This window comes from Schistocerca serialis, chromosome 6, assembly GCF_023864345.2.
Source record: "Schistocerca serialis cubense isolate TAMUIC-IGC-003099 chromosome 6, iqSchSeri2.2, whole genome shotgun sequence".
NCBI classification, from domain to species: Eukaryota; Metazoa; Arthropoda; class Insecta; order Orthoptera; family Acrididae; genus Schistocerca; species Schistocerca serialis.
The window spans coordinates 555046162-556199594 of NC_064643.1; the positions used below are offsets into that span (position 1 = coordinate 555046162).

Genomic DNA, 1153433 nt, shown 5'->3' on the forward strand with positions numbered 1-1153433 from the left:
AATGCAGACATCTACTTAATGACAAAATTTGCCACCATTGCTGTTATTGTTCGATGCTTTTCTTATGAGGTACACTTTAGATGCTTGCCACATCAAAGTGTTATTTTAGGCATGATGAGAGAAACAGAGACGTGAGAAAGTGGGTTTGCTTCCCCCGTGTACATTACAAGCTTATTAGAAGTTGGCTCAGTGAATTTTTGTATACTGTGTTAAATGTAAAATTTGAAAGAAAGCTCGGGCACTACAGTTTCACCTCATACCCTGTATCACTGCTGCCAATCTCTTACAATCTAGTGTGTGGTGCGAAATATATTTGTCAGTAGCCTGTGTAGTTTTTACAGCTGTATTGTGTCAGATTTGAATACAAAAATCTTTAAAATGTGCTGTTGCAAAACCCTTTTTATATTCCCATGTGACATTTGTGCCATAGCACATCTGCATGAAAAGTATATTTTCAGCACTTCACCAAATGGTTTCACCCCGATCTATACTCCCATCATTGAAGAGCCACTCCCCCTTCCATAGGTCCAGCAGGCAATCTCATTTTACATGTGTTAGTGCGGTGTGGTGGGTGCGCTGGCTATTGGGTGACTTAACAAGTCGCCAGCCAATAAAAGGTTGATGATTGATAGTGGTGCTGAATACAGTATGCTGAAAAAAAAAAAAAAAAAAAAAGAGAGAGAGAGAGAGAGAGAGAGAGAGAGAGAGAGAGAGAGAGAGAGAGAGAGAGAGAGAGAGAGACCTATAAACTTCACAAGAAAAGGTGTCAGCTGGACCCCTTTGTCGCATATTGGCTTGGTCCGGAACAATTGACATCAATTTTTGTTTTTGTTTTTCCAATTGCTGTTGCAACCTAGCAGTAGTTGTATCATAGTTGCATGGTGAAGCTAAACATTGCAAGTTGTGTTGGCAACACTGATCATGGGTCACATCACCATTCCCTCTCTTACGTCTCCACTCTCCGGAACAGCTTAAAATATTCACTCAACTCTGCCACCACCCATGGGGCAAACCATCTGTCTTTCATGCCCCTTACAACTCATTCAGTCACATCAAATATCAATAGGAAGAAAATGGGACGAAGTCAAGCTAGACATTGAGTAAGAACTTAGAATCAAGGTAAGCCTTACTAGGAAGAAATGTAAAATTGGGGAATATTTAACATTGACCTTATGGGTTTTTCACAAGGGCTACGAATTTATGGTGTAGAATCGTGAAAAATGTAAAATTGAAGTTGCACTGTACTTATTTTTAAACTGATATGCATCTGGCCATATTGTAACTACTTGACTTATTATTGTTTAACTACTGTTGCTGCTTTTGTGCATCTTGACTTTAAAATTGCAAAATGTGGGAAGAGAGATATTTTTTTCGTACTACAGTTAAAAAGCTAGTTCTGATGGACCACTCGAACTTCATTCCGCAAATGTTATGCATCTGTTGGCATGGTGTCAAGTCAAAATCATCTAATTATCCCACTGCTTCTCAGATATAGCCAAATATGTTTACATATCACAAAAAAATAGAACAGAAGGTGTATGTAGTCCCACTTGGGCATTTTTCAAACTAGAAAAAAAAAAATTTCTTCTTCAGCCATTGCCACCTAATTATAAAAATCTGCCAATATGAAATTTTTCTATTTTCTATCTACTGTATTTACCTGAGTGTGAGACACCCCTGAATATAAGACTACCCCTATTTTTTTAAAATATTCTGACTAATCAAAGTTACAAACTGTTTTATTAATATAAAGTATATGCCTGAAATGTTAGCATTATGTCTAATCTAAACTTACACCATGTCGATTACCTACCTTTTGATAATACAGGGAGAAATAATATAAACAGAAGAAACTGTTTAATTAATTTTTATCTTCACTAGCTTTTTTGCTTCCTAAGCCTATCATCTGGGGTATTACTACAATTGTGAAATTTATGTCTTTGTTGTCACAAATATTTGGCTGTTCTTTCTGAATACATTGGGATTCCTGAGGTTGTGGATATAGGAGGGCCTGAGAACACAGCTGCCTTCCCCCCCCCCCCTGCCCCCCCCACCCCCCCCCCCCCCCCCCACCCACCCCAAATACATTTCGGATTTCACTTCTATACTGTCGAGAGAATGTTACAATGTTTCTGGCTTCCAGACATAATGTCTGCCTGCTGCTGTCTCATTGGCTGTATAGAACAGCAGCTGATATGTCTCCTTTGGTCAGAATTGACAACATTGCTGAAGGGAACATGTTAAGTACACCACTGACACCTATCTTGACTTTCACCAGCTTCTGCAGAAATATGTACTATTGCTGTGTATTTGTCCAGCTTTAAAGTCAATTCAAATGGATTTGGGCAAATTGCATTTTAAATGTGGTGCATGTTCATAAAAAGCCAAAGTATGGTTGGCACTATAACGAAATCTGCTGTCTGCTCACCACTCCCCTCCCCACCCATCGTAGTTCTCAGCCAAGCTGGTATCACTGTTGCCCCTCCAGCTCTTGTGTAGTGCTGTGCCTCAGCATCTGTTAAACACGGACTGCAATATGTGCTAGAGTGCAGATCATAGATAACACCACCAACTAATACATAAAGAAAAGGCTATGATCACAGTTCAGTTCAATCTTGAATCAGGTGTGGTGGCACAATGGTTAGCACATGGAACTCGCATTCGAGAGGACGACGGTTCAAACCCGCATCCAGACATCCTGATTTAGGTTTCCCTTGGTTTCCCTAAATCGATTCAGGCAAATGCCGGGATGGTTCCTTCGAAAGGGCATGGCCAACTTCCCTCCCCATACTTCCCTAATCGGATGGGACCAATGACCTTGGCTGTTTGGTTCCCTCCCTTAAGCCAACCAATCAGTCAATCAATCCAGTTCTCAAACTTTCGCTCGTCCCCCAATCTACTGACATTTGTTAGAACTATTGCCATGATGGATTGTGCCGCTGTAATTTATTCTCATCATAATAGTTGTAGTTAGTATAAACACGATCTATTTCATTTGTTAGTCATTATACTGAAGAGCCAAAGAAACTGCTACCACCTGCCTGATACCGTGTAGGGCCCCCACGAGCATGCAGAAGTGCTGCAACACAACATAGCTTGAACTCAACTAATGTCTGAAACAGTGCTGGAGGGAAATAACACCAGGGATCCTGCCGGCCTGTCCATAAATCTGTAAGAGTATAGAGTACTGAACAGTATGTTTCAAGGTATCCCAGGTATGCTCAATAATGTTCATGTCAGGTGGGGGGGGGGGGGGGGGGGGAGGTGTTGTGGCCAGTGTAAGTGTTTAAAGAGAGAAGTGTTCCTGGAGCCATGCTGTAGCAATTCTGTATGTGTGAGGTGTCAAATTGTCCTGTTGGAGTTGCCCAAGTCCGTTGGAATGCACAGTGGACATGAATGGATGCAAGTGATCAGATAGGGTGCTTACATATGTGTCACCCATCAGTCGTATCTAGACATATCAGGGGTCCCATATCACTCCAACTGCACGTGCCCCACACCATTACAGAGCATCCACCAACTTGAACAGTCCCCTGCTGATGTGCAGGGTCCATGGATTCATGAGGTGACAGGCCCAGGCAGGCATAAAGCTTTATGTCATGTAGTTATCAAGGGTACACGAGTGGGCCTTTGGCTCCAAAAGCCCATATCAATGATGTTTCGTTGAATGGTTCTTGAGCTGATGCTTGTTGATGGCCCAGCACTGAAATCTACAGCAATTTGCAGATGGGTTGCACTTCTGTCACATTGAATGATTGTTTTCAGTCCTGTTCTTGCAGGATCTTTATCCGGCCTCAGCCATGTCAGAGATGTTGATGTTTTACTGAATTCCTGATATTCAGTGTACACTTGTGAAATGATCATATGGAAAAATCCCCACTTCGTCATTACCTGGGAGATGCTGTGTCACATCGCTCAATTGCCAATTATGAGACCACATGCAAACTCTCTTAAATCTTAATAATGGGCAATTGTAGCAACAGTAATCAATCTAACAACTGTGCCAGACGCTTGGTGTCTTACATAGGCATTGCTGACCGCAGCACGTATTCTGTCTGTTTACATTTCTCTGTATTTGAATACGCATGCCTATACCAGTTTCTTCGGCACTTCAGTGGAGTTTTTCTTCTTGTTTCATTTGAATGTCACCATCATGTTCTAAAACTGATTAAATCAGGTAATGTTTTTACCCAGTATTCTAATACTTAAACAGTGACCAAATTTTGCATTTGTAATCCACTTAGTAAATCATTAAAATTTCTCATAACCAAATAAAATATTGACCTGGGTTGAGAATCAAGTAATGTTCTTTGAAGGACAACTTTTCGCTTTTGAATGCTGCTGTTGTTTTTCTAGTTGTTATCATTGTTGTGGTCTTCAGTCCAAAAACTGGTTTGATGCAGCTCCCCGTGCTACTCCTTGCTGTGCAGGCCTTTTCATCTCTGAGTAACTGCTGCGACCTACATCCTTCTGAATTTGCGTACTGTATTCATCTGTCAGCCTCCCTCTACAACTTTCAACCCCCACGTTTCCCTCCAGTGCTAAATTGGTGATCCCGTGATGCCTTAGAATGTTTCCTACCAACCAGTCCCTTCTTGTCAGGTTGTGCCATGAATTTCCCTTCTCCCCATTTCTATTCAGCACCACCTGGTTAGTGACGTGATCTACCCATGTGATCTCCAGCATTCTTCTGTAGCACCACATTTCAAAAGCTTCTATTCTATTCTTGTCTAAACTGTTTATTGTCCATGTTTCAATTCCATACATGGCTACACTCTGTAGAAATAGTTTCAGGAAGCACTTTCTGACACTTAAATCTATACTTGGTTTTGACAAATTTCTCTTCCGAGACAATTTTATTGCCATTACGAATCTACATTTTATATCCTCCCTACTTCGACCATCACCAGTTATTTTGCTTCGCAAATAGTAAGGTTCGTCTGATATTGTGTGTGTCTCATTTCCTAACCTAATTTCCTCAGCATCACCTGATCTAATTCACCTACCTTCCATTATCTACATTTTGCTTTTGTTGTTGTTCATCTTATATCCTCGTTTCATTGTCCATTCCATTCTACTGCTCTTCCAAGTCCTTTGCTGTATCTGACAGAATTACAATGTCATCAGCAAACCTCAAAGTTTTTATTTCTTCTCCATAGATTTTAATTCGTACTCCAGATTTTTCTTTTGTTTTCTTTACTGATTAATCAACATACAGGTTGAATAACATCGGGTATACGCTACAGCCGTTTCTCACTCCCTTCTCAACCACTGCTTCTCTTTCATGCCCCTCGACTCTGCCATCTGGTTTCTGTACAAATTGTAAACAACCTTTCGCTCCCTGTATTTTACCCCTGCCTCCTTCAGAATTTTAAAGAGAATATTCCAGTCAACATTATCAAAAGCTTTCTCTAAGTCGACGAATGCTATAAACGTAGGTTTGCATTTCCTTAGCCTATCTTCTATGAGAAGTCGTAGGGTCAGTAATGCCTCCCGTGTTTGTACATTCTCTTGAATCCAGACTGATCTTCCTCGAGGTCTGCTTCTAGCGGTTTTTCCATTCTTCTTCTGTAAAGAATTCGTATTAGTACTTTGCAACCATGAATTATGAAACTGATAATTTGTTAATTTTCACATCTGTCAGCACCTGCTTTCTTTGGAATTGGAATCATTATATGCTTCTTTGAGTCTCAGGGTATTTCGCCTGTCTCATACATCTTCCTCACCAGATCGAAGAGTTTTGTCATGGCTGGCTCTCCCAAGGCTATCAGTTGCTCTAACGGAATGTTGTCTACTCCTGGGGCCTTGTTTCGACTTGGTTCTTTCAGTGCTCTCCCAAATTCTTCATGCAGTATCTTATCTCCCTTTTCATCTACATCTATGTCCTCTTACATTTCCATAATATAGCCCTCAACTACAGCTCCCATGTATACACCTTCTATATGATCCTTCCACCTTTCTGCTTTCTCTTCTTTGCTTAGGACTGGTTTTCCATGTGAGCTCTTGATATTCATACAGGTGGCTCTTTTTTCTCCAAAGGTCTCTTTAATTTTCCTGTAGGCAGAATCTGTATTATCCCTAGTGACATGTTTCTACATCCTTACATTTGTTCTCTAGCCATTCCTGCATAGTCATTTTGCGCATCCTGTCAATCTCATTTTTTAGACATTTGTACTTCCTTTCGCCTGCTTCATTTATTGCATTTTTATATTTTCTCCTTTTGATGATTACATTCAATATTTCTATACTGTTAACCAAGGATTTCTACTAGCCCTTGTCTTTTTACCTATTTGACCATTCCTTTCCCCTGTTATTGTCAATTGTTCCCTAATGCTCCCTCTGCAATTCTCTACTACATCTGGTTCTTTCAGTTTATCCAGGTCCCATCTCCTTAAAATACTGCCTTTTTGCATTTTCTTCAGTTTTAATCTACAGTTCATAACCAATAGATTGTGGTCAGAGTCCACATCTGCCCTTGGAAATTTGTTACAATTTGACCAATCCATTTCCCTTTTTTAAATTTTCTAACCCACGTGCCTGATTAAGGAATCTGACATTCCATGCTCTGATCCATCAAATGCCAGTTTTTCATTCTCCTGGTAACGACAGCCTCCTGAGTAGTACCTGCCAAGAGATCCAATTGGGGGACTGTTTTCTCTCTGGAATATTTGACCCAAGAGGATGCCATCATTTAACCATACAGTAGAGCTGCATGCCCTTGGGAAAAATTACGGCTGCTTTCAGCGATTCACAGTACCAGCAAAGCAAGGCTGTTTTGGTTGATATTATAAGACCAGATCAGTCTGTCATCCAGACTGCTGCCCAGCAACTACTGGGCTGCTGCCCCTCTTCAGGAACCACACATTTGTGTGGCCTGTCAACAAATACCCCTCCATTGTGGTTGCACCTACAGTACGGCTATCTGTATCACTGAGGCACGCAAGCTTCTCCACCAGTGGCAAGGTCCATGGCTCATAGGGGGGGCTTTCGAATGTTACCTTCACTTAAGAAACAGCATTACTTTTTGTATAAGGTATCCATACATGTGTGCAAACTTTCATTACAAACCTGTTTAAATACAAGAGTGTATAGAACGATAGAATATAATGTTATGTCCCCTTGTGCATCACAAAATTGTCAAATTTTATTCAGAGCAATAGACTGTTGTGGAGGCTAGTTCATAGTTTCTTATATATTCCTTGCCCTAGTGCCACAAGTCAAATGTCATGTGATCGTTTGAGCAAGGTTGATACTGTATTGAGCGCTTCAGCGTATCAGAAATCTTGAGGCTGTTCAAGTGTGAGTATCGTTTGCCCGACCTAATCTTGGAACTCTTCAAAATAAAGCTGCACATAATCTCAATATAGCCAAAGCTTCAACTCTAAATGTAAGATAATCTGTACATCAATCTATTAAACAATGTAAAAATGTTGACCTTGGCAGCAGTAATTTAATGTGAGAGTATAAGATGACCTTGTATTTTTCAATTAACAATTTTGGTAAAAACATAAAAAATCTGTGCAATTGCAAAGTAAATAATAAAATATAGACGAAACGTCTCTTTTGTAAATGAGAGGATGAGAATGTTTATTGTTCAGTTTGTGGTGCAAAATTTCGCATTGTGACTCATAACTGATAACTGTCTATTGGTGAAAACAGTTACAGGTGTGGAGAAGCTACTATGGTAAACAACCAATGTTTAGGTTAATGAATTGCATGATTGAATGCTTTCAAACTAAAATCAGTTACTACAAATGTAATTGTATGATTTACTATAGAACAAGTAACTAACAATATTAAAGAAGCACAATTTTGTTCAGTAATTATCAGTTCTCACAGACATTTAGATTCCAGTCCAGTTACTTAACTTGTTGTTCGCCCACATTGAAGGTATCATAGGTTGTACGATGATATTATGCCACCATCTTGAGCCCAAAACTTCTAACATTTGTTCTGGTAATGAGAGCTGTATGCTCAATAATGTTTGTAATCTCCAAATAAATTATAAATATCTCTGTAAGACTGAAAATAAATCAGGTTCTGAATTTTAATCACTTGCCCTGGATGTATTTGTACAATGTTTTGAAAAAGTCTCAATTTTGCTGAAAAGTAACATAAGAATTCTGTCGACTTGTTTCAATTTCACAGAAGTGGATGTTCCTGTTAACACTGTACAGCCAGTCAGCAGTAGTAGGAGACAACTATGTGGTGGTAGCAAACCAGCTGTTGAACGGATGCTGGAATTTGGACGAGAACTGTACAACATGAGTCTGCATCTTCGGCAAGAGCAAGGCCGTAGTGAGGCCAACAAGAAGATGTTACAAGTAAGTTAATAGGCTAATCTTCAAATTATTTATGTCGGAAATGGGTTCCAAATCAGGATTGAAGCAAGAAATATTTCCTAGGTTGTTTGTGGAATTTCGGGCTACATTTTCTGTTCTAGAAATTTAAAAAAAAAGAAAAAGAAAAAGAGAGAGAGAGAGAGAGAGAGAGAGAGAGGAACAAATTACATACATATGTATTAAAACTTCATACTTTTAAATTTTTGAGAGACCACATTTTGTGACCCCAATTCGGTGAACAACAATGTGATGCATTTCATTCATATGAAAATGTATATCTTGAGCATTGTATTTGACTTTGTTGAAAACAACTTCCCGACAGCAGTTTACCATAGTTATGTTTAAATTAAGGTATCTTCTCGTGTTACTAGGTGAGTGACATTTCAAAAACTTTCCCACTCATCATCTTCAGGCAAAGCATTGGTGGATGCATGTCCAGTTCATTCCTTTATAGCCACAGGACTACAGACTCCTCTGCTGAGTGCCCAATGGGAAGGTCAGTTATTTGTTTCCAGAAGAAATGTCGGAGCATTCCGAACATGTTTTTGCTAATGCTGCTCACCATGTGGAGCTCAATTGGAAAATGCAATCCCTGTTAATAAGACTATTGTGTGCTCTTATTTACACTGCCTCTTTGATGACCAAATCTCAAAACCCACTGGTGCGACACGGCACAACACCTCCATCTGTTCAAAATCAAATGTGTCGTTCATTGATGCCGTGCTTTGCTGTAGCAGACTTGTCAGGTAGGCCAAGGCAAAACAGTCTCCACATGCTCTGAACAGCACTACAAGATGCACCATTGTATCTGGCCTATGTACTGCCTTCCACATGTGTAACTGATGCAGTAGGAACCAGGTGCTTATAACCCTAGTTAATTTTTGACTGACCCAAGCATATTCTTGATTTTAACCATTGAGCAGAAAATGGCTTTTATGTTGTGCTTCTCCATTACCTTACCATCATGGCTGTGAGTGACCCTGCATACAGAAGGCATTCCCAAGTGCTTGGTTTCTTCTTCTGGATTGTTTTCTTTCTTCTTCGTGCTTGGTGGGAGAAACATTTTGTGGACAAACCGTAACTCGGCATGTGGATTTTTCTTGTTGTGTGTGGATCGCATTCTTTGTGTTTGGATTGAGAGTATAGATCCGAGTTGAACTGCATGGTAACAGCTGTTGGTGTTTAGGTACGGGTCCATGTGGATCTTATTCTTGTAGAAGGAATGCCCTAGCATGCCCATCAGGCTTCTCCTTCACGAGATTGTGTAGTAACGGTAGGCATCTGTTTTCTTCCACCTTCTTAGTAACCTGACATTGTCGTATGTGATTTTTTTTTTTCAGAATTTATGTGACACGTCCCTCTGGATCATACAAATCTATGATCACTCACGCTGCCCTCTTTGCATGCATGCATGCAATATCTCCTGTTTGTACTGTTTAATATGAATCCCACACACTTGAGCGATTGTCTAGGATGGGCCAACGGGTATTCTGTGAAATAATCTCCTTTGTAAAATAATTGTATTTCCCCAGTATCCAGCGGCCACATGATTTACCTATAACTGAACCTATGTGCTAATTCCTATTTAATATCCTCACAAACCATTATACGCAGTTATTTGTAGCAATTGACTGACTGCAGTGATATTGTAGACCTACAGTTTTCTGTTTTTGTGTTTTGTAACATAGATATTTCAAACAGACTGCCAATCTTAAAGCCACTTAAGAGTTGTACCGGGTTCTGACTGGACATTTGTTCAGCTTTGCAGGTAGTATGTCTTTATAGATGACTGTGTCATCTGAAAATGTCTGAAGCTACTAATAATATTGTCAGCCAGGTTATTAATATACAACATGAACAGTTATGGTCCCAATTCACTTTCCCAGGACATACACGAAGCTACCTCTTCACCAATTGATGCTGTTCATTCAAGGTAAGGTGCTGCTTCGCCCTAACAAGAAATCCTCAACCCAGTCATAAAGACCATTTGATTTCCAATGTGACCATTCTTTCATTAATAAACAGTGGAGTGATATAGAGTCAAATGCTTTTTGCAAGTTAAAGAACACTGTAGCCCTAATTTCCTTCATCCATGGTTTTCAGTGAGAAAATAATGAACCGGATTTCAGGAGGGTGAGGTTTTGATATCCATGCTGCCAGGTGTGGAGGAGGTTATTTTATTTGCATACCTCATTATGTTGGAGCTCAGAATACATACACTCTAAGACAAAACAAATGATGCACCACAAAGGAATTATGTGAATGGATCAAAATCAGTAGATGTGACGTACATGCACAGACAAACAAATGATTACAATTTCAGAAAAATAGGATAGTTGTTTAAGAGAAAGAGCTTTACAAATTAACCAAGTCAGTAACGTGTTGGTCCACCTCTGGCCCTTATGCAAGCAATTATTTGTCTTGGCATGATTGATCTAGTTGTTGGATATCCTCCTGAGAGATATGGTGTCAAAAATCTGCTCAATTCACATATTACATCTTCAAAATCCCAAGCTGGTTGCAATGCCCTGCCCATAGTGCTCCAGATGCTCTCAGTTGGGGGTAGATCTGGCAATCTTGCTGGTCAAAGTAGGGTGCAGTATCTTGCTGAAAAGTAAGCCAAGGATGGCTTGCCATGAAGGGCAACAAAATGCGTCATAGAATATTGTCCATGAAGAGCTGTGCTGTAAGGATGCCATGGATGACACACAAAGGTCTCGTGCTATGAAAAGAACCGCCAGCCACCAATGCCACCACGGACCATCACTCCTCGTCGGCAGGTAACAGTCAGGTTTGTATCCCACCAGTGTTCCCACTGCTATTTGGGGCATTTCCAGACATATTTTTGGTCTTGTATCTCATTAACTGGAGTAGAATTGTCTTTTGTGATTCCTACCTTGAACTAAGCCCCAATGACCAGTGAAGAAGTGCCCAGAGATGATTTGAACAGCAGTGGGTTACCAACCTGACTGTCACTTGCCATACAGCCCCTGAACCAGGATTGATGGTTTGGAGTGCCATATCAGTGCATAGCAACACCCCTGTGGTTGTCACCCACGCCACCTTGACAGTACGGCAGTATGTTGTTGATAACGTATGCCCTGTTTTGTTGCCCTTCGTGGCCAGGCACCCTGGTCTTACATTTCAGCAAGATAATCCCCGATGAACATGGCTAGTATTTCTACTCATTGTCTTCATATTTGCCGACCCATACCTTGCCCAGGAAGGTTGCTGGATCTTTCCCAACTGAGAACACGTGAAGCACTATTGGGAAAGCCCTTCAAGCAGCTCGAGATTTTGATGATCTTAACATGCCAACTGAACAGAATTTGGCATAGTATGCCTCAGGAGGACATAAAACTACTCTGTCTATTGATGACAAGCCAGGAAGTTCTTTTTCTTGAATAAATCATTTATTTTTTTCTCATATTGTAATCATTTAGTTGTCAGTACATGTACACCACATCTAGCAATTTCCATCCCATTCGGATAATTACTTAGTAGTACATATTGTTTTTATTTATTTTTCATAGAGTATACTAAGAGTTCACAGGAGACTAATGTCAGTGATATTAGGCATTCCTTCTTGTTGACTGGTGTGTCAGACATGTTCCCAGTTTACAAGCATATAAGTAATGGAAACAATACTGACAGAGGGGAGCTTCGGTATATGTTTTCCAGTGGCCGATTTCTCCTCCTGCCTAACCACCAAATATTACCTAAATTTGTGAACTGTTATTGCTGCAGTTACATTAATTTTAGTCAGTAACCAGCATTCAATATTGTACTTACTGATGACTTGGTGTACATACCTCACCAACTGTCCTACAGCTGACTTACTTGCTCGTAAAGTGATACACAATCTGCAGGTTGGAGTCGTACATCAATTCTGCTGGGTCCCTCAAATTTTGATGATGTGATAAATTAGAAAGGCATATGAGGGACTGGGAAAAGGGGGGGGGGGAGGTAAGGAAGGCATGACTGTATAATATTGCAATTATAATACTGCAGAAAAGTTCACCTATTGCCATGGAACAGTCACCCAGAAATCAAATGCCCAATATATATCTCCCTTTCCTCCCTTCCCCTCCCCTCCCCCTCACCTAACAATTAATTTGAGTGTACACTCAAAATTTTCATTTCCTTCAACAGATGACAAAGTTGCAGCAGTGATTCAAAGTGGACTCCATTAGTGAAGTATGTTACAAGCAGTGTGTCATCGAATTTGTCACTGTGAGATAGAAACTGTGGAGAATATTCACAAACATTTATGTGAAGTCTATGAAGCATCTGCAGTTGACATAGTTCATCAGAGCTCCATGATTTGCAGCAAGCAAGGAGACAATTCTCGGCATTCACACCAAACATGTTGCAGTGTGCTGATGTTCTGATTCGTGAGGTTTGACACTTTACAATTGTTCAGTTGGTACTGCTGCTGTCAATCAGCAAATGAAGTCTGGATGGAATTATCCACACTCTTGGATGCCCATATATGTGCAAGCTAGGTCCCTTTCTTTCTTACAGTTGAATACAAATCTTACCAAAAAAAGGTTTGTTCTGAGTTGCTGCAATGATTTGAAGCTGATGATAAGTCTTCTTGTCCCGGATTGTGACAGGTAATGGAACCTAGGTTCATCACTTTGAGTCTGAAGCAAAAAAGCAACCAATGGGATTGAGTCATTCTCCCTCTCAATATAAGAAAATATAAGTAATTGAAAGCATCTGCGCCCGTGAATAAGATCACGATGACTATATTTTAGGACTGTGAGGGTGTGATTCTGATTGATGTGATGCTAAGAGGCAGTACTACTATTTGGATGCATTCGTGAACACATTAACCAGTTTCAAGAAGCATTTCCTGCAACTTTGGTGCCATAACAACCCAGGGGATGTTTAAAGCCAACACAATAATGCTCATCCCCACACAAGTTAGGGGCTTGTGAACACATCACAAAATGGGGTTTGGCAGAGTTACTCCCTCCACCTTACATCCTACATCAAGCTCCTCAGACTTCCACTTGTTTGTGCCACTAAATGATAGTATTTGAGGAAGACACATTGAGGGTGATGAGGAGGTGATTTGTGTAGTGAAGAAATGGCTTTCTGACCAGAACAAGGACTGATACGGGCAGGGTATACAAGCCATTATCTCACTACAGCACGCCCATAGACATGGAAGGAGATTTTGTGGGAAAATAGCATTTCATAGGTGTAATTTTCATTGTGTATAGTAAATAATTGTTGAAGAAAGACTTGTGGAGCATTACATTCTGAGTGACTCTTGTACAATGGTACAAACAGAGCTTATCATAAATTTTGATTACATATTTTCACCAAGTTTATGAATAGCAGTAGCACGTACTCCTTATTTGTGTACGTATATGTTCTTTTCTATATTAAAATGTAATGCTACCTAAAGTTGCTATGTTAAATTTTTAAGTATGGATTTGCAAAATGATCGAAGAAAGAAAGTAACATGTTGGAAATGATCTCCATGAATTCTGTGGTGTTACAGTGTGTATTGTTTTAGTATTAACAACTGCAAATATAAAAGATAGGCTTATAATACTGTTTTCTCATTTTTCATATTATGGTATTTGTTACTAAATGAAGACCTTTCCTAGAAGTCACCTAATTTTAATTGGAGAAATGGAAGAAAAGAAATTATTATGGATCCAGTTAACAATGATGGGCAGAAATGCAAAGTGTCATAGTGTCAGTGAATATGATGTAGCTAGACTCTGTACACATGATTCTTGTTTCTCATGCAAAATAGTTTGCTGTTACTTGTATGCACAGCACTTTACAATAGACTGAGCCTGACAGTTCCTTGAAGAAACTGTATATGTAAAATACAACTTATTTTGTTTGCTTATGTAAATGCAGTGTGATACTCATATAACACAAACAGTGAAAATATTAGTACTAGTGGTGCCAAATGCAACAGAGGTGATGCAAGTGACATTCAGGAATGTATGTCTGTTGAATGATCCCTAATGATTGACAAATCATGTGACTAGTTGCATTTGCCATGGTACAGCTTTTCACCGTTTGTCTTGTTATGTGCTATACACTTCTGTGTGGTTACATATTCCTTCCATTGTGGAGGTTGTGACAGTTACTATAATTTGTTTAAAGTCTGAATTGTTTTTCTACCATATTTTCCCAGTATGTCAATGTAAAGCTTAAAATTTTAAATATCAGTCTTTTGTAGCATGCATTCATTAGCGGTGATATTTAGAATTAATAATTAATGTTCAGTTCTTATTAACAAAATATTTAAAATGTGCCTCTCACTGCCTTAGTATTATCAAGCAAAGTGCCATGATGATGAAATTGTTGCAGGATGCCTTTAGCCTTCTTGCATATTCAAATCCATGGAATAGCCCTGTTGGCTGGCAGTTGGATCCTGTTCAGAGGGAGACTGTATGTTCTCTCCTTAACTCTGCAATTCTAGGTAAGATAGTATAACCAGAAACTGGTTTGTTAAGGTTCTCCATTTTACATATACTCAGGTATTTATCTAATTCAAAATGAAAGCCACAATGACTGGCAATATTTTAGATGGAAAAAGAGTGCCTGCTTACTACCTGCTTAAATGTGAACATCTTGATACAGGGTTAACAAAACCTCAAATAAAAAAAAATATACATTTTAATGTACGGTACAGAACTTCTACTTAAGAAGTTTCAAAAACAGTACAGGAGAGCTGAGCAGGAAAAGTGTCAAATGTACAGATATGAAAGGGGGGAAAAAAAAGTCACGCTAAACATTTAATGAGGAAAGACAGGAGATGCAGGAAAGCTCATGGAAATTGGAAGGTAATTATAAGCCATTTCCAGTGTGTATTTCACCTCATAATCTAGGGTTTGAAGCGACTTTTCAGTCCTTTGAATGTACTTTCCAATTCGAAAGTTACTTCCAATTCTCTGCGTCCTTTGCCTCATATGAACCAAGGTTTGTAACCACATCACTTTCTGCACGATATCTCAACACACTACTCTCTCTTCATGTATGTTGTTGCTCTGTACCTTTGGAATTATTTACAAGATCCAAATGCCAGAGGTCCACTTGTCTTATAAATTTGTGCTTTTGTCTGCACACCCTCCAATTCTTTCTCTCCTAGCAGCAGGTAGCTGAGAGCTCACACTTGCTTTGAAACTTAAGCATCTGTAATAATAAATAACATTGTAGAAATTGCATAGTTTCTTCCAAAGAATTGATCAATATAAAGTTCTCGGATTTTCTGGTGAGTGAGGTTGTGAAAACCTTTGCCGGATGATGATGGCAGTGAGAGTAATTGAAACGTCATGTGTATTTGGCAACCTCACCCAGCCAGCAACTTCAGAAATATGTATTAGAATTGATTTCTAATTACCAACAGGTATTTTGTTTCATGACATCATCAGTATTCCATGTAATGAACACCCCACCCTGTAACATATTGTAGGCACCTTGTTTTAATATGCAATTATTAAATTATCTCATTTGTATGCCATTTGCTGTGAGACCATCACGGGGCTTAGAACCAGATGCCTGCATAAGAGTCGTAGTACGGATGGCAGTGTGTCAAAGGTATTTTGAACTGTGGAACCATGGCCATTGTTTATTTGCTCTCTGGTGACAGATTTGCTCAGCTATTTGATTAATATTAGAAGTTAGGATATGTGTTCCCTGTGATTTCACTAAATCAGCATTGGAATTGCAGTATCATTTTGTGTATTTCTTACAATTCTCTCTGAGTGGGATACTTAGTCATATTACTTTAATGAAAAGAGGTATTATGGTAACTGTTATAAGTAACATTGTCACGCACACAGATATTCATTGTTTCCATTTGCTAGAAAAATTGTCAAAGGATATGATGAATTTGTGTGGGTGTAGTGTGCCAATATCTGTCTTTCCTTCCCAAGGAGGGACCAGTAGTTCTAAAAGCTAGGATTATTTTCTCTCTCTCTCTCTCTCTCTCTCTCTCTCTCTCTCTCTCTCTCTGTGTGTGTGTGTGTGTGTGTGTGTGTGTGTGTGTGTGTGTGTGTGTGTGTGTGTGTGTGTGTGTTGTGTCAGCAGTGATCAACTTTTGTATCCTCTTCAGGGTTATAATATCTATTCTTGGGATTACATGGCTTAAAATCCTATAAAGTGCTCTTTTGTTCATGATCTTTACTTTATTATGGACCACAGTCATCCAGAAGATATGAAAGTGCAATATATCATCTCTCAGTTCATATTACACAGAAATCTGCATGTACATGTCATCTGTGTATATAAATCGGATGTCTTGTCACAAAATGACAAGGATGTGTGATTTATATACTGGGTGTTCGGAAATTCCCATTACAAACTTCTAGGACTTGGAGAGAAGAGTGAGTACATAGTATTTTGAGTAGGAACCCATGTCCATTCTACAGTGATTTCAAGTCGAATGTTTAACTTGTCCACTTCTACTTGAGGAACTGATTTAAGCATGCCGCAGTACAATTAATATGTAACAGTTCGAAAGGAAAAATAATGAAATGTTCATTTATCACTTAAGCACATTTGTTTGTATTAACACTTAAACTTTATGTGTTTACATTATTCCCAAACATAAAAGAACCCAGCATACTGTACGTACAGAACAGTACAGATGTATTAAAACAGCTGCTCAATGTGGCGACCACAGCGTTGTTACAGACATCGTATTTGTGAAGCATTTTCTGGTACATACCCTCTATCTCCTTGGTGTCTCCTCAATTTCTAGTGCTGTGGCCAGAACTCGTGCCAACAGATTTTCCTCTGTCTCTACAGGAGTTTTGTAAATTAACATTGCATACAAGCCCACAATAATATCCATAGGAGCTAAATCCAGTGATAATGGCGGCAACGCGGTTGGAGCACTTCAGCCTATCCATCTTCCACAATACTGTATGTTAAGATGCCTCAAAACTGCATGTATTTAGTGGCATAGCATCCAGGAATGAGTCCAATACATTTATTTTAGGAAGATCAAGTATGCAGGACCAGTTAGCTTAAGTGGAAGGTGGTATGGCCCAATCACGTGACCATCCAGTATACCTACTCACAGGTTAGTACCGAACTTGTACTGAAATTCCTGAACAGGCCTGGCTGTTTTGCAAATTCAGAACACAGCCCCTAGTGAACTCACTTTCATCTGTGAACAGAAATAATCTGGAAACAGGGATGTGACAATGCAACAGTGTAGGAACCATTCACAGTAGGTAACACATTGTGGAAAATCTGTGGACCCACAGCGTGGACCCTTTGTAAGTGGTAAAGGTGTTCTCCCACAGAATGTCCTGGGTGGTATTGTGGCTAATACCCACTGCACATGCAATTGTTTTAAGTACTCATTGAAGGGTTCTCTTCAACCTGATGCAGTACATCTTCAAATTCGAGTATGTGCCATGGAGCACCAGCCGTGCCTCATGATGAAAATACCTGTTTCTCAGAGCCACTGTGTAATGTGGGCAAAGAGTTGGTGTGATGCTGTGCTATATTGCAGAAAACGTTTGTAACAGAGCCGACTAGCAGCTTTTCCGTTAATCTAACCCTTGCCATACACAAGGAGCACGTCTGTATGTTCCAAAATCGTGTACTGAACCTTGTTTACTGTATCGGAGACATACAGGCATTGAGTAGGTCTTGCAGCAAGGTGGACATTAAGTGACATCAGGTGTCCGTCTGACATAGTACACTTCATCCTGCCTACCCTATTGCGTACCAGGTCAAGCAACTCTGAGACTTTTTTCTCTTTCCCACAACAGATGTGGATGTATTACATATCTCAGCTAAAATCTTCATAGAATGGAAATAGTAAATTTCTGGACATGGGTTTGTATTCAAAATATTATGTACTTGCTCCCCTGTCCTAATCTTAAAAATTTGTAATAGGAATTTCTGAACACCATGTATATAGATACCAAATAATGTATATATGTTGGTGACGGGTATATGCAGATTTGTGCTTGAAATTTTCTCAAGGATGAAGTATTACACTCGAAACAGGCTCCAAAGCTGAAATAGCAATAGTTGACTTACTAAACATGATTACTGTCAAATAGTGAACATATTGTCATTATGGGGGATAGGTAAGGGAAGTTCCCTTTTTTGTTTCATGCTTGAACTTCTCCTCTCATTTGTTCCCATTGGGAACATTCGTGTACACACATACATACACAATGCTTACCTCATGCCCTGCATTATGCTAGCATTTGAGAATGTAATATTTGTCCATACTGCCTAACAAATGAGATAACTGTCATTCTATATTTACTCAAATTTCATGGTCCCATCCCAGATTTTCAAGAAACATTGGAGTAAAACATTCTGCCTTGTTTCCACTTCCATTCATTTGTCAAAAAATTCACGTCAGCATGAGATTGTGGCTCTTCGGCTGCTTTCTCTGCCATAACGACCCTTCATATGCTGTGGAAAGAACTGGTATCTGGTAAGCAGAATGAATGTCTGTTAATATATGAAACAGTTATTTTCAAGAACTGTTATTCATGTGCCTATCCAATGATAATATTTTAGAAGTGTTCTTGTTCATCAGTCTGTAATATGACTTTTGCTGGCAGGTACAGTTGCCATTCGTAGTAAGTGGAATACTTTGTGAAAAGTGTGGTAAATAGAAAGTGACACTCACATGTAGACATTATCACACAATCACCCCCATACTTAGATACTTAGACTTGTCTTCTTTGCTAGCAGAATCACAAGGAGATGTAAAATCTGCTGATGTAAATTTTACATGATGTATTGCTACTCACTATATAGCGGAAATGCCGAGTCGCAGTTAGGCACAATAAAAGGACAGTCAAGAAAGTAAGTGTGTGTGTGTGTGTGTGTGTGTGTGTGTGTGTGTGTGTGTGTGTGTGTTTGGGGGGGGGGGGGGGGGTGTAATTTAGAAGAAGGCCTTTCTGCCCAAAAGCTTATTTGTTTGACGGTCTTTTTTTTGTACCCATCTGCAACTCGGTATCTCCACTGTACAGTGGGAAGCAATCTGTTCTTTTCTCAGCATTGTCATTATTCCATTCTGGATTTTCCATTCTTTAATATGATGTATTATGTACAAGTACCACATTAATCTTAATGGTTTTGTGTTGCTTTTCAGAATCGAGCAATCTTCCTCGTCGGCCACCACTGGAAGTAGCATTGGCACATGCACGTGAGCTCGTTCGCCTTATGTCGAGGTCTGGACTCGGATCCTGTGCTTTCGCCAATGTGGATGACCTGTTGCGTCATTGATCTCCTTGTCATTTGCACTGTTGTTTTTAGTCCTGCCCTTCAAACTTCCCCTCCATGTGTGGAGAAGCTGCCATGGCAGCTGTATGTGCTACAGTTGTTAGGAATTTAGTGCCACAACTAGGGTGTTGTTTTACTATGCTAGTGAGAAGTGGATCAGCAAGCATTTTATTGGTTTCTAATGTATGTGTGTCTCTAATGAAGAACTATTGTCAGATTAAGTTGGAAGATTTTTTTTTTCTTTTTGTATGATGTAAGAATCACTGGCATCTGTTTATTTTCGTGGTCTTGAAAAGCTTGTGTCAGAACCTATCAGTTGAAGAAAGTGGTTTAGAAATGGATTGAATGTCAGAGAATCTTTGACTGAATTCATGTTTAATTATTTTCTTCGCTCATCTGAATTGTCTCACTTGTGGACAATCCTTTGGACATATTTTACCAAAAATTAAATTTTGCAAATGTTGAACATGTTGATGCGTAACAGTGAAGTTCGTATAAAATTTGAACTTCGTGTGTCTTACAGTGCTTGTAAGATATTTTTACAACAGCTTTGCTCCTACCTGAATTAAATATGGATGTTGTATCTGGAAGCTCAAGAAGATAACCAAGGAAGATAATTCACCAAAATGTATAGTGATCATGATCCTGCACTGCACCCTTTTGTGGGCCCTGTTACTGAGCTGGTACGATTGGCTTTGTGGTTGTTAAGGAGTAACATTGTGACATTTTAGTGCAATATGGATAAAAATCTTTCTTCAGCTTGGTAATGTCTGTTGTGTAGTTAGACGAAGGGTGCTGTGCATGTACACAGTTTTCCGAAGATGTTGATTGTTTCCAAATATCAGGTTTCCCTCAGTGGAACATATTGGGCTGTTCCTTTGATATTCTGCACGAGAACTGTAGATAGTGGAAGAACTGGAGCCATCATGGTGGGGACTACTACATATTTTTAAATGTGTGTTTCAAGAGCTGTGTTGAACATTTTCTATATTTTGTTACGTGTGATTATTGAAGTTGTGTCTGCTATTGAATTGTCATTGTAAACATTTGAAAAAGAATCATCTTTTTTTGATTTGGTACTTTGATAAAGAAATTTTTAAGGTAAATATTAAAAATAGTACAACTTTATTTTATAATTCATCAGTGATTCATTAAATTCTTTCCTTTTTATGTTGTTGTTATATGTGTGTGCGCATGAATGGATCTAAACATTCTCCATTTTTATAGTGGTAACTTACAGAAATATTTAAGAAGTGATTCTTTTGCCATGATGTACAGTTGGATCATTAAAAAAAACTACACTGAAACTCTGTTTTTCTACGAATCTGTGACAACTTAAAGTTTATTATTCATTCTAAATCAGACTATGTCATCTCATAAAAGTGCAAAGTAAGACATAGTGAAGCAATAGTGGCTATATTTTTGAATATGTGATACTCCTAGGGTTTGCTGATTGTGACAAAGCTGATTACATAATGAGTGTATGCAGAAGTTTTGCAGTTCCTTTACCACAACAAGTTTGACGTGAGTGAGTATTCACAATTTAGAAGAAATGTTTGTGTGCATTGACCATGAAATCCTTATAAGGTGTTACTGAATAAACAATGCTGCAAATGCTGTATTTGTTATAGAGCAGCTAGTGTTATAACAAAGTTGGCCTCACTCTATAGTTTCAAATCTTTGCACACATTGGCATCCAAATATAGGAATAAATGAGCTGCTTCAAGTCTTGGCATGATATATCTATAATTACACATTTTATCAGAATTTTAGTAATTCATTGATATGCCAAAAAATTTTGATTTGTAAATGGTTGTTCTGCTAATGATGGAGAGAAATTTAAACCAAAACACACAGAGAAAAGGTAGAAAATGTACTCTGGGCATAAGGTTTTTGTGGTTAAATTTCAAAATAAGAAAAATGATTGTGTGCTGTCAGTAACATGTCACAGAGCTATGATAAGAACAGAAATGAATGTCTTTTCCAGTCTGCCTCAAAGCTGAAGTTCTGGTTTTGTTTGTAGTTTTCTCAATCCTAATCTTCACCATGAATCCTTGGCTTATTAGTGATTGGAATTGATATTAAGAAAGATAATATAAACAGTAACAGTATACAGCTTGCCCAATTAGGTATTGATCACAGATTATTCACCTGTCAATAATGCGGTTTCTGTGATATGCCTATTGTCTTGTTTCATATTACTCATGCATTTTTACCAGGCTCACTAATTTTCATTAAAAAGGCATACAACAGATTTAGATAAAAGCTCCAGGCAGCAGTGGTTAAGCATTAAGCCTGTGTGTCCCAGTGATATACTTTAGCTAAAGGAAAAAAAAAGAAACAAATTCGTCAACCACTATGTCGTCTTGTTTAATGGACCTGCATCTCACCACAAGAGAAAGTATCTGCTCCTTTTAAAGTTTTAATTAAGAAGGAACACAATGATTAATACACTGTGTATCACTGTCATTAACCATTGTACTTTTCATTTAATTTCTGCAGATTCCAGTACTGGCATTGGATGGTTTAGTAATGAGTTCTTAAATAAATATGCACTATTTAGATGTGATTTCTTCAGCTTTTAATGCTGAGTATAGGTTTCCAGTAGGAACTGTCATACATTATGTAGAGTATGCTTTTAAAATAAGTAATGCACTGAGGAAAATGCAAATGCTGTTGGTAAAGTCACATGACTTGGAACTGGACTGAAATGCAGAACATGAGCTACATTCTAGAAAAATGAGACTTTCTTTTACTTTGTGATACAATAATAAAAATGAAACCAAATAAAATGTTAAAAAAATACTTACCATTTGGTTTTGTAATAACAATAACATTGAAATAGGAATACACAAAGTTAAAAGAAATAAGAAAAATCTGCAACATATAAATTTTTCTTGACCATGGTTCTTCACCATGTTTGATTTTGCTGTTTTCATATTAATGTTTTTGATCACACCTTGGAGAATAGTGTTTAGTTCATCAACTACATTACATATGGAGTTGTATTCAGAACAATGGTTTAAAACCCTGCCTGCCAGTACAATTTTGTTCTGTTTTCCATAAATTGAATAAGGCAAATGTCAGAATGGTTTCTTTGAATAGACAAGAGATTTCCTGCATCCTTAAATGTAAGAAATAAAGTTAGTTCAAGAGTATTGAAAAGTAAAGAACTAATAAACTCAAAAGACCTACTTGAAAACCAAATGGGGTACAGTTCTGTTTGAGTTACTATACACTTGCCTACCTCCAAGGTAAGAACCACATCACCCAGTGGTTAGGATTAAGGTTAAAAGAGGATCTAGACCTCCGAGCTACTTGACAGTTTTCACATATTCAAAGTATTATAAGGTGTGAACACACACACACACACACACACACACACACACACACACACACACACACACACGTACACACGTGAACCATTTGTAACACAAAGAATATTGAGTCTATATTCAGTTCCTTGCCAAGTTCTTTGTAACATTTCCTCTGTTATTGTTGCAATCACATTAGTGATATGATGTTGCAACATAGAAATGTTGTCCACTTTGGTCGCATACACCTGGTCCTTCATGAATCCCCACATGAATAAATTGAACGGCTTAATGTTGGGTGAACATGGTGGCCAGGCAATGGGTCCTCTGTGTCCGATCCAACGACTGGGAAATTTCCTATCCAGGAACTTGCGAACAGCTGTTGACCAATCCGGCGGAGCTCCATCTTGTTGAAAAGTGATGTTGGGTTGCAAGTCTTGTATTTGAGTGTATACAAACTGCTCCAACATGTCCAGATACACTGACCCATTCACTGTTTGTTCTGCAAAGAAGAATGGTCCAACAATCCTGTCATGCATTAGCCCACACCAGAAGTTTAGTTTAAGGCTATCACGAACATGTTCAATGACAATGTGTGGATTTTGCGACTCCCAAATCTGAGCATTATGCCTATTAACCCTTCCTGATAGAGGGAAGGTTGCCTCGTCTGAGAATAAACATCTTTCCAGGAAGCTGGCATCCATATCAATACGCTGCTGCATATCCACAGCAAATTGTTGTTGGTGTGGTTTGTCATATGGTGTCAATGTTGCAGAATTTGCTCTTTGTAAGCACACATACGAAGACACTGATGAACTAATATACACAATGCACTGTTGATTGAGGTACATCAAGTTACCTAGATGCTTGACGAATTGACTTACGTGGGCTTCTGAGAAACATTTGTCTGATGCCCTCCACTGTCTCTTCTGAAACTCCATAACATGCACTGCGAGAATGTTTCAGAACACTTCCTGTTGCCAGAAACATCCTATAACATTCCTTAATTTTTTTGACGTCAGGTAGATCACATTCATACACATGAAGATATTTTCTTTGCACAGTAATCGGAGATTTTGTTTCTGCAAACCTTGCTACTGCTTGCACGCACTGCTGTGGAATTGCCATTTTCACTTCATGCTGTGGCTGTTTTGCGTATCATCAACATGGACAAATGCCATGAATATGGATGATATGATACTCTGTGGTATTCTGCGGTTTGAATTCACTCTGATATTTAGCAGTTGCATTGATTTGATTTTGTAAATGTTACTGACAATATTATACACATGTATAATGCAATATTCATACTACAACTTCTCCCGGATAATTATTTTGTTTAAATTGCACAAGAATCCCACCTGACGTAGTGTAATAATGTTGACTGTAAGTTGTGTTCATATCACTAAAATTACAGATCGTACATCAGAGCTTTTATAATTTTTGTCTTTGATGGATTTAATTATTCTTAGCAAATTGATCATGAAAAGGAACCACATAATACTACCCGCACACAACACTGACGTATGCTACCAGAAATACTTTTCTCCGTGATTCGTGCGTAGTTTAATTTTGGCCTCATATATCAGCAATCAAATCTTGTTCAACAATAAATACCATCAGCACTGTTCTTAGAAGATGCAGTCTGATTCAGTTAATTTTTTTTTTAATAGAGTTCGGTACCACCGGTGCACATTTATTTCTTACACATCGGAATATTGTTCGCAGTTTCAAGTAATTTAAATTTGCCGCTGAGATAAAAGTTAAGATGGCGGCCAACAAAAGATAGAGGATTTCTTTTTTATCTAAGATTTTCCTTTGCTCAATAAATGATCAATCATTTAAATTGATGCCACCAAAAAAAATTATTAATACTGTTTTGCAAATTAGTTCAACACAAACCCTTGATATTTCGACCAGAATTACAGACAAAGTTGCTATATAATTGCAACTAACAATGGTTGCACTTCTTGCAGCTATGATAAAACAAGTAATACGAAATTATAATTAAAAGAGGAAGTGATTTTTCAATAATTAATCATATATAGTTTTAACACATTTGGCTCTATTTGTTTTTTACCAGCAAATGAACATAAAACTACAATAATTTTATGTTAAATGTTTTTCATTCAACAGACCTCAAATCGATTCGCGTCTCGCGTCAGCGAGGTACATCAGAAGAAGACGACAAAAGGGTACAAAACAAAAGAAAAGAATGACATACATTAACAAAGAATGTGAGACAAATATTGTGTCTGTTTTACATAATTACCATCTGTTTAAGAAATAATTACATAATTGAATGAATATTATTGAGTTACGTAATTTTCCACACGTTTGTGTTTCACTCGTAATAAAAATATATATATATATATCGTGGATGTTGTAATGCGACCATGCTGCACTCTGGCGACAATACTTGACACTTCTGATGCAGGAATATAAATTCTTTGAAGTGCTCTATAATGTGGTGCATATTTCATTGTCGTATCTACTGTGGTTTTTCTCTCCTGGGTCTTTGAAATCAGGGAGGTTTGAGTGGGACACCCTTGTATTCTGTGCAAGGAATTTTTGTAAATGAAATGTTCTGAGATGACCTAAACTTCATTGGTGAAAATTGTTACCATTCCAAGAACTTACTTTAATAGCTTACTTATTGCCTGTGTAAGAAAGATTTGAATAATAATTTTCAGTCTCATTGGGTACTTGAACCCTAAAATCTTTTTAGCCACTTCCAGGTCAGTTTTAACTACTGTTTCTCCGTGCATGAATATTTGGTGGAATCAGAAGTCACCATAAACTTTATTTCATGTTTTGTGTACTCTTCTTTGTTGTGACTCTGAAAATGCATAAATGATTATTTGTACATACAAATTGCTTGGCCAGCTTCACAGAGGGGCCACTACACATTCTGATAACAGCACATACATGTGTGAATTTTAGTTCTGTGATCATGTTGATGGCTCAGTATTGAGCTGCTTGATTCGGGAGAATGGTGTGCTTGGAGTTTTTATTTTAACCTTACTTTAACCTTATCTGCAATATAAACTGTTAGCATTCAAGTTAAATATGAATTGGCTTATGCTGTACTTAACAATTTTTTCCACTTTTCTCTCATTCAGTTTTACAACCACAATGTGTCAGTTGCAGCTGACTACTAAAAGGCTGCCAAAAATGAGTAAAAAAAAATTTGTTTTAAGTTGACATCTGACTAACCATTTGTATAGGTTTTAATAATTCATATCACAATTTCAACCAACAGAACTTGAAATGGGTTACAGTATTTTGAATTTCAGACTGTCTGTAACTATTGTGTCTTATCTTTCGACAATTAACTGACAAGGCCTAAGATACTTCAGAAAAGGCTCACCAAGCTACTAAGCATTCTTAACTGCCTCAGCAGCCATATGTCAGATAAGTTTACTGCAAATTTTGCAAAGCATTTGTTAGAGCCATTGTTTACAGTGGCAGTGTACTTGTGGATTAAAAAGCATGTCCTCTCTCAAGGTGCTAAACACTCTATGACTGGTGATAAGTGCCATTTGGATTGATGCCGATTCTTAGCTGTACGTTTTAACGAAATCGTCGTAATGAATGGAATTGATTTGAAATTTCGTTAAAGAAGAATAATAAATTTTATCTTTTGCTTTTAAGTTAATTTTCTTTCGTGCGAACTTTGTTGTAGAACCACTCTCTTATTTTCGTGTGGTAATAAAAATTTTTACTTACTTAATTATTACGTACATTTAAAGGAAAAATAATATTTACGTGAACTCATATGAACTGGTTAAGAATATTAGGTTGAGAATTGAGTCCTTTAAATCATTCGGCCTTGGCATACACTTTCCAGATGCAGTGGGTTTTTTGTTAAATATTTTTACTGAATTTTATCCCGGCACTAGCCATAGAACACAAGATTACCTCTATTAGCAGAAAATGTTTTAATTATTGCCAAGCCGACATTTATCACTGATCAAACCTACTTCATTACACATTTAAGATATTTTGAAAGAACCAAACTGTTTAAATTTCAATGTTAACTAACATTAGCTATCCGCCTACGAATGCACAAACGTATAATTAATTCAAATTTTATCAGCCACAGGATCACTGAAAAAGAAGAACAATTTCTTAATTCACTATTGATTTTTATGCATCTGTTCCCGATTTACGGGTTTGATAATTTTTTAAATATTTTGCCGCTGCTATTGTTGGTCGCGGCACAGCCCAGCAACACCGCTAAAAAAAAATGCTGAAAAATTCTTAAAGAAATTTTATAGATGACGTGGGCAAGCTAATTTACATAAATAATTCACACTTTTGATAAACTCTAATATATTTAGATCAAACAACAATACAACTCACATTAATTCGTAACGCATCGTCTAATGGCGGCTAAGTCCAGACAGAGACAAAAGAAGTCTACCCATTCGTAAAAAACTCTTTCACAGTGTCCTACCGCAATGACTTCTGAACAGAGAAGACCAAAGAATACATAATGCATTGTGCTTAAATAGTATTGCTGACTATTAACATTTCTTTGCAAATTGACGATATTATTCTCTTCTGACATTTTATATATCTATGCTATCGCAAATACTGACACATTTTACAATCACATAATAAATACAGAAAAATTCCTATCCTAAATACAGAGAAATATTACAACCAAAAAATATAAGGAGAATAACAAATGTCTTTTACACCACATTCAGTAATATTTTTGTTCAATAATTACGATATATACAACTTGCCCAGAGCGGCGTATATGGTACAAATAAACTCTTTTTTTTTTTAATATAACGTGAGTTTGCCAGGGAACGTTACAACATTGATCCATGCAAACTACTTTGGATATGGTAAGCCAAAGATACGATAGAAGATCACCTAGATGATCTCAAACTAAATTGAAGCTTTATAGAATACAAAAAGACTTTACTCCAGGTTACATGTTTTCAATGAATTTTCTCAGATTTTTGATGATGTACCATGTTTGTATTGTTATATACCCCCCATTAACTGGATGATAAAGTTGCTGAAAGGTTCAAAGAAAACTTGAGTCTCATTTGAAACAGGTACATCTCTGATACAAATTGTAGTAGGTGGTGATTTCAGTCTACTCTTCATGTTGTTGTTGTGGTCTTCAGTCCTGAGACTGGTTTGATGCAGCTCTCCATGCTACTATATCCTGTGCAAGCTACTTCATCTCCCAGTACCTTCTACAACCTACATCCTTCTGAATCTGTTTAGTGTATTCATCTCTTGGTCTCCCTCTACGATTTTTACCCTCTACGCTGCCCTCCAATACTAAATTGGTGATCCCTTGATGCCTCAGAACATGTCCTACCAACTGATCCCTTCTTCTAATCAAGTTGTACCACAAACTTCTCTTCTCCCCAATCCTATTCAATACCTCCTCATTAGTTATGTGATCTACCCATCTGATCGTCAGCATTCTTCTGTAGTACCACATTTTGAAAGCTTCTATTCTCTTCTTGTCCAAACTATTTATCGTCCATGTTTCACTTCCATACATGGCTACACTCCATACTAATACTTGCAGAAACGACTTCCTGACACTTAAATCTATACTCTATGTTAACAAATTTCTCTTCTTCAGAAACTCTTTCCTTGCCATTGCCAGTCTACATTTTATATCTTCTCTACTTCGACCTTCATCAGTTATTTTGCTCTCCAAATAGCAAAACTCTTTTACTACTTTAAGTGTCTCATTTCCTAATCTAATTCCATCAGCATCACCCGACTTAATTCGGCTACATTCCATATCCTTGTTTTGCTTTTGTTGATGTTCATCTTATATCCTCCTTTCAAGACACTGTCCGTTCCGTTCAACTGCTCTTCCAAGTCCTTTGCTGTCTCTGACAGAATTACAATGTCAACAGTGAACCACAAAGTTTTTATTTCTTCTCCATGGATTTTAATACCTACTCCGAATTTTTCTTTTGTTTCCTTCACTGCTTGCTCCATATACAGATTGAATAACATCATGGACAGGCTACAACCCTGTCTCACTCCCTTCCCAACCACTGCTTCCCTTATGTGTCCCTCTACTCTTATAACTGCTATCTGGTTTCTGTACAAATTGTAAATAGCCTTTCGCTCCCTATATTTTACCCTTCCCCCTTCAGAATTTGAAAGAGAGTATTCCAGTCAACATTGTCAAAAACTTTCTCTAAGTCTACAAATGCTAGAAATGTAGGTTTGCCTTTCCTTACTCTAGCTTCTAAGGTAAGTCGTAGGGTCAGTATTGCCTCACGTGTTCCAATATTTCTACGGAATTGAAACTGATCTTCCCCGAGGTCGGCTTCTACTAGTTTTTCCATTTTCCTGTAAGGAATTCGTGTTTCATATGTTGGCAAAAGTACGTGTTTGAAGCAGGTGGTAGGCTTTAAAACATCATCTGAAATCTTGCTAAATGCTTTCCCCAAAAATTATTTTGAAAAATTGATTAAGGTGCTAACTCCAAGTATAAATGGTTTGTGAAAACATATTGATCCCTTAACTCTGAGCAAATAAGGAGCATCATGACAGATACAGGGATTAATGACAACAAGGTTGATGTAGTGAGACTGAAAACCATAACGTCTAGATCCACCAAAAATAAACACAACATATATCTATTTGAAAAGGCAGATAAAAAATTTGCTTGGCATCTTCCTAAGAGACACGCCCACTTCTTCCAAACTGTGTAACCATAGACCAGATGTGGTTTAAATTCAAAGAAATAGCACTGATGGCAATTGAGAGATTTATACCAAATAAATTAAGAGATGGAACTGATACCATCCTCCCCCACAAAGTAGGTAAAAAAAAAATATGCAAGGTTGGTTATATTTTACAGAAGCTTAAAATTTAGTGCATACTTCAATGCAAGGTGATTTTAATAGTCTCCACAATGAAACACTGCTGCCCTGAAATCTGGCAGGTAATCAAAAGAGATTCTGGTTGTATATAAAACACATCAGCAGCAAGACACAACCAGTTCCTTCTTGCACAATGACAGGACCAGTAAAACGTGGTTTTCCAAAATTACATCACCAACAATGACAAAGTAAATCTTCAAGAATTCAAATTGAGAACAGCTGCCAACATAACTACCTTTCGATATTCTCAGTGTAATGAAGCAGTTTAATAAGTTGACTGCCATGTGACCACTGGCGACCACAGCAGAACTGCTTGCCTGATTGTGTGTGCCTAGTCTGGCCTTGTGGTGAAATATCCATCAGTAAGCATGTGGCAGGCAATGTGTTAAATCAGTTCATAAAGGAAGATCTTCCAGTCAAACCTATACCAGTTAGATTACTTTCAAATTATATTGATATAATTGCTCCATACTTAGCAATCATATAAAACTGCTCGCTTTATAAAAGATTGTACCTAAAGACTGAAAAGTTGCCCAGGTCACACCAGTACTCAAGAAAGGAAATAGAAGTAATCCACTGAATTACTGGCCCATATAACTGGTGTCGATTTGCAGTAGGATTTTGAACATATACTGTATTCAGAGATTATGAATACCTTGAAGAAAATGATCTATTGACAAAGTCAGCAGAGATTCAGAAAATAATGCTTGTGTGCAATCCAAGTAGCTCTTTATTCTCATGAAGAAATGAGTGTATTGGCAGGTGATCTCTGACTGAATCCATATCTGTAGAAGGCTTTTGATACCATTCCTCATGAGGGCCATCTAATCAAATTGCATGCTTAATTGTGTGGCTGGATTCATGATTTCCTGTTCAAAAAATCACAGTTTGTAGTAACTGACAGAAAGTCATAACGTAAGACAGAAGTGATCTCTAGCATTCCCCAAGGAAGCATTATAGGTCGTCTGCTGTTCATCTCTCTTAGGTTGTTAGCAGTTGATGTCACCATTTAACATCTAGTAAAGTCATCAGAAGATCAAAACCAGTGGCAAAAAGAATTACACTAGATACCTGTATGGTGCAAGAAGTGGTAATTGACGATAAATAATAAAAAGTACGAGATAATTCACGTGAGTGTGGATCCATTAAATTTTGGTTACGTGATAAATCACACAAATCTAAAGGCTGTAAATTGAACTAAATACCTAGGGATTACAATTACTAATAACTTAAACTGGGACGAGCATGTAGATAATGATGTGAGTAAGGTGAACCAAAGGTGTCATTTTATCAGCAGAACACTTAGAAGATGCAACAAATCCACTAAAGCATCTGCGTAAACTAGGCTTGGCTGTCCTCTGATAGAGCGTTGCTGTGTGGCACGTGACCCTTACCATATAGGATTAATGGAGGATATCGAAAAGTTCAAAGAAGAGCAGCTTGTTTTGTACTATCACAAAACAGAGGAGAGAATGTCATGGATGACATGTGAGCTGGGATGGCAATCATTAAATATCTATCAAGCCTCAAATACCTCACCAATTGTGTTTCCCTTCCTGTCCCTCTCCAGCTTTCTAAACAGCCACAACACCAACCACTGTTCCTCTCTATCAAACCAAGCTTGACCAACCTTCGTAATATCACCCAGCCTTCACTAATGCCTCACAAAGCAATGATCACAAGAACCAGCCACTACAGTACAATGTTCTCAACCTCTTATTTTCAATCAGTTTTTCTTTCTCATCCCATCCTGTAAGTCTCCCGGGTTTCTGGATGACTTTACGAAACTCTCCCCATTTCCTAAACCCCACCAGCCCTTTTCCTTCATCCTTCCCTTTCAACCCTTCTGCCAGAAGAAGGAGCCACTGGCTCTGCTAGCTTGTGCATTTCCTTAGTCTTTATATATTTTTGTGTATGTTCTGTTGCCGCTTGGTGAGTAGATTTTTTATTTGTCCAATTAGTAATCAGCTTGTGGTGTTGCAGTTCTTCTTATTTCTATGCCTGGTATGAAATTTTGTTGAAGAATTCTGGCTTATGCAAGATACGTTTGGAGTTATGCTTTACCCAGACATGTTTCAGCACTTTTAGTGCCATCTTCAGTGGGTTACTTTATTTCCTGTCTGTAAAAATGTTATTACATATTAACATTTAGAGAAAACATTTGGTACAAAATATTTACATCTGTGAATGAAGTGATAGTTGTCAAATATTATACATGGTTTATTTACAGTTCACAGTTGAGATATTGATTACTGGACTGATGAATTTCGTGTTGTTTATTACAATATGTCAGGAGTTCTGTTTTTATAGCTTATTTGGAAAAAGAATGGATGTAAGCATTAGTTTATGTAGCTTACAGGAAGCTGTTGACTGTTTATATTGGTAGCTGTAAGTCTGCTATACAGTCTACAACTTGACATTTGCAAAGAGCAAAACATAATATTTATTTTTGTTTGTTACGCATTTCCAAATGAAAAATGAGTATGTATCACGTTATTGTTAAATTTACTTATGGCTTTGATGTTGTGGTGTTTGCCTTGTTTGTTTGTGGTATGGTAACATGCAGATTTCTACCACTTTTGTCATTTCACATGCATTTTCTCCGATGTTTCAAACTTACGCAGACTGAGTGAGGCACACAGATTTGAATATGTGTGTGTGTGTGTGTGTGTGTGTGTGTGTGTGTGTGTGTGTGTGTGTGTGTGCGTGCAAGTTCAAAAATTGCCTGTGAAATGACAAAAGTGGTAGAAATTGGCACATTACCACACCACAAACGAAAGAGACAAACACCACAACATCAAAGCCATAAGTAAAATGCAAAATAATACGATAAATACTCATTTTTCGTTTGGAAATGTGTAACGAACAAAAGTAAAAATCACTTACTGCTCTTCGCAGATGACAAGTTATAGATTGTACAGCAGACCTACAACTACCAACATAAACATTCAATATCTTCATGTAAGATACGTAAAGTAATGCACACATCCACCTTTTTTCCAAATAAGCTATAAAACCAGAACTCCAGACATACTGTAATAAAATACATACATTGTACCAGGCCAGTAATACATATCATATATCAACTTTGAACTGGAAACAAATCATGTATAATATTAGGCAACAATCACTTCATTCACAGACGTAAATATTTTGTACCACATGTTTTCTCTAAATGTTAATATTTAATAACATTTTACAGAAACAAAATAAAGTAACCCACTGAAGATAGCACAAAAAGTGTTGAAATATGTCTGGGTAAAATAGAACTCCAAAGATGCCTTGCATAAGGCAGACTTCCTCATCCAACTGTCCAGTCATATTTTCAAAAACTGATAATTTTGGTCACACACACACACACAAACCATTTCAGGTCATACGGAACTTTGCTGCTACAGTGAAGACACGTGTATGGAACCAGTTGATAGATAGGTTGTATTGATAAGTACTGTTTTGGGCTACAAAATGTGACCACCCTGTGGGAATGACCGGCACCTTCTTCTTTATAATTGACAATACAGCTTTGACCACATTGTTGTTTTAACTGTAGAGCAGTCCAATAGGTGTTGTATATGTCATGACTAGGGCTAGGATTTTTATGACCTAATATAGGCCAAAAAATATGCTGTTATGATTAAAAAATTACGAAAATATACACAATAACATAAAAATATGACCTAACAGTATTTAAATGTGGTAAAATTCTTATTGTAAAATAAATTAGTCTATCAGATCATGATAATGGACTATTTAATTAAGAAAAAAATGCACTTGAGAAACAAGCTCAACTATGGAATTTGATGATGTAGTATACTTTTTAGTTTCACTTCTGCTATCTGCTTTACTATTTGCACCTCCGATTGCTCCAAAGCAGTTACTGTGGCAGGAATAAATCCAAAATTTGTGAAAGCTTGCCTGAAATTTCAGGATTAGACATTAATTCTTGGGCCAGTTGAACTGAAGTGGCTTCACTGCTATCGAATGACTGTCTGCTTGTGTCTGTGTATGTGCGGATGGATATGTGTGTGTGTGCGAGTGTATACCTGTCCTTTTTTCCCCCTAAGGTGGGTCTTTCCGCTCCCGGGATTGGAATGACTCCTTACCCTCTCCCTTAAAACCCACATCCTTTCGTCTTTCCCTCTCCTTCCCTCTTTCCTGATGAAGCAACCATTGGTTGCGAAAGCTAGAATTTTGTGTTTGTTTGTGTTTCTATCGACCTGCCAGCACTTTCGTATGGTAAGTCACATCATCTTTGTTTTTAAATATATTTTTCCTGCGTGGAATGTTTCCCTATTATATTCATGTATTTAAGGTTTTAATTTGACTCACCCTCATAGTGAAACGAGAGACGTGACAACCATCCACAGAACAAGACAACATCTCTATTGAACTAAATGGAAGGGCTATAAATGCATTTATTAATCATTTCATAAATATAGTAGGAAGCATAGGAACAAACAGTTAAAGAGCAAAATCACAGCAGTATGGCGAAATTGTAACTTTCATGAAATTCAGTTGTATGAAAGTATCACCAACTTCTCCTTCTGGGATTAAGAAAATTCTACATTCTCTCAAAAATAGAAGCTTATCTTGTTTTGGTGGTGTTTCCATTAGAACACTACAAATTTGTTCCCTGTTATAAGCCCAGTCTTATCTGAAATACGTAATTCATCACTAACTCAGACCATTTTTCCGTAGAGACTGAAATATGTCATTGTCAAACCCCTCTTTAAGAAAGGTAATAAGTGAGATGTCAATAACTACACACCTGTTTCACTGCTGACACCACTCTCCAAAAATTTTGAGATGATGATGTATTCTAGAATCGTTTCTTATGTTAGAAGCAGTAGTAATCTTAGCAAATCAGAGTTTGGATTTCTAAAGGGTTATTCTACTGAGAATGCCATTTACACATTCACGCACCAGATAATAATAAAATAACTGAATAATAAAATAGCTCTGGTTGGTATCTGCTCTGACCTCTCTAAGGCACTTGACTGTGTGAATCACAGTATTCTCATAGATAAATTGATATCTTATCTAACCCAAAGAATGCAGAGAGTTGTACTAGTAATTCAAGAAATACAGCCCATAGACATAACTCTGGCTGAGCACTAATAACGTTTGGGGTTCCCCAAGGTTCAGTCTTAGGACCACAGTTGTTTCTCATGTAAACGATCTTTCATCTAGTATACAAGAAGCAGAATTAGTTCTTTTCGCAGATGACACTAGTACTATAATCAATCCGAACATATGTACAGAAACAGAAGAAAATGTCAACAAAGTTCTTAAAAGTATCATTGACTGCTTTTCTGCGAATAGTCTTCACCCTCAATTTTGAAATGACACAACGTTTTCAGTTCTGCAGATGTAGAGGTACTACACCAATGATAAGTGTAACTCATGGCGAGGAAATAGTAAATAGGGTGGAAACTTCAAAATTCTTAGAGGTCGATACTGATGAGATTTTAGATTGGGGGGGGGGGGGGGGGATAAAAATAAATCGGAAGTCCTAAAACAACTTAGTTCAGCCACATCTGCACTTAGAATCATTGCAAATTGGTAAGTTGACATATTTTCATTCGATGATGTCATATGGAATAATGTTCTAGGGTAACTCACCTGCAAGGAAGGAAATCTTTATTGCGCAAAAATGTTCTGTAAGAATAATATATGGTGCTCACCCACCATCAGTTTGTAGACATCTGCTTAAGGAGTTCAGCATTCTGACTTCTGCTTCACAGTATATTTAAATAATGGAAAATCCAGGATGGAATGTAACTATTATGAGAAGGAAATTGGCTGCATGTGCATGAGTTGTTATGAGAAGGAAAGTTGTTGCCTCTCTCTCTCTCTCTCTCTCTCTCTCTCTCTCTGTCTCTCTCTCTCTCTCTCTCTCTCTCTCTCTCTCTCTCTCTCTCTCTCTCCCTCCCTCTCTCTCTGTGTGTGTGTGTGTGTGTGTGTGTGTCTATTGTTGACAAAGGCAAGTAACCAAAAGATTTAGTTGTGAAAGTGTTTTTGTTGTGTCTATCTGCAACTCAGCATCTCTGCTGTACAGCGAGTAGCAACTTTCCTTCTCATAATATCACAGTATATTTATTCCTCATGGAGTGTGTTGTAAAAAATCCACTACAGTTCAAAAGGAATGATAAGGTATATAATTACAATACCAATATTAAAGGCAAAATTGCAGAAAAAGTCAATGCAAAAGATATATGTTATGATGGAGAATTTTGCAAACAGTGTAAAGATTTTGATAAAAGAAGAAATTGTGAGTACAAGACAAAAGACGCCAAATCCACAGCAAAGACCCAACGCCACAAAGAGGGAAACTGAAAATAAGTTTCACATGAAAGAAGACGAAACACCTACAACACATGACATGACACAATAACAACAAACAGAAATGAATATAAATGAAGAACAATGGACTGAAGTTGTAGAAAAGAGAGACGACCAGCTAAGCAACATGAGACACTGACTGGTTTTGGACCATGAGATGCAAATCTACAAGCTGCAGACACGATGGGCTAGCTTATGTAGGACGGCTCAAATCTGAGAAACACAGGATTTAGTAAAGCATTTCCTCAATAAGAAAGGAATCAAAGAAACTGTGAAGAGCTGGGAAACAACAATAATATGAAATCCCTTAAAGTAGGCACTCCCTTTCACAACGTAGAGTTGGTGAATAAAGCTGAATTCTTGCCAGCAGGAATCATTGTCAGATGCTTTCGTTTTCCCTTCTATAAGACACAAGAGCACTGCCCAAAAAATGCAAAGACCTAGGAGCAGTAGGAACCTTAAAAGATCCTCATGTGGAATGTAGGTCTAACAAGTGCAATGAACATAGCTCCAAGAGACTTTCCGCAGGGATCTGACACAACAATCCTAACAAAAACATTTTTAACTGAAAAGTGGCCACACCCAGAATTTTACTGCAATCATCTCCATGCAAAACAAGGCAAGAGAAGAAGACCCAGTGGAGCAATCAATGACTGTCTTCATGAAACTGGAATTAACACCAACAATAAAATGGTTCGACACAGAGTGTTACAGGCTAAGAAAAAATGTACTTGAAGTCTACATCAACTATAACAGTGCACAGAGCACACTACACTCCTCAGGACATACACTGAAAAACAATATAGCTATAAGAAAGCTCTAAAAGAAAAGAAGAGTAAAGGGAGATCAACTCTGACTGCAATAGAACTTCTGCTGAAGAGCGTATGGGAAACCCTTGAGGACGGAGGAAAGTCATGCCTGGTATTTATGGGCTTCACAAAAGTCTTTGATTTTATAAACAGAAAATTAGTGACAAAAAAACTAGAGCAAACCATAAGAGAAAACAACACATGGACATGAATCATAAGCACAATATTGTGATGGGACAAAATAAGGATTTCTGACAAACTCTCCCTGTCAGAGCCAATACTCCAATCAAATGGAATACTTCAGGAAGACCCATTGAGTTCTCTGTTATTTATCCTAATCTCATATGCATGTGCAGATGATGTAATAGGCACAAAGGACATTGCAAAGTTATAGCAAGCAATAAACAATATGGAATATTGGTGCATCAAACATGACTTCGAAATAAATGTGGCAGAAACAGGAATAATGGTGCTCCAAAATGGAGAAAGAGCACTGCACCAGACGAGGTCTTCATACAGGAGAGAAAATTGAAAATTATACCAGACTTCAAGTACCTCGGGGTCACAATAAACAATGCAAAATGTTTCACAGGACATGTAACAGAGAAAGCAATGCAAGCAATAATGGCAATTCATAAAATAGAATACATTAAATAAAAGAAAATATATAAATGTTCAGAATGTAACCTTATGCACAAATTAATTTGCTATGTCAGTGTAAACTGACTTGTTCCACATCATTATGCTGTATCGTGCAAAATGAGCCACAGAACATGTAGCTAACCAACTTCTGTATGTAGTGTATTTATAATCAGACTGCAATCAATTTTTGTACATGAATGTCACTGAACAATTCCATTACAAAATATTACTCTCTTTATCAACAATTATCATATCTATGTGGCCTGAAAAAATTTCCTTGCTTTCATGGCATGCATTATGTAATATCATTAGGACAATACTTACAGATTGTTAGTATGGATAAGATTTCATCTTTTATTTAAAAAACTCTTCCATTAAATTCAAGTGCTGACTGTGAGTCTACAATGTACCAGGTTTGACCCATCTTTTAGAAAGACACAAAAAAGCTTCCAGTGACAACACTCATGAGTTTCCCTCTTCAAATATCTTTTAACTAGAAAAAGATTTTTAGTAAATATATTTTGTTAAATGGAATACTTGATATCAGTCATAAAATATTACTTCTGCTTTCAAAGAAAATATCATTTATATCTAAATATTCACATTGGGTTACAACTCATTATTTATGGAAGAAATGTCATACTGATTGGCAAAAGAAACAAGAGAAAAGTATAATTCAGATACTGCAACAAGAGAAGCATGATGATTGGAAATACGTGGATGGAAAAAAAAGACACAAAGCTGATACTGTTGGAGAAGTTTGGCTGAAATTGTTCTCATCAACAGAAAAAGGATAGCAACAATGATAAGGCAAAAGGGTAAAAATATGAAAGGAGAGGGTTCAAAAATACAGCTCAGTAACATCCAATGGAAACCATCCATCAATAAAAATTCACAACGCAGACTGGGAGAATGGGCAACTGTGCATAGGTTAACTCCGTATGCTTCCAGAGAAAATATAACAATGAACATAAGTATGTTTATTCATACATAGAAAAAACATGAATGTAGGACTTGACATATACAATGATGAATGCTCAGCAAATGATTCTGAGACTGGAATAAAAAACTGATTCAATATGTACCATCTTGCAAACATACTTGAATTTATTTATTTATTTATTTTTAACTAAGACTGGCAGATAATAAAATAATTCACAAGACAAAAAATGTATACATCTAAATCATTATTCTTTCCAATGGAAGAGAGACAGAGTGGATAGAAGGAGATAACACTGATAGAGTGAGAGGATTAGCACAGGAAATGAGGAACAAACAGTGCTACAACAGCCTGAGGCTTTGTGCTTAGTGATCGAATAATATACTAATGAATGTATATTCCTTTGAGTCATTCGTTTACGTCCTTATACAAAGTTGACACATTGCAGACAGAATAATGAAAATATTAGTAATTACATCTGTGTTCATAAATCTGACAGTTTGTAAATGTATATTTCAATATTTGATTAATACAGGGAAGTGTTAAATTCTTTTTTCAATGAAGACCTTCTTCTTTCAACTTCAAATTCCTAAGAATCATCTCTACCCTTGTGCTTGTATTGTTTCAGAGAAATAATATTCCTAAAGCAAAGAAGTCTCCCCGATTTCAGATAAATCTAGGAATGTAGATTTTCCAAAATTTCAAATTGAATGAAGTATATTTCGAAAAACTTTATTAGTTCAGCAGATAGAATTCTAGAGTTTTCATTTAACTAGTATATAAACTCCAATTTAAACATTGTTGTAGTTTTGACTGTACCATCTTTTTCATATTTAGCCCAGACAGTGAAGACTGAAAAAGGTCAAACAGGGGGAAAAAGCTCGTGTAGTTGAAAATTTTTGTACAGTTGTAGAAGAGAAGGCGATTAACAACATAATAAAAATGAATGGGAGTATCGAGGAACCACTACATTCAATAAAACTAAACTTTTATGGAGATACAAAAACATCCCATCTCCAACAGTTATGCTGAATTTCCATTTTACTTCTTACTTTTTTGTTAAAACGAATGTAGGGGGAAGAATGCCAGTGCACTGTAGACAATCTTGATACATTTTCTTGGCATTAAACTAAAATCTAAGCAATGAACACATGGGCTTTCTCATATATTATAATAAAAAAGCATCATTCATTACTTAACTCATACTTTATAGCTAATAAGCACAAAAATACAAAAAATTCCTATTTTTCATTGTATTTTGCATTATACTCCACATATGGTTAATTCTTTCACACTTGTTGGCCAGTTGTATATGTCAGAGTAGAAATTATGGATGATTTCTTCTTTTGGTAGGAATGGTAGAAATCACCTGAGGGCATGCATTTTCTTTCCATTTCTAGACATGTGGTCTCGATAAGCCTGAGTTACTGGGCTTGGTGGAATTACGCATGTATCTGACAGTTGATATGTGTGCTCTTTTGGTCCATCAGTGAATGGCCTATCTTTAACAATACCAAGACGTTCATGTGAATAGCAGGATTGCATGAAATGTGTTACATGAAAGTGCTGCTTGTTATTTCTTTGTGTAGTCCTTCCTTGAGTTTCAATGGGAATAGCATTCTTTTGGCAGAAATTTGGCCACCATTCCTTAAAATTTAGCATCTCTTCTGTTTCTGTATTTTCACTTTAAAATTTGTCTCTTTGATGGACTCTGTTATCAGTTATGCACGTTTTTTGAGAAAATATATCCTATCCACCTTTCTGATTTTCCTTTTTACCATGCTGAAATCTCTTATCACAGAAGATAAGAATGGCCTCTTACTGAAAAGTACTGGCGATGAATTAAACTCTTTCATATGTCGCAAGCACTGAGGCATTTAGCGTTATATAATTGAAAACAAATGAACAGACTTTGTGAGGGCCTTTTCATGTTATTCCTTCATGATAAGAGGTAGAACCTTGCTCTTCACCTACATAAGAGATGAACATTTAAGGCATTTATCAAAAGCTAATGCAAATAAAACATGTCTTGTATCTGAGGCAACTGCAAGTGCTGTATAAAATCAAACGAGGGGCCTGCAGTGGCAGAATAGTTTGTTTTCTCTTTAACTGCTTGTAATTTCCTGAAGATTTTATCAGCACATCTCTTGTGCACTATTAACCCAGTTATTGCTGCCCTTCTAGCAACATCATTCAGTGATGGTCTTTTGATTTTTACATCGAGCTCTTCACATGCGCAGCACATGCCCACTTGTGGTTGACCAAATTTTAAGTTAATGTCCATAGAGAATTTTCAAATAAAATTGATTGTCAACATTGCTGGCAACTTAAAATTTTGAGAGGCTCCATATTTATTTGTTTATTTGTTGGTCCAAGAATCAGTTTCATACATTGTTTGTACATGTGATACAGGACAGTGGTGGACCTAGTTAGTTTACAATACAGTAGTCATTTTGACTACATTGTTGACATAATAAAAATGCATAAAACCCGGTCCACACGCAACGATCTGTCTGCGCAGACATCGGCGCAGATGTCTGTACATGCAAAAGATCGCTGCAAATGTGGTGTGTTCACACGACACAAACCCCAATCTACCACTCGCCCGCCATCTGTCGGTGTAGAAAAGAAATATCAGTGGCAAGCGACTACGCTCCCCGTAAACGTCAAAAATTCAATTCAGTTATTTTGAAATACAGAAATGGAGGAAGTTCTGTTGTGGTCTGTGTTCGCAACTTGTGTTGCAAAAACATTCAGACCAACCGCAGGAAACAGAGAAAGCGGTCAAAATAGTGTAGACAGTGGCTGCTAAAGCGAAAGCAGTTTTCTCACGTACATTTACTGCGAGAGTTGCTGGGCGAACATGTTTTGTTTTACATTACCTCGTGTTCCATTTCCTGGCACATTGACACTCCAATTTCATTTTCAATTCTGCTCCTGCTTGGTCTTGGCGTTTCTAGATCACTAAGAAAGCCAAGCAGATCAAAATACCGTAACGTTGGCTGGTATACTTCATCTACTCTTACACCAGATCTTCTAGATTTCTGAACTTTGGATAACTCTTTTCGGTAAACAGTTCGCTGATAGACTTAATTTACTCGACTTCCCTTCATGAACTCATCCTTCAGGACAGCGTAAATAGCTTCACATGTGTTGGGTATTATTTTACTCAACGCTTGTTTCGATATTGCAGTTGAAAATTCAAAATCCTTGTAGCTCCTTCCTGTTGCTAGGAATCTTAATGTTACCACCAGCCGTTCATGAGGAGAAATTGCCCTTCTCATACAAGTATTTTTTCTCATAATATGAGGGGTTACAAGCTTTAAGAGATAATTATAAGTTTCGACATCCATCCGCAAATAATTTCGCCAGTTCGCAACGAATTTATTTATTTATTTTTTATTACCGTTTCTCTGTTTGCCGAGGCGTCAACTGCCCGCAATTTTTCAATTGGAGCATTGTCTGCTGCTGTCTTTTTGTCTCGGTCACTATATTCTTTACTTTTAATCTTCCACAAACTTTTTTTTTGTTTGTTTTTTTTTATTGTATTTCAATTCCCCATCGGGGCGGGCTGGCAGCAGCATATGCGCTGCTCTTCAGCCGAAAGACATAGAACAAACAATAGAAGACAGTGAAAAATGTACAAAGGAGAGAATATGGTGAACATAGATATAAAAAAGGGGAACATCATGGAAGGCAATAGGCAAAAAAAGGGGCGACTGCAAAATGGAGATGAAAAACTGTGAAAAAGTAGTGTCTTCCACAAACATCGGTGGTATCTATATATTTCAATGACTTCACTTACAAACTCTCGAGAACACCGACGAGTATCAGCCATTTTAATGCCCTGTGCGCACAAATACAAATACTAGACTGAGCAAACAGCTGTTTCGCGCCAGATTTGGGGCGATCTCCTGTCCACACGCTCCAACTTGTCTGCGCAGATGTGGTTTGAACCCACAGATTTGAGAGATTTCGCTCAAACCTCCAACTCCAACTTCCAGGTTTGCACACACCTCAGGTTGGTGCAAATCTTCTGTCCACACGCAACGATCTGTCTGCGCAAATGTGATGTGCGCAGACAGATCGTTGCGTGTAGACGGGCCTTAATAAAGTAGGTTGGTGCACTACATTGCTTCTACATGTGATAATAGCTATTATTAAGTGAGGTGACATGATAAGCACAATGTAAAAAATATTACGAATTGACAGTTTACGAAATTTGGTAAATGAGGTTTACTTATTATGATGTTCCATAAACTCAGGCAAAGAATAGAAGCAGTGGTCAAGCAAGAACTGTTTTAACTTTATTTTAAATGCGTTTAATGTTGGTATGCATTTTAGGTAACAAGGCATATGGTTATGTAACATAGCTCCAGAATGATACACTCCTCTTTTGCATAAGTTTGTATTTACTTTGTTCCTGTGTAGGTTTATCTTCTGTCTAGTTTCTGATGTATGTATATCATAATTGTGTTTGAAAGATGCTCCCTTTTGTGAAAATTAGTATTTCGTATATATACAAGCAAGGCAGTGGCAACATTTTCAGAGTTTTAAAAAGGGGTTTACAGGAATCCTTATATTTAGCTTTTTTATCACCATGATAATCTTTTTCTGTATTTTAAATGTTATTCTGTACATAAGTAGCGACTGTATACTGCAATGATACGTTGTCAGCACTGATGAGCAACTTGTATTTTGAGCATATGCTAGTGTATCAGTCTCTTATTTAAATTGTTTAAGTGTACCTCCCACTTCAGATCTGCCTGAACATGTACACGTAGAAATTTTGTATGACTCACCTTCAACACATTTTTTCCTTTGATAGTGAAAACAGGGTTTGCTGGATGGAGGTTTTGTGTGGTATGAAAGTTAACTGCCACAGTTTTTTCAGAATTTATGATGAGCCTATTGGTCTTGAACCAGTGTGTTAAGGTTAACTGTTACTGGAGCCTCCTGCATATTTTCCTCGTTCTGTGATTTAATTAGAATATTAGTGTCATTTGCAAACAGTACAGTGGTTCCCTCATGTATTTTACTAGCCAAGTCATTTACATTCAGCAGAAATAGAACAGGTCCTAGAACTGACCCTTGTGGAACTCCATACTTGATTTATCTGCTCATCTTTTGTGCATGTGGGATTTATCTTTAGTTTATGTTATACAATGGCTGCATAACAACACAGAAAATGCCAGAACACGTGAGATTTCTCTATATCATGATTGACCTATATGTTTAAGTACAAATCATAGCTGAATCAATTTTGTCAAAAAATGGATATATGAGGTTTCACAATATTCCCATCCAAATATTAAATTGTGTGTACCACATCTAATTATAGCTGAATTAAACTATAAATTAGGTAATGGGGTGGAAGTTGGACACCAGATTGTGATCATAGACTTCCGTCCTTCATAGGCCTGCAAACGCAAGAGCAAGCAGATAAGTGCCCTCACTCTCTACCCCACTACATCATATAAAGCAATTACAGGGTGTTTCACAAACTTCTACTGATTCTTCCACTGCTCCCCTTACGAATCAGTGGTGACACAGCGCACACACACACACACACACACACACACACACACACACACACACACACACACACACCTAGGGTGTTTATTAACCGGAATACGGGTATGAGTTACTAATAATACAAGCACATATGAACAGATTCTATGTAAATCTCTGCACACCATTTTACATCACTAGAGGGAAGATTAATTATTAGTAATCCTGTACCACAGCTATAGTGTTCTTCTGGGAAAGGTGACTGCCCCCACCACAAATGTAACTCACTTTTCAATTTATGGAGAGATGACAAGTCCCCAACATTTCATGTCCAGTTCTCTTATGTGAGTAGACAAAACTTCATTGAGCTTGTATGTATAAATAGTGGAGTTATTTTGAGCTTATTAACCAAGTACTCATATGCAGTTGTTATGTGAGGTTTAAGGAGAATGCATTCCTATAAACAATGACTAAGATGTGGCCAATATTGCCACCAATGCTGGGCCAATACACATGCTGGCGAGCCAAAACTTTCATACGGGATATACCCCAGTGCCTGCGGTGTAGCAAACTGAGCACCTGAAGCCACAAATCCGGAGGGATGACCACCTGATGGGCATCTGACTCCATGGCCAACAGAAGGACCTCATCGACGATGGAGAGCCTGTGGAATACGTGGCGCCAGGCTCTGAAATCGGACTGCATCTGACGAGTAAAATAGGAGGGCCACCCATGGACCACATAGTGGAGAATTTGCTGCAAGATAGGGTCTTGGTGGGTAGTCGCCCCAATGTGAGGAGCCATAGGAGGTAGACCGTCCAGCACACCCCGGTGGTCGAAATCAATATGAAAGCAGAGGACCTCCTGTTGGTCAAAGGTAGGATTGGGGCCTGCTGGAAGATGTGACAAAGTGTATGCATTAGCATGGTGGGTGGTGATCTTATACTGGATGGTGTAAGTGTAATTTCATAAAAACATTGCCCAGCACTGGAGACGTTGAGCCATCCACTCTGGAAGGTGAGAATGGGGTCCGAAAAGCATAACCAAGGGTTTATGGTCAATCAGGAGGGTGAACTTTGCCCCAAAGAGATAGGTGTGAAATTTCTGGATGGCGAACATGATCACCAGGGCCTCCTTTTCAATCTGGGAGTAGTTTCGTTGTGCTGGGGTCAACGTCTTAGAGGCATAAGCGATGGGCTGTTTGGAGCCATCAGCATCCCAGTGCACGAGGATGGCTCCAGTGCCATATGCCAATGCATCAGCCACCACAACCAAGGGGCAGTCCAGAGAGAAGGGAGTAAGGCAAGGGGCAGACTTCAGAATTGCCTTTAAATGGAGGAAAGCCGGGTCACAGACAGGAAGGGGCCTGGCCCGGAAAAAGTGAGGTGATGTGCACCTGAAAATCGGAAGCACATTCAAGATCCATTGCATACAACGAGACAAAAGTGAAGCACAGGTCGTCCAAGTCCTGAAAAGAAACAGCCGTGGAAACGACCTTAACTTTGTCGGAAATTGATTAACCAAAAAGTTGAAATGCATCCAGGCCAAAAATATTCAAAGCCTACGGATGGTCGGCGACAAAGACAGTAAGGAGCTGGGGAACATGCTTGTACGTCGCCTGGACAACGAACTGCCCACGAATGGGAATGGAACCATCTCCGTATGCGACCAAAGGGCGAGAGGGAAGTGACAACTCGGGAGAGCCCAGCCGGGTATATGTCGCAATATTAATCAGGAAGACGGTGGCCCCAGTGTCGACCTGAAAACTGGCATCCTCAGTGAAAAGGTGGAGCGTGAGGAAAAGCTTTCACACTGAGAGGTCATCCTGTGGCATGACCGATTGCAGAGCATGGACAGTATCTTGAGGTCCAGAAGGGGCAGGACTGGAGTGAGTCGAACGACTACGACAAACCAATCGGAGGTGGCCCTCCCTGTTACACAGTGTGCACTTTTTCCAGCAGTGGGGACAATCAGCTCGAGAATGTGCACTTCAGCGCCACAGTATGGACCTAAGGATCGAGAGCCAGCTGAACCACCACATCCCGGATCAGGGAGTCTGCATACGAAGCGTTACACTGCTGATTGGTGCATGTAAAATTGCATTGACGGCTGAGACCCTGCAGGTCCGTGTCCCTGGAACGATACGATTGACCAGGCTGTTTATGGTACTGGTGGAACTCCAGCTGAGAGGCAACCACATGGTAGTGTTGGGAATAATAGTTTGTCAGCAAAAGGCATATCTCCTGGAAAGAGAGAGCCACAGGATTGGGCAACGGTGCCAACTTGCGGAGAAGAAAGAACATGTCTAGGTAGGTCCAAGACAAAAACAATGACAGCTGCAAGAAGTCGTCTGTGACTTGAAAAGCCGTGAAACATTGTTTCAGCTGATGTAAGTAGGTCTCTCAGTCCTCTTTAGCGTCATTAAAGGGTTGGAATGACTGCAGACGTGGGAAAGCATCAGACACTCGAGGACCAGGAAGCTGTTGTGGTAACACGTCCCGGGCATCAACTTTGTCCAATAGTAACTGCAGCGACTGTTGTAGGATGTCTAACTGGAGCTGCTGCTGCTGCATCAGCTGCCGCTGTTGCTCCAGAAGACAGGCCAACTTCGCTTCCATGCTAACAACTACCACCGTTTACCTCATCACCAAAAAGCGTGGCGGGACCAAACAAAGAGCGGCTTGCGAACAAACAAATGAACGAAATGGACGGACATGAAACAACGATGGATGATCAAGAGAGACCTCACAACAACAACATGCAAGAAGCAACAGGGCAACAGAGACAACCAAACGAACCCAAGATGTCCACTAGTAATGAAAACAAAGAATGGTAAACACGTCTTTTGTCGAGGCAATATGTCAAGACGCACACTACGATTGGACTCACTGGATGAGCGAGAGGCAGGCGCTTAAATACACGATCGGGGGCGCCGCTATTCGCTGCTGGGACCACGTTTTCCACTGTGGTGCCCTCACACTAAATGCGGGCCAGGAGGCGTGCACTGCCACGGCTTACGGCACGATGGTGCAGAGACCTCTAGGGCTCTTCGACGTCCATGACGTCTGGTGCGGATTCAAATTCCACGGCGCGCGGTACCAGACTAGTGTTGAACAAACCTGATGAAGTTCTCTTGTTAAATCTAAATTTGACATATTCTGAATACGAGGTTGGTTTTTTAAGTAAGGGCCGTTTTTATTTTTTAAAAAAGATACAAATACTTTTCCAAACAAAACTTTTATTTTCTGATTCTACACACTTTTACCTATTTTTCTACATAGTTGCCTTGTTTATTTAAGCACTTGTCATACCGTACAACAAAGTTTTTAATTCCCTCTTCAAAGAATTCGGCCGCCTGCTCTGACAGCCAAGAGTTCACGGCCGCTTTCACTTCATCGTCACCATTGAAGCGCTACCCGCCAAGATGGTGTTTCAGGTACCGGAAAAGGTGAAAATCGCTAGGAACAAGGTCGGGGCTGTATGGTGCATGGTCCAAAACTTCCCAGCCAAAAGAATCAATCAAATCCCGAGTCTTTTGAGAGGTGTGAGGCCTAGCGTTATCGTGCAGGTGCAAAACTCCTTTTGTCAGCATGCCACGCCTTTTGTTTTGAATTGCTCTGCGGAGCTTCTTTAGAGTTGCACAGTAGGCATCTGAGTTGATTGTCGTTCCTCTTGGCATAAAGTCCACTAGCAAAACACCGCGCCGGTCCCAGAACATAGTTGCCATAATCTTGCACTTTGACAGCGTCTGTTTGGCTTTGACCTTGACGGGTGAGGTTGTGTGTCGCCATTCCATCGATTGTCGCTTGCTTTCAGGAGTGATATGGGATACCCATGTTTCATCTCCAGTGACAATTTGACTCAACATGTCATCCCCTTCTTCCTCGTAATGAATCAAAAAGTCTAATGAAGTGGCAAATCTCTTCCCTTTGTGGTCCTCTGTGAGGAGTCTGGGTACCCACCGAGAACACAGTTTCTTAAAGTTTAGGTTTTCAGACATAATTTTGTACAAAACCTATCTTGAAACTTGTGGAAATTCCAAACAAAGCGTGGAAATTGTGAATCTTCTGTCCTCACGAATCTTTGTTTCGACTGCAGCCACCAAATCATCAGTGATCACAGAAGGCCGGCCTGAGCATTCTTCGTCATGGACGTTTTGATGGCGAGTTTTAAAGTCTCTAACCCATTGATGCACTTTACCTTCACTCATTGCATTCAGGCCGTAAACTTCTGTTAACTGACGATGAATTTCTGCAGCTGATAGGCTTCTCGCGGTCAAAAAACGTATCACTGACCATATCTCACACGCGGCGGGCGATTCAATAATCGTAAACATTATAAAGTAGCACAGATGCGTACACGTCAGCTACAGAGCTGCAACTTGCAGCAGTGTGAACGGGAAGGATGCCGGCAAGTGGCACGGTGGCTTGTTGCGGCATCCGCGCGAACTATTACTTAAAAAGCAACCCTCGTATTTTTCAGTTCATGTAAAAGTTCATCAAAGTTGGAATGGTATGTTGCTCTGTTCAAAAATTTATTCAGATATTTAGAAACCAAAAGTAACCTCACTCCTCTATCTCTTTTTGAAACAATTACACGGGGATTATTACGCTGCACAATCCAATTAAAGGGTCACATTTTCAAAATTCTGTAACTGACTTACATTATTATGTGTAAGTTCAAAATTTGGATCAAAGATGCCTATGGCTCCCCGCTGTAATGGTGCAAAAGTGTGGCACCCTGCGATGACACCCTTGGGCTCAACGTCACTTCAGACAGCAAGGTATTAACAGATGCACAAAAAAAAAGGACAGAGTGAAGAAGCTCATGTGACATGTAAGGTAGGTTAATGATGTCACACTGGCACCGAATTTCACTACAATTCTGTCCAGTGCCACCATGAAGGTGTCACACAATGGAATGGTAATCACTCTCCTGCTTACCCACATTTCACCCTTTCTTTTGAAGCCGCTGCAATGGAGGTCAAAATGGTGGCACCCAATGTTGAAATACCATGGTTTTATGGGTGTCCTGGAAAAGATTTGATACAAACTGCCACTCAGAATTGATACAAAATTGTTCCGGCATAACATCAAGTGCCGGCACATTGGCCTAGAACATAACAGCAGTGAAGGCTGTGAGACGATGCCAGCCAATAGTATGCTGATTAGGTCTGCATCATGACAGGAGCGTCCCCTTAGATGAAGAGAATGTAAGCGCAGCTGCAGCTAGCCAAGGGTGCACTAGAAGAGCCGCACTAGAAGATGAGCCATGTTCTAAACAATTTAGCCATGACTTTGTGTTCTATGTTAATTGCTTGCACGGAAATTGTATATATCAAAGGACATTGATTATTTGCATGTCGCCAATTGCTTATGACACCTCTTTATAAAAAGGCAAAGTCAAGTATTGTCAATTTAATTTAGTGTAATAAACTCCATTAATAAGATCTGCTTGAATGTTGTCTAGCTATCCAAGAAAACAGCTTCCTAGGCACCCTATATTAGACGAGTGGGCGGGACATCACATTGTCAACGACTTATAAGAACCCAGTGCCTGGCAGCCTTGAAACTTTCTTTTGTGTTTTGTGGGCACCTTCATTCTCTCTTCTTTACTTTGCAGGGGCGTTAACTTGCTTTCGCTGTCTCTTTTGCTAATCAGTGTTTTCAGGTGAGCATTGCAGAAATTTTCTTTGCTTTTGTACTTATTTTTCTTGCTTGCCTTGTCTGTTTCTTGTAGTTGTCTCTTCCAACATGCTCACCCCACCTATCTCACCCCTGCTCAGGTGTCATAGCTGCCAGCATTAGATGCACAGCTAATGCAGATGTTTCAGTTCCAGACTCAGCAAATATCTACACACGGTGCAGCAGTTACTGGCCAACACTGCGTGCCTGATGGAACAAACACCACCCACAGCTATACCACCTTTTTGCCAGTTTTGTGAACAAGAAGAGGAATGGCTCGAGTGGTTGCAACAGTCTGAAGCCCACATCATTGCTCACAACATTCTAGGTACTGTGAAAAGTTATTACTTTCTCTAAATGGTAGGAAGTATAGTGTTCTGGCTCATAAACAAACTTTTCCCTAACGCCACTCCAAGTGAACTTTCGTTTGAACAGGTTGTAGATTTGCTAACTCACTATTATGACCAACAAGTGAATGTGGTAGCAGCTAGGTATCAATTCTTTAATTGTAAAAAAAAAAACAGTCAGAACAAACTTATTGTGAGTGGGTAACAGGTTTGCCGGGTATGATGAGGAAACGCAAATTCAGATGTGCCTGTGCTGTTTTATATTCAGATGTTATGTTGCGTGATGTGATCATGTACAGCCCAATTGATGTCAAACTCAGAGTACAGATGTTGAAACAGGTAGTGCAAATACTGGATCAGTACAATTCAGGTGCCGATAAATTTGAGCAGCCTCGCACTCGCCACACCACATAAACAACCCTCCATGCCGCGTAAGCAGCTCACTAAACAGGCAGCTACACAGGAAAACAGAATTAAGTCTTGCCTTCACTGTTGTTCACAACACAAACGCCAAGATTGCCCCTTCCGACAAGCTCAGTGTTACGCTTGTGGTAGGAAAGGACATGTACAATCTGTATGTTTGCAACAGAACAAACATAAGCATTTGGCCCACTCACAAAAATCTAGTCACAAGGCCCATGTCATTAATACAATATATTCAAAGTCTGCAACAGGCAGCGTGCAGTTTCTTCAGTGATATGTGAGTCCAACAAACTTTTTGTTCATTTACTTATTTGTGGGAAACATGGGCAATTTCAGTTTGACACAGGTGCCTCTGTCACATTGCCAAATCGTCACACATCTGAACTGTTAGGTTCCACATGCCTGTCTAAAACTAGCATGCAGCTGATGGCTTATAATCCAAAAGACATTCCTGTTCTCAGAAAATGTATTTTGCCTGCCATGTATCACTCACATACAAGAACAGTGGCTTTTACAGTGCTACAATCACGCGATTGTGACAACATAGTTGGTCTTGATTTGTTTGGCTGTAATATTCAGGACAATGGATTGTCAATGTCTGCATTCCATGCAAAAGACAGTGTGGCTAGCTTGCTAAAAGAATTCCCAGAACCCTTTTCTGAAGGTTTAGGCAAGGCTAACAATTTTGTTGCACATATTACTCTGAATGACAATATGCTCAACCAAAATTTGGCCAAGCCAGAGCTTTTCCCATTGCTACTGAACTCAAAGAATTGTAAGAAATAGAAGCTAGTCAATGGGCAAGTCCACTGGTTTTGCTCCCCAAACCTTAAGGTCGCGCATTCACCTCTGTGTTGATTTTAAGTCTATGGTCAACCTACAGACTCTGATTGATACTTATCCATTGCTACGCCCAGAGGATCTCATGGACAGATTAGGTGCAAGAGACTACTTTTCAAAACCTGATTTGTGCAACGCATGTCTTCAAATACGGCTAGATGAAGAATCTCAAAAAGTGTGTGTCATGAATACACATTTTAGCTTGTTTAAGTATTATCATTTGTCTTTTGGGAGTGCCTTCACACCTGCCATTTTCCAATGGTATTTGGAACAGCTGACTGCAAAAGTACCAAACTGTTCAAACTATTTGGATGATGTGATTCTTCAGTTTCTCCCCGGCGTATTTGTTGCTCGAACAGTCCACGCGTGTACTGCCGGTTTATAGTGTCCAACGGGCACAATATTTCGGCGATCAGACATGTCGCCATCGTCAGGTGCGCTGACGAACTGAGCTCCTGAGGGCGGGCGGCCGATTTAAATCCCCTCCCCCCGTGGGCCGCTCTCTTCACCATCCATGCCCACGCGCCGGCGGTCGCGAAGATGTGGGCGTCGGAATCTGTCGTAGCGTCGATGTGCTTGCTACGTCCACCCTGGTCACCAGTTCGTACTTCTTGCTGAGAGCTTCTTATTTACATTCAATGCTGGGTCCCAAGCCTTGCTGAGATTATAGCTGCAATCTCGGTTGATAAGATCTTCCCTGGTGAAAATTTAGATAGCCTCCTTTATAACACTGTCCCAATATTTAGAGGTCTGAGCCAGGATCTTGGTATGCTCATAATCCATCTCGTGTTTCTCGGACAAACAGTGCTCTGCTACCACCGACTTATTTGGATATTTCAGCCGAATGTGCCTTTGATGTTCTCAGCAGTGATCTTCAATGGTGCGTTCTGTTTGTCCAATATAAGTCTTCCCACACTCACAGGGAATTTGGTATATGCCGGCCTTTCTCAAATCAAAGTCATCTTTCACACTTTCCAGTAATGCCCATGTTTTATTGGGCAGGCAAAAGACGGTTTGAACTCGGTGTTTCTTTAATATACAGCCGATTTTCCCCGATAGTGCGCCATTGTACGGAATAAAGGCAGTGGCTATCTCTTCTTCCGTGACTTCATCCGTCTCCACAGGTTGTGCTGTGGTGGTGGGATGGGGAGCGTGTCTAATCTGCCATTCCGAGTACCCGTTTTTTCCGGAACACGGTTTTGAGGTGTTCCAATTCCTGGGGCAGATTCTCTGCGTCGGAGATGCTGCATGCCCTGTGTACTAGTGTTTTTAGTACTCCATTCCTCTGAGAAGGGTGGTGGCAGCTGTCTGCATGCAGGTACAGGTCAGTGTGCGTTTTCTTCCTGTACACACTGTGGCTCAGGGTACCATCAGCTCTTCTCTTGACCATGATGTCCAGGAATCGTAATCTTCCTTCTGCTTCGGTCTCCATAGTGAATTTGATGTTTGGATGTATGGAGTTTATGTGTGTAAGGAAATCCAGGAGCTTGTCCCTACCATGGGGCCAGAGGACAAATGTGTCATCGACATAACGAAAGAAACAAGTAGGTTTCCAATTGGATGACGCCAAGGCTTCCTCCTCAAAGTACTCCATGTACAAATTCGCGACCACTGGCGAGAGTGGGCTGCCCATTGTGACTCCACCCATTTCCTCATAGTATTCGCCATTAACCAGAAAATACGTTGAGGTCAAGACATGCCTAAAGAGTTCGGTGGTCTTTTCGTCAAATTTCTGCCCAATAAGCTCGACTGGCTCTCGTAGAGGCACCCTGGTGAATAGTGAAACCACGTCGAAGCTCACTAGGATATCAGTGTCTTTCAGTCTGAAGTTGTTGAGACGTTTCACGAAATCCACGGAATTACGGATATGGTGAGGGCATTTACCTACATAGGGGCTAAGTAATTCAGCCAGATATTATGCCAGCAAGTAAGTAGGTGCCCTATGTTGCTGACAATCAGTTGCATAGGTACCCCACTCAACCAGGATTGTGGCTACAATCTCAGCAAGGCTTGGGACCCGGCATTGAATGTAATTAAGAAGACTCTCAGCAAGAAGTACGAACTGGCGACCAGGGCAGGCATAGGAAGCACATTGACGCTATGACGGAGTCCGACACCCACGTCTTCGCGACCGCCGGCACACGGATGCAGATGGCGAAGAGAGCGGCCCACGGGGGAGGGGATTTAAATTGGCCGCCTGCCCTCAGGAGCTCAGTTCGTCAGCGCACCTGACGATGGCGACATGTCTGATCGCCGAAATACTGTGTCCGTTGGACACTATGAATCGGCAGTATACCTGTGGACTGTTTGAGTATTTGGATGATATTGCCATAGCAGGTCGTACACCTGAACTTATTGCAAATTTGCATGCTTTGTTTTGTTATTATCTGATGCAGGATTAAAGTGTAGACTGGACAAGTGTGATTTTTTCAGACCTGAGTTGTAGTATCCTGGTCACATCATAAACAGTCAGGGTGTATATCCTCTTCAGTTGCATTTGTTAGCCATATGAGATTTGCCAGCTCTTAGCAATGTCACAGAAATGGTATCAGTTTTAGGGAAAAAGAACTATTATATTTGGCTCATACTGAATGCTGCATAACTCGCAGCTTCTTTGCATCATTTGCATCGCAAAAATGGCCCCTTTCTTTGGACAGATGAGTGCCAAGTAGCTTTTCAATAACTGAAAGATGCATTGCTCAGTGATTGATACTTAGTTCACTTTGATCCTGACAAACCAGTTGTATTGCATTTTGACATGTCCTCTTACAGAACCAGTGCAGTGCTTTCACACATTTTTGGTGATAAAGACAGGCCTATTGCTTTTGCAGAAGAAGTGTTGTCTAAAGCTCAGTGTAACTATTCGCAGATTGAGAAAGAAGCTTTTGTTGTGTATGGTGTCACCATATTCCACCACTATTTGTATGGCAGAAAATTCTGCTTGATAACAGATCACAAGCCTTTGCAGTTCTCGTTTCATCCAATGAAACCGGTTCCAGTATGAACTGCCCAGCAATTGCAAAGATGGTCTTTGTTGTTGTCTCAATACTGGTACGAGATTGTGTATTGTCCAACAGCTCAACATGGTAGTGCGGATGCACTTTCACGTCTTCTGATTGGCCCTGATACAGACTTTGACACTTCTGCAGCATCTTGTTGTCACATCAATGCTCAGGATTCAGAATTGCTTCAATCTTTTACGTTGAATGCACTGAACAATAGGAAAATTGCACAGGCCACAGAATCTGATTCAAATTTGAACATTTTGCTAAAATACATTCGCACATCTTGGCCTTGATTTTTGGATAGCATAAAGAACTGTGTAGTGCAGTGACACTTTGCATGTTGGCATAGCCTTGCTGTACATAACGGAGTGATTCTTGTTCAAAATGACAGTGGACAGTCACATGTGTTGATCCCTAAAGCTTTGTGAAAAGAAGTGTTGCAGTTACTTCACCAAGGACACTGGGGGATTGTTCGTAGAAACAGTTGGCATGTACTTTGCTGGATACGGACACCCAAATAGAACAGATGTCACAGTGTCACACATTTGTGGAAAATCAGTCCTCTCCACCACAAAAATTCTCTGCTTGGCCTAAGTCGCAATCACAATGGAAACGTATGCACATAGACTGTGCCAGACCTTTTTGAAACACTTGTCGGTTGATTGTGGTTGACTCGTATAGCAAGTTTCCTTTTGTTATTCCAGTGAGCTTGACAACATCACATAGCGCAATTCAGGTGTTGTCCTCTTTTTTTGCCTTGAAGGTTTACCTGAAGTCATAGTGATGAACAATGGACTTCAGTTCTGTGAATGAAATGGCATATGGCATCTAACTAGTGCACCATTCCATCCACAGTCAAATGGTGAAGCAGGACTGTTCGCACCCACGAGATGGACCATCACAGGTGGAACTGCTTCATGGCCACTGCCAACGGACATTGCTCCACTCTCTTCAGCATCCAGCACCAAAGGAAGACCACAGGTATCACTTGTGCCACATGGTATTGTCTTTTATGGAGTTTTTAGCAGCAGCAGATGGCGGGCGCGAGGCGAGATCGCCCATCGACTTGGTGCTTGCATGTATCTCATTACAGGTCCAGATGGGATGCAGCGCCAACATCACAATCACCTTCGCCACTGTCATGTGCATGATGATTTTTCTGTGTCTTTTCCCCCAGATTCATGGATCCCGAGGACAGCGCGGCCACAGAGCCGCCAGAGGGTGTCATCATGACACCTCAGGATGACCCCTTGGAGACGGAGCCTTCACCTCCTCCACCTCCTCTCATCCTACCAATGGAGCTGGATCTGCCCACACCACAGCAGCCGATGCTTTCTTCATCTTGTTATTGGCCTCTGGAGGTGGACACATACCCTTCTGGTTGTTTTCTGGGGGACGCTTCCACTAGAGCGAAGGGCGGATGGCAGGGTACGATTGGAAGCTTGATGTCCCCTGCAGCCACAGCTTCCGGTCCAGCACAGCATCCACCCTCCAGCCCCCCCCCCCCCCCCCCCCCCCACTGTTGTCGCACTCCCTATATGATAACGGTCCATCACTTTGGGGGTGAGGAATGTTCCGGCATAACATCAACTGCTGGCACTTCGGCCTGGAACGTAACAGCAGAGAAGGCTGTGAGACAACGTCAGCCAATAGTATGCTGACCAGGACTGCACCAAGACAGGAGTGGCCCCTGGATAGAGAGAATATAAGTGCCGCTGCAGCTAGTTGTGGGTGCACTAGAAGAGTCACACTAGAAGATGAGCCATGATCCAAATGATTTAGCTGTGACTTGTGTTCTATATTAATTGCTACCATAGAAATTGTATATATTGAAGGACATTGATTATTTGCATGTCACCAATAGCTTGTGGCACTTCTTTGTAAAAAGGAAAGTTAAGTATTGTCAATTTAATTTAGTGTAATAAGCTCCATTAATAAGATTTGCTTTAATGTTGTCTAGCTATCCAAGTAAACAGCTTCTTAGGCACCCTATATTAGACAAGTGGGCAGGAAACCACAAAAAAGGCTTCAGCAGGTGGCATTAAGGGCATCAGTGAAATCACGCCTTTCCTTGGGCCATTGATTCACATACATTTCGTGGTTCAAAATGACATTTCTCAGTGTGATGAACAATAGGACGACATCCGTGTCAATCTTTGACACTTCTGACACCCCTCGACATTCCGACTCCTTTGTAAGGGCACTGTGGGGCCACATCTCCACTGAATGTGATTGCACCACTTTGTAGTGCAACACAACTGCAATTTTTGCTCTTGTGTACAGGTTCAAACCACTGGGACCATTCAAAATCATTTGACAAAATTTGAACCTGATCTTAAGTAGCAAAGGGTCTTTATGCTTTTCAGCCCTCCTGTTTCACATCTTCCTGTGATGTGATAGTGGAGCTGTGCAACATTGACACACTTATGAATAAAATGGCAAAGGCTCCATCTAAGATTCTCCAGTTCAGCAGCACCCGCTAGCATTTATTGAGTGTTCTAAAAATGTTCCATTGCAGAGAAAACGTATGAAGCAGTTCTAGATGCCTGCAGATAGGCAACTGTCATCAGAGAAGTATCGAGTGATTGCCTGCCTGGAGCCACGCAGTTTTGACCTCCATCATGGAGTCATCAAAGTTGGACAGAATTCTGGTGAAATCTGGTGCCAGTGTGATGGCATTAACCTACCTTACATGTTACATGAACTTCTGAGCTCTGTCCCTTTTTTTCACATCTGTTAACACCTTGCTGTCTGAAGTGTCATTGAGCCTGAGGGTGATATCGCAGAATGCCACACTTTTGCACCATTACAGTGGAGGGCTGTAGGCATCTTTGATCCAAATTTCAAACTTATACATTGTAATGGGAGTCAATTATGGGGTTTTGAAAAACTGTTGCTTTAATTGTGTTGCCCAGTGACTGTCCACTATCATTTTGAACAAGAATCACTCCGTTATGTACAGCAAGGCTATGCCAACATGCAAAGTATCAGTGCACTACAATGTTCAAATTTGAATCAGCTTCTGTGGCCTGTGCAATTTTCCTATTGTTCAGTCTATTCAGCATAAAAGATTGAAGCAATTCAGAATCCTGAGCATTGATGTGACAACAAGATGCTGCAGAAGTGTCAAAATTTTCTGCCATACAAATAGTGGTGGAATATGGTGACACCATACACAACAGCAAAAGCTTCTTTCTCAATCTGTGAATAGTTACACTGAGCTTTAGACAACACTTCCGCTGCAAAAGCAATAGGCCTGTTTTTATCACCAAAAATGTGTGAAAGCACTGCACCGATTCTGTAAGAGGAAGTGTCAAAAAGCAATACAACTGGTTTGTCAGGATCAAATTGAACTAAGCATCAATCACTGAGCAATGCATCTTTAAGTTATTGAAAAGCTACTTGGCACTCATCTGTCCAAAGAAAAGGGCCTTTTTTGCGATGCAAACAATGCAAAGGAGCTGCGAGTTATGCAGCATTCAGTATGAGCCAAATATAATAGTTGTTTTCCCCTAAAACTGACACCATTTCTGTGAGATTGCGAGGAACTGGCAAGTCTCATATGGCTAACAAATGCGACTGAAGAGGATGTACACCTTGACTGTTTATGACGTGACCAGGATACTACAACTCAGGTTTGAAAAAATCACACTTCTCTCAATAATGACACACACTTCCATTTTCTGCAACTCCTCAATGGCAGCTCATTTGGCTATAGGTACTGCACTCTGTTTTATGAAAAATGGCTGATGTGGTTTTAAGTGTAATGTGTACTAGTATTCATTTCTGGTGTATCCCTTTCTACAAGTCCTCACACTTTCGAAAATTTTATTCTTATAATTTTATCTTTATAAGTTACGTTTGATTAATAAAATTGGTACAAAGACATTCCCCACTTGGTGCTGTTGCAGAGCTTTTGTTCTCTCCGGTCACTCACCTTTCCTATTGAAGTCATCCCCACAACAAAGTCCTCACTGAGATCATATATAATTAAACATCCATGTGCCTATAAAGCACTTGCTTTCCCATGAACCAATCTGTCATTCAATAAACAGGCTACAACTTTCATCACTTTTATCAGAAATAACATCATGTAATATGTCATCAATTTCTTTAAAACTATGAGCTCCAGATTTACTACTATTTTTATTTTCTTTCTTTGTATGACACATTTTCATTACACTAACACAAACATCATGTATGGATCTGATATTCTATCATTATTACCATTTTCATTAATAATCTATTAACCTAACTACTCTCTTTTGTTTGACACTGCTCTTCTCTATGGTACTTACCTTTGAGTTGTTCAATAATAATGTATTTAATCTCATGCCAATAATCTGGATACAAAGTCACACACTGATAATCATTTCACTGGAGTTCTCATCTTTACTGGTAACACCACTATTTAGCCACAAATCATAAATAAATAATTCACCTTTTCCCATTTTGGCAGGTAACCTGTCTTCACTGACTAGTTTGGTAACTGAAATATTTTTGTCATCTACACATAGTCTTTCACAAGAAATCAAATCACTGTTATTTACCTGTAAGGTGTGGCTGCTCAAATTGATACATGACCAAACTGGCTGTAATTATTTGTCAAAACTGGCAGCACTAGTGCCTTCTCAAGTAGCTCCCATTGCCTGAATACTGTGTGCTTCACTACAGATATGACTGGTCTGTTGTGGAGATATGCGCTGACTACTCAGTTTGACGCATGCGCCTGTTCACATTTTGTTTCAACAATGCATGTCTTTGGTTATCAACATAACTTAGTAAGTAGTACAAATCTAATTTAGAATGTAAAATGCACTTATTTTCTTTTTGGGACATTTATTCTACTGTTACAGCTTTCTGAATACCAACAATCAAATTGATACACTGTGCCTGATTGCATTATTTTATAGGAATTTTTGCTGGGATGTATTAGATCATGGCAGGCTACAGCAAGATGTATAGCCTCAACACAAATCATGCTGAAGAAATCCGAAAGATGTTTTTCAAAGAGGATGGTAATGAGATTCAAGAGGATTTTGAAGATGAAGTAGACACAGATTGTGATGACATAGTTGAAGTTCTGCAGAAAAATTCATAAACAGAAGAAGATGAATGTGACTTTGATGAAATACTTAACAGAAATCACCATTACTGTATTGTAAGGAAGAAAGGGACAAAATGGAATAAAGTTCCACCATCTCAGAGTGTACATTTCATGGCCAACAATATTATTCAAAAGCTACCTGGGCCTGTAGGTGTGGTGAAGGCAGCTACAATGCCTTTTGAATGCTGGAATTGATTCATAGTTGATGACATTTGGTCTATAATAGTTTTGCATACAAATCAGTATACTGAAAGCCCTCATTGGTCTCTTATTTTTAGCTGGTTTAATAAAAATAACAGACAAAGCTTAGAGGATCTGTGGTGAACTGAAGCAGACGGTACCAAAAAAATTTGCCTTATAATGTACATAAAACATTTCAAATTCATTTTGTGGCACCTTAGATTTGACAATCGTCTTACTCGTAATGAAAGGAGACAATTAGACAAGATAGCAGCAGTTTAGAAAATATTTTATACATTTGTGCAGAACTGCCAGAAATCCCACGCCCTCAGTTTCTTGGACCACGACCTCACATCCCAAAAGGTTTAACAGCAGCTAAGATATATGCTGTTGTGAATTCCCAAGTATCTTACCTACATAATTTTGAAATATATGGTGGGCTGCAATGAGGATTACACCACATAAACAATAAACCTTGAGATGTTACTCTGCAACTGTCTACACCCACTTATCAGTCAGGTGGAAATGTGATGACAGACAACTGGTTTATTAGTACTAGCTTGACAGAAGAGTTAGAAAGAAAAAATCTTTATTTTGCTTGGATGATGAAGAAAAGCAAGTGTGAGAGTCCAGTGGAATTTGCTACCAATAAAGGAAGGGCTGTCTACAGTTCATTTTTTGGCTCGAAGAAAGGCTGCACTCCAGTTTCCTATATTTCTAAAAATGGGAAGTGTGTGATTCTGCCATTAGTTTTGCATGAAGATAAAACAATAGAAGCTGACACTGGAGATAAACAGAAGCCATCCTTTGTAACATATTATAATAGCACTGAAGGTGGAGTCGACACTATGGATAAGTTGACTGCTTCATACAGTGTTACAAGAAATGAATGCCATTTGCTCATGGTTATATTGTTTACAATGATGAACATAAGTAGAATCAATGCACAAGTAATTTATTATGGCAGCAATGAGATTAGTATCAGAAGAAAAGGATTCCTGAAACAGCTATATCAAGCACTATTTCTACTTCTCTTGGTTCGAAGAAGCTTGGCCACCTCAGCACTTCACAGGGATCTTCAAGTGAAGCTAAAACTTTATAAGGCAATGTGTGTAGAAGGGGCAAAAAATGAAAGCAGTAATTGAGAAAAATGAATTGTAGCTTTTTGCTCTGACTGTGGTAAAATTCCTGATATGTTACCATTGTCCAAAAGTGATTGTAAAACAATTGAATGAGTAACATTATCTTTGTTGTTGGGCTCTAATGTTATCTTTGCCTTTTTGTAAAGATATTTGTCATTTATAATGAGTTCCATTAGTGAAATTTAATAAAGAAGCAAGTTAAAAAGTAAAGTTACCATTTATTACCACACTCCAACATTGACAATAACAAAACTGAATGACTAATATTTCTATTGTTGTTATGCACTCATGTCTTCTTGATCTTTCTTTAAAGATATTTTCTATTTATAATGTGTTTTGATAATGAAATTTAATAAATAAACATGTGAATAAGTGATGTGATCAATCTGATACACTGCACTCAATCTTGTTGTGAAAAAAACCATACTTGACAGAAGGTTAATATTACTCAGTTCTATAATAACATCTTTGGACATCTCCACAACATGTTTAAAATCACTAATATCTTCAACCATTCCCAGTGTTTCTAATTCCTCCTTAAAACAAACAAAATACTTCTCTTTTTCATCATATACTGTTAAATCACCATAACCATCACTCTTCCGAGGATCACAAACATCAGCAACATGTCCTTCCCTACTCTCTCAATATTACTTGTACACCCAATTACATACATTTAAATAATTTTCAATTAACAAAGTGTTCACATCTTTCTTACCTGGATCCTTCATCAGATTTTCAGCTGCTACATCATCATACGAATCAGTTACCTGCTTATTTTCTGACAAATGACAAGTCTCTACCCGATCATAAAATCCTATTAAGTTAATTACTTCTTCATTCTCTTTGCCAATGCCTTCGTGTTCATTTTCTTTACCTGCTTCATCAGTTTCAAAGACTGATATACTTCTTTTTCAACAGACATTATATTGATAGAACAGTACACATCCTTAAAATAATTACTAACTACTTCACATGAATGTTTGTGTTGTGCATTTTACTCTTGCTCCATTCATTATGTATGTATGTATGTATGTATGTATGTATTATACCATTTGTGGCTTCAATCTTGTGGACTGACAATGGAGTGCATGCGAGTTTCTTTAAATATTTTTTCAATTTTCTGAATAGTTATGTCTTGTCTCCTTCTGTCATTGTGTCCATTCCAACTTCTATTTCTAGTGCCAAAGTCTCCAGTCCCACTTCTGTTCTAACCATTTCCCAACTGTAACTTGGAGGAAAATTATTATCCTTATAGTTATTGTAGTCCCTTGAATAAAAGTTGGTGCCATTGTAATTATTGTGTTCACTTCTGTGGTGATTAGAATTTCCCCAATTGTGATTACCTTCCCCTTGCATATGACTGTGATTGTTGTAATGTTGTCTGCCCATTTTTTTCCATAATTATATTTTCCATAATTCTATCTAGCTGGAATTTTTTATAAACTTAATTTTCATGCGTTCACTGACATTAGCTCCACAGTTGTCTTTTCAATGTTGTAAAAATTGAGTTGGGTGCAAACTACCCTGAATTGAAATTTTTTTTCATTGGAGTGTTACATCACGTAATACCAGCATTACTGGCAAGGTTTCTATTAATTGCATCATTACTAAGCTCATAAAATTTCTTGGTAATTAAAGAAATACTACATACGTTAACAGCAGTATCTAAATTATCTTTTAAAATGTTCCTGACCTGAGGCCACAAATTGAAATGGCCCTCCTCTCTAACACTGAATAAACAAACAGAAAAATAAAATTCAAAGCAAGTGTACTTTTTTAGCTTACTTTGCTAAGTATCTACGTCTACATCTATACACTGCAAATGACTGTGAGATGCATGGCAGAGGGTATGTCCCACTGTCCCAGTTACTAGGGTTTCTTCCTGTTCCTGTATGGAGCACAGGAAGAATGATTTTTTTAATGCCTCTGTGTATGCACTAATTAATCATATCCTCACAATCATTGTGTGAGCAATATGTAGAGGGTTGTTGTATATCCCTAGAGTAATCATTTAAAGCCAGTTCTTGAAACTATGTTAACAGACTTTCTCGAGATAGTTCACATCTGTCTTCAAGTGTCTGCCATTTCGATTCCTTCAGCATCTCTGTGATGCTCTCCCCTGGTTTAATCAAACCTTTGACCATTTGTGCTGCCCTTCTCTGTATATGTTCAATATCCCCTGTTAGTCATATCTGGTATGAATCACACACACTTGAGCAATATTCTAGGATGGGTCGCATGAGTCATTTATAAGCAGTCTCTTTAGTAGACTGATTGCACTTCCCCGGTATTCTACCAATAAAACGAAGTATACCACCTACTTTACCCATGACTGAACATATGTATCATTAGATTTCATATCCCTACAAGTGTTACACCCAGGTATTTGTATGAGTTGGCCAGTTACAACAGTGACTCACTGATATTATAGTCATTATTATTATTATTATTATTATTTTCAATTATTCCCATTTAAGAGAGCGTTTGAACTTGAATTCCTTTATGATGATTGTTTGTGTTTTTTCTGAGCCCAAATTTTCTTCATGTGTTCACTGTGTTGTTTCTTTCGCTCCGCTGTCCATTTGCATCCTGGTCTCTTCTGTGTTGTGGTGTCAAATTTATGATTTTTGATGATGTTCCTGAATTCAGTTCTGTTTTCTGCATCGTTTACTGTTATTTGTGCTTGTCTGAGGTCCTCTTCAACTTCTTTTATCCATTTTGTTTTTCCCCTGCCTGAGTTGATGACTTTAAGAATTCGCTTTGAAATTCTGTTTTCATTCATCCTGTGGATATGTCCGTAGAACTGCATTCTTCTTTTCCTTACTGTATCTGTAATCTTGTCTGTGTATTTATATAATTCTGATGTTGGTCTCTTCTTCCAGATTCCTTGCTCTTGTATCGGGCCAAAAATTTTCCTGAGAATTTTCCTTTCTTGTTTCTCTATTTCTTTGATTCTAGTTTGCCCACCTATTTGTGTTGTTTCAGATGCATACAGTGCCTCCGGAAGTACGACAGTGTTGTAGTGCCTCAATTTTGCGTTAGTGGATATGGACTTTTTGTTATAATAGTTCCACGTGAGTTTATATGCTTTCTGTAATTTTTTTATTCTTTCCTCATTGGCCTTTAGGTTGATCCCTGATGGCTGAATGATTTCTCCCAGGTATTTAAAATGTGGTACTTGTATGATTTTCCCATGGGTTGTCACAATAGGCAATTTGTCTTGTGGCACTCTTTCTATGTACTGGGTTTTCTCATATGAGATTTGCAGGCCAGTTCTTTGTGCAATTTCGTGTAACTTCTCTATGGCGTTAGTGGCTTCTTTTCTATTATTTGTGAGGATTGCAAGGTCATCTGCAAAAGCTAAACACTTCACATTATAGTTATTATTATATATATATAGATATTATAGTCATAGACTACTACAATTTTTCATTTTGAGAAGTCCACAGTTTTATATTTTGGGAACATTTAAAACAAGTTGACAGACTAATGTGGACAATAGCTGCAACTAGGAAGGAGGGGGTAGATTACAACATCTGAGTTTTGAATTTACACAGTCATACTCAGTCTATGAGTTATGATGATGACATACATGAAACACGCATACAGCATGCTAATAAATTTTGCAGCATGACAGCTAATGTCAGTCTTTGACAGCTCACTTGAAGATGTCTAGCAGCTGACAGATGAAACATTGGGAATGGTGCTAAATGTAATGCTCTCCTGAAACAACATTGATTATTGAGTTCACTAGAAAAATTTTTAAGGCTCAAAAGTATCAGCTTACCTGCGAAGTTACTAGGTTACATTTATCTGGTGTAAGCACAAAAGGCATAAAGCAATATAGAGATAGTTTATTTTTAATACAGTGGACAGAATTAAGTGTCTATGATTTGATTGTCATTTGTTAATGTATACCTTGACACATACTACATCCGTGAAGGTTCTTATTTTTATGGGATCTACAGAACATATTGAATGAATGAATGAATGAATTAGGTATAATGTTCAACTCTTCATTTATCTGCCTATCTGCAGATCAATATATGCACTTGTTGAATGGATAAAACTGAGGGTTTTAGATATGGGAGTGTATTATCATTGGGTTGCTCTGAAACGAATTTGGGTAATGCTGTTATCCTTGCAGTACTTGGTAACCTACATTAGTGACTTCATATTAATATTGATCAACTATGAGTAATTAATCTTTGTGCAGAATACAGAGAAATGCAAATGCAAATAATTTTAAGTATGAGGAAGGTACAAGAATGTGTAATGTGACTTTTGATACACTAATTGTCTGGTGCTGAAATTTCATAAGGACACTTATTATCACAGATCTGTAAATTTATACCCTGGAATTTTTTCTTAATCATTTTAGGTGATACTAACGTTTTTTGTTATGTGAAGTTCATCTCTCTGTCACATAAAGTTTTTCACAAAGTAATGATGAAGATCCAGAAAATTCCTACAAAATGTGGTATATGCAGTGCTGTCCCCCTGCATGTTTTGCCACCATGTTTACATATATGTTTTGTGGGCCAGCTATGGGCCCTGCCTCACCTAGGAGGTTATTTGGGCACTAACTTACATCTGCACAGTCACATGTACATCTGATACTGTTCATGTATCCTTCCGCAGGTGCACACTTAAATCCATGCTCTGTCCAGGGAGAGTCAGTTACATTCCGAGCCCCGAGCAAGCAACAGCCACTTCAAGTCTCTGCTACAAGTCTCTGCTATGGACCATGCCTGCCACTGCCACTTTCACTGCCCATTAAAATGCCAATTCACCATCATTGTGAGCTAGGTGCTATGCTGTGCTTCCACCAGCTGCTCTGAGAGCACCACTCCGTAGTATTTGTTGTGACTGCCCATGAGCTCACTTGCCTCATGGGACTGTGTCATTATGGCACCTTGCTGCCCACTAATTGACTGCCTACAAACCTCCAGTCTTATCAGTAGGTTGCCTACAAGCTCCTAGTCTTGCAGGATCATCTCATCTCAGCACTTACTACTCATCAGCAGACTGCCTACAACTTCCCAGCCTCATTGGGCTGTGTCACAATAAATCTTCTCTGTTACTCAAGACAGCATGGTTCTCAAGTTGTTTAACATTATTCTCAGAAGTTGTTTAGTTTGGATCTTTCAATGAACAGTTATTGCAAAGTGTATGTTTCATTTCAGCGAGTCTCACTCCTCTGAAAAAGAGTACTTAAAAAGTATTGTAAAATAAGGCACTTCTAACATTACAATGAAGTGTTACTTTCTTCAGGACTAAAAATAAATCTTAATGTCTGTTTTCGTCCCTCCCCAAATCCTTGTTCCATTTTCTTCTATACACTGCCTGACGATGGTCCCTGAGCAGTATCCAGCAGTGGTCAGCTATCATGCTGACATCCTGTCAGTCCTGGTATTTATGTTCCATTTCTTTCATGTCTTGATGGAACCTTTCTCCCTGTTTCTCAATCATAGCACCTAGATTTTCTGGAAAAAGCTGATATGGGGGTCCAGAAAGTGTAGCGTCAAGCATAATGAGGTGTCCAATACTTTGAAGTTGACCTGCATGTTTCTTACTATATTCTGGTAATAAAGATCTTTGCAACTGTCAAGAAACTTGCTGACAACTTGTTTGAAGGATATCCAAGATTACTTTAAAATTAATTGATGTTGTCTTCAAATATTTCATCTCTCATTAACTTACATATGTTATAAGTATTTGTGTTTTGCACAACTGTCTCATTTGCATAGGATACAGGGGTACTTGACACAGTCACTCTGTCCACCAAGGATCACAAAGAATAAGATGAGCATCCCTGCCTAATTGAATACCCAGTTCTTGTCAGAATTAAATAATGTTGGGTGTCACCAATATTCAAATCATTGGATGGGTAACAACCTGTGTACACCACGTGCAGTTGGAAGCTTTCCTTTTGCCTTTATAGCAAGGGGAAGCAGGTATGGAGGCATAAGGCCCTGAGCTCAGTCTCTGTGCCAATGTCCTGGATTAAATTCCAAAGCGGTAAGAGAATTATGATTCATTACAATCAAGTATTAAATCATTCATGGTTTGGTCTGCCCAAAGACATATGTTATTAATCACTCATTTGGCAAATTATCTGATTACTTAGGATCAAAGTAACAATGTTCATTGGGGATAAGCTTACCTGAGAAATATTCAGCATACATTGTTAGTGTACATAAATAAGTTTTGTCCTATGATACTCTCAGTGCCACCATTTAAATATTAAGATGGCTATAGCACATGACTAACAGCTGCTTAATGTATGTGGAAGTGCACCAGCTTCCATCAAAGCATGATTCCTGTTAATTTTGTACCATTTTGAAGTCTTTGTAAATCAGTAATAAATTCTTTTAATGCAGCTCTCAAATTGTTGATGCTTTGTAAAGTTAATGAAAATTATCTTATTGGGAAAGTAATGTGCTTTCCATTTGCACATATAACTGTTTTATCTAGACCAACATTATGAAAGTAATGACAATTTCATTATATTTATGTTTGCACAAAACATTTTCACATTATGACAAATATTCAGGTCTTTCCTGCTAACTGGGGAAGTCAGTGTTGTATAGGGACATGCCCCTCTACCATTACTTTTCCTCAATGGAGGTAGTTGATACCAAAATTAATTATAAATTTTTAAACAGGTTAATATTATCTCAACTGTTTTTCGAAAAGAACTACATATGATTTTGTACATGATGTATTATATTTCAGGCTAAAACATATAAAAAGAAATTACTTTATTTTCCATTGTTACAATCAATATGTGCTGGCTTTGAATATACAGTTAAAATAACTTTACATACACAAACCCATTGCACTTATCTGCACTTAAAAGATACACTTAAACACACAATTTTTTTACTTTGTGAGGGAAAAATGCCATTGTGTGCAAAGAACAGAAAAACCATTCCAGTTAGATGGCTGAACCTGCCTTTGGAGTCTCCCAGCCCACCATGTCATATGACTTTACTTTTTTATGTAGAGTATTTTCAGATCCTCACAAATGGTCCACTCATGATCTTGTAATTAAGCTTGTGTAGAATAAAGGCTAAAGCATCACACTTCTCTTTCAAATGTACTGAGTATCCAACAGGTATGGTAGCACATTTCTTTCTGTAGAGTATGACCGCTTTGACACTTATTTTTGAATAATTAATGATGAGTCTTAGTCTTTCATGTCATGCTAATTTCTAAGCATTTGCTTCAAATCAGGAACATCAGATCAATATGCAAGATCATGCATCATCATAATAAAGGTAAGGAAAGACATATTTTTTCTCTTTCTGAACCAAGAGAAATAAGTTCCAAAAGCCAACATGTTCTTCTCCTGCAGCCTAGAGGCTAAAGCTGTGCAGCATCTTTTAAGAGTGACAGGTCTCTGGTCAAACCATTCAGTTGGGACTATGAAAACGATTGTGGCTCAAGGCAGTCCTTGATTTCACAGTCTTCATCAGGACTTGTGTGTGTCTTGTTCCCTGAAAGTGGGAGCACATCATCAAGACTATTAGAAAGCAACAGTACAGGAATATTAGATCCACAAGGCACAAGATGCAACAAAGATTCACTGTTCAGACAACAGATTTCCTTTTTGGTTTTAAAGTTGTCTCCCTGCACGTTATAGGAACAAATGTAACAGTCATCACTGTGATTTTAAGATTCCCTCAAGACTATCGGCCCAGCAAAAAATGGAAAGATTTCACCTTGTGCTTAGATCACAAGTGGAGTACTTCCTCACAACTTGAACACTCTCAATATGGGGCCCATGACTATTTCTGATCACCAGCTTCTATGGTAAAGTATGCAAAATACACTTCTTTGCCAAAGTCTGAGATTGTCTGCTGAATGAAATCCTGCCCCCTCAGAAAACCTTTATGTATATTTATTTCTGAGTTTCTTAGACAATTCTGAGAAAATAAAGTAGCATAAGTACAGTTCAGAAATTGAAAGTAATTCTAGAAAACTACAAGCAGCACTTAACAACAGGTGCTTTTCAGTTGTTTGCTTGCAGGGCTGCACTAATGGATGTGCTTGTAGGCTGACCAGCTATAGACAGCATGCCACACCAGTAGAGATGCTCATATACATACTGATGACATGTGCTGCCAACAACAAATCCAACATGGTTCTTGAGTCAACAGGTAGAACCAGGAAATTACAGGAAGTAAACAATAATAAAACATTGTAATCTACCCCTCCCTCACATCTTTTGTTGATTGTCACTGACTTCATAATTAACTCTTTCATTAAGCTTAAAGAGGAGTAAGATTTACAATAAACTCTTTACTTATCTTCTTTTCTCATAGTTGGCTCCATTCATTCACACATTTTAACCCCTCCATCGACCCGTTTTTTAGCTCTGAAACTTGATTACTAAGTTGGTCCATTTGATCTTTGACACTGTCCATCTTACTACTGTTTTCAGTTCTTATTTCAGTTAACTGATCATTAACTGCGCTAAATTTGCTATTGTTATCTGTCTTCATTTCCTCTAGTTTTGCCAAATTAACTGCAAAATATCAGTTTTTACTGTTTCTTTGCTGACTACAATTTCATTCAGTTCAAACATGTCCTGATTGGGTCCTGCAGCTTTCACTTCTACATCACTACTACCCTTGTCTCTCTTCATTTTGTTAACAAACACACAAGTCTACAAACAAATTAATTTCACATATAGTTTGTTCTTATCTTTCCTTTTTTATGTCTCTGGTTGAAGTTGTAAAGTCTTCATTCATTCAATCCAGTCCATCATTGTTGGTAGTACATCATCACTGTTGTTGTAATTTACTTTTTTGGGTAGATCTCAGTCTTCTTTCTTCACTTGATTGGAAATCCATTCATACATAAATTGCAAATGACACAAATCATTCTCCCTTCTTCTTCTGCAACAGACAAAATTTCATTATCAATCATTTGATCCCGGATAACGCCGCCACTTGTAATCTACCCCTCCCTCATATCTTCTGTTGATTGAGACTGACTTCATAATTAACTCCTTTAATAAGCTTTGAGAGGAGTAAGTTATACAATAAACTTATCTTTTTTCCTCATAGTTGGCTCCAGTTCTTCATGTCTAGGGGCTGATTCTTGAAACTGAAATTTTTGACATTATAGGTTGTCATGCTTCCAATTGATGCAATAACTTCTGAAGAATTGCCTGGGCAGTAATATCTGCTTTTATGTTGATTTTATTCTCTCACCTTTTCTATATCACACTGTCTTTACAATTTCAACTTCAACAAAACCAAAAATTACATTGTTATTGCCAAAAATAAAATAATGTCCAATCACATCAGAAGCATGCCCACTATTAATCCACTGTATGGTACTAACACTATTCCAAAGAGTTTACAAATTTTCTTGACAAATGACTTTCTATAAATTTCTATACCATTATTATATAAATAAATCCAGGAATAAATTTAATAATTAGAATCAATTTGCATAATTAATAACAGAAATTTTAAGTGTGCTGAATATTTTGTAATTTCAAATGTTTTTTAAAAGAAAAGTTATTTTAACTGTATGTTCAAAGCCAGCACATATTGATTGTAACAATGGAAAATAAAGTAATTTCTTTTTATATGTTTTAGCCTGAAATATAATACATCATGTACAAAATCATGTGTAGTTCTTTTCGAAAAACAGTTGAGATAATATTAACCTGTTTAAAAATTTATAATTAATTTTGGTATCAACTACCTCCATTGAGGAAAAGTAATGGTAGAGGGGCATGTCCCTATACAACACTGACTTCCCCAGTTAGCAGGAAAGACCTGAATATTTGTCATAATGTGAAAATGTTTTGTGCAAACATAAATATAATGAAATTGTCATTACTTTCATAATGTTGGTCTAGATAAAACAGTTATATGTGCAAATGGAAAGCACATTACTTTCCCAATAAGATAATTTTCATTAACTTTACAAAGCATCAACAATTTGAGAGCTGCATTAAAAGAATTTATTACTGATTTACAAAGACTTCAAAATGGTACAAAATTAACAGGAATCATGCTTTGATGGAAGCTGGTGCACTTCCACATACATTAAACAGCTGTTAGTCATGTGCTATAGCCATCTTAATATTTAAATGGTGGCACTGAGAGTATCATAGGACAAAACTTATTTATGTACACTAACAATGTATGCTGAATATTTCTCAGGTAAGCTTATCCCCAATGAACATTGCTACTTTGATCCTAAGTAATCAGATAATTTGCCAAATGAGTGATTAATAACATATGTCTTTGGGCAGACCAAACCATGAATGTTTAATACTTGATTGTAATGATTCATAATTGTCTTACCACTTGCTTTTACTAAATGAATTCTTTCTTTACTTTAGATGAATTGCCTTGAAAGATAGCTCTTTAAGGTAATAAGAAGTGAAAGTATACAAAACAAGCCAAAGTGAGATTCTTGATTAATTTATCTCCAGCTAATTTAGGGAAATGAGTTTTACACATTCTGTTTTATTTAGTGTATCATCAATCATGTCTGTTTCCAGTACCAGCAATTAAGTGTTATTTTTACAAAATTGTGCAATATGTTTCTTCTTATGAGACAGAATTGGTGACCAGTAGTTACCTACAAGAGGTGAAATAGTTATTACTGCTGATAGGCCTATATAAAAGTGCAAACACTATTTTAGCGTCTGGAATTATTAGTGCCTTCTTTGGAAAGAGGAAGTTACGGACTGGAAAAGGTTAAAAGAGAAAGGCAGATCATTCAGACCCCAAACTGAGAGAGACCTACCTGCGAGGATGAGACGAGACAAAGATGAAGGGGGAGCATATTAAACTTTTGTAGTCCTATTGTCATCAGTTGCATATAATAATACGGTATGTTGATAATTATTACTTTGAGACCAAAAACAAACAAACACAACACATCCAACATATCCAAAATGCAGGAAAACTCACAAGCCCCAAACCCACTAATATACATAACACGCATACACAGTGATAACCCCACACAGGAAAGAAGTACATGGTTCACTATGACTTGCACATGTCATTTAACACACAGATGGGAAAACATAGCAGAAACTCCAAATAGCATGTAAATGTTATTGTCATATAACCACTCTCCCACAAGCCGTGCATTATGAACAGGTGCTCGATCATGTTGAAAGATGCAATCACCATCCCCGAATTTCTATTCAACAGTGGGAAGCAAAAAAGTGCTTAAAACATCAATGTAGGCCTGTGCGGTAACAGTGCCATGCAAAACATTAAGGGGTGCAAGGCTCCTCCATGAAAACATGACCACACCATAACACCAATGCCTCCAAATTTTACTGTTGGCACTACACATGCTGGCAGATGACGTTTACCGGGCATTCACCGTACCCACATCCTTCCATCAAATCACCACATTGTGTACCATGGTTCATCGCTCCAAACAACATTTTTCCACTGTTCAATCATCCAATGTTTACACTCCTTGCACCAAGTGAGATGTTGTTTGGCATTTACCAGCATGACGTGTGGTTTATGAGCAGCCGCTCAACCCTGAAATCAAACTTTTCTCACCTCCTGGCTAACTATCATAGTACTTACAGTGGATCCTGATGCAGTTTGGAATTTCTGTGTAATGGTCTGGATAGATGTCTGCCTATTACACCTTACCATCCTCTCCAACTGTTGACGGTCTCTGTCACTCAACAGACTAGGTCAGCCTGTACGCTTTTGTGCTGTACGTGTCCCTTTGTATTTCCACTTCACTATCACATCATAAACAGTGGACCTAGAGATCTTTAGGAGTTTGGAAATCTCACATTTCGTGGAGTGCCACATTCTGCTCTCTCACAATGTCTAATGACTACAGAGGTCGCTGATAAATGGAGTACCTTGCAGTAGGCGGCAGCACAATGCACCTAATATGACAAACATATATTTTTTGGGGTGTTTGGGTACTTTTGATCACATAGTGTAAGTCTTTTGGGCAATATGCTATGAGTCATTGATTGATTGCAAAGATAGCTTAACAATAATCCTATCATATGATATTGCAGTGCCTGTGTTATTCAGAAATACAATGCAGTGTTCCTTTGGATACACACACATGTCTAAAAGAACAAGCACTGCAGCAACTACAGCTGAAAATTTTTGCTGGACTGGGGCTCAAACCTAGATTTCCTGCTTATTGTAAGTGGCCACCTTACCAGTGGGCTGTCACAGTTTGATTCATGGCCAGACTCAAACTTCCGTATGTCATCAACCACGTGTCTACTACCTACAGTCAGACACCCATTATGTCCTTGCACATCTGAAGGAACATTGCATCATACTTCTGAGCAATACAGGCAATGCAATATTGTATTTATCCAGCAACACTGAGCAAGTGAATTTCAATTAAAATGTCTCATCGGTAATGGGATAGGCAAAATGGATGCACAAGTGCAGGTTGCAGACACATGGTTGACGTCTTATGGAAATTAAGTCTCGCCGTGAAGCATGTGTGGATAGCCTAATTGTAAAGTGATCAGACGGGATAAGTGGGAAATTCACGTTCAAGTGCATTATTCCATTTTACAGCTTATGGTTGTCCACATTTGCAATTGAGAATACATTGAATGTATTTGGTAATAACTGTAATAATCACAGTGCCTTTTTGATTGGACATGCACACATGTCCAAAGGAAAACTGCATTGTATTTCTGAATAACACAGGCACTGCAATATTGTATCTGTCCATCAACAATGGCCAAGTGACATTGAATTAAAATATCTCCCCTGTACTGGTATATACAGGGTGATTATAATTAAATTCAAAACAATGTAGAAATAACACCACTGGTCGGAATGATGTCAAATGCAACAGAATATTATTGGAGAAGGGGGAAAATGTATGGCAGAAGAAAAAAAAAGTAGAGTGCAACTTGATCAATAGATGGCACCGTGTGTGTCAGAATACGTAAATGAAAACACCTGTCATGCACATGACCCACTGATGTTTGTACAAACACGCTTGCTATATGGCTTTTCCTCCTTTCATGTCTGTGACATTCACCATGACTATCTCAATGCAGGATTGTGCTCTGCTTGTAAAGCTGTAGTACAAGAATGATGACTGTGCACATGTCGCTCTGCAGAAGTTCCGGACACTAAAGGGTTTGAAAAAGGCATTGGTCCATTGACCGCCGTAAGTCTGGAGAAAATGATTCAGAAATTCGAAAAGATGGGTTCTTTTGGCGTGCAACCTGATAGAGGGAGGAAACAAATTGCTTCGATGTCAGTGAAAGCAGTAGCCACAGCAGTCCAGGAGGTATGCAAACATGTAGTGCATGGAGAATTGCCCGAACACTGGACATAACCGTGAGCACGGTGCATAAAATCCTATGAAACATCCTTCTTTGCTATCCATTCAAAATCACCCATGTGCACGAGTTGCTTCCTGTTGACCTATTAGAAAGAGAGACATTTGTTTTAGAGTTTCTTGCTCACATGGAAGTGGACAGTAATTGTCCGTGGAAGATTTTGTGGACAGACAAAGCCCACTTCCATCTGACAGGATATGTCAATACACAGAATTGTTGAGTATGGGAAATGGAAAATCCACACTCACATAAACCAGTACCACTTCATCCTGAAAAGGTGACTGTGTGGTGCGGGCTTACAGCATCACTTATCATAGAGCCATATTTTTTCGAAGAGACAGATGCTTCCTGTCCTGTTGCCTGTACCATCACTGGTAAGCACCATGAGTGTCTTTTGCGCAACCAAGTCATTCCAGCTCTCCAACAGCATGGACATGTCGATGGGAACATTTTTATGCAAGATGGCACTTATCTGCATATTGCAAATCCAGTTATGCAGCTGTTAGAATTATCAGCCACCACTGCCCTACAGCCTGGCCATCCCAATTACGTGATATTAATCCATCTAACTTCTGGCTGTGGGGCTATCAGAAAGATGTTGTGTGCCAGTGTTCTGATTGCAAATGTAGCTGCGTTGAAGGCACTCATTGCGCAACAAATTCTGAACGTGACCCTGGAAACACTTCACTCAGTTGTGGAACATGCTGTTTTCAAATTACAACTTGTGGCAGAAAATGGTGGACGGCATATTGTACATGTTTTGCGCCAGTCACATAGAAATTAATAATCCAATTTGATTCTGATTGATGCTTTTTATGTGGGTTTTGGCCTCAGGACAATTAAAAACTGATTTTTCCCACCCGATGTGATATGACCTTGCCGTGGTGGATAGGCTTACATAACTAGCAGTATCACACCTGTACACCCACGCACACTGAGTAGTACAGTTTGTTTAACATCAAACATACACCCTAGGCATTGTTGTATGATTCATTTGTCATTTGTAGTCAACCACTATTAAATTATGATGCTTACAGCACCATCTATTGCTAAATCTTCTAACTATTTATTTTTCTTCTACCATAGGTTTTCCCCCTTCTCTGATTATATTACATTGCAATTTGGCATCATTCTGACCAGTGGCATTATTTCTAGAGTGGTTTAGAAGCTTAACTTTAATTATACCAGAGAAGGAAAGTTGCTACTCACCATATAACAGAGATGCTGAGTTGCGATAGGCACAATAAAAAGATTCACACAATTAAAGTTTCCGGCCATTAAGGCCTTTGTCAGCAGTAGACCTACATACATACATGCACAAACACGCACTCACATAAACGCAACTTGCACACACATCTGCAGTCTCAGAGAGCTGAGACCACACTGCGAACAGCAGCACCAGTGCATGATGGGAGTAGCGACTGGGTGGGAGTAAGGAGGAGGCTGGGGCAGGGAGGGGGAGGGATAGTATGGTGGGAATGGCGGACAGTCAAGTGTTGCACTTTAGACGGAGGGCAGGAGGGAAGGTGCGGAAGGGGGAGGGGGTTATGACTGTTTACAGCCTGTGTCATATGGATCCTTCCCACCAACACCAGCTTTTCTGAATTGCGCAGGTGGGAACTTTCACTTCAACCCATCCTGCATCCCTGTAACCCTCCTGGCCTCAACCTTCATTAGGCACTGTCCTCACTCATCCAGCCCCTCCCTGTTCCCATTCCAGCACTACACAGCCGTCATTTCACCGCCACACCCAGCCTTTTAATTTTTTATTTCTCTCCTTTCCGCTACTTACCCCCCCCCCCCCCCCCCCCCCACCGTCCCCTCCTCTCCGCACCTTCTCTCCTGCCCTCCATCTAAATTGCAACACTTCACTGTCCACCACTTCCACTATACTATCCCTCCCCTTCCCCGCCCCAGCCTCCTCCTTACCCCCACCCAGTCGCCACACCCATCATGCACTGGTGCTGCTGTTCGCAGTGTGGTTTCAGCTATCTGAGACTGCAGATGTGTGTGCAAGTTGCGTTTATGTGTGTGTGTGTGTGTGTGTGTGTGTGTGTGTGTGTGTGTGTGTGTGTGTGTGTGTGTGCTACTGCTGACAAAGGCCTTAATGGCCAAAAGTTTTAATTGTGTGAATCTTTTTATTGTGCCTATCGCGACTCAGCATCTCTGCTATATGGTGAGTAGCAACTTTCCTTCTCTGGTATTGTTACATTCCATCCTGAATTTTCCAATATTTGATTTTTAACTTTAATTATAACCACCCTGGATGTATGAATGTATGAGTGCAGTCTGTAGACACATGACTGATGACATACAGAAGTTTGTCTGGCCAAGAGTTGATCTCGCATAGCCTAATAGTAAGGCAACTGCTCACGATCAGTGGGAAGCCCAGGTTTTCAACCCCTCATCCAGCACAAATTTTCACTGTCATCATTCCATTGTACAGATGATGATTCTCCATATTCACAACTGTGAGTACATTTAATGTAATCCTATCAAGTCAGTACAAGATTTTAATATTCTGCTTGAACATTATGAAGTACCTCGAAGAAAGCGATTTACTGACATATAGTCAGCACGGATTCAGAAGATATCGTTCTTGTGAAACACAACTAGCTCTTTATGCTCATGAAGTAATGAGTGCTATCGACAGAGGATGTCAAATCGACTTCATATTTTTAGATTTTCAGAAGGCTTTCAACACCGTTCCTCACAAGCGTCTTCTAACCAGACTGCATCCCTATGGAATATCGCCTCCGTTGTGTGATGGGATTGATGATTCCCTGTCAGAAAGGTCACAGTTCGTAGTAATAGGAAAGTCATTGAGTAAAACAGAAGTAATATCTGGCGTTCCCCAAGGAAGTGTTATAGGCCCTCTATTGTTCCTGATCTATATTAACGACACAGGAGACAATCTGAGTAGCCATCTTAGATTGTCTGCAGATGATGCTGTCATTTACCATCTTGTAAAGTCATCAGATGATCAAAACGACTTGCAAAATGATTTAGATAAGATATCTGTATGGTGCAAAAAGTGGCAATTGACACTGAATGAGGAAAAATATGAAGTCATTCACATGAGTGTTAAAAGAAATCAGCTAAATTTTGATTACGCGACAAGTCACACAAATCTGAAGGCTGTAAATTCAACTAAATACTTCAGGATTACAATTACAAATAACCTAAATTGGAACGATCACATAGATAATATTGTGGGTAGAGCAAATCAAAGACTGCGATCCATTGGCAGAACACTTAGAAGGCGCAACAGGTCTGCTAAAGAGAGTGCTTACACCAAGCTTGTCTGCCCTATTCTGGAGTATTGCTGTGCGGTGTGGGATCCGCATCAGATGGGACTGACAGATGACATCGAAAAAGTACAAAGAAGGGCAGCTCATTTCATATTATCGCAAAATAGAGGAGATAGTGTCACAGACATGATACGTGAATTGGAGTGGCAATAATTAAAACAAAGACATTTTTCATTGCAATGGGATTTTTCATGAAATTTCACTCACCAGTTTTCTCCTCCGATTGTGGAAACATTCGGTTGATCCTGTGGTAAAATACTTTTCTTCTACAATCTGTACCTAAGTGGTCAATACTTTATTGTTAACATTTTCCTGACAAAAAAAGTAAAGTACCAAGAAGACAAAAGCAAAACGAGGATAATGAAATGTAGTCGAATTAAGTCGGGTGATGCTGAGGGAATTAGATTAGGAAATGAGACACTTTAAGTAGTAAAGGAGTTTTGCTATTTGGGGAGCAAAATAACTGATGGTGGTCAAAGTAGAGAGGATATAAAATGTAGACTGGTAATGGCAAGAAAAGCGTTTCTGAAGAAGAGAAATTTGTTAACATCGAGTATAGATTCAAGGGTCAGGAAGTCGTTTCTGAAAGTATTTGTATGGAGTGTAGCCATGTATGGAAGTGAAACATGGACGATAAGTAGTTTGGACAAGAAGAGAATAGAAGCTTTCGAAATGTGGTGTTACAGAAGAATGCTGAAGATTAGATGGGTAGATCACATAACTAATGAGGAGGTATTGAATAGAATTGGGGAGAAGAGGAGTTTGTGGCACAACTTGACAAGAAGAAGGGACCGGTTGGTAGGACATGTTCTGAGGCATCAAGGGATCACAAATTTAGCATTGGAGGGCAGTGTGGAGGGTAAAAATCATAGAGGGAGACCAAGAGATGAATACACTAAGCAGATTCAGAAGGACCTAGGTTGCAGTAAGTACGTGGAGATGAAGAAGCTTCCACAGGATAGAGTAGCATGGAGAGCTGCATCAAACCAGTCTCAGGACTGAAGACCACAACAACAACAACCAAGAAGACAGTTAGATGTCAATGTATCTTTGTATTCATACATACAATTAACGAGTATATGTAAGGGGCATGAACAGCATCAGATGATGAGTGCTCACTGTAAAGGACATGGAGGTGCTGTGTACTCTTGTGAGACAGTGTTATCAGTGGCTGACAGTGTTGGAAAGGGACCTCATTGTGGGTCTCCATTTGACCAGCTGCTTGAATTGTGCATTATCCACATTAGTGGGATATTTGGATGTGACAGTGGCTCAACATTGGACTGCATGCCAACATGAAGGCAGGCACACTCATTGTCAAGGTTCCAGTTGACAACATCTGACCATCACATGGGAGGATCACCATATTGTGCACAAAGAAAACTGTAACTTCTCCATATCTGTACCTGTGAGCACTAGTAATGAACTTCCTGCAACATTCTGTGTTATCCTGCACTAGTGGTCAGAGACTGGCAAACTAGGGGATTACTATCCCATGTGTAGACACTGTTAACACCAAGCACAAATGGCTGTGTTTGTAGTGGTGCTGTGACTGATAAGTTGGGATGCTGATGAATGGCATCAAATAGTGTTCAGCAACGAATTGTGGTTCTGTACTAGCCTCCATGGCCAACATTGGTGATTGTGGCGGCAATGTGGGGAGAGGCCCATTCTTCCCATGTCCAACCATTACTTAGTCAAAGTTGCTAAGATTGTGGAGTCACATGAACTTACAGCAGCAGTAGCAGAGGCTATAGTGACCAACAATTGGCAGGTGCAAAGTTAGACATGTATGGTAAACAGCACTTGGCAACCTGTGGGGTATGCTGGTGTCCTCACTCTCTGCTGAGCCACTGTGCTGATGTTGTTCATAATATGAGGGCAGTGACATTACAGTGCTTTCAATCTTCGTTCATGTCAGGCTCAGTGGGTTTGACTCACAGCACACTAATACTTGCTGAAAAAAATTTCTGGGGTCTTGGCGTCACTCTTCTGCCACACCTGTTTCTGCTCAGTGGGCATATTGGCAGTCCTGCCCAGTTGTCACTAGGTGTATATTTGATGGGACTACCCACACATGGATGCCATGTGTGTGGTATGCCTCATGGTAAGCTATTTGGCAATGGTTTGTGACAGTTATCAAGCCATGGGATGGTTATTAGAGGCCTCAGTGTTTTCTCACAACCTGGAGGCTGCCCTCAACACCCCACAATCATTGCCCCAGCATAACTCTGCTTACATTGGTAGTGGATGAGTGACCAATTGAGTTTCAGGTAGCCGTGGGAGCAATTGTCAGCCTAATTAACTTAGATACAAACTGCCCTGCGCTGCAGTGGCTACTACAAAAAATTTTGTCTTATAGTAATCCACATATTTCTTTGATGGCTCGAGTCTCCACCTCTGCACATTACAAGAATGTGGGATGGTTACTTACATTGATAGGGGTTAATTCACTGTTGGTGCAAAATATTTTTGAGTTAGATCCTTTTTCTGTTTATGGTTTCCAGATAGTTGACAAAGTACATTTATTATCTTATGAGAGGCCCCTTTCAAGACTTGGACTCTTTGCTATGGTTGTATGATCAGCTGTTTGAGAATAGCCAAGTCAGGCAGAAAATTTCAAGGTGCACTTTTCTTTAAGCCAAAAGCAATACTTAAATTGTGTCATCCCTGTCCCATTTCCTCTGCAATGTGTGACAAGGCCATGGCTGAGCTTTAGCATTAGCAGGACATTGGCATTGTTTTTGTTATGTCATTGAATCAGTGGGCCACCCCTTTGATGGTGATTCAGGAACCAAATGGCACTGTACACCTGTGTGGAAATTTGAAATAGACAATCAAGATTTAGTGTGTCACAGACTCATTCCCAATTCCTTGGCTGGAGGAGCTGTTGGTGAACTTGTCAGGGTGCCAGTATTTTTCATGCATTGACTTGTGTGATGCATATGTGTAGCCACTGTTAGATGCCACCTCGTGAAGCTTTTAGTGGTCAAGATTAATCACATACCATTTGCAATTTCACGTGTATCATAAATTTGTTAACAAAATTTGGAGCAGTTGATTCAGGACATTCCCCTGTGTTAAAATACCTCAGTGACATATGGGTCACAGGCTCCATGCAATAGGAGCATTTATCAAAGCTGCAGGTGGTTTTCCAATGCCTTCTGGTGAACTGCCTTCTTTGAAAACTGAAAAAAATTAGCTTTTTCCCCAGAGGTAAATTTTTTGGCACATATGCATAGCAAACAAGGCCTTGTCATTACAGAATAGCATGTCAATACCAAGTCAACCTGCTAGTGCCCAAGATCGTGAAGGAACTCCAGCCCTTTCTGGGCTAAGTTTGTTCCCCAGGCCATGTGTGTCTCCCATTCTCTTAACCAGCTTTGCCAAAATTTTGTCAAATTTGTGTGGTCTGTGAGCTTTCAATGGGATTTTTAGTCTCTCTGGTCTTAGTTTGGCTTCCTTTACACGGGGTAAACAGTTAACTGCTAATGAGACCCACTAGTTATTGGTGTGGTGACATCAAATCAGAAGCCAGATGGCAGCAAGTAGCTCATCACTTACATGTCCATGGTGATTGTTGTAGCACAATATAACTGCTTGAAGATGGTAAAAAGGGGCACTGACTGTCACTCTCACCATTAAAATATTTCTTTTTTTTGTTTTGTTTTTTGTATGAAACAAAGTTTCTACTCATTACTCATCAAAAGCCTCTGATACCCTTATTTGACCCTTGTTCTAGATACCAGATGGGCCCGCCCACTGGTTGCAGAACTGGGCCCTCTTTCTCAGTAATTATTGCTATGAAATTGAGGTGGCTGTATCGCAGAAATGTGCAAACAGCAGAACTGTGGTCACAGCTGACACAAGCAAACAGTGCTGGGCATTTGCCAGCAGGCACGTGCAGGTTTACCATTATGCCAAATTTTGAAAATGTCTTGCGCAAGACAAATCAGGTGGTTGGTGCGAGCTGGATGATGCAATGCGACACATGCCTCCAATCTTTCTCACCATGGACCATGTGGTTTGGTTAATGTGACTCCCCACAAATCTGTACACAAAGTTTTGGTCATTTGTTCATTTTGCGGTGTCTTTCATACATCCACAAAACATATGTTGCTCCAGTGGTCACGCTGGAAACCGACCATTTGGAGACATGATCTTCGTTTCACGTGATTCATATGGTTGTGCAACGTGATTATCATCGGAGTGTGTGCCCTCCAGCATTGGTGAATCAGCCAGACCACCAGTGCAATACACCAGTCCCGACATTAAAGATAAGGTTTTGGTTATAACATGTTCCAAGGTATGGATAAATAAATGTATGTCAATGACAAAACAGCTCTCATCAGTTCCCATCATATTCCTGTCACCAAGCGTCTTCCTTGGGGAGAGTGCGTGAGTGTAGCAGTAAGCCAGTACACTCCACATTCTGACCATCACCTCCCTCTTGTTGCCCAAAGTTGATTTATTAATTTCTGAAGTAAGTTAGTAATTTGGGTGGCTGGTCACAGACTTGCCATGCTGAGATAGTGATACACTGCAGTGATGACAGTGATGGTCAAATTTAAATTACCAGTTTTATTAATAATACTCATCTTTTTCATTGCTCTTCTTTGTAGTGATGTGAAGGCTCAATATTCATTTCCTTTCTTTGGTTCAACTTTTTATGATCATCTAGAGAATGACTGGGTTGCTTCTTCGAAAATTATGTGAAAACTGGTGGACTTTCCGGGGAATTACACATATATATTCAGTCATTTCGCTTCACAATACAAATCAATAAAACACAAATAACTTGTTCTCCATCCTCACACTTCAAAATTGTACAACCAACTGAATAAATAAGGAAGATTAACTTCCAACAACATGCAGCTAAGAAATTATTGTCATACATCAATCTATTAATGCAAAATCACCTTCGGGACATATGTGTCATTCATAAAATATAAATAATTGTTTGCCATTTTTGAGAAGTCCATACTCATCATTGAAATTACATTGAGTGTTTATAAAAGTTGACATTTAAACATTTTTCATACCTATGTAGTAGTGGATATTTGGTTTTTATGTTTTCATTATGGTATTGAGTGTTTCATATGATCTAAGATTGGGTAGTACATTTATCTCACCATGACTGGATTTATTACAATGTCAGGACTGTAGGCAGTGATAACACATGTCCTCCCTTCACTGGTGATTCCAACATGATCTGAAGCTAAGGCACGGTGAGGAACGTTCGTTGGTATGAGCGATATGGAACTGTGAGTGGATTGGATATATCCTTCTTTGTCTGTGTGTGTATGTGTGATTTGCTTGTGAACCTTCTAGTATTTTTTGTGACTTTTTTTGTCAAGTGTTGTGTTATTTCCATTGTGTGCTTTGCTCTTGTATTAAAACTTGTATTTAAAACAAGATGGTGGATTTAGAAGAAGTACAAAACTCTATGGAAGACCTGCTTCAGTGCAGCCAAGGGCTGGAGAGTGAGTTACAGGTGCAGTTTGCATGCACAGACTCCGCACACCCACAGATACAAGGTGACACACGGGAGACGGATGGTTTTTAATGAAATAGTACTCAGCCAACTTTAAAATTAATGCATGTTTATTTACACAACATCAAAGCTAACTTTAAAATTAATGCATGTTTATTTACACAACATCAAAGCTCATTATTTGCCATTGTAGTTCACAAAGTTATTTGTAAAAAATAATGTCATCAAGGTGATGTCCATCATTTCGAATGCAGGACTCAAGTCTGTTCTCACAAACCTAAAATCTCTGCAGGGACAGCAGCAATTTCTTGAATGTTTGCATTCTTTGACTCATCCAAATTTTGTGGTTTGTGTCTATAGACACAGTTCTTAAGGTACCCCCCACAGAAAAAAGTCATTGACAAGTCAGGAGACCTGGGAGGCCAAGGAACATTGCCAAAATGTGAGATAATTGGGCCAGGAAACACGTGTCTAAGAACTGTCATTGAAGTGTTCGCGGAGTGTGATGTTGCCCCATCCTGCTGGAACCAAACGCGTTTTAAAGGGATTCGTCGTCTTCTTAGTTCTGGTTTCAAGAATGTTTCAAGCATACGAATGTAACGAACCGAATTAACAGTAACTGTGGCCCCGTTCTCTTAAAAAAAAAATAAGGTTCAATGATGACAACAGAGCCAAGAGCACAACAGACTGTTATTTTTCTGAGTGTAGAGGATGCTAGTGGATAAGGTGTGGATGCTCTGGAGTCCAGTAACATAGGTTTTGCTTATTCACGGTCCCGTTTAAATGAAAATGAGCTTCATCGCACATCAATAAAATTTCATTTTCATTCGATCCCAAAATCACTTGCATTCTGTAAGCAAAGTCTTCTCATACAGCAAAATCATTTTCCTTAAGTTGTTGGACAATGAGCATTTTTAGGGATGGAATTTTAATTCTTTATGCAAAATTCATCTAACTGATTCACAATTGATTTGTAACTCACTAGCATGACATCTAGCTGACCATCCTGGCCTTCTGACTACCCGCTTGCCTTACTCTTCTAACATCTTCTGGTGTCGTTACTCTGCGTCTCGGGCCAGGATGCTTCTTATCTAGTATGTTTCCACTTGATCGGAAGTTTTCCACCCATATGAGGATTGTGTTATGGCTCGGAACAGCTCCATGTCAACCGACATTAAACCGCGCATGAAACAATCGCTGCATAGCAATAATGGACTCACTTTTCACGAAACTGTCATAGACAAACACTCGACGTTGCAAGTCCCACTGCTCCATTGTGACTGAGTAAATGAAATGGCATCTTGTGTGGATCAGAACTATCCCCACCACGACCACCTCCCACTACCGTGCCCTCAGTACTACACAGTTCAAAATCGTCTGTCTCCCATGTGTCACCCTGTAGCTAAGGAAAATGTCAGCACGCTAAGCCCCACCACACCAGTGCCTCCTACTGTTGCTGGATAAGTGGCAAGCACTGGACAGTTGTTAGTCAGGCTGCCTCCCTTTTGGCCTCAAGACCTAGTCATATGGTTCAACCAAGTGGAGGTAGTCTTCATAAGTAACAATGTAACCTGCAATCTTGCAAAATTTGGGCACATAGTGAGCCAGCTTGACCAAAACTATACAGCCAAAGTATGGGAGATAATCGCCACCCTGCTGCTGCATTCCTCTTATAAATGACTGAAGGAAGAACTGATCCATCAGATCTTGTTGTTTGAGGAACAATGAGTGCACCAATTGCTGCACCAAGAGGAATGTAGTGGCAGTAGGCCTGCTCAGTTCCTGTGCCACTTGTGGAGTGTCACGCAATCCAACATGGTACCAGACTCACTGTTACACACTATCTGGGTGTGCAGCAACCCCACTCAGGTGAAGGTGGTAATATCAGCTCAGAGTTACAGCTGGATGGAGCTGCGAACTTGGCCAACTAGGTGCACAATGTACTGATGACAGCACCTAGCACTCTGGCCGTAACAGCTTATGACTCCGTTCCCCCATCTCCATGTTGGCTCATACTTGGACAAACAGGTGGCAGCTCTCACCACACAGGTCAACTGGTTGGCACATTCACAGGCAGAGGGCAGCAGGCACCATAGCAGCAGCTGAGCCAGCCACCACAAAACCAGCTCACAGAACTGCCAATGCAGCTCCAACCATTCTAACAGTACTCCAGTAACAGCAGAGCAGCTGCCGAGTGACTTCTGGTACCGCGCACACTTCAAAACAACAAAGTGTCATCCTCCCTGCGTGCACCAAAATGCCAACTGCAACCAGACCTAGATGCACCCACCTGCAATTCAGTATCCAGGTGTCTCTTCATAACAGAGTGGATGGGCAGTGTAGGGTACTTCATTGACATGGATTCAGACCTCTTGATATTCCCCCATTCTAAGCTAAGAGACCACAAGCAGACAGAGACACACACTCTCTCTCTGCAGTGAACAGTTCATCCATTAAAACTTATGGCACAAGCAACTGCAATTAGATCTCGGACTATGCCACACATTCTCATGGACACTTACTACGGCCGACATCAATGAACTGATCCTGGGGGATGGACTTTCGCAATCACTACAGGCTGCTAGCTGACACCACAAACAGTCAGTTCACTGATGCAACAGCAAATTTAAAGACAGCAGGATAGTGCCAGAGGTTTTTTTTCTACAGCATAAAACCTGTGAAGTGTCCTGGACCCTATATTGACATTCTGGAAAAATTTCCTGAACTCAGCCACCCAGCTAGCACACTGCAGGACATCAAATATTCAACAGTGCACCACATAATAGCTATGCCTGGTCCACCCACATTGTGCCACCCACATTGACTTGCAGCTGGAAGATCCATGTTAGCAAAGGATGAGCTCAATGCCATGCTGTGGCAAGCTGTTGTTTGGTCATCAATCAGCCCATGGCCATTTGCACTGCATTTAGTTCCAAAAATGAAAATTGTGGCGCCCATGTGGGGACTATTGCACCTTTTATTCATGAAGTGTACCAGATCAATATTTAATGTTGCACCTTCAAGATTTTAGCCACACCTTGGCAGGCCATGTGATATTTAGTAGGATTGACTGTGAAAAGGCATACAAACAAATTCCAGTGGCACCCAAAGACATTCAGAAACCGGCTACCGTTACACCGTTTGGGCTTTTCGAAAGTATGTTTATGATGTTCAGTCTTTGGAATGCTTCCCAGACTTGGCAACAGTTCCTGGATGGCATCTTGTGAGGCTTGCCATGTTGTTTCGTTTATGTCGATAACATCCTGGTGTTCACAAAGTCATCCGAGCTCCACTGCCACCACCTAACAACCGTCTTTCAGCGCCTGAGTGAAGCCAAAATCATTATCAACCCTGTGAAGTGCACATCCAGTGTGACAGAAATAGAGTTCCTTGGTCACTTAATCATTCCCACTGGATCAAAGCCACTGTCACAGAAAGTACAAGCGATTCTGAAGATGCTGTACCTGCAGACGCACAATTACACTGTTACCTCACCGTGTTGAACTTTTATCGCCGCCATCTGCTCAACGCTGTCGCCGTGCAAGAACCTATGACTAAAGCACTACATGGTTGAACTTCAAAAGAGAAGACTCCTGTGTAGTGGACAGATGCCCTGGAGCAGAGCTTCATGGAGTCAAATTAGAATCTTGCAGAAGCGATTCTCCTCACACACCCTGTACATGACATGGACTTAGCCATAGTGGTGGATGAAGCCTGACCACCATCAGCATGGCACTACAGCAGCATGTTGGTGGGAGCTGGCAGCTGTTTGGTTTTTTCTTGAAGAAGCTATCAGAATCACAACACTGTTGGAGCACTTACGACTGGGAGTTGTCTGTGGCATAAGCAACAATGAAATACTTCTGCCCACTGGTAGAAGCCTGACAATTTGTCATTTTCACTGACCGTAAGCCAATAAGGTCAAAAAGCATGAGCCCACAAGGGTGCCCAATGGACAAAGCAGTTTATACCCAACACCTACTTTGCTTTTTTTGATAACATACTACAATAACCACTTAATGCCTCGCTTATGTCGCATGCTGTTTGATGCCAGATGGTAGCTTGTGGTTTTGTGTAATCGGACACCACTCAGTCTGATGATATGCGTGAACAATGCACAGTCAAACTGGCGGCTGCAGTCTGTTGTCATGTGACTGTGGCATCTGACGCTTGCCACCTATGTATCGACAAAGGAGGTGATGGTAGTCTCATTGGTGATGTCCATGATGGGTGTCATCTCTGGCCAACGAGTGAAGTGGTCCACTATAGTTAGTGAACACCACTTGCGTTGGGAGAGAGGGAATGGGTCGACAAGGCCCACGTGGACATGTGAAAATTGGTGTGTCATATCAGGAAAGGTGCCCACAGGTGTGTGTGTGTGTGTGTGTGTGTGTGTGTGTGTGTGTGTGTGTGTGTGTCTGTGTGCCTTCTGACTTTGGCATGCAGTGCAAGTGCTTTTCCATTCAAGGCAGTACTTCTGAAGCCTGGACCAGATATAATGTGCAGACACAAGTGGTTGCATTTGTGTTGGTGCCAGGCTGTGATAGTCCATGGATTCGATCAAAGGCTCTGTGCCAGGATGTCTCTGGAAGGAACAGTCTCTGTGTATTGGTGGAAATGTCACACCAGAACTTCCTTGTAGAGTCAACGACAGGCACTAGTTCCAGTTACACACTGCTAGAGCTGTCATGGTGAAAACTGTGCAGTTATTCATCACTCTCCTGTACTTGGGCGACATTCTCAAAGTTTCACAAGCTGCAACATGTCCTTAGACTGTGAAATAGGGCTCGTGCAGGTATAGCTCCCATGACTACTGATGCAGAGCTGATGGAGTTTGTGCAGACATCCTCCTTCCCCCAGTCACCAATGGAGAAGGCCTCAAGCCCACCAGAGCCAGTGGACCAACTGTTACCATAGCCTCCTCAATCTTCTGACCCTCTGGCAGAGCCAGCTGGATCAACATTTTTCCCTATAGTGGTTGACCAGTTGCCAGGAAATGTCACACCATCTCTAGATTTGCTTAGGAGACCATGTCGCAAACCTAGCCATTTTTGCCCTGTGTGGCTCCTTCAGGAGGGAAGGATTTAGTATTCTCACCAGCAGATATTGAAACAGATGCAGATGAGTTGGCACAGGTATCTCATCATAAAAGTGCGAGACACTACCTCAGAGGGTGTGTGTGAGGCATTGCACGGGCAGAGCCACTGACCCAGGTGTTTACCTTCCGGTGGCAATAGGCATGACCCAGCAGATCTTACAAGAGTATCAGCTACCTCATATCTGGCCTTCACTTTGTGCCATGATCTGTTTTTCTATGTGCTTACTTACTCATTTGCTCATGCTGGTCACACTGCATTTGCTCCGTGCTCATCTGTAGATTGACTCACATGTTGAGTTACATTTCCTCTTGTTAGTTTCAGCTCCACAGGCTTGTAAATGAGCTATCTTTGGCTAGTATAGTAATATTTCGTGCCAACAGTGGTGTTATTGCTGCAGATACAAAAGATTGTTTATTATCGGCAGTAATTTTTTCTACCACAGTGAGGAAGTAGCGGTTTCAGTGTGTCATCGTTTCAGTCACACCTATTAACTGGAAACTCAGTTTCATTTGCCTCATTGTTTTTATTTATTAGTTGTTTCATTATAGTCCAGACTGTTTTTTCTTCATCCTTGGAGGCAGATTGGAGGCTGCGTAGCATTTTTGGTAAGGCGTCTGTAACTCTTGGTAGCCACTTTGCCAATGAATTATGTAGAAATTTCTTATCCTGGCACAAGGTACTTTATTACCACGTGTTATCCATCCACTGTCCTTGGTTGTCTTTAATTTCACCCTGACAGGACTTCAAAGTGCTGAAGGAATATAATTGAGAAAAAGTTCATTTTCATCAATACTGTCTCTTTTGAAAATACTTTCCAAAGGTTCTTCTTGTAAGTTATCTGTAAACACTATGTCTGACTGATAAGTGGTGTTTCCTTTAGCCGCTTTTTTCGGTTGTGACGTGAACTTAAATGTTTGTTATGTTTTATTGTCATGATTTGATCATGTAGTCAGATAAATCATTTACTATCATTTTTACATCCAGTCTCTGAAGCTATTGGGCTCTTGTCAATTGAAAAATTTTCTACAGTTCTTGTTGGGAACTTTACTGAGGAAAATAATTCAAAGCTGGACATCAGTAACTCTTAAATGTCATCAGTATGAAAGTATAATATCTAAGATAATTGAGTATTGTATGCAACAACAGTTTAGCCAGTATTTTGAACACAATAACGTACTCAGTTCTGCACAATATGTCTTAAGATCTGGCCTCTCTGCTATTAAAGCAGTTGAAGACATTATAGTAGACGTGTACAGCTGCTTTAATAATAAGACAGTTAGTTTTGCAATACTACTTGAACTGAGTAAAGCCTTCAGCATAGCTTCCCTTGACATACTAATTAAAAAGCTGCTCCACTATGGAATAAGAAAGAATGCTCTTGACTTACTGCAGTCTTACATAAGAGACAGGAAGCAGCTTGTATGTGCACACATTCAAAAATCCAATTTTCTATCAGTCACAATAGGAGTACTTTGGAAATCAGTTCTTGGTCTCTTTTTTATTGGTTATACATATGAATTATCTGCCCACAATACTGTCTTGTGAAACAGTGATCTGTGCAGATGATACTACACTAGTTGCACAATATACCAGCCAGGAGGAGCTACAACTTAATGCAGCAACAGCAATAGGCATATGTAATACATGGTTTAAAGGCAAGACATTGGAGGTAAATGATAAAAGAACTGAAGATATATTGGTCAGCTTAAAAACATCAGTTAAATCTGTATGGTGTGCTGTAACCTGTTAATCTGGCATAGTGATGTGTAACCCTATGTCTACCAAACTGCTCCAAGCAAATGCCAGAATGGTTCCTTTGAAAGGACATGGATGAGTTCCTTCCCCATTCTTGACACAATCCAGGCTTGTGCTCCATCTCTAATGACCTTGATGTCATTTGGTTGTTAAACATAATATTCCTGTCCTATGTCTACCTTTCTGACGATGCTCGTGAACAATTAAAACAATATAATGATTTAATAAATAGGAGAATGCAACTCTCATGTGGTATTTTCATGTATTTTGCATGTGGTGAGTCATATCCAAGGACAATGCTTGTCTTTGATGTGAGACAACAATTGCAGTAACTTTGCAAGAGGAAGTACCTTTGGGGCATTAGGCTGGTATTACACTATCAAATTTCTTTGTCAAAGATGTGATCAAATATTCCGTCAAATATATTTGACAAAGATCTTTGATGTAGCGCTAGAAGGGGTATTACACTGTCATCATATTTTTCGTCAACGTTCAAGATGGCTGACAACAACAACTTGGTATTAAACGCAGCAGTTGCATGTACCACAACTGCACTGTGTGCACATGCGGAAGAGAAGCGGGGGGGAAAAAAAGGAAACATACCTGGGTGAAGCCGTGGGTTTTATGATGACATGATAAAAGCATTCAACAAAACTTGTTACATGAGCTTATAGTGGAGGACGTCAAGTCGTACATCAATTACTTAAGAATGGATGAGCATAATTTCTGTATGTGCTCAGTGAAGTGTATCCTCATACCACAAAGCACAATATTCACTTAAGAACTGCTACATCTGCAGAAGACAGGCTCACTGTAACACTCCGATTCCTTGCTACAGGAGAGGGTTAGGTTAGGTTAGGTCAGATCAGGTCTCCAATCTTCTTAATCTATTTTCGTATTAAGGGTGGCTCACGTTGTAAAGCACCTCATCAGCTTCATACATCTCTATTAATTTTGTAGTCATCGGCACAGACCAATTGTATTTACCGGCAATGTTTATAAAAACACTACAGATGACAGAACGCTACAGCGATGCTAGTGCTCCATGTGGTAACATGTCACATTGCAGTGAACAGAAGACAAGCGACTTCTTTGATCAAATCTACAGCGAGGCCCTTGATTTGATCAAATATTGGACGACATTTGACAAAGTTCCCTATTACACCATCAAATATCTTTGACAAAGATTTTTGACAAAGAAATTTGATAGTGTAATACCGGCCTTAGTGCATGCTCCATGGATCGTCATTTCAGGTCAGAGTAGTGTGTAGAACCTGGAGTGTGAGCCACAGATGACAATGTTAAATCAAATGAAGGGAACAAAATAACATTTGAAACATATTCATTCTCTTGGAATTGTCAAATAGACTTCTTCACTCTTGTGTTAGATCTGGAGAGAATAGAAACTAAATATCCATGCATTAAGAAAGTTTTACTGAGAAGAGTTAACTGTGGTGTTCTCAAAGAATATATGGAAAATGTCTCTGCAGAAACTCTTTGTGTTTATTTTGAAGAACTGGATATTCTATTAAGCAACATGAATTCCTGTAATATTCCTGATTGTAGCATCCAAAGGAGAAGTCCACAAAACTTACACAGCCATGGTCAAGTACTACAGCTGAGCCATATGATGTTCAACAACTATTGCTCTGCTGTACATCAAAACTACGAGAAAAATAATAACTGAGGTACTCAATGTACAGAAACATCCTGGAGCCAGGACCCAGCACAATTACTGACAGATAAGACACAAACTGATGCATGATGATGGTGATAATAATAATAATAATAATAATAATAATAATAATAATAATAAAATGGAATTATTCAAGAAGATCTAAGATTTGTATTCAGAAATTTATTGGAAAATATGGCTTTCATCCTAGACAACAGAGTAAACAACAGAACATCAAGAAGAAGTACATATCTAAGTACACACACTGAATGTGAAACATTAAAAGGAAATATTTTGCTGATGAGTGACAACTATAGCTACTCATTAAAGATAAATTGCAGAAGATTATTAAGTCCATGAGGTGGAAGACTGGTGGCTGACAATACTAAGAACAATGACTTTATTCAGTGGATCCCAGTGACTGTGCAGTAACTAGCAGTATCGATGGCAGTTGTTCAAGAACATATAACAGTCTGGCCACACTGAGCACAGTGATATGGCTAGTTGTCATCATCTCAACATAGCAAGCTGTTAAGCTAAGTATGGTGAGCTGCGCCAAAGCCAAATTAATGGAAACCTTTTATATGAAAGTTCAGTGTAGTTGAAGCTGATTTGCTTTTATAAAAAGTTTCCAATGAACTCAGCAACACTTTGACAAACCAGGCTGGGGAAAAGTTGTCGTGAACTTGTTGCTGTTCTAATTGTATGTCAGTGCTGGCTAGAAGAATGGAGGAGCATCTTAAAGAATTTTTGATCAGCTTTAGTTAATGAGTGAGGCAGTTTTCCCTAATAGATATAGCTGATGATATGATAAGTAAAACCAATGGCAACTTAAGGCTTAAGGTGCTAAACTAAATGGAAAGATAGATCCACTAGATATCACTGATGTTGACTTAAAAGCAGACATAAAGACTCAGGGTGATGTATCAAATGCAATCATAGACCCTCATGGTGCAAAAGTTGATCTAGCTGTTGCTGAGACACATACACTCCATTTACATGGGGCTTCCAAAACTGGATTTCATAACCTAATTTCCAGATATTGCTTCTGGGTGGTCATATAAACATTTCAAAATCAATTCAGGAAATCTGCTTCTAGTTGCTGGTTTTCCAATTCCGCAATCATTTTTTGCGTCTGTTTTGAAATCTGCTTGGATTATCAAGTTACATCTTCTTTTCAGAATATTCGGTTAATATGAATTTATTGTGCAGTGAAGGAGAAGCAGAAATATTAGACTGGGCATGACGCTATCTACTTGCAATATTTAATTGAAGACAGTGACAGATTTACATATAGGCCCACTAGGAATTTTACGGGGGTCCGGCAATTTTTGCTCTGTACTCATTTTACCTTTAACATTTTAAAATAACTGCACTTACAAACGACGAAATTTGTTAATATTGTTAAACAACTTGCTAGTTTAAATAGGCCTTAGGAACGAAATTCGACAATACAAGCTCGGAAATATACATAGTTTACTTGGTGACTGAATGGAAATTTAACATTGGGTTTCTGTCTCGTATCATCTTCATGATTGTTCAAAATATTCTTAAGTAAGCTGTGATTCGAGAATGTTGTTGGCTTCTACCTAAACCTACCATATTTTCCCAGTGAAAATACCGAGATCCCTGAGAAGCTGTGATAAACTAATCAGCAGTTCCTTAAATACTGTAACATGTGTGGGCCTCAGTATGTAAAACCCGACTCTACTTAAATTTCTTGTAGAAATTATGCGGAAGTATCGCGTCAACCCTCCATTACTGTACCGGTAATTAATGTGAAAACTCTGTGGTCTTCAGTATCTGAGCTTTGATTTAATGACACTAGTTTAACAAAACATGTTGATACTGTGAATGTTTTAAACACATTTACACGAAGAGAACATAAGCAGAATATCTAATAATGTGTGAAATACAATTCATAACAGTTTAAAAATTTTGTTTATTTACTTAGCTACTTTTTTCTTTTTCTTTTTTAAAAAAAGAAGGAACCAACTACCAACTTTTGTTTGTCTCTTTATTGCGCCGCAGCCTACACGATATCAAAGTTCCCACTCTGTGCAAATGAATAGTACGTGGCATTGCAAATTTTATATTAAAATTCTTAACTAAGCTTTTTTTTTCTTCGAGGAACGGTTATTTTTATTTTATGCTGGCACAAAAGTTGCATTTGCGTGTAGGCTTAACAGCAGTGCTCACACAACTGACAACACACATCAACTGCCAACAATACTACATAAACTTTGTAGTCTGTCTTCTCTGCCCACAGAAACCGCTAAAATGTTACAAAAGTAATTGGGATAAGAGTCGATCCAGCACACCTCACTGCAAGAAATTGCAAAAATTATTTGCTTTTTAAATTAGAAAAACAGTGTCAAGAATATTCAGAACATATTTGCGCCTCGGCTAAAATTCCGGCTATGCGGGAAACAGAAGCCAAAAAAGGGACTGTCCCGTTTTCTTTATGAGACAAATTCCTGCCGGCAGGTGTGCTTTTATTGTTGACTGACAACAGAGAAACTGACAACAATTAAAGTAAATTATTCTGCATTGTCGTTCTCTCATAGCACAGTTACGTCGAGTAATCTGAGATGGTCAGTTCATCGCTCCGTGTTTAAAGGAAAGATCTTTGTGCTCGTGTGCCGGGTTTAAAGTAAGAAGCTTTGTGCACATGTCTGGCGTAGCATGATTGGAACTGAATACAGACTTTCTTTCCTTCCTTTTACAATTTTTTTCTTTTGTTTTGACTGTTGGTTGACAATTTTGTAAGTGCCTTAACACGAATGACCGTAAAAAATGCAAACGGGCAAAATTAAGTGGGGTGGCATTTCAGAAATTATCAAAGGAAAGGTGAGAACGAGAAGCCGATGTTCTAAAAACGCTTGGAAGAGTGGAAAAACTTTTCGCAAAAAATGTTGCTGGTTCGACTTCGAGTCCAAGTAGTACGGATGATATTTCTGGCAGAGCAGCTTTTGTAAAGGAAGTAAATACAGACAAAACAAAAGTTAAGCATAAAGGAAAGCAAATTGTTCTGGTTTCAAGTTTCACAAAAAACTTAAGTGTCGAGCCAGACATTGCAAAAAGAAATAACCTCGTTAGTGACGGTCCTAAAGAATGGTGTGTCAATGAATCAACAATCGAAATTTTCTTACAACGTGACATTAATCAAAATTGTAACGGTGATTTTTCTAATTCAAGAAGATCAATAGGGAACAAAACCAGATATTTGAACAAAAATGTATCTTACAGTAAACTTTTAAATGGTGAATCAACTTTGCATGATTTTCTAGTTTACTCCTGTAGCACCGGTGCTTTTTTTGTGCCCCATATAAATTGTTCGAAGGACTGGAAAAATATCTCTAATATTTTATCTCATCATGAGAATTCACTTGAACACAAAAATTCTGAGTTATCACTCTTAACAAGAAAAAAAGTCACTTGGAATAAATCTACATGGATACTCTGCAATTCACATTTAAGTACCTGGCGGAGGGTTCATCGAACCACCTTCACAGTTCTCTATTATTCCAATCTCGTATAGCGCGCGGAAAGAACGAACACCTGTGTCTTCCCGTACGAGCTCTGATTTCCCTTATTTTATCGTGGTGATCGCGTCTCCCTATGTAGGTCGGTGTCAACAAAATATTTTCGCTTTCGAAGGAGAAAGTTGGTGATTGTAATTTCGTGAAAATATTCTGTCGCAAAACACATTATCAAAAACACATTGGTCAGCAAGAGAGGAAGCGTGTGAAAGTCCATATGAAAACTGAGAGGGCTTTATCAATGCCCTCACACATATTGCCAATAATACGTCTGAAAAACCACTTGTGCGTAATGAGGCTTCAGTTTTATTGAATCAACTCAGCAGACTAGAAACAGTATTCATGATGACAGTTTGGAAGGGCATACTCCAGAGATTTAATAGTGTAAATCTGAAATTGCAAAGTGTAAATATTGATACTAAAATAGTGCATGAACTATATGAATCACTTGTAGGATTGGCCAGCTGGTGTGGCCGAGCGGTTCTAGGCGCTTCAGTCAGGAACCGCGTGACCTCTACGGTCGCAGGTTCGGATCCTGCCTTGGGCATGGATGTGTGTGCTGTCCTTAGGTTAGTTAGGTTTAAGTAGTTCTAAATTCTAGGGGACTGATGACCTCACATGTTACGTCCCATACTGCTCAGAGCAATTTAAACTTGTAGGATTTATTGCATCTATTCGTGGCATCTTCAACTATTATGAAAATAAATCTATGGAGTTTGTGACTGATATAGACTGTGAATGCACCTATAAAAGATCACGAAAACGCAAACTTCATAATGAGAAAAAGCGGAGTCTGAAGAAGTTTTTCTGACTGGAAAAATTTAGAGTTGAAACGTTTCTCCCAGTACTCTACAACTTGTATGCCGAATTAGTGAGGAGGAAGGAAAGCTATAGAACACTGGTGGACTCCTTCATAGTTTTCAGTAACCTTAAGAACTGTTCACCTGACGATATTGCTGAATGTGCAGCAAAACTCGAAGCGCCATATGACACAGATTTAGAGCCTTACTTCCCTAGTGAATGTGTACATTTCGTGGAACGTTTGAAATCTTCTGAGAGTAGTGGTATACCAGTCGAAATGAGTAAATTTTTACGAAAAGAGAAATTACAGTCCGTGTTTCCGAATGTTGATAATGCTCTTAGAATATTTCTATGTATGAGACTTACAAAATGTTCAGCAGAACACTCGTTTTCGGCTCTTAAAAGACTAAAATCGTACCAGTACCTATGTTCTACGTTGTCTGAGGAGAGGTTGAACGACATGCCCATTCTTCACATCGAAGCAGACCTCCTAACTGATAACTGCCTGAACTATGAAGATATGATCAACGACTTTTCTGCCGCCAAAGCCAGACGCAAACTTTGCTGACTGGTGAGGTTGTTTACTTATTCATACCGGTAGACTATTAGTTTTAAAAATTTAAGATTGTTATGTGATTTTTATTATAACTTAGAGTACATTCATTGGATTTACAAACTACATATTAATTGTTTATTTTGCAATTGCCGATGGCAGAAGGCGGAACTAAACCTCATTTACGTGCAGACGTGACCGAAGGCGCCCGATAATATTAAACAATACCCGGAATGACCCAGGCCGCTCGGCGCTGTACAGTCAAGTCATACCCATACTGTGGTATATTACAACTGATGCGTATTCTTGGCGTCTGCTGAAATGTATAGTTATCGCGGAAATACACGTTATCGGAGAGTACACTCAAATGAAAAAGTGTTAACAATGTAGTTCAGTTCTGTAGATAAATACGTAAAAGCTTTGCTAATACCGTTAGAAAGAGCTATGGTGAGAGCAGTAGCTGTAGTACAAAACTGTTCAGCCCGTACATGGATTAAAGGTATTGTGTACATTTATTATGCAGCATGTAGCTACACAGACCGTAATGCTTTACACGTTAACTATTAAATTACAAAACAAATTTGATTTTTCCACACTAGTCTGTAAAATTATGTAATAGCAAATCCAGTTCTGTATTTGTTCGTCTGTATTTAGTTATTAGTTCGTGCACCGAAATCTCTTATTTCATTTTCATTTCTTACACTTACTTATAGATTCACGTATTAATACCAAATGTATTTGTTTTACCTGCTACACATTCAAGTTATTAGATCGTAAAACGACAGTTCAATTTCGAACGCATCTCTGTAAAAGTACGTATTGATTTCTAATACGTATGTCAGGTTCGCTTCAATTTTTAAATTGTAACACAACTTTTTATTTTCATTTTCAACGGTATCGTGTAAAAGAACGGGTCATTCCATGTAAATGCAGCGCACCTCTCAACCTGACCCCTCAGATTTCTTTCAAATTTGGTGCATTCAGTGACCCAGATAAGAGATGCCAAAATACACTACTGGCCATTAAAATTGCTACACCACGAAGATGACATGCTACAATCGCGAAATTTAACCGAGAGGAAGGAGATGCTCTGATATGCAAATGACTAGCTTTTCAGAGCATTCACACAAGGTTGGCACCGGTGGCAACACCTACAACGTGCTGACATGAGGAAAGTTTCCAACCGATTTCTCATACACAAACAGCAGTTGACCTGCGTTGCCTGGTGAAACGTTGTTGTGACGCCTCGTGTAAGGAGGAGAAATGCGTACCATCATGTTTCCGACTCTGATAAAGGTCGGATTGTAGCCTATCGTGATTGCAGTTTATCGTATCGCAACATTGCTGCTCGCGTTGGTCGAGATCCGATGATTGTTAGTAGAATATGGAATCGGTGGGTTCAGGAGGGTAATACGGAACACTGTGCTGGATCCCAACGGCCTCGTATCACTAGCAGTTGAGATGTCAGGCATCTCATCCGCATGGCTGTAACGAATCGTGCAGCCACGTCTCGATCCCTGAGTCAACAGATGGGGATGTTTACAAGACAACAACCATCTGCCCGAACAGTTCGACGACGTTTGCAGCAGCATGGGCTATCAGCTCGGAGACCATGGCTGCGGTTACCGTTGACGCTGCATCACAGACAGGAGCGCCTGCGATGGTGTACTCAATGATGAACCTGGGTGCACGAAAGGCAAAACGTCATTTTTTCGGATGAATGCAGGTTCTCTTTACAGCATCATGATGGTTGCATCCGTGTTTGATGAGATCGCGGTGAACGCACATTGGAAGTGTGTATTCATCATCGCCATACCGGTGTATCACCCGGCGTGATGGTATGGGGTGCCATTGGTTACACGTCTCGGTCACCTCTTGTTCGCTTTGACGGCACTTTGAACAATGGACGTTACATTTCAGATGTGTTACAACCCGTGGCTCTACCCTTCATTCGATCCCTGCGAAACCCTACATTTCAGCAGGATAATGCACGACTGCATATTGCAGGGGCTGTACGGGCCTTTCTGGATACAGAAAATGTTCGACTGCTACCCTGGCCAGCACGTTCTCCAGATCTCTCACCAACTGAAAACGTCTGGGCAATGGTGGCCGAGCAACTGGCTCGTCACAATACACCAGTCGCTACTCTTGATGAATGGTGGTATCGTGTTGAAGCTGCAAGGGTAGCAGTACTTGTACATGCCATCCAAGCTTTGTTTGACTCTTTGCCCAGGCATATTATGGCCAGAGGTGGTTGTTCTGGGTACTGATTTCTCAGGATCGATGCACCCAAATTGCGTGAAAATGTAATCACATCTCAGTTCTAGTATAATATGCAGATGTGTATTACAACTGTGAAGAAAGTTACAGGTTTGGAAAGTTTGGAATTTGTGCTGAATTTACTTGCATATGTCACCATATAAATGACTATAATTCTGGTTCTTATTCAGTTACAGCAATGAAAATGGTACCATTGGAAAGCTAACAAATATACCTTTACATTGATACACCATATGGCAGGTTTCTGAGACTTTTCATACTAAAGGTATTGACCGTGTCAATTTTTTTGAAAAAAAAATACATTTAATAGCTCCAGTATGTTACAATAAATATGGCAAATATCAAAATGGCACACCAAAGGCATCATGCACAAAAAATTATTTTGTCAACTTAAGTACACCATCAACATGAAGTAAGCAGCTATGTACCCAGTTTTTTCTGTAACACCAGCCAGTAGCAGTTACTTTTATTCAGACCTGTTCTTTAATATTTCTAGCTGTGGACAGCCAATGAGAGACACTTTTATTTCAACCAATCAACATTAGCCTGTTTTAATGAACAGCCAATCAGAGAGATTTTTATTTCAACCAATCAACATTAGCCTGTTTTAGTGAACAGTCAACCAGAGAGACTCTTATTTCAACTAGTCACCATTAGTCCACTGACCTTTATATATTATGTAAATTTTGTTTTGTACATTTTATGGCTGTGGCTTGTTTAACAAAGTGCAGTGTAAATGTGTTGTAAAGTAATATTTAGTAAAAAATGAATTTCAAGTCAAAATTGTATTGTTGCAATCCGTTTAGGGAACAAGGTCATGCAAGAGTGCAGAAGAATTTAAGGAATGTTCAGGAGTGTATGATAAACAAATATCCTAATGTATTGTTAGGCAGAAAAATTTGCAGTAAATGTCGAAAAAAAAAATTTGCAAAACCCAACAATCACTGCAGATGTTACCTCAGTTGTGCCAGGTTCTTCCAGAGAAGATTTAAGTGAAGATGAAGAAGCATCAGATCTGGACTCGATGCTTTAAATAGTAGCCTTCAGTATTTAGGTGAATCTCTTATGAAGATAAAGGGGCTTCAGAGTGAGAAAAAGTACCCAAAGCGAAAACTGAAAAAAATAGCCTCTGTGTTGGAGCATACTTATGTGGCACAACTGGAAAAAAGAGGGGGGAAATGGAGAAAGTGAAGTTATCACCCAGCTGAAAGATAAGCTTCACAATTCAGACCGTATGTGTGACAAAACACAAATTCTAACTGTACTTCCAATGAGTTGGAATATAAGGAAAACGACGAAACAATTTTCTGCTTCAGATTACATGGTACAGAGAGCAAAACAGTTAGTAGCAGAACATAGTATATTAGTGAGCCTAAATCCAAAGCCAGGTAAGACAATATATCAGAAAACTGTTCAGTGTGTGCATGATTTTTACTGTGATCATGATGTGAGCCTTATGATGCCAGGAAGAAAAGACTTTGTGTCTGTGAAAGAAATGGAATTACAGTACATAAACAAAAGCAGCTAGTGTTGCACAACCTTAAGGAACTGTATGCATATTTCAAAGATAAATACCTAGATATAAATATTGGATTCTCCAAATTTTGTGAGTTGCGGCCAAAGCACTGTGTTCTTGCCAATGCCATTGGAACCCATGCTGTTTGTGTGTGTGTCTTGCACCAGAATTTCGAGTTAATGATTGGAGGTTGAAAACTTAAAGCACTAACAAAGAGTGAAGAATACACATTACCATCATACAAGCACTGTGTAGCATTTGTTACATGAAATCCTGCACTACCAGCATGTTTCTTATGTTCATGCCCATATGGTGCAGGCGTGACAAGACTAACTGATTAGCTGTATGGTCTGTTTGGTAATAACTGCATTGACAAAATTGCATATAAGTGTCGGCTAACTACAGACAGGGTAGTTCTAGAGGCTATAACAAAGTCAACAGATGATCTCATTTAGGTGTTTGCATCGAGATTACAACAGCTCCTACCGCACTCATTTATTCCCAGCAGCAGTCACATTTCTGTAAAATCACCAAAGAAGGTCTCACAGTAAATGAGTTTCTTGTTCTTTGTGACATTGTAGAAAATTACTCCTTCACCATTCAGGATGAGGTACAAGGATTCCACTGGAATAGCTCGCAGGCTACAACTCAGCCATTTGTAGCTTACTACAGAGACTCAAGCACTAATGAAATAGGACGTGTATCATACATGGAAATATCTGACTGCCTTCAGCATGATACAATGTGTGTTTATTCTTTCGAGACAAATTTCATCAATTTCTTAAAATGTCAGTTTTAAAATCCAAAGCACATTTATTACTTTTCAGATGGATGTGCTGCCCAATATAAAAACATAAGAACTTCATGAATCTGTCCTACCATCAAGAAGATTTTGATGTTACAGCAGAATGACATTTTTTTTGCTACAGCACATGGTAAAGGGGTAGCAAGGACTGTAAAGAGATTAGCAAGACTTGCCAGCCTCAAGCAACCTTACAAAAATCATATTTTGACATCACAACAGTTGTTTGAGTGGTGCAAGAAAAATATTCCTTCATGTGTCTTCCATTATACATCGGTTTCCCTTCATAATGAAGATAAGGCCAAGCTGAAACAACATTCCAAAAATACAAGGACAATTCCAGGTACCCATAAGCTTCATTATGTAATACCTGTTAACAAAGATTTAGTAAAGGCAAAGACATATTCTGCTTCTTTAGTGAGTAGAGAAGAGTCAGTGATTGCTATGATGAATGAAATGCTGTTAAAAAATATACATGGATTTGTTGCCTGTATGTATGACAGTCATTGGTGGGTTGCATATGTCTTACAAACATGTGAAGAAACAGATGAAGTAAAGGTCAACATCTTGCATCCACATGGACCATCTCTGTCATTTGTGTTTCCTGCCAAACCAGATACCTGTGTTATCAGAAAATGTAACATTATCACAAGAGTGGATCCAATGACACCAACTGGAGGGACATACAATTTCCCTGCATCAGATCCGGCGAACATTAACAATTTAGTTGGAGAACTGTGAGGAGAGATCAAATAACTTTTCATTGCCTTTTAATTACAACTGTAATGTAAATAATTCATAATACCACTATAATAATGTAAACCATATTTTTGTACAATATTAGTTATGGATTGTACTTTATTATATTTTATGTTTCATATATGTGTGTTGCCTTCTTCATTTGGTAGTGTATTGATGCTGACGAAATAATTTTTTGTGCCATCTTGATATTTACCATATTTGTAGTAACAAACTGGAGCAATTAAGTATACTTTTTTCAAAAAAATTGAAAATGTGGTATTTTGAGATATTCAGGGTCAAAAGTCAAGGTCAATAACGTTTAGTATGAAAATTCTCAGAATGTAGCACATCAATGTAAAGGTCTATTCGTTAGCTGTCCAATGGTACCATTTTCATTGGTGTAACTGAATTAGAACCAGAATTACAGTCATTTATGTTTAGACATGCGCATGTAAATTTTGCACTAATTCCAAACTTTACAGACCTTTTACTTTCTTCACAGTTGTAACACGCACCTATAAATTGGTATTTTTCCATCTCTTATCTGGGTCATTGAATGCACCAAATTTGAAAGACATCTGAGATGGTCAGGTTGAAAATGTTACTTCACTGCGTTGAATTGACATGGAATGACCCGAACATATTAAAAGTGAATACATAAAAAAAAATTGGTTGTCTCCTACACGCTCTGCTGAAGTTTTAGGCCATAAAAGACAAGTTATTTTACTTGTGTTCGTTTCTGTTGTCTTTCAACAGAACAATGTATTAATACAATGTAGTTTTATGTTTGTTTTATCTGCTGTCGTACACCAAGTACAGTTCAGGAACCATATTACATTTTGATTGAGTGCGACTAGACCGCTGACGTGTCCTTCAGAACAACGAATAACAGAGTATGGAAACAGCTCACAGTGCTCCCACGCAAAAACAGCAATTGTTAAGTGACTGGGTAATAGTTATTATTTAAAACATGTTTTTTTTGGGGGGGGGGGGGGGCATATAGTATGGTGTGCCTAGCGGAGCAAAATTTTTAAATCCGCCACTGACTGAAAAGAAATGACGATTGTGTTGACTGAGTCAGAAACTGGAACAGTTGTTTTCCAGATGCCATATTTAACTGGGCTAGCAAATCTGTTTCAGACCTTAACATGTAAACACAACAGCAAAAAATGATTTCTGAAATTTGTTTCTCATCTTTTGGAAGATGTCACATGCAAATGTAGTGATGCTAAGTTAGATATGTCTAATAGCACAGTAGTGACTCACGTCAAGAAAAACTAGAAATAAGTAGAAAGTTCTTACAATTATAATCAACCATCATAAATATAAAATGGGGGATTTGTATTCTGACACAGGTGAACAGTATGATTTCATTATAAATCCAGTAAAAGAGTATTCTGTCAAGTTAAATACAGATTCGAAACTGATTTTCTACCGTGGTGTCAGACTTGAGATTTCACAGCAGAACACAAATTCAGACGAAATAGAAAATTTGCTTTCCATTTTAATAACATCACAGGAATACAGTAATGATTTATCTTGACAAAAGATTCAACCAGGTATTGAGTTATCTTTTGACATGCCTCTTTCGTCAGGTACCACAGTTGAACAATCTGTCTGGAAGAGACATTGTAAATTTAGTACAGAGTTATTACTGAATTGGCAAAACAAATATATAAATGATTTTTTGTAACAGTTCAGAACTAAATGCAATCAATATGGTTATCCATTTTGGAATTACTGGTGAAAAGAAAAGAACAAGATTCAGTTGCACTTTTAAGTTAAAGCTGTAGGCAAAAATAATGATGAATTTAAATATTTTTGTAGAATCAAGAATAAATGAAATGGAGGAAGAATGAATGAAACAGAAGGCAGGTGGCCTCAGGGCTGTATTAAGTAAAGGATGTAGGTAGGTTGACTTCTGTGTCCAGAGACTGTTATTGGTATAAACTGTTCAATGTTACTGGCACAAAGTGGCTATAGTTAATATGATGTGACCTCAGGGCATTCACATTCTTTGTGAATTTTGTATAGTGGCTCCTATAAGGACCCTAGTTGATTGCTGTATTTCTTCACATTTCATTTTATATAAAAGTCTTCCTCTTCTACTATCCCTATGTGCTTCAAACTACACTTCCTTGTACTATCCTTAACTGTAGTATTATGGAAATTTGATCACTGGATGTACACTAAAATCTGTCATTTTCCATGTGAGTAATATTATAACATTTAACTTAAATTGAGCAAACATTTTCTTTTGTTAACAGTTCTACTGCTGCCAATCAATAGATAAGACAAGCATCTTACTGTCATCTTTTGGACAATGTTTGTTCACTTAATGATGACTAGCAGCAAAAGGCTCTTCCCACACAGCTATTATAATGTTTCTGAACTATAATAGAGCCACTCAAGACATTACTCCTTGTTTGTACTTTCTAAAAAAGTTTCATATCATTATTTATACCCTCTTAAAAGAAATGCATATCATTACTATACAATATGGAGAATTTTACATTGTATTTTAAATAAGTCCTTAAGTTATATGTGTATCCAGTAATGTATTATAGTGTGTACTACAGCATAAGGTCATTTTTCAGATGTTAGCAACACCATACTGATGAGAGAAAGATTAAGAATGTGCAAGGTATGGTACTTGAATCAGAACATCCATATTACTAGGCGGATGACCCAGAACCTAGAACCTGGTACCAATGCCTGTGTAATGTCTCCCAGGGGCAATAAAAATGTTATTTTTTTATATTTTGTGTGATTATTGACCGAATTTAAAAATTTGAATGCTATCATAACATATTCACTAAGAGATAGAAGCATATTTTAAAAGTATTATGCAGTAAGACAGATACAGTTAGACACTGTGTGTTTGTCTTCAGGCAGCATGACAGGTGACTCAGAAATACCCATATTTTATTCATTCATTATTTGAGACTGATAACACTTAGTGATATCCAACAACTTTATACATAATTTCAAAGCTTTCCAACAACCTTTATACATAATTTCAAAACTTTTTCTCACTGACACCCCCACAAAATGGTGAAAGGATCAGACATGACATTTTAAATTATTACTACCAACTCCATTCACAACAAAGTTTGCAGACAGTATCTTCATATACCACTGAATGTAAATGCAAAATTACATTATTGTATGACATCTTGTTCAGGAGATATGATGTCACAAATATTGAGAAGTATGAAAATCTTGGTTTTGCTTAAAATGGAGTACAAGACTATTCACCCAGTGTTTTATAATGTGAGCACTTAGAGAATTTCAACAAAATTCAAGTATACCTTCAAACCTTTTCTAAACTTTTTCTGACTTACTAGCTTAATGTCAAATATTTAACACGTTAACTCATTTTTAAGACACTTGAACAGCCTCCATGCCAACATAAAATTTACATGGAAGTAGAAAAGAACAAGATGTGCTGGTTACAAGGGATGGTGAAAACCTGGAACACTGCCTGTATCGAATTATAACACACATGGATCAGTACGTGCAGAGACTGTCAAATCACCATCTGAGCCAGAAAAGAGTCATGATTAATACACTTGTAATGTGAGAAAGATGAATATGTGAGCTACAGCACCTCATATGTGTGATGCAACACCTGGAAAGTGTTCTGAGGAGCAGTGGTTACTCCTCCAGTTACATAGGAAGTGTAACAGAGTTGAACAGTCAGAGAATTGACACATAGGAAAAAGAAATGTCAGGTATTGTCTTTCTGCCATACATTCCCAGAGTTACAGACTAAATCAGCTGCATATTGTGCAAACATGGCATAAAGGCTATTTATAAACTGACAAAGAAGATCAAAGAGTGTCTCAGATCAACAAAGGAGAAAAGGGACCCACTTGCAATGTTGGGAATATACTACACACTATGCACATGCGGAAAAGCTTTTGATGGAAATACTGGATGGCCAGTCAATACCAGTAGCACAGAACTCAAATGGCATTGCAGGTAGGGGCAGGTGGAAAAATTTACTGTGGCAGAGCATGCGCTGTGTGAAGCCGACCACATTTGTTGATACGGAAGTTCTGGCTGTAGAGAAGAGCTATCAGAGCCACTTGTTTATAGTAGCTGTATAAATACACAAACATGGGAATAACTTCAACAACAAAGAAGATTATAGATTCCTGTGCTGCAACGAACTACTGTTGCAGGTAGCAAGAGGAGAACTGCAATGGAAATGACCACAGAAAAGCCCTTGGATGTTGATGCACCAGCTACACATAATCTGTGGCTGTGGGATTGACTCTGCTCCATCATTAGCAATGGAGGGTGAAGCTTCGACAATTCCAGCCACTCATAAAATCATCGAACATCAGCCGAAGAACCCGAGACAGAAGCCAACATACTGTTTGTCAACCTGATATAAGTTTTATAATGAATAATTAAGTGGTATTAAAACCTAACTACAAAAAGATACTTTTACGTCATGTATAACAATTACTGGATAAGGTAGTGTAAAAATATAAACGTAAGATAAACCAGGCAACCAGGTGCATCCTTATTGTAAAGTAGGAACAAGTTTGTCTCAAAATTATGAAGATAGAGAGTAAATAGAGGTATGAACAGGAAGTTGCACTCTGATGTTAGTAGTTCTCAAATAAACAGGATAGGTGTGGAAGGAAGACCTACACCTGTGTTGAGGAAGTGAGAACTTATAGATAGGGGCACCTTATCTGTGAAATATGAAGAATTGAATATGGTAGGTCTTTCTGAGGAAATCTGTGTTATAAATGGTTTCTACAGAGTAAGAATATCAAAATTTTGAGGTTTAGTCCTATGTTGTTTGAAATAGAAACTTATCTTTATATAAGTGTGGCGTAGAGCGCCATAAAAATCGATATTTGTTCTGTGCGTTAAGTGTGCTATCTTTGAGGAGAGGGCTTTGGAGAGCATGTTGGACGCTAACGGCAGTTAGCCTCCGGACTTGTATCTGTGTAGACGCTAAGTGTGAATAAATCTGTATATGAGAGAATTCTAGTTGTTTACCTACAACTATACCATATTCCCTTACTGGTGACTCCGTTTTTGTGTAATACGCATCCGAGTTACCGCCTGAAGATTATTTATGCGCCTATCGCGATCGCGAGGGCCTTTGTTCAGCTCCAGACAATGGCCTTTCAGCATTCACCACCATCCGGATTCCAGCAACATCTCTCCAGCACTCCTGCCGTCGTAGTGGACATGCCGCAAGAATCTTCGGAATCCTTTAGCCAGAACATGCAGTGGAATTCATCGAGTGCTGCCAGTTTCTTCCAACCGCCAACGGTCGTGGACTCTGGCTTTGTTAGCCTGGACCTTCCCACGTGTTCTCCGCAGAGTGTTGTTCGGAACATTTCTACTCCTGTGTCGAACACACAATTCAATACAGTTTGTGGCGTCGAGCGAGGTTTTGCTACTTTGGAAAATCCAGTAGTAAATTCAAACTCGAATCAGTTCCCGCCACGTGTGTATCCTTCTGCGCCGGCTAGTCAACAGGTGTTCAACGCTCGCCAAACAGCAAATTTCACACCGAGTGTGCATCCTAGTGGACGTGTGTGGGATCCTTGTGTTGCTTCTAATCAGGTCAACAATTCTGTGCTGGATAGTAATTACTCTGACATCTACAACCAGCCCCACCACTCACGGTCGAGTGAATACTGTGTGCATAACGGACATTCACCGGCATACTTAAGCACTTGTGGCTTCTCTCCGAGCTACCACGTCAATGAGAATGCACATTTTGACTACGATCCTCACACCGTTTGAGTGTCCGTCGCTTCTCAGCCCCCCCCCCGGCGTCAAGTGAATTTCACGATCCCCGCATTACGGGACGCCAATAATCCGGACTCGCAATCTTCTGCATGCTCTACTTCCGTCCGAAGTAATAGGCGCATCTCCGCAGAGACTGCAGTGCCGAATCTGCCGAAATTACCAGACTTCAAAACCGCTCACCAGGAGTTCTGGTTTAACCTGGTTGAGCAAACATTCAATGTCTGTGCTTTGGACGACGACGCACGCTTCGCCTGCCTCATGAACCATCTTCACGACCGCATTGATTTAATTTATGATCTGGTCGAAGCACCCCCCCCTAGCAGGGAAGTATGCTGTGGCGGAACAAATGATACTGGAGCGCGTCTCTAAAACCAGGAGAGGAAATGTGCGACAGCTCATCTACGAAGAGCGTCTCGGCGACAGGTCTCCGTCCCAGCTGTGGCGGTGCATCCGTCTCCTCGTCGATGAGCAAGTTATGCCTGATGACATGCTCGCAGAAATCTGGACTGAAAAGCTGCCTTTGCCTGTCCAGACTGCAATCTCTGCGTATGAAGATAGGCCAGTAAATGACGTTTACGCGCCGCCGACAGAGCATACTCCGCCTGGCAACGTGAGCTCCGTGCACTGCATTCTGGATGTGACCGCGCGAAGACGCTTTCTGACGCCATGCCCTTGTCTGGTGCTGCTGATAACAAGTTTTTTAAACTAGCCGCCCTGCCTGCACCTTCAACTCCTCGCAATGACAGTGCATTGGCCTCTGTGGAAGACTCTGGGGCACATACTCTGTCACCTAGCAACTACCCACAAGGGCACAGGCCCGCCCAACCTTACTGTTTCTTCCACGCGAGATTCGGGGAACAAGGTCGCAAATGCCAGTCACCGTGTTCTTACCCAAGCTCCAACTGCAGGTAGGCTATGGTGCCACCTCCTGCGATGTAAACAACGGGCACCATCCCACGTTGCACTCCGTTTTGGACAATAACAGTAAGTGTGGTCGAGTCTATGTTCGCGATTTACGATCAGGTGTATGTTTTCTGGTAGACACTGGCGCAGACGTCTCTTTGCTGCCGGTTCGCCTAGCAACCAATAAAGTGCAACCACGCAAAACAGTACTTCGTGCAGTGAACTTGTCTACCCTACAGTGTTCGGGTTCCACTTTGTATACAGTGAAACTTTCGCCAGAGTGCAAGCTGGAGTGGACGTTTCTAGTGTCAACAATTGAAGAACCTATTCTCGGAATTGATTTCCTCAAGCACTATCAGTTGTCACTAGATTTTGTGCAAAATACTGTGTTTTACCCCTCCCTTAACAAACATATTCCTTTCGCTTCGCCGAGTGACAGTTCGGGTAACACCAAACATGTGTGCTGTGCTAATAAGTGTGTAAACCTATCCTTGGAGCTGCGATCTTGGACAAACAAGTGGCTAGTGGAGTGCGCCAAGTCTTCTAAGCTGCGGATGGAACGTATGGAAATGCTGCTGCATCTCCGCGACACACCACGAGTTGGCCTCCACACAACAACGTCTCGCGGCACTACAAGCAGACGACTCGTCAGCTACAGACAAGGTCAGTCCATGCCAATCTGGTGTTCCCGCGCCCTCGCACGTTAACGACAATGTTGTGAACTCTGTAAACTGTGTCAGCACCCCCTTTTGTAATGATAGGGTATGCCCGAGTGCTCATGCTCCTTGCATTAACTTGCCAAGCTTGTGGCAATGAACTACGGCCATCTGCTGTCCGGCCACGCCCACTCGTGCCTACAGCGCTCGTAGCGGCACGGCCCGCTACCAAGAACCAGTGTACCAACCTCGCCCATGTTAACACGTGTGCGGCCTTTACGCAGCCTACGAGCGGGTGGCACACCTGTACTTCCGTGCCCTCAGCGCCACAGCTTGGCCCGTCCGCCACTGCCTGCTCCGCTTCACGGACATCTGACTATCGTGCCGCGCCACGTATTGCAGTAGTCACTAACGGCACAGTTCATCGGTTACGTCTAACCGATGGGCTGCCCATATCGCAACGTCCACACCACCTCAAGCCGGAATTGATGAAAATTGCAAAAGAACAATTGGACGATCTGTTACAAAAGGGAATAATTGAACCTTCTTCCGGTTGCTGGGCTAGTCCTATACTGTTTGACCAAAAGAAAGACCGTACTTGGCGTATGGTTGGAGACTATAGGCGTTTAAATGCCCGCACCATCATTGATAAATATCCGGTCCCACACGTCGCAGACTTCAATCATGCGCTCACAGGTGCAAAGTACTTCTCTGTTTTGGACTGTAAGCATGCATTTCATCAGATTCCTATGGCTCCGGAGGACATTGAAAAGACTGCCATAACCACTCCCTTTGGGCTGTTCCAATACAAATTTATGCCATTTGGGTTGAAAAATGCATCCCAGATGTGGCAGCGTTTCATCAATCTAACTTTATCCCATCTAGACTTTTGTTTAGTATATATGGACAACATATTGGTTTTTGCTTCTACTTTAGAACAGAGTGAGGAGCGTGTTCAAGTTGTGACAGATATTTTAGCAGCCGCTGGTATTGAACTGAACAATAAAAAGACTCAATTGCACCAGTCAACCGTCACATTCCTAAGTTATGTTGTGTCATCGGACGGTCTGACACCACCACAGGACAAGATCAAGCTTGTTCTCGAGATGCTACGTCCTCAGACCTACAGGGAATTACGCAGGTTCATCGGAACAGTTAATTATTACCGGAAACATTTGCCAGCCGCTTCTGCGGTGCAGGCTCTTCTCACAGATGCTCTCGCTGGCCTGCAAACTTCTGCTACCCGCCAGGTACCATGGACACTAGACATGGACAAGGCATTTAATGAACTCAAACAGCTGTTGGCCTCCGCTGTCACTATTGCTCACCCACGGGCGGACGCCACGATGTTTATCACTACTGACGCTAGTGACAATGCTATCGGCGCAGTACTGAGTCAGACATACAACGATGTTACGACCCCCCTGCAGTTTTTCTCAAAAAAGCTAAACAACACGCAGAAGAAATACTCAGCATTCGACAGAGAACTACTTGCAGTTTACGAGGCCATAAGACACTTCAGAACTGATGTTGAGGGACGAGATTTCTATGTGCTCACTGATCACAAGCCATTGGTTCCTGCCATAAAAAATCCTGCGGCTGATCTGCCCCCATGACGCTTTCGTCACATCGATTACATCTTGCAATTTACAAATGACATTCGCTACATCCGGGGAGCGGACAATGTGGTCGCTGATTTTCTCTCGCGTGTTGGTGCTGTCACAACCTTAATTGACTTAACGGACCTACCTCGGTTGCAATCGGCAGACCCCAATACCATGCAGTTAATTTCAGACCACAGCTCCTCTCTCCAACCGGTACACTCTACTTTCCCTGGCATATCTGACTTAGTGAGGTGTGATGAATCGACTGGTACGTTGCGGCCATTCATTCCTAAGCCCCTTCAACGCCAGGTCTTTGACAAACTACACACATTAGCACACCCTGGTGTCAAAGCCTCCACCTGTCTGGTAGCTGAACGGTTTGTCTAGAGAAACATGCGCCGTGACTGTCAGTCTTGGGCAAGGGCATGCATGGTGTGTCAACAGAACAAAGTTTCCAGGCACACTTCTCCACCCCTTGGCTGTTTTGCCCAACCTCTAGGCCTGTTTCACCATGTTCATGTCGACCTCGTAGGCCCTTTGCCCCCCTCCGAGGGTTTCCATTACTTGTTTACAGCTATTGACAGGATGACTCGGTGGGCTGAGGCTGTGCCTATTCAGAACATTATCTCTGAGACAGCAAGTCGAGCATTCTTAGATTCGTGGATCTCTAGATTTGGCTCACCTGTTTACCTCACCACTGACCAGGGGCGACAATTCGAGTCTCCAGTTTTCTCTGACTTATGTAAAATGTGTGGTATTGTCAAAATTCATACTTCTGCATACCACCCCCAAAGCAATGGGCTTGTCGAGCGATGGCATCGCACCCTGAAGTCTGCCCTGCGTTGCCATGACTCACTATGGACAGAGGCACTGCCCTTCGTGCTTCTTGGCCTTCGTGCGAAGTTCAAGGAAGACCTCAAGGGGTCCGTAGCCGAGTTTGTATATGGCCAACCTCTGGTTTTGCCTGGAGAATTAGTCATTCTGACCCCACTTCCACGGCCCTCTGAACTCCCTTCACTTCTCGAAAGGGTGCGCTTGCACTGCAGCACAATTCAGCCTCCACCTCCGGCTGCTCATACGCCTCCGCGCGTGTACGTACCGTGCACGCTAGACTCTTGTGAGTACGTGTTTCTCAGAGACGACTCAGTCAAAGCCCCGCTTCAGTCGCCCTACACAGGTCCTTGCAAGGTCGTCAAACGCTCTGAGAATGACATGGATCTCCTTATAAAAGACTCTGTAACCACGGTCTCACTCAACCGAGTGAAACCAGCTTTCATTGAGCCTCAGGTGAACCTCCGTGATTCTGCCCCTATTTCTCCCACTCCTGCTTCGAGCGGCCATCCATCTTCCCACACCATGCATTTGGGTATTGATTTTCCACAGCGTGTTTCTCTGCCGAGCACTGCTCCTTCTCCGCGTTCATCTAATTCGAGTGGCCAATCTTTTCGGGGCTTCACTCCTCACAGCCCTCGCAGTCGAACTGCCAACCACTCGGATTCTACCATTGTGTTACAATCTTCGTGTGACAGCTCTTTGTCACGCCGTTCAACCCACGCTGGCTCCTCATTGCCTTTGGTCACGCTCCCACGTCTGTCAGCTGATCGCCCGAGGTTGTCTCCTGCACAGTCTAGAGCACCTGCCACCCCCCTCTTAGCAGATGCTTCCCCCTGCCATGGCTTTCCCACACCTCCCTGCCTCCCTACCATTGCTCGTACAGGTGCCATCCAAGAATTCACAACACATGTGCACCCTGATGACATACATAAATTATCTGTTGTTGTAGATGGCGATACAGTGTGTGTGTGGTACTCACGTGTGACAATATTGAGGAAGGAAGTGCAGAATCTCGTGTGGTGCGCCGCTTTAAATTGAGCAGAAGTGCTGCGTGTGGCAATTTGCATGCCTTTGTTAGGCCTTCTGGCAAGGTGATTCTCCGCCTGCCAGCTGATGAAGTGCTACACCTTCACTCCAGGACGGGACGTCATCTTCAGCCGCCGGCGTCGCTTGCTGACTTCACCGTCGACGTACCGGGCTTCACCCCCCGGTCTCCTACCAGTCGACCACTTCCGCCTGACGCACAAGAACTGTGCGTTACTTTCCTAACTTCTCACCCCCTCCCATTCACAAGGACGTACTCCATACTGTGCGAGGGGGGGGGGGGGGGGGGGGGGGGGGCTATGTGGCGTAGAGCGCCATAAAAATCGATATTTGTTCTGTGCGTAAGTGTGCTATCTTTGAGGAGAGGGCTTTGGAGAGCATGTTGGACGCTAACGGCAGTTAGCCTCCGGACTTGTATCCGTGTAGACGCTAAGTGTGAATAAATCTGTATATGAGAGAATTCTAGTTGTTTACCTACAACTATACCATATTCCCTCATAAGTATCTTTATATAAGTAAAGTCTCGTCCACCAGAGGACATGCGAGAATTCGGCTGTGACCTCTCCCGGCGGAACAACAACAACAACAACTCAGGCAGCATGGGCATGCCTAGCAGACAGTTCCCGGTCTACACTATGTGAAGTGCGACGGAAAACCTGAATCGTATTACTACACAATTGGCGACGAGTAGGGTCGTTCTTTCGCGTGTTGCGTCGTTGCTCCGGTTTTGCAGCTTATCCACAGCATGGAGGATTTAGTGCGGGTTTTGGTTGAGCAGCAGACGAAGCTCATGGCAACCATGAAACAAGTGCTTCCGGTGTTGCTCTCCACGCAGTCTGCTCCAGCGCCGTTCTCTCCTCCCTTTCCCCCGTATGACGAGACGGCGGAGGATTGGGATGCATATGAACATCGCCTTCTGCAGCATTTCCAGCGTTTCATGTTGCCGATGCGGAGGTATGTCGTGCTCTTTCCTTGTCTTGGATATCTCCCTCGCTGTATCAAGTTTTGCGGCAGCTAGCGCCGTTGCAGGAACCCTCGTCCTTGTCTTTGGACGCATTGTGTTCATTGCTGTCTTCATATTATCGCCGCCGCACGCATGTTGTGGCGGCTAGGGTCGAGTTCTATCAATGCAAGAAACAGCCCCATCAGTCTTACCGGGCGTGGGCCGCTACCCTGCACGGTCTTAGTCGCAAGTGTCATTTTGTCACGGAGCAGTCGCGAGAGTCGTATGCCCACGTTATGGTGCGTGACGTCATTGTTCGTTCGGCCCCTGAAAGGGAGGTCCGGCAACGGCCCTGCAGTTGGAAGACCCTTCCCTTGAGGAAGTCCTGTCCATTGCTCAATCGTATGAAGTCTCTCACGCCGCCGGTCAACAGTTGGAAGTGTGGTGCGACGTCGCGGCGGTTCAGGGCGTCGCGGCCGCGTCCACTGCGTCCGGGATGGACGGCGTGCGAGCGGTACAATCCGGCCGTTACGGCCGCTCCCGCACGGCGCGTAAACAGAGTTCCGGCCGCCGGCCCCTGTTACCGTCCTGTGCGTCGTGCTATATACATCATGATCGGTCGGAGTGCCCCCAGCGTTGGGCCGTTTGTCGGAAATGTAATAAAAAAGGACACATTGCTAAAGTTTGCCGCTCAGCCTCAAAAGAATCGAAGGAAGCAGTTACAAAGGACATGGACGTTGACATTCAGGAAGTTTTATCGGGCCAGGCTCCCAACGCATCGCCACACAAACTCTTTATTGAGGTGTCGGTTCGGTCGCGCCGATTACAACTGTAAGTAGATACGGGCGCGGCTGTTTCCTTGTTGAATACACAATCTTACTCCGACCTTAGGTCGCCCCCGTTGGCGCCAGTTTACCGGCGTCTCCGCGGTTATGGTAAACAGTTCATTCCCCTACTGGGTCAATTCACTACCGACGTTACTTGCAAATCAGTCACTCGGCCTCTTTCTTTTATTGTCAGTGATGCGAGCTCCGCTAACCTATTTGGATTGGATGCCTTTCAAGCTTTGGGTTTTTCTATGGCCGACACCATACAGTTGGTCTCCGATGATGTTCCCTATCAGTCATTGGAATCTTTGATCTCTGACTTTAAGGATATCTTTGAGGAGGGCCTGGGGCTTGTTTCAGACTTTGAAGCTCATTTAACGTTGCAGGCGTTGACTCGCCCGCGTTTTCTACGTGTGAGGCAGATCCTCTTGGCTCTCCGCCCACAGGTAAAAGCAGAGCTAGACCGGCTGCAAGCCCTCGGGGTCGTTCTTCCCATTTCTTCTAGTGAGTGGGCTTCGCCCTCGTTATTGTCTGGAAACCCTCGGGAAAATTACGTCTTTGTGACGATTTCAAGGCCACCATTAATTCCCAATTGGTGGTGGACACCTATCCCTTGCCACATTCTGATGAATTTTTCTCTGCCGTGGCGGAAGGCCAATATTTTTCGAAGATCGATCTTTCGGAGGCTTATCAGATACCACTTGATGAGAACTCCAAACGGCTGGCGGTCGTAAACACCCCATTTGGCCTTTACCAATACCAGTGGTTGGCCTTCGGAATATCTAGTGCCCCGGCGATATTCCAGTGTTATCTTGAGCACGTCACATCAACAATCCCTCTTTCTATTAATTACCTGGACGACATAATTGTCACAGGCCGCAGCACGAAGGAACACTTGCACAACCTTCGAACCCTCTTTTTCAAATTCATGTCCAGGGCCTGCGTTGCAACCTGCGTAAGTCGAACTTCTTCCAACCGTCCATTGAGGATGTGGGCTACACCATCCCTTGGCACAGCGTCCAGCCACTAAGAAGTCTGGTCCAAGGTATCGTTGACCTTCCGCAGCCTGCTTCGCTGAAGGAGTTACAAGCTTTTTTAGGCAAGATTGCCTATTACCACCGGTTCATTCCCAGGGCTTCCACCATAGCTCGCCCCCTGAACTGCCATCTGTGCAAGGGTGTTCCTTTTGATTGGTCGCCGGCATGCGAGCGAGTGTTCACCTTGTTGAAGGGCCTCCTCACGTCAGTGCCTTGTTTGGCTACTTTTGACCCCAATAAGCCGTTGGTCCTAGCTACAGATGCTTCGCAGTATGGGGTTGGGGGTGGTCCTGGCCCATCACAACGCGGACGGCTCCAAGCAACCACTGGCGTTTGCGTCTAAAACATAGTAATTTACACAATGCACAGACCAGTTTGCCGACACCGAAAAGTGTCAAAGGCTTTAGGTCGAAGATTATGCAGTACGTTTGTAACAACTAACGTGCATTCAATGTGCTTGTGTCGCAGTTGTTTACATTTCTAACAGATCACTGGAAAATATTACGAATAGTGACTTGAGAAGCGTTACTTTCAAAGTAAATTTCCACGCAAGATGATGTATGTTATGTGTGAGAATGCGCAGTGAATTTCTTAAATCACAGGGCGTTATAACTCTCATTCAAAACGTACCGGTAACACTTGAGGATCAGCCATTTGAAAAATTTCGGGCCCAGAAGATAAAGCCATTTATGCCACTATTTAAAATTTTACCGCACATTTGTATTTGATATGACTTAACATGTAACACACGTTAAAAAAAGACCGAGCTTCAAGTTAGTTTTCATATTTAACGTTGTTCTTTCATAGACAAAAAATTATGCAATCGATGGCAAAAAGTATAATTGACCTTCAAAAAAAGTGAATAATATGTTACTGGGCAATGTCACAAGTCTCTTCATGCCAGAGCACTTCGACTTTTCTGTAGTATAGAAAAGACGATGTGTTCTGGCATGCACAGCAATACCAGTTCGCTTCTATTCTACTTTTTTGCCGGTGAATTGGATCTTCGTCTCCGAACAGCTCTAACGTTCGCTACTACTTCTTTCTAACTAATCCTATAAATGGACAACAGATGGCAGCACCAGTCACGCGACAGGTAGCGGGACATCCGTACCTTGCTCTCGTACGAAATTAGTCCAGTTTTAGAGCGAAAACCTGTGTCAAGTGCAGCTACTGTATTCCCCACTCTAAAATTTGCTTTCAGTAAGGACAAGTATGTCTTTTACCTCTTCCATTCCTCATTTTTCTGATTTTATTATTTTTTATTTAAATACAAAAGCTTGCTGTTTAATCGTTGTTAAAGATCTTTAATTACTGTCTTTCGTTTTAGAATAATAAGATTTTTTCCGTAAAATATTTTGTGCATTTTTACAGTCCTTTCTTTTTGGATTTTCGTGTTGCTAAATTTTAGCTCCGGTCTTTATTTTAATACTTAATTTCTTAAATTAGGTTTATTTTTCAAATATTTTTTAATCACGAAAGTTATTGTTTGAAATGTATATTTAAACATCTGTGGGAGTTAGCACTTTAAAATAAATAACGCTATCATATTCATTTGTTTTAAAAACATTTTATTAAAGAAACATTTTAATTATTATTAGACAATACAACAAATAAAACAAATAATTTAGAAGGAAGTACCATGTTTAACAACAAATACTGTAATTTAGGAATTGACCTTGGAGAATAACTCACTTGGAGCTGTCTGCGAGAGCATTGATTCGTTCTGTAATAGATTCTCGCTCTATCTGAGCGTTTTGAATGGTCCCCTCAAGTTTTGCCTTCTTCTATTTAAGCTGTCTTATTTCTGCGTCAACAATCTTCCTTTTAGTCAGATGATCCTTTTTCCTGGATGACTCGTCGTTTTGATTTTTGAGGTCTTCAGCATATCGATCTCGTGAGTTTCTTACAGAGTGTATAAGGGACTTTGTTATAGGCACTCCTTGGACTCCGCCGTGTGTCTTGACGGCGTCGTACACCAGTCTTCTGCTCACTACAGATTGTTCCCTCATATTCTCGAAGAGGCACTCTTTGTTCACCGAGAATCCTCGCTCCGCAGCTGCTTGACCGTGTGACAAAGTGAGCGCGATTTCCAATGCCTTCTGCAGCCCGTGGCACGTTGCATTCTGGTTCTTGAGACATTTCATCCAGAACTCATCCAGCCATTGCTCCTTTTTGTTGAATGTTTCGAATTTTGTTTTGCAGTTCTTCTTTACAACAGAAGCGTATTGCGCTTCTGCTTTATCGGCACATACACCGTTCATCCAATTGCTCTCCACCAAAATCTGTAGAAAGGAATGAAATCGTTTGGGACTAGCCTCACTGCACGCTATTGTGGGATCAAAGCAGCTTACAGCTTTTGTCAACCTAAAGTGTAAGGGAGATTTCTACATTAACTTTGACACAAGCTTGATCATTCCTCTTCTGCATTCGCTCTAGAACTTAGCGATTTCAAGGGCTGTGAGAGACCTGCACTTTCTGAATTCATTCTTGACGGTGAACCCAATCTTGACGTGGTTCACACCCAAAAGATTGAATTCTTTGTCCAAATTAACTGACGGCGAGATCTTCGTCGGCTGGTCAAATCGTGTCATCGTTGTCTCCATTATCTCTGTCAAAGCAGAGTGGAGGAACGGTGCTAGCGGCCAATCGGATTGGAAATCCTTTAGGAAAGGTGTCAAGTCTCCAGCAAGACTCCTGAAAAAGGCAATTTTCGCACCAATTAGCTTGTCCTTGAGGTGATCCTCCACTACTCTGTAGCTAGAACATTTTGGTTTGTTTTTTTCTTCCAGTTTTCCAACAAATATTCGCAGAAACGGAAGCATTACTACAGCTCGCTCAGCAACTTCCACATTCTCCAGCCATTGGAGCGTGCAAAACTTTAAGGGAAACAGTTTCGATTCCGTTGTCGAAATATACAGAGCTCTTCTGGCAGAGACACCCTTAAAAAGATTGTACAAGGCACGTAAAAACTGAATTATCATCCACTGTGTTTCTTGAATTGTGGACTTGAAGGCGCCGTCAACAAAGTGAAGCCCACACGTTCCAATTTCCAGTAAAACGGTGTCTACTCCTTCAATTTCTTTCAAAAAATTTTTAAGTTCCCTTAAGAACGCGAAGTTGACGTTAGGGCAGTGCATTGATACTTGTAAAAGTTTTTTCATTGCTTCGCCGGGAATTTCTTTCTTGAAGGATTCGAGTAGATTTAGCTGCCGTCGAACTGCCTAGAAAAGCTGATGCGTAGTAACGGGTGCACTCTAGATTTTTTTACATGTCCCAATAACGCACTAAAATGTCCATCTGGATTCTTTTGCACACCTTGTTCAAGGATTCGTCAAAACAAACAACAATCCTTGATGCGTTTACGAGGTCAGATTTAATTTCAGACTCAAAGAAGGGAGCTAGTCCATATTGCACGATATAACCGATTTTCTCCTTTTGTAAACGCATGCTCTTGGCCACTTCACTGTCGGGGAACATTGCGGGGGAAAGCAACACGTCGTTCGCAGAACTACGCAGTGACTTGTGTGAAATGATGCACTCCAAACACCACAGTATTTCCACCTTTGTTACTTCGTCCTTTATTGCCATCCGATCAATTCCTCTCAGTTTATCCACGGGTTTTGACATTGCAGTGACATCCTTCTGCAGAGGCGCAACAACTCCAGCGGCCAACGCCACTGTTGTTGACCCAGCTGAATCCGCAGATGTGGTAGTGGAAGTAGAATCTGTCTGCTGGGTTGAAGTGGTCGCTGCCAGTCGGGTGTAGACATACAAACTTGCTGTGCTTCTGATGGCAGTTGCTTTCGTGACGTGCTTCTTGGATTTTGTCATGTGACTTGTAAGAGCCGATCTTCCCATAGTACGGATGTTAATGAGGGTCCCTGGACATAATCCACATTTAGCACTATAAAGGTCTGTAGGTACTTTCACCAACCAGTCCTTGAATGCTGGATCTGAAAGCCAGCTATCTTGAAAACCAATCGACATGGCGCAGTCGCAGTGGTTGTTGGTGGGCAACCTTTATTGGAGAAAGAAGAACGGTGGATGTAAATAAGGCTGCGCCATAATGAAATATGACACAATGAGTGTTACCTACCTTGTCAGTTTATAAAATTTTGCCCCGCACGTGCGCAGAACTGAATTCAACAGGTGAGCCGAGCACACTGACTACTGACAGACTGTGTGATTTGAAAATCGAACGAGGCACGTTTGACAACACTGTCTCTGCCAAGCAACAATCGGCGTTAATTACGATATTATTAGTAGCGCTGCGTTTGTTGACCCTTTAAGAAACTATGAATGACAAGACATATCAACCAGTCTTCCTCCAGTAACCTGTTGCAAGTTTCTAGCTAATTTTACATGTTTAGTACAGCACCTCAATTATAAAGACGAAAGATATTTAGGCCACCGCGCTCATCAACCAAAGTTCTAGCTTATTCCTTACCATGAGGCTTCTCCTCTCTCTCTCTCTCTCTCTCTCTCTCTCTCTCTCTCTCTCTCTCTCTCTCTGTCGGCTGCTATTGGTTGCTTGCTCTCGTCTCCCATCCACGATTACTAAGTTATGAAGTCTGCCGGTTACGAACGACCTGGCCTCCCAGTTACTTTACAGCTGAGGCGCTCTACTGTGTGTAAAATTTCGGAAGTGCTTCAGGACTTGGTGGACCTTCTGTTGTACATACACCGATTTTAATTTAAAGTCTAGATTCTGTAGCAGCGAACATGTTGATTTACTTGTAGAGGAATGATTTACCCGCTTAATTTTAAAATATGAGTTTACTTGACATCCAGTACATTGATAATGTCGTTTTTTATGTATCCCTCCGTACCTAGAAACGTAATAAACCCTGTTCAGCTGTTATTGTTGTCTTCACGTTATGTTTTCTTGCTGTTCTGTGACGTACTTGCAAGCCCCATCTCCATATTTTTCTGCTAATCAAGTCCGCAGTAAAGGAAACACTCTGGATGATAATTCAGTTTGTACATGCCCTGTAAAACCTATTTAAGAATTTCCATTCCAGACTAGCTCTGTATATTTGGACCATTGAATCGGAACGTTTGTCCTTGAAGATTTGTGTGATCCGATGGCTGGAGAACTTTGATGTTGCAGAGTGCACTCTAGTAACTGCTTCTGTATTTGCCAATATTTGTTGCAAAGATAGAGCACAAAAATAACCCGAAACGTGCTAGCTGCACGATAGTCTATGATCATCTGAAGAACATGCTACTCGGCTCAATAAACTCGTATTTCAAGACTCTTGCTCCAGACTTTTCTTGGCTCTGAGCACTATGGGACTTAACAACTATGGTCATCAGTCCCCTAGAACTTAGAACTACTTAAACCTAACTAACCTAAGGACATCACACAACACCCAGCCATCACGAGGCAGAGAAAATCCCTGACCCCGCTGGGAATCGAACCCGGGAACCCGGGCGTGGGAAGCGAGAACGCTACCGCACGACCACGAGATGCAGGCAGACTTTTCTTCTTTAATTATTGACCAACTTACGTAATGTTTTCTTTACTACTTATTTGCCAGCTAGTATTTTCCTGTAATACTGTCTCGACGTTTTCTTTTCTCTTTACATATACCAAGTTACAGTTTTTGGCATTGAATGTATAAACGGCAATTGTTTTATTTGTATTTAATCACGGTAACAGCGGCTGTATTATTACGGCGTTTCATGGTATTGGGATTTTGAACAGGCATGTAACGATGTTAGCTACTGAAAGCGATGGCTCGTCTTTCGTGTGATAGATTGCTGGCTTGGTCATCTCACCTCGCCTCCTCAGCTCGCAGCGATGTCTCTTCCCACTTCATCCAGTCATTGGATCACTTTGCATTGACCAGCTGACGCTATGGTGACTCCTATTCTGTCCCATCCTTCATTGCCACTCCAGTCCGTCAGGCAGAACGCAGAATGCTCTCAATTATAAAATATACTTTTTTGCGTCTTTGCCTTGTTCTTTCTATCTAGATGGAGGTGGCGACAAGCTCTTGTTTCATGGTCATGTATTAGGCTGTTTGTGTTGTACATGTTGAGATTTTTCTTAACGAACATTATGTTCTGAAAGATACTCACAAGAAACAGTTAGAATTCCTAGCTTTCTAAATAATTCTAGACAGTGGGCCCTGTTGTTGCTTTTTGTTATTATCCTTATGGCTCTTTTTTGTACTTTGAACACAGTTTGTTTGTTACTGGCACTTGTTCCCAAAACATGATCCCATAGCTGAGGACTGAGTGTAGATATCCGTAATATGTTATTTTAAGACAGGTATTATTGCATACCGGTGCAACGATTCTAAGAGCATAGCATGCTGTGGATAATTTCTTTGCCAAAATGTTGACATGGTTTGTCCATTTCAGTTGGTTGTCTACATTCATCCCTAAGAATTTGGTACTTGTTACACATTCTAATTCATTATTATTAACTTTTATTCTAGTGGCATTGTGTTTTTTGTTCAATTGGAAGTTAATATAGTTAGTTTTCTTTACATTTAGGGTTACTTTATTTTTTAATGACCAGTTGTGGATATCATTGAGAGCCTCGTTTGCTCTTTCTGACAGTTGTGTTAGATTTTCACCTGTTATTACTATGTTGCTGTCATCAGCAAAAAGTATTTTTTCGCCATGTCTGATACTTTGTGGGAAGTCGTTAATGTATATAAGAAACAATATTGGGCCTAATACACTTCCCTGTGGGACGCCTTTATTCACATTTTCTGGGTCAGATGGGTGTTTTATAAGGGAATTGTTTGAAACTTGTGATATCTCAACTCGTTGTTGTACAGTATATTCAGAGTTTCGAATAAAAACAATGTAAAAGTTGATGCATCACTCGTCGAGAAAACATGACACCGACTACAGCTAAGTATAAACTTCACTTTGTAATGGTTCTCCTAAATCGCTGCAGCTATGATCACGAAATAAAAACTAGTGTTATTGGAAAACGGCTTATGGAAAGTTTAGGGGTTTTATACTTCCGAGCGCTTTAGGAAACGAAATCCAGCGAAAAACAACGCGTTTTGGAAAGATCTTCGATTCGCATCGGCATTTGGATTGCATGTTTGCGTAATACGAAAGTATATGTATGAAACACATCAAATACAGCAGTTTAGTTTCCAAAGCATTCTTAGGTTCCTGCCTAACCACGCCCTTCGAGAAAAAGCAGCAAAACATTGTTAATGCCCAATATTATATGTGAAAGTTCAGCTTTTCGTGAAGATATAGTGTACTTACATTACTTTAACCCATTAACCTTTCGTCTTTGTATGGTCGTGCTACTTAACAATGATGCTGCTAGTGGTTGAGTACGTAACATGTATTATGCACTGATCGAGGCCCACGAGAAAGACAGGCCGCGGCGCGTACGTCACGAAGAACGACCCGAGCTCGCCTTGTTCCCGCAACTCAGCGGGCAAAATGCGTATTTAAATCTGTTAACTCGCAACCGGGCGCGTGCATACTAACGAGAATTTCGTCTTGTACTGGAATCCGTTATTATGAAATCTTACTGATTACTGTTCATACAACAAAATTTAAAATAAATTCCCAATAGAAATGGTATAACCGCTCGTTTACAGCATTTAGTCTCTTCTTCGTAACAGTTCTCCTTTCATAGAAGATGTGGTGCCTTACGCAACTGATAATCATTTTGGTATGATTTTAATTGCCAAATTAGAGCCTGTTAGTAGGCCTACGGACTTCCTATCATTGTAGGACTAATAATAGTGGATTCCAATAGTCGATGCAATTCTCGTTCGTACATACACATTTAGTTACGTTAACCGGTGTAGAAACGCACTTTGCTGAGTTGATCGAGCTCGGCCCACGTTCGTAACGTACGCACTGTGGCCTGTCTTTCTCATAGGCCTCGTGCTCTGAATAACTGCCGTCATTCGCTAGCGAGATCATGTGACATGAGCTCTGACTGGCTGACAAATGTGCATCACTCAACGCAATCTCTATTTTAAAGCTTCGGAAGCTACAGTGCTGTAACTTGTGGAATTTGTGTATATACTTTCGCAATACGAAAATAAAATCTGTCTGTATTGTCTCGCATCAAACATATTTCCAAACGCATTGTTTTTCCTGTTTCCTTAAGTGCTGGGACGTCCTCAGCCGGTATAAGACCTTCACTATTCAAAGGACTGATAGGTTTTACAGCCCGAGGGAAAGTATAGTGTTGCTTAACACGGATGTCTTTTCACCCGCTTTATACGTAACTTCATCCAGGAAAAATTGCATTTTCACCCGCTTTATATGTAATTTCATCCGGGAGAAATTGTGTTTTTAACCGGGAAATCCGGGAAAAATCCTAGAATTTTTTTTTCTTTTCCACGTAGACACCCTGTCCTGATATCGGACAATGGACCTCAGTTTATTTCGCAGACCTTCCACGATTTTTGTAGGCGCTTTGGTATTCGGCACGTTTGCTCTCCCCCCTTTCATCCACAATCGAATGGGGAAGCCGAGCGCATGGTTCGCACATTTAAGACGCAGATGAAAAAGAATGTGCACGAATTTCCTGCGGAGGAGGCGTTGACGTTTTTCCCCACGGCATATCGGACCACACCGATGGGTGAACGCAGCCCCACAGAGCTCCTTCACGGGCGCCAACCTAGGACTCTGCTGCACCTCCTCCGGCCTGGTCCTCGCCAGTCTTCGCAAAACAGGATACCCGGCTTTCCACCGGGTATGTCGGTCTGGGCACGTGGGTTTGGACGCAATCCACATTGGATACCAGCGGTGGTGCTGCACCGCTATGGCCGCCGGCTCTATACCTTGCAGGCGGGGGACTGGGAGGTACATCGTCACCAAAATCAGCTACGTCCACGTTTGGGCACCCACCCTCCGACCCCTCGGGCACCAGCTTCCCCACTGCCGGCAACTGTGTTGTTTTCTCATGGGACGCTACCCCCCCCCCCCCCCCCCCCTCCCACCTGTGACTCTGCCACACTGCAATGGTTCTCAGCCTTGGCGGCCTCCAGTAGCTCCAGCACCGGCATCGCCATCGTTTGAGATGCCCCGGCGAGAGCCGGACCCCCTCGCAGGCCCGGTTTCTCAGGAGGTTGGTTCACCTGTGGTCGTCCCTTCCCCATCGTCCCCGCCACTGGGTCTTGCCCCCTCCCGAGGTGGACCGGGATCCGGAGTTCGACAGCCTGTCACCTGTTCTGTCCCGGACTCTGGTGGTGGGATGACGGGGGCCTCTGCATGTGGGTAACTTCCAACCGTATTCGAAGGTTCCGGCTTGAGGGTTGGCAGATCCCCCGACTCCAGCCTTCCAATGGACGTGGAGGTCATCGCTACTGCACGACGCTCCACCTTCTGACGCAGTGGATCACAGTGGCTTCACTCTCCAAAGGAGGAGGAGTGCAGTAGCCACCAGAAAGATCATGGGAGGCGCACATTGGCACGGCACGTCACGGACGGTAGTTGCTGCAAATAAAGCCCCGTCCACCAGAGCGCAGAATTCAGCCGCGACCTCTGTCGGCGGAACAAGAACAACAACAGCTCAGGCAGCACAGGCCGTGCCCAGTTCAGTTCACATCGGGAATGCTTAGCAGACAGTTCCCGGTCTACACTATGTGAAGTGTGACAGAAAACGTGAATCGTGTTACTACAGTATCGACCCGCATTATCACATGCTCTACAGGGCAGCCTACACATCAGACCCCTCGTGGGCATTGGGGTAGGCAACCCACGATATGTAGATGTATTGCCTTCTCTGGCATACGCCGATCCATTCCCATCCTTCCGCAGACAACAAATTGTCATTTCTGAAGTGATGACTATTGGTACATCACAGCAAGTGCACTACATGGGTTCCAATTATACACCATGAGTGTGTCCCATGTTATGATATCATCAAATGTATGCCAGACTCTTAGAACAGGTATGTACCACTGTACTCATACAGTGTGAAATATCTACATGTTTCAATCCCCATTATACTTGCGCACAATTGCTACATTCATTATGTGTTTGGCAAGGACAACTTAGTACACTGTGCAATTAGGTTGAACGGTATCGATATGTCCCAACATCTGACTTGGACATGCTTCACAATTTCTCTGCCACAACACACTTGACACACACAGGTACCACATGCCAAGATGAAATCACGTCCCTTTAGGTCAAGTATGCCCTGTGCCAAATGAAAAAATGTTACATGCGCACGAATCTCCCAAGGACATGGAATGATGTCATGCACAGATGCAATCAGTTTCAGCAACACACAGAGCATTACAAAGCAGAGCATATGAATGTACGTGTAGAAACTCCTCCAAGGCCTCTGAACCAAAGTGGGCCAAATCTGACACACAAACTCCTTTCCCCTGTGACAAAGCAAGCTGAGATATTTTTCTTCCCCTCTTGTTTTGCAATCTGCCTCCTTAAAATCCATTTTTTCACTTTTAACTAATTACCGTTCATATAAATGAGCATAATCTGCATTTTGGTAAAAGAGAAAGATTGGCCCTCAGTTTTAAAGAATATAACACCAAGTCGAAATTTGTGGTTTGTTTTACGTATGTAATTGATTTTATAATTTATTATGATTATTAGTAGTTAATATCTTTTGTTATAGGGTGGAATCAGTAATTGTTTTGTAACTTAAATTTTATTGTTGACTTATAAACAAATATAAATTCTATAATAATTATAAACATTTGGAGGAACAGCTAATAGTATTCTTGAAGGATCTGTTTAGCTCTATTTGAAAACATGTTAGCAAAGCCAGCCCTTAATTAATTCCAAAGTAATTACCAGTTTTGTCAAAAGTATTGTCTGTATAACTATATCTGTTAATTTAATGATCTAAACAAATAATATGGCTTAACCCCTGTAGTAGAAGAAACTGTTAAAAAGACGGAATTTTTCTATATATGCTGTTAACTAATTCAATTAAGTGTCAATTGTAATTTCTGTAAATTAAACATCAAACAATGTGTAGTTTCAGTACCTATTGTGAAGACATATAAGGGACTGATTTTTGGTCCCAAGGCAGTCAGTGCACAGCTGAGTTTTAGACAAGAAACCTGTGTTGGTTAGAACAACAATGCATCAACTTAACTGTGAAATAAGTGTAACACATTTAGGCTGTGTGTTAAAATAATGACAGTGTCTGTTCAACACGTACCGCAAGATTCTACAAGACTTTTGAACTGTGTGGTCAGGTTTTTACTGCTCATAGATATTCAACAGTAAACTATTGTAGCAGTATGCTGATGTATGCCTGCAAACTATTAATGAGGCTTATCGAAAGTTAAACAGTAGTGCACTGGCCATATAACTGTGTATTATTTGGGGGTTGTCAACAGTGAAAGTAAAGAACTGTGAAACGCAAGTGATAAGGCAGGTGAATGTCACATATGGTGCCCTTTCAGGTTAGGAATATTGTATGTGGGCACAATAAACTAGGACTCGTGAACTTTGAATAGTGACCTCAAGAACAAACAAAGGAAGTGCAACAGCCAATCAGCACATGGGTTTCATGGCCACAGTAGGGCAGCAGTCAATCAGTGAGCGGGTTCTATGTAAGTAGCTACTGAGTGTACGAGCAGCCAGTCAGCACAGCCAACTGAAATAAACAAGATGCCCTGCCAAGAAAATTACAAGTTTCAGTAGCTGCACAGATGACAGAATCGAGATAACAACTGCAGCAGCAGCAGGAGGCGAGTGAATAAGAATAAGGTAATTTCATAGCAAAAGCCGTTTTATATTAAGTGATACATAATGAGTGGCTTTAATGAACATGACAATGTCATGGAGGAGAGTGGACAACAGGGGAGTGATATGCTTGAAAACAAAGGTGTAGAGGTTAAGTTTTTAAATGAACATAAAGATTTAATGGCGAATGGTTCTGTAGATGACAGTAGCTATAAATCAGGAATGAATGTAACTTTGAATGATGGGAATGAAAGTCCAATTGTAGATGGAATTATAAAAGCATCATATACATTGGTAATGTGAGCGAAGTGGACGAAAACAGTACCAAAGTGGATGAGATCGTTAAGGTTAAGGAGGAGGAATCTAGTAGTGAAAGTTAGCAAGGGCAAAAGTTTATGGCAGACAGAAAAGTGGAAGTGATGTTAAGGCAAATTATGAGCAGTATGTGTACGAGTGAAGACATTAGTAGGGTGTAAAATAGTATGAAAGAAGACATTAGAACTATTAAAACTGACATGACTAGCTTAAAAGATGAACTGAAGAAAGAAATTTAAAAAGGAAATTAAGGTAGTTTGCTCTAGTCTTTCAGAATTAAATAAGAAGTTTGAGGCAGTTGGGAAAGATTGTGATGAAAAGATAAAGAAAGTAGTACAGTATACCAATGAGAAGATAACAGTAATGAGTAATACATGTGTAGCAGAGAGAAAGAAACTTTGTAATGACTATAGTAGGGAGGTGGAGGCTTCCATAAAACTGTAAAAATGAAGTCAAAGCTGCCAGGAAATTTTGTGCTGGAAACAAGATTAAACTTGAGAACCAAATCGATCAGATTAAAAATGATTTAGAAACAGAGCTAGAAACAAAGTGTGCAGGAGTGGTAGAGTAAAAGCTGGTAAAAGTAAATAAAAATGAAGATTCAAAATTGGCTGAAATGGAGAAAAAGATGGAAGAGGTACAAAATCTAAAATATAGTGCAAGTAGTGTCCCAAACAGTCCTTCATTTGTTAGTTGTAAGAAATTTAATAATTTTGAACCATATGGGGAAGTACATCCACTGGATTTCATTAGAGAATTTAATGATTTGCCTGAAATATGGAATGACAAAGAGAAAAGTCATTTGTGAGAGGTTTTTTGAAAGGGGATACTTATGGATGGGCATCTCAGGTAGCTGATAGTTGTACCTTTTGCATACCTTTGAGAAAGCATTTTTAGATAAATATTGGTCCAAAGAGAAGCAGCAGAGAATTTTGAGTAAATTTTGGGGAGGAGAGAGATTTGACTCTAGGAAGGGTACTGTGAAATGTTTGTCAGGTTTGGATAAACAGACTGAAATATTTGGACAAAGAGCTAGGTAGTGGATAAATAATTATGAGTTTAGAAACTAAGTTACCTCAGAAAGTTAGAGAATTGCTTGTACCTACCCCTAGGGGTAATATTAGTGATTTCTTGAATTATGTTGATAAAGTGGAGAAGATGAAGCACTCAGTGGAAGATCGTAGCTAAGGAATTTTGATAACAATGATCCATCAGGGAGAGAATTTCAGGTAAACAGGATGAACAGGCCTAATTGTTGTAGAAATTCGAAGGACGGTTGGGTGGAGGATAGCCAGAATGGGCACGGAAATGGTAGAAAATCCAGTAAAAAAGAAAAAAAAAAAAGGAGGAGATGACTTTACTTCTGGATCAGACCAGATATGCTCCAGTTTTGGCTTGCAATAGAGCGGGTATTGATGAAGAGCCTTGTGTATATAAATGTGCTGTAATAACAGGTAAGGGTAATGTAAATGATAATAGTAAGATGAGCGTAATTTCTAATTCTAGTGAGATATTGAATGATGGTGTTGCTAGCAATGTTTATCCCATAAAAGGAGAGGAGAAACTTACTATACGGTGCATTGAACCAGAAGTAAGACCTACAGAACAAGTAGGGGATTCAACATTCTGTGTTGGATTCATTATGTGGTGATAATGCTTGCCCCAGCTGCTTGTCTCACTTTTCATGTTTCCTGAGACAGTCAATTTCTTTTCCTATCCTATAAGTGAATCAGACATTCCATCTTTGGCTTACATGTGACTTTATACAGCAGGATACTTTAGCATAGAAATATTTTAGAGAAGATTTCTCTAGTGTTAGCTGTATATATTATGTTGTGTTAGTGATAAGTAATGGAAGTTAAAGAATTTCTGTCAAACAAAGAGGTAAGGTAAATAGAAAATGAAAGGTGTCAGCCTGTGTGGAGGAAAAGGTGCAGATTATCTAAAAAATATAATTAACATCTGAAGTAATCAGCTCACTGGTGCAGCAGCAGAGGCAATATGCAGTATAAACCATGTTGAATACTATGCATTAACATTAATTGTGGTATAATTGGAGTGTTTGTGTCCAATGCCATCAGTATATTGAAATAACTACCTACCTATTGAAGTGTCTCATGGTACAGCCTTTTCTAACATTAAGGAATTACAACTTTAAACATAGTTGCCTGGAGTAATGTGTGGAAAGAATAAGGAAGAGTTGTTTGTATATCACCCTTCAGGCTAGAATCTCAGGCAATTTTATGGAATACAGTGAAATAATAGTTTTTCTAAGTGATAATTTGGCCTGATCAGACTGAGACTTAAGGTTGCCTTAGCATAAAGAGCTGTTACTGAGGAGTGTTTTTCAGTAGAATCAATTCTGCATTGGATAAACAGAGCAGGTGTTTATTTATTAAATAATGAAGTAATAATGAAATAATAAAATAATGAATAATGTTAGGGTCTTAATACTTAGGGTGCCTACAAAGATACTGTGACTTACCAAACGGAAAAGCACTGGTAGATAGACACAATAAAAAACACACAAACACACACACACAAATTTAAAGCTTTTGCAACCCAAGGTTACTTCATCAGGAAAGAGGGAAGGAGAGGGAAAGACAAAAGGATGTGGGTTTTAAGGGAGAAGTTAAGGAGTCATTCCAATCCTGGGAGCAGAAAGACTTACCTTAGGGGGAAAAAAGTACAGGTATGTGCGTGCGCGCACACACTCGCTCGCGCGCTCGCACACATCCAGACACAGGCAGACATATGTAAATGCAAAGAGGTTGGGCAGAGATGTCAGTCGAGGCAGAAGTACAGAGGCAAAGATGTTGTTGAATGACAGGTGATGTACGAGGGGCAGCAACTTGAAATTAGCAGAGGTTGAGGCCTGGTGGGTAATGGGAAGAGAGAATATATTGAAGGGCAAGTTCCCATCTCCAGAGTTCTGATAGGTTGGTGTCAGTGGGAAGTATCCAGATAACCCGGATGGTGTAACACTGTGCCAAGATGTGCTGGCCATGCACCAAGCCATGTTTAGCCACAGGGTGATCCTCATTACCAACAAACACTGTCTGTACCAAACTCTGGGTTGGCAGGCTTGGGTAACCAAGAAGGCTTCCTCTAAGTGACCCATGAATACGTTGGCGTATGATGGGGCCATCCTGGTACCCATGGTTGTTCCCTTTAATTGTTGGTATGTCTGGCCTTCAAAAGTGAAGAAGTTGTGAATGTACTCCACTAGTTAACTAGGTATGAAAGGTGAATAAAATAATGGAGCTGACAGACATGATTAATGAAAAAGATGACTGTATACAAACAAATGTGGCGCAACTGTATTGTTGATCTAATTTTGAACTAGGCAACATTGGGTATTGTTTATATGGTGCAATTCATGACACTGCTGCTGGGAATGAGAGATTAACAGAAAGAGCAATATTTACAAGTCGTATAACACTGCATTATTGGATCTATAGGTTATCTGAAAACTTCATTTGTGTTCTGAGGATTTATGAGCTTAAAGTGGTACATCTACATCTACATCTACATTTATACTCCACAAGCCACCCAATGGTGTGTGGCGGAGGGCACTTTACGTGCCACTGTCATTACCTCCCTTTCCTGTTCCAGTCGCGTATGGTTTGCAGGAAGAACGACTGTCTGAAAGCCTCCATGCGCGCTCTAATCACTCTATTTTTACATTCGTGATCTCCTCGGGAGGTATAGGTAGGGGGAAGCAATATATTTGATACCTCATCCAGAAACGCACCCTCTCGAAACCTGGACAGCAAGCTACACCGCGATGCAGAGCACCTCTCTTGCAGAGTCTGGCACTGGAGTTTGTTAAACATCTCCGTAACGCTATCACGGTTACCAAATAACCCTGTGACGAAATGCGCCGCTCTTCTTTGGATCTTCTCTATCTCCTCTGTCAACCCGATCTGGTATGGATCCCACACTGATGAGCAATACTCAAGTATAGGTCGAACGAGTGTTTTGTAAGCCACCTCGTTTGTTGATGGACTACATTTTCTAAGCACTCTCCCAATGAATCTCAACCTGGTACCCGCCTTCCCAACAATTAGTTTTATATGATCATCCCACTTCAAATTGTTCCGCACGCATACTCCCAGATATTTTACAGAAGTAACTGCTACCAGTGTTTGTTCCGCTATCATATAATCATACAATAAAGGATCCTTCTTTCTATGTATTCGCAATACATTACATTTGTCTATGTTAAGGGTCAGTTGCCACTCCCTGCACCAAGTGCCTATCTGGTGCAGATCTTCCTGCATTTCGCTACAATTTTCTAATGCTGCAACTTCTCTGTATACTACAGCATCATCCGCGAAAAGCTGCATGGAACTTCCGACACTGTCTACTAAGTCATTTATATATATTGTGAAAAGCAACGGTCCCATAACACTCCCCTGTGGCATGCCAGAGGTTACTTTAACGTCTGTAGATGTCTCTCCATTGATAACAACATGCTGTGTTCTGTTTGCTAAAAACTCTTCAATCCAGCCACACAGCTGGTCTGATATTCTGTAGGCTCTTACTTTGTTTATCAGGCGACAGTGCAGAACTGTATTGAACGCCTTCCGGAAGTCAAGAAAAATAGCATCTACCTGGGAGCCTGTATCTAATATTTTCTGGGTATCATGAACAAATAAAGCGAGCTGGGTCTCACACGATTCCTGTTTCCGGAATCCATGTTGATTCCTACATAGTAGATTCTGGGTTTCCAAAAACATCATGATACTCGAGCAAAAAACATGTTCTAAAATTCTACAACAGATCGACATCAGAGATATAGGTCTATAGTTTGCGCATCTGCTCGACGACCCTTCTTGAAGACTGGGACTACCTGTGCTCTTTTCCAATCATTTGGAACCTTCCGTTCCTCTAGAGACTTGCGGTACACGGCTGTTAGAAGGGGGGCAAGTTCTTTCGCGTACTCTGTGTGGAATCGAATTGGTATCCCGTCAGGTCCAGTGGACTTTCCTCTGTTGAGTGATTCCAGTTGCTTTTCTATTCCTTGGACACTTATTTCGATGTCAGCCATTTTTTCGTTTGTGCGAGGATTTAGAGAAGGAACTGCAGTGCGGTCTTCCTCTGTGAAACAGCTTTGGAAAAAGGTGTTTAGTATTTCAGCTTTACGTGTGTCATCCTCTGTTTCAATGCCATCATCATCCCGGAGTGTCTGGATATGCTGTTTCCAGCCACTTACGGAGTTAACGTAAGACCAGAACTTCCTAGGATTTTCTGTCAAGTCGGTACATAGAATTTTACTTTCGAATTCACTGAACACTTCACACATAGCCCTCCTTACGCTAACTTTGACATCGTTTAGCTTCTGTTTGTCTGAGAGGTTTTGGCTGTGTTTAAACTTGGAGTGAAGCTCTCTTTGCTTTCACAGTAGTTTCCTAACTTTGTTGTTGTACCACGGTGGGTTTTTCCCATTCCTCACAGTTTTACTCAGCACGTACCTGTCTAAAACGCATTTTACGATTGCCTTGAACTTTTTCCATAAACACTCAACATTGTCAGTGTTGGAACAGAAATTTTCATTTTGATCTGTTAGGTAGTCTGAAATCTGCCTTCTATTACTCTTGCTAAACAGATAAACCTTCCTCCCTTTTTTTATATTCCTATTAACTTCCATATTCAGGGATGCTGCAACGGCCTTATGATCACTGATTCCCTGTTCTGCACATACAGAGTCAAAAAGTTCGGATCTGTTTATTATCAGTAGGTCCAAGATGTTATCTCCACCAGTTGGTTCTCTGTTTAATTGCTCGAGGTAATTTTCGGATAGTGCACTCAGTATAATGTCACTCGATGCTCTGTCCCTACCACCCGTCCTAAACATCTGGGTGTCCCAGTCTATATCTGGTAAATTGAAATCTCCACCTAAGACTATAACATGCTGAGAAAATTTATGTGAAATGTATTCCAAATTTTCTCTCAGTTGTTCTGCCACTAATGCTGCTGAGGTGGGAGGTCAGTAAAAGGAGCCAATTATTAACCTAGCTCAGTTGTTGAGTGTAACCTCCACCCATAATAATTCACAGGAACTATCCACTTCTACTTCACTACAGGATAAACTACTACTAACAGTGACGAACACTCCACCACCGGTTGCATGCAATCTATCGTTTCTAAATACCGTCTGTACCTTTGTAAAAATTTCGGCAGAATTTATCTCTGGCTTCAGCCAGCTTTCTGTACCTGTAACGATTTCAGCTTTGGTGCTTTCTATCAGCGCTTGAAGTTCCGGTACTTTACCAACACAGCTTTGACAGTTTACAATTACAATACCGATTGCTGCTTGGTCCCCGCATGTCCTGACTTTGCCCCGCACCCGTTGAGGCTGTTGCCCTTTCTGTACTTGCCCAAGGCCATCTAACCTAAAAAACTGCCCAGCCCACGCCACACAACCCCTGCTACCCGTGTAGCCGCTTGGTGCGTGTAGTTACTAGAACAAAGAAAAGTAATTTTGATGATTAACTGATAACTTGTGCTAGACTGATGTGAATATTCTGACAGGGCAACTGTTTGGTACCATTTTGTGATTTTGTGAGGATTTAATTTTCTGGTTGAATGAGATAGTACTCATGGTTGAGTGGAGAAGTAGGGCAATGATTTGGTTCAAATTTCCGTCCCCTTAATTTTGATTTGAGTAATAATTAAGTTATGTGATGGTGACTCTATTCTTTTTTTTTAATGTAATGGTCAATAAATGTATGCTACTGCACCTCTTGAGTTTTTGCTATTTTACAAATGGGAAAGAAACAAAAGTCTTTAAAGTTTAAACAGTTTCTGACAGAGTTATGACTTAGAGTAATGTTTTGTAGTGTAATGTGCACTTGATTTTAAATTTTTGCTAGTCACCAGATTTTGTACTATAGTCAACTTTAGTGCTAATTATTGTAATGTTATGAGATCTATGTAATGTATTTATTTATGAAGTAATGACCATTATTTGCCATTAGTGTTAAACATTTTTCCCTTATATTTAGAAATAAAAGTGAGTGTACTAAAGTGGGGTATTTTGCCTAATTTTTTCATATACTGTGGCAGAGGAGAACCACCTCAAAGGGAACTGATCACAGGGCATTTCCTTACTGTCACTTGGAATTGTTGAAGGTGTGGACAACTTGGTGAGAGAGTGCGTTAAAGCTCATTAAAAGAGTGAAAGTGCTTGTGAAAAATACTAGAGATTGAGCAAGTGAAATTTTCTGTCTAAAAAGTGAACTGCAATGTGCAGCATAATTTAATTTATTGAAACCAATGAGGGTTTATTATCTGAAGCAAGACAGGAAATTAGAGGAAACATTCATGTGCTGTACCAGATGCATAAGCAAGCCACTAACCAAGGGGTAGAACAGAGCATGAACAGAGGTCATATCTGAAATGCAAAAAATTCTACAAAGCTGAACTACTTCTGGCAAAAAAGCAAGAAGTGGAAAACTATATAGAAAGGGCTCCCAATAAATGCAAGGCAATGTAGCAAATAATAAAACAAGAAAATACACAAAAATGCACAGAAACAGCTCTGCTTGAACCTGAGCAATCAAATAAGTACTTTTTAAACTCAGTTGAAGAAATAAGTAACAGTATTAAAGCAACAAATTCATCTGCAATGGACCTTGTTGGAACACCACTGCCTGTTAATCTGGTATTTCAATGGAGGGCTGTCACACCTGCTGATGTTATAAAAGCTGTATCCAAATTTTCAGGTTCCGCAAATATGGACTGTTATTGGTTCTCCAATAACATAATTAAAATGACAATACATTCAATTGCTAAACCATTAGCTCTTATTTCTAATAAATGTGTAGAATTTGGAGCTTTTCCGGATGAAATTACAGTATCAAAAGTTGTCCCAGTTTTTAAAAAAGGGGACAAACATTTTCCCATTTTACAGACCAGTCTCCATTGTTCCAATATTCTCAAAGATATTTGAGGCACTGATACACACACAAATAAGCAGCTTCTTTGAAAAACACAATATTCTTTGTAGCAATCAGTTTGGTTTCTGCAAGGATAAAAACACAACTGAGGCCATCTTGGAAATCATTGACCAAACCTTAACAGCTTTTGGAAACAGTAACATGGTATCACTGCTATTATGTGACCTAACCAAAGCTTTTGATTGCATTCCTGTTGATGCACTACTGGGGAAACTAGAGTTTTATGGGGTGAGAGGGAGAACTTAAGCTCTGATAAATTCTTATAATTCTTATTTAAGTAAACAAAAACAATTTGTTACAGTCAGAAATTTAAATTCTTCCATAATGGAAATCAGCACAGGTGTACCACAAGGGTCTATCCTTAGACCCTTCTTCTTCATTGTAGCTATTAATGATTTACCTAAAAACGTGGCCCACTCAGTTGTGTGTTATGCTGATGATACAACACTACTTACCACACATCAGAACATTTCAGATGTGAATAGCCTAACAAAAGAAACACTTGATAAGGCCGTGGACTGGTTTGCAGCCAATAAGCTCCCATGCAAGCCTGATAAAACCCAACAACTTCTAAAGGGAATATCAAATGAAGTAGGCAATAAGTCGGTAAAACTCTTAGGTGTTCACATGGACTCAAAACTCTATTGGGAGGAACATGTCAATCACATGTCAAAAAAATATCTCGGGTGGCATAGCTTATCTTGAAACTAAGGGAGGTAGTGAGCTTGGAGCACCTTATGGTGACATACTTTGGGCTATTCCAGTCACATATTTCATTTGGTCTGAATATATGGGGCACTCCCCTCACATCAAGAACATCTTAAAAAAAAAAAAAAAAAAAAGTCTTATGCACAATATGTAAAAGAGGTCATGGGGAGCACTGTCGTCCATTTTTTTCCAGACTCAGAATACTCACAATTATAAATTTATACACCTGTGTTTGTACTCTATATTAAAAATAATATTTCAGAATTTATTGCATGAACACAACACCAGGGCTAAGGGTAATTTAGACATACCACGCCACAGATTAGCAAGAATAGGAAGTTCCCACAAAGTAAACCCACTCAAAATGTTCAATAAACTGCCAATTCATGTTCAGTGTATGGACATAATTTTTTTTATATTAGGTGGTACAGCTGGGTGTCACATCATCCATTTTGTGACATTAAACAATTGTTTGAGATGTCTGAGGATTTAAAAGTTGTCTTTAGATAAACATATTATTGTGTGCTGTGGTTAATTGTGTGTAATTACATAGTGTATACAATAAACAATACAATACCATATTAAATTAGATTACAGTATAGCTTATTGCATTAACTTTTAGAAGCTATTGTGGTGTAATTTGGTACACTGCTTAAAATGTATTCTATAATGCACTGACGCTAGTTTATTTTATTATTCTGTATGTACTAGTACATCCTGTATAAGGAATCCAATGTTATTGTAAAATGATCTATGGTGAATAAAATTCTTGATTATTGTATCAAGTGATATGTATCTCAGAATGTAATCTTTGCTTACCCAAAACGGACATCGCTTGTGATGAAGATGTCTAATTTTTATTAAAAGTATAGCTTGTGCATATTTTGTGCCATTATGCAATACACTCTATGTAAATATTTTATATGGGGATTTTCATATGGTCCATTCACATAAGTATAAATTTGAAAAAAACATATGTACTGTAGTTTTGATAAGATTTTGTATGTAATATTTTTTTGTGTGTAGATTGTTAAACCCAATTTCTGGGGTCACTGAATTGCCCAGTTAGCTATTTGCAGTATCTGTCTGGTCAATCCACTGAAAGGGTTGATGTGACGTAGAAAGCTGGGATATTTTTAGTTCCCCTTTTGTTTTGCCATCTGCCTCCTTAAAATTCATTTTTTCACATTTAACTAATTATCATTAACATATGTGAGTATAATCTGCATTTTCATTTAAGAGAAAGGCTGGCCCTCAGTTTTAAAGACTATAGCACCTGGTCTAATTTTGTGCTTAGTTTTATGTATGTAGTTGATTTTCTAATTTACTTTGACAATTGCGAGTTAATATCTTTCGTTTTAGGGTGAAATCAGTAATTGTTTCATAACTTAAATTTTATTGTTGACTAATAAACATATATAAATTCTATAATAATTATAAACTTTTGGAACAACTAATAGTATTCTTAAAGGATCTTTTTGGCTCTATTCGAAAACATGTTAGCAAAGCCAGCCCGTAATTAATTCCAAAGTAATTACCAAAGTACTGTTTGTATAACTATATCTGTTAATTTAATGATTTGAAAAAACTAATACAGCTGAACCCTTGTAGCAGAAGAAGCTGTTAAAAAGACGGAATTTTTCTATATATGCTGTTAACACATTCAATTAAGTTTCATTTGTAATTTCTGTAAATTAATCATCAAACAATGTGTAGTTTCAGTACCTATTATTGTGAGGATATATAAGGGCCCAATTTTTGACCCCAAGACAGTCTGACCATGGCTGAGTTTTCGACAAGAAACATGTTGGTTAGAACAACAACAATGCTTCAACTTTCCATCTACATCATACGCCGCAATGGTGTGTGGCGGAGGGTACTTAACTGTGAAATAAGTGTAACACAATTAGGCCATGTGTTAAAACAATGACAGTGTCTATTCAGTACATACTGTAATATTCTGCAAGACTTGTGGACTGTGTAGTTAGGTTTTCACTGCTCATAAATATTTAATGGTGAACTATTGTAGCAGTATGCTAATATATGCTTGAAATTATTAATGAGGCTTATCGAAAGTTAAACAATAATGTGCTGGCCATATAACTACGTATTATTTGGGAGTTGTGAATAGTGAAAATAAAGAACTGTGAAACACAACTGTGCACCTGTTGGATACATTATTTGCTGTAGTCAGTGTTGAAATTCTACCCCCCATTTTTCAGACAGTATCACAATGCAGTACGCTGACACCGAGGACCATCAATGAAGAAATAAATTTGGTGAATGTCACAGCCCGGGAGGACCAACATAGGGGGGGCTTATAACACTATCTCCAATATTTACGGAAATACAGACATGCGTGTTTTTAAGCCCCTGCCATATAGGCTCCCTGCATGACAGGTGTGTTGTGTGGGAATAGTATTGACGTACCTCATTGACCAGCATTGCAGGGCAGCCTACATATTGGGGGCAAGAAATGCTTTTCCATCCCTCAACGTGTAGACTGCCTGACTCAATAGGAAGTTTGTGTTGGGGTAATATTGGCCTGTTTTATTTGCCTGCTCTGCATGACTTCTTTTGCAGGGGCTGCATATGCAGATAGACCCGCCAGGGGGAAGGATGAGATGGACAGGAGGAGATGGAAGGGGGAGGGACAGGAAAGGATGGCTAATGAGGGAAGAGGCGGGAGGGGATGGGTAAGGAGAGAGGAACCAGGAGGTATATACAGAGATGGAGGGGGTAGGAGGAGATGGGCAGAGAGAGAAGGGTGGAGGACATGTACAGAGAGAAGGGAGAATGAGATGGGCAGAGGGAGGGGAGAGGAGGAGATGGACCAAGAGAGGCATGCATTGTATGTATGAAACACATGCATATAGGTGAAGCTGTAGGGAAAAGTGAGTTCTTCTAAACCCCTGCATTGACTTCAACCAAATATGGCACAGAAACAGCAGGTCTCAAATTGCTAGCTGCAATGGGAGTGAAGATATGGTTTTTTTTTTTTTTTTTAGCTACTGGTGTGTAGGCTCCTGCACGACAGATCTGTTGTGTAGGAACAATATCAGCCTGCCAAATCAACCTGCTTTGCAGGGCAACCACCATGTCAGGGGCAAGAAATGGTTTTGTGTTTGAGTAGTATCACCCGGTCTTATCGACCTCCCTTGCATGACGGTTTGTATGTCAGGGGAAAATAAATGCTTTTCTATCCTCTGATTCAGTGTCTGCCCTGCATGACAGATGTGTTGTGGGAATAGTATCAGCACGCTTTGCTGAACTGTATTGTAGGGGTTACACATACCCATGTTTGTAGTTGGGAGAAGGTTTTGATGGATAGAGGAGGGAACGGAAAGAGAGAGGGGTAGAAGGATATTGTCAGAGAGAGCAGATGGAGGAAATGGACAGAGAGAGAGGAAGGAGTAGCTGAAGAGCCAGAGGGAGTGGGCAGGAGGAGATAGGCAGATAGAGGTTGCAAGATAATTGGCATAGATAAAGACATTTGTGTTGATAATTCAATAAGTACTCATTTTTGAAGACAGATGTCAATACTAATAAATGTGCCACCATTTGTTACGTGACAATAAAATAAAAATGACTCTGATTCATAGATTAGTTTGCTTTTGACAGCCACACTCAGGAAGCTGTACTATGTACCGTTTCTCTTTGTTGAGAAGGAAAAAGTGCAGTGTTGTTCACTGAGAGTGTTTTTGCTTTTGGATTGAAAAACATGAGAGATAAAAGTTAAATTGATACTTTTTGTGACAACCACTGATCTTCGATGACAAGACACAGTTATTGGTTTAACAAATGTAATGTCGTCAAACATCTGCTGAAGAGGAGTTCCCAGGACACCCGGCGGACCTAGTTAGGCAAGTAATCATTGAAAAAATCCATGATGTGCTTCAACTAATCATAGAATTAAAGAGTGTGGATAGTGTACCAGTAGTTGAGTTATGGCGCAAGTAGTTGGTAGTTACCTGTGTTGACATGAGATCTTGTGAAGTATATGTCAAGAAATTGTAATCCAGACTGTGAAACTAAACTGAAATGTGACATGAAGAAAATAAAGATGAAGGTTAGAAATTCAATATGCATTGTCAGCAACCAAGCTCATAACACCTACTCAACAATGACAATGAATAATATGAGCCATAATTTCGATGGAGATCTACAAGAACTAGGTAAGTATTATTTTAGTTATTTAAGTGTTATTACGAACTTCCTTCTCACTAAAATGGATGCACACACTTAGTGATAGAATCCTTAAAACTGTCCAGGAGAACAATTGATGACTTTTAACAGTAACAGAGGTAAGGCGTGTGAGGCCATATCTGACCCAATGATAATGAAAATTAATATATTACACGATTAGCTGACAATGACAAAATAGTCTGCTCAATGGATACCACAATTACAAGTTGAGCTCTCAAGTTTCAAGCTGTTTTTGGAGTAATTTGAGTGAGAACTGGACTTTTTGGTTCCAGTTGTTACCATCAGTGATTATCACACTAAACAGATTAGGCAGTAGCAACAGTTTGTTAAAAAGATGCAGCAAAAAAGCAGGGAAATGCGAATGCCACCAGCATTATTATTAAACCTGGCACTATTTTAAAACTGTTTAGCTGCATGGATGTTTTGCCAACACTATACAAAAGTGTGACAAAAAACTTTTTATTTGTGAAAGTACTCATGTATCCAACCACAGACATGAACTGGCATGACATCATGAATGAAAAAAAAAGGTAGCAGTCGTAGAAAAAATGGAGGGGGGAGTAGGAAAAAGGATGAACTATATGGATGAGAAAAGTTGAAAGAGAACAGAAGTGTAAATGGAGGAGTGGAGGTCAGCATTAATAATGATCAATCTTTATGAAGTAAAATCAAGAGGATGTGGTGAAAAAAATTTAGTGATGGTTAATCACCATGTAACTCCATTCTATGAATGTGTAGAACATATTATACAATATGATGCTATAATTTCCAGTGCATATACTCCATCCGTACCCATTTCTTCTGTGAGGAGATATGACAATTCATAATTTTTTACACCAATGAAAAAGGTCATTCAATTTATCAGTACTCCAAGACAAAGTTGGCATTAGTGTTCACAGCCCAAAATATCCAGAAGTTAGTGTTGCAGCATTATAGTAAATATTCAGCTTTCTTCGTCTGTTTTTATTGTTAATTCTTAAGATAATAGTACTTGGATGCACAGGATGTGTGCAGGCAAAGGAAGAGCTGGCTCCAGTTTGTGAACTTTGGGTATGGTCAGCAACTGCCAGACTGCTACCTTGGATTGTCGTGGTGGCAGAGAACTGACATGTCATGTGGGACACCACAGTTGTTGTTTCTGTTGATCTGCTACTGAGGCACATTGCAGCTTGCCTGATGCAGGGGATCCTCTCTCAATGAAAGGCGAGTAGCAGGTTTTAACATATTCACATTACTCAAGGCAGAGTGTCAATATCGATGCTGGCAGTCTGGCCTCGCCCATTATCTCTGGGGATGGACAGGAGGCCCATCCTTCAGCAGGATCTGTGCAGGCACACAGGACAGGGTTTTCTGTGCAGGCACACAGGACAGGGTTTGTCAATTATTGGGAGCTACAATGTTAGGCATGTTATGGAGCCCCACAGTGGAATACTGTCCAGGGCTGGAAAGATGTTCAATGTGCACTCAGTATGACTGTCATGGGGCCTCATCCAAAATGGGGAGAAGGCCTTGCCTGGGGCTATCGAGTGGGCAGGGTGCAGTCATCCTGAATTTGTGGCTCAATTTGGTACCAATAAAGTATGTTGCTTGGGGTCTGTGGGTGTCCTCAGTTCACACAGGCAACTGGCAGAAGTGGTAAAGACTGCTGGCCTTGCTCACAGGTTGCAACAGAACTGCCAGTTTGCAGTATTGTACCTGGAATTGATCAGTGTCCTTTGGTCTGGAGCTGAGCGGAAGTTCTCAATATCAGGCTCTGTCAGTTCTGTGATAGTCTTGGTTGCAGATTTCTGGACCTTCTTTATAGGGTGGAGGATTGTAGGACTCCCCTAAGTAGGTCAATGGTGTACTACACAAAGGAATTAGCTATTTGTTTCATGGAGGGCACATGAGATTTTTTTAGACTAGGCAGTAGTTTGAGGTCCTCTGAGGAATGCTCACCAGTTGCTATGCAGAGAGCAAAATCAGACCAAGTACAAAGTAAAGACACCTCAACTGTCAAAATTTTAAAAGTAAATTGTCAAAGTATTCATAAAATAGTTCCTGAATTTGCTCTCTCCAGGAAAGTTGTGGCGCTCAAATTATTCTCAGAACTTAGAGCTGGCTGAAACATAAAGTATAAAATATTTAACAAGGCATGAATCATGTACTGAAAAGACAGATTAGACAGCATACAAGGGGGAGTATTCTTTGCAATCAACAGAAATATTGTGTATATTGAGGTCAAAATTGAGTCTAACTTTTATGTTACCTGGCCACGAGTAACACACCTAGGTGAACTCAAGTTAACTATTGCATATTTTTACTGCCCACCTGATTCCAAAGTAAAAGTTCTAGAAACGTTAAAAAAAAGTCCATGTTTGGCAGCACGCAAATACCAAGACCATGCAATATTTTAGTCCGATCCACGAATTTTTTCAGTTAGCACAAGTCGAGGCACTGATGAAGATTGTGTTGTTGACAATTCCATCCAACAGTTGTGGGACATGTTCACATGCCTTCTGCTTCAGGAAAGTATATATGCTGCAAATTATGTCTCTCCCTTGCTTAAGTGGAATGTATCACTTACCACCACCATCAACCACAACAATTAGCAACAAATGGAATAAAAATTCACTAAACAATTCACTGCAATCACATTTAATGCTCCCATTACCTAAGGCATTCAGAGCAGAGCATTCAGAACCCTACTGGATGCTCATTGGCTGTTGGAGAATGTGCAACGTAGGTTTGCAGAACAAGCCTAAACTCAGCCACCAATGCTCATGAGTCCAGCTGTAGTTGAAGGCTACTTGAACATACTGAGCATAGAGTGGGACGTCTTCAGATTCATTGCATGTGGTACAGACCAACAGTCTTGTGAAGTATCTTTGAACACATGTTCTGAAAACTGTCTTGAGCAATTATTTCAATAACCCACACACAATGGAAATATTTTAGGCCTTGTAGCTACAACTAGGCCTGTCCTTATTATCTTTGTCAGTATAGAGACATAAATTAGTGACCATGATGTCATCTCAGTGGCAATAGTTACTAAAGTTAATAAATCAAGCATGATGGTTCGAAGAGGATTTGTGCTAAAAAGAGCAGATAAGCAGTTGTTAGCATCCCACTTGGATAATGAATGGACATCATTTATTTAGTCCTAGTATGATGGACATAGAGGAATTATGGCAAAGTTTAAAATGACTGTAAATCACATCTTGGAGAAGTAGGTGTTGAGTAAGTGAATTAAGGAGAGAGAATACCACTGAAGTTTAATAACAAAGTTTGGAAAATGCTGAAGAAGCAGGGACTGTGGCACTGCCGATTCAAAAAAGAACAAACAAATGACAACAGGTAAAAGATAGTAGAAGCTCCTGTGTCTGTAAGAAAACTGATGTGAAAAACGTGCAACAACTTCCACCATCCCACTTTAACAAAAGGTCTTGGCAAGAACTCTGGAAAATGCTGTCCTACATAAAATCATTGAGTTGAAGGCTTCTATCTATCTACTCATTGACCAGACTGGTACGCCAATAGAAGATAGAGAAGGAAAGCTGATATTTTAAATTTTGATTGAATGACTCACTCACACAGGAATATTGTAACAACATACCATCACTTGACCGATGTAGAGACCTCCATATGGAGGACATAGTAAGAGGGCATCCCTGGCATAGAGAAGCAATTGAAAGAATTGGTAACAAGTAAGTCAACAGGTTCAGTCGGAATCCCAATTCAGTTTTACAGAGAGTGGTCTGTGGCATTGGCCTCTTACTTAGCTTACATTTATCATGAATCTCTTGCCCAGAACAAAGTCTCATGCAGGTGTCTCCTGTATATAAGAAGAATAAAAGAATGGACCCACAAAATTTCAGACCAATATTCTTAGCTTCAGTTTGCTGCATACTTCTTTAACATATTCTGAATCTGAATATAATAAATTGAGATAAAGAAGATTCAGCAGTGATTTATAAAGCATTGTTCAGCTTGCACTTTTCTCACATAGTACCCTGTGGCCATGAATGAAGGGCAAAAGGTATCTTCCATATGACTAGATTTATGGAAAGAATTTGACCTGGTGTCCTATTGCAGACTGTAACCAAAGGTCCAAGCATACCGATTAGATTCCCAGATATGTAAGTGGCTCAAAGACCTCTTAAGTAATAGAACCAAGTATGTTGTCCTCAATGGTGAGTGCTCATCACAGACAAGGGTATTGTCAGAAGTACTCCAGGAAAGGGCCATTTGTAGTATCTATATACATAAATGATCTGATGGACAGGGTGAGCAGCAATCTGTGGCTGTTTGCTGATGATGCTGTGGTGTGCGGGAAGGTGTCATTGTTGAGTGATTGTAGGAGAATACAAGATGACTTAAATGAAATTTCTTGTTGTGATGAATGGTATCTTGGTCTAAATGTAAGTTAATGCAGATGAGTGCAAAAACAACCCTATAATTTTTTAATATAGCTGGTGTAGCTAGGCATAACATTGTGAAGTGATATGAAATGGAACAGACAGATAAGGACAGTAATAGGGAAGGCAAATGCTCAACTTCGGTGTATTGGAAGAATTTTAACCCATTCATGAAAACTGCTTGAGTATTTGGGATCCTCATCAGGTCAGTTTAAAGAAAGACATTGAATGTGGTTCATGGTGTGGGTTCCTGTAGTCATGTCCTAGTCCATGAACCATGGGTAACGTATGAGTGGCCAAGTAAGTGGTCCCGACAGTCGGGATACCAGTTACTTTGGAATAAGGCTGGGCATCTCGGACATATTCTGAGTCGTGGTCACCTTTGTGCTCATACTGCAAAGACTACCAAATCCACCGGTTAGTCCATCAGCCGTTAGGGGTAAAACCCAATGGGACTCGGGGCAAGTAAGGCTAGCAACCTGCTTCCCTGGTACTTTAAATATGATGCTGGCAACAATCAGAGCAAAATGCCTCGGACCTTTGGAGGTGACGGAGTCCCACCTCTAACTGACAAACCAGGGACTCCTAAGATACGACTTGGCAAACAAATGGTAATGAGATGGGGAGCTATTAATATCAATGGGGGCTACTCTGCGAAGAAGGTAGAGCTGGCAGAGGCTGCAAGTAAGATGGGGCTGGACGTTTTAGCTGTTAGTGACATTCGGGTAAGGGGTGAGAAAGAAGAGGTAGTGGGAGAATACAAGGTCTAACTGTCAGGAGTCACAGCAGGAATAGCACAATGGGGTGTAGGGCTTTACATCAGGAAAGAAATGGAACCCAGCGTAGTTGCAATAAGGTATGTAAACGAACGACTGATGTGGATAGATTTGACAGTGTCTAGCAAAAAAATTAGGATTGTGTCAGTATATTCGCATTGTGAAGGGACAGATCAAGATAAGATGGATAGTTTTTATGAGGCACTCAGTGATGTAGTTGTTAGAGTAAAGGACAAGGACAGTGTTCTGCTCATGGGTGATTTTAACGCCAGGATTGGAAATCGAACAGAAGGGTATGAAAAGGTTATAGGTAAATTTGGAGAGGATATGGAGGCCGACAGGAACGGGAAACAACTCTTGGATTTCTGTGCCAGTATGGGCTTAGTAATCACAAACTCCTTTTTTAAACAAGAACATTCACCGGTATACTTGCAAAGTAATATTTCAGAGCTAGATCAGAAATGTAAGGACTATGGTATGAAGATTAGCATCTCCAAAACGAAAGTAATGTCAGGTTATCCAAGAGACTCATGGATTCAGCAGTAGAGGGTAGGAGGAGTCAGGGCAGACCAAGGAGAAGATACCTGGATTCGGTTAAGAATGATTTTGAAGTAATAGGTTTAACATCAGAAGAGGCACCAATGTTAGCACTGAATAGGGGATCATGGAGGAACTGTATAAGGGGGACTATTCTCCAGACTGAAGGCTGAAAGACATAATCAGTCTTAAATGATGATGATGATGATGATGATGATGATGATGATTGAAGCAATTCAGAGGCAAGCTGCTAGAATTGTAACCAGTCGGTTCAATCAACGTGGCAGTATTATGGAGATGCTAAATGAATTCAAATGAGAATCTGTGGCATATAAGATGGCATTCTTTCATAAAACACTATTGAGAAAATTTAGAGAACCAGCATTTGAAGTTCACTATAGAACGATTCTACTGCCGCTATACGTACATGCATACATACACAGATACATACAAGTGGTGGCTTGCAGAGTACTTCTGTAGATGTACATACAGAATAATATAACCTAGTGACACACCTCAGCTTGGCATGGTATCTATGGCCAGATGGCTTGTCTGGACTCGGTAATTTGTTTAAGGGTTGCTGCATAGAGTTATGATTAAAATTCAGAGAACAACATTAGATAACTGAATATGAAATCCAAATTCTAGTACTGATCCTAGTTGTATAGAAAATCAACCAAATCTGCTGCATTTAGCCTTCAGAATAAGCCCTTAAAAGCTTTTAAACCAATTTTTAAGACATTGTCTATAATCTACTTACTTCTACACTGAATAAAAAAAATATTTTATTTACATTTTAATTGTGATAGAGTTGATATTTTCTATGCATTTAAAATATTCCTTTGTATACTATATGGAATAAAATGAAAACAAGGCAGATGGAAAAAAAGTAAACTGTTCATTATTTCAAAAGTTATCACCATAACTTTTGATATATTTATCCCACTGTGAGACAATATGATGATTGCCTTCATGGAAAAATGTTTGTGGTTGCCTATGGAACTACAACTGTACCCATGCCTTCACCTCTTTGTCAGAAGCAAAACAACAGCCACAAATGTATTTCTTCAGGAATTCAAAAATACCGAAATCGCATGGGAAGAGATACGGACTGTATGGAGGATGGGTAAGGCTTTCCCAGTGAAACTTTTCAGAATTGTCAAAACAAACTTGGCAACATATTGGCCAAAGGGAAGAAATTCGTTGCACATTACGATGACAAAGTATGTCCTTCCAGATGAAACCATATATCTGAATCCCACACAAAACTGAAAACAATGTCAGCAACAGAAGAAGAAAACATTATATTAACACTGAAAAACAAAAAGACACCCACTATCTATAATAATGAAGCAGTCTTTTGAACATATATGTTTCCCAGACATGGTGAAGTATGCCGAAGTAAAACTGCTGTTCAAAAAAGGATTAAGAGAGGATATGGGAAATTATCTTCCCATCGCTCTCTTCCAGTCCTGTTGCTGTCCAGATTCAAAATTTTATCAAAAAATGAGAGATTATTTAAAAAATAAGTTTGGCTTCCAGCATGGAAAAAGTACTATAGATACAATTAACAAGTTTGTTGGCAAGATTGGCACACCCATTAAGAATAAAGTTGCAGGGATCTATTGTGACATCACATAAGACTTTCACTCAGAAAATCATGCACTTCTTATCCAAAAACTTGACAGGTATGGAATTAGGGGTAGTGTTCTACGTTGACTTATTTCATAACTGTGCAATAGAAAACAAAGCTTCATTGCCCCTGCAAATGTTGCAAGTTATTCTTCAAAAAATGGAAGACAGTAGCACAAGGCGTCACTGAAGTTTCTATCCTAGGACTTATTTTTCTTCTACTTTACATTAATGACCTACCAGTCAAAATAAAGTCTTATCAGTTTTATTTGCAGCTGATACATCTGTATTAATTGAGAATCATTGGTCAGAAAATGTTCCTGTCTGCATCATCAATGCAATAAATCTTTTAGAAACATGGTTTCAGCTCAATGGATTAACCCTGAATCCCAAAAACCGTCATAGTTTCTGCCAGAACAATGACAAATGTGGGTCACCACTGTAGAATCTCTGTTTTCAACTCACAGAATCATCAATGATACAGCAAAATATTCCACATGACTGTGTAATATTGGACAACATGTTTCTATCATCAGTGACATAACCCTGTCACCACCTGTGTTTTGCAGGTTTGTAATGGCTAAAGCAGCCTTATTGCAAAAGTAACACAAATCACTTAAACAACATATCCACTAGACATTTTTCTCAGACCAGCTGAGTCAACAACTCCTTCACAGTTTTGGCACAATCTGCAAACCATTGTGAATCCAGAATTAATACCAGACTATCAGTGTTTAAATTATAAAATTGTAGATGCCAGAACACACCTCTTTAAACATACAATACCCCTCCCCAAAGCCTAAAAAAAGACATTTGTGCACCACCCCCAACACACACACACGCGCACACACACACAAAACTCACATAATTCCCCTACTCATTGCATCACATGGGTCACCCATTGTCATGTTCACTGGTACTGGTAATAGCAACAAATTATAGTAATGTTGTGACTTAATGCATGTGTACTACTTTAAATCTCCAGAGCTGACTTGTTCCAATGGATTAAAAGAAATTTCCAGGGAGCACAATGATGCGGCATACTTACTGAGCAAGACCAAACACATCTGATGAATCATGATGTGCCCTCCGCAGTTAAGTGCCTCCCAGCTATTCAAATGCAGTGTGTTCAGCTGATAATAATGGACCAGCCAATGCCACACAATACTCAGACAGCATGTTGGTGCTGGTTCCAAATGTATGCGAGCACCCAAATGCCACTCATAATCTCCAAAAGATGTCAGAGGACATGAAATTAAGAATGTACATCAAGGCACTATTTATGGAAATCAAATTAGTCTGCTTCATGCATCCACCCACAATGGCTGTCTCTACATGCTCGACATGAGCACTAACTGTCATTTTCTGGTTGACTCGGGCTTCTGAGATAAGCATGAACCCAAGCAAAGCTGTCAATCCTCACCTTCAGAGCCCTTGCTGAGGCTCAGGGCTGTGAAGCAGAGTCCTTAATGTCTTTGGTCCATGAATGTCAACAGTTGAAATACTCACTAGCCAAACAGCTGACTGTGACAAATCAGTTGTAAGCAGACCCCAGAATAGGTTGTCTAGCATTATAGGATGAAAATTAGTTGATGCATGAGACTTTGTGCAACTGGTGAAGCAAACTGGCTGAAGCAAACATCACAAAGATCTGTTCAGTTCCAACATTAATCACCATTCATCTCCCGATTCCAATCTTGTGGGCTTAATGGAAATCATGGAGAACTTACAAAATGGGATACACAACTTCAAAGATAGTACCAAGGGTGATAAGGAACTCAAATACTTGGATGAGTAGCTTATGTAAACTCTATTGGACTTGGGTGCAGTAGATACTAGAGGCAAAAAGGAAATGCAGTGTTTATGCAGAGAAGAAGTAAACACAATCCACAAAGGTGTCAAACAACTGGAATCATTAATGGTGATGCCAACTCTTCTTCATACCAATATTCTTCCAACATTAATGGAACACTTACAGATTAATGACAATGAACTCAGTGACATAATCCCCCGTGTGAGTGTGATTAGGGTTCTCAAATCCATACCACCCATGGAATTATAGGCGATACTGTGCACAGTATAGACAATACCAAAGGACAACCCATTTTTCACAAAGCATCCTAAATTACAGGGCACAAAAAGTGCAATAGACAGGTTACTAAAAAAGGGAATAGTATGTCCTTCCAATAGTCCATGTGCTTCCCCAATACACTTAGTCCTGAAGAAAGATGATTTGCATAGGATCTGAGTGGATTCCAGAGCACTGGCTGCATGGACTATACCTGATAAATATCCCATCCTAAACATACTGGACTTCTCTCATTTGTTAGCGGGTGCCTCAATCATTAGACTGCAAAAAAGCTTATTTATACATACATATGGCTAAACAGTCCATTTCAAAGATGGCTATAATTATGCCTTTTGGGTTGTTGAAGCTTTTGTACACGCAAACATGGCAGCACTTTATTGATTTTGTTCTTGGCAAACTTCCCTTGTGTTTACTTTACCTGAATGATGGGTTAATGTTTTCCACTTCATCTCAACAGCATGGGGAGCACTTCTGGGAGGACTTCACTACACTGAACAAATTAGGCTGTGGTGAACGAAGACAAATGTAACCTACGAGGGTGGTTCCATAAGTACCTGGCATGACCGAGAGATGGCAGTTGTTGTTGAAAAATGTCTCTGGATTAGAAAGTATATGATCTATGAAGCATATGTTTCAAGTCTGAAGACGCCACATTGTTTAGTATTTGTTTGGCAGCCATTAATAGTGAATGTTGTGAGTGAACTTGTGAAAATGGAGAAAATTGGTCATCGTTATGTGCTACAATTTTTTTTTCTTTTCTCTGCTTTGGGAGAGCCCGCTTCTTTGTTGGCAACAGTAAAATATTGGGTAGCTGAGTTTAAACAAGGCTGTATGAGCTGCCAAGACAAGCATCACAGTGGTTGACCAAATGAGGTGATGGCTCCAGAAATGGTGAAGTAAATCCACAAAGCGGTACTGGATGATCATTGACTGAAAGTGCACAAGCTAGCAGATGTAGTAGCCATTTCGAACAGTGTGGTACCTTGCACATTACCTGTAAATTTTGACATGTGAAAACTGTGTGCAAGGTTTGTGCTGCATTTGCTCACATCAAGCAAAAAGAGTTTTTGTGAAGATGTTTCAATTGAGTGTTTAGCGAAGTTTTGCAGCATCAAAGCTGATTTTTTGCTCTGTCTCTTAACCATGGATGAGACATGGGTCCACCACTTCACTCCCAAGACAAAAGAACAATCAAAACAATGGACACAAATTGGAGAATCGATTCCAAAGAAGGCAAAGACTGTTTCATCTGCAGACAAGATCATGGCATCAGTTTTTTGGGATGTGTGTGGGATGATTTTCATTCACTGCATTGAAAAAGGAGAAACTATCAATGGCGAGTATTATGTGAACTTATTGCAACTTCTGAGAAATTGAGAAAAAATGTCCGCATTTGGCCAAGAAGAAAGTGTTGTTTCTTCAGGACAATGCACCAGCTCACAAGTCCATTATTGCAATGGACAAAGTTAATGAATTTAAGTTTGAGTTGCTACCTCATGCACCATATTTGCCAGATTTAGCCCCCTTGGATTATTTTCTGTCCCCAAACTTGAAAAAATAGCTCAGTGGTCGAAGATTTTCAACAAATGAAGACATGGTGTCAGCAGTTAATGACTAGTTTGAGGAGTTGGACAGTTCTCATTATAAAAAGGCCATTGAACTGGTTGAACACTGCTGGGAAAAGTGTATAGAGCTGAAAGGAGATTATGTTGAAAAATTAATACATTTTTTTTTCCAAAATTTTTGTGTTTCCTTTGTTGGGTCGGGTACTTATGGGATCACCCTCATATATCAGCAATCAGTGACATTTTTGGCATGTTCAGCATCACAGGCTGGGAGCAGACTAATGGAAGAGAGAAGCAAGCTAATAAAATAGATGCCTCAGCCTACCACATTCCAAGAACTCAGAAAGTTATTCAGGATTATTAATTTTTACAGGTGACATATCCTGCAGTCTGCTAGAATCCAGGTGTCCTTAACCAATGCTTTGGCTGGCCAAAATACTAAGGGGAAACAGCGTTTACAACAGACAATGGAAATTCTACCTGCTTTCAAGCTCATTAAACAGTGTTTGCAAAGTACCATTACCCTGGCCTACCCCTCACCAAAGGCGCATTAATCCATTATGGTGGACACAAGTGAGACCAGTATAGGTGCAGTTTTGGAACAGACTGTTGACAGAATTCAACAACCTCTGTGGTTTTTTTCATGTAGGCTGACTGAGACACAACGGTTATGGTCAGCTTATGATTGTGAATTGTTGGTCCTATGTGAAGCAGCAAAATATTTCGGAGATGATATAGAGGGCTGCCCCCTCACAGTCTTTACAGAATGTCATTCATTAGTTGATGCAACACATAATCCAAGTTGGAGCAGTTCTCCCCATCGTTCCAGACACTTGGGCTACATTGCACAATTTGCTACCAATATCCATCACGTGAACTGAGCAGACAACATGGTCACAGATTACCTTTCACACATACAGGCTCATAGCACATTGACTGATTTTAGGAAAGTTGCTAAAGAGCAGGAACAGTTAACAGCATTCTTGGAGGAAAACAGCACTGGATTACAGCTGGAACACATTCAGATTCCTAACACTAACTTTTGTCTGTAGTGTGATACCTTTCAGGACAGACCACACCCTTCAGTTCTGGTCAAATTCTGCAAGTCCATCTTCAACAGTCTGCACAACCTATCACATCCAGCTATTCACCTCACCAGAAAATATATAGCCAAAGGCTTTGTTTGGCCAGATGTACAGACTGATTGCGGAAAGTGGACACGTGCCTGTCTTGCCTGCTTACACAACAAGACAGGCACTAGTCCACTGCATTGGCTTTTGTTAATATGCCGAGTGCTCATTCTGGATGCCTGTCATCTACTGCTACTGTTCTACAGTACAGTCTACCACCCACAAAGAGTCTACTGCATTGGCTTTTGCTAACATGTGGATTGCTCATTTTGGATGCCTGTTGTCAACTGCTACTGTTCCACACTACAGTCTACCAACCACAAAGCAACAGTTTTGTTGAACAGTGGCACTTAATGGTGATACAGATGTGTCATGTCCCACTCTGGATTGAAGCGTTACTGTCGATTCTAGCCAAAATATTGTATGGTGAATGCTTGACACTTCCTGCAGATTTCCTTCCGCCTTCATCGCCACTGGTGGCCTCAGAGTTACCATCATTAGAGGCCAAGGTTGGACATTATACAGCTCATGTTCATGCATTACCTCCCACATTCACAGCATATGGCAGATTGTCATGCAGAAGGAGTTCAATAACTGTACCTATGTCGTACTCTGTGATGGTACCAAATGAGTGGTCTTTCAACAAGGTTATTTTGCTCCTACAATGTGTTCTGCCATGGGCATCAATTTCTCTCTGTGTTGCTTAACGGCAGAACAACAATGGTCTTCACTCAGCACCTCATGTCAGCTTGGATGTTGTGGAAACAGGAAGAGGAAGATGATCTGTCACCATTACTGGAAGAATCCACATCAACATTCACCTCAGCTGAAATTAGTCTTCATTCCAACTGCTCTTACTTCAGTGAGGAATCCAATGTCCTGCCACTATCACCATCACCACATAACAACAACAGTGAACCTCTTCATTCTTGCTACCACCAGACACTCTATCATCTCCCCTTTTCTGCAAGAGTAAGTTTAGAATTAGCACCACTTCAACCTACTCTATCTCCTGTACTAGAGAGGGAGGAGAGGGGCACAGTTGATGACATAAAATAGTCAGGTCAATATGAACAAGTTAAATCAAACATTTAAAACATTATACAAGTGTATAGTGTATAATAAGTCACGGATGCAAAATACTAACGTGAATTCTTTACAGACAAATGGAAAAACTGGTAGAAGCTGACCTCGGGGAAGATCGGTTTGGATTCCGTGGAAATGTTGGAACACGTGAGGCAATACTGACCCTATAACTTATCTTAGAAGCTAGATTAAGGAAAGGATAACCTACATTTCTAGCATTTGTAGACTTAGAGAAAGCTTTTGACACTGTTGACTGGAATACCCTCTTTCAAACTCTGAAGTTGGCAGGGGTAAAATACAGGGAGCGAAAGGCTATTTACAATTTGTACAGAAACCAGATGGCAGTTATAAGAGTTGAGGGGCATGAAAGGGAAGCAGTGGTTGGGAAGGGAGTGAGACAGGGATGTAGCCTATTCCCAATGTTATTCAATCTGTATATTGAGCAAGCAGTAAAGGAAACAAAAGAAAAATTCGGAGTAGGTATTAAAATGCATGGAGAAGAAATAAAAACTTCGAGGTTTGCCAATGACATTGTAATTCTGTCAGAGACAGCAAAGGACTTGGAAGAGCAGTTGAATGGAATGGACAGTGTCATGAAAGGAGGATATAAGATGAACATCAACAAAAGCAAAACGAGGATAACGGAATGTAGTCGAATTAAGTCGGGTGATGCTGAGGGAATTAGATTAGGAAATGAGACACTTAAAGTAGTAAAGGAGTTTTGCTATCTGGGGAGCAAAATAACTGATGATGGTCGAAGTAGAGAGGATATAACATGTAGATTGGCAATGGCAAGGAAAGCGTTTCTGAAGAAGAGAAATTTGTTAACATTGAATATAGATTTAAGTATCAGGAAGTCGTTTCTGAAAGTATTTGTATGGAGTGTAGCCATGTATGGAAGTGAAACATGGACAATAACTAGTTTGGACAAGAAGAGAATAGAAGCTTTTGAAATGTGGTGCTACAGAAGAATGCTGAAGATTAGATGGGTAGATCATATAACTAATGAGGAGGTATTGAATAGAACTGGGGAGAAGAGAAGTTTGTGGCACAACTTGACTAGAGGAAGGGATAGGTTGGTAGGACATGTTCTGAGGCATCAAGGGATCACCAATTTAGTATTGGAGTGCAGCGTAGAGGGTGAAAATTGTAGAGGGAGACCAAGAGATGAATACACTAAACAGATTCAGAAGGATGTAGGTTGCAGTAGGTACTGGGAGATGAAGAAGCTTGCACAGGATAGAGTAGCATGGAGAGCTGCATCAAACCAGTCTCAGGACTGAAGACCACAACAACAACAACAACAACATGTGTAATGTCTTTCTCTTCTATCTTGTCTTTGTCGAGTGTGGTGTGTACTTACTGTGTTAATACCTGTTTAATTTTTACAGTAATAATTTATTGGTGTAACAATTATTGTTATTATACTGTAAATTTTTGACATGTCTCCTTTACACAAAACAAATGAATTTCAAATTTAAACAATGTTATGAATAAACCAATTCCTGTAATTATTCAGAAACTCTTGTCTTTTGCAAATAATTACAATAAAAAAATTAAATTATTGGAAATTTTAGAGATTTATTTATAACAATAATGGAAATTCCTGGATGGAAAAATATGTATAAAATATGGGCCTATAGGGGAATGGTCCGTAGCACACAGACATGCATAATAGGAAACAGTTAACGTTAGCTTTTGAGCTCTTGCATTTTCTCTAGAAGATGTTCACATGTTCATACACAGAATCACACTGACACCCAAATTCACATACCTGCTGCCATGGTGAGACTGACTGTTGATTATCAATTTCAGTTGCCAGGGCAGACAAAGATCTGGAGGGTGTGGAGAAGGATACATGAGGTGAGAAGAGGGTAGCAGGATAGTGCAGCAGGTCTTTTGACAGGTGGCTCAGTGGCTGCACAACAATATGGAAGGAGTTCTGAGGGCAGAGCATATAATTAGTGAATGGAGGGGAGGAAAGAAGAGGAAGGTGGAGATGAGGAGGGAGATGGAGGGGGGAGAGAGAAAGGGAGAAGGGTTGAAAAGGAAAGAGTGAGGGAAATGGAGGAGAGGGGGAGACAGGAAAAGTGGGGGGAGGGGGGATGGTGAGAGTAGCAGGAGAAAGCAGCATGCATTCCAGATGATAAAGGAGTTGCATGGACAGAAGAGAGAAGGGAGAGGTAGGGTAAGTTAGCATAAAACAGGTTAGTGGAGGCCCAGGCCGGGACACTCTGGAGAGACAATTCCCACCTGAACCTCTCCACTTCAGAGGGACCAGTGCTGGAAGGGAGCATCCAAATGACTTGCACAGTGAAGCAACTATTGAAGTCTTTTATGTTGTGGTGCACAGTATGTTTAGTAACTGGATGGTCCTGACTTCCCCCACTTTTCCTGTCTCCCCCTCTCCTCCATTTCCCTCACTCTTTCCTTTTCAACCCTTCTCCCTTTCTCTCTCCCCCCTCCATCTCCCTCCTCATCTCCACCTTCCTCTTCTTTCCTCCCCTCCAGCTTCTCTGAACCATACAGGTGGGATCCACCCCCAACCCCCCTTCCCACCCCAGCACATTCTGCATTCTCAAGTTCCCATGGCTCTAACCTCTGCCCAACACCTTCCCCCTGCCCGCGCCATTCATCACCTCCGCTTTGCTCCCCCTCTTCTCCTGTTGCCTCACCTTTTATCTTTTATATGGGCATTCTCTCTCTCTCTCTCTCTCTCTCTCTCTCTCTCTCTCTCTCTCTCTCTCTCTGTCCCCCTTCTTCCCTCCCTCTCCCTCTTCACTGCTTCCTAATTTGTGCCTTCTTTTCTTTCCTTCCATACCTTCAACCCCCCTCCCCCTCTCTATTTCTTATATGTGTTAAATGTTTTCTATTATATGTTTCTGTGCACCACACACCAATGCTCTATAGGTGGGGATTTATTCATTCATTCATCCAATGCATTCCGTTAATTACATTATGAAGGTGAGCCTTTAAGGATGTAGAATACATAAGTTATATGTTAACAGGAAGAAACAGTCCCTGCAAGCTACTTCTGTAAAGTGCCCTAAAACACATTATGGGTGCTAGTAATCTACTCATAATGATAATTGTGGGTGTGGACATATATCACTTTAGTTTCAAAGAAGGATTCTGGTAATTAGTTGTGCAAGTAACCTCTTACCTATGTGATTGTTCCACTCTTTTGAATGAGTCCTGAAGCTCTGCATTTATCTGGCCAACCAAATGCTTCACCCACAGTTTGTTATACAGGTCAAGGAGTGACACAACATTCACATTAGTGTGAGGAGCATTCCCCACATGTGCCTGATGTCATCTTTGTGTGGCTGAGATTATGGTATCAACTGGTCCTCTCACTTCCACTAATGACTACATGATTTTCCTTACCAATGCCTTTCCCCATGGAGCCCAATGCACAGTCAACATTGTTGTGACAGTGCCACGACATTTAACAGTGCCGCCACGACAGTACGCGCAAACGGCGATAGAGGCGCTCCGCAAATCAGCCGAGCGCGGGAGCGCCACCTAGCTACGAACGGCGCCAGCCGCATGTCACGGCACGGCAGTCGAATAAGAGATACTGAGTTGTTATCATGTAACGAGCTATTGTTTCTAAGTGAGTGTGTTTGAATATCCACGCAATTATCGGTGATTAAAGGTTATAACACTTTTTGGCGATGAGGATGGGATATTTTCACTGCGATGTGGATTTGTGTGTTCATGACGGGGCAGACATGGAACAGCTTATGCAAGCGCTCATTGAACAACAAACACAGCTGACGGCTGCTATTCAGGCACAACAAACACAACTGACGGCTGCTATTCAGGTGTTGTCAACGTCGTTTACTCATCGTCTGTCTTCCTCTTCTCCGCCTCCATTCCCTCCTTACGACAAGGCCGCTGAAGATTGGGAGGATTATGAGAAGCATTTGCGGCAACATTTCTTGGCTTTTGGCGTTGTCGACGCTCCTATGTGTAAATCGTTATTTCTATCTTGGATTTCCCCACGGATCTATCAGATGCTATCTCAGTTAGCCCCTCTGCGGGAACCTGCCTCCCTGTCCTTCCAAGAAATGTGTGACTTATTGTCTAACTATTACCGAAAAAACACCCACGTCATTGCTGCCCGCGTGGCGTTCTACCGGTGTCGTAAACAATCCCATCAATCTTACCGGGCTTGGGCGGCGGAACTACACGGTCTGAGTAGGAAATGTCAGTTTGTCACGGACACTCATCATGAGTCTTATGCTGATTCAATGGTTAGGGATGCTATTCTACAGCTTGCTCCTGATAAAGAAGTTCGGCAACGTGCCCTACAACTGCCAAACCCGTCGTTGTCGGAAGTTCTAAGCATCGCTCAATCCTTTGAAGTGTCTCACGCTGCTGGCACGCAAATAGACGCATGGTGTGATGTAGGCGCTGTACAGTCAACTTTCGACACGGACAATTTGCCTGTTTCACAGGAGAACGAAGATGTGGTGGTGGTTCACTCGCGTAAACAACATCGCGTTGGGCCGCAACGCTCGCAGCAAAAACAGCAACCACAGAAGCAGGTTCGTTCCACACTTCCTTCTTGTCCACGTTGTTTCGTACAGCATGACAGGACTGCATGTCCAAAATGTTGGGCCACGTGTAATTCATGTAGGAAAAAAGGCCACATTGCTTCTGTGTGTCAGTCCCCTAAAGTTCCTGTCGATGAGGACGAGGCATCGGACATGGATGTTAACTGTGTGCTTTCTCAAACAAATAAGTTGTTTGTTACTGTTCGTGTTCTGGATAAAGACATTCGCATGCAAGTGGACACTAGCTCTGCAGTAACTCTCATTAATTCTCGCACGTATTTGGAGTTGGGCTCCCCTCCCTTGACTCCAGTTACGCGAAATCTGAGAACTTATAATAAACAGAAGATTCCTATCATTCACCAGTTTGATGCTTCCACTGCCTACAAGTCTGTTGTTAGGCCCCTCACGTTTTATGTGGTGGATCATGCGGGCACTGAAAACCTGTTCGGTTATGATGCTTTCCGGTTGTTCGGGTTCTCCATTGATGATGATGTGCACCTCATATCTGAGGATATTCCGTATCAACAGCTGGATGAATTGTGTTCTGAATTTTCGTCCTTGTTCTCTGCTGGTCTGGGTCGTGCCAAGGATTTTGAAGCCCACATTACTCTTAAACCTACAGCTCGCCCTAAGTTTTTCCGGGCACGCCATATTCCGGTGGCGTTGCGTGCACCTGTCAAGGCTGAGATAGACAGGTTAACAGCTTCAGGGATTCTCCTTCCCGTTACCTCCAGCGAATGGGCATCACCAATCGTGGTGGTTTCTAAACCAAACGGGAGTCTGCGATTGTGTGGTGATTTTAAAGTCACTGTCAACGCTCAGAGCCTCATTGACACTTATCCTCTTCCCCGTCCTGAGGAGTTATTTGCCAAGCTCGCTGGGGGCCAGTTCTTTTCCAAACTTGACTTATCGGATGCTTCTTCCAAGGAATTTCTCGTCATCAACACTCCTTGTGGGTTGTATCAGTACCAGCGGTTACCATTTGGTGTCGCTAGCGCACCAGCCATTTTTCAGCGGTTTTTGGAACAGCTCGCAGCTTCCGTTCCCGGCTGCATAAACTATCTGGATGACATTGTTGTCACGGGGGCCTCCACTGGGGAACACCTTCGCAATTTGCGTTCACTGTTTCGGGTTTTGCATGCGACTGGGTTGAGGTGCAATCTGGACAAGTCACAGTTCTTCCAACCCTCCATTGTGTATCTTGGTTTCCACTTGTCCCGTGAGGTATACGTCCTCTACGTCAGCACGTTGTGGCCATTAAAGCTCTACCCCGGCCGTCTACGGTCAAAGAACTTCAGGCGTTTCTAGGCAAGATTGCTTATCATCACAAATTCATTCCATCCACGGCGGCGGTAGATCATCCTCTGCATCAGCTGTTATGCAAAAACGTCCCTTTCTGTTGGTCCGACGAGTGTGAGCAGGCTTTTGTCCACCTGAAGGCTCATTTGCAGTCAGCGCCTTGTCTTGTCACATTCCGTCCGGGTCAGCACTTGGTTCTGGCAACTGACGCATCGCAGTATGGCCTAGGGGCTGTTCTTGCCCATCGGTGTGAGGATGGGTCGGAACGACCCATCGCCTATGCTTCCAAGACCCTCAACGGTGTGCAACGGCGTTACTCTCAAATTGAAAAGGAGGCGCTCGCTATCATTTATGCTCTAAAAAAGTTCAGCGTTTTTTTGTATGGTTCTAAGTTTCACCTCATCACCGACCACAAGCCGCTGGTCTCTCTGTTCAGCCCATCGGCGTCGCTTCCGGATAAGGCAGCTCACCATCTGCAACATTGGGCCTTATACTTGTCTCGTTTTCACTATGAGATTCACTATCGCCCCACGGCCCAGCACGCCAACGCTGACGCATTGTCGTGATTGCCGATGGGCCCCGACTCGGTTTTCGATCGTGATGATGAGGAAGAATGTCGTGTGGTCGAGGGTTTTCCACTTACAGGTTCGCAGGTCGCGTCGGCTACTGCGAGGGAGCCGGTCCTGCGTCAGGTGATCGGTTTTGTTCAATGGGGTTGGCCGGACAGGACCAAGGGCCAGGCTTCAGACGCCCTTCGCAACTATCATGCCTTGCACCTTTGTCTGGCTGTTTGTGATGGTGTTGTTCTTCTAGTCACGGATGGCGCATCTCCACGGGTCATGGTGCCAGCCTCTCTTCACAAAGATGTTCTCAAACTGTTGCATTAAGGCCATTGGGGTATTTCTCGGACTAAGTCCCTGGCCCACAGGCACGTTTATTTGCCCGGTATTGATTCGCACATCGCCCACATGGTTGCTGCGTGTGGTCCGTGTGCTCAACAACTGGCTGCACTTCGTACAATGCCCTCTCCGTGGCCTGATCCGGCGCAGCCATGGGAACGGGTGCACGCTGACTTTGCCAGCCCCTTCCTCAGTACTTATTGGCTACTGTTGATTGATGCCTTCTCAAAGTTTCCGTTTGTTGTTCGATGTCCGTCGCCCACCACTGTGGTGATGACGCTGGCTTTGTCCAAAATCTTTGCGCTAGAAGGTCTTCCATCCACGATCGTCACGGACAATGGCCCTCAGTGCTCTTCGCAGGCCTTCCGTGGTTTTTGTACTGGACAAGGGATTCATCATGTTACAGCACCGCCCTTCCATCCGCAATCGAATGGGGAGGTCGAGCGTCTTGTCCGCACTTTCAAAAGCCAGATGAAAAAATTCCTTAGTGATTTTTCCACAGATGACGCTCTGCTGCAATTTCTGAGTTCTTATTGTTTCATGCCTCTGGGTGATCGCAGCCCTGGTGAACTCTTGCATGGCCGCCAACTGCGCACTCTACTGCACCTGCTTCACCCTGTCAGGCCTTGTGCTGTGTCCCCTAGTGCGGGAAAATACTTCGTGGGCGCCGACGTGTGGGCACGAGGGTATGGATCTCGCCCTAAATGGATTCCAGGGGTGGTCAAGGCTCTTCGCGGCCGCCAGCTTTGTGAAATACGTACGGACAACGGCATGGTTGTTTGCCATTACGACCAGATGCGCCCACGAGTGGTGGCCACGCCGGTGCCACCGCCCCTTCCTTCACCTCCTCCAGCCCGAGAAGCCAGTCCTGTCGCTGCTACCGATCTACCGTACGTGTTGATGCAGCCGACGTTGCTACCGTTTCCGCGGACGCCGGCACCGGCCCCAGTCACAACGCCGCCTTCTCCGGGACCCGTCTTGCTGGAGCACACCCCCAGGTCCACGACGCCTATGGATGCTGCTCCGGAGTTTTCACCCATCATCTTGTTCAGGAGGCACGTTCCACGCACGAGCTTCCATCCTGGACATTTTCGACCATACTCTCGTGTCTCTCCGCGGGATCTTCTTGGGGCCTCACAAGAGGCCACGGATGTCTCTGCACTGTCCATGTCTCCAAGGAAGTGAGTGGTTTTTTTCTTCAAGGGGGGAAAAGTGTTGTGACAGTGCCACGACATTTAACAGTGCCGCCACGACAGTACGCGCAAACGGCGATAGAGGTGCTCCGCAACTCGGCTGAGCGCGGGAGCGCCATCTAGCTACGAACGGCGCCGGCCGCATGTCACAGCACGGCAGTTGAATAAGAGATACTGAGTTGTTATCATGTAACAAGCTATTGTTTCTAAGTGAGTGTGTTTGAATATCCATGCAATTACTGGTGATTAAAGGTTATAACAAACATTTCTGCGTGATGCCCTGTGCTTAAAATTTCTAGTTACCTGGTGTTCACCATTCAGGAAGTTCTGTAGGACTTCAGACACCCCTGTCCCATGGCTGCTTCCTTGTAGAAGGATCACCTGGGTCTTTTAAGCATCTATGTACTGCTAGTCTTCACTTCCCCTTTTTCTCTGTCTTGTCAGTGTTCCTAAATTCCTTGGATTGTCTGCACACTTTAGTACAGTCTCCAAAGCAGTGAAGCTAGATTAAAGCTATCAGATGTGCACCATCTTTTGAAATTTTGAACATATTTAACGTCCATAGCAATAACTTTCACACAAAATCATTTGAATTCTTCAAGTGTACCAAAACTGTTCAAGTGTACCACAATTGTTCAAATATACCACAACTGTTCAAGTGTACCAAAAACAGGTCATTTATTAATTTCCACATTTGATTTTGGTTAGCATCCAACTAATGAAGAACTCATCCTGTGAGGCTTCAGCTGCCAGAGACTACAGTAATGTGGGTATCAGCTACTTTATGCATCTTTAATTAATCAACATCAAGTATCATCCTGAGCATTTCTTCAATGTTTTCAGCTGCAGTTGCAGTTTTGTTTGGAACATTCCCCATTCATTCATCCACATTTTGTGTTCTGTAAATCCCATCATTGAGGAGAGCTTTCAGGGATGAGTAATGAGTCAGGTTACACATTAACAGACAGAATGAGCCATTGAAAACTGTTTCCAGTAGCACCAATCTGCTACTGCATATTTCATCTATGCATGAACATGTGATTATTTGTCAAAGAATGTAACTATGTATGAAGGATTAGTAAAGAGTCCTATGAAATTAGGAACATAAGCAAGAATTTGAGTTCCACAGTGTCCAGACTGAAGATTTTCCCACAAATTACCCAATCCTAAACAAAGAGTTCAAGAAATAATGCATCAAAGGACAGGCATTAGTAGAAATTTGTGTGTCTATAACAACTTCCACTGACGTATCTTAGCAAAAGCTCTTGCCTAGAACTTCAGAAAATTCTGGCCCTACATAAAATCACTAAACAGGTTGGAGGCTTCTGTCCAGTCACTTGTTGACAAGTCTGGCAAAAGGAAAGCTGAAGTTTCAAATTTCATGCTTAAGAACTCATTCATGCAGGAGGTTCAAATAAACATACAGTCATTTAACCATTGCACCGACTCCCATATGGGACACATAGTAATAGCCATCCCTGGCATAGAGAAGTGACTGAAAGAATTGAAAACAAATAAGTCACCATGTCTGGATGGAATCTCAATTCAGTTTTATAGAGAGTATTCTACAGCACTGATCCCTTACTTAGCCTACCTTTATTGTTAATTTCTTGCACAACATAAAGTCCCAAGTGAATGGAAAACAATTCAGGTGACTTCTATATACAAGAAGGGTAAAAGAATGGACCAACAAATATCACTGATGAATATCCTTAACATTGGTATTCTGCAGAATTCTTAAATGTATTCTGAGTTCGAATACAATAAAATTCCTTGAGATAGGGAAGCTTCTGCCCACATATCAGCATGGATTTAGAAAGTATCACCCAAAAACTCAGGTTGCCCTTTCCTCATAAGTTATCTGCAAACAACTGAAAAAGGCAAAGAGTCAGATTCCATTTTGCTAGAATTCCGGAAAGTATTTTACATGGTGCCCCACTGCAGACTATTAATGAACTTCTGAACATAGAGATTAGGCTCCCAGATAAGTGAGTGGCTCAATGACTTCTTATTTAATAGAACCCACTATGTTGTCATTGATGGTGGGTGTTCATCAGAGACAAGGGTAATCAGGAGTCCCCTAGATAATTTTGATAGGTCCACTCTTATTCTCTGTTTACATAAATGATCTGACAGAAAGGGTGAGCAGCAACCTGCTGCTGTTTTGTGATGATGCTGTTAAGTATGAGAAAGCATCATCATTGAGTAACTATCAATCATAGCACATTGGAAGCTTCTCTATCTGTTATGTTTTTTACTCCTATGAATAACTAACTTTTTTCCATCTGTTTCCATTGTAGTTGCACACGTAATAAGTAATATGGACATAAATGTTTCACAATGTTACTCAGATAGTGTTCCAGTTAAATTTATAGTTCAGTTGGTTACATTTATCTTCCTGAATCCAATGATGCAATTACTTTCAGTAGAAGCTCAGTTAATTAAAAATTACAGCTAACTGAAATTTTGACTACAATAAGTAAATAGGAAACTTTTTGAGCTAATAGACACAATGCGAAGTGCTGTTACCATTCATTCTGTGGTGTCACCGCCAGACACCACACTTGCTAGGTGGTAGCCTTTAAATCGGCCGCGGTCCGGTAGTATACGTCAGACCCGCATGTCGCCACTATCAGTGATTGCAGACCGAGGGCCGCCACACGGCAGGTCTAGAGAGACGTCCTAGCACTCACCCGAGTTGTACAGCCGCCTTTGCTAGCAACGGTTCACTGACAAATTACACTCTCATTTGCCGAGACGATAGTTAGCATAGCCTTCAGCTATGTCATTTGCTACGACCTAGCAAGGCGCCATTATCAATTGCTATTTATCTTGTGAAGCATGTACCGTCAGACCGATGTTCACCAGTTGTGGATTAAAGTTAAGTATTCCAGCAGCTATGTACGTTATTGGCTATATTAATTACCTTGTCCAGTTCCAGACCTCACGCCAGCCTGTGTGATCTTAAACACGTGCCTTTCGGCTTCACCTCCTAGTGGCTTGGCTGTCTTGCCAAGTCACAACACATTCAAAAATAGATATTTCACTGTTTTTGTGCACATACTTTAAATTACTTGAAACTAATTAACTTCTGAGGTAACTGACATTGAAAGTTCAGGATTTCATAATTTTGATTTTCTAATTTTCCCTTAATGCTTACAAGATTCTGAACTTTAACACTGTGCTTTTGCTACAATATTTTTTCTTCTTCTGACTCCTGTCACTAGCCACTGGTCTGACACCTGTCACTAGTAAATTTGGAATATTTTAGAATTATCAGAGATTATTTTCAAGACACGGCACTCATTAAGCAAGTGGTTTTCAACAACAGAATCACAATCATATTGCATATACTTTTATAATTAACTAACCTCCAAAATTTTTCACAAACCAGATAACTGTAAGGTCTTATATTCTGTACAAAAAAAAGCGAAATCTAATCTACCCAATTTTCGAAACGTTAAGTAGTTTCATAATTTACATCACCCTCTTAGGCCTGTCTAAATAGCCACCTCTCCCCCAAAATCACAGTCTGCCATTATAATTAACTTGAACAATATCTATGTATCTAAAAGTCTGCAAATGGCAAGCAGTAATGTAAAATCATTATGTCAGTTTGTTTTAGAATGCAGCTTCAGGTATGAAACATGTAACACCTACATTGAAAGAAGTTGTGACCAGAAATCACAGGTTAACTACGTAGATCTGTATGGGAAGGTTTACCATAGCCATTCTGGTAGAGACAGTGTTAGTTAGTGACAATATTTTTTCACTGTGCAATCATATTTAATTGCGGTGTTTTTTTCTCCACCCTAAAAACTGTATGTTATTCTGGTGAAATTATTAAGCCACTCAATGTTGCGTTTGTTTTTGTGGTATTAAGTTGATAGTCTTTTGCCACACTAACTATTGTTTATTACTTTGTCAAGGGATGTTTACTGCACAAAAACATGACAGCAATAACATTACCAAAGTGCAGATGTAATTTTCCCTTACCTGCATACAACAGAGAATAGTGAAACCTGAAATGGCCATCATTCCCAAATACGTGACAAGTGGAAATAAAAGTGACTATTTCCAACATTATATACTGCATGTGCCACATTGTTTGAACTATCATTTTTGTCATTGATAGTCTCCAGCCAGTTACAATGATCTACAGAAGTGCCAGCAACCAAGAGCACCAAAGCAAGTAAAGTGAATTAGCTACTGTTACTATAGGTTATCTGTCTTGAGCTGACTGCAGTCTAATTAAAAAGAATTACACCAGACACATGTCTCACTTTTATTTACAAAGCATCTTCCATGGTTATTGATGTTTCTTTACATAATCTGCTCCTTCCCTTGTTGCTAGCAGTGGTTGGTGTCAACAGGCCTCATTTCACATCCACACTTGGCAGTTTTTGGCATTCTGCAAATTTTTCTTGCACTGCACTATTTACAATTGACTTTCTTAACTGTTTTTCATTCTGCACTGCCACAGAATTGGATTGCAGTCAGCTGAAGATGGTTAACCTATAGTAACAGATGTTAACAGTTGCTGCGGAAGATGGGCATGCAAACAAACATCTTACGAATTAGCTACATTTGGTGCCCTGCTGGGTGAGTGGTTGTTCCACCCTGGTGCAAATGCCAAGAACTCATTATTTTTAGAGATATTGTGTGGTGAAGTAAATGTTGAACAGGGAAATATTTACGTACTGCTGTAAAGTGACTGCTGAGCAGTGGAATGTATGAATGTATGACACAAACAAAATAGAATTGCATGTAGACTGTTAATTTTTGGAACAGTACAACATTTAGTGTTTGAAGTATGAAAAGAAATGGCTGCCACTGTAGAAACAAAACTTTGACTAATGGGATAATATGACTGCATAATTTCATCTCTGACACTGTCTTAGACAGCAGCCAATCAGCTCACAAGCTCAGCTGATGTCACACCCTGGAGCACAGCAGACAATAGGTAATCAGCATGGAGCAGATTTGTACATAAAGAGCACAGTGAGCTGAGTCAACACAGGCAGATGAGCGAGTTTTTAGTGGATGGCAGTATTAACAGCAGCAACATGTAAGTAAAAAAAAAACACAAGGTAAAGTGTTCCTGTTACTGAGTGTGATCAACTAATTTATCAAATTTAGTGATGAACAGGAAAATTATGAAGTGTTTAATTGTGAGGAACAGGTAGTAAACACAATTAAGATTTGTTGATGCACAGGATGTATGTACAGAAAGTGAACCTGGTGATGACAGTGGGGTAGAATTAGAAGATTCAACTTTTTATGATGAAAATATAATGAGTCAAACAATAGATGAAATGGCTTGGGCATCTCTAACAGAATTTGTAAATGCAGAAATGGTGAGAGAGATACAGGAATAGAATGATGAAATTGGTGGAAGAATTGTTTTCCTATGTGCATGGTTTAGGAGTAAAAACAGGCAGCTGCAGTTAAAACAATGCTTCTAAAATCTAGCAGGGAATGGCAGAGCTACTTAGAAACATGTATGGCTACCTGACTGTAGCACCAGGCCAGCACGAGCTATTACCGGTTGGAGATGGGTGTAAGCTATTACCTACTTCCTCAACAACCTGTGATACAAGACATATCAGGTACTAAGTTGAAAATAACAGATTTTTTGGTATATAATGAATAATTAAGGGGTGTAAAGGGAAATGCAGGGAAATGTCACACAGAAAATGGAACTCACATTGACCTAGCACTGGAGTTGGATCACTGGCAAGTGGTTGTAATAAGCGCTGAACTCAATTTTGGTCAGGTGGACCATACTGTACTGCTGCTGCAGTCAGGCAGTCTGTTAGTGGATGTAACTCACATCAAAGTTGTGCTGCAGTCGGGTGGACTGGGCAATGTAGTAGCTTGTAGCTCCCATTACCGTGAGATCTCTAATGATATTTAGTTACCTAACATTGTTCTCTAAGTTCTGAATCATAATTCTACACAGTGGCCCATAAACAAAATTACTCTTACAGCAGACAAGTCATCTTGCTGTGGATGTTTGCCTGCTACTCACGCGAAGTGAATGAAAGATTTTTACTTTGCTGGTATACAGACAGCTGATAAGTTTTGTGTACAAAGCTCCATAAATGCTTAATTTGAAGTATCAGATAAGAACAGCAGCTAAGTAACATACACAAAGGTGAACAGGCTTTTTCTTCAGGGTAGCTGTTTTTCTCCTGCACATACAGGTGGTGCACGAAATGTGTTACCGATTGTTTCTTTCACAATTTATGATGCACATTAGATATCCCACTGGGATCTCTACAGCAGTACCAGCAGAGCTTGGAAAAACAAATAGTTACAAAATGATGTGTAATTCACGATACTGCTGCTAGGAGACTAGTAAGCAGCAATGGCTGACAATGGAAGACTGATGACACAGCAACGATTGGCAATTGTGTTACTTTTTCATGAAACGAAAAGCCTTGTTGTGACTCAGAGGCATTTTCGACAACAGTTTAACACACGATGCGTCCATTGCAAGAAGACCATCCACAGGTTGTGCAATAAATTTGTACAGGAAGGAACAGTATTGGAAGCGAAGCGACCTTGGCCTAAGCCTGTTTGCTTGCCGGAGAATATTGAAGCGGTACGAGTTGCTGTACAGAGAAGTCCCACAAAATCGTATAGAAAGGCAGCAGTGCAACTGGGAATATCCAGAAGCTCTGTTCAACGCATTCTTAAAAGTGAGCTCCATATGTACCCATACAAGATGACCTGTGCACAGAAGCTCACTGAAGAACACAAGCAGCAGAGACTACTGTTTGCTCAGTGGGCAGAGGATAGGGAAGAAACTCTCAACAATGTTTGGTTTTCAGATGAGGCACATTTTCATTTAGACTGTGTGGTTAACAAACAAAATGTACGCTTTTGGGCCACTGAAAACCCACATGTGCTTCATGAATGACAACATTATGCTCCCAGGGTTACAGCGTGGGCAGAAATTTCCAGTCACAGACTTACTGGACCCTTCTTCTTTGAAGAAACTGCGAACAGCGAGTGTTATTTGAGCATACTTCACAATAGCTTCATTCCACAGCTTCTTGCTACTGCCTTACCCTTCAACACGCAGTGGTTCATGCAAGATGGAGTAAGACCACTTACTGCAAACACTGTGTTGGAGTTTTTACGCGAGCATTTCGATATGCGGATCATGTCACTCAGGTTTCCAGGTCACTTCAATGATGGACAAAATTGGCCCACCAATAGTCCAGACCTCAATCCATGTGACTTTTTTCTTTGGGGGTACCTAAAGGAAAAAAATTTCCCAAAACGTCCACGTGATTTAAGCTTGCAGTGAAATTATGGAAGACATGTGGCGTAGGGTAATCACTAACTTTAGTGTTTGTTTGAAGGAAGTTAGGAAACAAAATGGTGGACATATTGAGCATGTGCTGAGTTAGAACAAATCTCCATGGACGGCTCTTCATTGTAGTATATGTTCCTTTCAGACTGTATTGACAATAAAGTTTATATTCAAAAACAAAATGGTAACACATTTCGTGCGCCACCCTGTATACAAAGGGACTATAGAAAGTCAAGTTACATGTTATTGTGGCAGGCTAAGTAACATTTATTGAATTCTGCACTACACTTGAAAGTGATACACTTCCATGACACTATTTTTCAACATAGTCACCAAGTCTCTGTAAACAAAATGCAAAACATTCTACCAATCATTCACCTTCTCGACAATAGAAATCCAGTTCTTGTTCATGGAGCCATTCAAGAACTGCTATGTGAACATCCTCACCATCAGAAAGTTTCTTTCCCCAGATGTTCTTGCTCGATTGCCTGGACATTGATCTCTGTGGCTAATATCAATGGTCTTGCTTCCTTACTAGCATGACCCACATTTGTGCAACCTTCATCAAATTGTTGGTACCATGTCATTACGGCTAGATGCAACATTGCATTTGGTCCATGTAAAATCAGAATTGCATGGTGAACCTGTGTGCAATTTAGAAATTGTCGGTACCATTTCATTAATGGATGGATGCAACATTGCATTTGGTCCATGTACAACTAGAAGTTTCATTTAGATGTTTTGCCCACAAGAATCACACTGTCCTTTGCACCTCATCTTTGGTATACATTTCCTGTCACTATATCATTTCACTCTCACACTGTGTGATCCACCTGTCATCCATAACACAGCAGAACTGTGGTTGCAATAAAAGCAGAACATGTACTCTCTTCTGCCTGTAAACAGTAATTTCCAAATTTATCAGTATTAACAGATTGGTAAACATACAAAAGTAGCTTTCAGCAACTGCTTCTGCTTGTTAATTTATAACTTGACTCATTCCACATCCCTGAAGGTTCTCCTTCACAATGGGATTTATGAAACATAGTAAGTGCATGAACGAACAAATGACTGATTGAATGAACAATAAGTGTTATTGTGTGCCACAACCGTGACAACTGTTATTTTCTCAGTTGTAAACAATGGACCCACATCACATTATCTTCAAGACAAGTATGACCATAGTGAATGTAGCTGCTGTATTCATGGCCAATAAAACAGAAAAAGTAAACATCAACTAAACATTCCCAAACTAGGGATGAAAAAAAAAAATGGAATTCAATTGACATCCACACTATCTCTGTGTCCAGCTAAAATGGTGGAGAACTGCTCACTTCTAAGCTGGGAGGTTCCAGTCTACTCTCTGTTGCACTCTGCTTACCATTCTTTTTGTTCTATCTTTATTTTCATCTGAGGCCCTCATTATATCAATTTCATTTCCACTTTCATTCTGAAACATTTCTGCACTCATCATCAGCATCATCATCATCATCATCATCATCATCTTGGACAGTTTCCAGCCTCTGGCCCGGTCTGTGTAGGACATTGGAACATAGGCCTCTCCATTGTCTTCTGTCTTGCCACCATCTCTCCGCCTTCACCTTGGTCCAATCTTCTCCTTTCTTCTGGACGCATTCCTCTACTCCTTTCAGCCATCTGTCTCTCGGTCTTCCTCTTGGTCTCTTTCCTTCCAGTTTCATCTTGTGTATCTTCCTGGGTATCCTCTTCTCCTCCATTCTCTCAATGTGTCCATACCATCTCAGTCTTGATTTCTCTATCTCCTCCTGTAATGGTTCCACCTTCAATAACTCTCTGATCCTCTCATTTCTTAATCTGTCTATCTTTGTCACTCCAATACTGTTTCCATCTCACTAGCTTGTACTTTGCTTTTCTCTCTTCATTTCATAACCCAGGTTTCTGATGCATATGTCAGGATCAGGACATAGTATGACTGGTATATAACCTTTTTACTGATTTGGGGTACATCCTTGCTCCATATCAGGCTTTTGACACTCTTCCGAAATGCTTCTGCATCTCTCCTCCGCTCGTTTATTTCTCATTGTTTTTTCAATCTTCCTGTTTCAGGCTGATGGAAAAAATGACAGAGAAATAAATGAGTGGGGGAGAAAAACATTTCTGCACTCATAAACTACATAAAGTTGTGTCATTGCTATTTGAGCCTCTACACTTTTCTATAAGTGACATTTCTTCATTTCTTGTGATTTTATTAGTGAGTCTGGACTGAAAAGTATGGTAGTGATGTCGAAATGGTTGAAGAGAGAAGGAATCTGTCAAGGAAAAGATAGAAACAGGTGCTTGTGTATCAAGGTCAAATTACAAGGATGCAAATGGAAATTTACGGTACTGAATTTGAAGGTTTATGGTAGCATTACAGAATACACAAAGAATAATTCAATTGGTCCTAACTTCTTAACTTAAAGTACGTAAGGACAACCATATTTTCTTTAAGTTTCATTCTTATATTTACTTTAGAATAGAGTGAGTGAGTGAGTGAGTGAGTGAGAGAGAGAGAGAGAGAGAGAGAGAGAGAGAGAGAGAGAGAGGGAGAGGGTGAGGTGGCAGAGGCCACACTGTATATAAATTTGATTGATGACAGATTCAGTTAAAATACACAATCAATTTGCAAGTGCACCACATAATTTTCCAGTCCAAATTTCTTGGGAGAAAAAAAATAAAATACTGTTGTTTGTTCAGTTCAGTGTGACTGTTTTACCTTGACAAACAAAACTGTTCATTGTTGTAGCTCATGTGGATATCTGCAGATTATGCTGTAACAAAACCCTTTGTCCCACAGTCAATTTAAAGAGGCTTTGATTACCCTCCTACCAGGAGGTGATAATAAATGCACTTGGCTCACTGGCCAGGTGTAAGCTTTTTAATTGGATGTCGCTTTGGTAACTTTCTTGTACCTAACATACCCCACTTGTCCAGCTGTCGTAAGGGGACCTACAGCTTAGCATGGAATCTGAACCACGTGTCTTTCCTGGTGACTCCTCACATTGCTGACAGGTGAAGAAGCTTAGATTAAAGGCAAATTGAAAATTTTCATGATCTGGCTGGGATTCGATGCCATGACCTCTCACTTTCCAAGCATGCGGTTTACTGATACACCACCAAGCCTGACTACGAGGTGGTTACTTGTGAGCATACCTCTCCCATCCCTCCAGCAGGAAGTGCACAGCCATGTCACATACCCTATTTGATTCCAAAGCATGAGTCAGAATCATGCAAAGCCTAAGCCCCAAGGTGCAAACACTGCATACACTAGAAAAAAAGTTAAGATGAAACTAGGAAGTTTCTGAAAGTGAAGATAATGTTATAACATAATGAATAAATTACCTTCCTTCTTTTATAAACTTCCTCTTTTCAACACCTTGCAATGTATAATTCCGATAAGAAAGTGTTGTAAGTCATGCGTAATCTCTGAGTTAACAAAGAAGATACCAGAGCCAGTTTAATACTGATTCAGATGCATCTAATTGGTAATCTGCAGACTCATGTAATCTAATGTAGTGGTACTTAAAATTGTGTGAGATATGGTTTAAAATCAAGCTGAATATGATCACCCAAACCAATTCAAGGTTCAGATTTAGTATTACATACTGCTACATTAAAGCTACATTGATAATATTGATACATGGTTGAAATTATTCAGATGACTGGTGATAGAACAGTGTTTCCTGTAGGTATTCTGGTCTTTTTTCCCACTTAATGTCCACTGAAATTGGTGAAAATACAATTCAAGTAAGCCATATGCTCTGGCTGCTACTGCTGTATAATCCAGATTGCTCATTCTGTATGTGTGCAAAATTTCCCACTTGCTGAAAATACTTTATGTAATCTTTAACCTGTGGCTGTGAGTGTTTAATAAAGAAGCTTTTATAGCGGAATAGTCATCAAAATAATAAAATATCAACCATTACAATGGAACCACACTTTTGCTGATTCAAAAATTCATTGAATTTTACAATAGTATGTTAAAATTGCCACAACTTTTTGGAAATATGGAAAAATAATGATTATATTCATTTATCAATGAAATTATTTTAATTTTGTTATTTGCCTGCCATAATTCGTTGTATTTCTAATGAGTTCCAGCAGTACAGAACTGTACACAACATTGTTACCTGATGGTAATTTTATGCTTGGATGCCATTTCAAACAAACCTGCAGTGTGCTTAATGCTTGTGGATGGTTCTATTAAATCAACAACGGAAACCCATTTTACTCTTTCAGCTTTTATTCATATGCTACCCCACGAAGCATGTACTCATAAATGTACTTTACACAAACTGAATTTTATTAAAAAGTGTGTAGCAAAAATCTATTTTCTGTATGGTGTTCTGTTACATATGTGCCATGAGATCATGTTACAGACTAAACTCTCATATCTGCTCCCAACTTAGATGGAATCAGAATACAAATGAGTGGAAACAGTGACTAATTTTAAATAATTTTGCACTGCAGGAACAGTGTTCCACTTTCAGACACTCATTTTTAGAGAATACCAAACCATTAAAAAACATTCCATCAAACATGTTGCACCCAGATCAACACTTTTTCTCTGAACATACTATGAGTTTTCCACAAGACATGTTCAGTAAATGATGAAAGCTATTCATACTTACTGTCACTGAAAAATTAAAGTGGGTTAATATTGAAAATAGTGTCTTCTTTCTATCAGTGAATAGAATTCTTACAAGGCAAATTAAAATTATTGCAAATCAGAACTATATTAAATGTTAAATTTATTAACTAAATATTTCTTAAGATTATTAATCCAGTAATCATTTAGAACATACATACCTATAAATACATCTTATATGCACCAGTATTATATGATGTCATAAACAAATTAAAATGAAACCTGAAATCCATATCCTTCATTTTATAAAATATAACTCTGTAGATAAAACAATAGAATATGGACACAAATTTCCACTGAATGAATATTTTCTGTTCTGTCATGTATGTGTAATCACTGACGAAAAATAGAGTCTATTAATCACTTCAAATTAAACATAACTCTCATGAACTACCTCACCATTTATACATCTTTTTTTATTTCATTTCCACTTAGATGTGTCTCATGTTTCCTAGCAAAAACTGACAAACACCTATCTTCACACAATTCAAATGTAAATTCTTGAGTTTGTATGAAGGACTGAGAAAATATTCTTTCACAGAAATCATATAGGTGCATTTAGAAAAACATTAACACAAAAAATATAAAAAGAAGTAACTGGGTGACAAAAAGTTAAGCCAAACATAAAAATAAGAACTTCCAACTAAAAAGAAATGACTAAGAACAGTAAGTGCAGAAAACAATGGTGAATAGGAAACTATGCTGGATTAAATGTCATTATTTGCCACATAATTTGAACTAATTTCAGAATATTGGCTGTGCTTAATATGCATGATAACAGGGTCATCTGTATTGAAGAACACTATTTTGGTGCATGATGAACAGGAGGATGTGCCAGCAGCAAGAAATATGATGAAGAAATGTTGAACAGTAGAGGAAAGCCATTGGAATCATGATCACTTAGTTATGCAAGAATTTCTGTATTGTCACAAGATCTTAACTATGTATTATTTTTATTCTCATCAAAATGAATAAATGGAACCTGCAAATACAAACTCCTGCTGTCACAATGATCATCTTTAATGCTGACAGAAGCTTTTTCAGTCCACTTTTTGGGACTCATAACTACAAAGATACTACCATTTCTTTGTCCAGTAAATCAAAAGTGTCCATCATGTACAAAGTTCTGGTCTAAAAGATTATAACATGCAAACAATAACAGGCACCAGCATTCCACATCATAATGCAGACTGCAGGTGATGATGAATGAAAGATGTTACAAAAGAAATTTCACTCTATGAAATGTCAGTAAACATAACAACATCTGCAACCAGTACAAAATTAACTGCTTCTCTGATTTCTTGTTAAATCTGCAGGAAGCTCATGAAATTATAAATTTCATTTGGTTTTTAATTTAGTCTTTGGTACAACACAAAACTACAGCAAAATGACTAACCATAAATGAAGAAGCAAACAATTGTGACAATGAAGAAATTTATGAAAGGTGATATCCATGGAAATAATTATCTACAATTATTACATTCCTTTTCTGAATCTGAACTCATGTTTCACTCCTCTTCCATTTACAACATGGAAACATATTTGGCAATTAATATAGAATTTCTTCTAAGTTTTTAGAAAAAAACTGCACAAACTTTTCTGTTATGTGCAATAAACTGGCAGGCATGACAAACCTCATTTAAAATATGGATGGGATGATGTATTGTGGCAGTCACACAGCAAATGTCTCACACAATTATTTTTGGTAATTCACAAATATGATTTCTGGATATGACACTATGTGTTAGATGCTGCCTTAAAACTGAAATGGTTAGAAGAGTAAAGCAAATAACATTAATGCCAACAACAAAATTTAGAGAAGAGAAACATGATTTTGTTTTATTTTGCACTTCAAGGGTGATTCAAAGCATCTTGTGATGTTAAGAACAAATGAACAAATATTTAGCAAGTGAATGATATATCATAAATGGTGAATGAATGATAATGGCAATAAAAATGAAATACCAAGAAACTATACATAATCACAGACATGATGATCCTTGGGAAGGTGTATATATTTATATATATATTTATATCTTACTCAAAATGCATTTCATATTTCATAATACACACATTTCTAAGGGTGGTCCCATTCCCACCTTCATCAAACAAGACAGAAAGGTACACATAAACAGTCCACTGATCCAATGTCCACTGATTCACTGACAATGTCAATGTGGTAACCTACCACAATATTAAGAACATATTAGGTCCTGAAATATACTGGAGAAAAACATTGACAACCAAACTCCATTTTTGTTGATTGGTGGCAGTTTCCACTGTCAATCATGTTGTGAGACCTGAGCTGGTAAGTGTGGCCTCTGATATGTAATGGCCAATCCCGGAGATTTGCAATGTTTTGTTGCCCAGTTTCTATGGAAAGAGCTCACTCTGAGAACAATTCTACATCAAACTGCTTCTTATTCTTCACAGAGAAACACACAAATCCTCTAGCTTTAATAAATTTATATGTATGTGAGCCTACTAGTTGAACATGAACATATTACCATAGTAATAATTATTTTCAATAATATTATTTATTGTTATTTATTATTTATCCCAACTAAGCAACAATGTTATAACTGCATTTACCATTATATACAGTATTCCACAGTATTACTTAATAATATTTGGTATATGTGATCAAATCAAGATATCAAATTTCTTTTTGTACGACCCAAAAAATTTGACTTTCAAAGAGATTTATGATTCCCTCCCCCCTTTTAATCATCAGTGCACATAGTACCATATATTGCGCATAGTTGAAATTCACATTAACAGCACAATTATGGGACTCAGCAGATATATTGTAGGCACTTCTCTGTTACAGTAGCATCAATCACAAATTTTAAGATCCACATGAAAGCATAATTTTTCATGCTGGTCATATAACAATTCTTTTGTTTTTTTATTTTGGTTGTAAAATAAATACAAAAAATGATTATCTTCCTTTGATCACAATGAAGCAAATATTTTTCCACACTGATCAGGAATACATCTGTATATAATATTTAGTCTGTTTATTTAAAAATTCGACTGTACAGGGCCATGGGATGAAGACACATTTTAGCGAATGAGAAATTGCCAACGCACAAAGCAGAAGTTCTTATGAAACACTGATTCTTTGTCCACTTTGGACTACACAATTCACCCATCTCTACTCTCACTTTTCGCCAAGTAACAGGTGATGACAATATCACACAGGAATTAGTAAACAAATAAATTATGGAAGCTTCACGAAGAAACGATTTGCAAAAAATTGAGAAATAAAATCATAAGGTGAATTCAACACTACTGACTAGATTCACAATAACAAATGACTTAGGTATTCATAAAAGTTACACAATACACAAATGTTCCCTATTTCTGCTGTTTGCTTGTGAAATGTGCAACAGAATGTAATAGGATCTGCACTTGACTACCTCTGGGAATGTCTTGACTAGGTCTGCTACTATAAATGCAAGTAACACTTGGACAAAGGTCTCCAAGGTTCACTCTTCAGCACCTGTTCTTCCTTTTCAATTTCTTTATGTATATACCATATATATATTAGTAATATTCAAATGTGTGTGTGTATGTGTGTGTGTATTTGTGTCCGTGTGCATATATCATCTCTATTTATACTTTAGAAATCATTCATTTTCAACACTTACATAATAAAATAAATGAAAAAGTTATAAATAACAAATTAAGTCTATAGACAGAACTACACAGTACCTATACTGACTCATCAGCACATTTCCAAAAGCTAAAATATTTCAGTATCAAGTGAGTCATATCATTTCTTATTTGCCAACAAAGTTGTATTTCCAAAATTTACATCCAACTTAGTTATGGGAAAGCATTTAACATTACAGAATTGATTTCCCTCCTGTGTGTCTTATTCCTAAACAGTTATCAGCAGTGATGTTTCGTCATCATATGTGTAGTCCTAATAACTTCTGTACACATCATTACAACTTCAGATAACATTTAATTTTTCCACAGAAAATTGCAAATATTTTTCTTCATGGAGAGGATACTTAGGAAAGCGGACTGTGCAACACCTGAAGCAGCTCAAGTTGTGTGCAGCCAGTAAGGCAAGGCAAATATAAAAACAATATGATGCACTTATGTGCTAAAACTTAAACAAGTATGTACTACTCATTTACAAAATGTGTGATAATAGATTTAAATGAACACGTGTTGGCACTTTGATGTCCCTGCGATCGACCCAATTGTTATTTTTTTGTTTGTTTTCATATTTTCTGGTGTGATAAATAAGAGTTGATGAGCAATAATGAAAAAGAGACTAACATGCACTACAGTAGATAATGTAAAACAAGATATTGGTGGAGCGAGTTTACATTAAAACATTTATACTTTTAAATGTACAATTCATCCTCTCTTGCTTTTAGAAGTGTCGTCTCTGTGATAAGGAATAGCCTCCTGTCTGTTGCCGGGCGGAGTGTCTCTACGATCACCCACCACATATTAACAAACACAATGGAACAGAAACGGAATGCACACATCGTCTGCAGTGTAGATGACAGTGCCGCTCAGTAAAGGCCACACCCGCGGAGATTGTTAGCGATGATGACATCGGTGACTGCGTCAAACACAAACTGAATGTTGTTGGTGTCAGTGGCACATGTCATGTGGCAGTAGATTTCTTTTGTGGTGGATTTGTTTTTCGCCTCAAATTGAGCTTGGATGTAAGCTGCTGCTTCACCGTACTCCTGTGCTCCTGAAACATATGCACGAGAACCAGAGTGAAGAATTGGATTCATATTACTTATATCAAAATCTAATACTTGTGCTGAGTAATTATCATAACAAGTTAAACTCAAAATGTGAATTTTAGTATCTGGCAGACAGATGTTAATTCTGTAATAAGTTTTATAAAACGGTAGCTGAAATCAATCTAGCAGTGGCCCAAACAACGTGAAAATAAAAAGGAATTGTAATGTTCTCTTAATTCCTTTCTTGCATTGGTACACCTTATCCATTTATTTATCATCAATAGCAAATACAACACTCAAGTGCAAAATTATTTCTTAATTATTAAATGTAATTTACATACATTAACTTCAAAATGTGAGGCATTGACAGAATCTATCACTATATAAAATGTAGGGTGTAGGGCACAATTTCTTATTATATGCCCCATTAGCTCACTGTATTGTTGTATGTGCACTTTATTGCTTTGACACATTTCTTTTCCGAATCACTGAAAATTTTATATACAATTACTGCAAATTGCTTGTACAAGTTGCGATTTTTGTGTTCTTAGTCATTAGTTGTCTGTCTTGTCCTGGCACTGCTTACCAGTGTCATGTTGGTATACATGTCTTCTTATTTTGTGAGAAATTAGGATGATACTTTTTTTTAATTTACCAGAAAGATAAGTAAAGTTTATGACTGTACACAACTTTCACAATTTCTGAGATAGAGGACAAAAATCATCATGAGTTGAGATGGGATGAGGCAACACTAAATATAAGTTCAACAGTGGGAGGTCTCCACACAGAAAATTCAACTGGGTGTAGAGAGAATGGAGAAAAACTTAAAAGGAATTGTAAGAGTAAATTGTTATGTGTCAATGTTTATTGAATCACTAGATTGGAAGTTAAGAACATTTAAATCGTATGAGCATGTGGTTAGTAGAGACCAATTCCCTAATTTCAGAGAAGTGAAATTATTTTTCTAGAAAGTTTAAAGAAGTTCAGGTAGAAGCTAATCAAAATTTTGTGGGAGGGAGTACTGTAAGAGAAGCTGCAGCAGATGATGCCCATCACTAATTCACACGGTAATAACAAATGTGAATTAAATTCGGTCACAAAAAAAGTTAGCATGTCTCAGTAGTACATGGGGGGGGGGGGGGGGGGGGGGGTGAGAAGAAGGATGGAAGATTAGTTTTAATGTCCTGTCGACGTCAAGGTTGTAAATGATGGAGCACTAGCTCATATTGTTTCAAGGATGGAGATGGAAATTGGTTGTGTCCTTTCAAAGGAACCATTCCAGCATTTGCCTGGAGTGACTTAGGGAAATCATGGAAAAGCTAAATCTGGATGGTTGGATGTGGATTTGACAGTTGTCCTCATGAAAGCAAGTCTACTGTGCTGTGTTGCTTGATGTACAAAATGCAGTAAATGCTAATGAGCAAAAGATGAATGATAGTGTAAAAGAATCAAAAATTGTACTTGTCAGGTTTATAAGATCTGTGCACAAATTAATGCTGCACAAAACTGCAAGATTAAGGTGATATTACAGGAAGTCATTATGATGTAAGATTAAAGTAATAAACATAAAGCAGTTGATAACTCATAGGTCGCAAAATTATGAGGCACATAAATGAAGTAAAAAGTATGGACACAAAGGTTTCAAATCTGTGATAGAGGAATTAAAATTGTGTGTCAGGGGATGCACAGCAGCAATTTCATGTATAATATAAAATCAGACATAAATTACAAGGTTCCCAGATCAAACCACAGGCTGACAAAATTTTGTATATGACTAAATAGATAATTAATTAGATGTAGATGTGATGTCAGAAAGTTTTAATGTTTCATGTTAATAGAAACTACTGAAAATAATAATGAAATTGCCAGATAAACTCATATCAGAAGTAACATTGGTACCAGAATTTGCTTATGGAAATAGCTATAGGTCAAGAACAGGTTTTGATTGACTTGGAGGTCACAGCACATATGTACAGTTGTGTAGCTATGTTTGTGGTACTTGGAAAAAGTTGGAAGTTCTGATTGGCAGTGGAAATACAGGGTGAGCACAAAGTCTTGATCTGATTATAAAAAATTATAACAGGATAACTGTTTGACATAAGAAGTTACATTTGATGCCATTACATAGGTTGTTGTTACTAGATGTTGTGACCAATAGATGGTGCTAGTTCTCCACCACATTGATGCCGTCTGTTAGGTCACGTTAGTTGCTGGCGAAATGGCATCGAAGCAGGAGAAAGTGCAGCGTGTGCTTTGGTTTCATGAAACGAAATCACCCATCAGTGTTCAACATAAACTTTGGGCTTCTTATGGATGCAGCCCTCCTGACGTTAAATCAATAAAGCGATGGTATACAATGTTTAACGAAATAGGCAGTGTTGAAGATCATCCTCGAAGTGGCAGGCCTCGTGCGAGTGATGCAACTGTTGATCATGTTCAGCAATCATTTCAGTGGAGTCCATCTAAATCAACTTATCAAGCATCACATGAACTTCAAATACCGCAAGCAAGTGTGATGAAGATTCTTCATGAAAGGCTTAGGTTGCATGCTTACAAAGTGCAAAGTGTGCAGGCCTTGGAAACGAATGATTTGCTGACACATGCTGAATGGGCAACTGAGATTCTCAACAGGATTGATTGCACTAATGATTCCTTAAATTGCATATGCTTTACCGATGAATCCACCTTTCATGTCAGTGGAATGGTAAATAGGCATAATGTCTGTATATGAGGTTCAGAGTCTCCACATGCTACTGTACAACTACAGCGAGACAGCAAAATAGTGAATTTTAGGTGTGGCCTCATGCATAACAAGGTTTATGGACCATTTTTATTTGAAGAAAAATCTATTACAGCTAACATTTACTTAGACGTTTTGCAACACTTCATTGCCCCACAGTTAGAAGAATATCAACCATGGATAATTTTCCAGCAAGATGGAGCACCTCTCCACTGGGCTTTGATAGTGTGTAATTTCCTGGATGAAACATTCCCAGATCATTGGATTGGAAGGAACTGTCCGACACCCTGGCCACCCCGCTCTCCAGACATTATGCCCCTTGACTTTTTTTTCTGGGGCTATATCAAGGACAGAGTCTTCGTCACACCAGTTGCTGACATGGACGAACTGAAGGCTAGGATACAATAGGATACAAACTGCTGTGGGTACTGTGACAGAACACATGTTACGAAACACCTGGTGGGAAGTGGTATACCGTGTCGACATTCTCCGAGCTACCAAGGGAGCACATGTCGAAGTTTACTAACGTAAGTGGTCTTAAAAAAAAGACTTCGTGCTTACCCTGTATATGAAAAACAAAATTGGTGGTAAGTTAAAAAAGATAATAGTTGCAGTCTGTTTAAAAATGCAATAAAAACTGTAAATGAATGAGGCAAATTAATATGATGGGAAAATTTTACTGCTAAGAGATGTTGCCCGTTTTTAACAGATTAAAAATTACAAACACATTCTTTCAGAAAAAGGGACATTCATAAATTTACAGAGTCAGCAAGGGGATACAGGTCTACCATAGATCGTATAATAATCAATAACAAACTAGAGGGGGTAGTAAGAAGGACCAAACTTTTTAGAGGATACTATGTGAGGTCTGGTCATTTTATAGTAATATTCCTAGTAGACATATTCACAATATGGAAGCAGAATAGTAAGATACCCAAAGAAAAAACAAATGAAGTTTACAGAGTACACTGATGGGAAAAAAATCACATCTAGGAGGAGTTGTGCAACACAAATGAAAGTTTGTAGACATGTTTCCACTTCTGAAAGATGATGTCTATTAAAATTTCATGTCAAAAAACAAAGATGATGTGACTTACCAAACAAAAGCGCTGGCAGGTTGATGGACACACAAACAAACACAAACATACACACAAAATTCAAGCTTTTGCAACCAACGGTTGCTTCATCAGGAAAGAGGGAAGGAGAGGGAAATACGAAAGGATGTGGGTTTTAAGGGAGAGGGTAAGGAGACATTCCAATCCTGGGAGCAGAAAGGCTTACCTTAGGGGGAAAAAAGGACAGGTATACACTTGCACACACACACATATCCATCCGCACATACACAGACACAATCAGACATTTGTAAAGGCATGATTTCACATTTGCAATGGCTTATCTTGGGCTTACATTAAAACCTGTGGTCTTGCAATGTTAATCATTTAAATATCTTACCTCGAGAAATGTATTCACGAAATTTCCTTATTCTACATTAATTATTTTTTGGTTTTGCAATCTTTTTCTGTCAGTGTATATGTGCTTCAAAGGCAAAGTCGGAAATCTGTGTCAAGGAAGACTAAAGAGATATCTGCAGAAACAAATATTATGGAAAAGAGTCCTCAAAATCTTGACATCCGAACTTGAAATAAGCATAAAGCTCAAACATAATGATTACCTCAATTATCCTAACAACCTGAGATGATGTCCGTGGAAGACTAGCAGCAGGCAATAAGACAGTTAAAATGCTTAATGAAGCAGACAGGGAAACAATACAGATGAATAACAACAATAGCACTGGGTTGAACATTACAAATCTCTTTGGTATACAGATGACAAGATAAAAACTAAGAAAATGGAATACACTGGTTTATGAAGTGTGGCATAGGAGAGGTGAAGGAGGCTATGACTGCATTGAAAAACAGAAAAGCTGGCCGCTGAGGCCGAGTGGTTCTAGGCGCTTCAGTCTGGAACTGCGCGACCACTACGGTCACAGGTTTGAATCCTACCTCCGGCATGGATGTGTGTGCTGTCCTTAAGGAAGTTATATTTAAGTAGTTCTAAGTTCTAGGGGACTGATGACCTCAGATGTTAAGTCCCGTAGTGCTCAGAGCCATTTGAACCATTTTTTGAAAAACAGAAAAGCTACAGGCATGGACGGCATCAACGATGAACTCCTAAAAATATGGTTGACTCTTTCTCTATCCGAGACTGTTAAATCTGTTCATTATGTGTTGAAAATAAGTGTCATGGCAACAAGCAGAAGTTGTATCTCTGTTTAAAAAGGAGATAGAAGTAACAGCCAGAATTTTAGAGGAATTAACTTACTGGACACGGCATATAATGCTTATATTAGGATCCAGAATATCAAATTACAAATAATATCAGAGTGCTGATTAAGTGAAGTGCAAATGAGTTTCCACAGAGAATGATTGACAACAGATGCAGTAGTTGTGATGAAAGAACATCATTGAAAGATATACAGTATTTAATTGAGTGACTCACTTAGCATTTGTTGAGCAGAAAAGGTTCTTTGATAAAGTTAATACAGAAAAACTGTGGAACATAATGAAGAAAAGCAGTTATCCTCTTTATCAGATATGCACCTTAAGAAGTTTATACAAAAACACAACAATTACATTAGATACAAATGGAGAGCTAGGAGCACCTTTCAATACTAAGAGAGAAGTCAGACAAGGACACAGCATTCCTCTTTTATAGTGTGTGATCCCATAAGAACAAAAATAATTGGGGATATGTAGTAGCAGAACAAGCCAGCATTTTAATTATCTAGGGCAGGGTAGTCAACCTTTTTTAGCTACTGCCACTTTTGTATGTCTGTTAGCAGTAAAATTTTCTAAGTGCCCACTGGTTCCACAGCTCTGGTAATTTAAAAAGTAGGGAAGTACCTATATTTTATAAAATGTATACAGCAGAAATTCTGCAAGTTAAGGCATATAACAGAGATATACAGAAGAAGGAAGCAAAATTTGGAAAAATGGTGGGAACAATGAACTGGTACTTTAGAATCACATAAGATATTAAAAAAAATAAAAAAATAAAAAAAACATGGCAATGCTAGGAAAGACTTAACATGTTCAATACAAGAAATAAAACTGAAGATAACAGAAGAAAATGGAGTGAACATACTGACAGAGTGAACAATAACACACTACAGTACAAAGTCATAAATTTTAATCGAGTAGATCAAAAAAGTCTGGGAAGGTATAGGATGACATGGGCACTGCAAAGTCAAATGCCTAACACTGCAAAGAATTTTACTGTAGTAACCCACTGGAACACAGGAGTAGCTAGAGATACTGTTCTGAGCACATGCGTAGGGGGAAGGGGGTCACATCCCCCTCCCATTAAAAGATTGTGACCACTGACCCCCAACCCCTGCCAGGACTGTACCCTGGACCCACGACACAGCTAATGTTTGTGAGGTACGACAGTTTAATAATGATGAAGTATTGACTGGAGGGGGGGGGGGGGGGGGGCAGGGGGGGTAATAGATGAGGAGGATTAATAGCCAGATAGCTTTGAAACAAAAGTGCCATCTTTGGTTAGTGGAGACTTATTAGGTGCTGAAGTGAGTTTCTGAGGTACTGCATTTGCATCAGTTTGTTGGCAAACGCCATTGAGAAGTACCAACAGACACCGTGAATATGCACTGCAGAATTATATGGCAGCGAGAATGAACTGCAGTCATTGAAAAGTACCAATAGGCATTGAGAACACAAAAAGGGAAGCATATACTACTGAGACTGCATTGCAATAACTTAGTGCCCAAATGTAAGTCAAGAGAAAACTGAGAGAAGAGTCCCAAAGATCTGCATGAGTTATGTGTCATAGCAGCAGATGTCAGTTCAGTACTGACAGGGTCAAAGAAAAATGATGAAAACCTCATGGACCAAAAATAAAAAAGCTTGTGAGAAGATGCCAGAAAAAGCTGATAGGTGAATGACACACACAGGAAAAAATATTGAGAGTGAGAGCTGACACTCTTCTGAAAATCACAAATTATCTGACAGAAAAAGAAAAGAAATGGTTGAGTAGTTTGTACTGTATAATGAGCCATGTTTCCTTGAAGCCACTATTACATCAAACACATTTGTGCAAGAAGTTGCAAGAAAAATAAAAGGATTCAGTGCAAGAAATATGAGGGGTTATTTCTAAGCATAAACGCCTATTTTAATGAATGGGAGACCAATTTTCTGTACTGAGAGAGCAGTGTTGAAGCTTATACTAATTTCTTATCTAATGGGATGACTGTGGGACATCTTATTTTATAAAAGCGATGGATGAACATGTCGTAAGTTGATGAATGCAATGTGACAAAGAAAATTTATGCATAATGAAAAGTGGAAGGGTTTATCACAGGCAAAATGGATTCATAAAGAATTAAAAAAAAGTAAAAAGTTCAAAAAATATTGTGGGCACAGAAACAGCCATTTTGATAAGCTGAAAGAAGTGAAAGTACTGTATTAGCAATATTACTTGTGCATACCAGCAAGAAAGAATGATTATGTTATTTATTTTATTTCCTCTATAATGTGCTCTGTTATTTATATTTCCATTGTGCAGTGGTACCTTTAATTAAGTGTATATACACTGACCAGTCATGTAATGTGATCATCTGTCAAAGCTCAAATAACTATCTTTTTCAGCATGGACCACTGCAAGACATGCTGGAAGAGAGTTAGTGAGGTTCTCACAGGGAAGTGGAGCCACGCTAATTCCAGTACCTCGGTCAGCTGCGCTATGTTTCTCTGTTGAGAATCCATGGCATGAACAGCCCAATTGAAGTAGTCCCACAGATTCTCGAAGGGTTTAAATCTGGGTTGTTTGGTGGTCAGGGAAGTAGAGTAAACTCATCCTAGAGCTATTTGAATCATGCACATACACTGTGAGCTGTGTGACACATTGCATTGTCCTGCTGGTAGATGCCATCGTGCTGAGGAAAAATAAACTGCATGCACGGGTGGATGCGGTCTCCCAGGATAGATGCATAATTGTGTTGGCTCATTGTGCCTTCCTGAATGACAAAATTTAGCAGGGAATGCCACATGAACATTCCAATGACAATCCCTCCTCCGGCTGGATCCTTTGCTTTCAGACGTTTCATGCAGTATATGCCAATGGCTGTCTATCAAATGGACCATAAAATGTGATTCAACTGAAAAAGCTACCTGTCACCAATCAATGGGCGTCCAGTTTAGGTATTGGTATGCAAATTCCATTCTTCATCATTGATGAACAGCAATTAGTATGGGTGCATGAAACAGACACATGCCTGTATGCAGCAATATTTGCTGAATGATTACTAAGGAGAAACTGTTGGTAGCCCCTTGGTGCACTTGGACAGTCAGCTGCTCAACAGCTACACATCTATTCACTCAACCACATCTCAGCGGCTGTCGTTCAACCCTGTCACCTACAGCCTTGGTGCATCACAGTTGCCTGGGCACCGGTGTTGGACAGTGCCATCCTGCCATGCACATTATACTTTAACCACAGTGGCTTGTGAACAGTTTGCAAACTTAGTCACTTTGAAAATGCTTCCACCCTTGGTCTGGAAGCCAATGATCATACCCTTTTGGATATCAGATAAATCATTCCATTTCCACATTACTGATTATGACCGCACTGTTTTTCGTGTCCCCTGACACATTTTATGTACCCTCCACTGCTAGTATTGCCATCTTCCATGCCATTGGTTATTGCACATTAACACTTAATATAGAAAGTGGTCACTTTAATGTGACTGGACCATATATGTGTGTGAGGTGAAAATGCTGCCAAAAACAAATTTGAATAATTCCACTATGATTTTGTTGTATGTGGAGCAACAGAAAAAAATAAGGTGATCTATACACTTTCCACAAATGTATAATTTCATGAAAGGGTACCCTACATCTATTTCTAAACATGTTGTGTACTCATATGTGCATAATTTTCATAAGTTAACTGGGTAATCAGTTTTTGTATTATTGTCTGTGTAAACACACAGTTTTGTTTCACACTCTTATTCACATGGGTGGATAAGACAATGAACACACTAAAAAATCTAATGTTAGGAAGATACTAATCAGTACTTATGTTGTAAATAACTTATAGTCAATTTGGGACAAATTAAGTGCAAAAATAGGTAAATGATGGTAATATGTGTGGATACTGTAAGGCAATATGAAGTTTATTTTCAGACTGATGTAATAAAATTTTGGTGTAGTAAATAAAGTATGATGTAAGTCAACAGCTGTGTAGTGTGTCGCTCAGGGTTCACAGACGAAATACTGAGAAAGTTACTGCTGCAGGGGGGCCTCCAAGTGCAACTGTAGCATCTGGGCAGTCCAGGCACGGAACCAGTGTGTGTCTTTGCCTCTAGGTCAAAGCAAAATTTGCACAGTAAACAGACTAGAAAAACAGACATGACAAATGGATGACTAAACAAAACATGGAGTTTTGAGAGCATCAACAAATTAAACATTTATCAAGATAATGCAGGAATGGTTTTAGAGAGGAACATTCTTGGCAAGTATGAGTTTGATTTAGTGTAGAAAAAGAAGGTGTCATGCAGCTGTAATTTGATTGGTGAGGTGAACATTTAGAACTGGGCAGTGAGAAGTATGAACATTCCCATAGCAAATTTTGAAGACTAATAGAAAGGAGACACTCCTAGTATAGAACTCTTCACTGCTACAGCTCATGTGACGGAGATATGGCATATGGCTTTGACCATGTTTTTAAGTGATTACAATCAGTAGGAGAGTCACTGCCTCTTAACGCCAGAGGCCAGTCACCATTTGTGGAGGCTCCTTTCCTTCCAGGATACAGCATTCACATCATGCCAATGACCAGCACTGTGTACAAACTAATCAATGACAAGCAATACAGTTCTACAATCACCTGTCGGTATCACATTTGTCTCAAGCACTAAACAAAATCATAGGAAAGTGACACTAAGGAATTTAATAATACTATGACCATGATATTGTTTCCTTCTTGGATGGTAGTGTGTGATGGAGAAATATTTATTGTGCCAGAAACAGTTTTGTAAAAGGGTAATTGCAATTAAACACTTAAAATATTGTGTGAAAGTAAAAGCAATGTCCTGTATTTATATTATTGCAACTGCCACGCTTCATCCTTTTATTTGTTTTTAATTGTAAATGCTCACTCAAGGTTAAAAATTATTTCAAAATTAATAATTTTAATTTACTTCAGTTAATTTCAGAAAGTGGGACCTTAACAAAATCCACCACTACAACATATTGTATCCATCTAGGCAGTGACAAGCTTATTTTGTACATTAAATATACCAGGATTATGTATACTTCACATTTAAATTAAATATTTGAAAGATTTCCACTGTAGACACTCTTGTAAGACAAACACAATAGTAAATTATTGTTACTGTCACACTTATTAAAGTGACACATTAACAAAATATTGATAAGCCCAGTAGTAACTACACTGCTAGGCTGATTTTTATTTATTTAATTTATCTTTTTAGCACCCATATTATCAGATTCAGGATACTGGACATGTCAAATTACAAAACATTTTATAATGTTATATACTCACATCATGTACAAAAAACTTATCATTCTTATCAACCCATCTTTGTAATCAAAACATTATTCTACTTAATTAGATTATAAAATTATATAAGTACATACAGATAAAATAAAAGATAGAATTTTGATCAATTTTACTATAACTATTAAATACTAGTACTTTAGTTAAATAGGCATAGTAACATATAGCACAACAGTTTGGCCATAAGTAGATACATACATTGATGAATGAAGTTTAGTTTTATCTGGGAATACTTTAATAATTATGAATTTTTGTTTACAGAGATTATGATGCAGACCTTCAGATTTGAGTAAAATTCCAGGTATTCATTAATGCTGTAGAAGCTGTTGTTTATTAGTAGATTTTTTAATGTATTAATTTTTTATGTTATCAGGCAAAACACTGTACAGAATTTTTGATTTGTAAACAACACTGGCCTGATGTATTGATTTTCTGTGCACATCCCTATGATAGTCATCCCTGTTCCTTGTTTTGATAATTGTGGATCTCAATATTAAAAAAAGATGAAATTTTACATATTTTAATGAAGCAGATACTTTAAATATAAATATAGATGGTATAAGGCCATGATTTTTAATTCCTTAAAAATACATATATGTGATTCTCTGTAAGTAGCATCACTTATTAATCTTACAGATTTCTTTTGAAGTTTAAAAGACTGTTTTGCAAAAGATGTGTTTCCCCAGAATACTATACCATACCTCAGTAAACTATGCATGTATGCATAATAAGCAATTAACACTGTTTTGGTACTGTAGCAATCTTTAAGCATTCTTAATGTGTAACTGCACTTGCTCAATTTTTTGTTAAGCATTTCTACATGTTTTTTTTCCATCTGAGATGCTCATCCACCCATAATCCTAAAAATGTTATGTGATCGTTTTCCTGAATTTGGCTATTCAATAATGTGAATTTTACATTGATCCTATTTTTTCCTTATATGGTTGAAGGTCATCCATACAGTTTTCTAGTCGTTGACAACCAGACAGTTATCTTTAAACCAATTTTCAGTCACTTCTGTTTTGTCAATTTTTTTGCTGCATCTCTTAATCATTCTTCCCTTTTATACAGAAGCTGGTATCATCAGCAAATAATATAGTATCAGCTGTTGAAAATTGTTGTGGTAGGTCATCAATAAAAACCAAGAACAACAATGGTCCCAATACCGAGCCCTGAGGCACCCAATAATTAACTGTTTTATATTCAGAATGGTATACATCACCATCCCAAGAAATTGGCACTCTTTGTTTCTTATTAGTTAAATATGACTTGAACCTCTTGTAGGAAACACCACGGGCACCATAATTATATAGTTTTGACAGTAGTAGATTATGATTTTTAAGATAAGTCACATTGGAAAGGTCCTAAAACAACCCACAGATCAGTTCCATGTCCTCAATAGCTTTGTAAACAAGTATTAGGCAAGTGAAAAGAGTCGTTTGCATTGATTTGCCTTTTCTGAAACCACTCTGTGCATTTATAAAATTTTTATTTTTGTTTAGGAAGTCTAGCAATCTATCATGCATTATTTTTTCAATTATTTTCGAAAATACATGCAATAATGATAGTCTGAAATTTTTAATGTCAAACTTGTCACCACTTTTATAAACTGGTATTATTATTGACTGCTTAAGTTTACTTGGAAACACACTAGTTTCAAGGGAGCCATTGATTACATCTACAAGTTGAGAGACAACATTATCAGTACTATATTTAATAATTTTGTCAGGGATACCATCAAATCCACAGGTGATTTTACTCTGATAGCCTTTTGTATGTCTTCGGGTGTTATGGGATAAAGGCATGTCCTTTCATTTATTGGAGTTTGGATTATATTTACTTGTGATCGGATTTTGGGCTACATTAATGTAATAACCATTAAATATATTAGTTATTAGAAGTGGATCATCAACAATATCATTTCTGTGTTTTATAGTGATTTTATTACTTGCATTTGCATGTTTGCCTGTATGATTATTAATAAGTTTCCACACTGATCTAATTTTATTGTTCCCCTTTCTGATATATGAATCATCATGCTTATTTTTGTAGCTTTTTCCTATAACACTTTACATATGGTTTCATGTAGTATTTTGTTTTGCACACTTATATAGCATTCTAAGACTTTCTGATGACTCTTTGATTTCACTTGTTTCCCCTGAATTTGATTTTTTGTTTATTTTTGTTCTCTTCAGAGGGACTGAATACCACAGCAGTATTTATAATTTGACAAGAACTTGTTGAATTTTATATCTACAGAACTAATGGTTTCCATGTTCCAGTTTGCACTTTTTAACATGAGATTAAAGACCCTAATGCTGTCATCATTAATTAATCTTCTCTCAATCATCTCTTGTTGTCACTATTCTCATGATATTTCTTCAAAGTCAATTTAATTGCTTGATGATCAGAGAAACCTGTATCAAATACCTCATTCATAGTCACATTTTGATTTGTCAATGAATATTTGGTCAACAGTACTTTCACTTTTGCTGCCATACATATGTCCATATTGTATGTTTTTAGTGGATTAACCAGTTTCTGCCCTTTTTTATAGTTGTCCTTTACATTAACATTGAAATCCCCAAGCATAATTATGTATTTTTACTGACTATTTGGTCAGTTCAGAAGATTTTCCAGACTTTCTGAGAACAATTGAAAATTGTTGGATGGTGACCTATATATAATGCAATTATAATTTTACTTTCTGTTAGTTCACATAAACCATATTCAAAATCTTTTTCCATATATCAGACATTTTTAAACCTAATTTACTTTGATTTAATATCTGGTCTTATAGACACATGTTCCACCCCCTCTGTATGTTTTCCCTTCAAAAGCTGCTGATCAACAGGCAGTCTGTAATCCCAGCTGCACATTTTTGTATTTCTTGCAGCCCGTGTTCAGTTACACACAAGACTGAAATCTCCTTCAGGACCTCTAGCTCATATAACTTACTGGTTAAGCCCTCTGCTCTATGATATAAGAGAGTTCAAGAATTATTCAGTTCTATGAGAGGTATATTTCCTGCCTGGAAAATTCTCTGAAGAGTAGACTGTAGCCTTCTTTTCATTTCTGTCTTGATTTTCACCTCCTGGGAGTTTGTGCAGTAGATTGGACCATAAAAAATCATTCATGTGTTGTTTGGATGTTGTCCTTTCCCTGGTGGTTCATCGTGATCAGCTGTTTTTGTTTTCTGTCCACTCTGGTAGAGCTTCATCCTCAGTCTTTTTACATAGTTACATGGTTTTTGTGCTGCTTCCTTGTCATTTGTTCATTCCACAGAAGGTGTACTGACTGTTAACTTTTAGGTTTCTTCTTCTGTCATTTTCTCATACTGTATGCACTGTGGTGATATTGTCTTCTGTGCTGCTTCCTTGTCACTTGTGCGTTCCATAGAATGCATATTAACCATCAATTTTTTGGTTTTGTCTTCTGTTATTTTTCCATATTGTCAGTATTGTAACCAATAACATATGAACAAAATTTTGAAAATAGATTCACTATTTTTAAGTTTATAGGCTCTGTGGGAAGTGAATTGAATATTTTTATGTCAGTATAACTAGAACCTCTTTGTACTTATGACAGGGTTTTTAATTTCTAGTGGATAGTATCATGTTTCTAATGTCCATCATGTGGATTTTTATGTTACTTTCATAGACAGTAGAGTTCTTATAATGAAGCATACTGGGCAAAATGTGTGTTAGGAAGTAATGGTAAGCATTCCCAGAAGTCTAAACCAGGTTCTTGCACTCAAGTTCTTGCACTCAGCAAATAACACAATCAATCTTTTCTACACAATGACAATTTTTGGTCCAGGAAAAGTGTCAGAAAAATCTTCTGCTTCAACTATTTTTAGCATAGTAATTATTTAAAACAATCCAAATACTTGGTAGTCACCATGCTTTTGTGTGTGTATGTAACATGCACTGTTAAATCACTCTTATTTCAGCATGGCAATCTTCTTCCATGGATTAAACAATAACATACCATTATAAAGACTTAGCAGATCATACAAATGATAAAAAGTTTAAATACATTCAATTTTTCTCAAACTATACAGCTTTCAGCAATATTTTCATTATTTTACTCTTCTTTATGTTGAGGAACATAGGATTTGTTGTTATAATTACAAAATGGATGGCTGTTGTAATGAAAGACAAATTCTACAACTAACTTTCAGTGAATGAAACTGTGCAAGTATCGGATCATCTTTTCTTGTCTTCTGTACAAAAAAACCACCTACTGTTTCTTTTTTTTTCTTTCACTCCACTTTCTTCAACAATAAACTCAATGCAGTGTTATTTGTTGCCATTTTTAGGCTCTTTCACGTTAATATGTTGCATTATGAGGACTGTAGTGTCATTTTATCAGTTCATCCCCAAATTCCGCTGGATTTCTATACTGCAACGGTATCCCACTACAATGCCAGTATAATGGTAGCATGCACCATCTTGCTACAGAACATATCATGTGGGAATTTGAAAGACTTTGTTATCAGAATGTCACTTGTGTCATCTTCCGTGATTGTAAACAGCGCATTGCATTGTTAGCTACAACAGGCTCACTTAGTTGGTGCTGCACATTTTAACAATTTGGACCAATATAAAATCACCCTGCAGTGTTCTTCTTTGGCACGTAAGTGTAGAAGTGTGCACAGAATCAGCTAAGTGAAACATCTGTGCAATATGCACGTATTTCTACATAAAAGCTGACTTCGGAATTTTCCTTTGTGTCAGACCACATGTAAATGATTCGTGTGTGCCAACTTGAAGTGCTAGATTCCCATATTTTTACTGGCCAATTCACTTCTTTATAATACTTCATTGACTGTACCAATATCCGTTTGTATTGAGACATATTGTGAAATATCCAACATCTGTGAGTGTCGCGATAAACTCATATTTTCATCATCAATTACAGGCATAAACTGAATTGTGCTCTTAAAATGTTTGAAAACAGTAGACCTATCCTTGTTCAAAACAGCTATTCTCTAAGTTCACTGTACAGTTATCGGTATGTGGAAAATATGTTATTTTGGAGTATTTTCGGATGCTTAAAAAACTTTATTTTCTTAAGTTACTGGTAAGAGTGTTTTGGATATGTAATTTATTTCATAGCAAATCAGCGGTTGTGGTTCACAGTCTGCCAAAAATCTCAACACCACTGAATTTCATTATATATCAATGCCAATAAATGTACGTTTTTGAGAATTTTCAGAAGCTACCATTGTTCTCTGCATAATCTATGCACAATTTGTAGTAAATCAGTGTTTGTGATTTAGTTACTGTGGCAGGTATTCTAACTAACATATTGTGTTACATGTAGTTTTACCTTAAAGTGGCGTAGCCCTAAATATTATCTGCATTTATCATAAATTAACTGTTTTCAAGTTTGCTAACAACTATAATCAACCTCAAAATGTTTTAGGAAACCAATAATTTTTACCACAGCTTTTTGCGTTGCCTTAATAGAAATCTCACTTACTGTATTTGCTCCAAACCTTATAGGGAATTAGCAACTTTTTAGCTGAACAGATTATTAAGATAAGCAGTGGGATTTATTTAAAGCTATTTGTTCACTGCCTTGTAATGCAGCCAACTGTGAATGGTGTTCTTGAATGTGGGATGAACTGGTTGAAATTTGTAAGGAGCTGGAAATCACCCTGACTACTGTCAAATGATTGGCAGCTGCTATGAATCAATGTCAGTAAATGATGGTATCCCATAAGAAAATGGCAGCAAGGAACAGGAAAGGACATCAGGTGCACTCAGTATGTATATCTGGGGCCCTTATTCAAAATGTTGAAGAAGCTTTGCAGTCATTGAGGGAACAGGGTGCAACCAACTGCTGATTTTGGCTCACACTGTAACAAATGATCCCTGTTGTCTGGGCTACGAGGTCATACTTGGGTCATTCCAGTGGCTGGAAAAATAGGTTGAGAAGACTAGCCTTGTGTATGGAGTTTTAATGAAGCTCACAGTTTGCAGCATGTTCCCCAGAACTGATCATGGACCTTTGGTTCTGAGTCGAGTTTGTAGGACTGAACCAGAGACTTGGAAGGTTCTGTGACAAGCTAGGCTGCGACTTCCTGGACTTGCACCATAGTGTTGAGAACTGTAGGGCTCCCTAGATGGGTAACATGTGCACTACACATCAGAGGTTGCTGCTCAGGTAGCTAGATTTGTGTGTGGTGCACACAAAGTTTTTAAAGATTATGTGATGCTCCATCCAATCCAGCTAACATTAGATGTAAGAAACACAGAAATGTCAATAGTGTCGAGAAACAGCTGAAATCATTGAAACTGAACAAAGCTCCACGCCCTGATGGAATCCGTCAGATTCTGTACTGAATTTGTGGCTGAGTTAGCCTCTCTTTTAACTATAAAGTGTTGTAGATCTCTCAAACAAAAAACTGTGCTCAGTACTTTTAAAAAAGCACGTCATACCCATTTACAGAAAGGGTAGTAGAAGTGACCTACAAAACTACTGTCCAATTTCCTTGACACTGATCTTTTGCACAATCTTAGAGTAGATTCTGAGCTCTAACATAATGAGGTATCTTGAACAAAATGATCTCCTCAATGCCAACCAGCAAGGATTCCAAAAACATCGATTATGTGAAACCCAGCTCGCACTGTTCTCATATGACATACTGAAAGTTTTGGATCAAGGCAGTCATGTTGGTGCAGTATTTCTTGATTTCTGAAAAGAATTTGACTCAGTACCACACCTATGCTTATTGTTAAAAGTATGATCCTATGAGGTAGCAAGTGAAATTTGTGACTGGATTGAGGACTTTTTGGTAGGGAGGATGCAGCATTTGTTGTGGATGGAGAACCATCATTAGATATAAAAGTAACTTCAGTTGTGCCCCAAGGAAGTGTGTCGGGACCCTTGCTGTTAATGTTGCATAATAGTGACCTTGCAGACAGTATTAATATTAACATTAGGCTGTTTGCAGATGACACAATTATCTATACTGAAATACTTTCAGAAAGAAGCTGTAGAAATATTCAGTCAGCTGTTAAGGTTGCTGAGTGATACAAAGATTGGCAACTTGCTCTCAATGTTCACAAATATAAAACAGTGCACTTCACAAGACGAAAAAATGTAGTGTCCTGTGACTATAACATCAATGAGTCACTGTTGGAATCAGCCAGCTCATACAATACCTGGGTGTAACACTCTGTAGGGATATGAAATGTTATGATCATATAGGCTCAGTTGTAGGTAAAGCAGGTGGTAGACACCAGCTTATTGGCACAATGTGGGGGAAGTGCAATCTGTCTACAAAGGAGATTGTTACAAATCACTTGTGCAACCTACCCTAGAATATTGCTCAAGTGCGTGGGACCCGAACCAAATAGGACTGACAGAGAATATTGAACGTATACACAGAAGGGCAGCACATATGATCACAAGTTTGTTTAATCCATTGGAAAGTGTCACAGGGATACTGAAGGAACTGAGCTGGCAGACTGTTGAAGAAAGTCTATTAACGACATTTCAAGAACTGGCTTTAAATCATGACTCTAGGAATATAGAAAATTTCCCTATGTATCACTCACATGGGGATCGTGGGGATAAGATTAGAATAATTACTGCACGCACAGAGGTATTCAAACAATAATTCTTCCTGCACTCCATATGTAAATGGAACACAAAGAAAACCTAAGAAATGGTACAATGAGATGTACCCTCTGTCATGCACCTCATGATACTGTGCAGAGTATAGATCTAGATGTAGACATCTAGGAGGTACAGGAATGATATCCTCCAACCTATTACTTACAAATCTGTGTGCTGGCTCTTTTCAAACATGAGCAACAGCAATGAACCACATACAGGTCACCTGATGGACAACTTCCTGCATGGTGAGGAGGGTATCACTAGAATGCCATAGGCACTGTGCTCACCAGACATGAAATCTGTCGAACATGTCTGAGATTTGTTTAGATGAGGTAGAGAAAATAGGCCAGTGCCACTAAGAACTGTTCAAAAGCTGAAGACTGCTTTCCTTAACAACTGTCAGTTTCGTTCTCAGGAATTTCTCAGTACTCACTGACTCATGCAAGACTGGTATCCTATGATCACAGTTTTAAAGAACAGTAATTATGACTGTTTTATCTATTCCTGAGCTATTCAACTGGTGCATGTATATTGCCCTCTTACATCTTGAGCCTTACAGACAATAATTATACAACACCTATATCAGCATATTCTAATTCATCTGACAGTAGATGCAATGCACTGCATTGAACAATTGTCTTTAGATAATTAGTTATGCTTCATCTGATATTCTAATTATTTTGGCCAGTGTCCTTTAACAAGACTACAATATTTAAATTTAAGATAAAAATTATATCTTTCAAGAGGAAAAGCAATCCTGAGTAGGAGAATGTTACTGGTATGAGTCTCACAATTATGATGGAGATATTAGGTAAGAGTTATTGTAACTCTGACTGATAGTGCACAGAAAACAGTAAATGGTGAAACATGTAGAAAATGAGATGAGAAAAATAAGGAAACATGTCTGGAATTTTTCGTAATTATCTAGAACAGTGTCATCCACTGATAAAAATCCTTTAACAGAGGAATTATCTAAAGGTCTAGGTCAAACTGAGGGGATCCATTGCAGACATAATTTTATAATGAAAAACAACAAAGTAAATGTACAATAGAACATATTAGGTATAAATTCTTTAAGAAAAATGTGCATAAGGATTAGAAATTCTGTCAATGTAAAATCATTTTAAGTGGAACATAAGCTTTAATAGTACAAGGACCAGAAAGGAAATCACGAGTATCTTTTCAAAGGAACAAACATGGAATTCACCTTAATCACGTTATGGGAGCCACAGACAACCTAAATCTGGATGGTCAGCTGTGTGGATCTGAAAGACACTTCCTCTTGAAAGTGAATCTAGTGCCATTCATTCCATTTATTCATTGATTCAGCATAACAACTGTGCTCTCTTGTTTAGTTTCAAGTAATAAGCAACTGGATCTTAGAAATAGTTAACTCTGAAGCTTTGAGTGCTAATTAATTTATTCACAAGCAACCTTACAAAAGGCCAAAGGAAATACAGAGATTCATAAACATGTTAGCAAATTGTACAGAATTTATTGAAAAGTGAAAAACAAGGAAAAGAAATACAAGAATATTGTCTGACATTTTTAGTGTACCCTATTTACCTTCTTAAAGTTGAAAAACAAACAAACTGTGTTTTTATTCTAGTAATATTTATTTATTTCAAACCAGTTTTTCACCAATGAGCTGCAAACTGGTTTGAAATACATGATTATTAGTAGAACAAAAAAAAAAGTTTGTTTTTCAACTTTACATATGAAATTGTTCTGCTAAGAAGTGACAGAAAGAGTGGTAAGTTTACTGTTTACTTGGCACATTATTACCACATAACTGCTGTAGTTTCTGTTATATAAAATAAAGATTAAGTGCACTTCTGCTTAACTTACCAGCATATTCAGGGAAGCATATCGTCAAAGGAGACTTCTTTATCTTTTCCTCAAAAAGATCTTTTTTGTTCAGGAATAGGATGATTGATGTATCGGTAAACCATTTGTTGTTACAGATAGAATCAAAAAGTTTTAAACTTTCCTGCATACGGTTCTGTAACAAAAATGATAATTTATTCACAAACAAATTTACACATAATAAAAAAATACAGTGTTTCATAAACACGAAAGTAAACTGCAGAAAATATATTCCAAGATGAAAAATGTTTGCGAGAAGATATAAACTGTAATATTAATATTAAATCTGCTGAGTTGTCAGTTAAATGTTGCAAAAGAATGACAGATGAATGAATGAAGATGTTATCAGTGGCAAATAGTACTTATTCTGATGAAACTGTGCTAACATGATATTTTGAGGGAGAAGTACCAAATGGCTAGGTCACACACACAACACCATGTCTATGATACAACACTGCACACGATATATGCTAAATTCGTGAAATTTTTTTTATCTACCATACTGTTTTGTGCATTTCTACTGTGATTTTCTTACAAAGTATGTGATAAGGTTGTAATGTTGCAAATCTGGATTGTATATTGTTTCAAAAGACAGCACGTTAACATACATACTATTGGCACACACTATTATCACCATATCCTTCATGTGACATCTGATAACATATTTAAAATAATCAAAGAATGGAAACTTGAGGCAGGAGTATCAAAAATGTAGGAATATAGCAGAGATGAGGAGGAGGCTAAGGTGGGGATGGGGAGGGATACTATGGTGGGGGTGGTGGACAGAAGTGTTGTAGGTTAGGTGGAGGGCAGAGGAGAGGTGGGTCGGTGGGGGGGTGAGGGGGGTGGGTGGGTGGGGGGGGGGGGGGAAGTAGCGGAAAAGGAGAGAATGGAATGACGACTGTGTAGTGATGGAATGGGAAGGAATGGGAACAGGGAAGGGGCTGGATGGGTGAAAACAGTGACTAATGAAGGTTGAGGCCACGAAGGTTATGGGAACGTAGGATGTATTGCAGGGAAAGTTCCCACCTGCACAATTCAGAACTGCTGGTGTTGGTGGGAAGGATCCATATGGCACAGGCTGTGAAGCAGTCATTGAAATGAAGGATATCACATTTGGCAGTGTGTTCAACAACAGGGTGGTCCACTTGTTTCTTGGCCACAGTTTGTTGGTGGCCATTCATGTGGACAGACAGCTTGTTGGTTGTCATGCCTACATAGAGTGCAGCACAGTGGTTGCAGCTTAGCTTGCAGACCAAGTGATTGATGGGATAGGTATACCAAGTGATTGATGGGATAGGGATGTTAGTGACTGGATTGGAGTAGGTGGTGGTGGGAGGATGTATGGGGCAGGACTTGGATGTAGGTCTATTATAGGGGTATGAGCCATGAAGTAGGTCCTTGCTCCTTCCACCTGTGTCAATACAGAAAAGTTTCCTTACCCCTAGCCAGATCCTAGTCTCACATACTGTTCCTGTGTTGTTGCTTGGCTCAAGGAATCCCTCCTAATGGGCTTACCATCAAATTACCCATCTCTGGCTGCCATCCCTTCTTCCACAATGACCTCCATCTGTTCAGATTCTGCCAATCCTTAGCCCTTACCAACATAGCCCTGCAAATCCATATCACCAAAGCCCAAAACCTCCTTGCAGTACCTTCACTCCATCCACAAAGTTCTCCCACTATGCAATCCCAAATTCCTGGAACCCATAACACACACTGACACTCTTGCTCTGCAGGAACTTGAGCAACATGCACAATGCCACCTCAAAAAGCTCTCCATTTTTCTCACTTCCTAGTCATGCCTTGGAGAACTGCTGTCCACCACCTCTACAACAACCTCCAAACCTCCCCCACATCCCCATGTAGCTGACAAACCCTGTCTCGCAGACTTACTACAGTCTCGCAGACTTACTACACATATCCCACCCTCCAAAACTGCCTCCCACCACCACAAAGAATCCAGAACCTAAACAGACCTGCAACACAGTCATGAACTTCTCCTCCAGAAGCCTTAGCCCCACAGAAATTTCAGTCCTTCCCAAAGGTGTCACCTTTTGCTCCACTCCCAAATTCAATCATGCAGGGCTTGTTAAAGACCTTCTCCCTTTCTCCCGATCCCTATAGTGGAAATACCTTTTCGCCACCAACACTACCAATCAGACTCAACCAAAGACCAATATTGAACTTTACCTTACTCTGTTCACTCCTCCATCCAACTGTGATCCACCCTCACTGCCCCTAAACCACCTCCAGTTAACTTCCAGAATTTCTTAACCTCGAACCTTGCCTCACCATCATTCCCCAAATCCCTCAACATGCAAACTAACCTTACATCTGCAGAAAGAACCACAGTCCATTATCTAAAAACTGATCTTGTCAGTTGGAAAGCTTGTCAATTGGAAAGCCTACATAGCATGTAACACAGTGGTTGCAGCTTAGCTTGTAGACCACATGACTGATTTCGCAGGTAGCCCTGCCTTTGATGGGATAGGAATGTTAGTGACTGGACTGGAGGAGGTGGTGGTGGGAGGATGTACAGGACAGGTCTTGTATCTAGGTCTATTACAGGGTTATGAGCCATGAGGTAAGGGAATGGGAGCAGGGGTTGTGTAAGAATGGACAAGTATATTGTGTAAGTTTGGTGGACGTCAGAGTACCACTGTGGGAGGAGTGAGAAGGATAGTGGACAGGACATTTCTCATTTCAGGGCACGGCGAGAGGTAATTGAAACCCTGGCAGAAAATGCAATTCAGTTACTCCAACCTGCGAGATACTGTGTTACGAGGGGAATGCTCCTCTGTGGCCAGACGGTGGGACTTTATACAGTTGTTCCAAATATGATATCAGGGACAAAGCAGACGAGTGGAATCGGGCCGTATGCGAATCCGGGTTCATCGATGATTTGTATCTTGTCTTGAAATCTTCAGCCGAATTGCTGCGAGAAGAAGGTGAAAATCGTCTCTCGACTGCGCAAAACCTCTGATACCCACTTTTTTCTGTGTTTATACCTATTTCATAACCAACAGCATGCTCGTCATACAAAAATTGTGTGCTTCTGATCTCCATCAGACTGTACGGATTATGTTAAACAATTTTACAACAGCAACGTTTTGGCACCCAAAACAAAACACATCATATTCTTTCTCTTCCTGTCACTCCAGTGTAAATGCTTATTCGCAGGTTAAAGTTATTGGTAGTGAGGACAAGCGAACCCCTTGCGCATTGCTTGCTAATGTGCTTTCTCTTGTGTTCGCTTCAGTTTACTGGCGACTTCGCATTTTGCCCCATTACCGTGACAACCGCTACTCTGTTCGGTCACCAACAATGGATCGATTACCCAAACCTCGTTGGACCAGCGAACCAAGAGTGCGATGTCGAACAACTTCAGCAACACGAAGGTAAGAAAAAGTACAGGGTTATTACAAATGATTGAAGCGATTTCACAGCTCTACAATAACTTTATTATTTGAGATATTTTCACAATGCTTTGCACACACATACAAAAAATCAAAAAGTTTTTTTAGGCATTCACAAATGTTCGATATGTGCCCCTTTAGTGATTCGGCAGACATCAAGCCGATAATCAAGTTCCTCCCACACTCGGCGCAGCATGTCCCCATCAATGAGTTCGAAAGCATCGTTGATGCGAGCTCGCAGTTCTGGCACGTTTCTTGGTAGAGGAGGTTTAAACACTGAATCTTTCACATAACCCCACAGAAAGAAATCGCATGGGGTTAAGTCAGAAGAGCATGGAGGCCATGACATGAATTGCTGATCATGATCTCCACCACGACCAATCCATCGGTTTTCTAATCTGCTGTTTAAGAAATGCCGAACATCATGATGGAAGTGCGGTGGAGCACCATCCTGTTGAAAGATGAAGTCGGCGCTGTCGGTCTCCAGTTGTGGCATGAGCCAATTTTCCAGCATGTCCAGATACACGTGTCCTGTAAAGTTTTTTTTGCAGAAGAAAAAGGGGCCGTAAACTTTAAACCGTGAGATTGCACAAAACACGTTAACTTTTAGTGAATTGCGAATTTGCTGCACGAATGCATGAGGATTCTCTACCGCCCAGATTCGCACATTGTGTCTGTTCACTTCACCATTAAGAAAAAATGTTGCTTCATCACTGAAAACAAGTTTCGCACTGAACGCATCCTCTTCCATGAGCTGTTGCAACCGCACCGAAAATTCAAAGCGTTTGACTTTGTCATCGGTTGTCAGGGCTTGTAGCAATTGTAAACGGTAAGGCTTCTGCTTTAGCCTTTTCCGTAAGATTTTCCAAACCGTTGGCTGTGGTACGTTTAGCTCCCTGATTGCTTTATTTGTCGACTTCCGCGGGCTATGCGTGAAACTTGCCCACACGCGTTCAACCGTTTCTTCACTCACTGCAGGCCGACCCGTTGATTTCCCCTTACAGAGGCATCCAGAAGCTTTAAACTGCGCATACCATCGCCGAATGGAGTTAGCAGTTGGTGGATCTTTGTTGAACTTCGTCCTGAAGTGCCGTTGCACTGTTATGACTGACTAATGTGAGTGCATTTCAAGCACGACATACGCTTTCTCGGCTCCTGTCGCCATTTTGTCTCACTGCGCTCTCGAGCACTCTGGCGACAGAAACCTGAAGTGCGGCTTCAGCCGAACAAAACTTTATGAGTTTTTCTACGTATCTGTAGTGTGTCGTGACCATATGTCAATGAATGGAGCTACAGTGAATTTATGAAATCGCTTCAATCATTTGTAATAGCCCTGTACTTCACGCTCAAGCTACGCAAACATTTTCACCGACAGACTGACCAACAATGATCCTACGCACAGCGACCGAAACTCGTCTGTCACACAGCGCAGTCTTCGGCTTCCTGGCGGAAGGTACCAATGAGCGGTAGGGGGGGGGAGGGGGGGGGGACGTGTTCTCTATGGCTTCCGCTATGGTTTTTTTTACAAATGTTCAAAGAATGAACATGGGTCCACTGGGCGAACGACTACAGTCTGAACATCAGAAAACTAAAAGCTAAACTCTTCCCGAACAGGCCATGAAGGCCCAACGGTACCGACCGGCCGCCGTGTCATCCTCAGACGACTCGCGTCATTGGATGCTGATATGGAGGAGCATGTGGTCAGCACACCACTCTCCCGGCGGTATGTCAGTTTCCGAGACCCGAGCCGCTACTTCTCAATCAAGTAGCTCCTCAGTTTGCCTCACAACTGCTGAGAGCACCCCGCTTGCCAACAGGGCTCGACAGACCGGATGGTCACCCATCCAAGTGCTAGCCCAGCCCTACAGCGATTAACTTCGGTGATCTGACGGGAACCGGTGTTACCACTGCGGCAAGGCGAACATCAGAAAGGCGAATTTAATTTCTAGAAGTTTCAGTTTATGGCGGGGAAAATACCATCACTGCTACAAACTGATGAGAAAACCGAAGTTAAACGAATTCCTTATAGCACTCATGTGGATGACTTCACACTTTTCGTTATTTAGGGTCAACTGCCACTTTTCGCACCATTCAGATATCCTTTCTAAATCGTTTTGCAATTTGTTTTCATCTTCTGATGAATTTATTAGTTGATAAACGACAGCGTCGTCTGCAAACAACCAAAGACGGCTGCTCAGATTGTCTCCCAAATCGTTTATATAGATAAGGAACAGCAAAAGGCCTATAATACTACCTTGGGGAACGCCAGAAATCACTTCTGTTATACTCGATGACTTTCCGTCAATTACTACGAACTGTGACATCTCTGACAGGAAATCACAAATCCAATTACATAACTGAGACGATAATCCATAAGCACGCAATTTCACTACGTGCCGCTTGTGTGGTACAGTGTCAAAAGCCTTCCGGAAATCCAGAAATACGGTATCGATCTCAAATCCTTGTCAATAGCACTCAACACTTCATGTGAGTAAAAAGCTAGTTGTGTTTCACAGGAACGATGTTTTCTTAACCCATGTTGACTGTGTGTCAATAGGCCGTTTTCTTCGAGGTAATTCATAATGTTCGAACACAATATACACTCCTGGAAATTGAAATAAGAACACCGTGAATTCATTGTCCCAGGAAGGGGAAACTTTATTGACACATTCCTGGGGTCAGATACATCACATGATCACACTGACAGAACCACAGGCACATAGACACAGGCAACAGAGCATGCACAATGTCGTCACTAGTACAGTGTATATCCACCTTTCGCAGCAATGCAGGCTGCTATTCTCCCGTGGAGACGATCGTAGAGATGCTGGATGTAGTCCTGTGGAACGGCTTGCCATGCCATTTCCACCTGGCGCCTCAGTTGGACCAGCGTTCGTGCTGGACGTGCAGACCGCGTGAGACGACGCTTCATCCAGTCCCAAACATGCTCAATGGGGGACAGATCCAGAGATCTTGCTGGCCAGGGTAGTTGACTTACACCTTCTAGAGCATGTTGGGTGGCACGGGATACATGCGGACGTGCATTGTCCTGTTGGAACAGCAAGTTCCCTTGCCGGTCTAGGAATGGTAGAACGATGGGTTCGATGACGGTTTGGATGTACCGTGCACTATTCAGTGTCCCCTCGACGATCACCAGTGGTGTACGGCCAGTGTAGGAGATCGCTCCCCACACCATGATGCCGGGTGTTGGCCCTGTGTGCCTCGGTCGTATGCAGTCCTGATTGTGGCGCTCACCTGCACGGCGCCAAACACGCATACGACCATCATTGGCACCAAGGCAGAAGCGACTCTCATCGCTGAAGACGACACGTCTCCATTCGTCCCTCCATTCACGCCTGTCGCGACACCACTGGAGGCGGGCTGCACGATGTTGGGGCGTGAGCGGAAGACGGCCTAACGGTGTGCGGGACCGTAGCCCAGCTTCATGGAGACGGTTTCGAATGATCCTCGCCGATACCCCAGGAGCAACAGTGTCCCTAATTTGCTGGGAAGTGGCGGTGCGGTCCCCTACGGCACTGCGTAGGATCCTACGGTCTTGGCGTGCATCCGTGCGTCGCTGCGGTCCGGTCCCAGGTCGACGGGCACGTGCACCTTCCGCCGACCACTGGCGACAACATCGATGTACTGTGGAGACCTCACGCCCCACGTGTTGAGCAATTCGGCGGTACGTCCACCCGGCCTCCCGCATGCCCACTATACGCCCTCGCTCAAGGTCCGTCAACTGCACATACGGTTCACGTCCACACTGTCGCGGCATGCTACCAGTGTTAAAGACTGCGATGGAGCTCCGTATGCCACGGCAAAGTGGCTGACACTGTCGGCGGCGGTGCACAAATGCTGCACAGCTAGCGCCATTCGACGGCCAACACCGCGGTTCCTGGTGTGTCCGCTGTGCCGTGCGTGTGATCATTGCTTGTACAGCCCTCTCGCAGTGTCCGGAGCAAGTATGGTGGGTCTGACACACCGCAGTCATTGTGTTCTTTTTTCCATTTCCAGGAGTGTATGTTAATATATCATATCAGAAACGCCTTCGTTCGGCTGACGACACCGTACCTTTTGTCTCGAGTATAGATTGGTTGGTTGGTTTTGGAGAAGGAGACCAGACAGCGAGGTCATTGGTCTCATCGGATTAGGGAAGGACGGGGAAGGAAGTCGGCCGTGCCCTTTGAAAGGAACCATCCCGGCATTTGCCTGGAGCGATTTAGGGAAATCACGGAAAACCTAAACCAGGATGGCCGGACGCGGGATTGAACCGTCGTCCTCCCGAATGCGAGTCCAGTGTCTAACCACTGCGCCACCTCGCTCGGTCTCGAGTATAGATAAACTTCTGCAAGCAGACTTGCAAATCAGTTACAATAAGGTTAAAATAATGTGTAACTAACATACCGAAAGGTAATAAAACAAATTAACAATACCTTCTTAGAACCTGTGGATGAGTTTCTGTATTTAGGGAAGTCGAAGACACTGACTGGATAGAGAGTAACTGTGAGCTCAGTTGCTATTAGTTTTTAAACCACTATTTATTAACTAAGTTACAAAGTTTCCGACAAGACCAAACACGAAAGTTTACAATAAGTCTGTATTACCAGTTTTGATTTAACACAGGGAAACTCTTGAGTATTTTTTTTTCTCTCTAAGAAGCGTGAAAACTTTTCAAAACTCGAGGGTTGCTTGTGTAGTAATGGAGTGGTGCTTCTTGGGGATTAGAGTAGAAAAGATAAAAAATATGAGGCAAGTGATTTTCACTGTAACGAAAATTAAATCTACGTGGACGGGAGCTGTAGCAAGGGTGATCTCTGGTGGAACGTATTAGACATACGACAATTACAGGACGAAGATCTGATAGAAAATGGATAGATGGCAGCTGAAAAAGATGCAAGACGAACATGGATGCTTATAGTTGAAGATCTGAGGCATGGTTAAATTCGATAACATGGAGAATAATAAGTTTCGTGTTTGTGGGTTGCAGTTCTACATAAACGAGGGCGTTATGAAAAGTAATGCCACCGAATTTTTTATGTGAAAAATAGAATTATTAAAAATATAAGCTTTCATTATTTAATACTAGCAGAAGCCCATGAGTTTGTCCAGAACTTTAACAGTATTGATGAAGTTACCTTTTGAAACTTCCTAGCAGATTAAAACTGTGTGCTGGACCAGGGCTCGAACCTGGGACCTCTGCTTCTCGCGAGCAACCGCTCTGATACCAACTGAGCTATCTCTTTCCATTAGGTAAATTTCGAATCATATGTTGTGCTGAAATACAATGAATTACAATGCTGTATGTACCCTACATGATCAAAAGTATCTCGACACTCCTAAATAATGCGGAATTGACCACTAGATGCCACTAGAGGCCAGTATAAAAGGAGGAGTGGAGCATGGTGGTGTCGGTATTGGCGTGCTAAGAGCAGAATAGGTGGGTCAGGATAGGTCAATGACTTCGAAACTGGGCTAGTCGCGGGATGTCACCTGTATAATAGTGTCGGAAGTTCCGTGCGGCTTTTCGCGGATGATGCTGTAGTATACAGATAAGTTGCAGTATTAGAAAATTGCAGCGAAATGCAGGAAGATCTGCAGCGGATAGGCACTTGGTGCATGGAGTGGCAACTGACCCTTAACATAGACAAATGTAATGTATTGCGAATACATAGAAAAAAGGATCCTTTATTGTATGATTATATGGTAGCGGAACAAACACTGGTAGCAGTTATTTCCATAAAATATCTGGGAGTATGCGTACGGAACGATTTGAAATGGAATGATCATATAAAATTAATTGTTGGTAAGGTGGGTGCCAGGTTGAGATTCATTGGGAGAGTCCTTAGAAAATGTAGTCCATCAACAAAGGAGGTGGCTTACAAAACACTCGTTCGACCTATACTTGAGTATTGCTCATCAGTGTGGGATCCGTACCAGGTCGGGTTGACGGAGGAGATAGAGAAGATCCAAAGAAGAGCGGCGCGTTTCGTCACAGGGTTATTTGGTAAGTGTGATACCGTTACGGAGATGTTTAGCAAACTCAAGTAGCAGACTCTGCAAGCGAGGCGCTCTGCATCGCTGTGTAGCTTGCTGTGCAGGCTTCGAGAGGGTGCGTTTCTGGATGGGGTATCGAATATATTGCTTCCCCCTACTTACACCTCCCGGGGAGATCACGAATGTAAAATTAGAGAGATTCGAGCGCGCACGGAGGCTTTCCAGCAGTCGTTCTTCCCGCGAACCATACGCGACTGGAACAGGAAAGGGAGGTAATGACAGTGGCACGTAAAGTGCCCTCCGCCACACACCACTGGGTGGCTTGCGGAGTATAAATGTAGATGTAGATGTATGTGTATAAAAAAAATCCGTCAGACATTTCAACCTTTCTAAAGCTGCCCAGGTCGACTGTTGGTGGTGTGATATATGAAGGAAGCTAATAGAAGACCAGGCAGACCTCATGTACCAACGGACAAAGATCGTCGAGCACTGGAGAGGGTGATTGTGAGAAACTTCGAAGTTGCCATAAGCAATCCACCCAGCCATTCATCACCAGATATTCAGACACTTCTTTGAAATGTGCTTAGCAGAGTACAAGGCGTCATAAATGCGAAAGATGGATACATCACATATTAATGTCCATTAGTAGACCAGATACTTTTTTTCAGATAGTGTACACCAGTTGCTGCTGCCTTTAACGAAGCGATAACGGAACGTTCACTAGACAGCTAAAGTATCTTTTGCTCGGTCTGTCCAAGAACTGGGGTTGTAAACGTACAACAAAAATGACGAGACGGAATGCCCATCAGTCACAAACAGTACTCACCGTGGTTTCGTCTTCGTGGAGCACCTGGTCGTACTCGGACATGGCCACGCAGAAGATGATCGCCGTCACGTCCTCGAAACAGTGTATCCACTTCTTTCGCTCCGAACGCTGCCCGCCTACGTCGAACAGTCTGCAAACAGCAATCCACAGTCTCTCAATACTTGCTCAGTTACAGTGGTCTTTACATCATTTCTATTCGTTCGAAAAAACTACACGAAAGTAGAGCCTGTCAATGCGCGTTCACACTTCCACACCACACGTAGTAGTGATGGGGAGCTCGTGAATGAGTCATTCAAATGAACGCTTCACTCCTGTGAAGTGTGAACTAACCATTCCATTTCAATGAACTGGTACTTCAAACTCTTCACAGATAGCACAAAAATGGTTCAAATGGCTCTGAGCACTATGGGACTTAACATCTATGGTCATCAGTCCCCTAGAACTGAGAACTACTTAAACCTAACTAACGTAAGGACAGCACACAACACCCAGCCATCACGAGGCAGAGAAAATCCCTGACCCCGCCGGGAATCGAACCCGGGCGTGGGAAGCGAGAACGCTACCGCACGACCACACTCCACACTTTTTTCTAGTTCACTCACTCTCTTCCCCTCTCCCTCACCCACGTCACTCCTCCTCCCATCACTTCACTCCTCCCTGTCCTGCCTGTCGACGAATCACGCGGTGTTAGTGGGGAACGATAGGTTAAGACTGGTGGAGGAGCTGAGGGGTGAGGAGAAGGCAGCGTCAGCTGCTACCTGCAGTGCTGACATCATTACCCGTGACTATTTGTGCAGTTAAACTTCGCGTCTACGGGTAGCCTACCGTTGGCAGCGCTTGAAGACAAATGAATATTAAAGATACAAACGAAGTGGCTATCTGTGTGAGCACGCACAGCAAACATGAAAATAAAAGGTTTGTTAATAACACTGAAAGAGGGATTTTACCTGAAATCGTGCCAGTGACTACAGGTGACAGTTTACGTTTTGAATCTAGTGGGTTATTATTGTCAACAAAAATAAAATCTACAGGAAAACTTCTGAATAATTATTTAACGTAGGTATATAGACTTTGTGACAGTGTTAAACATACTCATTCTATTTTGGATTAAATTTTAAAAGGAACATAAAATTGGACTGCATTTCGTTGGTAGCCCTATTTTTCAGTTCATGAATACAACAAATAATGTTTCATTTGGCAGATAAAGACTTTTTTGGGCGCTTCATGAGAAAATGTCGAGCAAGATTAAATGTAGTACCTTCTTTATATGTGACAGCCTTCTCTATTTATCTTTCCTTTGTCCCCCTTTTTTTTCTTTATTGTCATTTTGAAACCTGTATACAGGCAGGCCTGCAGCAGCATACTACGCCGCTCTTTGGCCGCTGAGAAACACAAAAGATAGAAATGAAGACAATTAGAGAAAAAAGATGGTGGACATATAAACGGAGCCAAACACTTTTTAAAATACAAGGTGCCGTTCACGGGCGTAAAGTCCAAGATAAAATTGTTCAGACACTTGGACACAGATAGAAACGCCCTTTGTCCACTTCGACCTTGCTGTATTTAAGATAACTCAGACGCTGTAACAGCGTAAAACGTTGCGTGCACGTTACTCCATAGTTCTGCCATCTGTTGGTAAAACTGTGAAGTATTACGAAGCTTTATTGTACGAGCGAGGCGAAGCGAGCGTAGCAGCGGCTGAGCGGCGAACTGGGCAACTTCGCTAGGCTTCCGTACTTCACGAATGAACTACTTCATTTGAACGCTTCACGGCAAAGAGTGAAATGAATGAAGTAGTTCACGGGAGTGAACGAGTTCGACCCACCTCTAACACGTAGACCTGGAATGTTTGCGTATGCGGTTGCGTTTGTGCAGTCAGATGGGGCTGTGTGGATGACAAAAATGTACGTGTTCGTTTACTTCCGCTAAAATCCGATATTACACTATCATACTTCTTTGTCGAAGTCGATGTGTCAAATATTTATGCCAAAGAAATTTGATGGTGTAATAGGAAACTTTGTCAATTTCGCCTGTCGTCAAATAAATACGCCGTAGATTTGATCATTAAAAGTCGTTCGTCTTCAGCTCGCTGCAATGTGAAAGGCAGCCGTGTGGAGCGCTGGCGTCGCTACATCTATTTGACTTCTCCGTAAACATGCCTTCAAAATTGGTGCCTTATTTTGACTCTTTTTGTTTTTTTGTTTTAATAAACTTGCTTCGACTACGGGAGAGGGAGGGGGGGGGGGGGAGGTGGTGAGCAAGGGGCACAGTGCATGCTATTAATTGCGTGTTGATGGGCATGTGGATTACGCTGCAGGTGACATATGTCCACAATCAGAGCTACAACCGTCCACCTCTACATCTGGAAACATCCACGCAGCTTTGCAGCAAGACGGAATAGAGCATGTGGTCACACTTTGAAATAAGAAATTCTTTCCTAGCTTTGCATTCTATTTTGTCTATTTTTGAACTCTGGATCCACAAGTTAAAAAGCGCTTCATTTGTTTCGTACTCTTTATTAATTTTGTAGTTGTTGGAACACAGATTCCATTAATTAAACTATTCAAAAATAAAAATAGTTCTCATTGCCCATATAGTGTACTAAACATTTGATTACCTTTACATATTCTACCTTCACAGCTTTAGAAATCACTTCACACTTTTATGGAATTATTTTGGTTAAGGTGCAATGTGATATTCGAGCGCTGTGTTGTAAACAGTCGGCCGCTGTGGCCGAGCGGTTGTAGGCGCTTCAGTCCGGAACCGCGCGATTGCTACGCTCGCAGGTTCGAATCCTGCCTCGGGCATGGATGTGTGTGATGTCTATAGACATCGACACCATGTCGTAATATATCCAATTGTAAGCAGCGGACATAGTAGTTCCGAAAGCGAGAACATACATGTCCAGACGTCAAGTTTCAAAATACGAGCGTCATTCGGTTCAAATGGCTCTAAGCACTCTGGGACTTAACACCTGAGGTCGTCAGTCCCCTAGACGTAGAACTACTGAAATCTAACTAACCTAAGGACATCACACACATCCATGCCCGAGGCTGGATTCCAACCTGCGACCGCAACAGCCGCGTGGTTCGGGACTGAAGCGCCTACAACCGCTCGGCCACCGCGGCCCGTCATTCGGAAAGAACGTTTTTTACTACAGAAATTTTTATTTCATGTAATTAAACAAAACTGTATTTTACGCACAATTAGTTACCCAAACTACTTTTCTACTTTAATCCTGTCCAAACTTAGGCACTTGTGCCATTTTACCAGGTTTTCCATGCCTTCTGCATACATAGTTGCCGCTAAGTTGTTCAACCACTGATTTACGGCTTCTTTAAGCTCATCATCACTTCCGTAGCGTTGTCCATTTAAAAAATCTTTCAATTTGGCGAAAAGTAATAATCCCATTTTCCACTAAAAGTGATAAAGCATGTCTTGTCACTCTCGCTGCACGCGGACGTGAATTATTGTGAAGGAGGATGACGCCACCGGTTACCATTCCGCGTCCCTTGTTTATAATGGTGTGACGAAGTCATTGAAGCGTCTCGATTGGTTCAAATGGCTCTGAGCACTATGGGACTCAACTGCTGTGGTCATAAGTCCCCTAGAACTTAGAACTACTTAAACCTAACTAACCTAAGGACATCACACACATCCATGCCCGAGGCAGGATTCGAACCTGCGACCGTAGCGGTCGTGCGGTTCCAGACTGTACTGCCTTTAACCGCTCGGCCACTCCGACCGGCGAAGCGTCTCGCAGTAGGCCGCAGTAGACCTCTAAGCATGTAGTCGATGAGCAGAACACTCTTACGATCCGAAAACACCGTAGCCAATAATCTTTCTGATGCTCAAAATTTGTTTTGCTTTTTTCGGTTTCGTTGGGATTGTGAATGGTGCCATTCCATTGATTGGCGCTTTGTTTCCGGTGTGAAATGTGATCTCCAAGTCTCATCACTAGTGACAATGTGATTGAAAAATACGTCACCGTCATTTTCATAGTGACTGAGAAATATCAGCGCAGCTTCCATTCGTTTGGTTTTGTGTTCTTCTGACGAAATTCGAGGAAAACACCTGTCACAAACTATTTTATATCCCAAACCTACAAAAAAATGGTTCAAATGGCTCTGAGCACTATGGGACTTAACATCTGAGATCATCAGTCCCCTAGAACTTAGAACTACCTAACTAATCTAAGGATCACACACATCCATGCCCGAGGCAGGATTCGAACCTGAGACCTTAGCGGTGTGTAGCCGGCCGGAGTGGCCGAGCATTTCTAGGCGCTACAGTCTGGAACCGCGCTGCTACTACGGTCGCAGGTTCGAATCCTGCCTCGGGCATGGATGTGTGTGATGTTCTTAGGTTAGTTAGGTTTAAGTAGGGGACTGATGACCTCAAAAGTTAAGTCCCATAGTGCTCAGAGCCATTTGATTTGAACCTTAGCGGTCGCGCGGTTCCAGACTGAAGCGCCTAGACAGCTCGGCCACACCGGCCGGCTCTTCCTTATTTCCCAGTCGCTAAATGATGTGCTGCTTTTTCCAGTATATTGTGCAAATGTAATTAAACTAAATATCCCGCATCCCCGCTAATGCAAATGCGTAATAACAAACTTCGATCCTGTGAAGGCAAGGAGCAAAACAAGGTTATATGGTCATAAGGGCGGAAATGCGTTCCAAGGGAGGTACACCCACTTGAAAGTGGAGACAGAAAAGTCTTTCAATAGTAACCATGCTATCAACGCCAGGCAGGCGGCCCACCTGCAAGGGATACGCCAGACGACTGTATCCATGTCATGCGCCACTATCCGTACCACGCGCAATGCGTGTGGGTTTTATTACCTACGGACTCGTCTCCACGGCGATAATTTTGCGGCTGGTTCGTCGCACAGGTCACCACAGTCTTGACCTTTGTGTTATCCATCCTACTCAGAGAAGAGGCTATTTCTACCAGGGACAGAATCGTCGACCTTCACAGTACCCACATGTAGTCTACGGGGACTCCCCATGGTGTGGTGCCAGCGAAACATGAGCTCTGTTCAGCTGCTTTGTGTGGGCGGGGGTCATTGGCGAACGTCTCGTGGGACCAGCCTTCCTTCCACAGCACGTCACAGGCGAGGCTTGTCCGCACTACCTGCGGGTGGCCGTGACTCCCCTACTGCAAAACATGCCTTTGGTAGTACGACTGGTAATGTGGTTACTAGGTGATGGTGGCACTGTTCAGTGCTCCCTTGAGTGTGGAGCTTAAACACTAGTGCAGGCAAGACACTCCCATTTGCCCAGTGTGTTCTCATGTGTCCTTACAGTCACTGGAAAAAAAAAACTGATGATTTCTCAAACTGGGGAACAATCAAGAATAGGGTGCCGCAAGGTTCGGTCTTGGGTTCTCCGCTGTTCTTAATATATATTAATGGCTTGACATTCTATATTCACGAAGGTGCAAAACTGGTACTTTTTGCCGATGATACAAGTATAGCTATCACACCCAACAGACAAGAATTAACTGGTGAAATTGTAAACGATGTTTTTCAGGAAATCATTAAGTGGTCCTCTGCAAATGGGCTCACATTAAACTTTGACAAAACACAGTATATACAGTTCCACACAGTAAATGAAATGACACAATCAATAGACCTCGATCAGAAATCGGTAGCTAAGGTAGAGTATTCAAAATTTCTAGGTGTATGCATTGATGAGGGGTTGAACTGGAAAAAACACACTGAAGATCTGGTGAAACGTTTGAGTTCAGCTACTTATGCTATTAGGGTCATTGCAAATTTTGGCGATATGCATCTCAGTAAATTAGCTTACCACGCCTATTTTCATTCTCTGCTTTCGTATGGCGTCATATTCTGGGGTAACTCATCATTAAGTAAAAGAATGTTCATTGCACAAAAGCGTGTAATCAGAATAATTGCTGGAGCTCATCCAAGATCATCCTGCAGACACTTATTTAAAGAGCTAGAGATCTTCACTGTAGCCTCACTATATATATATATATATATATATATATATATATATATATGAAATTTGTTATTAACAATCCGAACGAATTCAAAAGTAATAGCAGTGTACATGGCTACAACACTAAGAGAAATGATGATCTTCACTACTCACTGTTAAATCTAACTTTGGCTCAGAAGGGAGTAAATTATGCTGCCACAAAAGTCTTTGGTCAATTACCTAATATCATCAAAAGTCTGACAGATAGCCATATAGCATTTAAAAGGAAATTAAAAGAATTTCTTAATGGCAACTCCTTCTACTCGTTAGATGAATTTTTGGATATAGTAAGTGGGTAATTTCCCCAAACCCCACAAAAAAATTAAAAATATTAAGTGTCATGCAATATTTTGTGTAATGTAATATCTTGTATAGACACCTTTTATTAACCTGACACGTTCCACATCATTACGAATTGTTGTATTCATGATCTATGGAACAAGTACTAGTCTAATCTAATCTAATCTGAAACCTACACTGTCAAAGGTCTTTTATCCCCACCTTCAAGAGGGTGTTCGTCCTTTGGTATGCACTTCCGGCCACATGTTCATATGATGTTTTCAGCTCGTTATCCTCCAGCGACAGTGCCCTGCAGTTTGTCTCCAATAAACAAAACCATGCAGTACATAGTGTTCAATATAGCAGAGTCGTATTCGTGTAATCGAATATCCTTAAAGACGAGAAATGAATTGTAACCTGATGCGTTTATGTTCAAAAGATATTGATTAAGAGTATATCTGCATGCTTGGCAGGTATCTCCTGATGATTTGCACCGACTGCAGTTGTTTCGAGTTTCTTAGCGGATTTCAAACTCATTTTAATACAATCAAAACCAGGCACGATTTTTACACTCTGGACATCCTTTTGTCCTTTTCCTATCGTCGTTTCTATGCTTCACGTGCACCTCCATTAGTGGTATCCGTAGAACACGATGGTTTTTGCTTCTTCAGTACTGGTACAGTGCAAAAATGGTTCAAATGGCTCTAAGCACTATGGGGCTTAACATCTGAGGTCATCTGTCCCCTAGACTTAGATCAACTTAAACTAACTAACCTAAGGACATCACACACATCCATGCCCGAGGCAGGATTCGAGCCGGCGACACTATTGATTTGTTATGAACTATCTTCTCTTTCGTATGCAGGTAATGTAAAGCAATCCAAAAAGTTTCCTTGCTTTTGTGAACTTCCTTATAACCTACTAATTTTAACATTTTCTTGAGTTTATATACGGCCATATCAATTACTGCGAAAAGGAGCTACGTTTTTCCATTTCAATCTAGTAAGCACAAAAGTATATCTGTGCTTTCTGTGAAATTGAAGTCCGAAACAAAGAACTGAAAAGATTTTCGTCAGATATGCTTAACTTTCAGACATTTATAGAGTCGTAACATAATCAAAGTTTGGTTAATATTTCACCTACCTCATAAATAGCTGAAGTTCTAAAGACACTATGAGAGAATGGAAATGGTAAACATTGTCTCACATGCCTGAAACGTATAACTAACCATCCTAAAATGAGCACTTGTTTTTCATAACATTACTCCCTCTCAGCATCATTTGTAAAACGAAACAGGGATATTCCGAGAGTATACTTTTTAATGCTGCTATAATTATAACGCAACAATAGCCTCCGAAATACAGCTTCCTTTGAACGTGCATCCGTACACACAACACACGATCGTTTCTCAGTGTGTTCATGCAGGCTAGCCGCTTGGCAGCGCTGCAGTACCCAGGTTTCGCGACAACTGGGTTCTGATACGGCTGCCGACTAACAAGGGGGCTGTGCCTACTGATCATCACCGTTTTCGTCAAAATTTATGTTACATGCACCGCTTGGCCAGAAATAAAAGTGACAGAAGTGGGATCTGCACACGGTCACGCGTTTAGAAGAAAAGCATTTTTGGCGCAGGCCGGGCGAGGCAGAGCTATTTATGCTAACCTAGGCAGCGTTTGGCCAGCGAAAAGACTTCGGAATAGTAACCCAGGGCTTAGGGGTCGAGTTACTATGTGGGAACTTCATTGTTTTAATTTTTTACGTCACTTACATTGCAAATAAACCAAAATAACGCTCCGTATATTATATTTACTAGTATTTACATAACTGTTATACTTAGCCTATGCAGACGACATCTGTTTACTCTCTAGGTCGGAAGAGGAGTTGGAGCAAATGACCAAAGCACTAAAGGAGGCTGCTAGCAAATTTGGGCTAAACATAAGATAGAGTACCTCGTTATGACGCGAGATCATTGTCAGACTGCTGGTCATCTACAATCACTGCAGGTTGGGGACCAGTCCTACAAGAGAGTGCATGAATTTAAATACCTAGGGACACTTTTCACTGAGAACTCGTCGTGTGAAGCAGAGATCAATGCTAGAATACAATCAGGAAACCGATCTTACCACAGCCTAGCACAACTGCTTCGGTCCAGATATTTCTCCAGACAGTTCAAGATTCGACTGTACAAAACCGAGATCGAGCCTGTTGTTCTATATGGATGCGAGACTTTGAGTATCCGGAAACAGGACTTTCATAAGCTCCTCGTTTTTGAGAGAAAAGTGCTTCGGAAAAGCGTCGGTCCGGTTCTTGATGCAGATACAGGGGAATGGAGGATCAGATACAACCAAGAGCTTGAGGAACTATACCAGTGGCCCAACATAGCAGGAACTGTCAAAGCCAAACGAATGCAGTGGGCCAGCCACGGGGCCCGGATAGAGGATCACAGATGGCCTTGGAAGCTCCTGGATTTCACACCTACAGGAAAGAGACCGCCAGGGAGACCCAAGAAGCGTTGGAGGGATGGACTCCATGAAGACTTAAACCAACTGTCAATAGATGTGGACGGATCGCGGATAGCAGCAATGGACAGAATACAGTGGAGGAGGAAACTTGTAGAAGTGTGCGGTCCACTGGGCCTGATCACGAAGCAGTAGTAGTACTTATATAAAGGCATGAAAGCTTCAGCAAAGGAAAATTTGGGAATTGCAAATAAATTAACAGGAAGGAATTACAAGGGGTACACGAGAATTTCGTGTATAAAATTAGATTCTTTCGTTATTTGACAGTTGATGGTTTACACGCGCTGGGTTGATATACGTCGTAAAAACAAGGGAAGCTATTGTAAACGTGCAACTCCAGAAGGCTGCTGGAAGGTCAGATTGACGAAGTCCTGTCCGCTTTAATTACTATACCTTTTTGAAACGTTATCGCAGACACAGTAACTACAATCCTTTCTTGGAAATTATTAGCAATCCCCAGATCTCTTTTGTCTTTTCTTTTAATGCCATTGGTGGAGGTATTAACAAATACAATGTACGGAGAATTATTTCGTTTTTTTTTGCAGTGTAAATAGAATAAAAACTTAAAATAAAAATACTTTCCCTATAGCCAATCGACTCGAGGACTCACGGATTACTGTTCTATCCTTTTTCCGCTGAACCAACCGCTGCCTGGTAAATTCGCTACCATTAATGGCTCATGCCTCTTCCAAACAATGACAAAAGCGCTATTTTTGTTAAACACTTTGCCTTCTGGAACTCCAACTTCTGTCACTTTTATTTCTGGCCAAGCCCTGCATATATCATAAATCTGGTCTAAATCGGTAGTAAGGAGGCGTGGTCCCCTTTTAAGACTGTCTTAGCAACCCTTGTAAGATTAGATGAATTTTATCCACAGTGGATGCTTTAAACTCCGTGACTGTTCCTTTATAGGGTGTAGAAAAATTCCCGCTACCAGTCACAGTAAAAGGTTATTTATTTGTCACATGACCTGTTTCGGGCTTGCGCCCGGCCTCAGGCGTTTATACATTCAAGTACATGTTTATATCGCTGGAGATCACTGTATAAACACAAAAAATTATTTGCTGGTGACTAAACAGATACATGTGGGGCAATTGTAAGATTGTCTCGGCAGTTCGATTTCTATCGGTAGACCTACTACGATCAGCCTCCGGACCGAGTATCTTGTTACAGTGAAACAGCCCCTGTTTACCGTTGCCAACTTTCCTTCCGTTCGGTCTGATACGTTAGTTAAGTCCCCGTCATCTCGCTTGCTTTTGTCTGAACGACACGGAGAGACATTTGGAGGGAACCGTACAGTCTCCTCACATTTGGCCAAATTTCTTCCATTCCGCACATTTGTATCTCGGGTTGTATTGACTGCATGTGTCGACTGTGGACAGCCAGCGGTGCTGTGCGCCGCCGCGGTTCTGGCTTAATTTGGCGCACCGGCGGCGCGTAGATCGCAATCTGCAGTGGGAGTCGATCGGCCGCCTGCCTTATCTGCTCGCCACATCTGCTGCTTGTTAGGCGAGCTCACCAGACTCCCGGCCCACACACAAACCATCTGGTCGCCGGTCCCACGGCGCCTCTAGGAACTCCGCCGTATGTCTTCAGCTTCCACGTCTGTCTCATGCAGCTATGTCATTACTGTGCGTCACTTTTAAATGTGCCGACGGCCTTAGCTCATTGAATACACCGATTCCTGTCAGATCGACGAAGTTATGCAATGTCGGGCGTGGCCGGTACTTGGATGGGAAGCCGCCCGGTTACGCCACGTGCTGTTGACTGCTTTCCCTTTGCATTTCTGGCAAATGGGAGTAGGTGTATGGTGTGAAGTTCCTGATCAACAGACTTTGCACCAATGTCCCGGGATAAATTCCAAACTTCTAAATAAATTCCAAACCTCTACGTCTGTCCTATCTGTCACCTCTACGTCTGTCCTATCTGTCCGTGGGATGGTTCAAAAATGGCTGCTGACGATTACAGTTTACAGTCACAGACAGGAAATACACTCCTGGAAATGGAAAAAAGAACACATTGACACCGGTGTGTCAGACCCACCATACGTGCTCCGGACACTGCGAGAGGGCTGTACAAGCAATGATCACACGCACGGCACAGCGGACACACCAGGAACCGCGGTGTTGGCCGTCGAATGGCGCTAGCTGCGCAGCATTTGTGCAGCGCCGCCGTCAGTGTCAGCCAGTTTGCCGTGGCATACGGAGCTCCATCGCAGTCTTTAACACTGGTAGCATGCCGCGACAGCGTGGACGTGAACCGTATGTGCAGCTGACGGACTTTGAGCGAGGGCGTATAGTGGGCATACGGGAGGCCGGGTGGACGTACCGCCGAATTGCTCAACACGTGGGGCGTGAGGTCTCCACAGTACATCGATGTTGTCGCCAGTGGTCGGCGGAAGGTGCACGTGCCCGTCGACCTGGGACCGGACCGCAGCGACGCACGGATGCACGCCAAGACCGCAGGATCCTACGCAGTGCCGTAGGGGACCGCACCGCCACTTCCCAGCAAATTAGGGACACTGTTGGTCCTGGGGTATCGGCGAGGACCATTCGCAACCGTCTCCATGAAGCTGGGCTACGGTCCCGGACACCGTTAGGCCGTCTTCCGCTCACGACCCAACAACGTGCAGCCCGCCTCCAGTGGTGTCGCGACAGGCGTGAATGGAGGGACGAATGGAGACGTGTCGTCTTCAGCGATGAGAGTCGCTTCTGCCTTGGTGCCAATGATGGTCGTATGCGTGTTTGGCGCCGTGCAGGTGAGCGCCACAATCAGGACTGCATACGACCGAGGCACACAGGGCCAACACCCGGCATCATGGTGTGGGGAGCGATCTCCTACACTGGCCGTACACCACTGGTGATCGTCGAGGGGACACTGAATAGTGCACGGTACATCCAAACCGTCATCGAACCCATCGTTCTACCATTCCTAGACCGGCAAGGGAACTTGCTGTTCCAACAGGACAATGCGCGCCCGCATGTATCCCGTGCCACCCAACGTGCTCTAGAAGGTGTAAGTCAACTACCCTGGCCAGCGAGATCTCCGGATCTGTCCCCCATTGAGCATGTTTGAGACTGGATGAAGCGTCGTCTCACACGGTCTGCACGTCCAGCACGAACGCTGGTCCAACTGAGGCGCCAGGTGGAAATGGCATGGCAAGCCGTTCTACAGGACTACATCCAGCATCTCTACGATCGTCTCCATGGGAGAATAGCAGCCTGCATTGCTGCGAAAGGTGGATATACACTGTACTAGTGCCGACATTGTGCATGCTCTGTTGCCTGTGTCTATGTGCCTGTGGTTCTGTCAGTGTGATCATGTGATGTATCTGACCCCAGGAATGTGTCAATAAAGTTTCCCCTTCCTGGGACAATGAATTCACGGTGTTCTTATTTCAATTTCCAGGAGTGTATTATGTTGATATTTGAAGTGCAAAAGATTTCACTGTCAATTTCTGGAAAATATACCGTGAACAAGTCAGAATTTTTTATATGACGTACACTGTTAAGGTCTTCTGGCTAATAAGCACAAGAACCATCGATAGATTTTGGAACTGAAGAAATTGCGCTGATTTTTAAAATAACTAATGGCTCGAGTTACCATATTACCAAAACAATGAAAATATATTTAATAAAGGTAATTGTCATAAATCCAGTTATCTGTTTCATGCCTTCTGCGAGCCAAGAAAATAATTCGTTGTTGGCGGTAGTATACTTTGGTTTTATTGGTGTAAACGCCCGTGACATCAACAATAAATGTAACTTACGGCTATTTCTAACAGTCTATGGATGTGTATTGAAATGTCCCTTCACTTTAGCGTTACAACAGAGATGTGGTAGTCGTTTTTGTCGTCATTCGCCTAGATGAGAGTAGAAAACCAACTATAAATCAAACACAGACTTGTTCGCCGAAGCGTCCCGGAACTACCTGGGATGAACCAAGTCAACTCTTTCCTCCCCAGATTAGCAGCATAGCGAGGAGATGTGATGACCTGTTGCCACACAGAAGGTTGGTGATGCTGGATATAAATGGAAAGGGATACTAATGTAACTGATGACAAATTCTAATGTAGATATTTGAAAACTGCGAAGAATTTTTAGTCGTCAGAATCGGTGGTAGACCAGGCTCGTTTGGTCCAGTTTTCATGTAAGGTGCATCACATGCTCCTTGACCGATGGGCGTTCTACAAAGCACTTTAGATGAAGTTTCTACATTTTTATAAAAGTTTTTGTACGATAATGTTTCACAGAGAGCATACCATAGTCTGAGCTTACTTAAGTCCTGCCACATCTTACCTGCGCAGTGAAAATTGTTTCCATTTGCTGTGACGTTTGTAGCCAATACTTGTCAATGAGAACGAATGTGTTACGATTACACCTAAACTAGCTCGTCACCTTGGCTTGAATGTCGGTTACATTGTGAAAGCGTTCACCCTTCATGAGAATTTCTGCACTTTCTCGTTTTGTGATAGGCTCGCCAACCGATATGATTTTTTCAAAAATAAAAATGGTTCAAATGGCTCTAAGCACTATGGGACTTAACATCTGAGGTCATCAGTCCCCTAGACTACTTAAATCTAACTAACCTAAGGAAATCACACACATCCATGCCCGAGGCAGGATTCGACCCTGCGACCGTAGCAGCAGCGCGGTTCCGGACTGAAGCGCCTAGAACCACTCGGCCACAGCGGCCGGCCTCCGTGGGATGGGGACGTTAAGCTGGGAGGCCCCTTTGGTGCTATTAGAGAGGAGTGGACTATGTGCCGGCAGCGTGTTTCACGCTCTCCCTTCTATCATCGTCATACAACGCAAACATGGCACAACAACACACCACACACTCGTTACAGTCATCTACAATTACCAGATACGCGTAACACGCGACTCTCACATCGCGAAGGAGAGTTCCCAGTGTGTGGGAAGGAAAGGAGAAACAATTTCAATTAGACGGCTGAACCTGCTTCTCAATGTCTCCCAGACAACTGTGCCATACGACTTTACTTTCAGTTTTTTTTTCAAATTTTTTCAGCTACTAAACGACAGTCCGGTTGAAGACCAAGCAAATAACCGATCGCCCTTAACCCTCAGGTGGTATTACGACGGCATGCTGATAAGTAATGCCTCCGAATTTCTTCATGAAAACTCTTACAGCTTTTTAAATAAAATAAACTTTATTACCATCCTACATCTTTATTTTTGATGTCTACACATTTATTTCTCAACATAGTCACCCGACGAAGACATTTCTCCCAACGAGAGACTTGTTTGTTGACACCGCCGCTGTAGGATGTTATATGAATGCGTGGTGTCTGTTCTTTTGGACATGTCCGAAAGAACAGACATCACGCATTCATACAATTGATTCGCCTCGGTGGGCAATGGATCCACCACATGCAGTACGGATGCACGATTACGTCCAACCTCCTGTGGGAATCTCGAAGCAGAGAGCATGGAGGATATGGACAGTCGCTACGTGGGAAAGTGGGTCGGCCGAGAGGTCACGCAGTTGTGTCCCGGGTGGTGCAGAGGTTAACGCAACTGCGTAGTAAGCAGGAGACCCCGGGTTCGAATTAAAGTCTTGCACACATTTTCATTCGTCGCCGCTGATGCCGCGCTAAGTCTTGAACAGCTGTATCAATAATGGCTTCCCTTTTCTTTCCTTTCTTTCCTCCCCTGGCGGTCAACGGCTCGAAGAAACCATTCCCTGGTATTCAACGTCAGTCACATTCGGTGATGGTACTAACAAATCTCTCCTCTATCCTATCATCTTTTTATATTCTTCTCAAAAAACAACAAAATTTTATTTATATTTCAACCTTAAATTATTGTTATTTTGAAAAGTGTCATTTTTTTTGTAAATGTTGTAGATAAAACAAAAGAAAATAAAACTGTAAAAAGATGAAAACCGAAAATTGTAAGATGTACGACCTGTTTTAAACATCTGGTAACAAGTCTATAATTTGGCAATAAATAAATAAATAAAATAAAATTCTCCCTCCACCTTCTTCAATTTACATAACTGTAGAATGTGTGACTTTGTTGACGGAGCCACAACCTTACCCTCTGATTGCAAAGCTTCATCACTACCAAAGTGAAATCCTCGAAGTTCTTTTAAGTTTTGAAAACGGATGGAGATCGGATGGAGCCAAGTTGAGTTTAGCACCAACATTTGCTTCATTGCATTCACGAACAACTTACCTTGCACATTATTAATGCCAATACAATCATCATCGTTTACAACTTTCATTCTTGTGTGGATTTCGATTGCATGCATGTTACTACGATTAGAAACTTGATTACAGCACGCTTGTTCTCACGCACAGACATAATTGCGTTACAAACCACCATGATACTCGCTGCAATTTGAAGCCCTCTAGAGGCAGAGGGTTGCAACTTAAGTTTGCGAAGCGTTAAAGTCGACTGACTAATATGCATGACATGTAATACATTGGACATACTCGAGAGAACAGACACCACCGAGATATATGCAATCGTGCTCATAAACTGAGGCTAATTGCAGAATGTGGTGCCACACAACGTGGCACTACACAAAACTGACGCTAATAGCATAGGCACATAGGGAACACAAACGACACAGATCTGTAATTATACGGTATTGGTGATAAGTTGAGAAAACAGTCCCGAAACACATGTGCTACGAAACGCCACTGTTTCCTGGGCATGTACCCCGACATCAGTATGGGATATGATCACCATGCACACGTACACAGGCCGCACAACGGGTTGACATACTCTGGATCAGGTGGTCGAGCAGCTGCTGGGGTATAGCCTCCCATTCTTGCACCAGTGCCTGTAGGAGCTCCTGAAGTGTCGTTGGGGTGCAGCGATACGTCGACCGAGAGCATCCCAGACGTGTTCGGTGGGGTTTAGGTCTGGAGAACAGGCAGGCCACTCCATTTGCCTGATATCTTCTGTTTCAAGGTACTCCCCCACGACGGCAGCTCAGTGGGGCCGTGCGTTATTGTCCAACAGGAGGAAGGTGAGACCCACTGCACCCCTGAAAAGGCGGACATACTGGTGCAAAATGACGTCCCGATACACCTGACCTGTTTCAGTTCCTCCGTCAAAGACATGCAGGGGTGTATGTGCACCAATCATAATCCCACCCCAAACCATCAAACCACGACCTCCGTACAGGTCCCTTTCAAGGACATTAAGTGGTTGGTATCTGGTTCCTGGTTCACACCAGATGAAAACCCGACGAGAATCACAGTTCAGACTATACCTGGACTCGTCCGTGAACATAACCTGGAACAACTGTTCCAATGACCATGTACTGTGTTCTTGACAACAGGCTTCACGGACTCTCCTGTGATCAGGGGTCAGTGGAATGCACCTTCCAGGTCTCCGGGCGAATAAACTATGTCTGTTCAGTCGTCTGTAGACTGTGTGTCTGGAGACACCTGTTCCAGTGGCTGCGGTAAGGTCCCGAGCAAGGCTACCTGCAGTACTCCGTGGCCGTCTGCGTGCACTGACGGTGAGATATCGGTCTTCTTGTAGTTTGTACACTGTTGACGTCCCGTACTGTAGCACCTGGACAAGTTTCCTGTCTGCTGGAATCGTTGCCACAATCTTGAGAGCACACTTTGTGGCTACGACCTGCAGTGTCTGATCAGCCTCCAGACGTCCTAGTATTCTACCCCTCATAACGTCATGAATACGTGTTCTTTGAGCCATTTTGAACACACAGTCACCATTAGCACGTCTGTAAACGTCTGCACACTTATTCGCTGCAACGTACTCTGACATGCACCAACACACCTCTGCGTATGTGGACTGCTGCCAGCGCCACCGTGCGACGACCGCAGGTCAAATGTACCACATGGTCATATCCCGAGGTGATTTAAAGCCGCAAACCGCCCACCAGAGCGTTGTTTCACCAAGTATCAGCATTATCCTTATTTTATGAGCATGAATGTAGAAGAAAAGTTCCAGTGATTATATGTCCGGAAGCCAATACCTGTTGAAATGATAATCTGTCCTCTCATTGCCATCTCTCTGTTACGTAGCAGTAGACGCTATAGGCAGAAGTGGTTAGCAAGTATCGTGACACATCCTTCACCCCTTCGTCGTAGTGATTTATGCACTATTTCAAATAAATCTGGTCCATCTGGATTGCGCCACATGCATTAGTTACACGGTTCTGTAACATCCGCACGTTGCCGACGGTTTGGACACTGTTGCCTTTAAATGGCCCCTTAGCCAGAAATCCAAACGACTGAGAGCCCCTGTGAACGGGAGGCCATGCTGCCGGACCTCCCACAACAGTCCATCGCCCATGAAACGTTGCGGTTATATAGTGCCGCACAACCAGTAGAAAGTGGGATGGTGCACCGTAGCACATTAACCACAGTTGTTATCTGCCTGCAAGGTTAACGTCCTCCAGTAGCGCTGGTAATTAACGCGCAGAAACCGGCTATATAGAGCACGTTTTAATCTGGTAAAGTGTGTAGTCATGAGTTAGTCATCTACACGGATAGTTGTTTGTTTGTTTTGTTTTAGGGCGCAAAAACAACTAGGCCCATACGCGCCCAGTACACCGATAGTGAAACAATGTTGATGCTTCACCTCCATGACCAGTGGAAGATTTGCATCTGCCCACACCTGCGCACTGTGGTAATTTACTATGGCATATCTTGTTAATCCTGCCTACACAACCTAGCACTACACATTATTCGTCACAAGTCTATATCTCTAAGGGCTTTGAAATCATCATAGGAATTTTTCTTCTAGTTTTGACCAATACTAGCTCCTGCAGAAGTAAGTGACACTTTCTTTGTACCCTGTACAAGAGAAACTATCGTGATAAGCTTGAGCATATTTGAGTCTTCCATGGTGATTCTCGTATTTTAATTGCTGTCTGTGCTCTGGTGCTCAGTGTAGCCCAATTTTAACATTTTTTGACTTCCTGCTGCTGTGGGTAGATGGTATGGTGAGGAAAGTGCGGAAAACTGTATCCGATATTTAGACTGATGGCGTCCTGTACTGGACGAATGCTCGTGGTACTCACGGCAATTCATTTTTGAGGCAATTCGGTGCGTGATGATGATACTACAAGGTGTTTCACAATGTTTTGACTATTTCAAGCCGCCTGTAGTGGCCGCACGGTTTGAGGCGCCATGTCACGGATTGCGCAGCCCCTTCCACCGGAGGTTCGAGTCCTCCCTCGGACATGGGTATGTGTGTTGGTCTTAGCATAAGTTAGTTTGAGTTAGTTTAAGTAGTGTGGAAGTCTAGAGACCGATGACGTCAACATTTAAGTCCCTTAGGAATTCATATACATTTGAACATTTGAAGGAACACCGCGAAGGAATTATCCGAATGGGACGGAAATCGGGAAATGTGATGTACGTATATAGACAAACAAATGAGCAAAATTTGAGAAAAACAGGATGATTTATTCAAGAGAGAGAGAGCTTAAGAAATTGAGCAAATTAATAACGCATTGGTCCACTTCAGACTCTCATGCAAGCAATTATTGATTCACAAGCTGCGACATTGTCGCGAATAAAACAGTGACCCGTATATACAATAAGTTTCGAATAACATACAAACTAATCGAGAAACATAGTTGAACATTTTACACAAGGTACAATATTTATTCAAGTTTACTTACGAAGTACTACATACGACAAATGACGACCAATCGCGATTTCACAATACTCGAGGCGTTTCACCCAGTTTTTGAAAACATCTTTCGTAACTGCTGGAGGAATTCTGGAAATTTCATAGTGAAAATAATTTAACTATTGGAAGCTTCTCGGCCGGTCGGAGTTCACTTTCACCTTCAAATAACCTCATAGGGAAGTCTAGCACGGTTAAATCAGGCGAGCGAGGCGGCCATTCGACACAAGAGCGTTTGGATGATAATGGGAAATTCCTCGGTACTCATTTTGACAGGAGGCTGAGGGACTTGGTGTGGTTCTGGAGGGGCTGTAACGAGGAAAAGTCTGGACCCCTGAGCAGCACTGAACGTGGGACCTGCAGAGCCAAAGTCTACTGTTTTATCCGCGAGACCATTACGGCCACAATGAAAATGTTACGGGAATAAGTTAAACAATAGCTCAAAAAAATTGCACATGGCTGTCCTACATACAATCGGCTTCTTCAAAATACACTCTGAAACAAAAAAGGACGCACCGCGAAGGAATTATCCGAATGGGACGGAAATCGGGAAATGTGATGTACATATACAGGGTGTTACAAAAAGGTACGGCCAAACTTTCAGGAAACATTCCTCACACACAAATAAAGAAAAGATGTTATATGGAAATGTGTCCGGAAACGCGTAATTTCCACGTTAGAGCTCATTTTAGTTTCGTCAGTATGTACTGTACTTCCTCGATTCACCGCCAGTTGGCCCAATTGAAGGAAGGTAATGTTGACTTCGGTGCTTTTGTTGTCATGCGACTCATTGCTCTACAGTACTAGCATCAAGCACATCAGTACGTAGCATCAACAGGTTAGTGTTCATCACGAACGTGGTTTTGCAGTCAGTGCAATGTTTACAAATGCGGAGTTGGCAGATGCCCACTTAATGTATGGATTAGCACGGGGCAATAGCCGTGGCGCGGTACGTTTGTATCGAGACAGATTTCCAGAACGAAGGTGTCCCGGCAGGAAGACGTTCGAAGCAATTGATCGGCGTCTTAGGGAGCACGGAACATTCCAGCCTATGACTCGCGACTGGGGAAGACCTAGAACGACGAGGACACCTGCAATGGACGAGGCAATTCTTCGTGCAGTTGACGATAACCCTAATGTCAGCGTCAGAGAAGTTGCCGCTGTACAAGGTAACGTTGACCACGTCACTGTATGGAGAGTGCTACGGGAGAACCAGTTGTTTCCGTACCATGTACATCGTGTGCAGGCACTATCAGCAACTGATTGGCCTCCACGAGTACACTTCTGCGAATGGTTGATCCAACAATGTGTCAATCCTCATTTCAGTGCAAATGTTCTCTTTACGGATGAGGTTACATTCCAACGTGATCAAATTGTACATTTTCACAATCAACATGTGTGGGCTGACAAGAATCCGCACGCAATTGTGCAATCACGTCATCCACAGAGATTTTCTGTGAACGTTTGGGCAGGCATTGTTGGTGATGTCTTGATTGGGCCCCATGTTCTTCCACTTACGCTCAATGGAGCACGTTATCATGATTTCATACGGGATACTCTACCTGTGCTGCTAGAACATGTGCCTTTACAATTACGACACAACATGTGGTTCATGCACGATGGAGCTCCTGCACATGTCAGTCGAAGTGTTCGTACGCTTCTCAACAACAGATTCGGTGACCGATGGATTGGTAGAGGCGGACCAATTCCATGGCCTCCACGCTCTCCTGACCTCAACCATCTTGACTTTCATTTATGGGGGCATTTGAAAGCTCTTGTCTACGCAACCCCGGTACCAAATGTAGAGACTCTTCGTGCTCGTATTGTGGACGGCTGTGATACAATACGCCATTCTCCAGGGCTGCATCAGCGCATCAGGGATTCCATGCGACGGAGGGTGGATGCATGTATCCTCGCTAACGGAGCACATTTTGAACATTTCCTGTAACAAAGTGTTTGAAGTCACGCTGGTACTTTCTGTTGCTGTGTGTTTCCATTCCATAATCAATGTGATTTGAAGAGAAGTAATAAAATGAGCTCTAACATGGAAAGTAAGCGTTTCCGGACACATAACATATTTTCTTTCTTTATGTGTGAGGAATGTTTCCTGAAAGATTGGCTGTACCTTTTTGTAACACCCTGTATAGACAAACAAATGAGCACAATTTGAGAAAAACAGGATGATTTATTCAAGAGAGAGAGAGCTTAAGAAATTGAGCAAATCAATAACGCATTGGTCCACTTCAGACTCTCATGCAAGCAATTATTGATTCACAAGCTGCGACATTGTAGCGAATAAAACAGTGACCCGTATATACAATAAGTTTCCTTTAATTTACGTCTATGGTCTCAAACTTTTTGTTAACAGATTGGTTTCGGTCTATAATGACCATCATCAGATTTGTTTCATAAAAACAAAGTCCTAATGTACTGCAGCCATAGTGTTTTTATAAAACAGATCTGATGATGGTAATCTGTTGACAAAAAGTTTGTAACCATAGACGTAAATTGCAGGAAACTTACTGTTATTGATTGATAGAGTTGTTGGAAGTCCTCCTGACGGATTCGTGCAACATTCAGCTCAGTTCGCGAGTCAGATCGTCAAAATCCCGAGATGGTTAGAGAGCTCTGCCAGAAGTGCTCCAAACGTTCTTAGTTGGGGAACTTGCTAGCCAAGGTACGGTTTAGAAAGCACGAAGACAAGCATTAAAGATTCTGACCGTGTACGGGTGGGCGTTATCTTGAGAAATGTAAACTCAGGATGGCTTGCCATGAAGGGCAGCAAAACGGGGCGTAGAATATCGTCGACGTAGCGTTATGTTGAAAGGGTGCTGCAGTTGACAATCAAAGGAGTCTTGGCATGAAAAGGAATGACACTCCAAACCGTCACTCCCCGTTGTCGGGCCATATGGCGAGCGACAGTTAGGTTGGTATCCCACCGCTGTACGGACAGTCGTAGACACATCTTCAGCCTGGAATCTGCTTGATTGGTATCGAATTGTCTTTAGTGATGAGTCCTGCTTCGACGTCTCATTTTGTTGCTCTCCACGCCAAGCCAACCTAGGCTCACATTTCAGAAAGACAAGATTTCAGAAAGATAAGATTAAAACTGAAGAAACTGCGAAAAGGTGGGAATTTAAGGAGATGGGACCTGGATAAACTGAAAGAACCAGAGGTTGTACACAGTTTCAGGGAGAGCATAAGGGAACAATTGACAGGAATGGGGGAAAGAAATACAGTAGAAGAAGAATGGGTAGCTTTGAGGAATGAAATAGTGAAGGCAGCAGAGGATCAAGTAGGTAAAAAGACGAGGGCTAGTAGAAATCCTTGCGTAACAGAACAGATACTGAATTTAATTTATGAAAGGAGAAAATACAAAAGTGCAGTAAGTGAAGCAGGTAAAAAGGAATACAAACATCTCAAAAATGAGATCGACAGGAAGTGCAAAATAGCTAAGCAGGGATGGCTCGAAAACAAATGTAAAGATGTAGAGGCTTATCTCACGAGGGGTAAGATAGATACTGCCTACAGGAAAATTAAAGAGACCTTTGGAGAAAAGAGAACCACTTGCATGAATATCAAGAACTCGGATGGAAACCCAGTTCTAAGCAAAGAAGGGAAAGTAGAAAGGTGGAAGGAGTATATAGAGGTCTATACAGGGGAGATGTTCTTGAGGACAATATCATGGAAATGGAAGAGGATGTAGATGAAGATGAAATGGGAGATATGATACTGCGTGAAGAGTTTGACAGAGCAGTGAAAGACCTAAGTCGAAAGAAGGCCCCGGGAGTAGACAACATTCCATTAGAACTACTGACAGCCTTGGGAGAGCCAGTCCTGACAAAACTCTACCATCTGGTGAGCAAGATGTACGAGACAGGCGAAATTCCCTCAGATTTAAAGAAGAATATAATAATTCCAATTCCAAAGAAACAAGGTGTTGACAGATGTGAAAATTACCGAACTATCAGTTTAATAAGTCACAGCTGCAAGATACTAACACGAATTCTTCACAGACGAATGGAAAAACTGGTAGAAGCCGACCTCGGGGAAGATCAGTTTGGATTCCGTAGAAATGTTGGAACACGTGAGGCAATACTGACCCTACGACTTATCTTAGAAAATAGATTAAGAAAAGGCAAACTTACGTTTCTAGCATTTGTAGACTTAGAGAAAGCTTTTGACAATGTTGATTGGAATACTCTCTTTCAAATTCTGAAGGTGGCAGGGGTAAAATACAGGGAGCGAAAGGCTATTTACAATTTGTACAGAAAGCAGATGGCAGTTATAAGAGTCGAGGGGTATGAAAGGGAAGCAGTGGTTGGGAAGGGAGTGAGACAGGGTTGTAGCCTCTCCCCGATGCTATTGAATCTGTATATTGAGCAAGCAGTAACGGAAACAAAAGAAAAGATCGGAGTAGGTATTAAAATCCATGGAGAAGAAATAAAAACTTTGAGGTTCGCCGATGACATTGTAATTCTGTCAGAGACAGCAAAGGGCTTGGTAGAGCAGTTGAACGGAATGGACAGTGTCTTGAAAGTAGGATATAAGATGAACATCAACAAAAGCAAAACAAGGATAATGGAATGTAGTCGAATTCAGTCGGGTGATGCTGAGGGAATTAGATTAGGAAATGAGACACTTAAAGTAGTAAAGGAGTTTTGCTATTTGGGGAGCAAAATAACTGATGACGGTCGGAGTAGAGAGGATATAAAATGTAGACTGGCAATGGCAAGGAAAGCGTTTCTGAAGAAGAGAAATTTGTTAACATCGAGTATTGATTTAAGTGTCAGGAAGTCGTTTCTGAAAGTATTTGTATGGAGTGTAGCCATGTATGGAAGTGAATAGTTTAGACAAGAAGAGAATAGAAGCTTTCGAAATGTGGTGCTACAGAAGAATGCTGAAGATTAGATGGGTAGATCACATAACTAATGAGGAGGTATTGAATAGAATTGGGGAGAAGAGGAGTTTGTGGCACAACTTGACTAGAAGAAGGGATCGGTTGGTAGGACATGTTCTGAGGCATCAAGGGATCACCAATATAGTATTGGAGGGCAGCGTGGAGGGTAAAAATCATAGAGGGAGACCAAGAGATGAGTACACTAAGCAGAATCAGAAGGATGTAGGTTGCAGTAGGTACTGGGAGATGAAGAAGCTTGCACAGGATAGAGTAGCATGGAGAGCTGCATCAAACCAGTCTCAGGACTGAAGACCACAACAACAACAACAACAACAACAACACCCCCCTCTCCCGACACGGCGAGAGTTTCTACTGCTTGTCTACGCGCTTGCCAAATAATACCTTGGCCAGTAAGGTAGCCGGATCTCGGGCAGGGTCCTCCAAACAGTTCAGGATTTTGACTGTCTAACACTAACGACCCAACTGGACAAAATTTTGCACGATGTCCCTCAGGAAGGCATCCAAAAACACTGTCAACCAATACCAAGCCGAATAACTTATTGCATAAGGGCCAGACGTGGACCAAGACGTTATTGACTTGCTCAATTTGTGAAGCTCTTTCTCTTGAATAAATCATCCAGTTTTTCTGAAACTGTTTTTCAGCACATCGCATGCACTGATTTCCATCCCATCCGGATAATTCCTTCGTGGTGAGTCTTTTTTTTTGTCTTAGAGCGTATAAACATAGAGACCAGATGCCAGAGAGGCCCTCAGATTATTCTGTGAAGGAAAGGGCTGGAACGAGGTTCCCTTGGCTTCGTAAGGCCAACTGAAAAAAAAAACAAGCCACATAATATTGTTATCTGCGAATGAAGAATTAATGGAAGCCGAAGATTTGTAACCAGGAGCCAGAGAAGACGCAGGGAACTGCAGGTGTGGAAACTAGCAGTAAAAAAAAAAAAAAAAATCGGATACAGAAGTATCTACTTGGAATAAACTATTGTGAACTTACTTGAAGTTGAGGTTTTTGAAGGAGAAGTGCACCTCGACGATGCCCGTGGTCTTAACTCGTGTCCTGAGGATATCCTGTTCCGTTGGTTGGTAGTCCTTGGCGCCCAGCCGGTCCAGGTCATCCAGGAAGCTGCGAACAGAACGGAGACACTCTGTAAAAGCGCCGACTACATTGCCACTACAAACGTGCATCCCACATCACAGTCAGAGGAAGTAATCCATCAAAGTTCCGTGTAAAAGGAAGATCATGACAGTTTAATGTCCAATCGATAACGATGTCATTAGAGATGGAGAGGATGGGAAAGGAGAAAAAGTAAGCGTCAAAAGAACCATCCTCGAATGTCCCTCTAGGAATCTAGGAAAACCTTTGTCTGGATGAGCAGATGGGGAAATGAACCGCAGATGAAATGAGTCCCTGTGCTTCCGAATGGAAATCCAGAGTCTCACCAATGCTGTGCCAACTCGCTCGGTAAAGGCCAATATTTTTATAACTGTAGGACCAGGGTTATTTAGGCTGCAGCAGTACGGACGGGGGAGAGGAAGGTGCATGTATTACAAACGTTTAAAATAAACTCATGCTCATAAAATAAGGATAATTGCAGAATGTGCTGCCACACAACGTGGCACTACACAAAATTGGCGCTAATAACATAGGCACATGGGGAACACACACGACACAGATCTGTAAGTCCACGGTATTGGTGATAAGTTGAGAAAACCGTCACGAAACACATGTGCTACAAAACGCCACTGTTACCTGCACATGTACCCCAACATCAATAAGGGATATGATCACCATGCACATGTACACAGGCTGCACAACGGGTTGGCATACTCTGGATCAGGTGGTCAGGCAGTTGCTGGGGTATAGCCTCCCATTCTTGCACCAGTGCCTGTCGGAGATCCTGAAGTGTCCTAGGGGTTTGAGGCGTGCAGCGATACGACGACCGAGAGCATCCCAGACGTGCTCGTTGGGGTTTAGGTCTGGAAAATAGGCAGCCAATCCATTCGCCTGATATCTTCTGTTTCAAGGTACCCCTCCACGACGGCAGCTTGGTGGGGCCGTGCGTTTCATCCATCAGAAGGAAGGTGGGACCTACTGCACCCCTGAAAAGGCGGACACACCGGTGCAAAATGACGTCCCGATACACCTGACCTGTTTCAGTTCCTCTGTCGAAGACATGCAGGGGTGTACTTGCACCAATCATAATCCCACCCCACACCATCAAACCACGACCTCCATACAGGGTCCTTTCAAGGACAGTAAGGGGTTGGTATCTGGTTCCTGGTTCATGCCAGATGAAAACCCGGCGAGAATCACTGTTCACACTATACCTGGACTCGTCCGTGAACATAACCCGGGACAACTGTTCCAATGATCATGTACTGTGTTGTTGACACCAGGCTTTACGGGCTCTCCTGTGACCAGGGGTCAGTGGACTGCACCTTGCAGGTCTCTGGGCTAATAAACCAGTCGTCTGTAGACTGTGTGTCTGGAGACAACTGTTCCAGTGGCTGCGGTAAGGTTCCGAGCAAGGCTACCTGCAGTACTACTGGCCGTCTGCGGGCACTGATGGTGAGATATCGGTCTTTTTGTGGTGTTGTACACTGTGGATGTCCCGTACTGTAGCGCCTGGATACGTTTCCTGTCTGCTGGATTTGTTGCCATAATCCTGAGATCACACTTCGTGGCACATGGAGGGCCCGTGCTACGACCTGCTATGTTTGACCAGTCTCCAGTCGCCCAAGTATTCTACCCCTCATAACGTCATCAATGTGTGTTCTTTGAGCCATTTTAAACACACAGTCACCATTAGCACGTCTGAAAACGTCTGCACACTTACTCGCTGCACCGTACTCCGACATGCACCAACACAGCTCTGCGCATGTGGACTGCTGCCAGCGACACCGTGCGACGACCGCAGGTCAAATGCACCGCATGGTCATACCCCGAGGTGATTTAACCCGCAAAGCGCCCACCAGAGCCTTGTTTCACCATGTATTAGCATTATCCTTGATTTATAAGCATGAGTGTCATAAGCTTTCTTCATGGATACACTTCTACATGTGCTCCGTTTCTTGCACATAGAACGTCTGGGTGATGCTCTATTTCTCTGTATTTGTCAACATCTCTTCCATCACCACCTCTACAGCATTGCCGGCCGGAGTGGCCGTGCGGTTCTAGGCGCTACAGTCTGGAGCCGAGCGACCGCTACGGTCGCAGGTTCAAGTCCTGCCTCGGGCATGGATGTGTGTGATGCCCTTAGGTTAGTTAGGTTTAATTAGTTCTAAGTTCTAGGCGACTGATGACCTCAGAAGTTAAGTCGCGTAGTGCTCAGAGCCATTTGAACCAATCTACAGCATCTCTTATTGGTGCCATAAGATGTTGCCCAACATGAGCTCATGAGCCTAACACTTTACTCTCAACGCAACACCACAAAAATGTCAAGAGCGCTTATATCTGGCGAACGGAGTGATAATGATATTGGACCATCTCTACTGATCCATCTGTCACGAAAGCTTTCACCCAAGAACTGGCGAACAAATAACCATTAGTGTGGCTGTAAGCCTTCTTGTGCTACCACTAAACTCGATTGAAACGAGGGTCGTTCCACAAGTCATGGAACTATGGTGTATCGTGCGGGCGTGTGGCATCACCGTAATCGCAGTAAATACATTCGAAAGCCCATGTCAATCATTACCGAAATCAACTGACAGATTTCGACCTCATGCGAGGGTGGCTCGGTACCAGCGCCTGAAACAGTGAGTGATGTTGTCTGTGCTAGAGGAGGGGTCCTTCCCCACCCACTCCACTCACCAGATCTCATTCCACAACCGAGGAAACCATTCCGTGGAAGGCGCTTTGCAAACAGAGCGAATGTCCTCAAGACATTTCGGCGACAAGTGGAACACACTGACTGCAACGCCAATGGCATTCAGTGGCCTTCTGCACCGTTCGCAACGCTATGTATATGTACTGGGGGACTATTTTGAAGAACAGTAGTTGACTTTGTTTCATCTCTGTTCCATTTCTATTTGTACACAATAAATTTACTCAGAGTTCCAATGCGTGTGTTTCATTTCAACCTTTGCCGTGACCTCCTATTCTAGTACCCTATTTTATGTTGGCATTCAGATACACACTGCCATGCCGGCTCAATGAACATCGTGGAATTCTCGTGTTGTCGCATTTTCGCACGATATATCATAGTTGTCAAGACTTATGGTATAACTCACATAATCGTGTTGTGCATTAAGCCATATCCCCTTCACTTTCAGGCTGTCCCTTATCTGCTGTACCGTGGATTCTCCGACCCTCAGATATGGACATTTTGCTCGCTTCATAGGAAAAACTTTGTTAAGGTTTGTCTGCAACGATTCATTCCAGAATTGTCCTAGCAAATTGAACACGTCTGGGCCGATCACCTGGCTGCAAAGTTTGCGCAACTTGCATTTTGTGCTGCGTTCCCAGGCAGTCGCCTTACCATTTGGTTGACGACATATGGAAGTTTGGGTCTCGCGATAAGCGGGACATCCGGGTTCGAGTCCCGGTCCGGCACAAATTTTCATTGTCGTCATTCCATTCTACAGCTGATGGGTGTTATTGAGCTGTTGCAACACGTTCCAAACATTATCGGCCTTCTTGGAAAAATACAGCAAATATCAATTACAGACTGACGAACTTCACAAGGAGTGTTCCCGCACCTTGTTGCTGATTTTGTGCAGATATTACGCTGATCAGCCATAACATTATGACCACTGGCCGCGGCAATGTTGGATGCCGCCTTGTGACGTTGCAGTCACGTCACGCGGTAGCAAAAGTATGTAAGCGGAGCAGACACGGACGGAGGATCAACCTAGGGAAGATACGGGCTGCAAATGGAGAAATCCATTGAGATAATAGAGTTTGACAAAGGACAGATTACTATTACGCAGAGCCTGTGAACGACTATCTCGAAAACGGCGAGGCTGGTCGAATGTTCACGTGCTACTGTCGTGAGCATTTGCAGAAAGAGGTAGAAGGAAAGTGAAACTACCACTAGGCGCTAAATGGTCGGACGTACACGACTCTTCACAGAACGTGGGGTTCGGAGGCTTGTGTGCTCTGTAACGTAGGATAGATGGTGATCTGTGGCATCACTATCAAAAGAGCACAATGCTGGTGGACGCACAAGTATTTCGGAGCACACCGTTCATTGTACACTCCTGGAAATTGAAATAAGAACACCGTGAATTCATTGTCCCAGGAAGGGGAAACTTTATTGACACATTCCTGGGGTCAGATACATCACATGATCACACTGACAGAACCACAGGCACATAGACACAGGCAACAGAGCATGCACAATGTCGGCACTAGTACAGTGTATATCCACCTTTCGCAGCAATGCAGGCTGCTATTCTCCCATGGAGACGATCGTAGAGATGCTGGATGTAGTCCTGTGGAACGGCTTGCCATGCCATTTCCACCTGGCGCCTCAGTTGGACCAGCGTTCGTGCTGGACGTGCAGACCGCGTGAGACGACGCTTCATCCAGTCCCAAACATGCTCAATGGGGGACAGATCCGGAGATCTTGCTGGCCAGGGTAGTTGACTTACACCTTCTAGAGCACGTTGGGTGGCACGGGATACATGCGGACGTGCATTGTCCTGTTGGAACAGCAAGTTTCCTTGCCGGTCTACGAATGGTAGAACGATGGGTTCGATGACGGTTTGGATGTACAGTGCACTATTCAGTGTCCCCTCGACGATCACCAGTGGTGTACGGCCAGTGTAGGAGATCGCTCCCCACACCATGATGCCGGGTGTTGGCCCTGTGTGCCTCGGTCGTATGCAGTCCTGATTGTGGCGCTCACCTGCACGGCGCCAAACACGCATACGACCATCATTGGCACCAAGGCAGAAGCGACTCTCATCGCTGAAGACGACACGTCTCCATTCGTCCCTCCATTCACGCCTGTCGCGACACCACTGGAGGCGGGCTGAACGATGTTGGGGCGTGAGCGGAAGACGGCCTAACGGTGTGCGGGACCGTAGCCCAGCTTCATGGAGACGGTTGCGAATGGTCCTCGCCGATACCCCAGGACCAACAGTGTCCCTAATTTGCTGAGAAGTGGCGGTGCGGTCCCCTACGGCACTGCGTAGGATCCTACGGTCTTGGCGTGCATCCGTGCGTCGCTGCGGTCCGGTCCCAGGTCGACGGACACGTGCACCTTCCACCGACCACTGGCGACAACATCGATGTACTGTGGAGACCTCACGCCCCACGTGTTGAGCAATTCGGCGGTACATCCACCCGGCCTCCCGCATGCCCACTATACGCCCTCGCTCAAAGTCCGTCAACTGCACATACGGTTCACGTCCACGCTGTCGCGGCATGCTACCAGTGTTAAAGACTGCGATGGAGCTCCGTATGCCACGGCAAACTGGCTGACACTGACGGCGGCGGTGCACAAATGCTACGCAGCTAGCGCCATTCGACGGCCAACACCGCGGTTCCTGGTGTGTCCGCTGTGCCGTGCGTGTGATCATTGCTTGTACAGCCCTCTCGCAGTGTCCGGAGCAAGTATGGTGGGTCTGACACACCGGTGTCAATGTGTTCTTTTTTCCATTTCCAGGAGTGTACATTGTTGAACATGGAGCTCCGCAGCAGACCACTCCGACACGTTCACGTGTTGACCCAACGACATCGTCAATTGCAATGGGCACGAGACCTTCGTTATTCGACTGTCGATCAACTGAAACGTGTCGGCTCTTCGTGTGAATCATATTTCCGCAACACTAAGTCGATGGTCGTCTCCACAAACGCCGTCATGGAGGTGAACGGCGGCTCGAAACGTGCAGCGCGCCACGGACGCTGGCTGGTGGGAGCAGTCTTATGCTATGGGAGGCATTCTCCTGCGCTTAAATGGGACCTATGGTAGTAATCGAAGACACGCTGACGGCTGAGAACCATCTGCATCCCTTCATGCTTGATGTCTTCCCCAGCGACGATGTCATTTTTCAGCGCTGTAACTGTTCGTGTCTCGGAGCCAGAATCATGCTGCAGTGGTTTGAGGAGTTTTGTAGTGGACTCACGTTGATGTCTCAGAGATTAAATTCGCCTCATGTGAATCCTTTGGATGACATCTGGGTCGATATCGGGCGACATCATCGCGTACGCAAATCAGCGGCTCGTTATTTACGCGAATTACATGGACCGTGCGTAGACATCTAATGCCACAAACCTATCAACAAACTGTCGGATCCCTCATACGAAGTATCAGCGATTCATTCAAAAGACGGACAAGCAAGCTATTAAGCAGTTGGTCATAATGTTTTGGCTCATCACTAGAACTTAGAACTACTTAAACCTAACAAACCGAAGGACATCACACACATCCATGCCCGAGGCAAGATTCGAACCTGCGACCGTAGCGGTCACGCGGTTCCAGACTGTTGCGCCTAGAACCGCTCGGTCACCCCGGCCGGCATTTATTTTTTATTTAATTTTTTTTCACGACATTAGGAACTGCCCGTCTGGTCATTGAAATGTTTGTTCTCTTTCTGTAGTCTTGGCAGTTGTCATACTATACATACAGAATATGAGTTACGTGGTAAGAATACGTTACCGTCGGAAGTAAAAGTGATAAATAGTGAGAGCATGCGAGATACCAAATAGACGTCTCACAGAAATGAAGACAATAAATGTCCGGGTGTGAACTGTTACAACAAAGGATTTGAAGACTCAAAACTTCCAAAACGGAACGCAACTTTAAAAACGTTTTGACAGAGCACAGAGAAATTGTGTAATTGTGAAACTGTAGCGTTCATTTGTTGTAGCTTACGTGACAATCTATTATGGTCTCATCATTTCCTTGGGAGTGATCTCATTCACATTCATACGAACACCTGAATCGGGCAAGGAGGCACATCTCCCTTACTTACCAGGCGTACAGATTAGATGCGTCGATAAGAAAAAGAAAAGAGAAAGCAGAATTATCGTTTGGCATCGATGGCCGGGAGGCCCCATCCGCGGAAGTTCGGCCGCAGAGTTGCAAGTTTTATTTCAGGTGACGCCACATTGGGCAACTTACGTGTCGGAGATGATGAAGACAACATAGCACCCAGTACATGAGCGGAGAAACTCTACAACCCCGCCGGGAATCTAATCCGGGCCCGCTGCATGATGGGTAAACATGTTACCTCTCAGCTAAGCAGGCGGACGCTTTGATAAGAGATTCGTATCATATGACACGTCTATTGTCACTAATGCTGTGTATGACACACCAGACGTGTTTTCTGGTGGAGGATTCGATTGACCTGTCGCTTTGTCATCAAACGTTTGCGAAAGCCACTTCCTTTCGGGTGCTAATAGAGTAGTTGTGCAAAATCAACTGTCGTTATAGGTCCCTTCCTTAACCTCGCTGTTCCAAATGGACGTTACACCACGACAGAGGCAAAATATCTGAATACCGTGAACATTGGAAAAGAACGAAAAAATTGGCTCGAGGTAGGTTTGAGCACGGTTTGCCCGCTTGGCAGTCAAACTTCGTGACCATTTATCCACGACGCCTTTGCTGTTTGAGGCTGCAATATATTGCGGTTCTTGGCCTTGGACCGTTCACTGTTTCTATTTTGCTTTTTTTTTCACAGTTCAGTGCACATTCTTCCTGTTTTTATGCTTCATCTGTGTTCAGTTTTTGACGGGCTGTCCACTCTGCTCTCATACCACTAGATCTACGGGGGTGCGATGGGCAGGTTGCCTTGTCAGCTGTCTATCCGCCATGGTCGTGGCACCACTCTCTGTTGCTGTTTTGGTGTTAGCGGCACCCTACGTCTGGCTGCCAATAGTCTCCGGTCAGTGGTGCGGGAAAAACAATATTCGACAGTTCTAACCCGCGTCCGGCCATCCTGATTTAGGTTTTCCGTGAGTTGCCTAAATCGCTTCAGGCAGTTGCCGGAATGGCTCCTTTGAAAAGAGCACGGCCGACTTCCTTCCCTACCCTGTTCTAAACCGATGAGACCGATGATCTCGCTGTTTGGTCCCCTCCACCAAATCAACCAAACAAAACAATATTTTAGCGAGCCATTAATTATTCTCTGATGGCAGTCGGAGATGTCTAGGTGTGCGATGTGTTTAGTGCACAACACAGCGATCCTCTCTTGTTGTGGTCAATCTGGTCGACTGGAACCTTGACGAGGAGTATACACGTGCCCTCACGTTGCCATAAAGTCCAACATTGGGCAACTCTCACATCCGAATGCCGCACAAATCTGGATGTTGTAAGGTTCGACAAGCCGCCTAAATGGAGACCCACAATAAAGCCCCTTTAAAACTCTGTCAGATGTCGATGATGCTGTGTCACATGAGTACGGGCATTTGTGTGTCCTTCCCTCCGATAACTCAGCATCTGACTCTGTTCACACCCCTTGCTCACCCTACCAGTTCTGGTAACAACATGAAACACGAACAATACTAATCCACTCTGGTACCTGTTCTACTTCTCACAGAGATTTACAACTCTAAGCATTTACATATTCGCCGATGGTTTACATGTGTACGAAGTTACATTGACATCCGACCATGTCTTTTGGATCTTCATGTTTGTTGTCAGGTTCAAAAATGGTTCAAATGGCTCTGAGCACTATGGGACTGAACATCTGGGGTCATCAGTCCCCTAGACTTAGAGCTACTTAAACCTAACTAACTTAAGGACATCACATACAGTCATGCCCGAGGCCGGATTCGAAGCTGCAGCCGTAACAGCAGTGTGGTTCCGGACTGAAGCGCCTAGAACTGCTCGGTTACAACGGCCGGCTCTTGTAAGGCACTGTAGGTATATTGACGTAAGATATACACCATTTCAACCTCATGAATCTGCCAGTTGATGACACACTGTTCAAACTAGTTTCAGAACAACCAAGATATTGACAGTTTTGTGGTGATTATACATAAAGATGTCTTTTGTGAAAGCTGTGAGGCACAACTTACAGAAATATTTTTCGATGAAATGTATACGTTATTAGTCCGCCCCGTTCAGCGCGACAGACTGACAATCCTCAGGACCCGGGTTCGATTCCCGGCTGGGTCGGAGATAGTCTCCGCTCAGGGACTGGGTGTTGTGTTGTCCTAATCATCATCACTTCATCCCCATCGATGCGCAAATCGCCGATGTGGCGTCACCTCGAAGGACTTGCACCCGGCGAACGATCTACCCGCGGGAGGCCCTAGTCACACGATATTCCCCCTTTTTTTTTAAATGCGCTGTAAAGAAGGAAAATGAAACTCTACAACGCTGTTATGCAGCCCGCCCGGTTAGCTATGCAGTCTAACGCACTGCTTTCTGGGCGGGGAGGCGTGCCGGTCCCCGGCACGGATCCCTCAGGCGGATTAGTGTCGAGGTCCGGTGTGTCGGCCAGTCTGTGGGTGGTTTTTAAGACGATTTTCCATCTGCCTCGGCGAATGCGGGCTGGTTCCCGTTATTCCGCCTCAGTTACACTGTGTCGGCGATTGCTGCACAGACACTTTCTCCACGTACGCGTACACCATAATTACTCTACCACGCAAACATTTCGGTTTACACTCGTCTGATGTGGAGGGGAAGGGGGGGGGGGTCCACTGGGGGCCGAACCGCACAATAACCCTGGGTTCGGTGTGGCAGCGGTGGGGTAAGTGGACTGCTGTAGCCCATTGTTGGGTTGTGAACCACTGAGGGCTACTGCGGGGACGAAGACTCTCCGTTGTTTCTAGGTCCCCAGGCTAGTTAGGTTTAAGTAGTTCTAAGCTCTAGCGGACTGTGACCACCAATGTTAAGTCTCATAGTGCTCAGAGCCTTTGTTTTTCTTTTTTTTACTTAGCTTCCTCAGGCGGTCAATTTTATCTCCAGAACACCAAGAATTTTCTAAGTTTTATTTGTCTATAAAAAGGCAAGTACAATAAATTAACTATTCTTATTTCTCTAATTGTCATTGTGAAGGGTAAATACAGCATGTGCATAAGACTTAGATACGTGTCAGTCATGCGAACAAAATTTTTAGCTTATCAAGAAAGTTTAAAAAAATTAGTTCCTCCGAAAACAGATTTGGAATACTGCACATTTAGCCATTGCGACGAATTAACAACTTTCGAACAGTAAACAGAATAACTAGAATAAAAGAATATTTATCACCAATGTGAAGTTATTTAAGATGAAATGGTCTTTGTACTTTTCGGTCAACTTCACCCTAGCGGTCAACTTTACCACATCTGAAGATATTCTTTGTATGCTTAAGCGACACTCTGTAATAATGCATGTATAAATGATGAAAAAATTTTTGTGAATCATTATAAACAGTTACTGAATGCAGCTGGTATATAATTGTTCTACTTTGATACAGACGGCCCGAGTGTGGTCAAATTGTGATCGAAATCCATTGTCAAAATAACAAGTACTGGTGTGTGTTTCGTTGTGCAATTTCGAATTTTATCAAAGCTGTTCAACAGCGCCTACACAAAACACAGGGTGTATGAGATAGAATCATTCTATTAAAAAAAACAAAACAACTATTATGTTATTTGAGATTTGTGCGTGAACAACGTACTGTTGGAAAGAGCAAACTCTCGAGTTTTGCATGGTTCCCGCTAGATAGCAGCAGGGTGCGCCCACTTCAGTTTTAGTAAAAATGGTGTCGGGACAACAGAAAGCGTTTTGTGTTCTACGTTTTGCGCAGTACGGGTCAGTAATAACAGTTCAGAGTGACTTTCGTACTAGGTATGGTCTGGATACTCCAACAGCACTGAGCATTAGACGATGGTATCTACATCTACATCCATACTCCGCAAGCCACCTGACGGTGTGTGGCGGAGGGTACCTTGAATACCTCTATCAGTTCTCCCTTCTATTCCAGTCTCGTATGGTTCCTGGAAAGAAGGATTGTCGGTATGCCTCTGTGTGGGCTCTGATCTCTCAGGTTTTATCCTCATGGTCTCTTCACGAGATATACGTAGGAGGGAGCAATATACTACTTGACTCCTCGGTGAAGGTATGTTCTCAAAACTTCAACAAAAGCCCGTACCGAGCTACTGAGCGTTTTTCCTGTAAAGTCTTCCACTGGAGTTTATCTTCATCTCCGTAACGCTTTCACAATTTCTAAATGATCCGGTAACGAAGCGCGCTGCTCTCCGTTGGATCTTCTCTATCTCTTCTATCAATCCTATCTGGTACGGATCCCACACTGCTGAGCGGTATTCAAGCAGTAGGCGAACAAGCGTACTGTAACCTACTTCCTTTGTTTTCGGATTGCATTTCCTTAGGATTCTTCCAATGAATCTCAGTCTGGCATGTCCGCAGCTCGTGGTCGTGCGGTAGCGTTCTCGCTTCCCACGCCCGGGTTCCCGGGTTCGATTCCCGGCGGGGCAGGGATTTTCTCTGCCTCGTGATGACTGGGTGTTGTGTGCTGTCCTTAGGTTAGTTAGGTTTAAGTAGTTCTAAGTTCTAGGGGACTGATGACGATAGATGTTAAGTCCCATAGTGCTCAGAGCCATTTGAACCTTTTCAGTCTGGCATCTGCTTTACCGACGATCAACTTTATATGATCATTCCATTTTAAATCACTCCTAATGCGTACTCCCAAATACAATACAACATTTTTATGCTCTCATATATTCAATGGACATAGTATAATTTTCAGATATGGATAGTTAAAGTAAAATAAAAAAAAATAAAACTCTTACCAACTCGAATGTTGGTTTGAACGACACGGTAAGTCACTAGGCGTGGTCCTATTGGAGGCAGTACGGCCTTGCCTTCCACCGATCTTTGAACTGTCTAATACAGACAATTATAGCGGACCTTCAGTGTGCAATGGGCTACTAACCACGGTGCAGCGTGGTATTTCGTGGCTTAAACAAAGATTAGCAGAGGGGAAGGACACAATAAATAACAGGAAAGAATCCTTGCAGCCAATGAAGTGTCGAACCACGAACCCTTTGATTTATAGTCTGACATTTACTTACACAGCTGGCGCAACGGAAAAGTAAATCAAATTACTCTGGGAATACGGCAAGCCGGTGGTTTCTAGAAAAATGGTAGTTCAGTTACTTAGGTCCGATGCAGAAGAGATTTACCATCGCGAGCTGGCACCGTCGTTTCCTTGCGCGTTTTAGCAGTACATGTTGAGTCACGTGTACTATGGCAGTGACGCAGCAGCAGCGCCAAACGCCACGAAGCAACAGTCATTATCGGAGAATAGGGTATTTGTTTCCTGGAAGTCGTCTTAAATGGTTAATTGCGTCATTTTATGCTCAAATCATGTTCTTTCCTTATGAATTTCAGTATTTTGAAAAAAAAATGAATTGAAATTTAAATAATTTGAAAGCCCTCTAAAACACTCAATTTGAACGATGAGATGTCTGTGACGTTACTGGCTAGACGCTGCTCCTAGTGTCGTAAAGCACATGCACCGTGAAGTCTTGTTTTGGAATTTACATCTCGGAAAATGTGTTATAAAGGGTGTGTAGTACCATATTGTACACAAATACATCTATAAAACATCCTGAATAAGTGTTTCCGAGTTTTTCAAAGAATGGGAAGATGCGAAAAATGTGATTACAACTCGTTCGTACAGATCCAGATGAGATAGTGGTCATTACGTGTGTTTATTTGTGTGAGGATCATGTTGATGTAAGTAGACAAGCGTTACGAACACATTGTCGCTTGTAGCGCCTAACAGGTAGCGTGCTGAACTTCTAACGCAATTTTCTCTAGAGCGATCCTCATTCGCAACAAGTGTTTTTTTTTCTTCCCGATCTCTTTGCTTAATACTACTGTCTTTTTAAGTGTAATTTTTTGGCAATAAATTATTATTTGGTAATAAAATTATGTAACAGCTTTAAATTATATATCATATTAAATATTAATACCTATTTTCATTTATTATCTTCATTTTACATCTGATCAATTTGAGATGAATGACAATGATGGTATTAAGAAACTGTATTTCATGCTTCACATAGCTCTTATTCTGGAGAACTTAAGAAACAATTTAACAATTTCACAATTTCCGACAAGATTATTCTTCCCATACAAATGGTTGAAGACAGTAATTTCCCGCTTCCATCTGTCTCCATTGCCCCTTTTGTAAAGCTGTATGATTCCGACAAAGACAAAAACTGAACATACTTGGAACTCATCAGGAAATGTAACAAGACCAGGGCATTATGATAAAACGAAAGTTTGTCCTGTGTTAGCACTTAAAAAGGGTTTCAGCAGAAGTATGCAGTAGAACAACAGATATGTCAAAGCTCTGCTGTGCCAACTGCTTATTTTAGAGACGTAATTTTGCGGTGGTTTAAATTACTCACCTGTAGGAACAGAAAAACTGTAATGTGTAAAGCTGTTGAAGGCAAACACGATGATGCCCTGTAGTTCCCCCACAACTGTTATTAATTTATTGCGCTGTCTCAATATTTGAAAATAGAGAAAAGAGGTACCTGGACAACACCAGAAGCTGTGGCAATAACCACGTCAATTAACAATCAGAATTATCTTTCGAATGAAAAAGTTTCAGCTGCATTTTATTATGCAGGTTTTCACAAGCTGCCCTAGGAAACCTTTCCAGCACGAAGCAAGCAAATAATCATTTCCAGATTCCCTCATCTCTAAGACAATTCTGCGACTTACTGCTGTGGCACAGTACTTTCGTCCCAGTTGCCATGCAATCCAGCTTTCATGTTTCTTATTTCCGGAACATGAAAATTTGGTTTGTTTTTGAGGAACGAAGAGACCATCGCATCAACTCTCAGAAGGTTTCCACAGTCAGCTTTCACAAAGTTTCTTTCCATTGTTACTTGAAAGCTGTAAATGCGTCTCCCATTACTAAATAACTAAACTGCTCGCAGAAAACACTTCTATAACACACGTATAGCTTCGTCTTACTCCTAGCCTGTGACGTCACCATAGCTGCAGCCAGTAACAGAGCGTTTTCCGTCGTGTTAGCAAATCTTGGCATTTAATAAATTTTTAAGCTTTTGTGGCAATTTTGACCGAAAATGAATCTAGGAGAATTGTCTGTTGAGCAACGCACACATGTTCACAACCCTAGCAGCGGCCGCCGTCAGCCTGCCATGGATGCAGTCGGTTTTGATGTGGAATTTTTTATTGAAGAGGCCACGAATTACCCTGAAATATGAGGATTATCTCGAAGGGATAAGGTTAAGAAGAGACACACACTGTTTCAAATGTATGAAAGTTCTGCATGAGTTTTGCTGTGAAACATGATCAAGAGAGAAAGGATATAGGCAATTATCGCTGTTAAACTATTTATTTTTTAGCGGTGGTGTTTTTGCTCGAATATGGCCATTCAAAACGTAAATAATTTACTCCCTAGCCAGAGACCTTCATCTAAATCTACAAATATTCAGTGAATAAAAACAGCTTAAAATATATTCTACTATTTTAGTCGATTCAGTATAATCTTTCCTTTATTATATAGTCCGCCCCGATAGCTGAGTGGTGCCGGCACGGTAGCTCAGCGTGTTCGGTCAGAGGGTTTAGCTACCTTCTGTAATAAAAAAACTGAGTGAACGGATCAACGAACAACCAGAACGAGTGTCATCGGACGTCCGCAACGAACAAAGTCAACGAAAAAAAAAGTGGTCAACGCGGCGGTGTGTCACGCCAAGGGGCCCGGGTTCGATTCCCGGCTGGGTCGGAGATTTTCTCTTGTCCTCATTATCATTTCATCATCAGTGGAAGGCAACGGGAAACCACCACTGGAATCACTTCCCTAGACGCTCATGCGGTGGACCTCTCTGACGAGGCTGCCTCCAGGACAAGACCTACCGTAAGGCAGATCACAAAGTTTTTCCTTTATTATATAGCAGCCACGCTTCGTGCTTCCTTCTGCCTCCGTCTACTGTTTTGCCTTACCGTCTAGTACAGCTTTACGATTATCTCTGCCGTGTAGGCGTGTGTGTACTGAAACGATTTCTGTCACAGCGAGCACTCGCCGCTGTCACTCTTGCGCATTCAGTCTTGCGTATTTCGCGGAATATTGGCGGCGCTCGCAGTGAGGTATGAGGAACGCAAGTGTTGTGTCAACAGCCGACTGTGAGTACAAGTGATATAGCAGCAGACCGACCGTGCTTCGTAACAATGAGTGTGACAAATTATGCCAAAACTTGATGTAAACAAAACCACAAAATGAGCATTTCATTCGGGAACCGGCAGCTGTAATCCTGAAAAGTCGCAAAATATTCGCCATAACATGGGAAATAATTTGGAAGTCCATCATATACATCCGAAATCACTACCTGAACTTTCAAGTAACTGCCTTCTTCGGTGGGCAACACATATGAAATGTACACTGTGTCCTGTGGCTCGTCCTATATCTGCCGATAAATTCATCCACTTTTTACATTATCCTTCTCTGCGATCTGCCATTCTTTGACCTTTCATAGTAGGCATTTCTTCGTAACATATCTACCAGCCACCATGTTTTCCTGGTTCTTATAATTCTTTGTAGTCTTCTTCCTTCTTGTGTTTTTTAAATTGTTTCTTCGTTCCTCATTCAGTCTATTACACTGTTAACATATTTTTCTCCACTTTCCAAAACTCTCGGCAGAAGGCGCTTTGGCAACAATGCTGACGTCAAACAAGCCGTTCAACGCTTCTTCCGTATGCAACGCCCTGATTTTTTTTCTGGAAGGCTTTTTGAAGCTTATAAAACGGTGTGACAAATGTCTCAGTGTACTTGGAAATTATGTAGAAAAATAAAAATATGACTCATCTTTAATGTCTCATTCTCTTTTTTACCTTTTACACTTAATGTCTCATTCTCTTTTTTTTCCTTTCACACACAACTTTGACCACAGTCGACTATTTTGCAACTCCCCCACGTAGAATCCAGCAAACTGTCCTCTACGGCGAGTGTTCATCAGAGACAAGGGTATGTCAGGGGTGCCCCAAGAAAGTGCGATGGGCCCGCTCGTATTATCTGTGTACATGTATGATATGATGGACAGGATGGACAGAAATCTGTGGCTGTTTGGTAAAAATGCCGTGTCATACGGGAAGATGTCGCCGTTGAGTGTCTGTAGGAGGATCCAAGGTGGCTTAGACAAAATTTCTAGTTGGTGTGAGGAATGGTAGCTTGCTCTAAATATAGTAAAATGCAAGTTAATACAGATGAGTAGGGGAAAAAATTCCGTATTGTTCAACCGCAGTATTAGTAGTGTTCTGCTTGATACAGTCAAGTCGATTAAATATCTGGGCGTAACGTTGCAGAGCGATATGAAATGGAACGGGCATTTAAAGACTGTAGTAGCGAAGAGGAACGGTCGATTGCGACTTATTGGATAGATTTTAGGAAAGTGTGGTCGATCTGTCAAGGAGACGGCATGCTGATCGCTAGCGTGACCCATTCTTGAGTGTTGCTCGAGTATTTGGGATCCCCACCAGGTCGAGTTACAGGAAGACATCGAAGGAATTCCGAGGCGGGCTGCTAGATTTGTTACAGGTGGGCTCAATTAACACGCGAGTATTACAGAGATATTTCTTGAACTCAAATGGGAATCCCGGAGAGAAGACGACGTTCTTTTCGCTAAACACCATTGAGTAAGTTTAAGGAACCGGCATTTGAACCTGACTGCAGAACGATTCTACTGTCACCAACGTACATTTCGCGTAAGAGCTACGGTAAATAAATGTCGTGTGACTAGGGCGTCCCGTCGGGTAGACCGTTCGCCGGGTGCAAGTCTTTCGATTTCATGCAACTTCGGCGACTTGCGCGTCGACGGGGATGAAATGACCATGATTAGGACAACACAACTCCCAGTCCCTGATCGGAGAAAATTTCCTACCCAGCCGGGAATCGAACCCAGGCCTTTAGGATTGACATTCTGTTGCGCTGACCACTCAGTTATCGGGAGCGGACAGAGCTACGGTGATAAGATAAATTACGATTCGTAAGAGGGCATATAGACAGTCGATTTTCCCTTGCTCTATTAGCGAGTGGAACTGGAGAGGAAATCACGCATCTTGCGATGGCTTGCGATGTATCTATGTAGATGTAGACGTTTGTACGTTGCCCTCCGTAGATGAGTGGTCAGTGCGGCTGACTTCCATACGAGAGGCCCAAGGTTTGATTCCTTGTACTGTCAGGGATTTTTCCTTGGTGAGAGGACTTTTACGGGATGCACTCAGCCTCGTGATTCCGACTGAGGAGCTCCCTGACCGAATAGTAGCGGCGCCCCGGTCTCCTAACCCGGCAACGGCTGGGAGAGGGGTGTACTGACACCATATCCCTTCATACCGCATCTCGATGACTGCATTGGTGTAGGATGATACGGCGACCGGTCGAGCGGCCTGTAGCCAGAACAGCGGCGCTTTCTAATTATTTCTATGAGTTGGCTGTCCCAACTGTGACCCGTTAATATCGTTGTCGTTGCATATTGCTTCTCTGCATTTTTTGACGCGCACAATTTTACACTTTTGTACGTGTAAAGCAAACTGCCGATTTTTTTCACCAGTCTGAAATCTTATCATGATCTATCTGAATATTGTTGCACCTTTTTTCAGAAGTTACCTGGTTACAAATGGCTGCATCAATGTGAAAAGTCTGCCAGGTCATTAATATACAACTTGAATAGCAGTCCCAATGCACTTCCCTGAAGTTACTTCAACTTCTGCGTCCTCCCTAGGGTGCACAGTGTATGGGTCAGCGAGGCAGTCTCATTTGCGGATCCTTAACGCTGTCCACCATGCAGGGATTCGACTGGCCACGGGTGCTTAACGGACCAGCCCCATACCAGCCTGTGTGCTGAGGTTGGGGAACCGCCACTTACCATCCGGCGGCAGCTCCTGCTGGTGCGTCAGGCTTGTAAGTTTCTTGCAGCTCCGACCTCGCCTGCTCACCATAATGTTGCTCATTCGCCTCTGGACCGCCTTTTTTCCACCGTCCCCGGGCTACGTTGCCGTTTGGGATCCGTGTGCAACGTCTGCTAGAGTCTCTCGGTGTGGAGTCTGTACGACCCCAAATCCAGGGTTTTAACCGCCTGCCACCCTAGTTACTGGAGAGGCCCAGAGTGATTTTAGATTTGGTGCGGTACAGGAAAGATAGCACTCCTGCTTCCGTTTTTAATCGGGTCTTCTCTGCCGTTTTATCTGAGCACCACGACCATGTAGCTGTTTTTACGGATGGGTCTAAGCAGGGTGACTCTGTTGGTTGCCCTGTCGTCTTCCCGGATCGTGTCCTCAAGGTCAGACTGCCTCCTGAATTTACCATCTTTGATGCAGAATTACACTCCTGGAAATTGAAATAAGAACACCGTGAATTCATTGTCCCAGGAAGGGGAAACTTTATTGACACATTCCTGGGGTCAGATACATCACATGATCACACTGACAGAACCACAGGCACATAGACACAGGCAACAGAGCATGCACAATGTCGGCACTAGTACAGTGTATATCCACCTTTCGCACCAATGCAGGCTGCTATTCTCCCATGGAGACGATCGTAGAGATGCTGGATGTAGTCCTGTGGAACGGCTTGCCATGCCATTTCCACCTGGCGCCTCAGTTGGACCAGCGTTCGTGCTGGACGTACAGACCGCGTGAGACGACGCTTCATCCAGTCCCAAACATGCTCAATGGGGGACAGATCCGGAGATCTTGCTGGCCAGGGTAGTTGACTTACACCTTCTAGAGCACGTTGGGTGGCACGGGATACATGCGGACGTGCATTGTCCTGTTGGAACAGCAAGTTCCCTTGCCGGTCTAGGAATGGTTGAACGATGGGTTCGATGACGGTTTGGATGTACCGTGCACTATTCAGTGTCCCCTCGACGATCACCAGTGGTGTACGGCCAGTGTAGGAGATCGCTCCCCACACCATGATGCCGGGTGTTGGCCCTGTGCGCCTCGGTCGTATGCAGTCCTGATTGTGGCGGTCACCTGCACGGCGCCAAACTCGCATACGACCATCATTGGCACCAAGGCAGAAGCGACTCTCATCGCTGAAGACGACATGTCTCCATTCGTCTCTCCATTCACGCCTGTCGCGACACCACTGGAGGTGGGCTGCACGATGTTGGGGCGTGAGCGGAAGACGACCTAACGGTGTGCGGGACCGTAGCCCAGCTTCATGGAGACGGTTGCGAATGGTCCTCGCCGATACCCCAGGAGCAACAGTGTCCCTAATTTGCTGGGAAGTGGCGGTGCGGTCCCCTACGGCACTGCGTAGGATCCTACGGTCTTGGCGTGCATCCGTGCGTCGCTGCTGTCCGGTCCCAGGTCGACGGGCACGTGCACCTTCCGCCGACCACTGGCGACAACATCGATGTACTGTGGAGACCTCACGCCCCACGTGTTGAGCAATTCGGCGGTACGTCCACCCGGCCTCCCGCATGCCCACTATACGCCCTCGCTCAAAGTCCGTCAACTGCTCATACGGTTCACGTCCACGCTGTCGCGGCATGCTACCAGTGTTAAAGACTGCGATGGAGCTCCGTATGCCACGGCAAACTGGCTGACACTGACGGCGGCGGTGCACAAATGCTGCGCAGCTAGCGCCATTCGACGGCCAACACCGCGGTTCCTGGTGTGTCCGCTGTGCCGTGCGTGTGATCATTGCTTGTACAGCCCTCTCGCAGTGTCCGGAGCAAGTATGGTGGGTCTGACACACCGGTGTCAATGTGTTCTTTTTTCCATTTCCAGGAGTGTATATGCCATCTTGCGGGCGCTGGAGCAGATCTTGCCTCCTCATTGGTTTTAATGCATGTGAGAGTGCCTGTGCGATAGTCATTGTGTGGTAGTTTCGTGTGGATGCGTGTGCGACAGTTTTCGTTCTTATCCATCTTTGTTTTCTGTTCAGATTCTTTGAGCGTCCTTTAGTCTCTCCAGCGTTTGTACCCAGCAGATAAAGGAACCCAGACTATCCACGGCACCCTCCTCCAACTACAGCGACTGGTAAGCAGGTGTCTTTCTGCTGGGTACCAAGGCACGCGGGAATTCTGGGGAATGAAAGGGCTGATCGAGCAGCCAAGGAGGCGTGTCGTGACCGTCAGGTCTTTCAGTGTGTTATCCCACTGCATGCCCTTACCTCTCTGTTGAGGTATAAAGTCCTGTGTCGATGGGAACATGAGTGCCTAGAAGTGACCGACAACAAGCTCCGTGTGATCAAGCCCACAACTCGGCCGTGGCGTACTTCCTTCCAGCCACGTCGACGGGACGAGGTCATCCTTACTCGTCTTCGCATCGGCCACAGCCCTATGACGCATGGATGTTTACTCCGTCGAGAGGACCCTCCGATGTGTGGTGCTTGTGGCGTGCAGATCACGGTGCACCACCTTTTATTGGACTGCATTTTATTTGCTGACCAGCGGACTGCAGCGGATTTGCCGGCGGATCTGCAGTCTATTTTATGCAATGCTCAAATGAATGTGGTTCGGGTTTTACAGTTCTGTGAATTGCCCCAAATTTTTAACAAGATTTTGGGGAGATATTTTTAATGTGTCAACGGGGTGGCTGGCTCACCCAAATTTTTTCGTAAGTGGTCAGCCAGTCTCATTTCCCTGTGCTGTTCTTTTAGCTCTTTTGTGGTTTGTTTTCCCTCTTTTAGTTTCTTGATTAGCTATCTTGCCTCCTCATTGGTTTTAATGCATGTGAGAGTGCCTGTGCGATAGTCATTGTGTGGTAGTTTCGTGTGGATGCGTGTACGACAGTTTTCGTTCTTATCCATCTTTGTTTTCATCGATGTCAGGGCGCTGATAACCTCGCCGTTGGGCGCCTATACGTTCCCAAAGCGCGCACACACACACTTTCTTATCCCGTGCAGTCTCTGAATGGATTAAGATGGAGGAAGCATGCTGTGAAGCATATCTTCCGCAACACACTTCTTTGCGGCTTGGGAGGATAAACAGTAGCGCAAAAACGTGCTGGCTGCTGGTGCGTCTGTTCTAGACTCACGCCATTGGCTACGAGCAGTGGCGAAGCTTTCCACTCTCCGTATGCCCGCTCGAACAACTATTGGCAGCCGTTGGAAGCGAAACTGCTGTCTGTTCAAAGCCCGCGCGCTGGACTAGGGCGGCCACTCGCCTGTGACGTCAGGCGCAAGCGTGCTAGCCCGCAGCGCAGCGAGGAAGCGCGGTCGATACGGCGCCGACCACACCCGCGTGACGTCACAAGATGGCGGGCGCCGTCGCTGGAGCAGGCAGCGACGTCCGATGAGGTTGGGACCGGACGAAAGGCGACGAAAGTGCGAGGGGGGGGGGGGGGAGGAGGAAGGGGAGGGGAGTGGGCAATGCAGGAAGCTGAGGCGGTCGGAGAAATGGATCTCGCTGGATGAATGTTGCAGAACACAATAACGGGATTGCGCGTTCTCTCCGACCGCTCTTCATGACGCCTGTCTCTGCCCATAAATTCCCTGCAAAGCTTATTTCAGTGCGACTGAGCCCGCGGAGAGAGAGGGGAGGCCAGAAAAGAACTGTGTGACACACCGCACGCTGCTGGTTTTCGTAGCGCAGTTTATTTTGGAGGGCGGACATCAAAAGGAACCTGTTACGTTGCTAACCCGTGCAGACACGGCGCTAGAATCAAACAGCACGGAGCGAACTTTCTCAGCCTACTGCGCCATTGCAGAATGTAATGCCTATTCTTCGACGTTCGCAGTTAAGCATACTTTCAGTTCAAAGTATTCCCTATAAATTGGCCTTGAAGCAAAGTTCGTAACACACTGAATTTTATTACATTAATGACTTCTAGGTTATGAGCGTCTGTATGCAACTGAGCAAAGGGGATACTTGTCTTACAAGAAACGTTTCACTTTAGTTTATTATCATCCGTGTGTTGAAATTCAAACTCACTTCCAATTTATATATTTTGCTTGTGTAATGTAAGTTACAAGCAGTTATGAGCTAAGTCCCTTTAGGTTAATATATGTTTTAATACTTATTTTGATTTTGTGTGTGTGTGTGTGTGTGTGTGTGTGTTGAAATTGCTCTACATGTGCTCCTGCTGTTCTGCTGGTGACACTGTCGTTTTTGTTGTAGCATTAATTTTTTTTTTTTCGGTACAGGAGACGAACTTCACTCTGTTTTTCCACAGTGTTAACCTTTTTAGTTTTATGTAGTGCTGCCAGCTGTTGAATCGATTTTATGATGTAGGTGGTCAAAGGTTAAGTCTGTGTGAGATTATGACCTATATATTAGATTGGCGCGTAAGTTCGTAGCGATTTTGCTTTGTATGTTGGTATTCCTGTTCATATGGCTATATTTATCGACATTCATTTTTATTTCTAATACATTGTTGCTAAGCAGAAAGGTGGAAGGAGTATATAGAGTGTCTATACAAGGGCGATGTACTTCAGGGCAATACTACGGAAAAGGAAGAGGATGTAGCTGAAGATGAAATTGGAGATATGATACTGCGTGAAGAGTTTGACAGAGCACTGAGATACCTAAGTCGAAACAAGGCACCGGGAGTAGACAACATTCCATTAGAACTACTGACAGCCTTGGGAGTGCCAGTCCTGACAAAACTCTACCATCTGGTGAGCAAAATGTACGACACAGGCGAAATACCCTCAGACTTCAAGAAGTATATAATAATTCCAATCCCAAAGAAAGCAGGTGTTGACAGATGTGAAAATGACCGAACTATCAGTTTAATAAGTCACGGCTGCGAAATACTAACGCGAATTCTTTACAGATGAATGGAAAAGCTGGTAGAAGCCGACCTCGGGGAAGATCAGTTTGGATTCCGTAGAAATATTGGAACACGTGAGGCAATACTGACCCTACGACTTATCTTAGAAGCTAGATTAAGAAAAGGCAAACCTAAGTTTCTAGCATTTGTAGACTTAGAGAAAGCTTTTGACAATGTTGACTGGAATACTCTCTTCCAAATTCTGAAGGTGGCAGGGATAAAATACAGGGAGCGAAAGGCTATTTACAATTAGTACAGAAACCAAATGGCAGTTATAAGAGTCGAGGCGCATGAAAGGGAAGCAGTGGTTGGGAAGGGAGTGATACAGGGTTGTAGCCTCTACCCGATGTTATTCAATCTGTATATTGAGCAAGCAGTTTGATTAAACAGAGAGGTGACAGTAGCAGAGGTAACCAGAAACATTTGCTCCATGCATGGGGATATTGCTGTTAGACAGAGCCGGCTCTGAGCACTATGGGACTTAACATCTGAGGTCATCAGTCCCCTAGAACTTAGAACTACTTAAACCTAACTAACCTAAGAACATCACACACATCCATGCCCGAGACAGGATTCGAACCTGCGACCGTAGCGGTCGCGCGGTTCCAGACTGTAGCGCCTAGAACCCCTCGGCCACTCCGGCCGGCTCTCCAACAGTTCATTGTTTTCGCGCGACGCACTGTTATGCGGCATTTGGTAACAAAATACCGCTCTGCAATGACAGGCTGTGGATTGCTAATAGGTAACAACCATAACGCCACTTAAATGCATTAGATCTACTACTGGTCCTACAATGGCTATTGGAAATCAGTGTTTCTTAGAGACGGGAACAACCGAATGAAAACAGTCGATACCACTGGTTGCTGGAAAACAACTCATTTGGTTGTAGTTTTACGTGTCGGTTAAATTATTCATTCATTCTTTTTAGTGAAAACAGTCTAGAGGAATAACCGAATGAAAACAATAGAAGCCAGCCGCGGGTGGCCGAGCGGTTCTAGGCGCTTCAGCCCGGAACCATGTGGCAGCTACGGTCGCAGATTCGAATCCTGCCTCTGACATGGATGTGTGTGATGTTCTTAAGTTAGTTAGGTTTAAGTATTTCTAAGTCCAGGGGACCGATGACCTCAGATGTTAAGTCCCATAGTGCTCAGAGCCATTTGAAAACAATAGATCAATGGATTGTAGTTTTACGTATCAGATGTATTATTATTCATTCACTTCCTTCAAGTGAAACCAGTCTGTGCGAGGAACAGAATTAAAACAAGCGACACAGTCCGTTGCAGTTTTTCACACTGACTGAATTATTAAGTCTTTTTTCGAATGAAACCAGTCTGTAGTTTTCCTGTCGGTTGAATCTTGTATTTATTCTTTCAAATGAAAACACTCTGTAGTGTTTTAGCTGACTTGACTACCCATCCACAGTTCAGAATTAAACAAGCTTGTAGTATTTTCACTGGTTGAATTAAAACGGTGGTGTGCATACCCTAGAGGTACTCCTAACCCCGGGGGTACGCCGATGTTACAGCAAGCATTACTCATATTCATTTAATAACGTACTGAAGAGAGTAATTATTCTTTTCATAATTTAAATCTGATTAATATACTACTGCGTATTAAGCTGTTCCAGATGCAATTCATACGTAACTAATGAAACAAATGTATCAAAAAATGGTTCAAATAGCTCTGAGCACTATGGGACTTAACAGCTGTGGTCATCAGTCCCCTAGAACTTAGAACTACTTAAACCTAACTAACCTAAGGACATCACACACATCCATGCCCGAGGCAGGATTCGAACCTCCGACCGTAGCAGTCGCGCGGTTCCGGACTGCGCGCCTAGAACCGCGAGACCACCGCGGCCGGCAAACAAATGTATCGTTCGGGTCGAAGTTAGCACAAAAGTTCTCTAGGAGCATGAGTAGTAGAAAGAAACATTGGCAGATTTTAGCCACTGTTTACATTCTGTGTTTCTGAAAAGTTGTGAGAATTAAACATCAAATTTATTTAATTACGTACTGAATAGATTAATTATTCTTTTCATCATTTAAAACTAATTAGTATACTGCTCTCTATTAAGCTGTTCCAGATGCAATTCATACGTAACTAATGAAACAGATGTATCGTTCGGGTCGAAGTTAGCATAAAAGTTCTCTTGGAGCATGAATGGAAGAAAGAAACGTTGGCAAATTTTGGCGACTGTTTACATTCTGTTTCACTGAAAAGTTGTGAGAAATAAATATCCAATTCATTTAATTACGTACTGAATAGATTAATTATTCTTTTCAGCATTTAAATCTGATTAATATACTGCTGTCTATTAAGATGTTTCAGATGCAATTCATACGTAACTAATGAAACAGATGTATCGTTCAGGTCGAAGTTAGCACAAAAGTTCTCTAGGAGCATGAACAGTAGAAATAAACATTGGCAAATTTTTAGAGTTGTTTACATTCTGTTTTACTGAAAAGGTGTGAGAATTAAATATCATTGAATCCAGCCCTCAAACACTTTTTCAGGCATTTGTTTGTGTGGGAGGTAAATCTGTTGCACAGAAAATTATATTACCGACTATGTACGCCCAAATCATAGTCGTGCAAACAAACATGTTTACATTTTACAGGCTTTGAGAAGTAGCGGCGATAGTATTTCGCGGGTATGAAGTACTAGTAAAGGAAACAAAAGAAAAATTTGGAGTAGGAATTAAAATCCATGGAGACGAAATAAAAACTTTGAGGTTTGCTGATGACATTGGAATTCTGTCAGAGACAGCAAAGGACCTGGAAGAGCAGTTCAACGAAATGGACAGTGTCTTGAAAGGAGGATATAAGACGAACTACAACAAAAGCAAAACGAGGATAATGGAATGTAGTCTAATAAAATCAGGTGATGCTAAGGAAATTAGATTAGGAAATGAGACACTTAAAGTAGATGAGTTCTGATATTTGGGGAGCAAAATAACTGATGATTGTCGAAGTAGACAGGATATAAAATGTAGACTAACAATGGCAAGAAAAACGTTTCTGAAGAAGAGAAATTTGTTAACATTTAAGTATAGATTTAAGTGTCAGGAAGTCGTTTCTGAAAGTATTTGTGTGGAGTGTAGCCGTGTATGGAAGTGAAACGTGGACGATAAATAGTTTAGACAAGAAGAGAATAGAAGCTTTCGAAATGTGGTGCTACAGAAGATTGCTGAAGATTAGATGGGTAGATCACGTAACTAATGAGGAGGTACTGAATAGAACCGGGGAGAAAAGGAATTTGTGGCACAACTTGACTAGAAGAAGGGAACGGTTAGTAGAACACGTTCTGCGACATCAAGGGATCACCAATTTAGTGATGGAGGGAAGCGTGGAGGGTAAAAATCGTAGAGGGAGACCGAGAGATGAATACACTAAGCAGATTCAGAGGGATGAAAGTTGCAGAAGTTACTCGGAGATGAAGAAGCTTGGAGAGCTGCAGCACACCAGTCTCTGGACTGAAGACCACAACAACAACATGAAGTACTATTCACATGTATACAAGGTGGTCAGAAACAGTCTGAAAATCTTGTAAGGGTATTGCAGGGCAGGTTGTGCTGAGAAATAACTGTTAAAAAATTCAATACGTTGCGCCGTTTCTGACATAATTAGCACTGAAGTTAGCCAATTAGGCCGTCGCTCTCTCAGATTCAAGCGGCCTGCCAGAAACGGTGTTGCCAAACGTGTTCCTTGTTTGCTTCCGTAACAGAAATTGGACACTGGACGGCAGTAAGCATCGAAAACGAATAATGGTTGAGCAGTCTCGTGCGCCATGATCTATGCCTGACCGCTATAGATTTCAATCCGGCTCGCACTATACCCCGTCCAGGATGGATTTTCGGACTATTTCTGAGATCATTCATCAAAAGCATTTTTGGGCAAATATTTTAAAAATAGTTGCTAATACTGTTTGTGGATGGTATCACGCTAAATTTCAAACAATCGAATGACCTGCCTGTGGTCAAAAATAGCGAAGTTACTTCATTGCTTGTCGACCAACAGTTCATTGCTACATTATGTTTTTCTATCCCGTCTTCTGTTGAGATTAGCAAATAATTCTTACCCGTTATTGACGTATTAGAACAGTGCAACCGTTGAAACTGAAGGTAATTTATAGTGAATTAGCTGCGACTATTTGCCTTTATAGGCGCTTATTTTTCCTTGATGATGCTTCAAGATGCCTGGCATCCCATCGTCAGATGTTTACATTTATTTACATGTTATGAACACTGCTTAGTAACTAATGGCGATGCAGAGTTATACAACGGAAGTTTTTATGACAGTTGTAAAATATTGTAAGTATAGAAACAATGTTCACGACGCGTTACTAAATGTAAACATCTGTAGATTGGTTGAATATAAAATTAATGTACTCTCAAAAACGCGTGTTCTGAAATATAATCTTTTGGGGTGGCGTAACAGGAAACGGGAGTCATTCATGTGTTGCGTTGTTGTTGTTGTGGTCTTCAGTCCTGAGACTGGTTTGATGCAGCTCTCCATGCTACTCTATCCTGTGCAAGCATCTTCATCTCCCAGTAACTACTGCAACCTACATCCTTCTGAATCTGTTTAGTGTATTTATCTCTTGGTCTCCTTCTACGATTTTTACCCTCCTCGCTTCCCTCCAATACTAAATTGGTTATCCCTTGATGCCTCAGAATATGTTCTACCAACCGATCCCTTCTTCTAGTCAAGTTGTGCCACAGATGTGGTGGCAAAGGCAGCAAATAAACACAACGTTAGTACCGCATAGTCTTAAGCGGTTCCTTGACGATCAGTAACATTGTACAATTATGATGTTCAATATTACTTTAAGTTCTCCCTAGACTGCGCAATAAAGGCGCGCAATGATGTTGTACAATATTACTGAGAGTGCGGCTATAGATTTGTAGAGCTCAATGCGTTGCAATAAAAATGTTCTCTTTCTTGTTTTGCGGAGCTCCATATAGTTGACAACACCAAGTTCTGAATGCAAATGTCCTCAGAGAGTGTAGAAGGCGGGACACTGTTGCGTTAGTTTAGTTGTGGTCTTCAGTCCTGAGACTGGTTTGATGCAGCTCTCCATGCTACTCTATCCTGTGCAAGCTTTTTCATCTCCTAGTACCTACTGCAACCTACATCCTTCTGAATCTGCTTAGTGTATTCCTCTCTTGGTCTCCCTCTACGATTTTTACCCTCCACGCTGCCCTCCAATACTAAATTTGTGATCCCTTGATGCCTCAGAACATGTCCTACCAACCGATCCCTTCTTCTGGTCAAGTTGTGCCACAAACTTCTCTTCTCCCCAATCCTATTCAATACTTCCTCATTAGTTATGTGATCTACCCATCTAATCTTCAGCATTCTTCTGTAGCACCACATTTCGAAAGCTTCTATTCTCTTCTTGTCCAAACTATTTATTGTCCATGTTTCACTTCCATACATGGCTACACTCCATACGAATACTTTCAGAAATGACTTCTTGACACTTAAATCAATACTGGATGTTAACAAATTTCTCTTCTTCAGAAACGATTTCCTTGCCATTGCCAGCCGACATTTTATATCCTCTCTACTTCGACCATCATCAGTTATTTTGCTCCCCAAATAGCAAAACTCCTTTACTACTTTAAGTGCCTCATTTCCTAATCTAATTCCCTCAGCATCACCCGACTTAATTAGACTACATTCCATTATCCTTGTTTTGCTTTTGTTGATGTTCATCTTATATCCTCCTTTCAAGACACTGTCCATTCCATTCAACTGCTCTTCCAAGTCCTTTGCTGTCTCTGACAGAATTACAATGTCATCGGCGAACCTCAAAGTTTTTATTTCTTCTCCATGAATTTTAATACCTACCCCGAATTTTTCTTTTGTTTCCTTTACTGCTTGCTCAATGTACAGATTGAACAACATCGGGGAGAGGCTACAACCCTGTCTTACTCCCTTCCCAACCACTGCTTCCCTTTCATGTCCCTCGACTCTTATAACTGCCATCTGGTTTCTGTACAAATTGTAAATAGCCTTTCGCTCCCTGTATTTTACCCCTGCCACCTTCAGAATTTGAAAGAGAGTATTCCAGTCAACATTGTCAAAAGCTTTCTCTAAGTCTACAAATGCTAGAAACGTAGGTTTGCCTTTCCTTAATCTATCTTCTAAGATAAGTCGTAAGGTCAGTATTGCTTCACGTGTTCCAGTGTTTCTACGGAATCCAAACTGATCTTCCCCGAGGTTGGCTTCTACAAGTTTTTCCATTCGTCTGTAAAGAATTTGTGTTAGTATTTTGCAGCTGTGACTTATTAAGCTGATAGTTCGGTAATTTTCACATCTGTCAACACCTGCTTTCTTTGGGATTGGAATTATTATATTCTTCTTGAAGTCTGAGGGTATTTCGCCTGTTTCATACATCTTGCTCACCAGATGGTAGAGTTTTGTCAGGACTGGCTCTCCCACGGCCGTCAGTAGTTCCAATGGAATATTGTCTACTCCGGGGGCCTTGTTTCGACTCAGGTCTTTCAGTGCTCTGTCAAACTCTTCACGGAGTATCGTATCTCCCATTTCATCTTCATCTACATCCTCTTCCATTTCCATAATATTGTCCTCAAGTACATCCCCCTTGTATAGACCCTGTATATACTCCTTCCACCTTTCTGCTTTCCCTTCTTTGCTTAGAACTGGGTTTCCATCAGAGCTCTTGATACTCATACAAGCCGTTCTCTTATCTCCAAAGGTCTCTTTAATTTTCCTGTAGGCGGTATCTATCTTACCCCTAGTGAGATAGGCCTCTACATCCTTACATTTGTCCTCTAGCCATCCTTGCTTAGCCATTTTGCACTTCCTGTCGATCTCATTTTTGAGACATTTGTATTCCTTTTTGCCTGTTTCACTTACTGCATTTTTATATTTTCTCCTTTCATCAATTAAATTCAATATTTCTTCTGTTACCCAAGGATTTCTACTAGCCCTCGTCTTTTTACCTACTTGATCCTCTGCTGCCTTCACTACTTCATCCCTCAAAGCTACCCATTCTTCTTCTACTGTATTTCTTTCCCCCATTCCTGTTAATCGTTCCCTTATGTGCTCTCTGAAACTCTGTACAACCTCTGGTTTAATCAGTTTGTCCAGGTCCCATCTCCTTAATTTGCCACCTTTTTGCAGTTTCTTCAGTTTTAATCTACAGTTCATATCAATAGATTGTGGTCAGAGTCCACATCTGCCCCTGGAAATGTCTTACAATTTAAAACCTGGTTCCTAAATCTCTGTCTTACCATTATATAATCTATTTGATACCTTTTAGTATCTCCAGGGTTCTTCCATGTATACAACCTTCTTTCATGATTCTTAAACCAAGTGTTAGTTATGATTATGTTGTGCTCTGTGCAAAATTCTACCAGGCGGCTTCCTCTTTCATTTCTGTCCCCCAATCCATATTCACCTACTATGTTTCCTTCTCTCCCTTTTCCTACACTTGAATTCCAGTCACCCATGACTATTAAATTTTCGTCTCCCTTCACAATCTGAATAATTTCTTTTATTTCATCATACATTTCTTCAATTTCTTCGTCATCTGCAGAGCTAGTTGGCATATAAACTTGTACTACTGTAGTAGGTGTGGGCTTCGTATCTATCTTGGTCACAATAATGCGTTCACTATGCTGTTTGTAGTAGCTTACCCGCATTCCTATTTTCCTATTCATTATTAAACCTACTCCTGCATTACCCCTATTTGATTTTGTGTTTATAACCCTGTAGTCACCTGACCAGAAGTCTTGTTCCTCCTGCCACCGAACTTCACTAATTCCCATTATATCTAACTTCAACCTATCCATTTCCCTTTTTAAATTTTCTAACCTACCTGCCCGATTAAGGGATCTGACATTCCACGCTCCGATCCGTAGAACGCCAGTTTTCTTTCTCCTGATAATCACATCCTCTTGAGTAGTCCCCGCCCGGAGATCCGAATGGGGGACTATTTTACCTCCGGAATATTTTACCCAAGAGGACGCCATCATCATGTAATCATACAGTAAAGCTGCATGCCCTCGGGAAAAATTACGGCTGTAGTTTCCCCTTGCTTTCAGCCGTTCGCAGTACCAGCACAGCAAGGCCGTTTTGGTTATTGTTACAAGGCCAGATCAGTCAATCATCCAGACTGTTGCCCTTGCAACTACTGAAAAGGCTGCTGCCCCTCTTCAGGAACCACACGTTTGTCTGGCCTCTCAACAGATACCCCTCCGTTGTGGTTGCACCTACGGTACGGCTATCTGTATCGCTGAGGCACGCAAGCCTCCCCACCAACGGCAAGGTCCATGGTTCATGGGGGGACTGTTGCGTTATCTAGTATATATTAACGAACGTCTCGGACGCTGTAGTTTTGAGTTTATATGGTAGGAGCGCTGCTGTCGCATCACGTGACGCAGCGGCCCACGAGCTGTGATTAAGTATGTGTGAATGAGGCCTGCGAGCCGTCAAAGATTGCTAATTCCTTATCTACGCTATGAGAACAACTGACACTAATTGTATGTGGCGGGAGGCTTGAATTTGCGCGTGCAACGACCTGACTGGCTGACTTACGTGCGAATTAAATCGGAAATGGCGCAACGTAACGATTTTTTCCTGATTATTTCTCAGCACAAACTACACTGTAACAACATTACAAGCTTTTCAGAGTGTTTCTATTCAGCGTTTTTACATTGGTACTTCAATTTCGCAGTTAAGCCTGACAAACCCAAAACCATGTTCGCATCCCTCCTGATCTCTGAAGTAATGTTACGTCGCCCGTACTGCTGCCGCTGCTCAGGAGAGTAGGAGCGGCGGAGAGGAGCCGCGTGTAATTCGCCTGTTATAAACAGCAGACGTTCGCTACCTCCTACGTCCACCCATTCACCTGGTCCATCAGAGGCTTGCTGCGCTCTCATCTGCAGGACGGGCACGCGAGTTGCCTGAGGAGGAGAAGTGGGGTAGGGTGGTAGGAGGGAGAGGGGCGTTAATGTAAGTTCCGCTCTTACGAAGCAGTTCTCAGCACAACAGTTGGTGTCCACATCTCTCACGGAATAGAATAATGATGGTCTGCTAAGAGCTCCTTCTTGTGAAACACGTAAAATGACGTTTTCCCGTAACAAACTAATATCATAATATTAATAAGTGAAGATCGAAAACTGAAGTAACGATTGTATTACTCATACAAAGGGGCCCGAGGTTCGAGTGCTCCATCGGGCATGGGAATGTGTGTTGTTCTTAGCATAAGTTAATTTAAGTAGGGTGTAAGTCTAGGGACCGATGACCTCAGCAGTTTGGTCCCTTAGAAATTAACGCCGGCCGGAGTGGCCGAGCGGTAGTCCGCAGCTCGTGGTCGTGCGGTAGCGTTCTCGCTTCCCACGCCCGGGTTCCCGGGTTCGATTCCCGGCGGGGTCAGGGATTTTCTCTGCCTCGTGATGACTGGGTGTTGTGTGATGTCCTTAGGTTGGTTAGGTTTAAGTAGTTCTAAGTTCTAGGTGACAGATGACCATAGATGTTAAGTCCCATAGTGCTCAGAGCCATTTGAACCAGATCTCTCACCAATTTAAAACGTGTATGCCGGCACGATAGCTCAGCGTGTTCGGTCAGAGGGTTATGTGCTCTCTGTAATTAAAAAAACTGAGTTACTCGATTAAAAACGAACTTCAATGGATGTTTTACGACGTCCGCCCTGAGCAGATGCAACGATCAAAAGCGAACAAAATGAGATTAAAAAAAAAAAAGCGGTTAAAGGCGCTACAGTCTGGAACCGCACGACCGCTACGGTCACAGGTTCGAATCCTGCCTCGGGGATGGATGTGTGTGATGTCCTTAGCTTAGTTAGGTTTAAGTAGTTCTAAGTTCTAGGAGACTTATGGCCACAGCAGTTGAGTCCCATAGTGCTCAGAGCCATTTGAACCATTTTTTTTAGAAATTCACACATATTTGGACATTTTATACAAAAGGGCCAATGAAACCTAAATTCGAAAGCTACTTTGATACACATGTTCACAAAAAGGTCGTGTGTGTACGTAACCATCAAGAGAAGCAAAAGGAAATAGACTTCCACATACGAGAAAAGTTTTCGTGTGCCTCTCACACTACTACCAAATTCCACGCCGCGTACAAAAGTAACAATGATTCTTGAAATCACGTTCTAGGGACGTCCATGTTTAAATGTTGCAGATGGTTCATTTGCTGTAACACACGCATACCGGACAGCTATAATGTCACAACTGCTAACTCGTTGATTTCAACAGGGGAAAAGAAAACACGGTAGTCCGAAGCCTTTGGGTCGAAAACACAGACTATAATAACGTTGTTTATTGGTGTCGTGTATTTTTTGTGCTTAATGGGCCCCCTTGAAAGTCAATAATATTTCACAATTTTTCCTGAAGCGCAATAATATTGAACGTCTAGGGGTGAGTTTAGAGGTTGCGCAATACTATTGAGAACACCATAAACTTTTCAAATATTTTGCGCTGCCCAGCAATATTTTGCCCTCTGTGGGCAGTACTAACAATATCCTTGACAGTGTCCCGCCTTTTATACTCTCTGAGGAGATTTGTATTCACAGTGTGGTGTTGTCAACTATATGGAGCTTGTGCAGTTTAAAATCCGCAAAAGGAGAAGAGAGAGCATGATGATGATGAAATCCCACATACTCCGATGAGCATAGGGGACGATGCGGGAGATCCGCACCTCTTACTAGGCAAGGTCCTAGGGTAAGTGGTTTGGCGTTGCCTTCCTGCGACCGGACTGGGGATCAATAATGATGTTGAAGACGACACAACAACACCCAGTCAACACGAGGCAAGAAAAATCCCAGACCCCGCCGGGAATCGAACCCGGGACCCCACGCGCGGGAAGCGAGAACGCTAGCGCAAGACCACGAGCTACGGGGGAATGAGATAGCACAGAGCTGTACAAATCGATGCCCGCACTCTTAGTAATATTTTACAACATTATTGCGCGGCTTAATTGCTCAGTCTAGGGAGAACTTTAGTAATATTGTACAACATAATTGTACAATGTTACAGCTCGTCAAGAGACCGCTTAAGGCTGTGTTCATTTGCTGCCGTTGCCACCACATCTGAAGTAAATTCCTAATTTAAGTTTCCTCCTTTTGAATAGCTATGACGTTCCGTATTGTAAAGGAACTATGTTTGTTTCAGGCTATGCCTCGAAGAAGAACACTAATGGGTCGGGCTGAAAGATAAAGAACTAGAGGCACATAATTTCTGCGAAAGTTCGAAATGTGCGATGCACGTAATTCCAAATAATTTTGAGATTTTTAATTGCTGTCTGATGGCTTTACTGTGCAGATTTTTTTAATGCAGAACGTTTCGCATCTGAGGTTACTTCACGTAATGCAACAGCGTTCACATTGTGTTGTTACGAGGGACACGTTAATTTGCTGTTGCTAACACAAAATTAATTTTTCAACGCGCTTAATCGAGGACTCACTTCAAATGGTCGAACAAGTAAAGAGAAATTAAAGAAACATTTCGGTAATATTCACAGCTACAATGCAGCATAAACACAATTGGTCGAATTTCGACTGCAGACGATACTAGTTTTTAGAACTATACTTTTTATTCACCTCTCTTTGCAATAAGGTACGTTATTTGTCTCTAAAAAGAGCTGGCAATCCTGGTCACGTTTCACGTATAACAGAGAAGGTTGAAAACAGCTATGTAAGTGTATTCACTTAAACCCAGAGACGGAGTGAAAACATCCATGTAACTGATGTAACCGACAGCAGTGTGTCAGTCGATTTTCTCACATGAAGTGAAACTACTGAAACCCGAACACTGAGTGAAATCATTTAGTTGACGAGGCAGCAGATTTAGTTCGACTGAGTTGTTTCATTCGACTGAAAACCTACTGAAAGAAAAAAACAGTCGACTGGCCGATCGGTTGTTGAAACCGGTCGGTTGTCCCACACTAACGTTGCTCGACAGCAACGTTCTCAGTTGAAATATATTATTTTACAGGTCGGACAACCGCAGCCTTTGTCGCACATGGTGAATAAAACCTTCCGCACTGGCTGTTGAAATACTTTTTTAAAAAGGCACGACCGGTTTCGTATCAGTGGGGATGCATCTCCAGTTGATTACTTCCTTTATATTTTTATGACTGTTTAAAAAAAGTTGCTTTAAACTTATCACCTGAAGATGTATCTCCACCAATGCGAAACCGGTCGTAACTTTTTAATACGAGGATGAGTCAAATGAAAACCTTAAATCTGTAATAACAAATCGAAATTTCCCGCCGTTGGCCTGTAGGTAGCAGCATAGTGCAGATGCACACACACCGTCGAAGTATCGGTATAAAGATCACTGCCCCACTTGCAACTTGCACTAGGGAAGAACAGCGTTCTGTCATTCGGTTTTTGCGTAATGAAGATATCAAACCTATTGAAATTCATCGACGAATGAAGGTTCAGTACGGTGGTGCATGTTTGTCACAGCAGCAAGTCTACGAATGGAGTAGGAAGTTCGCAAATGGTGTGACTTCAGTGGTAGATGCCCCTCGCCCAGGTCAGGCACAACGAGTTGTGACTCCACAGAACACTGCAGCAGTTGAAGCCATAGTAAAGGAAACAAGCCGGCCGTGGTGGCCGTGCGGTTCTAGGCGCTGCAGTCCGGAACCGCGGGACTGCTACGGTCGCAGGTTCGAATCCTGCCTCGGGCATGGATGTGTGTGATGTCCTTAGGTTAGTTAGGTTTAAGTAGTTCTAATTTCTAGGGGACTGATGACCTAAGATGTTAAGTCCCATAGTGCTCAGAGCCATTTGAACCATAGCAAAGGAAACCTGCCGAGTGACACTGAATGACATTGCATCATGTTTACAGATTAGTCATGGTTCAGCACACCACATTGTGCATGATGTGCTCCAGTTTCACTTAGTGTCTGCAAGATGGGTGCCACGGCAGTTGACTCCTGAAATGAGAGAACGACTTGTTGATGCTTGTGAAGAATTTCTTCGGCGCTTTGAACAAGAAGCTGATGGCTTCCTTGCAAGAATCGTTACTGGAAACGAAACCTGGGTTCAGTTCCACCAACCGGAAACTGAGAGAGCGAGCAAGGAATGGCGCCATTCCTCATCACCAAAACCAAAGAAGTTCCGAACAGAATCATCAGCAGGGAAGGTTATGCTGACTCTCTTTTGGGACGAAAAAGGCGTCATTTTGGAGCATTACATGCCTAGAAGGACCACTGTCATCAGTGCATCACACACAGATCTGCTAAAAAATCATCTGCGGCCTGCATTCAAATCAAAGCGACGTGGATTGCTGTCAGCAGGTGTCCTTTTGCAACATGACAGTGCAAGGCCCCACACTGCCCGTACAACAGTTGAAACAATTACAGACCTGCATTTTGAGTGTCTTCCTTATCCACCATACTCACCAGACCTTGCCCCAAGTGATTTCCATATGTTTGGACCACTCAAAGACGCAATGGGAGGAAAGAAGTTCCGTTCTGATGAAGAGGTACACCACGCGGTGCATGAGTGGTTGCGCGGACTAGCAAAAGAATTTTTTCTAAATGAACTTATGCACTTTGTAAGCGCTGGAGGACTTGCATTGAGCGTGGGGGAGATTATGTTGAAAAGTGATACAGCTTTGTACCACTTCTGCACAATAATGATATTAAAAAAAAAAATTAAGGTTTTCATTTGACTCACGCTCATAAAAGTATTTTAACAACCAGTGCATAAGGTTTTTTAGTCACTATGTTCTCAATTAAGATTTAAGTTACTTCGGGTTTATTATGCAACAAAATAAAAAAAACACATACAAACATCAGTCTTCATTGCAACCCAACATCATTTAGAAGTTGCTAATGTCAGATTCCCTAAAGACATCTGCCAGACGACGATAACTCACACACGTCTGTTCCGTTAGGAAAACTCAGCACAACTGCCTTTGACTGCAGCGGTTCTACTTAAAAACACCACGATCTACGTCGTCATTTGACATTTTAAACAACATTATAATCGACTGAAACCCAAATTCTTTCTTTCTTTCGCTTACGCCATAGTCCCGCAGCGATCGCAGGGTCGGCGTGGTTACAACGGATTTGGCAGTGTTAGTGTTAGGGATGGCCCCCCAGGACGGAATCAGTGTACCCTAACTGTCTGCGTCTACTGTAAATCGTGACACAGTGTGGACGTGTTTCAAATGTCTGCGACGCGTGTAACTGAGGCGGAACGTGGGGACCAGCCCGGTATTCACCTAGCGGGATGTGGAAAACCGCCTAAAAACCACATCCAGGCTAGCCAGCACACCGGCCCTCGTCGTTAATCCGCCGGGCGGATTCGATCCGGGCCGGCGCGCCTACCCGAGTCCAGGACGCAGCGCGTTAGGGCACTCGGCTACCCTGGCGGGTACTGAAACCCAGATTCTAACATAAATAAATAGACAGCAATATTAAATAGTATCCTTCACAGAATGCCAATACTTTCGGTATGAAATGACAATTTGCAAGTATTTGATTGATCCTGATTTGCACTAAGATGACAATAGGGGAGACATTCAAAACTCTAAAATTAAATTCAGCAAAATAATTTGCTGATGCCTTGTCATTCACATGCAATGCATGGGACACTAAAAGAAGTATGTGGGTTTTGCTACTTGGGTAGCAATGACGACTGAATAAGATTAGTACAGCCTTTTAGAGGTTTCCAATTCACTCAAGATCTATTGTTGCAAGAGAGCATACGAAGTACACGAAATGATTACATTTGCATATCAACAGCACACGCGGTTCAGAGATTCCAAGTATCGACCCATGCTGAAACAACCATATTAGTGCGTGGTGCAGCCTCCGCGGGCGGCAGTGCAAGCGCTGACTCTGGTTTCCATTTCATATGTTACGTCATGCCTGTTCAGCCCGTTCACTTAGTTCTGCAAGAGTTGTTGGCTGACGAGCCGTTCGAGTCACTTCTGGCGCCATCAAGTCCCACACGTGCTCGACTGGAGACAAGCAGGCCAGGGAAGTTGCTGCGCGTCAAGTTTCAGGGGCAGTGTGTGGGTGAGCATCCTGCTGGAAAACAACATATCGCCTTCCTGTTGCAGGAACGGCAAAAGTACGGGTGTAACAACATTCTGCATGTACCACGCCTGGTTAGCGTCCCCTCCATAGAGGATTGTAGCTTATCGCATCCCGGACCATAAGGGCTGGGATGGGACTAGTGCGTCTTGAACGAAAGCAATCTACAGTCACGCTCATAAAAAAAGGATAATTGCAGAATGTGGTGCCACACAACCTGGCACTACACAAACCTGGTGCTTATAGCATAGACGCATAGGGAACACACACGACACAGTTGTGTAAGTCCACGGTATTGGTGATAAGTCGGGAAAACCGTCCCGAAACACATGTGCTACAAAACGCCACTGTTTCCTGGGCATGTACCCCGACATCAATATGGCAGCTGATCACCATGCACTCATATACAGGCCGCACAATGGGTTGGCATACTCTGGATCAGGTTGTCGAGCAGCTGCTAGGGTATAGCCTCCCAATCTTGCACCAGTTCCTGTCGAAGCTCCTGATGTGTCGCAGAGGTCGGAAGACGTGCAGCGATACGTATACCGAGAGCTCGATAGGGTTTAGGTCTGGGGAACAGTCAGGCCACTCCATTCGCCTGATATCTTCCGTTTCAAGGTGTCCCTCCACGATGGCAGCTCCGTGGGGCCGTGCGTTATCTTCCATCACGAGCGCTTACCGCTGCGCCACGACGCTGTAGAAAATTATTAATCGTAGATAGTATTTCACCGCAACGGTTTCTTTTAACTGTCGATTTTCTCGACAACGGCTGAGAAGTGCATCTTGGTGCTTTGCCACATCACACCTCTGGCCATGAGCTTTTATTATGCGCAGTATGAATCGAATCTGAATTTCACACTTGGCGGCATCCCCTTGTCAGTTGGCTGTAGGAAGCACAGGTGCGTCTCTGGGGCATGTTGCCTGCTTGCACTGAGCCTTCTGGCTGTGGGCATTTCGTATTAGAGGGTTGACACAGATGGCGCTAGCTGTTGGCGAAAACATTGAAACAATCAGTACATCTACTATCCCCCAGGAGGCACATGCCGTCACCAGATCAAAATCGACGTTGTCTATCCAGGTGCACTATTTTTTTTTTTCGTCCCACATACGTCTCGGGAAATGGCAGTGACGAAAAAATCAGTGAAATTTGATCTTTTACAGATGTTTATCGACAGTCGCTCACCTAGCGCTCCATTCGCAAGCGGAACAGATAATGTGGAAAATGGTAGTAGTACAACTGTACACACCGTAACATGACTTGCGAAGTATGGATGAAAATGTATTGTGATGCTGTCTTACAGTAAAGTTAGCATAATTTAGCCTCTGCACAAAACATGTAACTAGACGTTTATACTGAATTCCTCCCGCACAGGCCATGAAGGCCCAAAAGTACCGACTGGCCGCCGTGTCATCCTCAGCCCACAGGCGTCACTGGATGCTGATATGGAGGGGCATGTGGTCAGCACACCGCTCTCCCGGCCGTATGTCAGTTTCCGAGACCGGAGCCGCTACTTCTCAATCAAGTAGCTCCTCAGTTTGCCTCACAAGGGTTGAGTGCACCCCGCTTGCCAACAGCGCTCGGCAGACCGGATGGTCACCCATCCAAGTGCTAGCCCAACCCGACAGCGCTCAATTTCGGTGATCTGACGGGAACCGGTGTTGCCACTGCGGCAAGTCCGTTCTCTTTATATTCAATTAGCTAGCAGGAGTTCATACTAGTGAATGTGTTTAAAGTGTCTGGTATGAAACAAATCAGAAAATTACTAGGAAAATGATGTATTGTGAGAACTATGTGTCATGTTGTAAGTCGAGTTTTAAATTAAATTCTATGTCGATTTAGGCTTTGAATCAAAGACATAATGGAATCACCCAGTAATTGACATTACGTTCGTACATTCAGTATATCCTTTATGCATGAGTGCCAGCAGATAGTTGTAAATATATCACAACCTCCAGAGAACACTTGTCCGCCAAGAGCCTGGCGTTACGGCCAGCCATTCTGGACGGTCTAATCTACCGTATAGGAGCAGTTCTGCATCATGTATGCCGTGGGAAAACATTACACGCCGTATTGACGTTCTGTGTACTACCAGCTGAGGGATACCACTCACGGTGAGTGCTACCTATAGCAGCTTTTACGGTGCTCCTCTTATTCGTATTGCTGTGTCACGTGTCTCAATGTTTCCCGGACAACTTCCAGTGCAGGCATAACCGATCTGTCTCGTGCAATGTCGGCTGAATAAAATATTTCATGCCCCCTTAAGATAGGCAGCCCAACTTAGCAGGTGTAATAGAGAGCCAGTAAGCTGCAATAAATGGTGGTTTTCAAATAACATTTATCATGGTTTCGATGGATTTAAACCCGTATTTAACAGATGGACAACAAACTTCACATTACTAATCAGTCAGTGAAGCTATCTCCAAAGGACATGGTTCGGCAACGGTCTGTACGTCCATATGTAAGAGCTGAGGCCCCTAGAATTACGAGCAAATTAAATTGGAAAGACCACATAGATAATATTGTGGGGAAAGCGAAATAAAGACTGCGCTTTGTTGCCAGAACACTTACAAGATGTGACAAACCCACTAAAGAGACAGCCTACATTACACTTGTCCGTCCTCTGCTGGAATATTTTTGCGCGGTGTGGGATCCTTACCAGGTAGGATTGACGGAGGACATCGAAAAAGTGCAAAGAAGGGCAGCTCGTTCCGTTTTATACCGCAATAGAGGTGAGAGTGTCACTGATATGATACGCGAGCTGGGGTCAATGAAACAAAGGCGGTTTTCTTTGCGGCGAGATCTATTTACGAAATTTCAATCACCAACTTTCTCTTCCGAATGCGAAAATATTTCGTTGACACCCGCCTACGTAGAGAGGAATGATCATCATAATAAAATAAGAGAAATCAGAGCTCAAACGGAAAGAGTTAGGTGTTCCTTTTTCCCACGTGCCATTCGAGGGTGGAATGGTAGAGAAGTAGCATGAAAATGGTTCGATGAACCCTCTGCCAGGCACTTAAGTGTGAGTTGCAGAGTGACCATGTAGATGTAGATGTAGAATAGAGGGCTTGTCACATCGGTAAACAAATCCCTTAAAATAATAGACTATGTTAATAGCTACATTCCGATTCTAGGGGCCTTAGCTTTTCCATATAGACTTACAGACTACGGCCGATACAGGTCGTATGGAGATAGCTTTGCTGAATGATGCTAATGTGATGTTTGTTGTCCTATTGAGGAAGGCGGGTTTAAATCGGCGAAAACATGGTAAAGGTTATTTGAAAATCATCATTTATTGGAATGGGTGGCTGTCTGATGCTCCTGCTGTTCTGTAACCGTTGCCGTAATGTAGCCGTGTTCAAAATGCTGCAGCCCAACTTAACGTCATCTACACCTGTGGTTATGAGGTACATTGGGTTGCCTGTCTTAAGGCCCATGAAATATTTTCCGGTCCAGTTTTGTTGTGCCTTCTCTGTGTCAAATCTGTACTCGGAAAACCGCCGAATGGTGTATGACGAAGGGTATATACTGTACCAATATGATTTCCTTCATTTCACATTTCATTCGCAGGTGGCATTCAGGAAAAGGAACTGTCTGTCCTGCTGCAAGAGCTCGAATTTCTCTAATTTTAGTGTTCCGATCGTGCGTGAGTGGGAGGAAGGATAACCAAATGTTAAAACTAGTAACAGCGTATACGAAAAATTAACATTTAAAAGAACTTATCAAATACAAAAATCAGTTGCCCAAGGCAAGAAAGTACGAGCTCTGTTCAGAAAATTCCAGAACTTCGTCCACAAAATTTTTCTACTCTTTCTTTTTACTTGTTGCGCATGGTCTCCTTCGAAATACTCTCCTCCACAACTGATAACACCACCCCCAAAGCCGTTTCCACTTGCGAATTTTCTTTTATCTCGTATATCGTTGCAAATCTTCGTCCTTTGAATGGAATTTTCAACTTTGGAAATAAAAAGAAGTCCGCAGGGGCCAGGTCTGGAGATTACGAAAGATGAGGCAGCACGGTGACTCCGTTTTTCGTGCAATAGTGACGCACCAACGGGGATGAATGTGTGGGTGCATTATCGTGATGCAAGAGTCATGAATTGTCTCTCCACATTTCAGGCCGTTTTCTTCTCACATCTTCTCGCAGGCATCGCAACATGTTCCAATAGTACCATCGATTAACAGTTTGTCCCTAAGGCACTAATTCGTGATGAACTAATACTTCAAAGTCAAAGAAAACTATCAGCGTGTCTTTGACATTTGACCTGACCTGACAAGCTTTTTTTGGTCTTCGTGAACCTTTCTCGACACATTGTGAAGATTGAACCTTACTCTCATCATCGTAACCGTAGAACTACATCTGATCATCATTTATGATTTTCTTAAGGAAAATCTCGTTCTCGTTTGCGGAACAGACTGCGAGGTGAAGGTCTTTCAAAATGTTCAAATGTGTGTGAATTCCTAAGGGGACAAACTGCTGAGGTCATCGGTCCCTAGACTTACACACTGCTTAAACTAACTTATCCTAAGAACAACACACACACATGCTAATGCCCGAGGGAGGACTCGAACCTCCGGCGGGAGGGGCCGCGCACTCCGTGACATGGCGCCTCAAACCGCACGGCCACTCCGTTCGGCGAGGGTCTTTCTCGGCTTGACTCACGAGCCGTGGGACGAACTTAACGGCAACACATTCCAAGATGCTGTATTAGTATTTCATGACATGAAAGACGGTAGATAACGAAGAGCGTCCTGAACGATGGTCATCTTTAACTCCCGTGCAGCAATTTTTAAACTGTGTAAACCATTCGAAACACCGAGTACGGCTTAAGCACTCATCACCGTAGGCTTCCCGCATCATTTGTTGCGACTCTGTAAAGCTTATCGTGAATTTCACGCAAAAATTTAATGTAGACGCGTTGCTCCTGTAACTCTGCCATCTCAAAATTCGCAAACTGAGCGACACAACGTTCTACTCAATACAGCACGGAACAATAACTAACAGACATATAACAATGAAACTTCCGGCAGTTGCACATTAATTACAGGCGTGTGCAGGGATGGTAACAGCATCCCACTGTCGCGAAATTACGAATGTTTCGGGATTTTCTGAACAGACCTCGTACTAACGAACACACATCACTGTGCAACAAAACCCTCTTTGCCGCAAAAGAAGAACTATGTTAAAACCTCCTTCACCTCTCCCCTCCCAAACTGCACATGGTAAATTATCTTTCCCACACTGCAGACTATTCACTCTGCCCCCCCCCCCCCCCCAATCTCTCTCTCTCTCTCTCTCTCTCTCTCTCTCTCTCACTCACACACACACACACACACACACACACACACACACACACACACACACACACACACACACACACATCCAAAAATCTCAAAGGTCAACAACACTTTAAGTAGCGCGCCAAACCCCAAGCAAACACTACACGAAACAGATGAACACCACACAGACATTACAGCGCGGGAATGGCGGCAAAAACTCTGTACTTGGCTGATAAGTTATACAAAATGCATGTGCAACGGCAACAACAAAAGAAATAAATCTGACAACACGACACTAGCAAGTGAAAAAAGCACAACATCAAAACCCGCAAGTAACACGCTAAATAACGTGATATATAGAGATTCCTGGTCGGAAAGAAAGAATAAACAGAAATATAAATAACATTTCATTGTTTGTAGATGATTAGCTGTCTGCACGGTAGACTGAAAGCTACCAGCATACACATTCTCTAGTGTCATGTGGAATATGTAAATAAATGTATACATCCGCGTTATTCCCAAATTTAAGATGAAACCAAAATCTTTAAACAAATCGTAAACGAACAACATACAATATCTGAACTCAGTGACGTATGTCTTAACCTTGTACTATATGAAAACCAATGTAAAATGTTTGGTACTTAATGATGTCTCATTTTGGAAATGTAAACACTTTTCAGTTAAAAGTTCATTAACCTAAACAAGAAATTAACACGAAAAAATTATTTTTCAGAAAGAAAATAAACACACATCCCAATGAAGATAGCACATGAAGTGCTGAAATATGTCTGGGTGGAAAAAAAACCTATAAAACGGTGTCTTGCATATAGCGAAATTTCTTCTTCAGTTTTTCTTAGCAAGCATACGAAGAACAGTTACAATATCCAAAACGAGATCAAATGTATAAGAATTGTTGATGACATGGATTAGTAAGTGAAAAGATGAGGCAGTTAACAATCTGTTAAAATAACTGAACACCAGCCATGAGAAATATAGAATGACGATAAATGTGAAGAATACTGAGGAAACAGTTTTTATAAGGCAATCAAGAACGATAAAAGTGAAATATCTGTGATGAGGTAGTGGAACAACGTACCAAGCGTGCGACATAACCAGTAACGTGATATGTAATCAAGAAGTAAACCAAGGATAGCTACACAGGAAAGCAGGCCTTCTCGGCTAATTCCACTGATGAAATCTGATCAGCAGATCAGCTTGTATTGGTCAAAGACCAATGATGGCTATGGACACCTGGCGTCTATGGCATTTGTTGCGAGGATGGCAGGCAGTACATTGGCGATTCTCAGCGGTTCATCTCGCAGTGCTCTTCATCACATTGAGGAACGTTTGCCTCGGACATACCGACAATTCTGCAGTAGCATAGCACAACATCAATGAAGGACACATGGTTGGTTCTAAACAAAGGCACTGTGCCAAGCAGACGGTTTCGGGGGTTCGGTCATGAAAGAGGCAATGGAAATACGAGTACATGACCACATTGTCAACTGGAATAGCAGTTTCCAGCTGAGCTCTGCATAGGATGTGGCGTTACCAAAAATACGTCAGGAGCACTCTAATGTGTAAGCAGGTGAAACAGAAGTCGGAATAGACAGGCAGTAACAGGACTCGACACCCAGAGCCTCCTCCAACTACTCAGGAGTGCCCCCACGACTGGCTGCAACATCCATTTGGGAGGCACACAGTAGTGGGACAAAGTATGTATGAGCACAGTTTGCTAGTGTGGGTTGCCTATATCAGGGGCAGGTACGCCCTCAGGGGCAAACCTGTTAAGTGCTTTTCCATGTCAGGCTATTGTTCTCCTTTGATTGACAGGTAGCTAACCTATTGTTCTGTTAAGTGCTTTTCCACATCACTGCACTTAATCTATTGTTCCCCCGCCCCAAACCCTTCCCCTCCCCCAACACTCTCCCCCTTACTGCTACCGGTACACTTTCAGGTCTGAGTTAACCTATTGTTCTGTTAAGTGCTTTTCCATGCCACACTCATTTCCCTTTGATTGACAGGCACTTAACCTATTGTTGTCCCAACCCCATCCCCTCCCACCTCCCCCTCACCCCTCGCTATTACAGCTACACTTTCAGGTCTGAGTTATTGGAATAGGCCCCCCTCTCACTCTTATCAATTTGACTGACTGATTGACTACTTAATTAAACTTACCCTATTGTCCCCCACCCCCTCCCCCTTACTCCTTCCCCATCCCCCTCCACCCCTCGCTGCTACAGGTACACTTTCAGGTCTCTGTTATTTGAATAGGCCCCTCTCTCACTCTTATCAATTTGATTGACTACTTAATTAAATTTATCAATAGTTAACATCTTTGATGGGGAGGGCAGGGCCAGGGAGGGGGGAGAAGGAGGGGGAAGGGGTAGGGGTGGGGCAACAATAGGTCAAGTGCCTGTCAATCACAGGAGAAGAAAAGGCTGACATGGAAAAGCACTTAACAGGTTTGCCCCTGAGGGCATATCTGGCCCTGATGTAGGCAAACCGCACTAACAAACTGTGCTCGTACGTACCCACTACTCATAGCGTAGCAAAGTCGTTTTAAGTGCATACGAGTACAACATTTCAGGGAGCAATCCAAATCACAAACGTAAATCAGGCAAGATCAAAACTCTACTGTCAGTGACGCTTAACTAAAGGCTTCAGATATTTGCGGGAGACTGGCTAGCAAGAGCCGGGCTGCGATATTTACCTGCATTACTAAGTCAGTGGCCGGAGCCAAGTGATGTGCTTGCTGCTGCTGCTGCTGCGGCGGCGGCTACTCGCGTGGGGGCAAGCTGCAGCAGTAGTATGTAGCCCGAGTGCCTCTGGCGTGTACTCATTATTGAACACGGGCTAGGCGGGAAATCCGAATCGCCGTAGAATATAAAAGGTTGTTGCGCTGTACGATGCCAAAATATGGTAACTGGGCCACATGATGGTAAGGTTCTGCAGAAAGTGTCATCACTTCTGTCTCTAAGCTGGTCGTAGGTTGTGTTCCAAAAATGAACAGCATACAGACAGAAGTGATGACACTTTCTGCTGGACCTGACCATCATTTTGCAGGACAATGCTCAAGCATGTAGAGTGCAAGCTATTACTGATTTGTTTGACTGGTGGGAATGCTAAGTGCTTTACCACCCACTGCACTCCCCTGACTTAAGCCCTCGTGAGTTCAGTTCGATTTCTAAACTGAAGGAAACACTTGACGGCATTCGCTTGAGAACTGCTACAAATCCGTTGGGGAATAGACCGCGCCGCTCGAACTGTCAACACAATTGGCACTGCTAAGAGTTTCCTACGACTTATACATCGACGGCAACGGGTTATACACAATGCTGGTGACTGCTTTGAGGATTAGTAAAACTTTTAAGCACATATCTATTTTGTATGAGCTGTAAATAAATAGTTGCCACTATTAAAGTTCCAACCCTCGTATATGAATGGTTATGTATATAATCTCCAAGCACTTGTCTTTCTCTCTGGACCAAACAGAAGATCAGCTTCCCAACTGCCTCACTTTCAAAACTTTCATTATGCGTAGGCAACCCCATTTTCTGTCAGAGAACACTCCCAGGTGGAGTGAAGATACGTATTTACGAGTCGAATTATGATATAAAGTAAATAAACAGTGCAATATTATTAGTATGTACGACGTTACTGTACAATTCATAAAAATTAATGTGAAAAAGTCGTGGGAAACCTCCCATTACCGAGTCGGACCTCCTTTTTCCCGGTATCGTGCAGCAACTCGACGTGGCGTGGACTCAACAAGTTGTTGGAAGTCCCCTGCAGAAATGTTGAGCCTTGCTGCTTCTACAGCCGACCACAATTGCTAACGTGTTGCAGGCGCAGGATTTTGTGCACAAACCGACCCCTCGAATATGTACCGTACTGTTGGATTGGATTCATGTTGGGCAATCTGGGTGGGCAAATCATTCGGTCGAATTGTCCAGAATGCTCTTCAAGTCAATCGTGAGCGATTGTGACCCGATGACATGGCGTACAGCCATCTATAAAAATTTCATCGTCGTTTGGGCACATGAAGTCCACGAATAGCTGCAAGCGGTGTCCAAGTAGACGAACACAATCACTTACAGTCAATGATCGGTTCAATTGGACCAGAGGACACAGTCCATTCCATTCCAGCTCACACCATTATGGAGCTACCACCAGCTTGCTCACAAGGGAACCTCCCCATCGCACCCCCCTCAGATTAAGTTATAAGTTGGCACAGTGGATAGGCCTTGATAAACTGAACACAGATCAATTGAGAAAACAGGAAGAAGTTGTGTGGAAATGTGAAAAAATAAACAAAATATACAAACTGAGTAGTCTATGGGCCACATAAGCAATATCATGGAGAACGTGAGCTCAGGAGCGCCGTGGTCCGGTGGTAGCGCGAGCAGCTGCTGAACGAGAGGGCCTTGGTTCAAGTCTTCCCTCGAGTGAAAATTTTACTTTCTTTATTTTTGCATAGTTATTATCTGTCCGTTCGTTCATTGACGTCTCTGTTCGCTGTAATAAGTTTAGTTTCTGTGTTTTGCGACCGCATAGCAAAACCGTGCGATTAGTAGTGCCTCTCCAATGGGAACCGAAAACATTTGATCGCAAGGTCATAGGTCAACCGATTCCTCCACAGGAAAACATATCTGATATATTCAGTACGACACTGGTGACGGCATGTGCGTCACATGACAGGAATATGTTGTCGACCCACCAAACTTGTACACTTGGCGAATGGGTAAAAAGATTCTTCTACCTTGCCCGATTTAGGTTTTCTTGTGGATGTGATAATCACTCCCAAAAAAGTGATGAAAACATAAGAGTTTGTCACATAAACTGAAAATAAAAAGTTAAAATTTTCACTCGATGGAGGATTTGAACCAAGGACCTTTCCTTCCGCAACTGCCCACGTTACCACGAGACCACGGCTCTCCTGCGTTCTGAGTCCCCATCATACTGCATATGTCGCCCATGGACTTCTCAGTTTGTATATTTTGCTTATTTTTTCACAGTTCCACACAACTTCTTCCTGTTTTCTCAATTGATCTGTGTTCAGTTTTCTAAGGCCTATCCAGTGTGCCAACTTATAACTAAATCTGAGGGGGGTGCGATGGGGAGGTTCCCTTGTCAGTATCTTGTTGACAATATGGGTCCATGGCTTCGTGGGGTGTGCGCCACGCTCGAACCCTACCATCAACTCTTACCAACTGAAATCGGGACTCACCTGAACAGGTCACAGGTTTTCAGTCGTATAGGGTCCAACCGATACGGTCACGAGCCCAGGAGAGGCGCTGCAGGCGATGTCGTCCTGTTAGCAGAGGCGCTCGCATCGGTCGTCTGTTGCCACAGCCCATTAACGCCAAATTTCGCTGAACTGCCCTAACAGATACTTCCGTCGTACGTCGTCCCACATTGATTTCTGTGGTTATTTCACGCACTGTTGCTCGTCTGCAAACACCACTTTTCTCGGTCGTTAAGTCAAGGCTGTTGACCACTGCGTTGTCCGTGGTGAGAGATAATGCCTGAATTTTGGAATTATCAGCGCACTTTTGTCACAATGGATCTCGGAATATTGAATCCCATAACGTTTACGGAATGGCATATCCCATGCATCTAGCTCCAACTACCATTCTGCGTCAAAAATTTGTTAATTCTGTTGGGCAGCCATGATCACGTCGGAAATCTTTTCACATTAATCACCTGTGTACAAATGACAGTTCCGCCAATGCACTGCCCTTTTATATCTTGAGTACACAATACTGCCGCCATCTGCATGTGTGCATATCGCTGTCCCGTGACTTTTGTCACCTCGGTGTATTAACTACAGAAAAAAATCTGGGTATGTCCATCGGTATTAATGTACGTTCAACGGAGCCATAGAATTCCAAAGACAGCTACTGGACGGCTAGCACAGTGCAGTATTTAAAAAGAAACTATAGCTACGAAAATCTTATCCATATATTAATAATAAGCGACACGGCATATATATGTATGGTTTAACAGTGGAAAGCTCAAAAATGGTTCAAATGGCTCTGAGCACTATGGGACTTAACATCTATCGTCATCAGTCCCCGAGAACTTAGAACTACTTAAACCTAACTAACCTAAGGACATCACACAACACCCAGTCATTACGAGGGAGAGAAAATACCTGACCCCGCCGGGAATCGAACCCGGGAACCCGGGCGCGGGAAGCGAGAACGCTACCGCACGACCACGAGCTGCGGACAAGAGTGGAAAGCCATTGCACTACTGCTAACTGCCACAACACGATATTTATACAAATAAACCATGCAATGTTATTTGCTTGTCGTGATACTATAAGACTCGTAAATAACTATGGAAAAAACAAGGTGGAGCATCTCTACACAACGCTATAAACAATTACTACAACTCATTTCTTTCTTTCTTTCTTTCTTTCGCTTACGCTATAGTTCCGCAGAGATCGGAGTTACAACGGATTTGGCAATGTTAGTGTTAGGGATGGCCGGATGCCCTTCCTGCCGCCACCCCGTACCCCCCAGGACGGAATCAGTGTACCCAAACTGTCTGCGGCTAGTGTAAATCGTGAAATAGTGGGGAAGTGTTGCAAATGTCTGCGACGCGTGTAACTGAGGGGGAACGTGGGGACCAGCCCGGTATTCACCTAGCAGGATGTGGAAAACCGCCTAAAAACCACATCCAGGCTGGCTGCCAAATTGGCCCTCGTCGGTAATCCGCCGTGCGGATTCGATCTGGGCCGGCGCTCGTACCCGAGTCCAGGAGGCAGCGCATTCTCTCGGTTACCCTGGCGAGTAATTACTACAGCTCATTACTTTAAGAAAATATGATGGTGAACTATTCCTGGTATTCCTTATTTAACAGCAAATACCCACTTGCTAAGTATCGATGATATATTATCCCTGCGTTATTGATAAACGTCACAGTGTTAATAAACAGTGCCATAAGCAATTCTAAAACACTGCGATAAGTAAAATTAATGCCGCGTGCAAAATGTTGCTGCTCATGCGCCGCTCACCGACAACCCGCAGTTCGCGTGAATCTCTCAGTAGCACGGCGGTGTGTGGAGGATCCCCAGGAAGGAAGGGCTGGCTCGAATACAGAGCGCTTGCATCTCTCTTGAGAAACACAACTGTCTGTAGTTTGAGGATATATGAGGCATTTAGGTTCAAAATGGCTCTGAGCACTATGCGACATAACTTCTGAGGTCATCAGTCGTCTAGAACTTAGAACTAATTAAACCTAACTAACCTAAGGACATCACACACATCCATCCCCTAGGCAGGATTCGAACCTGCGACCGTAGCGGTCGCTCGGTTCCAGACTGTAGCGCCTAGAACCGCACGGCCACTCCGGCCGGCAAGAGGCATTTAGGTCCGTCGTCAAGTAACGCCCTACTCATTGGCTCCAAATAACCGTGGAAAACTTCCTACACGTCGGAGATTTACCGCCCTGTATGTCATTCGCAGTAACGATCGAATTCTTCACGCCACCTCGGAACGCACACGTGGATCCTCCAGTTAATTTCATCACTTGCTAGAGACGCCACACGATAATACTACCCATGTCTCAGTTAATGGGCCTTAGGGTGCCCTCTGTGTTTGCATCTGCTTGCCGTGTTGATGCTTACTGCAGCGCGAAGCGGCGTGCGCAGTACTAAGACATTCTAAAAATTTTGTAATAATGTCATTCTAAATATCTAGAATAATTCTAGTAGCGACATACTACTAATGGTAGCACTGTTCTGCCACACTGCAATAATTTATTAAGTCGATTATACTGAGAAAAAACGCTCTGAGACATTAGCTATGACAATTACACAGTAACTGGTCATGTTGATAGCCTGACCATTATGATGGGATCATTAAATGTGCGTTTTGTTTACGTATGCTGTGGTAAACTGCGATCGCTGTATCACAAGACAGGTCTACACAATGTTTCCTGTGAAGAAGGAAAACGAAAAAATAATAAAAATGTTGTTGTCAACCTGTGCGGTTTGAAAGAATAACAATGTTGTCAAACTGTACGGTTTGTAAGGTTCCTGACCGCACTTGGTAGCAGTAAATCTTTCGTTGCTTGCGGAAATGCTGTAACAGACTCCTTATTATCTTAGTAGAGCACTTTCCCAAGAGCAATAACCTAATGCTAGACTTATTACCGTTATGTTCGATCAACCAGCAAAGATTACTTGAACACAAATTGGACAATGCTCTTTCCGTGGAAACACTATTGAGAATTTACATCCGTAGCCAACATTAATTTCACGTAAGATAAGGGAAAAATGAGAATCGGTATAGAGGCATATAGACAGTCGTCTCTTTGTCCCCTCGCTCTATTTTTGGGAGTGGTACAAGGTACCATTCGCTGATTTGTGGAGTATGTGTGAGCATCAAAAAATTAGATCCAGCGCTCCAGGTGGAATAAAAGACAGTGAAAAGACAATTAACCAACCACAGGACAAGATTTCACACAAATAAATCCTATATTATTAGTGTGTGACGTCACACTAAAACGTAGAAATGACCGGAAGAAAAGTAGGAAGAATAAACACGTTTCAGCCAACGTCCATTCTACTACACTGAAGGCGAAGCACAAATCAGCTAATATAAGAGTCAATTTCAGAACCTTACACTGCTGAGAGAGTGAGTCTGTAGAGAGGATACTTCTAAAGCTTCTTTTCGTTCTCTTCTAAAGTGGTAAATGTGGCATTTCGTTTGGAAGGCTGGTCATGGAGGCTCAGTTCGAAGCGGGACTCATCACTGAAGAAAATTCTACCCCAGTCAATGAGACTGAACACCGAAGACGTGTCTGCAGACGCCCTGGACAGCGGTGGTATACCGTCCCGCCACATGGCCCAACAACCAGGGGTGATGGTGTGGGGTGGCATTTCTTTTCGTAGCAGGACCCCTTCGGTTGTTACCCGTGACACCGATTACAGGATAGCGGTATATCTACGGTATTCTACACCCCGTTCTGTTGCCCTTCATGGCAAACGATTCTGGGCTTACATTTCAGCAAGATAATGCCCGCCCGCACACGGCGATAGTTCTCCTGCTTGTCTTCATACCTGCCAAACCCTACCTTGGCTAGCAAGGTCAAAATCCGTCTCGCCAGTTGAGAAAGTTTGGGCCCTCCAACAACCAGCTCGGGATTACAATCTAACGCGCCAGTTGGTACGATATCCCTCAAGAGAACATTCAATAGCTCTTATCGATGAATGCCGAGCGGAAGGGCCAGAGATGGACCAACGTGCTGTTAACTTGCTCCGTTTGTGAAGCTCTTTTTTCTTGAATGAATCATTCAATTTTTCTTAAATTGTAATATTTGTTCGTCTGTACATTTACATCACATCTGCCTATTTCCATCCAATTCGGATAATTCCTTCGGTGTGAGTCTTTTTTTTCCTTAGAGTATATAATACTCAGAGATGGCGAAAGAATGGAATAGCGGTTAAAAGGTATGAACACTGTCTTAAAAGGAGGCTAAAACATGAATACCCCCAAAAGCAAAACAAAGGTAATGGATAGTTTTCTTCTTCTTTTTCCTGTCTTTTATCCCGTATCTTCACGGTGTCACATGTCTGGCATTGTTTGAGCCCTCCAGGGACGAAATTGGTGAACGCAACTTTCCGTGTCTTGTGTTACCCCTATGTGAAAGTGTCCCAACATGTCCTAAAACCCACATCTAAAAATTATAACAAACAATAAATAGAAGCGGGAATCAGAACGACATTCAGAGTGTCATATTCACTCAACAAATTACTGTCATCCAAGTCTTTTTTCAAGAGGAATCTAAATAACGACATATAAAACTATGAGATCAGTGTTACTATATGGGGCAGAAACATGGAGAACTACGTATATACAGAGAACGATAAAAGTTTTTGAAAATAAATCCTGCAGAAGATATTTAGATCAATTTGTGGAGGAGGAGAATGGCGCTGAAGAAAAAAATGGTTCAAATGGCTCTAAGCACTATGGGACTTGACATCTGAGGTCATCAGTCCCCTACACTTAGAACTACTTAAACCTAACTAACCTAAGGACATCACACACATCCATGTCCGAGGCAGGATTCGAACCTTCGACCGTAGCAGCAGCGCGGTTCCGAAGTAAAGTGACTAGAACCGCACGGCCAAAGCGGACGGCGCGATGAAGAAAGAAGAGGGAGCTTATGGAGATATACGTAATAATGAACCAGATGTTGCCGAAGCCAAGACAAAGGGACTGAGGTGGGCCAGCCACATCTTTAGGGGAGAGGAAGGATCAAGGCTGAGGGAAGTGTCACAGAATAAAACTGAAGGACAAAGACCTTTAGGCAGATGGAAAATAAGATGAAAAGACCAGGAGGCCGAGGATCTACATATGCTGGGAGCAAGGGAAGGAAGAAGATGTCAAGGACAGAACGTTGTAGATTACGCTACTTAGTGAGGCCAAAAACCGACTGCGGTTTGTGGCGCCTGTAGAATGGGTAATAGTAAGTTAGGAAGTCTTTCCTGAAGGCATCTGTCGAGAGAGAGCAGCCTTGTACGGAAGTTAAACGCCGACAGCAAGTCGGACAAGAAGGGAACAGAAGTTCTGAAATGTAGTGCTACAGAAGAGTATTGAAGATCAGATGGGTAGATCGAATAACTGATGAAGTACTGAATCTAACCGTGGAGAAAAGAAATTTATAGAACAACCTGGATAAAGATCGGTTGATAGGACATATCTTGAGGCATCAAGTAATTTTCAGTTTGGTAACGGAAAGAAGTGTGTGTGGGGGGGGGGGGGGGGGCGGCGCTTGTAGAGAGGGACAAAGGTTGGAGTGCTGTAACAACTTCAAAACGATGTAGGTTGCACTACCTGTGCGGAGATGAACAGGCTTGAACTACACGGACTAGCATGGAGAGTGTGTAACACATAAACAGCTAGCTCTCAATATCATACCTTTTATTTTTTTCCTCGTTATGAATTTCTATGAATGTTTTCTTTTCCTCATTAGTAATAAGAAATTTGTGAATTGCCGCAGAAGACGGCAAAGCTAGGCATTTAAAATTATCTTTGTAACAAAAGAACAATGTGCGTAGAATATTCAATTTTTTTAACAACTTTTGTTTCAATCTCGCTTGAGAGTATTTATGTTTTAGATCTCGCACAAAAAGGACGTGTAATTTTTACTCTTTCGTCAACAGTATGTGTAGTACATGATATGCGTGATAAAAATGCAAGAAAGTTCATGTATTTAGAGTTATCATAGACGCAAGATTATTTGTATTATTACGCCAATATTCGTTGCGCCTGCAGTAATAAGAAGAGGCAATAATTTCTTCCATCCTGCAAGACATCTTAAAATACGTATGTGCTAAACATCAAGATTTAATGGATGTGCCGTATGATCGGCAACCACAGAAAATTAGAGGTAAATTAACTATGTCAGCGTAACTTAATAGTGACTTCTATTAAATATATGTGTGTGTAATAATCGAACACCAAGTTTGCTGCAAAGTACGATTTGTGTGACTTCAGTATTGGTACGTTTGCATTGTATTTTTCTTACGTTGCCACCAAGACTGTTCATGGCACCAATTTAGTTTCAACAAGAATTCATGCTCTAATTCCAGTACTGCAAGTAGTAATTATCTCTCATTACGTAAATTTCATGCCGATTCCTACTCTTTGCGTTAGCTGTTGGGCTGCCTCCTTGCACGGTTATTTCAAAATCGATCAACGGACCTAACACAAGAGCCGCTTCAATCTCCAGACTGATGACGACAACAACAAAAACAACAACAAAATTTGTTGTTTTGTGGAACTAGAATATCATTTCACTTGTGGGCACGAGTACAAATTGGATCTTCTATTGCTGTTGCCCAGTGAACTTGTTTCTGCAGTAAAGTCTTCCTGTAGAACTCCCTCTCGGTAAATACAGGAGACAGGTATGAGTGATGACGCTTTTAGGGCACGGTTTCTGTAGACGTTAGTCAAGTTTTTTTCACTTGCGTAGAAACGCTCGGAGACGCAACAGTCGATAAAAAGAGAGGAAAAAACGGTCGCCCTATAGGTCCTGCCCTTCTTTAGACCGAATCAATCACTCTCGAGATCGCCTTTGACAGGCGCGGAGTTAGAATGAGAGTTCCGGGGCTTTAAGTTTCATTCCGCGCAATGCAGGTAATGTAATATGGAGAACATGAGCAGAGCATTCACTATCGGTCACTTTCTTAAGAAATCGGATTCTGCATGTCGATACTGCCGTTGACGCCATAATTTTGTGAATGTAAGAGGTATTACGTAGATGATGGTACAAACCTCACCAGGCCTCTTTAATACATACATAGCTGCAGTCATTCTGGACTGGCAAAATTCTCAGACAAATAATTTTAATGTCGAGAATGTGACGTTAAGTACCCTTTTAGTTGCAGACAACCAGGGTATTTTAGCTGTTCATGAGAGAAACGCAGTTAGCAGTGAGTCAACAAAAAAATTACATTTTAACCAGAACATTTCTTTAACAAAAACCAAAATAATTGGCTTCCAATGTTTGAGAAGTAATAAAGTGTAGATAATCTTATCAGTATTCAATTCATAGAGTAGGCGTACAGCCTGATCCGTCTTCACGAACGCCGTTTGTTCCTAGGTCGTTCTACATGTCTTTCTTATTGGACTATAATTGATTACTTGTTAAACTAATCTGTGTTCCCTCATTATTATAATTTTTTGTTTCCTTTTTATGCATCCTTCCTCTGTATTTCATTTAAACAATTTATATATAAGTTGTGCTCTTATGATATTGTTTTGTATTAGGTTCCTGAAGGTACGTCCTTCAAATTTCCTTAAAAGTTTCGTTTCAGCCTACCATATTCTACTATCGTCTGTCTTAGTTAATGTCCTAATTCACTGCCATATGTTAGGATATGGGTAGCCATTACTTCTTAAAAATTTAGCTCTGTGCCGTTCTCTGTCTTTTCATCCTGTTAAATTAACTTAATTTATTAGTTACGTCGTTGTCAGATTCACAGCTAGTATTGCAGTCTGACAGCTGAAAATGTGGCACCTGTTCTAATTGGTAGTTCATCTAGTATTATTTTGGAGCGTACTGGAAATTTACCTTTTGATGGTGCTATAAGCTTCATCGGTACTATTATATGATTGTATATTTCATCTTGGTGATGTATTACAAACTGCAGGTCCTTTTTTCTGAGTTCTGAATAATTATTTGGTCTTTGGCAAGGAGCTGCTTGTATGTCTAGAAGATGTGGAAAATTCTGAAGTGATAGATGCTGTGTATCTCTCTGAACACCATGTAAGCACAGCGATAAAGAAGTTAAGTATCAATGATTATACGGGGTGTTCAAAAAGTCTCTCTGCAGTGCCGTATGATTGTTAGCCGCGCGTGCCGTATGCCACAGTGAATATACCGAAATGAAACTCAGTGAAATAGAAGTTACTAATTTATTGAATATTCATTTTACTTACAAATTATCACATTAAATGTTGAAAGTGTACCTCCTGTTGCTGAATACACAATTCAATTCGTCTAATCATGTTTCCAAACACAAGCTGTAACCTTTCTTCTGTAACAGAAGCAGTGAAAGTGGATATTGCAGTTTTCAATTCATCGATGGATTCTGGACGGTTTTTATAGACAGTTGCTTTCGCTGCACCCCAGAAGAAAAAGTCAGGTGGTGTTAGGTCAGGCGATCGTGGAGGCCAAAGTCCCTGTGAAATTATGCGATCACCAAAAACATCAGCAAGCAGTGACATTGAGACGCGAGCTGTATGCGCGGTTGCACCATCTTGTTGAAATTAACCGTCAGTATTTCACTTAACACAAGTTCTCCTATGAATGGGTACCGAATATCACTGCAGTATCGTTGTGCGTTTATCGTTTCGTTGAAAAATATGGGACCCACGATCCGACGTCTAGAAATTGCGATCCAAACTCCTATTTGCACAGAATGAAGTGGTGCCTCATGAATACACAATGGATTTGCAGTACTCCACATACGAGAATTTTGCGAGTTCATGTACCCGGATAAATCAAACCTCGCCTCATCAGTGATAAACGTTTCATTAAGAATATCTCTTCCATTTTATCGAAAGAAATTTTTGAACCATTGACACTAATGCAGTCTCTTGCCATAATCAGTATTTTTCAGTTCTTGCACGACTGTCACTTTGTATGGGAAAAGTTCTAATATTTCTCTTACAGCTGTATGGGCCGTTCCGACACTAACATACATTTCCTGAGCGAGTTTTCTTACTGACTTGTTCGGACTCATTGACATTTTATCGGAAATATCGAGTAGTTTATCCTCAGACAAGACGCTAGGACGACCACTTCTCGGTGCATCTGTCACTGAATCCGTACTTCGAAATTTGTTAATCAAATCTCGTACAGTATCGCGATGTTGGAGTTTTGTCTCCGGGAAAACTGAATTAAGTGGTTGACGAACTGAAACTGTGTATTTACCGCCAGCTTTGAACATTTGTTCGACTAAAAACACACGTTCTTCAATGATTAGCATTTTTACAGTGACAAGAACGAAACAAACAAACAAACAAACAAAGGAACTAAACTTAAACGTTCACGTCAACACGTGACAACACACACCAACGATACTACTGACGCTGGCTGAGATAAACGAAACAGTGGAATGTTGGGGAGAGTCCACTTGAAGGGAAGTAACCCAGGCAGGCGAACAATCATACGGCACGCGTGGCTAACAATCATACGGCACTGCGAGAGACGTTTCGAACACCCAGAATATTAGTATCGTTTTCGTGTAGACTGAACATCCAAGAACGAGGATTTGCAACATATATAAAAGTTGGGCGTAAAGTCAAAAAAATTGAAATACGCGGTTTTTTGTGTAGATCAGAACTTAGAAGTATGTGTTTGTGAGTTGTTATGCAGTATAGTTCTTTTCTAATTGTAAGCCTAGACATACCCTACACGAAACTTACAGCTTTTTTTGAGTCATCAGTCTTCTGACTGGTTTGATGCGGCCCGCAACGAATTCCTCTCCTGCATCAACCTCTTCACCACCGAGTAGCACATGCAACCTACGTCCTCAATTATTTGCTGGATGTATTCCACTCTCTGTCTTCCTCTACTATTTTCACCCTCTACAGCTTCCTCTAGTACCATGTAAGTTATTCCGTAATGTCTTAGCAATTGTCCTACCATCCTGTCCCTGCTTCTTCTTCTTCTTCTTCTTCTTCTTCTTCTCCTTCTCAGTGTTCTCCATATATTCCTTTCTTCTCCGATTTTGCGGAGAACCTCTTCATTCCTTTTTCATCAATCAACCTAATTTTCAGTATACTTCTGTAGCACCACATATCACATGCTTCGATTCCCTTCTTTTCTGGTTTTCCCACAGTCCATGTTTCACTACCATACAGTGCCGTACACTCTCAGAAATTTATTTCCCAAATTAAGGTCTGCGTTTGCCGCGCGGAATGGTCGCGCGGTTTGAGGCGTCCTGTCACGGGCTGTGAGGCCGCTCCCGCCGGAGGTTCGAGTCCTCCCTCGGGCATGGGTGTGTATGTTGTTCTTAGCGTAAGTTAGTTTATCTTAGTTTAAGTCGTGTGTAAGTCAGCTTTACTGTATGATTAAATGATGATGGCGTCCTCTTGGGTAAAATATTCCGGAGGTAAAATAGTCCCCCATTCGGATCTCCGGGCGGGGACTACTCAAGAGGATGTCGTTATCAGGAGAAAGAAAACTGGCGTTCTACGGATCGGAGCGTGGAATGTCAGGTCCCTTAATCGGGCAGGTAGGTTAGAAAATTTGAAAAGGGAAATGGATAGGTTAAAGTTAGATATAGTGGGAATTAGTGAAGTTCGGTGGCAGGAGGAACAAGACTTCTGGTCAGGTGACTACAGGGTTATAAACACAAAGTCAAATAGGGGTAATGCAGGAGTAGGTTTAATAATGAATAGGAAAATAGGAACGCGGGTAAGCTACTACAAACAGCTTAGTGAACGCATTATTGTGGCCAAGATAGATACGAAGCCCACACCTACTACAGTAGTACAAGTTTATATGCCAACTAGCTCTGCAGATGATGAAGAAATTGAAGAAATGTATGATGAAATAAAAGAAATTATTCAGATAGTGAAGGGAGACGAAAATTTAATAGTCATGGGTGACTGGAATTCGAGTGTAGGAAAAGGGAGAGAAGGAAATGTAGTAGGTGAACATGGATTGGGGCTAAGAAATGAAAGAGGAAGCCGTCTGGTAGAATTTTGCACAGAGCACAACTTAATCATAGCTAACACTTGGTTTAAGAATCATGATAGAAGGTTGTATACATGGAAGAACCCTGGAGATACTAAAAGGTATCAGATAGATTATATAATGGTAAGACAGAGATTTAGGAACCAGGTTTTAAATTTTAAGACATTTCCAGGGGCAGATGCGGACTCTGACCACAATCTATTGGTTATGACCTGTAGATTAAAACTGAAGAAACTGCAAAAAGGTGGGAATTTAAGGAGATGGGACCTGGATAAACTGAAAGAACCAGAGGTTGTACAGAGTTTCAGGGAGAGCATAAGGGAACAATTGACAGGAATGGGGGAAATAAATACAGTAGAAGAAGAATGGGTAGCTTTGAGGGATGAAGTAGTGAAGGCAGCAGAGGATCAAGTAGGTAAAAAGACGAGGGCTAGTAGAAATCCTTGGGTAACAGAAGAAATATTGAATTTAATTGATGAAAGGAGAAAATATAAAAATGCAGTAAATGAAGCAGGCAAAAAGGAATACAAACGTCTCAAAAATGAGATCGACAGGAAGTGCAAAATGGCTAAGCAGGGATGGCTAGAGGACAAATGTAAGGATGTAGAGGCTTATCTCACTAGGGGTAAGATAGATACTGCCTACAGGAAAATTAAAGAGACCTTTGGAGATAAGAGAACCACTTGTATGAACATCAAGAGCTCTGATGGAAACCCAGTTCTAAGCAAAGAAGGGAAAGCAGAAAGGTGGAAGGAGTATATAGAGGGTCTATACAAGGGCGATGTACTTGAGGACCATATTATGGAAATGGAAGAGGATGTAGATGAAGATGAAATGGGAGATACGATACTGCGTGAAGAGTTTGACAGAGCACTGAAAGACCTGAGTCGAAACAAGGCCCCCGGAGTAGACAACATTCCATTGGAACTACTGACCGCCTTGGGAGAGCCAGTCCTGACAAAACTCGACCATCTGGTGAGCAAGATGTATGAAACAGGCGAAATACCCTCAGACTTCAAGAAGAATATAATAATTCCAATCCCAAAGAAAGCAGGTGTTGACAGATGTGAGAATTACCGAACAATCAGTTTAATAAGTCACAGCTGCAAATTACTAACACGAATTCTTTACAGAAGAATGGAAAAACTAGTAGAAGCCGACCTCGGGGAAGATCAGTTCGGATTCCGTAGAAATACTGGAACACGTGAGGCAATACTGACCTTACGACTTATCTTAGAAGAAAGATTAAGGAAAGGCAAACCTACGTTTCTAGCATTTGTAGACTTAGAGAAAGCTTTTGACAATGTTGACTGGAATACTCTCTTTCAAATTCTAAAGGTGGCAGGGGTAAAATACAGGGAGCGAAAGGCTATTTACAATTTGTACAGAAACCAGATGGCAGTTATAAGAGTCGAGGGACATGAAAGGGAAGCAGTGGTTGGGAAGGGAGTAAGACAGGGTTGTAGCCTCTCCCCGATGTTATTCAATCTGTATATTGAGCAAGCAGTAAAGGAAACAAAAGAAAAATTCGGAGTAGGTATTAAAATCCATGGAGAAGAAATAAAAACTTCGAGGTTTGCCAATGACATTGTAATTCTGTCAGAGACAGCAAAGGACTTGGAAGAGCAGTTGAATGGAATGGACAGTGTCATGAAAGGAGGATATAAGATGAACATCAACAAAAGCAAAACGAGGATAACGGAATGTAGTCGAATTAAGTCGGGTGATGCTGAGGGAATTAGATTAGGAAATGAGACACTTAAAGTAGTAAAGGAGTTTTGCTATCTGGGGAGCAAAATAACTGATGATGGTCGAAGTAGAGAGGATATAAAATGTAGACTGGCAATGGCAAGGAAAGCGTTTCTGAAGAAGAGAAATTTGTTAACTTCGAGTATAGATTTAAGTGTGAGGAAGTCATTTCTGAAAGTATTTGTATGGAGTGTAGCCATGTTGGAAGTGAAACATGGACGGTAAATATTTTGGACAAGAAGAGAATAGAAGCTTTCGAAATGTGGTGCTACAGAAGAATGCTGAAGATTAGATGGGTAGATCACATAACTAATGAGGAGGTACTGAATAGGATTGGGGAGAAGAGGAGTTTGTGACACAACTTGACCAGAAGAAGGGATCGGTTGGTAGGACATGTTCTGAGGCATCAAGGGTTCACCAATTTAGTATTGGAGGGCAGCGTGGAGGGTAAAAATCGTAGGGGGAGACCAAGAGATGAATACACTAAGCAGATTCAGAAGGATATAGGTTGCAGTAGGTACTGGGAGATGAAGAAGTTTGCACAGGATAGAATAGCATGGAGAGCTGCATCAAACCAGTCTCAGGACTGAAGACCACAACAACAACAACAACAACAACAAGTCTAGGGACCGATGACCTCAGCAGTTTGGTCCCTTAGGAATTCACACACATTTGAACACATTTTTAAGGTCTGCGTTTGATGCTAGTAGACATCTCTTGGTCAGAAATCTCCTTTTTGCCAGCGCTAGTCTGCTTTTCATGTCCTCTTTGCTCTGTCCGTCATGGTTTATTTTGCTACCTACGTAATAGAATTCGTTCAAGTCACCTATTCCGTGATCACCAATCCTGATGTTAAGTTCTTCGCTGTTCTCATTTCTGTTACTCCTCATTGTTTTCGTCTTTCCTCGATTGTCCCCAATCTGTACTCTGTACTCATTAGACTATTCATTCCATTACGCAGATCCATCTCAAAAATTATCGCCATAAATGGTCAATAGATTTATTCCAATATGAGACAAGATAGATCATGCCTTCATGGAAAAATGTCCGCGGTTGCCTGGGGAATCATTTTTGTACTCAGGCGTGCACCTCTTCGTCCGTAGAAAATCGACGGCCACGAATATCTTTCTTCAGGGCTTCAAAATATGGAAATGGCATGGGGAGATATCGGGACTGTATGGAGGATGTATAAAGGCTTCCCAGCATACTCGAACGACGCTAACAACATGTGAGCGGTCTCTGGAGGTGTCGTGGTTGTCGACATCCTTCGGATGAAGAACTACACGTCTCGGTACAATCTTGCTTCCTTTGGCAACCGCAAACTTCTTTCCATGAAGGCATTGACCGTTTTGTCTCGCAGTGGGATAAATGTATTAAAAGTTAAGGCGATTAAATTTGAAATAATAAAAGGTTTTTTGCTTTTTTCCATATGTATGGTTTTAATTTGACAGATTAATTACTGAGCTACCTCTAAAACAAGAAAAAACAGTAGTCTGTGGTGCTTTGGGTGTATATTTCTTAAAAGATTCTGAGTGGAAAAATAATCTGGAATCATTATTTGACTGTTTTAACCTTTTTCTAACTTGTGAGCAGCAAAATAGCAGGGTCCTGACTGGTAACATTTTATTGACAGTGCTCAGGCTGAAACAATTAACGTGTGCTCAATTGTTCTACATCTACATATATACTCCGCTAGCCACGAAGCGGCGACGGCCAAATGTACCGGTCAGGAATCTTGCGGCTCTTCTTTGGACCTTCTCAATCTCTTGAATGAGACCCAACTGGTAAGGGTCCCATACAGACGAACAATACTCCTAGACTGGACGAACTAAAGTATTGTAAGCAATTTCCTTTGTAGAAGGACAGCATCGCTTCAGGATTCTACCAATAAACCGCAATCTAGAGTTCGTCTTGCCCGTTACTTGTGTAATCTGATAATTCCATTTGAGATCATTTCGAATAGTCACACCCAGATAGTTGACGGATGTTACCACTTCCAAAGACTGGGCATTTATTTTGTACTCGTACATTAATGGGGATTTTTGCCTTGTTATACGCAGCAGGTTATACTTACTAATATTGAGAGATAACTGCGAGTTATCACATCACGCATTTATTTTCTGCAAATCCTCATTGATTAGTTCATAACTTTCGTGTGATACGCCGCTGTCAATACCATCAACCAGGTCGTTTGTGTAAATCGTAATAAGCAGCGGACCTATTACGCTGCCCTGAGGCATACCTGAAGTTACGCTTGTTTCTGTTGAAGTCACCTCATTCAGGATGACATACTGCTCTCTGTCTGTTAGAAAACTTTCTGTCCAGCCGCATATGTCATTGGATAGACCGTAAGCGCGCACTTTTTGGAGCAAGCGACAGTGCGGAACTGAGTCGAACGCCTTTCGGAAGTCGAGAAATATGGCATCAACCTGGGAGCTGGTATCTAGAGCCTGTTGTACATCATGCACAAAGAGGGCCAACTGTGTCTCGCATGACCGCTGTTCCCTAAAACCGTGCTGGTTTCTGCAGATGAGCTTCTCAGAGTCTAGAAAGATCATTATGTCTGTAACACAAAATATGCTCCATGATTCTACAACAAATCGCCGTCAGTGAAATTGGCCGGTAATCATATATTAACGGACTATCTGATCCGACGCACATCTAATAGAAATAAACACTGTATTATCTTACAGCAATCAGGCATGTTCATAGAAAGCAGTGTAACTGAAGGTCCCCTTTCGGCGGTCGGATAACTGGGGTGGGTTAGGGACACTCAAGTGGTCTAAGTGGTGTCCAATTGAAAGAATCGCGCCCGGGAATTGAACCACATCAAATAATAATTAGTATCTAAAGGTGCAACTAAGATTTTACGGAACCTTGAGGGCGTGGGTGCTACTCGCACTTGTCCGGCTTTTTAATGTGGATAAAAATGCACAATAACATCGAACAGCGAAACGGAGAGCTCTGGAAATGAGAGGATATTTGGCGAAAGGAATGGCCTGGCCGTTATCCAGATTTAAATTCCATCGAGCCCGTTTGGAGCAGTTGTCAACCGCGGAACGAAACACCCGTCCTTAGCAATCTTATGAACAGCATGGTTGATCGCTGCACAGTTTGCATTGCCGTGCGTGCTGATCACACACCCTATTAAGAAACATGTCCCACCTTTTGTAATGTACAGGCGACCATCATGACTCGCGGTGACTTTCAATAAAAGTGTCGGTTCAAGTAATAAAGAATACAGCAGTCAGTCGCAGATGATTGTTTTGGATATCTAGATTTCAGTCGCCGTGCGGCCATCTTCAATGCAGTAAAGGCCAGTTAAAACATTGAACTTGTACATGCACATAGTCCCAATTGGACTTTTCATGACACGGGGTGAAAGCGCGGTCTCAACATCTGACATGAATAGTCCAGTTGGGACTGCGCATATGCAAGTGGTTTCAATATTTTAACTTCCCTTTAATGCACTGAAGATGGCCGCACAGTGACTAAAATCTTGATATCCAATAAACACAATTTGCGACTGATCACCGTACCCTTTACTACTTGAAATTAATCCAGTCCCCGGGCACAACTGTTTCGCTGAGTGTCATTTCTGTTCGTCTGACTGCGTATTTCTTTCGGTTACCTTCTGTAAGATCAGTTTGGATTCCGTAGTAATGTTGGAACACGTGAAGCAATACTGACCCTACGACTTATCTTAGAAAACAGATCAAGGAAAGGCAAACCTACGTTTCTAGCATTTGTGGACTTAGAGAAAGCTTTTGACAATATTGACTGGAATACTCTCATTCAAATTCTGAAGGTGGCAGGGGTAAAATACAGGGAGCGAAAGGCTATTTACAATTTTTACAGAAACCAGATGGCAGTTATAAGAGTCGAGGGGCATGAAAGGGAAGCAGTGGTTGGGAAGTGAGTGAGACAGGGTTGTAGCGTATCCCTGATGTTATTCAATCTGTATATTGAGCAAGCAGTAAAGGAAACAAAAGAAAAATTAGGAGTAGGAATTAAAATCCATGGAGAAGAAATAAAAACTTTGAGGTTCGCCGATGACATTGTAAATCTGTCAGAGACAGCAAAGGACTTGGAAGAGCAGTTGAAAGGAATGGACAGTACCTTGAAAGGAGGATATAAGATGAACATCAACAAAAGCAAAACGAGGATAATGGAATGCAGCCGAATTAAATCAGATAATGCTGCGGGAATTAGATTAGGAAATGAGACGCTTAAAGTAGTAAAGGAGTTTTGCTATTTGGGGAGCAAAATAACTGATGACGGTCGGAGTAGAGAGGATATAAAATGTAGACTGGCAATGGCAAGGAAAGCGTTTCTGGAGAAGAGAAATTTGTTAACATCGAGTATAGATTTAAGCGTCAGAAAGTCGTTTCTGAAAGTATTTGTATGGAGTGTAGCCATGTATGGAAGTGAAACATGGACGATAAATAGTTTGGACAAAAAGAGAATAGAAGCTTTCGAAATGTGGTGCTACAGAAGAATGCTGAAGATTAGATGGGTAGATCACATTACTAATGAGGAGTTATTGAATAGGATTGGGGAGAAGAGAAGTTTGTGACACAACTTGACTAGAAGAAGGGATCGGTTCGTAGGACATATTCTGAGGCATCAAGGGATCACCAATTTAGTATTGGAAGGCAGCGTGGAGCCTAAAAATCGTAGAGGGAGACCAAGAGATGAATACACTAACCAGATTCATAAGGATGTAGGTTGCAGTAGGTACTGGGAGATGAAGGTGCTTGCACAGGATAGAGTAGCATGGAGAGCTGCATCAAACAAGTCTCTGGACTGAAGACCAGAACAACAACAAACCTTCTGTACTATGGTGCAGCAGTTCTTTTCGTGTGGGGCCCAAGTTTCATCGAGCTTTGTTATGTGGCAGTGACAAATCTTGCGGAAGCTACTTTCGTCCTTAAGTTTTGCACGCTAGGCAGTCTACGCCATGCGAACGTCATAAGGCGTCCATGTCTGGTGCACCGCGTGACGTCACGGAGTGCCCTATGACTCACCAGGGTAGCCTGCAGTGGGCAGCGTTCCACGGACACGCGAGCTCATAGCGCACGTTTGGTCCCCCACCAATAGCACGGCGTGCCGCAGGGTTGCGGCCTGATTCGCAGCGCTGCTGACTGCTCCGGCATCTCAAGTGACGCTGCTGACTTTGCCGACGATTAAAGCCGGTACTACACGACACACGTAACATGTACGAGTCAGGTCTGCAAGGCCTGCTAAGATTTTAGCAGACGGTTTATCCGCCTCGGAAAAATGAGGGCCTTTCTTTTCTGCCGTTGATCCGCGCATGCCCTGTACAGGTGTAATTCATGCGCATGCACTGAACGCAGCATTTCGAGCGGGCTTTCTGCTTGTTATTTTTTTCACCTGTGGCGGACGAGAAATACGTGTGCTGTTGAGGACTGTTGTGACTATTGTGCGAGATATTCTACACATTTTTCAGTCCGTAATTATTTATACATGCAATTATAAAAGAAATGAAAATTCTCTTTTTTTTCTATTGCCATTGAGGGAAGCTGTATCTTGTTGTAGAATGGAATCGAACAACGAAAGTATATGTGTCCTTTTTAAGGCAGACATCAAAGAAAAGCGTCTATACGTTCATGTACCTCATGTTCATAAATTAAGGATAATTGCAGAATGTGGTGCCCCACAACATGGCTAATAGCATAGGCACATAGGGAACACATACGACACAGGTCTGTAAGTCCACGGTATTGGTGATAAGTTGAGAAAACAGTCCCGAAACGCATGTGCTACAAAACGCCACTGTTTCCTCCACTTGTACCCCGACTTAAATACGGGATATGATCAACATACACAAGTACACAGGCCCACAACGTGTTGGCATACTATGGATCAGGTGGTCGAGCAGCTGCTCGGGTATAACCTCCCATTCTTGCATCAGTGCCTGTCGGAGCTCCTGATGTGTCCTAGGGGTTTGAAGACGTGCAGCGATACGTCGACCTAGAGCATCCCAGACGTGCTCGACGGGGTTTAGGTCTGGAGAACAGGCAGGCCACTCCATTCGCCTGATATCTTCTGTTTCAAGGTACTCCTCCATGATGGCAGTTTGTTGAGACCGTGTGTTATCATCCATCAGGAGGAAGGTGGGACCCTCTGCACCCCTGAAAAGGCGGACATACTGGCGCAAAATGATGTCCCGATACACCTGACCTGTTACAGTTCCTCTGTCAAAGACATTCAGGGGTGTACGTGCACCAATCATAATCCCAACCCACACCGTCAAACCACGACCTCCATACAGGTCCCTTTCAAGGACATTAAGGGGTTGGTATCTAGTTCCTGGTTCGAGCCAGATGTAAACCCGGCGAGAATCACTGTTCAGACTACACCTGGACTCATCCGTGAACATAACGTGGGACCACTGTTTCAATGACCACGTACTGTGTTCTTGACACCCGGCTTTACGGGCTCTCCTGTGACCAGGGGTCAGTGGAATGCACCTTGCAGATCTCCGGGCGAATAAACCGTGTATGTTCAGTCATCTGTAGACTGTGTGTCTGGAGACAACTGTTCCAGTGACTGCGGTAAGGTCCCGAGCAATGCTACCTGCAGTACTCCGTGGCCGTCTGCGGGCACTGATGGTGAGATATCGGTCTTCTTGTGGTGTTGTACACTGTGGACGTCCCGTACTGTAGCCCCTGGACATGTTTTCTGTCTGCTGGAACCGTTGCCGTAATCTTGAGATCACACTTTGTGGCACACGACCTTCTGTGCTTGACCAGCCTCCAGTCGCCCTGGTATTCTACCCCTCATAACGTCATCAATAAGTGTTCTTTGAGCCATTTTCAACACACAGTCACCATTAGCGCGTCTGAAAACGTCTGCACACTTACTCGCTGCACCGTACTCTGACATGCACCATCACACCTCTGCGTATGTGAACTGCTGCCTGCGCCACCGTGCGACGACCGCAGCTCAAATGCACCGCATGGTCATACCCCGAGGTGATTTAAACCCGCAAACAACCCACCAGAGCGATGTTTTACCATGTATCAGCATTATCCTTAACTTATGAGCATGAGTATAGATACGCTGAAACTTAATGAAATGTTTAATTCTGTGTTTATATGTTTTACACATATGTACACGTAATTTTACCGTCGATATGTGTACATATCACCTTAACTGGCGAAAGTACCGCACGTGTTTGATTTGACTGCATGTTTTGTATTAGTTCAGAGTACCAGGAAGGGTAGTGTTCAGAGCAGGTGGTTCGATGAACCCTCTGCCACGCACTCAAGTGTGATTTGCACAGTATCCATAAAGACTTGCGCTCGCACTGATTTGAAATAGATTCCCTCATCAATGTGTCACTTGCGCGAATCCCGTCATGTACAGTAGCTTGTCATGACACATCCATTGTGGCGAAGTTCATATATTCCTATGGATCTTCGAGCCGCAACTCCTTCATTAACAGTGAGTGTATGTTCGTGCCTTCACCCGTTCTTCCCAGCCGGGGTCGAACCCAATTCCTACTCCTGGCATTACGTCGTCGCTCTGCCCTCTTCCTAACGACTACGACGGCCACTGTCATGACAAGTGCTGCGTAGATAATTGCATCCTCCATGTCCAAAATACTGTGAAACGTATACATAGATATTCATTTGCGTCAGCCTGACATAAAACGAACACTTTAACCCATAACTCTGTATAATAACTGCACAAGAGAACAATAACTGCTTAACAGATACGAACCTAGAACTCCCAGCGGTTTTAATATGAGGAAATAGCAGCAATAAAAAAAAGATCAATTTTCTCAGTCAACGATCTAAACAAGCCTGCTGTTCCGAGGCGGTGGTGCAGACTTGCATACGATTGGTGTGTCGTGTAATATCGGCACATGGGACGTGTTTCTGATAATAAAGCACGCAAAAACATGATATCCATCGTGGTTGTTGTACTTTTAGAAAAGAGCTAGTACATTCACAAGGAACGTGTTCCCATCGTGATCAAGGTCTATGCAGGCCGTAACAAACCTGTGTGGCCAAACTTTCAGGAAATATTCTTCACACGTACAGGAAGAAAATGTGTCCGGAAACACTTTATTCCCACGTTATAGCTCAATTTCTACAACTCTTCAACACATTGATCGTTTACGAAGTCTCATCCGTGAACAGAAAATTTGCACTTAAGTTAGGGTTGACGAGTTGTTGAATGAACCATTTGCAGAAATGTACCCGTCTTGGAAAATCCGCTGATTGCGCCTGCACACACTGTGCGTGATAAGTATACAGCAGGTTCTCCGTTGCACTCTCCGGACAGTCAAGTGGTCAACATCACTCAACACGCTGAGACCAGAGTCGTCATCAACTACACGAAGAATTCCTCCAGCTGAAGTCCTTCTAAGCCTCCCCACGTTCTGAAAATATCTGCCGATGCTAGCATAGAGCGCTACGATCAATACAGGGTGTCCCACTCAAACCTCCCTGATTTCAAGGACGCAGGAGAGAAAAACCACAGTAGATACGACGGTGAAAAATGCACCACATTGTAGAGCATCTCAAAGAATTTATATTCCCGTGTCAGAAGTGCCAAGTATCGTCGCCAGAGTGGAGCATGGTCGCATGAAGTGAAAACGGCGACTCCACAGCAGCGCGCGCAAGCAGTAGTGTGATTTGCAGAAACAAAGTCGCTGATTACTGTGCAAAGAAATTATTATCGCATGTATGTATGTGATCCACCTGATGTGAAAACAATTAAGGAATGGTACAGGAAGTTTCTGGCAACAGGAAGTGTTCTGAAACATTCTGGCTGTACACGTTACGGAGTTTCAGAAGAGACAGTGGAGGACATCAGACAAACGTTTCTCAGAAGTCCACGTAAGTCAATTCGTCAAGCATCTAGGCAACCTGATGTACCTCGATCAACATTTCATCGTGTAGTTCACCAGCGTCTTCGTATGTGTTCTTACAAAGTGCAAATTCTGCAACATCTTACGCCGAACGACAAACCACGCCGACAACAATTTCCTGCGGATGTGCTGCAGCGTATTGATATGATTGCCAGCTTCCTGGAAAGATGTTTATTCTCAGAAGAGGCAACCTTTCATCTATCAGGAAGGGTTAATAGGCATAATGTTCGGATTTGGGGTTTGCAAAATCCGCACGTTGTCATTGAACATGTTCGTGATTGCCCTAAACTAAACGTCTAGTACTGGCTAAGGCACAACAGGATTGTTGGGCCCTTCTTCTTTGCAGAACAAACAGTGAATGGGTCAGTGTATCTGGACATGTTGGAGCAGTTTGTGTACCCTCAGATAGAAGATTTGCAACCCAACATCATTTTTCAACAAGATGGAGCTCCGCCGCATTGGTCAAAGCCTGTTCGCAAGCTCCTGGATAGGAAATTTCCCAATCGTTGGATCGGACGCGGAGGACCCATTGCCTGGCCACCACGTTCACCTGACATTACGCCGCTTGATTTCTTCTTGTGAGGATTCCTGAAAGGCCGCGTGTATGCGACCAAAGTGGACGATATTCCTACGTCGCGGCATTGTATCACTAATGCGATTGCAACAATAACAGAGGAAATGTTCCAAAGAACTTGGCAAGAAATTGAATATAGACTCGATATTCTTAGTCCTACAAATTGTTCACATGTAGAGGTGTATTGACGATACACAAATAAATTCTTTGGGATGCTCTACAATGTGGTGCATTTTTCATTGTGTTTTTTTTCCTGGATCTTTGAACCCAGGGAGGTTTGAGTGGGACACCCTGTACTATCTGCTAATTCGTACAGCAAATGTGCATCTGTCAACACCGCATTTGAGTACACTTACGCTACAGTGTACCAGAAACCAAGTGCGTGATGGACACTTGAAGAGTCAACGATACGTGCTTGATGCTACAGGAGCTATGAAGTGAGTCACACGCCAACGCTAACTTCGTTCCATTGGAACACGAAACACTGTCGGTGAACCTAAGAATTAAAACTTACTGCACAGTCTAACCAAACATAACCAAGAGGATATTCGGTACAGCTCATGTAAGAACTCGTTTCATATAATGCTCATACGTTGTGTTTCTGAATGTTCCTCATGATTAAAGCGACAATGAAGAGAAGTAGAGTATGAGCTGTAACATGGAAATAAAGCGTTATCGGACCCATGTCAATAAAACACATGTTATTCTTCTATGTGCGAGGAACGTTTCCTGAAAGGTTGGCCATACCGTTTTGTCTCGTTCCATAATCCTAAGGGCACTGTTAATAGATCACGTCTCCTATTCAGTAGCAGGATTTTTAGAACGTGTGAAATACAAAAGACTGGGAACAAAAAAGTGCAAAAATCTCCAGTGCAAGTAGTGTAAGCTCTTTAGTAGGTAACGCCAAAAAATAATTTATTTACTATAATATTGTTGTTAAATTTCCTATCCTTTGAGCGTGCGCGCGGATGTGTGTGTATGTGTGTGTGTGTGTGTGTGTGTGTGTGTGTGTGTGTGTGTGTGTGTGTGTGTGTGTGTGCGCATGTTCGTGCACGTTATTTATAAAGGAATGATGTATCCCACAATCTTGAAATAAAAGTAACTAAATACTGAACCGTGAGAAAATCAGACAGACAATCAGAGAGTGATCTTGCAGTTCATTGGTCTGTTTTTCACGGCGCAGCCCACGAAATCGACCGAACCCACTGCTGAACATGTTTTCAACATACACGTACATTAATTCAGCAATGAACAGCAATCAAAATCAAATTAGCTAAGGAGAGCTATGCGAATGCTAATGCAAGGTTGTACATTGTTTCGTCACTTATATATGAACTGTCAAAGAACACTCTCGTCACGTTATAACGTAGTTTGTATGTCTCTACTATTTTGTTTTTCCTTGCACTTACATAATCTTAGCTACTGAGCTTTAACATAACCTATTATTAATCATAGGCTGGTCCCGGCGGAGGTTCGAGTCCTCCCTCGGGCATGGGTGTGTGTGTGTGTGTGTTCGTCCTTAGGATAATTTAGGTTAAGTAGTGTGTAAGCTTAAGGACTGATGACCTTAGCAGTTAAGTCCCATAAGACTTCACACACATACGTTTTTATTAATCATACGTCACTAAGAAACCATACGTAAAGCCTCTTAAACTTAAGAAATGAGGCGCAACACGGTCGACAGAAGATCTGCGGGTACGCTATCTTTTATCCGCTGACAGGGGAATGGTAGTTGACAGGAGAATTAATTCTATGTAATTCTTCTCCTCTTCGTCCTAATCAGTTTAGTGCTAACTAACAAACTCGAACGGCTTATTTACAAACCCCACTCATTTAAAACAACTCACTTCCAGCAAATCGATATTTATGTGGGCTAGCATAGGCGGTAGAGGACTAACATGTATTAATGACAGCAAAAATTGGTTTTCGATTTTCGTTATCTACAAATTGTGACGCATGTAAACACAGGATTATTTTGCGACCAGTGTATATACAGCGTATGCAGGAAGAGTGCAAAGGCGCGGGTGGATAAAGAGTCAGAGGCAGCTGTTCGTGGCGGTGAAAAGTTCCGAGGCAAACTGCGGGAACTCTAGCGCAGTGGGAGGAAACTAAATGGAAGGTGCACTGTTTCGGATTCATCGGGAAGCGCGGCAGCAGGGAGAAACCGCCACGTCGATTTCCCTGCGCTTCGCAATCGAATAAACGGCGGTGCAGGGCAGAGCCGGAACTGGATTTTCTGAACGTGAAATGGGCGGCTGCCTCCTCCTCTCCGGCCGCCGCCACCGCCGCCGCCGTCTAACTCACTTGGCCAGGACGCGTCACAACAAACGGGGCCCGAACCAGGTTACCGCGCCGGTAGCTGAAAAGAACTGCGCCACCTCGTGTCAGCACAGAATTTTGCAAGGTTTTGAAACACTGGCCAGATATTTCAGAGGCACATATAGTGAACTTGCATTTTTATCCGTTATTTTCATTCCCATGATCGAAGGCGCCTGGCAGTGACTGGCTTTCCACTCTCCAACTTACCTATCTTACACATGCGCGCGCACACACACACACACACACACACACACACACACACACACACACAATATATACAGAGGGGTCCTAAAAATGTATCCACTGTTTAAAAGTCCATAACTTGCCAACTAATTGACGGAGTTCTCATTTTTGATGAAAGTGTAGCTTAAAGTCCAACTTAAAGATATCACGTAGGTGTTCGAAATGGTCACCATTAACATCCACATCTTCATCTTACTGGTAGACATTCGTCGAGATACACCCTAACACGATTTTGGTAGTGGGCTGGGGCACCATTTCGTTGAAAGTAAACCCTTCCGTCTCCATACAAATCTCGGATGGCAGGTAAAATAGATGTCTGAAGCTTCTGAAGGTACACCTCACCGGTAACTGTGCTGGTGGAAGATGGATCGGCCATAGAGGTGCTGTGGAGTATCCACCACGTACCCCAGACCTAACTCCTCTGGCAGGCCAGTGTGGCCGTTCGGTTCTAGGCGCGTCAGTCTGGAACCGCGTGACCGCTACGGTCGCAGGTTCCAATCCTGCCTTGGGCATGGATGTGTGTGATGTCCTTAGGTTAGTTAGGTTTAAGGAGTTCTAAGTTCTAGGGGACTGATGACCACAGATGTTGAGTCCCATAGTGCTCAGAGCCATTTGTACTATTTGAACCTAACTCCTCTGGACTTTTGCCTGTGAGGAACACTAAAGGACGTCGTTTATCGACAAAAGCCACTCACATTGGATGAATTTCGAGAATCCATCGTACATTCGTGTGCAAATGTCCAACTGAACACGTTGTAGTCAGTAGTTCGTGCTGCAGTTCGGCGGCATCGTTTGTGTGTGGATGTTAATGGTGACCATTTCGAACACCTACAGTGATATCTTTAAGTTGAACTTTAAGCTACACTTTCACCAAAAATGAGACAATTCCGTCAATTAGTTTGCCAGTTATGACTTTTAAACAGTGGATACATTTTTTTGGACCTCTCTCTCTCTCTGTATATATATATGCGTGAATGTCCGGCATCTCCTCCTACACCATTCGATCGATTTTAATGAGACTTGCTACACACAATGATTGCTGTATGAGAATCAGGACTGCGTGTGTTAAAACCTGCTATCTCTCTTAGAAGCAGAGGTGTGGGCAGATGGGCAGAAAGTGTTTTCTGTACCTGACATGTGGATTGCCGTGCACAAGTTTGTTGTGCAGGTAGTATTGGTATGGCTTTCAGGTGCTAGATGTGTGGATGGTTATGGCTGAGAAGAGTTAGAGAGGGGGGGAGGAGATGGATAGTGAAATAGGGGTAAGGATGAGGTGGACAGAGAAAGAGGGAGGTGGAGACTGACAGACATGGGGAGGAAATGATGGATAGAGAGGGAAAGAGAGAGAAGGGGATGGATGGAGAAGGTGTGGAGGACGACGAGATGGACAGAGAGTGAGGCAAGGAAGGGCGGACAGAAACAGGGGAGGAGCGGATGGACTGAGAGAGGAGAGAGGATGGGGAGATGCAGGAGGCAGGTGAAAGATGTAGAGGAGTAGTGGAAAGTGGGAAAGGAAGATGGGAGAGGATGGCCAGGGTTGGGTTGGGTTGTTTGGGGAAGGAGACCAGATCATCGGTCTCATTGGATTAGGGAAGGATGGGGAAGGTAGTCAGCTGTGCCCTTTCAGAGGAACCATCCTGGCATTTGCCTGGAGCGATTTAGGGAAATCATGGAAAACCTAGTGGCCGAGCGGTTCTAGGCGCTACAGTCTGGAACCGCGCGACCACTACGGACGCAGGTTCGAATCCTGCCTCGCTCATGGCTGTGTGTGATGTCCTTCGGTTAGTTAGGTTTAGGTAGTTCTAAGTTCTAGGGGAGTGATGACCTCAGAAGTTAAGTCCCATAGTGCTCAGAGCCATTTCAACGGAAAACCTAAATCAGGATGGCTGGACGCGGGATTGAACCGTAGTCCTCCCGAATGCGAGTCCAGTGTGTAACCACTGCACCACCTCGCTCGGTGAGATGGTCAGGAAGAGGGTGCAGGAAGTGGTAAGAGGAGGAAGATATGGTCGGAGAGAGGGCAGAGGAGATGGACAAGGAAATGGGAGAGGGATAGAGAGAGTGGGGAGTAGTAGATGGACTGTTAGAGGTGGGAAGGTGAGGTGAACAGAAAGAGACAGGAATGAAGAGGTGGAAACAGAGAGGGGGAGGAGGACCTGCGTGCAGTATCTGGGTCTCTTCCTAAACCACTGGATCAGTTTTACCCAAACAAGGTACATATATCACTAACTACCTGGAAAGAAGCACTGCTGGCTTAAGAACTACCAGGAGAGAGGTAGGAGTGAAAAAGGCCTTGGACAGAAGTACAACTCAGGAATGTCTGGAGCAATTTCAACAATTTTCTTATACACATGACTCATTATTTGTATTATTTGTGAAATTATTACTGTAAAATTACTGTTGGTGTAATTTAATCTCACCACTCGCAGGAGTCGGGGGAGGGGAGGGATGAGAAAGACTGAAATGTTAAAAGTTTGATAATGACAGATCTGATTACACAACCACAGTCACTCGTGGAAGTTCTGATGTTTTTTTTTTACCATCACAGGCGCTGGGGTGGGGAAACAGTGACATTGACATGCCATTCTATCTCTGTAACGTGTACGGCATTTTCCGTCAAACTTGGCACATTTATTACTTGCTGTCTGGCTGAAGGTGGATGCTGAAAACGGATCCCATAAAACTATAACTCATGAACACCAGGAGGAATTTCAACAAAATTTTCTGCATATGTAACTCATTATTTAAAACTTCCTGGCAGATTAAAACTGTGTGCCCGACCGAGACTCGAACTCGGGACCTTTGCCTTTCGCGGGCAAGTGCTCTACCATCTGAGCTATCGAAGCACGACTCACGCCAGGTACTCACAGCTTTACTTCTGCCAGTATCTCGTCTCCTACATTCCAAACTTTACAGAAGCTCTCCTGCGAACCATGCAGAACTAGCACTCCCGAAAGAAAGGATATGGCAGAGACATGGCTTAGCCACAGCCTGGGGGATGTTTCCAGAATGAGATTTTTACTCTGTAAAGTTTGGAATGTAGGAGACGAGACACTGGCAGAAGTAAAGCTGTGAGTACCGGGCGTGAGTCGTGCTTCGGTAGCTCAGATGGTAGAGCACTTGCCCGCGAAAGGCAAAGGTCCCGAGTTCGAGTCTCGGTCGGCACACAGTTTTAATCTGCCAGGAAGTTTCATATCAGCGCACACTCCGCTGCAGAGTGAAAATCTCATTCTGGAAACTCATTATTTGTTTAAAAATGCTGTGAATGTAAGAAACCCCTACTGAGGTAAGGGTGGTGATGAGAAGGTATGAAACGTAAAAATATCTGAAAATATGTTGGTATTCCTTTCCAGTATTTGAGAGACTTCGAATATTTCAAAAGTACTTGTCTGTTAGTTGTGATTTGTACAGAGTCAGTCAGGTCACGCGAATGAGCACTGCAGCGAGCAAGTAATTTTGTTAGCATATTTTGGGGACAAAGGTCATGGCACGTGGCTCAGTATCACAGATACACTTAAAGACCTGCCTGTAGGCGGATGGTACAAAACAGCGGAGAGCCAGTTGCCAGCTACCGTTCTTTTACTCGAAACGACAACCTTCTCCCATTGTCCGCATGCCTCAAACGAAACAGAAATCTATCGGTCAGATTCAACGGTAAGGAAAAAATGCAAAACTATTGTGAAAAAATGAATGAAATTGTCAAAGACACCATCGAATTCAGGCTATGCAGCATCGAATCACAACAATGTGGTATTATGAATATGAAGGTGAAGTTGAATGTGAACGTCCCTTACAAGGAATGGCGGAAAGAGCGAGCACATCGTGGGCTAAATACGTATGAAGTATGTTAAATGTATGTGACATATACATTGCTCCACAAAACTAAAGGACGAGAAATAAACTGAAGAGCCAAAGAAACTGGTATAACTGCCTAATATCGAGTAGGCCCCCCGCGAGCACGCAGAAGTGCCGCAGCATGCCGTGGCATGGACTCGACTAATGTCTGCTGTAGTGCTGGAGGGAACTGACACCATGAAACCTGCAGGGCTGTCCATATATGCGTAAGAATACGAGGGTGTGGAGATCTCTTCTGAACAGCACGTTGCAATGCATCCCAGATAAGCTCAATAATGTTCATGTCTGTGGAGTTTGGTGGCCAGCGGAAGCGTTTAAGCTCAGAAGAGAGTTCCTGAAGCCATTGTGTAGCAATTCTGGACGTCTAGGGTGTCGCACTGTCCTGCTGGGATTGCCCAAGTCCGTCGGAATGCTCAATGGACATGAATGGATACAGGTGATCAGACAGGATTCTTACGTACGTGCCTCCTGTCAGAGTCGTATCTAGACGTATCAGGGGTCCCATATGACTCCAACTGCACACCCACACCATTACAGAGTCTCCACCATTTTGACAGTTCCCTGCTGACATGTGGCATCCATGGATTCATGAGCTTGTCTCCATACCCGTACAAGTTCATCTGGTCCATACAATTTGAAACGAGACTCGTCCGACCAGGCAACATGTTTCCAGTCACAACAGTCCGATGTCGGTGTTGACGGGCCCAGGCGAGGCGTAAAGCTTGTGTAGAGCAGTCATCAAAACGGTTCAAATGGCTCCAAGCACTATGGGACTGAACATCTGAGGTCATCGGTCCCCTAGACTTAGAACTGCTTAAACCTAACTAACCTACAGACATCACACACATACATGCCCGAGGCAGGATTCAAACCTGCGACCGTAACAGCAGCGCGGTTCCGGACTGAAGCGCCTAGAACCGCTCGGTCACAACGGCCGGCGAGCAGTCATCAACGTTACACGAGTGGGCCTTCGGCTCCAAAAGCCCATATCGATGACGTTTCGTTAAATGGTTGGCACGCTGACACTTGTTGATGGGCCCAACATTGAAATCTGCAGCAATTTGCGGAAGAGCCGCATTTCTGTCACATTGAACGATTCTCTCCAGTTATCACCGGTTCCGTTCTTGCATTATCTTCTTCCGGCCGCAACGGAAACTCACTTAATTCTTGATAAGCTGTGATGACAGCAGCAGTAACCGATGTAACAAGTGCGCCAGACACCTGTGGTGTTGTGTAGGCGTTGCCGACCGTAGCGCCGGATTCTGCCAGTTTACATCTCTGTATTTGAATACGCATACACATACCAGTTTCTTTGGAGCTTCAGTGTAGTCCGTAACGTGTTAACTACTCAGTGGAAATGAATGAAAGTGCGGGAGCATGTTGAAACAGGTCTCTCAGTCGTGCACAGAAAACTGCGACGTCACGGAACACAAGGTACCGATTGTCGGGCAAGGAGACCATTCCCATGCAGTCGTCGTGACAATGTCAACTACAGCAGCAGAAAGCCATTACATTGTGCAAAAGGCAAGAAGGGACCCACGACAAACATCCCGTGCAATTGCGACGACATTTAACGGGAAAAAATTTGTGGTAAGGACTATGGGACCAAACAGCTGAGGTCATCGGTCCCTAGGCTTACACACTAATTAAATTTATTTACACTAAGGACAACAGTTACAGCCATGCCCGAGGGAGGTCTCGAACCTCCGATGGGGGCCATTTAACAGCAGTGCACCGTTTCCAGTGGTGGCAATGGCGTAGGACAGGGATTGGACCAAGGAGGAGTGGGGTGGTGTGCTCGAATGAGAGCATATTGTCAGATTAGTGATACTTGACGCCTACTGGTGTGGCGAGAAATGGGAAAACGTAATGCAACCAGGAACAGTGACTAACCTGATCTTTCTGGAAGTCAAGTTGTTACGGTATGGAGTGGCATAAATGGTTCAAATGGCTCTGAGCACTATGGGACTTAACATCTACGGTCATCAGTCCCCTAGAACTTAGAACTACTTAAACCTAACTAACCTAAGGACATCACACAACACCCAGTCATCACGAGGCAGAGAAAATCCCTGACCCCGCCGGGAATCGAACCCAGGAACCCGGGCGAGGGAAGCGAGAACGCTACCGCACGACCACGAGCTGCAGACTGGAGTGGCATAATATTGCATGAGCGTGATGACCTCTAAATCTTTGAACACTGTACAGTCAATACTCAACGTTGTTGTGACACTGTACCCCTCTCCCATGAGCTTTTCATAGGTGCATTCCACCCTGACCTGATTTTTATGTATGATAGTGTGCGACCGTATCGATCAGCGTAGGTGACGGAGCTGTTCGATAGAGAGGTTATTCGGCGAATGTACTGGCCTACCCGTCCTCCCAATGAAATCCCACTGAGTACGTGTCGGATGCGTCAGGTGGACATATTGCAGGGCGCCCACATGCTCGAAAGACCATCAAGAAGCTGTCAACCGCGCTAGTGGAGGAATGGGAGGCCCTATTGCAAGCACGCCTTATCAACTTGTGGACAGCATGGCTACACGCTGCAGAACAAGTATTGCCTTTCTTGTTGATCACACACCTTATTAACAAACATGGCACTAATGTCCAGGCCGGCCGGAGTGGCCGTGCGGTTCTGAGCGCTACAGTCTGGAGCCGAGCGGCCGCTACTGTCACAGGTTCGAATCCTGCCTCGGGCATGGATGTGTGTGATGTCCTTAGGTTAGTGAGGTTTAATTAGTTCTAAGTTCTAGGCGACTGATGACCTCAGAAGTTAAGTCGCATAGTGCTCAGAGCCATTTGAACTAATGTCCAGGTGATCATCTTAAATCGTGCTGATCTCAGCGTAATTACCGCATTTAAATAAACGTAATTTCTGTCGTCTCACTTGGTATATCATCAGTTACCTTTTGTACTATACTGGAGCAGTTCATTCTATGTATGGTTGAAGTTTCATCGAGCTATGTTACTTGGCAGTGACACATCACGACTACGGCAGTCCACTTCACCCCTCCGCCGCCCCACACCGAACCCAGGGTTATTGTGCGGTTCGGCCCCCGGACTGAAGCGCCTAGAACCGCTCAGCCACCGCGGCCGGCTATTCGCCATCTGTACGATCGACTGGATGCCAGAGTCAGTGCGTGCATTGCCGCCAGTGGAGGCTGCACCACATACTAATATGGATGTTTCACCTTGGGTCGATTCCTGGTACCTCAGAATCGCTAGTAATGTTGATGTGTAAATGCAATCATTTCATGCACTCCATAGGCACTGTTGCAACAATAAATCTTTAGTGAATTGGAAATCTCTGAAAGGGAGGACTAACTAACATTTTTTTTTTTTTTTTTTTTTTTTTAGCAGTTTACCTACATGGTCTTGCGGTAGAGTTCTCGCTTCTCGCGCACGGGGTCCCGGGTTCGAATCCCGGCGGGGGTCAGGGAGTTTCCCTGCCTCGAGATGACTGGGTGTTGTTGTGTCATCATGATCATTCATCCCCATTACGGTCGGAGGAAGGCAATGGCAAACCACCTCCGCTAGTACCTTACCTAGTCGGCGGTGCGGGTCTCCAGCACCCCAGCATTGTTCCCTACGCTCCTCGGAGTATGGGACCTCATCATCATCTAGAGTAATAGGAGATTATCATACACATGTAACCATAAAAACTTGGCGGCAACTTCAATTTATAATAGGTATCCATACTTCGGAGCTCTTTTTTTTATCTTTTCAAACATCGCCGAAGTAAGCAAGCAAGATAACCCGCCTCCAGGTGACGGGTAGCTAGCTGCAGTAGGAAGAACAGATGCCAGCGTGAGATTGACTGGGGACGGTGACCGGGCTGTGAGTGGCGACGTGTGCGCCTGTTGCGACCCCGGCACGCTGGGAGGCGCTTCCAGGCCGTCCCGTCGGCGTCGCCGTCGTCCGGAGATCGATGCGCGCCGCGGCCGCCTTATCTGGCGACTGATAGCGGCCCACGCCTACGTCACCGCACGCCCCCGCGTCCTAGCGCCCACTCGCCCTCCTGCCTTTGTCCTGCACCCGCTCTGTACAATATGTGACTCACCTAGTCACCTCAGAGGGTACCGGGTCGTGCCCACCACCATAAACCCCGTCGCCGGTGATTCGGCACCGGCAGTGTGCCTGCAGCGTACGGCGTTGCTCTCCTCCTCCAGTACTTGCTGTGCTCGCCACTTCTGTTGCACTAAATTACGAGTCAAAAAGTGAAGACCTCCCTCAAAGAACGTTGCATATCATTATTTCGTAATTTTTCAGTAAATAAAAAAGATTGTTGTTTTCCTTAGTTGTATTTATTTATACAGGACAGGAAGGAGGTCAGCATCGGTCGTAATGTGATCTATCTTTTTTATTGCTTTGCAGATCTAGATTTCAACAGCTGTCATCAATGTAATAAATAAATAAAAGTAATACAAGGATCAGACATAGAAACAACACATTGATCAAACGCCATGTCACAGTTGTTCACAATTACAGTTCCACAGCCTGCCGGATTGGCCGTGCGGTTCTAGGCGCTACAGTCTGGAGCCGAGCTACGGTGGCAGGTTCGAATCCTGCCTCGGGCATGGATGTGTGTGATGTCCTTAGGTTAGTTAGATTTAATTAGTTTTAAGTTCTAGGCCGATGTTATTCAATCTGTATATTGAGCAAGCAGTGAAGGAAACAAAAGAAAAATTCGCAGTAGGTATTAAAATTCATGGAGAAGAAATAAAAACTTTGAGGTTCGCCGATGACATTGTAATTCTGTCAGAGACAGCAAAGGACTTGGAAGAGCAGTTGAACGGAATGGACAGTGTCTAGAAAGGAGGATATAAGATGAACATCAACAAAAGCAAAACGAGGATAATGGAATGTAGTCAAATTAAATCGGGTGATGCTGAGGGGATTAGATTAGGAAATGAGACACTTAAAGTAGTAAAGGAGTTTTGCTATTTGGGGAGCAAAATAACTGATGATGGTCGAAGTAGAGAGGATATAAAATGTAGACTGGCAATGGCAAGGAAAGCGTTTCTGAAGAAGAGAAATTTGTTAACATCGAGTATAGATTTAAGTGTCAGGAAGTCGTTTCTGAAAGTATTTGTATGGAGTGTAGCCATGTATGGAAGTGAAACATGGACGATAACCAGTTTGGACAAGAAGAGAATAGAAGCTTTCGAAATGTGGTGCTACAGAAGAATGCTGAAGATAAGGTGGGTAGATCACGTAACTAATGAGGAGTTATTGAATAGGATTGGGGAGAAGAGAAGTTTGTGGCACAACTTGACTAGAAGAAGGGATCGGTTGGTAGGACATGTTTTGAGGCATCAAGAGATCACAAATTTAGCATTGGATGGCAGCGTGGAGGGTAAAAATCGTAGAGGGAGACCAAGAGATCAATACACTAAGCAGATTCAGAAGGATGTAGGTGGCAGTAGGTACTGGGAGATGAAGAAGCTTGGACAGGATAGAGTAGCATGGAGAGCTGCATCAAACCAGTCTCAGGACTGAAGACCACACAACAACAACAAATTCTAGGTGACTGATAAATGTCGTGTGACGAGAGCCTCCCGTCGGGTAGACCGTTCGCCTGGTGCAGGTCTTTCTATTTGACGCCACTTCGGCGACCTGCGCGTCGATGGGGATGAAATGATGATGATTAGAACAACACAGCACCCAGTCCCTGAGCGGAGAAAATCTCCGACCCAGCCGGGAATCGAACCCGGGCCCTTAGGATTGACAGTCTGTCGCGCTGACCACTCAACTGCCGGGGGCGGACTAGGCGATCGATGACCTCTTAACTATATGAAGATGGTATCTGTTCTTTCGACCATGTCCGAAAGAACAGATACCATCTTCTTCTGTGCGGATGCACATGCATTGCCCGAACTCTTACGGGACTCGGTAAGATTGTCTGCCGCGACTAATGAGTGTAATAGGCAGGGGAACTACGAATGTAGTGTGTGGACATTAAGTTGGGAATGTGGGTCTCACGGGGAGCGTGCACGGGATAAATCCCAGCAGTCGTTCTATCCTCTGTGCCCTCGGTGGCTCAGGTGGATTGATTTAATTATCATTTCACTTCTGCCTGCATGGTAGCTCAACGTGTTCGGTCAAAGAGCTGGTTGGCCTCTGTTATAAAAAAATGAGTGGAAGAATCAAGAAACGAACTTGAACAGATGTCACGTGACGTTCACAACGACGAAACACAACGCTCAACACCGAAGAAAATGAAAAAAAAAGATGGATAGAGCGTCTGCCATGTAAGCAGGAGATCCCGGGTTCGAGTCCCGGTCGGGGCACACATTTTCAACTGTCCCCGTTGATGTATATGAACGCCTGCCGACAGCTTAAGGTATTGATTTAATTATCATTTCACTTATCATGAAGAATATCGGAATATTTGTTTCCATAAAACTATTTGAATTCTCTTTATTTTTATGTATTACTAATTAGCTTAACCCATTCTTTTACAAATGAGCAATAAATAGAGGGCGTTGGCTATCCTGTCTGACACAGACAGACGTTAGCAGTACAGATCTGTAAACAGCGGCCTCAGTCGGACTAATGCCAGCTCGCGTTCGCGTTCTTGCTTCCAGAGCACGGGCTCCCGGGTTCGATTCCCGACGGGGTCGGGGATTTTCATCTGCCTCGAGATGACTGGGTGTTAGTGTTGTCCTCATCATTTCATCATCATTCATGCAAGTAGCGAGATTGGACTGAGCAAAGATTGGGAATTTGTACGGGCGCAGATAACCGCGCAGTTCAAAAATTGCTCTGAGCACTATGGGACTTAACATCTATGGTCATCAGCCCCTAGAACTTAGAACTACTTGAACCTAACTAACCTAAGGACATCACACAACACCCAGTCATCACGAGGCAGAGAAAATCCCTGACCCCGCCGGGAATCGAAGCCGGGAACCCGAGCGCGGGAAGCGAGAACGCGACCGCGCGACCACGAGCTGCGGACAACCGCGCAGTTGAGCGTCCCACAATCCAAACATCATCTGACTAATGCTTGTACATAACCGATTAGATGAAAATATGTGACATTATAATTACGTTCAGTCTACATGAATACTTATAACGGTATGTAACTATGGAATTGCAACTGAATACAACTGTGACATCACGTTTGATCAGTATGCACTTTCTATGTTTGATTCTAGTATTACTTTTTATTTACAGCATTTTTGAAATGGCTCTGAGCACTATGGGACTCAACTGCTGTGGTCATAAGTCCCCTAGAACTTAGAACTACTTAAACCTAACCAACCTAAGGACAGCGCACAACACCCAGCCATCACGAGGCAGAGAAAATCCCTAACCCCGCCGGGAATCGAACCCGGGAACCCGGGCGTGGAAAGCAAGAACGCTACCGCACGACCACGAGATGCGGGCTATTTACAGCATTGATGATAGCTCCACTGTCAATTGAAATCTAGATTTGCAATGCAATAAAAAAGACAGATCGCATTACGAGCGATGCTGATCTTTCTGTACTGGATTACATCACGCTCATGCGGCACACTCATTCACGTGGAATGGAACAAAATTTATTTACGCATTTTGTCACGCATTATCAAGCGATACAGCAAGTATTATAGAACAGCTACATGTAGTTAGCATACTTTAGAATATTTAGAAAGTTACGTAGCTTCCTATGTAAGAAAGTTGCATATTCTGTAAAAGTACTCGTACATTGTGGAATAGCACAGTTTATAAACAAAAATATAATTTTGTTTGACAATGGCAAAAATAATAGCAACAGAATATATTATCTGACGTACTGAAATAATAAACTATATTTATTTAATTAACTTCCAAACCTAAAAAATAGTTGCAAAGAGGGCAAGAAACAATGAGAAAGAAAAAATCAAACAGAGGAAAAATAAACTGAACTATCCACTCAGAAAGTAACTTCAAACAATACCCACTGTATTGTACATCAAACTATTTAGACATATCTAACAAGTGCTTCATTTTTTCTGCGGATATATGAAGAAGCTCATTATACAATAAAGGAATTTGGCACTGACGGAGGATATCGAAAAAGTTCAAAGAACGGGAGCTCGTTTTGTATTATCGCGAAATAGGGAGAGAGTGTCACCGGTAAGATAAGCAAGATGGGGTGGCAATCTTTAAAACAAAGGCGTTTTTTATTGCGGTGAGATCTTTTCACGCAATTTCGATCTCCAACGTTCTCCTCCGACTGCGAAAACATTTTGTTGGCTCCCATCTACACCGGGAGAAATGATCATTGCAATTAAATAAGTGAAATCGGAGTATGCAGGGAAGAATTTAAGTGCTCGTTTTACCTGCGCGCTGTTAGAGAGCGGAATGGTAAAGCAATAATGTGAAAGCGACTCTATGAACCCTCTACCAGGCACTTAATTATGAATCATAGAGTATTGATGTAGATACCGATGCAGGAAACCTCATAACAGTTGTAAGGATGTTAACCTGAGGCTGATTTTTCTCTTTTGTTTTTAGCAGAGGATGCCGTACCCAAGGGCGAATGACATTATGACTGAAACGCAGACACTCTGAATTTGCATCATCTGGATTGATATTCAATTGTGTAACTAGTAATTTTAAAATTCGGTGCACACTTCCCAATTCCTTCAGAACATTGACACCAACAAGCCCATTCTGGATCATTTCCTTTATTGTGAAAGACGTCCTTAAGCAACTTTTAGATATTACACACTTCCATTGACAGGTAATCACGACATCCATTATTCTTCTTTTTTCCGATTAATGGAAATAGTACAGTCCCAGGGCAGAAAGTTGTGTCCCGAAACAATAAAATTTTCCTCTAGTGTTAAGAGCATCCTGTCAGAAGAAGGTAGTTGTTTGAAATGTGTCATTGTCCCGTCTGACCAACGCCCAGACGAAACAAATTATTCCAGTGTACAGTTTTTACGTTATTGTAATATACAACGCTTCCCAATAGCCTACAAGCAGTGAACAGTAAAGAAAAACAGTCCTATGTTAATTTAGATAAAGACTATCTTTAAGTAGCATTTTTCTGTGTACTTAAAAACCAAATGATGATCAAAACACGATCGAAACGCATTGCAATATGTTAAATTAAACATAAAGTAAATAAATTTGTCTGGTAGCAGAACATACAAATAGTTATTCTCTACGATTAAGTCACTACAGTCATCATTCCACCAAGAATATTTCCGTTTCTTTTTAAGAGGAATAGTTTTTTTTTTTTTTTTTTTTTTTTTTTGTAATGTCGTCTTGAAGTTGCTTCCAACATTTAGGTACGCTTTTTTCAAAAAGCATTTTGAAATCATTTTTCGTAGACAACCTCTGAGTGTCAAACTTTCGGGTTGTTATCTAAATATTGAACTGATCTTGAATTTAATGATAGATAGTGGTCTGAATCTGTAAGTTTCTGCAGGAGGGAAGATGGGAGGGGAGGGTATTGAGAGGGCCGAGAATTGCAGAGGCGATATGTGGGGAACCTACAAAAGTTTACGTTGTCGTGGCTTATAGTGAAGAGCAGACAAAAAGCAGAGACTTTGCTAGAGACGAGACAACACCAGACGAGGAAATTAGACGCTATTCAAGTAATTATCTGCGCACGGCACCAACGATTAAAGAAGGTCTTTTGAAGCGTACACCCTCTGTCAACAGGCGTCTAACAAGCGTATTTAAACCACTCTGATGCCGCATCGCTGCTAAAGCTTGTAACGCTGGCGCTATTGATACCCTTGCCAGCGACAGGCACAGCGTCTCACAGGCAAAGCTGCGGTTTTGCTGACCTCCTAGAACATTCTGTGCGTTCGGCGTGCTCAAATGCAGCCGATGTAATACTATAAAAGTTATCGACGGAATAGGGTCCTGATAGTTTCAGATAGTATCATAGAGGACATTAATATCAACTGAAACACTATTGTCAACTTGATTTTTCTTCGTAACATGATCCGTTTACGGTAAACGATCTGATAGCACGGGATTGTCCCGTGCTATTGACCTAGTAGGTAGTGTCGGAAGTTCCATGCGGCTTTTCGCGGATGATGCTGTAGTATACAGATAAGTTGCAGCATTAGAAAATTGTAGCGAAATGCAGGAAGATCTGCAGCGGATAGGCACTTGGTGCAGGGAGTGGCAACTGACCCTTAACTTAGACAAATGTAATGTATTGCGAATACATAGAAAGAAGGATCCTTTATTGTATGATTATATGATAGCGGAACAAACACTGGTAGCAGTTACTTCTGTAAAATATCTGGGAGTATGCGTGCGGAACGATTTGAAGTGGAATGATCATATAAAATTAATTGTTGGTAAGGCGGGTACCAGGTTGAGATTCATTGGGAGAGTGCTTAGAAAATGTAGTCCATCAACAAAGGAGGTGGCTTACAAAACACTCGTTCGACCTATACTTGAGTATTGCTCATCAGTGTGGGATCCGTACCAGATCGGTTTGACGGAGGAGATAGAGAAGATCCAAAGAAGAGCGGCGCGTTTCGTCACAGGGTTGTTTGGTAACCGTGATAGCGTTACGGAGATGTTTAATAAACTCAAGTGGCAGACTCTGCAAGAGAGGCGCTCTGCATCGCGGTGTAGCTTGCTCGCCAGGTTTCGAGAGGGTGCGTTTCTGGATGAGGTATCGAATATATTGCTTCCCCCTACTTATACCTCCCGAGGAGATCACGAATGTAAAATTAAAGAGATTAGAGCGGGCACGGAGGCTTTCCGGCAGTCGTTCTTCCCGCGAACCATACGCGACTGGAACAGGAAAGGGAGGTAATGACAGTGGCACGTAAAGTGCCCTCCGCCACACACCGTTGGGTGGCTTGCGGAGTATAAATGTAGATGTAGATGTTTGCTTCACTTGTCATTTCGCTTGTTTTTTGCAAACTCAAACGTGAAAAAAATGACAAACAAACATATTAATACGGATATTAAAGGTTCGAAGTGTAATCCCAACTGTGTAAAAACTCTTCGATCAGTTAGCGGTAACCAGTTAATCGATGTAATTTCGTCGCGTTTCTTCATCGGCGAAAAACAGGCCAACTATAGGCAACTTTGAGCCAAATTTGAAACTCGTGCGTCGCAATGGGAAACAGTTACGGAGGTTCGAAAAAGTGATCCTTTAATTCCGGCTTGACAGTACGTCATACGATCTACTTTGCGGGCGTTCTTCCATTGTATTCATTTTAACCCATATATTTCGTGTGTATCGGCCAATTCTTTATCAGTAAACCTATCCATAAAACTCCGTATCATTGACAATGTACAACTAACATTGCCAGATAAAGAAACCCGACATAGAACCGAGCAGTACTGAAAGCAGTTTTGAGGGTGAAAAGTACAACGGGCATTACAGACTTTAACACAGCAAATACTGTGAGTGGATGGAGCAAGTTCGTTTCCATACAAGACTTAACAGTGCATATCGTAGGTAGTTACATCGTAGGTAGTTACACTGTTGTGCGGATATTTTCAGTGAAATACGGATGAAAAGGTAAACGAGGGTACGAAATCAAAGAAAATACAATTTCCCTGTAACAAGGAACAGGAAGGCCACGATTCCATTGTACGAAAATACTGAGAAAATATCCCTGAACAACACTGAAATGTTGTCGGTGGAGTTCGATTCACCCTAGAACATTACACTATCTGATCAAAAATATCGCGATACGCCAATGAAATACGGAACTGAACAATAGATGTTACGAGAGGTGGTTACAGTGTAAAACGAGGCGGGGAATTTTGTGTAGTCAGTACAGAAACAGTAACGACAGAATGGATCAGTCAGGCGAGCTCAGTAACTTCGAACGTGGACTAGTCGCTGGACGACACCTGAGTAACAAATCCATCATGGGACATTTCAGCGCATCTAAAGCTACCCAAGTAGACTGTTGGTGTTGTGGTTGTGAAGTGGAAAGACGCTGTACTCTGTCAGTCTGATGGAAGAGTTAGGGCTGGGCGAATGCCTAGATATCACTACCCAAGATCTTGTTTTGCGCCATGCCAACAGTGAATTACGGAGGGGGTGGTGTTACCGTATGGAGATGGTTTACGTTATTAGGGTGTAGTCGCCAAATTGCGATTAACGAAACGCTAAATGCGGAAGAACATCAATACGTTTACAGCATTGAGTACTGGGTACTGCAGAGAGAAATTTAAGGAAACGATGATAGTTTGTATCAGCATGATAATGCACGCTGTCATGAAGCACCATCTGTAAGGCAATGGTTTGTGGATAGTAGCATTCCTGAAATAGGCTAGCCTACCCAGAATTCCGACCTCAACCCAATGGAACACCTTTCGAGAGTGTTCCAAGACTTGAAACGCCAGCTCGTGCAAGCACTCGTTCTACCGAACCTTCACTATTGTGATGTAACTCAACAAGGCATGAGTAGTGAAAACAAAAGACGGTTAGAACTAGCCATGAATGCCTGTATGCGTTACACCTGCAACAGTCGCCGATATGATCATGTTAATGCTTCATACTCCCAGGTAGGGTGGCTGCGGCAAGACAAACTGCGTGACTACCACACTCTATGTCTACTTCACCGACTCCTCGTCGCGTAGCACCCCAGTACCTTGCTTCAGAGATTAAACACCTTTCATGCCATCATAATCGACACACGAGGTCACTGTTACACTACTGGCCATTAAAATTGCTACACCAAGAAGAAATGCAGATGATAAACGGGGATTCGTTGGACAAATATACTATACTAAAACTGACATGAGATTACATTTTCACGCAATTTGGGTGCATAGATCCTGAGAAATCAGTACCCAGAACAACCGCCTCTGGCCGTAATAACGGCCTTGATACGCCTGCGCATTGAGTCATTGAGTCCCCACGCAGCTTCAACACTATACCACAGTTCATCAAGAGTAGTGACTGGCATACTGTGACGAGCCAGTTGCTCGGCCACCATTGACCAGACGTTTTCAGTTGGTGAGACATCTGGACAATGTGCTGGCCAGGGCAGCAGTCGAACATTTTCTGTATTCAGAAAGCCCCGTACAGGACCTGCAACATGCGGTCGTGCATTATCCTGCTGAAATGTAGGGTTTCGCAGAGATCGAATGAAGGGTAGAGCCACGAGTCGTAACACATCTGAAATGTAACGTCATCTGTTCAAAGTGCCGTAAATGCGAACAAGAGGTGACCGAGACGTGTAACCAATGGCAGCCCATACCATCACGTCGGGTGATACTCCAGTATGGCGATGACGAATACACGCTTCCAATGTGCGTTCACCACAGTGTCGCCAAACACGGATGTGACTATCATGATGCTGTAAACAGAATCTGGATTCATCCGAAAAATGACGTTTTGCCATCCGTGCACCCAGGTTCGTCGTTGAGTACACCATCGCAGGCGCTCCTGTCTGCTACGATGCAGCGTCAAGGGTAACCGCAGCCATGGTGTCCGAGCTGATAGACCATGCTGCTGCAAACGTCGTCGAACTGTTCGTGCAGATGGTTGTTGTCTTGCAAATGTCTCCATCTGTTGACTCAGGGATCGAGACGTGGCTGCACGATCCGTTACAGCCATGCGAATATAATGCCTGTCATCTCGACTGCTAGTGATACGAGGCCGTTGGGATCCAGCACGGCGTTCCGTATTACCCTCCTGAACCCACCGATTCCATATTCTGCCAACAGTTATTGGATCTCGACCAACGCGAGCAGCAATGCCGCGATACGATAAACCGCAATCGCGATAGGCTACAATCCGACCTTTATCAAAGTCGGAAACGTGATGGTACGCATTTCTCCTCCTTACACGAGGCATCACAACAACGTTTCACCAGGCAACGCTGGTCAACTGCTGTTTGAGTATGAGAAATCGGTTGGAAAAGTTCCTCATGTCAGCACGTTGTAGGTGTCGCCACCGGTGCCAACCTCGTTTGAATGCCCTGAAAAGCTAATCATTTGCATATCACAGCATCTTCTTCCTGTCGGTTAAATTTCGCGTCTATAGAACGTCATCTTCGTGGTGTAGCAATTTTAATGGTCAGTAGTGTATTTGGTATCCTAACTGTGCCCACTCACAAAACAAAATATTTTCAAACTCCTTCTCAGTTTCTGCTGTCCGCCTCTGGAACAAACTGCCCTTATCTTGCGCAAAATTCGATCCTCTGCTGCTTTTAAGAAGAAGTTGAAACATTTCCTACTATCATCCTCATAACGTTTTTCACAAAATTAATGTACAATGCCAAGATAGTGTCTCCCATCTTTCTCCTTTCTCTTCTTCCTCTTCATCTATCTCTATTAGCCATGCAATCTTCTTTTCCTTTATATTTCGTTAATTATGTTTCATCATGTCTTTATTCTTCTCCTCCCTTCACCATCAGCCTCCCTCATACTCCCTGCTGCTAGCAGTCCTATCTAAAAACTGTCTCTTTCATAATGTCTAATTATAGCAGTACTTATCGTCTACAAATATAAACTGTCCATGTATGTATTTTTCCAAGTGTGCATTTGTAATAGTTTATTTCACTTTTTGTAACAGACGCAGTTTAACATGCCTACTAAAAGATATGAAAGTAAAATAAGTAGAATGCCTGGTTAGATGTAAGAGAGGGCCTGATGGCCGTAATCTTGCCAGGTTAGCCGGCCGCTGTGGTAGAGCGGCTCTAGGCGCTTCATTCCGGAACCGCGCTGCTGCTACGGTCGCAGGTTCGAATCCTGCCTTAGGTTAGTTAGGTTTAAGTAGTTCTATGTCTAGGGGACTGATGATCTCAGATGTTAAGCCCATAGTGCTTAGAGTCATTTGAACCATTTTGCGAGGTTAAATAAATCAATAAATAAATAAATAAAAAATAAATTAGAGCGTCGACTTCTCTCCACACCCCAACATCCAACGTCAGTACCTCGTCTGGTTTGGGCTCTTGAGGAAAAACGGGCTGCCATTCCTTCGCAGACATTTGGGACATCCCATTGACAGCGTCCCCAGCAGTGTTCAAGCCATGATAAAGCGAAGGTGGACACTAACAGGTGTCCGGATACCTCTGACCAGATAGTGTACTACAAACAGTTTCAGCCTATGAACTGAAGGCGCAAACCAGTGAGATTATTGAACACTTTCATTTTTGGCCGCTTATTTGGGAAGTTATTTAAGTTGAATAAAATATGAGGAGGGTGGGGGCACTCAAAAGAAACCGAACAAATTTTTTGATGGACAGAGCTTTTGTAGTACCGCGTTTTGCCTCTAGGAGCGCAAAGGGCGAACGAACATTTCAGAGTCAGCAAACCGAGTGATGTCGCCGAAGGACGTTATGACTTGTTTCGGCAGAGTTTATGGTGACAGATGTTTTATATAATTGTCGTTTCTGCAACAGCAGATTTTCATGAAAAGCGTGCGGCGTTGAAATTCTGCTTTTTGCTCCGAAAAAGTGGAACAAAAACTCTTCAAATGTTAAAAACGGCGTACAAGGACGATGCTATGAGGAAAACTCAAGTGTTTGAGTGCTTTTACCGTTCCAAAAATAGCGAACTGTCAGTTGATGACAAACCACCTCCTGCTCGTGCTTCCAAGGCCCGAACACATGAAAATACTGAAAACATCCTTGCAATCATCAACGAAGAATGATGACGGACCACTGAAGAAAGCGCGGAGCTGTCGGAACTGACTTATTTTAGTGCAGAGAATTGTGACAGAAGATTTGGGAATGAAAAGGGTGGTTGCCAAATTCTTGCTAAGACTGCTGACTGCTGAACAGAAAGTAGGTTGCGTTCTTTTCAGAAATTATCACAGGGGACGAAACGTGGTGCTATGCCTTCGACCCTGAATGTAGGCAACAATTAGGCTACTGGTAAACTACAGGTTCGCATCGTCCCAAGAAAGCTCGTTAGGTCAAATCAGATATTAAAACAATTCTGATTTGTTTTTTTTTTTTCGATGTGCGAGGAATCGTCCATTCACAGTGCGTTCTGCAGGATCAGACAGTTAATCAGGCTTATTACACTACTGGCCATTATGATTGCTACACCACGAAGATGATGATTGCTACACCACAATGATGATGATTGCTACACCACGAAGATGATGATTGCTACACCACGAAGATGATGATTGCTACACCACGAAGATGACATGCTACAGACGCGAAATTTAACCGACAGGAAGAAGATGCTGTGATATGCAAATTATTAGCTTTTCAGAGTATGCGCACAAGGTTGGCGAGATCCAATGATTGTTAGCAGAATATGGAATCGGTGGATTAATGAGGGTAATGTGGAACGCCGTGCTGGATCCCAACGGCCTCGTATCACTAGCAGTCGAGATGACAGGCATTATATTCGCATGGCTGTAACGGATCGTGCAGCCACGTCTCGATCCCTGAGTCAACAGATGGAGACGTTTGCAAGACAACAATCATCTGCACGAACAGTTCGACGACGTTTGCAGCAGCATGGACTATCAGCTCGGAGACCATGGCTGCGGTTACGCTTGACGCTGCATCACAGATAGGAGCGCCTGCGATGGTGTACTCAACGACGAACCTGGGTGCACGTATGGTAAAACGTCATTTTGTCGGATGAATCCAGGTTCTGTTTACAGCATCATGATGGTCGCATCCGTGTTTGGCGACATCGCGGTGAACGCACATTGGAAGTGTGCATTCGTCATCGCCATACTGGCGTATCTCCCGGCGTGATGGTATGGGGTGCCATTGGTTACACGTCTCGGTCACCTCTTGTTAGCATTGACGGCACTTTGAACAATGGACGTTACATTTCAGATGTGTTACGACCCGTGGCTTACCCTTGATTCGATCCCTGCGAAACCTTACATTTCAGCAGGATAATAAACGACCGCATGTTGCAGGTCCTGTACGGGCGTTTCTGGATACAGAAAATGTTCGACTGCTGCTCTGGTCGGCACATTCTTCAGATCTCTCACCAATTGAAAACGTCTGGTTAATGATGGCCGAGCAACTGGCTCGTCACAATACGCCACTCACTACTCTTGATGAACTGTGGTATCGTGTTGAAGCTGCATGGGCAGCTGTACCTGTACTCGCCATCCAAGCTCTGTTTGACTCCATGCGCAGGCTTATCTAGGCTGTTATTACGGCCAGAGGTGGTTGTTCTGGGTACTGATTTCTCAGGATCTATGCACCCACATTGCTTGACAATGTAATCACATGTCAGTTCTAGTATAATATATTTGTCCAATGAATCCCCGTTTATCATCTGCATTTCTTTTTGGTGTAGCAATTTTAATGGCCAGTAGTGTATTTGGAAGTTTTGAAAAGATTGCGTCACAGACTGCGGCGGAAGCGGTCTTGATTTTGGCAGTCGGTTGATTGGTTTTTCTGTTAAGACAATGCCTTTGCTTACACATCCGTGTTTGCACGACAATTCTTGAACAAAATTGGTGTGAGCCCTGTTCCCCATCCCCCATACTCACCCGACCCTGCATCGTGCGACTTTTGATTCCTAGAATGAAAAGAGACATGGAAGGAAATAAAAAAAGCGTTTTGCTGACGTTGCTGAGGTGAAGAAACAAAACGACGGTGGCGGGATCAGGCATCACAAAAGATCAATTTAAACATTTTTCTTTAAATGGAATAAAAGATTAGACGAAATTTTCACTTGCCAAAAAAATACGTTTGCTTCTGGTTGCAATACGTTATTTTTCCATGGACGTAAATTTCAACCTCTTTTTTAGAAAAATATAGTTGCTCATGGCAATGTTAAAAAATCGCTTTCATCTTGTAATGTCTCTTGCATCGGTCTCTCCGCGATATTTTCAGAAATTTTATAAATTATATAATTCAGTACATATCTCGAAATATCTCTTCTTATCTTACCGATTCCTAAACTTTAATATACGATGATTATTAATGCAAACTAGTTTCAAGCTCTATTATTCCTTGGAGCGTGCATTTACTCCATGGAATAGCTTCTCTGCTATCTATGTTTTCTCTTATGAAAAGAATGATTCAGATCTTGCCGATTAGCCGTGAAAGAACGAAGATCTATATGTATGTATTGTTGAGCTAGTCGCCATCTTGATGAAATTCTGTATGACAAGGAATTTAATACATGAACTAAACTAAAGAAAGTGTGTTCGCGTATTATTTAACTGATTATTATTGACAGTGTCTGCTTAATACGCTGTGTTGCATGCGATCAGTGGGGAACGTCTGATTTACACTGGACGAACCTGCCGTTTTGTACGCTCAAGATATCCAGTTTATTACTTTCAATAAATGGGCTAACACAGTCTTACCAGCAGATCTCCGGTCTTCCACGTGTGATCGCCGAAAGTTAATAATTATTACAAATGTTTTCAGGAGATCGACTGACAATTTTCGTCGCGCCGAGACTTCGAAATTGCTTCACTGCCATATGGAATTTAAGTTAAGCTGCCGGCCGCGGTGGTCTAGCGGTTCTAGGCGCTCAGTCCGGAACCGCGCGACTGCTACGGTCGCAGGTTCGAATCCTGCGTCGGGCATGGATGTGTGTGATGTCCTTAGGTTAGTTAGGTTTAAGTAGTTCTAAGTTCTAGGGGACTTATGACCACAGATGTTAAGTCCCATAGTGCTCAGAGCCATTTTTTAAGTTAAGCTCAATTTAATCAGTACTGAACTGTGTGAATGTGATAAGCCTGCTTTGTGAATGAAAATTCCCTTAATATACGCATGTTTTTTACTATCCTGATCAGTGAAGCTAAATCAGGCCGGTGTGAGAGAGGTTTTTAAATTTCAGACCCCACAAAAAAAAAATTAAAATCTTTTAATGATTTCAATTCTTTGCACTTTCTTCTCGTCATTCATTAAACCATAAATCGTACAGTAAAAATCTATACAGTTCTATAGTAAACCTTAAATGCTGTGTTATACGCTTTTAATTCGAAAATTACTCTAAAATTCTACTTTTTTGAGTTAGTTATCACTCAATATTCCTTGGTAGAGCCCGCACCGTAATTCGAGCCTACAGATCTATAGACCCCTGCATGTGGTATCATCAGGCGATGGGGTACTATCCGCTAGCTGGTAGGTGCCCCAAATTCAGTTGTCCGTGAGCATACTTTTTTTAATGCTCTTGCAATCACTGACATAGAATATATGTGGTTATACGACGCCGCGATACGTGTGTGGCTCACTGGCAACAAAACCGTGCCAACTGCGCACGAAAACACTTCTTCCCACTTTCTGCTGCCAAACAGTCGCGGAGCAAATTAGCGACGCGAGGCAGCGGGGAGGTTGAAGGTTCCCACAGGGAGGAGCGGCGCCAGCGAAACTCTAACGCAATTTTAATGTCTGAGAAATGAATGGGCAAGTCAAGCCTTTCTTAAAAAGGAAGCTCCAAGTCGTTCTTGCGAGGGGGGGGGGGGGGGGCGCTGAGTGGGCGGTGGCACAGGAGTGAGGGGCGGGGAAGGGGAGGGAGGTGGTGGGAAGAGGGGGAGACCACTCCAGAAGAGCGGCAAGGCTTTAATTAAGCCAGGTCTGCCTACCTCTGCACTCTCCAGAGCAGCCAACTAGCGGCGTGGGGCCGATGCCCAATAAGCGTCACCGCCGCTAGCCCAGAAACCGGAGTAATTGCAGATTTATTAGCTCCGCTCAGGGGCCTGCAAGTCCACCCCTGCTCTCCGTTGTCTCCTCTGGCCGTCTTCCGCTGCAGCCCCGCTGATATGTAATTAGTAATGAACAACGGGTTTAAGGGGGCCTGCAGCTGTCGGCCGACTCACCCCTGGCCATTCATGCTCCTAGAACGGGGGCGGCACCACCCCCGATTCGGCTGCACATGTACCCAAGTACAGGATGCTCCACGAGTCACACACTTTTGCGGGCGTTCGGAAGGAAAGGGTGCTTCACAATGCGAAATCTATTGATATGCGCCGCCCGACGAAAATAGTGAAGCTCCTAGAACACAGAATTGCAATTCTGTGTGTTGGTAGAACCGCCAGCACAGAGAATTAGTGGTGTTCACGTTTAGTGTTACTGCCGTAACTGGTGGGCAGAGATCAGAAACGGAGGGAATACGAGTCTAATGTTGCGGGTTGCATACTTCACAAAGCAAGGCGCCGCTGTTACATCGGTGCTGTTGGGCTTCCTGGGTTCCCGCTGCAGTTTAGCGAGTAGGACCAACACCGACTCAAAGGAAGGCCTCGGCGCTTGTTGGTGACGTCATGTCAGCTAGGCACGGCGAACGCCAGGTCTGTTGCAGGCAGAAACGCCTGGGCGTGCTTATCACTAAAAATCTCTTATTTTTGGAGAAAATGTTTGGTATTGTTTTGGATTCTGCAGTTTCATTTACATGAAAGATTTTCTTACTACCGTAAAGCTACAAATGAAGATCATAGTTCTGTATTACTGAATCCTGTCGAAACAAACGTAGATCAATATAAGAAGGTGCTTTACCCCATTGCAAGCTTCGGAAATTTTACATTCAACTAACTACATTTACTTGATCCATTTTGTTATCGAAACTTAACCCAACCCCCTTACAATGAACTCGTTTCTTTTATTTATTTATTTATTTATTTATTTTCATTTGACATCGTCACTGGAAATGTGAACTAATTTACATGTGTAAATGTCCAACTGTTGCCAATCATTAGATTACAGTCGTTTTCAACGAAAGGAATTCTAAACATGAAACAAAATAGCTTCATACGTCGAAAATACTGCTGAGCTTAAACTTTTTTAAACATGCACATTAGAAAAGATAAATCTTGCAACTGAAAGGAGAAACTTTATGAGACAAAAAAAAATTATTTGATAAAACAAGTATCTCTCTTTTACCTCTTCTTCTGTCCCCCACCCCCTCCCCCAACGTGTACAATCGCAAGATATTTCATTAACATTCAGTGCTCCTCACCCCATAGTCAACCAGGATACCTAAAGAAGACAACCAATATGTTCACAGTTTCTTGTAAAAGCAACCCAGTACAAACGTAAGTTCCTCAGATTTACAAATAAGGTAAAGAAGCACGAATTCTGTTGCTGCTGGACCATGAAGTTGTTTTTGTATGTCAATCCTTAAAACAGGTGGAAATTTAAGTTCAAGAGTACACTATTTGTTAAGAAGTGAGCCGGCCGCGGTGGTCTCGCGGTTCTAGGCGCGCAGTCCGGAACCGTGGGACTGCTACGGTCGCAGGTTCGAATCCTGCCTAGGGCGTGGATGTGTGTGATGTCCTTAGGTTAGTTAGGTTCTAGGGGACTGGTAACCACAGCAGTTGAGTCCCATAGTGCTCAGAGCCATTTTGTTAAGAAGTGTAATGAATTGCACAATTAATTGATTGCAGGAATCTCTCAGAACAATGTGTGTTGGTCAACTACCGCCAGGAGTTTCACATTTTCCCGTGTCAGAGAGGGAGACACCACCATTATGAGTATGCCTGCAACAGACCTGGCGTTGGCCGTGCCTAGCTGACGTGACGTCACGAACAAGCGCCGAGGCCTTCCTGTGAGTCGGTGATGGTAGGACGCGTCGGAGAACTGTGGCGCTGCGATCGCTTCATAATCGTCGATTCGTTTTCTCTTACTGGGGCGTGTAGGCGTGTAAGGTTAGTCGTGACTTACTGTTAGTACACGATCTTGCGACTACTGACAAGGCGAAATGACCGATTGTCGGAATCAGATGACCTTCAACGAACCTGTGAAGGGTGTAAGACGAAAACTAACTGATGCAAAGTACACAACTGCAAATATATTCTATTAGCGAAGGGATGGTACAGGATAACAATTACTGAACTATATGAGAAAACGTAAATTACTTCCTCTCAGAGTATGCTGATTACTTCCTCTCAGAGTAAGCTGATAAAATAGCTCCATATTTAGTAATTATGTACAACCACATGCTCTCAGAAAGATCCGTACCAATAGACTGGAAAATTGCTCAAGCCACCAGTACCCAAAAAGGGCAGTAGGAGTAATCCGCTGAATTACAGGCCTATATCAGTAATCTCGATATGCAGTAGGGTTTTGGAACATATACTGTATGCGAACATTATGAAGTACCTCGAAGAAAACGATTTATTGACACATAGTCAGCACGATTCAGAAAATATCGTTCTTGTGAAACACAACTAGCTCTTTATACTTATGAAGTTCAAATGGTTCAAATGGCTCTGAGCACTATGGGACTTAACATCTGAGGTCATCAGTTCCCTAGAACTACTTGAACCTAGCTAACCTAAGGACATCACACACATCCATGCCTGAGGCAGGATTCCAACCTGCGACCGTAGCGGACACGCGGTTCCAGACTGAAGCGCCTAGAACCGCACGGCCACACCGCCCAGCACTCATGAAGTAACAAGTGCTATCGACAGGGGATGTCAAATTGATTCCATATTTTTACATTTCCAGAAGGCTTTAGACACCGTTCCTCACAAGCGTCTTCTAACCAAACTGCGTGCCTATGGAGTATTACCTCAGTTGTGCGACTGGATTCGTGATTTCCTATCAGAAAGGCCACAGTTCGTAGTAATAGACGGAACGTCGTCGAGTAAAACAGAAGTAACATCCAGCGTTCCCCAATGAAGTGTCATAGGCCCTCTAGTGTTCCTGATCTATATAACGACGTAGGAGACAATCTGAGTAGCCCCATTAGATTGTTTGCAGATGATGCTGTCACTTACGGTCTTGTAAACTCATCAGATGATCAATAAGACTTGCAAAATGATTTAAATAAGATATCTGTATGGTGCGAAAAGTGGCAATTGACCCTGAATAAAGAAAAGTGTGAAGTTGTTCACATGAGTACTAAAAGAAATCAGTTAAATTTGGATTACGCGATAAGTCACACAAATCTGAAGGCTGTAAATTCAACTAAATACTTAGGGATTACAATTACAAGTAACCTAAATTGGAACGATCACATAGATAATATTGTGGGTAGAGCAAACCAAAGACTGTGATTCATTGGCAGAACACTTAGAAGGTGCAACAGGTCTACTAGGCTGCTTACACCACGCTTGTCCGTCCTATTCTGGAGTATTGCTGTGCGGTGTGGGATCTGCATCAGGCGGGACTGACGGATGACATCGAAAAAGTACAAAGAAGGGCAGCTCGTTTTGTATTATCGCGGAATAGGGGAGATAGTGTCACAGACATGATACGTGAATTGGAGTGGCAATCATTAAAACAAAGGCGTTTTTCGTTGCGACGGGATCTTCTAATGAAATTTCAATCACCAGTTTTCTCCTCCGATTGCGAAAACATTCTGTTGGCACCCACCTACATAGGGAGAAATCATCACGATAAAATATGAGAAGGTGGTTCATAACCCTCTGCCAGGCACTTTATTGTGAATAGCAGAGTAATCACGTAGATGTAGACTTATAAACTACGGCGTGCACACACCTTATTCGACATGTAAACCTCACTACAGTTATTCAGATTTAGGTTATGGCATGGTAAATATGCCTGCCATCCTTGGCGATGATGTGGCGCAGACGAATAGCGAAATTCTGCGTTAACCGGTGAAGTGTCGGACCATCGATGCTGTCGATGACCTCCTGATTGGCTACTCTCAGCTCAGCAACGGTTTTGGGGCTATTGTCTTACACCTTGTCTTTAATACAGCCGCACAAAAAGTAGTCGCATGTATTCAGATCCGGAGAATATGGCGGCCAATCGAGGCCCATGCCAGTGGCGTCTGGGTACCCCAGAGCCAGAATGTCGTCCCCGGAGTACTCCTCCAGGACAACAAACACTCTCCTGCTTCGATGGGGTCGATCTCCGACTTGCATGAACCACACCTAGTCGAAATCAGGGTCGCTGTGGATAATGGGGATGATCATCTTCCAAAACCTTCACGTAACGTTCTATAGTCACCGTGCCATCAAGGAATATCGCACCGATTACTGGACACTGCACACCAAACAGTCACCCGTTGAGGGTGAAGAGACTTCTCGATCGCTAAATGCGGATTCTCAGTCCCCCAAATGAGCCAACTTTGTGTATTAACGAACCTATCCAAATGAAAGTGGGCTTCGTCGCTAAACCAGACCATACTAATTCCCATCAAGCCCCGCGGCCAACCGTGCAGTCTGAACGTCCTAACGCAAACCGTTGAGAAGTTTTGACGATTTCATTTCATACAGTTCAATAATTGTCACCCTGTATCTGGAATATACTCGTATTTCATGCCAAAGCCATTCAGACGAAAAAGATACAAATTCCGTCCAACGCAAACAAAATGTTTGTATTCTTATTTATTCCATCATAATGACGAGTAAACGTATGTGCTGCATCAAAGGAAAACTGGTTGCGGAGCAACATAAGTGTTTTGTCCCTGCGACAAAAAAGCGCGATATTTCTGTATTAATTTGCTCACGGCTGCGTGGTTTGCCGCAAAATTACTGCCAACGCGTGAAGTCTTCAGCAATGTTAACGACGTTTCTTCCCGAATGAGATTCACACGAAGAAATGTCACTGTGGCAAACGTGCCTTCGTGCGGTGCTCGTGGTGTTCGAAATTGCTATGTTTCGAACGTTTATACCGTGGGTATCATCGAAAGGAAAGCAACAAATCTTCCTGTACAATAAATATCAGAATGAAATATAACAATATGAAACTGCATTAGACTGAAATATAAGAATATGAGAATTTAAAAAGATTGTAGCCCCTGAAAATACCATACACACGTATTACATATAATAGGTGTATGACACTTGCCGGCCACGGTGGCCGAGCGGTTCTAGGCGCTTTAGTCCGGAAACGCCCGACCGCTTTTGTCGCAGGTTCGAATCCTGCCTCGGGCATGGATGTGTGTGATGTCTTTAGGTTAGTTAGGTTTACCTAGTTCTAAGTTCTAGGGGACTGATGACCTCAGATGTTAAGTCCCATAGTGCTCAGAGCCATTTGAACCGTTTTGTATGCCACTTGTTGTCAAATTAGTTGTAATGTTACGCTTGATATAACGCCCTTGTATCCCCTAACTTTATTAGAAACATTCGTGTACTAACTCTCTGCGGACAGGGGTAGATTGATGAGACATGAATAAATAAATAAAAAATAACAGTAATCGGGTTTCCAACACGGGGCGGAAAATTGAAAGGCTGTTACGTTAGCCAATGTGTCACCATTTCGGCTGAGACTGTTGCGCGCTGTAAGGCATCTAAATTACGCCGAAAACTTTCACCGTCGTTTTCTCAGAAACGTTCGATTATCTGCTGATAAACCGAGAAACGTGTTCGCTTATTTTGGCTCCTCTTCCACTGAGCCAAGTTTCTGGGAAATCAGATTATGGCACTTGCCGTGTTCTCCGCGTAAGTCGTGTTGTATCTCCTACAGGCCCTCAACGACGACACCTTCCCGTACGCCGGCCGGTGTGGCCGAGCGGTTCTAGGCGCTTCAGTCTGGAACAGCGCGACCGCTACGGTCGGAGGTTCGAATCCTGCCTGGGCCATGGATATGTGTGATGTCCTTACGTTAGTCAGATTTAAGTAATTCTAAGTTCTAGGGGACTGATGACCTCAGATGTTAAGTCCCATAGTGCTCAGAGACATTTGAACCATTTGAACCTTTCCGTACACCGAAGCATCATCAGTAAACAACCGCAGATTGCTGTCCACCGTGTCAGACAGGTCCTTTATGTACACTGAGGTGACAAAAGACGTGAAGGGACTGACGTTTAGTCCCATAATTCCCCTCAATCAATCCAAAGACATGGGATAGCGTTATGCACATATACATATGGCCATAGTAACACGTACACAAGGTATAAAAGGGCAGTGCATTGGCAGGGCTCTCATTTGTACTCAGGTGATTCACGTTAAAAGATTTCCGGCGTGATTGTGGCCGCACGACGGGAGCTAACAGACTTTGAACGCGGTATGGAGGTTGCAGCTAGAAGCATGGGGCATTCCACTTCGGAAATCGTGAGGGAATTCAATATTCCGAGATCCACACCATCGAGAGTGTGCCGAGAATAACAAATTTCAGTCATTAGCTCTCACCAAGGACAAAACAGCAGTGTTTGCGTAGTTGCATAGTTAGCACTGTGCAAACTGGTGGTGGACCCATAATGGTGTGGGCTGTGTGTATGGAACTTACGGCTCTGGTCCAAATGAATTTATCACTGACTGGAAATGGCAATGTTGGGCTACTCGGAGACCATCTGCAACTATAAAGGGACTTCATTTTTATGGATGACAATGTGCCATGTCACCTGGCCACAATTATTCGCATTTGGTTTGAGAAACATTTAAGCGAATAATTTGGCCACCCAGATAGGCCGACGTGAAATGAATCGAACATTTATGGAACACAGCCGAGAGGTAAGTTCGTGCACAAAATCCTGCACCGAAAACACTTTCACAATTATTTATTTATTTATTGATTTATTTAACCTGGCAAGACTAGGGCCATCAGGCCCTCTCTTACATCTAACCAGGCATTCTACTTATTTTAGATTCATATGTTTTAGTAGGCATGTTTAACTACATCTAGTACAAAAAGTGAAGTAAACAATTACAAAGGCACACCTGGAAAAATACATACATGTAGAGTTTATATTCGTAGATCATAAGTATTGTTATAATTAGACATTATTGAAGAGACAGATTTTAGATAGGAGTGCTAGCAGCAGGGAGTATGAGGGAGACTGATAGTGAAGGGAGGAGAAGAATAGAGACATGATGAAACATAATTAAGGAAATATAAAGGAAAAGAAGATTGCGTGGCTAATAGAGATAGATGAAGAGGAAGCCATCTCAGGAGCAAGATAGGAGACGCTAGCTTTGCTATTTGGCAGATGAGAGGATTGGCCTTGTACATTGATTTTGTGGAGAACGTTATGAGGATGATAGCAGGAAATGCTTCAACGTCTTCTTAAAAGCAGCAGGGGATTGAATTTTGCGAAAGGTAAGGGGCAGTTTGTTCCAGAGGCGGACAGCGGCAACTGAGAAGGAGTTTGTAAAAGTTTTTGTTTTGTGAGTGGGTACAGTTAGGGTACCAAATAACAGTGACCTCGTGTTTCGATTATGATGGCGTGAAAGGTGTTTAATCTCTGAAGCAAGGTACTGGGGTGCTTGCGCGACGAGGAGTCGGTGAAGTAGACATGGAGTGTGGTAGTCACGCAATTTGTCCGGCCGCAGCCACCCTAGCTCGGAGTATGAAGCACTAACATGATCATATCGGCGAATGTTGCAGGTGTAACGCACACAGGCATTCATGGTTAGTTCTAGCCGTCTTTTGTTTTCACTACTCATGCCTTGTTGAATTACATCACAATAGTGGAGGTTTGGTAGAACGAGTGCTTGCACGAGCTGGCGTTTCAAGTCCTGTGGAAATATGTTCCGAAACTTTTTGAGAGCATAGAGATAATCAGACGTCTTCCGGCACACTGAGACTGTATTCTCCGCCCAGTTGAGATGCTCATCCAAAGTTACACCCAAGTTCTTAAGTGTTTTCTGATATGGTATTGGAGTACCGTCGAGCAGAATAGGAGGCAGCTGTTCGCGGAAATCTGAACTTATTAATTTCTGATGGTCTATTAAGATTACTTGCGTCTTTTTTGCATTTAGTTTAAGCCCCATGATTTTCGCCCATGTCACTACTGAAGACAGATCATCATTCATCTGAGCGACTGCAGTGTTTATATCTTCAGGCCTGAAGCTTAGGTAGAGCTGGAGGTCGTTGGCATAGAAATGATATTTATAGGAGGACAGAACCGACGAAATATCGTTGGCATATAAAGAAAACAAAATTGGTCCTAAGACTGATCCTTGTGGCACTCCCATGGATACATGTTTCCAGGAACATTTTTCATTTACGCAGACAACACATTGCTGTCTGTCTTTTAAGTAGCTTTCGAACCAAATATGGACGGCTATAGAGGCAGGGTAGCTCAATATTTCTGCAGGGGGATTACCAACGACTTGTTGAGTCCATGCCACGTCGAATTGCTGCACTACACCGGGAAAAGTATATTCGATACCATATTAGCAGATATGTACATGACTTTCGTCATCTCAGTATGTATAGAAAATAGTGGCGAGCCCATCACATTTCCCTGGCGAGCTCCTGACGATACTCTTGTCTCCAACGAACTCTCGCCGTCGACGACAACGTACTGGGTTCTATTACCGTCGATGACAACATACTGCGTTCTATTACTTATAAAGGCTTCGAGCCAGTCACATGTCCGGGAACGTGTTCCATATGCGCGTGCCTTCGCCAACAGTCTGCATTGGGGCACAGTGAGGAACTTGTCACCATTGCAATGGTGTTTTCTTCGATACGTGGAAATGCAGGTGGCAGCCACGAATAATGTCTGCTGGAATTCTCCTTGCTTCCAGCGAACGTGGCAGATATGTACACCGAACCAAGTTTAGCTTCACTGCTGCTGTAGCGTGTGCGAACGACGGAAATAGCACTGCGCCAGGCTAGCTGCATAGGGAGGAGTATTTGCATGGATGTAGCGGGACAATTTGCCGCACGCGATTCGGCTAGGCGGTTCGGTATGACGCCGCGATTACTGGAAATCGCCAATCCCGGTTCTCCGCTTAACTGATGCCCGCCGCCCGGGGCCACACGCAATAATTACGGTGCAGCTATGCGAACTGATGTGCGCTTCCAAAACAGCCCGTCCGCTAATGACAAACGCGTGATACGCGGACTCTTTCATCGTCTGCACAATCTAGTCGGCGTGCAAAGCTGGTCTTAAGCGAATCCGTTAACTCCGCCACGTCCCGGCAGCCAATCAGCATTCTGCCTACTGCAAAGTTACGGAGTTGAGGAATACGAGGCGATGTGCAGTGCTGTTAACTGTTTGTTGTACAGAGTGCATCGTAATGAATAATAATAGCAACTGACTGTAAATAATGAAAAATGTGAGGTTATCCACATGAGTGTCAACGGGAGGTTTACTGTCTTTTGGTTCAAAAAATCGATTTTTTAAAATTGCATTTTTGGATCCAGAAAAGTGATTAGGATCCATCCCTGAAATGGTTTTTCCGAATACGGAACGGAAATGTTTGTTATTCGCGGTCGAACAAAAAAATGCACCTGCCTGAAATCGGCCTTTTCCACGCACCAGTTTTTTTTCTTTCGGAGGACGAGTTACTGTAGCGGTGCTTGGAAGGAAACACACTAAATTCAAATGAAAGTTTGAACGCGTGTGTTTGGAAGTTAGCCCCCCCAAGCATTTGCATTCTGGTGCGAAGACTGTGGAGATAGCGACTTTCCTGGTAGTGAGCAGCTTCAACAAAGGGTATTCAGCAATTCTGAAGACCGTGACAACGATGGTCGTCACCCTAGGACTCTATTCGACGCGGTTCGCCAAGCATTCGGACGACCACCGGATTCAAGCGGCCGGAAACCTCTTGTCACCGGCCGTACGAGCGGCTCTGGAGCAGCGCAGGATGGCCCAGATCGAGCAGAACGCCCTCTATGAGGAAGAGAGACTAGTTTATGGACCCGGAATAGCAGATTGAACGTACGTTGCATAATATTGCATTTATATGTCAAAATTTCAAACGCGTTTTCTCAAAATGATGTTTCTTTTATCGCGCGGTATGGTAACTTCAAATCTACTGAAACAATTGGCATGATTCTTTGTTTCCAACGAAGCTAACTAAATTTTCAAAGAGTTGTACCACTTTTATTCCGATCCATCAACTATAAATATTTTTACTTGGCCGACGAAGTCGAAAAATCGATGAAAAAACCCCATTTCTTCAAATGGCCGCCATTTTGTTTCCTAAGGTCCAAATAACTTAAGCGAGGTACAACTCCTAAAGAATCTTATATACTTCAGTAACGTCAACTCAATTTCCATTTCAGACGAGCCGGCTGACCTGTGACATACCCCGCGTGGAGGTTGTTTCGTTCCGACGGCATTTCCGCGTTTGATATTCGACATTTCCGGTCGAAAAAATTCCAGTTTTTGAAGGAAATATCAATAAATATTTTCACCAAATTTGACATTGATATCTATAACACATCCCGAGAAAAATATTCTCAAAGAACATGCTTTTTTCGGGCCGAAGATAGTAAACCTCCCCTTAAATCCGTTAAACTTCAGTTACACAATAATTCAGTTAAATCTAAAGGCCGTAAATTTGACTAAATACCTGGGAATTGCTATTACGAACAACTTAAATTGGAAAAAATACAAAGAAAATAATGTCGGGAAAGCGAACCAAAGACTGCGTTTTATTGACAGAATGCTTAAAAGATGCAGCAGATCTGCTAAAGAGACTACCTACACTATGATTGTCCGTCCTCTTTTAGAATACTACTGCGCGGTGTGGGATCCTTACCAGAGAGGATTAATGGAGTACAACGAAAAAGTTCAAAGAAGTGCAGCAAGTTTTGTACTATCGAAAAACAGGGGAGAGAGCGTCACGGACATGATACAGGATTTGGGGTGGACTTCATTAAAACAAAGGCGTTTTTCGTTGCGGCGGGATCTTCTCACAGAATTTCAATCACCAACTTTCTCTTCCGAATCCAAAATATCTTGTTTTCGCCCACCTAAATAAGGAGAAATGATCATCATAATAAAAAAAAGGGAAATCAGAGCTCGCACGGAAAGATATAGATGTTCTTTTTTTCTGCGCACTGTTCGAGACGGAAATAATAGAGAATTAGTGTGAAAGTGGTTAAATGAGCGCACAGCCAACAGAATGTGATGTGCAGAGTAGACATATATATGTAGGCACAGAATAGTGAAAATTGAATGGATGGAAGTATAAAATTTCGCCCGTCGGTACTTTTTGTGATGTATCCAAGGCATTCGATTGTGTAGATCACGTTACTCTATTAGAAAAATTTCAGTTCTATGGAAATGATGGCTTTACAAACAACTGGTTTAAATTATACTTAATAAAAAAAACTCAAAAAGGTAGTGCTGAGCAACTGAAACAATTTGGGAACAGAGAATCAGTGGGGACAAACAAATCAGGACTCGAGTCCTACAGCCAATATTGGAACCACTTCCATACCTCATACGAATGACTTTCCACTAAGCATTCATTGGTCAGAATTGATACTTTTTGCAGATGATACTGCTAGTGCTAATATAGGTTTAAGGAGAGTACACATTTAATGTCCTATTCACCCCTCCCCCACGACGGAAACAGTATACGCATCTGTTTGCGTCTAGAGGAAATTCTGTGTGCAAGTAGAGGCACACCGGCTTTCGCCACTAATAAACCGAGCGGATTCGAAGAGGGCCAGAGCGCGTCCCAGTATTCCCGAAACGAAAGCTTTATCGCGCACAGCTACACTATGTGATCAAAAGTATTCGGACACCCCCAAAAACATACGTTTTCCATATTAGATGGATTGTGCTGCCACTTGATGCCAGGTACTCCACATCAGCGACCCCAGTTGTCATTAGACATCGTGAGAGAGCAGAATGGGGCGCTCTGCGAAACTCACGACTTCGAATGTGGTCAGGTGACTGGGTGTCACTCCTGTGAAACGTCTGTACGCAAGATTTCCACACTACTAAACATCCCTAGGTCCACTGTTTCCGACGTGATAGTGAAGTGGAAACGTGAAGGGACACGTACAGCACTAAAGCGTACAGGCCGACCTCGTCTATTGACTGGCAGAGACCGCCGACACTTGAAGAGGGTCCCAATGTGTAATAGGCAGACATCTATCCAGACCATCACACAGAAATTTCAAACTGCATCAGGATCCGCTGCAAGTTCTATGACAGTTAGGCGGGAGGTGAGAAAACTTGGATGTCATGGTCGAGCGGCTGCTGGTAAGCCACACATCACGCCGGTAAATGCCAAACGACGCCTCGCTTGGTGTAAGGAGCGTGAACATTGGACGATTGGACAGTGGAAAAACGTTGTGTGGAGTGATGAATCACGGTACATAATGCGGCGATCCGATGGCAGAGTGTGGGTATGGCGAATGCCCGGGGAACGTCATCTGCAAGCGTGTGTAGTGCCAACAGTAAAATTCGGAGGCGGTGGTGTTATGGTGTGGTCGTGTTTTTCGTGGAGGGGGCTTGCACCCTTTGTAGTTTTGCGTGGCAGTACCACATCACAGGCTTACATTGATGTTTTAAGCGCCTTCTTGCTTCCCACTGTTGAACAGCAGTTCGGGGATGGTGCTGCATCTTTCAACACGATCGAGCACCTGTTCATAACGCACGGCTTGTGGCGGAGTGGTTACACGACAATAACGTCCCTGTGATGGACTCGCCTGCACAGAGTCCTGACTTGAATCCTACAGAACACCTTTGTGATGTTTTGGAACGCCGACTTCTTGCCAGGTCTCACCGACCGACATCGATACCTCTCCTCAGTCCAGCACTCCGTGGAGAATGGGCTGCCATTCCCCAAGAAACCTTCCAGCACGTGATTGAACGTATGCCCTGCGAGAGTGTAGGCTGTCATCAAGGGTAAGAGTGGGCCAACACCATATTGAATTCCAGCATTACCGATGGAGGGCACCACGAACTTGTAAGTCATTTTCAGCCAGGTGTCCGGACACTTTTGATCGCATAGTGTATGCGGGCGGGTACAGTCGATAATAGTACTACAATAAATCCGTTTAGAGAGAAACCAAAGGACGGAACTGTTAACAGTATTGTTCAGACAACTGTTAAATGGTTATCCGAAAATGGACTATTCTTTAATTTTGAGAAAGGACATTATGTTAAATTCTTTACATCAAGTACACTGACGTAACAAAAGTATGGGATAGCGATATATACAGGGCTATTACAAATGATTGAAGCGATTTCATAAATTCACTGTAGCTCCATTCATTGACATATGGTCACGACACACTACAGATACGTAGAAAAACTCATAAAGTTTTGTTCGGCTGAAGCCGCACTTCAGGTTTCTGCTGCCAGAGCGCTCGAGAGCGCAGTGAGACGAAATGGCGACAGGAGCCGAGAAAGCGTATGTCGTGCTTGAAATGCACTCACATCAGTCAGTCATAACAGTGCAACGACACTTCAGGACGAAGTTCAACAAAGATTCACCAACTGATAACTCCATTCGGCGATGGTATGCGCAGTTTAAAGCTTCTGGATGCCTCTGTAAGGGGAAATCAGCGGGTCGGCCTGCAGTGAGCGAAGAAACGGTTGAACGCGTGCGGGCAAGTTTCACGCGTAGCCCGCGGAAGTCGACGAATAAAGCAAGCAGGGAGCTAAACGTGCCACAGCCGACGGTTTGGAAAATCTCACGGAAAAGGCTAAAGCAGAAGCCTTACCGTTTACAATTGCTACAAGCCCTGACACCCGACGACAAAGTCAAACGCTTTCAATTTTCGGCGCGGTTGCAACAGCTCATGGAAGAGGATGCGTTCAGTGCGAAACTTGTTTTCAGTGACGAAGCAACATTTTTTCTTAATGGTGAAGTGAACAGACACAAGGTGCGAATCTGGGCGGTAGAGAATCCTCACGCATTCGTGCAGCAAATTCGCAATTCACCAAAAGTTAACTTGTTTTGTGCAATCTCACGGTTTAAAGTTTACGGCCCCTTTTTCTTCTGCGAGAAAAAAAACGTTACAGGACACGTGTATCTGGACATGCTGGAAAATTGGCTCATGCCACAACTGGAGGCCGACAGCGCCGACTTCTTCTTTCAACAGGATGGTGCTCCACCGCACTTCCATCATGATGTTCGGCATTTCTTAAACAGGAGATTGGAAAACCAATGGATCGGTCGTGGTGGAGATCATGATCAGCAATTCATGTCATGGCCTCCTCGCTCTCCCGACTTAACCCCATGCGATTTCTTTCTGTGGGGTTATGTGAAAGATTCAGTGTTTAAACCTCCTCTACCAAGAAACGTGCCAGAACTGCGAGCTCGCATCAACGATGCTTTCGAACTCATTGATGGGTACATGCTGCGCTGAGTGTGGGAGGAACTTGATGATCGGCTTGATGTCTGCCGAATCACTAAAGGGGCACATATTGAACATTTGTGAATGCCTAAAAAAACTTTTTGAGTTTTTGTATGTGTGTGCAAAGCATTGTGAAAATATCTCAAATAATAAAGTTATTGTAGAGCTGTGAAATCGCTTCAATCATTTGTAATAACCCTGTACTTATACAGATGGCGGAAGTATTGCATGCACAAAGTACAAAAGGGCAGTGCATTGGCGGAGCTTTCATTTGTACTCAGCTGATTCATGTGAAAATGTTTCCGATGTCATTATGGCCGCATGGCGGGAATAAACGTACTTTAAACACGGAATGGTTGTTGGAGCTAGATGCATGGGACGTTCCATTTCGGAAATTTTTAGGAAATTCAACATTACGAGGTCCACAGTGTCAAGAGTGTGCCGACAATGCCAAACTTCACGCATTACCTCTCACCACGGACAACGCAGTGGCCGACGGCCTTCACTCAACGACCGAGAGCAGCGGCGTTTGCTTACAGTTGTCAGTGCTAACAGACAAGCAACGCTGCGTGAAATAACGGCAGAAATCAGTGCGGAACGTACGACGAACGTATCCTTAAAGACAGAGCGGCGAAGTTTGGCGTTAATGGACCATGGCAGCAGACAGCCGAAGCGAGTGCCTTTGGTAACGGCACGCCATTGCCTGCAGCACCTCTCCTGCACTCGTGACCACATCGGATGGACGCTAGACGTATGGAAAACCCCATGGACCCAAGTTATCAACAAGTTACTGTGCACGCTAGTGAAAGCTCGATAATGGTGTGCGCTGTGTTTACATGGAATGTATTCAACCGAATCGATTATTGACTGGAAATAGTTATGTTTGGCTACTGGGAGAAAATATGCAGCCAAACAGTAACGGAATTTTTATGGATGACGATACCCATGTCACCGGGCCACAGCTATTCGCGATTGGTTTGAAGGACATTCTGGACAATTCAGGCGAATGATTTGGTTGCCCAGATCGCCGGGCATGAAACCCATCGAACATTTATGGGACATAATCGAGAGGTCAATTCGTGCAGAAAATCCTGTCCCGGCAACACTTTCTCAATTATGGACGGCTACAGAGGCAACATGGCTCAATATTTCTGCAGGAGACTTGCAACGACTTGTTGAGTCCATGTCACGTCGAGATGCTGCACTGCAATATATTGATTATTCTCTGCTACTGTAGTGTTATCTTGAAGCTGTGAGCAAGCCGGACAGGCGCTCCAAGGTGCGGAAGCAGAGACGATGCTGAAGGCAGACGAAACTAGGAGAGATATTGTTACATGAAGTAAAACGTAAGGGGAGAGCCTTGCGAAAATGCAGACGCCCCCAGACGCGGTCCCAGGGTGCTAGTTACCCTTCAAGAAATTAACATGTAACTTCATATGTCGTCTAGATGCTGTGGTAGGTTGCAGAACTTTGTAACCAACAGACACGTATTAGCGATAAAGCCAGCTTGATACCAGCCCTGAGAAGAGCAATGTCAGTAGGTTACAAGGCTTAGAAAGAGAGCGAAAACGCCAAAGAACTGTTGCCCTAGCAGTTCCTACTCCGGGGAGCCCGAGGAGAGGGACTAAATGACGTATAACAATAATGTTGCAAGCCTTATTTGGCAGAGCAATAACGTTTAGCTTTCAGCTGAATAATGTTGATACCATATACGGACTTAGATAGTGCAACTGCATTAACATCCCCGCTTAGGAGCAGTAGAGGGGACCTAACTAAACTGTGATTGGCAGGCGCCTGCAATAGACCTGCGGGATTGGCTGGGTGGCTTAAGTGGGAAAAACAGTGCCCTTACGCGACTCTTTAAAACCCCTAGATTCCGCATTTTGGCGAAGTTCTCAGTCTGGGCGCCGAATCCGCGTCCGTCGACTCCAGCCTCGGTCTAGCTCCGCGTAAGTCTGCTCCCTCACTTGGAGAACCTCAGTGAACAGTGTCACATGCAGTATGTTTTGTTTGACAACTAAGTTGTTGCCTTAAGACGCTGCTAGTGTTTGCTACTGTGGTTAGCATCTACTTCTGGGATTTCTGCACTGGCTTCTGTTGTAATAGGGTTATTCATGCTTTTTCTAACCCTAGAACTAGCCTCCAGTGTATTAGTTAGTCCTGTCTGGAATAAACAACTATTTCAAATACCTGTTTGTCCAAGAGTCTCCACAACTACTTCCCTACCAAGTCTCACCACCTGTATTTCTAGTAAATGCCTGTTCCAGTGTTGGCTCAGATACAAGAAAACAATCAAATGCCTTCACTGTGAATTGTCCTTCTGCCTTCTGCTCTGTACCGCTCGGGAGCGCAGACTGACCTGTAACCCCTTTTCTCCCTCTCCCACCTATGTCAGGACACGACCGAGCGAGGTGGCGCAGTGGTTAGACACTGGACTCGCATTCGGGAGGACGACGGTTCAATCCCGCGTCCGGCCATCCTGATTTAGGTTTTCCGTGATTTCCCTAAATCGCTCCAAGCAAATGCCGGGATGGTTCCTTTCAAAGGGCACGGCCGACTTCATTCCCCGTCCTTCCCTAATTCGATGAGACCGATGACCTCGCTGTCTGGTCTCCTTCCCCAAAACAACCAACCAAGACACGACAGCACTACGCCGGGCGAAAGACGGTTCGACACGATATTAGGAGGTATCCTGCCACGTTCACCACCTCAGTGTAGAACCCTATGAACAGATGATGCAGCACCTGAACAGCGTCAGTAACGCAGTATTGATGAAGAAGAAACATACTACTGAGCAGCTGAAACATTACGTGCAGGTAGTCTCGGAAACAAACGAATCCACCTCGCAACGTATTTTGCTTATCTCCACACAGTAACGCGGTGTGGTCAACCAACGTCGCTCCACCGGAAAGAGGGAAAGAGACTGTACATCATCACAGCATCACAAGCTGCCAATCAGAAAGAGGAAACAGCCTTCCCCCCCACCGTCCCACGAGAGTTGCGTGGCGTCACCACCCCCGCCCCGCCTGCGTTTGGGATGCGGCCGTGTGGGACAACAGTGGCAGTTCCTTTCTGCTCACTGTCACGACAGAGGACCTACTTCCGCCTCCAGCGGACAGTCGTTCTAACATCGCGAGTATCAGCCTCTAACTTCCAGAATTTTAAGAGGCGTCAACGGACTTGTGTATATAGTAAATGAAATAGACATGTAGAGTTCGTTTTTCTACAGACTTGTGGTTTCACGCAACTCAGAGTTTTCAGTTGCCTTCTGTATTTGAACTCAAGAAACTGAATTGCATACATAATTCTCCGTGTGAACATTAAGCTAAAGCCGGGCAGAGCGAAAAACGTAAGCGTCTTTTTTGTTCAAGTAATGTGTTATGTGTGTAGACTAATCGTTTTATTGACCGTCCTCTTTGGCCACATACGTTTTCGAAAGTAGAACACATGTCTTACAGAATAATTTTCTGGGGTACCTCATCACTAGAAAAAAGTATTGATCGCACAAAAGCGAGTTGTTAGAATAATATGTGGTGTTCATCCGCAGTCATCTTGAAAGAACGCCTTCAAGGAGTTGGACAGTGTAGCTTTACCTTCACAGTATGCACAAGGTGTCCCAAACAAAAAAAAAAAAACAACAATATCGGCAACGCTTAGTACGTTGTGCGAGAAAGCAAACTGTTCGGTTTTCAAGAAGAAACCCGTGTCTGGAAACGCACAGCTTGGGCGCTGGAGAGCATCGAAGTCTGATAACGTACGGTTGCAATGGTTTTTTCAGATTCGTTTTGGAGTCTGAATACCGAAGGTATAGAACCCTTTATCCTTCTGTGTAGCGCGAAAGGACGACCTGAGCCTAATTAAACTGCTGCACATGCGCTACATTCCTCCACACAGCCCTCGTGCGCAGACGTTGTGTGTTCAAAAAATGGTTCAAATGGCTCTGAGCACTATGGGACTTAACATCTGAGGTCATCAGTCCCCTAGAACCCAGAACTACTTAAACCTAACTGACCTAAGGACATCACACACATCCATGCTCGAGGCAGGATTCGAACCTGCGACTGTAGCGGTCGCGCGGTTCCAGACTGAAGCTCCTACGTGATGGCTGGGTGTTGTGTGCTGTCCTTAGGTTAGTTAGATTTAAGTAGTTCTAAGTTCTAGGGGACTGATGCCCATAGATATTAAGTCCCATAGTGCTCAGAGCCATTTTTTTGAAGCTCCTAGAACCGCTCGGCCACACCGGCCGGCGGGAGTTTCTAATACTTGTCTTCACGCGCACACAGAGGCAGTTTCTATTGCTTGCCAAACCCTACGTTGGCCAGCAAGATTGCCGAATCTCTTCGCAGTAAAGATCATCTGGAGCATTATGGACAAGGCCCTCCAACCAGCTCGGGGTTTTGACGATCTAATGCGCCAACTGGCCAGTATTTGGCACGACATGCCCCAGGAGGACTTCCAGCAACTCCATCAATCAGTTCCAAGCCATATAACTGATTACATGGAAGCCAGAGGTGGAATGATGCGTTATTGACTTGCTCAATTTGTGGCGCTCTTTTTCCTGAATAAATCATCAATTTTTGTGAAACTGTAATAAATTGTTTGTCTGTACAAGGACATCTCTGAGCCGTGCTGCGGCTTGCGTTGGTGCTGTTGTAGGTTTCCGTCCTCTGTTGGAGGCCACCCTGTGTCGTTTAGTTGACATGGTTGCGGTTGTTTGTATTCTTCTTGTGTTGACTGGCGCCAATTGGTTTCGCAAGCGTTACCTATCTGCTAGTGGCAGCAGCGGCGTTATCGATATTTAGTAACTGTGGCCTTATCTTTGGGGTGACGTCGTTGTTCTTCCGGGTCGTGTGAGTGAGCAGCTCGGTTGGGAACTCTGGAGGAGCCAAGAGGGCAGTGCGTGAACACGCCGGGACCGCTGGCGGCATGCATGCACTGCTGGATGGAAGGGCTGTGGCCGCGAGGGCACACGACCTAGTCGTCATCCGGATCCGACAAGCTTTAAGTTGAGTGGATTTTAATCCAGGCAGTGAAACCTCCACCACTGTGAGATCTCGCGATTCTCCAGTGACTTGGGTTCGTGTTGCTGCTCGCAGTGTCACCGAGACGAAGAGCAGCAAGTGGAGTGTTTGGGGAAGGCGGATCTAATTAGCTTTCCTCGACTTCTTGTTACTAATTGCTGCATTTTATGTGTTACTATTTGCGAAGTTCAGCCAGCGGTATTTTTTCTGCCTGGTGGCCGCTAACGCCCCACTGACCTGCCCTGGAGGTTAGTAAATGCAGTGGACGTTTCCTCGCCTTGCCGCAGCTGTCCGGTAAGGCGTGTAGTTTTGACAGTTTCCTTGATTTGTAGGTCGGTTGGTGTTTCTTCTACTCTGGTAGAAGTGGTTGCTTTCTCCTTTCGGACGCTCTAAACGCAGCATTCTGAGTACGTAGTGCTGACCACCGGTTCCGGCTTTGGCGTGTTGTTCCATCGTTGAATTGGTTATGGAACCTTAGGTACCTTCGGTATATTGTCATTAGTCATTCGTTAGACTGCCACTAGTCCGAGTTACCATCTTGTGAAGTGAATGCAACTCTTAGCTGCCTTTCTCATCGCTCGCGAAAGTGTTTGGCCTGACCTACTCAGAGGTAGATTCCTGGAGCACCGTCTGTGACTAGCCCTTGTGTTTTATTATTGTTTTACTATTTTATTGTTGTATTACCAAGTTACCACCATTTGTCTCACCATTTTGGTGATCAGTTGCAAGGTCTTTTCAATTAACCTTGTTATTATCTTTGCTGTTTTATTGTGTTTCTAAATTTTTTAAATATAATTGCCATTCTTGGCGTTACAGCAAATTCAAACGATTGTGCTACCAAGTTTACTATTATTTTGTCTCACCTGTTTGGTGATCAGTTGGCTGTCTTTTAAATTAACTTCTGTTATTGCCTTGATTTTGACAATATGTTTGTTAAAATTGTTTAATAATTGCCATTCCTGGTGTTAAAGGCCTTCAAGCCGTGACTGTCGCTACTTGACTTAAAATTTTAATGTGGCAATTACATTTTAGCAGTAACCTTTAATACCTTGGAGATTTGTTTTCAATATTTTAATAACTGTAGTCTGTAAGTTGCAACAAGTTAAACAATTCTTAATTTACTGCCCTTAAGGCTTTCAGCCGTGAAACAATTCTTAATTTATTGCCATTAAGGCCTTCAGCCGCGAGTGTCGTTACTTGTCTTAAAATTTTAATTTTGCAGTTGTATTTTTGCAGCGAGCTTTAAGACCTAGGTCACTTGTCTTTTATATTTTAATAACTGTAATTGTAAGTTGCAGCAAGTTTAATCAATTCTTAATTTATTACCATTAAGGCCTTCAGCCGTGAAACAATTCTTAAATTATTGCCATTATTTTAATTTGTTGTTGATTTTAAATAAATTGTGTGTGATTAAAAGAAAGGCCAACCAATAGTAACTGATTACGGCCCCGTCCACAATCGTAACCGGATCCTGCCTTCCTTGACCACCAGGTCTCAATCCCATCTACAAATTTCCGTCCCAATTGGATAATTCCTCCATGTGCGTCCTGTTTTTCATTTAATTTTATTTATTTATTAGAGTGTATGTGTACCCCAACGGTTTGCGAACAGTGTTTTTCATGTGAAAGTGAGAGAACGTTTCCTAAATGTGTAATTGAGGCGGGATTTCAGTACCAGCTCGACATTCAGTGAGTGGAATGTGGGAAACCGCCTGGACGCCACATCCAGATCGGCCAGCATACCGACCCTCATCCTTAATCAAAAATGGTTCAAATGGCACTGAGAACTATGGGACTTAACATCTGAGGTCATCAGTCCCCTAGACTTAGAACTACTTAAACCTAACTAACCTAAGGACAGCACACACATTCATGCCCGAGGCAGGATTCGAACCTGCGACCGTAGCAGCATCGCGGTTCCGGAGTGAAGCGCCTAGAACCGCTCGGCCACAACGGCCGGCGTCCTTAATCCCCCGGATGGATTCGATCCGAGGCCGGCACTTCTCCCCGTCCGGGAAACGGTGGCTTAAGGCGCACGCCTATCTGGGCGGGTACCGCAGCAGAACTGTCTCAACTTACTTCCCGGTGTCCCTACGCAACATGGTCCACTTTACTGTATGTGCTCAGATATGTGGATGGGATGTATAAGCATGTAACGCATAGTCATCGCAGGGATTATGGAGTAGAAAGAGACGGCTGGGAATGTTGGAGGACATTAAAACGGACAAGTTACAAGCAACTTAAGGATGAGCCACAGGGCAAGGGTGATCGGAAAACTACCTATCGACACCTGTAAAGATACTACTGAAACCACATTGGCTTACTAGAAACAAGATGAAGTACTTGTCTTCAATGCCACCTTGGAATACTTATATTTACATTCTGTCGTTTTTTCCCCCTCGAGTTAAGAAAGATTGTAAATGCTGAGTGTTTCACAAATACACTTGCTCCTTTAGTTCTCTCTTACCTTTTGTTTCTTTCAGCGAAATCGTCACACGCTTGGGAGCTAACCTGCTTATCTGAGTTGGCGCTCCCTGGGGTACATACTTCATGGTGTGAAAAACTTTCAGCAGTATCGTCTAAAGCGAAGTGAACCTCCAACTACTACCACCGCTGCATTTACTCAGCGACAAAAGAGACTCTTTGTAGGTTCAGAATGAGCGTTCCAGGTCGACCTTAAACTTCTCCGTAGTGACGAGGCTGCTATTATTTCCGACTTCATAGGAAGGCGGAAATCATTTGCGTCGACACTGAATATAAATGGGTCAACCGGCTTTTAGTAACCATGGGTGGTAACGCAGTTCTTGGTACATGAAAATTAAACGACATTTCTCTGTAATAAGCGGGCTTTTGTAATATAAGACATTGTTAGATTTGCTTAGGGCAGGCATTGATTGATTACCGCAGAGAAGGAGTAAATATGAACGAGTGGAGATGCACTGAAGGTCAACGTTAGCACGAATTCAGTCCCACTGCGTGCGAGAAAGCCAATCTCTCTCTCTCTCTCTCTCTCTCTCTCTCTCTCTCTCTTTCGTGCGTATATACCCATACGCAGTACAGAAATTAAAACCATAATAGCTATGTTGCCAGAGGTGTTTTGTAAGGAAACGAGACTTTTCTGCAGCAGTATGGACAACGTTATTGAGGAAAAGACTGATGAAGTATTTTGTATGGAGTGTCCTCCTCTATGGTGCTGAAGCATGAACAAGAAGTAAGAAGCGATGAATGGAAAACAGAAATAAGTTGGATGAATAAGGTGAAATATGAATAAGTACTGAGACAATTAACGAAACGAAGGGGAAGAAATTGTATTGGACGTATTAAGAAAGAACGAGGCTTATAAAAATGTAGAACTATATGTGGAGCGAAGAGATGACAGAGAAAGATTTTTCAGATCGTGGACGATGTGTTGGACGCCAGCACATAGAACACCATTAAGAAGAAAGCGATGGACCTGCAGAAATGGAGACACAAAGGACATAACAAAGCAGAAAACAAGATGATGATGATAAGTAATCCATGACCTGTAAGAATATCTTAGGCGTGTTCTATGAAAGCTGATGAAAAATCTATAAATGTTACATTATGAGAAGGTAGGGTAATACAATAAGAGCCTATTTACTATGTTCAGCAAAGCGGTGCGAGCTACAAGAATGGGGTGGTGCGATTTCTGTGGCAATGCGACAGTGCTTTTGTAATCCAGCAGAACTACCCTTGATGGCAGTGTTGCTTTCTTTATATATGTCGAGGAGCATAACAAATCGATTGCTACCTTAGCATTTTCTCACAGTAATAATATACCCGTTTAACCAGATGGTGTTAGTAAAAATTCTATACGTGGAAACCGAGATAACAGAAATGCAAGATATAACACAAAACATTCTCTTTTTATGTCTCTATGGTACTGATAATTTTTTTCCAGAAAACTGCAGCCAATTGTAATTATAGTGAGCGAAGTTCAGACTTTACTTGTGAATTTTAATGTTAAATACTACACTTCATATACGTGGAAATAGAGATAGTTAATGATGTTTAGCGCCTTTAGTTTGTTATTCAGATTCATAAGGAGGACACTATATACAGTCCAATTACTGAAATTTACTATGACTGAAGCAAAAAGAGTCAGCTCAGAGAGAACTATTTTCAAATACTCTCGCAGAGGTAAATGAGTATGAGCTGTCGTTGATGAAATAGTGTGCATCCTTCATAAGAGAAGTATTACTGCACAATAATTACTCAATCCACATTGAGTAAATTCTTTCTTACCTACCTGATTTACATTTTGTGGCGGAATTTATCCCAACAATATGTTCCATAGACAGGCCCTATAACTGGGTCTTTCTGCTTACCAGTTAAACTGTTTGAAATAGCAGCTTCGGGGTGATTTTTAAATTACGATCAAAATATTGTAAAACAACAGTTCTTCAATATTAATGTGCATTTCTGCGTGTGTTAGATACTTAGTCCTTGAAGAGGTAATTCAAGACGAATTGGTGAATAACTTTACACCATTTTTTGAGGACGCCGCAATAGAATAGCGGCAATAATAAGTGAAATATTTTTCATTTGTTGAAAAATTTGTACTGAATTACGACAACAAACCCTTTAATCTTTTCAAGTGTACTTTTCGTGAATGATATTCGAGATAACTCACCATGAGTGGATGATATGAATAGCTCTACAAATAAGATACAAGTTTGTTTGTGAAAACATGGCTACATGTTGTCCATTTGTATAACCTTTATTCTTTGTTCTAATTTTAACCCACAACAAAAGTTGATAAATGTATACTAATCACATACATGTAATCTACTTATAAATCTTCTAAGTATCAGGGTGAGTTGCAAGTAGAATTGATTTCAGTTTGTTTATTCATTTGTCAGCCCATTTATTCACAAGTGATGTCGTCAAATATTTTTTCGGCTGCATACTTTGCTACTTTCTATGCAAGAGTAAGGTTAAGTGAATAATGGAGTTTATTTTCGTTCCTAGTGCTATATTTATGAGTGCTACTGCTTTTTTCGAATAGTGCTTGATGCTTCACAACAGATTTAATACTAGATTAAATGCAATATGAGGCTGTTTTATTATTCTAAATTTTGAAACAGTTAACAATACGAAATTCGATTATGTACAGCAGATATTATAGTTACAGCACATTTCTGTATTACGAATACTGTATGTCTTTGTGTAGAATTTCCTTAGGAAATTATTCCATGTGACGTCAGTGAAAGGTGGTATGCAAAGTAAGCTAATTTTTTGATGCTTTCATAACAAAAATCTGCAAGTACAAGTAGAGCAAACGTTGGCGAACTCAAGCACTTGAGGAAATCTTTAATATGTGATTTCCAGTTCAAGTTATCATCAACATGTACATTCAGGAATTCTATGTACATCCAGGAATTCTGAAGAATCTGTTTTAATTATTTCCTTTCCCCATGCTGTATTGTTGTTGATAATGGTATATTATTTCTTCTTAGTAAGTGTTAGGTGGAAAGTAATTTATATATAGCAGGCACAGAATTGAACACTGTGGAGCGCCTGTAGTACTTTGTTCCCATTCCGAACAAGATTCATTATGGGAGCCGTATGAGCTATCTAAAGTGACGCCTTGATTCAAATCACTTAAATCTGATATGGGCCACTTACTCATTATACCTCGAGTGCTGACATGAAAGTAGGATACGTACAAATCGAGAGCGAGAAGATAAACACACGGTTCTGAAAAAGTGCTACACCATTTTAAGAGCTCTTCGGCTGCTATTGCCCCGTTACGCAGAGAAACGTTCTCCCCTCGTCCCGAAACTGAAACCGTTTGATCTTTTCCCCCCTACCAGCTAGGCACATTTAGGTAGTTGTGGTCTTCAAAAGCCCTTTTATGTCTTCCGCTAAATGCGGGCGCGTAGTGGCGTCCTGAAAGCTAACAAACGCGTCAAGAGACCGCTTGCAGGCGGAGATCAATAGTTCCGTGTTCACGTTTGTCGTGGGCAACACACTGAGCAACTTTACGCCTTTATACTGTCTCTGCGTGTACACCTGTATTCCGTAGGCCAACTCATAGCGTGTGTACCTTGCAAACATTAGATGCAGGTGAACAGGTAGATTCAGTCTTCGTAGATTTTCGAATTTATTCAACATTGAACCACATCGTTCCTCACTAATCAGTATTCAAGCCGTCCATAAAAGAAAGTCCCAGTTATAAACTTTAATACGAGGTGCATTCAAGTTCTAAGGCCTCCGATTTTTTTTTCTAATTAACTACTCACCCGAAATCGATGAAACTGGCGTTACTTCTCGACATAATCGCCCTGCAGACGTACACATTTTTCACAACGCTGACGCCATGATTCCATGGCAGCGGCGAAGGCTTCTTTAGGAGTCTGTTTTGACCACTGGAAAATCGCTGAGGCAATAGAAGCACGGCTGGTGAATGTGCAGCCACGGAGAGTGTCTTTCATTGTTGGAAAAAGCCAAAAGTCACTAGGAGCCAGGTCAGGTGAGTAGGGAGCATGAGGAATCGCTTCAAAGTTGTTATCACAAAGAAACTGTTGCGTAACGTTAGCTCGATATGCGGGTGCGTTGTCTTGGTGAAACAGCACACACGCAGCCCTTCCAGGACGTTTTTGTTGCAGTGCAGGAAGGAATTTGTTCTTCAAAACATTTTCGTAGGATGCACCTGTTACCGTAGTGCCCTTTGGAACGCAATGGGTAAGGATTACGCCCTCGCTATCCCAGAACATGGACACCATCATTTTTTCAGCACTGGCGGTTACCCGAAATTTTTTTGGTGGCGGTGAATCTGTGTGCTTCCATTGAGCTGACTGGCGCTTTGTTTCTGGATTGAAAAATGGCATCCACGACTCATCCATTGTCACAACCGACGAAAAGAAAGTCCCATTCGTGCTGTCGTTGCGCGTCAACATTGCTTGGCAACATGCCACACGGGCAGCCCTGTGGTCGTCCGTCAGCATTCGTGGCACCCACCTGGATGACACTTTTCGCATTTTCAGGTCGTCGTGCAGGACTGTGTGCACAGAACCCACAGAAATGCCAACTCTGGAGGCGATCTGTTCAACAGTCATTCGGCGATCCCCCAAAACAATTCTCTCCACTTCCTCGATCATGTCGTCAGACCGGCTTGTGCGAGCCCGAGGTTGTTTCGGCTTGTTGTCACACGATGTTCTGCCTTCATTAAACTGTCGCACCCACGAACGCACTTTCGACACATCCATAACTCCATCACCACATGTCTCCTTCAACTGTCGATGAATTTCAATTGGTTTCACACCACGCAAAATTCAGAAAACGAATGATTGCACGCTGATCAAGTAAGGAAAACGTCGCCATTTTAAGTGTTTAAAAGAGTTCTCATTCTCGCCGATGGCGGTAAAATTCCATCTGCCGTACGGTGCTGCGATCTCTGGGACGTATTGACAATGAACGTGGCATCATTTGAAAACAATGCGCATGTTTCTATCTCTTTCCAGTCCGGAGAAAAAAAATCGGAGGCCTTAGAACTTGAATGCACCTCGTACTATCAGCTGTAAGTGTTATAGTGTGTTGGTTCAATATCACAAAGGATAACTCAAATAATTTTGGATAAGCGCATCCGTGAAAACTGCTTTGTTGTTTTCCTGCTTGCAGCTCCACATACGCAAAATGGCGAGTCCTGAGCGTAAAGCGCTTTGAGTTCTGCAGCGCGGCATCTGGTGTCCGCCTCCCGCCCGCGACTGCGCCGTGCCTTCGTGGGGAAGGCGTTGATGCGGGCGCGGAGGGCGTAAAGTGCGTTTCGTTAAAATTTTAACTGTGATCCCCGATGTTGCAAAAACATCCGACGATGATGTAATCAGTTCAAATTGCCCGGGTATATGTGGAATGGGAAAAGCATGAGACAATCAAAAGTGTTTAAAGAGGAAGCTGACCGTCTCAGAGCACATTACATTCGTGCACCTAAGAGCTCTGTATGAAAACCAAGTCTTGAACTTCAGTTGCCAATGACGACAGTGTGGAAGATTTTAAGAAAAAGTTTACACATGTTGGATTAATTCAGAGAAGAGATATTCGAATAAGACTGTGCGACCATTATGTTGCCACCGTCATATATATCGCCGAGGGATCGTGAGAACATGATATAAGAGATAAGGGCCCGCACAGAGGCACATAGACAGGCATTTTTCCTCACTTAATATGCAAATGCATAGAAAATAGAATCTGTAATTTTGGTACGATTCACCGTCCGCGATGCACTTTACAGTGTGTTAAAGACTGCATATGTAAATATGAAGAGATAGATAGTGCATCATTATTTCTCCTCTTACTCCATTTTCGGGTAATGTTATGTGGGGGCAACTGTCGATTTATCATCGTATCTCTAATTTTACGGTCTTGTCTCGTAGTCGATATATGGGAGGATGTAGTGTGTTACTTGACTAGTATTGGAACGTAACCTCTCTGAACAATTCGTGAGAACCGTTACCTTTACGTTGGCCACTGGCTCTCGACTTGAAAGTTGGTGTTATTGTAGTTGTGGTTGTTGTAGCAGTCGTCAGTCCCGAACATTGGTTTGATGCAGCTCTACAAGCCATTTCACCTCTGCATAACTACTAGACATTACAGACATCTGAACCTAAGTACAACATTCAATCTTTGGCATAACTCTACAACCTTTACCACCCATCTCCACGTTAACGATTTCTTGAAGTCACATTTCAAAAGTTTGTATTCCGTTCTTGTGTGTACCGTTTTACACTTTTTTCATTTCTATACAAGGCTACATCGCAGACATCTACATCTACATGGATACTCTGCAAATCACATTTAACTGCCTGGCAGAGTTCATCGAGTCACCTTCATAATTCTCTATTATTCATATCTCGTATAGATCTCGGAAAGAATGAACATCTATATCTTTCCGTACGAGCTGTGATTTCCCTTATTTTATAGTGGTGGCCGTTCCTCCGTATGTAGGTCTGTGTCAACAAATATTTGGGCATTCGGAGGAGAAAGTTGGTGATTTGAATTTCGTGAGAAGATTCCGTCGCAACTAAAAATGCCTTTCTTTTAATAATGTTCAGCCCAAATCCTGTATCAATTCTGTGACACTCTCTCCCATATTTAGCAATAATACAAAACGTACTGCCTTTCTTTGAACTTTAGCGATGGACTCTGTCAGTCCTATCTGGTAAGGATCTCACACCGCGCAGCAGTATTCTAAGAGGGCGGACAAGTGTAGTGTAGGCAGTCTCCTTAGAAGGTCTGTTACATTTTCTAAGTGTTCTGCCAATAAAACGCAGTCTTTGGTTAGCCTTCCCCACAACATTTTCTATGTGTTCCTTCCAATGTAAGATGTTCGTAATTGTAATACCTATGTATTTAGTTGAATTTACGGCTTTTAGATTAGACTGATTTATCGTGTAACCGAAGTTTAACGAGTTCCTTTTAGCACTCACGTGGATGACCTCACATTTTTCGTAATTTAGGGTCAACTGCCACTTTTCGCACCATTCAGATATCTTTTCTAAATCGTTTTGAAGTTTGTTTTGATCTTCTGATGACAGACAAATAATTTTAGAAAGGATTTCCTAACGGATTAGCTTACAGCCTATTTTAAGACGTTTCTCACTTGGTGGTTGGCTTTTCGTGTTAGTGCCAATCAACATACTGTGCGGGTTTCCAATCACATCCAATGACCTTTCTTGTGTTGACAGATTTTAAATGAGTGGAAAGAGGAACCCAGTATTTCATCGTTCTTTCAGTCTTCCTCCATTTCGGTATTATAATGTTCACTGAGCGAGAGAATAGACGATTTAAATTCATAATTAACTTTACATAAAACCAAATATATTTCGATTTTTTTTTTGTTCGATGGACAGAATTTTACTTTCTGAATGTGCTGTATTTGCAATCATCACCTATTCACCTGTAATTCCTTGAGATACGTGAATACTGCAGAGTAACCAATTAAAACTTCGGCGTAAGGAACGCTGATGACTAGCCCACAGAATTGGTTCATGAGCTTAAGTGAGAGGACTGCAGCGAAATTCTAGGCTGCGGTTATTGTCCTGCTCGTACAGCGCTTTTGCTTCGCGGGTAGCCTGAACACGTAGGCGAATCCAACAGAACCTGTTTCGTGTTGAAAGCCACTATTAAGGTGTGTAAACCCCTACTTCTCTTACTCTGAATGTGCCGTCACTCCTGATTAGACAATCAAAGAGCCGAACCACGCATCCAGTGGTCGCTAGTACCGTTTCGATACAGGTCTCTACACTACTGTGTCCTGCGCGAGTCTGCTCATCTCCGCGTGACGGCTGTAACATACATCCACTTCAACCTCTGTTCAAGCCTTACCCTTTCTACCCTACTGCCTTGCCCCATACACTTCACTCCATTACCAAATTATTTGTTACTCGACGCCTCATAAAAGCACGTATGATCCTGTCCGTCATCTGCGAGTGGCGTTCAATAAGTAATGCAACATACAATGAAGGCTTTCACGACCGGATGTTTCAGCTGCCGAGAATTCTTCCGGGTTGTATGGCCGTGGTCCATGGAACTGTTTAATCCCTGACGTTTCGTCCAAAGCTACGTTGGAGATCTTCGGAGGTGCTCTTGGTTGTGCTGAGTCTTGCTGACTGACGAGTCTGACGTCGAAGAACGGCCTAAATACCGTGGAGTGGGCGTGGTCTGGATTTCACGTGATAGCAGGAATAAACCTTGTCAAGGATAAAATATAGCTATCGACCATAGTACGTCAAAGACAGAAACTTCTCATTGATTCTGTAGCGCCACTGTCCATACATCGCTGAGTTTTACAGCTTCTTCTTTTCTGTTAAAATTATCCCCATGTTTATATATTTCGATGGCTTTGGACGAAACTTCAGGGATAGAAGAGTTCCATGGACCACGGCCATACAACCCGGAAAAATTCTCGACAGTAATGTAGCACTTTCGTTTTCTGAAAATAGGTTGATTTTATTCAGGATTGCAATACACCATATTATTCCGCAATCCTTTGGCTACAAAACGCTACTTTTAAACATAATCCCCGTTCAGTTGGACAGCCTTACGCCACCTTACTGGGAGGTGAGTTTTACAGCTTCTTCTTTTCTGTTAAAATTATCCCCATGTTTATATATTTCGATGGCTTTGGACGAAACTTCAGGGATAGAAGAGTTCCATGGACCACGGCCATACAACCCGGAAAAATTCTCGACAGTAATGTAGCACTTTTGTTTTCTGAAAATAGGTTGATTTTATTCAGGATTGCAATACACCATATTATTCCGCAATCCTTTGGCTACAAAACGCTACTTTTAAACATAATCCCCGTTCAGTTGGACAGCCTTACGCCACCTTACTGGGAGGGTCCGTTTGTTCGTGTGGTAGCACTCCACTGCTCGACGTCGGAGCGAATGTCTTGCCGCATCAATATCTTCCCCATCATTCACATGCTGCTTCCCATGGATCACGTTCTTCATTGGGCCGGACAGACGGAAATTGGAATGTGCGAGATCCTGGCTGTAGGGTGGATTTTCTGTGGAATAATGCCTACTCGTGTAATATAGAGTGCCTAGGAAGGTGCTTTCTCGGATAGCTAGACAAGATACAACGAAATCATATTTATGGAGTTTCATACAGTAATTGAATTAACAATACTTGGCTTTGATGTACTATGACGTGTCGCAAGCAGTTGGCGACACGCAAATAATCGTTGCCCTTCAATGCATACAATTTCCATGTAAGCAATTAATAACAGATCACACAACTCACGGCTCGTATTCTAGTCCGGTCTTCTAGTGCGGTTCTTCTAGTGCGGCCGGGGCTCTATCTCTGCTCTCTGGTATGGAGAACCTCCCCTGAGGTGGTCTACAACATCGGAGTCTGTTGTCAACTGACATTTACTCCACGAATATAAGATAAAATTGACTGGGATTAAAAGGGTTAGCTAAAACTTGTCTGAGCTCGACAGGATAAAATACAGTGGGTGCTAGGAAACTAGCGGCGCGAGGAAGAGGAATGTTTGTTCTTCTTTTTCTGCTTAACTCTCGGAATAGCAGCGATTGTGCGCTGCCAGTCATAGTCGGTAAAAATAGGGAAGCGGTTTATAAGGTCCAGGTCCCTCTTGGGAACGACGGCGGTTAGATTTGCAATTGCCCATTCGAAATCATAAGTCTTATGGGGTAGAGGATGTTTAGGAACATTGGAGTCGGTAAAAGGGTACGGGGTATTGTGATACGCGTACGTCCTGTCACGCAATGATTTTGCGACCATCTTCAGCAGTCCCGGCGCAGTCATTTCTGTCTCTGCAGGCGGCCTATTGACTACCTCTTCTGTGTCTTGTTCTTGAATGGGCGCAGCAGTTGTGACTTCATCACCCAGAAGCGGCTGTTCCGCCTTGTCCTCGGGAAAGCGGGCGGGCGTTTCGGTGCCTTTGGCCACGTCGTCCCGTGTTGCTGGTGGAGCTGGCTCGGAATCTTGTTTCCGCAGGCCCTCCCCTTTCGAGGAGGGGGCAGACATCTCATTCGCCACCTCCGTGGGCACCCCCACAGCGCCCTGCGTTACCGCAGGAGCCGGGAGAGCGTCCGTCTGCGTGGCGATGGTGGCAGTCGTAACTTCTCGCCCCTTGGCCCTTGGAGGCCAGCAACTCGCGGAGCTGCGCGAGCTGGAGGCGTACCTCGTCCACCTCGGCCCGAAGTGCAGCCCTCTCCCCTGCCATGGCAGTTTTGAGAGGGGCAACTGTGTTGGCGACAGCATCATCGAACTTGTGAATGCTGTTGGGTTGCAGCAGCACGGCCCTCCACTCACGCCAGCAGAAATGCTAGTGGCATGATGCGCGGGCGGAGAGTTTACCGCGTCTTGGTCCACTGCCACCTCTTCTTGCGCGGTAATTCGCCGTTGGTGTGTGTGCCGCTCCTTCCCGCGGCCACAGCTCTTGAGGTAACTGCAGCCACAGTGGTTGGCGGCGTGTGAACCGCCGCAGTTACATGTAGCAGCGGCTTCCCTGGGCTTCGTGCACTCGTGTGTGAGGTGCGACTTTGCACACCTCAACAAGCGAGTACTCCTGTGCAGTCCGCGGCGAAGTGCCACAGCTTCTGACAGCGGAAGGACAGTACAGGTTTGTTTTTCTTCTGCTTGCTGTCCAGCCCGAACGCTTGGCCAGGAGGCTAACGATCGCGGCCGAGGCTAGGCGGCGCGTCGCTTTTATTCCCTTCGTGTAGAGGCCGCTGCTGTCGTGGTGACGTCCTAGTCAGCTTGCTATTGGCTGGTGTCGGCTCACAGCCCTCTCTGCTGTATCGTTCTTGATCTTCGTACCGGCGCTTGTCGCTACGCCGGAAGAAGAAGAGCCCGATGAAGTTTTGTGAGCTCCTCTTTGCTGTGCAGACTTGTGTGAGGCCTTGCGTTGTCCTGGAGAAGGGGAAGTTAGTTTGCTTTTTGAGGGGACGAACAAGCTGAAGTCGTTTCTGAGGGTAGCACAATACACTTCAGCGTTGATCGTTGCACCATTATGGAGGACATCAAACAGAACAACCCCTTCAGAGTCCCAGAAGACCGCTGCCATGACTTTACCGGCTTTTTCTTTGGAGTAGAGGTATAGAGGCGACACTCCATGGATTGTCGTTTTCTTTCCGGTTCGAAGTGATGAAGCCACGTTTCATCGTCTGTGACGATGATCAGTCTCTTAATGGAAGGTAGTTTCGCACAGATGCTCTTTCGTTGCTGTTTATGGTCTTCTGTTAGCGGCTGAGGAACCCAGCGGACACAAACTTTTGAGTACCCCATCTGGTGGACGAGTGTATCACCATTACCAACAGAGACGTCCAGTTGTGCAGCGAGGTGTTTGATTGTGATCCGTCGATCACCACGAATGAGACTGTCCGCACGTTCCAACACTGCAGGCGTCACAGCTGTGTGCGGCTGGCCAGCGCGCGGCAGATCGGACAGGTTTGCGCGACCTCATCGCGGTGATGACGGACTCACTGTGGTTTGTTCACTGTCAGATCGCCGTAGGCATTCTGCAAGTGTCTATGAACATTTGCGATGCTCTGGTTTTCCGCCACGGGAACTCATTACAGCTTTCTGCTTGGAACGCACCTCCGTTACAGACGGTATTTTGAAGGCTATGCATTGCGCCGACATGTATTGGAACTTCATGAAACTATAGAGGCTGAAGCGGGAATATTCCACGGTGTCCCACAACAAATAGCGCATTCTTTCAACCGAAATTGGCAGAGAAAAAAGGGTTCAAATGGCTCTGAGCACTATGGGACTTAATTTCTAGAACTTAGAACTACTTAAACCTAACTAACCTAAGGACATCACACACATCCATGCCCGAGGCAGGATTCGAACCTGCGACCGTAGCGGTCGCGCGGATCCAGACTGTAGCGCCTAGAACCGCTCGGCCACTCCGACCGGCTGCACAGAGGTGCTGAAACATGTTTGGATTACAAGAAAAAATACTGTTTTTCATAAAGGCGGAACCTATATCCAATAATTTTAACGACAAACATGGAAGAGATACAAGAGGTCCAAATCCAAAAGATGAATATTCCACTTTATTCATGCAGAAAGTTTGCGCACACCTGCAGTACGGCGAGAAGATCCTCGCTACCACGATAATGATGACAGGAGAATTTGTCTGTGTGGTGTCATCGCAAGACACCACTCGTGCGCTGGCCGTTAAAAGCCCGCCAGCGAGAACGTGAGCATCTGCGGACCCCGAAGGGTGGCGGCAGCATGGCTGTATACGCAAATCAGACGCCACAGCTCCCCTCTCATGGAAGACTATACCATTACCAGCACCTTATCCGGTGCCGATGATAGAGCTTGGGGCCAGTTAGTCTGCGCAGATTGTCTCCTCATTTCGATAGTTCAGCTCCACGGGACAGCGGCTGCCGACATTATAATTAGTTAGGTTAGCGAGAACCAGCGCAGCTAGAAAGATACGAGGGCTATTCGGTGCGTAAGGAACGATTGGTCGCAAAATGGACACCACAGTGAAAATCAAAACTGTTTTATTTGCGACGATTAGCTACACCTTCCAGCTACGTCTCTACACAGTCGCCGCTCAGACTTAGACACCTGTCGTAGCATTGTACCAACTTTTCAATTCCCTCGTTATAGAAGACAGTCGCCAGTGCTTTTCGACAATTTTCTACTCTGGACTGCAGTTCGTTGTCTGTGTCAAAATATTGTCTTCATAGCCAGCAGTTCATGTGAGCAGAGGTGAACCTCAGGGGTAGCCAATTACAGGTTGTACTGTGGGTGATCAAACACTTCCCATTGAAAACGCTGCAGGAGCATCAATTTTCGTAGAGAACGAACTGCATGACAGTTATGTTATGTGGATTGCATAGCTTCAGGCGAAATCTTTCGCCACGCCCTCATACTTGGCGGAGACGTTAATTTCTAGCCATCTTTACGTTCTCACTGTGAGCTCAGAACTGAAAAGAGCGACATGATGCGATCGACGGGCGTACTAGACACAGTGCCCAACGGATCTGTGCAAAGCTTCGTCAGATTTTCACAGTATTTTCCATTTCGCGACCAATCGTTCCTTACTTTCCGAATAACCCTCGTAATTAACTGTTGAGTTGGCAAAGACTTTATTCAGAGATTGGAGATGCTTGTTATGTTCTCCATGACTGCGTCTCAGAAGACAAGTAAATTTGTTTGATTATTCAATTATAGCACTGTCTGTTTATATTCTGTAGCGTGCGTTGCTACCTTGGTCTGACTCCTGCTTCCTAGTCTACGATTTACTATAGCGACCACCCGAAATAGAACAATCTGGAGGTAAACAATTGCTTATCCGGGAGTAGGGGGAGAAGCGACAGTTAGAGAAAGACTAACCCAAGAGTTACAAGGAGGCAAATAATAGTGGCACCAGGAGCCCCTTTCGTAACACATCACGAGCTGGCTAGCTGACGATGGGTGTACAGTTTTAGAAACTCAACAGGCTGTGGACGCTGAGCAGGAAGTACTCTGCGAAGACAGGTACGCCGTACGCCAGAGATGGCGGCTGACAACATCTTTGAAAAGTCGCCTCCTACGTGGCCCGTCTGATGCGAAGACAGGTACGCCGTACGCCAGAGATGGCAGCTGACAACATCTTTGAAAAGTCGCCTCCTACGTGGCCCGTCTGATGCGAAGACAGGTACGCCGTACGCCAGAGATGGCGGCTGACAACATCTTTGAAAAGTCGCCTCCTACGTGGCCCGTCTGATGCGAAGACAGGTACGCCGTACGCCAGAGATGGCGGCTGACAACATCTTTGAAAAGTCGCCTCCTACGTGGCCCGTCTGATGCGAAGACAGGTACGCCGTACGCCAGAGATGGCGGCTGACAACATCTTTGAAAAGTCGCCTCCTACGTGGCCCGTCTGATGCGAAGACAGGTACGCCGTACGCCAGAGATGGCGGCTGACAACATCTTTGAAAAGTCGCCTCCTACGTGGCCCGTCTGATGCGAAGACAGGTACGCCGTACGCCAGAGATGGCGGCTGACAACATCTTTGAAAAGTCGCCTCCTACGTGGCCCGTCTGATGCGAAGACAGGTACGCCGTACGCCAGAGATGGCGGCTGACAACATCTTTGAAAAGTCGCCTCCTACGTGGCCCGTCTGATGCGAAGACAGGTACGCCGTACGCCAGAGATGGCGGCTGACAACATCTTTGAAAAGTCGCCTCCTACGTGGCCCGTCTGATGCGAAGACAGGTACGCCGTACGCCAGAGATGGCGGCTGACAACATCTTTGAAAAGTCGCCTCCTACGTGGCCCGTCTGATGCGAAGACAGGTACGCCGTACGCCAGAGATGGCGGCTGACAACATCTTTGAAAAGTCGCCTCCTACGTGGCCCGTCTGAGACGTGCAGTCCACTGCGCAGCCAGCCGCCTTAATTGGCGGTTGCTTTAATTACAGCCAAACGCGGCGGACACCGGCCCCTTCCCCAGTGAGGTCTCTTGTTCGCACTGTTGCCACTATCGAGATAAATGGAAAGAATTCATGAAAAGAGTAATTCCTGTTGAGGTCGATAACAACACTCATATCCAACCAATTCAGAGTGCTGGTCCAGTGTCTACGCGTAGACACGTTCAGAGTACCAGGTAGAAGGACTGGTGGCGAGCGTAAACACATTCAGGGCACATAGGGACAGGTACAAAGGCGCGAGCGTTAACACGTTGAGAGCAGTTAAAGGGCTAGAGATCAGAGCTGAGGGTGTTTCTGACTTGATTCAAATAACTCTACGTAATGCCATCAAACAGACCTTACGACGTTAATAATTCCTTGTGCCTCGCCACATTCATTGCTTATTTGCTTTGATTTTCCTCTCTTGCCACAGCCACACACCGACCCAGAAGGCCATAAACAATCATGAAGAACTGCTTATCACGCTACGATGAGTCACTAGGCAACTTAAAACCAGTAATGGAAAAACAAGAATTATGTTGTTGTTTTTTTGGTATTCAGTCCGAAGACAGGTTTGATGAAGCTATCCACGCTAATCTATCTACGCGCTCGTCACTTCATCTCTGTATAACTACTACAACCCACGTCCATTTGAAACTGTTTACTGTCCACATCTTTGTCTCCCCCAACCTCCACATTTCCCTCCGGTACTAAATTGGTGATCCCTTGAAGTCTCAGAATGTGTCCTGTCAACCGATACCTTCTTTTAGTCAAGTTGTGCCACAAATTTTTCTCTCCAAAATTATTCAGTACCTCTTCAGTTGTTACGCGATCTACCCATCTAATCTTCAGACCACATTGCAAAAGCTTCTCGTCTTTTCTTATCTCAACCGTTCCTCGATCACATTTCACTTCCGTATAAGAGACTTCCAATGAAATTTCGGGAGTATCGTCTCAGCCGAGCGATTGGATTCATGATTTCCTGTCAGAAAGGACACAGTGCGTAGTAACCGACGTAAAATGAAAGAGTAAAATGGAACTGATATCTGGCGTTCCCCGAGTAAGTGTTAAAGACCATGTGTTGTGCGTAATCTACACTCCTGGAAATTGAAATAAGAACACCGTGAATTCATTGTCCCAGGAAGGGGAAACTTTATTGACACATTCCTGGGGTCAGATACATCACATGATCACACTGACAGAACCACAGGCACATAGACACAGGCAACAGAGCATGCACAATGTCGGCACTAGTACAGTGTACATCCACCTTTCGCAGCAGTGCAGGCTGCTATTCTCCCATGGAGACGATCGTAGAGATGCTGGATGTAGTCCTGTGGAACGGCTTGCCATGCCATTTCCACCTGGCGCCTCAGTTGGACCAGCGTTCGTGCTGGACGTGCAGACCGCGTGAGACGACGCTTCATCCAGTCCCAAACATGCTCAATGGGGGACAGATCCGGAGATCTTGCTGGGCAGGGTAGTTGACTTACACCTTCTAGAGCACGTTGGGTGGCACGGGATACATGCGGACGTGCATTGTCCTGTTGGAACAGCAAGTTCCCTTGCCGGTCTAGGAATGGTAGAACGATGGGTTCGATGACGGTTTGGATGTACCGTGCACTATTCAGTGTCCCCTCGACGATCACCAGTGGTGTACGGCCAGTGTAGGAGATCGCTCCCCACACCATGATGCCGGGTGTTGGCTCTGTGTGCCTCGGTCGTATGCAGTCCTGATTGTGGCGCTCACCTGCACGGCGCCAAACACCCATACGACCATCATTGGCACCAAGGCAGAAGCGACTCTCATCGCTGAAGACGACACGTCTCCATTCGTCCCTCCATTCACGCCTGTCGCGACACCACTGGAGGCGGGCTGCACGATGTTGGGGCGTGAGCGGAAGACGGCCTAACGGTGTGCGGGACCGTAGCCCAGCGTCATGGAGATGGTTGCGAATGATCCTCGCCGATACGCCAGGAGCAACAGTGTCCCTAATTTGCTGGGAAGTGGCGGTGCGGTCCCCTACGGCACTGCGTAGGATCCTACGGTCTTGGCGTGCATCCGTGCGTCGCTGCGGTCCGGTCCCAGGTCGAAGGGCACGTGCACCTTCCGCCGACCACTGGCGACAACATCGATGTACTGTGGAGACCTCACGCCCCACGTGTTGAGCAATTCGGCGGTACGTCCACCCGGCCTCCCGCATGCCCACTATACGCCCTCGCTCAAAGTCCGTCAACTGCACATACGGTTCAAGTCCACGCTGTCGCGGCATGCTACCAGTGTTAAAGACTGCGATGGAGCTCCGTATGCCACGGCAAACTGGCTGACACTGACGGCGGCGGTGCACAAATGCTGCGCAGCTAGCGCCATTCGACGGCCAACACCGCGGTTCCTGGTGTGTCCGCTGTGCCGTGCGTGTGATCATTGCTTGTACAGCCCTCTCGCAGTGTCCGGAGCAAGTATGGTGGGTCTGACACACCGGTGTCAATGTGTTCTTTTTTCCATTTCCAGGAGTGTATATAAGCGATATAACAGACAAACTGGGTAGTCCTCAGATTGTTTGCACCAGAAGTTGTCATTTACAGTCTAATAACGTCATCAGGAGAACAAAACAATTACAAAATGATTTAGATAAGATCTCCGGCTGGCGCGAGAAATGGCAATTGACTCTAAATAAGAAAAAGTGTGAGGTCGTCCATGTGAGTGCTAAAAGGAATCCGTTAAATTTCGGATACACGATAAATTACACAAATCAATTAAACCAAACACCAAGAAATTACAATTAAAAACAACCTATATTAGAATGATAATATGGATAATATTGTGCTGATACCGAAGCAAAGAAAGCTTTTTATTGCCAGAACACAAAAAAGATGCAACACGTCTCTAAAGAGATTGCCTTCACTACTCTTGTCAGTCATCTGCTAGAGTATTGGGGGGCTTTATGGGATCATTACGAGACAAGATTAAGGGAGGACATCGGAAAAGCCCAAAGAACGACAGCTGGTTTTGTATTATCGCGAAATAGGGGAGACAGTGTCACGAATAAGATAAGCAAGATTGAATGGAAATCGTTAAAACAAAGGCGTTTTTCACTGCGGCGATAGATTATGTAATTTCGATCAACAACTTTCTCCACTGAATAAGAAAATATTTTATTGTTGCCAGCCTACATAGCGAGAAATGATCATCGTAACGAAAGTAAAGAAATCAGAGCGCGCACAGAAAAATTTGAGTGTTCATTTCTCCCACGCGCTGTTAGTGGAACGGTAGAGAAAGAGTCTGAAGGTGGTTCGAAGAACACTCCAGCAGTCACGTGTAAATTGAAGAGTAGTCATGCAAGTGTAGATGTGTTCCTGACAAATGCCTTCAGAAACGACTTCCTAACACTTAAATTTATATTCGGTGTTAGAAAATTTATCTTCTAAAGAAACACTTTTCTTGCCATTGCCTGCCTACATTTTATATCCTCTGTTCTTCGGCCATCATTAGTGATTTTACTGCACAAATAGCAAACTTCATCTACTACTTCTACTGTCTCATTACGTTACTCCCTCAGAATCGCCTGATTTCACTTCATATCGTAACCCTTGCTTTGGGTTTTTAATGTTCATCTTTTATCCTCCTTTCAAGACGCTATCTATTCCGCTCAGTTGCGCTTCTAAGTCCTTTGCTGTCTCTGACAGAATTACAATGTCTCTGGCAAAAGTCAAGGTTCTTATTTTTTCATTTCTTTGGCTTCCTTTACTGCTTGCTCAGTGTGTGTAGATTGAATAACATAAGGGATAGGCTACAGCCCTATCTTCCTCCCTTGTCAATCATTGCTTTACTTTCACGCCCCTCGACACTTACAACTGCCAGCTGGTTTGTGTACAAGTTGTATATAACTTTTCGCTCCCTGTTTTTTACTCTTTACTTCAGCATTTTAAAGCGTGTATTCCAGTCAGCATTGTCACAAACTTTATGTAAGTACACGAAAGCTACGAGGACGTGCTGAAGAGTGAAGCCTCAAAATTCTTATGTGAAAACGCTAAAAGCTTTTTAAATAGCCTACAACAAACGTTATTAACATTATATTTATTCTTCATGTATAAATGTTTATTTCTCAACAAACTCACCCTGGTGACGATCACATTTCTCTGAACGAGAGACCAGCTTCTTGATACCATCTCTGTAGAATATTTGATTTTGTTGACAGTGCCACAACCTAATCTGTGCTTCCATTGCTTCATCACTATCAAGTGAAGTCTTCGATGTTGTTCTTTAAGTTTTAGAAACGACGAAAATCGGATGGGATCAAGTCGGGACTGTATCCGAGATTAACGATGACGTGAACCAAAGGGTAGATGTTGCACCTCTTGTGTGTGGTCCTGGAACTGCCATGCTGACGTAGAGGGTGCTCCATATGTGGACGAACTCTTCGAATTTGAAACTCGATTACAGCATGCTGTTTCTCACACACCGGCATAGTTACGTTACACACCGCCATTTTACAGGTTACAATTTGGAGCCCTCTAGCGCCAGCGGGCTGCAAATACACTGACGGCAAGAAGCATAAGAAAAAAAAAATTAGGGTACTAAAATTTCGGGAAGTCATTTGTCTAGGTAATATAGTTAATGATTGACATAGCAAGATCACAGGTTAATCTAACCGCGAGATACGCCATTGCAAATGTGAAATACTAATACATTAATAACCGGTGAAACCTCTAGAATGTTAATGCAAGCATGCAAACGTGATGCATTGTGTTATACAGGTGCCGGATGTCAGTTTGTGGGATAGAGTTGCAATCCTGTTGCACTTGGCTAGCCAATACATGGACGGTTAATGTGTTTGTGGATGACTCTAGAGTTATCGTCCGACGATGTCCCATATGTGCTCGATGATGATAATGATGATGTTTGGTTTGTGGGCCGCTCAACTGCGCGGTTATCAGCGCCCGTACGAAGTCCCAACCTTTGCTCAGTCCAATCTCGCCACTTTCATGAATGATGATGAAATGATGAGGACAACACAAACACCCCGTCATCTCGAGGCAGCTGAAAATCCGTGACCCCGCCGGGAATCGAACCCGGGACCCCGTACTCTGGAAGCTTGAACGCTACCACGAGACCACTAGCAGCGCCCGTGCAAATTCCAAACCTTTGCTCAGTCCTGCCTCGCCACTTTCATGAATGATAATGAAATGATGAGGGCAATACAAACACCCAGAAGTAGGTAAAAATCCCTGACCCCTCCGGGAATCGATCCCGGGACCTCGTGCTCGGGAAGCAATAACGCGACTGCGAGACCACGAGGTGCGGACCAAATGTGCTCGATTGGAGGCATATATGATGATCGATCAGGCCAAAGCAATGTGTCGACATTCTCACAGAGCACGCTAGGACACAACAGCTGTTTGTTGGCAAGCTTTATCCTAATGGAAAATACCGTCAGGAATGCTTTTCATGAATGGCACCAGAAATGGTCTAATCACAAGGCTGACGTACAAATTTGCAGTCAGGGTACGTGGGATAACCACGAGACTGCTCTTGCTGTCATACATAATCACACACCAGACCATACCTCCACATGTAGGTTCAAATGGTTCTGAGCACTACGGGACTTAACTTCTGAGATCATCAGTCCCCTAGAACTTAGAACTACTGAAACCTAACTAACCTAAGGACATCACACACACCCAGGCCCGAGGCAGGATTCGAACTTGCGACCGTAGCGGTCGCGCGGTTCCAGACTGTAGCGCCTAGAACCGCTCGGCCACCCCGGCCGGCCCAGATGTGGGTTCAGTGTGTCTAGCACGCAGACAACCATCACTGCGACCGAGGCGGAAACAATTTTCATCAGAAAACGCAACAGACCTCCATCCTGCCCTCCAGTGAGCACTCGCTTAACGATACTGAAGTCGCAAACGGCAGTGGTTTGGTGTCAATGAAACGCACGCCACAGGGCGTCTGGGTCGTAGCAGTCCTTGACATAACCGATTTGTAACAGTTCGTTGTGTCACTGTGGTACCAAAAGCGGCTCAAATTGCTGCTGCAAATGCAGTACGATGCGCTAGTGCCATAAACCGAACACGATGGTCTTTCCTCTGAGTAGGGCCACGTGGCCACGTCTTCTTGCAACAGTACATTCTCGTGACCACCGCTGCGAGCAATCATGTGCATTGGCTACATTCCTACAAAGTGTTTCCGCAATATTCCTGACGAGACATACAGCTTCTCGTTGCCTTATTACACGGCCTCGTTCAAACTCGGTGAGGTGTTGATAACGGCGTCTTTGCTGCCTTAAAGGCATTCTTGACTAGCATCAACTAACCATGTCCAGTCTCAAAGGAAACTAACGCTCACGACCGTTACAGCGTGTGTTTAAAGCACAACTGATTCGCATCCTCGTAGTGGCGCGAAATTTGAATAGACATCATCTTCCGGATCTAATGCACCCCTACCAACTTTCGTTTATGTCGCACATCTGCTTCGTTGTGTTGCGATATTTTTCCATCAATATACAAAGGGGTCCAAAAAAATGTATCCACTATTTAAAAGTCCATAACTTGCAAACTAATTGACGAAGTTGTCTCACTTTTGGTGAAAGTGTAGTTTAAAGTCCAACTTAAAGATATCATTCTAGGGGTTGGAAATGGCTACCATTAACATCCACACACAAACGATGCCACCGAACTGCAGCTCGAACTACTGACTGCAACGTGTTCAGTTGGATATTTGCACATGAATGTACGATGGATTCGCGAAGTTCATCCAATGTGCGTGGCGTTTGTCGATAAACGACGTCCTTTAGTGTTCCCCATAGGTAAAAGTCCAGAGGAGCAAGGTCTGGGGAACGTGGTGGATACTCCACAGCACCTCTACGACCTATCCATCTTCCTGGTAGATTTTCGTCGAGATACGCGCTAACACGATTTTGGTAGTAGGCTGGGGCACCATCTTGTTGAAAGTAAACTCTTCCGTCCCCATACAAGTCTCGGATGGCAGGTTGGTTCAAATGGCTCTGAGCACTATGGGACTTAACATCTGTGGTCATCAGTCCCCTAGAAATTAGAACTACTTAAACCTAAATAACCTAAGGACTTCACACAAATCCGTGCCCGAGGCAGGATTCGAACCAGCAGCGCGGTTCCGGACTGAAGCGCCTAGAACCGCTAGGCCATAGCGGCCGGCCCGGATGGCAGGTAAAATGGACGTATGAAGCTTCTTAAGGTACACCTCACCTGTAACTGTGCCGTCAAAGAAGAATGGCCCAATCAAGCCCCGGTAAGACAACCCACACCACACATTTACTCCTGGCAAATTCACGGCTTTGTCTACATGGACGTTCGGATTTTCGGAGGTCCAGTACTCCATTCTACGATCTGGGTCGTCCTCGTTCATTGCGTGTAGCAATCGTGGGATGTAGCACTTCCACTTTGCTGTCTTCAAAATTCGCCGAACACTTGAGCGACTCACTCCAGTTTCACGGGCACACTGTCTCACAGACTTCTGTGGTGAGCGAGTGAATTATTGTAACACACGACGGGAGTTTGCTGGACTTGTTACTGTTACAGGTCGTCCAGATCGTTTTTTGTGTATATCTTTAACACAGCCTTCGGCTTCAAATTTGTCTCGAATGCGACGAATCGTTAAACGTGTCAGTGACTCTGTTTGATACTCATTTCGCCATTGTCGTTGAACCTCATTAATATTTTCGTACTTAAAATACCACTTCAAAACTGACTTCCTTCAATCGAATGTAAGCCTCGCGCCAGTCATGTTTACTCGAGTAACTAGGAACAAAACACCATCTGGCGACTGTCATCTGACAAGACAAAACAACGCAATACAACGTTTGTGTGGCGATTGCCGGAACTACAAACTATTACACTACCAAAGATGAGACAACTCCATCAGTTAGTTTGCCAGTTATGGACTTTTAAATAGTGGATACATTTTTTGGACCCCTCTGTATGTAGGTGTGAAGAATAATGATACAGAACGTTAAGAACCCTTGTGTCATTTAAAAATCTGTGAGGCTTTTCTCCACAAAAAAGTCTGAGGCATTACTTTTCAGCACACCCTCGTATAAACATAAGTTTCTTTTCTTTAACCTGTCTTCTACGATAACTCGTAGGAGCTGTGTTGTATCGTGTGCTCAAACATTTCTGCGAAACGCAAACTGTTCTTCCCCGAGGTCTTCTGCCAATTTTTCCATTCTTCATGTAAGTGGCGTCAGTATCTTGCAACGATGACTCATAGTTCGTTGATATATCATCAGAATGTGTCTGCTTGCACTTATCTCGGAAAAACTCTTATTATTCTTGTGACAATAGTAGCGACCCCAATGACCACACTTACTTTCGGTGTTGGAAATAACTGTGTTAGACGCTGCGGCCCACGGAGATGAATTTTAATAGGAACTCTGAGACATTTTTTTAAGACATGGGTTATCACGCCTCCATTCCAATAAAAAGTGAGCCCAGAATGAGATTTTCATTCTGCAGCGGAGTGTGCGCTGATATGAAACTTCCTGGCAGATTAAAACTGTGTGCCGGACCGAGACTCGAACTCGGGACCTTTGCCTTTCGCGGGCAAGTGCTCTACCACCTGAGCTACCCAAGAACGACTCATGACCTGTCATCACAGCTTTAATTCCGCCAGTACCTAGTCTCCTACCTTCCAAACTTTACAGAAGCTCTCCTGCGTGCCTTGCAGAACTAGCACTCCTGGAAGAAAGGATATTGCGGAGACATGGCTTAGCCACAGCCTGGGGGATGTGTCCAGAATGAGATTTTCACTCTGCAGCGGAGAGTGCGCTGATATGAAACTTCCTGGCAGATTAAAACTGTGTGCCGGACCGAGACTCGAACTCGGGACCTTTGCCTTTCGCGGGCAAGTGCTCTACCAACTGAGCTACCCAAGCACGACTCACGACCCGTCCTCACAGCTTCAATTCTGCCAGTACCTCGTCTCCTACCTTCCAAAAAGGCAAAGGTCCCGAGTTCGAGTCTCGGTCCGGCACACAGTTTTGATCTGCCAGGAAGTTTCAAAAAGTGAGCCGTCGAGTGCGGACTCTTGGGATTTACTATCGTCGATATCCAATGCAATCCTCAATAAACCACTTGACGTAGTGAACAACTTACGGAGTCAGCATATTCAGATGTAGTGATGTATATCAGTAGGAATATTCCACTCTTTTTGCAAGGCACTGTTGTGTCGTCCGAACAAGACACAGGCAGCGCAAAAGCACCACAGACGCAAAGGCGCGAGCTGGTGCAAGTGCCACAGAGACTCGCCACTTGCGCGAGTTCCAACATCGCCACGACCGACGCTGACGATGAAGACATCGACTTAGCCTCGGCCAACTGCCGGCCGCGTACAATCCGCCAATGACCGGACGACAACGGACAGAAGAGCAGCTCTCGCCCATTAGGTTATACAGGGTGTTACAAAAAGGTACGGCCAAACTTTCAGGAAACATTCCTCACACACAAATAAAGAAAATATGTTATGTGGTCATGTGTCCGGAAACGCTTAATTTCCATGTTAGAGCTCATTTTAGTTTCGTCAGTATGTACCGTACGTCCCCGATTCACTGCCAGTTGGGTGGGCTGACGAGAATCCGCACGCAATTTTGCAATCACGTCATCAACACAGATTTTCTGTGAACATTTGGGCGGGCATGGATGGTGATGTCTTGATTGGGCCCCATGTTCTTCCACCTACGCTCAATGGAGCACGTTATCATGATTTCATACGGGATACTCTACCTGTGCTGCTAGAACATGTGCCTTTACAAGTACGACACAACATGTGGTTCATGCACGATGGAGCTCCTGCACATTTCAGTCGAAGTGTTTGTACGCTTCTCAACAACAGATTCGGTGACCGATGGATTGGTAGAGGCGGACCAATTCCATGGCCTCCACGCTCTCCTGACCTCAACCCTCTTGGCTTTCATTTATGGCGGCATTTGTAAGCTCTTGTGTACACAACCCCGGTTCCAAATGTAGAGACTCTTCGTGCTCGTACTGTGGACGGCTGTGATACAATACGCCATTCTCCAGGGCTGTATCAGCGCATCAGGGATTCCATGCGACGGAGGGTGGATGCATGTATCCTCGCTAACGGAGGACATTTTGAACATTTCCTGTAACAAAGTGTTCGAAGTCACGCTGGTACGTTCTGTTGCTGTGTGTTTCCATTCCATGATTAATTTGATTTGAAGAGAAGTAATAAAATGAGCTCTAACATGGAAAGTAAGCGTTTCCGGACACATGTCCACATAACATATTTTATTTCTTTGTGTGTGGGGAATGTTTCCTGAAAGTTTGGCCGTACCTTTTTGTAACACCCTGTAGATCATCGTCCAGGGCTGTCTTAGACAGGCAACGTCGTTTAGTGAACCCTTCGTAGTGAACTGACAATTGTTGTAATTGCATTTGCTGTGTACTGTGAAATTTACCTACGAGTATTTGCACTTAGCCATTGAGGGCCTTTTTTGTTAAATTACATGCAGTGTTGCAGACTTCATTATTCAACAAGTCACAAAGAAAAGTCAACAAGTCACAAAGAAAAGAAAACCTTTTTAAGCCGTTTGTGTGTCTTTGCTACTAACTTGCTGGAGTGTTGTAGAACCTTCGTTCTCCTACCCTGTTACCCGACACTGGAGCGTAGCTGTGTAATAGTGGCAGTGAGAAATTGTCTTAGTGGTGTACTGCATCAGAAGGCATTCCACGCACTCGCAGACTCGGCCTACCGTAAAAACAGTGGCAAATCGGCCTCCACAGCAGTAGTGACGAGGCCTTTACAAAAGGCAACAGGATACAGGATTCGTAAGCAAAGTGAGCAAGTGTTGTCTGTTGTTGTATTGGAAGTGCTGGGCCGCACAGTGACAGCGGCCAGCTCCGACCACTGGAAACGGAAGAGAGCGACGGGGTACTCACTATTTGGCCGAATCGTTGAGCTGGTATTCGTTGGAGCGACCGAAGCACTCCTGTACACCCGAGTCCGCCCACAGGCGTTTCATCGCCGCCAGCAGCTCTTCGGAGAAGGGCTCCGTGTCCTCCATGCGCTGGATCACGTCGAAGACCATCTTGGCGTCCGTCTGCCAACAAACACAAAGCAAACAGTGTCACTCTCTATCACGTCAAACACATCATAATAATACAATACTACTCGCATTGAAATTTAGGAAGTAACGGGGTAAAATAAAGGGAGCGAAAGGTTGTCTACAAATTGTACAGAAATCATGCTCCAGTTATGAGAATTGAAGGACATGAGAGGAGAGCAGTGGTTGAAAAGGGTATGAGAAGAGGTTCCATCTTTGCCCTGCCAGGGCAATAAAGGAAACCAAGGAGAAATTTGGAAAGGGAACTGAAGCTCAGAGAGAATAAATACAGGGTGGGGCAAATAAAATTGGCCCAGACGAGTGGATACGGTTGTACGTGAATTTGTGGCAGCATTAACGGAGGAGGAAAAGACCTAAAATACTTCCAACAGGATGGAGCAACTGCCCATACAACCGGTCGAACCTTGTAGCACATTTACCGGTCTTCACGCCTGACAGAATTTTTGGCTGGGATCAGTCTAGTCGCGGCCCAATTTGGCCACCCAGGTCACCTGATCTGTCAGGTGTGATTATTTTGTGCAAGCAGTTCTCCAGTCTAAGGTGTATCGCAACAACCCTCATAGTCTTCAAGAACATTTCGGATAAGACTGCAGCAGTTCCAGCAATCCAGCTTCGATCTGCCTTCAGAAACTTGCTGAGCAAGGTCCAGAAGTGCCAAGAATGAATGGTGGTCACTTTCAACATCTGCCGAGCGGCGGTCTAAGGCGCTGCAGTCATGGACTGTGCGGCTGTTCCCGGCGGAGGTTCGAGTCCTCCCTCGGGCATGGGTGTGTGTGTGTTTGTCCTTAGGATAATTTAGGTTAAGGAATGTGTAAGCTTAGGGACTGATGACCTTAGCAGCTAAGTCCCATACGATTTCACAGACATTTGAACATTTTTTTGATAAAAAGGAATTCATTAACACTGAATGTATGTCTTAGAAAGTCTTCTCTGAAGGTCAAGCGGAACTGCATTGTTCCAGAGACCTTAAAAGTCTGAAACATCTATGGTTTACGTATGCAGACTGAACCGACGAATGAAAATTTGTACCAAGGTTGGTATTCGAAAACAGGTCTCTTGCTCGCTAGACAGATGCGCTAACCACGGCGCCACCCTGGCTTTGCCCAACTGCATGGACTATCCTAGCGCCTTCCGTAGCCCATGCAGTTGTGCAAAGCCAGGATGGCGTCGTGGTTAGCGCATCTGTCTAGCGAGCAAGAGACCTGTTTTCGAATACCAACCTTGGTACAAATTTTCATTCGTCGGTTCAGTCTGCATATGTACATCATTTTCTGAAGAAATTTGGAGTGCAGCCTTGTAGGCCAGTGAAACGTGGACGATAAGCAGTTCACATAAGAAGACGATAGAAGCTTAAGAAATGTGGCGCAGCGGAACTATATTGAAAATTAGATGATTAGATCGAATAACCAATAACGAGGTACTGAATTCGAACTGGGGAGAAAAGAAGTTTATGGCACAAATCGACTGAAAAATGAGATAGGCTCATGGGACACATCCCGACACTTGAAAGAATAGCCAATTTGGTAATGAAGGGAGGGTTTACTAAGTATGAATACAGTAAGTACCGGGCGAGGTGGCGCAGTGGCTAGCACACTGCACTCGCATTCGGGAGGACGACGGTTCAATCCCGTGTCCGTCCATCCTGATTTAGGTTTTCATTGATTTCCCTGAATCGCTCCAGGCAAATGCCGGGATGGTTCCTTTGGAAGGGTACGTCCGACTTCCTTCCCCGTCCTTCCCTAATCCGATGAGACCGATGACCTCACTGTTTGGTCTCCTTCCCCAAACAACCCCCAACCCAATCCAACCCCACCCAATACAGTAAGCAGATTCAAATGTGAAGGTTGCAGTAATTATGCTGAGACAAGAAGACTTGCAAGAGACCGACTTCTGGGGAATGCCTGCACTATACCAGTCCTCTGACTGAAGACCACCAAAATGACACCATTATGCAGTTCCAGTACAGACATATTTTTGGCGACATTTACTGGACAAAACAGGACCTGAAAAGGAATGGAAAGGAAGAAAGGGAAATTTTCTCGAAGTACAGCAGCCAGCGCGTTTCTCCTAGGGCTCAATTTCTGGTTATTTTTAAGATCTGTTTCTGTCATGTATCCCTTCCTTCACCTTCGGCAAAATATTGTTAACCTCAAGAAAATGCCAAGCTGCGATATGGTTTGAGATCTACGTTAAACAGCATGTTCCCCAAAATTGGCAAGGTTAGTATTTTTATGGAGCTTCTCGAACAAAACGTATTAAGTAATGCGTAAATAAAACCATCTCTTTGGATGCGCTCCATAGATGACACATTTTGTGTATGCTGACACAACAGGGAAGAGTTACAGAAATGCCACGATTTTCAGAACGAACATTCATCCTAAAGTCGGTTTCAGCGTGGAGCTGGAGAGTGAGGTCGGCATCTCCATTTTAGGTGTGTTCATCTACGGAAGACATGACCGGCACAGAGTTTATAGGAATCCTACCATCACATACAGGTACCTAGACGCCGCTTTAGCAACACCACTCAGCCCGTAAACAAATTGCTCTGAACACTGTCTTAGAGTGCATTTAGCATCAGTGATAGTAACAGTTTGCAATCAGAACGAGATTTCCTTACGGAAACATTGATGGCCAACGGCTATAATGCGCTTTTCACAAAAAGGGCTTACAAACAATGCGAAAATAATAATAATAATAATAATAATAATAATAATAATAATAATAATAACAAACCTGACATCATACTCACCAATAAAAAGAAGAAATTAACACAACTAATCGAAATATCCATACCTAATACAACGAATATACAAAAGAAAACAAGAGAAAAAATTGAAAAATACATCCAACTGGCTGAGGAATTCAAGGACATGTGGCATCAGGATAAAGTTGACATTATACCAATTATACTATCAACTACAGGAGTCATACCACACAATATCCACCAGTACATCAATGCAATACAGCTACATCCAAACTTATATATACAACTACAGAAATCCGTAATTATTGATACATTTTCAATTACCCGAAAGTTCCTAAATGCAATATAACATATATCATACAGTTAAAAGGAAGTCACGCTTGATCAAGGTCCGCGTCACTTTCCATTTTTGACCAGACATAACGTCTGAGAAAAGAAAGAAACAATAATAATGATACAATAATAATAATACAAACAAGAAGAACGAAGTGTCTCTTGTATATTGTCAGATTACCGTTCGTGACTAGAATAAACAACCACATACGCAAAATCCTTTGGAAGATGGATTTAGGGACTACATTTTCCATCCGTCATAATATAAAAGAAATGATCTTGATCATGTTGAACACATCAGCTGATGTTAATGATTAATGACAACCACCTCAACTGTAATATTATACATTTGTTATATTACGAGTGGTTTCGTTCGTTGAACATCTTCAGGTTGCCGATTACATAGGATAACTAGACCATTTATGTCATGACTGCAGCACAGATCGGAAACCTGAAGATGTTCAAAGAACGAAACCACTCGTAATATAACAAATGTATAATACTACCCGTCATAACATAATAAATATATAATAACGCGTCTGAGTTGGTTTTCATTAGTCACTACCAATATGAAAGATTTTTTCCGACAAATAACGGACATGCCTAGACACCTTCACACTGCAGGAGCATATGAAGTGTCGTGTGATTGTGACAAATGTATGTATAAGCGAAACTGGAAGCACAGCAAAAGAACGCTTTAACGATAACTAACGCGACACATGTTTCAGACAAAAGGTAAAATCAGTGTTGGCGGAGCTCCAAGAAGAATGTGAGCAGGTTATGGATTTTAAGAATGTACGCGTGTAAGCAAGAACAAGTAAAATTTACAGAAGAAACGTCTGTGAAGCATTCGAAATATCAAAGAATAAGTACAGTTTCGATAGAGATGACAGTTACAGGCTTCCGTCTTCGTGGCTAACTGTTATCACCAAAATAAACACTTATTCGCGGAGAGCGAGGAACATAAACAGCTATCGGGCAACAACCAAGACGACCCAACAGCAACAGTTTGGATTTCCTGTCTCTGTCAGTATCTCAACTCAGTATTTACCAATGACGACGACCCGCTAGCAGCAACCTGACGATTTTTACCTGGTAATAATTCCATTTCTCCGATAAAGCGCGGAAAAATAGGGATTTATAAGTGAACGCGACAAGGTCTTTCGACAGTGTTCAGTCATGCAAGGGCAAATGTGCAATAGTGAAGAAGATACACCAGAGAGTTGGCGCTCGAGCAGTGCAGAAGTTCTGATGCCGCAGAAGTTTATCTCATCAATTACAACGGCAACGGAAGCCTGCAGACTTAATTATACGCACTTAGCTTACGGCCATGCTTCTACGGAGCACCACCATACGCCTATTACAAACGCTTCACACGGTCTGACACTAAAAACTCTCACAATACGCTTGCGTCTTCCGCTGCCTGAGGCGTGGAATGTTTTTCTAGGCACAGTGCGGTACACTCCTGAACACATATAATGAAAGGGGTGTTTTTTTATAATTTGGCAACTGTATATTATAGAATTATACGAGAACTACCTTCTGACACCTCTTATAATTCAATATAAATTTTGTGCTGTTGTAACTGAGAAAAATTTAAGCTTTTAAGAAAAGATTATTTTTCATGCAACTCAGTATTTATCGCGCCATATTTCCTACACTGTGTATTTAACAACAACATAATTTTGTAGTTTCCTTCAGTAGTATATATTGATAGTGTCAGAAAATTTTGTAGTTAATTGACTCAATAATAGTGAAGTAACTAATTTAATTCTCACGTCTGACAAGGAACTTATGCCACAACTATACCCAAAATATAGTAAGCGACAAACTTTTTCATTTGCATTTTTTGTGGAAAGGGGGGGGGGAGCGACACAAAGTTTCGGAAAGGTTTGAAATTATTGTTACAGTTTGTTGGAAGATTATGTGGTTCATTGGCGTGATGTAAGTTCCGGCGCGCTGCAAGGAAAATTTTTCTATAATAGACGCGGCTCAGTTCGGCGCGACTGAGTAGTGGAGGCAGCAGTACTCGATCTGAAACTCTACTGATTTTGACGTTCCCAAAGTAGATGGAAGTTAGGAAAGAGAAGGAAGACTGTGTGCCAGCCGGTGTGGCCGTGCGATTCTAGGCGCTTCAGTCTGGAACCGCGTGACCGCTACTGTCGCAGGTTCGAATCCTGCCTCGGGCATGGATGTGTGTGATGTCCTTAGGTTAGTTAGGTTTAAGTAGTCCTAAGTTCTAGGGGACTGATGATTACAGATGTTAAGTTCCATAGTGCTCACAGCCACTTGAGCCATTTTGAAGACTGTGTATTATTGGGAAGAGTACTCAGGAAGCGCAAAGCAGTCAGACAAATTTTCTTGCATCGTGAAGAAGAAAGAGAGTATAACATTTTAGTAACAAAGCATTTGTTACACGTGCGGTCAAATTTAAGGCATTTTTCAGATTCAAATTCAACCATTGTCTTCTTCCGTTAGCTGAAGACAAACTGAGAAGTCATTTCTGTAACCTAAAGGCGAAACTATTTACACTATCAGGTAAACTGTGTTACATAGAGGTAAGTTTATCACTGATAAGTAACGTTAATGTAAATTGTCAGGCGACGTGTCTTAGTTCAAATGGTTCTGAGCACTATGGGACTTAACTTCTGAGGTCATCAGTCCCCTAGAACTTAGAAATACTTAAACCTAACTAACCTAAGGACATCACACACATCCATGCCCGAGGCAGGATTCGGACCTGCGACCGTAGCGGTCACGCAGTTCCAGACTGTAGCGCCTAGAACCGCACGGCCACTCCGGCCGGTGACGTGACTTAGTATCGATTGTTATACGAGGGCCGTTCAGAAAGTAACCTCCGGTTGATTTAAAAAAATACACCAAGTTAAATAAAAATATTTTAATATATACATCTTACAACTACATCTTTGCACTATTTTTCTACATAGTCTCCATAGCGATTGAGGCACTTATCGTATCTCTTCACAAGCTTTGAAATTCCTTCTGCATAAAAATCACCCGCTTGTGCCTGGAGCCAGCCTGTGACCGCATCTTTGAGCTCTTCGTCGTCATCAAACCGCTGTGACCCGAGCCATTTCTTCAAATGCATGAAGAGGTGATAATCACTTGGCGCCAGGTCTGGGCTGTAAGGTGGATGGTTGATAACGTCCCACTTGAAGGACTCAAGAAGGGCCGTTGTTCTGCGAGCAGAGTGAGGACGGGCGTTATCGTGCAAAAAAACGATACCGGAAGTCAGCATACCACGGCGTTTGTTCTGTATAGCCCGTCGTAACTTTTTTATTGTTTCACAGTACACGTCTTGATTAATGGTCGTACCACGTTCCATGAATTCAACCAATAACACCCCTTTGGCATCCCAAAACACCGTTGCCATCAGTTTTCTGGCAGAAAAATCTTGCGAGGCTTTTCTTGGTTTGGTAGGCGAATTTGAATGTGCCCACATCTTTGATTGTTCTTTTGTCTCAGGGTTCACGTACTTAATCCAGGTTTCGTCACCGGTCACGATTCTGTTTAACAATGGTTCTCCTTCGTCCTCATAACGTGACAGAAAGTCTAATGCAGAGGTCATTCTTTGAGTTTTGTGGTGGTCGGTAAGAATTTTGGGCACCCATCGTGCACAGAACTTACGGTAACCCAATCTTGCTGTCACTATCTCGTACAAGAGAGTCTTAGAAATCTGTGGAAAACCAGTAGACAACTCCGACAATGAGAAACGTCGATTTTCACGAACTTTTGCATCAACTGTCTGAACGAGTTCGTCAGTCACCAATGATGGTCTACCACTCCTCTCTTCATCATGAACGTTTTCTCGTCCACTTTTAAATAAACGTACCCATTCACGGACAACTTCTTCAGTCATAACTCTTGGTCCGTACACGGCACAAAGCTCACGATGAATAGCTGCTGCAGAATATCCTTTGGCTGTAAAAAACCTTATGACAGCACGCACTTCACATTTGGCGGGGTTTTCTATTGCAGCACACATTTCAAACTGCCACAAAAACTAAACTAGCGCAGGTACGACGTTCACCCGACCACGGCTTGATGCCGACTGACCTGTTGAGTGCGTGAACGCACAGATGGCGTCGCTACTCCCCCCACAACCCGCACTCGTATATCGGTTGGACCATTATTCCAGTAGAATAAATATTGATTTGCCGAACTGCTGCTACATATAACGGAAGTGTTGATCTTATTGGATCGCATCGGATTGTTTTTCTTCCACACAAATTAAAATGTACCGGGTGGTTATGCTCAAACTTTCCCTGTTTGACACTTCTAACACGGAAACTAATTATCTTAGAGTACCAAACTCGGTAGCATTAATCTCAAGGACATGGGGAAAAGAAATAATGCAGATTCAATTCAATCGAAAGCTTTTAATGAGCTCTTAGGGCACATCATACCATTGCATACCGGTACCATTACTGCTACCAAAAGGGGCTCAATATGGTGCCCAGCAGTGCCCAGAATACCCTGAAAGCGCAGAATTGTATTCTTCACACCAGAACGAAACATGTCTGTAGGTTTGCTACCTCTCTTGATACGCCACTCTTCAGGTCAGCACATGTGTGTATGTTCCCATGGTAAACCCTGTGCTTTAGGTAGCCCCACAACCAGAAATCACAGGGAGTGAGATAAAGCGGTCGTGCCGGCCAAGCATTTGGAAACGATTGTCTGATAATTCGATCGTTTCCAAATAACTTTCGGAGAAGAAGGTGAAATTCACGAGCGATGTGCGAAGGGGCCTCATCTTGCATGACAACTGTAGAGTTCAATGCGTCTCTCTCCTGTAGGGCGGGTATGACATGCTGGTGACGCATATTGCAGTAACCCTGATCAGTTACACTGTACGTCTTTGGTCCTTGAGCACCAACCTGTTCAATAAAGAATGGGCCAATGTTGAACGTAGCCGTGAAACCACACATATACAGTGGCACGTTCACCATACAGAGGAACTTCATACGCAGTGACTGGAGGTGAAGCGGTGAAGATCCCCACACTCGGAAATTTTGTGTGTTCTCCTCACCCGTAAGAGGAAAATGAGCTTCTTCTGTCCATATAATGGTCCAGGGCCAGCCCTCGTCAACTTCAATCCTTGCGAAAAAGTGGAGAGTGAAGTCAACACGCCGTTGTGCGTCCTGTGGTGCAAGCTGCTGTACGATATGGATCTTGTACGGATATGATTTCAGATTGGTTCGTAGCACCTTCCGTACAGAGGTCCACGGGATGTTCAACTGTCCCGACAGCACACGCACCGCCTAACGATTGGGAATTGAACGCAGCGCTGTCTGCCATAGCAATAGCCATTTCATCAAACACCTGTGGTGCAACTGTTCATCGGCCTCATCCCGGAATGACGCCCAGTTCTCCAGTTGATTCGACCTTCTTCATCACGCTCCGTACAGCAGGTGGAGAAAGAGAAACCTTCCACAGTACTTTGAGCCGGCGATATTCTCGAAGTGCAGCTGCAGCATTACGGTTGTTTTGATAATAGAGCTTCACCAATAATGCCCTGCTCCTTTTATCGGAGCTCATGTGGACGTGTCGACAAGTGCACTGTGACTGGTCAGGTGTGTGAGACTAGGAATCACGATGACTAATCACGGCATCTGGTGGCCACAGTTGGAAATGTGATGCATGGAAATCATGCACCCCATACTCTGGACGTTAATGCTACCAAGTGTGGTACTCGTACAGTAATTACTTTCTGTGTTATAACGTGTAAAATAGGGAGAGTTTACGTGTAGTTTTTACTGTTTCCTATGGCAGGGAATGCGACTGAGAATGGGACAAAAATATTGATTCTGTAGTTAGAGTGAATATGTTTCAGCAGAAAGAAAGTAAATAATTCTACATGACATAATACAGAATGCATGTTTCACTTTTTGTAGGTAGGGAAGTCTTCAGTAGTGAAGTTATTGTCGTAGTACGTACGGCCTTGCTAACTGTCAACACTGGAGATAGGAGCAGGAAGGCAAGATGACGATGCGCTGCCGTAGTTTTCTTACCGAAACGTCGAGATACTGGCATATCGTTCATCTCTCCGGTTTATAGTTTCCAAGTCAATCACGATATTGGAAATTTGTTTTTTTGCTTCGCATATAAGATAAAATGGATTTGTAGAACAAATAAGCTTCGTCCTCAATTTCAGTACACTACTGAGAAATAACCCGTAAGATATTTGGTTATTCTTTGTTACAGATTAATAAATAAACAATATGTGCTTCACAGTCAGTATTTATTCATGCCGTATTCTTATTAACACTGCTCCAAAATTCAAAGACTTTTAATATACCCGAATTGTCCAAGTCGTCGACCTCGTCAACTAACGATCACGATTTATTTCAAAGTAGCTGCAGTCAGTACAGCAGTTAGCAGGTTCAAAGAAAGTGAGATCGACCCTTATTATCCCCTTGTGTTTAATGAGTATAATTTTGCTGCAAGGAAAACTGCACGGTCCTCTGTTGTAACAAAATTCTCCTACTCGGGTTGCAGCACCTAAAGGCTAAACCACAGAAACTCCAAATGAGTCTTCTAATGAACGTGAGCTAGAGCAAAATGCATAACCAGGACATTCAACAGATACTGCTTCCATTAAGCTAGACATTTTCGATGTGAAGAGATTTTCTAAGAAGGGCCATATGTAAAATATTTTCGCACCGAGAATTCTGTACAAGCTAGTCATTTATGTACACATTTATTTATGTAGACAGTTCATCCATTGCAGAAATCGAGAATCTCGACGATATTTGGCTGCTATCGATATCGATACTAGCAAGATATCGGTTCCGGGAATTCCAAGACGGTATCAAAACATCTAGAGTAGTTTCTGGGACTAGCCCAGACATACAAAAGGAAGCGAGCAGCGGACTTCAGTTCATATATTATGTAGAGTGACAAGATTTAACAAAATATTTTTATTTATTTACAAAAACAAGACTACAACTTATATTTTATGTTTGCATCCAGTAATATTTCTCTAGTATGCTTTTGACGGATTATAAATTTATTGTAAGTTGTAATGGCTAAAATATTTTTTTATGATGTAATTACAATTTAACTCTTTCGGATATTTTTTATTTCCTAATACTGTGAACCCTAATTCCTGCCAAATTTCATGATTCACAGTCGACAGAAAGTACCATATAGTTTTTGATGCGTGAGTTTCCGAGTGTCAAAATATGTGCCATAAATGCCCATATCTCATAATTACATTGACGTAGAAGTATAATTTTTTTACACTTCCAACCGACCATGGACCTTAATATGTGACCTAGTTGTCAACGTCATACGGCAACCGTTCCTGAGAGTAACGGTCTTAACAGATGGAGAAACAGATGGATAAAAAATGACAAAAATATTTTTTTCTTGTGATATAATTACAATTTAAAATTTTCGGATTTTTTCCTTTACTTTCTTTACGAAACGTTACTTCTTGCCAAATTTCATGAGCCCAGGTCGACGGGAAGTACCTTGTAGGTTTTGATGAGTGAGTATGCGAGTATCAAAATGGTTCAAATGGCTCTAAGCACTATGGGACTTAACATCTGACGTCATCAGTCCCGTAGACTTAGAACTACTTAAACCTAACTAACCTAAGGACATCACACACATCCATGACCCAGGCAGGATTAGAGCCTGCGTCCGTAGCAGCAGCGCGGTTCCGGACTGAAGCGCCTAGAACCGCTCGGCTAGAGTATCAAAATGTCTGACATAAATGGCCGTGTCTGTTGACTAAATTCACTTTGAATCTTAAATCTTTTACACCGCCAATGGACGATAGACCTTAATATGTGACATAAATTTCATCTTGATACGCCCACCTATTCCAGAGACGGACGGACATACAGACGGAAAAAGTAAAAAGAAAATATTTTTATGTGATATAATAAGAAATTGATAATTTTTGGGATTTTTCCTGTACTTGTACTGTGAAACCCTGTTTTTTAAAATTTCATAATTCTATGACAACGGTAAGTACCCTATAGGTTTTAATGAGTGAATTTGCGAGTAGTAAAATACGTCACATAAAGGGCCATATCTCTTAACTGCTTTTACTTACAAGGGAAACTCCCCATCGCACCCCTCTCACATCATCGCACCCCTCTCAGATTTAGTGGTAAAATGGGCCAGTGGATAGCGCGTGAGCAACTGAACACAGATCAAGCTTGACAACAGGAAGAAGCTCTACTGAACTGTGAAAAAAGAAGCAAAATAGAAACAATGTACTGTCCAAGTTCAAAATGCGCAACATCGACCGAACTGCAAGGACGACGGCGTCGTAGTTGTGTGGTGACGACGTTGGACTGCAAAGCGGGTGACCCGAGTGCTCCATTTTTTCACAAAATTATGAACTTTCCGTTAGGTCGTTTACGTGTCCGTTCTGCTTCTGTTGTCTTGGCAACTGTCGTACTATACATTGGTCATAGAATATGAGTCGTGTGGTAAGAATACATTACCGTCGCAAGTAAATGGGATGAAATAGTGAGAACAGGCGAGAGGCCGCATGGACCTCTCACGGAAATGAAAACAACCAATAAACGAGTGTGAATCATGTTACAACAAAGGAATTCGAGAGTCAAAACTTCCAGAACGGAACGCAAAAGTAATACATAGCATGTTGTACTTCTGTGGAACAAATAGGAGGTGCATACGTCCGGAGGTCCCCTCCTTACACCTCGCTGTTGGATACGAGCTCTACACCACGACAGAGACACAAATCTGAATACAAGGAACACACACATCAATGACTGGAGCGACAGTTCATAATTTTGGGGAAAAACAACACGGGTCTCCCCTTTCGAAGTCAAACGCCATGACCACATAACCACGACGCCGCGGCTATTGAAGTTTGCTCGATGTTACACGCGCCGAGCTTAGACCGTTCCCCGTTTCGATTTTGCTTCTTCTTTCACAGTTCGGTACATCTTCTTTCTGTGTTCATGCTTGATCTATGCTCAGTTTTTGACGGGCTGTCCACAGGGTCATCTTCCTACAAAATCTGAGACAGGTGCGATGGAGTTTTTCTTGTTAGAAGCTTACATTTTTTGCACTGCCCAGGGACCATAGACCGTAGTATTTGATATAAATTTCAGCTTGATACGCCTATCCCGCCCCGATAAAACGCGACTTTAAAAATCGGACGGACAGACAACAGACATATAGACAACAAAGCGATTTTATAATGGTTCCGTTGTTGCCTACTGAGGCACCGAACTCTAAAAATATGAAGAGTCACTGTACGCAAAGTGCAGGGGTTTTAATAAGCTCTTCTGTGAAGATTATGAAGCACACAACGTGGAACAACATTTAGAAAAATAACGAAATATCTCTAAAAAAAAGTTGTGGTGCGATGTCCTGCAAGTGACGCCCCAAAGAGAAGACTGAATGTGGTGTTGCAAATTCTACACATGTTGGGATCAAGACTGCTCCAACTTTTAAACAGGAAAATTTAATAATAAAAAGTCTGATATAGAGTTATATCAATTAACGAAAAGTTTCGCAGCCTGTGGGGCGTGCGCTCCTAGTAGGTCGTGGTAACGTAAATTGTGGAGGGGGGGGGGGGGGGGGTGGGGAGGAGGCGAGATTATTGAAAAGAAGAAAATATGAATTAAAAAAGAGATTTAAATACTGAGAGGAAAGCAAAATACGTTCTGACGCAATAAACAGTTAAAATTCACATTTTCACTGATATAATGCACCTATAAATGGAACTATATCAACACTGCACGGCGAATTTAAGCCGACGGCTTGCTAGAAGATATTAGTGTTGACTTAACATTCATTGAAACATTCACATGTCGTCCGTTGTAGTTCTTATGAATGTGCATTACAATACTGTGAAAGCAGGCAGCATGCAAACACAGTTCTCACCTCCTGTACAAATAAAATAAATCTTGACACTCGACAGGTTGCCGAATCGTGTTCTTTGTCACAATCAGTTTCAAGGGAATTGCTCCGGCCTCTAGAGAACAAGCTCCATCCTTCGTACACCGCCCAGGAAACCAACCAATACACGACGTTTGTGGTTATAAAAAAGTGAAAGTGACACACAGAAGTCAGAATCGCGTCGAAGTCTTGTGTTTCACAACTAACTGCGTGCTATAAACAGCTACAAGTAATTACCACATTTCAAGATGTATGTCTCAGTAACGTGTATTCACAAACTCACGTTATTTGCGTGTGCAGTTTTCACCACTGCAGCTGATCGGTACGAGGCGCGCACGCCCTTTGAAAGGGGGCTGTCCTGTTTGCCATGACGATTTTCAGGAAGTTTTGACCACATATGTAAATGTGAGAATTTGATAAATGTACTAAACTTCTGTAATATTATATTCTTTGGTCAGAGAGGTTACTTCATTTTGAAGAGAGTATCAACGTCTGTGTTATTCAGTCAGGCTATATACTTGGTTTTAAAAGGGATGGAAGCTGACCTGCCTTGTTGTGGATGCAGCATTATTTAAAAAGGAATTTTGTAAAGAATAGATTTTAAGGAAAGTTATTGATGCGACTGTATTAGTGGAAGAATGATAAAACCAGCTGTTAAGGTAATCCAATTTCTTTATATACGGTATATTTGTAACTGTGTAGTTTCTTACTGTTGAACATTGTGTATGGTTAAAGTTTGCTGTGGAAATTTAATAATAAGCACATGGACTTGTCCGAGAGTTGAAATAAGTGTCAAGGAAGGCAATTATACACAACAGAGTTCTTAAGAAGTATTTTGCTAATTTATCTGGGCGTGAGAACTATGAAAACTGTCTTTGTCCTCATTTATTAGTTGTTAAGATTAGTTCCCCGTTTTCATTTACTTTCATGACTGTGTTTACGTTCTCATATTGCACGTTGCGAGATGTTGACTGAGAAGCATTTTTGTGAAAATTGGAAAATTTTTGGAAATTTGTGGTAAGGTCATCTAACTTAAACTAAATTACGCTAAGGACAACACACACATCCATGCCCGAGGGAGGACTCGAACCTCCGACGGGAGAAGCCGCGCGGACCGTGACAAGACGCCCGAGACCGCGCGGCTACCACACGGCCGTGAAAATTGGTACGATACCGTCTTTCACTGCAAATCTCAAGTACGGCGAATAAATTTGGTTTTTGGACAGTCACATCAATATTCCTAATAGCAACAGGATGCAGAGCAGACGAGCGTTCCGTGCGCACAGGTATGCCAATAAATTTAATCACCTTCAGGGTTTATGCCTTCTGTAAGGCACAGTGATTGTCAGTGTTTTTGTGAAAGTATCAGTACCAGTTCTGAGGTTTTATACCAGTAAAAGTTTTCAGTCAAGTGCTATGTTGTGTGAATTTTCAAGCAGTTTTATCAGAAAGTCAGATGCATTAATTTTTACGTTCGTTTGCTCTGTAATTATAATAAGTTTTGGTACAGTAATTGTTTGCAAGACTAGAGATAAAGATTAGCAATATTCAAGGCCAGCGTTTTAATCTGAGTCATTTGTTTTGCAATCATGTAGTACATGGAAATTTCATTGCAAACGAATCACTTTCTCGCAGGCGAATAGTTTCATTTGCCGGCTAGTGTGGATTTCGCATCGTATAGCGTGAGCTTCACATACTTCCGTCCAAAATTTAATTTTAACACAGTTCTGTTGCGCTGCCCTGAGATTTACGTATTTCGATATCAAAATACATTTCTCAGATGCCAAGCTGACGCTTACAAACACGAGTTTAAAGTATAACAAGAAATTTTCATCCTAAGTTGTTAGCACTGGAAGGCAAAGAAGAAAACATTCCCTCCAACTCACCCCCCCCCCCCCCCCACACACACACACACACATGTCCTCGCACTACGAAACTGCCGTGCAATGTTCGTTCTGTACCCGCTCTCTCCTGAGGTATTTGTTCAGTTATTGCGCACTACCTATTAGACAGAGAGTGGGTGATCGATACCTGTTTTGTCAGTGTAGCGGATCGGTGTTGCGAAACAGCAATAAACTTACTTATTCTTGGTAATTTTTAATGTTTGTAACATTGTAGCTTTAGCGTCAAAATACTCAGAATACATATAGTTTAGACATTGTTGTTGTATTGGGGGGGGGGGGGGGGGGGAGGAGATAAAAGTTACGGTTGGAAGTTGGGTCACGGATGCTGAAAGTCTGGGAAACGATGAATTAAAGTATTGTCGTAGAATTTCTCTTTTGGATCACCTTTCATTAAGTGGCAAAATAATTTTGATTGTATTAAAATAGAAGTTGATATCACTTTGTATAATAAAAGTTAACTTTATTAGAACGCGCAGAAAAAAAACAAATTATCTCCGAAATGTAATTTATTAAAAATAGTCAACTGCTAACATCGTCAACTTGCCCCAATATCTCCTACCTATTGGTCGTGTGTAAGATTGTATTTTTTGTATGCGTCTTTCATTCATTACTCATGATAGTTGAGCGGGTTGTTGAAGAACTTCGATCTTTTCCGCCCAATATCCTAGTAAGCTGGGAGCTGTGCAGAGGGGTTCCTATTGGAAATAATTACAAGCATATTACCAGTACTGGGATTCGCCAGATCATGAACGGAAACCTCACGGCAACCTTGATCGGAACCGGGGTATTACACCTATTTTAATTTATTTACAGGGATAGTACTGTCCGTTAACAAATCGTCGTATTTGTATACGAGGGTGAGTCGATAAATAAGTCGCAAACGCCGGGTTAATGATCTGCAGTCAGACCAAGCTAGCAGGTGTAGCTGACTAGAACAATGCGATTTTTTTTGCTAGCGGAAGGACTGTCCACAGAGCGTGTCCATGGGGAAATTCATTCCACAGGTGCTGAGAATGCATTTTATGGAAATTTCTGTTCATGTGACACATGAATTCAGCGAAGGACAAGAAAGTCACAAACAAGGAGCGTCCTGACCGCCATGGTTATCCAGTGATGGCATATTGTTTCCACGTCTAGGGGTATTTCGCTACCCCCCACGACACATTGGTCGTGTGCGCTGCAGCAGTATAAGGAACCAAATAAACTTGCCGGCCGCGGTGGCCGTGCGGTTCTAGGCACTTCAGTCCGGAACCGTGTGACTGCTACGGTCGCAGGTTCGAATCTTGCCTCGGGCATGGATGTGTGTGATGTCCCTAGGTTATTTAGGTTTAAGTAGTTCTAAGTTCTAGGGTACTGATGACCTCAGATGTTGAGTCCCATAGTGCTCAGAGCCATTTGAACCAAATAAACTTGTTATATCCCGAGAGGTCACGCTTTAGATGCGAACGCCGTAGTCTTTTAACACTTTGTCGGACGATGAGATAAGTGTTTATGTTTACAAGGGGAGTATTTTGAAAAGGAAAATAAATTGCAGGCTGGAACACGCGGTTCTGATATCTCTATCCCTGTTTGCTACTTACTCACCCTCGTATGTTATGTATGTATTTCTGTGTAAGAAAAAATATGTACGTATGTGAGTATGGGTGGGATGAAGTATGTGTATTTTGTGTATGTCTGTTTTGGATGGAGCAAAGCACTTCGGGCTGAGCACAGCTTCCATAAGCTGTGGGATGACTGCGCAATCGCCGGCCGCGGTGGCCGAGTGGTTCTAGGCGCTTCAGTCCGGAACCGTGCGACTGCTACGTTCGCAGGTTCGAATCCTGCCTCGGGCATGGATGTGTGTGATGTCCTTAGGTTGGTTAGATTTAAGTAGTTCTAAGTTCTAGGGGACTGATGACCTCAGATGTTAAGTCCCATAGTGCTCAGAGCCATTTTTGAACTGCGCAATCCAAACAAGAAAGGGGACTGACGGGTAAGTACTATTGCGTATCTGAAACTCTGTATGAGTATTACGTAACACACTACTTCATAAAGCAATAATAACTGCAGACGTAAATTACCATGTTATCTGATACAAACAACTGGAATAGCCTAGTTTTGTGCGTATGTAAATCACTGTTCTTTCGAAATTGGGATGGGTTATTTATCACGAATTTCATTAGTTAAAATGCCCAGCTCCTTTAAGAGGTTCCTACGTGATGTCTATGGATGAACTCCACATATTTTTCTTACTGCTAGCTTTTGGACAGTCAGTGCTTTCTTTCTAAATGCTGGGTTACTCCAGAAAATTATTCCATATGACATTACTGAGTGGAAATGTGCATAATATGTGAGGAGGTTGATACGTTTTTTTTCCCCAAGATTAGGAGTTACAAAGAGCAACTTAATTGTTTGATAAGCTCTGTAATATGCGCCTTTCAGTTCAAGTTTTCATCAATTTCAGCCAAATTCTGGAGCATTCTACCTTACTTACTGAATCCTGCTTATGTACTACATCAGTTGTTAGTATGACTATTTGGTGTACAGAACTGAACGTAGTGTACTTTTTTTCAAAACTTAGAGACAGTCAATTTTCAGAGAACTACTGAATAAGTCTTTGGAAAATTTCATTTACCAGCTCTTCTGTTACTTTCGCTTTAATGGGGTTTATTATAATACTAGTATCGTCTGCAAAAATTACAGATTTGGCTTCTTAAATGTTAAGTGGAAGGTAATTCACATATATAAGGAATAGGAGTGGACCGAAAACTGAACCCTGTGTGGCACGTTTTGTGATTTCACCCCAGTAATTAAAAGTTTCTACCTTTCCGACTTTATCTGAATTACTCAGCAGAACCTCTTGCATTCTATTTGTCAAGTACGCTTCAAACGAGCGGTAAGTAAAGCCAATCCTTTCCGTATATATAAAATTATCGTGTCACAGTGTAGTTGCCGTACTCCTCCGAAACGGCTCGATCGATTCTGATGAAATTTTACATGTATATTCGGTAGGTCTGAGAATGGGTTGTAATCTATTCTTCATACCCCTAAGTGATAAGGGTGGTTCACCCGAAAATTTTTTTCAATATTTTTTTCTACAGAACATTTTATTTTTATTTTTTTATGATGTGGCATTACAAAATACACGCTTCTACCACCAACCCCTATTTTTAATAGCGATTTTAGTAATTTAATAATTTTCAACCCCGGTCGATAACTGATCAATTATCACTTGATCAGTTATCCCCTCCAGGTGTCTACCGGTGATGGTCTTACACTATTCGATAGATAGGTAATTGAAGAAAACGTACCAAAAGCAACGACTCGAATATCCCTCTTTGAATCGACGTTACTAGACCGAGAAGTTTAACTAGGTAGCACGCGTCATTCGCCAAACCGACATTTAGGTCTAGCGCACACGCATCGATTTTTATCGTACGGAAATATATCGTACGATCAAATTCTTTTAGTGGAACAAAGAAGTTCCTATGCTCTCCTTTGTTCCTCTAAAAGAATGTAATCGTACAATATTTTTACGTACGATAAAAATCGTTGCATGTGCGCTTGGCCTTATTTATAATTCTGGCGAACACGTCTCGACACGAAATTGCCGCTCTGTTTGTATCTCATGGACGAGCCGTGTATCGGCTGCAATTGTTAAATTCGCGCGATCTACCGTAGAAAAGCTAGAACTAGTAGTGGCTGATGCTGCAGGACTTCCCCTAAGCCTTTTCTCAATCCTACACAGTTTTTGGCCATTATTATTGTTTGTGTCAACAGCTCCTGCCAAAAACGGCTATTGTGTTACACGTATACATTGTGTTACACGTATACATTATTCTTATAGACTAGAGATAATTTATACGGCAAAACAACGTTTGCCGGATCAGCTATAACATACAAGGAGTCCGCAGCTCGTGGTCGTGCGGTAGCGTCCTCGCTTCCCACGCCCGGGTTTCCGGGTTAGATACCCGGCGGGGTCAGGGATTTTCTCTGCCTCGTGATGACTGGGTGTTGTGTGATGTCCTTAGGTTAGTTAGGTTTAAGTAGTTCTAAGTTCTAGGCGACTGATGACCATAGATGTTAAGTCCCATAGTGCTCAGAGCCATTTGAACCATATAAGGATTTTCAGACGCGGAACGAAGTTCGCCGGGTATATTTAGTAATTCCATAAAACTTGAGCTTTTCTAATAGTATATCATGGTCTACATAATCAAAGGTCTGGGAGAGATCACAAAGAATACCAAGTGACAATACATAATTTTTTAGGGTTGTATTATTTGATGAATGAATGTATAAATAGCATACTCAGTCGAGCAATCTTTCTGGAATCCAAACTGCGATTGCTAAGTAAGTTGTGGTACATTTCGCAAGGACTGCACCATGTGCAATCATTAGAAACGAAACGTCACCAAAAATCCTGTGATCTTGCTGCCCCGCGCGGCCTGTGACGAACTCTTGGCGATGCCACCGATTGTGACAACACTGGAGTTAGGCTTTGTGTCGCTGCAAGCAAACGGGTCCGAAAGGGTGCCCTATGTGTGTGTGGGTGGGTGTGTGGGTGTGGAGAGAGAGCGAGAGCGGGGAAACTGATGCAGGATGTGCCTTGTTACGGCACCAAACCGTAGCGTCCCGCGGACAGGCAGCTCCAAGCCGACACGTACACAAGTCTGTTCCTGCTGTTAACATGTTCTCCTGCTTTCCGCTCGTAACTTTGAGCACTGAAGAATCACCGAAGCTCTCGTACCTGATACGTGGGCATTTTTTTATACTGGGCGTAACAAAATTCCATTTATGGTTTGAGGAGAGGATCCCTACACCAAAACAAGAAAAAAGTGTCTAGTAAACAAGGCCTCTAAAAGGCATGTCCTAAGAGCTATGAGCATTTTTTCATCTTCGATATTGTGAAACGCATCCATTCTGCTGCCAGTTCGCTTTCCATATTGTTGGAGGAGGTAGTATGGAAAAAAAGGTAGCCTAGCAAACATGGACTCCAAGTGCATTCATGAGCACTTGGCCATCTTCGCTACGGTGAAACACATCTCCTGTATTGAACAAGTGCTCGTAGCTCAATATATTTTTTTGGTTTGGCCCATATTATTTCCTCCAAAAATTTAGAAAGCAAAGAGTTTGCAGTAGAAGAGCTGTGTTTTATAGTATCTAAGACGAACAAACATCACAGCTCTTGCTGGCTGCAGTTTTTAGTCTGAAGTCTTGTTTGATTTGGCTCTCCATGCTACACTATCCTGTGCAAGCCTCTCCAGCTCCAAATAACTAAAGAAGCTTCTGATTTGCTAACTGTATTCATCTTTTGCTCTCACTCTACAATTTTTACCCCCCACGCTTCCCTCCAGTACTAAATTGGTGATCCTTTGATGTCTCAGAATGTGTCCCACCAACCAATTCCCTCTTCTAGTCAGGTTGTACCACAAACTTCTTTTCTCCCCAGTTCTATTCAGTACCTCCTCATCAGTTGCGTGATCTACCCATCTAATCTTCAGCATTCTTCTGTAGCACCACACTGCACAAGCTTCTATTCTATTCTTGTCTAAATTGTTAATCGTCCATGATTCACTTTTATACATGGCTACACTCCACATAAATACTTTCAGGAGAGACTTGCTGACAATTAAATCTTTATTCGAAATTAACAACTTTATCTTCTTCGTAGCACTTAAGGTATCCATTTTAGAGCCCACGCTTACTAGGATTTTTTCTTGTTTTGGGGTAAGAAACCTGTCCTCAAAGCGTAAAGGGAAGTTAGTTACACTCTGCATACTGCAAGTCCGAGAATTAGAACGAATAGGGAAAGGCCAGTTAGCATCAGAGCCTTTATTCGAAATTGTAATATTTTCTGAAAGTTATACTGGAATGACAAACTGCCTATTGGCTTCTGTCTCGGGTTCTTCGGCCGACGTTCATCTAATGATTTTTCTGACGTTTCGCCAGCACGAGTGGCTGGCATTGTCAAAGCTTCACCCTCCATTGCCGGTGGTGAACTGGAGCCGAGCTCGCGGCCGCAGACTATATGTACCTGGCGCGCCAACGTCCGAGGGCTTCTCCGCGGTCATTTCCGGTGCGGTTCTCCTCTTGCTACCTGCGACGGTCGTTCGCTGCAGTACGGGAAGCCAGGATCCGTTTACCTTAAGGCTTTCCTCTTTCTTGTTGAAACTGTTCGCGTGTTTTTGGATTTCTACAGCTTCTCTGAACAAGCGCGTGTGATAGTGCTTCTCTACAGCCAGAATTTCCATGTCGGCGTATTTTATTACGTGGTCGGTCTCATTCAGTGCGTGCTCTGCCACGGCCGATTTCTCCACCTGCCCCAACCTGCAATGTCGCTTATGCTCTTTGATCCTGGTGTTAATTGATCGTCCAGTCATTCCGACATAAACTTTTCCACATGTGCATGGTATACGGTATATTCCCGACATTGCAAGTGGGTCTCTTTTCTCCTTCGCCGATCTAAGACACTCTTTGATCTTCCTTGTCGGTTTGAAAATCTTCTTTACGCCATGTTTGCGCAATATACGGCCGATTCTGTCCGTCACTCTGGGAATGTATGGCAGAAAGGCCGTACCCGACATTTCTTTTTCTGGTTCCTTACTTCGCCGAGTGTTTGGCTCTGTTACACTTCTAATGTAATTTGTGGAGTACCCATTGCTCCTCAGAACAGTTTCCAGGTGTTGCATTTCTCGTTTGAGGTGTTGCGGCTCACATATTCGTCCTGCTCTCGTTACGAGCGTACTAATCATGCCTCTTTTCTGGCTCGGGTGGTGGTTTGACAGTTTGTGCAGGTATCGGTCCGTGTGTGTCGGTTTTCGATACACGCTGCGTCCCAGGTTTTCGCCGTCCCTTGTGACCAGCACATCTAGAAATGGCAGTTTCTTGTCTTTTTCTACTTCCATGGTAAATGTTATGTTGGCATGGAGGCTGTTCAAGTGCCTTAGAAAGTCACCGAGCTATTCTTCACCATGGCTCCACACCACGAAAGTATCATCGACGTACCTGTACCACACCTTAGGTTTGCAAGTCGCCGAGTCCAGTGCCTTGCAAACCTAAGGTGTGGTACAGGTACGTCGATGATACTTTCGTGGTGTGGAGCTATGGTGAAGATCAGCTCGGTGACTTCCTAAGGCACTTGAACAGCCTCCATGCCAACATAACATTTACCATGGAAGTAGAAAAAGACAAGAAACTGCCATTTCTAGATGTGCTGGTCACAAGGGACGGCGAAAACCTGGGACACAGCGTGTATCGAAAACCGACACACACGGACCGATACCTGCACAAACTGTCAAACCACCACCCGAGCCAGAAAAGAGGCATGATTAGTACGCTCGTAACGAGAGCAGGACGAATATGTGAGCCGCAACACCTCAAACGAGAAATGCAACACCTGGAAACTGTTCTGAGGAGCAATGGGTACTCCACAAATTACATTAGAAGTGTAACAGAGCCAAACACTCGGCGAAGTAAGGAACCAGAAAAAGAAATGTCGGGTACGGCCTTTCTGCCATACATTCCCAGAGTGACGGACAGAATCGGCCGTATATTGCGCAAACATGGCGTAAAGACGATTTTCAAACCGACAAGGAAGATCAAAGAGTGTCTAAGATCGGCGAAGGAGAAAAGAGACCCACTTGCAATGTCGGGAATATACCGTATATGTCGGGAATATACCGTATACCATGCACATGCGGAAAAGTTTATGTCGGAATGACTGGACGATCTATTAACACCAGAATCAAAGAGCATAAGCGACATTGCAGGTTGGGGCAGGTGGAGAAATCGGCCGTGGCAGAGCACGCACTGAATGAGACCGACCACATAATAAAATTCGCCGACACGGAAGTTCTGGCTGTAGAGAAGCACTATCACACGCGCTTGTTTAGAGAAGCTGTAGAAATCCAAAAACACGCGAACAGTTTCAACAAGAAAGAGGAAAGCCTTAAGCTAAACGGATCCTGGCTTCCCGTACTGCAGCGAACGACCGTCGCAGGTAGCAAGAGGAGAACCGCACCGGAAACGACCGCGGAGAAGCCCTCGGACGTTGGCGCGCCAGGTACATATAGTCTGCGGCCGCGAGCTCGGCTCCAGTTCACCACCGGCAATGGAGGGTGAAGCTTTGACAATGCCAGCCACTCGTGCTGGCGAAACGTCAGAAAAATCATTAGATGAACGTCGGCCGAAGAACCCGAGACAGAAGCCAATAGGCAGTTTGTCAACAAGTGGCCACGAAAGCCTTAACAATTTTATACTGGAATATTTTTCACACTCAACAATACTATGATACGTTACTAAATCGACAATAAAAGTGCCGGCCGCTGTGGCCGAGACGTTCTAGGCGCTTCAGTCTGGAACCACGCGACCGCTACGGTCGCAGGTTTGAATCCTGCCTAGGGCATGGATGTGTGTGATGTCCTTAGGTTAGCTAGGATTAAGTAGTTCTAAGTTCTAGGGGACTGATGACCTCAGCTGTTAAGTCCTATAGTGCTCAGAGCCATTTGAACATTTGAACCATTTTGATTATAAAAGTGTGTCATTATATTATACGTTCGTTGGTTTTTTAAATACTTTTTGATCCTTTGTATTACGGTTGTTTAAATTTTTAGACGGTTGTATCGGACATGAAATTCCAAAGTGTAAAAGTGTCACTTTTGTTGAAACAATGTTTTACTTCGATCACGAATGGTTATAAACTCGAATTTGTCGACTAGCTTACATAATCCGTCACTTGTTCCTTGCTGAAACCTGCTATTCGCTGAAAATTCGTGGATTCAACTGTTCTTAAACTTACGTCTTCTTGTCCTTTCATAAAACCATAGCAATAGTCTTTAGTCTCTTTCATCTTTCTCTTATTGAGTCGATGCTTTACACTCTGCATATTCGTGCACTAGATTCAAAAACTCGTCTTTACGCATGTCCTCAAAATTTTTATCATTGTCGAACAATTTCCTAAAACAGCTTTCACGGAAAACTCGGCCATTTCCTGTTAAGCTTTAAGTCTATCAGCTAATGTAATTCTTGGAACTGAATATTTCTCGCTTGCTACTCTGGCTGTCAATTCAAAAAGTGTGAATTTTTCTACGTCTTCTTCCATGTTATTTTCATCCCATTTAAGCTCTGATTTCTCCAGTTACAGAAAAAACGGTAAATCTCTAAGTTTTTTTGCATATCTGTTTTGTCCGATACAACCTGAAATTGCTTTGTCCGATACAACTCACACATACCATTGTTAATAACTGGGCTAAAGATTATTGCAACAGTACATTATATAATCATATCAGTTGCATCTAAAGTTGCAATAAAAATGTACCACTACTTACTTTCAAACACGGCACAAAACTCCAAACTCAAGTTCGGGCGCCGAACTAGGAACAGGTAACTTGTTGCCACTCCGACATGCACAACTGTTTTGATTGCGAATTATGTGAATAGTATTGTTCCTCCATAGCTGACACGGCAGCGCCGCGACAGGTGCTGCCACTAGCGCCAGAGTTTAGAAACAACTCTTGTCCGATACAATCCACTGTGCCATAGTACACGAGCTTTCCCTACTCCGTCCACATACACCCACCCATCCGTCCCCCCCCCCCCCCCTCCGTCTCCCCCCCTCCCCCACCACACACACACACACAAACACACACACACACACACACACACACACACACACACACACGAATTTTTGATTTTGCCTGGGAGGACGTGCAAGACTGTCCAGAAATGCATTAGAAATAGATTCAATCCTTGGTTCCCATCAAGGCTTTCGCAAGTTTTCCTTGATCATCAGGTAAATGCTCGAACTGAAAAGACCCTTCCAATTATTCCCAATTGATAATCCGTCTACCTTACTCTCAATCTACTAGGATATTTATTAGAAAGGAGAAAAAGAAGTTCTTACAGAGACTGGGAGTTTGGCTTGGGTAACACACAGACCAGTTCGTAATTTTTTAAATTACAAATTTCAGATCAGGTCATACAAGTCGTATCATTACTGGTTTCGACTTATCAACAAGTCATCATCACATAAACTGAATACGTTACATATTGACTTGTCAACTGAAAGAACCGAAATAGGTGTTCACACTGCTGCTAAGCAACAACATCATGATCTGGGTCTGCATGTCGTCTGCGACTGTCGGAGGAAACGACACTGATTAATCACAATATTAGTGTAGAGGAAATTGCAGCCTGCTGCGTAAAGTTAATATTCTGTTGTTCGTCGTCTTGGCAACCAACTACAGAGAAGTATTTAAACCGAGACTGGCCTCCGTAGATGGTACTCAGCGACAGTCAAAATCGAAAAGAAGAACAAAACGTAAGAATCATAAGACTATTACATAAACATTTCTGATTATTTTGACAGGGCTATCTAATTATTCACTGGCTCTTCCTTTCCTTTACTGTAGCGATCATATTTGTGTTACTAATAACTACATCTACATCTACATGGTTACTCTGCAATTCACACTTAAGTGCCTGACAGAGGGTTCATTGAACCATTTTCATACTACGTCTCTACCATTTCGCTCTTGAATGGCGCGTGGGAAAAAGGAACACCTAAATCTTTCCGTTAGAGCTCTGATTTCTCTTATTTTATTATGATGATCATTTCTCCCTACGTAGGTGTGAGTCAACAAAATATTTATGCATTCGGAAGAGAAAGTTGGTGACTGAAATTACGTAAATAGATCTCGCCGCAAAGAAAACCGCCTTTGTTTCAGTGACTCCCACCCCAACTCGCGTATCATATCAGTGACACTCTCACCCCTATGCGCGATAACACGAAACGTGCTGCCCTTCTTTGCACATTTTCGATGTCCTCCGTCAACCCTACCTGGTAAGGATCCCATATCGCTCAGCAATATGCCAGCAGAGGACGGACAAGTGCAATGTAGGCTTTCTCTTTAGTGGGTTTGTCGCATCTTCAAAGTGTTCTGCCAACAAAGCGCAGTCTTTGTTTCGCGTTCGCCACAATGTTATCTATGTGGTCTTTCCAATTTAAGTTGCTCGTAATTGTAATTCCTAGGTATTTAGTCGAACTGACAGCCCTTAGGTTTGTGCGATTTATCGTATACCCAAAATTTATCGGATTTCTTTTAGTACCCATGTGAATGACCTCGCACTTCTCTTTGTTTAGTGCCAATTGCCACTTTTCGCGCCACACAGAAATTCTCTCTAGATCATTTTGTAATTGGAATTGACCGCCTGATGATTTTACTAGACGGTAAATTACAGTGTCATCTCCAAACAATCTAAGGGGGCTGCTCAGATTATCACCCAGATCATTTATGTAAATGAGGAACGGCAAAGGGCCTATGACACTACCTTGCGGAACGCCAGATATCACTTCTGTTCTACTCGATGATTTATCGTCTATCACTACGAACTGTGACCTCTCTGAGAGGAAATCACGAATCCAGTCACATAACTGAGACGATACTCCATATGCACGCAATTTGATTAATAGTCGCTTGTGAGGAACGGTATCAAAAGCCTCTTGCTAATGCTGTGAGACCAAGCCCTGAGATTTTTAATTTTTGCCTCGCCTCCAGACCAGAGTGCGTCGTGTCAGCTAACAAAAATAAATGCCTATTTCTGTACTTTCTATTGTGTGGCTTTGGTCAGCAACACGAATAGAATTAAAAAAAAAATATTATACCTCCTTTCATTTACAGCGAATAGTTTTCGGCTTTTAAATCGATCCTTTAACAGAAATATGCAACGCTGAAAGATAATTAATTTTTCTTTCTATTGTTTGCTAGTGAAGTTGAAAAATATCACTTTCATATAAACAAACAAATAAATAAAGAAAGAAAATGAAAGAAAACTCTACATCTAGGCTGTGAACTGCCACGGTGAAACATGCAATTCTGTCTTTATTTCATACAGAAACATCTCGAAAGTGCGGTAAATGAGGCATTAAAGATACAGAGTGGAACAACAATTTTTCTGTTACAGTCATTTTTTTATTTATTTCCACAACGAGTTGGAAAGTTTAAATCATCAGGTTGTTATAAGTATGTGTGTGCATTAATACTGTATGTGTGTGTTGGTCTACCACTTTGGAGTAACCAGTCGCACTTTCTCCAGTGGTTATAGACTGTCAGTCTTGTTACGTCAGATACACCGTCGCACTTTATTTACAAAGTGTTTTTTTTAAATGGTGTTTCTCTACTCAATGTGCGATGTGGACTCACAAATGGGTGGCCATAGAGTATTCTTCCAATCTGACACCTCTGAAGTTCAACATCAAATGCAACAGAAGCGTTTCTTGACAGCTTTTGTTTAATCATCCTATGCAATGCAACCAACGTTTCGTCCATGGACACCACCGCCTTCTTCCTCTATGGTGTCATTTTGCATTCTCAACCAAGGGCAACCGTGCCTGGGGGCAAGGGGGGCGGGCACACTCCCCCACCCGCCCCATCTCTTAAGGGAGGAAAAAATGTAGTGTAGTCAATGTTTTTAGTACAAGAAAATGATTTAAAGGTCGGTATTAGGCAGGTATTTAACAAGACCGGAACTGGAACTTTTTTATCACTACGAGGGTCTTGAAAAGTCCGTGCAAAAATAAAAACTACTTACGTGTTTGGGGTAAACCTTTTTTATTTCTCAACATAGCCTCCTTTTAGACTTATACACTTCGTCCAAGGCTGTTCTAATTTGTTGATCCCTTCCGAATTATAGGAACTGCCCAAGTATGCAAAATAACTATTAGTTGCTGCAATCACCTCCTAGTTTGAATGAAATCTTTGTCCCGCCAGCGATTTCTTCACATTGGAGAACAAATAGTAGTCCGAGGGAGCCAAGTCTGGAGAATGGGGGGGGGGGGGGGGGGGAGATGTGAAACGAGTTGGAATTCTATTTCCATTAATTTTGCGGCCAGAACTGCTGAGGTGTGTGCTGGCGCATTGTCGTGATGGAAAATGACTTTTTTGCAGTCCAATCGCCGGCGTTTTTCTTGTAGCTCACTCTTCAAACGGTCCAATAACGATGAATAATATTCACCAGTAATAGTTTTACCCTTTTCCAGATAGTCGATGAGGATTCCGTTTTGGTTAAGAGTGAACAATCGCGGGACCCATCTTGCGGATAGCTTTCTCACGTCCAAATGTTTATGCAAAATATTATGTACCCGTTCACTTGGGATGCCCACAGCACTAGCAACCTCACGCACGACTTATAAACTGTTCTAAGCGAAGGTGCAGAGTCACCGTAATGTTTATCAAGCTTCTATTTAGTCTCCTGAGGCGTTTTGCCTTTCATAAAGTAATTTTTAATCACCACCCGAAATTCTGTTTCGTCCATTTTTTGACAATCAATCGACTTCCTTGATTCACACGAATACCAAACACAAAGAAATTGACCAATGTCGCTGAAACTTGGTGTACGTTGTTTCCAAAGATGCTACTAACTAAACATGACCTTGATACGCGCTGGTGGTGCCATCTCTCGGATTTTGCACAGGAATTTCAAACGCCTCTAGTACTTACAAGTCGCAATTTGTCTTCCAAAATATTAAAAATTCCATACCCCAGGTATTTCGCCCCCCTCCCCCCCCCCCCTACAAACCATGGATGGGCGCCCTTGCTTTCAAGAAACGTGGGGGGAGGGGGGCAGGGGAGGGGAAGAGTTCACGGAGGTGGACAACTCGGTGTCAGCTTATTAATTGATACCGTGCCTCGTGGATGGCGGATGGCTGAATTTAAATTTAACGACTGTCATGGTCGATTGTTACCATTATTACTTCAGGGCTATTTAACAGCGTACAGTTATTCTACTTGTGACAAAGAAATGAGGTCCAGATGAACCGGAGTTAAGGATTGATGAGGACCAAACGTACAAGGTTCCATTGTAGTTGTGACGGTAACGTTTCTACGAAGTAAATGATAATTAATTGAAACCCTCAGCTGCCGACAGGTGTTGTTGATATACCTCGATGGGGACAGCTGAAAATGTGTGCCCCCACTGAGACTCGAACCCGGGATCTCATGCTTACATGGCAGACGCTCTATCCATCTGAGCCACAGAGGACGCAGATGAATAAGGTGACTGCAGGGACTTATCCCTTGCACGCTTCCCGTGAGACCCACATTCCCAACTGTCCACAATCTACATACTTAATATTCCTAATGGATATTTGCCCATGCACGATGTGTTGTCTCCAATCTAACTAAAATTTATAAGTACTACTAAAAAATAGAATGGAATAAACATTTTTTCCAAACGTGGTTAAGAAAGAATAGTAATGGATAAATGCGGCATACGCGCCCTTGTTCCCAGTGATTTGTGGCAATTACACTGCTCAACCAGAACATTATGACCACCTGCCTAACAGCCGGCGTGTCCATCTTTGGCACGGATAACAGCGGCGACGCGTCCTGCTATGGAAGAAGTGAGGCGTTGGTAAGTTACTGGATGGAGTTGGCACCGCATCTGCACACACATGTCACTTAATTCCCGTAAATTCTGGGGAGAGGGTCGATGAGCTCTGACGCCACATTCAGTCAAATCCCATATGTATTCGATTGGGTTCAGACCTGGCAGTTGGGAGCCAGCACATCAATTGAAACTCGCCACTGTGTTCCTCGAACCAAACACTCCATCACACTCCAGGCCTTGTAATACGGCGCATTATCTTGCTGAAAAATGCCATTGCCGTCAGGAAACATGATCGTCATGAAGGGGTGTGCGTGGTCTGCAACCAGTGCACGATGATCCTTGGACGTCATGGTGCCTTGCACGAGCTCCGTTGAAGCCATGGATGCCCACCCACGTGAATGTTCCCCATAGCAGTAGGGAGCCGCCGTCCGTTTGTCTACGTTCCGCAGTGCAGGCGTAAGGAGCTGTTTCCCTGGAAGACGAGGAATTCGCGTCCTCCCATCGGCATGATGAAGATGATATCGGGACTGATCAGCCCATGCAATGCTCTGCCACTGCACCACCGTCCAGTGCCGATGGTCACGTGTCCATTTCAGTCGTAGTTGCTGATGTCGTGGTGTTAACGTTGATACAGGGTGTTTCAAAAATGACCGGTATATTTGAAACGGCAATAAAAACTAAACGAGCAGCGATAGAAATACACCGTTTGTTGCAATATGCTTGGGACAACAGTACATTTTCAGGCGGACAAACTTTCGAAATTACAGTAGTTACAATTTTCAACAACAGATGGCGCTGCAAGTGATGTGAAAGATATAGAAGACAACGCAGTCTGTGGGTGCGCCATTCTGTATGTCGTCTTTCTGCTGTAAGCGTGTGCTGTTCATAACGTGCAAGTGTGCTGTAGACAACATGGTTTATTCCTTAGAACAGAGGATTTTTCTGGTGTTGGAATTCCACCGCCTAGAACACAGTGTTGTTGCAACAAGACGAAGTTTTCAACGGAGGTTTAATGTAACCAAAGGACCGAAAAGCGATGCAATAAAGGATCTGTTTGAAAAATTTCAACGGACTGAGAACGTGACAGATGAACGTGCTGGAAAGGTAGGGCGACCACGTACGGCAACCACAGAGGGCAACGCGCAGCTAGTGCAGCAGGTGATCCAACAGCGGCCTTGGGTTTCCGTTCGCCGTGTTGCAGCTGCAGTCCAAATGACGCCAACGTCCACGTATCGTCTCATGCGCCAGAGCTTACACCTCTATCCGTACAAAATTCAAATGCGGCAACCCCTCAGCGCCGCTACCATCGCTGCACGAGAGACATTCGCTAACGATATAGTGCACAGGATTGATGACGGCGATATGCATGTGGGCAGCATTTGGTTTACTGACGAAGCTTATTTTTACCTGGACGGCTTCGTCAATAAACAGAACTGGCGCATATGGGGAACCGAAAAGCCCCATGTTGCAGTCCCATCGTCCCTGCATCCTCAAAAAGTACTGGTCTGGGCCGCCATTTCTTCCAAAGGAATCATTGGCCCATTTTTCAGATCCGAAACGATTACTGCATCACGCTATCTGGACATTCTTCGTGAATTTGTGGCGGTACAAACTGCCTTAGACGACACTGCGAACACCTCATGGTTTATGCAAGATGGTGCCCGGCCACATCGCACGGCCGACGTCTTTAATTTCCTGAATGAATATTTCGATGATCGTGTGATTGCTTTGGGCTATCCGAAACATACAGGAGGCGGCGTGGATTGGCCTCCCTATTCGCCAGACATGAACCCCTGTGACTTTTTTCTGTGGGGAACTTGAAAGACCAGGTGTACCGCCAGAATCCAGAAACAATTGAACAGCTGAAGCAGTACATCTCATCTGCATGTGAAGCCATTCCGCCAGACACGTTGTCAAAGGTTTCGGGTAATTTCATTCAGAGACTACGCCATATTATTGCTACGCATGGTGGATATGTGGAAAATATCGTACTATAGAGTTTCCCAGACCGCAGCGCCATCTGTTGTTGAAAATTGTAACTACTGTAATTTCGAAAGTTTGTCCGCCTGAAAATGTACTGTTGTCCCAAGCATATTGCAACAAACGGTGTATTTCTATCGCTGCTCGTTTAGTTTTTATTGCCGTTTCAAATATACCGATCATTTTTGAAACACCCTGTATGTGCAAGGGTCGTCGGTTGTGGAGGCCCACCGTAAGGAGTGTTCGGTGCACAATTTGTTCAGACACACGTTTGCCCTGCCCAGCCTTGAAGTCCCATATTAGTTCCACCACAGTTCGCCGCCTGTCCTGTTTTACTAATCTAGCGAGCCTACGACGTCCGACATCTGTAATCAGGGTCGCCCGCCCAAACCCACGACGTCTGGACGTGGTTTCACCTTGGTTTCGCCACGTGCTGAAGACACTCACCACAGTACTACTCGAACCCCCTACAAGTCGCGCAGTATCCAAAATGCTCGCACCGAGCCTCCGGTCATCACAATCTGACCTCGGTCAAAATCATATACATCGGGCGCCTTCCCCATTCCACACACCGTCAGCACGCTCACACAGTGTGTGGTCTGACTAGCAGTCATTCCTCATCAGCTGACACTGCTTTCGCCTGGGGGGGGGGGGGGGGTTATGTCGATAGTAGATCGGTAGTCAACTGTTCTGACTGATCAGTGTAAATCCAGTCTGGTGGTAAGTTTGTAAGTACTGAATGAAAACAAATGCTAAATCCTTCTTTTTTTTTGTTTACACGTGAGAATATTCCTCTCACTTTACACCGCTGTGGCATTAAACTGTGTAACATTAAGTGCCTCTCGAACAGAAACATTTTTGTGTTTCATTATTTGGAAATTTTTGTATTTGTACTTCATAAAGACAGAGGAAAATATAAAAAAAAATATGTCCTTGCAGAATGTTATCGAAAGTTTATGTTTACCTACGTCGATGTTTCCGATCACTACCGGAGATGTAGTCATGTTCATGGTCCCCAACAGGTAATTACTGATCGCTAAGGGATTCAGTATGCTAACCACTTTCTCGTGAAACAGGAGCTTCTCGGCATTGCATTACACGTGCCTGCATGCGGTTCCAGTGCTCTGTTAACACGACGGACACGAATGGTCTTTAATCAGTCGCCAGGTATGCCATATTCATAAGCTGTAGGACATGTAAGCGTAGCCGTGTGACGTCGTGGGACAGTTGTGTATGTTTAACAGCACACCCTGACCCCGTTTGGCTGCTGACTTAATGTTTTCTGAACTGAGCCTCACAGGTTTACGCGGGTATTCTAAATATACACAGCGCTCAACATCTTCCAGTGGTGTACAAAACAACAAAGAATGATATGGCTCTACTCCAGGAAATGGTCTATAAACAAAGATATCGTCAGCAGGAATTTTGTTTAATTTATCTATTATTCACATTTCTTTAGTAAAGGAAACAACTGAGAATTCATTGATAAGATACGGAAACGATGAGCTGATGATCTTTTATTGATGTATGCAGTTTTGAGTCTTGGGATGATGGAGGTGCTGTGGACTCCAGGTAACTTTTTTTGGATGCAGATAGGGTTGGAGACCAAATGATACGGAAAAGAAACTATGTGGGGTTAGTACTGAGATGAATCAAAAGACGAAATGTAGATGTTCGGAGGCGGTGAGGATTCTGTATTTTATGGACTATAAGCCGCACTTTTTTCTTCGAAAAATTGCCTCCAAAATTCAGATGCGTCTTATACTCGAAATTAATATAAAAATCTCCAATGTTTAATTTAAAATCCCCGTCAGTCTTAAAAATATATTCCATGCCGCAGGAAACCTATCTCTATCTGGCAATACTGAGTTCAACTGGTAGCAGCAGTACACCGATGCGACGAACATGAGTTTCGGGGATTCACAAACTTGCTAACACAGTCTCCCTCCCGCCCCGCCATCACAAATGTTCAAATGTGTGTGGATTCCTAAGGGACCAAACTGCTGACGTCATCGGTCCCTAGATTTACACACTACTTAAAGTAACTTACGCTAAGAACAGCACACACACTCATGCCCGAGGGAGGACTCGAATCTTCGGCGGGAGTGCCTCGCAGTCCGTGACGTGACGCCTTGACCACGCAGCCACTCCGCGCGGCCCTCCATCACAAATCCAGAACACTGTCTAGTCTGTGATGCGTCACTGCAGTCTACGGTGCCAGTGGCCTTGAACTGAAAGTGACTTTTGCTATCGATAACAGTACAATATTTTTGTTAGGAGCTAGTTTCGCAATGGAAAAAAATAAAAGGTGTTCATATGCTGCTAGCTATAAATAGAAAGTAATAATATGTGAAGAACAGCAAGGAAACAGGGCATCTTAGCGACATTTCAGCCCTCCACCAACAGAAGAAACAAGTCGAGGTTGGCGGGCTTCTAAAGAAGAACTGAAAAAGTGGAGACCAAATGCGCTGACTGAATGCAAAATGGCCAAACCTATAAGATTACGTGATGAAATGGATTCAAGGGACACCGTCGAAATGGCACTGCAATTAGTATAAAATGATTGAAATACACGATCGTAAGCTAGCGCTACACTGGAACTTAACAGACTTTAAGGGTGGAGTTGGTTGGTGCTACAGATCTATGAAGCGTCCTGGACTTAGCATTCGAACCAAAACTAAAATATCTCAGGAAATGCCACAAGAGTATGAAGAGAAAATATTATCTTTCCATCGCTATATTATTCAACATCGAAAGAAAACCAGTGTGCAACTAAGCCAAATAGCGAATATGAACGAAACTCCTCTGCCATTTGATGTGTCGAGTAACAGAACTGTTGCCACGAAAGGTGCTAAAAACTGCAACTATGAAAACAAGTGGATGTGAAAAAAATCACTACACTGTTGTCCTTTCATGTTATACTGGCGGTATTAAACTTAATCTAATGATCATTTTCAAGCGCAAGACAATGCTAAAATCTTCTGAAATATCGCTGGGTGTTGTTCACGTACATGACAATGGTTGGAAGGACGAGGCTGGTATGAAATTATGGATTAACGGTGTAGGAGAGAAGGAAAGGTTCTTTATTGAAGAAGAGTTCTCTTCTTGTGCTAAATCAGTTTAGCAGTAATTTAAAAATTGTTTGAAAGAGAAACTGAGACACGGAAATACAGAGCTAGCCGTTTTTCCGGAAGTGCTTACTACACAACTGCAACCTTTTGACGTCTCGATAAAAACACCATTTAAAGTGTATATGAGAAAACAACAGGACAAATGGATGATGGATGAAACCCAAGATGAATTCACACCAAAGAGAGCTACGCCCTACAATCAAAAAAGCGTGTCAGTGGATAAAACAGTCGTGGTGTAGAGGGAAGACGTTGTTGTTAAATCTTCCAAGATGTGCGGCCTAAGTAACTATCTTGATGGACGAGAAGACCGTCTTATTTATGAAGGGGACAACGATGACGACGAAGAGGAAGAAGAAAGTTCGTCCTCGTCTCACCACCACCCCAACAGGATATGGCTGGCTCTTACCCCCACAGTATCTCTTTCTAGATAATAAGTGACATGTGTACCAAATCTGGTGGAAACCGATCCAATGGTTCAGGGGCTTTTTACCCGCGACTTTGCCCACGTACCGACGGGTCAACTATATTTCACATATATTTAACATATCGGACACATATTTTCACACATATTTTACCTGTGCCTTCAGCGAATTTCGTTCTGCAGTTTCATTTTCACGCAACTCAATGTTTGCGACGTAATGTTTCCTGCACTATGATGTGAGATCGTGCTTGCTAAACTCTACCTTGGCAAGGGAGGTTGCCGGATCTCTACCCAACTGAGAACGTCTGCACTATTATGGGCAGGGCCCTCCAAACAGCTCGGGAATTTGACGATCTAACTCGCATTTCTCAGGAGGACATCCGACAATTCCATGAATAAATGCTGAGCCAAATAATTGCTTGCATAAGAGAGGGTGGACCAACGCGTTATTGACTTCCTCAATTTGTGAAGCTCTCTCTTTCTATCTTGAATAAATTATCCAATTTTTCTGAAATTTTAGTGATTTGTTTGTCTGTACACGTATACAACATCTACAGATTTCCGTCCCATTCAGATAATTACTTCGAGGTGCGTCATTTTTTTTCGTCTTCGAGTGTAATTGAATAAAATGATTTCGTTCCAAATGAAAGTTGTCAGTAATTCATGCTATCTCGTATTAAGAATAGACAATGAATCATTTCAGACCCCAACAGAACCAAAGGGCGTGCAACAGCAGTACAAATTGCTCTCTCGTCTAAGCGCGGGTAGATGTGACGTGTTATTACGCGCACAGCACTAAAGGTGCTATTTCTGGTCTATTTGTTCAGGTGACAGCGAGCTGCCTGCTGGATGCAAACAAGTCACCTTCAGGGAGTCGGTCGGTAGGTATGATCAACACAAGGTTACGTCTGGTCTCTACTTCTCCGTCACGTATCGGCAATACGCCCCAGCCGGCTGATCATCTTTTGCCGTCTGATTAAAGACAGTCGTTTAAAAACATTGTGGTAAATCCTATTAGTCTCTTCTCTAAATGACACTGGTCTGCAAAACATAAAGACAAAAGTAACTTTGGCATGGTGTGTCACTGACAAGTAACATAGCTTATTGAGACATGGACCACACATAGAAAGAACTGCTACAGTACAATAAAATACAGTACTGAAGGTAACTACAACAAATGCGCAATATTTTGTTTTGTACACATGGCTCGAGGATGGTCAGATTGTGGCCGAAACCGACTGTAAATATAAACATAAGTACAGCTGCGTATTGCGTCCTGTAGGTGTTTCTGAACTCGACGTATTTAAGTAAGGGCATTGGTGTCTGCTTACACTTCCACGTTCTCAGTTATCCTGGAACTTATCTCAGATTATATGATATTTTGAGGGAGTGAAAATTCTTCGGCTTGATGCTGAAAGAGTTCCTCACATGAAAAATGAACTTATTTATCGACTTCGTCCCCTATTATGTCAATGCACATTGTCCAACGTTTCTTCCGTAAATCATTTTTATCTTTGAAATGTCTGAGAGATATTGATCTCCCTACCAACCAGCACTAATTTCTCCGAATTCCACAGGCAGGAATTGCTCTCCAACGTGCCATCAGATTCTGCCGTCTCCCTTCGTGTTGCCCATTTAGGTATGAACGACGTCTGAAAATATATCGTCCAGATATCCACCGGTGAGAAAAAAGTCATGGGATACCTCCTAATGCCGTATCGGTCCTCCACTTGCACGGCGTAATGGAGCAACTCGACGAGGCATGGACTCAATAAGTCGTCGGAAGTCCTCTGCAGAAATACTGAGACTTGCTGGCTCTATAACCGTTCATATATGCGAATGTGTTGCCACTACAGGATTCTGTGCACGAACATCTCTATCGTGTCCCATAAATTTCAGATGAGATTCATGTCAGGCGATGTGGGTGGCCAAATCATTCGCTCGAACTGCCCAAAATGTTCTTCAGACCAATGGCAAACAATTGTGGTCGAGTGACGTATCGCATTGTCATCTTGAAAAGTTCCATCATTGTTTGGGAACATGGAGTCCATGAACGGCTACAGGTGGTCTCAAAGTAACCGAACATAACCATTCACAGTCAGCGAGAGGTTCAGTTTGGCCAGGCGACCCAATCCAGTTGACGTAAACAAAGCCCACACCATTATGGAGCCACCATCAGCTTGTGCAGTGCCCTGTTAGCACCGCTTCCTGGGGTCTCCGCCACACTCGAACCGTACCAAAAGCTCTTACCAACTGAAATCTGGACTCATCTGTCCAGGCCACGATTTTTCAGTGGTCTAGAGTCCAACGGACATGGTCACGGGCCCAGGAGGTGCGCTGCAGGAGAAGTTGTGCTGTTAGCACAGGCACTCGCGTCGGTCGTCTGCTGTCATAGCCCATTAGCTCCAGATTACGCCGCACTCTCCCAAGGGATACGTTCGTCGTTCAAATGGTTCAAATGGCTCTGAGCACTATGGGACTTAACATCTGAGGTCACTAGTCCCCTAGAACTGAGAACTACTTAAACCTAACTAACCTAAGGACATCACACACATCCATGCCCGAGGCAGGATTCGAACCTGCGACCGTAGCGGTCGCGCGGTTCCAAACTGAAGCGCCTAGAACCGTTCGGCCACTCCGGCCGGCCGTTCGTCGTTCACCCAACACTGATTTCAGCAGTTACTTCACGCACTGTTGCTTGTCTGTTGGCACTGACAACTCTACGCGAACGCTGCTGCTTTCGGTCGTTAAGTGAATGCCGTCGGCCAATGTATTGTCCATCATGAGAGGTAATCCCTGAAATGTGGTATTCTCAGCACATTCTTGACACTGTGGATCTCGGAGTATTGAATTCCCTAAAGGTTTCTTAAATAGAATGTCCCATGCGTCTAGCTTCGATTGCCATTCCACGTTCAAAATCTGTTAATTCCCGTCGTGGGGCCCTAATCACGTCGGAAACCTTTTCACATGAATCACCTGAACACGACAGCTCCGCCAATGCCCTGCCCTTTTATGCTTGTGTATGCGTTACTACCGCTATCTGTATATGTGCAGATCGCTATCCCGTGACTTCAGCTATTACAGCGTAAAGTAACTCGTTTGAAAACCTGGAATCAACACTAAATGAAGATCTAGCTACACTGAAAAAATACTATGACACATGGCATCTAAAAATCAATGTGACAAAATCATAAGCACAGTCATGCATCTAAACAACAAGGAAGCGAGAAGGGAACTGCGCCTGGTTGTAAATGGTAAATCTGTCAGCCACGAGAATTTCCCAAAATATCTCGGTGTTAAGCTAGATCGCAGCATGACTTTCAGACAACACCTAACTGAGACTGCCCAAAAGCTAAAGACGAGAAATAAGCTGCTCAACAGACTGGCAGGCATCACTCGGGGTTGTGATGCTGCCACTCTACGAACTGCTGCACTGGCACTGGTGTATAAAGCTGCAGAATACTGTGCTCCAGTCTGGAGCAGAAGCCCACACGCCAAAAAGGTTGATGTACAACTAAATGACACTCTGAGAACCGTCACCGGCACTCTCAGGCCAACCCCCGTTGAGTGGCTTCCGGTGCTGGCAAACGTCGCTCCTGCTTCCATACGTAAAGAGAAAGCAACCCAGGACATAGTAGAAAAAACTGAAGCAAACCCAAGGCTACCCATACATGGGAGGACCCTCGAGACCCAAGCCCAGGGAACCTATCGTCTGGAGCAGAACATTGGGCACCGATGGTCTCGATGCTGAATGGAAGAATTCATGGCAGGGTCTGAGAAGAGGCGTCGTGAAAAACCATCACCTAATCCACGACTCAACCAAAAGGGCTGAAGGCTTCAATATCAACAGGAAACACTGGTCGGCTCTAAACAGGTTTCGCACGGGAGTTGGACTACGCAGACAGCAAACAACCAAATGGGGCTATACAGACGATTCGTGTTGTGACTGTCCCGAGGTACAAACAATGGACCATCTTCTGGTCTGTAACAGTCATGGTTTCAGAGACGGCTCTCTGATGTTGCTCCACAACTTAACGGACAATGTCAGGAAATGGCTCCATAATATTAATGTTACTGTGTAATTAAATGTCTTCAATTTATGTGATTTTTGTTCCATTTAATGTAATAATGTAGTTTCCCTGAGATAATTGTAATATAATAACTGATATAATTTGTTTCCACATCGTAAGTTCCAAACGTTTATTGTGATTCATATTAATCTTATCTGTTCTTTGTAAAATGTATCTGGCAGATCGAACGAGAAATAAATGTAACCTCAGGGTATGATTCTTTCTACCAGGAATCGAACTGACTGCCATAGTGTCAACAGCCACCACACTAACGTGCGCTAGAGACTTCATCTACGGAGGCGTTTTATAGTAGGGAATCAAAGATAACTGTTGAGCGATTACAAGCGTAGAATCACCCAGCTGAACGGCTGCTTACAGCAACTTAGCAGACCCAAGACGGCTTAGCAGAATTTCCTGCGCCTCGAGGCAAGCAACAGTGCCTTCTGAACTGCACATGCGCTGTAGGAACGGAGGCAGTCAGCAGCCGTAACGAAGTTTGGCGCGGAGATGCGCCGGCTGTGAATTTCCGGCGCCGCCACGGCGGCGCTGCCGTCGGCGGCAGCCCCTTCCCTCCTGCGAGTTACCGCGGTCCGCCAATCGTGCGACTTCCTTCCTGTCTGTGACTCCTCCTTTTGCCCCTTACGGTAACATCCCTCGTCTCGTCTCAGCAAGCTGTTTCTTCTCTTTAAACTTTTACACTGTTGCTGAAGAACCCATCACACAGCTCATTTAACTACTTTTCGAAAGGTATTGTCTGTAGATGGGTATTTAATTCGTTACACATTATATCTCACTTTTTCGATCTACAGATCTACTGGTGCATTAAATCCAGCATGCCGTTGTCGTTGTCATGAAACTGCTGTGAGTCATGCGGGATGGACTGTTAGCTATTTTTTTATGTTTTATTGCTACATTGTATTTTTGACTGCGTTTCCTTTGTTACTTGTTCACTGTTCTACATGTTACACATTTGACAACACGATTCCAAGATCATTTCCCTGCATTTTGCAGTTACTTGGACACTGATGTGTTTAGCAAAACCTTTTACTAACTGTGCAAGAAATCTAACGAAGAACTCTGCGGTATTCGAGGTGAGACAATAAAGCAATGAGACTGATTTTCTTTGCAAGATGTGGCAACCCTGTAGGCTTGTGTAAGCACAATATCTTTGACCTTCTAGTCCAAGTGGCACATCGATGCAACTGCTCAGTCGTGAGTTATGCTGTAATAAGTTAACACGTGTTTATGTCTCTCGTCATGGAAATGGAACCTCATACTATTGCGCAACAGTATGCCATTTCTTTTTGCGTTGAATTGGGTTAAAATACGGCGACAACTTACGGTAAGCTTCAGAAGGCTTTTGGAGGGGAGGTTATGTCAAGAGCTCAAGTTTTTCGTTTGCATAAAATGTTTAGCAAAGGCAGAACGAATGTTTAAGATGGAGACCGCAGTGGACGACCATCAACCTCACAGACGGATGTCAACTTCGCCAGGGTGCATGATCTCGTACGATCTGATCGAAGATTATCTGTGAAAATGATTGCAGAAGAACTGAACATCAATCGAGGAACGGTTCGTCTAATAATAACTGAAGATCTTGGTATGAGAAAGATTTGTGCAAAAATGGTCCACGAAAATCTCACACCACAACAGCGAGAAACACGGGAAAATGTGGCAGCTGATATGTTAGAGCAAACAGAAATCAATCCAGAATTGTTGAGCCATGTTATCACTAGTGATGAAAGTTGGATTTTTCAGTACGATCCAGAGACAAAACGCCAAAGTTTGCAATGGTGCTCAAAGGGATCAACCAGACCAAAAAAAGCTCGCATGTCAAAGTCAAAAGTGAAATGCATGCTTATGTGCTTCTTTGATTCCAAGGGAATTGTTCATAAAGAGTGGGTGTGTCCTGGACAAACAGTTAACCAATATTACTACAAAGAAATTTTAGAAACACTTCCTAAAAGAGTTCTTCGTGTCCGCGCCAACATTGCTAATAACTGGATTCTGCAACACGATAATGCGCCATCCCGTACTGCTCTGTCAGTACAGCAGTTTTTAACCTCAAAACAAATTTTAGTACTACCACAACCACCTTATTCACCAGGTATCGCTCCGTGCGACTTTTTTCTATTTCCAAGAGTCAAAACGGTGGTCAAGGGACACAATTTCCCGCACGGGATTAGCCGAGCGGTCTAAGGCGCTGCAGTCATGGACTGTGCGGCTGGTCCCGGCGGAGGTTCGAGTCCTCGCATGGGTGTGTGTGTTTGTCGTTAGTATAATTTAGGTTAAGTAGTGTGTAAGCTTAGGGGAAAAAATGGCTCTGAGCACTACGGGACTTATCTGCTAAGGTCATCAGTCCCCTAGAACTTAGAACTGCTTAAACCTAACGTAAGGACATCACACACATCCATGCCCGAGGCAGGATTCGAACCTGCGACCGTAGTGGTCGCGCGGTTCCAGACTTTAGCGCTAGAACCGCTCGGCCACTCCGGCCGGCTAAGCTTAGCAGTTAAGTCCCATAAGATTTCACACACATTTGAACATTTTTTGGACACCATTCTCAAACAACACAAGCTGTGACGAGGGTCGTGGAGGATATTACAGAAGATGAGTTCCAGAAATGTTACCATCAATGGCAGAAGCGCTGGAAAAAGTGTGTGCAATCAGAAGGGAACTACTTTGAAGGAGACAAGACTAAACTTGACTAAAACGGTAAGCAACATTTTTTTTCACATCAGTCTATTACTTTATTGTCGCAGCTCGTAAGTTAACAAGTGATACTTCTTCATCTATTGTGAAAAAATTTGTTTCCGTTCAGTGTTTCCAAGTTTTGTGAAGATAACGAGAAAAATGGTCGTGGGAAACATTTACAAAGTGCTTTCCATTGACATAGCTTTAATTTAAAACGTTTATTATAATATTCAACCACCAAATACCCTGACGAAAAAGAAATTGAAACAGCAAAAAAATAATTGATTTGGGGTAAAGAATTTGCAGTAATATCAGAAATTGAGTCCGCCTTGATGAAAAACACCTGTTATTCGTTTATTTCTTTACTCTCCCAAACTAGTTTCGGCGACAAATATCAGCATCATCACTGTGTTTTTTAAATCTAAAACATGCAGAAAATAGCAAGGTTAAACAAACACAGTAGCACATTATTACATTTTTACTATTCGTTTTTTGAAATATGGTTTTCTATGGATACTTCCACACTACCTTATTTATTTTACGTTACAGCATGTTTTAAGAATTATTGCCGTTGTTTGCGGCATATTTTCTGTACGCCTTTTTCTGTTGCCGTTTTCTACTCACCGAACATCATGTCATCTGCAACCGTGTGAGCGGCTGTTAGTAAACAAAATACTAAAAGGTGAACTTCATATGTCAGAAATATATACTTGGGGCTGTGGTAGTGTTGTGGAATCCAGTTATTTGGTGTGTACTGAGCTGTTACTTAGCTATTCGTGTTCTCATGTTCGTTGGATGGTATGTAGCTACTTTTATACACAGAGAAACAAAACTTTCGCTCTTTGTTTCTGATCCAGAATATTACGCCATCTTGAGGTAATACCTTTGTAGCTATTTTACTGATTAACATTGCAACATCACAGGTTAACGTAAACGCGAGATAAGCCACTGCAAATGTTAAATGCTGGTATATCAATAACCACTGTAACTACCAGAATCTTGAACGCAAAAATGCCAACGTGCATGTATTTTGTTGTACAGGTGCCAGATATCGGTTTCTGCGATGGAATTTTTTGCCCGTTGCGCTTGGTGGGGCAATACAGGCGCAGTTATTGGGGGTTGTGGATGACGCTGGAGTTGTCCGATGATGTCCCATATATGCTCGATTAGAGGTAACTCTTCCGATGGAGCAGGGTACAACACGTCGACACTTAGTAGAGCATGTTGGGCTGCAACAGTGGTATGTGGGTGACCGCTACCTTTTTCGGAAACACCCCTGGAATGGCAGGACAGTAGGTCGAATCACCAGACTGACGCAAATTTGTGGTCAGGGTGCGTGGAAAAACCACGAGAGCGCTCATACGAAATTGCGCCCAGGACCACAACTCCAAGTGTAGCTCCAGTGCATCTAGCATGGAGACAGGTTGGTTGCAAGCCCTCAACTGGCCTCCTTCTAACCAACACATGGCCATCAGTGGCACCGACGCAGAATCAGCTTTCATCAGAAAACACAACAGACCTCCGATGAGCTCTCGCTTGACGTTGCTGAAGTCGCAATTGGATTGGGCATTGGGTTGTTTGGGGGAAGAGACCAAACAGCGAGGTCATCCGTCTCATCGGATTAGGAAAGGAAGTCGGCCGTGCCCTTTCAAAGGAACCATCCCCGCACTTGCCTGGAGCGATTTAGAGAAATCGCGGAAAACCTAAATCAGAATGGCCAGACGCGGGATTGAACCGTCGTCCTCCCGAATACGAGTCCAGTGTGCTAGCCACTACGGGTGAGCCGGGGTCAGTGGAATGCACGCTACAGGGCGCTGTTCTTGCAGTAACCGATTTGTAACAGTTCATTGTGCCACTGTGGTGCCAACTACTGCTCAGATTACTGTTGCAGATGCAATACGATGCGCCACAGCCATACACCGAACATGACGGTCTTCCCTCCCGGTAGTACCACGTGGTTGCCCGGAGACCGATCTTCTTGCGACCGTACGTTCTTGTGACCACCGCCAGATTAGATTAAATTAGATTAGACTAGATTAGTTTTTCGTTCCATAGATCCGTGCTGAGGAGATCCTCGAGGACGTGGAACATGTCAAACTGTTTTTCTTTTTTTAAAGCTGAAATAACAATACTAATAGTATCAATATATACAATACATCATTTGTTTCTATTAAAAAATTCGTCAGTGGAGTAGATGGAGTTGGCCACTAGTAAATCTTTCAGGCTCCTTTTAAACTGATCTTTATTTGCAACTAAATTTTTTATGTTTGCTGGCAAATTATTCAAAAATGGTTCAAATGGCTCTGAGCACTATAGGACTTAACTTCTAAGGTCATCAGTCCCCTAGAACTTAGAATTACTTAAACCTAACTAACCTAAGGACATCACACACATCCATGCCCGAGGCAGGATTCGAACCAGCGACCGTAGCAGTCGCGCGGTTCCGGACTGAAGCGCCTAGAGCCGCTCGGCCACCGCGGCCGGCAGCAAATTATTGAAGATGAGTCTTCCTGAGTAGTGGACCCCTTTTTGAACTAAAGTACGTGCTTTTAAGTCCTTGTGCAGATCATTTCTGTTCCTGGTATTGTATGTATGAACTGAGCTGTTTGTTGGAAAAAGAGATATATTATTTAGGACAAATTTCATTAAGTAGTAAATATACTGAGAGGCAGTAGTTAGTATACCCAGTTCTTTGAAGAGGTTTCTACAGGACGTCCTTGAATTTACTCCATAAATTATACGTATTACACGCTTTTGGACTCTGAAAACTTTTGTTTTACTTGAAGAGTTATCCCAAAATATTATACCATATGACATTATGGAATGAAAGTAAGCAAAGTATGCAAGCTTTTTCATTTTTATGTTGCCTATGTTGCCTATGCCAGCAGTCGTGAACAGCTGCTAAATTCCTAACAGGTCTTTCTGTAATATCGCAGAAGCAACATCCAGATTCTCGCAAACGTATTACGCGACCTCGTTGAAACTCATGGAGCTGTTGATAATGGCATCTTTGTCCTCCTGAAGGCATCCTTGATAATCATCAACTCATCACATCCAGTCTCAAAGATAACGAACGCTCACGAGCGTGTATTTAAAACAAACCTGATTTGCATCCTCATAGTGGCGCTAAAAGCGCCACTCTTATGCGACTGGCGCTTAATTTGAATACACATCATCTTCCAGATGTAAAAATACGCCTACCAACTTTTGTTTATGTCGCAGAAGTCCTTCTTGGTGTTGCGATTTTTTCCGTCAGTGTATATTTTAATTGTTAGGAATACCCGACATTATGACATAGTGGGTAATTAAAGAAAAGTGATATAATATCAGAAATATTAAAGTTATTACTTGTAGTATGATGCGGTTTCTACACAAATGCACAGAGGGATATTTATTCTTTTTTTCAACGATGAAATAATGGAGAGAAAGAGCGATACTGAAAGAAGTGCACAAAAACAAACGGCAGTAGTAAAGATAGCCAAACTGAAAGACTTAACTGCAATTTGATTGTGTCCAGTATTACTTCCCTGTGGTAGGTCACACCATCCTACCTTGCGATCGTGATTTTGGTCGCATTGAACGGTATGCAAGTAACAGACGTCCAATAGTGTACACTCCAGATGAATGAACAAAAGTAATAAAATCTGCGAGTCCAAAACACCTCATTGTAACTAAAATGGAAAGAGACGACTTCAGAAGTTTGGAAAGCCGGAAGACATTGATCTCAAAACGTACAGAATCCACGTCTGGAGATCCCCACCATTTCAGTGAAGTTACTCAATTTAAGTTTGAGCCTGAAGATCCCTTCAAGCTAAGTGTAAAGCACTCTTATTCATACATAGGAGCTTTCATGTCAGTGGATATTCGTGTCAAAAAGAAAGGAAAGCTAGTTGAACCAAATCCATATCAGCTGCCAATAAAGTACAGAAAGCCACTACCAATTAACCAGAAAAAAATTGATGATGTACTGTCTCTTATGCCATACATACCTGCAGAAAATCAAGATTTCTTTCAGTCATGTACTGGAAATAACGTGTACAATGATGAGGTAGAGGAACTTCCTTGATGTAACTATATCAATGAAAAAGTAATTTATACATATCAGATACCTGATATGTATATATTAATGTGTAAAAATTATATATTCTGCTTGCTGTGTAACAGTAGTTAAAATAAACCCTTACAAATTCATACTTGATGTTTTAAAAAATTTTGGGAGATATAGTCATAAGCCACCGTTGACTACATCTTAATTAGAATCATTCTAAAGTTAATATTTTATAGCATGTAGAGAGTTGACTATTTAACAACATGCTTCGCAAGTATTAAGCAAGTGTTTGCAGTAGAAATAAGGTTTATATTTTGTATTAAACATTTTCAGACCTCCGTGGAACTTTAAACTCGCTGTATCTCAAAACTAGTTCGATGTGGCTTATGACTATATCTCTCCGACCCCTTCAATTAGTTTCTTTTTGGATTTCATTAGATTCATTTTCATTATTTCAAATTCAGAATTTCTCTAAGGTCAAAGTTTTGTGCCTCGATACTGTTTACAAGCGCAATACAGGGCCAACCAACAGTCACTACTGCTTAGCAGTTGAATATGATATCTTATGCCGTACGTTACAAAATGGTTCAAATGGCTCTAAGCACTATGGTACTTAACATCTGAGGTCATCCGTCCCCTAGACTTAGAACGACGTAAACCTAACTAACCTAAGGACATCACACACATCCGTGCCCGAGGCAGGATTCGAACCTGCGACCGTAGCAGCCGCGTGGTTCCGGACTGAAGCGCCTAGAACTGCTAATCGCACGTTACACGAGGAGAAAGTTTTTGAAAGAGAATCTTCAGTATTTCACACATAGATGAATTACATAGAAGGCTTCCAAATTTATTTACAAGATTGGCAATGAGAATGACGTGCGTTAGACTTACTTTCAATATTTATATAATTTACGATGGTTGTGACATTTCCTTCTTCTCTGTAGTTTCTGTGCGTAGGCCACACAAGCTAGAAATGATTTTAGGTTGACATCAATTTGGGGGAAGCGAGCTTTGCCAGTAATAACACCTGCCAGGGTAGCCGAGAGCGCTAATGTGCTGCTTCCTGGACTTGGGTAGGCGAGCCGGCCCCGGATCGAATCCGCCCACCGGATTAACGACGAGGGCCGGTGTGCCGGCCAGCCTGGATGTGGTTTTTAGGCGGTTTTCCACATCCCGTTAGGTGAATACCGGGCTGGTCCTCACGTCCCGCCTCAGTTACACGACTCACAGACATTTGAAACACATCCGCACTTTTCCATGATTTACACTGGACGCAGACAGATGGGGTACTCTGATTCTGTTCCATGGGGTACGGGGTGGCGGCAGGAAGAGCATCCAGCCACCCCTTCACATTAACGTGCCAAATCCGATTTAACCACGCAAAATGCGGGACAAAGGCGCAAGTGATAGCTTTGCCAGTAGTACGTCGCAAGTAGTGGTGGACAGATCTGTGTGTCCTACTTCTGAAACAGCCCATTCCGTGGTCCACTGCCTGAAATGTTTTGTAATCTGCTGAAATGTCAACACTTCCCATCTCCGCACGGTTGCCACTCCGCAGGGCTACAACAAACTGGGCGCCTATGAACGGTAACACTGTGGCCAGGACGGAGGAAGGAGCTTATCTGTGTGTGCGTGTCGTGCCTCACTTGCCTGGGGATTCCCCCGCACGCGCCGCCGTGGCCGGAGATTGGCGGCTGCCGCCGGCGACGGCCGCCCATTGGCGCTAATTGGGCGCGCTCGGCTTTTGTCTCCGCAGCGGGGCGCAGCGCAGACAGCGGCGACGGCGTGATGCCGTGCCTGGCGCGTGAAAGCGGATCGAGCGCACTACAGCATCGCTAAATTTTCAAGGCGCAGTTGAAAGGTGAGCCATAATCCGGTTACGGTGCAAGTGCTACTGTATGATTAACGGATGCTTACAGCGTTAATACGTAATTACGCATGTTTGTCACCGCACTTTGTTCGTCTAAGTTTAACACAGTAGTAAATATTGCGCTATGTGATGTATGCATACGCAGACCGAAGCGACGAATGAAAATCTGTACCAAGGCTGGGATTCGAACCCAGGTATCCTGCTCACTAGGCAGAAGCGATAACCACTACACGACTCTGGCACAATGGCTGTGCTCAATTACACGGATTACCCTCCCCTAATTAAAGTTAGAGCACATCTCCAATGATGTTCGATTTTAGGGGGAGCACCAAGTGGCTGAGGTGCAGGGATGGCGGTTATCACTGAAACAAGCAGTTCTTTTCGTCTCTGGTTTAATCTGATTGTTAAATGCGCTCAAAATAACCTATTTTCGGAATTTTACTTCCAGAAATAAACGCGGGCTCTCAACAAATATTAAAAAATTCTAATGAAGGTGAAGAAGTGGGAGCCGCGTGGGATTAGCCGAGCGGTCTGAGGCGCCGCTACAGTCATGGACTGTGGGGCTGGTCATGGCGGAGGTTCGAGTCCTCCCTCAGGCATGGGTGTGTGCGTTTGTCCTTAGGATAATTTAGGTTAAGTAGTGTGTAAGCTTAGGGACTGATGACCTTAGCGGTTAAGTCCCATATGATTTCACACACATTTGAACATTTTGAAGAAGTGGGAGATAACGATAGATACTGCATTGCCAGAAATCGGTCTCATTGTCTCCAGCAGAAAAAGCGAAAATTAAATAAACAGGCAACAGTGAAGGCGAAAGATCACAAGTTGACGACTTCCCTGCATTGTCACTTTTGTATGGTATCAGTTTTTCACCCTGCAGCAAGCGCGAAATGAAGGGGTCAGTTATTGTCGCAAGTTTATAGGACGTCAATAAAATTGTAAGTACATCAATCAAATTAACCTTCTTTCCCAAGGAACACTGCGGATGTTTTCTCCTTCGTATGATGTCGCAAGTTTGTTGTGCCGCCTCCTGCTTTTAATCTTTTCAACCAATGCAGCATTGTACTTCACTGCCACTGCACTTCATAAAGTACTTCCGAACTAAGGATGGTACCATTCTACAATATAGTTGATGTCTGAGGATGACAGCGAGAAACTACTATAGAGACCAGGTGGAGTTAAGTCTTTGACACTGCAACCACATGCGGACCATCTAATAGGCCACTCCATATAGCAAAAGGTACGTTATTGCCTCTGGTGTAGGTGTGATATATTTAAACTTTCGTTGAGGCATTTGGTTCTCACCTTTGTCTACGATAGTGACAGAAGCTGAGGGAATGAATTAAAATTTGTGCTACAGCCGAGTCTTGAGCCCGGGTCGCCTTGCTTACTAGGCAGCTAGGCAGTTGTGGTAGCCATTACACCACCACAGCATTATAGCTAACAATGCTGCATGGACTGCCCAAGTCCAATGCCCTCCCTAACAAACTTCATTTCAAGTTTTCAGCTTATTTTCCCGTACTTAGATCGTCAGAATTGCCGGGGCTCTCCGCTATTGAATAGAACCCCAGTGTTGGACATAATAGGGAAATGCCTGTATCTCAGTTGTAGGTGATCTATAGATCAGATATAATTAAATAAGATGCCCAATTCTAGGGTGCTATTCCAATACCGGAGAGCCTCGGAAATAGTGACAATCTATGTAGGGTAAAATAAGCTGAAGAGATGAATTTTAATCATTTCTTCAGCTTCTATCATTATCGTAGATAAAGATGAGACTCAAATGTATCGACGAAACTTTAATTATATCAGATCTATAGATCAACTACGCCTGAGGTACCTTCAGGATTTCTCTATTACTTCCAACGCTGGGGTGCTATTCCAATACCACAGTGCCTCAGCAGTAGCGACAATCTAAAAGGGGAAAATAAGCAGAAGACATGAATTGCAGTTTATGTTAGGGAGAGCAATGGACTAGGGTAGTCTATGCAACTGTATTAGCTATACTTGTAAGCATGTATCGAGTAGCGCTGATATCGATTGTGATGACAGCGCTATGGTCGCTTCTTCTTTTTTTTCGCGCCAGAACGAGCGAGAGAGTCATGTGGAAGTGTTTAACCGTGTGCTTGGTGTGAAGATGTTAAGGAATCAAGCTAAGAGAACAAGTAAATTTTGTGACTATAAAGGTGTTTGATGCTGTGTAATCATTCGTGTACCTCATTAGACGTAATCCGCGGTTCGCGAAGTCAAAAACCACGAGAACAATCGCGAGAACATGATTAGATGCCGCGAGCATCTCATCCGCGCCGGCAAATGAAACTTGGATTACCTATATTGCCACGAACGCCGCATCTGGATTGCAGTGTGGGATGATGTATTGTGGTGTAGTGTTGCTGTATTTATCAGAGTTCAAATGGTTCAAATGGCTCTGAGCACTATGGTACTTAACTTCTGAGGTCATCAGTCCCCTAGAACTTAGAACTACTTAAACCTAACTAACCTAAGGACATCACACCCATCCATGCCCGAGGCAGGATTCGAACCTGAGACCGTAGCGGTCGCGCGGTTCCAGACTGCAGCGCCTAGAACCGCTCGGCCACTCCGGCCGGCTTTTATCAGTGTATCAACATATCTGTTACTTTGTGAAGCGTGTAACTATGCAGCCCTCCCTGTATAATGCAAGTGTTAAAAAATACATCAATGGATTATACTAGGCTGAAACATAAATTTCGGTAATTGGCTCTCCTTTATTCCCCTTTTTAGATATCGTTTATTACAGCAATACTCAAGCTGCTGCTCCTAGACTGCAAGGGGAGAAGCGAATGACGTTTGGATTTACGAGGTGAGTGGGTAGGAATACCAAATACAGACGAAACAATAGCCCCACCCTCCCACATTCGCTTACATACTGCTGCGGCGGTGTAATGGCTAGCACATTTGCTTAGTAAGCAATGAGACCTGAGTTCAAGCCGGCGTGGTAGCTCAGCGTGATCAGTCAGAGGGTTAGTTGTCTTCTGTAACAAGAAAACTGAATGAATGGAACACTGATGAACTTGAATGGGTGTCACGGGACGTTAGCCCCAAACAAATGCAATGAACAATAATGAACGACATGAGACCAAAAAGCAATGGAAATTTTACGAATAAGCATTACTATTAAAAAAAAATAAGTTTCATTTAAAAACCAAAACTTTTAGCACAGCTACTATGGCAAATTGATATGGCGATTTTTTATCTAGTTATCACTAATCTAAAAAAAACCTGTTATAACCGAGATGAAAGAAATATAAAAACGTACCGATTATTCAGAACTAAAATACCGGTATCAGTTTTAACTGATCAGATTTATGCAAAATCACTGTTTGACTACCGCATGTGCCTAGTGAGCAAGGGACGCATGTTCGAATACCAGCCTTAGCACAGATTTTCTTTTGTCACTTCAGTCTGCATATATACATCATAGATGTTCGAGACTTGAAAAGGTCTTTGGAACCATATAGTTTTTATTTGATTAAAGCAACTATGTCGGGTTTCAGGCACGATCCCACATTTCATTCGATGCTGAGGTAATATTCCAATACAGTTGGAGAACCTCTGCTGTTCAAGTTTGAGGCGAATGCCAAGTGGACTGTGGTGTGAATTGGAATTTAGATTGAGGAGAGAGGCATGCCATGGCAGTTCGTGAAATTGTGGAAAGCCACTGTGTCATGGTGGTGTAGAGGTCAGCGCATCTGCCTAATAAGCAGGAGACCTTGGTTCAAATCGCGGTCGTGGTACAAATTTCCGTTCATCTGTTCAGCCTTAATGCATATGTCATAGAAATTTGGGACTTGAAAAGGTCTCTGGAAACTTATACAGGGTAGTTTCATTTGATTGCCTTACATATTCATCCGCGTTTGTTGATACCTCAATGGAAGATCCTTAAGGTGGGCAATCTGGTTGCAGTACAGGGGAATATCGCGATATGGCGTGCAATATTGCTGCTGCAGGCAGTTGCCAACATATTGCCAATGGTGGCGAGTATTTCGTATGGCCAGGTCATACCTACCTCCGCTCACTCTCAGCTTTTCTTCCTCTTTCTCACATGGACAGCAATGCTGTCTCAGTTCACGCGAACCTTATTTCGTTTCAGCTTCAAAGTTTGTGTACGTGCGTACGGGGACTCGATTTGCTTGTTGTCTACAGGTAATTCGAAGTGGAAAAAGAATTAACCATGCATTCCATAAAGGTGATACGTACATGTGTTATGGAGCACAGAAAGTAATATGTACAAACATCGAAATTGTAAATGGACATTATTGCTGGTACCGTAATGGTAGATACGCACAATGCGCCGTAACTTAATTCTGCATAGGTTCTTGAGGTGTCTTACAAGCCGGCCGCGGTGCCCGAGCGGTTCTAGGCGCTTCAGTCCGGAGCCGTGCGACTACTACGGTCGCAGGTTCGAATCCTGCCTCGGGCTGGGATGTGTGTGATGTCCTTCGGTCAGTTAGGTTTAAGTAGTTCTAAGTTCTAGGGGACTGACGACCTCAGATGTTAAGTCCCATAGTGCTTAGAGCCATTTGAACAATTTTTTGTCTTAAAATTTTTGAGGACTTCAGAATGTTCTTGCATTCACAGCGACTTGAAAACTGGCGTTTTTTTTTATTACCATGTTTGTATAAATTACTTTTTACGGCCCATAACTCTGGTCGCAAATGTGTCGTTTTTGTGAAATTAATACTTATCTCACTGTACTGGTGAACATCACTGAAATATTACCATAAACATGTTATTGTTATTCCAAACTACTTTGAGGTTTTTGAATTCTTCTACCAGAGCGTTATAAATGGCTTGAGGATATCAATGAGAAGTGCACTGTAAGGAGGTACGTAAAACTTCTGTGTGAATCGTCGTCAATCAAAACTAGTAGGGTGATAGCCAGTGTAGCTCCAACTGGCGTTTACTCTGAGACGATACGATACGCGATCTGACACCTTGCAATAAACGTCGCGCGACGCCATGCTTTTCGTTGCGACACTCGTGTTCCCCTGGCATGACACGATATGCGATGGGCCTACCCTTACGAGAATGAACAATACAGCACGAATCACTTTTCTCTTTCAATTCCTCAACATACTGCTAGAAATTGAAATAAAGGGCACCGAGGATGAAAAAATGCGGCTTTGAGAAACTTGAACTCTATTGCCACTCTTGGCAGTATGTACTTGTGCGCATCGACTGATGTATAATGATGTTTACACTGAATGAAGTCAGTGGTAGCTCACAGCAGCACATTCGAAATTTGCGGACACATGTTTACCGGAACGTTTCTGCTTCTGTCAGCGTACACTTTCCCCCCTGTCAGTTCTCGCTGTTAATTACGATACACGCTATAAAGGACGTTATTGCTCCGCACTATAATTCGTTCATTGTGATTTCAATCGTAATGGAAACAAAAGGCCATTCAGCATGCTCAGCGTTTGCTGGTCAGGGGCAATACACCTATACGAGATGTTGCAATATCACTGGAAATGGGGTTCACTAGTGTATCAGCTATTTCGTTGTCAGTCTTGCACGCGGGGCCAATTTAAGGTGCAAGCGACACAAGCCACCGCTTGAAATGACAATTCGCTTGCGCGAATGACACAGTGAGCACACTAAAGCATTAAAAGTCTTATCTGTTTTGCCAGTCACCGCGTGAAATGCTTACACACCCGGATAGCCGTCACCACGCCGCTTCCAGTATTCGGGGAGGCGCGCCGGTCTACATCTACAACTAATCGATATTCTGCAAATGACGCTTAAGTGTCTGCAAAAGGTTCTTCGGGCCACCTTCATGATAATTCTCTATTTTTTCACTCTCGAACAGTTTGCGGAAAAAAATGGACACCTGTATCTTTCTGTGCGAGCTCTGATTTCCCTTATTTTACTACGATGAGCTTTTCTCCCTATGTAGGTCAGCTTCAACAAAATATTTTCGCATTCGGAGTAGAAAGTTGGTGATCGAAATTTCGTGAAAAGATCCTGCCGCAATGAGAAATAATGTCCATCCCAAATCCTGTATCATCTCCGTTACACTCTCTCCCATATTTCTGGATAATACAAAACGTGCTGCTCTGATTTTAATTTTCTCGATGTACACCGTTAATCCTATCTGGTAAGGATCCCTCACACCGTGCAGCAGTACTCCAAAAGAGGATGGACAAGTGTAGTACAGGCAGTCTCTCTAATGATGAACTTTAATTGTAAATAATTAGTTATCTATGTAACCTACAAAATGTGTATTTGAATTGTTTGGGTAACTTGGCTCCTTGGAACGTTAATTGATAATAATCAGTTACCTATGTAACTAAAATGCGAATCACGACAACGTTTGTTATAAATGATCTACCAATAAAACGCAATCTTTGGTTCGCCTTTCGCACAACATTATCTGTGTGTTATTTCCAATTTAACTTGTTCGTAACTATTATTCCTAGGTATTTAGTCGAATTTAAGGCATTTAGATTTGACTGATTTATCGTGTAACCGAAATTGAACTGATGCGTTTTAGCGCTCATGCGAGTGACCTCACACTTTTCAGTTTTTAGAGCCATCAGCCAATTTTCGCACCATACAGATATATGCTCTAAATCGTTTTGCAAATTGTTTTGATCTTCTGATGACTTTACTAGACGATAAATGGCAGCGTGATCTGCAAATAACCTAAGACGGCTGCTCATATTGTCTCCTAAATCGTTTATGTTCATAAAGAAAAGCAGAGGGCTTATAACACTACCTTCGGGAACGCTAGAAATCATTTCTGTTTTACTCGATGACTACGAACTAGGACTTCTCTGACAGGAAATCACGAATGCGGTCGCATAACTGAGACGATATTACATAAGCACGCAATTTGATTGTGAGGTACGGTGTCAAGAGCCTTCTGGAAATCTAGAAATACGGAATCAATTTGAAATTCCATGTTGATGGCACTCAGCACTTCGTGTAAGTAAAGAACTAGTTGTGTTTCACAAGAACGATGTTTTCTAAATCCGTATTGACCGTGTCCGACCGGCGGATTAACGACGAGGGCCGCTGTGCTGGCCAGCCAGGGTGTTGATTTTAGGCGGTTTCCCACACCCTACTAAGTGAATGCCGGGGTCGCATTCACGTCTCGCCTCAGTAACTCCATTCGCATTAGAAACGGCAAACGGGAAAGAGGTGGCGATACGAATGGCACCCGCCCCTCCCCCCCCCCCCCTCTACCACTAACAGTGCCAAATTCGGTAATTAACCTCCCGACCCCGTGAAGATATGGCATTAATTCCAGGAAAAAGAAGACCGTCTGAAGTGTTTCACTCGTGTAGTTCTTGTTTCCAGTGTTACTGCACAGTCCCTATCTCTGTCCCGCTACTCGTGCTCTTCTGATATTGTCATTGTATGCCCTATAAAAATCTAGGAACCAACTGCGTGTTCTGTTGTGAAGCAGAGGAGCAGAAAAACCATTGAAAGGGAGAAAGGAAGAGATGGTTGGTAATGTGTTCCGGACGTTTTTAGAAGCAAATCCTTCGCTACGAAAAAGGTAAATTTGCAGAAATAACACCTTGATTTAGTTGAGTTTTTGTGTCGATTGTACAGTACTAGCTGGTAAAATTGAAAGGCCAAGACCGAGAGATGTGATCAAAAAGAAACTCTACCAATTACGAACATGACGCTACAAAAACACTGCTCGCCAGAACTTATAACCACCGCCCTCCTATCTATATAAAGCCGTCCAGTCGATATCAGCGTTACCTGGAGAGAAATGACTGCTAGTCAGACAAACGCAAGGTGACAAAAACTGCCCTTTTGGCTTCTGTCTCGGGTTCTTCGGCCGACGTTCATCTAATGATTTTTCTGACGTTTCGCCAGCACGAGTGGCTGGCATTGTCAAAGCTTCAGCCTCCATTGCCGGTGGTGAACTGGAGCCGAGCTCTCGGCCGCATACTATATGTACCTGGCGCGCCGACGTCCGAGGGCTTCTCCTCGGTCATTTCTGGTGCGGTTCTCCTCTTGCTATCTGCGACGGTCGTTCGCTGCAGTGCGGGAAGCCAGGATCCTTTTACCTTAAGGTTTTCCTCTTTCTTGTTGAAACTGTTCGCGTGTTTTTGTATTTCTACAGCTTCTCTAAACAAGCGCGTGTGATAGTGCTTCTCTACAGCCAGAACTTCCGTGTCGGTAAATTTTATTACGTGGTCCGTCTCTCTCAGTGCGTGCTCTGCCACCGCCGATTTCTCCACCTGCCCCAACCTGCAATGTCGCTTATGTTCTTTAATCCTGGTGTTGACTGATCGTCCACTCATTCCGACATAAACTTTTCCGCACGTGCATGGTATGCGGTATATTCCCGACATTGCAAGTGGGTCCCTTTTCTCCTTTGCCGATCTAAGACACTCTTTGATCTTCCTTGTCGGTTTGAAAATCGTCTTTACGCCGTGTTTGCGCAAACTACGGCCGATTCTGTCCGTCACTCTGGGAATGTATATCAGAAAGGCCGTACATGACATTTCTTTTTCTGATTCCTTACTTGCCGCGTGTTTGGCACTGTTACACTTCTAATATAACTTGTGGAGTACCCATTGCTACTCAGAACACTTTACAGGTGTTGCATTTCGCGTCTGAGGTGCTGGGCTCACATTTCATCCTGCACGCGTTACGAGCGTATTTATCATGCCTCTTTTCTGGCTCGGGTGGTGGTTTGATAGTTTGTGCAGGTATCGGTCAGTGTGTGTCGGTTTTCTATACACCCTGTGTCCCAGGTTTTCGCCATCCTTTGTGAGCAGCACATCTAGAAATGATATTTTTTTGTCCTTTTCTATTTCCATGGTAAATTTTATGTTGGCATGGAGGATGTTCAAGTGTCGTAGGAAGTCACCGAGCTGTTCTTCACCATAGCTCCACACAACGAAAGTATCATCGACGTACCTGTACCACACCTTAGGTTTGCAAGTCGCCAAGTCCAGTGCCTGTGCTTCGAATTGTTGCATGAAGAAGTTGGCCACCACTGGGCTAAGAGGACTACCCATGGCAACGCCTTCCAGCTGTTCGTGGAAATCGCCATACCACTTGAAATACACTCCTGGAAATTGAAATAAGAACACCGTGAATTCATTGTCCCAGGAAGGGGAAACTTTATTGACACATTCCTGGGGTCAGATACATCACATGATCACACTGACAAAACCTCAGGCACATAGACACAGGCAACAGAGCATGCACAATGTCGGCACTAGTACAGTGTATATCCACCTTTCGCAGCAATGCAGGCTGCTATTCTCCCACGGAGACGATCGTAGAGATGCTGGATGTAGTCCTGTAGAACGGCTTGCCATGCCATTTCCACCTGGCGCCTCAGTTGGACCAGCGTTCGTGCTGGACGTGCAGACCGCGAGAGACGACGCTTCATCCAGTCCCAAACATGCTCAATGGGGGACAGATCCGGAGATCTTGCTGGCCAGGGTAGTTGACTTACACCTTCTAGGGCACGTTGGGTGGCACGGGATACATGCGGACGTGCATTGTCCTGTTGGAACAGCAAGTTCCCTTGCCGGTCTAGGAATGGTAGAACGATGGGTTCGATGACGGTTTGGATGTACCGTGCACTATTCAGTGTCCCCTCGACGATCACCAGTGGTGTACGGCCAGTGTAGGAGATCGCTCCCCACACCATGATGCCGGGTGTTGGCCCTGTGTGCCTCGGTCGTATGCAGTCCTGATTGTGGCGCTCACCTGCACGGCGCCAAACACGCATACGACCATCATTGGCACCAAGGCAGAAGCGACTCTCATCGCTGAAGACGACACGTCTCCATTCGTCCCTCCATTCACGCCTGTCGCGACACCACTGGAGGCGGGCTACACGATGTTGGGGCGTGAGCGGAAGACGGCCTAACGGTGTGCGGGACCGTAACCCAGCTTCATGGAGACGGTTGCGAATGGTCCTCGCCGATACCCCAGGAGCAACAGTGTCCTTAATTTGCTGGGAAGTGGCGGTGCGGTCCCCTACGGCACTGCGTAGGATCCTACGGTCTTGGCGTGCATCCGTGCGTCGCTGCGGTCCGGTCCCAGGTCGACGGGCACGTGCACCTTCCGCCGACCACTGGCGACAACATCGATGTACTGTGGAGACCTCACGCCCCACGTGTTGAGCAATTCGGCGGTACGTCCACCCGGCCTCCCGCATGCCCACTATACGCCCTCGCTCAAAGTCCGTCAACTGCACATACGGTTCACGTCCACGTTGTCGCGGCATGCTACCAGTGTTAAAGACTGCGATGGAGCTCCGTATGCCACGGCAAACTGGCTGACACTGACGGCGGCGGTGCACAAATGCTGCGCAGCTAGCGCCATTCGACGGCCAACACCGCGGTTCCTGGTGTGTCCGCTGTGCCGTGCGTGTGATCATTGCTTGTACAGCCCTCTCGCAGTGTCCGGAGCAAGTATGGTGGGTCTGACACACCGGTGTCAATGTGTTCTTTTTTCCATTTCCAGGAGTGTAGCTCGTGGTGAGACAGGCATGTAAGAGCTTTGTGATGTCTTGCGGGAAAATGGAACCGATGTGCTCCAGAGCGTCACTGAGTGGCACTTTCGTAAACAGAGAAACGTCAGTAAAATCATTATATGAACGTCGGCCAAAGAACCCGATACAGAAGCTAATATGCAGTTTGTCAACAAATGGCCACGAAAGCCTTACCAATTTTGTAAACGCAGGGTGCATGTAGTATGAGTTAATGTGGTGTTCGTGTGTAGAATGGGGAAAGCATTCGACCTATCTTAGTTTAACCGAGACCAGACTGTGATGGTCTGGAGGCTCGGCAGACTGGTAAAACAGGACAGGCGGCGAATTTGGCGGAACTAACATCAGACTTTAATGCTGAGTGGAGTACAAATATGTCTGAACATACAGTGCACCGAACATCGTAACGATGGGTGTCCGCAGCCGACGACCCACGCATGCGCCAATGCTAACATCGCGACATCGGCAACCACAATCAAATGGCAAGTGACCATCGCCATTGGTCGTTGGGGCAGTGGCAGAGCCTTGCATGGTCCGATGAATCTAGATACCTTCTTCAGCATGCCTGCCGATAGGAGGGTGCGAATCAGTCGTCTTTCTTGACACCTGTACTTCGGGGCAAAGACAAGCTGGTGATGGCTCCATTATGCTCTGGGGAACATTCACGGGGGCACCCTCGGGTCCAAGGCAGCTTGTGCAAAACACTATGAGGGCCAAGCAGTATCGTACACAGGTAGCAGACCACGTGCACCCGTTCATAACTATCATATTTCCCGATGGCAGTGGCATTTCTCAAAAAGATAATGCGCCATGTCACAAGGCCATAAATGTGATGGAGTGGTTCGAGGAACTCAGCTGCGAGTTCCAGTTGATGTGCTGGCCAACCAACTCTCCAGTTCTGAAACGGTTAGACACATCTGGGATGTGATAAAGTGGCGTCAGAGCTCATCGCCGCCTCCCCGGAATTTACGGGAATTAGATGTCTTGTTTGGTGCCAGCTCCCTCCAGCGACCTACTAAGGCCTCATTGCTTCCATAAAACGACGCGTCGCCGCTATTATCCGTGCCAAAGGTGGACATACTGGCCATTAGATAGGTGGTCATAATGTTCTGGTTGATCAGCGTGTGGTTAGCATTGTAGTCCTGACTACGCACTGTGACTGTGGAAATTCAGTAGCATCACCACGTGCTGCAGTCAGAGCCGCATAGACGACTTGGCGTGGAATCAGAGAGCGCCAGAATGTGCTGCTGTGGAATACTCTGCCAAGCAGTTTGTAGGAGCCCACATAGTACAACTGTGGCTGCAGAGGGACCTGAATGAACAAGTTGCCGCCTGACCATGTCCCACCCATTTTCGATGGGCCGTATGTCAAGCGAATGGGCAGGCCAGGGAAACAGTGATACCTGTCGTTCTTCGAAGAAAGCTCGCACATTTCTCGCTACATGCAGCCGGAGGTAGTCCTGCTGGAATATAGCTCGTGACACGGCCCGCAGGAGGGGCAGTATCTCGTGCTCTATAGCGGTACCTGTTCAGATGGCCCTCAAGACGTAGGAGGCGAGGTCGTGTGTTATAGGCAATAGTGTCCCAAACCATCACACTTGGCCATTGTCCGCTATGCTGCTCACAATACAGTCTGCCCGATACCATCCACCACGGCAGCAGCAAACGTGTATGCGGCCGTCCGTGCAGAACAAGTTGAAATGCGACTCGTCTGAAAACATTACACTTTGCCAATCGGCACGTCATTGTCGGCGTTACTGTCGACGCAGAGATGGGTTCTGGTCAGTGGAAGTCGACGCAGAGGTGGGTTCTGGTCAGTGGAAGTCGACTCTGAGGTGGGTTCTCGTCAGTGGAAGTCGACTCAGAGGTGGGTTCTCGTCGTGGAAGTCGACGCAGAGGTGGGTTCTCGTCAGTGGAAGTCGACGCAGAGGTGGGTTCTGGTCAGTGGAACTTGACGCAGAGGTGGGTTCTGGTCAGTGGAACTTGACGCAGAGGTGGGTTCTGGTCAGTGGAACTCGACACAGAGGTGGGTTCTAGTCAGTGGAAGTCGACGCAAAGGCGTGTCTGCCACCAATCCAGTGCGCCGAAGACGCCATCGGTCAATCGATGCAGGCTTGTTACCACCCGTTGCAGTGCTCCAATGTCTCACCAACACTGTGGAGAAAGCTGTTCTGTCCGTTACGCCCAAGCAGACAAGATGGCTGTCATCTCGCACTGTGGTCAGATTATGTCTTTCAGTACCCTGTCGGCGCCAGGTGCGACCCTCTTCTCTCCACTTGTCCCATATATGCCACACTGTTAAAGCAGCGCGCCTGGAACGAGTCGCAGTGTCACATAACGACAGACCTTTCTCCTGGAAACCAATCTTTCTGTCCCATCCGAAAGCACTCACATGCCGATATTCCACCCTGTGATGTCGGCAAGGCATAGAGGCACTTCGTTCAACGTTTCAACTTCGTATGACGGCTCCACACCGACTGGTGTTGCTTAACGCTGACATGTCCAGTCACACAAAAGATGGCGCAGTTGAGTCTATGTGCACAGCACCTCTCTGCCATTTAAATCTCTTATTATGGTTCCGCCGTTCTACGCGTTCTCTTATCACGGCATGTTGCAGACTATTTCTTCTGAGTGTTTGAATTTTTACAAACAGTGCAGGTGAGAGTCATATATGCTAGGAAAATATGACGATTTTGTGAAAAGTGATGTGCAGTTGATGGTGCACACGTGGGAATTGGATCGCTCCATGGATGCTGCGTTGACCGGCTCCTGGTGACTGTAGTATACTCATGCTCCTAAATTAAGGATAACTGCAGAATGTGGTGCCACACAACGTGGCACTACACAAAACTGGCGCTAATAGCATAGTCACATAGGGAACACACACGACACAGATCTGTATGTCCATGGTATTGGTGATAAGTTGAGAAAACCGTCCCGAAACACATGTGCTACAAAACGCCACTGTTTCCTGCGGATGTCCCCCAACATCAGTATGGGATATGATCACCATGCACACGTACACTGGCTGCACAATGGGTTGGCATACTCTGGATCAGGTGGTCGAGTAGCTGCTGGGGAGTAGCCTCCCATTCTTGCACCAGTGCCTGTCGGAGCTGCTGAAGTGTAGAAGGGGTTTGGAGACGTGCAGCGATACGTCGACTGAGAGCATCCCAGACGTGCTCAATGGGGTTTAGGTCTGGAGAACAGGCAGGCCACTCCATTCGCCTGATATCTTCTTTTTCAAGGCACTCCTCCACGATGGCAGCTCGGTGGGGCCGTGCGTTATCATCCATCAGGAGGAAGGTAGGACCCACTGCACCACTGAAAAGGCGGACATAGAGGTGCAAAATGAAGTCCCGATCACCTGACTTGTTACAGTTCCTCTGTCAATGACATGCAGGGGTTTACGTGGGCCAATCATAATCCCAACCTACAATATCAAACCACGACCTCCATACGGGTCCCTTTCAAGGATATTAAGGGGTTGGTATCTGGTTCCTGGTTCACGCCAGATGAAAACCCGGAGAGAATCAGTGTTCAGACTATACCTGGACTCGTCTGTGAACATAACCTGGGACCACTGTTCCAATGATCATGTACTGTGTTCTTGACACCAGGCTTTACGGGCTCTCCTGTGACCAGGAGTCAATGGAATGCACCTTGCAGGTCTCCGGGCGAATAAACCATGCCTGTTCAGTCGTGTGTAGGCTGTGTGTCTGGAGATAACTGTTCCAGTGGCTGCGGTAAGGTCCCGAGCAAGGCTACCTGCAGTACTCAGTGGTCGTCTGCGGGCACTGATGGTGAGATATCTGTCTTCTTGTGTTGTTGTACACTGTGGACATCCCGTACTGTAGCGCCTGGACACGTTTCCTGTCTGCCGGAATCGTTGCTATAATCTTGAGATCACACTTTGTGGCACACGGAGGGCCTGTGCTACTATCTGCTGTGTTTGACCACCCTCCAGTCGCCCTAGTATTCTACCCCTCATAACGTCATCAATATGTGTTCTCTGAGCCATTTTCAACACACAGTCACCATTAGCACGTCTGAAAACGTCTGCACACTTACTCGCTGCACCATACTCTGACATGCACCAACACACTTCTGCGTATGTGGAATGCTGCCAGCGCCACCGTGCGACGACCGCAGTCAAATGCACCGCATTGTCATATCCCGAGGTGATTTAAACCCGCTAACCGCCCACCAAAGCGTAGTTTCATCATGTATCAGCATTATCCTTAATTTATGAGCATGAGTGTAGATGACACTCCATTTGTGAACTGAATTCCTCGAATTGTGATATGCAAGAAATTGAGAAATTGCTAGACGACTGACTGAAAGTATTGTCTTCCTTGGCCTCAGTATTTGGTTATGTCGACACTGCGCATGTAGATTGCACATACATCAAACAGATAAAATATAAGGGGTAGTCCCATGAAAAAGAGACAGATGGTGAAAAGAAAATAAACTGTTTATAATTTCAAAAATAATTACCATAACTTTTAAGACATTTATCCATCTGTGAGATACGACGGGCAGTGCCTTCATGGAGAAATGTTTGCGTTTGCATACAGAACCATGATTGTACCCAGCCGTGCACTTCTTCGCCCGAAGCAAATCGACGGCCCACATGTAGCCAACTTTGTTTCGACTACGCTGCAGAGGTTTCGCCGTCACACATTCTCCATACAGTCCCTATCTCTTCCCATGAAATTTCCATACTTTCGGAGCCCCGAAGAAAGACGTTCGCTGCCGTCGATTTGCATCGGACGAAGAGGCGCACACCTGGGTACAATCATGGTTCCGTCCGCAACCGCAAACATTTTTCTATGAAGTTACTGACTTTTGTGTGTCACAGTGGAATAAATGTATTAAAAGTTACGGCTATTTTTTTGAAATAAGAAACAGTTTTCTTACTTTTTTTGATCCGTATCGTTTTCATTTGACTGACGCTTAAGTTGCGGCAGATTTTTCTGCCACACGTTTCCCCTCGTCGGAGGAAGGCAATGGCAAACCACCTCCACTAAGACCTTGCCTAATACGGCGGTGCGGGTTTCCCGCTTCATCTCTTACGCTCCTCGGAGTATGGGACATCATCATCTTTGCTTTGGAATTTGAGCTGTGTTTACTTGTGATGAAAGGTAACGGAAAAAGAAAACACGAAGGCTGCCATGAGTAAATCAGTATCTAAATAATAGAAATGCCCCATCAACAGATCTACTAAAGAGACTGTCTACACTACGCTTGTCCGTACTGTTTTGGAGTACCGCTTCAAATGGTTCAAATGGCTCTGAGCACTATTGGACTTAACATCTGAGGTCACCAGTCCCCTAGAACTTAGGACTACTTAAACCTAACTAACCTAAGGACATCACACACATCCATGCCCGAGGCAGTATTCGAACGTGCGACCGTAGCGGTCACGCGGTTCCAGACTGAAGCGCCTAGAACCGCAGGGCCACACCGGTCGGCAGTACTGCTTCGCGGTGTGGGATCCTTACAAGATAGGATTAACGGAGTACATAGAGAAAGTTCAGAAGAGGGTAGCACTTTTTTAATCATCCAGAAACAGGGAAGAGGGTGGCACGGACGTTGTACAGGATTTGGGGTGCATATCATTATAATAAAGGCGTTTCTCGTTGCGTCGGGATCTTCTCACGAAATTTCAATCACTAACTTTCTCCTCCGAATGGGAAAATATTTTGTTGACACTGACCTCCATAGGGAGGAACGACCATCATGATAAAATAAGGGAAATGAGAGCTCGCACGGAAAGATACAGATGTTCGCTCTTTACGCGTGCTGTTCGAGAGTGGAGCAATACAGAATTATTGTGAAGGTGGTTCGATGAACCCTCTGCCAGGCACTGAAGTGTGATTTGCAGAGTATCATTGTAGACGCACATGTAGATGTAGAACAGAAAACAGTAATTTTTATTTGCGAATTACAAACTATTTGGATTTTCTACTTGAGGAAAATCAGAGCTATTTCTAGTTTAAGATACTGTTAAGCGTGGTGCACTTTCTGCAGCCATAAGGATGGCGATAACATTCCGTTATCTGTCAACCAAATACTCATGTACCGGTTTGACCTATACTGCATTAAAAAAGTATATAAGTGATTGTTCTGAAACTGCACAATACTTAAGAGATGTTCTTAGTGATTATCTGAAGGTTACTAAGCTTTCAACACGTCATTTGTATTTTATTTTATGAAAAGATTGTTTATATTACTTAACTAAAAATAATATAATTAAACTTTCATTGAGGCATCTGAGTGCCATTTTTCACTACAATAATGTTAGAAGCTGAAGAAATTAATTAAAATTTGTGCCACGACCGGGGCTTGAGACCCGGGTACAAGTACCTGCCGTGACACAAATTTTAATTAATCTCTTCAGTTTCTATCATTAAAAAGTAATTCTAAACAACTTCAGGAACGTCATAGAAACCCGAATCCAATTGACAAGAAGAATTGACGCCGGTGAAAGTGTACGCTGACAGAAGCAAAAACGTTCCGGTAAACATGTGTCCGCAAACAAGCCGTTTGCGAGATAACTACGAGCCGCGACTGACCTCATTCATCGTAAACATCATTATACTTTAGTCGATGCGCACAAGGAACCGACCACGCTGTGATGTTTACGAAACTGAGTATTGCCGATCGGAGGAGCTGTAATGAAACAATACACACAGGGTCGAACAGTGCACAGTCGGGGCTAAGGCTCCTATAACCTGAGCTGAACTGTCCGCCAAGTCTTCATTCATACTTGTTTAAATATGAGTCACGATGCGAGTGGTGATTTATAATTAAATGTATTGAAGAATTCGTCAAAATATGAGTGGCTGTTCGGCTGTAAATTGCACTAACCATTGAAAAAATGGTTTTCGCATGTCTAGATTTCCATGCGATCCCGAACGAAGAAAACGATGGTCCATAAACTGATACAGAGACAACCGGGAATCATGACCTGGTGCTCAGTAGTATATTGCAAGTATATGTTAATGAAAGCATTTATAAACATGAAACCCTTTGTATACAAGTACGTTTCTTCCCCAGGTCGAAAACTCTAATGAAGTAGTTTGTCTCAAAATTTTTAGATTCCTGAGATATTTTTTGTAACTGTCACTTGATTATTTACACGACGTTATCACTAACGCACATACACAAACTGAATAGTACTTAACCCCGTTTCGTATATGAGTACGGTAGAATGAGTGATAATTAAGATATTTTTATAGCCTATCGGTCTCTATGATGGAACCTGCACAAGTAATATAACCTTCAAAGAATAAAGTTTTGACCGTAACTCAACAAGCAACAAAGTTTTTGTCTTATTTTTATGTTAATGGCAAAGACATTTAATAAAAACCTGAATTCCAGATACATAAAATTTACAGTTGGTGTTGGAGGAGAGGGATTAACCAGACTTCACTGCAAGGCAAGAACTAGTTTAATCTCATGAACAAAAAATGAAATAATATGTCATTTTGGGTAATAAGCCTATAGGAACATACTTCTAGAGTTGAGTTCATGCATGTTAGAATTCCTACTCTGTACAATAACACGTCCGCATTTCTTAAAACAGTTACTTATTATCAAAAAATAAACACCACTTTTGCAAGTGCTTTTATACGGGCAGAAACTAGTAAATAGGTCATGTTGTTACTGCATATAACTCATTACCTTTAAAATTTACAAACTACGACGCAAGTTCCGAGCCTATATTTTTGTAGCCGTGTAATATTACATTTAAATGTTTCTGTTATTTAAAAAGGGCGCTCTAAGTATATTTATACACATTAATTACTGCACGGTACCCTTCGTACATGCAGTATCAAATATTTTGTAACAAATATTGTATAAACTTGAGCGAATACGTTAATCACCCACAAAGTAAACGTTGCCAAATCCTCAGAATTGTGTGAACGTGGCGGACGAATCGGTCTGTTATATAGGAGCTCTAGTCGTAGCAGTGACGTCACTTGTCTGAACAGTGCCAGGTACAATTACAATGGATCGTTACAGCAACGAAAACTACGCAGACATGCTTTTCATATACGGAAAGGCTGACATAAATGCATCGGAAACCGCACGTTACCAGCGACGAAAATACCGTGATCGTAGATATTCGGAAGTCATAGATTTACAAGGATCCATCAGCATCTAAGACAACAGGGTAGCTCGGCACGTGGTAGGGCAACAGACAGACCTGCGCGCCTTGAACCCTTAGTGGGTGATACGGATGTGGAAGCAGTATAGCTCTCTCTAAGAACTCTGACGAGGGAAACTGGTGCACAAGTGACTATACTAATCTACACCAGTGTGCGGAGAATTTTATGTCATAGTTCACTGTATCTGCTCCATCTTTAACGAGATCATTATGAAAGGGACTTCGGTCCTAGAGCGATTTTTCACAAGCGCATACACGACTTAAAAGTAACATTTTATCAACCGACGTAGCGGGATTCACACGCGATGGTATTTCTAATTTTCGTGATACACACTTTCGGATAGACATAAAGCCACAAACTGTTCATCAGTCAACACGTCAGCAACGTTGCTCATGTGTGATTATGGATGCCGGATGAGCGATTGACCGACCACGCATTCCTCCAAGCAAACTGAACGGGCTGTTTGAGCATGCTGCGCTTGCGCTACGTTGTGGTATGTGGTACATGCATGATGGGGCCCACCACCTTCTGCTGATAATGTACGACATCAGAATCACCAGCACGGTCCAGAATGGATAGGACGAGCAAGGTCTATGCTTATTTCACCAGCGCATTTTATTTCTCGACTTTCGAATGGCGTTCGTCTCAGTTCCGCACTGTCGCTTGCTACAAAAAGTGCGCGCTTGCGGTGTATCCAATGACATATGAGGCTGGATAGAAAGTTTTCTAACAGATAGGGAGCAGTATGTCGTCCTGAACGGGGTAACTTCAACAGAAACAGGAGTAACTTCAGGTGTGCCCCAGGGCAGCGTAATAGGTCCTCTGCTTTTTACGATTTACATAAACGAACTGGTTGATGGTATTGACAGCGGCATTAGACTATTTGCCGATGATGCTGTAGTCTGCAGGAAAGTAGTATCCACGAAAGTTGTGAGCAAATCAATGAGGATTTGCAGAAAATAAATGCGTGGTGTAATAACTGGCAGTTATCTCTCAATTTTAGTAAATGTAACCTACTGCGTATAACAAGGCGAAAATCCCCATTAATGTACGAGTACAAAGTAAATGCCCAGTCTTTGGCAGCAGTAACATCCGTCAAGTATCTGGGTGTGACTATCCGAAATGGTCTCAAATGGGATGATCAGATTACACAAGTAGCGGGCAAGGTGAACTCTAGATTGCGGTTTATTGGTAAAATCCTGAAGCGATGCAGTCCTTCAACAAAGGAAATTGCTTACAATACGTTAGTTCGTCCAGTCTTAGAGTATTGTTCGTCTGTATGGGACCCTTACCAGTTGGGTCTGATTCAAGAGATTGAGAAGGTCCAAAGAAGAGCGGCAAGATTCGTGACTGGTACATTTAGCCATTGCGAGAGCGTTACAGATCTCATAGAAAGTTTGAAGTGGGACACACTTGCAGATAGACGGCGCGCTGAACAGAAGGGGCTGCTCAATAAATTCCGAAATCCGATCTTCACCGAGGATGCAGAGCATATATTATTACTACTAACTTTCAAATCACGTAATGATCATCATTCAAAGATAAGGGAAATAAGAGCTCGTACTGAGGCGTTCAGACAGTCGTTTTTCCCTCGTGCGATCTGCGAGTGGAACAAAGAGGGGGGGGGGGGATATGACTTTGGCGCGAATTGTGCCCTCTGTCACACACCGCTTGGTGGCTAGCGGAGTATATATGTAGATGTAGATCGTCCAATATCCCATATTTTCTACAGCTGAAAGACTTATTCGCGCTATCGTCACCTCTTTCCCTGTCTGGTACACTGTCTAAATCTACCAGGAAGTTTAAATCGGAGCACACTCCAGTGCGAAGAGGAAATTCACTCTGGTAACGATCAGTATACGATGGACGTTCATGATGTAAAGCAACACATTTTTTATGAAAGCAGTTTGGTTTCATTCAGGATTGCAGAACACCGTATTATTCCCCTTATTTTTCAACACAATCTCCATTCAGGACGACGGCCTTACACCACACCTTACTGGTATCATGCCAGCATGATACCACTCTACTGGTCGACGTCAGAGCCAACGTCTTGTTGTATGAATAACATCCCCATAATCCAAGTGCTGTTCGTAAAGCGCAAGCGATACCGCACAGATGGTCTTTATTGCTCTTTATGGTCTTCTGTTACCGGCTAGGAACTCAGCGGGCACACATCTTTGAGTATTCCAACTGGTGGAGGAGTGTATTGGCACTACCAACACAGATGTCCAGATGAGCAGTGAGGCGTTTGATTGTAATCCGGCTATCACCTCGAATGAGAGTGTCCGCACGTCCAGCACTTCAGGAGTCACAGTTGCGTGTGGCCGACCATCATGCGGGAGATGGGACAGGTTTCTGTCGTCTCGTCGCGATGATGACAGACGCCACGCTCAACGTCTCACCGTGCTTTTTTTCAGTGATATGTATCCGTAGACATTCTACAAGAGCCTATGAATATCTCTGACGCTCTGGTTTTCGGCCAAAAGAAACTCAATGACAGCTCTCTGCCTGGAAGGCACCTCCGTTACAGACGGCACTTTGAAGGCTACGAATAGTGCCGCCTTCTATCGGAACTTCATAAAACTGCAGGGGCTAAAGTGGCAATATTCCATGATGTCTCACAACCGACATTTGGAGAGAAAAAATATATTGCATTACCTATTGAATGCTCGTGGAGCAAAAAAAAAACACGTAACCTGTAACCTGTATGTCTTATGGTTAATTCTGAACGTGGTTCGACGATTCACAGCCGAAATACAACAAGATGACAACTGGTTATGGCTGCATTCCGAAACTTCATTGGTCAATAAATAACAATTGTACACTACTGGCCATTAAAATTGCTACACCAAGAAGAAATGCAGATGATAAACGGGTATTCATTGGACAAATATACACTCCTGGAAATGGAAAAAAGAACACATTGACACCGGTGTGTCAGACCCACCATACTTGCTCCGGACACTGCGAGAGGGCTGTACAAGCAATGATCATACGCACGGCACAGCGGACACACCAGGAACCGCGGTGTTGGCCGTCGAATGCCGCTAGCTGCGCAGCATTTGTGCACCGCCGCCGTCAGTGTCAGCCAGTTTGCCGTGGCATACGGAGCTCCATCGCAGTCTTTAACACTGGTAGCATGCCGCGACAACGTGGACGTGAACCGTATGTGCAGTTGACGGACTTTGAGCGAGGGCGTATAGTGGGCATGCGGGAGGCCGAGTGGACGTACCGCCGAATTGCTCAACACGTGGGGCGTGAGGTCTCCACAGTACATCGATGTTGTCGCCAGTGGTCGGCGGAAGGTGCACGTGCCCGCCGACCTGGGACCGGACCGCAGCGACGCACGGATGCACGCCAAGACCGTAGGATCCTACGCAGTGCCGTAGGGGACCGCACCGCCACTTCCCAGCAAATTAGGGACACTGTTGCTCCTGGGGTATCGGCGAGGACCATTCGCAACCGTCTCCATGAAGCTGGGCTACGGTCCCGCACACCGTTAGGCCGTCTTCCGCTCACGCCCCAACATCGTGCAGCCCGCCTCCAGTGGTGTCGCGACAGGCGTGAATGGAGGGACGAATGGAGACGTGTCGTCTTCAGCGATGAGAGTCGCTTCTGCCTTGGTGCCAATGATGGTCGTATGCGTGTTTGGCGCCGTGCAGGTGAGCGCCACAATCAGGACTGCATACGACCGAGGCACACAGGGCCAACACCCGGCATCATGGTGTGGGGAGCGATCTCCTACACTGGCCGTACACCACTGGTGATCGTCGAGGGGACACTGAATAGTGCACGGTACATCCAAACCGTCGTCGAACCCATCGTTCTACCATTCCTAGACCGGCAAGGGAACTTGCTGTTCCAACAGGACAATGCACGTCCGCATGTATCCCGTGCCACCCAACGTGCTCTAGAAGGTGTAAGTCAACTACCCTGGCCAGCAAGATCTCCGGATCTGTCCCCCATTGAGCATGTTTGGGACTGGATGAAGCGTCGTCTCAGGCGGTCTGCACGTCCAGCACGAACGCTGGTCCAACTGAGGCGCCAGGTGGAAATGGCATGGCAAGCCGTTCCACAGGACTACATCCAGCATCTCTACGATCGTCTCCATGGGAGAATAGCAGCCTGCATTGCTGCGAAAGGTGGATATACACTGTACTAGTGCCGACATTGTGCATGCTCTGTTGCCTGTGTCTATGTGCCTGTGGTTCTGTCAGTGTGATCATGTGATGTATCTGACCCCAGGAATGTAACAATAAAGTTTCCCCTTCCTGGGACAATGAATTCACGGTGTTCTTATTTCAATTTCCAGGAGTGTATTATATTAGAACTAACATATGATTACATTTTGACGCAATTTTGATTCTGAGAAATCAGTACCCAGAACAACAACCTCTGGCCGTAATAACGGCTTTGATACGCCTAGGCATTTAGGGAAACAGAGCTTGGATGGCGTGTACAGGTACAGCTCCCCAAGCAGCTTCAACACTATACCACAGTTCATCAAGAGTAGTGACTGGCGTATTGTGACGAGCCAGTTGCTCGGCCACCATTGACCAGCTGTTTTCAATTGCTGAGAGATCTGGAGAATGTGCTGGCCTGGGCAGCAGTCGAACATTTTCTGTATCCAGAAAGGTCCGTACAGGAACTGCAACATGCGGTCGTTCATTATCCTGCTGAAATGTAGGGTTTCGCAGGGATCGAATGAAGGGTAGAGCCACGAGTCGTAACACTTCTGAAATGTAACGTCCACTGTTCAACGTGCCGTCAGTGCGAACAAGAGGTGACCGAGACGTGTAACCAATGGCACCCCTTACCATCACCCCGGGTGATACGCCAGTATGGTGGTGACCAGTACACGCTTCCAATGTGCGTACACCGCGATGGCGCCAAACACGGATGCGACCATCATGATGCTGTAAAAAGAATCGGGATTCATCCGAAAAAATGACGTTTTGCCATTCGTGCACCCAGGTTAGTCGTTGAGTACACCATCGCAGGCGCTCCTGTCTGTGATTCAGCGTCAAGGGTAACCGCAGCCATGGTCTCCGAGCTGATAGTTCATGCTGCTGCAAACGTCGTCGAACTGTTCGTGTAGATGGTTGTCGTCTTGCAAACGTCGCCGTATGTTGACTCAGGGATCGAGACGTGGCTGCACGATCCGTTACAACCATGCGGATAAGATGCCTGTCATCTCGACTGCTAGTGATACGAGGCCGTTGGGACGCAGCACGGCGTTCCGTATTACCCCCCTGAACCCATCGATTCCATATTCTGCTAACAGTCATTGGATCTCGACCAACGCGAGCAGCAATGTCGCTATACGATAAACTACAATAGCGATAGGCTACAATCCGACCTTTATAAAAGTCGGAAACGTGATGGTACGCATTTCTCCTGCGTACACGAGGCATCACAACAACGTTTCACCAGGCAACGCCGGGCAACTGCTGTTTGTGTATGAGTAATCGGTTTGAAACTTTCCTCATGTCAGCTCGTTGTAGGTGTCGCCACCGGCGCCAACTTTGTGTGAATGCTCTGAAAAGCTAATCATTTGCATATCACAGCATCTTCTTCCTCTCAGTTAAATTTCGCGTCTTAGCACGTCATCTTCATGGTGTAGCAATTGTAATGACAAGTAGTGTATATAAACGACATTTTAAAGAAAAGACGTATTGGAATAATCTCAAAACAGATGCACCATCCACCAGGAGTGTCATTACGTGCTCAGTGACTGTTCAACTGATTCGAGCGTATATCAATAAGCGTAAGCACCATAGGTCTGGTGGCAACTGGAGTAATACGAGCAGCAATAGGTCTAATAATGAATAAACAATTAGAATTGCAGTTGGGCTTCTATGAACAGTATACTGAAAGCATTATCTTAGCCAAAATAGACACGAATCCACCACTCGAATCAGTTACAAAAAAGGCATATTTACCGCGGAGAGCTGGTAATAAATATTCGTTACTGAACCAGCAGTTTCGGCCCAAGAACCATCATCAAGTCTGTAAAACATTCACATCATCCAAGGCGATATAAAACTAATGGCATAAAAAAACATAATCCATGAATTCGTCAGCGTTTCCAAACAGCAATATGAATTACATCGTCAGTCACAAAAAAGTGCCAAACAGTGCAGCCCTTCATATTGTATAAGCAGTCAGCATAAGCGTCACAAACAGAGTCACTCTACATACTGCAGTATTGAGGAATTTATGTATTTTATTGTTTAACGCAATATATTGTCAGGACGAACAAATGTTTAGAGTTTCGTATAGCTTCCAACTCAAAGTTGCACCGCGAATAGACTACTGAAGAGGAACGTCGTGGATGTCAAAGAAAGTCGCTTGATGATTTAGTACGAAAATAATTCAACAGGTAACTGCAAACACACTAAATACACTTGGTTTGGCGTTCCATCAGAACGTCAGTTCACTAACAGTATCTGTGGCAACTCTAGAAACTGATGATTTTGAACGCTAATACACTCACGCAATCAAGTACAAACCTTATACTGGGCCGTTTATTTTGAGAGCAGTGTAACTCCATTTTTAGTCTTTACTTTTGCCGCCTATAACACGATTCTCTGCGAACGGCAAATGAGATTGGGCGGCACGACCTTCAACCTTCAATGCTTCCCAATTATGCTAACAGAAATACACTATCGGATGAGGTATTACCTATCAGTTAGGCGCAACGAGCAACTCAGAGTACAGTTATTTTGTGTGACCCTTCAACAAGAGAGTGCTCTAAACAAATGAGATATCACATAATTTGTGGTTAATTTAGTCTAACTTTTTGTTTTATGTATTATCCCGTTTTTTAAAATGCACTTACGCCACATTCGAAATAAAAGGTCACTATATTAAAACAGTTGAATACAACCGCCGTCCCACGACGAGAAACACGAAGTATGAATAAGTGCACCGCCCCAAGGCGAGAAAAAACATTTATCAGCGCCGGCGTGAACGTTTTAAATACAAGTACAAGTACTGTCATTAATCATCTGTTCATACAGACATCACAACAACAGGTCATCAGGTAATTACTGTGTCACAGCTTAGGGTTGCCGAGGGTGACAGCAATGTGAAACAAAACAGTTGACACAGAGTGTTCCGAATAATGCCTACCTTTAACGATCGTTACTTGGGGGCAGCAGGGTAACATATTGTGCGCTTATTACAGCTGGCTAGTCTGCTGGTGGCGCATAAGATACCAATTTGTGTAGGTGCCTAGTTAATAACACAATCGGTACATTTGTGGTTCAAATGGCTCTAAGCACTATGGGACTTAACTTCTGAGGTCATCAGTCCCCTAGAACTTAGAACTACTTAAACCTAACTAACCTACGGACATCACACACATCCATGCCCGAGGCAGGATTCGAACCTGCGACCGTAGCGGTCGCGCGGTTCCAGACTGAAGCGCCTAGAACCGCTCGGCCACAGCGGCAGGCTCGCTGCTCTACCCCTCGGTCCTCTCGAACATGATTATTTTCTGTAGGTTTTCTCCATCTCTTCTCACAATATTGGCAAAGAACTGGAGAATTTTTTGGCTGACTCGAGAAAAAAAGGTGTCTGGAGATACCGATTTGCTCAATAGCGGACACACTTGATCCTCTTTCGTTCCATTTTATGCGCAGCTACCTGCGCCAGCACTAGTGCTAAAATGATTCAATACGCTGCTTGTCTCTGGCCTTTATGATCCACGCTTCGCAACCGTAAAAGAAGACTGAAAACACGAGTGTTTCAAAAAGTTGGATCTTTGTGGTATTCATTATTGATTTGTTCTGCCAAATCTTGGTAAGCTTCGTAGTCACGCAAAGGTGATACCGAACGTACAAAAAGGAGGGCAGTACGATTCGCCACGGAGAGCGTCAAGGAGATGCTGAAAAATCGGAAATGGCAGACGCTTGAAGATAGACGCAAACTATATCGCGAAAGCCTAATTATAAAGTTTCAGGAAACGGCAGTAAATGAGGAATCTAGGAATATACAACAGCTCGCTACGTATTGTCCTTGTACGGATCAAGATGAGACGAACTACAGCCGGCGCAGAGGCGTACAAGTAATCATTCGTCCCCCGCTCCATACGCGAACGCAACGAGAAGAAGTCCTAATACCTGCTACAACGGGAAATACTCTCTGCCATCAACGGTGGTTTAGACAGTATACATGCATATAGCGCGGTTTAGTGTCGCACTATATGCGTCGGCTGGAAAATGTCATGGGCGCTGGACACGTGACCAGGCCTTCTTTGTACAATAATTTATAAATTTCTGTCTGGGACCTTTACAGAGCGGGATTAACGGAAAAAATACAACAGATGCGAAGGAGCTGATCCGTTCGTCATCAGTTTGCAGAGTCAGTGTCACCAACATGCTGAACGGACCTTAATGGGAAAAATACGAAAATGGCGCAGTCCCTCGCAGGAAACCTAGACCCCCACTCCCCACTCCCCCCCCCCCCCCCCCTCACCACCACCTATGTTGTAAGAGCCCACTAGCCCGCGCAACTGTAGTGTATAACTTACTGACAACTTACAATGAAGTGACAAAAGCCATGGGACATCTATACGCACATATACAAGTGGAGATAGTAATGCGTGCATGAGGCATAAAAGGGCAGTGCATTGGCGGAGCTGTCATTTGTACTCGAGTGATTCATATGATTATGGCTGCACGACGAGAATTAACAGACTTTGAACTTGCCAAGTCGGCAAGACTCAGCACAACCAAGAGCACCTCCGAAGATGTCCAACGTAGCTTTGGACGAAACGTCAGGGGTAGAAGAGTTCCATGGACCATGGCCATACGAGGTGCATTCAAGTTCTAAGGCCTCCGATTTTTTTTCTAATTAACTACTCACCCGAAATCGATGAAACTGGCGTTACTTCTCGACGTAATCGCCCTGCAGACGCACACATTTTTCACAACGCTGACGCCATGATTCCATGGCAGCGGCGAAGGCTTCTTTAGGAGTCTGTTTTAACCACTGGAAAATCGCTGAGGCAATAGCAGCACGGCTGGTGAATGTGCGGCCATGGAGATTGTCTTTCGTTGTTGGAAAAAGCCAAAAGTCACTAGGAGCCAGGTCAGATGAGTAGGGAGCATGAGGAATCACTTCAAAGTTGTTATCACGAAGAAACTGTTGCGTAACGTTAGCTCGATGTGCGGGTGCGTTGTCTTGGTGAAACAGCACACGCACAGCCCTTCCCGGACGTTTTTGTTGCAGTGCAGGTAGGAATTTGTTCTTCAAAACATTTTCGTAGGATGCACCTGTTACCGTAGTGCCCTTTGGAACGCAATGGGTAAGGGTTACGCCTTCGCTGTCCCAGAACATGGACACCATCATTTTTCCAGCGCTGGCGGTTACCCGAAATTTTTTTGGTGGCGGTGAATCTGTGTGCTTCCATTAAGCTGACTGGCGCTTTGTTTCTGAATTGAAAAATGGCATCCACGTCTCATCCATTGTCACAACCGACGAAAAGAAAGTACCATTTGTGCTGTCGTTGGACGTCAACATTGCTTGGCAACATGCCACACGGGCAGCCATGTGGTCGTCCGTCAGCATTCGTGGCACCCACCTGGATGACACTTTTCGCATTTTCAGGTCGTCATGCAGGATTGTGTGCACAGAACCCACAGAAATGCCAACTCTGGAGGCGATCTGTTCAACAGTCATTCGGCGATCCCCCAAAACAATTCTCTCCACTTTCTCGATCATGTCGTCAGACCGGCTCGTGCGAGCCCGAGGTTGTTTCGTTTTGTTGTCACGTGATGTTCTGCCTTCATTGAACTGTCGCACCCATGAATGCACTTTCGACACATGCATAACTCCATCGCCACATGTCTCCTTCAACTTTCGATGAATTTCAATTGGTTTCACACCACGAAAATTCAGAAAACGTATGATTGCACGCTGTTCAAGTAAGGAAAACGTCGCCATTTTAAGTATTTAAAACAGTTCTCATTCTCGCCACTGGTGGTAAAATTCCATCTGCCGTACGGTGCTGCCATCTCTGGGCCATATTGACAATGAACGCGGCCTCATTTTAAAACAAGGCGCATGTTTCTATCTCTTTGCAGTCCGGAGAAAAAAAATCGGAGGCCTTAGAACCTGAATGCACCTCGTACAACCCGGAAGAATTCTCTTCTTGCAGACAGTTCAAAGCGGGTCATGCTGCGAGTTGTCGGGGCTAGCAGTGTATTTGACACTAAATTCTTCTAGAATCTTCATATGTAATCGACCCTGCAAGTGGAGTAGAAAAGAGTTTGGCACCTCCAATAATTTAATTTCATAAATAATTTAAATAAAGGAAAGTTTCATTAACGTAGTGAGAAATGATTGGGTTGCTCTACCGATTAACAGAATGAAAGTTCTGTCCAAAATAACAATATGATTTATTATGACTAAACTCAAAATAATAAACAAAACACATGAAACATTTACAATAAATCAAATTGGATCAAATTGGACACTCAAATAAATGCTGTGAAGGTGAAGTTGTCCCTAAACTAGATTGTGACATTTATGACGAAGTGGTATGTGGAGCCAATTCCTTGCAACTCAAATCTTAAGAGAAACACACAGCCAACCCAACATTAATTGCTGCTACAGTAGTGAGAACTCAGACAATGAACACCCAAGACAGAACAAAGTTAGAAAAGACGAACACGCGCGCTCTGCTGAGCTCTGATTATCACCTAGCAAAATTGCCTGCTTTGCTGGTGCTGCGGACGTACATTACCAAGCTGTCTTATTAACTGCAAGGACACGATCTGGCGTACCGGAGGCGATGGCTGGTTGCTTCGACGTCCCGTCGTGGTGATGTTAAATGTCGCAAGTATAGCCCGAAACAAATTATCCTGGTCTGGTTGTTCCAGACTAAAGACTTCCTAGCAATACAAATGCGCCTCTGAGGGAGACGAAGAAGGTTCGCCACACAATCACTGACGGTACAGAGATTGATTTTAACAAGCGAAGTCACACAGTAACTCCGATACAGTCAACTTTGGCCAAAGCTGCTCAAGACATACAACATAGGCCGCTTGTACGTAGGACGCTCAATTGCCAACTCTACTCGGAAAGTTACGTTGAAGTCGAAACTCCAGCAACTTTGTCAAACAGTTACAATTAAATAGAAGTATATTAGACAGCCAACGGAAGGCAGGCCATTCAGAGCAACGAGAGCTCAGTTTTGTAACCTACTCCGACCGAAAGGCGAGAGCCGACTCTCTCAAGAGCACCCGTACAAACCGAACACAGAACATTCCCGCCCCCACGACAGTGGCCATGGTTAAACGTTCCAATCAGCAACTCGAAAACCGGCGGAAAATTCTACTCTATTGCCGAAGCACTACCATTCCACCAATGGAGATTCTTGGCGCCAATTTTGCTACGTCACGGAGCTATGCCCTGAGCAAGCCAATCACAGTTACAACTTTGCAGAAAACGCGGGAATTTGCCCGCCAAGACTGCCTGGGAACCGAAGTCATTCCCACGCCTCGCTGGTAGCCTGCCAGAAACGGTTTTCACTGCGTTTCTGAGAAGTAACGGAATCTCTAGCCCAGCCGCCCCTTCTGGCGCATCTGGGCGTGTCGCTCCCGCTCTTATGACAATGTCGGCTTCTGGAAAGCATCCACTCGACTCCCTCACACCCGTCGGCTTAACCCTTTCAAGCTCAGCGGAACTCGCCTGTCACCGGACCACCCGGGTGACGAGAGACGCTGCGTGGAAAGTCCGCGTGTGATGGAATAGCAACTTTTCACCGTATGCAATTAGAAAGGAAAATCGAATTACTCAGAGTAAGATAGAAATATGAGAGGGGGCTTCTGCCACATCTCAATGCCATGTGCGGACAAGCATTATCCTGTCGAAAAGTAGCACCACGGTACTGTTGCAAGAGAGGTAGAACATGACGATGCATGGAGTACCCTCGTGCTGTCAAGAGTGCTCTCAATCGCTACCAGCCTTGACCTGAAGTCATACCCGATAGCTCTTCAGAATATAATGACACAAATAATACTGGAATGCCTCTCGGAAGCGTTGGGAGAACTGGGTTTCTCCCCATATCACCAACTTACCTGCTGACGATGGTCATCCAGAGTAGTGCAGAACCACGATGCGACGCCAATAATTAGCAGTCCATGATCCCCGGTCATTGTGTCAACTCCAAGCCGTTTGTCTTATGGTGTTAACGTCAGCTTATGCATGCAACTGTAATATCCTAGTCTGGCTGCTGCTGATCTCCGACTGATGGTGCTGGAAGACACAGAATGTTGGAGGGACTCTGTTACTTGTACTACGATGGCAGGCGCAATCCTAAAAAGGGTTACAATGTGCTTGGCAAATAATACGTCGATCCTCGCTCGTGGTGGTAAGATTTGGTAAACCAGAACCTTGAAGACGAGTACTGCTGCCTTCACGTTCCAATGCAACCCAATATCAAGCCAGTGTCACATCCGAATGCCCCAAAAATCTGGATAGTGCGCGATTCGACCAGCGAGCCAAATGGAGACATACAATGTGGACTTTTCCAAACCCCTCCAGCTGCTGATAACGCTAAATCACATGATAAGTGACATATATCCGTGTCCTTCACTGTAATCACTGAAGATTTGATGATGTTACATACCTTATGTACGCTACCAGCCTAGGTAACAACAGACAGAATTGCAGCTGTTATCGTTTACATGCCTGCCGATAGTGTGTAAGTATACGAAATTATACTAACATCCGATGATGTCTTCTGTGTGCTTCACTCTCCTTATCACGCAGTGTATATCACTCGTTACAAAATCTTACAAACTAAAATGCAAATTGTTTCGAAGGCTATATATTTTTCGCGGTCGTCGAAGAATGAATGATTACCATGCCGAATTGCCAGGCCACAGCCATCGGTTTTCTGACGACATGCTCCATCAACGCTAAATGTCGCTAAACTCATCCCTCATCCGTCACTGCTTTAATGTGGATGCTAATTGACGCACTGTCACTTGTCTGCTGGGATGGGCGACTTCGCTCAGACGTCAGCGCCGGCCACCATTAAGCAGACGTGGATGCACTGTCCGTTGTCCATGCAAGGGGCTACAAAGACGACGCTGGAAGCGGAGCAAAGGTGCCTTCGAAAATACTCCCCTGGACCTCTTCTCAAGCTGCGTGCCGATGAATTATGAACTTGCAAACACCTGCCCAAATCAAACTTGTGCTTGTGCCTTTTTCCCGCAATGACGCAGGGTCGGCATGGTTAACCAAATTTGGCAAGGTTAATTGAAGGGGTGGCCGGATGCCCTTCCTGCCGCCACCCCGTACCCCCTGGGACAGAATTAGTGTACCCCAACTGTCTGTGTCTAGTGTAATCCATGGAATAGTGCAAATGTGTTCAGATGTCTGCGAGCCGTGTAACTGAGGCGAGACGTGGGGACCAGCCCGGTATTCACGAAGTGGGATGTGAAAAACCGCCTAAAAACCACATTAATGCTGGCCGGCACACTGGCCTCTGTCGTTAAGCCGCCGGGCGGATTCGATCCGGGGCCATCGCGCCTACCTGAGTCCAGAAAGCAGCGCATTAGTGCATTAGCGCTCTCCCTGCCCAAATCAAACTGTCCCATGAAAATCCATCCAACTACGCACATTTAGACAAGGTAAAGCCGTCATCAAATCGAAGGTTGATTTCAACACCACAGTCCTTTACTCGGCACTGTTCTGTTGGAGCTGGTATAACGTTGCCTTCGTACGCCTCCTAAATTGAATTGCTCGATGTGCTACAGAGGGACTTACAGATCAATGTTGATTACGAACCACGATCCAACTCATTTTTCCCATACGAACCACGATCCAGCTCGGCATTTTTCACATTAATAAACGTTGCCAGACGTGAAATAAGAGAAATCATAATTCTAGGTTTGACCGAGAATCGAATCGGAGACTTTGCATCCGTAGTCTAGCACTCAACCACATTTTTATATAAGAAGGGTCTTCAATAAGTAATTCAAGACTTTTCTTTCTGAAACCAGGTAGGTTTTATTCATGATTTCGATACACCATATTATTCCACATTGTTTTGCTGTAAAACGCTATTTGCCAACATAATGCCCGTTCAGTGCGACAGCCTTACGCCACCTTACTGGGAGGGCCTGTATGAATGACTGGTCGAAAGTCAGAGTGAAGTTCTCGCTGCATCAGTATCCTACCCGTCAACCACACTGCTTCCTACATTGGAAGTCGGAAGGTGCGAGATACGGGCTTTAGGGAGGATCAGGAAAGACAACGGCCTTGCCGAAGTGGTAACAACGGTTCCCGTCAGATCACCGAAGTTAAGCGCTGTCGGGCTGGGCACTTGGATGGGTAACCATCCGGTCTGCCGAGCGCTGTTGGCAAGCGAGGTGCACTCAGCCCCTGTGAGGCTAACTGTGGAGCTATCTGATTGAGAAGTAGCGGCTCCAGTCTCGTAAGCTGACATTCTGCCGGGAGATCGGTGTGCTGACCACATGCCCCTCCATATCTGCATCGCCAATTTGCTGATGACGACACGGCGACCTATCGGCACCGTTGGGCCTTCATGGCCTGTTCGGACGGTGTTGAGTTTAGCTTAGGGAGGATGAGGAAGAACAGTCCAAAGAAGTTTTGTGAGCTCCTCTCAGGTGCGAAAACTTATCTGAGGCCTTGTTTCGTCATGGAGAAGGAGATGTTTGTTTACATTTTCGTTGCGAGGAACACGACGTTTCTTCAATTTCCCGAGGGTAGCACAATACACTTCAGAGTTGATCGCTGCACCATAAGGAAGGACATCAAACAGATTAGCCCCTTCAGAGACCAAGAAGACCGTTGCCGAAACTTTACCGCTTGAGGGTGCGGCTTTCAATTTTTTTTTCCGAGGAGAGGTAATGTGGCGCCACTCCAAGCATTGCCGTTTTTTTCGGTTGGATTCTGGAAGGATTTCAAAACAAAATTGTCACGATCTGTCTCGTAATGCGCAAGCAATTCCGCACAGATGCTGCTTCGTTGCTCATTGTGGTCCACTGTTATGCGGCAATGAACCAAGTGGGTATATACCTTTGAGTACCCCAACTAGTGCACCAGTATGTCGACACCACCAACAGAGACGCTCAGTTGTGCAGAGAGGTGTTTGACTGTCATCCACCAATCACCTCGAGTGAGAGTGTCCGCATGTTCCAGCACTGCAGGAGTCACAGTTGTGTGCGGTCAGTCGGCATGCGGGAGATCGGACAGATCTGCGCGACCTCGTCGGGATCCATCGATCAACTCGAGTGAGAGTGTCCGCACGTTCCAGCACTGCAGGAGTCACAGCTGTGTGCGGTCAGTCGGCATGCGGGAGATCGGACAGATCTGCGCGACCTCGTCAGGATCCATCGATCATCTCGAGTGAGAGTGTCCGCATGTTCCAGCACTGCAGGAGTCACAGCTGTGTGCGGTCAGTCGGCATGCGGGAGATCGGACAGATCTGCGCGACCTCGTCGGGATCCATCGATCAACTCGAGTGAGAGTGTCCTCACGTTCCAGCACTGCAGGAGTCACAGCTGTATGCGGTCAGTCGGCATGCGGGAGATTGGACAGATCTGCGCGACCTTGTCGGGATCGATCGATCAACTCGAGTGAGAGTGTCCACACGTTCCAGCACTGCAGGAGTCACAGCTGTGTGTGGTCAATCGGCAGGCGAGAGATCGGACAGATCTGCACGACCTCGTCAGGATCCATCGATCAACTCGAGTGAGAGTGTCCGGACGTTCCAGCACTGCAGCAGTCACAGCTGTGTGCAGTTAATCGGCATGCGGGAGATCGGACAGATCTTCGCGACCTCGTCGGGATCCATCGATCAACTCGAGTGAGAGTGTCCACACGTTCCAGCACTGCAGGAGTCACAGCTGTGTGCGGTCAATCGGCATGCGGGAGATCGGACAGATCTGCGCGACCTCGTCGGGATCCATCGATCAACTCGAGTGAGAGTGTCCGCACGTTCCAGCACTGCAGGAGTCACAGCTGTGTGCGGTTAATCGGCATGTGGGAGATCGGACAGATCTGCGCGACCTCGTCAGGATCCATCGATCAACTCGAGTGAGAGTGTCCGCATGTTCCAGCACTGCAGGAGTCACAGCTGTGTGCGGTCAGTCGGCATGCGGGAGATCGGACAAATCTGCGCGACCTCGTCGGGATCCATCTATCAACTCGAGTGAGAGTGTCCACACGTTCCAGCACTGCAGGAGTCACAGCTGTATGCGGTCAGTCGGCATGCGGGAGATTGGACAGATCTGCGCGACCTCGTCGGGATCGATCGATCAACTCGAGTGAGAGTGTCCACACTTCCAGCACTGCAGGAGTCACAGCTGAGTGTGGTCAATCGGCATGCGGGAGATCGGACAGATCTGCGCGACCTCGTCAGGATCCATCGATCAACTTGAGTAAGAGTGTCCGGACGTTCCAGCACTGCAGGAGTCACAGCTGTGTGCGGTTAATCGGCATGCGGGAGATCGGACAGATCTGCGCGACCTCGTCGGGATCCATCGATCAACTCGAGTGAGAGTGTCCACACGTTCCAGCACTGCAGGAGTCACAGCTGTGTGTGGTCAATCGGCATGCGGGAGATCGGACAGATCTGCGCGACCTCGTCAGGATCCATCGATCAACTCGAGTGAGAGTGTCCGGACGTTCCAGCACTGCAGGAGTCACAGCTGTGTGCGGTCAATCGGCATGCGGGAGATGGACAGATCTGCGCGACCTCGTCAGGATCCATCGATCAACTCGAGTGAGAGTGTCCGGACGTTCCAGCACTGCAGGAGTCACAGCTGTGTGCGGTCAGTCGGCATGCGGGAGATTGGACAGATCTGCGCGACCTCGTTGGGATCCATCGATCAACTCGAGTGAGAGTATCCACACGTTCCAGCACTGCAGGAGTCACAGCTGTATGCGGTCAGTCGGCATGCGGGAGATTGGACAGATCTGTGCGACCTCGTCGGGATCCATCGATCAACTCGAGTGAGGGAGTCCACACGTTCCAGCACTGCAGGAGTCACAGCTGTGTGTGGTTAATCGGCATGCGAGAGATCGGACAGATCTGCGCGACCTCGTCGAGATCCATCGATCAACTCGAGTGAGAGTGTCCACACGTTCCAGCACTGCAGGAGTCTCAGCTGTATGCGGTCAGTCGGCATGCGGGAGATTGGACAGATTTGCGCGACCTCGTCGGGATCCATCGATCAACTCGAGTGAGAGTGTCCACACGTTCCAGCACTGCAGGAGACACAGCTGTGTGCGGTCAATCGGCATGCGGGAGATCGGACAGATCTGCGCGACCTCGTCAGGATCCATCGATCAACTCGAGTGAGAGTGTCCGGACGTTCCAGCACTGCAGGAGTCACAGCTGTGTGTGGTCAATCGGCATGCGGGAGATCGGACAGATCTGCGCGACCTCGTCGGGATCCATTGATCAACTCGAGTGAGAGTGTCCATACGTTCCAGCACTGCAGGAGTCACAGCTGTGTGCGGTCAATCGGCATGCGGGAGATCGGACAGATCTGCGCGACCTCGTCAGGATCCATCGATCAACTCGAGTGAGAGTGTCCACACGTTCCAGCACTGCAGGAGTCACAGCTGTATGCGGTCAGTCGGCATGCGGGAGATTGGACAGATCTGCGCGACCTCGTCGGGATCCATCGATCAACTCGAGTGAGAGTGTCCACACGTTCCAGCACTGCAGGAGTCACAGCTGTGTGTGGTCAATCGGCATGCGGGAGATCGGACAGATCTGCGCGACCTCGTCAGGATCCATCGATCAACTCGAGTGAGAGTGTCCGCATGTTCCAGCACTGCAGGAGTCACAGCTGTGTGCGGTCAGTCGGCATGCGGGAGATCGGACAGATCTGCGCGACCTCGTTGGGATCCATCGATCAACTCGAGTGAGAGTGTCCCGACGTTCCAGCACTGCAGGAGTCACAGCTGTGTGCGGTCAGTCGGCATGCGGGAGATCGGACAGATCTGCGCGACCTCGTCGGGATCCATCGATCAACTCGAGTGAGAGTGTCCACACGTTCCAGCACTGCAGGAGTCACAGCTGTGTGCGGTCAATCGGCATGCGGGAGATCGGACAGATCTGCGCGACCTCGTCAGGATCCATCGATCAACTCGAGTGAGAGTGTCCGGACGTTCCAGCACTGCAGGAGTCACAGCTGTGTGCGGTCAATCGGCATGCGGGAGATCGGACAGATCTGCGCGACCTCGTCAGGATCCATCGATCAACTCGAGTGAGAGTGTCCACACGTTCCAGCACTGCAGGAGTCACAGCTGTGTGCGGTTAATCGGCATGAGGGGGATCGGACAGATCTGCGCAACCTCGTCGGGATCCATCGATCAACTCGAGTGAGAGTGTCCACACGTTCCAGCACTGCAGGAGTCACAGCTGTGTGCGGTCAGTCGGCATGCGGGAGATCGGACAGATCTGCGCGACCTCGTTGGGATCCATCTATCAACTCGAGTGAGAGTGTCCGGACGTTCCAGCACTGCAGGAGTCACAGCTGTGTGCGGTTAATCGGCATGCGAGAGATCGGACAGATCTGCGCGACCTCGTCGAGATCCATCGATCAACTCGAGTGAGAGTGTCCACACGTTCCAGCACTGCAGGAGTCACAGCTGTATGCGGTCAGTCGGCATGCGGGAGATTGGACAGATTTGCGCGACGTCGTCGGGATCCATCGATCAACTCGAGTGAGAGTGTCCACACGTTCCAGCACTGCAGGAGTCACAGCTGTGTGCGGTCAATCGGCATGAGGGGGATCGGACAGATCTGCGCGACCTCGTCAGGATCCATCGATCAACTCGAGTGAGAGTGTCCACACGTTCCAGCACTGCAGGAGTCACAGCTGTGTGCGGTTAATCGGCATGAGGGGGATCGGACAGATCTGCGCAACCTCGTCGGGATCCATCGATCAACTCGAGTGAGAGTGTCCACACGTTCCAGCACTGCAGGAGTCACAGCTGTGTGCGGTCAGTCGGCATGCGGGAGATCGGACAGATCTGCGCGACCTCGTTGGGATAATGACAGATGCCTCGCCGAGTGACTCAACGTGCTTTATTTCACAGCCATGTCTCCGTAGACATTCTGCAAGCGCCTGTGAAAATCTGCGATGCTTTGGTTTTGCGCAAAGGGAACTCAATGTCAGCTTTGCATGGAACGCACCTCCGTTACAGATGCCATTTTGATGGCTACGTACAGCGCCGCCACTTATCTGAACTTCATGACACCTTAGGGGCCGAAGCGAGAATACTGGGCGAGAGCAAAACGTGTTGCATTACTTATTGAATGCCCCTCGTATTTTCTGACCTCCAAACTCCCCTTGTAGTATCGCCTTCGCTCGTTGCCTTTTCCGCGTGGTTTCCTCTCCATTATTTTTCCATACTACACCACTGGCCATTAAAATTGCTACACCACGAACATAACGTGCTACAGACGCGAAATTTAACCGACAGGAAGAAGATGCTGTGATATTCATATGATAAGCTTTTCAGAGCACTCACACAAGGATGGCGCCGGTGGCGACACCTACAACGTGCTGACATGAGGAAAGTTTCCAACCGATCTCTCATACCCAAACAGCAGTTGACCGGCGTTGCCCGGTGAAACGTTGTGGTGATGCCTCGTGTAAGCAGGAGAAATGCGTACCATCACGTTTCCGACTTTGATAAATGTCGGATTGTAGCATATCGCGATTGCGGTTTATCGTATCGCGACATTGCTGCTCGCGTTGGTCGAGATCCAATGACTGTTAGCAGAATATGGAATCGGTGGGTTCAGGAGCGTAATACGGAACGCCGAGCTGCATCCCAACGGCTTCGTATCACTAGCAGTCGAGATGACAGGCATCTTATCTGCATGGCTGTAATGGACCGTGCAGCCAGGTCTCGATCCCAGAGTCAACAGATGGGGACGTTTGCGAGACAACAACCATCTGCACGAACAGTTCGACGACGTTTGCAGCAGCATGGACTATCACTCGGAGACCATGGCTGCGGTTACCCCTGACGCTGCATCACAGACAGGAGCGCCTCCGATGGTGTACTCAACGACGAACCTGGGTGCGCGAATGGCAAAACTTCATTTTTTTCGGATGAATCCAGGTTCTGTTTACAGCATCATGATAGTCGCATCCATGTTTGGCGACATCGCGGTGAACGCACATTGGAAGCGTGTATTCGTCATCGCCATGCTGGCGTATCACCCAGCGTGATGGTAAGGGGTGCCATTGGTTACACGTCTCGGTCACTTCTTGTTCGCACTGACGGCACCTTGAACAGTGGACGCTACATTTCAAATGTGTTACGACCCGTGGCTCTACCCTTCATTCGATCCCTGCATAACCCTACATTTCAGCAGGATAATGCACGACCGCATGTTGCAGTTCCTGTACGGGCCTTTCTGGATACAGAAAATGTTCGATTGCTGCGCTGGCCAGCACGTTCTCCAGATCTCACACCAACTGAAAACGTCTGGTCAATGGTGGCCGAGCAACTGGCTCGTCACAATACGCCAGTCACTACTCTTGATGAACTGTGGTATCGTGTTGAAGCTGCACGGGCAGCTGTACCTGTACGCGCCATCCAAGCTCTGTTTGACTCAATGCCCAGGCGTATCAAGGCCGTTATTACGGCCAGAGGTGGTTATGAGTACTGATTTCTCAGGATCTATGCACCCAAACTGAGTGAAAATGTAATCACATGTCAGTTCTAGTATAATACATTTGTCCAATGAATACCCGTTTACCATCTGCATTTCTTCTTGGTGTAGCAATTTTAATGGCCAATAGTGTAAGAAAAATAAAGACTGCTTTCTTCCGCAAATAAACTTAACAATGTCTTTCATATAACAGAATTTTAGTACATCAGAAATTAATGTTTTCCCGCCATGAAATAATTTTATACATATTTTAAAAACTAACACAGTCCCTTTCAAAAATGAAACCTTTCCTTTCTATATGAAACGGAAAATAAAGTTCTATTTTGTGTTTTATTCCTAGGGTTACAAAAATGTGAAAGAAATTGACAGAAAGAAAATATCAGTTCATCCGCTTAAAGTTTAAAGCGATTTCTTTTATCTCCACTTATCTCTTGTTGACCGTGCGGGGTAGCCGTGCGGTCTGGGCGTCTTGCACGGTTCGCGCGGCTACCCGCGTCGGAGGTTCGAGTTCTCCGTCGGGCATGGGTGTATGTGTGTGTTGTCCTTAGTGTAAGTTAGTTTAAGGTAGATCAAGTAGTGCATATGCCTAGGGACCGATGATCCCAGCTGTTTGGCCCCATAGTCCTTACCATAAATTTCCAAAAATTTGTCTATCGTCTTCGTTTTGTTATTCTTTTTTCTTTTTATTTCATTGTAAAAATTATGACTTTATGTTGTCCTTAGAAAATCTGTATAACTTTCATTGTAATTTTTCTGCTTTGTTTTGTGATTATCAGTTGTAGGATGTATCCAATAACCTTGCTTTCTTTTAAAATACAATGTATTGTCTGTACTTTTATTCAGTGAACAGCATTTTTCTTGACGTCTAGGTTCGGTATTTCGTCAGGGTTGTGCAAATCCGATGGTTTTACAGCGTTTTCAGAAGTTCTGTTGACGCAGGCACTTTTCTGTCTGGAAATGCTCCAAATGTCTTCGACTTTTTTTACACGAGAGTGTGTTCCTCGCTGTCATTTTAGTTGCAGATGGGACATCTTGGTGATAATACTAATTTTATCTTGTGTACCTTAGAATTTGTAGGTATTTTTTTGTTGACTGACGTGTATCATGCCGGTGGGAGGTCTCGATTATGGATATCTGTTCAAATTGCTGGCCAGTAGTTATGTGAGAACTTCAGATAAACAGCATTCTTGTTCTTACTTTTCATGAATTTTCTGTATACTTCTCACGCGCTTTCTTTTCCGGGATTCTGAGTTGGATGTAGGTGCATTCGATTGGGAAGTTAGTTGGTATGTGTGGTACACTCATTGGAGCGTTAAAACTGCATGGGGCTATTCCATTTAAAAAGTGTGTCATTGGCTATTTGGTGTGATTTTGTCTTATTATTCAGACGCCATTCTGGAGGCGCTGCAGTAAGTGAAAAAAAAAATCTTTTTACCTTCGAAAGACGCGTTTTCACCATCAAAACATATTACAAATCTAGGGAAAGTATTTGGAGAAACTTCGCATACAGTAAACAAATTTCGTTCGCGGAAACGTACCCGATTCGTCGAAGATATAAGTAATAGAAAAATTTGAGGAATGTGGTTTAGATGCCGATGTTAAGACACCAAAGTGACGTCATACTGGCCACTCTGCTGGAAATATTGCCTGAGCAAATGGGAGTGCACCCCAAAGACCTCGAACCTCGCTTCGCCGTCGCTCACAATAACTCAACATTTCGAGGAGTACCATGCCGCGAATTTTGACGAAGGCTCCTCATCGACGCCCTTACAAGGTTTAATTGTCGCAACATCTGGCGACCGACCATTCGCCGATTGCGTCTTGGAAGACCAAATTGTGAGTTTTGCAACGAATGTCAGCCATACGGACCAGGCGCTTTTGCAATTGGACAGGTACGTCACAAATCATAACTTTACTGTTTTGCAAAAGACTAAGTTTCTTTGGCCGTAAATGGAGGCTATGCACCTTTCTAGCAAGACAGCACCACCTGCCGTACCACGCGAATCATGCGCATTGATTGCCGGAGAAATTTCCCGCTCGTATCAACTCTCGCCATGGAGGCCAGAATCTGCCTCCAAGATTTTGCGAAAAGACACTGTGTGAAAGTTTCCTGGGGTGTTGGCCGGCAGCGGTGGCCGAGCGATTCTAGGCGCTTCAGTCCGGAACCGCGCCACTGCTACGGTCGCAGGTTTGAATCCTGCCTCGGGCATGGATGTGTGTGATGTTCTTAGGTTAGTTAGGTTTGAGTAGTTCTAAGTTCTAGGGGACTGGTGACCTCAGATGTTGAGTCCCATAGTGCTCAGAGCCATTTGAGCCTGTGGTGTTACGTGCAGTCACGAACAGAGAACGGTTCCTGCGTTACGTGACTAAATTTTACGCATCATTGCGGAAACGTTGTAAAAAGCATTACAGTTTGCCAACAAATTTTTGGTAGACATTCAACCACACTGTATACTGTTGAGTCTAAAATAAATGTATTTCGCATGTCCAAAGAACTACATTTAACGTGGCCACCTGTCAAAACCCTGAATATGGTCCCCAAAGATAGATGGCCTACTTGTGTTTATCCATTGTGCCTTCCACAGTGATGAGATCACCCAGGTAATGCCACTAAAACATTTCTCAGACAATAGCGCTCCCCTCTCCCTTTCGACGATTGTTGCGGGGTGTTTGCTTTCGGACGTTTCACACTGTACATGCCAACGGTCATCTGTCCGATGGAGGATAAAACGTGATTCATATGAAAAGGCCACCTGTCGCCACTCACAGTGCGTTTAGTTGGGTACTGGTGTGCAAATTCCAGCCGATTAACAGCACTCAGCATGGATGCGTAAGCCAGGCGCCTGCTTCAGAGGTCCGTAGGCAACGACGCTCAATGGTTCATCTGGGCGGTCGCTCACTGGACAGTTGCACCGACCGTTCACCCGCACACATCTCCGCAACCGTCGGTCACCCCTGTCTTGGCACATCACAGTTGCCTCGGCGCCATTTTGTCATGTTCGACGTAGTTTAAACACAGTCGCAAGCAAACAGTTTACAAACTTTGCCGTTTCGGAAATGGTTCCACCTTTGGCCTGAAAGCCAGTGATCGTCCCCTTTTGGACGTCAGATAAATCGCTACATTACGGCATCGATTGCACTGTTTTCCGACACGCTTTTATATCCGACACTGCTAGTGCTGCCATCTACCAACTGCGAGTGGGTATTCCACGCTGACGTCGATCAAAGGCGGTAGTCACGTTAATGTGGCTGGACCGTGTCATATGTTGTATTCACAAACTCAAAAAATGGTTCAAATGGCTCTAAGAACTATGGGACTTAACATCTGAGGTCATCAGTCCCCTAGAACTTAGAACTACAGGGTTATTACAAATGATTGAAGCGATTTCACAGCTCTATAATAACTTTATTATTTGAGATATTTTCACAATGCTTGGCACACACATACAAAAACTCAAAAAGTTTTTTTAGGCATTCACAAATGTTCGATATGTGCCCCTTTAGTGATTCGACAGACATCAAGCCGATAATCAAGTTCCTCCCACACTCGGCGCAGCATGTCCCCATCAATGAGTTCGAAAACATCGTTGATGCGAGCTCGCAGTTCTGGCACGTATCTTGGTAGAGGAGGTTTAAACACTGAATCTTTCACTTAACCCAACAGAAAGAAATCGAATGGGGTTAAGTAGGGAGAGCGTGGAGGCCATGACATGAATTGCTGATCATGATCTCCACCACGACCGATCCATCGGTTTTCCAATCTCCTGTTTAAGAAATGCCGAACATCATGATGGAAGTGCGGTGGAGCACCATCCTGTTGAAAGATGAAGTCGGCGCTGTCGGTCTCCAGTTGTGGCATGAGCCAATTTTCCAGCATGTCCAGATACACGTGTCCTGTAACGTTTTTTTCGCAGAAGAAAAAGGGGCCGTAAACTTTAAAGCGTGAGATTGCACAAAACACGTTAACTTTTGGTGAACTGCGAATTTGCTGCACGAATGCGCGAGGATTCTCTACCGCCCAGATTCGCACATTGTGTCTGTTCACTTCACCATTAAGAAAAAATGTTGCTTCATCACTGAAAACAGGTTTTGCACTGAACGCATCCTCTTCCATGAGCTGTTGCAACCGCACCAAAAATTCAAAGCGTTTGACTTTGTCATCGGGTGTCAGGGCTTGTAGCAATTGTAAACGGTAAGGCTTCTGCTTTAGCCTTATCCGTAAGATTTTCAAAACCGTCGGCTGTGGTACGTTTAGCTCCCTGCTTGCTTTATTCGTCGACTTCCGCGGGCTACGCGTGAAACTTGCCCGCACGCGTTCAACCGTTTCTTCCCTCACTGCAGGCCGACCCGTTGATTTCCACTTACACAGGCATCCAGAAGCTTTAAACTGCGCATACCATCGCCGAATGGAGTTAGCAGTTGGTGGATCTTTGTTGAACTTCGTCCTGAAGTGTCGTTGCACTGTTATGACTGACTGATGTGGGTGCATTTCAAGCACGACATACGCTTTCTCGGCTCCTGTCGCCATTTTGTCTCACTGCGCTCTCGAGCGCTATGGCGGCAGAAACCTGAAGTGCGGCTTCAGCCGAACAAAACTTTATGAGTTTTTCTACGTATCTGTAGTGTGTCGTGACCATATGTCAATGAATGGAGCTACAGTGAATTTATGAAATCGCTTCAATCATTTGTAATAGCCCTGTACTTAAACCTAACTAACCAAAGGGCATCACACACATCCATGCCGAGGCAGGATTCGAACCTGCGACCGTAGCGGTCGCGCGGTTCCAGACTGAAGCGCCTAGAACCGCTCGGCCACACCGGCCGGCGGCATAGGTAATTCTGTTTCGTCATGTACATAGATGGCCAGGGAATCATAAATGTAAGTACGTATATCCGAAAGAACAGACACAATATATGTACAGCAGTAACAAAAAAACTCGATCCATACGACCAGGCGACACGTTTCCATTGATCCATGGACCGAAGTGGCTGATCACGTACCTACTCTAGTCGTAATTGACGATCTATATGGGTCAAAAAGGGAGCACGTAGGTGCTGCTGCATATCCCGACATTCAACAATGTGCTGTGAACGGTGAGCCCCGCGGCACGTCTGCCAGCACTACCATTATACAGCATTTGTCGTCAGGTCACTTCCTATCTTGTTTAACAGAGCTGGCAACTCTCCAACCTTTACGTTCTGTCATAAGGCGTGGATTTCCGGCACCATGTCGCCTACTCGTGGAGTCACTGACTTTCAGCCTCTTTCCGCAGATGCTCACGAGTGTAGCATCGGAACAACAGACCAATTTCCCCGACTGAGTGCAATATCATTAAACAGTTGATGGTTCAAATGGTTCAAATGGCTGTGAGCACTATGGGACTTAACTTCTGAGTTCATTAGTCCCCTAGAACTTAGAACTACTTAAACCTAACTGACCTAAGGACATCACACACATCCATGACCGAGACAGGATTCGAATCTGCGACCGTAGCGGTCGCGCGGTTCCAGACTGAAGCGCCTAGAACCGCTCGGCCACACCGGCCGGCCAAACAGTTGACTCCATGATTAGGTATAGCTTTTAGAACTGGCACAAAAACATCTTCTATAAAGTCTTCTTTTATAACTTCTAAGCTTTTTGGCGTCGATGCTGAGAAAATTAGAATAGTATACGAGAAACTTAATGTAATAGATGAGTTTTGCTATTTGGGCAGCAAAATAACTGATGGTGACGGACACTACGCTTGTCCGCCCTCTTTTAGAATACTGCTGCGCGGTGTGGGATACTTACCAGATAGAACTGACGGAGTACATCGAAAAAGTTCAAAGAAAGGCAGCACGTTTTGTATTATCGCGAAATATGGGAGAGAGTGTCACAGAAATGATACCGGATTTGGGCTGGAAATCATTAAAAGAAAGGCGTTTTTCGTTGCGACGGAAACTTCTCACGAAATTCCAATTATCAACTTTCTCCTCCGAATGCGAAAATATTTTGTTGACCCTGACCTACACAGGGCGGAACGATCACCACGATAAAATAAGGGAAATCAGAGCTCGTACGGAAAGGTATAGGTGTTCATTCTTTCCGCGCGCTATACGAGATTGGAATAATAGAGAATTGTGAAGGTGGTTCGATGAACCCTCTGCCAGGCACTTAACTGTGATTTGCAGAGGATCCATGTAGATGTAGATTAGAGAGTATATAAAATGCAGGCCAACAATGGCAAGAAAAGGGTTTCTGAAGAAAAGAAATTTGTTAACATCGAATATAAGTTTAAGTATTAGTCTTTTCTGTAGGTATTATTTGTGTGAAGTGTAGCCATGTATGGAAATGAAACATAGACGATAAACAGTTTAGAGGAGAACAGAAGCTTTTGAAACGTGGTGTTTAGTTACTACACCATTGAAACTACAAACTAGTGTAACTAGTCGCATTGATTACATATTCTACAACGCGCTTCGGGGATTTATTCCTCCATCAACAGGCACATTTATGCCAATAAGGCACTGATGTTTTGTATGTACCACGTTTGTGTAACCTAGCTGATACTAAAATAGTTTTTTGTGTTCTGCTTCGAGACAGCACCAGAGACTATCCACGTACATTGTTAACTGACAAAAATCACCTGACGGTGGAAACGCAAAGTGGCGACGATAATAAATGTGACTGGTGCCAGTTATTTGAATTTTCGGGTGCTATACTCAGCTGTCACGGTGAAGCCTAATCTAAAATGTTCCCCTACAACTTTGAATAAAAGAATTTGATTTCTACGCTTGTTATTGCCGTCGTAAGAATTTCGGGCAGCCTACCTATGTAGGCGAACCCAAGAGCGGCACAAAAGAATGGCCCTAATTTCTAACGCGAATTTCACTCAGTTGCGCATATAAATACGTGCAGATTACACACACACACACACACACACACACACACACACACACACACACACGTACAGATGTAAGTGGTGTAGTGTACAACAGAGAATTAATCACAAATCCCCTCATCCCCCTGATTGTTTAAACAATCGAACTCCCAAATATAAAACAGTTTCTAACATCTGATTAGTTAACAAATAATGTGCTATATATTTGACGTCAAGCATTAAAAACGTCTATGACTGAAGGTTTTAGATTCCAACGCGAAAAACAACAGAAAAACATGACAAAATGTAACATAGTAACATATTGTAACTATCACATAATATATTTGCTATATGCATACAGAGAAACGTCTATCACGGGTCACTGAAGATGCTTCACAAATAACGAAAAGCGTACGACAATAAACAAACTGCCTTCAATTAGTTGCATAGACGGAACATACGTCTATGAATTTTTAAGTTTTGTTTACAATCTCCACAGAATCCATCGACTGATGCCGCCGCCATCTGCACATACATGACTACCCCATAACTCACGCTGGTGTGTTTAGCAGATGGTTCTATGCACTACTTTCAAGCTATTTCTCGATTGCCGCACTCTTGAAATACACGTGAACAGCTAAATTTTTCTGTGCAAGCTCTGTTTGCTCTTATTTTAGCACGATAGTCATTCGTTCCTATACCGATGGGAGTCAACAAAATATTTTGGCATTTAGAGTATAAATATGATGAATGAAATTTCTTGAAAAGATCCCGCCGCAACGAGAAGTATTCCAATGATTGCCACGTCAACTTGCATATCATAACCATGACGCTATGTTCTCTATTTCGCTATAATACAAAACTAGATGACCTTCTTTGAACTTTTTCGATGTTCTCAGTCAATCATATCGGGTAAGAATACCATACCGCGCAGCGGCATTCCAGAAGAGGACGGAAAAGGGCCGTAAAGGCAGTATGTAGTACATATGTTGCATCTTCTAAGTCTTCCGCCAGTAAAACTCAGCCTGCTTATCTCATGCACAAGATTTTCTCTGCTACGGTTCCAATTTACATTGTTCGTAAATGTAATTCGCAGATATTTAGCTGACATCATTTTATCCATTGCTGTCTGTGTTTCTTTCGTGACTGTATTGCTTTCGTAAAATAAAGAACAATCGCCTTTAGTCACAACTGTGATATTATTTCAATACACGATGCATTTCGAGCCCTGGGGGTTCATCTTCAGGTTCTTTGACAGTCTACATCTTTTTTCTCAAATTTAGGTTAATTCTGCTCCTGGTAAGATTACACTGGTACAACTAAATGGGACAGAGTGAATGTGAATTTACAAAACTAAGACAAATCGAAAAATAAATTACTGTTCCAAAGGTGGAAACGTGATTTTGAATTGCAATATGAGGAGACATGTTTATGTACATATGACTATATACACCTTCCCTTATCCAACACTTTTGTAAACACAAAGCCGGCCGCGGTGGTCTCGCGGTTCTAGGCGCTTCAGTCCGGAACCGCGTGACTGCTACGGTCGCAGGTTCGAATCCTGCCTCGGGCATGGATGTGTGTGATGTTCTTAGGTTAGTCAGGTTTAAGTAGTTCTAGGTTCTAGGGGACTGATGACCTAAGATGTTAAATCCCATAGTGCTCAGAGCCATTTGAACCATTTGTAAACACAAATCAAAACAAGTCAAAGAATTTGAAATGTAAAGACGCTGAATTTCTGTAAATACACAGGTGCTATTATTTCGAAGAAGGTACAAAGCTATTATTTTAATAGTTACACTTCGATATCATGTGGCAGATGTGATAATATGTTATCAAATGGTTGCACTATTCATTCAACATGTTTTCAGAAGGTTTTTCTTCGTTTAACGTTATTTATAATTGTCAATAAAACTTTTTAGGGTATGTGACACCACTGTCAATATATGAAATTCTCTGACATTCCGGTCACTGTTGCAACTGGCCTCCCTCAGGGCGTTTTGCTTACAGTAGTCAAAACTTACTGATGAGGGTCATTTGCAGCAAGTGGTCAAAATATGGGAACTTTTTATGTATTAACAGTGTGGTCACATACCCTGAAAAGCTGTATTGACATTGACAACGGCCGCGAAACGTATGCTTGCAGTTATTTCTAATTATTCGAGTAGAACAAGTTTTTTTTTAGTTTTTTTAGCCTGGTTTTCTGTGCGGAGTACAGGTAGTTGTGGATGTCACTTGGTCTGCAGAGTACCCACTACGTTGTGATTTATCTACTCCACTGTGTTCCATAACTGTGATGTTTGTGTTTACTGTGTGAAGCAGTGGAGTAGAAGCTTGTTGTGTGTAGAAAAGGATATTTTAATAATGGTGGTTCTAAATAAATTAGCAATTTTCCTTGATGCTGAAAAATCAACTGTCAAACTAGCGAGCAAAATACAGGCCAACATCCTTAATAGAAGTACTGCAGGAATAACAACTGAATCAACAGATAACTACGCAAGTATACCCTATTTAGGCAAAGTATCACAAAAAACTGCTATCTTATTTAGAAACGCCAATATTAAAATATCCTTTTCCGCAAACAACAGACTTGGACACCACTTACCTCACACAGTAACCACAAAGACCCCAGTAACAGAATACAATGGAATGTACAAAGTCCAATGTAACAGTTGCCGTGCATATTAGATGGGTGAAACAGGAAGAACATTCCATACACGTTACTGCTTTGACAAATCCACAATAGCTAACCACATGTACCTTAATGTGCACAGACTAAGTGACATCCACAATAATCTAACTGTTGTTCTCACAGAAAACCACAGTGAAAACTTGATCTACTAAAACAATTAGAAATAATATTATACAAAAAAACTCTTCTGAAAACATCTTCAATGAACAAAAAGAGATTAGCTGCCGCAGATTTTCAGTAACTTCAAAAGTTTATTATTTCACAAATATTTGTTTTGTAAATGATTTGTATGTATAATTAATAATATAACAGCTTCGTATCTTCTTTTAAACAATAACATCTGTGGACTTATAAAGATGCAGCGACTTTACAATTGAAATTCTTTGACTTGTTTTGACGTGTGTTTTCAAATGTGCAGTATAATGGAAAGTGTATATACTCGTATGTACATAAACATGACTACTCATATTGTACTTCAAAAACATGTATCCATTAATGCAAACCTAAGCTATTTTTCGTTTGTCTTACTGTCGTAAAATTATATTTGCAATGAACCACTTTCTAATATACCAATGTAATGTTACCAGGACCAGAACTGACCTAAATTTGGAAAAAAAAGATGTAGACTGTCATAGCATCTAAAGATGAGATCCCAGGACTCCAAATGCATCGTGCATTGAATAAAATGACGATTGTGATTGAAGACGATTGTTCCATATTTAGTTGAATAGTCAACCTTTAAATTTATGTTACTTATCGAGTAACCGAAATATAACAATCTTTTTAGTGCTTATTTGAAGGACCTCACACTTTTTATTGTTCAGAGTCTATTGCCACTTTTCGCACCTTGCATATATCTTATGTAAATCAGTTTGTGATTCGTTTTCATCTTATGAAGACTTGATTAGACGGTAAACGACGACATCATTGGCAAACAATCGAAGAGGGCTGATCAGACTGTCTCTTAACTTATCTATATAGTTTAAAAACAATAAAAAATGTTCAAATCTGTGTGAAATCTTATGGGACTTACCTGCTAAGGTCATCAGTCGCTAAGCTTACACACTACTTAACCTAAATTATCCTAAGGACAAACACACACACCCATGCCCGAGGGAGGACTCGAACCTCCGCCGGGACCAGCCGCACAGTCCATGACTGCAGCGCCTAAGACCGCTCGGCAAATCCCGCGTGGCTGAAAAACAACAGAGACAGTATAACGCTTCCTTGGCGAACCCTAGGTATTAATTTCACTAGTAACTTCCTATTGCTACAAACTGTGACTGTTCTGACACAATATCACGAATGCAATCGCGCAATTGAGACGGTAGTCCATAAGCACTCAATCTGATACGAATCTGCTTGTTGAAGAACTGTGCCAAAAGCCTTCTGGAAATTAGAAATAAGCTTAAGATAATCTGCCCATTGCACTCATTACTTCGTGCGAATAAACAGCCATTTGTATTTCATAAGAACGACACTTTCTGAATACGTGCTAGTCGATGTGTCAATAAATCGTTCTCTTCGGGGCATTTCGTAGTGTTAGAATGCAGTATACGTTCCATATTCCTACTACAAATCGATGTGAATGATATGAGTCTATAATTTAGAGGATTAATTACATTCTCTTTCCTGAGTTTTGGTGTGACCTGTGCAATTTCCCATTGTTTAGGTAGTCGAGCGAGAATTTGAATATGATGGAGCTGTTTCACCATAATCTGAAGGAACGTAATTTTTATACAGTCAGGGGCCGAAGGACATGTTTATTAAGCATTGCTTTTAATAATTTAATACGGTTGTATATTGGTTATTGGAGATGGAGCTCAGGCTTTAATTGAACAAGAATTGAGTAGGAAATAGTCTGCTGTCACTCCGAAAAAAATCATTTCGGCTTCAGCTTGAAGCGATTTGCGGAAACCAAGGAAAACAAAATTCAGGATGAGAGAAAAGAGGTTAGAATCCTGCTGCTTCTAAATTATTGTCCAAAATATTGTCTACTGCAATAGATATCAAACTGTGAAATTTCAGCTAGACAGCAGTACACGTGAAATTTAAGCATTGGTTAACTACCTCGAGTGGCACTGGGAAACGGGAAATGATGCTACGCTGACGTAACACCTTGGTGGTAACTATTGGCGTATTGACGGAATTTGAGTGGCTGCTGATTGCACTCGGGCGAGTTTTGTGGCGCAGCAGAACCGTGTTTTACGGTACATCCACGCGTCGTCTCTTTCCTCGTGCGCTAGCCCCCACGAACGGAAACCAAAGCGCATGCTTCAAAATTGGATGGTCGCATGAAATAAACGCCTGTGTGCTACAGTGTACATATGTTGCCGAAATGTTTCTGCTGTTGAATGTCACACAAAAAATGAACAGGACTTATTTGGAGGAAATTTAATGTAGTTAAATTTTGCGCTGGGCCATGTTTTCGCTGGAAGGCACACTTTCCGTAGTATTCGAGAAAAAAGTACAGAAATGACCTTCAAGCTCCCCTCTACCCCCCCACACTCATCCTCACCGTCAGGATTCTAGTACGTTGTTCGTGGCACTGTCTTCTTTCACTGTACAAAAATTTCCGATTGCAGAAACTACTCCCGATATTCAACATTTTTTGCTCTCTATTGATTGGGCTGTTACTCCACCAGCATAGTTTTCCATTTCGTTAAAATCATCATTTCAAACATGCGGGTAATGAAAGAAAAAGACTTTTGAACACGTTACGCTAAAACTAATTACGTTAACAATTCGGCCCAAACTTAACTCTTGCAAAGACAGTAATCTCGAAGTCAGAAGACCTGACGAATACAACGATGTAATTGTTTATTATATGCTGTTGAAATTCAGAAAGCTGTTAGGTAAAACACAAATGTCAATTTTACAATTCGTAGGTGCTCCATTAAGACGGTCACGTAATAAGGCCAGTCAGTGAAGACCGAAAGAGGTCAAATATGGGAAATAATTCGAGTAGTAGGAAATTTTTATATTGTGGAAGGAGGGAGTGGCGCGAATGACATGCTAGAAGCCCTGAGTGGTGAGTGATGAGCTTGGGCGTGGACGTGCGTTTGAAGGTCACTTCTGTACGTTTTTCTTGAATAACTCGAAAACTACGACCTTTGCGTCAACGTATCCCAGTACAATCTTTAACTACTTTACATTTCCTACAAAAAAAGGTCCCCTTCATGTTTTCTGTAGGACTAAGTTTGCGCTTAGCGAGGGAGAGAATACGAAAATCTCGCTCGTAGTTTTTTAAGGAAATATGTGACATTCAGAGTTGCATGAAGCAACATCGGCGGGGGCACCTTAAACATCTTGTATATGCGAAGATTTCATGCCTAATAGGTGCTGGTGGATGCTGCTTTGAAGAGATGTTATAAGAGTAACTTCGTGTGTAAGTTATCCACATAAATAAAATTATTCCAAAAGTGTATCTAATTCGAAAATAAACAACATATTGAACGAGAAATGTGCGGCACAGATATATTAATTGCAGTAGTTCCTTGAAAGAAGTCACTTTTCTGCATGAGGCTATAATTTATTGGAAATGAAAACTTTATATCATTTACTTTGTGATTAGCTAATTTCATCACCAGAGCTCCAGAGAAGCAATTCTGACACTGGGATTAATAAAGGAAGCAAGACATGAAAAATAATCAAGACATATTCATAGGATTTGTCAACATGGAAAAAGCGTTCGACAATGTAATATGGTGCAAGGTGTCCGAATTTCTAAGAAAAATAGGAATAAGCTATAGGGCAATACGGATAATACAAATGTGAACAAGAATCAAGAGGCAACAGTAAGAATGGAAGACAAAGAACGAAGTTCTGGGACTAAAAAGATTAGCGACTTCCTTCGGACAATAATCATTATTAAAATTATTTGTTAATTAATGGGACTGGTTTAGGCTATAATATCAGAGACGACAAAAGCAATTGTCAACGGTTGTTGAGACTTAAGGGGATTTCCTGACGATTATTCTCACGGCCTGTAACTGCTTGAAAGAGGGTGGCAGTGTGTAACGGTGTCATGGTAGGACTTCTATCACCATCAACATACCAATTGTTTCCTTTCCATTTATAAACTTTGACTCAGATGTTTTCGAGCCGAGGTTTTCTACACCGCTATTTCAGACAGATACATTTACAACCCTTCATCATCTTAGAAACTTTTTATCACCATCACGGATATAACTTGTGTGTCCACGTATTCAGCAAAGCTGTATCAGGGTGAACGAAAGACATTTGAACCTAATTTCACTCGTGAGTCAACTGATTAAATAACAAGATGACTCATGACCGAAGGTGCATTCCTTACGATCAGGAAGTCACTAAGACCTCAAATATGCAACTATGGGTGCCTGTAATATTACATTATTGTTTGTAAACCTCATCTGTAAGAACTGCTATAGTATCTTATATTTTAATATCTTCATCAAACAGTTATTATACATGGTGCAGTCACATTAACGTGACCACCTGTCGAAAGCCTGAATGAATGCGTTTTGCAGAGGCGGATAGCTGCGAGACGTGCAGGAAAAGAGTCAGTGAGGTTGTGGAAGGTACCGACAGGGATGTGGAGGTATGCCGACTCCAGTGGCGTGGCCAGCAGCGCTACGTTTCTCCGTTCAGGGTCAAGGAATGAACAGTCCATTCGAGGTGGTCCCACAGATTCTCGACTTGGTTTAAATCCGGGGAGTTTGGAAGTACGGTAAATTCATTTTCGTGTTCCGCTGTTTTCTCAGGATCTATGCACCCAAATTGCGTGAAAATGTAATCACATATCAGTTCTAGTATAATATATTTGTCCAATGAATACCTGTTTATCATCTGCATTTCTTCTTGGTGTAGCAATTTCAATGGCCAGTTGTGTATTTTTGGTCCTGTAGTATCGATGTTTTGTTTCTTTGAGTTACCAAAGTTGCTCTCTTAGACCTCGAGTAGGTGGGTTCTCACGGTAAAACGCAAAGTTCTGCATACGAATGATTCATAGCACGGGATGAGTGATTTATATTCTAAGCACATTTTCGTCTGGTTCTGAGCGTTCAGGGTCACGCACTTCTCTCGTCAGTCGTGTGACGTACTTGTAACAAACAGTTGAACGGTTTATTACTTCAGCCGACGTGTCACTGCCAGGATTCACGTCAACTGTCAGCAATGAGATCAGCAGCGGTGTAAGAGCGCGCGAGGAAGTCGGCCTCGAAGGCAGCAGGCGGCACCTGCGCAGGGGGGTCGAGTGTCAGGGAGAGGAGGTGGCGAGGTGAGGAGGAAGACCTGCCGAGCCTGCCGGGCTCCCCGCTGGGGTTAAGCGACACTTGTTGGCCGGCGCCACAGGTTAGCCGCCGCTAATCCGCACCCGGCTCCAGGGAGCCGAGGCGACGCCAGCCGAGAACGCGCCGGCGGCGACACTTCGTCTGGTGGTGAGCTAGCGCTGGTACACCACGTTCACCCGTTTCCGTAAACCGATTTCCTACACCGCGCCTCAGTGGTCATGTTAACACTCCAACATTAACAACTTCACTGTCGGCCTCATTCATAGTCGCAGTTATACATGTTACTTACACTACCGGCCATTAAAATTGCTACACCAAGAAGAAATGCAGATGATAAACGGTTATTCATTGCACAAATATACTATACTAGAACTGACATGTGATTACATTTTCACGCAATTTGGGTGATTACATCCTGAGAAATCAGTACCCAGAACAACAACCTCTGGCCGTAATAACGGCCTTGATACGCCTGGGCAATGAGTCAAACAGAGCTTGGATGGCGTGCACAGGTACAGCTGCCCATGCAGCTTCAACACGATACCACAGTTCATCAAGAGTAGTGACTGGCGTATTGTGACGAGCCAGTTGCTCGGGCACCATTGAGCAGCTCTTTTCAATTGGTGAGAGATCTGGAGAATGTGCTGGCCAGGGCAGCAGTCGAACATTTTCTGTATACAGAAAGGCCCGTGCAGGACCTGCAACATGCGGTCGTGCATTATCCTTGTTGTGGACTCGCAAGACAGCCAATCCACAGTGACGGGTAGCCGAAAGGCACGCGTTTAAGCTCACGCAGGCTGGCGTGAGGTCTGGAACAGGTAAAGTAATTATACTAGCAAAAGAAGGTACGTAGCTTCTGAAATACTTAACTTTAATCCATAATTGGTGAACATCGGTCTGACGGTACATGCATCACAAGATAAATAGCAAATGATAATGGCGCCTTGCTAGGTCGTAGCAAATGACGTAGCTGAAGGCTATGCTAACTATCGTCTCGGCTAATGAGAGCGCAATTTGTCAGTGAACCGTCGCTAGCAAAGTCGGCTGTACAACTGGGGCGAGTGCTAGGAAGTCTCTCTAGCCCTGCCGTGTGGCGGCGCTCGGTCTGCAATCACTGATAGTGGGGACACGCGGGTCCGACGTATACTAGCGGACCGAGGCCGATTTAAAGGCTACCACCTAGCAAGTGTGGTGTCTGGCGGTGATACCACAAGCCTGCTGAAATGTAGGGTTTCGCAGGGATCGAATGAAGGGTAGAGCCACGGGTCGTAACACATCTGAAATGTAACGTCCACTGTTCACAGTGCCGTCAGTGCGAACAAGAGGTGACCGAGTCGTGTAACCAATGGCACCCCATACCATCACGCCGGGTGATACGCCAGTATGACGATGACGAATACACGCTTCCAGTGTGCGTTCACCGCGATGTCGCCAAACACCAATGCGACCATCATGATTCTGTAGACAGAACCTGGATTCATCCGAAAAAATGACGTTTTGCCATTCGTGCACCCAGGTTCGTCGTTGAGTACACCATCGCAGGCGCTCCTGTCTGTGATGCAGTGTCAAGAGTAACCGCAGCCATGGTCTCCGAGCTGATAGTCCATGCTGCTGTAAACATCGTAGAACTGTTCGTGCAGATGGTTGTTGTTTTTCAAACGTCCCCATCTGTTGACTCTGGGATCGAGACGTGGCTGCACGATCCGTTACAGCCATGCGGATAAGATGCTTGTCATCCCGGCTGCTAGTAATACGAGGCCGTTGGGATCCAGCACGGCGTTCCGTTTTACCCTCCTGAACCCAGCGATTCCATATTCTGCTAACAGTCTTTGGATCTCGACCAACGCGAGCAGCAGTGTCGCGATACGATAAACCGCAATCGCGATAGGCTACAATCCGACCTTTATCAAAGTCGGAAACGTGATGGTACGCATTTCTCCTCCTTACACGAGGCATCACAACAACGTTTCACCAGGCAACGCCGGTCAACTGCTGTTTGTGTATGAGAAATCGGTTGGAAACTTTCCTCATGTCAGCACGTTGTAGGTGTCGCCATCGGCGCCAATCTTGTGTGAATGCTCTGAAAAGCTAATCATTTGCATATCACAGCATCTTCTTCCTGTCAGTTAAATTTCGCGTCTGTAGCACGTCATCTTCGTGGCGTAGCAATTTTAATGGCCAGTAGTGTAGGTTATATACCATCTTTCCGGCTATAGTAATAGTCTTGTTAATACCAAACGTCATCATCATTATCAGTTATCTGCTATATTAGCAGGTCCTTTGCCTCTCTATTTTCTGTGACCCATTGCTTCCTTCTTAAGGCTGCTGTATGTTGTACCGTCCATCCAGTATGTGAAATCTTTTCTTTCCTCGCTTCCTTTTCCCTTGTACATAACCTCCTAAACCTGTTTTTATCAGTCCATCATTCTTTCTTAAAATATGCCCAATCCAATTTCTTTTTCTTCTTTTTATTACATCTAGTAACTGTCTTTCCTCTCCCACTCTTCTCAGTACCTCTTCATTTTTTACTCTCGCCATGTCCACATCTAAAAAGCCTCCAGCCTTTCTCTGTCTTTCTTCCTCAAAGTCCACGTTTGAGCCCCATACAGAAGAACACTCCATACAAGTCATTTTGTAAGTCTCTTCCTGAGTTCTCTGTCAAGATCGCTGCAGAAAATTCTCCTTTTCTTATAAAATGCCACTTTTGCCATTGCTATCCTTGTTTTAATTTCTGTGGTGCACTACCAGTCGGTGTCTATCCTGTTTCCAAGATAGTTAAAATTTTGAACCTGTTCTAATATTTCTCCATTCAGTATAATTTTTATTTCTTTATTTCCTCAAAGTGCGAATACTTTTGTTTTCTTTGCGTTAATTTGTATTCCATACTTTTTTCCGTTAGCTTCAATGGTGTCCACCAAAGCCTGTAATTCCTTTTTCCCTGTGGCTAAAAGGACCATGTCATCAGCAAACCTCAAACACCCTACTCTTCTTCCTCCAGTTTCTACTCCTTTGTCATCTAATGAACGTTGGTCAATCATATTTTCCAAGTAGAGGTTGAAAAGGGTATGTGATACACAGCATCCTTGTCTTACTCCTTATCCTAGTCCGATACAGTTTGTACTTTCTCCTCTCTCATTAACTGAGGCTTTTTGATTAAGATATACTGAGTTTACAGTCTTCTGCTTTTCCAGTCCACTGTCTTTTCCCTCATTACAGTCGCCAAACCTCATTGTCAAATGCCTTTTCTAGATCGATGAAGCACATAAATAGGTCTCTTCCTTTTTCAATAAACCTTTCTCCCAAGATTCGTAGGACGTGTTTAGCTTTATTTCAAAGCCTCTACACTGGTCAGTGTAGCAAATATGATTTCTCTTACAATTAGTACCAGTAAAAAGTATTAAATTACTATTATTACATTCATTTGTTTCCAACTTCACCCCTAATGTTCTTACTAACATAGGTGTCCGATTATAGCACAATAAACCTCACTGACAGAAAATATACTCTCGAGGGAGAAGAAACGACGCACCACGAAAGAGCTATGCAACTTGGCCACAAATTGATATTCATACAGGTATCGACGGAAGATTCAAAACTTTAATTGCAAACACATGCAACTTGGGGAATTCAGGTGGACTTCCTTACATCAGGTTTGCAGCGGAGGCCTGAGAACGGCAGCTGAGTTTAACTTTCAAAAGTATCTTGAAGCACCTTTTAGCGAGACGTTATTTATGCGAATTTTTTTAACAACTGAATCCTTCAGAACCATGTGCAAGTGACGTGTTTTTTTCTTAAAATTTTAGACGTTGAACCGACGGAAAATTTTGAGGATGAGGAAAGGAGCATCGTCTCCCCTGTGTTATGACTGGAGGAGCCGTCTGACACCACTGAAAAATTAGTCCTGTTGGTTGGTCCGCCAGCCCCCACGAAGTCTTATCGCTCTATGTGCACAGAGGCGAGGCAGGTTGGAATAAGTACAGTTAGCCAGTCGCAGAAGAGTCGCTGAGCTGGTCTTTGGTGAGTATGGTGTACCGCTCTTGTGTGTACATAGACACATAGACGGTGATTTTGGATGGGGGTTAGCTCAGATTATTGGAGTTAAGAACTTTCTGCAATCTTAAGGTCATAATGTCAGAAGCATTATGGGGCAGAACTTGTTCTCGCTCGGTCACGATTTACTACATGAATCATGGTTTCAACTAAGTTACACGTCCCCTCCCACTGCAAAAAGAAACCAGTTCTGACAACTCAACTTTTGCTAGAAAGTGGTGAATATAAGCCTCGGTTATTCTGTGACTGAGTTTTTGCATATGTGCGACCATGTTTCGTCCTTGACCCTGCCCATTCCTCAGTGAATAATGATGATTAATACAATTAGCTTGTACGGAACCGTAGTGTTAGGATTTAATACGTGTTTCATGTTAAATGAAGTTCAAGAGTAAGCTCCACTTTGTGAATAAATGTCCTTCAAGTATCAATTCAGTTCGTTAAACTTGCCCCAGCACGCCGGCCTTCCCCTTGCGATCACTGACATCATGTAATCTGTAAGACAAAGACACTAGGAAGGATTTAGAAAAGTTAAATCCCTCATCATTCGAACTGAAATCCGGAGTTAGATATCCGCTATGCGTTTTTCTTTTGCTTGAATCTAGAGTTAAATTCAGTAAATATAAAAATATATTCGGGGTAGGAAATGAAAGAGGAAGTCGTCTGGTAGAATTTTGCACAGAGTATAACTTAATCATAGCTAACAGTTGGATCAAGAATCATAAAAGAAGGTTGTATACATGGAAGAAGCCTGGAGATACTAGAAGGTATCAGATAGAATATATAATGGTAAGACAGAGATTTAAGAACCAGGTTTTAAATTGTAAGACATTTCCAGGGGCAGATGTGGACTCTGACCACAATCTATTGGTTATAACTGTAGATTAATACTGAAGACACTGCAAACAGGTGGGAATTCAAGGAGATGAAACCTGGATAAACTGACTAAACCAGAGGTTGTACAGAGGGTCAGGGAGAGCATAAGGGAACAATTGACAGGAATGGGGGAAAGAAGCACAGTAGAAGAAGAATGGGTAGCACTGAGGGATGAAGTAGTGAAGGCAGCAGAGGATCAAGTAGGTAAAAAGACGAGGGCTAGTAGAAATCCTTGGGTAACAGGAGAAAGATTGAATTTAATTGATGAAAGGAGAAAATATAAAAACCCAGTCAATGAAGCAGGCAAAAAGGAATACAAACGTCTCAAAAATGAGAGTGAGAGGAAGTGCAAAATGGCTAAGCAGGGATGGCTAGAGGACAAATGTAAGGATGTAGAGGCTTATCTCACTAGGGGTAAGATAGATACTGTCTACAGGAAAATTAAAGAGACCTTTGGAGAGAAGAGAACCACTTGTATGAATATCAAAAGCTCAGATGGAAACCCAGTTCTAAGCAAAGAAGGGAAAGCAGAAAGGTGGAAGGAGTATATAGAGGGTCTATACAAGGGCAATGTACTTGAGGACAATATAATGGAAATGGAAGAGGATGTAGATGAAGATGAAGTGGGAGATACGATACTGCGTGAATAGTTTGACAGAGCACTGAAAGACCTGAGTCGAAGCAAGGCCCCGGGAGTAGACAACATTCCATTGGAGCTACTGACGGCCTTGGGATCACAAATTTAGCATTGGAGGGCAGCGTGGAGGGTAAAATCGTAGAGGGAGACCAAGAGATGAATGCACCAAGCAGATTCAGAAGGATGTAGGATGCAGTAGGTACTGGGAGATGAAGAAGCTTGCACAGGAAAGGGTAGTATGGAGAGCTGTGTCAAACCAGTCTCAGGACTGAAGACCACAACAACAACAATATAAAGTGGCATAGCTACCTGAGCGTCATCTGTGTCTGTCCTTTAACAGGGAATGCTCACAGCTAGAAGGCTCAGTGTGGTGCAAAAATGTGAAGCAAGCAGGCAACCATGCCATGAGGACACACTCGTGTACCTACAGCCAACTGTGCGAGTTTGAAAGGTGTCAAAGTGTGGCCTTCCGATTGGCAGAATGGTCCTTGTTGTTCAACACATCACCTTCCTCTTGCAACAACGGCAAAAAATGGATCTAACAACAGAATAATGTTCGGCCACCCACTGGCAGTGCGTTCAACACTGCTCGTGAGACTCAACGTGCTCAACAAGACGTGCAGCAATTTCCCTGGTCAACACGATCTCGAGACTTCTCTTCCATCGAGCACGTGTCGGATATGATGTGACAAGGACTGACTAGTGCGATACGTCAACCAACAACACTTACAGAACTAAATGAACAGATCGAGCAGGCGTGGAACAATGTATCCCAGGGCAGTATTCAGCATCCGTACTATCCACTGGATGCCAGAGTCAGCGCCTGCATTGCCGTCCTTGGAGGGTACACCACGTACTAATACGGGTGTTCGGCATGGATCGATACCTGGCACCTCAGAACCGCTTGTGTTGTTGATCTGTAAGTGTAATCATTTCAGAAATGGTTCAAATGGATCTAAGCACTATGGGACTTAACGTCTTAGGCCATCAGTCCCCTAGAACTTGGAACTACTTAAACCTAACTAACCTAAGGCCATCACACAACACCCAGCCATCACGAGGCAGAGAAAATCCCTGACCCAGCCGGGAATCGAACCCGGGAACCCGGGCGTGGCATGTAATCATTTCACGTACTCCATATGCACTATTGCAACAATAAATTTTGAGTGAACCGGAAACCTCTAAAAGAGTGTACTAATTTTTTGCTCTCTAACGTATTTTCTGTGCAACGGCCTTGCCGTAGTGGATGCACCGGTTCCCGTGAGATCACTGAAGTTAAGCGCTGCCGCGCATGGTCGGCACTTGGATGGGTGACCATCCAGGCCGCCATGCGCTGTTGCAATTTTTCGGGGTGCACTCAGCCTCGTGAAGCCAATTGAGGAGCTACTCGACCGAATAGTAGCGGCTTCGGTCAAGAATACCATCATAACGACCAGGAGAGCGGTGTGCTGACCCCACGCCCCTCCTATCCGCATCCTCCACCGAGGATGACACGGCGTGCTTTTTTTTCTAATTTATTTTCTAGGACTTCAGACGATTTGGCACTCGGGGCGGAGCAAAGAATGTCAAGCAGTATTTAGCGCAAAAGGAACCTCGTGGCTCTGAAAAGTAGCTGTTATAAGACATAAGATCGTACCACCAAACAATCAACCATCAATCTTTAGACGTTGTGGTTAAGCAAGCAACAGTGGGGGTCTATTAACATTCTCATGTGCTTATGAACAGCTCCCATCATTCCCCCATCCCTCCTCCCCCATTTTTACAAATGCTTAAACTTAAAGATTCTTTATCATTTTTAAAAGATTTTAAATTTTTTTAAAAAATCACGTCACATTACCCTAACGAATAAAGCTACAAAAGCTGCCAAGTTGCTATCCCTTTCGCAAATACAGATACAATCGTACGCTATTTTATCATTGTGTAGATAGTCACTTGGTATATGGGAAATGAGACTTTCTGGGCGAATGTTATTACGTAAATCTTTTCGGGTTATCAGACGATTCGTGACGTCGTGTTGTGGCAACGTTTTGACGAGTTTTCTGTCCGTTATCTTCAGGCGAAGTGTGGAGTTCATGTCTGGTTCGTTTCTTTATAGACGCTGGACCGAAAACTCTTCTGCCGAGACCCCAACATGTGGACCATCCGCGAGCCTCTGGGAGAATTGTCACAGCAGGTGATGGGGGTTCCTCTGACGGGATGGAGGTGGTCCGGGCGTTGAATGCTGGAGCTGCCTGTCTAGTTTTCTCGGTGCGTGCACTGCTTTCACATCAGAGCATTTCTGACGTATTTTTGTTAACGTCTCACTCCACACGTGGCTCAGCTGGAAACTAGTGTCCCAGTGGACAAGATCGCCATATACACTCCTGGAAATTGAAATAAGAACACCGTGAATTCATTGTCCCAGGAAGGGGAAACTTTATTGACACATTCCTGGGGTCAGATACATCACATGGTCACACTGACAGAACCACAGGCACATAGACACAGGCAACAGAGCATGCACAATGTCGGCACTAGTACAGTGTATATCCACCTTTCGCAGCAATGCAGGCTGCTATTCTCCCATGGAGACGATCGTAGAGATGCTGGATGTAGTCCTGTGGAACGGCTTGCCATGCCATTTCCACCTGGCGCCTCAGTTGGACCAGCGTTCGTGCTGGACGTGCAGACCGCCTGAGACGACGCTTCATCCAGTCCCAAACATGCTCAATGGGGGACAGATCCGGAGATCTTGCTGGCCAGGGTAGTTGACTTACACCTTCTAGAGCACGTTGGGTGGCACGGGATACATGCGGACGTGCATTGTCCTGTTGGAACAGCATGTTCCCTTGCCGGTCTAGGAATGGTAGAACGATGGGTTCGATGACGGTTTGGATGTACCGTGCACTATTCAGTGTCCCCTCGACGATCACCAGTGGTGTACGGCCAGTGTAGGAGATCGCTCCCCACACCATGATGCCGCGTGTTGGCCCTGCGTGCCTCGGTCGTATGCAGTCCTGATTGTGGCGCTCACCTGCACGGCGCCAAACACGCATACGACCATCATTGGCACCAAGGCAGAAGCGACTCTCATCGCTGAAGACGACACGTCTCCATTCGTCCCTCCATTCACGCCTGTCGCGACACCACTGGAGGCGGGCTGCACGATGTTGGGGCGTGAGCGGAAGACGGCCTAACGGTGTGCGGGACCGTAGCCCAGCTTCATGGAGACGGTTGCGAATGGTCCTCGCCGATACCCCAGGAGCAACAGTGTCCCTAATTTGCTGGGAAGTGGCGGTGCGGTCCCCTACGGCACTGCGTAGGATCCTACGGTCTTGGCGTGCATCCGTGCGTCGCTGCGGTCCGGTCCCAGGTCGACGGGCACGTGCACCTTCCGCCGACCACTGGCGACAACATCGATGTACTGTGGAGACCTCACGCCCCACGTGTTGAGCAATTCGGCGGTACGTCCACCCGGCCTCCCGCATGCCCACTATACGCCCTCGCTCAAAGTCCGTCAACTGCACATACGGTTCACGTCCACGCTGTCGCGGCATGCTACCAGTGTTAAAGACTGCGATGGAGCTCCGTATGCCACGGCAAACTGGCTGACACTGACGGCGGCGGTGCACAAATGCTGCGCAGCTAGCGCCATTCGACGGCCAACACCGCGGTTCCTGGTGTGTCCGCTGTGCCGTGCGTGTGGTCATTGCTTGTACAGCCCTCTCGCAGTGTCCGGAGCAAGTATGGTGGGTCTGACACACCGGTGTCAATGTGTTCTTTTTTCCATTTCCAGGAGTGTATTTCCACTGGCTCTTTGATGACAACCCAGAACACCTTGGCGCGGTACAGCACGTTTGTCTTGTCAAAAACAAACCTGAGTTCTTCGTTGAAGCTGTGCTCTGCCGGTACAGATGTGTTGGTTTGTCTGAGACGAAGGCCCCTCACCTATTCTCAACAGCGCTGCGAGATGCATTTGCAGCTAGACATATTTTATAGTAGCTTTTATAGTATATGTATCTCCTCTTTTTACCTAATGGCAAACTGAAGATGATCACTGTTGTCCTAAACCAGTTAAGGCAGCGTGAAATGCTCATATTGTGTTGTATAAAATATAAAAAACAAAAGCACATAGTCAATTTCCATGAACAGTTTGTCATATTTTCCCGATAATATTATTTAAAAGAAAAATTTACACAAACTGATAAACTGACAACAGTTGTTCAAATTGGCGTCCCTCAGTTTCTCTGCATGCATGACATCGTCCCACAAAGTTGTGTTGCACCCACTCGTATAACATAGGCGCTGTCCGAAAAGTGTCACATCAGGGAGAGTTCTTGGTAGTAGGTACTCTTTAGTCTAGTCGTGTGTCACGTACACAAGACGTTTTATGTGATACCAAAAGAGATATCAAGTGGGGCAGATGAATGTAATGAAACACGACCTCATTATCCACCTATCAGCAAACGTCTGGCGCCAATGTTCGCTAGTATGATACGCAAAGTGGTCCTTCGTGCTGGTTCCACATAAATGCTTGGATCTCATGAGCGATATCCTCCAAAAAAATGGCGACTGTCTCTTCTACAGAAACAGAAAACTGTTGCAGTTAAGCAGGAGGGGAAGCAGTTATCTGTCTATTACTCAAACCCTAGAGGTCTTCGCGGATAAAAAAAATGCTAAGCGCATATCTTTTGTAGGCACCTGCGGATATTAAAAATTTGTGTATTACATTAATCCATTCAGCACGCCTGAGTTCTGACGATAGGCTTGCGCTTCGTCTAAATTTTTGTCGGATATCGTAATTTATTTTCCATTAATTAAGTACGTAAAAGCCATTCATAACCACATTTTAATACTACTTAGCCTGTCATATTCTTGATGCGTTTCCTAAGTTACAGGAACTGACGTATTTACCGAAACATGTTTCCATTTTTTATGCAGATCATTACCACAACATTGGGGAGTCGAATGAAGTCGTTACCAACAGTTTTATATTGCATACAGTCAAATGTTTCTAATGTAGTTCGTAATGAAATGTATGTTAATTCATCACAACATTACATTACATTAACTTGCAACACTTCTCTATGTGATAAACGTTGCAATATACATTCTTGTAAATGTATTTAAGAAAAATATGAGAAACTGATTGGTTTTATACCGTAAAATATACGCTGGTGTACAAAACTTAAAGACGAAAGAAACTTTCTGTTGTGGCTTGGCAAGACAGCCACGCCACTATGAGGAAGCCGAAAGGCACGCGTTGAAGCTCACGCAGGCTGGCATGAGGTCTGGAACAGGACAAGGACTTTATAGTAGCAAAGAACGTACGTAGCTGCTGGAATACTTAACTTTAATCCACAACTGGTGAAAATCGCTCTTGACGGTACATGTTTTACAGCATCAATAGTAACTGCTAATGGCGCCTTGCTAGGTCGTAGCAAATGACGTAGCTGAAGGCTATGCTAACTATCGTCTCGGCAAATGAGAGCGTAATTTGTCAGTGATCCATCGCTAGCAAAGTCGGCTGTACAACTGGGGCGAGTGCTAGGAAGACTCTCTAGACCTGCCGTGTGGCGGCGCTCGGTCTGCAATCACTGATAGTGGCGACACGCGGTCCGACGTATACTAAAGCCCGTCTCACACGGAGCAAGATTCGCTGTAAGTTTCCTTGCTGGCTCGCGCGGCGGCTACCTTGCGGGCTCCGTCGTCTGCTAGCGGGCTACCTTGCTGGGAACCTTTTAAGATTTCCAGGATAGGTCCAGCGCTATTTTTCTTGCAAGGTTCCCTGCGTGCTACCTGCGTTGGCCAATCATGAGGCGTTTCGTTTGTGACGTCAGACGCGGAAAGCTTGGGCGGGAAGCCTTTGTTGATAGTTGCGTTTCTGCTGTTGTGAGGTGCGGTAGGAAGTTCTTATAATTATTAAATAATGGCACCGCAGTGGTCCAAGGAAGCGATTGAAACATTGATATGTACTTATAGGGCAGAACAGTGTCTGTACGTCGTGAAAAGCGCAAACTATTATAATAAACACTTGCGTGCAGAGACACTAGAAAGAGTTGCAAATACTAATACATCCATTCATATGAAATTTGGAAATGATGTACGATCTTCTATCCTATAAAATAAAGTCGTATATAACAGTCATTATTGGTATATTTATAAAATCAAACAGTAATGAAATGGTGATACTTTTCAAACAAAAGTAGGTGTTATGCGAATTAACCTCAACTCTTTATGAAGCATGGAGAGCACACCTTTTTCCAGCGTTTCTCCTCTTAATACAGTTTTTCGTCCATTCTTTCTTTCTTCTTCTCTCATTAGCATGCATTTCTGCATCGTTTAGCACCAAAACAGCTAATAACGCCAGTTTGCTCTGAACATCTGTACCTGAAGCAGCCATCTTCGTCCGATACAACATGCAGCCGATCACAACACAACTAGCTGCCGATCTTGCACCGTGGGAGAGCTTCGGCATGGAAGATAGCCGGCTCCTTCCCTGCAAGCCGGCAGGCATGCACGCCATCTCGCCAACTTGCGGCGTACCTTGCTCCGTGTGAGACGGGCTTAACGGAGCGCGGCCGATTTAAAGGCTACCACCTAGCAAGTGTGGTGTCTGGCGGTGACACCACACTTTCGCTTGATGTGTCAATTTCAAGTAACATAACTCAATGAAACTTGGACCATGCATAGAAACAACTCCAAAAGTACTCTACAGAACATAACTGAAAGAAATACGCTATGAGGCCACAGAAATGACACTTTTATTCAAAGGCAATAATTAAATGACATCCCGCGATTAGCGATGCTCTCCTGAACTTCACAAAAGGTGAAACATGATTCTTAACATGGAGTATGTATGTTCTACAATTTGCTCCTACGCTGGCCACAAGGCTGGTACTAAGTTCCTGTGACAGGGCGTTGCATTTCTCCAAATGCACCAATGACCACCCCCGCACTTGTCAGCCGCGCTGGTGGAGCAACTGAAAGCCCTACCACATCAACTTGTGGCCAGCGTGAAAGCACATTGCAGAGTATGCATTGCCGTTCTTGGTGATCACACACGTACTAACAACTATGTACTGCCGTTTGTAATGTCCAGCGGACCGTCAGAAAACGCGGTCACTACCGTGCAATTATTATCTTTGAATAAGTTTCACTACTGTTGGTCTCTCTGCGTATTTGTTTCAGTTACCTTCTGTACAATACGGCAACAGTTCTTTCTATGTATGGTCCTAGTTTCACCGATGTATGTTGCTTGGCGGGACACATCAAACGAAAGTTATTTTCGTTCTTAAGTTCAGTACACCAGTGACTTTTGTAGAAGGATGTGCGTACCACCTTCTTCTGTATAAGCTGTTTACATTACCTTACACAAGCTGAATATCCCCGTAGTGTTTGTGTCATAAAACGAGAAAGTATTGAGCTAAATGCTGCAGTGTCAGGTCCGTCATTTCGAACTTGTCGTAAACCCAAATGACAGCAAGATAACAGACAACAGTACCAGCTCAGCTACCGAGGAACAATGCTATCACAGGTGAGGCACGTCAGGTGTTCCGTAGCGGCAGTTTACGTCGCAACACGCAAAGTGGAAGGCGGAAGGCTTGTGAAGCGACTCACCTCCCTCTCGTTGTTGCAGAAGCTGATGCCGAGGTTGGGCATCGCCCGCAGGATGGCGACGAGCGACTGGATCGTGTTGCTGTAGACGACGGGCCGGTACTGCTTGAAGTCTTCCGCCGTGAAGCCGCTCTCGTGGATGATCCTGCGCACAAGGGGGCAACAGTAAGCTCAGGTTACGTACACTAGAGTTGGAAAAAAGTAGCTGAATATACGGTTATTCAGAATTCACTGTTATCCTAACGTAAGAGCATTCTGTCGCCAACATATACAGGGTTATTACAAATGATTGAAGCGATTTCACAGCTATACAATAACTTTATTATTTGAGATATTTTCACAATGCTTTGCACACACATACAAAAACTTTAAAAGTTTTTTTAGGCATTCACAAATGTTCGATATGTGCCCCTTTAGTGATTCGACAGACATCAAGCCGATAATCAAGTTCCTCCCACACTCGGCGGAGCATGTCCCCATCAATGAGTTCGAAAGCATCGTTGATGCGAGCTCGCAGTTCTGGCACGTTTCTTGGTAGAGGAGGTTTAAACACTGAATGTTTCACATAACCCCACAGAAAGAAATCGCATGGGGTTAAGTCGGGAGAGTGTGGAGACCATGACATGAATTGTTGATCATGATCTCCACCACGACCGATCCATCGGTTTTCCAATCTCCTGTTTAAGAAATGCTTCTGCTTTAGCCTTTTCCGTAAGATTTTCCAAACCGTCGGCTGTGGCACGTTTAGCTCCCTGCTTGCTTTATTCGTCGACTTCCGCGGCTGCGCGTGAAACTTGCCCGCACGCGTTCAACCGTTTCTTCGCTCACTCCAGGCCGACCCGTTGATTTCCCCTTACAGAGGCATCCAGAAGCTTTAAACTGCGCATACCATCGCCGAATGGAGTTAGCAGTTGGTGGATCTTTGTTGAACTTCGTCCTGAAGTGTCGTTGCACTGTTATGACTGACTGATGTGAGTGCATTTCAAGCACGACATACGCTTTCTCGGCTCCTGTCGCCATTTTGTCTCACTGCGCTCTCGAGCGCTCTGGCAGCAGAAACCTGAATTGCGGCTTCAGCCGAACAAAACTTTATGAGTTTTTCTACGTATCTGTAGTGTGTCGTGACCATATGTCAATGAATGGAGCTACAGTGAATTTATGAAATCGCTTCAATCATTTGTAATAGCCCTGTACTGTTCGTCTAACAAGTTCCAAGGCTGATTTTATTCCCGGTGTATAAGTGATGTCTGCGCATTAACTGCGTTGACAGCTTAACCTATCAACTATAAACAACAGGTATGCATTCGACCTGTCAGTTGTGAGCAGGCTGTGTTAAGTAGTGGACTGGAAGCCATAGTGTGTCAAGGTTGTTCTGTCACAAATCACAACGGACCAACATCTCCAAATCAGTTGTTTAAGACACTCTCCACAATGTGTTGAAGAAGAGAAGAGTGTGCGTCCCGTACACCTAGACTCATGAACAACAACGACACAAGGACACCTGCCGCGACATGAGTGAAATACAAAATGCGGACAATTGTTTTCTGGAAAAAATCATCACGGGTGACGAGAATATGTGTTATTAACACGAACCTACCACAAAACGACAAAGTGCAGAAATTCACTTGAAGGGTCAACGGGGACAGTTGAATAATGTGTACCCCGATCGGGACTCGAAGCCGGGATCTCCTGCTTATAATTTCATAGAGACAGTTAAAGTCTAATGATGGCCTTGTAGGCGGAAAACCGGTTAACTGAATAAATTAATACTGTAAAACATACGAAATACAGTACTTTTCATTTATTATTGTGCTGTTCAAACACGAAAGGACGGAAGAATCAGTTAAGTCACAGATTTGTTTCACTCACCGGGGAGTGTCACTGATATGTTGAAAAACCTGAGCTAGCAGAACCTTAAACATCTCACGAAAACCTGCTTCAAAAACGGTAAGTATAACCTACAGAAATTCCTAATGTCCCTACGTTTCGCTCCTGTTGAGGCCAACGATATTAGACTAATTATGGTAAGCACAGAAACATTGTTCTCACGCTCTATACGTGAATAGAAAGAAACCCTGACATATTGTACCACATTAAATACTCCCAGTCATGGACTTCAAAATGCTTTGCTGAGTAAGTATATAGGGGCGTCCAATAGGTAATGCAACACATTTTTCCCCTGGTAGTTTCGGTTGTAAAAATTCGGAATTTGTTGTGAGAGCTCGCGGAGTATTCCCGCTTCAGCCCCTATAGTACCATGAAGTTCCGATAGGTCGCAGCATTATACGTAGCCTTAAGAATGGCGTCATATCGGAGGAGCGTTCCAAGCAGAGCACTGGCACTGCTTTTCTTTTGGCAGATAACCAGAGTATCGCAGATATTCATAGGAGGTTTCAGAATGTCTACGGAGACCTGGCAGCGAACAAAAGCACGGTGAGTCGTTGTTCGAAGCCTCTGACATCATCACAAATGGCTCTGAGCACTATGGGACTTAACTACTGTGGTCATCAGTCCCCTAAAACTTAGAACTACTTAAACCTAACTAACCTAAGGACATCACACACATCCATGCCCGAGGCAGGATTCGAACCTGCGACCGTAGCGGTCACGCAGTTCCAGACTGTAGCGCCTATAACCGCACGGCCACTCCGGCCGGCTGACATCACCACAGCTAGGTCGCGTAAACCTGTCCGATCTCCAGCGTGGCAGCCGGTCACACAGCTATGACTCCTGCATTCTTGGAACCTGCGGACTCTTTCATTCGAGGTGATCGACGGAGCATAATCAAACACCTCGCTGCACAACTGGACTTCCCTGTCGATATTGGTGACGTCAGAGAGGAGCGTGGACGGTGCTTCCTGCAGCAGGGTTCTCACATTTTGTGACTTTCATCTGTCTGGCCCAATGAAGATTGCATTCCGCGGGAGTCAGTAGGTGGATGACGGGCAGGTTATTGATTTAGCAAGACGTACCATTAGAGTGGTACCATGTGGGCATACACACCCTCCCAATAAGGTGGCTTAAGGCCATCGCATTGAACGGAGCTTACGTTGCGAAATAATGTTTTGTAGCCCAAAGAGTGGGAAACAATATGGTGTATTGGAATCCTGAACGAAACCTATCTACTTTCGGAAAAAAGTGTTGCATTACTTATTGGGCGCCCCTCGTATATACAGTCATTTCTCGTTACAATCTCTTCGTTTCACATACTGGTCATGACAATTTCTTCGTTGGTTTTGGATAGCAGAAGTGGAAGAGGGTTGAGGTGTTACAAGCTTTAAGCTTAAGAAAACTTATTACGTATAACAGTGTAGAAAATAGCGCTGTGGGCACCCTATATAGAACAGGCAGTGATTTATTGAAGGGCACTGGCTACCAGTCGCGTGACCAGATTGCATGTTTGCCTTCGCCGTTCAGATTCCTCGTTATCATTTTATTCGATTCTGCTTAGTCAACAAGCGGAGAGATCGGATCATATCTGTTCATCACACGAACATTTCTTTGTAAGAGCACGAAATGAAATGTAGCCCATTTGTTATTCCTCTTGCTGAAGCTGCGTTTATCTTGCATACTACACGGAATTATAATCTTCTTCCGTGTTATTAACTGAATTGGATTCACAAAAGTGAAACAAAGGGGCGAAATCAGTGAAGATGTAATGGCACAAGCCGGCCGTTGTGGCCGACCGGTTCTAGGCGCTACAGTCTGGAACAGCGCGACCGCTACTGTCGCAGGTTCGAATCCTGCCTCGGGCATGGCTGTGTGTGATGTCCTTAGGTTAGTTAGGTTTAAGTAGTCTTAAGTTCTAGGGGACTGATGACCTCAGATGTTAATTCCCATAGTGTTCAGAGCCACTTGAACCATCTGTAATGGCACTGAATGATATCAGCGATATCCGTTGAGAAATGTTCACAACCGCCATATAACACACACGACTCGCATTCGGGAGGACGACGGTTCAAACCCGCCTCCGGCGATCCTCATATAGGTTTTCCGTGATTTCCCTAAATTGCTTCAGGCAAATGGTGGGATGGTTCCTTTGGAAGGACACGGCCGACTTCCTTCCCTAATCCGATGAGCCAGATGACCTCGCTGTTTAATCTCCTCCCCGAATCAACCAACTAATCGCAATGTAATGAACATGTCGTGAGGAATTTATATTTCTTCCAAGACAGAATAGCCGCGATCACTCGTCGAGTCCATTTTCTAGTATTTCCGTTCCCACTCACCCTGGCCAGAGCATCTGGTAGCACTGTTCGGGTACCGTAGATGGAAGCATGAGAAATGTGGACGTCTGACTCAAGTTGGAAGAGGTAGTTATATAGTCTAAAGGCTAGAGGTCTCCGCGGATGAGCCGCGCGGGGTAGCCCGTCTTTAAGGCCGGTTCCCACTAGAGCGCGGCAGCGCGGCGTGCGGCAACGGCAGCGGCAAGCGTTTTCCGCGTTGACGCGGCGGCTCGCGGAATTGGCGTTCCCACCTGGAAGCGGCAGACGCTAGCGGTAGCCAATGACGGACAGCCACTGAGGTACGGGCTGGGACCCACCGAAACGACCGGTGTGTTTGAATAACGATATCTTACACCTACATGAAGGAAAGACGAAGTTGGGTGAAGACATACCAATTTTTCATTTTCTGTACAATGTACTCTTTCACATATTTCATTATTCATGTTTTCTCATTTCAACATAAACAGATGTCATGACTACCGTTCATGATTGTTCACTATCCCCTAACATATTGAAACAATGTACGATAAAAGAGATTATTCAGATAGTTAAGCAAGACAAAAATTTAAAATTTGATACGGTAGCAGGTACAGGAAAGCACTAAAAACACAAAGGCTTGGGGGAAGGGATGAAAGTGGAAGCCACCTGATAGAATTTAGCACAGAGCACAATGTAATCATCGCCAGCACCTTGCTTAAGAATCATGAAAGAATAATACGTACTTGGAACAAAGTTTTCGAAACCAGATTTTAAATTATAAGATATTTCCTGGTGCAGACGCAAACCTACAATAATTTATTGGTTACGAGCTGCGGTTTACAACTAAAGACACAGTAAACGGTAGCAAATTAAGGAAATGGAACTTGAATAAGTCAAGACCCACAGTTTTTCGATAATCTTAAAGTTACCGTAATGCAACAACTGACTGAAGCAGAGAAAGGAATCCGCTAGAATACGAATGGATATCTTTGAGAGAAAAAGTGGTGAATGCAGCAGAGTATGTGAATGGGAAGAAGGTACAGTAGAAATCGTTAGATAAAACGTGATATATTAAATTTGACACGAGGGAAATATATAAAAATGCAGCAAATAAAGTAGGCCATGGGAAATAGAAATGTCTAAACATGACGTTGACAGAAAGTCCAAAATTGCAACGCGATTTTGCACTTGGAAAACAGGGGAATGAAAATGAGAAAGAACAAAGAAAACTTTGCTCAAAGGAGAAGCAACTGCCAAGGACTCATCTGGCAAGCCAGAACTAAGCAAATAAGAGAAGGCTAGAAAGTGGAAGGAATATGTAGAGCGGAGAGGGGGAGGGGTTGTACAAACTAACATAAGCACAATGTTAGATTCCTGTGAAATGTCTGAACACGCAAGGTAATACTGATCCTACCACTTAGTTAAGTAGACACACTGAAGAACTGCGAAACTGTGTTTATAGCATTTGCATGTTTAGAGAAAGATTTTGACAATCTTAATTAAAACATTCTTTGAAGCTCTAAAACATAGGGCCACAAGATTATCTACAACTTGTACAGAAACGAAACTGCATTTCTAAGACTTTAATGACTTGCAAGGGAAGCAGTAATTGAGAAGGCAGAAGTAGAGAGGATATAAAATGAAGACTGTGAATAGCAACAAAAGCGTTCTGAAAAAGAAACTTTGTTCACATCGAATATAAATTCTAATGATTGGGTACAATTTTACAAAGGTATTTGTGTGGAGTGCAGCCTTGTATGTAAGTGAAACGTGGGCTATGAACAGTTCTGTCAAGAAGACAATGGACGCTTTCAAAACGTGGTGATCAATAAGAATGCTGAAGATTAGATATGAGGATCGTGTAACTAAAGAAGAGGAACGGAATTAGAGCAGGAAGAGGAAGAGGAAATTACGGCACAACTTTGACTACAAGAGGGGTACGTTGACAGGACATATTATGAGGCGTCAAAGAGTGAGGACAAAGGGGTTGGGTGATAGTATTCTGATAATAATCATCTGTTGAAATGCTATTCTGCTGTTTTATCGATTAATGTAAGCAGTGAATTTACTATTCCATGCACTTCTCCACGAAACATTTAAACCAGAACTGAAATCAGCTGAACACCAAATCTTTCAACCACTGTCTGACAACTACTGCATTCTCTTTCAACTTTCTATAACTATCACTGGCTAGACACACACACATAAAGATATGAGAAGGACAGAAATAAACAAACATTAGTTTTCAGCATATAATTCTTTAAATTGGCAACATGCACATAAACAAACCAAACTGGAAGGGACATGAGGTGAACACACTGTAGTTATGACTTCAAATCAGTGTTTTCAGTAAAATGTCTACAGCAAGTGACAGAAGAAAAAAGAGCGAACATGAAAATGTGCTTATGTTCCATAATCTAAGTTTTAGTTCAACCTCCAGCATGTGACCAGGTGAGGGGAAACGCAGATGTCCGCCAAAAACTCGATTCACTGTAAGTAATCAGTTGTTGTTGTTGTGGTCTTCAGTCCTGAGACTGGTTTGATGCAGCTCTCCATGCTACTCTATCCTGTGCAAGCTTCTTCATCTCTCAGTACCTACTGCAGCCTACATCCTTCTGAATCTGCTTAGTGTATTCATCTCTTGGTCTCCCTCTACGATTTTTACCCTCCACGCTGCCCTCCAATGCTAAATTTGTGATCCCTTGATGCCTCAAAACATGTCCTACCAACCGATCCCTTCTTCTAGTCAAGTTGTGCCACAAGCTCCTCTTCTCCCCAATTCTATTCAATACCTCCTCATTAGTTTTGTGATCTACCCATCTAATCTTCAGCATTCTTCAGTAGCACCACATTTCGAAAGCTTCTATTCTCTTCTTGTCCAAACTATTTATCGTCCACGTTTCACTTCCATACATGGCTACACTCCATACAAGTACTTTCAGAAACGACTTCCTGACATTTAAATCTATACTCGATGTTAACAAATTTTTCTTCTTCAGAAACGCTTTCCTTGCCATTGCCAGTCTACTTTTATATCCTCTCTACTTCGACCATCGTCAGTTATTTTGCTCCCCAAATAGCAAAACTCCTTTACTACCTTAAGTGTCTCATTTCCTAATCTAATTCCATCAGCATCACCCGACTTAATTCGACTACATTCCATTATCCTCGATTTGCTTTTGTTGATGTTCATCTTATATCCTCCTTTCAAGACACTGTCCATTCCGTTCAGAGTAATCAGTTATTCACGTAAAAAAAGATGTGAACTGTTTTATAATCTGCAAGTATCACATATCAAAACAAAACTGAATCATTCTAGATTCCACCGAAGATGCCTTAAAGTAAAAGGCGAAACGCGTCTTGAACCAATAAAGTACACTGGATAAAGAAAAAAACGTTTGTTACTTCCAAAGGAAATAATCAATAGCTGTAGGTAATTAGCAAATTACATCTTATGACATACCAGCAAATTAGTTTCGGTTTAACTTCTCATTCGACATGCTATTAATGCCATTTAAAAAAATTCATCTATCCCTTCTGAAAAACTGTAGTTACTTTCATATCTCGGTATATAAACAGATTTAGAATATTTATCATGCGACGAAATACATGACTTTTCACAAGTTATCGTTTGCAAAAAAAACACATTTCGATTTCTTGAACCGTTTACGAAATTTGCGGCTGATACAACCACATGGTTTACGACGAGCAGGACGAAGTACCGGTCGCGTCGCGAGCAACCCGCGAGCGGTGACGGCACAGCCCGTCCGCCGACTTATCAGTCAATATCTCGAGAACGGTGATAGCTATCGATCTGCTCTCAGCTTTAAAAACAATTTCGATATGTTGACTAAATTTCATACGCAATAATGTATTACCTAAAATGAACTGCACGCAAAGTCCACGCAATGCGTTTTTACCTCTGCACACTCATTAAAATTTCGTGTAAAGGTTTACGTAAATGCGATACAGCAAGTAACCACGACGAATAACGAAAAGAAATTCGGTCCTTTATCGAGAGAAGATATCAGGCTGTAACATGCCCAAGAATCAAATTTTTCTACCGAATAGTTTCCTTGGAATCGGATGATAAGTATTTCATAGCTGCCGCCGCGTCCGCGCCAGCGGTTCGGCGAAAGTTCGTGTGGCCCGGGAGTCCGTACCTGACGTCACGCTCAGCGCGTTCTGTGATTGGCGGCGCGCACCTGGAGCGCGGCACGCGGCAGCGGAAGCGGTTCGACATGGTCAAACCGCGACGCAGAGCCCGCCGCGCCTTGCCGCTGACGCCATTTCCATGGCAACCACGCCGCTGACGCGCCGTTTTGACGCGCGGCAGCCCTAGTGGGAACCGGCCTTCTTAAGGCGTCTGGTCACGGTCCGCGCGTCTCCCCCCGTCGGAGGTTCGAGTCATCCCTCGGGCATGGGTGTGTGTGTTGTCCATAGTGTAAGTTAGTTTAATTTAGATTAAGTAGTGTGTAGGCTTAGGGACCGATGACCTCAGCAGTTTGGTCTCATAAGACCTTACCGGAAATTTCCAATTTTCTCCGCGGATGAACATATACTTAGCTCTACTTATACAGCTATGTACTTAAAAATCTGCAGTTCACACTTCAGTGTTTGAAAGCTTGGGTCCATTGAACCATTTTCAGGATATTTCCTTACAGTTCCACTTTCGAACAGGACAAGGAAAAAATGAACATACAAATCTTTTCGTGCGAGATCTGATTTCTCTTATAACAATGGCAATTTCTCCCCATATAGGTGGGAGACAACAAAATATTTTCGCATTAGGAAGAGAAATTTCGCGAAAAGATCTCGCTGCAACGACAAATCGTCTTTGTTTCAACGACTTCTATCTCAACTCGCTTATCATATCTGTGAACTACTCTTCTTTGAACTTGTACGATGGTCTCCGCCGGACCTATTTGGTAACGATCTCATACGGCACAGTAATACTCCACAAGACAGAAAAACGTAGGCCTACTGTAGGCAGTATATTTCGTGAATTTGTTAAATCTTATCCTACAATAAAAAACCTAGTTTTTGGTTCCCTTCCCAACAACATTTTGTACTTGATGATTCCAATTTGAGTTGTTCTTAATGGTAATTCCTAAGTATTCAGTTGAATCTACAATCTTTAAATTTGTCGTGTAGCCGAAATTTAACGGATTTTTTTAATATTCATGTCGAGGACGTTACACTTTGTATTGTTAAGTGTCAATTGCAACTTTCCGCACCATGCAGTCGTCTGGTGTTAAATCATTCTTCAATTCGTTTTGATCTTTTAACGTCTTTACTGCGAACTGTCTAAGAAGGCTGCTCAAATTATCTCCTAAATCACTTATACAGGTTAAGAACAACAGAGGGACTATAACACTGCCTTGTGGAACCTCAAATATTACTTTTGTTTCATTAGATGCCTTACCATCATTTACTACGTAATGTAACCTTTCTGACAGGAAATCACGAATCCAGTCACACAATTGAGCGATACTCTACAGGCATACAATCTGATTAGAAGTTGCTTGTGAGGAGTGGTGCCAAAGCCTTCTGTAAATACTGCGTGATCAAAAAGTCAGTATAAACTTGAAAACTGAATAAATCACGGAATAATGTAGATAGAGAGGTACAAATTGACACACATGCTTGGAATGATATGGGGTTTTATTAGAACCGAAAAAATACAAAAGTTGAAAAAAATGTCCGACAGATGGCGCTTCGTCTGATCAGAATAGCAATAATTAGCGTAACAAAGTAAGACAAAGCAAAGATATTTTCTTTACAGGAAATGCTCAATATGTCCACCATCATTCCTCAACAATAGCTGTAGTCGAGGAATAATGTTGTGAACAGCACTGTAAAGCATCCTGCAAAACATCGTACGTTCCAGCAGGTGTTTATCAGACACGCTGGGGATGATGCGATTCTGTAACATATCGACGTACCTCTCACCCGTCACGGTAGCATTTACAAAACCAGAATCACGTATTTTCTCGAAGAAAAAAGGCCCGATAACGGTAGATGTGGTAAAACCAACCCATACCGTGACTTTCTCGTCGTGCAATGGAGTTTCGACGACAGTTCTAGGATTTTGGGTAGCCCAAATTCTGCAGCTGTGGGCGTTGACAGACCCTCGGAGCGTGAAATGAGCTTCGTCGGTCCACAATACATTACTCAACCAATCGTCATCATCCGCCATCTTTTGAAACGCCCACACCGCAAATGCCCTCCGTTTCAATCAATCGCCAGGTAACAGTTCATGATGGAGATAGATTTTGTACGGATAGCATCGGAGGGTACGCCTCAGTGCCAACCAAACAGTAGTGCATGGAATGCCGGTGCGACGTGCGACTGCACGAGCGCTGACTTCCCGGTGTATAGACGAACCCGCTACAGTCTCCATTTCTTCCTGAACTGTCTCAGCAGCATTACGCCTTGTGCTCGGTCGGCCACTATGGGGTCTATCGTCTAATGGCTTCGAACTTCGAAATCATTCTCGCCACAGCTGCATTGGTCAACGAACCTTTAACCGTTCGAATCCCCTTCCTATGGCGATAGGATCGTAACGCTGAACTAGCACATTCCCCATTCTGATAATACCGCTTCACTAAAAGCGGCTTTTCAGGTAACGTCAACATGCTGCGAATGCTGGCACATGTGATTCTCTCTCTCATTACAGCTTCTTTTATACACGATTGTCATGCGCAGTCACTGATGTTTTGCTGTCCAGCGCCATCTGTCGGACATTTTGTGAACTTTTTTTGTTCTAATAAAACCCCATGTCATTCCAAGCATGTGTGTCAATTTTTACCTCTCTATCTACATTATTCCGTGGTTTATTAAAGTTTCAAATTTATACTGACTTTTTCATCACCCGGTATAAAACCACAGAAGTAATCTGAGATCCCATGTCGATAATACTGCTTACTTTATGCGAGGAAAGAGATAGTTGTATTTCTTAAGAACGATATTTTCCGAATCAGTGCCGGTTATGTGCCAATTAATCGTTTTCTTCCAATTATTTCATAATGTTGGCCACGTAGTATGCACTCTAAAATCGTACTACCAACTGCTGCCAAGAATATGGATCTGTAATTCAACGATTACTTCTATTTCCTTTCTTGTGCGTTGGTCTGACCTGTGCAACTTTCCAGTCTATATGTACGGATCTATGGTCGAGGGAGTGGTTGTGTATGATTATTAAAAATGGAGGGAGCTGTTTAATCAGTAGACTTCGAGAGAAGTTCGCGTCAGCAGCATTGTTTACGCTACATGTGTGCGCTCGGAGGTGCCAAAGAATAGACACTTCCAGGCACAGACCTACGCTACAAGACACGGCAGACATGCCACTTACGATTTATTCTGGCATTCAGACCACTTATGATTTATTCTGGCATTCAGACGCTTTGGTTAATTAATTCTGGAAGAATTAACTTTATTGAGAGATTTAAGCTGCTTAGCTACATCGAGGGTATTTACCAAACTATGGTGGCAGCTGTTCTTGATTGGAATTCTTGAAATTTTACTGCATCTTCTTTGGTAAAGGAGTTTAGGTAAACAGTGTTCAGTAATTCCGCTTTAGCAGCTCTGTTGTCGGTGACATTATGATTACTGTAACGCAGCGAAGGTATTAATCGTGTCTTACCGCTTGTCTACTTTACATACGATCAGCATCTCTCTGGATTTTCGCCTGATTCCGAGACAGAGTCTCGTTGTTGAAACTTTAAAAAGCATCTCGCATTGAAATTACTGCTTAAAACTAAAAGGCCAGCGGCAGTGCTACGATTGTAGACTATTTTTGCACTACAAGCGCTCGAAAACAATGAATGATATTGTTATAGTCGTGCCTAAATACCGCTACTTTGGATTGAATGTGAAGTTCCCTCCACACAGACTGCTTTACGTCTGAAGCATTCCTCTTTCCATTTACATTAACAGAGATCAGCTGTGTAATATTCGAAAGCTGCCACATAGTGATATGATAGCTTTTCTAGGACACTCCATCCACTGGAATCTTCGCTTCACTGTCTCACACATGTTTGTAACACCAAAAACGTTCAGTGTAAGATCAGTGATGCAATTAACGTTTCTCTTAAAAAGATTTTCGAGCACAAAAAAAAGGCTCTGAGGACTATGGGACTTAACTGCTGTGGTCATCAGTCCCCTAGAACTTAGAACTACTTAAACCTAACTAACCTAAGGACATCACACACATCCATGCCCGAGGCAGGATTCGAACTTGCGACCGTGGCGGTCGCGCGGTTCCAGACTATAGCGCCTACAACCGCTCGGCCACTCCGGCCGGCTTTTGCGAGCACACAATGCAAAGCTTATTACAGTGAGAAGTTCAACGCGTTAACATGATTTAACCTTACGGTGAATTAACGTTCATTTGATAACGGAACTATATGAGTAATATTTAACATTATGCAAGACGTGACAAGAACTTTTGAAGCGATTTCATTTGAGTTCCCAGTGTTGAAGAAATAATCCGTAGAAAATTTCAGAAAATCCGTTTCAGGAATTACGATAGAAAGATGCAACTTACAAGAACGTATCAAGAATATGGCTCGCTTTATTGAGTTAAAATGAGGTCATGAACGGCCTCTACGTTATTAGTTTGTTGTTGTTCTTGTTGTTGCGTTCTTGAGGCCAAAGTCTAATGTGACGCACATCTCAACGTTTCTCTATCATGTTCAGTCTTCTTCATCTCTCCGTAACTATTGCAGCCTATATCCATCTGAAACTACCTCCTGTCCGGAACCGCGCTGCTGCTACGGTCGCAGGTTCGAATCCTGTCTCGGGCATGGATGTGTGTGATGTCCTTAGGTTAGTTAGGTTTAAGTAGTTCTAAGTCTAGGGGACTGATGACCTCAGATGTTAAGTCCCATAGTGCTTAGAGCCATTTGAACCATTTCCTGTTCTGGAGCTTTAGTCTCTCTCTACAATGTTTACCCACATTTTTAGGAGGTTTCTTTTTATTACTTTTTTTCTTTAGATGTATGCGTAAATACACACTCAAGGGAAAAAAAGGGACGCACCACGAAAGACTTAACGGATATCGGTAGATGTAATTAATGTACATGTACAGGAAACAAATAATAACAGTTTCAGAAAAATTGGATGGTTTATTCAAGAGAAAGAGCTTAACAAACTGAGCAGATCAATAACGTGTTGGTTCACCTTAGACCCTTATAAGCAGTTATTCGGCTTGGCACTGACAGAGTTCTTGGATGTTCTCCTGAGGGATATCGTGCCAAATTCTCTCCAATTGCCGGCCGGTGTGGCCGAGCGGTTCTAGGCGCTTCAGTATTGGAACCGCGCGACCGCTATGGTCGCAGGTTCGAATCCTGCCTCGGGCATGGATGTGTGTGATGTCCTTAGGCTAGTTAGGTTTCAGTAGTTCTAAGTTCTAGGGGACTGATGACCTTAGATGTTAAGTCCCATAGTGCTCAGAGCCATTTGAACCATTCTCTCCAATTGGCGCGTTAGATCTTTAAAACCCCGAGCAGGTTGGAGGGCTCTGACCATAATGCTCCTAATGTTCTCAATTGGGGAGAGGTTCGGCGACCTTGCTGGACAAGACGGGGTTTGGCAAGCACGTAGAGAAGCGACAGATACTCTCGCCGTGTGCGCGCGGGCATTATCTTGCCGAAATGTAAGCTCAGAATGACTTGCTATGATTGGCAGCGAAAAAGGGTGTAAAATATCGTCGTCGTGCCGCTGTGCTGTAAGGGTACAGTGGATGACAACCAAAGGTGTCTTGCCACGAAAAGATGTGTCACTCCAGACCATCACTCGTGACTTTGGGGCCGTATAACGGCCGACAGTCAAGTTGGTATCCCACAGCTGTCCAGGACGTCTCCAGACTTGAGTTCGCTGGTCATCGTAGCTAAGTTCGAAGCGGGAGTCATGACTGACGACAGTTCTACTCCTGCCAGCGAGATTCCAGGCCGAATGTGCCCGACACCACTGAAAACGGGCTCGTTAGTGTAAAAGAGGTCAATGGCAGTCGACGCAACCTCTGCGTTGAGCTCAGGCCCCCTTTCTGTGAGCTGCATATTAATGGCCCTTGTGGTCACTGAAGCAGCAGTTGCACGGCTTCTTTGAGCCCAACTAAACGTCCTGTCTCAAATGCTGACATCTACGTATGCTGTTCGCGCACCTCTCTGCGAGACATAGTTACTGTAAAACTGAATACACGAATCAAATTCGCAAAGATTTTATGCTGTTGTAAGCATATTGTCATATCGCTGGCTTGGTTACGGAGTATCTTTGCGAGCGGCTGCACTTTTTGCAGAGTCGAGCAGGGGACACGGAGCTGTTATGTCGTGCTGTCGGTAGCTCTACTTGTACAGGGCATTGTTATGGAAGTTGAAAGGTGGCTACACTGAGCCACTGCGCCAGAGATTGCGCCAAAGAGTATTATTCAGCCGCCTCCACTGGCAGTGCTTGGGGAGAACTCGTAGTAGTCAGTGCTTGTTGAGAACTCGTAGCAGAGAGTGCTTGCTGAGATGTCGTAGTGAAGAGTGCTTGTCGAGATGTGGCAGTACTCAGTTCTTGTTGAGATGTGGTAGTAGCGACTCGGTATGGTGATACATTGTAATGATTAGAGTGCTTTTCATCAATATAAATGAAGGTAAAAAAAATTTTCTTTTCTCTCTCATTATTTCAGTGTCCTGAATAATGCGTCATTACAGGTTCAGTCAACAAAGCATCTGGCGTGTGTTCTTGTATTAGAGTGTAATTCTGGTTTTCTTGCGCAATTATAGTATTTCTAATTTTTTTTATCACGTCAGTATAAATGGTATTTAAAATTTCTTGTCTTGTTGAAGAAGAACCGTGCCAGATGTGTACGTTGAGTCACACTCCCACACACAGAACAATTACACTTGTGCTTTGGTTTCGTAGGTTTTATAGTTGCTGGGGACTTAATTAATTAATTGTGTTAACAGGAAATTTTCATTTCACTCTTTGTTGTTGTTCTATGCAGTCAGATTGCGTACTAATACTAGTCAGGGCCAACCGTTTACGAAACAGCGTAATCGGACATACAGCTACCAAAAGTATTTTCATTGTATTTAATTAAGCCCCCATGCAAAGTTCAAGTGTTGCTACAAGTGCTATAGTAATGAGATATGGAAGTTGTTTCAGTGAAAATCGCGCAAAGTAGTAATTAAATATGAGCAGTGCCACCGATAATGTTTTTGAGAGTATCCGCCAGTTTGCGGGTCGTACCATACATCGGTAATCCGTGGCGTGTTCGGCCTCCTGGAATGAACTAATGTGAATCAGTAAAAAAATAGTTGCCACAAATGAGTTCACTCAAGCGCAAGTGTGTCCTTGCGAGTGTGAGAACGTGCGTTCGGTCATCGCGTTCCGAATCATTAACAATCAGCCGCACCGCGACGGTTAAGCGCACGCTCGTACAAGTGAGAACTGAGAACCGAAAATTTTACTTTATGAACAGTGTTATACGGGGTGTTCAGAAATCTCTCCGCAGTGCCGTATGATTGTTAGCCGCGCGTGCCGTATGCCGCAGTGAATACACCTAAATGAAACTCAGTGAAATACAAGTTATTTACTTACTGAATATTCATTTTTACTTACAAATTTTCACATTAACAGTTGAAAGTGTCCTCCCTGTTGTTGAATACACACTTCAATTCGACTAATCGTGTTTCCAAACACAAACTGTAACATTTCTTCTGCAACAGAAGGAGTGAAAGTGGATATTGCAGTTTTTAATTCATCGATGGATTTTGGACGGTTTTTCTGGACTGTTGCTTTCGTTGCACCCCAGAAGAAAAAGTCAGGTGGTGTTAGGTCAGGCGGTCGTGAAGGCCAAAGTCCCTGTGAAATTATGCGATCACCAAAAACATCGGCCGCGCGGGGTTAGCCGAGCGGTCTAGGGCGCTACAGTCATGGACTGAGCGGCTGGCCCCGGCGGAGGTTCGAGTACTCCCTCGGGCATGGGTGTGTCTGTTTGTCCTTAGAAAAATTTAGGTTAAGTAGTGTGTAAGCTTAGGGACTGATGACCTTAGCAGTTAAGTCCCATAAGATTTCACACACACACACACACACACACACACACACACACACACAAACACACACACACACCAAATACATCAGCAAGCAGTGATATTGAAACACGAGCTGTATGCGCGGTTGCACCATCTTGTTGAAAATAACCGTTCAGTATTTCACTTAACACAAGTTCTCCTATGAATGAGTACAGAATATGTTACGGGAGTCCACTTGAAGGGAAGTAACCCAGGCAGGCGAACAATCATAACGGCATGCCCAGCTAACAATCATACGGCACTGCGGAGAGACTTTTTTAACGCCCCGTATTGTTACCAGTGTAAAGGAGGACTGGTACCAGATATCTGTGTATGCGAGACGAGCGTAAGAACTTTTCGTTCGATCATTCGGCTTCCTCATCATCAACAATCACCCGCGTCGCGTCGGTTACGCGTACGCTCGTCCAAGTGATATTGTGGACCGGTAATCATCAAGAATGTTAATTGGGATACACACTCATGACTTAGAATGTAAACAGCGCAACCTGCGATTTTCTTATCGTCTCAGAATATAGTTGTTCATACCAGACGTAGGACAGTGTTGTGTTTAATGTTGAGTGGCTCCCCTAAATCGGCTTGCAGATTTAGAAACATAATTTCAGGCAAGCCAGCAGCAGTGTGGAGCAGAACAATACGACGGCCATGGGAGTATCAGGTACGTGGTGTGTACAGGGTGCACAGTCAGAAGCGAGATTCTAGTTTAAGGGACCCCAGCCATTAGTACCCCCAGGAGTTTTACACCCTAGTATCGATATGTCCCCTGATTACTGTCCTTGCCAGCTGCGCGGTGAAATTGCGTCGCAGCGCCACACTTCTATCCATCGGCCGCCAAAATTTTGCGTTTCCGTCGATACCTGCATGAATACCAATCTGTGACAATTTTCAATAATACTTCACGGTGTATCGGTTTTTCCTCTTAGAGTGTACTTGCATAGATCTCTGAATTTGTTATTGCACTTTCAGTCTGATATTTTGATCAACGTTGTATCTTTCCACATTTTCCCAGTTTATGTGCGTCCTTATCTGTGAAACCGTTAAGAAGAATAAGGTAACGGTAAACACGTGAAGGCACTATCGGCCTGATTGCAAGTAGAGTGCAGCGTCTCTATACGCCGCGGTGCTAGGCGGGGGAGAGAGGTGGCCCATCACCCTGACCGCCTTTTACTCCTGGGAAAGATCCCCGGCACTCAGTTTGATAGCAGGCTGAGTGGACCTGGCGCCGTCGTGAAGGGGTGCTCCTATCCGGGATTGAACACAGGACCTCCAAAAGTAGAGCGAGGTGTTCTGCCCACTAGAACACCACAGACCCGACATCAAGATCAACAAAACGTTGTAACGCCGCTTCCTTTGGACGCAAAGATGAAAATATAAAAATAGCACCCAAAACCCAATACAAGCCCCAAACCCAAGATCCAAATTTCATTAAAAAAAAAAAACCAAATTCCCACTGTGATAGCATGACTTGAGTAGTAGCAAGTATAGTGAAGAAAAACAATGTAAAAAGAAATAGAAAAGAAATCCAGTATAAAGTAACTTACTATTTTTGCAAAAGGAAGTAAAATAGAATCCCTTTTGTATCAAACTAAAGTAAAAGTAGATCGCAAAGTAGTGTACTTATAGATCACGGAGCAGAACAAGTGGCTTCAAGGAATACTCCTAGTGAGTACTCTTTGAGGACACCGCGGAATACAGAAGATAGAGTTATACATTGTTAATGTGCTTCTAGAGCTTGCTTGATCGTGTCGTAACTTAAAAAAAATGGTTCAAATGGCTCTGAGCACTATGGGACTTAACATCTATGGTGATCAGTCCCCTAGAACTTAGAACTACTTAAACCTAACTAACCTAAGGACATCACACACATCCATGCCCGAGGCAGGATTCGAACCTGCGACAGTAGCAGTCGCGCGGTTCCGTACTGAGCGCCTAGAACCGTTAGACCACCGCGGCCGGCGTGTCGTAACTTAACTTGTGCTCTTGTACGTACGCGATACGAGATTGTTTCTACATTTTGGAGATTTGCGATCTGCTAGAAATCATTAAGCTTGAAATAGGTAGACCAGCAACTCTGAGTATACCATTAAGTAAAGTCAAGATAGGAAAAGAATCGAAATTTGTCTTAAATTGATTATTATCAATGGAAGACTGCACTTTGTCCCAAAGTGATAGACTGTTAGTAATTTAACGAAAAAGGAAGAGAATATTTGTATCGAATTGTGAGAAAGTACTTAGATTTTGTTAAAGCAACTGGTGAAATCTGAATCTTATGGCAAACTCTTTGACTGAAATTTACATAACTAATTCCACCCAGCTTACAATGATAGGAGGAGCTTACACTATACTAAACCAGCATAAGGTGAATTTACCGTGTTTGACATTTATTTCAAACCAAATAATACTTCGTGGTTACGAAACACGAAACATTTTATCAGTGTAACGATACAGATTAATAATATATATATATATATTACTACTGGCCATTAAAATTGCTACACCAAGAAGAAATGCAGATGATAAACGGGTATTCATTGGACAAATATATTATACTAGAACTGGCATGTGGTTACATTTTCACGCAATTTGGGTGCATAGGATCCCGAGAAATCAGTACCCAGAACAACAACCTCTGGCCGTAATAACGGCCTTGATGCCTGGGCATTGAGTCACACAGAGATTGGATGGCGTGCACAGGTACAGCTGCCCATGCAGCTTCAACACGATACCACAGTTCATCAAGAGTAGTAACTGGCGTATTGTGACGAGCTAATTGCTCAGCCACCATCGACCAGACGTTTTCAGTTGGTGAGAGATCTGGAGAATGTGCTGTCCAGGGCAGCAGTCGAACATTTTCTGTATCCAGAAAGGCCCTACATGAACTGCAACACGCTGTCGTGAATTATCCTGCTGAAATGTAGGGTTTCCCAGGGGTCGAATGAAGGGTAGAGCCATGGGTCGTAACGCATCTGAAATGTAACCTCCACTGTTCAAAATGCCGTCAATGCGAACAAGAGGTGACCGAGACGTGTAACCAATGGCACCCCAAACCATCACGCCGCGTGATACGCCAGTATGGCGATGACGAATACACGCTCCCAATGTGCGTTCATCGCGATGTCGCCAAACACGGATGCGACCATCATGATGCTGTAAACAGAATCTCCATTCATCCGAAAAAATGACGTTTTGCCATTCGTGCACCCAGGTTCGTCGTTAAGTACACCATCGCAAGCGCTCCTGTCTGTGATGCAGCGTGGTCTCCGAGCTGATAGTTCATGGTGCTGCAAACGTCGTCGAACTGTTCGTGCAGATGGTTGTTGTCTTCAAACATCCCCATCTGTTGACTCAGGGGCCGCGACGTGGCTGCACGATTCGTTACAGCCATGCGGATAAGATGCCTGTCATCTCGACTGCTAGTGATACGAGGCCGTTGGGAACCAGCACGGCGTTCCGTATTACCCTTCTGAACCCACCGGTTCCATATTCTGCTAACAGTCTTTGGATCTCGACCAACGCGAGCAGCAATGTCGCGATACGATAAACCGCAATCGCGATAGGCTACAATCCGACCTTTATCAAAGTCGGAAACGTGATGGTACCCATTTCTCCTCCTTACACGAGGCATCAAAACAACGTTTCACCAGGTAACGCCTGTCAACTGCTGTTTGTGTATGATAAATCAGTTGGAAACTTTCCTCTTGTCTGCACGTTGTAGGTGTCGCCACCGGCGCCAACCTTGTGTGGATGCTCTGAAAAGCTAATCATTTGCATATCACAGCATCTTCTTCCTGTCGGTTAAATTTCGCGTCTGTAGCACCTCATCATCGTGGTGTAGCAGTTTTAATGGCCAGTAGTGTGTATATATATATATATATATATATATATATATATATATATATATATATATATATATATATTATATATATATATATAAAGTAGAACGGAAAATACTTAGGAAAATATTTGGCGCAACTAACAACAATGGAATATGGATCAAGAAACCTACAGAGGAACTGTACAAACATACGGAGACAATCACAGAAAAGATTAGAAAACGCAGACTACAATTCTATGGACACCTATACAGAATGCCATCACACAGGCTGACCAAACAGATCTTTGACTGGGAAACCACTAGAAACAACAAATGGGTGGCAGAGGTAGAAAACGACCTGAACCAGCTCAACATAACAGCAGACACAATAAACGACAGAATAAAGTTCAGAAACATCATTAAGAAAAGTAAACTACATGATATACAATGCGACAAACGAACAGGCATAAAATGGACCGAAGAACGCAAGCAAGATCACAGCCAGAAGATGAAAGAAATATGGGCAACCAAAAAGGCAATCAAGATGAAGCCGAAGACACAAAGCCGACAAGAAGCATGGACAGAGGACCGGAAACAGAAACACAGCGAGCGAATGAGGGAAGTTTGGGCAGCAAGGAAGGCAGCAAAAGGAACTGGCCATGTAGTTTAGTCCAAATGCGCTCTTTAAGGGCAAAACACCAATAATAATAATAGTAATATATATATATATATATATTACTATTATATATATATATATATATTTATATTTATATTCTTTGCCACTCTAAAAAAGTTATCGTACTGATTCAGACTATTTAGCTTACGAAAACTGAAAACGAGGAACTATTGCTGTATATAGACTGTAACCATGATTAGTGCAATAATAGCATTTTGTATGCATCTACGTGTAGCCGTGCTCGTACACGTCGGGGAGCATATGATTATTTGAGCTGGCCGGTACAATTAATACACACTGCGTGAATGTAGTGCAGCAGGACAGACTTCGTTTGTAACGTTCGTCACCCCTCAGTATACAGACATTCTACCGCTAGCTGGTCGGAGCACGAACTTCATCAACAAACATTTTCAATAAAACGAGCAGTTACAAACGAACGGAGTGATATTATGTGTATAAGCTGCCATATTCATAAATATGGCGCTTTTTCTAGGTAACTATCTTTCTGTTGATTTACATTCGCGAGATCGTGTTCTCCTTTCGTGGTGGTATTGAAGTGCGCCTTTTTTTACATAGATAAACACTAGACAATAGCTTAAAAAGCAGGGAACTACATTACTGTCTGTAAATATTGTAACACCATTAGGACCAGATCAAAAAAGTTGCCCACCGACCGTATCCCTCAAATATTCGACGGGCATGTCAGGTAAATGTGAAGGACAGGGTGGCAGTGGTACCTGTCGTTCTTCAAAAAAGTCTTGCAAAATCTTCACCACATTTGGCTGGCTATTGTTCTGGTGAATTATGATGTGTGAAGCTGGATACAGGAGGGACAGTGCCTCAAGTCTCCGAGACCTCCCTGATGTAGCGATCGCTGTTCAAATTGCCCTCAATATGTAGGAGGCGACATTACACATCATAGCAAATGGCGCCCCAAACCATCATACTTGGTGTTTGTCCGTTATTCCCTTCAACAGCCCAGTCTGTTCACTTGCGTTCATCACGGTAGCGTCTTACATGCGCGCAGCCATCACTGCAGGACACATAGGAGTGGGATTCCTCCGAAAACAATACATTTTGCCACTCAGCACATTAGTAACGGCGTTCACCTGCCTTTTAAGTCTGAGGCGTTGGTGGTTTCTAGGTACACGAAGCTGATGCAATAGCATGTGCGCTAGAGATTAGAAATGGAGCGAGTACGAGTCTAATGCTGCGGGTTGCATACTTCATAAATCAAGGTGCCACAGCTACATCGCTGCTAACGGGCTTCCTTCGTTGACACTGTAGTTCTGCTACATCTACATTTATACTCCGCAAGCCACCCAACGGTGTGTGGCGGAGGGCACTTTACGTGCCACTGTCATTACCTCCCTTTCCTGTTCTAGTCGCGTATGGTTCGCGGGAAGAACGACTGTCTGAAAGCCTCCGTGCGCGCTCTAATCTCTCTAATTTTACATTCGTGATCTCCTCGGGAGGTATAAGTAGGGGGAAGCAATATATTCGATACCTCATCCAGAAACGCACCCTCTCGAAACCTGGCGAGCAAGCTACACCGCGATGCAGAGCTCCTCTCTTGCAGAGTCTGCCACTTGAGTTTGTTAAACATCTCCGTAACGCTATCACGCTTACCAAATAACCCTGTGACGAAACGCGCCGCTTTTCTTTGGATCTTCTCTATCTCCTCCGTCAACCCGATCTGGTACGGATCCCACACTGATGAGCAATACTCAAGTATAGGTCGAACGAGTGTTTTGTAAGCCACCTCCTTTGTTGATGGACTACATTTTCTAAGGACTCTCCCAATGAATCTCAACCTGGTACCCACCTTACCAACAATTAATTTTATATGATCATTCCACTTCAAATCGTTCCGCACGCATACTCCCAGATATTTTACAGAAGTAACTGCTACCAGTGTTTGTTCCGCTATCATATAATCATACAATAAAGGATCCTTATTTCTATGTATTCGCAATACATTACATTTGTCTATGTTAAGGGTCAGTTGCCACTCCCTGCACCAAGTGCCTATCCGCTGCAGATCTTCCTGCATTTCGCTACAATTTTCTAATGCTGCAACTTCTCTGTATACTACAGCATCATCCGCGAAAAGCCGCATGGGACTTCCGACACTATCTACTAGGTCATTTATATATATTGTTAAAAGCAATGGTCCCATAACACTCCCCTGTGGCACGCCAGAGGTTACTTTAACGTCTGTAGACGTCTCTCCATTGATAACAACATGCTGTGTTCTGTTTGCTAAAAACTCTTCAATCCAGCCACACAGCTGGTCTGATATTCCGTAGGCTCTTACTTTGTTTATCAGGCGACAGTGCGGAACTGTATCGAACGCCTTCCTGAAGTCAAGAAAAATAGCATCTATCTGGGAGCCTGTATCTAATATTTTCTGGGTCTCATGAACAAATAAAGCGAGTTGGGTCTCACACGATCGCTGTTTCCGGAATCCATGTTGATTCCTACATAGTAGATTCTGGGTTTCCAAAAACGACATGATACTCGAGCAAAAAACATGTTCTAAAATTCTACAACAGATCGACGTCAGAGATATAGGTCTATAGTTTGCGCATCTGCTCGACGACCCTTCTTAAAGACTGGGACTACCTGTGCCCTTTTCCAATCATTTGGAACCTTCCGTTCCTCTAGAGACTTGCGGTACACGGCTGTTAGAAGGGGGGCAAGTTCTTTCGCGTACTCTGTGTAGAATCGAATTGGTATCCAGTCAGGTCCAGTCGACATTCCTCTGTTGAGTGATTCCAGTTGCTTTTCTATTCCTTGGACACTTATTTCGATGTCAGCCATTTTTTAGTTTATGCGAGGATTTAGGGAAGGAACTGCAGTGAGGCCTTCCTCTGTGAAACAGCTTTGGAAAAAGGTGTTTAGTATTTCAGCTTTACGCGTGTCATTCTCTGTTTCAATACCATCATCATCCCGGAGTGTCTGGATATGCTGTTTCGAGCCACTTACTGATTTAACGTAAGACCAGAATTTCCTAGGATTTTCTGTCAAGTCGGTACATAGAATTTTACTTTCGAATTCACTGAACGCTTCACGCATAGCCCTCCTTACGCTAACTTTGACATCGTTTAGCTTCTGTTTGTCTGAGAGGTTTTGGCTGCGTTTACACTTGGAGTGAAGCTCTTTTTGCTTTCGCAGTAGTTTCCTAACTTTGTTGTTGTACCACGGTGGGTTTTTCCCGTCCCTCACAGTTTTACTCGGCACGTACCTGTCTAAAACGCTAGTGCGACAAGTACGAGAAGTGTGTTGCTATAGTCGCTTCGTACTTTTCGACTTCTCTCTTACTGAAGCATGCAAGAGTGTAAGGCTACTCGCAACTTAGTACAGAAATTAAGTGCACGATTTTGCTGTTGTAAAATAGCACTGACTGATTGTCGGGATCAGATGACCCTTAACAAAGTTGTGTGACTCAGGAGGGTGTAAGACGAAATTTAACTGATGCACAGCACACAATTGCAAATGCCTTCCATTACAGGAGTAATGGAATAATTTTTACGCTACAGCCCACGCCTCAGGCGAAGCACACACAAATTTTGTCCAATGAAAACAAACTTACGCTCATTCTTATTTAATCCACACCCATCATGAGAAAACATATGTGCTGCATCAAACTAAAACTGGGTGAAGAGCAATGTCACTGTTATATCCCTGTCACAAAAAAGCTTTATTGGCTAACAGGGAGTTGTGTGGCTTATCATTCAGTTCCACAATTTATTTTAATAATTAATCACGATTTAGAGACTGTACTTCATCACATGTCATGTTTTATGTTACTGTCGTTTCACACTCGGTAACGTCTCCAAAGTGTGTGTATGTCACCGTAAAAGTTACACATTCTCTGAGTAGATATTAAAGATTAAAATAAATTTACAGTAGTCTTCGAAAGAGTTTTATATATATGTATATATCTATGTATAGACAGAACAATATCCACTGATAATCAGTCAGTCGTTTCATCGGTAGATAACTTACTTCCGTGTGCCCCTGGTATCTGAGTGGTCAGCGCGACTGAATGTCATACCTAACGGCCCGGATTCGATTCCCGGATGGGTCGGAGATTTTCTCCGCTCAGGGACTGAGTGTTGTGTTGTCCTAATCATCATCATTTCATCCCCATCCACACGCAAGTTGCCGAAGTGGCGTTAAATCGAAAGACTTGCACTCGGCGAACGGTCTACCCGACGGGAGGCCCTAGTCACACGACATGTACATCTTACTTACTTCTGTTAATTAGACAGCTCGGACATTTTGTGACATTTAAGCTTACACCTGGGAATGGCTATAAAGCCGAAATCATTCTTGTGTGAAATAAATGAATAGTACTGTACAGTTTAATGGCGGAAATTTCTTTGAGAACGGTTTGTGTATGTTGCGGGAATGCTGAGAATCCGTGGTTATACTTTCGATTTCGTGTACTCGCTCTCCTTTCTGAGTGAGTCGAGTGCAGTTGTACTCGGCACCAGACTCAGGTGACGAGTGGGCTGCGGCAGAGACTCACGAGCCGAACCTGCGGGCATGTGGAGACGCCGAGTTCGGAGGTGACGTCACAGGACTCGCTGGGGAATTTAAAACGAGTATATCGACCTCATTTCTGGTCTCTAATGTGCGCCATCGGTCCTGTCCTCAGCAGTAGCGTCGACGTTCACATTTATTGCAATGCCCAACGCCCAGCCAACACTGTGGACGAAGCTGTTCTGTCGGTTACGGCAATGCGGGCAAAATAGGGATCAGTGTGCAGAGAACTGGAAGACAGTATGTTGCTTGATATTTTATTTTAGTGTAGAAGCTTATCTCGACTTTATTGCCTTCACCAGTACATGTTCTGACGTTCTTGATGGACATATGTCAACTTTGAGTAAACGATTATTGCTATCTGTAGTTGTTGGTTGTAATATTTTTTCAGCAATGTTTTAAAGTTGTTCGATAATTTGCAGTTGCAATTATATCAACATACGTTTATTACTATCTGACAGTTGTTTGACAGCTAGTTATTTACTCAAAGATATTTTCTTGAATTTACACAACTGACAGAAAGTAAAAAACGTATTATAATATGCGTGCAACAGCAATTTATTGAGCAACTTTAAAACATTGCTGAGAAACAACTACAGACAGCAATAATCATTTACTCGAAGTTGACATATGTCACAAGCTCCCTGTGAGCTATAAATGGTCACCACAAAAGCTGCCACCACAGTCAGTTATTCCTGAGGAAGAAGACGGAGGATTTAATGGGAAGCTCCAGATTTTATCCAGATATAACACAAGCACGTCAAGATTATTTTGTAGAATGATAATGAATTGCATTTAGTGCTGTATTGACTGAAAAATATACAAGGTGTTTCAGGAAGAATGGTCAGTATTCAGGGATATGACAAGAATTATCATTCGAAACAAATAAGTCAAGTAAACATGGGCTCTAAACCGCGTACCTTAAGAGCTATGAGCAATTCTTAATCTTCGATACTGTGAAACAAATCTCTTGTATTGCAAGCTCTTTGCTTTCCGTATTATGGGAAGTGGTAATATGGACCAAAACAAGGAAAAAATTGTCTAATAAACATAAATTAAGATGTGCATCAAATGCACATCTTAAGGGCTATGTGCACTTGTTCATCGTCGCTACTTTCAAACACAACTCTTCTAATGAACATGAAACAATGTTTATTTCAACAGTATCGATGACCGAGTGTTGTCCTCTCTTCTACAGTTTCGCGATGAGTATCCCATGGAAAAATTCTGCGTTACAAGGTGACGACTGCCATTTTCACAGTGCTGTATGCTTACGTTACTGGTCTGATGAATGCTCAGGAAACATATAGCACCTCGACTGGCCCTCTATATCATCAAATCTTAATTCCACAGAAAATTCCTAGGAATACTGTGAACAACAGGTAAAATGTAGCAGCCCATATCCTTGCAACGGCATCTGGTTATCAACAATGAGGGCTTCAATTGGATTTGACGTACCACAGAATTATAAGTAAGTGCAGCTATACACAGAGGTCCAGAGTGGGCTATAATTATCGTTTGGCAGCGAAACTTGGTAGATATTCTAATGCTTTAATGAGCAACCGATTTATGGTGAAAAAACATAGCTCTAGTTTTGGCCACTAGGTGGAAATCCGGCGCTGTGAATGCAAGAAAGACTTTTCCTTATATAACGGATTGGGAATGGGATGTGGGCAGAAAAGATCAAACAAGTGAGAAAGGTATGATGTTGATTTCATTATTAACTACCTCTTTCACAGTTTTTTCGATATGAGCACTGGAGACGTCGATGAGATACTGTACAGTGCCAGATTTGCACCTGGTGGCCAAAATTGGAATTAGTTTCTTTCCAGCGTAAATCTGTTCTACTTTAACGCGTTAGCATAGGCCTTTTAACCAAGTTTTGCTGCCATATGATAATTACAGCTCACACTGGACCTACAGGAGTAACTGCATTTTAATTATAGTCACCTGCTACCTGAAGAGCCAACGGACTTGCCACAGTGGTAACACCGGTTCCCGTCAGATCACCCAAGTTAAGCACTGTCGGGCTTGGCTAGCACTTGGATGGGGTGATCGGCCGGATTTGTCGAGTGCTGATGACAAGCGGGGTGCACTCAGCCCTTGTGAGGCCAACTGACGAGCTACTTGATTGAGAAGTAGCGGCTCCGATCACGAAAACTTCAAACGGCCGGGAGAGGGGTGCGCTGATCAAATGCCTCTCCATATCCGAATCCAGCGACGCCTATCGGCTAAAGATGACACGGCGGTCGGTACGTACCGATGGGCCCTTCTGTGGCCCCTTTTCGGATGGAGAGACACACACACACACACACACACACACACACACACACACACACACACACACAGAGAGAGAGAGAGAGAGAGAGAGAGAGAGAGAGAGAGAGAGAGAGAGAGAGAGAGAGGGAGGGAGGGAGGGAGGGAGGGAGGGAGGGAGGGAGGGGGGAGAGAGGGAGGGAAAGGTGAGAGAGGGAGGGAGGAGGGAGAGAGGGGACGGAGGGGGGGAGAGAGGGAGGGAGGGGGGAGAGATGGAGGGAGGGAGGGGGGGAGAAAGGTAGGGAGGGAGGGGGGAGAGAGGGAGGGGGGAGGGAGGGAGGGGGGGAGGGAGGGAGGGGAGAGGGAGGGAGGGAGGGAGAGAGGGGGGGTACCTGAAGAAACGTCTGTAACTGAAGCTACTATCAAAGTTAAAAGTCGTGTTTGTGTAGTGTTTCTGGGGGTGACTAACTTCTTGTGCCAAGCACTTACGTTGTCTGTCTTTTTCCCAGTATCGAAATGTGAGGGCAATTCAGACACGAAATTAACATCACGGAGAAAATCTGATAAAGGTTTGGTAGTGTTTCTTGTATGCCCATCTATCGTTTCACGTCGCACTTTCAGTTCTAAGCGCACAATGAGCACGTTAAGATGCCTAGAGCAATAGTGTGTCTTGCCAAGTCTGACATGCCTGCTGAGGGGTTCCGCCTGATTTCATGCAACCCACATGGCGTAACTGCCATGCGTTTTGTTCATCATCACAATTCTGATCTGCACACTACAGGTGTAATGCAGACGCTCCTGTAGTGTTTCCGATGGGAAGTGTTTGGTCACCCACCACATACGCCGAACTTGGCTCACTCTGGTTTTTATCTCTTCGCCCACATGAACCGCTGGCTATGAGGACAGCATTTCGGCACAGACAACGAGCTGCAGACCAGCGTAGTGAATTGGCGGACTTCACAGGCGGCTGCCTTCTATAATGAGAGCATTAGACAGTTGGTACCACGCTATGACAAGTGTTTTAGTCGGAGCGGTGAGTACATAGGGAAGTAGCTGGAACGTACAGCTAAATTTACACATAAAACATTTTTATTTTAACTGTGCGTTCCATTCGGCGACTGATAGGAAGTAACAATAAAAAAAATAAAGCCATCACAGTACTAGTTTCCTTGTTGCAAAGAACAGCACTGAAGTACAGCAGTTATTAATTACTATGTTTCATTATCAATAATAGCACTGATTGGGTAATTGTCATTAATTTAATTATTGGTGCTGACACATGTGAATATTATTGAATTAACAATTTAATGAGTCGTGGCTAAAAAAATACAATCATGAATTAACTAATGAAGGATGGACCGATTGGTAGAAGCCAACCTGAGAGAAGATAAATCTGGATTACCGGGAAATGTAGAATAGTATGAAGCAATACTGGCCCGATGACTTGTCCTAGAACAGAAGCAAACTCATATTTATAAAATTTGCAGATTTAGAAAGTGCTTTTGACAACATTGACTGGAATACATTCCATAACTGTTGAAGTTATCAGGGGTGAATTACAGGGAGCGAAGGGTTATCTACAAATTGTACAGAAACTAGACAGCAGTTATAAGAGCAGAAGGACATGAGAGGGAAGCACGGAAAGAGACATGGTTCTAGCCCAGCCCTGAACTCTTCTGTCTGTAGATTGTACAAATACTAAAGGAAATCAAGGAACAATTTCGATAGTGAATTAATGTAAAGTGAGAAAAAGTATAAAACCTTTGAAGTTTGTCGATGAATAATTTTGTCCGAGATGGAAAAGGATTTCCAAGAGCAGTTGAACGAAATGGATAGTGTCTTGAAAAGACGTTATAATATGAACATCAGCAAAATTAAAGTAGTAGAATTAAATCAGGGAATTTGATGTGGATATGAGACATTGACAATAGTAAACTAATCTTGCTATTTGACCAGTAATACAAGTGACAACAGTGGATTAAAGACGATACAAAATGCAGACAGGCAATAACAAGAAAGATTTCCAGAAGAAAAAAAGTTAGTCCGCGTCGGACATAGGTTGAAGTATTTGTCTGGAGTGTAGCCAAACATGGAAGTGAAACGTGGATAACAAACAACACAGATAATGAGAGAATAGGAGGTTTTTATACGTGGCGCGCCAGGCGACTGCTGACGATTAGATTGGTAGATCGAGCAACCAACGAAGGCATACTTAATCGAATTGGAGATTAAGAGCATTAGAGTAGTGTTGATTGATTAAAACAATGGATAGGCTAGTGTAGGTATGTACATGGTGGTTATAAGTATACTTTCGCTATTTGAGAGGGCTCCCATGACAATCGAGTGATCGTACAGCAATGAACTATGTGGAAAGATTTGTGAGGTCATGCGGAAGAGAAATAACGAATAAACCTTTGAAATAAACACATTTTAATTTCCACGTGAGAGGGTAACATATGTTAATTGCGTTCCACGTTAACGTTCAGTGTTACAAACGTCGTTCACTGAGACGACCATACGCATCCACGACAGCCTGGAACCGCAATAGAGATTCCTCCACTGCTCTCGAAACATTTCAGGTGGGATGTTGGTTACCACCCCTCACCATGCCTGCAAAGTGTGTTAGTGTCCTGTTGATAAACTCTATCCTTCAGGTAACTCCACAGCCAGAAATCACACGGGTTCAGATCTGATGATCCAGGTGGCCACACAGTTTGGAACGAACGGCCAGTGATTAGGTTTTCTCCAAACGTGTTACAGAGTAAGCGAATGACCTCACGAGCAATGTGAGATGGAACTCCACCGTCCATCAAAATAGTTTAGTCCGAAGCGCGTCTCTCCCATATATCACATGTCGACGAAGCAGGTCACAGAAATGTGTGCCGTTCACACAGCATGTCCTTCATCCATGGGATCCATGTTCCAGAAAGAAAAATGGACCAACCATGAACTGTGCCGTAAAGCCACACCATACAGTGACGTGTTCACTATGCAGGAGAACTTCATGAGCTTCCGTTCGCAATGATAATCCCCAAACGTGACAATTGTGAATGTTCACCACCCCTGTGAGCGTAAAGTGTTCTGCAGTAATCCACAAAATATTCTAAGGCCACATGTTGGTTCCAATGGCTCTGGGCACTATGAAACTTAACTTCTGAGGTCATCAGTTCCCTATAACTTAGAACTACTTAAACCTAACTAACCTAAAGACATCACACACATCCATGCCCGAGGCAGGATTCGAACCTGCGACCGTAGCGGTCGCGCGGTTCCTGACTGTAGCGCCTAGACTCGCTCGGCCACCCTGGCCGGCCTAAGGCCACATGTCCTCAGCTTCAGTCTACTCGAATGTCTGCGTCACGTGTCAAGCAAGAGATGGTGAGTAATATGAACTTTTTACGGATACCATTTCACAATTGCTCACACCACTTCTTGATCGGTGGACTACAGAATATTCAGCTGTCGTCACACACCTCGTGCACTGCTTGAAAATCGTACATTGCGTCCAGTAATCTCATCCATGGCAACGGTCTTTCTTTTTCTTTATTGTTATTTCAAACCTTTACACAAGGTAGGCCGGCAGCGGCCTATCCACGCCGCTCTTCGGCCACAGAAAAAACATACAAGAAACATAAAGACATAAAAACAGATGTACATGTAGGATAAAAACAGGAGACAGATAAATGAAAAAGAAATGAAGTCGTTCACAGAAGGTGCTGGTCACACCGGGAAGTTCAGCTCAGTGCACAAACGTAGACAGATGGTTGACCACGTGAACGTAGGAGCACTGAGGAAGGAACACCGTCGCACTGAGGCGAAGAGAAACACTAACACAATGATGGCGATCTTCGGCACACTATAAACACATTATCTATTATAATTATCCGGGCTGTTATGCCGTGGTCGGTTGATGAATTTTGTCTCAATTCCCAACGTTTCGTCTCCGACTGCGGGAGACATCTTCAAGGGGGTCCGTAGGTCGATGGAAGGTCCAACACACCCACTGGCCCGCTGCTGACTGCCGCTAAATTCCGTGTCCGCACGCCCACGCGCCGCGGTGTGACGTCACGTGTTTTGAAAACGCCAGTGCAATTGGCCACTGTCCGTCGCCGTCGATCGCCGTTGCCATCACCCAGTAGTGGACGGGTGGTACACATCTTCTTTAACACCGGCATCCATATCCCGTTTAATTTCACGCCCTCCTCCTTCCGGTTGAAATTATTTGGGTGTTTAGCGATTTCGATTGCCTCCCTGTAGAGCCTTTCGTAGTATCAGCTTGTGGCCGCTAGTACTTTCGTCTCCTCGAAACGAATATATTGCGGTTCTCTGGCTGGAAAGCATGCTCCGCAACAGCTGATCGTTCCGTTTCTCCTCTTCTACAATTTCCCTTGTGCTCTTCCAAACGTTTAGAAACAGTTCTTTTAGTGGTACCCACATAAACATCACCACAGCTGCATGGGATCCTATACACTCCAGCTTTTTCCAAAGGTTTGCGAGCGTCCTTAGCAGGCTTAAGGTATTCCTGTATCTTCCTGGTGGGCTTGTAAATTACGGTAATATTCCGCTTCGTCAAGATCCTCCCTATTGAAAAGGGGGGACCTGCCACAGTGAAATACGGGGCGAAGGGGGGGGGGGGAAGGATGCCAGGGAGGGAGAGGGGAGAGGGTATGGAGGGGTGTGAAAGCCTGGGAGGGGGGAGGAGAGGGAGAGAGGTGGGAGGAAGTGAGGAGGGAGAGAAGGGAAAGATGGTGCCCTGTAGGAAAAACACAGGAGGAGGAAGGGGAAGGGTAGGAGGGGTAGATGGTGGGGAAGAGGGCATCGTCCGGGAGGGGAAGTTGGCCGACGCCACCTTGGGCAAGGGTATGGAGAGCAGGTGGGATGCAGGTGTACAGGTGCGACAGCGGACAGGGGTGGGAAAGGGTGGGAGAGACAAATGGGTGAGGGGGATCAATTTTACAGGAGGTGTAAAGGAACTGTATCCGTTCAAGGAAGGGGAGGAGGTGTGGGAAAGGAATTAAGTCCTAGAGGATCTGCGTGGGGGATGGGACGCGGATGCGATAGGCGAGGCGGAGCGCATGGCGTTCCAGGATTTGAAGGGACTTGTAGAAGGTAGGATGGGCGGAGATCCAGGCGGGATGGGCATAACAGAGGATGGGGCAGATGAGCATGGCAATGGTAAATTCTTCAACAATTTATAGAGCAATTGACCGTCGACCTTTCCCAGGAGCAATTCCCAATCCGCCAGTTGATTTGAAGTTCCGAATCATGTTATTCAACTCGCGAAGGACATGCAACCCACATGACTATCATGCGTTTCGTTCATCATCACAGTTCTCATCCGCACATTACAGGTGTATTGCAGACTCTCCTGTAGCGTTTCCGATGGGAAGTATTTGGTCACTGTTTTGATAAAACAGCTTTACAGTTAAAGTCCTGTGCACCTTCTCCAAAGCCATGTTAGCTGTTTGCAAATGTAATTCGCTTGTGTTTTACCCATTCCTCGCCATACCAGTAACGACGTCTAATAGCAACTTAATGACACTAACACTACCAACTACGCTAATCATGCGGCGCACAGTCTGAACATCATTGCTATAAAGTTGTGTATCTATATGGTAAATAGTTTTCCGTCTATATTGGCTCAAGCCGCGAAAGTTAAACTATAACCACCTTGTAGATAAGAAAAGACTTGCGCAAGGGAGACTGCCGTGGAGACGTGCACCACACCGGTTTTCGGAGGGAGGACCACACCAATTACACAAATATTTTAATCCAGAGTATCGTCGTACATGACACACCAACTTCCACTGATCTACACACGGCCCGTCGTGTACACAATCACCTCTCAAACAGATATCTTCGGGTGCTTTGACCATTAACACACGAGCTGTTAAATACGGTTTGTAGAGTTGTTTCCTATCCACTGTGGCGACGTAGAAAGGAAATGCTCGAATATTTACAGCCACTGTTAAGACAATAGACTGGAGAAGACTAATTATTTTGATTATGACACGGTAAACTGGGCGACAGTGGCGTCTATATTTAATCCGCGGACCACCCGGACCCCGTCTCCTCTCTCTCTCTCTATCTCTCTCTCTCTCTCTCTCTCTCTGCCTGCGCGCAGGGCTGCCAACTGCGCTCCTACCGGATTAATGTCCACCCCGCCTGACGTTCGGACACGATAATCGAATTGCAGAGCGGAAAAACGCTGTTGATTACAGACCATTTACGAGTATTAAAAAGCGGGCAAATAAAAATCCCCTACCCGGCTCTGTGATGAATTTGAATTCTGTTTACTGGCACAAAATACAACGCAGCAGTTGCCATCCAATTATTTACGCCCTTGATTGTGTTCTGACTTTCGCCTGGAGCGCGGGAAATACCTTCGTTTCGTCTAGTATTTCAAGTGGTCTGTAACGTCAACGATACAATTCTCGAAACACGGTAAAAATATATTATAAAGATTTTTATGTAGTAGTACCAAAGATTTTCGCTTCCACTGTCTCCTCTCTTTACTGCTCCCACTACTTCTATCTCCATCGATCTCTCTTTCTTTTTTACGCCGTGTCTCTCACTGACAATCAATACCTCCTCTTTATTTAGCTCCCACTGCTATTCTCTTCATCCACCTCTCTTTGTCTTTCACTGTCACTTTCTCTCTCCCACCACCACCCTCTCTCTCTCTCTCTCTCTCTCTCTCTCTCTCTCTCTCTCTCTCTCTCTTCTCCTTCTCTCCCACTGACACTCACCATCTCTCTTCCACCGTCACCATCTCTCTGCTGCTCTTTCAGCACAAAAAAAGGGACGAATATGTTCGCAGGCCAAAATATTTGGTGAAGAAGTCGGAATGAGGATTGAGGCAGCTGGTTCCCCACTCTTCTGCCAGAGTACTTTAAAGAGGAACGTATTCCCCTTTTTTCTGCTCCGGTAGGGGATTTCTACCACTGGTTCCCTTATTTTCCATGATACAGCAAGTTGCGTTGCTTGTATAAAACAAATGGAAGACCGCGTAGAGGAAGATCAGAAGGGAGATATTATACTGCGTGAAGAATTTGACAAAGCGCTGAATGACTTAAGGCGAAACAGAGCCCCAGGAGTAGACGACATTCCGTTAGAACTACTGATAGCCTTGGGAGAGCCAGCCATAACAAAACCCTTCCATCTGGTGAGGAAGGTGTGCCAGACAGGTGAAATACCCTCAGACTTCAAGAAGAATATAATAATCCCAGTACCAAAGAAACCAGAAGCTGACAGGTGTGAAAATTACCGAACTATCAGTTTAATAATTCACAGCTGCAAAATACTAACATGACTCATTTACAGAAGAATGGAAAAACTCGTAGAAGCCGACCTCGAGGAAGATCAGTTTGGATTCCAGAGAAATGTAGGAACAAGCGAGACAATTCTGACCCTACGACTACTCATAGAAGATAGGTTAAGGAAAGGCAAACCTACGTTTATAACTTTTGTTGAATTAGAGAAAGCTTTTGACAGTGGTGACTGGAATACCCTTTTTCAAATTCTAAAGGTGGCAGGGGTAAAACACAGAGCGCAAAGGGCTATTTACAATTTGTACAGAAACCAGAGGGCAGTTATATGAGTCGGGGGGCATGAAAGGGAAGCAGTGGTTGGGAAGGGAGTCAGACAGGGTTGTAGCCTATCCACGATGTTGTTCAATCTGTATATTGAGCAAGCAGTAAAGGCAACAAAAGAAAAATTCGAAGAAGGAATTGAAGTCCAGGGAGAAGAAATAAAAACATTGAGGTTTGCTGACGAAATGGCAATTTTGGCAGAGGCATCAAAGGAATTGGAAGAGCAGTTGAACGAAATGGACATAATCTGGAAAGGACGATATAAGATGAACATCAATAAAAGCAAAACGAGGATAATGGAATGTAGTCGAATTAAATAGGGTGATGATGAGGGAATTAGATTAGGAAGTGAGACACTTAAAATAGTAAATGAGTGTGGGTATTTGTGAAGCAAAATAACTGATGGTGGTCGAAGTAGCGAGGATAGAAAATGCAGACTGGTAATGGCAAGAAAAGTGTTTCTGAAGAAGAGAAATTTGTTAACGTCGAGTATACGTTTAAATGTCAGGAAGTCTTTTCTGAAAGTATTTGTCTGGACTGTAGCCATGTATGACAGTGAAACATGGCCGATAAACAGTTTAGACAAGAAGAGAATAGAAGCTTTTGAAATATGGTGCTGCAGAAGAAAGCTGAGTAGAACACGTAGCTAATGAGGAGGTAGTGAATAGAATTGGGGAGAAGAGAAATTTGTAGTATAACCTGATCAAACGAAGGGATCAGTTGGTAGGATACATTTTGAGACCACAAGAGATCACCAATTTAGTACTGGAGAGAAGCGCGTGGGGTAAAAATCGTAGAGTGAGATCAAGAGATCAATACAATAAGCAGGGATGTAGGTGCCGTAGTTACTCGGAGATGAAGAGGCTTGCACAGGATAGAGTAGCATGGAGAGCTGCATCAAACCAGTCTTCGGACTGAAGACCACAACAGCAACAAGACAGTATAATTTTTACAGTTTATTTATATAGTTCAACATATTTCTTTAGTTCGAAACACATAAATAACACACAAGTATGCATAATATAAGGTTAAAACAATATCTTTTGCTTTAATTTTTTTTCAGGATACTTTGCTCTTCGATCGCAATTCATCGAAAATGTGTTGCTGATGATTTGTACCTTAAATGAGTAAATGTTAGTAATAATATTTTACTGAATTTGCAGTCCTCCCAGTATGACATAATTTTTGGGATTCATTTTAAGTTCTTTTCCGGTAAATTAAGCCATTTTTAGCCGACTTTTTGTCACTGTAATACCACTTTGGACATATTTGTGTAGGCGTAAAGTGCTCATTGTACAGTGCCAGCGCGTCATTTAGTTTTATTGGTGAAAAAATGCTGACGAAAAACATAGACTGACGACCTCAGAGTCCTTGCAATGTCCCTAGAACCCTTGTCATGCGCCACTAGGTCAGTTAAAACTACATTTAAGCGTCAGACCGGATATTACATACGGACTTTACGAGCATAAGTACGGTAACTTTCAGCCTCTGAATCTCGGAAAAGGCTAATTATATCAAAAAAATGTTTCACGATTCCCCGAAAAACTCATCTTACGAACAAAATATAAAAATCCGCCATGAACACAAAATGTTGAAGCGGCCAACCCCACAATTGGTACTATTCGTACCCATATACAATCGTTTATCGGAGTTTTCTAAGGAACTGCCCATGAACAAATGGTGCTTTTACTAACCCGCCTAAGATCCATCCTACACCCCACCTAACGCAAAACAACCAACGAATTTGCTCAATTTTTCTTGGCTGGAGGAAGTGTGTAATATTTTAAATTTTTATCCTATACCGCAGGATAGCTACAGCATTCCAGTTCTTCCAATAAGTAAACAAATGAACGCTAGGCTAAGGCCTATCCGAAAGACTTAATCCCTTATCTCTGTGATCAATGGAACCAGAGATATGACAGCCTGAAAAATCGCCTTTTCGAAAGTAATCGCCATAACTGTTAATACATCTATCCCACTGTGAGAGAAGCCGGTAATGCCCACCCACATGTTCCCAAGGTTGTTTCTAATACTCTGCAGAACTTTCTCTGGTGAACCCCTACACTTCTTCCGTACCGTCCCGATCATCTCTCCCCAAGCGATTTTCAAATTTTTGGAGCCCTGGAGTCAGATTTTGGAGCCGTGGGAAAAGACATTTGGGTCCGTCGATTTGCTTCAGACCAAGAGGTGCACGTCTGAGTATAATCATGGTTCGGTAGACAACTGCAAACACTGTTCTATAATAGCATTGATTGTCTTGTCTCACAAACGGATAAATGCATGAACAGTTGCGGCGATTACTTTCGAAATAGTAACAAGTTTACTTACATTTTTCGATATATGTCTTGTTTTCATTTGATGTCCCCTTACACTGCAGCAAAATCTGTGAATGTTTATATTAAATTTAACATTATCCATATTTTGCAGTTGTGGACGTGACTGCATTCAGTACCAAGGAAGTATAAACTAATAACACTTCGGTCAAAATTATTTCGTGTTTTATTGAGTCACACGATGCATTTCGGACCCTGTGAGCCCATCGTCAGGTGCAAATCGTCTTAATACACTATTTGCTTCTGCATTTGAATAGATTAATGTGAAATGTATGTGTGAGAAGGTGAGATGTTAGGTTTTGCATTCCGCGAATCATATGACGGAAATGTGATGAGAAACAACGAAAAACAGTGAGAAGCTTACTAAAAAATAAAGGAAGAACGTTTTTAACGTTTTAATGTCAGCAGACGGTAGTTAATCCAGTCTGCCCTCACCCGTCACTTCCAATCAAGGCGCACACTTCTCACTACACATATGTAGCTGAAAATGAGATGACGTTCATTATCTAATGTCCAAGTTCGGAGCTTCAAATAAATTTACATACGCATTGAAAAAAATTTACAATCTTTAAAATTAGTAAAATAACTATGTTTAGCGACATACGTATGTCTGTTCATTTAATATGAATTCAGGCTTTTATGTTTTGTGGAGGTTAGAGCAACAGAATTATACCTCGATAAAACCATAGCCATAGTTATTTTCCTAATTTTAAAGATGTATTTTAAATTTATTTCCTTGCATATGTCTATTTTAAGCTCAGATCTCTGAAACTAAATGATAAACTTCATCTTTGGTCACCTCACGTTAAACTATATCTGTGAAGTATTTTGAAATGTACTAACAAGTGTCCACCTTGAGTGGTGTGATGCGTTATTACAGACGGGATAAACCCTTGTCTGCTGGCATTAAAAAATCAAAATGTTCTTCTTCGATTTTTCGGTAAGTTTTTCATTGTTTCTCATCACATTTTCCTTCTTTTGACTCGCGAAATACAAAACCTAACGTCTAACTTTCTCAGGACAGGAACGTACATTTCACATCGCCTCAATTAAGAGTAGAAGTGAATAATGTATTCAGAGGATTTGCACCTGACGGTGGAGCCACAAGGTCCGAAATGCATAGTGTGATCCAGTAACATACGAAAAAATTGTGACGGAAGGCTATATTGTTCATACTTCCAGTAGAAGTTAAACGTTTTTAGATTGACATAGTTGCTTTATGAAGAAGTCATACCTCGAAATATGTTGCAGGAATGAAATAATTTAAGAAAGGCAACAAAGAATTATAGCTGGTGGCCGTCTTTGTAAGAGCTTTTTTGTAAGTTGTTAACAAACGGTCACTATCGAGCAACAGCCAATACGATTTTTATTCTAGGGTTCCCTACCCCCTCCCAGATGTTGCTACAAATGTTTGGAAACACCTTGTATTGGTGTCTTGGTTTCTATTGTCTCTTATATACACTTCAGTCTTGTGTGCAATGTAACTTCCTCCCTAATTTTTGTATCTGAAAATAACAATTACTCGACTACTCTGAAAGACTTGAGAGCTTGCATGGGAAAGGACCATACTGATTGTAAAATACAGTGTACTTTTGCAGCAATACAAAGAAAAGTAAAGTACATGCACGATCGCAGAAAAGTAATTGCAAAGTTATTTGCGCAATGGAAAGTGTAACGTATGTGTCAACAAAAATATCATATTAAAACGAAATGCACTTTCACGATTCCAGTCTTTTCGTCTACGGGGTGCGACAATAAAGTAATGAGACTGATGTGACAAAAAATGTTGCTTACCGTTTTAGTCAAGTTTAGCGTTGTCTCCTTCAAAGTAGTTCCCTTCTGATTGCACACACTTTTTCGAGCGCTTCTGCCATTGATGGTAACATTTCTGGAACTCATCTTCTGTAATATCCTACAAGACCCTCGTCACAGCTTTTTGGACATCTTGTGTTGTTTGAAAATGGTGTCCCTTGACCGCCGTTTGACTCTTGGAAAGAGAAAAAAGTCGCACGGAGCGATATCTGGTGAATAAGGTGGCTATGGTAGTACTGAAATTTGTTTTGAGGTTTAAAATTGCTGTACTGACAGAGCAGTATGGGATGGGACATTATTGTGATGCAGAATCCAATTATCAGCAATATTAGCACGGACACGAAGAACTCTTTTACGAAGTCATTCTACAATTTCTTTGTAGTAATATTGGTTCACTGTTTGTCCAGGAGGCACCCACTCTTTATGAACAATTCCCTTGGAATCAAAGAAGCACACAAGTATGCATTTCACTTTTGACTTTGACATGCGAGCTTTTTTAGGTCTGGGTGATCCCTTTGAGCACCATTGCGAACTTTGGCGTTTTGTCTCTGGATCGTACTGAAAAAACCAACTTTCATCACCAGTGATAACATGGCTCAACAGTTCTGGATTGATTTCCGTTTGATCTAAGAGACCGGCTGCCACATTTTTCCGTGTTTCTCGTTGTTGTGGTGTGAAATTTTTCGCGACCATTTATGTACCAATCTTTCTCATACCAAGATCTTCAGTTATTATTAGACGAACCGTTTCTCGATTGATGTTCAGTTCTTCTGCAATCATTTTAACAATAATCTTCGATCAGGTCGTACGAGTTCACGCACCTTGGCCAAGTTGACATCCGTCCGTGAGGTTGATGGTCGTCCACAGCGGTCTCCATCTTCAACATTCGTTCTACCTTCGCTAAACATTTTATGCCAACGAAAAACTTGAGCTCTTGACATAACCTCCTCTCCAAAAGCCTTCTGAAGCTTACCGTAAGTTGTCGTCGCGTTCTCACCCAATTTAACGCAAAAAGAAATGTCATACCGTTGCGCAATATTATGCGGTTCCATTTCCGTGATGAGATACACAAACATGTGTTAACTTATTACAGCGCAACTCACGACTGAGCAGTTGCATCGATGTGCCGCTTGGACTAGAAGCAACTTATAGACCAAGGTCAAAGATATTGTGCCTAAGCCTGCAGGGGTGACACATCTTGCACAGAAAATCAGTCTCATTACTTTATTGTTGCACCTCGTATAGCTGTAGGATCATTTAGGCAAGACCCTGCAGGTATCTCAGCCACGACTTTCACATTTCTCACTGGGGCAAGGGGAGTTCTGTCGTAACTCAGAACTGTCATAAATACGAGGGGCGTTCAATAAGTAATAGAACACTTTTTTTTCGGCGTATTTCTGTTGAAAATATACGGAATTTGTTGTGGGGCATCCTGGGATATTACCGCTTCAGCACCTATAGTTTATGAAGTTGCTATTGGTGGCGGCGCTATAGGTAGTTTTCAAAATGGCGTCTGTAATGGATGTGCATTCCAAGCACACAACTGTCACTGAGTTTCTTTTGGTGGAAAGCCAGCGCATCGCAAATATTCGTAGTCGCTTGTACAATGCCTACGGAGACCTTTCAGTGATCAAAAGCACGATGAGCCGTGGGGTGAGGCGTCTGTCATCATCGCACGAGGTCGCGCAAACTTGTCCAATCTCCCACTTGCCCGGCGACCAGCCTCAAGGAACTGTAGAAACAGCTTCAACGTGTTCGACGCCACAAACATGCAAACAAGCTTCTCCTTCCCTATTTTTTTTAATCGTATGGCTAGGGCGCCCCATCGGGCAAACCGTTCGCCGGGTACCGGTCTTTCAAGTTGACGCCACTTTGGCGACCTACAGTCGATGATGATGATGATGATGACAGCATAACACCCAGTCCGTGGGCGGAGAAGATTTCCCGACGCAGCCGGGAATCGAACCCGGGCCCAGAGGATTGACAATCCGTCACGCTGACCATTCAGCTACCGGGGGCGGACTCCTTCCCCATGATAATGCAATACATAATATAAATGTGCGCATCTGAGAGGAATCTTCCTCGTCATCCACCATAAAGCCCAGATCTCGTACCTTCCGACTTCCATCTGTTTGGGAAAGTGACGTATAAACTCCGTGCGAAGCAAAACGTGGATCATAGGGAGGTTTATTGATGCAGCAAAACGTTGACTCCGACGTCCACCAGCAGAGTGGCATATCACATTTAAATGCCTGGTACCATAAGGGCATAGAGGCCTTCCCAATAAGATGACGTAAGCCCGTAACATTAAACGGAGATTATGTTGAGAAACAGGGTTTTGTAGCCAAAAGAGTGGGGAATAATATGGAGTATTGGAATCCTGAATGAAACCAACCTGCTTTCATAAAAAAGTGTTGCATTACTTACTGAACGCCCGTCGTATTTTAGCAAAAGACGACGCGGCTCAGATGATTTTTACTACCGCTTGCACGTAAGTTCACCAAATGGATGGCACACTTAAAAATCTACTATGGTTGCAATGGAGCACTGCACAGTGTGTGCAACGGGTACTACGCAGTCATGCGACGTTCCAGTGCTGACTTAAGTAATGGCATGGGCGTTCACAGGACTGAACGCATTCGTTCTTTGTCTGACGAGCACTCAGGCAGTCTGTCGTACGAGACACACCCAGTATATTTCAATGAAGGTATAGTAATTTCATTCAGTGCACTATACATTCAGCTGCTTCCAGAATATTATAGGCCTTTACTAATACTACTGGAGCTTTACGGAGCAAAACAGACTTCAGCAACGTACTATAAAAGTTATTCGTAACCGTTACCAGAACTAAGCTACAGAATTGAACATGGAAGAACTGAAATCAATGTGATGGTATGACTGGAGTATTATACAGAATATTTGCAGAGAGAGAATATGTAAAACAGAGTAAATAATTCTAGGATATAAAATGCAGACAGGTAATAGTATAAAGATTTTCTGAGCTCGAGAACTATCTTAACATGTAATATAAACTTATGAGTTATGGAGTTTTTTCCGTAAGTATTTGTGTGGAATGGAGGCTTATATTGAAATAAAACGCAGACGACAAAAAAAGGTTCAAATGGCTCTGAGCACTATGGGACTTAACTGCTGTGGTCATCAGTCCCCTAGAACTTAGAACTACTTAAACCTAACTAACCTAAGGACATCACACACATCCATGCCCGAGGCAGGATTCGAACCTGCGACCGCAGCGGTCGCGCGGTTCCAGACTGTAGCGCCTATAACCCCGGCCGGCCGTAGACGACACACAGTACAGACAAGATGACAATAGTAAATGGTGCAACAGAATAATGCTGAAGATTAGAGGGCTGGATCAGGCAACTAATAAAATGGGACTGAATCGGATCACAAAGAAAAAGGCCTTATGACAGTACTTGGCTAACACAGTAGGGCACATACTGAGGCGTAAGGAAATGGTTAATCCCATAATGGAGAGGAGCGTACAGAGGGAGGTACTAAATTTACAGAGGTAGACTAAGTCGTGATTATACTAAGCACGCTCATTTGTATGTAGGCTGTAACAGTTGTGTAGAGACGAAGAAACTTGCACAGGATAATCCGGCGTGAAGAGCTGCATCAAGAATCAAATCAGTCTTCTCACTGAAGACAGCAACAGAGATAAAGGACTTTTTTTTACTTGTTCTAACGGATTCTACTTTGGCTGTAACAATGTTGCGACTGTTATGCTGGCTTGTGGTATCAAGCTGATACAAAATTACCCCACCAGAAAGTACTCTAAGCTATTGGCCCCTTACTTAGTTTGTATTTATCGCGAATCGGTTGCCCAGCGAAAAGTCCCAAGCGACTGGAAAAAAGCGCAGGTGTCTCCTGTACATAAGAACTATAAAAGAACGGACCCTCAAAATTACAAACAAATATCTATAACATCGGTTTGCTGAAGAACTTTCGAACACATTCTGATTTCGAATATAATAAATTTCCTTGTGATGGAAAAGTTTTTGTCCGAAAATCAGTACGCATTTAAAAAGCATCGCTCGTGCGAAATACAGCTAGCTCTTTTCTCAAATAATGTCCTACAAAACACGGATTAAGGGAACAAGCAGGTTTCATATTTCTAGATTTCTGGAAAGCATTTCACACGGTAGCCCACTGCAGACTGTTACCGAAGGTACGAGCATATGGATTAGGTCCCCAGATATATAAGTGGCTCGAATATTTTTAAAGTATTACAACCCAGCGCGTTGTCCTCGTCGGTGACTGTTCATCAGAGGCGTGTGATAGGACCACTCTTAATCTCTATATACATAAGTGATCTGACGGCCACGGTGAGCATCAATTTACGGTTGTTTGCTGATGACGTTGTGGTGTAGGGTAAGGTGTTGTCGATTACAGACTATAGAGTATACATGATGATTTAGACAAGATTTACACTGTAGTCGGTCTGATGAATGGCCGCTTGCTCTAAAAAAATAAAAAAAACATCGATTGAATACCTAGGCGTATCGTTGCAATGCGACACGAAATGAAATGAGCACGTCAGTTTGGTGGCAGCGAAGGCGAATGCTCGGCTTCGTTTTACTGGGAGAATTTTGGAAAGGAGACGCCTTAAATAACGCTAGTGCAACCCCTTCATGAGGACTGTTGGAGTGTTTGGGATCCACACCAATCGAATTAAAGGAAGACATCGAAGCAGTTCAGAGGCGTGCTACCAGATTTGTTACCGGCTGGTTCGACCAACAAGGGAGTTTTACGGAGATGCTTCGTAAACTCAAGTGGGAATCCCAGGATGGAAGATGCCACCCTTTCTCACGAGACACTATTGCGGAAATTTAGTGAATCGGTATATGAGGCCGACTGCAGAACGATTCTACATTCCGGGTAATGACCACGAACACAAGATGGGAGAAATTAAGGCCCGTATGCAGGCTTTTAGACGGTAGTTTTTCCTTCGTTCACTTTGTGTGCAGAACAGGAAATCACTGGTAGTGGTACGTAGTACCCTCTGTTATGCACCGCACGGTGGCCTGGCGAAATATATATGCACATGTAAATATAAACCGAACTGACGCCACGGCAGCAGCCTAAGTGCCAATTTCGCTGTTTGTTTTCTCAAGTAGCCTCTCACTTGTACTCACGAAACTGAGTGAAACCCGTCCCAGACCTTTTCATGACGAAAAAATCTTGGTAGTCAACGGGAATCGACGCTGGACATGAACAGCAGTAGCGAGAGGCACTACGAGTGCGAAAAGATTTATCGTCGTTTGGCACTCGACGCTACAGAATGGAACGTGAAATCAGTCCACAATGCATTTCAGATGAGGACGTTCACACCGGGCGTCAACGGAACGGGAGCGGATAGGACGGAATGGAATGGAACGTAAAGTCAGCATCAACTATTCTTACGAAGAAAGCTTTGACGTTGTTGAGGGAACAGTGGTATCGTTTGATAACAACTGAAGTGTTCCTAATCTGGTCCAGCTCACGCATTTCACAGTAGAGGATTTTATGTTTCCGTTTATTCTTAATATTTTATTATTGTTTAGTATAACGCGAAGGTTGCACGAGGACTTACCTATGAGCTTTCTTGCACAAAAGAGGCCAAGTACATGAAAGCGGAAAATTATTTAGAATTTGTAATACCCGGAATAAGAGAAAGTCTACTCTGTACACACTAAGAACATTGTTGTTGTTGTGGTCTTCAGTCCTGAGACTGGTTTGATGCAGCTCTCCATGCTACTCTATCCTGTGCAAGCTTCTTCATCTCCCAGTACCTACTGCAACCTACATCTTTCTGAATCTGCTTAGTGTATTGATCTCTTGGTCTCCCTCTACGATTTTTACCCTCCACGCTGCCCTCCAATGCTAAATTTGTGATCCCTTGATGCCTCAAAACATGTCCTACCAACCGATCCCTTCTTCTAGTCAAGTTGTGCCACAAACTTCTCTTCTCCCCAATCCTATTCAATACCTCCTCATTAGTTACGTGATCTACCCACCTTATCTTCAGCATTCTTCTGTAGCACCACATTTCGAAAGCTTCTATTCTCTTCTTGTCCAAACTGGTTATCGTCCATGTTTCACTTCCATACATGGCTACACTCCATACAAATACTTTCAGAACTAAGAACATAAGTAGATTAAATAATTTTCATTAGAAGTACCGTTGCTTAATACGGAAAAAAACAGCTCAATTGAAGGAGAAAAATACCGTTTTTTACCTCTGATTGGTTTGTTATTAGAAACTTTGGCTGCTGTCAGTGTTGACTTTCTTTTATTTATTTCTTGCAAGAAGCCCTTCGGGAAGCAGTTCCTATCCTTCAGTGCTTTTTCCGTTTACTACGGAGATTGTGTGTGACATTTTCGATCTCTGAGTTGCTGCATTATTGTGTTGCTTTTACTGTAGTGCTGTAACATGGTGATCGACACCAGCAAAATTTTTTAACAGCAAACCAATCCCAAACTATTTCTAATTGATGGAATATTTTTTTACCTTATTTGTCTCTTTGTAAAGAAAACAAGACACAGAGAATAAAGTAAAAATTCGCTATCCGTTATCTTCTACATGTGTTTATGTGTAAAGGAATACGTATGTATTTTCCCATTCAAGTTCGCCTGCATAGCTGAGTGGTCTCCATGCGGAGGATCCGGGTTCCGTTCCCGGTCCTGCCACGGATTTTTCCTTGGTGGTTGGACTGGTACGAAGCAAACTCAGCCTAGTAAGGCCAACTGAGAAGCTACTCGACCGAATAGTAATGACTCGAAGGCCAAGAAACCGACAATGACCGGGAGAGCGTTGCGCTGACCACATTCCCTTCCATATCATACCTAATGAGGCAATTGGCAGAGGATGACACGTCGGTCGGTCGGGCCCGATTGGTCCGTGTAGGCCAGAACGCGATACTTTACCAGCCCGCATCTCGTGGTCGTGCGGTAGCGTTCTCGCTTCCCACGCCCGGGTTCCCGGGTTCGATTCCCGGCGGGGTCAGGGATTTCCTCTGCCTCGTGATGGCTGGGTGTTGTGTGCTGTCCTTAGGTTAGTTAGGTTTAAGTAGTTCTAAGTTCTAGGGGACTTATGACCACAGCAGTTGAGTCCCATAGTGCTAAGAGCCATTTGAACCAACCGATACTTTACCTTTATTTTCTCGATCAAACAAATGCTGACTTTTGAAATGTTTGGACGGCACTTTGCCTACTGCTTCACTTCAGAGTCGTATGGAAAATTCATCACAAATTTTTCTATGATCATCTGCGAACTCAGTCACTGCTAGTTTGTTAATTCTGATACTCAAATAAAAAAAGCTTTCTCCGCGCTAGCCAAATCCTACCTTGGCCAAATAGGCCGCCGGACCTATCTCCAGTTGCGAACGTGTGGAGCATTGTGGGCAGGGCTCTGCAACCAAGTCCGAATTATGACGATCCTATGCGCCAGTCGGGCTGAATTTGGAGCGATGTCCCTCAGGAGGCCATCGAACAACTCTATGAATCAATGCCAAGTCGAATAACTACTTGCATAAGGACCAGTGGTGGATCAAGACTTGCTCAATTTGTGAAGCTCTTTCTCTTGACTAAATCATTAATTTTTTTCTGAAATTGTAATCATGTGTCCGTCTGTGCTTGTACATTACATCTACCCATTTACATCCTCTTCGAATAATTCCTTCGTGGTACGTCAATTCTTTTCTTTTCTTTTTGTCTTGGAGTGTATAATCTGACGTTTTGTATTGAGGACGCTACATCTCTTCAGCACTATCACTGCTGAGTACTGATGCAACTGGTATGAGGTTTTGCTGGCGTTCCGTTTAGTGTGAACACATCTTCATCTGATGCTGACTCTGCCATCCGCTCCATTCCGCTGACATCCAGTAGAACAGACCTCTATCGGATTAATAGAACTCCCTTAGTATTATCACGCAACCAAAGCGTGACGGTTCCGTTAGGTGTGGGACGCCAGATGATAAGTTTTGTATCTGGTGACCTTCTGTCGAAAACGCGAAATCAGTACCGAGCCATAATCTCCTATGATAATAGGTACACCTGACGAACATATGTTCATCAAAACACAAGTCTTAGCTTCACAAATGTTAATTCCTTCGGTGATAATGGACACAAAACTGCACCCGATTTACTGCTCTGAAAAGGATCGCATTCCTTTCTGATCGAATAGTTGAATGAGCCAGAGCAGATGTGGCTCGTTCACAGGTACATCAGACAGGGCCGTACAGGTAGTCTCCAGACAAAGGCGCAGGCACAAAGGGGCTGTAGAAATTGACAGAAAAAAGGAAGAAAAATGGTTTAAGAGTTCATTGGGGAAGGTACGCGATTTAACCTCTACCTCGAAGTTCTGCCTACGAGAGGAAGCCTCCCTCTCGTCCCACGACTGTAAACTAATGCTGTTATCACAGCGTCATTTGTACGACATCATTTTTGAATGCATATGCGCTTTCTTTCACGTGTTTTAACCAAGTATTATACATATTTATGCGATCGGGAATGCTCAGTAGCAGCCAGGCTACATGTACATTTAACAATTAAGCGTCAGCAAGGAGCATTAGTGATGAAATCATAGGAGGCAATGTTGTGCAGCCTTAGTAGGGACAAGATCCGACTATTCGGGAGTAGGATCTTACAATCTGAGTCAGTGTTCCGAGACAAACTTCCGTAACAATGTCCGCAAACATGACGTCAGATCCACCCATTTGCTGAAAGTTTATACATATATAGGAAACGAGAGAAGTGTCCTTATTGGCTGAGGGAGAAAGGGAGTCTCATTTGTCCTTCGGGAAGACAGGACGACTGAATCGCATGGTCGAGTAACCGGGACAGCTCTAAAAGAACGGTCGCGAGTGCATATCTCAGCTGTTAAACAGTATATAAAGTGAAGTTATCAGTTATCAGAACGCCACGTGTCGTGGGCAGTGTCTACCATAATGTAAAGTCAGAAAACTGTGTTAATGTGTGTAAAGGGTCGAAAATTACGGCGTAGTCCAGAGCCGCCATATTGCAAATGGTGATTCTGTGACGTGTGTGACAAAGCAGTTTCTGTATTAAAACAAGTATACTACAAATGTTGTTGACAATTAACAACTGGCATCCCTAAACACTCCACTTCAGCAGGATCACCACCCACATGGAACCTGGCGACTGAGCGCTACTACTGTGCTACGAGGGATTTACCGAAGCAGCAAGACACCAAGTTAATGATACCGCCCAGAGAAGAACTTCCTTCTCGTTACAATGCCAATGAGGGTGTTGTAATTTGTCCAAGTATTAGCATAAAGAAACGAATACTACCGAACAGACGTCTATCACTAACATTATGCACGTAGCAGCTACTGTTGCCAGATCCAGCTTGATGAAAATTGACGACTGGTGGTTAATATTAGTTTCCCTGACATCTATGACTCAGAAGAACATCTTTAGAAAACCTGTAATATATACGAGAAGTAAAGGGATGTTTATAAAGAAACATAAGCACAGTAAGCAACTGTAAGCTTTGAGTTTCTTTGAGTACTAATGAAACTTTAAAACGTGAGAGAAGACGACGTTTACGTTTGTCAGTGTAGTTACGTAATATAACTGACTAGTACGCAGTTTCATTCACTCTGTTTGTGTTTACTGTGTTTCGAAACAGACGCACTCGTGTTCTATAAATTAACGAGTCCTATTTCCACCGACTAAAAGAACTGGAAAGTTCGGCAGGTGTTCTGTGCACATATCTAAAATCCATCTGCCTCCCGCGTTTTGTTTCTTTACAAACCACAACACGAAAGGAGCAAGTAGGTGGCTACGAAGGGCATTCACCGTCGTGGTGGAGCGGAAGTACTAATTGGCGCGCCGAGAGAACTCGTCGCCAGTCAGTGGGCGAGAATGGGAGGGAAGTTGAAACACCGTTCACAAAATAGAGGCGTGGCGATAATAACACAACAGTCGAAGTCACTTATAATTCGGGCATCCACTGAGGCGACACTTTAGTCCATCAGCTGACCGCAACATTCTGGCGTACTGCGTTGTAAATTTCTCGTTTACCGTCGTGTCTAGAAATTCATTCCAGAACTTTCATTTACTAACTACTTGTGAAGTGAATATTCGAATTTTTAGTAGTGCCCGAAATTCGGGACAATTGTCGGGAGTCCCATGTAAGGCTTATGGGGGACGGATCGTGATACTCAGAAAAAAACGGGACATCCCGCGAAAATCTGGACATCTGGCAACAATAGTGGCAACAGTCCGCTTGGTTCACACAGCTGCCGCCTACAGAGTTCGCTCATATTCAGCGGTGGAGTTCTTGCTGCTACTTCGCTGCGTTCAGCGGGCAGGTGCTGAAGAAACCATCTAATGTGACCGGAGGCCTCCGATTTATATGCCGACTGAGGACTGGAGCGAGACACCGGTGGTGGAAGAAGCAACAACGGTAGAAGCGATATTTAACTACCCTCTTCTAGCCAGTACTTTTGTTGCTCGTTTCGTACGACCTGCTATGTAAATAAAAAGACAGTTAAAGAATAAGTCCTCTTTGGCTGACCGATAATATTATGGGTGTTGTTAGCCGTTGCGCCTATACACAACTAAACTTGATCATCCGTTTTCTTATACAGTAAAGCTTGATCAAAGCGGAACGTGTATATTCGGAAATTGGCCAAACCGTACAAATATTTAAATCCCAATGCATTCAATACACCTTTACGCTATTTTTTTCTGCAAAGTGGAACGTGACTAACGCGGAAAGGGAAAGTAAATTTCAAGACTTAACTAATAACACAGGGTGTTTCTAAAATTTATTGATAAGAACATACACTGACCCGAAAATAAGGCAACAAAAGGAAACTTTGCAAGGTTGCGTTTATTTTGCCACAAAATAGTATAAACAGGTGATAGCAAAGTAGAAACAATGTAAAGAACACAGGACGGCAACAACTGCAACATGCATAACAGTAGACAAAAATGTTCTTCGTTTTTTCCAACTTAACGGATTTGCACACACATCCCGACAGCGTGCTCAGTATGGGGTGTGACCGCCTCAGGCAGCAATATAGGCCTGACAACGAAGGGACATGCTGTGAATGACGTCATCAGTCTCATGTTGAGGCGGTAACGCTGATTCTTCCTGCAGAGCTGCTTGCAGTCTTGGAGAGTGGTTGGTGGATGCTGACATGAGATCAAGCCGTCTCCCTAGTGCATCCCAGAAATGCTCTATCCCATGCATACCAGACGTGCTTTATGGGATTCAAATCGGGATAGCGAGCAGGCCACGCCATGAGCGCAATATCTTCCGTTTCCAAGAAAACATCAGCGACCCGTGCTCTATGAGGTCGAGCATTATAGTCCAGCAGTACGACGTCTGGGCCCACAGCACCTCGCAACAACCGAAAATGTGGTCCCAGGATCCCGTCACGGTACGTGATACCAGTTAAACCTTGCCGATTCACCTGTACAATTTCGTGAAGAGGGGTTCGAGTGGCAAAAGATAATACACACACCATTAGGGATCCTCCTCGATCTTGGTCCCTCTCCTCAATGTTTGGGTCCTGAAATCGTGTTCCACGTTTCCTCCAGATGCGAATCCTTCGAGAAACAATCTCCAGACTAAATCAGGACGCACCTGTGAAAACAACATTAGCCTACTGTTCGACTGTCCAGGTGGTATGTTGATGGCTCCACTCTAGACGTTCCCTTCTGTGAAGACGCGTCTGAGGTAAACATACAGTATATCTCAGACAGTAAAGGCTTCTCTGCCGAAGCCTTCTGTACACCGTTTGCCTCGTTACAACACGTTCAGTGGATGCTCCGAGCCCAGATGTTGGTTGCCGTGCAGTAATACGGCAATAATGTCGTGCCCTTACAGCCAAATAACAGTCTTCTCTTCTGAAGTCACTCATGGTCGGCCCTGCCCTGGTCTTCGGAGTACAGTTTCGGACTCTAACAACTGTCGTCACATCCGTGAACTAACGGAACGGTTCACATGAAGCCATCGGACCAAAACAGTTTGCGACTGTCCTGCTGCCATTCTTTCTATGGCCCTCCACCCAGAGAGTCTGGTAGGCACTTCTCTGTGCTATACTGCACCGTCTGTGACTGCATACTGATGTGAAGGTCGATGGCAGCATGTCATGACCTCACATAAATGCAGGATGCTTTCGATCGGTACCCCAGTGGCATTATAGAGGCTAGCACGAGTGGGGTGGTTGTAGGCCCTGGAACATTCTATAATAATTAGTACTGAAATACTTTAGTAAATAACTTTTACTTAACTTTGTCCTGCTACTGCACTCCTGTAACATAATTAATAACAAATATCTTTCCTGAATACAAATGACTCATTGATGAACATTAAGTGGATTATACAACAAGCAAGATAACAAAATTGTGGTATTACGTGCGTAATACGTGCCCGAACTAGAGCCTGCAAACCTAACAAGCTGAAGGCTGTTCTAATCTGACTTCGCTCACGACCTGTAGCTGACTCGACCGGTGCGATCTGCAAGTCTCTGTCCGTGCCATACGGCGGCGCTGCAAGCGCCAGCGTGTCCACAGAGGCTCCAAGTGCTGGACCGCTATCGATTATCGCAACCTCAGGCGTGGTTCAGGTGGCTCTGAGCACTATGGGACTTAACTTCTGAGGTCATCAGTCCCCTAGAGCTTAGAACTAATTAAACCTAACTAACCTAAGGACATCACACACATCCATGCCCGAGGCTCTAGCTTGGTGTCTAACGTTGACATCACACATACACATCAATTGTTGATGAAAGGCTACCCAGAAAAAAAACTACCTCTTCTCATAGGCGCCCTGACGTCATCGCTGGCATGGTTGTCCGTTGACCGGTATGCCATCTTCCATGTAGAACGCGGTCGTACAGACATCTGTTGACGGTTTGTATGATTATATCATGAATTAGATACGGAACGGGGAAGTAGCGGTTTGTTGCTTTAATTCTGGACACCAGTGTACAACAAACATGGGATGAATTGCAAAATACTCAGAACACGTTAAGATTTTAGCTATGCTATTACAAACGCTTGATGTGTCCACCAGTGCAGCACGATAGCTAAATTCGTCATAAACTTTAAACAATATATCTGCTTTTACAGAAGCTAGGACGGCTGTTATTCTGTTCACTTCTTCTGTGTGACATATCCCCACTAAAAAACTGGCGATCTTGGAGGCTAAGAATACAGGGCAGTTCTGTACGACCTATCCATCGTTGAGGCAGAGTGCCACTGAGAAACTGTCGTACGTCGTTGTGCCAGTGTGATGGAGCCCCAACCTGTTGGAAAATGAAGTCATCGGAGATCTCCTGAAGTTGAGGGAAAAGCCGATTCTGCAGCATTTGAAAAATGGTTCAAATTGCTCTAACCACTATGGGACTTAACATCTGTGGTCATCAGTCCCCTAGACTTAGAACTACTTAAACCTAACTAACCTAAGGGCATCACACACATCCATGCCCGAGGCAGGATTCGAATCTGCGACCGTAGCAGACGCGGCTCCGGACTGAAGCGCCTAGAACCGCTCGACCACAGCGGCCGGCAGCATTAGAAGATAGCTCATTCCAGTCAATGTGTTTTCCACAAAAAAGAAGGACCGTACACTTTTTCACGAGAAATGGCACAAAAAACGTTGACTTCAGGTGCGTCTCTTTCGTGCTCAGTAATGTCCTGAGCATTCTGGAGTCCCCATATGCGCAATTTATGCCGGTTTACTTTACCGCTGACATGAAATGTTGCTTCATCACTGAAAATTAACCGCGGTAATAACGTATCGTTTTCCACGTACTCTAGCAGAGCACTGCTGAATTCAACCCGTTTACTTTTTATGAGCATCCCGAAGAGGTTCAACTAATTGCAATCTGTATGATTTATAGACCGAAGGACGCCTTAGCACTCGCCAGACAGTCCTATGAGGCACTGTCGGTTCTCTACTTGCACAGCGAGTAGACTTTCGTGGACTCCGCTCCAAAGCTGTCGAATTCTTTCCACCAGGTCATCAGAAGTGCGAGGCCGAGCTGGACCTTAATGTTTGCACAAACACCCTGTCTCTTCAGACTGGCGATACCAGCGACGAATGTTTTTGGGTGCAGGCGGATCAATGCCAAAATGCCGTAGAAAAGTAACTGAATCGAAATCACTAGTATACAACACGCCTTCTGTTGAACGGACTCCATCTTTCTCCTGTCTGACTGCAGGCTGAGAAGACGCATTGACTGGCATCTAACGGTGATTTTCTGAAACTCTAGGCCATGTCCATTCAACCAATACACATTCCCCTGCCGACAAGTCTCATGTTTCGTAATTGTTATCGTTCAAAACCAAGTTATTCTCCTTGAAGCGTCCTGTACATAGTACATCGCGGGAAAAAGTTTCTACAGTACTATTGCATTAAAATATACGTTGGTTATTCACTTTTAACAGGAAGATTGTGCAGCCATGACAATGCTGTTACGTGAAAGAGGTGCTTGTTGTTCCGTTAACCAATGTTTTTACACGGCAAGGTCAAGTATTCCAAAGAAAGACACTATCTACATCATTTTCTGCCAGTTTCAGTTGGCTTGTACCATTTTAAGTGGCAACATGATGTCGAACAAGAAGTGTGGGTTGCTAACACAACCGAGGCTGAGTTGGACAGACAAATTCTCTGTGCATGAAATAATATTGCGTTTCAAATGTTGTGAAATATAAAATTATGAAGCCTTAAGAAATAAGTATAAAATCGGGATGAGTGGATGAACAGGAACGGTCAAATGAAAAAAAGGCGAAGAAGATAGGAAATGAAATTAGCTAGGTAGTGTGGGAATGGTTCTTAAGTGCGCGGGGAAATAACTTACCTTTGTCTGGGCCCAGGTTGCAGGATGAGACGTTGAAAGTCGCTAAAGAGCTTGGGAGTACGGAGTTTAGGGCACCTATAGGGTAGCTGGACAGTTTCAGAGCTACACACAACATCGTGTGAAATGAAGTGTGTGAGGAAGCTGAGGATGTGCGAAGACAACATTGCACAATCTAACTGCGAATTATGCCCCGGAAGTCGTGTTCAGTGCTGATGAAACTGGTCTGTCTTATGGCTCACTGCCTTCAAAATCTCCAGCAATCCGAAGTGAAAAAGACATCGGGGGAAAATTGACCAAGGAAAGAAAGAGTCGCTACACTGCTGTGCGGAAACGTTAGGTGAAATGGAGAAGCCATTCATGAGTGTAAAGGCGGAAAAAGACGGTTGCTTAAAAACAAAGACGTCAGTAACCTTCCAGTCACATGGAGAGTCATTAAAAGGACGTGAATGGCGAGTTGTCGTATGGATGAGTGCTTGGTTTTGAAAGAAGGAAATCGCCAAGTTCTCCTTCCCCTAGGTCTAGACAATGCAACCTTCCACACGAAAGTCAAGTTATGAAACACGGAACTGCCTTTGATCCCGCCAGGATCAACCACTCTCTCGCAAGTCGTGGACCAGGACATTATTAACACATCCAAGTCCCGCTATAGGCGATTATTGATGGAGTCTCTCAGAATTAGTGTTGAAAATTAATAATCACAACCACAGTAAAACTCAATCAAAACGGAATCGCATGAGACTAAAATAATTTTCCAAGGTGTAAAAGTTTGCGGATTGCATAAAAGACAACAGGCTACATCAAATTTGTCAATTACAATGAGCAACAATATAAATTTGTAAGTATCCATGTGCCTACATAGCTTTAAATTTCCGTTCTACTTACACATTATTCCTACTTTTGTTTTTTCACTACATATCAAGGAGTGAAAACCTGTTTTCTATTCAAAACTGTTTACTTCACGCAATTTTTTCCGCTATAAGTGCATCTGGTCTTGCACGGCCAGTTTTTGTCATGGATGCAATAAACTGAATTGGCTTAGCAGTAATGGAGATGAAGCCCAAAACTCAACAAGTGCATCAATTAAGCAGAGTTTGGAGGTGATGAAGGAGACAGGTCTGTACTCATCGAAGCTGAAGAAAATGCACCGGCAATTGCTGAATTAATTGAAATGTAAAACATTTCACGTAGTCCAGATGAACTCATTCGAAGAGATGTATTTCTGTCAACTCACACCAGTTTTATTTCGGCAACAGATGTAATAGGTATCAGCAACACAGAAGATGAGGAGGAAACTAAGGAGGAAGACGAGAAGCAAAATGCTGTCCCTAGAAAACTTAATAAACATGAAGCTATTGCATCCATAAACAATGTTATATACAGGGCTATTACAAATGATTGAAGCGATTTCATAAATTCACTGTAGCTCCATTCATTGACATATGGTCACGACACACTACAGATACGTAGAAAAACTCATAAAGTTTTGTTCGGCTGAAGCCGCACTTCAGGTTTCTGCCGCCAGAGCGCTCGAGAGCGCAGTGAGACAAAATGGCGGCCGAGAAAGCGTATGTCGTGCTTGAAATGCACTCACATCAGTCAGTCATAACAGTGCAACGACACTTCAGGACGAAGTTCAACAAAGATCCACCAACTGCTAACTCCATTCGGCGATGCTATGCGCAGTTTAAAGCTTCTGGATGCCTCTGTAAGGGGAAATCAACGGGTCGGCCTGCAGTGAGCGAAGAAACGGTTGAACGCGTGCGGGCAAGTTTCACGCGTAGCCCGCGGAAGTCGTTGAATAAAGCAAGCAGGGAGCTAAACGTACCACAGCCGACGGTTTGGAAAATCTTACGGAAAAGGCTAAAGCAGAAGCCTTACCGTTTACAATTGCTACAAGCCCTGACACCCGATGGAAAACCGATGGATCGGTCGTGGTGGAGATCATGATCAGCAATTCATGTCATGGTCTCCACGCTCTCCCAACTTAACCCCATGCGATTTCTTTCTGTGGGGTTATGTGAAAGATCCAGTGTTTAAACCTCCTCTACCAAGAAACGTGCCAGAACTGCGAGCTCGCATCAACGATGCTTTCGAACTCATTGATGGGGACATGCTGCGCCGAGTGTGGGAGGAACTTGATTATCGGCTTGCTGTCTGCCGAATCATTAAAGGGGCACATATCGAACATTTGTGAATGCCTAAAAAACGTTTTGAGTTTTTGTATGTGTGTGCAAAGCATTGTGAAAATATCTGAAATAATAAAGTTATTGTAGAGCTGTGAAATCGCTTCAATCATTTGTAATAACCCTGTAGTATGCTGCACACCTAAGGTGTTGTAACAATAGTATAGCGCAAAAAATTGCGTAAAGTAAACAGTTTTGAATAGAAAACAGGTTTTCACTCCTTGATATGTAGTGAAAAAACAAAAGTAGGAATAATGTGTAAGTAGAACGGAAATTTAAAGCTATGTAGGCACATGGATACTTACAAATTTATATTGTTGCTCATTGTAATTGACAAATTTGATGTAGCCTGTTGTCTTTTATGCAATCCGCAAACTTTTACAACTTGGAAAATTATTTTAGTCTCATGCGATTCCGTTTTGATTGAGTTTTACTGTGGTTGTGATTATTAATTTTTGCACTATTATTAATTAATGTGGAGCAAATAAAATCTGTTTTTTATTATACGCCATACTAAAGGGTAATGTACAGCAGCTGCCACAGCAATAAGATACAGATTTTATTTACTTTCGAAGGTTTACGCAATTTGTATTTTACTTAATCCACTGTGTGCAATATTTTCATAGTGTAGTCGATTTAAGTAATATTTTGCAATAGTGCTTCATTTGTATTAAACAGATTACAAAATTATGACAATAACGTCGGAAAAATTTAACAGAAAAGCAATTTGACGAGGGTAAAGGGGAAAGAGGACGGAACTGTGGTAGTTCGACTCTGTATGACTAAGATTACAAGTTGTAACTATGGTCTAAAACACAAACTTACACAATATTTTAAAAATGTATCTTATTTTCCAGTGTCTGTTGCATATTTTTAAAGTGTGGCTAATTTCCATCTCCCTGGATCACCTTCAGATGTACGTAGTGAATAAAACCGTCTAGATCGCTATTAAAATTATTCGTTATTTATTACGCCGTTTCGGCTACCGCCATTATCAGATATCAAAAAGCTCAGCACTTGCAGAACAGCGTTCAGTGTCTGTATTAAAACCTATGATACTAAATCTTGTTCTGCAAGTTCTAAGCTTGTTTATATCTGATGATGGCAGTACCCGAAGCGACGTAATAAATAAATAAAAATTTTGACTCATATCTAGACGGTTCTATTCACCAAATATTTACAATGATCGCGGAATGATGCAGAAATACATTTCCTTTATTAATCTAAGCACTTGCGTCAGCAACGCCATCGTGTTTGTAACGGGACTACACATCAGAATACTGAATAGAATATGATACGTAGTTCCGATACAGACACGACGCGATTCTTACGCAACTACATAATCCTGAGGATGAATTAGGGAGCTCTAAACCAGTCATACAAAAAAAATGTGCCTCTGATAAGGAAACATCACCAACTCTACCACATATTTTACTTGTAAGGTATCGGCCACAGCAGTCGACCCCTAAGCGAAAATTTGGGCCATAATTCTGATAATACACAGTTATGACCTTCTGGATGTACAGTTCGAAACTTCTCACGCGCATCGGATGTTTATCACTCGCTTCACATCGCTGCAGTTCCTTAAAGCCCGAGCGCGAAGTTTAGCACACATGAGTGACAACTAGAGTCGTCCTATTCGCGGGATGTTGAAGGCGAGGGAAGAGGAGGTGGACATCTGCCCAGCGTGTTTCGAAATCTTGTTCGAAAAAACATGCTACGCGAAAACTAGTAAGTAAGATAAGTATGTATCATTTCAACTTCGCAACATTATACTTTCAGTATTATTTTAAAATTATTCTCGTGCTATTCTGCCGCTATACATACGCCTCAAAATCAAAGTTAATATACCCAAATAACTGACAAATAATTATGAAACTAAGTTCATGATTTTCAGTTTACAATTTAATCATAAAAATCATGTTGAAGAACAGCGCATCTCCTGCAAATGTAGTTCACTTTAGCAGTGCCAGCTTTAAAATCCAAAGAAAAAAACGCGCCACAGGGATCTTAATAACTGAACAGTATTGCGCTACTTCTTTAATCACATGCCACTTCATTTTATTCATTTATACTGCGTTTGTGAATCGCAACATACATATTTTCAAAGCAAAGAGATCTCTGCCACCAGCTACAGGTTAGAAACTGCGCTTTTTGCTACGATACACAAAGCGTGTTTCCAATGTCAAAACAGAATGTCCACTGTACAGTATTCGCGCTCGGGCATTAGGCGGTTGCAGTGGGCGGGGTGGAGGGGTGGGGCCCAAGTGAAAAACATCCGATGCGCGTGAAAACTTAAAAGCTCCACTTTCAGAACGTCATGACTTCGTACTATCAGAATAATGGACCAAATTTTAGCGCGGGGTGGATTTCTGTGACTGGCGTATGGAAAGTGTACTTTTCTCTCCTTAAAATATGAGGTCGAACTGGTGATATTTCCTTGTGAGACTGGAAATTATAGAAATATAATCTTTTTAATATCAATATAGTTGCTGAATTCTCTCGTGACGCTATAGTGGCAAATTTATAATGCGAAAATCTTTAGAAGTCTGAGGTGTGGACAGCAAGCAATGGAGAGCTGCAGCCACAACTGTGTACATGTGACTTGAAGTTAACAATAAGAGACAAATTAAAATGCAGTTTTCCAGAGAAATACATGAACATATTCTACACCTCAACAGATTATAATACCACTGCCCGTTGCAGCAATGCCGTAGCTTGTCATTCTCGGAATCTGCTACCCTAGCCCGTGTAATTCACGTTCATCTCTCACAGACACACATTAATGAAGTTTCGAATTAAAATATTTACTTTAGGATAACAGAACATTGCGCTATGAAGCAATATTGTGTCAGCATTAGATTGTTAACGAACGTGACTCGTTAGCCGTTTTAATTAATCAACAGGTAGAAGAGCGTGTTTTTTTCCCTTTTCATTTGCACTGGATTATGAAGTGGAGTTTCAGCTATTCATGAAGCACTCATTATAAACGAAATTACGTAATGCATTTTTTATTACTGCTGTCCCCGCACGACCCTATGTCGCACGCTGCTAGGAGCCGTGGGCGAGAGTTACGAAAAAAAGTGTCTCGTCACAGCCGCCATACACTCAAGCGTCAAATAAACTAGTACAGGCATGCGTATTCAAATACAGAGATATGTAAACAGGCAGAATACGGCGCAGCGGTTGGCAACGCCTTTATAAGACAACATGCGTCAGGCGCAGTTGTTAGTTCGGTTACTGCTGCTGCAATGGCGGTTATCAAAATTTAAGTGAGTTTGAGCTTGGTGTTATAGTCGGCGCACGAGCGATGGGACGCAAGCATCTTCGAGGTAGGGATGAAGGGGGGATTTTCCCGCACGAACACTCACGAGTGTTCCGTGAATATCTGGAATCCGGTAAAACATCAAATCTTCGACATCGCTGCGCCCGGAAAAAGATCCTGAGAGACCGGGACCATCGACGACAGAAGAGGATCGTTCAACGTGACAGAAGCGCAACCCTTCCGCAAATTGCTGCAGATTTCAATGCTGGGCCATCAACGAGTGTCAGCGTGCGAACCATTCAACGAAACATCACCGATACGGGCTTTCGGAGCCGAAGGCCCACTCGTGTACCCTTGATGACTGCACTGCACAAAGCTCTACGCCTCGCTTGGGCCCGTCAACAATGACATTGGACTGTTGATGACTGAAAACATGTTGTCTTCTCGGACGAGTCTCGTTTCAAATTGTATGGAGACAACCTCATGAATCCATGGACCCTGGATGTCAGCAATGGACTGTGCAAGCTGGTGGGGGCTCTGTGACGGCGTGGGGCGTGTGCAGCTGTAGTGGTACGTCGAAATACGCCTCTGACAGGTGACACATACGTAAGCATCCTGTCTGATATATATCCATTCACGTCCATTGCGTATTCCGACGGACTTGGGCAATTCCAGCACGACAATGCAACACCCCCACACGTCCAAAATTGCTACAGAATGGCTCCAGGAACACTCTTCTGGGTTGAAACCTTCCGCTGGCCACCAAACTGCCCAGACATGAACATTATTGAGCACATCTTGGATGCCTTGAAACCTGCTGTTCAGAAGAGATCTCCACCCCCTCGTACTCTTACGGATTTATGGACAGCCCTGCTGGATTCATGGGGTCAGTTCCCTTCAGCACTGCGTCAGACATTAGTCGAGTCCATGCCACGTCGTGGTTCGGCACTTCTGCGTACTCGCGGGGACCTACACGACATTGGGCAGGTGTACAGTTTCTTTGGCTCTTTAGTGTATGTCTTGTACGCTACTGGAAATGAAGGAATAGCTTTATATTTTCAAATCGGAAGACAGTGGAACATTTGGACAATTGAGCAGAGTTCTCATACCCAGAATGAATTTTCAGTCGGCAGTGGAGTGTGCGCTGATCTGAAACTTCATAGCAGGTTAAGATTATGTTGCCGAAGGGGACTCGAAGCTGGGAACTTTGACTTTGACCTTTGGCAGGTAAGCGTTTTAGCTATTTTTTTGTCTTCTTTCTTCTGATGTGTTTCTTCGTCTTTTTTGTCTGTCAGTTATTTTGTGTGGATGTTCAAGTTTCACCGATGAGAACTTCGCTCAGTATTTTTTTATTTTTATTCGTTTTTTATTTTATTTTTTATTACAAAGGATGACCAATTACCTGGCCGAACACGCTGAGCTACCGTGCCGGCATTATAGAGTCATCTAGGCAGGTCGATCGACCCTTTCTCACAGATTCACTTCTGCCAGTACCTCTTAGTAGGAGATAATGCCTCCTTGCTGCTTGTTTCATTACTTAAGATTTTAAAAATTAATTCCGTGCTTAGTGTAATAATTTGAAGCATGTGTTGGTGGTGGTTAGATCAGAATCAACCTTTGTGCAACGTTGTAATGCATTCTATTTCAGCAAATAAAAGATTTTAGTTATAAAGGAAAATGAAGATAGTTCAGTCGATAGAGAGCTTTCCCGATGCGGCACGCACTTTTAATGCACCAGTTTGTTGATAATTTTTTTCATCTGTTCGATGGTACTATGGCAAGGGTCCTTCCTCTGGGTACTGGAGCAGTGTAAAGATCACACATAAATGGTCCGATCTCAGATTATTGCCCCACTTTGGAAATCACATTATTGTCTAAAATGCTTTCACATAAATCCAAAAATACAACTTTCCAGTTACTCCGTAATCAATTTAACTTCGAATGACGAAGGTCAATTTGTATCATGGCTAATCAGTCCCGTTTCAGTTCCTCACACAAATGGAACGACGGAAAAAGGGCTATCCATATTATGCATCCGTATGGGTCCTAATTCCTCTTATCTTGTCTTCGCGGTCCTTTTGTGAAACGTACGTTGCTGGCAGCAGAAACATTCTGCGGTCAGCCACAGATACTGCTTTTCTAAAATTTCACAGTAATGTTTCACAGAAAGAACGTCGCCTTGCTGCCTGGATTCCCGTCTCAGTTCACGAAGCATTTTCGTAATACTCGCCAGTTGATACATACCTACAAGTGACTTACTAGCTGGAGGCTCTGAACTGCTTCGATTTATTCCTTTAGTCAGGCCTGGTGATGATGATATTTGGTTTGTGGGCCGTTGAATCCTCCCAATAAACTGAAGTCGAACATTCACCATCCCTTTTATCGATCTTACGTTCTCGTCTCATGTCATACCGCTCATATTTAATATATATCGCAATTATTGAAACAACGTGATTGTGCCAAGCAGCACGCTACTAATAAAGTATTCGGGCATACAGAATCGTTTTTCTTACTCAGTTTATCTGTCGCTGTGTTGACCACGCGGTTTATGTCGCGTCGATGTGAGGGACGCCCACTGACATAAGGATCACAATGTGACGCTATGTGGACATAGCGAATGCTATACGAACGAAATACAGCTGTGTGTGTTATGGCGTCAGTGAAAGTGGGAGGAGATGGTCTAATGGTCTGGGGTGGACATTTGGAGCGAGACTCGGCACATTGTCTTTCAGTGATGGGAAAGTGAATGGTCACCCACGATATTCTGCGGTCCGTGGAAACAGGCCAACAGAGAGATGGTATACGAGCTATGGGTAAAAATAACGGGGCTCATACTGTCACAGATTAAGAAAGCATGCGTCAAAGATGAACGACGAGTAGCTGTGAAATGTGAAGCCTCCTCAGTCGAAAGCAGCATCTTTGGTGCCTGTAGAGAAATCAGTGTAGCTGTGGCTTTCGTTTGTATAAGAGCGACTATTTTCTTTTGCCGGGAAAATTGTAAGTATAATACCAGAGGAACGAATTGTCGTGAAGTTTTACAAGAAGCTTAGAAAAACTCCCAGTGAAACTTATTTTTTACTAAAAGAAGTGTATGGCGAAGTCTGTTTATCGCGTATGCAAGTTTTTGAATGATTCGTTTCCGAGATGGCCGAGAAGACATGGAAGATAACTTACGGCCAGGACGCCCTTCAACACCAAAAACGGTTGAAAATATAGTAAAAGTAGGTAATTTAATTCGATCTAGAAACAGTAGGAAAGAATGCGTAAGGCAAATATTACATAACCAGTTTGACACGAGAAAAGTGTTTGCGGAACTGATTGCGAAAATTCTCACAATCGAATAAAAAGAAGCTCGTGAAAATGTCTGTACTGGCATATTGAATGCCACTGAAAATTATCCTAATTTCTTGGAAAGAGTGGTAACATGTGGTGAATTTTGGTGTTACAGTTATGATCCAGAAACTAAGCACCAATTCATGCATTGGAAGGGCCCAACATCACCGAGATCGTAAAAAGCCCGAATGAGCAGATCAAGATTCAAAGTGAATATGATGGTTTTTAAAGATATTCATGGGTTCCTGAAGGTCAAACTATTAATCAACATTACTGCCTTTAGCTTCTTGCCCAACTCCGCCAAAAAATAAGAAAAAACGACCCGAACTGTGGAAGAACGAGTAATGCGATCTGCATCATGACAACGCACGGGCTCATGAGGCATTGTCTGTTAAGAGGTTTGTTGCGAAGTACAGTATGCCAGTGTTAGATGAACCACCTTATTCGCCTTGCCTAACACAATTTGACTTTTTTTATTCGCCTAGGTCAAATTTAAATAAAAAAAGAACAAATTCTCATTTCCTTGAAGCAATGAAATAAAAGCGGCACGCATAATCAAGGAACTCATAGAGGAAGATTTCGAGCACTGTATCCATCAATGAAAAATTCGTGTGGAGTGTTGTAGATGTAGAGGAGGGGAGTATATTGAGGGTGACAATAACTAAATATGTATGTTTTCGAAACAAAATATTTTACAGTCCGGTTTTTGTACAGCCATACCTCGTATTCCTGTATACACAGAGAAACTGCGAAGTGTAAAGGTAGGCTTTCGCGGCCGTTGTCACTGTTAATAAAATTCTGTAGGGTATGTGACAACATTGTAAATATAAAATTGTCTTACGTTACGGCCATTGTTGCAAATGGCCTTGCTCAACGTGTTTGGCTTACTGATATACATCCTTATTGACAATACGGTCACATACTCTGAAGAATTTTATTAACGTACTGAATGGATTCACAAATATACTGAGTAGCGAGAAGTCAGCCTATATGGTCCGTTTGCCTCCGTGCAGCCCTGGTAAAAATGAACTCCTGAAAACTCTCATTTTAATTAGTAGGGGGCAATCGCCCTCTCTGGCCCTTGCAAAGGCGGTGTGACGTCTGTTCGTCTCAGACACTTGTGGTCACCCTGTGCTACGGTTTGCGAGCGTGGAAACACTGTGTCTCCGATGCCAAATATCCACTCTAGACACCGTTGACTTCGGAAACGTCAACTGCTGTGTTTGCAATCTCCAATATGGTATTACCCTTGCATCTTATATCGACTATTCCCCTCTCCTCCCCGCCCCCCCCCCCTTCCCCACCACATTCAAAACCTTTTAACTCGCAATGTGCTGCCAATACACATGTGCCTCTTAAAAACAGCTCAGATACCGTGTCTACACTTGCGCCATACGCAGTATCCAACCGAAATAGTCTGGCACAATAAGAGCTACATCTTCAAATGGATCAACCCTTCCCAAGACTTCAGCCCCTCAGTTTATGAAACTGGTTCGAATACTTTTTGTGTAACTTTTTGTTACTGTTCAATAGGCCCTAGTATCTGCAAAATTATCTCCATGTACGACACAAAGTTCAGGAGATATCCCGTCATTAACGATGACGCTGTTGTGTATGAGAAATTGAGGTGGCGCCGTTGAGTGAGTGTTAAGGATATTCTACATCTACATCTACATCCATACTCCTCAAGCCACCTAACGGTGTGTGGCGGAGGGTACCTTGAGTACCTCTATCGGTTCTCCGTTCTATTCCAGTCTCGTATTGTTCGTGGAAAGAAGGATTGTCGGTATGCCTCTGTGTGGGCTCTAATCTCTATGATTTTATCCTCATGGTCTCTTCGCGAGATATACGTAGGAGGGAGCAATATACTGCTTGACTCTTCGGTGAAGGTATGTTCTCGAAACTTTGACAAAAGCCCGTACCGAGCTACTGAGCGCCTCTCTTGCAAAGTCTTCCACTGGAGTTTATCTATCATCTCCATAACGCTTTCGCGATTACTAAATGATCCTGTAACGAAGTGCGCTGCTCTCCGTTGGATCTTCTCTATATCTTCTATCAACCCTATCTGGTACGGATCCCACACTGCTGAGCAGTATTCAAGCAGTGGGCGAACAAGCGTACTGTAACCTACTTCCTTTGTTTTCGGATTGCATTTCCTTAGGATTCTTCAAATGAATCTCAGTCTGGCATCTGTTTTACCGACGATCAACATTATATGATCATTCCATTTTAAATCACTCCTAATGCGTACTCCCAGATAATTTATGGTATTAACTGCTTCCAGTTGCTGACCTGCTATTTTGTAGCTAAATGATAAAGGATCTATCTTTCTGTGTATTCGCAACACATTACACTTGTCTACATTGAGATTCAATTGCCATTCTCTGCACCATGCGTCAATTCGCTGCAGATCCTCCTGCATTTCAGTACAATTTTCCATTGTTACAACCTCTCGATACACCACAGCATCATCTGCAAAAAGCCTCAGTGAACTTCCGATGTCATCCACAAGGTCATTTATGTATATTGTGAATACCAACGGTCCTATGACACTCCCCTGCGGCACACCTGAAATCACTCTTACTTCGGAAGACTTCTCTCCATTGAGAATGACATGCTGCGTCCTGTTATCTAGGAATTCTTCAATCCAATCACACAATTGGTCTGATAGGCCCATATGCTCTTACTTTGTTCATTAAACGACTGTGGGGAACTGTATCGAACGCCTTGCGGAAGTCAAGAGACACGGCGTCTACCTGTGAACCCGTGTCTATGGCCCTCTGAGTCTCGTGGAAGAATAGCGCAAGCTGGGTTTCATATGACCGTCTTTTTCGAAACCCATGCTGATTCCTTCAGGATGGGAATGAATTTCTGCTTGGAGAATGAATGACAACCTACTTTAAATGTGAGTAAATATAACTCAATGCGGGTGGGTAATGCCCACATTAATGGTATGCTGCTTGAATTACAAGTGTGCCTTGCGGACTCGCCCTCTTCGATTTATCCCTATATGAGAATTTAATGATTGTACGCGGACGCCTTCCGGTGTATTAATAACTGGCTAAAATGCTGACCCGGTCACCCAAAACCAGTTGATGGGTGCCTATGTAACACCTTTTAACGAGTACATAAGGACAGCATTTAAAAAATTTTCAAATCGGCCATTAATTATGTGAAATGTGGAAAATCAGATATTGGTTGCTTCCACGGACCACAAATATCTAATTTTCCCTATTTGATACAGTTACTTGCCGAACTGAAAAATTTAAAGTACCGTCCTAACGTACTCATTAATAGGTATGATCTCATTCTTCAAACTGTTTACGCATCTCGAAGCAGCATAACTCACGGCGCGCGAATTACCCAGACTATATTCATCCGGTATATGAGAATGAGAGCACATAGCGATTTCCAATACACTTTACCCATAATTCCAACCCTTTTTCAAACACTTTCTCGCTGACACCCGCCACAAAAATATGAAAGGAAAAATGTTTATTGCTACCTACATTTTCACAGTTAATACAGTAAAACTTCAGCATCAGGTATGACGCTTTAATTTATTGCGTCCTTACTACTATAATTGCAACAAAATTTGCAGGAAGGATCCACATACACCACAATCTACGAGGCCGTACTGGAAAGTAGTGCCTCCGTATTTTTTATTCTGGTCTGAATATCAGTTGAGGTACTACGTGTCATTTACACTACTGACCATTAAATTGCTACACCAAGAAGAAATGCAGATGATAAGCGGGTATTTATTGGACAAATATATTATGCTAGAACTGACGTGTTTACATTTTCACGCAATTTGAGTGCATAGATCTTGTGAAATCAGTACCCAGAACAACCACCTCTGGCCGTAATAACGGCCTTGATACGCCTGGGCAATGAGTGAAACAGAGCTTGGATGGCGTTACTGGTACAGCTGCCCATGCAGCTTCAACACGATACCACAGTTCATCAAGAGTAGTGACTGGCGTATTGTGACGAGCCAGTTGATCGGCCACCATTGACTAGACGTTATCAATTGGTGACAGATCTGGAGAATGTGCTGGCAGGGCAGCAGTTGAACATTTTCTGTATGCGGAAAGGCCCGTACAGGACCTGCAACATGCGGTAGTGCATTATCCTGCTGAAATGTAGGGTTTCGCAAGGATCGAATGAAGGGTAGAGCCACGGGTCGTAACACATCTAAAATGTAACGTCCACTGTTCAAAGTGCCGTCAATGCGAGCAAGAGGTGACCGAGACGTGTAACCAATGGCACCCCATACCATCACGCCGGGTGATACGCAAGTATGGCGAAGACGAATACACGCTTCCAATGTCCTTTCACCACGATGTCGCCAAACACGGATGTGACCATCATGATGCTTCAAACAGAACCTGGATTCATCCGAAAAAATGACGTTTTGCCATTCGTGCACCCAGGTTCGTCGTTGAGTACACCATCGCAGGCGCTCCTGTCTGTGATGCAGCGTCGAGGGTAACCGCAGCCATGGTCTCCGAGCTGATAGTCCATGCTGCTGCAAACGTCGTCGAACTGTTCGTGCAGATGGTTGTTGTCTTGCAAATGTCCCCATCTGTTGACTCAGGGATCGAGACGTGGCTGCACGATCCGTTACAGCCATGTGGATAAGACGCCTGTTATCTCGACTGCTGGTGATACGAAGCCGTTGGGATCCAGCACGGCGTTCCGTATTACCCTCCTGAACCCACCGATTCTGCTAACACTCATTGGATCTCGACCAACGCAAGCAGCAATGTCGCGATACGATAAACCGCAATCGCGATAGGCTACAATCCGACCTTTATCAAAGCCGGAAACGTGATGGTACACATTTCTCCTCCTTACACGAGGCATCACAACAACGTTTCACCAGGCAACGCCGGTCAACTGCTGTTTGTGTATGAGAAATCGGTCGGAAACCTTCCTCATGTCAGCACGGTGTAGGTGTCGCCACAGGCGCCAACCTTGTGTGAATGCTCTGAAAAGCTGATCGTTTGCATACCACAGCATCTTCTTCCTGTCGGTTAAATTTCGCGTGTGTAGCACGTCATCTTCGTGGTGTAGCAATTTTAATGGCCAGTAGTGCATACTACTCGGTCGACCTCCCCGCTTGGCTGATTCGAACTGCAACCTCCTGTCGCTAGGGGGCTCCAAATTGTAGCTTGTAACATGGCGGTGCGTAACGTAACTATGTCGGTGCGTGAGAACAGCGTGCTGTAATCGAGTTTCTAACCGCAAAAAACATGCCTTAAACTGAAATCTGTAGCTGAATGGTGATTGTCGACATCAGTAACGTGCGACGTTGGGTTGTTCGTAACCAAGAAAACGTGGAGCTAACTTCAACGTGCGTGGCAGAGCTCGAAGTGTTCGACCGTATATGGAGACCGACGAGACTCATTTGAATAGAGTTGATGAACTCATCAGAAAAATTTGTTGGATAACTCAGACGCAGCTCTCTTGAAACTGTAGCATGTCACTAAAGCGTGTAAAGGCCATCATTGCAGAACTGCGGTACAGAAACCTGTGTGAACGGTGGGTGCCTCGAATGGCGACTGCTGACATGAAGCGGAGGAGATAGCCCATCTGTAAAAATTTCTTTTGCTTTTTGAGCGTGAGGGTGATGAATTCCTTTCCTTAACAACACTGTGACAGGTGATAAAAGCTGGGTTCACCATTTTGACTCCGAAACGTGCCACCCAGTTGTTTCCAAAGTTTAAGGGATATCTTCGAGGATTTTACTTTGATAATGATGAAGCAGAGGTGAGGTTATGGCTCCGTCATCAAAGTCAGACATCCTACACTGATGGTATAAACAGATGGATTCCTTAACAACATTGTGACAGGTGATAAAAGCTGGGTTCACCATTTTGACTCCGAAAAGTGCCTCCAATTGTTTTCAAAGATTAAGGAACATCCTCGAGGATTTTACTTTGATAGTGATGAAGCAGAGGTGAGGTTGTGGCTCCGTCATCAAAGTCAAACGTCCTACACTGATGGTATAAACAAACTGGTCTCTCGTTGGGAGAAATGTGTTCGTCGCCCGGGTGACAATGTTGAAAAATAAATAATTAGATATGGACAATAATGTGTAGATTGTTTGATAAAGTTTGTTTTACTTAAAAAGCCTTAAGAGTTTTTACATAAAAAATTCAGAGGCATTAATGTTCAATAAGCCCTTGTATCTGCAAAATTATCTACATGTACGACACAAAATTCAGGAGATATCCCGTCATTAACAGTGAGACGCGTGAAAAATTAGTTTTTCTCAAAGTTGCTTTTATAAATGGGAGTTCATATTTTTCAGGAGCCTGGGAGGGGGTTTACTGTTCAATTTCCTACAGCAGCACGACGCAATTCACAAAAAAATCTTCTATGGACGTTAGAAGTTTTCCGAACGCTGTTGATTAACAAATACTGAATCACAATTTTTTAATGAAAATAATATCGTTATATTTTTAACTATAGGTCATGTGAAAATAAATTATAATTTGATACAGACATAAGAAAAGCCTTTTTGTAAATGAAAAAATTATGTGCATCAAGAATACTGTTCAGTCCCTAGAAGTAAAAAAATAGTATTTTATTTTCTATTTTATGTTTCACATTTTTTTTTAATGTATTGTGAGTACCTGCACTTTAATGTGACTATTTATTAAAAGTAGAAAGCCGTTCTTTCATTAAAAATCATAATTCAATATTTGTTAAGTAATACTTCGAATTGTTGGTAATAATATTGTCAGCTACATTGGACTATATCGCATCACGTAAAGCTATTATGTTTCCAAGCAGATCTCCTTCTTTTAATCGTGGATCCTTTTTCTTTCTTCAGTCAACTTTGTCCCTGGTCAGGTGGTTTTCATTATCTGGCCGAACTTCCCAGTTGCTAAATTTTCTCTCTGTATGAGTTTCTGCTGAAAGTGTCTGATGGACTTATTTGAGTCTTTTATAAATAGTTTCTGGCCGGATGCATCCAGCATATGGTTATTAGTCGTTCTAGCAATTTTTTGAGTGATTGTTGCTGTACAGCCATAAAATTGCGATCGTAATTTTATGATACATTTTTGGTTGTTTTTCAGATGCGTAAGCTGTATCCATTGGCTAATAAATGTGGAATTGAAATAAAAGTAAAAACAGTATACTGCTAGCAACCTCCGAACGAGCAACTTTACCATTAAAACCTCACTACGTTGTACATTCGGCGACTGCCGAATAAGTTGATAAGCAAAAAATGTTTTGTACCTAAAAACGCTCGGAAATCTTCAAATCGATACTATCCACGACCAAAAAGTCATATAAGAGTGACGGAAATCAAGGTGGCCAGCCTGCAAGGTCTCCTTCTCAGGCACGTTGATTAAATACCAAGGAGCAACGTTGACAAACCTCATTAAATAGTACGAGCACGTATGGTCAGTTTATTTCACGTTCCTAGTTTTCCAGAAAGCGTTTGACTTGGTGCCCCACTGCAGGACGTTAACGAAGGTCCAAGTAAATGAAAGGTTCTCAGATGCGAAAGTGGCTGAAGACTTCTTAAGTATTAGAACCCAATACGTTATCCTGAGAAGGATATCATTAGGAGCGCCCCAAGAAATTGGTATTAGACTGCTCTTGTCATCTATATACATAAACAGTGCAACAGAGAGAGCAGACAGAAATCTGGGAATGTCTGCTTATGCTGTAGTGTACGGGGAAGTGTCGTTGTTGAGTGACTATGGGAGGCTTCAGGACTTTCTGGGCAGAATTTATATTCGATGTGATGAATGACAGCTCGCACTAAATGCAGTAAAATGTAAGCAATCGCAGGTTGCGATGTGTGCCCATTTATTTTGCCATCACTGAAGCCTAATGTCCCGAGTCCCATTCCAAATATCAATCCCAGACCATCACATTCCCTAATCATTATTTCCATAGCCATAACACACTCTGCCATATTTCTTTTCTCTACCATTCGCTATGTCCGCACAGAGTGTCACATTATGGTCCTTATTCATGCCGATGTCTTTCTCGGTTTGGGGCGGCTCACGTATGCATGCTTTCCTTCATCTGGTGAGACAGCTTCCCCAGTTTCTCGCCATGGGGTTGTAGTCGTATTCAAACGCCCTAAGCTACTATTTTAATATATTCGCCTTTTATTTTGAAAGTGGCATAGCTCCGCTCCTTTAAAAGAACAAGAGATGAAACAAAGAAATTTTGTAGTAAATTGATCGTAAATTATTTTATATCTTATTTGTTCAGAAAGCTCTCTCGTGGAAGGTTCACACAATATTATATTCACAGCTGTTCCTTGCGCCTGGTTGATAGGTAATACATCACACGATACAATATTGCGGGTAGCATAATTGATTGTGTCGAGCGTGGGCCATTGGTGGTACACGCTGGCGTGAACAAGTTAAGTCACTGAGCGTTCTCCACATCGACGGGACAAAAACCGCGCGGTGGAAACCACGGCGGATAAAACAGCCTCTGTCTCATCTGATATGTGGCGTATTTAGTCTTTGCGCGGGCTACTGTGCATGTGTGGTACTCAGGCGGTCCAACGTTTTTGTCCACCGTGAGCCCAGTTCTCAGCGGGCTGCGTTTTTCCACGCCTCTCCGGCTGAATCGCGTGCAACGAAGGGTGTACAGGCGATTTAGAGAATATTATTCGGTTAAAAAATTGATTATTTCTCACCTTCCTACTTCAATTCGCTACTCGATAACGAGCGAGACATCTTATTGATCACGTTTATTATGATGACTTATTTGCATTGAAGATTGTAGTCACAAGGTCATTTACGCCAGGTAACTTTAGATCTTACAGTGCTGCTCAAAGAAATATAGTTAATATCATTTTTAAAGCTGTAAATGGAGCTAGGTCTATATCAAGCCAAAACTAAATAGATTTCATGTAGTACAGCTGTGATCAAAGTCGCAGAGACAAAACGTGGCACGTCCAGCGGTGTATTTATTTCTAGGACCGGTATTTCATTTTGTTGTCTTCATTGTGAAAGCTTTATTCATAAAACAACTTCTAGTGACAGTTGCACCTAATTGTATGTTAACATCAATTTAGGTAAGGGGTAAGTACAGACGAGTTTAATAGCATTCAACACATACTGACAGATTTGCTACAAGATGTTCCACTTGCAAATCGGTTGTCATTGTGTATACATCAAAGTTCTTCATCTTACAAAATGTTTTTTCGTTTCAGATTTTGTTGTCCAAATCCATAGCACCAATAAGAAAATTTTGAAAATATCGTCGAATCGGATTAAAAAATTAGAAGTGTTTTTGCTTGGCTGCTCTGTTTGAACACCTAACTGAACTCTAAAAACAGACTACCTACTGGATGAGCTGGGACGTCACTAGAGTAATAGAAAGCCCGGTAGTTCACAATGCTTGAGAGAGAACAATAATATATAATTTGTGGCTCTGCCTCGCAGGAAACTTCTATGTTTCCATCTGCGCCGAACCATATATCCCACATTTACATTTTATGGATAAGAGCCAATAAAATGCCTTTCATTCGGTTTTTTATCTACCTATACACATTTCGGAACGAATAGTCACAAAGGCTCAGTCGTAAGTATAGCAGGTGGGAGACTTCGCTGCTTTGGTGAAATACTAGGGAAACGCAGCCAGTGTACAAAAGATATAGCTTGAAAAACGCTCGTGCGGCAAATTTTAGAATACTGTTCAAGTTTATGGGACTCGTAGCAAATAGGATTAACAGGGCGTTGTGAAACGTATACAAGGAAGGTCGTTTTGTTTGACCCATAAGAGAGCGTCGCAGAGATGATGAAGAAACTGAACTGGCAGACACCTGATGATACAGGGGTTGGACAACAATACCTGCAGGTTTGGACATGAAATCAGATGATAGCCAAGCCTCAAGGTTGAACTGTTGTATTTGACCACAAACAGCACCTCTGTGATGTCCTCAATACGTGTTGCAAGTGTCCGCCGTGGTAAGAACAGTGTACTGTGTATTTGTGAGTGCATTATTTCGGAATTGAGTGAATTGTAACGTGGGCAAATTCCTGGTGCTCGTATGATTGATGCTTCCGTAACCGAGGTAGCCGAAGTGTTCGGAGTTTCAAGAGGCACCATGTCGAAGATTTATACCGCATACAGGGAAACTGGAAAAACATCACCCGCTAAACCACAACGAAATCGTATTTTAAGTGATCGTGACAAGAAGGCATTGATGAGGAATGTGACGAAAAATACGAGGACAGCGGTTGCAGAAATGAAAGTTGCAGGAGAAAACCCTGTCGACACCAAATGGGAACTCCATAAGCAGGTCATTGCAGTTGAGCTGGAATTTCGAAATAACACATCAACGATGCAGGAAAATGTGATGCCATGGCCATAAAACGTGGAGTATGGAGTAATGGAAGAAAGTCATTTTGTCGGGAGAGTTTTGTTTCATACCGTTCACAATTTCTGGCAGAGTTTACGTCCCGATAGTGAAACATTGGGGGGGGGGGGGGGGGGTTCGGTGATGATTTGGCCCTCCAAGAGCCCCACGGTTACTCTGCAAGATCGCATTATTTCCATGGACTGTGTGACCATATTGGGTGAACAGGTCCATCCCATGGTACAATGTTTCTTTTCCGAAGGTGAAGCTGTATTCCATGGCGAAAGGGTCGCTATTCATACAGCTCGCATCGTCCAGGACCGGTTTTTGTGAGCACGAGGACGAACTGTCGCATCTCCCCTGCCCAGCACGGTCACCAAGTGATCGATATCCACCTCAGTTATGGTTCACCATATTGCAGGAAGAGTGCTCTAAACTTTCCTTGAAAGCCACACAGGACCTGTATTTATCCATTCCGGGACGCCTGGAAGCTGTTTTGAATGCCAACAGCTTCCTACACCATATCGGGCATGGTAATATGTTGTGTTTCTGTTTTTCCACATTTTTCTCCACTCCCTGTAGATGCAAACTGTTCTGAGGAAGCCTACTTACAAAGTTTTCAAGAACCAGATTTAAATAATGCATCTAGGAATACAATAGAAGGCCCTCTATATCGTGAGAACAAGATTAAATTAGTTACACCACACACGGAGGCATTTTGACACTCACTTTTCCTACGCTTCCTACGTAAATGGAACGGCAAAAAAACCCTAATAACTGGCGCAGTGGCACTTACCATCTGCGATGCACTTCCCATTGATTTAAAGAGTAAGCATATGGATGTGAGTGTAGAATACTCTGTCGGGCTTCACAAAACACACGTATTTTGCGAAAATCAGGTATTTATAAATTTAAAGAGCGATGTCGTTTTCACAAGGCTGTTAGTTTAAACAAATACTTTGTTAAGCATTGTTAGCTAGTTTCGTGCATGTGCTCATTCTCAAGCACACGATGGGTGTGGCTACACTGACATCGTGTGCAGTTTAACACAGAAACTACGCGTCAGGCACAGTTACGCATGGCATGCGGTTTCTACACTCCTGGAAATGGAAAAAAGAACACATTGACACCGGTGTGTCAGACCCACCATACTTGCTCCGGACACTGCGAGAGGGCTGTACAAGCAATGATCACACGCACGGCACAGCGGACACACCAGGAACCGCGGTGTTGGCCGTCGAATGGCGCTAGCTGCGCAGCATTTGTGCACCGCCGCCGTCAGTGTCAGCCAGTTTGCCGTGGCATACGGAGCTCCATCGCAGTCTTTAACACTGGTAGCATGCCGCGACAGCGTGGACGTGAACCGTATGTGCAGTTGACGGACTTTGAGCGAGGGCGTATAGTGGGCATGCGGGAGGCCGGGTGGACGTACCGCCGAATTGCTCAACACGTGGGGCGTGAGGTCTCCACAGTACATCGATGTTGTCGCCAGTGGTCGGCGGAAGGTGCACGTGCCCGTCGACCTGGAACCGGACCGCAGCGATGCACGGATGCACGCCAAGACCGTAGGATCCTACGCAGTGCCGTAGGGGACCGCACCGCCACTTCCCAGCAAATTAGGGACACTGTTGCTCCTGGGGTATCGGCGAGGACCATTCGCAACCGTCTCCATGAAGCTGGGCTACGGTCCCGCACACCGTTAGGCCGTCTTCCGCTCACGCCCCAACATCGTGCAGCCCGCCTCCAGTGGTGTCGCGACAGGCGTGAATGGAGGGACGAATGGAGACGTGTCGTCTTCAGCGATGAGAGTCGCTTCTGCCTTGGTGCCAATGATGGTCGTATGCGTGTTTGGCGCCGTGCAGGTAAGCGCCACAATCAGGACTGCATACGACCGAGGCACACAGGGCCAACACCCGGCATCATGGTGTGGGGAGCGATCTCCTACACTGGCCGTACACCACTGGTGATTGTCGAGGGGACACTGAATAGTGCACGGTACATCCAAACCGTCATCGAACGCATCGTTCTACCATTCCTAGACCGGCAAGGGAACTTGCTGTTCCAACAGGACAATGCACGTCCGCATGTATCCCGTGCCACCCAACGTGCTCTAGAAGGTGTAAGTCAACTACCCTGGCCAGCAAGATCTCCGGATCTGTCCCCCATTGAGCATGTTTGGGACTGGATGATGCGTCGTCTCACGCGGTCTGCACGTCCAGCACGAACGCCGGTCCAACTGAGGCGCCAGGTGGAAATGGCATGGCAAGCCGTTCCACAGGACTGCATCCAGCATCTCTACGATCGTCTCCATGGGAGAATAGCAGTATGCATTGCTGCGAAAGGTGGATATACACTGTACTAGTGCCGATAATGTGCATGCTCTGTTGCCTGTGTCTATGTGCCTGTGGTTCTGTCAGTGTGATCATGTGATGTATCTGACCCCAGGAATGTGTCAATAAAGTTTCCCCTTCCTGGGACAATGAATTCACGGTGTTCTTATTTCAATTTCCAGGAGTGTATTTTATACTACTTACGAGATTGATGTACCTACATACGTCGTGCGCTTGAGAACGAACGAGTAAGTACACGAAACTAGCTAACAGTGCTTAACAAAGCACTCGTTTAAACTCAAAGCTGCGGTGCTCACCCAAAGATGTTTCGGTCTGAAATGCTTATATGCAAAAGAACACCGAAATACAACAGTTCGCCTACTTCTATTTACAAAATATATATTTTCCAGTCTCGTGTGCCACGTGAAGCCATTATGGATTGTGCAGCCAAAAATAAATTAGGAGACGAAATACATGTAAAAATTAAAGAATAATGGAAATATGAAAAGAAAATTGCTCCTTCGATGTATAACAACGTTGTGCAAAGCCTTCTGCTAAGTTTATACTGGGTGGGCATAAAATATTTCCCTTATTACAATAAATTATTTCTAAAGAGCTACGTCGCACACAGTTATGCAGTTTGTTACAAATGATAGTTTAATCCATGAAGATTTTATAGATATACATCTACATGTGTTGTGACAAAATAGTGTTCCTTTTCACCCTCTCTTCTTACAGGTACCGTAATTCAGGGGTGATGCTGTCACAACGCCATCTATGCAAGAGAAAGCGCAATGTGTTTTGTGGTTTCATGAAGCACGGTCGCCTATCACAGTTCAACGACAGTTCCGAAGTGTCTGTTGTCTAGATCTGCTAGATGGGGAAAACATCAAAAGGTGGCAAGAAAAGTTTAAAGAGAAGCAATTTGGTGGCATGGCAAGAAGTGGTAGACCTGGCGTGAGTGAAGAAACGCTGATACCGTGCGTACTGCATTTCAACGCAGTCAGCTGAAATCGCGTCGTAGAGGTTCCAGAAAAGCAGGCATACTCAAGAGCACTGTGTTGTAGATTTCACACAAACAGCTGCGTTTTCATGTACACAACGCGCAACTCTTTCAGGCTTTGCACACAGATGATCGGCCCAGACGTGCTAAGTTTGTTGGGAACATGCAGTAACGAATCAATGCGAATAAAGAATGTTTCTGCTATGAAGCGACTTTTGATGTCTCCGGAAAGTAAACAGGCGCAATGTCCGGATCTGGGGGTCGGAGTACCCACATATAGTGGTACAACAGATAAGGCTAATTCCGAAAGTGAAGGTGTGGTGACGCCACAGCTAGAGGTATACTACGGTTACAAAGAAGTTGCATGCATGATCTCTCAGTTTTTAGTGGCACAACTTAAGAGGCAACTTCGGTCATTCCTCAAAAAGTTCAGCTTGGTTGTACTCAGTTGCGCCACTTTCCTCCACCACTGCTCCCAGTTGGTGTGTCCGATGACTGGTTTGATGGAGCTCTCCATGTTACTGTATCGTGTGCAAGCCTCTTCATCTCCGAATAAATACTGCAACGTACATCTCTCCGAATATGCTTACTGTTTCATCTCTTGGTCTCCCTCTACTATTTTTATCCCCCACACTTTCCTGCAGTACAAAATTGGTGATCACTTGATGTCTCACAATGTGTCCCATTGTTTACATGTATGGGCTGGAAATTTGTGTCAAGTACTAAGGAATCCAGTTGCACCGATCTATACATAATAGAAGCTTCTTTTGGTCAAGTTGTGCCACAAATTTCCTGTCTCCCCAATTCTGTTCAGTACTTCCTCATTAGTTACGTGATCGAACCATATAATCTTCAGCATTCTTCTGCAGCACCACATCTCGAAAGCTTATATTCTCTTTTTAACTAAACTGTTTATCGGACATGTTTCACTAGCATACATGGCTACATTCCAGACAAATACCTTGGGAAAAGGTTTCCTAACACTTAAATCTACATTCGATGTTAATAAATTTCTCCTTCTTTCCTTGTCATTGCCAATCTACATTTTACATCCTCTCTTCTTCGGCCATCATCAGCTATTTTGTTGCCCAAATAGCATAACTCCTCTACTACTTTAAGTGTCTCGTTCCCTAATCTAACTCCCTTAGCAGCGACTTATTTAATTTGTCTACATTCCATTATCCTTGTTTTGCTTTTGTTGATGTTCATCTTATATCCTTCTTTCAAGGCACTGTCCATACCGTTCAATTGCTTTTCCAGGTTCTTTGCTGTCTCTGACAGAATTACAGTGTCGTCGGCAAACCTCAAAGTTCTTATTTCTTCTCTCTCAATTTTAATCCTATTTGATTTCCTTTACTGCTTGCTTAGCGTACAGATTGAATAACATTGGGTATTCACTACAACTATTTCTCACCCTACAACTATTTCTCACCCGCTTTTCAGCCACTGTCTCCTTTTCATGCCCATCAACTCTTATAGCTGCCGTCTAGTTTCTGTACAACATGTAAGTAGGCTTTCGCTCCTTGTATTTTACCCCTGTTCCCTGGTGACAGTATTTCGAAACACAAGCTTTCTGTCGCAATTACCGTGGAATAATTGTTGTACTGCATTTCATTTCAGTGTGCTTTCACTTTACTGCTGAAAAAAGAGAAAACAGTGGTCGGTATGTACATTTCCGCAGTTTCTGGAATTACAATCGCAGCAACTTATGTTTGGTTTCCTGCAGCAGTGTGTGTGTGTGTGTGTGTGTGTGTGTGTGTGTGTGTGTGTGTGTGTGTGCAAGAAATGTAAACCAAAGAAGTATACCACAATTTTCATGATTTGTGAGACCAAGCATTGTATAAATTGTGGATTATATGTAGGAAATAGCTCCCAAGTGTGATGTGACAGCTGGTAAACTAAAATCTAGTTTCCAGAATGAGATTTTCAATCTGCAGCGGAGTGTGCGCTGATATGAAACATCCTGGCAGATTAAAACTGTGTGCCGGACCGAGACTCGAACTCGGGTCCTTTGCCTTTCGCGGGCAAGTAAAGCTGTGAGGAGGGGGCGTGAGTCGTGCTTGGGTAGCTCAGTTGGTAGAGCACTTGCCCGCGAAAGGCAAAGGTCCCGAGTTCGAGTCTCGGTCCGGTACACAGTTTCAATCTGCCAGGAAGTTTCGTTTAAAAACTAGTTATTCGAAATGCCTATATCAACGAATACCATAAGACTCTAAACTCTTGAAAGAGTAGCGGGTATGCAGATGATATTTACATGCCAGCTGTTATTTCGTTTACCAGCGTAGATAGCATGATTTTCCCACGTGTTATTTCTTTTTTAAATATGTTTCTGGCCCCCGATTTGTCCTGTGCGAAATCTACTTTCAGATGCAAAATTTGCGTTTCGTCTTCCTTGTGACTCTTGACACAGCTCTAATGCCATAAGCTACACTATAAGATTCATACCCGCCCACACAATTTCAACTGACGTCATACTGAAAGATTCGCAACTGCACACTGCGTCCTGTGTGTGACGCCACTAATGAAAGCCACAAGTTGTGTCTCCACATTAGTTGCGTGTGAATGGAGCTTTAAGCTACCACTTCGAGCAATCCACATAGTTGTATCCAGCATAGTTTGTTGCAGGATTCTCGAACATATTCTCAGTTCGAATATAATGAATTCCCTTGAGACGGAGAAGTTGCTGTCCATGCATCAGCACGGCTTTAGAAAGCATCGCCCCTGCGAAACACAACCGTTTTTTCACATGATATCTTGCGAACCATGCATGAAGGGTATCAGACGGATGCCATATTCCTTGACTTCCGGAAAGCGTTTGACTCGGTGCCCCACTGCAGACTCCTAAATAAGGTACGAGCATATGGGATTGGTTCCCAGGTATGTACCTGTAAGTGGCTCGAAGACTTCTTAAGTAATAGAACCCAGTACGTTGTCCTCGATGGTGAGTGTTCATCAAAGGTGAGGGTATCATCTGGAGTGCCCCAGGGAAGTGTGGTAGGTCCGCTGTTGTTTTCTACCTAAATAAACGACCTTTTGGATAGGGTGGATAGCAATGTGCGGCTGTTTGCTGATGATGCTGTGGTGTACGGGAAGGTGTCGTCGTTGAGTGACTGTAGGAGGATACAAGATGACTTGGACAAGATTTGTGATTGGTGTAAAGAATGGCAACTAACGCTAAATACAGATAAATGTAAATGAATGCAGATGAATATGAAAAATAATCCTGTAATTTTTGAATACTCCATTAGCAGTGTAGCGCTTGACACTGTCTCGTCGATTAAATATTTGGGCGTAACATTGCAGAGCGATATGAAGTGGGACAAGCATGTAATGGCAGTTGTGGGGAAGGCGGATAGTCGTCTTCGGTTCATTGGTAGAATTTTGGGAAGATGTGGTTCATCTGTAAAGGATACCGCTTATAAAACACTAATACGACCTGTTCTTGAGTACTGCTCGAGGGAGGACATAGAAGCAATTCAGAGGCGGGCTGCTACATTTGTTACTGGTAGGTTTGATCTTCACGCGAGTGTTACGGAAATGCTTCAGGAACTCAGGTGGGAGTCTCTAGAGGAAAGGAGGCGTTCTTTTCGTGAATCGCTACTGAGGAAATTTAGAGAACCAGCATTTGAGGCTGACTGCAGTACAATTTCACTGCCGCCAACTTATATTTCGCGGAAAGACCACAAAGATAAGAGATTAGGGCTCGTACAGAGGCATATGGGCAGTCGTTTTTCCCTCGTTCTATTTGGGAGTGGAAAAGGGAGAGAAGATGCTAGTTGTGGAACGAAGTACCCTCCGCGATGCACCGTATGGTGGATTGCGGAGTATGTATGTAGATGTAGATATAAATTTTTATAATCAGGGGAAAACATAAAATTCGTCCTGCACAAAGCAACAGCTGCAGAATGAGCTCATAAACGCGTACCATGTTTGATACAGGCATCCAGAGACATCTCGGCAACCAGATACTTCTCGCCACACACTGTTGGTTAAAGCGGAGGAAACCAATGAAGGCGAATCAACAGAGTGACTTGTCCGACTTCCTGAGGACGGAGCATCGTGTCTCAAAGTCATTTCTGCGCATTAAGAGAGAGGGAAACGCGGAGCTTTCCTTGTTTTGCCTCGTTTTCGTGCTAATGGCAGCCCGCAGCGCCACCGCCAGACGCGGCGTGACTCAGACAGCGGTGACACACAGGCGGCACGCACCACGCAGACCGCTTACTGCGTGGGACCAGCTGCCAGCCTACTCGTTGCTCTCATTAACGTTCTCCTCCGCGCTGCTGCAGCTGCTACGCCCCCACAACGATGCTTTCTGACTTCCACGGCTGGAGTCACCACACACCACTACCTCCGCTGCTTTCCACTATTGCTGTCACTAGCAGTATATCATACCGCCTTAAAAACACATATGCGGACAAAACAGTCTAGATCACTTTTTTTTTAATTTGGTTTTTGCAGAATCAGAAAAGCCTCAGATCCAGAATAAAGAAAACAGAAGCATTAATTATTCCCTGTCATCTGAGATACGATGCGTGGCCGGCCGCAGTGGCCGAGCGGTTCTAGGCGCTTCAATCTGGAACCGCGCGACCGCTACGGTCGCAGGTTCGAATCCTGCCTCGGGCATGGATGTGTGTGATGTCCTTAGGCTAATTAGGTTTAAGTAGTTCTAAGTTCTAGGGGACTGATGACCTCAGAAGTTAAGTCCCATAGTGCTCAGAGCCATTTGAACCATTTGAACACTATGTGTGTTCTAAAATTTCCGAGGAATTTTGGTTTTTTGGAAATAATTTTATTAATTGTTCTATATCCACGTAATCCCTTGAAACTAGACCCCATTAGCCATTATGCTGCTAACACCATCGTTTCTTCCAATCCCTAAATTTCTAAAACTCCACTTTTTCGATAGCTTGCAGCCCGCTCAGAAATGCTTTCTTAATCTCGTATGTTTCTTTACTTGATCCATTAGAAATGGTTGGAGAAGGCCTGTGATTGTAAAAAAAATTCCCACAAGTGCGTTTTCTCTGTGCTGTGCCATTTCCTTCTAATGTTTTCGACATGTGAGGTGCTACACTGTTCTGTAGCCTTTGGTTCAAATGGCTCTGAGCACTATGGGACTTAACATCTATGGTCATCAGTCCCCTAGAACTTAGAACTACTTAAACCTAACTAACCTAAGGACATCACACACATCCATGCCCAAGGCAGGATTCGAACCTGCGACCGTAGCAGTCTCGCGGTTCCGGACTGAGCGCCTAGAACCGCTCGGCCACCGCAGCCGGCTTGTAGCCTTTACTGTAATGTATAAAACCGTGCATTTTTTAAATTAGTGGTCGATCTTTATATGGAGTTATTGGCGAAATTGGAAATAACTTCTTACCGATTTCTTGGGGTACAATTATGCAGAGACTCACACATATTAACACTCACACAATTTTCTGTGCACTGTACATGATGAAATAAGTAGACGTAACAAGTCAACAATCAAAAAGAAATTGGAAAGTCAATCAATGAATGTCTTAAGATACTTCAACAATAGACTTAAGGCCAGGTTCTCATTTAAAATTGACGAAAATTGGATTTTTAATTACATTTTTTGACAGGTATACGTGTCTAGAATGTTGGGACGAAAAGGTTGTTTAATCTTGTATTACAAAAGTTTCTAAAGTCCTTTGTTCGAAGCAGCGTTGCGGCCGGCATGGGACGCTCTCAGCTCAGGTAGAAAACTTGTCGAGGCGCACGTTCACAAAATGATTTATATTGCAGTAAGCAAGCGAACATATTCGCCGAAAAAGCTGGCGAACAACGTGTGCAGTCTGCCGAACACAATGTATCCAGCTCAGCCATATCGACCTTTTTCGCCAAGAAGAACGAGGGAATTGCTCTCCAGGAACAATTCGAGTTAAAACAAGGGTTGGTGTACGGTCCTGGAATTGCAGGCTAAATTGAACTAACAAAAATATATTTTTTGGTCAAATTTTGGTGAAAATGGGTCATAACATAATTTTTGGTTTGCCATATTGGATTAGCCATTTTGAACTTCGAAAATCTAACTTCATAACTGTATCAGCAGTGTCAAAAAATATAATAACATGCAGTTTTTATGCAAATTGAACTAATAATGGCTATAAAGGTTTTCCGTAAGCTTTAAACAGTTTCTTCTTCAGAGACGATTTTTCAGAAGTACATGCAGCATAAAATAAAGGTTCAGCGTATTAACTTCTGCCTTTGACCTCCGAAAAGTAAACAGTTTTTTTGGGAGCTTGTACCTATAACATGTGGAATTTGCGAATATTAACCACTTTTTGTACATCCATGAACAGTGAAAGAAACTCATAAAAATCGAACTCAAAGTTAGAGTTAGCACCATATCGTTAAATTTAAGGTTATTTTATTTTGGTTAGGTACAAGCTCACATAAATTTAATGTAGTATCGACTGATATTATTCGTTTTTGATTCCAGATAACCGCTGAGGGCCTACACTGCACACAGTCTGCGTACCTTAAACCCTCGATCAAACCGTAATTACGGGTGCCATATTATGAGTTTTTAAGTTTATGAGCGTATACTACTACGGCAGCAATGTTATTTTAAAGCGCCCTTTCTCGTGTTTACGCGACTGTGGTTACGTACGCAAATGACAGATGTACATTTCTATACACCCACAAAGGGCAACGGTATAAATTTAGGAGTATAATAGTACACAGCCGAAATCAGCTAACTCTTGTGTAAATGACAGTGATTTTATGGAAGCCAGGCATGAAAACAGACTCGTCCTCCCACGAGGTTTGTGTTTATTTCTCCACTCTCCGTTATGGAGCTGAGGGCACGTTTGCACGAGGTTGCCCACGTTGCATCTGGTGCTTCAAACGAGGGCGGGAAACATGGCATCACGGCTGCCGTGCCGATGACGTCATGAGTCGCAGCAGCACCTAACACCCTACTTAACTCTAATTCATTACGAGCAGTGAAAAGCGCCGTCTTATGTCGCTTGGCTAAGCACTCATTCAGTGGGAAGCGCCGTTGAATACTTGTCATCCGTTTCTGCTACGTGCGCGTCCAGCGAACGTCTTCGCGTCCTTTTTATCCACGAGTCACGGAGCTTCATGACCGCAGGACTTGTGGTTTGCTGTTTCCTTACACTGAATGAAGCGGACGTGCTTCATACACTTCCCCTCTTTTTGTGTAGCAAGAGAAGCTCTAACGTAGTCGGCATTTCCCAGTACACACTCACCACAGGACAACTAGGTGGTGCATTACGTCCACAATGAAATACCAAAGCACGTAAGACGAAAATTACAGTCTTTCAAGGAGGATACGAACTACTGTCCAAAACTGTAACTAACCAAGTAATTGATCAGATGTCACAAATTAAATATATGGGTTGTGACACGAGTTATAATTCTGATAACGATAGAGACAATAGCTGCATAAATTTCAGTATGTATATAGGACAATAAGCAGAACGCTTGAGTACGAAAGCCGAAAAAACACAAAAATAAAATTATAAAAGTATTGTGACATCTTTAATGTTGTAAGGTAGTGATAGTAGGATAAATGAAAGAATAATGAGAGCAAGTACAAGCAGAAGAGACGAGATTGATGAGAAGAATAAAGGGCTCACAAGAAGAGACTTAATGTAGAGTAAATGCGTTCTAAATGAGTTGAAGGTATTTGGTATTAATGACGAAATAACTGAATGTAGAGGAAGGTGGAAACAATCTGCATAGGATGAGAGATAATGGACAACCCAGGAAGGTCTTGAAGTAGGTAGGTACTTCAGAAAGTATATTACGCGTGTCGTCCCACGGTAAGACCATTGCACAAGAATGGCACTTTGTCAGAAGAGAGTACATGTTGCAGGTTTCGTGCAAACACAGTTTCGTTGCAGTACGGTTTACAGGTGCACCACAGTGAGCGAGTGAAAGTCCACGACAGCTGGAGACATACTCCAACAACATCGAAGCACGCGGCAGACTAACGTGTACACTGCAGATAGAGTCACCGTGAAATTCTGGCGGCACCTGGCTCAAATACAGTCTTGCGTCCGGTCATAATGGAATCGTGCCAACAATATGACAAAGGCCACACAGGCGTGAGTAATGCTGATCAGGTTTTCGAGATCTTGCTTTACGTGATTTCCATATTTTCGCCAAGCTGACGACCATCTGGGGAGAAAGAGATTTTCCTGCGATGACGACGTTTACACAGCGATTGCCGAATGGCTCCGAGACAGAGGAGCCGATTTCTATTACCGAGGTATTCAACCACTGATAGAACGTTCTGACCGTTGTTTACGGAGGCTTAGTGACTATGTTTAAAATAGTGGAAATTAGTGATAAGATCTTATGGGACGAAACTGCTGAGGTCATCATTCCCTAAGCTTACACACTACTTAATCCAACTTAAACTAACTTACGCTAAGAATAACACACACACCCATGCTCGAGGAAGAACCCGAACCTCCAACGGGGGGAGCCGAGCGAACCGTGACAAGACCCCAAAGACCACGCGGCTACTCCGCACGGCGAAAAATGATGCCATGTATCTGTGTCATTCTGAAGTGTAGTGTAGCGTTCAATAAAAGTTACTTGGCCAGCCATAATAATGTGTAACTTACTTTTTGAAGTCCTTTCATACAACCCCAAAAGAACCACAGACGTAAGTAGATCAAACAAACTTTTTCAACAAACATTTGTCAACACGGAACAAGCAGGTGGCTTCTCCGTGTATGTAAAACGATGACTTAACAAAAGACCCTACTGCCTCTCCCTTTTGATTTCCATTTTCTGCCGTATGCAAAAGTTACAGTGACCAAGGTAACGTTCGCCATTTTCGAATCGTGATAGTTTAAGAAATATCCACAGCAAGAACTTAGTTGACTACGGGACTAGATAGGGCAGCGAACACCCAAGTCTGCGCCAGTGTCCAGAGTTAAATCTGGTGAAGATTTGCGCTGTGTTATAATGTGGGAGGAGTATTAACGGTAGAAATTATAAAGAATGACGAGGAAAAAGATCTGTCAGATAAACACTTCAGGAAACGTATAGGAAAAATTGATTAGTGTAAGTGAATAAATTTAGCTCTATTAATTAAATTCGTCGCCAACTTGTACATATCATGGAATCCGGCAGTTTCTGTAATTAAATCACAAAGACAGCTCTCCGTCACACATCGATATACCGTGTGGATCGATTGCGCAGTCATAGATTTAATTTACATGCATATTTTACACCTCTTTGCCGCCTAACAACCTCTCTGGCGCCTTGTGTATCTTTGGCCGCATACACAGTGGTTCGGTACTCGAGTTTAAAAGGACGGAGCAAGTGCTGGAGCGTTAGTTACCTCGGCTCACTCTGAAGATGGTTGTCTGGACGGATTCCAGCCGAAATATTAGAAGAAGATGCTGAATTTATGCGGCTGCACGCCCGAAATTTTATGCAACAACTGAAAAATCAGTCTGAAGTTTACACAGTCTTCCGACTTCTGTCTGAACAGCTACTCCCGTCAGCCACTGCTCCGAGAGTTTATTTACAGTGAACAATTAGTACGAGGAGCTTTCATGTTACAACACGTCCGATATATTTTCTCGCAAACTAATCACACAAAAAAAAAGGTTGAAATGCCTCTGAGCACTATGGGACTTAACATCTGAGGTCATCAGTCCCCTAGAACTTAGAACTTACTTAAACCTAACTAACCTAAGGACATCACACACATCTGTGCCCGAGGCAGGATTCGAACCTGCGACCGTAGCGGTCGCGCGGTTCCGGACTGAAGCGCCTAAAACCGCTTGGCCACCGCGACCGGCAAAACTAATCACATGAAAAATGTGAAATTTGTGTCCTCCTCGAGGTAATCATACCACAGTCGTACACATTTTTCACAGTGGCGACATCTTCATTCCATGGCCGCTGCGAATGCTTCTTTAGGTGTCTATTTCACCACTGAAAAATCGCATCCATGTCTCACCCATTGTCACAATCGATGAAAAGAAAGTCCCATTCGTGCTGTCATCACTTGTCAACATTGCCTGGTAAAATGCCACGTGTGCAGCCGTGTGGTCGTCCGTCAACATGCATGATGATGATGATGCTGATTGGTTTGTGGGGCGCTCAACTTTGCGGTTATCAGCGCCCATACAAATTCACAACCTTTTCTCAACCCAGTCTCGCCACTTTCATGAATGATGATGAAATGATGAGGAAAACACAAACACCCAGTCACATCGAGGCAGATGAAAATCCCTGACCCCGCCGAGAATCGAACCCGGGACCCCGTGCTCGGGAAGCGAGAACGCGACCGCGAGACCACGAGCTGCGGACTCAACATCCCTGGCAGCCACCTGGTGGACACTTTTCGCTATTTTAAGTATCCAAGGATTGTCCTCATTGTCGCCGTTGCCTCTAGTTTTGTGTGATCACAACGAGTGCATCCGTGTTTTAACCCACCCGCAGTTTTCTATCTGCTTCCAGCCTTGAGAAAAAAAAATCAGAAGCGTTATAGCTTGAATGCACATCATACTTGTTGTATCAGATCAAGGGATACACAGTGGCGAAAGAGGTCATGAACAAATCATACTCACAGTCAAGTCACCATAATGAAACACAATATTACACAATGACGACTCTTGTGTCAGGTCTGCTGGGCACAGTGTCATTTGATCGCCAAAGTTGGAAGCGAGAAGATCCACATATTAGCAGAGGTAGAATTTCAGCGACCTCCACCCATTCAACACTTGCGAGAGGGGAAGCCAAGAAAAAGTTGGTGCACTGTTCTGGGATTGAGGATGGTACAAAAATGGTATTTTGCTTTATTGTATGCAACGGGAAATAACAATTTCAAATCGAATTTCATGACTTAAACAGAAAATTAGTTTTCTGACATAAACACAGCTTAACGATTGACAGTCCTCTATGGTAGTTAGAAACTGTTATAAAAATGTATTCTCTTTTATCTTATCTGCACGGAAAACGTGTGTTTTAAGACGTCATCGTAAACACTCCACTTGTCCAACAGTACGTATACGAGCTAATACAGAGATTACTTGGCGCAGAAACTTCGCAGCAGAATATATACTTTGTAGTACTCCCTTTTCCTGTAGTAACGAGACTTATAAAACTCATTCTACTGCCTCAGCACACTTTGATTAAAAGACTGGATGACTGATTTGGAAAATCAAATTACCCTGAATATTACTGCAGTGTCGAAGATCTCCATATTGACTGACAATACATACCTGTGAGAATTTGTTACGCGTCCGGCGGAGAGGCGCAATCGATTAGATCCCTGTGTTTTTTGTGTCACTGATTGGTGGAACTCAGATGTTTGTTGATGGCGTACCTCCTGACTGCTGTCGCTGCTTCGTGCTCTTACCGCATTTAACAGTTTTGCTGATTCAGATCGGACACAGTCGTGTTGTTCGCCAGTCTCCTCATCTCAGACTGATGCTAAGCAACGGACTACACAGCTGCAGTCCTCCTGTATTGTTGAGAATTGTGTCATGTTACGCTATGTTCATGTTATTTCTAAGAGGATATCCGTAAATAATAACGTCACAATTAAGGAAACCATCCAGTGATAATAATAGGTGGGTCGTAATTAGGCTGAGGCGACCGGGGCATTGCCTCCGAGAATAGAGGGATCTGGGAAGAAAAATAAATAGGAGAAAGATAAGAAAAATATGAAATGAGAAGTAAATGTGGAGAAATTAATAAAATCAATGAAAAGAATCTTCCGCTATATTGAAGTAATCAATGATTGTTTTCAAAATCATTCTGACGTAAATATATGCGAATCATTTGCATTTGCATTAGTATTTGAACATCAGTTAAATGAATCTATCGACCGAAAGGGGTTAACTGTGAGGAAATGCTCCCGCGAAGGACATGAAGGAGCATTCGTCGTGAATAGCGTACACAATAGTGTACAGAGTTAACGAGCAAACATCATACAAAAACTTCGTCCGTAGTAGGTCACGATCTGTGTGCTGAAAAGAGAAGACACAAGTAACGAAAGTTAATTACAGCTGAACGCTAATGTTGAGCAAATGTGTTGCCCTCTCTCAGCCTCATCTTTCTGTACTGTCCTCTGCTAACTTCTACACTGTAATAATCATCATGTGTGTTATACACTGCCGGAAAACAACCACACACACACACACACACACACACACACACACACACACACACACACAACACCCTCTAGGTATATTACAGTAAACGGTGCCCAACCAGAGCATCAATACAAAGTAAAACACCTCGTCTTCTCGCGGCAACGCAAGAGTGTTTCCTCGCATGCAAACGATCATAAAGGTGCCGAATGCCATCTTGCGAGAGACTGTCCGAAGCGTGTTGCACCTTTTGTTGCAGTTCCGCAAAGGTTCTCGCAGGGCGTTGAGAACGAGAGAGATCTGGTTATCTTGCTGGCCAGGACAGCTGTTGTACTCCACAAAGAGTACGTTGCGTCGAAGCAGCCTTACGTGGCCGTGCAAAGTCCTGCCGAAAAAGCACAGCACCATCTAGTCGAAGAAATGGCTGTCGCACGGGGATAACAACCTGAGCAGTGTAGCGGCCTCTGGTTACCTTACCCTGCAGAAATACCAAACGTGACCTCAAGTTGTAACTAATGGCCCCCACGCCATAAAATCTGGAATGATATCTGTGTGTTGTGGGCGAATGAAGTGTGGAACAGGCAGCTCGCCAGCTCTGCAACATACATGTGTACCTCCCTCACTCGCAAACAGACAGAATCTATTCTCATGACTGAAGATAAGACAGTGCCATTCCACTCTCCAGTTAACTTTTTCACGACACCAGAGTAGCCATGCTTGGCGATGTTGTGGTGTCAGTGGTAGTGTGGCCAGAGGCACACGTCATCTCAATCTTGCTGCAAGCAGACGGTTTCCAGCGGTCCCTGATAACACAGCAGGTGTAACATGTGCCCGGATTTCGTCACTGGAAAATGTTCAGTAGGCAACCGCTGCTCGCTCAGTGCGTCGAACTTGAGATGCGTCTTGCGTCTGTACTTACTTGGTCTACATATGTGGGAATGATCCACAGACCACTACTGAGAGCGGTGTCCAACTTGTGGAGCAATCCGTTGATACGTCCACAAAGTTTCCCGCAGGCCCACAATGTGACCCCGTTCACATGGCTGAAGATGTTCAACAGGAATAAGTGCTCGTCGGTGGGGCATGGTTGGCCCCTAGAATGAATATTGCTGATACTGTTCTCTTCTAAACTAAGCCCAGTTACTGCCTGCAGAGTCAAAATAGAGGCTGCACAGACAGGTTTCCTGAGCGCCATCTTATCACCAATTACCATTAAAAATGAATAACTAACACTACAGTCCCTCAGTATACACCTATTACACACTGGTATCACTGAACACAGTCCTTGAGGTTGTTGCATTTTTTCTGGCAGTGTATAGGTATGTCTAATTTATAATATGTAGTCTGATCGCTCAATAATATCCGTTAATCTTTGTTCTGTCAGTTGCTGAAGAAAAAAAACGAAAAAAATCTCCTTAAAATATGTCCTATAGCGCTTAGAATGAAAGATTTCTTCTGTTGTTAACATGTTGCTAGTCCTACACATTTTCTTTGCCTAGTTTAGATCTTTGCTTAATGTAAATGAATGGTATCTTAGCTTGGTGGGTGCTCTTTGCATTTTAGACAAAAATAACGAATGTAAAGCACATATCTGACACTGAAATTGAGATGAAGAATATTATGAAGTGTTTCAGATCGACATCCTTTGGTACATATGTAAGTGTATACAACTCTTTCATCTTGTACCTAATGGAATGCAAACACATTAGCACGTTTTGTTAGCGAAACAAGATACGAGGTACGACAACAAAGTATGAGACTGATGTGAAAAAAATGTTGCTTACCGTTTTAGTCAAGTTTAGTGTTGTCTCCTTCAAAGAAGTTCACTTCTGTTTGGACACACTTTTTCCAGCGCTTCTGCCATTGATGGTAACATTTCTGGAACTCATCTTCTGTAATATCCTCCAAGGCCCTCGTCACAGCTATTTAGACATCTTGTGTTGTGTGAAAATGGTGTCCCTTGACCGCCGATTTGACTCTTGGAAATAGAAAAACGTCGCACAGAGTGATATCTGGTGAATAAGGTGGCTGTGGTAGTACTGAAATTAGTTTTGAGGTTAAAAATTTCTGTACTGACAGAGTAGTATGGGATGGCGCATTATCGTGATCTTTATCATACAAAGACCTTCAGTTATTATTAGACGAACCGTTTCTCGATTAATTTTCAGCTCTTCTGCAATCATTTTCAGGGATAATCTTCGACCAGATCATAAGAGTTCATGCACCCTGGCCAAGTTGACATCCGTCCGTGAGGTTGATGGTCGTCCACTGCGGTCTTCATCTTCAACATTCGTTCTGCCTTCACTAAACATTTTATGCCAACGAAAAACTTGAGCACTTTACATAACCTCCTCTCCAAAAGCCTTCTGAAGCTTACTGTAAGTTGTCGTCGCGTTTTCACCCAATTTAACGCAAAAAGAAATGACATACCGTTGCGCAATATTATGCGGTTCCATTTCTGTGATGAGAGACATAAACACGTGTTAACTTATTACAGCACAACTCACGACTGAGCAGTTGCATCGATGTGCTGCTTGGACAAGAAGCAGCTTATAGGCCAAGGTCAAAGATATTGTGCCTACGCAAGCCTGCAGGGTTGCCACATCTTGCAAATAAAATGTCTCATTACTTTATTGTCGCATCTCGTACACTGATTAGCCAGAACATTATGACAATCGACCTACTATCGATGTAAACACGACCAAGCGATAGCAGTGGCACCTGGTGAGGAATGACTGCTAATCAGACATACGCACAGTGCATGTAGTATCAGTGAGCATGCTAGCCATGTGTAGAATGGGGAAGGCGCGCGATCTATCAAAGTTTGACCGAGAGCAGATTGTGATGGCCCGAAGGCTCGGCACGAGCATTTCGGTAACTGCACGACTTGTCGGCTGTTCGAGAAGTGCTGTGGTGAGTGTCTTCAACACGTAGCGAAACCAAAGTGAAACCACCCCCACACGTCGTGAGATTGGGCGGTCACCCATCATTACAGATGCCGGATGTCGTAGGCTGGGCAGACTGGTAAGACAGGACTGGTGGCGAACTGTGGTGGTACTAACATCGGACTTTAATGCTGAGCAGAGTACAAGTGTGTTCGAACATACAGTGCACCGAACACTCCTAACGATGGGCCTTCGCAGCCGACGACCCATGCATGTGCCAATGTTAACACCACGACATCGGCAACTACGACTGAAATGAGCATATGGACGCCAGAGCAGTGGCAGAGCGTTGAATGGTCTGATGAACCCGATGCCTTCTTTAGCTTGCCGATGGGTGGGCTCGTCCCAGGGGAACATCTCCTTCACACCTGTACTACAGGACGGAGACAAGCTGATGGTGGTTCCATTATGCTCTGGGGAACATTCAGGTGGGCATCCATGGGCTCAGTGGGGCTCTTGCAAGACACCATGACGGCCAAGGAGTACCTTCATGACGATCATATTTCCCTATGACAGTGTCATTTTTCAACAACATAATGCGCCGTGTCCCAAGGCCAAGAGTGTGATGAAGTGGTTCAAGAAACACAGTGGCGAGTTCCAGTTGATGTGCTGGCGCCCCAACTAACCAGATCTGATGTGATTTGGTTCAAAAATGGTTCAAAATGCTCTGAGCACTATGGGACTTAACATCTGAGGTCATCAGTCCCCTAGAACTTAGAACTACTTAAACCTAACTAACCTAAGGACATCACACACATCCATGCCCGAGGCAGGATTCGAACCTGCGACCGTAGTGGTCGCTCGGTTCAAGACTGAAGCGCCTAGAACCGCTCGGCCACTCTGATGTGATTTAACGTGGCGTCAGAGCTCATTGCCTCCCTCCCCGGAATTTGTTGGAATTAGGTGGCCTTTGTGTGCAGATGTGGTGCCAAACTCCCTCCAACGACCTACCAAGGCCTCATTGCTTCCATGCCACGACGCGTCGCCGCTGTTATCCGTGACAAAGGTGGATATACCGGCTATTAGATAGGTGGTCATAAAGATATTATCTGATCAGTGTATAAAGTCACTCTAAATATTCAAATGCTATTGTGGAGAGTAGGAGAGGGCGACGTGCTGCTGACGAAAACATTGATAATCAGTCCCCTAGATATAGAGCCGCTTAAACCTAACTAACCTAAGGACATCACACACACCCATGCCCGAGGCAGGATTCGAACCTGCGACCGTAGCGGTCACGCGGTTCCAGACTGAAGCGCCTAGAACCGCACGGCCACAACGGGCCGGTAGATCAAAATCAATCCGAGTAATTTGGAATATAAATACTAGTGACTTACCCAGAATAGAGTTTAAAATGCCTGCGAGAGAAAAACATGTGGGTAACGAATCGTTTTAATGAGCATCGTAGTGGTGCTTCGAATCACGTGAAACTCTCGTTACTCTGTAGTACACAGAATTAAGAACCAGAACATTGTGACCACCTTGTCAATAGCGCGTTAGACCACTTTCGGAACGCAGCAATAGACCAGCGATTCTGCGTGGCATGGATTAGACAAATCCTTGATAGGTTCCCGCGGGTACGTGGTACCAAGTTTCTACGCACACGTGATGCTATTCTCGTAAGCTACAGTCGAGTGGTTTGCGAGCATGGAGTTGCATCCGATAGCGTCTGACAAATGTCTCATCGGATTCAGATCAAGCGATCTGGCTGCCAAGACGTAACATAGCACCGACAGTTATCGAAATGCCATCGCCGGAGTGGCCGAGCGGTTCTAGGCGCTACAATCCGGAACCGCGCGACCGCCACCGTCGCAGGTTCGAATCCTGCCTCGGGCATGGATATGTGTGATGTCCTTAGGTTAGTTAGGTTTAAGTAGTTCTAAGTTCTAGGGGACTGATGACCACAGCAGTTAAGTCCCATAGTGCTCAGAGCCATTTGAACCATTTTTGGATACATCAAGCATGAAGGGATGCAGGTGGACCGCAATAATGTTCACGTGTTGCGCAGCTGTTAAAGTGTCTTCGATTACTACCATAGGTCCTACGGAAGCACAAGTCAATGTCGCCCACAGCATTATACAGCCCCCACCGGTCCACATCGACGGTGCGGTGGATATTTCGAGGACCGTTCACTCGACTGGCGGCATAACCGGACAAAACCATCGACCTGGTCTTTTATTATAACGATCATTTCTCCCTACGTAGGATGGTGTCAACAAAATATTTTCGCATTCAGAAGAGAAAGTTGGTGATTGAAATTTCGTAAATAGATCTCGCCGCGAAGAAAACCGCCTTTGTTTCAGTGACTGCCACCCCAACTCGCGTATCATATCAGTGACACTCTCACCCCTATTGCGTGATAACACGAAACGAGCTGGCCTTCTTTGCACTTTTTCGATGTCCTCCGTCAGTCCTACGTGGTAAGGGTCCCATACCGCGCAGCAATATTCCAGCAGAGGACGGACAAGTGTAATGTAGGCTGTCTCTTTAGTGGGTTTGTGTGTTCTGCCAACAGAGCGCAGTCTTTGTTTCGCCTTCCCCACAGTATTATCTATGTGGTCTTTCCAGTTTAAGTTGCTCGTAATTGTAATTCCTAGGTATTTAGTCGAATTGACAGCCATTAGATTTGTGCGATTTATCGTATACCCAAAATTTATCGGATTTCTTTTAGTACCCATGGGGATGACCTCGCACTTTTCTTTGTTTAGTGCCAATTGCCACTTTTTGCACCATACAGAAATTCTATCTAGATAATTTTGTAATTGGTATTGATCATCTGATGATTTTACTAGACGGTAAATTACAGCGTCATCTGCAACACTCTAAGGGGGCTGCTCTGATTATCACCTAGATCATTTATGTAAATCAGGAACAGCAGAGGGCCTATGACTCTACCTAGCGGAACGCCAGATATCACTTCTGTTCTAATCGATGATTTACCGTCTATCACTACGAACTGTGACCTCTCTGAGAGGAAATCACGAATCTAGTCACACAACTGAGACGATAGTCCATATGCACGCAATTTGATTAATAGTCGCTTGTGAGGAACTGTATCAAAAGCCTTCTGGAATTGTAGGAATATGGAATCGATCTGAGATCCCTTGTCGACAGCACTCATTACTTCATGGGAATAAAGAGCTAGCTGCGTTGCAGAGAACGATATTTTCTGAATTCGTGTTGGTTATGTATCAATAACTCATTTTCTTCAAGGTGATTCATAATGTTCGAGTACAGTATATGCACCAAAATCCTACTGCAAATTGAGGTCAGTGATATGGGTCTGTAATTCAATGGGTTACTCCTGATTCCTTTCTTGAATATTGATGTGACCTGTACTACTTTCCAGTCTTTAGGAGCAGACCTTTCCTCAAGTGAGCGGTTGTACATGATCGTTAAGATAGGCGATATTGTGTCTGCATACTCTGAAAGGAACCTGATTGGTATACCATCTGGACTGGAAGACTTGCCTTTCTTAAGTGATTTGAGTTGTTTCGCAACACCTAAGATATCTACTTTTATGTCACTCACGCTAACAACTGTTCTGGTTTCGAATTCTGGAATACTTACTTCGTCTTCTTTCGTGAAGGAATTACAGAAAACTATTTAGTAACTCCGCTTTAGTGGCACCATCATGGGTAACATTTCCATCGGTATCGCGCAGAGACGGTATTGACTGTTTTTTGCCACTGGTGTACTTTACATACGACCAGAACCTCTTTGGGTTTTCTACCGTATTTTGAGACAATGTTTCATTGTGGAAACTATTAAAAGCATCTCGCATTGACGTCCGCACTAAATTTCGAGCTCCCGTGGAAATTAGCCAAGAAAAGCTATTCGTCCGACCAGGCAACACGTGTCAACTGACGCACGGCCCAATCTCGATGATCACCTGCTCACTACAAGCCCACGTGAGCATATCGTTAGGTCAAGTTGGAGTCACCTGGTGCAGAGCCCCGTGTTCAGTGCTGAACAGTGAGCTCCGAAACGCTTGTGCCTGCTCTAACATTATACTCTGTCGTCAGACCTGCAATAGATAGCCGCCTACCCTTCATTACGGAGCGGGCAAACTTCCGACCTCTACATTCTGTGGTGAGGCGTGGACGTCCAGCACCTGGTAGCCTGCTCCTGCTGACAACAGCAGCACGCGAAGAGGTGCTTTGCCATTTACGAGACGCTCGTTGCCTAACGTCGGGCCGTAACAATATGTTGTTTGCTTAAGTCGCTTACGTCGATGGATTTCCTCGTTTATAGCCCGTATCGTCGTTTGAATGATCCCCCATTTGTCTCGGCTCCGATTAAATTATTCCTTATCACGTCACGGGCCCGATATGCCACCAGGCAGCAAGTAATATAGCGGTGAGCAGTGGTGATAATGTTTAAGCTCATCAGCGTACACAGGTGTCCAACGTTAGAGCAACAAACAGCTATTTCCCCGTTCTGTGTGTAATTCACGATATAATCATACAAACTGCCAACAGATGTCTGTACTATCAAGTTCTGCATGGAAGGTGGAATTTCGGTCAACGGACAACCACGCCGACGATGACGTCAGGGCCCCTGTCAAATGGGGTAGTGTTTGCCGGTCAGTCCCTCTTCTACAACTGCTGCGTACACAGTCACAGACGGTGCAGTATGACACAGAGAAGGTGCCTACCAGACTCTCTGCAGAGGTGGGCCATGGGAAGAATGACCGCAAACTGCTGAGGCGCGATGGCTCAATGTGAATCATTCTGCTGTTTCTCGAATGTGGCGACAGTTCGTAGAGACCGAAACTGTGTCCCGAAGACCAGGGTAGGGCGGGGTGTAACCTACTGCGTATACCAAGGCGAAAATCCCCATTAATGTACGAGTACAAAATAAACGCCCAGTCTTTGGAAGCGGTAACATCCGTCATGTATCTGGGCGTGACTATTCGAAATGATCTCACGTGGAATGATCAGATTACACAAGTAATAGAAATCTAGATTGCGGTTTATTGGTAGAATCCTGAAGCGATGCAGTCCTTCAACAAAGGAAATTGCTTAAGAGTATTGTTCGTCTGTATGGTATCCTTACCAGTTGGGTCTGGTTCAAGAGATTGAGATGGTCCAAAGAAGAGCGGCAAGTATCGTGACTGGTACATTTAGCCATCGCGAGAGCGTTACAAATCTCATAGAAAGTTTGAACTGGGACACACTTGCAGATAGACGACGCGCTAAACGGAAGGGGCTGCTCACTAAATTCCGAAATCCGATCTTCGCCGAGGATGTAGAGCATATATTATTACCATCAACCTTCCAATCGCGCACCATTCAAATATAAGGGAAATTAGAGCTCGTACTTAGGCGTTCAGGCAGTCGTTTTTCCCTCGTGCGATCCGCGAGTGGAACAGAGGGGGGAAATATGACTTTGGCGCGAATTGTGGCTTCCGCCACACACCGCTTGGTGGCTAGCGGAGTATATACGTAGATGTAGATGTACCATCTGTGTCATCAGAAAGAGAGGACCATTGTCTGGCTGTAAGGGAACGACCGTACCGCTTTAGTACTGCACGGCAACTGGCATCTGACCACGCAGCATCCACTGGACGTGTTGTAGCGAGTCAAACGGTGCTCAAAAGATTTCGGCAGAGTGGCCTTTATAGTTGGAGACGACCTGCGTGTGTAACTCTGACGCGTCTTCACAAAACGGAGCGTCTGGAGCGAAGCTGTCAGCATGCCACCTGGACGGTCGAACGTTGGGCCACAGATGAGTCCCGATCTGGTCTGGAGAGTGATTGTCGATAACGGATTCGCATCTGGAAGGAACGCGGAACTCGATATCGGGACCCAAACACTATGGAAAGAGATGGATATCAAGGAGGATCCCTAATGGTGAGGGCAGGGATTATGTTAAAGACACGAACAGCTCTTCACGGAATTACAGGGTGAATCGGCAAGGTTTAACGGCAGTCAGGCATCGTGAAGAAATCTTGGGACCTCATGTGCGGTTGTGGCGAGGTGCTGTGGGCCCAGATTTCGTATTGATGGACAATAATGGTCAACCTCATACAGCAAGGATGGTTGAAGTTTTCTTGGAAGCGGAAGATATTGCACCCATGGCTTGGCCTTCTCTCTCTCCCGATTTTAATCTCATAAAGCACGTCTGGTGTGCATAGGATTACGGATTGCATCCGCCAGCTTCCACAAACACTCTCCAAGACTTGCGAGTAGCTCTGCAGGAGGAACGGCCGTTATTGCCTCAAGATCAGATTGATGACATCATTCACAGCATGCCCAGTCGTTGTCATGTCTGTACTGCTGCCAGAGGTAGCCACACCCACACTGAGCACATTAACCATTTGTCAGAATGCGTGTGCAAATCTGTTAAGTTGGAAATACGAAGAACAGATTTTACTACGGTTATGCAAAATGGTTCAAATGGCCCTGAGCACTATGGGACTCAACTTCTGAGGTCATTAGTCGCCTAGAACTTAGAACTAGTTAAACCTAACTAACCTAAGGACATCACAAACATCCATGCCAGAGGCAGGATTCGAACCTGCGACCGTAGCGGTCTTGCGGTTCCAGACTGCAGCGCCTTTAACCGTTATGCATGTTGCAGCTGTTTACGTTCTGTATTCTTTAACTGTTTCTACTTTGCTATCACCCATATATACAGTTTTGTGGCCAACTAACCTCAACTTTCCAAATTTCCGTTTGTTGCTTTAATTTTGGACACCGGTGTATATAGGGTGAAGCACAAAGGCCAGTTACACAAAATACATCGAGTTACGTGTAAAACGTATTGGAGATATTTGGGGGTGGTTTGTCTCAGCTGCTTCACCTGCAACTACATCTACATACACCATACCCCGCAAGCCACATAATGGCGTGTCACGGAGGGTACTTTAAGTACCACTAACTGAGCCCTCATGACATTTCAATAGTAAATCTCTCCGTCATGCACAATGCCTTTCTTGTAACGTCTGCCAACATACTTTGCGTTGAGTATCTCCACAAAGCTCTCGCGCTGGCTAGACTATAGCGTGACGAAACGCACCGCTCTTGGTTGGATCTTCTCTATCTCTTCTGCCAGCTGGTAGTGATACCAGATAGATGAAGAATACTCAAGAATCAGTCGAACAAGGCGAGGATAAGATAGAAACTGGCATTAACTGACTTGGGGAAACACAGGAAAAAAAGTCTGGATTTGAATCATGATCGTTCCGAACGTGAACGCAGTGCGCTTGGGCCTTCGACATCTCGCCAAGTGAAGCGCGTACCATAAAAGGGCCTACTTATCTGAAGAACCATCAAGGGATCCACCAAGCTTAACGTCGCCATCAGACAGACGGATAACCATAAAAAATGTCGTACGGCTTGACTCCATGAGACGTAGGGGAGAGGTTTGGTGTTTATAGGAGGTGACTGGCGATCGGGAGCTACCTCCCCTCTTTCCGCCAGCCTTGTTCCAGCTAGCAGTGGAAGGAAGGTTGCAGCTCAATGAGTCGTCGGCGTTCAAGTCGTTAAATACCAAGTACAAGCATGAATGGACAGAGATGGGGCAGCAAAATGGCTCTAGCCATTATGGAAGAACCAGCTTAGCATTTGCTTTCAGTGATGTAGGCTACGATTAATTCCACTCAGTGAAAAATCATTGACTTAATGACGATTACAATGCATTGAACTTTTACCATTAATGTCAGGAGACCGACGAATTGTACAGTTTGTCGGACCAGATTCATGATCGGACGCGTTGGGCCGGCCGAAGTGGCCGTGCGGTTAAAGGCGCTGCAGTCTGGAACCGCGCAACCGCTACGGTCGCAGGTTCGAATCCTGCCTCGGGCATGGATGTTTGTGATGTCCTTAGGTTAGTTAGGTTTAACTAGTTCTAAGTTCTAGGGGACTAATGACCTCAGCAGTTGAGTCCCATAGTGCTCAGAGCCATTTGAACCATTTGAACGCGTTGGGCCCCGTGCAGTGTGTAGGTTACCTGTCCCATCAAATAATTGGACTCTCGAAGATCTACTGACGAAGCCGATCGTTCCGACAGCCCAACTCTTCGCTCTGTTAGTCGGTGCGCGTATGTAGCGGATGTTGGGGCGGAACAAGATAGCGGGTGCATGGACGATGGGATTCAAACAAAGTATCTTGGCATCTAGCATTAAAAATAATTGTGCATTTGTCAAAATGAAATTAAAATATTTCCTTATTGTTAACGATTTTTTTGAAGATTCCATAATCCTTGGTCTAAATTGTTCATGAAACAACTTTGTCTTGTTTCGAGACGGTATTCCTAATAATTTTAACATTTCTACAGCAGTTTCACAAAATGACTTATCCCATCTGCCCCGCAGATAGGGCAGAACGGGAAATATGCAAGAATTTCTTTAAAATTTTTAAAAGTTCCTAATGTACAGTTTTCAGTGATTTTCAAGTAAGGTACGTTAGGTCACACTACAATATGACTTTTTTCACCTTTAGGAAGTGTTTTCTTGCGCTCCTTTTTTTTTTAAAAAATGGAACTCGTGCAACATGAAGTATTCCGATGGATTTACATTTTCCTGGAACCTTGTACCATTATTATAAATTTAGTTCAGCCCCAAGTTTCACTACGAAGCAGAATAGCAAAGTGATTAAGAGCTAGAAAACTGTGTAGGCCAGAGTGAGAATCACTGATCAAACCTTTGTATCAGCCACTGTTACAGTGGCCTTCTTCTGGGTCTCCTGGTGTATTTGATTGTCCTGATGCATTATGTTTTGTTATGACTGCTCTACTGAGCACGACATTACGTCACAATATTATTATTGTCTCTTATGGCGGAAGGAGTATGAAACTTTACTGTAGATGGTTTCCTGTGCTGGAGAGAGTGGGCATCTGCTGTTGTCTGTTGCCTCTCATAGCGTGTGCCTTGATTGGTTGCAGACTGCAGGCGTATACAAGCTGGACTATTAGTGTGGAGAAATATACACCGGCAAAACAAGCAGGCCAACAGCAACGCGTATACGGCAGCACGAAGAATACATTCGACTTGCGCAACACAACAAATCTGCAGTGGCCGAACACCAGAAAGACTTTGGCAAGAAAATAAAATTCAGCGCAACCTGCGTACTTCCCAAGGAGGTAGGAATATTGAACCACAAGATCAGAGAGGCCACTGAAATACTAAAACAGCGTAACAACATAAATAGAGAGGACAGTCCTAGGCTTGCACCGTACTGGATGAGTTATCAAGCCGCAGAAAACAACACGAGACGTGCGCGTTGCCGGCGAGCGTGAGGAAAACAAGAGCACATACCCCATTCGCCGATTTCTACGAGTCGTGGCACATACGAATAGGGGGGGGGGGGGGGGGGGGGGCGGGATGTGAAGAAAGTTGAAATCCTATTTACATTAGTTTTGCGACCACAACTGTTGAGGTGTGTGCTGCTGCATTGTCGTGATGGAACAGGACTGATGATGTGTGTGAAATCTTATGGGACTTAACTGCTAAGGTCATCAGTCACTAAGCTTACACACTACTTAACGTAAATTATCCTAAGGACAAAACCACATATCCATGCCCGAGGGAGGACTCGAACCTCCGCCGGGACCAGCCGGACAGTCCAAGAATGCAGCGCCTCAGATCGCTCGGCTAATCCCGCGCGGCCGGAACAGGACTTTTTTGTAGTCCAATCGCCGGCGTTTTTCTTGGAGCTCGGTTTTCAAACGGTCCAATAACGATGAACAATAAGTACCTGTAATAGTTTTACCCATTTCCAGATTGTCGATGAGGATTATCCCTTGCGAATCCCAAAAGACAGTCGCCATAACCTTTCCGGCCGAAGGACTGGTCTTCGCCTTTTTTAGTGCAGATTCTCTCTTGGTAACCCATTGTTTAGATGGTTGTTTGGTCTCAGGAGTATAGTAATGTATCGATGTTTCATTCACAGTGACGAAACGACGCTTGAAGTCCTGCGGATTCTTCCTGAACAGCTGAAAACCATCCTTGCAACATTTCACACAATTCTGTTTTTGGTCAAGCGTGAGCAATCGCAGAACCCATCTTGCGGATAGCTTTCTCATGTACAACGTTTAATGCAAAATATTATGTGCCCGTTCATTCGAGACGCCCACAGCACTAGCAGTCTCAACTCTTCTGTCATCCACCACCATATCATTGATTTTATCAATGATTTCTGGAGTCGTAACCTCAACAGGGCGTCCAGAAAGTTCAGCATCACTTGTGTCAATATGGCCACTTCGAAAATTTTGAAACCACTTATAAACTGTTCTAATCGAAGGTGCAGAGCCTCCGTAATGTTTATCAAACTTCTCTTCGACTTTCTTCATTCAGACGAATGCCAAACACAAAGAAAGAGACCAATATGGCTGAAACTTGGTGTGCGTTCTTTCCAAAGATGCTAACTAAACATGACATCGATACGCGCCGGCGGTGCCATCTCTCGGACTTTGCACGGAGTTTTCAATCGCCCCGCGTACTGTAAGAAGCAAAAGACAACAAGAGGTCCCACTCCCTTCTCTACACAATCCTGTTACAATGAAGTTTACCGCCACAAAAGACTAACTTTTTAAAATTGTAATTTCAAGTCAGTAGTGCAGTGATGACAACGTACAGGGCGTTCCGAATCTATTCGTTCAAATTAACTCACGAGGCAGAGAACATCGAAACAAATGTACTTAGTTATGGTACATATGGTGTTGATGGCAATTTCTGACGCAATGGACGATAATAAACAGAGGGTAGCTTAGCTTGCCAGTTAGAGTAGTGGCGTTCAGGGGTACTGACCGTCGTGTCCATTCGAAGATTCCTGCTATATCTGCAGTTGTTTCACCAGCGACGGAAATTCTAGTGACGACGTCTTGTTCTGTTTGCACAGCGGTTTCATACTCCACCTGCTTCATTGCTCCCTCCCCCCCCCTCCCCCTCCCCAGCGGAGAAATCTAGACACGTGAGGTCAGGTGACCTGGGCGGCTAGGACACAACACAAGACCCACCGATTCCCGAAGGTGGCTCTCAGATGATCCCTCACAGCAGTGCTGACATGGGCTGGCGCCTTATCGCGCTGAAAATACATCCTTTGTCTAACATTCAGAGATACACCCTCCAGCAGTTCTGGTAACACATGTTCCATCAAGATGATATATCTCCAACCGATGAGGTGCAATGGACTAGTTTGTGAACGTTTGTTTCACATACAACTTTAAGCGCTATATCTACTTGCAGTAAATGGTCTCGCCTATCTGATGTTTGATGAAGTCCGAAACGCGTCGTATGAGCAATAAAGTCATTCCTCGCCTGATGACTGATTTTTACGGTCGCAGTCCAGACGGCCTGAATGGAGAACTGCTGATTATTATAATAATGAATGCCTACCTGCTGCATGATTCTTTATGTCACATTTATATTGTTGTTGTTGTGGTCTTCAGTCCTGAGACTGGTTTGATGCAGTTCTCCATGCTAATCTGTCCTGTGCAAATCTGCAGAGCTAGTTGGCATGTAAACTAGTATTACTGTAGTAGGCATGGGCTTCGTTTCTATCTTGGCCACTATAATACGTTCACTATGCTGTTTGTAGTAGCTTACCCACACACCTATTTTTTTATTCATTATTAAACCTACTCCTGCATTACCCCTATTTGATTTTGTATTTATAACCCTGTATTCACCTGACCAGAAGTCTTGTTCCTCCTGCCACCGAACTTCACTAATTTCCACTATAACTTTAACCTATCCATTTCCCTTTTTAAATTTTCTAACCTACCTGCCCGATTAAGGGATCTGACATTTCACGCTCCGATTCGTAGAACGCCAGTTTTCTTTCTCCTGATAACGACGTCCTCCTGAGTAGTCCCCGCCCGGAGATCCGAATGGGGGACTATTTTACCTCCGGAATATTTTACCCAAGAGGACGCCATCATCATTTAACCACACAGTAAAGCTGCATGCCCTCGGGAAAAATTACGGCTGTAGTTTCCCCTTGCTTTCAGCCGTTCGCAGTACCAGCACAGCAAGGCTGTTTTGGTTAGGGTTACAAGGCCAGATCAGTCAATCATCCAGACTGTTGCCCCTGCAACTACTGAAAAGGCTGCTGCCCCTCTTCAGGAACCACACGTTTGTCTGGCCTCTCAACAGATACCCCTCCGTTGTGGTTGCACCTACGGTACGGCTATTTGCATCGTTGAGGCACGCAAGCCTCCCCACCAACGGCAAAGTCCATGGTTCATGGGGGGAGGACATTTATATTATTGAGATTAAAACATTCCCGAAAATCCTTGGTCTAAATTGTTCACTAAACAACTTTGTCTTGTATCGAGACGGTATTCCTAATAATTTTAACATTTCTGGGACCCGTATCTTGCCAGTATCAGCGTCGATAACAGACAAAAATGTCGAGATTCTAGATTCCGGGAATAGCTGAACTGGGTATGTATGTAATTAAATTTTTACGGAACCTTCAGTACGGGACTCCTACTAGCACCCAGCCGATTTTTTAATTTCCGGATTATCCAGATTTTCTATAATCTGAACGACTTACGGCTTCCGCCGTGTTTCAATCACACACTCGAAACGTATTGGCAGAATCACGTCGTCTGTACGACGTCAACATGTAGGGGGTGGACTACTGTGGTACGAATTGTACTGCGGCTCGGTGTCCGTTCGCCTCGGCTGTCGCTACCTGTCGTCCCTTGCGGCGCATTTTCCGCATCCGGTGGGCGACGTCGTCGGCGTGACCTTTGAGGCAGCCAGTCAAAGGCAGCGGTTCGCCGCATAAATTATTACTCGGTGGCAAGGCACAAACTTTACGTCCGTGCCGCCGCCACCGCCGCCCTCAAAGGACTCACAAAAAGGAGGCCGCCTTTATGGAGAAATACTGCTTTGATGCGGGGATGAAGTTTCTCTCCTAGGGAGCGGCAGAGAAGGGGCCCAAGATTCCCGCAGTTCTACAAACCGGATTACCTACATGTCGCAGACGCGCTGGGGCGACACAGATTGGCATAACAATTGAACACGGATTAGCGCATTTCATACGTGTTCCGATTTTTATCCATCTATTAGCCTTAAAGACAGTCTCTTGACTGTGGTAGATTTCAATAACGTTTTCCTTATCATCTTGTTGGGGTTGGAAACTGCTGTTCCTAAAACTCTGCCTTTTGTGAAACACAATTTTTGTTCTACCTAAACGTATTTCTGACACCTGTGTCTCATCTTCAGTGAGTTCAGTTTCATTCCTGTAAAATATTATACAACGCTTTTGTTAGATTTTCGCCGGCTGGGGTGGCAGAGCGGTTCTAGGCGCTACAGTTTGGAACCGCGTGACCGCTACGGTCGCAGGTTCGAATGCTGCCTCGGGCATGGATGTGTGTGATGTCCTTAGGTTAGTTAGGTTTAAGTAGTTCTAAGTTCTAGGGGACTGATGACCTCAGATGTTAAGTCCCATAGTGCTCAGAGCCATTTTTTTGTTAGATTTTCGATTTTAAACATGAAAACTATAATACACACAGTTTCATTTTGTTGTGAGTTCTCATCTTAAACTGCATTAATTTTAAAGATGGAATTGTAACAACAACGCTGATTCGGTAATTGTTGAAGAGACTCTGATTGCTCGTCAGCATCATACATATTATTTCTCAAGTCAACATCCCTTTTTCGCAACATATACTAACCGCACAGGGATGATGTATGGTTTATTTAACCGGCTTCTGACAATGCATACCGATTTTACGCTATAACTTGCTAGTTATGGCAAATTTTAACATAAGAGACTCTTTATTATCACAAGAAAAAGGGTATCATGGATGCCCGGCTTCATACCTATATTGTTAACTTACTAATCACGAATGAAAGGCTTCTTTTTCATATTATCTTGTTACTAATGCCATTTACTTTGTTTTAAAGTGTTTCTTAAATGGATAATTTGCATACAGCATTGACACAGATAATAACCGTGATCATTGCATTTCGTCGGTCAATGTACGGATGGGTTTTTATAGATGACGCTGGAGTTGTCGTCGGATGATGTCCCAAATGTGCCCGAATGGAAACAGATCTGGTGATCCAGCAAGCCAAGGCGACATGTCGACTCTCTGTAGAACATGTTGGGTTACAACAGCGAAATGTGGGCGAACGTTGTCCTGCTGGAAAAGCCCCCCTGGGGTGCTGTTCATGAATGGCAGCACACAAGGTTGAATCACCAGAGTGAGGTACAAATTTGGAGTCAGGGTGTGTGGGATAACCGAGAAAGTGCTCCTACCGTCATAAGAATCCGCACCCCAGACCACAGCTGCAGGTAGGGGAGCTCGGGGCAGAAAGGGGTAGCAGGGCACAATGGGAAATTGCTCTTTTCTAGACTGGAAAGTGTTGCATCCTGTTGTATGGGGTGTAACTATTTATCCAAATGGAAGGGAAGTGAGGGTAGCCATTCTCATTTAGTCTGAAGTGCGAGATCTAAGTGAATTGTTGTCCGTCACGTTACTGCTTGCGTTGTTCTAACGTTTGGTGAATTTCAACGCCAGGTAAGCTGTTAACTGTTAATTGTATACCCTAAAATGACACATTCCCTTAAAGTGCATGGCATTTGTTACACTTTAGTTATTTAATGCGTTTAAATACGTCAGTTATTACACTCCATAAGAGTTGTTAAGTTCAAAAGTGCTCTTGGGGCGGAACGGGACGGGGCAGAATGGGATAGTGTCCCGTTCTGCCCCGTCATATTTTGATGAAGTAGAAAGCAAACCCAGCCTGGATGTTCATGGATGCCAGACTCTCCCAACCAGCTATGTTCGCCGAACAACTCAGCTTTCCAGATATCGCCCGAGGTTTTCATTCCAATCCCACTACTCTGTCAAAACACACGGCGGACTACAAGACGAAAAGGAAAAACCGTCGTATTAACAGATTCTCCTTTTAAGAAGGAACTGCAGAATGCTGTCGCACGTAAAGTAGGCCTACAGAAAGGAGGAGGGTGCACAAATATAGACAATGTCAGGACAGGGACGTCAGGTGCAATGCAACTTAAGGCAAAAATATCAAACTGCACCCCCAAAAAAACCAAAACAGAGGACATCAAAGACCTTAAGAAAAACCAAAAGAAGAAGATGATGGACGAGAGAGAATCAGAGAGAGAGGATGCCAAGTGTCTCTACTGTGGGGACTTCTACTCCGTGAGGGCTGGCTCGCATGCCAGAGTGGGCGCACAATTCATGTGCTGCTATAGACAGTGGAGATGAAGAGGAAATACTGATTTGTGACTATTGTCGGAAGGGCTAGTAGTTAGTGGTTTGGTGGTTATTAAGCAGTGTACATTTTTCAGAATGACATTAAAATATTTTCTTATTTTGAAGAATGACTTTTTAATTGTTTAAATTACAAAATGGTTCTGAGCACTATGGGGCTTAACTTCTGAGGTCATCAGTCCCCTAGAACTTACAACTACTTAAACCTAACTAACCTAAGGACATCACACACATCCATACCCGAGGCAGGATTCGAACCTGCGATCGTAGCGGTCGCGCGGGTCCAGATTGTAGCGCCTAGAACCGCACGGCCACTCCGGCCGGCCGTTTAAATTACACATTCCTTAGTCTGAATTGCCTGTTATACAACATTTTGTCATAGTTTAATACGATATTCGTAATTCAAATTCAACGTTTATGCAACAATTTAACAAAAAATACCCTTATCCCATTCTGCCCCGTGGGTGGGGCGGAACGGGAAATATGCAAGGCTTTCTTTGAAAAGTTGTAAAAAATGCATAATGTATTGTTTTAAGTGATTTTAAAATAAGGTACATTAGGTTACACTGCAAGGTGTTTTTTTATCACTTGAAGAAGTGTTTCCTTGTGTTCCCTTATTTTATAGAAATTGTTAAACATTAAGTATCCCGTTCGCCCCGAGTTCCCCTTATAGGTCCAGTGTGTCTAGCATGCAGACAGGTTGGTTACAGGCCCTCAACTGGCCTCTTCTACTAACCAACGTACGGCCATCACTGGCACCGACGCAGAGCCAGCTTTCATCAGAAAACACAACAGCCCTCCACCCTGCTCTCCATTGAGCTCTCACTCGAGACCACAGAAGTCGCAAATGGCGGTGGTTTGGGGTCAGTGGAATGCACGCTACAGGGCCTCTGGCTCGGAGCTTTCCTTGAAGTAACAGATTTGTAACAGTTCGTTGTGTCACTGTGGTGCCAACTGCTGCTTAAAATGCTTCTGCGAATGCAGTATGATGCGCCAGAGCCACATGCCGGTACTGCCATGTGGCCGTCCGGAGCCCAGTCTTCTTGCGACCATACATTCTGGTGACCACCGCTGTCAGCGTTCATGTACAGTGGCTACTTTCCTGCCAAGGCTTTCTGCAGTATTGCAGAAGGGACATCCAGCTTCTTGTAGCCCTATTACACGTCCTAGTTAAAACTCAGTGAGGTGTTGATAAGGGCGTCTTCGCCGCCTTAAAGGCATTCTAGACCAATATCAACCTACCACGTCCAGTCCCAAAGGTAACCAATGCCCACAACCGCTAGCGTGTATTTAAAGCAAACCCGATTTCCATCCTCTTAGTGGCGCTACTAACGCCTCTTATGCGACAGGCGTGAAATCTGAATAGACATTATGTTTCAGATGTACAAACACACATATCAACTTTCGTTTATGTCGCACATCTCCTTCTTGGTTTTGCGATTTTTTTTTCGTTGGTGTATTTGATAGAAGCCTTGTATCTTCACTAGCCAGCCCGTTACAATATTACGTTTGGGATGTCATTAAGGACAAAGAATTGCTTTGAAGAATTGTAATTTAGAGGGAATTTTCCTGGAATGCGACGCAAAACCGCACAAAATGCGATACAAAAATACTACATTTACGGCAGATAGAGGTTGATTAAACTGTTACCTAATACTGAAGAGAATGAAACAGTAAGAACCACAGAAGTGTATTCTCGGGTTCTTCGGCAGACATTTGTTTAACGACTTTACTGATGTTCCGCAAGCATGAGTGGCTGGCATTTTCAAAGGTTCACCCTCCATTTCTGAGGGCGGACTAAAGTAGAACACGCAGCCAGAGATTAACAGAAGTACTGTCCGACACACACAGTAAGATGGATTGCCGATTATAGATACAGATGAAGAAAGATATAGAATGAGACACTTGTGGTGGACATTTGACAACGCATCTTGAGACTTGTCTACGTACGCTCTGTAGCCAAGAGTTAGATTCCCTATTGATAGCCTGACCATAGCTGTCGTGTGGCAACACCAAGACATGTCGGAGTGAGAGGAAATAATGTTGCGGAACACAGTCTACAGCTGACAATGGTTCAGTACTTATACAAACGTGTCTACGCTGCGTCTCTACTCAAATGACCCAAATGATTGCCGACGCATACAGGAGATGAGACCAGTGCTTGTTACAACAGACAGAAGCGTCTGTAGTCCTCTACACCTGCAAATCACACAATCATTGCCATCATCATCATAATCATCATTGTCATTACACATTTCATATCCAATGCTAGACAAAGGCCTCATCTTGACATTTCCATGTAATGCTGTCTCCAGCAAAAAGCATTCATGCCGCTTCCATATGTTTTCTAATGTCATCTACCCACTTTCCACTAGGTCGTTTCTGTCTTTTCCTATCTTTGGAACGTAGCCAATAAATTCCTTACTGCCTCTTACATCTATAGGCCTGATTACAATCACACCTACTCCCATTTCATTTATAATGAAGTCGTAACTATGTCTTCCTCACATATCTTTTCCCTGACAAAAGTGTTTTTGTTTTATCGTCTTCCCTAGTAATACCTAACACGTACGAGGGATATTCATAAATTTTTAGCTGTCAGCTTGAAAAAATAAAATCATATAATTAATTTTTTGTTCCATAACCTTCTGTTATACAGATGACAATTAAAACTTTATCACTACTCGTTTATCTCCATTGCTTACTTATCATTCGAAAAACTTCGTGGCATGCGTGAATAAACGTAACAGGTGAAATGTGTTCTTGTTTAAATCGTGACAGATGCAGTCGCGAGCTTTCGGAAACATCGTTTATGGTGGATGAAATTAAATCGGAGGAAAACAAAGCTATTGTGTCTGGAGTAGGTGTTTCGCTGTTTTCTAGCAAACGATCCATCATATAACCATCCTAAGAATTGAAGGACAACACGAAATTTTAAAACAGGTACTACGTTCGTCTCATCGTCAGCTGAACAGAGGAAATCATCACGCAGGATATGAGAATATTAACTAATTAAGTTAAAATGTAGACCCTTCTTCGCAACGATGAAGAATGTCTTACGAGCGACTTCATAAACGTTTGCAAAATGTTTTCCTCAGTTCCAGTCTCAGGGAAATGCAAAAGAATCTAGTGAGTTGTTGTTGATGCATTTAAAAAACAGTTGATAACTATACAAAGTAGTACACTGTGTTAATACTCACTTCATTTGTTTCACTATCGTACTCTTGCCCGATTCGCCAGCACCTGGAACAGGTAAAAACAAGAACTGTCAGAAAACCATATTTGGGTAGACGGAAGTTGTTGCGACAGCGTTTGTTAACCCAGTACTCTCATTACAGCAGCACAGAAAGACATCTGAATAACGAGAAAGGGAAGACGGAAGATTATCGTTTACTATGCGCCGTCTACGAGGTCACTAGATACGGAACATGGAACTAAGGCTGGACATGGCCGAGGAAGGAAATCAATTACGTCCTTTTCAAAGGAACCATACCAGAATTCGCCTTAAGGATTTAGGGGAACCACGAAAAAACCTCAATCAAGATTGCCAGATGAGGATTTACAATCGAGTCATCACGTCTTCTTATGTCTCAGTATATGGATTGATTTCAGCGTTTTGACGGCAGTGAAGTGCTGAAAACTGCATTTCGGCACAGGCTGAAGTCCCAAACGAAGAAGTTTTCTGCCGGGAGTTTGAAGAAAGCTGCTTCTATAGCCCCAAAAGTACTCGGAGAGCAAACGGTGACGACGTAGAGAAATGATCAGGAATTGTACGTGCTACATTTCATAACAATTATTTTGTGCGTGTGCTTTGTCATGTTTGCTCTCCAGTTTGAAATTACTGTTCTCATACACACTGTGCATTTGCCCACTCCAATAATGCAATCATTATAAATCTTGCTTGTGTTGTTATTGCGAATTTAAATGCTTATACCATTCATTTATGCGCACTTTAACATTACTGGCAACAAGAGTTTCGTAGCATATAATGAATTCTCAAGTAAATGCATCTCCAAAAATTAAATTAAATTAAAAACAATGAGGAACGTTTTCTGTATATGTGCTTATTCTCAGCTGCCATCAAAGCTACAACTTTTTCCATCATTTTCGCTACTAGCTATGCTCATTGCCAAACGCCACCTATACGTCACCAGGCTGTCAGAAATATATAAACGGAGCTAAGACTTCTGTGTTGGGGTAGATGGATTGGCTTACTTTCTTGTGTCTTGGTTTCTAATGTGTCAATATAGAAATAGATTATTTATCGTCAGTGTGTCGTATTATGATGATGGTATATAATTTCACGGGGCCATCAAGCAGCACGTTAAGTCTTGTTACATTTGGCAGTGAACTTTGATTTCTTTGAAGCCCAGATTTCCTTTGTTCTTTGTGAGTGCGCTTGCTTGCGCTCTTCCATCCAAGAGGTACGGCGTCTTCTTTTCGGTTGCTCGTCTCGTGCAGCGCATTCGTCACTGTCTTCTTGTGGAGGAGGCCCCTGCCACAGGGGTCTTTTGGTTTGATTTGTAGGGGCTAGATGTCGTCTTTGGCATTTTTAAACCTTGGGAATGCGGTTTTGGGGTCTGAACAAGAAATTGGAAGACCTTCCCATCCATTCTTCCATGGTTTTATAGACTCTGTATTTAATTTGATCTATTTTGCCACAGACTTCCTTGTTGGATCTTTTTCGGTAGAAGCCATTCTTTTAAGTGGACCCCACGATTGGTCTAATTATTCTGTTCTCTTTTACCTTTAGGTCTTCGAGGAGGCCTTTCTTTGAATTAAGGGAAAGGGCTTCGGCTACATTCCTAACTACTGGCCTCAGGAACGTTTCCTAGCGAAGTATGTTTTTGTTTTATGAAAGGATTTTTTGCTGTAGATCGTGCGCGGGTAATTGTCAGCCTTCTATAACAATAGTTCTCTCTTCCATATACCTGTCCGCAGCTCTCTCTTGTCAACACCTCCCCCCCCCCCCCCCCCCTGCAGTTTTCAATTGCCCTTGTCGTATAGTCCTCTAGTGCAAGTATACTCTTTCTTGTAACAGCTGTTGTCACCGTCATTTTCAATCTTATTCTCTTTCATTATCCCTTCTGTTTCTGATGATACTAAACACGGATCCAAATGTGCTAAGCTAATTGTTATTGTTATTCTTTATATCCTTTATTATTATTATAGTGGTTGTTATAATTAATGGTTCTTATTATTTTATGCACATATGATACAGTTCAAGTACTTGGGAAGCTTGCTGATTAAGGATGCTCACTGCACAAATGAAATTCGAGCAAGAATCGCCATGACCAAAGCCGCGCTCAACAAGGACCAGAAAGCTTAGGTTGGATTAAGGAAGAATTTGTTGAATAATTTGGAACAGAGACGGGGACCATGAGAAAAATGGAGAAAAAATTCCTGAAAAATTAAAACGTGGTACTGGAGAAGAACAAAGATCTAGGGGAGAGGATGGTGTGAGAAAAGTAGGAGGGAAGAGAACTATTCTGAATACAGTACTTCAGAGAAGGTCAGCTGCATAGGACACATAATTAGACATGAGAGGCTCACCATGACGTCATCGAAGGGAAGATGAAAGGAGCTGCAGGACGAGGAAAGATGAGATGAAAGATGCGAGGAGATACAGCAGCTTGAAGGATGAAGCTGAAGACAGGGATCATTGGCGTCAGAAATTCTCCGTACGAAGTCACGGACCTGCCATTAGGCCGAACACAATATAATAATATGTATGATAGTAAGTGTATGTGCATGCTTCATTTCTGGTGGTGCGGCGTAAGAGAGGGACCTAAGGCCCTAATTCAGTCAGGTTAAATAAACAGTAAATAAATAAATATTATTTTCACTTGTAATAGATACCCTACCTAGCGCTAAAGCAGTCAGGTGCATATACACTCCTGGAAATTGAAATAAGAACACCGTGAATTCATTGTCCCAGGAAGGGGAAACTTTATTGACACATTCCTGGGGTCAGATACATCACATGATCACACTGACAGAACCATAGACACATAGACACAGGCAACAGAGCATGCACAATGTCGGCACTAGTACAGTGTATATCCACCTTTCGCAGCAGTGCAGGCTGCTATTCTCCCATGGAGACGATCGTAGAGATGCTGGATGTAGTCCTGTGGAACGGCTTGCCATGCCATTTCCACCTGGCGCCTCAGTTGGACCAGCGTTCGTGCTGGACGTGCAGACCGCGTGAGACGACGCTTCATCCAGTCCCAAACATGCTCAATGGGGGACAGATCCGGAGATCTTGCTGGCCACGTTGGGTGGCACGGGATACATGCGGACGTGCATTGTCCTGTTGGAACAGCAAGTTCCCTTGCCGGTCTAGGAATGGTAGAACGATGGGTTCGATGACGGTTTGGATGTACCGTGCACTATTCAGTGTCCCCTCGACGATCACCAGTGGTGTACGGCCAGTGTAGGAGATCGCTCCCCACACCATGATGCCGGGTGTTGGCCCTGTGTGCCTCGGTCGTATGCAGTCCTGATTGTGGCGCTCACCTGCACGGCGCCAAACACGCATACGACCATCATTGGCACCAAGGCGGAAGCGACTCTCATCGCTGAAGACGACACGTCTCCATTCGTCCCTCCATTCACGCCTGTCGCGACACCACTGGAGGCGGGCTGCACGATGTTGGGGCGTGAGCGGAAGACGGCCTAACGGTGTGCGGGACCGTAGCCCAGCTTCATGGAGACGGTTGCGAATGGTCCTCGCCGATACCCCAGGAGCAACAGTGTCCCTAATTTGCTGGGAAGTGGCGGTGCGGTCCCCTACGGCACTGCGTAGGATCCTACGGTCTTGGCGTGCATCCGTGCGTCGCTGCGGTCCGGTCCCAGGTCGACGGGCACGTGCACCTTCCGCCGACCACTGGCGACAACATCGATGTACTGTGGAGACCTCACGCCCCACGTGTTGAGCAATTCGGCGGTACGTCCACCCGGCCTCCCGCATGCCCACTATACGCCCTCGCTCAAAGTCCGTCAACTGCACATACGGTTCACGTCCACGCTGTCGCGGCGTGCTACCAGTGTTAGAGACTGCGATGGAGCTCCGTATGCCACGGCAAACTGGCTGACACTTACGGCGGCGGTGCACAAATGCTGCGCAGCTAGCGCCATTCGACGGCCAACACCGCGGTTCCTGGTGTGTCCGCTGTGCCGTGCGTGTGATCATTGCTTGTACAGCCCTCTCGCAGTGTCCGGAGCAAGTATGGTGGGTCTGACACACCGGTGTCAATGTGTTCTTTTTACCATTTCCAGGAGTGTATAATACTGCAGTATAGTAAAATCATACAAACTCATGAATGTTACTGAATACTGAAGGTAAGGATTTGTATGCACAATGACCCTATAAACGCAGCCATATAACGTTAATTAATGCTGGCTAATCCACATCGAAAATATAGTACCACTCATATATTTTGAGTCTGATCTTATAGCCTTACCGCGCTAATGAAATGAAGTATGCATAAATGACGTCATACACATCATTGGAGCCATTACGACTACCGAGCGAGGTGGCGCAGTGGTCAGCACACTGGATTCGCATTCGGGAGGACGACGGTTCAAACCCACACCCGGCCATCCTGGTTTAGGTTCCCTACATCGCTTCAGGCAAATGCCGGTATGGTTCCTTTGAAAGGGCACGGTCGAATTCTTTCCCAATCCTTCCCTAATCCGATGGAACCGATGACCTCGCTGTTTGGTCCTCTCCGCCAGATCAACCAGTCATCCATTACGACCGTAATGACAATTAAATGGCTATGGGTGAGAAATGTAGCTATGTGAATGGTTGGTAGACGACAAAAGAAGTTCTTGAATGGATTACAAGACACAAGAAAACATCGAGACGACAACCTAAAGGAAGGTGGGTGGATGACAAGGGAAACATGTACGACAACATTGTCGCGTACATATGACAGCCATAATGCATGTTGGAGTTTGGTGATGGCCTTTCCGCGGCAGTGTGTGTCAAACAGCTGGTGATGATGACAATAATATGATGAAATCTATAAATATACTATACACCGTGAAATCTATATACGAGAGATGGAACTTAAATAGTGGCAACTACTTATACACAACTGATATGAAAGAGTTACATGTTTGTACCTGTTACTGTCCTTCGTAGTAGTCACCAGCGTTGTGTAGAACCCGTTGCCAGCGATATGGAAGGCGTAGTATACCGTTAGCAGAGCATGTTCTGTTGATGGAGCGAATGGAGCGTTTTACTGCCTGTCGAATCTCCGGAACAGTTCTGAAGCGAATGCCACGAAGCCAAAACTGAAACGCCAATCGAACGAATGGTGTCATTATAAGTCGCCGCGGAAGTCGAAAGTGCGTCAGAGTCCCAGTATGGTGAAAGTTGTGGTGATTCTCGTGTACGACTGTGATGGCGTTATCCTAACGCATAATGTTCCGCCACGGCAGACCATCAATGCACAGTATTACTGTTCGTTTTTGGATCACCACCTGCGACCAGCTTTGCGAAAAAAGCGGCAACACTTTCTTCGCAACCCACCCATCATTTTGCACGACAATACGCGGGTGCATACAGCGCAAGCTGTGGCTGCTCTGTTCGGTCGATGGGACTAGGAAGTACTGTACCATCCACCGTACTCCCCGGGCTTAAGTCCTTGTGACTTTGATTTGATTGCGAAGATGAAGGAACCACTCCGTGGAATTCGCTTGAGAACTGTTCCAGAGATTCTACAGGCAGTAGACCGCTCCATTCGCACCATCAACAGAACAGGCTCTGCTAACGGTATACTACGCCTTCCATATCGCTGGCAACGGGTTCTACACAACGCTGGTGACTACTTTGCAGGACAGTAACAGGTGCAAACATGTAACTCTTTTGTATCGGTTGTGAATAAATTAGGTTCCAACCCTCGTATTTTTCTTTTTGTCAGGCAGTGTAACAAACTGAGAATGGGGACCTAAAATTAGAAATCTTAAAATATCAGTCCAGGTAAGTTATCAGCAGCAGGTTTTCTCAGGCCTTGTGCACTGTACCGAGGTGAGAAGGAAGGAAAGCACGCCTTCTCTTGTGCGAATGTTTTGTCTGCGCTCTGTACCATACAAGCGGCGTTATCTTATCTCCCGGAGCTGGTGTGAACACACGCGCTTAGTTACCGACACGGCAGTGAAAGTTTGTTCTCGCCCTTGGCATACGAAACGTGCAGAACGACGACGAGAGAATGTGATCCATGCCGTGTCCCGCGCTAGGAATAGTACACACGAAATAATTATGGTCACAACATTTTCTGCGCTTGGAATCGCTGCTAGCTACGATTTTGTTCAGCCATGTTTTCTCTAAGATAGCAAGATTTTATCTGTGTCTAATACTTCTGCTTCACGTACGCTACGTGATCAAAGATATGTAATGCGTAATTGAGCATTAGATGTTACGAGAGGCGGATTCGTAAAAAAAAAACCAAAAAAAAGGGGTGGGGGGGCAAGTGCGAGTAGAACTCACGCTGTGAGTGTTCCACACAAACTTAATTACGCATATATCCACTGCGGGAATCAAGACTCTCTACTATTTTGGCCTGCTATCGCCAAACCTTGACATCTGAGTCTCAACTTTATCTGCGATAATACCGGAGATCCTTGGCGCTAGTGACGTTTTAAGAATGGGAAAATAAGCTGAAGATGCGAACGGAAGTTTGTTTTAGGGAGAGAATGGACTAGGCTAGTCCGTACAGCTGTATTACTGACACTGCTATAATGGCCGGACTAAACATGCCTGACATTAACCGAAAGTGTACTGCGTTACATTTTAAACGAATCACCCATTTGTTGGACAAGGAACCTCTCAGCGTAACCAGTTGGCTCTTCCGAACCTTACAATCCACCGATATGCATCCACCCATTGATGTAGGTAAAATACATTACAAACTACGACATGTCAAGCAGTTTTTTCTCGAAGTAAGCTATATTGATGGACATTATTTCACGCAGGATTTACCGACGACGCACCTGTTATTAAAAAGATGGACATCTCCAATAGTCCGGAATCCCATTGAACTTAAATACCCGAGTGTTCATTGGAAGGCAGTTTGGGACAACATAAGTTTAACCGTCCACACTGCTGAAGTGGCGTCCACATGGTATAAAGTGGTAAACGATGTTATACCCACTAATGAAAAGTTGCATAGAATCGGTTTAAGTGACAGTGATAAATGCGTCTGGTCGACACCTTACGCCATCGCTTCACTTATGGCGGTCATCTCATTAACTGGAAATGGGTACAGCAGAGGCTGGGCCTGATTACCCGCAGCAGCCCAGCCAGCCACTGCACCGACATCCTGCTCTGGCCGGACGCGAAACATTTTCCCGCTACCAAGAACAACACCGTGATGTGGATGTTAGGACAGTTTGTGACATATATCATCATCCACAATAGTGAAGATAATCTCATTAGTTTCGAGGTTTACATGAGAACGGCACGCTGGAAGATGAAACGTTACCCAAATTTCAGGAAGATGTTTGCTAACATGTTAAGACATAATTTTTGAAAAACAAGGCGTAGGGTAATTCTCGATGCCGGTAAGGACACAAATCACATACAAGACTATGTAGCGAACAAAATACACAACGAATAAGGGGTTATACCAGTTCCTAGGACTACTACCGACTTCTCAATGGTGTTATTAACTTCATTATGACGTTTTCATTAATTTCTGTTTCTGTGCATCTCTTGTTATCCGTTTGTGTGCTCCAAATGACTGAGTTTGGACGGTTATAATCAAATGACAGAACTGTCATTCCAGTTAAGACAATCAATTATATATATGTTTGCGTTTCGGTTCTATGTCTCTGTCTGGACTGAAGAGGCTATTGTCAGTTTACTATTTATGTTCTATTTTGTAAGCTTACAAATGGCACTATATTGAAATGTGTTCTTCAGTCTATTGTAGGATACAATTCGTGGTGAATCAGTTCCAGCACTTCAATATTTTGTTTTTGTGCTTATGTACATGTATGGTTGTTTTAATAAAGGAAAAAAGGTAAAAAAAAAATAAAAAAATGACGTAATGGCTAGCACAGGTGACTAGTAAACAAAGAGACCCGGGTTCAAGTCCTGGCAAGACACGAATTTTAATTCATCATTTCTTAATTTTAAGTTTGAAGTCGGATAACGAATGACAAAAGAAATACTTTTTCGTGTGATATAATTATAAATTTGCAATTTTCGGATTTTTTCCCCTTTACTTGTACTGTAAAACCTTGTTTCTTGTCAAATATCATAATTCTAGGTCAACGGGAAGTGTCTTACGGGTCTTGACGAGTGAGTTTGCGAGTGTCAAAATATGTGGCATAAGTGGCAGTATCTTTTGATTGTGATGACTTAGAAGCTTGCATTTATTACAACGCCAAGAGACTATATACCTTAGTACGAAACATAAATTTCCACATGACACAATATCCGTTCCTGAGGAAAATGGATCTTAATAGATGGACGGACAGACAGATGGATGGACAGCAAATGACAATTTTTTTTCATATGATGTAATTACAAATTCACAGTTTTCTTATTTTTTCCTGTAGCTTTACTGTGAAATACTGCTTCTTGCCAAATTTCATGGTTCTATATGTTTTGATGAATGAGTTTTCGATTATCATAATATGGACATAAATGACCGTATCTTTTGATTGCATTGACTGAGAAGCTTCAGATTTTTGCACCACCAGGGAACGTAGACCTCAGTAAGTGACATAAATTTCAACGTGTTACACCTAGCCGTTCGTAAGAAAAGATTCTTTTTTCAGTCAGAGAAACAGACAGACAGACGTGCGGATGCACAACAAAACGTTCCGTTTTTACCGACTGAGGCACGGAAGTTTAAAAGTATTATGTTGTCAGTCGAGACGGAGTAACAGCAGAATGAGTCAGTCAGAAAAGCTCAGTGACTTCAGGCGTACACTACTCAGTGGATGTCACCTGAGTAACATATCCATGTGGGACATTTCAACCTGTCAAAAGCTGCCCACATCAGATGTTGGTGATGTAATTGTGAAGTGTAAAAGCGCAGGAAGAACGATAACTAAACCAAGACCAGCCAGCCTTCATATACTGACTGGCAAGGTTCGACGAGCTTTGCGAAGGGCGGTTGTAAAAAAAATGGTATAAAATAAGCTGAATTCTAAAGTGCCACCAGCTGTCCATCCAGCACAGTGACTGTGCGTAGGGCTTAAAATGAATGGGGAACAATGATCGAACAACTCTTCATAACGAACACATTACTGTAGTCGCGGATAAGCGACTCTTGAGGTGAGCTGAAGAGCGACTCCACAGGGTACTGGATGACTGGCCGCGAATGGTATGGAGTGATGCCTGTGGCGTCAAAATGGCAAGGTTTGGGTTTGGTGAATGCCTGGAGAACTTTACCCGTCATCATGCACAGCACCAGCGGTGAAATGGGAAGAAATTAGTGTTAGGGTACGTGAGAGTTTTTCGTGCGTATTGTACTTGAGAACGCTACACGCGGAACTTTGTGTACACATTCTACAACATTGTGCACTACGTACAGTAGAGGCACTCTTTGGAGGCGAAGATTGTTTGTAACAGCATGACAATGAACCCTGTCATAAAATACCATCTGTGAGGCAATGGTTTGTGGACAATAACACTCCTGAAATGGACTTGCCTGTCCAGAGTTCCGGTAGTGGAACAGATTTGGGACGAGAGAACGTTGATTTCGCTCCAGAACCCAGAGTCCATCGTCAATTCTTTCTCTGGTCTTGGCTTTTGAGGATGAATGGGCTATCCTTCATAGAGATTCAGACGCCTCACTGACAGTGTCCCAAGCAGAGATCACACCCCATATTAATGTAAGCTAACAGGTGTCCGGATACTTTAGATCGGGCAGTGTATAGCAAGTTTTTATTTGTGCGTGTCCAGTCTTCAGACTGTTTTTGTATTATGTGTATGTGGGTTCAAATGGTTCAAATGGCTCTGAGCACTATGGGACTTAACATCTGAGGTCATAAGTCCCCTAGACTTAGAACTACTAAAACCTAACTAACCTAAGGACATCACACACACCCATGCCCGAGGCAGGATTCGAACCTGCGACCGTACGGCATTTGCATTACATTGTAGTTTCAACATTTCTAAACAGCTTTTAATGACATAATTTTACGTCATTACAGTTTAATTACTTTCATCTACTTTTTCGTCGGGTTTCACAGTCGATAAGAAGTTGCTAAAAGCAGAAACCATGGATCCACCGAGGCTGTACACTTTTATCGAAATAAGAAAAAAAAAATTAACATGCACTACAGACCTGTTTCGTACTTTTAAGCCCTTGTCAAATGGAATCAGGGAATAACTTCCGTCGTACTAGAGGGATCTGTTGAGGGTGCAAGGGCCGCTTTGAAATGTAGATTATATGAATGCGCGGTGTCTGTTCTTTCGGACACCTCCGAAAGAACATGCGTTCATATAATTGATTCGCCTCGATGGGCAACGAATCTTCTTCAGTGCGGATGCACAATTACGTCCGACCTCCTGCGGGAATATCTGAGTAGCGAGCATGGACGGCTTGGTCAGTGACGGCGGATAGTGGCGTTCAGTGGAAGTGTCGAACGGCCGAGAGTCGTGTGGAGAGAGTCGGCGCGATGGCGATAAACACTGTGTCCGGGTGGAGCCGTGGTTAACGCACCAGCCTAGTAAGCAGGAGATATCAGGTTCGAATACCGGTCTGGCACACATTTTTACTTGTCGCCACCGATTCCGCGTAATGTCCAAATGTAGCTCACATCAATAATCCCTTCCCTTTTCTTTCCTTTCTCCCTCCTCAACCTTCAATTTACATGTGTTAAGATGAAGAGGTCGGCACAAGTGAGGGCCGTATCGAACCAGTCAGACAACATATAACCCAAATAAATAAATAAGTAAAATTAAATGTGCTAATTTACAGATGGGAGTCAACATCAAAATGGCTCTGAGCACTATGGGACTTAACATCGATGGTCATCAGTCCCCTAGAACTTAGAACTACTTAAACCTAACTAACCTAAGGACAGCACACAACACCCAGCCATCACGAGGCAGAGAAAATCCCTGACCCCGCCGGGAATCGAACCCGGGAACCCGGGCGTGGGAAGCGAGAACACTACCGCACGACCACGAGATGCGGGCAGGAGTCAACATCATTTCTATGCTGACTATGCTTTTATTTCGGCATACGTACGCGTCAAAAGGCATTTAGGCGCACTTACGTTGGTTGACATGTGCATCAAGAAATAATGTCTACATTGACAGAGTAGAATATTGGCATCGTGTGTGTTACAAACGAATTATAACGCGTTACTAAAGACGTGTGCGTCGCGGAGTGCTGTCCACGTTGACAGACTATGAGCCGGGGTGACGCAGTGGTTAGCACACTAGAATCGCATTCTGGAGGACGACTGTTCAAACCCACGTCCGACCACCCAGATTTAGATTTTCCGTGATTTCCCTAAATTGTTCCGGGTAACTGCCGGTATGGCTCCTTTGAAGGGGCACGGCCGATTTCCTTCCCCATCCTTGACACAATCCGAGCTTTTGCTCCGTCTCTAATGACCTCGACGTCGACAGGATGTTAAACCCAGTGTCAGTTCCTTCCTTCTAGACTGTAACATTAACAACCTTATGTGTAATAACAGTTTGTAATACACACGACTGCGAATGATATCGGCTGTCAGTGTAGACATTATCTCTTGACGCTGATGTCCACCAACCTACGTGTGTTAAGGGGTCTGCTGTGACGAAATAAAGACTGCGCAGTACACAAACGTTTTTGACGCTTAACAAGAACAAGTTGACAGTGCCTTAAAAGTATGAAACATACCTATAGTTTTTTAGTATTTTTTTATTTTGGAAAAAGTTTACATCCCTGATTTTCTTACTCATCAACCCGTTCATTTCATTTCAGTGAAACTAACCGAAATAAACGCATGTATTAACTATCGTGACAAACTTGAAATGCATAAGACAGGAGACTGGCGCAATACTCATACGGCAGAAGTGTGAGACATTCTTTTCAAACGAAACGATACGCGTCGTAGATTAGAAAGTCATCTCCCACCCAAATGTGATGAAACATGACGCTTCCGAGAAGGCCATTAAACAGGCCATAAAACGTGCCACTTCGCGGTAGCATATCTTTTACACTTACGACAACTCTGCGATAAGCGCCTTACATAATCTTACGGAAGGAAACTTCTGCACAGCAAACATTTGTGCAAAGTATCGGCAGACAGGCGCATGTGTAACTGGCTCAAGCGAAACTACGCGTGTTTCTAGCTTGGAAGTATCTTACTGTGTTATTCGGCACTAGACTCAAAAGAACAAGGCGATAAATAATTCTGCCTTGCCTATAGTCTCATAACTCCCAAGCACTCAGCCTCACTTCGACAGGAATGACGAGGTCCAAGTAATCAACAGACGTGCTATTAGGGAGATCCGGGTTTACGTCCCGTCGATGCCGACGTCATTAGATTTAGGGAAATCATAGGAAACGTAAATCTGAATGGTCGGACGGCTATCTGAACCGCTGATATCCCCAGAGGAATCCACTGTCTTACCACTATGCCAGGTGGAACGGTGTACGAAGGAAGGAAGGCAGGGTAGACTTAACGGTGTTCCAGGAGTAACCACTGACGCTGCAGGCAAGGTACACTACTGGCCATTAAAATTGCTACACCACGAAGATGACGTGCTACAGACGCGAAATTTAACCGTCAGGAAGAAGATCCTGTGATATGCAAATGATGAGGTTTTCAGAGCATTTACACAAGGTTGGCGCCGGTGGCGACACCTACAACGTGTTGACATGAGGAAAGTTTCCAACCGATTTCTCATACACAAACAGCAGTTGACAGGCGTTGCCTGGTGAACCGTAGTTGTGATGCCTCGTGTAAGGAGGAGAAATGCGTACCATCACGTTTCCGACTTTGATAAAGGTCGGATTGTAGCCTATCGCGATTGCGGTTTATCGTATCGCGACATTGCTGCTCGTGTTGGTCGAGATCCAATAACTGTTAGCAGAATATGAAATCGTTGAGTTCAGGAGGGTAATACGGATCGCCGTGCTGTATGTCAACGGCCTCGTATCACTAGCAGTCGAGATACCAGGCATCTTATCCGCATGGCTGTAACGGATCGTGCAGCCACGTCTCGATCCCCGAGTCAACAGATGTGGACATTTGCAAGACAACAACCATCTGCACGAACAGTTCGACGACGTTTGCAGCAGCATGGACTATCAGCTCGGAGACCATGGCTGCGGTTACCCTTGACGCTGCATCACAGACAGGAACGAATGCGACGGTGTACTGTACGACGAACCTGGGTGCACGAATGGCAAAACGTCATTTTTTCGGAAGAATCCAGGTTCTGTTCACAGCATCATGATGGTCGCATCGGTGTTTGGCGACATCGGGGTGAACGCACACTGGAACCGTGTGTTCGTCATTGTGATACTGGCGTATCACCCGGCGTGATGGTATGGGGTGCCACTGGTTACAAGTCTCGGTCACCACTTGTTCGCATTGACGGCACTTTGAACAGTGGACGTTACATTTCGTATGTGTTACGACCCGTGGCTCTACCCTTCATTCGATCCCTGCGAAACTCTACAGGATAATGCACGACCGCATGTTGCAGGTCCTGTACGGGCCTTTCTGTGTACAGAAAATGTTCGACTGCTGCCCTCCCCAGCACATTTTCCAGATCTCTCACCAATTGAAAACGTCTGGTCAATGGTGGCCGAGCAACTGGCTCGTCACAATACGCCAGTCACTACTCTTGATGAACTGTGGTATCGTGTTGAAGCTGCATGGGCAGCTGTACCTGTACACGCCGTCCAAGCTCTGTTTGACTCAATGCCCAGGCGTATAAAGGCCGTTGTTACGGCCAGAGTTGGTTGTTCTGGGTACTGATTTCTCAGGATCTATGCACCCAAACTGCGTGAAAATGTAATCACATGTCAGTTCTAGTATAATATATTTGTCCAATGAATACTCGTTTATCATCTGCATTTCTGCTTGGTGTAGCAATTTTAATGGCCAGTAGTGTAAAACCAAACAAACTTCCAAAATTATTTGGGTAGTTAGTGACAGAGGTGCGCATTCAACACTTTTCTGTTTTTCCCTTCTATTTTTCTGGTACATGACAACGAAAAGTGTACCCAATACACCTAGGATCATATTTTACATGATGGCATAAGTTCAATATTGCTTGTGTGATATATTAAATTCATATTTAACAGAACGTCACAAAGGAAGAAAATGGATCTTTGTCCCAGGCCTGGGCTAACACTCTACCGTTATGCAGCAAAATTCCACAAAAAAAAAAAAAAAATCATTACTGCTATAACAGACTGAAAGAGAATTACACTATGTGTCAGGTACTACCATAATTAATTTGTAAAACGTTTTGCTATATCAAAATCATCACTATCATCACAATCATCATCATCATCATCATCATCATTATTAGCTCCATCATAGTGATCATATTAAACATGACAACATGGGACTAACATTTCTCTAATTTTAACACAAGGAGACACATTGCATCATTATTATTATTATTATTATTATTAAGCCCCTTCTTGCCCGCTGCAGTTTTCCCGATACGGTCTGTATTCTTCTTTCGTCTTCATTATGGACTCGATGGGGCAGAAAGTTATATTTAGATTGCAAAGTTTCCAAGTTGCTGAAAAAAGTTCAATTTGTGCTTTATTAAACCCCATTATCCTCCCGTTACTGATTTTCTGCGGATGCCTCAAACTTAAATTATGACGAGCGATGAATGAGTGAGCCCAGTCTTCCCTTGCCACTTGGGCATCTGTATTAAACTCCCCAATGATGCCACTCCATAGCCCGCTTTTATTCTTTTACGTAATCTGGACTCATTACATCTAAGTCTTTTAGCTGTATTTATAACGGAAGATCCAGTTTCTATTAGCTTCTTAGCCTTCTTCGACAGCCAGGAACACATTGACACGATATGTTACTAGCTGTAGATGTGGACTTTGCTTCTCATGAAAACTATTGTACAAAATTACTATTGCAAGAAAGTTGTACTACTCTGGTGCCCTCAGAAGAGCAAATTACTTTTGTTCGAATTATGGTATAATTTTTCTGCCGTTTATGCTGGCTTAGCTTGATAATGGCCATTTGACCAAAACTAGTAGCGAAGCGAACTGTGCAAAATAAAGAACAAGCTGAAGGTTAACCTTGAATTTTATCAATTATTTGGCGGCTGACTATCCCCACCTGCAAACATGCATATATTAAGTAACTGCTCGCGCAGTCATTCTCAGTCTTATGTTTCATCGCTAGAAACAAATCAGCTGTGATTGGCTGACAGAAACAAACCCATCAGGCGCCATGCTGAATTGTGTGTTGTGAAGCTAATGTGCCGTGTTTGGTGCTTCACATATTAAAACTTGCTTTCTACGAAATTATGCTATTTCAATACAGCGGCGCATGTCAGATCTCTTAAAAACGCATCGTTGTTGGTACGGCTGATGGCGTAAATAAAAAAGGGTCTATTGCATTGTTAGCTCTTGACAGTTCACCAGCGAATAATTTTCCGAACGCGTGACCAGCTCAGTAGCTGTGGCCAGAGCTGTGGGAAAATGCCTTCCCCGCCTTTCTCCACTGAGCTCACAGGCATCAAAGAATCAGCGCTTCCGGAAGAACGCGACCGCAAGTAGATAAGCCGCTTCCGACACGAGCTGGTGACGTAAGACGTCGGCGCAGGGACCAGCGTCTCTCTGACCAATCCGCGGGAAGATGAACGAAAACTGCTGCGTCGTGTCACTCTTCAGTTCGGAGGACGCCAGGAATATATCCACTTCCGCTCTTCACTATTCAACGACAGCGCTAAACGATTACAAGGATTTAGTTCATTTATACAGTCTGACTTGCACGTTATGATTTACTGACAACCGATTTCAAATAAAACATTACGTTATCAAGGTTCCTACTAAGATCCCAAGTCTGAGGTTGCTGTCAACGTTCAGATTCTACATGCAACCTAAAAAATAGATGTGGTAAAATATTTACAAATTTTAATGGCGCTATCGCTTCCTCAGAGGTTCTACGAAGAGTCTACAAAGATTTTGCAAAGAGTTCAAAAAGAATTTATACGAGTGTCATTTGAAAAGTCCTTTACACTGTGGATGCATGATCGTTTCGGTGGCATGATCAGGTTGAAATTCGTGCCATTTGTGAGCGAGACTTTAGGCGTGATTGTCGCACATACACTCCCGGAAATTGAAATAAGAACACCGTGAATTCATTGTCCCAGGAACGGGAAACTTTATTGACACATTCCTGGGGTCAGATACATCACATGATCACACTGACAGATCCACAGACACATAGACACAGGCAACAGAGCATGCACAATGTCGGCACTAGTACAGTGTATATCCACCTTTCGCAGCAATGCAAGCTGCTATTCTCCCATGGAGACGATCGCAGAGATGCTGGATGTAGTCCTGTGGAACGGTTTGCCATGCCATTTCCACCTGGCGCCTCAGTTGGACCAGCGTTCGTGCTGGACGTGCAGACCGCGTGACACGACGCTTCATCCAGTCCCAAACATGCTCAATGGGGGACAGATCCGGAGATCTTGCTGGCCAGGGTAGTTGACTTACACCTTCTAGAGCACGTTGGGTGGCACGGGATACATGCGGACGTGCATTGTCCTGTTGGAACAGCAAGTTCCCTTGCCGGTCTAGGAATGGTAGAACGATGGGTTCGATGACGGTTTGGATGTACCGTGCACTATTCAGTGTCCCCTCGACGATCACCAGTGGTGTACGGCCAGTGTAGGAGATCGCTCCCCACACCATGATGCAGGGTGTTGGCCCTGTGTGCCTCGGTCGTATGCAGTCCTGATTGTGGCGCTCACCTGCACGGCGCCAAACACGCATACGACCATCATTGGCACCAAGGCAGAAGCGACTCTCATCGCTGAAGACGACACGTCTCCATTCGTCCCTCCATTCACGCCTGTCGCGACACCACTGGAGGCGGGCTGCACTATGTTGGGGCGTGAGCGGAAGACGGCCTAACGGTGTGCGGGACCGTAGCCCAGCTTCATGGAGACGGTTGCGAATGGTCCTCGCCGATACCCCAGGAGCAACAGTGTCCCTAATTTGCTGGGAAGTGGCGGTGCGGTCCCCTACGGCACTGCGTAGGATCCTACGGTCTTGGCGTGCATCCGTGCGTCGCTGCGGTCCGGTCCCAGGTCGACGGGCACGTGCACCTTCCGCCGACCACTGGCGACAACATCGAGTACTGTGGAGACCTCACGCCCCACGTGTTGAGCAATTCGGCGGTACGTCCACCCGGCCTCCCGCATGCCCACTATACGCCCTCGCTCAAAGTCCGTCAACTGCACATACGGTTCACGTCCACGCTGTCGCGGCATGCTACCAGTGTTAAAGACTGCGATGGAGCTCCGTATGCCACGGCAAACTGGCTGACACTTACGGCGGCGGTGCACAAATGCTGCGCAGCTAGCGCCATTCGACGGCCAACACCGCGGTTCCTGGTGTGTCCGCTGTGCCGTGCGTGTGATGATTGCTTGTACAGCCCTCTCGCAGTGTCCGGAGCAAGTATGGTGCGTCTGACACACCGGTGTCAATATGTTCTTTTTTCCATTTCCAGGAGTGTAGATGTGGTAAAATATTTACAATTTTTAATGGCGCTATCGCTTCCTCAGATATTCTACGAAGAGTCTACAAAGGTTTTGCAAAGAGTTCAAAAATAATTTATACGAGTGTCATTTGAAAAGTCCTGTACACTGTGATTGCATGATCGTTTCGGTGGCATGATCAGGTTGAAATTCATGCCATTTGTGAGCGAGACTTTAGGCGTGATTGTCGCACATATGTTTGTTGGTTCACATGGCTGTGTCGTGAGTAATCCTGTTTTAAAATGGAAGCTGAAAGGCAGTCACGTTTGATTACAAATAGTGACTAGCATTCCTACATCAAGATCGAATCCCTACATGGAAAGAACCCAATGAAAATTTACAACGCTTTGACAGAGGTGTGTAAGAATAGTGTAGAGATTACACCTCTCAGGTTATTATTGCTAATGACATTTTGAGAGTGGAGCGACGAAAAACATGCGTGGAAATTGCATATGAAGCCAGGAGGTCTGTCACTCCAGTTTACGGAATCATAACTGGAAAGCTAAAGATGAGAAAACTTGCAGGCAGATGGGTTCCGCACGTTCTTAGTGAAGAGCAGAAAGCAAGTCGCAAGAGAATCGCAGAAGAATAGCTTCAGCGTTATCAAACAAAAGGAGAACAGTTTCTGGAAGGGATTGTTGCACTCGATGGAGCCTGGATACGAGATTTTGATCCAGGACTGAAGTCTCAGTTGTCAAAATGGATGAATTCGTGAAGCTTCCAGTGAGGTTGCCCGAGTAGTCAGACAGCTCAACAATGATGGTGCCATGTCTGGAATACAGAACTTGTCAAAACGTTGGGAAGCTGTCATAAGCAAGAACTGAGGTTAATGTAAAATATTTTCTTCAATTCTATCTTACAGTGTGCATAACTTTTGAAATGACCCTCGTATTATATTCTGTTACACCCACGAGGGAACCTTACGGACTGACTTTCTTTGATTTTCTGCATACTTCCAGTTTTTGACCCCTCATGAACCATGGATCTTGCCGCGAGGGGGTGGCTTGCATGCCTCAGCGACACAGATAGCCTTACAGTAGGTGCGGAGGAGTATCCGTTAGGCCAGTGAAACGTGTGGTTCCTGAACAGTGGCAGCAGTCTCTTCATCAGTTGCAAGGACAACAGTCTGGATAACAGACTTTTCAAACTTAATAACATCAACCATCGTGGCCTTGATGCGCTGACACTGCGAACAGCTGAAAGCAAGGGGAAACTACAACCGTTACTTTAGCCGGCAGTATGCAGCTCTACTATATAGTTAAATGATAATGGCATCCTCTAGGGTAAAATATTCCGGAGGTAAAATAGTCCCCCATTCGGACCCCCAGGCGGGGCTACTCAGGAGGACGTTGTCGTCAGTAAAAGCAAAACTGGCGTTCTGGGGATACAAGCATGAAATGTCACATCCCTTAATCGAGTAGGAAGTTGGAAAATTTAAGAAGAAAAATGGATAGGTTGAAGTTTGGTACCCTGATGAAGAGGAAAACTGGTCAGGTAACTAAAGGGTTATAGATACGAAATCAAATAGGAGATGAGCCCAGGGTAAGTTAAAAGAACCAGCGTTTGTTGAGGGTTTCTGAAGGAGCATTAGGTAACGGTTTGACTGAAATAGAGGAAAAGAATACAGAATAACACGAACTGATAGCTTTGAGAGATGAAATAATGAAGGCAGCTGATAACGCTTAGAAAAAATCTTTGGATATCACAGAAGGTACTGAATTTCACTGATGAAAGGAGAAGATAAAAAAATCAGCAAATGAAGGAGGCGAAAGAGAATACAAACGCCTAAAAATGAGACTGACAGAAAGTGCAAAATTGCTAAGCAGGAATGCCTAGAGAACAAACGTGGGGATATAGAAGCATATATAACTAAGAGGGAGGCAGAAACTGGCTACTGGATGATTAAAGAGACGTTTGGAGAAAAGAAAAGCAGCTGTATGAATATTAAGAGCTGAGAGGGAAAACCAGTACTAAGCAAAAAAGGGAAAGCTTAAAGGTGGAAGACGTATGTAGAGGGTCTATACAAGAGAAAATGATCTGGAAGGCAATATTACAGAAAGGGAAGAGGACGTAGATGACGGTGGGACAATAGATAAGATACTCCGAAAAGAATTTGACAGAGCAGTGAAAGACGTAAGTCGAAACAAAGCCCTTGGAGTAGACGACGTTCCCTCAGAACTACTGGTGTTCTTGAGAGAGCCATCCATAGCAAATCTATTCCATCTGGTGTGCAAGATATATGAGACAGGTGAAATATCCTCAGATTTCAAGAAGTCCAGTTACAAAGAAAGTAAGTGCTGACAGGCCTGAATATTACCGAATTATCTGTTGAATATGTCGTGGTCGCAAAATACTAACACGAATTATTTACGGAAAAAATGGACAAACTGGTAGAAGCCGACCTCGGAGAAGATCAGTTTGGATTTCAGAGAAATGTAGGAACACGTGAGGCAATACTAACGATACAACTTATCTTAGAAGATGGTGTACCTGACCCGTTAGTCGGAGTTTACATATTTGATACACGTAATACACAGTTAATTTCACTTGTTTAAAATACAAATGTAACCATATACTACATACAACTTATATGAAAGCAAACTTTGTCCACGACGTTTCTCTCTTAACTCCGTTCTCGTGAACTTGTGGATTACACATATCCTGCTGATTTTCAATTTTTATCACTACTGCATGGGGCTTATGTACAACGAACGGTGTATTAAACTACACGATGGGCGATTCCAAACTGAATTTTCCAGAGCATGCTTTAGTCTCTAATTGTCATGCAATAGATTGTCTGGAACTGGAGTATTTGCCTGTACGACGTACGTGTTACAGTAACTGCTGAAACATAACGTGCCGATACCAAGAGTTCGTCATTGGTTATGAGCGTTCACTTCGCTTCTACCTGTAATTGCTGAAATTTGATAATTTTATAGTTATTTGTCATACTGTCTACCTCTGTCCTGTATCACGTCCCTCTCTTTGGACTTCCGAAAACGTGGCGGAGGGTTATTCAATTTGCTTCACTCTCGTCGGGGTGTTGCCTCTCCACGGTATTCTGTCTCTCTGGTCACAAATGCACCTGACATTCTAAGTCCTTGACAGTAGCGAGAACCCGACTTTAGATTTATCTGCCTCATAATAGAAAATAAGAGAATCGCATTTCTATCTTCGGAAACAGTAAATGACCTATCCAAAAACAACAATGATGTTTATCCTTGTTTTTGAGTTCCATTACAGCTAAGTTCCCTCATTTCTCATTAACCGTGTCCCATATCCAAAATTTCTATCTGGGAGGGGCTACCTGAAGCTTTATCTTAATGCTCGCTATGTCACAATAGTCATGATTACATCAGCATTACTTTTTTCGTGACTCGTTATGTTCAGCTGAGAAGCGCGTTGTTTCTGTTTAAAGCAGCGAATTTGCTCCTAGCTTTCATTGAAATTGTTTTGGCCAGTGAGTCATCACAGACCCTAAATGTGACCGTAATATTGTAATCGTATATTCTTGAAATACGAGTATAAGAGAGTATCGTCCGCAGCCCGTGGTCGTGCGGTAGCGTTCTCGCTTCCCGCGCCCGGGTTCCCGGGTTCGATTCCCGGCGGGGTCAGGGATTTTCTCTGCCTCGTGATGACTGGATGTTGTGTGATGTTCTTAGGTTAGTTAGGTTTAAGTAGTTCTAAGTTCTAGGGGACTGATGAGCATAGCAGTTAAGTCCCATAGTGCTCAGAGCCATTTGAACCATTTTGAGAGTATGTCAGTGTGCTGATATAGTGCTTGAGGTTTTCTTTACACCCAAATTCCATTCAGGCAGACTGGATCTTAAAGTTTTCTTAGTATTTTTATTTTTTCCTGTTCTGTGTTTTTACAGACCAATGTCCTTAATATCGATTTCCTGTAGGATTTTTGAAAATATTCTCAGTTCGAATATAATAAATTTCTTTGAGACAGTAAATATCCTCTCCACAAGTCAGCACGGATGTAGAAACCATCGCTCGTGCAAACTCAGCTTGCCCTTTCCTCACATGCTATCCTACAAACTATAGTTGGAGGATGAGAGGTGATTCCACATTCCCAGATTTCCAGAAAGTGTTTGAAAAGATGCGCTGCTGCAGACTGTTAACGAAGGTACGTTCCCAGATACTTGAGTGGCTCGAAGACTCTTAATTAATAGAACTTAGTACGTTGTCCTCGACGGCGAGTGTTCATCAGACACGAGCGTATCGCCAGGAGTGTCCCAGGGAAGTGCGACAGGACCGCTCGTATTCTCTATATACGTAAATGATCTGACGAACATGACGAGGAGAAAACTGTTGATGACGTTGTACTGTGTGGTAAGGTGTTGTCGTTGAGTTTCTGTAGGAGGATACAAGATGTCTTGGACAGAGTTTCCATTTGGTGTGTGACGAATGGCAGCCTGATCTAAACCTAGAAAAATGTAAGTTAATGCAGGTGAGTAGAAAAAAACGATCCTGTAACTTCGAATACAGCTTAGCTGTGTGTTTATTAACACAGTCACGCCATTAAATATCTAGGAGTAACGTTGCAAAGCGATATAAAATGGAACACGCACGTGGTAAGGAGGACAGCAGGGAAGGCGAATGGTCGATTTCGGTTTATTGGCAGAATTTTAGGAAAGTGTGGGGCGGGTCATCTGTAACATAGAACAGCAGAGTATACAGGACACTAGTGCGACACATTTTTGAATAATGTTCGAGCGTTTGGGATCCCTAACAGGTCGGATTAGGGGAAGACATGGAGGCAGTGCAGAGGCAGGCCACTAGACAGGTTACTGGTAGGTTCTAAGAGCACTCAAGTTTTACAGATTTACTTTGTGAACTCAAGTTGGATTCCATGGGGGAAGAGGAGGGAGGGGGGGGGGGAGAAGGGAGGGGGAGAGAAGACGACGTTCTTTTCGCGTGGCACTATTAGAAGAATTTAGAGAACTGGCATTTGAGGCTGACTGCAGAACTATTCTAATGACGCCGACATAATATTGCGTAAGGATCGCGAAGACAAGATAAGAGAAATTATGGGCTCGCATGGAGGCATGCAGTCAGTCGTTTTTCAGCCGCTCCAGTTGCAAGTCGAACAGCAAAGGAAATAACTAGTAGTGGTGCAAGGTACCCTCCGACATGCACCACAAGGTGGCTTGCGAAGTATGTATGTAGATGTAGATGTCAGCAGCATGACGGCCTACGCCACTAAGTACTGATGGATCTGCACCCGACCCGTATACCAACCAGTATTTGTTTCTGAAAATGTATATGCAACATTTTTTACCAGCAACAATCTCTGTAAATCATGACGCTCTTTCCTTAAATCCGCTGTATAAGAAGCTACTATAGATCCCAAAAGTCGATCATCTGAGAATGACGACGGCCCTCATAACCCCGAATATCTGCTCGTTGAACACCGTGAGAACGTTATGAAAGGGTTGTATGTGGTGTCTGCTATTTCGGACACGTCCAAATGAACAGACACCATTTTAATCCTGCAGACACTGTGTATGAAGACACAAAGGAATTAATGACATTAGCTGCGAGTGGGCATTCATTTAAAACAATGGGGAAAGTTGAAAATTTGTGCCACATGAAGATTCGAAACCGGGTCTCCTGCTTATTAGGCACATGCGCTGAACACTGCGTAAACCTGAACGGACTACCGTGGCACGCCTCCTGTCAGACCCAAATTCTCAACTTATCCACACACTATTAATGTAGTGCCCCTTGCCCATTGTTCTCGCGGAATTTCGCCGATTCCCGTAAGAGTTCGGGCGTGGTGTGCATCCGCACTTAAGTGATAATTGGCTTTCGGACATGACTGAAAGAACAGACGCCATTTTGATCCTGCAGCCACTAGGAATCAAGAAATAAAGGAATTAATGATATTAGCTTCAGTGGACATTGATTTAAATCAGTTGGGGAAGTTGAAAACTGGTGCCAGACTGGGATTTGAACCCGTATGTCCCGGTTGCTAGACATCCGTCATTAATTCCTTTGTCCCTTGATTCATAGTGGCTGGGGCATCAAAATGGTGTCTGTTATTTCAGAGATGTCCGGTAGAGCAGCCACCACATATACAATTAAGGCGTGGACAGGCAATGATCATTCAGTGAGTAATGGGGGTAATGGGCAAGGGCCACTACATCAGCAGTGTGTGGATAAGTTGAGAATTTGGGTCTGACGAGGGTTGTGGGGCGGCAGGTGGAATTATTTACTGTTGTATTTTTGTTTGAATGTTGTAACACTTCCCTACGTTCCAGGGCATCCGAGGCTGTTTGTAGCAATGATACCGACGCGACGCGACTCCCGACACAGGTGGCGTGCTATTCAGCGTCTGGAGAGAACTGGGGCCTTGCTTCCTCGCGCAGCGTTCTTATATCTAAAGCCGCGGGGTGCGGACGGCTAAGGGAACGCCTGATCAAATCGGCTCTCCCGACTAGCCGCTGGGCTAGTAATGCACCACTTTAAGTTACCTAATAAATCATAGCTTCTCTTGCTGATGGCCGATGAAGCTCTTAATTTAAATGTGTATTCAGCACGCAGGTAAGTATTGATAATAAAATTTTGACGTGGTTAAGTTAAATATTTTGGGCGAGAGAATTAATTTAATTACACTGCACGCAGTAGACGAGCTCTGAACTGGCCCTTTGGAAATACGCTATCGCTATAGTTTTATAGGTATTCAAATGAAACTTTTCACATCTTCATAGTTATAGCGGATCTCCAACCTACTTAAATATAAACATCCTAGCCTTATTTATTAGCCTACTTAATCTATCTTGCTTCCTTAACTTTTGAGACGAAAACCAGAAAATCATGAATTTCCACAAAAATTTTAATTTGTGAAATCCAAAGTACTGTTTTTATTAAATAATTATGAAAAATGAATCTAATTATAAATTTTTAACACTCTAGCTCTTTTCTGTTGCGCCAATGATTTTTACAGAAAAACGTCCAAATTTCGAAAATGGCTAAGTTATCGAACTGATATTCAACACATATTAATTTAGTATTATTCCTGACATGCTAGAACCGTTTCAGGTTATTTGCTTGATTTTTAAAGTATTGCGCAACATTTATGACGTCAGAGCTAGTTACAGCGGACTAGGCTGGCACACAATGGAAAGACTGATGTGAATTTACTACAGCGTGAGTAGGCTGCTTCCCTACAGGGTGCATGCTAGGATAGCCCATGCACTTGCAAAGACAACTGCATCCAGGTGGCGCAGTGGTCAGCGTATTTGCCTAATAAGCAGAGGAGACCCTGGTTCGAATGCTTGTCCAGCACAGATTTTCAATTTTCGCTATTGATTTACATCAGTGCCCACTGGAAGCTAAAGTCATTAATTCCTTTGTGCCTTGGTTCAAATGGCTCTGAGCACTATGGGACTTGACATCTGAGGTCATCAGTCCCCTAGAACTTAGAACTACTTAAACCTAACTAACCTAAGGACATCACACACATCCATGCCCGAGGCAGGATTCGAACCTGCGACCGTAGCGGCCGCGCGGTGCCAGACTGAAGCGCCTAGCCACCGCGGCCTGTCTCTTTGTGCCTTGATTCATAGTGGCTGCATTGTGTATGTTCTTTCAGATGTGTGTGAAAGAACAGACCACGTATATAATTAAGGTGACGATTTCCAATAACCACTTCAGTGCAGATGCACCCTGCGCTCGAACTCCGACAGGAATCGGCGAAATGCCATGGGTAATGAGGATAATGGGCAAAGGTCAATACATCAGTAGTGTGTGGATAAGTTGAGAATGTGTGTCTGACTGCAGGCGTGCTAAGGTAGTTTGTGCAGTTGCCATGACACTGTTGCCGTGGTCAGTGCACCTGCCTAGTAACCAGGAGACCTGGGTTCGAATCCTGGTCTGTCAAACATTTTCGACTCCTCCCAATGATTTACATCAGTGCCTGCTGGCAGCTCATGTCATTCATTGCTTTGTGTCTTATAAAAGAGACATTCTACCCGAATTTTTTTTTTCAAAAATTGAAGATTTTTGGCTTGAAGGTAATTAGGAATTAATAACAGCATGCAAAATTTCTACAGGCGTTGTCCATTAGAGATTCAAGGCCGTCGCAGTGGTGGTGACGCGCGAGGGGTGGTCAGTACCCGCGTGGGCTGTACCACAAAAAATAGAGAACTGTTGTCAAAGAGGCGGCGCTATGCGCAGGGCGGCCCGCGTCACACACACACACATGCGCGCGCGAGCAGACTGGGACGCTTTTAGCTCGAGTCCTGCCCGTGTGATCGGTCGCTCGGACCGCCCAGCTCTCGCACTGCTTGCTTTATGAATACCGCAGCCCGCCACAGGCGGCGTCGCCCACTAGCAGCTCTGATGGCCGCTGGGTATTCTGAAAGTCAGCCCGTGGGTCTCGCGTCTCGGCTCTTATAGAGCAGCTAAATGCGCTCTCTGACCAGAAGTACTCGAACACCTCCTATGTGTAAGGCGTAATTCCACCACGCTACGTCGAGAGAGGCGGAAAGGCCAGTACAAAAAGAGGAGGGGATAATTGTGTTATCAGGAGAGAAGCAGTAGTCTAATAGCAAAATGGATCGGCCAAGAGCGCTAAATGACTTCTAAAGTGGACTTGGAATTTGATTTAATCCGAGTAATAAGTCCACCAGGGACATCTGAGCCCTTCCACAGCTATCCACGTCGAATGTTGGTAATGTGACTGTGAAGTGGAAATGCGAGGGAATTACCACACTTTAAGTGAGACCAGGCATATCTCACGTACAGACGGGCGGGCACCGTCGAGCACTACGCAGGTTGGTTGTAAAATACTGGTTAGGTGCGAGTAAGACTAGCCCACTGCGAGTTCCGTACAAACTTAATTATGTATATACACTGTTCATCCATCCCGTGAATCGAGAATTTTTGGCTATTATTGACACTAATAATGACAAGATATCGCTCCTGGGAATTCTACGTCTTCCGAGAATGTTTTAATTTTAATTTTGAAGTCGGATAACAAATGGAAGCCGGCCGCGGTGGTCTAGCGGTTCAGGCGCTCAGTCCGGAACCGCGGGACTGCTACGGTCGCAGGTTCGAATCCTGCCTCGGGCATGGATGTGTGTGATGTCCTTAGGTTAGTTAGGTTTAAGTAGTTCTAAGTTCTAGGGGACTGATGACCACAGATGTTAAGTCCCATAGTGCTCAGAGCCATTTGAACCATTTTTGAACAAATGGAAAAATAAGTATTTTTTCGGGTAATACAATTACTAATAAACAAGAATGAGATTTTCACTCTGCAGCGGAGTGTCCGCTGATATGAAACTTCCTGGCAGATTAAAATTGTGTGCCTTTCTTTCAGGAGTGCTAGTTCTGCAAGGTTCGCAGGAGAGCTTCTGTAAAGTTTGGAAGGTAGGAGACGAGATACTGGCAGAAGTACAGCTGTGAGGACCGGGCGTGAGTCGTGCTTCGGTGGCTCAGATGGTAGAGCACTTGCCCGCGAAAGGCAAAGGTCCCCAGTTCGGGCACACAGTTTTAATCTGCCAAAAAGATACTAATAAACAATTTTATGATTTTTTTCCTTTACTTGCTCTGTGAAGCCTTGGTTCCTGTCAAATTTCATGATTCTACGTTGACGGGAAGTACCCTATAGAGTTTGATGAGTGAGTTTGCGAGTGTCAAAATATGACACATAAATGGTCGTATCTTCTAATCGCACTGATTTCGAAGTTTTAATTTTTTATGCTGTCGAGAGCGACAGACTTCAGTACACCAAATAAATTTTAACTTGATACCTCTACTCGTTCCTGAGGAAAAGGGGTCTGAACTGATAGACAGCCGGTCAGAGAGGTAACAAAGGGTAAAAGAAATGTTCTTTCTTATGATAAATTAATAATTTTCAGATTTTTTTTTCCTTTATGCAATTTTGTCATATGATGACATGGTTGCATACCGTGGCTGTTATTTCAAGACAAATGTTGATGGTGTTGAGACAGCAAATAGTAAACTTATTTAAAAAGAAAAATATCATAATCAGCTTTTCCACAAATAATAAATTATAACAAAAAGTAATCCATGGTGTAAATACCTCCAAGAGGGCCTACCATAAATCAGGAATATACAAACTCAAATGCGATACACGCCCAAAATTTTACATTGGACAGACAGGCAGAACTTTTGAAATTAGATACAAAGAACACATGGATGCTTTAAGGCTTGGCAACTTGAACAAATCTGCGTTTGCAGCCCATATTGCTGAAAAACACCATTCAGTGAGAAAATTTGAGAAGAACTTACAAATTTTACGTCTAGCAGAAAAAGGAGCCATTATGAATATATTAGAAGAAATAGAAATATACACTCAAAAAAAACAGCAACCCAGACTATATCCTTAATGAACAAACCGAGTTAGCTAACACCCCTTTCCTGAAAAATTTCCAAAAACTATTTTCCACCCTCCAAAGCAAATAATATTCCTACGCCTATCTGCAGATCAAGTAGCAAATTTATATGTTACTATAATTCTCATGATGCTAAATGTAAATAAATAATGTACTGTTTTACCTAAAAGAAATGGAACAACTTTATAATTAATGTAACAGTATCTGCTCAAAAACTCACAAAATCAATGTCTCTCTGTACTAGTGTAAAAGGCGTTTCAGTTGCATAAGTGAATATTTGATCTTTTTCCAAACATAGGACATCTTCAAATGTTACGATATATCATAGCATCTTTGACACTCATATGTTTGTAAGCACTTTGTATGTATCAAAACATGTCGTGAGTGGTAGAAATCTTTTCTGTGACAAATCTAAAGTGTTCAGTGAGAAAAATTATCGTGTGCAACGATAAGAATGTAGAGGAAATGTATTCACATCTGTTGGACGAGTGTTATGAAAACAAACTCTCCAAACCGACATTACACGTAAGTCATATCCAATGAAAAATCTGTAACGCAACCATCTGTGTGGCGTGCTTATAATTATGTATTATTTATATTTTAGGACAACTAATCCGTAAAAAACCCACCACATGGTGTAAGGAAAGCATGTAAACCGCCTGAAGATGAATAATAACGATTCTAAACCGGTAACAGTACCCTAAGACGTGGCATGAGCCCCCTCTCATATTTCTATGGCTGGCTCTGAGCACTATGGGACTCAACTTCTGAGGTCATTAGTCCCCTAGAACTTAGAACTAGTTAAACCTAACTAACCTAAGGACATCACAAACAACCATGCCCGAGGCAGGATTCGAACCTGCGACCGTAGCGGTCTTGCGGTTCCAGACTGCAGCGCCTTCAACCGCACGGCCACTTCGGCCGGCTCATATTTCTATCTAACGATTCTCCTCTCTAATTGCATGCGATGGAAAGTTGCTATTCCTTCACACGCGGACTTCCCACGCAGCGTCTCTCGTCACCCGGGTGGTCCGGTGACAGGCGGGCTCTTCTGATTTTGAAAGGGTGTGAGGGAGTCGAGTGAATGCTTTCCAGACGTCGACATTGTCAAAAGACACGCCCGGAGGAGCCTGAAGTAGCGGCTGGGCTAGAGGTTCCGTTCCTCCCAGAAACTTAGCGAAAACACTTTCTGGCGGGCTACCAGCGAGGCGTGGGAATGACTTGTGTACCCAGGCAGTTGTGGCGGGAAAATTCCCGCGCTTTCTGCAAAATAGTAACTGTGATTGGCTTGCTCAGGGCATAGCTCCGTGACGTAGCAAAATCAGCGCAGAAATTGGCGCCAAGAATCTCCATTGGTGGAATGGTAGTGCTCCGGCAATGGAGTGGAATTTTCCGCCGGTTTTCGAGTTGCTGATTGGAACGTTTAACCACGGCCACTGTCGTGGGGGGGGGGAATGTTGTGTGTTCGGCCTGTACGGGTGTTCTATGTAGTCGGCTCTCGCCTTTCGGTCGAGGACGTCGAAGCAACCAGCCATCGCCTCCGGTACGCCAGATCGTGTTCTGGCAGTTAAGAAGACAGTTTGGTAATGTATGTCCGCAGCACCGGCAGACAGGGATTTTCCTAGGTGATAATCAGAGCTCAGCAGAGCGCGCCTGTTCGTCTTTTTCTAACTTTGTTCTGTCTTGGGTAGCAGCAATTAATGTTGGGTTGGCTATGTGTTTTCTCTTAAGATTTGAGTTGCAAGGAATTGGCTCCACATACCACTTCTTCATAATCCTCACAATCTAGTTTAGGGACAACTTCACATTCACAGCGTTTGTTTGAGTATCCAATTTGAGCCAATTTGATGTATTCTAAATGTTTCATGTGTTTTTGTTTATTATTTTGTGTTTAGTCTTAATAAATCATATTGTTATTTTGGACAGAACTTTCATTGTGTTAATCGGTAGAGCAACCCTATCATTCCTCACTATGTTAATGAAGCCTTCGTTTATTTAACTTATTTATCAAATTAAATTATTGCAGGTGCCAAACTCTCTTCTACTCCACTGGCAGGGTTGATTAGAGTCAGTTCGCATATTTTTTTTAATCCTTGTGCAACAGCAAAAGTCGGAATTAGAATAGGGGGGGCTTAGAGCATCATTTACATATGTAGATTCTAGAAGAATTTAGTGTTAAATACACTGCTAGCCCCGGCACCTCGCAACCCTTTGAATAAAGCAACTGAAAGTAAATTTGTGGCTGGTTGCCGTCCCAACACCATCAACATTTTTTTCCTTTAGTTGTACCTTGAAACTTTGCTTATTGCCAAATGTCATGATTCTAGGTTGGTGGGAAGCACCCTATAAGTTTTGATGAGTGAGTTTGCGAGTATCAAAATAGGTGACATATAAAGCCATGTCTTTTGATTGCATTGTTATAGAAGTTTCAGCTTTTTATACCGCCAAGGGATAGTGCATGTGAATATGTGACAAATTTCAACTTGATACATCTACCCTTTCCTGAGAAAATCTGCTTTTTAAAGTCGGACAGAGAGATCGACAGACGGACAACCAAGTGACCGTATAAGGGTTCCATTTTCACCGACTGAGGTACGGAACCCTAAAAAACACATGAAACCAGCAGAAGGAATCATTAGTAAGTTCGAAGACGCTACCAGCAGTCCAGCTAGATCAATGACACTGCGCAGGGAGCTAAAAAGAAGGGGTACAATGGTCGGGCAGCTCCTGGTAGGCCACACATTTCTGTAGTGAATGCAAACAGATGCTGGAGATGCCGTAAAGAGCGACGGCAGTTGGCAATGGATGGCGGGAAACGATAGAAACGAGTGATTTGGAGCCATGAATCGCGCTTTATGCTTTGGCCATCCAATGGAAGAGTTAGAGTTTGAGGAATGTATGGAGAACGTTACTTGCCATCGTGTGCCAATAGCGAATTACAGAGGATGTGTTACGGTATAAGGGTGCTTTACGTGATTGCGGTGTGGCTGTTCTAAGTGCTTACCGTGTAGCCCCTAACTGCGCTTAACAAAACGTTAAATGAGGAAGAATATGAACACATTTTATAGCATTGTGTTCTGCGTACATAAAGCAGCCTCTGTCAGACAATGGTGAGTGGAGAGCACCATTACTGAAATGGGCTGTCTTGCCCAGTGTCCCGACCTGAACGCAATGGAACACCTTTGGGATGAGTTAAAAAGCCACGGGATCACTCCAAACGTAGCTGTTTGTTCGTGTTGACGTAATTCACTTGTCTGGCTGTTGCTAGTCACAGACCAGTGTTGCGGGATGACACAGACGTTACAGGTAATCCAATTACTTGTTGTCGAATGACATGCCAGATGTAAAGCTGTTACCATGTGCTTGATGCACAATAAGATGATCCTCCCATGTGCTCAGACGTGGTCGAATGGTTCAAATGGCTCTGAGCACTATGGGACTTGACATCTGAGGTCATCACATCCATGCCCGAGGCAGGATTCGAACCTGCGACCGTAGCAGTGGCGCGGTTCCGGACTGAAATGCCTAGAACCGCTTGGCCACCGCGGCCGGCGACGTGGTCGACCAGAACATCTGTTGCGAGTATGTGTGCCCTCACGTCCCCATGCAACCCAACATCGGTCCACTGACACATCCGAATCCCCGACAGCTCTGGATATTCCGACCGACCAAGAGCTACAACGCAGCCCATCTAAACTCTGACAACTCTGCCTCACACGAGTACACGGGTACACGGCATCTCCGTGTCCTTCACACTCATCACTCTAAACATCTGACGCTGTTTATGTCTCTTATATTCAACCTCCTATGTACAATTTCCGAAGGGATCGTGAGGACAAGATTAGATTAATTACAGCAGGCATGAAAGTGTTTAAGAAATCGTTCTTCCCGTACGCCATGCGTGAATGGGACACGAAGAAGTCCTAATAGCTGGTACAATGGAGTGTATCCTGTCCATACACTTCAAGTGGTTTGCAGATTATAGATGTAGAGGTAGATATATCCTACAATACGAAGAACAAAAATGCGCTCTGGTGGACGTTCCACATATCACACTGAATTGCAACTCTTGATTATTTATATACCAGCCGATAATTTGTATGTGTGCGAAGTTATCTTTGTAGAGCGCAGAATTTTCTCTAGCCTGCTACAAGCTGTGCAGTAGGAAAGACTGCCAGTCTGTCCAGTCTTTCCAAAAAGAGAGACTGTCATAATAAAAGCCGGCCGCAGTGGCCGAGCGGTTCTAGGCGCTTCAGTCCGGAACCGCGCGACTGCTACGGTCGCAGGTTCGAATCCTGAATCGGGCATGGATGTGTGTGATGTCCTTCGGGTAGTTATGTTTAAGTAGTTCTAAGTTCTAGGGGACTGATGACCTTAGATGTTAAGTCCCATAGTGCTCAGAGCCATTTGAACCATTTGCTCATAATAAAATACCTTATACTGTACTTTTCACACGGTTGATTCAAACTACATGCAAAATTACGAATCATTTGATGTGTAGCAAAGGTCGATCCGACTAATATTTAGAAAGTCAATGAAGCCAGTATTAAATTAATCCATGTCAAACTAATTTCCCCCTGCTGTCAGATATTACCATAGCATCGCCTAACCAGAGGACCATTTTCTCGTGGGAGCGGGACCATTTTCCGAGTCCTGGTTTCATTACTCCAAGTAATATGCAATACGGCGAACAGCCACAAAGTCTGTTCGATCCGTCACACTGAGTTCCAAACCACAGCTTCTTGGTGGCCGAGGGACACCAGTATGTCCTAAGCTTTACGCCAGACTGCCGCCACTACACGGAACCGGCTTGGAATCGCGAGACTAGGCCTTTCTGGCCGGTTCTGAGTCCTGGTTTCATTACTCCAAGTAATATGCAATACGGCGAACAGCCACAAAGTCTGTTCGATCCGTCACACTGAGTTCCAAACCACAGCTTCTTGGTGGCCGAGGGACACCAGTATGTCCTAAGCTTTACGCCAGACTGCCGCCACTCCACGGAACCGGCTTGGATTCGCGAGACCAGGCGTTTCTGGCCGGAACAGAACTTAACCGTCACAGTGCTTAGGTCGGCTACGGGCTCCTCTGTCTGCCGGCCGACGCTTACTGGGTTCCCGATATTCTCGGTAACAGAACTGACGCGACAGGCTCTCTCGTCTACAGTTTCTTGGAGTGGGTCCTTGAACGTCCGCAGCGCAGAAGCTGCCGCCATTTGTATGCCTTTGTGCTTACTTCCTATTCTCAGTAGCAGCTACGGACCGTACAGCTACGGTTAGTACTGTTTCACATTAAACTCAACGCAACCGCAATCTCTTCGGTCGTGAACCGTCAGGAATGCAACGGTTTGCATACCGATTGGTAGGTGCGACAAAATTAACCATGCTTGCGCCATAGTATTTTGTATGCCTCTAGCTGGGCTTCAGCCGCCCTTTCTCTCTCTCTCTCTCTCTCTCTCTCTATCTATCTCTGTCTGATCAAGGGCTGAGCTAAAAGAATGCTCGTTTATATTGCATAATTTTTCTCTTCGCTTGTCCTGCAGCAGTACGTTTTCTGTCAGGTTACAACACCCTCAGTGGCATTGTAGCGAGAAGGAAGTATTTCTCTGGGCGGTATCACCGACCTGGTGTCTTGCTGCTTCGGTAAGTCCCTCGTCGCACAGTAGTAGCGCTCAGTCGCCAGGTTCCATGTAGGTGATGATCCTGCTGAAGTGGAGTGTTTAGGGATGCCAGTTGTTCATTGTTAGCAACGTTTGTTCTATACTTGTTTTAATACAGAAATTGCTTTGTCACACACGTCACAGAATCAGAATTTGCAATATGGCGGCTCTGGGCTACGCCGTTATATTCGACACTTTAATTTCTAGCACCTCTATCACCACGTTCATTCTTTTAAAAGACAGCCAACTGAAACCTCAATATCTACACATCGACCTCTGACAGTGTTTTCTGGGTGCTTCATTTCTTTTGTTGTTGTTGTTGTTGTTGTTGTTGTGGTCTTCAGTCCTGAGACTGGTTTGATGCAGCTCTCCATGCTACTCTATCCTGTGCAAGCTTTCTCATCTCCCAGTACCTACTGCAACCTACATCCTTCTGAATCTGCTTAGTGTATTCATCTCTTGGTCTCCCTCTACGATTTTTACCCTCCACGCTGCCCTCCAATACTAAATTGGTGATCCCTTGATGCCTCAGAACATGTCCTACCAACCGGTCCCTTCTTCTAATCAAGTTGTACCACAAACTTCTCTTCTCCCCAATCCTATTCAATACCTCCTCATTAGTTACGTGATCTACCCATCTAATCTTCAGCATTCTTCTGTAGCACCACATTTCGAAAGCTTCTATTCTCTTCTTGTCCAAACTATTTATCGTCCATGTTTCACTTCCATACATGGCTACACTCCATACAAATACTTTCAGAAATGACTTCCTGACACTTAAATCTATACTCGATGTTAACAAATTTCTCTTCTTCAGAAACGCTTTCCTTGCCATTGCCAGTCTACATTTTATATCCTCTCTACTTCGACCATCATCAGTTATTTTGCTCCCCAAATAGCAAAACTCCTTTACTACTTTAAGTGTCTCATTTCCTAATCTAATTCCCTCAGCATCTCGCGACTTAATTAGATTACATTCCATTATCCTTGTTTTGCTTTTGTTGATGTTCATCTTATATCCTCCTTTCAAGACACTGTCCATTCCATTCAACTGCTCTTCCAAGTCCTTTGCTGTCTCTGACAGAATTACAATTTCATCGGCGAACCTCCAAGTTTTTATTTCTTCTCCATGAATTTTAATACCTACTCCAAATTTTTCTTTTGTTTCCTTTACTGCTTGCTCAATATACAGATTGAACAACAACGGGGAGAGGCTACAACCCTGTCTTACTCCCTTCCCAACCACTGCTTCCCTTTCATGCCCCTCGACTCTTATAACTGCCATCTGGTTTGTGTACAAATTGTAAATAGCCTTTCGCTCCCTGTATTTTACCCCTGCCACCTTTAGAATTTGAAAGAGAGTATTCCAGTCAACATTGTCAAAAGCTTTCTCTAAGTCTACAAATGCTAGAAACGTAGGTATCCAAATTGATCTTCCCCGAGGTCGGCTTCTACTAGTTTTTCCATTCGTCTGTAAAGAATTCGTGTTAGTATTTTGCAGCTGTGACTTATTAAACTGCTTCATTTCTTTTGTCAGGCAGTGTATATGTGGGAGCGGGAGACAGTAACAGACTGCGATCCCTCCTACCCCCAGAAGCGAGTCCTGGATCGGAGCCAGGTGCGGCTCACCTCAGGTGGCGGCTCCTCTGGCTGTAAAATAGCAGCTTCCAGGCGAGCTACGGCAGCAGGCAGAAGGCCACACCCCCGCCGGCGCCCTGGGGACCTCCCCCACTGTCCGCCGACCGCAGAGCCCCTTATGGTTTCGGCTCAGCTTGTTATCGGAGCCCGCTGCTGCCCTCGCGTGTCATGAATAATAAACGCCGCCCTGACAAATCACTGCCCTGTCAGTTGCTGGCTGTCAGAGCGTCCCAGTTGCTCTTCTGCGAAAAACAGCTTGCTGGCGTGTGTCCAGAAGACTGCATCTTCATCCACATCCCACTCCGCGAGCACATTTGCAGTGTGTAGAGCGGCGTACTGCTGGTACGAGTAAAATATCTGCTGTTTTTCTGTTCCTTCAATGGTGCTCGGCAAGACGGATTCTCGGTAACCCAAATGAGCTATAATGACAGATGCCGGTATTTCAATAAACTTTAATCGCCAACAAAAATTTTTATTCACTATTTACAACAGATACCAACGCTGGTATAATTTTTCCAATCCTGCCACTGCAGAAATTACGTACTTTTGAGGTGAATAACTCGTCGAGACATGTTCTGAGCGCATTTTCATCCGGAAAGGAAGCTCCTTGAAGGCTGTTCGATAGAGGGTCGAGAAGGTGAAAATCTCAGCGCATAAGATCAGGTGAATAAGGTGGACGTGGAATGACCTCCAAACCCAATTCCTGTATAGTGATTTTCTCTCCAGTTTCAACATCTTGTTCATAGGGAACCAGAAACTTTATTAAATTCCTTAAAGCGGTTATTAACGATTCTGTCAACAGTTGCAGTATTTATACTAGCCGACTAGTTTCCAACCTTACAGGTTCATATTCAAGCGTGCTCTACTGAGGCTACAAAAAGCAGTAAATGATTGTCAGTGAACAATGAATACATAAGTGGTATTACAATATAAGTTCAGATTAACAGAAATTACTTATTTGAATACAAACACATCTGCATTGACAATGCCTGATCTTAACACTCTGCCGTCCGGCGACACCACAGTGGGGTCGTGCGTGAAACAGCGGTCAACGGCCGGCGACACCACAGTCGTGTCGTGTGCTTAGTATCGCGCAGTGGCCGCCGACAGCACGTTAGTATCTTTTGCATTGTGTTGGTGTTTCGTTTAGGTAACAATAAGATACACATGTCAACAAGTTTTTTCTTTTCATAAATACTTGTGCCCTTTTATCAAGGCAGACGAAAGATACGATACGATTATTTACGATGAATACGCGGAGCAAAACTTGGAGGTCGCCACTACATCACGTACGTCTCATCATGATCAGGTTGACAGACTTTCCGGTCACATAAAACAACACCAACTTACAGGCCTACGTATTTCCGAAACGAATAAACGAAAACGAAGAAACTGCCATATATGTTCCAAAAACAAAACAAAAAAAGAACAACAAACTTAATGTGCAAGTATTGTGGAGTTGCGTTACATCTTGGTGACTGTTTAACTTCATATCATATGAAAGAGAAATAGTAAGTACCAAAATAAACAAATCTATGAAACAAACAAATTTTGTATTTATTTACGTATATACAGGGTGTTACAAAAAGGTACGGCCAAACTTTCAGGAAACATTCCTCACAGACAAATAAAGAAAAGATGTTATGTGGAAATATGTCCGGAAACGCTTAATTTCCATGTTAGAGCACATTTTAGTTTCGTCAGTATGTACTGTACTTCCTCGATTCACCGCCATGATTTCATACGGGATACTCTACCTGTGCTGCTAGAACATGTGCCTTTACAAATACGACACAACATGTGGTTCATGCACGATGGAGCCCAGCACATTTCAGTCGAAGTGTTCTCAACAACAGATTCGGTGACCGATGGATTGGTAGAGGCGGACCAATTCCATGGCCTCCACGCTTTCCTAACCCCAACCCTCTTGACATTCATTTATGGGGGCATTTGAAAGCTCTTGTCTACGCATCCCCGGTACCAAATGTAGAGAATCTTCGTGATCGTATTGTGGACGGCTGTGATACAATACGCCATTCTCCAGGGCTGCATCAGCGCATCAGGGATTCCATGCGACGGAGGGTTGATGCATGTATCCTCGCTAACGGAGGACGTTTTGAACATTTCCTGTAATAAAGTGTTTGAAGTCACGCTGGTACGTTCTGTTGCTGTGTGTTTCCATTCCATGATTAATGTGATTTGAAGAGAAGTAATAAAATGAGCTCTAACATGGAAAGTAAGCGTTTCCGGACACATGTCCACATAACATATTTTCTTTCTTTGGGTGTGAGGAATGTTTCCTGAAATTTTTGCCGTACCTTTTTGTAACACCCTGTATATCTTCGAAATTTCATGAAAGTAGGAGAACAGGGTTGAGAACTTGTGAGAATGATGAGATTAGTAAAACGTAACAATTTGTAATATCCAGATAATGTCAAGAACGGTCGGCGACAAGCCAAGTAATCCGAATTAGCGCTGCCGGCGCCAAACGAATAAATTTATACGAGACGCGCGGACGGCAAAGTGTTAATAATAAACACCGAAGTGGCAACACGTGCTTATAAATGCTTGCACAATGAATGCCACAATTTACACTTGCCTCTTACCTAGTCAAAATCAAACCGGAGGTCAAGAAGGCCGGCCAGTGTGGCCGAGCGGTTCTAGGCGCTTCAGTCCAGAACCGCGCTGCTGCTACGGTCGCAGGTTCGAATCCTGCCTCGGGCATGGATGTATGTGATGTCCTTAGGTTAGTTAGGTTTAAGTAGTTCTAAGTTCTAGGCGACTGATGACCTCAGAAGTTAAGTCCCATAGTGCTCAGAGCCATTTGAACCATATTTATTTATTTTTTTTTTTTTTTTGAAGGTCAACATAGCCAATAGAACCAGGAAAGCGCACGTCCCCAACCAAAGGGCGTGTCGCGTCTTAAATGTGGATGCGTATGAGCACCTTTATTAAATCTTACATCAATACATTGAATGACAATAACACATGAACAAGTAGTATTATATTAATAGAAATACTATTGCAGCGAGTACTCGTATCATACTTGAACACAAGATAAGCATTTCTTGTTCAAGTATGCGTCCACAGCCAATAGAGGCATCGAACTAAGAAAGGGGCTGTGTCGCAGCGCCATTATTAACCAGTCACATTTAATATAAAAGGCAATGTCCTGACTGACTGTTTCATCATTGCCTAACCCAAACCGTTAAGGATAGGAACTTGAAATTTTCAAAACGTGTGGATCTTATGTTGTAGGTGTCGTTTAGGAAGGGACATTTCGAAATTCCAACCCGAAGCGGGTTAAATAGGGGATGAAGAGTTTCATTTGAAGACTATTAAGGCAATTTTGAAGCTAGACCTACGAAAGTTGGTATTTAGTTCCTAGGTCAGGAATAAACAAATCCATGTTTCATCATTTTTGGAAATTAGCCCTATGGGGGTAAAATAATGGCTGGAAGCTTTTCTTGAAAATATATCATTATTAAAGAACTACTGAAGTATTTTTAAAGCTATATCTATGGACACTGGTAGTTGGCTTATCGGTTACAAATAAAATCAAATACGCCTTTCAGTGTTTTTGGAAGATCAACCTCTAAGGGGATGAAATAGGGGATGAGATTTTTATGAAAATATTTTGTTATGAAAGTATTTTTAAAGCTAACTCTATGAAAATTTAAATTTGGTTTCTCAGTTTGGAATAAGAAAATACGTGTTTCACTGTTTTTGTAAATTCAACCCCTTTGGGGGTGAAAATAGGATGAAAGTTTTTATGGAAATATTTCATTGTTTAAGCATTTTTGAAGCTACATCTTTGAAAATTTGTATTTGTCTTTCCGTTAGGAATAAAACCTACGCATGTTACTGCTTTTGGAAATTCAATCCCTAAGGGAAGGGGGCTGGAGGGATTTGGCGTCTCGGTTAGAGATGAAAAAATACGTATTTAAATGTTTTTGGGAATTCAATCCCTAAGGGAGTGAATTCAATGACTCATCATCGCCCAGCCCAAACCGCTAAGGATAGAAACTTGAAGTTTGGAGAGGGTGTGGATTTTATCCTGCAGGCATCGTTTAAGAAGTTATTGTCCGAAATTCCACTCCTAAAGGGGTGAATATGGGATGAAGGACTTTTCAAAAGTATGTCGCTATGAAGGGAATTTTGAAGCCAGAACTCGAAAACTGGTATTTGGTTTCTTATTCAGAAAATAAAAAAATACATGTTTGAGCATTTTTGGAAATTCAACCACAAAGGAGGTAAAGCAGTGGGTGAAAGTTTTATTTTGAAAATAAATAATTACTGAAGAACTCCTTAAGGATTTTTGAGGCTGCATCATCACAATTGATATTTGACTTCTCGGACAGAAATAAAAAAAATACGTGTTTCAGTGTTTCCGGAAATTCAACCCCTAAGGGAGTGCAATATTCGATGAACATTTTTAAGAAAATATTTCGTTACATTAAAAAAATTTGAAACTAAATTTATGAAAATTGGTATTTCATTTCTGGGTTAGATATTAAGGTACATTTGTTAGTTTATGAAAGTTGCTAAGGAAATATCTCCACATGAACGCAAAACACCATGTTTATATGGACTTCATTAGTGTAAAAAGCTTAGAAGGCGTCACAATTTTTGAAGAACATAAAATTCGAGTAAATAAAAAAAAATCTCTGCAGTTTACGCGAGCGAAGCAGCGAGCGCTAAGCTAGTTTAATACGAAGTACAGTGAATCATACTGTATCATATTTGTTGCTTCATTTCAAATTTTGCGTTATACATACAGATAGTTTCCTTCCAAAGGTCTACATACATATATGGTTTACATATATAAAACATTTAAAAACAATACATATCGTTTGTTTAGCGAACACTTTTTGTAAAAGACTGTTACGGAGTCCAATTGAAACAGCGTATCATTGTCAGAATCATTACGACATCTCGTCATGCCCGACCACCTTGAAATCGCATTGTCCTGTACTCAAGTGTGTATCCGTTCAGGCGAGCCCTGTTGTGAATCACAGAGGACGAATACTGAAATACGGGTACTCAAGCATTTTAAATAACTCCAAACAATTTTGCGTCACTGATCATGCATTCTGCATGGAAATGGCTGCTCATGCAGGTCGCAAAATGGGAACGACGATGCAAATACGATGAAGCTTTGCACAGATGTGTTGGGCAGTGTCTCTAGTATGTCCGTCGACGGCGTCACATAGCTTTTTGCATGTAAAGTTGCTTTGAAAATAGTATCTCGCGCCAAGAACGGGTGCCTACCGAGAGATTTCGCCTGATTTCATACAACGTACGTGTCATGCATATCATACGTGTCATGCAGTTCTCGGTCACACATTGCAGGAACAATGAAGACGCTCCTACAGCGTTTACGTTGGAAAGTTTTTTCATCACCCACCATACATCCCGGACTTGGCTCCCTCTGATTTTCATCTGTGCTCACATACGGAGTGGTTATAATTAAAGTTTCCCTATTTAACACGTTGTAAGACGGAAACTAATTACCGTACGAGTACCAGACTTTGTAGCATTAATCCCTAGAGTATGGAGTGCATGATTTCCATGCGTCACAGCGCCACAGTCCAGTTCCATCTACGGGCACCAGGTGCCGTGATCAATCATCGTGATTAACAGTGTCACACCCCGATCAGTCGCAGTGCACTTGTTGACGTGTCAACATGAGCTTGGACAAAAGGAGCAGGGCGTTATTGGTGAAGCTCTATTATCAGAACAACAGTTACGCTGCAACTGCACTTCGAGAATATCGCCGGCTGAAAGCGTTACGGAAGGGTCCCCTTTCTCCACTTGCTTTGCGGAGTACAATGAAGACGTTAGAATCAACTAGAGAACGGGGTATCGCTCTGAGAAGAGGCCGACGACCGATTGCACTACAGATGACTGATGAAATCGCTGCTGCTATGGCAGACAACGCTACGCGCAATTCTCTATCGTCAGGCAGTGCTCGTGCTGTGTCATGACAGTTGAATATCCCGTGGTCCACAGTATGGAAGGTTCTTCGAACCATTCTCAAATGGAATCCTTACAAGATCCATATCACACGGCAGCTTGCATCACAGGACGCGCAACGACGTGTTGACTTCTCTCTCCACTTCCTCGCAAGTACTGAAGTTGACGAGGGCTGTCCCTGGACCATCCTATGGACAGATGAAGCTCATTTTTCTTGACGGGTGAGGTGAACACACGGAACTGCCGAGTGTGGGGACCTTCACCTCCAGTCACTGTGCACGAAGCGCCTCTGTATGGTGAACGTGTCACCGTATGGTGTGGCTTCACGGCTACGTTCAACATTGGCCCATTCCTTTTTGAACAGGTTGGCACTCAGTGACCAAAGACGTGCAGTGTGACTGGCCAGCGTTACTGCGATATGCTTCGCCAGCGTGTCATACCCGCCCTACGGTAGAGAGACGTACTGAACTCAACAGTTTTCAGGAGAGATGGGGCCCCACGTCACATTGCTCGTGAAGTTCACCTCCTTCTCCTAAACACATTTGGAAACGATCGAATTATCAGCCGATTGTTTCCAAATGCTTGGCCAGCACGATCGCCTGATCTCACTCCTTGTGATTTTTGGTTGCGGGGCTACCTGAAAGACAGGATTTATCAGGGGAACATTCACACATGTGCTGACCTGACGTGCAGCATATCAAGAGAGGTAGCCAGCATACCTACAGACATGCTTCCTTCTGCTGTGCAGAATGCAATCCTGCGCTTTCAGACTTTTCTGGACACTGATGGACGCCATATTGAGCCCCTTTTGAAGCATTAATGGTGCCGGTACGTAATGGTATGATATACCGCAGCAGCACATTAAAAATGTTTCAAATGAATTGATTCTGCATTATTTCTCTTCCGCGTGTCGACATTAATGCTACCAAGTTTGGTCCTCGTACGGTAATTAGTTTCTGTGTTATAACGTGCTAAATACGGAAAGTATATTATACCTACCGGGTACATGAACCGCTGGCTATGATGGCAACATCTGAGCACTGACGACGAGCTGGGGTCCAGCGTAGATAAATGGCGGAAAGCTTAGGCGATTGCCTTCACTGACGATGGTTCTGCAGACTTTGCACAACGCTACGAGAATGTCTAAGCCGTATCGACGACTATGTGGAGAAGTAACTGTAAGATATTGCAAACTGTTACAAATAAAACATTTTTGATTTTCACTGTGGTTCCCATTTCGCGACGGATCGGCCCTAACTTTCCGAGTAGACCTCGTGTATTTATTTATTATTTACTTATGTCATTAACGGTACAGAGTAATCCACCGCCTTGAAATGTAAGGTGGGTCAGATGCTTCTGAATCTAATAGCAAAAACTTCTCATTGTTACAATCTTATTGGTATACAGTTGTTAATGCTTTTTTTTAATAAAGTAAAGAACATAATATATAAAGATTTCTCTGAGGTTACAGCGAATTGAATGCTTAACAACTGTTAAAATGGTTCCATATAATTTATTACTACTTAGTTGATGAGAATTAATTTATGTAATGCAAATGTCAAAGAAAAAGAAAAAAGAAAATGTAACACAATGAGCGTGAACTCCACCACTGCCGGTCCCGAGTCCGGGGCCTCATTTCGCAAGTGATGAGGAAGGAGGAGGGGGAGGAGTAACACCTCGTTAAAAAAACCTGGGTCCATCTGGCTTCGGATGGTAGCACCCTGTAAGGGCCCCTGCCTAGGGTTACCAGGTGAAACCTGGTCAACGGTCTCAAAGGCGGAAGAGGAAGTTCAGATTCCCAACGGCGGAGAGAGCGGAAGAATTACCTCCAGGACTCACAATCTTGGTTGTACATTTTGTGGCCTTTGGGCCACACCCAAAATAACTTTCATCAATCATGGAAGTGTGTGATGTAAACTATTTTACCCCAGGTGGACGATCCACCGTACGCCAGTACGTCAGCAGACATTCGGATTCTGGGGAGTCCGCAACATTGCACAAAGACAAGTCGGAGTGTCTTGGAATCTCATCCAAATTTCAATATAGCCAATCAACGTACCTAGCAACTTTCAATGCAAACTCATTGTTGAAAACCGGAAAACTAAAACATCTAACAGGTACGCTAAAGAACCACAACATACTCATAACAGCCATTCAAGAAACACGATGCATGGATACAGATACCCTCGATTCCGAAGGTTTTAGGATATACAAAGGGAAAATGGGACCGAGAGTAATGAAAAATGTACCACATCTTGGTACAGCCTTTATAATCAACAAACAAATCTTGAACTCAATAGTTGGCTTTGATTCCCAATCAGAAAGAATCTCAAGTCTTACATTCACAAGCACAAACAAAATCTACACAATTATCAATGCACATGCCCCTATAAACGAGGATAACAGGAAAAACAAAGAAAAAGTGGAGGCCTTTTGGAATCATCTAGATGACATTATTCAGAAAATTCCAGATAAAAACATCATCATTCTTCTTGGAGATTTTAATGCACAGATTGGTAAAGAAAAAAGATATAAGAAAATAGTTGGAAACTATCCTGCACACAAGAGAACAAACAGAAATGGTGTGAGACTAATAGAACTTTGCCAAGCACACAATTTAATTCTTAAATCCACAGCTTTCAAGAAACTACCACGAAGACAAAAGACATGGGTATCCCCAAATCCTAGCCTTGGGGAATTTCAACTTGATCATGTGGCAATTAAGAAGATTTCTAGCAAAGAAATCATGAACGTTAGGGTACTCAGCGGTGCAAACTTGGATTCAAACCATTACCTTTCTAAAATTAAGTTCAAAGTCATCCCAAACAGGAAACGCAGCATGAAACAAATTAAGGGTCGGAAGTATAGCACAGAAAAGATATTAAAATCAGATGAATTCACAAAAGCAACAGAAACCATTCAGACACAAAGCTGGGAGGATATCAAGGAAAACCTCATTACTACAGCTGAACGGATAGCACCTAACAAAAAAAGTAAAAAACATGCCTGGTGGTCGCTGGAATGTGATGCCCTCATTGAAACAAGAAAACAGGCATGGCAAAATTGGCAATCACAGAAAACAGAAGAAAGTAGACTGAATTTCATTACAGTTAGAAAACTGGTAGGTACAAATATAAAAAGGATTAAGAAGACACATGAAAACAAAACTCTCCTCCAAATTGATGAAGAATTTGCTAAAAACAACACAAGGAGCTTTTACAGAACTTTCAAACAAAGGTTATCACGATACAAAGCACCCACCCTCCAATTTCGAGATGTAAATAGGACCATCGCTCGCAACAACACGGAAAACTGCAAAATACTAGCAGGCTACTTTGAGAAACTCTTGAATTGTGGACCCATCCTTGAAAAATTTGAATCCATTCCTAACAACCGTGAGAAGCCGGATTCAGAACCACCGACGACTGAAGAACTACAGAAGGTCCTCTCAGAACTTAAAAACAACAAGGCGTCCGGAGAAAATCAAATAGTGGCCGAACTATGGAAAAAGGCTGACAAAAATGCAGTTACATCCCTAAAGTGTGTTTTCGATCAAATCTGGAAAGAAGAAGAGATCCCCACAGAATGGAGAACAGCTCTCATCCACCCTATCCACAAGAAAGGTTTGAAGACAGACCCCAACAATTACAGAGGAATATCACTGCTGGATATAACGTACAAGATTCTTTCTAAAGTCCTTTTGAACAGGGCAGAGCCGCAATTGGATCCGCAAATCGGGGAATACCAGGGAGGTTTTAGAAAGGGTAGATCATGTTCGGAACAAATACTAAACCTCAAAAACATTATGGCATACCAAAAATCAAGGGCAAAGACATACCTAATCTCCTTCATTGATTTCAAAAAAGCATATGATTCGATTGATAGAGAATCTCTGTTATCAGTCCTGGAAGAAATGGGTTTGGATAAGAAAACAACTAATATTATAAAAGCGACCCTTACAAATACATTTTTGAAAGTTAAATTTATGGGCGAACTATCGGAACCCTTTAAAATAAAAACGGGAGTGCGACAGGGCGATGGGCTCTCACCGTTGCTGTTCAATTGTGCTCTTGAGAAAGTAGTCAGAAAATGGAACACAAATATTAAGAGTGGTATAAGACTGGGTTGCAAAAAGAAGAACCTTAAAGTAAATTGCATTGCTTTTGCAGATGATATGGCCCTGTTTGCTGAAACAATGGAAGAAGCACGGGAGCAAATCCTTGAACTAAAGAAACAAGCAGCTAAAATTGGTCTTCACATCTCCTCTGAAAAAACTAAGATATTGACAAACATCAAGCACTCATGTAAATACCTCAAAGTTCAAGAACAGAAGATTGAAATAGTAAAAGAATTCAAATATCTCGGAGAATGGATTACTTGGAATGCTGGGGAAAGCAAAGCAATGGAATCCAGAAAAAATAAACTTGAATTGGCCTTCCAACTAACGAAAAATACATACAACAAAAAATCCCTTTCATGGGGGTCCAAAATTACACATTACAAGACAGTGATTAAGCCAGAAGCACTGTATGCAGCAGAAACACTTAACATGAATTTCAAAGGCCAAATGGAGAAACTTGAGGTAAAGGAAAGAAAAATTTTAAGAAAAATCATTGGGCCAAAATTTCAAGACAATAAGATTATATACATCAAAAATGAAACTCTCTACAAGAAAATTGAAAAACTTTCAGATTCTAAGCGAAAAAGGAGAATAAATTTTTATGGTCATCTTCTCAGAATGAATTCCAACAGATTAACTAAACAAATCTTTGACTTCTTCCGTAACCGAAAAACGAAGCCCAACTGGTTTAAAGAAACTGAGAAAGACCTAGTGGAATTAAATATTTCAGAAAATTCACTTATTGATCGAACTGCTAAATTAATTACTAAAGATGAAAACATAAGGTTCCAAGACAAATCCACACAAAAGTCCAAATCCTTCATCTCGGAAGAAGAGAGGAGAAGAAGATCAGAAAGAATGAAGAAATACTGGGCCCTAAGAAAAGAACAACGCACAAAGAAATGATTGATCCAGCGTACCCCAAAGAGGGTGAAACGAAAGAAGAAGAAGACAATGAGCGTGGTGAAAATAATTTGTAGTATGTAGAGGGAAGTGATATGCTGTATTTGGATGTGTAATACAGTCTAAGTAGCATGTTGGTTAATAATGGCCTATTTCTACCTATTTCAGACGAAAAGGTCTTTGTACAACCTCGAGATATTCTCATCTGAAATGGTTTGTGCTAATGTATGTTTACACAGGTTATACAATAACTGACTGAGCATTTCATACATGGAATACATGAATTTTAGCTTTTCATGAGAAATACACTTATGTTTGTAACTTGTTAGTAGAAATAGAATATAGTTCATTGCTACCTGAATGCATTATTCCCTAAATAACTTAATGCATTTGTGATATATAAAATTCATTGATTGCAGCTTTGAATAGAGAAGAGAATATACTTCTGTCTGCACACAATAAGACGAGCAATACATTACTGATTGTGTAGAGTATACTTTAAACACTATGCAGAATGTCATTGGTGAGGAGTAGTCTCGGAATAAAAGTTCTTAGAGCCTTCTCCTCCCAAGCAACATTACCTTATTACTACAGTCTTAGTATGTGGTGCCGGTGTTTAGTTGTTTTATGATTGTTGTGTTGTTTGTGACTGTGTTGTGACATGCAATGCCATGCATTGTTGGTTTTCGTACCTTACATGTTGATCACTTCTGAGTCGTGTTCACTTAGTGTTCCTTCCTCGGTTTCGGAATCTGTGTTCGTGTTTGTGTCCTCCCGTGTGGTTTGTTGTGTTGCTTGTGGTTGTCTACGTCTCCTTCCATACGGGTTTCGGCGCTTGTATTCTTCGCGCAGTGTCCTATACAATATCGGCTACGCTATTTATTGTGTTCCAGTCATCGGGATTACGTATTATTCTGGCGATGTCACTGTCGTTCTACATCTACATCTACATTTATGCGCCGCAAGCCACCCAACGGTTGTGGCGGAGGGCACTTTACGTGCCACTGTCGTTACCTCCATTTCCTGTTCCAGTCGCGTATGGTTCGAGGGAAGAACGACTGCTGGAAAGCCTCCGTGCGCGTTCGAATCTCTCTAATTTTACACTCGTGATCTCCTCGGGAGGTATAAGCTTACCAAATAACCCTGTGACGAAACGCGCCGCTCTTCTTCGGATCTTCTCTATCTCCTCTGTCAACCCGACCTGGTACGGATCCCACACTGATGAGCAATACTCAAGTATAGGTCGAACGAGTGTTTTGTGAGCCACCACCTTTGTTGATGGACTACATTTTCTAAGGACTGTCCCAATGAATCTCATCCTGGCACCCGCCTTACCAACAATTAATTTTATATGATCATTCCACTTCAAATCGTTCTGCACGCATACTCCCAGATATTTTACAGAAGTAACTGCTACCAGTGTTTGTTCCGCTATAATATAATCATACAATAAAGGATCCTTCTTTCTATGTATTCTCAATAGATTACATTTGTCTATGTTAAGCGTCAGTTGTCAGTCCCTGCACCAAGTGCCTATCCGCTGCAGATCTGCCTGCATTTCGCTGCAATTTTCTAATGCTGCAACTTCTCTGTATACTACAGCATCATCCGCGAAAAGCCGCATGGCTGTATAGGTCTCATTTGTGCTTGCGTGTTGCACAGCAGTGTGACATGTTCTGGTGTCTCAGTTTCTCCGTATAACGTAAAGTTCTTAGTCAACGTAGACAAATCGAAACGAAGCGAAACTACAATATCATGCTCAGTAAATGGACAAACGAAACGCAGGCAGGTAGCCATACTGCCAAACATGGCATGTTACTCATCGGATTGCGTGGGAATGCCAAGCGACGAGCGATCGATCACTACGATCTGCGATTTGCCCACAGGCGTGCGATCTCCGGACAGATCGCTCGACGAGCGATGATCTAGAGATGGGTAGTTCGCGAACGAACGGGTGCAAAGGAACGGTTCGCCAATATGAACGAAAGGACCGAGGAACGAATTCCAATGAACGTTAGGTTCATAGTTCACTTCGGTCGCGGCGACCTACTTATAGTTCCTGGGAACGAGGAATGATCGGTTCATAGTTCACTTCGGTCGCGGCGGTCTACTTATAGTTCCTGCGAACGGGGAACGATCGGTTCACTAGTTCACTTCGGTCGCGGCGGTCCCTTCGGCAGCTCTCGTTCCAGCCTCGGTCGCGTGCTCGTCTCAGTCTCGGTCTCCCTCGGCCGCACTCGTCGTTCTTCTCATGACCAACTGTCTCAGTTCCACTGCCGACTGCTCCTAGTTAGCTCAGTATCCAGTTGTTCGTTTTGTTCACTGCGCTCGCCTATTTTACATGTGTTCCAAACTGCTCTTGCACTTGGTTCTGGCTATTCAGCGTCCACGACCGGTAATCAAAAAGTATTTTATAGTTACGTAAATTACGTAAAAATTACGTTGTATGTAATAGGTACATCTTTTCAGGTAACAAAAGGTCATATCAGCTCACTTCATTATATCGATGAACAGCAGAAGACATACTTATATCAAGGCAAGTTTTTTTTGTTATTCATATATTTTTTTGGTTTCATCGACTTGGTTTAGCAGCTAACTTTTAATAATTTGCTTCATTTTTAGTGCAAGAAAATTCATAGATTGCCATAAAATCATATATACTTATTATCTCAAAAATGTTTGTTCAGAAGGAGCTTTCAAACCAAAAACTTTATTACTGCGAACTTAATTATTGTTGTTATTGCTGCATTAACGTTAATAATGCAACATAAAATCCTAATTTTTACTAAGCGTGTGCGGAAGTATGAGAAAACCACATTTTATTTTATGCTTCCAAAAAAGTCTCTACTTCGCCTACGAACTCAGAGACAATGTGAAGTATATATAGGGTGTAAACGATTATTGTTTACAACATAGCATAGCTATGTAGTGGAAGTCGAAACGAAGAGTTTTATATAAGACACTTGTGGTCTATTAAGTTGGGAAACAGCCGCCAACAGGTTTACGAGACTACATGAGCTATAGCCCATGCGCGTTGCGTAAGATTTTCATGTTCTCTTCTCTAGCTCTCTACACATCGTCATCGATTGTTTCGCAATTGTTGCTTGCATCAGCTTGTTATTTCTTCACTGCCTAATTATGTCGGAAGTTCCATGCGGCTTTTCGTGGATGATGCTGTAGTATACAGAGAAGTTGCAGCATTAGAAAATTGTAGCGAAATGCAGGAAGATCTGCAGCGGATAGGCACTTGGTGCAGGGAGTGGCAACTGACCCTTAACATAGACAAATGTAATGTATTGCGAATACATAGAAACAAGGATCCTTTATTGTATGATTATATGATAGCGGAACCATCACTGGTAGCAGTTACTTCTGTAAAATATCTGGGAGTATACGTGCGAAACGATTTGAAGTGGAATGATCATATAAAATTAAATGTTGGTAAGGCGGGTACCAGGTTGAGATTCATTGGGAGAGTCCCTAGAAAATGTAGTCCATCAACAAGGGAGGTGGCTTACAAAACACTCGTTCGACCTATACTTGAGTATGGCTCATCAGTGTGGGATCCGTACCAGATCGGGTTGACGGAGGAGATAGAGAAGATCCAAAGCAGAGCGGCGCGTTTCGTCACAGGGTTATTTGGTAACCGTGATAGCGTTACGGAGATGTTTAATAAACTCAAGTGGTAGACTCTGCAAGAGAGGCGCTCTGCATCGCGGTGTAGCTTCCTCGCCAGGTTTCGAGAGGTTGCGGTTCTGGATGAGGTATCGAATATATTGCTTCCCCCTACTTATACCTCCCGAGCAGATCATGAATGTAAAATTAGAGAGATTCGAGCGTACACGGAGGCTTTCAGACAGTCGTTCTTCCCTCGAACCATACGCGACTGGAAGAGAAAAGGGAGGTAATGACAGTGGCACGTAAAGTGCCCTCCGCCACACACCGTTGGGTGGCTTGCGGAGTATAAATGTAAATGTAGATGTAGATGTACACGTTTGTCTGTTTGTTGTATCTGCTCGTAACGGGCAACACATCATCCGTAATTGGCGAGCAGTCCGTACTCGGGGCCGGTTTTCCGTGCGCCACCCTGTATTATTTCCCTGCGATCAGCCACACAAGGCTACGGCTGGCTAAACGAGAGGTTCTGCAGAATCACAGAAATTACTTCTAAAACTGTGTAAGAATTCTGTAACGAATAAAAACTCTATACTCCAGGGGGGAGGCAAGTGCCCCCTCTCGGTGCCCTCCATCCTTCAGTCACCTACACTACTAGTTTTCAGTTTTTCATAAGAGCCATATACCATGAACGGTGAACGAGTAAAAATGAACGGTTCCCAAAAAAGAACGATCAGCTGTGAACTAGTTCCCAACGATGAACGAGTTTTCCCATCTCTAGACTGATCGCTGCGATCCGTCACTCGCGTGTGGGGCCCTCGAGAGGTAGATAGCGGCAAGCCGAGGCTGGCAGCTGAACAGCGTAGGGAGACAGATGGGCCGGCACGCGTGTGTGGTGGGCGCCGCGACTGGCGCGGAACTGGCGGTTACCGGCGCCGGGAATCGATCGCGGACTGGCGCGCCAGTCACGCGATTCTCCGCGCTGCAGGCCGGGCTGGCGTGGCGTCGGCGCGCCGCGTGACTCACGGCGACACGCCAACACGCGCTGCAGCCCGGCAGGCCGGCGCCGCGGCGGCAGGGGAGCGCGCTGCAAGTCCGCCGGCCGGTGCTGCACTCGTCTGCAACGCGCGAACCACTGACAGGGGAAGCGTACGTCTAAATTCCCTTTTACACGATGGATTTCCTTGTCTCAGTTCAATACTCGAAATTTTACTGCAGCGCCCCGGGCGTTTTATTCACGTACTGAGTCTCATCTGTTTCGAGAGGTCATTTCCGTTTACATGTCGGCACCAATACTGCCTGTTGTTGATAATACTTCCGGGTTATATGGCCGTGGTCCATGGAATACTTCTATAATCTACCTCTGACACCCATTGTTAGTGCGATTGATTCCCCTACTTATCAAATATCTAGGTATCTAGCTACTCTTCTACAACCATACATTGGTAAGACTGATTATTATGTGAGGGATCACGTTATGGTCGTGCGGTAGCGTTCTCGCTTCCCGCGCCCGGGTTCCCGGGTTCGATTCCCGGCGGGGTCAGGGATTTTCTCTGCCTCGTGATGACTGGGTGTTGTGTGATGTCCTTAGGTTAGTTAGGTTTAAGTAGTTCTAAGTTCTATGGGACTGATGACCATAGATGTTAAGTCCCATAGTGCTTAGAGCCATTTTGAACCATAAAGTGTTTCGGAAGAACACACATACTGATAGGTACTTACATAAGAACTCCAATCATCACCCACAACAAGAAAGAGGTGTAATCAAAAGTTTAGTGGACAGGACAAAACGGGATTTGCACTTCGGAACATCTGGATACGAAACTGAATCATCTGAAACAGGCCTTCGAAAAGAATGGGTACTCAAACAAAGAAATTAATATAGACTTTTAAGAACTAATTACAGCAGGCCAAAGGACAAGGATGGACACAACAATGGAAGAACACGGTGTCTTTACCTATCATTAGTAAGTTACAGATCGAATCGGCAAAATTTTGATGAAACATTAAGTGAAACCGGTATTCAAACCTACCAGAAAAATAGGACAAGTACTTCGTTCTGTTAAAGATAGAAGGCCACCATTATCATCTAGCGGTGTGTATAAAATTCCATGTACCTGTGGCAAGGTCTATACTGGTACTACGAAAAGAAGTGTGAATACGAGGGTAAAGGAGCATAAAAGTCTTTGCCGACTGGGTAAAATAGATAAATCGGCCGTTGCGGAACATGCACTTCAGTCCGGTGACCATGTAGTTAAGTTTTCTGAAACTACAGTTTTAAGTGCTACCACGAACTATTATCCACGACTGTATAGGGAGGCTACTGAAATTTATAAACATGAAGACAATTTTAATAGAAAAGAAGAGGCCTTGAAATTAAGCGAGATATGGACAGTGGCGTTACAGAATCGATAAGTGATTTTTATCTATGACGGACTATTATCGATAGTTACATTTTATCTTTGACTAGTTTTCTCTCTGCTACTATGTGCAAGCTAGACCACGCCCACTTTCCTCAGTATTTAGGCCGCTCTCCGACGCCCGACTCGTCAATCGGCGGGACTCAACAGGACCAGCCATATCTGAGGATGTCCAACGTAGTATTGGACGAAACGTTAGGAATAGAAGTATTCCATGGACCACGGCCATATAACCCGGAAGAATTATCAACATCAGTTGATTCATTGAATGAATACTGCCTGTGTTGTGAGAGCAGGCCGGCCGCAGTAGCCCAGCGGTTCTAGACGCTTCAGTCTGGAACCGCGCGACTGCCACGGTCGCAGGTTCGAATCCTGCCTCGGGTATGGATGTGTGTGATCTACTTAGGTTAGTTAGGCTTAAGTAGTTCTAAGTTCTATGTGGCTGACGACCTCAAATGTTAAGTCCCATAGTGCTCAGAGCCGTTTGAACCATTTTGTGAGAGGTCTGGTGGGCGGTCTGGCATTTTAATAGTAAAATTGAGATTATGATGGAGTATCTTTTTTACGAAAAAAAAACAGCGCTGTTCACAAGAGACCTCAACCCCTTCTTAATATTACGCATTTATGGACAGCCCTGCTGGATTCTTGGTTTCAATACCTTCCAGCATTGTATCAGACATGACTTGAATCCAAAACGGCGGATTTCAAGATGGCGGCCATGAATGACATTCGCTCCAAAAGTTGCGGTCCCACGTCAAACCTTTGTTCCCACCATCACATTTCAATTTTCCCTTTAATCTTCCAACTTATGAAGGTGTCCAAGGACTTTTGACTCGCCCTTTGTTATACACTAAAGAGCCGAAGAAACTTTTATACCTGCCTAATACAGTGTAGGGTCCTCTCCAAGGACGCAGAAGTGCCGCACCACAATGTGGCATTAACTCGACTGATGCCTGAAATAGTGCTGGAAGGAATTGACACCATGAATCTAGCAGAGCTGTCCATAAATCCGTGAGATTAAGAAGGGGCTGACGTCTCTTGTGAACAGCACGTTGCAAGGCATCCCAGATATGCTCAAAAATGTTCATGTCAGGGGATTTAGATGGTCAGCGGAAGTGTTTAAACTGAGAAGAGAGTTCCTGGAGCCACTCTGTAGCTATTCTGGACGAGTGAGGGGTCGCATTATCCTGCTGGAATTGCTTAAGTCCATCGAAATGCACAATGGCCACGAAAGCATGCATACATATATGGATATGGCGTCTGTTCTTCCGGACATGTCCGAACGGGGACAGGCGAAAATGTGTACCCCGACCGGGACTCAAACCCGGGATTTCCTGCTTACATGGCAAACGCTCTATTCATCTGAGCCACCGAGGGCACAGAGGATAGTACGACTGCAGGGACTATCTCACGCACGCCTCCCGTGAGACCCACATTGTCACCTTGTATGTCCACACACTACATTCGTAGTGTCCCACCCCAACACGCTCATTACTCGTGGAAGACATTCTTACCAAGTCCCGTAAGAGTGCGAGTAATATGTGTGCATCCGCACTGAAGAAGAAGGTCATGGCCAGTATTGCCAGAACTATATACTTATATGGACATGTCCGAAAGAACAAACATCATATCCATATAAGTATATAGTATTTCTCTCAATATAAATCTCACGTCTGCATCAGTCAAGTGTGAAGGCATCCGGTACGTGCCTCGTTTCTTAATGATTTTGTTGCACAAAATCGATATATTATCGACTGAACCGTCGATCTAGGTCTACCGACTACTTCAGCAATCTCGAATAAGATTTGCATTCATTATGTAAGCGCAGAATAAGTTTCCTTTCGATGAGCGTTGTCTCACTACCCTTACGGCCCATGGCGCTAATTGCACTGCATCGGCGCCCCTTTCAGAACCACAACAGGCGATAGAGTGGGGCCGCGCACGGTTGACTCTAGTGTGTGTGTGTGCCGTCAGTCGGCGTTGTAGTTTAATAACTGCGCGCAGAGTTTCGGCACGTTCAGATGGTGGACGGATACTTTATGAACTAGGTCTTGTATTACATTTTCTATTTAGTTAAAATTTCTGTCTATTTGGATGTACACTACTGGCCATTAAAATTTGTACACCAAGAAGAAATGCAGATGATAAACGGGTATTCATTGGACAAATATATTATACCAGAAATGACATGTGATAACATTTTCACGCAATTTGGGTGAATAGATCCTGAGAAATCAGTACCCAGAACAACCAGGTCTGGCCGTAATAACGGCCTTGATACGCCTGGGCATTGAGTCAAACAGAGCTTGGATGGCGAGTACAGGTACAGCTGCCCGTGCAGCTTCAACACGATACCACAGTTCATACAGAGTAGTGAGTGGCGTATTGTGACGAGCCAGTTGCTCGGCCACCATTGACCAGACGTTTTCAGTTGGTGAGAGACCTGGAGAATGTACTGCCCAGGGCAGCAGTCGAACATTTTCTGTATCCAGAAAGGCCATTCGTGCACCCAGGTTCGTCGTTGAGTACACTATTGCAGGCGCTCCTGTCTGTGATGCAGCGTCAAGGTTAACTGCAGCCATGGGCTCCGAGCTGATACTCCATGCTGCTGCAAACGTCGTGCCGTGCGGTTCTAAGCGCTTCAGTTTGGAACCGCGTGACCCTGCGGTCGCAGGTTCGAATCCTGCCTCGGGCATGGATGTGTGTGATGTCCTTAGGTTAGTTAGGTTTAAGTAGTTCTAAGTTCTAGGGGACTGATCACCTCAGATGTTGAGCCCCACAGTGCTTAGAGCCATTTTTTTTTTGCAAACGTCGTCGAACTGTTCGTGCAGATGGTTGTTGTCTTGCAAACGTCCCGATCTGTTGACTCAGGGATCGGGACGTGGCTGCACGATCCGTTACAGCCATGTGGATAAGATGGCTGTCATCTCGACTGCTAGTGATACGAGGCCGTTGGGATCCAGCATGGCGTTCCGTATTACCCTCCTGAACGCACCGATTCCATATTCTGCTAACAGCCATTGGATCTCGGCCAACGCGAACAGCAATGTCGCGATACGATAAACCGCAATCACGATAGGCTACAATCCGACCTTTATCAAAGTCGGAAACGTAATGGTACACATTTCTCCTCCTTACATGAGGCATCACAACAGCGTTTCACCCGGCAACGCCGGTCAACTGCTGTTTGTGTATGAGCAATCGATTGGAAACTTCTCATGTCAGCACGTTATAGGTGTCGCCACCGACGCCAACCTTGTGTGAATACTCTGATAAACTAATCATTTGCATATCACAGCATCTTCTTCCTGTCGGTTAAATTTCGCGTCTGTAGCACGTCATCTTCGTGGTGTAGCAATTTTAATGGCCAGTAGTGTATTTCCTTCCTTGCTTTTCGTCAAAAATGACTAACCGAGACACTTCTTACATGACTTGCTCTTTAGATTTTGTATACATTTCTTTTCGGGGTACAGAGAATTTGTTTTCCAAAAGATATGCAGCTAGACGAATACTTTTCGGACTCACTGTATGTTTAATGCTCCTACATGTCGCCGTGCGTTATGTCCTCTGTATCGGTGCTGGAGGAGTCCGTAGTGCTGGACTCCTCATCGGAACTAACCCGGTCGTCTCTCTGACGTCTGCTACGATGCCTGTAAGATTTCATTTGTTTATAGACGGTGTGTTCCGTCTTGGAGATGAGTTCTCGGCCAGGCGGAGAAGGCCGAGTGGTGTGACGTCGCCAGCGCTGTTGTCTGCCGGCGAGTAATCAACGCGGCCGGCCCTGGCGTCATGCGGCGGATCTGCTCCTGTGCGTGCGTCATCGCCGCCACGCACTGCTCACTTGTACTGCTTGGGTGACGCGCGAGGCCGAGCCGCCTCAGCACACCCGCTGCTCGTCGGTCCAAACACGCCATCCGTTCAACTTGTGAATGGCCACCACTAGCCTGTAACGCATCATGCGCGGCCTATAGCTCACACAGAACAGGGTTCCAGGAATCATAAGCAATGCTCCGCGATACACACGCAGCATGGTGGAATTCCGCCACGAGACGTTCTTGAAAGTTTTCAAGAAACACCAATAACCCCAGGGAAATATGGTAGGTCCGCTGTTGTTTTCTATCTACAAAATAAATGGCTCTCAGCACAATGGGTCTTATAATCTGTGGTCATCAGTCCCCTAGAACTTAGAACTACTTAAACCTAACTAACCTAAGGACATCACACACATCCATGCCCGAGGCAGGATTCGAACCTGCGACCGTAGCAGTCGCGCGGCTCCGGACTGAGCGCCTTCTGTCTACATAAATGATCTTTTGGATAGGGTGTGTAATGTCTCTTGCAGCGGTCTCTCCGCGATATTTTCAGAAATTTTATAAATTATATAACTCAGTACACATCTCGAAATATCTCTTCGTATCTTACCGATCCCTAACCTTTAATATACGATGATTATCAATGCAAAGTAGTTTCAAGCCCAATTATTCCTTGGAGCGCCCATTTATTCCATGGAATAGCTTCTCTGCTATATGTTTTCTCTTACGAAAAGAATGAAGAATGCTTGCCGATTAGCCGTGAAAGGAGGAGGATGTATATGTATGTATTGTTGAGCTAGTCGCCATCTTGATGAGATTCTGTATGAGAAGGAATTTAATACATGAACTAAACTAAAGTTAGTGCGTTCGCGTATTATTTAACTGATTATTATTGACAGTGTCTGTTTACTACGCTGTGTTGCACGGGATCAGTGGGGAACGTCTGATTTACACTGGACGAACCTGCCGTTTCGTATGCTCAAGATATCCAGTTACTTCAAATAAACAGGCTAACACGGTCTTACCAGCAGATCTCCGATCTTCCCCACGTGATCACCGAAAGTTAGTAATTATTACAAATGTTTTCAGGAGATCGACTGACAATTTTCGTCGCACCGAGACTTCGAAATTCCTTCACTGCCTTATGGAATTTAAGTTAAGCTCAATTTAATCAGGATAGAACAGTATTGAACTGTGTGAATGTGATAAGCCTGCTTTGTGAATGAAAATTCCCTTAACATACGCATGTTTTTACTATCCTGATCAGTGAAGCTACATCAGACCGGTGTGAGAGAGGTTTTTTTTAAATTTTAGAATACCACAAAAAAAAATTAAAGGCGGAGAGCAGTGTGCGGCTGTTTACTGATGATGCTGTGGTGTACGGGAAGGTATCGTCGTTGAATGAACTGTAGGAGGATACAAGATGACTTGGACACGATTTGTGATTGGTGTAAAGAATGGCAGCTAACTCTAAATATAGATAAATGTAAATTAATGCAGATGAATAGGATAAAGAATCCCGTAATGTTTGAATACTCCATTAGTAGTGTAGTGCTTGACACAGTCACGTCGATTAAATATTTGGGCGTAACATTGCACAGCGCCATGAAGCGGGACAAGCATGTAATGGCAGTTGTGGGGAAGGCGCATAGTCGTCTTCGGTTCATTGGTAGAATTTTGGGAAGATGTGGTTCATCTGTAAAGGAGACCGCTTATAAAACACTAATACTACCTAGTCTTGAGTACTGCTCGAGCGTTTGGAAACCCTATCAGGTCGGATAAAAGGAGGACATAGAAGCAATTCAGAGGCGGGCTGCTAGATTTGTTACTGGTAGGTTTGATCATCACACCAGTGTTCCGGAAATGCTTCAGGAACTCGGGTGGGAGTCTCTAGGGGAAACGAGGCGTTCTTTTCGTGAATCGCTACTGAGGAAATTTAGAGAACCAGCATTTGAGGCTGACTGCAGTACAATTTTACTGCCGCCAACTTACATTTCGCGGAAAGACTACAAAGATAAGAGAGATTAGGGCTCGTACGGAGGCATGTAGGCAGTCATTTTTCCCTCGTTCTGTTTGGGAGTGGAATAGGGAGAGAAGATGCTAGCTGTGGTACGAGGTACCCTCCGCCACGCACCGTATTGTGGATTGCGGAGTATGTATGTAGATGTAGATGTAGAATAATCCATCCGCCGTGAATATGGTGAATTATGATCAAAACCGTAGATTGAAACATAACAGATGATAAACGTTATTTGTAGGGAAAACTGAAACCCCCGTGGCTAATTCAAACTCAAAAAACGTGGACAGCACGCCTCTCTACTCCAGAAAAAATGACTGATTTTGCCAGCTAAACGTACAGGGCGTTTTAAAAAAGTGTCACATATTTCTGCAGGAAGTGGTATTGGTAAAAACTGGAAAAAAGTTTCCTATAATGATATGGGCCATTCTGTGGTCTGAGTCCCATCTGTGTATTACGTTAAAGTAGACAATATAGACAATGCTAACACGTCCTTCAGCCCTTCTTCGCAGTGTACTATGCACTCTTCCAAATACAACCGGCTTCATTCGGATTGCATCACATGCATTGGTCGCGCGCTCCTGCAACGTCTGCATATTGCCAATGGGCATCACACCCAGTTTTCTCTTCCGATTGCGAAAACATTCTGTTGGCACCCACCTGCATAGGGAGAAATGATCATCACGATAAAATAAGAGAAATCAGGGCTCGCACGGAGAAATTTAAGTGCTCGTTTTTCCCGTGTGCCGTTCGAGAGTGGAACGGTAGAGAGACAGCATGAGGGTGGTTCATTGAACCCTCTGCCAGGCACTTTATTGTGAATAGCAGAGTAATCACGTAGATATAGATGTAGACGTAGATGGTTTGGAACTACGGCAATGCCGTTAAATGTCTCCTTGCTCAGAAATCTAGCAGATTCAGGTCCGGTGGACTAGGAAGCCACGTTATCGCACTTCCGCGACCAATCCATCACCCACGAAACGTTGCGGCGAGGTATTGTCGCACAATCCGTAGGAAGTTGGGTAGTGCCTCGTCGTGCATAAGCACAGTCGTTGTCTTTCGGCAATGGTAACACCGTCCAATAGCGCCGATAAATCATTGCGCAGAAATCAGTGAGCCTTAATGTGTCGCGTACCAGTTTGTCACCATTAATTCTTGTCCATACAACGGTATTGAAGCAATCCTGATAAATCACCTCCATATTTGCTCGAGGACTGGTACCCGCCCACACATGCATCTTGCAGTAATTTCCTGTGCCACCTCTTGTGAATCCAGGATACACTGCCGAATACTACACATTACTAGTCACTAGTAAAACGGTTCATATCTCAACAGGTACTGGTTACCAACATATCATTATAGGAACTTTTGGTTTGTTTATGAATAACTTTTGTGGTACCAGTCACGATTTTCTCTAATTTCTATTTTACACGACGCATTTCGGGAATGATTCACATTTTAAGTGCGTTTTTCTCTGTGTACCATGCCATGCTTTCGTAACGTTTTTGATGTGTGAGGTTCTGCTTTGTTCTGTTTACTTTACTGCAATATATAAAAACTCGGCAGTTTTTAGTTGATTGTCGATCTTTGGTTAGTTTGCGAAATTTGGAAGAACTTGTTCTCATAGTTATCTTATGATTCATTTGGGAAGAGTCTCACACATGTTAAACATCACACACAATTTTCTGTCCACAGTACAACGAGAATAACAAACTTACATAAACAAACACTTAACAAAAATGTTTTTAGATGTAGTCAACAGAGATAATGTCATAAGTTTTCCACGATGTATGATATGCTTCCTTGAAGAAGGTATTTATCTTACCAATGTATACAGTATATCTATTTACAATGGTGCTTATTTCCATGTTTTACTACGAAGCATCTGAAAAAATTCAACGGTCAAATTTCAGGTTTTTCTTTTGTATTTTATCTTCACAATTTTTGTAATGGTATGGTACACAGAGGAAAAACGCTCGTGAAAATGGGAATCATTTTCCGAAACGCCTCGTGCAAAATATAAACAAAAGAAAATTGTGACTGGTAGCATAAAAGTTATTTATAAACTAACCCATTGTTTTCATAAACTAACCCATTGTTTTCACAATAGCAGACTTTCGCATCCCATTTCTAATGGATCATATCAGATAGGCACTTTTTTCCTAATTTTGACCAATACCGCCTCCTGTAGGAATGTGTGACACATTTTTTACAAACACCCACTATACATCCTACCACTAGGCTGATACAGGGAACGTGACAGTATGCAAATTATCGACGGAGATCTAACATCTGTCTACATCGATGAGGCGATTATAAAACGGAACTGAGCCCTAACGTGTCCGATATGTTAGGATCTAGACCGCTGCGGTTGACCCAAAAGACACCGTCGGTGCCTAACAAATGTCTATTAACCCACCAACGCAGTCTAGAGACTGTCGCGGAGGCTTTTTTTATTTTTTCTCGCGGAATGCCGTGGCACTGTTCTCCCTCCGCCCTTATTGCCCTTCTTCAAACGTTTCTTTATCTTATATCTTCGATGAGACTATATTAATGGCTGAAAACAGACAAATGTGCAACACGTTCTCGTTCTGAATTTTTAGTGTTTTAGTGAGATTTCGTGGTGATGTTATAAACTTTCAGGGATGATGGAGAAGGGTAATGTAGCAGTTTGAGGTAAGAGACTCTAGTCCGGAAAAGAGCGAGTCGAAAGGTAAAGCGAAAATCTACTCAAGTTCCAGCTTAGCCTCTCACAGCGTTCGAACTAAAAGCGCCAACTTCGGAACCCTGGCACTGTTCTCCCTCCCTTATTGCCACTCTTCAAACGGTTCGCTGAATACTTCCCAATACCGTCAGATATCTTCCCCTCTTGATGGACCGGTAAAGGCACACGTAACTTGATGTCGGACAGCAATAATGAATACCATTTACTCGCAGAAGTTTCTCAAGCTGCTACATTTTAAACAGTTGTTCAAAACGGCGTGCCGCAACGTCAACGCTGGCATGGCATGGTCGCACAAAGTTTTGTCGTACCCGTTACAATATCACCGGCAACGTTCCAACAGTGGCACATGCAGCTACAATTCTTGCCAGGTGATACTCTTCGTATTCGACAGGCGTCTCGTACACAGAACTTTTCACGTGACCTCACAAGAAGAAATCAAGCGGGGTGAAATAAGGTGAAAACGCTGTCCATGAAATAGGGCATCCTTTCTTCCAGACGTCCTAGTCTTGCAAGGTTCGCAGGAGGGCTTCAGTGAAGTTTGGAAGGTAGGAGACGAGGTACTGGTGGAAGTAAAGTTGTGAGGAAGGGTCATGGGTCGTTTCTCGTCGAGACAGAAGATTTGCATAATACATTCTGTTCCTTGTATTTTCATTAACGTGATGCAAAGTAATTTATTTAAAATTCAAGCATTTTTTGTGGCGGAATAATGGTTGGGCAAGATTTCTTAGTTAAAATTCTCTTGTTCAGAAGAAATAAGAAATGTATGTCACATTTCGGCTACGGTCCACACTATTTATATGCCTCAGCCAAAATAAAGGCAAGTAAATTCAGATAACCTGTATTCGAGTATTCACACCTCTTCTGGCTGCAACGTAATTCAGCAGAACTAGTTTCGTGGATTAAGCAGTAGCCTTGTCACGGATGAAACAAGACAAATGTCTTGCCTAGTAGCAGTCGTATCGAATGGATGAAATTTGTGAAGCGCGGTCGTAATTGTAAAAGCTTTTGAATAAAAACATGGCGAGGTCTTGAAATATATTTACGTTTCCTACAGCATTTTGAAATTACCATTTGATGGAAGTTTGCAAACAAAATTCCGAAGCTTTTAATATTTTTGAAAACAAGTCAAATAGTTTTGTTCACTTTTTTCTGCGTAAAATGATATACACTACTGGCCATTAAAATTGCTACACCACGAAGATGACGTGCTACAGACGCGACATTTAATCGACAGGAAGAAGATGCTGTGATATGCAAATGATTAGCTTTTCGGAGCATTCGCACAAGGTTGGCGCCAGTGGCGACACCTACAACGTGCTGACATGAGGAACGTTTCCAACCGATTTCTCATACACAAACAGCAGTTGACCGGCGTTGCCTGTTGAAACGTTGTTGTCATGCCTCGTGTAAGGAGGAGAAATGCGTACCATCACGTTTCCGACTTTCATAAAGGTCGGATTGTAGCCTATCGCGATTGCGGTTTATCGTATCGCGACATTGCTGCTCGCGTTGGTCGAGATCCAATGACTGTTAGCAGAATATGGAATCGGTTGGTTCAGGAGGGTAATACGGAACGCCGTGCTGGATCCCAACGGCCTCGTATTACTAGCAATCGAGATGACAGGCATCTTATCCGCATGGCTGTAACGGATCGTACAGCCACGTCTCGAGCCCTGAGTCAACAGATGAGGACGATTGCAAGACAACAACCATCTCCACGAACAGTTCGACGACGTTTACAGCAGCATGGACTTTCAGCCCGGAGACCTTAGCTGCGGTTACCCTTGACGCTGCATCACAGACAGGAGCGCCTGCAATGGTGTACTCAACGACGAACCTGGGTGCACGAATCGCAAAACGTAATTTTTTCAGATGAATCCAGGTTATGTTTACAGCATCAGGATGGTCGCATCCGTGTTTGGCGACATCGCGGGGAACGCACATTGGAAGCGTGTATTCGTCATCGCCATAATGGCGTATCACCAGGCGTGAATGATATGGGGTGCCATTGGTTACACGTCTCGGTCGCTTCTTGTTCGCATTGACGCCACTTTGAACAGTGGACGTTACATTTCAGATGTGTTACGGCCCGTGGCTCTACCCTTCATTCAATCCCTGCGAAATCCTACATTTCAGCAAGATAATGCACGACCGCATGTTGCAGGTCCTGTACGGGCCTTTCTGGATACAGAAAATGTTCGACTGCTGCCCTGGCCAGCACATTCTCCAGATCTCTCACCAACTGAAAACGTCTGGTCAATGGTGGCCGAGCACATGGCTCGTCACAATACGCCAGTCACTACTCTTGATGAACTGTGGTGTCGTGTTGAAGCTGCATGGGCAGCTGTACCTGTACACGCCATCCAAGCTGTTTGACTCAATGCCCAGGCGTATCAAGGCTGTTATTACGGACAGAGTTGATTGTTCTGGATACTGATTTCTCAGGATCTAAGCACCCAAATTGCGTGAAAATGTAATCACATGTCAGTTCTAGTATAATATATTTGTCCAATGAATACCCGTTTATTTTCTACATTCTTCTTGGTGTAGTAATTTTAATGGCCAGTAGTGTTTAAGTCATCTCTCTATGAACTTTAGAAGTATTTTATTTTTAGCGGTATGAGTTTTTCACTCTGCAGCGGAGTGTGTGCTGATATGAAACTTCCTGGCAGATTAAAACTGTGTGCCGGACCGAGACTCGAACTCGGGATACCGTGGTGAACACAACATGACATACTGCACTGTTGAACGACAGAGCGAGCAAAAGCAAAATGTAATGATTGGTTACAATATGCGATCTCGACCCCTGCGTATTGAGTGCAGTGTGAATAGGAACCGCTATATCGGAGAAGTTTTAGAGGCTGAGTCACTGCCCCTCCTGCTGGCAGCGACACATGCCGTATTTCAACAGGACGATGGCCGGCCAGAAGTGGCGAGGAATTTTCAAGCAGTCTTCAAAGAACGACAGGTACCACTGCTCCACTGTCCCGTACGTTCGCCTGACATGTCACCCCTGGAACATGTATGGTATTTAGACTGTCGGCAACTTGTTCGTTCTGGTCCTCCTGCAACAACTTTCGACGCCTACAAACTGCATGGCATGATGTTCCACAGTAGCATATCCAGGCCCTCATGATTCCACGCCGCGATGTCTAGAGGCTTTGACTACAGTCCGTGGTGGCTTCACCCAATGCTGATTTATCACGGTCGGAGTGTATGTATCGCTATGTAAATCATATCATTTGTGTATTGTCATACCCCCAGTCTAGAGAATAAATTTCATTGCAATTATCGCCTCCCTCTTCATGTTGCTGTTTTGACAAATGCACTGTAGAAGGCTGTCACGCACATCGTTTCTCCGGATGCTCTGGCCGGAAGTCTGCAGGCAGGCAGTGTTTGGTGGACCTGCCCGGCGTTCGACCCCTGCTGTGTTTGGTGAGTGGACAGCTGGGAGCGGGCGGTTGCTCCGCCCCCGCAGATCAAAGCCCAGTGCCGGCGTAGGTGGCGTGGGCGGGGGCGGGGGCCGAGGTACGGGGGCGGCTGCCGGGGCTGCCTGGTCTGGCGAATGCAAATCGTGCACTAGGCCGCGCTTTGACAGGTTCGCCCCCCACCGGGATTAACGTCTGCCCGAGAGGAGCCAAAACGGAGCGCCCGACCTAAGAGAAACGCCAGAGGCACCCATCCTGAGAAGAGAGGCAATCATTTGCGACCGCGTAGCAGAACGTAAGCACCCCCTGGTAACAGCTGGACTGATAATACAGGTCGGAAATACAAGGAGTGTTCATTCATAAAATTCATAAAAAATAGTTATTCGCACAAATAATCAAAAATTTTCAAAATAGCACCCTCTTGCGTCGATACACTTCTGGAGGCGGTGTTTCCATGCCTGGAAGGCATCCTGGAATGCCTTTTCCGGAATGTCCTTCAGAGCTGATGTAACATGCGCCTGGATGCTTTCAATCGTGTCCCAATGTTTTCCTTTCGTCACTCCTTTTAACCGAGGAAACAAAAAAAAGTCAGCGGGAGCGAGGTCAGGACCGTAGGGAGGCTGGGAAACCAATGGAGTCTTGGTCCTGGCCAGGAAGTCGTTGACAATGAAGGCGCTGTGACTCGGCGCGTTGTCGTGGTGAACTTTCCACGTGTCCTTGATGTCGCTTCGGCAGCGCGAGACACTCCTTTTCAGTCTTTTCAGCACTTCCAAGTAGAAAGCTGAGTTCACTGTAGTCCCAGTAGGTACGAATTCGTGGTGGACAATGCCTCTGACGTCAAAGAAGACAATGAGCACGGTTTTGATCCTGGACTTGCTCATGCGTGCCTTCTTGGGACGGGGCAACGATGGGGTGTGCCACTCTGAACTCTGCCTTTTTGTCTCAGGGTCGTGCTCAAAAATCCGCGACTCATCACCAGTGATAACTGAGTTTAAAAAATGAGGATCATTTTCACACATTTCCAACATTTATCGGCACCGAAGCACTCGGATGTGCTTGTGTTCGTCGGCTGACACTTTTGGGACGAGTTTGGCACACACCTTTCTCATGTTCAAATCTTCGGTCACAATGCGGAAAACGGCTGTTTTTTATATGTTTAGAGTTTGTGCTATCAATTGAAGGCTCAGCCGTCTGTCAGAGTTCAAACAATCGCCCACACGTGTCACATTTTCGTCGACTCGTGCGGTTGACGACCATCCACTGCGAGGTTCGTCGGTGATCTCCTCTCGGCCCTCCATGAACGACTTGTGCCATCGGAAAACTTGTGATTTCGACAAGCAGTCAGTCCCAAAGGCATACTGAAGTAATGGAAACGTTTCGGTGGCGGACTTCCCAAGTTTAACGCAAAATTTGATAGCGTACCGTTGCTCTACAGAATGATCCATTGTATCGTGTTACATAAACTCAAAACGGGGTTGACGGAAACGCACGTCCTGACTCTCCGGCAGCTCGCAGCCGAATGAGAAAAAGAGCGTTTTGAAGCTAACACCCCCCTCCACTTCGCCCAGCCGGTTACAACACGCTGTGGTGTACCGTTGTGTCAGAAAAAAACTGGTCGCATTACTTATGGAACGCACTCTGTACGTGGCACCAGTGAATCCCACACGTGGCGTCTGCTATTCTGTTCCTACTCAGACCAGCAATCCCTCGCTGTCTCATCTTGCGAACTAGGGACGGAAAAAACCAGCCGGTTAAAACTGATACCAATATTTTTGTTTTGAATCGTCGGTAATTTGCAGTATTTACTATGCATTGATGATAACAGATGTCCATTTTTTACTAAAAACCGGGCAAAAAAACGAAATATCAATTAGCCATAGGAACAATGCTATATTTTTCGGTTTCTGAATAAACCTTTTTTAAAAAATTAGTAATTTTTATTGGTAAATTTTGCATTGCATTGAAATACTGCGTTTTTGTAGGGAATGGGAAAACGAATCAGTGCTATTTTCGAATGATGCCGTCGGAAAGGAGCAACAAAAACATGGCATAAGAAATGGTACAGCATTGATGAGACGATAATGTACACGTTACCTTGCGGCGTTACAGTTTGGAACCGCGCGACTGCTATGGTCGCAGGTTCGAATCCTGCCTCGGGCATTGATGTGTGTGATGTCCTTAGGTTAGTTAGGTTTAAGTAGTTCTAAGTTCTAGGGGCCTGATGACCACAGATGTTAAGTCCCATAGTGCTCAGAGCCATTTGAACCAATCATTATCTCATATTTCCTTGTAAATTTTATGAAATTAACGATATGTATGAAGCTTTATAAGCGGGCAATGTTACACAGTCGTCCCTATTCACGACGAGCACTGCACTGCAATGTCGTTCGACAGGAAGTGGCCGGTTCAAAACCTGTGGGTTTCATCAAATGTGAGAGGCTTGTTTTTCCTATATTTTCTGATACTTAGTTTCAGTAAATGTTTGCTTATTAAAAGTTTATAGCGTCCCTTCCACCAACGCCTATGTCTGTAAGTTTTAGCCATTATTCACCTGTTGTTGTTGTTGTGGTCTTCAGTCCTGAGACTGGTTTGATGCAGCTCTCCATGCTACTCTATCCTGTGCAAGCTTTTTCATCTCCCAGTACCTACTGCAACCTACATCCTTCTGAATCTGCTTAGTGTATTCATCTCGTGGTCTCCCTCTACGATTATTACCCTCCACGCTACCCTCAAATACTAAATTGGTGATCCCTTGATGCCTCAGAACATGCCCTACCAACCGATCCCTTCTTCTGGTCAAGTTGTGCCACAAACTTCTCTTCTCCCCAATCCTATTCAATACTTCCTCATTAGTTACATGATCTACCCATCTAATCTTCAGCATTCTTCTGTAGCACCACATTTCAAAAGCTTCTATTCTCTTCTTGTCCAAACTATTTATCGTCCATGTTTCACTTCCATACATGGCTACACTCCATACGAATACTTTCAGAAATGACTTCCTGACACTTAAATCAATACTGGATGTTAACAAATTTCTCTTCTTCAGAAACGCTTTCCTTGCCATTGCCAGTCGACATTTTATATCCTCTCTACTTCGACCATCATCAGTTATTTTGCTCCCCAAATAGCAAAACTCCTTTACTACTTTAAGTGCCTCATTTCCTAATCTAATTCCCTCAGCATCACCCGACTTAATTAGACTACATTCCATTATCCTTGTTTTGCTTTTGTTGATGTTCATCTTATATCCTCCTTTCAAGACACTGTCCATTCCATTCAACTGCTCTTCCAAGTCCTTTGCTGTCTCTGACAGAATTACAATGTCATCGGCGAACCTCAAAGTTTTTATTTCTTCTCCATGAATTTTAATACCTACTCCGAATTTTTCTTTTGTTTCCTTTACTGCTTGCTCAATATACAGATTGAACAACATCGGGGAGAGGCTACAACCCTGTCTTACTCCCTTCCCAACCACTGCTTCCCTTTCATGTCCCTCGACTCTTATAACTGCCATCTGGTTTCTGTACAAATTGTAAATAGCCTTTCGCTCCCTGTATTTTACCCCTGCCACCTTTAGAATTTGAAAGAGAGTATTCCAGTCAACATTGTCAAAAGCTTTCTCTAAGTCTACAAATGCTAGAAACGTAGGTTTGCCTTTCCTTAATCTTTCTTCTAAGATAAGTCGTACGGTCAGTAGTCACCTATCACGTATATTCTTAATAAATTCAGTTGCTGACTGTCCTCTGTGGCGCTGCCTCATAAGCAATAAGCTTACACCTTTTTCTTTCATACCTAAGATGTTCATGTTCAGGTTTAACAAATTAGAAATACTTTAGTTTTATTTTACTCCTGTTGATATGCTGACTCCTGTAAAGCCGAAAGCGATTATCTGTTCAAACAGGATAGAATGTGTTCAAAACTGCGTATTCTACGGTTTATTTAGATATCAAAGGCTAAAGCTATCTCATTTCACATGCTGAGTTTCCGTTCGGGTAAAGCAGAATAGACTTATAGTCTGATTAAAATTACTTGATAGTGACACTTGACACCTGGAGCTGTCTTCCTCCAATCAGACCGCTGAACCCCACGCCCGTGCGTTCGCCGTTGCCAGACTGCCACAACAGTTGGTCAGCTCACTTCCAGTTCCTTGTCCGGCTTAATTTTCTTGATGTGTTTGTATCCCAAATCATGGGACTGGCACTTTTATTTTGTATTTTATAGCACATGGTGACCACGGCAAAAACAACGCTCACTCGCACACACACACAGACGCAACGATGCTAAAATACAAACGTTTCATACAAGCACTAGCCAAACTCTACTGGATATTTCCGCACAACACCGGATTCAGCGTCACACACAGTTATAATCACAGAGATTGGCTTACATTAAATGAACTTCGCATGACATTACGTGAAGCCGAATTTTTGGAAAGCAGCAATTCGCCCTTACCACTGGATTACAACAGTCGTAATTATAAGACTGTAACGAGTGTTGTGGCTAACGTATAAACCTTATGAGTAAAAGACCGAAGGTGCGGCCCTCATCAAATGTAAAGGACTTTTTTCATTTCTAAATCCAACCAGAAGATTTGGATTATTATTTTTGTTCAGTTAATTCGTTTGAATATACGAGGGCAGTTCAATAAGTAATGCAACACTTTTTTTTTCTGAAACAGGGGTTGTTTTATTCAGCATTGAAATACACCAGGTTATTCCCCAATCTTTTAGCTACACAACACTATTTTTCAACGTAATCTCCATTCAATGCTACGACCTTACGCCACCTTAAAATGAGGGCCTGTATGTCTGCACGGTACCATTCCACTGGTCGATGTCGGAGCCAACGTCGTACTGCATCAATAACTTCTTCATCATCCCCGTAGTGCCTCCCATGGATTGCGTCCTTCATTGGGCCAAACATATGGAAATCCGACGGTGCGAGATCGGGGCTGTAGGGTGCATGAGGAAGAACAGTCCACTGAAGTTTTGTGAGCTCCTCTCGGGTGCGAAGACTTGTGTGAGGTCTTGCGTTGTAATGAAGAAGGAGAAGTTCGTTCAGATTTTTGTGCCTACGAACACGCTGAAGTCGTTTCTTCAATTTCTGAAGAGTAGCACAATACACTTCAGAGTTGATCGTTTGACCATGGGGAAGGACATCGAACAGAATAACCCCTTCAGCGTCCCAGAAGACTGTAACCATGACTTAACCGGCTGAGTGTATGGCTTTAAACTTTTTCTTGGTAGGGGAGTGGGTGTGGCGCCACTCCATTGATTGCCGTTTTGTTTCAGGTTCGAAGTGATGAACCCATGTTTCATCGCCTGTAACAATCTTTGACAAGAAATTGTCACCCTCAGCCACATGACGAGCAAGCAATTCCGCGCAGATGGTTCTCCTTTGCTCTTTATGGTGTTCGGTTAGACGACGAGGGACCCAGCGGGAACAAACCTTTGAATATCCCAACTGGTGAACAATTGTGACAGCACTACCAACAGAGATGTCAAGTTGAGCACTGAGTTGTTTGATGGTGATCCGTCGATCATCTCGAACGAGTGTGTTCGCACGCTCCGCCATTGCAGGAGTCACAGCTGTGCACGGCCGGCCCGCACGCGGGAGATCAGACAGTCTTGCTTGACCTTGCGGCGATGATGACACACTCTTTGCCCAACGACTCACCGTGCTTTTGTCCACTGCCAGACCACCGTAGACATTCTGCAAGCGCCTATGAATATCTGAGATGCCCTGGTTTTCCGCCAAAAGAAACTCGATCACTGCCCGTTGTTTGCAACGCACATCCGTTACAGACGCCATTTTAACAGCTCCGTACAGCGCTACCACCTATCGGAAGTCAATGAAACTATATGAGACGAAGCGGGAATGTTTGAAAATGTTCCACAAGAAATTTCCGGTTTTTTCAACCAAAATTGGCCGAGAAAAAAAATGTGTTGCATTACTTATTGAACTGCCCTCGTAATTTTATTTCCGATTCTTTGCCGCGTCATTTCCGTCAACGTATTGGTTGTTTCATTTGCTCTTATTTTTCTTCCTATCGTTCTTTTTCGTCTGGAATCTACCTGTGTCGCCTATAATCTGCAGCCACGTGCCAACGAGAACTGCTCATCGGTTGGTATCATGAAAGCTCGTGTAGCCATTGTGAGGATAGTCTCAGGTAACCAAAGATAGCGAGAAATTACAGTTGACTTTCAGCACTGGATCTAAATTTTTCCTGTCTTCAGTTCGCTCTTAGATATTAGCTGTAATCGCCTTGAACAAAGCGATCGTGTTTATAGTTCTGCCGCACACTGCTGACCGCCGTTTTCTTGGATGAATTACACATAACGAGATTGTTGTTAGCTTAAGACATGAGCTTAAATTCAGGGATACAAAAGGCGTCATCTGCCGCAGTTCTGTCATTTGTCACTTAAAATCAGCTGATGACAGAGCGTGTCGCATTTACGTCGGCCACTTCCAACATTGCTGCGCTTTAGACATTAACGGCGTTTGTGAAGTGACCCGCCGTGTTCGTGTGTCGCCTATAATATGATACGTTAGGTCGTCCAGTCTTAGAGTATTGTTCGTCTGTATGGGACCCTTACCACTTGGGTCTTATTCAAGAGCTTGAGAAGGTCCAAAGAAGAGCGGTAAGATTCGTGACTGGTACATTTAGCCATCGCGAGAGCGTTACAAATCTCGTAGAAAGTTTGAAGTGGGACACACTTGCAGATAGACGGCGCGCTGAACGGAAGGGGCTGCTCACTAAATTCCGAAATCTGATCTTCACCGAGGATGTAGAGCATATATTATTACCACCATCTTTCAAATAGCGCAATGATCACCATTCAAAGATAAGGGAAATTTGAATTCTTAGTCAGGCGTTCAGACAGTCGTTTTTCCCTCGCGCCATTCGCGAGTGGAGCAGACGGGGGGAAATACGAGGGTCACTCCAAACGAAATGCACACTATTTTTTTAAAAAAATCTATCATTTTCTACATGTTTGAAAGTTTTACAGTGTGTAGATACATCCTTTAGGAACAATATTTTCATTTTTCCACATAATTTCCATCCCTCTCAATTGTCTTACGCTATCTTGGAACCAGCGCTTGTACACCCGCACGGTAAAATTCTGGACCAACCTGTTGGAGCCACTGTTTGGCAGCGTGCACAAGGGAGTCATCATCTTCAAACCTTGTTTCACGAAGAGAGTCTTTCAGTTTCTCAAAGAGGTGATAGTCAGATGGAGCCAGGTCAGGACTGTAAGGCAGGCGTTTCAGTGTTGTCCATCCGAGTTTTGTGATCGCTTCCACGGTTTTTTGACTTACATGTGGACGTGCATTGTCGTGCAACAGCAAAACATCCTGCTTTTGTCGATGTGGTCGAACACGACTCAGTCGAGCTTGAAGTTTCTTCAGTGTCCACAAGCAAGAGCCCTTCGGAATCGAAAAACTCCGTAGCCAGAACTTTTCCAGCAGAAGGTGTGGTTTTGAATTTTTTTTTCTTGGGTGAATTTGCATGATGCCACTCCATTGATTGCCTCTTCGTCTCTGGTGAAAAATGCTGGAGCCATGTTTGATCACCTGTCACAATTCTTCCAAGAAACTCATCTCCACCATTCTCGTACTATTCCAAAAGTTCGCTGCATACCGTTTTTCTTGTTTCTTTGTGAGCCACTGTCAACATCCTGGGAATCCACCTGGCACAAACCTTTTTTAACGCCAACACTTTCAGTATTCTGCAAACGCTTCCTTCCCCTATCCCAACGTAGCGTGACAATTCGTTCACTGTGATGCGTCTGTCAGCAGTCACCAATTCGTTAACTCTCTGCATGTTGTCTGGAGTGTGTGCAGTACGAGGCCTGCCGCTGCGAGGACAATCCTCAATATTGCCGCGCCCGCTTTCATCACGTAACCAGCTTGCCCACCGACTAAGTGTACTGCGATCGACAGCAGCATCTCCATTCACCTTTTTCAACCTCTTGTGGATGTTTCCCACTGTCTCGTTTTCACAGCACAGGATTTCTATGACAGCACGTTGCTTCTGACGAACGTCAAGTGTAGCAACCATCTTGAAGACATGCTGTGACGGCGTCACTCACGGGAACGGGCTGAACTAAGTTTGAAAACAAGCGGGAAGGATGTATCTACACACTGCAAAACTTTCACACATGCAGAATGAAAACTGTATTTTTACAAAAATAGTGGGAATTTCTTTTGGAATGACCCTCATATGACTTTGGCCCGAATTGTGCCCTCCGCCACACACCGCTTGGTGACTAGCGGAGTATATACGAGGGGGGACCCAAATGAAACCGGATTGTTGTCATAAAAAATTTATTGATGAACCTTTTTACAAAATTACTTCAGTCACCTTCAAAATACTCTCCGTTACATGCGGTGCACTTGTCAAATCTCTTTCCGACTGTTGGAAGCATGTTTGGAACTCTTCAAGTTTGATATTGTCCAGTGCCCTTTGCGAAGCTGTTTTTACCGCCTCCACATCGTCATAACGCTCCCCTTTTAGCGTTTTTTTCATTCGTGGAAATAGAAAAAAGTCGCATGGGGCTAGGTCCAGTGAATACGGAACTTGGGGAACGACAGACCACCTCTGAGATGCCAAACAGTGGGTCACTCGTAAGGCCGTGTGCGCTGGAGCGTTGTCGTGATGCAGAAACCAGTCAGTCACCTGATCGCCAAAGTTCCGGGCGTTTCCTCCTCACATTCTCTCGCAGACGCCTTAAAACATCCAAGTAAAAGTGCTGGTTAACAGTCTGGCCAGGGGGTACGAATTCCCGATGCACAATTCCACGAACATCAAAAAAGACAATGATCATCGTCTTCACATTTGACCTCACTTGCCTTGATTTTTTTGGCCTGGGAGAGTTGGGAGTCCTCCAGTGGCTTGACGCTTGCTTGGTTTCTGGGTCATACCCGTAACACCAACTCTCATCCCCTGTAATGACTTTGTTCAAGAAGTTTGGATCACGGGCAGTCTCTGTTTTCAAGTCCTGACACACGTTCATGCGGATGGTTTTTTGCTCCTGTGTGAGAAGGCGCGGAACAAATTTAGCAGCAACACGTCTCATGTGCAAATCCTCACTCAAAATCCGCTGGCAAGAGCTCCAACTGATTCCTGTCTCTGCTGAAATTTGGTTGATCGTTTGGCGACGATCATCGTTGATCTTTTGGTGGACCTTTTGAATGTTCTCCTCATTTCACGATGTTGAAGGGCGTCCAGAACGAGCTTGGTCTTCAACACACATCTCACCACGTTTAAAGGGCCCAAATCACTCGAAAACCTGTGTGCGGCTCATAGCGTCCTCCTGGAAAGCTTCGTGAAGCATTTGGTGTGCCTCCATTGCAGTTTTTTTTAAGCAGGAAACAAAATTTCACACACACTCTGTTATTTTAAAGCTGCCATAACGACTTCGCAGAGGTAGCCCGCCAACAGTCAGAGAAACACAATACCACACTTGCACGTTCAACTCTACACTGACGCCGTGTGCACAGCTGTTTTATGAATGTCTCTACTGACACCATCTAGCGTGAGAACCCCGCACTACGTCTACGAGTGGCAGCGCCCTCGAAGTCCGTTTTCTCTTGGGTCCCCCCTCGTATGTAGATGTAGATACGAGCGGTGGCCGGCAGCGGATGTGGCAACGTTGTAGCGGCAAGTGACAGACGTCAACTGTCAGTTGATTTTAATCGGAGTACAGTTACGGGACACAGTTTCCAAACAAATACGACTTGCCAACCTCCTGCGTGTGAGGGTTACAAAACTAAGCTCCACGAACTAGATTGCCGCCGTTCTGATGTGTTGTTCTAATGATTCGTCGTTTGTCTATTTCGCGCGCAAGAGCACCTGCATGTGGAGATGGTCAGTTTAGCTACAGTAGTTACAGCTCGGGACAGTCTCGAGAGGCGCCCCGTGTGCTCCTAATCAGAGCCTGTCTGCCACAGTGCCGCCCGCTCCGTGTGTGCTGCGCCTCGCGCTGTGTTTCCGTTTCGGTGCCCAGACAGGTGGGGCACTGCTCGCTGTAGAGTGCTGGCTGCAGTCGCGGAGGCGGTGACAGGAGCACCTGCTGCGATAGCCGAGCGGCAGTAGGGACGCAGCGGGCGTTACAAGGAAAATCACCTGGCGCCCGATAGTGCTGGGAGCAGCAGGGCTACAGGAAAAGCTCCCATCTCGCCAGCTTAGAGTGTCGTTTCGAACTTAACAGACTACACTTGACTGAATACAGCCTACTCATTCATTATACGGGGTGGTCCACTGATCGTGACCGGGCCAAATATCTCACGAAATAAGCGTCAAACGAAAAAACTACAAAGAACGAAACCTGTTGTAACATTATGTGATTGCCTTATCATTTTAAATCATTCACTAATCGAGCAGTCGCTCGGCAACAGCTACAGTTAGCAAATAATGATGCGAGAATGTAAAGGGTGAACGACCTGTGACGTAACGTGTTTATTGTCGAAGCGCCGTCAGAGACGCAGTGAGTTAAAGACTTTGAAAACCGCGGCGCGAAAAACGGGCAGAAGAAGAACACTTTTGCACATTCTTTCGATGTACGAGATATTCTCGATGAACAGTTACTCAGTTACTCTATTTTTCTTCTCTTGTCTCTTGTAACTTGTGTCGGACGCGCATCTCTTGCCGACGTATTATTATTATTAAAAATAATATTATTTTCGTGTAAAGTAAAAGTGCAATACTGCATAGCAGTAGATTTATTGTGCGACGTGTATGTGAAAACATCAAAGGAATTATTTTCATTACGAGAAGAGAAGTGCCAGTCAAAACGGCATCCATGTTAAATCCTTCATTGCAGTGTAAGTTCATCTATTAATTGCCACAAATTCAGACTTAAATGGAACTGGTGTATGGACTATTTATTTAGTATAGAATCTATGTGTCACTCCTTCATGAAGTTATTTAACTTTCTTTATGTTTCTGCCAAACAGAGAGTCACGAATTCTTTCGTCGAGATCGGACGGAAGTTGCATGCGGCGAATATTTTCTCCGCGCCGTATTCTACTGGTAAATGCATGATAAACTACGGTCCCTTAGGAAATTCATGTTGAGCTTTCCAAAAATAATTATATTTTCAATAGGCATTTACTCTCCTCTGCAATGCAACTTCCGATTGGTCAGACGATCCAACAAGAAACAGCCGCACACGGTCGGCGTTCGCAAATATATTTCCACCGCTGATTATAGCTATATGTTACAGCACAAAAGTAAACATATTGTTATAATTAACGACTACGAACGGGGACATTTATAACTGTATGTTTATGTATACACATTACGTAAACATATCGTTATACTGTCTAGCTTGAAGGGGGAAACCAGATGGAGCTTGGTTCGCCCGCTAGATGTCGCTGTCATAGGTCAAACGGATATCAACCGCGTCTTTTTAAATAGGAACCCCCATTTTTATTACATGTTCGTGTAATACGTAAAGAAATATGAATGTTTTAGTTGGACCACTTTTTTCGCTTTGTGATAGATGGCACTGTAATAGTGACAAACATATGGCTCACAATTTTAGACGAACAGTTGGTAACAGGTAGGTGTTTTAAATTAAAATACAGAACGTAGGTACGTTTGAACATTTTATTTCCGTTGTTCCAATGTGATACATGTACCTTTGTGAACTTATCATTTTTGAGAACGCATGCTGTTACAGCGTGATTACCTGTAAATACCACATTAATGCAATAAATGCTCGCTACGGTCGCAAGTTCGAATCCTGCCTCGGGCATGGATGTGTGTGATGTCCTTAGGTTAGTTAGGTTTAAGTAGTTCTAAGTTCTAGGGGACTGATGACCAAAGAAGTTAAGTCCCATACTGCTCAGAGCCATTTGAACCAATAAATGCTCAAAATGGTGTCCGTCGACCTCAATGCATTTGGCAATACGTGTAACGACATTCCTCTCAACAGCGAGTGGTTCGCCTTCCGTAACGTTCACACATGCATTGACAGTGCGCTGACGCATGTTGTCAGGCGTTGTCGGTGGATCACGATAGCAAATATCCTTCAAATTTCCCCACAGAAAGAAATCCGGGGACGTCAGATCCGGTCAACGTGCTTCGACGACCAATCCAATAAACCGAAGTCGACCAATCGCCTTCCTTACAACTGACCTTACGTGCTAGAACCACTTCAGCTCGCTTTGCAACGTTATGCCTATGTGCTCAATCCACTGGGCCGAGTGAAGCACTGTATTCGAACATTAGAATATTGTTTTCCCTACTCATTCGCATTAACTTACATTTTTCCACATTTAGAAAAATCTGCTGTTCTCCACACCAGAGAGAAATTCTGTGCAACTTACCCTGTTTCCTCCCACAGTCACTGAACGACGATGCTTTTCTGTACACTACAGGTTCATCACCAAACAGTCGCAGATTGTTGCTCACCCTATCCCTCAGATTATTTGCGTATACGGAGACTAAGAGCGGTCTTGTGACACTTTCCTGGAGCACTTGTGGCTATACCGTCGTATCTCGTGAACACTAGCCATCTAGGAGAATGTACTGTGGGTTCTACTACTTAAGAAACCTTCGAGTCAGTGATATATCTGGGAACGTATTCAGTACACTCGCATCTTCGTTAACAGTCTGCAGTGGGCCCGTGTCAAAAGCTTTGCGGCAATCTAGAAATACCAAACCGGCCCGTTGCCCTTCAACCATGATTCGCAGGAGCGATGGTTTCTAAATCCGTGATGATCTGTGGACAGAAGCTACTCTGTATCATGGAAATTCTATGCATTTCTTGTCTGTAACTGGTATCCTCATGGTTCACTTTCATAGAAGACTACATTCCAGACAAATACTTTCAGGAAAGACTATCTAATACTTAAATTTATATTCAATGTAAACTTAACGTACTCTGCATGTTATATCTTGTTTATTTTTGCCATCGTCAGCTATTTTTCTGTCCAAATAGTACAATTCATGTACTACTTTTAACGTCTCATTTCCTTCCTTCCCCGAGCAACATCTGTCTTAAATCGACTGGAATCTATTTCCCATGCTTTACTTTTCTTGGGTTTACCTTACAGCCTTTTCCTAAGATTGTCATCTCTGACACGTTTACAGTTTCATCGGAAAACCTTAAAGAATTAAGTTATTCTCCCTGATCATTAATCCCCACTCTAGATTTATCCTTGGTTTGCTTTAATAATCGCTGACTGTACAGATTGAATAACTAGGGATGGAGGTGGCGGAGGTGGGTGTATCATCCCTAAGGCACCCTGTACCCAACTATTGCCAAAATTTTGATTATCACCTCGAAAAACAAGATTACATAACTGTTTTTTTTTGTCTGTTTGAAAGCCTCACGCCAAACTACCGAAGTGCACCACTAGATGACGGAAAAAAAAGAACTGGCGCAACCAATTGATAAGTGGAATACGGAAAATGTTCAAATGTGTGTGAAATCTTATGGGACTTAACTGCTAAGGTCATCAGTCCCTAAGCTTACACACTACTTAACCTAAATTATCCTAAGGACAAACACACACACCCATGCCCGAGGGAGGACTCGTACCTCCTCCGGGACCAGTCGCACAGTCCATGACTGCAGCGCCTTAGAGTGGAATACGTACGACAGCGTTGGCATGTTAACCGTCACAGTATCATCAGCAGTAAATATAAATAACAAGTAATTCTTCGGGTCTTCATTCAACACCACACTTCTATCCTAGGTAGATAGTTAATCTCACTGTGCAGCTGTAACGGTCGCAGGGCATTGCGTACCTCGAGGCAGGCTCTCAGCGTTGTCGAACGCTTCGCCTAACTATTATGCACACCGCAGTACGTACCGCTCATGTGCAGCAAGTAGGTTCAATCGATAGGGAGCTGACGCGCGCTCCGTAATACATCCACTGGTGCTCAAGGTCATCTATACTTAACCCCTTCCTCTAATAGCGCAACGGGGTTCTACCTACCGTCAGCTGTTAGGCAATGAGTCGCACGTGAGTGTGAATTTTAATTACCGTTATAGCCTTATCATTTTTAGATACTGTCGTAGAGTGATCTCGTCTGATAAAAGAATATAGTAGATTTTAATTTTCATACTTGTTATCACATTGGAGTTTCGAGCTCGGTTCCCGTGCTTGCAGAAAATAATAATGACTTAAGAATGGGTCCGATTTTTTGCAAGTACAAGGATTATTGTTTTAACACCGAAGCTTGTTTCACCACTGTTTTTGTATACTCAGTAGGGTTTTTCCTTTTATTTGTCTTTATTTTACATTGTAAGGGTCCTGAAGCGTATCAGAAACGTAAACTTGTGCAGTGAAACGTGTTTCCACGCCACAACAAAATAGCAAGGCGCAGTGTTCACAAACGTGCAGGAGAAAAATGTTCAGCTCAGCTACACAAAAACACACTTGTCACAGCCAGGACTAGCCAAATCCTCCATTTATGACATTGTGTACTAATTTAGATCTGTTATTGATTTCTGTTGGCAGCCACAAGAACACACGCAACGTAAAATAAAAGAAAAAAAGAAGAAAACGTGCCGAATATGCCACAACTGTAATGTGTTTGGATGTTAAAACAAAACAATATCTGTGTACTTGAAGAAAGGTGGAGTCATTCTTAAGTATTATTCATACTAGTTTGCTACCGCATTCCATCCAGCTGTGTGGAGATACTAGAGCATTGGGCCTCTGCTGTAACCCACAGCAACAAATAAATACTTTTCCATTTATAGTATTTACTGAAATCAAGCATCAGTAAAACTTCAATCGTCGGATACTCATAGCGAGGAATAAATTAGGTCTACAAGAAAATAAACGAGTGAGATGGAACTGAGACATGAAGTTGTAGAAATTCAGCGTCTATCTCCTCACTTACAATAACGTGAGTGAGAAGATACTAGGACCGACCACGGACCCGTCGTTAGGCACTTTACAACAGAGCCACGAAAATAACACTTTGTAAAAAATTTCTAATTTTGTTTGCCTTTGTGTTTTGACTAATATTTCCTCACTGCCTACCTCTGAATCGTGGGTAAAATGCCCAGGACACTGACATTTAGTAATTTTCGATTTTTTGTTATATTTCTGATGCTTCGATGATGTAATGTGACCGCACACTTGCTAGTTCAGTTGATCTCCAGTTTTCAAACAGGATTCTTAAGAGGTGGCACAAGAGGCTGCAAATATCCTAACTTTTGCTATGTACGTGGTCAATTTGTCAAGAAGAGAATAAGACAATGCTCTGTTCAAAGGTCTCGTAAGGTGTGTGAGGCCAACAAAGCCTACTTAGGCATGCCTGTAGGGGATAAGAACAATGTGTGGTCACCTCATTTCGGTTGTGAGCAATGCAAAAGACCCAAGGAATTACGATGGACAATATTTCATTGCATTTTCAAAAACATTGTTATATTACATGTTTGCTTAGTTGTTAAATCTTTACGTTCGGAAGTGAAATAAATAACTGTGTTATCTGATAGAAGTTTTTTCTTGTGTACTCAGAGGATGAAAGGTTCAAATGGCTCTAAACACTATGGGACTTAACATCTGAGGTCATCAGTCCCCTAGACTGAGAACTACTTAAACCTATCTAACCCAACGACATCACACACATCCATTCCCGAGGCAGGATTCGAACCTACGACCGAAGCAGCACCGCGGTTCCGGTCTGAAGTGCCTAGAACTTCTCGGCCACAGCGGCCGGCTAGGATGAAAGGAATCCGTGGTGTTTGGTGTCCCAAGAATTTAGAGAGATCCTACTGATCACTCAAACAGCCATTATCTTTGCATGGTGGACCCTTCCAAGGGTCAGTGAAGGAACAATCCGGATATTCCGTCATCCACTGCTTCAGCGCCTGTCTGTCCAGAGCTCCGGATGCCAGCACCTTTGCTGGTGTAGTAATTACAATCAGAAGAGAGTTTACACAGTGAATGGCAAGCTACATATCCAGATTTTTCAGCAGAGGGTAGAAAACCACATAGTCCTAAACACGGAGATCTCAGTAAGATGAAAATTGCTGGAAGATAACAAGAAAATTTAAAATGGGGGTTCCCTGTTTTCTTTAACTCTCGACTGTAGAGACAAAGAAGCTCATTATAACAGGCGATACTCGCAAAGGAAAGGAAGTCTGCTTAGGGAAGAGTCACTGGTAAACATAATAATGGTGATAGCGCTTCTACTATATATAGGGTTACGAGGTGTTGCTTTTCCGGACATGTCGAGCTTTTTACGGTCGTGTGCAGTGAGATGTATACAAGTCCGGCTTGTCTGGATTTTATTAGGCTTTTTAGCGATTAAGCAGAGAATGCACAACTAGGGCCCATTCGAAGATAGTGACGTAAGCGCGACGAATACGTAAGAACGTATAGATATACCAACGAGTGCTATTCTAGAACACCATAGTGTGCACGTCGAAAGTGTGTTTTCTTTCATACGGTAAACACCCAGCGGACATAGGAAAGTAATAAACTGCGAATCAACACAATCACAAAGATACTTTTGCAGTGTAATTTAAAATTATCCTGTCAAGTGTTCAACGAAATGATTTACAAGAAAAATAACGTTCTTCATAGTGTGGGTTCAGATGAGAAATATTAATACTCAACTACATATTATTATTATAATTATTTCTTTACAAATCTAAGTGAAGTGACAAAAATTATTGAATATCTTTTTGTCTACCTTCGCAGAAGAATATATTTTTGGTTAACGAAGAGATTATTTATTTTGATTTAATGGTACCTTAGGAAGAAAACTGGGCAACTACGAAAATTGAGCACTTAGTTGCTATCGTAACTGCCAGATGATATGGCTTTTTAGTTATCTTTTTTTTAGTTTAAGCGCGTTTAAGTTTGATTTCGCTAAAAAAATTTTGTAATTACTATTAACAAACGACTCAAAATATCCATATGATTATTTCTGTTTAATGTAGGCAATCCGGCTAAATATTACGCCGAGTCCGGCTTTTCTGTCAGCACGTTGTAGGTGTCGCCACCGGCGCCAACCTTGTGTGAATGCTCTGAAACGCTAATCATTTGCATATCAAAGCATCTTCTTCCTGTCAGTTAAATTTCGCCTCTGTAGCACGTCATCTTCATGGTGTAGTAATTTTCATGGCCAGTAGTGTAGGTAACTTTCAAAAAATTATTGGCACATTCAAAATGGCAGACTCTGTTCTGAGTTACAGGTATTTTTCACACTTCTGTAACATAATGAGCTAGAAAATAGCATTAAAAAACCAAGACGAAAACAATGACACATGGTGTAACGGTTGGCGTTCCGCTTAGGTGCTATTCTGAGATGAAGAGATTTCCACTGAGGAGGGAGTAGTGACGGGTCAGAAGAAACTAGTCAGGCGACTGATAATCCAGAAAAAAAGAGCGTGAAGTGCAGGTGAGATGGGCGCTTTGGCCGGCAGGAAGGGAACGGTACCTGCGGTGACACGACAGGGCGTGACCTCGACAGGGCGGCAGGAAGCGGGCGCCGTTAACGAGCCATTGTCTCAGTGCGGCTGTCAGCGGCGGCAGGATTAAAGGCCGCTAACGAGATTACCAGCAAGGCCGACGACAGTCGCGTACGGACGCGACAGCCCGACGCGGGGGGTCTAGTCGCAGGCTTCACCCGCCACACCTCACCAACCTGCCAACAAGATAACAAGGCGGCGCCCGAGGAACCTTTGGGGGGGGGGGGGGGGGGGTCGTGCAGTGGGAGGGTAGTCATAAAGTTGTAATTATCACTTCGAAAACGTAAACTTACGTTTTGTTTGTTTACTAGTACATGTCTGCCGTGCTAGTACGCATTGAAATCCCCGTGATACAATACCGCGGCATGCCGCTAGGGCAACCAAAACAAAATGGCAGGTCGGTTGCTAAAGTGGAGCATCGTGTGGTAACTCGTTTCCTGCGTTTATGGGGGACAACGCTGCAACAGTCCTTACAGAATCGGTGTAAGTGTGCGGCCGCAATGCACAATCGTATGACACGGTGATTACTTTGACGCAGACTCTTCCCTCTTCCCCCTCCCCCCCCCCCCCTGTCGGTCTACACATGAGTACTCATGACGGCACCTGCGCCTAACGGCTAACTGAAATACACACACACATATATATATATATATATATATATATATATATATATATATATATGAACCATGGACCTTGCCGTTGGTGGGGAGGCTTGCGTGCCTCAGCGATACAGATGGCCGTACCGTAGGTGCAACCACAACGGAGGGGTATCTGTTGAGAGGCCAGACAAACATGTGGTTCCTGAAGAGGGGCAGCAGCCTTTTCAGTAGTTGCAGGGGCAACAGTCTGGATGATTGACTGATCTGGCCTTGTAACATTAACCAAAACGGCCTTGCTGTGCTGGTACTGCGAACGGCTGAAAGCAAGGGGAAACTACAGCCGTAATTTTTCCCGAGGACATGCAGCTTTACTGTATGATTAAATGATGATGGCGTCCTCTTGGGTAAAATATTCCGGAGGTAAAATAGTCCCCCATTCGGATCTCCGGGCGGGGACTACTGAAGAGGACGTCGTTATCAGGAGAAAGAAAACTGGCATTCTACGGATCGGAGCGTGGAATGTCAGATCCCTTAATCGGGCAGGTAGGATGGAAAATTTAAAAAGGGAAATGGATAGGTTCAAGTTAGATATAGTGGGAATTAGTGAAGTTCGGTGGCAGGAGGAACAAGACTTTTGGTCAGGTGATTACAGGATTATAAATACAAAATCAAATAGGGGTAATGCAGGAGTAGGTTTAATAATGAATAAAAAAATAGGAGTGCGGGTTAGCTACTACAAACCGCATAGTGAACGCATTATTGCTGCCAAGATAGACACAAGGCCCATGCCTACTACAGTAGTACAAGTTTATATGCCAACTAGCTCTGCAGATGATGAAGAAATTGATGAAATGTATGACGAGATAAAAGAAATTATTCACGTAGTGAAGGGAGACGAAAATTTAATAGTCATGGGTGACTGGAATTCGTCAGTAGGAAAAGGGAGAGAAGGAAATATAGTAGGTGAATATGGATTGGGGGGAAGAAATGAAAGAGGAAGCCGCCTTGTAGAATTTTGCACAGAGCATAACTTAATCATACCTAACACTTGGTTCAAGAATCATGAAAGAAGGTTGTATACCTGGAAGAATCCTGGAGATACTAAAAGGTATCAGATAGATTACATAATGGTAAGACAGAGATTTAGGAACCAGGTTTTAAATTGTAAGACATTTCCAGGGGCAGATGTGGATTCTGACCACAATCTAGTGGTTATGAACTGCAGATTGAAACTGAAGAAACTGCAAACTGGCGGGAATTTAAGGAGATGGGACCTGGCTAAACTGAAAGAACCAGAGGTTGTAGAGAGTTTCAGGGAGAGCATAAGGGAACAAATGACAGGAATGGGGGAAAGAAATACAGTAGAAGAAGAATGGGTAGCTCTGAGGGATGAAGTAGTGAAGGCAGCAGAGGATCAAGTAGGTAAAAAGACGAGGGCTAATAGAAATCCTTGGGTAACAGAAGAAATATTGAATTTAATTGATGAAAGGAGAAAATATAAAAATGCAGTAAATGAAGCAGGCAAAAAGGAATACAAACGTCTCAAAAAATGAGATTGACAGGAAGTGCAAAATGGCTAAGCAGGGATGGCTAGAGTACAAATGTAAGGATGTAGAGGCTTGTCTCACTAGGGGTAAGATAGATACTGCCTACAGGAAAATTAAAGAGACCTTTGGAGAGAAGAGAACCACTTGTATGAATATCAAGAGCTCAGATGGCAACCCAGTTCTAAGCAAAGAAGGAAAGGCGGAAAGGTGGACGGAGTATATAGAGGGTTTATACAAGGGCGATGTACTTGAGGACAATATTATGGAAATGGAAGAGGATGTAGATGAAGATGAAATGGGAGATAAGATACTGCGTGAAGAGTTTGACAGAGCACTGAAAGACCTGAGTCGAAACAAGGCCCCGGGAGTAGACAACATTCCATTAGAACTACTGATGGCCTTGGGAGAGCCAGTCATGACAAAACTCTACCATCTGGTGCGCAAGATGTATGAGACAGGCGAAATACCCACAGACTTCAAGAAGAATATAATAATTCCAATCCCAAAGAAAGCAGGTGTTGACAGATGTGAAAATTACCGAACTATCAGTTTAATAAGTCACAGCTGCAAAATACTAACGCGAATTCTTTACAGACGAATGGAAAAACTGGTAGAAGCGGACCTCGGGGAGGATCAGTTTGGATTCCGTAGAAATGTTGGAACACGTGAGGCAATACTAACCTTACGACTTATCTTAGAAGAAAGATTAAGAAAAGGCAAACCTACGTTTCTAGCATTTGTAGACTTAGAGAAAGCTTATGACAACGTTAACTGGAATACTCTCTTTCAAATTCTGAAGGTGGCAGGGGTAAAATACAGGGACCGAAAGGCTATTTACAATTTGTACAGAAACCAGATGGCAGTTATAAGAGTCGAGGGGCATGAAAGGGAAGCAGTGGTTGGGAAAGGAGTGAGACAGGGTTGTAGCCTCTCCCCGATGTTATTCAATCTGTATATTGAGCAAGCAGTAAAGGAAACAAAAGAAAAATTCGGAGTAGGTATTAAAATTCATGGAGAAGAAGTAAAAACTTTGAGGTTTGCCGATGACATTGTAATTCTGTCAGAGACAGCAAAGGACTTGGATGAGCAGTTGAACGGAATGGACAGTGTCTTGAAAGGAGGATATAAGATGAACATCAACAAAAGCAAAACGAGGATAATGGAATGTAGTCAAATTAAATCGGGTGATGCTGAGGGGATTAGATTAGGAAATGAGACACTTAAAGTAGTAAAGGAGTTTTGCTATTTAGGGAGTAAAATAACTGATGATGGTAGAAGTAGAGAGGATATAAAATGTAGACTGGCAATGGCAAGGAAATCGTTTCTGAAGAAGAGAAATTTGTTAACATCGAGTATAGATTTGTGTGTCAGGAAGTCGTTTCTGAAAGTATTTGTATGGAGTGTAGCCATGTATGGAAGTGAAACATGGGCGATAACCAGTTTGGACAAGAAGAGAATAGAAGCTTTCGAAATGTGGTGCTACAGAAGAATGCTGAAGATAAGGTGGGTAGATCACGTAACTAATGAGGAGGTATTGAATAGGATTGGAGAGAAGAGAAGTTTGTGGCAAAACTTGACTAGAAGAAGGGATCGGTTGGTAGGACATGTTTTGAGGCATCAAGGGATCACAAATTTAGCATTGGAGGGCAGCGTGGAGGGTAAAAATCGTAGAGGGAGACCAATAGATCAATACACTAAGCAGATTCAGAAGGATGTAGGTTGCAGTAGGTACTGGGAGATGAAGAAGCTTGCACAGGATAGAGTAGCATGGAGAGCTGCATCAAACCAGTCTCAGGACTAAAGACCACAACAACAAATATATATATATATATATATATATATATATATATAGAGAGAGAGAGAGAGAGAGAGAGAGAGAGAGAGAGAGAGAGAGAGAGAGGGAGAGAGGGAGAGAGAGGGAGAGAGGGAGAGAGAGAGAGGGAGAGAGACAGGGGGGCGGGGGGGAGAGATTGTTTTCTTTCCAAATCACTGGATCGATTTCAACCAGAGTTGATACACGCTGGTGCACGCAATAACGCACTACCTGGAAAGAAGCAGGTTGGTTTACGAATCACCTACTTCCGATAGGGGCGGGAATGAATAGTGAGTAACATTGAAGCTTAGCTCGGGAACATGACATACTCGGTTCTATTACCTAAGAAGTCTTCGAACCACCCACATATCGGGGAACCTATTCCATATGCCCGTTCCTTCCTCAACATTCTTCAATGGGGCATTGTCTCAAAAGCATTCCGCAAAACTAGATGTATTGAATCTCACTGTTGGCCTTAATCCATACTTTGTAGTATGTCATGTCAGAAAAGGGAAGCTCAGTTTTGCAAGAGCGATGATTTCTAAAATCATGCTGTTTCGTGGATATAAACTACTCGATCTCAAAAGAATTTATGATATTTGAACTCAGAAAATGTTCAAGGATTCTGCAGCAAACCGATCTTAGGGATATTGGTCTGTAATATTAGACGTTACTTACGATGAGGTCACAAATGTCACGGGTAGCGATATGATCGTATATATAAACAGATGGCGGCAGTACCGGTCACACACGGTGCAAAAGGGTAGTGCATTGGCGGAGCTGTCATTTGCACTCAGGCGATTCATGTAAAAAAGTTTGGGACGTGATAATGGCCGCATGATGGAACTTAACAGATTTTGATCACGGAATGGTAGTTGGAGCTACATGGATGAGTCAAGCCATTTTTAAAATCGTTAGGAAATTTAGTATTCCAAGACCCACAGTGTCAAGAGTACGCCGATAATACCAAATCTGAGGCATTGCCTCTCGCCACGGACAAGACTGTGGCCGACGGCCTTCACTGAACCACTGAAAGCAGCAGCGTTTGCGTGAAGTTTTCAGTGTTAATGTCCGCAGAAATGAACGTGGCACGTACGACGAACGTATCCGTTAGGACAGAGTGGCGAAATTTGACGTTAACGCGTTATGGTAACAGACAACTGACGCGAGTGCCTTTGCTAACAGCAAGCCATCGCCTGCAGCGCCTCTCCTAGGCTCGTGACCATATTCGTTGGATCCTAGATGACTGGAAAACTTTGACCTGGCCAGATGAGTTTCGTTTTCAGTTGGTAAGAGCCGATGGTAGAGTTCGAGTGTGGCGCAGATCCCATGAAGCGGTGGACCCAAGTTGTCAACGTGGCACTGTGCAAGCTGGTGGTGCCTGCATAATGGTGTGGGCTGTGTTTGCATCGAATTAAATACACTACTGGTCATTAAAATTACTACACCACGAAGATGACGTGCTACAGACGCCAAATTTAACCTACAGGAAGAAGATGCTGTGATATGCAAATGATTAGCTTTTCAGAGCATTCACACAAGGTTGGCGCCGGTGGCGCCACCTACAACGTGCTGACACGAGGAAAGTTTCCAACCTATTTCTCATACACAAACAGCAGCTGAGTGGCGTTGCTTGGTGAAACTTTGTTGTGATGCCTCGTGTCAGGAGGAGAAATGCGTACCATCACGTTCCCGACTTAGGTAAAGGTCGGATTGGAGCCTATCGCGATTGCGGTTTATCGTATCGCGACATTGCTGCTCGCGTTGGTCGAGATTCAATGACTGTTAGCAGAATATGGAATCGGTGGGTTCAGGAGCGTAATACGGAACGCCGTGCTGGATCCCAACGCCCTCGTATCACTAGCAGTCGAGATGACAGGCATTTTATCCGCATGGCTGTAACGGATCGTGCAGCCACGTCTCAATCGCTGAGTCAACAGATGGGGACGTTTGCAAGACAACAACCATCTGCACGAACAGTTCGACGACGTTTGCAGCAGCATGGACTATCATCTCGGTGACTATGGCTGTGGTTACCCTTGACGCTGCATCACAGACAGGAGCGCCTGCGATGGTGTACTCAATGACGAACCTGGGTGCACGAATGATAAAACGTCATTTTTTCGGATGAATCCAGGTTCTGTTTACGGCATCACGATGGTCGCATCCGTGTTTGGCGACATCGCGGTGAACGCACATTGGAAGCGTGTATTCGTCATCGCCATACTGGCGTATCACCCTGCGTGATAGTATGAGGTGCTATTGGTTACACGTCTCGGTCACCACTTGTTAGCATTGACGGCACTTTGAACAGTGGACGTTACATTTCAGATGTGTTACGACACGTGGCTCTACCCTTCATTCGATCCCTGCGAAACCCTACAGGATAATGCACGACTGCAAGTTGCAGGTCCTGTACGGGTCTTTCTGTATACAGAAAATGTTCGACTGCTGCCCTCCCCAGCACATTCTCCAGATCTCTCACCAACTGAAAACGTCTGGTCAATGGTGGCCGAGCAACTGGCTCGTCACAATACGCCAGTCACTACTCTGTGGTATCATGTTGAAGCTGCATGGGCAGCTGTACCTGTACACGCCATCCAAGCTCTGTTGGACTCAATGCCCAGGCGTATCAAGGCCGTTATTACGGCCAGAGTTGATTGTTCTGGATACTGATTTCTCAGGATCTATGCACCCAAATTGCGTGAAAATGTAATCACATGTCAGTTCTAGCATTCTGAACAATTCGAGGGAATGATTCAGCCACACGGATCGCCCGATATAAATCCCATCGAAAATTTATGCAACATAATCGAAAGGTCAGTTCGCTCACAAAATACTGCACTGGCAACACTTCCGCAGTTATGGACGCCTATATAAGGTAGCTTCACTCAATGTTTCTTCAGGGGACTTTCATTGACTTATTCAGGCCATGCCATGTCGAGGTGCTGCACTACGCCGGGAAAAAGGAGGATCGACACGATATTAGAAAGTATCCCATTAGTTTCGTCACCTCACAGTACAACATTCTTCTCGTAACGAATGTGATGCCATGTATGTAGAGTGCGTGGTTAGATGTACGAGATGGCCTGATGGACCTAACTGTGCTAGGTTAAATAATCAATAAATAAATAAGTAACCCTCGAATGGCATCATTAGTCTTGCTGCTGCCGTTTCCAGTCTTGCGGTAAGAACCTGTGAACGCTGGCACGTCTTGCTGCGACACAGCGCAGCGCTGAGCCGATGAAGCGTGGCGCGGCGTGCCGCCGTGACGCGGATCACCTGCGGGGGTGAGGTGTGGGCGGCGGAGGCAAGCATCCCCCCCCCCTTCCCTTCCCCAGTGCGCAGTGAGGCGGGGGCCGCATCGACCCGGCCGCGAATCAAGTTATCGGCCTTTGCGGACCCTTGCCTGCCATCTCCCTCCTCGCCGGCCGACGCGCGCCAGCGCGGACAAAATAAACCCCTGCTGCCGGCATCACCCGCTAGCCGCACCAACAATCGCGCGTCCACTCCGCCACCCTGAGCTCCGTCCAGTCAGGGCGGCCAACATTTGATCACGATTTTAAGGGTGGCGACAACCACCCGAAGACGATTTTAAGAGAAATTTGAGGCAGATGTGGTAACAATAAATTTCAGCTTCACAACTACGCCGCATTTTCTTGGAATGGGTGACAATCACAATCTAACATAACACTAGTGCTTCGACCATAGATACTAGTAGACTGGCCTTGCTGGGCAGAAGCTATAGGGCTGGTGTGGCTCCAACATAAACCACGTGACTGTTGGCAAAACGTGGCGGGATTTCAAATCAGCAGTCTGCCATCCTATGTTTGTATCGCATTTTCCCCACATTTCTCAATTGACTGCCAAACGCTTCCAACAAAAATTACTTTTTTATTTGCGAAAAATTATGCCAGAACTACATTTGACCTTGATTTGTTCACAATACCATTTATAAAATCTAACTAATACATCGAACGCCACTCTGGTGGGAAATTACTATAAACTATCAATTATAGTAAAATGTCGTTAAAATTCTTTTAAACAGTTAGAGTGGGCTCGTGTCAAAACTTTAAACATTGGATTCGCCGCATTTTGAGCTCTAGTCACTTATAAAGGAAAATGGGATATGGGAATTATCTACATCTACATCTACATCTACATCTATACTCCGCAAGCCACCCAACGGTGTGTGGCGGAGGGCACGTTACGTGCCACCGTCATTACCTCCCTTTCCTGTTCCAGTCGCGTATGGTTCGTGGGAAGAACGACTGCCTGAAAGCCTCCGTGCGCGCTCGAATCTCTCTAATTTTACATTCGTGATCTCCTCGGGAGGTATAAGTAGGGGGAAGCAATATATTCGATACCTCATCCAGAAACGCACCCTCTCGAAACCTGGCGAGCAAGCTACACCGCGATGCAGAGCGCCTCTCTTGCAGAGTCTGCCACTTGAGTTTCTTAAACATCTCCGTAACGCTATCACGGTTACCAAATAACCCTGTGACGAAACGCGCCGCTCTTCTTTGGATCTTCTGCATCTCTTCCGTCAACCCGATCTGGTATGGATCCCACACTGATGAGCAATACTCAAGTATAGGTCGAACGAGTGTTTTGTGAGCCACCTCTTTTGTTGATGGACTACATTTTCTAAGGACTCTCCCAATGAATCTCAACCTGGTACCCGCCTTACCAACAATTAATTTTATATGATCATTCCACTTCAAATCGTTCTGCACGCATACTCCCAGATATTTTACAGAAGTAACTGCTACCAGTGTTTGTTCCGCTGTCATATAATCATACAATAAAGGATCCTTGTTTCTATGTATTCGCAATACATTACATTTGTCTATGTTAAGGGTCAGTTGCCACTCCCTGCACCAATTGCCTATCCGCTGCAGATCTTCCTGCATTTCGCTACAATTTTCTAATGCTGCAACTTCTCTGTATACTACAGCATCATCCGCGAAAAGCCGCATGGAACTTCCGACACTATCTACTACGTCGTTTATATATATTGTGAAAAGCAATGGTCCCATAACACTCCCCTGTGGCACGTCAGAGGTTACTTTAACGTCTGTAGACGTCTCTCCATTGATAACAACATGCTGTGTTCTGTTTGCTAAAAACTCTTCAATCCAGCCACACAGCTGGTCTGATATTCCGTAGGCTCTTACTTTGTTTATCAGGCGACAGTGCGGAACTGTATCGAACGCCTTCCGGAAGTCAAGAAAAATAGCATCTACCTGGGAGCCTGTACCTAATATTTTCTGGGTCTCAGGAACAAATAAAGCGAGCTGGGCCTCACACGATCGCTGTTTCCGGAATCCATGTTGATTCCTACATAGTAGATTCTGGGTTTCCAAAAACGATATGATACTCGAGCAAAAAACATGTTCTAAAATTCTACAACAAATCGACGTCAAAGATACAGGCGTATAGTTTTGCGCATCTGCTCGACGACCCTTCTTGAAAACTGGGACTACCTGTGCTCTTTTCCAATCATTTGGAACCTTCCGTTCCTCTAGAGACTTGCGGTACACGGCTGTTAGAAGGGGGGCAAGTTCTGTCGCGTACTCTGTGTAGAATCGAATTGGTATCCCGTCAGGTCCAGTGGACTTTCCTCTGTTGAGTGATTCCAGTTGCTTTTTTATTCCTTGGACACTTTTTTCGATGTCAGCCATTTTTTCGTTTGTGCAAGGATTTAGAGAAGGAACTGCAGTGCGGTCTTCCTCTGTGAAACAGCTTTGGAGAAAGGTGTTTAGTATTTCAGCTTTACGCGTGTCATCTTCTGTTTCAATGCCATCATCATCCCGGAGTGTCTGGATATGCTGTTTCGAGCCACTTACTGATTTAACGTAAGACCAGAACTTCCGAGGATTTTCTGTCAAGTTGGTACATAGAATTTTACTTTCGAATTCACTGAACGCTTCATGCATAGCCCTCCTTACGCTAACTTTGACATCGTTTAGCTTCTGTTTGTCTGAGAGGTTTTGGCTGCGTTTAAACTTGGAGTGAAGCTCTCTTTGCTTTCGCAGTAGTTTCCTAACTTTGTTGTTGTACCACGGTGGGTTTTTCCCGTCCCTTACACTTTTATTCGGCACATACCTGTCTAAAACGCATTTTACGATTGCCTTGAACTTTTTCCATAAACACTCAACATTGTCAGTGTCGGAACAGAAATTTTCGTTTTGATCTGTTAGGTAGTCTGAAATCTGCCTTCTATTACTCTTGCTAAACAGATAAACCTTCCTCCCTTTTTTTATATTCCTATTAGCTTCCATATTCAGGGATGCTGCAACGGCCTTATGATCACTGATTCCCTGTTCTGCACATACAGGGTCGAAAAGTTCGGGTCTGTTTGTTATCAGTAGGTCCAAGATGTTATCTCCACGAGTCGGTTCTCTGTTTAATTGCTCGAGGTAATTTTCGGATGTGCACTCAGTATAATGGACTCAATGCTCTGTCCCTACCACCCGTCCTAAACATCTGAGTGTCCCAGTCTATATCTGGTAAATTGAAATCTCCACCTAAGACTATAACATGCTGAGAAAATTTATGTGAAATGTACTCCAAATTTTCTCTCAGTTGTTCTGCCACTAATACTGCTGAGTCGGGAGGTCGGTAAAAGGAGCCAATTATTAACCTAGCTCGGTTGTTGAGTGTAACCTCCACCCATAATAATTCACAGGAACTATCCACTTCTACTTCACTACACGATAAACTACTACTAACAGCGACGAACACTCCACCATCGGTTGCATGCAATCTATCCTTTCTAAACACCGTCTGTACCTTTGTAAAAATCTCGGCAGAATTTATCTCTGGCTTCAGCCAGCTTTCTGTACCTATAACGATTTCAACTTCGGTGCTTTCTATCAGCGCTTGAAGTTCTGGTACTTTACCAACGCAGCTTCGACAGTTTACAATTACAATACCGATTGCTGCTTGGTCCCCGCATGTCCTGACTTTGCCCCGCACCCGTCGAGGCTGTTGCCCTTTCTGTACTTGCCCAAGGCCATTTAACCTAAAAAACCGCCCAGCCCACGCCACACAACCCCTGCTACCCGTGTAGCCGCTTGTTGCGTGTAGTGGACTCCTGACCTATCCAGCGGAACCCGAAACCCCACCACCCTATGGCGCAAGTCGAGGAATCTGCAGACCACACGGTCGCAGAACCGTCTCAGCCTCTGATTCAGACCCTCCACTCGGCTCTGTACCAAAGGTCCGCAGTCAGTCCTGTCGACGATGCTGCAGATGGTGAGCTCTGCTTTCATCCCACTAGCGAGGCTGGCAGTCTTCACCAAATCAGATAGCCGCCGGAAGCCAGAGAGGATTTCCTCCGATCCATAGCGACACACATCATTGGTGCCGACATGAGCGACCACCTGCAGATGGGTGCACCCTGTACCCTTCATGTCATCCGGAAGGTCCCTTTCCACATCTGGAATGAGTCCCCCCGGTATGCACACGGAGTGCACATTGGTTTTCTTCCCCTCTCTTGCTGCCATGTCCCTAAGGGGCCCCATTACACGCCTGACGTTGGAGCACCCAACTACCAGTAAGCCCACCCTCTGCGACCGCCCGGATCTTGCTGACTGAGGGGCAACTTCTGCAACAGGACAAGCAGCCATGTCAGGCCGAAGATCAGTATCAGCCTGAGACAGAGCCTGAAACCTGTTCGTCAGACAAACTGGAGAGGCCTTCAGTTCAGCCCTCCGGAATGTCTTTCGTCCCCTGCCACACCCTGAGACGATCTCTCACTCTACCACAGGGGAGGGATCAGCCTCAATGCGGGCAGTATCCCGGGCAACCACAGTCGTAGTCCGATCGGGGGATGCGTGGGATGAGCTGGCCGTCCCCGACAAACCCCCATCCGGACCCCCACAGTGATGCCCATTGGCAACAGCCTCAAGCTGTGTGACCGAAGCCAACACTGCCTGTAGCTGGGCGCGAAGGGATGCCAACTCAGCCTGCATCCGAACACAGCAGTTGCAGTCCATATCCATGATAAAAACTGTTGTGCAAAGAACGTTTGAACTAATCTACAGAGAGCGCAAACAAATCGACAAAAAATTTAAACGGTTATTAAAATACAAGATTGCCTAGTAAATGCAGTAAATTATGTCAACTATACGTGCCAAAATTGGCGACTTTAGGAGCAGGTCCATTTCGATTCCCGGCTGGGTCGGAGATTTTCTCCGCTCAGGGACTGGGTGTTGTGTTGTCCTAATCATCATCATTTCATCCCCATCGAAGCGCAAGTCGCCCAAGTGCCGTCAACTCTAAAGACTTGCCCCAGGCGAGCGGTCTACCCGAGGGGAGGCCCTCGCCACACGCCATTATATATGTGTGTGTATGTGTTCTGCGCAATGAAAAATAAATTGGTATGTTTAGATTAGATTTATTTTCCCATATATATATATATATATATATATATATATATATATATATATATATATATATATATATATATATATATATATATATATATATATTACGCGTACCTTATGCGCTCTTATTTTTAGAAGCTAGACATCTCTGCAATTTTTTAACTTCTAGCGCAAATTTTACAATTATAATCAAAATTGATTTCAATCATAAGCTCTGACTTAATCAGTTCTAAGCTGTTGCTGTTTCTTTGATCAGTCCACTTACTGTTCATAATAGAAAAGCCTCTTTCGATTCGTTGCGAAGTGTTGTTATGTTGTCCTACTCAACTGAGAAATAAGTAACGTAATTAGGGTATTTAAACGTGAATGTCCCTGTAATCCTCTTTTGCGAGTCCATCTTAGTTCCGTGTTTTATTTGTACCGTGGTTGTTGGTTGGTACGAGGCGAGCGCAACCGTGGGTTGTCAGTACCGGCCGAGAAACAAGTAATCGTCCTCCTTTCATGACCCCTCTAGACGCGTAGGCTATGTCATTCTTTCCACGCTCCAAGCATTCCCATGAGCCAGACTGTCTTTTTACCGTAGGAGCACGAACAGGAAGAAGGCTATATGTCGAACAGTCCTTGGCGGGATTAATATTTACAACAATGATCACTGACGAAATATGCGGGAGAAGCAGCGGTCAGCAAGAGAGCCGGGAGAAAAAGAAATTATCATGCGGGAGTTACCGGGAAATAGGCAGAATTGGTCACTCTACGGGCAGGAGTGATACTACAGCAGACAGCGTCGCTACCTTCTCCAGATCATATCGCTCCTAAACTAACATCCGTTTGGTCATAAAAAAAAAATGGTCTTGAGAAAAGGTTTTATTGACAGTAATATTTTACTACATATCTACTTTACGTTCCCACACAATCGCCCTTCAAATCAATACACTTTCTGTAATGCTGCACCTGCTTCTTCAACCCCTCTACATCGAAGTCTGCCGCCTGGAAACTGAACCAGTTGGTAACGCCAGTCATTAGGTAATCGTCGTTTTGAAATCGTTGTCCACCCAGCCAATTTTTCAAATGCACGAACAGGAAGTAATCCCTTGGTGCGAGGTCGGGACTGTACAGAGACTGGTCAAAATGTTCCCAAGATTTGCCTTTGACTCTACTCCTCGGATCTGGCAGCGGTGTGAGGCCGTGCTTTGTCGTGAAGGAGAACTATGCCAGGCAGCACTTTCCCGCTGCGTCGATTTTGAATCGCACTCCTCAATTTGGTTAGTGTATCACACTATACGTCAGCTGTAATTGTTGACCCACGGTCCATGAAGTCACTGAAAACGACGCCCTTTTCGTAACAAGAAAAAAGTAGTCATAATTTTTTCAATTCGAGAACCGAGACTGTTTAAACTTTTTTTAAAAAAATTGAATAGCGCCACTGCATTGACTGTTGTTTTGATTCTGTGTTGGTGTACCACATTCTCGTTTCGTCGTCCGTAACGACGTGGGAAAATAAAAGACCTCCATTTTGTCTACAGCGCTCCACAACCTATCGTTGCGCTACGCCTTCTTTGCTGTTTGCGCTGACCAGAGAGCATTTTGGGAACCACCTCGCACACATTTAGTGATATCCACGCTGTTCAATAACAGTCGTGTAAATTGGGGTTCGAGCAACTTTCGAAATTCTTTAGCCAGACCAGAAATCGTCAATTGCCGATCACTTCGAAGTTTTTGGTTCACTTGATCAACGATGTCGTCGGGCCGAATACTGTGCCTGCCACTCCGTTGTTAATAGTGAACATTTGTGCGGCCATTTTGAATTTCTGGACACCATTTTCGAACTTGTTTGTCACCCAGCCGGCCGCTGTGGGCGAGCGGTTCTGGGTGGTTCAGTCCGGAACCGCGCTGCTGCTACGGTCGCAGGTTCGAATCCTGCCTTGGGCATGGATGTGTGAGATGTCCTTAGGTTAGTTAGGTTCAAGTAGTTCTAAGTCTAGGGGACTGATGGCCTCAGGTGTTCAGTCCCATAGTGCTTAGGGCCATTTGAACCATTTTTTTGTCACTCATTATTTTACTCTATACATTCACAGTGGATTTTAGCAGCTGAAGATCCTTTTGCCAGCAAAAGTCTAATCACATCGTACACTTCACAACTGGTGATATTTACAGTTGTCTAGGCCGCTGCGATATGCTGTCACCGACTGGCAACCGACTGCTTAATCAGACCGAAACTGCAGTAGTTTCCTAAAGAGTCTGTAGACAGCGCTGCACACGTGAAAGTCCATTCACGCCTACCATCAGTTAAATAATGGTCGCCGGACCTTAGTTTTGGAATACGAGTCGTATATCAGCATTCGCACTCCACAAGGTACACTATCTGATCAAAAGTATCCGGACAACTATTAGTGGACATCAATAATGGATGTTTTGAAAATGAAATATGGTCCGAGTAGGTTGTAATCTCTTTATTACCCGTCTAATTGGCTTATTTCAACTGGGGGTCCTTTTCAAAGACAGGTATTCGACATTTTGGCCGGCATCTGCGATTCCTTTCGTCTGGTCACATGCTGGAGATCGCACTATAACTTAACTTACAGAACAGCACATTTCGACGTTACGAACTTTTCCTTCGCAGTTTTCATGTTCTTGGCACTATTTGATGTAGAGCACTACTATTCTTCTGTCACTAGCTGTAGATATTTTACCAAAAGCTGTCATTTCAAGTCAGGGTTTTCGGTGAAATATCTGCCACTACTGACCACATTCAGTGGGGTTGGAGACCCTTGAAGCTGCCGAATATTGTCCAGAACGTTGTCCTGTTGCGTATGACACTGCAAAATCTCGTTCGCGCCCACTAAAATGCGTGTGAATCAACGTCCCAAGGAAACGGGTATTTCATTGACGTCCTTTATGCCATCGCCTGAGCCCTTTTAGTGTTGACTCTGAGCGGCGGCGCGTCTTTAATGTTTTCCTTGGTCACCCGTGAGATAAATGGATGATTTCTACGCTAGGCTTCGCGGTTCTGACCTCCACCGGAAAGATGTCAAAAGAAGGGGTTAAATGTGAATAACAGTGGGTAGGACGACTTTCCCATCCTGTGACACGTCCGCGTGTGTGAAATTTGTTGCCAATATGACATTATTAAACACACCTTACATGCCAAATGAACTTCTGAGCTCTGGCCTTCTTTTCGTATGTGTCGGAATTCGAGGATGACGTCGTCGGGGTCCGGGTTTTTACATCATTACACAGAAAGGTTGTAGGTCCCTTTGAGCCAAATTTCTGCGTGTCAATGGGAGACAAGTACGGGTTTTCGAAAAAGTGATACTTCAGTTGTGTTGCGTAGTGCAGATACGAGAGGCCACTGCCACCCCGACAGGTAAATTTTGACGTGTGTGAACAGATGTAACACAGAAACGAATTGTCCTTCACCAGCAAACCAGGTAAATCGAATCATACCAGAAATTGGTGGGTTTCGTAGAGGTCGTGAAAAGTAAACTGAAACAGGAAGATTGAGGTACTCAACAGATGCTGCCGAAGAGATGCTGGGACAAAAGAGCACCACAGGTGGTGGAACGGGGGTGCAGGCCTTGACTGCGTCTTCGCAGAGGCAGACTGCTACCATAAAACAGCTACCGAGGCTGTTGGCACCCGTTCCCATCCGTGCTGCCGTAAAAGAAGGAAGTGAGAATACTTTGTGCTCGCTTATTACGACCTTTTTGTAGAGCGGAAATCTCCTGCATAGAAGTCAATACGTATTCTGTAAACAGATGTCGTGAAAGCTCGTTCCGTTCGTCCTTGAGATTCAGTGAGCCGTAGGCAGCGACGCCCGTGTTGATGCCATGTTCCTTGACTTCAGTACAGTGCGCTGCTGGAGCTTTGGCAACTTGCCAACTATCGTGCTAGCTTTGTTATAGGATTCAGAAACTTGCTGCCATGATTGATTTATTGTTATTAATCAGAGTATCGTACATGCTTGAACAGGCAGCTGATACTATCAATCAAAATATCGTACGCACTGAACAAGCAGCTGGCGTCCCTAACCAGTACTGACCGGTGTATGAGATCATAGAACGCAAGCCGTGTCGTTTGCACAGAACCACAGTTTGACGGGCATCTTGGTTTAGCTGAGGTGGCACTGATGGAGCGATCGCACGCCCTGATTGGCTTATCAGCTGCTGCATACCCACCAAAACTGACCGCATCGTCATTTATTATTTTTTTAAAAAGGCGTCCAATAGGAATTTGTTTGAATGTAAAGGCTTTCTCTTCAGTGTAATCACTGCGAAGTACCAATGAAAATATTCTGACAGTTGCATGTAGAACAAAAGGAAAATTATAAATAGCCTAAATCACTTCATGTACTGTCGTAGTTTTACTCATGATGCGACACGGGAGTACAGCGCTGGCAGCTAGGGCCGTTCAGGTCTTGTCCGCAGTATGTAAAGTCCGTTTTACACGGCCGACTTTCCAGTCTCAGTTGACCAATCGAGACAAGTGAGGTTAATGCAGCGCCCCGGCGTTTTATTCCTGTACTGAATCTCGTCTGCCTCGAGTAGTCATTTCCGTTTACACATCAGCGCCGAAATTGCGTGTGCTGTGAGAGCTGTCCGCTGCGCAGTTTGGCAGCAGTTCGGTGGAAGTGAGGTTCTGAGGGAGTATCCTTTTTACGAAAAAATCGAAATATAGTAACAAAATGTAGGAACAACCAACGGTAACAGAGTTTATTAGTGACCAGAGCAAAATTCATAGTGGATGTTTCTGTCAATGCTCGTGTGTCCAAGTGCCGCATTAAATCGACAAAACCTCGAGCTGTTTGGAGAGTCTTGTCCATAGTTCTACCACCGTTCTCAACTGGGTCGAGATCCGGTGACCTTGATGGTCAAGGCAGGGTCTGGCAAGCACGAAGACAAGCAGTAGAAACGCCCACGCCCGCCGTGTGAGAGCAGGCATTATCTTGCTGAAATGTAAGACCAGGGTGGCTTGCCATGAAGAGCAACAAAACGAGGTGTGGAACACCGTCGACGTACGGCTGCGTTGTAAGGCTGCTGCGGAGTCCTGCTACGGTCATCGGGGCTCAGTCTGGAAAGGAACTCATCACTGAAGACAATTCTACTTCACTGAATGAGATTATAGGCCGACGACGTGTCTGGAGACGCCAGAGCGGTGTGATCCCAACATGAGTATTACCGTGAAACGGCATGACAACCAGGACTGATGATCTGGGGTGCCATTTCATTTCATATCCGAACCCAATGGTTGTTATCCGAGGCACCCTTGAAACAAAGTGCTAGGCTGCTATATTCTACGGCCTGTTTTGTTGCCTCTCACGGGAGGTCTTCCTGGCAATATACACTACGGGCCATTAAAATTGCTACACCAAGAAGAAATGCAGATGATAAGCGGGTATTCATTGGACAAATATACTATACTAGAACTGACATGTGATTACATTTTCACGCAATTTGGGTGCATAGATCCCGAGAAATCAGTACCCAGAATAACCACCTCTGGCCGTAATAACGGCTTTGATACGCCTGGGCATTGAGTCAAACAGAGCTTGGATGGCGTCTGCAGGTACAGCTGCCCATGAAGCTTCAACACGATACCACAGTTCATCAAGAGTAGTGACTGGCGTATTGTGACGAGCCAGTTGCTCGGCCACCACTGACCAGACGTTTTCAGTTGGTGAGAGATCTGGAGATTGTGCTGGCCAGGGCAGCAGTCGAACATTTTCTATATCCAGAAAGGCCCGTACAGGACCTGCAACATGCGGTCGTGCATTATCCTGCTGAAAAATAGGTTTTCGCAGGGATCGAATGAAGGGTAGAGCCACGGGTCGTAACACATCTGAAATGTAACGTCCACTGTTCAAAGTGCCGTCAATGCGAACAAGAGGTGACCGAGACGTGTAACCAATGACACCCCATACCATCACGCCGGGTGATACGCCAGTATGGCGATGACGAATACACGCTTCCAATGTTCCTTCACCGCGATGTCGCCAAACACGGATGCGACCATCATGATGATGTAAACAGAACCTGGACTCATCCGAAGAAATGACGTTTTGCCATTCGTGCACCCAGGTTCGTCGTTGAATACACCATCGCAGGCGCTCCTGTCTGTGATGCAGCGTCAAGGGTAACCGCAGCCATGGTCTCCGAGCTGATAGTCCGTGCTGCTGCAAACGTCGTCGAACTGTTCGTGCAGATGGTTGTTGTCTTGCAAACGTCACCATCTGTTGATTCAGGGATCGATACGTGGCTGCACGATCCGTTACAGCCATGCGGATAAGATGCCTGTCATCTCGACTGCTAGTTCTTCCCGTGGCTTGCGGAGTATAAATGTAGATGTAGATGTAGAGGCTGATGGTCGTCCACTGCGGTCTTCATCGTCAACATTCGTTCTGCCTTCACTAAACATTTTATGCAAACGAAAAACTTGAGCTCTTGATATAACCTCCTCCCAAAAAGCCAAGCTTACCGTAAGCTGTCGTCGCGTTTTCACCCAGTTTAACGCAAAAAGAAATGGCATACCGTTGCGCAATATTATGCGGTTCCATTTCCGTGACGAGAGACACAAACACCTGTTGACTTATTACAACACAACTCACGACTGAGCAGTTGCATCGATGTGCTGCTTGGACTAGAAGTAGCTTATAGACCAAGGTCAAAGACATTGTGCCTACGCAAGCCTGCAGGATTGCCACATCTTGCAAAGAAAATCAGTCTCACTACCTTATTGTCGCACCGCGCATATACTTGCAAGCACTGCAGACATCTTGAACGCAGTACACAGCGTCTTTTTATTTTAACTCATTTGTCTTGCTTTCTCTTCTAAGCAGCAAATAACATCGAAAATTATTTTTCTCGTAAAATATTTCAGACTTTTTAACGGCTGTGATCCGCGGCACCCTTACAACTCAGCGGCACGCTGACGACTTTCTAGTTCCGTTATTTTGTAACACCAATACGCTGCTTTAAAAATACAAACGTTACTTACTACTAGTTTCGGTCAAAATAATGTTGTGAAATCGAGCCGATGTTTACCGTACCGCATTCTTGTAATCGAAGTGCATATTCCACAGAGGTCCAGTGTGTTGTGTAATTGTCACATGGCAGCGAAACTTGATAGATATGCTAATGTGGTAATGCGGAACCGATTTACGCTGGAAAAAAATTAGTTTCAATTTGGGCCACCAGGTGGAAATCTAGTACTGTGAAAGCAAGAAAGATGTATAGAACTGTTTCCGTATGTAATGGATTTGGAACGGGACGTGAGCAGAAAAAGGCACACTGTTGATTTCATTATTAGCCGCCGCTTACAAAATTTGTTCAGTATGAGCATCGGAGACGTCGACGAGATGTTGCATCCGTAAAACTACGTGATCAACAGTTGCTCGCACCAGTTCCTGTGGAATTTGAGCAACCCGTTCCTGTATACTGGCCGTCAGATAAGGTAGAGATCGGAAGTGTGCCTAGCAAACGTGTTCTTTTAGATATCTCCAAAGCCAAAAGTCACATGGATTCAGATCAGGTGATCTTGCAGGCCATGCATGCGGAAAACCTCTGAAGAAACCACTTTCGTTGAAGGATGTATTATGCATATTCTTCACTAGGCGAGCGACATGAGGTGTTGCTGCATCTTGCACGAAAAAGGTGGTTTCCACACGTTTGGGCTCTTCCAAAGCAGGAATCACATGCTGTAAAAGGAGGTCTCGAAAGCGCGTAGAGGCCATGGTACACCCGACAGGCCATCTGGGTGTAAACTCTTCCAAGAAGAATGGACCGAGAATAAAGGGGCCTGTGAATCCACGGTTAGTGTAATGGCTCTACACACACAACACACTGTTTAACAGTACCTCAAATTCGGCAGTTCTGCGTATTGACTGCACCCTTTAGTGTAAAATGTGTCTTGTCCCTCAATGGAACATTGCCCAGTCACATATTTCAACTACGATCCGTGCCAGAAATCGAAGAGCAAATTCAGAAAGTTGCTGTGGATAATGAGGTTTCAGCTGCTGCACCGTCTGGATGTTGTACGGTTACTAGCGTAAAGCGGACCGCAAAGCTTTTTGCACGGTTGACCATGGGATGGACAATTCTCGTGACACTGCACGAGCACTCGGACTACCCGGAGCATGTGCTTCATGGTCAGTTACAGCAACAGCGACCTAGACAACAACTTCCGCCGGGACACGACGCCTTCCTCTTCCAGGTGCCACACCAAGCTCACCCGCGCCTTCGAATTTCATCATCATCATCTTCTTTCAACCACGTAATGCATCGACCCTCTCCTCAGACCCTTCAGTTGGCGACACTCTCTCAATACACCACTGCAATTGCTGATGTTGACAAAAGCAGTATTGTCCCGTCTCGACTCCTTCACGTTATGGCTTGTGAAATAATAATGTGGATACCATACCATCATACACTACTGGCCATTAAAATTGCTACACCACGAAGATAACATGCTACAGACGCGAAATTTAACCGACAGGAAGAAGATGCTGTGATATGCAAATGATTAGCTTTTCAGAGCATTCACGCAAGGTTGGCGCCGGTGGCGACACTTACAACTTGCTGACATGAGGAAAGTTCCCATACGATTTGCCATACACACACAAGTTGACCCGCGTTGCCTGGTGAAACGTTTTCGTGATGCCTCGTGTAAGGAGGAGAAATGCATACCATCACGTTTCCGACTTTGATAAAGGTCGGATTGTAGCCTATCGCGATTGCGGTTTATCGTATCGCGACATTGCTGCTCGTGTTGGTCGAGATCCAATGACTGTTAGCAGAATATGAAATCGTTGAGTTCAGGGGGGTAACACGGATCGCCGTGCTGGTTCCCAACGGCCTCGTATCACTAGCAGTCGAGATGACAGGCATTTTATCCGCATGGCTGTAACGGATCGTGCAGCCACGTCTCGATCCCTGAGTCAACAGATGGGGACGTTTGCAAGACAACAACCATTTGCACGAACAGTTCGACGACGTTTGCAGCAGCATGGACTATCAGTTCGGAGACTATGGTTACGGTTAGCCTTGACGCTGCATCACAGACAGGAGCGCCTGCGATGGTGTACTCAACGACGAACCTGGGTGCACGAATGGGAAAACGTAATTTTTTCGGATGAATCCAGGTTCTGTTTACAGCGTCATGATGGTCGCATCCGTGTTTGGCGACATCGTGGTGAACGCACATTGGAAGCGTGTATTCGTCATCGCCATACTGGCGAATCACCCGGCGTGATGGTATGGGGTGCCATCGGTTACACGTCTCGGTCACCTCTTGTTCGCATTGACGGCAGTTTGAACAGTGGACGTTATATTTCAGATGTGTTACGACCCGTGGCTCTACCCTTCATTCGATCCCTGCGAAAACCTATTTTTCAGCAGGATAATGCACGACCGCATGTTGCAGGTCCTGTACGGGCCTTTCTGGATACAGAAAATGTTCGACTGCTGCCGTGGCCAGCACATTCTCCAGATCTCTCACCAAATGAAAACGTCGGGTCAATGGTGGCCGAGCAACTGGCTCGTCACAATGCGCCAGTCACTACCCTTGATGAACTGTGGTATCGTATTGCAGCTGCATAGGCAGCTGTACCTGTACACGCCGTCCAAGCTCTGTTTGACTCAATGCCCAGACGTATCAAGGCCGTTATTACGGCCAGAGGTGGTTGTTCTGGGTACTGATTTCTCAGGATCTATGCACCCAAATTGCGCGAAAATGTAATCACATGTCAGTTCTAGTATAATATATTTGTCCAATGAATATCCGTTTATCATCTGCATTTCTTCTTGGTGTAGCAATTTTAATGGCCAGTAGTGTACCAACAGTGTACAGCGCTAGAGTTACACCTGGTGGACATAACTGGAAATAATTCGCTTTCCAGCCTGAATCGGTTTCGTATTAACGCCTTAAAATATCTACCAAGTTTCGCTGCTACGCGATAATTACAGCCCACACTCGACCTTCATGTGCAATTGCACTTTAAATATAACCATATGGCACTCATAAAACCTTATAAATATTTCCTTAAAGTTGTATTTCGTATACGTATTTGGGCTGACAGTCACGATATGCCCTTATACTGCGTCGTCCGTGCAATTTGTATGATAATCACGATTAATACATTGCTTTTCACCATTCTCCTGCTGATACCCACCGATAACAAGCGGAGTTAAAGAGAGACGGACATGTATCACTGTGGTTACCATAACATATTATGGATGTTTATCAGCAGACTACGGGGGACAAGGCGCTGAGATGGTGGTTTGCCCTTATTCTTGAACTCAGTGAGCTGGTGGGATGGGGTGGGGGGGTTAAAATGAAATTTTGTGTAGGTATATGAACAAAAGAGTTATATTATGGGTTAGTCAAAGCTAGAAATCCTCTCGCTTTACTAAACCAATATAAAACTTTGTCACTTTAGCTGCGATTCCGTAGAACGTGGTATAGGTGACGTACAGTATAACTGGTAATGCCGTCCCACCGAAGACTCTGCTAGTAAAGCTAATCATTTTGTTAATTATCTTAATGAAGTGGCGCACAAGATTTCCTCCTACCAGTTTGCTGTGAATCTCTCGAAGCAATTCTTATAGCGCATTAGATACTTCAAAGATGGCTCTAAGCACTAAGGGACTTAACATCTGAGGCCATCAGTCCCCTAGACTCAGAACTACTTAAACCTAACTAAACTAAGGACATCACACACATCCATGCCCGAGGCAGGATTCGAAGTTGCGACCGTAGTAGCAGCGCGGTTCCGGACTAAAGCGTCTAGAAACGCTCGGCCACTGCGGCCGGCTTTAGATTCTTAACAAGATGCACGCAAGCTAACCTGATAAGTGGACATATATACAGCTAATTTACTTGAAATAAGTCCCAGGATGCCATTACGATGCATTTATTAGCAAACACCGTGAAACAGTAATATTTTAATATGTTGAAAAGATTTCTCTCAAAAAGTTAATAAAATTCTAGAGCAGGATAATACCGACTATTACATTAGAAGAAGTTCCGACTACGTCCTGTCACCGACTGACGATATTTGCGCATGACTAAAATCTCTTGCTTACATCGTAAAAGTGCTCTTAATACATTTTCGTTAATTTAACAATACTAATTTGTTCACTGAATTAACTGGTTTACTGCGTAGCGATATCATGGTATTCCGTAGGCTACTCCTAGTATTTTCTATGTCAAAAAGGCACTTTAATAACGAATATGTAATAAAGAAAATTCTTAATTTTGCGCCAGAGCGTTTGTGGTTCCCCTACATATTGACTTCTAAGCAAGATTCGCTCTCAGACCTCGCGTATTATTCGCGCAAATTAACTTGATCCTCGGCGCGGTGGCTGATGGGAGCCACTGTAAATAGGAAATATGTTTACGAGTGCTGCCATCGTCCACCGCGCCGAGTGTCAACTTGGTTTACGCGTATATTTCTTCTCCCAGCTCCCACGATTCGCTACCGCGTCATATAATCCACTCTTCACTACTACCAGCTTCCTACTCACTGTCATCGTGCTCTGCAGCGTTCCTTAAGGTAGTGAATTATTTCTGTTAGGCGCCGAGTTCTAGTAAAATAGGAAAATAAAATAACTGCAAAACAGGAGGAGCCTCACAAAATCTAAACCATTTTAAAAATAAGATCTCTGTGATCACTATTATTAATATTTAATATTCATAGGATAACAGTCATAATGACACAGTGGCAAACTCAACTGGAGAAAGCCGTCCGCCCCCCCCCCCCCCCCCCTCCACTAGACTTTTCTGTGCATTTCTGTGCTTGGCGATATACATACGGTTCATCTGGTAACAAGTATACAGACACTCCTGTGTGATGCAGAATTGACCGCAAGATGTCACGAGAGGCGCACCTGCTAAAATTTGTGCCGGCCGTGGTGGCCAAGCGGTTAAAGGCGCTACTGTCTGGAACCGCGCGACCGCTACGTCGCAGGTTCGAATCCTGCCACGGGCATGGATGTGTGTGATGTCCTTAGGTTAGATAGGTTTAAGTAGTTCTAAGTTCTAGGGGACTGATGACCTTAGAAGTTAAGTCCCATAGTGCTCAGAGCCATTTTTGAAATTTGTGGTAAGTTCCTATGGGACCAAGCTGCTGAGGTCATCGGTCCCTAGGCTTACTTAATCTAACCTAAGTTAACTTACTCTGAGGACAACACACACACACACACACACACACACACACACACACACACATGCCCTAGGGAGGACTCGAACCTCCGAGGGGGGAGCCGCGCTAACCGTGTCAAGTCGGCCAAGAACAGCTTCTACCGCGCGCGGAGGTGCCGAGGAGTACTGCGTTATCAATAGAGAAGCTCAGTGACTTAGAATCAGCGGAAAGAATCATTCGTGAGTTACAAAGTGTCGCCCGCAGTCCAGATAGAAAAATGACTGTGGGTACGGTGGTAAAAATAATGGGATACAATGGTCAAGCAGCGTCTCATAAGCCCTACATTTCTACAGTCAACGCTAAGTGACCCAAGAGTTGATTAAAGAACAACGCCACTGGATACTGGATACCTGGCAACATGTGGTATGGAGGTATGAATCACGCTGTACCCTATGACAATCCTATGGAAGGGTTTGTGTTTGGCGAATGCCTAGAGAAAGTTACCTGCCATCATGTCTAGTGACACACACACTATGGCCTGTGCTTAGTTGTACATCGACGGTGCTAATCTAAAAATCATTAATACAGGGCTATTACAAATGATTGAAGCGATTTCATAAATTCACTGTAGCTCCATTCATTGACATATGGTCACGACACACTACAGATACGTAGAAAAACTCATAAAGTTTTGTTCGGCTGAAGCCGCACTTCAGGTTTCTGCCGCCAGAGCGCTCGAGAGCGCAGTGAGACAAAATGGCTTGAAATGCTTGAAATGCACTCACATCAGTCAGTCATAACAGTGCAACGACACTTCAGGACGAAGTTCAACAAAGATCCACCAACTGCTAACTCCATTCGGCGATGGTATGCGCAGTTTAAAGCTTCTGCATGCCTTTGTAAGGGAAATCAACGGGTCGGCCTGCAGTGAGCGGAGAAACGGTTGAACGCGTGCGGGCAAGCAGGGAGCTAAACGTACCACAGCCGACGGTTTGGAAAATCTTACGGAAAAGGCTAAAGCAGAAGCCTTACCGTTTACAATTGCTACAATCCCTGACACCCGATGACAAAGTCAAACGCTTTGAATTTTCGGCGCGGTTGCAACAGCTCATGGAAGAGGATGCGTTTAGTGCGAAACTTGTTTTCAGTGATGAAGCAACATTTTTTCTTAATGGTGAAGTGAACAGACACAATGTGCGAATCTGAGCGGTAGAGAATCCTCACGCATTCGTGCAGCAAATTCGCAATTCACCAAAAGTTAGCGTGTTTTGTGCAATCTCACGGTTTAAATTTTACGGCCCCTTTTTCTTCTGCGAAAAAAACGTTACAGGACACGTGTATCTGGACATGCTGGAAAATTGGCTCGTGCCACAACTAGAGACCGACAGCGCCGACTTCATCTTTCAACAGGATGGTGCTCCACCGCACTTCCATCATGATGTTCGGCATTTCTTAAACAGGAGATTGGAAAACCGATGGATCGGTCGTGGTGGAGATCATGATCAGCAATTCATCTCATGGCCTCCACGCTCTCCCGACTTAACCCCATGCGATTTCTTTCTGTGGGGTTATGTGAAAGATTCAGTGTTTAAACCTCCTCTACCAAGAAACGTGCCAGAACTGCGAGCTCGCATCAACGATGCTTTCGAACTCATTGATGGGGACATGCTGCGCCGAGTGTGGGAGGAACTTGATTATCGGCTTGATATCTGCAGAATCACTAAAGGGGCACATATTGAACATTTGTGAATGCCTAAAAAACTTTTTGAGTTTTTGTATGTGTGTGCAAAGCATTGTGAAAACATCTCAAATAATAAAGTTATTGTAGAGCTGTGAAATCGCTTCAATCATTTGTAATAACCTTGTACAATGTCGATTGTATCTGGCAGAACCTGCAGGTGTCGAAGTAAATTTTTGCTGTGGTACCAAAGAAAAGAAAAGAAAAGCGAGGCACTGTATGAATTTGGGGCATGACTTGCTACAATGCACATTTGTCAACAGGAAACAGAATATAAATATTTTATTGTTGCGGTGCTCAGTCTGAAGACTGGTTTGTCGCAGCCCTCCATGCTAGTCTCTTCATCTCTGCCACATTCGTTTATTCTTATAAGTGAAAGGGCGCTGATGACCACGATGTTGAGCGCCCATAAGATCCAAACACACAACACATATCTCATCTCTGCATAACGACTGCTGCCTACATCCATTTGAACCTGCTTACTGTATTCGGGCCTTGGTCTTCCTCTACAACATTTATCCGCCGCACTTCCTTCCTTTACTAAATTAACAATTCCTTGATGCCTCAGGATGTGTCCTATAAATTGATTCCTTCTTTATGTCGAGTTGTGCCACAAATTTCTTTTTCTCCCAACTCGATTCAGCACTTAATCATTACTCATTTCATGTACCCATCTAATATGCGTATTTTTCTGTGTGACCATACTTTAAAAGTTTCCAAATGAAATGAGGCAATTTAAGACACTTTACTTTTCTCATACAGATATAATTTCATGTATATAAACTGAGGCAGGGAGTGAAAATGTGTACCAAGGCCAGGAATCGAACCCGAGTCTCCTGCTTATTAGGCAGGTGCCTTTCGCGAGCAAGTGCTCTACCAACTGAGCTATCCAAGCACGACTCACGCCCCGTCCTCACAGCTTTATTTCCGCCAGTACCTCGTCTCCTACTTTCCAAACTTCACAGAAGCTCTCCTGCGAACCAGCCACCACTCTATAGCCCATTCTGTACTTTGCCACACCACTCTATAGCCCATCTCTCCTTACCGTTCTGTACTAAGTTGTACGGAACAAGAGCCGGCTGGGGTGGCCGAGCGGTTCTAGTCTCTACTGTCTGGAACCGTGCGACCGCTACGGTCGCACGTTCGAATCCTGCCTCGGGCATGGATGTATGTGATGTCCTTAGGTTAGTTAGGTTTAAGTAGTTCTAAGTTCTAGGGGACTGATGACCTCAGAAGTTAAGTCCCATAGTGCTCAGAGCCATTTGAACCACTTTTGTACGGAACAAGAAAATACTTCCCAGCACTTAATTTTATATTCAGTACTAACGAATTTCTCTTTTTCAGAAGCGCTTTTCTAGATATTGCCAGACTGCATTTTATAACCTCCCGACTTCGGCCATCATCAGTTATTTTGCTGCCCAAATAGTAAAAGTCGTCGACTAATTTTAGTGCCTCATTTCCTAATCTAATTTTCCCAGTATTGGCTGATTTGCTTCAGCTACATTTCAAAAATGGTTCAAATGGCTCTAAGGGCTATGGGACTTAAGTTTTGAGGTCATCAGTCCCATAAACTTAGAACTACTTAAACCTAACTAACCTAAGGACATCACACACATCCATGCCCGAGGCAGGATTCGAACCTGCGACCGTAGCGGTCGCGCGATTGGAGACTGAAGCGCCTAGAACCGCATGGCCACAGCGGCCGGCCAGCTACATTTCATTACCCTTATTTTACTTTTGTTGGCATTCCTCTTATAACCTCTTTTCAAGACGCTATCCATTTCGTTGAAAGGCTAAGAAGAGCCCTTCAGCGTCTCTGACAGAACTGCACTGTCCCGCACTAGGTTTAATTTTGTCCCTGAACTTCAACACATGAATGTTAATTTACTTTCAATTTAAAATTAGGCGCTAAGCTTTGTTGAGGTATGGGCCGACTAGTAATATCATTTAGAGGTAATTGCGACCGAAAGATGGGAAAACCAAGGCAGCAGAGTGAGCGTCGCTTAGCTAAGCACAATCAGCTTTCGGTCTTGTGACGAGCTTCAAAATGGTTCAAATGGCAATGAGCACTATGGGACTTGACTTCTGAGGTCATCAGTCCCCTAGACCTTAGAACTACTTAAACCTAACTAACCTATGGACATCACACACATCCATGCCCGTTGCAGGATTCGAACCAGCGACCGGAGCGGTCGCGCAATTCTAGACTATAGCGCCTAGAACCGCTCGGCCACCCCGGCCAACCTTGTGACGAGGTACGGAATAGCGTTCGCCTCTGCGGCAAAGCTCTTTTCGCGGAATGGCGCGCGCGAGAGAGTGGCTGATGGGAAACCCAGGGGGAGGGGGGGAGGGGGGGGGGAGGGTGAGAGAGCGGTGCCAACTCGTCACGCATCGACCGACACACATGTGTCTTTCCGTGGCGGCACAACAGCCGCTGCCAACGGCGATCGATGGCCAAACTGCGGCCGGCCGGCGCAAACAAACTGGCGCCATATGCGCTTCTCCCTGAGGACGTCATTCGCGATCCGAGGGGGCCGACGATCCGCTTAGGAGCCAGGGAGGCGACGACGACAGCCAGGCGTCGGGAAAGCAGGCGGCAGCAGAGGGGAAGGGTCCAGACCGACTCGGTCGAGTCACAGGGGTACGCTGTGAGAGGGAGGAGAGGCCCAGTAAAGGGCCTCACACGCGAATGACGGATCGCAGCAATAACTCACCACGTTGTGCCATCTCTCCGCGGATCTCAAGTGTGGGGCAGATCATCTAGATCTACATCTACGTTTATACTCCGCAAGCCACCCAACGGTGTGTGGCGGAGGGCACTTTACGTGCCACTGTCATTACCTCCCTTTTCTCTTCCAGTCGCGTTTGGTTCGTGGGAAGAACGACTGTCTGAAAGCCTCCGTGCGCGCTCTAATCTCTCTAATTTTACATTCGTGATCTCCTCGGGAGGTATAAGTAGAGGGAAGCAATATATTCGATACCTCATCCTGAAACGCACCCTCTCGAAACCTGGACAGCAAGCTACACCGCGATGCAGAGCGCCTCTCTTGCAGAGTCTGCCACTTGAGTTTGTTAAACATCTCTGTAACGCTATCACGGTTACCAAATAACCCTGTGACGAAACGCGCCGCTCTTCTTTGGATCTTCTCTATCTCCTCTGTCAACCCGACCTGGTACGGATCCCACACTGCTGAGCAATACTCAAGTATAGGTCGAAAGAGTGTTTTGTAAGCCACCTCTTTTGTTGATGGACTACATTTTCTAAGGACTCTCCCAATAAATCTCAACCTGGCACCCGCCTTACCAATAATTAATTTTGTATGATCATTCCACTTCAAATCGCTCCACACGCATACTCCCAGATATTTTACAGAAGTAACTGCTACCAGCGATTCTTCCGCTATCATATAATCATACAATAAAGGATCCTTGTTTCTATGTATTCGCAATACATTACATTTGTCTATGTTAAGGGTCAGTTGCCACTCACTGCACCAAGTGCCTATCCGCAGCATATCTTCCTGCATTTCGCTACAATTTTCTAATGCTGCAACTTCTCTGTATACTACAGCATCATCCGCGAAAAGCCGCATGTCGCTCAATCGCTGATCGCTCTGAAATTTAAGGCATTCTGAAGATTCGCTTGATTGCACAGCTGCGACTCGTGCGTTTAGATATAAAGCGTGGTATTTATTTTATTTCATTTCGATATCTCCACATAGACTAAGAACTTTACGTTACAGTTTTTCAGTAAATCCTCGACTCTTTAAAGAATCGATCTCCCACATGTATAAAACAGCTGCAAGCTTCAGACTTCTATGAAAATGAGTTGATGTGTTAAATACACTCTAAAACAAAGTAGAATAAAACACCATGAAGGAATTATAGGAATGGAGTGGAAATTGGTAAATGTGATGTACATGTACAGCCTCCGGCGGCAAGGAGCGCCGGTCCCCGGCACGAATCCGCCCGGCGGAATCCGCCGGTGAGCCGGCCAGTCGGATGGGTCTTAGGCGGTTTTCCATCCGCCTCGGCGAATGCGGGCTGGTTCCCCTCATTCCGCCTCAGCTACACTATGTCGGCGATTGCTGCGCAATAAAGTTCTCCACGTACGCGTACAACACCATTACTCTACCATGCAAACATAGAGGTTACACTCGTCTGGTGTGAGACGTTTCCTGCGGGGTCCACCGGGGGCCGAATCGCACAATAACCTTGGGTTCGGTGTAGGGCGGTGGAGGGGTGAAGTGGACTGCGGTAGTCGTCGTGGGGTTGTGGACCACTGCGGCTGCGGCGGGGCACGGAGCCTCTCCGTCGTTTCTAGGTCCCCAGTTAACATAATATAACATAGCGCGTACAGTCAAACAAATGATTACAGTTTCAGAAAAACTGGAAGAATTATTCAATAGGAAGAGCGCCACAAATTACGGAAGTCAACAGCGGACTGGTTTACCTATAGACTATATGAAAAAATTGCATAAGGACCAGACATGAACCAATCTCTAAATGACTTTCTCTTAAATAACTCATCCAATTTTTTTGACACCACGGATTGATAGAGGGACATCGCACGAAATTCTGCCCATCTGGCGCCTTAGATCGTCAAAATCCCGAGCTGTTCTGGTGGGCCTGCCCATAATGCTCCAAGCTTTCTCAGTTGAGGAAAGATCCGTCGACCTTGCTGGCCAAGAAAGTGTTTGGTAAGCTCGAAGACAAGCAGTAGAAACTGTCCCAGTCTGCAGGCGCGCATTATCTTGCTGAAATGTTCGTCCACGATGGCTTGCTATGGAGGGTAACAAAACGGGTTGTAGAATATCGTTATCGTGCTGTAAAGGTGCCTCGGATGACAATCAAAGGCGTCCTGCTGTAGAATGAAATGGCACCCTACACCAATAGTCTTGATTGTAAGGCTGACCACAGTGGCTTACCAGCCTGACTGTCGCCCACCATACGTCGTGACAGCCAAAGTGACGATCTGGGAAGTCATTTCTTTTCACAGCAAGGCCCCTTTGGTCGTCATCTGCGGCACCCTTACAGCACAGTGGAACATCGATGATATTCTACACCCCGTTCGTATCAAGCTATCCTGGGCTTCATTTCAGCAAGATGATGTGCACCCACACACGGCGAAAGTTTCTACTGCCTGCCAAACCCTATCTTGGCCAGCAACATCGTAGGCTGTCTCCTCATTGAGAAAGTTCGGAGCATAATGGGCAGGGTCCCCTAATCAGCTCTGGGGTCGGAGGATCTAACGCGCCAATTGGACAGCATTTGGCACGATAACTCTCAGGAGGACATCCAGCAACTCTATAATTCAATGTCAAGCCAAACAAGTGTTTGAATTTGGGCACAGGTGTACCAACGCGTCATTGACTTGCTCTACTTGTGATGCTCTTTCTATTGAATAAATCATCCAGTTTTTCTGAAAATGGTGTTATCTACATCTACATCCATACTCCGCAAGCCACCTGACGGTGTGTGGCGGAGGGTACCTTGAGTACCTTTATCGGTTCTCCCTTCTATTCCAGTCTCGTATTGTTCGTGGAAAGAAAGATTGTCGGTGGGCTCTAATCTCACTGATTTTATCCTCATGGTCTCTTAACGAGATATACGTAGAAGGCAGCAATTTACTGCTTGACTCCTCGGTGAAGCTATGTTCTCGAAACTTCAACAAAAGCCTATACCGCCGGCCGGAGTGGCCGAGCGGTTCTAGGCGCTTCAGTTTGGAACCGCGCGACCGCTACGGTCGCAGGTTCGAATCCTGCCTCGGGCATGGATGTGTGTGATGTTCTTAGGTTAGTTAGGTAGTTCTAAGTCTTGGGGACTGATGACCTCCGATCTTAAGTCCCATAGTGCTCAGAGCCATTTGAGCCAACAGTCTGTACCGAGCTACTGAGCGTCTCTCTTGGAGAGTCTTCCACTGGAGATTATCTATCAACGCCGTAACGCTTTCGCGATTACTAAATGATCATGTAACGAAGCGCGCTGCTCTCCGTTGGATCTTCTCTATCTCTTCTGTCAACCCTATCCGCACATGTGCCGGCCGAAGTGGCCGTGCGGTTAAAGGCGCTGCAGTCTGGAACCGCGAGACCGCTACGCTCGCAGGTTCGAATCCTGCCTCGGGCATGGATGTTTGTGATGTCCTTAGGTTAGTTAGGTTTAATTAATTCTAAGTTCTAGGGGAAAGCTCCAGGACCAGACGGCATTGTGGCTGAGGTGGTGCAATTTCTGGCACCCCAGTTAGTCGTGCCGCTAACTCACCTTTTCAATGAATGCCTCCGACAAAGAAGGTTTCCCAAGAAGTGGAAAACCGCGAACGTAATTATAATTAAAAAGGGACCGGAGAAAGATCCAACTGAAGTCAAATCTTACAGGCCAATCTGTCTATTGGACCTATTTGGGAAGCTCTTGGAGAAACTGCTGGCTGACAGATTGACGGCTCACCGGATACTGTGGGGGATGAGCAGCAGGCAGTTCGGCTTCAGGCCGGGGCGGTCGGCATCTGATGCCATCGCTCTGGCGGCCGAGGTCTGCGGCTCGACCCCGCATAAGTATGTCGTCGGCATCATGGTGGATATCAGTGGCGCCTTTGACAACCTGTGGTGGCCTTCGCTCTTCTCCTGTTTACGGGAGAAAGTGTGCCCAGGGCCGCTATATGGGTGTCTGAGGAGCTATTGTAAGGATAGGGAGGTTTGGCTATCATCCCCTAGCGGGAGAATTGGAAAAATAATCACTAAGGGGTGTCCCCAAGGCTCTGTATTGGGGCCCCTGTTTTGGGACATGCACATGGAACCCTTATTAGACGAACTGCAACAAAGTGAAGAAGTGCTAGAGGTGATAGCCTACGCAGATGACCTCCTCCTGCTGGTCGGTGGTCATAGCCGAGAGGACATAGAGCCAAAAATCGGAAGGGCCATTAACAGACTGCACCAATGGTGCCTTAAAACGAAAATGAAAGTTTCCCCTACTAAGTCTACTTATCTACTACTAAAAGGTCAGCTTATTAGAAATCCCACTGTGAGAATCGATGGCTCACCAGTTCTTCGGCGACGTGAGGCGCGATATCTGGGAGTCATAATTGACGAGAGATGGAACTTTGGAAAGCACATAGAAACCGTAACACAGAAAGCCTTACAGTTATTAAATAATCTCATTTCCATTGGACATAAACGATTTCATCTCCCCCCTCACCTCATCAAACTTTATCATAATAGCATCCTGACATCAGTAGTGGGTTATGGCTCGGGAGTCTGGGCGCACAGGCTCACGCGGGTCGTGCCCGCCATGATAGTGAGAAGAGTCCAGAGAAATATGATATTAAGATCAGTAGGGGCCTACAGGACATCACCAGGGGGAGCTCTGTTAGTTATAATGGGGCTCTGCCCGCTAGATATTAAAATAAGGGAACAAGCCGCATGGTATTGGGCGAAAAAAGGAGATGGGGAAAAAATAACAGATATCATGGGTGTGAGAGTAGAGGATAAGAGGGAGATAAGAAACAGAGGGGAGGAACTGTGGCAGAGGAATTGGGAGGAAGATGAAACGGGGAGAAGAACATTCCAGTTCCTACCTAATGTTAAAGAACGCGGGACCATGAATTATTTCGAACCCACACGAGGACTCATCCACTTTCTCACTGGTCATGGACCCTATCCGACATACTTATGTCGGTTTGGGAAAAGGGCAACCCCCGAGTGTGACTGTGGTGCGGCGGAAGGAACTCCCGAACATGTGGTTTTCGAGTGCCCTCTCTTCAACGACGTGGCGACAACATATAGAGACAGACTTCCACACAACGAGACATACGACCTTCTAAGACAAGAAGACACTTTTCATACCCTGAATGCTCTGGCAGAAGAGGTATCACGAAAAGTTTTAATAGAGTACCTAAGGTGTCAAGAGTAAATACCAAATTCTCAACCAACCAACCGATTAAGACCTGATCCCAATCCCATACCGCCTGTGCGTGGAATGGCCGACTTCCATCAGTTGGAAACCGCCACGTACGGGATTAGGGGGATGGGATCAATCACACCGACTATGACAAAGCACCAACTATGACGTAGGTTAAGTTAGTAGAGTAGGACTTAGATTAGAATACTAACATAGGAAACTGCAGCGATTACTAACCTTGGCCGGCCCAGTGCCAGGGGCACGCTCCTCGGGGTTAGCTCGGGGAGCCTGGCCACTCCAAGTAGGTTTGTACTTACTGGCACACCTGTGACGCTGCAGTTAGTAGTCATTCCTAGTTTAGAAGTAGGTAACATTAACTGCCCATTGCTACCGTAGGAAATTAACACTAGCTCAGGAACCTAACAAGTAGTAGTTCACTAATACAAATTGTAGGTAAATTAAAGTGTCCATAGTTACTGTAGGAATTCAACACTAGCTTAGGAACTTAAAAGTAGCTCACTAACAAAAATTGTAATAATAGCTGCAAAAATATTTTTTAGACTTATGTAAGTTGTCTTGTGACAGCCAGAGCGACAGCACCAGCAGCAGCGAGTACTGTTTGTATAAAGCGTTTATTTTGCATTTTGTTTACGACCTTCCACTAAGGAAGGGGTTCTATTTGTGTTTATCTGCTCTGCATAGTAACTAACAGTTCTTGATAAAACTTTACGTAGTTTTCGTGTTAGATTTCTTAGTGTTTTCTTGATCGTTTAGAACAGAAAGCGCCCTAAAACCGTCTTTTGTTTCGCGGCCGTTAGCCACTAGTCACTTGAATCAGCAGTTGTCTTGTGACAGCCAGAGCGACAGCACCAGCAGCAGCGAGTACTGTTTGTATAAAGCGTTTATTTTGCATTTTGTTTACGACCTTCCACTAAGGAAGGGGTTCTATTTGTGTTTATCTGCTCTGCATAGTAACTAACAGTTCTTGATAAAACTTTACGTAGTTTTCGTGTTAGATTTCTTAGTGTTTTCTTGATCGTTTAGAACAGAAAGCGCCCTAAAACCGTCTTTTGTTTGTTTCGCGGCCGTTAGCCACTAGTCACTTGAATCGGCAGTTGTCTTGTGACAGCCAGAGCGACAGCACCAGCAGCAGCGAGTACTGTTTGTATAAAGCGTTTATTTTGCATTTTGTTTACGACCTTCCACTAAGGAAGGGGTTCTATTTGTGTTTATCTGCTCTGCATAGTAACTAACAGTTCTTGATAAAACTTTACGTAGTTTTCGTGTTAGATTTCTTAGTGTTTTCTTGATCGTTTAGAACAGAAAGCGCCCTAAAACCGTCTTTTGTTTGTTTCGCGGCCGTTAGCCACTAGTCACTTGAATCAGCAGTTGTCTTGTGACAGCCAGAGCGACAGCACCAGCAGCAGCGAGTACTGTTTGTATAAAGCGTTTTTGTACTTATTTGCTGCGCTTAGCTTTTAAATAGTTTTTCTGGGAAAACCTAGCGTAGTTTTCGCGTCTCGTATTTCAGTGAGTGTTTCTTGATTATCAGAGTAGCTCATCAGAAGATTATCTTGGGAATTTGTCACCGTATAGAGTAGGGTAAACATAGTCATGTGTAGGGGCTGTGGTTGTTGTGAGCGGACGCAAGGAGAATTGGCCACTCTTCGGGGGCAGGTGGAGGCTTTGTCTGTTAGGCTCATCGAGCTCGAGGCGCAGGCGTCGGCTCGTAGTGGCGTTGGGGCAACTGTGGTGAGACCTATGCCTACTTCGGTGGCCTTGGAATCACATGGAACCCCTGATGTCGCTGCGTCTTCCGGCAGTGAGCATCTTACCGGTCAGCCATCACTCCAGGGTGAATGGCAGACAGTGGTGGGCTCGCGCGTGCCTGGCCGAAAGGCGAAGGTGGGATCTGGCCGCGTGGCAGCTGCCTTACCCCTTTCCAACAGGTACGGGGTGCTTCCTAGTGGTGATGACATCGTTTCCGAGCCACCACAGGGTGCCTCGCCTGTTGGGCCAGTGGCCGATTCTCCGGCAAGGTCCCGACAGTCACAGAGGGCGGGCCTATTAGTTATAGGGAGCTCCAACGTTAGGCGGGTTATGGAGCCCCTCAGGAAAATAGCGGGTAGGTCGGGGAAGAATGCCAGTGTGCACTCGGTGTGCTTGCCGGGGGGTCTCGTCCGTAATGTGGAGGAGGCCCTTCCGGCAGCTATTGAACGCACTGGGTGTGACCGGCTGCAGATAGTAGCACATGTCGGAACGAATGACGCCTGCCGCTTGGGTTCTGAGGCCATCCTTGGTTCCTTCCGGCGGCTGGCTGATTTGGTGAAGACAACCAGCATCGCACGCGGAGTGCAAGCTGAGCTTAATATCTGCAGCATAGTGCCCAGAGTCGATCGCGGTCCTCTGGTTTGGAGCCGTGTGGAGGGTCTAAACCAGAGGCTCAGACGACTCTGCGACTATAATGGTTGCAAATTCATCGACCTCCGTTATTGGGTGGAGAACTGTAGGGCCCCCCTAGACAGGTCAGGCGTGCACTACACACCGGAAGCAGCTACTAGGGTAGCAGAGTACGTGTGGCGTGCACACGGGGGTTTTTTAGGTTAGAGGGACCCCCCCTTGGGCGAAACGATAAAATACCTGACGGCTTACCAGAGAGGACATTATCATCGTTGATAAAGAATGTCCGTCCTCAGAGACCAAAAACAGGAAAAGTTAACGTAATATTGGTAAACTGCAGGAGTATCCAGGGCAAGGTTCCTGAATTAGTATCTCTTATTGAAGGAAATAGTGCGCATATAGTATTAGGAACGGAAAGTTGGTTAAAACCGGAAGTGAACAGTAACGAAATCCTAGACACAGAATGGAATATATACCGCAAGGATAGGATAAACGCCAATGGTGGAGGAGTATTTATAGCAGTAAAGAATTCAATAATATCCAGTGAAGTTATTAGCGAATGCGAATGTGAAATAATCTGGGTTAAGTATCAAAGGTGGGTCAGATATGATAGTCGGATGCTTCTATAGACCACCTGCATCAGCAACCGTAGTAGTTGAGCGCCTCAGAGAGAACCTGCAGAACGTCGTGAAGAAGTTTCGTGATCATACTATTGTAATAGGGGGAGACTTTAATCTACCAGGTATAGAATGGGATAGTCACACAATCAGAACTGGAGCCAGGGACAGAGACTCTTGTGACATTATCCTGACTGCCTTGTCCGAGAATTACTTCGAGCAGATAGTTAGAGAACCAACTCGTGAAGCTAACGTTTTAGACCTCATAGCAACAAATAGACCGGAACTTTTCGACTCCGTGAATGTAGAAGAGGGTATCAGTGATCATAAGTCAGTGGTTGCATCAATGACTACAAGTGTAATAAGAAATGCCAAGAAAGGAAGGAAAATATATTTGCTTAACAAGAGTGATAGGGCACAAATCGCAGAATATCTGAGTGACCACCATCAAACGTTCATTTCTGAGGAAGAGGATGTGGAACAAAAATGGAAAAAATTCAGAAACATCGTCCAGTACGCCTTAGATAAGTTCGTACCGACTAAGGTCCAAAGCGAGGGGAAAGATCCACCGTGGTATAACAATCATGTACGAAAGGTACTACGGAAACAAAGAAAGCTTCATCATAGGTTTAAGAGTAGTCGAATCATAGCTGATAAGGAAAAGCTGAACGAAGCGAAAAAGAGCGTAAAGAGAGCAATGAGAGAAGCATTCAACGAATTCGAACATAAAACATTGGCAAACAATCTAAACAAGAACCCTAAAAAGTTTTGGTCATATGTAAAATCGGTAAGCGGATCTAAATCCCCTATTCAGTCACTCGTTGACCACGATGGAACCGAAACAGAGGACGACCGAAGAAAGGCAGAAATACTGAATTCAGTGTTTCGAAACTGTTTCACTGCGGAAAATCGTAACACGGTCCCTGACTTCAGCCGTCGCACGGACGCCAAAATGGAAAATATTGAAATAAACGATATCGGAATTGAAAAACAACTGCTATCACTTAGTAGCGGAAAAGCATCCGGACCAGACGAGATACCCTTAAGATTCTACAGTGATTATGCTAAAGAACTTGCCCCCTTTCTATCAGCAATTTATCGTAGATCGCTGGAAGAACGTAAAGTACCTAGCGACTGGAAGAAAGCGCAGGTCGTTCCCATTTTCAAGAAGGGTCATAAATCAGATGCGAATAATTATAGGCCTATTTCGCTTACGTCAATCTGTTGTAGAATAATGGAACATGTTTTGTGTTCTCGTATTATGACGTTCTTAGATAATACAAATCTCCTTCATCATAACCAACATGGATTCCGCAAACAGAGATCATGTGAAACTCAGCTCGCCCTATTTGCCCAAGAAATTCACAGTGCCGTAGACACTGGCGAGCAGATTGATGCCGTATTCCTGGACTTCAGGAAGGCATTTGATACGGTTCCGCACTTACGTTTAGTGAAAAAAATACGAGCTTACGGAATATCGGACCAGGTTTGTGATTGGATTCAGGATTTCCTAGAAGAAAGAACACAACATGTCATTCTTAACGGTTCAAAATCTGCAGATGTAGAGGTAATTTCGGGAGTACCGCAGGGAAGCGTGATAGGACCTTTATTGTTTACAATATACATAAATGACTTAGTTGACAACATCGGTAGCTCCGTGAGGCTATTTGCAGATGACACGGTTGTCTACAAGAAAGTAGCAACATCAGAAGACTCGTACGTACTCCAGGAGGACCTGCAGAGGATTAATGCATGGTGCGACAGCTGGCAGCTTTCCCTAAACGTAGATAAATGTAATATAATGCGCATACATAGGGGCAGAAATCCATTCCAGTACGATTATGCCATAGGTGGTAAACCATTGGAAGCGGTAACGACCGTAAAATACTTAGGAGTTACTATCCGGAGCGATCTGAAGTGGAATGATCACATAAAACAAATAGTGGGAAAAGCAGGCGCCAGGTTGAGATTCATAGGAAGAATTCTAAGAAAATGTGACTCATCGACGAAAGAAGTAGCTTACAAAACGCTTGTTCGTCCGATTCTTGAGTATTGCTCATCAGTATGGGACCCTTACCAGGTTGGATTAATAGAAGAAATAGACATGATCCAGCGAAAAGCAGCGCGATTCGTCATGGGGACATTTAGTCAGCGCGAGAGCGTTACGGAGATGCTGAACAAGCTCCAGTGGCGGACACTTCAAGAAAGGCGTTACGCAATACGGAGAGGTTTATTATCGAAATTACGAGAGAGCACATTCCGGGAAGAGATGGGCAACATATTACTACCGCCCACATATATCTCGCGTAATGATCACAGCGAAAAGATCCGAGAAATTAGAGCAAATACGGAGACTTACAAGCAGTCGTTCTTTCCACGCACAATTCGTGAATGGAACAGGGAAGGGGGGATCAGATAGTGGTACAATAAGTACCCTCCGCCACACACCGTAAGGTGGCTCGCGGAGTATAGATGTAGATGTAGATGTTATGGCCCACTAATCAAGTTAGGAGGTGGGCTAAATATGTATAATTAATATTGTTGTTAATAAAGTTCTAGGGGACTAATGACCTCAGACGTTGAGTCCCATAGTGCTCAGAGCCATTTATATCTGCACATGTATATCACATCTACCGATTTCCGTCCCGTTCGGATAATTCCTTCGTGGTGTGTCTTCTTATTGTCTTAGAATGTACAAGCTTACATCCATTTTTGTAAACCGATCAGCCAGAACATTATGACCACCTACCTAGCAGGCAGTATGTCCAACTTTGCCACGAGTGTCAGCAGCGACTCATTATGGCATAGAGGCGATGAGGCCTTAGTAGTTTGCTAGAGGGAGTTGGCACCGCATCTGCACACACAAGTCACTAATTCTCATAAATTCCCGGGAGGGCAGCGATGAGCTCTTGCGCCACGTTAAATCACACCCCAGATGTGTTCGACCGGGTTCAGATCTGGCGAGTAGGGGGCTAGCACATCATTTGCAACTAGCCAAAGTGTTCCTCGAACCATTCCATCACGCTCCTGGCCTCGTGACATGGCACATTACCTCGTTGAAAAATACCACTGCCATCGGCAAATATTATCGTCATAAATGGGTATACGTGGTCTGAAACCGGTGCACGACATTCCTTGGCCGCCATGGGCCTTTTACGAACTCCATTGGACACATGGATGCCCACGTGAATGCTCTCCGAAACGTAGCGGAGCCGCCTTTTTGTCTGCATTTCACCGTACAGGTGTCAAGGAGCTGTTCGCTTGGAAGACGACGGATCCGCGCTCTCCCATCGGCATGATGAAGAAGGTACCGGGATTTATCAGACCATGCAACGCTCTGCCATTGCACCACCGTCCAGTGCCGGCGGTCATGTGCCCATTTCAGTCGTAGCCCACGTCGTGGTGTTAAAATTGGCACATGCATGGGTCGCCATATTGGCATACGGAAGTGAGACATGGGTAATGCACAAAAGCGACAAAAGTAGAATACAAGCTAGTGAAATGAAGTTCCAGAGGAGCAGGTTGAGTGTAACAAGACGAGACAGATTGCGAAATGTGTATGTGAGGGAAAGACTGAAGGAGGAACCAGTACAGGACAGGATAGAAAAATCAAGACTACAGTGGTATGGACACATGAAGAGAATGGATGAGGGAAGAATTCCAGAGAGGATGTTTGATCTGCAACTGGAGGGGAAGAGGCCCAGGGGAAGACCAAGAGATAGATGGGTGAAGGGAGTGAAGGAATGTGTGACGAGAAGAGGAGAGAACTGGACGAAGGTGGAAGAGGGGGAATGGTGGAAAGACAGAACACGATGGAGAGGCTTGTGTTCCCGACAGACCCAGCCAGTGGCTGGAAACTGTCCAAGATGATGATGATGATGGGTCGTCGGCTGCGGAGGCCCATCGTTAGGAGTGTTTGGTGGGCTGTGTGTTCAGACACATTTGTACTCTGCCCAGCATTAAAGTCCGACGTTAGTTCCACCACAGTTCGCTGTCGGTCCTGTTTTACCAGTTTGCCGAGCCTACCACGTCCGCAATCTGTAATGAGGGTCGGCCGCCCAGCCCCACAACTTCTGGACTTGGTTTCGCCACCTGTTGAAGACACTCACCACAGCGCTCCTCGAACACGCGACAAGTTGTGCAGTTCCTGCTGCTGAACCTCCGGGCCATCACAATCTGCCCTCGGTCAAACTCAGATAAATCACGCGCCTTCCCCCTTCTACACATGGACAGCACGCTCACTGATACTACATGCACTGTGCATGTGTCTGACTAGGAACCATTCTTCACCATGTGAAGCTGCTAACCCCTAGACGGCTTTATATCAATGTGGGTTGATTGCCATAATGTTCTGGTTGATCATTTGTATGGATGTATGGAAAGTACATTATTAGTGGACAAACAGAGATCAACTGCCACTGCTGCTAAACAAAGCAGCCGGCCGCTGTGGCCGAGCGGTTCCAGACTGCTGCTACGGTCGCAGGTTCGAATCCTGCCTCGGGCATGGATGTGTGTGATGTCCTTAGGTTAGGTAGATATAAGTAGTTCAAAGTCCAGGGGACTGATGACCTCAGATTTTAAGTCCCATAGTGCTCAGAGCCAGACGAACCATTTTTTGCTAAGCAAAGCAGTTCATTTTCCATAGGACATCTTCACTAGAGTGGCGTTCGAAATTGTGGGTGTGCTGACTTGGCATATCGCTGGTGTTTGTCATGGCGATAACGCTCATGTTGGGGACCCTTAAGAAGAAAGAGCCCTGGGCACATGGACGCTGCTAATTCTCTTGGCGCTGGGATAGCACAGGAGCTGCATGTTGTAAAGTCATCGCTAATTATCAGTTTTACTTGTTTCTTTTTTTTTACATGACTGCAATACGTGAACATTATACATTCCTCAGCCGGTTCATGCATTTGTACTACAGTAACATGTATAACTGTGCTCCACTTTATTATCTTATCGTACATATTTATTATTAATATGTTTATTTTTGGGTGTGCAGTGTTTTAGCTTCATGTATTTCTTTTCTATAATCACACAGAATGTAAAAATCATAATGAACTGTTATACGACAGGAACCGCGCGACCGCTACGGTCACAGGTTCGAATCCTGCCTCGGGCATGGATGTGTGTGATGTCCTTAGGTTAGTTAGGTTTAAGTAGTTCTAAGTTCTAGGGGACCTCAGAAGTTAAGTCCCATAGTGCTCAGAGCCATTTGAACCTTTTGTTATACGACAGGCAGACAGCGAGTGAGAAATCGATGGGAGTCAAATACGGAGATATTATTGGATCAATGAGGTATCAGAACGCTAATTAGTGCTGAATACGTAAATACCTATTACTGCAAGGACTCATTACTGTTATGAACATTGTGCCAAGAAAATCAGATTGGATCCAATAGTGCGAGGCTCGTGAAATGATACAGACTATATTGACAACGTCTACACAGATATGCCTTGATTGTAGTTTGGCTAGATTGCATTTGCTGACGCGAGGCGAGTCGCAAAAACTAATACTTTTCTTAATTTTTCATTTGCATTTTAATAGAGTTTCGTATGCATTAAGCGAGCGAAAACGATTAAAAAAACAGTTTAACAGCTTTCCATTGAAACAGAGACGTGAATGTTAACTGCCAAACTGCAAGGTTGCGGGCGTGACACGTGTGTCAAAAATGTACGATCAAGATTTTCGTACTCCACTAGTTGATACAGGGTGTTTCAAAAATGACCGGTATATTTGAAACGGCAATAAAAACTAAACGAGCAGCGATAGAAATACACCGTTTGTTGCAATATGCTTGGGACAACAGTACATTTTCAGGCGGACAAACTTTCGAAATTACAGTAGTTCCAATTTTCAACAACAGATGGCGCTGCGGTCTGGGAAACTCTATAGTACGATATTTTCCACATATCCACCATGCGTAGCAATAATATGGCGTAGTCTCTGAATGAAATTACCCGAAACCATTGACAACGTGTCTGGCGGAATGGCTTCACATGCAGATGAGATGTACTGCTTCAGCTGTTCAGTTGTTTCTGGATTCTGGCGGTACACTTGGTCTTTCAAGTGTCCCCACAGAAAGAAGTCACAGGGGTTCATGTCTGGCGAATAGGGAGGCCAATCCACGCCGCCTCCTGTATGTTTCGGATAGCCCAAAGCAATCACACGATCATCGAAATATTCATTCAGGAAATTAAAGACGTCGGCCGTGCGATGTGGCCGGGCACCATCTTGCATAAACCACGAGGTGTTCGCAGTGTCATCTAAGGCAGTTTGTACCGCCACAAATTCACGAAGAATGTCCAGATAGCGTGATGCAGTAATCGTTTCGGATCTGAAAAATGGGCCAATGATTCCTTTGGAAGAAATGGCGGCCCAGACCAGTACTTTTTGAGGATGCAGGGACGATGGGACTGCAACATGGGGCTTTCCGGTTCCCCATATGCGCCAGTTCTGTTTAATGACGAAGCCGTCCAGGTAAAAATAAGCTTCGTCAGTAAACCAAATGCTGCCCACATGCATATCGCTGTCATCAATCCTGTGCACTATATCGTTAGCGAATGTCTCTCGTGCAGCAATGGTAGCAGCGCTGAGGGGTTGCCGCATTTGAATTTTGTATGGATAGAGGTGTAAACTCTGGCGCATGAGACGATACGTGGACGTTGGCGTCATTTGGACCGCAGCTACAACACGGCGAACGGAAACCCGAGGCCGCTGTTGGATCACCTGCTGCACTAGCTGCGCGTTGCCCTCTGTGGTTGCCGTACGCGGTCGCCCTACCTTTCCAGCACGTTCATCCGTCACGTTCCCAGTCCGTTGAAATTTTTCAAACAGATCCTTTATTGTATCGCTTTTCGGTCCTTTGGTTACATTAAACCTCCGTTGAAAACTTCGTCTTGTTGCAACAACACTGTGTTCTAGGCGGTGGAATTCCAACACCAGAAAAATCCTCTGGTCTAAGGAATAAACCATGTTGTCTACAGCACACTTGCACGTTGTGAACAGCACACGCTTACAGCAGAAAGACGACGTACAGAATGGCGCACCCACAGACGGCGTTGTCTTCTATATCTTTCACATCACTTGCAGCGCCATCTGTTGTTGAAAATTGTAACTACTGTAATTTCGAAAGTTTGTCCGCCTGAAAATGTACTGTTGTCCCAAGCATATTGCAACAAACGGTGTATTTCTATCGCTGCTCGTTTAGTTTTTATTGCCGTTTCAAATATACCGGTCATTTTTGAAACACCCTGTATGATTCAGGATACTTTAAAATATGAACGTGACACTAGTAATTTATCACTTGCCAGAAATGTTATTGTGGTGAAAATACGAACGTTAATGGATGGCAACAAAAGTTGCTTCCGACCAGCCCCTTTTCCGATGAGAGTCGACAGAGCAAATACACTGCCCGGAGAATCAAAAGAATAAAAAAAAATGTGAAGCATCCAGAAAGGGACGACGTGAAATGAAACTTCACGGGTTGAAAGGGTATGTTATGTTGTTTCAGAGATTACAGAGCGAGTCACAGTTACAAAGAATTCGGAAATGTGAGCCCACTTTCTCTGTGATGCTTCTCTCCCTTTGGCCTGGATGCAGTCACTGATTCGGTTGGAATTTATTCACAACCGATACAAAAGAGTTACATGTTTGCACCTGTTACTGTCCTTCAAAGCACTCACCAGCGTTGTGTAGAACTCGCTGCCAGCCATGTGGAAGGCGTAATATACCGTTAACAGAGCCTGTTCTGTTGATGGTGCGAATGGAGTGGTCTAAAGTTATGGTGATTCTCGTGAACGACTGTGATGGTGTTATCCTAACGCATTACGTTCTTCCACGGCAAACCGTCAATGCACAATATTACTGTTCGTTTTTTGAGCATCACCTGCGGCCGGCTTTGCGAAGAAGTGGAGACACTTTCTGAGCAAACCACCCATCATTTTGCACGACAATGCGCGGGCGCATACTGCGCAAGCTGCAGCTGCTCTGTTCGGTCGATTGGACTGGGAAGTACTGTACTATCCACCATACTCCCCGGACTTAAGTCCTCGTGACTTTGATTTGATTCCGAAGATTTTGCTTCAGAACTGTTCCAGAGATTCGACAGGCAGTAGACCGCTTCATTCGTACCATCAACAGAACAGGCTCTGCTAACGGTATACTACGCCTTCCACATCGCTGGCAACGGGTTCTACACAACGCTGGTGATTACTTTGAAGGACAGTAACAGGTGCAAACATGTAACTCCTTTGTATCGGTTGTGAATAAATAGTTCCAACCCCCGTGTAACCGATTCTCATCGATGGGCAACGAATCCACCACTTAGTGCGGCTGAACAATTACATCTGACATCCTGCGGGGATCTCACAGCAGCGAGCATGGAGGACGTGGAAAGAGACTGCGGGTAGATGGCGCTAGGTGGGAGTGGGGGTGGACCGAGAGGCGTGCCGAGACAGTCCGCGCACTTGCAATAAACACTGTGTTCAAATGGCTCTGAGCACTATGGGACTTCACTTCTGAGGTCATCAGTCCCCTGGAACGTAGAACTACTTGAACCTAACTAACCTAAGGACATCACACACAACCATGCCCGAGGCAGGATCCGAACCTGCGACCGTAGCGGTCGCGCGGCTCCAGACTGTAGCGCCTAGAACCGCTCGGCCACTCCGGCCGGCTAACACTGCTGTGTTCGGGTGGCGCAGTGGTTAACGGAAAACTCTAGGAAGCAGGAGATTCCAGGTTCTAATCCCGGTCTGGCACACATTTTCCCTCGTCGCCGCTGATTCCGCGTAAAGTTCCGATGCAGCAGACATCGATGGTCCCTTTCCTTTCTATTCTCTCCCCTCCTCCCACCCTCACCTTCAATTTACGAATGGTCTCTGTTGTTCACAAATAAGCAAGCGCCGTAGCGGAGGGGTTGCGTACTTCCTTTAATGATTCGCTGGAAGACCGAAAAACAGCGGAAAACGAGCCGGCACCTGCAACTGCGAACCGGATGCCGTTCCCGTGCTCTCGCTAAATGTTTACACTAGAGGCATGCTGTCGCCGGTGTTCTTTCGCTTCTGTGATCTACAGACTTTACTGCAGGAAGAGGACAAGCACCGAAAATATGAGACCCCTACTCAGCTTACTCTTAAACCCAACAAACCAGCCAGGGACACCTCGACCTCCAGAGCAGTCTGCCTCACCTTAGTGTTTAGCGAGGTATCCGAATCCAAACTCCTACAGTGCATACATAAACAATCATTTATCACTTGTTAACCAAAATTCCTGTATCATAACTACCTCCTGCATCAACATATTCAATAAACCACTGGTTGGGAGCGCCTACAATTTTGCTGAGACGTTATCTTCGTGTTTCCCTGCGAGTGATTTTTTTGCACAGTTCGACATCCGAGGTTCCAATTAGAGACTTCCCTCGTTAATTAAAACAGTAACTCCTCAATTCTACGGAAATGACATGGCATTAATCAAAGAGAATATATGAGCGTTATCTGACGGAAACAAGATTTTGCCTTCATATCGGTTTCTGTTATCACAGAACGACAAATATTGACCGGCTGTCACTCCAAACAACTTACCCCTTCCGCTAGCGGAAGTAACGCGGAAAAAGTTACTGTTCGTCTACATCTAAAAGAGGAACTTCAAAATGCACGTCACGCATTGTTATGGCAGACCTATCAACTTTTATCGAATGCTGCACTGCAGTTCAAAGATACATAAATACAGTTAGATGCTATGAGATATCGATATGCATATATACAGATGGCGGTAGTGTCGCGCTCACAAGGCATAAAAAGGTGGTGCATTGGCTGAATTGTCTTTTGTACTCGGGTGATTCATGTGAAGAGGTCACCGACGTGGTTGCGGCCGCACGACGGAAGTTAACTGCCTTTGAACTCGGAATGGCCGGCCGGTGTGGCCATGCGGTTCTAAGCGCGTCAGTTTGGAACCGCGTGACCGCTACGGTCGCAGGTTCGAATCCTGCCTCGGGCATGGATGTGTGTGATGTCCTTAGGTTAGTTAGGTTTAAGTAGTTCTAAGTTCTAGGGGACTGATGACCTCAGTAGTTAAGTCCCATAGTGCTCAGAGCCATTTGAACCATTTTTGAACTCGGAATGGTAGCTGGAGCTACACGCTTCGGACATTCCATTTCTGAAATCGTTAAGGAATTCAATGTTCCGAGATCCACAGCATCGAGAATGTGCCGAGAATACCAAATTCCAGACATTAGCTCTCACCACGGACAACGCAGTGGCCGACGGTCTTCACTTAGCGACCGAGAGGAGCTTCATGTATGTAGAGTTGTCAGACGTAGGAGACAACCAACTATGCGTGAAGTAACCGAAGAAAGCAATGTGGGACGTATGATGGACGTATCAGTTAGGACAGTGTGGCGAAATGTGGTGTTAATGGACTGTGCCAGCAAACGACCGAAGTGAGTGCCTTTGTTAACAGCACTACTTCGCTTGCAGTGCCTTTCCTGGGCTCGTCACTTTACCAGTTGGAGCCTACACGACTGGAAAACCGTGGTCTGGTCAGATGAGTCCCAATTTCTGTTATTAAGAGCTGATGGTAGGATGGCGAGGATTCCAGGAAGTCATGGACCCAAGTTGTCAACAAGGAACTGTGCAAGCCGGTGGTCTCTCCTTAATGGCGTGGGCTGTGTTTACATGGAATGGACTGGATCTCCTGATACAACTGATGCGATCATTGACTGTAAAAGGTTATGCTGGGTTACCTGTAGACCATTTGCAGCAATTTATGGGCTTCATGTTCCCAAACAACGACGGAATTTTTGTGTATGACAATGTGCCATGTCACCAGGCCACAGCTGTTTGCTATTGACGTGAGGAACATTCTGGATAATTCGAGCGATGTATTCGGCCACCCATGTCGGCCCACATGAATTCCATCGAACATTTGTGGGACATAATCCAGAGGTGAGTTTGTGCCCAAAATCCTGCACCGGCAACACTTTCGCTATTATGGACGGCTAGATAGGCAGCGTGGCCCAATATTTCTGCACGGGACTCCCATCGACATGTTGACCCCATGCCACGTCGAGTTGCTGCATTTCACCTTGCGAAAGGACGCCTAACACAATATTAGGATGTACACCATGAGTTTTGTCGCCTTAGTGTGCATGAAACTATTTTTCAACATTGTCACCAAGTCTAAATAATCGTTCAATTCCTCTACCATAGAAATCCGCTCCTTGGTCACAGAAGCCAGAGCCATTCGAGAACCGGGTTGTGAACGTCCTCATCGATGCAAAATGTCTTCACCCCCAGATGTCCTTTCAGCTTACCGACAAGATGAGAATCGCGGGGTACAAGACCAGGACTTCCCGACCAGTATCACCCTCATCTGTTCGGCTTTGGTCAAATTGTTGGCACCGTTTCACTACTGCTGGACGCGACGTTGCATTCGGTCCACATACCTCCAGGATCCCAAGGTGAATATGTGTACAATTATATGCTTTCCCCACAAGATTCGCAATGTCTAGCGTACTTCAGCTTTGGAGTACATTTCCAGTTGCCCCACCATTTCACTCTCACATTGTGATGCACATATGTTCCGCAACCGAACTATATCTTCAAGAAACCCAGAACACGTACGCTCTTCTGACACTATTTGTTACTCAATTGTCTCAGCGTGGGACGACATGTGAAACTTCGGAGGGGCGTTCAATAAGTACAGCAACACATTTTTTTCTGTAAGCAAATTGGTTTTATTCAGGGTTCAAATATACCATATTATTCCCTTCTGTTTGATCTACAAACCCATATTTTTCAACATAATCTCTGTTCAATGCGGCGGCTTTACCCCACCGAACTGGGAGTGGCTGTATGCCCGCATGGTACCAGTCAATTGGTCAACTTTGAAGCCAACGTCTTGTTGCATCAATAACCTGCCCATCATCCATGTCCTGCTTCCCGTGGACTGGATTCTTCATTAGGCCAGAGAGAGCCGGGGTGTAGGATGGATGAGGGAGAACAGTCCAGAGAAGTTTTGCGAGCTGCTCTCGGGTACGCAGATCTGTGTGAGGCCTTGCATTATCATAAAGAAGAAGAAGTTCGTTTGTACTTTTGGTGGCTACGAATACGCTAGGTCGTTTCTTCAATTTTCTGAGGGTAGCACAATACACTTCTGAGTTGATGGTGCAAAACAGAATAACACCTTCAGAGTCCCAAAAGACCGTCGCCATGACTTTACTGGCTAAAATTGCGGCTTTGAACTCTTTCTTCAAAGAAGAGGTGGTGAGGCGCCACACAATGGATTGCCGTTTCGTTTCCGGTTCGGATTAATGAACCCATGTTTCAGCACCTGTGACGATGTTCGACAAAAAATGTGACGATCATTCTCGTAACGCGCAAGCAGTTCCGCATAGATGGTCCTTCTGTTAGATGGCAAGGAAGCCAGAAGGCATACACACTGGACGAGTCTGTCAGCACTACCAACAGAGACGTCCAGTTGGCAGCGGGGTGCTTGATTGTGATCCTTCGACCAACTTCAATGACAATTTCCCCACGTTCCAACATTTTAGGAGCCACAGCTGTGAGTGGCCGGCCGACACTAGGAATATAGGACACGTTTACGCGACCTTGTTGCATGACAAATGCCTCGCACAACGATTCACCGTGGTTTTGTTCACTTTCAGGTCTCCGTAGACATTCCACAATCGCCTATGAATATGTGCGATGCTCTGGTTTTCCACCAAAAGAAACTCAATATCAGGTCTCTGGTTGGAACGGACTCCCGTTACAGACGGCATTTTAAAGATGACTATAGCGCCGCCACCTATCCGAACTTCATGAAACTATGGGCACGAAAACGGAAATATTCCACGATGTCCCACAACGAATTCCGCATTTTTCAACCCGCATTTTTTCAACCTGAGTAACGGAGGAAAAAAGTGCTGCATTACTTGTTCAACGCTCCTCGTACGTCAACACTGTTAATCTTTGACGAGAGTATACGAATATTAAAAAGTCATGTGTCACCGTTCCATCCTTTTTCGATTATTATTTTGCAAGATGTTATTGTTTCATTAAACGAAGCATTGAAAAATAAAAAGAAAAGCTATTTGTGGCCCCAAATGACGAAATAGATTTTATTGAGAAACCCATGCTTATTCGAAAATACGAAGCAAATCTCTTTCATTAGATAATGTGAAACAAAATTAAACTCGAATTTATGGTTGGATTTATAGAATACTTAATCTTTCTAATGAAATCATAATAATTCCTACTATACGAATCCGGTAAATGTCACAAATATAGAGCGAAAGGGAATTTCGTTAGTAAATAATCACATTAGTTTCAGTCGTTCACTCTTTCGTAAAAGGCAACTTAATTTACAGTCCAAGAATGTTTTAAACGTCTTTGCAGAAAATAGAGTGATAGTATTCGGGTTTCCTTGTGCCAGGTACTACATATCACAGAAAATCTAGTTACTTCAGTCTTCTCTACGACTGTATAACCTATATGACTCCTCTTTGCGGGTGCGTCTAGTACAAGACACGTTACCAAACTGAAAACAGTTCACGGCGTGCTGTGTACAAACAATTACGGAGCGTAACTGTCATGAATGAGTAAACAAATAACATAAAGAAAATTTTCCCCGACAGTTTTCCCTTAGCAGTCACATCCACTTTCTAGCAGGGAAATAAATGTGTGACACACAGCGTAACTTTCTGTAAAAACAGAAATGAAGAAAAGAGACATAGGACATAGGAACACTAAAAAGAAAAACAGACAACGAAATACGTCATATTTTGTAACGCAAGTATGACTAATAAGCAAATTATTGGACAATGAAAAGTTTTGGAAAGAAATATAAGCAAAGAAGTGGTGAATGAAATGCAGATAAGTAGTAGTTGAATACATAATAAAAAAGGGGACAAAACTAGAAAAGTAAAAGGAATTAAAAAACTAGAAAACTGAAAGAGAAAAGTGACACAAAATTAATGAACAAATAATTAAAGAATAAGTTGAAGATTTAGAGACCAGAATAGAGAAAATGAAAGAATGTAGAACCGGCCGTTGTGGCTGAGCGGTTCTAGCCGCTTCAGTCTGGAACTGCGCGACCGTTACGGTCGCAGGTTCGAATCCGACCTCGGGCATGGATGTGTGTGGTGTCCTTAGGTTAGTTACGTTGAAGTAGTTCTAAGTTCTAGGGGACTGATGACCTGAGATGTTAATTCCCATAGTGCTCAGAGCCATTTTTGAAACGATGTTGAACTTCTAACTAAACGTCAAACCCAGATACTTGAAATGGTAAAAGTTGGAAATAAACATATATTGAAATCTGTCAAGAGGAGAGTTTGATAAGTTGTCAGTATTGGGAAGTGCCATATTGTTAATAACAATACAAGTCCGTCTACATAATTTTGAGTCATAAAGAATTACCAGCTACAGGTGAGATGTGTGGAAGCCGCACAAAGGAGGTAAAGAGAAACTCCTCACCTTATAAATGGATTCCTCGAGCAGAAGCAGTGGAGTCGCAAGGTTTGGATATGTAAAGAGTCTAGGATCTGAGAAATAATCGATTCAGTCTTAAACGCGAAACGAAATGTCTACTGTGACAACGTGCTATCGGAATCGAAAGGAATGTACGAAAACAAGTGACCGTAAGGAAAGAAAATTAAATTAATTCCCGAAGACAGCAACAAGCGCGGAAAAATTGTGTTTATGATGCAACTCGCCCGAGAATGCTTCACGAAGTTGACTGGAAGCATAAAGTAAGTGGACATCAGGGAGAAATAAATTGCAGAAAGAAATAAAGATAAGGAGCAGGGGAATATATAATGGTATCTAAAACATAAAAAAACGAAGAAAAATTTATCCACAGTGGCTATTGTTGGAGCGAAGACTGATTTATATTATAATCTTAAAATGGAAAGGAAGCCCAAATGCCTTTCGAGTCACAAGGGACCATTTCAGCTACATAACATCATTTCAACTTTTGTACATGGCAGTTATCACTGGTCGATTTCTGCTATTAGTTGTGAAGTCTTGAAATATAACGTAAATTATTTATGCTCTTTGTACAAATGAAAACAGGAGCAAGTCCTTGGCAACCTCCGGGTACAAAAATCAGTAAATAACGTGTTTCTCAAAATTTAGGTGAATAAACAAAAAATGTGGTTAAAAATTCAGTGAAAGGACACAATGAAAGAAGAATAACCAGTATGTGGACGTTGTGATTGTTCTTTTGTGTTCTACGGCTTTGGAAAGCCTGCAACTATATCAGTAACGATTCACGTAACAAAGTTACTGCACCAATAAATTTTTTTAAAAACTTTATTCCAATTTTTGAGCTTGCGTCATTTTTAATATATCTGTACGTGCGTTATTTGTCTGTCTTGCCCCCATAGACGTCTAGATACAATCTCAACGCACTGTGTCTACTTCATCTCGCAGAAATGAACGCACACGTGCAACATTACAGTCATGATGTTTGTTTAGTTAACGGTTAACACAGTATACATATCCTTTAACGTAAAGAAACACTGCGAATGATGTGACGTGTGTGGAATTTCTACGAGACACAGAGAGCACAGTATCTAGAGGACATAAAAAGAGAACTGAAGGGAAAGAGAGGCGGAGTAAGACAAATGCTGACATATTATTAAAAAATAATGTAAACTTCCGCTGCACTCAAAAAAGAGAATACATTATCGAAACGATTTGCGTTACGCATGAAAAAGAATACCTTTCGATAGGGTAATTCAGTCTTATTTTCGTCTTGTCTGGGAGATTACATAATTTTTGCATACGATATCCGCATGTGTGTTCTTCTGTCCCTCTTCTCCTGAGGCAGTCGTCTTTTGATCTCTATCATTCGCCATAAATTAACACACGCGCAAAACATCAGTCGCTGTGTGCATCATGACGCTTTTGCGTCTTTTTAGAAATAATGTTTATGCGGCTAAATTTCTGAAGTTTTATGGATGAATTATTCGCGTTGTATGGTTACGTGAAATCGTCTTTGTACCATGCTATCGTTAAACGTAAACAAACACTGTGTTGTATGTGTGTAAAATTCCACGGGGTAAAGGGGGCACAGTGCGTTTACAACAACAAAGGACACGGCGTGGAAAGTGCGGCAGATTGACGCACACGCAAATATCGTACTAAAAATTTACGAATCAACCACAGAAATCGAAAAGGAGTGAATTCTCGAAACGCGTTGCGCTACGCACGCTGGTGAAGTAAGTTTATCGTTTAAATCAAAATGATGCAATAGCTTACAAGCAGCTGGATACCAGTAACTAATGAAAAATGTTAAAGTTGGCGTGAACACCACCGTGTTTTGCTAGTCGTTTGGACCACACGTTTGTAACACTAACAGTCATTCCCAGCGAAGAAAGAAAGAAGAAAGAATGAACATCAGAGGACTAAGCGGAGTTCGAACACGAGACCTTAGCATCGGTACTGTGACACTGTAAGCACTGAGCCGACGAGTAAGGAAAGTGGTGCGGCTGCGGCGCGGGTTGCCTACGGGCGCGCTGACGCACCGAGCAGCAGCAGCTTGACGTCCCTGGCGGCGCGCTCGCGCTCCTCGCGCAGCGCCTTCTCGATCTGGCGGCTGCGGTCGGCGGCGGCGCGCTCCTCGGCCGAGGCGCGGCAGCCCATGGCGAGGCTGAGCAGCCCGCCGGCCGCGCGCCGCCCCCCGCCGCCTCCGCCCCCGGCGGCGCCGCCCCCGCTGGGGCCGGCCGCGGACGCCTTGCTGCCGCCCGTCGCCAGCGTGCCGTCTGTAGGGCGCCGAGCCGCGCAGCACCGACCCGCGACGAATCGATGTGGACTCCGGCGGTCGACTGCGCCGCCGCTCGCCGCCGCCGCCCCGGGCGAAGCGGCCGCTGCGCGCGCACCGCCGCGCCTGGGGTAGGTCCGTGTCCCGAGGCGGACGCGCACAGGGCTCATCGATCCGGACAGCTCGTGGGCGGCGGCGGCGGCTACGCTCGCTTTCGCCACTACTGTGTGCCCGACACAGTCACAATACTGAAGCGTGTACACACTCACTCACACACAAACGTTATAACGACGTCTTCAGAAAACGTGCGCCTACAACATTAATTTCGATACTCTCCTAGCCCACAAAGATTTCCATTTTTATTGGAAGAGGAATTTACGTTTTCACTACGTTTTCCCTACGGTTAACTTAGGTTTAGAGCGTTTATAAGGATGCGGAGAGTCAGTTGAGGGATTCACAGTGGTGGAACTACAGACGCGCGCAAACGTTATCAGACACGAGCTCTGCATACTCCTGTTGAACTCGCCGGCGGGTCGTATTGCGTCATCTCCGAACTCTCCCTCTCCGTCTACCCAGTCATTCGACTTGTGAGACTCCGCCAGTGCCCGGTTAACTAAAAACACGTCGCTTGAATCTGTTGTCGGGTACAAAGAAAAACGAGCACTGCAATTACATACGCAGCCGTTGGTCATTACGACCATTAAATACGAAGAGAATGACTGATCGATTAGCAGTGAATATGATTCAGTATTGAAAAATGTTCAAATGTGTGTGAAATCTTATGGGACTTAACTGCTTAGGGCATCAGTCCCTAAGCTTACACACTACTTAACCTAAATTACCCTAAGGACAAACACACACCCATGCCCGAGGGAGGACTCGAACCTCCGCCGGGACCAGCCGCACAGTCTGTATTGAAACTTCCTGGCGGATTAAAACTGTGTGGCAGACCGACACTCGAACTCGGGATCTTTGAAGCTGAGGAAGGGTCGTGAGTCGTGCTTGGATGCCGGCACGGTAGCTCAGCGTGTTCGGTCAGAGAGCTGGTTGGCCTCTGTAATAAAAAAAACTGAGTGGAAGCATCAACAAAACGAACTTGAACGGATGTCATGTGACGTCCACAACGACCAAACACAGCGTAAAAAAAAGAAAAAAAAAGAAAAAAAATTGGTAGAGCACTTGCCCGCGAAAGCCAAAGGTTCCGAGTTCGAGTCTCGGTCTGACACACAGTTTTAATCTGCCAGGAAGTTTCATATCAGCGCTTACTCCGCCGCAGAGTAAAAATCTCATTCTGGTTCTGTATTGTTTACATCTGTGCATACGTATATAGTACACACAGAAGTATATACCTACCATGTGCGTGCGTGTGTGTGTGTGGACGGGGGGGGGGGGGGTAAAAATCGTAAAGGGAGACCAAGAGGTACAGTAACAACACACAAGAACACGTGGGTGAAGTGCATTCTCTAAAATGCGATTAAGTATTGTTTACTTACTGCAAATCTGAGGACCTGTACCTGACATTTTAAAACAGGTCATACAAATGGCTCTGAGCACTATGGGACTTAACGTTTGAGGTCATCATTGCCCTAGACTTAGAACTGTTTAAACCTAACTAACCTAAGGACATCATACACACCCATGCCCGAGGCAGGATTCGAACCTGCGACTGTAGTAGCAGCGCAGTCCAGAACCGCGCTGCTGCTACGGTCGCAGGTTCTAATCCTGTGATGTCCTTAGATTAGTTAGGTTTAAGTAGTTCTAAGTCTAGGGGACTGATTATAGGACACATGGTGAGACATCAGGGATAACCATTTTAGCGCTGGAGGGAAGTGCGCGTGCGTGTGTGTGTGTGTGTGGGGGGGGGGGGGGGGGTAAAAATCGTAGAGGGAGACCAAGAGGTACAGTAAGCAGATTCCGAAAGATGTAGGCTGCAGCACTTATTCAGAGATTAAGAAATGTTCAAATGTGTGTGAAATCTTATAGGACTTAACTGGTAAGGTCATCAGTCCCTAACCTTACACACTACTTAACCTAAATTATCCTAAGGACAAACACACACACACCCATGCCCGAGGGAGGACTCGAACCTCCGTCGGGGCCAGCCGCACAGTCCATACTGCAGCGCCTTTGACCTCTCGGCTAATCCCGCGCGGCAGATGTTAAGACGTTCGTACAGTATAGAGTAGCATTGAGAGCTGTAGCAAAACAGTCTTCGGACTGAAGACAACAACAACATTGGTGTGAACCCCGAGATACGAGACACAGCAAGTACAGCGTCCAGAGAGACGCAACCTACTCGTGATGAGTCACCACAGAGAACACACACAACACAGACTGTGTTATACTTCCGTCATACGTCATTCAAATAATTCCCAAGTGGACGTCAGTCCGCCAGACGCCGATGAAAGCGGACACACGGGGCCTCTCAGTCAGTATCATGGCCCTGCATCAGCGTCAGTATTCGCAGTATCATCTGCGCCTCAAGCGAACAGCAGGGCTTATCTACCATAGTCGCCCAGAAGAGAGAAACCGGAGACTCTGTTAGTTACATGAGTCATAGTTTACTGGATCCAGGACGGAACCAGTGTTCGAAGATCGACCTGAACAACATTTTGACGTATCCTCCTCATATTTTAGTTGAGTATCTTGAAACGTGTAATAATAAATTATTGTAAATTGTTGCTAATGATGTTGCCACAATTTCTGCTGTAGTTCGTCTAACCCTAATTGGCCCTTTGGCGAAACTGAATAGTTACTGCGTGCAAACAAGCAACCTCAATAACAGCACCTACTTGCTGTGGGAGGGGGATGTGTTCTCTTCCTGCCACAAATAGATTGGACGCCAAGAGTATTTAGTGAACACAACACACATCAGTGAGAAATTTATTGTGGGCATATTACTTCTTGCTTTCTATGACAACTGCTTCAGTTTCACTCATCTGAGCATCGTGTCCCTCATGCCGTAATTTTGCATCTATCAACTCATTCACCTTCAGTAATGTGCTTACTTAGTCGGTCACTTTTTCCGTCTGCAGTGTCACTCATTTCCTCTTCAAATCATCAACAAATTTAATGACGTTAACGTCATGTTGCCGGGCCTGTTCCCTCGTCTCTTCGTGCGCTTTCACTGCGAGGTTTACAACGTGAACTACTTCGAGCGGGAACGTGGCTGTACCTAGTCACGCGACCTAGTTACTTACCGCTATGGCCAAATCTATGACTCTATTTATCGAGTAATAACATTTTTCAGTTCTCCTTCCTTGCTTCGGACGAAATCCCACTTGCGGCCGGAGCCAGAAGTCACGCGCAGTTCTCTTCTTCCGAAATGTTTTTCTTGACATCGCCAGCCTATATTTTAAATCCTCTCTACTTCGGCCTCCGTCAGTTATTTTGATGTCCAAATAACAAAACTCTTCTATTAGTTTTAGCGTCTCATTTCCTAATTTAATTTCCTCAGCATCGCCTGATTCGATTCGACTGCATTCCATTGCCCTCGTTTTATTTGTGCTGATATGCATCTCATAAACTCTGTTTCAAGACACTAACCATTCTGTTCAACTAATCATTTAAGTCTTTTCCCGTGTATGACAGAATTACAATATCATCGTCAAACCTCAAAATTTTTGTTTCTTCTTGTTGAACGTTTATTGCTTGCCCAAATTCGCTGTACATAAATTTAACTGAATATAGATTAAATTAAACTGTAAAGTTAAAATGCAAATACTCAGTTTTATTTTTCAGTCCAATTTTCTTCAGTCAGCCATCATCTTTTCTACCTGAAAAGACCTATTATGTAATACCAAGGTATTTCTGTAGGTTTTCAGTGCCGTCATTCGTGTGGATGCTGATAAATTTTTCGTATCCCAATCCGTTCGCTCCGCAATCCCTTTAAATCGGATATCTCGTATATTGATGGTCTCGATCAGTATTCACTGTGTTGTTAGGAAAGTGTAGTTTGTAAGACAAGTCTGGGTTGATTCGTCTGATTAGAGGACGTCGCACGGGGCGTTTGACCACAGAACAGAGAAAAGATCAAGGGTACCGGTATGTACATTTCATAATTTCTTCATGTGTCTGGTGAATGCATGAATTTTCCGCTATATAAGTAAAAGAAAAAAGGGAAGACTCTCAATCTGAAGGTACTGTGCGTAGAATTAACAATCCGGGAAGACTCTCTCACATCGAGTTATATATGGAGCCGACTGAGCATTCCTTGGAAAAACTGCATCCCTACCAGGTAAAAGACTAATAGAGGGAATGTTCAAAGTACGCCCAGCAAAAGAAAAAAGCAAAAGGAAGAGGTTGCCAGAAAATACACAGCATACTAGTGCAGCGAGTGCAAAGTTGCCATGTCCAAAGAACTATGTGTCAGAATGTATAGTATAAACAAAGCTATACAACGTGAAGATAGTGTTTAATAATTTATAATTATAGTTTTTTGATTATATTGTTACTGAATGTAGAACAGTAGATTACTATGACTTGATTATATTGTTACTGAATGTAGAACAGTAGATTACTATGACTATATTGATTTGCAACCTGTAGGTTCGAAGAACACGCAAGTATTACGGAGATGCTTTTGGAACTCATACGGAAATCACTGGAGGGAAGGCGACGTTCTTTTCGAGGCCATTTGAGGCTGACTGCAGAACGACTCCACAGTCGATAACGTACATTTTGCGTCAGGACCATAAAAATAAAATTAGAGAGAGGTTAGGGCTCCTACGGAGGCATTTAAAAAGTCGTTTTTCCATCGCTCTGTTTGCGAGTGGAACAGAAAAGGAAATGACTAGTCGTGCTACAGGGTGTTCTCCACCACGCACCATACGGCGACTTACGGAGTATGGATGTACATGTGGTAAATTGTTTAAAGTGCTTTTAAAAAGTATCGGATATTGTTATAAGAGGACAAACTACAGTCATGATCATAAATTAAGTATAATTGCAGAATGTGGTGCCACACAACGTGGCACTACACAAAACTAGCGCTAGTAGCATAGGCACATAGGGACTACACACGACACAGATCTGTAAGTCCACGGTATTGAGAAAACCGTCCCGAAACACAAAACGCCACTGTTTCCTGCGCATGTACCCCGACTTCAATATGGGATATGATCACCATGCACACGTACACGGGCCGCACAACGGGTTGCCGTACTCTGGATAAGGTGGTCGAGCAGCTGCTGGGGTATAGCCTCCCATTCTTGCACCAGTGCCTGTTGGAGCTCCTGAAGTGTCGTAGGGATTTGAAGACGTGCAGCGATACGTCGACGAGAGCATCCCAGACGTGCTCGATGGGGTTTAGGTCTGGATAACAGGCAGGCCACTCCATTCGCCTTATATCTTCTGTTTCAATGTACTCCTCCACGATGGCAGCTCGGTGGGGCCGTGCGTTATCATCCATCAGGAGGAAGGTGGGACCCACTGCACCCCTAAAAAGGCGAACATACTGGTGCAAAATGACGTCCCGATACACCTGACTTGTTGCATTTCCTCTGTCAAAGACATGCAGTTATACAGGTCCCTTTCAATGACATTAAGGAGTTGATATGTGGTTCCTGGTTCACGCCATATGAACTGTTCAGACTATACCTGGACTCGTCCGTGAATATAACCTGGGACCACTGTTCCCATGACCATGTACTGTGTTCTTGACACCAGGCTTTACGGGTTCTCCTGTGACCAGGGGTCAATGGAATGCACCTTGCAAGTCTCCGGGCGGACAAACCATGTCTGTCGAGTCGTCTGTAGACTGTGTGTCTGGAGACAACTGTTCCAGTGGCTGCGGTAAGGTCCCGAGCAAGGCTACCTGCAGTACTCCGTGGCCATCTGTGGGCACTGATGGTGAGATATCGGTCTTCTTGTGGTGTTGTACACTGTGGACGTCCCATACTGTAGCTCCTGGACACGTTTCCTGTCTGCTGGAAACGTTGCCATAATCGAAAGATCACACTTTGTGGCACACGGAGGGCCTGTGCTACGACCTCCTGTGTTTGACCAGCCTCCAGTCGCCCTAGTATTCTACCCCTCATAACGTCATCAATATTTGTTCTTTGAGCCATTTTCAACACACAGTCACCATTAGTACGTCTGAAAACGTCTGCACACTTACTCGCTGCACCGTACTCTGACACGCACCAACACACCTCTGCGTATGTGGACTGCTGCCAGCGCCACCGTGCGACGACGGCAGGTCAAATGCACCGCATGGTCATACCACGAGGTGATTTAAGCCCGCAAACCGCTCACCAGAGCATTGTTTCACCATATATCAGCATTATCCTTAATTTATGGGCATGAGTGTATAAGAAATGTTCCTACAATTGTGTGTCCAGACGCAAATGGTTGTTGAGGTATCGGTTATTTCCTTGCGTCGAAAATTGTGTAGTATTCGTTGATGTAGACAGGATTCACAAGATCTGGCATACTAAATTACCACTGTATGGATCTGTGGGCACATGCAAATCCTCGAGCAGTCATGTAGTAAAGGCATCAGATTCTCTTCAGTACCAGCGTACAGGAAAGAATTGTCGATGAAAGACTCATAGGGCGATACAATTTATCGAACAGATTGACAACTGCTGTATGTCACCAATTTCTGCGCATTGAGCTACCAGCGCTATTGGAGAACGTTGTCCTTGCAGAAAGATAACGACTGTGGCTTGTGCAGGAGAGGGCACCATCCTATTTTCTACGGATTGTGCGTTTCCTGGCCCATAGATTGGTCGTTTGGATTTCTGGCTAAGGGAGAATTTAAAGGCATAGGTGTATGCCCAACACACTGACAATGCGAAGATGGAACAGGAGCGTGTGAATAATGCAAGTGACATAATCGGAATAAATTCAGATGCATATCAAAACGGTGCGTGATTTACTGCGAAGAAGGGCTGAATGTTGTGTTCGGATGGGTGTTAACAACATGCAGCATTGTCTATAGTGTCTATTTTTACGTAAAAGACAGACTGCAATCGGTCGCAGGTTCGAATCCTGCCTCGGGCATGGATGTGTGTGTTGTCCTTAGGTTAGTTAGGTTTAAGTAGTTCTAAGTTCTAGGGGACTGATGACCGCCGGCCGGAGTGGCCGTGCGGTTCTAGGCGCTACAGTCTGGAGCCGAGCGACTGCTACGGACGCAGGTTCGAATCCCGCCTCGGGCATGGATGTGTGTGTTGTCCTTAGGTTAGTTAGGTTAAATTAGTTCTAAGTTCTAGGAGACTGATGACCTCAGAAGTTAAGTCGCATAGTGCTCAGAGCCATTTTTGAACAGACTGCAATGAGAGGACAGATTAGTCTGTATGCAAAATGGTATTGGTTTCAGAATATTTTAGTACAAAAACTTTTCTTCTAGTTTTGACCATTATTAGATCCTGTAGAAATATGTGACACTTTTTTTAACGCCGTATTATTCGCAAATCCTAAGATTCCGTAAAAATATAAGGGAAGAAAAACTAAACAGTCGTAGAAGCTGGAAATATGTATTAGATGAAGAAATTTCAGGATGTCGTGGAAGGTTAGCATCACACTTACATGTTGCCCAGTTTTCTTAATAAAAAAATTTAAAAATCGATAAAAGTGGCAAGAATTATAAGAAATGGCCAGGTTAACATGGTCATCAGTCAAAGTGATGAAAGCGGGAGAAATTGGTACCTGTGGAATGATGGTATCGGCAGTCAGCTGAAGTTTTCGCTTCCTGCCAATTCATGGGATTGGCAGTTAAACCACGCAGTTGCACTGATACCAGGTGGCTAGTGGGGCTTTTATCTATTCCCATGGCATTGCCATGATGTAGAGGGCCTATATACAGAGAGAGAGAGAGAGAGAGAGAGAGAGAGAGAGAGAGGAGGGGGGGGGGGGGGCAAGGTTGCTACGGGGCAGCCTTGTTTCGTCCAAAGTATGGCGGAACGTACGAACGGACGATATTACCACAAGGTGAAATTGCAAAAAGTCGCAAGAAAATGTTTTTGGACTGTTGGGACGTTTCTAGACTAACGATACATCTCCCTAGTGCTCTTTTCGTTTAGTGATGTGGAGTTCACGTGATGAATGTAAGAACTATATACCCATCTAGATACGAGTATTTCTGCTTTGAAGCTTGTTCAGGAAGCAATTCAGTGCTATAATACAGCAATTGTTTTCCACGTAAATTGGAAAAAAATAAAACATAAACCCATTAGCCAGATAAGATAAAATCGTTAACAACTGTCCGTTTGTGACAGTAAAAACCCTGTCTGATGGCAGAATTATTCCAAGATTGAGATTGAATGCCTTTCATGGGTCACTTTTCGAATAAATACTTCCGAGATCCCATAATGTCACATTGTTACTGCAATAACGAAATAAAGAACAAATATAACAAGAAAACTGCCATTACCCACAATAAATATTAATGTTTTATGTCTTCATTCTGGCAATAGACCTGCTGGTGTGATACTTGTATGAGACCCATAGACGAAACATGGCGTCGCAGCTGATCAGCCAATCACGTGCGACTTCACCTATGGCCATTCTGTCTGTGTATAAAGGGCTCCCTAGTACGAAGTTCGCATCCCCTCCTTTTCCATCCTCTCAGGCCTCTCCTTCGGCAGGTCCCTCCTGGCAGTTTAATTCTTCGTCATGTGTGCTTTATCTCTCCAAGTGAGTTTAAAGTGTCTTGTTCTGGAGTGTTTTTAATGCTGTGACCAATTTTTAACCTGTGTGTGTGACTTCAGAGTCTTTTTTGTGCTTTACGAATCGCCAGCTGTGTTTTTTTCACTTTATGTCGACTTTTTTTAATTCTCCCCCCCCCCCCCCATGAACGCCTCCATGTCAGTGTATTTTTATCTCCATTATCTCCCCTTACTGTGTTTTTATGTCCCCCATTTTTATCGCCCTTACATGTATAATTTTCTTTTTGTATTAGCTGTCATGTCACTCGGCTGAAGAGAGGCAGATTGTGCCGCTGACAGCCCTCCCCTGCCCATATGGGGCAGGGGAATGAAATCACAAAGAAAAAAAAATAAGTTCGCAGCAGTACCGCGTGCTCTGTCTGATGCTGCCAGGTGTCAGACTTTCTAATACTGGGGTCCGCGTGCACTATTACCTGCGTTTTCTTAGGAGCAGGAATTCTGCGTCGCGTAGTATGTAATGCGCCCTGCGTAGTGTGACATCCTCTAGGCGGAGACAAAATAATGAAGGTGTTTTCTGACAGAGCGCAATGCGTAGTGCGCCAGCGGTTTAAATCACGCATGTAGGCCAACTCTGGTTCTGGACGAGTCTAAGGCGTTGTGCGCTGCGTTACGGTGAAGCATTTGCTGCAAGTCAGGCAACATTCTTGTGTAAAATGCCTGAGAGGTGTGCTTTTACAAGTGTATTTCACAGCAGAGGAAACTGAACTGTTATTGGACGAGCAAACTGATGACGAATAAATCTGTACTACGCTTCCGTGTTTTCGTCGTTGATTAAGAGATTGCTAATCAATATGTTCAACATACCTTCATTCTCTCGGTTCTGAAACATATTAGTGACAGGTTTTCCGCCCTTCGCATACATCTGGAGCAAATAATCCTCTTCTTCATCGTCAGTTATATGCTTAACTATCAGGAAACATAAGTTTCTTTTTCGTTTCTCCCTTGCGATCCATCAATACTGTAAAGTAAATAAAATTAAAACTTTGCTTCATGTAATAACACTGTTTGAAAGTCTTTCCAGGCAGCATGTGTGGACTGAATACGTAATGCACTTGCCGTTTCCTTTTCTGGGAAAACACAGTGCGCGATGTATTTTAAGTTTTGCTTGCCTGCCGACGAAAAAAGCCTTGTCCTGTTCACTCGGCGCCAAACTGCTGCTTCTAGGAAAACCCAACTATAAAGGGCTGTCAAAAACAATCCGGAAAGCTTGTAAGAGTGTTACAGGGTAGGCTGTGCTGAGAAATAATTGTTAAGAAAACAATTCGATACGTTGCGCCGTTTCCAAGTTAACTACGATTTAAGTTAGCCAATGAGACCGTCGCGAGCAAATTCAAGCGGCCCACACGATACAATTGGTGTCAGTTGTTCTAATAGCGTAGTGATGGCGTACGACGATGTTCCACCTTCGGCTCGGGTTCGACCCCTACTGCTGTCCCCTATACAACTTTTGTATCGCTCTCTTGTTCGGTTTTTTGAAACCAAGCGAAGAACACGTTTGGTGACACCGTTTCTGGCGGGCCGCTTGAATTTGCGCTTTTAACGTCCTGGTGGGCTAACTTAAATCGTAATTAACTAGGAAACGGCACAAAGTAATGATTTTTTTTTCTTAACAATTATTTCTCAGCACAACCTGCCCTATAACACTCTTACAAGCTTTTCAATCTGTTTCTGATCATCCTGTATAACCTATAGACTGACAATAGCCGAGAAGCTACCCTGAAAAAAGAAAGAACTTTGTCAATAATGAATATAAACTTTAGTGTCAGAGCGTATTTTATGAATGTACCAGTAAACCCCCGATTCTTTAAAGAATACAACACTTCAAACTTCCGATTGCTTTACGAATGTGTTAAGGTTGTAAATATTTGACGTTGAGCGCGTAAGCGAGCAAAAGTTTCATAAAGTTTTGAAAATATGCGTAAAGTTTGTTGGAAGCTGCTAAGTGCTCTCCTTATCAAATACTAGATGAATACATTCTGAGTAAACTACGCACGCTTTAAGCCAAAGCAGTTTTCCACGCATCATAATGTATGTGTCATCACATCTCGTCGACCATGTGTCGCAAAGTGATATACCTTTGCAAGTGCTACATGCAGACTCTGTCTGCAAAATGTGTTGCTGATACACCAGTAGTAAAGGACAGATAAATTAAACCGTCATGCCTGATGCGGCAGTTACACTGTATGAACTGCGAAAATTCATAGTGCATTAAGAAGAATCATCCGATTTTTAAAAAAATCATAACTATTATGTTACTTGACGTATGTGCGTGAACAACGTACTGTTGGAAAGAACAAACTCTCGAATTTTACATGGTTCCCGCTAGGTAGCAGCAGTGTGCGCCCACTTCAGTTCTACTAAAAGTGGTGTCGGTACAATAGAAAGCGTTTTGTGTTCTACGTTTTGCGCAGTGTGGGTCAGTTATAACTGTTCGGCGTGACTTTCGTACTAGGTATGGTGTGGATCCTCCTACAGCACAGAGCATTAGACGATGGCATGAAAATTCCGAGAAACGAGTTGTTTGTGTAAGGGCAAATCGCCGGGCCGTCCCCGACTATCTGACTTAATCGTCGGACGCATCTGCCATAGTTCCACAAGAAGGAGCCCGCAGAAATCCTTTCGCCGTACAGCTCGACAGGTCAACATGCCCCCGATGTCCGTTTGGCGTGTGTTACGTCGACGTTTACACATGGAACCATACAAGATTCAGCTACTGCAAGCTGTTCGTGAAGATGACAAACAACAGTGTGTGGAGTTCTGTAATTTCATTCTTGGCAAGATGGAGGATGGCAGTTTTCTTCCACGCTTAGTGTTTAGGAACGAGGCAACATTCCATTTAAATGGAAAGGTGAACTGTCATAATGTGCGAATATGGGGTACGGAACAAACACATGAAGTTTAACAACATGAGAGGGACTCTCCAAAATTTAATGCGTTTTGTGCAGTTTCAGGGGAAAAGGCGTAAGGCCCATTTTTCTTTGCCGAGAACACTGTTACAGGAAGTACATACCTCGATATGTTTGTGAACTTTCTTTTCCCATATTTGCTGACTGATTCGAAGGACTTCATTTACCATCAGGATGGGGCACAGCCGCACTGACATCTGGAAGTGCGGGAATTTTTAATCAAAAAGGATTACTGAACGATGGATCTGTAGCGCTGGACCAAATGATTACTGGCTTTCAAGATCATTGGACCTGATTGTACGTGATTAGTTCTTGTGGGGTTTTATAAAATGGTTCAAATGGCTCTAAGCACTATGCGACTTAACATCTGAGGTCATCAATCCCTAGACTTAGAACTACTTAAAGCAAACTAACCTAAGGACATCACACACATCCATGCCCGAGGTAGGATTCGAACCTGCGACCGTAGCAGCAGCGCGGTTCCTGAGTGAAGCGCCTAGAACCGCTAGGTCACCGCGGCCGGCGCTTTATAAAATACTCTGTTTATGTGCCTCCGTTACCGACGACAATGAACGAACTGCACAGTGCATACCAGCAGCTGTGGAAGCTATAACTCAAAACATGCTCGCTACAGAGTGGAAACGATTTGAATACCGGATTGATATGTTCCGTAGATCTCAAGGGGAGCGTATTAGACACCTATGAAAAGGTATGAAAAAAGAACTTTTTGAGTTTCCCATTCATCAAAAAAGAAAATTCATTGTGTATGTTTATTAGTTTCAGAAATATAGACACCCCATATCGGATGATTCTTTTTGATACACCATGTATAGTAAATAGTGAACATTTTTGGTTTCTTTTTGCTGAGGGGCGGTGTCAGTGAGTAGCAGTTTCACAAAGGTTTGAAATTATGTGTAAAATTTGTTACAAGTCACTTTCGTTTTTCGAATACTGGATGAATATAGTCCGGATATTTGCGCGCCGTCAGTTATACTGCTTCAAGACGTTTACACAGGATACAACTGTAATATTTAATTACTGTTATTAAACTTTCGCATAAGATTAAGTCTCTTAAAGGGTAGATTATGTCATCATTTTAAATTTCTAAATACCGTCGGTATTGGGCGGTGTCTGAGTGCCGAAGCGTAAACGTTGCGAGACGCGGCTCCAGCACACCATAGGCCGTTGATACGGAGGGCGCAGCTGCTCTGCGGAAGTCCTTCATGGAGGCCATTCTCAAGAGAGCAGCAAGCAAAGCCTCCTATAAAGTCGCTATTCTAGTTACGTGCCGCACGCCAAGGCGTGGTTACACAACGGTACTGGACCCGCGTCACAACTCGCGTGTTATTGTGTGCCGGGGTCTGTTATTTCCCAGAGGTAAAGTCCACAGCGCCGGAATGCTTTTCGAAAGATGCATTAAGATATAATGCATGAAACCTGATGGCAGTTGCGAATATGGACAACATTCAGCTATATAATGTACTGATGACACTGACAATTTGTGCCGGACTGGGACTCGAAACCGGATTTCCCACTTGGCGCGAGCCGTCGTTTAATTCGGCTATTCGAATTCGCTTCACGGCCAGACCCAAACTTCCATCTGTTCATATTCGCAGGTGCGACTAGATTTCTTATATTTCATAACGCTGTAATCAGTACAGTGCCCGTTCCTCTCCCCCCCCCCCCTCCCCTTATTAAACCTCCTGTGCCTACGAATTCTGATACGAAAAACTACAACTTAAAAAAATGAAAACCGTACAGTTTCCTCGGGACTGGACCCCAGATTCTCCGCTTCCCAGCCAGTTACCTTGGCCGCTGCGCTGTTTTTTTTTTGTGTCTCACCGGCTTTTTTATTTTTTTTTAGGTAATGACAAAGCAAACAAAAACCTCTGGTGTTCTAAAATAAGTGACGGTCTTCTTCATAAAATAAAAATATATTTCTCGAAAACGTAAATAAGTATACTTTTTGAACATCAAGTTTTTTTTTCAGTTCATGTAACATACCAATTTTATATATATATATATTTGTTGGGATCACATAGGACGCCCTCCAGGCGAAAATAATAGTGTGTAATTACCATCAATAACAAACAAAACACAAAGGGAATTAAAGAAAACACCCACCTGTCACCAAAAAAAAATGCATTCGCGTCCCGCCAACTAGTGGGTACGCACTGTGAATTCCAAGGCAGTCAGGCATGTTCCAGGCACGCCTTCAAGAAGAATATTGCATTTTGCCAGTACAGTGGACCGAGTCCTGGTATTATACAATCACACTGAAATCATTCCTTCGGACATGCATGCACTACGATATCGTCATAAGAACATAATTTGGTTCAAATAGCTCTGAGCTCATATCGATGATGTTTCGTTGAATGGTTCGCACGTTGACACTTGTTAATGGCCCAGCACTGAAATCTGCAGAAATTTGCGGAAGAGCTGTACTTCTGTCACGTTGAACGATTCTCTTCAGTCGTCGATGGTTCCGTTCTTGCAAGATCTTTTTCCGGCCGCAGCGATGTCGGGCATTTGATGTTTTACCGGATTCCTGATATTCACGATACACTCGTGAAATGGTCGTACGGAAAAATCCCCACTTTATCGCTACCTCGGAGATGCTGTGTCCCAACGCTCGTGCGCTGACTGTAACACCATTTTCAAACTCATTTAAATCTTGATAACCTGCCATTGTAGCAGCAGTAATCGATCTAACAACTGCGCCAGACACTTGTTGTCTTATATGGGCGTTGCAGACCGCAGCGTCGTATTGTGCGTGTTTACGCATCTCCGTATTTGAGTACGCATGCTTATACCAGTTTCTTTGGCGCTTCAATGTATTTTTATACTCTGTTAACTTCATCTACATCTACATCTACATCACTACTCTACAATTCACATTTAAGTGCTTGGCAGAGGGTTCACCGAACCACAATCATACTATCTCTCTACCATTCCACTCCCGAACAGCGCGCGGGAAAAACGAACACCTAAACCTTTCTGTTCGAGCTCTGATTTCTCTTATTTTATCTTGATGATCATTCCTACCTATGTAGGTTGGGATCAACAAAATATTTTCGCATTCGGAAGAGAAAGTTGATGACTGAAATTTCGTAAATACACTCCTGGAAATTGAAATAAGAACACCGTGAATTCATTGTCCCAGGAAGGGGAAACTTTATTGACACATTCCTGGGGTCAGATACATCACATGATCACACTGACAGAACCACAGGCACATAGACACAGGCAACAGAGCATGCACAATGTCGGCACTAGTACAGTGTATATCCACCTTTCGCAGCAATGCAGGCTGCTATTCTCCCATGGAGACGATCGTAGAGATGCTGGATGTAGTCCTGTGGAACGGCTTGCCATGCCATTTCCACCTGGCGCCTCAGTTGGACCAGCGTTCGTGCTGGACGTGCAGACCGCGTGAGACGACGCTTCATCCAGTCCCAAACATGCTCAATGGGGGAAAGATCCGGAGATCTTGCTGGCCAGGGTAGTTGACTTACACCTTCTAGAGCACGTTGGGTGGCACGGGATACATGCGGACGTGCATTGTCCTGTTGGAACAGCAAGTTCCCTTGCCGGTCTAGGAATGGTAGAACGATGGGTTCGATGACGGTTTGGATGTACCATGGACTATTCAGTGTCCCCTCGACGATCACCAGTGGTGTACGGCCAGTGTAGAGGATCGCTCCCCACACCATAATGCCGGGTGTTGGCCCTGTGTGCCTCGGTCGTATGCAGTCCTGATTGTGGCGCTCACCTGCACGGCGCCAAACACACATACGACCATCATTGGCACCAAGGCAGAAGCGACTCTCATCGCTGAAGACGACACGTCTCCTTACATCCCTCCATTCACCCCTGTCGCGACACCACTGGAGGCGTGCTGCACGATGTTGGGGCGTGAGCGGAAGACGGCCTAACGGTGTGCGGGACCGTAGCCCAGCTTCATGGAGACGGTTGCGAATGGTCCTCGCCGATACCCCAGGAGCAACAGTGTCCCTAATTTGCTGGGAAGTGGCGGTGCGGTCCCCTACGGCACTGCGTAGGATCCTACGGTCTTGGCGTGCATCCGTGCGTCGCTGCGGTCCGGTCCCAGGTCGACGGGCACGTGCACCTTCCGCCGACCACTGGCGACAACATCGCTGTACTGTGGAGACCTCACGCCCCACGTGTTGAGCAATTCGGCGGTACGTCCACCCGGCCTCCCGCATGCCCACTATACGCCCTCGCTCAAAGTCCGTCAACTGCACATACGGTTCACGTCCACGCTGTCGCGGCATGCTACCAGTGTTAAAGACTGCGATGGAGCTCCGTATGCCACGGCAAACTGGCTGACACTGACGGCGGCGGTGCACAAATGCTGCGCAGCTAGCGCCATTCGACGGCCAACACCGCGGTTCCTGGTGTGTCCGCTGTGCCGTGCGTGTGATCATTGCTTGTACAGCCCTCTCGCAGTGTCCGGAGCAAGTATGGTGGGTCTGACACACCGGTGTCAATGTGTTCTTTTTTCCATTTCCAGGAGTGTAGATCTCGCCGCGACGAGAAACGTCTTTGCTTTAATGACTTCCATCCCAACTCGCGTATCATATCTGCCACACTCTCTCCACTATTCTTGAATTTGAAGACGGTTATAATGTTTGAAATCAGTCATTGAATGAACAAATATTTGCCATCAGAGAATGTTGTGATGTTTACAATATTTCTACCATTTACATATAATATGCTAAGAAGATAGTAGTAATAATATTCTAAGGAACGAAAGAAGACATATATGCAGCTCCTTCATTCCATACAGGACTTACGGGATAGAGCCTGGATAAGCTTTGATAACTGCTGGCGATACAACTATCATCCCATCTGGAAGCTGTCAGAACATCACTGTGTTAGGAACTGGGAACAGTGTTGATATCAATACAGCCATATGGTTGAAGAAACGTTAGCGGCTGCTGCCAACAGCACGCAGCTCCGGAAAGCGAACTTAAAGAGACGAGCTTCTGGCAATAATATATCCAGAATATTAACAGTAAAAATACTCTGTTGAGAGAAATGCCTATCATCATAATCAGACTTTTTATGTGCACTGCTTCTTATTCATTCATAATTTAACAGGTAGTATCAGTCGCAGATTGTTTTCGAAGTTGATGTAGTTGCCTGTGAGTAAATTCTAACTGTTCGCAATAACAATAATATCCAATTAGATCGAGACAGTATTTCAACTTGATTCAAAGCCTGGCAACATACTCTTACTGTGAAGAAATACGCAGTTGTGCGCTTGGGGAAATGTAAAAAGATGGTCTTTTCTGACGACCCTCTCCCGAGTCCTTCGCCGTTTCTTACAGAATTAAAATCTCACTGCCTAACCTCAAAGTTTCTATTACTTCTCCCTGGAATTTATTTCCTTTGCCACATTTCTCCTTGGTTTCCTTCTCTTCTACAACACTTTCACTCCCTTCTCAACTACGGCTTCTCTTTCATGCCCTTAAGACTCTTATGACTGCAGTGTGGGTTCTTTACAAATTGTAGATGATTTTCTGCTCCCTGCATTTTACTCTTGCTGCCTTCAAAATTTCAAACAGTGTGTTCCAGTGAACATTATAAAATGCTTTCTCTAAATCGACAAATGCTATAAAAGTATGTTTGCTTTTCTTCAGTTTGTCTTCTAAGATAATTCGTGGGATCAGTATTGTCTCGCGTGTTGCTACATTTTTCCGGAACGCAGACTGAAGCTCCTAGGAGTCGGGTTCTGGAAACTTCTAGGGTCGCTATTTCGCAGCCATGATTTATTAAACATATAGTTCGGTAATATTCACGCCTGTCAGCACCCACCTTCTTTGGAATATGAATTATTACATTCTTCTTGAAGTCAGAGGGTCTTTCGCTTGTCTGATATATCTCGCTTACAAGGTGTAACAGTTTCGCCATGAGTTGCTTTCTCAAGGACATCAATAGTTTTGAGAAAATGTCGTCTACTCCAGGGAACATGTTTCGACTTTGGTCTTTCAGAGTAATGCCAAATCTTTCTGACGTATCATATCTCCTAACTCACATTCATTTGCTTCCTCTGTTCTTTCTATAGTAAGTAATAAGACAAACAACGAAAGATAGTTATCTCGAACTAACTATCAATACCAAATTATCATACACGCCTCACACAAACAACATCGCAGCAAAAGCAAGGCGACGACTATGTCTCTTAAAATACATAAAAGATGCACAAACGGCGCTTCAGACGAACGTTAGTACATAAATATAAGACCTTCATTAGACCAGTTTTGAAATACGCTGCGCCTGTCTGGATGGCTAATCAAAGCCAAACAGAAAGATCTGAGCACAGAAAGAAGAATCTTAAGAACAGTGGAAAGATGTAGCACCCATAAGCCAAACAAGGCCATACAGGAAATAGCAAAGGTAAAATATTTAAAACACCTATGCATCGAACTTGCTGGTAAAATCGGAGTGAACAGACAACGTACGAATGCACTGATCACCGAACTATTTAAGGATAAAATCAACTTTCCAAGGTTTCAGTACAATTACCTGCCACATATAATAGCTAAGTGTATTACGAAAACAGACCAAGAATGCAACGAAAGAGAACTGCAAGCAGGACTATCCAGCAACGCCAGTCATCTGTTATAAAGAGACCAAGCAAGACGGATTAAGAAATGACTAGCAAATCTTCTGACTACGAAATAATTTCAGCACAGGTTTTAGAGGGGTTTCTCTGTTCGAAAAAAAAAAAAAAAAGTTCAAATGTATGTGAAATTTTATGGGACCTAACTGCTAAGGTCATCAGTCCTTAAGCTTACACACTACCTACCTAAATTATCCTAAGGACAAACACACACACTCATGCCCGAGGGAGGACTCGAACCCCCGCCAGGATAAGCGGCACAGTCCATGACCGCAGCGCCCAATCCCGCGCGGCAGGGGTTTCTCTCACCTGTGGGATGAATGCTGGGATTGTAACTCACACCCTCCAACCGAAATCAGAATTAAAACCAAATCAAAATACGGACAAGAAAAAAGACAATACTTTCAAAATACTCCTCCCTCCTCACCAAAAAGTAAATGGCACCAAATCAGAGAAAACACAATCGCTCTCATCAACTTACCACTTCCCTTCGGAATGACAATGAAAGACGCAGAAGGTCATCAAGTTTGTTCCCATTATGTAGACCCTCTATGTATTCCTTCCAACTTTCAGCCTGTCTTCTTTGATAGGAACGCATTTTGTTGGCAAAGTAAAAGACTAAGATGCATTAGCGGCAGCAGGATACTGAGAAACTTCAGCCTGTCTGCAAAATATACACTAGGGACAACACTTGGGTGGCTCATATTTGAATACTGCCCAAGTGTATTGGACTCACATGGAACGTGAGAGAAGAACGATGCGAGTGGTTACAGGGTTGTTTGGGCGCCAACAGAATGTAACAGAAAAGTTGGCGTATCATTACTGGGAGACACCCGATGAATCGAGCGAGTTGGTGCAGTGGTTACCGCACTGCACTCGCGTTCGGGACGACGACAATTCAATCCCGCGTCCGGCCATCCTGATTTAGGTTTTCCGTGATTTCCCTAAATCGCTCCAGGCAAATGCCGGGATGGTAACTTTAAAAAAGGCGACATCCTTCCCCATCCTTCCCTAATCCAATGAGACCGATGACATTGCTGTTTGGTCTCTTCTCCAAACAATCCAATCCAACACCCGAAGAAAGATGCTGCAGCCCATATACAGCAACAGTCTGTTGAGAAAATTTCAAGAATCTCTTTTCACAGCAGGAACATCGGATATCCTGTAGCACTCTACGTGCTTATCCCCTTTTGATATCGGAGATAAAATTAGGCAAATAACAGTCCGTATAAAGGTGTACAAGCAGTCATTAATGACATGCTTCATCTGCAAATGGAATGGGGAGAAGGAAGAGTGACTTTAACGTTCCGTCGACATCGAGATCATTAGAGACGGAGCATGGAGAGGAAATTGGCCTTGCCCTTTCAAAGGATCCATCCCGGCATTTGCATGGAGCAAGTTAGGGAAATCACGGAAAACCTAAATATGGATGGCCGGATGCGGGTTTGTATCGTCGTCCTCCCGAGTGCGAGTCCTGTGTGCTAACCACTGCGCCACCTCGCTCGGTGTGGATGAGAGGAAACCCTAATATAAGGTACAAAAGAAAGTACCCCCCCTGTGCACTTCACAATATTTCATTGAATACAGACATAAAAAAATGAGGATTACAATTTGTCCCGTATGCAGTGCGGTCATCACATACGGTAGTGTCTCGTTGCCTTCTGGAACTCGGCCCTCTTACGACCGCCGGCCAGGGTGGTCGAGTGGTTCTAGGGGCTACATTCTGGAACCGGGCGACCGCTGCGGTCACAGGTTCGAATCCTGCCCCAGGCATGGATGTGTGTGATGTCCTTAGGTTAGTTAGGTTTAAGTAGTTCTAAGTTCTAGGGGACTGGTGACCTTAGAAGTTAAGTCCCATAGTGCTCAGAGCCATTTTGAACCTCTTCCGACCGTACCTTCCCGTAACCACCATGACCATCCCGTGGCCACCGCGACAGTCAATCATGTACCGTACATCGCAGAAGGAACATCCAGCTCCTCGTAACCCTATTACAAGATCTCGTTCAAACTCAGTGAGTTGTTGTTGATGGCGTCTTCGTCATCTTAAGGGGAGGTTTACTATCTTTTGGTTCAAAAAATCGATTTTTTTAAAATTGCATTTTTGGATCCATGAAAGTGTTTAGAATCCACCCCTGAAACGGTTTTTCCGAATACTGAACGGAAATGTTTGTTATTCGCTGTTGATAAAAAAATTGAACCTCCCTGAAATCGGCCTCTTTCACGCACCAGTTTTTTTTTCTTTCGGAGGAAGAGTTATTGTACCGGTGCTTGGGAGGAAATACACAAAATTCAAATGAAAGTTTGAACGCGTGTGTTTGGAAGTCAGCCCACAAGCATTTGCATTCTGGTGCGAAAACTGTGAAGATTGTGACTTTCCTGGCAGTGAGCAGCTTCAACGAAGGGTATTCAGCAATTCTGAAGACCATGACAACGACGGACGTCACCCTGGGACTCTATTCGACGCAGTTCGCCAAGCATTCGGACGACCACCGGTTCAAGCGGCCGAATACCGCTTGTCACCGGCCGTACGAGCGGCTCTAGAGCAACGCGGGATGGCCCTGATCGAGCAGAACGCCCTCTATGAGGAAGAGGAAGGACTACTTTATGGACCTGGAATAACAGATTGAACGTAAGATGCATAATATTGCATTTCAATGTACTCAAAACTTCAAATGCGTTTTTCTCAAAATGACTGTTTTTTAATCGCGCGGTATGGTGACTTCAAATATACTGAACCGATTGGCATGATTCTTTGTTTCCGACAAGCTAACTAAATTGTCTAGGAGTTGTACCACTTTTATTCCGATCCATCAACTATAAATATTTTTACTTGACCGACGAAGTCTAAAAATCGATGAAAAAACCATATTTTTTTAAAAATGGCCACCATTTTGTTTCCTTCGGTCCAAATAACTTGAGCGAGGTACAACTCCTAAAGAATCTCACATACTTCGCTAACGTCAACTCAATTTTGATTGCAGAAGAGTCGGCTGATCTTTGACATACCGCGCGTGGAGGTGTACATCGAAATTTTGTTTCGTTCCGACGGCACTTCCGCCTTTACTCTCCGATATTTCCGGTCAAAAAAATTCCAGTTTGGAGAGGAAATATCAATAAACATTTTGACCGAATTTGAAATTGGTATCTATAACACATCGCGAGAAAAAAATTCTCAAAAAACTTGCTTTTTTCGGGCCAAAGATAGTAAACTTCCCCTTAAAGGCATTCCAGACTAACATCAACTCACCACGCCCAACCTCAAAAGCAACTAACGCTCACGACCGTTACCGTGCGTATGTAAAGCAAACCTGATTTGCATTTTCGTACTGGCGTTACTAGCGCCACTCTCGTGTGACTGGAAAGAAATTTGAATAGACGTCATCTTTAAGATGTAGAAACACATCTACCAATTTAAGTTTATTTCGCACAACTCCTTCTTGGTACTGGCACTTTTTTTGCATTGGTGTATACTGGAGTGTATACTGGAAGTGCACCACAGAAATTAAAAAAAGGATAGCAATGGCAAAAGAGGCGTTTTATAAGAAAAGGAGAATTTTCTGCAGCGGTCTGGACAGAGAACTCAGGAAGAGACGCATAAAATGTCTTGTATGGAGTGTTTTTCTATATGGCGCTGAAACATGGACTATGAGGAAGAAAGACAGAGAAAGGCTGGAGGCTTTTGAGATCTGGACATGGCGGAGGATGGAAAGAATAAGTTGGATGGACATAGTAAAAAATGAAGAGGTACTGAAATGAGTGGGAGAAAAAAGACAGTTACTAGATGTAATAAAGAGAAGAAAAAGATAAAAAAAGAAAAGAAATAGGATTGGGCATATATTAAGAAAGAATGACGGACTGATAAAAACAGTTTTAGAAGGTCATGTAGAAGGGAAAAGGAAGCGAGGAAGGAGATTCCAGATACTGGATGACATGATGGATGGTACAACATACAGCAGCCTTAAGAAGGAAGCATTGGGTCGCAGAAAATGGAGAGGCAAAGGACCTGCTAATGTAGCAGATAACTGATGACGTTGTATACTGAATATACACAGTAAGAAAAATTCTGTTGTGTGGTACGGTGCGTGGTGTTGCAGCGCTTATGGCCGGCAGTGTACGTCAGAGTCCCCACCTCGTGTGTGTTGAGAGTGGAGCTCTCGAAATCCAGAGGGCGGCTGTCACCTGGCGTCGCCCCCGCGCCGTACGGCGGGTAGACTCGCCTGCAAGGGGCGGGAGGGGCACGCGACGGACCAAAATGGCGGCGGAGGGGGGCGGCGTGGGTGGGCGCCGCGGCGTCTGCGGCGGCCGCCGGCGATCGAATTGTGGCGCCGCGGAGCGCACGGCCCGCCGCACAACACAGCCCAGGGCCGTGCGTTCACCTGACGCCTGCCGCCGAGGCGTGGGCGGATCCAATCACGCCGCCAATCCAATCTCTGTACCTACGGCCCACCTCATGACAAGTGGAGGCTCCGGGAGGGCAAAGGTCGTGTCGTACTGGTGTGGAACTAAGGAGGTTGTGCGCCACGCTTTCTGTGCAAAGAGTGGCGGAGAATACACGTGGCGTCCCCAGTGTACTTCCTGTCTCCGTCCAGTACCACACCCACCAGCTGGTTCCCAGTTGTTGGTTCAAAATGGTTCAAATGGCTCTGAGCACTATGCGACTTAACTTCTGAGGTCATCAGTCGCCTAGAACTTAGAACTAATTAAACCTAACTAACCTAAGGACATCACACACATCCATGCCCGAGGCAGGATTCGAACCTGCGACCGTAGCGGTCACGCGGTTCCAGACTGAAGCGCCTAGAACCGCACGGCCACACAGGCCGGCCAGTTGTTGGGAGAGCGCTACATTGGACCAATGTATGTGCTTCTGATTCCTCCTACAGAAATTTATACGCTTGAGAATATATATATGTACTAATGACCGAGCGGTTCTAGGCGCTTCCATCTGGAACCGCTTTCTGAATTCTAATTCCTTGTCTAGTTCCAGACCTCACGTCAGTATAGTTCTTCCCTCCTCATTCCAGCCTGCGTGAGCTAAAACGCGTGCATTTCGACCAGCTTGTCCACTTGTGAACTGTAATTCTGATGAGTAGGTTTCTTATTCACCGTGTCTTGGAAGGTATTAGACATAACCCTTCTCTCCGTCGTTACTCAACACAATAAAAATTCACATTTATAACTTCATGTAGTACTTGTCTTTGTTTTATGCCACCCACAATGAACATGCAGCAAATCGGGAGGTGAGCGAATGGTGACGGTACGAGAGAAGGGAGGTTTTGGAAAATGTTGCGATGCATGTGAATATGATAGCCTTGGGAGAGCCAGCCCTGACAAAACTCTGCCATCTGGCGAGCAAGATGTATGAGACAGGCGAAATACCCTCAGACTTCAATAAGAATTTAATAATTCCAATCCCAAGGAAAGCAGGTGTTGACAGATGTGAAAATTACCGAACTATCAGTTTAATAAGCCACGGCTGCAAAATACTAACGCAAATTCTTTACAGACGAATGGAAAACTGCTAGAATCCGACCTTGGGGAAGATCAGTTTGGATTCCTAAGAAATGTTGGAACACGTGAAGCAATACTGACCCTACGACTTATCTTAGAAAATAGATTAAAAGGCAAACCTACGTTTCCAGCATTTGTAGACTTAGAGAAAGCTTTTGACAATGTTGACTGGAATACTCTCTTTCAAATTTTTAAGATGGCAGGGGTAAAATACAGGGAGCGAAAGGCTATTTACAATTTGTACAGAAACCAGAACGCAGTTATAAGAGTCGAGGGGCATAAAGGGAAGCAGTGGTTGGGAAGGGAGTGAGACATGGTTGTAGCCTATCCCCAATGTTATTCAAATTCAAATGGTTCAAATGGCTCTGAGCACTATGGGACTTAACATCTTTGGTCATTTTAGAACTACTTAAACCTAACTAACCTAAGGACATCACACACATCCATGCCCGAGGCAGGATTCGAACCAGCGACCGTAGCGGTCGCGCGGTTCCGGACTGAGCGCCTAGAACCGCTAGACCACCGCGGCCGGCCCAGTGTTATTCAATCTGTATATTGAGCAAGCAGTAAACGAAACAAAAGAAAAATTCGGAGTAGTTATTAAAATCCATGGAGAAGAAATAAAAACGTTGAGGTTCGCCGATGAAATTGTAATTCTGTCAGAGACAGGAAAGGACTTGGAAGAGCAGCTGAACGGAATGGACAGTGTCTTGAAAGGAGGATATAAGATGAACATCAACAAAACCAAAACGAGGATAATGGAATGTAGTCGAATTAAATCGGTTGATGCTGAGGTTATTAGATTAGGAAATCAGACGCTTAAAGTAATAAATGAGCTTTGTTATTTGGGGAGCAAAATAACTGATGATGATCGAAGTAGAGAGGATGTAAAATGTAGACTGGCATTGGCAAGGAGAGCGTTTCTGAAGAAGAGAAATTTGTTAACATCGAGTATAGATTTAAGTGTCAGGAACTCGTTTCTGAAAATATTTGTATGGAATGTGGCCATGTATGGAAGTGAAACGTGGACGATAAATAGTTTGGACAAGAAGAGAATAGAAGCTTTCGAAATGTGGTGCTAGAGAAGAATGCTGAAGATTAGATGGGTAGATCACATAACTAATAAGGAGGTATTGAATACAATTGGAGAGAAGAGAAATTTGTGGCACTCCTTGACTAGAAGAAGGGACTGGTTGGTAGGACATGTTCTGAGGCATCAAGGGATCACCAATTTAGGATTGGAGGGCAGCGTGGAGCGTAAAAATCGTAGAGGGAGACCAAGAGATGAATACACTAAACAGGTTCAGAAGGATGTAAGCTGCAGTAGGTACTGGGAGATGAAGAAGCTTGCACAGGATAGAATAGCATGGAGAACTGCATGAAACCAGTCTCTGGACTGAAGACCACAACAATATATACACTCCTGGAAATTGAAATAAGAACACCGTGAATTCATTGTCCCAGGAAGGGGAAACTTTATTGACACATTCCTGGGGTCAGATACATCACATGATCACACTGACAGAACCACAGGCACATAGACACAGGCAACAGAGCATGCACAATGTCGGCACTAGTACAATGTATATTCACCTTTCGCAGCAATGCAGGCTGCTATTCTCCCATGGAGACGATCGTAGAGATGCTGGATGTAGTCCTGTGGAACGGCTTGCCATGCCATTTCCACCTGGCGCCTCAGTTGGACCAGCGTTCGTGCTGGACGTGCAGACCGCGTGAGACGACGCTTCATCCAGTCCCAAACATGCTCAATGGGGGACAGATCCGGAGATCTTGCTGGCCAGGGTAGTTGACTTACACCTTCTAGAGCACGTTGGGTGGCACGGGATACATGCGGAAGTGCATTGTCCTGTTGGAACAGCAAGTTCCCTTGCCGGTCTAGGAATGGTAGAACGATGGGTTCGATGACGGTTTGGATGTACCGTGCACTATTCAGTGTCCCCTCGACGATCACCAGTGGTGTACGGCCAGTGTAGGAGATCGCTCCCCACACCATGATGCCGGGTGTTGGCCCTGTGTGCCTCGGTCGTATGCAGTCCTGATTGTGGCGCTCACCTGCACGGCGCCAAACACGCATACGACCATCATTGGCACCAAGGCAGAAGCGACTCTCATCGCTGAAGACGACACGTTCCATTCGTCCCTCCATTCACGCCTGTCGCGACACCACTGGAGGCGGGCTGCACGATGTTGGGGCGTGAGCGGAAGACGGCCTAACGGTGTGCGGGACCGTAGCCCAGCTTCATGGAGACGGTTGCGAATGGTCCTCGCCGATACCCCAGGAGCAACAGTGTCCCTAATTTGCTGGGAAGTGGCGGTGCGGTCCCCTACGGCACTGCGTAGGATCCTACGGTCTTGGCGTGCATCTGTGCGTCGCTGCGGTCCGGTCCCAGGTCGACGGGCACGTGCACCTTCCGCCGACCACTGGCGACAACATCGATGTACTGTGGAGACCTCACGCCCCACGTGTTGAGCAATTCGGCGGTACGTCCACCCGGCCTCCCGCATGCCCACTATACGCCCTCGCTCAAAGTCCGTCAACTGCACATACGGTTCACGTCCACGCTGTCGCGGCATGCTACCAGTGTTAAAGACTGCGATGGAGCTCCGTATGCCACGGCAAACTGGCTGACACTGACGGCGGCGGTGCACAAATGCTGCGCAGCTAGCGCCATTCGACAGCCAACACCGCGGTTCCTGGTGTGTCCGCTGTGCCGTGCGTGTGATCATTGCTTGTACAGCCCTCTCGCAGTGTCCGGAGCAAGTATGGTGGGTCTGACACACCGGTGTCAATGTGTTCTTTTTTCCATTTCCAGGAGTGTATGAGGTCATCAGTCCCCTAGACCAAGAACTACGTAAACCTAACTAACCTAAGGACATGACACACATCCATGCGCGAGGCAGGATTCGATCCTGCGACCGTAGCAGCCGTGTGCTTCCGGACTGAAGCACCTAGAACCGCTCGGCCACAAAGGCCAGCCTGCGCTGCTTCAAATTCTCCTACTACACTCTCCAGTCACATTAATGTGATCACCTGTCAAAAGTCTGAATAGCCACCTATAGCAGCGCGGACCGCTGCCTCAAGTGGAGGAAGAGAGTGAGTAAGGTTCGGAGATGTGCCGACAGGTATGTGGAGTCATGCGGACTCAGTGCTGTGGGCAGCTGCGCTGTTTCTCGGTTGAGGATGCATAGCGCGCACAGCCCGATCTAGGTGGTCCCACAGATTCTGAGCTGGGTTTACATCCGGAGAGTTTCGTCGCCAGGGGAGCACAGTGAACTCATCCTGGTGCTCTACGCACCACGCACATACCCTGCGAACTGTTCAAATGTGTGTGAAATCTTATGGGACTTAACTGCTAAGGTGATCAGTCCCTAAGCTTACACACTACTTAACCTAAATTATCCTATGGACAAACACACACACACATGCCCGAGGAAGGACTCGAACCTCCGTCGGGATCAGCCGCACAGTCCATGACTGCAGCGCCTTGGGCCGCTCGGCTAATCTCGCGCGGCCATGGAAGCTGTGTGACACGTTGCATTGTCCTGTTGGTAGTTGCCATCAGGCCGAGGAAAGGCAATTTGAATACAGAGGTGGACGTGGGCCCCAAGGATGGATGCATACTTGTGTTGACCCATTGGGCCTTCCAGAATGACGCGATCATCCAGGGAATGCCACGAAAACATTCCCCAGAGCATAACGCTCCCTGCTTCGGCCTGGAACTTTCTGACGATTGGTGCAGGGAGTTTGTTTTCAGACGTTTCATGCCCTACATGCCAACGGACATCTTTCCAATGGAGCATAAAACATGATTCATTGGGAATGGCCACTTCTCGCCACTCAGTGGACGTCTAGTTGTGCTAATGGCGTGAAAATTGCAGCCTTCGTCGCCAACGAACAGCAGTCAGCATGGGTGCATGAAACAAGCGTCTGCTGTGGAGGCCCATACGCAGCAACGTTCGCTGAACTCTCATTGAGGAGGTATTGTTGGTAACCCCTTGGTTCAACTGGGCGGTCAGTTACTCAACAGTTGCTCGTCTGTTCGCCCATAAGCATCTCCGCAGCCGTCATTCACTCATGTCATCTTCGCTACGTTTACGCATTTTGACAACGACTGCATTGTTTTCCTCATACCCCGACGCGCTTTATATACTGTCCACTGCTATGGGTGCCACTTGCCGTCTATGATTGGTTACTGCACGTTGACTTCGAACATCAGCGGTGGTCACGTTAATGCGGCTGGACGGTGTAGGTCCATGTTCATTACGTTAAAATTAGCACCTAGCTGTGGGGTAAGCGTGTCTTGAAATTAAATAGACCTATACACTGGAAAGCGCCGCTCTCTCTCTCTCTCTCTCTCTCTCTCTCTCTCTCTCTCTCTCTCTCTCTCTCTCTCTCTCTCTCTCACACACACACACACACACACACACACACACACACACACACACACACACACACACACACACATTCTCTCTCTCTCTCTCTCTCTGCTAGCCGTTGTGGCCGAGCGGTTCTAGGCGCTACGGTCTGGAACCGCGCGACCGCTACGGTCGCAGGTTCGAATCCTGCCTCTGGCACGGATGTGTCTGATGTCCTTAGGTTAGTTAGGTTTAAGTAGTTCTAGGTTCTAGGGGACTGATGACCTCAGATGTTAAGTCCCATAGTGCTCAGAACCATTTGAGCCATCTCTCTCTCTCTCTCTCTCTCTCACTCTCTCTCTCTCTCTCTCATACACACACACACACACACACACACACACACACACACCACATTTTACAGAAAATCTAGAAAGAACTTACTGCTTTTCCTCACGAGAGGACTCAGCCAGAGCTGAAGGGATGTGTGTGTAGCACGGTACGGTAATGAATCACTTGACAGCTAACCTCCCGGAAAAGCTGCTCACTTGGCACGGTGGCGTCGACAGAGACGGACGAGAGCGATTGCATAACTGTTCCCCTGCGTCAGATGCTTAGTGGGTACAGGGGAGGCTCGGGGAGGTTGTTGTACGGGACAATGGCATCGACACCACTTAAAGTTTGAATGGAGCAGCGCTCCACCTCTTCGTCTTTGTAATACGTATGATTACACGTTTGTTGACGTCTGAGACTATTTCGCCTGTCTAATACATCTTGCAAACAAGCCGGTATAGTTTTCTCGTGGTTAGCTCCCCCAAGAATCTCAATAATTATGAGGCAATGCCGTCCACTCCAGGCGTCTTATTTCGACTTCGGTCTTTCAGAGCTCTGTCAGGCTCTTCTCGTGGTATCATACTACCATCTCACATGCATTTACTTCCTCTTCTCTTTCTGTAACATTGTCTTCATGTCTGTTCCCCTTATACAGACTCTTTAAGTATTCCTGCCACTTATCAGCCGTCCCTTTTGTGCTTAGTATGGTCTTATCATCTGAGCTCTTAACATTCGTCAGCTGCTTGTCTTATCTCCAGCAGTCTCTTTAATTTCCGTTTACGATGCATCTATCTTTACTATAATCTTACATCTCTCTACAGCCTTGCATTTCTCGTTTAGCCACGAAAGGTAGTAAAGCTGATGAAGGGTAATAAAAAGGAGGACAGCGACTTTCTTAACTTAAAAGTGGAAACTACATGGAATAAGTGAAGCAGCTCTACCAGCTATAAAGCAACATTATGCAGCATGGCAGTAAGAAGGAAGATGCCAGAAATAGACCGCCAGAGGGAAAGTAAGGCTTCTTGTCCAAGAGAGCTCTGTTGGGACCTTGTCTTGAAACAGAACTGAAGTAGAAGTTCCTGTAAGTGTACGTTTGGAGCACAGCCTTGTATAGAAGTTCAATGTGGTCAGTAACAAATACTGAGAAGGAGAAAGAAGTGAAAGCATGTGCAGTGTGGTGCTATCAACGAATATAGAAAAATAAAAGGACTGAAAAAGTTCGGAGTGAAGAAATATAGAACGAAGCCTGAAGGAGAACATGTCAGTGTGACTTTTGCTGTAGCAACCCGTACCAGCTTATTTAGCATTGAAGGGCAGTAGAGGAGTAAAATAGTGGGGTTTAACAAGATCTACAACATGGTAAGGGATTAAAAAAGAAAGTTAGAGGACAGTATCAAAGTAGGCGGGAGACTGGTGACTTTAAAGAATGTCTTCCTTTCGAAGTATGTAGCCTAGGAAAAGATTGATAGCTGGTGTTTTTCCTGCGCGTCCTGCAGAATAGACGCTTCTGAGTCGGTCTACAAAATTGGCAAGATGCGAACAGGACTCGTGCATTGAGGGTTCCGTAGATACTTAATTATGAGTGGTCGTAGTTCCTATTGGACCAAACTGCTAAAGTCCCTAGACTTACACACTACTTAATCTAACTTAAAGTAACTTACGCTAAGGACAGCACACACACCCATGCCCGCTCGAGGGAGGACTCCAACCTCCGACGGAGGGAGCCGCGCGAACGGTGGCAAGGCGCCCCTAACTGCTCGGCTACCCCGCGTGGCCTTAATTATGTTTATAGGCAGTTCATCCATTTCGGAAATCGACGATCTGGATGATTTTTGCCTGTTATCGACATTGATACTGGTAAGATATCGATCCCAGAGATTATAAGACCTTCCAGGCTGATTTAATTTCAGTTCTAAAGTTGGATAACAAATGGCAAAAGAAACATTTGTTTCGTGTGATGTAATTACAAATCAACACTTTTCGGATGTTGTTATTTGGTCGTAGAGTGAAACCTTCCTCCCAGGCAAATTTCACGATTCTAGGTTCAAATGGTTCAAATGGCTCTGAGCACTATGGGACTTAACATCTATGGTCATCAGTCCCCTAGAACTTAGAACTACTTAAACCTAATTAACCTAAGGACAGCACACAACACCCAGCCATCACGAGGCAGAGAAAATCCCTGACCCCACCGGGAATCGAACCCGGGAACCCGGGCGTGGGAAGCGAGAACGCTACCGCACGACCACGAGATGCGGGCCATGATTCTAGGTCAAAGGGAAGTGCCCTGTAGATTTTGATGGATGAGTCTGCTAGTATCGTAGTGTGTGACATAAATGGCCCCATTTTTGACTGCATTGACATAGGAGCTTCACATTTTTTATATCTACAAGGGACCATAGACTTTAATATGCGACATAAATACGAACTTGGTACTTTTACCCTTTGAGATTTGGGTTTTCAACGGTCGAAGAGACAGACAGGCCGATAGACAACAAAGTAATCCAATAAGGGATCGGTTTCTAGGGTTCGGTTTTTACCGATTAAGGTACGGAACCTTAAAAACAGAAAAAAGGATTAATTCAGGGAAGCATACTTGTCCCACTGCCTTACAGCATATACCGATTACAGTTGCGCATTGTCAAGGTTCTGGAAGACCGATTCTGTACACAACACGGGAGGATCACACTACTGAACGCTAAACGCATCATAAGCCCTTGACATCTGAGCACAATAGCGGACTCACCTAAACATACGGTGTCTTCTCGCACCATTGGTCGGAGACTAGCAGAAGCTGGGCTCCTGTATCCATGTCCCATACTACTGTTAACGCCGTAACACATGTGGCTGTGTTGGCAGTGGTACCGCACCCAGTAACTATATTAGCTGTAAATGACTCACCATGTGCATCACAAGGGCGACAAAAAATGTGTGTCCGGGAGGTGCAGAGATATACCTTCTGTGGGATGTATGTGTTACACTTCCCAAAATGGACATCGTCGACACTCAAGAGATGTTCAAAACAAACCATTAACTTGCAACATGAACACTGAATGAAAAATGGCGCGCCACAGTGATAGAAAAGGTTCACACCATGAAGATCGAATGCGAGCTCCTCGGGAGTTACAAGCTGTGCCGGACGTTCGGATAGGTACCTACTCTTAAAGAATGTATATAGTACCCTATTGGTGTAACGGGTTGATGAGACCTGATGGAATGTGTTGGCATTCAACCGAATGCGAAAACAGACTGTCGTGGAGGTTATTGTGCAACTGCCTATCCTCAGCGGCATAGCTGCAGATAGTGCGATAATACGTTTCGCAGGTACGGAAAAAACAAACGTCCAGAGGCTAAATTTGTTCAGTGGTTCTAGGTGGTATGAATTGCAATGTCACACACATTCCAGGAAGGATAGTTTGCTGTAAAGAAATGTGATTTTTTATATGCAAACTAGGAATCAAACAAAAGCAAGTTATTTTGACCAGCTATTGGACAAAAGCAGTGCTCGTGCCTTAGATGTAGTTCTCTTACGCCCATTTTCCCACTCTTACTTGATGTGACTTCTTGCAAGATCACGCAAACGAGAAAGAATCGTAGGGGGCAGAGCACTTCCGACTTCTCGCAGCACAATAAATAAATTTACAGCCAGTTAACTACCTAGATTAACAGTCGGCATAATTATATACGAACGCGCTAAGGCATTGATGTTAGTTAGTCTTCATACCTCTCCTGTTACCTCTAATTTCCAGGGTTCCTTTCATACGTATTTCCTCTTCAAATCCCGACTGGGGTTATCCCGAAGGGATAAATTTTTTCATCTCATCTACAAATTTTCAGACCGATTCCGCAGTTTGCTGTTCGTCATCAAGTAGACGCTTTGTTTGAGATTTTGTTACCTTACGTCTTCCAGTTTTGTAGCACTGTTTGAAGTTATGCAACCATCCATCGCTTCTCTTAAATCACTGTAATAATCTATGTCACGCGCAATTTGATGTGCATTGCGTAGGGGGCCACTATCATGCACATCCTGTAAGTTGTATCGAGCATCCTTGCGACGCGCAAACACCAGCTTTTGTAATAAGCGCGCTTTGTCCCATAGTTTTTCTTGTGCTGTACACGGTCATATTGCTGCGCACTTATTCGAAATCTTTTCATAATTGTTTTTTAATATGTTGCGGATGATCTTCCATATGCGTATTTATGTTTAGTACTCGCTCCCTGGACAACGATTGTTCGTTACTGCGTTTCACTGGAGACGGGATTTGTGGCTCCCAGTCCGACAACGATGTTGAACCACATGGCTCGACACCTGTTTCAATATCATTTTCACTTTCTAAGCACGTATCGTCATCATTGTACTCCTCATGTATATTGTCCGTACAGTCGAGCGTATACGACAACATATATTCCACTGACTCACCTTGCTGAAATGCTAACATTTTACCTGCCACTACCTTCTCACCTGCGAAGTTCCTCGGGTTCCTTTCCGGTGAAATGTCAACTTCGGCGACTCTTACTGTGGATATAACGCAATGTTTTCTTTGTTTATCGTTGCCATTGCTCTGCCTTGTATCAACACCACTAGCACTGTAGCACCTTCGTGAGTTACTCTCGACTACACAGTTCAACTACGCTTCGTAGCCTCATGCTGTGCTCACTACTGGATACCTCCAGTCCCGCCCGTTGTTGCCGTTAGCAGTCAATGCTGTGTTTGCATGGTGGACAGCATGTGGAGCGTCGAATACCGTAAACATCATTGGACTTTTCCGACCTCGCATTTCCTATATACACTCCTGGAAATGGAAAAAAGAACACATTGACACCGGTGTGTCAGACCCACCATACTTGCTCCAGACACTGCGAGAGGGCTGTACAAGCAATGATCACACGCACGGCACAGCGGACACACCAGGAACCGCGGTGTTGGCCGTTGAATGGCGCTAGCTGCGCAGCATTTGTGCACCGCCGCCGTCAGTGTCAGCCAGTTTGCCGTGGCATACGGAGCTCCATCGCAGTCTTTAACACTGGTAGCATGCCGCGACAGCGTCGACGTGAACCGTATGTGCAGTTGACGGACTTTGAGCGAGGGCGTATAGTGGGCATGCGGGAGGCCGGGTGGACGTACCGCCGAATTGCTCAACACGTGGGGCTTGAGGTCTCCACAGTACATCGGTGTTGTCGCCAGTGGTCGGCGGAAGGTGCACGTGCCCGTCGACCTGGGACCGGACCGCAGCGACGCACGGATGCACGCCAAGACCATAGGATCCTACGTAGTGCCGTAGGGGACCGCACCGCCACTTCCCAGCAAATTAGGGACACTGTTGCTCCTGGGGTATCGGCGAGGACCATTCGCAACCGTCTCCATGAAGCTGGGCTACGGTCCCGCACACCGTTAGGCTGTCTTCCGCTCACGCCCCAACATCGTGCAGCCCGCCTCCAGTGGTGTCGCGACAGGCGTGAATGGAGGGACGAATGGAGACGTGTCGTCTTCAGCGATGAGAGTCGCTTCTGCCTTGGTGCCAATGATGGTCGTATGCGTGTTTGGCGCCGTGCAGGTGAGCGCCACAATCAGGACTGCATACGACCGAGGCACACAGGGCCAACACCCGGCATCATGGTGTGGGGAGCGATCTCCTACACTGGCCGTACACCACTGGTGATCGTCGAGGGGACACTGAATAGTGCACGGTACATCCAAACCGTCATCGAACCCATCGTTCTACCATTCCTAGACCGGCAAGGGAACTTGCTGTTCCAACAGGACAATGCACGTCCGCATGTATCCCGTGCCACCCAACGTGCTCTAGAAGGTGTAAGTCAACTACCCTGGCCAGCAAGATCTCCGGATCTGTCCCCCATTGAGCATGTTTGGGACTGGATGAAGCGTCGTCTCACGCGGTCTGCACGTCCAGCACGAACGCTGGTCCAACTGAGGCGCCAGGTGGAAATGGCATGGCAAGCCGTTCCACAGGACTACATCCAGCATCTCTACGATCGTCTCCATGGGAGAATAGCAGCCTGCATTGCTGCGAAAGGTGGATATACACTGTACTAGTGCCGACATTGTGGATGCTCTGTTGCCTGTGTCTATGTGCCTGTGGTTCTGTCAGTGTGATCATGTGATGTATCTGACCCCAGGAATGTGTCAATAAAGTTTCCCCTTCCTGGGACAATGAATTCACGGTGTTCTTATTTCAATTTCCAGGAGTGTACTTATGTGGATATGGTGTCTGTTCTTTCGGACATGTACGAAAGAACAGACAACGTATCCATATAAGTATATAAGTTCTGGCAATACCGGCCAGATCTTCCTCTTCTGTGCGGATGAACACACATTACCCGAACTCTTACGGGAATTGGTAAGAATGTCTTCCACGAGTAATGAGTGTGTTGGGTAGGGACACTACGAATGTAGTGCGTGAACATATAAGGTGAGAATATGGGTCTCGCGTGAGGCGTGCGCGAGATAGTCCCTGCAGTCGCACTATCCTCTGTGCCCTCAGTGGCTCAGATGGATAGAGTGTCTGCCATGTAAGCAGGAGGTCCCGGGTTCGAGTCCTGGTCGGGGCACACATTTTCACCTTTCCCCGTTGATAAATATCAACGCCCGTCAGCAGCTGAAGGTATTAATGTATAATTCAAATTTCGAGGTCTTCCTTGTCGTTCTGGACTACACTGTATGACCATAGTCTGCGAGCGTATCAACGTCAAGGGGAGAGCCCACAATATGCCATTGTTTTCGAGGTGCGTACCTGTGTCATCCCTAGCTTCATGGTGTGAACTATTATGAGACCACAGCCTGTCCCATCCTTGTCGAACTAGACTTCTGACTACCTTAATGTCCTTATACATGATCTGTGATTTTTGTTCTTAAACTGTGCAAGTCCAATTTCCTTGTAAAAATGGTTCGTGGATGAATAAAAATATTACAACTGCTACACGGTATATAAATACTTCGACAGTCGGCTGATGTGGCCGAGCGGTTCTAGGCAGTTCAGTCCGGAACCGCGCTGCTGCTACGGTCGCAGGTTCCAATCCTGCCTCGGGCAATGATGTGTATGATGTCCTTAGGTTAGTTAGTTTAAGTAGTTCTAAGTCTAGGAGACTGATGACCTCACAAGTCCCATAGTGCTTAAAGCCACTTCGACACCTTAACTGCGGACTTACTCAGCTTTAAACAGAGAACTTAGCAATTTTCTCAGGAATAATACACAACTGCCGGATCCATACTGAAATATTTGTAAGAACGAGCACCTGAAAGCCAGAGCACATTTTCGAAACACATAGTACTTCTAGAAATAAAATAACATTAATAAAGTGATTTGTAGCAGAAACTAATTTTCCTTATGAGAATTTACCTTTTTTTCGTACAGTCTGTAATACACTACTGGCCATTAAAATTGCTACACCAAGAAGAAATGGAGATGATAAACGGTTATTCATTGGACAAATATATTATACTAGAACTGACATGTGATTACATTTTCACGCAATTTGGGTGCATAGGTCCTGAGAAATCAGTACCCAGGACAACCACCTCTGGTCGTAATAACGGCCTTGATACACCTGGGCATTGATTCAAACAGAGCTTGGATGGCGTGTACAGGAACAGCTGCCCCTGCAGCTTCAACACGATACCACAGTTCATCAAGAGTAGTGACTGGCGTATTGTGACGAGCCAGTTGCTCGTCCATCATTGATCAGACATTTTCAGTTGGTGAGAGTTCTGGAGAATGTGCTGGCCAGGGCAGCATTCGAACATATTCTGTATGCAGAAAGGCCCGTACAGGACCTGCAACATGCGGTAGTGCATTATCCTGCTAAAATGTAGGGTTTCACAGGGATCGAATGAAGTGTAGAGCCACGGGTCGTAACACATATGAAATGTAACGTTCACTGTTCAAAGTGCCGTCAATACGAACAAGAGGTGACCGAGACGTGTAACCAATGGCACCCTATAACATCACACCGGGAGATACGCCAGCGATGTTACGCATTTCTCCTCCTTACACGAGGCATCACAACAACGTTTCACCAGGCAACGCCGGTCAACTGCTGTTTGTGTATGAGAAATCGGTTGGAAACTTCCCTCATGTCAGGACGTTGTAGGTGTCGCCACCGGCGCCAACCTTGTGTGAATGTTCTGAAAAGATAATCATTTGCATATCACAGCATCTTCTTCCTGTCGGTTAAATTTCGCGTCTGTAGCACGTCATCTTCGTGGTGTAGCAATTTTAATGGGCAATAGTGTATTCCTGGCATTAGCAGCCGTCATATCTAGCTCCAGGATTCTTTCCTTCGAGCAGTCGGTGTTGCAGCATTATGGATATGACGCACTCAGTTGCGTGCGGTACCAGTAACAGATGGTACCTTTTTCGAGAGAAAGACCGCCAGAATTGTAGTTTATCCATGTGATTGGCTGGTACGTTCGAAGGCTGTGCGCCAAAATGCTAACTTTCCTTCATTAATATCGTAATAACGGTGCATCACACTTACTTAACATTCTGGAATAAGTGTCTCTAAATGGCATTCTGTCACCTACTTGCTTCCAAGATTGGAATTACGTTCATAGCTAAAAACAAAAGCTAAACGAAAAGGCAGACGAAGCTCTTCGGTTATCTTCGGAGCTCCGCCTAGAGAAAGCTTCCAAGCGAAGTAGCGGCACTGCACTGATCAGATTGGAAGGGGCAGTCACGACGAACAGACGTGTTATCGCGCGAGAATAGAAGTCATGTTTCAGTTTTATATAAATTCATTAAAATATCAGATCGGAAGGGGTTGTCACGGGACACAGACGTGTTGTCTGGTGCGGTCTTCAAAATCTTAATTTTGTGCAGCACTAATGGACTATAAGAATCTGTAATGCGTAATCCGTCACTAGCGACGCAAAATAATGTTTGTAGATATATTAATAACATGTGACTTATCAAAAGCAGTGAATAATGTTTGTAACTTGCTGTTTCTCGTGTTCTGCCAAAATAAATACGAGTGGCATCCCTATAAAAGAAGTGAACGAACTACTTAGTTGCCGGCCGCGGTGGTCTCGCGGTTCTAGGCGCGCAGTCCGGAACCGTGCGACTGCTACGGTCGCAGGTTCGAATCCTGCCTCGGGCATGGATGTGTGTGATGTCCTTAGGTTAGTTAGGTTTAACTAGTTCTAAGTTCTAGGGGACTGATGACCACAGCAGTTGAGTCCCATAGTGCTCAGAGCCATTTGAACCATTTGAACTACTTAGTTACATAACGTCAGTTCCTTTATAACGATTTATTACAAGTCCAGGACAACGGATTTACGACCTGTGTGCTGCTGTCTCCGCAAGGGTAATCTTTAGAAGACTGGAGGTTGGTCAGATCATTACAATGGCTCAAATGGCTCTGAGCACTATGGAACTCAACTGCTGAGGTCATTAGTTCCCTAGAACTTAGAACTAGTTAAACCTAACTAACCTAAGGACATCACACACATCCATGCCCGAGGCAGGATTCGAACCTGCGACCGTAGCGGTCTCGCGGTTCCAGACTCCAGCGCCAAAACCGCGTGGCCACTTCGGCCGGCTGATCATTACAGCTTTATGCGTTTCACTCTGGGCTGTGAAAGCAACTAGGCACCAAGTGTTTAGTGCATTCCCAGAACAAATAGGATCTTTAACACATCATCTGTGGTAAGACAGAAGAAGGGAATCAGAATCACTATTTCTCCCTTATACCGCCGTAAGTATCAAGCTTACCCACAGCAAATTTGTAATGGATAAAGCGAAAGTAAGAAAAAGTGTGTGAATAGTATGACTCTTGAATGACGAAAAGGAAGCTGCATAGCAGGCCCTTAAGGAGTCAGCAAGTACCAGTCTATCGGTAGGAAACGAGGTGTCTCAGTTTGTATCAGCGTAATTGTAGGAGCCAGTCTAAGGTGTAATCAGCACTGGCAGTATGCGGAACGCGGCGTCAGCTGGCATAAGCAGCGGTCGGTAATGGAGTTATAGCGCAGGAAATTTGGTTAAAGCCCCGCCGGGCCGACGGGGGAGTTGATTAGGCCGGCGGTTCCGGGCGTGCGTGCCCAGTGCTTCCAGTCATCCCCTCCCTGTGCTTCCACAGGCTGCACTATCGAAGGGTCCTGCTATACTGTGCACGAAAGAAATACACTGCTACTCATCAAAATTGCAGCACCATGAAGAAGTCACGCAACAAACAAATTGACATGAAGTGAACTACAAGCTTGGATGTGGAAATTTCAGTATAACCGCAGAAAGTGCGTTGGATTAATATCATCTACGTTCTGTATAAGAAGAAAATTTGTACAGTGGGTTTCCTGCTCAGAAATCTCTTTCTGAGAAGATTGTGTTACATCATGTGTAAGAAGGGGAAACGTCTAGCAGCCGAATCAAAACTCGAAGTTGGTCGCTGGAGACAGTGGTTTATCGTTGTGCAAAATAGCTCGGAGCACATAAGACTACGAGGGAATATGGAGTCGATGGGGTCAGTAAAGAGCATGCTCAGTGCCGTGCATAGTCAACAGCGTCACGCGACTAACGCCTCAGAGGATCGACATACCGTTCTCTCAGCAGTGCTGGATCATACAGCTACACTATGTGATCAAAAGTATCCGGACATCTGGCTGAAAATGACTTACAAGTTCGTGGCGCCATCCATCGGTAATACCGGAATTCGATGTGGTGTTGACCCACCATTAGCCTTGATGACAGCTTCCACTCTAGCAGGCATACGTTCAGTCGGGTGCTGGAAGGTTTCTTGGGGAATGGCAGCCCATTCTTCACGGAGTGCTGCACTGAGGAGAAGTATCGATGTCGGTCGGCGAGGCCTGGCACGAAGTCGGCGTTTCAAAACATGTTCTATAGGATTCAGGTCAGGATTCCGTGCAGGTCAGTCCATTACAGGGATGTTATTGTCTTGTAACCACTCCGCCACAGGCCGTGAATTATGAACAGGTGCTCGATAGTGTTGAAAGATGCAATCGCCATCCCCGAAATGCTCTTCAACAGTGGGAAGCAAGTAGGTGTTTAAAACATCAATGTAGGCCTGTGCTGTGATAGTGCCAGGCAAAACAACAAGGGGTGCAAGCCCCCTCCATGAAAAACACGACCACACGGTAACACCACCGCCTACGAATTTTACTGTTGGCACTACACACGCTGGCAGTTGACGTTCACCGGGCATTCACCACACCACACCACACAACTTTTTTCCACAGTTCAGTCGTCCAGTGCTCACGATCCTTACACCAAATGAAGCGTCGTTTGGCATTTACCTACGTGATGTGTGTCTTATGAGCAGCCGCTCGACGATGAAATCCAAGTTTTCTCACCTCCCACCTAACTGTCATAGTACTTGCAGTGGATCTTGAAGCAGCCTGGAATTCCTGTGTGATGGTCTGTATAGATATCTGCTTATAACACATTACGACCCTCTTCAACTGTCGGCGGTCACTGTCAGTCAACAGACGAGATCGGCCTGTACGGTTTTGTGCTGTACGTGTCCCTTTACGTTTGCACTTCACTATACATCGGAAACAGTGGACCTAGGGATGTTTATTAGTGTAGAAATCTCGCGTACAGACGTATGACACAAGTGACACCCAATCACCTATCACGTTCGAAGTCCATGAGTTCCCCGGAACGCACCATTCTGCTCTCTCATGATGTCTAATGACTACTGAGGTCGCTGATATGAAGTACCTGACAGTAGGTGGCAGCATAATGCACCTAATATGAAAAAGGTATGTTTTTAGGGGTGTCCGGATACTTTTGATCATATAGTGTACATAACGTACCTTGAGCTGAGAAACGGGCTATTCTGCAGCAAGGCAAGTTTCCGCACGAACACTTTTTTCTTGATTTATTACTAAGGTGATAATACGTTACCTGATACTTCAAAATGGGCCACGATTACACACTACAAAATGCACTACCCCTAATTTTCTACTTTTACAACAATGGTTTTACATCTGTTTCTTTTTGTTACAGGCGTCCGAAGTAAAAAACATCGTTGTAAGTATAGAAAGTTAGTAGTAGTACATGTTGTTGTGTACAAGTGATGAAGTGCTGTCACATCAGGTGTTTACAACGTCATTTTAGGCTTTAACAGAGATTAAGTTCGTGAGTTTATTCAATATGGCGAATTTCCTTTCCCATTTTAGTAAGGCACTCACATCCATGTGTGGCGTGGCTTGTTGTAATTCCTCCGCTGCCTCAAAGGTGGTTATAATTAAAATGCACCTACTCACGGAGGTCGAGAGTGGGCTGTTATTATCGTATGGCAGCGAAACTTGGTAGATAAACTAATGCATTAATGCCGGCCGGATTTACACTGAAAAACGAATTAGTTACAATTGTGGCCACGAATACAAATCTACGCTGGCCACTGTTTGTAAGACGGTGCGACATCCACGCTGTCAGTTGACAAATGATAACGTGAGTGAACAGTGCGGCTGTCGAGAAGAGAGAAGACGGTGCGCTCTTAGTGCAGCTGTTTTACGTGAACGGCAGCCATTACAGTGCTGCATTGAGAGAGTATCACAGACTGAAAGGTTCGAGGAGAGCTTTGATGTCATTAAATGGTTTGAAGAAGCTGGTAATGAAATTCGAAAATACAGATGAGTGTGGTGTGTCACGTGGAAGACGGAGGCGTCCTATCCCGGTGGAAGTTATTGACGAGGTCGCTGTTGCTGTAACTTACCATGTAGCACAGACCCTGGATGGTGCTAGTGCTCGTCCAATGTCACAAGAATTGTCCATCCAATAGTCAACAGTATGAAGAGTTTTGCGGTCTGGATTCCCGGCGGGGTCAGGGATTTTCTCTGCCTCGTGATGACTGGGTGTTGTGTGCTGTCCTTAGGTTAGTTAGGTTTAAGTAGTTCTAAGTTCTAGTGGACTGATGACCATAGATGTTAAGTCCCATACTGCTCAGAGCCATTTGAACCATTTTTTTTTTTTTGCGGTCTGTTTTACACTGGTACCCGTACAAGGTCCAGACGGTGCAGCAATTGAAGCCTCATGATCCGCAGAAATGTCCTGAATTTGTTCTTCGGTTTGTCACGAATCGAAGTAGATTACATACGGCCGGGAAACACCGTATGATGTTACGAGGCGCAGTTCAGACTTCAAAGTGCAGTGAATACACAGATCTGCCGAACCTGGTGTACTGTCTAACATTGCCGTGCACAAAGAACCATTGCAGTCGCCTTATGTGACTGTGTGTTGTGGATTCACAAGCACCTTTATTCTTGGTCCGTTATTCTTTGAACAAAATGTACTCAGAGGGTCTATCAAGTGTATTGTGACGTCTGCACGTTATAGAAACCTCCTTGTACAGCATGTGATTTCTGCTTTAGAAGAGTGCAGCCACTATTTTTATGCAGGGTGGAGCAACACCTAGTTTCGCTCGCCCAATGAAAAATCTGTTTAGTACAACCTTCCACGAACGTGTTATCTTCAGAGTTTGCAAGGTCACCTGATTTGACTCCAAGTTCCTTAGGTTCTGGGGGTAGCAAAATGAACCCGTTTACCACGGACACGTTCTCTCTCTACTTCACCTGAAGGCCAGTACACAGGAAAATGTTACTACGATTCCGCCGGAACTGCTGCCAGCAACTGCTGATCACGTTGTTTTACGGATACAGCATCACGGTGACGTCTCCGGAGATCATACTAGAAAAACTGTGTAAAGGGCGGTTAATGACAAAATCAACTTGTTAGACCTTTACTGGTCACGTCCCTTTCCTAATCAATTACGAATTGAAACATTTCTGTTCGTCTTTTTGGTTCAAATGGATCTGAGCACTATGGGACTTAACATCTGTGGTCATCAGTCCCCTAGAACTTAGAACTACTTAAACCTAACTAACCTAAGGACATCACACACATCCATGCCCGAGGCAGGATTCGAACCTACGACCGTAGCAGTCGCGCGGTTCCGGACTGCGCGCCTAGAACCGCTAGACCACCGCGGCCGGCCGTCTTTTTGCATTCACATCGCCAGATTTGCACTATGTGGCCAAAACTGGAATTAATTTTTTTTCTAGTGTAAATCGGTTCCGCAGTAGCGCATTAGAATACCTACCTAGCTTCGCTGCTCTGTGCGAGCAGCTGCGCTCTGATTACAACCACCAGGCATGTTGGGCACTCAAGCAGCATGTGTCTGGAAGTGCCCTCTGCCTGCCACACGCCTGTGAGTTCCTTTTCCTCATACTCCAGAGGTAAGCAGGACAGGGTCCATGTCCAGTTCAGAAGCGTATAAGAGCCACTGTGGGTTTCAGACATTTCCACTCGCCCTAGAGACTCGATAGTAACCAGCGGGTCCTTCTACTGGTGCCTTCTGTATTCCAGTATTCTCGCTAACATTTTAAATTTTTAGTCAAATTTCCCTCTTGTTCTCAGCATAAGAACAGAAATGTAAATTCTGTCTTAATTTTGTTTGCCTACTCTCTGATAGTTAGATCTAACGGACAGAGCCGCGTGATCATCAGTAGTGCGACATCCGGAGAGTAAAAGCAAGCCCCAGCTGAACGTAACAAGGAGCTCCTTTCCTTTTTCCTGTTTTAGATCTTACGAGTGTGACCCTGCGAGCCCCAACTGTCAAACACAGGGAATGGACAGACGCACGGACGAATATCTGATATATGGTTTGCCCTAATCCAAACAGTTTTCATGGAATGCTGTGACAGTGGGCTGCTGCAATTCATGAATGATAGGTGGTAACACACCACAAGAGGGCCTCTTCTGAAACACAGTTCGTTACAGTACTGTGATAGCTGCCTGCACGTCCACGGCTGTGCAGTGCGTGTGAACAGACGCGAATGAGTTTACAATCCGGCAGTGAATCACCAAGTCTGACATCACCGTGTGCTGACAAGACTTGGCAGCTTCCTCTTTCGCGATACATCAACAAATTCTGCTTATGTCGTCCGACTGCATCTCCAAACGCTTATTCACTGCTGATTCCTTTGAACTGCTACCATCAATGCCTGTGCATTTAATGAACACTTGAACACAGTTTGTGATTTGATTACCTGTGAAGTTTTCAGGTGCCTGGTTCTATGCGTAAGTGAGTAAATGCCAACAATACAGGGTGAGCATAAAGACTTTCCCTGCTATACAAACTTTTTTTTTATTTAAAAAAAAAAGAAGTAACTATGCGAGCTAGATACAGCTGTAAGGTTTGTTGCTGATGTTAGCTTAAGTTATAAAATTTTTTATGGGTACATTGTACATGTGCTCCATCAGTTGTTAGTAGAAACTCTAGACCACATGTCGGCAACATGCGGCCCGCAACTAGTTTCAATTCACCCGCGGAAGAAATTTGTAGGAGAGAGTGAAGCATTTCAGACTTCTGCAACGGAGTTTTTTAAGTCAGCTATTCTAAAACGTCATAAGTAACGGAGCAATGTTCGTGATGCGTAAATAAGTGTAATTCAGGTGAAGATGGGGTGAACATAAAATGAATTTCCAGAATGGAAAGGTCCCGAGTTCGAGTCTCGGTCTGGCACACAGTTTTAATCTGCCAGGAAGTTTAAAATGAATTTACTAAAAAAAAGTGCCTTGAGGCATAATTTTTTGGCCTTGCATGGCGTGTCGGCAAAAGGATGTGATTCCTATCGGTGCGTCACTCCATAAACATTAATGACACGGACGCTATAGTTTTGACTTCATGCGCTAGGACGCTGCTGTCGCCTCACGTGACGAGGCGGTCCGCTAGCTTAAATATGTACACTACTGGTCATTAAAATTGCTACACTACGAAGATGACGTGCTGCAGATGCGAAATTTAACCGACAGCAACAAGATGCTGTGATATGCAAATGATTAGCTTTTCAGAGCATTCACACAAGGTTGGCGCCGGTGGCGACACCTACAACGTGCTGACATGAGGAAAGTTTCCAACCGATTTCTCATACACAAACAGCAGTTGACCGGCGTTGCCTGGTGAAACGTAGTCGTGATGCCTCGCGTAAGGAGGAGAAATGCGTACCATCACGTTACCGACTTTGATAAAGGTCGGATTGTAGCCTATCGCGATTGCGGTTTATCGTATCGCGACATTGCTACTCGCGTTGGTCGAGATCCAATGACTGTTGGCAGAATATGGAATCGGTAGGTTCAGGAGGGTAATACGGAACGCCGTGCTGGATCCCAACGGCCTCGTATCGCTAGCAGTCCAGATGACAGGCATTTTATCCGCATGGCTGTAACGGATCGTGCAGACACGTCTCGACCCCAGGGTCTGCAGATGGGGACGTTTGCAAGACAACCAGCATCTGCACGAACAGTTCGACGACTTTTGCACCAGCATGGACTATCAGCTCGGAGACCACGGCTGCGATTACCCTTGACGCTGCATCACAGACGGGAGCGCCTGCAATGGTGTACTCAACGACGAAACTGGGTGCACGAATGGCAAAACGTCATTTTTTCGGATGATCCAGGTTCTGTTTGAAGCATCATGATGGTCGCATCCGAGTTTGGCGACATCGTGGTGAACGCACACTGGAAGCGTGTATTCGTCTTCGCCATACTGGCGTATCACCTGGCGTGATGGTATAGGTTGCCATTGGTTACACGTCTCGGCCACCTCTTGTTCGTATTGACGGCACTTTGAACAGTGGACGTTACATTTCAGATGTGTTACGACCCGTGGCTCTACCCTTCATTCGATCCCTGCGAAACCCTACATTTCAGCAGGATAATGCACGACCGCATGTTGCAGGTTCTGTACAGGCCTTTCTGGATACAGAATATGTTCGACTGCTGCCCTGACCAGCACATTCTCCAAATCTCTGACCAACTGAAAACGTCTGATCAATGGGGGGCCGAGCAAATGGCTCGTCACAATACGCCAGTCACTACTCTTGATGAACTGTGGTATCGTGTTGAAGCTGCAGGGGCAGCTGTACCTGTACACGCCATCCAAGCTCTGTTTGACTCAATGCCTAGGTGTATCAAGTCCGTTATTACGGCCAGAAGTGGTTGTTCTGGGAATTGATTCCTCAGGAATTATGCACCCAAATTGCGTGAAAATGTAATCACATGTCAGTTCTAGTATAATACATTTGTCCAATGGATACCCGTTTATCATCTGCATTTCTTCTTGGTGTGGCAATTTTAATGGCCAGTAGTGTATGTATCTCAATCAGGCCCGCTGGTCCACAAATGTTCCAATGGCGGTGCTAGAGTTCCTTGTCACCGCGTCTAACCTATCTCGTTTCTGTGCCGTAGAGTTTGCACATATGGGCGCTAGTGAACTGAACACTTTGTCCTTAACGTAACCCCACAAAAAAAACTCGAAGGTTTATGTCTGGTGAATGTGGTGGCCACAATGCTGAACCGTCTCAACCAGTCCGTCTGACCGGAAAGGTTTCATCCAAGAACTAGCAAACAAATAACACCGAGAGTGTTGGTGAAACGCTACCCAAGGATGAACAACAGAGAGAGAAATTAGATTCGGTCAGGCACACTTGAAAGTGTATCCATAAAAACTTCAGGAGTTAATCCGCCATTTGCAAAAAACCGCATAGCTGTATCTAGCATAGTTCCTTAGCAAAAAAAATTGTCATAAGGGAAAGTCTTTATGCTCACCTTGTACTGTTGGCACGTACTCACTCACCCACAGAAACACGCACCTGCAAACTCTCTAGAGAACCAAATCACACGCTGTGTTCTGTTGTTTACTAAACTCTCAGGCATCGACGGTTTCAGTTCAAGAGAATCAGCCATAAAAATGAAATTTTTGTAATCAGGGAAAGACTTTGAGGTCACCCAGTACATCCAAGATTTTAGGGTTGAAATCTCGGTCGATTGTAGTAATTATTAGTGTCAATTCGCTCTTAATTTCACTTCTGACATTGATCTGAATACGTAAAAAATGACACGTTGCGCAGACGTTCCGAGTGCATACTACACTGCAGGCCCCTCTAAATTGGTTGGGTAGGTCAGCAGAGAGGGAGGGGGTGGGGGTGGCAAGAGCACCACGCGTAGTGAAGGACGGTTGCGGTAATACCATTCTTCAGGCTCAGAACAGTTTTACTTTACTAGAGCATTCAAAAGAACGCATCTTCAACTTAGGCCGCTCGGATAGCTGTGCTCGCATTAGGCGACGCTGTGCTAACCGATTGTTCGTTCCTTGTGTTTAACATGTGTCATTAACAGTAGGCTGCTGGTGCAGCACTTTCATTCGCTATCTTTAGCGGCGTATATTAGGAAGGTTGCGCTCTGTCAACAGCAATAGCCAATTCATGAATGTTCTGAAAACTGACAAGTGGACCCTTCATACTGTAAATCACGGACTTTGATGCGCTTCAAATATTTTGTAGAGGCACTTACCCTGCGTAACTGCCTAGCCCGTTTTATAGCGACGGGCCTTGGTTTTTGAGAAAACCGATTTTGAAGTTCACTGCGCGCTTTGTATTCCCGTAACATTACATATACTCCGAGCAAGCCAGCGTAGCGCAGCGGTAAAGGTTCACGGCTACCGTGCTGGAGGTACTGTGTTCGAATAGTGCTCGTGTACTTTTTTCCTCTCAAAACGACCGAATTTTTCAATTTTATTTCAAAGAATATCAACAAACAGTGTAAGGTGTGCGAAATTATAAAGATATATTCAGTTATTAATTTTTTGTGTAATATAATATTACAAAATCTTATTTTTCATCGTCCACATTGCTTGATTGCCAGAACAATATTGTCGGTGATACTTATCATAGGAACAACCGAAGCACAAATTTTCGCAGCACCACGAGCATTTTATGAAAGCAACCGTCTTGCAGGCGCACGGTTTCTTCATGAGCGACACCGGGAAACACAATTATTTCGCATTCAAAAAGATTTCTCTTTCATCCGCTAATTTCGATGCGAACCATGCGTATCTAATCATGCTTTCAAAATTAGGTGCGCTGAATTGATGCAGGATTAGCGAATGTAATTTTATAGAATCTTCCCTAGAAGCGATCTCACTATTGTCTTTCATCAAGTCGGGAGTATTCTGAATAATTTTCGTGAAGATTTTCTGCTGTCGGTGAAAATAAACATCGCAGGGCTGACAATAAGGAGTTCACTTTGGTGGGACCATCTTTAGGGTGCAGGCAAGGGCGTACCCAGGATCTGAACTAGAGGGGAGAGGGGGGGCAGGTCGTACTAGTCTCAGGAAACAAGGGCTCGAGACAACATACAGCACTTCTTATTAAATAAACTAGTAAACCAGTGAAAAACTGCTTTTAATAAACATTTTAAATACAAGAATGCACTTGTACAATCCGAGAAAACATGCAGCATTTCTTATTAAATAAAACAGTAAACTAGTGAAAAACTGCGAATATCTTCTAGGGGGGTGAGGGGGGGGGGCAGCTGCCCCCCCCCCCTCCGGCCCCTCGCTGAGTACGCCCATGGGTGCAGGTGCTCGCTTTCCTTTCATCAGTGAATATCGTATAAAGCTGAATAGGTTTGCCCTCCCCACGAATCGATAATGTACAAAAAAAATTTCTGTCCCACGTACTGAAGAATTACATAACGCAAAAATTCTTCGTACACCAGTTTCGTGAACTTCCTGGATTTCGCGCAGGAAATGACTACATTTTGCATTTCCCAGTTAATTCGTCTACTCGTTTTTGAACGTTAGGATCAAATTTTCCGGACGGTTCTCACATGCAAAAAAAAAAAGATCATATGGGAGCAGGATTCGAACACGGTACCTCCGCTGCTCTGCGCTGACTTGTTCGGAATATATGTAATGTTACGGGTATACAAAGCGCGCAATGAACCTCAAAATCGGTTTTCTCAAAAACCAAGGCCATGGCTAAAAATCCGGATAGCCAGGTACTCAGGGTAAGTGCCTCTACAACATATTTGAAACGCCTCAAAATCCGTGATTTACAGTATGGAGGGTTCCCTTGTGAGATCTTGAGCTACGTCCTATTCACCTTCTCCATCTTCCACTTTTATTTCGCTTTTTAAATTTTTATAAATTTTTTAAATTAGATGAAAGTGTGTAATACTACGGAAAATAGGAACCGACGAGAAATCAAAAACCACAACGGACAACAGTATAGTACGCCAATTAAATTTCGCAAACAGCACGGGAAATTCTAATTTTCGATGGTTGTCCTGGCTTCCCTCCTTCGAAACACAGGCCACCATCACTTGGTCTAATCATTGGAGGTACAGTACTGATAGTGGACAGAAGTTTCTTACGAGTGAAATGTTTCTCTATACCAAGTTCAATCTGTATATATTAAAATGATGACTAGTTGCGATAGCCGGCCGAAGTGGCCGCGCGGTTCTGACGCTGCAGTCTGGAACCGCGAGACCGCTACGGTCGCAGGTTCGAATCCTGCCTCGGGCATGGATGTGTGTGATGTCCTTAGGTTAGTTAGGTTTAACTAGTTCTAAGTTCTAGGGGACTAATGACCTCAGCAGTTGAGTCCCATAGTGCTCAGAGCCATTTGAACCATTTTTGAACTAGTTGCGATAAATGAGTGATCATCTTCAGGTTTGAGTAGTAATAAATCGTGATAAATCCCAATCTTTCGTTTGTCATTTCAGACGCATGTGCTTTGAACGAGTCAGTATAGTTTTGACTCAAGTGTTTTTGTTGCTTTTTTAAACAGAAATAAGAGCGTCATCTGGTTCGGTAGTTTCCATTGATTCTTACTTGAAAGTTAATGCAACTGAATATAATGACAATATAATTTTTTCGTGATACTACCGTCTAATAAATGCAGTACTGACTTAAACAGCTATCGCTCCTAGCAAATAACTTTTTATTTTAATTCCAGATTTATAGATGAATGAAAACTTTTACTACCAAATATTGAAGCAATTTTATCGATAATAGAATGAAAAATATACTGCATCATAGCCCTGTAATAAAAATATGTTCTATTTTTTGTTACTAATCGCAAGAAAACGAGTGTATTCAGAATAAATTAATACATTTATTCATTTGAAATAAGTCATTTTGCCCGAATGTATCAAATTTTAATTTATTTTCAGCTGAGTAGTAATTAAAATTAAATTATGTTTTTTTATTAACTAATTATGCTTCAATATTTTTAATTAACATATCCATTGATAATAAATATAGAACTCAAATAAAAGTTTAAAAAGTTGCTGCTAGCAAGAATCGAGCCAGTGGCTTTACGATTAAGAGTTACATGCTACCCACTCAGCTACTAGCGACCATGTCATTAAACTGGTAATATTACATGCTTAGCAGCGCTTGGAAATCTTTTCATCTCCCAAGGCGATAGTTTCGTGTTATTTTGACCATTTCGTCGTACTGCTTTAGGAAATTGATGCCCAGGGATCCGGTGAAGTATAAAGGAAACTGAAGAGCGGCAGTCTGCAAAGTCCCCTTGTAAGCTTTGACGATGATCGCTGGACGATACAAACGAGGCACCGTTTATAACATACGCAACTGAGAATGTGAACATGAAGTTTTCTGCAAATACGATAGTTATAACAATCGACATACGCCCCACCAGAGGGAGCGTCCAGTTTCACAGAGCGGACAATGAGGGCAGCAGAGTATGTGCCGTGGTTTGCAGCCATAACTCTCGCTGTGAACCTGGGTCGGGGGATCCCCTGCCCTGGACATGGGGAGTCCCCTATTCCCTCCCTGAGGCGCCGCTAAGTGGCAGCATTTTTCTCGCGGAGCGGTTTGCGCTGTGCGGTGCGCTGCGGGTAAATTGGCTGCCTTATCTGAGGGTCCCAGGCGGCAACTGGACGTAGCTGGCCTCAGCCGGAATCTTCCCCACACACTGTACGTGCCCAGCGCTACCGTCTACCGTGCCTACACCCCACGGGTCGAGCCATTTCCTGGAGACGTGACTCCGTCCGCGAACCCGAGAGACACAGATACCCGCATCAGTGGTTCGCAAATTACCATAAACCCAAATCACAGCTGCTTTACTCGGCAAGCTTCGAAAGCCTTCCTTATTTTCCAACCAATTACCTTTCCCCCTTACTATCTGATTATCTGCCTGATTACTTCACTCCCTTAGGCCAGGGGTGCTGTGAACGTCTTATCAAAAGAGATTTGTATGAGAGTGAAACATGGACAATAAGAGGTTCGGACAAGAACAGAAGCATTCGAAATCTTATGCTACAGAATAAAGGAGAATATTGGAGAAGCAGATCGCGTAACTAATGAAGTGGTAGTGCATCATCGTACTGGGAAGAAAAGAAATTAAGGGCACAACTTTCAGACCACCCTTCCAGCCTGGAATTAAGGAATCGATAATTAGGTAATGATCGATGGAACTGTGGGAGGAGGAGACGGTATAAACTGCAGAGAAAGAGAGAGAGAGAGAGAGCAAGGCTTGACTTTAACACGCAAGTTCAAGTGGGTGTAGGTTACACAGGGATGAAGAAAAAATTTTGGAAATTTGTGGTAAGGTCTTATGGGACCAAACTGCTGAGGTCATCGGTCCCTAAGCTTACACACTACTTAATCTAACTCAAACTAACATACGCTAAGGACGACACACACACACACACACACACACACACACATACACACACACCCCCATGTCCGAGGGAGGGGCCGGCCCGGGTGCCCGAGCAGTTCTAGGCGCTACAGTCTGGAACCGCGCGACCGCTACGGTGGCAGGTTCGAATCCTGCATCGGGCATGGATGTGTGTGATGTCCTTAGGTTAGTTAGGTTTAAGTAGTTCTAAGTTCTAGGGGACTGATGGCCACAGCAGTTAAGTCCCATAGTGCTCAGAGCCATTTGAACCGTTTTTGAACCCGAGGGAGGACTTGAATCTCAGACGGGGGGAGCCGCGCGGACCGTGACAAGACGCCCCTAGATCGCTAGGCTACCCCGAGCGACAGGGATGAAGAATCTCGCACAGGATAAAGCAGTGTGGAAAGCTGCATCAAAGAAATCTTCAAACTGATTGTATCATGTATGAAAGTACAGTGCACAGCATACAAAGCCTGTAATTGTAATACGAGGAAGAGAGTGTTTTTTATTGTTATGTACATCTGTATGTTTCATCGTTTGTCAGTCATGTGAAGCAGTAATATTACAAGGATGTCTAGTGTAACGAACAGTATTTTATTTGTAAAAATTCCTATCACACATTTGTACAAACATTTTGTATAAAGGGTGTGAAGAGTATAAGGGCAGATATTGTGATAATTGACACATACCATGCCCCGCCCCCCCCTCCCCCCCACCACCTTTTAGTGTGTTAGTGGCTTTCACTCTGCATGTAACAGTCTTCACGCAAACGTATCACATACCTTACTACCTGATGTTTTCTGCATGATCATAACTGCACCAATAAGTAGACTATGCCTGTCAATATAGACTAACCGTTTTGCGTCCGTGTGTCCAAACTTCAACACCTGACTCGTGCCCAGGAGAAAAAAAAAGCATTAATGACTTGCTATTGCCACACATACACTATGTGATCAAAAGTATCCGCACACCCCCAAACAATACGTTTTTCAAACTAAATGCATTGTGCTGCCACCTGCTGCCAGGTACTCCATATCAGCGACCTCAGTAGTCATTAGACATCATGAGAGAGCAGAATGGGGCGCTCCGCGGAATTCACGGACTTCGGACAAGGTCCGGTGATTGTGTGTCACTTGTGTCATACGTCTGCACGCGAGATTTCCACACTCCTAAACATCCCTAGGTCAACTGTTTCCAATGAGATGGTGAAGTGGAAACGCGAAGGGACACGTACAGCACAAATCAGTGCAGGCCGACCTCGTCTGTTGAGTGACAAATACCGCCGACAGTTGAAGAGGGTCGTAATGTGTAATAGGCAGACATCTATCCAGACCACCACACAGGAATTCCAGACTGCATCAGGAGCCACTTCAAATACTATGACAGTTACGCAGGAGGCGAGAAAACATGGATTTTATGGTCGAGCGGCTGCCCATAAGCCACACATCATTCTGATAAATGCCGAAGGACGCCACGATTGGTGTAAGGAGCGTAAAAATTGGACGATCGAACGGTGGAAAAACCTTGTGTGAAGTGACGAATCACGGTAAACGAAGTGGCGATCCGCTGGCGCGGTGTGGGTATGGCGAATGCCCGGTGAACATCATCTGCCAGCGTGTGTAGTGCCAACAGTAAAATTCCGAGGGGTGGTGTTATAGTGTGGTCGAGTTTTTCATGGAGGGTGCTTGCACCCCTTGTTGTTTTGCGTGGCACTATCATAGAATAGGCCAACATTAATGTTTTAGGGACCTTCTTGCTTCCCACTGTTGAAGAGCAATTCGGGGATGGCGATTGCATCTCCAACACGATCGAGCACCTATTCATAATTCACAGCCTGTGGCGAAGTAGTTACACGACAATAACATTCCTGTAACGGAATGGCCTGCACAAAGTCGTGACCTGAATCCTGTAGAACAGCTTTGGGATGTTTTGGAACCCGACTTCGTGCCACGCTTCACCGACCGACATCGATACCTCTCCTCAGTGCAGCAATCCGTGGAGAATGGGCTGCCATTCCCCAAGAAACTTTACAGCACCTGACTGAACGTATGGCTGCGATAGTGGAAGCTGTCATAAAAGCTAAGGGTGGGCCAACACCATACTGAATTCCAGCGTTACCGATGGAGGGCGCCACGAACTTGTAAGTCATTTTCAGCCAGGTGTCCGGATACTTTTGATCACATAGTGTACTTTGAGGTAATTTCTTTCTTTCTTTCTTTCTTTCTTTCTTTCTTTCTCGGGGCCTTTGTCCCGCTCCAACGCGGGGTCGGCTTGGGTATAACGGAGTTGGCAGTGTTAATAGCAGAGGGTGGCTGGATGCCCTTCCTGACGCCACCCCGTACCCCCTGGGACGTAAGTAGTGTACCCCGGCTGTCTGCGTCGAGTGCAAGTCATGAAATAGTGCGGACGTTGGGGACCAGCCCGGTATTCACCTAGCGGGATGTGGAAAACCGCCTAAAAACCACATCCAAGCTGGCCAGCATACCCGCCCTCGTCGTTAATCCACCGGGCCGCTGGGGCCGGCGCGCCTACCCGGGTCCAGGAAGCAGCGCATTAGTGCTCTCGGCTACCATGGCGGGTTTGTACTTGCAGGTAATAACAAACCTAAAAATATACTTTTCCTAGCAACTATAATTATTAGTCTCCAACTGAATTAAATACTGATGTAATGTTGTTCAGTACACTGACTGTAGTCACCAATAAAACATATCTGCATTTGTACCCCTAACATCCTGTATCTTCGGCTGACCTAGTGTACGATCGCCTATGCTAACGTTCCATTATCGCACATAACTGCAGTTTTCAAGAAGGCATCAACATTTATCCATGCCCTATAAAAATATAAAATGCTATTACCTCTTGACCTGGAACAGAAACCTGTAAAAACACTTTTACTTCCAGTTATTGATCACAACGATATCAACCTGCAAGGCCTTTCCCAGGAAAGCTCAGTCCGCCTGGAACTGGTTATGGATGCCTGCGTTCGCTGTATCTGTAATGTTCAACCCTTTGATCATATTTCACCGTCACATGGATAGCTATTGTGACTGCGTGCAGATAAACGCAGAGATTTCCATGCTGCCTTTACACTCTACTGCCTTATCAAGGAACACTCTCCATCATATTTCTCCTCGACCTTGACGATCTTATCTGAATAACATGCCAGGAAACATCCGTTCCCATCAGAGCAAAATCCTTTCTATCCCACTCCAGCATTCAGCCGCTTTCTCGAAATCCTTCTCAGCAGGAGTCTGACTGTGGAATAACTATCCAAAATTTGTTAGAGAACTGAATAACATCTCCAGCGTCAAAAGATGGTTAATGACATATCTACTAAAGCAACAATAAGGATTACCAGTGTTCCTGTAAGCACTCGTTACCCTTGTACACCCTTGTTCCCAACGTGACATTCCTCTTTTATGAGTGTTCTTAGCTGGTGCAGTCTTCTTAAGTTTTCTTTCCCCAGATGTAAAAACATGTACCTTGTACATATAAATTCTTCTTACATGTCGCTATCATTATTGTTACTATTGCCACTATTATTGTTGTTACTGCTATTATTATTATTATTATTATTATTATCATCATCATCATCATCATCATCATCATCATCATCATCATCATCATCATCATCATCATCACCATTAGTGGCAGCTGCGGCTGTAGTACAAGTATTGACAGCATTAATTTTATTAGTTCATAGCCAGTATTATTTACTCACATTGCCACTTGACTATTTGTCATATTAAAATTATTATTTTTTAAGACGCTGTGATATAAAAATGTTACTGTCTATGTGAAACTCTGGTAAGATGTAAGAGAGGGCCTGACAGCTCTTGTCAGACCAGATTAAATAAATAAATAAACGTGCAAAATTTCTATCACCGTTTCCATGTGTAAACAGATATCAGCTGATCCAACCTCAGAATCTTTTCACTGGCGTCTGTCGCAGTTCAGTTGATATGAATACTGTCGAATGCAACTAGTGACGTTGCAACACAGACAGTTTGTACTACTGACATGGCAGTTTCTTATCAGTATAATAATAAGACTTTCGACGAAATAAATCTCGGGTGAACAACCTGGTATGAGTGTGCATAGGACACAATATTTCGGCAATCGACCGCGTTGCCATCATCAGGTGCGCTGATGTACTGACCGACGGTGGGCCGGCGCCATGTATATATATAGGACAATCCCGCACCTGATGATGGCAACGTGGTCGATTGCCGAAATATTGTGTCCTATGCACACTCATACCAGGCTGTTTACCCGAGATTTATTTCGTCATAAAATACGCCTGGAGAAATTGAAGAATCACAATAAGACTTTTTTTTTACTCCGAGAATTTTGCCTTGCTAAAGTAAAACTCTGTGAGTATTTATGATACTGACAGTCTTCTTGGTTAAAAACTGGTTACATTAACATACATATACCCTCTGTGTATACCTGTGTTCTACTTATGTATAGATCGACTGAAGATGGTGTATAATTGAACCGCGTTTGACAGGTACAGAAGGTAATATAGCAGCTTTTGGCAGAATACAAGGTATTTTGTAAATGCTCTGAAGGTGGGAATACTGCTCATTCAGAATATTTTAACATAATAACTTGTTTCTCTCTGATGTACGATGGAATTCCTGCTTCCACAGTTTCTCTCTCTCCACATTGCTAATTGCAGAATAGCGAACAAAACCTCCAGAAACGAAGAACTGCCAACTACAGATAGACACTTCGATCATATAGAGTTGTACTGGCGTGAATCTATAGCGATGACTACAGGCCAGTTCAGTTATGCGAGGGAACGTCTCTTTTCTAAGTTTTCGCACATTCTTCAAATGGTTCGAATGGCTCTGAGCACTATGGGACTTAACTGCTGTGGTCATCGGTCCCCTAGAACTTAGAACTACTTAAACCTAACTAACCCAAGGACATCACACACATCCATGCCCGAGGCAGGATTCGAACCTGCGACCGTGGCAGTCGCGCGGTTCCGGACTGAGTGCCTAGAACCGCTAGACCACCGCGGCCGGCTTCGCACATTCTTATTCTTGGCACTGGGACAAGTCCACCCCTTTATTCAGAAGGGGCGGCCGCCTAAGATTGCTGTCGCCTGCTGAACTGTGTGTTTTGTCGGTTAGAAGAAGCCATCTCATTCGCTTATGCGTTAATTTTCATATTTGGCAGAGACTACTGACATGGTCGTACTGGCACTATTAGTTGGTAAGACCGTTTGCAGGCCTGGTAGCTATAACTTAGAAGTAGGCTATAGCTGTTGAACTCAAAGAAAACGAAATTATCTGAAGTCCAAGGCCACACAGAAATATGGCGCGGAAATTCGTATTATTGCTCTTCGAAATACTGGCAGTAGATGATATTTTTCATTTATACTTTATGGGTGGGTCTGACAGTCTGCTGGTAATGTGTATTTATTTCTAAAAAACAATATTGCAATTTCGACCATGTGTCTGTTATCAAGTGGAAATTATGTTCCTGATTACGATCATTTTGTCCGTACTGCACTCTTTGAATTGCAACAAAATATATTGCTCGTATTCTGCTTAATTTTTGCTCTTATCCATAATATCAGGTGTGGTAAATTACTTCATATTTGTTTTTGTTTCGTTTGAAACAGAAACTCATTTCGTCATATAGTATTTTGTGGACTCATGTCTATTTGTTACTAGTTACGAATCCGTGTGTGAACTGCTGCTCAACGTAAAAGCATTGTACGTATATTGCTCGTATTCTACGTTATTTTTGTTACCATCCGTTTTCTGCACTCTCACATTTAATGGAGGTTACCAAATTTTGTGGCCGAGCGGTTCTAGGCGCTTCAGTCTTGAACCGCGCGACCGCTTCGGTCGCAGATTCGAATCCTGCTTCGGGCATGGATGTGTGTGATGTCTTAGGTTAGTTAGGTTTAAGTAGTTCTAAGTTCTAGGGGACTGATGACCTCAGATGTTAAGTCCCATAGTTCTGAGAGCCATTTGAACCATTTTGAACAACCAAATTTTTATTTACTTCTGCTAAAAAAAATGGCTCTGTGCACCATGGGACTCAACTGCTGAGGTCATTAGTCCCCTAGAACTTAGAACTAGTTAAACCTAACTAACCTAAGGACATCACAAACATCCATGCCCGAGGCAGGATTCGAACCTGCGACCGTAGAGGTCTTGCGGTTCCAGACTGCAGCGCCTTTAACCGCACGGCCACTTCGGCCGGCTCTTCTGCTAAAATTCACTGCTTATAGTACCTGTTAACAAAGTGTGAAAACATTTGCGAGACTGCTGTCGAATTTTTAGCATTTGCAAGGAAGTATTCTCTACTCACCAAGGCTACAAACCATTGGGCTTACTCGTCTACATCTACATCAAAACTCTGAAAGACGCTGTGAAATGCATGGCACTCAGTGGCAAGAAGCAACACCATTCAAAGCAGAATTACATGCTCATTCGGTGGCAAGATACAATAAAGCTGAATACCAATTATGTTAAAACCTACTACCATGGAGTTCTTCATTAAATGTGAGGAAGGAGGGGAAACACGTGCAATCCAAAGTAGAATACGTTCAAAATACTTACAATGCATTTAAATCGAGCAGTCCATACTCAGAAGCAGTAAAAAATACATATAAGTCCTCAGAACACCATGCAACGAAATCAGCTTCTGCTTTACATAAAACAAAAACAAATTTGGAATCATTTGCCCCACCCAACATTATAGATGTGAGAATATCAGTAACATATTTATAACGCAGTTCAAACAGGGCAGTACACACGAGAAATCATAATCAGAAGCACACTTGATGGAACCAGCTTCTGATAGCTAGGAAACGAAAACAAAAATGGAAGACAAAAAATGAGCCAGCGAGAAAGCGAGATAACGGACTGATAAACTTGCAGTGCTCCAAGTGGTGTTGCAGCAAACTAAGAGCTTGTTCCCAGAAGTCCCTGGATGGGTTTAACCCTCATGGGTGAACTGCACCTCCCCTACTGGACAGTGGCCGCATGTGGCGGAACCCCCACCATTACTCTCTTCCCCTCCCTTACCATGCAGCGATGGGTTACTTCGTGCTGACTGCAACTCTTGAATGCAGCAGAACGACTTCCGTGTCTCACGCAGTAGCGAGCTTGTGGCTACGTAAGGCACTGGTGTCAGGCGACACCGTTTTAGATGCGTTAGCGACCTTGCTGTGATAAGAAATGAAAGAGGATAGCGGAAGGTCACACATCAGTGAGAAACGGGGAAGCAAACCGTGCGTTAACACTTATTGTACGAGAGTTAGCGCCCACGGCGGCTAAGTGACGCGGCTAACACAGCAGGCACACATCCTGGGACAGCCGACGGGCATGTCCTCTGTACCGTAGCGTCGAGCTGGCTAGTGTGTTCTGCCGGCCTTCAGACGGGCCGTGGATGAGTTGAGAATCAGAAAGGTCGAAGTCCACGTTGTAGACCATTCTCAAGAGTGAAACGCACAATCAAACACGCCAGATTATTCCTTCCTCTAGAGGAACGAGGCCACTCAGATGCAAAATCGCTTATCATCACAAGCAGAACACAGGAGACGCCATATTGGTTAATACTATTTGCAGTTGAGGCCCGTATGTGCTGTTTTTTTTTTATTTTACAATTTAGGTGTTGTGAATGCAGGGTGTTTGAATACTACAGATAAAAACGAAAGGCCTTCATCGACGCTATCAACAAGGCTGGAATACACCAAAACTTTCAAATAACTCCACACAAAAAAACCAACGGGTTCATGTTATCGGATCTGGGAAGCCATGGTAGTGGCGAGCCACGATAAATACACTTGCCAAACATTCTTGCTACGTATTTCTGAACAGTCTATGCCCGCACACTCACCGTCGTCGCGACTGCACCAGATATCGCTTCGCCGTTTGCCCCCCCCCCCCCCCCCTCCCACCTCCGGCAGCGGAGCTGATCTCAAAAGTCTGTGTATATATTGTCCCGGCTAGTTAAGAGCCATTCTGCCGTGTGGGTCGGACATAAAACATCTCCGAATCATGTTGTGAATCTAGTAGTGTGAACTAACAGTTGAAAATTGATCGCGTTTTTCCAGAGATAATGCATTCACTTTCAACCACGACGGATCCAAACACAGTTTTGTTTTTATTACTCTGGAGGAAGATATCAATTGAGTTCCAGATTATTTTTACTAATTTGTTTCCCTAAGTAGTTTGATTTAGTTACTTTAGCAGTCTGTATGCATTTGTTGAATCCTATTAAATATCTTTGTGAAAGGCTTATCTGCTTCCTTCAATAACCCTTGAATGTTCACAGATATTATTGTCTTTGTACTAGCTGATTATGGAATTTAGTAAACACTGGGAATTTCTCGTATATTCCTGTTTCATTGGCACAATTAAGTTCTTAAATTAATGAGAGATGGCACCGGGGGATCAAAGAAAGGAGACTTGATCCTAGTGTGTAATGTTTCGGTGTGATAACAGTCAGTCAGTACTACATTCCGTCGTGTACCTGTCACCAAAGATATGCTTTCCCATGAAACTGTCCTTTGCCATTAATGTCCGATAAATTATAAACATGTCTCTGGGCCTTACAATGCCTAAGCTTCTCAATTCTCACGACATGATATTAATTATGGGTTCGAATCCTTTCAATGTCTGTTCAGCATTAGTTTAGTCTTTCACGGGCACTATTTTTCACTTCTCGTTTATTAGCGGAATCAGCTTGACGACGAGCGGCAAAGATACTAGTGTGACAAGGTCCAAACTATTTTCGGTCTCAATACTCTTTAATAATTCGCAACATAAAAGTTTCCGTATTGTCAATAAATCTCTTCACACTCGTAAGTATACGATCGTAGCGTTTCGTTTAACACGTACAATCAGCATTCACTTAAATGTCAATGTTCGTACACCCAATCAGCTCTAATTGACTCCGTCTCTGAATTTATTCCAAAATAATGTATTCTCCACCACTCCAATGTCTAAGCCAGTTCTACGAATGTAATTTAATTAGGCTTCTAATCCCAAAATTTTCACTACCACGGAACTGCGAACACACTCGCCACCGTTGAAAACAAAAACTCAAGAGACCTAACAATGCTGCGCATTGGTTAATATATTCCATACAAAACAAAACACATCTCTGTTATGTCTTCCTTATTTCTAATATCTACTCTTTGTGAAATTTTAACTATTACTTCGAAATACCACTACCGTTTTTTGGCTCTTAGATCATTTCGTATTACAGAATTTAATCTAATACTCGTTTCTGTATAACCACTCTCTAAAGAGCGGTTACAAGTCACATAAAGTGTGCCGGTGCATCATAATGCATGCACGACATACACATCCTTTCACTATAAGGAACACCATCGAAACAGTCGATTAGCTTGTGTGGTAGAAAATGAGGGTACACACTACCAATAAGCCAGACAGATAGGAAAAATGGCCCCATCGACCAAACATAACTGCCCAAATGTTAACGGGAAGTCTCAGCTGATGAGCTATCTCGTGTGTGTTGTGGATGTTCATAATACTCATTCTGGTAAAGTATGCTTTGTCAGATAACATGTCCACAAAGCACTGTTAATCATTCACAGAATGTGTCCGGGTCCATTTGCAGAAGGTAACCCTGGTTGAAAACAGTAAGGCGTGGCCAGGCCTTTCTACTTGATATGCGTGCAACTGTCCCTCGTGTATGATCCGCCATATATTGGAGGGCGGAACGCGTTCTGCTGCAGTTATATTTTGGTACTTGTGTCCGGCAGTGCGACCACTTGTTGTATACAAGCTCCTCCACCTGTGGTATCAATGCTCTTCTTGGTCTACTACCTATATGCTGCATGTTGTGATTAAAAGAACGGGTCTCGCACAGGCGCGGATGGGACCTACTGAATACCCCGCTGTCTGGCTATCTTCTCTGAGGAAACACTTTGTGATAAATTCTTGCTGCCTACCGTGCATTGCAATTATCACGCCTGTAGATGAAGTACATTCTCGCTGCTCGCTTATCATGGGCACGGCCAGAAACGTGAGTTGTGAATTGTTGCTTCAAGGTCACTCTACGCTTCACACCACTCAAACTAACATCATCAACAAACAGAGATCGATGTGCCAACAGGGAAGCTGCAGCATAAACGTAGCCTTAGACATTAACAGTGTTGTAACATTGGCATAACTGTTCTTGTGCATACGTCATATTGGGGGAACCATTGGTTTCCGGAACTATGTTTATTAGTAATATCTGCTTGTTTCATTGTCGTCTACTTGCCACTTTCGTTTGTACCTGTGCGTTTTTTCAAACCATACGCACTTTATGAGGTATCCAAAACGTTTTTAGTACTATTTGCAATAGTAAAATGACAGGAAACAGCATATAGGTGGTTACATGCTTTCCATATTTTGCATTTTTCGTATTATAAATTTCGTTTTGTAAAAGCATGTTGATGCAAGATACCAGCACACTGAAGACATAAAAAAACGCGGTGTTTGTGGTGCGGTTTCTTATAATTAAATGTCTGTTAAGGCTCTCCGGACACTGTTAAGTTGAAACTGATGCTTCGCAACAATAGACTGAGGAACTTTTATAACAATATTTCTACCTCACAGACCACTATCTTCTTAACCACACCTCACCACCCTATGGAACATACTCTGTCCTCCAACAATACTTCTCATCCTAAGGAGGTCCTTCAGAATTTAAATGAAACTGCAGTACTTCAATGTATGTGTGTGTGTGTGTGTGTGTGTGTGTGTGTGTGTGTGTGTGTGTGTGTGTGTGTGTGTGTGTGTGTGTGTGTATTTTTAATTTACAATAGAAAACAGCCCCATATTTTGTTTGTAGTTGTCAATATATTATTTTAAAAACAATTTGGCGGAAAAGTGGATAATTGTACCCACCGCTGACAGACCACCCCCAGCCGATAGGGGGGGGGGGGGGGGGGGAGGGAGGAGGGGGATGAAATAACAGTAAAGGGAAAAAGAAACATTGAGGATTGTTCGATAGAGAGCGGAAAAGGAGAAAATATCAGATGAGTCAGGCGCGTGCGGAATGACTTGCCAACCCAAATCCTGTATAGCGTTTTTTGTCACTCTAGCAGAATGCTGACGGGCGTTATCGTGGACTAGCATCACTTCACGCAGTCTTCATGGTCGTTGTTCTTGGATTGCACTGTGTCAGTTTTTAGCAATAAATGTCAGCAGTGGTGGTTACACCTAGGGGAAGCAATTCGTAGTACACCACACCGTCGCTGTTCCACCAGATGCATAACATTGTCTTTCATGGATGCTCACGCGTCTATGTACGTGGAGTAGCTGCTTTGTTTGGGTTCCCTTCTCCGTACGGTAGCTTAAATACACCATTTCGCGTCAACAGTAACGACACAGAACAGGAATAGTCGGTGTTGCACACGAGCCAATTGATAACGAGCAAGCACAGATGCACGTGTGACCACCCGCTGATTTTTGTGTTTTGGCTTAGAGCATTCCGTACTCTTATACCTTCGTCTTTGCGTGCCAACGTTGCTCGATGGTGCAGTGATGACAAATCATCACATCTGCCAGTTCTCGAGAACACTAACGTGGAATATTGTGAATAAATGCGTTTAAATGACCGTCATGAAACCCCAAAGGTCTTCTTGAACGTGGTGAGCCACTAATGTCAAAACGATCGTCTTGCCGTGCTCTGCCCAATGGCATTATACGCACAAACGGTGCGAATCTTTATGTTTGCCACGGCTGCTGTCACCCCTCTGTTGAAATCAAACAGAAGAACATGTCGGAAATGTTCCGATTTCTCCACTTGGCACTCTATTTTGTAGCGTCCACAGTTCCAGTCAGTATGGGTTCAAATGGCTCTGAGCACTATGGGACTTAACATCTGTGGTCATCAGTCCCCTAGAACTTGGAACTACTTAAACCTAACTAACCTAAGGACATCACACACATCTATGCCCGAGGCAGGATTTGAACCTGCGACCGTAGCGGTCACGCGGTTCCAGACTGAAGCGCCTAGAACCGCACGGCCACACCGGCCGGCCTCCAGTCAGTATCTCCAAATGACAAAATTACAATATGTAAACTCAAACAGCAACAGAGAACTACAAATAAAAAATGACAATCTATTAAATAAACCCGTAGCAGACGGAATACCTACATGCAAAACAAAAACGCTACGAACTTCTGTACCTACCTATACTGAAGCGCCATAGTGGTGTAGGCAAGCATATTCAAATACAGAGATACGTAAACAGGTAGAACATGGCTCTGCGATCGGCGACGCCTATGTAAGACAACAAGTGTCTGGCGCAGTTGTTAGGTCGGTTACTGCTGCTATTAAATGCCACGTTATCAAGATTTAAGTGAGTTTGAACGTGGTGTTATAGTCGGAGTCCGAGGTAGCGATGAAGTGGGGATTTTCCCTTACGACCATTTCACGAGTGTACCATGAATATCAGGAATCCGGTAAAACATAAAATCTTCGACATCGCAGCGGCCGGAAAAAGATCCTGGAATAATGAGGCCAACGACGACTGAAGAGAATCGTTCAACGTCACTGAAGCGTAACCCTAAGGAAAATTCCTGCAGATTTCAATGCTAGGCCATTAGCAAGTGCCAGCGTGCGAACCATACAACGAAACATCATCTATATGGGCTTTTGGAGCCGAAGGTCCATTCGTGTATCGTTGATGACTGCACGACACAAAGATTTACACCTCGCTTGGGCCCGTCAGTACCGACACTGGACTGTTGATGAATGGAGACATGTTGCCTGGTCGGGCGAGTCACGTTTCAAATTGTATCTAGTGGATGGCCGTGTACTGGTATGGAGACAACCTCATGAATCCATGGACGCTGCATGTCAGCAGTGGACTGTTCTAGCTGGCGGAGACTCTGTAATGGTGTGGGACGCGTGCTTTTGGAATGATATGGGACCCCTGATTCGTCTAGATACGACTCTGACAGGTAACACGTGCGGAAGCATCCTGTCTGATCACCTGCATCCATTCATGTCGATTGTGCATTCCGACGGGTTTGGGCAATTCCAGCATGACAATGCGACACCCCACAGGAACACACTTCTGAGTTTAAGCAGGTTTCTTTCCGCTGGCCACCATCTCCCCAGACATGGACATTATTGAACATATCTGGGATGCCATGCAACGTACTGTTCAGAAGAGGTCTTGAGCCCCTCGTGCTCTTACAGATTTATGGACAGCCCTGCAGGATTCAGGGTGTCAATTCCCTCCAGCAGTACTTGACACATTAGTCGAGTGCATGACATGTTGTGTTGCGGAGCGCTCGCGGGAGCCCTACACGATATTATGCAGGTGTATCAATTTCTGCGGCTCTTCAGCGTGATACACTCCTGGAAATGGAAAAAAGAACACATTGACACCGGTGTGTCAGACCCACCATACTTGCTCCGGACACTGCGAGAGGGCTGTACAAGCAATGATCACACGCACGGCACAGCGGACACACCAGGAACCGCGGTGTTGGCCGTCGAATGGCGCTAGCTGCGCAGCATTTGTGCACCGCCGCCGTCAGTGTCAGCCAGTTTGCCGTGGCATACGGAGCTCCATCGCAGTCTTTAACACTGGTAACATGCCGCGACAGCGTGCACGTGAACCGTATGTGCAGTTGACGGACTTTGAGCGAGGGCGTATAGTGGGCATGCGGGAGGCCGGGTGGACGTACCGCCGAATTGCTAAACACGTGGGGCGTGAGATCTCCACAGTACATCGATGTTGTCGCCAGTGGTCGGCGGAAGGTGCACGTGCCCGTCGACCTGGGACCGGACCGCAGCGACGCACGGATGCACGCCAAGACCGTAGGATCCTACGCAGTGCCGTAGGGGACCGCACCGCCACTTCCCAGCAAATTAGGGACACTGTTGCTCCTGGGGTATCGGCGAGGACCATTCGCAACCGTCTCCATGAAGCTGGGCTACGGTCCCGCACACCGTTAGGCCGTCTTCCGCTCACGCCCCAACATCGTGCAGCCCGCCTCCAGTGGTGTCGCGACAGGCGTGAATGGAGGGACGAATGGAGACGTGTCGTCTTCAGCGATGAGAGTCGCTTCTGCCTTGGTGCCAATGATGGTCGTATGCGTGTTTGGCACCGTGCAGGTGAGCGCCACAATCAGGACTGCATACGACCGAGGCACACAGGGCCAACACCCGGCATCATGGTGTGGGGAGCGATCTCCTACACTGGCCGTACACCACTGGTGATCGTCGAGGGGACACTGAATAGAGCACGGTACATCCAAACCGTCATCGAACCCATCGTTCTACCATTCCTAGACCGGCAAGGGAACTTGCTGTTCCAACAGGACAATGCACGTCCGCATGTATCCCGTGCCACCCAACGTGCTCTAGAAGGTGTAAGTCAACTACCCTGGCCAGCAAGATCTCCGGATCTGTCCCCCATTGAGCATGTTTGGGACTGGATGAAGCGTCGTCTCACGCGGTCTGCACGTCCAGCACGAACGCTGGTCCCACTGAGGCGCCAGGTGGAAATGGCATGGCAAGCCGTTCCACAGGACTACATCCAGCATCTCTACGATCGTCTCCATGGGAGAATAGCAGCCTGCATTGCTGCGAAAGGTGGATATACACTGTACTAGTGCCGACATTGTGCATGCTCTGTTGCCTGTGTCTATGTGCCTGTGATTCTGTCAGTGTGATCATGTGATGTATCTGACCCCAGGAATGTGTCAATAAAGTTTCCCCTTCCTGGGACAATGAATTCACGGTGTTCTTATTTCAATTTCCAGGAGTGTAGTTGTGACTGAAATCGCAACCAGATACTGTAAAGTTGTTATTGTGATATCTGTGACTTCTCCATCACAGTGATTTGTAACAGATATGCGATGTCTTGTCACGTTTGCGGCCGGCACTGTGGCAGGGCGCTGTCAGGGCAGCAAGGTAGGTACGTCGAGGGTGACCCGTGACATTCGCCTCCCTTCGCGAAGGGCGCGCGTCGCGTGCGGCGGGGCTCATGAATAGCGCATATCGCATGCCACGCTCGCGACGCTCCGTTGCCGAGTCGCCGAGCGCTTTCTGTTCCGCGTGCATCACCCGCGGAGGAGCCGCAGCCAGAGCTAAACGTGGCGCGGCCCCATCCGCTGCGCAGGCAGGCGCCTGCTGGGCGAGGTGCTCCGTAGCGAGATAGCGGCGCTATCCGAGTTACGGAAACGGCTGCGCTCCGAACACGGCGGCCTTATCGGATGCGATTTAAATAGCCGTTTATGTGTTCAAAATAACTAACCATCCGTAAGCGGAATCAACGAAGTAAGATGAGGATTTTATATTCCATCTGGCGATGGTCGGCAGAATTCAGATCAGTTTGTTTGGGCGATTTTTTTACAAGCAAAACGTTGTTGTTGTTGTTGTTGTGGTCTTCAGTCCTGAGACTGGTTTGATGCAGCTCTCCATCCTACCCTATCCTGTGCAAACTTCATCTCCCAGTACCTAATGCAACCTACATCCTTCTGAATCTGCTTAGTGTATTCATCTCTTGGTCTCCCTCTACGATTTTTACGCTCCATGCTGCCCTCCAATACTAAATTGGTGATCCCTTGATGCCTCAGAACATGTCCTACCAACCGGTCCCTTCTTCTTGTCAAGTTGTGCCAAAAATTCCTCTTCTCCGCAATTCTATTCAATACCTCCTCATTAGTTACGTGATCTACCCATCTAATCTTCAGCATTCTTCTGTAGCACCACATTTTGAAAGCTTCTATTCTCTTCTCGTCCAAACTATTTACCGTCCATGTTTCACTTCCATACATGGCTACACTCCATACAAATGCTTTCAGAAACGACTTCAAATGGTTCAAATGGCTCTGAGCACTATGGGACTTAACATCTATGGTCATCAGTCCCCCAGAACTTAGAACTACTTAAACCTAACTAACCTAAGGACATCACACAACACCCAGTCAAGAAACCATTTCATGACACTTAAATCTATACTCGATGTTAATAAATTTCTCTTCTTCAGAAACGCTTTCCTTGCCATTGCCAGTCTACATTTTATATCTTCTCTACTTCGACCATTATCAGTTATTTTGCTCCCCAAATAGCTGAACTCCTTTACTACTTTAAGTGTCTCATTTTCTAATCTAATTCCGTCCGGATCACCCGACTTAATTCGACTACATTCCATTATCCTCGTTTTGCTTTTGTTGTTGTTAATCTTATATCCCCCTTTCAAGCAAAGCATGGACTGTGAGAAACTCAAGCCGCGCGGAGTGGCCGCGTGGTTAGACGCGCTATGTCACGGATTGCGCGGTCCCTCACGCCGGAAGCTCGAGTCCTCCCTCAGGCAAGCGGTGTGTGTGTTGTTCTTAGCGTAAGTCAGATTAAGTAGCTTGTAAGTCTGGGGACCGAAAGATCAGCAGTTTGGTCCTTTAGGAACTCACACACCTTTGAACATTTTTTTGAGAAACTCAAAAGTTTAGTAAAAGAAAGAAGGATTTTGTTACACCCCGAGAATCAGAAATATCATATACACAGTCATGAGCCAAACCATTATGACCACCTGCTTAATAGCCTGTTTTCCGTTGAAAGGGTCCTGTAGCCACCTTTCATTAGTCCGGTAGCCCATTTTCATTACCATTTCTCTTTGTTTTCCTTGTTTCTCTATTCTCTTTACTCTCATAGTAGTGTGATTGAATGAATGTGGTTGTGTGTCACGTTGCTAGACGGTGGCGTAGTCTGCTGCAGAAAGTCTGCGTTAGTCGTACAGATTCAGCAGCAGTTGCACAGAATAGCCAACTCTCGTAGTGGTCAAGTCGGCAAAGAGGTTTCCGCTACTTGTGAGAAATCCACCTGCGTTAGGTTGGTGGCGGAAATGGCACCTTGGGGTTTTCCGGTCCACGCGGAGCGTGGAAGAGGCTGGAGAAGCGGGAGGCAGTCTGCCGCCGGTACGGGAAGCGTCCACAGCTGTGCTCCAGTCGAAGAAGGGTGAGTTAGACTGACCGCGTGGCGCGTTGTTACTTGGCGAGGGGAGAGCTGTTATCCTTTGGTCTCGCTTTTCAAATCTGGAAGATTGCTTTGCCTTGTCGCAGCAAGGAATGCAAAACTTTGGCAGATTTTTCTTTTAGCAAATTTCTGTAGCAGACTTGGATCCGCCGGAAGAGCGCCACACAAAGGTGTCGATAAGAGGTGAGCACTCGCTTCTGTATGAATGTCTGTTTGCCTTCAGCTGTGCCTGTATAAGCTTTCACCTTTCTAAATATTTAGAGCCTTGCCTTCTCGTAAATTTTCCTTACTTTCGTGTCTTTCGTCCGTGGGGAGCCAACCACGTGGTAGAACATTATAGTTGTTGGGCTACCGGCATCACTAACTGTCCGATCGCATGTTTGTTTTAGAAAATGTTAACATGATTGTATGATGTGATATTGTTGGAATTTGGCACTATACCTAGAAATTGTGCCTCCACAAACCACGTGTTATCAGGAATCGTGTACATGCCTCACATCCTTAGTTTAGGAATAAATGATTTTATCTACAATTTTCTCTTGTGTTCCGAGATTACGTTTTTGCGCCTAAGCCACTCACCTCGTAGCTTTCCCATTAGCACATCCAATGCGTTTCCTTATGCACAGGTCCAGTGATTAGTCTCCTCTTGTATTTTATAACAAATGCTTTAGATTAAGTCATATTTTCAGGTGTGTTGCTGGGAGCTGATCTTATGCAGTGTTCATGCATTTTCTATTTTATTTTAAATGTTTGATTGTCGTGAACAGCGCACGGGCAATACTATTAATTACATCGTATCCGCTGTGAGCGACCTCACAACGTATGCATTTTTGTGAGTTTTTGGTCTGTGATCAAATTAATTTATTTTCCGACTCGACCAAATCTTTGATTAGTTGTATGGTTTGAGTCGGTGGCGACCCTATTCTTCTCACGTTGATTTCATAAGCAATAAGTATTTCCATTCCCAATAATAAGGAATAACCCGTAGTAACGTGGTTAGTTACACCGTCCATGAAACGAAATATATCACTGATTCAGCGTACCAGGGATTCGACAATTTGTTGGTAAGTTAGTGGAGGTATGTGGCATTACATGTCTACGCACAGGTCATGTAACTGGCGTGAATAACGGGCCGCTGAATGGTGTACGCGATGATGGCGCCCGATAGCGACGGAAATGGATTCCATCGGATTTACGTAAGGCGATTTTCGTCGCCGAGACATCAACGTGAGTTCATTATAATGCTCCTCAAACAACGTTAGCACAGTTCTGGCTCCGAGATACGGACAATCATACTGCTGAAAGATGACATCGTCATCGGGGAACTCATGAAGCATGGAAAGATGGAGGTGGTCCGCAGCTGTCAGACTGTGTTCCGATTCCTACCACAGATCCCATGCAAGTTCAGGAGGAAGTTTGCCATAGCGTATTACTGCTCCCATCACCCTGCGTCCGCGACGCGCTGCACGTTTCGAGCTGCCGCTCATCTCGGTGACGGCGGTTGTGGAGACGACCAGAAACCTAGTGTAGCAAAAATGTGATTCACCCGAAGTGCTGACACTTTTCCATTGACCGGCCGTCGAATCCCGATGGTCCCGTGTCCCGTGCCCACTGCAATCGTAAATGACGATGCCGTTGGGTTAACAAGTGAACACGTAGATTGGTCTACTGCAATACTCCACGTTCATCAAATACGATGAACGATGTGCTCCGAAACAAATGTGCGCGCACCAGCATTGTGCTCTTTCGGCAGAGATGCGACAGCTCACACAGATCACCATCTACCCTACTTTACAGAGCACACAAGCCTCCGAACGCCACGTTCTGTGAAGAGTCGTGGACGTCCAACCATTTAGCGCCTAGTGGTAGTTTCACAGTCCTCCTACCACTTTCCGTAGATGCTCACGACAGTAGCACGTGAACATTCGACCAGATTCGCACTTTTCGAGACGTTCGTTCATAGGCTCTGCGTAATACTTACGTGCCCTTTGCCAAAGTCGCTCATCTCAATGTATTTCGCCATTTGGAGCCCATATTTTCGCTAGAGTGATCCCTCGTCGGTGTCTGCTCCGCTTACATAGTTTTCTAACCGCGTCAGCAGGCGGCATCCAACGTCTCGGTGGGCAGTGGTCATGTTGTTTGGCTTATAAATGCATGCCCCCCTCCGCCCACCCTCCCCACCCTCTCCACAACATGGTAGTACAAAAGATGCAACTGCCATCACGCCAATTTTCAGTTCGTTCAACTGCGAAACATGTCGATCATATCCATTAAGTATACTATTATCTCTGAACACTCCAGCACGACACAAGGACAACGACCGAGAAAGAACGTAGAAGGCGGCTGAACCAGAACGATATGATACTTTGGTCATCTTTTGAATTTCATCCAAACGAAAAGTAGCACTTTCTTATCCTAGATTTCAGGGCATCTAACAACGTTCCCGAGCTTACGTGGAGGGCATATAAGGCACTGAAAGAAGACAGAGAAGAAATACGGTGGAAGAGACGTGCCTGATATTATGATTTTCAACTTATTCCTTCCCAGAACATCGTAGTTTACGGATACGACTCTCGTTACAAGATACCTCACGCAGTGTTATGGAATTGCGTCCAACACAAAAACTTTTCCTCTTCATTTTTTTCGCGCTACTTAACATCACTTTTTTGTGTGTAAGTAGTACGGTATTCTGCAACAACTTTGTATATGACACTAAGAAAATCGATATGTCAATTTTGAACCTCCAAAAAACTTTAACTTCTTACGAGTTTGTAATCTGCTTATGTAGCTGCGCACCTATCCCCATGGAGCAAGGGCTCTCAGGGAAAGGAAAAAATATAGTGTAATCACGCATTTTTCTTTGAATAAAATGATTCAAAGGTCGGTACTACGCTGGTTTTTTACAGGGTCGGAACTAGAACTTTTTTGTGAGTACTTACGAGTCGGCATTCGGCTTCCAAAATTTTAAAGACAGTCCATACTCCATACCTAGCACACACCCCCGCGTCCTACAAACTACAAACTATCGTGTGGGCGACTTTGCAATGGAGAGCTTGCAGGGACTGTATGGCGGTGCTGTATCTGCGTATCACTTAATCTCTTCGAAATCGTCATCTGACTGGAATGTAATGTTGTGCTTTCATTGAAGTATCAATTAGTGTATTTGTTCTGTTCCAAACATTTTTTCCTAAATAATAAAATAATTGTATTTTTGTCGTTAACGTGCAGTCTTATTATGGCCCCTTATCAACGTGCTCCAGGCCATTGAGTTACACGAAATTATAACAACTACATGCTCTTTAATTACTTACATTTTTTTTCAAAATAAACAGTCGTTATGGGTTCTCTCACGACACCTGACGTACACAAGTGGATAAATGGATTTCGGGGGCCGAAATAGTTGGGTGTTTGTCTGGATAGGGCGTGGTGTACAAGCAGATCTTCGCGAAGTTGTAGACTGAGAGGTTCTAACCAAAAATGGTAAAAACGACAATACTGCAAGTTTGCTTTTCCGCCGGTGAAGGTGCTTATCGCGTTTGGTGCAAACCAACCACGCCAAGCAAGATGATGCAGCAACCAAGGAAAACCACAGACGCATCACTGGCTATCTGAAATCCACTCCCGCGGAGAAGAAGTACCGCTTGGCTGGAATCTCTACACGGTCCTCTCGACGGGGAGCAGCTGGCCAAAAAGCTAAACTCAAGAAATAGCTTCCTCAGTACAACTGTTGACGACGAACACAAAGCTCAGTCCAAAGTGAAGATGTGAGTGGAGCTTGCTTCGTCGTCCTGTCGTGTCGCATCAATGCTAACACCTCCACCGAGATGGAACCGCGCTTTCCGTCCAAGTGTTCAATAATACATTAAAAAATATCGGCAATTGGTTGATTTATTGAAGAGAAAGAGCTTCCCAAATTGAGTAAGTGAATGACGTATTGATCCACTTCTGGCCCTTTTGCAAGCAATCATTTGGATTGGTGCTGATTGACAGAATTGTTGGATGTCCCCTTGGGGGATATCGTACCAGATCCCGTCCAAATGACGAGTTAGATTGCTAACATCTCGAGATGGCTGGAGGGCTCTGCCCATAATGCTCCAAACGTTACCAGCTGGGGCCAAGGTAGGGTTTGGCAAGCAAGATGACAAGCAGCAGAAGCTCTCGCAGTGTGCGTGCAGACATTATCTAGGTGCAACGAAATACCTGGATGGCTTGTCATGAAGGGCAACGAAACAGCGCTTAAAGTATCGTCAACGTATTGCTGTGGTGTAAGGGTGTCGCTGATGACAACAAAAGGGATCTTGCTATGAAAATAAATGGCACATGCCTTCGGCGTGGAATCTCATTGACTGGAGTAGAATCGTATTCAGTGATGAGTCCCGTTTCGAAATTAACCCCGATTACCAGCGTTCCAAAAGATTGGAATAGGGCTCAGGTCATCCCCGTTTTCAAGAAGGGACGTCGAACAGATGTGCTGAACTATAGATCTATATTTCTAACGTCGATCAGTTGTAGAATTTTGGAACACGTATTATGTTCGAGTATAATGACTTTTCTGGAGACTAGAAATCTACTCTGTAGGAATCAGCATGGGTTTCGAAAAAGACGATCGTTTGAAACCCAGCTCGCGCTATTCGTCCACGAGACTCAGAGGGCCATAGACACGGGTTTCCAGGTAGATGCTGTGTTTCTTGACTTCCGAAAGGCGTTCGATACAGTTCCCAAAGTCGATTAATGAACAAAGTAAGAGCATATGGACTATCATCCAATTGTGTGACTGGTTTGAAGAGTTCCTAGATAACAGGACGCAGCATGCCATTCTCAATGGAGAGAAGTCTTCCGAAGTAAGAGTAATTTCAGGTGTGCCGCAGGGGAGTGTCGTAGGACCATTGCTATTGACAGTATATATAAATGACCTTGTGGATAACATCGGAAGTTCACTGAGGCTTTTTGCGGATGATGCTGCAGTATATCGAGAGGCTGTAAGAGTGCAGGAGGATCAATGTAGACAAGTGTAATGTGCTGCGAATACATAGAAAGAAAGATCCTTTATCATTTACTAGAATATAGCAGGTCAGCAACTGGAAGCAGTTAATTCCATAAATTATCTGGGAGTAGGCATTAGGAGTGATTTAAAATGGAATGATCATATAAAATTAATCAACAGTAAAGCAGATGCAAGACTGAGATTCATTGGAAGAATCCTAAGGAAATGCAATCCAAAAACAAAGGAAGTAGGTTACAGTACATTTTTTCGCCCACTGCTTGAATACTGCTCACCGGTGTGGGATTCGTACCAGACAGGGTTGATAGAAGAGAGAGAGAGAGAAGATCAAACGGAGAGCAGCGCGCTTCGTTACAGGATCATTTAGTAATCGCGAAAGCGTTATGTAGATGACAGATAAACTCCAGTGGAAGACTCTGCAAGAGAGACGCTCAGTAGCTCTGTACGGGCTTTTGTTGAAGTTTCGAGAACATACCTTCACCGACGAGTCAAGCAGTATACTGCTCCCTCCTACGTATATATCGCGAAAAGACCATGAGGATAAAATCAGAGAGATTAGAGCCCACACAGAGGCATAGCGACAATCTTTCTTTCCACGAACAATACGAGACTGGAACAGAAGGGAGAAGCGATAGAGGTACTTAAAGTACCCTCCGCCACACACCGTCAGGTGGCTTGCGGAGTATGGATGTAGATGTAGATGTGCCTGGAGACGCCAAGGACAGCGGTGGGTTACCAACCTGCCTGTCGCTTGCCACACGGCCACAGAACCAGCAATTATGGTCTGAAGCGCCATTTCTTTTCATAGCAAGACCCTTTGGTTGCCATCAACAGCACCCTTACGGCACAGCGGTTCGTCAATGATATTCTACGCCCCGTTTTGTTGCTGTTCATGGAAAGCCACCATGGGCCCACATTTCATCAAGATAAGGCCCGTCCGCACACGACGAGTGTGTCTAATACTTGTCTTCGTGCGCACATGGCGAGAGTTTCTACTGTTTGCCAAACCCTACGTTGGCCAACAAGATCGTCGGATACCTTCCCATTTAAGAACGTCTGGAGCATTATGGGCACAGCCCTCCAACCGGCTCGGGATTCTGACGACCTAACGCGCCAGCTGGACAGAATCTGGCACGACATGCCTCAGGAGGACATCCAGCAACTCCATCAATCAGTGCCAAGCCATACCACGGCTTGGATTACCGCTAGATGTGGACTGATGACTTGTTCAGTTTGTGAATCTCTTTCTTCTGAATAAAGCACCTACACTACTGGCCATTAAAATTGCTACACCAAGAAGAAATGCAGATGATAAACGGGTATTCATTGGACAAATACATTATACTAGAACTGACATGTGCTTACATTGTCACGCAGTTCGGGTACATAGATCCTTAGAAATCAGTACCCAGAACAACCACCTCTGGCCGTAATAACGGTTTGATACGCCTGGGCATTGAGTCAAACAGAGCTTGGATGCCGTGTACAGGTACAGCTGCCCATGCAGCTTCAACACGACACCACAGTTCATCAAGAGTAGTGACTGGCGTATTGTGACGAGCCAGTTGCTCGACTACCATTGACCAGACGTTTTCAATTGATGGGAGATCTGGAGAATGTGCTGGCCAGGGCAGCAGTCGAACATTTTCTGTATCCAGAAAGGCCCGTACAGGACCTGCAACATGCGGTCGTGCATTATCCTGCTGAGCCGGCCGGAGTGGCCGTGCGTTTCTAGGCGCTGCAGTCTGGAGCCGGGTGACAGCTACGGTCGCAGGTGCGAATCCTGCCTCGGGCATGGATGTGTGTGATGTCCTTAGGTTAATTAGGTTTAATTAGTTCTAAGTTCCAGGCGACTGATGACCTCAGAAGTTAAGTCGCATAGTGCTCAGAGCCATAATCTTGCTGAAATCTAGGGTTTTGCAGGGATCGAACGAAGGATACAGCCACGGGTCGTAACACATCTGAAATGTAACGTCCACTGTTCAAAGTGCCGTCAACGCGAACAAGAGGTGACCGAGACGTGTAACCAGTGGCACCCCATAACATAACGCCGGGTGATACGCCAGTATGGCGATGACGAATACACACTTCTAATGTGCGTTCACTGAGATGTCGCCGAACACGGATGCGATCATCATGATGCTGTAAACAGAACCTGGATTCATCCGAAAAAATGACGTTTTGCCATTCGTGCAGCCAGGTTGGTTGTCGAGTACACCATCGCAGGCGCTCCTGCCTGTGATGCAGCATCAAGGGTAATCGCAGACATGGTCTCCGAGCTGATAGTCCATGCTGCTGCAAACGTCGTCGAACTGTTCGTGCAGATGGTTGTTGTCTTGCAAACGTCCCCATCTGTTAACTGAGGGATCGAGACGTGGTTGCGCGATGCGTTACAGCCATGCGGATAAGATGCCTGTCATCTCGACTCCTAGTGATACGAGGCCGTTGGGATCCAGCACGGCGTTCCGTATTACCCTCCTGAACCCACCGATTCCATGTTCTGCTAACAGTCATTGGATCTCGACCAACACGAGCAGCAATGTCGCGATATGATACACCTCAATCGCGATAGGCTAGAACCCGACCTTTATCAAAGCCGGAAACGTGATGGTACGCATTTCTCCTCGTTACACGAGGCATCACAGCAACGTTTCACCAGGCAACGCCGGTGAACTGCTATTTGTGTATGAGAAATCGGTTGGAAACTTTCCTCATGTCAGCACGTTGTAGGTGTCGCCACCGGCGCCAATCTTGTGTGAATGCTCTGAAAAGCTAATCATTTGCATATCATAGCATCTTCTTCTTGTCGGCTAAATTTAACGTCTGTAGCACGTCATCTTCGTGGTGTAGCAGTTTTAATAGCCAGTAGTGTAATTTTTCTGAAACTGTAATCATTTGCTTGTCTGCACATGTATGTCATATCTACCGAGTGCCGTCCCACTGGATGATTCCCTCGTGGTGCGTAGTTTTTTTTTGTCTTAGGATGCATTTACCTCTGCGCGGGCAGTGGTGCTCGCCCAGAGCGCACTCAGCTCCCGGACCAACCACGCAACCGTCGCCTGCACGCGTCTGCGGGAGAAAGTGGGCTGGAGACAGCCGGGCCGGCCAACACGTCGCGAAACAAACCGGCTCGTGGCAGCGCCTGCTGCTTTCTGCAGCCGCCTTGCAAGCCGGCGACCGATCACAGTGGTGAAACTTGCAACACCGAGGTGCAAACGCGCGACTAGAGTCAGACGCCTGACAATGCTTTTCACATACTGCGAGCAATAGGAAATCTAACGGCAGCTGTCGATGGTACAGTGGATGAACAGAACAAAATATGAATGGGAAGAATAAAAAATACAGTATCAAGTGAAAAGAGGAACATACCAGACTACCCAAAGACAACTCCTGTCAAATAGCGCCAACGGGCCACCGAGCTTTTACTCCCTATTAGACGGATGGACCTCCATTAACATTCAAATGGTTCAAATGGCTCTGAGCACTATGGGACTTAACATCTGACGTCATCAGTCCCCTAGACCGTAGAAATACTTAAACCTAACTAGCCTAAGTACATTACACACATCCATGCCCGAGGCAGGATTCGAACCTGCGACCGTGGCGGTCGCACGGTTCCAGACTGAAGCGCCTAGAAACTCTCGGTCACACCCGCTGGCAATGCAAGTTTGTCTAGGATACTTTCATTGTGCATCAAGACAAGCGATATTAACGTGTTTTGTCCCGTACTCTTTTCTTCACATTTAGAGATATAATGACAGAAGAATGAATCAGTATTTGTTTTGTTTTGAGAGAATGTTTGTTATCAATATTGTTTGATTAAGTTTTTAAATTTCTATAAATCGGATAATTGAGTCCTATATCGCGTCTATCGTAAAAGTAACCACCACGAAATGTGTTCGGGAATAGGATGTGGAAATGTGTAACTGCACTTCTGTTGTGAGAGTAGGAACTCCTGAAACTAGTAGCTGGCTTGTATTAAAGGAATTTAAACTATTAAGAAAGCTAAAAAGGAGCTATCGATGTTTGTAACAGACAAAATTTTGGCCTACTTCACGGCTATCGGCATTTCAAATAAACAGAGTTGTTTAAGAAAACGCATTATAGGAACACTAAATATACAGTTATGTAACAAGAGTAGACACTATAGCAAGTATTGAAAACAAAATTAATTTAAATTTAACACTAGCTACTCTGAAATAAGTATCATTTGTGGCGCCTAGAACCGCTCGATCACCGCGGCCGGCCCCATTAACATTCACACATGCTCTCATTCACTGGGAATAAGGTTGGAATTTATTCAAGAGCAATGGACCCCGCAGATTTAGTTGCCATTTCACGGTGTTTCTCACCTTAAATTAGCTGTGTATGTTCTACCAGTGGCATAAGGGAAGCAGAAAATGTCAAGGTCGCGTAGTTTGGACCCTACTGGGCTCGCGTTCAAACGGAACAAAGTTAAAATCCTGCTTGGGCATCCAGATTATGTTTTCCGAAGGTTCACCTACATCGCTTTATCTCTAAAAAACAAGGAGCTTGTGGAAGTCCTGTTTCCGGATACTCCATGTCTCACACCCATATAGAACAACAGGCTGAATCAGCGTTTTGTACAGTCGAATCTTGAACTGTCTGGAGAGAGATTTGGACCGAAGCAGTTGTGCTAGGCTGTGGTAAGATCGGTTTCCTGCTTGTATTCTGGCATTGATCTCTGCTTCACATGACGAGCTCTCAGTGAGAAGTGCCCCTAGGTATTTGAATTCTTGCACTCTCTTGTGGGAATGGTCCCCAACCTGCAGTGATTGTAGATGATCAGCAGTCTGACAATGAGCACGCGTCATAACGAGGTACTCTGCCTTGGCTTCGTTTATGTTTAGCCCAAATTTGCTGGCAGCCTCCTGGTCATTTGCTCCAACTCCCCTTCCGACCTAGAGAGTAAACAGATGTCGTCTGCATAGGCTAAGTATGCCAGTCTCTTTCCTTCGATTTCAGTCCCTTCGTTCTCTTGGAAGGTCTCGCGTACGATCTTCTCGAGTTCAGGATTGGAGACAACCCATCTCCTTGCCTGAGTCCTGTCACAATTTCAAACTCCTCAGTTACGCGATTTCCCATCTTCACCTTTGGACGTGTTTCGTTCACGTAGTAGTAGTAGTAGTCACCTACATCGCTTCCCATGAATTCTGTCCTTACAGTAAGGAATGCCGCCGCCTCCTCCTCGACTAGAAAATTGAAATGTTCGTCTTTGAGCACGCCTGGACCTCGAGCCAGTATCAGAGACCTGTGCTCCGTTGTCAGCCCGCTGTGCAGCCGTGATAAAGAAGCCTGCGTCACTTCTCCAAACACGCTTATCGGCCGCGTCTGGTTAACGGACCGAAGCCGGCCCGGCTGTGACGGCAGACCCACACACGTGTATCGGGACCAGCAGGTGCTATCCAAGGTAGCAATCCACAGGTAACAAAAGATAGATCCTCTCACTTATACCTAGCGAAAGACGCAGATCTGAAAACGACACTGCTCAGTTTCGAAAGATATTTGCATTTTCGTTTTTGCAATGTGTATTTGGAGTAAGCCCAAACATACCTCTTATGCGATGCTCAGTGTCAACGGAGAGCGTTAGTTTCCCAGTACTAACTAAATGACTTTTAAAGCGGAATTTTACGTGCACGTCCGATAGAGCGGTCCCCAATTAGTCTAGTGCGATATTCATTAACAGAAACAGTACGATACGAGAAGTGGCCAGTACCCCAGCGGCGAGAGCGCCGCCCTGGGCCTCACCGACTGCTTTCGCCTTTTAGCAGCGCTGCTCAGTGACTGTTGGAGTACTGGTTATTCTTCTTGTTTGACTACCCCTGATAATGAAGTGAATATCGAACTAGGATAATTTTGGACCGCTCTATCGAACAGGAACCTAAAATTACCGTTTAAAAATCATTTTATTAGCAATGGGAAACAAACGAACGTTTTCCGTTGTGACTGGATGTCGCATTAAAGACGTGATGACAAGTATTCGTTTGGGCTTACTCCCGCTACTCATTGCTGAAACGAAATCATTAATATCTACTGAAACATCAGACAAAATGCGCATGTCGACTCTCAGGAGATACATCCGCTTTATTTCCTGAGGCGATGAAGGACATGGAATACCTCCTAATATCGTGTCGGACTTCCTTTTTCCCGGCGTATAGCAGCAACTCGACGTGGGATGGACTCAACAAGTCGTTGAAAGTCCCCTGGAGAAACATTGAGTCACGGTGATGAAATCTTCCCATCCGAGTAGCTGCGTCGAAAATCCACGACGTTTCGACGAGTGTCATTTTCATCGTCGTCTGGCGCCGATGGTGAGGATGACACCCATCGAAACGTCGCGGATTTTCAACGCAGCTACCCGGATGGAAGCCCGAGAAGGTTTCATCAGCAGTATACACTGGGAAAGCCTACATTCACATATTTAGCCATGCTGCCTTCTATAGCCGTCCTTAATAGCGAAAGTGTTGAATGTGCAGGACGTTGTGCACGAACTGACCTTTCCATTATGTCCCAGAAATGTTCGACAGGATAAATGTTGGACGATCTGGGTGGCCAAATAATTCGCTCGAACTGTCCAGAGTGTTCTTCAAAAGCAACCGCGAATAGTTGTGGCCCGATGACACGGCGCATTCTCATCCATAAAAATTCCATCGTTGTTTGGGAATATGAAGTCCATGAATTGCTGCAAATGGTCTCCATACAGCCGAAAATATCCATATCCAGTAAATTATGGGTTCAGTTGAACCAGAGGAACCAGTCCATTCTACGAGGGCAGTTCAATAAGTAATGCAACACATTTTTTTTCTGAAACAGGGGTTGTTTTATTCAGCATTGAAATACACCAGGTTATTCCCCAATCTTTTAGCTACACAACACTATTTTTCAACGTAATCTCCATTCAATGCTACGGCCTTACGCCACCTTGAAATGAGGGCCTGTATGCCTGCACGGTACCATTCCACTGGTCGATGTCGGAGCCAACGTCGTACTCCATCAATAACTTCGTCATCATCCGCGTAGTGCCTCCCACGGATTGCGTCCTTCATTGGGCCAAACATATGGAAATCCGACGGTGCGAGATCGGGGCTGTAGGGTGCCTGAGGAAGAACAGTCCACTGAAGTTTTGTGAGCTCCTCTCGGGTGCGAAGACTTGTGTGAGGTCTTGCGTTGTCATGAAGAAGGAGAAGTTCGTTCAGATTTTTGTGCCTACGAACACGCTGAAGTCGTTTCTTCAATTTCTGAAGAGTAGCACAATACACTTCAGAGTTGATCGTTTGACCATGGGGAAGGACGTCGAACCGAATAACCCCTTCAGCGTCCCAGAAGACTGTAACTATGACTTTACCGGCTGAGGGTATGTTTAAACTTTTTCTTGGTAGGGGAGTGGGCGTGGCGCCACTCCATTGATTGCCGTTTTGTTTTAGGTTCGAAGTGATGAACCCATGTTTCATCGCCTGTAACAATCTTTGACAAGAAATTATCACCCTCAGCCACATGACGAGCAAGCAATTCCGCACAGATGGTTCTCCTTTGCTCTTTATGGTGTTCGGTTAGACAACGAGGGACCCAGCGGGAACAAACCTTTGAATATCCCAACTGGTGAACAATTGTGACAGCACTACCAACAGAGATGTCAAGTTGAGCACTGAGATGTTTGATGGTGATCCGTCGATCATATCGAACGAGTGTGTTCGCACGCGCCGCTATTGCAGGAGTCACAGCTGTGCACGGCCGGCCCGCACGCGGGAGATCAGACAGTCTTGCTTGACCTTGCGGCGATGATGACACACGCTTTGCCCAACGACTCACCGTGCTTTTGTCCACTGCCAGACCACCGTAGACATTCTGCAAGCGCCTATGAATATCTGAGATGCCCTGGTTTTCCGCCAAAAGAAACTCGATCACTGCCCGTTGTTTGCAACGCAATCCGTTACAGACGCCATTTTAACAGCTCCGTACAGCGCTGCCACCTGTCGGAAGTCAATGAAACTATACGAGACGAAGCGGGAATGTTTGAAAATATTCCACAAGAAATTTCCGGTTTTTTCAACCAAAATTGGCCGAGAAAAAAAATGTGTTGCATTACTTATTGAACTGCCCTCGTATATAAACACAACCCACACCATCATGGAGTCGCCACCCACTTGCACAGAGCCTTTTCGACAACTTGAGTCCATGGCCTCGTGGGGTCGGCACCACACTCGAACCCTTTCTTCAGTTCTTACCAACTGAAATCGGGACTCATTTGACCAGGCCACGGTTTTCCACTCGTCTAGGGTCCAACCGATATGGTCTGGAGCGCAGGTGTGGCGCTGCAGGCCAAAGTCGTTCAGAGCAAAGCGTGCTTGTGGGCAGACATATTTCACAACACGGTTTAGACTTATGGAAATAAATTTAAAAAAATCTGGAAACACTGTAGCATCAAATACAAAGATGTCACAGTTGCTGAATGTTGTCCTTAGGAAGGACTACTCATTTGAAATCAACTATTGAGTTAGAAACACACAGTAGTTAGTTACATAAATTAAACACATAAATTTTGTTTTCTTCTTCGATGGGGTCCATAGTCCTATATGCTTTTTAAATGACATAAAAATTCCACTGAGAATTTAGTTTGCATATTTCGAAACTCTTAATTCATTTACAAGTACACCAGTCTAAGAGATAATAGCAACAGTGTACGTAAGCTTATGTGAAACGAAAGCTTATCAGTGTTTGAGATTTAAAACGTAACTGACGTGTGGAAATTTGACACAAAACTGCTGGCATTAGAAAACATAATATACGAAATAACAATAGGGCTAGTAACAGATCTACTTTTTAAAACAGAAGTATTCATTAATCATTTATGAGAAAAATGTAACTACGGTGACGTCACCAAACTAAATGCATTTCTGTATACCAGCACACACAAATAATCTACATTTGGAACAATGAGGTAGGATCATTTGTATTACATTTTAGAGTGTAAAAACCTCCAACATGAATTAATAACCACAAAAACAACAGAAAAAACAGAGCTTATCTAGGGAATGTTATGAATAAATTAGAAAGAATCACCAGACACATGCTGGTAATCACTACAAGAGGCAAAGAACACCAAAAACAAGAAAATTCATGTAGATGACACGTAGAAATTGTTTTAAAAAAGCGAACTTGTTGGGGAATATAGGTCGAAAAATCTAGTTTTTGACCAACAACAAGTCACAAAACCAGTCAAGACCAAGGAAAATAGCGACGTTAATAAAGTATGTTGTAAGAGCTGTCATGTACACTGGGTTAGTAACATACGCAGTAAGCTCTACATGGGTTCCCAATAACAAATGGATTTATTCATCGTGAATCATCTTGCTGAGGTAACAGTAGCTAAAATATGCGCAAAAATGGACTAGCAATAAACAACACGAATGAGCCCCCCCCCCCCCCCAAATTTTTACACACGGGGAACAAGGTAAAGACTGTATCCAAGGTTCTCGGGTGTCCAGCCGGATCCGATCGTCGAAGTTCCACGATATTTCGGCGAATAACCGTTCGGCCATCATCAGGTGGTGCTGATGGAAGCATATTCGCCGGGAAAGCCTCAGAATATAAAAGGTAAAGACTCTTGACACTCTAAATGACCTGAAAAATTAAATACAATTTATAAAAGCAAATCATCACATGGTAAAAAAATTGAATATAATAGTCACAATGTTATCAGTAACTTTACAGAGATGTTTCGGAAAAACAGGAAATAGGACAGAAAATCAGCTACAAAATTTTAAGTTTTATTGTGGCAGTATGTCATCATCATGTGACCTGTGAAGTGCCAGAAACAGAAAATCCTGTGGCTGGAAGAGCTATGTGGTGACTATGTGCCCTTTTAATATGCAATCAGTGACGCCCTTGGCAGAAGCTGATACCAGGATGAAACGAGCATCTTTCGACAAAAAGCCAAAATGGTCTGTGGGCCTTAATAACTCAAAAATGGAGAATAATTTTAAAAAATGATGACAAGTGAGTGACTAGTATTCGAAATCAAAATTTTGAATGAAAGAAAGTTAAGCTGGCAGGACAGCGACCTCAGTCCTTAGCAATGGAACCATTTTTGGTGAATCAAGTGCACAAAATATGTACACAGAATTCAAACTACAGCAAAGCGACAGTACAACAACAATTAAAAAACAATAGTTGGCATCACTGCATAATTATATTCAAAGAGTTGGAAATATCAACTGCACCAACTAAGTGCCAACTATACGAAATGCACGTTAGAAAGCTTATTAGTAATTATTATAGTGATAGCTCTATTCATCACCATGGAACAAGAGTCAGACTTAACTGTCATCTATCGAGAAAAATTAAAAAAAACTCAAAACAATATTTATACTAGGAAATCAAACTGTACAATAAATTCCCCGTAGAAGTGAAAGGGATAATTAAAGCCAGTATGTTTAAAATGGCTGTTAAAACATATCTCTTAACTAATACAAACCATATTTGTAAGCATTATTTTAATATCATACAACAGCGGTTGCTATAGAATGTTAAGTTTGGAAAAAATTTAAATAATTAAACATCTTTTTAATTTCATAATAAACTTTCAGAGTACAGCTCATTTTACAGGAAAATTGTATATACAAGGTATGCGATGAAAACTGATGACCGCATTTCACTTTCTGAGATCAACATCTCCTTCATAAAGAATGATGCTGACTCAGGGCTGCAGGAAAACAGATGCGGATGCATAAAGATGATGATGATGATGATGATGGTTGGTCAAATCTCGCCACTTTCATGAATGATGATGAAATGATTGGGACAACACAAACTCCCAGTCATCTCGAATGCATAAAGAGTGTAATGATGGCTGCCGAAAGGATGTGTGTGCGTGCGTGTGTGTGTGTGTGTGTGTGTGTGTGTGTGTGTGTGTGTGTGGTGACTCGTGATGAGACGTGAGTACATAGTACAATAATTTTCAAATTAACTAGACCTGTAATTACAAACCTACATGTTTCTTATCTTTTAGTTATAAATATGTAACTTCACTGTAAAATGTTCTTTGGATGAATACACACCTAATAAATAATGACCACGCCAAAATATCCTAGACACATACCGAAGAGCAATGGAATGCAGCATGGAGCGAAAGAAACCATGGGTAAGATGGAGCAACGATATCGACAAAGATGCTGAGAAGATAACTAAAAACGAATGAATGAAGGTGGTCACTAAGTGAAAACCATGAAGGAGATGGTAGAATATGCATACGACCAGCTAACCCAAAGCCACGAATGGAAATTAAGATGAAGGAGAAATTTATATACAGAAGTCCTTTACTCAAGGAATGCTAAACAGCCACGGGAGCGTAAACTGTATGGCCGCAAAGGCCAATACACACGGGTTTGACGACCCACCGCTCTACGTGCGACCTTTAAGCCAAAACGTCACTGAAACAAAGGACACCACACATCGACTCCTACAGCTCGCCTGATATGAAGACTTCCAGACACGTGGACAGCTTGTATCAACAAACACTAGTGCGCCCTTCGGAATCCAACGATTAAACGATGAGTAACTTGTGACCAGGTCAGATACATAGATCTGTTGATAACATCCGAAATTCAGAGCGTTTTCTTTGTCTTGAGCTACTGCAGTGTCAAAATTATGTGCTATTTGTTTTTTATTGTAATTAATTATCAGAAATTTTTATCACAAACAGAGAGACTCCACCATCGACCTTGTCCTTCAGCAATTTACTAGCAGGACCTTCAATTTAATAGTAATATACTCGCATTTACGCAGATAAACTAAACTCGTACACTGATCAGCCGAGCATTATGACCAGCTACCTAATAGGCGGTATGTCCATCTTTGGCACGGATAACGGCGGCGACGCGTCCTGGCATGAAAACATTGAGACCTTTGTAGGTCGCTGAAGGGAGCTGGGACCACATCTGCACACACAAATCACCTAATTTCCGTAAATTCCGGGGAGGGAGGGGGGTAGGGGGCGAAGAGCTCTGACGGCGCGTTCAATCACATTCCACATGTGTTCGATCGGGTTCAGATCTGGCTAGTTTGGGGGCAGGGGGGCAGCACTGTGTTCCTCAAATAACCCCATCACATTCCTGGCCTTGTGACATGGTGCATTATCTTGCTGAAAAATGTCACTGCCATCGGGAAAAGTGATCGTCATGAAGGTATGTACGTGGTCTGCGACCAGTGTACGATACTCGATGGCCATCATGGTGCCTTGTACGAGCTTCACTGGACCCATGGATGCCAGCATAATGGAGCTTGTCTGCGTCCTGCAGTACAGATGTAAAGGAACTGTTCCCCTGATGATGAAGATATCGGGATTCATCAGACCATGCAACGCTATGCCACTGCGCCAACGTCCAGTGCCGATGGTCACGTGTCCGTTTCAGTCGTAGTTGCCAATATCGTGGTGTTAACATTGGCACTTGCATGGGTCGTCGGCTACGGAGGCCCATCGTTAGGAGTGTTTGGTGCGCTGTGTTCAGACACATGTTCTCTGCCCAGCATTCAAGTCTGATGTTAGTTCCTCTACCGATCGCCGCCTGTCCTGTTTCACCAGCCTGCCCAGCCTACGACGTCCGACATCTGTAGTGATGGGCGACTGTCCAACCCCTCGACGTCTGGACATGGTTTCACCCTGGTTTCACCACGTGTTGAAGACGCTCACCACAGCGCTCCTCGAACACCCGACAAGTATTGCAGTTTCCGAAATGCTCGTGCCGAGTCTCCGGGCCATCACAATCTGCCCTCGGTCAAACTCAGATAGGTCGCACAAAATGGTTCAAATGGCTCTGAGTACTATGGGACTTGACTGCTGTGGTTATCGGTCCCCTAGAACTTAGAACTACTTAAACCTAACTAACCTAAGGACATCACACACATCCATGCCCGAGGCAGGATTCGAACCTGCGACCGTAGCGGTCGCGCGGTTCCAGTCTGTAGCGCCTAGAACCGCTCGGCCACACCGGCCGGCTAGGTCGCACATCTTCCCCACACGGGCAGTACGCTCACTGACATTACGTGTGTCTGACCAGCTGGCAATCCTCAGCAGGTGACGCTGCTATCGCCTGGACGTGTTTATATATTATAGACAGTAGATCGCTGGTCATAATGTTCTGACTGATGAGTGTACGTCACTGCCAAAGACCTTGTAAAAACTAACTAGAGTCACTGATGGCGCTGCAGTCGCGGGATAATTTGAACCTTCGGCTGGACGCCATTATAGTGGTTGTAGTCTGATGTGTTGTGTAGTATTGTTGTTTATGAAGACCCTGATTCAACGTTGTATATTTGTTGGGGCGTACATACAGTATTTGTTACTCGTAATAGTACTGGCTGTACGTTCCAATCAAAAGCAGTACAATGGTGAAGAGTTGTGCAGCGATTAATTGTACAAATAAATTCGAGTAAGGAACGAATATTACATTTCACAGATATGAGAATATTTTAAGTTGTTTTGTTTGTCAGTGCACTTGCTTAATAAATGTTTTTGTAACACGGTATTAGCATAATGTCTGTGCATCTATTTGCAGGTTTCCTTTCTCAAAACCACAGCTGTTACAAAAATGGTTACAAGCTGTCAGGAGGCAAGATTTCCGACCGACAGAATACCATTTTATATGTTCTGTTCATTTTGAAGAAAGTTGGCTGATCGGTAGTGTTTTCATGGTCTAGATTAGGTTGAAACTTGATAATTTGGTCGTGAGTTGCCAAAGCACAATGCCATATATAACGCACTTCTCGTCATAAAATCTAAAGCAAGGTAGAGTCAGAAAATGTCTATTAATATAGTGGACAAATCTTCGAGTATTTTGATGCATTTTGCGTACGTCTATCGTAAATTAACTACGAAAAATGCTAGGGGTCCAGTACATAACTTTTAGCTACGGCAGATTCCATGTAGAACGTAAGATAAATTCATAAACAGTGACTAGTTGCTGTTTGTTCATAAATTAAGAAGTATAATGTAGTAACGTATTTAAATGAGGCATTATGTTTGTGACCTAACTCAAGGGAAGGCATTTTATAACCAAAAGCGATGTATAAACATTCGAACTCCGCGCGTCAGTTTACCACTCTAATGGCCGCCGCCCAGCTATTCAATTTGTCCGCTCTTCACAGTCGACCACTTTTGCGGTTGTGGGGGCCTGGTCACTGCGAACAACAAGTACGAGGGCGTGCTGAAAAGTTATGTCTCCGAATTTGTATGAGAAAGCTTCCAATGCTTTATAAATAACACAAATGTTAGTAACATTCTAGATTTTTATTCTTCGTTTCTAAATATTTATTTCTCAACATAGTCAAAAAATGGCTCTGAGCACTATGGGACTTAACTTCTGTGGTCATCAGTCCCCTAGAACTTAGAACTACTTAAACCTAACTAACCTAAGAACATCACACACATCCATGCCCGAGGCAGGATTCGAACCTGAGACCGTAGCAGTCGCGCGGTTCCGGACTGAGCGCCTTAACCGCGAGACCACCGCGGCCGGCGCAACATAGTCATCCTGGCGACGAACACATTTCTCCCAACAGCAGACCAATTTGTTGATACAATCACTGTGTGTGTGTGAAATCTTATAGGACTTAACTGCTAAGGTCATTTGTCCCTAAGCTTACACACTACTTAACCTAAATTATCCTAAGGGCAAACACATGCACCCATGCCCGAGGGAGGACTCGAATCTCGGCCGGGACCAGCCGTACAATCACGGTGCAATATTCGAAGTTGTTGTCGGCAAGAGTGGCCGAGCGGTTCTAGGCGCTACAGTCTGGAAACGCGCGAGCGCTACGGTCGCAGGTTCGAATCCTGCCTCGGACATGGATGTGTGTGATGTCCTTAGGTTAGTTAGGTTTAAGTAGTTCTAAGTTCTAGGGGACTGATGACCTCAGAAGTTAAGTCCCATAGTGCTCAGAGCCATCTGAACCATTTTTTTTTTCACCTCTGCTTGCACCGCTTCATCACTATCAAGGTGAAGTCCTTGAACATGTTCTGTAAGTTTTGGAAACAGATGAAAATCGGATGGGGCCATATCGGGACTGTGTGGACGATGATCGATGACAGGGAACCCAAGACGTCTGCATATTGGAGACGTCAAAGTAGTCGTGTGTGGTCTGGCATCTTCATGCTCAGTGAGAGGGTTCTCCATGTGTGGCCGAGCTCTTCGAATTCGAAACTTGACTACAGCACGCTGTTTGTCACGCACCGACATGGTTGCATTACACCCTGCCATGTTACACACTACCATTCAGAACCCTCTAACGGCAGTCGGCTGCAAATATGTAGACATGAAAGACAAAGATGTAAAATGTTGATAACGTTTGTTTTATTTATGAAGCTGTGAAGTGTTTTCATATAAAAAATTCAGAAGCGTTACTTCACAGCACGCCCTCTTACTACGAGTCCGTACTAACATTTGTGCTGATTCTTTGCTGTAAAGCCGGCCGCTGCAGCCGAGCGGTTCTAGGCGTTTCAGTCCGGAACTGGGCTGCTGCTACGGTCGCAGGTCCGCGTGGCTGTGTATGATGTCCTTAGATTAGATAGGTTTAAGTAGTTCTAAGTCTAGGGGACTGATGACCTCAGATATTAAGTCCAATAGTGCTTAGAGCCGTATTCTTTGATGTAAACATCCAAATACTGGAAGCTTACCCAGTGTCACTGCTTTTAACGTCATCTTACCCAAACTAATTGTTAGTATTCGGCACCTGAATTTTCATTCGATTTGATCTAGGTAAAAACTTGTTTCAGGCTTGAAACTTCGGAGAAATTTTGTTAATCGCTTGCAAACTAAAAACACGAAATGAAGAGGTCTTTATTCGCTATAGAAGAAATCAATTCGACCGGCTCGATTAAATGTTTTCTTCTACGTTTAATCATCTGGAAACGGACTGGATTTGCTACGGCCTTTCCCCGTACAATGCATGCAAAATTTACAGGGGTTGGACAAAAATATAGAAACACAGAGAGAAATGGATGTCTGAAAATAAATGCAGTTGCTAGCCAAGCCTGTAGATTGCGCTGGCGTATCTGACCACTAACGGCAACCGGCCGTTGTGGCCGAGCGGTTCTAGGCGCTTCAGTCCGGAACCGCGCTGCTCCTACGGTCGCAGGTTCGAATCCTGCCTCGGGCATGGATGTGTGTGATGTCCTTAGGTTAGTTAGGTTTAAGTAGATCTAAGTCTAGGGGACTGATGACCTCAGATTTTAAGTCCCATAGTGGTTAGAGCAATTTGAACCACTTGAACGAACGTCACCTGTGCAATGTCCTCAGTGCGTTGCCAGTGTCAGTCTTGATCAGAATAGTGTTCTAAATAGTTGTGAGTGCGTTATGTCGGAGCTAAGTAAATTCGAAGATGGGTAAATTGTTTTCATTCGAATGATGGGTGCTTCCGTAACCAAGGTAGCCGAACTGTTTGGTGTTTCAAGAGGCACCGTATCGAAGAATATACCACAAGAACAAACATCATCCGCTAAGTCACAACGCCAACGAATGTATGTGTTGAGTGATCGTGGCAGACGACTCTTGCTTCACACTGTTTCCGACTGCGGACAGAGTTTAACGTCCCAAGAGTGAAACAGGTCGGAGGTTCGGTGATGATTTGGGCAGTCATTTCGTGGTATTAGCACTGAAAGATCTAACCCGAAACAAGACCCCGGGAGTAGACAACATTCCATTAGAACTAATGATAACCTTGGGAGAGCCGGCCCTAACAAAACTCTACCATCTGCAGAGCAAGATGTATGAGACAGGAGAAATACCCACAGACTTCAAGAAGAATATAATAATTCCAATCCCAAAGAAAGCAGGTGTTGACAGACGTGAAAATTACCGAACTATCAGTTTAATAAGCCACGGCTGCAAAATACTAACACGAATTCTTTACAGACGGGTGGAAAAATTGGTAGAAGCCGACCTCGGGGAAGATCAATTTCGATTCCGTAGAAATGTTGGAACTTATCTTAGAAAATAGATTAAGGAAAGCCAAACCCACGTTTCTAGCATTTGTAGATTTAGAGAAAGCTTTTGACAATGTTGACTGGAATACTCTCTTTGAAATTCTGAAGGTGGCAAGGGTAAAATACAGGGAGCGAAAGGCTATTTACAATTTGTACAGAAACCAGATGGAAGTTATAAGAGTAGAGGGACATGAAAGGGAAGCAGTGGTTGGGAAGCAGTGGTTGGGAAGGGAGTGAGACGGGGTTGTAGCCTATCCCCGATGTTATTCAATCTGTATATTGAGCAAGCAGTAAAGAAAGCAAAAGAAAAATTCGGAGTAGGAATTAAAATCCATGGAGAAGAAATAAAAACTTTGAGGTTCGCCGATGACATTGTAATTCTGTCAGAGACAGCAAAGGACTTGGAAGAGCAGCTGAACGAAATGGACAGTGTGTTGAAAGGAGGATATAAGATGAACATCAACAAAAGCAAAACGAGGATAATGGGATGTAGTCGAGTTAAATCGGGTGATGCTGAGGGTATAAGATTAGGAAATGAGACACTTAAAGTAGTAAATGAGTTTTGTTATTTGGGGAGCAAAATAACTGATGATTGTCGAAGTAGAGAGGATATAAAATGTAGACTGGCAATGGCAAGGAAAGCGTGTCTGAAGAAGAGAAATTTGTTAATATCGAGTATAGATTTAGGTGTCAGGAAGTCGTTTCTGAAAGTATTTGTATGGGGTGTGGCCATGTATGGAAGTGAAACGTGGACGATAAATAGTTTGGACAAGAAGAGAATAGAAGCTTTCGAAATGTGGTGCTACAGAAGAGTGCTGCGGATCATATGGGTAGATCACATAACTAATGAGAAGGTATTGAACAGAATTAGGGAGACGAGAAATTTGTAGCAAACCTTGACTAGAAGAAGGGATCGGTTGGTAGGACATGTTCTGAGGCATCTAGAGATCACCAATTTAGTATTGGAGGGCAGCGTGGAGGGTAAAAATCGCAGAGGGAGAGCAAGAGATGAATATTCTAAGCAGATTCAGAAGGATGTAGGTTGCAGTAGGTACTGGGAGATGAAGAAGCTTGCATAGGATAGAGTAGCATGCAGAACTGCATCAAACCAGTCTCTGGAGTGAAGCTCACAACAACAACAACATCGTGGTATTCTAGGATCCCATGATTACTTTGCAAGTTCTCATTACTGATCAGGTCCAACTCATGATATAATGTTTGTTCCTTAATAGTAATGCTCTGGAAAAAATGGAAATGGGCGTACGGCATTGTGGGCCGGGAGTCCCCCATTCGGGGAAGTTCGGCCGCCGAGGGAAAGTATTTATTGCATTCGACGCCACGTTGGGCAACTTGCGCGTCGGAGATGAGGATGAAATGATGATGAGGACAACACAACACCCAGTCCCTGAGCGGAGAAAATCTCCTGCCCTAACTGGGAATCGAACCCGGGCTGCTTGGTGTGGCATTACGCCGCACTGACCACTCGGCTAACGAGGGCGGACACCAATGATGCCTTGTTCACATAGCTCGGGTCGTCCAGGGCTGGTTTTTTGAGCACAAGGTTGAATTGTCTCATGACGCTTGGCCCTCTCAGTCACCAGATGTTAATATTACTGAGTTTTTTGTGGTCTATTTTGGGGGAGAAGAGCGCGTGATAGCTGTCCACTTTCATTAACGTTATCTGGACTTGCCACTGTTTCGCAGGAAGAATGGTATAAGATTCCCTTGAAAACCGTACATGGTCTGTATTTATCCATTACGAGACAACTAGAAGCTGTTTTGAATGCCAACGGTTTTTCTACAGCGTATTAGGCATGGTAATGTATTATATTTGTGGTGTTTCCATATTTTTGTGGTCGCGCGGGGTAGCCGTGCGATCTAAGGCGCCTTGAGACGGTTCGCGCGGCTACCCCCGTCCGAGGTTCGAGTCCTCCCTCGGGCATGGGTGTGTGTGTGTCATCCTTAGCATAAGTTAGTTTAAATTAGATTAAGTAGTGAGTAAGTCTAGGGACCGATGACCATAGCAGTTTGGTCCCATAGGAACTTACCACAAAATTTCCATATCTTTGTACACGCCCCGTGGTAATGAATATCATGCTCTTTTATTTCTTCTTGAGTGAAACTATGCTGTTTTAATTTGGAAAAATTAAATAGTTAAATTAACTCTGAGTTCATTGTCGTTCCAGGTATGATGTGACGAAGTTGAATCATTAAAGACATTAGTTTAACGCTGGCCGTAATTAAAATTAAGAACTTAGAGACAATATAGATAACTATACAGTAGGTGAATTTAAGATTTTTTACGTGACTTTTCTAGGAGACAGGGACTATAAAACGATTTACTATCGCAACGGGGAGCTGAGTACGGTCTGCATACATACTTGTGGAAACAGCGGACAACTTCGGACGTTAAAGTCCAATGCTAACATTCAAGTTCATAAGTGTGATCGCATTTACAATAGTGACGCAGGAAAATTACGAAAACAGAACAACTTTCAGTCATTAGCAGTAGGATGCTAATCCCTAGCGCTGATTATACGATACACAAACGTGTACAAATAGACACTGACTCCCGCTCATTTACGATTCCTCTCAACTATAGCTTACAACTGACCTACATGCGTTAACTGTTGTTAATAGCTACCGTAACTTAGCACGCATTAATTTTACATTAACGGATCTGTGTGAACACACGAATGTTTTCAGGTCTCGCTTTACTAATGCCGCTTCATTTATGGGCGCTCTGCTGTAATTACTAACTGTCCTGTACAGATCACAACTTTAGCCTGCAGAGAAAGGTTAAATCGTCACATTAATTTAACTTTGAGTTCGGTATTAAATACAATTTTTTCGCTTACTGTTACCACACCTCTTCCACCTGCTCATACAATACACAGCGTGCGACACTATTTGCGAGATGAGGATGTGAATTAGATTCGCTTCGACGTTTTTATGTTTCCCAAATTGTGTACTAGTAAATCGGAGCCTTGTTTATCAAAACGCAAAAAAGAAAAGAGTAACACGATCGAGGTACGCAGGAAGCAGCTCACAAAAAATTAGTGACAAAACTGTAAGTATTCGAGGAAGACGCCGACAAGGACGCTGTCATTAAAACAAATAAAAAAATTACTATGCATCTTTACTGAACCCTGAATCATCTCCAAACATCATTCAAGAGACGACGTAGACAATATTTCGATAACGAGGAGTGACAGCTGAGAATAGCTCACGGTACACAGTTTCATTCATACTGAGGAAGTTATTACAATCCTTTGGCTCAATACCGAGTCCATATAACAGACTGATATGTCTGTGACCTTGCCAAAGCCATTGATTGTGTTGATCACTAAGTGCTGTTTGGAAAATGGAGTGTTATGAGATTAATAGCATCCCTCTTGACAGACCGTGTAACAAGCAGGAACCTGACTTCATAATAACATGTGTCGTTCCCCAAGAAACGCTACTGCGCTCACTCTTGTGAACTTGCCGTACATAACTGATCGACCAAAAACTTTAAAGGGCACTCAAAAACTGTAATGTTTCATAATGACGCAAACGTTCTAAGCAACTGTTCCAACTCAACCTTACTGTAGCTCAGATGATAACTGAATGGACCGAGAAGTGGTTCACAGCTACTACATAGTTTAAGTCTTAATCTCACAACAACTCAGATCATACTATTTCGAACAAGAAATAACCTGCTAGCACGAGAAGCAGACGTTAATGAGCATACGGTAATGGATTCAGCACATCTATATAACTATGCGACTATCACGGAACCATTTACTAGTTGCAGGCTGTCTACCTAACAGCTTGTTGGGAGCAACAAAAATTCGATTTTCAGTATTTCGCGTGATTACTGGCAGAATTTAAAAATTTAAAATTCTGCCACAATCTACTCATTAAGATCTATAATATTACGGTACGTTAAAAGTTTAACACAATAAGACAAGTATTACCGTTAGAAACTGTGTGTTTGCATGCAGGCAGCATAAGTGACGGCGCGCAAATATCCGGACTTAACTCATGCAGTATTTGAAAATGAGGTTACCAACAAACTCTGCACACAAGTAGAAAAATTCTTTCAGGCATATTAGGATTTGGAAGAGCTACCTCTAGGATTTGCGATCACGGCTGCGTAACTGTGCCCTTGTGGTCACTCCAAACATAACTATCAGCCGTGGAAGTGTGTGACGTAAAGCAAACTGCCACTGATGGACGATCCACCTTTCGAAAGTACGTAAGAAGACATTCGGATTCGCGGGTGTCTGGAATACCCCAAAAATACAAATAGAAGTGTCTTTGAACCTCATCCAAAATTAAATCTAAACAATAAACACACTTAGCAATCTTTAATGTAACACTTAACGGACACCGTAAAGAATCACAAAATAATTGTAACAGCTTTGCAAGACACAAATTTTATTGATACAGATAACTGATTCAGAAGGTTTTAGGATACATGAAGGGAAAATAGGAAACCGAATGATGGAAAAAGCACATCGTCTTGGAACAGCTTTCACGATAAATAAAAAAAGTTTAAATTCGATGGTTAAATTTGATTCCCAGCGTGAAAGAATCTCAAGTTTTTCATTTAAAAGCACAAACAAAATGTACACTATTATTAATGCACATGCACCTAAAAATGTAGACAAGAGGAAATGCAAGGCGAAGGTGTAGATCTTCTTGAACCAACCAGATGGACTTATTAATAAAATGCCAGCAATAAACATCGTCATCCTTCTTGGAAATTTTAATCCACAGATTGGCATAGAAAAAAAAGTCCAGGAAAATCGCTGTAAACTCTCCCGCCCATCACAGGACAAACACAAATGGCGTCAGGCTAAAAAAAATCATGGGCTTCCCCAAATCCCAACTCAGGAAAATTCCAATTTGTCCATGTAGTACATAAGAACACATTTCACAAAGAAATTATCAATGCTAGACTATTTCAGGGTGAAAACTTGAAATCGGATCACTATCTGTCTAAAATCAATTTCAAAGTCATTCCAAACATAAAATTCCAAATAAAACAAATTAAAGGCCTTGAAATACAGCACGGAAAACATATTAAGTTCAGATGACTTCTCAAAGGCAACAGAAAACATTGACATTCAAAGCTGGGAAGATATCAAGGAAAACTTACTTAATAAAGATGAACAAATAACACCCCAAACTAAAATCAGAAAACATGCATGGTGGCTGATGGAATTTGATACACACACTGGCAGAAAACAGTAGGCTTGTGAACAATGGCAACCACAAGAACCCAGAGGAAAACAGATTGAATTTCATTAGAATTAGGAAAACGGTAGACAAAATATTTAAAAAAATCAGGATAAGTGCGAATAAAACTTGCACACCGAGGGTTCCATACAAACTTAATTGTGTCTAGAAATAGTTCATCCGTCACGATAATCGACAATTTCGACTGTTTTTACCAACCGATACAAGCAAGATATACATCTACCCACTCCTGAGAAAAAGGAGTCTTAACAGAAAGACAGACGGTCGGATGAATGCTTTTTGCCAAATTTCTTTATTCTATGTCAGTGGGACGTTCCCTGTAGGTTTTGACGTTTGCAAGTATCGAAATATATTGCAGAGACGGCCGTATCTTTTGATTACAATGACTTGGGAAGCCCCAGTTTCTTACTCCGCCAAGGGACGAACTTGATACGTTTGCCCGTTCCTGAGAAAAACTTGTTTAATAGACAGACGGACGGACAGACAGACAGACAGAAAGACAGACGTGCTACAAAGTAATCCTATAAGGATTCTGTTTTATCGATTAAAGTACAGAACCCCAAAAATAACACTACAAATTTCTACAAATCTTTCAAGCAAAAACTACCAAAATACAAAGCACGACGCACTTAATTTAGAGATGCGAATGTGAAAATTGCTCACAAAATAGAGAAAATTGTGAGATATAGGCAGAATGTTTTGAGAAGCTCTTGAATTGTGAAACCATTCTTGAAAATTTTCAGTTGATTCCAAATAATTCTGATGAACCAGATCCAGAACCACCAACAACTGAAGAATTACAAAAATCATTTCATAAGTACGAAATAATAAAGCATCGGGTGGAAATAAAATAGTGGCCAAACTATGGAAAAAAGTTAATGAAAATGCCATTAAATATCTTCAATGTGTCTTCAATAAAATGTGGGAAGAAGAAGGCATCCCAGTAGAGTGGATGACAGCTCTCATCCACACTCCTCACAATAAAGGCTTCAAAAGAGACCCAAACAATTAAAGAGGAGTATCATTGCTGGATGTAACTTCTAAGATTCTTTCAAAGGCTAAGTTAAGATTCTTTCAAAAGCCTTTTTAAGTAGAGCAGAGACGCAACTGGACTCACAACTGGGTTAGTACCAGGTAATGTCTAGAAAGGTTAGATCATACTCTAAATAAATCCTAAATCTCAAAAACATTGTGCCACACCAAAATTCATTGACAAAGACTTACGTAATTTCCTTAATTGCTTTCAAGAAGGCGTATAATTCAATTGACAGGGGATTCCTAATATCAGTAACAGAACTGAGTATGGATAAGAACATATTAAACGCCACTATTAAATATATGCTTTCAACATTTAAATTCATGGGTGAAGTATCAGGCAAATTTGAAATAAAAACAGAAATAATGCAAGAGGATGGGATTTTTCCATTATTGTTTACCTGTGCACTTGAGAAAGTAAGCAGAGAATGGAACAAAAATATAAAGAATGGAACAAGACTGGATTGCAAAGAGAAGAACGCAAAAACAAATACAGTATCTTTCCAGATGTTAACTGAAACAAAGGAAGAACCAAAAGAACAAATCCTTACCTAGAGAAAGCAGCAGCAAAATAAGTCTTCACATTTCCTTTGAAAAAACTAAAACCACGACAGACAACAAACACCCAAGTAGATACCTAAGAGTCAAAGAACGGAATATACAAATAAGAGCATTTGCATATCTGGGTGAACAGGTTAGTTTGAATGCAGCAGAACGCAAAGCAGTAGAATCCAGGAAAAACAAACTTGAATTGGTCTTCTAATTGACAAAAGTGACATACAACAAGTAATCTCTTTCATGGGGGTCGAAAATAAAGCATTACAAAACAGCGATCAAGCCAGAAGCATTGTATATAGCAGATACCATAACCATGAATCGCATAGGCCGGATAGAAAAAATTGGGACTAAAAGAAAGAAAAATTCTAACAAAATCATGCGAACAAAATTTCAGGATAATAAGATAGTATACATCAAGAATTAATCTCTCTACAAAAAAACTGTAAAACTCACAGATACTGTACGAAAAAGGAGATTAAATTTTTATTGAGATTTTCTCAGTATGAACTCTAATAGACTAACGACGCGAATGTTTGAATTCTCCCACAACTGCAGAAAGAAAACTAATTGGTTTACGGAAATTGAAAAAGACCTAGGAGAATTAAAAATTATAGAAAAGCCATTACTCGACAGAACAGCTCAGATAAATACTAAAACGAGAAAATATGGTTTCAAGACAAATTTAAAAAAGTCCAACCCATCATCTCGGAAGAGGAGAGAATTAGAAGGTCAGAGAGAGTGAAGAAATACTGAGCACAAAGAAAGGAATAGCACGGAAAGAAATAACTGATTCATCGTACTCCACAGTGGGTGAAACGAAAGAAGAAAATGGCTCTGAGCACTATGGGACTCAACTGCTGAGGTCATTAGTCCCCTAGAACTTAGAACTAGTTAAACCTAACTAACCTAAGGACATCACAAACATCCATGCCCGAGGCAGGATTCGAACCTGCGACCGTAGCGGTCTTGCGGTTCCAGACTGCAGCGCCTTTAACCGCACGGCCACTTCGGCCGGCAAACGAAAGAAGAAGATACTGAAATTGTTACAATCACTTCCCAACACATTTGCTCCATAATGACTTGTGAAACTGACTCAGTATTCGCCCTCACTCTTGCCTTCGGTTCTTTCAGATTTGTAAATGGAAATTTGTGGTAAGGACTATGGGACCAAAATGCTGAGGTCATCGGTCCCTAGGCTTACGCACTACTTAATGGCTCTGAGCACCATGAGACTTAACTTCTAAGGTCGTCAGTCCCCTAGAACTTAGAACTACTTAAACCTAACTAACCTAAGAACATCACAAACAACCATGCCCGAGGCAGGATTCGAACCTGCGACCGCAGCGGTTCGCACTACTTAATCTAACTTAAACTAACTTATTAACTTATGCTAAGGACAACACGCAAACTCATGTCCGAGGGAGGACTCGAACCTCCGACGTGGTATGGGGCGCGGGGGCCGGGGGGGAAGGAGGGGTGGAGGAGGGGGGGGGGTAGCCGTGCGAACCGCGACAAGACGCCCAAGACCGCGCGGCTTTCAGTTTTGTCTCGGGTACGTTATAGCGGGAATGTTAGTTGCTTGTCAACAGTGATACACCTCGGTGTGGATGGCTTTATTGATAAACTGATACTGATATGCACCTCATGAACGGGTTCACTGAATGTTGTGGAAGAACCGCGGTATGCTGAACTGATCCCTAGAGACGGCAACCACATCGCAGCGTACGTGTTTCGTCTCACGGTCGTTGCATGACTTTGCAGTACTCTGTGGTTTTGTATTGTACGGTTTGGTTATTGCGTGTTACAGGCTTTTCCACTGTTGTGGAGGTATTTTCACAGACACTGGGGTAATAAACTATGACGTCCTGTTTCCCTTACCATCTGCTCCGCCTGCATATTGAAGAACACGTGGGGATTTGGCACAGAAGTTTAATTACATCGGGAGTGTTCGCGACGGAAGGACGGAGGAGAACAGAAAGCTGAGCTGACCGCCGCTGGCCAGTAGAGGAGTCGGCTATGTAGGCCGCGCTGCAGAATGGAACGGGGACGGGCTGCGAGGCGCGCCTGTTTGGACGGGCGCGGACGGCCTGCAGACCTGTGACGTCACGGGCCGCGCTGTTTGCTCCCGGCGAGCAATAACAGGCGCGGAGCGGCGCGAGCTGTCGACCGGCGTGCGGATCGATCGCGCCTGCAGAGTCGACTTCACAGCTGGCGGCGACGCCTACCGCGCCCCGCCTGTTGCTTCGCGCTGCGAGCTGGCCGTTCTGGATTACTGCTGCCAATAGAGAACTCTTGTCTCCTGTCTGCCACAGGCCCTTGGAGAGCAGATGTCAGATAAATGCGTGATTTCGGCTCGCCTCGGTATGATAACGCTGAATATATCCTCCACGGGATGTAGCGTACCCAGCGAAATAATAAGAAAAGACTTAAAAAAACAGTATTTATAAAGAAGAGACATTTAAAAATTGAATAATATACATTTTTCTCATGTATCCGTATTATAATAATTTCTCTGTGTAAGTTTCGAGGGCAAAGAAATATAACAAAATGATCTAAAGAGACGACAAGATACGCTCTTTTGTTAATTTTTTAGTCGTCTTCACTTCTTCTCTTGTCTTGGTTGCGTGTAGACGGACATCTTGTGAGTGCTGGCAAATGTAAGCATATTTGTACTAATCAAGCAAATAAGATATTGATTTAATATTATTGTGCACTCTAATTTGTAGGAGGAGATTTCATGTCCGCCTTCCTTGAATTAACCTGCATTCGAGTAATTTACAGTGCAACAATCGCAGCGACCGATGCAGCCAACGACGCCATTACGTGGCGATATTAACTTATAAAAATTAGCGGAAGCGAAAAACTCGCCCGCTATTAACATAATATACATTTTTCTCCACAACCGCCCGACGTTGCAGGAAATACGTAGCTTTAAGATTCTTACACTCCTGGAAATGGAAAAAAGAACACATTGACACCGGTGTGTCAGACCCACCATACTTGCTCCGGACACTGCGAGAGGGCTGTACAAACAATGATCACACGCACGGCACAGCGGACACACCAGGAACCGCGGTGTTGGCCGTCGAATGGCGCTAGCTGCGCAGCATTTGTGCACCGCCGCCGTCAGTGTCAGCCAGTTTGCCGTGGCATACGGAGCTCAATCGCAGTCTTTAACACTGGTAGCATGCCGCGACAGCGTGGACGTGAACCGTATGTGCAGTTGACGGACTTTGAGCGAGGGCGTATAGTGGGCATGCGGGAGGCCGGGTGGACGTACCGCCGAATTGCTCAACACGTGGGGCGTGAGGTCTCCACAGTACATCGATGTTGTCGCCAGTGGTCGATGGAAGGTGCACGTGCCCGTCGACCTGGGACCGGACCGCAGCGACGCACGGATGCACGCCAAGACCGTAGGATCCTACGCAGTGCCGTAGGGGACCGCACCGCCACTTCCCAGCAAATTAGGGACACTGTTGCTCCTGGGGTATCGGCGAGGACCATTCGCAACCGTCTCCATGAAGCTGGGCTACGGTCCCGCACACCGTTAGGCCGTCTTCCGCTCACGCCCCAACATCGTGCAGCCCGCCTCCAGTGGTGTCGCGACAGGCGTGAATGGAGGGACGAATGGAGACGTGTCGTCTTCAGCGATGAGAGTCGCTTCTGCCTTGGTGCCAATGATGGTCGTATGCGTGTTTGGCGCCGTGCAGGTGAGCGCCACAATCAGGACTGCATACGACCGAGGCACACAGGGCCAACACCCGGCATCATGGTGTGGGGAGCGATCTCCTACACTGGCCGTACACCACTGGTGATCGTCGAGGGGACACTGAATAGTGCACGGTACATCCAAACCGTCATCGAACCCATCGTTCTACCATTCCTAGACCGCCAAGGGAACTTGCTGTTCCAACAGGACAATGCACGTCCGCATGTATCCCGTGCCACCCAACGTGCTCTAGGAGGTGTAAGTCAACTACCCTGGCCAGCAAGATCTCCGGATCTGTCCCCCATTGAGCATGTTTGGGACTGGATGAAGCGTCGTCTCACGCGGTCTGCACGTCCAGCACGAACGCTGGTCCAACTGAGGCGCCAGGTGGAAATGGCATGGCAAGCCGTTCCACAGGACTACATCCAGCATCTCTACGATCGTCTCCATGGGAGAATAGCAGCTTGCATTGCTGCGAAAGGTGGATATACACTGTACTAGTGCCGACATTGTGCATGCTCTGTTGCCTGTGTCTATGTGCCTGTGGTTCTGTCAGTGTGATCATGTGATGTATCTGACCCCAGGAATGTGCCAATAAAATTTCCCCTTCCTGGGACAATGAATTCACGGTGTTCTTATTTCAATTTCCAGGAGTGTATTTTCAGTACCACAACCGAGAACCAGACTCAGGACTCCGACTACAATGCAATGGTTAACGGAGGTAAGAAGAAATACTCTCGCGCGTGTGTGGGCCGCAATTGTAATTAATAACTAAAGATGTTTTGCTTTAAAGTGAACTGACTAGCCGAGGAAATTAATATGAAAAGTTTATTCCATTGTTCAACTTATATGTTCATGCTTTAAGATTCAGTGAGTCTAACGTTCATTACGAAAAAAATAATTTCCACTCAAGTTTAATATTGTTAAAAAAGGAGAACTTCACAAAAGCATTTAATTGTAAATCAAAATTGAATGAAATATCATTTTGATTAAGGCCCACTACGTAAGTCAGCAACAGTCAACATTACCGATAAACAATATATTAAATTACGACGGCCGACGGACGAGAGAGGGAACAGGGCCGTAGTATCTAAAGCTATTGAAAGAAGTAGGGTACCAGATCATCTTAGTTCACCTTTCATCAACTGTTAGGCATTTCCATGTTGCGTCCTCTTGTTCAGTTCCACTACTATTCAAGGTTATTTTCTATGTGATCTCTCCATCTCAGGAGCAAAACTGAAGTCTTGGGAGCTCTGTGGCAAGTAACAACGCAACTGTGTACTAAGCAGGAGTCCCCGGTTCAAAACCCGGTCCAGCACAAATTTTCAGCTTGCCTCACTCTTATAAATCAGTGTCCACTGGCATGTAATATTTTTAATTCAGCTGTGTTTCAAAATAAATGATGAATGTTTACTCATAGCCTTGGCAAAAACACTTCACCACATTTTGACTGTTTCTTTCTATAGATTCAAGTAAGTGATGTTAAGAACTGACCTTTTACGTGAGTAAAGATATAAATGATCTGCAGAAACCAGCAAGGTTTTAGGAAACAGCGATCATGCGAGACACAGCTGGCCCTCTTTGTGCATGACATAGAACATCTACATCTACATCTATACTCCGCGAGCCACCTTACGGTGTGTGGCGGAGGGTACTTATTGTACCACTATCTGATCCCCCCTTCCCTGTTCCATTCACGAATTGTGCGTGGGAAGAACGACTGCTTGTAAATCTCCGTATTTGCTCTAATTTCTCGGATCTTTTCGTTGTGATCATTACGCGAGATATATGTGGGCGGTAGTAATATGTTGCCCATCTCTTCCCGGAATGTGCTCTCTCGTAATTTCGATAATAAACCTCTCCGTATTGCGTAACGCCTTTCTTGAAGTGTCCGCCACTGGAGCTTGTTCAGCATCTCCGTAACGCTCTCGCGCTGACTAAATGTCCCCATGACGAATCGCGCTGCTTTTCGCTGGATCATGTCTATCTCTTCTATTAATCCAACCTGGTAAGGGTCCCATACTGATGAGCAATACTCAAGAATCGGACGAACAAGCGTTTTGTAAGCTACTTCTTTCGTCGATGAGTCACATTTTCTTAGAATTCTTCCTATGAATCTCAACCTGGCGCCTGCTTTTCCCACTATTTGTTTTATGTGATCATTCCACTTCAGATCGCTCCGGATAGTAACTCCTAAGTATTTTACGGTCGTTACCGCTTCCAATGATTTACCACCTGTGGCATAATCGTACTGGAATGGATTTCTGCCCCTATGTATGCGCATTATATTACATTTATCTACGTTTAGGGAAAGCTGCCAGCTGTCGCACCATGCATTAATCCTCTGCAGGTCCTCCTGGAGTACGTACGAGTCTTCTGATGTTGCTACTTTCTTGTAGACAACCGTGTCATCTGCAAATAGCCTCACGGAGCTACCGATGTTGTCAACTAAGTCATTTATGTATATTGTAAACAATAAAGGTCCTATCACGCTTCCCTGCGGTACTCCCGAAATTACCTCTACATCTGCAGATTTTGAACCGTTAAGAATGACATGTTGTGTTCTTTCTTCTAGGAAATCCTGAATCCAATCACAAACCTGGTCCGATATTCCGTAAGCTCGTATTTTTTTCACTAAACGTAAGTGCGGAACCGTATCAAATGCCTTCCTGATGCCGGCTCCCAGGTTGATGCCATATTTCTCGACTTTCGAAAGGCGTTCGACTCAGTTCCGCACTGTCGCTTGCTACAAGAAGTGCGCGCTTACGGTCTATCCAGTGACATATGCGGTTGCATAGAAAATTTTCTAACAAACAGGGAGCAGTACGTCTTCCTGAACGGGGTGACTTCAACAGAAACAAGCGTAACTTCAGGCGTGCCCCAGGCCAGAGTAATAGGTCCTCTACTTTTTACGATTTACATAAACGATCTGCTTGATGGTATTGACAGCGGCCTTAGACTGTTTGCCGATGATGCTGTAGTCACAGGAAAGTAGTATCACACGGAAGTTGTGAACAAACCAATGAGGATTTGCAGAAAATAAATGCGTGGTATAACGACTGGCAGTTGTTGTTGTTGTTGTGGTGGTGGTCTTCAGGCCTGAGACTGGTTTGATGCAGCTCTCCATGCTACTCTATCCTGTGCAAGCTGCTTCATCTCCCAGTAACTACTGCAACCTAAATCCTTCTGAATCTGCTTAGTGTCTTCATCTCTTGGTCTCCCTCTACGATTTTTACCCTCCACACTGCCCTCCAATACTAAATTGGTGATCCCTTGATGCCTCAGAACATGTCCTACCAACCTGTCCCTTCTACTAGTCAAGTTGTGCCACAAATTTCTCTTCTCCCCAATCCTATTCAATACCTCCTCATTAGTTATGTGATCTACCCATCTAATCTTCAGCATTCTTCTGTAGCACCACATTTCAAAAGCTTCTATTCTCTTCTTGTCCAAACTATTTATCGTCCATGTTTCACTTCCATACATGGCTACACTCCATACAAATACTTTCAGAAACGACTTCCTGACATTTAAATCTATACTCGATGTTATCTCTCAATATTAGTAAGTATAACCTACTGTGTATAACAAGGCGAAAATCCCCATTAATGTGTGAGTACAAAATAAATAATCAGTCTTTGGAAGCGGTAACATTCGTCAAGTATCTGGGTGTGACTATTCGAAATGATCTCAAATGGAACGATCAGATTATACAAGTAACGAGTAAGGCGAACTCTAGATTGCGGTTTATTAATAGAATCCTCAAGTGATGCAGTCCTTCAACAAAGGAAATAGCTTACAATACGTTAGTTTGTCCAGTCTTAGAGTATTCTTCGTCTGTATGCGACACTTAACAGTTGGGTCTGATTCAAGAAATTAAGAAGGTCCAAAGAAGAGCGGCAAGATTTGTGACTGGTACATTTAGCCATCGCGAGAGAGTTACAAATCTCATAGAAAGTTTGAAGTGGGACACACACACCGCTTGGTGGCTAGCGGAGTATATATATGTAGATGTAGATTCTCATATCTTAACCGCAGAATGATTACCAAAACCATTTTTGATTGTTTTAACACAGCAAAATACTTGTCCTGACTGGTCCATTTTCTCACTTTTCCTTCCCATATGAGGTTTTCTTATTTCTTTCCTTTCTTTTCCTCGCGTGTCAGGGTGCATCACGTCCTTTTTCCAGACGCCACTGCTCAGTTATGCCCCTGTTATTACCACTGGATACTTTCTCCGATTGTACGGTGATTATTTTCCGCGTAAACAAAGACGACTCGCAGTTGCGTTTAGCATCGGTTTGAGACGAGTGGAATGGCGAGCAAACAGGAATGTCTCTCTCCCCACTCAGCAAAATCTAAAGAGAAGCTTGAAATGTAGTAAGCAGTTCGAAGGTAACCCATCAGCAAACATCTGTGATTTGCCAAGCCGTGGCGCCCAATACACAGGCGTCAAATCTATTGCTCCTTTCTGCGGAGGAATAACCTAAATTCTTAAAAAGCATTTATGTTTAATGAATAGTCAGATCTTCGACACAGCAGTTATATCAGGGGTAATATGATTTCGCAAACCACACACCCAGACTGATTTGTTGCTTCCTCTCAGGCAGTTTGTTTGGAGAAACAGGTTCAAATGGCTCTGAGCACTATGGGACTCAACGGCTGAGGTCATTAGTCCCCTACAACTTAGAACTAGTTAAACCTAACTAACCTAAGGACATCACAAACATCCATGCCCGAGGCAGGATTCGAACCTGCGACCGTAGCGGTCTTGCGGTTCCAGACTGCAGCGCCTTTAACCGCACGGCCACTTCGGCCAGCCGGAGAAACAGGCAGTTTATAAATATTGTAATTACAGTAAAGTCGTAATTCTACAAATTATACACGCTCCCACGAAGTTGCCATTTCAAATGGTTTCTGTATTTCCCCGTAATGATAATGTTCGACAAGTTGTGTGTATCACCATGTTGTGTGTATCACCATGGCGTATGCAAACACAGGTGTCCCGTGCGCACATCGTAAAAAATAATTCATATTTGTAAGACATTCTAACGCTTTGTGGACAGATTCCATGCAATGAGCTACATTTCTTTTCAGAAATCTAATTAGCCTTTTAAATGATAGTTGTCTTATAACGGGAATGATATGCAATTTTAAATTGTTGTTTCTGCTTACGGATAACGCTGCAGCTTGCGCATTCATTAGTGCAGTTCATGTCCTCACTTCCAGCGCAGTGCGCTAGCATTTTCTTGGTTTCACATCAATGTAGTGCTAAATCTGTAGAGGTCACCGAGATCGAGCTGCTAATACGTTGATTTTTCTCGCTGCAAAACTCTGGCGATGAAATGCTGCTGTGTCGATACATAAAGCGTGTCGACATGTTGCCTTTAACTGTTCGATCACCATAGGTGTCTCCAAGCGAACACATAATGGGACATCATCGGATGACAACTCCAGCGTCATCCACAAACAGAATTAACCGTCCCTGTATTGACGGACCAAGTGCAACAAGCATGTAACTCCATCCCACAAACCGACGTCCGGCACCTGTGCAACACAATGAATGCACGTTTGCGTGGTTGCATTCAACATTCTGGCGGTTACATCGGTTATTAATATACCAGCATTTCACATTTGCAAAGGCTTCTCTCGCGCTTACATTAACCTGTGATTTTGCAATGTTGATCACTTAAATATAGTACATAGACAAATGTATTCCCAATATTTCATTACTCAACAGTAATTATTTTTTCGTGCTGTGATTTTTTTTCCCGTCACTGTAATTTGTACATGAAAGTATAAAGGAAAGTTTCAATACACGTAACAGAACTGATTATTCTCCTTATAAATGATTACATAGGTTAAACACTGATTTAAACAGAAGTAAGGAAATATATTTTTCCGGCTTTTTCTTTTCATTAGGTTTTTAAGGGCAGATGTAGGACAAAATTGCGAAAAAAATTCGATTTTTTTTACTACGTTATTTATTAGACTGATTCTTTAAGGATACCATCGCCAAGTTTCATAATCGAATTCTGGCCTGAAATACGTTTTAAAAAATGTTTGGGCGTCTGCACCTGCCACGCCCCCTCTTTCAATGCTATGATCCACACCTTCTCTACGCTAGAAATTTTTGTACGTTAATTTTTCGTTCACACAATCGAAACGAACTGCAAATGAGTCTAGAGCGCTGTGAGAAAGATTATCTTTGTTTAGTCCTTTGTTTAAAACGTGTCTTTTTTTAATAGCACGTGCTACAAACATATTTAAGTTTTTGGTTTTGCGTACATCAATCTGTTTTGCTCGAAATGGGTTGTAACAGTGGACGCACATTCAAAAAAGTGAGGAAATGTCGAATTTCACGTGTAAAAGGCAAAGGAAATTTAAATTACAGTGTTGCAGACGCTGCTCCTAAGAGTGAAGAACAATTTTCGACAAACACACTGAGTTCATCGAAGAAGAAAATTAGTGAAGGGATTGATGATGCTGTGTAGTGGCAAAGACGGGTTTTCCAGTGGATTCAGGTTAACTGAATTACGAATACTTGCCAATATGATTAGACTTCCAAGTAATGAGAAAATCTTACTTTCAGTGTGACACAAGAAAGAACAATGCTGGCAGTGAAGAAGAAAGCTGGCGATAGGAACACAAGAAAATGTGCAGCAAGGATTATCAGGGGTCAGGTGGTGGGATGGAAGCAGCTGGAATGAAACTAACATTTCAAAGGTCAGTCGAACAATATGGTGTTAGGTATGTGAAGTATCTTGGTTATGAAGATTTCAGTGCTTTTAAGTCTGTTTTAGAGGTTAATCCTTATGGCTCACGGACTAAAATTGAGAAACCGGAATGTATGAGGCATATTCAAAAGCGAATGGGAGGTAAACTGCTCAGATTGGAGAAAGAAGTGAAAGAGAAAAAATTAGAAGATAGAAAGCCACTGGGAAGTGTTAACAGACTGACAGACAAGGAAATTCACACTTTACATATACATTATGGAAAAGCTACCAAGGTTAACCTACATAGGGTGAAAACAATGCAGCAAGTCGTGTGGGCAATATTATATCACAAACTTTCCACAGATGATAATCCTCAGCATTCCCTTTGTGAAATATCGTGGTGCAAACATCTTCAGGCAGAGCCAGTGGAAAGCCACACACCCACAAAGATGGTATGCTACTTGCTATTTTAGGTGTTATAAAACCGACTTTCAGGAACTTAGCCAATCCTGAACTGCTGAAAAAATTTGTTCATGGGAAAACACAGAATACAAATGAGAGCTACTATCATCTTATATGGATGCGTTGCCCGAAAACAGTATGTGTGTCCTCAATTGTTTGAAGATAGCTGCGTTTGATGCCTGTCTAGTGTTCAATAGTGCAAAAGTAGCATTAAATGCCTGCCGACACTAGCCTTTCATCCACACTGAAGATACTAAGAAGAATCGATCAAACGCGACTGGACAAAGCTCACGCAGCGGAAGAAAAAATGCATTGCTGACTAGGCAAAGGAGACAGGGGAATAGATTTCTCCAGGAAGACGAGGAAGAGAATAAAGATTATGGATATGGACAGCATTAGTCACTAGAGGTATAGTAATATTGTAAAAAATTGAAACAAGAACTTTAAGTGCGAATTGCCGTAAACTGACCTTTTCTCAGGAGCTATAAGAGCTAACATCCTGAAATTTGACATAGATCTTCTGAACTACTTACTAAATAAACCCGTGCAGCACTTTTTCTTTATATTTTCTCTGAGAAGAGTTGTCCTTTAAAAATCGAGAAAATAGAGCAGTCCCGGATAATACACGACTGAAAAATTAACTTCAAAGCAACTATGACCTTAAACAAATATTTTTTCCACACGTTTTATTAGCCTCTCACGCAGATGTAAACTGTGAAATTCCAGTTTTATTGCTTGATTAGTTTACGAGGAAAGGTACATTATAGAAACAAAGGTAATTACAAATTCAAATCCTCAAAAAATGTATGTCGACAGGCATTTTCATACAAAAATTGCGCAGAATATCAAGCATTATGTTCTACATAATAGCCTCAAGTTTTACTATTTTAGATACAATATTTTTGGAGATATAGATGTTTAAGCACAGGAATGCATTTTCCCTACGTCTGTCATTAAGTACATAGGGACTGCAGAAAGTAAGTTACACAAGTCGTCCCACGCTAAGACCACTGCGCAACAAGAGTGGCACTTTGTCAGAAGAGAACACGTTCCGGGTGTCCTGCAGACACAGCTATGCTGCGGTACGGATAACAGATGCATCACAGTGTGAGAGTGAAATGGCGCGCCAACTGGTAATGTACTCCGAAGTTGGAGTACATGGGACAGTACAATTCCTGCGAGAAAAATGTCTAAATTGCACACAGATTTACTTTGAAATTCTGGCGGTGTATGGACCAAATGAGATTTCGCGACTAGCTGTAATGAAACTGTGCCAACAGTGTGATGATGATGATGATGGTCGGTTTGTGGGGCGGAGCTGCACAGTCATCTGCGCCCGAACAGAGTCTCAATTTTTACACAGTCCGCTTTTTTACACGGTCCAATCTAGCTACCGTCACGAATGATGACGATGATGATGATGAGGAAGAGGAGGAGGATGATGAAATGCGGAGGACAACACAAACACCCACTCCCCGGACAGAGAAAATCTCAACCTGGCCGGGAATCGATCCTGGGACCCAGTGATCCAGAGGTAGCAACTAGACCACGAGCTCCGGACCCAACAGTTTGAGAAAGACCGCACAGACGTGGGTAATACTGATCGGCAGTTCCAGATATCACCTCGAATGAGAGTGTCCGCACGTTCCAACATTGGAAGAATCACAGCTGACTGCGGCTGGCGTGCAGGAGATAGAACAGGTTTGCGTGACCTTGTTGCGGTCGTGGCAGTCGCCGCGCTTTTGTTCACTGCCAGGTCCCCATAGACATTCTGCAGGCGCCTACGAAAATCTGCGATGCTCGGATTTTCCGTCAAAAGAAACCCAGTGACAGCACTCTGCTTGCAAAGCACCTCCGTTACAGACGCCATTTTGAAGCCTATGTACAGCGCCGCCAGGTATCGGAATTTCATGAAACTATAAGGGCTAAAGCGGGAACATTCCAAGATGTTTCACAGTAAATTACACATTTTTTCAGCCATAATTGGGAGAGAACGAAAATGTATGGCATTACTTATTGATCGCCCTTCGTAGACATAGTAATCAGTTATTAATCATTTACTGGAAAGGTATAATGGCCCGTAGGAAGCAAGTTTTTTTTTCCCCCCCTACTCAGACAAATTGCGTCTGAATATAAAACACACGCGCACACACACACGAATATATAGATACATACTGATGCGAGTGCCAGACAAACACAGAACGATACGGAGTATATTTTATAAAGCAACGGACATTATGGCCACTCAAATGAAGAACTTACTTAACGAACAAAGAAGACCGTTCTGTTCTATGCAGTCATACGTTTTAATATGTTCCATTTCTTCAAATTCATACTGTAGTTTTTTCCCTGTTCAAACTGTATTTTACACATTGTATCTGTGCCTGTCCCGTTATAATGCCGAACAGCTCAGTGGAATCGCAATATGTGTATTTCGTGTATCAGTACACTTTACAATCATTTCACCACGCACATTACGTAACATACGTATTCCTTCATTCCTCTATGTGACTGGCGCCGCATGAATTCCGAGCTGTTATTGATCGGCGTTCGGCTGAAAGTTGGCGTCATGAGGCGAAAAGCTTTCTCAGAAAGACCCTCCCCACACCAGTGTTGGCGGTCCAGTTCGGTTCTTTTACCGACGCCCTCCAGTAACGTATAACGAGGGCCACGACCCCAGCTAATGAAAGATCAAAGGGATTCCCTGACGCGACCGCGGAAGCGGCGATTAGCGAGTTTGTTTCTAAAGGTCATCCTGCTCGTTTGGCCGAAGCCGCTCGGCGCTCGGCGACCGCGCCGGAAACACCGCTACCACCCGCCGTGAAGTCGCGAATTCCTCTGCTCTGCAGTGCGGCAGCTAGCTAGCTAGCACTTGTTTCCCACCAACCGGAAGCAGGCGGCGCTGCAATTGTCAGCTTCCGCTCGGCCGGCGCGTTAGTTCAGCGGACGCCCGCATAGGGGTGTTCCAATCGCTGTTAGCTACTGCGTCGCAAGGCGCTTCGTGCAACAGACATCAGCTGTTAATGATTTCCCCGTGTTTTCATTTTTTTTCCTCGGAGATTATAAGATCTTTCTCGTTTCAGAAAGCATTTTACTCGTACAATTACGTAATAAAGATAATAACAGTAGTTAGAATCTTGCATTAAGTGTTGAACGAAAATCTATTGCCAGGCAGGAGCGAGGGAAACATACATCGCCCCTTCAAAAACATCCTTATAACGGATCCCTAACCGACTCGTCATTAAGTAAATATTCACGCAGGTCCACAAGTTCACGCACCTGCTTCATCCCGTTGGGTATGCTTCAGATAATATGACGAATCCGACAACTGTTTTCACACTATAGTTCGATGTTCACACCTCTATTCCAGAATCTGTCTGACCTAGAATGGTACGGCGCTCTTCCCTCTATGTGTATACGAAAACCATACGTAGAAGAACGCAGCACCCTTATTTTTTGAATGTCAGAACTGGCGTATCATTATCGTGATACATGTGCGTACTATGAATTAAAATATTGCTGCAACCCTCTGTGAAGAAAAAAGCCTCCCCCCCCCCCCAAATTGTGAAATTATTACTGTTACAGGTATCCTTCCCTAGGGTGTGGATCGTTGGAATTCACTGAGCATACCCGGAATGATCTCATGTTGAACAAAAAAACTCATTGGTAATAGCCCAATTTGTCTTCGATGATCTGCACTCTCATCCATCATTACAACTTCGCTGCAATGGCAAATATTGGATTATGAGTCAGACGATTGTCTTTCGAATCGTTTCCTTCAAACATAAGAGCATCTTGCTTACCAGAGGAGATATTACAATCATCATTTAATTGTCGTACAACTGTTCGCATAGTTTTACAGGAAAAAGGAATGCGCGCTCAGCAAATGTTCCTGCAAGATGAACACTATAAAAGTGTTGCATAAATGTATCGTAATATAGATCGTATTACTTACGATAGCAAGAGTTCTGCTTTAAACGAAACCTCTTCGAATTTACTATTGTGTGCAGCCGTACCTGGCTGCTTATGGTTTCGTTTCCTTACCTGTAACAGAAAAAAAGAGAAAACTGATGAGAAAACAGCGATTTTAGAATCTGCAAACTGTATATCGAAACATAAATATAGTTTATAGCTAAAGTGGGTCTTCTTAGTATCAGGTTAAATTAGAAGTTCGTAGCGTTTTTGTTTTGCATACTGGTATACCGGTTTCTATGTGTTTATTTATCGATTGTCATTTTTTTATTTGTAGTTCACTATTGGCATTTGGGTTTACGTATTGTCATTTTTTCATTTGGAGATAGTGAGTGGAGCTGTGAACGCTAGAAAATGGAGCGCCGAGTGGAGAAATCGAAACATTTCCTACATATTCTTCTGTTTCAGTTCAATAGAGCGGTAACAGCAGTGGAGGCAGTCGGAAACATTCGGGCTGTATATGGAGATAACGCCATTGGGCAGAGCACTCCGTCTTCAGGCCACAAGTGACCGCCGTGTCATCCTCAGCTGATGATGCGGATAGGAAGGGCATGTGGTCAGCACACCGCTCTCCCGGTCGTTATGATGGTTTTCTTTGAGCGGAGCCGCTACTATTCGGTCGTGTAGCTCCTCGGTTGGCATCACGAGGCTGAGTGCACCCCGAAAAATGGCAACAGCGTACAGCGGCCCGGATGGTCACCCATCCAAGTGCCGGCCACGCCCGACAGCGCTTAACTTCGGTGATCTGACGGGAACCGGTGTATCCTCTGCGGCAAGGCCGTTGCCATTGGGCAGAGCACAGCGAGAAAAAGGTTTACTCGTTTTAAGGAGGATCGTTTTGACATTAGGATCGTTTTGACATTGACATGTTCTAGAAGATCTTTGGGGTTTGATGAAGACCGTTTAAACTCATTAATCCATAATGATCCACGGCAGTGTTCTCGACAACCGGTAAATGTGATTAACTTTGATCATTCCACCATCGTGCAACGTTTGCACGCAATAAGAAAGGTTCAAAAATCGCGTGTATAGTCACCGCATGCTCTGAGCCACATTCACTGAAATCAGTGTCTGGAACCGCGCGACCGCTACGGTCGCAGGTTCGATGTCCGTAGGTTAGTTAGGTTTAAGTAGTTCTAAGTTCTAGGCGACTGATGACCTCAGAAGTTAAGTCCCTTAGTGCTCAGAGCCATTTTAACATTTTTTATTTTTTATTTTTTTTTTTAATCCGTGTTTCCGGATGTGTATCTGTGCTTGCTCGTCATCAGTTGGCTTGTGAACAACATCGACCATTCCTGTAGCGTTACTGGGGACGAGAATGGTGTCTTTATGCTAACGTAAGGGAAAGAAAGGAATTGTTGAGTCCGAATAGAGCACCAACTCCGCGTCGAAAGATCCGTGAGCATCCATGAAAGATAACGTTATGCATCTGGTGGAACAGCAACGGTGTGGTGTACTACGAATTTCTTCCCCGAGGTGTAACCATCACTGCTGGCATACACTGTCAACAACTGAAGCGTCTTGCAGATGCAGTCCAAGAACAACCAGGAAGACTGCGTGAAATGATGCTACTCCCCAATAACGCGTTCCGCTACAATGACAAATAACGCTATACAGGAGTTGCCCTTGGAAATCATTCGGCACCCTACTTATTCACCTGACTTTGCCCCCTCAGATTTTCACCTTTTCCGCTCTCTATTGAACATCTTTCTAGGAACTTTTTTCCGGATGAAAATGAGCTCGACGAGTTCTTCGCCTCAAAACTACGCGAATTCTACAGTCCTGGAATCGAAAAGTTACAACATCGTTGGCAGACTGTTGTGAATAGTGAAAAAGAATATCTTATTGATTATTAAGTTCGCTGTTATGTGTATCTGTAGTGTTTATTAAACTTGTGGAGCTTATGCACCAACCCAATACAACCGATTGCGAGTACACCTGTTCGTGGTACCGTTGCTCCATGAAACCGTTGGTGAGGCTCAGACTAGCTAAACCTGTTAAGGGGGGTAGGACGTCAAACGGGCCCACTTGGAGCAGGAGAGGCATCACAGGATATTTTAATTTCCAGTGTCTATACTTTTACAAATAAATTCATAAAACTTTGTCAGCATCACAAGGAAGGATTCAGGATTCACACTCATTGCAGTGGAAGTTCGAAAACAAAACGAAGTTATTTTTTTTTAGGTGTGAAATTTCATCATTTTTTCACTTACTAATGGCTGCATTTGTTGCTATAGGTACACTTTTCTTCATAAGTTACAGAGATTCTTCGATGAATTTTGCACAGCATACATACCATACTTACAGGTGTATGAAACTCTAGAATTTATTTAATTTATGGAAAAACGAATGAGCTGTTATATTTTAAACTTCATGTTTAGAAAAAACACAAATTTTATAAAACTTCCTGGCAGATTAAAACTGTGTGGCCGACCGAGACTCGAACTTGGGACCTTTGCCTTTCGCGGGCAAGTGCTCTACCATCTGAGCTACCGAAGCACGACTCACGCCCGGTACTCACAGCTTTACTCTGCATGGATCGCAGGAGAGCTTCTGTAAAGTTTGGAAGGTAGGAGACGAGATACTGGCAGAAGTAAAGCTGTGAGTACCGGGCGTGAGTCGTGCTTCGGTAGCTCAGATGGTAGAGCACTTGCCCGCGAAAGGCGAAGGTCCCGAGTTCGAGTCTCAGTCGGGCACACAGTTTTAATCTCCCAGGAAGTTTCATATCAGCGCACAATCCGCTGCAGAGTGAAAATCTCATTCTGGACAAATTTTATAGTTAATTACCTCAATTTTTACCACAGTTTTTAATAGATTTGGAAAATTCTACAGTTTCATACACCTTTAAGTATGGTTCTCATGCTGTGCAAAATTCATAGAAGTATCTCTCTTACTTATGAAGAAATGTGTACCTGTAGCAACAAATACTGCCATTAGTAAGTGAAAAAGAGATGAAATTTCAAATGTAAAAAAAAAAAAAAACCTCGTTATGTTTTCGAACTTCCACTGCTATGAGTGTGAATTCTGAATCCTTCTTGGTCATGCTGACAAAGTTTTATGAATTTATTTGTAAACGTATAGACAGTGGAAATTAAAACGTCCTGTGGTGCCTCTCCTGCTGCAAGCCGGCCCGTTTGACGTCCTGTCCCTCTTAAGATATGCCAAAAGATGTGATTGTGAAACAACTAATCACACGTAATACTTCAACGTAAATCTCCCGTGGGCCAAATGATTCCGTGGCCATGTTATCAGTCCTCATTTATACGAACTCGACGCCCCCAGCTGGGTCAAAGTTATGTGTGTGTGTGTGTGTGTGTGTGTGTGTGTGTGTGTGTGTGTGTGTAAGGTTGCGCTTGTTGTACCCAGAAAGGGAGGAGGAAACGAAATGCAGCTTCACGGGTTGACAAAGTATGTGATGTTATTTAAGTGATTGCAAATTCAAAAACAACTTGGCAGCATGAGCCCATTCATCAATATGACACTGCACCCCGTCTGGTCCCGACGCACACACAAGTTCGGTTGGAAAGGAGGTCATACAGCCGTTGTCTCCCCTCCTGAGGTCAACTGGTCCACAACTGTTGTAAGTGTCCCTTTATATCTTTCTACTGGCCCTAACACAAAGTTGATGTCCGAGATGATCCCAGACATGCTCTATTGGAAAAAGATCAGGGGATCTTGCTCGACACATGAGCACTTCAACAACACAGACAGTTCCAAAGCCATGTGCCATGTCTGGACGAGCATTGTCCTGTTAAAAACTGCCACCACGATACTGTCGCATAATAGGGAATGCAAGAGGGTTCAAATGGCTCCAAGCACTATGGGACTTACATCGGAGGTCATCAGTCCCCTAGACTTAGAACTACTTAAACGTAACTAACCTAAGGACATCACATACATCCATGTCCGAGGCAGGATTCGAACCTGCGACCGCAACAGCAGCGCGGTTCCGGACTGAAGCGCCTAGAACCGCTCGCCCACAGCGGCCGGCTTGTAAGCGTACTGTCATATCGCTAGTTTAGTTGCGGAGTATCTTTGCGGGCAGCCGCGTCTGCCGTGTCGAGCAAGGGACACGGAACTGCTATGTTGAGTAGTGTGTAGCTCTGCATGTGAGAGGCGTTGCTAGTATGGAAGTTGAAGTGTTGCTACAAGTGCTATTACAGTAAAGTGATAAAATATGCAAATGATTCAGAGGAAAGTGCGTCAAGAAGTAATTGAAAAATGAGCAGTGCTGCCGATAACGTATTTGTGTATCCTCTCGTTGCGTATCGACTGTACTGTATCAATCATCCGCGCCGTGTTCGGTCTCCCAGAATGAACTGATGTGAATCAGTAGAAATTAGTTATCATAAATGAGTGCAGTCAACTGCCAGTATCTTGTAGTGAGCGTGAGCACGTGCGTTCGATCATTACGTTTCCGCATTATCAACAATCAGCCGCGCCGCGACGGTTAAGCGCACGCTCGTACAAGTGAGAACTGAGAACTGAAAAATTAACTTTACGGACAGTGTTATATCATTACTAGTGTCAAGGAGGACAGGTATCAACAGAAATCAGTGTATGCGTGGCGAGCGTAAGAACTTTCGTTCGATTATTCGGCTTTCGCATCATCAACAATCATCCGCGCCGTGTTCGGTACGCGTACGCTCGTCCAAGTGATATTGTGGACAGATAATCATCAAGACTGTCAATTGGGATAAACATTTACGACTTAGAGTGTAAACAATGCAACCTGTGATTTCCTTATCGTCTCAGAATGTAGTTGTTCATACCAGACGTAGAACAGTGTTGTGTTTTAACGTTGAGTGGCTCCCCTAAACTCGCTTGCATATCTCGATAGACAATTTCAGGCAAGCCAGCATCAGTGTGGAGCAGGACAATATGACCGCCGCGGGATTATCACGTACGTGATGCGGACAGGGCGCACGGTCGAAACGACAATCAGTTTAAAGATACCTCCCCACCCATGTATACACCCGTGCGTGTTAGAATACGCGTTAGCACTGGTTCTAGCTGTCTGAACGTATAATCATACTTTTTTCCTTTTTGTATGGTGCATAATCTATCGTAAAATGAAAAATCTTGTATGCATCAACAGGTTACAAAATTAGTTTGCTTCTTATCAGATTAACGTGACCACTCTTCAAAATCCTGAATAACTGCCTTATGCAGCGCGGACCAATGCGAGACGCGTGAGAAGAGAGTCACTGGAGTTTTGGAAGGAACCGACAGGGATGTGGGTGGAGCCATGCCGACTCCAGTGCCGACGCCAGCTGCTCTAGGTTTCTCAGATGAGGCTCCATGACGTGGATATTCTGATCGAAGTACTCCCAAAGATTCTTGCTAGGGTTTAAACCTGGGGAGTTCGGTGGCCAAGGGTGTATGATAATCTCATCCTGGTGCTATTCGAGCCACATGCCTACAGCGCAAGTTTGTATTGTCCTGCTGGTTGATGCCATGGTGCCGAGGAAAAGCAAACTGCATGTAAGGGTGGACATGGTCCCCAAAGATAGATGCATTGTTGTGTTGATCCACTGGGCCGTGTATCTTCCACATGGCAATAACAACCATAAAGTCACATACAGAAGATTCGCAAGCCGGCCTGAGTGGCCGAGCGGTTCTAGGCGCTTCAGTCTGGACCCGCGCAACCGCTACGGTCGCAGGTTCGAATCCTGCCTCGAGCATGGATGTGTGTGATGTCCTTAGGTTAGTTAGCTTTAAGTAGTTCTAAGTTCCAGGGGACTAATGACCTCAGATTTTAAGTCTCATAGTGCTCAGAGCCATTTGAATCATTTTTACAGGGTTGCGCACGAAATGTGTTGCCATTTTGTTTTTGAATATAAACTTTATTGTCAATACAATCTGAAAGGAACATATACTACAATGAAGAGCCGTCCATGGAGATTTGTTCCAACTCAGCACATGCTCAATATGTCCACCATTTCGTTTCCTAACTTCCTTCAAACGAACACTAAAGTTAGTGGTTACCCTACGGCACATGTCTTCCGTAATTTCACTGCAAGCTTGAAGAATAAGTCTTCTGAGATCCATTAAATCACATGGATTGAGGTCTGGACTATTGGGGGGCCGATTTTGCCCGGCATTGAAGCGCCCTGGAAACCTGAGTGAAATGATCCGCATGTCGAAATGCTCGTGTAAAAACTCCAACACAGTGCAAGGCAGTAGCAAGAAGCTGTGGAATGAAGCTATTGCGAAGCATGCTCAAATAACGCTCGCTGTTCACAGTTTCTTCAAAGAAAAAGGGTCCAATAAGTCCGTGACGAAATTGCTGCCCATGCCGTAATCCTCGGAGCATAATGTTGTCGTTCATAAAGCACTTGTGGGTTTTCAGTGGCCCAAAAGCGTACATTTTGTTTGTTAACCACACCATGTAAATGAAAATGCGCCCGAACAAATGAAAATGCGCCTCGACTGAAAACCAGACGTTGTTGAGAGTTTCTTCCCGATCCTCCGCCCACTGAGCAAACAGTAGTCTCTGCTGCTTGTGTTCTTCAGTGAGCTTCTGCGCACAGGTCATCTTGAATGGGTAGATATGGAGGTCACTTTTAAGAATGCGTTGAACGGAGCGTCTGGATATTCCCAGTTGCACTCCTGCCTTTCTACACGATTTCCCGGGACTTCTCTGTACAGCAACTTGTACCGCTTCAATATTCTCCGGCGAACAAACAGGCTTAGGCCGAGGTCGCTTAGCTTCCAATACTGTTCCTTCCTGTACAAATTTATCGTACAACCTGTGGGTGGTCTTCTTGCAAGGGACCCATCGTGTGTTAAACTGTTGTCGAAATCCCCTCTGAGTCAGAACAAGGCTTTTCGTTTCATGAAAAATTAACAATTGCCGATCGTTGCTGTGTCGTCAGTCTTCCATTGTCAGCCATTGCTGCTTACTAGTCTCCTAGCGGCAGTATCGTGAATTACACGTCATTTCGTAACTCATTTGTTTTTCCAAGCTCTGCTGGTACTGCTGTAGAGACCCCAGCGGGGTATCTAATGTGCGTCGTAAATTGTGAAATAAACAATTGGTAACACATTTCGTGCGCCACCCTGTTGAAGACTCGCACAGGTTCCGCTACAAGTGGGAGGAGAAGCTATGTACAGCTTATATCAACTATATACACGTTTAATTCTGGCCTTCTAATAGGTATGACAATGAAACTTATGTGTAATACATGTACCATGTACTGAGGTGACAGTTGTCATGGGATAGCGATATGCACATATACAGATGGAGGTAGTGACGCGTACATTAGGTATAAAAGTGCAGCGCATTGTCGGAGCTGTCATTCTCAGGTCATTCATGTGAAAAGGTTTCCGATGTGATAACGGCCGCACGAAGGGAATTAACAGAGTTTTGAACGCGGTGTGGTAGTTGGAGATAGACGCATGGGACATCCAATTTCGAAAATCGTTAGGGTATTCATATTCCGAGATACATATTGTGAAGAGTGTGCCGAGAATACATCACTTCACACATTAACTCTCACCACGGAAAACGCTGTGGTCGACGACCTTCACTTGACGACTGAGAGCAGCAGCGTTTGCGTAGTGTTGTCAATGCTAACAGATAAGCAACACTGCGTGAAATAACCGCAGAAATTTATGTGGGACGTATGACGAACGTGTCCGTTAAGAAAGTGCGTGAGTGCCTTTGGTAACAGCACGACATCGCCTTCAGCGCTTCTTCTGGGCTGGTGACCATATCGGTTGGACTGCTCAGATTGTTCCCGATTTCAATTTGTAAGAGCTGATGGTAGCTTTAGAGTGTGGCGCAGCCATGGGCTCAGGTTGTCAACAATGCACTGTGCATGCTGGCAGTGGGTCCATAATGGTGTGGTCTGTGTCTACATGGAATGGACAGGGTCCTCTGGTCCAACTGAACCAATCAATGACTGGAAATGGCTACGTTCGGCTATTCGGAGAGCATTTGCAGCCATTCATGGACTTCATGTTTCCAAACAACGATGGAATTTTTATGGATGACAATGAGCTACGTCAAAGGGCCGCAATAGTTCGGGGTTTGGTTTGAAGACAATGCGAGTGATGACTGGCCGCCCAGATCGCCCGATACGAATAGCGTGGAACATTTATGGGATATAATGGAGATTCGAGATGTCAGTTCGTGCAAAAAATCCTGCACCAGCAACACTTTCGCAATTATGGACGGCTATAGAGGCAATATGGCACATCATTTCTGCAGGGGACTTCCAACGAGTTGTTGAGTTCTTGCCATGTCGAGCTGCTCCACTACTGTGATACGCTAGGCAAAATGATTTCCGGCACGATGTTAGCAGGTATCCCATGAGTTTCGTCGCCTCGGTGTATGCTGATCTCTGGGTATGTGGCATGTTTTTTTTAAATTTATCTTAAGGTATGCTCTGTTGGTAGCAGAGACTCGATTTTTATATTCTGTGTTTGCAGCTTGGTTTCCCATTGTTGTTTCCGAAGATAGTGCCTCCAGTAAAACTTTTTGATTGTGTATGACAGAAAATAAATTATAATAACGTCATATAGCAAAAAAATTTGCATTACATTTATAGTTCGAACATTTTCTGTCCTCTTCATCGGGCGTTATTATAAAGCAAAACACCATGCAGGAACCCTCCGCTCTTCTACTGCGACGCAAATTGCTCATTTGGGCAGTGCGATTAGTGAGCCTTTCCTCGACCTGTTCCTGGCGCAAATTTCACTAAGGAAAGTTTAGAGGATACCATAGATTGTTTACATTGTGTAACTTATTAAAGTTCAACGTTCAGCCTACTCTGGAGTTTCATCGCCTCACTAAATTTCGCAGTCCACAATAAAGGACTTCATAAATAATATCGTCTTTGTTCAGTAACTTCTGCCTCTACTAGTATTTTCCAGAAATGAGTTCATTGCCTAAATCCTAACAAACGGAAACAATCATAATTCGTAGAAAAATATTTTTCCACCACAGGCTTTTGTACGGAATTCTCGCCAGTGAGACCACAAAGGCTTTCACAAAGCCATAGCAAATTACAATTAATTTGTCCTTACATCTACAAGGATACTCTGCAAATCACATTTAGGTGCCTGGCACAGGGTTTATCGAGCCACCTTCACAATTCTCTATTATTCCAATCTCGTATAGCGCGCGGAAAGAATGAACACCTGTATCATTCCGTACGAACTCTTATATCCCTTATTTTATCTAAGCGATCGTTCCTCCCTTTGTAAGTCGGCGTCAACAAAATATTTTCGCATTCGGAGGAGCAAGTTGGTGATTGGAATTTGGTGAAAAGATTTTGTCGCAACGAAAAACGCCTCTCTTTCAATGATGTCCAGCCCAAATCCTGTATCATTTCTGTGACACTCTGTCCCATATTTCGCGATAATACAAGACGTGCTGCCCTTCTTTGAACTATTTTGATGTACTCCGTCAGCCGTATCTGGTAAGGATCCCACACCGCGCAGCAGTTTTCTAAAAGAGGACGGACAAGCGTAGTGTAGGCAGTCTCCTTAGTAGATCTGTTACATTTTCTAAGTGTCCTGCCAATAAAACACAGTCTTTGGTTAGCTTTCCCCACAACATTTTCTTTGTGTTCCTTCCAATTTAAATTGTTCGTAGTTGTAATACCTAGTTATTTAGTTGAATTAAAATGATTTATCGAGTAACCGAAGTTTAACGAGTTCCTTTGAGCACTCATGTGGATGACCTCACACTTTTCGTTATTTAGTCAACTGCCACTTTTCGAACCATTCAGATATCTTTTCTAAATAGTTTTGCAGTTTTTTTTATCTTCTGATGACTTTATTAGTCGATAAACGACAGCGTCATCTGCAAACAACCGAAGGCGGCTGCTCAGATTGTCTCCCAAATCGTTTATATAGATAAGGAACAGCAAAGGGCCTACAACACTACCTTTGGGAACGCCAGAAATCACTTCTGTTTTACTCGATGACTTTCCGTCAATGACTACGAACTGTGATCTCTCTGACAGGAAATCACAAATCCAGTCACAGAACTGAGACGATATACTATAAGCACGCAATTTCACTACGAGCCGCTTGTGTGGTACAGTGTCAAAAGCCTTCCGGAAATCCAGAAATACCGAATCTATCTGAAATCCCTTGTCAATAGCACTCACCACTTCATGTAAATAAAGAGTTAGTTGTGTTTCACGGGAACGATACTTTCTAAACCCATGTTGACTGTGTGTCAATAGACCGTATTCTTCGGGGTAATTCATAATGTTCAAGTACAATATATGTTCTGAAACCCTACTGCATATCGACGTTAACGATATGGGCCTGTAATTTAGTGGATTACTCCCACGACCTTTCTTGAATATTGGTGTGACCTGTGCAACTTTCCAGTCTTTGGGTACGGATCTTCCGTCGAGCGAACGGTTGTATATGACTGTTATGATGGAGCTAATGCATGAGCGTACTCAGAAAGGAACCTAATTGGTATACAGTCTGGACCAGAAGACTTGCTTTTATTAAGTGATTTAAGTTACTACGTTACTCATGTTGGCAGCTGTTCTCGATTCGAATTCTGGAATATTTATTTCGTCTTCTTTTGTGAAGGCATTTCGGAAGGCTGTGTTTAGTAACTCTGCTTTGGCAGTACTGTCTTCGATGTATCTCCACTGCCATCGTGCAGAGAAGGTATTGATCGTTTCTTGCCGCTAACATACTTCACATACGACCAGAATCTCTCTGGATTTTCTGCCAAGTTTCGAGACAAAGTTTCGTTGTGGAAACTGTTATAGGCATCTCGCATTAAAGTCCGCGCTAAATTTCGCGCATTTGTAAAAGATCGCCAATCTTGGGGATTTTGTGTCTGTTTAAATTTGGCAAGTTTGTTTCGTTGTTTCTGCAACAGTGTTCTAACCCGTTTTGTGTACCAAGGAGGATCAGCTCCTTCGTTTGTTAATTTATTTGGTATAAATATCTCAATTGCTGAAGTAAAATTCCATATCCGCATGCTCCCGCAGAGATGTGTGATGTCACATGTTTTGACGGATTTTTCTTGGTTTAGAGCAACCACCTTCGGAAACCTCTTGTGAGCGGGAGAGATAACGAAAGAGAAATGCTCCAAGTCCACTCGCAAGGAAAAGCATGCCCACTCTTTCAACGTCATCCACCACTTCACGTTGCCAGCGAAGCACAGAGCAAGTACTGTATGTTCTTTCCAAAAGCACTCCCTCCTCATTTCGGTTTGTGATGGAAACTTTTCAAGCATTTTACCACTAGTGTGCTTCATTTAGATTAAGCAGTTCCACGAAACGCCTATAGTGAGACCTATTAATTATTTTCGACTTCCGATTTGTCTTAAATCAGCGAATTCCGGTTTGCGTAAATGGTTCATAACTTGTTGATTCCTTTCAGCATTATGTGTACGTCAGTTACCTTGTTTGTAGAACCATAAAAAACTTGTCTTTTGCGTTTAGTATTTTTTTAGTAGTAGTAATGCTGGGTATGTAGTTGCCACAAGGGGAACAACTGGAATCCAAATATTTAAAAAGTCAGTTAAAAGGATACCTCTTAAATACTTCGAGGTTTATTTAGGTAGCACAGCATAGGGAGTGCAAAACAGAACATTATTTAATAAAAGACAGTTGTCATTTTACAATAATGTGCCATAGTTTAATGAATCTAACTGCATAATCCTATGTCCAGGATCCGCAGTGGCTAATTCTAACCTCTTTCCACACTCTTCAGTTCAACATTCCACTCACTGTGGCGAGGTGTTCACTCACCTTTCCCAGTTCGGACCACTGCACAATACGAACAAGTCAACAGAATGGCAGAAGTATTGTCAAGGTCCTGATCCAAACCAAAAGCGTGTGTGTGTGTGTGTGTGTGTGTGTGTGTGTGTGTGTGTGTGTGTGTGTGTGTGTGTTTTCGACACAAATGAATAACGCAAAAGTATTTTTTTTATTATTTGTCAACTTCTTTGGGAAAATGTATGAAAATAATGTACACAACGTATTAAAATTAACAGCATAATATGTTAACCTAGACCTGAATAAGATAATATCAGAGTATACATGAATTCGTGATTTTTTAAAATTTGTTTCTATTTTCTGTTAAAATACACTCCTGGAAACTGAAATAAGAACACCGTGAATTCATTGTCCCAGGAAGGGGAAACTTTATTGACACATTCCTGGGGTCAGATACATCACATGATCACACTGACAGAACCACAGGCACATAGACACAGGCAACAGAGCATGCACAATGTCGGCACTAGTACAGTGTATATCCACCTTTCGCAGCAATGCAGGCTGCTATTCTCCCATGGAGACGATCGTAGAGATGCTGGATGTAGTCCTGTGGAACGGCTTGCCGTGCCATTTCCACCTGGCGCCTCAGTTGGACCAGCGTTCGTGCTGGACGTGCAGACCGCGTGAGACGACGCTTCATCCAGTCCCAAACATGCTCAATGGGGGACAGATCCGGAGATCTTGCTGGTCAGGGTAGTTGACTTACACCTTCTAGAGCACGTTGGGTGGCACGGGATACATGCGGACGTGCATTGTCCTGTTGGAACAGCAAGTTCCCTTGCCGGTCTAGGAATGGTAAAACGATGGGTTCGATGACGGTTTGGATGTACCGTGCACTATTCAGTGTCCCCTCGACGATCACCAGTGGTGTACGGCCAGTGTAGGAGATCGCTCCCCACACCATGATGCCGGGTGTTGGCTGTGTGTGGCTCGGTCGTATGCAGTCCTGATTGTGGCGCTCACCTGCACGGCGCCAAACACGCATACGACCATCATTGGCACCAAGGCAGAAGCGACTCTCATCGCTGAAGACGACACGTCTCCATTCGTCCCTCCATTCACGCCTGTCGCGACACCACTGGAGGCGGGCTGCACGATGTTGGGGCGTGAGCGGAAGACGGCCTAACGGTGTGCGGGACCGTAGCCCAGCTTCATGGAGACGGTTGTGAATGGTCCTCTCCGATACCCCAGGAGCAACAGTGTCCCTAATTTGCTGGGAAGTGGCGGTGCGGTCCCCTACGGCACTGCGTAGGATCCTACGGTCTTGGCGTGCATCCGTGCGTCGCTGCGGTCCGGTCCCAGGTCGACGGGCACGTGCACCTTCCGCCGACCACTGACGACAACATCGATGACTGTGGAGACCTCACGTCCCACGTGTTGAGCAATTCGGCGGTACGTCCACCCGGCCTCCCGCATGCCCACTATACGCCCTCGCTCAAAGTCCGTCAACTGCACATACGGTTCACGTCCACGCTGTCGCGGCATGCTACCAGTGTTAAAGACTGCGATGGAGCTCCGTATGCCACGGCAAACTGGCTGACACTGACGGCGGCGGTGCGCAAATGCTGCGCAGCTAGTGCCATTCGACGGCCAACACCGCGGTTCCTGGTGTGTCCGCTGTGCCGTGCGTGTGATCATTGCTTGTACAGCCCTCTCGCAGTGTCCGGAGCAAGTATGGTGGGTCTGACACACCGGTGTCAATGTGTTCTTTTTTCCATTTCCAGGAGTGTAGCTTATCTTATATAATTTTGTAAATGATCTCTGGATGAATAAACACCTAACCAATTTATACTATAAATGAGGAAGGTCAACGTTCCAGCAAAGAACTGTCAAAAGAGGTTTAATTCTTAAGAGTACGTGGCAATATCGACCTTTCCTCCAAGCAAGATATTTTCGTTGTTGTGAAAAGGAGACAGATTTATGGCTGAGCGCTGACAATCACGTCAGCGGCCATATATTTCAAAAATCTGACTCTGGCGGTAGAGTGCAGGATGTTCGTCGTTTTCTGCCCCACGGGAGCAATAAGGAGATCCCGCGGAAAACAGCGTCACCCTGGGCGGTCCTAAATTAGTCAGTTGTCGAGTTTCCATCGGGAGAGGTCCTCACAGTCAGGTTTTTTCTCCTGTCCATCGCTGGGCGGAGGCAGAGTCGATACCTGGACACCACGGACGCCTACGAGACATTTTACGCCCGAATCGCGCGACGAAAAAGTAAACTAGCGATCAGCCCTCGCTTCTGGGAAATACAAGTGACGTCTAAGCTCGTTAACAAGGTGGAATTTTACACGCCAGGTCGTAACGTATAGCCTCTGTTTCGAATTTTTTTTTTTTCGTTCGCTCTTTTTTTTTTTAATCTGTCCCAGAAGCGATGTAAAAATATTAGTTTTACCTTTCCTCGATATACAAGGTGGTCAGAAACAATCCGAAACGCTCGTAAGGGTGCTGCAGGAGGGTTATGCTGAGAAATAACTGTTAGGAAAATAATTCGATGTGTTGCGCCGTTTCTGAGTCAGTCAGAATTGAAATTTGCCAATCAGCCGTTGCGCGCGCAAATTCAGGCAGCCCACCAGAGACAGTGTCACCTATCGTGTTCTTCGTTTGATCTCCTAAAACTGAAAATGAGAGCCGGCCGAAGTGGCCGTGCGGTTAAAGGCGCTGCAGTCTGGAACCGCAAGACTGCTACGGTCGCAGGTTCGAATCCTGCCTCGGGCATGGATGTTTGTGATGTCCTTAGGTTAGTTAGGTTTAACTAGTTCTAAGTTCTAGGGGACTAATGACCTCAGAAGTTGAGTCCCATAGTGCTCAGAGCCATTTGAACCATTTTTTTTTTTTTTTTTTGAAAATGAGAGTGATACAAAAATGGGACAGTGGACGATAGTAAGGGTGCAACCCGGGCTACAGGCTGAGAACCCTCGTACGTCATAATCTAATGCGCGCAACGGCCTGGTTGGTTAGATTCAATGCTAATTAACTCGGAAAGAGCGCAACGTATAATTTTTTCTTAATAACTATTTCCAAGCGCGACCTATCCTGCAAGACCATTATAACCTTTTCAAACGCTTTCTGACCGCCCTAAATAACGTCTGGGAAAATCCCCCACATTAACAATTTTTAAAAATGAAACTTTTGTAAATCTACGAAATTCCCGCAATAGGTTGTTTATAATCATAAAAATGTACGTAATTCCACTGGTAGATATTCGTGGAAGGATCAGAGTTAGATCAACCTGCACACTGTTTCGTGATGCGAGAGGCCGTACGACTCCTCTAATATAAAAGGAAAATGTTTATCGGCGAGGAAAATATAAAAGCTCGGCTTTCACTGGTGTAAATTGAATCCACATTTATGTGCTTCGATCTTTAGAAAAGTTGAGCCTTGTTTGGAACACAATATCTGTATTGACAAATGTAGAAGAGGCAACAGACTAAACATTTCGGCGGCTGAGCAGTGGGATCCGGCGAACTCTGAACAAAACCATGTGAATGGGACTTTGTAGTTGTTTGATTACGGGTATCTTAAACGTAAACCATAAATTTTAAAGAAATTATGTTAATAAAAGTGATGAATGTGTAACTAAAAATTTGTGTGAGATCAGCACTTGAAACCAGAGTCCGGCTTGATAAATGGACTTAAAACGCTTCTTTTTAATAGGATTTATTTACTACTTGGCTGATTCTTTTACATAGGAACGACAGTGACATTTAAAAAAAAGAAATTTGCTGTTAGTAACAACAGACAGTTAATTTGTAAAATATGTTTCAGTCTGGGACAAATAGTAGAAAAGAAGAAAAAAGCTTATGTAAAGGTCGGGTTCTATCGGACAAGAGCTGGTTCAAAAATGGCTCTGAGCACTATGGGACTCAACTGCTGAGGTCATTAGTCCCCTAGAACTTAGAACTAGTTAAACCTAACTAACCTAAGGACATCACAAACATCCATGCCCGAGGCAGGATTCGAACCTGCGACCGTAGCGGTCTTGCGGTTCCAGACTGCAGCGCCTTTAACCGCACGGCCACTTCGGCCGGCGCCGGACAAGAGCTGTTTCTAAACTGTAGTGCCGTTGCAATTTGAACTATGGAGGAACAAGACTATTTATGCGATTTTGAATCAAAAGAACAGTGTGTTTCAGTGTAGCAACGAGTTATCAGTTCCTAGCGACTTTTTCCGTGTATGAACTAAAACTCTGGGCTGTTGTGTTTTGTTAATAAGTAAGTCACAATACATTGTTATTATTCGTTATATGCGGCTGATATTATTCTCCATACTGTAGACTGTATCAATGGCCAGCCCAAGTAATAGCAGTGGGAATGTTGAATAACTACAGCGAAACATTCGGATTGTACGAGGGCTTACTGGAAAGTAAAGCACACGAATTTTTCATGTGAAAACTCTTTACACTTTTTAAATAAAACTGGCATATTAATATTCTACAGATTTATTCTTCACGTCTACGTATTTATTTTTCAACATAGTTACCTTGGCAACGAACACATTTCTCCCAGCGAGAGATCAAAAAAATGGTTCAAATGGCTCTGAGAACTATGCGACTTAACTTCTGAGGTCATCAGTCGCCTAGAACTTAGAACTAATTAAACCTAACTAACCTAAGGACAACACGCACATCCATGCCCGAGGCAGGATTCGAACCTGCGACCGTAGCGGTCACGCGGTTCCAGACTGAAGCGCCTTTAACCGCACGGCCACACCGGCCGGCTAGCGAGAGATCAGTTCGCTGATATTGTTTCTGTACATTTACTTGATATTCTTGACGGAGTCATAACCTCACCTCTGCTTGCACAGATTCATTACTATCTCAGTGAACCCCTCGGAGGTATTATTTAAATTTTGGGAACAGGGGGCCACGTCGGGACTGTATGGAGGAAGATCGATGACAGTGAACCCGAGGCGTCGGATTGTTGCAGATGTCGCAACGCTGGTGTGAGGTCTGGCATTGTTTTCCTGAAGGAGATGATGCTCCATGGCTGGACGAACTCTTCGAATTCGAAACTGGATTACACTACACAGTTTCTCACGCAGTGATACGGTTACGTTCCACACCATGTCACACGCTACAATTGAGAACCCTCTAGCGCAGAGAGCTGCAAAGATGTACTTTCTAGAAGCACCTCATAACACATGTCAGCGCACGATAGAAATATTTCCAAAACGTCGTGCGCGAAAATGTGATTTTTCAGGTGGGGAGGGTGGGGGGAGGGGGAGGAGTGTCATATCTCGGGTTCTATTGATCACAGAGATAAGGAGTTAAGTGTTTTAGATATCCCTCGGCCTAGCGATCATTTGTATACAAACTGGTAGAACTGGCATACTGTAGCTATAGTAGAGTACAGCATCAAATTTTAAGCATTACACACTCCCTCCAGCCCTGACAAATGGAGCAAATCTGTTGGCTCTTTGCCACTAGGGGTGGTCTAGCGTGGACCGAAAGAGACTTCGTAAAGCATCATTTGTTGACGGATGATTTCTGAGAAAACCCAGCAAACCATGAATTTTTGGGTACGAAAAGTACCAGTTGCGAGGACGGCCATTTCTATAATTTGTATTCACGGCAAATCGTCTAAATGCTTACCATTTGTTATTAATGTGAAGTTCTCGAGAAACTTAGACACTTTTTTCGAAATCACTATCCGTTACAGAGATCTAGAGGTTCGAAGTTACCGAAGCCGGTCTGAGATGCATGTGTAGTTTTAACTGAGATAGTGAACATATGGCAAGGGTTCCAGATTCATCGCAAAAGTTCTAAGGTCACCAAACTACGTCTGCAGTCAGTATTAGTCGACCAATAAAACTTTATGAAGCGCCGTCTCTGCATAATGGGCACGTGACACCCATACAAATTTGTACAAAGTGGTACAGAAGTGACAAAAAATTGGCTAAAAAGCGTCATAACTTCCCTGAAAGGAACTTAAAGTTGTGTAAATGGGAGATATGGTATTGCGTGAAGATTTGGACAGAGCACTGAAAGACCTAAGTCGAAACGAGATCCTGGGAGTAGACATCGTTCCTTTAGAACTACGGATAGCCTTGGGAGAGCCAGCCGTGACAAAACTTTCATTTGGTGAGCAAGGTGTGTGAGACAGGCGAAATAACTTCATACTTCAATAATTCCAAAGAAAGCAGGTTTTAGAGGTGTGAAAATTACCTAACTATCAGTTTAATAAGTAACGGCTGCAAATGAAGATCAGTTTGGATTCCGGAGAAATGTAGGACACCTGAGGAAATACTGACCCCACGACTTATCTTAGTAGATAGGCTAAGGAAAGGCAAACCTACGATTATAGCATTTGTAGTCTCCGAGACAGCTTTTGACGATGTTTACTGCAATACTCTTTTTGAGATTATAAAGGTAGTAGGGATAAAATACAGGGAGCGGAAGGCTCTTTACAACTTGTACAGAAACCAGACGGCAGTTATAAGAGTCGAGGGGCATGAAAGGGAAGCAGTAGTTGAGAAGGGAGTGAGATAGGATTGTAGCCTGTCGCCCATGTCATTCCGTCTCTACATTGAGCAAGCAATAAACAAAACAAAAGCGAATCTGGAGTAGGGATTAAAGTTCAGGGAGAAAAAATAAAAACTTTGAGGTCTGCGAATGACATTGTAATTCTGCCAGAAACAGCAAAAATAATTGGATGACCAGTTTAACGGAATGGAAGCAGCTTGAAAGGAAGATATGAGATGAACATCAACAAAAGCAAAACGGGGATAATGGAACGTAGTCGAATTAAATCAGGTGATGCTGAGGGAATTAGATTAGGAAACGAGAAACTTAAAGCAATAGGTGAATTTTGCTATTTGGGAAGCAAAATGACTGATGATGGCCGAAGTAGACAGGATATAAAATGCAGACTGGCAATGGCAAGCAAAGCTTTTCTGAACAAGATAAATTTGTTAATACTGGGTATGGATTTAAGTTTCAGGAAGGCTTTTCTGAAAGTAATTCTATGGAGTGTAGCCATGTGTGGAAGTGAAACATGGACGATAAATAGTTTAGACAAGAAGAGAATAGAAGCTTTTGAAATTTGGCGCTACAGAAGAATGCTGAAGATTAAGCAGGCAGATTACGTACGTAACGAGGAGGTACTGAATAGAATTGCAGAGAAGAGGAATTCGTGGCAAAACTTAGAAGAAGAGATCAGTTGGTAGGACACGTTCTGAGGTTTTAGTACTGGAGGGAAGCGTGTGGGGTAAAAATCTTAGAGAGGGACCAAGAGAAGAATACAGTAAGCAGATTCAGAAGGAAGTAGATGCAGTAGTTATTCGGAGATGAAGAGGCTTGCACAGAATAGAATAGCATGGAAAGTTGCTTCAAACCCGTCTTCGGACTGAAGACCACAACAACAACATCCAATAAAAAATGTATCACAAACTATTTTGTCATAATCTTATATTATAGTTATTTATTTGTTGTGTGTATTTGGCAACGTACATAAAAAGGTAGACGTATCTAAATAATGTGTCAAAACTTTACTGACGTACAGAATTCGTTTTATAGAAGCAACACACTCTAAAGTAGCAAGGAAAAGAATGGGATCAGCGGAAAAATGCCGCTGTCGCACCACAAAACAAGCGAATATATTCCGGTCTAAAACACTGTGAAAGGAAAATGGGGAACCAACTACCTCAATCTCATTCCTCCTCCTTCACCAAAAATTTTGGCGTGCGGATCATTTTCGCGTTTTTTGTGCTGAAATAGAGTAGCAGAGAGACAGTCAAGGTGTAAATTGGAGGAGACAGTGCCAGTGGGAGAAAAAGAGAGAGGAGCCAGTGATGATGGGGAGAGAGAAAGTGGCAGTGACAGAGAAAGATGGATGAAGGCAATAAAAGTGGCAGACACAGAGGGAGGAGATATTGATGGTCAGTGAAAGACAGTGGCTGTAAAAGAAAAAGAGAGATGGGTGGAGGCAGAAGTAGTGGGAGCAAAAGGGCGATGAAAAAACAGATGAGTGGAGACCATACATTGGCTTATAGTGTCCGTACTCTCCCTGACCGGCGGATTTTAACACGTAGATATAGGGGAGAGCGCCTTTGGGACTCGAAAGTTTAAACACTTAGGTATAGGGAGAAAATTAAGTTGGACCCCACGGAAATTTTGAGCTACAACGATACGGTAGAGACACTGGCTGTGCGATATACTGTAAATTAGGGATAGTCAGCCTTTTTTACCTACCGCGCACTTTTGTATGTCTGCTACTAGTAAACTTTTCTAAATGCTCACCGGTTCCACACTAATGGTAATTTATAAAGGTGGCTGGTTGTTTTTTGGGGAAGGGACCAAGCAGCGAGGCCATCGGTCTCATCGGATTAGGGAAGGATGGGGTAGGAAGCCGGCCGTGCCCTTGAAAGGAACCATCCCGGCGTTTGCCTGCGGCGATTTAGGAAAGTCACGGAAAGCCTAAATCAGACGCGGGTTTGAACCGTCGTCCTCCGAATCCGAGTCCAGTGCGCTAACCACTGTGCCACCTGGCTCGGTTATAAAGTAGGGAAGTAACTTTACTTTTATAAAATTTATAAAGCAGAGCTACAGCAAGTTAAAGCATATAATAGTAATTACCATAACCGCGCGGAGTGGCCGTGCGGTTTGAGGCGTCATGTCACGGACTGCGCGGCCCCTCCCGCTGGAGGTTCGAGTCCTGCCTAGAGCATGTGTGTGTGTGTTGTTCTTAGCATAAGTTTGTTCAAATAGTGTATAAGTCCAGGGATCAATGACCTCAGCAGTTTGGTCCCTTAGGAATCACACAAATTTGAACATTTTGAATTACCGACAAATTACTGTATGTGAAAACTTTATGAAAACCTAATGAAACCGTTTCAAAACCCTTACCATCAACATCCCACCTTGAAAGTTTAATCGCACACTAGAGGGCGTTAGAGACTGTGTAAAAGGATTTACAATGTTCTGTGCTAAAAGAGTGCGAATATTCATGAAGGTACGTTCCGTCTATGCAACAAAATGAAAGACAGTTTTGTTTATTGCCATACGCGTTTCGCATCTTTTATTTGTGAGTCATCTTCGGTGGCCTGTAATACATGTTTCTTTTTATATGTATAATAAAAGTATATGTTGTTGTTGTTGTTGTTGTGGTCTTTAGTCCTGAGACTGGTTTGATGCAGCTCTCCATGCTACTCTATCCTGTGCAAGCTTCTTCATCTCCCAGTACCTACTGCAGCCTACATCCTTCTGAATTCGGGAGGACGACGGTTCAATCCCGCGTCCGGCCATCCTGATTTAGGTTTTCCGTGATTTCCCTAAATCGCTCCAGGCAAATGCCGGGATGGTTCCTCTGAAAGGGCACGGCCGACTTCCTTCCCTGTCCTTCCCTAATCCGATGAGACCGATGACCTCGCTGTTTGGTCTCTTTCCCCAAAACCAACCAACCTTCTGAATCTGCTTAGTATATTCATCTCTTGGTCTCCCTCTACGATTTTTACCCTCCACACTGCCCTCCAATACTAAATTGGTGATCCCTCGATGTCTCAGAACATGTCCTACCAACCGATCCCTTCTTCTCGTCAAGTTGTGTCACAAGCTCCTCTTCTCCCCAATTCTATTCAATACCTCCTCATTAGTTATGTGATCTACCCATCTAATCTTCAGCATTCTTCTGTAGCACCACATTTCGAAAGCTTCTATTCTCTTCTTGTCCAAACTATTTATCGTCCACGTTTCACTTCCATACATGGCTACACTCCATACAAATACTTTCAGAAACGACTTCCTGACACTTAAATCAATACTCAATGTTAACAAATTTCTCTTCTTCAGAAACGCTTTCCTTCCCATTGTCAGTCTACATTTTATATCCTCTCTACTTCGACCATCATCAGTTATTTTGCTCCCCAAATAGCAAAACTCCTTTACTACTTTAAGTGTCTCATTTCCTAATCTAATTCCCTCATCATCACCCGACTTAATTCGACGACATTCCATTATCCTCGTTTTGCTTTTGTTGATGTTCATCTTATACCCTCCTTTCAAACATGTAGTAGCTACAATATGTTGCTATGCCACATTCTGTCATGTTTTTCTCTTATTTTTTTCCTGGTTAGAACCTGCTTTTGTAGCACAAATTTCGTGAGGGGAAACTGTTGTTCGGTGTTGACGATTTCCAGTGTTGCTAGCTCATATGTATGGTCCTGGAGATGCGTTCATTTGTCCCCATGCTCCAGCTGGTCTAATGAACAGATCTCCAGGACTACACATATGAGCTAGCAGCACTGGAAATCGTTGACACCGAACAGCAATTACACCTCACGAAGTTTGTGCTACAGAAGTTGATTCTAATCTGGGGGGGGGGGGGGGGGGGGGGGAAAGCAAGAGAAAAACATGACAATATGTAACATTGCAACATATTGTAACTACTACATAATACATTTATTATACGTATGAAAAGAAACATGTATTACAAGGCACCGAGCTGCCTAGAAGGAACGTTCCTAGACGAATTTTGAAGCAACTAAGGTTCAAAATGGCTCTGAGCACTATGGGACTCAACTTCTGAGGTCATCAGTCCCCTAGAACTTAGAACTACTTAAACCTAACTAACCTAAGGACATCACACACATCCATGCCCGAGGCAGGATTCGAACCTTTGACCGAAGCGGTAGCGCGGTTCCAGACTGTAGCGCCTAGAACCGCTCGGCTACCCCGGCCGGCGAAGAAACTAAGGAACGATGGAAAACAGAAAAATGACGAGTGCGAATATGTTCGCGTGCCAAAAGTTTTGGCGAGAAGGGCTGAATTTCCCACTTTTCTGTCAGGAGACATTCAGAGAGAAACATATTCGCCTTATTCATGCTCCGACAGGGGCGTTTTTCCGCTAGTGACCGTATGATCTTCTACATGATTGCAGCAATCTCATTCTGGTAATTCGACAGAACGTACGTCTAGCGGACCGCACATCTGAAACGGTGTCAACTAAAATGCTTGGTCACAGGGAGTGGCGCCCGCTATTCCGCAACTGCATTCCGTGACAGTAATATTCGCAGTGCAACACTGCGCAGAGGGGGAGAGTGTTGTAGGGGAGTGGTGAGGAGAGGGAGGGGATAGAGGGGAAGGGTTGGGGACGGGAGGGGGGGTAGGGGAGGGCAGGGGTAGCTGGTGGGCTCGTAACGTATCCAGCGCGAGCTGCCCGCCAGCAAAGCACAACGCGGCCGCGGCGTGGCGTTGACTTGCATGTTATCTGCGGCCCTGCAGTGCCGCTGCATTCCGCATCTCGCTCGATATGAGACGGCAGGTGGTTTTACTGCGGCCGCCGAGCCTCTCGCACGCTGGCCACGACCACACACGGCGCGCGCGTGCTGCCGCTAGACCCGATCGCATCCTCCGCCAGCCAGTCTCACTCAGAAAGCACAGGTGGGCTGTCATAAATGCGAGAGAACGCTGTTACTTATAGACACAGAGGATAGTAGTACCGGGCGATCAAAAAGTCAGTATAAATTTGAAAACTTAATAAACCACGGAATAATGTCGATAGAGAGCTAAAAATTGACACACATGCTTGGAATAACATGGGGTTTTATTAGAAAAAAAAACAACAAAAAAAACGAAGTTCACAAAATGTCCGACAGATGGCGCTTCATCTGATCAGAATAGCAATAATTAGCATAACAAAGTAAGACAAAGCAAAGATGATGTTCTTTACAGGAAATGCTCAATATGTCCACCATCATTCCTCAACAATACCTGTAGTCGAGGAATAATGTTGTAAACAGCACTGTAAAGCATGTCCGGAGTTATGGTGAGGCATTGGCGTCGGATGTTGTCTTTCAGCGTCCCTAGAGATATCGGTCGATCACGATACACTTGCGGCTTCAGGTAACCCCACAGCCAATAATCGCACCGACTGAGGTCTGGGGACCTGGGAGGCCAAGCATGACACGATCATCACCAAACGACGCGCGCAAGAAATCTTTCACGCGTCTAGCAATATGGGGTGGAGCGCCATGCTGCATAAAAATCGTACGTTCCAGCAGGTTTTTATCAGCCAGGCTGGGGACGATGCGATTCTGTAACATATCGGCGTACCTCTCACCCGTCACGGTAGCAGTTACAAAACCAGAATCACGCATTTCCTCGAAGAAAAAAGGCCCGATAACGGTAGATGTGATAAATCCAACCCATACCGTGACTTTCTCGTCGTGCAATGGAGTTTCCACGACAGTTCTAGGACATTCGGTAGCCCAAATTCTGCAGTTGTGGGCGTTGACAGACCCTCGGAGCGTGAAATGAGCTTCGTCGGTCCACAACACGTTACTCAACCAATCGTCATCTTCCACCATCTTTTGACACGCCCACACCGCAAATGCCCTCCGTTTCAATCAATCGCCAGGTAACAGTTCATGATGCCGATGGATTTTGTACGGATAGCATCGGAGGGTACGCCTCAGTGCCAACCAAACAGTAGTGTATGGAATGCAGGTGCGACGTGCGACTGCACGAGCGCTGACTTCCCCGTGCATAGACGAACGCGCTATAGTCTCCATTTCTTCCTGAACTGTTTCAGCAGCATTACGCCTTGTGCTCGGTCGGCCACTACGGGGTCTATGGTCTAAACAACCCGTGGTTTCGAACTTCGAAATCATTCTCGTCACAGCTGCATTTGTCAACGGACCTTTACCCGTTCGAATCCCCTTCCTATGGCTATAGGATCGTAACGCTGAACTAGCACATTCCCCATTCTGATAATACAGCTTCACTAAAAGCGCCTTCTCATGTAACATCAACATGCTGCGACTGCTGGCGCATCCTCATTACAGCTCCTGTTATACCCGATTGTCATGCGCAGTCCAGCGCCATCTGTCTAACATTTTGTGAACTTTTTTTTGGTTCTAATAAAACCCCATGTCATTCCAAGCATGTGTGTAAATTTTTACCTCTCTATCTACATTATTCCGTGATTTATTCAGTTTTCAAATTTATACTGACTTTCTGATCACCCGGTAAGCAGAGGGATCTTTGCCATCACGAAGAACCATGCAGGTAAAAATAAGAGGAGTTGTCATGGCGTCACAAACTTGAAGCCAACCCAAGTGAAGATCCGCCATGTTAACTACCCCAAAATGTTCGCTTCTGGTGGTTTGATTCGGTGTAGTCGTGAAGTATATTGATAAAAAATATGCCGGCTTGCGTCGCTTACGAGTGTACTAATTGTTCTGATTGTAGTCTAAAGTTTAAACAAATCACATTTCATTCGTAAGTGGGCTTATTTAAGCGCTATTTTCTTATACATACTTGAAATTCTGATGCGCTGTAAAGTTTTACAGTATGGTTTTATTTCTACATCTACATATATACTCCGCTAGCCACCAAGCGGTGTGTGGCGGAGGGCACAATTCGCACCAAAGTCATATTCCCCCCTCTGTACCACTCGCGGATTGCACGAGGGAAAAATGACTGTCTGAAGGCCTCAGTACAAGCTCTTATTTCCCTTATCTTTGAATTATGATCATTACGCGATCTGAAAGTTGGTGGTAATAATATATGCTCTACATCCTCGGTGAAGATTGGATTTCGGAATTTACTTCAGTCTGGAACCGCGCGGCCGCTACGGTCGCAGGTTCGAATCCTGCCTCGGGCATGGATGTGTGTGATGTCCTTAGGTTAGTTAGGTTTAAGTAGTTCTAAGTTCTAGGGGACTGATGACCTCAGCTCTTCTTTGGACCTTCTCAATCTCTTGAATGAGGCCCAACTGGTAAGGGTCCCATACAGACGAACAATACTCCAAGACTGGACGAACCAACGTATTCTAAGCTATTTTCTTTGTTGAAAGACTGCATCGCTTCAGGATTCTACCAATAAACCGCAATCTAGAGTTCGCCTTACCCGTTACTTGTCTAATCTGATCATTCCATTTGAGATTATTTCGAATAGTCACACCCAGATACTTCAATGATATTACCGCTTCCAAAGACTGATGTTTTATTTTGTACAAGAACATTAATGGAGATTTTCGCCTTGTTATACGCAGTAGGTTACACTTACTAATATTGTGAGATAACTGCCAGTCATTACACCACGCATTTATTTTCTGCAAATCCTCATTGATTTGTTCACAACTTTCGTGTGATATTACTTTCCTGTAGACTACAGCAACATCGGCAAACAGTCTAAGGCCACTGTCAATACCATCAACGAGATCGTTTATGTAAATCGTAAAAAGTACAGGACCTAATGCCCTGGGGCACACCTGAAGTTACTCTCGTTTCTGTTGAACTTACCCCGTTCAGGACGACATACTGCTCCCTGTCTGTTAGAAAACTTTCTATGCAACCGCATATGTCACTGGATAGACCGTAAGGGCGCACTTTTTGTAGCAAGCGACAGTGCGGAACTGAGTCGAACGCATCAACCCGGAAGCCGATATCTAGAGCCTGTTGTAAATCATGCACAAAGAGGGCCACCTGTGTCTCGTATGACCACTGTTTCCTAAAACCGTGCTGGTTTCTGTAGATGAGCTGCTCAGAGTCTAGAAAGATCATTATGTCTGAACACAAAATATCTTCCATGATTCTACAACAAATCGATGTCAGTGAAATTGGCCGGTAATTATGTGCATCCGATTTATAAAATGTATACTGGCAATGGCAAGAAAAGCGTTTCTGAAGAAGAGAAATTTGTTAACATCGAGTATAGAATTAAGTGTCAGGAAGTCGTTTCTGAAAGTATTTGTATGGAGTGTAGCCATGTATGGAAGTGAAACATGGACGATAAATAGTTTGGACAAGAAGAGAATAGAAGCTTTCGAAATGTGGTGCTACAGAAGAATGCTTAAGATTAGATGGGTAGATCACATAACTAATGAGGAGGTATTGAATAGAATTGGGGAGAAGAGGAATTTTTTGCACAACTTGACAAGAAGAAGGAACCGGTTGGTAGTGTGGTGTCACCGCCACACACCACACTTGCTAGGTGGTAGCCTTTAAATGGGCCGCGGTCCATTAGTATACGCCGGACCCGCGTGTCGCCACTGTCAATGATAGCAGACCGAGCGCCACCACACGGCAGGTCTAGAGAGACGTCCTGGCACTCGCCCCAGTTGTACAGCCGACGTTCATAGCAATGGTTCACTGACAAATACGCTCTCATTTGCCGAGACGATAGTTAGCATAGCCTTCAGCTACATTTGCTACGACCTAGCAAGGCGCCGTATTCAATTGATAATTAATATTATGAAGCATGTATCATCACGAGAGATGTTCTACAATTGTGGATTAAAGTTAATTATTACTTCATCTACGTACTTTATTTACAATTCTCAAGATATTGTCCTGTTCCAGACCTCACGCCAGTCAGAGTGTAATTAAACGCGTGCGTTTCGGCCTCCTCTAGAAAAACAGTGTTGGCTCTTCTGCCAACACAACAGGTAGGACATGTTCTGAGGCATCAAGGGTTCACAAATTTAGCATTGGAGGGCAGTGTGGAGGGTAAAAATCATAGAGGGAGACCAAGAGATGAATACACTAAGCAGATTCAGAAGGACGTAGGTTGCAGTAAGTACTGGGAGATGAAGGAGCTTGCACAGGATAGAGCGGCATGGAGAGCTGCATCAATCCAGCTCAGGACTGAAGACCACAACAACAACATATACTTTGTAGTTATGTTTCTTTACGTCTGATATCTTATAAAGGGAGGTGCATAGAAGGTTTTAGCAGTCCTTTGTCAACCTTAAATGGATAGTTTGTAACGCCGGAAATGCATATCCTCCTATTTCCATCTATTGTACTATTATTTTTTTCCTTGTTTTGTTACCTCAAGATATGACATTTCTGTCTCTTTGTATATTGTAATTGTTTTACTATTTGTATATTTATGCATTTATGTCGATGTATAATTGGTTTGTTTCGTAAATATTATTTGTATTTTTACGCTGGGTCTTGCCTAGGGAAAACTGCTATCGAACGATTACGTCGATAGGTCGTGTGAAGAATCAAAGTGTGTAGGATCTTTGGTAGTGTGAACTCTGCCGCGTGGAGCGCGGGCAGAGCAGTCGGAGTCTGGCGGGGGTAGCGAGTGGAGCAGGTGTGTTGTGTGACGCTCCCGCGAGTTGCCGCGCTTTCGGGGTTTGGCAGCATGTAATTGCGCTCGACTCGCGATGATAGTTTCTGACATGGTGTCGCGGACGGGAAGCATTAGCTGGCGCACATCAAGAACCCGTTTCGCCTGGTGACCGTGTCGAGAAGAAGGCGCGCCAACATCCAGCTTCTGCAACAGCGACGGCCGACAATGAATGACTGTCGCCACCTCCTCGATCGACGGCTTCGAACCTTCAATCAACCAACAAGGAAGACTGGAAGCACGTAAAGTTTTAGAACTGTATGGCAGACCTCAGCTTTTAATCTTGTTCCATTTGCCTCGCAAAATTACAGCAACTTAGCATGAATCTTTGTTGCTCATTGTCCCAATTGCATTACCAAGCAAGGTCCCTTTCTTTACCGGAATGAACCCGAGTGTCGTTGAAATTCAGACGCCAGCATTAAAGTAACATCATTTCACTGCTTTAATCTCAAAGGTATTAATAGCTGGCTTCAATATTCAGATTACACAAGCACAAATTAAGAGTGCGAGTTTTGTTATCGTATTTTAGCTTACCTGTGACTGCAGCTCAGCTTGGTACGTACTAAATTTTACTATTGTTAATTGTTCAGGATCATTTAATTCAAGTTCAAAGTTAAATCTCTTATTTCTAAATTGCGTAGATTCAAGTAGTTTTTGAAATGATTGTTGAGGTAGTCCAAGACTAACCGTATTTTACTGAATTTCGATGTGCTTCAGAAAGAAAGCTCACTATTAACTTCAGTCACTAAATTAACTTTCGATTTTCCGGTTATTAATTCTTTTGCTAAATTAAGTCAGGGTGTAGCGAAATTTATTACTTCTGACAAACTTTCAGTTTTCACACTACACGTGTCAACCTTCAGTTGCCACGCTTCTAGTGCTAATTATATGTGTAATAACCTTTCTTTTTCAGTTACTATAGTAATTGTCCTTAGGACTGGCGACCGTGATTTCCCCCAAATCTCAAATACCTAATTACCGCTAGTTAATTGTTAACGTAACGGCTGCACATTTACCTTCTTTATTAACTTTACCTCTTTTCAAAATTAATTTCCACCAGTTTCATTAGCACATTTCCTTTCATTTAGATGTAACCCTTTCCTCCCTCTTTACCGACAGGTTAACTTCGGTGACGATTGCTTTTCCAAAACTCCCATTAGGTACACGCGGTTTCATTTTTCACTGTCATTAAGGTCGGTAAGTGAGGGGGAGGTTACAAGTTGCTTAATGTAATCTCCCGAAATTTAAAATGGCCATTGTGTAGGTAATGTGGAAGCTTACATACGATGGCACTGTTAAAACGTTTCCACGATGCTAACATCAAATACATTACTTCTGATACGTTTTGCGTCTGTTCCTAGATGCCACGAAAACTAACTGATCGGAAACCAAGAGCTATTGTGAAGAAGTGGGAGGTGTTGTTGTTGTGGTCTTCAGTCCTGAGACTGGTTTGATGCAGCTCTCCATGCTACTCTATCCTGTGCAAGCTTTTTCATCTCCCAGTACTTACTGCAACCTACATTCTTCTGAATCTGCTTAGTGTGTTCATCTCTTGGTCTCCCTCTACGATTTTTACCCTCCACGCTGCCCTCCAATACTAAATTGGTAATCCCTTGATGCCTCAGAACATGTCCTACCAACCGATCCCTTCTTCTAGTCAAGTTTTGCCACAAACTTCTCTTCTCCCCAATCCTATTCAATACTTCCTCATTACTTATGTGATCTACCCATCTAATCTTCAGCATTCTTCTGTAGCACCACATTTCGAAAGCTTCTATTCTCTTCTTGTCCAAACTAGTTATCGTCCATGTTTCACTTCCATACATGGCTACACTCCATACAAATATTTTCAGAAACGACTTCCTGACACTTAAATCTATACTCGATGTTAACAAATTTCTCTTCTTCAGAAACGATTTCCTTGCCATTGCCAGTCTACATTTTATATCCTCTCTACTTCGACCATCATCAGTTATTTTACTCCCTAAATTGCAAAATTCCTTTACTACTTGAAGTGTCTCATTTCCTAATCTAATACCCTCAGCATCACCCGACTTAATTTGACTACATTCCATTATCCTTGTTTTGCTTTTGTTGATGTTCATCTTATATCCTCCTTTCAAGACACTGTTCATTCCGTTCAACTGCTCTTCCAAGTCCATTGCTGCTCTGACAGAATTACAATGTCATCGGCGAACCTCAAAGTTTTTATTTCTTCTCCATGAATTTTAATACCTACTCCGAATTTTTCTTTTGTTTCCTTTACTGCTTGCTCAATATACAGATTGAACAACATCGGGGAGAGGCTACAACCCTGTCTTACTCCCTTCCCAACCACTGCTTCCCTTTCATGTCCCTCGACTCATAACGGCCATCTGGTTTCTGTAAAAATTGTAAATAGCCTTTCGCTCCCTGTATTTTACCCCTGCCACCTTTAGAATTTGAAAGAGAGTGTTCCAGTCAACATTGTCAAAAGCTTTCTCTAAGTCTACAAATGCTAGAAACGTAGGTTTGCCTTTCCTTAATCTTTCTTCTAAGATAAGTCGTAAGGTCAATATCGCTGAGGCACGCAAGCCTCCCCACCAACGGCAAGGTCCATGGTTCATATAATCATAATACCAACATTATAAACTTATCAGCTCACCAGTTAATGTTGCTTCACTAGCATGAACACATGTATAATTTACCCTCATAGAGAGAGAGAAGTAGTAACATCTCTCGTACTTCATGTCAATGCCCCTTCATAAGAACTGTATGGCCTATTAATATACATTATTTCTAGTTATTAATCCAACATACTATCTTTTCAACATTTATTAGAAATGTTAAATTGGAAAAAATGCTTAATCTCTCATGTTGCAAATTATTTTCGGCGTCGTTGCTAGAGTTATTGAAGGTATGAGAGGAAGAACCTTCATATAAACAGCTGTCAAATGTGTGTGCCAATGGTTTAGACAACTGCTGAGTATCCCGTCTTACTGCAGAAGTGGGAGGCTGGAAACATAATTAAGGCTATAATTGCCTCAAGGGAAAGCAGGTGGGGTTAAGAAGAGCAGTAAAAGCTCTCAGTGTACGTCAGACGACACTTCAAAGGTCTGTGCACAGTGATATGTCACCTGAAGAATGTGTTTCTTTGAGACTTGGACGTAAGCTTATACTACCTGATGCTATTGAGAAATAGTTGGTACAGTATCTCATTGAAATGGATAAAACAGAAGGTCAACATCGTTGTCAAATACCTCGTCAAATACGTGTGTGTTTCCACAAGATATCATGCCAGTCCCTCCTCTAAAGAGGACGGTTTCCAACAGAGGTCGTAAGCCAGGTTCATCAGCTGTTTTCCGGCAGGTGTGGCCGTGCGGTTCTAGGCGCTTCAGTTTGGAACCGTGTGACCGCTACGGTCGCAGGTTCGAATCCTGCCTCGGGCATGGATGTGTGTGATGTCCTTAGGTTAGTTAGGTTTAAGTAGTTCTAAGTTCTAGGGGACTGATGACCTCAGATGTAGAGTCCCATTGTGCTCAGAGCCATTTGAACCATCAGCTGTTTTGACATCTTCGGCTTATAAAACACGCCTTGAAGACTCCTTACTGAAGGGTAAACAGAAGCTTCCTAAGTCACCTGCCAAAAGCAAGAAAAAACGCGAAGCTCCTAGAAAACCGTGCAAAAAACGGCGTAAGTTATCTGAGGATTCAGATGAAGAGCCCAATGAACCAACTGTCTCTTCAGGCGAGTCACCTCTGAATCTCGCAGTTGGGGAAAAAAATCTACTGAAGGAGATGCAATGTGTATTTTTTGTAAAGGCGCATTTTCCAAAGACATTCGGGAAGAATTGTGGATTAAGTGTGTAGTGTGTGAGGAGTGGAGTCACTCTATGTGTACCAGAAATGAAGGAGATATTTACATATGCGATTTTTGCAAGTGAACTTCGCTTATGAAGCATTTTTCTAATACAGTTGCGTTTAAAAATATTTTTGTATAATTTAAATTTAATATAAAATAAAATAGTTTCTAACATTTTCAATAGTTTTCGTTTGAAGAAGTCAGTTTCCCACAATTTTAAGGCGTTTCCACATTACCCGCACTTCTCGAAAGATTAGTGAGTTTTTGTGCAAGCAGAAAATGTTTTTTAATTTTTAACATATTTAGTTTTTGTGTTTCATAATATTACATTCATTGCTAAAACTTTATGAATTAGCTTTGGCTAGTTTTTGAAGCTGAAAGAGAAGTAAGCATTTCTTTTATACAGCAAAAACAAACTGGATTTCCACATTTACACCCCTACCTCTAAGTATGTATCTATCCTTGGGGACTACGTTCATCCCTACATGCAGTTTGGTTTTTTCCTGCGCAAGATTACATCTACCAGCAGGCCAATGCAACGTGTCACCCAGCTCGCAGGGTACGTGTGTGGTTCGAAGAGCACCAGGATGAGTTTATCATACTCCCTTGGCCACCAAACTTCAAGGATTAAAGTCCAATCGAGAATCTGTTGCGTCACCCAGTTCAGGCTGTTCGCGCCATGGACTCTCAATCGAGAAATCTAGCGCAACTGGCCATGCCATTGAAGTCGACATGGTTCCACATAGTCGTCGGTACCTTCCGTAAACTCATTGAACGTCTTCCTGCACGTCCCTGCTCCAAAACATGGTTATATACACTTTTGACGCCCGCCCCGTTAGCCGAGCGGTTTGCCGGCACGGTAGCTCAGCGTGTTCGGTCAGAGGGTTAGCTGCCCTCTGTAATAAAAAAACTGAGTTCACCGATCAACTACGAACTGAAACGGATGTCTTACGGCGTCCGCCCCGAGCCAATGCAACGAACGAAAAAAAAAAGGTGGTCTAACGCACGGCTTTCCGAAGTGGGAAGGAGCGCCTGGTCCCCGGCACGAATCCGCCCGGCGGACTTGTGTCGAGGTCCGGTGAGCCGGCCAGCCTGTGGATGGTTTTTAGGCGGTTTTCCATCTGCCACGGCAAATGCGGGCTGGTTCCCCTTATTCCGCCTCAGCTACACTATGTCGGCGATTGCTGCGCAAACAAGTTCTCCACGTATGCGCACACCACCATTACGCTACCACGCAAACATAGGGGTTACACTCGTCTGGTGTGAGACGTTCCCTGGGGGGACCACCGCACAGTAACCCTGGGTTCGGTGTGGGTGGCGGAGGAGCGAAGTGGACTGCGGTAGTCGTCGTGGGGTTGTGGACCACTGCAGCTGCGGCGGGAACGGAGCCTCTCTGTCGTATCTAGGTCCCCGGTTAACATACAATACAATACACTTTTGACAGGTGGTCACATTAATGTGAGTGGACCGTGTATATTGCACAAACACCGCTTAAAGACAATTTATAACGCCTTAGAAAGCTCTGAGAGTGTCTCAGATCTCCAAAATACAAAAGAGACTCACTTGCAATGTCTGGAATATACTGAATACCGTGTGCGTCTGAGAAAGTCTATCTTGAAATAACTAGACGAGCCATCGATACAAGGATCACCAAAGGTCCAGAGGTCTAGTCTCGGTCCGGCACACAGTTTTAATCTGCCAGGAAGTTTCATATCAGAGCACACTCCGCTGCAGTGTGAAAATCTCATTCTGGAAACATCCCCCAGGCTGTGGCTAAGCCATGTCTCCGCAATATCCTTTCTTCCAGGAGTGCTAGTTCTGCAAGGTTCACAGAAGAGCTTCTGCGAAGTTTGGAAGGTAGGAGACGAGGTACTTGCAGAATTTAAGCTGTGAGGGCGGGGTCGTGAGTCGTGCTTGGATAGTTCAGATGGTAGAGCACTTGCCCGCGAAAGGCAAGGTCCCGAGTTCGAGTCTCGGTCCGGCACACAGTTTTAATCTGCCAGGAAGTTTCATATCAGCGCACACTCCGCTGCAGAGTGAAAATCTCCTTCTGGAAGGATCACCAAACATATACGAAATTGCAAGTTGGGACAAGTGCAGAAATCAACAGTGAGACCGACCTCGTAATGAAATTCGCCGACATGCAGATATCGCTGTGGAGAAGAGCTACCATGCCGTCTTGTTCGCAGAAAACTTTGAAATGCTAAAACATGACAGTACTTTTAATAAAACGAAGAAAGCCTCAGCGTAAACGGATCCGATTCCCATTCTGCAGCGAACGTCCGGTGCAGGTAGCAAGGAGAGAACCACACCGCTAAAGACCAGGGAAAGGTTACCAAACGCTGGCGCGACAGGTACATAATGCCTCCAAGCACTATGGGACTTTACTTCTGTGGTCATCAGTCCCCTAGAACTTAGAACTACTTAAACCTAACTAACCTAAGGACATCACACACATCCATGCCCGAGGCAGAATTCGAACCTGCGACCGTAGCGGTCGCGCGGTTCCAGACTGAAGCGCCTAGAACAGCTAGGTCACCCCGGCCGGCTAGCGGCGGACTGCTCAGAGTGTATAGAAGCAGTGGTGTAACACACTTGGCCACGTCAGAAACCGGCCGCGGTGGTCTAGCGGTTCTAGGCGCGCAGTCCGGAAACGCGCGACTGCTACGGTCGCAGGTTCGAATCCTGCCTCGGGCATGGATGTGTGTGATGTCCTTAGGTCAGTTAGGTTTAAGTAGTTCTAAGTTCTAGGGGACTGATGACCACAGATGTTAAGTCCCATAGTGCTCAGAGCCATTTGAACCACGTCAGAATTGTGGTCGAAAGAAGATATTGACTGAGAGGGACAAGAGACGCGTTTTACGGCATCCGTATCAAAGTCGCTTCCAAACCTGACAGGAATTTCTGCAGGCAGTGAATGAAGGTCCATCCTAACCAGTTGACGACGGAACATTGAGGCTGTAACTGCATGCAGTCAAGATTTGGAGTTGGCCACATCGTATTTGCTCGCACAGGCACTTAAAGGTGACAACAGAAATCTTTACTGGGCCGGAAAAATATGGCACTAGTTTTCTGAACACTGCCTTACCCTGTTACACCTCGAATAGCCTGCAAAATCAGGTGACTTGAGCCCCATAGGAAATCTGTGGGACGCGGTGGAACAGCGGGTAAAATGCCGACATCAGCATCCCCGCAGTCTGGTGGAACTGCGCGATCAAATCCTGAGCGCGTGGCTTAACCTGGATGTGACGTTCCCGCACTAGCTTTTGTATTGTATTCCTACTCGAATTCAGGCAGCCATCAAGCCCAAGGGCGGAATTACAGGGTATTAGATGACGCTTATAATGATGTCTCTAGAGCTGACTAACTTTTTGTCCGATGAGCTTATAATCTAAGGACGCGAGCTCGACTCCAGCTGCCACCATCAAAGGAGGTGAACCTTTAACAATGTCAGCCACTAGTGCTGCCGGAACGTTAAACAAACGAAGATCGAAAATCCCTAGACAGAAGCCAACAAGTAATTCATCAACAAGTGCCCACGAAAGCCTCAACAATTTTGTAGAAGTGATGAAGTCTGCTTAACACGTCTTCGAATGGGACAGCGTCTTCAAAACAAAAATGGTTCAAATGGCTCTGAGCACTATGGGACTTAACTTCTGAGGTCATCAGTCCCCTAGACCGTAGAACTACTTAAACCTAACTAACCTAAGGACATCACACACACCCATGCCCGAGGCACGATTCGAACCTGCGACGGTAGCGGTCGCGCGGTTCCAACTGTAGCGCCTAGAACCGCTCGGCCACCCTGGCCGGCGTCTTCAAACACATGGCTTCCTTCTCAGACGTGAAGTCGGTGATAATTGTGGACTACTGATTACTGAGTGTGTGTATTAATGTGAGAAAGAGTAAGAAAGAGCAAATATGCTCTTATGTAGCTTTTGGCACGGCTACATTTGTGTGTTTTAACTATATTCATCTCACGTAATATTTGTAAAGGCGAAGATAACCGCGACGTTAGGCGCGCTAAACAAACAACAGTAACAACAGGGGCTCTAAAATCCTGAAAGTACAGACAGCAGAAACAGGGTACTGTGACATCATCTGCTAACACTGGAAGTTAATTATTCCTGACGCGCTCACTGATGTTAGAGTAATTGATTTTATACTTTTGAGTCTTATTATTTTTTATTCTGTTGTTTGATTTGTTTTTGCCACGATTGTGCGACGCCCTGATATTTTCCCTCCTAGTATTCTCCCACAACAGAAACCAGATATTTGATAGTTAAAAGATGTTTACATTTTGCAATATCAGGACGAAAAAAAAATCCAGAACTGCGCATAAAAATAACAGGATACAAAGCATAAAGAAAAAATGTGCTATTTACTGGCTTCTACATACTGTTTGATGTGTTTGTATGTATACACTTCTCGAGCAAATAATTGCTCGTGTTTTGAATTGTTTGGACGACACATTCCCCATTCGTTCAGTTCTTAGCAGGATTTTGTAGAATGTAGCCTTATACTGAAGTGAAAAGTCGTAAATAAACACAACTTTTTTGCGGACGATGCCTGTAGGAAGGTTGCAGTCCAGAAGACTGTAGTGAAATGCAGGAAGACATACAGATGATCGAAGGTTGGTGCAGAGGCTGGCAGCTGATCCTGAACGTAAATAAATGTAATGTATTGTTGGTAAGTTGGCGAAGAGACCCACTACTGTTGGCTATTGGTGACTAATCACTGTAAACAGTAGCGACTGTAAAATACCAAGGAATAACCATTCGGAGCAACCTAAAGTGGAGCGAACACGTATAACAACTAGCAGGAATAGCAGATTCCAGCCTTAAATTCATTGGAACAATCTTAAGGACATGTAATTCATCCACAAAGGAAGCGACAGATTCGTCGATGCTGCAGCAAGCAAGATAAAAGAAGAGACAGAGAATATACAATGAATACTGGCACGTTTCTTCACGTTTCTTCTTAGTAAGAGCGAGACCATTAAGGAGATGCTCAACGAACTCCAGGAGTAGTCTCTGCGAGAGAGGCAAAATATACCACTGAGGTTGTTACTGGTGCAATTCCGAGAGAGTATATTCGAAGAAAGTATTGAGATGCATATTACACTACTGGCCATTAAAATTGCTACACCAAGAAGAAATGCAGATGATAAACTGGTATTCATTGGACAAAAATATTATACTAGAACTGACATGTGATTACATTTTCACGCAATTTTGGTGCACAGATCCTGAGAAATCAGTACCCAGAACAACCCCCTCTCGTGATGACTGGGTGTTGTCTGACGTCCTTATGTTAGTTAGGTTTAAGTAGTTCTAAGGTCTAGGGGACTGATGACCATAGATGTTAAGTCCCATAGTGCTCAGAGCCATTTGAACCATTTGGACCAATCCCCTCTGGCCGTGATAACGGCCTTGATACGCCTGGGCATTGAGTCAAACAGAGCTTGCATGGCGTGTACAGGTACAGCTGCCCAAACAGCTTCAACACAATACCACAGTTCATCAAGAGTAGTGACTGGCTATTGTGACGAGCCAGTTGCTCGGCCACCATTGACCAGACGTTTTAAATTTGTGAGAGATCTGGAGATTGTGCTGGCCAGGGCAGCAGTCGAACATTTTCTGTATCCAGAAAGGACCGTACAGAACTTGCAACATGCGGTCATGCATTATCCTGCTGAAATGTAGGGTTTCGCAGTGATCGAATGAAGGGTAGAGCCACGGATCGTAACACATCTCAAATGTAACGTCCACTGTTCAAAGTGCCGTCAATGCGAACAAGAGATGACCGAGACGTGTAATCAATGGCACCCCATACCATCACACCGGGTGATACGCCAGTATGGCGATGACGAATACACGGTTCCAATGTGCGTTCACCACGATGTCGCCAAACACGGATGTGACCATCATTATGCTGTAAACAGAACCTGGATTCATCCGAAAAAATGACGTTTTGCCATTCGTGCAGCCAGGTTCGTCGTGGAGTACACCATCGCAGGCGCTCCTGTCTGTGATGCAGCGTCAAGGGTAACCGCAGCCATGGTCTCCGAGCTGATAGTCCATGCTGTTGCAAACGTCGTCGAACTGTTCGTGCAGATGGTTGTTGTCTTGCAAACGTCCCTATCTGTTGACTCAGAGGTCGACACGTGGCTGCACGATCCGTTACAGCCATGTGGATAAGATGCCTCCCATCTCGACTGCTAGTGTACGAGAAATCGGATGGAAACTTTCCTCATGTCAGCGCGCTGTACGTGTCGCCACCGTCGACAACCTTGTATGAATGCTCTGAAAAGCTGATTATTTGCATATCACAGCATCGTCTTCCTGTCGGTTAAATTTCGCGTCTGTAGCACGTCTTCTTCGTGGTGTAGCAATTTTAATGACCAGTAGTGTACTTCCTCCCAGGCTTGTTTCGCGAATTGTCTTCGACGAAATAACTGGAGAAATGAGATCTCATCCGGAAGATTATCCACAGCCGTCCTCCTCACGTTTTATTCGCAAATGGAAGAGAGAACAGGAAAATTATGGTGGTGACAGAGGTACCCTCCACCACACGCCGTAAGGTGCTTCGCAGAGTATGGATTTAGATGTACACGTCCTATTCATGAACATTCCAGGGACCACCATTAAAAGTGTCGTTATAGTCAATTACTTACCTGTCCCATTTTTTTTACAATATTTATTTACAATAAACGTCATGATGTGGTATGTGTCAACATAATAAAAAAACTGAACTCCAACTGGTTAGAGGCAGCCTGAAAAGGTTGTATGTTTGTTGCAGACTGCGTTGTCTTGAAAATTAACTACTAAGATAAAATTTCAATACGTTGCAAAGTTTCTGAGTTAATTAGCGTTGAAGTCAGCCAATCAGGCGTTGCGCGCGCAAATTCAAGCGACTCGCTGGATACAGTTAGTGTCAGCTGTTCTTATAGCGTAGCTCAGCTTCTGGTTCGGGTTCGATCCTTAGTACCATCCCATGTCCAATTTTTGTATCACTCCCTTGTTCGGTTTTATGAAAGCGAACTAAGAACACGTCTCATAACACCGTCTCTGACGGGCCGCTTGAATTTGTGGTAATTAGCTCGAAAATGGTGCAACATAGCAAATTTTTTTCTGAATAATTATTTCTCAGCGCAGCTTATCCTGCAACACCCTGACAAGCTTTTCACACTCTTTCTGTCCACCTTGTATATACAGGGTGTTAGGGATGTAAGTGGAGATACTTTTAATGTTGAAGAGGACAGTGTACTGAAAACAACATTACCTTAGTATTTACTTCATTGGCAGAATATTAATTACAGCTATTAAGAATAGTGTGTTTTTAGGTTAGTAGCTGCAATACACGCGGCAAAAGCAAGCCATTTAAGCTTATTTTCTCCTGGGTAGTAGGTCAGGTATTGAAGTGTGGACGCGCGGACGCAAAACGGTTAGTCTATATGACAAGCGTAGTCCACTTCCTGGTCCAATTACGACCGTGCAGAAAACATCAGGTAATAATTTATGTGAGTCGTTTGTGGGAAGATGATTAGACACAGACAAAAAGAACCAACACACTGAAGTGAATACATATTAAGGTACCAGTCATCACAGTATCTCAACTTACACCCCTAACATCTTATATACTGGGTGTCTCTTCTTACAGTCGTCATACGTGTTTTTCTGGTGTTTCATCAGTTATACAGGGTGTCCCATTTATCTTGATTGCCCGCATCTCGTGGTCGTGCGGTAGCGTTCTCGCTTCCCACGCCCGAGTTCCCAGGTTCGATTCCCGGCGGGGTCAGGGATTTTCTCTGCCTCGTGATGACTGGGTGTTGTGTGATGTCCTTAGGTTAGTTAGGTTTAAGTAGTTCTAAGTTCTAGGGGACTGATGACCACAGATGTTAAGTCCCATAGTGCTCAGAGCCATTTGAACCATTTATCTTGATCACCCTAAATACCCGTTTGTCCAGATGCAAATTACAAAATGTTTCAGGCAAATGTTCTTTAGCCGTGAGGTGGACATCAATCAGCACGATTGCCTTCGTTGTAGCTTCGTTTCGTACAAAGATATGAACAGCGGTATGACATTTTTAAAATGGCATTCTATGTTTTTTATTCGGTAATTCATTTCCTCTCCTAAAGACCTATTCAAATATGTATCACAGTGTACCATTCACTGAAACGCAACGTTAGACGTCAGTGAATAGAAATAAGCAAAACACATTAACTTACTGCCTTCTGTATTCCCAAAGGTGGAGTTATTCTTATGGCAAAAGAAGCCAAACCTACACGTTGTAACAGGTCAGCTATATGGTTTTGTCCACTCCAAGTTTTCATCAATATGAATTCCCAAGAACTCAGAATTTTCTACCTTGTCAATTACTTCATGTTGGTATAGGACGTTAATAGGAGGTGGGATGTTTTTAACAGTACAAAAACTGGATGAGCTGTTTTTTCTTGATAGTTTCGTTAATAGGAGGTGAGATGTTTTGAACAGTACAAAACTGGATGAGCTGTTTTTTCTTGAAAGTTTAAAACTAGCCCATTTGTACAAAACTGTTCAGAAACTTTCACAAAAACATAAATTACTGCCAAGCTACCAGGCTGGTGCATAAGTTCGCAACGTTTTTCTTTTCCATTTTGGTATTCCGGTTGGTATGGCTTTATTTATCGATTGTCATTTCTTATTTGTAATTGCCAGTTGCTGTTGGGTTTACATACTGTCATTTTGTAACTGGGAGATAGTGAGTGGAGCTGTATACGCCAGAAAATGGAGTGACAAATGGAGAAATCAGAGCATTTCCGACATATTCTTCTTCAGTGGAGAGATGACAGCAGTGCAGGCAGCCAGAAATATTTGAGCCTTGTATGGGAATAATGCCACTGGACGACGCACGGCAAGAAAATGAGTTTTTCGTTTTGTGGAGGATCGTTTTGACATTAGTGACTCTCCACATTCAGGAGGACCTACGGAGTTTGATGAAGATCGTTTAAAAGCATTAATCGACAACGATCCACGTGTGTGTGTTCGCGAACTGGCAAATGACCTGTAATCATTCCCGCAACGTGCGATATCTGAATGTAAGGGTGAAGGCTGAAAAATCGGGTGTATGGGTACCGTATCCTCTAAGGCAAAATCACAAAAATCAGCGGGTAGCCACATGTGTATCTCTGCTTGCTCGTCATAAACTGACTCGTGAGTAGCACCGATCATTACTGGAGACGTGAAATGGTGTCTTTATGTTAAGATAAGGAAAGGAACAGTTGAGTCCATATAAAGCACCAGCTCCCCGTAGAAAGACCTGCGCGCACCATCAAAAGATAATGTTACGCATCTGGTAGAACAGCGACTGTGTGGCGTACTACGAAATGCTTCCGCAAGGTGAAACCATAACTGCTGACATATTCTGTGAACAACTGACACGTCTTGGAGACGCAATCCAAGAAAACGACAAAGAAGACTGCGTCAAGTGATGCCACTCCACGATAATGCCCGCCCGCATTCTTCTAGAGTGACCAAAAACACTATACAGGAGTAACGTCGGGAAGTCATTCCGCACCCATCTTAATCACCTGATCTTGCAACCTCAGATTTTCACCTTTTCCACTCTCTATCGAAGAACCTCCAAGGAATTTCCTTTCCGGATGAAAGTGCGCTTCGAACATAGCTCGACAAGTATTTCGTCTCAAAACCACATGGATTCTACAGTCGTGTAATCGAAAAGCGACCCCAGCGTTGAAAGATTGTTGTAAATAAAGGAGAATATACAGAGGGGTCCAAAAAATGTATCCACTGTTTAAAAGTCCATAACTTGCAAACTAATTGACTGAGTTGTCTCATTTTTGGCGAAAGTGTAGCTTAAAGTCCAACTTAAAGATATCACTGTAGGTGCGCGAAATGGTCACCATTAACATCCACACACAGACGATGCCGCCTAACTGCAGCTCAAACTACTGACTGCAACGTGTTCAGCTAGATATTTGCACATGAATGTACGATGGAGTCTCGAAGTGCATCCAATGTGCGTGGCTTTTGTCGATAAACGACGTCCTTTAGTGTTCCCCACAGGTAAAAGTCCAGGGGAGTTAGGTCTGGGGAACGTGGTGGATACTCCACAGCACCTCTACGGCCTATCCATCTTCCTTGTAGATTTTCGTCGAGATACGCCCTAACACGATTTTGGTAGTGGGCTGGGGCACCATCTTGTTGAAAGTAAACTCTTCCGTCTCCATACAAGTCTCGGATGGCAGGTAAAATGGATGTCTGAAGCTTCTGAAGGTGCACCTCACCGGTAACTGTGCTGTCAAAGAAGAATGGCCCAATCAAGCCCCGATAAGACAACCCACACCACACATTTACTCCTGGCAAATTCACGGCTTTGCCTACATGGACGTTTAGATTTTAGGCGGCCCAGTAGACGCAATTGTGTCGATTTACTGTACCATTGAGTTTGAACTGTGCCTCATCAGACCACACAGTCATCTCTGCAAATGCTACGGTCGCAAGTTCGAATCCTGCCTCGGGCATGGATGTGTGTGATGTCCTTAGGTTAGTTAGGTTTAAGTAGTTCTAAGTTCTAGGCGACTGATGACCACAGCTGTTAAGTCCCATAGTGCTCAGAGCCATTTGAACCATCTCTGCAAACTCTTCATCGTTGCGCACCATGTTAGTAAACCACTCGCAGTACTCAATCCTACGATCTGGGTCGTCATCGTTCATTGCGTGTAGCAATCGTGGGATGTAGCACTTCCACTTTGCTGTCTTCAAAACTCACCGAACACCTGAGCGACTCACTCCAGTTTCACGGGCACACTATCTCACAGAAAAATTCACCCAACACTTGAACGACTCACTCCAGTTTCACGGGCACACTGTCTCATAGACTTCTGTGGTGAGCGATTGAATTGTTGTAACACACGACGGGAGTTAGCTGGACTTGTTACTGTTACAGGTCGTCCAGATCGTTGTTTGCGTACATCTTTAACACAGCCTACCGCTTCAAATTTGTGTCGAATGCGACGAATCGTTAAACGTGTCGGTGGCTCTGTTTGATACTCATTTCGCCATTGCCGTTGAACCTCATTAATATTTTCGTACTTAAAATACCACTTCAAAACTGAGTTCCTTTCATCGAATTTAAGCCTGGCACCAGCCATGTTTACTCGAGCAACTAGATGCAACTAAGAACAAAACACTGACTATCTGGCGACTGTCATGCGACTATCATCTGACAAAACAAAACAACGCAATACAACGCTTGTGTGGCGATTGCCAGAACTACAAACTATTACACTACCAAAGATGAGACAACTCCGTCAATTAGTTTGCCAGTTATTGACGTACAGAAACCAGATGGCAGTTATAAGAGTTGAGGGACATGAAAGGGAAGCAGTGGTTGGGAAGGGAGTAAGACAGGGTTGTAGCCTCTCCCCGATGTTATTCAATCTCTATATTGAGCAAGCAGTAAAGGAAACAAAAGAAAAATTTGGAGTAGGTATTAAAATCCATGGAGAAGAAATAAAAACTTTGAGGTTCGCCGATGACATTGTAATTCTGTCAGAGACAGCAAAGGACTTGGAAGAGCAGTTGAATGGAATGGATGGTGTCTTGAAGGGAGGATATAAGATGAACATCAACAAAAGCAAAACCAGGATAATGGAATGTAGTCGAGTTAAGTCGGGTGATGCTGAGGGTATTAGATTAGGAAATGAGACACTTAAAGTAGTAAAGGTGTTTTGCTATTTGGGGAGCAAAATAACTGATGATGGACGAAGTAGAGAGGATATAAAATGTAGACTGGCAATGGCAAGGAAAGCGTTTCTGAAGAAGAGAAATTTGTTAACATCGAGTATAGATTTAAGTGTCAGGAAGTTATTTCTGAAAGTATTTGTATGGAGTGTAGCCATGTATGGAAGTGAAACATGGACGGTAAATAGTTTGGACAAGAAGAGAATAGAAGCTTTTGAAATGTGGTGCTACAGAAGAATGCTGAAGATTAGATGGGTAGATCACATAACTAATGAGGAAGTATTGAATAGGATTGGGGAGAAGAGAAGTTTGTGGCACAACTTGACCAGAAGAAGGGATCGGTTGGTAGGACATGTTGTGAGGCATCAAGGGATCACCAATTTAGTATTGGAGGGCAGCGTGGAGGGTAAAAATCATAGGGGGAGACCAAGAGATGAATACACTAAGCAGATTCAGAAGGATGTAGGTTGCAGTAGGTACTGGGAGATGAAGAAGCTTGCACAGGATAGAGTTGCATGGAGAGCTGCATCAAACCAGTCTCAGGACTGAAGACCACAACAACAACAACAACAACAACAAAAACAACATTTCTTGGACCCCTCTGTATTATTAATGACTAAAATCAGTGTTATGTGTATCCGTTGAGTTTATTAAACTTGCGGAAAAACGCTAGAACTTATGCCTCAACCTAATATTTTCTCTTTTGACGTTTCTCTGTCCCGCTTCACAACAGCGCTTGTATCATGTGCATGCTGGCGAGCTGGAAGGCAAAGCGCTGGCACCGCTACAGATCCCAGACAGCAGGTTACGCGCGCGGACATGGCGCAGCCGGATTCCACAATCCAGAAAGCTTGTCGGACGCGGGCGCGAGATGAGGCTGGAGCAGTTGGCGCCACTGCGAGGTATAAATAGCCCGGCTGGGTTGCTCTGGAGAGGAGGAGCGGAGGGGATAGGCTTACAACGCGATCCCGCGCGAGCGCACGCCGAGAAGACGGTCTCCCAACAGACCATCTAGCGGCCACGACGACGCGCCGGCACGCCCAGTCGTGTTCTCCTAGCTCCAGCAATCGATACTGCCGGCCGCGCTTCCGAGCTGCGAATACCCGCACGATAGCCTCAAAATAGAAGCGGCCGCTTCCGTACGATTATTTCCGTGGCGCGCCTAATTCGTAGCTGAAATAATTTCCTCTAACTCGGCGTGTGACGTGCTGCTACTGCCTCACGTAGACCATTCTCCGTGGCGGATATAGCAGAGATAGGCGGTCTTAAAGAAGGAAGAAGTCGAGGAGAAACCGGTCTCTTGAATCGAGATACGAGGGCTATTCGGAAAGTAAGGAACGATAGGTCGCGTAATGGAGACCTCAGTGAAAATCAAAAATGTTGTATTTACAACGCTTAGCTACACCTTCCAGTTATTTTCACTACACAGTCGACGCTCAGACTTACAAGGGGAGGCCGCCAATTGTGAAATTCAAATTCGATTCATACTGCGCATAATGAAAGCTCATGGCCAGAGGTGTAATGTGGCAAAGCACCAACTTCTCAGCCGTTGTCGAGAAAATCGACAGTTAAAAGAAACCGTTGCGGTGAAATACTCTCTACGATTAGTAATTTTCTACAGCGTGGTGGTGCAGCGGTAAGCGCTCGGGTTCGTAATCCGAAGGTCGCCGGATCGAATCTCGCTCCATGCAACTTTTTTTTTAGTATTTGTTTTCTGTAATTCATATATATATATATATATATATATATATATATATATATATATATATATATTGCACAAAAAGGGAGAGAGATCAGACGTAAACAACTACAGAGGCATTTCACTTTTACCAGTTACCTACAAAATTCTATCTGCATGTCTCCTAAAGAGGGCACAAGAACAACTAGAACATACAATTTCAGACTACCAAGCAGGCTTTCGTCCTAATAGATCATGCCCGGAACAGATATTCAACCTTAAAACTATTTTAAAGATTAAAGCAATCAGGTCAAAACCAATAATCTGCACATTCGTTGATTTCAAAAAGGCATACGATTCCATAGACAGACAGTCTCTATGTCACATTCTCGAAGAACGAGGCCTAGACACTAAAACCCGAAAACTAATTGAACAAACACTAACAGAAACCAAATCAAAAATTAAATTCAGAGGGGAAATTTCGGAGCCATTCTCAATTAAAACAGGAGTAAGACAAGGAGATGGGATCTCACCACTATTATTCAATATAGTTTTGGACAAAGTTATGAAAGAGTGGGAAGTAACACTAAGGAAACAAAGCTTTTGGAAGCCAATTGAACTAGGAAGAGGTAAAGGAAAATTGAACATCCCTTATTTAGCGTTTGCAGATGACTTGGCAATTATAACTGACAGTGAAGAAACAGCAGTAAAACAAATTGAGACACTTAAAGAATGTGCTGAGAAGGTTGGCCTGCAAATCTCCTTTGAGAAGACAGAATTCATCTGCTCAAAATTAGATATTTCGAAACTAAAAACAAAGTATGGTGAAATAACTAGAGTCAAGCACTTTAAGTATCTCGGTGAAGTTATTGAACCAACAGGACTTGAGAAAATAGCACAAAAAAACCGATTACAGAAAATCAAGAAAGTATTCGGACTTATTCAAAATATATATAACAAGAAATGTCTATCAAAAGGCACTAAAATCAGACACTACAACACAGTCATCAAACCAACAGTCACATATGCAAGTGAAACACTCTCCCTGAATAGAAAATTAGATTTACACGAAATTAAGAAAGTAGAGAGAAAAATTATTAGAAAAATCCTAGGACCACGATACACACAAGATGGATACAGGCTGCAGACTACCGAGACAACCGAAAAAATATCAAACATCGAGGCAGATATCAGGAAGAGGCGGATGAAGTTTTATGGACATATAGACAGATTACCTGGAAACAGGTTAACTAAACGTCTATTGGACTATATGACATCACTTAAGGCAACAATACCCTGGGTAACTGAAGTTAAGAAGGATTTGAAAAAGGCAAAAATTGACATAACAAACACATCAGACCGGGATACATTCAGAAGAAAAATCGACAAGTGGAAGTTTACTCCAGAGACGGAATCTAAACCTTTCCGACCAAAGTGGACCGAAGAAAGGAAGAAGGCCTTTGGGGAGGCAATGAAGAAATACTGGGGAAATAAGAAGAACATTAAGAAATGTTAATCACCTGCTTATCGTTCTCCCATGGGGACATTCGCTAATAATAATAATATATATATATATATGTATATATATATATATATATATATATATATATAATTCCCGGCAATCAGTTGCAACAATTATGCATATAATAAGTTGTTGAAAGTCGTTTGTCGTGGAAAAACTGGCGACTTCGAACATCATTATGTTTTCCACAAAGTTGTATTTCACAAATGTTATTAATTGTCTTCATAATGTTGACCACGTATAGTTAACGGAAGACGTAGAAACGAATACGCATAGCGTAAGTCAAACGTTCGAATTAGAATAGAGACTCCACGAACACAAACTTGCTGTGGCAGGTATGAAATATAATCTCCGTTACTCGCTCGTTACACTTGAAGGACAGATGTTGAATGGGCCGAAACGAGCCGCCCCATAACAGTGTAGTTGCCTGCTAACTTCGAAAGAAGGTAGATGCGGTCCCTAGCGCAACTTATAACATCGTCGAAAATCAGTGCGGACGGGACAGCTTTGGTACACCCTGTTAAACAAACGGAAAAATGGAGGCGGTACAATTAGAGAGCGATCCGCCTTCACCAACATGCATAAGCAACTCATTACTAGTTTATATATATATATTTGAATTGCAAAAAACTAATAATAAAAAAATATCGCATGGCGCGAGATTCGATCCGGCGACCTTCGGATTACGAACCCCAGCGCTTACCGCTGCGCTACGACGCTGTAGAAAATCATTAATCGTAGAGAGTATTTCACCACAACGGTTTCTTTTAACTGTCGATTTTCTCGACAACGGCTGAGAAGTGCATCTTGGTGCTTTGGCACATTACACCTCTGGCCATGAGCTTTTATTATGCGCAGTATGAATCGAATCTGAATTTCACAATTGGCGGCCTCCCCTTGTTAGACATCTGTCATAGTGTTGTACACACTTTTCAATTCCTTTGTTACAGTAGACAGCCGTCATTGCTTTTTGACAATTTTCTACCCTGGACTGCAGCTAATTGTCTGCGCCAAAATATTGTCTTCATAGCCAGTGGTTCATTTGAGCAGAGATGAACCTCACGGGTAGCCAATTACGGGCTGTATTGTGGGTGATCAAACACTTACCGTCGAAAACGCTGCAGGAGCATTTTCATTGCCCCTGCAGAATGCGACCGAGAATTGTGTAGAACGAACCGCATGACAGTTACGTTATGTGGATTGCATAGCTTCAGGCGAAATATTTCGCCAGGCCCTCATACTTGGCGGGAGACGTTAATTTCTAACCATCTTTACGTTCTCACTGCGAGCTCAGAACTGAAAAGAGCGACATGATGCGATAGACGGGCGTACTAGACACAGTGCCCGACGTATCTGTGCAAAGCTTCATCAGATTTTCACAATTTCGCGACCGATCGTACCTTTCTTTCCGAATAACCCTCGTAGAATAGAGATGTTAACACCGAATTTCAGCATAGCTGTGTCACGCGCGCTTCTTGAGGTGACGGTTCAAATGGCTCTGAGCACTATGGGACTTAACTTCTGAGGTCATCTGTCCCCTAGAACTTAGAACTACTTAAACCTAACTAACCTAAGGACATCACACACACATGCCCGAGGCAGGATTCGAACCTGCGACCTTAGCAGTCGCGCGGTTCCGGACTGTAGCGCCTAGAAACGCGCTGCCACTTCGGCTGGCTCTTGAGGTGACGCTCGACTTGGGGGTACGCCAGTTCGAATTTCGGTGGTGGATGAATTTTCCACTGTTAGTATTTTGTCGGCAAGGGGAAGAGCGGTTGTGGCGTGAAGTTCCTGATCCCCAGTCCCTGCGCCACTGCCCTGGATTAAATTCCAAACATCCCCGCAGTGTCTCATGAAGTGAGGGCACCTGGCGTTGTCGATGGACGATGGTCCTTCCGTCGGATGGGGTTGTTAAGTTCGGCGTCCCCCTTGGTGCTCTTTTAGAGGTGTACGCTACGTGCCAGCACTGGCTTTCACCCTCTTCCTTCTCTAATAAACATCATAAAACGTAAACGCAACATTACTCTATACACGCATCTACTAAACTCACGGACACTCTACAAACACGCATAAGACACAGCAATTTCGGCTAACAATTCTACGTTGACTGACAAGCGAAAGCATGTTATTTAAAATATTCACCATCCTTCTGTGATGATGATAAAAACTTTCAAGGGCAACGGTGAGATAGTGGTTCTACTCTGGCAAGAACTGTGTCAAAAGATACAAATAAAACTGCAGTTTTTCCATTTTCCTGTTGACGATGATAAAAATTAATGTAGTAACGTTTTTTTTTTGTTTTTTGCTTTTTTTTGTAGCGTTATTTGTCTGGCAATATGCACAAGGTACAACATTCACATCTGTTATATAAAAATGGCTTGAGGACAGCTTATACACACAGCAGCAATTTTCTTGTAGTCACTGTAATGTTCTATCACATACCCTATTTTCATTAGCCATTGCAACCGCGTTACAAGCGTGATGTGCGTCGGGTATTTTCTGCGTTGCTACGTGACACGACACAACCTCACAGTTCCCTACAGTTTCCATTTACTCGTCTGCACAAGAACACTTTAGCTGCTAATTCCGTAACCGGATACAACGCCCTTTCACTAGCGCTGTTAAGACTGAACACTTCTCCTAATATATACAGACTGCAGTCTTACAGATCTTCAGATCAGAAATGACCACGATTTAGATGTATTTCACGCCCGAGGAAAAGGTGAGACATTCACTCCGAATGTCCATTTTAAGGGAACTGCCCTCATGAAGAAGATGATGATGCGTAAACAATATCCCTTCTCGAACTGTTCAAGAAATGTTTTCAGGTTTTTCGTCCCATCAGTACATTCGTTGGCTTTACCAACTCATAACTAAACTGTCATCTAGTACATGAACAAACATCTCGGATTAAGCTAAGTGACTACAGTAAAAAATAAAAAAAATAAAAAAACAAAAAAAAACATTTCAACAAGAATAAAAAAGGAAAAAAGTATGCCTATGAAAGCTGTGTAGGTGGCATTTAATAAAAAAAACTTTCATGACCCAACATAGCCACGAATAAGTTCCGAATAATATCGAATTATTTCAGTTTTGACGCTCAAAATACATTCCATTTGTTCTTAACTACATGTACGCTCTGCAGATTACTGTTAATTGCGTGTCAGAGGGTACGCCCCATGCACCAGTTATCAGTGTTTCCTCCCGTTCCATTCACGTACAGAGCGCGGGAAGAATGATTGCTTAATTAACGCCGCGCCTGCTGTAATTATTCTTGTCCTCACGATCCCTACGTGAGCATTACTTAGGGGGTTGTAGAGTCATCATTTAAAGCTGGTCCTTGAAACTTCGTAAGCAAACTTCCTCGGCATAATCAAGAGTCTGCTAGCATCTCTGTAGCACTATCGCACGTGTCCAACAAGCATGCAACTGTTCGTAGTATCCTTCTCTGAATACGTTCAGTATCCCCTGTTAGTCTTACCTGGTGCGGGTCCCACACACATGAGCAATATTCTAGGATGGGTCGCACGACTGATATGTAAGCAATCTACTTTGTAGAGTCATTTCATTTTCCTATTATTCTACCAACAATCAAAGTTACCCACGACTGAGTCTTTGTGATCGTTCTACTTCGTGTCCCTATTACGTATTACACCCAAGTATTTATCTGAGTTCACAGATTCCCTCTGTGACTCACCAATGCTATATTCATAGGATACTACGTTTTTCCGTTTTGTGTACTGCACAATTTTACATTACTGAACGTATAAAGCAAGCCGCCAATTATTGCACCACTTTCAAATCTTATAAAGGCCTGGCTGAATATTTGTACAGCTTCGCTCAGACTGCACTTCTTTGTATATAACTGCGTCATCTGTGAAAAGCCTAAGGTTACTATTAATATTGTCCGCATAATCACTAATATACAACAAGAGGCCCAACACACTTCCCTGGGATGCACCCGAAATTACTTCTACATCTGTCGATGACACTCCACCCAAGACATCATGCCGCGTCCTCCGTACCAAGAAATCCACGATTCAGTCACCTATTTCGTCTGATACCCTATATGATCGTATTTTTTATACCAAGCGTAGGTATAATACTGAGTCAAAATTTTTCAGAAACCGAGAAATACTGCATCCACCTGACTGCCTTGATCCACATTTTCAGGATGTCATGTGAGAGAAGTTAGAGTTGCGTTTCATATGATCTATGTTTTCGGATCGATCCACGTTCGGGTCGGAGATTTCCTCCGCTCAGGGACTAGGGGCTGTGTGTCCTTACGTTCGTATCGTCATACTGTGCATTCCACTGTTGAGATGGCTGTGTGGGGACGTCCCGAAAGCAAATAAATTTTTTAAAAAGTCTTCGAAATTCATGCTGGTTGGTTGTTCGAGATACCGCATTATGTTTGAGCTCAGAATATGTTTTAAGATTCTGCAACAAATCTATGTCAAAGATTTGGACGATAGTTTTGTGGATCACCTCTGATACCTTTCTTGTAGACAGGTGTGACGACTATTTTCAAGAGCCTGCCAGTTCAGTTTCTTCAGCATCTCTGCAACAATGCACTGTCCCACAAGTCAAATAAACTTGTCACCATTCGTGCTGCCCTTTTCTGTATTCGTTCAATCTCACGTGTTAGTCCTATTTGGTCCGGATTACATACACTTGAGCAATACTCTAGGATGGATCGTAGGGGTGATTTATAGGCAATCTCCTTTGTAGTCTGCTAACTCTTTACCCACAACTGTGCCTATATGATCAGTCCATTTTGTTTTGGCGTAACGAAAGCGCCGGCACGAAGATGAAGAACGCAAAAGCAGAGAAGGCTGTGAGACGACGTCAGCCAGTGGACCGCTGACTAGGACCGCACCACGATAGGAGCGGCCGCTATACGAAGAGAACATAAGCGCTGGTCCTGCCAGCTTCGGGAGAGTAGAAGACACACACAAGAAGCGCCGTCATCTTAACTCTTATATTGTCACTTGTGCCTTATACCAATTGCTTGTATGGACACTGAAAATAGTGGAGGACGCTGACTTATCATGTCACCCATCGCTTGCGACAACTCGTTGTACATCCAAAGCAACAGTACTGGCCATTAAAATTGCTACACCAAGAAGAAATGCACATGATAAACGGGTATTCATTGGACAAATATATTATACTAGAACTGACATGTGATTACATTTTCACGCAATTTTGGTGCATAGATCCTGAGAAATCAGTACCCAGAACAACCATCTCTGGCCGTAATAACGGCCTTGATACGCCTGGGCATTGAGTCAAACAGAGCTTGGATGGCGTGTACAGGTACAGCTGCCCATGCAGCTTCAACACGATACCACAGTTCATCAAGAGTAGTGACTGGCGTATTGTGACAAGCCAGTTGCTCGGCCATCATTGACCAGACATTTCCAATTGGTGAGAGATCTGGAGAATGTGCTGGCCAGGGCAGCAGTCGAACTTTCTCTGTATCCAGAAAGGCCCGTACAGGACCTGTAACATGCGGTCGTGCATTATCCTGCTGAAATGTAGGGTTTCGGAGGGATCGAATGAAGGGTAGAGCCACGGGTCTTAACACATCTGAAATGTAACGTCCACTGTCCAAAGTGCCGTTAATGCGAACAAGAGGTGACCAAGACGTGTAACCAATGGCACCCCATACCATCACGCCGGGTGATACGCCAGTATCGCGATGACGAATACACGCTTCCAATGTGCGTTCACCGCGACGTCGCCAAACACGGATGTGACCATCATGATGCTGTAAACAGAACCTGGGTTCATCCGAAAAAATGACGTTGTGACATTCGTACAACCAGGTTCGTCGTCGAGTACACCATCGCAGGCGCTCCTGTCTGTTATGACGAATACACGCTTCCAATGTGCGTTCACCGCGACGTCGCCAAACACGGATGTGACCATCATGATGCTGTAAACAGAATCTGGGTTCATCCGAAAAAATGACGTTGTGACATTCGTACAACCAGGTTCGTCGTCGAGTACACCATCGCGGGCGCTCCTGTCTGTTATGCCACGTCAAGGGTAACCGCAGCCATGGTCTCCGAGCTGATAGCCCATGCTGCTGCAAACGTCGTCGAACTGTTCGTGCAGATGGTTGTTGTATTGCAAACGTCCTCATCTGTTGACTCAGGGATCGAGACGTGGCTGCACGATCCGTTACAGCCATGCGGATAAGATGCCTGTCATCTCGACTGCTAGTGATACGAGACCGTTGGGATCCAGCACGGCGTTCCGTATTACCCTCCTGAACGCACCGATTCCACATTCTGCTAACATTCATTGGATCTCGACCAACGAGAGCAGCAATGTCGTGATACGATAAACCGCAATCGCGGTAGACTACAATCTGACCTTTATCAGAGTCGGAAATGTGATGGTACGCATTTCTCCTCCTTAAACGAGGCATCACAACAACGTTTCACCAGGCAAGGCCGGTCTACTGCTGTTTGTGTATGAGAAATCGGTTTGAATCTTTCCTCATGTCAGGACGTTGCAGGTGTCGCCACCGGCGGCAACCTTGTGTGAATGTTCTGAAAACCTAATCATTTGCATATTATAGAATCTTCTTCCTGTCGGTTAAATTTCGCGTCCGTAGCACGTCATCTTCGTGGTGTAGCAATTTTAATGGCCAGTAGTGTATGTATTGCCAATCTCCTTTATTTAAAAAAAAAACTATTAATGTGATTTGCTTGAATTGTTGTATAGCTATCCGAGAAGGCAGCATCCTTTAGGCACGCCGTAAGAGACGAGTGGGCATGACGCCACACATTTCATACCCAAGGTGTTTGTATGTGTTAACCGATTCCAACTGTGACTCATTGATATTATAGTCACAGGATAACATGTTTTCTTCGTCTTGTGAAGTGCACAATTTCATATTTTTATACATTTAGAGCAAGTTGTAAATTTTCTACATCTTGTAATGTTACCAAGATCTGATCGAATATTCATGCAGCTTGTTTGAGGCAGTACTTCATTGTAGATAAGTACATCAACCTCTCATAGGTTCCCTAAGACTATCTTCCCGCTGTCTTCACAAATCAGAAAAGTTTTATAGGCTCAGTACCGCCGAGGAAGAGCGCCCAGGTTGGTATTCCTCATGTTGTAGGCTTTGGTCGCAAAATGTGTTAAAACAGGCCAAAAGAAATTGATTATTATCATATTTTGAAGGTCGTCAGATGTTGGTCAAGATACATGTTAGAGGAGTGTAGGACCAGGTTACCAGAAGGCCTGCGAACGAGCGCGGCGACTCTACTTACGAGGTATCAGGTATCGCCGTATCCGGAACCTGTTGTCAGGCGGCGTACCTTGTCATGCGGTCAGATCCCCGTGTTGATTACTGGTCTGAGAGCCTACTACAATGACGAAGCGTGTAAACTTCTAATCATATTCTGGCCTGCTCCTGTTCTGGTCTAGTTTCTACATCGTAATAAAAAGGTTAGCACAAAATCGAGATAGATAGAGGATACCATCGAACCAATTGAAAAACTGGTGTATGAAAATTTTTTATGATTCCTTAAATATTTCTGCATTCATAAAGAAGTATAATGAAGTATTATAAAGAAGTATAATTTTCAAAACGGATATTCTCCAGGCTACATTTGTGGTTGCTGTTGAAGGTATTTATTGGGGTATATCGTTTTGGACCTGCTGATTAATTGTCACGAAGAGGATTGTGAGACTTCAACTAGCTCACTATTGTCACACACTCAAAAAAAAAAAAGTTCAAATGTGTGTGAAATCTTATGGGACTGAACTGCTAAGGTCATCAGTCCCTAAGCTTACACACTACTTTACCTAAATTATCCTAAGGACAAACACACACACCCATGCCCGAGGGAGGAGTCGAACCTCCTCCGAGACCAGCCGCACAGGCCATGACTGCAGCGCCTCAGACCGCTCGGCTAATCCCGCGCGGCGTCACACACGCAATGGAATGCGACACACAGCTGTTTAGATAATGTAGAACTAAATACGGTTGTAAAGAAAACGAAGTTACTAAACTGAAAACTGCTGAAACAATAAGAAACGACAAGAAAATATAATGGAATTTAACATTATTTAATATAGTATATAACTTCATAGCTGCAGTTAACGTCATAATCGGACTGGATAAAGGAATCTAAGGAAGACTTTGGAAAAGTTATTAAAGTTCAGCGAGAATAATTAAAAATTTTAAGGTTTGGCGATAACACTATTAACTCCGTCAGAGGACTTGAAAGAGTAGTTAAACGAAATGGTTTCTTGAAAAGAAAACTTAAACAAAATGAAAACTAGGGTAAAGCAGCCTAGCAGACTTAGATCAGATGAGGCTAAGGCGATCAGAAAATAAGACGTTGGAAATATTATGGTCCGATAAAACTACTTCATAGCTGACGTCTTTATCCCGTCGCTACAGTGCTTCCACATCGGTTGCCGGATACCGCTCGGTTTAAGTGACACACAAACGCGGTGTAACACTCCACAAGTGCTGTTTAGGTGTAGCGCGAAGCGATTTTGGAAGTGGTCCCCACGAGGTATGTCGGAAATGCGAAATGCTCTGCGACTGCTGATTTTAAGTCATCAAAGACTGAACTGCGGCAGACGACGCGATTTGTAGCCCTAAATTTAAACTCATGACCTAGGTTAACCGTAAACTCGTGGTGTGAAATGTATCCTAGATAACAGCGGTTAAACAATCTGCGGCAGAACTAAAATCACGGTTGCTTTGTTCGCGGCGATTTGAGCTAACATCTACGAGTAAACTCAAAACAGAAAAAATTCAGTTTCAGTGCGAAAAGCAAACTGTAGTTTCTCGCCATTATTGATTACCTGAAACTATCCTGACAATGGATACACGAGCTGCCGCGTTACCAACCAATGAGCAGCCCTCATTGGTATGTGGTTGCAGATAATAGACGAAATACGCAGATTCCAGGCGAACAAAGAATGATAGGAAGAAAATTATGAGAAAATAAAAAAGTCAATGCGATGATTAAAAAGAATTAAAAATAAAGATATTACACTTTAACCAAGTAATTGAACGATAATAACAAACAAACTCATTTAAGTAGATTTAGAAACCGAAAAGTTTTCGCTGTAACTGACGAGGTTCGAACCTACGACCTTTTAAATGGCACGATTACACGCTAACCGTTGCGCTATGCTACAACACTGACTAACGTACTTAAATTTCTGACTGTGGTTGCACAGTCGTACCGATATACTGCTGTATGTGTGACGCTGAATCACGTCTTTTGTAATAAAAGTATCCAGTAGTGTTTGGTTATTGCTGTGTGTGAAGTGTGTGTATTTCATTAGCGTCGTTGTGTTGTGTGTGTGTGTGTTGCTTTTTATGTCTTTCTCTGTGGTGGAACAGGACGACCACGACCACGTTTGTCAAGCAACTCCCACACATTCACAATGGGGTTTAGGTAGGAACTCACCGCTGACCACTCCATTATTTCAATGTCCAGGCTTCGCAAGACATCCCTGCTGACGCCCGCCTCATAGATCCTGGCGTGAGAAGGAATTCAGGTCCACCACCGTATGCAGCAGCCACCACATGGTCCAACAGGAACTGCTCGATGTTCTGCCTGTCGGTAATGCGACCATGGACAACAAGATCAGCATGGACGTCAACACTGAAACCTTCGCACAACATCTCAGGCCCGTGTGAAACTGTCGGTTCCCTGGACAACATATGGCAGGTACCGCTCACCACGGGTCTCCACATATGAACACAGCCATCACCTTTCGTCAGAGGATATCTGGACTCATCTGAGAATAACAGGTTTTGTCTGCAACCAAGTTGTCAGTTGACATGGGAACGGCAGAACTGAAGGCGAGTTGCAAGATGATGTGTTTCGCGAGGTACATGAACAGGACGTCTGGGTAGTAAGGTCCCTTCTCGTAACCTGTTCATTACAGTCTGATCGAGTAAAGCAGCGCCAGTGGCCCTTCTGAGATCGTCCTGCAGTGCTCTGGCAGTACCCGTACGACGCCGCATCGCAGGAACGACAGATATCGGTCTTCGCTTGGGTTTGTAATGCTTCGGCGCCTTTGTCCAATTCGATTTGTGTAGTGATCTGTCTGCCTGCAGCGTGTCCACAACCTGTGGATGGCGCATGTAGAGGCAATGTCATCTGTAGCAACACGACTGAAAGTTCACCCTTTTTGGATCAAACAGCCCGCCCTTGCAAGTTGCACTACATTAAGATATCGCACTGCATGTAAATACAACCTCCAAAAGTGACAACTGCCTTCTGTGTATCTCATCGGAAAACACAGATACTCACTCCATTCTGGGGGTGACCTGGCACTGTAATGCATAACACAGACAATAGATAGCGAATCGTTTTAATTGTTGCTTACATTGCAAGCGAAGATCTCAAGCCATGCCATAAGACCACAGGTACGCCTGTGTAAAAGTGTTAACATACCCGACGTTGAGACATGTGTTCCACTAATTCTTTTAAACAGTGAGTATATCCGATGTTACGTCCAAATTTAATAAAATATTAATACCTTTAAACATAATGTAAATGGACAACATACGATGCCTCAATTTAGTGACAAATGTCTTAACTGTATAACGCATGCAAACTAATGTAAAATATTTGACACCCAATGATCGCTTCCTTTTGCAAGTGTAAATATTTTTGAGTCAAAATTCATATAACTTACACAAGACGCTCTACATCTACATTTACATCTACATGGCTACACTGAAAATCACACTTAAATGCCTGCCAGAGGATTAATCGAACAACCTTCACAATAATTCTCTGTTACTACATTGAAATGAACACCCTTAGCTGCTTACAGGCGTTGACATACGTCAACGGGGACAGATGAAAATGTGTGCCCCGACCGGGATTCGAACCCGGGATTTCCTGCTTACATGGCAGACGCTCTATCCATCTTTTTTTTTCATTTTGTTCGTTATTGATCATTGTGTTTGGTCGTTGCGGACGTCGCAAGACATCCTGTTTAAGTTCGGTGGTTGATCCTTTCATTCAGTTTTTTATTACAGAGGCCAACCGGCTCTCTGATCGAACACGCTGAGCTACCATGCCGGCCATAATCCATCTGAGCCACCGAGGACACAGAGGATAGCGCGACTGCAGAGATTTATCTCTGGCACGCCTCCCGCGAAACCCACATTCTCAACGTATTGTCCCGCACTACATTCGTAGTGCCCCCGCCCATTATACTCATTACTCGCGGCGCGTTGCCGATTCCCGTAAGAGTTCGGACACTGTTTGTGCATTCACACAGAAGAACAAGATGGTCAGGTGGTCGGTGAGCCTTAACTATATATTTACTAAGATGGTATCTGTTCTTTCAGACATGTCCGAAAGAACAGATACCATCTTAGTAAATATATAATTCTCTGTTACCCCACATTCTAACAGAGCGCGGAAAATACGCACACCTATACTTTTCCATCCTATATAGGTCGAAGACAACAAAGTATTTTCGCATTCGGGGGAGAAAGCTGGTGATTGAAATTTCGTGCGAAGATCCCGCCGCAACGAGGAACGCCTTTTTATTAAAGATGTCCACCCCAAATAATGTATAATGTTCGTGATACTCTTTCCCTTATTCCTCGATAGTACAAAACGTGCTGCCCTTCCCTGAGCTTTCTCGGCGTACTCCGTTAATTATATCTGGTAAGGATCACACATTGCGCAGCAGTACTCGAGGATATGACGGACAAGTGTGGTGTACGCAGTCTCTTTTGTAGAGCTGTTCCATCTTCTACATGCTCTGCCAATAAAACGCTGTCTTTGGCTCACCTTCCCCACAACATTTTCTTAGCGTTCTTTCCAATTGAAATTGTTCGTAATTGTAATTCATAGGTATTTAGTTGAATTTACAGCCCATAGAATTTATTCATTTATCCTTTAACGGATGTTTAATGGATTCCTTTGAGCACACAAGTTGATGACCTCACACTTTTCATGATTTAGGTTCAATTGCCAATTTTCGTGGCATACAGATATCTAAATCGTTTTACAGTTGATTTTGATCTTCTGATGACTTTCCTAGACGATAAACGACACCATCATCGGCAACCAAAGACGGCTGCTCAGATTGTCTCCTAAATCGTTTATATATACAAGAAACGACAGAGGGCCTATAACACTGCCTTGGGGAACGCCAGGAATATCATCAGTTTTAGTCGATGACTTTACGTCAATTACTACGAACTGTGACTTCTCTAACAGGAAATCACGAATTCAGTCGCATATCGGAGACGATATTCCATAAACATGCAATCTGATTACAAGCCGTGAGTTATGGTGTCAAAAGCCTGTGGGAAATCTAGAAATACGGAATCAATTTGAAATCCTTTGTCGATAGCATTCAACACCTCGTATTAGTAAAGAGCTAGTTGTGTTTCAGAAGAGTGATGTTTTCTAAATCCGTCTTGACGATGTGCCAATAGACTATTCTCTTCGAGGTAATTCATAATATTCGAATACAATATATGTTCTAGAATCTTGCTGCATATCGATATTAATGATATGGGCCTGCAGTTTAGTGAATTACTCCTATAGCTTCGTTGAATATTGGGTGACACGTGCAACTTTAAAGTTCTTTGGTACGGATCTTTCGTCGAGGGAGCAGTTGTGTATAATTGTTAGGTATGGAGCTACTGAATCAGCATGCTCTGAAAGGAACCTAATTGGTATACAGTCTGGACCGGAAGACTTGTTTTTATTAAGTGATTTAAGTTGCTTCATTACTCCGAGGGTACCTACTTCTAAATTACTCATCTTGGCAGCTGTTCTTGATTCTAATTCTGGTATTTTACTACGTCTTCTTTTGGTGAAGGAATTTCGGAAGGCTGTGTTCAATAACTGTGCTTCAGCAGCACTGTTATCGATAATATTTCCATTGCTATCGCACAGAGAAGGCATTGATTGTATCTTGTCGTTAGTATACCGCACATACGATCAGAATCTCTTTGGATTTCCTGCCAGGTTTCGAGACAAAGTTTCGCTTTGGAAACTATTACAAGCATATCGCACTGAAATCCGCGCTAAATTCCGAGCTTCTATAAAAGATGACCAATCTTCAGGGTTTAGCGTTCGTTTGAATTTGGCATGCTTTTTTTGTTGTTTCTCCAACAGTTTTCTGATTTGTTTTGTGTACCATGGGGGATCAGCTCCGCCGTTTGTTAATTTATTTCGTATAACTCTGTCAATTACTGTAGATACTATTTCTTCGACTTCAAGCCACATTTGGTCTACACTTACACTGTTAATTTGGAAGGAGTGGAAATTGTCTCTCACAAAGCGTCAAGTGTACTTTATTTGCTTTTCTTAGTAGTTATATTTTTCCTTTATGTATGGAGGATTTGAGAGTTACGGTATTCAGTCTCGCTACGACAGCCCTGCTTTCACTAATTCCTGTATCCGATTTCATGCACGTTAGTTGTTGCGGCGAGGTCAAGTGTGTATTCAGAACCGTTTACTATTCAAGTGTGCTCATGAACTAATTGCTCGAGATAATTTTCAGAGAATGTGTTCAGCACAATTCCGGATAATGTTCTGTGTGTACCTCCAGACTTAAATATGTATTTTCGACAACATATTGAGGGTAAATTGAAGTTACCACTAACTATCATTGTATGAGACGGGTACAGGTTTCAAATTAGACTCGAGTTTTCATTGAACCTTTTAGCGCGAATTCGGCAAAAGGATCCAATTATTATTTTCTCCCGATTGCCAAAAATGACCTCTACCCATATCAGCTCACAGGAACTATCTAGTTCAATTTCGCAACAAGATAAACTACTTCTAACAACAACAAACACGCCACCGCCAACTGTATTTAACTTATCCCTTCTGAACACAGTTAGGTCCCTCGCAAAAATTTTCGCTGAAATTATCTCCGGCTTTAGCCAACTATCTATGCGTATCACGATTTGAGCATCAGTACTTTCTATAAGCGCTTGAAGCTCTGATACTTCTCCAACACAGCTGCGACAATTTACAACTGTTATACCGATGGTCCCTAGACATACGTTCTTCCTGTGTCCGACCTGCACTCTTTGAGACTGAAGCCCTTTGTGTGTTTCCCCGAGGCCCTCTGACCTAAAAAACCGCCCCGTCGACGCCACACAGCCCCGTCTACCCGTGTAGCCGCCTCTTGCGTGTGATGGGCTGTTTAGCGGAACCCGAAACCCCACCACCCTGTGGCGCAAGTCGAGCTAACTGCAACCTACACGGTCGCACAAGCGTCTGAGCCTCTGATTCAGACCCTCCACTCGGCTCTGTACCTGAGGTCCGCAGTCCGTACTGTCGACTAAGCTGCAAATGGTCAGCTCTGCTTTCATCTCGCAAGCACGACTGGCAGCCTTTACCCCTTCAGACAGCCGCTCGAAACCAGAGAGAGTCACTTCCGTTCCAAAGCGAAACACATCATTGGTACCGACGTGAGCCAACACCTGCAGTTGGCTGTACTCTTCATAACATCCAGAATGACCCGTTCCACGTTGGAATGATTACACTCGGCATGCACACGGAGAATACATTTGCTTTCCTCCCCTCCTTGGCAGCCATGTCCCCAATGGAACTCCATCCTCTGTGACTGCCCGGATCTTGTAGTTGAATAGGACAAAGGGCTGCATTTGGCTGAGGGACAGTGTCAACTACAGACAGCACCTGGATCATTTTGTGAGACTAACCAGGGAGGCCTCACGTCGCCCCCCCCCCCCCTTTCGCATGTTGCCAAGCCCTAAGGTGACCTCCCACTCGACCTCGGGTGACTGGTGACTGGTCAACCTCAATGAGAGCAGTAATTGGCCCGGCCTCCGGTGCCGACCGATCGGTGGATTCATGGGTCGTGCTGGACCTCCGCTGGATCCCCACAGCCGGTCGAAAACAGCTATGCCCATCCACTGCAGCTTCAAGCTGTGTAACCTAAGCCGCCACAGCCTGGTGCTGAGAGCAAAATCTCCCCAACTAACCTCGCATTCCGCACACAGCAATCACAGTCCCTGTCCATACTAAAGACGGTGGAAAACTACACTCACAGGCAAAAACGACCGTCGCCACGCCCTACGAAACTCTACTGTAGACACTGACGAAAACGCAGGAACTGCGTCTAATAAAATAGATTAACATGCAGATAATCAAAAATTAAACTACCGAGCGACAGAGGAGAGACTAAATAATTTTCTCCTGGTTAGGAACTTGTAAAATGTCACTAACTCGGCCACTTTCTGACGCAAACGAAAACGCGAGCACTATGTCTATTAAATATTAAAATAACACGCAAAAATTCAAACACTAAACTACCAAAGCAGACAGATAAAACTATATAATTAGCTCCTGGTTAGGAACTCTTGAAATGTCACAAAATCGGTTACCTCTCTGTTGCTGTTCTCTCCAGGCAACAGTAATTCTTCAGAAAGAAAATAAACAAAAATCCCACTGAAAATAGCACTCGAAGTGCTGAAGCAGGTTTAGGTAAAACAAAACTATAACAGTGTTTTGCATAACACGGAAGCTTTCTCGAAAGTAATTGTTATCCTTTTTCATTTGCTGTTGGAATCGAAATCTTCCTCTGCTAATTTCTTACAATGAGTCTGAAACCCACGCGCGAAGAGTGGGTGGTGGAGGTTTTAGACACCGTAACATTCACTTCGAACTCTGTTAATTTGGTAGCAAGAAGGAAATCTCCAATGTAGTTTATGCTTAAACAAAACAGCAGCGTTATTCCACAAACATCGCACGTGCCAAACTGAACTCGACTTTTTCACACTCGATATCCTGCGAACGAAGGGCAAAATACAGATTCCGTACTCCTAATTTCCAAAAAGCATTCTACAATGTATACCACTCGGTAGACTATCAACAAAGGCCCGACCGTACGGAAAAGTTTCTAAAAAATGAGACTAGTTGGAATTATTATTAAGTAACAGAATCCTGTGTGCTGTTCTGGCTCAAATGGTTCAAATGGCTCTGAGCACTATGGGACTTAACTTCTGAGGTCATAAGTCCCCTAGAACTTAGAACTACTTAAACGTAACTAACCTAAGGACATCACACACATCCATGCCCGAGGCAGGATTCGAACCTGCGACCGTAGCGGTCGTGCGGTTCCAGACTGTAGCGCCTTTAACCGCTCGGCCACTCTGGCCGGCTGTGTGCTGTTCTGACGGCGAGCGTTAGGTAGAGAGAAATAAATAGTCATCAGCACCCCAGCTAGTGTTGTATGACTGTTTCTAATCTCTAAGTACATAAAACATCTGTCGGATAGCGTTGAAAGCAATCTCGTTGCTGATGACGCTGCTATACATGGGAATGTACCGCCGTTGAGTACTGCAGAAATATTCAGAATTACTTGGAGAGAATGATAGAATTTCTACACACATCAATAGAAGTTTTGCATCATCCCGGTTCCCAGAACTCGTGAAGATAGACGCTGACTGTGAATATTGTTTCACAGACACAGTCCCTTTGACTGTTCAGAGATGTCGCTAAACCCGCCCAAAGATGTAAATAACCAAGCACGAGCAGCACCTATTAGACGCAGAGGGTCAGACTGTGGATCAGTTTTAGTCATTCCACCAGGAAGGAGGTACACGGCTCGTGTTGTCTGTAGTTCAACCATGCCTAGACGGTCAATACCGCGGTTCGATTGCGTCCGCATTGTTACTTGGTGCCAGGAAGGGCTCTCGACAAGAGAAGTGTCCAGTCGTCTTGGAGTGAACCAAAGCGATGTTGTTCGGACATGGAGGAGATGCAGAGAGACAGGAACTGTCATGACATGCCTCGCTCAGGCCGCCCAAGGGCTACCGCTGCTGTGGATGACCGCTACCTAAGGATTATGGCTCGGAGGAACCCTGACAGCAAAGCTACCATGTTGAATAATGCTTTTCGTGCATCGACAGGACGCCGTGTTACGACTCAAACTGTGCGCAGTAGGCTGGATAATGTGCAACTGCACTCCACACGTCGCTGGCAAGGTCCATCTTTGCAATCACGACACCATGCAGCGTGGTACAGATGGGTCCAACAACATGCCGGATGGACCGCTCAGGATTGGCATCACGTTTTCTTCACCGATGAGTGTCGCATATGCCTTCAACCAGACAATCGTCGGAGACGTGTCTGGAGGCAAGCCGGTCAGGCTGAACGTCTTAGACACACTGTTCAGCGAGTGCAGCAAGATGGAGGTTCCTTGGTGTCTTGGGGTGGCATTATGTGGGGCTGACGTACACCTCTGGTGGTCATGGAAGGTGCCGTAACGGCTGTACGATACGTGAATGCCATCCTCCGACCGATAGTGCAACCATATCGGCAGCATATTGGCGAGGCATTCGTCTTCATGGACGACAATTCTCGCCCCCATCGTGCACATCTTGTGAATGACTTCCTTCAGGATAACGACATCGCTCGACTAGAGTGGCCAGCATGTTCTCCAGACATGAACCCTATCGAACGTGCCTGGGATAGATTGAAAAGGGCTGTTTATGGACGACGTGACCTACCAACCACTCTGAGGGACCTACGCCGAATCGCCGTTGAGGAGCGGGACAATCTCGACCAACAGTGACTTGATGAACTAGTGGATAGTATGTCACGACGAACACAGGCATGCATCAATGCAAGAGGACGTGCTGCTGGGTGTTAGATGTACCGGTTTCTACAGCAATGTGGACCACCACCTCTGAAGGTCTCGCTGTATGGTGGTACAACATGCAATGTGTGGTTTTCATGAGCAGTAAAAAGGGCGGAAATGACGTTTATGTTGATCTCTATTCTAATTTTCTGTACCTCTCGGAACCGAGGTGATGCAAAACTTTGATTTGTGCATTTACTGCGATAAATGGCAGCTCGCTTTAAATGTGGATCAATCCAAGGTGGTGCGGTTGGAGTGGATGTATAAAGGAAACATTCATGTAATGTTCGAATACAATATCAGTGGTGTGAGACTTTACTGAATCACGCGATTAAATATCTCCGCGTAAAGTTTCGATGCGGCCTGCAATGGAACACGTACATAAGCGCAGCTGTCGGGAAGGTGAATGACTGAATACAGTTTATTTGGAAGGATCTGGGAAAGTGTACTGCATGTAGCACTTATAAAGAAGAGCGCATGACCTATTCGCGATTACTGCTCGAGTGTTTGGGATCCCAGCCAGGTAAGTAATGCAGGGGCGTGCTGCTAGATTTGTTGATTCGTTGCTGGTTGGCTCGATCAGAACGATGGTTGCCGAAATGCTCCGTGAAATTTGATTGGAATCACGTTATATTTGCAAAATTTTTTTGTTTGATACTACAAAAAACAGAAATGGAACTGTACGTTTAAGTATCTTCATATCTTCACGTTTGCTCCATTTACCCCACCCTCCCCACCCCGTTCATGATGCGTGACTTAAGGATGAATCGGGCATCTTGGAGGGAGCGATTTTGTTGTTGTCGGCGTGCACACGTTTGCAGAGTGGCAGCCAGTTCTGGTCTGTTCGTGGGTGCAGTATCCATGGCACAGAGCCTGCGTTCCATGACATCCCAGATATGTTCGATGGGGTTCAAATCTAGGCTTCGGTGAGGCCATCTAAGTATTTGGACCTCCGCTGGTTGTGCTTGGAACCATTCCCAGGAGACGTGAGAGCAATGTGGCGGCGCGTTATCATCTTGAAAGTCCACAGAACCGGCAGGGTGTCGGAAGGCCAAAATTGGGTGGAGGTAGTCCCCGAGCAGCTCACCATAACGCAGACCAGTCAGAGTCCCTTCCGGAACTACTACGAGGCCCAGTCCATACCAGGAAAATGCAATCCCACACCATAAACACAAGACACTACCGTCTTCGAGCACACTTTCTTGGCAGACGGGATCCATCAATTCGTGTGGTCACTGCCACCCACGTGCCTCCTATCGGCTCGGCACAGATGACATCGTGGTTCATCTGACCATATCAAGTTATGCCATTGTTCCAGTGTTCTCTGGTGATCGGCGTCGTGCCCGATGACGTTGGGTTAACAGTGGCACCCGTGTGTGGCGCCGACTCCCATATCCCATGGGTCCCATGTTCCTACCGATTGTCCTGTGGGAGACGTGTCTAGCACGTCTTGTGTTGAACTGAGCCGTGATTTGTTGCTCTGTTGCACTTCTGTCACTACTGACGATCCGCCTGTGATGTCGCCTACATGGTCATACACAGTGGATGGACGGCCGGTAGTTCCATCTGTTGCTGACTATGACATCCTCATTCAACCGTTTACGATACAACGTGGGCACAGTTGAAAGTGTGAAGCCAAATTTCTGCACCACTGGCGAAATCGAAATACCCATCCGTCGGGAACCGACTACCATACCCTGTTCGAACGGCGTCAGCTCACGACTAGTCTGCATGTTATACAAATCACTTGCACAATAACTTCTCAGAAGGTCTCCTATACAACTGCAGCTGGCACGGTGAGCGTGTGGTGCTCATGCAACAGACCTGCGCCATCTGTGCCCCATTGTCACATGTCATTTGCTAAGTCAGTGTACTGTAGCAGAGTATGTACCAAAACTTATCTATCATGTATCTACGGATAAGAACTTTTGAAGGATATTGTGACAATGTAAAAATGTTCCCTGTACAAATACAGCACAGTTTTGTAATCCTTACAATGTTTAAAGACCATTCTCAGAAGTTTGTAATTTTTAAAAGTAAAAAGAGAATAATTTGCGCTCTGACATTACGAAATCTGTGTAAGAGGCATCTAGTGGCTGCAACACGCTGTGCACGCTTTATCTGTACCACACTGCCATCCAGTTGCGCAATATACCTCATCTAAGATGGATCCTCAATATGTGGTTCGGGAGGACGACGGTTCAGTCCCGCGTCCGACCATCCTGGTTTAGGTTTTCCGTGATTTCCCTAAATCACTCCAGGCAAATGCCGGGATGGTTCCTTTGTAAGGGCACGGCCGATTTCCTTTCCCGTCCCTCCCTAATTCGATGAGACCGATGACCTCGCTGTTTGGTCTCTTCCCCCAAACAATCCAATCCAATCAATATGTGGAACATATCATGCAAGGTTAAAGAGATGTGCAAATGTGCATTTTACTTTACATGGTTATTTTTAAGTATTAACTATTATCTGTGAGTGTTATGTATATGGACATTGCAATGGGCACAAGGTAATTTTTAAACACAAATATTTTATTTCTGATGAGTCTTTGTACGAAGTGCTACATTTTATCCGCCATAATAACATGGCATGAGCTTGTAATCCGCAATGAACAGATTTAGTAACAGAATTTTTATGAAGGTATGTAAATGTACAGTTTCATTTTATGTAATGTCAAACAAACAAAATTCTCTCAAATACTGCGTCATAAATCATGATATTGCAAGTATATCCATTATGTTACAGACCAGGACATGACAATTATATTTGTCAAAAATAAAGTCGAATTTATGCTATCTTGCCAATTGAAAGGTTTTTTTTTTTTTTAATTTTAGACCGTCTCCGGGTGGAATTTACGAATTTACTGCCTGCAATAGTCATTTCTGTTGAGGGCCGCAAGTACAAAATAACGGAAGTTTGCGTTCACAGAGGGGCATCCTGACAATCAGCTTTCCCTCTTCCCATTTGCGAAAGTGGCAAGAGCAGCCAGACAGAAATTAGCCAGCCCTAAATGACACCACTACCGGTTGACACCGCCGCTAGCTCTGACAATGGGGTCAGTTTCGTGGAGGAAGAGAGTAAACAAGTTCCTTCAGGTATACCATATGACCTGAAGCCACTAATTAATTACTAGACCCCGTAGAGATACGAGGTTACTGGAACGTTACATCCGCCGTTCCAAATAGTCCCAGGCGTCTTCCACGGGATGCAGATCAGATGGTTTCGTGAGCCAGTCGACAAACGATAGGGAGCCTGAGTGTTCGTCAAACCAGGGTAGTACGCTTGTAGCCCTATGAACACGGCTGTTGTTACCTTGGAAGACGAACGTGTCCACAACCGATTCATCATGGAGATGTAGAAGAAAGGGCGGCATCTGGTCGTTGAGAGTGTTGAAATGAGCCTGCTGGTCCATGTCCACGTTAAATTGAACGAATGTCCTCAAGACATGGTAAGAAAGAAACACCCACGATATCACAGAATCACCTTCTACCTCAGCTGCACCCTCTTTGCAATATGGCTCGAACGCCTCATTGAATTGTCGGCGCAAGCCTGACATCATATTTTTTCAGACTTTTGCATGGTGCCCATGCGGAGATCTCAACACAGGAAATGTTATAGGAGGTTGTTGTTTCGGTCTTCAGTCCTGAGACTGGTTTGATGCAGCTCTCCATGCTACTCTATCCTGTGCAAGCTTCTTCATCTCCCAGTACCTACTGCAACCTACATCCTTCTGAATCTGCTTAGTGTATTCATCTCTTGGTCTCCCTCTACGATTTTTACCCTCCACACTGCCCTCCAATGCTAAATTTGTGATCCCTTGAGGCCTCAAAACATGTCCTACCAACCGATCCCTTCTTCTGGTCAAGTTGTGCCACAAACTTCTCTTCTTCCCAATCCTATTCAATACCTCCTCATTAGTTACGTGATCTACCCATCTAATCTTCAGCATTCTTCTGTAGCACCACATTTCGAAAGCTTCTATTCTCTTCTTGTCCAAAATGGTTATCGTCCATGTTTCACTTCCATACGTGGCTACACTCCATACAAATACTTTCAGAAACGACTTCCTGACACTTAAATCTATACTCGATGTTAAGTTATACGAGGGCTGTGCACAAAAAAGTACGTTTTTGAAATAAAAAATAAAAAACATGGAAAAAACGTTATGACCACCTGCTTAATAGCTTGTCTGTCCGTCTTTGGAACGAAATACATCACTGATTCTGCGTATCAGGGATACGGCATTCCGTTGGTAGGTTTGTGGAGACATGTGGCATTAGATGTCTACGCACAGGTCGTGTAATTGGCGTAAATAACGGGCAAATGATTTGCATACGCGCTGATGGCGCCGGACAGCAACACAGTTGGGTTCCATAGGATTTACATCAGGCGAATCTGGTCGCCGGAACACCAATCTCAGTTCAGTATAATGCTCCTCAAACCACTGTAGCCCGGTTCTGGGTCCGAGACACGGAAAATTATACTGCTGAAAGATGAGCGGTCTACTGGCTGTCGAATCTCTGGAACAGTTCTGAAGCGAATGCCACGAAGTGGTTCCTTCATCTTCGGAATCAAATCAAAGTCACAAGGGCTTACGTCCGGGGAGTACGGTGGATGGTACAGTACTTCCCAGTCCCATCGACCGAACACGGCAGCCACAGCTTGCGCTGTATACGCATTGACGTGCAAAATGGTGGGTAGGTTGCGCAGAAAGTGTCACCGCTTCTTTCGCAAAGCTGGTCGCAAGTGCTGCTCCAAAAACGAACAGTAATACTGTGCATTGACGGTCTGCCGTGGAGGAACATCATGCGTTAGGATAACACCATCACAGTCGTACACGAGAATCACCACAACTTTAGACCGCTCCATTCGCACCATCAACAGAACAGGCTCTGGTAACGTTATACTACGCCTTCCACACGGGTTCAACGCAGCGCTGGTGGCTACTTTGAAGGATAGTAACAGGTGTACACATATAACTCTTTTGTATCGGTTATGAATAAATAGTTACCACCATTTAAGTTCCAACCCTCGTATTTTATACGGTGGGCTTATTTGCAAATATTGCACCGGCTGCCAACGGAGATTTGAGGTTTGGAGAACGCTGTATAAGACAAATTCTTTTGTCGAGGTTAATTCTGATTTTTAATTCCTCGCAACGACTAGTGGTATCGCATAGCTGTTCCGTAGCTATAACACTGATGTTGCGACTGCTCTTAAATACAGTCGTGTTGTCGGAATACAGCGCGACCAACATTACCTCTGCCACTGAGCGATGGTGACCTTATACAGGTGACAGCTTGCCTGAGTGGCACACGGGATAAGTATGCTTTCCTTACGTGGCAGGGCACGTCGGGAGACATTAATGACAAGTTAGTGTGTCTTGTTTTGCTCATGCGTGGGGAGCAGTTGGCACTACCTGAAGCGCCGGGCTTCTTCCATAGCTGTCGATTGTTTACCAACTCTCCAGTTGCCAATTATGTCGTTGTTTTATTCGCATAACTTGTTTTAGACTCAGTTACGCGTCATTCTGAGTGTATTGAGCGTTTATACCTTTAATGAATCAGGCATTTTATTGCTCCTTCACGATATATACATTCACGACTAAAATTCGTCATAAATAACTCATCAGAATTTGAGAAGAACAGTGATGCCCTCAGCTACAGCAATAGAAGAAAAAATTACCTTCCGTTACGCATTATTATAACTGTTAGTGTGTCACAAAGAAGATCAATATGCAGCAACAAAATCTTTGATCATTTTCGTAATAACACCAAGTTTATGACAGTAAGGAAGAAAATTTATATCTAAACTTAATTCGTTTCTCCTAAAACTCTCCCACTATTCTACAAACGAATTTTTAATTAGAACCTGTAGCATGAGTAACTTCATTTAAAAAAAAACATTTTTAGAAGAAAAAGGTCAAAGGTTTTCCGAGAGGATTTTTCTGAAAGTAAGGAATAAAATAAATTAACGACAAATTTAACGCGGTTTTGAACCATGATAGAAATAATGTACAGCAGTTCGAACACTGAAGCAAAAATGTGGCTGACATTTCCTTGAAAACTCAAGTATTTAAATACTTATTACCATAAAAAAAGAATCGTAACAGCTGGAACACTCAAACGTTAGTTACGCGAAAACATCGCTAAGTAAAATACACAGTTAGATTGAGAACACTCTGATTTACGGTTGCAAACTATTCTATTTTATACATTAACGTTTTTATCAGGTAAGTGAGCGAGCGTGAACAATGATGCCGACAGCACTCAAAAGAGAGACATTACTTCTAACACAACACTCATTCTCTTTCCTGGAACATGAATGATTCTCTATAGGAAAATATTGAGACGGGAAAATATTTGGAACTTTTTAACACTTTTGATCACAGATGACAGAAACAACAGCTAACAGCCCAGTCTACGATTCAGTGGTAGCCAACCTGGTCCCTACCGTCCACTAGTGGCCGTTTCAGTTTTTATGGTGGAGGGAGGGGTTTTAAAAACGTTTTAATTACGTTTTCATACAATTTTGACAAAGTATTTGGCAAGTAATTATTACTAAATACTTTAACTTGCTGTATGTATGCTTTATAAATTTTCTAATGTTTCTTACCTGCTTTATAAATCACCATTACTGTGAAACCGATGAGCAGTTACAAAGCTTTCTACTAACTGAAACACAAAAGTTTGCTGCGGGTAAAAAAAGTTGACTACTCCTGCTCTACGTTATCCACCAGACAAATAACGTGTAGTACTCTAAAATTCTTTTATTGCAAGTTAAACATGGAACTTTAAATTCTCAATCGCACCTTATTTGCTCTGCATGACTTCAAGCATCATTGCAGGTCGCATCAAATGTTTCTTTAATATGTCTTACTTCTCACTTTTACACAGACATTTCATAAAACATTTGACCGTTTACTTCAAATTTTTAAATTTTTTTTATGTTTTGCTCAGAAAACATTAAATATATCGTACTTAAATATCGGTCGCTACTGTATTATTATTAGAAATGTGTTGACCAAGAGAAAGCAAATGTGTCGATTGAGACTTTAAAGGTTAATTTTCAACTTGGAATTTTAAAGATTACTACAGAATATTTTTTCTCAAGCGCCCTGATTACATTCAACCGGGCGAGCATTCCGATACTACCCACAGAACAAGATAGTCCAGCAAAACAGCCGAGATATCAGCCGTTACCCACCTGTTTCACTTTCAGCCTCACGCCTACCCGACACACCGACAAGAAAGCGAGTTAATATTGTATAGTCATTCAGTTCTGTGTTATGTTTAAAATTCCAACTCTCCATCTCATCGGGAAGTACGTCTGAAATCAACTGCAAAATTTGTACTGAACTCCCAGTCAGACAAGAGAGCGATCTAATAGGCGTTGCAAAAGAAATCAGCAGAGCTAGAGTAGAATCGATGTCAACTCCAATAGTATCGACATTCTTAGGCCCAATACAAAAGTGCGATTTATCATCACGGGCCTACAGCGTCGTTTCCTAACGCATTTCGAAACAGTAGTAATGGAAAAATAGGGCAGTGCGCATGTGTCCGCAACTCTAGCAACAACTGCCGTCAGCTTTCCATAGATGCACCCGGTTTGGATGTGGAATTCTTGACTGGAAAGGTGAAGAAATACCCTGAAATGTGGGACCCGTCTCGCAAGGAGTATCCTGGTATGATTAAGCGACAGCGCCGCAGGGTTTGAAGTTATGCAAAGTTTTTTGAGGATTTTAACGAGAAACCGAATGAGGAGAGAAACGGCATAAGCAATTATCACTGCAAAATTATTTTGCGTTTGATTTATAATGGTGGGGTTTATGCTGGAATGTGAGCAAAACTCTAAATAGCCATAATCAGCAGATTATTTGCTCCGTGGTGGGAGCCATTTCATCTGAAGTCACAAATTTTCAGTAAATAATAACAGTTGAAAACATATTCCGTTATTTCAGCCGGTACTGTATAATCTCTGCTTTATTGCAGAGATGGGAATAACCGACCGGTTAAAACCGATACCTGCATTTTAGTACTGAATAACCGGTAATTTTAGGTATTCGCTTGGTCTCGGTTATAAACAGGTGCTTTTTATTTATTTTTACTAATAACCGAATAAAAAACAGAAATATCTATTAGGCACAGCAGCAGCGTTAAAATTTCTCGTTTTCATACAAATCTTTTTTACAGAAGGAGCAATTTTTGTTTGTAAAATTTGCACTGATGTGAAATTTTGCGTTATTACAGAAAATGGGAAAAGCGATCAGTGCTATTTTAATAACAATGCTGACAGAAATGAGCGACAATTGGTGCAGCATTGCTGAGACAATGATGTCTGTGTTACCGATTGTCGTGGCTTAAGGTACGCGTATACGTGCAGTGTACAAGAGTTGCCCCCATCTGGTCTATACAATTAGTTTCTCGCTGTCGTCGCCGGATATGCGTTCTGCTGCAGAATGGTACCAACCCTACCGTGGAAATATTTTTACAAAGTGACGGAGCAATGAATCACAGTGCTTCATTTGATTTAAAAGATTATAAATGTGTATACCATTTCTGCGGAATAGTAAAAGAGGAAGGAAGTTATAGTAACAGTAATATATTAAAACCTAATGGCAATTCATTCACAGCATACAATTATATCAGAAAGTTATTGATCTGTTGCCTGTGCCTACGCCTTTACCTGCTTGTAGCCCTCGAAAACGGCCAATTAACCCGAAAAACAGAGTTTTTCATCTTCAGTTTTCAGCCCTTTGCACTGTCAAGCCCAAATAGTCACAAATAGTGGTATGATTTCCAATTACAACATAATTTTTTAGGCAGTGTTTCAAACAATTAGAATCAATAAGAGAATACTGGAGATTTTTAGGTTCCGTACCTCAGCCGGTAAAAACAGAACCCTTGTAATATCGCTCTGTTGTCCGTGTGTCTGGCTGACTGTTAAAAACATTTTTCTCAGGAACGGGTAAACATATCTGGCTGACACTTGTGTCAAATACCAAGTCCTACGGTCCTTTGGCAAGGTGAAAAAGGGAAGCTTCTGAGTCAATGCAGTCAAAACAAAAGATATGGCCAATTACGTCACCATCACTGCGCGATAACAAAGGCGAAGTCACTGATGACAGTGCCACTAAAGCAGAGTTATTACACACGGTTTTCCGAAACTCCTTCACCAAAGAAAACGAAATAAATATTCCTGAATTCCAATCAAGAACAACTGGCAAGATGAGAAACACAAAGAAGTAGATATCCTCGGAGTAACGAAGCAGCTTAATCACTTAATAAAGGCAAGGCCTCCGGTCCAGATTGTATACCAGTCAGGTTCCTCTCAGAGTATGATGATAAAAATAGGTCCATATTTAGCAATTATATACAACCACTCGCTCCAGAAAGATCCGCACCTAAATAATGGAAAATTGCTCAAGTCACACCAGTACCCAAAAAGGGAAGTAGGAGTTATCCGCTGAATTACAGGCCTGTATCACTAATGTCGATTTCCAGTAGGCTTTTAGAACATATACTGTATTCGAACATTATCAAGTACCTCGAAGAAAACGATTTATTGATACATAGTCAGCACGGTTTCAGAAAATATCGTTCTTGTGAAACACAACTAGCTCATGAAGTAATAAGTGATATCGACAGGGGATGTCAAATTGATTCCATATTTTTAGATTTCCAGAAGGCTTCCGTCGCCGTTCCTCAAAAGCGACTTCCAACCAAACTGCGTGCCTATGGAATATCGCCTCAGCTGTGTCACTGAATTCGTGATTTCCTGTCAGAAAGGTCACAGTTCGTAGTAACAGACGGAAAGTCATCGAGTAAAACAGAAGTAATATCCGGCGTCCCCCAAGGATGTGTTATAGGCCCTCTATTGTTCCTGATCTATATTAACGACATAGGAGACAATCTGAGTAGCCGTCTTAGATGCTGTCATTTACCGTCTTGTAAAGTCTTCAGATGAACAAAATGACTTGCAAAATGTTTTAGATAAGATATCTGTATGGTGCGAAAAGTGGCAATTGACCCTGAATAAGGAAAAGTGTGAAGTTCTTCACATGAGTACTAAAAGAAATCAGCTAAATTTCGATTACGCGAAAAGTCACACAAATCTGAAGGCTGTAAATTCACCTAAATGCTTAGGGATTACAATTACAAATAACCTAAATTGGAACGATCACATAGATAATATTGTGGGTAGAGCAAACCAAAGACTGCGATTCATAGGCAGAACACTTAGAAGGTGCAACAGGTCTACTAAAGAGACTGCTTACACTACGCTTGTCCGCCCTATTCTGGAGTATTGCTGGGCGGTATTGCATCCGAATCAGGTGGGACTGACGGATGACATCGAAAAAGTACAAAGACGGGCAGCTCGTTTTGTATTATCGCGAAATAGGGGAGATAGTGTCACAGACATGATACGTGAATTGGAGTAGCAATCATTAAAACAAAGGCGTTATTCGTTGCTATGGGATCTTCTCATGAAATTTCAATCACCAGTTTTCTCCTCCATTTGCGAAAATATTCTGTTGGCACCCACCTACATAGTGAGAAATGATCATCACGAAAAAGTAAGAGAAATCAGGACTCGCACAGAAAAATGTTAAGTGCTCGTTTTTCCCGTGTGCCGTTCGAGAGTGGAACGGTAGAGAGACAGCTTGAAGATGGTTCATTGAAACCCCTGCCAGGCACTTTATTGTGAATAGCAGAGTAATCACGTAGATGTAGATGTCACGCAGATTTAGATTTTTTGATACTCGCAAACTCACTCGTCAAAACCTATAGGTTACATTCCGTTAGCCTAGATTCATGTAATTTGGAAAACAGCAAGGTTTCGCTGTAAGGGTAGAGGGAAAAATCCGATAACTATTAGTCTATAATTTTGTCATTTGTTATCCGACGTCAAATTTGAAATTATAACAGTCACTAGTTCTGCATTCAGGCTGATAGTGTGGCAAGGGTAAAAGTCAAACATGAGTCAAGGAATGATTTTGTTGCTCGTATGATGCATTTCGGAATTTATCCATCACCGGACATCCAGGAGTGACTACTGTGCGTAGATATGGTGTTTCAGCTATAACTGCCATTCCCATTTCATTGTGCAGCTGCATCATTCAACAACTTTAGAAGTCGTTTAACAACTGAAAATGCTATATTCTCTTTTCTCTGTGAGGTACTGGATGGGTTAAACAAAAGCTTTCGAACGCTAGGTATATTTTTTGACTTAACTAAGGCGTTTGATTGTGTTGATCACAAAATATTGCTCCAGAAGTTGGAGTATTACGGAATACGGGGAGTAGCTCACAATTGCTTCACCTCTTTAACAACATACAGCAAAAGGTCATTATTCACAGTGTTTTGAATGACTGTGATGTGGGTCAAATGGGGGTGCCCCAGGGATCAGTGTTGGGGCTATCCCTTTTTCCTTATTTATATAAATGATGTGCCTTCTAGTATTATGGGTAACTCTAAAATACTTCTGTTTGATGATGACACTAGCTTGGTAATAAATGATGTTATGTGTAACATTAGCTCGGTTTCAAATAGTGGAGTTCGTGACACAAGTTTATGGTTTGTAGAAAATAAACTAACGCTAAATCACAGTAACACTCAGTTTTACAGTTTCTAACGCACAATTCAACAAAACCCAACCTTTTAATTTCACAGAATGGAGATATGATTAGTGAAACTGAACAGTTCAAATTTCTAGGTGCTCAGATAGAAAGCAAACTGTCGGGGAAAGCACATTTTTAGGAGCTTGTTCAAAGTCATAAAGCTATCATTTTTACTATTTGAACAGTATCTGAAGTAAGTGATCGTTCGACTCAAAAATTAGTTCAAATGGATCTGAGCACTATAGGACTTAATTTCTGAGGTCATCAGTCCCCTAGAACTTAGAACTACTTAAACCTAACTAACCTAAGGACATCACACACATCCATGCCCGAGGCAGGATTCGAACCCGCGACCATAGCGGCCGCGCGGCCCCAGACTGTAGCGCCTAGAACCGCGCGGCCACTTCGGCCGGCACAAAAATTAGTCTACTTTGCTTATCTTCATTCGCATAGGTCGTATGGTATTAAAGTTTGGGGTAACTCTTCCCAATCTAAATGGATATTTTTGGCTCAGAAACAGGCCATTCGGCAATAAGTGGCGTAAGTTCGCGAACCTCTCTTCGACCACTGTTCATTAGTCTGGATATTTTGACATTGGCTTCTCAATATAAATATTCCTTACTGTCGTTTCTTGTTAACAAGATCAGCTTATTCTTAAGAATATGCAGCTTTCACTCAGTTTATACTCGGCAAAAATCCTTCCTTAACTCATGTGCAGAGAGGTATGCAGTACACCGCTGCATCCATTTTCAATAAGCTAGCACAAGAATTGAAAAGTTGTAGCAGTAATCCACGCCCTTTCAAATTGAAACTGAAGACTTTCGTCATGGGTCACTCCTCCTATTCTGTCAAGGAGTTCCTTGTAAAATTAAGCTGATTCTTATATTGTTGACTGCTTAACTATTTATGTGTTCATAAGCATTTTATTTTTATGTGTTGGTACTTTTAGGTAATAAATTCATGTACTGACACGTTCTATGACCTTGGGGATTTGCTCCTCAATTTGGTGCTACGGAACTTGGCGTGTAAATAAATGAACAAAAAATTCGCTGCTTTCTTCTGGCTGCATCCATTCCGGTAGCCTTCCAGTCATGCACCGCTGCAGTATCGGCGTGTGTGTACTGAGATTTCTTACGCTGCTACCACGCACGGTTGCTGCCCGCTCGCATGCACCGAGCCCCAGTGTGCGGGCAGAGGCGGCAGCGCGCGCATCTCGGCGTTGCAGCCGGCGGCGGCGGCGGCGCCTGCTTCCATTAGGAGGAACCAGGCCACGCGTGACGTCAGCGCGCGGTCACGTGGCCGGCACGCAGGAGCGCGCGGAGGGGCGGGGCGCGTCATGCTTCGAGAGGGCCTGCCTGACCTTGCCTGCCGCGTTGCGAAAGAACAGAGCGCGCTGTAGCGATTCCCCAAGCGGGGCGCGTGTTCTGATCAGGGGAGGAACGTCGCGGGGTGCCCCGTGCCCATGACGCAAGGCGGCAGACACCAAACACGACTAAAGGCAGCACGCTCAGCTCTCGAGGAACTGCCGGCCTTCTGCGGTTCTCCTCGAGGCCTCGCTGCCTCTTGAGGTGGACGTTGTGGGTTCTAGTCCCGCAAAACCGCGTCCCTGCTCTCTGCCATAATTACGAACTTCGGGCCCGACAACGCCACTGGCCGAACTACAATTCTCTGATACCCAAACCTCCAGATGTCAGAGAGTCAGGTCAATACCAAGCGTTGTATCAGGTTGGTGCAAAAGTTTGTAGCGATTTGTCTCGCGTGTTGACATTCCGGCTGCTATGGGCTCATTTAGCGATTCTAATTTTTTATTTGTAGTTCACTATTGCTATTCTAAAGGTGTCACAGGTAAAATACATGGGGCGAAAGGCTATTTACAATTTGTACAGAAACCAGATGACAGTTTTAAGAGTCGAGGGGCATGAAAGGGAAGCAGTGGTTGGGAATGGAGTGAGACAGTGTTGTAGCCTCTCCCCGATGTTATTCAATCTGTATATTGAGCAAGCAGTAAAGGAAACAAAAGAAAAATTCGGAGTAGGTATTAAAATCCACGGAGAAGAAATAAAAACTTTGAGGTTCGCCGATGACATTGTAATTCTGTCACAGGCAGGAAAAGACCTGGAAGAGCAGCTGAACGGAATGGGCAGTGTCTTGAAAGGAGGATATAAGATGAACATCAACTAAAGCAAAACGAGGATAATGGAATATAGTCGAATCGGGTGATGCTGAGGGAATTAGATTAGGAAATGAGACACTTAAAGTAGTAAAGGAGTTTTGCTATTTGGAAGCAAAGTAACTGACGATGGTCGAAGTAGAGAGGATATAAAATGTAGATTGGCAATGGCAAGGAAAGCGTTTCTGAAGAAGAGAAATTTGTTAACATCGAGTATACATTTAAGTATCAGGAGGTCGTTTCTGAAAGTATTTGTATGGAATGTAGCCATGTGTGGAAGTGAAACGTGCACGATAAATAGTTTGGACAAGAAGAGCATAGAAGCTTTCGAAATGTGCTGCTACAGAAGAATGCTGAAGATTAGATGGGTAGATCACATAACTAATAAGGAGTTATTGAACAGAATTGGGAAGAAGAGGAGATTGTGGCACAACTTGACAAGAAGAAGGGACCGGTTGGTAGGACATGTTCTGAGGCATCAAGTGATCACAAATTTAGCGTTGGAGGGCAGCGTGGAGGGTAAAAATCGGAGAGGGAGGCCAAGAGATGAATATACTAAGCAGATTCAGAAGGATGTAGGTTGCAGTAGGTACTGGTTCAAATGGCTCTGAGCACTATGCGACTTAACATCTGAGGTCATCAGTCGCCTAGAACTTAGAACTAATTAAACCTAACTAACCTAAGGACATCACACACATCCATGCCCGAGGCAGGATTCGAACCTGCGACCGTAGCGGTCACGTGGTTCCAGACTGAAGCGCCTTTAACCGCACGGCCACACCGGCCGGCTGTAGGTACTGGGAGATGAAGGAGCTTGCACAGGATAGAGTAGCATGGAGAGCTGCATCAAACCAGTCTCTGGACTGAAGACCACAGCAACAACAACAACATTGCTATTCGAGTTTACATATTCTCATTTTGTCATTTGGAGATAGTGAGGAAGACGTTCGGGGTTTCATGGAGATCGCTTAAACGCATTAATCCACAATGAGCCACGTCAGCTGGTCGTAGGTTGTGTTCCAAAAATGAACAGCATTGAGACGGAAGTGATGACACTTTCTGCAGAACCTGACCATAATTTTGCAGGACAATGCTCAAGCACGTACAGTGGAAGCTGTTACTAATATGTTTGACTCCTAGGGCTGCTAAGTGCTGTACCATCTACGGCACTCCCCTGACTTAAACCCTTGTGAGTTCAACTCGGTTTATAAACTGAAGAAAACACCTCACGGCGTTCGCTTGAGAACTGCTACAAATTTGTCGGGCAATAGACCGCGCCGCTCGAACTGTCAACACAACTGGCACTGCTAAGAGTATCCTACGACTTCCACAACGCTGGCAACGGGTTATACACAATGCTGGTGACTTCTTTGAAGGTCAGTAAAACTTTGAAACACGTTTCTATTTTGTACGAGCTGTAAATAAATAGTTGCCACTATTAAAGTTCCAGCCCTCGTATAATTAAACTTTTGGCTACATGAGCTAGTGTAGACGGAAAACTATTTACCAAATGGGCATCCAGCTTTATAGGAATTACGGTCATACTGCGCGCTGCAGGATTTGCGTTATTAGTTAGTGATAGTGTCATAAGTTACCATTAGGCGGCCATACTGGTACGGCGACGAAAGTTTGAAACAGAAGAATCAGTGAGCATTGCAGCTGCAGACAGTCAACTTGGGCCTGGACAAGGCAAGCAGGTCTTTACTTACAAAACTCTTTTAGCAAAAAGGGACCGATGACCTCAGCAGTTTCGTCCCAGCGGAACTTACCACCAAAAAAAAAAATTTATCAAAACAGCAGCAGTAGTGCTGTTGCTCTTCGCGAGTATCGACGCAGTAAAGGATAATGGAGACGTCCTTTTTCAACACCGGCGTTGAACAACATTAACTGGAAATTTGGGAATTGCTCCTGGGAGAGGTCGATGGCCGATTGCGCTGCCAGTTGGGAGATACCTGACTGTGGGACTGTCTGAAAGACAGGGTTTGTCAACGAGACACTAACACACGTTGGAGGTCGGAGACGAGCTTAGCGAGGTAGATATCCAACATTCCACCTGAGATGTTTCGTGCAACAGTAGAGCAACCTCTAGTGCGGTCCCAAGCTGTCGTGGACGCAGATGGTTATCACAATACGCAAGGTTTGTAAACTGTAAAGTAAACATGGCACGCATTTAGCAAATGCTACACTCTCGTATGGAAATTGTGTTTCTTTCAGTGGTTTGTTCGTTACTGGCCGGCCGAAGTGGCCGTGCGGTTAAAGGCGCTGCAGTCTGGAACCGCAAGACCGCTACGGTCGCAGGTTCGAATCCGGCCTCGGGCATGGATGTTTGTGATGTCCTTAGGTTAGTTAGGTTTAACTAGTTCTAAGTTCTAGGGGACTAATGACCTCAGCAGTTGAGTCCCATAGTGCTCAGAGCCATTTGAACCACTTTTTGTTCGTTACTTCCGTCTACATAAATATTTACAACAAAGCTTCATTTCCTACGATCACTCTTTCTTGATGGGGGCGATCTCAAGGAGCGAAAGTTTATTTATAACCGCCCTGTATCACAACATACACTATCTATATGTACTAAAACATAACGCTATATGCTGAACACGCGCATAAGTGGCACAATAATACTAATAACCTGCGCAACTACTCATTTATATAAGACGACGAGGGTAGAGAAAACTTCGCCCTTCTGACGTTTCGAAAGGAGAATTCCTGAATTTACTTATGAAAAATTCTATACCCTCACACCATACTCTCCTCGTTCTTTTCCACGGTACGTCCAATCACTTTTGTCTCCTATACAATGAAATCATTCCTGAGATAAACTAACGCTATCAGTTATAATCTCAGCCACATGTTTCACATCAAATGAAGACTCCAGTCTGCCCTTTTTCCTGTATAACACCAATCTCACCTGCGTCCTATCACCTACGCCTTGTCTCCTTACCATTCCCAATACTCATTCGGCATTCTCGCTTCTATTACTTCCTCTCCAATCCCATTTGCATCCAATCTAGCATCTAAGAAATATTGTCGAGACCCTACACTACCGTAATCCTTACAGATTTTGCTTACTGCTTACATCACCACATCAACCAAGATCATACTTCTTATTTTTCCCAATGTATATTTTCATATATTTTAAATGGGGACACTTTACACTTGTCGTTCCACAATAAGACCGTTGTGCAGACACAGTTCTGCTGCGCTACAAATAACAGATGCATCGAAGTGGGCAGTTGAAATGGCGCGGGGTAACTGGAAACGTACTCCAAAGTTGAAGTTCCCGGGACAAGACAATTCTTGTGGGAAAAAGTCTGAATTTCACACAGATTTAGCGTTAAATTCTGGTGGTACGGAGCATGTGCAATGCCTCGTCCAGCCGTAGTGAAACGGTGGCAACAATTTGACCAAACCCACGCAGACGTGGGTGAAGCTGATGGGGAAGCCCAGACCCAGCACCATGCGGTTTCCATCTTCTTTACAAGCTAAAAGAACATCTAGGGGAGGAGGGGGATGAGATTTTGCAACGATGAGGACGTTCACGCAAGAGTTCTCAAATGGCTCCACGAACAAGGAGCGGATTTCTGTAGCCGAGAAAGTAAACGGTTGGTAGAACATTCCGACTACTGTTTACAGGGGCATGGTGAGTATAAAAAACAGTGCCATCTATCTGTCTCACTGTGAAGTGTAATGCAGCATTCCATAAAAGTTACTTGACCTGCCATTATGATGTGAAACTTACTTTTTTAAGTCGCTTTGTAATTGTTTAAAAGGGTAATTTTTTTTCTAAAAGCAGGTTGGTTTTGCTCAGGTTTCCAGTACACCGTATTATTCCCCACTCTTTTGGCTACAAAACCCTGTTTTTCACCTAGCGAGGTGGCGCAGTGGCTAGGACAATGGACTCGCATTCGGGAGAACGACGGTTCAATCCCGCGTCCGGCCGTCCTGATTTAGGTTTTCCGTGATTCCGCCAAATCGCTTCAGGTAAATGCAAGGATGGTTCCTTTGAAAGGGCACGGTCGTCTTCATTCCCCGTCCTTACCTAATCCGATGAGACCGATGACCTCGCTGTTTGGTCCCCCCCCCCCCCCCCAAATCAACCCAACCCAACCCCCAACCCCCTGTTTTTCAACATAGTTTCCGTTCATTGCGACGACTTTAGGTCACCTTACTGGGAGGGCCCGTATGCCCGCATGGTACCATTCTTGTAAGTCGACGTCAGAGCTAACCTCTTGCTATGAAGATAGTAACTATTCTCGAAAGAACAGATACCATTCATGACCGTGCAGCTTTCTAGAATAAATGATAATCAGTTGAAATCCTCAGCTGCCGAGAGGTGTTAACATATAACGATGGGGACAGCTGAAAACGTGTGCCCCTACCGGGAATCGAACCCAGGATCTCCTGCTTACATGGCAGACGCTCTAGCCGTCTGAGCCACCGAGGACACAGATGAATACCGCGTCTGCAGACACTTATCCCTTGCACACAGGTTGCCCGATCTCTTACGGGAATTGTCAACTTAGTGGGCGCGAGTAATGAGTGGAGGGGCAAAGTATCTATTAGGAACATTACGTATGAAGATTGTGGACAGTTGGGAATGTGGGTCTCACGGAAAGCATGCAACGGATAAGTCCCTGCAGTCGTGCTATTCATCTGTGCCCTCGGTGGCTCAGATGGATAGAGCGTCTGTCATGTAAGCAGGATATCCCGGGTTCGATTCCCAGTCGGGGCACACATTTTCAGCTGTTCCCATCGAAGTATATCAACAACACCTGTCGGCAGCTGAGGGTTTCAATTAATTATCATTTAACTTCTTGCTGCATCAATAACCTCCCCACCTACCACGTACTGCTTCCGCGGAGTGCATCCTTCATTGGGCCAAACAGATGGAAGTTGGAAGGTGCGAGATCCGGGCTGTAGAATGTGAGGCCTTGAGTTGTCATGGAGAAAGAAAAGTTCCTTTGTATTTTTGGGGCGACAGACACGCTGAAGTCGTATCTTCAGTTTCCTGAGAGTAACACATTACGTTTCACAGTTGATCGCTGCATCGTGGAGGACATCTTCAGAGTCTCAGCAGACGGTCGCCATTATTTTATCGGCTGACGGTGAGGCTTTGAACTTTTCTTCGGAGGAAAGGTCTTGTGCCGTCACTACATGGATTGCCGTTTTGTTTCCGGTACGAACTGATGAAGCCATGTATCGTCGTTTGTGACCATGTTCGACAAAAAAATTGTTACTATCTGCCTGGTAACGTGCAAGCTGTTCCGCACAGATGGTCCTGCGTCGCTCTTTACGGCATTTTGTTCGGCAGCGAGGAGCCTGGCGAGCACACCCTTTTGAACACCCCAATTGGTGCACGAGTGTGTCAGCACTACGTCCAGTTGAGTAGCGACTTGTTCAAATGTGATCCGTCGATCACCTCGAATGAGAGTGTCCGCACGTTCCAGTTTCGCAGGACTCACAGCTCTATGCGGCATGACGTCACGTGGGCAATCGGACGATTTGCGTGACATTGTTGCGATGATGACAGGAACTTCGGCCAATGATTCACCGTGCTTCCGTTCACTGCTAGGTAGTCGTGGACACGCTGTAAGCGCCTATTAATATCTGCCATGCTTTGGTTTTCCGCTAAAGGAAACTCAGTGACAGCTATCTGCTCGGAACGCAATTCCGTTAAAGACGCCATTTTGAAGGCTACTTATAGCTCCGTCACCTATCGATACTTAAAGAAACTATAGGGGCTAAAGTGGGAATATTGCACGACGTCCCACAAAAAAAAATCTTCGTTTCTTCAACCGAAACTGGTCGAGAAAGAAAGTGTTGCATTACTTACTGAACTCCTCTCGTAGGCTAAACGTGAAGAGAGCCAAGATGGTCGCTGCCACCGAACCCCTCCCCTCTACTGGAGCAATGCTAACAGCGGCAAAAACATCAGGAGATGTGGGAAAACGAAAGAGAAGATAACCGAGGCTTTTCAGATGTGGTGTTTCAGAAGGACTCTAAGAATTACATGCACTGTAAGATACGATGAAGTTCTCCATGCAGTCGGTGAGTAAAGAAATGTGCGATAAACTGTGATTAGAAGGGGACAGGAATTATTTGATTGGGAAGTTAGAAAAAGAGGGTGCAGATATCGTTCATAAATTTACGCTAGAAAGAGAAAGTTCTAAGTACAAAAAGACTAAGTTTGCCAAAGTGCCATACTTAGCAGCAGTCTCGGATAAAATCGCACAGGGTTTGAAGAGATCAGTTTTTGAAACTTCCTGGCAGATTAAAACTGTGGTTCAAATGGTTCAACTGGCTCTGAGCACTGTGGGACTTAACATCTGTGGTCATCAGTCCCCTAGAACTTAGAACTACTTAAACCTAACTAACCTAAGGACATCACACACATCCATGCCCGAGGCAGGATTCAAACCTGCGACCGTAGCAGTCCCTCGGTTCCGGACTGAGCGCCTAGACCACCGCGGCCGGCAGATTAAAACTGTGTGCTGGACCGAGACTCGAACTAGGGACCTTTGCCTTTCGCGGGCAAGTGCGGTCCGGGACACAGTTTTAATCTGCCAGGAAGTTTCATATCAGCGCACACTCCGCTGCAGACTGAAAGTCTCATTCTGGAGATCAGTTTTTACACAGACAATACATTAGCCAAGAAATACAAAATAGCACTGGTACAACCAACCAATTTGCAATATCAGGGGTATGTAGAATAGAACGTGGCGCATCAGCGACAGGTTTTAAGAACGTATCAGGCAAACATAGACCTCTACCTTCTGTAAACATTTAAGTGAGAATAAACATATGGTGAGCAACATAGATTCAGCCCTTGCAATACTGCATACAGTGCCCAAAAGTAGAATCATGAACATTTTCGAAGAAATAGAAATTTACAGCTACATTAAAAATGATGCTGACGATTTACATAATGATGAAACTGATTTAAGATATAGAAGGTTTTCAGATAATGTCTACTCTATTTTACGTGTAAATCACAGAAAGTAACACAGCATAATGACGCAATACCTTTCTCATCTGATGTGGGTTTACTGCCTATTATTGTGTACAGAAACGTGCGTACGATGATTTCATAATATTTATGGTGCTTATGACGTTTTTATTGGTAACATGGAAGAATTATATGCGCTACCACTTTTCATTTTCATCTTTATTTCATTTATTTTTTAGAGTCTCTTAAGTGATATATTTTGCTAGCTGTTCGTAAATGCTATGTAACAAGTTTTATCAGTGGTCCCGATGTTTTCTATAGTATTGTAGTTATTATACTTGATAACGAAGGAGGATCAAATGTATACAATTTATTTTTGTAAATTAATTTTTATCCTCTATATCTCGTTTAATCCTGAGACTATGTCTTGTCGTATATAATCTATTTTAGGAGCGTATCATATTTTTGCGTAATTACTTTTACACTCTTATCGAAAGCGTTTTAAGGACTTTGGAATGAAATATAATCTGCTTTTACATATCTACATTATCACTTTAGTGCTTGGTAAGAAGTCGTATCCCGTATTTAAGAGCTAGCGTCTTGTGATGTGTTGTCCAAAGTTGTTGTGCTGCGTTGTTAGCTGTACCATTGGCGTACATTTGCGCGTTCTGTGTTTTTTCGTCAGTTGCAATCTATACGCAAACAAAGAATCAAGAAAAATTATTGTTGCCGTTTTCTGTATTAGTACTCTGGGCAGTGTGAGACCCTTAAAACAGATAACATTCGTATTTTTAGGCTACTCTGTTATAAAAAAAATTTTGCTACTCTGTCCCCTTGCGCCTTACGACTGTATCATAACCTAGAACGCTGAATGTTTTCAACAGACGTAAAAAGATGTTCTGATGTTTGTGTAGTTCTGTATAAACGAGTACACTCTGTGCTTCATTTTTGTATTCTTTTAGCTTTTGTAGTACCAGTTGAAAATGGCCCAAAGATAGGTCTGCCATATCTGGCTGTGACCTCGTCGGGACACTCTGAGATGGTGGTTTAGAAATGAAGTAAAATTTATTTAATATAATTACTTTTTATTTATAACGCAGTTACATGGAACTTGTTGTGGCAGCAGTAGTTAGTACACCATATTTTTCGGAAGATTTCACCTTTTTCAGCAAGTCTTTTTCACTTTTACGTATTTACAAAACTCCATCCACGTCAGGTTGCAGTTAAACTGGCACTGCTAAGACTGATTCCACAGTCCTTGACTGCAGTCGATTTCTTTCTTCAGTCCACTGGGCCGACGACAGCGAAAATGCTCTTTCCATGGTGGCGTTTCGTGCGAGAATAGAAAACAATTACTCGCATAATTTTAGCAATTGGCATTTGCGTTCAAGAAATTATGGTTTCCTCAAGAAAGTAAATCCACCTTTCTCCCACGGAGTGTTTAGACTTATTTTCTTCCGAGTCACCCATGGTTTCTAAAAAGCTCTTCAGATTCATATATTCCTGAAAAAATTGGCGCCCGAAATTCACGCCACTTTTTGTCAGGTATACAAGTATACTAGTATTTTCAGTCATCACCCGATCTGAGGTTTCAGATAGTGTCATCCAATCAAATACTTGATATTTATTACAAGAAATAGGCCATTTCTCTAAGCAATGAAATACTATGGTCTCTTCCGCAAATTTCGAGCCGGCCGGGGTGGCGGAGCGTTTCTAGGCGCTACAGTCTGAAGCTGCACGACCGCTACGGTTGCAGGTTCGAACCCCGCCTCTGGCATGGATGTGAGTGATGTCCTTAGGCTCGTTAGGTATAAGTAGTTCTAAGTTTAAGGGGACTGATGACCTCAGAAGTTAAGTCCCATAGTGCTCAGAGCCATTTGAACCATTTGTTAAGTCTCATGCTGCTTAGAGCCTTTTGAACCATTTGAGCAAATTTCGAAATCAAATTAATTATTTCTTGGGTCCATGAAATGCAACATTCAACGCCACCTGTGAGACGCCTTTGTCAACATAAACTTGTTGACACAAATAAATTTAACTGAGGCTGCATTTGCATGTTGCGCTACAGATGTCTTTACTTCAGTAACTGAGCTAAGCACGTAACAGTATTTTGCAAAATCGTGACATTAATTCGGTCTTTTCGGGATGTCGGGACAAGAAAGTCCATAACGGTGACGCTTCCGGTATACCGGGACGAATGGCAACCCTACCCAAAGGCCGAAATTGCAATTGTGAAACAAATAATTCCTACGGCCAACGGCGGATAGTATGTCCTTTGAAAGAAGTAACTTTTATGGTACTAGAAGGAGCTATACAGCGCAAAAATTTTAGGAGAAGGCAGATATTCGAATATATCCAACGCAATTGAGATCGTTGGGTACAAGTGCTGCTATGACATGAAGAGGTTGGCACAGTCGTAATGGGTCGCATGAAACCAGTCCAAATATCGACGAAGAAAAGGAAAGAAAAATATAGTCAATGTACTCCAGCCATATATTATTCGCACACCATGGGGAACCAGTTCTTGCGACGATTATTGATAAAGAAACTGTTACGAATTTGGCAGTGATTCTAACTGGTATCTATCATGTTTTCTGTCGAGGATTTGACAATTCTACGGTTGGCGGAGTCAGTGTGCGTGTGTCGACGTTTCGTGAGTATTTTATCTCGTGTCCAATGAATTGTGTTACTGAAACGTAGGAGCCACAAAAAACAGGAATGTTTAGGATACTGAAAGGAAGTTTTCTAGGTGTCTGGCTTGCCCACGAGACACAGTAAGCTGCAATCGGACGTCCCGGAGGTGGAGGTTGCAGTTCCGGTAGGCGCCGCGTGGAGCGCTGCGCGCCACGCCGTCTCGTTACGGTTACGGCCGTTGCCCCACATTGAGGCCCAGCGTCCGGAACATTATAATGACACGGGCTCGCAGCTGCTACCAGTGTCTCCCTCCCGATATCTCTCTCCTTCGCTATTTCATTAGGGCGAATTTTTCCTTTCGGCCTAGCGAGCAGGGGAGACTGCGTACTTTCTCGCGAACGAAGCGCCATTCCGAGGATTAGCAAATGAGCTTTAATTACAAGACGGTATAATGACGTTATTAGCGAGTTTTAAAACGTTCTTGCAATAAAATCGTACGATTTTCGTTTAACAAGAGGAAGGCAAAGGAGGAAAGGTGGACGCAAAAATGACAGAATTCAGGGATAGGTTTAAACGGTATCGCCACAGAAAGGAGGAAAATGGCAGTGGAACGTAGGATAGCTGTACGACTACACAGCGGAAGCACGTACAATCTACGCTGAAATTTCGTCCCTCTCACCAGCTCGTCACAACACGTAGAATCGAGATATTGCATTGTCGAGAACCGAAAGGAATAGAATTAATATCCGAGAACCGAAAGCTTTTACGAGTACACTGTAGCAGCCGGGGAAACCACTCGCACCTAACTATACGCGTCAAGTTCTCGGATCTCTGATGTGTATCCAGTGTGCCTGCGTCCACAATGTTGTATTCGATGTCATTCGGTGCGCCTCTAAGGAAACTACACTACTGGCCATTAAAATTGCTACACCACGAAGATGACGTGCTACAGACTCGAAATTTAACCGACAGGAAGAAGATGGTGTGATATGCAAATGATTAGCTTTTCAGAGCATTCACACAACGTTGGCGCCGGTGGCGACACAAACAACGTGCTGACATGAAGAAAGTTTCCAATCGATTTCTCATACACAAACAGCAGTTGACCGGTGTTGCCTGGTGAAACGTTGTTGTGATGCCTCGTGTAAGGAGGAGAAATGCGTACCATCACATTGCCGACTTTGATAAAGGTCGGATTAAAGCCCATCGCGATTGAGGTTTATCGTATCGCGACATTGCGGCTCGCGTTGGTCGAGATCTAATGACTGTTAGCAGAATATGGAATCGGTGGGTTCAGGAGGGTAATACGAAACGCCGTACTGGATCCCAAAGGCCTCGTATCACTGGCAGTCGAGATGACACGCATCTTATCCGCATGGCTATAACGGATCGTGCAGCCACGTCTCGATCCCTGAGTAAACAAATGGGGACGTTTGCAAGACAACAACCATCTGCACGAACTGTCGACGACGTTTGCAGCAGCATATACTATCAGTTCGGAGACCATGGCTGCGGTTACCCTTGAAGCTGCATCACAGACAGGAGCGCCTGCGATAGTGTACCCAACGACGAACCTGGGTGCACGAATGGCAAAACGTAATTCTTTCGGATGAATCCAGGTTCTGTTTACAGCATCGTGATGGTCGCATCCGTGTTTGGCGACATCGCGGTGAACGCACATTGGAAGCGTGTATTCGTCTTCGCCATACTGGCGTATCACCTGGCGTGATGGTATAGGGTGCCACTGGTTACACGTGTCGGTCACCTCTTGCTCGCATTGACGGCACTTTGAACAGTGGACGTTACATTTCAGATGTGTTTCGACCCGTGGCTCTACCCTTCATTAGATCCCTGCGAAACCTTACATTTCAGCAGGATAATGCACGACCGCATGTTGCAGGTCCTGTACGGGCCTTTCTGGCCAGCAAATTCTCCAGATCCCTCAGCAACTGAAAACGTCTGGTCAGTGGTGGCCGAGCAACTGCCTTGTCACAATACGCCAGTCACTGCTCTTGATGAGCTGTGGTATCGCGTTGAAGCTGCATGGGCAGCTGTACCTGTACACGCCATCCAAGCTCTGTTTGACTCAATTCCCAGGCGTATCAAGGCCGTTATTACGGCCAGAGGTGGTTGTTCTGGTTACTGCTTTCTCCTGATCTATGCACCCAAATTGCGTGGAAATGTAATTTTTGTAGAAGAAAAAAACATGTTTGGTATATCCTTCAAGCAAATGATTCGCCATTTCCCAAATTCCTCAAGATGGCGATAAGATGCATGCATGTTGTGATCTCCATTAACGCCAACAGAATGTTAACGAAGATACGAGCACAGAAATAGGTTGCTGTATATGTGAGTGCCCCGAACACTTCTTAAGCTGTAGAACCTAGTAAGTTGTTCTCGACGGCTAGCGTTCAACGGAGACAAGGTTGTCGTTAGGAGCGCCCCAGAGAAGTTGGACAGGATCACACTTATTCTGTACAGACATAAATGATTTGACGGCCAAAGTGAGCAGCTGTTTGCTGGTGGTACCGTCGTGCACGGGAAGGAGTCATCGTTGAGTGACTGCAGGACGATGCAAGATGACTTAGATAAAATTTATAGTTGGTGTGTTGACTTGCTGTAGCTGTTGTAAAATGTAAGATAAAGCGGATGTGTAGAAAAAGTAGTCCCGTAATGTTCGAATACAGCATTAGCAGTATACTGCTTGACTCAGTCAGGTCGTTGCAACGTTGCAATGCGATATGAAACGGAACGATCACGTAAGGACGGTAGTAGGGAAGGTTCAAAATGGTTCAAATGGCTCTGAGCACTATGGGATTTAACGTCAGAGGTCATCAGTCCCCTAGCCTTAGAACTACTTAAACCTAACTAACCTAAGGACATCACACACATCCATGCCCGATCAGGATTTGAACCTGCGACCATAGCAGCAGCGCAGTTCCGGCCTGAAGCGCATAGAACCGCTTGTCCACAGCGGCCGGCTAGTAGGGAAGGCACATGATGGACGTCGGTGTATTGGTACAATTTTAGAAAATCGTGATGCATCTGTAAAGGAGACCGCTTAAAAAGCATTAGTGCGACCCATACTACTCTAGTGTTTGCGATCCACACCAGGTTAGATTAAATGGAAACATCGAAGCAATTTGGGAGCGTGTTGCTAGAATTCTTTGCGGTAGGTTCATTCAACAGTGGTGGCCGAGCGGTTCTAGGCGCTACAGTCTGGAACCGTTCGACCGTTACGGTCGCAGGTTCGAATCCTGCCTCGGGCATGGATGTGTGTGATGTCCTTAGGTTAGTTAGGCTTAAATAGTTCTAAGTTCTAGGGGACTGATGACCTTAGAAGTTAAGTCCCATAGTGCTCAGAGCCATTTGAACCATTTCATTCAACACGCGAGTATTGCGCAGATGCTTCGTGTACTCAGACAGGAACCCCTGGAGGGAAGACAACGTCCTCTTCGTTACGTTCGAAGTTGACTGCAGAAGGATTATACTGCCGTCAACGTACATTTCGCTTGAATACCAAGAAGATAAGGGAACTTACGGCTCGTACGGAGGTGAACAGAGTGTCGTTTTTCCCTCGCTCTGTTTGCGAGTGGAACAGGAAAGGAAGTGGCCAGTATTGGTACAAGGTAGCCCCCGCCACGCACCATACGGTGCCTTGCGGAGTGTGTATGTAAATGTAGATTTACTCGCGCCATTTTTCATCTGTATGAACGGTTTTTCTCTTTACTGAAAATACCTTGACGAGTACCAACAATCCTCTCTTTCAGTGCGAACGTGTGCGACCATCGACTTCTTACGGGAATCAGGGATCTGCGAGTAAGTGGTTCATGGCCCGCCCAGTTAGCCGCACGGTCTAACGCGCTGCTTCCCGAGCGGGAAGGCGTGCCGGTCCCCGGCTCGAATACGCCCGGCTGATTACTGTCGAGGTCCGGTGTGCCGACCAGCCTGTGGTTGGTTTTTAGGGCGGTTTTCCATGTGCCTCGGCGAATGCGGGCTGGTTCCCCTTATTCCGCCTCCGTTACACAGTGGCGGCAATTGCTGCGCAAACACTTTCTCCACATACACCATAATTACTCTACGATGCAGATATTGGGGTTACACTAGTCTCGTGTGAGACGTTCCCGAGGGGTCCACAGGGAGCCGAAACGCACAATAACCCTGGGTTTGGCGTGGGGCTGTGGTGGGGTGGGTGGACTGCTGCAGTCTGTTATGGGGTTGTGAACCACTGAGGGCTGCGGCGGGACGAAGCCTCTCCGTCGTTTCTAGGTCCACGGCTTAATAAATACATCCAAGTGGTTCATGGGTAGGTGACACTACGTCAGTAGTGTGTAACGGGCTGGGAACTCGGGTCGGAAGGAAACCGTGCTCGAATGGCTGAGGCGGTTAAGGCGACCGTTCGCGTAAAGCATGAAATCTGGGTTCAAGTCCCTGTCTGGCACAAATATTGAGCTGTTACCACTGATACATCTCAGTGCCCAGACGCGACTAACGTCAAGGAAACCTTTGAATAAATAAGGGTCGCCAGACTCGCTTTGAACCGTGGGACAGAGTTAAACTTCAGAACTGAAAATCAATAACAATGGCGAACTGTGAAATGTTTCGGGCACAAAATTGGATTATTCTAATGTATTTCCACCTGCTGAATTAAAAAATCACCATGAAAATGAATAATCGGCTCTTGCTTTGTAGATAGAATGACATGCCTATTTTTATCGATTTACATTTTTGGTTTGGGGTAATTTTGTTTCTGGAGTTGTCACAGCAGTTAAATGAGAAAACACAACTTTCTCCAGCTGTTTGTAGGTTATAAATATTACTGCTGTTGCTGTGACTGGAAGTTTCTTTCTGTTTGTGTTGCCATAAGTGCAAAATTTCTTGATTTCGAGTGCTTTTGAAGCGTAAAATCTGTTAAAGCAAAATGCCACGTAAATGTAAAGATTCAGCAAAAAGTTTCGTTACGTTAGTCGAGAAACAACATTTTCGTCACCGAAAGGCAATGTGACAAATTTTGTTGGTTGGTCGGTTTGTCGGGGGGGGGGGGGGGGGGGGTGGAGGGGGTGGCAGAGGGGGGGGGGGGACCAAACAGCGAGGTCATCGGTCCCATCGTATTAGGGAAGAGTGGGAAGGAAGTCGATCGTGCCCTTTCAAAGGAACCATCCAGACATTTGCCTGAAGTGACTTAGGGAAATGATGGAAAACCAAAATCAGGATAGCCGGAGGCGGATTTGAATCGTCGTCCTCCCGAATGCGAGTCCAGTGACAAGTTTTGTAAAGGCCGCCTATCAGCACTATTTTGATGTGACGTGTGGGAACCAAGATAATTCATGGGCTCCACATGCATGCTGCAACTGTTGTGGCCAGAATGGGTGAAAAATAAAAGCAAAAATCTGTGGCTTTTGCTGTGTGCCAATGAAGAAAAGATGAACAGATCAGTAACCTAATCGTCCATCCATTATTCCACCCATTCCACTTTCAGATAGTTTAGCTCCACCCCAAAATTATGAGCTCGAAATAGGAAATGAAGATAGTCCGAAATAAAAACAATCCAACAAGTCTTGCTCATCCCATGACTCTGATTTTGACGGAAAATATGATAAACTGCACAGAGTCAAGCGTACTTGAGTATTCATGAGGAAACCTTGATCTGTCAAAGTAGAAGGCAGATCTTCTAAGGTCAAGACTTCTCCAACGTAATCGTCAGGGCCTAACAGTACAGACATCGTCATAGGGAGCTGATTCTTTTTTTAGAAGAAAAACAATCTTGTTGTCTGCTGCGACATTAATGGCTTCATATGAATCAAGATCCAGCTAATTGGATGCCATCCACAGATTCCTCCAAATTTAGTCAGAAAGCTGTATTACTTCACAACGTAGCAGTCTCTCTTCTGTAACTGTTGGTCGTGCATTCCACACGAAGAAGACCTCTGTCTTCATAACAGTCTTCCTCGACTCAATCAAATATGCTGAACAAAAGCCACAAATCAACAGCGATCTAAGGGTCGTTGCTGTAATCTTAGCAATGCAACTGAGATACACTAAATACTGCTACTTTTGTGTGTGGGAGGGAGTAGGAATGGGAAATCACTTTACCTTCAGGGTCAGTTGGTGAAAGGACTTCTGCAAAAACACCGTCAACTCGAATGCAACATGTTCTTTAAAATCCGTTTTCTTAGCTGACATCTAGAGTTTTTCCTCGTATTTGTGGAGTTGTCAGTTATGAACACGGAGAAAGATTCCATCGGGATATTTCTGAAATGAAACAACGATATCAATGTCGTTGGACTGAAGCAATGCTTACGCATTAGTACTGGTCTGTGTGTAGGTATGTTCCGGAACTAACAAGAGACAATCCAAAAGACAATGAATCACAACCAAGTGCCAGGTATTCTTGTTATAAGTTAGAACCCTTAGAATATATCTGTCACCAAAGAAAGTCAAATGTACTTTCAGTGTTAAAGGCATATACAGGGTGGTCCATTGATAGTGATCGGTCCAAATATCTAACGAAATAAGCATCAAACGAAAACACTACAAAGAACGAAACTCGTCTAGCTTGAAGGGGGAAACCACACGGCGCTATGGTTGGCCCGCTAGATGGCGGTGCCATAGGTCAATCGGATATCAACTGCGTTTTTTTTTTAATAGGAACCCCCATTTTTTATTACAGATTCGTGTAGTTCGTAAAGCAATATGAATGTTTTAGTTGGACCACTTTCTTCGCTTTGTGATGGATGGCGCTGTAATAGTCACAAACGTATAAGTACGTGGTATCACGTAACATTCCGCCAGTGCGGACGGTATTTGCTTCGTGATACATTACCCGTGTTAAAATGGACCGTTTACCAATTGCGGAAAAGGTCGATATCGTGTTGATGTATGGCTATTGTGATCAAAATGCCCAACGGGCGTGTACTATGTATGCTGCTCGGTATCCTGGACGACATCATCCAAGTGTCCGGACCGTTCACCGGATAGTTACGTTATTTAAGGAAACAGGGAGTGTTCAGCCACATGTGAAACGTCAACCACGACCTGCAACAAATAATGATGCCCAAGTAGATGTTTTAACTGCTGTCGCGGCTAATCCGCACATAAGTAGCAGACAAAATGCGCGAGAATCGGGAATCCCAAAAACGTCGGTGTTGAGAATGCTACATCAACATCGATTGCACCCGTACCATATTTTTATGCACCAGGAATTGCATGGCGACGACTTTGAACGTAGTGTACAGTTCTGCCACTGGGTACAATAGAAATTACGGGACGATGACAGATTTTTTGCACGCGTTATATTTAGCGACGAAGCGTCATTCACCAACAGCGGTAACGTAAACCGGCATAATATGCACTATTGGGCAACAGAAAATCCACGATGGCTGCGACAAGTGGAACATCAGCGACCTTGGCGGGTTAATGTATGGTGCGGCATTATGGGAGGAAGGGTAATTGGCCCCCATTTTATCGATGGCAATCTAAATGGTGCAATGTATGCTGATTTCCTACGTAATGTTTCACTGCATGACAGAATGGCGATGTACTTCCAACATGATGGACGTCCGGCACATAGCTAGCTAGCGTGCGGTTGAAGCGGTATTGAATAGCATATTTCATGACAGGTGGATTGGTCGTCGAAGCACGTTCACCGGATCTGACGTCCCCGGATTTCTTTCTGTGGGGAAAGTTGAAGGATATTTGCTATCGCGATCTACCGACAACGCATGACAACATGCGTCAGCGCATTGTCAATGCATGTGCGAACATTACGAAAGGTGAAGTACTCGCTGTTGAGAGGAATGTCGTTACACGTACTACAAATGCATTGATGTTGACGGACATCATTTTAGCATTTATCGCATTAATGTGGTATTTACAGGTAATCTCGCTGTAACAGCATGCGTTCTCAAAAATGATGTTCGCATAGGTAAATGGTTTAAATGGCCCTGAGCACTATGGGACTTAACTTCTAAGGTCATCAGTCCCCTAGAACTTAGAACTACTTAAACCTAACTAACCTAAGGACATCAAACACATCCATGCCCACGGCAGCATTCGAACCTGCGACCGTAGCGGTCGCGCGGTTCCAAATTGTAGCGCCTAGAACTGCTCGGCCACCCTGGCCGGCTTCACAAAGGTACATGTATCACATTCGAATAACCAAAATAAAGTGTTTAAACGTACCTACGTTCTGTATTTTAATTTAAAAAACCTACCTGTTACCAACTGTTCGTCTAAAATTATGAGCCATATGTTTGTGACTATTACAGCGCCATCTATCACAAAGCGAAAAAAAGTGGTCCAACTAAAACATTCATATTTCTTTACGTACTACACGAATATGTAATAAAAAAATGGGGGTTCCTATTTAAAAATCGCAGTTGATATCCGTTTGACCTAAGGCAGCGTCATCTAGCGGGCCAACCATAGCGCCATCTCTTTTCCCCCTTCAAGCTAGAGAAGTTTAGTTCTTTGTAGTTTTTTCGTTTGACGCTTATTTCTGGCCCGGTCACGATCAATGGACGACCGTGTATAATTAAAATGAATTGTTTTCCCTTAACCTACAAAAAAAAAAAAAAAAAAAAAAAAAAAAAAAAAAAAAATTCAGCCTATTGCATGTCACAGAGACGAGGCTAATAATAATTTTTCTTCGTTATATTCGTTTTTCTCAACATAGGATTAGTAGTATTTGGTTCAAAAAGTGAGGTAAACATTAAGAAAACAAAGTCTGCATTCGTAGTTGAGTGGTCAGTATGGAAAGCTGCCATGCGAAGAAGCCAGGTTCGATTCCCAGTACTGCCGACGGTTTTTCCTTGGTGGAAGGACTGTTACAGCGTGCAGTCAGCCTGGAAATGCCAACTGAGGAACTACTTGACAAAGTAGTAGCGGCTAGACGGTCTGGAAAGTCTGCAAAATGGCCGGGAGGAAGTTGTGCTGACCACATGCTAAACCATACTGCATATGCATGGCGTCGCAAGGCAGAGGATGGCCCGATGGCCGGTAGACTTCATCTCATGGGCCTTCACGGCCTGGACGAGGAGCTTGTTAAGCGTAATAATTAAAAGCCCTGCAGCTACCTAACTACTTCCATGTAAGACATCGATTTCAGAGCACAGGACTAGAATATGTTCACCGCAAACAGTTCAATACACCGAATCGAACAGGTTAAACGTGCCTCCGCCAGTAATCGCAACAACAAAACAGGAATACAGTTAAATCTCAATAGCAAAAGTAGCACATAAAACATCAGTCACAAACTTGCACTGAAACAAATGAAGTTTATGTAACACCACCACCAGCTCCACGCTCTGCTCTGAGGGCTGTTTTTATAGAGCGAGTTCACCCTCACTAATCCGACAAACTTGCAGAGAAAAACAGGAAGTGTCTAAGAAGAATTCGATGCACTTTTTAGTGCTTTGTAGGCTTTCCGTACCAGAAAGGTAACTTCGTTGATCGAGAAAGATTACTAACTTCAGACCTCCGGAATGTTGACCACTTAAAAACACAAACAGGCGCACGGCTCCCCACCTCAGTCCCATGAGAGCGGCCGGCCGATCATCGATATCTCGAGTTCCAAATGGATCCACGAAATTATTCAACTTACAGGCCATCGGCCAGTCAGAATCAGGAGCAGCAGCGGAATGTAGGTATCCTCACTGGCCACTCCCTGCCCCTGCTTACAGCATTTCTGTAACCTGCTGCCTCCTGGCAGAAAATTCAGAACTTTATGTACAGTGGTTGATGGAAACACGGACCGTCATTGGGAAAAAGCTCTCCCGGTAAGGCCGCCTTATAGACAACGTTCACAACCCATTCAAGAGGATTAGAGAGGCCAATCAGCTTCAGACTGAAGAAAAATCTCCGTCGCCCAGTACCTGGATACCGGCTCAGGCGACTACAATACTGACCTGGGCTTAAACACACACACACACACACACACACACACACACACACACACACACACACACCAGCGGATAGGAAACGATATGCTGCAGCAACACTTTTCCAAAAATATCTATTTGATTTGTCATTCTTCGATACAATAACTTGAGGTAATGTTGTTCCGTGAAACCTCTTCGATGGAGAATCTTTTGGTCGTTTTTGGATAAGTATGGTGACACCATTTCGTGAAATCATCACGGAATGTTTGTATCAAGTATCCTGCACTTTCCTATCGAATTTAATGTGGCTACTTGTAGCGCCTTGTTTCTCAGACAGTAGGAACACTTTAGTTACAATTAGACTGCAGCTGAAGGCAATTCATTAACTGGTTTTTACGATTCCGTACCTCAATCGGTAGAAACGGAACCCTTACGGGATCGCTTTGCAAACTCACTCACCTAGAATCACGAATTTTGGTAGGAAGCAAGGTTTCACAGTATAAGTAAAGTAAAAAAATGTGAAAGGTGTAAATTTGCAATTATACAAAAAAATATTTGTTGCTCGACCATCTGTCTGCCCGTCTGTTAACATCTCTTTACTTCAGCAACGAGTAGACGAATCTTGCTGAAATTTATGTCCTTGGCGATGTAATAAATGTAAGTTCCTAAGTCAATGCAGTCAAAAAATATGGCAATATATATCACATATTTTGATAATCGCAAACACACTTATCAAAATCTATAAGGTACTTCCAGTTGGCCTATAAACAAGAAATTTAGCAAGAAGCAAGGTTTCACAGAACAAGTAAAGGAAAAAAAAACTCTAAAATTATTAACCTATAATTATATCACACGAAAAACAATATTTATTGCCACTTGTTATCCGACTTCAGAATTAAAGTTAAAACATTCCCGAAAGTCTTGGAGTTCCGACGACCGATATCTTACCAATATCAATGTCGACAACAGACAAAAAATGTAGAGATACTCGGTTCCCGGGATGGGTGAACTGTCTGTACACATAATTAAGTTTGTCCTCAGAGCACAAGTCCCGCTCCTGACCAATTTTTTTGCATATGACACGTTGAAATGGCTAAGACACAAGAAACGAGTCCAAAGGGATCGATTTTCGTAAATCACTACAACAGAACGCTGGAAAGCTTTCTTCTTGAAGACGGGGGTGGTGAGTACAACGGACAAATAAAGAAATTAGCTCCAGGAGACACCGCGGTAATTTGGCGTAAATCCGCCTCTACCCTTGACAACGCCACGCAATTGTGCGTGGAACAGAGTCCAGGAGTTTCTTCAGTTACGCGATATTCAGGTGAAGCCGCACATTGATAATTAGACCATACTGAGCCATCTAGCTGTGGGGGATATAGATTGCTACGTTTCACTCGATTCTTCAAGTAGTCTCAAACATTTTCTGTGGGATTAAGATCGGGTGATTTAGCGGACCAATCATACTCGTAGTTCCATGGGGTGCCAAAATGTTCGTCAGATCCGGAACCTGTACGTGCAACCCTCTGAAAACGGCTGTTGTCATCTTGGAAGATGGCATGGTCCACAGCATGCTCGTCACGAATATGTAGGAGAAAGTGCAACAGTAGGTCATCGAGAATGTTGAAATAAACACCCTGGTTCATGTTCGCGGTAACCTGAAAGAGTGGGCGCAAGTTTTGGCACGAAAAACACTCCCGAAACACCATAAAACCACTTTCGGCCAGACCTATAGCCTTCACACATTGCGGGTTGAACGCCACACTCGACACCTTATATCATTAGGCGGATTGTACGCTACCTCTTCTGTTTACTTCCTGTGCAATTTGGGCCGGCCGGCCGCAGTGTTATGGAATTGCGTCCACCATAAAATCTTCTCTTCTTTTTTTTCGTGTAACTTAAGATCAGTTTGCCGCCCGGAGTGGCCGAGCGCTTCTAGGCGCTACAGTCTGGAACTGCGCGACCTCTACGGTCGCAGGATCGAATCCTGCCTCGGGCATGGATGTGTGTGATGTCCTTAGGTTGTTAGGTTTAAGTAGTTCTAAGTTACAGGGGAGTGATGACCTCAGAAGTTAAGTCCCATAGTGCTCAGAGCCATTTGAACCATTTTGAACCTGTGCAATTTGTGTGGTATTTAGCCCAGTGAGCAATGGCCTATTGCGAGGTACACGACAACAAATGCCCGTTGCCTACTGTTTCCTCCGCAATGTTTGCGCGGAAACTGGCTCAGATGGATTGCGTTCACCGACAACAGGAGATTGAGCCTGTCCCTTGCTTTAACGACAAGAAATATTTCTTTCTATTAGGGTGGTGGATAAGTTCGTAGCGTTTTTGTTTTTCACGTTGTTATTCCGGTTGCTATGGGTTTATTTATCGATTGCCATTTTTTATTTGTAGTTAAGTGTTGCTATTTGAGTTTACATACTGTCATTTTGTCATTTGGAGGTAGTGAGTGGAGCTGTGGATGCTACAAAATGGAGTGCCACGTGGAGAAATCGGAACATTTCCGACATATTGTTCTGTTTGAGTTCAATAGTTGGGAGGCAGAAGCGGAGGCAGCCAGAAATAATGAGGCCCTGTATGGGGATAATCCTAATGGATAGTGCATGGCAAGAAAATGGTTTTGACATTAGTAACATTTCACCTTCAGGACGAATTTTGGGATGTGATGAAACGTAATAATCCACACCGATCCAAGCCAGTGCATCCAAAACTGACAAACGTGATGAACGGTGGTCATTCCACCATTGTGCAGGCAATGGCGAAGGTATGGGTTCTGCATGCTCTGAGCCAAAATCACAAAAATCAGCAGGTGGCCATATTTGCATCTCTGCTTGCTCGTCATCAATTGGCTCGTGAACAACACCGGCCATTCCTATCCTGTACCACTACTGGCGACGAGAAATGTTGTCTTTATGCTGACATAAGTCAGAGAAAGGAATGGTTGAGCTCAAACAAAGCAGCAACTCCCCGTTGAAAGGCGCGTGCGTATGCACAAAAGATGTTATAAATCTGGTGGGACAGCGACGGTGTGGTGTACTATGAAGTGCTTCCCCGAGGTGTAATCATCACTGCTGACATTCATTGTCAAGAAGTAAGACGTCTTGCACACACAATCGAAAAAAATGACTCGGAAGACTGCGTGAAATGACGCTACTCCACGATAACGCCTGCCCGCATTCTGTTAGGCCCACAAAAAGCACTATACAGGACTTGGGTTGGGAAGTCATTCTGTACCCACATTATTCACCCCATCTTGCGCCCTCAGATTTTCACCTTTTCCAGTCTCTGTCGAACAACCTACAAGGAACTTCCTTTCCGGATGAAAATGCTGCAAACATGGCTCGGCGAGTTCTTCGCATCAAAACCACGTGATTTCTACAACGGCGGGACCGAAATGTATTCCGACTTTGGCAGATGGTTAGTATACATTGATGCGAGTAGTGAACCATTCCTTGCAGACAGACAGCCGCTGGTGGCCGAGCGGTTCTAGGCGCTTCAGTCTGGAACCGTGCGACCGCTACGGTCGCAGGTTCGAATCCTGCTTCGGGCATGGATGTTTGGGCTGTCCTTAGGTTAGTTAGGTTTAAGTAGTTCTAAGTTCTAGGGGACTAATGACCTCAGAATTTGAGTCCCATAGTGCTCAGAGCCATTTGAACCATTTTGAACCTTGCAGACCCGTAGGAACTCCGCGTCGATACAGCAACAAAGTGACTAACTTCATTTATGGTGTGGTTATGGGGCTACCTCGACATCAATGGGCCATTAAAAATTATCTTTCTTTCGGTTCGTTTTCTACGTCTTATTACTCGTGTTCTATGTCGAACAACTGTAGAACAACAGCTTGATTTTCGTCCTGGAATAGTTACAGTAGATTAACATATGAACAGTTTTACAATTCGCTTTTTTTCAATGCCATTCTGTACAGCAATAATGTAGTGGCCCCATTACAGCGATTGGCTATTAGAAGCATTGCGGACTGCCTGGCGCCAAGAAGAAGGGAACTCAGTCGCGTGTTGTGAGATACTTATCTCTCTAGTTGGCGGGAATTTCTTAGGGCGCGGTTTCAAAGGGCTTCTGTGAGAAATGCTGTTCACTGTGGCCTGGATAGAAGTTGAAGTCAGGGGCGTGCCTCAGAGCACGATGCCTAGTTAGATATAAGTCATTTTCGTGTAATATTCAATTCTTCTCTGTGTTTTTTCCTGTTTTATTTGTTGTTATCTCAAACGAATGTTGTGTCTCGGAATGTTATGGAATGCGTCTTTCCCGTAAGAAGTAGAGTAACATTAGTTCGTAATACATCATAAATTCTTGCAGGATATGTGAATTCTTTCAAGTAAGTTAAATTTAATAATAAATATAATTGTCAGAACAATTATGGAATTAAAAGATATATGAGACATGTTGTAACGATAACAAACTCAGGTAACATACTAGTGAGTGTATACTTTTCGATGTAACACCAAGTTATGGAATACTATGTAGGAGTTATTCTCCAAATTCTGTTAATATGGACACAAGGAACGAGAGAGCATTTGTTGTACCAGTGGAACAGATGGTCAAGTAACCACACAATTAACGCCGTCAGAGCGAATGGCCAATATCACTTAGCACATATCTGGATTCAGTGACTTTACTGATGTGTTCTTCACAGAAATTTTGCCACTTCACTAGAACATTCGTCCTTACAACTAAAACAGTTATGGGATATGACATACGGTGTACCGGCCTAAAAGGACGAACATATTCAAAGAATTCATTTACTAGGACAATGTCGACTACGGTATTCCAGAGGCCCCCTCAACCTGTAACATTGTTTCTAAAGTAGGTGAATATCCATTCCCATCATCTTATAACACTGTTTTTCAAAGAGCTGAATAACCATTTCTCTATTTTCCTATCTTACAAAATACATCTCTCCATTAATCTCAGAAGAACTCTCAGTTTTTAAATCATTTCCGCTTTAGAAGTATGTGTGATTAATTTTTCTTGGTTGGGGCCCACAGTCACAATTTTTCCTCAAAGAAATGATATGTTTATACAATTCATTATTGCGATTTTGGCCTTTGAGCTGTTTTCAATGGAAATAATTGGTAAATATTGTGCTTCAGTACATGTCAAATTTTATAATCTTTAATATTTGACACGTTCTGAAACACATACTTACATGTCCGATATTTTTAAAACTTGAAATGTGCTGGAACACAAACCTGCCATAGGGGATTGTATAAATAAATAATTTTAGGAAAGGCGAAGATAAAATCCTTGAAAAAGTGCACTGTTTTTTAGCAGAAATCAAAATGACCTCACTGTTTTATCCCCTCCCTCACATCAACCAACCAGTCAACCAAGTCACAGTGGTAATATAGACTGACTGTAAACTTCCTTACCGAAACACTTCGCAAGTTTAGTTTTGAAAATCCTGTTTAGTTTACCAAGCGCCCAACAAGCCACTCGCCAGTAATTTATTTGTCTTCGCTCTTATGTGCACATTTTCTTTTCGATGTGTTCATTATACATTTTAAAAATTTTATTGCAATTCATTTCAAGCCCTACTTTCAAGTTCACACTATTTATGTTTTTCCATTGGTTATTTAATTTTATCTATTCTGGAGAAATACACTAGAGATTTCTCGGCAAAACGAATGTGATTCAGACATGTTCTAGAAATATATTGTCCTTGTTATTTTGACTTGTTTACGAATGTCGAAATTTCCTCTGAGACTGTTGAGAAAAGTTTGCTGAAATGAATTCTCCTTACTTGATTCCTCTTTCAGATCTGAATGTTTCAAAATTCTGATGAACGCAAGTGGAAGCTGTAAATATTAGTTGTTTATCTATGTGCCTTTTACCTTTTCTAAGATAGCGGCTGGTTCGTGCACTTTTTCGGATCACGAGTAATTGTAGATAGTAATGTACTGTTGGCTGTATCTGGTGGTTATCAGTCCGGAAGAAAATAAATACCATTACTTATAAAAGGAAAGGACATAGTTAATTAAAGTCAATTTTCATGGTGCTGAAATGTTAGGATATGTGCACGTGTGTGTGTGTGTGTGTGTGTGTGTGTGTGTGTGTGTATTTTAAGAGTGTAGACAATTGCTGAAAACAGAGATGATACTATTGTAAATATTGTCATTTTTGTCATTTAAGATGGATTCTGGTTGTTTCATTTGGTGTGAAGAAGTGAGTTTCGTGTGCCGATGTTACCCCACAACATCGGCACACGAAACCCACTTCATCAGACAGGTGTGTACAAAATTGAATGTTTGGACTGTGACTGCTTCTACATAGGCCAGACAGGCAGATCATTTGAGATTAGGTTCAAGGAACACATGGCAGCACTAAAAAACAAAAAATACCACACATCAGCAATAGCTACCCACCTACATGAAACAAAACACCATGTTAACAACACAAGTATTAGCATCCTACACATCCAACCAAAAGGCAGAAAACTAGACATCCTTGAAACACTCCAAATATACAAACACCAAATGAAACAACCAGAATCCATCTTAAATGACAAAAATGACAATATTTACAATAGTATCATCTCTGTTTTCAGCAACTGTCTACACTCTTAAAATACACACACACACACACACACACACACACACACACACGTGCACATATCCTAATATTTACCATAAATATTGACAGCCGCCAAGAGTACAAGAGATTGACCTCATTCACAGATAATTCATCACACCAACAGCTTATACCCCCTGTCAGCTTAAAACTGTATGTACATCAACTACTGGCACAAATGTATATCTATATGCATTTTTTATAACATTAACCAGTGTATTACCCCCAACCTTTAGGCAGCTAATATATGCAACATGTAATCTTAAGACTCCTTGCCATGTAAATGTTTGCTCTCATATAATCACTCCTTCCTCTCTCTCTCTCTCTCTTTCTCTTTCTTCAAAGAGTGTCATCTATGTATGATTTTACTGCTGTAGCCAATATGATCATTGTAATTCAAGCCTATAACATTTTACCTAATTGTTATTAGCAAGTATGAAGTTTAAGCCATTTTAACATTTCACTTGATTGCATAAACGAGTACGAATGTTTAGCTGTTTTAACCTTTCAAAATTGGATTTATATACCGCCTGAAGTACACACACATATATTTGACACCTCAAAACAAACACCTCCAAATGGTTTAAACGATTATTCTGTAATAATGTTGTTACAATGTATGTTCTTTGCACTTTGCGATTATGTCTTCTGCTGTACGAACCTTGCACCCAGCTGATTCCAGACGCCATATTTGTTTACAAATGTGGCAGTATACATGTGAAGTGCTACGACAGAAAAAGGAACCTGTGACCACTGGAGGTACTCTAGTTTACTTATTAAAGTTTACCATTAAATATCAGTTTAATTTTTTGTCAAAAGTTATCCAAAACCATATTCTGAAATAGTGTCTTGTTTCTCCACTAGGCAGTGCCACAAGTTCCTCCAAATGTCGTAACACAACATACACACATATGTAATACTAACTAATGTAAATCCACCCGATTATGGAGGTTTAAACCTTCGAAACGCGTCGTGGAAGAAAAAAAAAAAACGGTGACTGGTAACAGTAAACTTGTTGTTTCATTTAATGTCAGTAACAGTCACGGTAAAGCCTAACCTAAAAATATTGGCATAATACGACTGAAATTCTCTTAAAAGTGGTATTCGATATAGAGAAAGACGGCTAATGCACAACATGTACGAAAACCAGACGGAATATCAAGAATGGAAGACAAGGAGAGAAGCATTCGGATTAAAAAGGGTGGGATGCAAGCAGGGATGCAGTCTTTCTCCTCCACAGTACATCAAACAGTACATCGAAAGGAAATAAAGAAAGGATCTGTAGTGGAGTTACATTGCAGGGTGAAGCAATACCAATTATTAGATTTCTTGATGACGGCGCTGTATGTGAAAGTGAAAAAATAGTGGGATGCACAGTCTACTGAGCCCAGAATATGGACTGAGAGTAAATCAAAGTAGGATGAAAGTAGCAAGGAACAGGATAAGTGGGAAATGTAGGGGTATACGTAACAGCCGAAGTGCAGGAACTCTGCTACCCTGAAAGTCAAGTAACCCCTGGCGAAGCAAGTAAGACATAAGGAGACTAGTTCAGTCAAAGACAGCATTCTTCGACGGAAGTAGTCTTCGCTAATACTAAACGTAGACCTTAATTTGCTTATTAAATTTCTGATGTTGTACGCTGTTTCACAGCGCTGAATGACTGGAAGCGAATCAATGACAGTGAAAAAGAGCTTGAATCGTGGTGTTGCAAAAGAACGCTGAAAATCAGAGGACTGACAAGACAGAAACACAGTAGGAGTAGGACTTTCGCTTTGAGGACTCCGTACAAAATTAATTCCACAGGCCAACGATGGAAAAACTTTTTTGCTCAAAATACTTTAATCTTACGTTTTTTAAGATGGGAAATCCAAATATGATACTTAAAAAAACTGTATCACTCCCCATTTCTTCACATTTTACAGTTAAATTTATTAAATTAAGCGATTTCTTAAAGAATTTAAAAGCTTTTATACAGTTAAAATAATTTAAAAAGGAGGTATAATGAATGTAAATGACGTTGGTAGCACTGGCGAAAAATAATTTCTGGTGAAAAAGGTCGATTCTATTTTTGTGTTAACAGATGGTGTTTTGTTTACTGTGAACCTAACCTCACTTTCCAGTTTTCTGTACATTTGCTCCGTACAATGTCTAATCGTGGTTGTAAAAACTGTGCTGATAGTTTCTGTTATATTTGTGGTGAATTTGTGATTGCAAAACACCAAAGAAACATTAAAGACTTTGTGAAAAAGGTTTACCTATCGTACTTTGGATCTAAACTTGGTGATCAAGATAAATCTTGGGTGCCACATTAGGTATGTTATGTGTGTGTTGAAGATCATTCAAGCAAGTCGTTACAAAGTTCTTAGGGCATGAAAAAGACCCACAATATGTTTCTATTATAGCTACAATATTAAAGAAGTTTAAAGCTTTAGGATGTTTAATGAGCCTGAAAGTTGACTTTTTGAGCAGTCACCTTGATTACTTCCCGGACAAGAAGCTTCAAAGAAAAAAGAGAAAGAAAATACAAACCAATTCCAGCTGGCAAGTGAAACCTCTATTAGCACATATCATTGTTGTAAGTAGCTTACTGTAAATACAAACCATGCTTATGTTGTAACAAAGCGTTTCACTAATTTCCCCATTTACCGTATAGCATATGACTTTTATACTACATAATGAAAAGCATATTGCTCGAAAAATATGGGTGATTCAAAAAAAACTAAGGCTAGATTTGGATTCAGCTCATAAAAGTCTATAAAGATCAGCTATCAAAGAAAAAAAAAGTTTTTCAAAAAAAATTTTTCGTTGGCCTGTGTTATTTATGTTGTTATAATAATCTCGTGTGGCTCGATGGCCGGGTGCAAGTCTTTATATTGGACGCAGCTTCGGCGACTTGGGTGTCGCTAACCTGCCCCAGTTATCCAGCCGAGGAAAGAGGATCCACAGGTTCAGGTGGAATCCGACTCACTTGTTTCTGAAGACTCCCCGCATCGTTGAGCGGTGAAGGCTAGCTTAAAATGAAGACTGGAAAGTCCTTGGTCCGACCGAGATTCCAGCCCTGCGACCTATCGCTTTCCAGACACGCACGTTACCACTACACCATCAGGCTTGACATGTACATAGATAGCTCAGTTGTCGAGTGAATATGTGACACGTATAGCCGTATCCTTTGACTGAACTGACTTACAAGCAACGGACTGTAAACCTCACAATATGTCATAAACTTCAACTGGATACCTCCACCCTCCTGACGCTCCACGAAGGAATCATCCGAAAGGAACGGTAATCGTTAGCTGTGACGTACATGTACAGACAAACAAATGGTTACAATTTCAGAAAAATTGAATGAATTATTAAACAAAAAGAGCGTCACAAATTGAGCAAGTCAACAACGTTTTGATCCACCTCTGGCCTTTATGCAAGAGATGTCCTCCTGAGAGATATCGTGCCAAATTTTATCCAGTTGGCGCGTTAGATTGTCAAAATCCTGATATGGTTTTGGGGCCCTGTCCGTAATGCTCTAACCGTTCTCAGTCGGGGAGAAATCAGGCGATGTTGCCGGCCAACTTGGGGTTCGGCAGGCACGAAGGCAAACAGCAGAAACTATCGGGGTGTGCGGAAGGGCATTATCTTGCTGAAATGTAAGACCAGGATAACGTTACATACCATGATCTGCCAACAGTGAATTGTGGAGGAGGTGGTGTTGCGGTATGGGGGTGTTCTTCGTGGTTAGGGTGCGTTTTCCTTACTGTGCCTAAGAATCCGCTAAATGCGGAAGGATATGAATGTGTTCTACTGCATTATGTACTGTGTACAACAGAGCATCAGTTCCCAGACGATGATTGTTTGGATCAGCATAACAATGCATAACAATGCACCCTTTCATAAGGCAGCGTCAGTGAGGCGGTGGTTTGTGAAGGATAACGGACAGGCCTCCCCATAATCCCGACCTGAATCCAATGGGACGCCTTTGGAATGAATTAGATCGCGGAATTCGCTCCAGATCTCAACGTACAACAGAACTACCATCTCTGTTTTCGGATCGCGAGGGAGAATGGGCTGTCACTCCTCCACAGATATTCAGACATTTCCCTGAAAGTGTTGCTAGCAGAAAGTCAGAAAGGCCCATATTTTGTCCACCAATAATTGTGCGGATATTTTTGATCAGATACTGAATATCGTTACTAAACAAACGCTCTGTCGGGTAAACGCGTTGTATCGACCAGAAGGAACAACAGCAGAGCGATAGCAACGGAGTTCTAACCACATCCGCGCAGGAAGAAAGCAGCAACAGCGTGGATAGTGTCTCACATTGCTGACGCAGTCTCCTGCTTTGCGATATAAAGACAGACTTCAGTTCTTAGTCTACCTGAATGAACTGCATCAGAAGAATATGACGCACAGAAGATACTTTCCGGCACTACTCAGGTGTAGAAACTGAAAGTGTCTTAACTTATAAGCATCACAAATTGAGTGCACACATGGAACTTGTGATTATAGCATGTACTGAAAGTGACATTTAACCTGCCTAATTTAGGCTTCTTCACGGAGGAGATGAAATTAACGTGCTCACTTTGATCCTTAAACAAGAGGTGTACATGACTGTATGAAATTTATTCGACATCAGAGACTGTGAAGAAATTTCTTTTCATGAAACGAGTGTCAGTAATAGGAATCTGACGGGAATGTTGACTCACTCACCCTCTGACACTGTTCCTGCGGCATTAATAACGATTAGTCAGTCGAAACTGGTAAAACCATTAAAGGAATAACGTAATCATTTGACTGAAATTAACTTTGTTACGAAATCATAATATTGAGGTTGAAGCTCTTTTGTCCGTGTTTGCTTTAACAATATACATGTTTTTGTATAGTTTTGTTTTTTTATCACAAACATATTTCACTGCAATTGTAGCATCAACAGTGTGCTTTTATTTTATGGCTGTTAAAGATAAAGAATGTTATTTTCTGTTTGTATACATGTCAATATCAGATTTTAAAATCTATAATCAAGAGCAACGTCGATACCTCTCCTCAGTGCAGCACTCCGTGAAGAATGGGCTGCCATTCCCCAAGAAACCTTCCAGAACCTGATTGAACGTGTGCCTGCGAGAGTGGAAGCTGTCTTCAAGGCTAAGGGTGGGCCAACACTATACTGAATTTCAGCAATACCGATGGAGGGCGCCAGGAACTTATAAGTCATTTTCAGCCAGGTGCCTGGATAGTTTTGATCACATAGTGTATGTCCTTCAGCTCTTCTCCTGTTTCAGTGAATAAGACTACATCATCTGCGTATGCCAGACGTTTTACTTCACTTTGTTCAAATCGTAGACCATTGTGTAGCTGCAAATGAGTCTCTCGAGCCATTTTCTCCAGTGCAAGGTTGAAGAGAACATACTAAACGGTATCTCCCTGTCGTAAGCCTGTTTTTATTGGGAAGCTGGGGGATATGGATCCTCTGAACTTCACTACTACCTGTGAACCATCCATGACCAGTATCATCCTGATGATTTTACTAGGTATCCTAAATTCTCTTCGTGTGTTGTAGAGGCTGCTTCTGTGCGTACTGTCAAAGGTTCACTGAAAATCAATGAACGTGGATTCGAATACGATGAAATCCAAGTTTTCTCACCTCCTGCCTAATTGTCATAGTACTTGCAGTGGATCCTGATGAATTTTGGAATTCCTGTGTGATGGTCTATTACACGTTACGACCCTCGTCAACTGTCGGCAGTCTCTGTCAGACAACAGACGAGGTCGGCCAGTACGCTTTTGTGCTGTACGTGTTTTTTGTTTTTGTTTTTGTACGTGTCCCTTCACGTTTTAACTTCACTATCACATCGCAAACAGTGGACCTAGGGATGTTTTGGAGTATGGAAAACTCGCGTATAGACGTATGACACAAGTGACACAAGTAAGCTGGACGCTTACCGAGAAAGGCAGAGAAAAACTGAATGTTTTTAAAAAAAAAGTGATCAGTAAAGTCTGGGGACCAGTTTTGGAGAAAGACATTTTGAGAGTTCGAAAGAACACTGAAATTTATCAGTTAAGGAAGCAACCCACTAAAATTAAACTGAACTCCTCCCGTACAGGCCATGGAGGCCCAAAGGTACCGACCGGCGTCACTGGATGCGGATATGGAGGGGCATGTGGTCAGAACACCTCTCTCCCGGCCGTATGTCAGTTTCTGAGACCGGAGCCGCTACTCCTCAATCAAGTAGCTCCTCAGTTTGCCTCACAAGGGCTGAGTGTACCCCGCTTGCGCTCGGCAGACCGTATGGTCACCCATCCCAGTGCCAGCCCAACCAGACAGGGCTTAACTTCGGTGATCTGACGGGAACCGGTGTTACCACTACGGCAAGGCCGTTGGCTAGCAACCCACAAACGTCCAGAAATTAAAAAGTGGGAGACTGCAATTGGCTGGGCATGTGGCTAGAATGGAAACAAACAGAATAGGCCCTTAGAAGGCATTTGAGAGCACTCTCCGAACAACAGGAGCATTGGGCCGACCTCGCATACGATGGAAAGATGACATAGGGAAGGACGCCGCAGTATTAGGGATCCCGCAGGGCGGAAGAGACAGCGAGAGAGGGAAGCAGATGGAAGCAGATCTTGGATGGAGCGCGTGGTCTAGAGGGCCTGTGATCGCTAAAAGAAAAAGAAGTTTTCTTAAAATGATTTGTCGCTCTCACTGGCGCGCGTACTGCGGTGACAAGATTCAAGCACGTTTGAATTCAAAACGGCGCGAGTTGTGGAAAAAAAAAGAGGACAGATGTGAACACAAAATAAGCAGTATCGCATATGCGGATGACTTAGTTGTGATGGCAGATTCGATTGAAAGTTTGCAAAGTAATATTTCAGAGCTAGATCAGAAATGTAAGGACTACGGTATGAAGATTAGCATTTCCAAAACGAAAGTAATGTCAGTGGGAAAGAGATATAGACGGATTGAGTGCCAAATATGAGGAACAAAGTTAGAACAGGTGGACGGTTTCAAGTACTTAGGATGCATATTCTCACAGGATGGCAAGATAGGGAAAGAACTGGAAGCGAGGTGTAGCAAAGCTAATGCAGTGAGCGCTCAGCTGCGATCTATTGTCTTCTGCAAGAAGGAGGTCAGTACGAAGACTAAGTTATCTGTGCACCGTTCAATCTTTGGGCCAAATTTGTTGTAGGGGAGCGAAAGCTGGGTGGATTGAGGTTACCTTATCAATAAGGTTGAGTTTACGGATACGAAAGTGGCTAGGATGATTGCAGGTACTAGTAGATGGGAACAATGGCAGGAGGGTGTCCACAATGACGAAATCAAAGAAAAACAGGGAATGAACTCTATAGATGTAGCAGTCAGGGCGAACAGGCTTAGATGGTGGGGTCATGGTACACGCATGGGAGAAGCTAGGTTACCCAAGAGACTCATGGGTTCAGCAGTAGAGGATAGGAGGAGTCGGGGTAGACCAAGGAGAAGATACCTGGATTCGGTTAAGAATGAATTTGAACTAATAGGCTTAACATCAGAAGAGGCACCAGTGTTAGCACTGAATAGGGGACCATGGAGGAATTTTATGAGGGGGACTATGATCCAGACTGAACGCTGAAAGGCATAATCTGTCTTAAATGATGATGATGAGGTAGCACCAAGGACGTCGCTCACATAGGACACTTCCGTAATTGCATCTGCGGTTGTGTTATGAAGTCTGGAGTTGTCGCGCGCTGTCGATCGCCTCTGTCGCTCACGTAGGACGCGGCCTAACCCGTGCCCAGTTCAGACAGTGTCAACACTCGAGGGCAACTTGGCGCTGGCGAAGCGTCGCGTCGCTATGCAGGGCAGTGGTGGCTGGGTCGTTGCCGCAGGGACGCGCGCCAGCGCAGCAAGTGCACGGGGGGCGGAAGTGGCTGGCGCGGAGCGAGGCTGCGTTATTAATTATAGAAGGCGCGGAGCACATCTGGCGGGCTGACGCAGCCGCCAGTGGCCCGGCCCAGACCAGCACCGCGCGGCGCGGCCCCACGCGCTCCCGATTTACGAGCAGCGAGCAGCCGGCCAGATACCGGCCGCTGCCGTATCGTGCTCTCCGACCCAGCCGGACCCGTCGGCGGCCGTACTTTATCACCTGACGTACCAGTCGCCGATACCTCAGCCGCCCTTTCCGACCACATTTCCCTCCACAGGTACCTGATTTCCGCTACCGCCACTACTTCCTCGTCAGCTTTGCACTGAAGTTCCATCCACACACCTGTGCAAACTCCTCGATCCTCTGCAAAGTACACGGTAGAGGATAATTTGTACCACTGGAAGTCCATTTTCTCTCCTGTTCCACTAGGAAAGCAGCCAAGAGGAAATTATTTTTTTAACAGAACTTCATCACAGCTACATTTATTATTATTACTAGCGAACCCAGCAGTGCTTTGAAGTTGCTAAATACGAGACATTTTCAGAAAGGAAGTGCAATGTAACCATAATAGGCTGTACTTCTTTTTTAGTGTTGCCAACACTGAGCGGTAACGGGGGGGGGGGGAGGGGGGGGGGGGTGCAGCGGCGCAGTTCCTTCCGACCCTTTACGACGAACCTGCACCTACCTGTGAACATTGTCTCAGCAGATCATCAGTAGGGAAGCCGAGCGAAACCTACTGTACTTCGACGTGAACCAGGCTGCAATTAAAGTCACTAATCTACATTTCTGGAGAAAGTTTTCACACGAAATAAAAGGTTTGAAGTTTTGTCCTTAATTAATATATTCTGAAACTTAGGTGAACAAGTATCACTGCCAAGCCCGTGCTAGTCTTAACACAGTCACTTTCAATCCCTTTCACTCACGTTAGCATGTTTATGGTGTTTCATTTCCCGAAAACGTAATAGCTACAAAAATACTGATTGTTTTTGATTGAGAATGCTCGCCAAATATTAAGTCTGTCGGTACCTAATGCAGTCACAGTTTTTAGCCAGCGACCTGCTCAATACGCCACGCGCAATTTCTCGTCACAAAATTCACTTAAAAATTCCGAAATTTCTACACACCCATCGGAATAATTACGCCGTCACTTTACAACACTTTTGATGTGTGAAACATTGCTAGATCCGGCAACTTATCATTGTCATCGGAACTACTACTACACACGTCCGAGCTGGTTCATGACTAGACTCCGACTCCTCTCTAGAATGCTCTACGTCTTCTCTACCAGCAGAGAAAGGCGCGCGAAGAATATTGCTTTACCACTGGTCAGTTTACTCAACAGCCAATAGCAAAACAACATTCTCCCGCGTCAGTCCACGCTTTTCATCAATAACCAATCGCAAAATAGTAAACGTAACGACTGCACTTTTTGCCGATGTAATTATCTAATATGCTGAAGTTTTGTTTACTTATAAAGTTATTTACTATTGTTATTTATACCTGAATTAACTTTCCCTTTACCATAAACTTACTTTACAAATCTGTTCTACTAAAATCCCCTTTGTCCACATCCATACTTCTTCGCAATGTTCCCACACTAAATCCCACTACATAACTCGTTAAACAGTTATCTTCATATTAACCTTAAATCACACTCACGCATCATTTATACTGCTAAAACACATTTATAACATTTTACATACACAAAAACACATAATAACACTTTATGAAAATACTAGAACAGTTTATGAAAAACATTCTATTACTTTAGTGCACTCTAGTGAGCACAATCGAAACTAAATCACAGTCCCCTATCCAATACTGTCCTCTATCGGTGGATACATAAACTACGTGCGCATCCAGTCTCGCGTCACCATCTGTCACTATCCAGCTCTGAGACACATCTCCCACTTAACCGCCTCCAAGGCAGGATCGGTATACGGCGCTACGCCTCAGAGGAACTGACCAGAGGAACACGGCAATACGTTAGCTCACTGTTGTAGTGTCCAGTTGCGTCAAAGATGTCGAATTACGAGCTACGTGCTCTGATCTTCTTCCTCCTCGAAGAAGGAATAACACCTACCGAAATGTTTTCGCGAATCAAAACGGTTTGTGGCGAAGGTGTTATGAACAGAACAAGTGTGTTTCACTGATGTAGGAGGCTTAGTGGAGGCGGAAGAAATGTTCATAAAGATCTTGTATTGTGACTGATGAGTTGGTGCAAAAAAATCGAGGCAACTGTTCGTGAAGACCGCCGACTGCCAGTGGATGAAATTTCAGCGATGTTTCCACAACTCCCCTGTACGAAACGCTCACAGAAACGTCGGGATACCGGAAACTGTGCGCATGATTGATCCGAAAACACCTGACAGAGATGCACAAGAAAAATCGTGTCAATAGCGCCGGCGAGTTTCTTGAGAAACGTAATTGTAAGGTGAGGATTTTCTAAGCTTTGTTGTGACTGGAGACGAAAAGTGGCTGGATCATAACACGCCTCAGATAAAAAGACAGTTGTCACATCAATGCCCCATGTGTGAAAAGTTCCAAAATCGCAATTTCGGGCAAGAAATTCATGGCCTCAGTATTTTGGGACCGGTAATGTATCATTTTGATCGAATTTCTGCCTCAGCGGGAAATCATCGATGCACAACGATATTGTTAAGAGCCCAAAAAAAAAAAAAAAAAAAAAAACAAGAGGTGCATTCAAATCAAAAGGAGGGGAATTCTGACAAGAGAAGTGTGCTTGTTTCACACAGCCCGTCCTCACATAGCCCTAGCCACCAAAACACTCTTGGGCTCAATGTGGTTGGGACGTTTTGAACCACACCCCTTTTTCCCCTCACTAGGCGGCTTCAGATTACCATATTTTCTAGGCGACTGATGACCTCAGAAGTTAAGTCGCATAGTGCTCAGAGCCATTTGAACCATTTTTTTACAGAAAGCGTTTCTGCAGTGGGAGAAGGAGCTGGCACGAGAGTTCTTCAAAGAGGGCATTGAGAAGCTTGTGCAACTGTCACTTCATGCACTGAACGGGATGGCAATTATGTGAAAAGTAGTCGACAGTTGTGTAAAAAAAATCCGATATTTTTCTAACAATACGCTTTCCCTAAGAAATACAAAAATCTAGTACAGTTAACTTTCTGAACATGCACCGTATGTATGAAAATTACCTGTACGTCCTAATCTCCTCTCCCTCCCCCCCCCCCCCCCTCTGTTCATCTCCTCCTCCCCCTCTCTCTGTCCCACCTATCTCGGGGTCCAGTTCACCAAGATTATAAACTGTTGTTTCACATCTGGCCTTTTCCCTCCTCAGTGGAAACAAGCCAAGCTGATTGCGATCCCAAGAGGTTCAAGGACCCTACAGTCCCCACCAACGACAGGCCCATCAGCCTCCTAAACACTATGGCGAAGGTCGTTGAATCTGTGATCCTTCACCGACTTTCCCAACCTCTTGCGGCAGCTGGGACGATCCGTCCTGAACAGTTTGGATTCACTTCGCACCTCTCTGCTGAACTTCAGGTCCTACGGATCACTGAACACATCAGCAAAGGCTTCAACACTGCCAAGTCGACAGCTGCCGTTTTTCTGGACTTTCAAAACGCCTACGACAAGATCTGGCAAGACAACCTCGTACACAAGATGGTGACACAGACCGCTATACCAGATATTTATGTCAAGATAGTGGATGACTTCCTCCGTGGTAGGACTTTCCTAGTGGCTCAACGGGGAATGCGTTCTGGCATTCGCCAATTGTCGGCAGGCACTCCGCAAGGATCAGTGCTATCTCCCATGCTTTTTAATATCTATGTCAATGATATGCCGGTCATCCCCGAGTGCCACCTTGCACAATACGCTGACGACACAGCGCTATACACCACTGGCCGCGTTACTGACGCCGTCGTCGCCCGCCTCCAGCGACAGGTGGACGCCACCATCACCTGGTGCCGGACAAACAAAATAGCTCTCAATGCCGCCAAAACCACGGCAATTTACTTCACAAAACGGCGCCCAGTCCTCCGCCGCAATATCTCGGTTGCAGGTGTGCAGGTGCCCTGGTCCCCGACAACCACCTATCTTGGGGTCCAGATGGACCACAAGTTGCTCTTCCACTGTCATGCGGAGTATGTCACCAACAAGGGGCAAAAGCTAACCAGGGCTTTGTACCCGCTCTTCCGCAGTAGGGAACTTAACCTGCATACCAAGCTCCACATTTACCGAACAGTTATCCTGCCTGCCCTCACGTATGGATCTGCTGCATGGGCCACGATTAATGTCACCAGACAAGGATGCGAACATTGCAGCGCCTGCAGAACAAGGTGCTCAGGTGGAGCCTGCACGCCCCGCCACTCACGAGAATTGTCACTCTCCACGAGGAAGCGGATATCGTCCCCCTAAAGACGACCATACGCAACAACGCGCGGCGGCTCTATGAGAAAGTGGATGCCTTGCGGGACACTGTCCATGGGTTACGCCACGTTGGGACCACACTTCCACGCCGCTGGCATCGACATCCGGTTCCCCTAACCATCATAGAGGAATCGGATTCCGACCATGGCTAACGATAGATCTGGCACGCCCACCACGGACGCATCCTTTGGCGGGACTAGCCCCCATTCTACGTCCAATACTTTCCATCATACCTGCCCACGTTAGGCAAAATTTTTCTGCCTGACTCATGTAGTACTGTCACCGTCAGAGGGTGGTACGGGACTACAAGTCCAACCGCCACACCTCCAAAGTGAATTGCAGTGACGCAGTCACTGCCCTGTGGATAAATTTACTGCCTCACCAACACAGTTAGACCGCAACAGACCGGTGATGCTGTATTGAAACGTATCACAGAAAAAAAAACATATACGGTACACAGCCTATGTCGATCTGAATGTTTATTTAGAGTAAAATGTAAAAATTTGAAGTTAATAGTTAAAGCATATTGCGACATTTTTGCTAACAGCGTTTCCCTTTTACATACACTAACAGGAAAAAACCACAACGCCAACGAGGAGCTGTGCAACGTAAACGAAAGCAGGTAGGCGTGTTTCTACATCTGAAAGATGATTTCGAGATTTTTGCTAACAACATTTCCCCTTTATATACACTGATAGAACAAAAATCGCAACACCAAGAAAGAGTTATGCGACATAAACGAAGGTAGATGGGCGTGTTTCTACATCTGCTAGATGATATCTATTCCAGTTTAACGGAAGTGTGATAAGAGTGGCGCTAGTTGCGCCACTATGATGATGCAAACCAGGTTTGCTTTAAATACACGCTGAAACTGTCGTGAGCTTTAGTTACCTTTGAGGCTTGACGTGGTGCGTTGATGTCGGTCTGCAGTGTCTTTAAGGCGACAAAGACGACATTATCAACACCACAGTGAATTTGAATGAGGTCGTGTAATAGGGCTACGGCCGGCCGCGGTGGCCGTGCGGTTCTAGGTGCTTCAGTCCGGAACTGCGTGACTGCTACGGTCGCAGGTTCGAATCTTGCCTCGGGCATGGAAGTGTGTGATGTACTTAGGTTAGTTAGGTTTAAGTAGTTCTGAGCTCTAGGGACTGATGACCTAAGATGTTAGCCGGCCGCGGTGGTCTAGCGGTTCTAGGCGCGCAGTCCGGAACCGCGCGACAGCTACGGTCGCAGGTTCGAATCCTGCCTCGGGCATGGATGTGTGTGAGGTCCTTAGGTTAGTTAGGTTTAAGTAGTTCTAGGTTCTAGGGGACTGATGACCACAGATGTTAAGTCCCATAGTGCTCAGAACCATTTGAACCTAAGATGTTAAGTCCCATAGTGCTCAGAGCCATTTGAATAGGGCTACGTGAAGCTGGGTGTTCCTTCTACGATACTGCAGAAAGACCTGGCAGGAAGGTAGTCACTGTCCATGATTGCTGGCAACGGTGGCCACGGGAATGTCGCAAGAAGATCGGTCTCTGGACGGCCGCGTGGCACTACCGAAGAGCGAAGACCCCATATTTGACGTAGGGCTCTGCCGCATCGTACGCCAATCTGAGCAGCAGTTGACACCACAGTAACACAACGAACTGTTACAAATCGGTTACTTCAAAGACAGCTATGAGCTAGACGACGTGAAGGGTGCTTTACAGTGACTCCAAACGACGGGTAGTTGCGTCTTCAGTGGTGTCAAGCGAGAGTTCGTTGGAGGGCAGGGAGAAGGTGTTTCTGATAAAAGTTGGATCTGCCTCGGTGCCAGTGATGGCCGTGTGTTGGTTAGGAGGACAGTTGAAGATTGCAGCCAGTTTGTCTGCGTGCTAGACACACTGGACTCTCATCTGGAGTTATGGTCTGATGTGCGATTTCGTATGACCGCAGGGGCCTCTAACCACAAATTTGGAAGACTATCTGGCGACTGGACCTGTTGGGCTGCCATTCATGAACAGGGGGTACTTTCCAAGAGGATAACGCTTGCCACATACCTCTGTTGTAGCCCAACATGCTTTACAGATAGTCAACATATTGCTTCGGCCAGGTCGATCACCAGCTGTGTCTCCTACCGAACACATATGGGATGTCATCGGACGACAAATCCAGTGTCGTCCACAAACAGAATTAACCGTGCCTGTATTGACCGACCTAGTGCAACATGCATGGAACTCCATCCCACAAATTGACATCCGGCACCTGTACAACACAATGCAAGTACCTCTTCATGCTTGAATTCCACATTCTAGCGGTCACACCGGTTATTAATGTACCAACATTTCACATTTTCGATGGCTGATCTCGCGCTTACATTAACCTGTGACCTTGCAATGTTAATCACTTAGATACGTTACCTAGACAAATGTGTATCCGAAATCTACATTAATAAGTTTTTGATGTTGCGATCTTTTTCCGTCAGTGTATTGAATATCTCTCTGCATCATTAAAAAATTAATAGCCTATGCCCATCTAGCTGTTTATTAGAGTGTCATATGAAAAAGAGAAGTAAATCGCTTAAGAATTTTTCGAGTATTTCGGTAACAACTACAAACAACGTCTTGCTTTATATAGTAGCACGTTAAACAACGCCTTGCTTTATATAGTAGCATAGAAGATTATTATTTCCGAAGGACTACTCAAAGTACACTCCTGTAAATGGAAAAAAGAACACATTGACACTGGTGTGTCAGACCCACCATACTTGCTCCGGACACTGCGAGAGGGCTGTACAAGCAATGATCACACGCACGGCACAGCGGACACACCAGGAACCGCGGTGTTGGCCGTCGAATGGCGCTAGCTGCGCACCATTTGTGCACCGCCGCCGTCAGTGTCAGCCAGTTTGCCGTGGCATACGGAGCTCCATCGCAGTCTTTAACACTGGTAGCATGCCGCGACAGCGTGGACGTGAACCGTATGTGCAGTTGACGGACTTTGAGCGAGGGCGTATAGTGGGCATGCGGGAGGCCAGGTGGACGTACCGCCGAATTGCTCAACACGTGGGGCGTGAGGTCTCCACAGTACATCGATGTTGTCGCCAGTGGTCGGCGGAAGGTGCACGTGCCCGTCGACCTGGGACCGGACCGCAGCGACGCACGGATGCACGCCAAGACCGTAGGATCCTACGCAGTGCCGTAGGGGACCGCACCGCCACTTCCCAGCAAATTAGGGACACTGTTGCTCCTGGGGTATCGGCGAGGACCATTCGCAACCGTCTCCATGAAGCTGGGCTACGGTCCCGCACACCGTTAGGCCGTCTTCCGCTCACGCCCCAACATCGTGCAGCCCGCCTCCAGTGGTGTCGCGACAGGCGTGAATGGAGGGACGAATGGGGACGTGTCGTCTTCAGCGATGAGAGTCGCTTCTGCCTTGGTGCCAATGATGGTCGTATGCGTGTTTGGCGCCGTGCAGGTGAGCGCCACAATCAGGACTGCATACGACCGAGGCACACAGGGCCAACACCCGGCATCATGGTGTGGGGAGCGATCTCCTACACTGGCCGTACACCACTGGTGATCGTCGAGGGGACATTGAATAGTGCACGGTACATCCAAACCGTCATCGAACCCATCGTTCTACCATTCCTAGACCGGCAAGGGAACTTGCTGTTCCAACAGGACAATGCACGTCCGCATGTATCCCGTGCCACCCAACGTGCTCTAGAAGGTGTAAGTCAACTACCCTGGCCAGTAAGATCTCCGCATCTGTCCCCCATTGAGCATGTTTGGGACTGGATGAAGCGTCGTCTCACGCGGTCTGCACGTCCAGCACGAACGCTGGTCCAACTGAGGCGCCAGGTGGAAATGGCATGGCAAGCCGTTCCACAGGACTACATCCAGCATCTCTACGATCGTCTCCATGGGAGAATAGCTGCCTGCATTGCTGCGAAAGGTGGATATACACTGTACTAGTGCCGACATTGTGCTTGCTCTGTTGCCTGTGTCTATGTGCCTGTGGTTCTGTCAGTGTGATCATGTGATGTATCTGACCCCAGGAATGTGTCAATAAAGTTTCCCCTTCCTGGGACAATGAATTCACGGTGTTCTTATTTCAATTTCCAGGAGTGTACTTCATAGTGGGTATTTGCCTTCCTATGTGTCCATACTTATGTCATCCTCTTCGTGTGGTTTTTCTTGTTGTCTTCAGAACTTTTTGTCCTAATCTGCTTCTTTGGTTTTTTCCTCTTGGCCATCTTGCCATTTGTGAACTTTGGACCTGAATATTTCGCGGTTTTGGATGCCTCCTGGCGAAATTCCTGCCAATTTAGGATGAGTTTTGATCTCACCAATACATTTCATGCACTTAGCATTACTCATGTTGTCAGAGAATCCGACTGCTGATTTGTTTTGTATGTCTGTCTGGGATCATTCATTCAATGTGTCTAACACAATTTTAACTTGCATTTTATAATTTGGTTAAGAATATTTGTCTGTTGTTTGATTTCCTGCTTGCCTCTGAGTCGGTACTATTCGCCTGCAAGTTTTGGGCCTCGAATATTTTCTTACGATTTCGCGTCCCATTTCCTCATTGTTTCCAGTGTCTGCTTCTCCTTTCAAATTTTGTGTCTCTGAACTGCAGAGGCATTCTGGATTAATTACTGTACGGCAATGTTTTGAAGCGCATGAAGATACTTTACTTGTAGTACATATTTTGGGTAAGTCGATAAGCTGTCTCCACCTTTTGACATCTAATTTCGTGTGCTTTTTTATTCAAAAAATGGTTCAAATGGCTCTGAGCACTATGGGACTTAACATCTACGGTCATCAGTCCCCTAGAACTTAGAACTACTTAAACCTAACTAACCTAAGGACATCACACAACACCCAGTCATCACAAGGCAGAGAAAATCCCTGACCCCGCCGGGAATCGAGCCCGGGAACCCGGGCGCGGGAAGCGAGAACGCTACCGCACGACCACGAGCTGCGGACGCTTTTTTATTATTATTTGTTTATATGCCATTCTCTGCGACTACGTTCTGGGCTGCAATCACATTCTCAAGCTCTCATTTTCGTTAACAGTCAAGCTCACCACTGGTCACAGGTTTCTTAAAACTGCATCGGTCGTTGTTTGTCACATGCTTATACAATTGTAGTGAAACTGAAACCAGTGATGTAGCTATGTTTCAGCTTGGCTTACGTATGCTTCATTTTTTTTAACACGTCGCTGAGTGTCCTATTAGCCCACGGTCATTACTTCGTGTTAAAAAAAGCGTTTAGATAGTAAAATCCGACGGCCACGTCACAGACTTCGAACTAATCGCAAAGAATGAAATACAAATAAAAACAAAAAGTTTACCAGTAGTCGATCGTCTGTTTCCAGAAAATACTGTATCAGCAACGGATCCGTAAATAAAATACTCCCTCGATAATAATGGAGATCACGCAAAAATCATTTCTTGCATGTCACAGTACGAGCCCCAAACTTCCTATTTTTCTCCATTAAGGGCAATAAGCGGAATGAACTTGAAGCCGGCAGAATCGTTCTGTAGCCTATCGCAAATGCTGGTTCTGTATAATTCCTCAATTGCGTTTCGCTGAAGGATCATTTTCTGCCTTCAAACGAATCTCACCGGAAAACACGGAGCATTTACAGAACACGACCATAGTGATGAAACCCACCGTTTGCAAATGTTAGCAGCATACTTCTGAATTTCTACGGTTAAACCGACCTGGCGGGAATTTCACACAGTCTATCGGTACACAGGAATAGGTCGCGCAAGTGTTCTGGGCCCGGTGTCCTCTATACCAGTAGGTGCGATCCACTTTCCCGGAATCCTCTCAATAAGCCATAGTCGACCAATCGCATTCCATAAAACAGACCTAGTTCGCTCGTTCTATTTCGTGCTATTTTGCGAAGTTACGCCTCGATATTTCATCGACATGTCTGAACCACAACAACGTACCATTTATTCTGTACTCGAACATTCCAAGAATGTCTCTTTTACCCATCCACACTAACTTACATTTAGCCACATTTAAAGCAAGCTGCCACCCACAGTACCGAATAAAAATCCTATACAAGTCATCCTCCAATGGTCCCTCCACACATTTACACACACAACAGTGTAAGCAGTAAACACTCTCAGATCATTTGCACATTCATACTTCCCAGGTATACTCCTAACGTTACCTTTTACTTCTGGCGTGCATTCGCCACCCACGACAACGTAGTGGGTTATATTACTAGCAAAATTTTCGAGTCAGGCATTTGACTGAGAATCTACTTCGTGTGCTGGGACGATTGTTAACAGTGTTGCTGGTAGCGTGTCGAACACGCCCACGCAAAACATTATTCCGAGAAGGGCGAACTGTGTTTAGCTTGGGCTGAGCTTTCGAATACCATGCATATTCACTTACGGAAGACTTTCTATTTCTGTATACAAAAATTCATTGTGCAGCAGATCTTTGATGTTGTGTGTTTCACTTCACATAATCTTCTGAGGTCATCGGCACCCAGGCTTACACACTACTTAATCTAACTTAGACTGACCTATGCTAAGGACAACACACACACACACACACACACACACACACCACACACACACACACACACACACACACACACACATACCCTTGCCCGAGGAAAGACTCGAACCTCCGATGCAGTCAAGTACGGAGGAGGTAACGTTCCGGTATAGGGGTGCTTTTCGTACGTAGGATCTGGTCCCCTTATTGCGCTTAAGAAATCGCTAAATGCTTAAGGATATGAACAGATTCTATAGCATTGCGTACTGCATACAGTAGAGGTACTGTTCTGACACTGCGACTGTTTCTATCGACGTGACAACTCACTGTCATAAAACGGGTTCTGCGAGGCATTGATATGTTTAGAATAGCATTCCTGAAATAGACTGGTCTTTCCCAGATTCCCAATGTGAACCCAATGGAATGCCTCTGGAGCGATTCAGAACGTCTACCGCGCTCCAGACCCCATTACCCAACAACGCTACCTTCTCTGCTTTTGCCTCTCCATCTACATCTGCATCTACATAGATACTTCCCAAGTCACCGTACGGTGCGTGGCGGAGGGTACCCTGTACCTCTACTAGTCATTTCCTTTCCTGCTCCATTCGCAAATAGAGCGAGGGAGAAACGACTGTCTGTACGCCTCCGTATGAGCCCTAATTTCTTCTTCTTATCTTCGTGGTCCGTACGTGCAATGTATGTTGGCGGCAGTAGAATCGTTTGGCAGTCAGCTTCAAATACCGGTTTCGTAAATTTTCTCAATAGTATTTCTCGAAAAGGACGTCGCTTTCCCTCCTGGGATTCCATTTGAGTTCCCGAAGATCTTCACACATCGCCGTAACATTTACGTGTTGTTAGAACCTACTGGTAACAATTCTAGTAGCGCGCCTCTGAATTGATTCGATGGTTTCCTTCAATCCCACACTCGACCAGTACTCAAGAATAGGTCGCACCAGCGTCCTATATGCGCTATCCTTTAGAAGGGAACCACTCTTTCCTAAAATTCTCCCGATAAATCTATGTCGACGATTCGCCTTCCCTATCACAGTTCTCACATGTTCTTTCCATTTCATATAGCTTTTCATCGTTACGCCCAGATATTTAAACGATTTGACTGTGTCAAGCAGAATACTAGTAATACTGTATCCGAACATTACAGGTGTGTCCATTCTACTCATCCGCATTAACTTACATTTTTCCAGGCTTTTTGCTATTTATGAAACCAACTCGGAAGTTCGTCTAACTCGTGTTGCGTGGTCCTACAGTCATTCAACTTTGATGCCTTACCGTATACCACAGCATCATCAGAAAATAACCGCAGATAGCTTTCCACCCTGTCCGCCAAATCATTTATGTATATATATAACAACAGCGGTCCTATCAGACTTCCCTGGGGCACACCTGACGATACCCTCGTCTCTGATGAACACTCGCCGTAGGGACAACGAACTCTGTTCTATTACTTAAGAGGTCTCTGAAACACTCACATATCCGTGAACTTATTCCATACGCTTGTAACTTCGTTAACAGCCTGTAGTAGGGCACCTTGCCAAATGCTTTCCGGAAATCTAGAAATATGGAGGAAGAAGCGGCTGCCGTTGCTTCAGAGACATTCAGACAACTCACTGAAAATGTCCCCAGCAGACTTCAAGCCGTCAGAGAGGCGAAGGGTGGACACAACCCGTGATAGTGTCCACTATTGGTCGTCCGGATACTTCTGACTAGATATTGTCTTTTAGTATGTGAAATAATGCGAAATAATTATTCGTGTTTTCCTACATTATAAAATTTGATAATGCTATCTTCTGTCCGCCTGCTTAGCTGGGTGGTAACGTGCTGGCCTCCCACGCACTGGGTTCGGGTTCGATTCCCGGCCGGATTGGAGGTTTTCTCCTCTCGTAGACTGGGTGTTGTGTTGTCCTTATCATCATTCCATAATGAGATTTTCACTCTACAGCGGAGTGTGCGCTGATATGAAACTTCCTGGCAGATTAAAACTGTGTGCCGGACCGGGACTCGAACTCGGGACCTTCGTCTTTCGCAGGCAAGTGCTCTACCATCTGGAGAGCTTCTGTGAAGTTTGGAAAGTAGGAGACGAGGTACTGGCGGAAGTATAGCTGTGCTTGGGTAGCTCAGATGGTAGTGCACTTGCTCGCGAAAGGAAAAGGTCCCGAGTTCGAGTCTCGGTCCGGCACACAATTTTCATCCGCCAGGAAGTTTCATCATCATTCCATCCTCATCTACCGGCTGCAAGTCGCCCAATGTGGCGCCGAAGGAAATAAGACATGCACTTGGCGGCCGAGCCCGACTGGGACATCTCGGCCAACAATGCCATACGATCATTTCATTTCAGGGCTGTCGTGTCTTTTCAAAACATGTTGTGCTTTTAAACTAAGTAAATCACACATCTGTACAACTGGTGCCTCATAATCTCCGTACTGCAGACAGGAAACTATGGAAGACTGCATAAAATACACTCCTGGAAATGGAAAAAAGAACACATTGACACCGGTGTGTCAGGCCCACCATACTTGCTCCGGACACTGCGAGAGGGCTGTACAAGCAATGATCACACGCACGGCACAGCGGACACACCAGGAAGCGCGGTGTTGGCCGTCGAATGGCGCTAGCTGCGCAGCATTTGTGCACCGCCGCCGTCAGTGTCAGCCAGTTTGCCGTGGCATACGGAGCTCCATCGCAGTCTTTAACACTGGTAGCATGCCGCGACAGCGTGGACGTGAACCGTATGTGCAGTTGACGGACTTTGAGCGAGGGCGTATAGTGGGCATGCGGGAGGCCGGGTGGACGTACCGCCAAATTGCTCAACACGTGGGGCGTGAGGTCTCCACAGTACATCGATGTTGTCGCCAGTGGTCGGCGGAAGGTGCACGTGCCCGTCGACCTGGGGCCGGACCGCAGCGACGCACGGATGCACGCCAAGACCGTAGGATCCTACGCAGTGCCGTAGGGGACCGCACCGCCACTTCCCAGCAAATTAGGGACACTGTTGCTCCTGGGGTATCGGCGAGGACCATTCGCAACCGTCTCCATGAAGCTGGGCTACGGTCCCTCACACCGTTAGGCCGTCTTCCGCTCACGCCCCAACATCGTGCAGCCCGCCTCCAGTGGTGTCGCGACAGGCGTGAATGGAGGGACGAATGGAGACGTGTCGTCTTCAGCGATGAGAGTCGCTTCTGCCTTGGTGCCAATGATGGTCGTATGCGTGTTTGGCGCCGTGCAGGTGAGCGCCACAATCAGGACTGCATATGACCGAGGCACACAGGGCCAACACCCGGCATCATGGTGTGGGGAGCGATCTCCTACACTGGCCGTACACCACTGGTGATCGTCGAGGGGACACTGAATAGTGCACGGTACATCCAAACCGTCATCGAACCCATCGTTCTACCATTCCTAGACCGGCAAGGGAACTTGCTGTTCCAACAGGACAATGCACGTCCGCACGTATCCCGTGCCACCCAACGTGCTCTAGAAGGTGTAAGTCAACTACCCTGGCCAGCAAGATCTCCGGATCTGTCCCCCATTGAGCATGTTTGGGACTGGATGAAGCGTCGTCTCACGCGGTCTGCACGTCGAGCACGAACGCTGGTCCAACTGAGGTGCCAGGAGGAAATGGCATGGCAAGCCGTTCCACAGGACTACATCCAGCATCTCTACGATCGTCTCCATGGGAGAATAGCAGCCTGCATTGCTGCGAAAGGTGGATATACACTGTACTAGTGCCGACACTGTGCATGCTCTGTTGCCTGTGTCTATGTGCCTGTGGTTCTGACAGTGTGATCATGTGATGTATCTGACCCTAGGAATGTGTCAATAAAGTTTCCCCTTCCTGGGACACTGAATTCACGGTGTTCTTATTTCAATTTCCAGGAGTGTAGGTCGAAAGACAGATGACCTTTAAGGAAATTTCAGACACAAAAGTAGCATCAGTTGCCGGTAACAGTGTACGTCACTCACGATATACTCTGCGCTTCGCACAGGAAGAAACAACACAAAGGATCCTCCTTCCTAATCAAGGGTTACGCAACACTTTGTAAAGCAGAGTTACGCATCCGCACCGTAATTGTTATATAAACCGACATCCTAAAAATAAAACAGTGTCAGGTGATAAAAACCTTTTTCATTATTTTCTGCCATGTGTCAGGCTTTAAAAGGTCGACGTAAACGACCAACGAAATGAACTCATAAATACAAAGAGTGGATGTTAAACATTATACTACTGATCCGCATGATATCATGAATGAATCAGTTGAGAGAATAAATTCCATCTGTATTAATGAGCCAAGACAAAAATTTGAAAAAAAAGCCTGGGCGGTAAATTGTTGCACTAAATAATGCACAGAGATGGTTATCGGTCGAGGAATCGTTCAAAGTTTTCACCGATTGTAGCCAACTGTTTTCAGATTACAAGGAGTGCGACTGCAGTTACTGCAAGCTAACTGTATAGGTACAGTGTCACAGGTATCTACGATTCACCGTAGTTGAAGTCACTTCTATGCTCTGGAGCTGGCGAATTAGATATCTGCACTCTGCAAACCACTATGAGGTGGATGGTACAGGATACTTCACATTGTACCACGTATCAGGACTTTTGTTAAAAGCTTTTCGCTTAAGCTAACAAGAAAGAAACTAAACAGCAATATAAAAAACCGATGATCACTACAGGGGTTACACTATATTCTGAAAGGAGAAGGGGACTGTATCTTTAGGTAGGAACAAGTAGGGATCCTGCAGTAGTTTCAAACTACAAAAACTACTCAAAATTAATAAGAAATGTTATAAAAAAGTCAAGGAGAAAGCGTATGTCAGAAATCAGTACTTCCGACAACAGACTTAAGACTATAAGGACTAGAGTGGAACAGAGACAGAACAACTAGACACAGCATCACTACCGAACTGAATGGAAGGACTATAAATGATAAGTCACGGTAGAAAATGCATTTAATAATCATTTCTTAAATATAGGTAGAAACCATAGGGACAAACAGTTCAAGAGAAAGATCACACCAGTATATTGAAAATGTAACTCTCATAAAATTCATTCATCACCAACTTCTCGTTCTAAAATTAAGAAAATGACACATTCTCTCAAAAATAAAATCTCATCTGGTTTTGATATTGTTTCCAACACAGTACTAAAAATTTGCTCCCATGTAAGAAGACCAGTCTTATACGAAATACGTAATGCAACGCTAACTCAAGGTATTTTTCCAGAGAGATTAAAATATGCCGTTGTTAAATCCCTCTTTAAGAAAGATGATAAGAGAGATGTCTATAGCTACCGACCTGTTTCACTGCTGATATCATTCTCTAAAATTTTTGAGAAGGTGATGTACTATAGAATACAACAGTATCCTTAGTAAGTCAAGTTTGGGCTCCAGAAGGGTTGCTCTACTAAGAATGCAATTTGAATGTTCGCTCACCAGATTTTACAAGCATTAAATAATAAAATAGCACCAGTTGGTATTTTCTGCGACCTCTCTAAAGCATTTGAGTGTATGAATCACAGCATTCTCCTAGATAAATTGACGTTTTGTAGGATTCAGTTATAGCCAACTAAAGGATGTCATATCTGACCAAAAGAATGTAGGAAGGAATACTTAGTAATTCAAGCAAAATAGTCCAGGGACGTATCTCTGACTGGGGAGAAATCGCGTATGGATTTTCCCAAGGTTCAGTCTTAGGTTCACTACTGGATAGGGTCTATATGTAAACGATCTTCCGCCTTATATACAACAAGCAGACTTAGTTCTTTTTGCAGATGACACTAGTATTGTAAACAATCCAGGCATACGTAAAGAATGAGAAGAAATAGTAAAAAAAGTTCTTAAGAGTATAGTTGACTAGTTTTCTGCGAATAATCTCACCCTCAGTCTTAAAAAGACATAACAAATTCAGTTGCGCACACGGGGGGAGGCTTCTACACCGATGATAAGTGTAACATATGGTGAGTAAATAATAAATATGCTGGGAACTTCAAAATTCTTAGGGGATCCATATTAATGAGAATTTGAATAGGAAAAAAGACATTTTAGAACTCCTAAAACAACTTAGTTCAGCCACATTTGCGCTTAAACTCATTGCATATCTTGGGGAGAGACAAAACAGTAAGTTGACATATTTTGCGTATTTGTATTCAATAATGTCATATGGAATACTTTTGTGGGGTAACTCATCTTTAAGAAAGAAAGTCTTCATTGGGCAAAAACGTGCTGTAAGAATAATCTTGTAGACATCTGTTCAAAGAGTTAGGCATTCTGATTACTGCTTCACAGTAGATTTATTCCCCCATGAAGTTTGTTGTAAATAATACACTAAACTTCAAAAGGAACGATGGTGCACGTAATTACAATACTACAAGGGAAAATGTCGTTCATTACGCCACATTAAGATTGTCTTCAGCACGAAAAGTGCTGCACAGTGTTGCAATAAAAATTTTTGATCACATATAAAATGTCTGAAGGAGAGCGAAGTAAAATTTGCAAACAAACTGAGAAAAGTTTATCCTTGACAACTCCTTCTATTCCGTGGAAGGATTTCTATTACTGTAATGTGTAAAAGGTGGTGGGTAGGAATTACTAACTCATATCTCTGTATCTTTTTTTCCTTATGTAATTAAAAAAAACTTATAAAACCGTATATTCTAATTGATTTGAGATGTGAATGTAAAATGACTCGTTCCACATCATTACGATCTGTCGTGAAAAATGATCCATGGAACATTTAACTAACTATCTAATTTTCCTTCTGTTTCATTAGAGTGTGTAGCAAGGGAGGAATGGTTGCATAAGAGTCTCTGTGCACGCCGCAATTAGGATAATCTTGTCTCTGTAGTCCATTCAGAATCGATATATAAGTGATTGCAGAATATTCCCAGATTTCTCATTTAATACTGGTTCTCCAAACTTTTTAAGTAGGTTCTATCGGGATAGCGGCGTCTACATTCAGGTATGTGTCAGGCCAGAGAGTTCAGTATTACAGTGACATGGCCCGCTGGCCAAAAAACCTGTGACCATTCGTGCTGCCTTGCTTTGTGAATGTTCAATATCCCCTGTAATTCCTCTTAGTATTGCTGAGAGTGCTGAATAAAAGGCTGTATAGCAAGTTGGATAGCTGGACTGGGGAGGAACAGTTCGTATTTAGAGGACGAAAATGACCAAGAGATGGTATCCGCCTGTTAAGAATGTTAGGGGAAAGGTATACTAAGGAAGGAAGAGAAATTTATGCTATTTTGATTGATTTGGAATAACTTTCGGCAGAGATCAATGGAACAAGCTCACGGATATTTTAAAGAGAAACAGAGAAGAATGGAAGAAGAGACGACCGGTATAGGACATGTATTTGCAACAGAAAGTAAGAATAAGGATTGGAAATGATATGTCCGTAGGAAAAAAATGAAATGAGAGTGTGGCATTGTCGGCTGGGAGGCCCCATCCGGGGAAGTTCGGCCGCCGAGTGCGAGTCTTATTTCAATCGATGCCACACTGGGCGACTCGCGTGCCGGTGATGAGGATGCAATGATGATGATAACACAACATCCAGTCCACGAGCGGAGAAAAACTCCAACTCGGCCGGGAATCGAACCCGCTCCGCTGCATGGGAGGCAATCACGTAACAACTCAGCTAAGCAGGCGAATGTCCGCAGCTCGTGGTCGTGCGGTAGCGTTCTCGCTTCCCACGCCCGGGTTCCCGGGTTCGATTCCCGGCGGGGTCAGGGATTTTCTCTGCCTCGTGATGACTGGGTGTTGTGTGATGTCCTTAGGTTAACTAGGTTGAAGTAGTTCTAAGTTCTAGGGGACTGATGACCATGGCTGTTAAGTCCCATGGTGCTCAGAGCTATTTTTTAAGCAGGCGAACTGTCAGTAAAAAGCAACAGAGGAAGGGGTTTCAGACAAGGTCGTTGCACCACCCCTTTCTTGTTTAACTTATACGTGGATGAGATTACTGCGAATGGCTTAGATGTAAAAAGAGAAGCATGGATTGATGGGAAGACAACAGACTATATAAGTTTTGCTGAAGACATGATATTATGCTGTACTAGAATCTTGAATATAACCAACACCTTTTAAAAAAAATTTGCGTCTCATTACTTACTGAACGCCCTTCGTACTTATTTTTGTACTGATAAAATCGGCGTTTAGTGTGATGGGTGCAGTGATTAAAGGTCCGTAACAGCTGCAAATAAAAAAATCGGCAGTTAGGGAATATTCTGGGTCCTATTAAGGCGACACGTCGAGACAAAAAACCTGGCGTCGGCTTACAAGTGCACGGAGTCTCTTAAATAAATCCCCTTTGATAGTTGGCATGCTGCAGTAATGATGTCTTAGGCGTTACCTAAATTAATTCTATAGTTTCCTTAACAACCTTATTGCTGAAAGTTTCTACGAGATCCAACAGAACGGAAATTCGCCAGCGACTACATTTTTCGTCACACAAGTGAAACCGTTTCACACCTCTTAGGGCATATAATTTTCTAATCTCGGAATATTTTTTATGATTTCACCACAAAATATGTATGACATACATCTACAAATTTTGAGGATGTTTATACACCTTTTCGGTCGAAAAATGTTAGTGCAGCTGTTTTTTCTTTCACAACTAGTAGGAAAAATTTCTTTTTCTTGAAAATCCCTTGCAACGTTAGTTTTAATTTCTTCTTCGTTACAACTGGCAAGAATTTTCTTTCCAAAAGTACTGGATCATAATCTAAACTAAAAATTGAGCTGTCTAATATTTTTTCGGAACTTACATTAACATTTGAAATTATCACTAACTAGCTATGCCGTAAGATGGTGAGATGACCTTGGTCTGCCTATGGTAGGCAACAACTGTTGACAGTCCACTCCCTATCATAGTACGTGAAGGTCTAAAAGTTTCAATCCGCAGCTCGTGGTCTCGCGGTCGCGTTCTCGCTTCCTGAGCACGGGGTACCGGGTTCGATTACCGGCGGGGTCAGGGATTTTCATCTGCCCCGAGATGACTGGGTGTTCGTATTGTCCACATCATTTCATCATCATTCATGAAAGTGGCGAGATTGGACTCAGCAAAAGTTGGGAATTTGTACGCGCGCTGATAACCGAGCAGTTCAGCCCCGCACAAACCAAACATCATCATCATCTAAAGTTTTCCCGCTGTATAAAGCCGCACAGGCGGTGATATGTGGCAGAACTAAGGACAGAATGCAATCCTGGATCAGGCACAATCGTTTCGGATCACACCGCAGCGAGCATGTCGTTTAATATAGGAACCACACACATTCCAACGTTGCTCGTTACATATCGATTAAGGCGGCAGTAGGCATGGGATCACTGAGATTGGCCCTTTGGGTGCATGGAAACGTGTCGCCTGGTCAAACGAATGACGTATCTTGTTACATCAGGGACACGGTCGTGTCGGAATGCGCCGTCATCTAGTCGAATGGCTGCTCGAAATGTGCATAACACCACTGACGCAAGGGACTGGGGCCGGTATTTTGCAATGGTGGACATCCACCTGGGTCTCCACAGGACTATTAGCTGTAATCGACAGCACCGTGATACCTGCTGAGTATGTGACCACTATTGAGAACCACCTGCATCTGTTCCTGCTTGATGTCTTCTCTGACGACAATTGTGTCTTGCAGCATCGTAACTATTTGTGTCACAAAGCCATAATCGTGCTACAGTGGTTTGAGAAGCATGATAATTCACATTGATGTATTCGCCACTACAGTCGCCGGATCTGGACCTCATGGAACACCTGGATGCTATTAAGGGTGCCCTCAAACCACTGGCCTACAATTTGCGGGAGTTGTGTAACCTGTGGGTAAACATGTGATGGCACATACCATCGGAAACCTACCAAGGACTTGTCCAATCCGTGGCACTCTGAATCGCTGTTGTTTTGCGCTGCAGTGATGGACCAATACGGTATTAAGCAGGTGACCTTGATGTTTTGGTTTATCAGTGTAATACGCTCAGGTATCGAAGGATGCAACTGTACGTGGCGTTCTGACAACTGGTGTCGTGGAACTCCGGTGCAGCGAAACGTTTTGTTTTGACTGGCACCCACCCGGGCGACACCGTTGCAGTCACGGTCAGCGGTGAAGGCCGCGTCCGCGGACCTATGTCAACGGCGGCCAAACTATTCTTAGCGACACTTCGGCGACCGCCATTGAGAGCGGTGCCCTATTTTTGGACCGCGACTCACTGATTCACTGACCGGCACGTTTCTAAAGGGACCAAAACCGCCGCGGAGCAGCATGGTGCATTTATTTATAAACGATACTGGAATACTGCCGCTGCGCTTGTTTTCCACTGACGCCATAATGCCTGTAAATACTGCGATCACACACTTACTAATTAGTCTCTCTAGTTCACCGAAGCCTTATTAAGCGTCATAGATTAGTAGAGTGACCTTGCCAATATTCCGTTTCTGATTCGGATTGCCCCCTGGACTGTTTGTGTACGCTTACGGCGACATTTGCTACGCTCTAGACTTGGACTAGCCGTTCATTTCGTGACCTCCGCCCTCATCGACCTCAGGAGTCGCCTGTTTGTTCCAACGGTCGCTGTCTTACCACTGGTGCGAAAGATCATAAAATGTGTTCTACAAGTACTTACACAGAGTAGGAAAGAATAGTAAACTGTTGTGCCGAACTTAATGACGAAAGCAGCTTTCGCACCATGTATCACTGTCAAGTAACATAGCTCAACGAAATTTGGAGCGTACATAAAAAAGAACTGCTACAACATACACTGAAACGCCAAAGAAACTGATATAGGCATGCGTATTCAAATACAGAGATACACTACTGGCCATTAAAATTGCTACACCAAGAAGAATGCAGATGATAAACGGGTATTCATTGGACAAATATATTGTGCTAGAACTCACATGTGATGACATTTTCACGCAATTTGGGTGCATAGATCCTGAGAAATCAGTACCCAGAACAACCACCTGTGGCAGTAATAACGGCCTTTGATACGCCTGGGCATTGAGTCAAACAGAGCTTGGATGGCGTGTACAGTTACAGCTGCCCATGAAGCTTCAACACGATACCACAGTTCATCAAGAGTAGCGACTGGCGTACTGTGACGAGCAAGTTGCTCGGCCACCATTGACCAGACGTTTTCAATTGGTGAGAGATCTGGAGAATGTGCTGGCCAGGGCAGCAGTCGAACATTTTATGTTCAGGACCTGCAGCATACGGTCGTGCATTATCCTGCTGAAATGTACGGTTTTGCAGGGATCGAATGAAGGGTAGAGCCACGGGTCGTAACACACCTGAAACGTAACGTCCATTGTTCAAAGTGCCGTCAATGCGAACAAGAGGTGACCGAGACGTGTAACCAATGGCACCCCATACCATCACGCCGGGTGATACGCCAGTATGGCGATGACGAATACACGCTTCCAATGTGCGTTCACCGTGATGTCGCCAAACACGGATGCGACCATCATGATGCTGTAAACAGAACCTGGATTCATCCGAAAAATGACGTTTTGCCATTCGTGCACCCAGGTTCGTCGTTGGGTACACCATTGCAGGCGCTCCTGTCTGTGATGCAGCGTCAAGGGTAACCGCAGCCATGGTCTCCGAGCTGGTAGTCCAAGCTGCTGCAAACGTCGTCGAACTGTTCGTGCAGATGGTTGTTGTCTTGCAAACGTCCCCATCTGTTGACTCAGGGATCGAGACGTGGCTGCACGATCCGTTACAGCCATGCGGATAAGATGCCTGACATCTCGACTGCTAGTGATACGAGGCCGTTGGAATCCAGCACGGCGTTCCGTATTACCCTCCTGAACCAACCGATTCTCCTAACAGTCATTGGATCTCGACCAACGCGAGCAGCAGTGTCGCGATACGATAAACCGCAATCGCGATGGGCTACAATCCGACCTTTATCAAAGTCGGAAACGTGATGGTACGCATTTCTCCTTCTTACACGAGGCATCACAACAACGTTTCACCAGGCAACGTCGGTCAACTGCTGTTTGTGTATGAGAAATCGGTTGGAAACTTTCCTCATGTCAGCACGTTGTAGGTGTCGCAACCGGCGCCAACCTATGTGTGAATGCTCTGAAAAGCTAATCATTTGCATATCACAGCATCTTCTTCCTGTCGGTTAAATTTCACGTCTGTAGCACATCATCTTCGTGATGTAGCAATTTTAATGGCCAGTAGTGTATGTCAACAGGCAGAATACGGCGCTGCGGTCGGCAACGCCTATATAAGACAAGTGTCTGGCGTAGTTGCTAGATCTGTTACTGCAGCTACAATCGCAGGCTATCAAGATTTAAGTGAATTTCAACGCGGTGTTACAGTCGGCGCACGAGCGATGGGACACAGTATCTCCAAGGTACCGATGACCGGGGGATTTTGCGGTACGACCATTTCACGAGTGTACCGTGAGTATCAGGAATCCGGTAAAATATCAAATCTCAGAGGTTGCTGTTACCTGAAAAAGGTTATGCAATAACGGGATCAACGACGACTGAAGAGAATCGTTCAACTTGACAGACGTGCAACACTTCCGCAAATTGCTGCATATTTCAATCCTGGGGTATCATCAGGTGTCAGCGTGCGAAAGATTGAGCGAAACATCATCGATATGGGCTTTCCGAGCCGAAGGCCCACTCGTGTAGCCTTGACGACTGCACGGCACAAAGCTTTATGCCTCGCCTGGGCCAGTCAACACCGAAATTGGACTGCTGATGACTGGAAACGTGTTTCGTGGACGGATGAGTCTCGTTTCAAATTGTATCGAGCGGATGGACGTGTATGGACTTGGAGAAAACCTCATGAGTCCATGGACCCCTCATGTGAGTAGGGGAGTTTTCAAGCTGGTGGAGGCTCTGTAATGGCGTGGGGCGTGTGCTGTTGGAGTGATATATGACTTCTGATACGTATAGATACTACTCTGGCAGGCGACACGCACGTAAGCATCCTGTCTGATCACCTGCATCCGTTAAAGTCATCGTTCATTTCGACGAACTTGGGCAATTCCAGCAGGACAATGCGACACCTGAGACGTCCAGAATTGCTACAGAGTGGCTCCAGAAGACTCTTCCGAGTTTAAACACTTCCGCTGGCCATCAAACTCCCCAGATATGAATATTATTGAGCATATCTGGGATACCTTGAAAGGTGGTGTTCAGAAGAGATATCCAACCGGTCGTACTCTTATGGATTCATGGACAGCCGTGCAGGATTCATGGTGTCAGTTCCCTCCAGCACCAGTTCAGACATTAGTCGAGTCTATGCCACGTCGCGTTGCGGCACTTCTGCGTGCTCTCGGGTGCCCTACACGATATTAGGCAGGTATGCCATTTTCTTTGCCTCTGCTGAGTAGTAACCGAAGTAAACTGAAAGAAATACACCATGAGACAAACAGAAATGACATTCCTATTCAAAGACAAGAATGGCGTCCCAGTCACTGCGGTTTATGATGGTGCCCTGGAAATTACGGCCTGCCGCTGTGGCCGAGCGGTTCTAGGCGCTTCAGTCCGGGACCGCGCGACTGCTACGGTCGCAGGTTCGAGTCCTGCCTCGGGCATGGATATGTGTGATGTCCTTAGGTTGGTTAGGTTTAAGTAGTTCTAAGTTCTAGGGGACTGATGATCTCCGATGTTAAGTCCCATAGTGCTCTGAGCCATTTGAATCATTTTTTTTTATATTACGAACAGCGGGACGTGGTTCTTAATAGGGTGTGCGATCACCACAGATAGCAGTGCGTGCAGTGCAACAAACTGTCATGATGGCCAGAAGGTTGGTAAGGAGTTCTTATGGTAGGCCGTTCCATTCCTCGCCTGGAACGTTTGGCACGGACTCTACGGTCGTTGGTGTATATGGACGTGCTGCGATACCTCTCCCCAACGCATCACACACTTTCTCGATACGACTTAAGTCGGGGGAACGAGCAGGTCACTTCATTTGCTTCCATGAGCTACTCCACCTACACTGTTCGATGCGGTCACATATTCATAAAAATGAAATCTGGACCGAATACTTCCCTGAAAAAACGCATTTGAGGAAGGACTAAATTGTCACAATATCATTCACAGGCGAGCGTACCTTGTTCAAAGAAACTGATGTCAGTACGACGATGTAACATTATGCCTCCGCACACTATAATATTTGGTCCAACAAAACGATAATGTTAGACAATGTTCCTGGCTGTTTTAGTGATTGCACTTCTCGCCATGTGAGGGTATATCCAGACTCACATCTCGGACTGAATCTTCTCTGATCCGAGAAGAGCACGTGACCGCAACTCCGTGCCCCTACAGTCTCTATCAAATGCTGCCGCCGGTGTGCGGGTGTTATCAGAACGTAACGTACTGGTCGTCGGAAAAAAGAGATCACCCCCATGCCGTCGCCGTGCCACGGTGTAGGGTGAAACTGCGTGTCTTGCAGTCCTGTTAAATGTGGTTGCAACTGCATCCGCTGTTTGGCATGGGTCCCTTCTTGCCTGTTGCACAATGAAGCGATCTCTACTGCTGTAGTTGAGCGTGGTCAGCTGCCTCTCCTTCGGGCAGAAGTTCAAAATTCAAATGGCTCTGAGCACTACGGGACTTAACTTCTGAGGTCATCCGTCCCCTAGAACTTAGAACTACTTAAACCTAACTAACATAAGGACATGACACACATCCATGCTCGAGGCAGGATTCAAACCTGCGACCGTAGCGGTCGCGCGGTTCCAGACAGTAGCGCCTAGAACCGCACGGGCCAAACAGGCTGGCATTTAATTACCATTTCATTCTAAGAGAACTGCATGGTCACCGATGGTATGTGTTCTTTCGGATATGTCCGAAAGAACAGATACCGTCTTCATACAGTTAATGCTAACCGGCCAGTGACCTCCTTCTGTGCTGGATGCACACGCATTGCCCGAACTCTTACGGGACTCGGTAAGACTGTCTGCCGCGAGTAATGAGTGAGTGTAATGGGCAGGGGCACTACGAATGTAGTGTGTGGACATTAAGTTGGGAATGTGGGTCTCACGGAGAGCGTGCAACAGATAAATCCCTTCAGTCGCACTATAGTCTGTGCCCTCGTGGCTCAGATGGATAGAGTGTCTGCCACGTAAGCAGAAGATCCCGGGTTCGAGTCCCGGTCGGGGCACACATTTTCAACTCTCCCCGTTGATATATATCAACGCCTGTCGACAGTTCAGGGTCTTGGTTTCATTATCATTTCATTCTAGCAACATAATCCCGCATTTCCATTCGTTTCCCCCGCGTAGTTAATATGTTATTTTCCTTTACGCAGCTCGTATTTAAGTTTTGCTGAACAGTGGAATACGTTGCCTCACTCTTGTTGGGATAACTGTACCTCCTCGTACAGTTTGACACGCAGGGGCAGGCTTCAGAGACAGGGAGGTGAGCCACATCTGGATCTAATCCGCGCAACAGATTACGGGTCGTAGTTTCGATACTTCCAGTGAGTTACACATGCTACAGGGCAGAATTCTGCGTCGATCGATCGTAGCCGTTTGGCTAACTACTCTGTCCAGTAACACTGATGTGATAACCCGTCAAAAGGCTGACTAACGACCTTTTGATGCGCAGATCGCTGCGAGACGTGTAGGAAGAGAGTCAATGAGGTTCTGGAAGCTACCGATAGGGATGTGGAGCCATGCCGATTCCATTGCAACGGCCAGCGCTAGGTTCCTTGATTGAGGATCCGTGGCGCGAACAGCCCGATCGAGGTGATCCCACAGATTCTCGGCTGGGTTTTAATCAGGGCAGTGTAGTGGCCAGGGGAGGAAGATAAACTCACCCAGGTGCTCTTCAAATGGTTCGAATGGCTCTAAGCACTATGGGATTTAACATCTGAGGTCATCAGTCCCCTGGACTTAGAACTGCTTAAACCTAACTAACCTAAGGACATCACACACATTCATGCCCGAGGCAGGATTCGAACCTGCGACCATAGCAGCCGCGTGGTTCCGGACTGAAGCGCCTAGGACCGCTCGGCCTCAGCGGCCGGCCTGATGCTCTTCAAACCACGCACATACGCTGTGAGCTGTGTGACCCGTTGCGTTGTCCTGCTGGTAGATGCCATCGTGCCGAGGAAAAACAGACAGCATGAACAGGTGGACACTGTCCCCAAGGCCAGAGCCACACTCGTGTTGATCCTCTGTGCTTTCTAGACTGACGAGATCACCCATAGAGTGCAACGAAAACTTTCACCAGACAGTAACGCTTCCTCCTCCCACCTAGACTCTTCTGACGATTGTTGCAGGGTGTTTGCTTTCAAACTTTTCGGGCCGTGCACGTCTGATGGAGCGCTAAAAGTAATTCACTTGAAAAGGCCACTTGCCGCCATTCAGCGGACGTCAAGTCGAGATACTGACGTGCAAATTCGCTGACCAACACCAGACAGCATGGATGCATTAACAAGGCGCCTGTTGCAGAGGCCCATACGCAGCAATGTTCGCTGAACTGTCGTTGCGGTAACATCATTCGTAGACCCTTGGTTCATGTGGGTGATCAGTTGCTGAACAGTTACACGTCTCTTCACCCGTCGACGGCCGGTGTGGCCCAGCGGTTCTAGGCGCTTCAGTCTGGAACCGCGCGACCGCTACGGTCGTTAGGTTTAAGTAGTTCTAAGTTCTAGGGGACTGATGACCTCAGATCTTAAGTCCCATAGTGCTCAGTGCCATTTGAACCATTTTTTTCTTCACCCGTACACATCTTCGCAGCTGTTGTACACCTCTGTCACGTATGGACCGTGGTGCACCACAGTTACCTCAGTAACAGTTTCCACATCTACATACATACTCCGCTATCCACAAAGCGGTGTGTGGCGGAGGGCACAATTAGCGCCAAAGTCATATTTCCCCCCTCTGTTCCAACCGCGGATCGCGCGAGGGAAAAACGACTGTCTTAACGCCTCAGTACGAGCTCTAACTTCGCTTATCTTTGAATGGTGATCATTGCGCGATTTGAAAGTTGGAGGTAATAATATATGCTCTACATCCTCGGCGAAGATAGGATTTCGCAATTTAGTGAGCAGCCCCTTCCGTTTAGCATGCCGTCTATCTGCAAGTGTGTCGCACTTCAAACTTTCTATGAGATTTGTAACGCTTTCGCGATGGCTAAATGTACCAGTCAGGAATCTTGCCGTTCTCCTTTGGACCTTCTCAATATCTTGATCAGACCGAACTGGTAAGGGTCCCATACAGACGAACAATACACTAACACTGGACGAACTAATGTATTGTAAGCTAGTTCCTTTGTTGAAGGATTGCATCGCTTCAGGATTCTACCAATAAACCGCAATCTAGAATTAGCCCTACCCGTTACTTGTGTAATCTCATCATTCCATTTGAGATCATTTAGGACATCGCCATTTCCCATCCACGGTATACTTCTACCACGGCACCACGCGAACAGTTTACAAAGTTACCCGCTTCGGAAATGCTTCCATCCTTGGATCGAAAGCCAATTACGATGCCATTTTGCCATGCAATGCCAAATTGCTCCATTTCCGCATTACGACAACGACTGCATTGTTTTATGCGTCTTCCCGACACGCTTTATGCACCCTCCACTGCTAGTGCTGCCATCTGCAGTTTGTCGCTGGTTATTGCAAGCTGACGTCGAATGTAGACGGTAGTCAGATTAATGTGATTTGGCGGTGTATTAACCAAATGCTCCACCTGATCAACAGAACAGCGCCAAAGTACTTTGACATAACAACTGTGGTGGCACCAGGCTTTAAGCCTTTTCCTGTATGCAAGAGTTCAGCCACTACAATGTAGAGTCGCTCGTAGAGCTTACGCCATCTTCCAGCTGCGAGACGCCGAGAAATTTCTATTTTATCTATGGAGCAAACACGAAAAAAGCTAAAAACAAAAATTAGAGTAATCTTCATGAACTAACTAATCATTCCGTTAGAAACGATCTTTAAAATGACTGTGACGAATGTCACCAACCATACTGGACAACAAACTGTTTAACGCCACCTCCAGACCCGTGTGCTGCAATTAACATCACGACCCAGCTACACGGCACGCCAAGACCTGGAAAGGCAGCTGTGACAGCCGACCGAAAAAAGCACTCCTGTACAACAGTGGTTCCCAGCATTGCTGTGCAACAGTAATTCCCATCCTGGGAGGCGTAGAAAGAAAATGGGTTCGACGAAAATTTAGTGGCCACTTTCAAATTACTTTTTGAATAATCACTACCACAGTAGAATATAATAGACGCCGACGGAAAAAATCGCAAGACAAAATAAAATAATGTAGAGTAATAAAATTTCTGGAATGCATTGGTCTAGGTAACATATTTAAGCGATTAACATTCCGAGACCACAGGTTAATGGAAAATGGAAACGAGCATTTGGCGTCATTGGCTGGGAGGCTCCTTACGGGGCAGGTCCGGCCGCCTTGGTGCAGGTCTTATTACATTCGACGCCACATTGGATGGGGATGAAATGATGATGAGGACAGCTCAACATCCAGTCCCTGAGCGGAGAAAATCCCAGACCCAGCCGGGAATCGAACCCGGGCCCGTAGGTCGGCAATCCGACACGCTGACCACTCAGCTATCGGGGCGGACATCACAGGTTAATGTAAGTCCGAGACAAGCCATTGCAAATGCTGGTACATTAATAACCGCTGTAACCACAAAATGTTGCATGCGAGCATGCAAACGTGCATGCATTGTGTTGTACGGGTGCCGGATGTCAGTTTGTGGCATGGAATCCCACGCCTGTTGCACTTGGTCGGTCAATACAGGGACGGTTAATGCTGTTTGTGGATGACGCTGGACTTGTCGTCCAATGATGTCCCAGATGTGCTAGATTGGAGGCAGATCTGGTGAAGAACAGACCAAGGCAACATGTCGACACTCTATAGCGCATGTTGGGTTACACCAGGGGTATGTGGACGAGCGTTATCCCGTTGGTAAACACCCCCAGGAATGCTTTTCATGAATGGGAGCACAACAGATCGAATCCTTAGACTGATGTACAATTTTGCAGTCAGGGTGCGTGGTGTAACCACGAGAGTGCTCCTGCGGGTATACGAAATCGCACCCCAGACCATAACGCCAGGTGTAGGTCCAGTGAGTCTAGCACACAGACAGGTTGGTTATAGCCCCTGAACTGGCCTCCTCCTAACCAACCCTTGGCCATCATTGGCATCGAGGCAGAACCGGTCAGGAAAGACAGCAGACCTTCACTCTGCCCTCCAATGCGCTCGCGCATGACACCATTGATCGCAAACTGTGGTGGTTTGGAATCAGTGGAATGCACGCTACGGGGCGTCGGAGCTGTCCTTGAAGTAATCGATTTGAAACAGTCCGCTGTGTCACTGCTCGAATTATTGCTGCGGTTGAAGTACGATGCGCTAGGGTCACACGCCGAACATCATCGTCTTCCCTCTAAGTGGTGCCATATGGCCGTCCGGAGTCCGGGCTTCTAGCGTCCGTACATCTCGTGATCGTCGCTGCAAGCAACCGTGTACAGTGGCTACATTCCTGCCAAGTCTTTCTGCAATATCGCAGAAGGAACATTCATTTACTCCTAGCCCTATTACACGATCTCGTTCAAATACAATGAAGTGCCGATGATGGCGTCTTTGTTGGCTTGAAGGCATCCTTGACTACGATCAGCTCCACCACGACCAATCTAAAAGATAACTAACGCTCTCAAGCGTTACAGCACTTATTTAAAGCAAAACTGATCTGCATCCTCATAGTAGCGCTACTGGCGTCACTCTTATGCGACTGGTGCGAAATTTGAATACACATCATCGGATGTAGAAAGACAGTTACCAACTTGAGATTTACGGTCCTCTCTAGGGCAGGTGATACTTTCTGAATCATGCCTGTTGTCTTTACACCTCTTTCAGCACTGCGGAATATCTTTACAGTTTGGTGCCGCCTGTTTCGATACTGTTTGTGATACAGACATAGTACCTCGAATGCATTTTTTCCTTGCTTCCCAATAAATAACGAGCATTCCTCTGTGCAAAAACACGAGGAGAGACTGCATGTTAGCCGTATACCAGTGCAGTATGAGCAGGACACTATATCAATAACTGTGTGATTTTCATGTTTGAATGTCACAAATGTTGGCCTGTACTTGCGTATTAAGACATCATACCGATGAAAAAATTTTTGAGCACTGAAGGAGTCGAACCACCAATAACATGTTTCGTTGATTGCTTGGTTTAAGCCTAACCACATGCGCCATCCTACAGTGCTAGGAACGTGCTTGTATTTCAAATACACTCCTGGAAATGGAAAAAAGAACACATTGACACCGGTGTGTCAGACCCACCATACTTGCTCCGGACATTGCGAGAGGGCTGTACAAGCAATGATCACACGCACGGCACAGCGGACACACCAGGAACAGCGGTGTTGGACGTCGAATGGCGCTAGCTGCGCAGCATTTGTGCACCGCCGCCGTCAGTGTCAGCCAGTTTGCCGTGGCATACGGAGCTCCATCGCAGTCTTTAACACTGGTAGCATGCCGCGACAGCGTGGACGTGAACCGTATGTGCAGTTGACGGACTTTGAGCGAGGGCGTATAGTGGGCATGCGGGAGGCCGGGTGGACGTACCGCCGAATTGCTCAACACGTGGGGCGTGGGGTCTCCACAGTACATCGATGTTGTCGCCAGTGGTCGGCGGAAGGTGCACGTGCCCGTCGACCTGGGACCGGACCGCAGCCACGCACGGATGCACGCCAAGACCGTAGGATCCTACGCAGTGCCGTAGGGGACCGCACCGCCACTTCCCAGCAAATTAGGGACACTGTTGCTCCTGGGGTATCGGCGAGGACCATTCGCAACCGTCTCCATGAAGCTGGGCTACGGTCCCGCACACCGTTAGGCCGTCTTCCGCTCAAGCCCCAACATCGTGCAGCCCGCCTCCAGTGGTGTCGCGACAGGCGTGAATGGAGGGACGAATGGAGACGTGTCGTCTTCAGCGATGAGAGTCGCTTCTGCCTTGGTGCCAATGATGGTCGTATGCGTGTTTGGCGCCGTGCAGGTGAGCGCCACAATCAGGACTGCATACGACCGAGGCACACAGGGCCAACACCCGGCATCATGGTGTGTGGAGCGATCTCCTACACTGGCCGTACACCACTGGTGATCGTCGAGGGGACACTGAATAGTGCACGGTACATCCAAACCGTCATCGAACCCATCGTTCTACCATTCCTAGACCGGCAAGGGAACTTGCTGTTCCAACAGGACAATGCACGTCCGCATGTATCCCGTGCCACCCAACGTGCTCTAGGAGGTGTAAGTCAACTACCCTGGCCAGCAAGATCTCCGGATCTGTCCCCCATTGAGCATGTTTGGGACTGGATGAAGCGTCGTCTCACGTGGTCTGCACGTCCAGCACGAACGGTGGTCCAACTGAGGCGCCAGGTGGAAATGGCATGGCAAGCCGTTCCACAGGACTACATCCAGCATCTCTACGATCGTCTCCATGGGAGAATAGCAGCCTGCATTGCTGCGAAAGGTGGATATACACTGTACTAGTGCCGACATTGTGCATGCTCTGTTGCCTGTGTCTATGTGCCTGTGGGTCTGTCAGTGTGATCATGTGATGCATCTGACCCCAGGAATGTGTCAATAAAGTTTCCCCTTCCTGGGACAATGAATTCACGGTGTTCTTATTTCAATTTCCAGGAGTGTAGATCAGATATGATACGCCATCAGTTCAGTTCAAATGGTTCAAATGGCTCTGAGCACTATGGGACTCAACTGCTGAGGTCATTAGTCCCCTAGAACTTAGAACTAGTTAAACCTAACTAACCTAAGGACATCACAAACATCCATGCCCGAGGCAGGATTCGAACCTGCGACCGTAGCGGTCTTGCGGTTCCAGACTGCAGCGCATTTAACCGCACGGCCACTTCGGCCGGCCCATCAGGTCAGTGTTTAACGCATTATTTACTTCACCTTTACCTCGTTTTAAGCATTAATTTCTATCTTTGTTACATCCGGTCACTAGCCACGACGTCTTAACACAGTTACATGATAGACGTACGCAGGTAAATGATTTAAAGAAATAATGTTTTGCGAACGGATTATTCCACCTGTCAGGTGTGTTCAGAATCGGTTGCAAGATAAGCTTAATGAACATCAGTAACACTCAGTAACCCAGCAGGGGAATATCGACCTTATGGTAACTTCAAACGCTGTTGGGCTACATCACACAATTGTATTAGGGGCAAGTGAATCACCCTCTATATCTTTGTCGGGCAGAGCAGGGAAGCCGCACTGCCAGTTATTCCAAAGCCTAGCACCATGCCGTGAGTCTAGTGGGAAATAAAGAAAAGTAAGATTTTACTAATAGGGAACTGTAAATACTTTTACATCGGTCAGGCAAGGAAGGAGACGTACATTCCGACACGCATTCGCGTGAATCATATCTGTGAATGTCAAGGTTTTTATTGCTTGTGGTTAAACAACGCTAGATAATGCAGTGTATACGAATGAATCACTGGGAGATAAAAGCAGCAGTGGAACATTCATGTAATACCGCACTTGATAACGTTGGTTACGGAACATCAGCTCTATCGGGCAACACGAAGTAGTGTCATTACTTGCACGTTACCAAGCTACTGTGCTGCGTTTTTTGTTATAAACCAGTGCAACTCGTAACGGGAGTGGAAACTAAACTGAACTGCAGCATGTGAGATGTCACACGGCTACACTTCCCTTCTGTGCAGCTACGTCTCCACATACACAACGTGAACCATTGTACACTCACGCTCACAAATTAAGGATAATGCTGATACATGGCGAAACAACGCTCTGGTGGGCGGTTTGCGGGTTTAAATCACCTCGGGATATGACCATGCGGTGCATTTGACCTGCAGTCGTCGCACGGTGACGCTGGCAGCAGTCCACATACGCAGAGGTGTGTTCGTGCATGTCAGAGTATGGTGCAGCAGACGTTTTCAGACATGCTAATGGTGACTGTGTGTTGAAAATGGCTCAAAGAACACATATTCATGACGTTATGAGGGGTAGAGTACTAGGGCGACTGGAGGCTGGTCAAACACAGCAGGTCGTAGCGCGGTCCATCCGTGTGCCACAAAGTGTGATCTCAAGATTATGGCAACGATTCCAGCAGACAGGAAACGTGTCCAGGCGCTACAGTATGGGACTTCCACAGTGGACAACACTACAAGAATACTGATATCTCACCATCAGTGCCCGCAGACGGCTACGGAGTACTACAGGTAGCCTTGCTCGGGACCTTACCGCAGCCACTGGAACAGTTGTCTCCAGACACACGGTCTACAGACGACTTAAGAGACACGGTTTATTCGCCTGGAGACCTGCAAGGTGCATTCCATTGACCCCTGGTCACAAGAGAGCCCCTACAGCCTGGTGTCAGGAACACAGTACATGGTCATTGGAACAGTGGTCCCAGGTTATGTTCACGGACGTGTCCAGGTATAGTCTGAACAGTGACTCTCGCAGGGGTTTTCATCTGGCGTGAATCAGAAACCAGATACCAACCTCTTAATGTCCTTGAAAGGACCTGTATGGAGGTCGTGGTTTGATGGTGTGGGGTGGGATTATGATTGGTGCACGTACACCCCTGCATGTCTTTGAAAGAGGAGCTGTAACAGGTCAGGTGTATCGGGTCGTCATTTTGCACCAGTATGTCCGCCTTTTCAGGGGTGCAGTGGGCCCCATCTTCCTCCTGATACATGATAACGCACGGCCCCACCGAGCTGCCATCGTGGAGGAGTACCTTGGAACAGAAGATATCAGGCGAATGGAGTGGTCTGCCTGTTCTCCAGACCTAAACCCCATCGAGCACGTCTGGGATGCTCTCGGACGACGTATCGCTGCACGTCTTCAAACCCCTACGACACTTCAGGAGATCCGACAGGCACTGGTGCAAGAATGGGAGACCAGACCCAAACCGCTGCTCGACCACCTGATCCAGAGTATGCCAATCCGTTGTGCGGCATGTGTACGTGTGCATGGTGATCATATCCCATACTGATGTCGGGGTACATGCCCAGGAAACAATGGCGTTTTGTAGCACATATGTTTTGGGACGCTTTTCTCAACTTATCACCAATACCGTGGACTTACAGATCTGTGTCATGTGTGTTCCCTATGTGCCTATGCTATAAGCGCCAGTTTTGTGTAGTTCCACGTTGTGTAGCATCACATTCTGCAATTATCCTTAATTTATGAGCATGAGTGTATATCACACGACAGTTCAGCACTACGTATTTCATTCGCGTACAAAATCAAATTTCCAATCACTTCTCAACCCTCTTTCCTTGTTCTTGTCCTAAACGTATATGAGGGATGCTGCGAAATTTCTTCGTGGTCTTACTAAAATACAGAACGTCTAAATGTGCACAAATCATTGGAAAAGCTGATCGATTTCGGATGCAAAACAAACTATTGTCGCTGTGGTGTTTCGGTGACACTGTGACTCCTGAAGATACAGGTTAACTGTTAAAGAGTGCAAGTAAAAGCAACCGGCCACTGTTAATAACGCAGTTGCCGCATGAGTGGTCACCAGACGACTGTTCACGTTCGTTCGTATCATTTAAGTTATGCTGTAGAAAAGATGTCGCTGGATCATACCTATCGACCACAAAGAGGGTTGACAGCAGTACAATGACGAGTCGTGATGAGATGGATTCAGGGCAACGTTATCCTCCCAGATGGACAACACTGTGAGAAGGTCGTAGTATTGTTCAAGTGGCACTAATAGACTGACGAATGACAACAACAGAAATCCGAGAAGAGATCACAGGAACAGTATGAACACGAACGGCCGGGAACAGATACTGAAAGCTGGGTTGCCAGGCATCGTCTACCGCTCACTCCATACCGCAGACAACAGAGTGGTGCTTGGTGCAGAGACAGACCAAACTGCGACACTGGGTGGCATCCAGTGGTGTTTTGGAGCTCAGCTTCTTTCTGTGACCATTCGATTGAGTCCAAAGTGTCCACAGACGATCTGGTGAAAGAGTTGCATGAAACAACGATTTTGGAGACACACACTCCTGCAACTGCTGGAATCATGATGTGGGAAGCTACTGCTCATGACAACAGGGCTGCTTTGGTAATTGTTGAATGGAGGCTGAACGTTCACCAGTATGTGGCAACCCTGCTGTCTTATCCTTCATGATCGGGGTACCAAATGGCAGTCCCAGCACTGCAGTACACACTGCAAGTACCTTGAGGAATGCACGGATCCTCGAGTGGCCCGTCGGGTCCCCATAGAGCTGGTCGAGAATGCGATGGGAAGACGTACACTTTCATATCAGCCTCCAGCCAACAACCTTCATGATCCGGCACAGCATGTGTTTCAGACAGTGAAAGTACTTCCTCAAGATGACATTCCGAGTCTGCTTGTTCCCATGCCCCGAAGAATACAAGCGTGTTTTCGGGTCCGTGAGGGCAGCAGCTCAAACTGATATTGACAGTTGACATCAGTTCAGGATGGAACGAAAGTTTAACCCGTTATATAATGCGCAACTCTTAAAAGCTTAATACACCGGTATATTATAGTGTGCCCCTTCAAGGAGTCGTCAGGAGCAGTATCTCTAGTGTTTAGGCAGATCTTTAATTTTGTTTTTGCATTATGTAGCTGAAGTCACCTGAAACAAATAATGCTCATCGACTCTTCATGCTACGCCCAGTGTAAAAGGAAAGAGTTGGTTTTCTCGTTACAATCAAATGATTTTTACAGCGAAATTTTAAGAGCCCGACAGAGGGGTTATAATGTATGGTGTTTCCATTTCAGTCAGCGTAACTTTTGACTCGTTTAACGTATTTGTTATTTTATCCTCCTAGGCAGTCGTGATCGGGGGCTCATGAATCAAAAGACGGGCGCAACTTCATTAATCACCGCTATTGTATTGTATTGTATGGAACTGGGGTCCTAGAAACGACGGAGAGGCTTCGTCCCCGCCGTAGCCCCAAGCGGTTGACAACCCAACTGGCTACAGCAGTCCACTCACCCCACCGCCGCCCCACACCGAACCCAGGGTTATTGTGCTGTTCGGCCCCCAGCGGACCCCCCCCCCCCCCCCCCCTGGGAACGTCTCACACCAGACGAGTGTAAACCCAATGTTTGTGTGGTAGAGTATTTATGGTGTATGCATTTGTGGAGAAAGTGTTTACGCATCAATCGCCGATATAGTGTAACTGAGACGGAATAAGGGGAACCAGCCCGCATTCGCCGAGGCAAATGGAAAACTCTTAAAAACCATCCACACTCTGGCCGGCACACCGGACCTCGACACTAATCCGCCGGGCGGGTTCGTGCCGGGGACCGGCACGCCTTCCCGCCCGGAAAGCATTGCGTTGGACCGAACGGCTAACCGGGCGGGCTAATAACCGATATACTAAAAGTAACTTTAAAAACATTTGAGATAGTTTATTTTTCCATATAGCAGATCTTAGTCCAGTTCAGTGATATTAGTCTTTCTTAAGGATCGTAATAAATTAATGTACACAGATACATCGAATACAGAGATTTTTGCGTTTTTATTTGTGTTGTACGAATGGCGCGGCGACCAGAAATTTACACTACCGTTGATATGTAATGTTTACGTCTCTCTCGAACGGGAATAGAGGGTGACGTAAAATTCCTTTTACAATATAATTTCCCGTCTAGCTTCAAAAGCAGTTTTATCATTATAAATGAAACGCACATAAATACCTGGCTGTCTGCAGTATTAATTTATTTAGTTTCGAAGTTTTTGGATCAAAAGGCCTTCAACAGATTATCACTGATTGGACAAAGACAGTTACAGTCTGATAATGGCCTTACAGACCGAAAAGTAATAAACTAAGTAAATGAATACCGTGCTTTTCACGTATGTACTTATGAAGTCGATCTACCAAGCAGCAACAAAAGACTTAATTAACACTTTTATCACTAAATTAGACAGTGTAAGATCTGCTATAGTGGTGTAAAAAATACCATTGTGCTATTTTTGTTTCTCTATCTCGGTGATTAACAAAGTTGCGTTGTTATTTGTTTCATCGAACCTCCGTTGCGCTGAGGTCAAAAACTAGCCCCCACTCTATGTAAGTTGTTCGTGTCAGCAGCATTCAGTAAAATTACATACTTCGTCGAATACCTCGCCAGCACCTACTTGAGTTGAGTAACTATAAGGAAAGACGATGGGTTTAATTCCTCGATACATACATTATTATGTGCTTCGTCCAGAAGTGGACAACGCCTTACTACTCAGACTGCGACAAGCGACGTTATTCTTTTTAAGGTGACGGTGCCTACATTCACAGAGTGAAGTCTCAACGACGTTAGGAAATGGGAGTAAACAGAATAGAAGATATCCGCCTGAAAACCTCTGCGCTCGTTCTGAAATGTTTGTCTTAAAGTAGTACGAGCAACAGAATGTAGCTACTGATTCGTGCAGAAACTCGTGGAACTTTTTATAGAAGATAAACCACTGGAACAGTGGTGAATTGCTCATTTATCTCATATTGGCAACAAAGCGCAGCCATATTATGAATTTCCTGTAGCTGTGTTGTTACTGCAATAAAACGTTCAGTTAGAACGCTAATAAATCCAAAGACGCGGTTAAGAGTTGTTTGAAGGAACACATTAAGATATTGGTTGTTATTCAAGTGTTAGGAATCTACTATATGTAAATACCAAAGTAGAAAGTATACGATCTGGAATCCTTACATCCTGAAGAGCCTTTTACCAACAAAATACACTTACCCTAAAGCGATATTTACTGTCTTCATCTGCAGTCGGTTGTTAGACAGAAAACTGTGCAACTGTTGAGGCGCCTTACCTGAAAGAAAAAGAGAAAGAATTTTGTCAAAAATTTTCCGCAAAAAAAGTTATATGTAAAAGTTTTATTCTGCAAAGAAGCACACCGGCTTTATGTTGAAAAGATGAAAAACGGTTATGATCTTGCGTTTCTCGAAGTTTTCCCAATGGATCGAATATACCAACATTTTTCGGTAGCGCATGCGGGATAGTATTAACCCTTGTACCGATATTTCGGCTGACACTCTTGAGAATAGCTGAAAGGTTATCAGCCGAAATATCGGTACAATAGTTAAAAATGTCTCGGATGCGCTCCCGAAAAATGATAGGATAAAGACGATCTTGATCTATTGAATTATGGACTAAACATCCGTATACTGTTCCTAGGGACGAAGTCATCTTTCAGATATAGTAGACAGTATCTCACAGGTATGTACAACATTCTCTTTCCCCCTCCCCCTAGGAATATAACTTCGGTAATCGAACTCGCCTTCTGACGCACCAGATAGACAAGTGTACTAAATAGTAGTGTATACAGGGCCGCTCATCGTGAAATAGCGAAACTATTTCGACATTCCCAGTGAGTTGCCTTCCTCCTCCCCACTCCCACCGGCAGCATCCACCCACCACCTCAGGCCACGTGTATACATCCTTGCCTGCAACATATGCCATTGGTGTTTTATGAACATCTCTATGCCGTTCCTGCCGTTAGTAAAAGAACGCACGAAGAAGTATGTCGCTCTTAGTTGGATCTTATTCATTTCTTTTTTAAGCCTATCTGGTAAAGTTTAGAGTGACGGGAAATACTCGGTAATCGGACGAATAAGGTTTTGCTGGCTATTTCTCTCGTGGAAAGAACTAAATTTCTTCAAAATTCTTCCAGTTCCTCTGGCACCTCCTTCTCATTAAACTAGTTTTTATTGTCGTTTCACTTTAAATCGTCACTGATACATAATCCCAGATATTTTATGGTTGTTAGTGTTTCCAGCTGTTGACTGTCAATAGTGCAGTCCGACAGTAATAGTACTTTCGTTTATTTACACGCAGCACGTCAACTACGTTAATTAAGCCACCTGTGCACAAGAGTCGATCGTTTGATGGTTCTGTAGTATTTCGCTATATTTTCTGGCGCTGCAATTTTGCTGTATACAGCAGAATCATTCGCAAACAGTTTAATGATGCTTCTCTCGTTATCCATCCGATAGTAAACAAACAGTATGTTCCAGGAAACCTGTTTTCCATTGTAACGTACCACAGAGTCAGTGAAAGGATTATTTATTTAAACAGGTCAGCTCAGGAACATTACTCTTCCCACTGAATTACAGTTTATTTAGTTATTTTTCATAGAGTTACAGCAACGAGCTATAATTTTTTTAAATATAACATTTTTTTCGTGTTATACAGCTGAAATACAGGGGTTCGTGCTGCCCCTCCGATGGGTTTTAAGCAATCTGCAATGCCCTCAAAAACCATGCGCAATAATTTCGTATTCTCTCGCTAGCAACAGAAGAACTATTAGTCCTCTAGAAAAAATGAACAGGATCCTTTCCTAGGACATTTAATGTTGGTAAATTCTGTACTGCGATACGTTTTCGCTAGCGTAGTTTTCGCATTAGTCAAGAAAAACGTACAAAAGTAATCTTCAAATTCGTTTTTCTTAAGTAACTGGAAAGCCGTGCCCTCCAGCGAAAACTATCCCGGTACAATATTTAACTACATTAAATTTCCTACGGAAAGGTCCTGCTCATATTTTTCTGTATGGCTAACAGTTTGCGCATAGAAGCGAAGGGTATGAAAATATTGTGCGTGGTATTCGAAGGTGTCACAGAATAAAATCCATCGATAGGAGCAGCTGCATCACCTTGTATTTAAATCAACTGAGCATAAATCAATTTAAACCGAATTTCTATCAATTTTAGTCAGGGATCTAGAACCATTCAAATTTTTAGGGATGGATGCTGCATCCAGATGGGTGCCCTGCTGGCAGAATATGCATTAAGTGTGGTATTGAAACGAGTGTACTTTTTCCTAAATACACAACTCAGTGTGCCTTCTACTCGATATATGGACGAGATCTAACGTTTCCGATGTCACGGAGCAACGAGCTTGCTCAACGCGATGTTTGAAGTCATCTGGGGTTGTAGTCTCGGTGACACAAACACGATTCCTTATAGAGGATGTCCTAGGCGGAATGGTGGATATTCAGGGATATGACAGGAACGACCTTTCTAAGCAAAAAGGTCCAGTATACATGGGCTCTGAAACGAGTACATTAAGAGCTACGGGCACTTGTTCAGTAGAAGAGATATGTTTCACAGTGGTGAAGATGGACAAGTGCTCATAGCTATTTTTTTTAAAAAAAAAGTTCAAACAAATGTGTGTGAATTCCTAAGGGACCAAAGTGCTTGAGTCAGCGGTCCCTAACTCTAATGAAACTAACCTGTGCTAAGAACAACACACACACCCATGCCAGAGGAAGGACTCGAACCCCCAGCGTGAGGGGCCGTGCATCCGTGACATGGCGCCTCTAACCGCGTGGCCGCTACGCGCATTATATTTCTTAAAGTATTAATTTTACAGCCCATGCGTACTGAACGTTTTTGCTTTGAATGATGGTTCCTGTCATTCCCCTAAATATTCTCCATTCCTCGTGAAACACTCCGTATATCTCTCTACAAAAATAAATCTACTGTTGCTGAACTGGGCGACCGTGTCGTTCATCTTAAGGATCCTGGCGTCACAACCATTAACATTCTCGCTGGGTGTGTATGCCAATTCACTCCACGTTAATAATGGTTCAAATGGCTCTGAGCACTATGCGACTTAACTTCTGAGGTCATCAGTCGCCTAGAACTTAGAACTAATTAAACCTAACTAACCTAAGGACATTACACACATCCATGCCCGAGGCAGGATTCGAACCTGCGACCGTAACGGTCGCTCAGCTCCAGACTGTAGCGCCTAGAACCGCACGGCCACTCCAGCCGGCAGAAATGTATACAAAATCTAAAGAGCCACTCATGTAAGAAGTACCTCGGTAAGTCATTTTTGCTGAAAAGCAAAGAAAGAAATACATCCAAATCGACAGCAAGGTTAACAAAATAGCAAGTGTAATACAGGAGCTAGTTAATAAAGTATTCGTCCACCATCTGAACATGCCGAAATTCTGCGCGCAGTGATTAAACTATAACGCTGAGCCACGGCACACACTAGAGTCAACCGTGCGCTGCCCCACTCTATGGCCTGTTGTGGTCCTGAACGGCGCCGATACAGAGCAATTAGCACCATGGGCCGTAAGGGTAGCGAGACGACGCTCATCGAAACTTATCCTGAGCTTACATAATGAGTAAAAATCTTCTTACGAGACTGCTAAGGTAGTAGTAGGCCTAGATCGACGGTTCAGTCGATAATAGATCGATTTTGCGCAACAAAATCATTAAGAAACCAACCACTTACCGGACGCCCTCAGACTTTGATGGATGCAGACGTGAGATTTATCAAGAGGGAAATGAAGAAGAAACCCAAAATCAGCGCTCATAAGTTGGCTGGGGAGTTAGAGTCTAGGGGAAAGAAAGTATGTGCCAACACAATCAGAAATACCTTTAAAATGTATGGGTATCAAGGCTGGGTAGCGTGCAAGAAATTTTGGGTCAGTGAACAGAATCGAAAGAAACGTCTTCATTTTGCGAAGGAACACAGATTCAAAAAGTAAGACCTCTGGAATAGAGTAAAATTTTCTGGAGAGAGTAAGTACAACGTATTCTGGTCGGATGGCAGGCGAATGGTGTGGCGTAAGAAGAATGCGAAGATGTTGCCACGCAATCTTGTGCCAACGGTTAAACACAGTGTTGTGGGGCTGTATGAGTGCTTCAGGTGCTGGAAAATTACATTTCATAGAGGGTACAATGGATCACCATATGTATATCAACATTTTAAAAGGACAATCTGAATCCTAGCGCCGAAAAATTAGGTCTGCAAGGAAATCACATTTTTCAACAAGATAACGACCCAAAGCAAAGGCTCTAAATACAAGGGTGTAGCTCCTGTACAATACCCCAAAACAACTTAACACACCTCCTCAGAGCCCAGACATTTATCCTATTTAACACCTTTGGAAAGTACTGGAAGACAGCATCAGGAGAAGACACATTTCTAACAAGAGAGACCTAAAAGAATCACTTCAAAACTAATGGGAAAAAACTCCAGCCTCTCTGACGGAAAACTTGGTCAAGTCGATGGCCAGACGACTACAAGCAGTAATAGCTGCAAATGGAAACCCCAGTAAATATTAATGTTTGTAAATGAATTCATATTTTCAGACTATAAATTTAAAGAAAATATGAGAGGACGAATACTTTTTGAAGTAGCCCTTGAATAAATTCTCTGTTTTGTCAAATTTGTTATCGCTATGTTCGTATTTATTTCCTTTTCCATCAATAAATTTGATTTACCAAGGTTCGTTGCATATGACTGGATGTTCACGTTTTATGTTCCCTTCGCTTCACGTGACATAAACGTGTTGTTGTTGTGGTCTTCAGTCCTGAGACTGGTTTGATGCAGCTCTCCATGCTACTCTATCCTGTGAAAGCTTCTTCATCTCCCAGTACCTACTGCAACCTACATCCTTCTGAATCTGCTTAGTGTATTCATCTCTTGGTCTCCCTCTACGATTTTTACCCTCCACGCTGCCCTCCAATGCTAAATTTGTGATCCCTTGATGCCTCAAAACATGTCCTACCAACCGATCCCTTCTTCTAGTCAAGTTGTGCCACAAACTTCTCTTCTCCCCAATCCTATTCAATACCTCCTAATTAGTTATGTGATTTACCCATCTAATCTTCAGCATTCTTCTGTAGCACCACATTTCGAAAGCTTCTATTCTCTTCTTGCCCAAACTATTTATCGTCCATGTTTCACTTCCATACGTGGCTACACTCCATACGAATACTTTCAGAACGACTTCCTGACACTTAAATCTATACTCGATGTTAACAAATTTCTCTTCTTCAGAAATGCTTTCCTTGCCATTGCCAGTCTACATTTTATATCCTCTCTACTTCGACCATCATCAGTTATTTTACTCCCTAAATAGCAAAACTCCTTTACTACTTTAAGTGTGTCATTTCCTAATCTAATTCCCTCAGCATCACCCGATTTAATTTGACTACATTCCATTATCCTCGTTTTGCTTTTGTTGATGTTCATCTTATATCCTCCTTTCAAGACACTGTCCACTCCGTTCAACTGCTCTTCCAAGTCCTTTGCTGTCTCTGACAGAATTACAATGTCATCGGCGAACCTCAAAGTTTTTACTTCTTCTCCATGAATTTTAATACCTACTCCGAATTTTTCTTTTGTTTCCTTTACTGCTTGCTCAATATACAGATTGAATAACATCGGGGAGAGGCTACAACCCTGTCTCACTCCTTTCCCAACCACTGCTTCCCTTTCATGCCCCTCGACTCTTATAACATAAACTCAGTTTTTAAAAAAAATTACAACTAGACGAATACTTTTCGGATTCACTGTACGCCTGCAGTATGCGTGAGCCCCTATCGCAGTGTACTGCCTGTTACGTTGCGTCGTAGTTCGCTACGTGGCGACAGTGGCGCGTCGAATAGTCCCATGTTCAGCGCTGCGGATGAGGTTTCCTGTTAGAAGTTACGAAATACTGGCCTGTCCTACCCTCGCAGAATGCAGGTGGGGTCCCACGTTCAAGGGCCATTAAGCAGCATGTCGTACGTTACGATTGTGCACCCATTTCCATTACAGCGCCATCTGTGGCGAAACGAAGAAAATGCTTCAGACAAAACGTCTGTAGATTTTGGTGTAGTATCGTAATATGCAATAAAAAAAATTGGGTTCCCATTGAATATTTCAAAGTTGTCCCCCCGCCACCCACGCACGGCGTGGGGTGTGGTGTCGTTGGATGTCCGGTGCGAGACAAACAAATTGGAATTATAATTTTATTTTGATCCGATGTGTTGTTTTCGAGATATTTCAGTGTGTTCAGTTACAATGAACACCCTGTACACAACGCAAGCTAAAGTGAACTTTAACAATACAAATTTATAACATCAGTTTTCAGCCGGCGCTCATGGAGACTTAGATGGGCGTTGGATTAACTAGCGCATGTGACTGGCTGGTGCATTTAAGCCTCCCCGACAATTGCTTCAACTGAACCGCAACAGTCTAGAACCGCGTGACCGCTCCGGTCGCAGGTTAGAATCCTGCCTCGGGCATGGATGTGTGTGACGTCCTTAGGTTAGTTAGGTTTAAGTAGTTCTAGGGGACTGATGACCTGAGAAGTTAAGTCCCATAGTGCTCAGAGCCATTTGAACCAATTTTGAACCGCAACAAACGTTCCCTGTTCCCCAACTAAAATTGATAGAAATCCAATTTAAATTTATTTGTACACATTTGATTTAAATACGTCAGCTACAGGACAGAAAAAATATGTTTTATTTAAGAACTATATCTCTTTGTTGTAACTCTCCGGAAAATAACTACATAAACTATGTTCATTAATTATCAATATCTATACTATGTTTAGGATCAAAATCATCCGCCAATTTTTAGTACAAGATACAGAGCTTACACTTAAGACGTTTCAAAAAATGGTTCAAATGGCTCTGAGCACTATGCGACTTAACTTCTGAGGTCATCAGTCGCCTAGAACTTAGAACTACTTAAACCTAACTAACCTAAGGACATCACACACATCCATGCCCGAGGCAGGATTCGAACCTGCGACCGTAGCGGTCGCTCGGCTCCAGACTGTAGCGCCTAGAGCCGCACGGCCACTCCGGCCGGCTTAAGAAGTTTCCTATAGGAAATTCAAGTCAGATGAAATGGTGTGATATATGTGAATCTGTTTTCATTTCACTTCCCACACTGTCAAATTCTTTGAAGCGTTCAGGCAACAGTCTCTCTCCAATGATCAGCCGACAACAATTAGCATAAATCTTCATCTAGGAGAAGGTTGGTATGGATGGGCCACCTAAAGAAGATGCGTGATATAATCCTCGGATATTGTAATAAATATTTTATTTTCAACATAACTTGAACATTATCTTTTGCATTACGCTGTAGTAGACACAGAAGTCTTAAGTATTCTCTGTTAATGAAATATTTGGAAAGTAAGAAGAAAGAAGTCATCGGCCCAATCAAGGGCCTGGTTTCCTTTGAGCAGGCAGTTTTCATAAAGGGGCTATAGTGTAATAGCTGTTAAATATTATACACGCATAAATAAGCGTCAATAAATACATAATTATTATTCAGCACTTATTTGTTGGCATCTGAAACCGAATGACGTATCTTCGAGACGAAGAAAGCTAAACGTAGAAATGTCACCTTATAAGTTAAAAGAAAAACACATCTGACTGATTATCTAAAGACTATCCGCGGCTCGTGGTCTTGCGGTAGCGTTCTCGCTTCCCGCACACGGGGTCCCGGATTCGATTCCCGGCAGGGGTCAGGAATTTTCCCTGCCTCGAGATGGCGGGGCGTTGTGTGTCTTTCATCACCATTTCATCTTCATTCACTCGCAAGTCGCCGTAGTGGCGTTAAATAACTTGTGGAGCGGCAGCCGAACCGCCCCGCGAGGGGTCTCCCGGCCACCAATGCCATACCCTCATTATTCTTATCTAAAGACTTACAAACTGTTGGAAAAGAAGTACTGCAAACCATTACTTGCATTTTGTTGGTAGTAGCCTACTTAGGCCTAAGATTATACAAAATTCGAGGTGATCCATTTAAGGCAACTCGCACTGCATCGGTTAAGACCGCCTAGTCTCCGTCCACAGCAAATAACTTTATATTGCGAACATCACAAAATAGTCTGGATTGCTCGTACTTTCCAATTAAAGATGCTATAATTTAATTACTATTGTTATAACACTGCGACGTTTCAATCATTAATATTAGTAAATTTAAAGAACATAGGGCAAATCCAAATTTTTAACACTGCTCAAAGAAAGCGTTCGTCTTCTGGTTTGCATGGAGAAACGTAATCGCTTGAAGTGTAGCATCGCTGCATCTGTTTGACGTTTAACCACCGGCCAATAAATACAGTCACGACAGTTTCCGTTGAGAAAGTTGTCACCATTTGACTGCCGAAGCGACACTAGCGCTCCAAGCGGTGAGGAAGCAGTCACAGGCCTCGTAGGGATGATGATGGTTATCCACTACTTCCTATTAAATTAACGAAATAATTGCTATATTTTTGCGTTCCATGCGTCACTAACTTACCAAGAGACGTGAATTATTACGAGATTCATATAAAAACAGCTGTATCATATTGATTCACTGACATAAGCTACAACTTATTCATGAGAAATACTTTCGAATGTGTGTACATTTACAGAATCCTCCACTAAAAGCAAGAGGATATAAACACATATTTCATGTATAAGCAGCATGAGTCTAATGATTCGCACATTCTTACACTTCACTCGACTTTCTAATGCACGAACATTTTTGTACATATAATTACTTTTGCTTTAAAAGTGAATGAGTTGAATACTTTAAAAGCGAATGAGTTTAATATTCTTGCTGTCTGTTGCTCAGGCTTAGCAACAATAGTGGAACTGGTTTCTTCTATCTCACAAAACCGTTTTATTGCTCTTGACGTTTTACTATCACGTCTTTGTGGTTTGCCCTTTAAGCTACCAGTGTGATAATTTTATTGGCACGTTAAATAATATAGATATTACATTTCGTATAGGTTTCCTAGGTTCCACATTCACTGATTTGGCTGAAAGTGTAGCGAACAAAATTCAGATTTGTTGGGTAGATATAAGACGTCTTTCTGCAAAACGTCAGCTCTTCTGGTGTTTACTAGCAATTTTTTGTTATTAAAGGAAAACGACGTTAAGTCAGTAAATATCTGCACGCTACAAGAGAATCGTAAATAAACTGTTATATGATGTACCGTCTTGTGCCTTTCAGAGGTTCTTAGGAAACTAAAGAAAGAGAAATGAGGTGTAATTTTTTACTTACTGTCAATTTTCATGGCTATAGATACGCTATCTATTGCAGAAACTATGTTAAAAATCAGTGTAGACGGTAGTGTTGGCAAACATCCAATATCGTACTCCGAGGTGGAAGGAACACACAGAAAATTTGTGGGGAAGGCTAACCAAAGACCGTTTTATTGGCAGGACACTAAGACCTACTAAGGAAACTGCCTAGACTACGCTTGTGCGTGCTCTTTTAGAATACTGCTGCGCGGTGCGGGATCCATACCAGATAGGATTGACGGAGTACATAAAAAAAGTTCAACGAAAGGCAGCACCTTTTGTATTATCGCGAAATAGGGGAGAGAATCTCATTTCAGCGAGATTCTCACTGCAATGATACGGGATTTGCGATCGATATCATTGAAACAAAGCGTTTTTCGCTGCGGAGCAATCTTGTCACGAAGTTCAAATCACCGATTTCCTCCTCCGAATCCGAAAATATTTTGTTGAAGCCGACCGTCGTAGGGAGAAACGATCACCATGATAAAATAAGGGGAAATCAGAGCTTTGTACCAGATTGGAATAATAGAGGATTGTGAAGACACTTAAATGTGATTTGCACAGTACCCACGTAGATGTAGATGTAGATGAAATGTCACTTGTTGGTCGCATGGCGCGCTGCTATCGGTATAGGTAACACAAACGAGACGGAGTGTCACGGTGTCAGCCGGCCGGAGTGGCCGAGCGGTTCTAGGCGCTACAGTCTGGAACAGCGCGACCGCTACGGTCGCAGGTTCGAGTCCTGCCTCGGGCATGGACGTGTGTGATATCCTTATGTTAGTTAGGTTTAAGTAGTTCTAAGTGGACACGTGACGCAGGGCATGTGCAGTGAAGGAACTATGAAGAAATATTTGATGAGAGTGTAATACCGGCTTTTGCACCACGCCAAAGTTCTTTGTCCAGGAAATATGATGAATATTTGATTAAATTTCCTTGTCAAAAAAACTGGTACTGTAATATTGGCATCAGCGATAGATGTCCGCTTCGTAGCAATCGTTTGTTTTCGTACTTCATTGAACGAAGTGACTCTGTGGAATCTGATAATAGTAAGCGTCTACTGTTGCAGGCTAAGGGAAAGACTTCTTTTCGTATGCAGAAGAAAGGAATAAGAGGGATACTAGTACTCACGTATCTATCTACACTCCTGGAAATTGAAATAAGAACACCGTGAATTCATTGTCCCAGGAAGGGGAAACTTTATTGACACATTCCTGGGGTCAGATACATCACATGATCACACTGACAGAACCACAGGCACATAGACAAAGGCAACAGAGCATGCACAATGTCGGCACTAGTACAGTGTATATCCACCTTTCGCAGCAATGCAGGCTGCTATTCTCCCATGGAGACGATCGTAGAGATGCTGGATGTAGTCCTGTGGAACGGCTTGCCATGCCATTTCCACCTGGCGCCTCAGTTGGACCAGCGTTCGTGCTGGACATGCAGACCGCGTGAGACGACGCTTCATCCAGTCCCAAACATGCTCAATGGGGGACAGATCCGGAGATCTTGCTGGCCAGGGTAGTTGACTTACACCTTCAAGAGCACGTTGGGTGGCACGGGATACATGCGGACGTGCATTGTCCTGTTGGAACAGCAAGTTCCCTTGCCGGTCTAGGAATCGTAGAACGATGGGTTCGATGACGGTTTGGATGTACCGTGCACTATTCAGTGTCCCCTCGACGATCACCAGTGGTGTACGGCCAGTGTAGGAGATCGCTCCCCACACCATGATGCCGGGTGTTGGCGCTGTGTGCCTCGGTCGTATGCAGTCCTGATTGTGGCGCTCACCTGCACGACGCCAAACACGCATACGACCATCGTTGGCACCAAGGCAGAAGCGACTCTCATCGCTGAAGACGACACGTCTCCATTCGTCCCTCCATTCACGCCTGTCGCGACACCACTGGAGGCGGGCTGCACGATGTTGGGGCGTGAGCGGAAGACGGCCTAACGGTGTGCGGGACCGTAGCCCAGCTTCATGGAGACGGTTGCGAATGGTCCTCGCCGATACCCCAGGAGCAACAGTGTCCCTAATTTGCTGGGAAGTGGCGGTGCGGTCCCCTACGGCACTGCGTAGCATCCTACGGTCTTGGCGTGCATCCGTGCGTCGCTGCGGTCCGGTCGCAGGTCGACGGGCACGTGCACCTTCCGCCGACCACTGGCGACAACATCGATGTACTGTGGAGACCTCACGCCCCACGTGTTGAGCAATTCGGCGGTACGTCCACCCGGCCTCCCGCATGCCCGCTATACGCCCTCGCTCAAAGTCCGTCAACTGCACATACGGTTCACGTCCACGCTGTCGCGGCATGCTACCAGTGTTAAAGACTGCGCTGGAGCTCCGTATGCCACGGCAAACTGGCTGACACTGACGGCGGCGGTGCACAAATGCTGCGGAGCTAGCGCCATTCGACGGCCAACACCGCGGTTCCTGGTGTGTCCGCTGTGCCGTGCGTGTGATCATTGCTTGTACAGCCCTCTCGCAGTGTCCGGAGCAAGTATGGTGGGTCTGACACACCGGTGTCAATGTGTTCTTTTTTCCATTTCCAGGAGTGTAGATTACTTCTTAAATGTCTATCTTCCTGGCTTCTCGCGTACCCTCCCCGCGTGCGCCCTTGGACGGGACCCATATCGCCATCCCCCTCGCTACGGCCCTTGTTAGACGTCATTAGCCAGATGCCTTGTGGGGATGAATAATTTGTAGTCTGGTGTGCTTATGAGTGGCGTATACGAAGCGTTACCACTTTCGCTAAAGACGTGGCAGCTCGTTACTTTGCGGGCGTGTGTCCTGGAGACGATTATTACGGGAGGGCCATCTCGCAGAGGCCGCTCTGGCTCGGCTGCGGCCTCGGAGACGCTGGCTGCAGCGTTACGGCGGTGGCAGACGTCGCCTTAAGAGGAGGGCGAATAGGAAATGGCGGGCTATAAATAGAAACTCTCTCATCAAAAGCAATAACGGCACTCAAGGAGCGCCGGGATCGATCTGGCGGAGAACGCTGCCCGCGGCCCGCTGGAGGACCCTGGGCGGCACAGCGCAACAGCCGTTGGGCTGTCGTAGGAAATGTAGACTGCCGGCCGTTAAAAGTGCAGCACAGTGAAGGGCGGGTATTCTGAGTTCGAGAATAATAAATTTCCTTGAGATGGAAGAGCTACGTCCACACATCAAGTTTTTACACTACTGACCATTAAAACTGCTACACAAAGAAGAAATGCAGACGATAAACGGGTATTCATTGGACAAATATATTGTACTAGAACTGACATGTGATTACATTTCCACGCAGTTTGGGTGCATAGATCCTGAGAAATCAGTACCCAGAACAACCACCTCTGGCCGTACTAACGGCCTTGATACGCCTGGGCATTGAGTCAAACAGAGCTTGGATGGCGTGTACAGGTACAGCTGCCCATGCGGCTTCAAGACGATACCGCAGTTCATCAAAAGTAGTCACTGGCATATTGTAACGAGCCAGTTGCTCGGCCATCATTGACTAGACGTTTTCAGTTGGTGATAAATCTGGAGAATGTGCTGCTCAGGGCAGCAGTCGAACATTTTCTGTATCCAGAAAGGCCCGTACAGGACCTGCAACATACGGTCGTACATTATCCTGCTGAAATGTAGGGTTTCGCAGGGATCGAATGAAGAGTAGAGCCACGGGTCGTAACACATCTGAAATGTAGCGTCCACTGTTCAAAGTGCCGTCAATGCGAACAAGAGGTGACCGAGACGTGTAACCAATGGCACTCCATACCATCACGCCAGGTGATACGCCTGTATGGCGATGACGAATACACGCTTCCAATGTGCGTTCACCGCGATGTCGCCAAACACGGATGCGACCACCATGATGCTGTAAACAGCACCTGGATTCATCCGAAAAAAATCACGTTTTGCCATTCGTGCACCCAGGTTCGTCGTTGAGTACACCATCGCAGGGGCTCCTGTCTGTGATTCAGCGTCAAGGGTAGCCGCAGCCATGGTCTCCGATCTGATAGTCCTTGCTGCTGCAAACGTCGTCGTGCAGATGGTTGTCGTCTTGCAACCGTCCCCATCTGTTGACTCAGGGATCGAGACGTAGCTGCACGATCCGTTACAGCCATGCGGATAAGATGCCTGTCATCTCGACTGCTAGTGATACGAGGCCGTTGGAATCCAGCACGGCGTTCCGTATTACCCTCCTGAACCCACCGATTCTGCTAACAGTCATTGGATCTCGACCAACGCAAGCAGCAATGTCGCGATAAAATAAACCGCAATCGCGATAGGCTACAGTCCGAACTTTATCAAAGTCGGAAACGTGATGGTGCGCATTTCTCCTCCTTACACGAGGCATCACAACAACGTTTCACCAGGCAAGGCCGGTCTACTGCTGTTTGTGTATGAGAAATCGGTTTGAAACTTTCCTCATGTCAGGACGTTGTAGGTGTCGCCACCGGCGCCGACCTTTTGTGAATGCTCTCAAAAGCTAATCATTTCCATATCACAGCATCTTCTTCCTGTCGGTTAATTTTCGCGTCCGTAGCACGTCATCTTCGTGGTGTAGCAATTTTAATGACCAGTAGTGTACAAGAATGTTTTGTTGGACAGTGTGGGAAGCAATCTGCGGTTGTTTACTGATGATACCGTGGTGGAAGGTGAGGTGTCGAATACGAGTCCTGAGTAAAAATTTCGAGTTGGTGTAATTAATGGTAGCTGGCTCTAAATGTTGAAAAACGCAAGTTAAAGCGGATGAGTAAGATAAACAGGCGCGAAATGTTCGTATACGGCGTCAGTGTTGTCCTGCTTGACACTAGCATTGTTCATCTGTAATTGAGACCGCCTATAGGACACTATATGAGCACTGCACTAGTGCTTAGGATCCATTTCTTGTTGGATTAAAGAAAGATAGCAAAGGAATGCAGAATCGGGTAGCTAGGTTGGCTACCGGTAGGTTCGAACAACACGCAAGAACTACGGAGATGCTGCAGGAACTCTATTGAGAAAATTTAGAGAACCGATGCTGAGTGCAGACGGATCCTGCTGCCGCCAACACATTTTTCGCGTAGGGAGCACGAAGATAATATACGAGAAATTACAGATTATAGACTCCCCCGCTCTATCTGCGAGTGGAACAGGAAAGGAAATGACTAGCAGTGGTAAAGAGTACCCTCCGCCACGCACCGTACAGTGGCTTGCTGAGTATGTATGTAGATGTAGATGCGATACAACGCAGTTTACTGATTGTCCGTACAAGACATAGGAGCAAGAGTGCAAAATTAAATGTTGATATTCTGAAGGCATATTACACTACCGGCCGTTAAAATTGCTACACCACGAAGATAGGGACGCGAAATTTAACCGACAGGAAGAAGATGCTGTGATATGGAAATGATTAGCTTTTCAGAGCATTCACAAATAGGTTGGCGCCGGTTGCGACACCTACAACGTGCTGACATGAGGAAAGTTTGCAACCGATTTCTCATACACAAACAGCAGTTGACCGGCGTTGCCTGGTGAAACGTTGTTGTGATGCCTCGTGTAAGGAGGAGAAATGCGTACCATCACGACTTTGATAAAGGTCGGATTGTAGCCTATCGCGATTGCGGTTTGTCGTATCGCGACATTGCTGCTCGCGTTGCTCGAAATCCAAGGACTGTTAGCAGAATTTGGAATCGGTGGGTTCAGGAGGGGAATACGGAACGCCGTACTGGATCCCAACGGCCTCGTATCCCTAGCAGTCGAGATGACAGGCATCTTATCCGCATGGCTGTAACGGATCGTGCAGCTACGTCTCGATCCCTGCGTCAACAGATGAGGACGTTTGCAAGACAACGACGATCTGCACGAACAGTTCGACGACGTTTGCAGCAGCATGGACTATCAGATCGGAGACCATGGCTGCGGTTACCCTTGACGCTGAATCACAGACAGGAGCGCCTGCGATGGTGTACTCAACGACGAACCTGGGTGCTCGAATGGCAAAACGTTATTTTTTCGGTTGAATCCAGGTTCTGTTTACCGCATCATGATGGTCGCATCCGTGTTTGGCGACATCGCGGTGAACGCACATTGGAAGCGTGTATTCGTCATCGCCATACAGGCGTATCACCCGGCGTGATGGTATGGGATACCATTGGTTACACGTCTCGGTCACCTCTTGTTCGCATTGACGTAACTTTGAACAGTGGACGCTACATTTCAGATGTGTTACGACCCATGGCTCTACCCTTTTTCGATCCCTGCGAAACCCTACATTTCAGCAGGATAATGCACGACCGTATGTTGTAGGTCCTGTACGGGCCTTTCTGGATACAGAAAATGTTCGACTGCTGCCCTGGCCAGCACATTCTCCAGATCTCTCACCAATTGAAAACGTCTGGTCATTGATGGCCGAGCAACTGGCTCGTCACAATACGCTAGTCACTACTCTTGATGAATTGTGGTACCGTGTTGTAGCTGCATGGGCAGCTGTACCTGTACACGCCATCCAAGCTCTGTTTGACTCAATGCCCAGGCGTATCAAGGCCGTTATTACGGGCAGAGGTGGTTGTTCTGGGTACTGAGTTCTCAGGATCTATGCACCCAAACTGCGTGAAAATGTAATCACATGTCAGTTCTAGTATAATATATTTGTCCAATGAATACCCGTTTATCATCTGCATTTGGTGTAGCAGTTTTAATGGCCAGTAGTGTACTTACGACACGTCTGACGTTCACCTTACTCACCGCTTGGAGCGCTAGTGTCACTCCATCTGACAAACGGTAACCACTTTTACAGCATTGAGTGTCGCGACTGTTATGTTAGACTGTGGTAGAGGCGTAGTTTGGGGATACGCAGCTGCTAGGGCGAGGTGTATACCGCCCGCTAGCGGCGTCGGCGGCGGCGGCGGCAGCCATTGATCTAGAGGGAAGGGGTGCCGGTAAAAAACGCGTGGCGGAGCTGCAAATGAAGGACGCGTTCGCTCGCAAATGCGTTCACGAGTGGCGTGCTGAGAGGCGGCTCGCTGGGGCGGGGCGGGCCAGAGTGAGCGTGTCGCTCTGGGCGCTATCTGGCGCGCGCGATAAGGCCGCGCCGCCGCAGCCGGGGGGCGCCCAACGGATGGCAACCCTCCCCCATACCGCCAACCCCCTCCCCGTGGCGACGCGCCGGCCGGCCAATCAATAACGCTCCGCGCGGGGGTGGGGCGGGGGCGGGGGGCGCCGCAGCCTCCTGACCCGGTGCGCCGCCGCCGCCTCCACCGCTGCCGCTGCCTCCGCCTCCGCGGCCCATTCACCGACGCTCGCCAGCTACGTCGTCTTCGTCACCACCACCACCACCAGTCTCAACCTTCTTATGGAGCAAAGCATTCAGCTGCTGTAGCACTACTTTCAACAACGCAGTGCTATACAAGAGATAGTCCTGATCAAGGAGACCGCTACTACGCTCTCCTCCTGTCTCCAGCTCCCCACCTCCAGCGTCATTGGGAGGACGTCCGAAACCTCAGCAGGTCCGCCGTCTTCGTCACCACTATGGGGTCGAAAGTTCTGCCTCATATACCCTGAGGAGGCAAAAGTCATGGGACAACTCCTAATACCGTATCAGACTTCCTTTCGCCCAGCTTATCGCAGGAACTCGGTATGACATGGACTCAACAATGAGCCGTAGTTGTGTCCGGCTCTTCGAACAGCGCGCCAGGCGGAGTGCTTTCGCTTCGCGTCTAGTGTTTGCGGTGGCGCTTTCGGTTTGGCGCGCTGTTTGGATCGCTACCGCCCTCTGGCGGGAGGTGCAGCGAGTTTACGGTCGCGTGGCGATCGAGGTGTACGTACTGGGCGGTGACCGAGATTTGCCATGAATGGCTGAACCAACTCCAGCATTGGTTTTAGCAGTACAGTGTTGTACTAGATATAGTCTGATGGAGAAGGCATATTCACACCTTTCCTAACCAATGAAACCTCTCCTCCTACAAACTGGCCATCACTGGACAAACAATCCTTCTGCTTCCACGTAAATTATGATGTCCATGTATGACAACTGCAGTTTAAACAGTACAGTGCAGGATTATTAATAAGTACCTCCAGGGTTTCACAGGACGTCTGCAAGAAAACAATGTCATACAGAAGAATGATACATTCAAGTGGTAGAATGTCTCTCCGAGTTTCGATTCGTAATAAACGCCGTGGCGTAGTTGCACCAGGGGACAGGCGTGTCAGAACCCAAACCTTCGTATGTCACATTTGCCCACATCTCCTAACTGTCGGCCCTGGAGGCGTGGTCGGATGGACAAGCGGTTAAGGCTACCGCTTGCATAATGGTGTCCGATACAGACTTTCATGTGTCACCAGTCAATAGTACAGCTGAAGCCAATTTAGCGTGAATCAAAAGACAATATCTGTTATTTCACATGAATTGTCAACATAGACACTGTTCAGTTACATTGCAAGTATTATATGCCTTGAATGGGTTAAAACGACGATCATATCGAATGTCCCTTTCGGGCGAGAATCGCATAGTTTGTGTGTGCGAACATTACGAGATGTGGACAAGTGTGACATATGGAGGGTTGGGTTCGTCTTGGAGGAGTGCTCGGATAGCCGAAGCGATTAAAGGTTCGAGCCCCGATCCGGCATAGATTTTTCATGAGTCACCTGTCAATAATACAGCTCAAGTCAATTTAGATTGCCTTTTGCTAATTAAATTTTGTATTACATATGAATAACCCAGCACATTACTACGTATAATCCTGCTGGGAGAGACACATTTACACGTTATTATACTTCAGAAACCCACCAGCCCATTGTCTTCATCGCCACTGACCTAGGCAACATGATCTAAAGTAAAACAGCCATCAACCCTAAGGTTGTTTATAAACTCTAAAGTACATTTCCATCCACAGTCTTGTTCTCTAACCTTCTTCCAGTCATCTGACCACCTCTTTCAGACACGGTTATTGGGAGATCTGTGGACACTCACCAGTTACCAAGTATTGGTCGCCACCAACCTCATTCCTTCTTGTGAGGCAAAACAGTCAGAAGCTGCAGTACAGTCTTATACTGTGGGTAGTCCTCGTGAGGGAGGGGCCCATACACCTAGCCCCAGTCGCTGAACTACCACAGCCAGCCAGAGTAAAAAATGGTTCAAATGGCTCTGAGCACTATGGGACTTAACATCGGAGGTCATCAGTCCCCTAGAACTTAGAACTACTTAAACCTAACTAACCTAAGAACATCACACACATCCATGCCCGAGGCAGGATTCGAACCTGCGACCGTGGCAGTCGCGCGGTTCCGGACTGGAGCGCCTAGAACCGCTCGGCCACCGCGGCCGGCAGCCAGATTTAGCAGGAGCTTTGTAGACTCACCAGCGCAAAAGTCATCGCGAATTAATTTTCTGCCCCAATAAAAACTTTCAGCACCAGTATAATCCTGGTGAATGAGGTACACTCATGCCCATCTAGAACCAGTGAAACGACACTTCACACATTTTCGACCATCGCTGGGCGAAGGAAATTTCTGCCTCATGTAAAATACAGAGTCCATATGCGGCATGTACCCAAGGAAGTTGTGGCAGGCTGCACAAAACCAACCAGTAGACTTGATGACTCCTACCCCCCCCCCCCCCCCCCGCCCAAGAAAAAAGCAAAAAAAAAAAAAAAACAACCACAATTTTGGCTTCTTCGGCACTACACTGCAATGCTGCTCATAATCATGTCAGAAGAGTACAGCGACACAAGTTGTTATACTATCGGACAATCAACAGACCCTTGTCTTTGTCCCCATTCGCTGGCCTGCCTATAAAATAAAACAGTCGCCAACCCAATGTTGCTAACAACACTACACTACTATATTAGGTATATTACTGATGAAGGAACTACACTCATGCCCTCTTCTAACCAGCGAAACGACTCATCCTCGAATCCTTGCCACCATTAGGCAAATGTAAACTAACAAAATCCATTAACAACAATTGTAGTTCCGACATCACACTACATTACCATGCAAAATTTTGTTGGAAAAAGTTGCGCCTAACGAGTTGTTGTATCTCAGACGTTCAGCAGTTGAAAGTACTTGTTACCACTAGCAGAGCCGGCCGGTGTGGCCGAGCGGCTCTAGGCGCTTCAGTCTGGAACCGCGCGACCGCTACGGTCGCAGGTTCAAATCCTGCCTCGGGCATGGATGTGTGTGATGTCCTTAGCTTAGTTAGGTTTAAGTAGTTCTAAGTTCTAGGGGACTGATGACCTCAGATGTTAAGTCCCATAGTGCTCAGAGCCATAAAATGATACCTTCTCGGAGTTCCAAATCGCTGGCAAGTTCTAGACTCAGCGCACTATCGAGGCATTGCCCTGTTTCTCATTATGACAGCGGAAGCAGCCGCGCAACTCTCATACCTACAGCCACTTCTGAGTCTACAAAAACCTTACAGTCCATGAATCCGCGGCAAGTACGACACAGCGCCCGCAGTTAACCGCTCCAATTTTGCCACGGACCAAAGTTAGTGCGACCGCGACAAGTTGGCTGTTGCTTGCCGCCGGCGCTAATACCCCGAACGGCAATCGATACGATTTAGCTACATGCAGGAAAGTCAGGTGGCGATTTAATCCAGACGTCAAGTACGGAACGAGTCTGTGAAAAGAGAGAAACAAATCTCCGTGTTTTTTAAGGCTTCGACAAATTACATTGTTCAACACACACACACACACACACACACACACACACACACACACACACACACACATAGTGTCATGAAAATGAAATTAGTTAAACTTCATACAGCAAGTACGATTAATAACAGCTTCAGTCACAGTTTTTCTCGTGTTTTATTGGATTAAATGGCTCTGAGCACTATGGGACAACATCTCAGGTCATCAGTCCCCTAGAACTTTTTTTTAATTTTTATTTTTTTTAAAAAAATTCTTTGTTAACATCAATATTAATTATACATATTTAGCCCACCTCCTGATATGATTAGTGGGCCATAATTGTTACGTGAGTCTGAAAAATATTTTTGCAGCTATTATTACAATTTGTGTTAGTGAGCTACATTTAAGTTCCTAAGCTAGTGTTGAATTCCTACAGTAACTATGGACACTTTAATTTACCTACAATTTGTATTAGTGAACTACTACTTGTTAGGTTCCTGAGTTAGTGTTAATTTCCTACGGTAGCAATGGGCAGTTAATGTTACCTACTTCTAAACTAGGAATGACTACTAACTGCAGCGTCACAGGTGTGCCAGTAAGTACAAACCTACTTGGAGTGGCCAGGCTCCCCGAGCTAACCCCGAGGAGCGTGCCCCTGGCACTGGGCCGGCCAAGGTTAGTAATCGCTGCAGTTTCCTATGTTAGTGTTCTAATCTAAGTCCTACTCTACTAACTTAACCTACGTCATAATTGGTGCTTTGTCATAGTCGGTGTGATTGATCCCATCCCCCTAATCCCGTACGTGGCGGTTTCCAACTGATGGAAGTCGGCCATTCCACGCACAGGCGGTATGGGATTGGGATCAGGTCTTAATCGGTTGGTTGGTTGAGAATTTGGTATTCACTCTTGATCCCTTAGGTACTCTATTAGAACTTTTCGTGATACCTCTTCTGCCAGAGCATTCAAGGTATGAAAAGTGTCTTCTTGTCTTAGAAGGTCGTATGTCTCGTTGTGTGGAAGTCTGTCTCTATATGTTGTCGCCACGTCGTTGAAGAGAGGGCACTCGAAAACCACATGTTTGGGAGTTCCTTCCGCCGCGCCACAGTCACACTCGGGGGTTGCCCTTTTCCCAAACCGACATAAGTATGTCGGATAGGGTCCATGACCAGTGAGAAAGTGGATGAGTCCTCGTGTGGGTTCGAAATACGTAATTCATGGTCCCGCGTTCTTTAACATTAGGTAGGAACTGGAATGTTCTTCTCCCCGTTTCATCTTCCTCCCAATTCCTCTGCCACAGTTCCTCCCCTCTGTTTCTTATCTCCCTCTTATCCTCTACTCTCACACCCATGATATCTGTTATTTTTTCCCCATCTCCTTTTTTCGCCCAATACCATGCAGCTTGTTCTCTTATTTTAATATCTAGCGGGCAGAGCCCCATTATAACTAACAGAGCTCCCCCTGGTGATGTCCTGTAGGCCCCTACTGATCTTAATATCATATTTCTCTGGACTCTTCTCACTATCATGGCGGGCACGACCCGCGTGAGCCTGTGCGCCCAGACTCCCGAGCCGTAACCCACTACTGATGTCAGGATGATATTATGATAAAGTTTGATGAGATGAGGGGGGAGATGAAATCGTTTATGTCCAATGGAAATGAGATTATTTAATAACTGTAAGGCTTTCTGTGTTACGGTTTCTATGTGCTTTCCAAAGTTCCATCTCTCGTCAATTATGACTCCCAGATATCGCGCCTCACGTCGCCGAAGAACTGGTGAGCCATCAATTCTCACAGTGGGATTTCTAATAAGCTGACCTTTTAGTAGTAGATAAGTAGACTTAGCCGAGGAAACTTTCATTTTCGTTTTAAGGCACCATTGGTGCAGTCTGTCAATGGCCCTTTCGATTTTTGGCTCTATGTTCCCCTAGAACTTAGTACTACTTAAACCTAACTAACCTAAGGACATCACACACATCCATGCCCGAGGCAGGATTCGAACCTGCGGTCGTAGCGGTCGCGCGGTTCCAGACTGAAGCGCCTAGAACCCCTCGGCCACACCGGCCGGCTTTTATTGGATTACACGATACATTTCGGACCCTGTGAGTTCAGCATCAGCTGCAAATCGTTTTAATACATTGTTTACTTCTGTTCTTGAATGAGCTGATGCGAAACATATGTTCCTGTTCTGTGATGATTAGATGTTAAGTTTCGATATTCGCGAATAAGATAACGGAATATGTGATGAGAATCGGTGAATGACTTACGGGAAAGTCAGGGAACAACATTTTTAACGTTATATCAGAAAACGTTGATTCATCCATTCTGTAATCGCACGTCACGCCACTCAAGTCGCACACTTGTTGGTACATTTCAAAACACTTTAGTTTAATGTGCGATAAACAATGCTGAAGTTTATTATGTAGTGTCAGAAATCAGAATCTTAAATAAATTGACATACGTAACGAACTAAATTTCGTAAAAGTTATCTAGCCTTAGACATTTTAGTAATTTTAAGGAGCCGCGCGGTTTGAGGCGCCACGTCACGGAGTGTGCGGCCCTCCCGTCGTAGGTTCGAGTCCTCCCTCGGTCATGAGTGTGTGTGTTGTTCTTACCATAAGTTACTTTAAGTAGTATGTAAGTCTAGGGACCGATGATCTCAGCGGTTCGGTCCCTTAGGAATTCTCACACATTTGAACAATTTTAAAGACTCACACTCAGTAACATTGAAAATAGCACACCCCGAGGGAAGAAAAGCAACTCATCTACATCTACATATATACTCCGCTAGCCACCAAGCGGTGTGTGGCGGAGGGTACAATTCGCGCATAACTCATATCCCCCCCCCCCCCCTCCTGTTCCCCTCGCGACTGTCTGAACGCCTCAGTACGAGCTCTAATTTCCCTTATCTTTGAATGGTGATCATTGTGCGATTTGAAAGTTCGTGGTAATAATATATGCTCTACATCTTTGGTGAAGATCAGATTTTGGAATTTAGTGAGCAGCCCCTTCCGTTTAGCGCGCCGTCTATCTGCAAGTGTGTCCCACTTCAAACTTTCTATGAGTTTTGTGACGCTCTCGCGATGGCTAAATGTACGAGTCACGAATCTTGCCGCTCTTCTTTGGACCTGTTCAAACTGTTGAATCAGACCCAACTGGTAAGGGTCCCATACAGACGAACAATACTCTAAGACTGGACAAACCAACGTATTGTAAGCTAGTTCCTTTGTTGAAGGACTGCATCGCTTCAGGATTCTACCACTAGACCGCAATCTAGAGTTCGCCTTACCCTTTACTTGTGTAATCTGATCATTCCATTTTAGATCATTTCGAATAGTCACACCCAGATACTTGACGGGTATTACCGCTTCCAAAGACTGGGCGTTTATTTTGTACTCTTACATTAATGGGGATTTTCGGCTTGTTATACGCAGTAGGTTACACTTACTAATATAGAGAGATAACTGCCAGTCATTACATCACGCATTTATTTTCTACAAATCCTCATTTATTTGTTCACAACTTTCGTGTGATACTACTTTCTGTGCCGGCCGCGGTGGCCGAGCGGTTCTTGGCGCTTCAGTCCGGAACCGCACGACTGCTACGGTCGCAGGTTCGAATCCTGCCTCGGGCATGGATATGTGTGATGTCCTTAGGTTAGTTAGGTTTAAGTAGTTCTAAGTTCTAGTGGGCTGATGACCTCAGATGTTAAGTCCCATAGTGCTCAGAGCCATTTGAACCATTTTGAATCTACTTTCTGTAGATTACAGCATCATCGGCAAACCGTCTAATGTCGCTGTCAATACCATCAACCAGATCGTTTACGTAAATCGTAAAAAGTAGCGTACCTATTACGCTGCCCTGGGGCACGCCTGAAGTTACGCTTATTTCTGTTGAATTCACCCCGTTCACGACGACATACTGCTCCCTGTCTGTTAGAAAACTTTCTATCCAACCGCATATGTCATCGGATAGACCGTAAGCGAGCACTTTTTGAGCAAGCGACAGTGCGGAACTGAGTCGAACGCCTTTCGAAAGTAGAGAAATATGGCATCAACCTGGGAGCCGGCATCTAGAGCCTGTTGCATATCATGCACAAAGAGGGCCAGCTGTATCTCGCATGACCGCTTTTTCCTAGAACCGTACTGGTTTCTGCAGATGAGCTTCTCAGAGCCTAGAAAGATCATTATGTCTGAACACAAAATATGTTCCCTGATTCTACAACAAATCGATGTCAGTGAAATTGGCCGGTAATTATGTGCATCCGATTTTCTACCCTTTTTATAGATTGCTATGACCTGGGACTTCTTCGAGTCCCGTGGAACTTTCCGCTGTTCCAGTAAGCTCTGATAGATGATGGATAAGAATGGTGCTATATTTGTAGCATAGTCAACATAAAATCTTACGGGGATACCGTCTGGGCCAGATGCCTTCCTGGCGTCGAAGGATCTTAACTGTTTTACAATCCCAGATACACTAAACACTATGTCAGGCATCCCAGCGTTTGTTCGATAATTGAAAGGGGGAATGGTGTTGCAGTCCTCCACCGTAAACGAGTTTTTGAAAGCTAGGTTTAGAATTTCGGCCTTCTGTTTATCATCATCAGTTACATTACCCGTACTGTCAGCAATAGAAGGTATTGAATTTTTTGTAGCGTTCATAGATTTTACGTTCCACCAAAATTTTTGGAGCTATTTTTAGAATCTGCAGATAAAATATTGCTTTCAGATTCGTTAAAAGAATCTCTCAGTGTTCTTCAGACAGCTGCTTTCATTTCGCATAATTTCTGTTAGTCAGCGTGGCAGTGACTACATTTAAAACGACTGTGCAAAATTCTCTGCTTTCTCAGGAACTTCCTAATATGTTTGCAAATAAGGAGTGAGACGCGATATGCAAATGATGCAATTTTGGTGCCAATGCCCACAGACCCCGCAGTGGCGCAGCACTCCGGGAGGAAGTCCTATTTAAGTGTTCAAATGTGTGTGAATTCCTAAGGGACCAAACCGCTGAGGTCATCGGTCCCTAGACTTACACACTACTTAAACTAATTAATGTAAGAACAACACACACACGCATGCCCGAGGGAGGACTCGAACCTGCGGCGGGCAGGGTCGAGCAGTCTGTGACATGGCGCCGGCCGGAGTGGCCGAGCGGTTAAAGGCGCTACAGTCTGGAACCGCGCGACCGCTACGGTCGCAGGTTCGAATCCTGCCTCGGGCATGGATGTGTGTGATGTCCTTAGGTTAGTTAGGTTTAAGTAGTTCTAAGTTCTAGGGGACTTATGACCACAGCAATTGAGTCCCATAGTGCTCAGAGCCATTTGAACCATTTTTTTTTGTGACATGGCGCCCCAAACCGGGCGGCCACTCCGCGCGGCGGGTCCTATTTAAACGGCGCACAGTGGACGGGTCATACGAGTACACGCATCGATCACATTCCGAGTCGAGGAGGACGTTAGTAAGTGCACAACGCCAAGTAGACGTGTTGGACCACATTTCTCACAGTTGAGCCAGTTTGAGAGGGACCTGCTCTTTGGTAGGAGAACCGCAGGCTGGGTGGCTCGCCAGATCTATCGGAGTGTTCCTTCAGATGATGTTGGGAGAAGTAGACACGAGATGGCACCCACGTGCGACGTACCGGTTCTGGAGCGACCAGGAAGACGGCGGGGTGAAAGGGTCTAAGGATGGTGGTGCAAGCGATGAGGGATCCTACAGGGATTCGCTCCACGATACAAGCAGATGCGCGGGTTCCAGGTGTTTCACAAACCATCTCCAGACGCCTTGCGGATGCGACTTTGCAATCCAGCCGCCCTTGTCGTGTACTGCTGTTAACACCGAGACATCGTGAACTCCGTCTACAGTGGTGTCAAGCCAGAACGACGTGGACTGCCACAGACTGGCGAAACGTGTTGTTTAGTGATGAATACAGATTCGTTATGGTGACGCGGTTAATAACCGCACACGGGAGTGGAGGCAGCTTAGTGAACGGTACAGTCCCACCCACGCTGTCACACGGCACACCACGTATAACCGATAGAATGATCTGGGGGGGGGGGGGGGGGAGGGGGGATGGATATAGTCTACGATTGCCGGTCCCTCCAATCGTGATGCGTAGAATCTCGACGGCAGCGTTATGTTGATGACATTCTTCAACCCCATGTGGGGCCTGTGCATACTGTGGGAGATGTTTTTATTTTTGTGTAACTGGAATGCTGTTTTCTTCCCGCCACAAGGCTCGTACTTACATGGTGTGTGGAAGCAAAAGTATACTTGTACCACCACACATATTTGGATCGACTCTCCCCCGAGTCCTTGTGCTTTCCCCTCCACTGCCTTCCCCACTCCTTCGCGCTCCGCCCTACCTCCCCTTTTTCTGTGTCCTCTCCCTCCATCGGCTCCCCTCCCCCTTTTCCTCGCCTCCCTCTTTTGTCCCCCTCATCGGTCCGGGTCCTCCCCCCGCCCCCATCTGCCGCCGTGTCGCCTCTATTGTGCTGTTTTAAGTGAATGTTCAGGGTTGTGTGTCCCCTGTCAGTGTTGCGAACAGCCACCATACTGTCGCCTATTGTGTTTTCTATCTCGTGCGTACAGAAACCAGACTGTCGCCGTGTTTTTTTGTTTTTTTTGTGCCTGTCTGCTTACTGTGCGTCTTCCTCCGCATCGTCAACGCCGTGTTTTTATATTTTAGCCGACCTTGGTAGCCGAGCGGTTCTAGACGCTTCAGTCTGGAACAGTACGACCGCTACGGTCGCAGCTTCGAATCCTGCCTGGGGCATGGATGTGTGTGATGTCCTTAGTTTAGTTAGGTTCAAGTACTTCTAAGTTCTAGGGGACTGATGACCTCAGATGTTAAGTCCCATAGTACTCACAGCCATTTGAACCATTTTTTTTTATATTTTAAATTCCACAACTTTCGGTCATTTTACAGTTTTTTTTACAATGTCACTGTTTTATCACCTGTTTTCTCATCATATTTTTCAACTTTTCTGTAGGCCCCCTCGGGGGAGTGGGAATCGAAATGCAAGAAGGAAAAAAGAAAAATTTTGGACCGAGACTGTTGGAAACTATGTTCCAGCACGGCACGGTTTTTACGTTGTGAAATGGGCTTTAACATCCCACTATTTATATTTGTAGTTTTACCGTCCTGTTACTTCATTGCTAATGGCAGATTATTTCATATGGTGACAGTACTTGCTGTCGGTTACGTTGATGTGAGTTGCATAGTGAAGGCGAACCTATACGGTCAACGTGCTGAGAACTTCGATGTCGCCGTAATTGTCAACTTACTGAAACAGGACAATAACCTAAATGAAAAAGAAATTCGCCCTCAAGAAGCTGAAAACAGAAAAAAATGATGAGAAAGCAGCTCCACTTGTTGTTTTGCTCACGCAAGCCGGAGAGAAATGGAATACGATCTCGGACGACCTCGGAGCAGTGGAGACGTCATCTCCGAAAACCGCCGCTACGGCTCTTGAAACAGAATCCTCATATAATCTCGGCAGGCGCTTGTTCGAGGTGCGTATAACGTTTCGCTGGCCGTGTTCTGAGCAAGACGATACGGCCGCTTCCGACACAACCTCGACGAGGACACTTGTCCAACAGCCGCTATATCCTGCAAAGCCACTATCAGATTAGTCAGAAGGAGCTAGCACAACTGTAAGTAAAAATGTTACGCAAAATACTGACATGTCAGCATTTAAAAATACTCAGGCAGGTCAGTTGCTTGGATTCAGTGCCAAAGATTACTTCCGCCTGCGGCGAATCTATGGATATTCGTCTGTAAATGAATGAATTATTTATTAATTTTCTGTCTGTTGCAGGTAGCGAAGTCAGTCTTTCTAGAATATGCTTATGACGGCTGGTTTTACTTAAAAATAACATTGAACACGGTGGTTCAGTGGTTATGAAACCGGACTCATACTTGGGCGAAAAGGGACTCTACTTCTCCTTAGCTTCCTTTTTCTTTTTAATCAATTTTCTGACTGGTTTGATGCGAACCGCCATGATTTCTTCTCTTATCCCAACCTCTTCGTCTCAGAGTAGCACTTGCACACAACATGAATTATCTGTTGTATACAGGGCGTCCAAGAACTGATGTGACAGGCAGGATCATTCGAAGCAAAAAAATGTAGTAAATATGCGCTCTAACATGTATACCTCAAGAGCTTTGAGCACTTTTTCATCATCGATATTGCGAAACGAATCTCTTATACTGCGAGCTCTTTGCTTTCCATATTTTGGAAGGATGTAATATTGACCACAACAAGAAAAAAGTTTCGAGTTAACATGTGCTTGGAAATACCTTAAGAGTTATAAGCTAATGTGGAACACCTCTCTTATCTGAACAAGTGCTCATAGAACTTAAGTCATCCACTTTACAGCCCATTTTTACTGACATTTCTTTCTTGTTTTGATCCATACTATCACCTCTCAGAATATGGAAAGCGAAGAGCTTGCAGCACGAGAGATTTGTTTCACAGTGTCGAAGATGATGAAGCCCTCAGAACTCTTTAAGTTGTGCACTTTAGTTCCCACGTTTACTACAATTTTTGCTTCGAATGACTGTTCCCGTCATATCCCGAAATACTGACGGTGGCACCCTGTGTATTCAAATACCGGACTTCTCTTATAGCTTTCGCTCTCTACCATTCTCTCTAATCCCATACAGTTATTTCCTCATATATGTGCTATCAACTTGGCGTTCTTCAAATAGGATTGTTTTCCTCGTGTTCCATACCTCACAGATTCTGCACAGAACTTCCTCGTTTCGAATCATTAAATTCCACTTAATTTTAAGCATATTTTTGGAACACGACGTCTCCAACGTTGCTTCTGTCTTGCAGCAATCTGTATTTACTAATTTTGTGGACGCGTTTCGCAATTGTCATTAATAATACAGTTATGTTTTTATATACGATACTTATAGACTAGAACACAGTTCACGTCACAATGGTTACACGAATAATTTATTACTTCCAGTTATTCGTTTTTCCACTAAAAACCCGCAGATCCTCTCATCTCGCCATAGGTTAGAAGTCACACTGTTCCTTCACTTAAATACCGACACATTTTCAAGTCACGATTTTTCTGTTCTGTAGTTTCCATGTTTCTTAAGCGATCTGCTGCGGAATACCAATAGTGATTTGGCAGCAACTGCAGATTGTTCTTACCAGAACTATATATATATATATATATATATATATATATATATATATATATATATATATATATATGTGTGTGTGTGTGTGTGTGTGTGTGTGTGTGTGTGTGTGTGTGTGTGTGCGCGCGCGCGCATGTAAGCGGTTTTTCCGAGATGTTAACATTAAGTTAACGCACTTGGGAGTGTGGGATTGTGATTAGTCAGGAAACCCGTTACAGGAAGGCGAATGTAGATGTAATAGCAGTGAGAGGATGGGTATAAAGTCCCTTGTGTTCAAATAGTTGGATTTTTGGTTTGGAGATTAATTGGAGGGGATCAGAAAACAACGTGTAAACCAAAAACCTGGCCATCTGAATACCTAGAACTAACGTTTATGACGTTTATGTAGTACTTTTGCTTCCAAGAAGTTCTTACAATGTCGCTGAATTTATTGGTAAACTACAGTGTGCAACAGGACTTCACCGATAAACGTTTGAGGTAATAACACACAAAAGACTAAAAACATCGTCTTAGTCACATATGACTTCTTGTGTGTCCTTTATAAGAAGCAGAGCAATTATCTCGTTGTTAGGTATTGTTTCTCTTCTTATCCTTCAGCGCACCTTATCAGTGGTTACTGTTTACAGCAAACGGGATGAATCTGACACGGACTGTGAATAGTTTGAGCTGACTGACAATAGCACACTCACGTACAGTAAAGCTGAGCACGTAGAAAGAGAGAAGGCAGTGTCGTGAAAACATACATTTATTTAGGCGTTTACAAAAATCAAGTTACATGAACAAGACATTGTCGGTAAGAGAACACCGCCAATCTGTTGTCTGTCAGTAGGATGTTACACAACCTTGAGCCTGGATGCATTCGCTGACTAGCTTGTGAACAGCGTCATTCGTCTGTTACTGTATTGTCTCCTGAGGTAAGCTGTAACTGAACATCACAACCTGGGATGATGCTGGTGGCCAAGCTGGTCCCACAAACGTTCTGTTCGGGACAAATCGGAGGGTCTTAATGGCCTAGAGATTTGCCAGTTTCACACAGGAAGTACGAACATACAAGTGCCGTGCGTGCAGGAGCGTTGTCCTGTTGAAGATTTGCGACGACTGCCCTCTGAACCACATTGGTGCTTGTATACTAGCCAGATAGGCTGCTATTATTAGGCAAAGCGAAGCACAGACCCATCCGTGAACTAACTTGTTCACGTGACTGCGTACAGCACCGTTTCCGTTCAGAATAGTGTGTTAATGATTTCAGTGTTCAGTACAATTGCTACAGTTGTTAACCTTCATACAAGGTGGGTTAAATGAACGAGACATCGGCGGTTAGAGTACACCGCCGGCCTCTTGACAGTAGGTTTCACAACCTTGAGCCTGGATACATCCGCTGACTAGGTACTGTTGCCTCTAAACAGCTGAGTAAATCACATTGTAGTGTAGGAGTATATATGGGGAATACTGCGTACATTCTAAACGTTAGTTTTTCCCCTTTCCCTCTTTTTAAACTTCACCTACTTATTCGGACCACCCTTCCCCCACAAATTTCTCTCGGATGTTGTGCCCCTTCCAGAATTAAATCCGGTGCACTGTTCACATTCTTTTTAAAACAGAACAGTACTTCTCTCTGACACTTCACCTAAAAAGTGAAGATTGTTCTTTATACTTTAATGTAATTTAAAATAATGGAAAACTTGGTGTTAAGTGCTACATTTCTACACTCATGCTCATGAATTAAGGATAACTGCAGAATGTGGTGCCACACAACGTAGCCCTAAACAAAACTGGCGCTAATAGCATAGGCACATAGGCAACACACACGACACAGATCAGTAAGTACGTAGTATTGGTGATAACTTGAGAAAACAGTCCCTAAACACATGTGCTACAAAACACCACTGTTTTCTGCGCATGTACCCCGACATCAGTATGGGATATGATCACCATGCACACGTACACAGGCCGCACAATGGGTTGGCATACTCTGGATCAGGTGGTCGAGCAGCTGCTGGGGTATAGCCTCCCATTCTTGCACCAGTGCCTGTCGGAGCTCCTGAAGTGTCCTCGGGGTTTGAAGACATGCAGTGATACGTCGACCGAGAGCATCCCAGACGTGCTCGATGGGGTTTAGGTCTGGAGAACAGGTAGGCCAATCCATTCACATGATATCTTCTGTTTCAAGGTACTCCTCCACGATGGCAGCTCGGTGGAGCCGTGCGTTATCATCCACCAGGAGGAAGGTGGGACCCACTGCACCACTGAAAAGGCGCAAAATCACATCCCGATACACCTGACCGGTTCAGTTCCTCTGTCAAAGACATGCATGGGTGTACTGTGCACCAATCATAATCCCACCCCACACAATCAAACCACTACCTCCATACAGGTCCCTTTCAAGGACATTAAGGGGTTGGTATCTGGTTCCTTGTTCACTCCAGATGAAAACCCGGCGAGAATCACTGTTCAGATTATACCTGGACTCGTCCGTGAACTTAGCCTGGGACCACTGTTCCCATTACCATGTACTGTGTTCTTGACACCAGGCTTTACGGGCTCTCCTGTGACCAGAGGTCAGTGGAATGCACCTTGCAGGTCTCCGGGTAAATAAACCACGTCTATTCAGTCGTCTGTAGACTGTGTGTCTGGAGACAACTGTTCCAGTGGCTGCGGTAAGGTCCCGAGCAAGGCTTCCTGCAGTACTCCGTGGCCGTCTGCGGGCACTGACGGTGAGATATCGGTCTTTTTGTAGTGTTGTACACTGTGGACATCCAATACTGTAGCTCCTGGACACGTTTCCTGTCTGCTGGAGACGTTGCCATAATCGTGAGATCACACATTTTGGCACACGGAGGGCCCGTGCTACGACGTGCTGTGTTTGACCAGCCTCCAGTGGCCCTAGTATTCTACCCTTCATAACGTCATCAATATGTGTTCTTTGAGTCGTTTTCAACACGCAGTCACCATTAACACGTCCGAAAACGTCTGTACACTTACTCGCTGCACCGTACTCTGACATGCACCAACACACCTCTGCGTATGTGGACTGCTGCCAGCGCCACCGTGCGACGACCACAGGTCAAATGCAACGCATGGTCATACTCCAGGTGATTTAAACCCGAAAACCGCCCACCAGACCGTTGTTTCACCATGTTTCGGCACTATCCTTAATTTATGAGCATGAGTGTATATTTATAATGAAGAACTGTCCTGTACGTTTGAAGTTTCTAATATTTAGGACACTTACTACTGCTGTTAACCTTCGTACAGTAAGAGCCTTACTGTTCCTTTTAAACACCTGTGTAAATAAAATTGCAGTAGAGGTGTGTATATGGGTAACATTGTAAACATTGTGCACATTGGCTATTCTCCCTTATCTTCTCTGCACCCGCCCCCCCCCCCTCAACTTCATTTACTAAAATCCCAACTTTCCTCCCCTCCCACATCAATATCCCGCCCAGATTTATTATTTCAGAAATAATCGCCCTAGCTGTTAACACATTTATCTCACTGTGAGACCAAACGGTCAGAGCCTTCATGGAAAAAAGTTTGTGGTTGCCTATGGAACCGTGATAGTACCCAGGCGTGCAGCTTTTCATCGGGAGCACATCGACGATCACCAATGTCTTTCTTCTGGGCTGCAAACATATGGATATCGCATGGAGAGAGATCGGGACTGTATGGAACATGTGTAACGACTTCCCAGCGAAACTTCCGCAGCGTTGTTGAAACGACCTTGACAACATGTGGGCCCGGAACATGGAGCCACAATTATCACACAGTCGTACGTGGACACTTTCCAAAAACTGAGTCACGCAATCACGTCCAAACGCCCAGGAATGTTGACGGACAGCACCATTCTGTTGTACGGTAAAGCCCGCCCATTGTTCTGAGTACGCTGCAAATAAGTGTTAGGAAGGCCTTACGCATCCTCCATATAGTCCTGATCTCTCCCCATGCGATATACATTTTTTCAAGCCTAGAAGAAAGAGACTCGCCGGCACAGCTAGCCGCGCGGGCTAGCGCGCTGTTTCCCGGGCGGGAAGGCGTGCCGGTCCCCGGCACGAATTCGTCCGGCGGATTAGTGTCGAGATCCGGTGTGCCGGCCAGCCTGAGGATGGGTTTTAAGGCGGTTTCCCATCTACCTCGGCGAATGTGGGCAGGTTCCCCTTATTCCACCTCAGTTACACTACGTCCGCGATCGCTTCGCAAACACTGTCTCCATGTTCTCGTACACCATAACTACTCTACCACGTAAACACTTGGAGTTACACTCGTCTGTTATCAGATGTTCCCGGGGGCGGGAGGAGGTGGGCGGATGTTGCTCCACTGTGGGCCGAACCGCGCAGTAACCTGGGTTTGGTGTGGGGCGCCGGTGGGGTCGGTGGATTGCTGTGGCCTGTTGTGCGGGTTGTGAACCACTGTGGGCTACAGCGGGGCGAAGCCTCTCCGTCGTTTGTCGTTTCTAGGTCCCCGGCTTCATACACAATACACACACACACACAAGACACTCGTAGATATCGATTTGCTTCGGTCGAAGAGATGCACGCCTAGGTACAGTCATAGTTCCGTAGGTACCTGCAAACATTGTTCCATGAAAGCATTGACCGTTTGATCTCACAATCGGATAAATGTATTAACAATTAAAGCAATTACTTTTCATATAACAAACAGTGTGCTTACTTTTTCTCATCTGCCTCATTTTCATTTGAGCGCCCCTTATGTGTACACTGAAGCGCCAAAAAAACTGGTGTAGACAAGCGTATCCAAATACAGACATACCTAAACAGGCGGAATATGGCGCTGCGATCAGCAACGCCTATACTGTACGACGTGCATTCAAGTTCTAAGGCCTCCGATTTTTTTCTCCGGACTGGAAAGAGATAGAAACATGCGCATTGTTTTAAAATAAGGCCGCGTTCATTGTCAATATGTCCCAGAGATGGCAGCTCCATACGGCAGATGGAATTTTACCGCCAGTGGCGAGAAAGAGAACTGTTTTAAATACTTAAAATGGCGACGTTTTCCTTACTTGAACAGCGTGCAATCATTCGTTTTCTGAATTTGCGTGGTGTGAAACCAATTGAAATTCATCGACAGTTAAGGGGACATGTGGTGATGGAGTTATGGATGTGTCGAAAGTGCGTTCGTGGGTGCGACAGTTTAATGAAAGCAGGACATCGTGTGACAACAAACCGAAACAACCTCGGGCTCGCACAAGCTGGTCTAACGACATGATCGAGAAAGTGGAGAGAATTGTTTTGGGGGATCGCCGAATGACTGTTGAACAGATCGCCTCCAGAGTTGCAATTTCTGTGTGTTCTGTGCACACAATCCTGCATGACGACCTGAAAATGGGAAAAGTGTCATCCAGGTGGGTGCCAAGAATGCTGACGGACGACCACAGGGCTGCCCATGTGGCATGTTGCCAAGAAATGTTGACGAGCAATGACAGCATGAATGGGACTTTCTTTTCGTCGGTTGTGACAATGGATGAGACGTGGATGCCATTTTTCAATCCAGAAACAAAGCGCCAGTCAGCTCAATGGAAGCACACAGATTCACCGCCACCAAAAAAATTTCAGGTAACCGCCAGTGCTGAAAAAATGATGGTGTCCATGTTCTGGGACAGCGAGGGCGTAATCCTTACCCATTGCGTTCCAAAGGGCACTACGTTAACAGGTGCAGTCTGCGAAAATGTTTTGAAGAACAAATTCCTTCCTGCACTATAGCAAAAACGTCCGGGAAGGGCTGCGTGTGTGCTGTTTCACCAAGACAATGCACCCGTGTGGTGTCACCGCCAGACACCACACTTGCTAGGTGGTAGCCTTTAAATCGGCCGCGGTCCCTTAGTATACGTTGGACCCGCGTGTCGCCACTGTCAGTGATTGCAGACCGAGCGCCGCCACACGGCAGGTCTAGAGAGTCTTCCTAGCACTCGCCCCAGTTGTACAGCCGACTTTGCTAGCGATGGTTCACTGACAAATTACGCTCTCATTTGCCGAGACGATAGTTAGCATAGTCTCCAGCTACGTCATTTGCTACGACCTAGCAAGGCGCCATTATCAATTGCTATTTATCTAGTGATGCATGTACCGTCAGACCGATGTTCACCAATTATGGATTAAAGTTAAGTATTCCAGAAGCTACGTACTATTTTTGCTACTATAAGACCTTGACCTGTTCCAGACCTCACGCCAGCCTGCGTAAGCTTAAACGCGTGCCTTTCGGCTTCCTCCTAGTGGCTTGGCTGTCTTGCCAAGCCAACAACAACCCGCACATCGAGCTAACGTTACGCAACAGTTTCTTTGTGATAACAACTTTGAAGTGATTCCTCATGCTCCCTACTCACCTGACCTGGCTCCTAGTGACTTTTGGCTTTTTCCAACAATGAAAGACACTCTCCGTGGCCGCACATTCACCAGCCGTGCTGCTATTGCCTCAGCGATTTTCCAGTGGTCAAAACAGACTCCTAAAGAAGCCTTCGCCGCTGCCATGGAATCATGGCGTCAGCGTTGGAAAAATGTGTACGTCTGCAGGGCGATTACGTCGAGAAGTAACGTCAGTTTCATCGATTTCGGGTGAGTAGTTAATTAGAAAAAAAATCGGAGGCCTTAGAACTTGAATGCACCTCGTATAAGACAACAAGGGTCTGGCGCAGTTGTTAGATCGATTGCTGCTGCTACAATGGCAAGTTCTCAAGATTTAAGTGAGTTTCAACGTGGTGTTATAGGCGAAGCGTGACCAATGGGACACAGCATCTCTGAGGTAGCGATGAAGTGGGGATTTTCCCGTACGACCATTTCACGACTGTACCGTGAACATCAGGAATCTGTCAAAACATAAAATCTCCGACATCGCTGCGCTCGTACAAAGATCCTGCAAGAACGGGACCAACGACGACCGAAGAGAATCGTTCAACGTGAGAGAAGTGCAACCCTTCCGCAAATTGCTGCAGATTTCAATGCTGGGCCATCAATAAGAGTCAGCGTGCATACCATTCAACGAAACATCATCATAAGAGCTTTCGGAGCGGAACGCCCTCTCGTGTACCCTTGATGACTGCACGACACAACGCTTTACGCCTCGCCTGGATCTGTGAACGCCGACATTGGACTGTTGATGACTGGTCGGACAAGTCTCGTTTCAAATTGCACGAAGCGGATGGACGTGTGCTGGTACGGAGACAACCTCTCGAATCCATGGAACCTGCATGTCAGCAGGGCACTGTGGAAGGTGGTCGAGGCTCTGTAATGGTGTGGAGCGTGTACATTTGGAGTGATATAGGACTTCTGATACGTCTACATACGACTCTGACAGGTGACACGTACGTAAGCATCATTTCTGATCAGCTGCATCCATCGTGCATTCCGACGAACTTGGGCAATTCCAGTAGGACGATGCAACACCCCACACGCCCAGGAAAGAGTGGCTCCAGGAACACTCTTCTGAGTATAAACACTTCCGCTGGCCATAAATCTCCCCAGACATGAACATTACTGAGCATATCTGGGATGCCTTGTAACGTGCTGTTCATAAGAGATCTCCACCCCTTCGCACTCCGGTGGATTTATGGACAGCTCTGCAGGGTTCATGGTGTCAGTTCCCTCCAGAACTACTTCAGACATTAGTCGTGTGCATGCCACGTCGTGTTGCGTCACTTCTGCGTGCTCGCGGGGTTCTACACGATATTAGTCAGGTGTATTAGTTTCTTTGGCTCTTCTGTGTAGATGTGCCGGAACAAAAGCATTGGTTATTAAGAGTGTACGTGTTTTCATTATTGCTAAAAATTGTGTTAATGGTAGACCAAGTAAATTTTACTGAATGCTGCACTAAACTTCAGCCTGATACAACAAAATGACGCTATTGTTCAACATAGTCACCAAGTCTCTGTGAACAAAAACGTATTACCATTTGTTCAAAACCTCAACGACAGAAAACCGCTTCTTGATCACGGAGCCATTCGAGAACTGTTTCAAAGGCTCTTCCCCCACCCATTCTCCAGACGTTCTCTCATTTCTCTCTGATCCAGTGTAGACATGGGATAGACGCTGGTCAAACATTTAACAATGAAATTTGCCCAACAGCCGTGCAACTGAGATCTTTTTTTTTTTCCTACCTGTTTCGGTAACTGCAATTAGGTCTTCGACGGAAGCACTTGAGCTACGAATTCATGACATCCAGAAACATATGGTTCCAGTATGCCAATGTTGATTATTTTTTAGAGGTGCATATGGCGCTTGAAGATGGCATAATGAATTGCCGAAACTGGTAGCGAAAATAAAATAACATATCAAATGCGCGGCTGCTTGGCAAATTTCATTGTTAAATATTTTAAAAAAGTTCTTTCAGCTTGCTGAAAAGATGGAAATCGCCTGGTGCAAGATGTGTACTGTATGGTGGATCCACATCTACATCTACACCTACATGATTACTCTGCAATTCACATTTAAGTGCTTGGCAAAGGGTTCATCGAACTACAATCATACTATCTCTCTACCATTCCACTCCCCCAACAGCACGCGGGAAAAACGAACACCTAATCCTTTCTGTCCGAGCTCTGATTTCTCTTATTTTATTTTGATGATCATTCCTACCTATGTAGGTTGGGCTCAACAAAATATTTTCGCATTCGGAAGAGAAAGTTGGTGACTGAAATTTCATAAATAGATCTCGCCGCGACGAAAAACGTCTTTGCTTTAATGACTTTCATCCCATAGCGGTATCTACCACGTGTGTGCAGCCCTTGTTAAATTGTTAGCGCCGTTTTACTACGGCTGGACGTAACACTGCATTTGGTCCGTACACCGGCAGAATTTTGCCGTGAATTTACGCGCAGTTTAGACGTTTCCCCCACAAGAGTCGCACTGTACCGCGTTCTTCAAATGGCTCTGAGCGCTATGGGACTTAACATCTGAGGTCGTCAGTCCCCTAGAGCTTAGAACTACTTAAACCTAACTAACCTAAGGACATCACACACATACATGCCCGAGGCAGGATTCGATCCTGTGACCATGGCGGTAGCGCGGTTCCATACTGAAGCGCCTAGAACCGCTCTGCCACAGCGGCCGGCCCGTGTTCTTCAACTTCGGAGTTCATATCCAGTTGCCGCGCCATTTCACTCCCACACCGTGATGCACCTGTTATTCGTACTGTAGCTGAACTGTGGACTCTCCTGTGACATAGCGTCACTCTTGTTGCGTAACGGGCTTATAGAGAGACGACATGTGTACTTATTACTTTCTGAATTCCCTACGTGGAACAACAACAAGGTGTAAAAAGGAAGAGACAATATAAACGGAATTTATCTTTGTCTCTGGCACGAGAGCTACAGAAAGCTGAATCTAAGGTTTCAAGCATGACTAGTTGGACCCATTCTTTTCTCTCTCTCTCTTTCCTTTTCATTGCGCTTTCATTCAACCGAAAGCGCTAAGAATCTCGAATGTCGTCATAAAATTTTACAGCACTGCTTCTGTGTGGTCGACAGTGGTTTTGAATAGGGAGCTATAAAATATTCATGTCGAGGTTCTTCTGGTGTGAAATACCCTTAGTTCCGGCCAGTCTGACGTAGTATTGACTATAAACCACAAGAGACATAAAATGCTGTAACATTTCTTTTACTTTTAACCACGTAAAATTGGAGACAATTCAAATAAATTCTCGGACATCAAGAAAATGTGTAAAAAAAAGCATTCTGTATCTTCGAAGATTTTTCAAAAGCTTATGACTCAGTGAAACTTCCAACTTCTGAAAGAACAAGGTCTGCACGTCAGACCCACTCCAATTCTGCATTCGTGAAACACTAAACGGTAAAAAGTTTAAGGAAGAAATTTCGGAACATTTTAAAATTAAAACTGTGTCTTAGGAAAAAATAATCTAAGCCTCGTGAAATCTAAAATTAGACCTTTAAATAGATGACGTAATGAAATTAGGACCATCAAATATTAGGATAGACTACTTAGCTTTTGCAGACAACTTGACGATTCTATGTTAGGGAATTCAATCCGCTCAAAAAAAAAAAAAAAAAAAATCTTTAAGAAACAGCAGGAAGAGTAGGTCTACAGATATCATTTGGAAAAGAGGACTATCAACAACCTGGTTCCCAAAATTATAAAACGTAAATATGGGATAGTCGAGATAGTTTCTCGGTTAAAATATTTTAGCACTACCATTCAAGAGACTGTCCAGGAAACGGATTTGTTACTTAATTCGTTGCCACAAAATGGAAACAGCCTTCAGACTTACAAAATGGAAACACCTGTTAGAGTTATGAAAGGCTTCTGGAACACAAAATGCATCTCAAAATACACACAACTGAGACACAACACGGAATGCCTTTATGGCGCTGAAAAAGCAATTTAAACAGAAAGCGAGACATGAGTAACTCCAAGAAAAGGAACGCAAAGAAATCAAAACAAGTTTGGTTATTATTTGCAGAGAAGACAGAATATAAGACTAAGTACAACATTTATGAGGATTTTTGAAACAAGGAGGCTACAATTCTATAGGCGTATTAAAGCGTTGAAACCAACGACGTTAAGCACGTAGGTTGTACAAGTCTGTGAACATAGCGGTAAAGTTAAAATTGAAACAATAAAATGGATCGGTGCGGTGAAAGAGCTCCAGAATGCAGCAGGAATAACGCAACTTGATTTACCACGCAGGAAAATTTTTAGGTACAAAATCCACAGTTGGAAATTTGGCCTGGTAGAGAAATCCACGAAGATCGGAACGACATGGTCTGACAAGAGGAAAGAAAGTAATGTGGGCTCCAAGAAAAGCTGAAGCGAAAAGTCTGCGAATGCCCTTTGTAGTCCAGTAAGACACAAGGGCGAATAACAGTACAGTATTAAGTGAAAAAAACAAACTGTGGACGTAATTAAGTATTTTATGAATAATTATTCGTGATACTGTGACGTCAAAGCAGCGAATTAGATGAACGCAATGCGAATAATCAATTACGGAACTAAAAAACAAGTTCTGGATTGGGATGAAAAATCAGAGTAAAAGAATATCAGTGACAGTTACTGATGACACTGTTATCCTCTGTGGAAGCGAGGAAGAATTTATAGGATATTTTGATTAAAATAACAGTTTATTGAGCAAAGAATACGGACTGAGAATAAATCAAAGAAACACGAAACTATTCACCAGCGGTGGAAAAGACATTGGCAACAAGCTTGACATCGGAACTAGGGACAGGTGAAGGAATTCTGTTATTCTGGAAGCAAAACGACGCATAGTGGACTAAGGAAGAAGGAGGATGTAAGCAGCAGAATGGTACTGGTAAAGAGGGAAAGCCGCGGAATAAGTCTACTATTGCGTAACACAGGCATTACCACATCGAAGTTGTTTTTGAGAATGTGCCTCTGAAACACTCAGGAACAGAGCATTGTACGAAAGTTTCACTTGTACTGCGAGCAAACTGACAACATCAGAAGTAAAGAAATTTCACAACTCTGCTTGCCATATACCTGTCTAAAGCGTATTGTATAAAGCTCTTTAACTCTGTCTTTTGACATTTTATATTGTTAGTGCTGGAGATGAAATTTTCGTGCTGACCGTCCAGGTAATCTGAAACCTGTTTTCCTGTCGCTCTTGCTGAGCAGAAAGATCTTCCTGCCATTCTTTGTATTCGCTTTTGGAGTCGTATGCAGGAATGGTGTAACGGCTCTGTAATCACTGATTCCCTGTTCTGCGCTGAGTCGAAAAGTTCGGGTCTGTCTGCCACTAGCAAATCTAATACGTTATCTTCACGTGTCGGGTCTCTGATTAACTGCTCAGTGTAAGTTTTGAATAAAGTACTTAGAACAATTTCATATCAAAATCACTTGAGTATTCCAGTCTATAGCTGGTAGGTTAAAATCTCCATTTAAAACTCTAACATGACCAGGAACTTAAAGCGAAAATTTCTCCAAGTTTCCTCCCAGCTGTTCCGCTATTGTTGCTGATGAGGTAAGGTATCTATAAAAGCAACCAATGAATTGATTAATCCACCTTTAACACTTGATTTCTACGAAATTACTTCGCATTCGGAATCTGTACCATTACTAGTCTTAAGAGTTTCTCTTAGTGTTGTATTGCGAAACCGTCTAATGGTGTTTACATGTCCATGGCACGTTAAATGGATACGCCGTATTTACTATTTGCACGACATACGAGAGAGAATTGCCAGAGCATGTGCTTCGATAAGTGCGTATGTGGTAAGGAATACCACTCAATCCTTGATAAGAAGATTGCAGCACTGCATTGATACCAACGGTCATCACTTCGAACACCTTCTGTAAATGGTCATTCATTCCACCTTTTTGACCTTCGTTGACCTTCAAAGGCCTTACTGTTACAAATTATTGGATTCGTCCCGATAGCCGCTATCAGAAAAGAAGTACCAAACTATAGCATCCCATGAAAAAAAGCAAAGTTGACCTTCATATCTCTAAAGCGACGTCACCGAGCAACAAAAAACCAACGTCATATTATGGCCCCTGTTGTCCGATGCAACTTTTGTCCCACGAACTTTTCGGCTCCTATCATACCTTCGGAGTTATCCTTGGTGGCAGTAGTTAGTGACTCAGCATGTATACAGTTGTGTTATCACTCTTCTACAAGGTGGTTGGTTGGAGCTTCCTAACACACACTGTTTCACTGTTTGTGCGATGTTCACTTGTTCCGCCATCTAGTTCTGGGTGTTGTCGGCGGGAGTTTAGAATTTTGCAGTGAAATTCGGCTTCGTGTGTGTGTGTATTATGTTTCGTGACCTTCTGATATTTATTTTAGAGCTAAGGAAAGGATTCCAATCCAGTGCGGTGTATTTATTCATCACTACTTTTCCTTCTACGGTGGCTTTTTGTATACGCTAATTTTCTTCAACTATAAGTTTCTGTGGAGGGCTAATGTTGCACTGAAGAATTTTTATGTCCGTGGCGTATGAATGCAGACTGAAACACCAATGAAAATTTGTGCCAAAACCGGGTTTCGAACCCAGGTGCCTTGCACACTGGACAGACGCGCTAACCAGCACGCCACCCTAGCACAGTGGCTTTGCGCAACTGCATGGACTGCTCTAGCATGGCTCCCACCTCAACCCAAATTCCAATTCACGTCTCAGCTCACTTGGTGTTTCCCCCTTAACACGAATAGCGTTGATATATATTTTCGTTCGTCGCTTCAGTCTGAATATATACATGTTTGAGAGTTAAAAATATCTCTGGAAACATATACCTTCTTTTAATTTTAAGTTTATGTTTATTTCTGTTGGTCTGTGTGTCTTGTCCGTGAGATGATCATCGAATATGGAACCACTGCTATTACTCTTTAACTGCTCTTCTGTGTTCATTGTATCTGGTGTTGAAATTTCTACCTGTTTGTCTAATAGAAATGGAGTCTCGACACTTTCATTAATGTAAATACTTTAACCTCAAAAACTCTCTCGTAATTAACTGCATAAATTCCTTACATATTATTTAAAATAGAATAAATAAACCCACTGAAGATGGAGAAACTACTCCGAAACATACAGGGTACTAATACAACAAAAATTGTGTTTGCTCTAGGCAGGATCACATTTCCGTATCATATATTAGGAAGCAAACGCGAAAAGGAAAAGAGCTTCAAGTACTAAATGTTCATGATTGCCCCTTACAGACTGAGGTGGCAGAAGTCATGGGATACCTAGTGATATCGTGTCGGAAATCATTTTGCCCAGCGTAGTGTAGCAACTCGACGTAGTATGGACCCAAGAAGTCGTTGGGAATCCCCTACAGAAATACTGAGCCGCCGGCCGGTGTGGCCGAGCGGTTCTACGCGCTTTAGTCTGGCACCGCGCGACCGCTACGGTCGCAGGTTCGAATCCTGCCTCGGGCATGGATGTGTGTGAAGTCCTTAGGTTAGTTAGGTTTAAGTAGCTCTAGGGGACTGATGACCTCAAATGTTTAGTCTATAGTGCTCAGAGCCATTTGAACCAAACACTGAGCCATGCTCATCTACAGCTGTCCATAATTGCGAAACTGTCGCTAGTGTAGGTTTTTGTGCAGGAACTGACCTCTAGATTGTGCCCCACAAATGTTCGAAGAGATCCTTGTCGGGTGATCTGGCTGGCGAAATTCTTCGCTCGAATGGTCAAGAATGTCCAAACCAATCGCGAACAGTTGTGGCTTCCCGACATGGCGCATTGACAACCATAAAAATACCATCGTTGTTTGGGAACATGAAGTCTATTAATGGCTGCAAATGGCCAGTGATCGGTTCCGTTGGACCAGAGAATCCAGCCCATCCCATATAAACCCAGCCCACACTATTATGGAGCCAGAACAGGCTTGAACAGTGCCTTGTTAACAATCTGGGTCAGTGGCTACGTGGGGCCTGCACCACACTCGAACTGTACCATCAGCTCTTACCAACTGAAATCGGGACTCATCGGAGCAGGCCACGGGTTCCCAGTCGTCCAGGGTCCAACCGATATGGTAACAAGCCCACGAGAGGCGCCAGAGGCGATGTCTCGCTTTTAGCAGCGGCACTCGAGTCGGTCATCTGCTGCCATAGCCCGTCAACGCCACATTTCGCCGCAGCGTCCTAATGGATACGTTAGTCGTACGTGCCATATTGATTTCTGCGGTTTTTTCAAGCAGTGTTGCCGGTCGATGTGGCCGAGCGGTTCTAGGCGCTTCAGTCCGGAACCGCACTGCTGCTACAGTCGCAGGTTCGAATCCTGCCTCAGGCATGGATGTGTGTGATGCCATTAGGTTGGTTAGGTTTAAGTAGTTCTAAGTTCTAGGGGACTGATGACCTCAGATGTTAAGTCCCATAGTGCTCAGAGCCATTTGAACATTTTCAAGCAGCGTTGCTTGTCTGTTAGCACTGACAACATTACGCAAACGCTGCTGCTCTCCGTCATTAAGTCAAGGTCTTTGGCCACTGCGTTGTCCATGGTGAAAAGCAATGCCTGAAATTTAAACAATGGAAAATCCAGGATGATATGTAACAATACGAGAGAAGGAAAGTTGCTACTCACCATATAGCGGAGATGCTGTGCCGCCATAGGCACAATAAAAACATTCACACAATCATAACTTTCGGCCATTAAGGCCTTTGTCATAATGGCCGAAAGCTATGATTGTGTGAATCTTTTTATTGTGCCTACCGCGGCTCAATGCCTGAAATTTGGTATTCTCGGCAGACTCTTGACTCTGTGGATCTCGAAAAATTAAATTCCCTAACGATTTCCGGTGGAATATTCCATGCGTCTAGCTTCATCTACCATTCCACGTTCCGAGTCTTTTAATTTCCGTCGTGCGGCCATAATCACGTGGAAAGCCTCATCAGATGAATCAGCTGAGTGCAAATCACAGCTCCACCAATGCACCACCCATTTGTGTGTTTAGTACGCGATACTACCGCCATCTGCATAACTGCATATCGCTTTCCCATGGCTTCCGTCGCCTGACTGTATGGTTGCAGTGGTAATGCAGGTACGAAAAGACTTGCCCAAGACAGTCTAGGCGTCAGACCAGCAACAACTGTACTGAAGCGCTTGAGGCGCGTCGCGTGTTACAGACGTAACTTGGCCCGGACTCGTCACTCGCCTCTCATTGGGTGATACATGGCGCGATGGCCTTGAAGCTTAGCGGGTCTCTGGGGTCCCGGCTGCGCAAGGTCAGGGCCACCAACTGGCGGAGTGACTCAGGTGTTTCGCAACGCCGGGCCGCGCTGCGCCACGAAAGGTCAACGACCGCTGCGCACCGCAGACGCCTCCCAGCGGCGGCACAACAAACATAGCGAGTGCTGGGACACTGCTGCGTCCTACTTCGGCGTTGTAAAGTGGGTTCAGCCTCGTGAAGCGACCAGGTGACGTGTGTACGGTAGTGTGTGAAATATAGTTTCTTTCCGTGCTGATGATACATTGAGAGGTGGTGAAAAATGGTAAACCTTTCTGTTCGAGATACGGGGTCCTATACGAAAAAGCTTACCACCTATGAGGAGAACTCGCGCACTGAGGGTTCCGTACAAAATTAATTATAATACGATATTGCAGTGGCTGTGTTGACCCGCCAGGGTAGCCGAGAGCGCTAATACTCTGCTTCCTGGGCTCGGGTACGTGCGCCGGCCCCGGATCGAATCCGCCCGGCGGATTAACGGCGGGGGCCGGTATGCCGGCCAGCCTGGGTGCGCCTTTTAGGCGGTTTTCCACATACCGCTAGGTGAATACCTGGCTGGTCCCCATGCTCCGCTTCAGTTACACGACTGACAGACATTTGAAAACTTTCACTATCTTTGACGGCTTGGACTAGACGCAGACAGCTAGGGTACACTACTTATGTCCCGGGGGGTTTTGGGCGGCGGCAGAAAGGGCATCCTGCCACCCTCTACAATTAACACTGCCAAATGTGTAATAATAAGAGCGACCCCGTGTTGAAGTGGGACAAAGACCCAACGAAAGAAAGAAAGATTGCAGTGCCTGTGTTGTCCTGATTACGATGCAATGTCCCTTTGGACATGCATGCATATTCAGAGGAACTGTGCGTCGTAATCAGAATAACACGGGTACTGCAATACCGTTTTTATCTGCCGATACCGGGCAAGCGACTTTCAACTACAGCCTCTGACCCGCACGGGAACATGCATAATGAATGTAGGTGTCAGGCCGCAGGCGCATGGTTGACGACATACAGTAAGGTGACCGCTCGCGATAAGCGGGAAATCCGGGTTCGAGTCCCGGTCCGGCACAAATTTTCATTGTCGTCATTCCATTCTATAGCTGATGTTTGTCCTCATTCGGAAATGCGAGTTCGTGTAAAATTAATTATGTATACAGACATTTCATCCATTCCGAGAATCGAGAATCTCGACGGTTTTTGTCTGTTATCGACTGGATACTGGCAACATATCGATTCCAGGGATTCCAAGACTTTCTAGAATATTTTAATTTCAAGTTTGATGTCGGATAACAAATGACAATATTTTTTCCTCTGATATAATTACAAATTAACAGTTTTCCAATACTTTTTTTTCCTTTGGTTGTATTGCAAAACCTTGCTTCTCGCCAAATTTCATGATTCTAGGTCAATGGGAAGTGCCCGTAGTTTCCGATGAGTGAGTTTGCGAGATTGAAAGTGTATTTTGATAGCACTGATTTAGAGGCTTCGCTCTTCCATCGCCAATGTATCGTAGACGTTAATATGTGACAAATTTCAGCTAGATACGGCTACTCGTTACTGTGAAAAAGTGGTTTTTAACAGGCAGACAGACAGGTGGAGAACAAAGTGATCGTATAAGGGTTCTTTTTTACCGACTGATGTTCGGAACCCTAAAAAGAGTCGAAATATGGAAAGACGAAGCAGGAGTCAGGATGATGCTATCTGACTTGGCTTCCACAGAGCCTCCTATACAGTTCCGCGCCATCATCCTGTCTAACTGAAAGGATGCAGAGTGCAGTATTAAGTATCTGAGGGATTGTACAGAAGGAAACACTATCTTTAAATTAGGAGATGATCACTCTCTTACATAATATGTCCAAGAGGCAGAAATAGTTCTCGTTACTGACGATAAAAGTATTGCAATCAAGCCTAATGGAGTAACTTAGCACTTGAAAATGTAAAGAATATCTTCTTGAAAATTAATGTCTGGTTCTCTGCAAATGGACTGTCTTGAATTTAGATAAAACACAATAAATTCATAAATTTTTATTTGTGGGACACCCACATCTATTCTGCAACGTGCTCATAATAAACAAATCGCCACAGCTGTAAAATACTCTATTGACCGAAGTCTCTCACGACACTACCTCGGTTTCGGTGTGTGAAGTAAACTGCAGTTGTAACCTATTCCATTAAACAAGTAAGAAGTTTTAAACAATTAAGAAATTTGAAACAGTTAAAGACTAACATTCAGACACTGAAAAACAGAAAAAACTATTAAAAACAGCCTACCCAAGAGTAGCAGGACGAGTCGGCAAACACCTAACGTAGGTTGACCGTCAAATAACACCCTAACTGTGGTTGCAAGGAATGCCAAATTCGATTCGCGACTTGGGAAAATTTCACTTGTCCCAAAATTGCCCCCCTTGGGGGATGCATGTAGTCTATCAAAAATGAAGCCACCTTTGGACATTAGGTGGAAGCCACGTGGTAAACCAAAGTTAATCTAAGTAACGTCCCTGCGCTGCAGAAAACGTAAATGTTAGACTTTAATTGTTCAAAATATCTTAACTGTTTAATGGAGCAGATTACAGCTGTTGTTTCACTTCAGATTTTAGATACATCTCACAGTAGGGCTAAGATTGCGAAACCCTAACTATATATAACGACTTCTGTCGCGAAAGACTTCGGTCAATGAAATATTTTACAACTGTGGCTGATTTGTTTACCATGAACGTAACAATAATTCAGTTTGGTTCTGCATAACGCCTGACCACAGCATTAAGAACAACGCTTGAGGTAAATCAGTAAATGAAACAGAGTATTCCAAATTGTGAAGGGTTTGTATTGATAAGAAACTGAACTGGAAAGCTAAGCTCTGCAAATTTTGCAGTACGGATAGTATTAAATTTAGGAGTTGAAAATAACTTAACTTTTCCTATTTTAATTCACTAATGTTCCATGACAGCATATTTTGGGCTACCTCGTCGCTGAAGGAAATGAGTCTTTGCACAGAAAAGTGTAATAGCAGTAATGTGTGGTGTCTACTCTGGAACTTCTTGTAGACAGCTCTTTAATCAGTTGGACATAATGTCAAGAACGCCCTTATGAAATCCGTTGTCATCAATCACAGTTTGGAAACAACAGCAGCATTCACAAATATACTCTAATACTCGACGGATGAATGATATACACTATCCATTACTCAAGCTCAGTTTGACAAAGAAATGTCTTTGGCCATCTACCACGTGATGTAAAGAATAATATTAACTTCTAATATAAAATCACATTTTCTTGACAACATTTTTCTATCAATAGATGGGGTTTACCGAAGAATGGGATGCTGCCAGTCAGCTTTGATCAATGACATCAGAAGTTACGAGATGTGATGTATTGCACAGATATAACAGCAAAGACGAATATTGAGAAACAAAGCAATGCAGGACAGACAAAACAGATGGTACACATATAGCATATTCATATTTCGAACATAATGTTAAGTATGTTGCTTCTTTGAGACCTCGTATCCTATTCTTCAGTTGATCTATGTGGGTCAACTGCCCGAAGGTGAGAAGATAGACATACGTGCAATTTGTATCCCATACTTCAGAATATGATACTAATGCTAGAGAAGACGAAAAAATCGACGTGAGTAACGTTGCCATCCTGTACCTCAATTGAACTATGCGAAGGCGAAGAAAAGGACATACATAAAATTTGTATACCATACTTCAGTTGGCTATACACGTCAACTGAAGTGTGGGATACAATTTTTTTTTGCCGTCGATTGTAATAGTGTCGACTGACAATTATCATAGCAGTACTAGCGATAACAGGAAAATTTGAATCCCGTACTTCAGTTGACCTATGTAGATCAACTGAAGAAGAGGACACCAGTGTTAGCGAAGGCGAAAAACTCGACGTACGTAAAATAGGTATCCTGTACATCAGTTGACCCGTATGGGATACTAGGATACTAGAGTCAGCGAAGGCGAAAAGCTCGTTACACGTAACATTTGTGTCCCGTGCTTCAGTTGACCTATATAGATCAACTGAAAAACAGGATATTAGTGCGAGAGAAGGCGAAGAATAGCAAGGTACATAGGTTTTGTATCAAGTACATTCATAGTTCAACTGAGGTACAGGATGCCAGTGTTACGCATGTCACTTTTTTCGTCTTTGCTAGCACTAGTATCCTGTTCTTCAGTTGACCTGAAGTACGAAATACAAATTTTTCGTATGTCGGTCTTCTCACCTTCGATAGTACTAGTACCAAACGAAAAATATCGTAGTAATACTAGTGCTGCAGTTGACGAACCGTGCTTTAAGTCTTTCATATTCATAGGAAGAGATAAATCCGTACCTACAATCGAAAATCTAAAAGTAAAAATTGTGCAGAATGATAACAATTCTTACAAAATATCTCAGACTCACTAAGACTAAAAATAAGTTACCGAATGAATTGGAACGAACAAATGAATTAAATCAATACAAGCGAAAAAAATCGTACACAATGTCTAAGGCATGTCCTTCGAAAACACGTTGATTTGTATCAATTTCCAATTATGACGCCTCGCCACAGATAACCGATTTATTATCTATGGCTCGAAAATAGAGACTTTAATATCTATGAGTAAACAATGACGTCATTGGTCAAAGCCGACGGGTTGCATCTCATTCTTCAGTTGACCCCAATAAAAGCATGGGGAAAAAGTTAAGAAATCATGTAAATTGGAAATGGCCAGTATTTTGCCATAATTTTTGGTGAGACAATGCACTGTATTCATAAAAAATGAATTGCCCCGTATCATAGGAAGAGGTTAGAATTACGATCCACGCGAAGGGCGTAACAAGGTTGGAGATCCATGGCCACTGCCCTGGGGACCACAAAAGTAGCAGGCTCCCGCTGAGCAAAGAAAGAAACGAAAAATAGCAAGGAATAATTGAAAGGGAAAGAAAAATTTAAGACTTAGCAAAAGTTAAGCACTTCTTCATGTTCAAGTAATAGGACCCGTCTCCTTGTCCGACAACGCAAACGCACGCTCGAACAGTGGCGCTAGACTCGGAGGTAAACCCGTTTGTATCACGGCAGAGGAAAACTTTCACTGCCCGTATATGGCCAGCAAGGGGAGAAGTGGTCGTGTAAATTTCCTTATCAACACTCTTGCGTGCAGTGACCTGGATTAGATTGCAGACCTCTCCGCACTGTCTCACGAAGTGAGGGCACGCGACGTTGTTGACAGCGATCCGTCCGTGGGATGAGGACCTCAAGCTCGGCGCCCCCTCGGTGCTGCTATTCGAGAGGAGCAGTCAATGTACTGGCACCGGGTCCCACCCTCTACCTTCCCTTCTTCCATAACAATGCAAACACAACACCAAGAGTGTACAAGCACTCACCACAATCATTTGCATGACACCGTTACACACTTAACTGTCCATCACAGGTTGGGGCAAGGTAATGGCAAACGACATCCACTACGACCTTCTCAAGGCGGCGATGCTACCCTGCACTAACTACCTCAGTATGGGACTCTGTTGTCTTAAAATAATAAAAACTGCTATTGGAAATCCTTCAGAGATAATGTTCAATCTGCCTTAGGACTCCTACACCAGTTAATTAGGTTTAAAATGACGCAAAATCTCCAAGATTGGCGATCTTTTACAGAAGCTCGAAATTTAGCGCGGACTTCAATGCGAGATGCTTACAATAGTTTCCACAACGGAACTTTGTCTCGAAACCTGGCAGAAAATCGAAAGAGATTCTGGTTGTATGTGAAGTACGCTAACCGCAAGACACAATCAACACCTTCTCTGTACGATAGCAATGGAGATACTATAGACGACAGTGCTGCCAAAGCAGAGTTGCTAAACACGGCCTTCCGAAATTCCTTCACCAAAAAAGACGAGGTAAATATTCCAGAATTCGAATCAAGAACAGCTGCCTACATGAGTGACGTAGAAGTAAATATCCTCGGAGTAGTGAAGCAACTTAAATCACTTAACAAAAGTCAGTCTTCCGGTCCAGACTGTATTCCAGTTAGGCTCCTTTAAGAGTATGCTGATACAATAATTTCATATTTAACAATCATATACAACCGTTCGCGCGACGGAAGATCCCTACCTAAACACTGGGAAGTTGCACAGGTCACACCAATATTCCAGACAGGTAGCAGAAGTAATCCACTAAATTACAGGCCCATATCATTAACGTCTATATGTAGCAGGATTTTGGAACATATATTGTATTCGAACATTATGCATTACACCGAAGACAAGGTCTATTGACACACAAATGGTTCAAATGGCTCTAAGCACTATGGGACTTAACATCTGAGGTCATCAGTTCCCTAGAACTTAGAACTACTTAAACCTAACAAACCTAAGGACATCACACACATCGATGCCAGAGGCAGGATTCGAACCTGCGACCGGAGACAATCTGAGCAGCCGTCTTAGGTTGTTTGCAGATGATGCTGTCGTTTATCGACTAGTAAAGTCATCAGAAGATCAAAACAAATTGCAAAACTATTTAGAAAAGATAGCTGTATGGTGCAAAAAATGGCAATTGACCCTAAGTGTGAGGTCATCCACATGAGTGCTAAGAGGAATCCGTTAAACTTCGGTTGCACGATAAATCAGTCAAATCTAAAGGCAGTAAATTCAACTAAATACCTAGGAATTACAATTACGGACAACTTATATTGGAAGCAACACAGAAAATGTTGTGGGGAAGGCTGACCAAAGACAGCGTTTTATTGAGAGGACACTTAGAAAATGTAACAGATTCTCTACCTACACTACGCTTGTCCGTCCTCTTTTAGAATACTGCTGCGCGATGTGGAATCCTTACCAGATAGGACTGACGGAGTACATCGAAAAAGTTCAGAGAAGGGCAGCACGTTTTGTATTATCGCGAAACAGGGGAGAGGGAGTCACTAAAATGATACAGGATTTGGGGTGGACATCATTAAAACAAAGGCGTTTTTCGTTGTGACAGAACCTTCTCACGAAATTTCAATCAGCAATTTTCTACTCCGAATGCGAAAATATTTTGTTGACGCCGAGGGAAATCAGAGCTCGTGCGGAAAACTATAGATGTTGGTTTTTTCCGCTCGCTGCACGAGATCGGAATAACAGAGATTAACTGTGAAGGTGGTTCGATGAACCCTCAGCCAGGCACTTAAATGTGATTTGCAGAGTATCCATGTAGTTGTAGATGTACAAAGGGACCAGACGTGATCAAATACTGCGATCAAGGCTATGAAGGAACGGAAGAATTCTAAGAGGTATTTGTGAAATTCATATTGGAAGGCTCTACATAATACACTTGTATGAATGAATAATACAATTTATTCTATAGCATAGTCATAGGCTGTCTACTATAAAAAAAGTTTTCTTAAAAAGCTAACGCATGTAGATTAAATACAAGGTGTTTCAAAATGAATATACGGGTTATAAGGCTTTGTAGTATTTATTACATTCAACTTACAATTATAAATAATACATCAAATGACAGAGCTACTCAAACGGCGTTTCTTACAAGTGTTCATTGTATCATCTGTCACACGTCGAATCGCTAGGCGAATCCTCCCAAGCTATTATCGGTGTGTCTAGAGTAATTGTTGCAACAATACTGTTTCCAAAGTACCGGAGGCACATACACACGAACATTTATGGACCTCCCACAGGTCATAATCGCATGGCGTCAGATCGTATGTGCAAAACAAGCTCCAACGTCCGCCCCTTGAGGCCAATCCAGCGGTCGGGTACAACATCGTTTAACCAATCGCGTACTGAGTTATCTCGGTGAGGCGTCGCACCATCTTGCTGCCAAATAAAGTGCTGTGGTTCAGCTTCTTCCAATTGGGGAAAGAGCCGCAGTTCTAGTGCGTCAAGATAAGAAACACTAGTTACAGTTGCTTCACCGAAAAAAAGGCCCATAAACTTTCTGCCGGGATATGGCACAAAGGAAACATTCAGTTTAGCGGAATCTCGTTGCAACTATACCATCTTACAGGGATTTGCAAATCCCCTGACGCGCACATTGTTTGTGGTCAGATTTCCAGTTGGGTGAAATGTTGATTCATCACTGAGGACGGCACAATACAGAAAAACATCATCGTCATACAGCAACATTTTATGTGCAAAGTTGGCACGTATACCGCAGTCTGTAGGCTTTAGAGCTTGTAGCAACTGCAAACGACAAGGACGTAGTTGTAAGCTTCTCCTCGAAAGTCCCCACACAGATGCCATTATAACTGCTAATTCACGATTAGCCTTAGCCTTTCGAACTGGTTCCTCGCGACTACGCGTGAAAGACTCTCACTCCCTCAACACTTCCTTCGGTCACTCTTCGTTGTTCCATGCTTTTCCCTTTGCAAACAATTATGCAAAAGCAAATCTGTTTGAGTAGCTCTTTAGTTTGATGTATTGTTTATAATTGTAGGCTGAGCGTAATAAATGCTACAAAGCCTTAAGACCTGTATATTCATTTTGAAACACTTTGTACTTTTACGTTTAAGGCTACAAATCGTATTAGAAAATCACTCATAATACACATCAAGGGCTACTGAGTATTATAGAGTGAAATCACATTACAAACTGTATTGTAAAATTCTAACAATGATCGTCACATAATCAAGATGTCGGTATTTCCCCGTCGACTAGGAGTTGTTTAGAGACAGAACACAAGCTGCAACTGGGGAAGACTGGGGTAGTAAATCGAATGTGCCCTATCAGAGCAACCATGCCGGCATCCACCTTTTAGAGAACTCACACAAAACCTAAATCTGGGTGATCGTATGGGAATTTAAACCGCCATTCTCCCGAATACGAGTACACTCTTTCGACACTACATCTGTTTTTCCAGAAAGAATAAATTATTTCAGCAACAACATAAAAAGTATTTGGAACATAGCAAAAACTGAAGCACAAAAGTGGAATCAGAAAAATGAGGAAATTTTTAGGGCTAATTATGAAGTGATGGAAGGTATCTGCAAAATTATCGAATCAGTTTTCTTATGAAAGCAGCACAAAATTTAAGTTCGAGCAATTTACTAGGGAGGTTACGGATTTCAACCAAAAACATCCCAAAACAAGTTTAGAAGATTTGAACTCTTGTTTTTTTTACGAGTGTTGGTCGACTAACGCATTATTGTGTCTGTATTTGACAGAAAAAAATTAATTTGCCTTTTGAATCATTTGTGTCTTATAAACGGAATGATAAGCGTTTTGGAACTGTTGTTTCTGCTGATGTATAATTAAATAAGGTTGGTAGGCTTTCATCTTGAGGCCACTGAAGCTAGTATCCTATCTCAATACAATGCGTCCTCTTTTTCTCACCCTCTCGTTTCCCTCGTACTTCACCTTTGAACGTAGTAGACAGTTTTCAATAACAGAACTTCATGACTTGGCGTTTGAAATATTGGTTAAAATCGGTTGGTAACGTCAGTGTAACCAGCTGCAGGCGATAACTGCTCGCGAAATTGCCAGCGATAGACTGCTCGTGTGTGGGGCGCTTAATCAACTCGACGTGGACGGAACTACTTGGCGTCAGATAAGGGGTACACAATAATGAAAGAGGTCGTGTATAAATGAACTGTTATAAGTCACGATCACCGAAACGAAACGCGGCACTAAGCAGTATCGACTGTGGTGTCGGACCTAATGTGCTGTCTCATTTGATCGCCAAAGTTGGCAGCGAGAAGAATTGACACATTAACAGGTCGAATTTCAGCGTGCTCTACGGATGCAGTACTAGGTAAACCAGAGGCCGTATTGTATTAAGATTAAGGATACTAACTGCAGTGACCCTAAGATGAAAGTCTATCAACCTTATTTAATTACAGATCAGCAGAAACAACAGTTCCAAAGCACATATCATTCAGTTTATAAGACACATGATTTAAAAGGCAAATTAGTTATTGCTGAGAAAAATACAACTTACTGTTTGAATCTGTTTACAGTCGTCAGAGATTCTTATAATAATCTATTATTTCTTATGATACGTGAAGGGAAAAAGTATGTTTCAAGACACTACAATGACACTCAACTTGAACAATATCGAAGTGGGATAATACAGGGATAACTCTGCACTGTAGCTTCGCTGCAGAATGTATAATTCGTAGTATCCTGATTTCCCTAAAGTCATGCTCCACCAAAACAAACTGCCTCAAGCAAACCGCGATAAACTGTCTTTATGACTCGTTTGTAAAGCCCAATTAGCCTGAATATAACTGCAGTATCGAAGATCTCCATATTCATTAAATACACGTGCCTGTGAGAATTCATATCAAGCATCCACGGGAAGGTGCAACCGAATCGACGCCTGTGTTTTGGGTATCACGGATTAGCAGATTGTTGAATTCTTACCTTAGGACTGCTATCATTGCTCCGTGGTTTTACTTCAGGTCACGCTTTTCTTAACTGTTTGCTGACTGTGGGCGGATGCATTCGTCTCGCTCGCCAGTCGCCTCGTCTGAAACTATTGCTAAGCAACGGCGGGATCCATTTCAGAGACCCTGGTATTGTTGAGAACTGCGTCATGTCGCGACTGTGAGGATACGCACAAGCAAGGAACCTACCCAGCGATATTAGCGTCTGGGCCGATGCCACCGACAATAAAGAGTCCCTGGCGCCCCAAGGTAATCACAGAAAGAAATAAGAAAAAATAAAATGGGAAGGGCAAATGAAAAAAACGTAAAATCGATCATTCAAGAAAAACCTTTCACAGTGTTCAAATAATCAAAGATTGCTTTAGAAATCATTCTGAGGTTAATACGCTCTAAGACAAAAGACGCACCGCGAAGGAATTATCCGAGTGGGACGGAAATCGGTAGATGCGATATATATGTACAGACAAACATATCATTACAGTTTCGGGAAAACTGGATGATTTATTCAAGAGTAGAAGCTTCACAAACTGAACAAGTCAATAACGCATCGGTCCACCTCTGGCTCTTATACAATGTAACATCCCAATTACAGAAGCCCTAATAAACAACCCTTTGTGGTAAAAGAAGTAGGAAAATTAGTCACCCTGATAGTGACGGCAGATACTGACGACAAAATTTACACTTGCGATAATCTGATCAACAGAAATGTCATGTGAATAATAATATTTATTAAGAAACAGAGACTGAATGAAAGAATCAGATAAGATACGCAATAAAAACATCACAGAAAGAATTGCAAAATAATTAATAACGAAGGTTAAAGCCCAGATGGTAAATTGGCCAAAGATAACATTTACCATAGAAGGGAGTTGTAGCCGCATCGAAAAGGAAGTTCGATGTGACTACAATGTAACTCGGAAATGGAAATGTTAGCTTCAGTTGCTATCTAGTCGCTCTCTAGTACTATTGCGATAGTTGCGTGCATGTAAGTGCTACTATATTGTTTTAAGCTAATCGCAAGTTTGAAAGTTTTGCGATATAGACTTAAGTATTATTCAGAAGTCATACCAAAGCAAAGTCATCTTTGCCGTTAACAAGATAACGGGATACGGAGATTCGCGACGAAGTTAAATCGTGTGAGATGTGTGATGGGACTTGGCCTTCAGGATACTGAATAAGCACGAACATTCAAGGACATTGAAAAAGAAAGATCGCCGACAGAAAAACAATTATTAGTCTAGAGTAGGTAACATACAAACGCCAACACGAAGAACGTACAACTGCGCCGAGTTGTCAGAAGTTGTCGTCAACGACAGGATTACTGATGCAAACGGAAGCAGTTCCCTGAGTGAGAAATCGCTGTACTTGCTCAGCTTAGGGACAATTAATTGCAAGGAACAATAAAGTTGCATTCAAACTTTAATTCTTCGTGTCGCCTACATAACTGAATAGACATTATCATGTGTATTAGTGACAATTATTTGACTATTAGAACATTATAAAGTGAAAAGTGAATTCATTGTTATTTAACAGTGAAAAGTCATCGATTTGTCCCAAGATTACGACGCATTCTGAACATTGCTAACAAGGGAACCTCCCCATCGCACCCCCCTCAGATTAAGTTATAAGTTGGCACAGTGGATAGGCCTTGATAAACTGAACACAGATCAATTGAGAAAACAGGAAGAAGTTGTGTGGAACTGTGAAAAAATAAGCAAAATATACAAACTGAGTAGTCCATGTGCCATATAGGTAATATCAAGGAGAACGTGAGCTCAGCAGCGCCGTGGTCCCGTGGTAGCGTGAGCAGCTGCAGAAGGAGAGGTTCTTGGTTCAAGTCTTCCCACGAGTGAAAATTTTACTTTCTTTATTTTTGCATAGTTATTATCTGTCCGTTCGTTCATTGACGTCTCTGTTCACTGTAATAAGTTTAGTGTCTGTGTTTTGCGACCGCATCGCAAAACCGTGCGATTAGTAGACGAAAGGGCGTTCCTCTCCAATCGGAACCGAAAGCATTTGATCACAAGGTCATAGGTCAACCGATTCCTCCACAGGAAAACACATCTGATATATTCTATACGACACTGGTGACGGCATGTGCGTCACATGACAGGAATATGTTGTCGACCCACCTAACTTGTACACTTGGCGAATGGGTAAAAAGATTCTTCTACCTTGCCCGATTTAGGTTTTCTTGTGGATGTGATAATCATTCCCAAAAAGGTGATGAAAACATAAGAGTTTCTCACATAAACTGAAAATAAAAATTTAAGGTTTTCACTCGATGGAAGATTTGAACCAAGGACCTTTCGTTCCGCAGCTGCTCACGTTACCACGAGATCACGGCGCTCCTGCGGTCCCTAAGTCCTTGCTGTTGCCTATCTTCCCATGAACTACTCAGTTTGTATATTTTGCTTATTTTTTCACAGTTCCACACAACTTCTTCCTGTTTTCTCAATTGATCCGTGTTCAGTTTTTCAAGGCCTATCCACTGTGCCAACTTATAACTAAATCTGAGGGGGATGCGATGGGGAGGTTCCCTTGTAAGTATATGTTATCTCTGGAATTGCGCCACGTAGTTTTTGAACACGCGTCGTAGTGACGTCTTGACGACGGAATAACAATTTATCAACTTAACATCCTCGCAATTCCATAATGTGGCCACGACTTGGGTGATAGATTGAAGATTCAAAACTTTATATTGTTAATATTCAACATACATTATCTAACCGGGCACAATAAAAAGAACTACAGTTAGCCAGTTCGCGCAAGCTGAGAAGTCTGTCGCGGACTCACAACAAAAGAAAACCACGAGAGGAGTTTGTGTTTTTCTACTAGTTATAGGGTGGCGTTGTCGTGAGCGACGGACGCCGTTCCACGTCATACCGACTGGGACAACCACCACCACCGAGTCGTGTCAACTCTGACGCCACAACAAGCAGGTATTCGGCTTTGCATTGATTGATAGCGTTGTTGGTTGTCCTCCTGAGGGATATCGTGCCAAATTCTGTCCAATTGGCGCGTTAGATCGTCAAAATCTACGAATGCCTCCCTTCAGGGCTCCATAAATGCAGAAATCGCATGAGGAGAGATCGACACTGTGTGGAGGATGTGTGAGGGTTTTCCAGCGAAACATCTGCAGCGTAGTCGAAACAACTTTGGTTCGCCCACGCTGCAGAAGTTTCGCTGGGAAGCCCTTACACATCGTCCATACTTTCCCGATCTCTCTCCAATCAATTTCCATATTCCTGGAGCACTGAGGAAAGACATTCGCGGCCGTCGATTTGCTTCGGACGAAGAGCTGCATGTCTCGGTGCAGTCATGGTTCCGTGTGCAACTGCAAACATTTTTCCATAAAGACATTGTTTCACAGTGGACTAACTGGACTAACAGTTTTGAAATCATAAACAATTTACAACCTTTTTTCATCTGGGTCGTTTTCATTTGGCTGCCCCTAACACATATGTGGGGCACCCATACACGTCACGGTCAGGTGTCACTTACACTTCCCCACATTCACACACTGGACAGTCTCTTTTCCACATACATGCCATGCCTGGATAAAAAGTGCACTAAGCCCATTGTGGGCTTAAGCTTTAGCATTTTTACGAACACTAGGCAACCACTGCAGGTCCTTCTGCCAGTATTTTCTGTGTCCCAATCTTCTTCCCATACGTCTAAAACTCGTTCTTTAATGTCTCTTTTATTGATAGCTATAGTGTCCGGTATTTCTCGTATCTTACTAAAATCCTGCTGCCGCAAGATTTGCTGCTGTTTATTTATTATTAAGTCGAGGGAGCTAAATCCCAGAACACTCGAGTGTAGTGGTTGGTGACGTAGGGTACACTCCTGTTGAACATAACAGGGCATTCCTCTGAACTCTTTTAATGGGTCAACATGATCTTGTGAGCGCTAATACACAGTTGTGATACGACTTCATCTGGTGTCAGATGAAATTTGTTTTGTACTATGGTGATTAGTTAATTTAGAACCGTAAATGGCCCCTGCGTAACAGCATCAACATGTGTTGCAACACTATATTTCGTCCAAGTTCATGCTGAAGTATCTCGCCTCACACACCTTTTTAATTGGTGCATTGGTTACCCTTATAGTAGGCCACTTGAAAGTTTTCCTGTAAGTAGGACATAATTAGGTTTAGTCGGCGCTAGAGTCGATTTAATTCTCATTACATGTAGCCGAGACAACAGACAAGACCTCATTAGACTTCGGTTCCAAGTACTGGTGCGTGTCATCACTCACCGAGAGGAGGTGGTTTTCACCTCCAGCACCTAGTTATCGTGTTGCGGACGAGCCAACAAGGGCTCCAAAGGTGTCTCCCAAAATAGGGGACCTTAGACAGAGCCTTGTGGCACCCTTTTGTATCACCTTCCTTATGCACGCGTTCTGAGATAATACCCGTACCTCTAGCTCTTCATTGCACCTCCTGAGGCAGCCATTTAGCGACCACGTAGTCTCCGTCTCCCGCAAGCGGGAGAAGAGCGAGAGCCACCACAGGCTGTCAAAGGCGCCACTGATATCATCCGTAGTGCGGACCACCTCTGAGTCGGCGAGAAGCAAACGTCGGGCGCGAGGGTAAGCGCGTCTGTCGCCGCACACCCGCAAGAATGTCGAACTGCTCCCCGTTCATCCCGCTTAGGATCCGGTAAGCCGTTAGCCTGTCGCACAGTAGCTTCTCCAAAAGCTTGACAAGCACATCCAGCAGACAAATAGGTCTGCGAGATTTAACCATCGTGGGGATTTTTATTCTCACTTTCATGTATTATTACGATTTCAGCTTTTTCCCATATTATGGAAAACTCCCCTGGAAGTAAACACTCGTTATTCACTGAGGTGACAAAAGTCATGGAATACGTCCTAATGTCGTGCTGGACCTCCTTTTGTCGGCATAGTGTAGCAGCTCGAGTTGGCGTGCACTCAACAAGTCGTTGGAAGTCACTTTGCAGAAATATTGAGCTGCCTCTATAGCCGTCCATAATTGCGAAACTGTTGCTAGCGCAGGATTTTGTGCACGAACTGACCTCTCGATTACGCCCCATAAATGTTCGATGGGGTTCATGTTGGGCGATATGTGCGGCCGAATCATTCGCTCCAATTGTCTGGAATGTTATTCAAACAAGTCGCGAACAACTGTGGACCAGTGCTGTTGTTTGGTAACATGAAATCCATGAATGGCTGCAAATCGTCTCCAAGCAACCGAACATAACCATTTACAGTTAACGATCGGTTCAGTTGGACTAGAGGACCCAGTCCATTCCATGTAAACACAGCGCACACCATCCTGGAGCCACCGGCTGTTTACACAGTGGCTTGTGGACAACACGGATTCGTAGCTTCGTGGGGTCTTCCCTACACTCGAACCCTACCATAAGATCTTACCAACTAAAATCGGTACTGCCTTATCAGGCCACGGTTTTCCAATCGTCTGCAGTCCAATATGCTCACGATCCCAGAAGAGGCGCTGCAGGCGATGTCGTGGTGTTAGCGAAGTCGCTCGCGTCGGTCGTCCGCTACCAAAGCCTTTTAACGCCAAATTTCGCCGTACTGTCCTAATGGATACGTTTGCCGTACATTTCACATTTATTTATGCGGATATTTCTTGCAGTGTTGCTTGTCTGTTAGCACTAACAACTCTACGCAAACAACCCTGCTCTCTGTCGTTAATTGAAGTCCGTCGGCCACTGCGTTGTCCGAGGTGAGAGATAACCCCTGAAATAATGGTTTAGAATTACATATCAATACCTTAAGCTGCTGATGGGCGTTGATATATATCAACAGAGACAGGTGAAAATGTGTGCCCCGACCAGGACTCGAATCCGGGACCTCCTGCTTACATGGCAGACGCTCTATCCATCTGAACCACCGAAGGCACAGACGATGGTGCGACTACAGGGACTATCTCGCGCAGGCCTTCAGCGAGACCCACATTCTCACCTTATATGTCCACACACTACTTTCGTAGTGTCCCTACTCAACACATTCATTACTCGTGGAAGACATTCGTACCAAGTCCTGTAAGGGTTCGGGTAATATGTGTGCACCCGCACAGAAGAATAAGGTCATGACCAGTATTGCCAGAACTGTATACTTATATGGATATGATGTATGTTCTTTCGGACATGTCCGAAGTATGTTGTTGTTGTTGTTGTTGTTGTTGTGGTCTTCAGTCCTGAGACTGGTTTGATGCAGCTCTCCATGCTACTCTATCCTGTGCAAGCTTCTTCATCCCCCAGTACCTACTGCAATCTACATCCTTCTGAATCTGCTTAGTGTATTCATCTCTTGGTCTCCCTCTACAATTTTTACCCTCCACGCTGCCCTCCAATACTAAATTGGTGATCCCTTGATGCCTTAGAACATGTCCTACCAACCGATCCTGTCTTCTGGTCAAGTTGTGCCACAAACTTCTCTTTTCCCCAATCCTATTCAATACTTCCTCATTAGTTACGTGATCTACCCATCTAATCTTCAGCATTCTTCTGTAGCACCACATTTCGAATGCTTCTATTCTCTTCATGTCCAAACTATTTATCGTCCATGTTTCACTTCCATACATGGCTACACTCCATACAAATACTTTCAGAAATGACTTCCTGACACTTAAATCTATGCTCGATGTTAACAAATTTCTCTTCTTCAGAAAAGCTTTCCTTGCCATTGCCAGTCTACATTTTATATCCTCTCTACTTCGACCATCATCAGTTATTTTGCTCCCCAAATAGCAAAACTCCTTTACTACTTTAAGTGTCATTTCCTAATCTAATTCCCTCAGCATCACCAGACTTAATTCGACTACACTCCATTATCCTTGTTTTGCTTTTGTTGATGTTCATCTTATATCCTCCTTTCAAGACACTGTCCATTCCGTTCAACTGCTCTTCCAAGTCCTTTGCTGTCTCTGACAGAATTACAATGTCATCGGCGAACCTTAAAGTTTTTATTTCTTCTCCATGGATTTTAATACCTACTCCGAATTTTTCTTTTGTTTCCTTTACTACTTGCTCAATATACAGATTGAACAACATCGGGGAGAGGCTACAACCCTGTCTTACTCCCTTCCCAACCACTGCTTCCCTTTCATGTCCCTCGACTCTTGTAACTGCCAACTGGTTTCTGTACAAATTGTAAATAGCCTTTCGCTCCCTGTATTTTACCCCTGCCACCTTTAGAATTTGAAAGAGAGTATTCCAGTCAACATTGTCAAAAGCTTTCTCTAAGTCTACAAATGCTAGAAACGTAGGTTTGCCTTTCCTTAATCTTTCTTCTAAGATAAGTGGTAAGGTCAGTATTGCCTCACGTGTTCCAGTGTTTCTACGGAATCCAAACTGATCTTCCCCGAGGTTGGCTTTTACTAGTTTTTCCATTCGTCTGTAAAGAATTCGTGAAATAACAGACACCATATCCATGTAAGTATATGAAATAATGGTATTCTCGGCACACTTTTCAGACTGTAGATTTCGGAATATTAGTTTCCATAATTTTTTCCGGAATGGAATGTCTCATGCGTGTGGCTACAACTATCATTCCTCGTTCAAAGTCTGTTAATTCCCATTGTGCGGTCATAATCACGTCTGAAACCTTTTCGCATGTATCACCTGAGTACAAATAGCAAATGGTTCAAATGGCTCTAAGCACTATGGGACTTAAAATCTGAATTAAAATTAAAAGGAAGGTCAGCGTTGGCCGCAATATTGATGTTTTATTGATAGCAGAATCGATTTTAGATCACACGGTGATCATCTTCAGTGCTGTACAAATTAAACTCAGACACTGGTATCAAGTTAGCAATAACAAAGACTGAGAAGCGATCACAAAAATTGTGATAGCTTTGTTACTGATAACTTGATACCAGTGTCTGAGTTTAATTTGTACAGCACTGAAGTTGATCACCGTGTGATCGAAAATCGATTCTGCTATCAATAAAACATCAATATTACGGCCAACTCTGACCTTCCTTTTAATATAACATATATGGTCGTTGTGCACACAGCACTCCATGGAGCCGCCAATCCTTAAAATCTGAGGTCATCAGTCCCCCAAGACTTACAACTACTTAAACCTAACTAACCTAAGGACATCACACACAACCATGCCCAAGGCAGGATTCGAACCTGCGACTGTAGAAACAGCGCGGTTCCGGACTGAAGCGCCTAGAACCGCCCGGCCACAGCGGCCGGCCACAAATGACACCTCCGCCAATGTACTGCCCTTTTACAGCTTGTGTACACCATACTACTGCCATCTGTACATATGGACTTTCGTCACCTAAGTATATAGGTTAGTAAGCTCCAGAACAAAATGTGGGGCAAGGTACTGGATGACCTGAATAGTCATACCATCAGGGGTGGATGTCCTCCCCCTCCTGAGAGAGCTGATCTTAGCAGCAACCCCCTCTTCCGAGAAGGAGAGGAACCGTGCGGCATTTCGATACTCCTCCTGCACCCTTTACTTGATCAAACATTGTTCTCATTATCAGTCTGCGCGTTGTCGTCCGCTAACAATGAGCGGCATAGGAACAGGGGAACTTACGTGAGAAGAGGTACATCTACATCTACATTTATACTCCGCAAGCCACCCAATGCTGTGTGGCGGGAGGCACTTTACGTGCCACGGTCATTGCCTCCCTTTTCTGTTCCAGTCGCGTATGGTTCGCGGGCAGAACGACTTTCTGAAAGCCTCCGTGCGCGCTCGAATCTCTCTAATTTTACATTCGTGACCTCCTCGGGAGGTATAAGTAGGGGGAACTAATATATTCGATACCTCATCCAGAAACGCACCCTCTCGAAACCTGGACAGCAAGCTACACCGCGATGCAGAGCGCCTCTCTTGCAGAGTCTGCCACTTGAGTTTGCTAAACATCTCCGTAACGCTATCACGGTTACCAAATAACCCTGTGACGAAACGCGCCGTTCTTCTTTGGATCTTCTCTATCTCCTCTGTCAACCCGATGTGGTACGAATCCCACACTGATGAGCAATACTCAAGCATAGGTCGAACGAGTGTTTTGTAAGCCACCTCCTTTGTTGATGGACTACATTTTCTAAGAACTCTCCCAATGAATCTCAACCTGGCACCCGCCTTACCAACAATTAATTTTATATGATCATTACACTTCAAATCGTTCCGCACGCATACTCCCAGATATTTTACAGAAGTAACTGCTGCCAGTGTTTGTTCCGCTATCATATAGTCATACAATAAAGGATCCTTCTTTCTATGTATTCGCAATACATTATGTTTGTCTATGTTAAGGGTCAGTTGCCACTCCCTGCACCAAGTGCCTATCCGCTGCAGATCTTCCTGCATTTCGCTACAATTTTCTAATGCTGCAACTTCTCTGTATACTACAGCATCATCCGCGAAAAGCTGCATGGAACTTCCGACACTATCTACTAGGTCATTTATATATATTGTGAAAAGCAGTGGTCCCATAACACTCCTCTGTGGCACGCCAGAGGTTACTTTAATGTCTGTAGACGTCTCCCCATTGATAACAACATGTTGTGTTCTGTTTGCTAAAAACTCTTCAAGCCAGCCACACAGCTGGTCTGATATTCCGTAGGGTCTTACTTTGTTTATCAGGCGACAGTGCGGAACTTTATCGAACGCCTTCCGGAAGTCAAAGAAAATGGCATCTACCTGGGAGTCTGTATCTAATATTTTCTGGGTCTCATGAACAAATAAAGCGAGTTGGGTGTCACACGATCGCTGTTTCCGGAATCCGTGTTGATTCCTACAGAGTAGATTCTGAGTTTCCAGAAATGACACGATACGTGAGCAAAAAACATGTTCTAAAATTCTACAACAGATCGACGTCAGAGATATAGGTCTATAGTTTTGCGCATATGCTCGACGACCCTTCTTGAAGACTGGGGTTACCTGTGCTCCTTTCCAATCATTTGGAACCTTCCGTTCCTCTAGAGACTTGCGGTACACGGCTGTTAGAAGGGGGGCAAGTTATTTCGCGTACTGTGTGTAGAATCGAATTGGTATCCCGTCAGGTCCAGTGGACTTTCCTCTGTTGAGTGATTCCAGTTGCTTTTCTATTCCTTGGACACTTATTTCGATGTCAGCCATTTTTTTCATTTGTGCGAGGTAGTGGCGGAGGTAAAGCTGTGAGCGCGAGTAGGTGACCCCTGCTTGGGTAGTTTGGCCTGTAGAGCAGTTCCCCGCGAAAGCCAAAGGGTTCAGAGTCGAGTCAAAGTCCGGCACACGGGTTTGATCTGCCAAGGAGTTTCAAATTAGTGCGTACTCCACTGCGGTCTGAAAATTATTTCTAGAATATTTCGTTAATTTTGTGTAAGTCCCGGGTTGCAGTTCTCATTGCCCAGCAGTGTTCAAAAGCCAATAAAGAAGTTGCGACCTCTTTGAGAGTACTTTCCGCGCTGCCGTTGTAACAGCCGCCTGCAGCTCGTGGCTGCATTTCTGAAGTTGTAGGTAAGAGGCTGTGGTTAAACTGTGCGGTGGTGGTTAGAGCGGCTCCGGTCTGCACGGCGAGCTGCGAAGCTGCATCTCAACGAGCGGCCCGGCCCGGCCGCCGCTAGGTACCCCGGTCACGCCCGGCGCTCTAAGCCGGAAGCGCAGGGCAGGCGGGCAGGCAATGCCCGCCCAGGAAGTCGGCCGCCGCACGCCTCGCGCATATCTCGCCAGCGAGCACTGCGCTCGTCAGCGCGCGAGGTTTCGCGGACTCGCATTCGAGGGGTCGGCGGTGCCAGTCCCCGTCTGGCCCGTCTCATTTACACTGTTGAGCCGAAACCTTAAGCCGTCGGCACACGGACCGTGCTGTCGAACGTTAACGTTGAGGGTGCCAAGTTCAACGTGCTGCTGAACGCTCAGGAACGATGCGACTCGTGGGTCCCAACGTGGTATACGCGATCGCAACGCACTCCAGCGGCAGTTGAGGGATGTTTCTAGTTCGTAGATCACATTGTTTACTCAAAGGGCGCGCGTAAAATTCCCACATTAGCTCCATTAAAACGCACATTTCCTCCATCGTCCACGAAAAGGTAAGTACCATGTCCAATCAATAAGGACACAGGCTTATAAAAGTTCCGTTACAAACAGTGCGGTACAAATTTGGAATACTTCTCCGCATAAGATAAACATTGTTTCATCATACCCACATTTTAGTAAAACCCCAAGGTCAGGCTTACTTGGCCGGGGTGGCCGAGCGGTTCTAGGTGCTACAGTCTGGAACCGCACGACCGCTACGGTCGCAGGTTCGAATCCTCTCTCGGGCATGGATGTGTGTGATGTACGTAGGTTAGTTAGGTTTAAGTAGTTCTAAGTTCTAGGGGACTGATGACCTCAGAAGTTAAGTCCCATAGTGCTCAGAGCCATTTGAACCATTTCAGTCTTTCTTGATCAGTGTTCCTACTCAGTAGCAGAATCTTTGCAATATGTGAATTACGAAGCGTAAAAGAAAAAGGAGCAAAATGTCTTTATACAAGTAGCGCAAGCTGTCCTGTAGCCGGCCGGAGTGGCCGTGCGGTTCTAGGCGCTACAGTCTGGAGCCGAGCGACCGCTACGGTCGCCAGGTTCGAATCCTGCCTCGGGCATGGATGTGTGTGATGTCCTTAGGTTAGTTAGGTTTAATTAGTTCTAAGCTCTAGGCGACAGATGACCTCAGAAGTTAAGTCGCATAGCGCTCAGAGCCATCTGTCCTGTAGATTAAGCCAATCGAACAAAGACACCACTCAAAAAAACGTGAACTTATATTTACATAACATCAAATATTATAGTATATACTTACGTTAAACTAATAACAAAGTATCAGAACCCAATAAAAACGCGAGTGCTAGGAAAAAAAAATGGAAATGGCAAGACGCGAACCACCGCCCAGTCAAACTCTTCTACAGCAGGCAGTGCCGCTAGTCATTACGCTACAGCAGTTATGTACTACATGTCAAATAATAGTATCTTGAAACCTGCAGAAAGCCGAAACTTAGATATGTTACTAATTGAAGTTTAATTATAATAAATTGTACCAAGAATAATGCGTTTTGGTCGTGCGGTAGCGTTCTCGCTTCCCGCGCCCGGGTTCCCGGGTTCGATTCCCGGCGGGGTCAGGGATTTTCTCTGCCTCGTGATGACTGCGTGTTGTGTGATGTCCTTAGGTCAGTTAGGTTTAAGTAGCTCTAAGTTCTAGGGGACTGATGACCATAGATGTTAAGTCGCAAAGTGCTCAGAGCCATTTGAACCAATTGAACAATGCGTTTTGGGTAGATCTTCAGTGTGTCGCTGGCTTCAAATAGCCTACTCTCATAATACGCAAGTTACAATAATTCTTTTGCCACGAATATGATGTTTCTCATTATTTTATTGGAACGAATCACACAGTTAACAACAAGTTTTCCAGTGATTTTCAATTTGCTGGTGCACAGAAACGGCATATATACGTGCAGGCTTGAAATGAATGCCAATATGGCGCCTCACAACTCTGTACTGAAGGGAGACGGCGTGCGTGTGACGTAGGCGGCGTTGTGCCACCTCATTGGTCAACGCTCAGACGCACGCTCAGAATATCTGACATGCCAGATATTGCTCTGCACGTTCGGAAAGACTCCCGAACGTGCTATTCCACGCTATGACGTCAGAAACTCGGCACGCTCAACGCTCAACGTTCGGATGCACGGTCCGTGTGCCGACGGCTTTACAATCGACGCCCACCACTTGGCGAAATGCGTCCTGGCGGGGTTCCGTGAGCGTGACACGATAAGGTACAATTGATGAGAACAAAAAAAAGAAATCGACTCATTCGCTTGTAGTTTTACGTATCAGTTGAATTATACATTCACTTTTGTGGTTGAGACCATTCTGTGGGTCCAACTGAATGAAAACAGTCGGCCCAGTCTAGCGTGTCCGGTTCCGAGCGGAAACATTCGGTCGTTTTGCCATTGTTAAATCATTATCGATGGCTGCACTCTGTTATTACCTGTCGCCACTGTTCTTGCCGTCCCGATATTTACTTTTTATTGAGTGCCAGTAAATAGCCGTTCATTTCTTCGTCCGTGTTTATGATTTAGGTGTTTTCTTGACAGTGAAGTGTCCCGGCGGAGGTTCGAGTCCTCCCTCGGGCATGGGTGTGTGTGTGTGTGTGTGTGTGTGTGTGTGTGTGTGTGTGTGTGTGTGTGTGTTTGTCCCTAGACTAATTTAGGTTAAGTAGTGTGTAAGCTTAGCGACTGATAACCTTAGCAGTTACGTCCCATAAGATTTCACACACATTTGAACCTTTTTTTTTTTTGGCAGTGAAGTTTGTTTCTGGATCAGAATGCCGAAACACTCAGCGAAGCGGAAATGAAAGAAACCATATAACTGGACAAAAAATGGTCAAAATAAATTGAATCCGATCGACAGTAGCCAAAAGGATGTTTCACATAATGAAACTATATTAATTAAAGAAATTTAAAAAGAAAATTGACAAATGATGACAAATATTTCTGGCAAAAGAAAGAAAAAACTTCCGACGAGTGATAAGCCACTATGTGATCAAAAGTATCCGGGTACCCCCAAAAACTACGTTTTTCATATTAGGTGCATTCTGCTGCCACCTACTGCCAGGTACTCCATATCAGCGACTTCAGTAGTCATTAGACATCGTGAGTGAACAGAATGGGGCGCTCCGCGGATCTCTGGCATCTCGAATGTGGTCAGGTGATTTCGTGTCACTTATGGCATACGTCTGTACACAAGATTTCCACACTCCCAAACATCCCTTGGTCCACTGCTTCCAATGTGATTGTGAACTGCAAACGTGAAGGGGGATGTACAGCAGAAAAGCCTACGGGCCGACCTCATCTGTTGACTGACAGAGACCGCCGACAGTTGAAGAGGATCGTAATGTGTAATAGGCTGACATCTATCCAGACCATCACACAGGAATTCAAAAGTGTATCAGGATCCACTGCAAGTGCTATGACAGTTAGGCGGCATGTGAGAAAACTTGAATTTCATGGTCGAGCAGCTGCTCATAAGCCACACGTGACGCCGGTAAATGTCAAACGACGTCTCGCTTGGTATAAGGAGCGTAAACATTGGACGACTGAACAGAGGAAAAACGTTGGCAGTGTGTGAGGTATGGCGAATGCCCAGTGAACGTCATCTGGCAGCGTCTGTAGTGCAAACGGTAAAATTCGGAGGTGGTGGTGTGGTCGTGTTTTCGATCGAGGGGGCTTGCACCCCTTGTTGTTTTGCGTGGCAGTATCACAGCACAGGCCTACAGTGATGTTTTAAGCACCTTCTTGCTTCTCACTGTTGAAGAGGAAGTAGGGGATGGCGGTTGCATCTTTCAACACGATAGAGCACCTGTTCATAATGCGCGGCCTGTGGCGGAGTGGTTAGACGACAACAACATCCCTGTAATGGACTGGCCTGCACAGAGTCCTGACCTGAATCCTTTAGAACACCTTTGGGATGTTTTGGAACGCCGACTTCGTGCAGGCCTCGCCGGCCGACATCGATACCTCTCGTCAGTGCAGCACAACGTGAAGAATGGGCTGCCATTCCCCAAGAAACCTTCCAGCACCTGATTGAACATATGGCTGCGAGAGTGAAAGCTGTCATCAAGGCTAACAGCGGCCAACACCATACTGAAATGCACCATTACTGATGGAGGGCGCCACGAACTTGTAAGTCATTTTCAGTCAGGTGTCCGGATACTTTTGATCACATAGTGTATATGCTTAGAAAGCAAGTGTGTCACCAAAAACTTTAAACAATGGTATCTTATACGCCTTGTGTTCACTTCATCTCAATACTGACAGACACAGAATTATCGGTGACGGGTGCAAACCAGCGGGAGGAAGCACAAAGGGCTTCAATAAATTTAAACAAAAAAGTTGTTGATGTATTTAAACATGTATTTATAAAGTAACAACAACTATCAAACTTTTAAAACCAACAACGTATAGATATTTAATGCTAGAAGTTCGAAACATTCGTATTTAAGTAATGAAATAAATTTTGGAAATACTTTATTTTTAGAAATACAGTTTTTCATTAGCCTCTCCTTGAAGTAAAAAAAGGAATTAGTGTCTAAAAAAATTGTCAGTCGTAGTCAAGGTTTGTGTAGAATCGCAAACGCTGAAAAGTATGTTAATGAAATCACTCAAACCCACAGACTGAGTAAAACCATCAATATAACTGACCAGACATTAGTTTCATTGGGTTGCTTCATTTGACTGAACGAAAAAAATAACAATCGACTGGCCAATCGGTTCTTTAAACAATTTGATTGTCTCATCACGAGAAAGTGCAGCTGCTGATGGAGGTCCAGTGCGGGCTGTAATTATCGTATGACAGCGAAACTTCGTAGATATACTAATGGTTTAATGGGGAACCGATTGGTTGGCGAGACACATGGAAGAGGAAGGCGTCTTATCCCGGTGGAAGTCACTGACGACATTGCTGTTTGCTCTAACTGACCACGCATCACGTGCCCCAAGTAGTGCTAGTGCTCGTGCAGTCGCACGAAAGTTTTCCATCCCATGGTCAACAGTACGATAAAGTTTAGCGGTCTATTTTACACTGGTAACCGTACTAGATCCAGGCGGTGCAGCAACTGAAATCTCACGATCCGCAGCAACGTTCCGAATTTTCTGACACTGTTCGAACTTGATGACATGTGGCCGGGCAATATCCTGTGGAGTGACGAGGCACATTTTATACTAAGAGGCTGTAGTGAATGCACAGAACTGCCGAATTGTGGGTACTGTTAAACACGTCCGTTCGTCTTTGAAGAGAATACACCCAGACTGCTTGTCAGGTGTAGTGTGATGTCTGCAAGTTATCGAGACCTCCTTGTACATCGTGCGATTACTGCTTTGGAAGAGCGCAATTGTGTGGGATCCACTGTTTTCGTGCAAGATGGAGCAACACTTCATGTCGTCCAGTGAAAGGTCTGCTACATGCAATGTTACCTATAGAGATTTTCCGGTTGCATGACCTGAAAGATCACCTGATCTGAATCCATGTGAGTTTTGGCTCTGTGGACATATAAAAGAATGCCCTTACCAGCGACACTTTTAGTCTCTACCTGATATGAAGGCTGGTATACAGGAACGCGTTGCTCGAATTCCAACAGAACTGCTGCGAGCAACTGTATTAGGGATGCAGCATCTTGTCGACGTCTCCGGTGTTCATATTGAACAAACTGCGTTAGCGGCGGCTAATAATAAAATCAGCATTGTATCTTTGTCACTTGTTTGACCTTCTGTGGCCACGTCCCATTCCTACCCCACTACATATGGAAACATTTCTATACGTCCTTGCATTCACAGTGTCAGATTTACACCTGGTGGCCAAAAATGGAACTAATTTTTTCCCAGCGCATCTCTGTTCCGCATTAACGCGTTGGCATATCTACCAAGTTTCGCTGTCATACGATGATTACAGCCCACAATGGACTTCTGCGAGTAGCTGCACATTAATTATAATCACCCGGTATGTAAGCGGAACAGGCACGAATGGAGAATTACTCTAGTGACAACACGGGGACACAAATGGGGAAACCTGCTCACAGAAGTGACAGTGACAAGGGCTGATTTTTTTGGCCCATAGCCTGCGAACGGGCATCTTGGGAATGCCGAAGCTGGTCGGCTGATTGCGTGCTGCTGTCGAGAGCATCTGTGGGAAGTGGTTGAAGGACCATGAAACGAAGAGCAGGCGACAAGGATTGGACTGCCACGCCTCGTCACATAACGAAGAGTTGGGAGGCTTGACCGCTCTGTGAAGCTGGATGGGCGACGATCTGCGGCAGGTCTGACGACCGAGTACAATGCTGGTGCACACGAAAGCCTTTGCTTTCCATATCTTGGAAGGAGGAACAAGAAAAAAAGGCCTAGTAATCATGGTGTGTTAAGTGCATGCTTTACCAGTTATGAGCACTTGTTCATCTTCGCTAGTGCGAAACACATATCTTGTACTGTGCTGCAGAGCGCACTTTTCAGCGTACACTGTTCAAAATGGGGTTGTGCTGCAGTCGGTCCCTACGTATTCCCATATTGACACAGCTAGTTACGATTGCAGTGCGCATGGGATCATCGAGACGTGACCGCAGCTCGATGATACATCTTTTTATACCAGACTGATGGTCGTGTTCAAACACGGCGTCATCCACGCAAGCGACTGCTCGAAACAAGCACTGCGCCAGGAACACAGGGCCTCTGGGGCAGTATTAAGCGTACACTCCACAGTGCCATGCGGAGTATGGACAGGATGCTGCCCCCCCCCTCCCCCTCCCCCCCAAGTAAAAGACCAAAAAACTTTAGGGAGAGGTACCTTATGCAGAAATAGGCAAAAATGTCTAGTAAACATGGGTTCTAAATGCTGAAACACGTATGTAACGCAGCAGCGATGGCGAGGCATTGTAGCATCTGTGACCAGAGTATGCGCTTGACCGCGCGAGTGTTGCGAGCGGTTCTCAGTCAGTAGTAGTCGTTGCTCAGTCTGTTAGTAGCTGTAGGCCAGTGCAGTAGTAGTCTTTGCGAGTTAGTTGTCGCTAAGTAGCAGCCCAGTGCGGTTGTGTGATGTAGGCGGTCGACAACAATGGTCAAGATGAGGAATAAGGTATAATGTTAATTAATATAATCATTAGATAATGAAAAATTTTATTTATTGTAACTATTCTCCAACAAGTCTCCCAATAATAATTTTTTATTTCAAAAGCATTTTCTCAAAAATTTAATTTTTTATTGAACTCAAGATTTCGTTGCACTTCCCATTTCATTCCATTTCTTTTGAAGAAAAATTCCACTAAAATCACAAAAAAAAAAAAGCAGAATATTATTATTTGTAATGCAGTTCCTTCAAGCGGTGCGCAACAACAAGAGCAGATATGTGACATCGATTTATTCTGAGGTAAGACTTTAATTGTGATTGTTTTTCACAGGGCCAAAGACCGATGTTTCGGTTTAATTGAATCTTCTTGTCACTGAATGGACTTTAATTTTGAAGGATTTATATTTGAGTCAGATTGCGTATTTTCACATTTTTGTTGCCATTGTCAGTACATTTGATTGTGGGCGAGTTACGCATAGAGCACTGTCCATTAGCATCCCTAAATAATATTGTCAATTATTATAAATTTTGCGGGGAGGTTACACTTGGCGAACCCCAGTCCAGGATCGAATTTCGTTGAGAGTCTTTTGAGCGACAGTCAGATATCTGCTCTTGTTTGCTTAGATATAATTAGGATTAGCGCAACGCTTTTAATAATATTGTGACTTTCTCTCTACAGGTCAACGGCAATTTGTTGCTTTATTGTATTTTTGTGTTGCTTTTGCATTGTGTTGATTTGTTTTGTGAAAAATTTTGACTATTGTAAAAATGCCGCGAAAGACTGTGAATAGTGTATCGCGAGGTATTACGAACGAAACTACCGATTTAAACAATTTTACCGATAGGACATGTGACACGCAGTGTAATCATGACATTCCTGCGTTCACTAACAATCAATGCATTACAACCACTAATGATGACTTTTACCTTGATAATGAACAAACGAACTCAATTGTCTCGTCTGTTAACTTGACGACAATTGATGACGCGGAACGCTCTATTGTAATGAGCGCTGGCGAGCTTAACACACCCGATTCAGAAAATCCAAGTAATGTACAGACAAATTTGTCTAATGAAAATGAACAGGATATACAAAGTACGACGGATTTATTTAATTCCGAAATAGTGAGTGACAGTGTAGGTCCGACTGATAATCCTTTTTGTAAATTGCAGAATGACCAAATGGTCACACAAAGCGCGACAATTCGAGGTACACAATCAAACAGTCGTGAGAATGAAGTAGGTAATGTTACTTTGGAACAATTTATGACAATAATGCTACAGTCTAAGAACAAAAATGATGAAAATTTCAAACAGTTTAATGAAAGATTTAATAAATTCGATGAAAATTTCAAACAACAGAACGAAAAACAAGACAAACTTAGTGAACAAATTAGAGACGTTGCCGCGCAGTGCCATGACACTAAGGAACAGTTGCGCGCGGAAATTGAGGCGTGTTCACAAAAAAATAGCGAAGAAATTAAATCTGTTGCGCAAGAATTAAGAGAAATGCAAACAGTCGCAACAAATACACTCAGAGACGAAATTAGCGGAGTCGCCAAACAGTGCTCTGAAAAAGCTACACAATTACGGGACGAGTTTAGAGCAATGACGGTAGAACTTTCGCGCACTATGGACGCAAAGATAGACGCGAAATTCGAACAGCAGAACACTCAGATTAACGAGCGCTTTAACCAGCACATACAGAACAGTGATACGCGTTTCCGCAGATTTATTCAGGATCAAAACAAAGTAAAACGACAAGTCATGGAAACAATCACTGCACAAAGACAAGAGGACAAACGTAAAATATTCGCGAAAGCGAAGACGTATGTAGACAATAATATTACTACTGTGTCCGACAAAATTAATACCATAGAACAATTGAACGTGGAATTACGGGGTGAAATTTCTGATCTTAAAGCAAAAACGGATACTCACACAGTAAATATTCAAACAGTGACAGATAGATTCGAACAGTTAGATCTAACACAGGATTGTGATGTTATCAAAGCTGATGTTAAAAAAATGAGCGAAACTACGCGCAAGTTGCAAAAACAGATTAATGCGTCCGACTCTAAAACCGATGATCAGGTTAAAATACTGACTGAAAGATGTGATGAATTGGCCAGTCGTATTGATGCTATCGAAAATACTAATGACAATAAATCAGACGATACTGCACCGGTTTCTTTTATCCAAACACCTGAATTTCAAAATTTACAGCAGGCAATTAATGAAATCGATTCATCTAACAACACGTTACGTAGGAAGTTATCAAATTTACAACAAGAAGTAACAGAGATGAAAAACACTTCAGATAATAACATACCACAACAGACGCCACTTTATGAACATTTGTCAGACTTACGCAGCGTGTATAATGTGAACAATTTACAGCAACTACGCGACTTAAAATCCGAAAAGCCACGCGACTTAAAATCTGAAAAGCTACGCAACTTGAAATCCGAAATGACACAGACGAACAGATCCACACACAAACCTGAACATGTTATCAAACTGAGTGACGAGAACGTAGATTACGAGCAAATTTTATCCGCCAAAAAATGTAAAGAAAGTAATAATGACAGCGTACAGACACACGCTTTGCACTGTATACGACAATTTAGCTTTGTACATTCACCGCTATTGCCTGTAATGCAGAAGCTAGCTTTGAACCAGATGCGACAATTTATTTTTGTATTTACAACAGCATTGCCTGTAATGAAGAAATTTGAATTAGCACGGATACAACAATTTGCCTTTGAAATTTTACCGCTATTGCCTGTAACACAAAAGCTAAAATTTATTTGCAGTGCGTAATCGACCTCAGGGGATTCATTACGCTTTAATGAATATGTGCCGTAGCGAGCATAGGGCCCCGAGCTGTAGTAGTGCTGTTTCATCTTTAGTTTTCTGCACTGCTGCCTTCTCTTCTACTATCCTTTATATCTATCCAAACAGCTCTTTAACTATTGCTCTTTGTAGAATTAAGAAACGTATGTAATGAAAACCGGATACGACAAATCTTTTACCGAATGTGACAATTTTCAGTAGGCACTCTAGAACCAGCGTAATTTTAATTACAGATAAAATCGTAATCATCAGTATGTATAAAATTTTGAGCAGTCGGAACCATATTTTTGTAACAATAGATGTTTTTCACCACAATAGCATGAAAATCAACCGCTTAGCATACCTAACCAACAATGCAGTCTACAAGGTCAACCAGGCTTTAATGTTTCGCCGCGTGCACGTATAGTCCCAGCTCCAACAAATGGTAACGCATGGCAGCAAAGAAATAACTACGTACAGACAACACTCTATTTCAACTCGTATAGCAATGCGCCGTATAGAAATTACTATCATGACAGACGTAAAAATAACGAGCACAATTTTCAGCGTACATTTAATAACAGTCGATCTTTTCAGCAGCAAGAACATCAGCAACAACACATTATCATGAATGATCCAAACAATAGGTGTCATCCATAGCGTAACACGTCAGTAAGAAATAACAAAGCAGTTCATATAGTGGATATGCCACAATATTCTCCGGTAAATAACAGCACGTACGATAGAATTTGACCAGACACAGTACAGATTGCATATTCCAATAACGTAAGCAATAATTTAGGCACGCAGAATCTTGTTCACGAAAATGTTATTAATTTTGACGCCATCCGACACACGTTTGCGTTAAGGACAGAATTACGACGTATGTAGACGACATTCTTATCGCAGAAGCTAACTGGTCTGAACACAATCTGATTCTTGAACAACTGTTGCAAATTTTTCATGCACAAGGACTTACAGTTAACCTCAGTAAATCGCATTTTGGCAAAACTTCCATAAAATTTCTTGGACACGTAATTTCAGCAGAAGGCATTGCGCCTGATCCAGAAAAACTTCAGGCTCTACGTGACATTAGTGTTCCTACGACGAAGAAGCAATTACGCAGTTTTTTGGGCTTAATTAACTTTTTTCGTAAATTTATTCATCATTCTGCTTTAGACACGCCTAGACTATGCCAATTAACAGGTAAAAACAGTATTTGGTCTTGGGATAAGCAAGCACATTTTGAATTCATGAACCTGAAACATGCTCTGTTGAATGCTCCACTTTTATCGCACCCAGATCTTACCAGAAATTTTTCCATTGCTACCGACAGTTCCAACACCGCTTTAGGCGTACACATTTTCCAGGAAATAGAAGAAGATGGTTCTACAGTAATTAAAAACATCGCATTTGCAAGCCGCATTTTGTCACCTGCTGAACGAAATTATTCCGTCACAGAACTTGAAACATTATGTGTTGTATGGGCTTTCACGAGATTTAGGCACTTTCTTTACGGCAGACATACCACCGTCTACACAGACCATAGAGCGATACAATTTTTACTTTCAGCTAAATTCACTCACGACAGGTTAAGCAGATGGAAACTATATTTACAGGAATTTAATTTTACAATAGTTCACATTCCCGGTACGCAAAATGTTATAGCAGACGCACTATCGCGTTCTCTCAGCAACAATCAGCAAGACGTAGCAACCTACTTTTGCAAAACAAATTTCAGTGTCATGTACATTCAGCAAGTTGCATTTGAAAATTTTATTTCATCGTCATTACAGGACATAGCACAAGAACAAAATAAGGACAATGTGTGGAAAGAAATTAAACACCTTTGGCAAGATAGGAAAAATGTTACGATTAGGAACCACTACACTGTACGCAATGACATTCTGTTTCGCCGCTCTCATCCTGACAGCAACAGCTGGTTATTATGCATTCCTGACGAACTGGTTAACAAATTAATTTGGTACACTCATTTAAGTTACGCACATTACGGAGCACGAAAATGTTTTCTTATACTGAGACAGAACTGTTATTTTGCCAACATGGAGAAACGTATACGACGAGTTTTAGCGTCTTGTAAAATTTGCCAGAAAGCTAAATCAGACACCACTTCACATATTCCTCCTTTATATCCCATTATACCTGTTAAATTAAGACACATGGCCGCTGTAGATATTTTTGGTCCGATTCCGAGAACTAACAGAGGTTTTTGCTACATTTTTGTCGCTGTTGAGCTCACTTCAAAATTTGTTACTTTCACTCCGTTACGCAAAGCTACTGCTAAAACTGTTTCGAAGGCATTTGTAAAACATTTTCTATCTCATGTAGGGCATGTAATGAAAGTAATTTCTGACAATGGATCTCAATTTCGTAGTAGTGTATGGACACGCATGTTACGAGCTAGAAACATTTCTCCGATCTATATATCCAAGTACCACGCTTCTTCGAACCCTTGTGAAAGATTAATGAAGGAAATTGGTAAGCTGTGTCGAATATACTGCCACAAAAGACATATTGATTGGGATACACACATACTCTCATTCCAAGATGTAATTAATTCCATTCCAAATGAATCCACTATGCTATCTCCGACTGTTATACTGAAAAACGTTGAACCACCGAACAAAATTAAAGAATTAATAGACTTCCCCAAAAATCGTCGCCTACGACACCACGAAATAATTGACATTGCGCTGAACAACATCAAACGTGCCGCAGAGCGCCGGAGAAGACAGCAAAAACAGGTTTGTACACGCCGCGACTTTCACGTTGGACAGAAGATATTAGTACGTACACACTATTTATCCAGCAAATTAAAAGGTAAGTGCAGTAAATTTGAACTTCTATACGCAGGTCCGTATCGGATTCGCAGCATCCCTCACCCCAATGTTGTACACGTCGAAACTTTGAGAACCAGAAAATCGAAAGGCAATCACCATATCTCAAACATTAAACCGTTTATTGAGTGAAACCACTGTATGATTCAACACACTATGATGCCATTTACTAATGCAACTAATTCACCTGACTAATTATTGATGATTATCGTATTTTTTTCTTGGCAAGTGCCCGGCAAGGTAAGGTTAGCAGGTCGCTTTTCTTGTCGTCACACATCAGACCATGCATATTTTTCCAGATGAATTTACACATTTACGACTATTTCTGCAATTATATTTATGTGACTACTTATTGATGATTATCGTATTTTTTTCTTGGCAAGTGTCCGGCAAGGTAAGGTTAGCAGGTCGCTTTTCTTGTCGTTACACATCAGACCGTGCACATTTTCCATTTTTTTGTGTATATGACTGTACTCCAGTTTTGTTTGTATGCACTATGAAATAGTTAAGATATAACACACACCAGTCGACTTTGACATTTTTTTTTTTTGCCTTATGACATCTCAACATCGTGACTGTTTCACATTTTTTTTGCTACTGCATTGTATTATTCTGTGTACATTTTTTGCATCTGAACACTGTCAATGTTTTTGACATATTACGTTTTCTGTCATGTTATGCTGTATGGTTAATTGTGTCACCATAAACCAGTCATTATTTAGTGGGTATAGGATTTAAATGCAAGATATTAATCTTTGTTCATCAATTTCAGAAAGGAATGATGATTCTAAGAAATAAATTTAACATAAATGGGAATTTCACCTACGGAATAAACGAAAGGAGATGCAATAACTTTATGAGGAAGAGTAAAGGGATCAGGATTAACAAGCATTAACAAGACTATACTATACTCATCACAGAATAGCAGTCTTAACTAATTTTTTCTTTCAGATTACAAGGTGATTGATGCAGGCTGTCAGACTGAACTACACATCTTAGTTTTAGTGATGAAATATGCTAGAGATAAGGAATAGTTACGTAATGAGTAATGAAGTGATTTTTTGCAGATGATAGTGAATACTGATGAATAATGATGAAGGAAATGGTATTATGAATAATGAAGTTTTTCTTTACAGGTGATGATAATAATGAAGTTATGATAATGTGGATAATGAAGTGATTGATAATGAAGTTTTCTTTACAGATGAGGATAATGTTGAAGTTATGTATTTATGCTACGTAGTTATTTAAGTATTTGTTGCAGTTTGCTTTGACAGCAGGTGTTACATTGCATAGTAGGATGACGGAAAGTTTTGGAAAGGACAGCTATGGAACACATTTTATACACATTTCACTACTTGTTAATTCGAAGTTCACTACTTTTCAACATAGTGTGCGTTTCTTCTTTCAGGTCAATAATCCGTTTTTGTATTTTTTCCAGGAGAAGTTTTTCACGACACTTACTAAACCTGTTACTTATTATACCTGTTCTAGTACTTGCATTTTTATATTTTTTACCCATTTGTGTTTATCATTTATAAATGTGATCACATGTACTGCCTTGTTACATAATCTTGCTACAGCTGACTCATGACGAATGACGTTACCTATCCTCATTTGCAGCAATAGGTCAAAAGCAAAAAGTATTATGCCTCAGCAATTAATTATCGATCCCAACGCAATGCATTGCTACCAAAAAAATGTATTACCAGTCCCACATAATGTCACTAGTTTATGATAATTCTGAATAATACTGATCAACTCTGAATAGCATGTCACTCGAGTAATGACCTCTTAATGAGACTATATTCAAAATAATGCTTTGTCACTAGCTAATAACTGCCACTGTTTATTGTAATGCCTGTGATTACTAATGATTTGACTGTAATTAACTGATTTTTAATAATGACTTTGTAATGATGTGAATAATACTGAATGATGAAATATGTTTTATTCTATTCAATACTTGATGGCCACTGAGTGCCAATAATTAATGTCACTCCACGAATTGTGATTAATTATGCCATTGATTAGCTCTTGTTTCCAATGTTCATACTTTGTATTTGGAAATGAATGTGACTGTTTCATAATGCTTTGTAATTAGGAAAAGACTAATGATTCTTAATAGATTGGAATGACACATAATTAATTAACTATGGTACTGTTTAATAATGCTTTGTAATTAATTAAGGCTAATAATTCTTAGTATATTGAAATGACAAATGATTAATGAATTAACTGTAATTAGACAAATGATTAATTAACGACAAATGATTAATTAACTGTAATTAGACAAATGATTAATTAACGACAAATGATTAATTAACTGTAATTATACAAATGATTAATTAACTGTAATTAGACAAATGATTAATTAAAGACAAATGATTAATTAACTGTAATTAGGAGAAGGTTAATGATTCTTGATTATACTCTGTAACTGAAAAGAATGCGATTATTTCATAATGCTTTGTAACCAGGAAAAGAAGGCTACTGATTCTATGTAAAACAATTAATGAACATTTTTCTGTAATACTACATACTTGGTACAGAAATGTTCAATAACTGGGTTATGAATGCCACGAACTATCAATGTAGACTGTAATTGTCAATATTATGTGACTTGATGTCCTTCACCTCATAAGCTGACTACCCTGAATTACTGCAATGTCCATTTGTCCTGTTTATCCCAGTGATCATGGAGCACTATATTTGGTTTTGCACTCATTCTACGTTGGTGTGCCTTGTAAGAGTGTGGTGTTGACACGACATGCTGTCCACCACCATGAGCGATGAAGACATTATTATGGTCCCACTGTTTGGTGTACCTAATGTACTGCCAAAATGGAAACATGGAACATTACTACGACAGTTCAGTGTCTTGGCTACACTGATAAATTCTGATGGGAAAAGAACTTCAAGTTGTGTCACTTGGTGTTGTACTACTGTGGAAAGATATGGACTTTCAGAGCAGCTGTGTGCAATCTAAAGTGCTACAACCATGATGCAATCCTTCCCTTTCCTATCCTGATTCTTGTCACATAAAGAAAAAAATTTTTTGGTAACATCATTTATGTTCATAGGTTATACATTTTTCGATTCGCTAAACTCCAGTGTGAGTACACTTATGTCACTGGTCGACATGATGTTTGCCATTATGTTTATTTGTTGTGAAAATACTAAAGACATTTTTCAGTGCATGTGCACTTTGGACATGAATTTTTTTTTTTGCCATTATGTTTATTTGTTGTGAAAATGCTAAAGACATTTTTCAGTGCATGTACACTTGTCAACATAATATTTTTTGCCAGTCTGTTTATTTGTTCTGAATATGCTAAAGAATTTTTTCAGTGCCTGTGCACTTTGTTATCTGTCAAATAATTTGTATATACTTTTCTGATTTGCTACTATGTTTAGTATTCACATTTTGTCTTTGTCTGATATATTTTGTACTTAATGCGTGTGCACAACATTTACTTTATGTACTACATCTAATTATTCTTGCCAGTCTGTTTATTTGTTCTGCATATGCTAAGGAATTTTTTCAGTGCCTGTGCACTTTATCTGTCAAAAAGTTTGTATATACTTTTTTCTGATTTGCTACTATGTTTAGTATTCACATTTTGTCTTTGTCTGATATATTTTGTACTTAGTGCGTGTGCACAACATTTAAATATTCTGTAAGTTGTAGGATTTTGTTACTTAAAGAAAAATTTTGCCGCGCTTGGCAAGTCCAAATGACTCACCATCGCTGCCAAATTTTTGCCCCCCGAGTGGAGGGTTATGAAACACGTATGTAACGCAGCAGCGATGGCGAGGCATTGTAGCATCTGTGACCAGAGTATGCGCTTGACCGCGCGAGTGTTGCGAGCGGTTCTCAGTCAGTAGTAGTCGTTGCTCAGTCTGTTAGTAGCTGTAGGCCAGTGCAGTAGTAGTCTTTGCGAGTTAGTTGTCGCTAAGTAGCAGCCCAGTGCGGTTGTGTGATGTAGGCGGTCGACAACAATGGTCAAGATGAGGAATAAGGTATAATGTTAATTAATATAATCATTAGATAATGAAAAATTTTATTTATTGTAACTATTCTCCAACAAGTCTCCCAATAATAATTTTTTATTTCAAAAGCATTTTCTCAAAAATTTAATTTTTTATTGAACTCAAGATTTCGTTGCACTTCCCATTTCATTCCATTTCTTTTGAAGAAAAATTCCACTAAAATCACAAAAAAAAAAAGCAGAATATTATTATTTGTAATGCAGTTCCTTCAAGCGGTGCGCAACAACAAGAGCAGATATGTGACATCGATTTATTCTGAGGTAAGACTTTAATTGTGATTGTTTTTCACAGGGCCAAAGACCGATGTTTCGGTTTAATTGAATCTTCTTGTCACTGAATGGACTTTAATTTTGAAGGATTTATATTTGAGTCAGATTGCGTATTTTCACATTTTTGTTGCCATTGTCAGTACATTTGATTGTGGGCGAGTTACGCATAGAGCACTGTCCATTAGCATCCCTAAATAATATTGTCAATTATTATAAATTTTGCGGGGAGGTTACAATGCATACCTTAAAAGGTATGAGCACTTGTTCATCTTCCATACTATGAAACAGATCTCATACCGCGAAGTCTTTCCCTTCCTTATTTTGGAAGGAGGAACAAGGAAAAAAGGCCTAATAATAATGGTGTGTTAAGTTCATACTTTAAGAGCTACGGGCACTTGTTCATCTTCGCTAGTGTGAAACACATGTACTTTATAGACCATATTTACTAGACATTTTTTCTTGTTTTGGTCAATACTACCTACTACCAGAATATGAACAGCAAAGAGCTTGCAGTAGAAGAGATGTGTTTCATAATATCGAAGATGAACAAATGCTCATATCTCTTAACGTACGCGCTTTAGCGCCCTTATTTACTACACCTTTTTATTCTTGTTTTGGTGTACGGAACCCGTCCCTACAGCTTGTCGTTTTTTGGGGGGTTGGGGTGGGGGTGGAGAGGGGGGGGGGGGCGGCGTCCTGTATGTAGTTTTAAATGTAGATTTGTTCCCGGTCGGCTACAGCTCGTTATAGTGTGCAGGACGGATTGCTATAGAAGACGTTGCAAGTACCAGCATTTACGACAGACTCCAGAATGATTCCCCTGCTTCCAATGACCGTCTCGCGTGCCTTAAAGACAAAGTACGTGTGATTATAGTTCATACGGAAGCATACAGACAATCATATTCCCCTCGCTCTAATTCGCGAATGGAAAAAAAAAAGAAGGAATCATTAGCAGTGGAATAAAACACTCTCCGCCAAATAATCAACTGTGGTTTGCGGAATGTATAGGTAGAGTTCTTTATTTCACTTCAGCTTTAGTTCACTATTTAGCCACGAGCAAATACACTATTCAGCCCTCGACAATTACATTACTTAGCTGCCAATAATTGTAAGAAACTGGTATTTTTAAATATATAAATGAACATATTACTTTAAGTAAGAATATTCCTTCAACCATATAAAAAATAGATGAAGCTTCATAATTTCTAAGCACAGAAATAATACATTTTTCTTCGCAAAAAATGTTTGTCAAGACCTTTCTACAGTCAAATTCTCTGCAACACACACATTTTTAATCTACATAATCTACAAATATTAGAAACTGAAGTCCCCCGCAGGGTTTTACTGACTGTATGTAATACCTAATCTCAGGAAATACTGTAGGAATTTGAATACGGTTTTCACTAACAGATGCTCGTAGAATGACTTACGGGAAAGATTTCTGTATATCACCACGTGTTTTAAACAAGTCATCTGGTCCAGATACTTGTGCAACCAGAGGGAAGCCAAGGCAGGTTCCTAGTTAACCACTAAAATGATGAAATTAGAATTATATTAATACCTTCAGCTGCTAACGGGCGTTGATATATATCAACGGGGACAGGTGAAAATTTGTGCTCCGACCGGGACTCGAAACCGGGATCTCCTGCTTACATGGTAGACGCTCTATCCACCTGAGTCACCGAGGGCACAGACACCATATCCATATAAGTATATAGTTCTGGCAACACTGGCCATGACCTTCTCCTCCTCTGCGGATGCACACATATTCCCCGAACTCTTACGGGACTTGGTAAGAATGTCTTCCACGAGTAATGAGTGTGTTAGTGTGTTGGGGTGGGACATTACGAATGTAGTGTGTGGGCATACTAGGTGAGGATATGGGTCTCGCGGGAGGCGTGCGCCAGATAGTCGCTACAGTCACACTGTCTGTGTCCTCGGTGGCTCAGACGGATAGAGAGTCTGCCATGTAAGCAGGAGATCCTGGGTTCGAGTCCCGGTCGGAGCACAAATTTTCACCTGTCCACGTTGATATATATCAACGCCCGTTAGCAGCTGAAGGTATTAATATAATTCTAAGTTCGTTCTAGACGGCTGCAGGTCATCAACGGTGTCTGTTCTTTCTGACATGTCCGAAAGAACAGACGCCGTATCCATGTAAATATAAACTAAAATGATGATTCTTTGAAAGTCTGTGGTCAGATTTTAAAGCTGCTTATTAAAATAAATATTACCATACACAAGAATTGCATTATCACTGCCGGTAGGAGTGGCCGAGCGGTTCTAGGCGCTACAGTCTGGAACAGCGCGACCACTATGGTCGCAGGTTCGAATCCTGCCTCGGGCATGGATATGTGTGATGTCCTTGGGTTAGTTAGGTTTAAGTAGTTCTAAGTTCTAGGGGACTGATGACCTCAGCAGTTAAGTCCCATAGTGCCCAGAGCCATTTTTTGCATTATCACTCTTTACTGAAAGACGGCACACGATCGACCATAACATTACGAGCACCTGCCTAATAGACGGTGTGTCCACCTTTGGCACCGATAATAGTGGCGATGCGTCCTGATACGGAAGCAATGAGGCCCTGGTAGAGTGCTGGAGGGGGTTCGCACCACATCTGCACACAAGTCACCTAATTCCCATAAATTAATGAGACGGGGGGGGGGGATATGAGATCTGACCCCACGTTCAATCATATGTGCCGAGCGGGTTCAGATCCGGCGAGCTGGGGGGCCAGCGCATCAATTGGCACCCGCCACTGTGTTCCTCAAAGCACTACAACACACTCCTGTCCTTGTGACATGGCAAATTATCTTGTTGAAAAATGCCATTTCCGTTGGGAATCATGATCGTCAAGGGTTGCACGTGGTCTGCAACCAGTGTACGACACTCCTTGGCCGACACGGTGCCTTGAACGAGCTCTACTGGACCCGTGGATGTCCACTCGAATGTTCTCTAGAGCATAACGGAGCCACCGCCGCTAGCTTGTCTCCGTCCCGCCGTACACGTGTCAAAGAGCTGTAGCACTGGAAGGTAGCGGATTCGCCCCCACCCACTGGCATAATGAAGAAGGTATCGGAATTCATCAGACCATGCAGCGCTCTGCCACTGCCCCAACGTCCAGAGCCGATGGTCACGTGCCCATTTCAGTCATAGTTACCGATGTCGTACTGTTAACGTTGGCACTTGCTTGTGTCGTCGGGCCGGCCGCTGTGGACGAGCGGTTCTAGGCGCTTCAGTCCGGAACCGCGCGACTGCTACGGTCGCAGGTTCGAAACCTGCCTCGGGCATGGTTGTGTGTGATGCCGTTAGGTTAGTCAGATTTAAGTAGTTCTAAGTTCTAGGGGACTGATGGCCTAAGATGTTAAGTCCCATAGTGCTTAGAGCCATTTGAACCATGAGTGTAGTTCCGCTACAGTTCGCCACCTGTCCAGTGTTACACGTCTGCCCAGCCTGCGATGTTCGACATCTGTACTGAGGGCTGGTCGCCCAACCCCATGACGTCCGGACGTGATTTCATCTTCGTTTCGCCACGTGTTGAAGACATTCACCACAGCACTCCCCTATCCCCTGACAAGTCCCACACTTTCCGAAATGCCCGTGCCGAGCCTCCAGGCCATCACAATCTGCGCTTGGTCAAACTCAGGTAGTTCACACGCCTTCCCCATTCTACACACGGACAGCACACTCAGTGATACTACATGTGCACCGTGCGTGTGTCTGACGCAGTCATTCCTCCCCAGGTGACGCTGCTATCGCCTGGACCGGTTTATATCGATAGTAGGAAGGTGATAATAATGTTATGGCAGATCAATGTAAATGCTTATAGGGAATTGTTTCTAAGCCTTCTCAATCATATGAGGAAATCTTCTCTGTGTTGCTGACCTTGGAACAAGCGAAAATTAAATAGTTAATATCTCCAACGCCGGAATTACTGCAATAACAGGTGACTGAATTTCTTAGTTGTACGCGGTACAAATGAGAAGGCAAGAGCCGACCTTAGTGACCGAGCGGTTCTAGGCGCATCAGTTTGGAACCGCGCTGCTGCTACCGGCGCAGGTTCGAATCCTGCCTCGGGCATGGATGTGTGTGATGTCGTTAGCTTTAAGTAGTTCTAAGCCTAGGGGACTGATGACCTCAGGTGTTAAGTCCCATAGTGCTTAGAGCCATTTGATTTTTTTGAGAAGGGAAGCTGACGTAATCGAATATCATCCGACTGATGCCCGTAGTGTAGAGGGGATGAGTAACTCGTGACAGGAAGAGAGGGAGGTCGGTAACCGTCAGTGGGGCAAGTGCTGGCAATAAACGGAAAAGGTTGGCACAGTCGTGGTGTCTTGGAGCTGGGCGAAACTAAATGGAACACGGGTAGGCGCATAGTGGTTAGACGTAAGGCTTGGGAATGTGGCGCGTGCCGGCGCGTGGAGGTGGGGGCGTTTTATTTTTAGGGAACCGGTGGGGAGATGAGGAGGAGGGGTAGGGGGAGGGATAATCCCACGCTGCCTTCTAGAAGAGCGCCTCCACCTACAAGCCGGCCTGCGTCAGCATCCGGCTGACCGGCTCACACACACACACACACACACACACACACACACTCCTGCGGTATACTTGCTATACAGGGTGGAGAAAAACAACGCGATAATAAGGTCAAATAAGAATAGGTCGGAAAGGCATAGTTGGGAAGTACTGTCATAAAACAACAGCCTATCAGCAACAAGGGTGCGGAAGTGTCTGCCTTCACACTTAACTGGCTCTGTTTCACTTAAGAGAACCGCCGTGTTCTCCAAATACACTTGGCGTCGAACATAAATGTGGCGGGAACAGAACGGTCTACCACTGAAAGTACGAGGTGCATTCAAGTTCTAAGGCCTCCGATTTTTTTTCTAATTAACTACTCACCCGTAATCGATGAAACTGGCGTTATTTCTCGACGTAATCGCCCTGCAGACGTACACATTTTTCACAACGCTGACGCCATGATTCCATGGCAGCGGCGAAGGCTTCTTTAGGAGTCTGTTTTGACCACTGGAAGATCGCTGAGGCAATAGCAGCACGGCTGGTGAATGTGCGGCCGCGGAGAGTGTCTTTCATTGTTGGAAAAAGCCATAAGTCACTAGGAGCCAGGTCAGGTGAGTAGAGAGCATGAGGAATCACTTCAAGGTTGTTATCACGAAGAAACTGTTGCGTAACGTTAGCTCGATGTGCGGGTGCGTTGTCTAGGTGAAACAGCACACGCGCAGCCCTTCCCGGACGTTTTTGTTGCAGTGCAGGAAGGAATTTGTTCTTCAAAACATTTTCGTAGGATGCACCTGTTACCGTAGTGCCCTTTGGAACGCAATGGGTAAGGATTACGCCCTCGCTGTTCCAGAACATGGACACCATCATTTTTTCAGCACTGGCAATTACCCGAAATTCTTTTGGTGGCGGTGAATCTGTTTGCTTCCATTGAGTTGAATGGCGCTTTGTTTCTGGATTGAAAAATGGCATCCTCGTCTCATCCATTGTCACAACCGACGAAAAGAAAGTCCCATTCATGCTGTCATTGCTCGTCAACATTCCTTGGCAACATGCCACACGGGCAGCCATGTGGTCGTCCGTCAGCATTCGTGGCACCCACCTGGATGACACTTTTCACATTTTCAGGTCGTCATGCAGGATTGTGTACACAGAACCCACAGAAATGCCAACTCTGGAGGCGATCTGTTCAACAGTGATTCGGCGATCCCCCAAAACAATTCTCTCCACTTTCTCGATCATGTCGTCAGACCGGCTTGTGCGAGCCAGAGGTCGTTTCGGTTTGTTGCCATAAACTGTCGCACCCACGAACGCACTTTCGACACATCCATAACACCATCACCACATGTCTCCTTCAACTATCGATGAATTTCAATTGGTTTCACACCACGCAAATTCAGAAAACGAATGATTGCACGCTGTTCAAGTAAGGAAAACGTCGCCATTTTAAGTATTTAAAACAGTTCTCATTCTCGCCGCTGGCGGTAAAATTCCATCTGCCGTACGGTGCTGCCATCTCTGGGACGTATTGACAATGAACGCGGCCTTATTTTAAAACATTGCGCATGTTTCTATCTCTTTCCAGTCCGGAGAAAAAAAATCGGAGGCCTTAGAACTTGAATGCACCTTGTACTTGCTGTTATTGAGGCGGCTTGTTAAGCAAAGAGCAACTAAACAGCTTCATAACAGGGAAATCTAGGTTTGGACAGGATCACTTGCACTAATATGAATATGAACAGTGGTTTGCCGGCCGCTGTAACCGAGCGGTTCTAGGCGCTTCAGTCTGGAACTGCGCTGCTGCTACGGTCGCAGGTTCGAATCCTGCCTCAGGCATGGATGCGTGTGATGTCCTTAGGTTAGTTAGGTTGAAGTAGTATGAGTTCTAGGGGACTGACTGACTGACTCGGCTAACGGAATATGCAGTCGGCTCTGCTGTCGGCAGAAGTAGAGATGATTCCTGCTGCTGTCCTGCGGCACTGCTGACACGCGCGCAACTGGCTAATACAAGGATTCTGTGGTCGACTCCCTGTGGGGAATTTTTTATTATTATTCTACTTGCACGTTATTTATACTGCAAAGTAATCGAAAAATAGTCGGTATATTGTATTTCGTAATATTTTCATAAAACGTATTGAAAGGAAAGGCAACTGAGATTGCAAACAAATGTTCAGGAACGGATTGTAAGGATTACACGACGACTTCAAAAATAAAATTAGATACCTAAATTTACTGTTGATGATGAAGATGTACTGGGGTGATATTCGTTGTACAAACAGGTGAAAGAGTAATTTTCTTGGCATCTTGCACGTGCTATAAACGCTACATTTTTTTTACAACAACAGGTTGTTTTAAAGTTTCTATAGAAGAGCAAACTTGGTTTACATACATGAAAGGTACCCTGTCTCATCACTCAACTTTCGATGAGATAAGTGGAGTTTTGAACCTTTTTTTCAAAAACTTTACCTAAAAATAAAAATAGGCAATGCAGACCTGCACCAGCGTAGTGCTTTTTTGGGGAGGGGGGATCAATTAAATACTATACCGGGTGTTTATAAATGAATATCGGGGTTTAAAGCTTTATAATATTTATTAAATTAAACTTACAGTTATAAATGATGTCAAATGAAAGAGCAACTCAAACAGTTTTGCCAAGAACCTTATAAATGTCCAATGTGAGCATCATTTGTCACATGGCACGCATCAAGTCTATAGCCGAGTTCTTCCCAAACGTTGACAAGTGTGTCTTCAGTGATTGTAGCAACAGCTGCTTCAATCCGGTTTCTTAATTCAGGGAGGTCTGCTGGTGGTGGAGGCACGTACACACGACCCTTGATAAAGCCCCAAAGGAAAAAATCTCATGGCGTTAGGTCGGGTGAACGTGGAGGCCATGCAAAGCAAGCCCTGTCATTGGGCCCCTTGCGGCCTATCCAGCGTTTGGGAAGAACTCGGCTGTAGACTTGGTGTGTGCCGAGTGACAAATGGTGCTCACATCGAACATTTATAAAGTTCTTGGTAAAACTGTTTGCGTAACTCTTTCATTTGACATATCATTTATAACTAACTGTAAGTTTAATGTAATAAATATTATAAAGCGTTAAAACCCCGATATTCATCTATAAACACGTGTACATTGGCAACCCTTCGCCATGAAAAATGTCCTCGTACAATGTGGATTTTTTGCTGATTCGAGGTGGTGGTTCCTATTGAACCAAACTGCTGAGGTTATTCGTCCCTATACTTACACACTACTTAATCTAACTTAAACTAACTTATACGCTACTCACAACACACACACCCATGCCCGAGGAAGGACTCGAACCTCCGACGGGGTGAGCAGCACAAAGCATGGCAAGGCACCTTAGACCGCGCGTCTACCTTGCACGGTTGATTTGAGGCATGCTGCTTCGGGATGGCAGCTCCGCAATTGCGTTAATATTGAGGAAAACGTGATACATTTTTTTTCCGTCTCAACAGCATGGAATACAATTTATTGCTGCAGTGGTTACAGATTTCAGTCTGACTAGCACATTGTCACACCACACACCCTGTTATTGACCGTAACTGGTTGAACAACATGGTGCCAAAGGTACGAACTGCTTTGTCCAAGCCGGCCGAAGTGGCCGTGCGGTTAAAGGTGCTGCAGTCTGGAACCGCAAGACCGCTACGGTCGCAGGTTCGAATCCTGCCTCGGGCATGGATGATTTTGATGTCCTTAGGTTAGTTAGGTTTAACTAGTTCTAAGTTCTAGGGGACTAATGACCTCAGCAGTTGAGTCCCATAGTGCTCAGAGCCATTTTGCTTCATCCAAGAAGGTCAGACTGAGCACAAACAAAGTATTTTCACGTTGTTATGAGCCGTATAAGTTTTGGTGGGATTAATTATACCTTAAAATCTACACTACTGGCCGTTAAAATTGCTATACCACGAAGATGACATGCTACAGACGCGAAATTTAACCCACAGCAAGAAGATGCTGTGATATGCAAATGATTAGCTTTTCAGAGCATTCACACAAGGTTGGCGCCCGTGGCGACACCAACAACGTGCTGACATGAGGAAAGTTTCCAGCCGATTTCTCATACACAAACAGCATTTAACCGGTGTTGCCTGCTGAAACGTTGTTGTCATGCCTCGTGTAAGGAGAAGAAATGCGTACCATAAAGGTCAGATTGTAGCCTATCGCGATTGCGGTTTATCATATCGCGACATTGCTGCTCGTGTTGGCCGACATCCAATTACTGTTAGCAGAATATGGAATCGGTGGGTTCAGGAGGGTAATACGGAACGCCGTGCTGGATCCCAACGGCCTCGTATCACTAGCAGTCGGGATGACAGGCATGTTATCCGCATGTCTGTAACGGATCGTGCAGCCATGTCTCGATCCCTGAGTCAACAACCATCTGCACGAACAGTTCGACGACGTTTGCAGCAGCATGGACTATCAGCACGGAGACCATGGCTTCGGTTACCCTTGACGCTGCATCACAGACGGGAGCGCCCGCGATGGTGTACTCAACGACGAACCTGGGTGCACAAATGGCAAAACGTAATTTTTTCGGATGAATCCAGGTTCTGTTACAGCATCATGATGATCGCATCCGTGTTTGGCGACATCGCGCTGAAAGCACATTGAAAGCGTGTATTCTTCATCGCCATACTGACGTATCACCCGGCGTCATGGTGTGGTGTGCCAATGGTTACACGTCTCTGTCACCTCTTGTTCGCACTGACGGCACTTTGAACAGTGGCTCTACAATTCATTCGTTCCCTGCGAAACCCTACATTTCAGCAGGACAGTGGACGACCGCATGTTGCAGGTCCTGTACGGACCTTTCTGGACACAGAAAATGTTTGACTGCTTCCCTGGCCAGCACATTCTCCAGATCTCTCACCAATTGAAAACGTCTGATCAATGGTGGCCGAGCAACTGGTCGTCACAATACGCCAGTCACTACTCTTGATGAACTGTGGTATCGTGTTGCAGCTGCGTAGGCAGCTGTACCTGTACACGCCGTCCAAGCTCTGTTTGACTCAATAGCCAGGCGTATCAAGGCCGTTATTGCGGCCACAAGCGGTTGTCTGGGTACTGATTTCTCAAGATCTATGCACCCAAATTGCGTGGAAATGTAATCACAGGTCAGTTCTAGTACAATATATTTGTCCAATGAATACCCGTTTACCATCTGCATTTCTTCTTGGTGTAGCAATTTTAATGGCCAGTAGTGTATGTTTTGATCCAGGTATGCTAGACACATACTGCCGATAGGCTGGCGGGCCGCCATTATGTTGGCGATAAAATCTGCAATTACCGTATTTTGTACTGCTGGAGGCCAGAAATGAAATCACCTTGCAAGGGTGTTGCAATGTAGGTTGTGCGGAGAAATAACTGTTAAGAAAATAATCCCATACGTTGCGCCGTTTCCGTGTTAATTAGTATTGAAGCCATCTAATCAAGCCGTTGGGCGCGCAAATTCAAGCGGCCCAGCCAGAGACAATGTCAGCAAACGTGTTCTTCGTTTGGTTTCCTAAAGCAGAACAAGAGAGCGATATAAAAATTGGATGCGGGACGTAGTAAGGATCGAAGTCAAGCCAAAGGATGAGCGGTCTCGTGTGCTGTCACCTACGCTATGAGAACAACTGGCTCTAATTCTATCTGGCGGGCCGCCTGAATTTGCGCGCCCAACGGCCTGGTCGGCTAACTTCGATGCTAATTAACACTCGGAAACGGCGTAACGTAACGAATTGTATTCTTAACAATTACTTCTCAGCAAAATCCACCCTTACAAACTTTTCAGACTGCTTCTGACCACACTGGTATTGGTTGGACAAAACATGGACTCACCTCGAAAATGTATGCTTCAACATACGAGGGTGAGACAAATGAAAACGTTAAACATTTTTTTAAATATTATTTATTGTGCAGAGGTGGTACAAAGCTGTATCACTTTTCAACATAATCTCCCCCACTCTCAATGCAAGTCCTCAAGCTCTTACAAAGTGCATAAATTCCTTTAGAAAAAAAATCTTTTTGTCGTCCGCGCAACCACTCATGCACCGCGTGGCGTATCTCTTCATCAGAACGGAACTTCTTTCCTCGCACTGCGTCTTTGAGTGGTCCAAACATATGGAAATCACTTGGGGCAAGGTCTGGTGAGTATGGTGGATGAGGAAGACACTCAAAATGCAGGTCTGTGATTGTTGCAACTGTTGTACGGGCAGTGTGGGGCCTTGCATTGTCATGTTGCAAAAGGACATCTGCTGACAGCAATCCACGTCGCTTTTATTTGACTGCAGGCCGCAGATGATTTTTTAGATCTGTGTATGAAGCACTGGTGACAGTCATCCCTCTAGGCATGCAATGTCCTATGGAGTCCCAACTCGTTGTGCCTGACCTGGACGAGGAGCATCTTCCAATGAAGTCACACCATTTGCGAACTTCCTACTCCATTCGTAGACCCTCGCAGGAGAGCTTCTGTGAAGTTTGGAAGGTAGGAGACGAGGTACTGGCGGAAATAAAGCTGTGGGGCGGGCCGTCAGTCGTGCTTGGGTAGCTCAGTGGTAGAGCACTTGCCCGCGAAAGGCAAAGGTCCCGAGATCGAGTCTCGGTCCGGCACACAGTTTTAATCTGCCAGGAAGTATCAATAAGAGGATGACAGTTGCAAAAGTCACTGCGGAACTGGATATTGCACTCGCGAATCCTCTCAGCACCAAAAACCCGAAGGGAGCTTCGGATGCAGGACGAAATGGAATTCCGAAACCCTCATCAGTGGTGCAAACACCCGTACCAGGAAAACATGACGTCGAAGCCATAAGAGCTGGACTGTAGAGCTAGAGAAGAAAGTAATTTGTTCGGGTAAGACTTGTTTCACACTCTTCTCATCCTTCGGTCGACTTTACATCACAAGACTGAAATATGGCGGGGGTTTCGGTGATGATTGGGGGAGCCGTGTTGTGGTATTTCATGGACTCTGTGGTTACTCTGTTATAATCAAGGACTAAGCGACGATTTTGGCTCATCGGGTCCATCTCATGGTCAACCATTGTTCCCCGAAGGTGATGCTGTGTACCAAGACGACCAGCGCACAGTTCGCGTCGTCCAGATGCATCCAGAAGAACAGATGTGGACAGAAGAATCAAATGTTGCATGTCCTCTGGCCACCATAGACACCACATCACAGTGCTATTGAGCCTGTGTGATCTACTTTGGAGAGAGGGATGTGTGACCATTATCCTCCTCCCTCGTCAATACCTTAACTTGCCATTATTTTGCGGGAAGAGTGGCGTAAAATTCTCTTGAAAAACATATAGGCCCTGTATTTGTCCGTTCTGAGACAACTGGAAGTTGTTTTAGCGTGTTTCCTACAACGTATTAGACGTGGTAATGTGCTGTGTTTATGGCTTTCGCATATAATATATAACATGTCCATTTTAACTGAAGACATGGAAATCTCTCGAAAACTATACATCGGACAAAAAATGAGTTATAATTTTAATTTCTTTTTTTGTCTCAGAGTGGGGTGTCCAACAGTACCATACTCGACCCGCTTCCCACCCCGTACGTGGGTGGCAGAGGGCAACTTTGAAATCTTGGATGGTAGCCCGCGTTTTTATTACGCACTACGATCATATGGAAAAATGTACTAACCGGAGGAATAGAAATGGATACACAATCGTAATTTGCGAGATGCTACTCAATGGCCCTTGAATATCCAATGGCACGTGGGATCCCACCCCCCAAGCTTCGAGGATAGGACAGGCCAGTTTTTCGTAACTTCTAGTTGGAAACTCCATTCACAGCGTTGTATTCCTCAGACATATCGAACAGGAGACTATTCGACGTGCAACTGTGGCCGGAGCTTGAGGCGAACGGTACTCTACTTTTCCAGTCGGAGTAAATGTCCAAACATAGTATCGCCAGCTTCAATAAACTTAGTGATCCGTTTTTAAAACGATTGTAAACGGTGCAGAAGCATATCTGTGGGAACCTCAGCACAGGCGTGTCTAATGCGGTCGAAGAAAATCCTTCAAACAAAATGTACATACATTTTGCTGTAGAATCGTAATCTGTAATAAAAGACGGAGGTTCCTATTGAAGACTTCTAAGTTGCCCCCCCCCCCCCCCCCTAGCAACCCACTCATGGGGTGGAGTCGGGGCCTAGTGTGCTATCACTGGCTATCCACCTACGAGACAAATAAATTGGAATTATAACTTTTTTTAAATCCGATGTGTGATTTTACACACACACACACACACACACACACACACACACACACTCACTCACTCACTATATATATATATATATATATATATATATATATATATATATATGAATGAGTGTGTGGGAGGGGGGGATGTGCGGGTGGGTGTGTTTGTGTGTGGTGTGTAGGGTGTTGAAAAATAATGTTTAGCGCGTCTAAGTTACATGTGCCGCTTATAAGATAATGATTACTGTGAATAGTTTCAAAATTCAGAGGAAGACAACAAGTCTAAACTTTGTTTTATACGTAATAGCGTAACAGACAGACTATGTCGCTAATGGATTTATTAGATTTTAAGAGCTCGGATGAGCTACCTGGGACTCTCCTTTTCGCCATCAGTTTCCACGAAAATATCTGTCAAAATATTCTTCACACCCATTGCTATACGTGACCCCAAATCGGATTCAGCTGCTTTCGTAATTACAAATTTCGGAAGGAATATGGTGGTTCTGAACTTGAGATTGGTATTCTAAAACAATGCCGTAGAGTTTCTTTGCGGTCTTGTTATGATTTTGTTACTTTACCTTCTAGGAAGTATTCACAATATTACTCCTCGGTAGTACTGTGTCATTTCGATTTCGCTTTTAAACACGCGATATTATTTGTCGCTGTCCTTCATCCATACTCTGCAAACCACAATAAGGTTTGTGGTGGAGGGAATTTCCTGTACCACTACCATTCTCATCCTTCCGCGTAACATTCGCGAATGCCACGTGGGGGGGTGGGGGGGGGGGGTGGAGATGAGTGCTCGTAAGCACCCATATAAACTAGAGTACCTCTGATTTTGCCGTCGTGGTTATCTGGCAAGATGTAATGTATGTTGGAGGAAGCAGCATGTTGCCTGAGTCTACTTGGCTCGTACCCTCCCTGAATTTTGGCAATTAACCTCTCCTGTACTCCTCTTGAAGCGTCTGGTACTGGAATTCGTTGAGCATCATTTCCATTTTCTCTATTAATCTGGACGAGTGAGGGTTCCAGACCGAAATGTAATACTCAAGAAACAGTCGAACGAGTGGTTTGTAAGCTACCTCTTCCGCAGATGAGTTACATTTTCTTTGGATTCTTCCAATGAATCTCAGTCGTGCATTTTCGTTTCCTGCAACCAGTTTTGAACGGACGTTCCAGTTTACGGCGCTCCGACGGATCCACCCAGACATTTTACGGCTGTTACAACTGCTAGTGGTTTACTGACAGTAGCAGAACTGAACCGTACTGGATCATCCGGCATACAGTGGAGCCTCGCTAATCCGACCTCGAATCGTCCAACTTCCTGCTTACTCCGACCCCATTTCCGGTGTTTGTTTACCCACACGGTCTGCTGCTACAGTCTGTACTGGACTTCTCGATGGCTCACTGTCTGCGATATGGACCAGTAGACAGGTGAACGTTGCTAGGTGCGATAGTTCTATTACATTCAGTGTCAAATAACTTGTTTCTAAACTGATCAGTAAGCGTTATTATGCACACTTTTTTTAATAAATTATTGACAATGTTTGTCTTTCTTATTAAAGTGAGTAAAACTATATCATGGCACCAACTAAACGTAAACATGTGACGCTGTATTTACGTTGAGCCCAGTGACGTAAGTGAGCGGATCAGTACAGCTGATTTAGACCGCACAACGCAAGCGGAATTAACTGGCTACTAATTCATTGGCACTGTAACTCGAACATCCGAAGAGAAGGAGAAAGATGATGATGACAACATAGACAATGAACGTGCGGCTCGAGTATCACATACAGATGCTGAAAATGCACTTGATGTACCCGTTTAGTATATCGAAAGAACTTCTAGGTCGATCGGGAGTTCGAATCCTCCCTCGGGCATGGTATGTGTGTTATCTTCAGCGTAAATTAGTTTAAGTTAGATTAGTTAGCGTGTAAGCCTAGGGACCGATGACCTCAGCAGTTTGGTCCCATAGCACCTTATCACAAAGTCTCCCCCAAAAAAATTTCTAGCTCGATCCCAACAGACATTTTGTGGATTAGGAAATGGCGGAATATAGCGGCAAAATCAAAGTTGTCGTCAGCTAAGGAAAAGGACATTATAGACATCTTTCGTCCTGCTTAAGACCAGAAACCTTTTATTTATCGTGTCATTCCTCTGTATTAAAGAGTTAAGTGCATATCAGTTGCGTGTCAATGCAATACTGTAATAAGATATGTATAGACGTTAAACTTTCACTCATAGTAACAATATATTACCGTACGAAACAGACGTACACTATGTGATCAACAGTATCCGGACACCCAAAAAAACGCAAGTTTTTCGTATTAGGTGCATTGTGATGCCACCTACTGTCAGATTCTCCGTATCAGCGACCTCAGTAGTCATTAGACATCGTGAGAGAGCACAATGGAGCGCTCCGCGGAATTCATGGACTTCGAACGTGATCAAGTGATTTGGTTGGTCTGGTTTGGTTATTTTGGGTGAAGAGACCAAACTGCGAGGTCATCAGTCTCATTGGATTGCGGAAGGACGGGGAAGGAAGTCGGCCGTGCCCTTTCAAAGGAACCATCTCGTCATTTGCCTGGAGCGATTTAGTGAAGTCACCGAAAACCTAAATCAGGATGGCCGGACGCATGATTGGGTGTCGCTTGTGTCATACGTCTGCACTCCAAAACATCCCTAGGTCCACTGTTTCCGATGTGATAGTGAAGTGGAAACGTGAAGAACACACACACAGCACAAAAGCGTACAGGCCGATCTCGTCTCTTGACTGACAGAGACCGCCGACAGTTGAAGATGGTCGTAATGTGTAATAGGCAGACATCTATCCAGACCATCACACAGGAATTCCACACTGCATCAGGATCCATTGCAAGTACTATGACAGTTAGGCGGGAGGTGAGAGAACTTGGATTTCATGGTCGAGCGACTGCTCACAAGCCACACATCACGTCGGTAAATGACAAACGACGCCTCGCTTGGTGTAAGGAGCGTCAAGATTGGACGATTTAACAGTGGAAAAACGTTGTGTGGAGTGACCAACCACGGTACACGATGTGGCGATCCGATGGCAGAGTATGGCGAAAGCTCGGTGAACGTTATCTGCCAGCGTGTGTAGTGCCAACAGTAAATTTCTGGGGCGGTGGTATTATGGTGTGGTCGTGTTTTTCTTGGAGGGGGGTTGCACCCCTTGCTGTTTTGCGTGGCGCTGTAACAGCACAGGCCTACATTGATGTTTTAAGCATCTTCCTGCTTTCGACTGTTGAAGAGCAATTCGGGGATGGCGATTGCATCTTTCAGCACGATCGAACACCTGTTCATAATGCACGGCCTGTGGCGAAGTGGTTACACGACAATAACATCCCTGTAATGAACTGGCCTGCACAGAGTCCTGACCTGAATACTATTCAAAATCTTTAGGATGTTTTGAAACGCCGTCTTCGTGGCAGGCCTCACCGACCGACATCGATACTTCTTCTCAGTGCAGCACTCCGTGAAGAAAGAGCTGCCATTCCGGTATAAACCTTCCAGCAGCTGACTGAACGTGTGCCTGCGAGATTGGAAGCTGTCATCAAGGACCATACTGAATTCCAGCATTACCGATGGAGGGCGCCACGAACTTATAAGTCATTTTCAGCCAGGTGTCCGGATACTTTTGATCACAGTATATTTTACAGTGTATGCGCTACTGTATATTACACTTTAGTGTAAGATTTTGTAGTATGTGAATGTTTTCTTTTCGTTTGTCACCGTTTCAACATGGAACAATATTTCATTCAGTATTTCCACTTGAACGTTATAGTTGTGCTGTGCTGTATTGTGATGTTACGGGTAAACAAAAGTGTTCCTCTGATAATCGGAAATTTTGTGTGTTCCGCCAGTGCTCGCGGTTCCATTGGAGGCAGATTAGCGAGATGCACTGTATTACCTTACACGTTTTAGTTGAGGGCCAGCTGTGACATTCTAGATGATGATGATGTTTGGTATGTGGGGCGCTCAACTGCGCGGTTATCAGCGTCCATACAAATTCCCAACCTTTGCTCAGTCCAATATCGCCACGATCTTGAATGATGATGAAATGATGAGGCCAACATAAACACCCAGTCATCTCGAGGCTGGTGAAAATCCCTGATCGCGCCGGGAATCGAACCCGCCACATTCTGGAGGAAGCGGCGATCCCCTGCAGGTCTTGCTGTATTTCGATGCAGTTTTCTGGCTTTGTAACGACATCACGATCAGCTTCACGAAGCTTCCGGGTTTCTATCCATGTATGGTTGTTCCGTAATAGGCTACTACCTTTGCAGTGCTCTCGAAATTAATCTTAAAGGTCCCTCGTTGACAACGACGCTGTCATTTCTGCCTCCTAGAACTCCGGCAACCAGTCACAAAGCTGGTCCGATGTTTCGTAACCTAGTATTTCGCTGAATAGCCGACAGCGCCGGTTCTCAAGGAGCGCGGCATCAACCTGTGCGTCGTGATGTAATGTTTTCTGGATCTCACGCACGAACAGAGCAAGCTGAGTTTCGATAATATTCCTCCTTGTCGGATCCACGTTAGTTCCGAACCCATCCGTTACGTTGCCCGTTTTCCAGCGGGTGTTGCAGGAGTTTCAGTGGTCACAGAATAACTTGCCCCCCTTCTTGCAGCGGTGCACCGTAGGTCTCTAGAAGAGCGTAGCGTTCCAAAAGATTGGAAAAGGGCACAGGTCATCCATGTTTTCAAGAAGGGACGTCGAACAGATGAGCAGAATTATAGACCTATATCTCTAACGTCGATCAGTTGTAGAATTTTGGGACACGCATTATGTTCGAGCATAATGACTTTTCTGGAGACTAGAAATCTACTCTGTAGGAATCAGCATGGGTTTCGAAAAAGACAATCGTGTGAAACCTAGCTCGCGCTATTGGTTCACGAGACTCAGTTCCCGACAGTCGTTTAAGGAACAAAGTAAGAGCATATGGACTATCAGACCAATTGTGTGATTGGATTGAAGAGTTTCTAGATAACAGAACACAGCATGTCATTCTCAATGGAGAAAAGTCTACCGAAGTAAGAGTGATTTCAGGTGTGCCGCAGGGGAGTGTCGTAGGACCGTTACTATTCACACTATATATAAATGACCTTGTGGATACGTTCACTGAGGCTTTTTGCGGATAATGCTGTAGTATATCAAGAGGTTGAAACAATGGAAAATTGTACTGAAATACAGGAGGATCTGCAACGAATTGACGCATGGTGCAAAATGGTTCAAACGACTCTGAGCGCTATGGGACTTAACTTACTTCTGAGGTCATCAGTTCCCTAGAACTTAGAACTACTTAAACCGAAATAACCTAAGGAGATCACACACATCTATGCCCGAGGCAGGATTCGAACCTGCGGCCGTAGCAGTCGCGCAGTTCCGGACTGAAGCGCCTAGAACCGCTCTGCCACTCCGGCTGGCCGCATGGTGCAGGGAATGGCAACTGAATCTCAATGTAGACAAGTGTAATGTGCTGCGAATACAAAGAAAGAAAGACCCTTTATCATTTAGCTACAATATAGCAGGTCAGCAACTGGAAGCAGTTAATTCCATAAATTATCTGGGAGTAGGCATTAAGGTTAGGTTAGGTTAGTGGTGTTTAACGTCCCGTCGACAACGAGGTCATTAGAGACGGAGCGCAAGCTCGGGTTAGGGAAGGATGGGGAAGGAAATCGGCCGTGCCCTTTCAAAGGAACCATCCCGGCATTTGCCTGAAACGATTTATGGAAATCACGGAAAACCTAAATCAGGATGGCCGGAGACGGGATTGAACCGTCGTCCTCCCGAATGCGAGTAGTAGGCATTAAGACTGATTTAAAATGGAATGACCATATAAAATTAATCGTCGGTAAAGCAGATGCCAGACTGAGATTCATTGGAAGAATTCTAAGGAAATACAGTCCGAAAACAAAGGAAGTAGGTTACAGTACACTTGTTCGCCCACTGCTTGAATGCTACTTACCAATGTGGGATCCGTACCAGATAGGGTTGATAGAAGAGACAGAGAAGATCCAACGGAGTGCAGCGCGCTTCGTTAAAGGATCATTTAGTAATCGCGAAAGCGTTAAGGAGATGATAGATAAACTCCAGTGGAAGACTCTGCAAGAGAGACGCTCAGTAGCTCGGTACAGGCTTGTGTTGAAGTTTCGAGAACATACACTACTGGACATTAAAATTGATACACCACGAAAATGACGTGCTACAGACGCGTTATTTAACCCACAGCAAGAAGATGCTGTGATATGCAAATGATTAGCTTTTCAGAGCATTCACACAAGGTTGGCGACGGTGGTGACACCTACAACGTGCTGACATGGGAAAAGTTTCCAACCGATTTCTCGTGCACAAACAGCAGATGACGGCGTTGCCTGCTAAAACGTTGTTGTGATGCCTCGTGTAAGGAGGAGAAATGCGTACCATCACGTTTCCGACTTTGATAAAGGTCGGATTGTAGCCTATCGCGATTGCGGTTTATCGTATCGCGACATTGCTGCTCGCGTTGGTCGAGATCCAATGACTGTTAGCAGAATATGGAATCGCTGCGTTCAGGAGGGTAATACGGAACGCCATGCTGGATCCCAACGGCCTCGTATCACTAGCAGTCGAGATGACAGGCATCTTATCCGCATGTCTGTAACGGATCGTGCAGCCACGTCTCGATCCCTGAGTCAGCAGATGGGGACGATTGCAAGACAACAACCATCTGCACGGACAGTACGACGAAGTTTGCAGCAGCATGGACTATCAGCACGGAGACCATGGCTTCGGTTACCCTTGACGCTGCATCACAGACGGGAGCACCTGCGATAATGTATTCAACGACGAACCTGGGTGCACGAATGGCAAAACGTCATTTTTTCGGATGAATCCAGGTTCTGTTTACAGCGTCATGATGGTCGCATCCGTGTTTGGCGACGTCGCGGTGAAAGCACACTGGAAGCGTGTGTTCGTCATCGCCATACTGGCGTATCACCCGGCGTGATGGTATGGGGTGCCATTGGTTACACGTCTCGGTCACCTCTTGTTCGCATTGACGGCACTTTGATCAGTGGACGTTACATTTGAGATGTTACGACCCGTAGCTTTAACCTTCATTCGATCCCTGCGAAACCCTACATTTCAGCAGGATAATGCACGACCGCATGTTGCAGGTCCTGTACGGGCCTTTCTGGATCCAGAAAATGTTCGACTGCTGCCCTGGCCAGCACATTCTCCAGATCTCTCACCAATTAAAAACGTCTCGTCAATGGTGGTCGAGCAACTGGCTCGTTACAGTGCGCCAGTCACTACTCTTGATGAACTGTGGTATCGTGTTGAAGCTGCATGGGCAGCTGTACCTGTACACGCCATCCAAGCTCTGTTTGACTCAATACCCAGGCGTATCAAGGCCGTTATTACGGCCAGAGGTGGTTGTTCTGGGTACTGATTTCTCAGGATCTATGCATCCAAATTGAGTGAAAATGTAATCATATGTGAGTTCTAGTATAATATATTTGTCCAATGAACACTAGTTTATCATCTGCATTTCTTCTTGGTGTAGCAATTTTAATGGCCAGTAGTGTACCCTTACCGAGGAGTCATGCAGTATATTGCTCCCTCCTACGTATATATCGCGAAGAGACCATTGAGGATAAAATGAGAGAGATTAGAGCCCACACAGAGGCATACCGACAATCTTTCTTTCCGCGAATAATACGAGACTGGAATAGAAGGGGGAACCGATACAGGTACTCACACTGTCAGGTGGCTTGCGGAGTATGGATGTAGATGTAGATAACTTTACAGTTATGTAAGGCAACTGTGAGAGGTGTGGTAATCTGTAACGGACAGAAACAGCGCAAAAGAAGCACTGTTGCGCTACGGCGAGTTTAAAACGTGAAACAAGATAACTGTATCGGTACGAAATCAGTTGGCTTAGGAAACGTCGTGGCGCGGCGAACACAGGTTTTTGGCGCCGACAAGCCGAACAAGCGGCCGCCGCTAATGGCGCAGTTTCGCCGACGAACATTAACTCGGTTAACCGGCAGCCGGGGCAGTTCTGGCGGCCGGTGGCACAGCTCCAGAAATTAATGCAGCCTGCAACTGCGGCGACCCGCAGGCGTCCTCTCGCCCAGCCAGCGGCCGCCGCCACGCCCCGCCTCAATGGCCAACCGCTGCTCCCTGCACCAACAGTTGTCCGCTAATGCTTCAGCTTGACAAAACACCACTCACTGGCTCCGCATCTACAGCTGCAGTCGGCAAGCCGCGTTAAGCTGTGTGGTGGAGGTTGCTACAGTATCATAATACTCATCCGAATTCTACTGACCCACTCCCACTATTCTTCTTCTTCTTCTTCTCCTTCTTATTCATCGTCGTCGTCGTCGCTGTCTACATCTGCATCTACATTTATACTCCGCAAGCCACCCAACGGTGCGTGGCGCAGGGCACTTTACGTGCCACTGTCATTACCTCCATTTCCTGTTCTAGTCGCGTATGGTTCGCGGGTAGAACGACTGCCGGAAAGCCTCCGTGCGCGCTCGAACCTCTCTAATTTTACATTCGTGATCTCCTTGGGAGGTATAAGTAGGGGGAAGCAATATATTCGATACCTCATCCAGAAACGCACCCTCTCGAAACCTGGACAGCAAGCTACACCGCGATGCAGAGCACCTCTCTTGCAGAATCTGCAACTCGAGTTTGCTAAACAACTCCGTAACGCTATCACGCTTACCAAATAACCCTGTGACGAAACGCGCCGCTCTTCTTTGGATCTTCTCTATCTCCTCTGTCAACACGATCTGGAACGGATCCCACACTGATGAGCAATACTCAAGTATAGGTCGAAAGAGTGTTTTGTAAGCCACCTCCTTTGTTGATGGACTACATTTTCTAAGGACTCTCTCAATGAATCTCAACCTGGCACCCGCCTTACCAATAATTAATTTTATATGACCATTCCACTTCAAATCGTTCCGCACGCATACTCCCAGATATTTTACAGAAGTAACAGCTACCAGCGATTCTTCCGCTATCATATAATCATACAATAAATGATCCTTCTTTCTATGTATTCGCAATACATTACATTTGTCTATGTTAAGGGTCAGTTGCCACTCCCTGCATTTCGCTGCAATTTTCTAATGCTGCAACTTCTCTGTATACTACAGCATCATCCGCGAAAAGCCGCATGGAACGCCGGCCGCGGTGGTCTAGCGGTTCAGGCGCTCAGTCCGGAACCGCGCAACTGCTACGGTCGCAGGTTCGAATCCTGCCTCGGGCATGGATGTGTGTGACGTCCTTAGGTTAGTTAGGTTTAAGTAGTTCTAAGTTCTAGGGGACTGATGACCACAGATGTTAAGTCCCATAGTGCTCAGAGCCATTTGAACCGCATGGAACTTCCGACACTATCTACTACGTCATTTACATACAGGGTGTCCCAGCTATCTTGTCCACCCAAAATATCTGTGGAACAGTAACAGCTATTGGAAAACGACTTTCACCGGTATCAATTTGGGGCTGGGGCCCATGAATGTACATATTTGGAAACATTCTCAAACGAAAGCATATGTTTTTTAACACAAACTTATCTTTTTTTAAATGGACCTTTTTTTTTCTTCAGCAATCCATAGCATGACAAAGCACATACACAATGGCGTTGATTGCATCGCAATATTCCCATTACATCCCGAGATATTGAGACGCGAAGTTGACGTTTGAAACACCCGACATGCGCTGCTGGCGCACGTCCTGAGGCTCAGGCGTCAACCCCATGCTGCCCGTAATCGCGATGTGATTGACATGCGTAATCACACTTCCATACTTATCAAGAGGTCCGAAACGAATAATACGGTCTGCTGCCATCCTGCATTAACGTCGTACATTCCAGCAGGTATTTATCCCATAGGCTAGGGGGTGATGCGGTTCTTTAACATATCTGTGTACCGCAACGTTAGTCACAAAGTTAACTTCGCTTATCGTTAATCCGTTACTAAAAAGGTAACGCCGTTCAACGTTAAAACTTTACTTTACTGTAGATCTAGCGCAAGTGATAGTTAATCATACACTCGTAATAGTAAAATTCATGTTGATGGTTTTAGTGAAACGAGCAAGTGGACTAAAAGTTTTACCGTTGTTTCGGACCTCTTGATAAGTATGGAAGTGTGATTACACATGTCAATCACATCGCGATTACGGGCAGCATGGGGTTCACGCCTGAGCCTCAGGACGTGCGCTAGCAGCGCATGTCGGGTGTTTCAAGCGCCAACTTCGCGTCTCAATATCTCGGGATTTAATGGGAATATTGCGATGCAATCAACGCCATTGTGTATGTGCTTTGTCATGCTACGGATTGCTGAAGAAAAAATATAGGAGGTCCATTAAAAAAAAAGATAAGTTTGTGTTAAAAAACACATATGCTTTCGTTTTAGAATGTTTCCAAATATGTACATTCATGGGCCCCAGCCCTACATTGATACCGGTGAAAGTCGTTTTCCAATAGCTGTTATTGTTCCAAAGATATTTTGGATGGACAAGGTAGCTGGGACACCCTGTATATTGTGAAAAGCAATGGTCCCATAACACTCCCCTGTGGCACGCCAGAGGTTACTTTAACGTATGTTGACGTCTCTCCATTGAGAACAACATGCTGTGTTCTGTTTGCAAAAAACTCTTCAATCCAGCCACACAGCTGGTCTGATATTCCGTAGGCTCTTACTTTGTCTGTCAGGCGACAGTGCGGAACTGTATCGAACGCCTTCCGGAAGTCAAGGAAAATGGCACCTACCTGGGAGCCTGTATCTAATATTTTCTGGGTCTCATGAACAAATAAAGCGAGTTGGGTCTCACACGATCACTATTTCCGAAATATGTGTTGATTCCTACAGAGTAGATTCTGGGTTTCCACAAATGACACGATACGCGAGCAAAAAACATGTTCTAAAATTCTACAACAGATCGATGCCAGAGATATAGGCCTATAGTTTTGCGCATCTGCTCGACGACCCTTCTTGAAAACTGGAACTACCTGTGCTATTTTCCAGTCATTTGGAACCTTCCGTTCCTCTAGAGACTTACAGAACACGGCTGTTAGAAGGGGGGCAAGTCCTTTCGCGTACTCTGTGTAGAATCGAATTGGAATCCAGTCAGGTCCAGTGGACTTTCCTCTGCCGAGTGATTTCAGTTGCTTTTGTATTCCTTGGACACTTATTTCGATGTCAGCCATTTTTTCGTTCGTGCGCGGATTTAGAGAAGGAATTGCAGTGCGGTCTTCCTCTGTGAAACAGCTTTGGAAAAAGGTGTTTAGTATTTCAGCTTTATACGTGTCACCTTCTGTTTCAATGCCATTATCATCCCAGAGTGTCTGGATATGCTGTCTCGATCCAATTACTGATTTAACGTAAGACCAGAACTTCCTAGGATTTTCTGTCAAGTCGGTACATAGAATTTTACTTTCGAATTCACTGAACGCTTCGCTTTGGGCCTACTGAGTACCACGGGGCTCATATCTAGTCTCCAGTAAAGATTTTATTCTTTTCTTCTTCCAGTTCTTATTTTTCTGTCTGTGAGCCACCTTTCTCTCGTCCATCAAGTTGCTCTCTGTACTCTTCTCACCTGTAAGCAGTGCCGGCGAGTTATGCGCTAATATGCTACCGCACACTGTAAATATTACACTAAAATTGTCCCACTTCTCTTCGAATGCGAGTCAGAATTCGTACTAAAACTCCGTCATTTTTCTTACTATGCAAGCGGAAATAGCACTAAAATCACGTCGTTTCTCTTCGGATGCATGCTATTATGTGAATAAAAGGGACTGAAACATGTTTGGTAACGCTGTCTCCACGGTAACTAGAAACCACTGCCGAGTACTGAAACTACGGTCAGCAGCATTACGATCAGCCCAGAGAATGGACGCAGTTGTCTGTTTTCGACTGCGCGTGTTCTGATGTGACGTCATCTCTTCTGGAGCGAGGCCCACGAGAGAGACAGGCCGCAGCCCGTACGTCACCAAGGTAGGCCTGAACTCGCTCGCTCAAGTGGTTCAAATGGCTCTGAGGACTACAGGACTTAACATCTGAGGTCATCAGTCCCCTAGACTTAAAACTAGTTAATTCTAACTAACCATCCGTGCCCGAGGTAGGATTCGAACCTGCGACCGTAGCAGCTGCGTGGTTCCGGACTGAAGCGCCTAGAACCGCTCGGTCTCAACGGCCGGCCTCGGTCGCTCGCTCAGCTCAGCAGACAAAATGCGTTTCTAAAGCTGTTAACTCATAGCTGGGCGTGTACGTACTACCGAGAATTCTGTCTTCTACGGTAATCTGCTGTTATGAAGTCCTGGTGATTAATAGTAGTACAGCCGGCCGAAGTGGCCGTGCGGTTAAAGGCGCTGCAGTCTGGAACCGCAAGACCGCTACGGTCGCAGATTCGAATCCTGCCTCGGGCATGGATGTTTGTGATGTCCTTAGGTTAGTTAGGTTTAACTAGTTCTAAGTTCTAGGGGACTAATGACCTTAGCAGTTGAGTCCCAGAGTGCTCAGAGCCATTTTTTTAATAGTACAACAAAATTTAATTTAAGATCAATACTCGATATAAACGGTATAACGGCTTGTTAATAGCATTTAGTCTCTTCTGCTTAGCAGTCCTCATTCCAAACAAGAAGTGGTGCCTTACGCAGCTGATAATCATTTTGGCATGATTTTAATTTTATTATACTCCAGTACAGCAGTAGCGTAGCACTATGGACTTCCGATCATTGTAGGCTCAATAACAGTAAGGCTCTACAATAGCGGATTCCACTAAAAGATGGAATTCTCGTTTGTACGTACACACCTAGTTACGTGTTAACAAGTGTAGCAACGTAATTTGTCTGCTGAGCTGAAGGAGCGAGCGAGCTCAGGCATACCTTCGTGACGTACACGCCGCGGCCTGTCTTTCTCGTGGGCCTTGTTCTGAAGCTACGAGTGCTATGTTGCTCACAGCACCAGGTCCTTATGTTTCTTTGCAAGCCTAGAGTATCAGGGACTTATGAGGATTTATGAGGAGTGGTCGAAGTAACGGTTCTGTGGCGGAGTGGTAACGTCACATCGATCAATCCCAAATTAAAACACGTACAATTTTACATCGAACTCATTTTCAGCGGAATCAATCGATGAAACCAGTCAGACGCAAGCAACCGTTCGATCGTAGAAGTGATAATGCAAAATATGAAATAGAACAAAACTAAACAGAAATATCCAGCAAGAATTGGAAGATACTCTGGAAAAATCTCACCACAAATGTTTTAGCAAGTGAAATGAAGGACTCCTGGTACAGTGTCGCCAATAAAGTTATAAGTACAATTGAGAGACTTTATGCTGTTGGTTAATGCGACACAAATCTATGTCAAAAATGCCTTCTTGTTGACACGCTCTCACACAGATTTATATGTGGTCTCTATTTAAATGTAAGGAAGGACATCAAAAGAAAAACAGCTTTGGTAAAACGAACTGATATTAAATATGCAGAATTCTCCGACTTGTTAGTTCCAGATCAGGTAGCTTATACGAACATGGAAAACAACGCCGTAATGTGGCTTTTCGGGAACTATGTAAATTATGCTATTACCAAGAAAGGAGCTGACAGCCTACTGGAGTTCCAAAAGTATATTGGTAAAGAGTGTTTTCGCACACTCTCATTAAAAGATCACGAAGTACAATTTGGAAATACGCTAAACATCCATTTCCAAAAGTCGGGTGTAGGATAAGAAACGTGTAGCTGCTCAATTTATTGTGGAGCGTGTAGGGGTGATGGCAACAAGTAGGTGATAGCTGCTGAGGGCGAAGAACGGTGGGGACTTGGTGGGTCTTGAGGTCGCTACGATGTCCATGAAGGCCTCAGCACAACCCTGAAGCCGGCCGGAGTGGCCGAGTGATTCTAGGCGCTACAGTCTGTAACCGCGCGAACGGGACTGATGCCCTCAGATGTTAAGTCCCATAGTGCTTAGAGCCATTTGAACCATTTTGAATCTCATATTTATACTTTCCCATAACGAATAACCCTGCGTGTGTTGCCTTTTTCAAACATTATATTGCATTTTACACACATAGCGGCTTCGCGAATTTATTCTCTTGCAACTGTTTCTTTGTTCACCAATTCCATTACGTGTTCCATATCTCCAAATGTGAATAAGTAAGATTTGCTTCATAAAAATGTACTGCATTCACTTTTTTTGCCGCCAATCCAAGAATATTGGAGCACGAATGTGGTAAGCTCGCAGTTATCTTCCATAAGGATCTTACACCAAAGGTAAAGTCTAGTTTACACGACGACACTACGTTGCAGACAATTGCGCTACCGGCTACTGCGCATGCGCGCCGCACGTTTGCCCAAACTCGTTGGTAAAACTAAACACTTTCGGCGTGTTTCAACTTCGGCGACACTAGTTGCACGAGTTTTGATGCTACCTGTGTTCATAGAGTGTGGACAAACTGAGATATGAAATGGGGAACGAAGTATAACGTTCGGTTTCTGGCTATCTATGCTTTGCATATGTGTTTGTGGGATTTCAGTGATGCCGATTACAAAAATAAGCAACATACTGCTGCTCCTGAGATGCTCATGTGCAATCAGAACATAGTTGGTCTGACAGTATCTGAGCTGCAGGGCAAAATGTATTGAATTAGGAGCACATATATGACTGAATTAAGAAAAATGCAAGGAAGTACAATTCTGGCTGTGGAAATGCTCTCTTCTGCAAGACTAAAATCCTGTCATTCGAGTTGGTCGATTCTTTTTTTAAGGAATATTGCTGACAGGAGGGAAGGGTACACAAATCCAAAAGATGGAGTCTTTATTCAACATTCATCTACTTAAAACCTCGCAGCAGTACTCCCCATTCACACATGTTTGAATTTTGAAATATTGCCACTGTACAGATCTGTATTCAAAACAGTAGTTTGCAAACCATTCACTTCTTAATGCGACCTGCTTCGAATAATTATTACTGTTAATGTTAATAATTATTACTGTTAATGTTAATAATTATTGGTGTTAATGAAAAAGCATCACCACCAACTAAAACAGCATCTTCTAGCATGCCGAGTGTTCTCGATTGTAATGCACGCAATGTGATATGTAATTTCGGTTCTGGCAACAGTGCTTCATGCATTACAGTATCTTTATTCCTTATCGCATAATTAACTCTATTCAGAAGAAACGCAGACGGTTCTGTTGACATTCTAACTTGTAAAATACACACATCAAAAAAAGTTTTGCATTACTCCGGTTCCCAGAACTCCTGAAGACAGACGTTGACTGTGGATATTGTATCACAGACACACTCCTCTTCTGTAACCGTGCTCACATATACACCTAGAACACATTCCTATATTGCCTGTATAACACAGCTGTCATGCAGGGCAGCCTAGATGTCAGGGGTTACCAAACCATTTCACCCACACTGCCATGGAAGCTAGGTGAGTCTTATGCTGCAGTACATCTTCCCAAATAATAAGTAGTATGTACACAAAATTTGGCTGAAATCGATCTAGTGTTTTAGGAGGAGGTGTGGAACATCAGGCTGCAAATTATAATTGGGTGACTGGGTGCGTAGGAGGAAGAAAGAGTGACTGCTAGCCGGAACCTAATCCTGGATCCGTGCCTCTTTAGTGCAGATTTCGTATGTAGATGTACCTTCCCATTCAAGTCTTCGCCTTCACTAGATGTGCTGGTGTTGCTTCTCGCCCGGACAGGCGGGATGCAGAGCTCAGAGAGGCGAGCTCCCAGCCGCAGCTAAACGAATCGTGCTTGCGCCAGAGCGGAAGCACCGGCCGAGCTGCTTGGCGCGGCTCACGCGGTTGCAAAGCCACCGGAAGCGTGACGTCACGGACCGGAAGAGGATCAGCTGCCGGGAGCAGAGATGACGCACGCTGCCGACTGCCACATGGCGCAGTAGCACGCCACTGAGCAAGACGTAGGCACGAATCGGAACAAGAATTTCATTAGTGCGGTCGATAGGGCTGTACCAGTATGGACAAAAAATCGCACAGAATTTTTATTCGTTATTGTCGAAACAGATATCTGTTAGAACTAATCCAGAGTCCGACTTTTGTTGCTGAATGTGATCAAGTAGATCTTTCTTAATTTTTTGCGGGCTCTCCTCTGAATGAGTATGACTGTCTTCACAAATCACATTTTACCTTGTTTCTTAGCTCTTATAAAACGTTTGCTTCTTTTAACGCTATATATGACTGCAATGCAGCATGAGATAACATACTGCACTTAGTTCATGAGAACTCTTATTAGCTGTGTAATATATGTGAATTAGAACTACCCTGTCCTTTCACCTCAGGTCACAATTTAATCTTATCATCCACCTGTACAGTTAGTAAAATACGTTAGTAGATCGAGTCAATTGATGTTGGAGATAGACAGTTCCAAAACTCACTCACGCTATCTACCGGGTGATCAAAAAGCCAGTATAAATTTGAAAACTTAATAAACCATGGAATAATGTACATAGAGAGGTAAAAATTGACACACATGCTTGGAATGACATGGGGTTTTATTAGAACAAAAAAAAGTTACCTGAAGTCTCAAGTGTATCGTGATCGACATCTCTAGGGATGCTGAAGGACAACATCCGACGCCAATGCCTCACCATAACTCCGGACATGCTTTACAGTGCTGTTCACAACATTATTCCTCGACTACAGCTATTGTTGAGGAATGATGGTGGACATATTGAGCATTTCCTGTAAAGAACATCATCTTTGCTTTATCTTGCTTTTTTATGCTAATTATTGCTATTCTGATCAGATGAAGCGCCATCTGTCGGACATTTTTTGAACTTTTGTATTTTTTTGGTTCTAATAAAACGCCATGTCATTCCAAGCTTGTGTGTCAATTTGCACCTCTCTATCTACATTTTTCCGTGGATTATTCAGTTTTCAAATTTATACTGACTTTTTGATCACCCGGTATTTCTCCTACGTCTGAGCCTATGTGACCGCTCCGTTTGTATTCCAACGGATTGTTCCACTCAGGTATTTGTATGAGTTCACTGATTCCAAATGTGACTCATTGATATTGCAGTCATAGGACCTACTTTTTTTGTGAAGTACACAATTTTACATTTGTGTACATTTAATACAAGTTGCCAATCTTTGTCCCGCTTTGAAACCTTACCGAGGGCTGATTGGATTCTTGTGCAGCTGTTTAGAGATAGTACTACTACTTGTCTTCTTTCTCCGGCCCTCCTTAGCCTTCATTCACCAAGTCGGATGTGGGAAATCGTCTAAGAAACACCTCCAGGCTGGCCAGCACACCAGCCCTCGCCAGTAGTCTCCCAGGCGGATTCGGTCTGGAACCTACGCGTTTCCCCAAGTCCCAGACGCGGCGTACTGACGCGCACGGCCGTCGGGTCGGACTTTTCTGGTAGTACTTCACTGCAGATAACTGCATCATGTGCAAAATGCCTGAGGTTGCTATCTATATTGTCTGACACGCAATTAACAACAACATCAACAACAAGGGTCCCAGCGCACTAACACGCTGCGTTCTGCCCATCTGTCTCCGGGTAAATAATTTCCTAGAGGTTTACCTCTATGAAAACTAGTTCACTGCACGTTTGAAACGTCGCTATACGAGGTGCGACAATAAAGTAATGAGACTGATGTGAAAAAAAATGTTGCTTACCGTTTTAGTCAAGTTTAGTGTTGTCTCCTTCAAAGTAGTTCCCTTCTGATTGCACACATTTTTTCCAGCGCTTCTGCCATTGATGGTAACATTTCTGGAACTCATCTTCTGTAATATCCTCCAAGACCCTCGTCACAGCTTTTTGGACATCTTGAGTTTTTTTGAAAATGGTGTCCCTTGACCGCCGTTTTGACTCTTGGAAATAGAAAAAAGTCGCACGGAGCGATATCTGGTGAATGAGGTGGCTGTGGTAGTACTGAAATTTGTTTTGAGGTTAAAAATTGCTGTACTGACAGAGCAGTGTGGGATGGCGCATTATCGCGATGCAGAATCCAATCATCAGCAATGTTGGCACGAAGACGAAGAACTCTTTTACGAAATCTTTCTAAAATTTCTTTGTAGTAATATTGGTTAACTGTTTGTCCAGGAGGCACCCACTCTTTATGAACTATTCCCTTGGCATCAAAGAAGCACACAAGCATGCATTTCAATTTTGACTTTCACATGCGAGATTTTTTTGATCTGAGTGAACCCTTTGAGCACCATTGCGAACTTTGGCGTTTTGTCTCTGGACAGTACTGAAAAAACGAACTTTCATCACCAGTGATAACACGGCTCAACAATTCTGGATTGATTTTCGTTTGTGCTAACAGATCGGCTGCCACATTTTTCCGTGTTTCTCGCTGTTGTGGTGTGAGATTTTTGGGGACAATTTTTGCACAAATCTTTCTCATACCAAGATCTTCAGTTAATATTAGATGAACCGTTTCTCGATTGATATTCAGTTCTTCTGCAATCATTTACACGGATAATCTTCGATCAGATCGTACGAGTTCACGCACCCTGGCCAAGTTTACATCCGTCCGTGATGTTGATGGTCGTCCACTGCTGTCTTCATCTTCAACATTCGTTCTGCCTTCACTAAACATTTTATGCCAATGAAAAACTTCAGCTCTTGACATAACCTCCTCTCCAAAAGCCTTCTGAAGCTTACCGTAAGTTGTAGTCGCGTTCTCACCCGCTTTAACGGTAAAAGAAGTGGCATACCGTTGCGCAGTATTACGCGGTTCCATTTCCGTAACGAGAAACACAAACACGTTACCTTACTATAGCACAACTCACGACTGAGCATTTGTATCGATGTGCCGCTTGGACTAGAAGTAGCTTATAGACCAAGGTCAAAGACATTGTGCCTACGCAAGCCTGCAGGGTTGCCACATGTTACAAAGAAAATCAGTCTCATTACTTTATTGTCGCACCTCGAATCCTCAGACATAATGCGTACTCGATGTTTTATAAATAACTAGTTGTTCCCGGGCACACGTTGCTGAGGCGTAGTCTGCTTAAATGTAAAATAAAGAAAAGAGAATCTCACGTTCCTAATATGTATCGGATCTGGATAAGAGTCCTAATACCTTTCTCCCTCCAGTCTCTGTGCATCTTCTCCTCCCCCTTTTTTGTACAGCTCCTCCTCCTCTCTGTCCATTATCTCCTGCCCCTCTCTCTGTTAACCTTCACCATCCCTTTCTCTCTCTACCTGCTGCTGTCCCCACCCTCTCCCTCACTGTCTCCATCACCTCCTACCCTCCTTCTCTGTCCATCTTGTCATGCCGACTTTCCCTGATTTTTAGCCTTATTTATTGGTATTGCAAAATCAGATTCTGTAGTAATGTTCTAATCATAAGCTGAGAAGTCATAAATAGAACTTTCATGTTTGCTGATAATGGGTATAATACTGGATTAATGGACAAACTGCAGGAACGGATCCCTGACTGGAAATGGAGGAAAAAAGGTCCTATGAACACGTGTCCGGAAATTGACGGTGCGCGTGCAACTGCAACAAATCGTTCCGTAACACAGTGTAAGTCGGCTGCTTCTGTGTTGGCAGCGCTGTGTAGCGCTTTGCATTGGATCTCTGACTGCACTTTGTAAGAGGCTCTGTGACTGGTCGGACTCGTTGTTGGAAGTTAATCGCCAGTACTGTTGGCCAATTGGAAGTTTAGTCGCCAGCAGTGATGGAAGTACTATTGGGCAGCCAGCAGTGATGGATGTTAGATGTGAGAAGTTAGCATTGATGGAGGGTAGAGGACTGAAGTGTTAGCGTAGGCTAACGATCTGTACATGTTCGACTTGGAGATTGAATGTTATTCATGATTATATACCTTTGTAGTAGATATCAATGACGATTTATATTCGTGTCTGAAGTGGATGTCACATTATTATGGTAAAAAAATACATTATTTGGTTTGCAACAAAATTTTTCCTTTGCTAACCATATTCCTATTAGTAGTTGGTGGCTTTATTAGTCGGAATATTTTATTTAGCTGGCAGTATTGACGCTAGCTGTATTGCAGTAGTTCGCGTAATGAAGATTTTTGCGACGTAATGAAATGTATAGGTTATTGTTAGAATTTCGTTTTAGACATGGCCATTCTTTTGAGTTAATTTGGTAGCAGTCAGGTCGCGTTACCGTTGTATATTGAGAGTAATTAATGAATACGAAAAGTTTGAGTTCTGTTTACCAGGGCAAATTCAGAAAGTCAGTGTTGTAAGGATAAAGACTAGCAAAGTGACACTTGCATTCAGTTTCACTCAGCAGTTTAAGCAAATATTTTATTAAGATGTTTCAACAACACAGAGCTGCATCGCATCTGTAACACATGTTCAAGGTGGCCTTCATGGTACCGCAGGCTACACATAATCGTACTTTGGCGTACACCATGTTGGCGAGACACTTGCCTGGAGCTTGTACTAGCATTCGTCTCAATACCGTGTAGAACCCGGTCCTTCAAATCCGGTGTACGCACAGTCCACCGCCTCCCTGCACGTTCGTCTGTCTAAAAGGACCCTTGACCAAACAAACGTCCGAAAAGGGCTTGAAACTTTGCGACCGCTTCCATTTGCTTGGCCTTACACAAACGCCATCTCAGCTTGTTCCAGACATCAATATCGGACCATTCTGCTGCTTACCATAAGCTGCGTCTATGGCACAGCCTCCAGCACACAAGGACCACACTGCACGTGGTCGGAGGAACTGTCATTCGGCAGCGCCATTTCTGGACACATGTTGAAACACGTATGCAGCGATGGCGAGCCATGACAATCTCTGACCAGAGAGTAGTAGCGCGTGCGAGATGATTCAGTTGCGAGAGAGCAGTTGCGAGCAGCAGTCTGTCGGCAGTAGTAGTCTTGTACAGTTGCGGGTAGAGTCGCGAGTGGGACGCAGTCCGCGGGCGTCGACATGGGTCTCTGGTCAAGATGCTGAATGAGGTATATTGTTAAACAAGGTAATGAAGCTGCATTGCGCACATCAGATAATGTAATGTATATTTATTGTAATTAATTTTCAAGAAGTGCCCCAATAATAATTTTGTTTCCAAAGCATTTTTAACAAAAGAGCTATTTAATTGAAAAAATATTTCCCTTGTTTTTCCTTAAACAAAAGTTTCAGTTAAATTCAAAGAATATGTGCGATGCATTTCCTCCAAGCTATGGCGAAAAATAAGAGCAGATGCAGTCATAGCGAGGTAAGAAATTAATTCTGATATTTTTTTGCACAGGGCCAAAGATCAACTTTTCGGTCTAATTGAGTTTTCATTGTCACTGAAATTTCATTATCATTGAATTATCTTTCATTTTTGTGGGGAACTGACTTTGCAACATTTTGTATGTCTTTCATTATTTTTGTAGGGAGCTCACATTTGGGTCAGATTGCTAGTTCTCACATTCACTGTCATTAAATTTTGTTTTTTGAGGGGAAGTTACACTTAGCACGATTATTATTGTCTTTCAAAATTTTGGGTCAGATTGCGATTCTTACATTTAATTGTCATTATCAGTAGATTTCATTGCGGGAAGGTTACACTTGGCCCCCATTTATTTTTTTTTTATTTGAATATTTCTGTGGGGACGATATTGCTTCGTGGCTCCATTATTTATTTAACTTTGCTATAAAAAATTTTCGGTGGGGAGGTTACAATGTTCCTAGAATTTTTTCCCTCCATTTCCAGTCAGGGGTCCGTATCAGCGGTTTGTCGGTTTTAGTACTGTTCGCCCTGTACGTATCAAATAAGTAGCTGAAGTGCGTCCGAATGTTCATTAGAGTATTGTGTGTAAATTGGAAGTAAATCGGTCAAGAATTTTTTCGGGATTCTTGATAATAACGTTCCCCTTTATATATATACAGGGTGTTTCAAAAATGACCGGTATATTTGAAACGGCAATAAAAACTAAACGAGCCGCGACAGAAATACACCGTTCGTTGCAATATGCTTGGGACAACAGTACATTTTCAGGCGGACAAACTTTCGAAATTACAGTAGTTACAATTTTCAACAACAGATGGCGCTGCAAGTGATGTGAAAGATATAGAAGACAACGAAGCCTGTGGGTGCGCCATTCTGTACGTCGTCTTTCTGCTGTAAGCGTGTGCCGTTCACAACGTGCAAGTGTGCTGTAGACAACATGGTTTATTCCTTAGAACAGAGGATATTTCTGGTGTTGGAATTCCACCGCCTAGAACACAGTGTTGTTGCAACAAGACGAAGTTGTCAACGGAGGTTTAATGTAACCAAAGGACCGAAAAGCGATACAATAAAGGATCTGTTTGAAAAATTTCAACGGACTGGGAACGTGACGGATGAACGTGCTGGAAAGGTAGGGCGACCGCGTACGGCAACCACAGAGGGCAACGCGCAGCTAGTGCAGCAGGTGATCCAACAGCGGCCTCGGGTTTCCGTTCGCCGTGTTGCAGCTGCGGTCCAAATGACGCCAACGTCCACGTATCGTCTCATGAGCCAGAGTTTACACCTCTATCCATACAAAATTCAAACGCGGCAACCCCTCAGCGCTGCTACCATTGCTGCACGAGAGACATTCGCTAACGATATAGTGCACAGGATTGATGACGGCGATATGCATGTGGGAAGCATTTGGTTTACTGACGAAGCTTATTTTTACCTGGACGACTTCGTCAATAAACAGAACTGGCGCATATGGGGAACCGAAAAGCCCCATGTTGCAGTCCCATCGTCCCTGCATCCTCAAAAAGTACTGGTCTGGGCCACCATTTCTTCCAAAGGAATCATTGGCCCATTTTTCAGATCCGAAACGATTACTGCATCACGCTATCTGGACATTCTTCGTGAATTTGTGGCGGTACAAACTGCCTTAGACGACACTGCGAACACCTCGTGGTTTATGCAAGATGGTGCCCGGCCACATCGCACGGCCGACGCCTTTAATTTCCTGAATGAATATTTCGATGATCGTGTGATTGCTTTGGGCTATCCGAAACATACAGGAGGCAGCGTGGATTGGCCTCCCTATTCGCCAGACATGAACCCCTGTGACTTCTTTCTATGGGGACACTTGAAAGACCAGGTGTACCGCCAGAATCCAGAAACAATTGAACAGCTGAAGCAGTACATCTCATCTGCATGTGAAGCCATTCCGCCAGACACATTGTCAAAGGTTTCGGGTAATTTCATTCAGAGACTACGCCATATTATTGCTACGCATGGTGGATATGTGGAAAATATCGTACTATAGAGTTTCCCAGACCGCAGCGCCATCTGTTGTTGACAATTGTAACTACTGTAATTTCGAAAGTTTGTCTGTCTGAAAATGTACTGTTGTCCCAAGCATATTGCAACAAACGGTGTATTTCTATCGCTGCTCGTTTAGTTTTTATTACCGTTTCAAATATACCGGTCATTTTTGAAACACACACACACACACACACATATATATATATATATATATATATATATATATATATATATATATATATATATATATATATATGAAAAGAAAGGTACACATAACATGTGCCTATTCGAATGCAACCTTGTGCCAAAGTTTCGAAGCAGTCGGTGAAGAACTTTCGGAGATTGATGGTATTGAGCAGACAAACATTTATATTTTTATATGTATTTACCCTATAATTATTACACATATACGAGGGTAATCCCAAAAGTAAGGTCTCCTATTTTTTATAAGTACATAGACCTGTTTATTTCTGCAATGGTTTACATCAGTTTACAGCTTGAAATTGGTTCAAATGGCTCTGAGCACTATGGGACTTAACAGCTGAGGTCACCAGTCCCCTAGAACTTGGAACTACTTAAACCTACCTAACCTAAGGACATCACACACATCCATGCTCGAGACAGGATTCGAACCTGCGACCGTAGCGGTCGCGTGGTTCCAGACTGAAGCGCCTAGAACCGCTCGGCTACCGCGGCCGGCTACAGCTTGAACATTTAGCTATTTTTCGACATAATCACCATTTCTGTCGAAGCATTTTTGTAGACGCTGTGGCAGTTTTTGTATGCCCATGTCATACCAGCTCAGCGCCATGCTGTTCAGAAAGTTCACCTCGTCGTCGGGGCTGAATCGCTTTCCGGCCAAGTGTTCTTTTAACCTACGAACAGGTGATAGTACCTGGGCGCCAAGTCAGGGCTACAGAGTGGGTGGGTGATTATGTTCCACTGAAACTGTTGTAGGAGAGCAACGGTTTGCCGAGCGATGTGCGGGCGAGCGTTGTCACGGAGAATGTGTACGCCCTTGCTCAACATTCCTCTTCTCCATTTCTGAATTGCTCGGTTGAGTTTTTTCAGTCTCACAGTACCTGTCAGCGTTAATTGTGGTCCCAGCGATTCAGCTCCAACGACGACGTGAAAGAAGAGGTTCATAACTTTCTGAAAAGCATGGCGGCGAGCTGGTATGACATGGACACACAAAAACTGCCACAGCGTCTACAAAAATATATCGATATAAATGGTGATTATGTCGAAAAATAGCTAAATGTTCAAGCTGTAAACTAATGTAAACCATTGTAGAAATAAACATGTCTATGTACTTATAAAAAAATAGGAGACCTTACTTTTGGGATTACCCTCGTATATTTATATATTACGTGTGGCTCTCTATTAGGTATATAAAACACGAATGTACTCGTATGCAACGCTGTACCAAAATTTCAAAGCAATCGATGAAGAACTTCCCGAGATTTACGATTTTGAGCAAACGAACATCTGCATATATCTTTATATAGACTGCAAGTTAGATTTCTTAATACATTGTCCCTATTTATATTTAAACACTCTAAGACAGCGGTGTCGCCATTCGACACACGAAACACTTACGAAAGAGGATGGCGTTCACGGCTGTCTCTAGGAGCTAGTGGCTCGGAACTGTTGGAGCGTCTTACCTGAAAGAAGAAAAGAAAAACTTTCGTTATAAATTTGTTGAATCTTTATGCATAACATATCTAAATGTAAGTTCAGTACTGTTAACAAGCAAGGAGGGATACTACAAGGTTGAAAAGATGAACACTCACGGATACTAAATATCTCATACCGCCTCGGAACAAAATAAGTTCCACTTGTCACGTTACTAACAAGGGAACCTCCCCATCGCACCCCCCTCAGATTTAGTTATAGTTGGCACAGTGGCTAGGCCTTGATAAACTGGACACAGATCAATCGAGAAAACAGGAAGAAGTTGTGTGGAACTGTGAAAAAATAAGCAAAATATACAAACTGAGTAGTCCATGGGTCACATATGCAACATCATGGAATCCGTGAGCTCAGAAGCGCCGTGGTCCTGTGGTAGCGTGAGCAGCTGCAGAACGAGAGGTCCTTGGTTCTGGCTGTGCTGTGTGCAGTCTGTGGCTAGTTTGCATTGTTGTCTGCCAGTGTAGTGTTGGGCAGCGGCAGCTGGATGTGAACAGCGCGTAGCGTTGCGCAGTTGGAGGTGAGCCGCCAGCAGTGGTGGATGTGGGGAGAGAGATGGCGGAGTTTTGAAATTTGTCATGAACTGCTATATTTATATATGATGATAAAAAAAAAAAAAAAAAAAAAAAGAGGCCATTATCCTGGCCATTGTCATTCCTTTAGAAAAAGCATCGCAAATCCGACACGCTAATTACTTGGAAACATATCGTACTTTCTGATATTTACTGAAATGCCTAATGAAATGACGAGAAATATTTTTACATCTGCACACCTGATTATGACAAGCGTCTTTCTACGAGAATTGAGAGCTACTGACTTACGAAATGCCATTTAGCTATTGAATGATGTTTTTATGCTTTGGTTTGCGTAATTGCTTATTTCATTTGATATCTGGTTTCCAACTGTGTTGCAGCATTGCTTTTATAAAATGAAATGCATTTACTAATACAAATATTTTCTGTCAACAGATCTATTAAATAATTATTTTATGATCCACATTCTTTAAAAAAGGAGCACTTGGAAAGGAAAGAACAATAAGAAGGAACTAGTAACAGTAACACATAATTTTCTTTTCAAGTACATGGTAATATTTCTTTTTACAATCAGTTGTTGTGGTGCACCACTTTAATTTACATAGACATTAAGATGTGAATATACATTTCCCTTATCTGCATTGTTGTTTTTACTGTAATATTTTTTCTGCTTGAGCTATGTCATGTTTACGTATAAGCTGCTGTTTGCCAGGCATAGTGCTACTGAACTTTAATTTGTGTTACTCTGCTAAGCCAGTTTTACTACTGATTTAATTTTATTGTTTGCTGCTCGTTGCCTTATATTAGTTGTAATATTGCAATTGCTTTGCCAGTTTGAATTTTTTGTCATTGATGTTTGTGTTACTTGTTATGTGCTGCTGCATTGCCTCGTCCCTTAGTTTAGCATCTGAGCTCAGTAGATTTAAGTTAGCTTAAGAGGGGTAGATAAGAAACTAACTATGATGAATTGGAAGAAATGCATTTAGACGCTATAAGAAAATGGTTTAGCCAAAAAAACAAAAAAAAAGGTATTTTAGGTAGGATTTTCTTGGAAATAAATGATGAGGTAAGATAATGGAAAATAAAAATGAGGTAAGAAATGTGTGAACATATAAACACAGAAAGCATGCTTAGATAGAATTTTTTTTGGTGGAAACAAAGGATGAAATAAGAGGAAAGATATATGAAGTTTTGGGTTGGACTGCAGTACCACATGTTACACTGAAAACAAACCCTGTCCTTTCCTATTGGTGTTATCCCACTATGTGTTTGTGTACCCTTGTGTATTTGTTTTCTTCCTGTCTCTGTGTAGTTTCATAGAATTTTTTCTTCTTTTAACATTAAGCTACATTCACTATGATGAGGAATACTGTTATCCTCGAATATAATTGGCATTAATAATATGTTATTTACTTTGTAAAGATGTTAGACATTATTAATTCCGTTCTGTTTAATGCTCATGTGTGAAGTTGATGTTTCGAAAGCTATTCTGATCTTTTATGTATGTACTCATGTCATAATTCCTGTAACACTGACGTATATGTCTATTTCTATTCTTTTGTAACGCCTGTTTTACTACAAATGTTATCTGTATTGTTATGTTCTTTAATGATGTATTTTGTACCTTTGTAATTGTATTCTCATGTTATAATATTGTAATTGACACCAGTTCATCAAATTAAGTAACTTGTAAGCATTCCTTTAACTGCACACGTTTCTGTTGGTCATAGTATATGGACAATATGTGAGAAGTAGGGACTGTTAGTGTTTGCACGTGTGTTCCTAATTCAGCAAGGGACTGGATAACAGCATTGCTGTTTCTAAGGACAATTTCAAAAACTTTGTGAGTGCACAAGTGGTGGTTTTTGGACTTGCTATATTCTCCTCAAGACTCTTCGATGGTGAATGTGCACCTGCACAATCGCAACAGATGGCTGCTGGCCATCTCTACAAGGACTACAGTGGGTCTGCACCTCTGGTGGCCCACCAATACCATTATTTCTACAAGGACTGCAGTGGGTCTGCACCTCTGGTGGCCCACCAATACCATTATCTCTACAAGGACTACAGTGGGTCTGCATCTTTGATGGCCCACCAATACCATTATTTCTACTAGGACTACAGTGGGTGAACACCTTTGCTGACTCGCCAGTACCATTATTTCTGCAAGGACTGCAGTGGGTCTGCGACTCTGATGGCCCACTAATACCGTAATCTCTACCAGGACTGCAGTGGGTCTACTCTGTGATGACCTACCTACCAATATTCTTCCAAACTTCGAATGACTCTGCTGTGGGTTAGCTCTGTTGTGACCCAACACTTGTCTGCATGTCGAGAGTCAGCACTGTCTTTCCGTTGGAAGGACAACACTACTTCTTCAAGACTGCATGGAAATCCACTACTTCCGTGTGCATTTTCTTCTACTGCTCAGACTTTGAGAGAAACACTATATTTTACCGTAATGAATGATCAGGACTGTCTTGATGGACTGTGACAAAATTTTAGCTTTTGACCAACATTGTATCAATAAGTGTGTGCATTTGATTTCTTTGTTATTGTAATTATGAAAAATTTTATCAAATCATTATTGGCCACTGCCCAAAAAAAATTTGTAAAATTTTTTTGTGGGGAGCATGGGGGCTATGCAAGTAGGCTGTTTATGTTTTCTCTATGTAAGTAGGCTGTTTATGTTTTCTTATTGGCAATGTTACGTAGCGCTCAATATGAAAATCACTGGCTGTGCTGTGTGCAGTCTGTGGCTAGTTTGCATTGTTGTCTGCCATTGTAGTGTTGGGCAGCGGCAGCTGGATGTGAACAGCGCGTAGCGTTGCGCAGTTGGAGGTGAGCCGCCAGCAGTGGTGGATGTGGGGAGAGAGATGGCGGAGTTTTGAAATTTGTCATGAACTGCTATATTTATATATGATGATATCAAGGTAAATACATTGTTTGTTCTCTATTAATATCTTTCATTTGCTAACTATCCCTATCAGTAGTTAGTGCCTTCAGTAGTTTGAATCTTTCATTTAGCTGGCAGTAGTGGCGCTCCTGTATTGCAGTAGCTTGAGCAGCGAAGATTTTTGTGAGGTAAGTGATTTGTGAAAGGTATAGTTTAATGTCAGTCAGGGCCATTCTTTTGTAGGGAATTTTGAAAGTCAGATTGCGTTGCGCTAAAAAAAAATATTGTGTATCAGTTTAAGGACAGTCGTGTATAAATTGTTCAAAGGGGACGTTTCATAAAGTCTTACCTCGAGTGAAAATTTTACTTTCTTTATTTTTGCATAGTTATTATCTGTCCGTTCGTTCATTGACGTCTCTGTTCACTGTAATAAGTTTAGTGTCTGTGTTTTGCGACCGCATCGCAAAAACGTGCGATTAGTAGACGAAAGGACGTGCCTCTCCAATGGGAACCGAAAACATTTGATCGCAAGGTCATAGGTCAACCGATTCCTAAACAGGAAAACACATCTGATATATTCTATACGACACTGGTGACGGCATGTGCGTCACATGACAGGAATATGTTGTCGGTCCACCTAACTTGTACACTTGGCGAATGGGTAAAAAGATTCTTCTACCTTGCCCGATTTAGGTTTTCTTGTGCATGTGATAATCACTCCTAAAAAAGTGATGAAAACATAAGAGTTTGTCGCATAAACTGAAAATAAAAAATTAAACTCTTCACTCGATGGAAGATTTGAACCAAGGACCTTTCGCTCAGCAGCTGCTCACGTTACCACGAGACCACGGCGCTCCTGTGTTTCGTTTCTAGTTTCCTTGATGTGGCCTATCTTCCCATGAACTACTCAGTTTGTATACTTTGCTTATTTTTTCACAGTTCCACACAACTTCTTCCTGTTTTCTCAATTGATCTGTGTTCAGTTGTTTAAGGCCTATCCACAGTGCCAACTTATAACTAAATCTGAGGGGGGTGCGATGGGGAGGTTCCCTTGTAAGGAACTGTCAGGCCTGGTAGTATAGTGGTAACGTGCTTGACTGGAAACAGAGGGCGCGCGATCGAATCCCGGTCGGACGACGGAAATGTTTGAGTTGCATTTACGTTATCCTTCACTTCTCATTGATATGACGATATCCCAGGAACGACAAGTACTTCTGATTCCGAGTTAAGCTGTAGGTCACCTTACTCCGGTAATAAGGGCAGGCAAGTTGCCGAAGTGGCGTCCAATTTAAAGAACTTGTAAATAGGTGGCTGAACATCCTTCTTGAGGCCATTCACGCCATAGGAACTTACTTCACTAAAGAACTATTGGTCATTCGCATTAGTGCGAGAGCGTTGCTCAACCTTGCACTATGTCGTTTTCATGTGACAAGATTCGCCAAAATCGACCAAGCTGCATACAGTGGACATACCTTTTCCTATCGAAATGCTCTTCCGATCTGCCGGAATATGTCATGTGCGAGATCTGATACTACTCTAACTACACCGATGGGGTAATACTGCGTGCTTACGCTCAGTTAGTGGTGGTCGCTTTCAAAGAAGGCACCTTCGTACCAGATACTGCTCGCACCATTTATGCGCTTCGTTTTCCGTCAGAATGCAGAGTAGCACAGCCGACTTTGGTTCCCAAAGGAGCGCTGCTCTTCCCCTGCCACCGAGTTGACCGATTTTGATGAAACTTGCCACGGCGCATTTGCACAGTAAAACGTCACAATGAATACACTGTCTGACCAAAAGGATCCGCGCGCCTATTAGTGGACTCTAATTTGGGGTCTGTCCGCCTTTATGAAGGCTTAGACTTTGCTGGGAACACTTTCACACATGTGTCTCAATGCCTGTGGAGGGGCGGCAGCTCGTTCTTGTTCAAGAGCCAAAAGCAGAGAAGGAACTGATGTTGGACAATGGGGACTGGAGTGAAGTTGACGTTCTCACTCATCCCAATGGTGTTCTACTGGGTTCTGTTCGGGACTCAGGACAGGCCAGTCCATTTCACGGATGTTATTGTTGACAAACCATTATTTGAAATTTCCTGGCAGATGAAAACTGTGTGCCGAATCGAGACTCGAAATTGGGACCTTTGACTTTCGCGGGCAGGTGCTCTACCATCTGAGCTACCCAAGCACTACTCACAACGTCTCCTCGCAGCGTTACTTTTGCCAGTACCCCATCTCCTACTTTCGAAACTCCACAGAAGCTCTCCTTGCAGACCTAGCACTCCTGGAAGAAAGGATATTGCGAAGACATGGCTTAGCCAAAGTCTCAGATGGTAGAGCACTTGCCCCCGAAAGGCAAAGGTCTCGAGTTCGAGTCTCGGTCCGGCACACAGTTTTAATCTGCCAGGAAGTTTCATATCAGCGCTCACTCCGATGCAGAGTGAAAATCTCATTCTGGATGTGGCTAAGCCATGTACCCGCGATATCCTTTCGTCCAGGAGTGCTAGTTCTGCAAGGAGAGTTTCTGTGAAGTTTACAAAGTAGGAGACGAGGTACTGGCAGAAGTAACGCTGCAAGGAGAGGTTGTGAGTAGTGTTTGGGTAGCTCAGATGGCAGAGCACTTGCCCGCGAAAGTTCGAGTCTCGATTGGGCGCACAGTTTTCATCTGCCAGGAAATTTCATATCGGTGCACACTCCGCTGCAGAGTGAAAATTTCATTTTGGAAACCATTATCAATGCTTTATGACATGGTGCCCTGTCATACTGTTACAAACAACCATCGTGTCCGAATTGTCTCTCAACTCTAAGCACTAAACAGTGCAGCCAAATGTGTTCACATGCTTTCGGACTAGTGTTTTCTTAAATGCAATAGGCACCCGAGTACCATAACAGCATGTCCTTCGCACTTCACTGTTGGGACCACACCTGATAGCAGATAACGTTCTCCAGGCGAACCCTTCCATGGGATTGTCACTCCAAATCACTTGTTTCTAGTCATCCACTGTCGAGTGGCGTCGATTTTTACGTCACCAGAAGCGTCGCCTAGCATTAACTGCGGAAATATGTAGTTTATGAGGAGCTGCTTGACCGTTGTACACTATGCTTTTTAACACTCTTCGCACTATCATCGCGCTAGCTGGACTGCTGGTAGCACTTTGGAACTCACTAGTGCCTCCCTCCGCGGCGATTTTTGTACAACAACCCTCCGCAATGCTTGACAGTCCCTGGCTGTTAGTAGATGAGATCTGCCTTGTCCTGGTTTATCTGTGTATGTTCCTTTGCATTTCCACTTCACAATCACATCACCAAATGTGGAGTTGGAATATCCACGATGAATCTTTCAATAGATTCCAGACAAAATACAACGCTTTGAAGATATACAGGGTGTTTATAAATGAATATTGGGGGTTTCACGCTTTATAATATTTATTATATTAAACTTACAGTTATAAATGATATGCCAAACGAAAGAGCAACTCAAACAGTTTGACCAAGAACCTTATAAATGTTCAGTGTGAGCACCATTTGTCACACGGCACACATCATGTCTATAGCCGAGTTCTTCCCAAAAGTTGAAAGTGTGTCTTCAGTGATTGTAGCAACAGCTGCTTCAGTCCGGTTTCTTAATTCAGGGAGGACTGCTGGAAGCAGAGGCACGTACACACTATCCTTGATGAAGCCCCAAAAGAAAAAATCGCATGGCGTTAGGTCGGGTGAACGTGGAGGCCATGCAAAGCCAGCCCTGTCATTGGGCCCCTTGCGGCCTATCCAGCGCTTGGGTACAGTGAAGTTCAACCAGTCGGAGGTGGCGCACCATCTTCCTGGAAAATGAAGTTCTCTGGCTCATCTTCTTCCAACTGAGGGAAGAGCCATTTCTCTTGTGTATCAAAGTAAGAAGTGCCAGTTACAGTATGTTCACCAAAAAAGAAAGGCCCATAAACTTTCCGCCAGGATACGGCACAAAAAACTGTCACTTTAGGGAAATCTCGTTGCATTTGTACTGTCTCATGAAGGATTTTCTGAGCCACAGATGCGCACATTCTGAGTGTTAACATGTCTGCTGAGGGGAAAGGTCGATTCATAACTGAAAACAACATGAGCCAGAAAATCTTCATCATGAAACAACATTTGCAAAGTTGGCATGTAATCCATGGTCTACCGGCTTTAGAGCCTGTAATAACTGTAAGGATGTAGTTGTACGCGTTTTCTTAAAACTTTCCAAATAGTCGACATGGGAACTTGTAATTCACGACTAGCCTTCTGGACTGATTTCTTTGGGCTACGAGTGAATGACTCTCTCACTCGCTCAACAGTCTCTTCACTAACTCTTGGTCGTCTGTGCTGTTCCCTTTACAAAGACAGCCGGTATCTTCAAATTGATGATACCATTTACGAATGTTATCATCACTTGGAGGATCACAACCGAACTTCAGCCGGAACGCACGTTGCACAGTAACTATAGATTCGGTCTTTGCAAACTGCAAAATACAAAACGCTCTCTGTTCACTAGTCGCCATCTTCGCTACTACCGCTGTCTAGCGGATTGCGGCGGAAACATTGCGCGCTGCACATGCGTACTGGTACCAAACACAACTGTGAGCTGTTCTTTCATTTGACACATCATTTATGACTGTAGGTTTAATGTAATAAATATTATAAAGCGTTAAAACCCCGATTTTCACTTATAAACACCCTGTATAACATTGTGTCGCAGCCCTTAAAAACTTTCAGATGACCCATTGGTACAGCGTCCTTACATAGCCGCTTGTTGTCGACAGTCAGACAAAACAGCCTTAATCACTGTTTGAAAATGTTTTATCTTAAGTAATTCACCAGCACACTGAGAACGATGATCCTGTGAATCTGTCTTCTTTTGCCTAAGTTGTTTTATTTCTTTTTCCCAAAAATTCTAATTGTGAGCACAAACGTGCACTAGAGATGGGTCGTTCGCGAACTAACGGGTTCAAAGGAACCAAGATGAACGGAAGGACCGAGGAACGAATTCTAAGGAACGGTCTTTCATAGTTCACTTCGGTCGAGGCTTTCTACTTACAGTTCCCGGGAACGGGAAACGGTCGGTCTCGTTCCCGTACGGCACGTCGGCCGGTCTCGTTCCAGCCTCGGTCTCCTTCCCGTCTGTCTCGGTCTCGGTCTCGCTCGGCCGGACTCGTCCTCCTTCGCGTTGGCCACTCGTCGCAGTTCCACTGCCGACTGCTCATAGTTCAGTACCGAGTTGTTCGTTTCGTTCGCTTCGCACGTCCATTCCAGATCTGTTTCAAACCTTTTTTGAACTCTGAACTTCTGGTTCTTTTCGTATCCTGTTCAACGTCCACGACCGGCAATTAAAACGTATTTTATAATTACGTAAATTACATAAAAACTACGTATGCCTGTATGTAATACATACATCTTTTCAGGTAACAGAAGGGCATATCAGCTTACTTCACTATTTTGATAAACAGCAGAAGACATATTTACAAAAATGCAAGTTTATTTGACTTCACTATTTCGATAAGCAGCAGAAGACATATTTACAAAAATGCAAGTCTATTTGTTATTACACATGCAAAGGAAGTCGGCACGGCACACACGACTGGCCATTTTCTGTATTTTTTTGATCCAAGGTAAAACAGCATGTTCATTGTTACGAAGGCAGACCGACTTACAACCGAATGAAGCCCGCGCTCCATAATCGACTGTCTGGTGTCACATTTTGTAAAAAGAATATGATAACTCCACTCCTTGTTCTGCGCTCATAGGCAGCACACCGCCCCTGGTATACGCGGCGCTCGGGGACCACAGCACAGCTACGACACCTGAAGATGGGCTTATAACGGTCCGAAACCGGTCGTGTAAAAATAAAGAAATTTACAACTGAAGCGGTATTTTCAACCTCAACTTCTACAATATTATTTCATTTGCACAGGGTGGCGCACAAAAAATCGGCTCCGAGTACTAGACTGCTCATTGTCGCCTACCAGTCGTCATCTATTGTTTCGAAGTTGTTTGCATTAACTTATTTGTTATTTCTTCCCTGCATAATGATTACATGTTATTCTATTCTGCTCGTAGCGCTCAACAAATCGTGCGTAATTGGCGAGCAGTCCGTACTCGGGACCGACTTTTCGTGCGCTACCTTATATTACTCGTATTTCACTGAGATTAGCCACATAAAGCTACAATTGGCTAAACAAGAGGTTTTGCAGAATAACGAAAATTACTTCTATAAGTGTATCACGATTCTATAATGAATAAATACTCTCTACTCCAGGGGGGAGGCAAGTGCACCCTCTTGCCGCCCTCCATCTTCGGTCACATGTGCTACTAATTTTCAGTTTTTCGTAAGAACCATATACCGTGCACAAATGAACTGTGAACGAGTAAGAATGAACGGCTCCCAAAAAAGAGCGATCACCAGTGAATAAGTTCCCAAGAATGAACGATTATGCCCATCTATAACGTGCACTGTCGGATTTACAGCATTGTTTATTTTCATCGTTGATAGTTTTTCTACGAATAGTTTCTTCATTAGTTGATAATATATTTAATTGTGAAATCGTTTCTTCCTCTATTTTACAGTCACTTCGGTTATATGCCCTAATATTTTTTTCCAGATTTAGATGCCCGAAATCAAATTTGGAGGGTGGGAAGTATAGAGTTGGAACAATAGCAGGCTTCGGCTTGCGTTTGGAGGGAAGATTCCACAGTTTACTTTTCAAGTCTCTTCCATAATTTGAATCGGCAAACTGAAAACCATTAGCAGCTGAAAATAAATCAGAACGTTTACGTGCATTTTGCTCCGTCTCATTGTTGTCAGTAAATATATTAAACTTAATTCCTAACTGTTGTACTACTCTGCAGTGTTTAGGACAATAAGCGACCGCACAGCAAACCATTATTTCTCTCTGTTAACAATTCAAAACATACACTCTGAATTCGTCGTCACTGCACTTAACAGTGGAGAGCCAAAGACACTGGTACACTTGCCTAATATCGTGTAGATCCCCCATGAGCACGCAGAAGTGCCGCAACACGACGTGGCATTGACTCGACTAATGTCTGAAATAGTGTTGGAGGGAATTGTCAGCATGAATCATGCAGAGCTGTCCGTAAATCCGTAAGAGTACGAGGGAGTGGAGACCTCTTCTGAACAGCACGTTGAAACACATCCCAGATATGCTCAACAGTGTTTATGTATGGGGAGTCAGGTGGCCAGTGGAAGTGTTTAAACACAGAAGAGTCTTCCTGAAGCAACTCTGTAGCAATTCTGGTCGCGTGTGGTGTTGCATTGTCCTGCTGGAATTGCCCAAGCCCGTCGGAAAGCACAATGGACATGAATGGCTCTGAGCACTATGGGACTTAACAACCGAGATCATCAGTCACCTAGAACTTGGAACTACTTAAACGTGACTAACCTAAGGACATCACACACATCCATGCCCGAGGCAGGATTCGAACGTGATACAGCAGCAGCAGAATTGAAGCGCCTAGAACCGCTCGGCGGACATGAATGGATGCAAGTGATCAGACAGGATGCTTAAGTACGTGTCACCTGTCAGAGTCGTATATAGACGTATCAGGGGGGCCCATATCACTCCAACTGCACACGCCCTACACCATTACAGAGCCTACACCAACTTGAACAGTCCCCCGCTGCCATGGAGGGTCCATAGATTCATGAGGTTGTCTCCATACCCGTACACGTCCATTCGCTCGATACCATTTGAAACGAGACTCGTCCGACCGGGTAACGTGTTTCCAGTCATCAACAGTCCAATGTCTGTGTTGATTGGCCCAGGTGAGGCGTAAAGCTTTGTGTCCTACAGTCATCAAGGGGCAGGAATGGGCCTTCGGCTCCGAAAGCTCATGTCAATGATATTTCGTTGAATGGTTCGCACGCTGACACTTGTTGATGGCCCAGCATTGAAATCTGCAGCAATTTGTGGAAGGGCTGCACTTCTGTCGCGTTGAACAATTCTCTTCAGTCGTCGTTGATCCAGTTCTTACAGGATCTTTTTCCGGCCGCAGCGGATCGTACGGGAAAATCCCCACTTCATCGCTACCTCGGAGATGTGTCCCATCGCTCGTGCGGCCGCCTATAACATCACGTTCAAACTCACTTAAATCTTGATAAACTGCTGTTGTAGAATCAGTATCTATCTAACAACTGCGCCAGACGCTTGTTGTCTTACATAGGCGCTGTCGACCGCAGAGCCGTATTCTGCCTGTTTAAATACCTCTGTATTTGAACACGCGTGTCTGTCCAGTTTCTTTGGCGCTTCAGTGTATAACTGTGGCGTTAACTCTGCACTTAATCGTCAATTACTGACAAAACTCACACCCTTGTAAACAATCTCGTATTCAACTAAAAGCGCATTTGCAGCACAAAAGGTTCTGGCATCGGCAGGTTGCTTAACACTGGCAAAGCCGGTTGTGACGTCAGCGTCGCGATTTGCTATTGCGCACACACCCCGTAATGCGTGGAATATCAACAGGGTGGCTTAACTAGCCACTTGAAATCTTTGTATGGGGTACCTGCTACAACAAGGAAGCGGCCAATCAGCTGAACAGATTTATGTCCCGAGAAAAATTACGGCACAAATTGCAGTGCCTTTTGTTTTCGAACGGTACCGAAAGGCAGCCTACTACACACAGTGTCACTATGAGACGGACGACAATGTGGCTGCAGAAACCTGCAGGGAGAAAATGTATTTAAATTGAGTGGCTTGCGCCTAAGACAATGTTCCGGGCCCCTCAAAAGACGGAGTGTTCGGGATAACACTGCGAGGATTCTTTTGCAGCGCGTTCTGAAAGAGCGCGCACAAAAACGCCCCTCAAAAGGTGGACGGCGATGAATGGGCGCGCGGCGCTCCCCTCCGTCTGGGAACGCTCAAAGGGGATGAAAGTAGGTTATGACTTCCAGTCCTAACGCCTAATAAGGGCGCTCTTAATGCTCCGGGGTGTTCTTCTCGCTGGGTCGGAAAGACGCCCCGGACGTGGGGCCTACCGCCGAGCCCTTCAAACACCTGTTCTAGAGAGTCTGTACAGAGGGAGGGATTGACCAATGATGATACCAAGGTGATTCGCTAATCGCTCAGGACGTCATGTCTTTACCTTCCTCGTGTACCGTTTGCGGATTTGCCCCTACATGGATATACCTAGGTAATTGGGCTACGTACGGCTCTGTTTAAAAAGGATGACCAGATAAAGTCGTAGGGTCGTGCTGCACATGTGTGCTTTCATGCCCTGCAAATAATATATGCCTGTGACCCTGGACACAAACCGTCTATGCATTGAGCCGGCCGGAGTGGCCGTGCGGTTCTAGGCTGTACAGTCTGGAGCCGAGCGACCGCTCCGGTCGCAGATTCGAATCCTGCCTCGGGCATGAATGTGTGTGATGTCCTTAGGTTAGTTAGGTTTAATTAGTTCTAAGTTCTAGGCGACCGATGACCTCAGAAGTTAAGTCGCATAGTGCTCAGAGCCATTTGAGCCAAGTCTATGCATTGGCTAGAACTGCGAATAAATAAATAAAAGATAAATGAACAATTAATAGAAGAGGGACCGAGAGTAATGAAAAATGTACCATATCTTGGAATAGCATTTATAATCAACAAACAAATGAACTCAATAGCTGACTTTGATTCCCAATCAGAAAGAATCTCAATTCTTACATTCACAAGTACAAACAAAATCTATACAATTATCAATGCACATGCCCCTATAAATGAGGATAACAGGAAAAACAAAGAAAAAGTAGAGGCCTTGTGGAATCATCTATACGACATTATTCAGAAAATTCCAGATAAAAACATCGTCATTCTTCTTGGAGATTTTAATGCACAGATTGGTAAAGAAAAAAGATATAAGAAAATAGTTGGAGACTATCCTACACACAAGGGAACAAACAGAAATTGTGTGAGGCTAATAGAACTTTGCCAAGCACACAATTTAATTCTTAAATCCACAGCTTTCAAGAAACTACCACGAAGACAAAAGACATGGATATCCCCAAATCCTAGCCTTGGGGAATTTCAACTTGATCATGCGGCAATCAACAAGATTTATAGCAAAGAAATCATGAATGTAGGGTACTCAGGGGTGCAAACTTGGATTCAGACCACTACCTTTCTAAAATTAAGTTCAAAGTCATCCCATCAGGAAACGCAGCATGAAACAATTAAGGGTCGGAAGTATAGCACAGAAAAGATATTAAAATCAGATGAATTCACAAAAGCAACAGAAACCATTCGGACACAAAGCTGGGGGGATATCAAGGAAAACCTCATTACTACAGCCGAACGGATAGCGCCTAACATAAAATGTAAAAAAAAAAACATGCCTGGTGGTCGCTGGAATGTGATGCCCTCATTGAAACAGGAAAACAGGCATGGCAAAACTGGCAATCACAGAAAACAGAAGAAAGCAGATTCAATTTCATTACAGTTAGAAAACTGGTAGATAAAAATACAAAAAGGATTAAGAAGACACTCTCCTCCAAATTGGTGAAGAATTTGCTAAAAACAACACAAGAAGCTTTTACAAAACTTTCAAGCAAAGGTTATCAAGATACAAAGCACCCACCCTCCAATTTCGAGATGTAAATGGGACCATCGCTCACAATAACACGGAAAATTGCAAAATACTAGCAGGCTACTTTGAGGAACTCTTGAATTGTGAACCCATCCTTGAAAAATTTGAATCCATCCCAAATAACCGTGAGAAGCCGGATTCAGAACCACCGACGGCTGAAGAACTACGGAAGGTCATTTCAGAACTTAAAAACAACAAGGCGTCCGAAGAAAACCAAATAGTGGTCGAACTATGCAAAAAGGCTCACAAAAATGCAGTTACATCCCTTAAGTGTGTTTTCGATAAAATCTGGAAAGAAGAAGAGATCCCCGCAGAATGGAGGACAGTTCTCATCCACGCTATCCACAAGAAAGGTTTGAAGACAGGCCCCAACAATTACAGAGGAATATCACTGCTGGATATAACGTACAAGATTCTTTCTAAAGTCCTTTTGAACAGGGCAGAGCAGCAATTGGACCCGCAAATCGGGGAATACCAGGGAGGTTTTAGAAAGGGTAGATCATGTTCGGAACAAATACTAAACCTCAAAAACATTATGGCATACCAAAAATCAAGGGCAAAGACATACGTAATCTGCTTCATTGATTTCAAAAAAGTATATGATTCGATAGATAGAGAATCTCTATTATCAGTTCTGGAAGAAATGGGTTTGGATAAGAAAACAACTAATATTATAAAAGCTACCCTTAAAAATACATTTTCGAAAGTTAAATTTATGGGCGAATTATCGGAACCTTTTGAAATAAAAACGGGAGTGTGACAGGGGGATGGGCTCTCACCGTTGCTGTTCAATTGTGCGCTTGAGAAAGTAGTCAGAGAATGGAACACAAATATTAATAGTGGTGTAAGACTGGGTTGCAAAAAGAACCTTAAAGTTAATTGCATTGCTTTTGCAGATCATATGGCCCCGTTTGCTGAAACAATGGAAGAAGCACGGGAGCAAATCCTTGAACTAAAGAAACAAGCAGCTAAAATAGGTCTTCACATCTCCTTTGAAAAAACTAAGATATTAACAAACGTCAAGCACTCATGTAAATGCCTCAAAGTTCAAGAACAGAAGATTGAAATAGTAAAAGAATTCAAATATTTCGGAGAATGGATTAGTTGGAATGCTGGGGGAAGCAAAGCAATGGAATCCAGAAAAAATAAACCTGAATTGTCCTTCCAACTAACAAAAAATACATACAACAAAAAATCCCTTTCATGGGGGTCCAAAATTACACATTACAAGACAGTGATTAAGCCAGAAGCACTGTATGCAGCAGAAACACTTAACATGAATTTCTTCCGTAACCGCAAAACGAGACCAAACTGGTTTAAAGAAACTGACAAAGACCTAGTAGAATTAAAGATTTCAGAAAATTCACTTATTGATCGAACAGCTAAATTAATTGCTAAAGATGAAAACATAAGGTTCCAAGACAAATCTACACAAAAGTCCAAACCCTTCATCTCGGAAGAAGAGAGGAGAAGAAGATCAGAAAAAATGAAGAAATACTGGGCCCTAAGAAAAGAACAACGCACAAAGAAATGATTGATCCAGCGTACCCCAAAGATGGTGAAACGAAAGAAGAAGACGAAGAAGAAGAAGAGTATTTTTCTAAAGTCTGAAACTGATGTAAACGACACCAGAGTATTATACTCGATATTGATTATTCAGGTAATTTGTCCTGCAATTAAAAGTTATAAAACAGACAGAAATGTAACCTTATTAAAGTGCAATAAACTTTGGTTAAGTGCGTTACAAGAATTGTAGCAGAATCCCCAAGCTAAATAGTTATCCAAGACACGCGAAAAACTAAATCCATTTCGTTATCACAACAGACGAAATATTCGCCATCTCAAAATACATCAGATTTCAGCATGACGATTTAAATACCATCACACGAGAGGTGAAGAGTAGATACTCATCCTATGTCTAGTTTCTATTCTGTAATGCGAGAGGAAAAAGTTGGAGAGTTAAAGTATTCTATCGGCCGTTCGCCGCCCAGAATCTACCACCGACACGACCGAATATCACACTTTGGCTCAAACGTGTCTGGCTTCTTCCACAACTCGACAAAAAGTGTTCTGACTCGCACCCTTGAGGGTACCCCGCAAAAACGCCTGTCTTCAAGCTGTATGGGTTAAATACCATCTTTTGCAAATGTAATGAAAGTCTTACAAAGACCAAATGTTTTTCGCTTTATTCTAGAGAATCCTGAGAGGCCATTGTAACAATACGGTTTTTTTCTCTCACAATTTCCTATGCTAGGATTATGAGCAGTTCACATGCCTTACTTACAACTATAAACGCTGTTAATTCTTATCATAACTATAAGCATTAACACTGTTTATAGTAGTAAAGTATGCAAGCTGTTCATGATCCCAGCAAACGAAATGGCAAGATAAAAAAATGTTATTGTTACAGTGACCACTGAGGGTGGTTTAGAATAAAGTGAAATGCATTTGGTGTTAATAAGACTTCCATTATAGTTGCAAAAGGTGCTATTTAACCTACACAACTCGTACATCTACAACTGCAGAAAAAAAAGCTGAAAAACAAAGAGGACAAGATGTGCCTCTCTTCGCTTCACTCCAGGAGTGTTCCGCCACTGCCAAATTCTCATTAGGTGAAGGCCTTTGCGACCAAATTTACATGATTATTGTGTTCTACAGATATGATTTGACCCAACTTGACCACTTTCTACACTCAACTAATAAATTATAACAATATTTAATAAAAATAATTCTATAAACATTCAGTCATATTCAGGACATTTACAATAAATATACATAATACATTGTTCATAAATCAATAAACAAGCATTGTTGCGCATGTGTGCTCGCCTTAAATGATAGTAAAATGTTGTTAAATATTTGTCAAAGAATTACACAGGCATGTTAGATAGAACCATCTTCTAGCACACTTTTCAATGGTGGTGTCAACTAATACATGCAACTGACTACTTTTAAATTACAATGGTTTTTAATATCAATTGTGATTAACATTTACATAATGTACTAACAATAATAATAAAATATTCATTAAGTAACTACAGAAGTATGACAAGATACGAGGCTTTCATGCTACATTTAGTTGCTGCGTCATTGTGGAGAATACTATGTCCCGACAGGCATTTGCAAAATGAAAAATATGTAAATATGTAATAAATCAATAAATAAAACAGATACAGATGTGAAGCTTTCAGGGTCGATAGTTATAGTGCAATGCTATCATCCAAGACAATGTTACTTGTCGTATGATTGTGTCATGGCAGTTTTAGTCATCCAAAGGAAGACTACGGTCAGTGGCGCGGAAATACGTAAATCACGCAATATTGGTTAGAGGCGAATTTGGCCTACCGCGTATAGACTGGGACGTCTATGGATTCGCTGCAGGGAGTACTGACAGGCAGTTTTGCGAAGTACTTTTTAACAAATTTTCCGAAAGTTGTCTTGAACAGACAGGTAGAAAACATGAACGCAATGGAAATATTTTAGCTCTTGTAGCTACGAACACGCCTGACCTTACCGACGGTGTCAGTAAAGAGACACGGATTAGTTATCATGATTTCATCATAACGACAATTGTTACTAAAGTCAATAAAACAATCAAGAAGGCTAAGAGAGTATCTTTTGCTAGAAAGAGCAAATAAGCAGTTTTCAGCGTCCCACGTAAGCAGTAAATGCACATCAATTTGTTCAAGTATGGTAGATGTAAAGGAATTTTGGGAGAAGTTTATACGGATTGTGAGTCGTGTTCTGGAGAAGTGTGTGCCGAGTCACTGGATGAAGGACGGAAAAGACGCATAATGGTTTAATAACAAAATTCGGAAATTGCTGAGGATGCACAGACCTCAGCTGCCGACAGGTGTTGTTGTTTTACCTCGACGTGGACAGGTGAAATGTGTGCCCCGACCGGGACTCGAACCCGGGATCTCCCGCTTACATGGCAGACGCTCTATCCATCTGAGCCACCGAGCACACAGATGAATAGCGCGACTGCAGGGACTTATCCCTTGCACGCTTCCCGTGAGAGACACATTCCCAACTGTCCACAATTCTACATATGTATTATACCTTATAGACATTTGCCCACCCACTCATTACTCGCGCACGCTTTGGCGGTTCCCGTAAGAGTTTGGGCAACCTGTGCGCATTCGCACAGACAAAGGTCGCGTGCGCGAGTAATGAGTGGGTGGGCAAATGTCTATAAGGTATAATACATATGTAGAATTGTGGACAGTTGAGAGTGTGTCTCTCACGGGAAGCGTGCAAGGGATAAGTCCCTGCAGTCGCGCTATTCATCTGTGTCCTCGGTGGCTCAGATGGATAGCCGGCACGGTAACTCAGCGTGTTCGGTCAGAGGGTTAGCTGCCCTCTGTAATAAAAAAAACTGAGTTAATCGATCAATAACTAACTCAAACGGATGTCTTACGACGTCCGCCCCGAGCAGATGTAACGAACAAAAGCGAACAAAAATGAGATTTAAAAAAAAAAAAAAGATGGATAGAGCGTCTGCCCTGTAAGCAGGAGATCCCGGGTTCGAGTCCCGGTGGGGGCACACATTTTCACCTGTCCACTTCGAGGTATAACAACAACACCTGTCAGCAGCTGAGGTTGTCAGTTAGTCATCATTTATTCCAGGGATAAGCTGCACGGTCATCAACAGTAACTGTTCTTTCGAGAACAAGTTACTGTCTTCGTATATATAGATGCAAAGACCATTGCTCACTCGGTTAAAAAGAAAACACGAAAATGTCCTCGACGTCGAGTGATCCTCAAGGACAAAGGTATCGTCAGAAGGGGTTCAGGAAAGTGTGAGAGAACCCATATTATTCTCTATATACATAAATGACATGACAGACAGTGTGAGAAGCAATCGGCCGCTGTTTGCTGAGGTGTGCGGCAAGAAGTCATCGTTGAGCGATTGCAGAAGGATACAAGATGACAAAATATCAAGTTGGTGAGATGAATGGCAGATAGCTCTAAATGTAGAAAAATGTAATTTAATGTAGATGAATGGGAAAAACACTCCTGTAATGTTCGAATACAGAATTAAAAACGTGCTGCTTGATACAGTCACATCGATTGCATACCAATGTGTAACGTTGCAAAGCATTTTGAAATGGAACGAGCATGTAAGGATTGTCGGAGCAAAGAAGCATGCTGGACTTCGGTGCACTGGGAGACTTATAAGAAAATGTGATTCGTCTGCAAACGAGACCGCATGTACAGGACACCAGCACGACCCATTGTTGAGAACTGCTAAGAGTGTTTGGGATCCCCGCCAGGTCACGTCCTCGGAAGATATCGAAGCAATTCACAGGCGGATTGGTAGATTTGTTATCAGTAGGTTCAGTCAAAATTGCTTTTCCTTCGTTCTCCACTACTGGCATTAAAATTGCTACACCACGAAGATGACGCGCTACAGACGCGAAATATAACCGACAGGAAGAAGATGCTGTGATATGCAAATGATTTGCTTTTCAGAGCATTCACACAAGGTTGGCGCTGGTGGTGACACCTACAACGTGCTGAAATGAGGAAAGTTTCCAACCGATTTCTCATACACTAACAGTAGTTGACCGGTGTTGCCTGGTGAAACGTTGTTGTCATGCCTTGTAAGGAGGAGAAATGCGTACCATCACGTTTCCGACTTTGATAAAGTTCGGATTGTAGCCTATCGCGATTGAGGTTCATCGTATCGCGACATTACTGCTCGCGTTGGTCGAGATCCAATGACTGTTAGCAGAATATGGAGTCGGTGGGTTCAGGAGGGTAATACGGAACGCCGTGCTGCATCCCTCGTATCACTAGCAGTCGAGATGACAGGTATCTTATCCGCATGGCTGTAACGGATCGTGCAGCCACGTCTCGATCCCTGAGTCAACAGATGGGGACGTTTTCAAGACAACAACCATCCGCACGAACAGTTCGACGACGTTTGCAGCAGCATGGACTATCAGCTCGGAGACCATGGCTGCGGTTACCCTTGACGCTGCATCACAGACAGGAGCGCCTGCGATGGTGTACTCAACGACGAACCTGGGTGCACGAATGGCAAAACGTCATATTTTCGGATGAATCCAGGTTCTGTTTACAGCATAATGATGGACGCATCCATGTTTGGCGACATCGCGGTGAACGCACATTGGAAGCGTGTATTCGTCATCGCCATACTGGCATATCACCCGACGTGATGGTATGGGGTGTCACTGGTTACACGTCTCGGTCACCTCTTGTTCGCATTGAGGGCACTTTGAAAAGTGGACGTTACATTTCAGATGTGTTAAGACCCGTGGCTCCACCCTTCATTCGATCCCTGCGAAACCCTACATTTCAGCAGGATAATGCACGACCACATGTTGCAGGTCCTGTACGGGCCTGTCTGGTACAGAAAATGTTCGACTGCTGCCCTGGCCAGCACATTCTTCAGATCTCTCAGCAATTGAAAACGTCTGGTCCTGGTCAATGGTGGCCGAACAACTGGCTCCTTACAATACGCCAGTCACTACTCTTGATGAACTGTGGTATCGTGTCTTCAACACGGCTGCATGGGCAGCTGTACCTGTACACGCCATCCAAACTCTGTTAGACTCAATGCCCAGGCGCATCAAGGCCGTTATTACGGCCAGAGGTGGTTGCTCAGGGTACTGATTTCTCAGGATCTATTCACCCAAATTGCGTGAAAAGGTAATCACATGTCAGTTCTAGTATAATATATTTGTCCAATGAATAACCGTTTATTATCTGCATTTCTTCTTGGTGCAGCAATTTTAATGGGCAGTAGTGTATTTGTGAGCGGATCAGAATGGGAAATGACTAATATTGGTAAAAGGTACCCTCCGCAACGCACCTTACGGTGCGGAGTGTGTGTGTAGATGTAGATGTAGAAAATAAAAACGCTTTACTAAAACGTCATCGTCTCCCCCCGCTCCACTCCCTCTCCTTCCCTGGACGCAAGCCCATGACGTAGGGCGGGACTGCTGCTCTGCTTACTTACCCAGAGCGCTGGGTGCGCGGCGCGTTAGCTGCCTGCCCTGGGGCGTTTCCGTGACGATCTTGGCGGAGAATTTCTGGATGTGCGCCACACGGCGACTTTCCTAAATAGGTCAGGCGTGAGCCGCACTCGCGATGCGGCGGCTCTGACATCACCAGATATTCGCCAGCACCGGCCAGCCTGCACTCCGCGAGAGCAATTCCGGCCCGGGCTCGGTTGCGTGTTAGGCGCAGCATGTTTTGATATCACTGCATTATCCGCCAAGCTGCACCAAAAACATTCCGCCTCTGTCTTCCATATTTTGTTACAGTAACACTACCAGTTTCGGCGGATTATTCCTCCAGGCAATAGTCGATAAAAATTTTACAGTGTGATTGCTTGATGATCTTACAAACTACCAGGGATGACGCAGAGGGGTAAATGTATCACTTTGAGATACGGGACCCTGGTCCGGAAACGACCCAGCTGAAAAATTATGAGCGAAAATCGTTCTGTTATCTCTGCCCAGTGGATCTCTCCTACAGCAAGCTCTTTGACTTCTATATTTTGAGAGGCGGTGGCGTGGACGTAAACAAGAAAAAAAAATTTCCAGTAAACATGGGCTCTAAAGTGCATACCTTAAGAGGTATGAGCACTTGTTCCTCTTTGCTACTACCATACATATCTCTTCTAGTCAACAAGTACTCATAGCTTTTAAGATATGCATATTAAAGTCAATTTTTACTAGACCTTTTTTTTGTATTGCTCCATACTATCTCCTCGCAAAATATGAAAAGCAAAGAGCTTGCGGTAGAGGAGGTCCACCGTCAAAGGTATCAGAGCGAATTTCATTCATGACTCGATCCTTAGCCGGCCGCTGTGGCCGAGCGGTTCTAGGCGCTTCAGTCTGGAACCACGAGACCGCTATGGTCGCAGGTTCCAATCCTGCCTCGGGCATGGATGTGTGTTATGTCCTTAGGTTAGTTAGGTTTATCTAGTTCTAAGTTCTAGGGCACTCATGACTTCAGATGTTCAGTCCCATAGTGCTCAGAGCCATTTGAACCATTTAAACTCGATCCTTTCCGTCGTCTCCGTGTCTCCAGCCTGGAATCTCATTGACTGCAGTAGAACTGTTTTCTTCCATGATTCCCACTTCTAACTGAATCCCTATGACCAGCGAATATGTGTCTGGATACGCCCTGTACAGTGGTGGGGTACCATCCTGAATGTCGCCCTCTATACGGCCTGACAGGTAGGAGTGATGGTCTGTGTGTCATTTCATTTCGTAACAGGATCCCTTTGGTTGTCATCACCGGTACCCTTACATCAAAGCAGTACGGCGACGATGTTCTGCGTCTCCCTTTGTTGCCCTTCATGGCAAACCATCGTGGACTGATTTTCAGCAACCTACTGCCCGTCCCCACACGGCGAGAGTTCCTATTGCTTGTCTTCGTGCGTGTCAAATCCTATTGTGGCTAGTTAGGTCTCCATATCTCTCCCCAACCACGAACATTTGAAGAGTTATGTGCATGACCCTCCAATAGCTAGGGAATTTGACGATCTAATGAGCCAATTGGACAGAATTTGGGACGATATCCCTCAGGAGGCTATACAACAACTACCAAATCGAATAACTGCCTGCATAAGGGCTAGAACTGAACCAATGCGTTACTGACTTGCTCAGGTCTCGAATAGCTTCCTCTTGAATGAATAACCCAATTTTTCGGAAACTGTAATTATTTGTCTGTCGTTACATGTTCGTCACATCTAACGATTTCCGTCACATTCGGATAACTCCGTCGCGATGCGTCGTTTTCTTTTCTTTTCTTTTTTTCTTTTCCCTTTTTTTTGTCTTAGAATGTACTTCTCCCGACGGAGGTTCAAGTCCTTCCTCGGGCATGGGGGTGTGTGTTGTACTTAGCATAAGTTAGTTTAAGTAGTCTGTAAGTCTAGGGACCGATGACCTCAGCAGTTAGGTCCCTTTGGGATTCACACACATTTGACCATTTTTTGAGAATGTACTTCAGCACATATACTGACGTAAAAAACGTCAGAACACCGAAGAAAAATTAAATTAGAGTAATGAAATTTCGGGAATAGATTTATCTAGGTAACATATTTAAGTGATTAACATGATAAGATTATAAGTTAATGTAAGCGCGATGTAAGCCACTGCAAATAAGAAATACTGGTAAATGAATACCCTGTGTCAGCACAGTATGTTGAATGCAAACATGCAAGCCTGCAAGTGTTGTGCTGTGCAGGTGCCGGATGTTTGTGGGATAGAGTTCCTTGCCTGTTGCACTTGGTCCATCAATACAGGGATGGCTAATGCTGGAGTTGTATTCCGATGATGTCCCATTTGTGCTCCATTGGAGACAGATCTTGGGAATGGCCAGTCCAACGCAACGTGTCGATACTCTACAGAGCACGTTGGGTTGCAACAGCGGTATGTGGGCGAGCGTTATCCTGTTGGAAAACAACCTTGGAATGCTGTTCGTGAATGAGACCACAACAGATCTAAGACTGACGAACAGTTCTGCATTCAGGGTGAGTCGGATAATCACGAGGGAGCTCCTGCCGTCATACAAAATCGCACACCAGACCACAACTCCAGGTGTAGGTCCAGTGTGTCTAGCATGCAGTCAAGTTCGTTGCAGGCCCTCGACATTGGGCTGTTAGCGACACCGAGGCAGAACCAGCTTTCATCAGAAAACAAGACACACCTCCTCCTTCCAGTCAGCTCTGGCTTGGCACCACGGAAGGCGTAAACGGCAGTGTTTTGAGGCCAGTCGAAGGCAAGCTACAGGGGGTCTGGCTCGGAGCTGTCGTTGAAGTAACCGGTTTGTAACGGGTCGTTCTGTCACTGTGGTGCCAACTACTGCTCAGATTGTTGTTGCAGCTGCATGTACGATGCACCAGAGCCATACGCCGAACACAACGGCCTTCCCCCTCGGTAGGGCCACGTTGCCGTCCGGAGCCCGGACTTCTAGCGAGCATACGTTATTGTGGCCGCCGCTGCCGATAGTCATGTACAGTGGCTACAGTCCCGCCAAGTGTTTCTGCAGTATCGCAGGAGGAACCTCCAGCTTCTTGTAGCGGCATTACAAGACCGCGTTCAAATTCACTGAGTTGTTGATAATAGCTAACATCAACTCACCACGTCCAGTCCCAAAGGTAAACAATGTTCACAACTGTTACGTGGTTCAAATGGTTCAAATGGCTCTGAGCACTATGGGACTCAACTTCTGAGGTCATTAGTCCCCTAGAACTTAGAACTAGTTAAACCTAACTAATCTAAGGACATCACACACATCCATGCCCCAGGCAGGATTCGAACCTGCGACCGTAGCGGTCTTGCTGTTCCAGACTGCAGCGCCCAGAACCGCACGGTCACTTCGGCTGGCAACTGTTACGTGTATTTAAAGCAAATCTGATTTGCATCCACGTAGTGGTTCTGCTAGCACCACTAACGCGATTGGCGCGAAATCTCAACAGGCATTCATCTTTCAGATGTAGAAACACGTCTACCAACTTCCGTTTTACGATTTTTTTTCCCGTCAGTGTATAAAACAACAAATAAATACGCGTAATATAAGGTTGACACAAAATCGTTTGCTTTAAATTTTTTCTGGATAGTTTCTTTATTGATCGCCATTCATCGGAAACGCCCGGCATATGATTAGTATGTAGAAAGAGTAAAAATTTATTAATAATAATTTACTGAATTTGTGGTCTTTCTAGTTTTACATAATTTTTGGCAGTCATTTCAAGTTCTTTTCAGGCCTCTTTTTCAGACACATTTCTTGTCACAGAATTACCACTTTGGGCATATTTGTGTAGGCACGAAGTGCCCATTACACAGTGACAGTGTTGTCGTAAGGTTTTATTGATGAAATATGTTGACTAAAAGCCTAATCTGGATACCTAAGAACCCTGGAAATGACCCTATAAACCTTGCCATTTGTTCACTACCTCAGTTAAAGCTACATTTACATCTAAGACTGGATAATAGGTGCAAAAAAAATGGTTCAAATGGCTCTGAGCACTATGGGACTTAGAACTACTTAAACGTAACTAACCTCAGGACATCACACACATCCATGCCCGAGGCAGGATTCGAACCTGCGACCGTAGTGGTCGCGCGGTTCCAGACTGAAGCGCCTAGAACCGCTCGGCCACACCGGCCGGCTAATAAGTGCATATTTTACGTACATAAAGTACGGTGAACCTCTGGATCTCGGATAATGACATCGAAAAACGTTAAAGGTTCCCCGAAATCACCCTCTTAAGAATATATGGTAAACAGTTCGACGATATGTCACGTATAGAAATTATAGATATGGTCAACCCCACAATTGATACTTCTGTATTCAAAAATCAACGTTTCTCTGATTATCTTGATAACGGATACATGTTTTTGGAAACGAGAAAGTGGTGTTTCTAGATGAATGGCTAAATAACTTACAGTTAAAATTTGAGTCATTTGCTATAGTTACTTATTTAGATGATTGCGGTCCACGGTCCAAACACGGCTAAAATCCGGCTTTTGGGTTTTTCTGCGTAAATACGGTAACTTTGGACCTCTGAAGTTCCGTAACGGATAATGATATCGAAAAAAGTTCCGATATTCTCCGAGAATATCACTTTAAGAACACGTGTTAAAAACTTCGACAATATGCCATGAATAGTTCTTCGTACCCAAAAATCTAGGTTTTTGGGGATTTTCTCAGAAGCCGCCCATGAACAGATGGTGTTTTTATAAGCCGCCTGAAATCCACCCTAGACCACCTCTAATTCCAAAGAACAAATCGATTTGCTCAATTTGCCTGGGCTGGAGTCAGTGTGTAACATTTAAATTTTGGCCCTGTAGTGTAGGATTGCTACGGTATGACCGGTCTTCCGATAGGTGTACATCTGGTCGCTAGGCCAAGTGATATCTGAAGCACTTCAATCCTTATCTCTGCGATCAATAGAATCGAGATACGACCCCCTGAAAAATCGCATTTTCGCGCGCGGCGTTTTGGAACGTCCACGGACAGATTTCATTATTATATTTTTTTATTTATTTGTCCATCTGAGAACAACATGAAATAACTTAGATCTTCTTACTTTTCTCTTTTCGTTCCTTCCAGTACATTTTCATTCTTGCCCTACGTCATTCTCTCACTTCTTCTACCAATATTGCACCCCTCATTTTCTATGTTTTATCCTGGAAGTCCTTGAAACTTCATACTTTTGCTCTCGACTTTTTCGGTTTGCTCCTCTGTTATTGCTATTTCCTTCACTTCTGCTTTAACTTCTGTGATCCACATCATTGGTGATTTTTGGTTTCTGTGAAAAGAGTTAAATTTTTTTAAAAGTATTTTTCATCTTTAGGTGCCGACAGAATATAATTCTTCTCGTCCTCATTGTATCTACTATTCATTCTATCCTTTCATAAACTTCTATATTACTTCTTAATTTCCATTCCCATTGTCATATTCTGGTTGCAAGATCTTCCTATTTCCTTTTCATATTTTTCTGTTTAACCTGTTTGACTGAATTTAACAAATGACATTCTGAAGCATAAAGGTATTCTGATCTCAAGACAGTGTTGTGGTGTCGAAATTTTTCATTAATGGATATATATTTTGTTGTAATAGGTTTTTGTTACTTGAAAATCCATTTCTTGAAGTTGCAAAATTAGCGTTTTGTCCACAGTATGTGGCTATATTATTTCACTTAGGTATTTGAAATTTTTATAATCTTTTTTACTCTTCCGTAAACTCGTGGCCTGATTTTGAAGCTGTTTCTTGTAAGAGATTTATCTGCACTGTTACATCTTCTACAGATTCAGCTAAAATGTCAAAATCATCTACAAAAGCCAATTAATCAGTTTTCAGATTGTCCCTTTTGCTCCCAATTATAACGTTTTCAAATTTTTTCTTCTGTTGCTTTTCTCCAATTCCCGATTACCTTTCCTAATACGCAACAGAACAGTGGTTGGGAGAGTCCATGTCCTTGCCTAACACCAGTTTTTATATAAAAAAAAAATTGTCGGCCGTGGTGGCCGTGCGGTTCTGGCGCTGCAGTCCGGAACCGCGGGACTGCTACGGTCGCAGGTTCGAATCCTGCCTCGGGCATGGGTGTGTGTGATGTCCTTAGGTTAGTTAGGTTTAAGTAGTTCTAAGTTCTAGGGGACTTATGACCTAAGACGTTGAGTCCCATAGTGCTCAGAGCCATTTGAACCATTTGGATATTTAATCAAAATATTTGATTCTGCGTTTCGTATTTGTTAGTGTGCCTTTTATAATTGCAACTGATTTATTGTCAGCTCCAGCCTCTTTTAAGGAACTTCATTGTCAATCGAATAATATGCTTTTTTGAAGTATACAAATGTTATTAAATGCTCGTTATTCTATACCTGTTTATAATTTTAAGATTTGTTCCGCTCGGAATCATCATTTTTTAAAGCAAACTTGGTTATTTTTATCACTATTATTACCGTATTATTATTATTATTACCATGAGGCGTTCAAACGTCTGTGAAATTTTATGGGACTTAACTGCTAAGGTCATCAGTCCCTAAGGTTACTCACTAGTTAACCTAAATTATCCTAAGGACAAACATACACACCCATGCCCGAGGGAGGACTCGAACCTCAGCCGAAACCAACTGAGCCTGCAGCGCCTGAGACCGCTTGGCTAATCCCGCGCGGCTACTATGAGGCGCTTTCAATAACTAATGCAACTTTTTTGCTGAAAGCAGGTTCGTTTTGTTCAGGATTCCAATACACCATATTATTCCACACTCTATTGAATACAACGTCTCATTTTTCGGCATAATCTCTGTTCAATGCGAAAGCATCACGCCACCTTTCTGGGAGAGCCTGTATGCCCGTATCGTACCACTCTGCTGGTCGATGTCTGAGCAACCTCTTGCTGCATCAATAACCTCCCCAACATCCACTTACTGCTTCCCGTGGAGTGCATCCTTCATTGGCCATGACATTTGGAAGTCGGAAGGTGCAAGATCCGGGCTCTAGAGTGGATGACTAACAACACTCCAATGAAGTTCTGTGAGCTCCTCTTGCGTGTGCAGACGTGTGTTAGGCCTTGCGTTGTCATGGAGAAGTTCGTATGCATTTTTGTGACGACGAACACGCTGAAGTCGTTTCTTTAATTTCCTCAGGGTAGCATAATGCTCTTCAGAGTTGATCGTGACGGAAGACAACAAACAGAATAACCTTTCAGAGTCTCAAAAGACCGTCGCCATGGCTTGACCGGCTAAGGGTGCGGCTTTGAACTTTTTCTTCGGAGGAGAGATGGTGTGGGGCCACTTCATAGACTGTCGTTTCGTTTCCGGTTCGAAGTGATGAACCCATGTTTCACCGCCTGTGACGATGGCCGACAAAACATTGTCACGATCAACCTCGTAACGCGCAAGAAATTCCACACAGATGGTCCTTCGTTGCTCCTTATGGTCTTCTTTAGGCGACGAGGAACCCAGCGGGGACGGATTTTTGAGTACCCCGACTGGTGGACGAGCGTGTCACTATTACCAACAGTGACGTCCAGTTGAGTAGCGACGTGTCTGATTGTGATCTGGCGAGCACCTCGAATGAGAGTGTCCGTACGTTCCAACACTGCACGAGTCACATCTGTGTGTAGCCGTCCGGCGCGCGGGAAATGGACGATTTGCGTGACCTTGTTACGATGATGACAGATGCCTCGCCCAACGACTCACCGTGCTTTTGTTCACTTCCATGTCTCCGCAGAAATTCTGCAAGCGCCTACGAATATCCGCGATGTTCTGGTTTTCCGCCAAAAGTAACTCAATGACAGCTCTCCGATTGGAACGCGCCTCCGTTACAGACGCCATTTTTAAGGCTATCTATTGCGCCGCGCCGGCCGGTGTGGCCGAGCGGTTCTAGGTGCTTCAGTCTGGAACCGCGCGACCGCTACGGTCGCAGGTTCGAATCCTGTCTCGGGAATGGATGTGTGTGATGTCCTTAGGTTAGTTAGGTTTAAGTAGCTCTGAGTTCTAGGGGACTGATGACCTCAGATGTTAAGTCCCATAGTGCTCAGAGCCATTTGAACCATTTATTGCGCCGCCACCTGATGGAACTTCATGAAACTGTAGTGGCTTAAGCTCGTATATTACACAATGTCTCACAACAAATTCCGCAATTTTTCAAGCGAAACAGTCCGAGAAAAAAATAAGTGTTGCATTACTTATTGTACTTTCTTTCTTTCGCTTATGCCATAGTCCTCCAGCGATTGCAGGGTCGGCGTGGTTACAACGGATTTGGCAGTGCTAGTGTTAGGGATGGCCAGATGCTCTTCCTGCCGCCACCCCGTACCCCCCAGGATGGAATCAGTGTACCCAAACTGTCTGTGTCTAGTGTAAATCGTGAAATAGTGCGGATGTGTTTCAAATGTCTGCGACGCGTGTAATTGAGGCGGAACGTGGGAACCAGCCCGGTATTCACCTTGCGGGATATGGAAAACCGCCTAAAAACCACATCCAGGCTGGCCGGCACACCGGCCCTCATCGTTAATCCGCCGGGTGGATTCTATCCGGGTCCAGGAAGCAGCGCGTTAGTGCGCTCGGCTGCCCGGACAGTTACTTATTGTACGCCCCTCGTATTATTATGATTGGCATCTGTGGCATATTAAAAGTGGGGCGATCACAAGATAAATTTTTGGCCGCAGGCGGAGAAAGAGGAGAGTGTAACAAACTATGACCCCCATCCGAACAATCGAACGCTAGACCCACACCTGCGGGGTAGTACTAACTCTCTCACGGATCAAGGAGTGAAGCAATTTTCCTGTCTACCAGGTAGAATTAATGCAGCAGGAAGATATAATAAAAACAGAGTGGTTAGTATAGATAAATGTGAGCCGTGGCTTAAACTCGCCTTTTCTGCTCCGCAGCTCGGTCCCGTACCAATAAACTTGTGAGTATAAAGAGTCGTCACCCGAGTCACAATTTTAGCGACGACTGATCTCATCTACGCAGTCCGCGTTTGATACTAACAAAACCAAACTGTGATTTGCCGAAGTGAGGCGCGGATCGCAGTTCCTAAGCATCAGATGGCAGAAAGGTCAGCAAAAAAGCTAGGACAGAATTTGTGTTTGGTCCAACTGACAGAGAGCCATTAGCATTTCTTTTAAAACAGAAACTGAGAGCATGCAAAGCAATTGTAGTTCAAGTTAAAAAGACGTCATCAACCGCCATCTGGATAAGTAAATCAATAAAATATGGCGAAGATCTACCCAGGCTTAAAGATTCCCTTCGAAGGAAATTGCAAAACAGAGACCCTGCACGATACTTACAAAAGAGGTTGCAGGGATGATGTCGGAAAAAAATTAACAGCAACTCATGCGTCTGTAAAAAGAGCCGTGGATGAAACCTTCAGTAATAATTTTCACAATCATATACTGGCTAAAGATTTATCAGATGATAGAGGGAATTCTCGTCATATGTAAAGTCAACGAACTGACCGAAACCTTGCATTTAATCCGTCTGGTGTCGAAACTAAAGACAGAGGATAGAAGGCAAAAATTTTAAATTCCGCACTAAAATATATATTCAGACACAAATCCGTAGCCGGCCGTAGTGGCCGAGCGGTTCTAGGCGCTTCAGTCCAGAACCGCGCTGTTGCTACGGTCGCAGGTTCGAATCCTGCCTCCTTAGGTTAGTTAGGTTTAAGTAGTTCTAAGTCTCGGGGACTGATGACCTCAGATGTTAAGTCCCATAGTGCGTAGAGTGTTGTGACTTGGCAAGACAGCCAAGCCGCTATGAGATAGCCGAAGGGCACGCGTTAAAGCTCACGCAGGCTGGCGTGAGGTCTGGAACAGTTAAAGGAGTTGAGTCTAGTAAAAAAAGTACGTAGCTTCTGGAATACTTAACTTTAATCCGTAATTGGTAAACATCGGTCTGACGGTACATGCATCACAAGATAAATAGCAAATGATAATGGCGCCTTGCTAGGTCGTAGCAAATGACGTAGCTGAAGGCTATGCTAACTATCGTCTCGGCAAATGAGAGCGTAATTTGTCAGTGAACCATCGCTAGCAAAGTCGGCTGTACAACTGGGGCGATTGCTAGGAAGTCTCTCTCTAGACCTGCCGTGTGGCGGCGCTCGGTCTGCAATCACTGATAGTGGCGACACGCGGGTCCGACGTATACTACCGGACCGCGGCCGATTTAAAGGCTACCACCTAGCAAGTGTGGTGTCTGGCGGTGACACCATATAGAGCCATTTGAACAAATCTGTAACTGACGGATGTCGACATTAGCACTCCTGGTATCGAAAAACAATCAACACTACTGAAGCCGAACAAGGCAGCAGGCGCCGACGGAATACCAGTCAAATCTTACACGGGATGCGTCACGGAATTAGCTCCTTGAGAATAGCTTAGGTAGGGGAAAGAGCACAGGTCACTCATGTTTACAAAAATTGTAGTACGCGTCCGTCTGTTGCATAATGCTAGAGCATATGCTAAGCTCAAAAATTCTAACTTTGTAAGTGGAAAACGAGCTTATGTTAATGAATCGTCACGGGTTCTCAAAAGGAAACAGTGGTAGGAAAGACAGGTTCCTTTAATCGTACACGGCATCTTGAAAAACAGTTGGAGGAGGTCAACAAGTAGATTGCGTCTTCGTAGATTTCCGCAACGCGTTCGACGCGAAACAACATCGCTGACTCCTATATAACCAAGATACGATCATACGGGGTGTCTTCTGCAACGCCTCTAATTAGTGGTAAAAGTAATTACAGTGATACACGCTTAACAAAGAATATTTATCACAAGTAGTGACTGAAACTTTAGATTTCTGAGTGATATATAAAGATTCCCTGAACTGATATGTAAAGGAAAAATGTCATGTTATTTTTTTCTTATCGCTTGTCTTTTTGATCTTGTTGCTTACAAGGGAACCTCCCCATCGCACCCCTCTCAGATTTAGTTATAAGTTGGCGCAGTGGATAGGCCTTGAAAAACTGAACACAGATCAATCGAGAAAACAGGAATAAGTTGTGTGGAACTATGAAAAAAATAAGCAAAATATACAAACTGAGTAGTCCATGCGCAAGATAGGCAACATTCGGGATAATGTGAGCTAAGGAGCGCCGTGGTCCCGAGGTCAGCGTGAGCAGCTGCGGAACGAGAGGTCCTTGGTTCAATTCTTCCCTCGAGTGAAAAGTGTAATTTTTTATTTTCAGACAATTATCAAAGTTCAGGCACTCACTCATAATCAACAGGACATGTTCAGATTTGCTTGGACTTACGCAGGATTTGACGGTCTACACACGGAAAAATTTGAATACGTTAAAAACAGATGTTTTGACAGGGCACAGGGAAAACTGTGTGACTGTGAAACTGTTGCACTCATTTGTTGCAGTTTATGTAACAAACTCTTATGTTTTCGGGAGGACGACGGTTCAATCCCGCGTCCGGCCATCCTGATTTAGGTTTTCCGTGATTTCCCTAAATCACTCCAGGCAAATGCCGGGATGGTTCCTTTGAAAGGGCACGGCCGACTTCCTTCTCCGTCCTTCCCTAATCCGATGAGACCGATGACCTCGCTGTTTGGTCTCTTCCCCCAAACCAACCAACCAACCAATCTTATGTTTTCATCACTTTTTGGGAGTGATTATCACATCCACAAGAAAACCTAAATCGGGCAAGGTAGAAGAATCTTTTTACCCATTCGCCAAGTGTAGAAGTTAGGTGGGTCGACAACATATTCCTGTCATGTGACGCACACGCCGTCACCAGTGTCGTATAGAATATATCAGACGTGTTTTCCTGTGGAGGAATCGGTTGACCTAGGACCTTGCGATCAAATGTTCTCGGTTCCCATTGGAGAGGCACGTCCTGTCGTCTACCAATCGCACGGTTTTGCTGTGCGGTCGCGGAACACAGACGCTAAACTTATTACAGTGAACAGAGGCGTCAATGAACGAGCGAACAGATCACAACTTTGCGAAAATAAAAAAATAAACTTCTCACTCGAGGGAGGACTTGAACCAAGGACCTCTCGTTCCGCAGTTGCTCACGCTAACCACGAGACCACGGCGCTGCTGAGCTCAGACTATCCTTGATGTTGCCTATCTTCCGCATGGACTACTCAGTTCGTATATTTTCCTTATTTTTTTCATAGTTCCACACAACTTATTCCTGTTTTCTCGATTGATCTGTGTTCAGTTTTTCAAGGCCTATCCACTGTGCCAACTTATGACTAAATCTGAGGGGGGTGCGATGGGGAGGTTCCCTTGTTAGATCTTGTCTGCGGTTGTGGTTCTGTATACCATTCGATGCATAGAATCGTGCTGCCTATTCATGTGGTTTACTTACCGTTAAATAATAATTATCAGTGTCGAATTTTAAAAATTTTTTCTTGGTGTCAAACGGAAATCATTTCCTCTACTTATCATTTGCGTAAATCTGACCAATGCTTTGTGCGGGTGGAAGCTCGTGTGGTACTTTAACTTAAAAAAGTAACTCAAAATTAGTTTTCCTTCATTTCTCGCGCTCTACATTCTGAACAACCTGCATTTTAAAGTTATTTACGAAGACCAGTTTTCAGTTAACAAAGCACGGCTATCTTCGACTGTTGAAAATTCATCTTTACGTATAAGCACACAAGCAGAAGCTTGCATTAACTTTGGGTTGAGCCTCACGAAGTAAAATTTAAGAATTAAAAGAATTTTCAATTTATTTTGGGATGGAAAGAAAAAAAATTATCATTCATACCAGAGAAAAGTTTTCGTAGCAGTAATATATATCTATGATCTCAGAATAATAATAATTCCTAACATCACGATATTTTCACTTTACGTAAAGGATATATTTAAACTGCAATTTCCATTATTAAATGCAGGAAGAGAAGCTCATAATAACAATTGATTTATTGTTGCTTTCCCAATAACTGTTTAGGGAGGCACTTTCTCAGTTTTCCGAAATAAAAACAGGTAGGGTCTAGTTTACTTCGTAAATATGTGCTGGCTCGAGGAATATTTGACTTATAGAACCCAGCATGTTATAAAGGACGCGAATGTTACACAGGAACGAAAGCCACAACCTGTGGGCCGCAGGGAAGCTTAAAATGCTTTCAACGTTTTCAGTGTACATAAACAGTTTATCCCACAGCATTAGTAGCAATATAAGATTGTTCAGTCTTACGAGAAACAGGACTTCAGCTGCCTGTGGGCACTGAACTAAATCGATGGAGAAGACTGAAAATTTTTGTCTGGGCGGGACTCGAACCCGTATGCTCCACTTCACTCGAACGACTGCCGTAATGGCCTGGGTCATAAGGACACGATTCACGGCCGACCGAAATTCTCAACGCGTCACGCGCAAGCAGCACTGTCTTTCGTTATCCCCTCAGCTCGTAGCATTGTCCTACAGAACGGGCACCACATTTCAATGCGAGGGGGCCTCCAGGTAGTTTGGCGCGGATACACCATATCTTCCGCACCCCTGCGGGACTTAGTGAATGCTACTTGCACGTGACAGGATGAGAAATTGGTGCGGCTGTGAAGTGTATCCAGATG

General features: G+C 43.6%; 2 protein-coding genes, 1 non-coding gene and 1 pseudogene across 3 annotated transcripts in view; 2 read left to right on the plus strand and 2 right to left on the minus strand.

The window, feature by feature from the left end:
- Positions 1-20756, plus strand: part of LOC126485084 (ran-binding protein 9) — a 236658-nt gene extending 215902 nt beyond the window's left edge. Inside the window, exons 7-9 of the mRNA XM_050108691.1 lie at positions 8149-8324; positions 14688-14799; positions 19456-20756. Coding sequence (XP_049964648.1) covers positions 8149-8324; positions 14688-14799; positions 19456-19589 — 422 coding nt within the window. The 3' untranslated portion in view covers positions 19590-20756. The remainder of the gene's footprint in view (positions 1-8148; positions 8325-14687; positions 14800-19455) is intronic.
- Positions 20757-172912: 152156 nt separating this feature from the next.
- LOC126483684 (guanine nucleotide-binding protein G(o) subunit alpha) lies at positions 172913-736502 on the minus strand. Its single transcript, XM_050106766.1, has 8 exons — positions 736385-736502; positions 601066-601108; positions 490986-491127; positions 376001-376161; positions 232489-232617; positions 208133-208262; positions 197873-198026; positions 172913-178061 (listed from the first exon to the last, which is right to left on the minus strand). The coding sequence occupies exons 1-8, from the start codon at positions 736500-736502 to the stop codon at positions 177874-177876; spliced, it is 1065 nt and encodes a 354-aa protein (XP_049962723.1). The 3' UTR covers positions 172913-177873.
- A 112379-nt stretch (positions 736503-848881) lies between these two features.
- LOC126485745 (5S ribosomal RNA) lies at positions 848882-848999 on the minus strand (annotated as a pseudogene).
- Positions 849000-986180: 137181 nt separating this feature from the next.
- On the plus strand, positions 986181-986254 carry Trnat-cgu (transfer RNA threonine (anticodon CGU)). The gene has a single exon. It is a non-coding gene; the product is annotated as a tRNA-Thr (tRNA).
- Positions 986255-1153433: the final 167179 nt, after the last annotated feature.

What these genes read in the sequence shown, in the direction of transcription:
- LOC126483684 (XM_050106766.1), bottom strand. Translation starts at nt 736,502, where the DNA reads ATGGGCTGCCGCGCCTCGGCCGAGGAGCGCGCCGCCGCCGACCGCAGC. An exon ending in CGTCAAGCTGCTGCTGCTCG is followed by an intron (nt 601,109 to 736,384) that starts GTGCGTCAGCGC and finishes TACCTGTTCCAG; the next exon opens with GTGCTGGCGAATCGGGCAAG. An exon ending in ATGCTTCCCTGAATATGCTG is followed by an intron (nt 178,062 to 197,872) that starts GTAAGTTAAGCA and finishes CATATGTTTCAG; the next exon opens with GAGCACAGGAGTACGGTGAA.